The 1,153,433-nt window shown below is 41.9% G+C and overlaps 14 protein-coding genes and 1 long non-coding RNA gene across 33 annotated transcripts; 8 read left to right on the plus strand and 7 right to left on the minus strand.

Annotated features, from left to right (window-relative positions):
- The first annotated feature begins 2,747 nt into the window (after nt 1-2,747).
- On the plus strand, nt 2,748-12,950 carry LOC134551849 (uncharacterized). The gene is made up of 3 exons (XR_010080708.1): nt 2,748-2,872; nt 4,164-4,197; nt 12,182-12,950. It is a non-coding gene; the product is annotated as an uncharacterized LOC134551849 (long non-coding RNA).
- A 50,122-nt stretch (nt 12,951-63,072) lies between these two features.
- On the plus strand, nt 63,073-82,946 carry IGFBP5 (insulin like growth factor binding protein 5). The gene is made up of 4 exons (XM_063400810.1): nt 63,073-64,395; nt 81,656-81,882; nt 82,047-82,166; nt 82,550-82,946. Exons 1-4 carry the CDS (start codon nt 64,065-64,067, stop codon nt 82,679-82,681), a joined length of 810 nt encoding a protein of 269 aa, XP_063256880.1. The 5' UTR covers nt 63,073-64,064; the 3' UTR covers nt 82,682-82,946.
- Nucleotides 82,947-89,856: 6,910 nt separating this feature from the next.
- Nucleotides 89,857-148,214, minus strand: IGFBP2 (insulin like growth factor binding protein 2). The gene is made up of 4 exons (XM_063400809.1): nt 147,815-148,214; nt 94,476-94,699; nt 92,948-93,088; nt 89,857-91,314 (listed from the first exon to the last, which is right to left on the minus strand). Exons 1-4 carry the CDS (start codon nt 148,212-148,214, stop codon nt 91,147-91,149), a joined length of 933 nt encoding a protein of 310 aa, XP_063256879.1. The 3' UTR covers nt 89,857-91,146.
- ERCC3 (ERCC excision repair 3, TFIIH core complex helicase subunit) lies at nt 148,213-535,420 on the plus strand. Of its 2 annotated transcripts, XM_063400807.1 has the most exons (16): nt 148,213-148,410; nt 515,914-515,941; nt 516,027-516,232; nt 517,182-517,418; nt 518,036-518,085; nt 519,000-519,135; nt 519,345-519,509; nt 520,489-520,693; nt 521,681-521,995; nt 523,145-523,329; nt 525,749-525,951; nt 529,284-529,380; nt 529,569-529,686; nt 530,835-530,953; nt 533,945-534,097; nt 534,456-535,420. In XM_063400807.1, the coding sequence occupies exons 1-16, from the start codon at nt 148,213-148,215 to the stop codon at nt 534,588-534,590; spliced, it is 2,550 nt and encodes an 849-aa protein (XP_063256877.1). In that variant the 3' UTR covers nt 534,591-535,420. The 2 variants fall into 2 exon arrangements, with proteins under 2 accessions (XP_063256877.1, XP_063256878.1); XM_063400808.1 differs by lacking the exon at nt 534,456-535,420 and having other exon boundaries at nt 529,569-529,685; nt 530,833-530,953; nt 533,945-534,083.
- On the minus strand, nt 179,429-182,802 carry RPL37A (ribosomal protein L37a). Its single transcript, XM_063400790.1, has 4 exons — nt 182,646-182,802; nt 181,573-181,701; nt 180,223-180,305; nt 179,429-179,583 (listed from the first exon to the last, which is right to left on the minus strand). The coding sequence occupies exons 1-4, from the start codon at nt 182,646-182,648 to the stop codon at nt 179,520-179,522; spliced, it is 279 nt and encodes a 92-aa protein (XP_063256860.1). The 5' UTR covers nt 182,649-182,802; the 3' UTR covers nt 179,429-179,519.
- On the minus strand, nt 185,823-221,682 carry SMARCAL1 (SWI/SNF related, matrix associated, actin dependent regulator of chromatin, subfamily a like 1). Of its 4 annotated transcripts, none has more exons than XM_063400791.1 (17): nt 221,584-221,682; nt 219,806-220,766; nt 219,059-219,109; nt 216,234-216,494; nt 215,026-215,076; nt 212,098-212,278; nt 210,986-211,136; nt 208,313-208,471; nt 206,485-206,550; nt 198,687-198,827; nt 193,384-193,602; nt 192,523-192,593; nt 190,316-190,418; nt 189,454-189,636; nt 188,859-188,959; nt 187,246-187,342; nt 185,823-186,868 (listed from the first exon to the last, which is right to left on the minus strand). In XM_063400791.1, exons 2-17 carry the CDS (start codon nt 220,674-220,676, stop codon nt 186,671-186,673), a joined length of 2,904 nt encoding a protein of 967 aa, XP_063256861.1. In that variant the 5' UTR covers nt 220,677-220,766; nt 221,584-221,682; the 3' UTR covers nt 185,823-186,670. The 4 variants fall into 4 exon arrangements, with proteins under 4 accessions (XP_063256861.1, XP_063256862.1, XP_063256864.1 ...); XM_063400792.1 differs by lacking the exon at nt 221,584-221,682 and adding an exon at nt 221,387-221,475; XM_063400794.1 differs by lacking the exon at nt 221,584-221,682 and adding an exon at nt 221,184-221,376.
- MARCHF4 (membrane associated ring-CH-type finger 4) lies at nt 240,473-336,293 on the plus strand. Its single transcript, XM_063399836.1, has 4 exons — nt 240,473-241,247; nt 306,441-306,596; nt 315,419-315,611; nt 334,126-336,293. Exons 1-4 carry the CDS (start codon nt 240,789-240,791, stop codon nt 334,485-334,487), a joined length of 1,170 nt encoding a protein of 389 aa, XP_063255906.1. The 5' UTR covers nt 240,473-240,788; the 3' UTR covers nt 334,488-336,293.
- On the minus strand, nt 363,876-412,915 carry XRCC5 (X-ray repair cross complementing 5). Its single transcript, XM_063400795.1, has 21 exons — nt 412,852-412,915; nt 410,466-410,579; nt 409,744-409,927; nt 408,021-408,069; nt 406,370-406,492; nt 403,469-403,657; nt 400,442-400,556; nt 398,711-398,849; nt 396,544-396,656; nt 393,068-393,130; nt 392,268-392,405; nt 391,541-391,631; nt 390,202-390,329; nt 386,015-386,211; nt 381,664-381,754; nt 380,153-380,222; nt 373,722-373,831; nt 373,133-373,229; nt 371,002-371,069; nt 366,246-366,317; nt 363,876-365,451 (listed from the first exon to the last, which is right to left on the minus strand). The coding sequence occupies exons 1-21, from the start codon at nt 412,867-412,869 to the stop codon at nt 365,437-365,439; spliced, it is 2,184 nt and encodes a 727-aa protein (XP_063256865.1). The 5' UTR covers nt 412,870-412,915; the 3' UTR covers nt 363,876-365,436.
- Nucleotides 424,249-441,211, minus strand: TMEM169 (transmembrane protein 169). 6 transcript variants are annotated; one of them, XM_063400805.1, is made up of 6 exons: nt 441,073-441,211; nt 440,388-440,489; nt 429,597-430,034; nt 427,821-428,109; nt 427,540-427,704; nt 424,249-425,835 (listed from the first exon to the last, which is right to left on the minus strand). In XM_063400805.1, exons 3-5 carry the CDS (start codon nt 429,898-429,900, stop codon nt 427,557-427,559), a joined length of 741 nt encoding a protein of 246 aa, XP_063256875.1. In that variant the 5' UTR covers nt 429,901-430,034; nt 440,388-440,489; nt 441,073-441,211; the 3' UTR covers nt 424,249-425,835; nt 427,540-427,556. The 6 variants fall into 6 exon arrangements, with proteins under 6 accessions (XP_063256875.1, XP_063256873.1, XP_063256871.1 ...); XM_063400803.1 differs by having other exon boundaries at nt 427,540-428,109; XM_063400801.1 differs by adding an exon at nt 431,840-431,898 and having other exon boundaries at nt 424,249-428,109.
- Nucleotides 441,203-458,190, plus strand: PECR (peroxisomal trans-2-enoyl-CoA reductase). The gene is made up of 8 exons (XM_063400806.1): nt 441,203-441,358; nt 444,383-444,516; nt 450,999-451,164; nt 451,836-451,917; nt 453,556-453,652; nt 455,831-455,941; nt 456,523-456,634; nt 456,754-458,190. Exons 1-8 carry the CDS (start codon nt 441,241-441,243, stop codon nt 456,840-456,842), a joined length of 909 nt encoding a protein of 302 aa, XP_063256876.1. The 5' UTR covers nt 441,203-441,240; the 3' UTR covers nt 456,843-458,190.
- On the minus strand, nt 462,263-467,772 carry LOC134551867 (collagen alpha-1(I) chain-like). Its single transcript, XM_063399850.1, has 3 exons — nt 467,769-467,772; nt 463,375-464,156; nt 462,263-462,401 (listed from the first exon to the last, which is right to left on the minus strand). The coding sequence occupies exons 1-3, from the start codon at nt 467,770-467,772 to the stop codon at nt 462,366-462,368; spliced, it is 822 nt and encodes a 273-aa protein (XP_063255920.1). The 3' UTR covers nt 462,263-462,365.
- MAP3K2 (mitogen-activated protein kinase kinase kinase 2) lies at nt 463,842-515,585 on the plus strand. Of its 3 annotated transcripts, none has more exons than XM_063400796.1 (17): nt 463,842-463,977; nt 481,680-481,749; nt 484,065-484,183; nt 485,781-485,821; nt 488,305-488,404; nt 490,232-490,345; nt 490,953-491,052; nt 491,970-492,100; nt 494,092-494,171; nt 496,051-496,118; nt 499,070-499,165; nt 501,669-501,875; nt 502,591-502,739; nt 504,554-504,685; nt 505,811-505,940; nt 506,864-507,041; nt 508,744-515,585. In XM_063400796.1, exons 2-17 carry the CDS (start codon nt 481,746-481,748, stop codon nt 508,967-508,969), a joined length of 1,875 nt encoding a protein of 624 aa, XP_063256866.1. In that variant the 5' UTR covers nt 463,842-463,977; nt 481,680-481,745; the 3' UTR covers nt 508,970-515,585. The 3 variants fall into 3 exon arrangements, with proteins under 3 accessions (XP_063256866.1, XP_063256867.1, XP_063256868.1); XM_063400797.1 differs by having other exon boundaries at nt 499,073-499,165; XM_063400798.1 differs by lacking the exons at nt 463,842-463,977; nt 481,680-481,749 and adding an exon at nt 487,811-487,903 and having other exon boundaries at nt 484,094-484,183.
- Nucleotides 535,421-541,431: 6,011 nt separating the features above from the next.
- LOC134552277 (cytochrome P450 27C1) lies at nt 541,432-561,873 on the plus strand. Of its 2 annotated transcripts, none has more exons than XM_063400811.1 (9): nt 541,432-542,841; nt 547,381-547,571; nt 549,218-549,417; nt 551,195-551,404; nt 552,677-552,840; nt 555,361-555,527; nt 556,290-556,368; nt 557,047-557,250; nt 559,602-561,873. In XM_063400811.1, the coding sequence occupies exons 1-9, from the start codon at nt 542,515-542,517 to the stop codon at nt 559,716-559,718; spliced, it is 1,659 nt and encodes a 552-aa protein (XP_063256881.1). In that variant the 5' UTR covers nt 541,432-542,514; the 3' UTR covers nt 559,719-561,873. The 2 variants fall into 2 exon arrangements, with proteins under 2 accessions (XP_063256881.1, XP_063256882.1); XM_063400812.1 differs by having other exon boundaries at nt 542,713-542,841; nt 547,454-547,571.
- Nucleotides 561,874-574,600: 12,727 nt separating this feature from the next.
- Nucleotides 574,601-665,637, plus strand: BIN1 (bridging integrator 1). Of its 7 annotated transcripts, XM_063400818.1 has the most exons (18): nt 574,601-574,787; nt 612,753-612,833; nt 618,588-618,642; nt 619,097-619,191; nt 621,008-621,103; nt 623,537-623,644; nt 626,169-626,261; nt 631,376-631,461; nt 632,785-632,860; nt 634,903-634,985; nt 642,368-642,518; nt 646,571-646,699; nt 649,540-649,647; nt 651,219-651,242; nt 655,157-655,249; nt 656,031-656,141; nt 656,933-657,034; nt 660,064-665,637. In XM_063400818.1, the coding sequence occupies exons 1-18, from the start codon at nt 574,704-574,706 to the stop codon at nt 660,169-660,171; spliced, it is 1,683 nt and encodes a 560-aa protein (XP_063256888.1). In that variant the 5' UTR covers nt 574,601-574,703; the 3' UTR covers nt 660,172-665,637. The 7 variants fall into 7 exon arrangements, with proteins under 7 accessions (XP_063256888.1, XP_063256884.1, XP_063256889.1 ...); XM_063400814.1 differs by lacking the exon at nt 626,169-626,261 and having other exon boundaries at nt 574,602-574,787; XM_063400819.1 differs by lacking the exons at nt 649,540-649,647; nt 651,219-651,242 and having other exon boundaries at nt 574,602-574,787.
- Nucleotides 665,638-913,497: 247,860 nt separating this feature from the next.
- GYPC (glycophorin C (Gerbich blood group)) lies at nt 913,498-947,297 on the minus strand. The gene is made up of 3 exons (XM_063400821.1): nt 947,050-947,297; nt 921,642-921,692; nt 913,498-919,365 (listed from the first exon to the last, which is right to left on the minus strand). The coding sequence occupies exons 1-3, from the start codon at nt 947,081-947,083 to the stop codon at nt 919,169-919,171; spliced, it is 282 nt and encodes a 93-aa protein (XP_063256891.1). The 5' UTR covers nt 947,084-947,297; the 3' UTR covers nt 913,498-919,168.
- Between the last annotated feature and the right edge of the window lie 206,136 nt (nt 947,298-1,153,433).

The raw sequence follows: 1,153,433 nt of genomic DNA on the forward strand, positions 1-1,153,433 counted from the left end.
ATTAGGGCAGTGGTAAATAAGCCTCCAATCTTCCCTAGGCACATCTCGGGGAATGTGTGCATGTTTTGGCAGGAGGGAAGAAGGACGAAGGGCAAGTCTCACAGCCACAGGCAGCAACCAAGGTATCTCCCATCTTGCTCTTCTCCAGACCTATCACTGTAAATAGCTTGGCTTGCCTGCACCCCCTTTTTAATTCTGCTTTCTAAGACTCTGCAACTCACACAAAACCAAGCAACCCTAATTGGCACTGTCACTTCCAGCTGACAGGTCTCCCATAAAACACACCCAGCAATAAAAAACGTAATCCCCTTTCCCTCCCCCACACATGGTTCAATTAAAGTAAGACAAGAAAGACTCCAGTGGATGACTGTAGGCAGACTGCAATTTGCTGGATTTATGAAAAAATGTTGTAATCTTGCCAATACTTTGATGAGGACCACTTTGTGCTAACAAAATGAGATGATATTTACTCAGTGGAAGACATTAAATCCCACTGAACTAATGGGTGGGTTTCAAGGCTGCCCTGGGTGCTTCTCCACGAAACCCATTGTGATTTACCAGCAAACAATCAACCCCTACCTACTCTCCCAAGCCTTGTGTTTCTGACAAGCACTCCTCTCCTGATGGTTTGCTTTACTTCCCATTTCCATCACTGGCAACTGCCACAGCATTAGGGGCTCCACATGCATTTTCTCTCCCCTGTGCAACCTCATGAAGGTTTGCTGATGTCCTCATGGCAAAGCCTGCTGAGATCCAGACTGAGAATCAGTGAATGCAAAAGGAGCTTCTCCTTCCAGCCAGATCCCTCTATCCTTTGGTATGGTGGACATCTTCAAGGGGTGATTCAGTATGGACCTCTGTCCAATGTCCTCAGCCCCTCCAATGAGAGCCTCAGGTGAGAGGCAAGAGGAAAAACCAAGTTTTCTCATTACCTCCTGACCCCACGATATTTCATCTCTTGTCTGCCCCTCTCTGGCCAAGAGGCTGTGGTGTGTGAAGGTGGCAGAGGAAAGGAGTACCAGCAGTGCAGTGGCCACGGTGGGCAGGGAGGCAGGGAGCAGGCACAGGCAGAGGGGCAGCTGGCTGAGGTAAGTGGGCTGGTAACACAGCCCCTATCTGGAGCCTTCCCAAGGGAAACCACAGCCAGATGTGCTTCTGTTGCTGCTGCAGGACTTTGAGGAGAGAACTCAGGGGGATCCTTTGATCCTCATCTCTGAGGTGGAGTGGGCTAGGTTTGCTCAGCAAGTGGAATGGGAGGAGCAAAGAGTAAGAATTATCCTGAAGGCAGGTAGAAGCAAATTTCCTCCTTGACCTCTGACAGGGGGCTGAGATGCAAAGTCAATGACCAAGCTGTGAAGGGAAAGAGGCAAGGCGTGGGAAGTGTCTCTAATCTTTGGATTTGAATTTTATCACCAGCACCTCTTGCAAGAGACATGAGGGCTTGGGTGGTGGCAGAAGTGGTCTGTGGAGAGGCAGGGCTGGTGAATTGTGCTCATCAATACCCAAAGCCGAGGTGTCAGAAGCAACACTGTAATGATTTTCACAGCATCAAGAGTGAGGCACTCTTCTTTGCTCCCTGGGTGGCTGTTTCCCTGCGGTGAGGAGGGAGTGAAAAGCACTGTGTGATAAGGAGATGAAGGGCAGGTTTGGTGAGGGACAGGAGGGGAAAAGGAGGGAGGACAGGGAGGAGAGAATCAGGACCACAGTCTTCACTGCCACCTCATCATTGTGCTGCTCCCCAGGTGCCACCTCTCTTCCCCTACCCCAACAGGGCACGTCCCTGCTGCACTCCCATTGCCTGCAGAGCTCAGGAGGCGGGACGTGGGTCCCAGTCACACCCTCAGGCACAAGGGTTTGTGGGCCTGCAGGTGTTCCCCTTGCACAGGCAGTGCGAGGGGAGAGAAAAGTCAGTGTCAGCTTTTCCCAGGCTTTGCACTGTGTCTCCTTTCTGTGGCAGCTCTGCCGGAGAGGAGGCGAGGTAGGCAGCCGGGAACGCCGGCTATGAGCGGAGGCGGAGGCGGAGGAGGTGGCTGCTCGGGACAGAGACGCTGGCTTGTGCTGTGGGTCTTGGTGATAGATCAGTGTGGGATGCCAGAGCCAGAGTGCCTGTGGGGGAAGCTTGTACTGTCTGGCGCTGCTTGGATGTTCTCTCATCTTTGATAGAAACAACTGAACTTGCAAACTTGTTTCCCACAAGAAAGGCCCTCAGTGTTCACGAGGGAACAGATTAGGGATTGTCCTAAAACCTCACGGTGGCCAGGGAAGTGGGGAAAGCCAAGTACCAGATGATTTCCTTGGAATGCAACAAACCTCACAGTGCGATAAGAGCAACAATAGCCTTCACTCCAGCCCTCGCTCCAATCTCATACCCAGCATCTCTCAGGATCTTCAGCTCTGGGCAAATCCTTAGCAGCAAGGGCAAAGCAGAAGTTAGTCCTAGTGAACTCTGGGCTTAATACGTCTGGAGTGAGGAGTGAAGGGCAATGGGCTGAGCAGAGGAAGCGAGGTGCCTCTGTGCCATCAGTGCTCCTCTTGCACATTGCTCTTCTCTAGGCATGGTGAGACAGTGTTGGTCGGCTCTAGGCACTGGGGAAATCTCCAAGCAAAATACTGAGCTGTCTCTGCCTTAACCATTCAGAAAAAGGAAGACTAGATTCCCTGCTCAGCCCCAGCGCATGAATTTGGATGTCACATTCCTCTTAGGCATCTGTTGAGGTAACACTGATCACAGATACATGAAAGGCTTGGTGAATCTTCCTTTCTTCTTCCTTTGTCTGCTGCATGATATTTTTATTTCCATTGACTCTGCCCTTGAAAATGGTCAGTGATGTCTCCAGGGTGTGCAGGCCTGCCACCACACCGAAATCCAAAGGTGAGTGCAAAGTGTAGCCCTGTGACTGACAGCTGCAGGCTGCCTGCACACTGAAGAGAAATATCCCACCACAACATTACACTCAGTTCCCAGTTTAGAAGATAAGTCTTGGCCCATAAGAGCTAGAAGCCTAACTTTAAAAAATGCATTTTTTGGATTGTTTTACATGGGATTGCTATAGCCCATGCAAGATTAAAAACTTTTCTCTGTGCACAGAAGTAACACTCGTTACCAGAAGGGCTTCACAAGCAATGGTGATGCCAAGTGAGTGGAAGAATTTCTTCTTTCCTAATTATTACTCTGCAAATGAGTCAGAAAGGCCTGAGGGGTAGTTTTTGTTAGAGGAACAGCCTGAACTCCTGACTGCTAAGGAAAGGAAAGATTTCCCTGGGGTTACCACAAGACATTCAAAGAGCCATTCTCCTTGTGGCCTTTAGCCCTTACAACTCAGACAGTCTCTTGTTTACATCATCAACCATGATGAGGATTATTAATCCTCATCACAGCATAAAACAACAGGCTGGTCCCTGTCATGAGAAACTTAAACAGTGTAAGGCAAAAGGCCTCCAAAGGCCATGGGCAGATGCAGCAGCACGAAGTAGCCATAACCAATGCAATGGTCAACTTTGAACTATGCTGGTGCCCTGCAGAGCTTGTGATCCACCCCAGAAGCAGCTGCATTTCAGCTGAAAGACAAGAGTTGCCAATGAAACCACTACAGCCAGGCCTGGGGGTGAAGCTCCCACTGACCATATCACAGCTATTACAGCCCGTGACTCCTGATAGTGGCGATGGCGGGCTGCAGATTAATTTGCCGTCATTTCATCATTTACACTAAATGCCGTGGCTCTTTGATAAACATTTCAGGCCTTTCTCCAAACAATTTCTCCATTCGGAGCTGATGAAAACAGGCTGTCAGCACTCCTGGTAGAAACACCCTGCTCATGGCAACAGTGGCTGTCTGGCCTAGTGGTCTCCCTGGAGAAAGTCCAAGCAGGAAGGCAGCCTCAAGGCTCCATTCCTGCAGCTAATTGGGTCTGGGAGGAAGGCGACCACTGCATCAAGAAAATTATGATGCTCTTTCCCTCTGAGGGACTTAGAGGATAACAAAGAGCAGATTTTGTCAGTCCAGAAGCAGGACCAGAAAGCTTCAACCCAAAAATGAGGAGGAGAGTTACAGCAGCCCCCAGTACTGGGGAAAGGGAAGCATTATTTCACATGGGAAACACATGGGTTGTCTTCCAGATGTTGGCACTAACTGCTTTTCATCTCCCTCTCTACCCCCTTACAGGTCTGCTGAGACATGACTGGGGGCTACCTCCCAGGTAATGTCCTCCAAATAATCTTACTTCTGCATCCATCACACAGACGTAAAAGCCTGAGAGAACTCTGAACCTGGAGCTAAGCACTGCACAACTAGAGTCCTCCTCTCTCCATGGGGGTTCATCAGTCCTAGAATTATGGTCATATTCTGCTTTTTGACATTGTATCAGGCTAAGGTAGGGCCCATGGGACCTGCTGGGTCCATGATCGACACTACACTTGGAAAAATACAACTGAGGAGCAGGTGCAGGCCTCGTAAGGCATCAGAGCCTGAAGAGAAGCACACTCCTGTTGATTTCTGCAGGGGTCCTGCACATAAAGAGTCCCTCAGAATCGCTTATCAGTTACTCCAAGGTTTGTCCTTTCAGCTGAGCTCGTTGTGGCAATAGGCAAACCATAATAGATCACAGAGCAGGAGGGAAAGGACGACAGTCTGTACGTTGAGCTACGAGAGTCTAGCAGTTTCTTTTTAAAGTATTTATTAGGATATTGTCCAAAGAGTCCTTCACTGTTTCTGACACACCTTAAATACCATCTGTCTCCCCTCACCTCCCGAAACAGTGAGAGGTTCTTTGCCTCAATGCTGTTTGCAGGTCATCTTGATAACCTGCCCCACAGGAGGAAGTGACAAAAATAGATCTCCCCGCTTAAAAAATCTCTTTATTTCCACTAAGCACTGATATTTTGCCTCTATTGATGTAATCAAACACCACGTTGACAGCGTGTGAAAAGTCTGAAATAAAAACTCTCTTAATCTGGAAATCAGCACCTGGAAGTGTGCAATCAAGGATAGCTGAAGCAGGGAGAGAGCAGAGCTTGTATCCAATATACTGAGGCATTGTTCAAGACATTCAGCTTTGTGGAGGGCCCATGACATTGGCAGGAGATAATCGCTATACAAGATAGTTGCTATACAGACAGATATGTAAATAATAGGGTTTTTTCCTGGCTACACTCCCTTTTCTCATCTGGACTTCCACTATAGGTAGATTTTGAGATCTTTTGTTGGATCCCTGTTGCTCCACACGTGCTGATGTAGCTCCATAAATGTCAGAAGCATCTGCAGTATATACTTAGATTAATCAGACAGTGTATAAGAAGTTCAGTGTAAACCTCATGAGGGTGACAATAACAAAAGTCCTGAAGTTTCTGGGGAGACATTATGCATGAGCATTACACTCAAAATAACTGGAATCTGATAGCTTTTTTTTTAATCTGCTATTGTCAGCAGAGTGTGCTTGTTCAGACACAGATCACAAGCATAACTTTGACTCTAAGTTCTTATATAGACAGGAAAAAGTAGACAGAGAATTCATAAATAACAACAGCTCATTTGCAGAAGTTGAAAAAACACAGACAGACCAAAAAGAAGGGGCAAATGTTCAGGCAAAAGTATGACTTATTCTTGAAGCAACCAAATTTTAGCTGATAGTACAACCTCCAGTGCAGGGAGTATTTTGCTGAGTATGAGGTGTCTTGTCAGAGTTGGTACACTGAAAAGGGGTTGAATTTATGTAAATCCTCAGCTCTCAGTGTTTCAGAATTAAAATTGTTCCTTCCATCTTTATAACTGGTGAACCCAAGACCCTCGGAGGACAACACCTACCTGGGATCATATGGAAGGTCAGCAGTAGACAACTGAAGTATCCAGTCAAAGGAGATCAGCTCTTTAATGTTAACTAATCCCAATGGACAGCTGACAAATGAGGCTATTTAAAGAACTATTTACTGTCATTATTCCAAATTGAAGAACAAATTGTTTTGAAAAGTTCAGAATTGCTTCACAGCTGATCAGAGCTGAGGAAAAAGACAGAAAAGGTCAGATGACATATTGTGAACTAGTTTCCCTTCTTTCCAACTGTCTAATTACTCGGTTTAATTAAAGAACACGGCCTCCTCCAAGCTGAGACTGACACATAGAAAAATCTGTAGGCAATTTGGATACAACAAAAACATAACATCTCACAGAAATCCCTGATGTCCCCATATTGTTTGCGTGGGGACTAAGTTGTTCCATACACACAAGTCCTTGTTTAGATTGTTTGCTGCCATCCTCAAGAGAAGATATTGCAGTGGAAGGGGAATATAAGCTAACACACTCTAAACCATTCCTTAGTCTCTTAGCCTCATGTCACGGTAAGTAATGAGTTTGGTACTACATCATGGCAATGTTATGACAGAAAGCAAAGCCCTTCTGACCTCGAATTAATCCTGTCTTCTCTGAGAGCTTTGTTTCAGGCTTCACTGGGGACATGTGTATGTAACTTTAGATGATATCTGAAGGTATTTCAGATGTTAGCCAAAAATGTGCTTTATATTATATTGGACTTTGCTGCTCCTTTCCATCCAAAATAATTTTGGGGAAGGTGGGTAAATATCAGGTGGGAAATCCCTTGACATCCCCTGATTCTTAGTGTAACAAACTAGGAACCATTATCAAAAACGTCACTACTGCATGACCTGTGTCTGCTGAAATGTAGAGAGCTCTGTTTAGGATTATTGTAGCCACTTAAACTAGAGACAGAAAGTCAAAGACAATCAGACATTGCAGGGAAGGGCTGGATATCTCAGATCAAACAGAGAAGAACAATCCAGTTTATGCCTCTGAATCACAGAAATAATAAATTAAAGAATTCAGTGGGGTATTTAGGCAAAGCACGTGTTGTGTTGACATCTACAGAAAGGTTTCAATGCTGATTCATAGAAGAAAAATGTCCTGTTCCCTGTTGATCTATAATATTTCTTCAGACCATTGTGTTGGACAGTTTGTGTCTATCAGCCTTCTCTCCCACCTGTATTGGTTCTCTCCCTCTCAGGATGCCTGAGGCCTTTGTCCAGTATTTGGCCAGTAAGTAGTTGACATTTGGTTTCTTTTAATTTTTGTTCGATCTAGTTTCAACTTTGAATCAAGATGGAGGAAACAGAGTGCATACGGGAGAGTTTCCTTGCATTCTATGGTGCAGCTTGTGCTCAGTTTTCTAGGCTCAGAGATAAGTTAGATTAGGGCTAGAAACTCCTTGAGTTTCTCCCCCCAGTATTGACACAGCAGCTGGCAGAGAAGGGAGTTGGGAAACAAGGAGTTAATGCTGAGCAGCAGTGAGGCCACTGGTGTATTCTGGAGTCTCCAGGTCCAGGGCTGTAGCAGCTGAAGTGAGTAGGTAATTACCCCAGGATACCATAGAAGAGGTGGGCCAGAGTGTTATTGTGCTTTTTTATTTGACTGGGGGTGGAGAAGTCTAGGTCTTTGGATTCTGGGAGGAAAAAAAAAAAAAAAACACCACACCCACAAAGAAATCAACTTAAAAAACTCCTCCCATTTGATTGGGACCAAGCCCAGGCTGAAGAAAACCTTTGAACCTTGAGTGTCCTGTAGGAATCCTTAAGTGTCTTCTCTGTTTGGTAGTTCTGGTCAAGTTCTGCTCAAGTGCTTCCTCAGTGAGAGTGAGGGAGCAATGGATGGCAGTCCAAGGAGCCATAAGACAACTAGAAAATCATATTACTACACTTGCAGTACAGATGAACACAAGAGAGAGGTTTGAGTCCCATGGTAAGTTCAGGGCTAGCAAAATTCACTGAAGGTTCAGGAACTGAGATTGTCTCTGGGGAACCTCTGCTTTCCATGTTCTTGGCTGTCTTCAGGTTCCTTACATAAGTGTAAGAAGAGAAGCATAAATTTCAACAAGGGGCGATTGTTTGCCATTTTTCCCTGCCTTGAGTCAGTTTCATGAGTCCTCATCTCTGCTGCTTTCTTGGAACAGTTGAATTCTTGTGATCTGTTCAAATGTTGCTCTGATGGATGGCTTGGCCTGAAGTGTCCTGTCCTGTCCATGCAATGGTACAGCTCTATCTCATCTCAGGCAGACAAATTGGCATCCTGCTGGCTTTCAGCTCCCTCTGCAGTCAACAAAAAGAGAAACCCTTGGAGGGTAACCCAGGTCACCAAGGCACTGCCAGAAGGTCCTGGTCTCTCTCCACTGATTGAATGGGAGTGGATCTTGTCTGTGCTCCTGGCCTAGATAGCTCAGTTAGCAGCAGTCATTTAGTGAAATCATGATGAAAGGGGTGTAAATGAGCAGGGATCAGCTCAGGGAGGAAGTACTTCTGTCAGAGGAAAGAGGTGCACTGAATAGAGACTAGAAAAGTAATGTCTCTATTAGGGTTAAAGAAGAGGGAGGACATTTTCAAATACCTTGGTTCCCTTGCTGCAAGATAGAATGCAGTAAGAGCAGCCACCAGAGAACACGAGGTAATGGGGATAAGTATAAAATAAAGGGGATGGTACTCAGCTTCAGCGTAGTTAGTGGGGCTCTAACTTACCCAGGAACAGGAACATGAAGGAAAAGCAATAACTGGTGTTCGTACATTTTCCATGAACTGTTGGGGTCTGCTGGTGCAGCAGAATTGCCCCCTCCACAGAGGGGTTGTGTATTGAGCAAACAGGCTGCCTCTGCCACTAACATTGCCTTCTTGCACCTCTGCCCCTGCTCACACAGCCCAACAAATGAACAAGTGCTTTAGTGCAAGGGGCTTCTGGAGTGCTCAAAGGTGCTCTTTTATGAGGTGGAATACAAAAGTACTGTCTTGGAACTTGCAGCCATTCACCTAAGTTTTTGTCAAAAAAGCTAGCCTTTGTGTTTCCTGGCTCCTGCTTGTGTGTGGCCTTCCTTAACTCCCTCACCAACTCCTACAGATCAGAGTATTTTCCACCCAGAACCAGTTTGTACTATTGCTGTTTTCCATCAGGTGGCCATTTCAGTAGCAACTATTCCCTGGAGTCCATGAGGAGACTGACAGAAATATTAAGCATTTGTGACTGCTGATGACTTGAAAATGAATAATGTTCTCAGCACAAACCATCTTTTCCTCTAATATTTGGGCATTTCTCTTGCTTCTTTCACAAGGCTAGGTAAGCAGATCATACAATGGAATGCAATTTTTTTAAAAAAAATTGCTTTTAGGGGTTTTTCCCCATGTTCGTGTTTGGGGTGCAGTTTTTTCTGTTTGGCATTCACAAGGTCTATTACACTAATTCCTTTACACTGTTCTATTTCCATCCCTTCCTGAGGTATCACCCATGGTCCACAAAAAAGCATGATATGAACCAAGCAGCACTGAAGGAGCTAACCAAAGGAGGGATGAGAAATTATTAGGAGACCTGAATGTGGCAAATAGGCAAGTTTATGGTGAAGCTGAAGAAAAAAAAAGTCTTTCTGAGCCAGTAGAGGGCATTTCTCCAGGCTGGGGGATGAGGAATTTAATTATGTCTGAGGGAGGAGAGTTTTGTTCTCTGGCCACTGGTCTGGGTTTTTTTCTGTTGGGTTGTTTTTTGGGTTTTTTTTAACCTTGTAGTTACAATGGAGGATTTGAATTTGTGGCACTTGTCATCCTTACATCTTCCTTCAAGAATTAAATGCTCTAAAAAGTATTAACTTAATTTCACTGGCGCAGCACTGATCCAAGAGCTTTCTGGCAGTCCACCTCGCTGTCTCTGATGTTTTTGTGGTCAAAAGCAACAACCAACAGCACTCATCAGCAAGCAGATCTCAGTATCCCAGGAGCAGGATTTCATTAAGGAGTGCCATGGCTCACTGCATGGATGTCTCTCACCTCTTTTTTTATTTGAAGCAGAACAGTCAAGAGAAACAGCCAGCAAGCTAATCACCACCACAGCCTATTGGGAAGATAGGAACAATTATTTAAACCAGTCTTGAATTACTCATTGGCATGCATCTAATTAACAAATTCCGATTATTCCTGTAACTATTGTGCAACAATTAGTGGGTGTTAAATTGAGCTCTTCTGCCTGCAATTTCAATGGTGTAATTTTGCCAAGATATCTTCTTTTTTTGCCTGCAATGCCTGGTGCCACTGAGAATAGACTGAAGGTAGTCAGAGATTTTTTACTAAATTTACTTTTGCTGAAAAGTGCCATTCCTTCAAAGCCTAGGGCATTTTTGCATGGAAGACCAAGAAATTTCAAGCAAGATTTTTTTCTGGCCAGATTTCTGATCTCTGAGACCTGCTGGTCACTTCAGACAAAAGAGGAGGAGACATCTGAATCAAAGCACAGAGCTGAAAACAGATGTTCTGACACAAGTATGCCTCACATGCATATTGGGGCTTTTTTGTTTTGTTTTGTTGTTTAATGCTTATCCAGCTCCAGGCTTTTTTATTAAAAAAAAAAAATTTCAAAACCTTCAAAAATTTCACAAAGCTGAATTGTCTTCCTCTGGCAATGCAAATACCTGCCCTGGGGTGCAGAAATGTTCCTCAGGCTGGAAGAAGGAGCAAACCCCACTGAGACTGCAGGGCTCTGCTTCATGCTACTGCACGTGGAGCAAAAGACATTCCAAGGCTTTGAAGCCATGGCAATCAATAGGGGGGAAACAGGTCTCTTCTGCAAACAAATCCTGAGGAACTGGACTGCTGTGAGACGCTGCTCAGTCCCTGCTACATTCAGTTTTCAGGAGTCATCTTCCCCCTGCAGGCTGGTGGCATGGCCTGGGCAGCTCTTTCTCTTGACTGTGACACACAGATGTGCTTCCAGAGCTGGAAGTAACAGCACGGTCTGGAACAGCCTCATCTACCAAAAAAGGAGGCTGAGTTGAGACTTTTTTCTGTATGCTAGGCTTTTGAGTTCTATTTACGTTTCAATACCTTAGATCCTGTTTCCTACAGGGAATCTCAGAGCCAGGTCTGTCTGTAAGCCAGACCCCAAAGCAAGGACTGAGCTGTGGCTGGAGGTATTTCACTCCAGGGGACAGCATCAGGGCTACTAGAGACTCTATGCATGCTGCAGGTCAAGATGTGACTCTTCCCCTAAGAGTGAGCTCTCTAACATTGAGAGATCAATTAAACAAATAAACAAAGAAAACAAAAACCCAAATTCCTACAACCAGATGGACTTTGCACAGACCCCATCAGGAGCCTGTCACTGATCAGTGTCTGCCAACATGAGGCTGCCACCTCCTCACTCACACATATCCCTCCTTTTGCCAATGGTCACCTTAGCCTCTTCTGGGAAGGACAAGTACCACCTCCCTCATCATTTCCCTGAGGTGATCCCCTTTAGTCATAAGTTTCCATCTTGGCTAGGTCTGAGCCTAACCTGCTTTACATGAAATCATGCTGTTCCTATATAAATTATCACTAAGAGATCTTGGCTGCTCTCAGGGCCTTTTTTTTTTTCCCAGCATGTCCTATGATGGTTGTCAGACATTTAGGACACTTGCTACTTTTCCCTTTGACCATCCTCACTCTCTTCCATTTGCTTTTTATGTCTCTGCTATAAATAAAATCTCCCTGAGATATCCAAAGCATTGCTTAAAAAAAAGGTGGGGGGAGCTTTCTGGGGGGAACAGGCCATTATAGAAAAGGCCAGGTGCTTGGCATGTCCCCAGCTTGTGAAGGTGGGAGCTGTCACGAGTCTGAAAAATATCAGTGTGGGAGTTATAAATAAGCTTTAAAGCCAGGGGTTTAGAAAGTCATCTTTAAATGCTGCATAATTTATAGCCTGCTGCAAAGAGAAGAGTGTGTGAGCTCTGGAAGCCAAGCTAACCCATTCTTTGTTCCCTCCACAGTTGGACTGTTCTTATACATGTGATGAGATGTATGGTGAACATCCAAAATTCAGGATTTTAATCATCAGTGCCTCCTTCCAAAGGTTTACCTGGGTCACTGTGGATGGTTTTCTTTCAACTCCTGGTGTCTTAGTGTGAACCAGAAATAAATGCCATTGGTCTCATATTGAAAAAAAAAAAAAAAAAAAAAAAAAAAAAAAAAAAAGAGCTGTGGGTAGGGACATTGCACTCAGGTAGGGTAGTGTTGAGAGACAGGCAAGAAACTCAGCAATAACGCTCTGTGATTTTCACAAGTGATTTACTTTCTCACTGAGTCAGCTCCTCCTCTTTAAAACAGGGATTATCCCAAAAGGTTGAGAAACTCTTTTCAATAGCAGCTACAAAATGTTTTGCTCTTCTCTCACAGAACAAAGCCACACCAGAAGCAGGGAGTGAGGGCCTTCCCCAAGGAGGGCCAGAAGAGCTGCCAAGCTGGCACTTACAGCACTCGTTTCATCCAGCCCTGGACGTGCAGCTACCTCTAGGATGTAACATAACAGCTGTCCTTTCGCCATCCAACAATAATAAACAACGGGAAGCAGAACGGGCTTTCAAGACAGCTGAGTCTCCTGAGAGGATCTAGCCCACCACATTATCACTGCTCCTCCTTTTCCCCAGCTGGAAACAAGTCTGGAAATCATGAGACCTGAAATAAAATAAAATAAAATAAATTTATGGTGTCAGAGCTTTAGTATTAATAGCAAATATTTATTTGGTGGTGCTGTTGCCTTCTCTGGCAGGTGCTCCAGTGTATGTCCCACTGCCCATTTCACCACCTTGGGCTTCCTTCTGTGCTGTTGTAGAAGGACCAGTGGCACCTCTCTGCTCTGTTTCACCTTGTTTCTCCACAGACATCTGCACCCAAGCCTTGACTTGTTCAGAGTCTGCTGAGCTGGTGAGATTTAACAGGATCTTGCCGCCCAAAGTGCTGTGGCTCGAGGCTATAGATTTAAGCAGAAGCATTAAGCACCCTGCTCTTTAACTCATTTCTAATCCATTTATTTAAACTTCAGAGTGGTTTTAAAGCACAAGAATCAAAGGCGAGAGTAATTTAGAGTTTTCCAGAGCAGCTCTGTGATCTGACCTCTGCACATATCCTGGCTGCCTTTAAAAGTGCACCAGCATAAAAGCACAGTTTGTGACAAAGCATCTGGAAGGATTAAAAACTTTCTGGGATGGAATATGCTTCTGTCAAGGACCTCTTTCCTATCTCAACTCAGTTGCCAAAAAAAGGTCTTTCCTCAGGGGGCTTCTGACCCGCCTGAGGGATTTAGGGAAGAATTGCTGAGAAGAGCATATAGCGATTTGATTAAGGGATAAATGTGAAAGGGAGTGGGAGGGGGCCTAGGGGATAGAAGGGAGAAACAGGATTAAAAAGAAAATAAAAGAAGTGAGAAGTAACTGAGCTTTGTAAGGCAAGGTTTGTGGAAGTGAAGACTTTGGGGCTGTTTTGTCTCCCAGTACACATGACACTCTTCAGCAGTGAAAAAAACTGAAACCAAGGGGGGTGTCAGGGAAGGTAGGAACAGGAAGGATGGAGCTGCATCTTCTTTTTTCTCTCCTTTTCTCTGCATGTAAAAGCAGAGAAAAGCAGAAGGGCAAGAGGATTTTGAAGAAGGGTTTCAAGCCCTAGTGTGAGCTGTTCACACTGCCTGCCTGCTTATGCCTCCTCCTTGGACAATGCTTGGGAAATCGTTACCTGATCCCTCCCACCTTGTTTTACAAAGGCAATCTGGGTCAATTAATCCCTGCTTCATTTCTTCTCATTCAGCTGGATAGTCACTATGAAGTAAGTGGTAACCAATCTCTGTGCCCATGGAGTCAGTCTGTCTTCTTGTTTCCTTATTCATTAAAGCAGACACCTTAGAAAGGCTGGAAAATATTACCAAAGCCCAGGAGACTCGATTTTCAGAATAAGGAACCAGTATTTCAGCCTCAGAGGCGACGTGAGTCTGGGACACAAGACAGAGATGAGTATGAAAACAGGCCCTTCATGTGAGGAGCAAGCAGTCCCTGGACATGCTGCTGTTTTCTTGGTTTGTCTGTGGTTTCTGTTGTTGGGGTTGTGGGATTTTCATTTGTTTCTTTTTTTCTCTTCACTTTCTGCTCCCTCACCTCTGCACCCTGAGTTGGCCTGACATTAAAAACTGATGTAAAATGAAGAAGCTGCCTGCTAAGATGGCTTCTTTCCTCTTCTTGATCCCTTCTGCATGCCAACTCTCCCGCTGTGTTATTACAAGTGCATTTCTGTACGCCAACATGCTAGGTGCTGTACAGATCCAAACCAAAAAAGAAAAAACAAAGGAAGAAACACTGGACAAACAAACAATTTGTTCATGTAGTACTACTGATGCCTGGATTCCCACTGATTTGTGTCTGGTGATTAATGAAGACCTCTGTTTGAAACTGTTCCTGTTCTCAGGACTCTAGTTTAAACATATGAACTTGGGCTACCACGTATCTCTCTGTGGGTCTCTCTGGGTGCTTATTTTTGTTTATATCTCTTAGAACTCTATCACTTGGCCAACAAGTTTGACAGTTCTTCAGAGGGGAACACATTGGCATGTACAAACACCAACAATGCAATTGCTCAAGCCTAGTTTCATTTAGGAAATTGGGGGAGAAGATCCTTCCCTAGAAGAATGAGTCCACCCAAAGAAAATGTTACCTTACAGCCAACCAAGCTGCAAGACTTTGGTGCTCTTGTGGTCTGAGCTAAAAGACCTGAGTCAATGCAGATGGACAGGCAGAGAAGCTCAGCTGAACAGTCAGACTACATTGAGCTTGGTTCAACCATTGCCAAGAGGCACCTGAACTGCTTTTTCTCCTACGATTATTACACTGCTTGCCAATTTTTGAGGCTTGGAAGCCTCAAAACATCTCTGCCAGGGTCAGAAGGTTTTAGGTCAGCTTGTTTAGGCATGAACTGGAATAGAGAGGACATCTCACTCCATTGGATGGGTGGCCCAGTTCAGTTTCCTTGTGCTGGTTTGCATTTTGGGGAGGACATACCCGCTGCAGTCTGGTGGTGGTTGTGTCTTTGGAAGTCACACCTCAGGAAGTTTTATTCCTGAGTGAAATGTCAGCAGGATGTAAGGAGTTTTAGCTGGGAGCTCAGGCTCTAAGAGTGGACCAGAAAGTTTGACAGATATTCTGCAATGCAGGATGGATCCTGATGAGCTTGATTCAGTTTCAAGTCTGTTCAGCTTGGGCCGCAGTGCTGCCTTCAGCTGCAAGGCAGTTGTATCCCTGGAGAGGGAGGATTTGGGTGCCTTTCAGTGACAACTGTGCTGGAGAAGGTACTCCCCCGAGTTCAGTGGCTGCACCAAATATGAGAAAAATGTTGACCTCTTATAAGGACATAGATGTAGTAGAGGGAGAAGTCAATGACCAAGAAAATGTGCTTTGTGGTGACAATGGCTCCACTGAGGAGTGTCCCAAAAACATAGGGAAACACTTGTGTTTTTTAGTGTTAATATCACAATGGAGATGAGATTTGGAGTGCAGATCACTAGGCACAGGTTTTTGCTTTCCTCCAAGAAGAGACTGGAGAAGGATATCTAATTGGTCTTGACCATCTCATGTGTTTTCTACACTCATGGCTGGTTAGAACTTTCTAAAGCAACTGTGGTTATCACATAGGGTAGTTTGCTTCAAACAACACAGCACTTTTTTTGTATCACAAGAAGATATGAACAGACAACCCATGACAGAGTGGACCCTTCTATTGCATAGCATCACTGCTGACAGTGGCTAATAGCAGATGCCAAGGGAAAAGATTATGAATAGGGTTAATAAGGAGTGTTTTGTTCTCCCACCAGTCTCAAGCTTCAGGACTTTAACAGATGGACATAAGGGTTTTCTATTAAAATAGTAACAGTGCTTTTTTTCTTGCTGCCCCTTTAAGTTCCTGACTTATCACAGTTTGAAAGTTCTGCAGTGATGAACTATCTTATGAATATTACTTCATATTAAAAAAAATCAAGATTTCAAGGCCTCTGGTTGAATCTCACAAGGAAAAAAATTGACTACACAAGTCCCTCCCTTTTACTTATATCTAACATGTCCATCACTGATGAATTTCGTCATCACCAGCCAGGAATCAACAAAATACCAAAAGCTTAGAGGATACTAAAGGCATAATTGTACATTTATGCTTCCTTATGAGTTGGCGGCATTCCCTTTCCCCTAATTTACGCTATCAAGATCATCCTTTGCTTTCTTCTGACATGCTGGGTGGAAAGCCTTTCAGAATGCCTAACATTTTCCTTCCACCTTCTCTTTTGTCAGTCACAAGACTAAGTCCCTCAAGAACAACCTGTCAGGAAACACTTAAAACATTTATTTTAGGGGGAAGACTTAAAGAACACTTTATCACTTATACCACTCTTGGAATAACTCCTAAGTCTTAGAATCAGGCCTGAGCACATCACAACTTTTGGCAAAGTTTTGTTTCAGGTGATGGATTCTTGTAGGGACCCCTTCATCTTGACACTGAAAGTCAACACAATCCAACCTACTTTGATTTCTTTTCTCAATATAGAAACACAGGAAGAGAGAGAAGTATTTCCCTTCAGTACCACAAATAATGACCCAAAGGAAGGTCACTGCTCACCAGTGCTGAGGAAAAATACACCCCAATACAGACCCAGTCCAAGGAGACTGAAATGACACAGTGCAGGTGTAATTGTAAAGGGCTACAGAACATATAATCTCTTGTGGAGATTTCCCAGGGCACTGCCCTCATTTGTCAGTTCCCAAGTTTACTGGAAACCAAGTAAAAAATTCAAGGAAGGATCACTTACTAGTAAAGTCCTCCTCAACATTTCCCCTCCTTCCTTCCCATGGCCAGCTCATTTTCATTTAATGTTTTCTGACTTAGCCAATTTGTCTCTATTGTCTGTCTGTTGTTTGGCTAATTCACCTATGGAAAATGGAAGGTATCAGATGCTGTTCAACAGAAACTTGAAACTGAGCATAAGTGAAAGGTGAGTATTGTATCTCTTTGCAATTTACAGACACAAATTCCTCTCCCTTCCTTTTTCTCTTGATCACTCTTGTCTTGTTGAGAACTTGCAATGTTAACTGTTCATGCTCAAGACCTGCACATCTCTTGAAATAGGTAATTTAGCAAGGTCTTTCTGGGGCAAGAGAAGGGAAAAAGTCAGACACAAGAGGATCTAGGAGAAACAAACTCGTTATGAGTTGTTCTAATCTGAAGACAGTCACTATCTCACTCTTCATGCTGGCTTTTGCCAGACCCACCATACACCTGACCTTACATACAAATATATTGACTTGTCCACTGCTAGTTTTTGGCTGCTCCTGGATTGTGTGATTTAACATTCCTTGGCAATTGCTAATCCAGTCCAAGCCTGAACCACACATGATGGGCTTCCCTGACCTCTTCTGTGGTCCTGGTCAAATGCTCTAATTTGTCCCAAACAATGTGTGGTTCCCACTCTTCATTTTTTAGGGTTCCTGAAAGAATTTCCTGAAAGAAACTCAGTCCTTGGGATTTCTCAAACCCTGATTGGATAAATCTTCCTGAAAAACATTCTTTTTTTATTATTATTAATAGTATTGTGTTTTTTGTTTTCTTTTCCCATGGAAAATATAGAGATTTTACCAAACAATGAAAATCTTTGGCCAAGAGCCTTCCATTTCAGTTCAGAAATGCTCCCCCGTGGGAGTTGTAGCTGGTATGCTTTGTGTCCCTGTTGTTCCCTGTGAGCTGACATTCCTGGCTGGCCCACATCTCTCATGGTGCAGCATGGTCCCCTCTCCTGCTGAGACAATGCCACGCACCATGGCCATCATGTCACCATGGTGCTTTGTGAGAAATGCACTTCACAGGGCAAGCCCAGCACTGGAGCAGGATGGGGTCACAAAGCTCTGCGGCGACAGCCTCCAGGAGACACTGCCCAAAGATTTCCCAGCTGAACCTCCAGGCCTCCTGCCACACTCTGAAGCCTTGTTGAGAGATTGGTCATAACTTAACATAAAACAACTTTGCTTTTATTTGAAAGGCAATTTTCCACTGAAAAATATTCTGATGGAAAATTTCAAGCAGCCCCAGAGGATGTTCTTTCCAAAACCCTTTGCATTGTAATTTACCAGCTTAATCTCACTTTTGCTGGATTTCTTTTCTGTTGTCTCTGCTTAATCTCTGATAACAGAGGGAGAGCTCCCTTTCACACAAGTGGGAGATCAGGGGAAGCTGAAGACATACATTACTAATGACATATGGAAGAGTTTGTACCTTTTCAAATGGACAGATTTACAAGGTGAGCTCTCGTAAGTCCCTAAAGAGAGGAAGCTATTTCCCTGTCTTTTCTATGTATTAAAAACGAAACAAAAAATCCTTTCAGATCTAAATCCAGCAAATAAAGAACCTCTCTTTTTTTTTATCTTTCTTTCCAAAGAGTTTTGAACCTCAGTATCCCATTCAACTTATTTGTTTGTTTCTCTCTTTTTAACTCATTTCAGGCTGGTGAAAGGTGCCAAACTGTCTGAGCTACAGATCTCCCTAGATATATTTTTGGGGGTGTTTTTGTTGGGGTTTTTCTTTGGTGTTTTCTCTAAAGACAGAAGCAAAAGAAAAGTCCCATGCTGTAGCTAAAGACTCCCAACTGACTGGACTTCTCACATGCTTAATAAAAGTTTACTTTTGCAGTTAACATCTACCTTACTATCTCAGTAAGGCAGTTTGCCTGTTCCCCCAGGCTAATGAGACATTCCTCCCTCCTAGACTACAAAGGAACAGCCTCCACTCACTCTCCAGTATTTCGAAGCAAAGTGGGGCTGAAAGGAGTGACCCAGAGGTTAAAAACAGGGCTTTTAGCAGGGCACTGAGCTACTTGGCATCCCACAGTCCCACAGATTTTTTGCTTTCTGTTCTTTTTTCTCTTGTTCTTCCCCAAGTCCCCAACTTTCATATATTCCTTTGTCTGAAGTGACAGTGCAGCAACTGCTAATTGCCCAGTGGCACTTTTTTTTTTTTTTTTTTTTTTTTTTTTTTTTTTTTTTTTTGGGGATATGCTCTAGATCAGCTGCATTTCAGCCTGGAAAGAGGGGTACGGGGCATGTTTATATACTTGTGGGTGGGAAAATGCAGTAGACAGCATATTCTGTTCCAGGATAGCTGTATAGTTCATCTCAAGATCCCAGGTTCCCCCATTAAAATCTACCCCCTGCCCCAGGGAACAGCCTGGCAAGCTCTTCTGACCCGACAGCACTGGCAGCTGTTTGGCAGCTTCTGAAGTGGATCCAATCTGGTATGAGTTTGCTACACTTTCATTTTGTCTACATCTTCCAAACAAATAACCGAGTCCAGAATCCCAAGCTGTGTTTTGCAATGGAAATGCTTCAACGTCTGGGAATTGCTTCTGCTGCAGGGAAGATATAGAGTGCTGTTAACTGTTTAAAGGTTCAGGGAAGAAGGGAAAGCAGTCACACATTTATGGGCCAAACACTTGCTTTTGGGGTTTCCTAATGAATGCCATGTGGCAAGGGGACCTGGTGAACCCAAGGGAGCCTGCAGTTATCCGTCTCCCTGAGTCAGTGCCCTCAGAATTCTTGGGCCAGCATTTTTCAGTTAATCTACCATCTTTTCCATAAATCTTCTTTTACTATCAGACCTCCTAATTGGAAACACTATGCCTTTACTGTTCAGTACAGTGCCATTGAATAACTGCAAGTCCCATTCTCCAGCCTTGTGGACGATCAACACAAGTTGAGAGTTATCTTGGCCTTTGGACAGACATAGCTTCTTGCATTTAACACCACTGGACTTGATGTGAGGAGCAGCAGAAAGGAGAACTCAGCAGTGTTCAAGACCACATTGCTTAGTGATGTACACAGATGTCTTTCTGTTCTCGAAATTCCTGTTTAATCCAAGGAGAGAGAGTGAATTAAAAAACAGCTTCACTTGAAGCTGGAAAACAGTGGGAGAAATTTTGTTGTTGGAAGGCCAGGTTTTCATTTTTGTTTGTGCAGTGCTTGAGAGAAGAAAAATTAGACAAAAGGAAATTCTTATCCTTCATTCAGAGATCTCTTGAGCTTTTGATTCCCTTTGCAATAACCTGAGAGCATCCATATGATTTGACTTTGTGGATCAGTTGGATTATAGTGCAACGTATATGTGAATGGACAGTCTCAAAACTTTTCCATGCAAGAATGGTTGTGTTATTTTACAGCTGGAGCATGGGAAGGAGAAGAGACTGGGCATCTTGCCTCAATCCGTGTAAGAAATCAGCAATAGCACCAGGCATGGAATCCCTACACTTGATTTATTCCCACTACTGCTTCTGCAGACCCATCCCTTCTCAACAGAACGATTCTTTGTAAGACTCAATTAAAAGAAAGAAGATAAAATTGTCTTTTACAACTTCTCTTTAGAATTTCTTCCACCTCCCCATGAGAAATCCTAACTCGATAGTTAAAAAGTAAGTCCATCAAGATTTCTGATTTATTGAATTGCATATATCTTGATAACAGAGTTAATCACAGTTCATCTCACATTCCTTCCTTATATTACTTCAGAACAGCAACAGAGGGAATGATCCAAAGTCATATAAATCCCTGAAGAGGGCATGGCAGTTCAGGCTATTTCTATTTTTGAACAAAAATTTGCCCAAATACAGAAGGCTGACAGCTCAGCTCAATCTAGCATCTTTACTTTCCTTCCAGACTAAGTTTTATTCAACTTTCCAGCTGCTCTGACTCAGGTCAATGATTTGCCAAAGGTCAAAAGCTGAGTCAGGATCTTGGAAAACCACAATAGTGCTGGCTCCCAGCTCAGCTTAGACCATACAAGCCCTCTAGGTCAAACCCCTCTTCAGTCTCTCCTGTCCCAGAAAAAAAAAACCTGCTTTCTTCTTGGAAGAGGCAATAACTCTTCCAAGCCCCTAACTGAGCAGGATAGACACAGCTGCACTGGAACACACCTGTACTTTTCCTAGCCAAGTACCTTGCAAATATCTTGAGAGTGGCTGATGTCAGGTAAATTCAGAAGAAAAAATTATCTTAACCAGCTCATTTGCAAGGCACCTAAACCCTAAGGCATTAGCAGCTTGATTGCCTTTTCATTCACAGCTCACTCCAGAGCACTGATCTATCCCAAGCTACATGCAATCCCCAGAAATTCCTTCTGATTTAGAATTGCAGCTCTTCTCTGACAATAGCCCTGGCAGGCAGAGGCCTGAGTCACATTTACCTCCTTTTTTGGGCACCCCTCTCCCTCCATCCTTGCTGCAGCTCTGCTGTGGTCGCAGTGCAGAGCATCCTGCAGCTCCATCACAGTTCTGGCCCAAATTCATCCCAGCTGGGGGTAGGATGGCATTGGCTCATAGCCCAAGGACTGACAGAATTTGGATGCAACACATCTGACATGGTACTGACAACCCCGTTTCAATTAATCATGTTAAGTGTTCTCTGCAGCCCATTGCAGAGGTTGTACATTACACTGCAGATGTAATCAGTGGAGTCAGCAGAGACCTGGGTATGAATCACCACATCCAAAAAGTAACTGTCTACATTCGTGCAGATGAATTGTATCAGAAAGTGTCCATTTCTCACCCCTAAATATGGCATTCTCCACATCACGAACAGCCAGCAGAAAGTAAAGCATTCCTTTAGTGCATCCACCAAACTAAGAGACTGACAAATTCTTTTTCCTATCAAAATCGTCTTTTTCCTCCACTTTCATTGCATTTCGTGCAACAGAGCAAGATTTTCTCTATCTCACGTTGTCTGGGAGACCTCAGTCAAGACTTAACCACTTCTAACTCTCACATGACAGCTACTGCCCTATTTGTTCACAGAACAATGACCATGCTATCTTCATTTTCTTCACCTGGAAGACAATTCCAGAACCTGTATAAGTCATCACAAATGCAGAGGTGGGACCATCCCTCTCAGCAGCAGACTTCCCATGAGACTGCACTTTCCTAGACACAAGCCCTACCTAAGTAACCCAAATTCACTCACAGTTTCTTTGAAACCCTTGGTAGGAGAAGAAGGGGATTTTAAAGAAGTCCCAGCCAAGCTCACAGGGTATATTATGGTCATGCTTCAGCAAGAGACACCAGGACATCAGGAGTCTCGGCTATCATTTGAGTTTGAAACATTTTGATAATAAACCATGACATAAAACAGAGGAAAAGGCAGGGAAAGCAAGTAACTCACTCCATATAATTTGTTGGGTTTCTGTTATGTTAAATCATTGGAGAACGATTTGGCTTGGACTTGACTGGGGAGATTTTGCATTTTTTCCACACAGATTTATGCAGCCATCAGTCCTTAATGGGCACACTTGTGCTCACACACAGGGCTCCCTGACTGACTGTCTGGGAGCTTTGTGTAGTCTTTGAGATGATGATAACAGAGGGTGCTGCCTTTCAGGCAAGGAATTTCATAAAGACCGGAACACTAGTTAGCTATTTTAGTATGTTCAAAACGATATCTTTCCCACTTTGACATTTGCTGTCCCTACAGTGCTCTCAGAATGTCTGACAAAATTATCAGGATCTTATTGTCAGGGGAGAATCTTGGTGGGGAAACTGAGGCATGTGCTTAGCAGGGTATGCTCCCCTTTACAGGCTGGTGTCAGAGCTGGGAAGACTCCAGCTCCTCACACCCTTGTGGTAGCGATAGTCAATATTTCCTGAGAGTTTTCTCCATGGCATGCCTCCAAATGGAATCCTCACAGCAAAGTTGGACTCATACCCCAAAACAAGTGCCGATACCCTCAACGGAGTCTGTAATTATTCTCTTTGCTGCCTGGCTGCCCTCTCTCCTGCCTTCCCTCCGGGCCTGGACACCTGTGTTGAACTGTGATTGCCTCCTCGTTTATGGCAAACAAACCTGGATTATCCCACTGTATATTTTTAAGGCATTTTGAAAAAATCTGTTTTCTTTTTTCTCTCATTTTTGCCTTGCCGTGTGTTTTTAATTGGATCCACTGCCCTTCCTCCCCTGCTTGTTAATGCTTTTCTTTGGGGAAGCACAAGTTTTTAACAGCCCTGCAAATACTCACTCCTCTTGGCCAAGCCAAGTCTATTTCTCGGGGATAACCTGCCTCTGACCTACTTTTAAGTTATACAACAAATGTTCTGCTTTCAGCTCAGCCTACTACTGTTCAAATCCATAAGATTCAGCCACCATTTGTACACTTGCAGGAGAGCAGAGCAAAGTCACACCTGGCAGCTGGTCTCTTCAGGAAGGCGAGGCACTTCCCTGGAGGGTGATCGCCCACCCATCCACCCAACAGCGCCTGCATTCAGAGATGGCTCTGCTGGGGCTCAGCTCTCCTTTCATGCCTCCAAACAAAGCCTTTTCTGCTTGACTCAAGCCCTGAGCCAGGCACTGGTGTCAAGGATTTCATCCTTTTCGGTTTCTCCGGTACCGTTTGCTTCAAGGAACATTCCTGTGGTTCCTGCCAGGCTCCTTTCCAGGGGGAAAAGATTCAGGTGGCTTTGTTCCCTTTGTCTTTGCCAAACGTTTACCTTCCTGCTGACACCACCACGGTGTCACAGGAGCGAGCACTGGCAGGAGGCCATGGCCTCTGCACCCTGGCTATAGTTACATGGCACTGGGCATAGAGCAGGTGAGGAAGGACAAATTCACATGGCTTTCACTGGGACACCCAGCAAACACATTTTCTACTGATGACTGTGTGCTAATTAGCAACACTGCCCAGCCCAAAGGTAGAGGATGCTTTGACTCATTAACAATGGTAGTGATTAACTAAATTTCCCATCTATCTTCCGGCTGGAGCTTGAGGATCTTTCCTCACCTCAGACTCCAGTCATGGAGGATATATTTAGTGGCTCTGTCCATGCTGCTCCAAGACAGGGTTGCTGCAGAAACACACACAACACCTTCCACCTCACATCTCTCCTCAGGATAAAGGACAGACATGCTCAGCAAGTCCTCCTCAGGCAGCCTAATGTTTTTACAATGGGAACAGAAAGGCAAATTTTAGCCTCATATTCCCTAGTACTAAGATGGTCTTGGTTTGTGGACCTGTGACATCTTTGCCTTTTGTAGCTGGACAACAGAGGTCCAAGATGGAAATTTTTGAATTTTCAAGAATAGGTTTGATGGTCTCATTCAAACTGAGCTAACCCACCACCACAAGTACAGTGATTTAAGGCACAGTGGGAGACAGAAAACAAGGGAAGGCAAAAAACGACCACAGGTAATACATGTGATTAGTAGCCTCAGGAGCTTTCTATCCATTGCAACCAGATCTGCAAGGAGCACTTCCAGGCCTCCATAACGTTGCCTTGCCTGTCAGATCAAGAAAACGTGGTTGCTATGACACTACAAACCATATTTCTCAGGCTGAGATGTGCCAGAATCTCAAACAGATGTGGCAGTGCAAACAAGAAGCCCCCTTGGGAGCCTGCCAGGAGGCTCAGACAATGCAACAGCATCCGCACATGGTTAGCAGCCACGCCGAGCCAGCCCAGCAGTAAAGGCCCGTGCTTGTACTTTCTGGCCTGCCTTGCAGCTGAGCCTGGAGCAACTCAGCAAACAGTGGGACTGGAAAGCTTTGAAAGAAAACTGCTGAGCAGGGAACTCTGCTGAAATAGCACCTGCCCTTTTTTGTTTTGGTTTGGTTTTTGTTTTTTGTTTTTTAATCTGCCTTCTTTTCTTTCTCTCTCTCTCTGTAATTTTTCTTTCTTTTTTTTTTTCCCCCTCCTTTCTCTTTTTCTTTTAGGGTCACGTTTATAGCTTTTTTTGCTGCTTGGAAAGGCTAAGCCCAGGCCTGTTTGGCATTTGCTCTTGGCCTGAGCCTTCACATGAAGATCCTCCGTAAATAGGCTAATGTTGGTTTCGTTTCCACTCTGAAAGCAAGAAGGGATCCTTCTGTTTCATTAATGCTTTCTTCTCTGGCTGTAACAGAGAGGGTTGGAGTGGGGCAGGAGGGGGGATTTGGCTGGAAACACCACTGGAGAGACTGGAGAGGTTCTGCGGGAACAGGTTGACTTTGTCAAAGCGTTTGCCTGAAAGCAAGGTTTCCCAGGGAAACGTGCCAGCTCATCTTTCACGTCGAAAGGTCAGAAACCCACTTCCAGAGAATTTGGACATTTTGAGGTTTCACTCAGAAGTGGAATGAATTATTTTTATTAAAAGTGGGTTTTTCAAAGAGAGGGAATATCTCTCCTTAGACTAACTAGGAGACTAAGGAAAACAAATCCACCTTGGGGCTCAGCGGCCTTTCTTGGGGTCTGAAATGAGAGTGCACCATTTTTAGCTGCACACAGGTGGGAAACACTTGTTCTTCACTTACCATCTCCATGTCAGATGTTTAGGCAATTTGAGGAAAGAGCAACCAGCCTCTGGGGAATAAGGGGAGGAGGTATTGGTGAAGAGAAAAGGGCAAGGTAATACTGTGAGACAAAGAGAGGTCCAGGTAGATGAAGAAGTGTGTCTCTGTCAAATCCATAGCTTTTCTCTCCAGTTTTAGTATCCAATTAATTTTAATTTTATTTTCATTTTTAATTATTCTTTTGATCTGCTACAGTTCTAGAACATTACTGGGTCTGGAAATCCTGGTCTGTAGCTCCTAATCTACACTGGGATTAGAAAACAAGTCTGCTGCTCTGGGAGAAGACAGAAAAATGCTGGCAGAAGAACAGACAGTAGAGAATATTTTTTCTTCTTTTTCTAAAGGCTAGGGAAGCTATGGACCCCACAAGGGGTGTTAAAGCAACTAGAACTACCCTTAGTTTTACTCCAGCTGCAGTTTGCTACTGGTCATTGTGCTAAACTGAATTAGGCAGTACATGGAAACATCTTGACCCTAAATCTTCTCCATTCCCAGCCCTTCTGTGGGAGTTTGGTGGCAGGGCAAAGATGAATTTAGCTCCCTTGTAACATCAAGAATTTATGTGATAAAGTGAAAAAGAACTGTTCATTTCGATGGTTTAGTTCTGCTGCTGATGGTGCACAGAGGAAAAGGGCTTTTGTATTTGAACAGAGTGGGAGCTGAATACCTGGCAAGAGCAGGAAAAGAAAAACTTTTCTGTCATGTGTTTGGGCCCCCAGGCAATTCTGGACACTGAGCTCCCTCCTGAATTCCAAGGGGTAGATAGGCTAATGTAGTCACCATTTCTGATTATTTTATTGAGGGAGGACTCATGAGAAGAATCCATGGATTACAGACCTGTTCTTGGCATTTTTGCAGGTGCTTGGGCAGCTGAGGACAGGACAAAGGAGGAAGGAATGGTTGTGGGAGACCAGATCTCAAATAGTAGGGTCAGTCTGGGGAAGCTCAAAGGAGCTGCTAGAAATTTTTATATTATATACACTTCCCATGAGAAGATTTTTGACACTGCAAGCTGAGGATGCCGGAAGCAGGGAAGAGGATGATTCACCGAGGCTGGTGTCTATTAAACACCAAGGTCTAGAGGGCAGCCTTCTCAGCTAGTGCTTTAAGGAGCTCATTAATAGGAATTGGGAGGTCCCAGCCACAGGATGGTTAGCACTGTAACTTTATTATATTCTTTCCCCAGGCAATTTGCCACTGACCACGGAAGAAGAGCCTGCTCAGCTGGGTGGACATTTTACAAAATGCTTGGGAACTCACTGGCTTGCCACTGACACAGGCAAATGGGGAAACAAAATGACTGTCAGTGGGTTATACTCAGCCAAAGGGACACTTTCCTGCAGCGTTCTTTCAGAAACAATTTCATCAAATGAGAACTAAAACACTGGGGAAACTGAAGCTGGACTCCTCCACTGCTGTCTGACCCTGATGAGCTCACAGTAGAGAGATTTCACTACTGAGAACAGGAGACAGTGAGTGACAGGTCTCACAAAGAGCAGTTTGAAATTCTCTCCTAGGGAATAAATATCATGTTTACCACAGCTGTCATCACCCAGTGCCCAGCTTTGCACACCTGCAGATGACTTCCTCCTGAATTTGATTCCCATCCCTCTCTGTTTCTTTAGACGAGCAAGGTAGGAAGGGTGTAATTTATTGTATCTATTTATGTATTTATCTATTTATTTGGCTTGCTGCACATAAATCAATTCCTCCTTTGCCATCCTGGCAGGGTTTCAGGGAGGGAGCAGGAGGATGCGTGGGAGCGGAGGCTCCTGAGTGGTTGCACACAACTCCCTGACTCTTTACTGGCATGGAAAAACGGTTTCCCAGCACTGGGTTTCCATATTGCTCTGCTGGAAGAAACAGAGCCGGGCATGCTCTCTCTAGGCCTGATCTTATCTAAAATCGCTCCCATCGCTGTATTGCGTAGATATGGGGTGGCTGGGGAGAGCTCTACTTTGGCAGCCTTCAGCAAGATGTATGGGAGCTCTGATTTTCACATACCCTGCAGCACCTTTCGTCTCCTTCACATCTCTTTTTTTCCTCCCTTTGATCCAAGAGAGACAGAGCTTCTTCCTTTATTCCTTTGCTAGGTTTCAGGCCCTGAAGGATTTATGATCATTGAGTCACGATCATACAGAATTTGATTCAAAGTCAGAGACCTCTTCTTCTGTCTGCCCTCTTCAAGAAATAATTTTCCAACTTGAACCTGACCCAGGAGAGGGAAAATGACACAACCAGTATCAGGGCAGAATCTGAAATTGCCTGGCAGGGAAAAAGATAATTTGTGTGAGAATAACAGATTGGCGTCTCGACCCAACAAGCAATTACCCACCGGTGGTACTCATGGTGGACCAGAGCCAGAGTGTGGACTGGATCAGAACTCACCTCTTCCTTCACTCAGGTGAAACCACTGATTATTTTATACCTGGGCCTCCACTAGCAGAGGACCTGTGTCAGTTTTGCAGTAGTGTTCAACCTGGGAAACCTTTATCCAGAGCCATATACTTCTTTCTTTAAGATCAAGCAATTAGGATGTGTCAGTTAAGAATGGACTTACCCTGCTCTCTTTTGTCTCTGCATGTCAAGAGGAAGGTGCCAGCAAAGCAGGAAAGTCACTGGTCTGGCGGAGACATAAGAGTGGAAAAAAGCTGTCTGGGATATATGTTCTTTGTATGTGTGCTCCTTTTGTGGTTCTCTTAACCCAGATTTTTTCTGTTTCTTGGTGGTTTCCTGAGCTTGGTGGCCCAGAGAAATATCCACAGGGCATACATCAGCAGGGCTTTCTGATCAGCTGGAGGGAGCATGGCAGGATTTTCCCCAAACACTTTTCTACAGTGCTTTAGAGCAGCCGAGCAGCAGAGCAGGGCTGTAGCATCCAGCAAGGCAGTGCTGGCTCAGCCAGGCAATCTCTGGTCATTTCTGAATAAGGGTCTTGTGGCTTAGCTGAGGCAATGACAGGTTTCAGCCATGATCCTGCCCCTTCCTAGCAAACCTACCTTCTGAGCAGCAAATTGGCAGATACGCCAGGTTGGCTGGACCCCAGGCCTTCCTGGATCCCTTCCCTGACTTCTCATCATGCGTGTTTTAAATTACTGTTTAAATCAAAGATGTCAGTGATTCAGGCCAAAGGGCTTTGCTGAGAGGTAATCTCATACTTTTTCTCTGGCATCCTTCCTTGTGCTGATCCCAGCACTGAAGGCTTGGGGATCATGAGGGGGCTGGAGGGGCTGCCTTTTCCATGCTGCACACAGCACACAGCCCACTTCTTTGGAGGACCAGAACACTTTTCTAACATTCCTTGCTATAGAAAAGACAGGAGACAAACATTACATGCCAGATATTTCCTGAGTTTTGACACGTTGCAAGTTGTAGCTTTTAGGCTTGTTTGCTTGTTTGTTTGTTTGTTCTTTTCCAAAAGAGTTCCAGGGGCTTGGGTTCAGGGTGGGTGTATGCAAATGTGTGGGTGCTGTATGGACTATGAAAGCAAATTTAGTTTTGCAGTATTTGGCTTCACTGACCCAACTGCTCTGTTGTTCCTCTCCCTGGGAATGAGGTCACCTCCTGGTGCCGTGGCTGCACCCATGCCCCACCAGCAGTCTCAGTGTGAGCTGAACGATGCTTTCAAACTCACTGCAGACTAGAAGGAGCCTTTTAGAGCACTGCCCAGCTCCTCTAAACTTGGACTGTAGGACCTCAAAATGAGGAATCTAATATCTGCTGCCAAACTCTGCAGGAGAGGGAAACTCCCTTCTAAGCACAGTGGATATTAATGTTTGCTCCCTTTCTGGGACACTACCTATACCACTGGTTATATCTGAATAAAGAGGAATGGCCTCCCCTGTTACAGCCTTTCCTGTTTTGGAAAGTATTTCAGTAATTACCTGCAGTACTGAATTCCCTAGGCCGGACAAAAAGGGAAACATCTTTCCTTCTCTGTCACCTTTCATTGCATTGCACCTCCCCTTCATTTCTCATCCACAGCAATGCTCACGGGATGCCTGGCATAGTGGATTGCTATTACATTCTGCTCCAGGTTCAAGCAGGGGCTAGCTGAGTGTGATTTGGGGGAGGGGAGTGTGTGGTGTTAATCAAGCTGTACATTTGCCTTTAGTTTATGGATTAATTTAAAGTATATAAATCAATACTTGCTCTGGCACAGCTTTGCCTCGTCTTCAGTTTTGCCCAAGAAGTTTTCTATCAGGGCTTATTTCTGCTTTACCCTGCTCTCGAGTTCCTCCTCTTGTCCTTGCCTTGTTGCATGTCTCTCTACCTCAGTCTCTTCAGTTTTGCTGAAATTTTGTTAGACTTTACAGTCTTTTTTTTACAAAAGCCCAATAAAATATGATCATGGCTTTATAAAGTGCACAAATGTGAGAAAGTCAAAGCTGTAAATGCATGTCCAGCTGAAAAAACTCAGCACACAGACCAATACTCTCAGGCATGAGTGAAGCTCCTGGAGTTAGTCTGAGGGGCACAAACCTCTTTTATTTCCACCCCTGGCAAAATTTTCAAACTCAGCATCTCAGTAGCAATCTCTGTATCCTTTCTGCAGGGAATGTTTCTCCCAACCCCCAGCCTGGCTAAAACACAGCACTCTTACTCTCCAGATTTCTATCCTCACCAGTCCCTGCCAGGGATTTGTGTCCAGATCAATCTTTTCTTGCACTTTATTTTTTTTTTCTGTCCTAAGGCCCGAACAGCTGCAACTCATTCTGAGAAGCAGAAAAGTCCCCACTGGGTGGGAAGGATGTCTCTTCATTGTGATCTAACTTACTGTTGTCTTTTGACACCTGATTGCTTCTCTTCCACTTTCTAAATGCTGAATCTTAATGGATTTTGCCCTGTACTGCCAGTCATGTTCTGTTCTTGTACCATTTCACAGACTGTACAACTTAAAATTTATAACCCAGCATTTTTTAAAAAAAGGGGGAAAAAAAGTAAATATAGATATATCAGTATAGGTCTCAGTTGGTTCCTTAATACTTTTTCTATTAAAAAAAAAATTGTCAAGCACTTGTCTCATGCCTGTTTTCAGTGGTCAGCCTATGCTTTCTGTGGCCTCCTAAGAACTTCCTTGGTAATATTCTGGTTAATATCAACACCTCACTTGTTCTATGAGATTTCTGTGGATAGATACTGTCCAAGTCTGATTTTTAATGACATCTATTTAGACATGCATCTGGGACATCAGCAATATTAAAAAACAATTTAGGATTCTCTCTTTCAGCTAGAAGTGCAATGGGAGGGGATGTTTATGTCACAGGGATGTCTGCCTTTCCTGAATTTCTAAATCAGCTACTCCATCAAAAATTAAATCACAGCCACCCCCACTCTCCAACAAAGATTTAGTAACAAAGAACTGTTAGACAGATGTAGTAATAGGACAAATCCTATTACTAAGGACTTATCTGTGTACCAAAACAGGCATTACCCATTATTCTCTGGAATCTATTAAATTTAAGCATTAGATCCAACTTGACACAACTTTTGAAAATTTCAAGTTTAGAGCCAGAGTGCTAAGAAAAACTAGAACACAAAGCCTAAACACCTCCCAGTTTGAGAGAAGGCTGGAAAGAGGTAGGAACTCACAGTCACACATGATTTTTAATCAGTTTTTCCTAGGTAAGGGCATTGCCTCCTTTGTGAAGTAGACTCTGAGTGATTTGGGAGGCCAATCAAGTTTATCCACTATTTTTCTTATTTAGTTTACAATGCTTCTCAGATTATGTTGTTGGTAATTTTTTCTTTCAAGAGCTAGGGTACCCAGAGCTCCAAGCACTTACATGCAGAAGGGAAGAACCTGGTTTCAGTTTTATGCTCAGAAAAAAGGCAGAATACCAAACAAATTCAAAGATGGTGAGAAAACGTTGCTTTTTACATGTGACACCTGACTGAAGCATATCAGGGGGATTTTGATCCTGTACCAAGTCTTTTGTCCTATTAGTGTTTCTCAGTTTCTTGGAATGGGCAATTTGAATATTTGAGAGCAGTACAGACTCCCCATTTAGTTCTTTTCATCTCTACTGAGTTGGCCATTCAGTGCCAATGGGCAAAGGGATATGCTCCATTTCTGTTTCCCTGGGGTATTCATTCTCCAAGAGAAGATACCTGGCCAAGAGAAAACAATGGACTCTCTGAGCAGGCTAGAGCTTTATTTCTGGGATGCACAGCAATTCAGTCAGCTGCACTGTGCACTCTGTCTGGGAGGGGACCCCTGGAGAAATGTCATTTTACATGGAGAGTACCAATGTCCACATTTTCTGCCTGACACCCTTTTTCCTAGATGACCGGGTACCTCCACTTCCTCATGCTGGAGGTCCAAGTCTTTGGACCCTTTTCATCTCTTTCCCTAACGAAAGAAACAAACTGAGGATATTATAACTAAATAAAGCAGAGATGATAATTTATGAATGAGTAGAAATTAATCTGTGTGAAGCAGGGGCAAAAACTTCATGTCATGAAGGTGTAAGAGATGATCAGCTCCACAGTCCAGAGGCGACCTCAGAGCTTCTGCAACAACTTTCCTCCAAAATAACAAACTTGGAAACTACACTATATTAGCAGAGGTTACTCCCTATTTCAAGGTGCTTCCTCTCCCTTCAAAAACACAAACAACCCACACCTTCCTAACTTGATGAGCTGAGTTTGTGGAGGAGAAGTTCAGGTTTCATTTTGTCCCACCTCTATTTGAAGGGTTCAGCCATGGGTTAACCTCCATGCCCTGTAACATTTCAGAGCAATCAGGGAAGACAGACAGATGGAAACACCGGGGGATGGAGGGAAGCTGATTTATATGCAGCTGAAACACAGCCGTGGGGCTGCTGCCAAGCCATATAGATGTGGTGGCAACACAAACAGAGACACGCAGAACAGCCTGTGCAAATATAAACACTGCCACACGTGATGAGGGTTCACCAAGTTCATGCAAACACCAGGGAAGGAAAAGAAAAAAGATACTTAACTAGGGAGGCAAGTGTAAAGATTGTCAAGCACAGGAGCTATGTTAAACAACAAAACAAAAAGAAAGTGCCTTTTTTCTTATTCTAAAGAAAATCATACTCAGATAATGGGAATTTGCAATAGATTTAAAGAACACAGGCTGTCTTCTTGTGTCATCAGGAGATATTCTTAACACTCCTGTCAATAACAGTTGTTATCAGTGATCAGTTTTCCTCTCCTGTCTAGATCTGGTGGCTGGTAGTTCTTTAAATCATATGTCTCAGATCGATCATTATGTTTGTTACTCTGTCACTTCATGATTGTTTCCAAATGTTGGAAGCTCATTACCGAAAGCTGGCCTGGCACTTTCAGTGCCACTCCAGTGAACAGGCATTTCTTCTCTAGCTTTCCCATGTGAATCTACACCAAGCTCAGCAGAGAGTAGAAGTCATCATCCTGCTACAAGGGGCCTGCATGGAACAAATTTGTGGAGCTGAGTATAGTCCCTAGAGGTTACGAATTGCAGGGTAGAAACCACGAAAGTAATTATTGCTGACTGCTATCCTAGGACAGGAGGGACATGGAAACTAAATACTCAGCCATAGCTGAGGACGTCTCCTCCACCACGAAGTCCTCCTGGCCACACATGTAATAACAAACCATATTCTTGCTTTGGGGTATCATGTTGCAGAGATGCCAGTGCAGCATTTTTTAGCAGCACCAAACTGCAGAAAATATTGTATTCCAGATAATTTGTTTTCCAAGATAGTATGCCTTTCTTTCACAGAAAAAGCAATTCCAGCACTTCTCCCACTGCAGATACCCCCTCTTTTCATATCCCGATGTCCCTCTAACGCCTGCATCTTTGCTGCCATCCTTTGGCAGCAGCCTCCAGGTAGAAAAAGGGCAGAGAGTCACTGACTGCCATCTGTGAAACCTTCAAATATCCCCATCAAAAGCTAAGCACTCAACAAACAAAGCTGTGGTGTCTTACCAAGGGCCCAAAGGGATACCGCAATTTCCTCTGGGCTGAGAGATTAGATGGTTAGAGTGCAGGACTGCAAGCCAGAGGGCTCTCATCCAAGCCCAGCCACTGACTCAAAGTCCATAAACCACCTACAGGCCTTTGCCAAATACAGCTGTAAGCAGAAAGTTATATCCATGAGACTGATGAGACACAGTGTCCTCTTGTTTACTGCTGTCCATAATATTGACCTGAACAGACCACACTGGTTAGATGAAACTGGGTTGAGATATCCTTGAACAAGGGGCCTTCCCATCGTACCCATAGCTAGAGAGACACTCTTGGCTGTTGCCACCCTCTGCTCACCCACAGAAGTCAGCTCCAAGGATGCTGAGAATATTCCAGCCTTTTAGTGTGTGAGCCTTGCCCTTTCCATGGAGTAACTCTCCCGTGGAAAAAAAAAGGTGATGAGATTATGATGCTGAAATTCCACCTATTTTGTATCCTGTAGTTTCTTGTTTCAATGGAATGTTTATAACCATATGGGGTTAGTTGGATACTCACCATTTGCATTCTCTTTTCCAGATGGATGAGGCTGTGCTGGAATCTCTCATGTGCTAATCAACCCACCTGCAATAATATATAAACACATGCTATTTCAAGATCTCAATCTATTATGGTGCTTTCCTTCAGACTCTTACTTTCTTGATAGTTCTTTCCTTTTTCTTCAGTATCTTAATCTCTCCAAGTCTTTCCCAACAGCTGTTAGACATTGTTGTTAACTCATCTACTAGATGACTGTGTCTTTTGCTCTCTAGACCAATTAACAAATCGTAATGAAGTGACTATTGCTTTTTGCATCATATTTTTGATAAGGAGATGGAGTGAACTCTAAAATATAGCAGCATGAAAGTCATTTATCTTTTCAAAGATGCATCAAAATGTCTCCACATCTGTTTACATTCCCCTGTTCTACATCTCATCTCCATAGGGACTGAGTAACTCTGTTTGGTCTCTCACTGAAGTCTGGATATTTGTTCTGACTCCTTATGAAGGCTGTACAACCCAAATCACAGTCCTTTTGGATGCCTCCCCTTTCCAGAAAGATCACATTTCACCTTTCTTTTTTTTTTTTTTTCTTTGCATTTATTAAGTGCTCTCCATAGTGTGAAGAAGGTTCAGTTGACAGCCCTGGAAATGGTGGTTCTCCGCTTAGACATAAGTAGATGCAATATATGTATCACCACTCCACCCACTGAAAATGAGACTTCATCTTGGAACCTCAGCAAAAAGAGGCAAATTAAGTTCACTCTCCATGACCAAAAGTTAGCTCTTCTGCACTTGCAATACATAAAAGTGGCAGTTTTGAAGAAAAGGCAGACTTGGGCAAGCCTTGCTTACCCTCTTTGGATTAGATCACAGAATCATAGAATCATTTCAGGTAGAAAAAACTTTTAGATCCCTGCTAACTCCTGTGCAAAGATCCTTCTACCCCTTTTAGACAGGTGTACCTTTGGTGTTGCCAGCAGGTCTGATGTCACGTAAACCGACCCATGATCAAAAACCCCAAAATTCTGCTGGTGACACCAAACTCAGAGCCAGGTATTGATCTGCTGGCTCTTCTAGTTTCTTTCCTCATCACTCCCTGTAACTGGAAGGATAAAGAGCACTAGTTGCACTCCTGATCTCTTAACCAGTCATCCCAAGATCCTGAAGTTTCTCTTAATATCATCTATTCTACCTCTTCCATTAACAATCAGACAAAAACACACATTTCACCAATTTTCCTTGGTTCCAGACAGAAACCCTGCCAGCAATGAATCAGATTTGCTTCCAAACTAATCACCAGCATCAACCTCAGTCCATGCAGTACTTTGAAATTCTGGAAGGCCGATATGAATCCGTATTTCTCCTGGTTGCCTTATGCATACTGCTCGGTTCTTGCCATTCCCCAGCTCAGCTGGTATTCACAGCCAAGCCAGGATGCATTGGGCACATGGGAGGACCAGCAGTGAGCCTGGCAGCAATCACGGCTTCAAATAATTTTTTTTTAATTAAAATCTATTATGAAAGAGGATCAACTGGTGTCTAAAGCTTTTTCACATTGTCAGCCACTTCCTTTCATATTTTGCACCCACATACATTTAAGGAGTCCACTATGTCTATGTATGAAATTTGTGATGTTATACTCCTTGAAATCTAGCTTTAAATCTTCCCTTCTTTATAACATGGAAGGCAGTTTCAGCACGTGTTATATCTCTGAAATCCTGAGGCACCTGATAGTTACATTTCATAGTTCTCACTGCTCAGTATCTCTATTCATTTTTTCTGTCCCATCTCTTTACAATGATTATCTTTCTGTATATGAAGTTTATTGAATAATCTAACATTGGCTTATAAAAGAATTTTATAAACCCACCCATTTTAAATGTGATGCATTTATTCTCTGTCTCATTTTCAAAGACAGAAGATCCATTCTGTGGAAAAGCTGAGGCTGGGAAAATGTCTTTTAAAGAATGAGAAGGGCAGATCAGGCTGGGAAACAGCTACAAGTGATTCCCTCTTTCCTGGAAATGGCCTCTAAAAGGCACTAGTGTTAACATTGATGCTACAGTTTGATAAAAGGAGGCCTTTGATTGCCCACATCACCTCTCTGTTTTTAAAACTGTGTCACACACATAAACCATAAAAGAAAATAGAATCTGAAGGAGGACTCTGAGCTGTCCCCCTCCTTCTGTATAGCTTCTAAAATCCATTGGATCTACTTCTCTCTCCCTCCCAGAATCATTGTTTCAGTAATCAGAAAAGAGTGAGGATGGTTGTGTGGTATTTACAGCTGTCAGTGATTTCACAAGCTGTTGTAAACATCCCTGCCACTTAAAGTACGTTGAGAAGTGTGTTGAGAATACATACATTATATATATGTAATATATAATATATATATAAAGTGTGTTGAGAATATATTGACCGTATACTGTCACGGTCAATGCCATTTTAGTAGAAATGAAATTGTATTTAAGACTCCATGGCTGACTGTGAGAGATTGGTTTCCATCATAAAAACTGAAATACTGTATTGATAACATGTTTTATGAGTCTAGCTGTTAGCCTTGGGGGTGTCATCACACTGTAGCCTTCCAGTTCTTTCCCTCTGGAATGAATTGAAGGCGGCTGGACCACTAATTTATTACAAAAACAGGTGCTGGAAGGAACAGAAAAGAAGGCAAGAAAACAAGGAAGAAAGGAAGAAAGGAAGAAAGGAAGAAAGGAAGAAAGGAAGAAAGGAAGAAAGGAAGAAAGAAAGCACAAGCAAGATGGAGAGACTGACAGACTTAACTACGAGACAGCATTTGCCTGGGCTGTAATTTGTTTGCATGCCAGATGTCCCTATGGTTCAGGCTGACAGCATTGCAGAAGGTGGGAAGTTCAACACTGCCCAAAGCCAAAAAGAAGAAAATTTTAAAAAAATATAAACAAAAGTTACTGTTTAATTCCTTCACCAGTGAAAACTAGGTCCCTCCAGATGCATAGCTGACCATCCCATGCACTAACACTTTCCCCTGCAAACATGTGATTGGAGTCCTCCTCTTTGGCCAGACCAGCTGAAAAAATGAATTTTAATCTAGTAGGGTGAGGGAATTGTAAAATGCACCTCTCTAATTAGTTTATGAGTTTGAGAGTGAAGGATTTGGGTGAAGAAATGTCATGATGTCACTTCTGTGATATTTGAACAGGCTTATTCCTATTCCTCACCTTATATCTTTTTCTCTTGCACCCATCTTCCTTTCTTCACCTCTCACTCTCCCCCACCACCCCTGTTTCTTTCTTGCTTCTTGCCAAGTCCATCACATACCCGGGGTCAAACAGACAGTTCTGCAGATGGGTTGATGATGCTGAAAAACACTCAGTATGAGATGTTTCTGTCTGGCCTACAGATGGGAGACTCATAAACACTTGATACACCCAGTCCCCCATTACTGGTTTAACAGCTTTTCTACTGGAAAGCCAAGAGCTTCCCCAGGCAATGCAGGGAGTTGCCATATGTTCGGAATACTAATAGTTCCTCTAAAAGCTCATGTGTTTTCAGGCTAATAGAAGAACTGAAATTCTTTTCCTCTTAGTATGTTTTCAGCCATTGCAAAAGGATCCATCTGGATGGGCTCTTGTGTGGGTATTGGCAGGCCCTGTCAATTGGATGTGTGAGTGTGAATGATGCTTTTTGTCTTAAGTCATAGAGATTGATTGCATTTAAACTATTCTTCATCAGGATCTTCTGTCCCTGATGGTACCACACCACAGCTCACCAGAGACACCACCACTTCATCTGCCTGATTCTGAACACAGTGTTTCTAAGAGGTGCATATATCCCTGCAAACACCAAGTGGGAAAAAGAGGCTGTTCCATACCTCCAGAGTGCTACTCCATCCTGCATAGAGCAATGGACCTCTTTGAAACCAGAATGTCCTGGAGTAGGACATAATTAGGAGCCTCCTTTCTAACTGTGAGATTCCAAGTTTGATCTTAAGACATCCACATCTGTCAGAAAATCACTGGAGATTCTTCCATGTCTGATGCCTAAAAGTGTTTGAGTATCCTACTGGAAGAATCAGTCTGCTTGACTTCCTTTGGCTAACCTGAAATGGAGACGGTCAAACAATGACCAGGTGCCATGAGGAGCAGTGAACATGATAAAATACTCCTTTATCTCCCTACTTTTTAATGAAGTGCTAGGAAGAGAACACCCTGCCTCTGTCTGATGGCACCCCAAGGACTCGGGGCTTAAGTGAAGACCACATCAGTCTGTGACAGTGAAGGATTCCGGTCTGCATTTAGTAGGAAAAAGCTCATTAGCCTTGGTTGTCTGGCTGAGTTACTGAGGAGAAATTGCATTCTTTTTCCTGAATCCCTTTTGTGGTTTGAGATTGACAGAGCATCTTTCTTTCCACACCAGAAATACTTAAGTAGTGTTGTTCTGTACCACCTTCTGTCCAGCTATAGTCATATTTTTTTGTATATTACATATGTAAATCCCTAAGGAATCTGTAAAAAGTTCAGCAGACCTCAGTGAAAGCAAACTGGCTTCTCAGTGAGACAGAAATGAGGTGTGCTGAGAAAAGAACACCTCTAAAGGGAAATTCAGAGAGTTGTTCCCTGAGTTTTGTGCCAAATTCCTTTTAGCCTCAAGGTCTTGGTGTCCAACAGACTACATCACTCTTAGGAAGAGGCTACAAAACATAACTGAAAGTGCTAAAATGCCATTGTGTACACAGACTCTCTCCCTGACCTCAAACACAGTTTGAATCACCAGCTCTCAAAAGATGTATAACAAAAACAAGAAAGATCTAGAGCAGAAACATGGAAGGATTTCCTCCTCAAAAAGACTTAGAAAGAAACCCTCTGTTTTAGATCACTGACAAATAAAATACAAGAAAGGAATATAAAACTATGACTGAAATGTACCTAATGCCTTCATCACACTCCTAGAATGAGGGATTTTCACCTCTTTCTGAAGCACATGTCTAGCTTGAAATATGAATATGCAAGCTGCTCTTGTCACATCCTCATGTGAACACCTTGGATTACTCATAAGGTTTAAACGTTGGCACCGTGCCTCAGGATGTTTGTGAGTCAATTTCCCAGCGTGAAGAACTGTGAGAGGACAGGACTGCCCTGTTCGTGGCAGTGGGGCTCTGTGGAGAGCAAAGCAGCTGTTGTGGTATCCAATCTCATCAACTCACTCATCCTACCTTCGTTCTTAGAGCCATAGCTAGTGCAAACCAGAAACTGTTACTCCTTCAGATGAAATAAATCTCTGTGACATTGGATCCAGGCCGTGTAGGCTGGGGATGCCCCTCTGTCCTTCCCTCAAGAGCATTTTAGACAGAGTTCTCTCTAGCTGTGCTGCATTAAGCAAACTAACAGCTCTCAGTTGCTCCAGAACCCACAGTGGTTCCCATCACTGACATGAACACCTCCAGAGAAAATGAGAGATTTTATTCAGAAGAAGTTGATATTTGCTGTAGAATTTATACAAAAGCCATTTGTGGTGAGACATTTGTATATTGAAGCTGCCTTTAAAAATCTTAGTTTCATAAAAGGCTTTGTCATCTCCAAAAAAAATACTGACACATTTACATTACAACTAGAATTCTTGGAAAATTATTTTGTCTTCTGTTAGCTGCAAATGAAAGAAGAAAAAGTCCACATTGGTAATTCTTTTGTCAACAATATAGCACAAAGGCCTCTGTGTCCTCTGAAGTCTTGTCAAGTACTTACTGTTACTCACATGGTAGAAAACAACTTTTGTATCTTCTTTAATGGAGTACAGAAGAATATATATGTAATTAATCAGATGGAGAAGGCTGGAAAGGCTCATTCTCATCTACATTGATGTTCATCCTACCAACTTTAGCCATTTGTAAGTTAGATGTTTAAATTAAATAGCTGTCTAGATTGTTCTGTTCACAAAGGAAGGTAGACATTTTCAAGCAGGAATAGCCTCCATCTTTGGGACAGGCTGAGATAAATATTCCTTAGAGATACACATCTTTCCCCACTGCCTGAACTGGGACCTATACAGCGTGCTATAGCAAATATCTAAACACTAGACAGTTTAAATCTAGAGGAGATAAACCACATCTTGAGACTGCTCTCCAGTATAACATTGACCAGACCACTCACTGGATGACCTCCATCATTTTATCCTGTTTCTTTAACCTTCTGGGTCGTTCTCTCTCTGGTAAAGCTGTGCCAGACACTTATTGGACAGCAGAGGGATTTTGCCAGCCTATCACTGTGATGATGGATCTTGTTGTTTCACGTCACTACAACAGCAGTCTTCTACCCTTTCTACATCTGTCCCTTTTGCACTCTGGTTGAATTCTGGGGACTTTCCTATCCTGTGTCACTTCATCTGGTCACAAAGCCACAATCCTGCCACAGCCTTGTTTGCCAAATATGTTGCATAACGTTCAACTTTGTGGGTTTCCTCCGGAAAAGGAGAATACAAAGATCTTCTGTGGCAGCAGAAACATCAATTTTCTCTCTCAGGGTGAACTAGACATGGGCTTTGGCCTTCTTATTTGCAAGTGAAAACAGAGTTTAAACTTGAGCAGGATCCCGGAACAGAAAAAAGTTGCTCAGAAGTGCCTGAAACTACTAAAAGGAGATCATTTTAGTACTGAGTTCTGAGCAAAGAGCCAGGCTATACCCCAAGATACTGCCAGCAGTCTCTTCTAGCTGCCACTCCAATAACATCACAGATGAGGGGCTCCTCACCCTTGCTTGGTGCAGGTCACGTTTCCCACCATCCAACACCTAAAATCCCAGATGTTCTCCCTGTACCTCTGGCAATCCCAGTGGTGCCTCTGCATGGTAGTGACAGGTCCAATAAACAGGCTAGGGTAAGCTTATTAATTTGTGTCTTGCTCCACACCTACTGTGAAGTAGGAGGCTCTGGATCAGACACAGCTGTCTGGACAATGGACACGCCTGGTGGGAGCAAAGTACCAGAAAGGTACTGAGGCTGTACAGTTCACACAGTGCCATGCAGCCTACAGCAGGAAACAGCCTTTACTGTACACACCTTGCATGTGAGGAACCAAGGGACAACATTTAGCTCTCATGGTTAGTGTGGAAACTTCCCCCAGTGTCTTTAAGAAACAATGTTTTGTGGACAATGTCTTGGCTTACCACTGAGCAACATTTCTCCCCCTCATTCTGTTAATGGCAACCAAGAGGGAAATATTTGGTATTCTCCATGAATACTCATGGCAGTTCCAAGAAGGGCATACTTGGAACTGTGGCCTACCCCAGGCATTGTTCAACTTCAGGCAGCTGCCAACAAGCTAGAAGATTGTATGAGAACATTTGGCAGCTGAGCTGGGTCTGAACACATGTACATCTGGCCCTGCAACCTGGGGAAAGTTAGAACAGGATAAGTAAATATGCTGTTTTCCCCATGTTATCTGAAAGTGTTATCCTCTGCAAATTTATGAATCCCTAGGGAATTTCTTCTTCGTTACCTCATCCAGAATTCTCTGGAAGCTCATCTCCATCCATGTTCATCTGACAGATCGACTACATGCCACAGGAGGAACTGCCTACTTTGATTCTGACATGGCCCTCCCATTTGGTGTGCACCTCACAAGCATCTTCCTCTGCCCTCCTGCATCCTTATGGATGGCTCTGCATCCCCCTGCACCAGTACTGCTCACATATGGCAGCTGTGACCAGTGAGCAGGGACCTGTGCAGTGAAAGAGTTAAAGTCCAGCTCCTTGTCCATCCTGCTCCAGTGCTCCAGCACTTTACTCCACACATGGTCTTGTACCAGACAGGTATTTGAGACAAGATAGCCATCAGCTGACGCATTTTGAAGTCACAGACTGCCTGGGAGTGCTGTTCCCTGAGCTCTCCTCAGGAGGAAAGCCACCAAGCATGAAGGAAGGAGACGGCTCCGCGTGTCGGAGCATGACGTCTGCTCCTGCTCGGCACCAGTAAGGAGGAAGTAAGAAAGCTTTCCTCAGGCTTTCCTAAATCAAACTGTGCGAATGGCTGAGGCTGGGGAAGAACTTGTCTCCTGCCAACAAATACTTACACACACAATCGTTTCCTCCATCCATATCTCCTCAGGGCAAGTGAGTTTCTGGTTGAGCCCAGTGCTGAGTCACTGAGGTATAAATTCAATGAATATAAAAACCTTCCTCCAGGACAGCAATCCAAGAAAGCACAAATGAGCAGAAGAGATGGAAAGAAATAAGAAAGCTAAGAATGTATCAGGGCTGACAGCCCCAGAGAAAAGTCCTACAGAAGGTATCTCAGCACCCTCTCTTTGCAACAGCTTGCCCCAGCAGAATCAGAGCCATCCCTTTCCTGAAATCCCCACAACAACAAATCCAAAAGATTAATGCTTGTTCCAGAGTGGTGCCAAGGAGGTGCCCTCCTACTTCTATTAGGAGGCTGCAGAGAGCTTTGCACCTGGCAGGACGAGTTCTTTTGGGTCCTGAAGGGGAGATCCCACTTTATGGTTGGAGGTGAATGACAGCCATCTGAGCCCTTGTCCCATGCTGTGAAGGGTGGCAGGGCTCCTGTCTGAGCTGCTCTGGCCAACTTTTACAATGGTGCCATTATCCATCAGCCATCTGGCAGGCATAGCCTTTATTTTTTCTTCATCCAGCCCTGTGTTGGCAGATGTTAGGTGGAAAGGAGGGTTGGCAGGGGGAGATATGACATCTTGTCCCTTCTCCCCTTTGCTAACATTCCTTCGGCTTGTAAGTCTGACAAACCAGTGATGGGAGAAGATTGTTATTAGATAAGTTCTTTGCAAGGACACAGTTTTTAATTTCTTTTAAGACTTCAATGGCAACATACAAGTGTAATTCCTAGGAACCAGCAAGGAAAAGCCCAACTGGAAAAGCAACTAGGGAAAACCCTGGGTTTTAGGGGTTTTGTTCATAAGAAGGCAGGAATGTCACATCCTCCAAAATATCCTTGAGGGTCACTGATGTTCTTGGTTATTAAAAACACCTCTCACAAGTGTCAAGGGCAATGCAGGGAGTGCAGAGGGAGAATTAAGATCCTCAACAAATTACAACCAAGTCACACAGGTTTCCCAACCAGAGTGCTGACAAGGGCTGACCTGCTCCACAGAGTCATTTCCTGGAAGGGGAGAGTGCATCCTCCCCAAATATGGGTTGACTGCCTCAGCTGAAGATGCTGTTATTCATTACTTCAAGACCCAAAGCAGGACTGAGGTCCCATTGTTCTCAGCACTGTATCAACAGAGTGAGGAGGGGACGGGCTCTGGTAACCAAAAGCAGCAGGAGAGGGGCGCCATCACAGCCAGCCCCTCCTCTGGGTGGTCTCAGCAGAGCTTGTGCTCTTCTGGGGACACTGGACTGGAGTGGCCAACATTTCTCTGAGTGGCTCAGTCCTAAAAGCAAAGACAGAAGTAAAAACCAGCAGGCAGAGGAGCTGCCCAAGGCAGTTGCCTGCATCACAGCGCAGTGCTCCTCTCCAAACAGGCTCTGTGGCTTCTGCCAAGGGCAGGCTCATCGAGAAACTTGTCCAAAGACAGTGTGTCTCGCTCTCTGAGTTTAACGTGATGCCTTTTGGTCTCTGCAATTCCCCTAGCACCTCTCAAAGGCAAATGAATTTGATTTTGGCAGCTGTTCAGTGGGCCACATGTTCAGCTGATCTGGATGATGTGATTGTTTTTGGGAAGACTTTCCAGGAACATTAAAATTGCCTGGAGGATGTGTGTAGCTGGCTGGAGCAGGCTGGTCTGAAAGCAGGAACCCATCCAACTGTGACAAGTTACGGTCCCAGGTGCATTTGGTTGGTCCTATCTTGTCTTCAGCGGGGTGTGCCTCCACCTCCAGGCAGGACAGACACCCTGGACACACACAGCCCCTGGAAATGGCAGCTGAAAGGAGACACTATGGCCCTGCATGAGCTGTGCGAGTCCTGACTTTGCTCCATATTAACCAGTGAAAGAGAAGGGGCAGGGCTCGGTGCTCAGACTTGGGAAAGAAAGGCAGGCTGTGTCCCTGCTGGAGCAATTTCAGAGAGGTGGCACAGAGCTGCACACCCAGCTCTCAAAAGAGCCCAGAGGAACAAAATATGAGGATTTTTTTTTTTTAGTTAGCTGATGATGAGGAAAATAAAGTGTTGCTCTTTGGAGTGAGACGCAGGGCACATTTCCAGCAGAAGGATTTAAACCTGAATCTCAGCCCAAGGATCTGTCATGAGTAATGGCTGGGTGTCACACTGGCTACCAGCAACCAGAGGCACTGAGACCCCTGGTCTGGCAGGAGCACATTCAGATCAGACTCTGCTCCTTGCAGCAGAGACTAAAGTAGATAATGCAACATAGAGATTTCCACTGTCATATTTGTCCAGTAACACACCAAAAATAAATCTCCCTATCAGGATACTTTTTTTGTCCTCAAAAAAAAATTAAAAGCAGGCAGTACTACACCAGCTTCTCTATACAGTACAGAAAGACAAATTTTAAAACCTTCACATTTGACTTGTGAGATTTAAAATGACCAGCAAGTGGAGAATTTTTAAGTGAGGACATCTGAGTAAAATGAGCACAGTCCCAACTGCCTGATCCTTCATCCCATAGTCAAGTCCTTCCTTCAGGACTCTTCTTCTCAGAAAGATCCCTCCTGGCCATTTCTCAGCACCCACCTACAGACCTGTTCAACTGGCCACCTCACAGGAGAGGCACAGACAGACCTTTCAGTGGAGGAATACTGAGCTCACATGAGGATACCTTTCACAGGAGTCTTTAGTAATGCAAACCTTCTCACAAAAATACTTAAAGCTTCCTTGGAGCCTTGTCACATTTCTTCCTTATTTGTAATGGGCTTCAGCAAAACTCATTGTCCATCAAACCCATGTGTCCAAGATCGTGTAGAAGGAATCCTAGAGTGTGTGTGAAAGTGACTGCATTTTGCTGCTGGATGTCTTAGCTAAAATGCAAATTAGCTGTCACTCTTCAGTAAATTATGTGGTACTAGGCTTTACTCTGCTTCCCTCTTTTCCCTTGTGTTACAAATAAACATGAGGGAAGGATGGCCTCTCCTACACATCTAGGGATGCTGATAGCTCAATCAGGCTGCAAGACTTGGCTGGGCCTTTCTGTTTATAATAGCTTACAAATCTTGCAGCTTAAAAACTACAAACCACATGAACATGCTGCTAAGTCACTCAACCACACATGACTGAGGGAACCCACCAAAACTAAGCACAGCAGAGGAACCCAAAAGGAAATGGGCCTCTGGTGGGATACAAAAAGAGGACCGACAGTCTGACCCCTGTACAGCTAGAAATCTATTCAAAACTGCCTCAGGTAAGAGCCATGGCCCATTTCCTTAAAAGTCTTTGCTAAAGAGATGTCAGCTCTCATCTTTCTTTGTTATCATGTGCTGGTTTTAGCACTCTCAAATCCAGGGGCACTTGAATCTCAAACACTATGTTCTTCTCTGATGGGTTGCCACAACTGCTACAAAGACTGCTTGCCTCTTGCCCTGTGACCTTCTGATGAGTGGAAATAATGTTTTACTACTAGCAATTACAGCAAGAGAAAACGAATTACTTGTCACAAGTTTGAGCTACAATAAAGCAGCTGATGCTGGGTCTCTTGAGACAATTAATACAGCTCAGCTTGGAGAACAACATGCCTGTGAGAGCTCACAGCCAGCTGGAAGACTGCAAACAGCCTAGCAAAAAGGCAAAGTCAGCAGTTAACTACCTTTTCCTGGCTAGTTGTGCATCTCATGCCAAAGAGAGGTGACAACCTGTGGTCACTTTATGGGCTTTAATCGCAAACAGCGCTCTCAGCAAGAGACCCCAACCTCCCACAGCTTTGCCTTCCCTGCTGCAGTCCCATAAAGCACCAACCAAACATGGACAGCCTGCCAGCACCCCGGCTGCACAGAGTGGGTGTATCAAAAACCAGCTCAACACTGTTGCTGTGCACAACAGGACATTTGTTCCTAGGTTCAGTCACCTCTGTAGCTTGATCCAGCCTTTGAAAAGCATGTGAATGTGGTATTAGCACTTGGACTTAAGCATGACCTCAGGCATGAGGGAATCTGACTGCTGGAAGGAAGACCTGAAGCCAGCACCAAAATCAGTGAGTGCAAATGGCTGCAATGGGCCTAAATCCAAAGAGATACTGGAAACAAAAAGTACCAAATTCTCAGGTTATCTCATGCAATCAGCCAGCACCTCGTGGGCAAAGCACCATTTTTCAAGGCTGCTGCTCTCTCTCTCTCTCTCCCTCTGTCTAAGTGTGCAGAGGAGCTCTGCTATACTGGGGGCAAAATCTGAGAGATAATGTAAGGCAGAAACATAACACACTGCACAACTGTCTACCAGGCACATCTGGATGCAGTGTAAACCTCACCTCTCTGTCATTTATTGCTCCCTCTGGGAAGTTCAGATCTGTGAACAACAACAAAAACCAAAACAAAGTTGTGATTAGTGACGTGGAAATGTTGCTACAGGTTGAGATGCTGCAAAATGTGGACCGGTTTAGATGAAACACGTGAAATGCCCAACTCTTTCCAAAACAGCCCTTCAAGCACGTTTTCCTTTCTCCAGGGAAAGGAAAGGAGAAGCAATGAACTGTGAGACTGTTCTCAATGGAGATTACCTCCACCTGCTCCCTCCTGGATAACACCCTGCAAGTTACTGTCTTCTATAGTTTCAATGGACTTCCCATTCTCCTCTCTCCCATCCTTGTCACCTGTGATGTAACAACTGTGACAGCTTTCCAGGCCTCACCTGAGCAAATATTCCAGACACAACCACATCCCCACCAACACATCTTCTAAATTTCCCCACTGTGTCCTTTCCCAGCTGTTTTTCTGGACATGATGTCACCCACATGACACTGTCCTCTCTCATCCTGCCATAAGCATCCCAAGAGTTTATCCTGCTGCCCTGCCATCACAGGAGGTTTCACAAGAAGCTGACTCCAGGTTCTCCTCTCCTCTCATGGCCCATATCTAGCAGATTATGTATAAGCACAGATGGGCTCTGCAACGGCTGCTAATTAGGGATTGTTCCTTTTCATCTGGTCACTGGGGCTTGTCCTGACTCCTTCCTTTTTGATTTCAGAGGCTTTTGTAAGAAGTTACCAGGCAGGACTGATGGTGGATGAGGTTTTCACGAATGCCTCAATTTACATGGCCTGCAGGGTGATCTGTAGCTGTGCAAACACACCCATCACTCTTCAAGGATCTTGTCCTATTTACACCAGGCAGCAGGGCTAAGCAGAATGTACAGAAATGTGACCCAAGTCTCCAATCCCCAGGACAAGGATGAAAGTGGATTTAGAGTAGGGATGGCTATGTTTCTCCTACCGGCTCACCTCCTCTGTCAAGTCCCTGAGTACAGGAGGTGAACAAGCTCAGCATGTGACACAAGCCAGTGCATAATGAGCCATTTTTATGACCCACTTCTCAGAGGTACATAACATCCAGGCACCACTCTGCTCTGCTGGGGATGATGCATAGGAGAAGTTCAGCTCAGAGCATCTTATGCCTCCATACAGGCACTTTCTCCATCGCTGCCTGCCTGTGGCTGCAGAGCATGGCCAGAACGGTGCACACAGAGATGAGATCCCTTCTGGGTGCCTTTGAAAAGCCTTACTAAGCCACTACAACTTCTGTCTCACTGCTCTGCTTCCCTTCCTCCTCCACTTAGCCTCTGTGGTTGAGGTAGCCTAGGTCACTGAGACAGGGTAAACAGTGGGCAGCAGAAATACCAATAGGACACCATCTAGATGGACAGAAAGACAAAAATGTACACTGGAGAGGTTGTACTAGAAAAGCTTTTTTGGAAGTGTGGGGAGAGCAAAGAGAGTGACCCCAAAGCCATCAGTGTCACAGTGATGGAGCAGTGCCTCTCACAGCAATGGAAATGGGAGGAGACAATTTCAAAGAAACATCAAGCTCCAGCTCCACAGGAGGATCAGCTACAGGATGAGCAGTCTGCTCTTGCACGTTAACCCCACAGCAAAGAACAGGCTTCACAAACTCCTCAGCACATCTGGTCACACTCTGTAATCCAGTGTGGCTCATCCCACTGCCTCCATTCCCCTTGGGAACATGGTCTGCTGGCAGCTCATGGGAAGGCTGAGCTGATGGTGTGATTCTTTCCTACACTAGCCTTTAAGAGGGAAAATAACCCTCAACTAGGACATCCAACACCTAATAAAAATTACCTTAAAGAGACTTCTGACAATATTTCTAAGACCTCACATTTTAGTTACATGTTTAGCTATTTCTGGTGGCAAAGGCAATTCCTATGCAGGTGAGGCACTTTCCAATGTGGAAACACCTCTGTGGCAGAGGAATGAACTGTCTGGTTGATTTCTCATGCACATATTCCTTAGATGGCCATGACCAAACCCCTGCCGACTCGGAATAAGTGAGACAAGCAAACAGACCTTCAACTCTGCTGTGGAGTAGCATCTCAGCAGGGGAGTGTTCCTTTGCCCTTCCCATGAGCATCCTGGCATCATCAGCATCCCTGGCGTGCAGAAATTTCTCCTCGTCAAGAACATGACCTCATTGTTTCAGCGGCTGCACAAATGCAGCTAGAAGATGGCCTCTGCCCCCAAAGAGCCTATAATCATGTGTAAAATGCTGGACAGGGAACACAGAAAGAGAGTGTGAAGGAATAATAAGATAATACTGTAATATGTCCTTGGCCTGACTCCCTTTCCTCAGTGTGTTACTCTCTCAACCCTGATGATGTGATGTCTCATTTACAGTTCTGGAAATGCAGGCCATATATATCCTTGTAACTAAAAGATCAAGGAACATACTCTGGAGTCTGCCTGGCACAAGTCAGTTCACCTTGGCTTATAATTAAATTCCCTTCCCTCCTCCATCCTGTGGTAGTCACCTCCACAATCCTTACTGCGAGTGAGACATGGTATTCCCCAGGCCAAGCTTCAGAAACACAGGCATGAGCTGGCCAACTAAAAAGACATGTTTATTATGCCTCATGTTTAAGACTAAAAAGATGAAGCTAAGACTTACCTATGACTGTGGGGAAAGTCAGTGTCAGAGACTAGGCTTTCCTGTCCAGGGACTATGCCAGGAGATAAAGAGAAGTGTGTTTTCAACTTAGGATTAATCTTCATTACATACCTGTTGCTTTTTTTCACACATCATTCAGAATGAGATGTCACCTAAGGCTAAGATTTGTGAGAGTGTGCAGGCACATCCATAATAATGTCCTGTGCTCTGTGCACTTTGAGTCTTGAGGTGTGAGGCGTGTTGGCTGCACATTCAAACAGCCACCATCATGCACAGGGAAGCCTTTCCAGAAAACATAAATGTTCTCTCTCAACCAGTGCATGGCTGGTGCTGCATACAGTGCCCTGTCAAAAATGACCAGTAGAAAATCACTGCAGTGTTCAGCAGAGGGCATCTGGCACTGGGTGCTTGAGGAGGATCCAGTTGGCTCCAGCTGAGCCCCAGATGTTCAGCCACAGCTTCTGATCCTGCACTCACTACCAAGCTGGAGAGAAGTTGATATCAAATCTTCACCAGTGGTGTCTTTGACCACTTTTGAGTTATGGCTTGAAGTTAATCCACTGGAGGCTTTTATCTTCAGTGCCATGGCTTGCAGTCTGAGGAACGTGGATCCAGGAGGCCCAGATAGCTCAGGGTTCCTGTGAGTCACTACTCCTTTGAATTAGGAGGTAGCAATTATAATTAGCAACTTCCAGTTGCATGATCACATTGCCCAGACGTGTCTTTACTGTGTGTGGCTGCAATGGCAGAAATGTCACATTGTCTGCTTGTGCTTCTGTCCTTCCCCTCTGCTGCTGTGGGGTATCTGCAGTGAGACCAGGGAAGGGGTTGATTTTTTTTGGGTGATATAAAGTGAGTGGGGAACAATGAGACCAGAACTGCTGATTTGACCTTGAGTGCTGGGAGAAAACACAACGCACAGTCTGTATAAAGTTTCCTCTTGAAGAAAAACAATAATAATAATAAAAATCTTTTTGTTCCTCCACCAGAGAAGACTGTAAAAATTTGCTCCTGCAAAGCTGAAGTAGATTTCACAGCCAGAGCAAGGTCATTCAGAAACTGTTGCCAGGTCAAGTTTTCACTTTGAACATTTTCACAGTTAAAGGAGGATCCAGAATGTGTAAGAAAACACAGCACCAGATTTTCCACTTTAAACTGCTTATTGCTTAAACTATAAGGTGCAAAGAAGAGAGGAGGATTGGGGACACTGGAGTGGCAGGGCTTGGGTGATTTATCTAGAAAATTTGTGCATCTGCTCTTTTGAATGAAGTTCCCATTGGCAAGGGTTTGTTTTTGGGGTTTTTTTTCCACTCAATTTTCCAGCTGTGTAGCACAAAGCACGAGCAGGTCAACAGCTTTGCTGAAGATCACAGAGTGAGTCAGTGGCTCTGGAGAGATCAGAGCCAGGGCCCCACTGTGTGCCAGCTCTTTGTGCTTCCCTCTGCTTTTAAAATTCATTTCAACCCCAGGTGCTAAAACAAGGTGAAACAGAACAAATTTGACTCTGACTTTGGCAGAAGCTTATGAAGGACACAGTGAAAATGTCACCACAATGCTATGACACCAGACATCACAAACTGAATGGTGCTCAGCCATATTTATGCTTAAGGGTATGGGCACTTCCATATCCCCATGACTTTACAGTAGCTTTTCAACTCACTGGCCCATTTCAACCCAATCTGACAGCACTGCAGGGTGCTCCAAGATGCAACAGTTCTACAGTTTTCCAGAAAACTGGCAACCAGATAAGGAAGAGAGATGGAAATTAACTTCCCACTATAGGAAAAAATTACTCATTCACAGCATTGGCCATCACAGAAAGAGCAGGGTGGGTGGGGGAGCCATGGTTTGGGCCACCAGAGGTTTGTAACTGCACTTGCACAGGGAAGCTGAAGAGGGCTGGGGCTCAAGCACCAGCCTGTGACTGTGCTATGGAACTGTGAGCACACTCCTCAGCAAGTTGTCACAGCCTCTCCTAAGCTTTTGGATAGGGATCTCAGGGAAGAGACAGGCCCAGGCACAAGATGGGTGACATCCTCCTCCTCTGAGGTGAGGACATACACACTCTGCAGCTCCATAGATGTGATCTGTGACTTGCATCCTCCAGACTGACACTCACCATTTCTTCTTTTTCTTGACTGGACAGTTAGCCTATTAAAAGTGATCTCTGCCTTTTCATCCAGATTACTATTTCTTTGTGCTCAGGTTAAACCTTTTAATTTCTGAAATGGATAGGGAAAAAATTATTTAGAGCTGTTTTGAGGTATTTGTGGGGGGGAAAAAAGCGCCGACCTTGACTATTTTGCCAGCAGTGGATCTCGATTTGTTATTGTAGGGTCACTCGAAAGTAATGGCTGGCAAGGGTGAAAGTAATTTGCAAGCCCAGAGCTACGCTGATTAATTGTGGCCAAGCTGCGCAGCAATAGTAGGGTCTTTTATTGGGAGGTCACCAAAGGGTACAGGGCTGAACAGAACAGATCATTACTGGAGGGCTGCTGGTTAATAGGAACTATAGAGCTGTTTATGAACAGGGGGCTCGGCTGGTCTGAACAGGATATTCATGAAGACTGTGCCACAAAACGGTTCCTTGTTGTGGTCATGCGCTCTGGGCTGCTCACGTTCGTGGGTGCACTTGTGTGGGCATGTTCGGTTTGTTTAGAAAATAAGGGCATTGAAGCACTTGTTTTCTGAGGAGAAACAAGAAAAAGCACAGAGTAAGAATTACTCCAACTGTGCAAATATTGAAGAGAAAGAAAGGAGAATGTCTCGTTGTCCTTTTTAGAAGTCTTTAAATGACAAAGCAAAAGATGTGAAACACTGGGCAGAGCTGTGCTTGCAATCGCCTGGGGTCCTCAGCACAGCAGAAGGCTGCTAAACCAATAATCTTGCTTTCCTGACCTTGCAGCCTTCTAACAAATCTTTTCTACTTTAGCAGAATTTGTTTCAGAGCACTAGGCTGTGTAATCTGGTACTCTGGTAATGTCCTCATTTAACAGATGCAAGGCCAAATCCTGCTCATGCCTTGACTGGCACAGTCCCATCACATTTGGTGACACTTCTCTGGCTGAGAGCAGACCATGACGCTTTTCCCATTAATCTCATTCCCCCTTCCTATTGTGTTTGATTTTACGGTGCCCTGGAAACTGGGAAACCTGTATGTCCTCAGCTATTTGATGTACAGGAAATGTAGTCACTTAACTAATCTTTTCCCTCAACAGAGAGGTTTTTTGGTTTGCTTTTTTTGGGTCGTTTGTTTCATTGAGTTTTTTTGTAGATCTTGCCTTTCAGTGCTTATGGAAACTGGTTATGGCAGAGAGGAAAAAGACTAGTGATTGTAACTCAGCAGCCACCCATCATGCTTGGTTAAAACTGTAGCCAGGCAGCTCCAGAACAGAATTCCCTGGTCCAAACTTTATCTAAGGCCAGTCTCCAGCAACTCTTCGGCCAGAAGTGGCCCTTCTGGCTCACCCACCAGCTAGAACAGATGCAGGCACAACTGAGCCTAGGACACCCTGTTGCAGGCTGAAACTGTACCAGGACGACTGCAGCTACCGCTCCTGCCTGGGCCCTGCAAGCTGAGTAGCCCTCAGCAAAAGGGCTCACAAGCCTGCTGGAAAAGCAGTGCACTCCAAGGCACAAAAGCTGTTTGGAGCTTTTCAGACTGTTTTGGAGGAACACTGCAAACACTGAAGCAGTCACAACTCAAGCAACTGACCCTGGACAGGACAGGATTTCTCAACACCACCAAAATGCTCTCAGATTTGGGAACACCTCAGATCTTCCACACCTAACCTTAATCATGAAATAGCTCCACAACTGCTTTCAACCAGACAACCAGCTTTTAAAGGTATAAGGAGAAATGGGATGGAGTATGCAAGGATAGGCTATTACATTCATTTGGAAGAGTTGTTTTCATTTCTTCACTACAAGGGTGGTAAGAAACAGGTTGCCCAGAAGAGTGGTGGCTACCTCATCCCTGGAAGTGTTCAAGGCCAGGACAGGGCTCTAAGCCACCTGATCCAGTGGAAGGTATCCCTGCCCATGGCAGGGGGTTGGAATGAGGTAACCTTTAACACCTCTTTTGACCCCAACTATTTTACTGTGCTATGATTCTATGAGTGTCAGTAAAGTTGAGGATGAGGTGAAGGTCTTATATGACTCTAACTGTGATCTCCTCCAAAATATTGCACCATTACACTTGAAATATATTTGGATGTTGGAAGGTTTCAGCGGAGAGTGTGACATACACAATCTGGAAACTCTGGACATGCTTTGGAAACAAGAAATTTTAAGAGGCAGACAAGAAGGACATCAAGGAAGAGATGGGAAATCAGGCAATGTGCTATTCACAGACTTGGAGACCTCAGAAAAGCATCAAGGATCTGGCTCAAGTAGTGACTTCAGGCAGGGCTAGAGCACAGAGAATAGCCACAGGAGCCAGTCACCTGGGAAAGCTGCTACAGCAAAGTTTATGTTGGATCAGACTGTCCTCAGGGATTTCTGCAGGAAGATTGAAGAGGCTGCTGAAAACTCCGGAAAAAGACTGCAAATGGGCCATAAAAATGAAGGCACGTGGGAGGAATGAATTTTTTTCCTTTGGCCGAAACTTATGCAGAGACTTTTGTCCACAGATAAAGTTCTTGTGCTGAGGAATAATCCATCACTTTGGTATATGAATGCTGGCAGAGATGGCATCATTGCCAGAATAATTGTTGATTGTGGTCCTTCCAAATGTGACCAAGAAAGGGTTCTCCAGCTTCCTTATGCAACAGGAGAAGGAGATCCCTGCTCCTCTTCCCAACTATTATAAATTGCCTGCTCTTCACGGCATTGTCTGCTGAGTGTACCCTGTCAAGATGGTCTACATTTCACTTGAGCCCTCAATCATCTGTTGCCCATTTTGCACTCACGGGTTCAATCTCAGGCTCCCATCTGATATGTGAAAATTAACTGCCCTAGAGGAAGCCAAATATTTTAAGGCATCATTTATACCAGATTTGTTTCAGACAGAGGGATGGTGACCAAAGGTCCATGGATCCCAGTGGAATGCACAGCCCACAGCTATGGAGCAGCTCTCCTGGAATTTTCTTTTGCAGAAGGGCTGTGCTTTCTTGCCCTGTTGCCATTACTATCCTCTTGCCAAACATCACACAGCTGGCTGGCATTTTCCCGGGGCCACTGCGAGAAGTGCCCTCAAAGACGCGACATCACGTGTGCCAGAGCATGCCTTCGGTCTGAGCGAGTTCCTGTCAGCCTGATACGCAGGGGGAATACTGAATTGATTCCTGATGCCCACACAAGCATCCCAACACAAAGATGTCACCCACTGGCATGTGTTGAGTCACTACATTTCCCCAGGCTGCAAAAGCACAAGAGTCATATGCTCATATGCTGTTTCCCAGCAAAGATCCATGAGGATGCTGGCTCCGGCTGTGAGACCCACATGTTTCACTCAATCTCCAGTGACTCCTGTGAGGAGTTAGGACCAATGCAAGGCATGAGTGGCTCTGACTTTCCCTCTTCCTCTGTCTTAGCCTACCACAGCATGGCTGTGAAAGAAAATAGGAAGACTGCAGAGAAAGCCACATGACCCAGGTTGTGAAACTTGGTTCACAAGAGGCGGTGGAGATTCCCTCCTCAAGAAAAGAAAAAGGGAGGGGGGCAGGCAGGAAAGAATAGAAAAGATGGTTTGGACCAAGTTCAGGCCTTTGATGTGTGCTCTGAGTCTGGGAGCCCAAGAGACACTTGTACATTGAAGGCCTCACTATTTCTGTACTGGGCACAGACTCTGTTTTCCCGCAACTCCTTCCTGGATTGTTGCATCTGCCCTTATTTCAACTGCCCTTTTTAGGCATGTGCTTTAATACTACTTTTTATGCATCTAGTTTAATACCACTTATTTTTTTCCTTTAACATTGAATGAAACAATCCTTAGAGCCAGTCTCAACCCTATGGACCAGTGTGTCCCATGACTGTTCATCAGATGGTGGCAAGGACTCTTGCTGGGACATCCACAAGCAATGCTCTGCTCTGCCAGGCAGCAAGCAGGCCAGGAAAGGGAGTCAGGATGCTTCTTACGGAAAACAAGATGAAAGTAGGCATTGTTCAAAGGGTGAAAATGCCTCCCCTCACCAAGGAGGTAAGGGAGTTAGGGTGGCAGGCTGGCAGTGAGGCCCTTCAGCTCTTGCTCTGTGTACTTTTGCAATTACTGCACAAGTGAGAGAATAAGGAGACCACCGCTGCAAGCCATCTGTCAGGAGTGCCAGGGAGATCTGTCCCTGGCTCACAAACAGCACCTGTGTCTCTTTGCTGTCATGGCCATGCCTGTCTATCTTAAGGGAGCCAGCAACTGGAAAGCAGAGGAGGAGGATAGAAAAGGGGAGGTAAAAAGGCTCTTGGTCCTGGATGGACAGACAGACAGATAATTATTGCCTTTAGACTCCTGGGGGACAGGTAAATTGCAGAGGAAGCTGTAATATGCCATAAAATTAATATCTCTAGTTAAGGCTGTGATTTGACACAGGCAAGAGAGTTATGAATTTTAGTTCAAGAGTTGATATTATTTTAGTTTACCCTTGAGGATAAGGATTCACAGACTGGAGACAAAGAGTATGCTGTATAAAAATGTTACCCCACTAGTAAGAGGGTGTTTCTGTTTTTCACTGAGGGGCCTGTATAACAGGCAATTTTAGGGAGGGCATTTGGTAGAAGAGACAAAATATATCACATTACAGGTGAGAATAAGTGGGATCCAAAGTTTTGATGTGTCTGAAATAAGACAGCTCTGAAAATGGAGATAACTGGGTCAATGACAAAATGTGTTATTTTAATGCCTTTGAGGTTTTGCTTCTGATGACTATTTGGGTCCTCACCCCTCTGACTCAGGATAGGAGAGGGGGTGTCAAGCAAGAAATGTCAAGCAAAGGCAAGGAGAGGAGAGCGTGACTTCGGCTGCAGTGCAAGGGAGACACTTGTCAGGGAATTCACTGCAGGAGACTGGGGAGGACAGTGGCCTCAGAAAGAGGCACCAAAAGAAGGAGCTGCCTGGAGAAAAGCCAAGTGCTTTTTGACATCTCTGTTCTCTTCCCTAATTGCTACACCCCTTTAAATAAATAAATATCCCCTGACACATGAGGAACAGTCTGACTTGTGAGAGGTACTCCGAATTGCTCTGTTCATCCACCAGATCCACCCACACAGACAGGAGCGTGCTCTCAGGAAATCAGAAGGAGGCACAGACCAGTCCAAAGCCACGAGAGAGCACTCCTTAATGTTTCTTTGCCTTGAGCAATGGCTTTAGACATTTATCCCCAGTACTGCATCCTGCACCCCACCTCTGCTGTGTTCCAGACAAGGCACTGAAATTCAGCCTCAGAGGAGGTGGCAAATTGGCCAAGCCAAGCTGGGACCTGTTTGTGGGAGCAAGCTCTGTCATCACAGAAGTGAAGCCATACACCCTCCCTGCAAGTGCACATTGTCCTCTCGATTATACTGGGGACAGAGGTGTCCCAGCAGCAGCTGCAAGTCACAAAGGATTTGTTGTAAAGGAAAAGCAAAGGCCAAAATACACACACAGGTTGCCCTGCAAGATCAGATCCTCCTACTTGTCAGCAGTGTAACCGTCTGGAAAAGTATAATTATTATAAATGTAATTAATAGTGATCTGGGAAGATTATAACTTTCTCTCCCTATTCTTCTTTCTCCCTCCCCCCTCCCCTTCCAAACTTTCTGGTTGTGCTTATTTTGGCAACCCTAAAATAGTAATTCGATGCAAACTCTGGCCACAAATCCAAAGGAGCTTGATAGGCTTTAAACGAGGGGAGGGGGGATAGGCAGGGGTGATGGCTTTAATAACTGTTCTTGGAGAAAGGCCATTGATGTGTTTTCATTACTGGGAAGAAAAAGAGAGCCAGAAAGAAAACAAGTGGTAGGACAGCCATTAGAAAATAACTATGAGTGGAGGTAAGGAGAAGTCCAGGGAATTACTTCAGGGATATAATCATGAGACCACATCCAGGCCAGTTACTGGTGGCTGAGAAGAGGATGTATCCAAGCAGGGTTTGAGGGGCCCTCTCGTTTGGGTCCATCTCCATCCAGTCTTGCATGAGCCAGCACCACCATCACAGAACCTGCTGTCCCCAGAGTCTCAGGAGGACCCCGAAACGCTTCATGCATTTCTGATCCTACAACACTCTGCAGACCTTCAGAGATGAGGTTCCACACGTGTCTGGGATGGGACAAAGACGGGATATTTTCCTTTCACATTGGGGAAGCTTAGGCTCTAAGCTGCAGCCTGGATTAATTCAGGGAGGACCTTAATTGTCCTTTGAACAATACAACTGCCCACTGTGAGTATTTAATGAAGGCAGCTGCACACAGGCAACCCACCAAGAGAAAGCTTTGCAAGAAATCAAGGTGTGATAGTCACAGGCAGGAGAGTTCTCTCTATTTAAAAGAACTATAAATGGTAACAGCCAGAACTTGCTATCCACAGATCCCAGCAAAGTTTGGATGTCCATGGGAACTTCCGCAGCACCTCAGCAAAAGAGACAGGCTGGCTTCTGAGAGCTCTTCAGAATCAGGCCATAGGGATTATGGTTCCTCATCCCTAGAAAGCCTCCAAACCATCCATACCCACTCCTGTCAACAGTGCAGCCAGACACCCACCCATGAGACTCTCATGACAATTACACCTCCCTGCCCTTCGGACAGGGGTTTTGGTGTGTTCCTGGTGGTAATGCCCATTCATACAAGAATATTCTCAGGCACATGGCATCACAAAAAGAGATGAAAAGCCTATATCCATCTTGGCTCATGCACAGAGCAGAAGGGAATCCAGAGTGGTTGAAAGATGAAAAAAGAAAAAATGAAATCAGCAGGGCTCCAAGAGGGTATGTTCATGCCAGCTCCTCAGGCACTATGCAAAGGTTCAGGAATAAACGTGCACAGAGCAGGCTTGGAGGGAGGTCACAGTCAGGAGTCATCTCCTCGAAGTAAAGTACTCCTCACTGCTGTTCGTGAGGCCAGCAGCAGGTACATGACCACAGGGGCAAAGGACATCCCACCTCCACCCAACACACCCTGTAAGGGACTTCAAGATTTTCAGTCAACTCTAAACGTATTTTCTGCCTTGAATCATTATGCAAGTACTCAGAACATGTAAAACCTTACACAGGCAGAAAGGAGTATCCTTCTTAGGACAACTCCTTCTTCTAGGAGATGCCCCCCTCCTGCCACAGCAGCAATCATTTTTCTGTCACCCATCACCAAAGCACCCACAGGCACAGCACGGTTTCTAGAGCACCTGAGCCTATGCTAGAGAGACATGGCAACCCCCTGTATTTTATTGCATTACAAGGTAAATAATTAGCCAATATCTCCAGAAGACAGCAGGCTAGGGCATCTGTTCAAGTTTCCCAGAGACCATCTGAATTTATACTCTTTCTTTATTTACACTACTTTTTCTCCTGGTTATTGATGATGTTTCTCATTTGTTTTTATTAGATGCAGGTGTTTTCTGCACTTCAGCTGGGAGCACTTTCCCTTTTCAGCCAATTTCGGATCTACTTTGTGTCTCAGTCACCTTTTGACTGTGATACTGGAGAGGCAGAAAAAGAGAGAAGGAGATACTGAGTTTTGCTGCCTCAGCAGATGTGTGCTAAAGTGTTTTAGTGATTCAGCCAGTGTGTCTGCCTGAGGCCAAAGGAGAGGCATTGTCTGAATCTAAAACAATTAATAACAAAAAACAATGTGGGCAGCATGAAGCGGGGGAAGGTGGAGGTGGAAAGAGAGTGAATCACATGGATATTTCCAGCTTGCAGAGCACCTTGACAAGATCTCCAGCCACTTACAAAGACAGCCCTTTAAGTCCACCCTGTCCCCTCCTAGGCACAAAAGCCTCAGCAGTTCTGTTGCACAGATAAGGGAAATTGAAGTTTCTTTTGCAACTCATCCCCAGTCATTGAGCATCTCTCCCCAGAGCCAGACTGCACTTTTCCAATGCCCCAGGGAAGCAGGAATACACCTGGCATGCATGGCCAGTGGGGCAGGAGACTCACAGCCCTACTTGTTGCTGGGCCATGCACAGTGCTGGGAGGGGCACTGAACTGCTCACTCCACACTCAGGTCCTTGAGAGCCACCAGCAACACAGTGACTTCTGCTCTCCACTCAGGCCAGGAAGGTGCAAAGGGGAACCTCTGTTGTCTGCTCATGGTGAAACATCTGTCTTTTCGCCATTAGCAGAAGAAATTAATTTCATCTGTGCTCAGGCAAGAGGAATTTGTCCCCTGAGCTATTTCTGCCTCTATCACTTAAACATCCAGTATAGCCTTTATGCTTCAGTCCTTGTGAAAGCCTCTGAGGAAGGACCTCCTGATGCCCAGGATCTGATGTCCCTTGCTTACTGACTCCCCTCATTTTGCACCCCAAGCTGACCCGTGTGGGCCACTGGGAGGTGGAGGCACCCCAGTCACCCGTCACCACTGAAAATCTTGGCAGCTGAGCCTTGATAATATGAAACAGAGCCAACACAGCCCTGCAGAACACCCAGGCGCTGATCTGGTGGGGGGAGACTCCATTTCTACATGCGGTTTAAAATTGATACCCCCATGAGGCATGTTAGAAAGCAAAACATTGATGCTGTCTTCACTGGAAGCATCGGTTGCTTTGTTTTTTTAATGACACAGAAAGCTGCTAGCAAAGAGATAATTTCATTCAGCCTAACCCTTGCTGGATGTGGAAGGAAGTCCTTGGAGGTGACTCTCCAACGTATCCAGTATGCCACCTAGCCCTCACTAGCTCTACTACATCCACTGCTGCGGGATGGGCTGCGGGATCCTGCTGGAAAGGGGCTCCCAGCACGAAGCTGCAAACACTTGTTGGGGTTATCATCGCAAGCTAGAAGGCACTGTCCAAGGGAAGAACAAATATCTTGGGGAGAAATCTCATTTTACTTTTGACACTCAACGCAGTCTCCATGCAAAGTGAAATACTGTGTTGATATCTGCACCTCCTGCTGGTGTTCATCTCTCCTTTCTGCACTTCTGTCTCAGATTTGTCCCATCAGTTCTAATTCTGTTGCTTGTCGTTTTTCTTTCCAAGGATTTTAGAAGTACTGGATTTTTCTTTTTTTTTTCAGAATGATGCTTCAAGCACCTGATTTCACAACTATTCAGTATTTTTTAATGCTTGCTCATGAAAAAAAAATATACATTCTCCTGTATAAGCATTATTTTGCTATTGAGTTTCAGATGTACAAAAACTGGACAGTGGTTTTGGAGGGAGAAGAAAAAAGTATCTTACTTTTGTATCTGTCATTCAGCTCTTAATCTTTCTAGATTGCCTGAACTTTTTTTATGTTCTAAGTGCTTCCAAAATACACAGATTAGCCCAAACTGATTAAAGTATGTGTTCCGTCCTCTTTATCATACCCAGGAAAGTCAGTGCTTTTGCATATTACTGAGACTATCATAATGAAGTGCAACCTATCTGATATGTTAAGAACAGCAACTGTTCTCCAAATAATTCTTTCTCTTTTTGCAGCAGAGCTATATGTAACACATAGAGCCTATAGCAATGAAATACACTAGAAGACACTAACAGAATCGTTGGTTTCCTCTGAACGCTGTTAACTCCCTCGAAATAAGAGAGCATGTCTTATAAACATAAAACATGATTGTGATCTCCCCTGGAAGAGCACAAGCCAGGAGAAATGTGATCTTTGTTAGCTGCAGGCTCTCCTACAGCTCACAGCCAGCTGTACGCTGCACACTGTCCTGTGGCTGTCTTATGTTGCCAGGGTAGTGAGGGTTTTATGGTGTCAGCAGAAGATGCCATAAAGAGAGACCTTGTGAAAAGCATGGAGAGACCACAGACCAGGGGATCTTCTACAAATCCATCCTGACTGCTGGCCTCAGTGGTTCAGTATAGGCAGCAGCCCTAAGATGCCCATGGCTGAGACTGCTTTCATAAAATGGGGAGAAACCTGCCAAAAGGGCACTTCTCGTGGCTAAAATATTGTCATTTTCTGGCTGAGGTTATGATTCATTTTCCAGGCAAGCTTTTGTGGATGAGTGTCCTCACAGCACAGCACAGGAGTGAAATGAGAGTGGCTTCAAGACGACTTCACATGACCTGGGTTTTGGCCCCAGAGAAATTTCCCGGACAGCCCTAAGTTAGAGCAGCTTCCCCTGGGATCCCTCACAGGATCTCTGCCCCGTGGCAATCCAGCCGTGCCCAAGCCTCCCATGCCAGGGCTTGCAGCTGGGCTTGATGGAGGCAGTTCTCTACATGCCTCACCATTTTGAGTCTTGCAGGTAGGAGTGGGAGTGAAACCTCTCCTCCACCCCTCAGAGACTCTCACTGTCTCTGTACCAGGTATTAATACACGGCACTCTGCTTCTTACAGGGTGGATGAGAGAACCAGGAAAGCTATTTTTCTCCTGCCCTAAGTCCTCTCATAAAGTGCTTCCAGATCTCCAGGTGAACAGTGCTCACTCTCTGCCTGGTGCTATTTTCTGCAAAGCACCCATTCAGAACAGTGGCAGATTCTCATAAAAAACAGCGGCAGGATGCAATTAATATGCTGTAAAAGCCCTAAGTGTCAACTGGAGAAACCATTTTAAAGCACTTCAAGATAAAACCCCTGGGGAGTGCTTTTCTTACCTTAAAGGTGCCTTTTTTTTTCTTTTTTTTTTTCTTTTTTTTTTTTTTTTCTTCAGTTAACTGTGATCTAAGCAGAGATTCAGGTAGTAATAAATAAAATCTCTGGAAAAACTTTGGTAGAAAGAAAACCAAAAAAACACCCAACCAAGCTTAGAATTGTTTTCTTTTTTGAAGGGCAAGGGGTAAGAACAGGAGGAATTTGATCTTTACTACTGAGTCCACGTGGGGTAGAAAGGCAGTAAAACAAGGAACATCTGAGAGGTGCAAAGAAAGCCTTTAGCTGGAAATTTTGGAGAAGAAGGAGTTAATGCTTTTAAACAACCATCCATCCTCTTACCATAGATAAGGGTGCATTCTAGTGGCAAAATCCATGCAATGCAGCTGCACAGATGACTGATCTAAAAAGAAACCAGGGGAATATGAAGCTTTGGAGGAGTGTGTGCCTGTGTGGAAGGGGGGTTGACTCGAATCGCACATAAAGCTCACTCAGAATTAGCTGATCCCTTTGAATTTCCCACTGCCCTGGTAGATGCCCCTGTGCTTGAGCTTCTGAGAAGACTCCCACCCTCGGTTCTGCTCAGCCCCCTGCTCCAGGTGTAACCCCTGGGCACAGCTGCGGGGGCTGCACACCCCAATTTTGGAGATTCCTTCCCCTGCGCTTCCAGCTTCCCTGCTCCTGGAGATGAATGAGAACTAAGGGAGGCAAGTGAGAAGGACCAGGGCCGGGACAACTGTAACCCTGAGGAATGCAGCGGTGGAACAAAAGACAACAAACCCCAAGCTGCCCAGGACAGGGGATGAGCACTGCAAAGCACTTTTTTTTTTTTTTTTTTTTTTTTCTCCTTTCTTCTCCCTCCCCGTTTTGTGCGGGACAAGAGGCAGAAGAATGAGCTAAAACGTGCAAATTGGACTTCACATGGCAAAATTCCCCTTCTTTTCTGGCATGCCCTAAGCAACAGAGAACTTTTCCAAAGAGGAATCTAACACAGTCCTTACAAGCAGCCCGGCCCTCCCTCTGCTCACTGTCCGGCCATGTTAACCCTTGCTGTTTAGGGGTTCCAGGGGCGCACCCCGGCACAGGGTAAAGCCTCGCTGCAGTTTCAAACCTCGCCCGGGGGCAGAGGGACAGGAGAGAAGGGCTGGGCACCCTGCACACACAAAGGCTCCTGCCTGGGCCCGGGCGGGCGACAGGAGCTCCCTGGCAGGCACCCAGGCATCTCCTCCTGCGCTCACCTTCGCAGCACATGGGTGCTGCCAGGGCTCCCAGCCTGCCCGCTGCCCGCACACCCATGGGGGCCCACACCCCACCAGCACAGGGTACAGCACGTCAGATCAGGCCCTGCTAACTCGGTCTCCCACTTCCTCCCCCAACTCAGAGCCCTGACCATCTCCCTGCAGCCCAGGTTGCCCTGCAACCCAACGGGAACCACTTTGCTTTTTTGGATTTTTTTTTCTTTTTTTTTTTTTTTCCCTTAAACTGTGAATATCTGAACTTTCCCCCCACCCACCCCCTCCCCCCCCCGCTCCGGTCCTCGGCTTCCCCTTCCCCCTCCTCCTCCCCTTGTCTCTCCTCATAATATTATCCTTGATCACTGCCCGGGGTTTGAAGCCCAGAAGTCAGGAGCTGCGCACCCCACCCCCACGGCCCGAGCGCGCACTGATAGGGCCCTCGCTGCTGGCACCTAGTCAAGCTGAGGTGTCATTGGGATCTCAAATTGCAGCGAGGGGCTGGCAGGCAGCCAGAGGCAGTCTATTTAAAAGACAGCCTGTTCTGCAGTATTCAGTCTCTTTAGAAACTTCTCCAGGGGAAAAGTGTTGGGAGATCTACAAAGTGGATTTTTTTTTCCTCTTTTTTTCCCTTCCCCCTGATTTTTTACCGCTCCTCTGCCGACTTTGCAACAAAACACTCCAACTTTGCAGAAAACTTCTTTTTTAAAAAACTCTTTTGGTCTTTTTTCTTTTCTTTGCAAATCTTGGAAGAGGAAAGCGGGAGAGTTGAACAGAGCCGATCGAAACACAACTTTGCTTCATACCAAGCTTCCCAGCAGCTCGCTGCGTCGGGAGAGATTTTCCTCCTGCAGAAGAAGAGGGAGGGGAGGGGAGCTTTGCATCCCCTCTTCCTTCTCCTGTGTTTTCTTTCTTTTTTTTTTTTTTTTTTTCCTTCTCCTCTTGACTGCTTTGATGCATTATTAGCAGGACACTGGTTTTCAAGGAACTTTGCTCCCTTCCCAACCTGCCTCCTCCCAGCCCTTTGGGAAGTGTGTGTGTGTGCGTGAGTGAGTGTGTGAAATCGCCGTCCCACCTCCCCGAACACCCCTGCTCCCCCACGCCTCCCCCTGCAACCTGTAGGCTGTGCAACCCCTGCAGGCTTCGCTCCCTCTCCCCCCTCCTTCCCTCCCTCTTTTTTGCGCTCCCGCGGATCGCGGTGCGAATTCCCCCTTTCGAGGCGAGAAAAAGCTGAAAGGAGAAACAGGGGGGGGAGGAAGAAAAAAAAAAAGACCAAAAAAAGGAAAACTAGACGTCCCCCCTCTCCCAACGGCAAAAGAAAAGCAGGAGGGTCTCGCACCCCGAGAATAACCCCCAGACTGGGGCGCCTGCAAGCAGGGGCTGCGCTTTACTTTTTGAATTTTATTTTTTAAAATTCTTTAATTTTTAATTTTTTTTCCTTTTTTCTTTTTTTTTTTTTTTTTCTTTTTGCCCCCGAAGGGGCAAGCGGAAAGCCAGCGCCGCCCGCTCCCGGCAGCCCCCCGCGCCCCGTCCCGCAGCATCCCCGCCGCGATGCTGCTGCGGCTCCTGGTGCTGCTGGGCGCCTGCCCGGGGCTGTCGCGGTGCCTGGGCTCCTTCGTGCAGTGCGAGCCCTGCGATGCCAAGGCGCTGTCGCTCTGCCCGCCGCCGCCGCTGGGCTGCGAGCTGGTGAAGGAGCCGGGCTGCGGCTGCTGCCTCACCTGCGCCCTGCCCGCCGGGCAGCCCTGCGGCGTCTACACCGAGCGCTGCGCCCGCGGGCTGCGCTGCCTCCCGCGCCAGGGCGAGGAGAAGCCGCTGCACGCCCTGCTCCACGGCACCGCCGTCTGCCTCAGCGAGAAGAGCTACCGCGAGCAAGCCAAGGCCGGTGAGTGACCCCGATCCTCCATCCGCAGCTCTCCCGGATGCTTATCCGCCTTGCCGGCTCCTTTTCCATCTTTCCGCCTGCTTTTTCCACCCCACCGCCAGCTCCAGGCTGCGTTTTCCCTCGTTCCGGGTGCTCTTCCATGACCCTCCGCTCGCTTTTCCGTCTTTCCGGCTCTCTTTCCATCTTTCCGCTTGCTTTTCTGCTCCCTCCCACTGGCTGCTCTTCCCTGCCCCCGCCTCTGCTTTCCCATCCCGCCGGCTTCTTTTCCATCTTCCCAGGTGCTGTTCCATGTCCCCACTTGCTTTGCCGCCTTCCCGGCTACTTTTCCGTCTTTCCTCCCGGTTTTCCATCCCCACCCTTCCCCCGCCTCCCCCGCCGTGTGCTTTTTCGCCTTCCCGGCTCCTCCATTCCCCTGCACCACCACCAGCTGCTTTTCCATCTTTGTGGCTACTTTTCTGTCTTTCTGCCTGACTTTTCTCTTTCTCTCACACAATTACACACTCAGGCTGCTGTTCCATCTTTCTAGCTGTTTCCCCATTCTCTCTCCTCCCTACCCCGTCCACGAGCAACTTTTCTAAGCCCCCAGTTGCTTTTCCATTTTTTTTCTGTCTGCTTCTCCACCACCACCACTTCCCGGCTGCTCTTTCAACCCCCCTATTGCTTTTCCACCTTTCCAGCTACTTTCACATCTTTCTAGCTGTTCTTCCACCCACACCCACAGTTGCTTTTCCATCTTAGTGGGTACTTTTCCATCCCCCTAACTGTTCTTCCATGCCCCCTGCCACTTCTCCCATCCTTCTTTCCATCTGTGCTCTGGTCAAACCTCCTGTTGCATCATCTCACAGCCTCCCCCCACTCTGCCTTCCTTCATCGCCTCTTGATTGTCCCATCTCCAGTGGAAGGATTTTCTTTCCCCACTTCCCAGATGCACCCTTTTAGTCACAACTGCATCCAGTCCTTCTTCAGCTGCATCCTTTACATCTTTCCTGCATCCCTGGCCCTCTCCCTGACAACTTTCTATCACCATATCCCCCACCTTGCTCTGGGGCCTGAGCTGATCTTTGCAGATTGAAATACAGAGGAGAGCAGGGCTTCTCCTTACACCCAGCAGCCCCGTTCCCAAAGTCCTCAGCTACCCCCAGGTTTGTTGCTTTGCCTCCCAGTTCCTCCTTGGAATCACTACAGCCTGCTTTTTCTGTCTGCCAGCAGCTGGACATCTTTGTTGGGCAGTGGGCTGTAGCTCAGACATGAAGAGAGCAGGTGCATTAGGGACAGGATATGCATTTGCAAAAAATAATGGTGGTGTGGCTAATAATGGGCAAGAACAGGTTAAAAGCAAGCATGAAGGCGAGCATGGCAGCACCAGTGCAAGGCAAAGCTTCTGAAATGTTTGCACCTTGCACGTGACAAAAGCATGAAAGAAAGTGCTCCTTCATTTTGACACTCATTTCACTCCTATTTCTGGATCCTGTTGCTGCTTGAGGACAGATTCCCTATATTCCTCCCCACGGTGTGAAGGGAAGGTAGGGAGGGTGTCTGTATGTCCGAGGGACCACTTGGCAAAAAAAAATCAAACCAAAACAAAAAAAAACCCAGAAACCCTCACTTTTTCTGGTCCACGAAACAGTCATTTCTACTTGTTAGCAAGCATCTGCTTATACCCATGCAACGGGAATCCGTTTCTCCTTTCTAGCACCTAATAAATCGTGATGCTTTTATTATTTTTCCCCTTTGCTCCTTGCAGGCAGTGGTTGCGTTGCTACGCACCATCCTTCAGAGCAAAACCAAATTCTGTGTGTACTAACTTCTCCCTCCCTCAAATGACATCAGATGTCCAAACTCCCTTTAATCAGCCAGAAACAGCAAAGCTGAGCTTGGTTTTTTGAAGGGCAGCTGTAAGAGATGAGGGTTGGGAGTCGACCTGCACAGGGAGCAGAGGGTGGGCCAGAAGCCACATTCCTGCTGTGGAGCCCAGGAAGCTGGGCAGTAACCACTGTCAGCAGAGATAGGCGAAGGATCCCGGAGCGTGTCATCCTGGTGTTTATTTACTCTGCACATGTGTGTGCGTGGCCAGGGGCAGGCAGTGTAGTTGGGATGGCAAAGCCAGGCAGCTGAAACCCAGCAGGAGAGCATGGCCTATCCCTGTGCCTGTGCTCAGGGTGCCCCCTACAAACACCTGAAAAAGCTTTGGCGCTTGGCTCCCAGCATGAAGATCCTTCCGTTTCACCTGCCTCGCACTTCCCAAGGAAATGGTCCTTCAGCAGGTGCTTTGTGTGAAAACTTTAGCCAGGTCCCTTGTAATTCTGCTGCTTTTGATTTTTTTGGGATGGGGAACACCTGTTGAATGAACAAGGCGAGGGACAGGAAAGCGGTGGCAGGTTTGTCGTGCAAACCAACCCCCTGGCACTACCTGTACTTCCAGTTTGGACTCCACAATTGCCGCAGGGGCCTCTTTTCGACAGGTTTTGTTCACAGACAGCAGATGAGCCTGCATTGGAAAGGCTGCTGCAAGAAGCCACAGGAGACCAGCAGGCTCCTCTTGAGATTTATGCAATTGCAAAAAAAAGAAATAAAAAATAAATCTGGAATTCCTGAGGATGGAAGAGGGGAAAAAAAGTCACTTGGCATTTGACTGGTAGCGTGTGAGAACAAAGTATATTTTCATAGGCATGTTTCTAAGCAACAGGGCAAGAAAAGAAATGAAGTTTGACTTGAACTTTCTGGCCTCTGCCAGTTTGGCCAGCAGCACAGGGACCGTGCACTGGGGAAGCTGGCCTGGCCCTCCCATCTATCAATGACCAAAATTGGCCCTGAGCTGCAAACCGCTAAGAAAAAATCAGCACTCGGCAAAATAAACTATGTGACAGTGGTGAGGACTAGATCAAACTGTATTTCTATCTGTTTCTGCCCTCGTGCTGGCCAAGTTTAAAACTGCAGATGCTTTCCTCCTTATGGACAAGGTAGAAATGCACTGAGCAGCACTGCAAGAGCCAGTGCCTGGGAGGCCAGACTTAGCTCTCCTGTAGAGCAGATGTCTTGCCCAGGGGCAAGATGCTCTCAGGTACCATGCCTCAGTTTCCCCACATATATGCTGGGCACAGTGGTATTGAGGAATGCTAGAGGTAATGAGCAGAATGTCCTCCTGGTTTGTTCAGAGATCTGAAATGAAAGCACGAGTGGGATTAAAGAGCCTTAGTAGCACTTGTTTTAAGTAGATGGGTATGTAGGTACTGACAGGATGGTCCCTGTAGTCCTTCCTCCTGCAACAGTCAGACACTGTCCTTTTCTGAAAGACAAACATCACGTCTGCAACTGACTGTTCCTGGTAAAAAAAAACATGAATGAGTTTCATTTATGGCACAGGCTGCAGGATTCTGGGTTTTCTCTGTTTTGTTTAGGTTTCCTTTGAAATATACCACGTCTTTCCATTTTTCTCCCGTGTGCTCCTGCCAGACTTCCTCCTGCTGAGACAGCAAGGTCAGGCTGAGCACCAGGGAGTGGAGGGCACAGATTGCAGCCTGCTGCCCCAAAAAGGCTCATGGAAAAACAGAGGTTGTCAAATATTTCCTTCTCTCTCATTCCTGCTCTCTTTCTAGAAAGCGAGCAAGACTTGGCAAGTTTCCTCATGAAACCGTGAGCCAACGATAACCAGGAGGGGGAAGGGGGCGGGGGGGAGCGGGTTGCAGAATTAGCCTTAAGAAAATCATCTTTGCTGTGTCAGCTGAAAGGTGGAGGAGGAAGAATGCTGCCGAGCCCAATTTTCCTGCAGCTTGTGTTTGGTGCTATCCTTTTATTGCTCCCCAACATATTTCTCCTACTCCATTCCCCCTTGCCATGCTCACCTGCTCTACATTTGGGGATGCAGGGCTTCAGGGGTGAGTAAAGGGGATGAGGCGAGGCAGGTGGGCAGCTCCATGCCGAGGTCCGGGGTGGAGGTGAGTGTTAGGGCAGGGGTCATGGGAGCAGGGCTCTGGGGATGCGCTGGCTTGGGCACATGTCACTCCGGGAGGGAGCCGGCTGGTGCGAACCGCAGGTCCACTGAGCAAAGCAGCTCCGAGCTGTCAAGGTGAAAGCTAGTATCAACAGGCCTGCAAAACCTCAGACACAAAACAGGAAAATCTCCATTTCTCTTTTGATCTGGAGTTTCAATAACAATATATATATATAAAGAGAGAGAGAGTGAAATCCATCAGATGCCAGCAAGAGAGGAGCTGGGTTTCTGCGGTGTGTGTGTGTACGGGGGAGGACGGGATGGGGTGGTTCAAACAGGAAGGGAGGGGCCTTGGCTGGAAGGATTTTCGGCAGCCTGGTTTCTAAGGAAGGAGAGAGAATATTAAGTAGTTGATCTAAATGAAATTCCTGCCGAGTGCCAGCAGAGTTCACCGGAGAAAAGACGTGGCTCTGTGCGTGCGTGCGTGCATGAGTGATAGAGCTGGCCCCGAGCTTCCACACAGCCCTGGACCCGCTCCAGGCAGTGCAGGGAGCCCTCCAGAGCTTGCACCACCACAGCGGAGAGAGGGACTGAGCTCAAACGGGAGCCTCTGCAAACTTGAGGGCTGCTGGAGGAGGCCATTGTGCCTCCTTGTGTCATACTTCAGCAGCAGCAGCATCCTGAGCCCAGATGATCGTCGCGGCTTTGGCACGTCAGTGACATGAGCACAGTCGTGTGCGACTGGAAGCGTTTGCTTGACTGCGGGGTGTCCCCTCAGGCATGACAAAAGCGGGTAGGAAAGACAGAGTACCTTCTGTGCCAGCTTCCCAAGACATCCCCGAGTGTCTTCTGTCGCTTAGTTTGTCACACGTGTCAGGGCAGAGGGGGAGGAAGAGGAGGAGAGGCGGCGGCCGGCGCTGCCGCAGCGGAGCGCGGTGCTCTGCCTCCTCCTAACGACCGCTGCAAGCGCTGCTCGGCCCAGCGCCGCGGGGCGGGAGCAGCTGCGGGAGCCGCAGCAGCAGCAGCAGCACCAGCCTTTCCCAGAACTCTCCACGCAAACAGAACATCCTGGGAGCAGCCTGGCAAGGGTGGCGGGAACCTCAGCGCCTCCGGGGCTTGCCGTCCTCCTCTCAGCTGGGTGAGCTGCTAAGAACAGTTGTAGCTCGTTTCCCTGTGCTAACTCACAGGGCAGACAAAAGCGCCCGTGGCACAGCAAATCCTGCTTTCCCCCCCTCCTTTTTTTTTTCTCTTTTTTTTTAACCCAAGCACTTACTAGAGACCATACATAAGTGGAGAATTTGGCTGGAACACACCTGCCTTGCGATGTGGGCTGCAGAGCAGCAGGATTAATATGCACAGGGAAGATACGCGTGTGAGCGTATGCACACGTACCCGTGTTCACATGCCCACACACGCCTGCATAAACATTTAATGTGTGCAAGCACACACACGGAGCATTCTTGTCTTTGGAGGCTCAATGGTTTCCAGGCAGCACACACAAACCTGTCTTAGATGCAGGAGTTCTGGTTATGGCTGGCACATCGTATTTTGCCATGAAGATCAGATACTGGTGCATAGATCAGCCCACCCTGTCCTCCCACTGAGGGCTCAGAAATGAGATGCACCAGGTGAGCATATCAAACAATGGGAGGTGAGCAAGGAGATAGATGCAAGATCTATCCTCCTCTCAGCCAGCTGTGTGGATCCAAATTCACCCCCTCTGCTTAGAGGTGGTTTGTGTTTTCTGGATAGACTAAGATAATACACTGAGAGATTTCTTGAGGGCAAATTTTCCCATGTCAAACAAGCAAATTCTCCACAGTGAAGGTGTGAAGTTGTGACTTGCAAAGGACAGCCATTCCACCTCCCAGGGCAGTGGTTCCTGCTGTTGTAGTAGGAGATGATGCCCGGGGAACTGAGGTCTCCATGCCCAGGCAGCAACAACTGACCTTCAGGAAGGTGTGAAAGAAGAACTGAATTGGGAAAAGAAGGCCCATTTGCTGAAATGTAGCAGCTGAGGGCAGGAGAAACAGCCTCCAGCACTGAGCAGAGGAAGCTACAGCACCCAAAGACATGATGTATGCAGAGGTCAGAGATGATCGAAAAGTCATCTTTGGTGTGTGTGAACTCACTGGCAGCCAGCCCAATAATCACCTAGTCATTTATAAGGAGGGTTTTTTTACAGGAAAAAAAGTAGATGTTATCTATTTTATCATCAGGAGAGGAATAGCCAAAAGTATGAGGAAGCTGTCCTGCTGAGAAGGAGAGGGATACCTGACTCCCCCATGCTGGAATCCCCTAAGACCTGGCCCACTGGGTCCAGTGAGGGCGAGCCTCCACACTGGGTTTCCCCAGGGTGATACATAGGGCAAGGACATGGAGTGGAGCAGCAGTTGTGCCAGCACTCCTGGATCCTGGGGCTGCCCATTTAAGATCACTGAGCATGGTTCATGATTCCCGCCTCAGGTCATCCTGGAAGGGTCTGGTGACATCCCCCATCCCCTCACCACTCAACCCCCACAGGAGGCTTCCTTCAGCTGTGTAGCCAAGGCAACTCTCAGCAAGATGTTGTTTTTGAGGTGGCTCTTTGATGCTAGTGATCTGAGAGGACCCCTTAGTGTTTGTCTCAATCCACTGCTTGAAGTCAATCCCAGCAGGAGCCAGCCAGCATATTGTATTTGCAGAAATTTGGGACTCTCGGTGATTTGACTTGAGCAAATTTGCTCTCAAGGAATCCATTTCTCAGCATGTTTGGTAAGTATTCTGTCTATGATGTTTCCAGGACAAATGTGAGAGAGAGACTCTGGTCAACAGATTAACTTTGAGGAGGCATATTAAATTTGTGCTTGTGAAGTGAGTGGGCATTTCTTGTGTGTGTGTGCACAAGGCCTTGCTCTCACTGTTGCCCTTATTCTCCAGACCCCTCTGATATTCCCATCATTTTTCATTGGGACTCCATGCCGGTGGTACAGTCTCTTCCATGCAGAATGGGGGAATGGGGGGGGGGGGGGGGGGTCAGTATCTCTCACAGCAAACTGGCACACAGTTCCCTGTTATCCTGGCAGGCCTTGATCCTGCAGGATGCTGAGCACCTTTCCTCGAGGGCCAGAGAATCAAAGGCTTTTGGGCAGCTCTCCCCTCAATGGGAACCAGCTGCCTCAGTCCTCGAAGGACTGTGGGGCCAAAGCAAAGGCTGTTGGCTCTGGCAGAGTTGGAGAGCTCTTTGCAGCTTTGAGCCTCGAGGGCTGTTGTTGCAGTTTGGTTTGTTTGCTTGTTGGATGGACACAGCTGGCTTGATGATGGAGATAATTGTTATGTTGATGGAGATGGCTTGTCTGGTTGCTATTTAAGGGCAAGCAAGTAATCCTGACAGATACTTAGAGAAATGGTTGCTTAGCTAAACAGAAGAAGGAGTGTTTCTTAAAGGTAACTTTGGGGGCAAAGTTGGCCGATATTCATAATTCTTTTTTGTAGAAAAACAGTGGAAATACTTTTTTCCAAATACAGATGAGATTCATCAGAGGACAATTAAATCAACAGAGCCATTTATTATTCACGCTTAAGAAATCATATGTTATGTGTTAGACTAATGATGAAAATCTGTAATTAAATAAGCCAGTGAAAACTATAGAACCTGGCTTTCACTTCCTAATTTAAAGGAGATGCTGGAAAAAAAGAAAAGTTTTACTAGGGAAGAATTGCATGTCTTACACCTGTCCAGCAGTCAATTATGCTGTCTCCATAGCTACATATATGTCTTAAGATATTTTATCTAAATACAAAGTGACATACAGTCATTGCTCTTACTTGTGCATCCTTCTTTCCTGATGAAATACTAGTTGTGGGTGAAATTTTACTGCATCATTTCATAACCATGTCAGTGGCCAGTTACTTGGTTTTGTAAAAGCAGCAGTGCCTTGAGGTTGCAGGAGAAGCAACAAAGTGCAACAAGGATTTTATCATTCCAGAAAGGCTCCAGACCTGTGGCAAGGGGTGATTGGCTGTCTTTCATGGAATTTCAGACCCCAAAATGGAGGTCTTTACCTTTTTCAAGAGACCCATGGTGATTTTTTTTTACATTCAAAAGCATCTTTGCATTTTGTTGGGCCAAAAGAAATTGCTAATGTATGCAGTGGTATAGGGTGGAAAATGGCTAAGAGAGGCAAGAGTCAGCCTTTAGGATCAAGCTTGGGCAAATTTCTCCTTATCAGTACTGTCCAAGTGTGAATGTCAAGCTTCTGGTATTTTTTGGTGATCCTGCTTAGGTGGACTGAGAGATTGAGTAATATCCAGGCCTACTGCAGGCAAAGGCTTCTGAGAGAAGGAGCCATTAAGAAAGGAGTCCTGAGGGCAGAGGCTGGAAATTTCATCCCTCAGAGGTGGTAATAGTCAGGATGGATGGTACATGTGATGATGTGTCATCTGGTGCTGACACAGCGATGAGCAATTGATGATCTCACACAGCTTTTCCATCTGGTTTAAGGCAAAACTGAAAGTGAGGCTGAAGGCCTAGAAGTTAATCCAGGCTAGGCTAGAGTTTGCAAACACATCTGCACGTCTGAAATACTCTTGGTTTTGTAACGGTTCTTGCATCTCCACCCTCCAACTTGATGGGCCTTTTCCTGTCTCTTTGTGGTGAGCAAGGGGTTTGGCTTTTTTGGCTCTTCCAGTTTCTGACTGCTGTTGAGGCCAACAGAGACCCTCAATAACCATCTGTAGGAACAGATCTCTTGGGGTGGAGACCACCAGCTTCCAGCAGGAGCAACATTTCCCAGGGTCATTTCCAGTAGGACAGTTGTTAAAACTTCTGCTCTACATGAAACAAAATCAGATTCAAAACTATCCAAAAGGTAAAAGCCACCTTCATCTGTAAGCAGGCTAGAGAGCTTAGCATAACCTATAGCAACTGCATTTTTCATAGGACATCCTTTCCTCAGGATCCTCTCCTTTAATACAGGATTTTCCTCTTAATTTTGTATTGTTCCTAAGGTAAAAAGCTACAATATCTACACTGACATCCCAGCTCTTGAGAGCCATCAGCAGCACTCTTTTGGTTATGGATCAGCTTCTAAGGACTTTTTAGCACCTGACTCTGCTATGATTTGTAATACTTGTGTTTCAGAAACTAAAATAGCATCAGCATCCTGGCAGCACCTGCTTTTAAGTCCAGGTTTCTTCATGTCTCATGTATATTGATACCACTCTTCATCTGAGTTTTAAAAACAAGCCCCATGTAGTCCATGAGGGCAAATTACTCCTTCTCCCTAGTTACGCTTCCTCCACTGCTGATTCTGAGCTACCTGCATCCAAAAAGTCCCCCTGCCTGTTTCTTTTTCATGCAATAATGACACTTGATGGACGCTTTTAGGGTTCCAACCCATCACACCTCCTTCATTTCTGCGGGCACAGGAAGATTTTTTCCAAGTTATCTCTGGTGGCTAGATGATCAAACAACCTTTTTTTTTCATTCAGAAAACCCTAAAGCATGTGTTTTCTTTTATTCACAAATACACTCCATGGAGAACTCCTGGTAAACAATTCAATGATCCTTCTCAGGAGCCAGTCCAGATTTTCCTCACCCTTACTGTTAGTTAGGCAGAGACTGTCATGCAGTCTTCTCTGAGTTTTCCTTTTTTAATCTTTTCTCCTCTTAGTTTCTTGGCAGCTTGGTATGGGTTTTACCTCCTTTATTGCAACCAATGAAATCTGCCACTAGGGTGGATTTATTGGAAAAGATGTGAGACTAAGAAAGGCTGAATTACCTCATCCTTTCCAGGAAGGAAGAATATGCCTTGGTCACTCTGATATTGAAAGATGATTTATTTAGATTTCTGTAGGTCATAATTCAGCTCTCAGCTTCTTCTGCAGTTTCAGCATATGGAATGGGGAACATCTGCAGTCTCCAGATGATGTGAAGGAAGCAAGTTTTATCTTCCTATCATCAGTGCATCAGCAACAGGAGCTTCTTGATATAAATCTAGTTCTGCAATACTTCCTTCCCCTCCACTTGCCAGTTCAGTTCTCTGGAAGATAACTTTGTTCAGGAAATGTCAGGCTGATACAAGCAGCTATCTAGCAACAGAGTGCCTGCAATTTTGCCAGATAGTGCACATCAGCATGATTTAATTGAAATGGATGGACCTTTGCTCATTATCTTACCAGAGGGTGAAACTCTGGAAATTTCCCCGATTCTTTCATTGGTTAGACATTTTGGGTTCTCTCTTGGACGGAAATCACTGTCATGAGAACCCAGTCTCTGGCTATGCTGCCTCTAGACTCAGACTCTCACCTCGTCTTGGTGTGTCTTACATGTGCATTGCAAACTCCTAACTTGCGTGGAGAACTGAATGTAAACAGATTTGGGAAGTCCTTGGAAAGAGACAAAGACAACACCTCCTGTTCAGCACAGTCTTTCAAAGGCAGCACCAGTCTAGCCCACCTGCTGGCACCTGCTGGTGCCCAAGCTTGGCTCTTCCAGCACAGCACGGGTGCCTGGAGACTGCTGAACTAACAGCTAGCAATGTGTAGGGAAGGAGCTTCCATCATGAAGCTCCCCATATCCAAACCTGCATTTCTCCTTGCTCTACAGAGTTGCTCTCAGGGAGTTTTATTTTGTGACTGCAGTAAGGAAGGGCAATTCAGGAAAGTACCATCTGGCACATAGCAACACAGATTCTTCCTTAAGCTTCCAGTTCCCATAGCTGTACCTCTCCCACCTCTGGCACTGCAAAGTCGTGCTGACCCAGAGATCCACTCCTACAGATAGGTCCTGCACTTTCAGAGCAGACCAAAACATAAGCTGGTTCCCTTGAGAGTTCCTTTCCCACATGCTGAGCTGCATTTCTCCCCCATCCAGCTCTGTATGAGGACACCGAGGTCATCAGGATGATGATCTGCCTTTCCCATGAATCCTGTGTGAACCTGGGGGCAGCCCAAGCACCTGATATTCACGCTCTGCAAGTGAGCCCTGGCTGATACAGCAGAATCTGCATCCGCAGGTTTCTGCTGAGGAGACATTAATCACCTGAGAAAGAGCTGGTCTTCCAGGCTACTTCAGCAAAGCCCAAACAGTAACTTAAAAAGGCCACAGAATAGCACATCCCTCTGCCATCAGTGCTTGTTCTCTGAAGCTCTTCAGATATTCCTGAGCTGTTCCCAAGCATCCCTCTGGCTCTTGGTTTAATAAAATGGAGATAAGTCCTAGTCTTCCAAGCCAACTCTCTGGGTGCTTTTCCATCTCTTCTCTGAGTTTGGCCTTCCTGATCAATATCCCTCCCTTAAAAAAGGTGTCTCAGTGGAACAAGGAAGTGAGGTCTCGTCAACTTCCATCATGTTATCACAGGGATATAAGATACTGGAATACCCTGGAGCCCCTCTTCCAAAGGCTTGTGTGGCTTTTGAGCCATGGACTGATTGGATTCTGATCATCTGTCTTTGGTAGGTCACTGGGTGTGGTGGGGCAGAGTGGGTGTTTCTGGGAGCACTTCACAGTGCTTTGGCTGCTGAAGACTTCCTTCCACACTCTGCAAATCACAAGTGTTTTGCTGCCTTTGGCAGCTGTTAAAGTTCCTAATTGCCAGGGAAGGAAATAGGGTCTGTGTTTTCTTATTACTGCTCCTGTGTCTGCAAAACAGCTTGGCCTATGGGAACTACATCACAGATTGCAAGGGCGCTAAGACTGAAGAGGTGGTGGGAGTTACCTTTCTTAACTTCAAACCTTTGGAAGCCTAAGTGTGATCATTGGAGTCACAGGAGAAAAGACTGGACTTTTGTTTCACCCAAAAATCATCACCCAAGCCAAATGATGGGGCTGGTCACAATTTGGAGGGTGCAGCATCTCTACAATGGAGTTTGGCCATCCAGAACACCTCAGTGTTAGCATTCGGGTGTTATGTGACATAGATTTAAGTGTCTGTTGCACGTTGCTGAGACCTGTGGGAGGTGGGGTGGCAGTCCCAGCAGGGCTGCTGTTATTCTGTCCTTCTTGATGTGTAGTGTCTCCTCTGAGCCTCTCATCACCTGCAAGCATTACCAGCATGCTCCCTTGCCAGTCCCTACCAGACAGACTGCACCGGCTTGGTGCCAGGACCCCACCAAAGCACAAAAGTTCATTCAAAGTCCAAGGCACATTGCAGCTGGCTCTCCGGCAGACAACACCCAGGGCTAGTGGAGGGACTGGCTGGAGCCTCCATGCTCAGCCCTGGCTGCGCTGCCTCCAGTGGGTGCCAGATGGCCTCGGGCTGGGCGGCTGCCTGAGCTCACTGCCTGACCTCAGCAGGGCGGTGGTCTCAGCAGTGACCCCAGCCCAGGCACAGCGCCTGGGCCGCTGCACTGACCACCCCAGCAGGGCTGGGGGCCGGTCACCGCAGTGCTGGGGGCTGTGCCTGGCACAGGAATGTAAGCGAGCTGTTCTTCCTTAGGAGGGTGAAAGCTCCTGGGCTTCTGCCTGGGCTGAGTCTGGTGGCCTCTGGGGAGCTCAGGAATGCTTTTGCTCACTTGTACTCTCCAGCTGAGATGACTCTCCTCTCTTTGCATCCCTTCTCCGCCTGCATTATCCCGTTCCCTGCCTGCATCTTGAGAGTGCAAACATAGTGGCTGTCTCTGTGTGCTGACCAGGAAGGAGGAATTTTTATTTTCCCATCATGGCCACAGGTACAGGTCCAGGTCAGGAAGGAATTTGCCTGCCCATTCCAGGAAATTTTGGTGTAGGTCAAGCATGTCCTCTCCTCTGGAGTGGCAACAAATGGGAAGGGCAGCTGAGGAAAATACTCAGGGTTTTTACTAGCTAGGTACCTAAAAACGGAATTCCTGTATAAGCCCCTTATGCAATGAGCACCTCTGAACAGTGATGGCTGAGTTTGGGGCCAAGGAAGGACTGGGCAAATTCTCAAAGTCTCCACGGGTATTGTGTTGTTCCTGTGCTAGAGGTTTAACTGAGATCCTCATTAAGTCTTTCTCCAACACCTTCCTGCTTAAGTGGTGTATTATGTTAGTGCTTATGCTGTAAATAGTAATGATCATGATAATAATCAAGAGGGCTGTTTAGCAGGCTTGCACTGTGGTTGTGCATGTACTTCTTAGGTGCATGTGGCTTTTGGGGGTGGTGCTGAATAGGACAGCAAGTCTTCTAGGAGTGGGCTGTGGCTGTAATGAGCATGGTTCATTAGGAGCAGTGGTCAATAGATCCTTTCTGGCAGAAACCAATGAAAATGTGTTACAAAAATTCAAGCCTCCCAGCCATTTGGAAAAAGTTTCGGGCTCCACTCTGTAATGTCAGCAGGCAGGGATGCCGTGTTCCCACACACTCTGCTCCCCCATGTGAGTGCACCTACCACCTTTTTAGGAGCACAGTGGGTCCAAAGCATCTGAAGCCCAGGAGCACCAGGCTGAGTTTTGATGTGGGGCAGGATGATGTGTAGTCTGCTCTGGGTGGTATCTCTTAAGAAAAGCAGGCAGCCAGGCAGGAGCAATTTGTGTCTTCGCAGAAACGGTGCCTGGTATTTTGCTACTCCCCTTCCCTTCTGCAGGGAATGGTTGGGAATGGTTCCTGTTAGGGAGCTTCCTCTGGCTAGCCTGGAGTGGGGAGAAGACACTATGCCTCAGCCCAGGGCATAGGACAGCCCATGCTCTGCTGTGGGTATTTTCTGCCTCCCAGGGCTCATGGATTAAGACATGGACAGCACAGTCCTTTTGGCCTGGACTGGATCAAGAGCCTTTCCAGATGCTTGCCCCTCTTTCCCTGGGCAATAGTGGATCAGACTAGACATGAAGCCGTGGGGAGGCTCTGAGTTGAGTTCAGTCTCCTGCCTTGGCTGTAGGGTCAACATCTCTTTGAAGTGGCTACAGCCCACATGCCACCTCCAAGCTAGCCAGGCATCCTCAGCTTGGCTAGCAGTGTCATTCTTTTGTGTCATTTTCTGTGCCAGTAAGCTTGGGACTTCTACTAGGAGGTGATTCCCTCCTGACTTGTGGAGAGAAGGAATGGAGCTGTGCAAGCCACCCACGTCCTGCTTCCCACTGTCCCTCATCTGGGGGCATGGTGACTAGGATCTTCCTGCCCATGCCCTAAGCCCACAGGGATGGCAGTGGGCTTTTCCCATGCCTTGTGCCCCCAGAGAGACAGCTCTGCCTCTGCAGGTGGCTGCCAGGCTGGCAGGCAGATGGGAGTAGGTGGGAAGGGGCTGTGTGGCAGGCCAGAACCTGACAGTGAGGGAGGAGGAACTCCAGCCTGAATTCCCTCCTGAGTCTCTGACACAAGTAGGACTCATCTGGGGAAACTGGGTGTTGCTCCAGCCAGCATCTCCTCAGGCATGGAGGCACCAAAGGCACTCAGGCAGCAGTGCCAAATGCTGCCTGCCATGAGCCAACCTGAGGGCAGACAGAGATTAATGAATGAGCTGGTGGGTGAGCATGGGCAGGTGGGTGCAGGAGCTCTGGAGATGCTGATGTGACTGTCTGGTCTGGTGGCAGTGGGCAGCTGTAGGTTGAGGTGGATGGGCCAGCCAGGAAGAGAAGGGAGGGGCTGCATGGGTGCTGCATGTCTGCCTTTCCTTCTCCTCTTGGCACTGGGAAGGCCCCTTACAAGCTGCCTAGAGCTTGTCAGCTGTTTTGTCAGAGACTTTTGCCCTTTAGTTCATCAAAATTGGCTTGTTAGAAGAAGAGGTTATGTCAGCCTTGTTGTTGAAGGAAATTTGGCTATAAAATGCATATAAAAAGAGGATGGAGGAGAGGGATCTCTTCAAGGCATCTGTGGAGATAACTCTTTATATCACTGAGATATAAAGACCCAAACTAGACACCACTGCTGAGTCACACATGATAGAGTCCCATCATATAATCCCTTGTTGTGTGACATCCCAAGTGTCTATTCCCACTTGAAGGGGAACACATGCATGCCAGGGAGAGTGAAGGAGGTCAGTTCCAGGTCCTTTTTCAGCCCTGTAGAAAGCATCGGACTCAGGTTGGGATCTGGACAGCTTTCAGTGCACATCAGTTGTCTACAAGAGCACAGGGCTCCTGTGGGTCCCATCTATCATTGCCGAAAGGGCTCCACGTTAGTCCCCAGCTCACTCTGGCTTGCTGGCAGCTTGCAGGGAGAGGAGGGATAAGGTGCTTGCAAGAGGGTAAAGCTGCTGACTGCGTGAGCAGTCTGAGCTGCTGCAAATGCCCACTGCATGGTGAGTCCTGGGGACTGGACACTGTACTTTATGACTGAATCCTCACTGCCTTGTATCTTTATTTGCTATTTATTTTTATTTGTTAGGATTGCCCTAAGATGCTGTGCCACACATATTTGTTGTTGCGGAGGTAATGAGCTGTGCCAGCACCAATGTGAAACTTCTCTCCCCTCACTACTGTAGGGCAGCCCAGGGAGATACTCTGGCAGCGCCTTCTCCAGCCCTTGACATGGGTGCCAGAGGGGATTCCGGGACAGAATTCTTATGGCAGCATGTTTCACTGCCATAAGAAGGGCTTAATCACTGCAGATGCCTCTGTTCTTCTTTTGGACCTTGAGCTGCCAGAATATCTTTTGAGGCAAGGATACACTTCAGCTGTACCTTGTATGGTTTCATTCTCTGGGGAGTAATTCCCAGTTTACTCAATTTCTTCTCTATCCCCTGTCCATCATCCTCTTACAATAGAGGAGCCCTGATCTGTGCAGACAGTTGAGTCCTGCAGCAAGGAATAAAACCCTAAGCGTATGACCATCATGGGGCAAAATGGCAAAATGATCCCATCCTGGGATGGATGAGTCTTGGGGGTGGTGCAGGGAGTTGTTTATGTTGCTCTTGGCAGTTAGGAGCGTGTAGAGTTGCTTATCCAGTGCTGTTCTTGTGGAAACAGAAAAAACAAAGGGCCACTTCAATAAATAAGTGGCCATGAGAAACTTTAAATTTTTTGCTGGGAGCGTGCAAGGTCACCTTGGCAAGGAGGAATAGGGGACTTGTATCTGTGGTTGGCCTGGGCACCCAGTGACGAGCCTATCCACTTGGTCACCTCCAAACCCCCCAGCTGAGGTGTGTGTGACAATCTGGCGTTGCCATCTGCCACTGAGCATCTCATCTGTCCCCCCTGCTGGGCATCCTCAGGTATCCCTGGGCAGCAGTGGCATCCTCTTCACCTTTCTCCCTCCTGATGCTGCATCTGGGCTCCAGGAAGCAGTTGGTCTGCAGAAAGAATCCTGTTTGCCTTGTTGGGGGCGTATATCTGCTTTTATTTTAATCCTGAGCCTTTTCCCCTTCTGTAGGAGGGGGTGAGCTGGGTTCACTGGCATAGAAATTGAAAGAGATGGTGTTCAGGGACAGATTTGAGCTACTCTGATGCTTTCCTTCTGTTGCAGTGAGTTTCCTCATGGTCACTTGCTGGTTCCAGCATGGAGTTGTCATCAGCACTGGATGGCTGGGGACCCAGGGTTCAGGAGACTGAGAACCTCAGAGCTATGAACTGTATTCAAATTTAGTCAAGAAATAGCTAAATGTCACAAGTCATCTAAGTTTAGACTGTCACCAGCTTGCTCCTATATATAACTGCTCAGGGCTCCTGACTGCATCCTACCAGCAGAGGTTATGCTGGGGGGCCTACAGGAAGATGGGTGCCATGGACAGAACCTAAGCATGGTCCCCCTTTGCTGTCAGTACCATCAGTGGCAGTCAGGCAGGGTTACTTGGCAGTGTCACCCTTGGCTTTGCTGGCTACTTGGTGTGTGCCAGCAGATGGGAGCTGGTTTGATCCCATGAGGGGGGATGCAAGCTGAGGCCGCTGGAGATCCCAGCACTTGTCAGCCACATCTTTGGTATGACTGCTGAAGTGCCTGCCCAGCCACATGGTGGCTGTACTGTGTGATTGACCTCGGCTTTGGTATTGTCTCATCTTCAACCATTCCTGGCTTGTGCTCTCGTGTTCTCAAGACAGGGTGAAGTATGAATTTGTCACTTAATCTTCTCAGCATGGATAAACAGGAGCTTCTCTGCCTTATTTATATGTCACCTGGCCCTTCCTGGAGGCAGAATGACCCTCACGCTGGTCTTTTTCCATAAAAACAATGATGGCCCTTGTATGTAGAAATGCATCCTAGACCTCTGACTCCTCCAATGCCCTCTAGACGCCTTCCTGTCCCAAGCTCAGAGGTCACACATAAACCTTGTGAAGTCCCACACAGTGGGATAAAGCCAGGGCTGTAGGTAGCAGCTTGGAAAGGGATTCCTTTGGTTGTTTTCATCCTGTCTGGTGCAAAGATCTCCTCTGGGGTTAGGCAGGAGGCTCTCTCTGCAAAAGCAAGCTCCGCTCGTCTCATGGAGACATGACAGTTTGGTACCCCTTCCCTTGCAGAACGGGAGTCCCGGGAGCATGAGGAGCCAACCACATCAGAGATGACAGAGGAGACCTACCCACCCAAGGCCTTCCGGCCCAAGCACGGGCGCCTCTCGGAGCTCAAGGCTGAAGCCCTGAAGAAGGACCGCCGGAAGAAGATGACCCTGGCCAAGTTCGTGGGCATAGCTGAGAACACAGCTCACCCTCGTGTCGTCATCCCCGAGCTCCGTCAGGAGTTTGAGCTGGTGGGTGCCTTCACCTTCCCTCCATGAGGCTCCCATGGGAAGGTGACTGCAGGAAAGCTTTTACCCCTGGGAAATGGGTACTAGTAGGGGGGGATCTGGGGATTTTGCAGCTGGAAGGTTCTGTGAGGTGCTCTCCTTCTCACATTTGATCTTCCTGTGTGCAGGGCCCGTGCCGCAGGCAAATGGAGGCATCCCTGCAGGAGCTGAAGAGTAGCCAGCGGATGGTCCCCCGCGCTGTCCACCTCCCCAACTGCGACCGCAAGGGCTTCTACAAGAGGAAGCAGGTAAGATGTTCCCCACCCAGGAGGGTTTTTCTCTGCCACTGCCCTGGGTGGGAAGGATGGAAGTTTTTCCTTTGCTGGGTTAGTTGGGGTGCTGCTGCAAGCATCTCCAGACACATGTGATGGGTGGCCTTGCTGATGGCTCCAAGTGCCATCTGGCCTGAAGCAAGCATCCTGAAGGAGCTGGTGAGGGAGGGGGAAAAGTCTGATAATCCTGGGCTGGGGTAGCAGCAGGGATAGGAATGTGCTGAAAGCAGAGAGCAGGAGCCAGATCCTGCCATGGGGGTTGCATCAGCGGTGTGAGAGGGGCGAGGCCTGATCCGCAGGGAGGGAGCCACACTGTCTGGTGGCCAGCTCCTGATCTCTGCCCTTGGATGTCTCCCCAGTGCAAGCCCTCCCGGGGCCGGAAGCGTGGGTTGTGTTGGTGTGTGGACAAGTATGGGATGAAGCTGCCGGGGACTGACTTCATGAGCGGAGACCTGCAGTGCCACACGTTCGACAGCAGCAATGTGGAGTGAAGCCGCATCCCCTCCCTCCACCCCATCACTATCTACCCAGATTCCCACCCTCCCCTCCGCACCTCCCCGCACCCCGGGACTCCGATTCCTTTCATCTCATGTAAGACGAAAAAAGAAAGGAAAAGAAACAAGAGAAAGGAAGGATAACGAAAAAAAAACAGAGAGGGAAAGAAAGAAAGGAGAGAAGTAAGGAAAGGAAAAGTAAAAAGAGAGAAAAGAAAGAAAAAAAAGAGAAAAGGAAAAAAAGAAAATTAAAAAAGAGAAGGAGAAAAGAAAAGAAAAGAAAAGAAAAGAAAAGAAAAGAAAAGAAAAGAAAAGAAAAGAAAAGAAAAGAAAAGAAAAGAAAAGAAAAGAAAAGAAAAGAAAAGAAAAGAAAAGAAAAGAAAAGAAAAGAAAAGAAAAGAAAAGAAAAGAAAAGAAAAGAAAAGAGAAAAGAAAAGAAAGGAAAAAAAGAGAAGAGAGAAAAATAAACCCTGAAGAAACTGAGGACTCGGAATCTACAACAGTCTTTTGACAACAAGGACTCAGCAAGGAAAGGATAGTGCCAGAGACAAACCAGCCATGGCCGCTCTGCCGTCCTGCACCTCTCCCCAGTGCTGCCTGCATCCCTCTGCCACAAGCAGAGGTCACCCTGATGTAGGAAGCTCTCCAAGTTGGTGATTTTCCAGTACGGGTTTTGGGCAGGTTCATTTTTATTTTTATTTTTGTGTTAGCTAGTTGATTTCTGAAGGGTCTTGAGAGAAAATCTTGTGGCCACCAGCATTCCCTTTGCAGTCCTCCCGAGTGTCCTCCCCATGTTGCTGGGACTCACTTGAGTTGATTTCCATCTCAAATGACTGCCCTCAATCCAGGCAGATTTCAGCAAGGGAGGAGATGTGGGACTGTTTGCTTTGTGTTTGGAGATTAAGCTGGGGAGGGAAACACAGATCCTGCAACAGCACAAATACCCCCAGAAAGTATCTGGACTTCAAAAAAAAAAAAACAAAAACTACAAAAGGAAATACAGTCTTCCCTGTCCAGTTCATCTTGATTGGAAGGTCAGAAATTTTCTTGGACAAGCAGGATTCTGACCTTTGTCCGTCCAGGTGTGAAAGTGTTTGTCACCTGCGTGCACGTGTGTGTGCATTGACGTGGCTTTCCCTCATTGCAACACTTCACCTTGAAATCTGGAGATTTCTATGTAATATGCAGTTGGGGGATATTCTGCCCCTCCCAAAAACAAATAATAACCTTCTGGATTAAGCACAGAAGCAGAGTTATGGAGGAGCATCAGTGCCTGTGGAATCAAGGCCTCATCAACACTGAGGACTGCATCACTGTTCAGACTGAAGTATCTCCACATGGGGACAGGGGAATCAGGGCCAAAACTCTTCACCACCCTTTGCCACCACAAAGACAACCAACTATGGAGATTTTTTTTTTTTTCACAGCCAAAAATGTGGCTTGCTCCAGGGGAAAAAAACCCCAAACCTCCACTTCATTTCATCGTGGTTTTTTGTTAAGGCTGGTTTATAGCTTTCCCTGTGGGTAGGAAAACGCCAGTCTCCATCCTTTTGCATTGAGGATACTGCAAATGTTGCCACGGCTGATTCCCACCACCCTGCAGTAAGATCCTGTGATGGGCCCTTGCCTTTAACCTGGGACCCAGCTCCCTGTTGAATGACAGCAGCCACCGTACCATGGAGACCCACTGCCTTGGGCATGCTGGGACAGCCCTCAGCTGCCTTCCTGACTCATTTGTTGTTTTTAACATTTGCCTTTGATTTTGGGACTCTTGCCTCTTCCTTATCCATGACAAGGGTCTCCATGATGTTGGTGCTGGGAGGAGATCCTGCAGTGAACGGAAGGAAAGAAAGGAAAGGGAGCTGTGGGGTCTGGGTGCTGTAGTGGGGAAACACACCCACTGCAAACCACATCCTACTGCTACAGCTGGAGCTGGCAGCCAGCACTGGCCAAAGGACACAGCTGATCTCAGGTGGAAGGTTCCTGAACCCCCAAATCCCTTTGAGCTTCTTGGACCTGGGCAGAGAAAAATGGAGGTCCACAGCACCACTGGGGCCCCAGCAGTGGGGATGGGACAAGGGGGATTCAACACTAAGGGGTTCTGGTGAAGGCTTCTTGCCATCACAGGTTGGGAGCCCTCACAGCCTCCCATGAGATGCCATTACTCCCCTAAGCACCCCGTGGGCCCCCCACCAGGATGTTACCCTGATGGAGGGCAGGACTGGACACCTGCGGTTATTTCCCTCCAAGTGACAGTGGGGGCAAGTTTTGCCTATGGACTTCCAACAGAGACACATTTCAGCGGAACACATTTCAGCCTGGGGACAAAGCACCTTCACAGGCTGAAAAGAAGGAAGTGTGCCACCAAATGGAGATCTGCCCCCAAAAAAGCCTGTTGGAGTAACTGAGCGGTAACTCCCTGTTGTTGGAGGGGAGCATGGAGGGGGCTGAAAGAGGGACCCCTCCAGGTTCTGCAGGGCTGATGGAGCACAGTTGGTTTAACCTAAGTGATGGGTTAATGCTGGGGTGCAAGTGGAGTGAAGAATGGGGTGAAAACAGCAGGAGGAGGAGGAGCTTGTGCTAACCCCAAGGGCCACTGGACACCATTGTTGACACTGTCCTCTTGCTGATCCCTGAGCAAAACCTCCTGACTGTCATAGGCCAGTACCACCTTTCCCAGGACCCTTCCTTCCTTCTCTCTTCCGTTTTTTTTGTTTTGTTTTGTTTGTTTGTTTTGTTGTTTAATTTCCCAAAACTTGAAAGCCTTTGGCTGCAGAGAAAGGAGATGTTCCCTGGGGCGGGATGGGAGCAGGCAGAGGGCAGCAGATGCCCATGGCCCTTGCCTTTTGGGGAGCGTGCTTTTGCAGGCTGAGGGTTAGCTCACAGGGCCCCATGGTGATGTCACAATGAGGCCACCACAGACACTGGGAAGGGGACACAGGGTGATGTTCTGTCCCCTCCCTACAAAGCAAGTCTACATGGCCCTGGGAGCCCAGAGTACCAAACTCCATCCCACACAGCCTCCCTTCACCCCTGCACACCCCATGCTGGGATGGCATTTCCTGTCCTGTCCCCACGAACCTGGGGGGAGGATGATGGACATTTGGGTTGCACCATGCTTAGCCCCCAGATCACCATGGCTCCCAGGATGGGGCACCAAGTGAGCTGCCCAGCTTCCCACTCCCTTAAGGATCCCCAGCAGGACGAGGCTGTTTACAGGCTGCACTAATATTTAGGACCGGGGTTGGAGCCTGGGTTGGGCTGGGAATGAGAGTGACTTCAGGAGGGCTTGGTCGCCCTCTGGGGTGGCAGTGATGAGGTGCTCCCATTCTCAGCACCCAGCTGCACCCCTGTGCATTTAGGATGAGAGAACCAGAAGGGGCAGATTTGGAAGCTGGGGAGGGTTGAGGCACACCAGGAGATGTTGGCAGTTTGTGCATCAGAGGGTTGTGAGGCTCAGGGGTCTCTGGCTATGGTATTTGCACCGAGCCCACGTTGGTATCTAGGATGCGAGCTGGGAAGGAGAGGACAAGGACGGCTCAGGACAGCCCTTCCACCACATCTGCCCGGGGAGCGGCACTCAGTGGCTGGGCTACCCCTTGTCTGTACTGCAGTGGACTTCGAAAACCACTAGTACAAGAGCATTTTGCACTATTTCTCCGCTCTCTCCCCCCTTCCCTTTTTCTCCACCTTCCCCATGAAAATTCTTTGCTGTTGGTTTAGTTTTCTTTTTTTGTTTTGTTGTTGTTGTTGTTGTTGATTTTTTTCCCCCAAATGGAGCATTGTATATTTAAAGAACTGTCAGTTCACCTCGCTTCCAGACCGCTGTCCTGGCCCTGGCTAGGAGCCCTGCCTGCTGTGGCCCCCTCCCCAGCCCCACCAGCCGCCGCCACTGCCACCGGGACAGACGTCACCATGCACGTTACCCACCGTTGTAACACAGTTGTTAAAACACACCAGATTCCGAGTTTCCTGCCTGGTTTTTATCTTTAAGCAATACTCACTACACATTTTACGGTAGCTTTTTATAGCTTTACATACATACGGTAGCTCTGTTGTTTCGTTTTGGTTTTGTTGTTTTGTTGTTTTTTTTTTTCCAGTAAACAAGAAATACTCATAATCTTACTGGTGGGAAAAAAAAAAAAGCAGTTTGTGAAAAACTGACAATGGAAGAAGAGCTTAATGCTCTGTTTAGCATTTTGTACTTAAAAAAAAAAATCTCACATTTTATTAAAAAGTGAAGATTGCTGTATACTATTTATTCAACTTATAATTTATGTTACTCTTTGATCTTTGTCTTTTCTCATGACAAAGCATTTATTTAATAAAGTTATGCATTCAGTTAGCTCGTGCCTGACCCTCGTGGAGCATCTGTGTGCCAGGTTCTGCCAGTGAGCCGCTCCAGCCCCAAGCATCCCACGGCCACCTGTGTCGGGTCCCTTGGGGGGCTCAGCCAGCTCCACAAGGGTACTCAGGGAAGTACAGGGCATGGGGTAAAAGGGTGGCAATGCTTTAGGGAGCTGTTGATACAAAAGCAAGCTGCTAGGTGACTGCTAAAAGTTGAAAGCTTAACTTTACAGCTTCTTGAAAGCAGAGCTACAATTTGTTTATATTTTTTTTTTTAGAATTTTCTTTGCATGGATGTGGCAGTGGGGCACAGCACACACATTCAACCAGGGTAAAGTACCTAGCAACCAGTGAGGTTAAGCCCCTAAATGCTATTGAGCTCCACAGCTTGGGAGCAGACATGTTGTTTGAGTCTCAGACCTCTTGGGGCCGCTGGAAGATTTTGCCCCAGTGTCGCAGTGGCAGGAACATCCCTGGAGCTGCTCAGCCCCGCCAGGCCGTGGTGCTCAAACACTCTGTGGTAGCTCATGGTGGCTCATCCCACTGCCCTCCCCGGCGCTGATCTGACCCTGCCCCGCCGCCCAGGCAGCCATCACCCCTCATTCTCCCAGTCCCCCCCGGTCTCCCTGCTCCTGTGCCCCTCTTCCCCTCCATTCACCTGCCAGCATCACCCCGTGCACCCAGAGCGGGGCGGGAGGCGAAATCATCCCCATGGCCCCTGCACTGTGGGTTGCCAGGGCTGTGCTGCATCCCGCAGCCGTCTTGCAGCACATGGAGCTGGCACAGCCACCCTATCCCCGACGGACACCCTGTCCCCGATGGACACCCCGATGGACACCCCGTTCCCCCGGACACCCCACACGGCCGAGCCCGGCCCCCTCGGGCAGCACAGGGGCAGGGGCCGCGCGGCCCGCAGCCGCCACCAGGCGGCGCCAGGCCCCGCCCGCCTTCCCCTCACGGCCCGGCCGCGCTGCTGCCGCTTGCAGCCGCAGGGGCCCTGAAACTGGGCTTTCCATCCAAAAAGATCGTGCTGCCTTCAGCCACGGGCTAATAAATCACATCCCTAAGGCCAGCTGGAGCTGTATACACGTTATGAGTAGCTACAGCTGCACAGAGACATGGTCATACATTTTTACACTAATGATGCTCTTTACATTAAATATCATTGTTTGTATTATACTATTGCAAGGTTTTCATACTAAAGATACTAGGAAGAAATTCTTCACTGTGAGGATGATTGGAACAGGTTGTCCAGAGAAGCTGTGGATACCCCAGCCGTGGGAGGGTTCAAGGCCAGGCTGGATAGGGCTGGAGCAGGCAGGTCCAGTGTCACAGCTCGTGTTTGTTCCCCTCTAGCCCTTGAAGAGGAGGGTTGGCCCCAGGCACTGCTGGGCTCTGGGCTTGGGCATCTCTGTCACCTCCAGCCCTCTTTGGGCAGTGCCTGGCTTGGAGCACCATTGTGCCCCACCCTCCTACTCGACCTTCCCCCCCATGGCAGCACCTGAGCCACCTCCAGCTCACCCCAGAGGCACAGAACAGGATATTAATTTTGCTCCTTTTCCCACGTCCTTCAGCTTACATCCCACTCCTCATCGTGCCTGTCCTCTTTCCCCTCTCTTGCAGCCCCATGCACTCACTGCCTCCTGTCCCCATAGTTTCCTGGTGCTCCTCACCACTGGAAAGCCCCCCAACATGTGTCAGTCTGAATCTTGTGGCAGGGGGTAGAAGAAAACAGAAGGGGAAGAAGCCCAGTGGTTTTGCCTCCCTTTGGGGAGCCCAAAGGGATACCACAGCCACCTGGATGCAGGATGTTTGGGCCAACAAAGAGCCTCTCCTTCAGTGTTGCAATTTTAATTGAATGTAGTGTTGTTTTTTTTTCATTTTTATTATTATTTGCCTCTCTGTGATGCCCAACACCAAGATCTGCTGTCACACTCCCTTTGGCAGCACTTCTCACCTTGGGAGAAGGTGCAGGGCCTCTCTCCACAGCCCCATGAGTGGAGCAGCTCAGCCAAACTCTGGTCAAACACAGAGCCTCTACCTCCCTGCACTATCTCACGAGATTCACAAGGACCCATGTGTATAGCAGGAATATAGCCAGGCAAAGGAGGAGTGACACCAGTTCCTCCCTGCTCACATAACCAGGGCGAGTAACAACAAAAAGCTCAGCTCCCATTACTGCCTGTCAGCCATGGACAAAGGATGAACTGGGACAAATCTGCATGTGATGCATCAGGCAAAGAAACATTCTGCGAGGACTGTGGAGGGGAAAGACAACAGTTTTTTGGCATTCTATTTAATTTATTCCAACTTCATGTAGCTCAGCTTTCTTAAAAGGGAAGAAGGCAAACACATAAGAAAACTTCCTTATTCCTAAACAAAACGAAGTACAAACTGCAGATGAGAGCCAGCATGTGCAAGTTTTATATGAAAAAGCAGAACATCCTCAGATGTTAACAGAAAACAGGTAGTATCATTTTTACAGTTACTTGGTTTTGCATGGAGGTGTGTTTTCTTCTTTCATGTGCTCCCATTCATACACATCCACATATGCCCATCCCTGACTTTCCAAAGGGGGTCCTTCCCCTGTCTCCTCCACTGCCATGTCTAAACCCCTGCAAACGCATGAGGGCCCTAATTTACAGAACCCACCTGTGCCCTTCACACTTGAAATCTGAAATGTGGGTTTAAGAAGGGGGACAAGAAACAACAAACCATTTAAGAAAAGCCTGGTACATTTACTCCAAGGAGAGGGTTTTTGCAATTGCTCTAATAATGACATCCATATTAAAAAGAAAAAAAAAAGGAAAATAATAAAACCTTGCTTAGGCAATGGGGAAGTTATTTATTCTCAGCATCAGTGTGTTCTGTACAGAAAGAAATCAACAGGTGAATTAACAGCAGACATCTCTCCTCAGCATGTCCAGCACAAAACCTCTCAGAGCACCTGGAATCACTTGGATTTCATCTAAACAAATGTGTATGTGGGCAGAAGAGTGTGTGTGTATGTGTGTGTGTGTGAGGGCCTTTACAAAGCAAGAGATATACTGTAATTTACTTACAAAAAGAAAAAGTTATGTGATGAATAACAGATGCTCACTTCAGTCCCAAGCGAAAATGGAGGGACAAGGGCAGCTGCTTGAGAATGCAGGGTTTAGATGTTTTGTTTTTTCCTATCTAGAAATAAAGAAATAATGAATGCGAGAGAGAGAGACATTCCCTGGCTTGTTATCCTAAATCTACACACGCATCCTTCCACCCAGCCTCAGCAAGTTCACTTTAGCTCCCTCGGCATAAGCTGACCTAAGAAATACTGTGCAAAAGCCCTTCAAATCCCTTGGAAAAAAGCATTTAGCTTTGCTATCACCCAAAGGCCCCATGCTCCCAGACCAGTGGCTGAAGCTGCATCCCTGTGGAGTTGGTTGTACCCCAGCACAAGCAAAGGAAGCACCCAAGAGTCTTGTTAGGGGGCAAGGTGGCAGCTGTCTCATCTTTAGCCCTTTCCCTCACCATTGCTTCCTTGGGGAACACATCCCAACTGTGGTGGTATGTTCCAGTCCCCAGGGAATCAGGGGTCTTCCTTCCTTCCCTCCCTCCCACACCACATCCCATGCCATGACTGATGGTTGGGCTGGGGCACAAGGGACTGACTGGCAGGACACAAGAGGCAGGTGACAGTATTTACAGTCTTTGGTCTTGGGGAAGAGAGAAAAAGAGGGGGAAAGGCTGGGCTCTTTCAGTTTTTTTACCCTCTCCCACTCATAGCACAGGAGTTTGTCCCCTGGGAGGGGTCAGGGAGCATATGGCTCTCTCTGCTGGAGGGTGCAGAAAGATGCCGCAAAGCTGCAGGGAGGGCAGGGCTGCAGGATGAGGAGCAAAAAAGACCAGTTCTCTGGTTTATGTTGGGTGAAAGACTAAGAAAGCAGTCCCTTCTCCTTGTAAATCCCCCACCGCCTTCCCCTCCCGCTATCCCTCCCCTCCCCAGGAACCAGGCAGCTGAGGAAGGAGGGCAGCACCCAGTCTCTTCCAGAGCCTAAAGAGACACGCTGAAACCCATGTAAAATCCAGCACTGGGGCCACAGTGAGCCACCTCCAGCCAGCAAGATCACTTCTGTCTACTGGCTCCGCAGGGCATGTGCTCCCCGGTCCTCCTGCTCGTGGGCTGTATAGAAGAGGTGGCACTCGGGGTCTCCGCGGATGGTGGGTGCACCCTGGATCACCTTCCCGTGGATGGGATCCACGCACCAGCACTCGCCACGCTGCCCGTTCACTGACATCTTGCACTGCATGGAGAGGGAAAGGACAGGTGTCAGAGTCAAGAGAAGGACAAAACAAACCACTCCCCTGGTCACCCAGCCCAAAGCCCCAGCACTGGCAGAGCTGAGCTTTCCCTGGTGATCTGGCACTAGTTTAGATTCCACGGGATGCTGTATTCAAACCCCACAGGGCCTATGCTACACCAGCAGTGTTACTCCAGCAGTTCAGGGTGAGGGCTGAGCCTCCTTCCCCAGGGTTGTGCCAGGGACCAAGAAGCCAATTTTAATGAACCAGAAAGACAAGTGTCCCTGAAATGCATCACCCTTTGTCAACTGTAGATGAAAGCATCCAAAGAAATAAAGATCCCTTGGGAAAGAGGGATAAGAGACTGACAGAGGAACTGTATAAGATTCTTCTCACCTGCAGATTAGGCTAAACAGACATGAGATCATGTTTCTCATGATCAGCCAGACCAGAGATTCACTCATTCCAGAACAGATATGGGGACTATGGTGCATCTGGACCTAGACTCTGTCTTCCCAGTCTTGTTAGAAAAAAGTTTCTTGGTCTAATAGTTATTGTCCTCCTCCTGCCCTGCAGTGCTGCAGGCACTTTGAACCTGATGTTCATCCCTCCAGCCCCGGCAGATACATTTCTGAACAGGGTGTAGTGGGAAATGCAGAGGTTATGCCAAGCAGGCCAGTGCAGGCAGACTTGTTCCCCAGGCACAAGAAGCAGCAGAGACTGTTTTTATTTCTGTAGTACACAAAGCATCACTGCAGTGTCCGGGCTCATTCCCCAGACACAGCTCATCCTACAGGAAATTTGCCAGCTCTGCTCCATCCAGCCCTTCCAAGTGTGCTCATGCTGGGGGATCCAGCCAGCCCATGGGGCTCTTCAGGGGTGGATGGATGAGGGTCCAAGTGAGACAGAGACGAGAGAACGGACTCCAGTCAACCCTGCACTAGCTGTTGTTCTGCTGTTTGTCCTGGCAGTTTCTTCCCCATTCCTCAGCCACTGACACCTGGTGGTTTTGCATGGATGAAACCAGAAGTCAGTATTCAGACACAAGTTTTCTAAGTTCTTCTGGATCCCATAAATACCTTCAGAAGCATGCTGCACCCCAACCCCCAACCTGCCTGGAGGGAATCCCTCCTGGAGCTGTGGGACCAGCCTCGACTTGTGGAGGAAAACCAGTAAAGTGCAGTAGAAACCTTCCTTACTCCCAGAAGTGCCTTTTGCTATGTATGCAAGACTGGTCAGTAATCAGTGCCTCTCTGCTTTTCTCCTGCAGCAGGGCCCAGACAGGACAAGACCTGGCTCAAAGTTCAAGAAAATAGACCTGGACAGATAAGCAGCTCTTGTAGGGAAGGCGAACTAAACTGATTATCCATCTCTGCACTGTCCAGAGCCGTGCGTGGATGTGGTTTTCATCTCCACTTGCAAACCTGGGACTGCAGATGGACCTGGGTGTAACTAAACCTGTCCATGCCACGTGCACCATTTGCTGTTTAACCCCACATCTCACATCACACACAGGGTATCAGCCCAGCCCTGAACTATGCATGTTCTGTGTCTGCATATGGTGGGTACAGACAGTGAACCAAGGCTGCTGCTGGAAGCATAGACAGCCCCAGAGCTCCCACTCTCCCCACTTACCTGTTTGAGATTGTACAAGCCATGCTTGTCACAGTTGGGGATGTGAAGGGAGTAGAGGTGCTCCAGGGGCCCTCGTTCATCTGGCAGCCGCATGGTGGATATGCGTTCCAGGACCTGATCAAGCTCCTGCTGACAAGGGGTCTGAAAACAGCCCAGAAAGCAGAAAAAAAGTATATATCAGGACAATGGTACCATTCAGCATCAACACTGTCTGACAATGGGAACACCAGTAGGGATGGACGCATGCACCCCTAAAGACACAGGTTTGCTACTGGGTCCTGCTGCAGACTTCACCTCCAGGCACCCAAAATCAGAGCTGTGCATAGACATGCGCATCTCCCGTGTACCTGACATGGCCAAGAGCCAACATAATACCAGGTCTCAAGTCCTGGATACAGAGGAGAAACCTCAGCGAGGCTATCATGGCTCCCACTGGTGGTGACAGGTGACATGAAGCAGGGCTAGTCCAGACAGACCAGGAGGGTTTCCATAAGCATTGCCTAGAGCACACACCCGTGATGCAGTTTTGGCCCAGAAGTGCAACTCAAAAGCATGTGAGACTCCATGGGAGTGGAGAGGAAGACCTGGGAATAGGAGTACTCAAAGCCAGTCTCTGGAGGCATCCTTATTGCTCCGAGACAGGGCTTCCAGCCAAGGCAGTGTGGTTGAAATATGCCTGATGTGAGCCAACCTGAGTCCACACCTCTCTGCTTTTGCAGTGGGTGAAGTTTTTGGTTTTTTTGGTTTTTTTTTTCAAAGGAGCAGCAGCAGTGTGTGAGCTCTCAAAGTTGATGGTATCTGCATTTTATTTTGAACTTCTGTTTTGCCTAGTCCTTGGAAGACATGAGAACTCTTAAAGCTCCTTTCTGTCCCTGTGCTCCCCAGATATTAATACTCTGTATGTTACAGGGATGTATATTGTGAACCCTTTGGGGTGGGCTTCCATCTCCACCCCATTCTCATCCCATCTAGTTGCCTTGAGCAAGCTTCCCACTAGAGGGAAGCCACAGCCAAGAACTGGGTAATAGGGACAGGGAAGGAGACTGGGAGTTCTTAGAGCCCTGTCCCTGCTACAGGACATTTACACAGGTCATCCTCTGGGCTTGTGGCCCCCTTTAACCTGGACTGAGGCTGCCCTGCAGCAGGCAGACAGCACTGCTTCTGGCCCCTCAAAGCCCTGCTTAGGGAAAAAGGGTCTGAGAAAGCCAGTCCATGGGCAAAGGGCATGCCTGCACCCCTGCAGAGATGGGTGTTAAGCCAGCAGAAGCCCTTCTTCAGGAGGTGAAGCTGCAATGAAAATAATGCCTCCTGACCAGCATATCAAAGTTCACCAGATGGTGTGTTCAGCCCCAGCATCAGGCCAAAAATGTTTGCTTTTCCTCTTTTGCTTCTCCTCGCTTTTTTCTTTCAATTTAGTTTTTCTGTTCTTAAGACAGTTTATTGCAGATGCCACCTAGGCTTTGCATTCAGCATTTCCCACTGAGCCCACAGCTGTCCCCCTTAGCTCCCCACAGCCCTGCCCTCTCACCCTGCCCGTCGATAGCCGTGACTTTTTGGAGTCCTCATGGTTGTGATGGACCTTGCTGACTTTGCCCATCTGCCGCTGCTGCTCGTTCACCTTCTCCCTCATCACTGCCAGCTCCTTCATGCCCGTCTTCATGGGCTTCCTCCCTCCAGCTCCACTCAGGATCCCCACGGTGCCATCCACGTGGTTCTCAGCAAGAATGCTCTCAGACCGGTCATCACCATTATCTGCATGAGACAGGGCAGACAAGGAAAGCGTCCAGCTCAGTCAGGCGCTGCCTCACGCGTTCATCCTGCCCTGGATCATTTTCAGACGTGGCTGGTTACCAAGCCATAAAATCTTTGCATGCAAAAATTTTAAATTGCATTAGCCCTTTCATCTGGAAGGTGAGAATAGATCCTTTCATTCTGGAGTTATTACCATTTTAAAAGAGGGTTTAGAGAGCAGGGGAAATCACTGCTGGAAAAGTTCTTTCTGGCTTTTCTGTGACCTTCTAAATTACTTCCCAAGAATGCAATTTTCCCATCAGAAGTCCAGTTGGATTAGAGATGCAAAGTGTACTTCAGCTCCAACACTTAAAACCACAGTGATTAGTAACAATACCTTAAGTCCATCTATCATCCCTCAGAGTATCTCCAGAAATACTTACTCAATGTGCTAAAATAAGTTCTCAGGCCTGCTTTCAAAAATACCTTGCCTCTGTTCTGTGGCCACCCTAACATCCTTTGGAGATCCTGCCATTTCAGTGATCATCATCCTTGCCATCTTTCTCACTGTTTGTCATACACTGTGTTACCCATTTAGCTTCTACCTACTTCTGCATTTGGCCATTTCTGCTGACAGTAGAACAGTCACAACTCTGCCACTGCTGAAAGCCACAAGATCCCAGCTTGTTCAGCCATTTCAAAATCAGTTAGCAGAAATCTGGGGATTTCTGAATTTCTTCTATTTCCTCTGCTCTGTGCTTTATGCATTTCCCCAATTCACCTGGAATTTGTGAGAGCAAACCTTGCCACAGCAGGACACGATGGTCACAATGTTGCAGACACCAGTCTCTTTGGACTTTGTAGTGGCAATAAGGACAGATCTCAATTCTTCCTGTTTGCTCCAAACGCCTAGGAGGTGACAGCTGATCACTCCTTGTTGCCTGCTCTGATCTGGCTGAGCAAGCACATCTAATACTGTAGCTGAATATAATATTGAAGCTGACACTGAATTAAACTGGGACTTGAAGCGAGACCTCCAGAGGTTTCTTCCAGCCCAAATTAGGATTACACACATGCACATCACCTCCCAGTGCAATAACCCAGGCCAGGCTTTGTATGTCTCTGCATCTCTCTATACAAGACCTCTTCAGCAGCTCCACAGGCACCACACCAGGGCACAGACCAGGCTGTTTTGGTTGTGGTGACAAACATGAAGTGTCTTTCAGTATTGCCAAGGAAGAACTGTAGCACCCAACTTCCCAGCATCAGAATTCTCTCTGGCACCTCCAATTTCAGCTTTCCAGCATTATGGAACTCAGGCACTCATCTAGAGGTAAAGGAATCATATCAAACTGTGCACGACACATGGCAAGCAATGCTTTAGCTCATGAAACAGTGCTTAATTTACCGATCTCTCCTCCTTCTCAGAGGTCCAAGCATACAGAGCATTTACAGATGTTAACAGTTCCTTTTTTCAAAGTCTGCATGATGATGTTTTGTCAGAGCATAGGCCTGCTGTCATGACAGAGTGAAAAATCGTAATAGAGGGTGTTTTATTTCTGCCACAGTTTTCTAAGCTCTTTTCAGGTATTACAACCCCCAGCTCAAAAAGGAGAAACAGCAAGGTTTGTCTGAACTTACTCAGCAGACATGCAGCTGCCTGATGCCAAGATGGCTCAGGTGGGCTGGATCAAGGAGCCATCCAGCCCAGCCTGCCATTCATGAGAGACCATCAGCAGCTGTTTGGGAGCAGAAGGACCATTCCCAGTCCACTGTGCTGTACACCAGCAGTAAAAACACTTTCATGGCTGAAGACTGCATCTGACCCGCAGGATTCAAAAGCCACCAAAAGACCCATCCCTCAGTGGATTTGTCCAATATCTTTTTGAACTTCTTCACAATTTCCAGAAATACTAAATGCATTTGGTCTGCAGGTTTTTAGCTGCTTAGGTAGCAACTGAAAAGCAAACATGGGGCAAAACCAATCTGGCAAAGTCCATTACTTTCCTCAGTTCTGGTTCCAGATGAGAACTGAGACCAGGTTTGATAGCCAGATGGGCGAGCTCAAAGTCTAGGCTGCTGTCTGGTGATTGCCATCTGGCCATCATCCTAGTCAGAAAAGCAATATTTTGAGCAGGAATACTCTGTTTATATGCCAGTCTCCCCGTTAATTAGAAACACATAGTGAGAAGAGAGAAGGCCATGAGGCTGCCTTTAGAGAGGATCAAATAAAAAAGCACCATGAAGCGATGGGCAAGGCAAGCGATGTTGATCCTCAACAAGCTGCTTAGGAGAGTTTTAGCCTTCTGACTTCTTTTGTGCTCCTCTCCTTGGTGCCCCCCCCCCCAAGTTGTCAACAACAGCAGAAGGGCAGCAGCAGGGCAGCTTCTCAGACACACCGCAGTCCTCTGCTTCATTCAGAAAAAGACAGTACAAGCTGACAGAAAAGCAGCAAACTGGAAGTGATGTCTTCCCCCATCCATTCTCACTCCTTCCTGCCTCCAACTAAAATATATAGACATCTGCCCAAATAAGCACTGTGCTAGTAAATGCAGGCGAGCTGGTAAGCCTCTTGTCGGCTGATTCATTCACAAAACCTGCTTCTGATAATATTTTTGCTCATTTTTCTCACTTTCCAATGCTAACAAATATCAGCCCAAAGAAAACCACCGATGGGAGTGGAGTGTGCAAGCCAATGTGCATGAACACACCCAGGGACAGGAGAAATTGGTCTTGGCTCTCCAGGCACCATCACAGGAGCAAGACTGGATCAGCAGCCAGGAAGGTCTAGCTGCTATTGACTGTAAGCTCTCCTCTCTGAGGCCAAGTCAGCCAAGGTGAGCCATGCCTTTGACCCTGCTGCCAAGCTGGACTGGTCCACCTGGGGCTGATGGCAGAGCCCATCGCAGCTTTTCCCTCTCCCAAACCTGGTGCTGCTCTTAGGCTGCTCTATCCTGACTTGGAACTTCCAGGGGTCGCTTCATCACAGGGGAAGGAAGATGAGACAGAAGAGGTTAGCCCCATGTGCAGAGCCCCAGTGTTTCTTTGAGGACAAGCTGCATGCACAGGAGAAGGCTGAGCACCAGGTGTGGTAGACCACATTTGAAAGAGCAAAAGGGCCAGAGAACAGCAAGAAGAGTGAAGAGATAAAGACTCAAGGTCAGGACAGCACAGAGCCTGCTACAAGCCAAACAACACCTCTTACAGCCAGATAATGCTTTTTAATGCTGCCCAAATGCTGTAAGTCGTGCTTGTTTATTACAATCCATGAACTAATGAAGCCACCTACCATCCCTACTAGCATGGGATGGGCAGGTATGTAATAGCCTCAAGACACAGAGCCCTAATCTGTCTGTCATCCTGGCCAACACCTTTTTGCTAACCAATTTCAATTCACACTAAATATCTGTAAAGGAGTGGTGCCAAACTGCAAAACAATTATTTTCTAGTTCTTTCTTATGGCATGTGGAAAACATCTCCTGTGTTATTTTGGATCAAAAGGAGGAGAATTTTGTGCAGGGTGGGACAAGTGTGGCAGGAATCTAAGCAGATAGCTGAAGTTCTCCTAAATGCTGATGTAGAGTCCATGAAACACCTCTCTACTTGCCAAGAAAACAATTTCTTTATGGCCTTTTTCAAGGAAAATTCCCATTCACTTCAATGGGGTGAGGACTTGGCTGAGGAAAAAGCCTGTTCAAATGGTCATCAGTTAACATCTGTAGGGAGCTGCACCGTCTCGCCAACATTTTCAAAAGTGACTACCAATTTCCAGTGCTCAAATTTTTGAGAATCTGGTTTGAGACCTCTAGGCACCTCTGCCGAGACAGATGAGAAACAGAGGGGCTGAAAAACAACTTGTCACTTCCAGAGCTACAAGAAAAAATGTACCTCACAAAAAGGCAGCTGCCTCAGGTTAAAAATATATTTTTATCCCTTTGAAGAGCCCTGAAGCATATTTGGGCTGCAGAACGGGTTGGAGCCAGTAGCACTCACTTAGCACGGGAGGGCCAGGCTCTATCACGGGGAGCACACACCATGCCAAGGACTGCAGCCGCCCTCGCCAGTGCTGCTCCTGCTCTCTCTGCTCTTGCTTTCCTTCATCAACAGCTCACCCAGAGGGTTTCACGTGCATTTGCTTATCTGCCTGGGGTGTTTAAATGCTGATTAAGGTCCCAGACCCACAGAAAGTTTCACCCAAGTGGCCTTCAATGCCCTGCCTGAAACCCCACTAACTCGGGGTCCCGGCTGTGTCCTGGGCTGGACGGGGCTTACACCTCCCTGCTGCAGCAATCACAGCCTCCACTGGCCAGCACCTTCCTTCTGAAGATGTCCGAGGGCTTTGCAGTTCATTAATTACCCTGAATACAGAAAGGTGTTCATCCTGAATGGCACACAGTTAAAGAAAAACAACAACAACAAAAAAGCACAGAAATATTTGAGAGTACTGCCCAAAGCCTTGCAGGGAATATATGAGCAAATGCAGAAGCCCAAATCCTGGCCTGGCACTGCACCACGTACAGGAGTGAACACATTTGGGGTTACAGGAATGCAGCATACATGAAGAGATTTTTTACCCTGAACAGTGTCATCCATCTTATCTAGGTTTGGGGGCTTTTTTGCCTCCAACTCTTTCAGCTTTTTGTGTGTCTGCAAATTCTACCATTTCAGGATAATTTAAATGTCTCATTACTTGCTACTTTTTATTTTAAGGAGCAGAGCTGCCTGTCCCAGGCTGCCAGGAAGCCAGTGCTTGTCCTGTGAGCCTGAGAGCTGACAGAGCCTTTAAGCTTGACCTTTCATATGCACAACAGCCCCAGCAGAATAATTACTTGTAGCAAGGAAGGGAAAGAGCAGACAAACCCCAACCACAGCCCCGGTGACCTCTGCCTCATCAGTCTGCAAAGTACTTCTAGAAGAGGCCTGGACAAAGGTGCAATAGCTCTGGTGTGTGTGTTTCTGACCTGGAACTCAGAAACCTCAGAAAAACTTTGCCAACAAGGATTATGCTGGCATTGCAATTTCCTCACAGCAGGAACTGCCAAGAACAAAACCCACCCCCCTATGCCCAGGACCTTTGGCCCACACCCTACCCCCAAAAAGGACCCAGAGTTTGCTGATTAGCATTGCCAACCTGTAAAGCACCGAGCCTGGCACAGCATGATTCCACACTCAGTTGGCAGTAGAGGGAAAATGTGGAAGCATCGGTACATCGTCTGGCCCCAAGCATCATCAAGCCAGTCTGGATGCAGCTGTCCAGAGGCAGATGAATTCAAAGCACCCACTCAAGTTTCACTCTTCATTTTGCACAAAAGAGAGAGCATAAGCAATGGGCTGTGTAGGAGAGGGGGCAATGGGAGAAAGGTACACATCAGAGAAGAAGCATCACCTGCCCTGGAACAGCATCTCTCACAGAGGACAACCATGGATGCTCAGGAGAGGGACAGAAGAGAAGACAATGACAGAGGAATTCTTCCTTTGCTCTCCTCCTGGCCATCGGCAGTTCAGAAACCAAAGCTATTTCATCTAGACTGGGTTTAACAGCCATTGACAGACCTAAAGAGGGAAAAGCTGTGCATGACCCCTTCTGGATTCAAGTGCAGGGACACCCCCATATGGCTTCCTATCCCCTCTCCTCAGCCAGCAACCTGTTCTGCTTAGTCTCATCCAGTTCTGCACAGGCAACATGCAATTTTTAAACTGTCGATTGGGTTGCAAAGGACTTACAAGTCCAGAGGTGTCTGTGCCACCCAGCTTTTGGGAGGACTGGCCTGAAGACCAGTCATCCCAGTCTCTCATAAACAGAGACTACCATGGGACACCAATCACTTCGGAGCATCTCTCCATCTGCTGAAGAGCTCCCGGAATTCTCTGCCTGCCTGCATGCCCAGGGTTATTTCATCACACCAGCTTGCTCAGTATCAGTGAGGAATTACACACCACAGCCAGAAAATTCCTGCATTGGTCTCCAAGAGCTTGCTTTACCTCTGTGATAAGCTGTCCACAAAGCACTCTCACATCTCCTGGGGCCAAAAGCCCTAGGGCTCTGCAAACACCCTTTCTTTTTTTTGTCATGAGATCTTTGCAGCCCATCTCTACTAGCAGGGAAAGCAGGACTGGGGAGGGAACATGTTCTGGCCAGGGGTTGCTTAGCAAGCTCCTCTCCCTGCCCTGAGCAGCTGGCACCAAGGGGTGATCCAAGGGGCACCCAGTGCTTTCCTTTGACTCAAGCATCCTACAGGAAATGCTTTATGCTCCTCCAAAGTGCCAGGGACACTGACTCTGGGCAGCACAGCTTTCAGCAGCCTGCTTTGCTCGCTTTTCTCTGCCTATACCTGATGGCTGGAGAGCTCAACTTTCCCTCCTCCACCCACCTAGGGCCAGAGCCAGAGGAAAACCTCTTACCACTGCACAGTGCCATGTAGCACACCTGTGCATCTCTGCACACAAAGCCCTCCAGCACCGAGGGAGAAGCAATACTGACATGAAGCTGGTGTCAGATGAGGATGGAAGAGAGACTGAGATGTCCCTTCCCCCGGGCTTTACTTCAAACAGTCTTTTCTTCTTTTTTTTAGCCATGTTTGTAGACTGGTTTCCAGAGGATACAAGACTTGTGCAATTACACAGCCTGCCTCTGTGTTTCTGCGTGTGCATATGTTTGTATGACTGCCTGTCTCCCTATTAGTTCTCCTCCCCCTCCACCTCCCAATATATCTACAAACACGTCAGCAAATGCCAACTGCATCTCAAACAGGAACACAATTCGCAAAAATAGTAAGTTTCCACCATTTCATGGAAACGTGCAACCAGCCTGAAGAGAGACAAAATAGCAGGGTTTGTTTTGTTAGCTTTCTTTCCAAGTGATTTGACTGAAAGGCCATGTAGCACATTACCAGTGCACTCTGTGCAGACCCAGCAAAGCACAAACCACTGCTGGGGAAGGTCTGCTCCAGCCCTTCTCCTGCCAGCAGTGAGCCTGCACGTAGTGTTTGTGACACCCTGTTCTCTCCTGCACCAGCCGTTCACTGTGTGCCAAGAATGGTGAGAATGCTGTTCAGGACCCTCAAAAATGCCGGAGAACGCTTCAAGTCCCTTCATTTACCAAGCTTCCACTTACAATCCTGCTTTTCTTTCACCACTTCTCCCAAGCACAGAGCTACTGTACATCCCAGTGCACACCTACAGCAGAGACACTCTGGACTTACCTAAAGCTGAGGCTGAGGAGCCAGAGTGTCTCATCTCATGGCTGATGACAGTGTTTTTGAGCATGTACTTAACCTCAACCAGAGAAGGCAGCATGCTCGGGGAAGAACCTGTAACACGTTTGGAAGGTTTTGCTGAGTGAGGCTCTCCGAGCTCCCTGCCACCATAAAAGCATTCCCCCTTGGTAGTGAACCGTGTCTCAGCCTTTTCAACACAGTTCTACAATTAGCCCTCTGCAAACTCCAACCTTCCCAGCAGAACCAAATGAATCAACTTGAAAACACTTCCCAGCTTAAATTAATTGCACTGCAGCTTTCCAATTTGACATTGACCCTGTCTGTAAAATCCCCAGAGTAGTTACTACTTAGTCATTAGGGGCTTCTGCCTGAATGAAACAAGCCATTAATCCTACCAGGCCAAGTCTCTGCTCTCCTTCCCCACTCATTCACATGCATCTGTGTGGTCTTCAGGCACCCCAAAAAGCCTGAACCAACTTTTGGTATAAGGTCAGTGCCTAAATCCTTGGTTCCTATGAATTTCCAGAATAAAAGTGAACAAAACCACCTTATTCATTTCCTATAGGTTTAACTGCTGCGTTCAAATTACCTGTGTTTCCACAAGGGAGACATGGGCTCATCTCTAACCCTGAGTCCAAATCTGTCAGGGCTTTTGCATCCCACAGTTCAGAGTATGCAAGCACAGAAGAGTTTTCCTTACTGCAGCCTCCATGAGGATGCCTGCATGTTCATTACTATTTAGATGATCTCTGTTTGGCTGCTGCACCTCTCTTTCCTGCAGGAGAGCCAGATGCTGCCAGAATTACAGAAGCTGTGAATCTCAACAAGGCTGATTCCCAGGTATGACGCTCTGAAGCCTGCCAGGAAGGACTGATGAAGGACTTAGGATCTGATGGACACATGATCACAAACAAGAAACCCTTCAAAATCACACTAAATGTTTCTGCCTCCTGCACACATTTTGGGAAAAACTATAGCATACAGGACCTTTTCAGACTATTCTCCTATTTTTAAATTATTATGCTTATAGGTCCAGGTGGCAATAAGGAAACACCATGCTAGCTGGAGAAAGACTGCCAAAGATCAGTTTAAACCTGCACAAACAAGAGACGGACTACTAGAGGAAGTACTCACATCTGTCCATGTCTCTTGGTTGGGGTGCTTTACCCAAATACAAGACATCTTCCTTCAAGAAGAGGTGACTGAGGGAAATTTTGTGGATTCCATCATATAAGAAGCTAAGGGAGATAGTCTCTGACAATGTCCTCTGCCTGTTCCGGCTCCTCAAGGATAGACAAAAGCTCACCAAAAAAATGTCCTCTGGCTCTGGAAGCCCAACTGCAATTCACTGATTTGTGAGAAACCATTTGGTGCCCGTTCACAACCCCCATCAGGATCCATGGCTGGTGGGGAAGTGGCTCTGGACACAGCACAACCAGATGAGCCTGCAGCAGAGTACTGCACCATCTGGGAAGGTTGTGTGCAGCACAGCCAGAAGTCTGACCTTGCCCCCTCAAGAAAGGTGGAAAAGCCTCAAAAGTAGGAACAAAAAAACCCCAATAAAAAAAAAAACACACACACACACAAAAAAAAAAAAAAAAAAAAAAAAAACAAACAAACAAAAACCAAACCAAACCAAACCAAACCAAAAAACCTACAAATAAAGCAAAAAAGCACTTAAAATGCAAAAAGGTGCTTCATCCTGCCTGTGAGAGCCACCTCTCACCTATCTCTGGTATTGCTCCACTCCCTTCTCAGCCACATTGGCTTCTCCAGTTATTATGCATACCAATGGAATGAACTTCAGTCATTTGTATTGCTAGCTTTTAAATAACATCTCACTTTTCCAAAGTCAATTTTCCAGACAGCAGCTCAGGCCAGGGCTACCCTCACCACCCACCCAAATATCATTGCACATTTCCTCGAAGTCTGCCTTTTTCAGAACAAACTATTATTACAGTAATTTCTTCTTACCTTCTCAGAAACTCTGCCAGACCCCAACAGCCAATACCATCAGTGTCACCTTATGGTCTGCTGGACCCACTGTCCCCACACAGTCCTGAGCCATGCACCAGCCCTTAAAGCCAACCCTGTTTGCTTTTTTTCCCAGAAACCTGCATGCCCCAGGCATAACGCACAGGTGCCTCCAAATAAAACCAGAGCACTGAACCATAGGTAGTATCTGCTGCAATTTAGTTGAGCCTTTTCTGCCCACGAGCATCTCCCACTTGCCTCCAGCACATCAGTCACTGTCTTCCCTCCTCCTGAGGGCTATTACTTAGTTGCTCTATCCCACATTTAAGCCACAAGTTGAGCTGTTCCCAGATCGTGTTTTTTCCTCATTCGACATCCAAGCCAAGCAACACCACAGTTGTTTCAGGTTATGTCAAAACACTTTGTTCATCTGTTCTTGGGGCAGTATTTCACTCAGTTTTGCAGTCACTTTGCTCAATTTCTTTAATCCTTGTTTTACCCTTCTCCAAGCTAGAGGCAGAGCTGAATTTGAACCCTTGTGTTCAAGTACTCCATGAGAAGGGACTGAACCAGGTCTTGCATGTGTATTTGTTATGCACATTTACTATTTATTTTAGTATGTGCATTTATTGAAACAAAGCAACTGCCACTCTCTAAGCATAAAGTCTTTATTGATACCACACTGCTACTGAAATAACTGGTAGACTTGACAAAATTAAGACTTTGCAGATTCATCCCTCTGCTGACTGGCACATGCACAAATGCAGGAACACAATGAAATGTTCAAACTCATGGACATTACCAGGAGGCAGCAATTTGATCTGTAATAACTGTTTGTGGCATACAAGGGCCATGCACATGCAAATAATGCAAGGTACCTTTACGGTCCCTCAGTGACTTCCAACCTACAGCACAGCCACATCCATGCCACTTGGCCTTCAGAAGGGGAAGTTTCCTCCCCACAGGTGTGAGGGAAGCAGTGCCAGGAAGCCTGCTGCTTCACTCTGATGTTGTTGCTTTGGTCTCTTGCCTTTAAAGAAAAAAGGGCTGGATCTCATTTTGTTTGAAAATGACTCTCTATTTTGGGCCACCCATGAAGTTGCCCAAATTCAAAACTCAGGAGTTTGCAGACTCCTGCTGAGCAAAAGGCAGGAAGAGAGAGTCATAAAACTGTGGTAGAGGAAGGAAGAAAAGACAGGGGAACATCAGTAGCTGCATTCCCAAGGAGGACGGAGGCATTGGAAAGCTTAAGAAACAGACCACCACAGAACACAATGATGGAGACAAACATGATAACCCAGCTGAACTACTGGAATGGAAGCTGGGATGCACATCAGTCAGCTTTCCATTTAAACAGCTCCAGAAAGCATTTTGTGTACAGCAAAATATTGTGTACAGAAAGCCTTCTGTGAACATTTTGAGCCAGCATGCTCAGCACCAAGCGCCCTGATGTGTTTGCTTTACACCTGATCTACACAGCAACCCTTTCTCAGCCAGACACTACTTAAAGCCTTGAAGAGATCCAGGCATGTGGCAAAGAGCCCTAGAAAAGTGGGATCTGATGATACCTTGAGTGGGATGGCCCTCAAGTTAGAGAAAACCACCCCTGCCTTTGCAAACAACCCAAACAGTGAAACACTGAGCTTCAGCAAGGGAAATGCCCCGGCTTCAAGGACTGGTGTTCCCACAGAGTTCACCCCAAACACCATAAACTGGCTTGTGGCATATGGATGTTTACATCCTCCTCCAAATCAATCCTGAATATGGTACACACCTGGTGTGGGTCAGCCTCTCCAGCCACAGTCCAGACAGCTGCTCTGCACCAAGTACAGCTCACAGTGTACTCTGCTTGTGTTGTACAGCACACAACACAAGCTTTTACCTAGCCTTTGTCTATGGCATTTTGGAACCCCCAAATTTTCAAAACGAAATGCGGATTTTCAAAGCAGTCATTTAAGGGATTCAAGTCTCCAAGCATGGGGTCTGGGGAGGGAGCTCATCAAGGGGGGCATTAAACCATCTCAGGGGCACTAAGGTGGGAGGCTGTCAGTAGGCAGACTGCCCCACAGTGCTGTAACTCGCACTGCTCTCAGACACACCACCACAAATGGAAAGCACTGTAACCACAGCCATCCCAGAGGCAAGGGGGCAGGAGCCAAGGAGACAGTGGGGAACAACAGCCCCATACAGCAGCTACATACTCCCTTCCATCAGTCCCCAGCACAAAAGCACGGGTGCACTATTCCCCATCAGGAAGCAATGGGCACCCGCACCAATCTCCACCGCACTTGGTCCATAAAGCTCCACTTCATTAGAGCCACTGTTGCCACATCTGTTAGTGTTTTAAAGCACATACATCTGTCTTAATTGAGCACTTGACTTTATTGCTGCTTTATCTCCATTTTCTAAACAGGCCTTGGGGAGGGGGCTTTGTGTGGCTGAAGTTTGCCTCTTTTCATTCTTCCTTTTAAATTTTTTTTCCACTGAAATCCCACCTGAAGCGGGAACAAAAGCCACTGTGACAGCTGCTCGCAATCTCTGGGGGTGCTATTAGGAAAGTCTCCTCTCTAGACAATAAACCCCATGCTAAATATTCTGGTTTATGTGTTTCAAAGCTGCACATCCCCACCAATCCTCCTTTCCCACTCTGTTTCCCCAGAAAAAAAAAAAACAAAAACAAAAACAACAGAATTAGTGGCAGAAGGTGGTATAGTACATGTCAGGAAGAAAGAAAAAAAGTCATGCTGCCCCTGTTGTCTCTGAAACTTTGCCTCTGCCAAGTTACAACAAACAGGAAAAACAGAATCAAAACACAGCCTCCATATCCTCCCTCCAACCACCCAGAGCAGGGTGTGCTGGTGCCAGCTACTGCTCACACACAATCACACCATGAGACTCCTCTGGCACATCCTTCCAGGTGGCCTGAACAACAGAAAAGCCCAGCTCAGGAAGCCTGCATTTGATGCATGCAGAGCTTGAATCCCTTCCAGAAAGTAAAAGGGTCCTTCATGCCCACAGACTGAGGAGAGGTTACCTGAAATGCCCTTTGCCAGCTCCTATATGTCTGTTTCCCTGTGAAACCAAAAGCCAGGCATACAATAGCTGGGAACATAGAGGAGCATTGGCTGTAAAGTTGGCTGTTTTCCCACTAAGCCACACTGAGTACTTTGCAGCCACTGGGAGAACAGGATTGGTGCTTCCAGGGGAAAGGAGTTTGAGCACCATCACTGGCCTGTGGCATCCTCACACAGGCCCATGCCCAGCATACTTCCACAGCTTTCAGGCCATGATGTGGGACAGGCACCATTCCAGACAGTATTTCTCTCACTGCAGACTGAGACTGCTCAGCCTGAGTGTCATGAAGCACCAAATGCACACAAATACATTATGCTGCTTAATACTAACACAGACTGCAACCCACACAAGCAGCCCAGGAGCTCTATACCTGCTAAAAGCAGGACAATTGCTGAAATCGGGACTATTGCAGCTTCAGGGTAAGTGCCTCAAGTGATGCTTCATGACACCACCACACATTATGGCTGTGATGCAGCAATCCCCACAATCTGTTTCATGCACCCAGAAGGAAGCTCCTCATTTCACCACCACTTGCTTTTCATGCCCACCAGGTATGCTCCCCACCCCCACCAGTTATCTCCCAAGTGTCCCCTGACCTCAGCTCCTTGTTCTCCCGCCTGCTACGTTCAAGAGAATCCTCTTCAGCCAGTGTCACACCTTGTGAACTCTGCGGCTTTCAACTCTTCAATGCAAGCACACATCAATGTCCTGCCTGGCCCCCTCCTATGAGAATAAGACATTCAAAGCACTGTCAGCTCTCCCAGTGCTGTGTTCCAATTTGATTTCATGCTGCAGTGCTGAGTCCAACCATCCTTTATCCCTGCTGCCTGGTATCTTTTCTCCAATATCTAAACACAAAAGCCACCCTTGAAGCGAGCAAAAAGCAAGGCGTACTAGCAGCAGCCGAATGAGCTCCCCTGGTCCTGCCTGTCCCAGTCCAACAAGACTTCAAACCCAGGAAAAGAAAAATCTGAAGAGTGAAGTGAAAGAGAGTCAAAATGTAATTTAACTCTGCACTTCCTGTGCCAAACTGGTAATGGATGTTCCTGTGCATTTGATAATTACTCAGGCGTTCTCGTTTCACTAGAGAGGAAAACAGACAAGACAAACTTCTGGATTCCTTGGGAGGAATGCAGTGAGCAAATCAGTCTCTAAACCTCTTCCTGCCCTCCTCTCTTCCTCTAGCACAGCTCATATGCACAAAGCAGAGACATCTTTCCTATGAAAAAAATCCCTCTTTAGGCTTTACAGTTGAACCCAGCTGCACTCTGCCTGTGGGAACAGCAGTTCAAGTTATCCTCAAAAGGACACACTGTCTTCCAAAGTTAGGGAAGGCAGAGAATTTAGGTACTGCTGTACAACCCACACTGACCCCTCTTCAGCCAAGACAGAGAGAAGGGACAGCAGATGGCTTCTGCAGCATTGCTTCCCAGGGAAGCAGGGAGCAGTCAGGGAATGAGCTGCTCCTCCGTGACCAGCAGCTGGTATCAGGGAGACTGTAATGACTGATCACCTCCTCTGCTTCTGGAAACCAATGACATGGGACTTTCCAAGCCAGAGGCTGCACATGGATTATTGTATTTCTTAGCCAGCCATGCATCTGTGGATTTCTATGCTTCCTTTTAAATGCCATTTATAACTTCTTACAGGAGCGACCTTCATAGTTCAGTTCTGTGCCCTGCTTGATCTTTTCATGGAATGCCAAATGAAACTGAAAAAAAATAGTGATCTTCTTGTTCCTGCTTCATAGCTTTCCCCTCAGCCCACAGGAACAAGTCAGCAGAAAGACCTGAACACCACAGTGCCAGCCTTTATACTCCGTTGAGACAGGTTTTGAAGACCCCTCAGCCAAGGGGTGACCTTCAGAATGCTAAGTGCACCTGCTGTGTGCCATGCATGCCTCCAAAATCAACCACAGCCCTGATGAGGGGCTGGGAGCCAGGACACCTCTTCTTTAAAAAGAAATAAAAATGCCCAGCCTTTTCGCAACTACAGAAGCTTTGGCATGAGCTAAGGGCACAGGAACAAAGCCAAAGCACATGGAAAACAGCAGCAGCAGTTCTTGCTGCTGCCTAAGTGGAGAGCTGGGACACCACCCTAGAGCAAAGAACTCACTGCAAGCTCCTGAGGAGCTGCACATGGTGCCCTGACACAGAGCCCCTCCAGAGCCACTCCCAGTGCTGCCCTGATGGCCCCAGCCCATTTCCAGCCCATCAGCACTCGCTCTTGTCACACAGTGACACATTGGCTGAGGACCAATGAAAGCACCTTCTCAAGGGATTTTTCAGATTTCAAGGATACTAGTGTCTGGCACAGGCTAAAGTAATTAAGACAACCTCCAGGACACAATCTGGCATTGATTAACCAGCTATTTACCACTGAAAATTACAAATTCCCACTCTAAAACTCTGCACCAGAACACTTGCTATTTCCTAATTGTTTTCTCCCTTGCCCCATTCCTGTGTCTCACAAAGCCCAGCTGTGGCCTCTCACACCACTCCCTCAGCCTCACCTTGCTAACAAACCTCAGCCTTGCTAAACAAACCATGAGATGGTGTCAGCCAGACTAAAGCTGAAAGGCTTCCTGAGGGTTAAAGGGAAAAGCATGTTGCTCTTGGCAAATAGATAAATCCAGTTTTCACTGAACAGGTCTCAAGATGGACAGCCACAGTCACATGTGCTTGCAATCATCATATTTACATTTGAGTCTTCCTATTCAATACCAGTAGGAAGAATACCAGGGTAAAAAAAGCCTTGGGCTGATCTCATTTCTACCAGCTTCATTTGGCTGATCCGTACAGAGCCACAGATCCCCTCATCATCAAGTTCCTCCAGAACAGAGACATCCCTAACGCTGCAAGAGCTGAGTTAACAACTCATTTCACTACTACTCCCTCCTACATCACTTAGAAAGCATGCCTGGAGGAGCAGCAAACAGGTAATGCTCTAGGGGAAGGTTTGTAGTCAACAGGGAAGAGTTAATGGTGGCATTTAACACCTCACAGGAAGAGCAATGCAAATTTTGCATTCAAAGACAGGATCTGTTACAGGACCAGAGAAGGTACAATGGGCATGTCCAGTCTCAGGGCACTTCCACACTCTCTCCATGTGTTATATCACAAGCTGCTAGGTCATCCCCTCTTTGAAATGGAATTAGGAAGGTCTTCCATTCCCAGTGAGCTCCAAAGGAGAAAAATACACCCAGCCTCTGCAGTATGTGGGTCCTTCCATGCAAAGCTGTATCATCTCTGCTCCCAGTACCCCCACAGCAGCATGGGAGATGCATGGAAAGACAAGAAATCAGTGGGACAGGACTTTGCCTCTTTTGAGATCTGCAGAATACTATGTAAATTGATGGGGCAACATAGATATTTATTATTTACAGAGGTGTAAGAAAAGAGGAGAAGAGAAATTACTTATCAATAATGAAAAAGAAAAGTGAAACTGGTGGAGAAAATTCCACACAAGCATCTTTCTTGTTCCTAAAATATATAATGGAGCACCACAGAAGAAAGTAGGATAGATTGGTCAGATAAGATATCAGAAAGGAAAAAGGCAACCAGGAAAAATTTGACTACACCTATAGTTAAGTCTAGGAAGACCAAAAGGGATTAATAACTCTTATAAATATGCAGCTTTTACTGAGATGAAAACTACTGGATTAGTCAAACATGGACAATCAAAAAAATTAGCCACTGGTATAGTTTACAAAAGGGTTGTGATAGTGCATCATGTTATGAGTGATTTTAAAGTCAAGACCAAATGTTTTGTGTAGTGTTCTAGTCAAAACAGCCATTCACACAGCAAAAATCTGTGGTCTGAACTAGATGAGGAAGCAGGGTTGAGAATGGGACACTGTCCTTCTGGCTGTAAAGCTCTGAAGAATTAACCTGGGAGCATCAGAGATGGATGCCCTAAGAGGTGACCTGACACCATGTGGAACGATCCCTAAACCAAGAACCTCCATCAAAGAAAAGGGCAGTGCTCAGATCACACCTACTGCAGTGGAGCTGGAATGGAGGCCTCCAGATGATGATTCCTTATAGAAGTGGCCTCAATCAGTAGCCACAATTGACAAGATCAGCCTGAATCCTTAAACTGGACAGAAAATGGAGAAGCACCCATACAATGAAACAACCCCAGAGACAGACAAAAGAACAAACTCTTAATAAAGCATCAGCTGGTGGAAAATGTGAGAAGTCATCAGAGAAGTCATCCAGACAAATTAACTTGGAAAATGGCAGAAGGCTGATGAATATCTGGCATCAAAACAGCCATCAGCCTCCCCGTGATGTTCCCAGAATGAAACTGTAGAACAAGCTGTAAATAGTCTGCAGTGCATCTTGCTCCTTTGCCCCAAAGGCAGCATGGCCATGCTGGGGGAGCTTGGAAGTGGAGAGAAGCAATGCTTAAAATCCAACCCTCACTGAGTCACAGGAATAAATCAGTCTAGAAAGGCCCACTGTAAGCTGGAGAAGAGCCTTTTGGAGGCCTTAAAGGCATGTGACACTTCTCAGTTTCTCCCCTACCAGCTTTTGTTTCATTTGCAATTAAAGTATCAGAGCTGCCAGCTGTCCTTTTCCCTGTTTCTGTCAGGGCTGTTGGCCTCAGACAACACACCTGATACCTCTTGAGCAACCAATTCTCTCTCTCTGTTCCCAACTTTACCACATTATCTATTCACTGGCATTGTATAAGGGCTTTATTTTAAAGCCTTCCCCCGCTTACCTGGTGCAAATATTCACTTACTTCCCAAATCCCCTTTCATTTAAAGTTTAAGGTCACAAAGTACAGATTTCCTCATTTCAGCTCCCCCCAAAGCTGGAATAGTTTAGCTTGGCTGCAGAGTAAACTCTTGAGCCTAAAGAAAACAAACACATAGGACACTTCTGCTACTCTGAAATGCTGACCAATAAAATCTCAGTAAATAAATAAATAGATGGAAACTCACTTTAGGTCAGAGGAATGTCATGCCACTTGGTTTGCTACAATTTAAAATAAAATCAATTTAAAAAACAGGCAGACTGGGGACCCGCATCTAAAAAACAGTATTAACAACAACAAAACCATCTCTCCATTCCCTTCGAAAATTCAGTACAGTAAAACATTTTGTGAAACAGGAATACTGCTTTAGTCTCAATCCAACTGTACTGTGAATTAAACCCCAAACTCTTATGAGCACAATTTTATTTTGAAGTTGGTCTTGATCATCATGTGGTCACACTGATCTTTAACAATCACTCTCCCATGACAAAACGTGCTTTCTGCCAAGCTGAAGGAGCATTAGCATGGCAGGGTCAGCACTATGTCCTGTGTGTTGACAAAACCTGCAGGGCTTATGAGAAGAACTAAAACATTTTAGAAAATTCTTCATTTAAGGGAAAAAGTCCTCCCTGGGATTAGTGCAAGGGCCTCCTGAACCACGGGACATGAGACTTGCCATCAGCGACATCACAGCAGCCTCCCTGGGAGCAGCAAACTATCTGCCCTGCCCTTGAAGTATCACCTGGAGATGTCATCCTAGAAAGACAGTGCTCCAGCCAGCAGGAGATGCCATATTTTCTAGACAGGATATTATTAGGGCTAAGTTATGGTATGATGTCCTTGTGCCAACATTATTTTCTTGCTCACAGTGCTCTTTCCCCTCCCTGTCTTTGTTTGCCTCCTGTAACTCAACAGAGCAGCCAAATCCTCCCTGTGGCACAAGCTCCCACTCCCCTGGAGCTCTTCCCTGCACCTGTGCCTGCCTACATCCATTTTTCAGGCTCATGACTGCTGCTGAGGGCTTGCCAGCTGCTTTCCAGAGGGTTAACACCTCCCTCCCCGTGGGACACTTCTCTGTGGATACAGGGTGAGCCTGGGTGGTTTCTCCAAAGCAGCATGGAAGTCCCCCCTCACCCTGGGATCAATTAACACACATAGGTCTTAGCTGTCCACTGGTGGGTTTCACTAGCCAAAGTCCCATTCATCAGTATCTTCAGCCTGGTCTTTCCCTGCCCATCCCAGCACTCTGTTCTATTCAGCTTTATCCCACTCCTAATTCAACCATCCACATCATTTATCCTGAAGAGTTTTTCTAGGCTTTCTCTCTTCATAGCAATGAGCCTAACTGTAACCACAAGTATTCAACATCTGCACACCTACAGTTTCCACCAGGGCTGGTGCTCCTGCCCTCTGACTGATTTCATCAATCTGATTCTTTGATTTTTAGTTCTTACCCTCAGTTTCCAAGATTTCCATGTCCTCATCCTCTCCAACTGTATTTAACAATGAAACAAAGTTTGGTTAATACTGGATCCATACCTACATCATCTTTGATCTTCCAGTTGGTCCTTGCTGCACAGCAGCTTCAAGTCTAATTTTATTTATGTAGCTGAGAAACCTGTTGCTATTTGTTTTAATTTCTTTTGCCAGACCTAACGCAGCATGACTTTTGGCAATTCTCATTTTATCCCTACCCTTCCTGACCTCCAAGACATTGCTTTTTTGCCAATTAGTCTTTTTTTCCATTCCTTACAGACTCTATTTAATCCCAACTATCCTTTTTAAGGTGGCTATTCACCAGCTTCCAGCGAGGAGCCCTTTCCCACCCTGTTTTCCTCCTTTGCTTAGGACCCATGGTCCGGATAGTTTCTGCACCTCTGAATTAGAGGCTCTGTATCCTCTGCATTCACCATTCTCTGCCCAGATGACTTCACCCACCATATTTTTTCATTTTTCAAAGTTTGCCCTTTCAAAGACAAGTATCCTAGTTCCAGATCTACTTTTGTTTAGGTTTCTATTTAATTTAAAAGGAATCCATTTTATAAGCACTAGGTCCAAGATTCCTCTGTACAATCAGGCCCTCTTAACATCAACACTAGTTACCAAAACAAAACCTAAAATAGCACCTCCATTTGCTGGTGCTCTATTTAATGAAAAAATCTGAGCTACCACATCCAGGCATATTTATGTTTTACCTTATTAATAAAATGTGTTTGCTAATGTGTATTCCTAGATATTAAGATATGCTTCTACGTTCCCATAGCAATATTATTTTGGAAACTTTTATCTTTCCAACAAAATTACAGAGACATTTCTCCACACGACCACTGCCACCCCATAGAATTTCCTTCATTTTCTTAATTTTAATTTTTAATTTCACCTTCCCTACAAATGTTGTCTTTCTCATCTTTACACTGCTATAGCTAGGACAGCACCACTACCAGTCCACACAGGCTACATGCCTGTGGTTCTGGTATCACCAATTCTGGGTACTTGACTTCTGAACACAGCCACCCGGACCTTCCTCCTTTCTGAGGATTCTATCAAAGAAAACAAAACACACCATTACCGAAAAACACCACCACAAAACCCTGTCACTGCACAACATTTAAGTCCACTAATCGTGGCCTCATCTTTGGTCCATTTGAGAAGGATTCAGTAGTGTTGGCTCAACATGAGGGACTGTGAATAGACTTGTCATGGATGTCACAGGGCCTGGCACATTTCTTTATCAAAACCAATGTTAGCCAAAAAAAGGGGAAATGCAAATGAAAGAGGATGAATTAGACTAAGACAAAAATGAATTCTGGTAGACTAAGAAAGTCTCAGTGCCCATTCTGTTACTGTCTGTGGGACCAAAGAGGTTTGTTTTCAGTACTTTCTTTGTTCCTTATCCCACTCCAATTTTTGTGTGCTCTGTTTCACAGTGAAGTCCTTGAAAGCAACTGATGTGGCCCTGGCTATAATCTGCTTAAGGTAATTTATGGTGGTACAATACAGTCGACTTCAGGGAAGTCAATCCTGACATCAGGAAGGTCCCATAAGCAGTCTCAGAGCCAAGTTCATGAACTAGAATTCAAGAGAATTGGATTTGAGCCCTCCTACCCTGCTTCTCGACCCTTAAGACACCTTGAGGAAATAACTTTATCACTCTATCCAGCAATTCACATCTATTAAAAAGGGACCATAAAAATCCCATCCTTGACAGGATGACTGTTAGCATCAAGGCAGCAGACAGAAAAAAAATCCTTGTAAATATGGCAAGGACAGCCACATAGCTAAAGGGAATAGATATTTAGGTGCAGGTCCCTTGCTCTGACACTGACTGTGCTTTTAGTGCTGCATAAATAATTCCCCTTTATTTTGTCATGCTTTTATCACTGAACATATGGGTTAAAGTACAAAGGGGAAGGGCATTGGGGGAAACTCCGACTTCTTTCTCTCTTTAGCCACGCAAAGGCTGGAGACGTTCAGCAAAATCCAAAAAAAAAGGATTGTGGTAATTACCTCACCTGCCTTGCTCCAAAAGTTGCCTCTTCACAAAAAACCTCATGCACTGCAGCTGCCCAAACTAAGATAACCCCAGACAATAATCCTGAGCTCTGCATTTGACTTGATTTTTTTCCTCAGGCTATGCAGACTAAGCAAAACTGACCCCATGCAGAAACCCAAGAGATAAACAGACAACTGCCTCTGAATACTTACCCTGACACAGCCCCCACTCTGGACCACACAGCAGGGTGGGGGGGGGGAATACAGATGTTTCTCCACAGCACCAAACACAATTCCCCTCACTGTTACCTTCTTACCTGCTGAAAAATTCCTATTCTTGCTTGGCATCAGGCACTGTGATTGCCAAGCCTGGCAGAAGTTGGACACGCCTCAAACTTGGAAATTTAAGGAAAGATTTGGGTGCATCTTTTTTGTTTTTTCCTTCCTCCCTCCCTCATACAACAAGAATCAGCAATTCTGCAGAAGTGATTTGCATTTTCTCATATCAAAGAAATGTACGTGCCAAAACACATGTGAGCCTAGGCATGTAAGAGGCAACAGTAGTCTCCAACTTGCCCTTGAGAAACATCAGGCAATAATAAGCTATTCATTCATAGGGAGAATGCTGCTCCCCATCAGTGAACAGCTTCAGAAGGGCCAAGATTTGGTCCTGAAGGAACTCTAAGACCCTGGGAGCAAAGGTCTTCCAGAAGTGATAAATCTAACTCTTCATCGGAGCCACTTGATCAAATGCTATGGTTATCACTTAAAATCAGTGTGTTGACTTGAGGTCCCTCCAGGACAAGAGAGTCCCAGTATACAATTTGCTCAGCAGGCTAATTTAGAGATAATCTTGTCTCCTAAAGACTTTTTCATCAAAGAACAACACTCAGGCTCCGAGGGAAAGGGTGAGCACCCCTAATCTCACTGCTTCATGACTGGATTAGGTAATTTGGATCTTCAGGTTCAGAAGCTGAAACTGAGCTCCCTGAAATCCACCTGCTCCTGCTGGACCTCCTGGGGCCTCATTGATTCAAAGACTGCAAAAAGCAGCCACATGATGAAGTCCTCCAGCCCTGAGCCTTTGCTCTCCATAAATTCATCACAGTTTATAAATTCTCTGAAATCAACACTGCACCATCACAATGCTCAGCCCTTGTCTGTTCCACAGTAAATAACATAACTCCAGTGTTGGGCAACTTGACTTGCAAAAATCCAAACTGTCTGCTCGTCCCACCCCAAGGAATGCTCTTGCCTGCTCTCCATTGTGTGATCTGGATAGCCTGGGTTTGGAAGGAGGACAAAGCAAAAACAAAGGGACAATGCAGCGGTTTAGGACAGCAGCCTGGTCTCTCACGTTGCCATATCGCCTCAGCTGGTTATAATCTCCCCACAGAATGAAATAACAAGCAAATGACTAATGACTGGAAGATGAGTGTGCCTTGCTGAGGCAACACAGCAGGGCAAAGGACCCTTGCCAAGAGCAGTGAGAATCTTATTTCAGTGCTTCCATGAACACAGCTGCCATTTACCTATCTCCCCAGATCCTAGCATGCCTTCAGAAGGCTGCTGCGATGAAAAGGAAAAATCCTGTCCTCCTCTGGCACCAGTTAATGCCCCTAGATCACCTTAGTTGCTCTGAACCCATTTTCCCTTAATGAGTTAGGCCATCCTGATGCTTGTCCCCCACAGCTGTTCACAAGCACCTATTAGAGATCTCTCAAGCACCCAGAGAAAGCAGCACCAACAGGATCAGCCAGGAAATCCCCAGATGGCCTAAGGGGAGGGAAAAAAGGCTGCATGATGCAACCTTGTGATGAAGTAACCTGCCCTAACCAGTTCCCATCCAGAGTAGCTTCTTCCCAGGGCAGATGAATTTCTTCCTGAGACAGCTGCTTGTTCATGTGCAGATGTCCAGAGGCAGCTACCTCCTTGCCTTGTCTCCACCACTTATGCCACATCATCAATTATATTTAATGTTATTTCACTCCTTGCTTTGAGCAACAACAGCTCTTGTTTCAGGTAAGGACACACTTCCCCCTCTTTGTTTCCCCATCTCAGACCAAGCCTTCACTGTATCTTCAGAGAGCAACATTAATTTGTGACCCTGTTCTGCCCTACACTCTGACTGAAAAATGCTCAGATGCATTCCACAATCCAAATTCCCACATGGAATCTCTGGAGACTGCACTTTTTGTGGCAGCTTAGTCTGAACTTGAGGGTTGTGTTGTGCTGCATTATCAAGAAACACTTGGAGAAAGGGAACTGGGCTCAGGGAGCTGAGGAAGGAATCGGGAAAGTCTGACAGACATAAACCTGCCATCAGCAGGGGTGTAAGCAACAGCTTTCAGGAGGTTGCAAACAATAGGAAAGAAAAAGCAGGACAAGCCAGAAAGGAACAATTGCATTAAAATGGCAACATTTTGACCAAAATACTCATGAACTGGGGGGGAGGATGAGGCCAGTTTTAACATATCTTCCGCCCAAAATGACAATGGACTGGAGAGTTCTCTAGGGAGCAGAACAAGGAGGTTGTTTAGGAGACTGGCGTGGATGAATTCTTTCCATTTGGTTTTCCAACATCAAATTTGTAGTATTTTATGTACAAAAACTAAAAGCATCTCTGCCAATTTTCATTAAATGAATAACAAATAGTTTGAAAGGCTCCAAAGATTATTATACCAGGCATGAGATGAATGTAACATGGGAAATGTCACCACTTATGTTTAAAAAAACACACTGAAAAAAATCACACACAGGACCTGACTCCCACAGTCAGTCTAGAGAGAATGACAAAGTGACTACACATTTGCTCACCACCAAATCTAACATGGAAATACCCAGCAACACAGTTGGGCTGGAAAACCTACTGGTGCCAGACAGTATCTGTGTGGCACTGCAGCTGGACAAGGCAGAGGAAGAAAAAGCACTTGGCACATCTCAATGATGGTGCAGGACAAGCCAGTAAATCCTCAGTGATTGTCTCCCTTCCAAGAGACCTAAAGCCCACAGGAAACATCAAACACAAGGATCCCCTTCCAATGTCCCCTGCTTTATCTCCTTACACTCACTGTAGAGTGCGTGACCTTCACGAGGGAAGCAGAGACAATGCTCGTCCCAGAATGAGATCCAGAGAGGGACAGAATACAGACATCTCTGCAATAGAGCCTCAGCACCTCTCATCTCCCAGATCCTGAAACAGTGACTAATTAGAAACATCTCTAAATCCCCAGCTGGGGAGGTGCCTGAAAAGAGACAAAACATAAGGATGATGATGATATTTGTAAGTGCTGTTATTTGTTATCGTCTCAAAATGTTGACAGCAGCTCTTAGCAAGTATGCAACAGTGAATAGCTTACATGTACTAATTCTCTCTTAAAAAGCATGTGTTTAACCCTCATCGGAGACAGCACTTCTCCATTCCACGTGAAACCTCAGGAATTGCCAAAATGATTTAAAGCCCTAGCAAACGAGCTCTTGGAAGTGATAATCAACCCCCTCTTGCCCACACGTGACTCTCAAGGTCTGTTTCCCATGCTCTACAGTTTCCAGCTGGGACCCATCAGCAAGCTATCAATTGTCCCTTACATACAGATGAACAGGTAATTAGTTAAATGACCTAATTAATATTAATACACTTGAGTGATATAACTAACAAAGCTTGATTTTTAAGGAGTTTTATGTATCTTTCCTGAGAGTGTGCTTGTGAGTATATTGTTGGTTCTCTGATGTCTAATACTGGAAGAGTTTCTGCTTCAAGCCAATAGGAGACGTGAACGAGGTACAGTCCTACCACCCAGCAACTATTTCCATAAAAGCCATAAGAAACCAGTATCTTAGAGCTCAATCCCTCCACTGAATTTTCCGGTTCAGAAGTTTTCAGGGTAGCCATAGAGACAAAGATAATCCACACGTGCCCACACACAGGCTCGTTTGGAAGAAAGCCAGGCTCAAAATGGGACAGCCAGTGCATTGCTTTAAAACAAGAAAGAGAAGTCTTTGCTGAGTGCAAGAGCCAAACAAGGACCATGTTTGCACATTATTGCCCAGATGCCCTCTCAACAGAGTTAATATGGCATGGCACATTGTAGAGGTGTTAAAGAGGAAAGATCTGCACTTTGACTGCCATCAGATGCTCTGGATGCATGAATGATTCACATGCATTCACATGACAGGAGTTTAAAAAAAATAAAAGTAAGATTTGGAGGTTTTAAGGGGTGAGGGAGAGACAAAGAGCGGGCACAGTGAACTCAGCCTCATAAAACACATGCATGCACTCGCCTGCACCAGGCAGGGACACGGAGAGGTCTGGTGCCAGGTCCTGGAGCAGCACAGGGAACCCTGCCCTCCCCATCCCCGGGGCTCAGGCGGTGGCACAAACAAGCAGGGACAGACCCGTTTGGGAGCAGCCCACAGGGAAGCACAGAGCCAGTTGCTCACCTCGCAGAGCCTGCGGGCAAGGCTTGCTCAGCGCCTGCCTCCAGCTGCTGCACAAGGGGAGCCAGGGGACACGGCCCCCGTGCGCTCAGTGCGGCACCCACAGCAGCCCCACGCAGGAATGGGATGTTCTGCTCCAGACACCGTCCGGGCTTGGAGTGTTCCCACATCTCCATGACTCCAGCACATCACACGTGGAGGAAACCCAGGGAGAGGGCTGGATCAAGCAGGAGAAATGGAGTTTGAATTCACTTAAAATAATTTTAGGACCCAAACAAAATGCAGCAGGCCCAGGGGACCCTTCTGGCTGGGCTAGTCTCACCACAACTGAGGAATTCAAGGGTACCTTCCGCAGCAAAGAACTCCTTCCAGTTCCAGTGTCTGCCAGTAGCAACATTTGCCCCTGTGCCCCATTACCCAGGAGACCATTGAATTAGTCAGTAATTCAAATATTTCACAAGTGTTCTGCTCTGTTCAGGTTGGGACAGCTGTCAAGGAACATTGTCAAGGCAGATATATTTCTAAAAAATCCCCACCACACACATCACACCCCCAGCCTGAACTCTTCAAAAAGTGAGAGGGAGAGGAAAGGGAAGAGCTGTGTCAGGATGGAGGACACAGCATGAAGGGTGCATGCACAGGCACATCAACAGCTCCTGGGAAAGAGGAGGGGGTTGAAACACAGCCCAGACCTGCTGCTTAGCAGCTGGGATTTAACACTTGTTGCAGCAAGAGAAATTAGTAACAGAAATCAGCACAGAGAAGGATGGGGGTGTCAGGTTCAACACAGGGCTGCACCAAGGGAGAGCAGCAAAAGTTGTCTTTAGGGAAGTGTTGGTTGGGTTTGTTCTATTTTGTTTTATATTTTTCGTGAATAGACCTTCATACTCCAGATCACAGTCCCAGGAGTGTATACCCTCCCTTAGATCTTTTTATTTGACCATCTTGGTGCATCTCCAAGGCATGAACACCCTGGAAACATGAACAGCAAGTGACTTTTTATTATTTTCTCTGCTGGAGCTCTTAAGGATTTGAAAGAAAATGCGTTTATTAATGGCAACAGCTAGCTTTATCAGCTGTAATACCTACCACCGATCCAAACAGAGTATTGAATGGGAAGGGTAAAATGAAAATCCACATCCCTCGAACACTTGCCTCACTAAACGTGCTGGTGCTGCCCAGTCATCCCCTGCTGCACGGCTCCCTCAGTGCAAGACCACCCCATCGACCCATTCTCCCCTGGGGAGAGGGGAGGGGGCAACACGTGACAGTGAGGGCGAGACCTCAGGAGCCACACACCATTTTTGCAGAACAACCCCATGCCCATACTCCTGTTGGAGTCCTCTGCAAACACCAGGCTCTGCAGGGAGAATGAGTGGACAGGAGGAGCCTTCCCTGCCGTCCCACCTGGGTGCACATGCATGAATTCCCTGATCTGAGAGCAGCCATGGTACAAGGTTGCTCCCTACTCTTATCTCGAACCACAAGCCTTTATTTCTATTTTCTGTCCCCTGTCCAGCTGAGGAGGGGAGCTATGGAGCAGTTTTAGTGGGCATCTAGCCAGGACCAACCCACCCCAGATGTGCAGCACACATAGGCTCCTCTTTAAAATTTAACTGGTGCCAGCAGCAGCTCAGATTCCTGTTGCAGGTGGCAGAGCTCCCTATATCACGATAAGCATTGAACACCTCCAACCCACATCTGAAACTGTTTGAGAAAAATGAAATATTAAGTCAGCTACCAACCATCTGAGCAGATAATCATGAAATGAAGGCTCCTGAGATTTTTCCCAATACCTGTGCACTTCAGTCACACTTCAGGTGGTGACTGCAGAGGACCCCACAGTCCTCTGCTTCCAAGATTTCTTCCTGCAAGAAATGTGGACCACTTGGCTTTCCCACACAGAGGAAGGAGGAAAGCCAAGACACCAAGTAACCGCAGGCACTCAGAAAAGAATTCATGATGAATTCATGGCTTTTCCTCTCAGAAGGTGTGACCTTAAACTAGGAAGAATCAAGAACTGTGCACTACAGCCCCGCACTCCATGGAGGGCTGCTGGATCAGAACAGCATCTACACATTAGAACTCTTGCTAAAGCATGTCAGTCAATGAAGAGACTCAGCAGGAGCCTAGCTGGGCTGGTGGACAAAAGGGAGGAGGCAGTGAAAAGCTGTGACAAATTGAAAATTCATTGTGGATTGCGTAACTGCATGAATAATTCCTTTCAAGCCGAAAGAGATTCCTGCAAAAGAGGTAGCTTGCTGCAGTCCCTCAGCTCCATTTAATGAAAGAACTACCAGACAGATGGGTGGTTTGGGTATTTGGTTTTTTTGGTGGGGTTGTTTTAACCAAAAAAAATAAAACACACCTAAAACCAAACTCAAGTGCAAGATGCAGCTAATCTTCTATCAGCAGAGAAGAGCTGGTGGAATCAACCAACCAAACAGGTGACACTGACAGATCTCCCCACCCTGGTAGGACAAGAATTTGCTCAAAATGGCAAAGATTCTCATTCCCTTTTGCTAGAGACAATTTTTCATTCATGAAAACAATAGACAAGATGCTAATGGGGGGGGGAAGGAAGATATGAAAAATATTTTCTGTAAGCCACTGAGACTTATGAAAGCATCAGGAAAGAGGAATTGGTGAAAAGAAGAAAGGGACTGGAAAGAAGTCCCAACAGTAAGATATACTTAAGTTAGTCAGGTCATGCCCAGAAGCAGGGAAACCCCATGTCTAAAATTAAGAATTCAAATCTGAAACCACCCAGCTCGGGAAGAGTCCTGTCCCCTGCATCTCTTCGGCTTTTTCTATATGCAATATCGAATTCTGCAATAATCTCTTCTGGCCCTTCTTGTAACAAGCAGTAGGACAAGAGGAAATACCCTTAAACTGTAGCACGGGAGGTTTAGATTGGATATCAGGAAAAATTTCTTCATGTAAAGGGTTACCAAACATTGGAAAGGACTGCCCAGGGAAGTGGTGGTGTCACCACTGAAGGTATTTAAAAGATATGGGTCATGGGGACATGGTTTAGTGGTGAACTCAGCAGTGCTGGGTTTACAGCTGAACTCAATGATCATAAGGGCCTTTTCCAACCTAAATGACTCCATGATTGTGGTGCAGAAAGTGCACCAATTCCCAAAGACAGCCAGGAATCTCAGGAGCAGTATTGTCAAAGAGTGCATCTTGGCCCTTAAAGCACACACAGATGCCCTGATGTCTAATATTCCAGTTGAACCCATGCTTCAGCCTTCCTCTCCAAATAGACACTAACAGGGCCTTTCCTCCTCTGTCTGGTCAGTGATTTTTATCAAACTTTGAAGATGAAAATCATTGGTCAGACCTCTGTACCACCCCACCAGCAGGGAGTTGGTCAATGGATCCAAAAACTAGTGGGGAAGAGAAAAACCTTTATAGAAAGCTGACTAAAATTCATTCTGTCCTGTGGGATCTTTAGGAGCCAAGCCTACTAACTTTGGAGCTCCCTCCTTGAATTCCACATATTTTACACTATTTGCCTAAAACCAGATCCCCAACTCTCTGCCAAGCCCTCCTAATCCATCAGCTTTGAGGCCAGGACTGCAGCCCACTCCACAAGTTCCTCCTTTCTTCTGTGCAGCCCCAGCTTCTCCTCCTCTTCCCTGAACACCACTCCCACTACTGCTCATTACCAATTTTTCTCCTTCACCTCAGTTCCCCTCTTCTTGCTTCCCACATGAACATCATGAGCTCCAACTCCCCACCTAGCCAATCTCAGCTTCCATTTTTTTTCAGTAGAGCCTGTGTATCTACCACAGGCTGCAGCACCAGGCAGGAAGACCAGGCAGAAGGACAGGGTGGCAGGCTGAATAGTTTGTAGGCTGGTGCTTATTGGGAGGGTGGGAGAGCGCTGATCCCTTTTTCCCTGTTTGGGGATATGAATGTGTGAAAGGGGTTGAGGATTGCCTCCTTCTCCAGCCCCTTCACTGGCATAAGCGCTTTGGCGGCTCAAGGATGGCTCTGAGCACCCACACTCCTACCAGGAGATGTTGCTCCACATGCTCCCACACCAGCCCACTCCAGACGGTGCTCACGTGGCAGAGCCAAGCCCCTGCATCCTCCTGTCCAGCTGGGCTGGGGTGTGAACAGTGACTCCAACACCTGGCCCCCAGCTGGGGAGCAGCTGTGCTGTGCCAGTGCTGACTCAGGCGTGAGCAGCACCGGCACAAGGGCATCGCCTGCCCTTGGCACCCAGGCCCAGACAGCCAGCAGCCTCAGCCCAGAACACGCTCTGCCCTGGTGAATCACACACCAACCCCAGCAAGTCCTTTCAAGACCCATCAGTCACCAGAGGGAGAAAAAAAAATTACATGCACACAAAGTAATTAGAGGTGTAACCCTCTCCCCTCCCTCTGTGCAGGCTTAATGCTTCCTTTGTCCAGGCATGTTTGCCTTGCTAAGTCATGCTTCAGGACAACTTTCTTGACAGAAAATAAAGGTTAATTAATATAAAAAAGAAAAAAAAAAAAAAAAAAAAAAAAAGGAAAGAAACAAAAAACCACACAGAAGCCCCTCATTAAAATGGCCACCCTCTCAGCACAGCTCTCTACTCACACTGGTCCTTCTTGGAAACAGAGCACTGATCCATGGCAATGACCCCTGCAAAAAAGCCAAACTGCACACAACTAACTCAGGGCTGTCTCCAGTGATGGAGGGGTGGGAAACCAGCCAGCAGAGCAGATCAGAGACACAGCACTGTTCAAACCTGAGGGCTGTAATCCACCTCACTCACAAAATCCCAGCCCCAGTGACCATTTGCCTCCAGCTAATTCAAAACTTTCTCCTGGCAGCTCAGTGACACACGTCCTGTGACCTGCTGTAGCTCTGCTAGCCCCTGCACCAGCAGCTCTGAGGAGTACATTACAGAGGAAGGGAATACCAACTCCACAGACAGAGACAGATACTCTGCTCCCATCCCTCCTCACCTAAGCAGCTGAAACCACAGCAAAGTCACTTCCAGTTTATCACCTACATTATCAAATGCTTCACCTCCATGGTGGAAGTTCCTCATTACAGCACACACATAAGAAAAGCAGGTAGAAGTCTGCTTCAAACTTGCCCTCTCCAAGTGCAAAAATATCTCTTCCACATACTCCTCCAATTCACCTCAGACACACATAAGCACTTCTGAGCCAGTTGGCTCAAGAGAGGTGGTGAAAGCACACATGCACACGCATGCTCACCAGCCAGCTCATTAAATCTAATTAGACAGTCTTCCACAGGGAATTTTGAAATTCATATCCAGCAATTACTGTCCTGTTCTTTCTTCAACCCTCTGGACATGTGAGCATGATTATTCACCACATGAAAAATAAAAATTAATATGAAACTTCAGAGAGTTGCCATATATGCACATTATCAGAGGTGCACTGTAATTTGATCAGTGTTCCTGCTTAGAGACGAATATGGTGACAGCAACACAGGGAAAGAACACTCAAGCCTCAGCTTTGGATCCAAATGTCTCTGAGAAACTGACAATATGGAACCATAAGTTTTTCCCAGTAACTTTATTAAAAATTTGTCCTGCTGACATTCTGATGTTGTAAGGTGTGAAGCCACACATGCACAAGACCACCGGCAATCATGAATATAACTCAGCTGAAGTGCAAAGGGACTGATCTTGCTGGACTCAAGGAAAATGTAACAGTCATCTCCTTTCCAGAAAAGGAAAACTGTAGTTTCATACTTGATATATCACGTATAGGGTGTAAGAGGACTAAGCACTAAAGTGGAGGGTCCCATGCATTCCTCAAAGTGTTCCCCATCCCCAGCTCTGCCAATGCTGCCAGCTCTAGGGACATTCCATCTGCTCCCAGCAGATTCCTTTACAGCTGCTTTACTGTATCAATTCATGACACAAAAAAAAAAAATCCTTACCTGGCTTGTTTATACAGAGGAAGCTTAATCTGAATTCACTTTCACAGTAGAGTAGCTAAATCATAGTATGCCAACTTGATCACTCCTTTAAGTCTGCCTTCTCATTTGCAGGGAGAATGCTGCTCATTTTGAACAAGGAGCACTTCAACTCCCAGCAAATGCCTTGCATTGAAACTTCTATAGATAAAACTAATCCAGAGTATATACACATCATTAATTCCTGAGAGTTCCTCAGCTTCCAGACTCAGCAGCCTCTCATCATGCCTAATCCAGCAAATCCCAGATGAGTTCATAAACTCCTGGTTATCTTGCTGATGTGAAAGTACACCAGCAGAATTCACCAGGAGATGCCAACAGCATTGCTCCACTGCAGCAGCTTATGGAAGGTATTCAGGAGAGAAAATAAACATCTATTCTGGAGCCCACCATTTCACTGTTATGTTTGTTTTTAGGGTGATTTGTCACCCAGAACAGTTCTTCTGAAAGCAAAGAAATGCTGGCCATTTGAACATACATGAAATATTAAAAAATATTTCTTTTACACAGAAGGGGTCATAGTCTGGTCTGGTCTCTCCATGGTCTGAAAACCAAACCCAACCCACACACCACTTGGGACACTGTTGCTACATTACTTTGATCCTAGCAGCAGTAGGAACTAATTTTACCTTCAGAACCTACTTCCTGCTAGATGAGCTTTACAAATGTTTTTAACAAACAAGAATCATAAACAACTTTAGACACACATGAATGAACCACTGAAAGCTGAAGAGCATTTGACACTCCAAACACCAGCATGCTGCATGGGGGAAGTCTCACTTGACCGTGCCATATTCCACTCCTTCTAACAGCAATAAATACTGAGCTTCTCAGGACAAAGCCCTGACCAGAACCCTCTGACCTCAACTGATGTTTCTCACTGACAAAAGCTGAAACACTCTCCTTCAATGTATCATGAGTGCTCTGCCTCTAGCTCTCCATTCCCTGTTGATTCTGGATGAAGACAATCCCCAAACTCAGCACCCACAAACTGCATCACTGCGTTTGGCTGCATGGTGAGGCACACTGGAGAAAAACATCTTACAACAGTGTGTAGGGCAAAGTAAAACTCAGTCCTTCTCTCCAAAACCCTGCACAAGACCCGCCTCACCAGCAGCAACAGTTGCAGCCTGACCACGCTCAAGGAGCAGAGCTTTACGTGATGCCACAGAGCCATCAGCCTTGGGAGCCCGGGGAGCCAGCACAGCCCTGCTGCCATGGTGCGATGGGATCATCGGAGACATTTCAGTGCACACTGGGGGTACAAGTGGCTGTGTGTCTGTCTGGGCATGCAAACTGGTAATTTCATGTCACCTATTAAAGACGGAACACACATGTGACAGCACAATAGCCACTAAAACTATGTTCAACAAAGAAACTGCTATAATCCTTCTCAGATATACTTTGGGTCAAATCCAGCTGCAGGCAAGGGTTAGGGAAAGGCTCCCACTGGCCTTCTGAGAGCTGCATATGATCTTCATGTAGCTGCATTTGCACTTTTTGCACAGGGCACAGCTAGCTCAGTGCAAGGTTGGTGCTGTTCAGTGAGTTTGCAAGCTCAGGTAGTGAAGCCAAAGGGTTTGCAATTTCCATAAAGCAAGTTTTTTCACGCTTGCTCCTTCAGGTCTTAAAGATGCATACATAAAGAAAAAAATAAAAGCCAACAAACAAAAATCCAACAAAAAACCCACAACACTAACAAAAAAATACACAATAACCCCCTCCTACATAAAAGCAGAAGAAATTATGGAATACAATGGACTAATACAACCATCATATATATGGAGGAATGATGAATATTCATAGCATTTGCCTTTGTTTTCCTTGTTGATTAAGTATATTAGACTTTTACTGTTGACAGAATTACAAGTTCTAAAATCTACAGGATGACAAGTGGCTACATAGGGTTAGTGCACACAACTACCCTGACCAAGCTGTTCACATTTAATGATTATTCTAATGGTAGAATTTTGTCGGAGAAACTATAGTTTCAATTTTAAAAACCGTAAGAAATTAACTGTGAACTGCAGCACACAAAGTTAGCTGTCAAAAAACAAAAACCCCACCAAAAAAAACAAAACAAAACAAACCCCTAACATTTTCACCAGTAAGATCTTTCAGAAGATCAAGATTACAGCAAATTGATACAGCCAGTAAGTGACAGAAGGAAATGACAAAAAATAAAAAACCCAAACAGTTTTCCATAATTTTTGTGACCTTACATTAGATAATTTTTTGTTGCTTACAATCAGAAACAGCAGTGACATATTTAACTTTTTTCAGTTTTGGTCTGAAAACTGTGAATTGCAGTAAAGACTTTTAATAAAAGGAGAACCTGTAAAAATTGAGACACAATGCAACTAAATGTTTAGCAATATTACAAAACTGGCATTCTTTGTAAAAGTGTCGTTTCAGCAAGAAAAATAAAAGATAGTAAGACATTTATTCTGGCTACTGGAAAATACAGATGTTAGTCCTAGATCATATCCTGTTACAAACAAAAGCTAAGGGAGGGGGAAAACTTTTAAAAACTGTTGGAGTCACAACAGCTTTTTCACAGAGAGAAGCAACTTGAATATAAATAAGTGTCCAAAATAGGTCAGCACTCTTTTCTTGGCCACTGAAGTCTGATACTTTTCACTTGAGGTTATCCTGGACGGTGGTGGCACACACAGTGCAGGGACAGAGGCTGAGGCCAGACACGGCCCCAGCTCGGTGGGAGCCGCAGTGCCCGCAGTGAGCGCTGCCGGGCACCGCCGGTGCCCACACGCTTCATGGCAGCACTACCTGCACTCCCCTGACTGTAGCTGTTTCCAGCCTGACCTCATGCCCCTCCAGCAGCGAGGAAATGCTCCGTGTCCACAAGTTTCAAGCAAGAACTGTGATAAGAGACAGGGTGTTTTCCACAGCCCCTATGCAGACCCACCAGCTCCATGCGTTCAACCCCGAGCATCCCAGGCTCTGCCTGGCAGGAAGCTGCTCTCTGGGCACTGCACCACCCACTTATGGTGTGTGAGCAAACCACTGCCTTCCCACCAAAGGTTACAGTCCCTTAAACCAATGCAGAAAGCAGCTTTAGACCCAAAAATCAGGCCATGAGGTGCAGAGAATGCACCTCAGCTGCTCTGCCATTGCTTCCATGGGGAAGCTGGTAGGAGCATCAGGCTGCAGGAGAGCCACAGGTTCTGTCTCCCTCTTTAAGGAAAAAAACCCAAACAAGTTATTTCTACAGCACTGAGAGGCAAGCCTGCCAGTCCAGCCTCGGCAGCATTCCTGTCTAGCTCGGCTTGTTTACCACCAATAAAAAGCCCATTAGTTGCACAATGCGCCTGTTTAAAATAACTCAAAAAAAAAAAAATCATCACTGGCAAATTAGTAAGATATTAGGACATGCAGACACCTCAGCATGGTGTTATGGAAACCACAGAGGAGTCAGACTTCCCCCAGGAGCTTTTCCCAAGGAAGACAATTGCAAAGATTTCTCTCCCTCTGAGTGGGCCCATCTAACTCTGAAGGGCTCAGGACCAAAACGCAGCAGTCACCCAGTCAACTGACCCAGGATTTCCAACCAAGTGACTTCCAGAGAAAGTAAATTTACCAGGCTCAAATACTGCTGGTTTGCACTAATGAGAGCACAACGTCCCGTCCCCACACACACACACAAGGGCAGCCAGCAGAGAAGGCTGCAATGGTTTGAGGCATCCCCAAAACTTCACACCCCTGACCAGGGTCTGGTCCAGCAGCAGCAACAGCTGCTGACTCAGCACACGTCCCTCCCCAACCAGCAAGAACCCTGCTTTAAAAGCATTGCTCATGTAAAGGCAAGAGGAGGCACGGGGTGAATCACAAGCTGCCTTCCCTTAAGGACTAGTCACATAACTGCTAAATAAAAAATAACCAGCTCCCAGCCCACCCCCTGACCGTTCTGTGACACAAACACAAAATCTATCCTTGCTACCTGTCAGACACACCATTGCTCTCCAGCTAAGCCCACAGCAGCACAGCTCAGACCTTGCAGGCAGGGCTTAAAGTGCCTCTTCTCACCACTGCCTCCAAATTTGTGCAATTCAGGCGTCACTCCAAAGCTAAAGCCAGGGTTCAGGCAGTGCAAAGAAAAACTTGCCTGGCTTCTTACAAGCCTCTTCAAGCACCCAAAACCCAGGACACAAGGGTGAAGGTAGAGCAAGCTCAGGAAGGTACTGTCCTGGGGATTTTAGGAAGAAGAGCTGAGGATTTTTACAGTGCTGTTGCTCTCAGCAAACTCCTCTAGATGCTGAGCAACCCCAAGAGCTGCTTTAAACTCAGGAGTGATACTGATTTTCTTCTTGAGTCCAGACAATTCACAAGGAGGCTGCCCCAGGGGAATAGCCCAAATCCACAGCATTGCCACCAACCTCACCATTAACTAGTTAGGGAAAACCTGAAGACACCACTTTGCAAGAATGTGACCTGATTTCCTGTCTCTCCACAAAACAGTGGGGTGTCTGTGACTCCTCTGCAATTTCTGCCTTTCCTCCATGTGAGCATCTGTGTGAGCCCAGCCATCCCTCTCCTCAGCCCCTTAAGAAGAAGCTCCTTTGGGAGCATGCCAAACAGTGTGGAGAACACTGCATTTGTGAAACAGGATAAGGATTCCCTTCTGCTGACAAGGCGATAAGAGGGGATTTCAAGAACAGCTGCAAATATCCAAAGAGGTGATTTAACTTTTCACAACAGAAAACTTTCTCTTCCCATGCCCACAAAAAGAGAGAATGTATTTTACAGATAATGCACTCAAATCCTCCAGATTTATATGAATGAAAATGGGGTCACACAAGCAGGTGAACAAGCACTGAACTGAAGCCTAGGTGGAAGTATAATCTCTGAATATAAGAAACAAAAACATCCATCACCACAGAGGTTCCCCAGTATCTGCATCAGCTATGTGGCAAAAAAATTCTGCCACAGAGCCCTGAAAACCAAAAATTCCCAGGCAAGACCCAAATGCCACATCAGAAATACTCCTCATCTCCAGACTGGAGGACAACAGCTAACTGACTTACATCCAGGAGAAAAAGAGCCTGTCTCAGCTCAGGAAGGAGAAACTAAGAACCAAATCCCCTTCCACCTAACATATAAATTCAACTGCAACTTGATGAAGACAACAGAGCAAGAACTGCTAGTAAATTAGTACCCAGTGATTTGGCTGGGATGATAAAGATGCTCAGTGATCAACTGTGATGACCTCCATCTAGTAATTGTCACAATTCCCAATTGTCTGTGCCCTGTGCTGCCAGGCAGCATGCCAGCACCAACAGCGTGCAGGTGCTCCGGCTGCTTTGACAGCATCACAGCCACATCCGTGGGATGGATCCAGGCCATGCCCTGCCAGCCCAGCCACACACACCACCTCTGGTGCTCATGGCCATGGAAACTGAGCTTCGGCTTGCCCTTGTTAGGCTGGTTTGGGGTGCAGGGCCAGCACAGGGGAGGTGGGTGGGGGTGCAATCCCCAGGGTCTGCAATAAAGGAGATCTGTGTGGCTGGTGAGTGTGAGGTCTCCTGGGAACAGCCCTTTTACTGGGCTCCAGATGCTGTGGAGTGATTGCTTATATGAAGGCGGGGGAGGCCTCTTTACTGTTTCTCATTTCCTCTTTTTTTTGCTTACCCCCCCCCCCCGCCATTTCCTGGTTTTGTTCAGAAGCACAAGAGAGTCATTCATCATTTTTCTTCCAGCACAAGGAGCGCTCTCACCTCCCCCTCACCCCTAAATCCCTCCCCACCAGGAAAGGGCACACGTTCTCCAGCCAAAAAGGCTCGCAGCAGGGAAGGCAAAGCTCCCCAGCTCCTGCAAGCAGCTCCGGCACAAAGGGCCACATTCTCAGCTGGGTTCGGTGGGTGCCAGCCCCCAACGGGGGAAGGCCAGAACTCGGCGGCAGCAGAAATGCTAAGTCAGAGAACGGGTATCAGCGGAGGAGGAGGGAGACTTGCACCGCCTGGAATTATGATGCAAAGCAGGGAGGAATTACGTGCTGAGGTGACAGACAGCACCTCAGGTAACTGGAGAAAAAGAGCCAAGACATAAAGGTCCACATATGTCTCAGCCCACATGCCATAATGGTCACTCAACTCACTGAAACCTGGGAAAAACGTCCTTGGCCCCCCACGCTCTGGAAAGGGGATGGGCACTGGTCCAAGCACAGTCCAGGCACTGGATTGGCACCACTTTACAAGCCACCAGCCCCAGGTTTGGGATGGGCTTCCAGGAAAGCCCTGTTCAGTTTGCAGGAGGGGAGAAAGGGGGTGGCTATGGATACAGACATTTAACCCATCCAGAGGGTCGACACCAACGCCAGGAAAATTTTATTGGAGGACTCTGCTCCAAAGTCCACTTTGGTTCTCAGTCACACTGCTTTTCCACAGCTTCTTGATGGCTTCTCCTTGCCACACCTTGGAGAAAGAGTGCCAGGATGAAAACATCTCAGTACAGGTATAACAGAGAAGAGGATCTCTCTCAGAATGCCCTTAAGAAAGAGAGCGAGTAGGAAAACCCCAAATTCTTCCACAAATTTTTATAAAGGAGCTGTGCGTTTTCATAAAAAGCAGGACAGTGCAAACACCTGGGGTCTGTTTGGGGCTGTTTGGTTTGGCTGATGACCTGGAAAAAAAAGGAACTAAAACTGGACATACAGAAAACATTCCAGGTTTTGGTTTTGTTTGGGTTTAATCACAGCAGTAACAGCAATCAAGTCAAAAAGGCTGGCTTATGGTCAAACCCAAGGCTTCTTTTTGATCCTTTTAGAAGGAAAAGAAATAGAAGATTGTGGTCAGTTCTGGGGCCAGTTGGGTGGAGGGAGCCTGTGTGCCAGCAGCTCCACCAAGGAGGTACGTTTATGGCCCAATTTCAGCAAGAACTGCAAGAGCAATGACAACACAAACCACCAAAAGCCTGGCCACTGGGGACTAAAGTCTTTCACACCCAGAGATCCCACTGGCTCCTGCAGATGCTGCTCAGGAGGTTCATTAAGCCCAGAGGGATCACTGTGTTCCTCCAGGGTCTCCCCTAAATACCACCAGCTGCTTATGCCATCTGAAATGTCAGCGTTTTGCAAAACCCATGTGTGACAGTGTGGGAGCCCAGACAGCCTGGGTTCACCTCTCAGGCATAGGGGTGACTTTTCCAACATCCTGAGTCACTGGTGGCATGTTCTTTGGCATTGCTTTTGAGAGTGTGGATGTTCATTCCCTTTTCTTTCTTTACAGATGCTCAAGTGGTGAACTTTAGCTGCTGGTCTCCCTAAATATCCTTGCAAGCTTGTTTTGAGGTTCCTTTGTGCTCCCAAGGAGAAATGTCAATATTTCAAAGTTACCAGAATAAAACCTTAGTTTTACCTTTTGGGTATTTTTTTTAATGGTTTGGCAGCCAAACCAAAAGGATCAGTCCCAAGCAGGAACCAACACATGGATTCCATGATAATTCAGAGTGTCACCTGCACAGCTCCCAGACATGCTTGTGCAGAGCTCTGCCCCGACCCTCCCAACCTGGCAGGAGCACTCCTTGACGGCTCTTCTCACTGGATCAATGAATGGCAGGTTTCAGCAGGTCTTCACTGAGCCAGACAGGTCAAAATAATCCTGCTAGCACCCTGCTGAAAATATGCAAAGTAAATATGAGACCATGCATGGGAAGAGTAGATGAGGCTGGCAGAAGCACAGCAAGAACACAAGAGAAAGAAAGCACAGCACCTTATAGCAGGAAAATAATAAGCTTATTGACCAAAAAAGATGCAATGGGAAAAAAGTACAGGGTTCTAGAGAAAAAAAAAAAAGGCAACAAAGGAAGAGGGCAAGAGAGACTGGGATGACAATGCTGCCCCGAATGCACATGGTCAGCATGAGTATAATGATGCATATTTTCTTCTTGGTGCTAAGGGGATCCCAGAGGGCTCACAAAAGCCTTTTGCAAGTCAAAGGACCAGGCTCTTGACTAGTCCTAGGTGGAGCAGCTGCTGAGTCATTCCTTACCCATCAGGCTCTCATCGCACAAAAATCCAGACTTCTACTATCGTAAAGAGTATTAAAAGAAATTTTTAAAAATCCCAGGGAATTTTGCATTGGAGCCTTTTCAGTGTTTTCTCCACCCTGGCATCTTCAAACTAGGCAACACATGGCACCGTCATCGTTTTTGTGGTACTCATTACTGGAGCAACTAGCAAGCTGTTAAGTCTAAGGAATTTAGTGTCCTAAAGTACAGTCCCATTACTGAACCTTCTAGGACCAAAGGATAAGCATGCCCAAGAACAACACACTCAGCTGTACCTGCCTCAGTTTCCTTGACTCCCAGGTGGAGCTTTTACTGTGCAGCAGAGGCCAAACAGCCAGTCTGTGTCTGGGGGCTGCAGAACCACAGTTAGGGAGGAATGAGATTAATTACATGAATAACAAAAAGCCGGATGCCAGCCACCAGCCCCCACCCCACACAGCTCAGCGGGATGCAGAAGGGAAGCAAGCAGCTCAAAACCCAGAAGAGCTCCCAAATGAGGCCAGTCTTATCCTATTCCAGCTACAGACCTGCATCTTGGCCTTCACAAGGGCCAAGAAAAGCCCTGCACATTTTCTTTAGAAAGGAGCACAACAGTGAAAAGCCCCCAGTAGGAGAGTTTTCCTTTCAGTCTGACCTGGACTGTCCTGTGCATCCGCCACGAGGGCACAGCCACCGGGAGCCAGCTCGCCCGCTCGGGGAGGAGAAAAGGGAAGTCAATTTTTGCAGCCAAAAGAAAATAGGGAATTCTTTTCAGATGGCAGGAATGTAACCGTGACATTTAGTCACTTGCTGTTTCTGCTTCCCGGCTGTGTCTCTCCACAGGAAAGCCCCTGGACAGAAGCACCCTTCAGGCAGCATTGCAACATAAGTGTGCTCAAACTCTGGTGTCTAATCCCACTCCTGCGGCCCCCACTTCAGGTCATTGGGAAACAGGGGCAGTTTTGGGGAGATTCAGACTTACCCTGTGCCTTGGCTGCCTTAACCAGATGCATGTGTCTGTCTGGGAAAAGGGCAAAGCTGCAATTTGGCCCAAGGCTGCTCAGGGTCTGACCCCAGCTGAGAACAGCAGAGCTCCACTCTCTCCAGGCCAGGAAAGGATGGCAGCACTGCCCTGCATTGGCTCCTGTGCTTGGTTCAGAGCAGAGAGGAACCAACACCACCTCTCCAGCTCTGAAATGCAGCCGGTGACTGTTGTTGAACTCTGGAAGGACTGGGGACTAGAGTAACGTGAGACTAAACTAGTATGGTTTTCAGCACGAACTCTGCTTTATTCTGCGAGATGGCTGGTTAAGTATAGAGCAGATAGTTTACAGTAGCAGGTGCATTGTGATAGGTAGTGAGCATACAGAAGTATGTAAGCAATCTAGGATTAAGGTGGCTACGGAGATCTAGTGCTTTTACTTTTATGCTGCAAGTGGCTATACTTTAACACATACTTAGTAGGAGATAAGGTTATCTGCTACTACGTACTCGGAACGTTCTGCGGCCTACTAGGCCCAGGCTTGAGGCCTAGTTTGGCCTAGTCTAGAATAGCTCAAATGGTATCTGTGAGCATATTATGCCCACGATACCTGAGAAACTCAGCTACAGGTGACCACTGTCACAATGGAGAAATCACATTTGCTCCAGGTTGAGCTGCAATGATGGGTGACCCTATCCGATGGCTCTGAAGCACCCCCAGCCTAACTCCACCACGGGAGCAGCCCAATCTGTGCTGTCCTAGCCCCTACCAGGCTGTGTCTTCCAGCCATCGTGCATGCTTCCACAACTGGAGACAGGAGAGCAGCCCAGCTGGGGTTACTCAGTACAGGGCAGGCTGCACACCTTGCACAAGCCACAGGTACTGGTGTCAGGCAGTCAGCCCAGCTCAGGTCACGATTTCAGGGATTTCCAAAGCTCAGCCCAGCTGCCGGCTACTCACAGACATACCTTTGTCACTGTCTGACCGCACTAATTGCAGCCTTGCATTGCAGGCTCTTTCTGCCACACAAAATCCCATCCACCCACAGCCATTTCTTGGGTAAAACTTTGGCAACCTCCCTCATCTGATAGGAGTCCACTGCTTCAGCAGCAGAGTTGCAAAATCTTAATGCAGGCTGTGCACAGGTTGTCAGGATGTGGTTTGTATGGCAGTGGGCAGCCCGTAGTGGGGTGTAAACATTCCCACAGAAGCAGTCACACCATTCAGCACTGAGCGCGATATCAGTCTCAAACATGATGATGATGGAAGACAAGCAAGATGCATAATTTAACTGCCAAAAATGCCATTTCATCACAGGATGCCATGGAGGGGATGTGCATTCAGTTGACTATCCACACATAGGCAGGGAAAATCAGAAAAGAACTGGGAAAAAATGCACAGCAAAACACAGACTCAGTTAAATATTTATGGGGGCCATTGCATTTCAATTACAAGTAGTTTTTAGGTCAGCTGAGACATTTTAGTTCTGCTAGGGCAGATCAGCTCCAGGGAACAGGATACAGCTGACTACGCCAAGCCGGAGGCTCAACCCTCCTAGCATACCCCATAACTAAGGTTAAAAACAGACCTGGGCAGGGCTGTGCTTCCACTGGGCACAGCCCAAGTGATGGGACCTCCCTTCTCACCACAGCTGAAGCCTCAACACACAGGACTGATGTACACAGACATCGCTGTGGGTTTGTTTGCCTCTCTGTGCTGTGGGATCTGCAGAAACTTTGCCACCTCACTGGTCAGCTTTTTCATATCGAACTCACTTCATCCAAAAAAAACCCAAAAACAAGTCAAGCCTGGGTCACAGAGGGGGGGCTGAGCAGAAAGGACGGGTCAGACTCAAAATAAGAACCCCTGTCCAACCACAAGTATCTGAAGCAATGTTCATAAAAGCAAACACTGGAATGACCAGCAAGCAGTACACCTGCCCTTACCAGCAGGGCAAATCTCAAGACAACATCAGCACTTCTTAAAAGGGATTAAAATAAAAGCACACTGAGTCCACAGACAACATTTCTTTAAAAGCCATGTGAAAGGTGGTAAATTTCTGCAGGCCAACCCCGCACAAACATAAGCAAGGGAAAGTTATCAGCTCTGGGCTCCCAAAATATTTACTCAGTCTAACGTTAACTCTGACTACACTCAATCAAACATTTCCAGAGTCCCATAACTCGAGTGCACAGCACCCTTTCACAGGAGTATTTCCAAGCACTTCACCACTTCACTACCATAAAAGCCAACAGTGTCCTTCCAAGGTACAAAACCCGTTCTAATGGGGAGAGGAGGCTGAAAATGTGCAGCCTTCACTGTGCAACATCCAAGGGTCAGATCTGAACGCTGCATCAAACTGAAATTGTGGGAGTAATTACAAAGCCTAGATGAACCGTCTAAACTGAGCAGGGAATAAGAGGCTGAGAGAAGACTGCATCATGGAGCAGGCTGGAGTGTTTAAGTGGCTGCAATTGATCTAAAACTCGGGTTTAGATCTCATCTGGCCAAAAGCCACAGCTTGGGAAGCACATCTGGTGGAGGATGTCAGTATACTCTGTGTGTTTCCTCACAAAGGCTTGGAATACCAGTTCTTATTTTTAGTACTATTTCCATTTCTTCATGTAATGAGTTCAGTGTTTCAGGCAGCCCTAGAGGAGCAGGAAGGACAAGTCCTGTAATAAAACTAATTAATTCATGTGGAATTTCTTGCCACTATTGTGAAAGTGGACAAAATCCTCACTTCTGAAAAGCTGCCCAAGTGGCCATTAATCTGGCTGTGGTTACAAGCAGGATTCCTGTGGCCTTCTGCAACACCCAACCAGCCCCCAGGACAGAGCCTGCAGAAACCAAAGTGGATGTTGTTATTTCCTCACACCGACTCCCACAGCCCAAGTTTTACTAGACAAGATAGTTGCTTCAGAGGGCTCCATGCCAAGTTCCTCCCCGTGCCCACATACCAACCACACCTCAGTTACGTGCAGGGAGGTCTAGACCTTGTCCTAGACCTCCAAAGTCAGCCCAAAACAGGCATTTTGGCTTTATTCAAAGCTCTGTAGATCAGTTGCTTTCCACCTGCCCAGTCTTGGCCATGCTCTCAGCAACAGGTGCCCCGAAAGGAACAGGGTACCAAGTTTTTCCTGAAGACATCAGAAGCTGTATGCCCAGCACCCAGATGGGTATGCAAGGAAGTTGAGCTTTACAGTTCCCATCTGCAGGCAGTGGGAAGCTGGGCTCCTCTGCAGAGAAATTCCAGGCAAGAATCTAATCAACCAAAATCCCTCAATAATGCACAAGAATTAATGGAATCTGAAAGCTTGGGGTGACTGGGTCTGTGGGGTCTGGCAAGGAAAAAACAGAGAGAATACACTGATTTTAGTTACTAAAATCAACAACAACAAAACGACTCAGAATTCCCACAGTGAGCTGACCTGTAAGAAGGCACCATTTTGCCAGAGCCTCATTTTTCTCTCCCAGTTCCAGAGTGCTCTTTAAATTCAGTGATGGATTGGTGGGTTAGCCTCTAATTAGTACCTGTACTGCTGACCCAGCATCCTGTCCCAGGAATGACAATATTCCCTAAACACCACTAGATCTCCAAATTACCTCTGTAATGGTCTGTAACAACCTGGATTTCTGCCTAAACAAAATCCTGCCCAAACCACCCCTGCAGAAGCTGTGGAAGCAGCGCTGCTCATTATGGCCAAAAGAAGAGGCACCCCACCATGGCCAGCCCTTGCTCTAGGCCTCCTCATCCCAGTTTCCACCTTGGCAGATAATTTACTTGTTCAATCACACCACAGTCGGATCAAGATGGTCCAGCAGTGGTTTCGCTGTCATTCTATTTATCAAGCTCAGATGAAGTTCAGACAAAAAGAAACGGCCCTCTACACATAACAGACCATATCAAAATCATGGCCCTTACTTAGTGGTGGGTACTATGCTAGAAGAATGACTGCTGAAGCCCAGTAGTGCAGAGAGAGAAAAAGTTCCACAAAAGGAATATTGTCTTTGATCATCTGGACTGCCCCTTCAGAGCCTGGGACAGAGGCTGGAACAGTTCTTCCAACCTTCAGAAGGCAGTGTTAAGACTCGTTATAGTGCCATCACTCAGTGTTTTCCTCACACTGCTTCAGCTGCAAAGCTAGAATATCAAAGCAGCTACTGAGGGAAGGGTGGATTGCAGCACCCCTGAGCAGTGTCCCCAAGTAGCAAGATATGATTCACCAATACAACTGGAATTTGTTTTTAGCACAGGCACTGCAGAGTGAGTAAGGAGGATGAGGAGGAACTAAAAACAGCCACGGAAAGTCCCGTGAGAAGAGTCAGATTCACTGTGAACAGAAACACCATGGTGGCTCTAGCCTTCACACCAAACCCTCCCAGCAGCCAGGTCCCAGAGGACACAAACCAAGCACCCTGGGGAGCCTCTCAGCCAGCTGTCCTGGATTATCCACAGCCTTGGCAGCTACAGTCACAGTCGAGGCTGGGAGGAAGAGCACCAGCACCAGCTCTGGACTCCAGCACTAGGAGGATGGAGCCTCATGCCAGCCACTCATCCTGCTTCTCCTCTCATTCTGCCACTCCTCTTCACTAAACCTGAGTTTTTCTCCCCATTTCTGCTTGTTTTTGAAGAGCTGGAGGGAGGTGACTCCCTGGAAGCAATGGGAGAGGAGTGTTCTTCCCTGGCTCAGTCTGCAGCCAAATGGTGTGCTGAGCACTGCAGACAAAACCTCCTGGGCTCAAACAGAAAATGACCCAACACAAGTTTCCACATACAAAAAAAAAGTCAGATTCTGTCCAGTTTCACTGGAGCAAAATGTGGGAATTCTTAAATACAGGGCACTCGCTACTCCTTACAAGAGCCTGGTCACACTAAGGACACATACCTGATCTTTGAAGGTACTAAAAAGGTCTTAAAGGACACCCAAAACCACAAAAACATTTTCAACAACTCACCAGTCACCTCATACTGAGTGGTAAGCTCTCTGAAGAAATGGATGTCAGATGCTCATCCTTTTCTAGTTAGAAAACAGCAAGGAGGAAACAAGGGAAGAAAGGCTTCAATCTTCTCACTAAGCCAAGAGAAATTCATCAGCTTGGACTTAAGTCTTCTACAACTAGCCAGGAGAGCTGAGACCAGACTTCTGGCTGAAGTCTGACCAGCAACATCATACCGAGAAATCTTGCTGTAGTCTGGAGCAAAAATACTGGGCAAAGCTTTATGAAATTTTATGGACATGCAGGACATGTAATCCCACACATGTTGTCATGCAAGTGAGTGCAGTGTCAATGTTGTAGATATCCTGCATCACAAGGACAAGCTGCAAGCAGGCACAAAGACACCTCTCTAAAATTCCCTCCAGCCAGTAAGGGGTTGAAAATACAAATTTCAAGCACAGAGCATTAGAAATACCCTCATCCCACCTGAGCTGGTTTATTTGCAGGAAACTGTAAGAAAAAGCAGGGATTTCTACACAGTTCAATTCCCACCAGTGCTTTGTGTCACTCTCAATTACAGTCCAAAATGAAATACCAAGAAATCGTTCCTTGCAGCCGGCAGAATTAATGGGATCTTTGACTACAGAGAGCACCAGGCAGTGAACTTGTTCCCTTACCAGCCAAGAGGCACAGTGCAGCTTTCTTCCGAATAAAAGCTGCCATGTCAGAGGACAGTTCAAGGCTTATAAAAGTGACCTGATGTCTCCCAGTATTTCAGCCCATAACAAAGGCACGTAATTCCTGATCCTTTCGTTTCTTAAACAATTTATTTCTACCACAAACTAATGCAACAAGAGACTTCATCTTCCCACTGGTATCTCACTAAATGACATGTCTGGCAAAACACTGAGCAGAAATCAATCAACAAGGCAATTACAAAGAGCTGTCAAATGCTAGGCTGCAGCAAAGCTCCGATAACTGAGCACCTTTTCTCCTCAGCCTTTGCCTAGGATAGGCATCACATCATGTGTTCCTGTAATTAGGTGTCAACTCAACGTTTAATGAGGTCACGCTTGGTCAGTTTGTGAATGAGAAACACCTTCCAGCTTGCTGGCAGTGACTGCTGAAGGCAGGCAGAGATGTTTCAGTCAGACTTGGTCTACTGAAGGTAGTTTGTCTTAGTGGAAGGAATAATAAGACTAGATTTGAAATCTGATAAATTGGCAGAAAACTCATCCTTCCAGAAAAGTGAAGATTCGGTTGTGTAAACTATTTATCATGGCTCTGTGGGTGCAAACAAAGACCAAGCTCTGTATGACAGAGCATGAGAATGTGCACAGGGAAGAAAGGGGCACACGGCTGCCACGACATCAGCTCAGCAGAATAATCTGCACAATATGGTAGAACCACTGGCAAGGATTTTTCCTTCTCTCACAAGCCCACAGCAGGACCATGCACCACGGTCAGCCTCCAGTCCCACAGCACACTCAGCACCCATGAGGAACCACGCTGGTGCACACACGTACTACAGCTCCCTCCCCTCCGAAGACACAGGGCACTAATGCAGGGCTCAGGACAAACCTGCCCCTTTTGGCACATGCAGACAGTCAGAGAGGACAAGCTGGAAAGCCAAGCACAACATGTTCAGTACGTGCTGCTGAAGGACACCGTCAGAGGGGCGCTGATTCCGGCAGCACCTCCCCAAGGAGAGCCGGGATGAAGATGGGTGGAATCGATAGTGGAAGTGGAAGCAACTGCAATGGATTTGCATCTCTCTAATACAGAAAGGGTCTGCTAAGCAGGCACTTGATCAGTTACATACCTCACCCCAATTCAAGGAAAGAAAACAGGAATTCTTATGCCTGAAAACTCAGTACACAACCAAGCTCACCTTTCCTTCTGTAACAGAAATGCTTTATACAACATTTTTACACTCTACCTTGGCCTTCCTCTAACTCTGTCTGCTTAGAGCAAAAGATCCTTCCTGAAGGAGTCCCAGCACGAAAGGCAGATGTTACCATGTTCAGAAAGCTTAGAATTGTCCAATCCAAATAGGAATTCAAAAAATCTACCAAGGAAACTACTGTTTCTCCTAGCTCCATAGGTCAGAACACATGACCAGGAAAAACAGGTACAGGAATGCTGCTGGCTGCTGGGATGAAACCCTGCCTTCACAAATCCAGTTATGTTTGTGCATAACAGCAACAGCTGCCCATTGGGCAGATAAATTAGACCCAGATGATACTGCAGCCAGGTCATGTACAGAGCCACACACAAAGACACCTCTCACATTCCAGTTTTCACTGTTTTGCCTCCTGAATTGTTTATCTCAGCTCAATTCCTGGATGTGGATAAAACAAACGACATGCACTTTCTCACAGACGGGGCTTCTTGGTGTTCCCTTGACAAATACCATACTCAGTGACTATAAGCCTGAAATCCAGAGGAAAGGAAACAACTGCAAAGGGCAAGAAGGAAACAGATCATTTGCCAAGGGACAGCATGAAAACACATTTCTGCTTTGGGTCAGAGCCTTGAAATCTTCCCAGGCTTCCCTGTCCTTTCCAAACCACCATTTTCACACCAGCAGCACTCTCACCACGGCAAACTCCAGTGGGATTGTGGCAGGGGGTAGCATTTTCAGGAAGCTGCTTCACAAAGATGTTATTTACTGTCTCAATACTTAAAACCTGACCAGGTTAGCTCTTGACCAGACACAGCTGCCGCAGACAAGCGTGAAGACCTGGTCCACGTACTGGCAAAGCCCCAGAGGCAATGAGGACAGATGAGCTGTGTCATTTTCTCATTCACCTATCATCCCTACAGCTGTTACTAATTGCATTTGACTTTTAATAATATCTTCCAAGGCAAGGAGCTGTGCAGCTGTTCGGCTTATCCTGGGCAGAGCCGATGCAGTGGCTATGGACATATTAACACACTCCTGTGGATTTGGTTCTGGTAGTCAGCTTCCCTGGCATGTGGTAATATCCAAGCTTGCATGAATTAGGCTGAAAGCCTGGCTGCTGCACTCATAACTAAGCTCCCTCTTGCTCATGTGCTCCCAGCACAGGGTGAGGGGGACACTCCTCTACACCTCACCCATATTTTAGCAACACAGTACTTTCAGGACATCCACTACTGCATTGGACCCACCAGCTCGACTGACAGGATCAGAAGTCGTGGGGGCAGAAGGACAGACACACACATGCACATGCAGATCATGCAGGATGCTTCATTTCCTTATAAAAGCAGGAGAAAAGCAGAAGTCTTCCTGGCAATTCAGTAGAGATGAAAAATGCATTCATGGCATTACTTGGCATGGTTTTCAAGTTGCTGTTGAAATTCCAGTTACATTATGCTACCTCCAAGCTCAGAGTCTTCTGTGTTTTCAAGCAATACATTAAGCTGTCTTTTAGCAGCTGCCTGCCAAGGGGAAATGAAGGTTTTGACATCTGACCTGTAAGGAAGGATGTGTGGCATTTGGAGCTACCCAAATAAGGATTTGAGTTGGATGCTAAACCAAGCTGTGTTTTTAACAGTTAACTATTTTGACGCTGTTTTTGTGTCATGGGAGTTTAAAGTGGAGACCCTGGTCAGGTGAGTAAGGCAACCCCAGCCCTTCAAGTTCAAGTTTACTTGGAGCCACATTCTTTGCACAGCTCTCTCTTTGGAAAGATTACTTTGCAGTGGCATGGACTGAAAAAACACATTAGTATTAATAAGCAAGTGAGATTCCAAAGCAGGACTCATTTGCTAGCAGTGGGTTCTGAGACATATCCCACTAAATCAGTACAAGTAACCCAACAACAAAATAATACTACGAACACAATTGAACTGAACTGGTAAAGGGAAAAAAATCTCATAACTGGTCAGCTTTGAACAGTGGCTCAAGAGCCATTTTTTCAGGAACAAGTTTTATTCCTAGGATCTTGTCTCTGTTAGGAGAAAATATGTTTTTCAGCTATTCTCATAGTTTGGACAAGACAATCTAGGGCATTTGTTGGCATCAGTGAGATCTGCCCTGCTCCACCTCTTAGCATAAATTCCCTCCTGGGAGCAGCACTTGGCATCCTGCTGGGCACCCTGCTGCACCTTGAGCCAGCTCAGGTCATTGATCTGATGTGTTTTTTAGGGCTGGCTTGCAGCAGGACTATCTCCTGAACCAGCCTGAATAAGGTGAGAGCTGAAACCAGCAAAAGGGGGGCAGAGGATATGGGAGCTGAGAGCTGGAAAACACACACAAGCCCCTGATTCCAGTTCATCATGGCTAAAACAGAAGGATCCTCACCCTCTGGCTGAGATTGGAGGGGTTGGAAGACCCCAGTGGTACCTAAAATGCCTCTCAGATCACACGGTGTCTACAAGACTCATATGGCCACCTTAGGCCTGTTTTGAATAGAAGGTGGCTGCAGGGACTGAGACATTTTCTGCCAGGACACAGACTAACACAGTGAAAAGACAGTCCTCACTCTGCTCCCTGTGTCCTGGAGGGCCTTGGGCACATTATTTCCTCCATCTGCAAAACACCGTGATAATCTTGCTGAGGTGCTGAGAGAATAAACATGCTCAACACCAGCAGGAGCTCTGCGAGCTCTGCACACACAGTAACAACCCCGTCCCCAGGTCAGGCGGCTCCAGTCAGAAGTAGGGGAATTTGTTACACCATGACCTGAAACGAACTGCAGTGGAACGTGCTCCAGAGGCACCCAACTACCTAAAAGGCCCTGATCCCTGCAGATGCTGAGTCTCCACCTCACTCCCACCACTGACGGGAGTTGATGCACTCGCCTCCCCGGGGAGGGGAGAAGTTCTCACACTGATTTCCACAGACTGCTGCTATTTTGTTCCAACATTCCCAACATCTCAAAAATACCCAAAGCCTCTTGTGCAATGAGCAACATCCCTTGCTTCTTAGCTACATGGTGGTTTATGTTACTTTCCGCCTACAACCATTTCAAAATTGGCTTTACAGACCTTAGTGGAAGACTAAACAATGCTGGAGCCATAGCAGGAGAATTTGCAGAGTTTTATTCCTTGTTTCATTTGGGCAATCCTTCTGCCTCTCATCAGGGACAAAAAAACTTGCCAACCTCTTAATTTAGGAATAGCACGAGCTCTGCATTCCAGTCCTGAATCAGCCAAAGAAGCCTTTTCAAGCTGGAAATGGGAAAAAAGGGTAAATACCTTTAAGCACATTTAAAAAAAAAAAAAAAAAAGGCACCACAAAACCAACCACACCAAAAAACCCTCAACACCTGCTTTTTGCAGGCAAAAACTTGCTCTTGGGGCACTCTTGAAACTGGCTTAACATCAGCATTTGAAAGCAAATTCCAGTCCCTGCTCTTTTGGGTGCCAGAGTGCTTTCCCTGTCACTGCTTAAAACTAAAAGCAAACTCAGCTCCCTCATGTATGTTTAGCAAGCACAGTGCAGATGGGATCAAAGATGAGACTCTGAAGAGAAGAGTATCAAGTGAAGCTGGCAGATTAGGATTTTGTTTTTGTTGTGGGTTTGGTTGTTTTGGTTTGGTTGGGATTTTTTTTCCTAATGGCTACAACAACCTGTTAAAAGCTTTGTAATCTGAAGAGTGCAAACCCTTTCGAATGTCCAAGCTCCTCTGCCAAGACATGCTCAACTGTGAATATTCCAGCTGCATGTTTCACATCACGCTGGTTAAGGATGTGCCAGTATTTTTATTATTCACCCCCTATGGATATTACAGAGCACCACATACAATATAGGATTCTTAAACTGTGCTATTTATGTCTGTGTGTATTACCCACAGAGATACAATCAAATCACACACATTGTAAAGGAATAAAGATAATCAAACAAAATACTGAGTGAAGTTAACATAATTCTGAATTAAAGTCTGTAAAAGAAAAAAAAGAAGCACTAACTCAGAAAATCACCTCTCAGCCCATCACTGCAATGCCCTCCACCTACCCCAGCTTTTTGTAAAACCATAAGCCTGGAAGTCAGCGTCAAATTCCTTAAATCTAAATGCCCTTGGCTTCTTCTGGAGAGTCTAAAATTCGTTCCCCTGACACTCATATGCTGTAATCAAGGAAGATTTCGCATCGACATTGCTCTCCAGAGTCCTAGCTCTCCACAGCCCTTTACAGCCGGGCAAGGGGGCAGGGACAGGAGAGGGGACAGCAGTGGGAAGGACAGCAGTCACAGCCTGGCTGTGCAGAGCAGCAGTTTGAAACACGCAAAGTTCCCAGTGCTGCTGGTTTTCCTTTACTCCACTCTCCTCATCTCTCCTCCTAGGCAGAGCAGCGTGCACAGGTACCCGGAGCAGCGTGCACAGGTACCCGGAGCAGCGTGCACAGGTACCCGGAGCAGTGTACACAGGTACCGGAGCAGCGTGCACAGGTACCGGAGCAGCGTGCACAGGTACTCAGAGCAGCACGCACAGGTACTCGGAACAGCGTGCACAGGTACCGGAGCAGCGTGCACAGGTACCCGGAGCAGCGTGCACAGGTACCAGAGCAGCGTGCACAGGTACCCGGAGCAGCGTGCACAGGTACCGGAGCAGCGTGCACAGGTACCGGAGCAGCGTGCACAGGTACTCAGAGCAGCACGCACAGGTACTCGGAACAGCGTGCACAGGTACCGGAGCAGCGTGCACAGGTACCCGGAGCAGCGTGCACAGGTACCGGAGCAGCGTGCACAGGTACCCGGAGCAGCGTGCACAGGTACTCGGAACAGCGTGCACAGGTACTCGGAGCAGCGTGCACAGGTACTCGGAACAGCGTGCACAGGTACTCGGAACAGCGTGCACAGGTACCGGAGCAGCGTGCACAGGTACCCAGAGCAGCGTGCACAGGTACCGGAGCAGCGTGCACAGGTACTCAGAGCAGCGTGCACAGGTACCCAGAGCAGCGTGCACAGGTACCCGGAGCGGCATGCACAGGTACCTGGCTGCATTCCCATGCTCACAAAGAAGGAAGCCAAGCGGTACAGCCCGGTTCAGAGCACTTTTAAATAAAGCCTCAAGAGGGAAGGGAGGGAATTCAAAATCGTGCTGCTGAACTAGTTATGCAAACAGGGTCAAAAGCCCAAGCATAGCCAGGGGAGCAAAACCAGCAAGGCAGCAGAAGTCAAGGACGGGTGATCACAAAGGAGAAAGTGCTGGTTTCTATTTCCAGAGCCGATTTGTCAATTTTCAACATCCATGAAAAAGGAAAGAGCTTGCAGTTGATCGCACGGGAGAAGAGGCATTAATAAAACCCAGCGCTGCCGTATCGGCAACCCGAAGAGCGCTCCCTCCCACGGCAATCACCGCAACAGGTCAGGAGCCTGTTGATGTCCCTGTCCCCGGGGCTGTGCCCGCGGGAGACGCTCCTCTTGTCCCTGCACCCAGCTCCCGGGACAGGGGGGCCTGAGAGGGCCAGGACCCCCACGGGAGCTGCCAGAGGTCACTTCATCTCCAAGGTGGGCTCTGCTGGAAGGGTGGCCATAGGGAACAGGTTCCTCACACAGCCGGGCCCCCGCAGTGCCTCAGCTTCTCCCTTTCCACCAGGCCCCCCACACCACCTCTCTCTATATCCTGGGGCATCCATTTCCCTTCAGAGTGGTTTTACTCCTCCACTAAACACCAATCTGAACGTTAATTTCTCTCTGCTCCCCAAAGGACCTTCCCCACCCATCAGCTGCATCTCCCCAAAGTTCACACTGATCTGTTTCCATGGTGGGTTTTTTTTCCCTAAAGACCCCAACCTCCAGCCTGCACCCTGGAGCAGTCCCTGCATTCGCCCTCCCTCGTTACATTCCACCCCTGTGATTCCTGTCCCATACCAAGGAAACCTCTCTAAAATCCCCGAAGTAATTGCACCCCCAGATATCCCATTTTGCCCACCTCAGGGATGTGTCCCCCCTCCAGCGCCCCTCTCATTCCTTCCCTCTTTGTGCTTCCCTGCACTTATTCTCGCTCCTCTCCCGCAGGGATCCCCCTCGTCTGTCCCCCCGCGGGATCGCTCTGCCCCGGGAAGACCACCTGAGGTCACCCTTTAGGGTTCCTTTGTCCCCTGGACGTTCCGGCACCCCGGCGCTGCCCCGGCACACGTTCCCGAGTGCGCGATGTCCAGCGCCCACCTGTCCCCAGCGCCCACCTGTCCCCAGTGCCCACTGTCCCCAGTGCCCGCAGCCCGGGCGGCTGTCCCCAGTCCCAGGTCCCCAGAGCGCAGCGCCCGGTCCCTGGCGCGCCGCGCAGGGCGCTCGGTGCCCCGTCCCCGGTGTGCGGCTCTGGGCGCGCCGTGCCGGACCCGCGGAGGCCGGGGCCGGGCGCTGCTCACCTGCGGGGCGCTCGGCGCTGGCGCCGTACTCGGCCGTGTCGCGGCGGCGGGCGCAGGTGCCCTGTCCCTGCACCAGGGCTTGCAGGGGCAGCTCGGCGCCGGGGTCGGGGTAGCAGCGCAAGCCGGCGGCGCAGCGCGGCGTGTAGACACCGCACGCCTCGGCCTCCAGGCGGGCGCACACCGGGCAGCAGCCGCAGCCCGGCTCCCGCACCAGCTCGGGGCAGGGCGGGCGGGCGGCCGGGGGGCAGGCGGCCAGGCGCTCCGCCGTGCAGGGCGGGCAGCGGAACAGCACCTCGGGCAGCGCCGGCCCCGCCAGCGCCAGCGCCGCCGCCGCCGCCGCCAGCAGCAGCCGCGGCCAAGCGGCCCGCGCCGCGCCGCGCCCGACCCCGCCGAGCGCCATGGCGGGACTGACGGGCGGCGGGGCCGGCAGGTGGACGCGCCGCTCGGCCCCCCGGCGGGGCGGCGCGGGGCGGAGAGGAGAGGAGCGGAACCAGGCGGGGTGGCACGGCACGGCCCGGCGAGGCACAGCACGGCCGGGTGAGGCACAGCACGGCACGGCACGGCACGGCTCGGCTCGGCGCGGCGCGGCGCGGCGCGGAGTCGGGCTGAGCGGAGCTGAGCGGGGCCGGGCGCGCTGCGCCGCCGCTGGGTCCTAGAGCCGCCCCCGCGCCCGCCCCCGGTCCCCCGCGGGGGTCGGGGCTGTCCCTCCCGGTGGGGAGCGGGGATCAGACCCAGAGTGGGCTGGGGCAGCCGCACACAAGATTGGGGCTGACCCAGAGGGGAACTGGGGAGTCTGAGCCACACGGGGCGAGGCCCTGCTGCAATGGGAGACAAGGTGTCCCTCTGGGGATGGGGACAAACACAAAGGGAGTCAGGACCCGCCTCAGAGAGACACCTTGAACGGGGACGGATGGAGATCCCCCTCCTCCAGAGGGCTGCAGTGGTGCCTCACAGCAACACCCAGAGCTGGGAAAGGGGGAGATGGGGGATCTCCACACCCCCAAAAACGGGGGGAGCTGGGGGCGAAGCAAGGGCCCACTCTCACCTCGCTGCCACAAGCGCCAGGCCTGGCACAAGCAGCCACACCTCAGTCCAGGTGCCACCGTGGGCATCAGGGCCAGCACCTGGACTCAGGGACAGTCCCAACATCCAGTTGTTCACCAGATGTTGGTCCTGGGAGCCACCATGCCTCCATGGGAGCAGGACCCTGCAGCTGGGTGAGACCTCTTGCAGACCCAGGGCTCCATGCCCATAGAAATGCCACATGTCTCCAACCAGGCTGCCCACAGGGAATATTTTGTCCCCTGATTAAAGCTGTCTGCAGCTGCCTCAGCACCAGCCTCGTGGCACTGCCTCACGAGGGTGAACAAAAGTGGGGTACAACCAGAGGCACAGAGACAGAGGTCTCTGAGCTTTGGGGTTCTGGTATGAAATGCTCATTTCAAACCCTATCACACTCCTTTTCCTGCTGCCCAACTGTCACAGGCTACTGAGAAGATTTTAACTACAAGAGGTATTACATAGAGGTAACTAGTTTTCCCATAATAAAAAAGTAATAACAACAAAGTCAAGGGAATGCAACTGAGCTAATGAAGCTGGAAAGCTCAGTTAATATCTTTGTGGGGTGTACGGTTAAAGTCAGGCACTGAGGCAGCCTGAGTTCCCTCAGCCACAGGAAAAAGGACAGCTTTGGAGCTTTGCTGGTGTCATTTTTTGTTGTTCTGGTTTTAGTTTTTTTCACATTAAGAAAAATATGGAATGCTGCTGTTGACAACTCGTGCGACACAACTTTTGGCACAGGATTACTCACGGCTCTGGAGTTATAAAACAACATGTTTGTTTGTGAGATTGATGACTGCAGGGTTGGTTGATGGACTGCAGTGTTCAGCATGCTCTGTGAAATCTGTGATACATCCTGGGACTGACTGTGTAGTCCCATCCCAGTCCCTGGGTCTTCCCAAACAATAACTCAGGTTTTACAAGAGTTTAATCAAGCATAATCCCTTTCTCTGTCTGCTCACCATGCTGCAAATACCTTTCCATAGAGGAACTACCCACTTGCTTTAATTTTTAAAAGCCACCATTGCTTGTTTGCACCTTGCTTAAGCTGAACACCGATTTTAACCAGCCTCATTTTACTTTGGAAAGTATCCAGTTGGTTTTGGGGTCTTTGTGGCAGCAACACTTATTGCTCTGAGTGCTGGGGACTCTGAAATTCCAAGCCAAAAAATATGTTCCCCTGAAATTACAAGCAAATAATGAAGAGATTTTTATTCTACTTCATGTTACAAAATGTCTTTTTATATTACAGAACCCAAATTTTAGCCTGGGCAACTTGCAAAAGTCTCTTCCAGAAGACAAAAAGAAAAATAAATGCAGTAAAAAAGCCCAGAACAGGATTTGCAATTGTTACTCCCACAAATCTCGAAGTGGGAAAATGGGATGCACAGCCCTGAATACCAGCAGGCCTTCAAAAGCCTCTCCTTTAAACAGATTTCCCAGCAGATGTTCAATAGAAAATGGAGCAAATTATTTTCACTGCACACTTACAACTTCTCAGGGATAGCGGGAAGGAGGCTCTCGGTACCTTTTTTATGATCTGCTGTTGACTTCACTAATGACTCACATTTGGTTCCAATGAGATACTTTCATATGACTAATGAATCTATATTTGGAGGCATAAGAGGGTTTGGCTAATTATCTGTTGCAGTCAGTTAAATATTCCAAGTATCCAAAGCAGGTTTTCTTCCAGTGGCAAATCTTATGCCCTCACAGTCTGTCTTCTGGTGCTTTAAAAGAGCCCAGAACTTTGACTCGCACCAAGCTGACATCTGGGTTTCTGCATGTGTAAGCACAAGAGATGGCCTGAACTTAATTATGCAGCAAACCAATCCTGCGTTTTTCAGGTGGCCAATAGGTCATTGCCCAAGGGACGATTTAAACCCGATTTTTCAACACGCACTTGATGCTTGCAGCGGCCCATTTTGCTGGGGGCATTTACTGGGGTGCCATTAATAACTCCTGGCAGGGGCAAATTCCTTCTAAGCACCGTTGTGTAGGCTGCTTGTGCACAAATCATTTTCCACGGGGAGGGCTCGAAATCTGATGAGGGAAGGGAAGGTAGAGAGGAGGGGGAGGGAAGGGGCTCCGCTGGCTCAGCTGCCTGAATTGCAGAAGGACATTAAACATAATGATCCTGTAGGGAAAGAAACCGTATGCTCTCAGATGTGGGAACGAGCCAGGATTTCCTGCTCATATGCCTCTTTAGTAGGTGCTTGGGCTGTTCTCCTTTTATCGCCGTCATTTTCTTTGTCTGCCACTGAAGCAATAACACCGGTGCAGATACAATGGATCAGATGTTCCCCCTGCCCCTGCTGCTGCAGCCCTGCGCTGGGAGACCTCTCTGTGCTGCTCTCCAACTCCGGCAGAACAATAAAGAAGGTTTTACAGCTGTTGTGGGGATGGGGGGAGGCAGGGAGGCAGAGGGAAACAGCTTGAGTGCCCGTGGCCAGCTATAATTTCTCCAGTGGGTCTTTGCTGACAGTTTTAGGATTAACAAGTGAGCTCTGTTCCCAGGCATTTGCCCCTCTGGATAAGCTGGCGTGTTTGTTCTCAAGGGTTTATTTTACCCTACAAAATATGGCATTGCCAAACAGATGTACGCTTGTTCCTAGAAAGGCAAGTTATAGCTGAAGCTGCATCTCACACAGGCTTTAGCCCTTGGAATTGTTTGGAAATGCTACAGTATTCCTCCGACCCTTTTCAGGGCAGTTTTTTCCCACAGACGTGCTGGTTGATTCTTTTATGGCTCTGTCCTTTGTCAAAGATGAATTAGGAAAAATAAACTCACAAACAAAAAGTGGAGGCCCAGCACGGAGATCCTCTTGCTCCCAATGATTAAGAAGTATTTTACAGCTCCGAGTGTGTGGGGGGAGAAAACAAAGTGCCCTTCTGCCTTTTTCTTTCCCTCATTTTTTCTTCATGGGCAATAGAGCACAGGGGAGGGGAGGAAGAAAAAAAAAGTCAAGAAGATTAAAACAGTGTTTTTATTATTTTTAAAGTCGTCCTTTTCAGTAGACTGACACAAAGTGCTTTATGGTGGGTGCTGGAGTCTGAGACATGGTGAGGGTCACATGATGACAAAGGGGAGGCTGTGAGGACGAAGGTTGGGATTGATGTATTTGGGCCTCCACTTTCTGTTTGTGAGGTTATTTTTCCTAATTCATCCTTGACAAAGGACAAAGCCATAAAAGAATTTTGCTTTCTCCTTGGAGATTCAGTGAAGTTCGGCCATGAGTAAAAGGTACTGAGAGGTAGGAATTGCCTCTGGCACAGTGAAGCATGTCAGAGATGACAGAAGGTCTTTCCTCCTTCATCCCCATCCCTTCACAGGGGGTGCCAGAGGAACACGACCAAGGCCAGAGTCGGTAGCAGGGGCAGAAGGAGCTCTGCCCTGCCCTCTGCCCCTGCAGGGGGGACCTTTACTCCCCCCTCAAAAGGAACACTAAGCCTTAAAATCCAGGCTACTGGATCCAGGCAGGGAATTGGCTCTCTGTCCCTCCTTGCTCACTCCCCAGGACTGTAGGTCCCAATACTCCAGCCCCATGCTGACACATGCCTTAAAACCTGCCTTCAGGCACCCCAGGTCAGTAGCTTTGCTCACTGAATTGGGGTGGTGGGAGTGAGCTCAGCAGAGCCCTGCAGGGAGGAGGGAGGCACTGGCAGGACCCTCTTGTTCCATCCTGCCCACAGCTGCTCCCCAAGGCAACCACACTGTAAACAGCAAGTTTTGGAGGAAATAAACGAATGGCTCAGAAATGAGTTCCCAGCATCAGGTCTTCTTCCTCATCAGGGTTAAGAGCCCAGAGCTTCACTGCATACCTTACCTGCACTGCCAGAGTTACACCTGTGGTTGCACATCAGCCTCTTGTACTTTCAACCCCCCCAAAACTCACCAGCATGTTTCACACTTCCATCAGCACTTGTTCTCTGGAGCTTGGTTGGCTCCCATGCAAGGGGCTCAGGTACCCCACAAGCTCCTGCAGCTCTGATCCACAACTTTACCTCTGCTGCCCCACAGGTCACGCTCAGAGGTAGGTCTGGACCTGCCTGATGCCCCAGGCACCCCTCTCCATCCTCATATTGTTTTCCCCAGGTGCATCAGCACAGCCAGGGTTCAGATGTCAGCAGAAGGGTCAATTATAGGCCACTTTATTTACATTCACCCTATCTGAAATGTTTTAAGAGCAGCCCTAAATGCATTATCTTTGAGCCTGATCCAGTAATTATGAATGCTTTGGAATGGTCCAGGCTAGTTTGTTTAGGTTTCTCCAGCACTGATTAGAGATTAGCAGAGCTAAAACCACCCATTAGCTGGAGGGTGTAAAGCAATGGTGATTCTCACGCTGAGGGGCCAGGTGCTCGGTACTTACCCACCGCTGCTCTCCAGAGGGGTGCAGGGCACAGAGGCAGGGTGTCACAAGTTTGTCTTGTGCACTCGGAGTCACTCCCAGCAGTCACTCTTCACTCATCCCTAAGCTTCCCTCAAAGATGCCTTCATTAGTTGCAGGTGTTTAAAATGGTTTGAAAGCAAGCAGCTGACTAGGAGGAGGTAAGGAAAAAAGGTTCAGTATTGACCTAGGCATTTCAGACACAGTGGCTTGGCTTATGGGGATGATAAAACAATAGCAGAGAGGATTTATGTGGAGAATGTCCTTGATTTCTGCAGGTACCAGGGCTAATTGCTCTTGGAAGAGGACCTGGCAAAGAGATGTAGCTAAGGCAAGGGAAGGAAGAGCCGAGTAGCAGTGCATCTTTGCAGAGATATTCCTACTTTAAACAAATCTGTTTGAAGTGGGCCTTGGGTGGCTAAAGGACCTGGTGCTGTACACAGCTGCTTTATTACAGTTTCCCAGTGGCAGTTCTCAGGGTATCAGCAGAAGGTGACTTGTTTACAAAGATCCTAAATTCTCAGTGACTTTACAGACAACACAAAATTCCAGCTGTAACTTAGAGGGAATGGGGACTAGTAGTGTTTATATTTGGTGACTAACAGCCCTTGCTTCTTACCTGAGGACTTGTTCTTTTGGCCTCAGAGACCTTCCCTCTCCAGACCACTCAACCTTGATTTCCTTTCAGTAGCAGGAATGCTCCTGAAAACTCATATGCCTGGGCATAAGAGCCACCACAGTCCATACACCTACCGAGTCTTCCAGTATGATCCATGGTTTCCATGGGGATTTAGATCCCAAGAAAAAATCCCTTTGTTTCAGTGAATCCAGATGCTAAAGGGTCCAGCTTCTTGGAGAGGGCTGGGACCGCCTCCCAGCCCCTGGAATAGCAAATGGACAGTATTCCCCTGACAGATATGAGAACCCAAAGATCATTTTGACATTTGCATTGACAGGCTTCCCTCGGTGCCTGGTACCCCTTGAGCAGGGCAGCGGGATGAAAACATTTCAAAGCACACATAGATGCTTAAGAATTTTGTTAGCAGCATCAGCCAACATTTCTACTTGCTTTGTATTTGCTGTTGGAAAAGTAATAACAGCTTTGGAGAACCTACTCAGGAGAGAAAACAGCTCTTTTCTAGGCACCATGCTGGGATACTGCTTTGAGTAACAACATTGCATGTGGGAATGGAGTGGAAAGGGGCTGCAGCCCCAGGGAGAGCAGGGATTGCTTACATGAGTCCACAGAAAGTGCTTGGATGGAACAGGATGAAGGAAAGGAAAGTGTAGTGTGACTACATATTAAGAAAGGACTCCAGCTGCTGGTCTCTAGCTGCCTATGTCAAAGCCTCCTCAGGGAAGTAACTTTATTTGTCTCATGGGACAAATAAAACAAGTACTGGAAGAAACACAGGGAACAGTCGTGTTTTGGCTGGGGCAAGACAGGCCATTCAGATCTCGACTCAGAGCACAGAGTTCTCCTAGGGCAAGAGAAGTGTTTGAAGGTACACTGACATTTATGTCTAGCACGAAGGAAACCCCATCACTAGAAGCCCCCTGGCTGTTAAAGAACAGGAGCTACTCCAGGACTAGGGAGCACACAGGACTGCAGTGCTTTTAACCCCCTACCAACTTCTTAAACAAGAATTCCTCCAGTCCTATTTCCCTGGCCCTGGGCCTGTACCTCTCCTGGTCTGACTCATTTCTGGACATGTGGCCAAGGCAGGGCTGAGGGGACAGAGCATATTGAAGGAACAGGTCCTCATTCTACAGCTCCCCAGGACCTAGATAAGCTCTATCCCACCTTTGACCCTGCTCAGTAGCAGAGACCACTTGTAGGAGACCTTGGGGCAACACCAGCTCTGCCCTTCTGCCTCCAGACAGAACACTTGCCCTCTTCAGCAGCAGCATGGGAGAAAGGCTGAGGAACTAGCCCTGTATAAAAGTGTCCAGGGGCCAGCAGAAAATCATGGGGCCTCAGCTCACAGTATTTAATCATATGCTTTAAAGCACACTACCTGTCAAGACAGGTGTGGGAGGGGATGATCTGGATGATCTCATCCCAGGGTAGCACAATGAGCCCTCCTGCACTGCTGCAGCCCTGCTGAGACAGCCAGGCAGCCTGAGACACTCCTACAGCAGTGAGTCTTTCCATTTCTTCAGTACATTTGTATGTATCAGCCTATGAACACAAGCACTGACATGTGGCCACAAGCAAGACCCCTTCTGCAGCATTCTCTCCAAGCATCACTGCTGGTTTCTGGCTTGCTTCTCTGCACCCTCACTGTGACAGAGGAGGAGCTGGACTAACGAACTCTTCACTTTCTTGGTGATGTGGACACCTGCCAAAGAAAAGGCATGACTAAAGTAAGAAGGTTGGGCCGCCACTGCCCAAGGCTGTATATTCCTTCCATCCCAAGAAAAGGTCCCCTGGTAACCCCACAAACAAATACCTCTAGGAATTCCCCACCTAAAGTGGGTGTGCAGAGCAGAGCGTTCAGCTAGAGACTTACAGAGTTCCCCTTCAGAGCTGGAAAAGGTTGCTCAGCATCTGTTCTGATTCCACAGCCACTCTGGGGTAAACCCTCTGAAATTATTTTCTTTTATTGAGACAGAACTTCCCTCACAGCACTTGCCCCTGTTGTTTCTTGTCCATTTGTGGTGTCTCTCTGAGCAGAGACCTGCTCCATCCTCTCTGAACTTTCCCTTTGGAGAGTCAAATACAGCAACTGGGTCTTGCCCTCTCTTCTCCACGCTGAACAAACACAGCCCACAGCCTCTCTTCATCACTTGCCATCACATGCTAGTAATTAACCAGACCTTTTATTAAAGATTCTTGTATCTCGCTCTGCAGTAGAGCATGATTTTAGGTTTATAGCTCTGTGTCTATTTCCAAGAATATTTTACTGGCCTGATGTACAAAGATGCTTAAACCTTAAAATGAAGTCATCTCTGCTGCAGAGCACAGCTTGCTAATTAACCCTTCAAAAAATCATTACAGCTGAAATGTCAACACATGAGCACCAGCGTAGCTCAACAGAAGGGCAGGGGGCTTTTAGGAAGATAGCAGGAGGGATCCAGATCACGGGTTTGCCTGGACATCAGAGCTGCATGAGCCAAGCTCTATCATGTTGCTTTGAAAGCAAGCAGACATTAAAGCTGAGGACGCTCCCACTCAAATAAACTAAATTTGGATTTTAAGCACAGCCCCACTCTGCAAAGCAGCTCTATAAAAATGTCATTGTGGGACATCCTGTTTATTGTCTCTCACAGATTCCAGATGAAACCCACCCCACCAGAGAGAGCTGTTTTTTGATGAGCCTTCTGCAAGCACAGGTTCTCCTCCCTCACCCACAAGCTCTGAAACAGAGGGTCCATATCTACCTCCCCCCAAGCCCTATGCAATACCCTGGCTCTTGGGATATCCACCCACGCAGAACCTGATCCATTTTCTCGGTCCATGCTGAATCCATCCTTCTACAGCATCCAGCTGTCCCTCCTGTCACTCTGTCCCAATGGACACTGCTGGGGTGGCTGCAGGGTGGAACAGGGAGCAGTCAGGAGCAAACACACCCTTGTCTAAGGCAATAAACCAGTTTCTCACTCTTTTACCTACCAGAACAGCTGTGAGCTGGAGTAAAGCCTATTTACCTTTGTTACTGGAATTTTCCAGAAGAACCTAAGAGAACAAGGAGCCTGTGCACTATGAGCATTCAAAGAGAAATGAGTATAAGATTTCCTTCAGCATTTTTAACTCTCCCAGCAAGTACAGCCCAGTGCTGACCTTTTGCAGGAAGCAAATGCAGAGCAACTGGTGTTGGTTTCCCGCAGTGTCTTTTGAGAGTTGAACCACATTCTAATTCCCTTTGATGATGCACACACACTAACTTGTGCTGAGAACAAAGAGAGAGCATCCCAAAATAAAGGACAGGAATATCTGCTTCTCTTCAAACTCGCTTTGTTTATTTTTTAATTTGCTGATTAAATCTTAAATGTTATTCTCAGCCAGGTGTAAGGGTGAACAGTGCACATTCCCAGAAAGGAGGGGACTTGATTGGAAAGATTTTGTCCTGCAGCACATGGGACTGTGAAGCTGCCAGCTGGAACAGTAACAGGTAACAACATGAATGTCTGGATGTACTATAGCTGTAAAGGAGCAGCAGGAGCCATTTGAGTAATGTTTGTGCACACATTGGACAGAACTGCTCCTTGCTTTTAGCAGGCTGGGGAAACAACAGCTTCTCCGGGGAATCAGCTTTCAAGCCCCCAGGGCCTATGATCCAACACGGACCCAGAAAAGGGGAAGATGTCTTCCAGAACTGCAGGAAATAAACACAAGAAACAAAAAACGTTTTAAAAAAACTTACTGTATCTAGTCAGACTGAAAAATAACTAAAAGTTTTGAATAGAAGATCGTGCCAATACCAATCAGGACACGAATGCAGAAAAAATAAAATACGGTGCTACTGGCCAGGAGAAATGGAAAGATGCAGGCAGGTGAAGAGGGGAAAAAGAGGTTAGATAATATGATCGTGTCTGCTGAGAGCCCAGAATAATCCCAAAAGATCTTCCCTGAGCAGTGATCATTGCAGGGGGGATTGCAGGGACAGGATCGCTGTCTTAGCTCGCTTGCCCTCTGCCGGATGCCAGGAGCTCCTGGGTAGAGTCAGCTCTTCACAGTCCAGTGCTGTGTTTCTGCAGGGCTACATGCACTGGGAATGCAAGGGGAGTGGGCAGGAAAAATCTGAATACAGAGCTAGAAACTGCAATGGATACAGAAAATGATGGAGAGCAAGCTAAACCAAACCAAACAAACAAACAAGCAAAAAAACCAAGGAAACATCACTGAAGGATATAACTCTTGCCACTTGTGTTTCTTTCAATTCCCCTATGTCTCAATAAATAAGATTTTTCTAGCTCAGGTTCTCAAGATTTGTGCATCTGTCTCCCTGAAGCACATTACCACTGCTTTCTGGTGCTGCATCAATATGCCTAGAAGAGGTTGTCAGGAGGATACTGCCATCCTTCCATCCAAGCAGGACTACCCTGCCCCATGGAGAGGAGGTGGGGGCACAGCTGGTGGATAAAAAGATGTCCAGCTTTCAAACTCCTCCAGCCACTGAGCCAATATGGAAACAACCTCAGCCCAATGGCTTTTGTGGGCATGCCTGACCCAGCAGAGCATAAACACAAAAGATCTCCTAGGAAATAGCTTTTGCATCTCTTAATTTCATGGGACAGGTCAGGGCAGGTAGCTGCATGTAAGGCAGCCAGGATTCCTGTATACCCACACCACCAGCAGCCTGCACATGAGCTCCCACAAGGTTTAAGTGATGGTCCGTGGGAAAATGTCAGCCTCTCTACACAAACTATTTACATCAAAAAAATCTACACCAGTGATAAGCACCTGGAGAGGTTTGATAGCAAGCTCAGCACGATCCACATGCCACTGAAATATTGTCTGCATCCTCCCAGGCAGCTAAAATCTTTCTTAGAACACCTTGAAGATCCTCCACTGCTGGGAATTCACTGGAAAACCCACTCTGGAATGGCAGAGATGGGACTCAACCATGTGGCTTCCTATACTCAACACTGCTGCTTGTAAAATCACCACATTGCCCTCTATACCCACTTTTCTCCCACAAAAGCAAATAGATGTTTCCACTCCAGCATGACAATAACCTCTCACATGAAGACAAGGACTGTCACTTCATGAATGTTGACGTTGTGCCAACGAACACAGTCATTACTCGAAGAGCAAAAGCACAGTGAACAGCATGAAGTGTTTGGTAAACCAGTTCACCACATTGGTCTGAACTGGGGAGAACTGTGAGAGATCAGCCTGCCAAATCCTCTGCTGGAGTTCTTCCAAATTACCCGAGCCAGCCAGGAGAGCCGTGGCTGGGAAGCTGATGGGATGGGGTGTTTGCAGGCAGCTGGACTTCCCTGTGTCTAGACTGACTTGGGAGTGGGGGCAGTTGTGCTCCGTGACTCACCCACACACCTGGCAGCATGGCAGTGGCCTCCACGCTGCCCAGCAGCTGGCGTGGAGGAAGCTGTGTGTGATCCCAAGGAGAGCTGCTCTGGAGCTGGGCCTGGGTGCTGCGGTGCTCTGGCTGGGGACCAGGCTGCCTGGCTGCAACTCCACGGCCGGAGCACACAAACCTGTTCCCTCACTGCTTCAGCCCATGTCCTGTTCTGTGCCTAACGCATGGGATCACGGGGGATGTGACTCTTCTAACCTGAGCTTGTCCCCAGAATGGGACTCTTCTGCTGGCCACATTACTCACACACCCACACATATCCCACATAAAGTCTGGAGCTTGGCAGCCAAGATCCAAGCTCACATGCTCTGGGTTATCAGAGACACTGCTCCAAGACACCCAGAGCCCTTTGGCAGGTCCCTTGAACATGAGCAGGTCAGAGCTTTGGGTGTCTGCTTTCAAACCCACTCTGGAACTGGCAGCATGGATGTCACAGTGAGCCCAGGAAGACTTCGCACTGGGACAATAAAGCCACCATCCCCTGGGATGACAGCAAACTGTCCCCAGAAGAGAACAGTTGTGCAGTGTGACTGCACTGGGGACTCCAGTAAGCTTAGCTAAAGTCACTCACGTGTCACATCACCTCCCACCCCTGACCCACATAGCTCTGTGGGTACAAGTCTGTACCAGTGCTCTGGCCAGAAAAATTAGACATAACAAATATATTTTTAAAGAAAGAGTAAGGAATATTTTTCAGGCCTAGAGGGCAGAGGGTGTTGGCCTGAACTGCAGGAGAAAGTCCAAGGTCAAATCCTCCTGCATGCAAACCAGCTCCTCCAGCAATGCTTTGCAGCACTTCCAAGTATCAACCCCTATTCTAATATCATCCATACCAGCACCTCTCTGCTTTAGGCACACTCTTATTTCTGAAAAATGTTAGGCTGTAAATCAGTTCTGCTCCTAGCTGATAAAGTCCTCCAGGTAAGGGCAATGACCACACAATACCTGAAAACCATGTGACAGAAAGCCAGGTGATGCTGCCCTTCTCAGACCAAGATGCAGGTGCATCAGTCCATGCTTCTCATTCAGGATCGAAATGGAAGGCTTGGCCTTCATAGTTCTTGTTGTCACCTCTCTTCCAACACTGGGACAGACAGGTGGACAAGCAGCTCGTAATTGAAAGACCCTGGACTAATCTCAAGGGACACCTGTCCAAAACCCCTTTCCCAACACAGATTGCCCAAAGCCTTAATATATGTAGTAAATGTCCCAGCCAACCAAAGGGCTACTTTGTGGATTGACCTTCAGTCAGATGAGCTAAAACTACACTGATGTCCTGTCTTGGGCCTCACTGCCAACAGATGAAGTTTTATGAGCTGGTTTTCTTGTTTTGTTTTGGGTTTTTTGAAGTATTTCACTCTTCTCATTGGAAGAGGCAAGTTGTTACTGTAGGGAAGGAAGCGATGAAGGCCACTCCACTCACAACATTTGTTGATCTCACTCATCTCTCCCAGCCTCTGCCACAGCAGACACTGCACAGGTTAGATTTGCAAAACAAAGTTATCTCTTCAAATATGCTGACAACTCAGCAATTTGGTGAGCAGTACTTCCTGCAATGAAACCTCCTCTTGCAGGTATGCTTCCTCCCCTGAAGACATGTCCTTATGTACTGCAGATTAATCTCTGTCCCATGGGCATGGTATTCCTTCATTTTTATTATAGCAGATTATTTTCAGGAAAAGTACTGTATAAGGAAATTGACTATGCTAAAGATACTAAAAAATGCATCTTGTATGGCTCAAAGAAATCAGCATGGTCATTTTTCTACTCTACCCATTTTCAGTTCCTTGCCACCCTTAAAAATGATTGAAGAAGTTGCATAATAGAGGTGCAGCAATTTTGTCTTGAGGTCTTTACCTGTTCTTTAATTCAGTTAAATCCTCCACAGAATATTTTTCCAGTACCCATGACTTCAAGGCTTGTTAAGTGCATTCTTTATAGTATTCTTCACCTCATAGGTGTCCCATGGACGTCACAAAGATTTTGGGGGGCACTTGGCAGCCCCTCCGCAGGGTTTAGCAGAGCCCCACAGCTGGAGGGGCAGCTCTGGCCATCTCACAGGAAAAAGCCACCAGCACAGCAGCATGCCAAAGACTCAGGCTTCAGTTCCAAGAGAGAAAATCCCATAACTGAAACTGTGCCACAAACATCTGTGTTCTTGCCTTGGACAGGTGAAATGGGCTTCTAACTGGCCTCTCCCTGAAAAAGGTCCAGGGGCAGCAGTGCTGAGCACTGTGCAGTACAGATGGAGCAGTGGTTGGATTCCCCAACGTGCTCCCATCCAGGCAGTCCTGCTCCTACGTGTTCACCAGCTGGGCTTGCCAAGGGCCACCTCCAGGCCTCCCAGATCAGCCAGGGTCACCCTATCTCCACTGTGGTCTGTCAGCCCAGGTCTCCCTTTGCAGGAGATCTGATGGGCTGAGCCATTTGTCCTCCAGGCTGCCCACCTGGGGCTGTCTGGAGCACAGGGAACAGATCCTTCCCTTGATGGCTCATCTTGTCCTGCAGACACAGATCTCCTTTTGCTGTGGCCTGGTGATTAGAGAACTGCTCCCAGTGCCAGCTTCTCCTCTGTTTCCTGGCTGGATGCTGGGACATGCTGGCTTTGTGTTCAGATTTTTCAAATATTTTGCATTGTGGTTTTCCACGCAGTGCTCAAGATATTTTGCAAAAGGCACCTTATAAATTGCCTCAATAAATACACATAAACCACCATGTTTAATCCTTCCTTTCACATTCTTCTCTTCATTATTAAAACGTACCAAACCTACTGACTCCCTCCCCGCCCTGTGTTTAAGCCAGTCCAGTCCAACTTAAAATACTTTTGGCTTCTACAGGAAGGCTGGAAAATGACTATTTTGTTTCAAGAAAGCTTGTTTTGGACGAAAATCAGGCCTTGTTAATGGTCAAAGCAAAGAATGGCTGTACCGACTCCCACATCAGGTGCACAAAATAATCACAGCATTGGTGGTGTTTTCATGCCAAGGGACATGCCAAGGGACCTGCCAGTGCCATGCAGCAAGACCTCCACTCAGCAGCCCTTCCTCATTGGGGCTCTCTGAATGGGAAACCATATGTACAAAAGAAGAAAAAATTGTGAAGGATGGAGAGGCTAAAGGACACCCAGACGTAGGGTGAGCAGTGTGAGTACAGCCTTGAGGACTGTCAAGGCCTGCCACACCTTTGGAGGGGTCAAAAAGGGGCCTGTCTGCAGTGCATGAGTCCTAAAAAGTGGGTTCAGCCACTCCAAAAAGCAGGTCAGATGGGCACTGGTTTGGAATTGACTTTAGAGGAACATCCATGAAACCTGCTTTTGCTTTCTCTTTTCTGTGATGTTTGCACTTTATCCAGCACCAGGGATGTTCAGCCATCCAATTCTCTTCTTTCATCAGCCTCCAGGTCCCATTTTCTCCTTGCAACCCAGCTCTGCTCAGCACCAAGAGACCATTTCCAGGTTCTCCATGCATTAAAGAAGGAATGGGCCGAGGAAAGAAGGAGAAGTGAAGGTCAGATTGTGATGATGGCACTTTATCCAGCACTGACCTGTGCTCTGCACCTCAGAGGTTTGCTTCATCAGCTGAGAGATGGAGAGCTAAATACCACAAGAGCATTTTGTATATCATGGGTAGTACTTGAGCATTCAGGACTTCCCCTGTCACCAGGGGACAGAATCTCGTCTGAAAATACGCAAACTAAGCTTTACCACCTGCAGCACAGCCACAGGGCACAGGGAGAGACCCAGCACCCACAGGGACAGGAGGGCACCCTCACCTGACAGGGTGCAAGTCCCAGAGGATGCTATCCATGCTCTTTAAAAGGCACAAGACTGCAAATAAGGTCTCATCAGACTGAGGTCAGAACAGCTGAGAGACCACACTAGCCCAGATTTTGTCCTGGAGCCCTAACCCTGTGGTTTAACTTTCTTAAGAGATTTCTCTAAGGATCACAATGTTCTGGACAAAAGACCTTTGGGACCTCTTGGGTAAATGTGGGCATTTTTTGTATTCATTACCAGCCTCTGGCTGCATTAATACCTTAGCTATTTCATCACAGGCCTCTCATGCCTGTTAATATGTCTTTTGGACTCGTTTCAGCCCACAAGCCTTCCAGTTCCACAGTTCTGCTGTACAGCCTTGCCCTTTTTCAGAAGAAGCTGAGCACTGTGGTCTGGAGGTTAAGACACTGGAGACTTGTGCATGGGACAGCTGGTCTCCATGCCTGGCTTGCTGCAGCCATTTACCCTTTCCATCCCTCTGAGCCCAGAGGAGGAACTGTGGTGGAAGCAGGGGGCCTGGGCCGTGGTGTTTGCAGGAGTGGGAATGACCTGTGTGTGAGCACATCCATCTGCACCCAGCGTTCTCACTTCTTCACAGATAACCCCAAAATGGCATGGCAGCAGTCAGGCCAGGCAGAACGCTGGCTCAGCCAGCCATGTCCAATGCTTTTAGAGCTTTAGTGCAAGACCTGAATGACAGAGAGATCAGGCTGTGTTGTTTGATAAATGAAGGGATGGACTCATCTTTTGTGACAACTCTATTTAAAGATGGTCACAGGCCCCAATGGAGCTTTGTCTTCAACATCTAAAAGGGAAAAGTCCTTTTCAAAGTATTTTTCTGGACTTTTCTTTGCAGAAATATCTTGGTGCAGGGGTCTGGAAGGGCCTGTGTGTAGAGCCAGAGACAGCAAACCCAAACCCATGCACTCAATGAATACCAAGCCTTGAGGAGTGGGCATGACGATGACCTTCAGTGCCTTCTGTGGGAGGAAGATGCACAGAGCAGCCAAGAACCTGCTCCCCGTCCAGCACAGTCCCTACTCCATGAGCCCCTAGTGGCTTCCTTGCCCATCTCCCAAGACAGATGGAGATGATGCATGGAGGCTTTGTTCCTCCTCAAGGCTTTTAACAGTATTTTAATGAACAATTAGCCAAGCTATTCAGAAAGAAAGGTTGTTAAAATGTTGCTTTTTGCTGCTAAAAATTGTCATTATCCTTGACCTCTTTTTAGCATGTTTCTCAGGTTTAAGATGAAGAAACAAAACCTACAACGTTTTCAGCAAAGGCCCATAAATTTGATTTAAAAGAAAATAACCTCAGAGTTGGATTATTTGATCAGTTTCCCATGAAAATTCTACGGGAAAAGTCCTCAGGGAGAGATGTACCCTGTTGAAATGCTTAGTTTCACAAAATTGACTGGTTTTCATAATAGGAAAACAATTTATGTAAGAAAATAAGAAGCATGTCTGATGAGAGAGTTCATATGGGTTTGGTTCAGTAGGAGCTACTGGATCTGGTATTCTTATATTCTCACTGTCACACTTTTTCTGAAACTGTCAGTAAAGGATCTTGAATCCTATAACTAGGTAACTAAAGAAGATTGACATGTCTTTGCTCTTTCCATTACAGGCATGGATTCGTTGTTGTTCTTGAAAGCCTTAATTTGCAGTATTCAACAATTTAACAATTGCCCCATGCCTTCTGCTTATTAATTACATCAGTGAAAGGAATGTATTTGATTTGATGTAGATTATATCCATCTACGTCAAAAAACAACATGAGTGACACTTTTTAACATGAACAATGTATTCAGCAATAAGAGAAATGTCACAGTCCTTTCCAGGATGGCAATAAACTGATAGATCTTGGAGCTTTTAAAGCAGAGATAAGGTAAATTAATTCAGATTGTTCCTCCCAGTGCCAAGTCTGAAGCTGATGCCTTGCCAAATCTGCTATAGAAGTGCAAATTGGTGAGGAAAAGCAATGAAAGATATGAACTTGTCACTTGTTTTCCTGTTGCTCCAGACAGAATTTCAAACCACCTACTCCAAAACAGCTGCCTCTGTGGCACACACATCCTACCTGTAGAGAAATCCTTGAACAAAGTCTTCCAACATTGGAAGAGTGCTTGGTCCACCCAAGCACTCTTTTTTTCCTCAGTTTCCACCAAGGGAACAAGTACAGGTCTCTCCTGAGAGTGAGCTGCAGGGGATGACTTCAAGGATCTTACCTATGGGTAATAGCACAAGGACGGAGGAACTGGAAAGGATGTGGAGGAGCTGGAAGCCCAATGAAACCTCTCACAAGGCCAGAGGTGCAGATAAACTCACTTTCTGCTATTGAAAATGTACAGCACTCCTCCTGCCCTCACTTTTCAGGAAAGGAGCAGAGCTAGCATTAGGCAGAAAATGCGTGGTTCAAAAAAACTCTCTGACCATACTTTTACCTATCAGCAAGCTCACAAGATACCCCTACCTGCTTGCCTTTCTTCCTGTAAATGTTGGTGTGCAGGTCCAATCACAGCAAATAGTTTCACAGTGGTGGCCCTGGAAACTTAATCCATTTTTGCCTAAAGGAGAAGCCATCCAGCTGAGCCAGCAGAAGTTTCAGTACAGCCAGGAACAGAGAAAGAGGAACACCTGTCTTTTACCAGTGCCTTCTGCAGACACATTTGTTGGGCTGAGTTTTGAAGCTGGGGCTGAAGTATATGGGAAAGAAAATGACTTAGGACAAAAGACAGAGGGGGAGGAGAGATTCCTTATGAGATCTACTCTTGCAGTCCTGGAAACTTCTAGCTCTGGAACTGTTCAGAAGACTGGATGACCAGTGTCCCCTTCATCTCACCTGAGCCACTGCTCAGCCAGCTGCACCACTTGAGATGACCAAGACAATCAGTCCATTAAAAAGAAATGGTCATCTACATTTTGGTGAGGGACTCTGATTCAGCACCAGGTTCCTGAACAATGCAGCTTGCTGTCCAGGTATCGGTCTCCCTCTGCCTAACCCATAAGTTCAGAAACCGGCCAGAAGAGACCAGAACAATCACTCAATCTGAACTCTTACACAAAACAGACCACAGAGCCCGCCCCAGTAATTTCTACATGAATACACTGCAGTCCTCTGGAGCCACTGGGAATACAGGGATGGAAACAATAGCTTCGAAAGAACAAATCAAACTTATGAAACAAAAGAAAAAAGGGGGGGCGGTGGGAGCAATAAAAGTCACGATGAGTCAAGGAGGTAATTATGTGTGATAGCAGGGTTCCTTTGGCTGGGGACCAGCAAGAGACACTGTCTGCATCCAGCCCCTGGGATAAGCATGACAGAGCAGTTTGTGCTGCAGAGAATTAAGTCTCCAGACAGGAGAAAGGCAGCCATCCGAGACTTGGCCAGGCCTAACTCAGACACGCACAAGTCATTAAGCTAATGTCTCTTAGCTAATTGCACACACAGAGACATATCCTGCAAGGAAAACAGCCTGAGAAACAGCCTCACAGAATGGGCATTAAACAAACGCATTAAGCAGGGGAACAGTAATCCTTCCTTGCTGCCAGCAGGGTGTGAAGCATTTCTCATCCACAGGACCAGAACCATTCAGTCATGCTCAGCCCACAGGAATCCCACAGAAGCAAGAAACTGCAAGAAGCTACAAGCCCCCCATCACTGCTTTGTGTACAAAGGCTCAGGGCAAAGAGGAAGAGATGTGGCTGATGATACATGTGTGCTGTTAAACACACCTCCCTGGAAGGGACTGTGAGCCTCAGGTTTAGATTTATTAATGAAGTCATGAAATGTGAGCAGCAGAAAGAGGCCAAGACTTCTGGGTATTTGCAGCTCTGCCTGAGTGTGCTCAGTGATTCAACCCAAAGCATTACTGGGCTTCTTAGAAAAGGGCCATGAGTCATCCACACCACTGGTTCCTTCCCTCTCCAGAAAACCCCCAAACCAAGAGGGTGAACATGGGAGAAAACCAGTTTTCTTAATGGAACCAGCTGGCCTCCCAGATTCCCTCACCTTTTCTCATGCTGGTTATCTGTAAGCCTCAATATCCTCCAAGCAGAAGTGGAGGATGCATAGCCTGATGCCCTCAGATGTCAGTGCTTCAGAGTTAAGAGTTGATGGGTTTTGAAGTCAAAAACAGAAGAGACATCAAGAGGACACTCTGCTTTTCCTCCTTCAAACACTGACAGCTCTCCCTAAGCCACTTCTAACAAATACTTGCCTAATCTCCAATCACAGACTTTTAGAATTTTATTGCTGGAAAGGACCTCTGGAAGTCTCTACTCCAACGCCAACTCAAAGCAAGGCCAACCAGATCTACTTGGCCTGAAGATGTGCAACCAACACTTAACCTGCTACTGAAGTTTCAGTCATCACTTCTTGTCAGGTCTTCAGTGAATACAGAGAACTGATGAGGCCATTTCACCTTACAGCAAAATATTTTGTGTATTTAAAACCAAATGTTTTCAAAAAGGCTTTCCTTATTCAGATCCTTTAGCCTTTCCTCATAGGTCATGTTTTTGAGACTGATGATCTTTTATGCCTACTTCCCACAGACAATTGCCAGTCTCCAGCCACACAGATCCTGAAGTTGCCAACCTCATGAAGACTACTGTGACTGTAGATGGGAAGAGTCAGATGCCTCCACAGCTTCCTCCATAGAGAGGAGAAAACAGAAGAAAGGCTGGCAAAGCAGAAAGAGCTCATCAGATGCTTGGAACACCAGCTTTCCCTTGGCTACCTTCTCCTCACATCTCTGACAACCTCAAGCATGAAGATGTATGAAAACACATGCTCAGTTCAGCTGTTGTACTTCTTGCTGTGTCAATGTTTCATGCCCCAGCTCTTCCCCAGGGCTAACATCATAAAAGAGTGGAAAACCTAGCTCACGAGACAATGCTGTTACTGTTATCTAACTGGACTATGCTAAAAAAACCCTCCACCCAGAGGAAAGCCCTTTTGTGTCATGAACAGGCCAAACACAGTCCAACTGCTGACCAGCACACCGGGAGGAGAGACTCCTGGCAAGATGTGTTCCTCAGGATCCAGAAAAACTAGGACCAGGTTTCCCTTGGCTGTAAGCCCACTCTTGGGTATCTCCCACTCTGCAAATTCCTTTGTGACATCTCCCCCATCCTCTTCCCAGTCCTGTCCTGGGAGGTCTGCTTCACCATCCCTCCTTGCCTGTTCCTATCCCCCAGAGCACTTGTTACTTTCCCAACCATGAGAAAAACCCTCACTCGACTTCTCTTCAACCTGCCCTAGTCCTGTGTACTCCCCACATCCTCCCCCTCCCCAAACACATGCATTGTAGAACCAAGAAATTCCTCTCAAACAGAAGGTGTTTGAGGCTTGAGGACAACAGGACTTTGACAAGAAAGGGCCTTGCCATGTTTACTAGAGGAGCCTGCCAGCCAACGGCCCAGCCCCTGAACACATAGGAATTTTGACCTCACATAGTGAAATTTCCTAGAATTTTAAACCTTTGTTGTTGTTATTGTTGTTGTTGTTGCTGTTGTTGTTGTCATTGTTGTCCTCTCTCTGGCTCGCTCTTGCTTTTCAATTTTCCACTTGGCAACTGTGTTGAAATGATGCAAGGGAGCAGCCGCCGCTTAACTGCAAATTATTAATTAGCTGCCAAGGAGTCTGTGCATGACTGCACGCAGGGCAAGGGGGGCTCTGTCCTACATTACAAAATCAACCAACTGGCTTGGCATTGCTTTTCTGCCCAGAGATATAATTTAGTGGCAAGTCTCCATTTGTTCCAGAGCTGATTCCTAAAAGAGAAGGCACTTGCACGGTCTGCTGAGGGAGAGAGGGGGAGGATAAAACCAAAACAACACCCCGCCCTTGGTGACCAAGAACTGATCCTTTAGCTGTTGAAACTCTTTCTGAAGAGCCTCAGTTGCTATTAGAACAAATACTAATTGTTCTCAGCCAGGGGCTGGCTATATATAGCCTGAACAGGCCATTCTGCTGTGAAATATCAATCTGATAAAACTGGGAAAGGCTTCAGGTGCTCAGGGCTACTCAGGTCTCTAAGTTTTCCTAAGACTTATTGCCACCCTGGTGGGAGCAGACACCCCTCTGCTGAGACAGCGTGTCTGGCCACATGTGCCCTCCTGAACTGCTGCAACACAACTGAGAGTAGGTTTGCACAAGCCATGGCTGAAGGCACTGAGGCTTTCGGTGCTGCATGTACACTTTGCCCTAGACACGTATCTACTCACAGGACCTCATAGTTTAAATACTCAAGACCAACAAACATCCCAGGGGGGATCTGTTCCAGTGGGTAATTGCCCTTATTGTTAAAAATTAACAACAAAACAATAATCGTAGACAGCTGGGCCTTTCGTGACTTTTATAGCAACATTCCCACAGCTCCACAGGAGACATTGTTTGGGATTCACAAATAAATTTTCACCCCAAATCAGGATAAATCTTCAGCTGACTGTTTCAAAGACCTTCCCAAGAGGGAATGGTAACTGCCCATGTGGCTCACCATAGCGTATCTTCCTGGCATGCACATCTCTGGCAGTGGGGCTGAGGGGCTTCAATGCTTTTAGGAGCCAAGCTCCAGACAATTCGTGTACCCCCAGAGCTGCTGCATCCCTCATTTTCTTTGTGTTTTAACTCATAGCATTTCCTGGCCTTGACATTGACAGAGACTTGTGAGCCTTTGGTCACCCCCTCCTTCCAAAAGATCGTCTGGGGGCAGATGGCCCAAGGCAAAGGGAGGCTCAAGGGGAAGCCTAAGCATACAAAAAGCTGCAGCCAGTTCATCTTCAAGGAGGTGGGCAGGGGTGACCTACTTAAATGGATGGACTTAAACTGAGTAGAGAAACAACCCCAGCTTATGCAAGCCAAACTGATACCTAGAAGACTGATGGGAAGGGTGTAGGGAGGTTGGTCAGCTGCGATGATGTGCATCCTACAAAGCCAAAAAAGCATCCTTGGCTTGGAATGCTCCAAGTGCCAAACATGAAGTGGTCTTGAGACTGTTATTTGAAAGCAGACCTCAGCTGCACCCTGCTTGTCTCAGGCCTGGGTGTCTCCTTTTTCTACTACTCATAACAATTTGTATTTCTGTATGCCAGGAAGGGCTGACCAAGACTGAAGGTGTGTGCTTGCAAAAGGCAAACAAAGCCTCCTGCAGCTCCTCAAGTGCTGTGGCTGGTGTCTCACACTCCACAGCCCGACACGAAACCACAGCAAGGTGATGCAAACCATCACATAGACCCTGTCAGGATCAGCAGGAACAGCCAGTGCTCAATTCCTGCCCTGAGAATCAGAAATTTGGTAGTCCAGACCAAGAAACACCCCTGGGGAATCTGCTCCACTGATTAATCAACATCACACTTAAAAATTAACAACAAAATAATAAGAGTAGGCAGCTGTGCTTTTCCTGCCTTTTATAGCAACGTTCCCACAGCACAATGAGGGACATTGTTTTGGGTTCACAAACAGCTTCTGGGACATGTACACATCTTTATCCCTTTTTCCATGGCTTACCTCTTACCTGCTGGACCAGACTGCAATAAATCTAACCACCTGCCAGAAAAGTACATGGGTTTCCATGGCAAGGTTTTGCTAGCAGGGGTGGCTTCTGTGATAAGCTGCCAGAAGCTCCCCATGTCCAACAGAGCCAATGTCCAAGAGCTCTGAGATGGACCCACTGCTGGCCAAGGCTGAGCCCATCAGCAGCAGCGGCAGCACCTCTGGGATAACGGATTTGGGACGGGAAAGGAGTTACTGCACAACAGCAGCTCTGCCAGAGAGAGGAATGAGAACATGGGAGAGGAACAGACACCCAGGTCAGTGCAGAAGGAGGGGCAGGAGGTGCTCCAGGTGCTGGAGCTGAGATTCCCCTGCAGCCTATGGGGCAGACATGGTGTGAGGCAGTGGTGCCCCTGAGGCCATGGAGGAGGGAGAGAAAATCAGGAGTGTAGCTGTGCCTGGGAAAGAAGTGAAGGCTGGGAAGAAGGTATTTTAAGAGTTTGGTTTCCATTTTCTCATTACCCCACACTAATTTGATTGGCAATAAATTAAAATAATTTCCCCAAGTTAAGTCAAGCAGCTTTGGGGGGCACCTAGCAGCCAGCCAGAGTTGGACCACCACACAGACACACGCAGCAAGCTTGGATGAAGCTTAGCATTCCTTCACATTCTGGGATGTGGAAAGAGTTGTTCAAACCAGGCTCATAGCAACCTTTTAGACGTCGCACTCAGAGTTATGTAAAATATTTTTCCTGCTTTGGTAGCTGGCAAACTTTGTTTTATAAGACAAATGGAATTTATTAATGCAAAATATTTATCAAGTCTTTTTACTTTTTTCCCCAAGGGAGTAGAGAGGTTGACCAGGAGTCTTTCATCTTTGTTGGCTTCTGAATGTTAAAAATGCAGCTGATTTAGAGCAAAACCACAAGTCAGAGTGTGTCTCACTTCTATGCAACCCCTTTTTCTGCAAGTGATGGCAAGTTTTCCCTTAGACAAAGGTACCATCTTCCTGCTGTGATGGCAGGGAATGCTCCTGAAATGTATTCTCAAAGGCTTGGGTGATCTCCATGCTCCAGATGAACAGAGGTAACAGGATCCTCTGTGCTCAGCTTGCCCCAGTGGGCAAAACAAGAAGATATTCCATGCCTCAAGGGCCTCACAACATCAAGAAGGATCCATGTAAGGTGAGAACACACCAAAGAAAGAAGGGAAGCAGCAGGAAAAGGCAGGACAGTACAGTGACCAAACAAAGCAGCCTGATTACCGTGTACAATCACTTTGAGAGCAAACAAGTAACACAACCATCAGCTCTACCACCATTTCTTATGCCTTGGACTCTCCAAGCAATGTGAAATGACTTATCAGTTATTAACTTATGTATTGTAAAATCATCACTGCTAAGCACAGGTGCAGTAATAATAGCCAAACCAAAGCAATGGCCAGCCTGCTGATGGGCTCAGATAACAAGCCTGTTTTTACGGTTTTGAGTCTTCCATATCTGTTTGATTGTTTACCATCTTCTGTCTTTTTCTTAGATCGTTTTGTTCTTTGTTTTGACAGGTACCAGCATAGTCTTCACCTGAGGTCCCTGAGAAGCACCACAGCATACAAAACATTTCTGTCATAGGTGGACTTACTTTGGAACAAGCATCTCTTGCTTGCTACAGGAAATTGCATTTCTTTGTTTCATATTCCTCATGCAAAAAGAAAAATACATCTTTAGCTGACTAAGGTTAAAAATTAATTGTTTAATGCCTAGATAATTTATTTGTTCCTCTTCTTTCCTTGCATGAGTAGGGTCTAGCTTTCTTTTATGGATTTTTTTTAACATTCCCTTTACAGATTTGCCTTTTAATCTGGAATCTAATCCATCACACTAACAACAGTTTCAGATGCAGCCACTTGAATGGAAAGAGACATGACTGATAGAGGTCAAGATCCTATCTTCAAGCAATCAACTTGGCCTCAGAGCTGGGATATTAGAGACAATCCTGCATCAGAACTTCTTCCTTCAAAGGTGAGGCCCAGTAGTAGGTAGCTACTTGGAAGAAGTATATTCAGTGGAAAAGGCAAATGCCCTCTTGGTCCATCACTTAGCATCAAGTGCTAAGTGATATTTACTTGGAGGAATCAGGTTGTCTCTCCACGCTTTCAGAGAGCTGAAGCTGTTCCAGAATTGCCTGAAGGGGAGAGCAAAGCTGTGACTTGCAGGACATTTGACTCAGGGTGGGGAAGGACTGCAAAATAAAACGTTCCTCTTACAATAGGAGGTTTAGTCAAAGAAATGGAGAAGGGTCACAGAGCAAATTCCTGAAACCAAACTCATGAATTATAAATAAATATTCCTCGGTGTGAACGGAGGTCCCTTTAAAAACACCCCCTTGCTCATTCCAGGCTGCAGTGTGATGCACTCAGGCTCTCTGGCCCCACAACTCAATTCCTGTGCAGCACCTTCCCTGCATCCCACACTGAGCTCTTTCCATGAAGAGGAGGTAGGACTGAGCACAGGGAGGGGGATCCAACATCCCAACCTGAACACAAAGGCTTGCTCCCAAGGTGTGCCCATCAGATGACTGAAGGCCAGGAGAGCAAGTCAGAGGCAAAGCTTTCCAAATGCTTATGTAAGATTGTCTCCAGTGAAGCTCAAGGGAGGTGTGTAACCTCATATTCATGAATGTCGAAGTCCTAGGAAAAGGTTTCCTTTAGGGAGACATTGAAGCTTTCAGGGGTGCTGCACTGGCTTCTCACTGCTGTTTTTGCTTTGTAAATTCCAGATGCCAGCGCTGCTCTTTGCCTGGAGCAGAGGGAGAGAAGCAGCCCAGCCTGGAGCTCTACTCTATGGGTCCTGCCCGGCTGCAGGCACCACCTCCAGGGCTGCTTCTGCACCCGGATAAGCACTGGGGAGGAAACAAAAGGGGAGCAGGACAGCCTCATTCACTTGCTAATAGGCTACTGGAAGAAAGACATCAAATCTACAATTACCATGCAAGGACACAGTCCAGCTTGCTAAGAACAGAGGAAAAGCAAGAATGGCACAGGAGGAAAGAAAATGGATTAGGTTTTCCACAAGCACCCCAAAATCCATGCTTCCTACTCAACAGGAGCCCCGGGAGGTTGAGCAGGGCTGTGACACCAAACTGTTGAACACGAAACAAGCACTTTTTTTTGGCTCTGTTTAGAAAAATCCTTTCTTGCAGAGCTGCCATAGTTCATGTGCTTAGAGCAACAGTGTACAAAAAGAAGGGTTGGGGTTTTTTGGGAAGGAAGGTGGAAAAAAAAAGAGCACAAACTCTGCACTGGGAAAGCCACACCGATGAGCTTGTTAACATTTGAAGAGACTGCTTGGCATGATTCCTTACGCAGATTCCTGCCAAGAATTTGCAAGAGGAAAGTATATTTAGCAATCCAAGGCATGCCAAAGCCTTGACAAGAGAAAAAAAACCCCCTTTTGAATATGTGGAATAGCAATTAGACATTTTCTAAGCAGCCATTTTCAAAATGCATCCAGGCATCTAATAAGGGCACCTGAGGCATATCCACAACTCTGCCACACTCCATGCCTCAAAAGACATCCGCTGAGATCAAATACTCGGAGGAAGGATGTGTTACCGATGGCAACTGCCCACTGCCAGAGCACTGGGGCCAGTTTCAAGCAGGCACCTCAAGCCGTTGGAAATACAGGATCTCATGCCACTGCAAATCATTTTGTAGCATCCTTTAAGGAAGCATTTCTCCAAGGAAAGCTGGGAGCCCCGCTGCAGAGCTGGGTAGCAGAGATGTTTCCCGCACGCTTCATCCACAGGAGCTGGGCCAGCTCTGCAGTGCAATTTTTCCCCAAGCGGAGCTGCTGAAAATCTAGGTGGGATGAGCAGCAGGTGGAAGCTAGGATAGCACGTAAAATCAGATGGTGACTTGCAGCCTGTTGAAGTGGTGCTCAAATCATTCCCTAAACCTGGTTGCTTCTCTCATTCTCCAGTGTTCTGAGCTGCATGCAAAACCAGCAATAAACTTCATCACTAATCTCCTTTCAGTAAGAGCAAAACATTTGATGGTCATGAAAGTTAGAAACCACACTGGAATATGCTCCTTAAAACATGGTGCCCATTGCTTATAACTGCCAGGCTGTGTTTGAGTCAGATTCCTAAGAAACCAAGCCAAAAGGAAGCACATGCACATGGGCTGAATTCACACCACCTTTAAATCAGGACATGCAGAAAGGGCAACCAACACCTGTGGCTGAGGTTTCTCATTCCTGCGAGCCCTAAACTCCCAGTCTTTAATATGGGGCTTAACACTAGTGGTGCCCCAAGGCTTAGCGTCATGATCCCCTACAGACCAAACAGGGTGTCGGTGACCAAGAGGGGACAGAAAGCACAAAGGGGGTAAAGCCAAGGCAATTATTTTGTTTTGGAAACAAAGAAATACTTAACAGAAATCAAAACGTGGAAAGCTGCCCCAAGCTTGTTCAGTTTTTAATTTCCAAGTTCCTTTGGGCTCCGGAAAGACCTTTTGGTACCTGAAATGCCACTGTGACTACAGCTACCATCCCCTTAGGTTATATCCTTGATCCTGAAAGAAAAACCCCACGGGACTGACAGATTGTTCTGAGAAAGAGGTCCCCTCCTCACCTGCTCTTCAAAAGCAACCAAGATAAACTAACCTGCACAGCCACATCTACAGAACATTCGGTTAGATTTAAAGTCTCACTTTCCATCAGCTCTCTGCTTCTACAGCATCTAAGACAACTCTATCCAAGTTCCTGACTAAGGCTTAGCAGCAAATATACTGAAAGCAGTAAGCAATATTGAGTAAGCAATATTGAGAGCAATGTTGAGAATTCCTGTTTTCACCCTAGATTCCCAGAGGAAACAACAAATTTCGAGGATCACCTGGCCGAATCACATAGCTGTCAATACAAATTTCTCCTAGTATATACACAGCATTTGGTCTGAACACTGACACAAATTCGGCTTTGCTAGAGGTGACAACTACAAAATCCTCGTAGCCAACATTCCCATTGGGATTTCAGCCTCCTGATGTCTTTTGTCACTCTTTTCCTTCAATGGAAAAGGCCATCCGCGGTCTGTTTCGAGGGAGCACGCCCCGCGGAGCTGAGCGGCAGGGAGGCAGCAGCCCGCGCACGGCAGAGCGGCAGTGGCGCCCGCCGGCCGCTCGCAGCATCGCCAGCGCTCCGCGGAGCGGCGGCACCGAGGAGTCACCGGCAGCACCGAGGAGACACCGGCAGCACCGAGGAGTCACCGGCAGCACCGAGGAGACACCGGCAGCACCGAGGAGTCACCGGCAGCACCGAGAGTCACCGGCAGCACCGAGGAGTCACCGGTAGCACCGAGGAGTCACCGGCACAGAACGCCCCTGCCGGGCTGAGCACGCCGGGCTGCCACGGCACACGAAGCGCGGGGGATCGGCGGGCACGGCCCGTCCCACGGGGATGCAGGTAGGACCACGCAATCCAGGTCAAAAAGATCGTCTCACATCCTTATCTCCTCTTTGTATTTCTACCCTGCCCGGCTTCCACCCTCTGCAAATATAAACCCAAAGGGTAATTAATAACCTCCTCAGCAGGAATAGAGGTCATCTCAGATAAGACACCTGTGCAGCCATCCTGGGATATCGACACAGTGAAACATATCCTCTGCCCCTGTTAATGAATGGCTACCTCAGAGCAGTTGAGAAGGCTTCATCAGAAACCTGTACTTCAATTACGACCTCTGCATTAATGAAGAAAGCCCATAGGTGTGCAGAGTTGTGCCTCACCACATGGAAAATGGGACCCAAGCACACTGAATCAAGAATAAAAAGCCATGTGCAGAACCACACTGTCCTGCCCTGCCCATAAGAGGAAGCAGAGGGGTAGGGGCTGATCTCTCTGGTGATCAGTAATAGGACCCAAAGGAACGTCATTAAGTTGTGTCAGGGGAGGGTTAAGCTGGATATTAGGAAAAGTTCTTCACCCACAGACTGGCTGGACACTGCAACTGGCTTCCCAGGGGAGTGGTTTCATCACCAAGCCAGTTGGGATATGAGGATATGCAGGTTGGTATGAATGACACCACATACCTGAATATGTGAATTGACTTTAGTAAGGGAAGTTTGAAGCACTGAATTAAAAGGAAAAACAAGAAGTTTGGAAAATAAGTTTAGGGTCACTGCAGTCAAACTTGTGAGTCACAGACTTTTTGCAGCTTGGGAAAAAGTTCCTACTTAGGTCCAGCTCTGAATTAATCTTTTGAAGCTATCAGGCTCATTTATGAATTATTGTTGCTGTGGCTTATCACTACCCAAATCCATGTCAAGCTTAATTTGGAGCAAGAACAAGCAACCCTTCTGCTACTTCCTTACTATTTTTCCTCCAGCAGGAAAATTTGTTTATAAATTTTGTTAATAACCAAAGTTATTAATTAACAAGACTTTGTTTTCTGACCTCTATTGTTAGGGATGGGAGATGCAGTCACCAAAAGCAAATTGAAACTCTCAAGTCAGACCATAAAAGATGCTCCAGCATCTTGACAGTTTAAATGGATTATTTGGAGGCAATTATTAACTCAAACAGCAGCTTTTTCACCAAGACTGAATTTCCAAAGGATTGGCTCAACATGAAAATTTGTTGTTGCAACTCAGCATGGAATAGGCAACTCAAACATCCAGACATGAGAGCCTGCTACCAGACCAAGAGGGAGTGAGCCACAGGGAGCAGTGTTCAGGTGGACTAACCCCGAGATCTGCACACAGCAGAACACCACAGGCTGTAGTACACAATTGTCTGTGGGTGGTGCTGAAGAATTAGCAGCACCAGCCAGCAGCAGAGCACGAGTTATTTTACTATTCCAGTCAAGATGCTCTTTTTCACTCCATCTTGCAGCACATGGCCTGTCCCTTGCGGAAATGGGAAAAGGCAGAGATGTTTTACATGTTCTCTCTTCCCCCCCTTTACATATGCCCATTCCTCCACTCATGGAGCTCTGCGCTATTCCTCGAGGCACAGATGTGAAGGACATACCAAGATGAGCCAAGTTTCTTCAAGTTATTTAAGCTTTCCTCAGATTCACCTCAGCACATTCAAGCAACAAAGTGTGCAATTAGCTAGAAAGGAAAGTGGTTTTTAATGGCTTCACCAGTTACAAAAGCCACTCAAACTACTGGGTAGCACTACTAGTGTCTCCATAGTTACACCTATAAGTACAGAACAGTGCACTGGGTTTGCACGGCAAGGTTTTGGCAGAGGGAGGGCTACAGGGGCAGCCTCTGTGAGAAGCTGCCAGAAGCTTCCCCCATGTCTGACAACCAATTTCAGCCCACTCCAGCACAGACCCACCACTCACCAAGGATGAGCCCATGGGCAGTGATGGCAGAGTGTCTGGGGTAACAGATTCAAGGAGAAAAAACCCTACACAACAGCAATTGCAGCCAGAGGGGGGAGTATGTGAGAGGAACAGGTCTGCAGGTACCCACGTCAGTGCAGCAGAAACAGATGCTCCAGGTGCCTGCCTTTGAGAGACTGAAATTTTGGCTTATTTAAAAGCAGCTGGTGAGGTGCCTGACTTTAAACCGACTTTTGTTTAGCAACAAACTCTTTGAGCCTGATGAGGGAGAAGGCCATTAAGAAGCAGATCCTGTGAGGTGGGTTAATGCTTTTCATCATAAAAATGAACTCCCTCACACAACTGGCTGAGATGTGAAACTCCTCCCTTTCCCCCCTCCCCTGGAAGGTATTGGGACATTCCCATGCACACACAGGCCTTACAGCATTCATGTCTGGCTCAGCTACGCTGACCTGAGGCAGCTGTCAATGTCTTAGAAGGGGCCATAAACCAGCAAAGACCCCCGAAGCATCCCAGCCCCATTTTGGGCCTGGAATGCACATGATCCACCATATTACATCAGACAGTGGAAACCTCACCTCCTTCAGGGGAGGAAGCTGGACATTACCACACCTGGATACTGACCTAGTGAACTTTTGTGTTTCAGGGGCTCCCCCACCTCCTACAGATCAAGACTCTGACCATCACCTCCACTATGGGACACTGAAATCACCACAATCAAGTTTTAACTATCACTGGATCCATATGGGTGGTGGTATTTTTCCTTTTTTCCCTTTCCTATACTTTTTTCTCATTACTTGCTTATATATGTAGTAAGTATTTTTATACTTTTATGTTATTTCTACAGCTAACGACAGCAGCTACAGACCTCCGTTCCACTGCAAACAAGTTACTCTAAAATAAACCTGCCATTCCATCTCTACAGCCCATGCTGAAGCAGGGCTACATCCAAAGGAAGCTGTGACACTGTAGGAAGCCTGCAGTGGAGCAGGCCCGTGGCAGGACCTGCAGTCTGTGAAGAGCCCATGCTGGAGCAGGTTTGCTGGCAGGACTTGTGACACCATGGGGGACCCATGCAGGAGCAGAAGTGAGAGAAGCCCCCTCCATGGGGAAGAGGGAGCAGCAGAGTCAGCATGTGATGGACTAAGACCCCATTCCTCATCCCCACATGTGCATTCATGTGCAGCTGCTGAGGAGGGCAAGAAAATAAAGAGTAAAGCTGAACATGGGAGGAAGGCAGGGGTGATTGGAATTAACATTTGGTTTTACTTCTTATTATCCTACTCTGAAACAACTGGTAATAAATTAAACTGGCTTCCCCAAGTCGGGTCTGTTTTGCCCATGTCAGTAGGTGGTGAGGGATCTCTCCCTGCCCTTATCTCAACCCACAGACCTTTCACCCTATTTTCTCTCCCTTGTCCAGTAGAGGAAGGTAGTGATGAGCAGCTTTGTTGGGCACCTGGCACTCACCACACAGACAGGACATTTTGCAGAAAAGACAAACATGATTCCACTCCATATCACCCTTTTATTGATAAAAGGACAGATCTTGACAGTGGAGAAAAAAGGATGTTTCACAAGGAGAACAAGAAGTAGCTTCTACTGGTCTTTCAGTTCCTTCAGTCTTCTGATGGCAGATTTGACTGTCACTGCAGAGGTGGTACTGGGGGAAGAAGCAGAGTCATTTGCATGTGGCACAACAACTGTGCTGGTGTTACTTATTTTTGAGAAAGCACTAATCATTTCAATTTGCTGTAATCTGATTGCACTGTCATGCAGGGTCCAACTCCAGTTCTGCTTTCCTGACAACAAAGCGTAGGCCTGGGTCCACAGAGCACATGGAACTTCACTGGCTCCATCCCAACCCGAATTTCCCAGTCATGCACTGACCACGTGCACCAGCGTGTGGGCGCAGATCCGGCACGACTGCTCTGTGTGGGGCAAGAGTGTCTGCCACAGGATTGTGGGGGAGGGAGAGCAAAGAAAGGGGGTAAGCAACAGCACCCTCACAATAAAGGGTACTGGAATACAGGTTTTTTGCTTTTATGACAAAATGAAAACATGAAAATAAGTTTTCTTGGAATAAATCTGGCTTTGCCTATTCCAAATTGCTATCAAATTTACTTTCATCCACAGCAATCAGACTTTAATAGAACAGGCAATCCCTCCCATTCACTACCTCAAGATACATCTACTTAATGGTTAGTAGATCAAAAATTTTAAAAAAACACAGAGTCAAAAGCTGTATTATGCCTCAGCTGTGTGAAAATAAATGCTGACTGGAGCTTCTTCATTTTCTTACTTGTAAGTCCAGGCACCACCAGCAACTGTCTTCATGCAGGATCCGCAGTGCCAGATACCCACAGCCTTCCTCTTCATTTTGGTCTGGAACAGAAGAAAAAAGGAAAAAAAGAAAAAAATCACTCTCCATCAGCTGAAAAAGCCAAACAAGAGACTTCAGGCAAGGACTTCAGCATCACACCACAGCACTCCTGTAAGCCAAGTTAAGACAAGAAAGTGAAAATTCAAATTCTGCAGACACTTCTGAAAACACTTTCCCATTCAGATACGAACTGGGTCATTTCTGAAGGGATCATAAAAATTCAACTTATTTTGAACTGGGTCATTTCTGAAGGGATCATAAATATTCAGCTTATTTTGATAGAGAAAAATAGTAAGGAGTTACCCTGGCCCTAACAACTGATATCTCACCTGGTTTGGTGCTCATGTAACACCACTGTCCCCAGGCCACCCTGAGTAAGCCCAGCTTGTGCAACCCAGACCCACTCCAAACAGCACACAAAGAATGAGAGGTGGGTACAGAACTCCCTCCCCCATGCAGGTATCCATCACCTTGCAGAGGTGACAATAGGTTTGCCCACACCCTATGCCTGATTTAGGCAGCTCTGCAGACAAAACCAGGAACATTCTCACTTCATATGTAAAAGGCAGTAAGTTAAAATACAAAAAAAAACCCCAACAACAATCAAAGCAAAAAAAAAAAACAACCCCATGATGAAAATATTTTTAAATTTCCAGCCACTTTTAAGATTCCTACTTCACAAATATCAATAAAAAATATCTGTGCAAAGCAGAAGGTGAAGGCCTTTCAAACTATAAAAATCTAGATTTAACAGCAAATTTTAATTATGTATACATGCAGTGAAGATTACTTCCTATCAGAAATTCTACCCCATCCAGAGTTATACAGCACACAAAAGTACACAACTGCCATCAGAAGTTTAAAGGGGGAAAAGCAACCTCTGTTCCTCTGCCAAGTATGCTGCAAAAAGTTACTGAAAGGAAAAAAAAACCCAGGTCAAGCCATTATTATCAGGATAACTGCAAGGCTTGAATTCTCTCAGGTATATTTTATTAATGATGTAAAACATATAATATGGCAACATTGCTCACTCTTTTGTATCATAAAATGTAATAACGTTTGTTTTCATTTAACTACTACTAAATATTCATGTGACATGTCTACTCTCTTTTTCAAAGACTCTGACAGTAGCCCAAAGCTCACTATACACTAGTCCCAGTCTTAAAACTAGGCGTGTTCCCCTTCAGTACAAAAATTACTGAAGCATCAAATCACCTTTCTAGCATCAATAACAACGGGATTTTTAAAGACTCTTTGGAGATCTCTCACCTTGCCACAGAAGGAACAGGTATACTTGGCATGCTGGCTGATTTCAATCTTCTTCACCATTTTCCTAAGGGATGCACCGTAACGGGTCCCATATTTGCCCACGATCCCGACCTTCTTGGTGCGCTTGGCCTGTTGGGAGGCAAACCACAATGAGCTTCAGCTTACAGAGACAGCCTTCTCCTCTCTGCTCCCCTCTCCCAACACTGCAGCTGAGCACCCTAAAGGCGGGCTGCGGCCTCTCCCTGCCGCTGGGAAAGCCGAGTATTCACAGCCTCATGGAATGGTCAGGAAGGGACCACAGTGCTCACCGGGCCCATCCTCCCTGCTCCAGCAGCATCGGCCAGAGCACAGGCACAGGACGGCTCCGAGCATCCCCACCCAGGGAAGCTCCGCACCTGTGCGCAGCCTGTCCCAGGGCTCGCTCACTGCACTGTTCCTCCCCGTGTGCAGGTGGCACTGCCTGTGCCTCAGGTCCTGCCCGTCTGTCCTTCTGCCTGGCAGCCCCGAGAAGAGCCTGGCTCCTGCCTCTTGACAGCCCCCTTTAGATATTCGTACACTATTTAAGTTATTTAATTGTTTTATATTTATATAATGAGATTCTCTCTCAATCGCCTCTTCTGAGGCTGAACAGGCCCAGCTCCCTCAGCCTGTACTCATGAGAGCTGCTCCACTCCTCCAACCCTCCTTGCCGCCCTCCCCCGGAGCAGCAGCACTGAAATGCCCCGGGCTGGCGCTGCTGCAGCCCCCAGCTCCTGCCGGGGCACTTCGGGCAGCGTGCGGCCGCCAAGAATACAGCCCCGTCCGTCCCGGGGCCAGCCGGCTGCGGCGCGGAGAGCTGCGCCCCTCTGTCCCCCGCGACCCGGCTGCCATCGCCCTCACCCAGGCCGTGTCCCCGCGGCCGCCCGGACGGAGCGAGCCGCTGCCGCAGCCCAGCGCGGAGCCGGGCCCGGCTCGGAGACGCTGCACACCCCCGGCCCCGGCTCCGCGCTGCCCCGAGCGCGCCCCGCGGGCTCAGCGCGGCCTCCCCGGCGCGGATGGCGGCGGATGGCGGCGGACAACCCGTCCCCACTCACCATCTTCCGCCGGCGCCGACACGGAGAGGGAGCGGCAGCGCGCAGGCGCGGGCGGGCCGGAAGTGAGGCGGGAGGCGGCCCCGGGCTGCCCGCGGGTCAGCGGCGCGCCGGGACCCGGCCCGGGGACAGCGCCTGAGCAGGGCGGAGGAACTGCTGCTCACAGAGCTTCTGGAGCCTCCCTCACTGGACACAGCCCCAGACCGTCTGGATGCAGCGCCTGCCGTGTGCTCCTGCTCGAGCAGGGAGGCTGGGCCGGGTGAGCACGGCCGTCCCTCCAGCCTGGGCCGTCCCGTGGAACCCGATGTGACACCCAGGCGGGACATGGGCGCCAGCACCGCCGGAGCTCAGATCCCTGCGTTTCCACCGAGGGGGGGTCACAGCAAAAGAGGAGAAAGGGCATTTCCATTCACTCACCTGGTTTTTAAAGAGAATAAGCAGCAGGTAGATGTTCAAACAGGGACAGAAAACGTGACCAGAACTGCAGAAAAAGTAAATAATAATAAATATATATAAAAATCTATGAGGATGAATTCTTCTCATAAAACATACCAGCCCTGAACCATGAGGTTTCAAGAGTTCTGGCATCACGTCCGGTTAAAGCAGCTTCCTAATTTCCTTGGGGTTACCCAGTGCTGAAAGCACCAGCCCTGAATGCCCTCCTGTGCCGCTGCAGAGGTGATTCCCAGCACCAAAACACACAGGGAAAAACACACCAGTGCCACCGAGCTGCAGTGCTTGTAAGGGGATTGGCAACTCATAACCTCCATTAAGAAATGTAATCCGGTGAGCCTGGGAGCTTTTTGATGTGTACAGGCAGCTACGGTTCATCCCCTCCTGCCAGGAGGGGGCCGGAGCTTCCCAGTCCGCCCAGAGAAACTGTGCCCAGCTAATTGTTGCAGGTAATTTTCCTCCATACCCACCCTGGCTGCCTCACACAATGACAGCACTCTTCACAATCTGTTTCGTTAAGAGCAACTCAAGGAATCGAGTGTACCCAGCCCCTGTGTTACTTTCCCTGGCTGGGATCTGTACTTTGGGAGATGTTCATGGACAGATGTCACATCCCCTCTTGGCTCTTGCTCTGAGGATTTGAACACCGGCATTTTTAATTCCCTCTGTCATGCCAGGCTCCTCATTCCCTGATCATCCCTGCAAGCTCTTTGGGGAGCTGGTGGGGCAGAGCAATGTTTGAGATGAGGGCTCAGCAAGGCTTTAGGCAATGGTATTTATATCTCCCTCAGTTGAATCAAAATTTCATTTGATATGTTCTACGAATATATCTGCCCTTTTCAGATCCTTGTCACAATGATGACTCACAGGATACAGCTTTGATACCAATGTATTAGAAAGCAGAAAAGAAAAATTAAGTTCCTTTGGCTGCTTAGTGACGTTATGGTTAAAAAACCCCCATATTGTCAGCCAACACATCCAGAGAATCTACTGCCATTCTCTGGTCTGCATCTGCAGGGTTCAGGTTTGCTGTGACAGTACAGCACACGGTCATACCCATCATCTACGGACAGCTCTGGCAAAACAACCAAACCCAGCCACCCTGGGTGACAGCCATTCCCAGCACTGCCAAAGTAACACATTTCCAAGGGACTGAGAAGATGAAGGACACACAAGCCAGCACAGCCTTGCCTTGATAGTCCACCCCCTTGAATTCCTCAGCTCATGAAGCTAGCCAGCCTGGGGAACGCAGAACACTTAGTTGGAACTGCTCCAGCCTATTGTTATTTTAACCTGTGGTTCCTGTTTTGGCATCCTTCTTGAAAACACACCTTTCTCCAACACAGGTGGGAGCACTGATGCAGGTGTACAAGCAGGCAGCCAGCCACAGTAAGATGCTCCAAGATCCAGTGAGATGGATCCTTCCCCTTTCTCTACTGGTTTTAGATAATCCCAAAAAGATACAGCTCTATCATCTTAAGCTGGCAGGTGTGAGAGGCCCCAGGGGTGCTCCATGTTCCTGAGCCTGCTGTGGGTCTCACTGGCATCCTGCACACTGCCCTGCAGAGGTTCCTGGCAGCAAGCCTTGGAGATCCTGCCTGAGCCTGCTGCCAGCTGCCCAGCCACCTCCTTACCATATTAATGAGGGACTAAGGGTGCCATTGGGATAAGGCCTGCAGTCTCTCCAATCCTAAATAATCACTAACAGCACTTTCCTGCAAGGTTCTTCTCCCCTTTTTCATGCAGTAAGACTATTTGCAGGTGTATTTTAAAAACCTCTGTATCTGTACAGCAAACCAGCTGAGATTTTATGGATCCTAACAAAGGGAAGGTACACCTAGCATTCTTCTAGCAGAGCTGGGATTTACCAACATGTGGACAAGATGAATTGAGTTAATAAGAAGCAGAGTTCTCCAAGGGTACTTTCAGTCTATCTTAGAAAAGTACTGTTTTGAAATAGCTGTAGCTTTACAAAGAAAACTACTTCTATATCAGACAACAATATGGGTACACAAATAATGCCTTTTGCATTTTTTTCAGTCAGCAGACAGCAACATTTCTCACCCCTTACTCAGAACAACCCACTTTGCAAGTAGAAAGATCACTCATCCTACAGACAGATTAAATACTCTGTGTTGAAGATGACAGACATTTTAAAGTGTCAAAAAGCGTGTCTCCATCACCTGGCCAGCTGCTGAAGTAAGAGCAGTGATGGTTAACTCTCAGCCTCAAACCCAGAGATAAAGCATTTCCTCCAGCTGCCCAGTCACAACACCTCTTGCTACTGCTCACACCCCAAATCATCTGCAGTCATGAATGAAAGGCAGTTCTCCACCCAGCACAATTGTACATGCAGCCTGTGGGCCATTTCCATGACGACACCAGCTGAAAATGGAACAATCAAACTCTTCAATGCAGGAAAAAATACCTAACGTTATTAGGTTCATCTTACAGCACAAACATTTTTCTCCTCTGCCTTGCAAGAGAGGTATTTTTGACAGTGTCTGTAATCTGCACAGAGCCAAGCACATCACCTCCAGTTAGCTGCTGGCCTCCAGGAGCTAAATGCAAGCCTTCAGCTTGCCTCCTTTTCTACAGATTATGGCTGTGAAACACAGCTAACTGGGAGATGGAATGCTAAAATAGAAAAAGTACCAAAAGCTTGGGGATCACAATTTAGAACAATTTTTTATTTAAACAGTGTTTAAGTTCAGTCTAGAATTAGTTGCTTCACAAAACAAGAGCAGAAGTCTGTGTCCCCTTCTCCTCATTCACATGTAGAAATCAGTCAAGTCTTGAAGAAAACACACACCCACCCACACACCCCTCCTTCCTGAGAGGTCAGGGTTAATCCCTGGAGTGAGCACAAGCTTCACCCTCCCCTGACAGAAGAAGCACATGCCATGGAGCAGGTCCTAATATTCAGCACGAGGCCAGAGATGAGTGTGCAGAGGCAGACATGTGCCTAAAATAGGCAGCGCACACTTAATGGCACACAGCTACATTACTTAGCTTCAAGGTGGTAACTTCCTCTTTTCCCTCCTCTTCCCAATGTCCACAAAACATCAAGATCTGTTTGATTCTTTCTTCCTTATGACCAAACAGAATACCCAAGAGCCAGTCGGTGAGTGATCTAAGTAATGGCCAAATTTGCCAGTGAACAAATTCTTAGAAATACAGACTTTGGAAATGGGAAACATTGTTAAAATCACTCTGCAGCTGCTGCTGAGTTGGTTTTCTCATTAATTCTGCCTTGGGGAGAGACAACCATTATCTGCTTTTTTAAACAAAACAACTGTGGAAGCTGACATGCTGAAACACAGCAGAATGATACTTGCCCAAGTCCATTCAGTCATCAGCAAAACCAGGACTGCAAACCCTGCAGGCTGCCAGGTGTGTGCTGCACATCTGTCACACTGTCCAACTGCCTTCTTCTTTGAGATGGAACATGCCAGAGACACAGAAAACTTCAAGTATTTTATTTTCAAAAACTCAAAAAATAATACATGATTGCTTTTGGTTTTTCTTTTTTAATAAAAAACTCTCTTAGCTGCCATCTCTTTAGCTGTCACCATTTACACTTCCTCAATACGCCGCTTTTTTTTGGGACTCACTGAACATGTTTCTGCTTCTCTGTCTTGCAAGGCACTGCCAGAGTCAAACTCACAGCCAGCATCAGCTGCCTCCAAAAACAAAACATCATCAGCGTCATCTCTGCTCTCAGAGAAGGTCTTCTGGAAAAGGTCATAGATTGTCTTCTGCTTTGGATCTGGCTGAGGAAACAGAAGAGAACAGGATCTACATCCACACTGCCATGTAAAACTGAGCAAAATCAGAGGACACTCCCCTTACACAGTGCACGTGTGTACAGATCATACCATACATCACACATACACACATGTATCTCATACATATATACTCAAAGACCTATATATAACATGGATGCTAACAGGTCTCCTGGCAAACAGCAGGCTTGGAACTTCTGTGGAGAGTCCAAGCCAAGGCATGGATCCTGGGAGGAGTTGAACAATCTGGTCTGCAGCATTAAGGGCAGAACAGGTGTAATTCACCTGTGCCAATCTAGATGTACACAAGCCAAAGCTCATTCAGGCTCTCCCGGGGACCACCAATATTCTTTCAGGTCAATTACCTTAGGACAGTAATTAGTTGACTCAGCTGTTTCAGAGAAATTGGTTTCTGAAAGACCAGCTTCACCCAGCACTTTGATCTTCTCCTGAATCATTGGCCTAGGAGTGATAAACGGGTATTACTGAAAGGCAAAAACCAAGGACACTGCTTCATTTACTATGTGTAGATTAAAAAGGATACAACTGGGTATAAAGATGGCTTCTCTACCAAACTTTGTGGGTTCCTTAACCTGTCCTGATCTTGTTTATAATCACTGTATGCTGTCTTGAGATAGCAATCAATTAAATTGCTAACAATTAGAGGATTCTGGGCTATAAACATTTGAAGAACACATCCGTTCAATAGAGAAACTGGTTTACTGAGGCAACACCAATGGTATGAAGTCAGACCAAGAAGATGCAGCTAAAGGGACTCCTGGCAGCCTGTGTGCTCAGTCTCCAAGGCAAGCAATGGTAAACCCCAACAACAGATGCATCAGTATTTCAAGGATAACTCCCAGTGTACAGCAGGAGGAAGAATCCATCACTGGTCCAAGAGGCTGAGAGGTCCTGGCCACACCTGCACACTGAACACTGAAAAATGCCAAGGCCATGGCACAATTAATGCATTTACCAAATAGTCTCATCCTCTTGTTCTTTTTCTTGTCTTTAAAAAGATGCCACTGTCCTTTCGAGAGCCATATTTCTTCCCCATTAAGCACTAATGACTGCACAGACAGCATTTCACAAATAAAGGCAGAATTACTGTCATTAACTTTCCATGAAATCCGGGTGATGCATCAGTTTCCACATCCTTGCATTGTAGGGTTATAATTACTTGCCATCATGATATTCTGGGAATTGCACAAGTTCACTTAGTTCATCTATTCCTTTAAACAAGGTAATAAAGATGCAATTTTGGACTTTAAATGAAGCAGCTAGTGGATAATTTCTTTTCATCATTTGCAGGTCAGCTCCCTTGCAGCACTAAAGATTCCTCAGATCCTGCCCACTCGCAGATGGATTAGCCAGGTTCCCCAGCCCTAAGGACTAATGTCCACTAGTAACTCTTACTGCAGCCAAAAAGCCTCATACCACAACTATCCAGAGGTGAGTCAATATCACCTTTTTAATCTATCTGAAGGGCTCACTGAGGAGCAAGAAGAAGGCAACAATACAGTCCTCCTCCACAGCTCCCTGTCCAAACACACAGCAGCCAGATTGCTCCTCAGAAGTAATCTACAATACACTGAACCATCTCCTGTGTCTGCTGACTTTGCTTGAAAGTCTCAGCACTTTACAGTACCCTAGCACAAGAATGTTCTGAGCTGTTATCTAAGACAATTCTGCCCCCTTACACGGAGACTGTGAAGGTTTTAGATCCATCAGCTCTCCCAGAACCTTTTAAGAGCTCTTTCTTTGTCAGGTAACTACTTCTATTCTTCCTGCTTGTCAGCCACTCAGTCATGTCCACTGCAGCCAGACCATGTCACCAGCTTGCAGCAGCCCTGGCACATACTGATCCTCCCTTCACAGGCTGTGGACATCAGCACTAGCAATAACCTCTCACAGCACAGATGTGACAAACACTGGAAACATGTGTCAGGAGAACCAAAGTGTCTTTCTCAGTTCTTACCATAAGTAGTCATCTGCTGTGCCTTTAGCCACCAGGTAGTGAACATTAACAGAGCTGGTCTGTCCAATTCGGTGTGCCCGATCTTCTGCTTGGATCAAAATCTTAACATAAAAACATGACAAATAAAAAGTGAAAACTGCAACATCTGAGAAACAGTGTAAGCACCAGAGAAAAGAAAATCTCATTTCTTCTGCTTAGCAACTCTTTCTTATCTGGATTCTGTTAAGACCTGCATTCCCAAACAGAGTAAGCCAAGAAGTAATCTGGTACACCAGGTTCCCAAAAGGCACTGAACAGTTTTCCAAAGTAGAGGGTCAGCACTGGTGATGGACCCTTTCAAGTCTTGGCTGGGAAACCCTTAAGAGCTCTGTCAAATTCAGACAGAAGCATGTTTCCCTTTTGTGCCACCTTCCTCTGCCAGCTAGCTGTGTAAACCAGCCTCACAGGTTCAAGCCAGGCACCTGTGGTTGCAGAGCCAGCAGACATCAGAAAGAGACAAACCCTAGAGAAAGCTGCCTGCCCATTACACCTCTTAATCAGCAACATTTTTGCTCTCTAGGGAACATCCAACCCCTGTTCCCTCCAGGACACTTACCCCTGGGTTCCAGAAGAGCTCTGCAAACACCACCAGATCTGCAGCAGACAAAGTCAAGCCCATGTTTGCAGCAGTGAGGGAAAGGACAGCCACAGCCTGCTTTTCTGAGAACTGGAACTTCTGGCACAGAGACTGCCGCTCGGCTGAAGATGTAGAGCCGTCGATGCGAATGTGCTCAATGTGCTGTGAAATGGCAGAAGATGCTTTTAGGGACCTGGTGTCCCCTTTCTTGTATGCTCCCTTTTTTGGAGCACTATGTTTTAGTGGATTCCATGTCTAGTGCTGCCACTGAGCAAAGTCACCAGTGCCACTGTGGGTTATAGTCCAGAATGTTATCTTAAAACATTCTTCACACTGCCCCAGCATCACACAGCATGCTTTAGGAGCATCCATGGAAATCTCACATGAGAAGTTAGACAAACAAGAGAAGGCAAGAGGAATGATTGGCAGGTCTGTCGAGTCTCCCTACAGTATCTTAGTTCAAAAATATAAGAGCACCACAGAGGTAAAGGGAGGCAGGGATGTTGAGCTTGGGTAGTCTCACTCTCCCTCTGAGGAAAGCCTGGAGAACAATGGCCACACAGGGTAACATGCCTCCAAGAATTCACAAGCTCCAGGCCAGAAGTGGAATTAAAGAACATTACATACAATAAAAGCCATTCAGCTAATGCAAAGTGCATGCTGTGAGGCATTCACCCTGACAGCTCAGCTCCCTTGGCGAAGGGCACACTCAGAAGCACAGCAAGTAGAAATCATCTCTGTCACTAACTGTCCTAATCCATCTGACCAGCCATAAATCCAGGGGGTTTTTGAACAGCTTTGAAGCTGGAACAGTGATAAAGTTAAGACAAATCACACTTACTTTCTTCTTCAGCTCTGCAACTACTGCATCCAACATTATCTTGTGATGAGCGAACACCAGGAATTTATTATTCCCACTTTCCAGTAACTCCAGGATGTATTCTCTACATGAAAAAGGAAAAACACCAAAACACTATAAAATTACGTGCTGAAGAAATACAGACTTTGCTCACAACAAATTTTGAAGATACTGCCCATCTATACACAAACATAAGGAAACAGACTAGCATAAAAAGCTGCAGTAAAAGTGCCAGTAGCAAGTCAAATCTTCTATAAATTAAAATAAAGGAAAATTCGCTCATTTTTTTCTTCACCACAGGCAGACAGCTGCCTACATTATACTTGGGTGTCAAATAGAATCAGTTTATTACATCCTACTTGGAACATGACATCCCAGACCAATTGACTGAAGGTCATCTATACTTAATTACAATCTCACTCACCTATCTGTATTTCTAACTTCTGCACAATCACAATACACTAAAATCATCTGTATGCAGCTAAACTTCCTGGGTTTACTTGGGATTGGTTTTTTATCAGAATAAAACACCTCTAAACATACTGATCAGAAAAAAATAACTTTTCTTGCAAGGGTTCCCACTGACAATTTACTTCAGCTTAAGTATCTAAATTATGTGGAGTTATCCACATGCATAAAGGCTAATGGCCAATGAGAGGCAACATGACTCCTTTTAAATGACAAATGAAAACATCTAGTTTTTCCCATGTACAACAGAACCCATTTCAAGTTAGTAACTTGTATTACAATCAGGTTAACTGGAGCCTGAGGAACACCTATAAGCCCATACAGATGATATTTTTTTCTTTGAAACAGCTTCTCAAAGTTGTTGAGAAGATCAGGAATACCAAGACCTTTGCTAAAGTCAACACATCTTAGGTCAGCAGCAAGTGTTACGAAGGACCAAGAAAGATTTCCAGCAGTGTATTAAGATGGCAGACAACTTTTCAGGGTTCATAATATTCAGATCCCCATTACATGACAGTATTATTTAACAAAGAAATCTGGGAGAGAAGTGGGATTGCTGTATTTTAAAACAAATATCAAAGCAAACAGTCACATTAGTAAGCAGATGCCAACCAACACATCACAATTATTTTATATCTCATTCCCACATTCTATTTAACAAACGGCAAGTCATTTCAATGGAAGTAATGGAAGATATGTCATTAAGGGCAAGACATGGGAAGTGCTGATGATCATAGGACAGTACCATTAGTTAGATGGTACTGTACCTTAGCAGCTTGTAGTAATTGATATTTTAAATCTTATGAAACCCCAGGAAAAAATGGACTACTTTCAGAGAGTCAAATAAACAGCACTTCATGGGTTTATATTCAGTTCACACTTGCAACTGAAATAAAAAGAAGAGAGTCTTCTAACTGTTCACTAACATAAAAGGAAGAAACTCTTCTACAGAAATAAATGCTGGGACTATGAAGTGCAGTTCTGTGCCAAACAAATTTTGCAGCAAGGTCTGCGACTGTGAAATCCCACAGTTGGTCCTTACATGCAGAGAGCTGTGGAAAGTAAACCATTTTCATTTTATTACCATACTACTTATTAGAAAGTTATGCTATGACCTAAAGCAACTCCTTTGCAGTCCCAGCAAAAAGGCTAAGGATGAAAGGGCACAGAAAGAAATTACTTCTAGGGAAGAGAGAGTTAAAAGCACACCTGTGGTACAAAACCTTTACTACTGAGGTCCCATGTGAGCCCTGTGGAAGAGCCAAGAAATTCAGTAGGAGCTGTGAGATTCCTGAAGCAATTAAAGCTCAGCCCATCTCAAAAGCTTTTTGGTTCAGGATTCCCGCTGCAGCAGAACTGCAGCATTTGTTTTCTCAAATTCTGTTGATGCTTTCAATTTCATTAGTCCCCCACTCCTTAAATTGACAAAGGGTCCAGACCAGGTCCAGACCACTTGATCCAAGTCCCAAACACAAAGTCATTTTAAATGGTTCAAATGACAGTTTAGATTTGTATCTGGAATGAAATCCAGACTTAATTCAGCCAAAGAACCCCAAGAGAAGAAAATGTTTAGTGCGTTGTAATTACAATCAAGTTTTTCTAGGCTGACTTGAGGCTATGCTTCATATCCCTGCACTGTTATCTCTAAGGCACTGTCCCCCTGTTCTCAGCAGAAAAGCACATTTTACTGCCCAAGAATGCAGCAGTGACACGGTGCTTACACGACTGAGCGGATTTTAGCTTCTGCTGTTTTGCTGAAAAAGATGAGAAGAGCTTCCTTCTCCTGTTGTTTCTGTAGAAAGAAGAGATAAACAAATTTGAGTCTCCAAAATGCCTTTTCTCTTTCTTGCTTACAGATCTGGTATTTCTGCTGCTGCCAATAAACACTTTGCTAGGAAAAAAATCAGCCTAAAAAAGCACAACAATAAAGGCCTGGAGGGGAAGTCTCCTACTCGCCATTAGGTACCACAGATACTCACTCACACAGCCCTGACACCTCCCTTCCTACCTCCCACTCAACTCCTACGAGCTGGATGACAAGTGTATCACAAGTGCAGTTTTAGTTGAGAAAGCGTGTCCCAACTAAAATGGCAAGGAAAAACCCCAAAGTTCTTACAGAATTGTATTACAGCCTGAGAGCCTACAATATGCATTTTCTATCCATGCAAGGCAAACAAACAAGAAAAGCAAAAATAAACCCTTCACAATTTTGGCTACTGCTCTGTTCTCAACACAACTCAGACAAGGCTGGTTTTGTAAGCTGAATGAGATTACAAGGCTAGACAGGAGAGTAAGTAGAGAGGCAGGAGATATGAAAGACAGCTAGAAATTACTAACAAGAGAGAAAAAAGGAGAGGAAATGGTATTTCACACAAAGGGACAAAGCAGACCACTTAGATCAAAGGCAAATAAAGCTGAGCTAGTTTTGATTGTGCTATACACTCATTTAAAACTGTGCCTTCACATAAGGTGTGGCACTGACCTTTGGAACTCAGGGTACTGCTTTTTCACGAAAAAAGTTTTTTAAAATAAAAGTACTTGAAATAGCAATGGCTCATCGCAAAAATAAGTTTCTGACTTACACTTTCATATCCTTTGGCCATCTTCTTTGCTTCAGCTGCCAAGGCAGCTTTGGTCTTTGCACTAATGCCTTCAGGAGCCACCACAACCATTTTGCGTTGCTTGGCTGGAAGCTGGGACAGCACATCTGATTTCAGACGTCGGATCATGATGGACTGTTCCAGCAAAATTTTCAGTTCAGTTAAGTTGGATGATCCAGAGTAATCCCAACCCCATGGCATCTGGGAAAGATCAAAGCAGTTACATACATATAAGACACTGCTCTGCATACAATCCAAAAGCAGAATAAATTTCCAGGGAATCTGGACAAGGCAAGAACTCACCAGTCAGCAGGATATGTGACAAAAACAGCAATAAGGTAGAAGCATACAAACTAATCCACTCAACATGAGGGAAGCTTCCCTTCTTCCTACCTACAAGAGCTCAGGGAGGTGCAGGGAAGACGACTATGCAGAAAGGTGGCAGGGATCCATCTCTACTCCAGCCCTGTGCCCTGATATTCACTCTCACACAGCAAGGTGTTGCTGCTCTCCACCTGCAGCTTTGAGCAGGCCAGAAGAACTCACTGCGGTTCTGTTGCAAGCACATTTATCTCAGCTTTAAGCAGAGAGACACAAAAATATTCTCTAACAGCATGAGGACAAACATCCTTAACCCAGATGCCTTCACAGAGCTGTTACACTTGTCTGACATGCTAGGTCAGAACTGCCTGTTCTCCACTGTGACCTGACTCCTGCTCTGCTTCCTGACATACTCTGTTTCTGCCATTACCGTGTTTGGCTCAGACTCAAGCAAACCAGAAATAAACTGTGGCCCAAAAGACATCACTCCAAACATTGTCTCTTCAAAGCATCATCACGTTGAAGCTCCTCTGAACAAGCCATTCATTTACTCCTCCTTGAAGCACTCCCCTCTAAACCTGGCCTACCCTCCAAGATCCTGTGTGCAGGCAATATACACCTGTTCAACTAATCTCAGCTCATCACTTCTCCTACCAGCAACCCCACAGCCTATCTTTGTTCTCTGAGAAAGAACAACAGTGGCATCAAAATTGGTACATTCCCCAAAAGAAGCATCTTTCAAACAACTGTCTTTCAGAGAAGAGACCAATATGGTTTTAATGCTGAAGCAAGGGAAAAAAAGAAACCCTTCTGGTGCAATTGAATACTGAAAATCAAGGTGGAGAGAGAGGTGAAATCTTTCTCATAGCTCTAGTTCTAACTGATATTGGCAGTATCCAAAAATACAATCTCTGGTCTTGGAATAACAATCCAAAGTAAGCCACTACATATTCCCTCCTGAGATGCATATAATGGAGATGTGAGGAGCCTCAGCACTTCGATCGGCTATATTAATTGATAAAATAGATTTAACCTTAAAAATCTATACTGATTTTGTCTTCCCCAAGAGAAAACCACTACAACACGTAAATGGAAGTAAAAGAGAAAGAAGCCCCAAAGTATTCACTGCATCCTCCATCCTCTCTTAGAATACATGAGACAAAAAAGAAATCATACTAGCCATAAGGTTAGTCATACTACTGACCGTATTAAGGGGTGGTGGTTTGATGCACAGGGATGAGAACATGCTGTGGGACAGGAAGAGGAGGAATCCAAGAGCTTAAGACAAGTAAGACCTCTTTAATATCCAAAAGTGAAGGTTCCTACTTTAGGCCGAGATAAAACAATCTGCAGTCCTATTGCCATATTTTACTAATGTGAACCATTAACTGACTTCAGATTCTGATACTTATGGCCATCATTAAACTCAGCTGACTTAATCTATTCCTACATAATTATGCCACCATCTGATTAGCTACAGTTGGTTCATTAAAGCAGGAAACAATTCAAACCCTAAACACATAGCCAGTTTGAATCCTGCAGAATTAAAACTTTGGCTCTGACAACAGCCCAGTGGTGCAAGGCTAGAGTTAATAAGCCCACCTGGATCTCAGCCAGCCTCTCAAAAAAACAACATGAGTATCACTGCTCTGCTTCCCTGAAACCAAGAGTGCAACACAGATGCCTCCCTCAGGTCCTGGAAAGCTAGCTCAAGTCCACCTGGGTTTATTAGCTTCAGGCATTCTGCATGAAAGCTGACATTGCTGAGCCACAGTCTTCATGCTCCCTTTCTGCATTTCTCAGGCTCCATGGGCCCAGCAAAGCAGATGGACAGAACCAAGAAGGACCCCCCTGGTGCTGTGCCCAGCCTCCAAAGCCCACTGCCCACACTGCTCAGTGCACTGGTAGGTGAGTAGGAGGGATTAACATGATTAGCAAGGCCTGCTGTGGGGCCTGGATATTCCTCCAGCTACCTCCTTCCACTTAAAAGCCCATGTTTTCCCGCTTTCCACTTCCATAACAAGCAAGTCATACATATGCTTTATGTCCACATAGCCAAATTGATTTCAGAAGAGCAGCATCCTCATAAGGCAAAGAACAGGGCACACACAGAGCCAAGATACCATCTACTGTCATGTGAAAAGCACATACAGGCAGAGTCCCCATGGTGTGTTTAGGTTATATATTTCTTATGGTGCTGGGACAATTTGCAAACAAGGAAACAGCCTAGCTCTGTGCTGCACCTAGCTAGTTAGAAAGAGATGATTACTTTTGGAATTGGAGGGGGGAGGGAGAGGGAGCGGGAGCGGGAGAGGGAGAGGATTTATTTTGCCAAAATGTACATCTGGCTTTGATCTGTAACATTCCAGAACACATGCTTCCAACTGTGATTTTCTTACCAAAGTGTTACAGCATCTTACATGAGTCAGTAAACTTATTACTGTGTTAGCAGGAGCTGCCAAACTCTTACAAATTCAGAGCATGTGCTCAGATAGAAACTACTTAATATTTGCCAACATCAGCCAGTTTGAAAAATGAATTCACAGCATGTATTTTGGGAAACAGTCTTGGGATATCTTGTAAATAACAGGTGACATTTCACTTGCTGCATTTTTAAAAATACAGATACTGGGAGGTTGAATTAATAAAAAATTATAAACTTTTATTTGCAATTTTCTGTCATAAAATCTTGAAACAGAAACTAGTCAGACTGTAGTTTTAAATTGAGTGGATCAGGTTTGCAAATTTTTCTTTAATCTTATAATGTAATCGGATTTATTGTTAATACCAAAACATATATACATAACACCTTTCATCCTTACACATCTTCAAAAGCCTTGCTAAGCCTCTCTGGTTCTGTGCAATTCCACCTCCGCTCATAATGCTGCCAATTTCAGGACAGAAAGCAGAACTTATTTGAGTAGTGACAGCAGAAGTACAACAGTTCTTCAGAGAAGATGGAACTCCTAACACAGTCTCAGGTTAGAGCTACACCAACAAATGTGAGGGATACTCTACAGTCATGAAGGAACCAACTACAATCACCTTTTAAATTTTTTCATTGTCCGTATTAGGCAGTCCCATCTTTTTCTCTAATACTGTCTACATATGTTCATTTCCAGCAGCCCCACTTCTCCAAACAACCAAATTCTTCCTAGGTTCATGCTATCATTTACTGACATTAACTGCAACAAAATGTCCCAGGTGAGCATGGAGAAGACCAACAATGCTCAGCTGTCTAGGAGAGGCAGGTCAAACATAGAAACAAAGTTGTACTAGAAATCCTGATGAAGTTTTGAAGGGAAGCTTATATAGATTGGGACCTCCATGCTGAGTTTCACTGAAGGTTGAAAAGTCATTTACACTGAACATACTGTTACAACCTGGATCCTGTAAAACAATTTAATTTCTTTTATCCAAGGTCCACATGCCTCATAATTGAAATGACAGCTACTTGTGCAGAACTTTACCCTTAACAGGGGCTATCAAACTCCAAACCTACTTAGGCTCACATGCTGCAAATCAACTTTCCTTTTTACTGCAGAAAACCAAGAAGATTAGACTGTATCTCTTCATTTCCCTCTAGGAACCATTCTGAAAAGAATGCTCAGAAAGGAATATTTCCGTTTTAAAGATAATGAAGCTTAGCAGAAGATGTGGCCTCTCCCTCCATGTAATTCCTACTATGGATGGAGACCCAGGACTGATGCTCTGTGATGCTGCTTGCTATGGCCCTAATCTAATCAACACATCAGCACATGACCACCAAAGCCAATTAAGTATCCTCTGACTTGCACATTTGGACATACACAGGACAGCACTACACTGGCTATGAAAGCAAGTGGGCATTCAGACCTAGGAAAAAGGGGATTCCAGAATTTTATGAGACTGCAGTAAGAATCTTCTTGGTAGAAACTTGGTATATGTTAGCTACCCTGCACAGAAAAGAAAACACAAAAGCCCTACAAATAACTGCAACTATTTTTATGGCATACACTGATGACGTTCAGTTCTTCAATAAATATTTGTGAACACTGAAATGGTCATTTGGTATTTCCAACCACTTTACTAAACACTCCGACTTAGAGCTGTGGGGATTTGATACCCTCTTTTGTGTCAATGCAACCATCACAGAAGATCCTGGAGCCTCTGTGTACAAGAATCAGCAAAAGCTGTTCTCCTAGCAGTGTGTGTTCCAACACACACAACAGCCCTAGGGATGGCAAATCCAAGTACAGGTGAGTTGCCCATACCTTGGCAGTAAGGCAGACATTTGCTATCGTGGCTGCAAGTGCTGGCTTCCTGCAAAGCCAAATTTGTGCAGTGGTTGGACTCAGTAACTCTGTGGAAACAACTGCTGGGCAGCTGGCAGAGGAGTTATTTTTAAAATATGCTAAGGATTGCATCCATTTCCTAAATTAGAAGAGGGTGGAATACAAAGATACAGTCTGTAAGTCTTCATTCTTTTACTTACCTGGAGGTATAAAATCCAAAATCCCAAGCAACAAAGTCCTGTATCAAACAGTGACTAAGACTAGAAACAAGGGGAGTTTTGTTGGTTGTTTTTTATTTTTTAAAAATGAATTAGCCCAAATCTGCAGCTGCTTAAAGGCCCCTTAGTTACTCTGCCCCTTTAAAAAACTCAGGAGGGCAAGATTTGATAAGAATAGGCTCCTTTCACCAGTTATGGCCATATTTGTTTGGGGATTTTTCCCCCCATTTTTATTTCCATGGCTTTCAAGGCAAGAAACACTACTGCCTTCACATCTCAGGGCCACCACTTCAGCACCTAGACCTCCTCAGCTTCAGAACTTTCAAAATGTTACTCTGCAGAGAAACTTTCTCAAAACAAGATGTAGTATCATGCAGAAAGAAGAAAGAAGGAAAGAAAAAGCCTCCCCATTTTGAAAAGAAACACGGCGCTGTTTGCAGAGTCCCAGTTGGTCCCTTTCCCCCACAAGTACCTTCCTGGCATCGCAGTAGCGCAGCCCGAAGCAGTGGAACTGTGGGAAGAAGGTTGGCTGCACGGCGGCGATCTGCGTGTACAGCTCGGCGGGCCGCGACATGGCCGGCGTTCCCGAGAGCAGGATCACTCTCTTGGCAGCCTGCAAAAACAAAGCAGGGCATCGTGGCTTACAACAGAGCAGAACTTAAGCAGTCATCTCAGTCCTGAAAGAAAATCCCAGACCCCCTGTTCAAGTTCCCTAAATGGAAGAGTGCTTGGCTTTCACAGGTACTTTCAGCTATCACTGCCTGAAGATGTTCAAGGACAGTACTTCGAACTTCCAGGGAGTAGGACAAGCCACATGGTTTCTTAGAGCCATCCACATGCTCTAAGGGAAGGCTACATCCATTTTTACTACAGTACTTTCTGAATCAGCATTTACCCCCTAGAGACGTTAATATCTTATGCCTGGCTCAACTTTTCATTTGGCATCAGCTATCACAGGAAAATGACACACCCTCGGCAGGTAAATCCCCAACTCCAAAATAAATTCTCTCATCATAAACCTGCCACAGCAAGCCACAAGCAGACTGTCTTACAAAAACAGAAGAGATACAAAGAATAAGGGTTTTTTTCTTACTTTTTTGTTCATTTTTTAAAAATTATACTAGCAAGGAGGAAAAAATTAAGCACTCTGAAGTAGGGCCAGAAGAAGATCTGGCAGCCAATGGTGAGTGCAGGCACAGCTGGCTGAATACTAGAACATGAGAGAATAAATACAATTCATGTAACAAGACTAAAATTTGTTGTGGGGAGACAGGAAGAGGACGGAAAGCCTGGATCTAAAGTAGGTGCTCCCAAGAAGTAGGGGAAAAAATGACACTAGAGACATTAAAGTCTCCAAGATACACTTCTACCTTCATACTGCTACTATTACCTAATTCTATTATTAGATATAAGCTATGAATTTCTACTGCTGTAAATTCACATACTGTAGTTAAATTACATGTGCCTTGCAATTTCCTACATGGTTCAATGCAGGTTCATTAAAATAACAAAGAGATTGTTGAGTGACATCTGTACCAACAGCTCATTCACATTTAAATGAAAAAGAAAATTAAATTCTTTTATCATTTCACTGAGATCAACAAGTCACCCAGATCTATTCAGCTGTTTCATCCACTTACCAACCAAATTTGGTGGAAAAAGAGTTCCGGAAATTAATTTCAAGCCCGTATCAGCTACTTCTGTATAGGCTGTGATCAAGGTGGGACTTGCCTTTTCCAGTAATCCCTATTAAACCGACCAGAGGGAAATGTGATCGCCACCAGGACCAGACAATTCCCATGAACATTAAAAAGCAGAATAGTTACTGAATTACGAGGAGAGGTCGAACATTTGAGCATGTCAGAAGGTGAGAGTTTGCACAAGACAGAGGTGCTGATGCCACTCAAAAGAGGAAGGAGTCACAGAGACCAGAGATACCAGATCCCATGATGAAACACTGATCAAGCTGAAATTAGGCCATTTTTTAAAATTAAGGTGAACAACTGAACAGAACCTAGGTGATATCGGACACCTAGTAGTAACCTTTGAGGAGGAGACTGACACTACTCTGAGAAATCTGCTGGAAGCAAGACAAGCAAGTCCCAAAAGTGCAAGAAACCTCTAAATGAAACCTGTCCCTCGTGGACCAACAGAAGGTAACTGCCAGAAAAAGGCATGAAGGCATGGGATGACAGACATCTCATGTAAGAAAACTCTGGATCAAGATAAAGCATGAACAAACTCAAAACAGACCAGGGACATAATAAATGCAACAATAACCCAACTGTGTTGGAAGAGTTTATGCCGTTTTCAAGGCTCTCGCTTCTCAGAGAGTGTTCCCAAGGAGGTGCACAAGATGAAGTTGGAACACTAATTCCTCAGTAGTAAAAACAATTATTCAGGCTCCTTCCTCAATCCCTAAATAGGTGTCAAAAGAGAGGATGATGAAGTTACACGTTATTTGAATTCTAAACTTGTCCAGCTGCTGCTTTGCTGTGTGTAACTTATTTCTGAACAGACAACGTATTCAACTACTACAAGTTCTTACCAAGGGCTGGGACATGTCTTCTAACCATTAAAATCAAACTGAAAAGAAAAGTAAAATCAAACCAATAAACACAACAAAATCAACCAACCAACCAAACCTTAAAAGACACTAACTCTACAAGAGCTGTGAAGAACTTCAGAAATTAATTCCAGAAAATTGTGTGTAACATGGGTGGTCTAACTCATTATCCCGAAGGTCCCTTTCAGTTTAAAAACCTGTGACAGATGGAGCTCAAGAAAGAACAGAAGAAAAAAAAAAACAACCTAGAACGACAAATTTCCAAGTGTTGAAGGCTGACTTAAATTCTGGGTGAAAGAAATGGCTTTGATTCCCCTTTCTTTTTCTAGTGGCAACTCATTTTGAATAGATGCCAATAAAGATTTGCTCCTGCAGAGATGTCTCTGCTGATCACTGCTTAATTCTTGTTTCCTGCTGAATCTTCTGTGCTGCCAAGAGTGAGCACATAGCCTCTTCCTTCAAAGGTCTGTAACAATAATATGGAACAACACCACAGAAAATAAGATGGCAGGGGCCAGAAAGGACTTTCTAGCAAAATCAGATCTTGTAATCAAATGATACATAGTTCCACACAGATGAACTAACATTAGCTGCTCAGTTGCATTTAGGCATGAAGTTCACGGAACTGATGGAGACCTGGTCTGCAGTTCTCATTTACTAAGCAGCCTAAAACAAACGTGTCTTTGTAGCATTACACAATACCAGCAAGAATTAATACCACAGCTGTGAAAACATTTACAAAAGTCACTTTTGAAAGTCAAAGAATAATTTATGAAATTATGGCACTTACTTTAGAGGTCGAGACCCAGCAACCAACAGTTCAAAGGGGAATAGGCAGGCGAAGGGGTTGTGTGACAGACAAATAATTGAACAGGCAAAGAGCCTCATTAACATACAATGACTGTCTCTGTGTTAAGTGAATTTCACAGCAGGAGCTCTGCCATATGCTATCAGACTGACATACTTTTTTAAGTAAGTGTGGCTGGTTCTGGCTGTACAATTACTCGTGTCCCCAGTTTTTGCTTACTGTGTCATTTTAAACTGCTTAGCTTAAGAATAGCTTATCCTGCAAAATGAAAAATCTGAGAAGGACCATAATAAAATAATCACCTGCTGAAATAGAAGATGTGATAAAGGGGAAGAGTAGCAGCTGCTTTGAGGAGTCTGTTTCTCTACTTGGGCAAGAGATTGGGCTCTGCATTTCGTAAGATGATCCTACAGTAATTATTCCAAAAATATAAATACTTTTCCCTATTGTTAACCAACATGTAGACAGACAATGTGTGTCAAACAGCAGTGATAAGCTATGACAGAAGCAAATTAAACTGCCTTCCTATTCCAAGAAGGAAAGAAAAATTGGAAGGTAAGAGCAGATCTGAAGATGAAGCCCTGAGGGCCAACAGCTTCTTCAGTTTCAAGATAAAGTTCCTCCTCTCAGCAGGTGACAATAAGAAAAGGTTTATTTATCGAATCCAAACAGATTTGTAACACCTAAAGACGCTGCTGTTTATTTCCCAACAGAAATAGAAATTTTTGTCTTCCCTCCTCACCTTCTACCTTCAGCATGGACCTGTTTCTCTCCACTATTTTTAAGTTGCTCTAGGGCAACAAGCATAAAAGGTTTAGATTCCAGCCACACAGTGTATTTGGACTCCCAGAGAAAAACCTAAGACCTTTAACCCTGCAAATATCAGGATGTGCATTAGACTATTAACTGGAACAGCAGCTCAATGGGAACAATCAAATCAGTAATATTATCCATGTGTTGGAGAGCAATGCTCAGAGACCACAAAGAATATAAGAACATTTAATGCCACTGGAATTTTTTATTAGGTAGTACCTTTTATTTCTCAGTTTCCAATGCCATTCTTCACTTACTGTCATGCTTCCAAAAAACTCGTCCATTTTCCATTGGGACCTTCCCTCATTTCCATGTCTTGCAGTATTCCATGCAATAAACACCATGCAGAACCTTGGCTGATCAAAATAAGTAGAGTCCTTTCCACTCTAGTCCCAAGAGATCCCACTACAGATCACTGAAAAAACTTCTGTTTTGTTTGTTTTTTTTCTCCACCCACATCCCTGAGGCTTTGCTGGTGTAAGGATACTGGTAGTATGTATACTCCCTCTCCTATGTTTATGTCTCTGAGCTAGTCTAATCTTAGAAGGAAAAAACAAAATGCTTACAAGAATTGTAACAATATTGACACTTTCTGCCTCTGAGGGAAGCAGATGCAGGGCAGAAGTGAAGGGAAGAACCAGTATTGTCAGTATGCCTAAGAGAACTTAGTCCCAAACATGAGACTACAGAAAACAGCAAGATGACAAGTAGGTCCTGTTACCAATTGACACAGCTTTGAATTAGGGGAAGGACATGCCAGGCCTAACCAGGCCTTTTGGTGACTCAACCACAGCCCAACAGTATGAAGCTATTCTCACTTTGATGTGCATGGAAACAAGACACAAAGGCCACTTTGAACACAGCAGCCTCCTGCCCCTGAGTAGTATGAGAGGTGCTGCAGCTGGGGACAAATCGCAGGCAGCTGCCAGCACAGACCTGCTGGTGTGAAAGCTGGCTGACTTTGAAAGCAGCATTTTTGCCACATGACCAAACATCAAAGGACTGTTTTCTGCTACAGCTTTCAATCCATCCTTCTCCATAATTCTGCAGAGATATACACAGACTGTGTGCAAACTCTACCACCTCCTTTCACACAGGCAGACGGAGCATTCTCCCCCAGGTACAAGTCTGCACACCCACAAATTTGTACATCCACTGGAACATGAAAGGAATAAGAAATATGGCCTAAACATCCTGCTGCTGGTATTTCACCCTATCTTACTGTTCATGCAGTTATAAGTTCCTCTCAAAGTTCTGTCCACTAAAAGTAAATTTGGCATAACATGTCTACATATTTACTCTAAACTATGACAAACTGAGGCAAGCCATGAAGCAGCAAGCACAGCCACTGCATACATTTAGCCATTATAAAATTTCTTACTCTGTCTCAATTAAAACTTTTCTGAATCTCTGTCAGGGTAGCAGCTAAGTATATCACAAAAGATACTGAGTGCTGCACACACAAAATTTGCTTTTATTAATATTAAAAAAAAAGTCTAAAAATTCCTAACTGGGAAACTTAGGTGACATGTTTAATACATGGCTTTGCTTGACAATTCCATACCATACTTGCTCTGCAATATATACAAGAAAGCAGGAAAAGATGAATTATGACCGAGTGGCTGAAAACACCACTTCATTTTGAAAACCAGTCAATATCAGATATTAAAACTAAAATAAGGCTTTAAATGCTGTAACCTTGAGCTAAAGATTTGAGAGGTGGAGATTCAGTTTGGCTATCTAACAAGACAAATTAGAAACTAATATCCAAGGTATGTGATCTTTATTATCAATGTACTAATTTAATCCAATTACTGTGCAGTTCTGTATAAACACTTGCAACAATTTATGTATTTTATTTATTTTAAAAATGGAAAAGTCAAAAGAGAAGATTTTATCAAGGATAAAAAGAATTAATTAAGTATGGATAGAACTGACAAACATTTCTGTCTCTGAAACATTTTCACTTAGATTTGTCCAGTGTCATTGTGGACTCATAAATCTTTGTCACATGTAAGGACCAAGGATCACATTTCTTAAGTAGATTTCTTTTTTTTCTGTCCCTAAAAGTCAGTTCAAGCTTTTATGCTTTAAGACATTGAGATCCTCACAGGAAATACCAGCAACTATGACAATTTCAAATAGTTTAAAGTAGTATTATGCTAACAGTTAGAAGTGGCAATGTTTAGAAGGTAGACAAATAAGCCATGAGTTAGCTTCAGGGGATCTGGTTACAGCACTGGCACAGCTGTACACCTTAAGGTAGGGACTGAGGAACTGTAGAACAGTTTACCTCTCAAAGACTTGCCTACAGTTACACCTTCTTCTGGTCTCTTCTGAGAGCCCTACTGCTGCTCAAATCCTTTTAACATAAAGAAGGCAAGAACAAGAATATTATCCTCAGCAGCATGTATAGCCACACCTCTTATTTAGTAATTTTAAGTATCATGTAAAATAATGAAAATACTCCCATTTCTACCCCACTGGCTACTTACTATAAGTATCACATAGTATAGTTCTTAAATTCAGTATTCAAGTGATGAAAGCTCCTGATATTTATGCAGTTCTTTCAAATACAAAATCATTGGTATGATGTGTTGTGCCAGTAGTGACCATATTATCACTCACTAGGAGCTGAGGACACAGCTGCCAAAGGGAATAGTTTTATGCAAAATGCCTATGTTGGAAAGCAAGGAGAGAAGAAAAATGGCTTTTACAGCAAATACTTCAGAAATTTTAGTCACCAACCAGGCAAATAGAATTTACCTGAACATCTAACACAAAACATCTGGTACTGCATACCCATCGCAGGTGGGATAATGCACGGTATCAACATGAAACTCTCAATGCTTTCAGAAGACTGAAATTCAGTTTCAGAAGCATCAGCTCTCAATTCTTTAAGACCAGTGATGTGACAGCATAAAACTGTAAATTCTCAGGAAGTGCATACAGGCAATTAACCTCAGCCTAACAGCTACCATCTTTCACTCTCATATCTTGCAGCCTACAAATGATTTTGACAAGCTGATCCTTACAAAGCTTCAAGTAGCAAAGGATGAGGCTGCTTTTTGAGCATTTTGCTCAAAACGAGGGCGAATTTGTTATTTTCCACGATTTTCAGACATAGACACTAATTATTGTATTTCAAACTGCTCACAGAATTGGACCTCCTACTTAAGTTTCCAAACGTTAAAAGCCTGAAGTGATTTGAAAACCCAGAGAAGACACAAGCCAAGCCTTTAAGGAGAACAACCAAGTTATTCAAGGACAACCATCTTCAGCATACCATTAAGAATCTTGCATATTAAAGTTGGTTGCTATAAAGCCATCACAGATCACATCTTCTCTTTAGACATACTGCTGATTAATTGCTGAAGAGGAACTGCATTTACCTTCTTCTAATGTACACACTCTGCAGTGTCCAGAAACTACCCATAACTTGAATCTGTATCTCTGGTCCCAGGACAAGAGGCAAACATTAGAATTTACATTTCTCCTGGCATTTGTAATTGATTGTTGCCTCCCTTCTTTGTGCCACTTGTCCCACTAATCTCCCATTCTGCCATTTCCCAGTATTTCTGTACATGTGACCAGCAGGAATGCTCCTAAGCCCCGGCCCCACAAACACACTGGAAGCCTGCAGTAACAGTTTAGATCCCTAAAACCAGGGAAGGGCCATAGGCAATGCCATTCTGACACACAGCAGCAATTTGTGTGCCAAGAAGTAACTGATAATGATTACTTTCATTTAACAAGGTATTTTGACACCACTATATTCTTTCTACCCTGAATACCTTCAGTAAGTTCTGACACTCCCTTTACCCTGTCACCACAGAACTCATCAGTGGCAGTACAATTATATCAAGGGAGTTTTAAAAGTTGTTTCATTAGGTTTTGCCATCTAATACTTGTATAGAAAGAAGTGGTAAAGCCAAACGTCAGTCCTGCATCTACACTGTTGCCTGGACTTTGTCTTGCACACCAAAAGAATTCAGCTGTTGGCCCCTAAACCTGGTAAATGGAGCAGCACTGCCCTGGGAGCCTGATGTTAGCAATCAGAGCTTTGGCACCCAGCATACACACCTTGAGGAGAGGCATGGCAGCTTGGCAGCGTGCAGTTTTTGTGTTCTTCAGGAAATGAGATTCATCCTGAAACAAAACAAGCATGAAAGCGAAGTCAGTTCAGATCCATACTCCAAATGCAGGTTACAGAACAAATTCCCAGTATTCTCAGCTATCTAGTATTACAGGCCTTTCACTCAGGATATTTCAGGCATTGGAACAGTCACATGAAATTCTAAACAAAAAGACAGGATGCAGAGTAGCAGGCTTCCTGCACTCAAACCTGCAGCTGCAAGCAAATGGAACAAAAATCAAACCTCGCAGGCATGAATCATAAATGAACACCAAAAAAAAAGTGAGCAGAGGGGGCTGGAGAGGGAAGGAGAAAGTGGAATATTATTTCCATAACTGATACTCATTTGCCCCTATGTATCTTTTAAATGCACCAAACACAGGAGGCCTATACAGTGCCAGTTCCTTTAAAAAGGGTTTAATGCAAATGATAAGGAAAAAAGAAATCTAATTAAGATCCAACTGTTCTGCTGATAGGGCTCACCAGGTGGGTAATAGTCTCCTACTTCAGACATCACCCTCAAATGGGCTTCACTTCTACTGCTATAGTAAAGCAGAACTTAAGGCACAAAAAGCAGTCAGGACCCTCCAAGGGTATATTCTCATCTTTCCACATGTGTAGAAAAAAGCATGTAAAGACAGTAAAGCTGTTTAGCCTCTCACGCACAGCCTTCTCCCTCCTAAATAACAAATAAGCTGCATTAATTTTCCCAGCCACCAAAAGAAGATTGGAAGAAAAAGCAGGAAAGCTCAGCACACAGTAAGAGTATTCTCATCTGTAAAAACCTACAAAGGGTCCAAATTTGAACATATAAACACACAGAAAGAACACTTGCCAGCTCAGGGCTGGTTAGAAGTTCCATGGCAGTAGCCTCGAGCCTACAAAAGTAATAATCTGCATTTCCACCTTGACAGAATGTTTAGTCAGAGTGTGTGTGGGAGAAAAAATATAAAAATGAAAAACATCAGTTCCCCTATGAGTAGCTTGGTCTCCAACTCCATCTATTACCACATTCCCATCTGATGCTGAGAAACAGAAAGATTATTATGTTCCAATTGTCATGATCTTTGGGCAGGTGTATATGTGTGCTGGAAACTAGACTGAGAACATCAAATACTTATAGTAAGCTACATATACACTTTTGTTCTCTGTTGATCCAAGCTGGATTTGAAATACTAGACATTTTGAAGTTTTAGTAACTGAAATCCAGAAAAATGCCATTTGCTGTGGTTCTGTAAAATGATAAAAAATAGAATTTGAAGTAATTTACAAAAGAAACGATACAAGTGATCAAAGAAGGCTTAATGCAGATTGTCAGTGGAACAGAAGCTAAGGAAGATTTTTTTTATGCCTTACCCACATACTTGATGTTGAAAGGTTATCTGGTTTACTGGATAAACACTAACACCACCCTTAAATCCAAGACTTAAGAAGATACAATTCCAAGACTATGGTATTGACACACCACATTAAACAATTTTCTCTCCAGCACAGGACATGACCAAGCACAATGAAATCAGAGGGGCACCATAACCAGTAAAAGTGAAGACACAGCCTTAGGAATCACAAAGGAATTAAACTCTACTAGTGATTCCAAAAGGTTTCAGAGAAATCTCATGCTTGTACTCATGAAGACAGCTGTGAACACAACCACAATTACAAGATACTTTCAGAAACTTTCAGTCATAAATAAGGCCCACTTCACTTTCTTTACTGTACAAGGGCTACCCCAACTGCAGCAGAGAATTAACTTGAGAATTTTCATGTGCCACTTACAACAATAACTACTTGGAATGTGCTCTTAAGTTGCCTGTCCACCCGGCTGAGGAGATCAAAACTGATGATGTTGATCAAGCCTCCTGTTAGGTTGTCCTTCCCACTCACTATGACATTGGTGCTTTCTGGATTTAAGGATGGAAGCCATCTGTGAAATGCCTGGAAGAAGAAAGAAATGAATTGCATTCTGGTGCTTATCTTCTTTGTCAAGGTCCCAAAGCACTACACAGAACATCCTCAGGACTACTTAGAACATGGGCCCATCCCATCCACCATTAGACATCACTTTGGGGCACAGTAAGGGTAAGCAGCCTTCCCATGGCAACTTCCCTGGTAATGGGATCATCAAGGACAGAACTCAGCCTACAAGGTAACATCTACTTTACACAGCAAGAAAAGCTCAAACCCTAGTCCTTCTTACTGGAATAAAACCAAAACCCCGTAGACAAACAAAAGAAAAAACAACCAACCTCAGTAATGCCCTCAAAAATACAAACAAAAATCATTAATGGAAATGTGCATAACCTCCTGAGAAAGCTACCTGCTATGCTCAGAGCCAGAGACTACTGTGACCACTGCTTATAGAGAAATTTAGTTTTCCCACTCAACAGGAAAACTAAGGTTGTGACACACAGACTTCTAAGCAGTAAACATCTATCAGTATAGCAATGTTTACTCCACAGTGAGGGTGAAGTACAACTCACACAGTTGAACAAAACATTTCCAGTACCTCCTCTTCTTAAAAAGTCCACCAAAAAAAACCCAAAACAAAACAAAAAAAAAAAGCCAAAATGAAAAGATCAAGTTAACAACACACCAGCTGCTCTATGACAGCAGCTGAAATTCATGTGGTAATTGTCATTCAATCAACCTCTTGAAATGCTCCACACACCAGAGCAAGATATCCTCCCCCAAACCCATCTGTTAGCCAGACCACCCACCATTTCCCTTGTAATTCTGTCCCCAGTGACACCAAGCTCTCTGCAACATGTGAGTTCTGCTGATGTTGCTCTGCAGAAAACTGTCTGGGCCCATCAAGATCTGGTCCCTACAGAAATGTAGCCAAATGGTGATGAGAAATGGCATCTGTCTCTAGGAGCTTTGCCTGTTGAAATCCTCCAACCACAATCATTCCTCTCCACTGGAGGAATTTCAATGCTGAACTCCAAATACATGTGGATGCAACACTTCTGACCCAAGAGTACCTTGCCCCTTCCCACCCATTTCCTATATCCCTTGACTCTAAAGTCACTCAGTGGCCTGAGTACAGAAAGCCAAAATAGAACACTGATGTTGCTAAGATAAAGAAAATTTCTGCCAATTTGGTTCCAGAGACATCACAAAAGCAACTACCATTACACTAAAATGAAAAATGTACAAGAATGAATGGAGTAGATTACAGACTATAATAAATTTCACCTTCTGAATTTCTGTGACATTTTTCTTACATCTGCATCCATCACATACTCAAAAATCAACCAGATCTCTAAATCAAATGTCCTAATGAAACATCTCCCACAAGAGCCTCCTGGGCAGCTGGGAGTAGGAGAAGGTAGGAGAAGGAAAAAATCAAGCACTCAAATTAAAAAAAAAAACTAACAAAAACAACCAAACAAAAATGCTTCATTATTTCTTAAATCTCCTGAAGCAGAATGTAGAAGTTTTATTTGCAACTGCCCAATACTTCAGGAAACCTGGGCCCAAATTGTTCCTGGTAGATATCCCACAGAAGTGATGGATTCAGTGTTGTTCCACAGGTCTACAGACCTTGAGATTTCAAGTATGACGTGCAACACTCCCTTTTTCCAGTAAACTTTATTTTCTTTTCACCCTGCATTTTGTTGCACTGTTGGATATCAAAACACACACCAAGATGCTCTAACAACCTGGTTATAGCACAAAACCAACAAATACAAATCAATACATTTCTCATCAATGCCATATTCCAGGAAAAGCTAAACTCCCATCTCCTCCTTCTCTGGGAAGAATTTACTGACCTAAAAGCTCTGGATCACCTTTTTCTCCCATAGTGAACATTTCACTAGCCTATGGCAAGCCAACAGTCTCAGGGTTCAGACTTTGGCAGTGATTTATTTCAAGACACATTTCTCAACCATACAAGCTTTCTTGGGCTTTGACCAACATTAATAAAATACACAGAGGAGTCAGCAGCATACACTGGACAGGCCAAAAGATATATTATGACAGACACTTAATGATCATGGGGCCTTTTGAACAGAGTGGAGACTCCCAGCATCTGGGCCTCTGTTTCAGCCAAGGAAATGGCAAATACTGCTACGATGGGCTCGAATACAAGACAATTGCTTGAATGTAACTATTATCTTTGACACTGATGAGTAAAATGCCCCCTTGGAGCCAAGTGACTTGCAGGAACAAAGTTAACAGAGGGTCAGAGGACACACTTTCTCTAGCTGTCTCTCTTCCCAACAGATCAGCTGGACTACAAAAAGAAAATCCTCCAATAAAAAAAAAATAGGCATATACCATACAGTCAACACCAAATAATTTCCCACCAATAAGTTTCTAAATCAGTGCAAGTTTTTGTTTCTTTGCCTTAATACATTTAGAAGTTTGACTCTTGCAAAGCACAGTACAGTCTAACCATCACACAGGCTCCTTACTGACCCGTGCACATGCCCAAGCTCACAGTACCTCTGCCCATGTAAACCTCACAGAAGAGGGAGTGACCACCAGCAAGGGCCATTCCTGCTGGTAATAGGCAGCAATGCAGATGGCCTGGATGGTCTTGCCCAGGCCCATGTCATCTGCGAGGAGCAGACGTCCATTTCTGGAAATTGCAAAACTGGGGAAAACAGAGAGGGAAAGAGGAGTCAAGAAATGGGTTACTGTCTGGCAACCAAGATGAACACAAATCATGACTGAGACTCTAATGTGGATCTCCTGGAAGTGATCTGGTTTCTTCAGTAAACCTGGATTTTCTCCCTTGGTCTTTATACAAGGGAGCAACTCTCACAAATCTCTCAAAGCCTGGAAGCTCTTGAAGAGAGTGGTTCAGCCTAGTCCTTAGAGACTTTGATTTCTTATGAAAAGTAGTCTCAAGACCTTACAATTATTTTAAGCACATTCTTTCCATGATATTACTCACATTGTGTTCCAGAGTTCATTCTGGCTGAGCTAAGAAATTACTACTAAAAACAATAGCAATTTAGGACCATTAAGTACAGACTGTCCTGGACTGCATATTGAAATCAACAACTAATAATCATATATGATGGGGACAGGGATATTTAAATTTTTATCTGTACATATAATCAGTAGTTTTTAATCTTTTAGGGCTTCGGTCCCATTTCCTGGTCCCTTCCCATGAGTATTTAATATTCAAACAACAACAACTGAAGAGATGCACTTGGGAAAAAACCCAATTACCTTCCAAAATAAAAAAATCATATGACAATTATGTACATACTGAATCACAGGAGGGCGATCAGAGATGTATCATTTGAACCATTTTTTAGACTAGCAAAATACTACTTTCCACCTGACTCATGATGAATTCTATCTGGATATAAAACAGATGTGTCACTCAAAAAATAATAAAATTTTATTTTAAAAATTAAAAAAAAAAATCCCAAACAAACCGTACTAATCCAAACAATCAAAAGCCCAAAATGCCAGAGTATAATAGATCCACTCTCTAGAGAAATGCAGAACCCTCCATGGACAAAAAGACAACCGGGGCACCAACATAAAGTACAGAATTCTAGACATGGACTAGCGCTTAACAGCATGCAAAAAGGACATACTTCACACCTTCCCGCTGAAAGGGCATGAGGCTCGTCACAATTTTGGAGTCCACTGCTGAAAGGTCAGCATCAGGAATGTCTGTCTGTGATGGAGATCCCTGGAGTTGAGCAGCAAAGGTCTTAATTACTGCTTCAGGCAGTGGCTCCACTTCTATAGACACGAGGTTCAGTAACACTTTCACTGCAAAGAACAGAGCAGTTTATTATCTGAAGGGACAACATACACACAACTTCCATTATGGATCTCAGGACACAACCCTCAACCTCGTCAAAAACATAATTTCCTATCCTGAGACAATTCACAGAAATCATGGCATGATGCACAGGTGTTAGTTAGCCTGGCCTCTTCCCCAAAATCTATTTCAGAACCACCTGATGAATCACATCTCCTCCCGTCATACTTACACTTGGTTCTAAAAAAATTGAAACCCTGATGCCATCATTCAGAGACGATTGCTTCAAATACGGCTGGAGCTGGATTATTCATGCTGAGGGCATCTCAGGGCACAGTTTACTCAGAAATTAAAGTACAAACTTGAACAAAAGAGCTCCTGAAGCCTAGAAAGCAGGGACATCTTTATCTTGACTTTGGGACTCTGTACCTCTGAGGTTCCCACTAAACCAAAACCATCAAGAAGTGATCCAAGACAGTTACCTAAAGAATATCATTCATCTTCAAATTTGAAAACTCTCTTCTCCTGTTCCCTGAATTCACACAGTTGGGCTCTGCCTCCACTTTACCATGTTTATTTACCACATTGGGTAAGAAAACAGGAAGCACCTCAAGACTCTGAGAAACAGCTCTTGTACCACCAGCAGCAGCACTCCAACAACCACCCCTCAGGAGCAAGAGCACCTCCCTGCTCAGCTGGTGGCCACTTCTGTTCTCCTGGATAGAAGCAGCTTACAGGCCAGAATCAGCTTACAGGCAGCCACTTCAGTTCCTCAATACTACTCTTCCTTCACCCATGAAGCCCCACAACTTTACCTTCCTAGCTGGCCTAAAGGGATCCCCAGCACCCATTATGCCAAGATCTCAGAGCCTTCATCTTTTCAACCCATGCATCGTAACAACCACAGCATCTAGCCACTTCTCCTCCTGGATGACTTTGTTTAGTCCCCTCCAGTAGCCTCTCTATCCCATCCCCTCAAAAATAAAAACATTTCTATTTTAATCCAACAGTTGATTTCTAAGAAAATAAACACCAGTTTTAAACATGCAGTGAGCTGTGACCAGGAAAACTTATTAAATAAATTTTGTCCAGTGACTATGAAATCAAAGACACCTCTCCACTAAGAACAGAAATGCAGGTGCACGGATTTTTATTGCAGGAAGCACCTTCCTTTTTTCTTTAGTAGTCAGTCTGTATATGAAGTCCAGAAGACAAAAAAACACCTGCTTGGAAAAACAGCTAAAATAAGAACCCACTATACCAGCAGTAAACACACCGGAATTCAGTTAGGTATTTTTGTTTCAGTTGTCTCCAAGAGGGAAACAGCAGGATGGACCCCTGCCATATAAAGGGGGAAAGCAATTCCAAGAAATATACATATGAAAAGATTTCTATTTGTGGTTGGGCAACGACCAAACTTTTTAAACTCTCCAGTTTAATTTATACTTCTTCAATAGCAGGAACTCTCTCCACCCAAAGAACAGCACAAGCTTGTTATTACACTCACAGACCGAGCTATGTGTTAGCATAATTGCTACAATTTGCTCACTGATAATTCTGTTGCTATTGTTCTGTACATGAGCTGGGAGAGTGATTAAGATATATCTGCCACCAGCATGATTCATCCAAGAGACAGTTTTTAGTGAAGTGACCTTTATATAAAGATGACTGAGCAACTAGGCAAAGAGACATTAACCTCTACAAACAGTTCCCAGCTAACAGATCTCTCTGCTGGAAATGGCAACGAGCCTTTCTAAAATCTCTTTTTTTAATTTTGATGTAGGCAAATGAACAGGCAACAAAGCAAATGCTGTTCCTCTAAAAGGCACGTGCTAGAATCCTCAAATGCCCTCACAAATTACACTCTGCAAGATTCATAGATTTTTTTTTCCTCAAATCTGTGGGATTCTGAATACCTCATGTAATGTGTACAACTGCCAGCCAGCATGACCGAGCCTATGACAGACTAGGAGGTGATGTGTCTGCTAGGAGGTGATGTGTCTGCTCAGACTGCCTGGCACATGCTGCAGGATCAGGCCCTTTGCACGTACAAAAGGCCTTTTGACCAAATTGTGAGCCCTCATCAGCACTCACCAAAATCAGGAATGTCAGCATTCCAACCCTGCAGCTTCCTAACAGTCTCCTCCAAGAACACTCACTTGTTTTCAAGACCTGGCCTTCTTACACGGCCCCACTACACAGCTTTCAGCCCTACAATCATTATTAATAAGACATGCATCATAGAAGCATGCACTTATTCAATTATTAAACAGACTCTGATATCCCATGGAAGCAGGAGCCCATGCTGGAGAAACAGCATTTCAGCTCTGAAACACTAACACTTCCTAAGAATGTGCATAGAGCACCTGGCTTATTACCCTTCTGAAACTTACCCCAACCAAATTCCACAGCCACAGACCCTCACATGAGCAGCAAAGCAAACACAGCACGCCAACTGGGATGATAAATAATAGTTACAATACTTAGGACATGTGTAAATGCTATTGATCTCAAAGCACTCTATAAACTTAATTAAACATAAAACCTGAGAAGCAGATGTGCCAGAAGCATGCTGCAGAGACTGGATTATTCTGCAAAGTTGCATCTATTAAAAAGAAACCTCATCAAAACACAGTTCTACAGTTTGGCAAGTCACAGTTTCAGCAGCATTACACAGATGCATGATGGGAAAAGGCAACAGACAGAAACTGATGCACAGGAAGTTCTCCCTCACTGGGAAAATTCAGCTACTCACTTAGTTTGGGGTAATCCTCCAGCAGGAAATTCCACTTTCTGGTATTCATATCTGCAATAGTTACAACAAACACTGTCATAAGTCTCTTCTAAAAAAAGAATTCTCTGTCCATAAGAACATGTCAATCTACCTATATCCTCTGCATTTCAGACACGTTTTAAATGAATTGTTACATTGATCAAAATCAATTCTCCTCTGTTTGCTGTCATGTTAAGCAAACAGTTGGAGAAGATTTAAAAGTATGACCACACATCTAGAAATGGTGGTATCACCAGAGCAAGCCAAGATCTCCTGATGAACGCATCTGCTCAAGCATTTTGGCAACCACTTTCTCTTCAGTGCAAGAAGGGATGAAGAATGTGTGCAAACTCTGACTGCAGTCAGTAAAACACTCAGTTTCAGTTGTGCCTCCATAGCCTAGAGTCAAAGTGCTCAGAACGCTACAGGAGGAAATTCAGTTCATCAATATCCAAAATGTAACATCGATCTATCAGGCAGGCTTATCGCTGGGTAGCATCTGTGTACAACATCCAGGGAAAGAAGACTGAATTCAGAGTAGGTGAAGATACAATGAGGCAGGTGGGGCCCTGCCCAAATAACAAGAGCTCCAGAATTTCTTCTCCATGCTGTCACTGACCTTCTGTGACACTGTGCATGTCATCTCATCACTCTGTGTCTCATTTCCCAAATTACAAGTGGAAAAAAAATTACCATTGAAATCTAAATGTCAACATAAGAAGTGCTCTACAGTTACACTTGCCTTGAAAACATTAGTAAAACTCCAGGTCAATTAAATCTGCCCAGGCAGTTGCAGCCACTCTACACAACCATAAAGCAGAGAAGTAGGAGAACATCCAGCTGCATTCGATAATAAAGAAAAGAACTTTGTGTGGACTGCATACTGCTGGCAAATTATTTGCACAACCCACCTAATTTACAGTATTTCCAGTAAATGTAAATGTAATCATGCTGAGATCTGAAATATCACCTCAGCCAACAAGACCAGAAGAGGACATGTTCTGCCATGGGATAAAGTGCTGGACACAGAGACAACACTAAGCTTCAACTACAAGATCTTGTAAAATCTTCACCAAAGCACATTCTCTTATTCTCATTCAGAGGGATGTAGTCTCACAACCTCTCTTCTTTGAAGCAAGAACAGCCCCAACAAGGTCATTATTAGAAAGCAGACACAGCAGGAGACTCACCATAATTTCTGGAATCCATCTGTTTGAACACTCCAATCACTTCTGCAGAATACCCAATATCAACCTCAAATCGCAAGCGAGAGATAAGCACACATTTCCCTTTGACAAGGGCTGAGGGCTTCTTCCAGCTCTTACACATCTTCAAGAGGGATTTCACATCAACCCCACTGCCAACAAAATGAGAGCCTGATGCCAAGCCAACCACATCTTCTCCTTCCAGAGGTGCCAGAACTACTGATGAAAGTTGATTTGCTGCTTCCACTAGGGAGAAAAGCATAGAGCTATAGAAAAGAATTCATTACAAAGAACACACACAAGTTTAAAAGGAATGATGAATCCCTGCTTTCATTCACAGGGACAAAGAACAGAGAAAGCAATGGCCTGGAGGAGCGAGTTGGTGGGATTTTCCACAGAGAATACAGCAGGAGTGAAGGGAACAGGTGAGAGTAAGTGAACAAGGGCAGTCCAGCATTGTGATTGCACTAAGCTCCCTCTCTGTCAGCAATCCTAAAATGTGGCTCCCTAGGCCAGGGCAAGCAATCTGCAGAAGCACATTTAGCAGTAAATTGCACACTGCTTTCACTCAGAAAATCACAGGGACAGGGGCATGGTGATCAATAGCATGTGTCTGAAAAGATGGGAAGGTGCTTCAGTAAACAGCAAAGGAGAAAGATTTAGAAATACCTGCCCCCTGCCTCACATCAATGATAGACAATCCATCTAGGAGGAATGCTGTGTATTCACAATGCTGTAGAAAGGAATCTAGTCCAAATTTCTAAATCTCTTTTGTTACAATTCAAGTTCATTATCCTTTATTCCATGTCTTACAGTTAGACGTGCACTTCCACCCAGCCATCTGCACTCCTGTCTTACCCATCACCAGCAATCACCTCTGTCACAATGCAAGGGCAAGGAGAGAGGAGGGACACAGCATTTTAGAGATGTTAGCCTGAGAACACAGCTATCCACAGTAATAAACATGCCACTTATCCCTGTGTTTCTCTGCCAATCTACACCCATGTGTTGTCTTTATTATTATAACTGAACTCTGATGGTTAAGGAGTGGGAATACAATTTCTTATAGTTTTCACAGCACCAAAGTAGTGAAGTTTGTCCCTAAGCCTCCACCTCACAGATACTACACTAACACAAAGAGTCATGAACATCTCCAGAGTCCATTAGACACAGCAGCAGGGACCATTAAGCACACTCTGCCTCCAAGTACTTGTGGAGGGCTCCTCTCTGGGAGCAGTTTAGAATAGACCCAGGTGAACCCAGGCCTTTGAGCACTGAGCTGCACATTATGATCTACTCTGCTTCTTTTTAGGTAGTCCAGAAAACTGATACACAACAAAAAAGTACTAACTTTAAGTTTAGTGGTCAAGATGTGAAAATGGAGAAAGAAATTCAGACAATTTCTTCCTAATCAATTAATAAATAAGCCATTTGGGTATCATCCAACCTTATTTTAAAATAAGTGGCTTCCTGAATAAATCCAAGTAGTTGAGATTTCTACTCCAAATAAAAAGTTTAAGAGCACTCGCTAAAAATAATTTTTAAATTTGAGGGATTGGAAACCACCAATTTAGACTTTCTCCTCCCAATGCACCAAGCATAAGGTTTTAGATGCTACAGGTTCAGCATTCTGTAGTTTGAGGTCACCTCTACAACTAAAACTGAAAGAAATTAGAAGGGAAAAAGCATATTTTACTCCTTTATTTCAATATTTGTTTCTAGGCTTCACTGAACGTTCAATTTATATTACAAAGAAAAAAAAAAGGTGATACAGGATCACATTATTCAGAAGAACTAAATTCTAAGTGAGAACTTTAAAAATAATTGGTTTACACTTTCACTTTTTCAAGGCCCTTTTAAGTTAGTGCCCTTTTCTCAAGCTATTTTCCCCAATTTCACAGGCCAGTGTTGGTCACATACTGTCCTCACTGGTAAACAGGAACTTTCCACAGAGAACTCATATATTTCATAGCTTTAAAGAAAAATGCCTGATTTCTACAAACCATTCTCTTAATTTGCAAGCTCCTTGGAACAGAGACTTTGCTCTCATCTGTACTTGATATATTTCAAGCAAGCCAACAGCATTTAAATTATAAATGTGAAGCAACCCACATGGGAAGCTAAAACACCAGCACTCAACTGTGGTTTTTTAAAGTGCTCAACACAGGCCTAATTCTGTTCCCACTGAAATCAATAGTGATTTATCACTCACTTCAGTACCATGTGCTTTTGAAAAGCCTACCTGAAGTGTTTGCCTCTATAATCTCTCAATCTTTCCAGAATAAGATGACAGGAGAGGGAAAAAAAGATAAACCCACCCTTGTTATACCAAAAAAAAGGCAAATTCATTTTCAGTCTCACTCAAAACCCTGGAGAACAACCCTTTATCCTTTTCTGACACACAAAATTAACAATAGAAGTGTTTATGTAAGAATTATTTAAAAAGAAAATACATGAATGGACCAAGAAATTAAGCATTAGCCACTGGAACACACTCAGTTTTCAAAACAAACTCAAAACAAGTACCAGCACAGCAGATAATATTCCTATGATCTTGCTGGGTACTGAAAAATTCAGTGGTAGAGAAACTGCAACCCATGCTTGATATTTAGATTACATAAAAAAATTAAATTATTTCTAATCAACTACAAAGTATCAGAAAAATGTTATGAGCTAGATGCCTAAAGGTGGGCATTATCTTTAAGTAGCACTACTTTTATTACTCAACAAAGCTAAACAATGACTATGGAAAACGGGAAGGAGGGGGTGTCAAGATTCCACTTTTTTTTAATCATTCAAGATTTACTTACAGAGACTGCTGTAATCTTTCATGCTGAAATTCCATTTTTTCATGGCAGGATCTAAAGTAGGGCAAGAGTAATAGGGCAGAATATGAATCATTTGGGGCAGAAAAAAATCATTTGGTGGTGTGAAATGTTCATATGAGGTTGAAGTACTCAATCTACTCATGCAAACTTTTTGCCACACATCTGAAAAACAGTTATGCCCAAGTTTACAGCTACATGAAACCAGAAGAAGCCATGGGGAATATCAATACTAAGACAAGAATTCACAGCCATTCACAGGGATCAGCAACACATGAGGAAACCAAAAACAGAATATAACAAATAAAGGTAGGGGTAAAAGATCAGAAGAAAGACAAAAGGGGGAGATTCCACGGCTCTCTGTAATGCAGAAAACAATCAGGTCATAACTCTGAACTATGACTGAAGTGATCCATTTTCACATCCCAATTTATGAATAACTTTGTTTCCTTCACTTCCAAAATACTCTCTGACCTGCTGCTGCCACTGAACTTCTCAGAGCGCTGTTCATGAAGCAAGGCTTCTGACTTCTTTTCTAAATCGAAGCTCAAGCTATTTATGTCCAAATTTCTATGCAATTTAATCTGCATTTACTTCCTTAATTCCTCATTAATACCATATATTTCACCCCAGCAATAGGAACACTGGTAAGAGCAAGTAGCAACTACAATAGCAGCAGATGCCAAAACTTCAACCCAATTTCAAACAGAGATAACAGCAAACAATTCTTACCATAGGCTTTGCTTGGTACCTTCTTAAACACAGCAATGAGTTCAGCATTATACCCTATTTCAACCTGGAATCGGTCTTCCCCATATTTCACACATTTTCCTTTTGTAACATTATTTGCTTTCTTGTGAGAGGCAGCTTCAAAGGTAAAGCCCACACCAGCAGAGCTGGTCAGCTTCTGCATCCTACCACTGGCCTGAGAGACAAAACCTCCCCCCATTCTTTCTGTCGGTCTGTTTATGTTTATCAGCATTTCTGAATCACTCAGGGCAGCGCTGCTTGGTGGTGAAACATATTTAATGGCAGATTTGTTCTGAGTTTGTAAATCTTTACCACCATCAGGGTGCCCATTATCAGTGAATCTTGGATGAGGTAGTTCTGTGGGGGTTTTGAAAGCTGGGTAGCATTTGGGCTGCTGGAATGTTCCACGGTTAATTAAAGTGTGTTGTCCATGTTCCTGGCTACCAGCATCCAAGTAATGTTTATGGGAATAACTCAGAGAATTTGGGATTGTTGCAGGGAACTGCTTAAGGCCACTTGCTTGTTCCATGTCCTCTGAACAACTCTTTTGCTGCTCTCCGTGTGAGCCAGCCATCTGTTGGTTTGCAGTGTAATGGTTATAGCCTTTCTGGAGACAGCTCTTCTGCTCCACAGGCATGTTTGGATTCTGTCGGTGCTGGCTGGTGAACCCAACATGATTGTTCTCTTCCTTGGAGTTTCCTGGATTGCCCAGACTCTGTTCCTTCTGCAGAGGTGCAGTGATGCCCTCGTGCCCAGCCCTCTGGGCTGCCAGCTTCTCTGCTCTCCTAGCCAAAGCCAGCCGGCGGTTCTCTTCAATCCTTCTCTTTTGCTCCTCTGTCAGGCCTGATGACATCTTCAACAATTCCAACAGCAAATCTGCACCAAAACTACATTGGGAATTAATCTCAGAGGCACTTGCTTCTCTAGAGGGAGGAAGGCCAGTCTATAGAAAAAAAAATCAAATTTTTATTGTATAGATAACTTAGGATTATTGATTATTACTGTAACTGATCCTACACAAATCTAATAGTACAGCAAACCTATCACACCAATGCTGAGCCATTATCAGCAAGTAGATGGTGACAGACGCTGATAAAGGCCTTGCATGCCAGTACTGCATAGATAAAACATACGGAAAAAGGAGAAAACTCCTATCCCATTACAGTTATGGGTACTCTTCTCTGCAATTCCCAGCAGAACTAATAAAATAGCAAAGCACGGGGACACCCTGCACTGCAGAGCCAGCCTTGCAAAGGCACATGGAGGCAAAGGATTATATCCCTGCCCAGCTTTGGTGAAGTGTGTAATATTTCAGGTACTTATTAGCAAAGATGGGACCATGCCCATCTTCCCTGTTCACCTTCGGTTCCTGGGTATCTCACAGGGGGTGGCAGATACACCCTGAATGCCACAGGACAGAGGCAGCTCCTCCCGAGAAACCTCCACTCGCAGGTCACAGACCTCCGAACAGCAGCGCGGGCCTGGCTCCCATGACATCTCCCGGCAGCCCGCCTCGCTCGCTGCCCCATGTCCTCCGGGATGCCCGCCCCCTCCGTTCCTCACCTCCCTGCGGGCGATGGGGTTCACCCTCTGCCCCCTCCTCTCCCATGAGCCGGGCAGGCTCCCGTCCCAAACTTCAGGGAGGTCCCGGCCCACCCAGTCCCTCGGGTCCCCCCCCCCCGCCATCACCCGCCGGCCCCAGGGTCCCGGAGGTCAGGCCTTGTTCCCCGCCCGCCGCGGGGCCTCTGCCGCCTGCTCACCGCCGGTGGGCACGGCCAGCAGCGCCGTCGAGGGACTACAGCTCCCAGCAGGCCCTGCGCTACCGCCGGGTGGCACCGAGCGCCCGGGAGTGCACAGCACGCCGGGAGATGAGAGCGGCGCGCGGGGCGCGCGGGGCGCTGGGAATTGCAGTGTTCCGGTCGCGGCGCCATCTCGGGGGCGCTGGCGATCCGTGGGAGTAGCCGGGACCGCGGGGCCGCCCCCGCCACTCCCTCAGTACGGCTGCGGGGGCTCTCCGCCGGCCCCAGGCTGAAGCGTTGCCCAAACAGCGCCCCGCGCTGTACGGCCGGGCGGACACCAGTGGCTGCCCCTGGTGTGTGCGTCTGGCACGGCAGTGTGTGCTGTTCCTGAATGGTGACTGAGCGGGGAGCGGATGTGTGAGGAACGGAGACAGCACTTGTCAGCAGTGAGGAAGGAGTCTGCCCCCGGGGGTTAGGAGCAGCAGCTGGCATTGGTGCAAGGCTGATTTGTCATTTTTGAATATTGGTGGTAAGTTGGAAAAGACCGCTGCGATCCTCGAGTCCAACCTATGACCAATCACCACCACGTCAACCACACCATGGCACTGAGTGCCACGTCCAGTCTTTCCTTAAACACCCCAGGGATGCTGACTCCCCACCTCCCTGGGCAGCCATTCCAGTGTCTAATCACCCTTTCTGTGAAGAAATTCTTCCTAATCTCCAACACAAACCTCTCCCTGTGCCGCTTGAGGCTGTGTTCTCTCATGCTGTCCCGGGGTGCCTTGAAGAGCCCAGCCTCTACTGGCTGCAATCTCCTTTCATGTGGTTGTACAGAGTGATAAGGTCACCCCTGAGCCTCCTATTCCCCAGGCTAAACACCCCCAGCTCCCTCAACAGCTCCTCACAGTACTTGTGCTCCAGACTCTCCACAGCTTCAAGAGCTTCTTCAAGGGCTCTGTTGCCCTTGTCTGGCACCTCAATGTCCTTCCTGAGTTGAGGGGCTCAGAAATGGTCACAGCACTCCAGGTGTGGCCTCAGCAGTGCAGAGCACAGGGGGACAATCACTGCCTGGTCCTGCTGGCCACAGCATTGCTGATCCAGGCCAGGTGCCATTGACCTTCTTGGCCACTTGGGCACAGCTGGCTCATGTTTAGCTGCTGTGGTCCAGCACCCCCAAGTCCTTTTCTTTTCTGGGCAGCTTTCCAGCCACTCTGCCCTCATCCTGTAGTGCTGCCTGGGGTTGTTGTGGGTGAAGTGCAGGGCCTGGCACTTGGTCATGTTGAATGTCATACCCTGGTCTCAGCCCATTCATCCAGCCTGTCCCGCTTTCTCTGCAGAGTGACAATTCAACCCCACTTGGTGTTGTCCACAAATATGCTAAACTTTGTGGTAAACTCAGTCCTCCCATCCAGACTGCCAGTAAACGGGACTGGGCCCAACACTGACCCCTGGGGACACTAATAGTTACCAGACAGATGAGGGGATTTGCCTGGAGGCTGGAAGAGGACAGATGTCAGGGCTTCCTACAAGCAGAACACAAAAGAGGACACCGGAAACTATGGGCCCATTAGTATTAGTCCAGGCCCTTGGAAAGTAGTGCAGTCTTCCAAGAAACTATCACAAAGCAAATTAAGCAGGTGATTAGGAAAGCCAGCACAGATTTACTATAGGCAAATCATGGCAGATAACACTTCTACAGCCAAATGACATTTTCTGCCTACATGGGGAGAGTAGTGAAGGTTGTTAACCTGGACTTCAGCAGAATATTTGACCATGCTTCTTGTGGCTGCCTCCTGGCCTCGTTCACATACACTGAAGGGGGGGATCTGTGGGATTGGTTGGAAATTGGCTCCCAGGCCACAGCAGAAGGCAGCAATCAATGGGTTTTATGCAGGCTGGCAGTCTGTCACAAGTGCTGTCCCTCAGGGAGCAACACTGGGTCCTACACTGTTCAAGAAATTACACTGGAAGAGGTTTCATCTTGATATGAGAATGAAATTTTTTGCATTGAAAACAATCAGTCATTGAAACAACCTCCCCAGGGACATAGTGAGGTCCCCATCACTGATGGTTTCCGAGATCCATTTGGACAGGGTGATAGATAACCTCATCTAGGCTCCCTTTCCCACAAGGGGTTGGATCAGATGGTCTTTCAAGGTGCTTTTCTGTTTGGGCTGGTTTATGATTTTGTGAACATCTTCAAAACAAGGTGATTACTCATATTTACATGAGTTAAAATAAAAGTTGAAATAAAATAAAAGGGCCTCCCAGGATTTTAATTATACATGGGGCTTGATTATACACATCGAGATGCCTTTCCTGAACAGTCACATTCCCCATGTGGGTGACCAGAGCAGTAACTGGGGAGAAAGCAAAGAAAAGGCCCTGGGGAACACCACAACCCCCTTCTATCTCAGAATTTTACTGCTCTGCCCAGTGGCAGGCCCAGGGCTGCCATGCTTTGTCCCCAGACGCCATTTTCTCCCACCTGACAGGCCCTTTGGCTCGGGACACTGAAGCCAGCTGGCTGTTTCACAGTTTATTCATTCTTCTCTGTGCTGGTTAATTAGAAAAGGTTATCATTAAATTGCTTCCTGATTAAGCAGCAGTGACTGCCATTAGTCAGAAGCTTGTCAGCCCGAGAAAAACAAGGCAGGCAGGAAGAGTGAGGTGCAACTCAACACACACCACAACCCTGGAGTGTTGTTCCTCACCTGCGAATCACACGCAGACATGAGCACACCACATGTACACAGGCACTTGCAAACACACCACTTTTAAAGAAAACCACAGGCTAAGGAGACATTTGAGTCCAGGGTTTTGTCCCAGCTTCTCTCAAGCAAAAGAAGAGGAGCATTTTTGCACATTCCAGGTCCTCTAGCTGCAGAGGATGCTTCCATGTTTGCTAGGAAAGGATGCACAGCCCCATGGTCTTTGTCCAGATCTTCTGCCTTTGCCCTTTCTTCCCCTGCAAGCCAGCAGACTCCAGGTGGCTACACAGCAGAGAGAGAAAGGAGCTGCTGAGAGACCTTTTTTCTCTCTCTCTTGTCGCACTTTAAACTGCCCAGAGCTAAACCAGATCCCAGTGTCACATATGAATGAGAGAGAGGGAACATGCAGAGCATAACCCCGCAACTGTTTCCAGCCACCTTCTCCCTGCCAGCAGCTATCCGGTTCCAGGTCTATGGCGATGGCTCCTTATGCTTTGAGACATCTTGTGAGGAAAAAACCCAACAACTTGGGAAGAGTGAGAAAAGCCCCATTCAGGGACTGTCCCCAGCTCATGCAAATGTTGAGAGCAGAGCATTGTTTGCAGAGAGCTCTTGCGTTGCACGGTCAGGCAGACACAGACAGACGTTGAAGCATTTGCTCCATATGGCACAAGTTCAGCGAGACACAAGGAACAGCCCGGCCATGCAGAGAACAGACCTACAAAATGAGAGGCCGCTTGCAAGCAGTTTGCTGGTGCACTCCAGGTGTCCTTTCAGTCAGAACATGCTTCCAGCAGTGGCTTGGACTTACCCTCCACATACTGGGTCAGGGGCAGAGATGCAGAGTGAAAATCCTGGGAGGACTGGGAGGGAGAGTGCACCCAGCGCTGCTGTAGAGGAAAGGTTCACATCCTTCCAAAGAAGTGCTCCATCGGTGAAAAAAATAAGGAAATGGGGTTCTCAGTGTTGTTCTTAACAGGATCATGTGGATCATGCTCTAAACTTCCTCTCATGGACTGGGCTGGCTGACTGCTGGCTCCAAATGAGCCAGAACTGCCTGTATTGTACATCTTACATAAGCAGCAGCTATTTTCTGAATTACAAGTCTCCCAAAACTCCAGAGCCGTTCTGTAGTCTCATGGATTATCCTTTGAAGGATCTGGGGCTACTCTTTAGGGGTCCTACTAATGTCATATTGAAAATATTTGCCCCATTTCACCACTTTGCCAACATACCTTTGTGGTTCTCCACATGAACAGAGCTGGCTTCCTTCCTCCTGGATGTGTGGCCAGCCTGCACTCTCTGTTGGGGCTGAATTGCATGCAGGGCTGCTGTGTGTAGCAAAGCCATCCAACAGAGAACTGGAAATCAGCCCAGGCTAAAGGTCTTGAGATGCCTCAGTTTCTGGTAGGGTTTTGGTAGCCCACACTGAGCTCAGAGACGTAACAACCAATGCTCAGTTGCACCAGTCTTTGACCAGCTGTGGAGAACTTGTAGTTGCACCTTCTAAATTAAATTAATTCCATGTTATCAGTTCCTACCCAGCTAATCTACTCAAGTGGTTGGGTTGGGGACATATAGGTCACATTTTAAGAAAAGGTTGTGGTGCAGGACAGTCAGAGAAAGGACTCTGGACTGTCAGAGCTTGTTCCAGTTGGAGAAACCTTTCTTTTGGGCTGCTAGAATACTCTGACCTGAATACTCTTTACAAGACCTGTCCTCTGCAGGCTGTGGGAGTTGTGCTTCCTCTGCTCAGGTTTGGGATCCTCAAGGAGGTCAAAGCTGCCTAATGGGGAACTCAAGCCCTGGGCTTGGAGGGCCAGCATGTGCTTGGGTTTGGGGAGGTGCTGACCCTGCATCCCCTACCATTCCCTGGATTTCTTTTCTTAGACAGCTGTTAATCCCCTCTACTTTCCCTCTGCCATTGAGGCACGTCAAGGACCATGGCCTCTCAGCCCATTTGACAGCTCAGGCCCTTTCCCTGAACATCTCTGTAGAACTAAAGACAAAATTTGACTTTGCTGAATCCTGCTGTCCTTGAAACTCTTATGAAAGGGCATCTGCAGGGGCTTTTCTGGGAGTTTTTCTAGCATGAGAAGGTTACTCCCCTCCTCTGACTGCCAGCTCAGTGAAGACCACTTCTTTTTCCCTGCTTTTTGGCCAGCTGGTGCAAGAAAAATTAGTCACCCTCCATTCTTTTGAAGTAGCCTCTTTTATCTACACAGCTTGTTCTTCCCTGGCATGCTGAAGCCTTCCTGCTCTTGTTTATAGCACAATCCCTCCAACAGATTGCAGGGTCTCTTTTCTGCCTTCTGTCCTTCTTGGCTGGATTCCCCTCCATAGCTCCAGTCCAGAGCAATGGTCTGCACAGCACATGGCCCCGCTTCACTGCCAGGCCACTGCCTCACAGAGCTGCTGCAAAGCTCAGTCTACTCCTGTCTTTTGTGTGATGCAGCCCAGGTGTGGGGGGCAGCTCACTGGCACCCAGAACAAAATTTTAAAAGATAAAAAACCCCCACATCCTACACTGATACTCAAATAGTGTTTCCAAAGTCTCTGTGTCACCAGCATTTAACACAATATGAGCTGTGATGAAGTGGGGTGAGGGCACTGGCAATGTAGACTCTCCAGTATCTTATGCTTAAGACTGGAGCAGAGCACACCCCTCTGCTCTACATGACTGGTTGGGGGTTTTTGTTCAGATGCTCAACAGAACTTTATCTTTGTGAAACACAGTTGAACTGGCAGAAGAGTCCAAAGTTAGAAGGAAAAGCTTGTGTGCACACAGAGACAATTTAACTGCACAAGCTTTATTTCTCTAGGAGATGAGGCTAAACAAACCAAAGTTGCATTCCTAGTTCTATTCTGGAATAGAATATGGCCTGGTTTTTAGGCTCAGGATAAGCAGCTAATCCTATGGCCTTGTATTTATATTGAGATTTATATGGCCTTGTATTTATATTGGCCAAATATTGAGATCCTGTTTGTTGAAGCTAGCCACAGTTCTCTGCCCTTTCTCCTCTTGGTACATAAGAGACCCAAAGATGGAGATATCCTTTAAGCAGTAGAATCAGAGGTCACTGATGTGGTATTACACCAATGTAATATAAATAGTCCTTTGCTCTTTCACAGGAGCAGCATCTTTCCTTGAAGGATCTCAAAGGATAATCCAGACCAAAAGGAGTTGGCAAAGCACCTCTGGAGTTCTGTGGGATGCAAGGTCTGGTGCCAAGGAGTCTTCTGAGAGGTAGACCCAGACCTGTGGCATGCTCAAGACTTTCCTAAGAGCCCTGAGCTTACAGTGGGTTCAGATACAATTGTTGGCCATCCTCTGCTGTGGCTTAGATGGGAGCAGCGTAACAGCACTCCTTGAATTAGGAATGCGGACTCAGCAGAGGACTCTCTTGTACACCAATCTTCACTCAACCAATGATGCAGGAAGGTTGCTCTCATGTTAGAAACCTCAGTGAGTGCAGTTCTTGGAAAGTGAGCCAGAATCTGGCCTTGACAAACAGCATGCTTAAGAACATGCTCAACTTGAAGTGTGTGCTTAAGCTTGTTAAGCCTGCTCCTTCAACAGAGAAGATTTTCCTTTGTGTTGGGAGTCTCATCTGCTACAGAAGAGGGGAAGTCACAAAGTGATTTGTTTGTTATATTTTGTATAGCAGCCTGATCTAGAAAACACTTGCTGTCAGCTGCAGTATCTTACTACCAGCTTGTCTCAGTGATTTCCACTGGGCTCCATGGGATAGCAATTATTCCACAACAGGGAGTGAAGTGTCAGGGCAGTGTGCTTGGAAGGTACAGCTGCAATCTGCCCATACGTCTCTTACTCTGAACAACAAGGGTCATAGGCAATGGGAGTGCTTTATTTAGGGAGGGCATTTCCCCTTTCTGATCATAGTAAAAACCGTAATAGCCAGATCCTCAGAAAGAGCCATAAAGGTTCTGTTTAAAAGAATGTGACTACAGAAAGCAGATGCTCATCAAGTTAAATAAGGAATTTAATTAGCCAGCATTTTATCTTGTTTTCAGCAATATGATGACAAATCGCATCTTAATAAAATAACATTAGGGAGCAGCACAATTCCAGTGCTTCAGGAAATGAGAAGCAGTATAAGTTATAGGCCTGTTCCCACTGAAGAAGTCGTTCCCATTCAGAAATCTGATATGCTGTAAAGATGGACAGTGTTTTAGCAAAATGGTCCTCTGGAATTTAGAAGGATTTACATGACTTTTGGCTTTAAAAGGCTTAATACAGGGTGGTGAGGGAGAAGGAGTGGCATGAATAGTTCAATGCACTGGTAATGCAATTAATATTTCTTTATTGCTGTGGTGGCACAGGTATGCAGGGTTCTTCACTAGTGAGAAAGTTGTACTTTCTTCAGTGGGGCTATAAATAAACATAGATGTTATACACTGTACAGTAAGTAATGAATTTAGTGTTTGTCATGTAGTCAAATATGTCAAAATTCAACTATAAGCTCTCATTTGGTATTTTGTGTAACTTACTGATTCTTGCCTAACACTGAGAAAGGTTCATGAAGGATCCATCGAAGGTTTGCTCATAACCTGGTTTAAGAATTGCAAAAGTTTGTCTAAGCTCAACTTCTGGGACCCAAGAAAATACTGTTGTTTGGAATACAGTAAAAAGGATTACAAAGCATAAGAATGACAACAATAACAGATGAGGAGAATTAGCTTAATTATACAAGAATAAAGGAGCTACTTCTCCCATTCAGCATGGCTGTCTGCTGAATCCTTCCTTTTGTCTGTACCAGGGGTCAGACCCATGACAGATGATGTGATTATCACATAGCTGTCTACTATAAAATGCACATTTTGATCCTAGATGATATATTGAGGCAATACATTTCCCTTCCTGATCATATGTTTTAACAACAGTTATTTCTGATGGTCTGTTTGACATTTTCCATCTTTCATATTCCAAAGTTGCTCCATAGAGCAACTATTCATATTGCTCCATAGAAAGGAGAAAAGTGCAAGAGTTGTCTGAATGGATCTCTTTGCGAGGGTGCACACACACAGAGACAGTACAAACACTGAGTTTATGGAATCAAAGACAGTCGGTGCAGAAGTGTGGGTTGGGAGTGGGTCTCCTCTTTTAATAGGCAAGAAGTTCCATTTAAGATTATCTTGCAGGAGGTTGATTGAAGACTGAGTTTGAAAGAGTGAGGTTTTCTCTTCTCTCGGTGGAAAAAAATTGAAATGTATTGACCTGGAAGATCCAAGCTTGGAAACAGCAGCCGGGTTTTCAGCAAGTCCCTTGATTCTTTCCCTGCTGACCATCTGGATTCACTGTAACACAGAGAAATCAAGCACTTCACTGAGGTCAAGTGAAGTTTGGCAATGGCCACCATTTCCATGTAATTTTGCCAGGATGGGGGGTGCTGCTCTGTGGTCCAAGAGCACTGCTGGATGTCAAGGTCTGTAAGCAGTAGTGGGTGTGACTTCTCATTTGCAGAGCTGTTTGCAGAATCAGACCCTAGGCCCTCCTGGAGCGAATTGTGAAGCAATGCACAAATCAAATCAAGATGCTGAATGAGATTGCATCATGGCACAATATCATGCTGACAGAATTTGAGGCTAAAAGCAGTGACACTCATGTCCTGCAATGTCTAATGCATCATATGGTTGTAAAGTGACAACTGAGTCCTGGAGGACAAAGACTAACCCCCGTGTGCCCTGCAAATACTTTCCAGTCCACAGACAAGTTAAAGACCAGGTCTTGAAAATCTTCTGATCAGTGCCTGAACTTGATCTCTTAACAGCAGAACAGGTAGTTCCTTCTGAATCTGCAGATACTGTCAGATTTTATTCATGGGCATGACACCTTGTAGTATTAATGTTCCTTGTGGATGCAACCAACTTTTTAAAATAGATTTTCCACACTTTCATTAATTACTTAATTGGCACACAGTAGTATAAGAATTGAAATGTTTTCCTATAGGGCAGTCATACTTTAGACAGGCATCAAGCTATTTGCAAGCTGAATTAAAAAAACTGGGAAAAGCTTTTTTAGTTGTCCCTGCTTCATCCCTAATTTCAGCAACAAAGCTGATATATTGCCAAGTACTGATCCCACTGCCTGGGATTTGTCCAGGTTGAGAACTTATTAGTGTTTATTTGAGGGAAGAGGGAGAGAGAGGGAGAACACAGCTTGTATAAATCAGATTAAAGTATTGACAACTCCTAAGCAATGCTCATTCCAGGAACAAGTTCACTTTGTGATAACACCACTGCTATAAAAGAATTGCATTTTGAATGCATGCCACTCTGCAAATACCTCATGGGTCATGAGTTCTTGAGGCTTAGCTACTAGAAGAGAAAACAAGATTGCTGAAAAAGTTAAATACGCTACATGGAGATTGTGTGAATGATTTAAGATGTGGGAAACCTAACAGCCAATGGACCCTGCTCTAGTTGATGATTCAGAGCCATCTTGGATTAGAGTAGAGTAGAAATTATTACAGATGATACACACTACATGAAAAAATCCAGGTCTTGGCCCAAGCCTAATGAGCAAAGAACTCCACTCCGTGCCATGATTAACCTAGGCTTGCACATTTCAGTGGGAAGGCATGGTTAACTGCAAACCTAAAAGTACAAACTCCTGTCTCTTCTCTCAATGTGGCTGCTGGATGTCACAACCATGAAATATAATAGTCAGTGTGTGTTAAGAGTCCTCCTCGCTGCCTGGTCCTCAGGTAATGTACGTCTGTCTTTGATTTCAGCCACGGAACTCAGCTCAGGCTGCAGGCACTGGTGCTTTTCTCTTGGGAGCCCTCAATGCACTCAGCAGCAGGGCAGTTTTGCCACCAGTGTTGAGTATGGGCTTGGCTTCCTGACTGTCACCCTGGCGTCTTGTATCAACACTAAAAAGCTCTATGTTATTTTTATTTGACACTTTTTTTAATTGCCACAAAGCAGAATGAATATGGGGAGCAATGGATAGCAGGGTAGTAGCAAGGAAAGGGGACAGCTACAGTTGCAAGTAGAGAGCCTTTCAGTGCCTCTGCCGGTATCCCAACCCCTTTCCCCATCCCTCTTTCACACACACATAGAGGCAGTTGAGCAGTGGCAGATGGGGAAAGAGAATAGATAAATAAAAGTGTCAGCAGGACGGATTGATTTGCACTTGTTCTCCTTTCATCTCTCTGCATATGTCTGCTGGTATGTAAAGATCACACAAGCAAGGGCCTTAGCAACGACCTGGAAAATTTATATCACTGAACATAAAAATGAATCAAGAAGAAAAATGTAGGAAGGAGGTGGTCAGGGAAGAGAAAAAAAGGAGATTAATTTTTTTTCCCTTGTACATCAGGATTTCATTGGGACAGTGATTTTACGGGATCATGTGGTAACAGTGCTACTGCAGGTCCAGCTCTGCTTCAGTGAAAAGAGACCATGTGGGCAGTATCCTGTGCTGAGATCCCTTGAGGTTTTGGTCCTTTGCTGCATAAATGAGAGTTCCCCAAATGGCATCAGAGCCAGTCAGGGGTAGGCTCAGCAGCAGAGTCCCAACACATGATGGCTTTAGACAGAAAAGACTCCATCTCTCTCTGCACGTTCCCATGATACCCAGGAGGATCTAACAGTATCTCCACATACCCAAACAACTTTAGGGAGAGCAGAATACATCTCAGTGTACTCTGGGCCAATTCTCCTGTGATTTACCAGTTTTTCATTAAGTCTTGATGCTTAGCATGGAAATCATACCCAGGATCACAGGCGGGTTCAACAGTGGAATAAGGTTCAAATTCGGTCTGTGTTTTATGCACAAAAATCTTCATTTTTAGAAAACGGTGGAAACATTTTTCCTAAGGCACCATTCTCCAGGGCATCCTTGCCTCCTTCTCATTGCTAGTTTCTACACAAATGCAGGATCTCTGGTGCTTAGTCACTCTACTGTTCCTGCTGTTTACTGCCTCCAAAGGGCATAATTCTCTGCTTAGGAGACCTTTGGAAGTTGCTGCGGAGGAGCCATGAGCTGTTGTCATCCCGTTTCCAGGGGGCAATAAACAGCAGCATTCAAGCTTCCATGGAAGAGAGATTCTGTGATTACTCAGTCATAAAAAGAGGGAAGAAAAACAGAGATATATTGCATGTGTTCATACTTGCACATCACACAAGGATGTGCAAATTGCTCTTGAAGAGAGCCATGCTATGAGGTAAAATAGTTCCCTACATAGCGCTTTGCTGCTGACTCCAAGGATGAATTGTCTTGCCTGTGCCTCAGTTTCCCAATATAAATCAAAGGGGCTGTAGCTCTTCCTATCTAGCTTATGTTCTTTCAGGGCCAGGAATCAATTTATGTCCTTACAGGGCAGGTCAGGCAGGCAGGGTTGTGAGTTTGGGGATGATGCAGGGAGAGAAGTGTTTCCTGGGATTGACAGCTTGTGTTTTCCCCCTCTTCTTGAATGAGAGCACATTTGTCTGGGAGGAAGATCTAGAGAGACCACACTAGTCTTAAGATGGAAAGGGCTAGTTTTAGAGCCCACCACCACAGTCATCTGCATTGTGACCTGAGGGTTAAGAAACATCACCAGAGAGAGCCCAAATCTGTTAGGAAGGAAAGCCCGTTTAGCAGCATGGAAGTGATGCCTACAGGCAGACACTGGCTCAGCAGCCAGTGCTTTCGAGGGTTTCCTTTTAGGGTCTGTGAGACTGAATATTTCAGTCTACTGGGACCAAGTCATTAGGAGCTGCATGACCCCACAGACTAGAGATTTCCAGCTCATCAGCATTGAGGGTTCATCCCACAGGGAAACTCAGGCACTCACCACCTTTATGGAGATGTTCAGCTTGTGGCAGAATCCATCCCTAAAATGCTCCCCCACAATAAAATGTAATTACAAAACTCTTTAACTACATAAGCTTCTAAATTAATTATCTTGGCAAGAAAATGTGTATGGTTTTGAAATCTCCCTTTAATTAACATAAAGTGCATTAGGAAGCAGTAGATCTGGGCCATCACTTGGATGTAACAGTCTCTCATTTTATGTGCTCCTGAGGCCCTAGGAGAGTGTCAATGCAATGTTTAAGCTCCCTGTCAAATACTGTGTTTGGGCCACATGCAAGGCCAAGACCTTCTTTTCAGAACAAACTTTCTGAGGTACTATTGGGAGATGCTCCTTTGAAATGCAATTGTCGAAAATCAATTCCTGTTTCCATGGGTGTAAATCCACTACCTTTTCCCACTCACCACTCTTCTATTTCCCTCTGCTTTCATTGTCTGCACCATGCCACCTCTGACAGCCCTGCCTTTAAATCCACACTCCTCTCTTCCTGATGGAGCCTTCAGCTCATTCATTAGCAGACACTGCATTTGTCCCTCGTGCAAAAGTGCGGGGAGAGGTCTCCAAGGAGAGCAATACCTGCCAGTGGAACCTTTGTGCACTTACTAGGGACAGTTGTGAGCTTTCCTGTGTTTCTGGTGTGTGTTGGAGCATATTCAGGGCAAGAGAGAGAGACAACACAGTATCTTAGGCTGTGGGTCAGCCCAGTGTTTTGTGCCTGACATTTCCAGGCAGATGTGGAAGCCTACTGCTGCCTTCTGTGAAAATGATGTGGAGCTGGTGCATGTGGTGGGTAATTCTTCAGCACAGGGAGACACTAGGATATCCTCCTGCAATGTTCTTCAGTGTACCTTTCTCTGATCTCTAGTGTCCCTGCTCTTCTCAAGACCCATTTTATGCAATAAAGATTGCTTAGGAGACACCTAAAAAAGTCTTCTCAGGTCTGAGACTTGGCCTCTGCCAAAATGGAAACTCACTACCACTGATGAAACTAAGCAGATTACTGGCTTGTAAGCAACTTCATTACCTGCACTGTACTTATGGAGCATGTGTTTATCTGCCTGCTGATCCAGAAACAAGCTGCTGTAGATGGGGAAGTTATCTGGGCAGCCTAAGATGTTAAATCCTAAGATACAAATTGGTAAGAATTTGGGGAAACAGTCTCAAATATCCAAATGTTCATTATACTGAAGGAGAACTGTAGCTCAAGAAGGATGTTAGCTCAGCACACAATTCACTGGATTCATAGGATTAATCTCCTGGACATCCTGGTGTGGTGTCTCCATTTATTACCCCTTTATGCCAGGTGCAGGTCCTCTTGAGGGCAGACATTCAATCTTCCCATACAAAACTGCTACTTTTTCCTTGAGTATGGCAGTGTTGTGCCAGATGATGGTCCTAGGGGGAATATCCTCACTCTTACTGTGTCTGCTGATGAATCCTGATAATTAAGCAAATGCTGGGTGACATGCTAGATCCTTTCTGTTCACCTGGATTTGAAGAGCATGGAATATCTCTCAGAATTAGCCCCTAATGGGCTTGTTTATAATACTGGTTTTTCTCTAAATCCTGTCAGAAAAGTGTAAGCTAGTTCTAGGACTATTGCGTGTCACTGAAATAACATACATCTGAGAATCCAATTAGACACTTGAAACAAATTTGGCTTCACTTAGGAGACTAATGGAAATATCCAAGGGACCTTTGATTGTATATTTTCTTTCCTTTTTTTAATGTCTAATTTTCAGGTCCTTTTAGGCTTGGGATTTCATGACAATTACTACATTCCTGGATAGTTAAATGCACTCAGCATTTGGCTGAATGCCTTCTGAAGATATCCTGAAACACACCATCTATTGCAGCTGCTCTATTCCAGTCACAGTTCTGACTAGTCATCCGAGGGGACAAGGAATTCCTTTTGTAGGAGGTAGTGTAGGACTTGTTACCAGGAAAGCTCCATGTTTGAAGTTGTCTAGTCCTGAAGAGAAGTGCTGTGGCACTGCAAGTTTGAATTTTAAATCCAGAGCCTAAAGGAGGAAAGGTGGGGGCTGTCCTCATCAGTAATAGTAACTTCTCACCCACATTCTCCTGCACATTGACTGGCCTCAAGCCTGCTTGTAGAGAAAGCTCAATAAAACAAAGACATGGACTTCTTCCTGAACCTAGGGAAAAAAAGATGTGCAGTTGTACTTTGCTTTGCTTGGGGTCCTGTTGCTGGACATACCTGATTTTTCAAAAAAGAACCAATCCTTTTCTGTCCCCTTTGTAGAGAGCAAGCTGCCATGGAAATAGAAAAATTTGCTCTGTATCATCTCAGAGACAGACCGCGATTTTTGCAGGAGGAGAGCAAGTGGAAGTTCAGTCCCTGCCTGGGGAGAAGGCAATAGCACAGGAACTCCCAGCGTGTGGAGTGCGATGGCTTTTGCTCCAGTCCAAGACAGCAGATACACCAAGGCACAAAACTCCAGAAATTATTTGTGATCTCTGAGAAGCTCATTCCAATCAATATATGGATTATTTCTGAATGTTTAGAAGATGCATAACCCCCACCGTCTCAGCCCAGCTTTCCAGCAGCAACATCCTTTGCATCAGCACATTTGTAACTGCCCAGAAAGAAAGAAAGACCAAAAAAAAAAAAAAATGACAGAGCTCCATCTGGCCCCTGGCTGCATCTGCCCACAAGCTTCCTCAGCTGAGTTATGGTAATTAATCACTTGAGATTTATTTAATATCTCTGTCCGGGAAAAAGAACTGGGAAGTCTGGCTGTGACAAGCAATCAGAGGGTACTCAGCTGATGAGCAGCTCCCCATCACTGAGAGAGCAGTAGGACACTTCAGTGTATTGGATTTAAGTGATGGTTTGCCAGAGGGATGGGGCCCACGCCACAGCAATCAAAGCTCCTCTGCACCATTAAGGAGCTGTAAGTGGAGCAGGAGGCGAAGTGCAGCTATTGACCGAGTAGGTGGGCATGAAAATGGGTTTAGGTAACTGTTTACTTCCTGAGAGATGGAAAACACAAAGGAATGTTTCCCTGGAAGCTTTCTGGCTCCCTGATCCTCTCTGTCCACATCAGCATTTATATTGTCTGTCTCTCACATGCTTGTGCACAATGACCAGTGTGCTGAGTTCAAGCCATTCAGCTGCAGTCCACATAATGCTTTCCTGCTTGCATTTGTCCTCTCACTATCTCTGCCATTTTTTTAAAATTACTGAACTAACAACATTTAAAAAATATAAAATTTTGCTGATATGATTTATATCAGGCTGCCACACAGGCAGATCAAGTACTGATGCAGCTCTAGCCACTCTTTTTCTTCCTTCCTCCACCCCCTCTGCACTGAGCGATGGCTTGCACAGAGAGGTGAAGAGGAGGCACATGAATAGCAATACTTTTTTTGTCCTTGTTGAGGGAGTAGCTAAGGGCAAATGGGCCCACACTGTGCTTTAGATAACCAGTGTTAGAGTGTCTGCTGTGAGACTGACCTGCAGCCTGACACCGGAATCCTTCTCTAACAAACAGGCCTGCAGGTCTGTGCCAGGATGCCTGGACATCTCCCCAGTCTGATTTCCCAGTCAGTAGCTTGGATGTAAGCAACCAGCAACCAGTTCTCCACTCTTAGCTGATTGAGTCACGTGGTTTTTCTTCCTCTTTCTGTACCTGAGGAGGGCAGAGGTAGAGTCTGTCAGAGCTGATGCCTCCCATACTTACCCTCCCTGTGTTAACCTCTTGCCTGTCAGTGGACTCAAGAGAAAATGGATCAAAACTCCCAGAAACAGGCCCTTTTGCAAAAGAAGGTGCTGCCCATCATTTGCTGCACGTTGCTTCCTAAGCAAAATTAGGAAGGCTGAAGTCTCCTCCTAACAGCTCCAGACTCTCACTGGGATCTCACCAAAGTGTCTGGGGCCAGCTCTTTCCAGTGCAAGCATTTTAAGGCATCTTGATCCATACCAAGGGGCCTGAACGCAGCACCCAAGTGTGAAAACATTGGCAGCTGTCCCATTTACCAAAACAGGAATAATAGTACCCACTCACCTCTGGGAAGCATATGGAGCACCTCTGACTTATTATTTGTTTTATTTATTTTGTCACATATATCAGCCATTCAGCTCTCTGGGTGCACAGCCCATACATTAAAACCCTGAGTATAACACAAAGATCTCCTCTACCATGAGAATATCTTTTCTGTAAAACCAGGCATGGGCAGGAGGGAAGGATGAAACAAGCAAAAGATGACAACAATATATTTTTCTCCAATTCTGTTATTGATGGAGCCATTCTGAAAATGTTGGTGACATCAAGACAAGAGAATGGGAGCAATAAAGAGCATGGGAGGTGGTGGTAGAAAACCATCCTGGAGCATGGACACAGAGACTCAGCCTCTAGCCAGCCTGTCTCTCACACAGGAAGTCTTTAAAATGCTCTTTCCATTATTATTTCTCTAATGACCCCATTAGACACGTATGAAATTCTGAGAAGCCTTAAATATGTTGTAGACAGCCACACTGGCAAATCTGCCCAGCTTTTCTGAGGAATGACAGGTTGCACTGATGAATGTTTTAAAGCATCCCAATGTGTAATTTATTTCCTGGAAATTAATTGCATGTGCTGGTTTCATTTTCCTGTAGCAAATAATCAGCTCCTTTTTAATTAGGTAACAACATAGATTCCTCTTCTAATCATGACATGATGGTTTATGCACATCATATCTTTTTCTATGTGAAACAATTTCAGATCATTGTCTAGGGTTCAGTACAACTTTTAAGAGACATGAGATTATTTATCAGTGGTATTGCCTAGGTCACTGCCAATGAAGCCCTGGTACACAAGAGCAGCTAGAGAACCCAGACTGGGCATTGGTGCGTGCAATAGCCTCCTGAAGGAAAAGATTAAGAAAGAAACCCAGCTGATTTCATGCCTGAAATTTCAATGGCATTGACACAATATCAGATCGAGGTGCCAAGAGGTGTGTGCCATCTTGCACGTATTCACTGGTCTCTGAGCTGAGACACTGCACTGACATTAACCATGTTGCATATACTGTATCAATACTACTTGTGGTCCACGTCAAACTCAGTACCTTTGTCAGCTGTTCCAGCTGCAATGACAAATACCAAGTCCCAGTGGAAAGCTAAGTTTCCCTTTGCATTCAGCGCCTGCATGGGTCTGCATGGACACACAGAGCAGGATTGGGTGGGGAAAGCCACTTCTGCTGATGATTGCAGAGAAAAGCTAATGGCTTCCAGCAGCTGCTACTTAAAATTTTCACACAGGCTGAGAGAGTAAAAACTATTGGCCTTGGCATCCATTCATTACTTGCAGCAAAACTCTAATTAAGCAATAGTGTTCAGTCATATTTACCGTCCGCTGGGCTACAAGGAACTCATATTTCTACTGAAATACATGCTACTGAAACAAAACAAATCTATCAGCAAAAAAACGCTGCTCGAGTAAAATGCCATAATAATATCCTAGCTATTAGACCGTGAAATTCTCTGCAACAAAGTAATCTGCTAGGGAAAAGTTTGTTGGTGGGATTTCGGCTTCCTGCTGGGAATGTGTAAAACCCCCACCACTGCCAGAGACATCGCCGCACTCCGCGGCCTCTGCCTCCTGCCCCTGCAAGTTCCCGTGTGTCACAGGGCCCCGCAGCGGCCGGGGGAGGCGGAAACCCGCCTGGTGCGGGCACCTTCCGGGTGCCCCTGGGCGGCGGGACCGCGTCCCGCAGGGCCAAGCAGGGCCGGGGCGGGCCGGGCAGGGCCTGGGGCGGGCCGGGCCGGGCGCGGGGCGGGGGCGCAGCGCCGGCGGAGCCTCGGCGGGAGCCCCGCCCCGCCCCGCCCGGCGGAGCTGTCCGCGCCCCGTGGTGCTGAAGCCGCAGCGCCCGCCCAGCCCCGTCCCCGCCCCTCCTCCCTTCCTCCCCGGCGTGGGCTCTCGCAGGCAGCCGGCAGCCCGGGGCATCAAAGGTTGGGAAGGGCTCCATTCCTCACTTTGATTCTCCCCCTCGCACCCCGCCTTTTTGCTTCTTCTTTCTCTCTCCCTCCCTCTCTTTTTCTCTTTTTTTCTTTTTTCTTTTTTTTTCCCAAGCCGGGGGAGGGAGAAGAGCGCGGCCACGTCCCACCCCTCCCTTCCTGCAAATCCCCGCTCGCACTGCAAACAATCTGCCTTCCCCATTGCATCCAGGGAGATAGCAACAGCAACATCATCACGGCAAGCAGGATGGAAGAGCGGAGAGGAGGCTGCTGCTGAGGGAGGAAGGCACACACGCACACACCAGCTCGATGTTGCCAAAGCGGTAGGAACCGCACGAAAAATAAGCCATGCTGCCCCATGTGTCTGGCGCATTGTGCTCCATCCGAGCCTTTTAGGAGGAAGAAGAGAATTATCTGCTCCGATTTTTTTCCCTGCCAGCTAGAGTGCGACAGACTTGCGATGGTTGAATGTCAATGCCTGTGAGAGAGAGCAACAGTCAGAGCAGGAGGAGGACAGAAGGGGAGGAAAATGAAGGTGGGGACGGTGGTGGAGAGAAAGAAGGAGCCTCGTCCAATGCATCAAAAGGAGGTCCCTGCAATTGCTGATAGAGCCCTGACCGCCTCGCCATCCACAATGGTCTGTACAAGCTGCCAATGCGTTTGATGACGTTCCTGTTTTGTGAAAGGAGGAAAGGAAACGTGACCATGTAAGATCCACGTTTCCCCGGTCAATTACATGCGAAGAATAGATCCGATTTCGACGTGGGTTTTTGCTCCAGGATGGTAACAGCTTAGGGAATAATACAGCCTCCTTCCCTCAACAATTTCGCTCTGATTTTTTTCTGGTGTGGTCCAGACAGCTGCTGGAATAGAGAAGGTCAGAATATATAAATATATATAAAATATATATGAGATATATATTATATATATAAAAATATATTTGTCTCAGTACATCTGGGATTAAGCTAATTGCTAATTATTTCTTTCTGGACTTTTAATATTTACAATGAAATCTTTTAAAGGCAACGGTAAAATCTGAAGCCACCTGGGAGTACAGTGTTGAAAACGTAGGGTGTTTTCCCACAAACAATGTGAAGGTCTTTTTTGTCAAAGAGGCAATTTTGATAATAACAACAGCTACCAATTTTGCATTTTGATAGCCAGACCAGCTGCTATTTTGTCTGGATGCACACCGGGATTCGTGTGATCGGGGTTTATTTTTTAATTGAAAAAAAAAATTATTATAAAATAGAAGAAAAAGGAAAATTACTTGAGATGCCAAATACTGTCGAGAGAACCATATTCTCCCTCCTCCCCACACCCACCGGAGACGTGGACCCTTCTTTTTTACAGGCTTAAGAGTTGCGAGAGCTGATCGGGGGCTTTCTCCCGAGACTGCCGCCTGCGCCCCTGGACCCTCGGGCGTGGGAGATTTATTTCCTCCTCCCGCTGATTTCTAAGCAAACTTGTGGAGGGGGGGAAAGGATCCCTCGGCAGCACAGAGTCGGGTTTTTTTCTGGTGTGGATTTTTTTTCCAGTTGCCGTCCCCGCCGGGTTGCAGCGGGCTGCCGGGGACTTCGCCCCCTCTCCCTCCGGCTCCGCTTTTGTGCGTTCCCCGGCGGCCGGCGCAGCCCCCCCGGCACTGCGGCCGCCGCGGAGCCCCCCCCGGCCGCGGGGCGCCCGGCTCCTGCCCTTTTCTTTCCCCCGTGCCCGCCTGCCAAGGAAAGGCACATGTTAATACCACCCGGCGCGGGCATTTTCTGCTACTGCTGCTGCGGGCTCCTCCGTCCGAGACAGATGTTGCGAAACCAAGGCCTCCTCAAGTGCCGCTGCCGCATGCTCTTCAATGACCTGAAGGTCTTCCTGCTGCGGAGACCCCCCGCGCCGCCGCCGCCCTCCCCGCCGCCGCCGCTCCCCATGCCCGGCGGCGCAGAGGCGGCGGCGGGGGCCGCACCGCCCGGGGGGCGCGGGCCCGGCTGGCGGGCGGCGGGCGGCGGCGGCGGCGCGGGCAGCCCGGCCGCCGAGGAGTGGGGCAGCCCCGCCGGGGAGCCGCCCGCCTCCCTGCCCAGCAGCACCTCCTCGGATGACTTCGGCAAGGGCAAGGCCGAGGACCGCTACTCGCTGGGCAGCAGCGTCGACAGCGGCATCCGCACCCCGCTCTGCAGGATCTGCTTCCAGGGGCCCGAGCAGGTGAGCGAGCGCGGGCGGTGGGCGCTGCGGTGGGGCCGCCACGGGCCCGCTGGCGGCGGTGCTCCAGCCTGAGGGACCCGGGGCCTGCTGCCTGAGGGGGTGTCCCCATTGCCCGGCACAGGACCCCAAACCCGGAGGGGCTTTGCCTTCCGCCCAGGCCCCGGGCTCCAGATTTTGCACCTCGGAGGTGTTTCGCAGGGAGGTGTGGGGTGGAGGCGTGCTCCATCATTTTCTGCTTCCTGGCAGCCTTGCCCCGGGCACTCATGCCCAACCTCAGAGCCGTGCAGCTGTGGCATGGGAGGAGAGACATGCTGACACCTTCATGGAGCGGAGCACATCTCAGCAAGGGAGGCTGTTTGGCGCTTTGTGGCGATGATTCCAAAAAGTGATGCAAAGGAGGAGTTTCATGTGCTCTTTGGTTTTAAAAATACAACTTCAGTCTGTACAAAACACGTGGCAGGAGACAACCCCACTTCAGTGTTTCCCAAGGGATGGTTAGTGGGAACTGTGCAGGTGCTCCACGGCTCTCATGCTCCCAGTTACACTATCTGCAGGAGAAATACGGCTGGCTACAATTCTACCTGCTGAAGCTGCAGCCTTGAGATGCTCTGTGGTACAGACTGAGGCTAGGCCAGTGAAGTTTCCCTCCACCACATAGGAGAATAAAATGAATGCAACCATGCTAGAATATAAGATGCCACCCTGGAGTGTTATTCTCCATATTCAATGCCAATTAAAAGCATCTCATGTATTTTCAGGCTGGCAACTTCCTTACAGGGATGTACCCAGCAACATTTGTACCTAATATGACACAGCCTGCAGGTGCAAGGAAGGCTGCAGACTTCTGCTTGTAGGATCAAGCCCATATGTGCAGATCACCATTATTTTCAGGATAATTCCATTACTTGTCATAGTAGGGGATCCTTGTATGAGAAAGGGTTGCAAAGTTCAACTTGGCTGTTTCTGTTTTGGGCACATATTCTGGCATGTAAGCTGATTCGTTGAAATCTTAGCAAAATGGGTTTTACCCCAGGTGTTCTTTCCCCTTCATGGATCTGTGTGCTCAGCTAAGGAGAAAACCAGTTCTCATTTGAAAGTGGCCATGCTCTGGCACACATCCTGCCTTTTCCAAAGCTGCCTACATCTGTAATGCAGTGATTGTGCCTCCCCTTACGCTGGTTTGAGGATGGTGACAATGGGTGCTGGAAAGTGGGGAACAGGCTTCCATTCTTCCTTGAGAAAAGTGGGGTCTGCCACCAACCGATCCCAATATCCACAGCCCTGGTGGATGTGTCATACCAAGGGTTCCACAGGTCACAGCTCAGTGTTCAATGGACTGTAGCCTTCTCTAATGGTTTATGCAGCTGGCAGATAGCTGTGAAACAGCTTTCACCAAAGGCTTTCAGATGGGAGTGGAGGAAATAATTCTTTTTTGCAGATACTGTACACCTTCTTCTCTTGCTTGTCTTGTCCCTATCTCTTCTAAAAGTTGGAAGCCATGCAATTCACTTCCTGTGAATTCGCATTATTCGACATTTCTAGTACTCTTCCTGGCTTGCCATTCTGCCTGTGTACACAAGACGTAGCACCTGCAAGATTGGCTTACGTGTCAGAGCAAATAGAGCCTAAGCAGAATTAAAATAGAGGTAGCTTGCTTCCCTGGAGAACATTAATGCTTGAATATTATTGGATGCTAATTTTCACGCTGAAAACCAATGTAGGTTGCATTGTAAAAGTGAGACTGTGTGCTGACCATCTGCCAGCCTACCTGAGCGAGGAGCTGAGCAGACGTGACTGGCATCTCTTAAGATTTTCACCAGGATTTCTATTTTTGATTCTCACAGTTTCTGACCAATACAATAAGATACTTGCAGCTGGATTCTGCTACTTGTCTTTGAGCAGTACCTTATTCCACAAATAATTTTTTGTTCACTGGCATGGCTTGAGGACTGTTTGAAACCTTTTGCCCCTGCAGTAGCTGGGAAGCACAAGTCATTATGGGAGCCCAAACTGTGGGGTTTTAAAGCATAGACAGATCCTGACACAGCTTCCTGGAAATACAGTTCAGAATAACTGTGCACTGGATTGGTGGAGCTGATGTCAAGGCCTGCAGATAGGTTTATTTGGCACTCATGTCAATAAAACTCCAACAGGGCTAAATCCCACATTCCTTGTTCCTTTTTGTTATGGTGTTTATTACTGGTTTAGCCTTTATTTCCCATTTGTTTTACAACTCAACAGCTGACCAAAGACTCCTCATATTTTGGATCCTCACAACTGTAGAAGTCATAGATGCACATTATTCTATACCACTCCTGCCAAGATTATCACAAACATTTATCTGCTTGGAAACAAAATATAATTGCTAGTTCTTTACTCTGCAGATTAATAACAATGACAGATTTAAACAGTATTTTATTTACCTGTCAAAACCATCTGAATTTGCTGCAGCTGTGGGCAAATTTGCAGGGCTGCATCAGAGTAACAAGAACAAAAGCCTTCATTATAAATTGACTGTTAGGCGCTCTAAGCTTATTTACTCAGATAAAATGACAGTGAGTCTCCAAAAGATGTTTTAATCCTGTTTTGATATAAAAAAAATCCCAACCAAAAAACAGCCAAAAAGGTTTCTTAGTAATCTGGCTTCGCAAGTAGGTTTTATTTAATATCTAATGCAAAATAAAATTGATAGGGATATTTGCTTTAAATTTATGATTGCCCAAGATGCATGATACTTCAGGCTACTGAATTGCTTATATCTTTAGCTCCTCGTGTTGGTTTGTGGCTCTTAGGGGTAAGCTGATTCTTTCATTTAAAAATGTGCTGAGGACTGTAGGAAGGAGGAAAGCACATTATTGTGAAACTGTGCTGATGCTTGTGTGTTAGTCAAGAGAAACCAGGGATGTGGGCTAGAAAATAGTGGCTCTGATGACCATGGGATTGCAGCATCTGGGCTCATGTTTTGAGGGCATGAAGAGCAAACTCTGCTAAGGTCTGACAGTTGAAAAAGGCAGCTGCTTTCATTGACAGTGAGAGCTAAATATCATTGAAGCTGAGGGACTGAACTCAGCTCTTGGCAATGGCATTTTCTTTCGGGGTCTTGCTCGGCATTTGCAAAGGTTTCAATGACTGAACGTCCTGCACCATTGTGTCAGCAAATTCTGAGACCCTGGATTGAGCGGCAAAGCTCTGGGGAGAAAGTGAGGAAGAAAAATGCTGGAGTATTTTCTTCTGCTTTGGTTAATGCTTAGGGTTTGCAGAATTTTGTCTGCTTTTCTGGATCTCTGACAATGTTCTGCCAGAGAAAGAAACTAAGATGAGCTCCTCTCTCACAAATGTTTTACAGTATTTGGTATGGTTCCAAGCTGAAAGCAAGTCAAGGGGATTAGCAGAAAAAGACATGGGTGAAAAGTCCCTTCGCATCAGGGGATAAACTGCCCACGTCACAAGGAGTTAGCAGTACTGTGGAGGCTCTCAGAAGTGGTGCTAGCTGTGCTGAAAATAAATAGGAAAACATTCTTAAATGAAACTGAGATCATTTAGAAAGCCATATGTTTCAAGATTTGCTTGTTACATTGTCAGAGTGCGTGCACATCTTTTCTTACCTATCTTTTTCAGTCTGCATTTCTCTTTTTTGGGGAAAGATAGTGGAAAGATAGAGATTTGAAAAGTCAGTAGTGATAGATTTGGTTGGCTATGGAAGATCATAGAGAGAGGACAGATTGTGGACTCTTACCTGCAGGCTGATAGCTTGGACTTAGCTCAGTATTCAATAGAAATGCTTGGATGAAGACTATTCTCCCCACCAAATTTCCTGCTAGAATTTTGGGACACCAGCTCCTTAATATGAGAACATGAAGACCTTCAAGAAAATTGGAAGGGAAGACAACTTATCGTGGATATTAAGACATGCATTTGTATGTGATATGTAACTGGGCTGTGGAGCTCCTTGCTGCAGGACAAAGAAAGAGCTAAAGTTGGATGAAGAATTATAAAGCTGTGTGATTAGTATGAATATCTAGAGTCATCACAATTAATGATAACACTTCTGAAAGTAAAATTCGTGCTTCACATCTGAAGCCAATCTAGAGATTTGGGTAAGACTGACTAGGAGCAGGGCCCTGAGGCTGGTGTGTTGCCCCACAGCTCACCAGCCTCCTGTGCCTGACCAGTGAGATCCTGCAGGTGCATGTCTGGATTTCATGCTCATGTAAGGTAATGTCTTCAGAGTGTAGGCACCTGCCGTGTTCAGGACTTCTCTAGAATTAAAGTGACCCCGAATTACTTATCCTGGACTAACACACATTCTTGGGGGCCTGGTGTAGGATCAGGGAATGGTCAGTACCATTGAACAGCTGGTCATCAGCATGTATTACATGAAATAGCTAATGAGAATCTCAACCCTTTCCTGGTATAGACATGAGCAAAAAGTATCATCAGCTCCCTGGTAGGGTCTGCAGAGAAGGCTTGAGCTAAGGTCAGGAAATACTGCTACTATACAGACTGATCTCTCAGCAGCACAGAGGAGTGGAGGAAGTGTCTAGGATCCCTGATTTCTGATTTGCAGCGTTGCAAAGTTGAGGAAAATTAAAGACTAGAGTGAGACAAATAGGAAAAGTGGCAGTCTGTGTCAGAATTCAGGGCACAAGTATGATAATGAATGAGTGGAAGAAGAAACAACTGTGCAACCAGTATCACAAGCATATCCAAAACCCAGAAAACTTGCAGGTATAGATGCTGGTACTTCATGGGGTCTGTCCAAACTGGCTAGATCACCAGGACACTGTTTTCAAACATATTGAATCACATGATAGTGCGGGCTTCCCATCATGTCATTTTCATACGTGTGTTCCCACAAGATTCATTTACTTGGTGTTAGAAGGAGAATCATTCATTAGAAAACAGCCAGTCCTGCTAAAACTGAATAATAAGAGAGGCTGGAATGCAGCTGTTTAGATTTCACTCTGTATCTTGTAATTTATGGTAGAAAGGAAGGATGCTTCCTGTGATATTCAGTCCATCTCTCTGCCTTCCCATCTTTGAATCTTAACACCTCTATAGCTACCTCTCAAGTTTCACCAGTCCCACGATGAAATCTGTACTGTGCAGGCAGAACATTCTTGGCTTTGGCAAAAGCTTTGCTTGAGCCATCAACTGAATGGAGCCCAGGATGTCATCTACTTTAGATTTAGTTGCTGTTGCCACAGAGTTGATTGGCAAAGCTCCCATTAACTTCAACAGCAAAAGTGTAGGCATCCAGTAGCAGGGACCTGACCCCTGTATTTCAATAATGTTGTGCACACAGCGGGGTTTCTATAAATAATAGTGAAAGCCACTAATCCCATTGACTTTTAATTGCTCTAGAAGACAAGGTTTTCACCTTTTGTGCCTGCTGAAACTCTGATGCCTGACCCATTTATTTCAGTGCTACTAGCTAGCCTGAGCAGCAGTTTTTCTTTTCTTTCACTTTTCCCTGTATAAAAGGCGTCATGAAGGAACCTGTCTATGTTTGTGTCACTGTTTCTTAAATATACATTTCAGGCCATGATTAACAGTGGCTGATGTCAGTTAGTGACAGAACAAGCAATGCAAAAGCATGTAGCTCCATTGTTTGCATCTGTAGAGTCACTGTTATTTCCACAAAGGCAACACTTGCCTCTGGAAGGGCGGCTCTGTTTGTACAAAACTGAATTGCATTCAGGTTGTCTTTCAAGCAAAAATTTGTTCCCAGCAAGGGCCTCCTCTGTGGCAGCCTTTTGCTCACTTTGGTGTTTTTCCATTCAAGGCTGGCCCAGTCCCCAAGTCAGAAATGGTTGTGCCAAAAATCTGTGATACTGTGTGTCCTATGTGCCTGCTGCACATCTCCATTCCTCCTAGGCCTGTAGTAAGATAATAAGATGTACTGTAATTGTTAGTGATCCATATCTGTGACCATTCCATCCTTCTATTATCTGGTTGCTAAAGGAATAAAGCCATGTGATGGTGTTAGCTGTTACAGTTTATGCTCATCAGCCCTCCTCTAAACCTACTGGCTAATGTCAGGCACATCTGGCAGAGAGGAGAGATCTGAAAGGCATTGAATTCCTGTATGCTTCATGAAAACTAGCTGGATGAAGAAGAGGAAAGCTAGAAAAGCTAGAAATGTCCTGCTGAGGGAGAGATTATGGCTCTGTCTGTGCTAGACACTGTAGAGTCCATGGAGGACAGAGCTTCAAGATGGAACAGCAGCTGTAATAGGAACATGTATCCCATTAGACAAAAAAAGAATAACCCCATCATAGTATGGTTTCCATGGGAAACCAGACTTACAGAATAGCTTGTTAACTTTATATCTTTCTCCTTTTCCTTTGTTAATCAGAATTGCTTACCTAAAATGAATTGCTTGATGCTGAAGACTTTTTTATCTTCCCCCATCTTTTCACAACCCACCTTTTATCCTTCCCTGATTTATCACTGGTTACAGTAGAACAGATTACACTGTTGGCAGTGCAGACTGATGACTTTCTTCTGGTGAAGAAAGTAACAGCAGAACCTGGAAACCTATGTAGATAATAAATGGACTGTCCCCTCTGTGAAAAGTGATGAGATAAGGCAAAATCATGGTGGGCAGACTGGTTCCAATGACAAGGCCCATATACTGAAATTCTCACACATCTTCTGTCATGTCATTTCTTGTTCTTTACACTCTTGAGTGGTTTTCTCTCACCTCCTCTTCCTTCTTTTCTTCTTGGCCAAAGCCAGTTGACACATCAGATCCTATCTGTCCTATCCCATCCATCCTATCTGGCTCTATCTGCACACATTCTCCTATGGCCTATGTACCATCAAATCCCAGCCTCCTCTCCGTGCAGCTTGGAACACTGGTGACATCACTCCCAACAGTCACACAAGCTGAACTTGCTTCCCTGGGGGCGGGGAGTGAGAGATGGGATGCTACAGAATGGGAGAATGATACAGATTTAAAAAAAAAAAAAAAAAAAGGTTTACATATTATTATTTCCTACATCTAGTATCTTGTGTTTTTCATAGGAACCAGGCTGTGCTTGGGGAAAACTGTGTAAACCCCATGGAGGATGGGGTAGTTCCATCATGAAGGGATCCCTGAGAAAGTTTTGTCTCCTCTGTAGAATAACTTTGTAGGGAACATCCATTTTGTTTGGAGAACTGGACTGTCAGACATACTTTTTTCCATGCAGTCACAGACATGTGCAAAATAACTTGGTATGCAGAAAATAAACTTGGTATTCAACCAGTCTGGAGGTCAAGGACAGCTACAGTCCTTGTGGCTCCTTTGCCATGTTGCTCTTAGCAGAAGGTTACCAAGGACTGCCTGATTGACAGTGTGTTCACGTTTAAGGCAAGGCCATGAGGTCACCTTCCCCATACAAAAAATATGTGCCCTTAGCCAAGGGGTCAGTGCTAGAGCCACCTCTAAGGTTTGTAGTTCACTAAGCATTTGGAGGTGTTTGCCCTCACCATTTGCAGACAGTCCTGTGGCTGCAGCCTCTGTCAAGTCATTGCCTGGGACTGCCATTGTAACGTCTGGTACTGTGTAGCTTCTGTTTATTAATGTGTGCACTGATCATGCCCAAGTCCTCAAGAGATCTACCCATCCAATATCCTGACAGAGGCTGATCTAACCAGTTCTTAAGGATGGGCATAGTTGGAGAACCCATCCCTTCTGCTGCCACTCATTTCTTCTCGCCCTTTCCTTTTTTCCCAATAAGTAAGTAACTGAAAGTATTTTCCAGTAGTTGCACGTAAATACAGCGAAAATTCATCCTTTCAGGATTTTACAATTTTAAGTAACAACTGAAGCCATAACACTCCTTCTTCTCTAGGCCAAACAATTCCAATTTTGCCTTTGTTTTTATGATGTGTTTTCCAGACTACTAATCATCCTTGGTGTTACCCTTGCCAAATGGTCCATATTTTGCTATAAATGCACTCGAAACAATTATCCAGCTGAATCCTTGTCCGTGCCAAGCAGGCAGAAAGGTTTTGAATCCTGTTTAACAGGTAGCAGAAGTCATCCATTCCAGGCTAATGTTCACCCTCTTTATTTATTCATTTATTTAGGGAACAGCAGATGATTATTGATTGTTACTCAACTCATGATCTCCATGTCCTTCAGAGCTGCTTCTTGGCCAGTCCTCCACCCTGGCTCTGTGCAGTTGGCATTACTACGCTGGTGGAGGAGCTGCATTTGGCCTTACTGAATTGCATCCATTTTTTCCCAGTAGCAGCCCCTTACAGGAGGGTCTGCAGATGCAGTAGGCATTAACTCTGTTGAATCTTCAGATCATTAATGATTTGAGCTCTTCTGCCTTGCCTCCTGAGGAGAGCTGGAAGAAAAAGGCTGGAGCTTTTGTTTAAGAATCCCATGACTGCCAGAGGTAAGACTTATGGCTGGGGCTGGTCCTGTCACTGCCCACTTGTAGCCATGTGGAGGAAGAGCAAATGGAGTCTCATTAATTCAGTTCAGGTGTCTGCTCTCTGCCCCAATTAAAGCCACTCTCAGCAAGGCTGAATATGATTTTCCTGATAGATTCAGGCCTCTAGCCAGTCCTGCTTGAAATGTTGCCCACACCACCCACTTCTCCCCTGCTTCTTCAATCACTTTATGGATAGCATGGCTCACATTTCCTCCTAGCACCTTCTTGTGCTAGCACTGTCACTTGGGGCATTAACTCTACACCCAGCTTGAGTTTATTTTCTCCCATATCCCAGCTGTGGACTCGTGTTCACTTGCTTTCTCTAGGGTTGCACAGACACTTGTTCAGATCCTCATCTCTTGCTCTCATTACTGTGATCCCTTTCTCTCTAATTTCCCAGCACAACCATTGTCCTGCTTCAGTGGAGTCAAAAGCAAGAAGTTCACTTCTTTGACTGGTATCTTGATGAAAGAAGTGGTTTCTCAAAACTTCCATGTGCATCTCCACACCCTTCAGTGCTCCCTGTCCTTACCCAGATAGATCCTGTGTAGTTTTTTACTCCAGTTCTGAGTGTTTGGGAGAGCTAAAAAAAGCCATGTGGCGGGATCTGTTGAAGACATAACACAGCATCAGCGTGCAGGAATCCTGCTGGCACTTCACCCACATCACATCAGCACCTACCCTGGCAATTTCCTGCAAGTGCTGAACTAAAGCTCAATGGATGGTTTGCACTTCCTGCAAGTGCAGGGCCACAGGCTAAGCCTGCCCCTCCAAACATCCCAGTGCTTTTAGTTTTTATCAGAAGAAGGTCTTCTTCCCTGTCTGATGTCTTGCACGACCTTGCACTGTGTGATGAATTGAGCACTTCTCTTTCTTTTTCTCCTTGTTAAGCACACTAGGACCTTTCAGGGCTTCAGGTGCTGGAGAAGTACAAGAATATTATTATCCCATTCCAAGTGATATTAAAAGAACATTAAGACGGATCAGATGAGCATTCAAGAAAAGTAGGTAGCAATAAAATGCTATATCAGAGAGAAATAGCAGTTAAGTAATTAAAGAGAGGGTTTCCACAAGAGGCAGAAGGAGAGTTATGGGTGCTTGTGGCCTCCTGACCATTCTTTTTTTTAATACTGTGGTAACCTTTACAGGATGTCAATATGTCAAGCATTGCACCAAAAAGTGAAGCCAAGGCTTTTCTTGCCCTACAGAGTTCACATTTTAGGACATAAAACCCCAACATTTCCTTAACATTGAAAAGGCATTCTTACATGATTTAAGGCCAGAGGGAGTTACTTGGTTAGACTAATCTGAACCTCCCTGTAATAGCAGTGAAATAAGTTCCCTCAATGAAATTCCTGCTTGAAGCTTAATAGCTATGCAAGGACTGGAGAAGAAATATCCGTTCTTGATTTTCAGATCTACAACAATGGGAAATTGTTGCAGTGCCCAAGGAGAAAATCTGGGGGAAACAGAACTGAAACTGTCTTTGCGTATCAACTTTTGTCTTGTCTGTCACAGAAAGAACTGTGTACTGTGCGCATCCTTAGAAACCAGCTTCAAAAACCCTTGGGCTGGCTGGCAGAGAAGATTTCCCTCATGGAAAAAGTTCTGTGTTTGAAGGCAGTTTTACTCCACATCAGATTAAAAGCAAGAAACTTTCAGCCTGGAAAAACACTCATGGGATTCAGCTAGTTAGGAAAAAACCAGTTCATAGCCTCCTCTGACATATGAGAGCAGAAGTGCTGTCACCTACATTTAACCCACATCTGGAAAATTTTCTTCATAAACAGGAAGCCTACATAATTTCTAAGAAAAACATTTTTAGAGCCCCTATAGCCTGAAGTGAGGACTCCTTCATAAAGTCCAGCTTGCTAAAGTGTCATGACCTGGCCCAGTTGCCATTATTATTCCCTTTCCCACTCCTTATGATTTATTTCTTGACCTTATCGCAGACATGTGAAACCTTCAGGAGAGTTCTTGGCCTTCCCATCCTGCAGCTATTCATGAGATTTCCTCTCTCATCTTGGTGATGGCAGACAGGAGCTTCATCTCTTTGAAGGTGTGCTTAGGCATTCAGTGCAAATGTCAGGTGATGGTGACAAATCTGAGTTATAACTCAGGTCAAACAAAATCACACAACCTCAGAATATTTTGGGATTTTAGGGAACCTCAGGAGATCATCTTGTTCAACTTCTCCTCAAGCAGATCTGACCAAATCAGATCTCCAGATATCCAGAGCTGGATAACTCCAAAGACAGTTCTCCCACTCATGCCTCTGGACACCAGATTTAATATGTTACCTCCCTTGTGATAAAAATGTTGGGGGGTTGTTTTTGATCTATAATCATAATTTCTTGTGTTTCAGATTGTATCTGTTTCCACTTGTAACCATACACCTTTGAGAAGAGTCTGGTTTTCTTGCTGTACCATGAGGTGGCTGAAGACAGTAAGATCTCCCCTTAGCTTTTACAGTGATTTTAGGAGGAGCTGTGCAAAAGAAAGGATTAAATGTCTGCTCTAACTCCCCAGTGTGGATTTGGACAAGGGCTGAGATTTGTGTAATGGTAGTCAGATAAATACCAAGGGAAAATACCTGCCCGTCTGTAGCTTGAAGAATGAGAACAAACATTGCTAATAATAGCAAAAGCTCAGTTATTTCTCTTTGTCATAGCCAGGAAACTTCTTGATCCAATAATCACTAAACCTCGAGGAGGTGATTCTATTTCAAATCTGAGGCTTACAGAAATACTGGTTGTAGAAAACCTTGATTGAGCAAGAACTGTTTTTGTTTAAATTGAACAGAAGGATGAGCAAAAAGAGATCTGTAACTAAGGTTTTTAACTTTACAGAAGCAGATTTTGAAATATCAGGAATCTCTAAAAATATACAATATAGCAGAAATTTTTTATACGTTGTCTTATTACTACTGAAACTGCCATTAATCTCTTTATAACAAACAAAAGCATTCTGTTACAATTGCTGCTTTCTGGAATCTTACAGTAATTCCCCCTTCTACAGGCCATTTTTGCTTCCTGCCTTCAATTTATTTGCCTGAAAAGCTGTTCAAAACCTGTTCCAATATATGTTTTAATACAAATGAAAAATATTCTCTATTTCTTACTTGCTTCCCTAAGCATCAGTACTTATCCGAGTCAGTTCAGTTTATAAGTTCACAAGATACATTCAGTGACATTTAAACTTCTCTGCCAAACCCAGCCACCTTTGATAAATAGAGGCTGCAGAACTCTTAAGCTCTTATGAGTTGCCTGAAAATGTGTGGCCAAGTGGGGCATACTCTCCACACTGGGTTTGTGATGCCATGGAGAGGAACTGTCATAATAGTCCCTCCCCTACTAGGCATCAAAAAAGCCACTTTACTACCCAGCACAATTCAGGGGGAACACAGACACTGTTTGGCTCCATCGCTCTAAGACCTTCTGATTCTGCTGTTGTCTTTGCTTTTAATTATCTTTACAAAAAGGCAAGAAAAATACCATCTGCCAGCAGAAGTGGAACTAGAAAGTTTGAAGTCAATACTGGAATATTTCAGAAAAATGTGCATTTAGGAAACCTAGGGAACTGTACAGTAAAAGTTATAGAGTCTTCTCCACTGACTGCAGTCCATGATCTGTTATTTCAGGTGGCCTCTTTCAAGGGCACTTCATAACAGGGTGGTCACACACAGACAAATGGCAGGACTGGCCCTTCAGACAGCACAGAAAGGGAGGATGTTGATGCAGCCCTACCTAGGACTCATTGAAAACCTGAAGAAACACCTTTAGTAGATGGCTGATGGCAGCAGCTCTTGCTCAAGCCTGCAGAACTCTATGTGTCACTCCATCACTGTAGAAAACTCAGCTAGAGTGGAGAGCCAGGTGATCAGGGGAAGGATTGTAGTTAAGTGATCATGAATGGCAGGGGGAATATCAGAAATAATTCTGTGCAGCTTAATAAGAGGAGGAACTTTGATCAGAGGCATCCAAAGTACATCTGTCAGTAGGAAAGCAAACTAAGCTGCAGGGACTCTTTAGAAGTTCTTATTGCTATAGTAAGCCAAAGGGGATGCAGAAGCTGCTCCAGGCTTATGGATTTCCACGGAGCACTCCAAGAAGCTCCACATCAGAGATTATTTGCAAACTCAAGGCATACGAATGTGTGTCTGTGTAACTGAGCTGCTCTGCCTGTGTTTAGGAGGATCAGAACTGTAGGGGGTAAATGTTGCCATCTCTGAAGGTGGCAGAAGGTTTTCTACCAAAGCACGATTCTGCTTTCTGTCCATGTTAGATCCAGATATTTTTCCCTATAATGAATGTGAGAAGGCCTCTGAGACTGGGTTTCTGTGATGAAACAGAAGATGGAGGGGGATGATCTTGGGACAGATGAAAGCTGGAAAACATGTACTCTGTTTATTTGATGAGCACAGGGTTCTGTTGCACCTGATGGAGCCTCATTCATTCATTCATTCATTCATTCATTCATTCATTCATTCATTCATTCATTCCTGCAATCCCACTGCCACCAAAAAAGCGTAATGGCATTCATCAGTTCCTTGCTTCTTTGCATCTCAGTTCCGCATTGCCCCATTTGTGTGTTTCCTTCCATAGGATTTATAACTTCATCCCTCTCCGGGTGGTGTCTCTCCAACAGGGCAATGTAACACTCTCTTTTCTTACCAGATAATCTTTTACCCCTAAGCGCTGCTACTGGAGCAGCAGTACCAGCCCTCCTAGGCTACAGGGGAGATTTTCACCTTCTCTAACTACATCCTGAATGTTCCCAGTTTTTCAGCATGCTCTGCATTTTGGCCTGATTAGGCTATTTGTTCTGTTGTATTGTAGAGAGGAGGAGTGGTGCTTAGGCACAGGAGAGTATGTTCTCTCTGTATCCTGTAAAATAAGAGAAAATTTGTTCGTCTGGAAATGAAATAGCTTTGACTTCAAAACTCACTTTGACTGACAACTGTTTTGCATTTTTGTACAACCATCAGTGCAGGCCAAGGTCTTTACCCCTATGTAAATGCTCCCAAGGCTGTTAGCTATTTGTATCCCAGAGATACTGACGAGTCAAAAAGAGGCTGTACAAATCCACAGAGATAGGGAAAAGCATCAGGATTCCTCCCATGTGGCATGCCCTATACATGTTGGGAACAAATATTCACCCCAAGTCCCCTTTCTCAGACTGCCCTGTCCACCTGATCAATACTGTTTGATATCCTCTGATACAGCTTCACCTGTCATGGGTGGGTTGCAGCATAACAGCCCTTCCTGTGATTTATATCCATTCAAGGGAGAGAGTGGGAGTTCTGCCAGATATCCATCTACCTATAAATGCATATGGGACAACTGCTGGGACACAGCTGCACTCACGTGACTGTCTTTAATCTGCTTCCCTTTAAATCACTGTGTCTACATTGCCTTGAGCTGTTTTTCTTCCCTCCTGAAATGTGCGCAGCAGCATCAGCGTTGGTATCTCCAGTGCCCTGCTCTGCTTCTGGACTGCGCAGCCTTCAGGACTCTCATGAGATGGTCAGAGGGCCATGGGGGTCAGGGACCTGGGTTCCCATTAACACACTCCACGACCTCTCTGCCTTCAGCAGTTCTGTGTGATTCCCAGGCAGCAGCCAGCACTGCCGCAGCTGAGCTGATCCCAGCGCTCACCACTGAGCAGGGGCTGGCTGGACGTGTGTTTGTGGCAGCGTGGGAGAAGGCAGATGCCACGTGGCTGAGCCAAATTGGATTGGGAAGGAGATTAAATGGTCATTTGTGGGTCAGGTTTTCCTGTAGAGGGCAGATTGATGCTATGGTGCACATCTGGGCTGTGGAGCAGATGCAGCAGTTTCAGCTGCTGTAAGGCACTTTCCTGAAGGACTCTGCTGAGTGTACTATGGGCTGGGAACACAACACACCAGCCAAGAGCTCTCCCAGCTGGGGAGAGCTGCTGTCTGCTGTTCCTGGTACATTTGTCGTGAGAGATCTGCCCTTAGCCTGTCTCTCCATCGGTGTGTGCTTGGCATGGCCAGTGCAGTGTGGTGACTTGCAGTGTATCACAACTGTGCTGAATCACAATGGCTCACAGATCAGCCCTCCGTGTCTTGTGTTTTTTCAATCCACCAGTGTTCTGTGTCCATCCACTGAAAAAGATCTTTCCATCTGACTGGTCAGCTGTAAGTTCACCAGGTCATGAAAGCAAGCTGACCTGGAAAGATCCAAGATATGAAGATGGTTCAGAACTTGATTTAGACTTGAGTACTTTCTGACATTGGGTCTCAGGGCTGTGACTGTGAAACAGTAATGAGCCCTTTCTGGATAATGCAAGTGATAAAGAAAACGTCCTTGCCATGTCAGAAGATCTCTAAGCAAATGGCACACTGTGATATGGAGGAAAACCACATGGCCTGCCTCCATGAGTGCCTGGAGAAGGCACCTCTGCTTTCTGCAGAGCCAAGGTTTGCCTTTCTGCTAAAGAAAAAAAAAGTAGACTAAAAGGACTGAGGAACTGAGCAGCTAATTCAGTCCTCTCAGATGAGAGTGAACCTAGGAGATCAGAATTAGCAAACCCCAGATTTTAGAGTCAGCGTGGCAGCTGGGTCACTGGATAACAGGTTCCAACCCATGTAGAGGGTTAGTCTTTGGCTCTGAAAGGACACATTTAGAATATTTCCACCATTGGGATGGTTTGACTAGAGGAGGTTCCTCTTCCAGTTCAAGTGAATGAAAGTGGATGAGCAGCAACCATGGATCTCAGCTTCTCCTCTGTGCTTTGTAAACAAGCTGTGATTCTGGGCACATCACCAAGGTGGGACACAGCTCTGAACTGCAGACACCTCAATATGAGTGTCATAGTGTAGGTGTCTGGATGTGGACTGGGTGTCTAGGCAGTGAAAAATCAAGAGCTTGAGTCCTGCCCACGCAGTGATTTCTTAGTGGAAAACATCTTGAGGTAGGTAATTGTGCCCCTAGTGAATGCAGGCAGTGGAGCTGGAGAGCCAGACACCTAGATATGCTCAGCTGACTCACTCCCAGGGCTCTGCTGTTAGCATTGATGAGACCTCCATCGATTATACAGGAACAAGGGCATCCAGTGCACACAGAGGTGCTACATCTGCATAGACTACCCAGGACCCTTTCATGCCTCCATAAAGCAGACTGGAAACCTTCACTTCTAGGCATGCTTTAAGGGATCCTTGCTCATCTACAAAACACTGAAACCTCTTAGAGCTAGGTGCTCTGCAAATGCTGAGTGTTCACATTATTATAAGTAAATAGCAATTCAGAAATGCATGCACAACATTGAAGAGAAGTAAACAGATGGGAGAAGTTGCCAAGTAAGGCCACGCTGAAGTGATGATCAAAAATAAGTGTTTAAAACAGTCTGACATTTTTGTAGCAAGACAGACGCAGCCAGGATTTGAAGCATATAGCAATGAAATGGGGTCAAGAAGGTGAGCTGCCTTTCCTTGGCCAAGCTCTTCTTCTGTTGGGCAGTCCCTGCTGTGCTCAAGAACCAAGTGCTTCTCATTGTTGGCCTGGCTAATCAGGATAATCATGGTGCAAAATGGCTCCAGTGGACAAGGCAGGAAAAGTGATATTGTTTGTGGTGAGCTGTTGTGTGGGAGAAAAGATATTTTAAATACAGCCTTGAAGTCACTGAGTGACACCAGCACTGGGCTGACTTGAACTGACAACTGCTAATTACTGAGAGAAAAATGACTCACTAAAAAACAATAATTGTCTTACATCTAATGGATGACTTACAGTCAAATAGAAAGCTACAGTCTTGGCATGGGGGACATGCATAATGTGACAAACAGCCTGCAGCCTCACATATCTTTTACAGGAATAGAGTTCAAAAGTTGTGCAAGACGTGATGTATTTTAATTAACCAAAGCCCAGAAAAGCTGCTCTGCAAAGCTAGGCAGAAACTTCATGAGGACACCCTTCTCTTGGCAAAACACTGAAAATCCAGTCTGATGTTGCTAACAGCAAAAATCCTCTGGCTTCTGAAAAGTCACTACTTTCCATTTTACGGTATCCAACTAGAATTGCTGCTGGAAACCCTCCTATGGGGAGGAGAGAGCATCAGCAGAAGGGGTCTCCACAGAGAAACAGTGAAGGGGAGCAATTCTTGTGAAAGGGAATGATGCAGTAAACGTGTGACAAGCACTTCTGAAAATTTATGTGTCTGTCAGAATTGATGAAACTATTGTCTGTTGGTGTGATAAGAATGTATTAAATATTTGTCTGGGTTTACACAAGCATGGATTATAAGGAAAGCTCTTGTATATTAAGGGATTACATACTTTATTACAGTATATGCTACCTGAGTAGTCCTGGGAACAGTTCTCATGTGTCTGTGCTACAGGGGAATAGTAAGCAAAAGGCAAATGGTTTATGGTGGTCTTAGGTGTAATTTGGGTGAACTAACATGGTTTTCCTATTTTTGGAATCCAGAATGATCTTTTCACCTTCATAAAGTGGCCAAAGTCAGTCTGAAACCTGATGGTGCTGAAGCTCTCATCATTTGGGTGTAAGTGGCTTCTTGGGCATAGGGGCACAGGAAATGTGTCTCTGGTCCTCAGATCACTTCTTATCCTTCAGCAGGTCATTTCCAGTCTCTGTTTTGGGAGGGACAGTTCAGCAGACCTTGATCCTGAATTTCAAGCTGCTGGGCCTATTCAGCAGACAGAGATATCTGATGGGAAGCAAGGCACTCAGCATCTCCATAAACAGCACCATCAGTTAAATGTCATCTTTATTTTTTAAAGAAAAAGTTGGCTTGGTTGGCCCTTGAGTTACTGTTTATTATTTTCCCATGTGCATGTTGATAATTCCTTGTTATTGGGTCATTTTTCTTTGCAAAGCACTTTAAGTACAGTTCAACACCAGTGTGGGACATGCAATTCCCTAAGACTGTGGTGGCCTCCTGTTCACTTCTCTTTTTGTCGCTCTCTTGCAATCACTTTAAAGTTCCCTTGAGCCCTTGCTTAGCTGGCTCACCCTTGACTCTAAATAGTAACAGCCTTAATCCAGGGGACTTCTCTAATCCTGGGGTCGGAATGGGAAGCATGAGTGATTGCTCTGAGCAGCAAACCCATTTATGCAAAGTGTTTCACTCTGAGCAGCATCGTCGAGGAGGGATGAGATTAGAAGGATATCATTGGCAAAGTGACTAAGAGATTTATCTTATTCATAGGCTTGGCTTGTACTTAAGGAATTTACATTATTGGGATTTTTTTAAATCTGAGCTGGCTGAATCTATCAGTCTTCCAGCTGTGTCATAGATATGAAAGGCTTGTTGTTTCCTTCCTGGTTCCTATCTTGCAGCACCTACACATTGCTCCCACTGCTTTCTCTTGTTGCTTTTCTATACCTGTTTCCATATAATAGGAGTACCACAGCCTCCCCCAAGTCCCTAAGACATTATTATAAGGCAACTCAGTGTCAAGACACTTTCCCAGGTATTCAGTCTGTTTTTTCTATTGCTTAATTAATTTCTTCATTATTTGTCTACTTAATAGTGTTGGGAATGATTAAGAGAGATGTGGCTCCCTGTGACACTGATATGTCTGAATATTTATAATAAAGAAGAGTTAATGTCCTTGAAGCTTCTAAATCAGTGATTCCCATCTAGAGCAGGAGCTGGGATAGATCATAGTGTGGACATAGGTATTTCTGTGCATGTCCTGAGAGAAAATTCTCAGGAGCTCAGACCTCAGGGAACCCCTACCCTAGTTTAGATTGGCAATGCCAGGACAAGTGCCCCAGCTCAAAACAGTGAGCAAAGACCTGGAGTACCTTTGCTCTGCTACAACTGCGTATTCGGACAGACTACTTGGGAAATTATATCAGCAAAACCCCACACTCCTCTGCTAATGAAGACTGACACCTTGCGGGGGGATGGATGGGGAGGGGGATGGTTGGCACAAAGGAGCTGCACTGGGTAAAGGCTGCATGAAAAAAGACATGCCATGCTGGAAGGGAGAACATCCATGGTGAAGAGTCAGGCTAAAGGCAGTTCAGAAACTGTGTCTTCCCAACATGGTGTCTCCCTGCACTGCAGTTCAGACAGGGGCAGCAGGGACATTCCCAAGGGAAAGAAAGAGGTGTCAATGAAGTTGAAAGAGAAGTCAGTGTCATTGAAAGAAGGTAAAGTCTAATCTCCACACCTTCCCTCAGGGTAAGGGTGACTGTCCAGTGTCTTGGTGATGTGTGTTCATGAACAAGCTGAGCCAGTCCAAGACCTTGCAGCTATAATGAGCAGCAACCTCAGGTCTGCATTTCCACCCTTTCCAATCTCTAGTACCAGTGACCATGCAGCCAGGGACTTGATCCCTCCAAAAAATTTTTAAATTTTGATTAGTTTTTTGTTGAATCGGTTCCCCTATCTGACCACCTGGTCACCATCACAGCACTGGTAGCAGGGCAGGGCAGTACACCTGGGAGGGCAGTGGGAAGGAGGAGGTGGCAGCACAGAATCAGGCATAAACTGTGCCTAGAATTGCATCCCAATACCAAGAACTTAGCAACTCCCTTCTAGCAACAATGAAGTATAAGGCATTTGAAGATACTCTGCAGCAATTTCAAGGGGATTATTCTATATTCAGCCCAGAGATAAAGCAAACTTCAAGCTCAGCTCTTCAAGAAAACAAGCTCCTTGCCTGGCCTGACATCTGAATATCTGTCCCAGGAGGGAGCCCCTTTTACCTCTGTAAAAGGAAAAAGAAAGCCAGTGACACTTTTAGGCATGGAGCCATGCCATTTTTGTTCTTATACACTTTGCAGTTTTTCCCAAGTGACACTGAAGTTGTTCCCAGCTCAGGGAGGCAATGTCTTCTGGCCATCCTGGGAAGAAGGGCTGTATGAGGTGGTTGCAAGCTGCAGTTTCAGAGATATCTTTCTTAGTGCCCAAATTCTGCCCCAGAACAAAAGAGAGATTGACAATGTGGGCTAGTCTAGTGGAGGATCCTAAAATGCTGAAGGGACAGAAGCACATTATGTGTGAGGAGCAATGGAGGGATTTGGACTTGTTCAGTCTGGCAACAAGAAGATGAAAGGGGAGATCTGCTGGCGCCTTCTACTTGAACTCAGAGGAGCATAAAGACCACAGAGCCAGAGGGGCAAAGCAAAGGTCTAGAGGCAATGGCACAAGTCGCAGCAAGGAAGGCGCTCATTGGATATACGGAGACAAACTTTCGCAGTGAGAGCAGAGCAGCACTGAGACAAGAACCCAGACATATGGTAGGATCTCAGTCCTCTGACATCTTGACAATTCAGCAAAATGAAGCCTTGAGCAACCTTGAAGCTAGCCCAGGTTTGAGGAGAAGATTGGACAAAAGAATTCCAGGGACCTCCCAAGCTAAATTCTGTGACCTTAAAAAAAACAGGAGCTGAAGGGACTGAGAAGTGGCTGCAATGTCACTGGTCATAGGTTTTAGCCTTCTTGTTCTGGAGAATGGTGTTACAGGGAGAAGATTCTTAAACACGCAGAGATGTGAGCCTACCCACTTGCCTGCCTTAAGACACGACTGTGCCTGCAGCCATCTCAGTGTGTCCCAACTTCTGTCTGAAGTTGAACAAATGAGCTGGCCCAGCATGAGAGCCTGTCCTAATGAGCACAGCAAAGCTATGGCCTCTTGAACTGGTGGCAGCAGTCAGTCCATGACTGATTCCCAGGAGGTGCCTGTGCTCCCTACTCATGTTGTGGAGGCTAGTACTGCCATCCTTCACCTGCTGCACTTTGAGTTCAAATTAATGTCTAACAAGTGAAAATTTGGGCTGGAAAAGACTGGATAGATGTGCTGTGTATGCCCACCACTTGCATAACTCCCAACCTCCCATATCATCAATGTGGTTTACTGTAGGTTACATCAGGTCCCTCCAGTGTAACATCAGACTCTTGCTCCCCAGATATCAACCTCTGCTTTCAATATTATTCTCCACCCATCTTGCTGAGGCACCCCAGTAACATATTCCCAGTGACTGTCACCTCAGATCCCCACTTAGCAGTACCTCTCTTACACCCCCACATCCCAGAGCCTTCCCAAGGTCAGTACTGCAGTCATCACCCTTATGAGCATCTTCACGCAAGGCTCTTTCTCCTATGGCATATCCCCACTTCCCTCTTCCAGTAGCTCTCCCAGCCCAGCCCCCAGAAGTGGTCCTTCCAGGTGCCCTCCCTTCATCTTCACCTTCCTCCCTGGCAGGAGTGTGGGAGGAGAAGGCAGCCAAAACCTCTCCCTTAGGGTGGGCGTGCTTAATTTGGTGTTTGTTTTCAGTGCCGTCTGCTCATCCCTGCTTAATGGATTTCATTTATGACGTTCAAAGAAAGAAAAAAAGAAAAATATCTCTGCCTCACTACAGCACCTTCTTTCAAGGGAAAAATACCTTCCCTGTTTGCCTCTGGATGCTTGCTTCTGGCTGTGGGATTCAGCTATCAAAAGGCATAAGTGTGGTCACCTGACATGTGCATTGAAATGCTGCTCATTTGCTCCCTCAAGGAAACAGATGAAAGGTTTAAATCTGGTGCTGTTCTGCCAAGGGAGATAGTGATGATAAAATGCAGCCTGCCCCAGTGGAGGAGCTGGGCAAAGAGGGAGCTCTGGACAGGTAAATGGGCTCAGCTGGCCAGGTCTGGCTGCCCTGTATCCCTGAGCATACCCAGCACCAGCAGGAAGGGACTTTCTTCCCCACCTGCTTTTCCTGGGGACTGGCCCAGAGACTCCCTGCACTGGGGATGGCCAGGAAATGCTGACCGATTTCTAGCCTGCCCACGAGTCCAGGCTGTTTGAGACCTGTTTGGCTTTGTGTCCACTCAGTCCTTTATTTAACCAAAATCAGGCCTCCAAAAAAGTGAAATAATTGATTAATATTCCTTTAAATAGTTACTAATGTCCTCTTTAAAAAATTTAGGATTAGGTGCCACAACTGGACAGGTAGGCTTGCTCAGCATCCACACGGGGCTTGGTACCACATTGCTGGTTTGCAGAGGAGCCATTTTCCTGATCGTGGCACTGCCTCTGACTCTTACTTAAGCTGCTGTGAAAGGAGAGGCATTAGGGAGCAGCTATTAGGTCTCCAGAGAGCCAGACCCCAGCAGAAGTGTGAAGCGTCACTGTGCCTGGGGTGAGAAGGAAGAAAGTGTGTTAATGCTTTCAAGAAGCACCATCAGGCCACCGACTCTATTTCTCAGCCATCCACCTCACAGCCCTCCTAGCAAACCGCAAATAGTAACACCTCCCTCCATCCCTCCCTCCCTCCCGGGAGCTTGGGAGGCAGAATTAACTATTGCAAAGCCCTCTGGGTGCAGGAAGCGGAGTCCAAAGGGTCCGCAAAAAAGCCTTTCCACAATGCAGATTCTCACTTGTGACGTATTTTAGGTTTTTCATGGGATTAAAAATAAAGCAAGACGAGCCTCTTCCCAGCACTCGGAGCTGGGGATGTGTGCAGGGAGGATTTGGGCTCAGTGCAGACACTGCTTTCCCCAGCAGGAGTGACTTGAAGGAGTGAGCCCAGCCTCACATTGTGCTTTTAGCACAAAAGGATGGATTTTGAGGCTCAGTGCAGAGAAGCAGCGCTGCCTTTCCCTGCCACCCTGCTCCCACCTTCATTATGGCAGAGTGCGCTGCCAGGAGCAATTAAGCAGAACGAGTTTTGTTCTCCCAAAGAGCAAAAGCTCTCTCATGGAGCGGTCGCTTCTCGCTGCTATAACGTGGCTTAGCTCAGGAATTTGCTGTGGCTTTTGAAGGGCTGTTGCCAGGCAGGGTAGGACCAGCTGGTTTCATTAGAAAGGGGCTGAATGCGAAGCCAGGGAGGGGCATACAGGCTGGTCAAAGGAAGGAAGGATGGTGCCAACACAAAACCTCTCACCTGGCATTTGGAAGCCTGTGGCATAGATCTCTGCTCTGCCAGTGTGTCCTCCACACACCAGCTCCTGCCTGGGCACGGGGTACACTGAGCTGTCCTTTTCCCCAGGGAGACCATCAGGGTGAAGGCATCGACAATTACACTCCCTCAGACAGTATGAAAGAAGGAGACACAGGCGCACATGCCCGAGATAACCACTATTAACCTTGCCTCATTTTATATATTTTTACAGCTGCCGCAGATGTCTCGGTGTCTCCCTGGAGGGATGTTAGGTACTTACAGCCCTTTCAGCTCAGACAGAGCTGCCTACAGGAGCTGACGGCTTTGGCCCCGGCTCCGTGAGGCTCCCTCCTTGCAAGGAGGCTGATTGGAGCGAGTTGAATTGTCCCTGCTCTGAAAGGGACTTCACAAGATTGTGGCTGGGCTTTGGCAGCTGGGTCATTGCTGGCAGCTGCTCACCCACATTGGATTGTAAGCTCGGGATGGAAATAAGACAGAGTATAAATAAGCAAGGATGTACTGGGAAACCCTACAAGAGGAAATAAGGACATTATTATTGATTAATAAAGATAATAACAGTAGTAGTTATCGACTCAATCTTGCAGCATCAACCAGCCATGTTGTGCTATTGCAGGAGAAGAGAGGTGCAGAACCCCTGCACGCCAGTCACAGCTCATTTGCTCTCACCCAGCAGAACCAGAAAGAGCACGTTTGTAAAATGTAGCCTGAATATCATAAGCTAAAGTGACCTGTAGGATTTTCACACTACAGTCAACTGGGGAGCTGTTGGCAGCAGTAATCCAGAAGTATTTTTCCATGGCAGCAGCCCACAGGGTGGTGGCATTGCTGGGAAATGTGCTGAATTTGGGGAGCTTTGGAGCTGCTTGGAAGTATATTCCAGGAGATGTAGAGGAATTGGTGTTTGGACTTATGGTAATGCTGGCTCCCAGTCCCAGGCTCTGTAGCAAAATGGTCTCCCCTGTTAAGCTATCCCTGGACTCACTGCAGCTCCCTAGGCTCCGGGCTGGCACAGTGATCTGGGGAAATGCTGCACAATGGGATGTATCTGTTCCAGCCCAGCTCAGCTCAGCTCAGCCTTACTGCCAAGGCAGGGGATGCTCTGCATGGAGCTAAACACTAAATTTGTTTGCTGTCCTCCAGTTACCTCTCCACCTGGGCTCTTTGCAAAGCAGGTAGCTTTTAAGTGGGGAAAGAACTACCAGGACACTGCTGGTGCTGCATTCCAAGTGAGGCGATGCAGAGCTTAGGTGACCCTAACCCACCGTCCTGTGGGGTGGATGCAGCCCTGACTCAGGTTAGAGGCTTATGTTACAGAGGGCATGTGCCACTCTGCCCAAGAACATTTGCTTTGTCCTCTCACCTCCTAAATCTGATTTAAGGTGGCCTTGTCTCCGAGACCTCCAATTCCTTTAGTCTGTTTCCAGTCACCCTCCCTGGCCACCCTGCTAGTGTGCGGATGTATGTGTGTAGTGGGGTGTTAAGCGCTTTAGAGCATGAAATGTGATAGCTGTCCCTGCACGCAGTGAACTGGGGCTGCAAAGGGAGATGGAATTAATTGCACCAGCAGTAGCAGTTGATTGGCAGTCAGCATCGTGGCAGCAGGGAGGTGAGTCTGCAAGGGGGGAGCTTTATCAAAAGCTGGGAATCAGCTTAATCAGGAGGAGTTTTCTTCAGCTGGTAGCTGGACAGAAAACACATCTGTTGGTATTAGTGCCTGAAGATATCCATCAGGCTGAAGGAGCCACTTGTGTGTCTGCCCAGCCTCCCTGGGGGTGTGGAGAAGGGCTCACAGGACAGCAGTTGGGATATACTGCATGAGAAACCTGGTTTGATGTGATCATAGAAAAGTAGCCACAGACAAATCTCTGGGATGTAGGCTCTAAGTGAGGGCTTGGGACTGATCTGAAATACCAGATATAAAAGTGAATTTTGGAGGTAGCAATTTTCAGAGATAGCTTGCAACTAAGTCAGAGGATAAGGGACATTTAGCTGCTCATCCTGCATAAGATTCAGCCTGGCATTTCTGCTCCGCAAGCATGTAGCTACCATGAACCTGCTGTGCAATGGAAGGGCAAAGCACAGTGCCAGTCAAAGTTGGTTTTACTGTGTCATAGGCAACAGTGACAGCTTATTTCCAACCCCATAGCTCATCTTCATAACCCCAAACCCACTTTGTACAATTCAGAGTCCCCACTAGGGCCAGCTCCTCAGTGACTCCAGCTTGGTGTCTTTCCCTCCCTGGTGCCACGGAGAGGTTTTACTGCAGGCATCAGAGATGTGGGCACCCAGGCTGATCAGTCCAAGGCTGATAGTCACCATAATGACAAATTACCCCATAGCTCTGCCTTTTGTTACAGGGCTATTGCTGCCATGTCCGTGACAGAGAGATGAATCATTCTGCCCAGCGGTGGTGCACAGCCTCCTCCGGAATGGCGGCTGGTTACTCATGCTCAGCAGGAATACTGTTGTGCTGGCTTACTGTTCCAAGAGGGTCATCTCCAGCTGCCTCTTCAGAGTGCAAGAAGGGGGTGATTTGGCCCATGCTGTGGCTGAGTGGGGCTGATACCCTAGACAGGTAAAAAGAAAGGCAGCACATTGTGCCTTTGTCATTATGGGGAACACAGTTGTGCAGAGTCTTTTCTTAGCATCATGAAGAATCAGAATTTTCACCTCTCCATAGAGTCATTTGAGCTGATTGCAGTAGGAAGCAGGGCTGGGTAGCAGGGCCCTGTATTCAGCTTGTAGCTGATTCCTTGCCTGACATGGGAGAATGAACTAGGGCTTGTCTGCACCAGAGAATTTCCCCCCTGCACTAATCTGGTCTGGCAGAGGAGGCAGAGCGAGGTGCCAAATTTTTTTTTTCCTTTTCCTTTTCATCCTCTTTTTAAATAGCAGTTCAGCTGATGGGCAAAACACGGTCTAGAGTAGCATTACAGGCAGCAGAAAATTAGTTCAGCTTTTACCCTCATTAGCTGATTGCCAGTAATTAACATTTTGTCATTAACTACAGATGTTTATGGCCTGGAAGAGAAGTTTGGGTGTCTCCACGTTAACTCTCAGAAATGCACTGATTATCTCCATTTAATTGGCTGCCTGTGCCTCAGTTTCCTTATCTCCTACAGGGAAAAAAGGTCACCCCTATCCTCTGCTTTACATCCCAGCCTATAAGGGCTGTCAAAGGAAGATGTGCTGCCTTCAGATATAGGTCTTTTTAGGAAGTTCAGCTTCAGGAAATGCAGTTTTTCCCTTTTTCTAGCTTGCCATCCCTTCCCTTTAATGAGCCTTACTGTCCAGTAGATCATAACCTTCTTGGCATCAACTTTTCATTGTGTCCAGAAGCTTCATTCCAACTATTATCTTCAAATAAGCATGGGTGCCCACAAGTTCATTCATGCCAGTTTTTTGACAGCACCTGGTTACAGTAAGGTGCCTTATAGAATCGGAGCTGGAAACCAGGAGGAGCAACCCCGAAGACCCAGCTCCTGGTCTGAAAAAGCAGGCAGAGCCCAGCAGCTGGGTCTCAAACCCATTGACAGCTGGGGATGGTAGCACTCATTCGTGGCATGCCTCTTTGACAAGCTCTTGTACGTCCCTGCATTTCAGAACAAATCCTTTCATAGCATTTGGTTTCTCATTAAAATAAACGCATTTCTGCAGTAACCTCTTCAGGAGGAGTAGCCCCACAGTAGCAAATTCATGTGTGCAGCCTGGCATTTCAGAGAAACAGTGTAATGGGAAATATAGCCAGCTGGAGTTTAATCAGGAGAACCAAAAGAAACCTCTTCCACCCCCCTCTGCTTGTGCCTGGGGCATTGAGCAGGGCCAGCACTGACCTGGTTGTGGCTCTCCTTCCCTCCTGTTCCCACTGCAGCTGCCACGGCCCTGGGAAACATGAAAGGCAGCAGCACTCTGTGCAAAAATGTCTTTCCAGGAGACTGCTTTAGTGTCACTGAGTGAACAGGGAGAGGTAAGAAAAACTGGAAAGTCGTGCACAATACCCTGCCACTTTCCCTTTGAGCGTCATTGCTGTTTACGTCCCCAGCATCCCCTCCCCGTTCCTCCTGCTGTGCTGGGAGCCTCAGTGCTCTCTGCTTCTCAGCCCTTCCTCCTCTGCCTGCATAGCCATCTACACCTTCTGATGCTCTTTCTGTGAGCAGAAGGACGCAGAGCAGGGATTGACAATGGAGTTCAAAGGCCCTGGGGATCAAGCAGTGACGTTCTCTGGCTGCCGCAGTGACTCTGAGTCTCTGTCTGGTGGTTCCACACACAGGGTTGTACACCAGTGCCTCTCCCAGACACTGCTGCCATCTCTGTGGGTAGAGACAAAGGCTCTGGCTGTATCTGAAGTCAGTGGCAGCCTTTATCAGAAGGGAACATAGGTTTTCAGCAGAGGTAAAGGCAGCTGGGTAACTTCTGGTTCACACACCAGGCCCAGTGCTCAGCTGCTCTCTGCATGGACAGCGAGTTTGCCTGTGCCAGCAAAATGCACATCGATGCAGCCTCACACCCTGACCCCTCCCACGCAGCAGTGTCGACTGCCAATGCATTCCCATCCCTGGATTTATATCCCAGCAGTGCCCCAGCTGTGCTATTGCTGTTAATAGGTGTCAGCATCAGCACCAGCAGATTTGATAGCCCCCAGGTAGAACTCATATGAAGGATGGGGACACTGCAGTATCAAGGCTGGTGTTGCTCCAGCACAGGATGGGAATATTGGTGAGGGAGTCCGTGGACAGATTGTCATACTGAGGGGTGGAGGCAGCAGAAATGGGATTTATGCAGCAATGTCCAGTGCTTCCAGTGCTTCCATTTTCTTGCTCTCACACACGTTTATTTTCCTCTCCTCCTCGATGGGTGTCACCTGCAGAGTCTTTGGCACTGCTTTTCTGTTTGGCATGGCCCAGCTTTGCATAGATTAAATGCATGTGGCTGACAACTGCTAGAGTAGCACTAGGAAAGCATGACAGCACAGAGCACACCATCCCAGGAGCAGCCAAGAGAAGTGAATTACTGGGCATCTGGATAAATCCAAGGGGGAGTCCAAGGATTGGCCTCAAGCAGGGACAGTATGTGGCCAGAAGCTGTGTCACAGCCACACATGACACCAGGTCATTAGGAAGGAGCAGGACCCCTGAGGCTGCCCAAGCTGTACAGAGCACATTTGCACTCAGCAGGAGCTGTGTGTCTCAGAGCACTCTGTGCTCTTGGCATCCCATTGAGGCTCGGGGCATGGGACAGTCACATCTGATCTAGTGCCAGAGCAGTGACCCTCTTGGCATGACTTCTAGGTCCCAGTGGTTCTATTAGCTATTGCTGGACCCATTGCTCAGCTCTCCAGCTCTGTCCTGAGAGTGCTGTCCTGCTGGAGTTGCTTTGCATAAGACAGGAATCCCCAGTCCTGGATTTCCCTCTGCTCTTGGCAGATGGTTTTACTCATATAGTAGAACCACCAAACACCTACCAGTTCCCTGGGAAGGGAAAACTCCCAGGCCATTTTTGGTGAAGTCTCTGCCTTCTCTGCTCCTCACCACATCACCCAGTCACACTGAGTGACATAGCTGCTTTGCAGACAGAGAGGGAACTCCATAGAAACCCAGAAAATGTGGTCTTCCTCCCTGATAGATGTCTTCAGGATGGGAGGATCCTCCAGCAACAGCCTTGGCAAACACTGTCTCCCATGCTGGCAGCTGGTCCTAGCTCTGTGGTTTCCAGGAGCAAAGACCTGAAATCTTCAGGGAGGTCTTGAAGAAAAGGTGGATCAATGCTGATGACAACTGCTTTCCTCTGTGCTTTGCACTCAAATTCTCTGGTGCCTAACCATGTGAACTAAAGCAATTTCCAGGATACCAAGGCATTTCTGACCCTGTCTTTGCGTCCTCTTCATTTACTGTGGATACTCCAGAGTCTAGTAAGGAATTCAGCTCAGTGCATTGATTTTCCTACACTGACAGTTTGTAATAAAGTTTCTCTCTTCTATGCATTCCCTTATTTTCAAGACACATAAACAAGTTAGCTTAGAACCCTCTCATCCTTGCCAAGTTTGGCTGAAAGTGACCAACAACTAAAAAATTATTTATTGGGGGTTTTACGCAGGCCTGTGTCTTACCAACTATGCAGTCTTGCAAGCATCATTCCCATTACAAACCATGCTAAAAAGGGGAAGAGCAAAACCTGGTGTGACTAGTCATGATGGGGGAAGATGCAACACTATGGAGATAGCAGTGATGGCAGAGGTGAGGTAGCTCTGACTGCAGGAGAAAGAAGTACACTCAGCAGTGCTGCTGAAGCAACCGGATGTATTTGACGTGCTGGGATGGTACAAAAAGCTGCAGCTGGGAGAAAACAGTAAAAGAGAGCAGGGGAGTGGGCTGCAAGAGGAGGCAAGTTATTCTGGTCACATACAGTCATGGAGCTGTGGTCATGGGTGCCTTAGAACACTTGGAAATGGGAGTGGGAGGGGAGGACTGTGTGCAAGTGATCAAGAGCCTGATGAACCTTCTCCCGTGGAGAATGTGTGTGCTCAAGGCACAGCTCGTGGCTGGACTAAGTTATTAAACAGACATGCAGAAGCCTTTAGGAAACAAAGGTAAATTAATGGATTTCTTTAAGCAGTTATTTTATAAAACAATGCTCCTGGTTTCTCTGTGTGGAATTCTGTCAGGTTTCCCTTATTTCAGACCCAGTGACACTTACATTTTCAAAAGTAACTAGGTTTTGTTTAAAACTTCAGGAACTGGGGGACCTAGCGCATCTCTCTGTAAGTTCTTTAATAGCTAATTGCTTTCACTGCTTCAAAAAAAAAAGCACTTTGTTTCTAGACTGTATCTGTTCACCTTCATCTCCCATCTACTGGATCTCATTCTGCCTGTCTACTGGATTAAAAAGCCCTCCACTGTGAAAAGCCTTCTCTCAGTGGTAGTACTTAACAGCTTACAGTCATGTCACGTCTTCACCTTCTCTTCATTAAGCTAAGCAGATTAAGCTTCTCTCTCTACTCACTAGAGAGACAGGTTTTCCCAAACACAGACTCACAGTTCTGCTTTTCACCTCTGAAATTGTAGGATGTTTGTGCAGAGTCAGAGTATGCTCCAGATGGTTCAGATGACCAGACTAACCCCAAGACATGAGGATAGAGTGTAGGCTGTGTTTGAGAGGCTGAACTCACTCTGAGGTGCTGATTTGCCAGACTGTGGTCCATGGGGATGAGGCACAGTACTGTATAGTCTTGGAGACCTCCGCATTGCATCTTCTTCCAGGATGTATTTACAGGAATTGGAGGTGAAAGAACATTTCTCAACTTCCTCAACTTCGAGCAGCTCCTCTCTGCATTTGGCAGTCTTTGGGTTAATCTTGCACTTAGAAGTTTACCGATTTGCAGAAATTTCCCATTTACTTCTTGTGTGCACTTCGTTAAGGGTAGGCCCATATGTCCTGTCTGCTTATCTAGTATGAAGAGGATTGACACAAAGGAATGGTGCCATCCACAGCCTGATCATATTTGGCATCCTTGAATTTGGCAGAGGCTGTGGAGCTAGCTTAAAAAAGAAGAAAGAAGAAAAAACTGTAAGATGCTGTCAACTCTGCTTTCCTAAACGGTTTATTAGAAAGTATGCTGTAAGAATCTGCTCAGCATTTTTGTGATTTGATCAAGGGTACCCAGGAGGGATGAGTGAGGCAATCTGGAAGGAATAAGGATTGATCCAAAGCTCAGCCTGAAACTTACTGGAGGTTTGTAAGCTTGAGCAGCTTCATGTAACTGCTCCCATTGCTGTTTTCATGATCTCTTACCTTGCTAACACTGGCACCTGGAGTCCACATAACACAACTGCTCTAAAGCCAAGACGTTGTGTCTGACCAGACTTGCCAAGTCTTGAAGAGGATTTCTGCCTCTGGATTTCTGGCCAAGCCACACTCCTCAATCACAGGTTTCTCCCTCAGTGTAAATGCACAGTTTCTCATCTTGGCAGTCTGAGGACATTCCATCATTGCTGTCACCCAGGAGCAGTGGGTGGAAGAGGCCTCTGAGTTGGGGACTGAAAGATGTTCAGTCCTGTGTCTTTGCATGATGTTTTGTCATGTTGTCTGTGAAACATGAATTCCTTAGTAGCTGATTTGGCTTAATGTGCTCAGTTTTGCATCAAGTCCCTAAAGCCTTTCCTGTCCTCTTTTCTCTGGTTTGTGGAATAAGGAAAGGGATGTCCAGCTTTGCCAAGGACTGAAGAGTCCTCAAGACTCAGAAATCCTCAGTGGGGCACAGAAAGATTTAGTGTGCAACAAGACTAAGCAGAAAAGAGCTCCAAGCTTTAGGGGGAGCAGAAAGAAAAGTAATCATTGGCAATAACCCCAGTGTCATCACAGTCTCCCTGCTGCTTGGAGACCCTTCCAGTTCAGACCCAACAGACTGCCTGGAGCAGTATTACAGTGTTAAGGACCTCTGGTCCCCAGAGTGATGGAATAGCTTGTGTTTATCTCAAGAAGCTTGCTTTCAGTCAGAATGGCAGTGACTGTTCCCACTGGTGGGAATGAAAGTTCTCATCATGCTTTTGGAAAGAGCATCCAAACCAGTCCTGGTGAAAAGGCATCCAAACAAGTGTCACTGGCACTCACCAGGCTGGGGAAATCACTGCTTCTGTCATCTGCCTAGGACTCTCCTCAGAAGGATGAAATTGTGGTAGGCCTGCCAACACCAGAGGCATTGATGGTAAATTACTACTTTTAGGGGCAGTCTGATGCCTCCCTGCTCTGGGCTCTGATCTCCCACGTTTCCAGGTACCTATACAGACACCTCACTCCATGTGTCAAGTAGATGAGTTGGGCGTTGAGCTGTACAATTGATGCCTCTATGTGGCACCAGACTTTCCAGAGCAACAGGACTTCTCCCGAGGAGGAACCTGATTTCCCACTGAGGTGGTCAGACAGATGAAGCTTAGCAGACAAGGGTATGTATTAATTGTGAAATTGCGTAAGTAATGGGGACCCAGTTCCCTTTCTGTCCTGTGAAAGCTCTTAGGTAGCAGATACACTCAGTTACAATGCTCAGACTAAGAATAATTCATCCTTGGGAATTATGAGAAGGGGTTTAGGGAGACTCCTGTCTTTTTGGTTATAAATCCCAGCTAAATGTATTCACCAGTCAATCAAACGTAACTTAACACTGAATCCATTTCTTAGCAAGCAAAGAGATTGTTAGCTGGCTGAGCAGGGTGAGTGGATCAGAAGTGCTGACCTTTTGAAGTCAGTGCCCCTGTGGTTGTTAAAATGTCCCCTCAGTGTCCCCTTGAATTTCCACAAAACATACATGGATAGGATGTTTAACCATTTGTACTTGAAGTCATGGGTGATAACTTCAATCCTCAGGAATGCTAATCCCATCCAAGACTACAAAAGGAACTGCATAACACTAAGGAAATCTCCCATACAAGGATTCTTTTCTATGCAGCAATCATGGGTGTTCACTATGTAGACTCATAAAATGGTTTGGATTGGAAAGGGCCTTAAAGATTTCAGGTTTCCAAGCTTATTGCCATGGCCAGGGGGACCTACCACAGACCAGGTTGCTCAATGCCCCATCCAACCTGGCCTTGAACATTGCCAAAGATGGGGCATTCACACTTTCTCTGGGCAAAATATTCATCTACAGGTTCACATTTCTTTTTGCACTTTAAGAAACAAAGAACATGAGAAGGTTGGGGAAACACGGTCTATAAAACTAAAGCATAAGAAAAAAGGAAAACAACCACCCAAAATTATGTGTAAGTGAGAAAGACTTGCATTGTCTTCAGCTTTATTTCTGAACACTTTCAGAGCAAGCTCCAGAACTGCAGTTCCCACACTGCTAACAGAGCCCAAGCCATGGCTACTGCATAGAGGTTTTTGCTTATCAGGGGCAGGAAAAGCCTGGTGGAAGGACAGAGTGGTTTGGTGGGCCAATGCACTGCTGAAATCCGCTGATGACGTGAGGTTCAGAGGCATCCTCGGTGGAGAGGAAAATGAGAACCTCAGTTTTGAGTTGCTCTGCATAATAGAAATTACACGTAATGTATTTAGAGATACAGGGAGAAACAACTTGGACTTCCAATGTTGCTGGAAAGGGCAGTGCTAGACCTAGCAGGCCGGGTGTTTCATGCAGAGACAGGAAAATCATGACCATGGTGTTGGCAAGGTCTCCTGGGGAGTCCTAGGCAGAGGAGGCTTTCTGGCATGGTCAGAAGCATGGAGACCTGTTGGATAAGAGGAAAACACCAGCCATGTGTTTAGCTTAGGAAGGCAAAATCAGAAGGAGGGATGCTGGGCTATTCTAGTTCTGCTAGATGGGATATGGGAGACCACAGCATGAAGGAGCAATGTCCACTAGCAATCAGCATGGTTCTCAAAGGAGAAAAATTCAGAAACAGCCTCAAGGGGAATGACACAAAGAGAAAAACTACTTTTAAAAGCCTGGGTCCTTGACTTGGGATTGATGCTTGCCTTGGGATGCAACTTGATCTATCCAAGTTAAAAGTCTCCCCCATAAAAATAGTCAGTTCAGAAAAAGTCTTGTGTAGATCAACCACCATTTTATATCCCAGAATCTGTAACCCTGCTATTCTTCACACACCCAAAACTTACTTGCCAAAAATAATAAATTAAATTGCTAAGGTAAGAAGAAGGTGGCATGAAACTTTAGCTAGAAGAAGAGAACTTGAGATTCCAACACTATGTATACAATTCTGTATGTACAATTTGTTATTTCCAGCTGAATTTGTTTGTTTTAGTCATTTGAGACTCATTCACTAGCAAACTAAAAATAACTTTGAATGTATGACTATGTCATCATCTCTGGTTTCTTCTCCCTGGTCAAAAACTAGAACTATAAATCAGACAGTTCATCTTTTAATCTACATCTAGTTGATGAAATGGGTCTTAATCAGAGTAAAGCCTCCTGTGAACTCAGAGTATCAAATTTGGGCAAGGTCTAGATCTCCACACACACTCTTCATCCCACCAAAGTAGTCAGGTCAGCTGTCAGGAGGCAGAGACAGGAGATTGCTATGGGCCAGCTCCTGCTCTCCTAGGCTGCAAGCACAGACATCCTGACCTTGTCTTGGCTTTGTCTCATCTCCCATGGCCTTGTGGCAAGATGAAAGAGAAGATGTCAGACATTCAGGTCAGTATTTAAACTTCCACTCAGTGCCCAGTTGGTGGCTGTCCAGCATGGCTGTGTGAGGACAAATCCAGCTGGTCAGCAGGCACCTGGGATTGTCCGTGCTGTAGCTCATCACCCGTAGCCAGCGCAGGCTCCTCGGAGGCGCTGATAGTCCCGTCATACCTGAGCCGTCTGTGCCAGGCACTGCAGCCTCTCCAGCACCAACATACCTAATGCTCTCTGCTAGGAAAAGCCTCTTCCCAGCAAGTGCAGCTGGGAATCAGCTCTCCTCCTGAGCCTGACCAAGGGACAGCAGGCTTTCCAGCTGTTGCTCAAAGGACTTGGACTAACGGCATTTTTCCACTGAGAAATCACAAGGTGCACTTTAAATGGATAACTTCAGCTTTGCTGAAATCTCATGAAAACATGGAAAGTGAAAGGTAAGACAGTTACTGGGGTGAGTGGTCTCTATGAAAAACTGTCCCCTGTTGCCCCACACTGTTTGTCAGACCTCTCCACCCAGAAATGTCCTCAGCCCCACAAATCAGGGTCTGAAAAAGGTAGTAGGAGGGCAGCTGAGCAAGGAGGACTCTGGCAATGCTTGCTGGTCCATCCCAGAGTGACTGCTTCACATTTCTCCTTCACTCAGAAGAGGCTGCTGGCCTTCATCAGCCCCAAAGCAAATTTTGTACACAATTATTTCTTCACATGTGGTAGGACTCTTCAAATGTCCCTCTCTCACTGTTCTTATGTGGCATCCTTTCTCCTGATCATAAGAGATTGTGCTTAAGACTTCCAGCTCCTGCTGGGGCTCTCCAGCCTGCTTCTGCCCTGCTGGCACTGCCTTCGTGGGGAACAGCAGACCTCGTGAACAAGCTGCTTTGTTCCACATCAAAAAACAGTTCCCAACCTGCTTTGCATGGCCCCAGTGCAGGTAGAAGATCTCCCTCCTATCTAAGTGAGCACAAGAAAGGGCCTTTAGTTCTTTAGAGCCAATACCACAGTGGGTTTGAACCCTCCCTGAGTGACCTGCCCCAAGACCATGATGTGAAGAAGCATAAATTACCCAGCCATTAATGCTGCTTGCACAGACAGCTTTAAATGACTCACTGGGCTTTTCTGCCAATTTCTTGGGGGTTTTAAAATGTTTTTACTATTAACTTCCAAAAGTGTTTTTCATATCCTCTCATCTGCTTTTAATGGATTGCATTTAGTTTTCTTTTTTCTCTTTTTTTAAACCCACTATTAAGGCATTTTCAGTTTTTAAATAGGCTGTTGATTAGCTTTGTCAAAGTTTTTGGTGTGTCTGGGCTTTCTTTTCCACGTGTGTTAGGGAGAGCAGGACATGAAGCAAGAATAGATGTCTTACATTTATTCACTGTGCCTGCCATGAAAACCATTCCTGTTTGAAATGAAGTCTTGTTATCTCAAACATGCCTCTTACGTCTGTGGTGGCAGCTGCCAGAGAAAATACATTACTCCTCCAGCTTGTGCAGTGCGGTTGTGGCTCTGTGTGTGGGAAGGGAGGAGTATTTTTTCTGGAAGGACCCTTTACCAAAGTGCAGATGCCTTTCCATCACAAAAATTCTGCTCCTGGGATGAGGGACACCAGGAGGAGTCTGTTCCTCAGGAAAACATGGGGAAGAGCAGTTGAGATAGATGGTGTGAGCATGTTGCATTTTTAGGCAGACTCTGCTGCCACTCAGCTCCGGTGAAGGCTAATGTGCTTTTCTGGTGGAGCAGAGGGCCTCCAAGAGGAGCAGCACAGCCTGCACTGCCCACCTACACAACAGCACATCAAGGTCTCAATCCCATCCTTTCCCAAAGTCCTCGCCAGCTCTGGAGATGGAGGCGTGTGTGGATGAGATGGTGCCTCTCAGAGCAGCTCTCCAAATTACATTGGGAGAAAAACAAGGAATACAGGGAGGACAGAGAGAGAGGGAGGCAGGCAGACTGGAAGGGTGAGCCCCAAGCCAGGCAGGGGAGAGGAGAATGGTAGCATCTTAAAAGCAGAGGCAAAAAGACAGTTTGATGCTGTCATCAAGCCAGGAGGATCAGGGGAAGAGCATGGACATCCCAAGAACTGTGTGTGGCTGTGCTGGAATGTGTGGGTGTATTTGCTATCTGACAGAGATTGCACAGCATCTTCATCATCCCTATCTAATATATTGATAGTGATTAATGCCATTACATGGCGTATCTGATTAATTAACAATGGCTTCCCACTTGTGACTGCCTCTCGCCCAGCAAGTGCGTCAGCTCTCACCCAGCAGATGCTGGCACTGGTATTGCTGATCCCCACGGTGGGCTCCCCACTGCCCACCACAGGAGCACAGGAGCCAGGGTACAAACAAGAGGGCTGCAGGCAATGCACAAAAGCCACTGTCACCCTGTTGGTGGCAAACCAAGCTTTGTCACAGGGAGAGCAGGTGGCTCGTGACAGCAGAAATTACAGCAAAGGGGAAGATGTTCCTCTGGTCAGATAGAGCAAGAGGCTTGGAGAAGTCAGGGTTGCCCATATGCAGGGCCTCACAGCTCCAGTTGCCATCTCTCCTTGTGACATTTCTCTCATGGATGGTTTTTGATAGCTGATAACCTGTTTCCATGACAACCAGCCACTGTTGTGACATCGGTCTTGAAACAAGCTCAGGCTTATGTTTTCAAAGTTCCTGCATGTCTCAAGCAGTCAGAGGGTTGCCTTTGTGCCCTCCATTCACTGCTGGTAGGCCTTCGAGGCTGGGAGGAGGAGGGTAAAGTTTCCCTTTAATGAGGGCAGTGGGTGCCTGGCTACATTTTTATGCATTAGTGAACCAGAAAGAGATTAAAGGGTAGAGGCTCCACTAAAGGATTAGCAGATTTGGTTATTCAACTATCTCTTTAAATTATTATCCCTAATTATAAGTATGATGAAAGTCCACTTGGTGAGGGATTAGAAAAGAGCCAGATGCAGCTCTTGGGGCTCTTGTGCTAGAGCCTGTCTCTGAGGAAGATCTCCGTGTTGTGCTTTTGTGTGCTCCACTCTGCTCTTTCTTGTCTGGTTGGAGAACAGCTCCCATAAAGGGGAGCTGGGGCCCTGGTGCTCCTTTTTTTCCCCTCTCAACCCAGTGAGATGTCCCAGGCAAGCAGGACCCCTGTCTCCTTTTTGGCTCTTCCCCATCTCCATTTGCTTTCATTTCTGACTGCACGTGGTTTCTTTGCCTTCCCACATCACAATATGATCACAGTCTCACTATTCCTTCTGAAACCCTTTGAGGTCACCACATACGCTCCAGACAGAAAAAGTATTAGTATTTTGAATCCACGCACTCTTTGCTGCATACAGATCTTTTGCTTCTGTGACATTATTTTCACTTAAAGGGCTCCAAAGTGGTGTGCAAAGGCAAGGCTTGGGATCCTGCTGCTGGAACTCGTGCTGGGAGGGGAGAAAGTCACTGCCACCAAAGGTGCAACAGCTTACGTGGGGCCAGATATTCAAAGTACTCTGGAAAAGGTTGAGCTGAAGGACAGGGACTTCTTCCTAGGAAGAAAGATGAAATTTGGGCAGGAAAACAGGAACTAACTCATCTATGGCTGTAAAGTTCACATAGAGAGATTTTAGGTTATTTTGGGGTGTTACTGTGTGTGTGCTGAACCCCAGTTTTCCTGGCAAGGTAGCTTACTGTTTCCTGGCAGCCTGCAGAGTCTGGATTGAGAGTCTACCATGATGTAGAGCTGAGCATTTGGGACCAGAAAGGGGTCTAAGATCAAGGGGTTGAACTAATTAAGCTCAAACATCCTCTTGGGGAGTGGGAGAGGCAGCTGACATCCATGAGCCGGGGTCATAGCAGGGTCTTGGAGGTACTAGTCCCTTGGGAAGAGCAGGCCTTGCCAGCAGCTGCAAGAGGGACCTTACAGCCCCATGTGAACCATGTCTCAGGACAGCTCTTTGGGAGCCCCAAATCCAGCCACAGCAGTCTGGGTTCTCGTATAGCTGTGGTTTTGAGTTACAGATTTGATTGAATAATTTCTTTTTGGGGGGTTGGGTCTTCGGGGGTGGGGGAGAGTAAATTGCTGGCAAGAATTCAAAACATGGCAATTAATAGGCTTAAAGTGTCATGTTTTACAAGACTGTGTGCACAACTTACAATAATGGGAATTGTAATTATAAGTTCTCCCAGCTGACGGGGAAGGCACAGCTTTGAGAGTTGGAGTGCCTTATCCAGCCCACCCCACAGCCTCTCTTTGGGATGAGGAGAAAATGAGCTACAGAGCTTGGCAATAGTATTACTTAAAGGAACAGTTGTTACTTAGGCTCGTAGAGGAAACCTGAGTAGTTCCAGGTGGGGCTTGGAATCCACAACCAAAATGGACATCACTGTCACTGTGAAGGTCACAGGGCTTCAAGTTATGTGCTGGTAACCACCCCAGTATTTACCTCCAAACTGTGGTAACTGTGGCTTTGCTGAGCTTCTTGCTGAGGACAGAGGAGGAGATCAGAGGGGAGGTGAGAAACTCAGTGGAGTTGCATGCTCTGCCAGTTCGTGCATCTGGTGGAATAAGATTGCATGACATGCAAGAAGCTCTGCAGAGCGGGGACAGCAGCACGGTGAGTCGAAAGGGTTCCCTATAGAGGGCCGAGGCCAGTGCCCCAAACATCTGCACACCTCTGCCACTGCCCTGTCCACAAGTCATGCTGACTCCATGGTCCATGTGTCAAATCCAGTTTAGGAGAGAATTTAGTCTTTGTTGGCTCTGAAACTCATAGCAAGGACAGCAAACACAAAGGTCTCACAGGAAAAACAACACAGGTGAGCAGTTCATCACTGGGGGTTTACTCCTTACTGTCAAGGAAAGTTGGAAAGCAAATCTCCAACTCCTGACTTGCCCATCTTCCTGCTAGGCTGCTCGTAAAATCTCTGCCCACAACCAGGACTAGTCCGTGCAGTTTTTGCTCCTTCACCGTTCCAACCTGGACCTCTTATGTCATGTTTACAAGGTGCTGGTGGAAGCCTGATCCATTGCTCTCAGCTGAGGGGCTGGGATACTCTTGGAAAGCAAGAGTTAGGAGCAAATGTTGCCTTGGATGAATTGGTCAGAACATGATGTTAATAACACCGAAGTTGTGGGTTTGATCCCCATATGGGCCATTCACTTAAGAGTTATATTTGATGATCCTTGTGAGTCCCCTCCAATTCAGAATATTCTGTGATTCTGAGATCAGTTGCTACAGTTTTATGTAGATTTTTTCAGCTAGATTTATACCAGTATCTAGTCCTATTCTGTGTCTAGGGGTTAGTGCTATTTATTAAATAATTAATAAATAAGTGGAAATCTAGGCTAGGATCCCTGCATTAAACAGAAATACACTCTTTTTTGGACTAATTTTCTGATGGCTGGAAAGGAACAGGATATCTCCAAACTCCCTGGCCCTTAAGCTGAAGGATTTTTCACCATGTTTCAATAACAGCACTCAAAGTCACCGTCTTACTGCTTTAAATGGTTCACAGCTTGCAGGGCCTTAAATGAGTTGTGTATTGTGAAGAATAAATTACATCACAGTGTGTGCAATTGGCTCCAGCCAAAACATGAGCCCTCCTTTTCCTGAGTCAGCGAGTTCTCCCAATTACCTTTTAAGGCCATTAATGTTTAAATGTCATCTGCACAGAGGACCTGGGACCCTCTCTTTTGAATGCTGAGGTCAGTCACTGCCTATAGAATGCCCACAGAGCAATAAGGATTTTAGTTATTCATACTCTCTTCTTTTCCAGAGAGATTATTGCTTTGTTCACAGGATTGTGTTTGGGGGTCTTACTGGGCAATGCGAAGTATGCCAGGAAGATGCAGTGTGTGATGACTGGAGCTCTGTAGTGGGTCCTGAGTCCTGGGTTTAACTCCTAAGTTCACATTTAGTCTCCTGAACCATTTCTGTGCCTCCATTTCCCAGCAGTAAACTGGAGACAGTGGTCTCCCTACCTATGAATCCTGAAAAACAGCTCAAATGAGAGGGGTTATACTCTCAATGTGTTGCTAATAAATACTGCAATACAAATCATTTGGTAGCCTTACATATAATTATATACTCTCCTTAATTATTGAAGAGCTGCTTTAATAAAACATGCAACAAATAATTCAAAATCTATTCAAATAAAAAGATGTGCAAAAATTCTTCCTGTAAATATGTGCAAAAAATAATTTGCGTATTATTTAAAAATCTGAGCAGTCCTTTGCTCTAGCTATAGCGAATAATTGAATAGAAAAATATTGAAGTCAGTAAACAGCAAATTAATAATTCATGTTGTATTTACAGTCACAGTACACTATATTTTCCACCAAGTGCGTGTTCTCTTTTCGCCAAAGAGATGCTGCAATCTAAGACACTGTGTCTGAGCACTTCTGTGACCTGTTTGGTGACAGGGGGTTGCTGCTGTGAGTGAATTGTCAAGTCCAGCTGACACTGGGGTCTATGAAAACCTGCCAAGATGGAAAACCAACCCCTGTCTAGAGATCTGCAACATTTCAGCTCCAGATCTATGCAATGACCTCATTTGCATGATCTGCATCCTCATCCTGTTATCACAGACTTAATCCAGTTTGTGGTACAAAAATAAATTGATTTTCTATTATTTTTCTTGCTCCTAGCTCTGCAATGGTCAGTTTTGGAGGTGATTGTCCTTTTTTAACATTAATTCTTCTCTGGAACTGTCTGAAAATCTGTTGACTGGCCCGTACTAAAATCTGTGTGTTGCTGAGGAAAAACAAGATGTCATTCATTCAGGGTTCTCTTTTTAAGAGGAAATGGGGGTAGAACCCAGATGTTTGCCAGAGATCTGTGGGACTTTGGTGAATCACTCAGTGACAGCCTGAACTGTCACTACAGTGTGCAAATTTGGGGGAAAAAGGAAAAATTTTGATTGCCTGAGCCCCCCTGCCTATCTCTGTGGGGAGCGGTGCTGAGGTGAGCACCTTCAGCACTCACTGGGTGCTCAGGGCTTCACAATCTTGAGCCAGTGCTGCTGCAGGGGGCGTTGAAAGCAACTGCTTGTTGCAGAAACATGAGATGGTGTTTCTGGAGCAGCTTTGTGGACCACCAGGTTGTGCCCCCAAAAGACACCCCCATCCAGCAGTGCAGCATCCCCACTTCATCCTTGTCCCCAGCCATGGCAAGGAGAAGGTGTCCTCACATGTCACACACAGAGGTGCAGGAGGGGACATCCCAAGGGCAGCCATGGATCAACCTTTGTAGGCAGCTGGGACCAGGCTGGGGATGTCATAGGGTCATAGAATAGACTGGGTTGGAAGGAACCTTTAAAGGTCAGCTAGTCCAACTCTCCTGCAATGAGCAAGGACATCTTCACCTACATCAGGTTGTTCAGCCTCATCTCATCTAACCTTGAACATTTCCAGGGATGAAGCATCCACCACCTCTCTGGGCAACTTGAGTGTTTTACCAACCTCACCATAAAAATGGCTTCCTTATATCTAGTATAAATATGTATAAAAAGTCCCTTCTTTAGTTTAAAACCATTGCTCTTTCTTCTGTCACAATAGGGCCTGCTAAAAAGCCTCAGTTTTTCTTAAAGGCTTCCTTCAAGTACTGGAAGGTTGCAGTCTGGTCTTTCTCGAGCCTTCTCTGTTCCATGCTGAGCAACCTCAGCTCTCAGCCCATCTTCATAGGAGTGGTGCTCCAGCCCTCTGATCATCCTCAGGGGACTCCTCTGGACTTGTTACAGTACATCCATGACCCTCCTGTGCTGGGGACCCCAGAGCTGGATGCAGTACTCCAGGTGGAATCTCATCTTCTTGCACCTTTCTGCATCTCCACAAGAGACTGAAGTCTGAGAGTCAGACCAATCTAATGGGGACAGCCCTCCAGGGGATGTTTTAGACCTGAATTCAGCAGCTTTTGGGTCACTTCAGTTCAGATCAGCTCTAACCGTCCATTTTTCCTAATGGCACTGCCCAGGGCACATCTCTAGAGTTCAGTGCATTTAAAAGTGCTAACTAAATCTTGGGGTGAGGGCCTTTTCAGAGGATCTTTTAAAAGGTTTTTCTAAAATCTAGATTTATATTGTGTCCCTCCTCCTTCTTCAGATCTGAAGCTTCAGTGCTGCCTGACTTCTCTGGGAGTTTATCCCAGTGTGGTCAGGTATTTCTTCCTTTCTGAAAAACCAGAGCATTCACAGCATCCAAGTGCTCAGGGGATTGGAATCACAAAAAAATAGCGCTTTTTCCTTTTTAGCCACTGATCTGAATTCTGGTCAGTGAATGCCCATGTAGGGTGGTCCTGTCAGGAGAAGAGCTGAACTTTGTTTCTGGCCCATAGCTCCAAATGACATGGTTTTGCAGGAGCAAGATGTCGAGGTGTCCTCACAGCTGTGTGTTGGTAGTGCTGGGTTGGAGTGAGAGAGTTTTGGTTAAAGGGAAGCAAGGGGTTGGTGGCTCTCCACCATGGGCCATGCTCAAGGAAAGGCCAGGAGAAAGGGAACTAGTCTTCAACCAGGAGTTTGGAGTGATAAAGCCAGAGGGATGGAGGTGTCAGTGCTGAGCAGGGAAGAAGCAGCCATATTGGCAAAACTCAGACATCAGCCCTCAGGGTTGTATCTGGATCCTGTGATGAGGGTGGGGAGTTAGTCACTGGAGATTTGCATCAGGGGTTATTTCTTCCATCAGGATCCTCCTATTTCCTCACTCTTTCTTCCCAGGAGCCCCTGACTGACAGCTCTGCAGCAGGGACCCCTGCAGCGCTGCCAGTCATTCATCATTGCCGGAGATGTTACGTGCTCACTGCGGCTGCTGATGGGGCCGCAGAGGAGCGGGGGTGTCTGAGGGACAGGAGGTGCCTTTTACTCTATCCATCATTTCCCTTCCTTGCTGGGGCTTACGTGGCTTCATATCTGACAAAAACAGGGGTATTATCTCCAGCTCTGTGACCAGATTTTAATGAGGCAATTCCTTTATTTCTGCTTTACATTTATTGAATGCCTGGATGCAGAGAGAATACACTGCACGAGGACTAAACCTTTACCAAACCTGGCAGCAGCAGCAAACTGGAGCTACCTCTGTGTTTCCTGTCTCCAATCTTACTGACAGCCGTCTTGCCCCAACCCACAGTCATGAATTTCAGCAGGGAATGGTCAGGTGGTTTGGGTTGAAAGTTGCTCATGGAAACCAACTTCCTACCCTTGAGGGTTAAGATTATAAAACCACAGAGCATAACAGGCAGCCATGATTTCACAAATATTGTGCTGCCATCCCATCAGCTGAAGGGTCTGGGTACAGAATGACTCAAGACTCCACTGGAGGATCTTACATGGTGAGGGCTGGTGGGGCTGAGTGTAGAGCTGTGCTCAAGCACCTACTGATACCAGCAGGAACTTGCCTCGTACTGCTTCAGATGGAAGCAGGGAACATGGATTATCCTGATGGTGTAGTATTGATGTGTCGTGTCCATCCTGGCCAAAACAGCTTTTTTGATTCATCTCTGTTCATGCATTTTTCTTTGACATTCACATTAGGGAAAACAGAGGCAAGGGAGAGGGTGGGATCCACATGGCAACAGCTGCTGTTTTCACTCCTCCACGCTGTCCCACATTTTTAGTTCCCATCATCTCTTAAGTGCCTGCTCAGGTGAGGTCCTCGGTCTTGCCTTGCCGCGGTTGCAGGGCAGTGCCTGGAGGGAGGTACTGCAGGCTTTGTTTCTCCTGGTACCCCTGCAGTTGTGCACTCATGGGTACAGTCCTGGTCCTGTCCCATTCTTTCTGTCACATACTGTCTACAGTTAGGGCCTGACTATTCTTGGAAGCCCTAGCTGTTCTATTACCCAAGTGGAGCTTTCCCTTTTTTCAAGGGAATGCTCTACTCCTCTATAGTTTTATTAACATCTTTATATCTATGTAATTATCTCTACTCCTTTATATTTTTTTTAGATATAGACTCCATTGCTACTATGAGTAAGGACCCTTTTCTGGGTCATTGGCATGTATTTATATATTTAGCATCGGCTTCATGCTAATGCTGCTCTTTCTTTGCTCATGAGGACACTAAAAGAGCTGAAGTGACATACAGGTTTTTCTTCTTCGTTCTCTAAAAAATATGACGTGCATTGTTCACAGTAAAGATGTATTTCAATCAGCCAAAACAGAAAAGACTGTCTCCCCACTACAGACATATAATGTAATTTCAACTACAATTTAAAAATAAGGAGTTATCCCTATAAAAATTAATTCTATTAGTGTAAACGAGACATCAACTGATCAAAAACATTTGCATTTATAAAAAATTTAGATTCTAGTCAGCATGATTGTGCAACAAAAAGACTAAAAATACCACATCTCGGATTTTCTGAGGCATAATTTCTGCCTTTGAGATCAGAATTTTCCAGGTGTTCAAGGGAAGGTGAGCACACTGCACCCCAAATACCTTCCAAAACATCTAAACCAAGCACTCTCCGCATGGATCAATAACAGATATGGCCCATCAAGGAAGTGTCAAGACTAATTCATTTGCTGTGGATGGTTAATGGTCCTCCCTTACCTGTCTTGACTTGTCCCTAAACCAGGAGCTCAGGGAGCCAAGCTCAGATGGAGAGTCTGCACAGGAGCACTGCATGCTAGATGTGATAAATCCCACACTCTGTCTCTCAGTCAAACTGTTTCTCTTGCTGTCACTGCCTCTCTCAGTGTTCCTCTTCATTTCAGGTTTTAAAAAAGGCTGATGTTGCTGCTATCTATAGGTTATGCAAATGAGACATTTTTCCCCAAAAAATACACCACCTTCCTTCATTGTATTTCTAGAAAGCAAGAAGCTAAATAACTAGTTCACCTTGGCTCAGCAATTGAATGGTAGTGGAGACTTCAGGGTAGAAAGCTGTAAAATCCAGCATTAAAAACAAGGAACAGTTAATTACTCATCACTTCTTCCAGTACAAAAGCCAAAGGGTGCCTGGTTACCAGACCAAAAAGCAGCACAAGGAAGCACAATGCATCAGCTGGGCAGCTCACTTCCTTGGGATGTTGCAGTAGAAAAAAAAAAGAATAAAACACTTGAAAGAGGGATTAGGAGTTATTAAACTCAGTGGTCCAGGAGCAGCTTCTTTCAAAGAGCTCTGGTCTGACCCTGTTCTTATGAAGGCTGTGGTTGGGAAACATTAACCCCAACCACTGCTGCAGCCCCAAGAGGAACACTAATTAAAACACTTGTCCAGTGCAGGACAAACAGTGCCCAGGAGTGATGGGAGGTGATTCAACAGATATTGGTGGCCTTAGAGGCAATATCATCTTCTGTCAGCAAAGGGGCCCAGCTGGACTTTAGGAAATGGGAAGCCGATCTGCTCCACAGCCTCAGGAAAACCATTTCCTTGGTATTGCTCCTGCCTCAGCTCTGTCTCAGTAATATGATTGTCACCTCTGCAGGGCAGGCACAATCTTTTACTGTCTATCTATTCCATTCTTAGGAGAAATCAGCCCATCTCTAAGGCAGTGCCTCTCATTGTGCTTGCCATTGAGACGCAAATGGGCAATAATTATGTCTATTCTGGAGAAAAATATAATCCGTTCCACTGTGTATTTTACTCTGCATATTTGAAGCTGTTCCATTTACAGACACCCTCCATGTGTCACTCCACTTACAGACTCTGATGCAGATGGTCCAATTATTTATTAATCTGGTTTTAAAATATCCTCAGCATGTTTCAGCAGGAGACACTTTCTTCAAGGTCCCAATTGCAGCAGAGCCAAAAAGAGGTTTCCTGTTGAATTTGCTGGAGAACAAGATTGAGTCTTCTTTTGTCCTTTCTGACCTTCCCTTTCATGTACTACTAACATCTCTTAGACCTGGGAGAAGCAGTTAATCTTGTGGTGCATTTATATTTTTTAAATGTTTGAAATTGAAGAGATTATGGCTTAAATCTTTGCCTGCATCCCTAGAGTGCCTTCATACTCTCACAAACCATAGACACATGGATAAGAAAAATTCACATAAAAATTTATGTGAATTAAGTGTTAAAGAGCTGAGTTGGTTTTTTGTGTTTTGTTTTTATCCTTTCTGCCACATGTCCCAGAAGATTCAGAACATCTGGAATGTTGGCTGCAGGCCTGAACGAACTAGTTTTAGTGGCAGCCCCTTGGATTTTGCCCTCCCTCTACAATTGTGTGAAGCTGACCAGGTTATTAATCCAGTCCAGACATCAGAGCTGAATGAGGCATCACCATGACTCAGGGTTTTCCCTTGCTGGGGCATAGAAGATACCTCACTGCAGAATAAGCCATCAAACAGGCCACCAACCACATTCACAGGCTGCACTGAAACCCAAAGGCTAAATTCACCAACTCAAGGGGGATTTGAAATAACAGCTGGGTGACTATGCCCTTCTTCTGCAAGAACAGCAGAAGAAAGGTGCCAGGAAATGCACTCACCACCTCATTGCTTTTCTAGCACTATTATTTGAGCACTGTTGCTCATGTGCTCAGAGGGGTGATACACCAAAGGGGTCCAGAAGACACTTCAAGATCTCTGCCTGCAACCTCCCACTGGCTTCACAGGATGAGGTCTGAAAAGAGCCTCATCCATGGACCCAGCCATGGACTTCAAAAGATGACAAGCAGAAAATAACACCCTCCAGACTTCCCTCTTGTGCATCCTGTGAACCTGGGGTCATGGTATGACACTGCCATTGCCAGAGCCAGCCTGAGAACACCTGGGAGAAGGACTGCCTTGTACTGAATGGCACTGAGGGTATTTTAAAGGTCTGAACCTCTGCCTCCAGTTCAGTGCTCTGTCCCACATGCAGGAACAGCTGCAGGCATAGAGGAACAGAGCAGCAGATCTCCCCAGGACAGCTCCTTATCTGACCTCATATCCTGACCTGCCTCTCAATGGTACCCATCATTCAAATCACATCATTGCAAGATGAAGCTCCCTTTTGTTGCCCCAAGTAAATTTAGAAACAGTTAATCAGTATATTTGTCTTATACCCATTAAATTATTATGCAGCAAACAAGGTTTCCCGGGAATAAAACTATTATTGTGGAAAATGAAAGGAGATGTTTAATTCCCTTTCATAATGAATTGTTTGGACAATACAACATTTGAACTGATGAGCAGGAAGCATAGGAATTCTGCCCTTAAAGAGAAGTGGAAATCTCCCCAGCTCTCCTCCATCTCAGCTTCCTGGCTTAGGGCATCACTGTGTGCCTTGGGCCTTGGAGGGAAACACAGACAAGAGGGACACTGAGGGCTCTGCTTTGCTGAAGGAAATCTTCAGCTCCTCTGGGTTTTTGCTGCTGTGCTCCTTCATGTTTTTCTTTCATGTTTTTGGCTTTTTGTAGCTAAGGGTTCCCACCATTTAAAGATCCTTTGGCTTTAGGAGTAACTTGTGAGGCTTCCACCTCAAACAGGCTGGTCTCACAAGGCTCCAGTGTATGCCTTCTGGTACAAATAATATTCCTGCACTTGCTGCTGTAAAGTTCTGCACACATCAAAAGCAGAAAGATGATGGTTCCTTGTGTCTGATGTCTCTACCTCTGGAAAAGAGAAGGTAACTGAGCTCCTTGAGGAAGTCTGGGATCAGTGATATTGAGTGACCAGAGAGCTTCTGAGCTGAAAAAGACAAATGTGATCCTGCAACACAGTGGAAAGCGGGGTCTCCCTACTGTTCTGTGCAGTGTTGATACCTGTGTCTGGCTGCAGGCGAGGCTGGGCCACGGGAGCACAGGGAGTGCTTGGGGGGCTGTTTCAGTGCAGCAACAGCGCAGAAACAGGCTACACACAAACCCAAGGCAGCCTCCTGAGCAGGAGCTTGGGAACCCGGGGAAAAAGAACCTGCTGACTTGATCTGTCCCTGTAAATACACAGGAGAGAACTAACTCTGGGTACAGAAAAGGTTTGTTCACTTTCTCCCATTGCTGTTCAAGCCCCCCAATTTATTCTGCAAGAGGAATATTTAATATAGATAGAGCTTGAATGAATTTAGGGTGAAACTTCCAAGTCTCCAACTGACCAAGTAGGGAGCTGTTGGAGGAATATTCCAGAAGGAGCTGGTTCATTAAACTGAACTGATTTTATAATGAAGCTGAGCAGGTTTGAGAGCAAATTTATGACATGCAATAACAGGAGGCTGGAGCTGGTGGCTGAAGTGATCTCTTCAATCTTAAATCTTTCTCCTCATAGCAGGCTGCAATTTCTGAACACAAAAGCATTCACTTCAGTTAGCAGGGACAGTTGTGTGGCTGGCCACCACCACCAGGGCCTCCCCCCACAGCCCAGAGCTGCCTGCCATGGTCTGCTCTCCCTAAGGAGGTACTGTCAAGCTACTGTGCAAAGCACCAAAAACTCCCTCCTTTAAAGTCAAACCCAACTGGGCTCTCTTTCTGGAAGAGCCTCCTTTGAATACATTTAAGATTTTTTTTTATGTGACTACAAGGATAAAGGTGTGTTATTCCTAATACCCACAGAAACAGTAGAAGCATCGCGGTTCATGACACATGGAGGCTGGGCCAGAGTCAGTGTGAGAGGAAAACCCTTCCCAGCCCAGAAGAGCATCATCCTGGCTAAGGTGGACTCTTGCCACATGGGGAATTTTTGTTCACTTTCTCCCATAGCTTCTCTTTGAACTTTGCTAAATAATTGCTCTCCCTCCTTGACCTTGCAGCTTTCATCAGGTCGCACACACTGCAGGGCTACCTGTGCTTCTCCCACCTTTTTTTTTCTGTTTCTAGCATGGGTATTCCCTTGTGCTAAATCCCCTCTGGGTACTGCATATCTAAATCAGGATAAGCAATTCTGAAACCAGCCATGATCACTGAAAGCCACCAGCTCCAAACTTACACACACATGAGGGAACAAATAAACCTCAAATTAGTAAACAGCTTATCACTCATTTAACATTATCACTCAAAGCTCCCAGTTTGCTAATACACCTGGGTGATCTTTTTACAATTACTGTAGTATCGCAGAGGAGCATCCTTCAAAATAATTCCAGGTAGAGAGAGCTTGCCTGGTACACAGCTCTGAGTATCTCCCAAGTGAAATAAGTACTGTTTCCACCTAAATAGGATCTAATGAGCCATTCAGTAGAATAGAGGGGGGAAAAAAAACAAACCTCTTTGCCCTGAGGAAAAGCATCCCAGAGAACTCAAAGCATCTCTAGTCTGCTGCTGGCAGTGCTTGTCTCTCACAAAATACAAGCTACAATAGTTTTCCTTAAGTATAAATGAAAACACAGAATTGCAAGAAGGAAATGAGCATCTTTAGGATATGGGTTTCATAATTGTTCCCAAGAGTCTCAGTCTTCAATTTCACAGTACCTTATCCTGTCACAGTTGCAAAAATGATTGTTAAAGACATATTATGGTGGATGGATTATTGCTCCCTGCATTTGCAGGGAGCCCGAGACAACAGGTCAGAGGTGAGTGATGCCTGATCCCAGGTTCACAGCAACACAAGGAGCAGTAACAGCACTCCCAACAACCACTTCAGAGCTCACAAACCCACAGAATTACAGCAAAATCACAGAAGTAAGTAAATGCTTACCTGAAAGGCTGCTGTGTTGCAATGGCGTGTTTCTGTGAGCCTGGGGATAGGGCAGGGAAGTGTAGGTGCAGTCCATAGTCCACAGCAAGGTTTGCAGAGAGGTTTCATTAGCTGACCTGATAAAAGTGAAAAATTGGCCTGACCCACAGGAAAAATTAAAACGAAAATAACAAAAAACTATCTGAGGTTACCCATTGTTCCAGTCCTTAAACATGAAAGAAACAGTGATTCATGGACAGAAAACTTATTTTTAGCCCCAAGACCATATCAAACTCTTGAGGTTCAAGAAAGGAAAAAAAAAAATCCATCTGAACTGGATCAGATGTCTGGTGAAAAACATTCCTTCCACATTGGCTGAGGGTCTGTATTCAGGTTCATGGTAGAGAAAAACAAGTCTGGAGCATAAAACACAGCAAGGATTTGGTATGTTAGACATAACCTTCAATCTTTACATCTACAGCAGTCTCATTTTCTAGTCCTGCACTGTTCAGAGCTGAAAGTCTTCTCTAGGGACTGGAATACTGTTGGGGGCTTCTGAACCACAGATGCTTAAAGATGAAGTGTATTTAGCATCAGGTTGAAAAGCCCATGTCAGCTCCCTACTCACATTCAGCCATTAATCTGCTCTTAAAATTTTTTGTACATGAGAAGCATCCAGAGTAAATAAAGGTGGATGCAGTCCCAGTCAGCTCAGCTCAGAGCTCATGCTTCCATTTGTACCTGGCTGCACTGAGGACAAATCGGTCCCCTAGGGGCTGCCCAGAGTGGGGCAGGGGAAAATTCCTTGATGAGAGGTGGGTTTAAGTGTTTTCTGGTCACCACAGGCTGCCAGAGGATTGTTTTTTCATTGTTTTCTTCTTTTTGTCACAGCTTGCCCTGAGCAGTTCAGCTATGGAGATTCCCATCCTGGGGACCCTGGGATTGCTCTTGGCCACTAGCCCAAGAAGACATCCTACTGCCTTATCCAAACCTAAAAGAGCCTCACTTTCCACTCTTAAAAAGTGTGCACAGGACACTCAGGTGTGTTTGATAATGCCCTCAGGACTCTGGAAATAAGCCAAATGGGCTTTCTCCTGGGTCAGTCTTGGCAAGGTGGAATGCTGCAGGTGGGCTGTGAAGATGCTGTGTGGTTCCTGCAGGAGAGATCTGAGCTGGGGTCTCCTCAGACTGTATTTTTGGAAGTTAGGCGCCTGGAAATATTTTCTCCTTTAGACAGGATCCTTTTAGGGTTATATTAATACTTAAAGACTATAGTAGAACTGTTTCACATTCTAGGACACTTTAGGATCCTCCCTCTGCTGCCTGCTGGGAACTGGGAAGCTTTTCTATGTGTGACAATATCCATAACTGACTACCAATGTGTAAAAAGCCTGACTACACCCACACCAATGATGAATTATGGCATTTTCCTTGTAGGCCCTCGCTCCCTGTGTCTGTCCCAAGGTATTGTCCCATCATCTTTCACAGCTGTAATATATGATTTTCCTCCTGAGACAACACTGCAGGTGGACATGACATAGGATAAGCAGCTGTCTGTTGCCATCTCCTCCTGACAGTCTGGAATGGAAAAGAAGTAATTCATGCCTGTAGAGAGGTGATGTAAAGCACAGAAAGGGAAGGTTATGGCAGGGTGAGGCAGGTTTGAGTGACTGCCTGTGCATATCTGAGTTTGCTTCATAGTTAATGCAGGGAATACACTGGGTGTGCTTCTGGAAAATAATGTGCAAGGATCTGTGCAAAGCTGGGTACAGTAGAAAGCCTGGGACAGCCCTGCTCTGAAGGACTTGTGCCCTGGAATGATGAGCAGATAATCAGCCCTGAGATCCCTCTGCCCAAAATCCCAAGGCCCCAAGCAGAGAAGCAAAGCATCACCCAGGCTAAGGCAGGGCTGGATCTGGCAGCAGTCTCGAGGTGGCGTGACTTTAACATGTCCAGTGCTAACAGTGGTTTGTCCCTGCCTCCCAGGGAAAAGCAAATAACAAATCTCGGCAGGCTCCCGCCTGGCTCTTTGTGCCCCGCCGGCCGCCATCAACCGCAGGCCGCGCGGCCGGGCCCGGCGCTGCTGCCAGCCCGTGTTCGCCGCTCTGTTTCTGCTGCACTTCACACCTCGCTCCCTTCTATCACATTACACCGAGGGGACGGCTCCCCTCCACCTTCCCTCCTGCTGTGCTCCAGCCCAGACACTGAGCCTCACCTTCACGTGCCCAAGTTACTGCAGGCTGTGCAAATAAAACCATTCCTGTGGTGGCAAACATGCCTGTATTTTTGGCTCACCTTGGGGAAACTCTCATTCAGCTTATGTCCCTGTTTCCTCGAAACATAATCAGGTAAGGAGGTAGGCAAGCTCCCCTCTGTAACGAAGGGCAAGTCTAATAGCTGCAGGCTTGGATTATTACTTTTTTCCTATTAAGCAATGAATTTAACCAGAAAACGAGCTGGTCAGGAGGAACCTGGACACCCTGCTTTCAGTTTGTAATACAGCCAGCCCTAAAACACGTGGCAGTGCAGCAGAGCACGTTTCAAGACCTGCCCCCTGTGTGCTTGTGTTCCTCAGCACTGTTACCAGGCAGACTTTCATCTCCGTTATCTCCAAAGAAATAAAGAGAAGGAATTAAATTAAAAATTCAAAACCCGTTGCTCTCCTCCCAGCAGCAGGAGGACAAAATAGCTGGAGATCATGAACAGTGAAGCCCAGGATGCAGGTCCCACCGAGAGATCTTGTTCAGCTTCTGTGGCGGCTACCAGAGACCAGGAATGTGGCCAAGCACTAGGAAAGGGTCTGGAGGACATGGAGTGTTTTCACCTTCCAGGCCTTGGGGCTGTCAGAATTCTTCCAGCCTCTTGGGATGATTGCTGTACCCTTGCCAGGAGGCACCACTGCTTTCATTTCATACTCGCTGCCCCTCAAAAGGAAAACCTCCAAATGTATTTACTAACCATGGAAGTGTGTGGATACAAGAGATGAAGGCAGATGTGGCTTGGGCAAGAGCTTTGGGTGCAGGTGTTGTATCTCTGCTAGGGCATCTTGATCCTGGTCTGCCATCCCTGCAGCAAGGGACCACTGAGCACTGGCCCTTCACAGGTTTGCACAGTAGCTGGAGGTACTCTAGAACAAAAAATCATCTGCAACTGCCCATTCATTTCACCCAAGACACAAAAGTCACACTGAGAATTTGTGTGTAAATATATTGAAGAGGAGAAGCCCCCTTACCAGGAGGTGTGCAGTAGTAAGGAAATTCTTTTTCCCTAAAGTTTTAGTTTGTTGTCACACAACACTGGCAGGGCCTCTGAAAACAGCTTCCACTTAAGCACCTCTGCAGGTGAACAGGGCTGCTGCAGGGGTGGGACCTGCCTGTAGAGGAGAACTGCCTGCCAGTGCTTTAGGCTGGACGTGCTCTGACTGCCAGAGCAACAAAGACACACATGAAGATTCGTGTAGACAGGTGGCCAGCCATGCTTAATGATTTTCTCTTCAACAGCCTTGCTTTTTCAAGATCTTTACACACTGTGGACACATGTAGATAAATCAAATCTACAGTTGGCCCAGGGTAGTGGTTAAGAGTCTGGTACACAGAGCAAGGATCACAACATGGAGACTTCCCCAAACTCAGCAGCAGGACATCAGCAGAGCTGTAGGAGGGAGAGCTGTGGCCAGGACCCACTCTGCCCATGCCATCCCCAGACAGCTGTGCTCCTATCACACTGCAGCCCATGAGGAGCATCTCTGGCTGCTGCAGGTATTTCCCATTCCTGGAGCATCACCGTGGAGGGTGATAGCTGGGTAATGAGTTTCTTTAGTCTTGGTTGAATGCTCTCGGCTCTGCAGATAAAACTTCTCAGCATTTGACACCAGAGCAGATGAGTAGCTGATTACACACTACCCTGCTCTGAACAGTTAGTGGGACTTCTTCCAGGTAGTACACACAGAGGGTAGTGATCGTTTCTGTGCTCATCTCTCTACCAACCGCAGTTCTGCAAAGGCAAGAAGAAAAACCTAGGAGCTCTCAAAAATATCTTAAAATCTTTCTGGCATAACAAAGCTCAGGAGTGTTGTACTAAAAGAACTCAACTCTTGGGACTGGCAGCCCTGTCCCCTTTGTACTCCTGACATCCAGGGCAAAGCAGTGAGAGCAGCATCCCTCTTTCCTCTTCTTTCTCCAGTGATCTTCTTCCATCCCAGCTGCTTGCAGTATGAACAACAGTAGAGGGGTGACAAATCTTGCCAGAATACAGCAGGTCAGGGAAGTGGTCTGGGCATTTTCATGTTGTTCCTGGCTTGGTGCACCAGAAAGTGGAGTAGAGCAGCTGGGTGGATGTAAAGGACAATCCCATCCTAAAAGCTGAATGCAGGTTAGACAGACAATAAAATCTCCACCACTGGAACTCAGGAGTAGGTATTTGACCCTTCCTGTGTGGAAACACAACTTGCTGAGAGAACTGTACGTTGTTACAGAGGAGATGTGTTGTTTTGGAGAAAGGCAGCCAAACCTGTAGTTGAAGAAGGCCACAGCCTTGTCTGACTGGATGTAGTTCACTGAGCTAAACTAATCCAGATGTGGTAGGAGCAATCTTGCTTGGCACAAACAGGTTCTGTATCTCATGCAGCAAATCCCATGGGGAAAGAGAAGGAGAACCAATTTGACAAAGCACAATAAAGACCAATAACAGAGAAATAATTCATATTTCAATAGGGCATCTTTCATGCTGAGGGATACAAATGATTTGGCCGCTGTTTGAAATTCATCCACCTCTGAGTGAAGCATAGCTGTGCATCGACATCTGACATTGCCTCAGTGTTGATGTATTTGTTAGTATGTAAATTGCCAATCAGTATATCTTCAAAAGGTTAGTGCAGAGTCAGATGATAAGTCAGCCCTATGTAATGTTTAGTATCTGTGCACTGATAGTGCTGAAGCCTCAAAGCCCTGGTACTGTTTATATATGCATATCTGTGTGTGTGTATTTCACTTTTACACACACCAGTAAACCTGCTCTTCAACTTGTGCAGAAGACTGATAAAAAAAAGAAAATGGTCTCTATAGTCCACTTGACTAATGTTACAGCTATTCTTAAATTTATTTCTACTTTCTCTGCTTTCTGTTTCATACTCTGCCTGTGAAAGGGAAAGCTGGATTCCCCAGCTGAAGCAGGAAAACCCAAGAAGGCTTTCCAGGAGATGTGTGCAGGCAAAGACTGAAATGTGTGGATTTATACAGCTTCATATACAGGAGGCCTTTTGCCAGGGCAACACTGAAAAAATCATAATTAATGTTGTGCAGCTTCCCCTGGGCACAGGGCAGCCAGTGCCACTGGTACTTCTGCTGCATCCTATTGGGCTGCTCTTGACTGGAAAGTTGTCACACTAGGCAAAAGGATTTAGGGATTAAGCTGCCTGTTCTCTTTTCCCATGGTGTATTTTTGCTGCACTTCAGCTGAGTGGGCCTGTGGGTTTATGAGCTCTGGGCCAGGCTCCTGTGGTGGCAGGGAGGATGGTTCAGAGAGTCAGCAAGAGTGTGCTGCCCCGCCTGCTAACCCCAGCCTTTCCCCTGGGGACTTCACCTACTCTCCCAGGATGCCTTGAAAATAGAAAGCAAATGAAAGGGCAGTGTGCCCACTCTTGCCATGCCAAAATGGTGTGAGACCCTCTGCTTTTATCCTCTCCCTTATGCCATTACTTAGGCTGCTCCATGCTGCCCCTCGCTTCTCCATCTGACTCGCAGCCCCCTGAGTCCCCCAGGGTGACTCTGAGCTGCCAGCCCTGCAGACATCCCCCCATGAGTACTTTCCTGGATCCCACTGGAGAGGTGCTGCTGGCAGTTTTGCCTGTTGGGATCCTGAGTGGTATCCATCATCATGGCACAAGTGTATCCTGCAGGCAGCTGCTCTGCTGCTGCTGGCAGACACGTGCAGAAGAAACCCTTTATATTTATGGCTGGTTTTTAGCTCACTGCCAGTAAAGGCAGTTTAGCTTCACTCTGTGGCTGCATTGTTTTGAAAGGAGGTGCTTCTGCCTCCAGTGCACATTTGTGCCAGCAAGCATTTTGATTTTTTGCCAAACATTTAAGTGACCTTATGGCAGTATAGGAAGGCAAGGCTCTGGAGCTCAATCACCCTGCAGACCCTGTGGGCCTCTAGTCTCCCCTCTTCTGCCTCCTTCATGTATTTTTGTTCAGCATCTCTGCTTGCAGGGTTGCCTGAGACATTAAAAAGAAATGCCTTCACCACTAAGACGATAAGGAACTTGATCTCACAGAAATTGGGATGTTCTGAGAACCATTTTAATTTCTGCTAATCAGCAGATGAAAAATGAATTACTTCAGATGTCATGTCCTATTGCATGAGTCTTGTAACGTTTGGAAAAGCCATAACAGAGTTACCCAGTAATTGAAGGGCTCTACATGAGCGAACTTTGTAATTGCATATTCTTCTCCTTGAGTCTTGGGGACAGAAAGGAAAAGTGGATCAGGACACATTTTGATGAAACATCTCAGTCCCGCAGTGCTAGTGAAGCCAAAAGTAAACAAACCACACTCATTATTTTATATCATAGCTCCCTGGCTGCTGCAACAGCCTTATCTGTGTTGTCTCCCACCTCACTTCTGCTTTCAGCCCCCTGCCAGGCTGTCCTCAGCCTTCACCACAGGTGCACCCAAGGCCAGCAGCCCACATTCAAGCTCTACCTCACGCCACAGAAGACACAAATAACTTTGGAGACAGACATAGCTTTGGAGGGTTTCCATCTCTGAGCTGCCAGTCTTGACCATCCCAAATGGACCAGGATAAAGCTCCTGCATAACCATTCCCATCCAGACCTGTTGTGTCATGTCCTCATCTCCATTCCCAGCTGGGAAACACCACCTTCGAGTAGTGGAGATTTGCTCTGTGCTTCTGTTTGCACATTATTGTTGGCTTCCACTTACTGAATGTGCACATGGCCCCCCAGTTCCCGCCGCGCTGCCCTCAGTCCTGACTGGGGATCACTTGAGGGTGTTATGGCAAATGACAACCCTCAAATCCTGGCTGCCATCATCTTCTGCTCCCCTCCACTGCTCCCCTCCAGCTGCTGGTACCAGGGCGAGGCAGCTCCTAAGCAGTTGCTGCACTTTTGGAAGGAGCTATCTCATTGCTCCTTGCTGTACGGCTGCCAGTAGCACCTGGCCTTTTTCTCATTCCTGAAGAACCCAGAAAGATTAGGCAAATATTACAGAGTAAATATTTTCTGAGCTCTAATGTTGAAGGGTTTTTCAGCTTTCTCTGAGAGGGAAAAAAAAAAAGACAAGAAGCCTATTGGTCTGTTTGTTTCACTGTCTTTAAAAGTGGGGTCTATCATCTGGAGAGTCAAACCAGCATCCATTTCTATGGATTTTCCATGGCTGCTCCTCAGCAGCTGATGGCATAATGCTTCCTGAAATGGCCATTAGCTGAATATCTTTATGAACAGCTTCCCAAGGAAGTAGCTGCAAAGTTCAATTTGCTGAATTATGAGTACATCTCGGATAGGAGTTGCATTGTATGGTACTTGCATTCTGAAAGCATTATTTTTGTACTTTGACCTTAGAGATAATAAGGAAGAATTGCTATCTTTTTTTTTTTCTGTGAAAAAAGGGAGTCTATTTAGAAAAAATTTATTTAGATGAGGCTTTCTCTAGTGAAAAAGCCATTTGTACAAAAAAACCAAAACCAAACCAAAACAAAAAACCCTCTTTAATTGGTTGAATATTTGTTACAAGAAGCCAAAACTTAAGGGTACTTGATTTGTGCTGAAGAGTTGTTTGACTTCGTGGTGTCGCATCAGATTTATCCCAGCATCACATCCTAGGGAGCAAAATTGAGTTCACTCTTTAATCTCACACAGAATAAATCTAAGTATTGTCTGAAATACTTTAAATTTAATTAAGAAGAGCCAAAATGAAACAACAGTGGATTTCTTTTTCAGAAGGAACTAGAGTGTTCTAGCTCATGAAAGCGTTGGGGTCTACAGTAAATCTCCAGAAGCTTAAAGCCCTCAGTATTTTTGGTGAAAGCCCAGGAGCTACAGACTACAGCAGTTCTTCTCTGGGATGCTGGAACAGCTCCACTCTGTATTCAGGGCAAGTGTGGAGCTGAACTCGCTGCAACACCCAAGTGCTCAGAGCTGTTCAGGTATCTTGATTTCACATGTGCAGCACTGTGATTCCTATGCACTGCAGGCTCTTCACTTAATCGCTGCTATTATCACACCTGATGAGGCACAGCAGGTGATATTTGAGACACTTGCCTTTTGATTCCTTGCAACCGAGCAACATTTAGTAAGAATTACTTAAATCAACTAATCAAAAACATGTTCAATGACATTAGGATGAAGTGGGTTGTAGAACACATAAGTCAAGTGATTTTTCTTGTGAAAATCCTTCTGTAGAGAGAAAAGCAAATAAATACCATATATGGTAACCTCTCTGCTCCTTGGGCTATTGATAATTAATTCTTAATTCCTTATTCCATATTTCAGGTAAGGTTTGACTTTGCTCTAGTGGAACAGTTTTTCAGGATCAGTTTCAGCTACTTTGTCATGGGTTTGCTGGTGACAACAACATGGCAGGAGTGCTTGCAGGTCCTGTTTCCTGAGGAACTGATTTGCTCTGAGGACTGACTTGTTCTGATTTGCTCTCATTTGCTTATTTGCTCTGAGGAAAACTGATGGGTCAGGATTCCTGTTCAGAGGAATCCTCTCTGAGAGGGGCCTGTCTGTTGGCAAGACCTGCACACTGAGATGGAGTTCAGCATCTTTCCTCTCTGTTTAGGGGACTGTTCTTCCTTAGGGACTGTCCTTCCCTCTCACTTCCCCTGCAGTGGTTGACTCAGGTGAGAACCAATCCCCAGCATCCCCTTCCATGCTGTCTCCCTTCCCTGGACAAGTGGCACTTGCACTGAATGACTCTCTGCCCTTCACCTTCCACTGGCCTGAAACCAGGTGTTAAACTACTCCATAGCTCATTGCACATGAAATGCCTTGTGATTCTCTGTTTCTCACAAAAATGCATTTTTTCTGCTCATTTGGAGGAAACTGCTGTTAAGCCATGAGACACCCAGCCCTTCCTGAACCAACTCCCTTTGGCCTTTACCAGTGGTGGCGAAGAAGTGCCCAGAGCTGTTGGATTGTACCAGGCCATGGGCAAACACATGACCAAGTTGCTGTCAGATAAATACTGAAACAGCCCTAGCCTAGACCAAGTCCTTTTTTCCTTTTTTATAGTGAAAAGAGATTGGGTCATGTCCAAATATTTTATAATAAATTCTGCAACTTCTCTGTTTTCTCTTCTGTTACCAAGGCAAATGTGGCCCAGCTCCCTGACACTTCACATTAAGCTCACTGGAACTGTGTTCAATCACCTTCCCCTGGAAATCAGGGAAGGAGTGAGGGCAGAGCCACCACTCCAGACTGCTCCCAGGATGAGTCACCATGGCAAAAGCTCCTGTCTGAGGGAGCCAGAGCCGCCTCTCTAATGCTCTGGGCTTTCTGCACCCAGGACTTCTCAAGCCTCTTCCTCTTTTTTCTTCATGAGATTTTGTTCCTTGTCTTCATATCTTTCTCCCACCCTCCTGCCCTGCAGAGCTCTTCAAGGTTTTAGCAATTAAGGAAGGAAAAGGCATCCTCTTTCCTGCTCCTTTGCAGAGCTGAGAGATGATCTGTGTGCAGAGGAAACCCATCCAGGCTCCTGCCTGGCTGAGTCTGGCACCATTGCTTACCCTGTGGGAAGGTGGAGGGTGGAGATTGCCCTCAGGCCTCTCTGAGGTCCCTGCTAATAAGCACTGGGGATCCCCTGGGGGCACACAGACAGTGCCATGAGGGGTCTTGCTTTGGAACATCCTGCTCAGAGGTGGCTGAGTAGGAGCTGGGCAATTTGGTAAAGAGGGCAGCCAGTGCAGTGGTGCAGCTCTTGGACTGTCCTGCTCCCTGCTGAACAGGCTTGAGAAGGGGCTGGCCAGATGCCTCTCCCCCACATCCCTGCACTGTTGTTGGGCATGAGAGTACAGGGATTTGACCCACTGTCTGCCTCCAGCACAGCTGAGACTCTTGAGTCATCTGCTTCAAACAAAAAAAACATATTTTGACTTAAAACATGGGCAAGCTTCATTCCTACCCTGATGAGCAGGCAGATGAGGTGATGGTCCCTCAGCTCTGCATTGACAGAGGAGTCCCCAGGGGGAATGGTAATGCTCAGAAAATGGAAAATCTCCCTTCCCACTTCTCCATCCCACTCCCAAATTCTGAGCTGACACCTCTGTCATTGTCTGTCTCAGCGTGGTGACAGGCACAAAACACTGCAGACAGGAAACAGCAGAGAAAACTTGAAATTTCCCTGGTCCATGGTAAAGCCAGAGGCTGTGGGCATCAGCTGCTCAGCTGGGAAGTCAAGCCTCTTGTGATAGTGATGGGATGAGTTTTCCAGCAGAAGGGGGATGTGAAGCAGGTCCCACCCTGCCCTCCTCGCAGCTGTGGCTGCAACCTTCCATGTTTTTGTCAGAGAGGTGCAGAAAAAGCCTGAGCAGTGTGGCAGCCCCAGCGCTCCTCGCAGGTGCCGCAGCAGCAGCCTCTGTGGGTGGAAAGGCAATTTGTGTTGTTTTTGGAGCATCAGGAGCTTGCAGACATGATGGCTTTGCAGACAAGATTCACTGTGGAACAAATGTTGGGTTTCAGCTCAGGACCTTGTGAGACACATCCCTTTCCCAACCAGCACCCACACTCCCAGACATCACCAGAATACTCCTGATGGTCCCAGAGGGGTGTGTGATGGTTTTGCTGGGTGCACTAAAGCTGAGATCCCTGTCTGCTCACACCCAGCCTGTAGGCAGGGATGCCTGAGGCTTGTTGCTGGATTTCTCATCACCCTGTGAAAGATAAGTGCCCTGTTCACCAGGCTGCCAGAACAGCTAATATCCATTGAAAATTGCAGAAAGCCATGAAGAAGCAGAGCTGTGCCCCCACCACACCCTGCTCAGGGCCCCCAGCCTGACATACCCAGCTGTGGCTGCTCCTTCATGCTGCCAGCAGGCTGAGAGGGGCCCACGCCTCTACCACAGCTGAGCCCCGCAGAGACATGATCCTGACCCAGGGAGCTGCCAGGCCAAGAGCACACACCAGAGGCTTCAGCCTGGCAGTCACAGACTTAAAATCACAGCTGAGCAACAGAAACAATTGTCCAGAGCTGGATTTTTCTCCTTTATGGGGCTGCATTTTCTCTTGCTGTTGACATGGGGGTACTGATAGCACCCCAGGGCACACAGACCTTGCTGCCATGGGCAATGCTGTCTGTGCACGCCACAGGGATATCAGGTCTTGCTGGGGAGCTGTGGGATGAGCTAATTCTGGTCACAGAGAGGGCAGCCTGGATGATTTCTTTTTCTAATCATTTGCAGATTTTCCTATAGCCTCTCCAGATTTTAGGGAAGTGCCCAGTTGGGTTGTCCCCCCAGCTGGGTCAAGAAAAGTCTCTCAGCAGATTTCCACCAGGATGGAGATTGGGATCAGCACCCAGCTCTGCTGAGGTGCCTGGGGAAACGCCATTTCACCAGAGCCCCATACATAACGATGTATGACATACATTATGACATGCATAACATGTATAACCTGACACCACAGGAGACCTAGGTCCACTCCTGTCTGGATCCACACTGTGTATCAATTTCCCCCAGTGCTGGAGAATTTCATGCAATGTAATACATATATATCCACACAAGTATACATAGATACCCATTCCATGGCCCTTGTTGCATGTTGCTGGCTGGCACAGTGCTTGCATGCATGGGGAAGCGTTTGAGTTGCTGGTAATAACACATGTTTGGTTCAGAAGGGTAGAAAGGCAACTCTTGTAAGTGTGTGAAGACAGAGTGGTCATTAGTACATGTTTATTGAAGGTTACCAGCTCTGTAACAATGGGCTTCTCTTTGCCATTGGATTTAATTTGTCTGTAATTATGTTCCTAATATAGAAATCATTTGGCATTTATTTGCCATAGTAAAACCTCCCATTGCATTTAAACTCAATGTGAAGATTTAAGTGTATTTAGGAAATGCAGCTGAAGACCTGAAATTAAATGACCCTGGCTTCCTTTTGCAAACAAGGCAAACTCAGATAAATGCTAGCAGTCGCATGCATGCATCCAGATCTGTGAGCAGCAGCAGCTGCATGTACACCCCCAGAGAGAGATGGCAGCCCTTGTAATGGGACTACTCCTTTAGCGTCTTCTCATTGGCATGCTCTTGCCAAGGGCACTGCTCCTGTGACTGATGTTTGTGCTCCTTTGCATACCTGAGCAGGGAAAATGCACAGGTGAAAGAAAAACTGCAGGTCTTAAGATCACCATCAGCTGTCTTGGTTTTCTGTACAGTTTGCACTGGCTTTCAAAATGTTTGCTTTAATGGTTGTGGTAGCAGGATGTTGATAACATGGTACTTTCCAGCTGAAATGGTGCTCAGGAGCAGCTCTGGCACCAGACATGGGTCAGCACAGCTGGGCCAGCCCAGAAGACCAGCCACATCCTGGCCCAGTGACACTGTCATCCCCAGCCCTGCCCTGTTCAAAGGAGACTGGGTGGGCAAATCTGCTGTGCTTGATCTGCAGTTAAAAGAACAGGCTTGGGAAACAAATCCCATGTCTGCCTGCTGGTGGGTGAGCAGCTGCAGCTGTGGTAGCAGTGTGCTGATGGGCTCCCAGCACTGATAAACGACAGATAAAAGCCAGGTGAAACACTGCCACCAACACTCAACGGGGTGACGCTGCTCCTGACGTGGTTATTTTCTCCCTGGATATACCGAGAACCACAAGCATGCACCGACAATAATTTTTTTTTTTTCCCATCCTTTCTCAGCACTCCTCCCAGTAGGCTTTAAATAGCAGGGGCCAGATAATCATTAACCACTTTGACATATTGCAGTGGGTACAGATTGGGAATCCAGACAGAAAGGACAGAGCTGGAGCAGACCTGCACTACTGGTTTATCTCCAGCAGTACAGTCCTCCTCGGGGTAAAGCCAGCTCAACCTGGCCTTGCCCTTGTTGCTCCTTGGAACAAGCATAGTGAGAAATAGGGAAGAGTATTATATATAATTGCTTGGTATATTACTCTTTCCAGAAGTAGGGAAGAGTATTTCATGCATATGTTGAAATGGTTGTGGCTGAGCCAGAGCACCCTTCGCTTTCTGTTGACTGTTTTCTTCTAATTTAGACTTGGATAACAGCAAAACAAAAAGGCAGGTGCCCTGAGTCCAAAGCACACTTGAGTGTTTCAAAATTACAAGATGATAGTGAGCAAGCTGAGAGGAGGCTTGGAGTTGGGGAGCATTTCTCCACTAGTTACTGACAAAGGAAAATGCTGCTTAGACTCATCCCAGTGATGAGATATAATTCTACAGTGGGAAGTTGCAAAAATAAATGTTGTGAAGTAGAGAAATAGACCCTTAAAAGCGTTTTTGGAGGGCAGTCCCCAAAGGGAACTGGGAGGAATGCTGCTGTTTGAGCACTGGAGAATATGTTGTGCAGACCCATCTTGTACAAACCTCCAAAAATGGGTGTTAGGGATTTAATTTCCATCTCTGATTGTTGTGATTTGTGTCTCACTTTGGGTTTGCATTTGTTCCTGTAGCTCTTAGTGGCAGAAGACTCTGTACAGCAAAACCTTCCTGTGCATCACAGGCAATGGTCTGTTCCTGAGCTCTCTGTACAACCAGCAATGACACTCCTTCTCCTTTGGTGTATTATTAAAGGAATAAAGGATTTATTCCTTTAATATGCCCCTGGTGTTTGTTTTTCTGCTGGTACAGGAGTGCATGTGCGCGTATGAGCATGTGGCAGTGCTTTACAAATGCCTGCTGTGGACAGAATTGGGCTTCACAGTATGCAAAAATAGCTGTGTGCCACATACAAGGATGTAATATTTCAGACGGCTGGAGAAAATGTGATAAATTGAGTTTTTGCTGGATTTGCTAAAATCAAGTTACTGGGGGATTTATCTCCACAGCTGAATCCTGAGGTTGTAGGAGCTGGCAGGACTGTGTGTTTGAGTATCCCAGTTAGGGAGGGAGACTGGGTCCCCGTGATGCTGTAGGACATCTGTGAACTCTGTCTCTTGGCTCTGAAGAGAGAAGCTCAGATTTCATGCACTCATTTATTACAGAGCTTCAGAAGCGAGTCCAGGCTGTAGCTACAGCTTTTTCCCTCTGCCTTTGCCTGGAGGTTGTTGCTTGTAGTTCCTGCTCCATTCTGCTCCATTCCTGATCCTTCATCATCCTTGCCTCCAGCTGCTCGTTAGACAAAGCCCAGGTCCTGCACTCACCATTTTGAGCCCTGCAAGAGACCCTGGTGTGCAGTGAGGTGGAAAGGCAGGGATGCTGCAGATCTGGGAGGTTTCTGCATGACCTCCTTGGTGCTGGGGCTGTGCTTCTATGCTGAGGAGTGAAGCTGTTGAGAAAATAAGGCACCAGGGACTGAGATGAGAAGGGCAGACCAGAGGCACAGAGCAGTGGTCCTTGTACCAGGCTGCTCTTTGTGTGGAGGAGGTTTGGCAAGCAGGGAAGCGAAAGAGTTTGTGCCAGGTTCTGGTCCCTTCCCTTTTGCATCCTGTCTGGCAGTACCTGCTCTTGTGGGCTCCTTGGTGGTGTCCCATCTCAGTCTCAGCCAAGGGCACAAACATGCACAGCCAAACCTGAGCCCCTCAAATTGGACCTCACATGGGGAGTTTGAGTGCCAAATGTAAGTGCTCATTCTCACATTCACTTTTCTCCCATCTAATCCTTCCCTGCTTCTCTTCTCCTGGTTTGTCATGTCACCTCTTTCCAGGTGGAAAAGGTTCATGGACCCTACAACCCTCCTTGCTCCCCTTCTCCCATTGTATCTCCTCCAATATGTAATGAAAACCAGTAACAAGTAGAGCCAAGGCTGGGTTCGTAACATAAACAATTATTTACAGTTTTGCTAAAATTTCATGAAAGATGACATTTTTAGGTCACCTAGCTGAAACAAATGAAACGATTAACATGTTTGCATTAGGTTTTGTAAAAAGAAGTATCACTCTTGCCCAGTGTTGTCCACAGTTCCTCAGGTCCTGAGACCTGATTTAGTGACCTAGAAGCTGAGACAGTTTGCCAGCAGGGCTAGCAAGAGCAGGATCTGGTTCATAACCCGAGGCAGCTGGAATGGATGTCTTTTACCTTATCCAGCAGTGTCCAGTGCCAGGGTCTGTTATCCTGGTGCTTCATCAGGCTGGTGATGAGGCTGATCTGGGCTGTAAGAGCAAATATCTTCTCCCCAGTGCTGAAAGTATGATCCAACCTTCCCTGTCCCACAGATATTCTCATTCTGCCTTTAAAAGCTTTTTAATCTTAGAGCTCAGCTAAATACCCTACTTACTGGAATCTATTCTATGGCTTTTAAACACTAACCAGTGAGAAGTAAAATGTAATGGCTTTCTCCTAACCTAAATAAACAATGGCAAGCAACTGTAAGGAGCTTCTGAGCTTGTGTGCAGAGAGGAATTTAGTCCCATGGTGAACAGCATGATAGCAGATGGATCAGAATAATCTGGGGTTTTCATGGATATCCTGTTAAAGGCTACACCAGAAACAAGGGAGCAAGCCAACAGGTTCAGTGTTTTGGCCACCACTCATAGTTGTTTGGGTCACAAGCCAGGACACAATTTGTTCTCCATCTTGCTGGCTTCTAGAGTGCAAATCGCCAGCCCTGTAGTTCACCAGTACACCTGTCTGGGAAAGTGGTTGGTGTGGGAGAGAAATTTGAGGACCTTTTGCCTGCCTGGGCTTGAGGAAGCTACACTGGTCTGAGCAGGACATCAGTCTGCAGCAGAAGCTGTCTCACCACCACCAACCTCACCTTCTAAAATAGGTAACAGAGAGACAAAAACCTGAGCAATGAACCAGTGACATCTGGTTGCCAACAGAGGTGTGCCAACTGGTTGGGGTTGGTGTGGGTCCTCTGGAGTCTGGTAAGAGTTGTGCTCATTTAGCTTCTTCAGTGGTGACAGGGCATGTAAGATCCCAGTATTTGAGACCATTACATCCCTGAGAGTCTCAGTTCACATCAGCCAAGCATTATTAGTGGGAAAAGGGATGGAGGCAGCACAATCGCCTGAGCCAAACCAGGTAAAAAGGGAAAGTTCAAATGGTGGATGAGGGAGCTTGTGCCATGCTGTGCCACGTGTGCCAGGCTGTGGAAGGAGGGAAGCCTGGCTGATGCTGTCTGTCTCTTTCAGGGGGAGTTGCTGAGCCCGTGTCGATGTGATGGATCTGTGAAGTGCACGCACCAGCCATGTCTGATCAAATGGATTAGCGAGAGAGGCTGCTGGAGCTGTGAGCTGTGTTACTACAAGTACCACGTCATTGCCATAAGCACAAAGAACCCTCTGCAGGTAAAGGTACTAGAGACATTTCAAAGTCTATTTATTCTTGTTTCAGTTTTTGTTTCTGGAGCAAGTGGATTTTACCTGTGTGGGTTTTGCTTCCCTGTGCACAGGGATTCATATGTCTGAGACACTTAGAAAGGATTGCCAGGGGCTGGTCCAAAGAGGCCCCATGTTCTGCTCAGTGGTTCTGGGAGCATCCCTCTGGAGTCTGCTCTTTCTGTCCTTGGCAATTCCCATATTCACTTGCCTCCTGTTGAAAATTCTGCAGTAGTGCTGTAACACCTCACAGCCATTCGAATGTGTTCATCCACTGGAGACCACAGGCATGCCTGTCTCCAGGGCCAGGCAAGGACAGAGCCATTGTGGGATTTACTGCACAGAGCACACAGTCTGTGACTGAGCAGTTGAGACTCCACGTGTTTATGGTTGTGCCATTAATCCTGATCTCCTCCTGCTGAGACTCCGCTGTGTTGGCGTGAGGGATGGAGGAGGCAGATGGAGGGTTCTTAGAGCTCTCCTCTCTGATCTCACCACCTTTTTCACTTTACTGCTCTCCCACAATCATGGCATGGCACAAGAGGTGTTGACTCTGATACTCTGGTCTCTTCAAGCCTGATTCTTGATAGACTTCTGTAGACATGCAGACAACAGGTAAAGCACATCTTGATGTGAGTGTCTGAAAGTCGTCCAAGGACCCACGTTCTTTCTTACCTGAAAAGCACTGTAATTTAATAAGTCACTGTACAGACTTGTGATTTAAAATCAGGATTCAGAATGGGAAACCTGTGTGACTATTAAAAATGGGATAAATTATCCTTAATAGCTATTGATTTATAATGGGGCAATGCCTGAAGATGCATTAATTGCTGCATGCCTTTGCTGAGCACCATTAGTGCCTCGGCCATAAGGAAGCACATTACATCCAGGCACTACTGTTTAATCAGATTAATCTGGACTGGAGAGGCATTACAGTGGTTCAGAGACCAGAGTCCTGTCTGTAGGAGTTTCAGTCTGCCCAGTGCAAACCTCTGTGGGTTGCTCTCTGCCAGGAGGCAAGGACAGTGCTGGTGATGGTGCCCAGTTGTACAGGGGAGTGGGGGAATGTACTCCTGCACTCTCCTTCAGACTGCGATCTCTATGATTTTTTCTAGTCCTTAGGTCACTTACCACATTGAGGAAAAGGGACAACCCATTAGGACTCCAGACTTAAATGAAGTAGTGAAGTAGAAGGACATAATGGGGAAACTTTGCTGAGGGGAAGGAAAAACCTGCCTGCCCTCTGAGAGTCCCTACAGCTTCTGATTCAATTTTCCATGAGCCATGGGCTGGACACATCAGTAGTTTCATCCCAAGCCTCAGACCCTGAATATTTTAATTTCTTGGCTCTAGTAACTCAGAGCAGATTGAAACACAGGAGGGGAGATGTGGACAAAGCAGCTTTTGTTTATTTCTGGAAAGCTGCTCCATGAGTGCCCTAATGCTTCCTGTGTCTCAGATTGGGGATGCAACGCTGAGCAGCATTGAAGGTTTGTGAGTACAAATTTGTGAGCATTTGTGTCTCCAGAACCGCCTTTAATGAAAGACTTCCAAATGCTCTGCTCAGGGTGATGGGTCAATGAGGTTCTTCCTGTTCCTCACTCAGCTAAAATTTGTTGGAGCTGCTCGTGGACAAGGTCCCACCTCACACACACATTTCAGAGCCTGTGCAAAGCTTCTCTCTCTCTGGGTTCCCTGTCAGAAAGTGGCCTGATCTGCTGGCCTTTGCTATGAACGCAAAAACTGAGTGGCAGAAACAGCTGAGTTAGAGAGCTCAGCTCCAGGAGCAAGGGTCCCAGAGGACTGTGCAGATTCGGGGCTTGGAGCTTTCACATTGCTGGCTTAGACTTCACAGCTCTTCTCACAGAAGCACTGGGAAATTTGGAGGATGGGAAGAAGCAACTGGAGTGTAAAGCCACTTGGCCTGGAATAAATGCAGGGTGTAGAGTTACAGCTGCAGGCCTGGGTGCCCTGTCTGGTGCCAGCACAAAGACACTGCTGGGAAGCAGATGCTACACTGGCATTAATTTGCAAAGTCTTGTGGAAAGTGACTGATGCACCAGACCAGGACTTCCTACCAGGACTAAGGGCTTGGGCCCCCTGTAACCCATCTCTATGAATGCTTCATTTGTCAGTGGCTCTCACCATCTAGTAGGATGCTGGGAAAAGGAGGCAGAGAGGACACAGGAGTTATGATGCCCCAACATTGTATCCCATAACATGTGCAGCATGTGCAGATGGGAGGAGCATCCTTTCTGCTTGGTGGCACTCCACCTGTGGATAACATGGGCCAGCTGGACATACAGGCATATCTCAAAGTCCCTGACTTTTCTTCTCAGGGTCTGCTGGAATTTGGGCCCAGCTTTATTCTTACAAGAAATCTCTAAATTTCTCAAGCACAGTTTTGGGAGGCCAAATGCTGTAGGAAGTCAAGGTCAACTATTTTTCCCAGACCAGCCGTAATATAAGCAAGAACCACACAGGCCTCATGTCCTTGTCAAATACAACTCATTTGGGTGATGCTCTGAGCCTGGCTACGTTCTAACCAGCAGCATGGCCTACCTCTCTCCTGTGTTCTCTTATCTGATAGACTGCTGAGAAGCCAAATCCAGGCAGCTGGCAGACTCTGGGCTCCCTGAAGCATGTCCAATTGGTCTGACCAGAGCAGCACATCCAACACCCACATGTTCCCTGGGACCTGCATGTTTCTCTGCTCATTTTGACGTCTGCTGCACATTTTTTGGAGTGCTTAGAAGCACAGCATGGGCCAGATGTGCCTGGAGACTCATGGTGTGGGCAGAAAAGTTACAGTCGGGTTCATGCATAATTAACACAGGCTCCTTCCAGCCTCCAGGCTATTATGATGTTTCATACCAGAGAAAGACCTTTAGGCTGCTATTTTGGCAGAATTAATCTCTATAAATTAACCCACCCTACTCCCCACTCCCTGGATTGCAGGCATTTGAGAGCAAAGGTCTTAAAGCAGCAACACTGCTAACCTGCTGAGACTGGGGGATTAAAGTTGTTGGACAACATAGCAGGTGTCCTGCCAAGCAGAGTTGGGCAGTGAATGAGCAAAAATATTCCATCAGCTGTGAGCAACCAGGAAATCCAGAGCTTTTGTCCATCTGTGCATACATCCGTGCACCCATCCACCTATGCATCCATCCATCCATCCATCCATCCATCCATCCATCCATCCATCCTCCTGCTCCCCAGTGTGCCAGTCACCAAGACCAGAATAATGGGCTTGGAGGGTTTAAATGCCTCTGTCCATGACAATACTTGTGTAAAGCCATGATATTAAAAAGACCCTGAAGACACAGGGGTTTAGAAGCACGTGATAGTACTGCCTGCACTCTGGTGCTGATACACAGTGGAGTAGGTGTCTGCCTCAATGGACCTCTGAAGTGTATTTAATCTATACAGCTCCTTTGTACTAATTCCTGAGCCACATACACTGTAATGCTCTGATTTTAGCAAAGAGAAAATCTGTTTGAACCAACCTTCCCAACAACTGTCTGCAGTCTTGAGGAGTTCAACTCTGATTTACTGTTATCTCTGACTCTTCCTGCATTGAGGGCTGTTTCAGCTCTGAAGATCCTCAGTTATGGGGTTGGGATCTGGTCTCTATTCTCCTCTGGCTCCATTTTGTCCATGGTGATGATCTTTTGGGAGCTGATGAGTGCTCTTACATGGCCTCTTCATCAGGACATTCACATCTGCAAGAATGGCCGAGCTCACAGGGTGTTTGAACTTCAGCCTGAGATCTTGAGCTAAAAAGCTTGAGGCAAGCTGATGTCTCCTGGTGGTCCCAGCCTGCTGAATCAGTTGTGTTGAGCATGAGCTTTGCTAGTCCCTGTTGAGCTTCAGCTGCAGCCTGCAAGCAATGGGTGCAGTCACTGAAAGAGTGACTTCAGGGCCTGTGTGTTAAAACAAGAATTTTCCAGGATACTGGTGCTGTAGCCTGAGTCCTACCAGATGCTCTGGCACATGGAGGAGGGGGGCTTTTCATCATTGCACATTTCCATTACATGGCCCTACTGGGCCCTCCCTCCTCCTTGCTGCTTTTCTAGTATCTGAATAAGCCAGAGCATCTGTAAGTGTACAGCAGGGAAGCTATGCCACAGCAGTGGCTTAATTTTGCTTGGTAAATTTATAAAAAAATAGCCGTCCTCCAGAACATAATCAAGGGGGATTGCCAGGGTCTTGGGACAGCACCAAGGGGAGAGCCACACCTAAGCAGTGCTGCAAATGATCCTCATCAACCTTCTAGGAAAAACCTCCTCTTGCTTGTGACCCTGGGTCTGAGAATTAAATTGCTGACTAGCACAGCTCAGGATGTTAATGATGTGTATTAAGGGGACGTGTCAGATACAGCAATAAAAATAAACTGAACTGCCTGAGGCAGGCATGGAGGAACTCTCAGGGGAGTGCAGGAAGGCTTTTCCAGCAAGCAAGACTTCTTTGCAAGCTGCTGCAGTGAGACATAGACATCTTCTGCAGGCAGTATCTGCCTTGGATGTGCTCATGCTCATGCTTGGGAACCTCTGTAGACTGCAGGTGCCAAAGAAAGGGAAATACAGATCACGCATTAAATATTATAGTAATGACATTACTCATCTGTGTTACATTAGCAGGTTTTTGCTTACAACCCTCTAAGCAGAAGCACTGAAGCAAACAGGGAAACAGGTTTGTGTCAAGTACAATTTGCAGGTTATGAAACAATGCAAGAGGACAAGTGACTCAAAGGCACCAGTACCAGCTTGGACCCTGACTAAAGTCATCACAAATGTGAGACCTGAGATCCTAAGAAGCCATTTCTGAGGCATCTGGGTTGCAGAGCTTTGCAATTTGTGCAAAATGGGGAAACTTGGGGAAATTGGTCTGAGATAGTGTTTTGCACCTGCAGACATGGGTGGTGTGCCAAAGCACATGGCCCAGGGGATGGTAGCAGAGGACAGACAGACAGCTCCAGGCAGCTTCTCCAGAATGGTTTGGAGGGTTGGAGCACTTTTCCAGTGCAGATGGCATACCATCACAGAGAGCTGCTTTGGCATGTTCTGAAGCCATTGTGAGTCTGGAGCTCACAAAGCTGATCCTGTTATCCTGTAGGAGCCTTTAAAGCTTTTTGGTACCACCAAGTCCTTAGTTCTGCCCTGTTCAGCACTGGCAGAGCATCTGTAGAGCTTTCTACCTGCCTAAAGGTCACGTCCCTGACTGACAACCTGGCTGAGCTGAGTTGTTAAAGGTGCACTTCAGTGCAGCTCAGTGACTACCAGGAGCTCGAGTCATTATCAGCTGAGGGAAGAAGGGCTCAGCTTTAGGTCTCTCCCCGCAAGGTGGGATTGCTTGACACTGTGATCTTAATAGATCTTGAACATTTGAGCTGGAGATTTGGAGGGAGGGGGCTGTATCTGCTGTCAGGCATCCAGACAAAGAGCTTTGGGGGTTTCAGATGTGGCAGTAAAGGGACTCCAGAGTTGCTGAGACCTCCCTTTGCAGCTCTAGTGGTGACCCAAGGATGATAGGGTCACCTGCCAAATACCTGGTCTGATGGCTGTAATGAGGGTGGAGAGGGCTTAGGAAGAGGGGTGATTTTCTAAGGGCTGTTGTGAAATCTGAAAGACACAGTGCTGAGATTGAGGTGAGCTCCTAAGGCTACCAGTGCAGGGACACATCAAGCCCAGCCCCTGCAGCTGAAATTCATCAGCACATTCAACCTCTGAATGGCTCTTGGACCTTTCTGTCTGAGCACTCATGGGGGTAGCAGGCTCTATCCTCTGTCTCAGGCTAAGATCTTTTATCTCGTACGCTAAGATGTGTAGCAAAATGGAATTAAAAGATGAAAAATAATGACTGTAGTTATTAGTGGCTCAAGCTAGATGTGGGACGCTAAATTGCAGCTCTCAGGGTTGCCAGAGAGAAAATACAACATTTATTACTTCCTCTTTTTTTTTTTTTTTTTGCTTTACTGGGAAATATTAAATTCTTCTGCAAGCTGGCTGTTTTCCTATTTTCCCCAATGTTCAGCTTTGACCCATTTACCTCCTTGCCAGAGGGTAATCACACCCCAGTGCCACCTTCTGAACAGAGTCAGGACTGCTGCTGTGTGTCGCTGTCACTTAGTGCCTCCTACCCCTGGCACAGCTGACAGACTCCAGGCTCTTCATTATCACCACAGTGAACCGCTGCCAGCTGAGCAGTGTTGGGCACTGTCCCTGCCAGTGTTTCAGCCTCTCTGTTCCCAGCCAAAGGGAGCAGGGCTTGAGGTCTGCACTCAGCTGTAACTCTCCTGTTCTCTGAGCCCCGTCCCCTCTGACAGTGTATTTAGTGCTACACCTAAGCCTCCCTTCTCTGCAAAGCCATGGTGTTGGTTGTATGTGGCTTCCATAGTAGAAAACAGTTCCTTCTTCTGTTCCCTTCGTCTCTAGTTGCTACCTTGGAAGGACCTGTTGCTACCAGAGGCCTTGCAGTGTGCCAGGCAGATGGTGAGGAGCCAGTCCATTACCTCCTCAAGAGAGAGCAATGGTGCAGAATGATTTGGCTGGCACAGGCGCATGCGGGTCAGTGTGCGGGGCCTGCAGTAAAGCCCTCGCACGCAGCACCAGGCTGTGCTCCCAGCACTCCCATTCCTTCTGAGTCAGCCACAGGCAGTGGAAAGGGGGTATGAGGACTGGGGAAAGCTGCAGGGGTGAAACTGCGACCCCATGCACACAGCTGAGCTCCCTCCCCACCACATGAATTTAGTCCTGGAGCTCTGGGCTTATGGCATTACTTGCAGTTTTGTCCTGCATTAGCTTATGATGCTGTTGAGAACAAAGCTGAAGAGCTGATGGGAAGATGGCAGAGCTGCTTATCCCACTCTCAGAAGCCAGATTTGGTATGGGTACTTGGTGGCCTTTGCTTTGGTTTATGTCAGGAGAGGAGCTGCACCATTGTGCCTCTCCTGTGGACTCCAGCACCCCTGCAGCATTCACTCCTCCAGTCTGTTCACTGTGTAACCTTCTCAATGGCACAATGGGTCCAGATGTGTGGCTGGATTTGGTGGAGGCATGGAGCAGGTTGGGCTGTGGCAGAGTGGGAATGGGCTGTTGAAAAGATTACTGGGTGTGCCCAGTGCTGTTTGCCTTTTGGCTGGGTCAGCTGCAGGGGCAGATGGCAGGAAGGGGGGACTGGAGGAGCTGAGCCCAGCAGGGAGACTGGGTTTAGCTGAGCCCAGACCTGCCTCAGTGGGGAACAAGCTCTCTCTCTGCTCAGCAGCTCTGTGGCCATTTCTGTGGCCAACTACCAAATAAGCTGCTACTGCCCACCTCACTGATGCTGCACATCCATGGTAGACAATTTGAGGGCTGTCTGCCCTTGCAGGATGTAAGCCAAGGAGCAAGGCTGGCAGAGGCAGAGGAATCTCCGTCAGCTGCAACCTGCAGACCCCAGCCCCTGGCTGCAGCTCTCTTTTGTTCCTCTCCAAATGCAGCCCTTCTCGGGGGAGTGCATTCAGTTCAGGGTTTGGTCATCAGACTGGTAGCAGTGCTATGCGTGCCTGTGCCAGCACAAGTCCCTCCTTGTCCTTCTCACCCTTCAGTCAGACTTCAAAAGTCCTTGCAAAAACCATTGCCAACTCCTGGCTGCCCTGGGCATTAAAGAGGTATCTAGTACTTGAACTCCCTTCTTGCACTGCAGAAGGATGGGACAAGGTTTGTTGGGTGATCTGCTGTCCTAGGATATGTTTGACAAACATGCAGGGCACTGAGCTCTCACAAGACTGTCAGGTTGAAGTCCATCTTTGTTTATCCTCCTGTCAGTCCCATGTGATTTGAAGGGCATGTATCTCACAGCTAGAGGTGGCCTATATACTTCGATGCCAGGAGAGACTGTCTCACCTCAGCCTGTTTACACACTTGATCTTTGATTTGCAGGAGATACTATGGACCACGTCCCCAAATCTTGTTAAAGACACCAATTTCTGCTCTTGGTTTTATAGGACAGTTTTCTCAGCAGTGTAAATCTGAGTGGGGAGGTTTTATGCTGGATGACAGAGAGGAGTCCAGGCTTAGAATATTTATAACATAGTTTATACAAAGCTGTTTGATAAAGTGAATGGATTTGGAGGATTTATTTCTATTTTTTCTTTTCTGGAGGAAGAAGCATTGATGTTTACCTTGGAACACAGCCTGAATATGTCATCATCTAAAGGCAGGGTGTCCTGACCACAACAACTTGTGTTGTTTGTAGCAAGTTCTGTGGGATGTGCACTGCCACTGTGAGATCCTACCTAGAGCTGTGATCTCTATCTGTGTGAGATGTGAGATGTCAGATCTCACAAAGTAGCACAGAACCAGCTCATGTGAGGCCTTCAAAAGAAAGCTTGGTTCTTTGAGATACTTTCTCTTATGGCACTGGGATGCCCTGCCTGAGGATGTTGTGTGGCCTGTATTTGAGGGAGCAACCAAACTGTTGATGGCCATCACAGATGTACTGTCATGGGGATGTTCTTTTTGGTGTCCTGCCCTCCTCCATCCTGGCTCGCTCAGGTCACTGTGCTTTCCTGGTGAGATGCAGGATTCCTTTCCATTGCCCCTTTAGCAGTGCTGTCAAGAAACCCAAGGCCATGCACTATAGAATAATTGCCATATTCCATCCAGATGTGGACAGAGTAAAAACACCTATGCCCGTAGGTGCTCTTTGAGATCTCCAAAGCCACCACAATGGTGTAGAACAGTGATGTGCTCCAAGTAACTAATCTCTTCTCTTTTGTCCTTTTCGCTCCCTCTTGTCCCCTCCCTGGACAGTGGCAGGCCATCTCTCTGACAGTCATTGAGAAGGTTCAGATAGCAGCGGCCATCCTGGGTTCCCTCTTCCTCATCGCCAGTATCTCGTGGCTCATCTGGTCGACCTTCAGTCCTTCAGCCAAGTGGCAGCGCCAGGACCTGCTCTTCCAGATCTGCTATGGAATGTACGGCTTCATGGACATTGTCTGTATAGGTGGGTGATCATCTCGCACCGCGGCCACGGCCGCCCACTCACCTCTGGAGAGGAGTGCAGAGGCGGGGGGAGCCAGCCGTACAGTGTGGTTTGGATTGAGTGTCCACAGCTTTTCCTCCTCTTTGCTTTTATGGCCCGTTTTTCACTGTTTTCTCAGCTCATCTGGGTGGCCCCAGAGTGTTTCCTTGGCTGGGGTGGCAGAGGGACCTGCAAAAATGCCAGAGAGAAACAGAGGTCTCTTCAGAGCAAGAAGTGGGTGGGGAGGTCTAGGGGAGGCTGGGGAGTGTAAGGCTTTAGAGAAACTCCTTTCCTCCTGGAATAGCTAATTTAGGGACTACCCCACACTGGGCATGGCAGGGTCTCTCCATGTGCAGCTCCTTGGCTCTCCAGCCCAGTCTCTCTACCAGGCAGGAGTGGCTCCCCCTTCTTTGGGCCACCTTGGAGCTGCAAGTCCCAACCAGGGCACGGGCCAGCCTGGGGTCCTTGTCAGGTTGCTGGTACAGAGCAGCTCTTTGAGGATGCAGCTGCCTCACTCACACTGCACAAGCCTGGAGAGCACAGCAGCTGCTGGCAGCCTGACCCCAGCAGAGTCTCCCTGGGACCAATGAAGGTCTGCAGGATGGAGGGACATAGCTGCCAACACCTGCAGCAGCTCCTGAAACACTGGTGAGCACCAGCCACCTCCAAATGTACCCCTGAGCAGTGCCCACCCAAGCACAGGCCACGAGATAACTTGTCAGTTCGAGTAACCCTGACAGGAAACAAAAAGGAGCTCTTCATGTCTGGGTCCTGCCATCACTGTTATAAAGTTAGAAGAAGCCCTCCCAAACTCAGTGGGGAAAGACAGTCCTCTTGACTTGGTGGATATGTGTATGTGTGGATAGAGCCATTCCAGAGGGAAGAACAGCCCGCGTTCCAGCCCTCAGGAGAAGAAAGAGCAGCAACTAGTGGAATTTGGGTGCAGAAGTAAAACAGACCCAGTGGCAGGGACAGAATGCTGGACTGCACGTCCTGGTATCCAGGTTCAAGTGGCTCTTGGCCTCAGCAGCCTTCCAGCACAGGACTTGGGCCTGCCAAGACTGAGGACGGTTCCTCTCACTGTTGCTACCACTGTGCTAGCAGCGAGATGTGAGCTTGGTCTGTAGAGATCATCCTGCTCCTTCATGAGATGCTGGTGGAGCTACCGCATCTCCCCAGGATCAAAGTGTGGCAAGGGGGTTAAAGAGAGATGGGCAGGACCCATATGTTGGCACAATAGGCACAATAGGCGATGTCCTCTTGCTGAGGGAATTGAAAGTGGAAAAAAATTTCCCTACACATGTGTGGTGTGCACACGTGTCGCCTTGTTGGCAGAGGACAGCAGTGGAGAGCTCTGGCCTGGGCGGACATCAGTAACATGATTAACTGGCTTTGATAAAGCTTCAGGAGCTGAGGGGAACTGATTAGCTCATCTGTTAATGGGAGCTAAATCTTCCCACACTGCAGATAGCAAACCATGCCAACCTTGAACTGAAGGGGAACTGGGCAGACAGATCCGATTTTAGGTTCTTGTTTGTTTGTTTGTTTTTGTTAATTTTTGTAAGGATTTGGCCTCTTATTTCTTTTTTCCACCTTCTGTGAAGGAAAAATAAGTTAATTTGCATCTCCACTGATGTTACCATTAAGCATAATGCCCTAAGCTGGAAGCTTTAATTTTTTTTTTCCAGCCAAAAAACAAGCAGACATCCCATTCCCAGGAACATTTCAGAGTCGTGACTTGGGGCATCCCCTTGTCTCATGTTCCTCCCTGCACAGCTGGCAGTCCTGGGGTGCCAGGCACGCTGGCTTTTCCACAAACTCAAAAGCCAGTGGGAAGCATTACAGATGCAGTGAGTTAACATGTCTGTACGTGGGTTCTCTTGCCCAGCACTCAGCAGCTACCCAGAGCTGGCTCCACTTGGGCTGTGTGCAGCACGTCTGCCTGTGCTGCCAGGCAGCCCACCCATGCTCATCCAGGAGAGGGGATGTCCTGGAGCACGTGAGCTATCTCTATTTCTGTAGAAAAGCTCCTATGTGCATGCTGCCAGCCCTCTGCCCCTGCCATCCTGTGGTGTAAAACTTGATTGTATAGTGCATTTTTGTTCTTTGCAATCCCAGCTGTTGCTACTGCTGCTGCTCCCAGCTCAGCAGTGGAGAGGAAATGAGCTCTGAGCAGTACTAACTGAGAGTGTGTGTTCACTCTCCTCCCCCACCTCCTCCTCCTCTGCCCAGTTCAAACTCAGTGGCAAATGAGATCTTCAGCAGGAGCTGTGACTCCCTGGCTGTTGACGTGGTCATCTCTCTTTTCTGGGTGACTTCTCCTCAGCTCTGCAGATTTCAGGGGGCTGCACTAGCCAAAAGGCTGCTCTGTCCCCACTGGGAGGCAAGGCCAGGTCAGGCCAGGGGAAGGGACTGATCAAAAGGAATTCTTTCTTGTGAACACAAGCTGAGAGTGTTTGGGTTGTTCATCCTGGAGAAGAGAAGGGTTTGGGGATGCAGCTTTCCAGTAGATAAAGGGGCCTAAAAGGGAGCTGGAGAGGGACTTAGGGCAAGGGCATGTAGTGATGGGAAATGGGTCATGGCTTTAACTTGAAAGAGAGTAGGGTTAGATATTAGCAAGAAATACTCTACTGTGAGGGTGTTGCAGAGAAATTGTGAGTGCCCAATCTCTGGAAGTGTTCAAGGCCACGCTGGCTGGGGGCTCTGAGCAACCTGGAGTAGTGGGAGGCGTCCCTGCCAAAGGCAGGCAGGTTGGAAAGAGATGCTCTTTAAGGTCCCTTCCAACCAAGCCCATTCTGTGAACACTACAACTGAGGTGAATTCCTCATTCAATATAACTTTGTGCAACTATGATGGATGCAGCAATGTCTCCCTAGAAGGCTTGCAGTGAGTTCCTCACTGTGGAACAGCGTTTCTCCCTCTCTTCATCCTTCTTCCAAACCTTGCTGCCTCATGCAGGGCCTTTTAATCAGAAATGGTCAAAAGACAGCTCTGGAGATTCAAAGTTCTGCTCCTGACTGTGAGCTTGGCCCAAAGCCTCTTGTTATTTGTCCCTGGGTTTTAGTTCCACTCCTGTGAGTTCAGGATAAAACCTCTCATGGATAATTGCAGTGGCAATGGATCTTGAAATACTGGAGTGTTGTCTGTGCAATTCAGTCTCCTCCTGTGTGGTAGAGCCCTTTTCCTCTTTTGTTACCTAGCCTGTGGGTGAGTAGGAAAGATTTAGGAAAGAAATTTAAGAAATGCTCAGTCGTGGGGAAAGGGCAGGACATTAGGTGCACTGAGTTCTACCACACTTGTTTTTTCCACCTAATGTAAGATGCTGTCTGTACATTTTTTTCTAACAAGCTGGGCAGCCTTAGCTAGCAGAATGTGATACCATAGGTCATACAGTAATTTTATGAATTTCAGTTCTTTCTTCCTCCAGCTTGACCCCTAAGTTTTTCTTTCCCTATCAGAGGAGCAGAGGTTTGAAAGACAAGGTACTTACTGAAGAGCAGGTGTGCTGAAAAAGAGCTCCTCTGCAGTGCCTGCCAGTTTGCACTTCTGTTGTACTTGCATGTCTCACATCCATTGGGTAGCCAGTGACTACCAGGAGGCTGGTTTGTGCCCCCTGTCCCTGGAGGTGCTCAGCAGAACACCTACTCTGGCACTGTGGAGTCTCAAAGCTGGAGAAGTCACCAGCTCTGCAGAGGCATGACTAAAACCAGACAGGCAGTCAGCAACTGCCCAGCTGTTTTGTGTGCTCTCCTCTCTACCAAGTCAGTAAGGGATTTAGGTAGCAATTGCCAAGATAGAGATACCTGTGGCAATTTGCATGGGTAATCCCATGGCAGCATTGATCTTTCCAGTGTGGAGTCAACGGTGAGGACATGAGTGCTTCCTTGCACATACAGCTCCTCAGCACAGATCATGTGGTTGTTGTTATCCTCATTTGTTCTGAAATGGTCAGATCATCTCCAAGCTGGGCTCTCAAAATATGTCTGTTTACTCAGGGACTATTGATCCATGGAACAAAATCCAGGGGTCTGGATTTGACCCTCAGTCACTAACCTTCAGTAATATACTAGTTTTCTTTAGACTTTTCTACATCCTAGCATGCCCCATAAAAATAGTTGGAAGGGACAGGAACCATTATCTACCTCTTCACCTGTGATGAAAACACAAACCACAACCAAAGTAAGACCAGTCTGCTCCTCATGATCAGTGGGACAGATGGTGTGGCCCCAAGCACCAGAAGCTATGTCCATCTGGGCAAGATGTGCAAGATGGCCTTCCAACACTGTTCTCCCCCTTGCTCTCAGACATCTAACAGGAAGGAAAGAAGCATTGGAAAAGATTGCTTGGGATTTATGGGAACCTCCAGTACAGGATTTTTTTTTAAGAACCTGTTAGAAAACATATGTCAAGAACAGGTTGCAGAGAGATGATCCCAGTTTGTGAAGGAGGAACAAATTAAATGCTTCTTGGTATCCAGCCAGCCTCCATGTCTTTGATTCTGATCTCTCTTTCATCTCTGCTATCTCTGGTCATGTCTGTAGGACAGATATGAGAGTTGGATTAAAATAGAAACTGATGATGGTGCCAGCATAGGTATTGCTCTGCTATGAAGTCATCTACAACACAGACATCTGAGATCAGGAACCAGGAAGGGAATGAGTAGTGAGATGGGGACTGTTCATTTGATTATCTGCTCTCTCCATGGTCCATGAGAGCTAAATCCAGGAAGCTGGCATAGTGAGAGTTTAGCAGAAATGCAGCGATCAAATTGCACAGATAAATGGAATGAGCCTTCACAGGCCTCAGTTACTGAGTAGAGAGAGCAGCAGCTTAGAGCTGGGCTGTGTATCTTGAGAGATACCTGCCTGTTAATTAAATGACAGTCCTTGGTGGGGAAAGGAGGGGTTTGCCTCTCTCTCTGTCAAAGTGCAATTAGGGGAAGTCGACATTTGTAGAATAAAGTGTCATTTGGGGTCAGGAGAACAGGAAAGCATCTCCTGTTAAACAAGGAGGAGCTCTGCCAGCTAATGAGAGCATGTCACAGAGTAGGCTCAGGCATCCCCAGATGGGCTCTGAGGGAGAAGCATGTCCCAGGAGGGCCATTAGGAGACTGTATGCAGGGCTGTGGTGATATGGTTTGTGTGTGCTGGCCTGCTTGGGATCACACAGGGGTATCCCTGAGGCTGGCCTGCTGAGGGGTTATCCCCAGCAAGGCAAAAGTAATCTGATCTGCCTCTCCTTGGATCACTGACTGATGGGCACTTCTGCTTTGCCCGTGCCCAAGGCCCTGCTCCCTGGCTCACCCTGCCTTGGTGCTGACAGCAGTGCACTTCTGCAAGCACTGAATCCTCGAGCTCTTTGAAGCTTTTCCCGCTTTTTCCCTGGCTGGTCTCTGATGGCATTTGCCTTCAAAACTGCACTGCAGCTCAGCAGCACAAGATAGGCAGAGGGCCATTCATCCAGCCAAAGATTCTTGTTGGCACATCATGGCAATCCATTACAGATCAGGAAATGTCTGCCTGCTGTTTTTAATCCCAGCTGCCAGAAAGAATAATCAAAAGCATCCAGTACGTCTGACAGCATCTCAGCACAACCATAGGTAATAACATAAGAAATCAATAGCCAATTAAAACTGATCCACAGCATTTGATCTTTCATAGTGCAGTGGGAACAGTAATTAATGGAGCTTCCTTGAAACAGTGACAATTCAAGCTTCCTGCCAAGACTAATGGGGTTTTGTTTTAAATGAGCTTTGCTTTCTAGAGGAAATTCTGGGCTGAGGTAGCCTTGGGGTCTTATCTAGACAGGTCACTTGGGCCCTCAGCATTCAATGGATTAAGGACTCAAAATCACAACGAAATAAAAAGAAACTGAGAAATGAGGTGTCTTCAGGATCTTGGTCTTCATCTGTATCAACCCCATTCTCAAAAGGCAAGCAGATGTTTTCATTCAGGTCTACACAGTCCCCCAAGGTACAAAGCTGGAAGAATCGCTACTGCAGTAGGGAATCAGTTTTGAGGAAGCACCAAACCTGCATGTTGGCTTGATGACACCCTAAAGGCAGAGCACAAGGCAGTGAAGTTCAGCAAATGTCTTTGGAGGAGAGACCTGACAGCAGCCCACACAGGAAATGCATGTGGCTTTGGCATACCTGGAAGAGCTCTGTGAGAATACACAGAAGTCTTTTGTGCCTTTCAGCTTGATGCACTGCTAGCCATGCTCTTCATGCAGTTCTTACCCAATTTGTGTGTAAACTGGAGCTATGAGGAGCTAAGATCCAGACCCTCCCTTCAGAGCAGGCAGTTGGGGATAAAGCTAGGCAGCAAAATTACCTCTTCTTTACAGTGAATCCTGGTTCGGACACATTCAGCCACAGTGTGCATGCTTTAAAAACCACTGAGCAAATCATTGATCTATCAGCTGTACAGAGGCTGTGCAGACAGAGCAGTCCCCACAGGGGTGTTATGGGGCTCTCAATCCAGCTGGGCAGGGTCCCTTCTGGGGAGCCATCATTGTGGGCCTGTAGCTGGGCCAGCTTCAGGAGAAGCAACGCTGCAGTGCTGATCTGACTGCCAATGCCTTGGCTGTTATCCAGGAACAGCGGCTGCTCGGCAAAATCGAGACAAGCCACCCCTCTGCCCCTGAAAGAAGGGACCTATTTTTATCCACTGTTGCATTGATTGTTCCATAAGAGAGCAGAGGGGCAGCTGGCACATGTGCATTGTGTGCTGCCAGCAGTGGACAGGGCTGCAGGGGCTCCGCGTGCCCACAGGACTCCAGCAGAGCTCCCGCCGCTCTCCACAGAGCCAGCACGTCGCTGCTGAGCAGAGAGACACAGCTTTGGACCTGGCTCTGAACTCCCTCCCTCTGTGCAGGGAAGGAACTTGGCTTCCAGCACAATCTGAGCAGCACCTGGGCTTTCACATGTGTGTGTTCAGCTCCACACTCCGTCCCCACATCCATCTCCGGCAGGATCCCACTGTTGCAACAGGGCTCCAGAGATGTATTTTATCGTCAATAACCATATGGTGCTCTCTGCTCCAGTGGATCAATGTGTTTAGCATTTAATGAGGGCAACATAATTAACATTTTTTGAGGGAAAAAAGAAGATTTTTTTGCCGTGTGAACTGCATCTTGTGCTTTCAAGTGTGATACATTACAATTAGAACAGTGCTTTCCTGTCACTAAACTCCTTGACGAAACCAAGTACCTGGTGTTCCTGGGTTAAGTTTCCATACGTGGGCAGAGGCAGGAGCACTCACCTGCTTGTCACAACCTCTACACTATGGCAGGAGATTCCCTTGTAGGCAGCTGGTAGGATCTCCCATGCCAGCTGCACAAATTGTGCTATCTAGTAAGGGATGAAAAAAGTCCTCAGTTCTGTGCCAGGCTGTGTTTTTCCAACTGCCTTCTGTCCTGTCGCTCCTCCTACTACAGCCTGCATCCCCACAGACACATTTCTTCTGGAGGTGGAAGCTGTGGTCCATGGCAGGCTGTTGTGGCTGTAGCAAGAGAATTCAACTCCACTGTCAAAGATGAGACCATGTCACTCCCCCATGCATAGTGGATGAGGCTGCTTTTGATGTGTTCCCAGCTCAGTGGGGAACCAGAAGCAGAGGTAAGAAGAGACTAGTATGAAGCCACATTAATCAAGCTCTGGGATCACCTCTTGGAGTCTGATTGATGATGGATACCTACCAGCAGAGTCATCTTTCAACCCAGATACAACAGGCTGTAATGAAGAATATTGCAAACAGGCCCATAGGCTAATTTGCTAAACTTAATTCTTCCTGAAAGTTACTCCCTGAAGCAGTGTTTTTATTTCTGCACCAAGACTCACAAATGACAGCCACAGCCTGAGCACCTCTGCCCCATGGCAGGGCTGGATCCACAATATCCATACTATGCCAGGTGGGACAATTCACTCTGCTCAGCTACGGCCACATCAAGAACATTTCTGTGTTCTCCAAAGCTCTTCTCCAGACCTTTGCTGCAGGTTTAGCCATGCTCAGCTCCTTTCACTGCTGTCATATTTGTGAGCTCAGCATTGACAGATCCCATAGGTGCAGGTAAACCCTTACCTGCCCCTCAGCCTCTATCAGCATTCACTCATCTGGATATTGCAGCCATAAAGGTCTTCAGCTCTGGTGGAAGACCCTTGTGTATGCAGAAAAGCAAGGAACATGTTTTGTCATCCTAGAGATCCTAGCTGGTAACAAACAGGTCAGAAATAACAGACCCTTGTCCTCTTGTCTTCTACTGCGTTCATTAATTTTGAATAGTGCCTCTGTGGGAGAGATGAAGACCTTTGCAGGGGAGAAGGTGGGGTGAGACCTGATGGGAACATCATCAGGGAGCAGAGAGAGGCTGCAGCACCCAAGGGGAAATGCTCTCAGAAATCTCACAGAAATCTTGGGATTGCAATGAAAGATTCTTTTTTCGTCATGGCTGTGGAGAACAAAGCAGCACAGGACATGGCTGCCCCATGGTGTGTCCCAGGAACACATTTATCCCAACAAAAGGCTGGCCAAATTGCACCATGCTTACCTTCTGCCTCACATCCTCATGATGCCTTCCTGCATGTTGAAGGGCAAAGATGCCCACATCTCACTCCATTGAAGCAGTAGAAGCAATCACAATGCACATGCCAACATGTGACATCAGAGGTATCTCAGGTCATGTGCCCTAAATTACCCTGGGGGTTGGCAAGGGTGATCTGTGATCTCACCTTTGTGTCTCTCCTAATTGGTTCATATTTCTCTTAGTGGAAGACCACTTAGGTGACTGGAACAGTATGGAGGAATTGGGCTCAGACAGCACCTGCTTCCCTTAGAAAATGAAAAAATTGTGAAACTATTCTCGTTTTTCCTTACAGAATTTCATTTGCTAATAAAAGCAGAGAGGGAGGCATTAGTTCTACTTTCAATAAGCAAATGTCATGTTTTGATCATTTTTGAACAAAGCATTTTGCTTTAACATTTAGAGATGACTGCTCATGCTGAGTATTTCAAATTCAGTGTCAGAATTTGGAATACAACATTTTAAAAAAATTCAATTCCAAATGAAACATTTTAACCTGTCTGCAAATACACACGTGTTCTTCCATTCTGGGGAACAATGTGACTTTTTCAGGTCTCACTCCACGCAAGTGTGAAGGCAGATTCCCAAGCCCTGCACAGCGCAGTGGTGTTGTCCAGCTTTCCTTTTAAAGGAGTGTCCCTGGAATGTCTGAGGATCAGCATGACTGCACAGGCAGTGCTTTGGTCAGAGTAACATTAGCTATGGCATAGGAAGGTTCAGGACCCAGACCTGGAGGAATGGTTTCCATCATGCAAACAGAATAAAGTGGAAGCCACATGCTTTTTCTCTCCTCACCATGAGTATTCAGCTCCAGGGACTTCTGTAGGGAGTGTCTGGGAATCTGAAGGTAGAAAAGACCTATAAAATCACCTAGAGACCAGTGCTCTGTTCAACCTAGCTTGAAATTATTATTTACTTGCTTCTTTTAAAGACCTTGCAGTATCTGTCCTGCACACAATGAGTGTCTTTGACCTCTTGAACAAAGCCTTTTCAAGATGTGGGGTGTTGCTGTTACATCATTTTAAATTCAGAGACTAAAGGGTTTCCGAGAGGATCTACCCAGTCCTAGCTACAAAGCAAGGAGGGGAAACTTTTAAGAGAGCAAGAGGGTATATGAGTGCTGCCTCCAAGCCTTATTCCTCCTGTCTTGACACAGTCATGGGTACACACACAAGTGGGAAATGGTGCTGGAGAGACATGATCCAGAAGCAAGGGGTTGTTCTGTTGGTGGAGCTCCCATCTCTGTTTATTCGCTTGCTTTTCCCAAGAAGTGTCTCATTTATTGCTGCCTGCATAACTACAGACTGCCCTTTAATCCTCTGCTTTATCATGCCCTATGAATTAAATACCACAGGAGTGACAAGAGCCCTTTAGGGCACAACATCCACTTTGCTGTAGCTGTCCACAGCCAGCTGAGTTTGTAGGAGTACTTTGATTTATGCTTTATCTACCGCCTGAGCAAGGATTTCTTTGGGTATCATTTTACCTATTTCCACTGTTATTTCTTGTTTTGGTTTAGGGTGGTTTTTATCATTGTTTTGAGGCAAGGGGTAGAAAAGTCCTGGTCTGGGCAGTGCAGGAGGAGGAAGTTGTGGTGGTTGGTAGCTTGTATGTTTACAGCTGGAATTTCTGTGGCAGCTCCAGAGCCATGGTGTTGCTGTGTGCAACTCCAGCAGTCAGCCCATCTCCTCTGTCACATCTCTGCAGGACAGCTGGTGTTATTTTCCTATTGCAAACAAACCACGTGGGAGTGCTGAACAAAATGAAATTTCGTTTCCATTGGACACCTCTTAGCTCCTTAATTTTGCCAGCATTTCCCCATTTTGGGTCTTATCAGCTTGGCCCTACAGGGTCCAGCCCATGTGTTGTGGAGAACATGGCTGAGCAGGGCTGCCCTGGGATGGAGGCAGCACCTCACAGAGAAGATGCATTACTTTGCAGCCATAAAAGCTCCCCAAATGCTCTTACAACACCCTGCCCCCAGCTCCCATGAGCTCCACAAGCCCCATGACAGGCAGTCCTACCTGCCAACTCAATTCATCCTGCTGGATAAAGCCTTCCTCCTCCCACAGCTACAAATGCCATGTCTGTGGGGTGAACAGCTCCTGCTTCCACGAGGAACCTGTGGCCTCCTGTGCACACAGGAATCACTGCTGCATACTTGTGTCACATGAACTCGTGACATGCTGCAGTGTCACAATCTGGAAATTGTTTCTTACCGTGTAGCTCAGCGGCATCCTGCAAAATCACAGTGCTTGCTGGGGGAGGGATGCTGCCAGCTGCCACACCAGGCACTCCCAGCAGTAATAAAAGAGCTGCCTCCTCTCCCCAGCCCCCCACACTGCCCCAGGATCACTCACCTGGTGGAGCAGCAGCTGTGGGGCTCTCTGAGGTGCCAGCATGCTGGATCCGTGTCCCACCTGGCAGGGCTCTTGCTGACTCTGGGGGTGGGTGTTAACTGTTAGCTGCAGAGAGCTTGGGATGCAGCAAAATGACCTGCCCAGACAGGATCTGCTGCTCCTGTGGCTCTGCCAGATGGAGTGGGGGAAGCAGGGAAGGAGAAGGGCTCCCACTGCACTTGGGGAGGGGAGAAGTCGTGGCCCACCAGGGGCTGAGGAAGCTCTGAGGCACAGCTGCCTTTGAATGACGAGAAACGAGCTGCAATAAACACAAGATTTTCTGGTTAGTCAGCAGTTGAAGGTTATGGGCCAGCTTGTTTTTGCTGTAGTGACCCAAAAGGGAAGAGTCCAAACGTCCATAAAATACTTCCTCAAGACTGGGAACAGCTTCTCTGTGTACACTGGTGGGAGCTCTTCCCTGGCCATGGAGGTATCAATCTCTGAGGGGCTGAATTTCAGTTTTGCTGGAGTCATGGCCTAGGAGATCCAAGCATGGCATCCAGCTGCTGGGAAAGCTGTGTGGCAATGAAACCTCACTACAGTGGACACACTGAGCAGAAGAAGGAGTGTTGTGTCTTCCCCAGATTCATAGGTTCCATGATAGCCATGTCATCCCGTGACAATAGCACTCAATGGAGTCCAGCCATGCAGACATCCCAGTTCTGCTGAGCCAAAACACAGTTCAGATTCATACATAATCAGTTCTTTAGACATTAAAAAAAAAAGTGCATTGAGAATGATTGATAAGAAAATGCCTGATCATAATCAGCTCATTATTTTTCCATATGTTAAGCATTCACTGAAGCTCTAATCATTATGAATACATTTTCAATTTATCTCATTCAATGCTGGCAATTGCTAAGTTTGCACACCCTCCTAGTACAGTTCCAGCATTATTCCGAGCAGACCTTTGCTAGAAGTTTTGTGGACTAGAGAAGTCCTGGTCACTGGTCCAGTGTCTTTGCAGCTTCCAGAAATGTCTAAAAGACAGCACCATATGTTCCAGACTAACCATTATGAACTAGTCCTGTATGCATGGTAGACTGTTCAGCTCTTGAAATATTCTGGGGACAAAAATATATATTTTGGAGAGTGGAGATGATATTTATGAAGGACTTTATACTTCCTATTTGATTTCCCCAGAAAGCAAAGACTCCCTGAAAATGTGACTGTATCAGTAGTTTGTATGGGAAGCAACTGTTTAATGAAAGCATTCCAGAACTGAAGAAAAGTAAGATGTGAGGATAATGGACTCCAGAAAAGCAGTGGCAGCAGCCCCAGGGGAGCAGAGCAGAGAGTGTCTCTTGGGAAGAGAATCTGAAGGATAAAAGAGCTGTGAACAGCTCACAGCTGCCAAAAGGGATGATACTAAAGGCACAGCAGCAAACAGTGCCTGTGCAGGGAGAAGCTCAGAAGCGTGGGAAGAGAGCACAGAGGCTGCATCAGGAACTCTTTGAGGACCCAAAATCAGAAGCTGCAATCACACAAAAGGCAGAAAGAATAACCTTCAACTAATGAAGAGCCTCTAGAAATCACACAGGCATGGGGAGCTGTCAGAGTCGAACCCCAAGATGACCATCCAGAGATTCAAAAGGCAAAAAGAACTGGGTCCATAAGCAGACATGAAGAACAACAAGGCAAATCTAAGAGCTCAAAAAGTATTTGATAACAAAGGGCCAAATAGTTAAATGTTGCTTTTGTTTCAGTCCTCAAAACTTAACTAAAATAATTTTAATGAGGAGAAAGGAGCCCAGGGCAGAATCAGAAAAGAACAGCCTCAAAAATATTCAAATGAGTTAGCTTTGTCCTTGTCAGCATGTCCTGATGAACTTCAGAGGAAGCTGCAGGAACAGTGGCTGACCCACAAGCATTTCATCATTAGGAAGTTGAGGAGGATGCAGGAGGTGCCAGGCAGCTGGGGAAATGCAAGCAGAGTTACCTAGCTTTAAATATAATCTCAATTGGATAATGAAGGTAGGCACTGAGGATCAGGGAAATGAAGGGCAAAGCAGCTTAACTGATTTATAGAAAGATACTGAATATTTTTTAGCTAACCAATTGATGAGCACAGGAGTATAACCAGATGTAATTTGGAAGGTGATTGTACTAGTGGCTAAGTTTAAAATATGCTGTGGCTTTAGTTTAAAATATGCTGAGACTTGGGCATGCTCTTGGTGCTTTGCCTTTGGATTCTCCTACCAGAGAAGCATGCTCCAGATTAAATAACTATAATACAGGTGTATAGCCAGTGGAGAAACTGCTTTCTCAGTAGTTCTCAGTGGTGTGCTGTAAACTGGAAACACATTTCAAGTAGAGAGTCTTTTGGACTCTGATCTCTTCAATATTTTTATTAATGACTTAGATAATTAAATAGGATGTGCTGTTATAAAATTCACAGATGACACCAAGCTTGGAAAGGCTGCAAGCACTTTGGAGGATCAGATCAGCATTTGAAATTCAAAATTATCTTGGCAAATTGGAGGAATCAACAAGACATAATTGAATAAAGAGAAGTGCAAAGTATTACCCTTAGGAATGAGAAATCCCAAACGCAAGCTGGACCAGACAGTCCCATTGCTGAAGACAGTGACGTACCAATTTATTTCATCAGAGAATCAAAAGGCAAGTGAGGTGTTACAGTGCTGATTCTGCCCCTCTCTGCTCTGGGGACTGCACCCTGATGGGGAGTTCACTTGCAGAAAAAGGGGGATAAAATGAAGAGGTTCTGGTGATGATGAACAGAATTGAGGAGAATGAGATTACCTAATTCCAGCCTGGTCAGCTCAGCGGTTCACAGCTCTCCTCCAAATCAGCCCAAGTGCAGAGTCACATTGATGCCATGACATTGTTTACAAAACTCCTCTCCCAGTCCTTGGTTCGCCTTCTTCACCATTTCCTGGAGAGCACAACTCTGCAGACTTGAGTATCAGCCACAGGAGCATCTAAGTATGCCAGGCTGTTCAGAGAACTTGTCATATTCAGCTGGAGCTGACCTGGGCACAATGGTGAGAGGTGCCAGATGCTACGTACCCCTTTCCAAGCCTGTATTTCCTGGAACAGATCCTTCTGGCTCTCTTTCTCTGATTTATCATCAGCCACTTTCCCATTCTTACATCAAGATAAAAGGCAACTAAGGATGGAGCAAATAGGATAAGATTAAGGCAAAAAGATAAGTTAGGGCTGAGCTGGTAGAGCTTTGGAAACAAAAGTGCAGAAATTTGAGATTGTCACAAAAGATTAAAGAATTCACAGAAAGGGAGGGAAGGGTTTGTGTATGCAATTATGTCAATAGAGAGAAAGCCTGGCAAATAAAGTGTTCTCTCCCAGAAAGCTTGGTTTACCTTGGCTAGAGTCATGACTGCTGTGGAGGAAAACATTAAGCTTTGATCACAGCTGCCATAATCTTCCCCTGACACCCAATAATGAAAGCAACAGAAACAGGCTGAAGCATGGCAGCTGTCTGCCTGAGATGAAATTGCATTTGAAAAGGAAAACAAAATGGCAAAGTCCTGCTGAAGGTAGAAACCAGAGGTGACAGGACAGGGCCTTTTTGAGAAGGTAACTGGCTGGAATGGACTGTGATTTTTCCTCCTGTAGATGAGTGTCAAGGCAGGGGTGATGTGCCACCCACTGTCTGCAGAAGCCCTGTTTTGATGGTTTTCTTTACTGGCAAACAGGTGAAACAGTTCCTGCCCTAAAAATTTACCCACTTCTTTCAAGAAAATGCATGGCAAGTGTTGGAATATGAGGAAGGTTAATTAGAGGCTGAAAGTTCTGGGGGAAATATCACTTGGAGGCAGAGGCTGACCATGTTCAGGAGTTCACTGCATGCCATTTCTGGGAAACTGCTGCTCCAAAGTTACTTTAAATTGGAGGCTCTCAACCCCCTGGATTAATCTCACAGGATAGTGGAACTGCAGCTGATCCCCTCTTCCCCATCCAGAGACACAAACACAATTTCCTTGTTACATGTGCCAGTGTTCTTCCAGCAGCCCTTTTGGCCCTTGGGCTGAGGACCTTTTTCTTGATCAGTTTTCTGACAAGCCCACTGACACAATGCACCTCTATCTCATCTAATCCCAAGAGAGTCCAGCTTTCAACAATTTTCAGATCAAGGAATTTCATCCAGTGAAACCAATGGACCATCCAATTTCATCCAATTTCATCCAATGGACAATCCTGGTCCAGCCAGGTCTCTACATGAGAAAATGGGAATGAGAGCAGTGCATCATGAGTGCCCACATTCCATGGGACCTTCACCAGCACTGCAAACTAGGGATTTCATGAAGCAGGCAACAATCTGGACTAACAAGTTTTGTGTGCAACTCACAGAAATTTTCCTTCTGAAGAGGCTGGTTTTCACAGAGGATCCACTGAGAACAGGTTTTGTGAAGCAGAAGAGGGTGAGATAAAATGGGGAGGAGTAGAAAAGGACCAGGACACTCCCAGAATCCATCTGAAACTCTGATATAGACATTTCTGCGTTGAGGACTGCACAAAGAGGGACGTTCACACCAACCTGCAATTGTACACACTTACACAGAGAATTTGGCTCATGGAATAACTGCTTCTAAATGGACACCTCAAGTTGAATACAAGCCTTCCTAAAGAACTTCCCAGTGAATTCTGGCCTTTAAATTGAACATTTCACCTCTGTTAGCAAGAATGATTCTTGAGGGAGGGGGTGTTTTTGTTAAGGGGCGCACAGAGCTGAATGTAGGAATTCCAATCCTAATTTATCTGAGGCAGACAAAATTTGTTTCAATGAGAGCATTAAGCATTCTGCAGTTTGATATCATCTGACAGATTCTTGCTTACTCTTGGCACTTCCTCTTGTAAATGAATCACTGTTACTTCCGCTTCCATGCCCACCCCTCCACTTGGTTCTTTCTTAATTTTACAGCTTCCTGAGCTTGACACTGGGAAATCGATAGGTAATTTAGAACCCAGTAAATACAGATGAAAATAAGTTATTTTGTACTTTTATAAATATTTGGAAACCAAAACTATCTAAGAAAACAGCTGCTCAGTTGACTCAGCAACCCATCCATCAGCATCACACAGTTAATTGCATAAGATCATAAACATTTATAATTAGAAGGCAAACAAACAAGAATTTTATAAACAGCCCTCTTGAATCAGGCTGCGCATTAAATATTTGTGATAAAGTAATTAAGAATAGATTTACAATCCTGGCTCGGTGTTTAATACTTTGTAGAATGGATTTGATTCTATGGAGAATGTTCTACAGCCAAAGAGAAAACATTTGATTTTGGCTCTTTTATCCTAGGCTTAAAGTGGTCTCTGAGAAACACTGAGAAACATTGATCAGAGTGGAATTTCATTCATTAGTGATCAGACAGCTCATTTAAATGTATGTCTAATGTCCCTTGTCATGGGCTGATCCACTTCAGGCATGCTTCAAAGCTCTGTCTCTTTGGCTGGATCTGCAGGCTTTCCCTAAGTCCTGCTTTTTATGGTTGATGCTTTGATCAGACTACGTCAGAATTCTCAACCATGTTTCAAAGCAGGGAGGAAACCCCACATTTTTCTATTATGACATCATGAAGTTTGGTTTTAAAAAGCCAGCAGCACTGCAGGGTTTCAGCTGTGCAATCTGAGTGTCTTGTGGGAACCAGAGGGTAGAGCTCTCTCATACTGTAGTACCCTACACCATTCTCCACCCCAAAATAATGAGATCTGTATACAAGCTATCCAATGGAGTTACTTCTACAGCCAGTGAGCAGGCCCAGTACCCCATTTCAATGAATGTCAGTCCCCCTGAAACTAATCTGTTATCAAGTTGGCAGGGCTCCTAGTTATGCTTAGAACTAGAGAGGCTGGAAACTGTACTGAAGCAGTGATTTAAACTCTAACATCAGATGCTGGTCCTAAGAAACCAAGTGGCTGCATCCCATCAGTGAGTAATGGGGAGATCAGCCCTAAGGGTAAGATGACCTTCAGATGTTTTGGGGTCTGATGTGGCACAGGTTTTCTCCAGTAATTATCTGCCATCAGAAACCAGAACTATCTGGAAAAGAGAGGTAGTGGGTAAAGCTTTAACATTTGATTAATCAGGAATAGCTGTAAACCACTTTATTCTGTGGTGCCTATCATCTGTTTACACATTGTTGGTCAAGTCAGCCCCTTTGTTTAGGCATGGGTTTGATTCTTGTGAGTCTTGTTCTTGTATTTTTATGCTTGCAACAGGAAGGCAAGAGAGCTACTCTTCTTAGAAAGATTTTTGATAATCTTGATCCTGACCCAGAAGGTGAAGCCTTCATCATTAGGGACAACAAAGCCATCCATGTGTTAACTCACCCAGTCCTGCCTGCTGGTCTGGCTTCAGTTACCTGGGACACAAAGGCACTTGCCTAAGAGACAGATGGCTGCAAAGCAGGGACACTCAGACTCCCCTCATTCCACATAAATCCCATTCTCTAGCAAAGCTTGTGAGATATATTACAGTGTGCCAGCTAAGCCAATCTACAGGAGATATTGCAGCTTCCTCCAGCCTCAGTGGAGAAGGGGACCTGTGTTGCAGCCACTGCTAGACCTAGTGCTTCCACAGGGTCTAGCCACAGTCTGCCAACTTCAGTAGTAATAGCAGAGCTTAATACTCAAATACTGTCATCATCCAAGCAACTAAAATTATTTAATTCCTTAGTCCTCATGCAAGGGTGGGGAGGATGATGGAGACAGCTGGGAGATGACATAACTGCTGGGTTACTGAGGGGCCTGGGCTGCTCCTTCTCTTATGAACACAGGGACCACTAGCTGTGCAGTGTCCTGCAGCCCAGAGCTGTCCCCAGACATCACCCCTGTGCATGTGGGAGGGCAGCAGGACACAGGCACTGCCTGCATGCTCTGCACACTCTGGGAGCTCCTCTGCCTTTTCCATGCTGAGCTCCCCCTTGAAAGGAGGCAGTGATGTTCGATGAGGTACGGCTCTGCAGATGAGCAAAACTTTGCCTTGGATAACAAACCACTTACAGGTACCGACAGACCTCTTTTTCTGCTCAGTTGCTGCCTCTGGCCTCCACAGGTGTGTCTGCTCTGCTGCTGTGTGTGTGTGGAGAGATATGGGCTGTGCAGCAGCCATCACTGACACGTCAGCTGCAGTTACACCCCCTCCAAACACACGCCTGAGCTCGGTGAATCATGCCTATGCAGCATGCAAAATTAGCCCAGTGAGAGATAAACCTTGGGCATTTGTTGGTAAACAGATACTCTTTTGCTGTAAGAGCATAACTCACTGTGCTCCATTTACGATCCGTTTATCGATGGCTGAGATAAAACTGTAATCCCATTAATTCAGGGGAAAAAGGGATCCAGCAGAGAAGGAGCACCAGTGCTCTGCCTGTCCTTAATTAAAATACAGGATTTATCATTGAGAAAGCACTGGCTGGAGAGCTGACCTTAACCAGCTAACTGGGGGGAGATGCTGGGGAAGGTTTATGGTTCTTTCTAAAGTTTTGTTTGTGCTTTATGTGTATTTCTTTCCCCCTTCCCTCCAGGTCTAATAATACACGAAGGGCCCTCGGTTTACCGGATTTTTAAACGGTGGCAGGCGGTCAATCAGCAGTGGAAAGTGCTGAACTATGACAAAACAAAGGACATGGAGGAGCAAAAAACAGGGACCAGGACAAATCAGCGCCCCTCCTCCCAAACCACCCACTCGTCCTCCACTGGTGGTACAGCCACTAACTCCGCTCCGGCCGACAGCGGGGCACGGGCTGCCGGCCATGCCACAGGCACCCTCTCTGACCACCACTGTGCTTATACCATCCTGCATATACTCAGCCACCTGAGGCCTCACGAACAGAGGAGTCAGTCTAGTAGTAACAGAGAGCTCGTCATGAGGGTCACGACGGTCTGAGCCGAGGAATTCAGGAGGCCTTAACACGAAGCAGAGGAGACAAAGAACTCATAAAGCAGAGGAGCATGGTGTGCCTTTTTCTTTCTCTTTCCTTTTCTTTTTTCTTTTTTTCTTCTCTCCTTTTCTTTTTTCAGTAACTGCACAAGATATAAGAGGCGGCACCTGGCCAGCTAAGGAAAAAAGCAGGTGGAGGGAGAGCTGCACACTCATGCTAAAGAGGTTAATGTTTTCCAGCCTGTTTAAAAAAAAGAAAAAAAAAAAAAGAAAAAAAAAATAACAACACAAATCACAAAAAAAACCAACAAAACAAGTGCAATACAGACTACAAACTGAGTAGGCAGAGTTCTGGGGAAGCAGAGGAACAGACGGTTTAGCATGTCTTACAAATCCTATTACCTGGAATAGGTAACGCTCTGTGCACAGCCCCCGTACACACATGCACGCGCACACAAACACACACGTAGTGTGAGATTTATAAAAACATGGAAGGGAACGAAATATTTGGAGTGTTTTTATTTTCCAGACTCCAGTTAACCAGGGCTATGAGTTGTTTTGTTTCATGAGTCGCTGGAGCCTTGTTTGATATACCATGGGGTATCTGAAGTGAAATGGCTGGGGATTTTTCAGTATTGATTTACAGAAGAGAGATTGAATCATCTCACTAAGAAAATCTTAACAAAATCCAGGCATACCCAAATTTCACCAAGAAGCCTGTTTTTTTCATAATGTTCCTGACAAGGGGTTTGTGAGGGTAGAACTGGGAGGGGGGAGGGCGCTCCATGACCTTTATTTGACGTATAGGCATTTTTGGCAAATTTTGTACAAAAGTTCCGCAGGTGTTTCAAGCACAAGTACTAGTGTGATTCATGCCTTCATAACCCCAAATCCAGCATCCAGACCTTGCCACCCACACACATCATTTTCCATGCAGACATTCCAGGTTAATTTCCTTCCATTTTACTCTAATCACAAGAAGCTGACCCACCTTTGGTGGGTTTCTGCTCCCTTGCTGATTCAGACACTCATACATTAGAGATGCACTTTTTTTCTTCTTTTTTTTTTGGTGTCTGTATCTCTGCTGCTCAATTTGCGACAGTCTCACTCAGTCTTGTAGGCTGATCCTTTCACATCCAGTCTGTTAGTTTATTACAGAGTCTATTCCATTCAATCATCCAAAAGAGAGTTAGTCTGAAGAGGGAGCACAGTTGCTGACTGACTGTGTAGCACTTCTAATAAGTCTTCTTCTCTGGGATATATCCTCGAAGGTATCGGTTGCTCTTCAGGAACATTCTCTTTCAATGCACAATGGCTGAATCATTTGTGGATATTAAAGGGACACTGTCAAGTACTTTTTAAATAGTTTTTAGGGTTTGGGCTTTTTTTACTCTCCATTGTTTGTAATATTCTCTTACAAGCTTGAAAATAAAATTTCTTTCCCTACTGATTTTGTCCTTTTCCATTTGGGCATGTACGGTTCTATCCACTCACCCCATTCCTTTCACCATCCCCGTCCTTCTCCTCCCCACCTTTCTTCTGCGACAGGAGGAAATCCATATTTCTGATTTCCTGCTGACTGTCCTCATTCTATGGAGGGTACGTCCCAACTCTACGGGGTTGAGTCATTTTGCAGCAGCCACAGAGAAGGCATAAGAGCAGGAGGCTTAGAAATGCTGAGACTAGCTAATTGAGGAGCAAAAGCTATCACAAAACAATGACCCCATAGTGAACCCAACTCCCTCCAAAACCAAGACAATGTCTTCAGCCAAACTGCATCCATTTAGCAGCAGTGCCAAGCAATGTTGCACAATGGCTGAATGCAGCTGCCCTCCATCGTCATACCAGCACCTCTCGCACCTTCTGTGGAGACAGGGCAAAGGTGGGCTACCAGCTCCTTTGGCAGCCAGGTTGTCACAGGTCAGGTGTTTCTGGACTGGAGAAGGTGTCAAACTTCAGCCTCTGTGTTTGAACATGGCAGCCATTCTGCAACACTGAAGATGGAGGTTAGCAGCTTAAGGCAAGGTTGTATTTTTCACCTCGGTTACTTGACAGTGTCCCTTTAAATATCAGAATGCAACAGAACAGGTACTTGCTTCTCTGGCAGAGAATGTGGGAGGTGGAACACTGTCCAAGAAAGCCAGCTTACTGAGGACCAGTGTGAACCAGCATGGTTTCTAAGGCCACTGTACCTTTGTCTGACCAGATTTACTATCTACCAAAGAGTGCTTTTGGCAGAGGGGAGAAAAGAGAAGGTGGGCAGAGGGAGAGGGAAGGGGCAATTCCAATCATCTCTGAAAGTAGCTATCCCCCAGAAGGAAGGTGTTGAAATGAATGATCTCTGGAAGAACTGTTTCAGTAGAGAGAAACCTGGCCAAAGCAAGCAAACACAGCAGCCTCTCACCCCTATGCCTGTTCTGGAAGCTGTCCTCATTCCAAGAGATGAGTAATTACAGTGTTTTGGGGAAGGGGGAAGCATACACAGACGAAGGGACAGCTGTCACCCATGATGTCGTTTCCCTCCCTGCCCTCCACTCATTTAATATGGAGAAGTCAAATTCCTTTAATTTGGCTAACAGAAAATTTGATGAGGTCAGAAGCACAATTTGCTGTGAAAGAGTGGTGTACTCTGAGCACACAGGACTCTGCATACTCTCACTCCAGCTCTGCCACTGACTCTGTAGCCTTGGGCTGTTTGGCTCAGTCCCGCCTCCACACAAAGGGGGAATAACAATACGTACCTACCTCACAGGGGTGTTGTGAGAATCCACGTTGGTGAAGCCTGTTGAAGTGCTAAGTCTACCACCGGTAGTCACGAGGTGTGTGGTGGGGGTGAGCAGCGCTGCCCTTTTGCTGGTTACAGTCTGAATCACAGCGGGAGTCCCATCGGCCTCCTCCTGCCTGGAGACCCTCCTTGATCGCAAGCAGAGGCTGCCGTCCGAGTGCCCTCTCCTCCATTGCATGACATTTTAAGCGGCTGTGAGGTGCAGGGTAGTGACAGACATGAAGTCCTACTTGACCAGGGATTTGCTACAACGTTTTCTATATCTGTGGGGTTTGTTGGTTTGTTTTTTCCATATATTGTGCTTAGAAATAAACTTTCCACTTAGGGCTGGCAGTTTGGGGTCTATTCTGTTGCATGGCAATGTATACAAGTCTTATTGTCTGTCTTACTGTGCAAATGACCCCGCAGCCCAGTTTCAGAGATGGGCATGGTCTGAGCCTTTTCACAGTGGCACAAGACTCAAAAGCCTGTCTAGACTGTTTAATATTTAAACAACACTATGAATTTGTCAATTGTATGTGTTCTGTGCAATACGAAGCATGTCATTAGCTGGCTTGATGGGCAGAGGGGCTAAAGGAAGGTCAAAACTTGTTCAAAGAGCTTCATACATGTGCCAGCATGGAGCCGAAGGGCTGCCACCAGCAAAGCAAACTCGGGGGAAGCCATTGGAAACTGTTTTCAGAACAGTTTACTCCAGAACAAGGTACTTCTGAGTTTACAAACTTCTAGGCTGCCAGCCTGAGAGAACAAGTGCAAATCTAGTGTGGGTGTTGGGGTTTTGAATTCCCTTTTTCTTTCCTCCTCAAAGTTTTGATGGCAGAAATACTGATGAGGATTTCTTCCTTCCATAGCACAGTTCTCTCATCTCCCTTGTGCCGTCCCCTTTGTGCTACTATGCAGGACTTTCAAAGGTGCAAATGGAGACAGTACGCTCCCGACACATGAAAAATAAGTTGCGTATTGGGTGATTCTGGCAGATATACAAGATGGGGCAGAGCTATGCTACTTAGGCATATCTTCTTCCCCATGTCTTTCTTCTAGTCTTGTCTGCTGGGTCCCTGAAGAGACGTTTCCTGTACTTTGTTACAAAGCTGTCAGATCACCTTCAACTGACAAACAAAGCTTGCAGAGTTTGGCAGCTGTTTCTCCCAATGGAGAAAATTCTGGGTCCTATCACTGTGGAGACCCCTCAGTTCTTGGGCTTTGTAGTCCTCCAGCATTGTTTGGGGGTGGTCAGTGTGGAGGACTCTGTTCAGCCATCATCAGAAATCGTGTGTGTACGGTCCTGCTCAATCTTGTGATTTCTGCCAGTCCCCTGATTTTCTGTCAGCTTTGACAGGTCTTTCTGGTAGTGCGTTACTGGTTATGCTCTTCAGAGGTGTTTTGCTCTGTGTCAGTTGCCAATGCTGTTCTTGCCTACTGAAACATCAGTGCTCACCTCCAGCTTCCATAGCTCTTCCATTCTTGCCATTCTGTCTCTTGGTAAATACTCACTGCCAAGTTCAAACCCTCTTCCTCCGTGCCTGCAAGGGGTCAAGCACATGCACTAACCCAAGGGTCACTAGAGAACACAAGAACTGTTCAGAGTCTGTATCAATAAGTCAAACTCTATAATCAGTCTTTGATATATATTTACTTTGCCAGTCTCAGTGCCTGCTGTTAACTGGTTGCTACAAACAAACCACTAATGCTGGCAAAACCCATATACCCAGCTAACACTTGATTTCCAATTTAAAATGTAAAAAACTATGGGCTGTTCTTCAAACAAATCTGGTGTGTTCCCTGTTGTAGTTTCCCAAGCAAGGTGGTGAAGAGGTTCTTGTTTTGCCTTACTCTGATGAAATGGGCAACCCAAAGGAAGAGGAAGTCAGCAGCTTAGATTTGAGTTGAGAAGTGTCAGCTGTCCTGTTTTCACTCAGGGAAACAGGAAAATACTACTCATGCTTGCCAGATCCCTGGCCCCTCTCAAAGCCCTTGATCTGGCAGCAGTAAAACACTAGAGGCAATGGCTGTAGCTGGAGGACCATTCTGAAGACTTTCTAGTTCTGAAGACCATCCTCTGTTCACATTTAGTGGTGAGTCATTCAGGCATCCTCTCTTCAATTTCCTTGAGAGAAAAATATTATTTTGACTAAAGCACTAATGCTCTTCAGTGTAGGATGAGGCTGCACCATTAGCACTTCTAATCTGTGGTACATCCACCAGGTTTCCTGTGAGAGGAATCTCTTTGTGAGAATGCATGGTCAGTAGAGCTGCTCCTTCCTCTTACTCTTTTAGGTTGGTCAAGCACTTGGAGGAAAACAGTCAGCAGTGCAATTGCCTTAGTGACTACTGGCTGAGCATCCTGATCTCCTCTCCACTGTTACCTCCCCAGTGACTTCTCCTTCTTATTCCTGAGGCAACAGATGCCTCATCCCCTCTGCCATCCCTAAACTCCAGCCCTGAAGATCTCATAAGCAGACACAGAATTCCTCCCAGACTAGTTCTTAAGTCTTCTACATCCTTCATGTTTCCAGACAGGCAAATTCATTCAATTGATAAACAATGACATTCGAATCCTGAGAGGACAAGCAAGTGTAGCAGCCTATTGCATTGACCTTCACCATTTCTTACATGCTGAAGGAAATATGGTGAACACACCAGCTGGTTTCCACCATTTGGCAGCAATGGACCACTGGCTCTAGGAATATTTTCCTCAATAATGCAAGTCTGACATGCAGCAGTTACTGCAGGCAGTCTTTGATCTCAAATCTATCATGGATAAAAAGAGAGCAGAATCTGACAGTTCTATGCTGCTTACACAAACATCAAAATCTATCTTAGTTCATTATTAAAATTACCTCCAGGTCAGTGGGTGAATTTCTTCTTTGATGAAAGAATGATGTTTTCTCTTCCAGAACTGGAATTGCAAGATAATATATATGTAAACACATACATATATATTTATAAATGTTATCTTGTAAACATAAGAGAAGAAAACCTAAATAAGCCTAAAACAATACTTGATTTTTGAATAAGTCTTGACAGGAGCTAGGGAGTTGCTGTGTGGAAAATGCAACATTGGGGTTTGACTTCAGGCAAAGAGAAAACAGAAAAGGGAAATACTTTTATGGTACTCTTACCCTATCTGTGGTTCATGCTCATTATTTTATAGCATTTAATTAAGACAAATATATGGAAAATAGACACTCAGTTCCAGCAGCAGGAAACAGACTGCAGACCCCTCAAACTTACTTGAGCCATACTCAAACAAGCATAACGATGCAAAAGCACAAACAGCTGCCATCACAACTGCTTGAAAAGAGATGGATTTCTAAATGGGACAAGAACGCAGACAGAAATTCTTTTCCAAGCCACATTGTCAGTATTTTCCCCATATTTCTTATTTGAAAAAGGAAAAAAAAAAGAGAAAATTAAAAGAAGGGTTTTGATATCCAAGTCCTAAAGAAGCAAGTAACAGTAGAGAAGAGGTACTAGGAGAAGATGCTCCTTTATATGTTACGTTATGCATCAAGATGTGCTTTGCCAAACAGAGTTAGGACATCACATTCAGTTCCCTGATCACACACAGAAAGTCTCAGTGACCAAGTCTGCTCATGGAGACCTTCTAGAGTGTAGCCAGAGGACCAGAGCTCCCATCTGGATGAGAAAGGTGGCATCAGGCTGTTTGCCTCCAGCTGCACTCTTCTGTGGCAGGATCATCACTTGTTAGCAAGTCACTGTTGGGCAGCTTTGATCAGCTGATATAGGTTATGATATTAATAATCACTAAAGTTGCACATGCCCATCGTGCCTCTGCAAGTGACCTGTCTCATCCTTTCACAGCTCAAGTTGGTGAGAGCTACTCTGCTCTTTGGTCTTCATCACAGGAGAGCTTTCCTTTAAAATCCAGCCTGCCACACTTCTCTGAGAGTTTTTCTACTACGCTTTATAGAGCTTCTTTTTCCTGTAAGGATGAACAGACTTCTAACCCATCTGATCTTATTTTCCAGCTAGAGAGACAAAAATTGATGTTCTCTGACAAGCTTATCTCAGTACCTATGTTCTTATGAGATTATATTCCCCCTCCCCTTTCACTCACTACTCCATAATCTTGGCTTTCCTTTGGAAAGGGGTGATTCTTTGCTACCAAATGGTAGAACATTTCTCTGAGGTGGGAGTCTGGACAGCCCTTCTACTCCTTGCTAACAGGCACACAAACCTTCCTCCCATCCCTCTAGACTAATGTGGCCAGCAGAACCCTTTTTCATGGAGTTTCGCTTCTTGATCCAGAAGAGCAACCGCTTGCAAGCATCTCCTTCACTGCTATCAAGCTGTGGGATAATGGCATGGGGAATCTTTTGTTTCTTAGCCTCAGGGTAACTACAGTGGATGATGTACCTGAGCCAAAAACAAGGACAAAGCACTTGTATTTTAGATGGTGGTAAACCTGGGTGAGGCTTGTTCTGATGACAGGAGAGAAGAATCTTTGTCAGCTTTATTCGGTAGCAAATGAAAATGGCCTTGTTCCCTCGTGTTTTTAGCTCATTTACATCAGCTCTCCATTACAAACAAACCCTTTTGTAGGCAATGCAGGCCAGGCCTGGGGAGGAAATCTTCCTCATTCCAGAAGCACAACCAGCCCATAGCTATGCATCAATCCTTTCAGGACTTTTGCCCCTGAGAGGCTGAGCGCAAGAATGGAGGTAGCTAGCAGGGCTGGCAAGAACACTTCCCTGGATCTTCATCCCCAGTGGGCAAATTTTGCATCTCTACATTTGAGTCCCCTTGGAAATCACTCCTAAGGCCTCCTTCACTACTACAGGGTCTGCCCAGGAGAGGAAGCAGTGTCTCCGCATGGATCTCCCAGGTCTGTTACTGGGATCCTCCTTCAGGCCTGCAAGAAATCACTACGCTCACGGAGGGTTGAGATCAGTCAGTGGTGTGTCCATGCAGAAATACTCTCTTTGAGACTACTACAGAGATGTCTGTGGGGTTGGGAGGGAGGGGGTGGTTTTGTCCAGGGCAGGAAGCACGGGGAAGGGAAGGCTGCAATGTAAGGAAAAATCAGCCACAAGGGAGGGGCTGACTAAGAGGAATGACCATGTCGACTGTGTTACTGTCCTGTCATTCTCCTGAACCCAGAATGGAAACTTCCAAGTGCTCTTCATGAGCTTACGTTTATTAGAAAACTATTCCTGGGTGTTCAAGATTGTTTTCTAATGAAAATATACATAATAAAAAAAGAAAATTAATGACTCTTGGTAATCTTTTCCTTTCCTCTCTTCACTTCTAACAGATTGTGAAATTGACCTACTTTCACATTTGTTTGCTATAATAAAACCTCTTTCTTTCTGGTCACAATCCACTCAGGGCCTTACATAGTAAAGTTTTATCTTCTGCTTACACATCAGAGGCCAAGAATTCACATAAGATTTGAACAAAGGGCCAGGGCTCAGCATACCTCACATAATATGTTAGCACTTTGACTTATCATTTGTTTATGGCGTTAAATAGCAAAAATTCTTTACTAAACATCACTGTAAGGTTCCTGTGTAGTGTCTTCCCTATGTTCAAGACAGAAGCTTGAGACAACCATGGTAAGTACATGCAGCTATTTTCACAGTACCCACCCTGATGTGCTGTATCCTGCCCAGGGACTGTACAGCTCTGCCCTCAACACAGAACATCTCCTGTCCAAGCAGTGATGGAGTCAACCTCTACTCCAGGGCTGTATCTTCTACAAATTGCTGTGGGAACACCAAGACACAGGGAATGCTCAGAGCAAGCATGCACAGGGATAGGGAGGACAGTGGAAGCAATCACCAATGACACGGTTGGAAGGGGATGGTAAAGAGCTGGGCTAGATCCACAGCTCCTCTCCTGAGTGCACATGGCAGCCAAGCTGTACCCCGGGACATCTTCTGAGGCTCCCCCTTGTTTCTGAGGTGCCTGCTGGATGCCTGTAGCATCACGTGTCAAGGTGATGTGCCCAGAAGGTGCCATCAGCCACACAGCCTTCCTATCTCAGGAGAAAAGCAGGGGCAGTGTTTCACCAGAAGATGGTCACAACAAGCTCTGAAAACTCTACTTATGCCAAAAGATCACTGAACTTTCCCATGCTTGCACATGTGAGGCTACTTCTCTGTAGAGTTAGGCAGTCTGTTCTTTATCCATCCCCTGGAAGCAGAGAAGTCCTTTTCTTCTCTCACCTTTTTTTTTTTTTTTCTTTTTTTTCTTTTTTTTTTTTTTTTTTTTAATCCAAGTCTATTCCAGTAAGTCAATTGAAATGCAGAGAGAGATGTAGAAAGGAACAAATAGAGAAAAAGAAATAGGCAGGACAAGCAGGTGCCTGTAAAGAAAAAGCTGTGCTAATCAGAACATGAGGGACAAAAAAGAAGGACTATGACATGGGAGCAGGGATAGAAGTGGTAGAGAGAAGGAAGATGGGTGAAGAGGCTGGTGGCAATTAATTACTACAGTGAAAACACTGATGGTTTGGAATAAAGAAGACGAGACAGGTCCTAGAGGATCCTCAGGGAAATGAGGAAGAAGCCATGAAACCTGGACAAACTGGACTTCAAGGAGCGCTCTCCAACCAGCCTTTCTATGAGTCCAGTACCAGAACTGGTTACTTCACAGACTGCAGCCTGACAAACAAACTTCATGCTAGATCATATCCCCTGATTAACAAAAACCTGCATCACCCAGGCTAGACAAACACAAATTACTGCACACATCATCTTACCTCTAACCCAATTAATAGGATGTATTATTCCTCATTCAAGGTGGCCTCCAAGGGCTAGTTTTATTCAGTGCACACAGCTCCATTGCTAAAAGTCATCATGTGTCCTGCACCTGCTCAGACCAAAAGTAATTTCCTACACCAGGCAACCACAGCTCTGCTGAATTGTGGCAGCTGTAAAACACTGTGGTCTTTGCCACCTCAGTGGATTTCAAGAGAACAGGATACTGAAACACAGGGTTGCTCTACAGAGATGTAGGGTAGTCTAAAACTAGGAGTTTTGACTGATACTGCAGCCTGGATTCCCTTACATACAGAGAGGAGTGTTGCCAAAACACTGGGATCTAAGCTCAAGCTGCAAAATTCACAGCAGAATTGCAAAAATCACACAAGCTTGAGAGTAAAAAGCTTTAGCGGGAAGGTGGTGGCAGGAAGATGTTTTAACCCCTGGAAACATGAAAGTATTTTGGTTTAGAAATGGGAGGAAATTTCAAAACCTAAACTACAACGGAAGTAGGTATAATCTGAATGGGAATGTATTTACCTGAATCTTAAAGAGAATATAATCTGGTTTGAGAATTTTAAGCAGCAAGGCAGTGCTTCCCATCCAGAAGTTACTGGCCACTTCTAAAGGCAATGTAACAGCTGTCCACTCAATGGCTAGAGGATGTCCATCTCTAAAGAAGATGGCAAACAACAGTCTGCAATTACAGTGGTAAAATTCCCAAGGTAATATAAGTCTGTCAGACAAGAAGTTCATTAATTTTGAATGCGATCACCTAAGGGGCTGACATAAACCTGACTGAAATCAGCAGGATTTTTCCTCAGGCTTGAGTGGGCACATAAAATCAGGGCTGTGCCCTTGGGGCATTTTGTTCTCCCAGCTCCTCAGTACTTTTCTGGTTTTGCAATCCTTAAGCAAGAACACAGGAGAGCAGCAAGTGGATCAGCTCTGCGAGGTCAACTGATCCTGCCTTACTGCAGGGTTTGCAAAAATTACTATTTAAACCATACAGCCCCCAACTCCTTCTACCCCCCCCTCCCTCTCCATGCCTCTCATTGAATTAATAGCCTTTAATTTTAAGGCATCATGTTTGCAAAAAACCTCATGTGAAGCTACACAACTACTTCCAGGTATGCCTACATGTGGAATTATGTGCCTGTGTGAGGTGGCACTGCTCAGGCACACACAAAGTCAGTGCAAGGCCACCTGAGCCAAAGTGGAAACATAGTTAAGCACCTGCATCTGCAGGGGAAAAGAGCCTGTTCACAGGCAGATATGGTAGATCAGCTGAAATATTCTGAGTTCTTACCAAGGTCAGTCACATTTGTAAACAAGGCCTCTCATTCCCAAAAGGAGACGAAAGTAGCTCCACACATCCAGGCAAGACACAGTCACAGAGCTGCACACCTCACAGAGAATAATTTAAGTATTTCGCTCACTCTCATTTCAGGTGATTATTTAATGTAAACAGTGTCCTGGTTATTTAATGCATTAAATAACAGCAGACATCCATAAACTCACTTACTTTATACACTTTTTTTTAATGCCCAAGCCTTCTCTAATTTGTGAATGCTGTGAACTTTATTGCATCACTAAAGCTTTATCAAACTTTGGAGCAGTCTCAGGTCACAGCCATAACTGGTGTACAGGGAGGCAAAATCATTTCACTTGAGTGCCACTTTCACATACAATCCATGTCTTTTCCATTCAGATAAGGTTTCTTGGTGGTCAGAGATGCCAAATCTGAAGCTGTCTCTGCTTACAGCACATGGAGTGACCCTTGAAGTTCTCTCTGTCTTCAGTCTCCAGTGAACCACCTCTGAGAGCTGAGCAATGCTTAAGGCCATCTATTTCCACCTTCCTTTGTACGTATTTAAATGTAGTCATCTACAGCTACAGCTCACCCAAATTTATACATCTAAAGGCCACTTGTCAAATTCTAAGCTTCCTTAGTAATCATCAGAGAAAAATAGGTGCCTCCTAGGAATTATTCATCTCAATTGTGTTCAGCACCAAACTGCCCACACGGTTGTCTAGTATGATTTGAGATGCTTGACTGGCCTCCATTGTCTCAATTTTAAATTGACACCTATCTGTAAAGCTAGGAAAAAGCACCCACCCCTCTTCTACATGTACCATGGAGCCAGAAGTTGCATCAGTCATCTTTCCCCAGACTTTGTTAATCAGAAAAAGCGGGTTTGGCTGCCCAAAGCAGTTGTTTCTTCACTTACTGAAAAAGGGAGAAGGAACCTACAGCAACCGTGGGGTTCTCCTACTGTCCACAGTCAGTATGAGGCTTCAGCTACCGAACCTCTCAGCCCTGCAGTTAATTGTGCTTAGGGTCTACAGACATTACATGTGTTGCTTGAAACCTGCCTCCTGTTCTCAACTTTGGTTCTGAATTTGCAAAAAGCATAAAGTAAAATGCTGTTCAACTTTTCCTAAAAGTAAAAGAAGCACTTTCTAGGGCAATTTAGTGCCTCAGATTACTGTTACCTCCTGGAAATTCAGGCCAGAATTTCTAAACACTCAAGGGAAACCCAGGATTTTTTAAACAGCAAATTCTTCAAGGCTGTGGATGAAGCCTGGCAAAAAGTGGTTCTCTAAACAGCAAGGCAGCTAGTCCTATGTCTGTCACCATTCGTGACTCTCATCATTACAGCACCTTCTGTAACAGAAGCATCTTTCAGAGCTTTGGGGAATAGTTTGTTTTCTTGTTTAAAGCCTGAAAAAAATCCTGAGAAAACAGAAAAGGAAAGGCAGAAAGAAGATGAGTACCAGACAAAATGGAGCAAATAAAGCCAGCATAGCCAAGAAGCTGGCCTGATGGAAAGCACAGCCTCATTCTAGAGGCCAGCCTCAGGATTAGAAATCATGCTTGAAAATATTCAACTAAGGCATTTGTCTGTCAGCCAAAGCAAACAAGAAGAGGCACATGGAAGTGTTTTGAGGCTTTAAAGTACTATTTGCATTGTTGAAGGAGATCAGAGGCTCAACAACTCAAAGCTGCTGGTGCCCAATAAATTTTCCAAAGTAACAAATCTGTGAAAGGGAATCACTTATGATCTCACACAACAAGGAACTCATGTTTTTGGGGAGAGCTCTGCACGCAGGAGACATTCCTTGGACTGCCTTTCTCAGCTACCCAAACAGCAATGCTCCTCTCCCATCACTTGACCTGCAGCCTGTCTCAGCCTCCCATTCTGGAAAGCCAAAACGTGCTGTTCTCCTGCAGGGCAGGAGCAGATGTCACTGGCTCCCTGTCCCCACCAAGTGGGCTGAGCTCACAAGCACTGGTGGGATCAGCCCTGACCTGCACATCAAAGGGTACCAGCAACCCTGTTCCTTGCCATGGACTTGTTTTGAACATATATTACACTAAAACTATGGCCCAGGAGGCATTTGAAACATTCATAGCACAGTCTCAGTACTCTGTTTCTGAACATGTGTAAAAAAATCCCATTACTTAACCCCTCCAGAAAAAAAAAATCCACTGTATCCTTTGGCATCTGTCTCCACACTTCTTCCACACTTTCCTCTGCCCTGTGGTGGTAGTGGTAATTGCTGCTGTTACTGAGATGCACGAGATTATGCAACTGTCTAGCATTTTGATTTAATCAGCGTGGGGAAAAAACCTGCTCCAAATTCTATTAATAACTACCAGTCAGCTCCCTCCTTCTCTCTCTCCCCAAATTCCCATGGAAGGAGGATCACAGACAGATCCCTGCAAGCACAAACTATCAGCCTGACTGGATCAATAACATCCATGGTGCCAGGAATCTGCAATGAATTCTGGGGAATTAATCTGCCAGGGAAAGACAACCTTAATTAAGAACAGCCAAGCTGTTCTCTTCCCAAACCTTGTGCTTAATAAAGTCACAGTATTGGTTTGGCTGAGGATTTTGGTCTAAATTTTAATCTTTTTTTTTCTTAACAAATGTTTTGAAAGCAACAATGCGGGCAGCAGTAAAGTCTTCACACAACAGTCAGAGACATGAACTCTTTACTTTGCCTTCTTGATGCCACATGAAAGGTGAATGATCTCATTATTTAAGATGCCTCAGTGCTGGAGAGAAGCACTGGCTTCACAGCTGGCATGGACAGTGCCATAGAGAGGTTGCCTCCATCCTCATGTAAGGGGCCATGGTTGAGATAAAGCTGTGACCTTCCCCCCACTTCTTAGGAAGAGCATCCAGGAAAAACGTTCCTCAGTAGGCCAAAGTCTCTGCTTTTTCACAAGCTTTCAGGCAATCTGGGAAATGCCATTTCAGCCCTATCAGCTGCAAGCAGCCATTTGGATATGGACACTTGTGCAGGTCACTCCAAAGTTCCTGAAGCAGTTCCTGCCACAAGACATGCTTCCCAGGCATCACATGATGATTTAGGAGGAGTACTGGTTATATTTCAGATACACAGAGTTTAAGTTCTTTGTTCTTTTGCTTCTGGTTCAAACCCTTCATTTTATGCATGATAAGTATATCTATAGCAACACTTACTCCACCGTGCTCAGGACCTTTCTCTGGTGCCAATGCCAATTGGTACAGACTCAGCCAAGTCCAAACTCTTATTCCTCAGGGCAAAAAAGGCCAAAGGGTGGCCACATCCAAACTGTCTCTCGCTCCTGACCTGTATCAACTCCTGAATTTAGCTGACACTTGGGCCAAAAGCATGTCAAAAGCTGTGTTAACAACTTACCAAGATGAGCCTGGGAGTGTTTCCTGGGCATCCATTTGTGATGAGGACACATCTCAAATGACCTTGGTAGGGCATATTCAGAAGACCCAAGAAACTCCTCCCAAACTGGCACTATATGCCAGCAAGGACTTGGTCAGCTGTAAATAAAACCCTCCTGACACAATTTGCACATCCAGTTTTGAGGGCCTAAAAAGGTGCTTTCCAGAGACTTTCAAAGGGATCTCTGATTTCACTGGCCCTGCTCATCTTTGCAGGTCAAACTCTACTCACCTGTCTGAAGCCAAGGGGGGCCTCCGTATTTATTGGCAAAAATCAGCATTTTCCCTGATGGTATCCTGGACAGAGGGTAATTATGGTAAAGACTGATGAAAATCATTTAACTCCTACTGTGGGGACAGCATCATGACAGCCAGATTAAAGATGTCCTTTATGAACCGTCACAGAGCAAGAGAACATGATAATGAATGAGTTAATTACACCAGCATTTGAGGCTGATACTACCCATCTGCAGCTTTGATTAATTAAAACTCTGATGGACAACAATGAGGCCCTTCTCGGGTCTGAAAGCAATTAATTGCCAAAGTCCTCAATAAATCTAACAGCATCACTAACTGAACTGGCAGAGGAGTCCACTTTGAACAGCCCCAGAGCAGAGGCAGCAGAGCATATCATGGAGCTTGAAACATCCCCAACATGATGCATTAATCTTTCGGTGTTGCTGGGAGCTGGGGCCTAGTAATTTTAACTTCTTGTTTAATCACCTTTTCTTTCCTCTCAGCATCAGAAGGGGCAGTCTTAGTAAAGGACATGAACTCCTGAGGAAATTAAGGGCTTTGGCCCTTTTTGTCCTTTGTCTAGATTCTCCAAGCTGTAATGATTGGGTTACATTTTTGCTCTTGAGTGTCTGTTCTCCTTGGACTAGTTGTAACCAGTCCTGACAAAGAGGGATTTTGTAAATGCAATGGGAAGCCAAATTTTCCAGTTCTTCCTGTATTCATCAATCAAAGAATGACAACAATCAGCAGCAGATGCTCAGAAAGTGGTGGTAAACAGCACCTGTGGGCAGGTCAAGGAAAGACTCTGAGAAACCAGACACAAACCATGTGTCCTGATTCCATCAGAGCAAAGACAGGGCATGACAGAAGCAAAGAATAACCTGAGATGGAAGAGACCCAACAGGATCACTGAGTCCAACAGGATGAACTGATCAAGGCACTTTCTGCTGTGAGAAATCCTAGACTCCAGAACCACTTTCCAAAGAAGGGAAAAGAGGAAAGCCCTAGTCCACAACCATTTAAACACAAAGAATGTTGTCACTCCACTGCAGAGAAAATGCCCACAGCCAGAGGGGAGGAATTAGTGCTTCTCACTTTTTGCCTTCTGTCTGCACAAAAGCTTTACAAACTAAGCACAACTACAACACAATGGGATTTTGAGGGAACACCACAAAAGATCATTTGTGCAACAAACAGAGCTAAAGGGTACCAGGTATCTTCAAAGCCAGTGCAGCTCACACATCTGGTTTGGAGACCTTGCAAAAGGTATTGCTTTTTCAGAGATGGAGAGAAAAAGCCTTTCCTTCCATTTTAACCTCCTTATGCATTGTCAAGCAGTTCTTGCATTTCACCTGGAACAGTAACAATTGAGGAACTAAAGCTTCTTCATACTATAGATCCAAGACAATGCTTAATAACAATTACCAGCAGTGATTAGTTAATATGGTCATAATGCAACAATCCCACTGCCTGCCAGTCAATTGGAGGCATCAGTGCACTGGATGATGACAGCTGCTCTTGTTAAACATTGCCTCACTCATGAGGACAAGAGGAGAATCCTCTGCAGCACCAGCTCAGCTCAACGTGATGCAGCTGCAACTTCCCACAGCTTTCCAGGCTGGAATGGGACAAGAAACAGAAGTTTAGATATGCTGAAGTAAATACACAGACCACTGCTTTATGATCATAGAACTGGAAGGGACCTTAAAGGAACCTTAAAGATCATCTCCTTTCAACCTCCCTGCCTTCCAAGCCCCATCCAGCCTGGCTTTGAACACAGGGATGGGGCATCCACAACAGGCAACCTGCTCCAGTGACTCACCACCCCCCTGTTAGAGAGAGGGTGATTATACTCAGGGTGCGTGGCTCTTGCTTAATGCTGAGTCTTTACTTCAGTAATTGAAAAGGAACCATTTATCAAGAGGTAAGACACAATCTGGTTAGCAGAGGACAACAAAGCGGGTTTACTCACAGAGCTCCTGTTTCAAATTACAGTACCTGGTTCTTACAGTGTTGCAAAAGGCTTCAGTATAGAAAGGAACTTCTAGCATACAAGTAGAGTAACAAGAGGCCCCTTTTCCAGTTACAGAAAAAGAGGAAAACAGTCAAAGAAAACAACAGATCTGAAATGAGAAGGCACTTTCCAACAGATGCCATGGCCATTTGCAAATAGTAATAACTCTTTATCTCCATCTAAGCACAGGAGGGTGAGAGACAGATGCCACATACATACCCATATTTCTCAGGAGAAGAATGGAAGACAAATTAGACTAGATGTTCAAGGATTAAAATTTTTGAAGAATAACTGAAACACACAAGGAGCTGTCATTGCTCAGGTGAGCCCCAGCTGCCTTAAGGTATGTCTGTATCATGCAGAACAGAAGCATGAAGAAGTGCCCTAGGCATCTCAGCTAGGTCAGAGCTATGCCAGTATCTCCTCAGAACACTGTGCTCCCCTGAGCCCAAAGGGCAGGAGGAGGTTAATCTTCCACTGGTGCATTTGAAGTCATCTCCAGGAAGCAGATAATGTGGCATGTCTCTGCAGATCAGCTGACGTGACAGATAGGTACAGACATGTGCATCCACCGTGGACTGAATCCATTACTCAACCTAAGATTTGGGTCAGATTTTCTGACTCCCCCTGCAGCTCAACTAAAGACCACTCCAAAAACCAGAGAGCAAGGATGGGGTAGAGATTTGGGTTTTTTCACATCTTTGTGCTTTCTAACCTTTCCAAGTATTATATATTTAACTCATCGAATTCTCCAAGCTCCCTTCCCTTGTTGTCCAGCCCCAAAAGACTGCACATTCAGGAAAAGTATGAGAAACCATGCTCCAAGGACAGTGATTTCTTTTCTTTATCCCTGTTTTAGGTTTAAGCCCACTTCACGTATTGACTTCTAATGATAAAGTCTTAGCTCCCTCCAAAAAATCATGTTAGAAGAAACACTTTTCATAACAACATTAAAACCTCACCACACACTGCAAAGAGAACCATCATTCCAGGCTCCCTGCAGTATTTGGCCATTAGAAGGTAAGATGGGGATGTGGGTATAACATTAGCTTCAAATTTCTTTCTTACCACTGTCAGTTTGAGGTAAGCCCCAATGTTATTTTTACCCACTGTATAAACCAGGTGCTACAGAGGAACTTGGTGTAACCTGCCACACTGCAAAACAAGTGTCATATTGAATTAGTGATTCTCTACTACACTTCTGTCCTGTTCTTCCACAAGCAGGCATGTAGTAGTAGAGTAATAAAAAAAAATTAAAAATAATTTTCTAACTCCTGCTTTATAAATCAGTTAATACCTCCAGTTACACAGCATCGTTGTCACAGACAGTCAAGAGAAGCACTAATTACACTGGCACAGTAGGCACTTGTTAATTGCAATCTCAGTTTTCAATGTCAGGAGAATGTCTCATTTGTGCCTTTAGAAGCTGTGTGAGGAGGAAGAGGAGAAAAAAACTTAACTCTTCTCTGATGTAGTACAGTTCTTGACTAACCAGTTACTGCAGTGTAGCTGCCTTATTTTTGTTATAGATCCATCTGGATGTGCAGAGGGACTTATTTGATTCACAAGAATATACAAAGTATGCATCTTTCTGATGAAGTCCATGAAACTGTATTGGTATGTAAACAAGCAAAAATAAAATCAAAATGCAAGGCATCGCTTCTAGCATTTTTATCTTGATCTGAGATCTGCAATCACAGATGATGTCAGACCATTCACATACAGCTGGAGTTAAGAAGTTTGGTCTGGTTCAGCTAAGATAAAAACTCAGTTCAAGACACAAAAACACCATTTAAGTTTGAAGGAATTAAAGATAATTTTTGATTCAAGCTCATCTCCAACTTGACCTGATTTTCCCCTCACTCATGTATAACATACAGCTTTTAATATCTTCTTCTCTAACAAAATTATTACACTTTTCTCATCCCTTTCCATCTCATGCATTTAACACTGCATTTTCACAGTTTCTTCACAGGAGGCCTCTGAGCCAGGTATTCTTTCTGAGGCACAGAAAGGGGAAGGATGCTTGTCCCAGAAACTGTTAAAGATATGTTGAATCTACCAAATGGTTCAAGTATTGCCCAGTAAGTTGCTCTCAAAGTGCATTGTCCCTCTAACACAAAGAGTGAGCAAGAAAAGGGTGTACCAGCACTGAAAGATGAGTTTATGTGATGAGCAGCACTGAAACTGATGGTGAAGTCCTGTTCAAAGCTCTGCTCAGAGAATTGACCTAAATCACCTCCCCTGAGGGTAGAACTCAGCAAAAGTACAAGTAAATCCTATAAGCCCTAACCACAAGTATGACCAATTAGCCACCAGAACATAAAATATGTTTGCTAGCACATAAGATCTTTGAAATGCTTTTATATGATTTGTCTTGCCAAGCAGAGAGCAACACCAGCTCCAATGACACATTCCTGCACTGTCTCCTCCATCAGCCACACTGCAGCAGACAGCAAAGAGTGCATGAACAACCCCCTGCATTGAAGCAATTGTGTCTGGAGCCCCCTTGCAAGCTCATACAGATTATTGGATTCCTTTCATAGTTTTGAAAATGGTTTTTTAGACCTTTTAAAAAGTAATCAGGGGAGTGAAGGCCTAGTTGAAAAGGATTATGTTCCCTTTGGAGCAAGCATCTCAGGAGCTGCATGAGACAGCAAATACCTACATACTGGGCTACAGCAGTGTCCTGCTTTTGGCTGGGAGAGAGTTAACTTTCTTCTTAGTAGCTGGTACATGGCTGTGTTTTGGATTTACTGTAAGAATAATGTTTATAATTCACTGCTGTCTTAGTTGTTGCTAAGTAGCGCTTACCCTAAGTCAAGGACTTCTTAGTTTCTGATGCTCTGCCAGTGAGCAGGTGCACAAGAAGCCAGGAGAAAGCATGGCCAGAACAGCTGACCCAAACTGACAGAAGGGATATTCCATACCACAGAACCTCATGCTCAGTGTATAAACTGGGGGAGATGACCAGAAGGTGCTGATCAGTGCTCAGGAACTACTGGGTAGTGAGCAGTGCACAAGTCAGCTTGGTGCCAATAAAGAAGGAAAATCCTTCAATGGGTTTTCTTAGGATACCAGACTCATAGAATGGGTTTTCTTAGAATACCAGACTCATAGAATGGGTTTTCTTAGGATACCAGACTCATACTTTCTTAGGATACCAGACCTTTCTCATTGCTAGATCAACTAAGAACAGCTGCTTAGTCGCACTACACAAAACACAGCTCCTGCCAGGCAACACTGACCCCAAAAGCTCCAGTGGCACAGACTGCTCCAGGCCATCTCCTTTGCAGAGTAGGTGGAGCAGTATCATACAAGCAGGTTGAAACTTTTGCTTTAGGATCACAATTTTAAGTTGACATGTCTGCAGGCTGCACCAGCTTTTGGTCTTGAAAGCAGATATGGGTGATGCTCTTTCCTTCCTCATGCCGATATATAGATCAATATGAACCTCTTTATTCATCTAATTATAGCTGCAGGGGGGCTCTTTGCAGCTCAGGTTCATTTGTCTCCCTGTGATGTTAATACAATCAGGCACAAAGATCACTTCATTAAAAGATCCTCTATGCTTGATCTTATTTGAGCTAAAAAAATAACAACTCCTTTGTCATACAAACTGTATGGTCAAAATTGCCATCAAGCTGGATGACTCACTGTAACTCAGAGAGCAGAGTTCAGCTCCAAAGAGCAGCTGGAAGAGGAGCTGTCACTGAGTAAACACAGCATTTCCACCATGATTCAGATGGAGGATCTATCCACTGTACAGATAAATGGGCACTCTACAATCAGGTACAGGGAGGAAATAAGGAGTATATTGAATGGAAGGTGCAGAGTATCTGTGGCAGAACCCAGAGCAGAGCCTAGCTCTCCTTTACTGCAAAATGTTGTCCTGTTTTATTTAGTCCACTTCTCTCCACCTTCCTACTACATATCCCTCCTGAAGTGCAAAACCCAGGGTTTGTTTATTTATAGTGTGGTCAAACAGACACTGTCCTCAGAGCAAAGAGCCTCTTTTCTAAGCAGCTGGTGGCCCAGAGGGGACCAAGACCTGCAGAGGAGGCTGAGTGTCCCAGAAAATGCAGCTCTAATTTGGTACTTCATAGTCACCTCATAAATGCAGCTTCCAGCTGGTCCCCCTGTGAATAAACCCTTATACAAGAGCACAACTTCAGTGATAAAGACAGACTAGAGATTAACAGCCAAGAGGAATCAGGTAGAGGAAGGATTTCAATTTGAAACTCTTGTTATTGCTAGAAAATGCTTTAGCCTCTTCAGTAGAACAGACAATAAGGGGGCAAGGGAACAGCACAACCAGCCTGCCTCCACTGGATTTTTTTCAGATCTAACCTATTTTTGCAGACATCATTTGAGGACACCTACCCTCAAGGCCTGTGGGTAAAGAACAGCTTCTTTGTTAATTTTGCAAGGAAATCAATGCAGCCTTGGGACACTGTAACATGCACACAGAATATGCAGGCAGAGCACAGCCTTTGCCATTGACTGTGCCCTAGCCCAAAATGGGTATCTTCAAAATCCTCCACAGGAACAATCTTGCTCTGCCTACATCTGCATTTCTACCAATACTGACCTACCTGTGTGCAAATTCCCTCTCTACATTACAAACCACTCAGCTGAAAACAGGAGCTACACCTAATGTTCTTTTGAAAACCTCAGGATGAAAGTAAGCTGTTACAGCACTCTCTGTGCCACTAAGTTTATTAATAAACACAAAGTCCTGAAATCTTTTTTAGCAGATTCACACTGAAAAAAACCCTGCCACCTGTACATGCTAGAAATTCAGCAGCAGGGAAACCTGAATCCTTGGTTCATTACTCATACAAGTTTCTGGACATGAATTAAATACATATGCTTAGCACCATAATTGCTCATATAGCAGCACCATAATGTGAGTTTTTCTCACTTTATCATCCAAAATGATTTTCAGGAACTAGTGATCACAAAAAACTCAGGGAGAGATAATTATAGGTCACCAGGTTTAACACTGGCCTCAGAGAGCAGAGATGAGTTGTACAGCAGGTACAAGATGAAAAACTATAATGGAGCAGCCTAGCACAACTTGTTGGCAAGAGATCTACCATGCAGATTTGGAGCATAATTATGTCCCCAAAGAATGGTGCCTTGGAGCCCCGTTGGTATCCTTCTGGAGAGGTGACTTTTGAAAAGCCATTAAGACAGAAGGATTTTGAGGGGTCTCATTCCAGTCCCCAAGAGTCAGAATCAGATGGCAATTTCTTGCAATTAATGGTTTTCACTGCCAAACCTGGAACTGCAGCACACATTGCTTATCTGAAGGTAAGAGCCAGGAATGAAGCAGAGCTGCAAAACTGGATGGAGGGGGAATCATATGGCTTGGAGCTGCAACCCAGCAGAATTGTTTTTTCAGCTAATATCTGACTTCAAACTATATATGTTTTTCGAGTTGCCTTTCCTTTCTCTTCTTCTCTCAGTTCCCTTGATGCCTTTAATTCATGCAGGGAACAATTCGTGCTCCATAGGCATGCCTGGCTTGTTGAGTACCAAACAAATCCCCAGAAGAGTGTAGAGGAAGAGCATTCACAGCAGTTGTGCAAGCTTCCCTGCACCCTGCCACCAGAGCATTTAGAATCTGATCAACCAGGCTGCCAGATCTAGGGGTACCTGGGGATTTTGCCTCGGTATCATCTGTGCAGTCAATGCTACCCAGAGGAAAACTGTAGTGCAATGAAGACATCAACTTCTGCCCCATTGGCTGGTTTCGTGCTGTCTCTGAGAGCACACAGGAAATCCTCAGAGACTTTAGGAAATCTTTGTACAACAAAGACTATAACCAAGGGTACATTATCTTCAGATGCATTTGCTTTTCTAGGAACAGGAAAGTGGAGTTGATTGTTTCCTTAAAGAAACATTGTAGAGTGGCGAGACTAGATGACTTTTCGAGGCCCCTTCCAACCCAAACTATTCTGACTTAAAGCCTAACAAAATATAGAACTACATCCCAGCAATTCCTGCCATTCTGCAGCCACTGAGTGAATGATAGAACCGTATTTTCTTCAGTTTCTCTCATCCCACAGAGTGAGTTTTTGTACCAGTCACAAATAATTTTCAGCCTGGCCTAGAGTAATTTTTCAAGACCAGATACTGGCAACCTAACGACCAGATTCCATCACAAGGAAATTCCTGCACAAAATCTCCAGCAGTTAAACTTCAGAGAAGGAAAAGATTTTGCTTTGGATATCTGACATGTTTTCTCTATGTAATTGCAACTTGGCATTTCAGTTTCCTTTACCCCAAATCTCTGAAACTGCCCACAGCTCTTCTGTGAAGAACTAGATTCTGCAGAATAATCTTTCCTTGAGGAGTACACAGCTGTCTGGAAGGTGAAGCTGGTCCTGCCTTCCAGCACACACATTCAATCTGTAACATATACCCATCATGTGGTTCCCTTGATTTCCAGGGGTCCCCTTGCCTTAGTGTCATTCTTGTGTTTTAAGTCACAGCAACCTGTTGGTAGCAAAAGGTCACTCCTGCATGTTTTTCTCCCACCATGTTTGTTCTTTTTAATGTCCTCTGTCTCATCACAGTTCTTACTTCTGAATCATCATCAGCTTTAGGTTAACAGGGATTATACACAATCTCAAGTGTAAACCTTGAGCTGTGAGTCATTCGAATGTTAAAGCCTGTATTGCTCCCATTTCCTGAGGACTGCAGAGAAATCTCTTACAGACAAGCTACAACCCAATTACATACTGTCTTGCTGGACTAACCCTATTCCTTCTACATTGATTTTGTCACTGCTGCCCAAAGGGAACTTCACAACCATTTGCATTTTTAAATAGGTCAGTGTGTGTGTGTCTGGGAGAACTGTAAGTAAATGCTCATTATGTAAAACAGATCTTTCTTTCTGGAATGTGAAAAGAGATATAGAAAGGTTGTTCTTTCCAATAATAAGCTTTGAAATCTCATCTGTTTCCTCTCCTTGCCTTTCAAAGACATTAAGTGGAATAACTGCTTCTCCATTTCTCTAGAATACCTCAGTCTTTGTCTATTTAATGTCTGCCTCTCAGATATTCCTGGTGCCTGTGGGACACTTAATGGAACTCCCACTGTTCCATTTCTCCTCAAGACAAATGATCATGTTCTCCTCATGCCCAGGGAACATCACAATAACTCGCTTTTTTTTTTTCTTCATTTATTCCCATCCCCCCAAATCTTTTGTCATAAAACTTTTGCACTGACATACCCTCTTGTATATGAAGTCTCATCCAAGCAAGTTCATCAAAAGTCTTTCATCTGCCTTCAGTGGGAGACATCATAAGTAAACAGCTTTCTCCAGTTGCAGAGGGAGAATAATCAACAGACAGTGAGATTTTTGGTCAGAGCATGGTGCTAACAACACCAAGGCTGTGGGTTCAATGCCTGTATGGGCCATTCACTTAAAAGTTGGACTCAATCATCCTTGTGTGTCCCTTTCAACTCAGGATATTCTGTGAAACTGTGAATAAATGGCCCCTAATGAGCCTTCAACAGAATAAAACCTTACTGCTGCTGTCCTTAACTAGTGACCCATATTCACTCTCTCACATTCTTAGAAAATAAAACTATGAGAAAATTTTAATGCAGCTCTGGAGGACACTGCCTGTTTCTCTGACTGTTTAATTTACAGGTTGGTTTAGATAGAATCACTGAGGATTCACCTGTTATAGACCTCATATCTTACAGAGTACCTCCTTTATCTTCCAAGAAGCCTGACCACCAGATCTCAGAGTTTTGAGCCACCCCTCTTGACACAGCCAGACCCTTTACAAACATGCAGCAAACCCACCTAGCTTAGCTATGCATATGGTCCTTGTAAATGCAGGTGCTCCCAAGCTTTCCTTGTTTGTTAGCCAGCAAAAGTACTGAAGATAGAAACCTTTCCCATCTCTGCCTCTTCAAGGCATTCCTGCAGTAAGTCCTTTAATGTCCTTAAAGTAACAAAGGTAATGTTACTGTTGCTATTAAGCAAAGGCTTAACAGCTACAAAACGGATTGAAAGTCCTGGTACTTTAAGTGATAGCACATAAAACAAAAGCAAGTTCATTAAACATATGTCATTTTCCTATCACCAAACTCACTTTCCTTCCCAAAATCTTTATTACTCTTACTCAGGGAAAAAAGGATATACTTGCTGGCTGATGTTATCTTTGATCAATTCCCCCCAGCCTGCCCAAGAAAATGAAGTGAATGAGCAAGTTGAACTGCCAGAAGATCAGATGTTAGTTAAAGGTGGGATTCAGATAATATACAAATTTGTACAGTGGCCAGCACAGTTCTCTGAAAGGTGGATTACTATCACTTATGCTATGCTCTTCTTGAAGAGCATTCAGCCTTCTCAACCTTGGTGTTAAACTGAAATGCAGAGATCCTAGAGGTGGTAACTACTCAAAGTTCCCAAGGAGTAATGGGGAGGAATCTACATCACAATCACTAGACAAAGATCACATGATTTCTCAGCTCATTTTTGCTGAGCCATTTTTTATGCTTTGCAGGCAGAGAAATGATACCTTCTCAACATTCAGGACAACTGTGGACTAGGAAATCAAATTGACACAGGACTCATATGCACAGTATTAAGACATCACAGGAAAAAGCTCTTGGCTGGCTCTCACACATTCAGATCAGGGCCTTCAATGCTGGCCTGCTTGGGACCAAAGAAAAAAAATTCTCTCCACCCTACTCCCTCCTTTCTCAGTAAGTAAAGGGTCCCTAAGCATTCTGATACAGCTCCTGTACCTCTTGTGAAAAGTCAGCATAGGGGCCATTTCTTCTCGTTGTGGATGTACCCACGCCACGGGGAGAGAACATTTGTCATTTGATTACTTGCATTAGCAGGCTGGAGAAGACATTCTCATACATCCCAGTCATATAAAACTCCAACAATCAGGTACTAACAGCTATTTTACCTTTCTTTTCCTAGCATTATGTCTGATCCACATGCTTCAGGCAAAAATATCTGCACCACAGTTGGTCTCCTCAGGGGCTTGTGCTCCCTTTATGCATTGTCTCAGACAGCAGACAGAAAACGATTTGAGTTATACCCTACATTGGAGGTATTTCTGTTTTCTGTTAATATCTTGAAAGCTGCAAGATTCACTCCCTTCTGGAGGAAAAGAAAATGACAGTTATTACTGCCTATTATTGCACACTAAAATAGGAAGAAAGGATGAGACAGAGTTGGAACTCAGTGAGACCATGAAGAAAAACAATCCTCTGGTTTGATATATTTAAAGCAACAGTGAATATATTTCCATGGTCAACCTATTAATCCCATTATAGATTCTCCAAACTTTCATAGCAGTTCCTACAGCTGACTTGGTGCATATGGAGGGGTCCTAAGAATTAATACACCAGTAAATACACGTGACCAAATTTGAGTACTTTTTAGTGCTGCGGAATAATTAATTATTTGGTAACAGCAAAAAGTACTGTAAATATTTCAGGTTGCTGGCAAAAGAGATGCTTTTGATGGTCAACTGCTGAGAGTTGTACTGAGGAGGCATCAAAAGGAACAGAATTAATTTTACTATGTCTTAGTCATGCTGTCTTCACAAAGTTTATTGAGAAGAAGCAGATTAATTTCTTCCAGCTTAAAGTACAATATGTGCAGAGTCAGATGAGCAAAGAGCCTATTTTAAGGAACTCATGTCACAGATGCACTAAAGTTATGCCTGATTTGTAAAATCAAAATTGACATTTTCTAGTTCCTGTTTTGTTCTTCAATTTTCATAAATGCAAGCACTATTCCAAAACAGCAGAAGAAGGAAGGCAGAGGGGGACACTAATCTTTCCACTTATCAAAACTTGCTGCATGGAAAAATATGATCAAACTTTAAGCTAAGCTTTGTTCACATGTTTTCCATGAAATTTTCTTTTAAAGAGTATCTCTGCCTCTATGCCATTTTTTAATGCAGAGTTCAGTGTGGTTTTTGATCCTTTGGGAAAGGTAAGAGAGGCTAAAAATCAAAGCCTTGCCTTTTTTAATATATCTATTTTAGTCCTTCAATCAGATTATGACAGCATTACAAAAGAAAACTTTGCCTATTCTGGTTTCCTTTATTTTCTTTAATATAAGGTAATCTATTCCTCTAAAATTTTCAAGTTCAGTAATCACAAGAAAAGAAGAGTCCAAACTGGTACAGAACTTCTTCTAGAGCTGCCTTCAAAACAGTGCCAAGAAATGCTATACACAAACACCACCCCTCAGAAAGGCAAGCCACCTCTTGCAGCAGTCAGTGCTGCCTCCCTTTACCAGCACCTTTAAGTGGCGAGGGCTTGCTTAAAGAATTGGTTTTTTTATGTAGTAGTTCTTCAAAGAATTTAGAAACAAAAGCCTGGGTAGGCCTCCAGTCCCCTGCTACTACTGGGAATATTTTGAGTTTTTTTAAAAAATCTTTGTAACCCACATCTCAAAAGAGACACAAGAAATTTGGAGGTTTCCTGTATCTCCCATTCGTAAGAGCTCCAAGCACTGCACTCCTTTACTGTAATGGTACCAAGAGAAGAATAAGACAGAAGGAGAAAGGAAGCAAAGTTGAAAATTTAGTGGAAATGAGTTTTCCACTGTCACAAACCAACAGCTAAAGTTAGCTGCTTATTTCACACTGACAAGGGTGAAGCTGAACAAATCCAAAGCCACCCTTACAAGCACAGCAGCAATATCTACCAGTGTATTTGCCAGCTTAGCAACATGCAAGTCAAAACTCTTTTTTCTGGATTATCCCCAACCCTATTGCGACCACAAGGGAATTCCTTCCTTGTATTTTATCACGCACAAATGCAGAATATAAAAATGCCTGTGTCTGTAGAATTCACAACTGCGATAACTGATTTTCCTTCCTCATCTTCTAATTCCAAAGGCCCTACTCCAACATCAAACAGACAATTCTGTCAAAACCCAGATACCAGGAAAGTTTGCAAGATGTAAATCCACCCTGGCAACTAAGAGACCACAGAGCAGCAGACAGGTCTCTTCACATTAGAAGTTTTCTGATGATATGTGTAATATTTTTGTGCCACATTGTAATGACAGAGATGAAGCCTTGCTTTCAGAATTCTCCAAACATGTTGACATCATACTGTTAACCTGACATTTGCTTCAACCTGATTAGTATCACACAAATCACAAGTCTTCAACTATGTAACATTCTAGAAGTTATTATTTATTGCTGTGGCATATTGACAACTTCCTAGAGGACAACTTGGGTTTCTGAGTACAAAAAGGAATGAGACCAAACTTGAGAACTGCCTAACAGGTAGCAGACCCCACTATCCCCTGACAGAGCAAAAAGCTTTGTGCAGAACTGATACAGCCTAGACACTTACAGATTCACAGTACATTGTAACCAGAAAGTCTTACTCTTCCTCTATGACTCCCAAACCCAGTATTTCATCCTTCTCTGAGGAGCACTCTCAGTTCCATGCCATGGTACCAGCTCCCTCACATATTACTTACTTTCTGGTATAATACCTTTGGATATTCTCCACCTCCAACAGCCCACACTGCAAAATTTTTTTTAGTCACACTTCTCTTCTAATTAAGGAAGAGAAGAAAGGAAAGGACCTGCAGACTAGGCTGGTATGACACAATGTTGAGGCTGTTGGCTGGAACTCTCAGCTGCTGGGCCAGACCAAGAGGGGAGAAACTCTCCTGAAGCTGAATTCATCATTCCTTTCCCTTTCACATCTTCCCAGCATCAACTTCCACAAAAAACTTTTAAAACCTAATGCTGAAATCACTGCCCCTCCATCAAAGCTGATCCTGCCCAATGAGCAGCAGACTAACAGAAAGACACAGACCACAATCACAAGCTTTGATCTCATGGCAAACAAGGCTTACTAAGGTTACTGCCCCATACCATCAGCATTCAAAGAGCTTTCCAGAGAGGCATTATTTCCAGGGGGAAAGAGAAAATAAACCAGTAACATATAACAAAAATCACAGTCTTCTTTTGTACATTCTCTGATTTCTCTGCCTATAAAGTACATGACAAGGGACGTTCTGCTGCTTGCAGGAAAACAAATGCACTTTGTGTTTCCTTTATAGCTGCTTTTGAAGTGGACAACTAACTCCTCTAGTGCTTCTGAGGACTGGTCAGTGTGGCAATTGAAAATGAGAATTCTCAATGTAAATAATGAGTCAGACCTACTAAAGATTAAGTCATCCTGAAAATGTGAGCTTGAAGAGCTTGAACAAAATATAAGATCTCTTCCAGTAATTGAATAAGAACCTGAAAGCTGGCCCTTTGCCAAAGAACAAATGTAAAATCAGGCTGCTGATGTGACAGACCCACACTAAGATCAGAAGCTTCTGAAGACTGAATTCAAAAGGGTGGGCAGAATTAACAATAATTTTCTTGCCTTCCAAGAATTCACTTGTATTTGTTTTGAGTCATAAATTCTCATTCCTCTTCTCAGTACAAGCAACTCAATCACCACACTGAGACTACATGAAAATACTGTGCTGTGCAGGTAGCAAGGAGATCCATGCAGCAATTCTCCATGAACTAAATGTATATTCCTTGACAGAAGCAATACTCTCTAGAAATGTGGGCAACTAAATCAAAAGAAACAAACTAACTCCATATTCTGCTCACCAGGTTCTATATTCTATGTGGTCTTGACCAAAACTTTCTCATCATCTCTGCAAAATAGTAAAATAGTAAAAACTACTTTACTGGGGTGTTGCAAAGTTTAGAGTTTTTAAAGAATAGAATAAGTGTACTCTGCTTCTGTGGAGGGATTTTGATATTCAATGCTTGCATTGTAGGCCCAGAAAAGGGGCTTTTGATTGTTTCATTTAGGTACTGCATAAGTAGTCACCTGATTTTAGCAAACACGGCTCTGAAGACAAAACCCGACCTTTAAAATATTTTTATTAAACAAAATGAAACAGAACAACAACAAAACAACAACAAAAAAGTGTGAAAGAAACCCCCAACAGTATACTCCATATATTGACCTTAAAAGGCATTCAAAACACTGATCAAATAATTCTTTACAGTTGAGAAAAATATCTTCTGGTGATACAAAAGCTATAAAGATCTGCAAAAATCACTTGCTCCCTGCCATCTGCATTTGAGAAATGCTTTCAACTCAGTCAGGATAGGATACAAGGAGGAGACAGCAGGTTGCTGTGTAAAAAAGCAGGGGCAAAAAGCAATTGCTATTTCCCACACGGGAGCTTGGCCAGTGTAAAGTGTAAATATTCCACAACATTCTGCAACTACAGATCGTGATTTTTCCTTTTTTTGTGATCTTAGTACTATTTTGCACAGTATATTTATACATTTATAATAATGAAAGAACAGGTTTTAAAGGAATTAACCTAGTTGTAACAGACTGTAAGCATGTATGAAGGAGTCATTACTGTCTCTTCAGCTCTGTAATCAGACTTGAATGTCTTTTTCAAAGAAGTATTTGACTAGTTTGGATTGCTCTGTGTAGACATTACTCCATCCTGGTTACCAGTGTTAACTATTATCACTTACCTATCACAGCTGTCAGTGTACAGCTTGGAGGGATTCTTTTGCCCTGGGTTAGCTCTTCTCAGCAGTGTATGAAATGGACACAGACCTGATCCTTCCTTTTAGCACCAGGAGCATCGACAGTAACCATAAGAGTTAGAAGTCGCAAAAATCAAAAATCCCAGCACATGAAAAAGGAAAATGTGTAACAGAAAGGGACAGAGAGCTTGGGCTGCTGCTGAGCTGACAGGACAGAGAACCTGCAGTACAGAGATGACCACAATTACTGATCTGGGGACAGTGTGGCAAAATCAGCACACCTGGCTCTGCTGTGTGCATTAGATTCTGTTGTGTATTTCAAACTATTAATTTCTGATACCCCGGCCTAGAATTTTTTCCCACAAGCTTCTGTGGTGGTTTTCATGGTGCTTTGTTGGCTTTAAGTTTTGTTGCTCTATCTTGTTTTTTGTTTATTTGTTTTGAGTTGGTTGGTTGGTTTTTTTAAAGCATGAAAACAGAGATTTTTCCCTTCTGTAACAATAAATCTATAGGGTTACCCTCACTAAATATTCAGTATTACCTTGTAACCTTGCTGTGACATTTCTGTCTTCCTTCCCAGGAAATGTAACAAGAATGTCAGGCACCATTCAATTTAGTAGGGTTTAGCTGAAAGCAATACAAAGGACAAGCTAAATTCAGTGTTCTAAAGAAAAAAAAAAGATGCCTTAAAGGTATCATTACTTTCCAAGTACTTCAGACAACTTCAATCTTCTGTTCTAGTTTTGAAAGTCAGATGACATTTATGCCAGCTGAAAACGTTTCTGGGGTTTCTGTTCTCATTTGAGAAAATAAAGATGGATGTACTGTCTTCTCGTTAGCATCTCTTTTTGTGCCCCACCTCACAGAGACATCTCTTCCAAAACTTTGCTTGTACAGTCATCACATATCACCAGTCACATCATGTCCAGCTGCAAACAGAAGAAACAGGTTTGAAAGAAGCAGCACTGAAGTTATTTCTTATATGTGTTTAGTGCTGAGGAAAACAAGCAAATTTGGAAACCTTATCATGTAACATAAATGGATTGCACAGAATTCAGTATTGATCTTCTATAAGGTACAAAAATAAACCTAAAAATCTCATCTTCACATAATCATATGTACAATTTATAGATTTTTAGAAGTACAGTCCAAATGTAGAAATCTGTCTGTTATCGAAGCTTCTTTAAAACCATCTACACCATCAGCTTAAGCCTTGGAGACAGATTTGTAATGAGTCAGCCTGTAAAAGATGGCTAAAATATTTATTAAAAAACCTGGTATCCTTGAATTTCAGCAAGCCTACATAAAGACGTTCAATTCAAAAGATTAAAACATCTTTTGAAAAATGTTTTTCAGCTTTAAATCCACATTAACTAGCTGTTCAAGATCTATAAACTTTTTAGAATGCTATTATGGTAAATTATACCAATCCACTATTAAACGAGTGGCTCAGTGGCTCTTTTCAAACACAGAGGACACATTTCACCCCTGTAAACACCCATGGTACTACATCCCATAGTATTTGCCATCACGAAATTACACACCTGGCTGCGTTTTACAATAGCAAGTAAGTAATTTCACATGGTTTTCTGATTTAATTCCTTAGGTGTTTTCTAAGCCATGCACTCTAATATCTACTGCTTTAAGAAGCATTTGGCTCTGCCATTGCACTTTTCACTTAGAGCTTAATTCTAAAGCCACACCATATCTTTATGGTACTCACCAGATCATCAACATCACCACCTTCATCTGTAGGAGGCAGAGTTTCATTTTTCTGTTCTTTTGGAGCCAGGAACTAAAGAAAAAAATGTATTTATGTGATACTGACAAAATTAGGAGCCTTTAATGTTAAATTAACAGAATGTCTCCTCTGTGTATCAAAACAAATCCACCTGTAATTAAAAATCAGGTAGGAAGTTTTTTCTGGTTTCCACCCTCCAAAACCATCTTAAAACTACAAAAAACTTGGTAAGACTTGTTTTTAAAAGATTTTAGGGTGAAGTGTGTCAAAAAAACCAGACAAAAGGATATAGTTCTTGAGACAACACATGGTTAGGCTGTAGAACACCCTGTGATAAGGATGCTGCAAATATTATTCCCTAGACTCAGGGAGAGATAAGGGAGATGCACAGAAGAGAAATCATTTGAAGTCTACTAAGTTCACAGAAACAACCTCAGGCACAAAAAGTTTTTGACACATCAAAATAGCCTGGGACTATACATTTTTCTCTACCCATCCCTTTTTGTCCACTGTCAAGACATGGGATTCTGGATTAGATGGAAAATTTATCCATTTCAGTTTGACCAGGTTTATGTTCTTAAAAAATATTGTGTGTAGCTACAAAATGCTCAGGGATAACAAAATACCCCCAATGATATGAGTACACACATGAGGGTGATCAATGGCTTCTTTAAGACATTTCCTACACACAGCTTTCTAGTTGTGTTGAATTTGTAAGCTTTTTCCCCATTTAATTCAACTAATGTTTACCAAATGAACAAAGATATGAATTTTAAAAACCCACAACCCTCTAACATGCAAGACTGTTAGAATGCCAGTCTTAAAAATGGAAAATTCATTATACAAAATTACACTGCTGTAGCTGCTGAGATACAACTCACCATATGCCCTTCACTTGAAGCATGACATTCATAAACACAAGAGAAAGGTAAGTTGCTCAGATACTATAAAAACTGAAATCAAACATACAGACAATATCTGGAGTACAACCACGTCCAAATCTGTGAAATTATTCACAGATTTTTCTCTTAGCCTAAAAAAACCCAACTAAAACTAAATGAGAAAAATAGCACTTAAAAAAGCATCCAGTTGTCTACAAGTCTTAATTACTACCATTTTACCAATATCCTTAATATAAAATCGGGTTTTTTTCTTATTAAAATGCACCAGAACAAATATACAGAGCCAGAAACAACCTGTCCCCCAAGACAACAGAGATGTGAAGCTAAGGAGGAAAAGCCACATTTCCAGACTTGGAGTCCTGTCATCCTTGAGTCAGAAACAACTTCACTCTAACTCCAGATGATGAAAAAGAACAGCTAAGTAGAAAATAGCCACATTAAACAGGCTATAAACACCTGCTTAGATAACTCTTTTGTGCTCCTAAAAGAGAGCTGCTGTTCAGCTGGGGACTTCAACTGTATCAGCCAGAGAGTGTAAGAAGCCATGGGATCCCTATTAACATCACCCATCTGTGAGACCATACATTCGTAGTGTGAAAAGCTTAAACATTATTTTAAATAAATAAAATATTCTGATTCTTGTCTAGAACCCTAATGACAGCTTTAGACATGGAGTAAAACTCAGTGACTTTCCTGTTGCATCCTCTAGGATGCAAAGCAAATACATCATGTTTGGGTAGCACCAAAGACAGAGGATAGAGGCAACCTCTGCCCCGCTGTCTGACCAAAGGTCAGTCCTTCCCTACATCCGAAGCAGCAACATCCAAGAGGAGTATAGAAATCTCACTCCACAGACAACATTCATGTTGTAACATGCTGAGTTTAACTTTTCATAGAGATTCTGTAGCTGAAAAAAAAAAGGCAGGGAATATGACAAGGCCAGAAGGAATTAGAAATTCAGGATGCCATATGCTTGTGTATCTTTTTTGTTGGAAGAGTTCTTAATCTAGTAGTAATAAAAAGCACATACTATGAAACTAAAAACTAATGACATTTGTCAGCTCTGAAAGGCTTTTTGTGCCAGATCAAACTTCCTTTTTTCACATTTAATTAAGAGTCAAATGGCATTTCTGGAAGTAGCACATTTTTCAAAATTTTTACAATCAGCTTTCTCATGCTAAATTATGCAAAGGAAGCTAAAAGCTAGAGAAATGTACAATGAAGATTTGCAGTAAATTGAAACCTGAAGTTTCTATCAAATGCTGAACATCCAAAGTTGGGGTTTTTTTCTGAAAACCTGTTTTACATTTATGCAAAAGCAAATTACATATAATAGCTGTGCTGAAATCCATTATCTTCCCCAAAGCAACCAGTAAAAGCACTTGACATTCCTGCTCTTTTAACCTACCATCCTCATGCTCTGAAAAGAGAATCTCCACTATTAAAGGGAAAAAAAATCATTTTTCTCAGTGATAGGAAAATATGCACGAATAACCTACCTCAAGCAAAAATAAAAAGGGAAGTTTGACCTGCCTAATAAGCAGCCTGATAAGTCTTCCTTTTTCCTACAGACAGCAACCCTATAAAACCAGACAAAAGAGTCCTGAAACTACTAGCAGCTAGTAAACAGCATGCAAGAGAAAGGGCTTTTGTGTCACAAAGGACTACAATGACAGACAAGCCCATGACCTACAGGCTTGTACATAACCTCTTCAGAGGTGAAGAAAACTTGCATCTTACTCTGTTGGAAGATATTTGAAAAAATCCAATATAACCCTTAAGTGAAGGGTATCGCCTTCAGTACAGAAAACAAATGAACCACTTCTGCAATCTGCTGTAGACCTAGGAAAATGCTGGCTTTGTATCACACAGGAAACCTGTGGCAGGGTTTAACTGGACCAAAAAGGACTAGATTTTATACCAGCCCCACAACATCAACATAAAATATTCTATCCCTGCAGATCTTACTCCAAGAATACAGAGTCTTGCAGTTTCTTAATGAACAAGTCATATGATCCCTTAACAGACAATGGGAATTAAGGCTCTGGGTTTGGATTTGGACAGTGTGTGGGCAGGTGGTTATCTAGTGAATATCTGGAATTGCCAGTTGCTTAGTTAGCCAAGAGATGCAATCCAAGTACTCTAGACTGGAAATTAAGGTAACTGCCATATTAGACAACTCTGCTGCAAAACTGATTCCATGCAATATCTTGTATTCCCCCAATTTAATGGGAAGATACAGCTATTGTATGACCTTCAATCAATCACGAATACCTTCAGCCACAAAATAATTTCCTGTATTGCAATATATGGTGATTGTAGGACAATGGTAAACAGAAATGTAAATCTGCAGTCAGTCTGCAAATGCTTTGCTCCAGCTTAGCCTGGCAGCTGTGAATCCAGTCCCTGATACTCTATCGTTTGTTTGCATTGCTATGCAGGCACAGTATTTTTTAGTCACCACAAGCTCACAGTGAAGACAATGGTATGCTGCAAGGTCTTTGTGGTTAGCAGAGATTTCCTTAAGGAACAGTGGCTATTTCACACAGCATTAACACATTTTTTGAGCATCAGTGGCAGCTTCAGACCAGAAAGTAAAGTTCTCAAGAACAATATTGTCTCAGGAAGTTTCCAAGTAAATCCACAGCACAAAAGAGACTGACACTCTTTAAAACCACCACTGGGGGAAAAGGTGCTCTATACATTTTTGTGTAATGATAAATAGCCAGTTCGTCCTTCACGTCTAGAAAAATCATCATACCCTGTCATTTGTATCCTGCACATGTGCTCAGCTTTCTGGACCCTGTTTCTTAGCTTTTAATTTTCATGACATTTTTGTGCTTTCTTCACTTTGAGGTAAATTCTTACAGATGAAAAAAACAGTTTCTAAAATACAACCTTTTTCTACTCATTAACTAAATCATAGAGAACCTACCTCTACCCACTTTTGGCTATTGCTAATGGAAGGCCTGGAAGTTGCAAAAATCAATGTGGCATCTTTTATAAAAGCTACTTCTCTGCAAAATGGTGATTTTAGCCACAGTTTTACCTTCAGGGGGTCTGCAATACAAGGACCTTTCTCCTAAACTAGCAGCCTGATAAAAAAACATCCATTTTATCCTGTCCACAAAAATATAATTTTTGACAGCAGCTCTGAATTCTGCTTCCTTCCAAAGAGAAGGCACCATTCTGCCTGTTACAGTGCAGTCCTTTGTAATTGGGACAGCCTTCATTCATCACATAAGTTACTGAAATGCTACATATCTGTAGAAATGATACCTGTAAATAGTCCCATTTCCAAAAGGATCTAATATGGCCACCAATAATACCCCCAGCATCACAAATGATGCTCACCAATCCACAAGAGCTGCATAAAGTGAAAATATTGCTATCATTGCATGTATAGTGAACACTAGCCTCAACAACTTCAATTTATGGAGTGCACAAAACCCTTAAAAAAAGTACTGGATTTTTGAACTCATGCTACCAGTGAGAACACATTTCTTTCTGTGAAGTTTAAATAGTGATCTTACATATGTAAATAGTACTCTGCTGTTCCACTACACTGAGTTGCTGAAGTTCCTACTCTCTCTAGAGGATATTTTCAGATAACTTCAATACATGCTACTTTTAAAGACCAATTAAAGTAAAACATTGTAGTACATGCTAAGGTATTTTGCTCTGAAATGCAGAAGTTTCCATTGTGTGGCAAATGAACATTCTTATTTCTTCATATGGATCTTATTTCATTCAGCTGAAGATTTATCCACATAAAAAAGTCTTCAGTTCCACAGCAAGGGCTCTATACAAACAGATGCTCATTATAAAAACTATACCTTCTCAGCCTCTTCACCTGTCACCGAACTTTCCTCCGCTTCATCTTTAGTGATCAAAGAAATTCTGTCTGAAAAAAAAAGAAAAAAATACATAAAAATATCATTAGAAGGCTTCCCAAAAATTCACCTAATGTTAGAAGTGAAAAAAGTGTTCCACATTCCAACTTCTGAATGTGTCATCATCACCAGTAAAAAAAACAAGTATCGCTCAAAGGAAAATGTGACTTGCATAAATGAGTCAACTATGATAAAAAATATGATATAAAAATAAATTAATGAGCATATTCATAAGCTTGTGGAAGTATCCATTTAGGAAACTGCTAATATTGTGACAATCAAACTAATGAGACACTAAAATCATAGATCACAGATGAAATGCTGAAAATCTATTAGAAATTACACTTTTAGTCATTCACAGCATGCTCTTAGGTCTTCAGAAAAAATTAACTCCTAGTATCCAGACACTTGTGCTGTGATTACCCCCTCTGACTACCAAAGTGCTGGTCCTGCCTCACTTTGCTCCTTGGTTGTGCCAGCAGCACCACCCTGTGCAGGGACATCCCACCTCCCCCCTAGAAAAAGAATTCAAAAAAATCTCCATTTATTTTGACCCCAATAGTTTTTCCAGTCTAGCTCATCACTTGGCCATACAAATGCTTGTGCCTGAATAAGTAGCTGTGGGTGTGAGAGCAAAAATTGGGAGATTCATCAAAATTTCATGAGCAGTGTAAGTGTAGTATCACCTTCATGTGCCCACAGAGCCACATGGCAGGGTTTCATGAAACAAAGGAATTTGTCAAACAGATCTGTCTTTCTTCTGAGCCACTAACTCATTAACTTACATCCATCTTCTTCTGGTGACTGTGGTGAGCTATGACAAGATGCAATGCACACCACATTTGGTAGAAAAGAGGGAATGGGTCATGTGGCAAGAATGAGAGAAAACAGGACTTCTGCTCTCGTTAGCAGCAAGAAAAAGCAATTTCAGCTGCCTAGTGAGAGCAGGCAGATTATGCATAAAGCATCAAGATTTCATTTCACCATGTTCTCAAAGGAAGAGAATCTATGCTGTATGAAAATATCATCTCTCTTTGTATTTGTTTGTTTGGTTGATTTTTCCTCAAAAATATACTCCAGTTTGTCAAAAACTCTGATTTATACTAACTAATAATTATTCACGGCTTTGAAAGATCCAAGTTTGCTACTTTCAAAGTTTACTGGCTTGTTTTTCCAAATTTATATTTACCAAATTTATATCTCCAAAGAGAGAAGGTCTCCTACAGCACTACTGAATATAATGTTCGTGTCAGTGTTGTCCTGTGCTGGTTTTTCACATTGCTAAACAAATTCCCATCCTGTAATTCAAAGAAGTTGGACAAAGTAGACATTACAGCATGTCTGGAGTTCACCACTTTGAATAGTACTATACAAAAGCACACCACTGCATTTTATAGCATGCACCCTTAAGAGATGCAACTGGGCATTTAGCAGATTTTCTTAGCATTGCTTCCAATTAAAAACACAAGTATGATGTAAAAGATTTTTTTTTTTTTAGTCCACTATATTTTCCATTTGTGAAAATGTTCCTTTATTTATCACTTGTGTAGTCTCTGAATGTCTTTCAGAATGGCACTGCCTTGTATCTCCCAGTTTAATCATCGGTAGGTGTCGTATTACCACATATTCTGTCCTTCAGGTTACTTAAATACAAAATGATCAGTGACACATTTCAACGCTATCTATGACTTTTTTGGAAGCTTAAACTGCAAGAATCTTTTTATAGCTCTACTGCATGAGTTTTTTCCATGTATTCTGAAATTCAGCTGAAATTGTGTCTTCTTCTCCCTACCCCAGCACATTTAATTTGTCTCTTCTTCCACAATTAATTTACCATTTCAACAAGACTTGGCAAAGCATTATGAATAATGTTGATATGAAACTATTAGTGCAGAAAAGGAAAGGAAGCTGCAACATGGAAGGTTTTATTTTAAACAGGCTGCAGGAATGAAGCATATCAAAATGCTGCAGTGGGTTAGTCTAAGTGCTCCACTGCTAATGAAGTTTTCTTACTTAATGGATAAATGCATAACACAACTAGAAATTGTCTTAATTTTTTTAAATCCCATACTACCTTGTACCATGATCTCCCAGAAATCAGATAAGGCTTTATCTTCCAACTTTGATTTCAGGGCCTGCAGAAAGTCATTAAAGCACTGCACCTTGGACAGCTGAAAAAATATAACAGCAACTGTAAGCAAGAAATACTGAAACTACTAAAGAGCACTGTAACCTTAATTCTTTGTGAAGTCATTTAATACAGTGAACACAAAAGTCTCTACAGAATTCGGGTTTTATTTGTATTAAAAATGTGAGTTCTAAGGAAAGGTGAGCCACAAAAAGTGCCTTTCAGAAAGCTAGAAAGAATTTCTTGTAACTAGCTTTGTTGAAGGATTGTAGGATTGCACTTTTAACTAGCACAAGCATCAGGTCATAGGCCTTCTGTTTTATGCTTAAAAGAAAACAAACAACAGCAGGTAATACCAGAGAGGCTAGTCCCCATTCCAGTAACAATAAAAACCCCCATAAGATGCAACTCTATTTCTAAACTTTGAAACATATTTAAAGTTCAATTCTTTTTGCTGCAGCAATAAATGATCAAGCAAATAGGCCCATTACACCTTTATTTGAAAGAGGTAAGAGTATTCACACATTAAGATTACCTTCATGGCCTCCTCTCTAAAAACTCTGATACAGTCGATCCCTTTCATGTAGTACTGTGAACCTTTATTTTCCAAGAACTGATCAATGCGGTTTATCAGCTGCTGACTCACTGGAAGACAAGGAGAAATAAATTGATAAATAAATAAACCACCGCAAACAGACAAGAGAAAATGTCATCCAAGAGCTCTGCAAGTCCCAAATAATTTCTGCTGGATTTTAGTAATTTACTTTCTCTTCAATGTTTATTTACAGTTAAGGAATGGTCCAATTTTACCCTCTGGCAGACACCTCAGCCAGGGAAAAAACACGTGTGAGGAGGATACAATAGTGATCTATAAACTCAGAAGCATTGTGAAAAGAGTGAATAGGGAGTTGATAGCGCCCTGCCTCTCTCAAAACAAGAGCCAAGATTTGGGTCAAGAACAAACAAAATGGGATCACTTGAAACACACATCAGTTAACCCCTTTAGCACAGGCTGATTTAAGTTTTAACAGCTTAAAAAATGTTTGAACAAATTCTAGAATTCTTAAAAGAAGATGTCTGTCAAGGGAGATTAAGTGTTGTTGCCATTGAAGAAAGATTCAGGAAAGCTTTCTGACCAAGGCACAGCATCTGCCTGTCCTGCTCTTGTACAGAGACCGGTCAGTGGATTAGCAGAACCTTTGCCCTGACCTACAGCCCTCCCCAGCTCCAGATGTTAGGGGCATAGACATCCCTTCAAGAATCTCAGCTATGGAAGCATCAACAAAGAAAATCACCTGCCAGAGTAGTGGAAGAAACAAGACATAAACACACCAAGAAGGAGACATTGTTTAAGTACTGTGTTCCGCTCTGCTCCCTGTGAGTATGCACAGCACTGGCTGTTATATTATTTTCTATTAAATCCCTAATTGAACTGAATCTGAAGGACAACATTCCTGAATGGTGTGAAACAAGGCATGTTTGATATTCTCCCACTAGCTTTTGACAGTTTCTAGAAAAGGAGGCAGATAATGGTTCTGCCCAGCAGCAGCTACAGAACAAGAAAGTGTGCTAAAATGCCTACTGTGCCAGAGGTAATCAGCTCACTCTCTATTTATTTCACCAGTAGCTGACAAACTAAATTGAAAGTCTAACTACTTAAGCTTCCCAAGTTAAGTCAGTCCATTTTTTTCATGGTTAATGATTTTCTCATTAAATGTTCTAATTTCTTATGAATTGCACTAATAAAAGCAAGTCCTGCTGGTGTTTTCAGTTGTAGTGGTGTTTTTTTTTAAACACTGCCTTCTCATTGATGTGTTAAATTAAAACCCCAGGCACTATGAGGGTGCAATAAAAGTCTTTATTGCCAGAAAGATGCCAGCATACTGTTTGAAATTATCAGACATTCTACTACTTCTTTTGCATTTAATTTTTTTTAAATCCCTTTCCATTTGATTGCCCTGGCAGCCATCAGAAGAAAAGACCTTCTTGCTTCTGACTGTGAGGTGCCTCCTTTTGAAATCTGTTGTAAGGAACCAAAGGAAACCTGCAATGTTTTACCAGTCACTGAGAGTCCATAATATAGGCTGCAAACAGGTAACATAGCAACAGTATTTAAAGTCATATTACTCTAACATCCTAAATTAGTTTGGGTAAGAAGTTGGCTCTGTCCATTTGGTTTCCCTTAAATGATAGGCCAATGGTGGTTGAATCTAAAGCAGGTAAAATCTCTGTGTTTTGATTAAACTACCAAATTACTTCAGGGGGCCAAAAGTAATACTAAAGACAGTAGCTAAGGATTATAGCTGGAAATTCTTGAAGTGGTTGCTGTTCCTTTGCACTTCTAATCTGAGAACTTGGTTGATTTCCTGCTGCCTTTTCATTAGACTGAATCTTTGGGTCTGGATGCTGCAAAAAATAGATGTCCCTGTTTTTGGAGCAAGGCATGTTCTGCATAAAGATGTCTTTTTAACTAAGCTGTGATAAGCATTAACTCTGATGTGTCCCAGACAAATCTCAGGCATCGAGCTTTTGAAGAATAGGCCCTTGAGTTACAAAATGACAGCCTATTCAGGCCACTTTTGTGTAACTGTAACTTTTTTCTTCTCTCCCAACTTCCCTCATTCCACACACATTTAAGAAAGTGAACTAACAACAGACTTCTACATTTTGCATTAACTGGAATTTCCAGCACTCCTAATAACCACCACATTCTGCAGAACATCCCAAGAAATTTTAATCTCCTCTTTCCTCCTTCTACCGTACCTGACTGGTTAGATAACAAATACAGTTATTAAGGTTTGGAGAACTGCAGGAAAAAAAAATCACAGAATAGAAGATCTTTTAGTTCTAGCAGAATTTAATCTCTTCCCCTCTGGCATTCAGATACATTTGCTACTCCAAAATACATTCAGCAGTGCTGTCATTTTTTGTGAAATATGCCATGAACAATTATATTCACTTGTTATCTCTGAACAGCCACAGTACAAAAGTGCAGTTGTATTTCCATGTTTGTTCAGTTCAGCTCTTGGTCTTGATTACTATACCAATCAGATTACACAATAATAATAGCCAAAACTGTCTATTATTACAGCCCAAGTTTGATTCCTTGGGGATTTTTTCCCCCCTAAAAAAATAAATCAGGTTAAGAAAATAATTCTTCCTTTAGACAAAAGACTCCCATTGTAATCTTCTGATTTACGTGCTGCTGATGGTAATGATCTCTATTAATGGACAGTGCTTAAAGTGTGATTCACTGACAAATCAGTTAAATCATCTGATAATTTATTTTAAAATACTGCCAAGAAATAAGAATTTTTAGATCAAGAGCTGTTGGCTGTTGAACTACTCCAATACCTTATGAGGTGTTGTTCAGTTTTGAAATGGTGTCTCTAAATGTTCTGTGAGTATGGATCAGAATGACTGAGGCTGGATGTCTGAAGAACACAAGACCCAAATCCCTGCTGAAAACAGGGTTCACTGTGGAACAGGTGGCTCAGTGCTCCACAGACCTGAGTTCCGTGTAGCTCCAAAAATGGAGAGGCTCCAAGTTCTCTGAGCCCCTTTTTCTGTGTTTGAGTTCCATCATTGTGATCTTTATTACCTTTTCTCCATAACATCTAATTCAAATTCTGTTTGTTGCAACTCAGAGTTTGGAGTCTCACCCAATCACTATGCCCTTCAAAGACAAACCTGGCTTCATCTTCTCTGTGAAGCAGAAATACAGAAAACTTCAAAGTGATTCTACATACTCAAGTATTTGGTTTGCAAAAACTCTTCTAATGACTGAATCATTTTCATCAAATCAGTCACTGCATTTGGCCTACCTAGCAGTAGAGCATGAATAGTCTCTGAAATATACAAAAACATCCAGTGCAATAAAAATGCAGACAAACTGCAAAAACATGCCACCAAAGAATGAAATTAACTATTAGCTTTTTAAAAAACTATCTTAGCTCCAGAAAGGTAATTAACTATACTTATTTCTACAGAAAATATTGCAATAAAATATCATCCTTGTTCACATGCAATTACTGATTCCTTTAACTATATTTTTCTAGAAATGCCTAGGAAAAAAAAATTTACAAATTTACTGTAAGTATAAAATGATAGCTTAGTGCAAGTTGCCTCTGGACATTTTTTGTTAGGTCCATAAACTGTTAAGTTGTCATTGCAGATTTCTCTCCCAGCTGACAATCAGAAAAATAAAAAAAGCTTTTTTGACATCATGTTCTTAGACAGGAGTACTATAAGATGCAATCAAATGTGGCCTATAAATTCACACTGAAAATTTACAAATCAAAGAAAATACTATGCATGTGTCAGTATCTTTTTATACTCCCCTGATTTTATCTTATACAGAAGCCTATGAAAATACAACACATGAGACATGATCTGCTCTCCAGAGTTGCAGACATGGATGGAAACCTCCAAATAGGAGGATAAACTGGTGGTATGTGGCTACTCCTTTGGCATTACAAAGATGGCAAGCACTGACTGCATTTGAGTCTTCTCTGAAGCCACAGCAATGAAGAAACTCATTGTAAACCCTTGGGAGCAACAATTAGATTCTACTCAGGTAAACTAATCTATTTTATGTGCAGTCATTGACAAAAATGTCACAAGCTGTTATCAGAAGACATCTCTTTGTGATGACTGTACACTTGTGACTTGCTCAAAATAAGACCTGCATAAAATGACATCTCTCTGGCCATGAATACAAATAAGAAAGTCAGGATGTCTAGAAGGGAACACAATGCTAGTTACATGAGCATCAATGTTAACCAGTAAGCTGATGCCATCAAACATAAACCAGCATGTAACCCCTAAGCAGCTCCCCACTGTAATAAATTACACAGTTTTCAGGTAAAACCAAAGTCAATTACTGCTTCAGGAATTCTGCTGCCAGTCGAGAAAACCTATCTCTAAGACCCTTATCAATCTGAAAATCTTCGATTTCCTAAAGAGATGTATCTAGGCATTGCTGGCAAAATTCTCACACAGCATCAGACACAGACCAGCTTCCACTTAAGACTTCTGCTATGAAAGGTACAAACCTTGATTAACAAATCCCAGTGAAGGCGCTGCAGGAAATATACTGGTGCCTATTTTCAATGATAAATATACCATCAGGACTTTCTACAAGCTCTTTCAGAAGAAAAAGAAAAATAATCACCTTGCCATCCTCTGGTACTGCTAACTTTAAAATTTTGGTGGGGGTGTGCCATTAACCTGTAGCTTAATTAAAAAGCAACTGTAGTTGTATTAAAGTATTTAAAGTATAATTCTTCCTTACTGCTACAACTTCTCTATTTACTAAAAAACAACCCACCTCAAATCAAACAGTGGAAAGGTCTTTCTCCTCCCAATGAAAGGGCAGCTGTTATTTTAAAAGGTGAATGTAAGCTCTATTCAGTTAGGAAGACTGTAGTAGATATTTTTTAATACAAGAAAGAAAAACAGAATGCAACTTAGCAGTTCTCCTGTCTGCATCCTGACATATGCTACCTCTTTTACAATGAAGTATTTGAATTCCATAGATTATCCTTTTCTGCAAAGAAATTTCATATTTCTTATGTTCTAGCAGAGGGAAAAAAGTTTCACCATTAAATGACAAAATTATACCAAAAAACCCCTTAGAACCACTGATAGTTTTAAGGCAGTATTTACTATTTACATAACCAAAGTGCAATATAGCAAGCCATTAAAAACATGCCTGCAATGTTCAATGTATTTAAGGCGCCTAAAAAGCTCTAAAGCACAAAAAGGATTATCCAGAAGAAAGAGAGAATATGCAAAGCATGTTTTTTACTTATAGTGGCTTCTATCTCTCCTTTTAAATGGGTAACTGCACTACATTCTGTTTAACTACACCTTATCATTACAGAGCAGATCACATAGAATTTGAGCAAATTGCTCAAAATTTCAGAACCATTCAAACATGTACTGCAGTTATCTCCAGCACAGCTACCAAGTGGACATATTTAAGCACTCTTTCTAGTTAAACCATCTTCAAGGGTAATCACTATACTTACTTCTGCCTTAAAGCTTTCCTACATGATAAAATTTATCACTGTAACAGAGTAGTGAACTGTTCTACATTTTATTTTAATGTATAGTACAATGCTTTTTTACTGTATCTTAATATATCTGACATTTAAGTACACAACTTCAAATATTTTTTCAATAAATAACTTTCTCTGGGTCTAAAGAAAAATCCATGTTAAAAAGCTAGCTAGCTGGTGTAGAGTCTGGAAATTCTGGAGAGAAATGGCTATGTAGGCTTTAACAGATCATATCACAACTCAATATACCACTAAACACACTCCTGAAACTACATCCAAAAGGACCAAAGGTCTTGTTGAAATATCAGCACCTCACTTAAGCACCTCTGCAAATCTTTCTTTGCAAAGGAATGCGACATTAGTGGCTATTTGGCAGGTCAGGTTTACCCTGCCACAACCTTCAAATCACCCTTTATGAGGTAAAGGGCCCTATCCATCTTGTTCATTGTTTTTAAGACACCTTTGGATTACATAAATAACTGTATAGCTACTCCAGAAGGGAAATACCACACAAACCAACAATAATTTCATTGCATTTTTAGACTCAGGCTATGCAAGACAGTGCTTGACCTGTACCTTGTGCTCTTCATCTCTGAGAAGAGTCAGTGAACACAGAACGTCCTCCCAACTTTCAGATTACAAATACTACCTGCTTATTCCACTCTGAATTCACCTAGTGCCTTCTTACCCAAACACAGCTGCCTGAGACTTTTAACAGGGGAAGACAAGTATCAACATGAGAATTACAAATGACACCTTCCTTGGCTGAGTGGCACTACAAGCTAACCTGTAAATTCCAGAGCAACTCACATTGCACCAGAAACTTATGTTTAGACAAATGGATTGCTTTTACTGAACCCCGGAGGTGCTACTAATATAATTAAGATAGACAAAAGCCATTTACCATCTTTGAAGTCAGCATTTTTCTTCCTCACCAGAATTTGGAAATCTTCTGCTGGGTTAACACTGCCTACCTACAAAAAGCACAAAAACCAATTCAATTGCCTTCCAATATCCATCTCTTTCTTCCTGTCAGGCAACAAGAATCTTTACATTTCTTTTTACTTTAACATGAAAACAGAAGCTGTGTACTTCTCTGCATTCAAACTCAAAAACGCAAGATTTATAATGCATGTTAATACACAGTACTCCTGGCAAGATTGGTTATGACATGAGCAAAATGAACTCATTCTGTTGCACGGAGTTACAAGTTGACCACTTCCCTGGTGCTGAGAGGACAGAAGCACAACAATTCAGGTTATCTGCTAGTTGAGCTTTGAGATCTTCTGTAGCACAGACCTCTTAGAGCTCCCAAATCTCGCCAGATGCTGAGTGAGGAGTGTGAGCTCCCAGGCAGGGGGTACAGAATCAGGGTTTGCCACTCCAATAGGAACCTCAAAATTAAAAGCTTGCACTTAAATCATCTAGGCTTTCTGGCAGAGTCTGACATCTTATAACCAAAGCTCTAAATGAGCATGCAAGTGCAGAAACCTTTCAAAGGAACTAAAACCAGGTCAAATATAAATAAGTCTTGAAAAATGAACAGATGCATTAACTTGAAGGGGAAAAAACCCAACAACTCTACATTGCTTAAAATTTCCTATCAGCAATCATAATTTTCCTACTTTTCTTTAATTTTTATGTTTTGCTGTCAAAATAATTTGTGGACCTTGCAAATAAGTTTGCTTGGCCTCACTGTATTTTTTTAAGATCTAGCATTACCACTTTTCAGGAAATATCAGAAAATTATATTAGAAGTGTAGAACACTGAAATCTTTTCAGATTTTAAATATTTTTATAAGTATCAATAATGCTTTTTTCAAAATGAACCTTAAAGAATAGTATATTTGAAAACAAGAGAAGTTAGCTCAATATGATTTCTTTTTTTAATAGGAAAAGAACAAATAAAGGAAAGTACACAGTTATGATACAGGTTTCATCTACCCACAAAATTATAAGTTAGATCTAGTGGCAAGATGAAGCCAAATTTCTGATTTTGACCCCCAATTAATGCAGAGAACAATGTCTAAAATCCCAGCAATACTTTTAATTAAATACACAGAGGCAACTTCTGTGTTGCAGAAGATATGAAAGAAAGCAAGAACAAAATTCAGCCACTGAGCTCCAATTCTGTTTTCTTCAGATCCTCAGGCTTTCCTTTTTAGAGTTCTAAACATCAGGAGAGAATTTTGTCCTAAAATACCCACGACTGATAGAAATTTGTGCTAACACATGCCTGGGGGCAGAGAAAGTTGTCTTTACAATCTCTAGCAGAGAGTCTCAGATGTACAAGTAGACAGTATTTCAGTCATGTTTCAGCTAGAAACTCTCTTTTTATCAGGAATTCTGTATATTCACTATAATAAGAGAATTAATCTTCCCCTTTAATAATCAGATTTGTAAAAATATGCTTACAGAGGTGACATTGCCTTCAGCAAGTTTCATAATGCTAAAGCTCCCCTCCTCATCTTCAATTTTTGGTTTCTTACGGCTGGGTTCATCTTCACTGCAAATGAAAAGGACAAAAATTAATGTAAACACTTGAAGATTGTCCTGTCTACTAACTAGGGAGTCAGTAAATTAATGAAATATACACTGAACTAAATTTCATTACATAACTGTTCCAAAATCAACACTTAACTACGCTTCATTTGCCCCTTGGGCTGCACAAACCAGATAGTAGAAACAAAGATCAAACTTCATCTTAGCATACAGCAAAGGCATCACTTGTTAAAGGTGTGAGATTATTAGTGCTTATTTCAGGTGTGAATTTCCTTATACAGACCTTCTTCATCTTTCTAAATACAGAATATCTCCAAGCACTTTATTTGGAACCTCTGTGTTGAGTTAATCTTGATAATTTACAGTATATAACATGACATTTGGCATTCTCACTAGACTTTTTTCTAAACATGAAATGTCAGTGAAAATTTACCATTTTAGTAATAAATTTAGTAATTAATTTACTGTTCAATCACTACCTGCTAGATCCTGTCTTGGAACTTACAGCTAATACAAACCTGTTTACCCAGTGGCTTTTCAATCTAATGACCACAATTCTCCATTAGAATACAAGAGTCTGTAAACTTCCACCTTGTATTTGTTAAAACCTGCTAGACAAACTCCTAATGAGCAGATCAGAACTCTCTTAGGACATTTTAAGCCACATCTCAAAATGCTTTCAAAAGACTATTTATTATTTTTAAAAAGTTAATTGTGATTTTGGGCTACTTTCTTACTTTGTCCTTACAGGTACCATAGAGTAAGGTGTACATTCAAACTAGGAGCTTAATTTTAACATGTAACATGTTATACTTTAGAGCACATTTCAGCAACAGAAGAAAATCCAGATAATCACAGAAGGGGAAGAAAATCAGAGGCTGTCAGGCTACTGACACAGACAAATTTATTTCAGGTTAAGAATAACTGAAGGCTACTCAGCAATCCCAAGGGCAGGATTTGAGTTCAAGGAATCCCAAAACAAAGTAACAAGTTTTTCTGAAAAATATTACTACTGTGAAAAGAAGAAAGTGATGTAGGGACAAAGCCAGAGATCCTGGACTAGGAGCCACTTTTCATTCTGCAAGATTAGAACTGATTGCAAAAACTGCACTGCACGCTACAGAAGCAATCAACTATTAGAAAGAACTTGTGGAATCTTCCTTTTTGCTTTCTATAGCACACTCCTCCCCTACTTTACAATCATTGTCTATCTCACTTTGTTTCAGCAATCTTCTCTGTCCTTAGTTTTGTCACTACCAAAATGAAATCCCTTCTCCTCAGCAACTCCTGTCATTCAGCATAACCTTACTTATCACTCTAGGAGAAATGACGACTTTAGTTATGCCTAAGGACAAGGATGGGATACCTTTGCTTCATTCTCAACTCTGCTGACTTTCTGCCTAACCTTGAATAAGTTGCTTGATTGTTTTGAACATCCAGTGTGTCTCTCTGTAAAAGGAGAAACTGATAATTATCAACACCAGAGAGCTTAGAAGCTCTACTGGAACCAAAAATCTTGTATATTAATATGGTTTGATGAAAGGTGTAAAGAACAACAAAAATTCTCTTTTAGAATATTTTCCTCCAAAAGTATATGGCAATCAATTTTCTTCTTTTTCTTCCTGCATTATTTTTACTGATTCAAAATGCTTTGGGATTGGAGGAAGGAGAAAATAAATGATGATGCTGCATTTAACAGCCTAGGACCAAATCTACAGTTGTCATTAATCAGTGCAGCACAGCAGAAACTAATGAAACCATAGCCATTTATACCAGCCAAGGATCTGACATTTAGAATATGCACTGATTAGCAGTATTTTTAAACTGCAAAACGTGCAATTACTATTTGAGAAAAATTAATAAAATACAAGATTAATTTAAAACACCCACTTCTACATTAATATAGAAGCCTCTCACATCCTACAAAGCTGGATAAAATAACAGCCTCTCCACTGCCAACCTAAGAACGAAAAAGTAAAATGCTTTCTATTTTACTGGATTTTTTTAAAAAACTACACAGATCTTAAGCAAAAGTGATACAAATGAATGCTGAAATCTCTATTAAGATATGCCTACAATTATGCTGCTTTAGTCCCATTAGACCTTAAAAATTAACAGAGAAGAAGCTGGTCAATATGATGACAGTAGATACAAATCAGTTTTAGAAAACAAAAATAATGGTCAAGATATCTTCTATAAAACTCTTTCCAAATACTTCAGCACAATCTATATCTTAGTATTGATAAGCTGAATCTCCTAGAACCATAGCATTTAAAATCACAGAATGGTTTGGGTTGGAAGGGACCTTACAGATCATCCAATTCCTACACCCCTGCCACGAGCAGGGACAGCTCCCACTGAACCAGGCTGCCCAAAGCCCCATCCAGCCTGGCCTTGAACACTGCCAGGAAGGGGCACCCACAACCTCTCTGGGCAACCTGTGCCAGTGCCTCTGTTGTTTAATATGTTCCTTAATTATTCTTGCAGAGTGATGTACTTTTCTTTATCCAGTGATTAAATTATATGATCTCAGCTTTTTCCCTAAGCACAGAACAAAACCATACAGTTAAGACTGCTGTTGTAGCAATGATAAAATACTACCAGTCCCATTCATTACTACAGCAATACCATTTTTCTGCAATTTAAAAAAAAATCTTAACTATCATTCATTCATTCTTTGCATAGTTGAGTTGGTATCCTTTCACTTCCTTTACAGCTTTTTTCACAAAAATCATTTTAATGCCCTACATCAATTTCTATCTAAATTACTTTTACAACTGCTTTTATAACTCCTCTAAAGGAAACTAGTTTTTAAATAAAATAGATTTCCTTGTTGCTTGTCAGATGCTATTGTGAAGATATATTTTAAAGCAACTAACAGTAAGGGGCCACTGCTTTTTGTTTAAATTCTCTCTCTAGCTTTATTTGAGCCCAATTTTTTCCTTTTATTTCTAAACTGGCTCTATCACTTCTTAAGATATACATATAAATGTACCCAGGTACATAAACCCAGAGGAACTGCGGAATGGAATAAGGAAAAGAGAATTTAATCAATATGAATTCACAGACACCAAGGCAACAGGAGCACACTGAAATCAGCAACAACAACAACAACCAGGTATTTCCCAGTCTGTGGAGAGGAGTGTGGTCATTAGTGTCACACAGCAAAGGAGGAGTCCCATGTCCTGTCTTCCAAAGACAACACGCTGAGGAGCTCACCCAGCCCAGGAAAGGATATATGACAGCTGAGCTAGGCAAGAGCTGAAAACTCCTCCAGGACATCCTTCCTAGTGCTGAAAGGACTGAATCCAAAATGACAAAATGAAGGGAGAAGGAGCTAACTGAGAACACTCCAGCTCTCAGGGACCCAGCGGTTATATTATAGATTTTAATAAATTAATTTCTAAGAAGCAGATTTTGTTTATGCAAATTGATTTGGCTGGGGTGACAGTACAACTGCAGTATCAGTTGAGCATTTATTCTTCCTATCTGCATCACAAATAAACTAAACACAGTATATTCAATAACAACAAAAATACCCTGTCTTAAAACTGTTCAAACAATAGGTGTTCCAGGAAGAACCCATAACAGCTTGACTTTTTTTGAGACAACCACACTAATTGCACAGCAGATAATAATGAAACTGCTTTTCTTTTGATATTCAAAATGAAAGCTAGACAATTACCTAAATGAAACATGCTGAGAAGGAAGGCTCATCTTTATGGTTAATTTGAAGCACCATGGCATTTATTCTAAGCTAAATTAGACCCTCTGTTAATGTTATTTGAACTATTTTATAACCAACTCTAGGACAAACTGTCTGACCGGGAGACATGAAGCAATGCAACAGGCTGCCCAGAAAGGATGCACAAACCCTGAAGGTTTTCAAGGCCAGACTGGATGAATCCCTCCTTAGATCTCACAGGAGGTCTTTGAGCAACAGGTTGACCAAGGAGCCTCCTGTGGTACATCCCAACCTGATGGATTTTGTAATTCTGTCACAGTAAATACAGACATGAGGAACTTACACACTGATTCCTAGTGTGTCCTGCACTGCAACAGTATTTAATGACCACCACTGTTCACAAAATACTCCAGACATTCTGTGGCACCACAATATTCTCTATCCATCAACATTTTTTCCACTGTGTAACTCATTGATTTTCTGTTCAAAAGATTCTGAGCCTGCTTCATCCAGCAAAAACAACCTGAAGTGTAAAAAAAAAAAAGTTTCAAAAAAATCCATAATACATCTCCAACTTACTTGTCTTTGAAGATGTCTTGTGCAGTCTTCTCTTCTTTTTTCTTGCCAACTTCCTTTAGGGGGAAAAGTGCTTTTACTCTTTCCAGAGGAGCCTGACACCTTTCTCTTACTACAGGAGGCATCTCCAGCATTTCTAAAAGGTGCTGTTCTATTGGTGGCAGTGGCTTATCGGGGTGAAAAGCCTTGTGCTGCAAACACTGCAAGAAACAAAACTGTCTGAGCAAAGTAGAACTTTCAATTATATTAAACACTTTTAATATGGTAACTGCAAAATATCTACCTTTGTATTGCTGAAAAATATTGTCTCACAGTGGATTGAAAGTCTATGATCAACTGTTTAAGAAGATTATTAATGACAGTCAACAAGAATACTGATGAAGATGAGTATGTCCACACTCACTGGAATGAGTTCTATGAAAATTATTAGAAAAATCCCAGAAATGAAACAGTTACCTGCAATTCATATTTTTAGCTTCACTCTACCTTTAAAAAGCAGTTCTCTTATAAAACAGTCACCTGGGAGAGATTTCTATACATTTCAAAATTAAGTAAATGAGATCTACCCCAACAACACATTCCAGTTATTGTAACAATTTAATGTCCCTCAAAGAAAATATTTCTTCTTTGTCAATTAAACTTAGTATGCATACAGGAGGAATGTTCACAAGCTTAAGAGAGAAAGGAAATGAAAAGAGAGAATACTAAACATGCGCAGATGAGGCACAGAATATATGTATGTTTGGAACCTAGCTTTGAAAGGAGTAGGGAATGAAGGGGCCTGACAGATGCACAAAGCTGGAACAGATGGTGAGAGCTACAGAGAAGGATTTTTCACCCAAGTGTAGAGTCAGTGCACGCAGTCAGGGAGCCAAGCAGAGAGGGAGAGATGAGGTTAATGAGGCAGGATACAGAAATTCCATGGAGGGTTTTGAAAACAAAGTAAATATCTTTACGGTTTTGTGAAGTGTGGGATAGCACTAGAAAGGTATGTGCATTTACAAATACACACATACCAGTGCATGCACACAAACACATCAAAACATGTGATGTACAAAGGAGACAATTTTTTTCCATGCCCATTGTACTTGCTGCATTAGACACCCATGTGAAGGTACCTACTCAGTAAATTTGGGATACAGCAGAGATTTGCTCCTCTGTTGGCTGTCAGACATGACATTCATTTAAAAAACAACGTCAAAGCAAATAAAAGCCCCTATTCATGCTGGAAAGCTGCCAATACAGAAAATTGAGACTGTGTGACACATCAATACTGATGTGTTTTCAGGCTGCCATTAAGATTCCAGGCCATATTAGAACATACTATCAAAACAAGGCAGTTGTACAAGGCTACTGATTTGGAAACACTTGTAATGATTTAAGGCACAATTATTATTTGCTGGAAGCTGCAGTAATGGCTCTTCTGATAAAAAAAAAAAGAGTAATTGAATTAAACTCACAAAGCAAAAAACCTTAAGTCCCCTGTTAAGCCTATGTGTTTCAGGCTTTTGTAACTAAAATCTTCATGTGTGCAGCTGCAGGAGCTGAGCAGAGTGGCCACAGTATCCACTTTTAGCTGTTTTTAAAGTAGATGACTACATCTGAAACCTGAGATGGCAGGTACTGTCAAAACTCAGGTGCTAAATGCAGACAAAGTTAAACAGACAACCTGGAGTTTCTAAACCAACACCGTGCCTCTTAACCTTGTTTCCCCCTTGCTTCTGTGTCCAGCAAGAATCACTCCTGCCTTCACAGCTAGAAGGCAACCCACACTGCCACTGCCTTGCAGCCTCCCTGTTCTATTCATGCATGTTGTCACCAAGGCACTAGCTCCTCATTGCTCTTCCCAATTTCTGACATTTCCACTTCTAGGGACACAGCCAGCCTTCAGCATAAGGTCACACCAAGATACTGCTCAATGGATGTAATGAAGTCATCTTCACATCATTAATTCCATGATAAGCAATGACATATATACCCCAACAGACCACCAGGTCCACCTCTGTACAGAACCATCACTGTTGAGCAATTTGTTTATCTGGCTAAGAAATAAAATGCACTGCATTCCCTAAACATCTTAGGTGCTTCAAATCCCTGTATTTAAGATGGACAACTTAAATAATAATGCTGGATGTCTGCCACTACAAAAGCTACAGAAGTTCACTTAAGTTTTTTCTGGAAGTAAGGAATAAAAGTTGAAAGTCTGGATATAGGGTATTTCTCATCTTCCACTCCAGCAAGCATTAACAACTACTTCTCACCCACTCTGTCATTTCCTGATGCCTGCCATGACTTCCAGAGATATAATTTAGCTTGATGTTTTTGTTTAAATTCTGGTTCTTGTCACTTATCATTCCAAATATCTTCATGAGGCAACAAAGCAAGGAAATGAAGTAGGAGTTCATCCTTTTCTTCAGTTATTTTTCAAAACCATTTATAGGTTCTATTCAGCCCAATCCACTTACTGGCTACAGTCAAAAGATGATGCAGATTTTTTCTTCACAGTTCTTAAGGAACCAGCAGTACCACTTGGCCTAAGAGCAAAACACCAAGAATCTGGAACATTTTTGCAGCAAAGGAGTGAACAACTTATACAGATTAATAGCAATCTTGTAATAAGACAAACAAATGGGGCTGTGTGTGGCCAAAAGAAAGAACTAAGAGGACTGACAGTTTAGGGCTTTCTGAACAAGGACAGAAACTGTATCCTACCCCATACACTCAGTAAACAAATACTTTTTCTACCAGTAGCATTCACCCTTACAAAATTCTATTATCCTCTAAGGAACTTGGCAAGTTCCTCAGTTACTCTCTTCCAGCAGCAATTGACTCAAGTGCTGAACACCACCATCACACTGTTTTAGAAGGCAAATAGCTCACCTAAAAAAACCTCTTTCACCAGTAGGTGACATCTACTAAACTAAAAGAATACAAAACTTTATCTAGCAATATAACAGAAGAAATTCTATCCCCCAAGTACTTTGTTCACAAGCAAAGCCCAAGTTTTGTGACATCCAAGCTTAACAATTCTTCCTAAAATAAGAGTTGTGCAGGGTCAGTTCATTTTGAGTCCCTGCCTGCAATAACCTCCAAGTGATCAAATCTTGCATTCAGTTACACCCTGTCTTGTCAATATGACTGGCAGAACTTGATGAGAACGCTGAGTTCTTCGGGTGTCAATCAGAGTAGGATTTGAAGACAGTGGGCTTACATGTGTTTCTGAAACACACATTGACCTTCAGATCCTTTGGTTATTTTGACAACACTGAGGAAGCAAGGCTTTGGGGAGCTAGGATAAGTTTTCTTAATTTAAAAAAGCTTCTTCTTCCTACTTGTAAACTGAAATAAATCATGTGGAATTGCTGAGATATGATGAACATGATTGCTATAATACCATTTTTGGTCAATTTTCAGAGCAGAGTCACACATTCAATAGATCTCCATGGTTCTGTATGCAGTACAATTCTGCAGTTGCTTAAATTGCAGCATAATTTTATTTTTGAATTTGCTGTGTCATTTTTTTAAACACTTGAATTCCAATGTATAATTAAGTCTCTCATCCTCACAGTTGCAATGAAAGTCTTCATGATATGAAAGGAATGTAAATCAAAATGGAGACAGCTTGATATAATAACTGCAGGAAGTGTGAACTGTTCTGCTGGCTCATAAAATGCATCAGCTTAGACACCCCAACAGAACATTTTAAATGTCAACAATGTTAAGAACCATTTATTACTGATCCAGTCCACCCTACACTGACCTGGTTTGGAACACTGCTAGATGCAACAATGCACAGAAAAGTGATGGGACACAGAATGAGAAGCTGAAGATATCCCCAATTTTCAGCCAATTCTTGTCTTTGTCCAAAAGCTGAAGACTGAATCTGTGTCCACAATACAGTGCTGAGAGTCAAGTTTTTACTTGCCTAGTCTATGTGCCTGTGAATATCACTGATGCTGCTTTAGACACCTTTAGCACAGGTATAATTTCCCTTGCTTCCTGGAAACTAGACATTTTAAAGATATGTCAGGGACAACACAGATATCACTGGTTACTACATACTTTAATGCCAGAGATTTATATCTGCATTTTTACAAGGTCGATCTTCCCATGGTGAATCAGAGAAAGACAGAAAGGTGAAAAGTCTTAAGGAAAAAGGTTTTTGAAAAATACCATATAGTTCATCTCACCTGATATAACCTCTGAAAATGAGGGTTTGGAATTTTGCTGGGCTTAAATAGGTCCTCAAAAGTTTCTCCATCTTCGTGAACCAAATTCATAGAATCAATCAGTGACTCAACAGCAGATAACTGATCCTCTAAGGCAGCAATTACATACAAAGCAAGATTAAATACACTTGCAGATGGGTGCATTTCTTGAAACAATTTATAAATGAAGATTCGCTTCACAGTCGTTACATGCCACAGAATACACTGCAGCTATAGATGTGCCAATAAAGAATATGGATAATGGACACAATAATAAACCCCTGCTTTATTTAAGGACTACAGTGTAAAATCATAAAGCCTTTTTCTTTTTCCCCAAGACCTCAATTATTGTTGCCTTGCTGCTTTTGCTTTTCAAGATGTTTCCATTTGCAACAGAAGGTTTATAGGCCAGTTAGAAAATAAGGAGAACAGTTGGTTTGCAAAACTAAATGGCGCAATATAAATTTTTAAAGTTATGATTGCAAATTAACACATTTCACAATAGCCAGCTACTGCTTTGGTAAGACAAGTTTTAGATTTGTTATCAAACTGCTGGTTACAGGCAAGAAAACAGAAACTGCTACAGAAACAAACCAGCATGCTATATATACCCTGACGTGCAGGTGCCCATTCAATGCATCTCACAGCAAATGAAAGAAGTGGGAGTGGATTTTAAACTACATCCACTTAAGACTCATTGCTGTGCAAAACTCTCAGAACAGCAAGTCAATTGTGTAGCTGCATGTTCTCCAAGGATGCCATCCATCTCAATCTGGACACCCATAAGTGCATGGTTTAATAACACTCCACAGAAAATATTGTCTTTGCCTTCATACATTATATTAACAGGCCATACTGCAAATGGCTACGGGAGCAGCTTTGCACCAACAGAGCAGCTGCCTCTGTTCTAATTCTAGCTAGCTAATCACACACTGTAGATCCCGCAAGGTCTGGCCATTTACTCCCACAATGAGTTCAAAGATCAAAGGATACAGAGGACTAATCTCAGCTCTCTATCACAGGATCCTGTGAGGCTCATGATGCTGTAACCTGAGCCAGAAGTCATTTAACAGGACAGTTGAAATATTGCCTGCAAACTTAGGTCCACTCAGCCTCCACCGGAAGTGGCAAAGCTTTAATACACATTTACACTTCAAGATGACATCACCAAAATGGATGTCCAAATATCAGTGTGTTTTCCTAAGCCAAAATAACAACAAAACTAATGTTTTCACTGGAGAGTCAAATATTCTAACTCTTTTAGAGCATCTTAGAAGACAACAAGCAGGTTACTTTTCCAGTTGACCAGCAGATGTCTTACCTGTAGGAATGTATTTTTTATTGTTTTTCAAGGATGAAAATACATATTGTCTTAGGTCTTCCATATAGGGTAGCTGTACATAGATGAGACACTGTGCAAGAGGAAAGAAAAAACAATTGAGCCTGAAGAAAAAAAGAATATCTGTATCCCCAAGGTGCCATATCAGGGCAATATAAAATGTAAGAAAAATCTGAAGATGTAATGGCTGTGCACATCAAAACACTTAAAATATTTACAGAGCAACACAATTTTTATCAGAATAAAACACGGCATTATATTTTATGGCTACACTCAATTTTTCTGCTCGTGGAATAAAGACCTCCCCAGCCATCTGATCCCTTTTCCTTGTGCAGAGTTCCAATAACCGACACATGAAATATCAAATATATTGGCACTTTGGGAGGTTTTATCACAGCTTACTGTATTTCAAAGTCAAAAGCTGGATTTTTTTCTTTTAACATTTCTCTGCCTCATTTTTTCTTTATTCAATTACCTCCTCCAGTTCATACAACCCTAAATAATTCCTTTCCATCCTTTATGTTTATACCCTTCAAAAGTCTGAAGATTGTTGTGTCCGCCCCCACCTCCATCACTGCTCAGCCATGCTATACATATTTAGCTCTTTCAATAGTCTCTCGTAAGATCAGGGGAAGCATATGCTGCAAAAGTTCTTCTGACATACTGTGTTGCTTCTGGGTGTCTCTGCAGAAGGGTAAGAGAGAATTACCTCATATGCATTCTTAATATATGGAAAAGCTACTCCAATTTGTGGGTTGCATCTTCTATCGTAAGCATAGCGCACTATAGCCACCATTTTCAATTCATCCAATGCACGAACAAGTGCAGAAAAAGCAACTGCTGCAACCTGGAGGGAAAAAAGAAGTCTAAAAAATCATGCAAGTTCTTAATCATGAATACATCTTTCACAGGGAATCCAATGGCATTGATTTAGTCAAGACTAGTTTCCATTTCAGCTCTATCTTTAACACAAGCAGTTTTTCATGTTCATAAATCAAAGAAGCTGAAAGGTCAAATCTCATCACAATAGTGGATCCATTCAAAGCTGAGCCAACTTTAGATTCAGCACGTTCTACCTTTTCAGCAGGTGTGAAAAACTCTCAGAGGTTTTGCAAGAGACAGAGGAAGGGAGGGAAGTCAGACCCTTAAAGGAACATATCAGAGCACCACAGTGAGCTTTTTACTCCAGTACTTTGGAGGTCTGCTCTAAATAACACAGTGACAGGGCACACTGTTGCTCTGCATGAGAATCAACTTAAGCACCAACTTCAGGTTCCCCATAACCTTGCTCAAATACAGTATCTACCAGTTTTTCATTATTCATGAGATAGTGTATTCATTTGGGGTTTAATATGTCTTCCTTTTAACCTGCTGGGCAATGAAATAAGACACTTCTGTAAGCTGTATTAAAAGTATTTATTAACACAGAAATACAGGACAATGTCAAGCATTACTATTATTCTTGTTTGTTTTACATCAAAATACATTCAGCATTAAACTTCACCTTACCTTATCACCTTTTGCTGCAAAGACCTTCAGAGTCTGGTTGCCCATGTAATAATGCCTCTGGATCTGCAGATTCAAATGGTCAAGAGTTAGGCTGACCTAAAGAAAAGGTCACTAATGCAACTGGACCAATTAAATTACAAAACAACTAACATTACTCAAGTCAGAAGCCACCAAATTTAATTACAGTGCATAGAGGTTAAATCCCTATATGTGTCTCATCTCTCCATTTATCACTTAATATGGATATTCAGTCATATTGGGTAGGATATTCTCATAGCTTCCTAGAGATGGGCAGGAATGAAAGGCACTGCTATTGGCAGCTCTTACCAGTCTGAATTATACTTCAGTAATTCAAAAGTCATTGTGGAAAACTACAGTAGTTAATACAAGACCTAAACCTGACACCATAACTATGCTATTAAATCTTTCTAGCAAAGATACATCCAAAAGGAGCTGCTAAAAGTCACATCTTTAATTAATATAGCTGTTTCAACAGCAACCCAGAGTATGTACAGCTGTGCTGGCAAAGAAGCACTTCTGTTAGCACAGTTTACTCTGTTCATGAACATGGCTGAACCAAAAACAAAAAGAAAAATGAGTTTCATCAAGAGGCATCACTGGATTAGTTGGAGCTACAGCAGCACACACACACACAGAAACCCTGCAATAGCAGACCTGTCACAAAGATCACACACTGCTATGGACACTGGTTAAAATACCCTTTCTTTGTTAAAGAAAAAACTCTTCAAATCACAATCTCAGAATTAACTTAATTGTATCTTTGATTTTTCTTTCATTCATTCCATCTTTTTATTTTTATCTTCTTTATTAGCAAATCACCCTAAGGCTGTTAAATCAATGACAACCTGCAGCAAAGCAGATCTGTTTGTTGTACTACAGCACGATTCTTCAGCTCAGATTATTCCACCTGCCATCCTTCTTTCCTGTTCTGTCTCTAAATGCCCAGGAAATTTTATGTTCAGTATAGTATAAATAACTAGATGTGTGTATCACTACACCTTTTTTTGTTTGCAAAAGCAATTGTCCCTTTGTAATATTTTCAAGTATTATTTCTTGATTTACATGGCATGGCTTATAAATTAAAAATCAAAGTTTAAGCGGCCTCTGATCTTCTTTCCTGAGGGATGTGAACAACTCAGGAAAATAATATAAGGTGGTTCTATTCTGTATTTAATTATGTATTTGGAGCTGTTCCAGTTTTTCTAGTCAATAATGAATCATCTTTCCATCTAAGTTTTTTAAAGAAACAATTTAATATAAAACATACATTTGAATTGTGTCAGTTTTATTATTCCAAACAATAAAATTTAGGAAGCAAAACTTAAGATAATACATGGGTCTTGAAAATTCCAGCTGTAGTTAAAAACTTCCTGATATTATTATCTATACACTGTAATTCTAATCCTGTAAGCATGCCTGAATAATTTTATTCCATTGAGGAGATGTACACCTACTGCTGGGCATAACTACTCAACTCCTGGCTACAGGACCAGAGCACACTCTAAAGATAAAATTTCTGTTTGTTATGAAATCCAGAGACAAGAGAAGTACATCATAAAAATTAATAAAAAGCAATCAATATTTGGTACCTTTGAAATTTTTAAAAACAACTTGTTCATTCTTTTATGTATATTTATGTGACTCAAAAGGTATTCCTAAAATTTTAGGAACTGTAACTGTAACTCTACAATTATTAATTATGCCTTTGAAGGTTTTACCACACTATCTGACCAATGATGGGAAAAATAAAAGTCCATGAGAAATAATAGTCTGCTCACAGGAACACTATACTCCTCATCTGCTTTCCTCTTAGTTTCCATTTTCAAATAAAGTCAGACTAAGTTGAAACAGGAGGCCAACCTCCAGCATAAGAAAACTGCACACAGTGAAACACATCTTACAGAACTAACTGACAATAGTAAGACTCAGCTGGAGGCTAATAATGTATGAAGAGATGTAAGAAACTGTCTCATTGGAACACTGGATTCAGACACATTTCACTCACTAGATCCAGTTTCTGGTACAGGAGGCAGCACCCCTAACACCTCTCTGGCCCTGGCCAATTTAGGGCACATAAGCTCAAGCATGAGATGTTTCCTTGATCAGTCACTTGCACAAGCTCCCACATTACTCAACAACTAAGTCTGAAAGCCCTCCAGGAGCAACCAGGTTACAGTTTCCAGTTAGGCTGGCTTCTCATTTCAGAAAATCACATAACTTCCTCGCTCCTGGGTTATTATGGTTTGGAACACTGCACTGCGGTAGGCTAATGACATATCTAGCAAAATGCACAAGGTCTCTGTGACACCTGTATTGGAAAGTAAGATGTTTAGTTACATCCATTTGGGAGTAAGCTCCCACAGATGCTTCCTATTTCATTAGCATCATTCCTGAATGGTAAAGGTGATGATGCCTTAGCCTTTATCAAGGATTCTACCTTGTTCAGGCAGTGAGAGATTTCAAAGAGCAGGAGGGCTGGGAGCTGTCAGAAAAGAAGGTGGAGAATTGCCCTATGATTTCATTCCAGTTTTGACTGGTGAAGAGGACTGGGTGTGGGTAACTCCAAGATGAGTAAAGTTTCAGTCACCCTGTGCAATATCCTAGAGAAGAAAGATGTGGAGCAGCTTAACATTCACAGCAATTATTTGGCACTCGCATCTCTGTATGCTCTCCTCATGTGTCCTGCTTCAAGAGCAGTTTTGTTAAGCCTTTGCCTAAGGCTTTGCTAATGCTTAAGTCCTGGATTTTCTGAAGGAAATCACCTTGTGCTGGATAACTTTTAAGGTACTTGCTTAAAGTAAGTTTCTTAAAACCGTCAGGGACAACAAATAGCAAAGTCAATACCACAAGTAGAGATAAGTGCATTACAAACACCGAGCATCTCATGGAAATATGGAGAGTTTTTGAATGATGCTACCTTTGTCTAAGTTCTAAGAAGTCTCCACTACATTTAAGTTTTGTCACAATAGAATGAAGTCATGGTTCACAAACTAATCCTTATGGAATTGACAATGAGTGGAGTCAGTTTTCAGGCTTGCTTTAACACTACTTTAATGTGGAGGGAGAAGATTCTGTTAAGAAGCAACCGTACTCTTGGCTGGACAAAGCCCAGAAAGGCTGCTGCCTGAGCTGAACAGGAGACAAACTATTAAAGCTTGTGAGATGAAATAAGACCACAACACCTCTGTTTCCACCTTGCAGAGATCTGAGTTCAGTGGCTCTGGCTTCATTTGAGGGTCCAATGGCTGCATTTGTGAGCTCCTCTCCTTTGTAAGACCACATGCTGCTTACGTGTACTAGAATCAGCAAATAAGTCACCCCTGCACACCTGAGTGGAAATGCCCCATCCCCAATATTGAAACCCAATACAATACCATGACTTTACTGAATTCAAACCAACATCAATTTTCTTGATTAACCCAGGAAGCTGAATAGAAAGACATTTAGTGTCACACCTGAGAGGATCTAGTGAATCCCAAAACAGAAAAACACTTTCCTTCTGTTTTGTATTTCATTTGCTCTTCATCTTCCTTGGAAAAAGGAATTATATCACTCCCATACCGAAAACCTAGAGAACAAGAGAAGAGCATCTGGTAAGCATATGGGCCTACAATTTTAACACTGAAATTAGCTCTCTGAATATTTTAACAATGCATTCGTGCCCCACAGCTACGTTCCACACATGCTCATCAAATTACTTTCCCTGTTAGCAAAAAAAACCAGACACCCATAGACACATTTTGTACTTCGAGAACAGCAGTTGCACTCCTTGTACATCATTTTATGTAACACAAGTACCCTCAGAGAGCAGGAAAGAAAAATAACATCTTGCCTAACAAAGTTACGCTCACAGAATAGATTTAAGCAAATCAGAATAGATTTCAGCAAACAGATTGCAAAACTCTCTGCAAACATAATACAAGCAACCTCAAACATACCACAAATCATACCACACGAGGTGACACCAGAAGAGATTCAGGGAATAAAATGTGCTAACAGTGGAAGAAAGGTACACAGTGGAAAACTGAAACTCTTTTGTATGCAGAACTGGTCTTTCTATATATTTCTGTGTTTTACTTCCCATGCCATACATTACAGGTATATGGCCACAAAATAGGAACCTGTAATTTCTCAGAGGTATCATCTGCTCCAACTGCTTATTCTCCTATCTCAGGTTCCAATATCCTCCCTGTAACATCATCACTTTATTGTACTGCCACAGATTAAGGATGATATCCTCAGGTGTGAAGAAAGCAGAAGGAACATAGATAAATCCCTGGATGAAAAACGTATAAGCAGATACATTTTCCTACAAACTGAAAAGCAAACACACAGATAGAATGAAAGAAATTTCAGTATGGGTGCTGCAAATACAAAATACTGTCTACTTATGACATTTCTCAAAAGATTTGCAAAGTCCAGGAGGCATCAGTAGTTCTTTTAGCATTAGAAATATCACACCACTGACAGGGAGATCTTTTATCTCTTTTGTTCACATTGAACTGCTCACCACTTCTTTTTACTAGTATCCCATGACTACTTTGTAACTTAAGCAGTCAGAAGATTAGCTGAGAACAGTCACAAATCCTTCAAAATGCATTCGCTGTAAGAAGTGGATTTTTCTTACACATAGTTTTGAAGTTGTAAAAACTAACTAGACCATCTTTTAACCATCATTTCTGCTTAAAGACAAGGTTACATTGTCACTGGGACTTTATCTGATACTGCTATGAAACACCTATGAATGCTAAAATTCAAATAGATTAAATAAAAAAACACAGCTTATTCTAATTTTCAATTTATGATATTCATTTGACAGCACTCTCTGTGCTGTTATCTGAATAGTTGTGCTCTTTATAGTTAATATACTTGTCCTACTTGCATGGTATTGAACAGCAAAGGAAAATGCTATTAACAAAATATATCTATACAATCACAAAAAATGAAACAGATTTGCTTAAATCCATTTTTAAAAGTAAGTACACCATTTCCTGCTGTTTCTGGGGCCTGTAGTCTTCCAAGGAAATTAATCTGCTCAGAAAGAAGCTGCAGGTCATAAAAGTATTTTGCATACCACCACTTCAGATTGATCTTGTTACAGTACAGCAAAGCTACTACTCTTGAACACTAAACCTTCCTTTGATGGCTTCATCTTTCCAAGTGCAGAATAACTAGAGCAGTTGCTCATCTACAAAAAAGCAGCATTATGAAAGCACTCATCAGTACAACTGAAGATCTAAAAATGGAACAGTGGTAGCAAAACTACTCACTACAGAACTGAGGTATGGCCTTCCACAGTGTATAGTTCAGAAATCTGCAGTGTTTTCCAAGGTCCATCTGTTGTTACTATTATTGTTGTAGTCAGTCCTATTATTATTATTCCTATTGTCATTATTATTCCTATTATTATTATTCCTACTACTGGCAAAGTAAGATTTTTTTTTAAATATGTGAAAACAAAGAGTCTCATGTAACAGTCTCTGTGTTCCACCAGCCTACAGAGCTTACATTCTAAGATAACAGCTAGGCTTCAAGGTATAAAACTAAGAGGTCCTTAGGTGACCTAAGAGTCCAGGGCATTATCTTCTCTTTGTCTTCAGGGTGTACATAAAGATGCCATACCTTGAATAGTATCCTCTTTCTGAATCTCTGTCTCATCATCATCATTCAAGCAGTAAACAGTTTCTTTTCGCACATCCTCTTTTTTGTGGGTTTTAGCATCCACAATTGCCCAAAGTTTTTTCACCTTCTCTTCTGTGACCTTGGTATCAGAATTCAAAGAAAAGGAATGTTTAACATTTCAGTGGGATCCAGAGTTCTTACTAGAATACACAAAAAATCCTTAGCCTGAGTGCTGCATTGTTTTGCCAATGAAGAACTATTAAAGACAGTGTCAAATAATGCATCTCTGGCTGCCACCCCAGTGCTTTCAACTCTGCTTCATCTGTATGAGACCTAACATATGAACTGTAGCACACTTGTCCTGTTATTCATTAAACCTGTAGGTGAAGCCACTTGTGGAAGTCTTTGAGTCACAGGATACCATGGAACTTGCTTGCTGTGCAATTTAGTACCTCAAACTACATAAATACTTTGACTAACATTAAGAAATATGTTAAACGAACAGTAAGACCTAATGTTCACTCAGACTGCTTAGCCAAGTTTTCCATCAGGTTTACTACACTACAAGATAAAAATACCTGATATTACTGCAACTTCCCCAAAAGGCAAAAAGAGCCCAGTGCATTATGGATCTTGGGAGGGAAAGAAGGAATAAGTATTTACAATGACTGAATGTTTCCCAACTACAGGGAAATAGAACTGCTTCCTTTTCTCTCTGCTTAAGTGAAATTGATGGTATAGTTTGTACATGAAGAGAAAAATGTAGAGCTGAGCAGGAAACAGTAAATTAAGTCAGTATGACTGCTGTATGACCTCAGGCCAGTCAATCAGTTCATGTTGCTTATTCCCCAAACTTACTTTACTTTGTGTGTAAACATCTTTGGGAGGGGACTCTTTCTGTCTATTTGCACCAGTCTGACACAATAGCCCAACAAAAAATTATTAATAACTATAAAGTTGATGTCTTTCAAGGCTAGCATATGCAGCTCTCAGAATTCAGATATATTTCATCTTCATAACATCAGACTCAGTCTTGTGTCGAATAACAAACTAATTAATCCCCATCTCACCAGATCCATCAACACTGCCACACTCTACAGTTACCACAGTTACCTAATTAACTATTCTATAACTAGAAATGTGCACATTTTCTGCCTTTAAATACACTTACTTTTTCCTAGCACTGATTAAAGGAACCATACAAACCGTAAGAAACAGACTGGGCCCAAGCTCTGCCAAATAGTACAAACAAGCTGAAAAAACAGACCTTTTATTCCAAGTCTGAAATAACAACAGATGTGATTTGAAACAATGGCTGGTAAAACATTTACACCCACCATTTTAGGCACACATGCCCAAAATTCCTCTCATGCCTAGGGCTTAAGAAATATATATAAAGTCTCACATATCATTGATGCTGAATGTAAATCTTCAATCACAGCATTCTTAATCAGGGTCATCAACTTCAATACCATTAAGGGCCAGAGCAGACAGTAATTACTCCTATTTCTGTAGCTTATGAATTTTAGTTATTTAATATGTATAGTGAAGTTAAAGTTGCTGTGGGAACCACAATTTTAGATATACTGGCTTCTAACCAAATAAAAATCTCTATCGTAATTATGTGGATGTTGTTGTATCTTTATTTTCTTAGCTTTACAGAAAAAAAACATGCAGATGCACCTAATTTGCTGCCAAATTACACTGAAACATATGATTTTATACACTTACTGATTTGTAGGCCACAATCCTTATAGACAAATCAGGACCAATAGTGAGCTCACAGGGCCAAGGCATAGGCTTTCTTTCTATTTTCTTAAACATTGAAAGACGTTCCAGGCTCTCCCTAAATGAAGGAATCAGAAAAAGCAATGAACTCTGGTGAACTCTAATAAAGTGTTATAGACAATACACTCTCCTTAAGGAAATGCATGAGTTCAAACTGTTTTGGCTTAGATTTCATAAAGCAAATAAACTGTATCAATAATCTTATCACTACCCATTGTCAGAAAAGAGAATGAATAAAAGAGGTGGTATGGTAGATTATCCCCATCTTGAGCCTTTATAATGGTGTGACTTTAGGGCTTCAAGGCCCTGTGTTAGGTCTAGGGATAAAACTACACAATTGCTTCTTAAGCATTTTCCATTTATCTGTGCTCACTCAATTAGGGCATGTAGCAAGTCGAACAACACAAATTAGAAAAGGCTAAGTGGTAAATGCTTTCTATAGTGAAGCTGAAGAAATAAAGAATCCCATTTCAATTAACAGGATTTTGTTTATGGTAGATATTAACTTTTGACACTTTTTTTAATACAGTACAAGTCAACTCATTAATATAAGGGCATTCTGTCATAGTGAAAGAAGTTACTTCAACAATTTCTAGCCTAAACAGCAGATATACAAGTTAAAAAAAACACAAAAAAAAGGAACTGTAATGAGTTTATGTTAAAAAGCATAAACTTAATTGCACAACTTTTAGCAATGGAGTCCAAAATTAACAATTCACAGTAATTTATAATATATCTTTGTGAATTCAAGTAGGTCTGCCTGCCCAAAACAGCTTTCAGCTGTTTTCAGTACTGGCAACTTGGCTGTAAAATTCCAACACAGAGAAAGCTCTCAATTTTTTTTCTTCTATTGCATGATAAAGCAAAGATAAAACAAAGCTGAACTCTTCTTTTTCACATTATGATAAAACCTGGAATCTACCACACTCTTGATTAAAGCACTTGTCTGGCAGAAATCAACTCCTAAAAAGATCAGTGAAGAATTCAACTTGGCATTCTACTTTTCAGGTTCCTTAGTATGAACAAGGTTGGTTTTTTAAAATTCTAAAAGCACAATGAAAGGCAAAAATGCACTGGGATTTTTATATGAGATAAACATTGGATTTCCTTTTTAGTTGTTTTTTTTTTTCTTAGGGAAAGGAAAGGAAGATTTTTTTTCTAGAAATAAAGACATCAATACAGGATTTTAAAAAATAACATGACACTACCTCATTAGGAGTACTGCAACACATACATTCAGGAATGAGTCCAAAAATCAAATACATAAGTGCCAAATGCCTAAAAATGTAATTTAAGCTCAATTTATTATCTCTATCCTTTAATTGCCTACATTTACAGAAGAAAATGCTGCCTGGTATCAAAGATGACCCAGTCAATAAAACCCTTGCAAATGTACATTTTAGCTTGTATTTTATGAACACAACCTTTCTCCTCTGCTCTGCAATCCCTTCCCCCAAAACCCAGAAGTACCTCCTGTCTAATAGGTCAGGTATTAAAACTTAAAAAAACACAACAAAATCTCCTCACTCACTTTCCTGGCATGGCTAATTTATTTTTACAAGAGTTGAAATACTTCTACCAGCAGGAATAATGAATCTAGGAAAATGGAGTGTATCTGCATTGGCCAATTATCATGACAGATTTGCAAAGCTGACTTCTCAAAGCTTGATAAGCAACTTAATTGCATCTAAAACCTCACATATTCTTAAACAACCTTTCCAACTAACACTTTAATCTACTAGCCAAATGCCTATTTATCCAGAGATTTTGGATTTCCCCTGAAAGTATGGCACAAAGACAGCTTACAGAGTAGCAAGAGTCTGTGATAAAAAAGTATAAAGAGGCCAAGCCACATGGTACGTTCATGCATATGGATTATCCTAAAGGATAAATGGGCCAGGAAAGATTCTGCTTTTCTGTGCAGTCTTTGAAGCAGTGACAAAGCCTGCTTTTTTCTAGAGACTCAGAATGCTCTGTTGACTAGTACAGAACACAGACACAGTGACACATGTCTCTCCCCTAATGCACAGTAATGCTCAAGGAGCAGCTTCTCTGGCTGCTGAGGTGCAAAGCTGGCCAGCTGAGCTGGGGGAAGGAAGGAAACCCCACAAATAAACTGATGAGTTACAGCACACAAACTTACAGGGATGACCCTCATCTAAAAATTACCTTTGATAATGACATTACAGCTATGGCCTGCTAAGCCTCCTGAAAATCACAGTGTCTAAAAGATCACTTTTCATAACTGTACAACAGAACTACTGAGAGAGTAACACCAGACTATGATAAGGCACGTAGATGCATTTTTGCCTGTTTCCCAACTGAGCCAACACCTATGTAGAAAAGTCTTGGATATGTCATTAGCTACAGTTTTTCAGAGATGCACATAAACTTTTATTCTTTCATTGGGGAGACAACAAGTGAAAAATCATCTTTCAATTCTTGCATTCCTAATGCAAGAAAAATGAAAAATAAAAAAGTGTATTGTTTGTCCCAGTGGCACAGTAGACTGTGATTAAGGAGCAGGATTCAACAAACACTTACTGAAAGAATTCGTGGGAGTTTATCAAACTAGTGAGCTAAAAGAAGTCTGCGACCAAGGAACAAAGGCTATCATTAAATGCAGATGTTCAAGCTGCCACAAATTCCACCTCTTTCTAAAACATGTTTTTGAAATGACATTTACAGAAATGTTCCCTCCAAATCTTCCAACACTAAAGATAGAAGAAAACTGATATTTTTTCTTTAAATACAGATACAGAAAATTCATTTTCCCCTGAAAGCTCTACGCTCTTCCACTTACTCTAAAGTTACTGAAGAAGCTGTATGAAAGGGACTGAGGGTACAACAAGTCATAAAATTCACTGACTTCAATGACTCTGTAACACAACTGATTACTTAACTTCATCTTTTGGAGAAGAAATCAGAAAGTATATCTACAGTACAATAACCAAGATCAGCCAAATTTACCTGAAAGTGTAAATTTCTTCCAGCCCTCCTTCTCCATCCAAAGTATACATGAGTTTTCTCACCACATCAATACCTTGCTTTTGTTGTTCAGTTAAACCCTTTCCTGGAAAAGGATTTCTGTGCATATCAGCATGTACATCGGCACTTTTATCTCCACTTCCATCATCAACACTCACTGGAAATGGCAGACTAAGAACAAAAGAAGCAATTAGTTTGATAAGCTTTCTTTCTTATTAAAATAATGAATCGAAACAAAACAAAAATGTTCTCAGGATCAACAATTTCTATCTAGCTGCAGACAGATGCATAAAGAGCCACAGGACTTGCAAAACAAATTAAGCAGTATTTCAAGTCTGCTTGGCACTGGTAAGGTCTTGACCAGAGCGATGCACCAGTTCTGCGTATCGTGCATCAATAAAGACAGCCACGCACAGGAAGAGATTGGACAGTAAAGTCAGTGCTGATTAGAAAACAAGATCCATTAAAAAAGATTGAACAAAATAAAGCCCATAAAGGGAATAAAGGGAATTAGAGGGCAAGACAGCCTCCAATATAAAAAGCTGTTGCAGAGAGGAAGGAAACAATCAGTTCTTTGTATTCTGCCTGCACTCCAATCACATCATGGAGTCAGGTCAGATAGTCAAAAACCTGATAAAGGCATTTCAAACCATAATCTCTAAAACCAACTGCCTGAGGAGAGAGAAGAGTCTCCATCACTGCAAATCTTTATCAGAAGGTTAGACAAACACTGCTCAGCAATGACAGACATACACCTGACCCAGTCTGAAGCAGAGGATTGCTCTGGATGATTTGTTAAAGGCCGTTCCAGGCCTGTGACTGTATCAGCTCCAAATGCCACCAAGGACATTCTCTGCAGTGCAGCTATTAGGTATTTCCGGAACAAATGTTAGTCTTTGAGATTTTAATAGCTTACAACACTGGGTGAATTTCTGACTGAAGATGACACATTTTTCCTGAACTTCATGAATCAGACTTTAAAATTTAGCCAGGGGTTATAGATAAAATGATTTTGCTGCTCTTCAAAATACAGGAGCGTGTTAACTAAGTATAACAAACACAGTAGAAAAAGATGTGCCTCAACCTTGTGCCTCTGAAAACACCTGCAGATTTTTCAGGTCTTTCATCTGATCCAATTTTGAATGAACCACATGATACCTTTTACACATTTCTACAAAGTGAAATAACTTTAGCATTGTATTATGTTTTATAAAAAGCAGCCTACACATCTCTACTATACTTTCACCTCATTAGTCCTCACTAAACTTATCCATGAAGCAACACATAATAAGCAGAGTTAAGATTATGCACAACAGTGTCACATACAGCAAAATTAAAGATCAAGCTTCAGCAAAGCGTTTGGTACCTTTTTAGAAAGCAGATTCCACTGACAAAATATAGAAACCATATTTTTAAGCTGATATGGCAACATAAAAAGCTTCAAACCTCTGACAGGTAAAAGTTAGGCTACATTCACTATACAGTGCCCAGAGATATTGTGATGAGAAGTATGTATTACCCAACAGTTCACAGTGCTCAGCATGTGCTTGGCACCTGGAAACAGGGAGGAAAACCAACTATCTGCTGCAAGTTACAACCTAGTCTATGAACAGGGCATAAGGGATGGAAGCATAGGTTATAACAACAGGTTTATAAATGATTTTTAAACACGCATTTCATATTTGTACAAGTAAAAATCAAATAATCCTTTGCTTCTGTAGCTGGGAGACAGGGTGCAAACCTGCAGCCAGTGCTGTAACAGCAACATTTCTTTTCTGCTTCATAGACAAGGGAGGAGCAGCTGAATACCAGGGCTCCAAAAGATGTACTCTGACTGGCAGAGGTACTCAGATTCATGGTGTTGCACCTCTACTGCCTCCACTGCCAGCAACAGCTCAGATAAGCCAGGAGGGGCATGTCACCCTGGAAGCATAATTGCTTTTGCTGTATAGGCAGAATCTGACATTTTTGCATCTGGCCTCCCCTAAGCAAAGGCAAAGATTCTTTTGTGGAGGATCAAACCATGATTTTCAGTCACATTTTCCTACCTAACCCCTCTTTTATCTTCCAGATGGGTTAACAAATGGCTTAAATGAATTCATTATTAAGTCCACAGCATTGTTCCTTACAGAATGCTGGATCTAGGCAAAAGTACACAGTCAGAAGTAAAACTAGGGCTTTAACTTTCTCCTGTGAATCTATTATAAATAGACACAAAGTTTTGCTTTTAAATAAACTCCTCTAGAACGCTTACAGCTTTCAGTTGCCATCACATGCAACAGTTAATACAGACCTTAAAATCACCATTGATTATTTGCATCAGTGCCTATATCTAAGGCATGACAATCAAGGGATTCCTGTTCTAACACTTAAGACATTGTTTCCACTTCCCAAGCCCATCATTGTGACTATAACCCTTCTCTTCAGACCTGCTCTCTACTGACACTAGAATGAAGCTATTAATATCTGCAACACTACCTCATTATTTCTGCCCAGTAACATCCTTACCTAAAAGATCTAGGCTGTTGCTGTGACAAAACCACTGTTTCTGAGGCTATTTTTGGCCTATTGTTTCCCAATTCTCTGCTTATATTGTTCTTTTGTCTCCCAATAGACTTTGGCTCTAAGCTGTAAGTTTAAGTGGAGAAGAAGCCATCATCTTAACATTTACTTGCACGTTACTTAACCAAGGGTACTTGGCTCATAACTGGAATTCAAGGTATGTATAACTGATAGAAGTACTTACAATAATTATATTACTTCTGGTACATCTCTAATGAAACCATACATCGGCAGATCACCAGCTAGTTCAAAATAATATTAAGAAAGAATAATTTGCCTTTAAAAAGGGGCACAGTATGTAGCTGCCATTTTCATACTTACAAAAACTGAAGTGAAATTCCTGTTTTCTTCAAGTTAGCAATGATAATTCCCAGCTGATCCTCACTGACAGGACTATTAAGGTCTGTAAACAGTTCAATGTGTCTCTTCTCATATTTCTTTCCTCTTAAAATAGAGAAAAATATTTACATATATTGAAAATATTATAAGGCAAATTTTTAATTATTTCCTTACAAAACAATAACAAAAGTAATATATTTGTAATTACTTTTACCAAAGAAATATACTTGTAAAATGAAAGAAAGCAAATAAACCTACTCAGTAGAAGTTGTTCTATCCTAGGTTACATTATTTATCCTAAGTGTTTCTCTTTATATGATTCCCCTTTCTCCCTTCTATGCTTAAATTGAGGACTCCAGCCCTGTGACTGTATAAATCACTAACTACATCTAAATGAATGGCAGTCTGCCAATTTTCACCAATGTGGATAAAATGGTAATGCAGTATGTTAGGCTGTTTATGGATTACACTGGTTATTTCCTTTGCAGCTGAAAGTTTGTTCTTGTGACAATGTATTTTAAAATACTGTTGCTGGTGGAGGTTCCATTTTAGTAATCTAATTCAGTAGATTTATAGGAGAAGATGGACTTTCAAGACTACTTAATATAGCATGAAGTAGTAACAGTACAGATCAGGAAGGCTGGCCAACAACAGAACAAAATTCAGTTGAACTGGTGCAGTTTTGATCTGAATAATGAAACATAAGAGTGATTTTCTTGAATTTTTACCCAATAGGATTTTCTCAAATGAAGGCAAACTCCATATCAAAGGGGTTGGTGTACACAGGCTACAACAAAATCTGGTGCTCCATAGCAATTCAAGACTACAAGGCCATAAATACAGTAAATTTCATTAACAACTCAGTTTTAACCATTAAATGGATACAGCTTTCCACAGTGATTAGACTTCATTCATAAAAATATAAACTGCATCACCAAGTCTAGTCCTCTGCACTCACACTTAGATCATATAACCTTTTTAGAAACATGTTCAAGCTCTGGTTTGAGAGGAAGTGCAGTTACCTTCCTTTCGCTGCACCACTAGTTCACAGTGTTAGAAACACCTTGCCAGCCTAAGTACATTCACTGACAACTTTGTAACACTGATGTCAACATTTTTTCTCAGCTTAAAGAGTGTTTTTTCCTACTGCACCTTTATTTCCCACAGCCTGTATATTTACAAACAGACACTTCATCTCCAACAGTCTTTAAATTTGTAGGCTGAACAAATTCACCTTTCTAGTTTTGTTTTCTTTTTTCCTTTCTAAAATGTGCCATCACATTTAAATTCAGTAGCCATTTTCTAGGCATTTTAACATCCAGATTAACACTTTTTGAAAGCAGAACACGAGGAATGTGACAGAAAGGGAAGGTTTTGTGCCTTCTATAATGACATTAATATTCTCATGGCTCCACTACAGAGTTGCCAGCTGCCTCAGAAAGCTCTCCAATTGTCTGAAGAAGTCAGATGTCTCACAAGGATTCTTCAGAGACAAAATTCCATAGTGTGCCATTTAATTGGTTTGTTTTAAGAAAGCACTTCCCATGTTTATACATACTGGAAATATAAGACTGACAAGAAAACAGATCAGTGCAAAGTCAGATTTGTGTAAGACTTCAGCTTACATACTCACATTGTTTGCTTCTGAAGCAAGTCCATGCACACAATAATAGCATCCAAAACTAAGCAAAATTAAGAAAAATCTCAGAATATGAATCAAGTAATGAAAAGTGTTTTTCATATAAAACAGTTTCACATTTTCACTCCCTCTCAGACTGACAAACATGAATTTTAGTTAAGAAATACTCTTTTGAGATAAATACTTTTCAAATAACTGATGTGCAAGAGGTTCCTATATAACTTTTGTGTATTGTGACCTTGTCTCTGCCCTATTTACCCAATGGAACACTAAAAAAGACTACTTCAAATCCCAGCCTCTCAACTGTCAGTGAGAGGCTCAAGCCCAATGAAGAGACAATCTAACCTTTGGAATGTTACTCTGAATCCATCGAGAAAATTTCAATATATATAATTTTCTCATGCAAGTTTTTCTTCAAAGCACCTGCATCTAACAATCCCTTAGTTTCTTCCTCATCACAATGTCCACTGGGAATGTCTGAGCCAGCTGACTGGCTGCACACTCCTCTCAAACAGCTCTGGCTGCCTGGATAGAGCTCACAGCAGTTGTTTTATGGCCAGAGAGAGACAACACAGGAAATTGAACTGTATGTAAATGAAACACATGAAGGAACACTATGTAGATCACCCTTTCAAACTCTTCACCTTATATGTAACGAAGAGCAGAACACATTCAAACATGAACGGCATTCAAACAAGGAAGTGATATTTGACAATGTTAGAAAGACTTTAAAAATAAATCAATCTGATAAACCTCTATCCTGCTTTCTCTGGGGTACAGCTAGTTTTCTTCACAGTAACTGGTATGGGGCTGTCTTGAAATTGTGCTGAAAACAGCAATGATAATATAGGGATGTTGTAGTTGTTGGTGAGCTGGGCTTGCACAGAGTCAAGGCCTTTCCTGGTTCTTGTACCACCCTGCCAGTGAGGAGGCTGTGGGCCACAAGAAGCTGGGAGCAGACACAGCAGGGACAGCCAGTCCCAACTGACCAGTGGGATATCCCAGACCACCTGGGATCACACTCCACATGTAACCTGGGAGAAAGAAGGAGGAAGGGGGGATACTCAGGGTTCTGGGTTGGTCTTCCTGCATAATTGTTAAGTCTGATGGAGCCCTGCTCTTCTAGAGATGACTGAACACCTGCCTGCCCATGGGAAGCAGTGAATAATTCCCTGTTTTGCTCTGCTTGTGTGCACAGCTTTTAACTTCCCTATTAACCTACCTTTATCTCAAACCACGAGTTTTCTCCCTTTTACCCTTTCTGTTCTCTCCCCATCCAGCTGGTGGGGGAATGAGCAAGTAGCTGTGTGGGGCTGAGTTGCCAGCTGGGCTTAAACCACGACAGTCTGGCTTCTGGTACTTCTGCTGACTTATTTCATAAACAACATTTTTATTAAAAAGCATAAACCAGTTTCTGTAATGCTATTTTTAAAAATACATGCCTTATTTGAGGCCTAAAATTATATTACTATCTTTGTTCTCTTTAATTAACAGAACACTTCATAAAAGCAATGATTCCTTTTAAGGCCAAGGCTACATCTGTTAGTCTAAAAGAACGTCAAAAAGCAGCTAAATCTGCTTCTGGACAAACTTACAACCACAAATTAGCTCAACTCTGATAACAGTTAAAACTTGGGAGGCTGAGCCCAATTTCACTGACTTCCTGTCTCCTACGTAGCTGAATCAGTTCAAGAAGTGCTCAGCAGCAAAAGGATACAGTCTGCTTGTTCAGAGCCTGCTTTAATCACATCTTGAATGTCTTCCAGCAGATCAAAATCTGGCAGCATTAGTGACCTATGTACAGTAATGTGTTGGTATTGGTCCTCACTGGCAAGGCCATTGCTAGTGCCATTAGTGCCAAACAAAACTACAGCGACTTCATCTTTACTCTCAGCAAAAACCTGCAGATACAGAGAACACAGAAGAGGTATAAAAACACAGATAGATTCATACACAACTATGTTAGGCAGATTACAGTGAGCTGAACTAATTTTGAAACGTCAATTACAATGGATTTACTTTTTTTTTTACTTATTCAGTGCTATCCCCTCAAAATGTAATCTTACAGTGAGTTCACAAAGTTAGATATAATTAAACTAACAAATTGACAAGAGGCTAACCAGGGTAAACAAAATAAAATTGGCAGATTCAGTCCTCAAAATGAGTCTTCTGTGTGGTAATTAATTAAGTGGTGAAATATTTTAGAGAAAAACACCTCTTTTCCCTAAAAGCTTCTTCTTCCCTGAAGAGTGACCACGCAATTATTACATCTCATGCACAAAAAATACAACTGAAACAAAGAGCACTGTCACTCCTGCATAAACAGAGACTAATTCTCACTCATTCCTCATTTATTTCAATTACTAGTAAACAAGGAAAGTGTTTCACAGATGTTATTGTTTCCCCTCCCTTTTTAACATTTATGAAGTCAATACACACCTGTCTCTGCACAAACTTTGTCATGATCTTCTTGGCTTGGTCAAGTGAAGACTCTTCAGCAGGGAAAGAACTGCTCATTGTGAGGCCTACATCCAGGCACAGCACTATTGCCACCTGGAAAGAACGAGGAAGAATAAAAAATAAAATACAAGCATAATTACTTAAAAGGTTAAAAGGGTACGCATACAAAACCTAAAAATCAAACTACATTACAAGTGGTTTCGTTTGCAGTAACTTAGTAAGAGACAATGGTGGAAGACAGAACTGGTATAATTACACTGAAAAGAAAATAATTTAATCCTGTATCATCTTCCAGACATTTCAGTGGAAAATACAAAATAATCCTATGTTACACAGTAACCTGTAAAGGGCATGCAATTTCTATACAACCCCATGATTGTATTTGGGATCTAAGGGTTTTTCTGCACTAGGAAATTAAACAATTAGGTGACAATACAGGGATGCATTCCAATTTCAATTCAGAGGCTTAAATCCCTCAAGTTAGTCTATGTTTTTGCATTTCTGATTGCCTCTTTAACGGATCTGTACAAAACACTTCCCAAATCTGTCCATGAATTGATTTATACACTGGAATTAAATTGTTTCTCGGAATTTCTCCTTTGACTCTACGTTCCTCTAAAGTTTTTCACAGACTCCCCTTATCTTGATCCAGATCAATGTAGTTGCAAGAGGAATTCAGCAAAGTGAGGTCCTGCACGTCCAAGGCCAGCTCAAATTTATTCTCAAGGATTAAATCAAAGCTCCCTAAATATACATCAAAACCTTGCTTGATGGGTTGCCAACAGATTAAATCACAATGCCTGAAAAAATGGTTCGCCAGAACACAGAAAAGTTGGATATTACTTAGGCTGGAGTCAGCTAACTTGTTTTAAATATCAAATTCCAGAAGAAATTAAGCTGACAAAAGGATGTGGGCAATAATCCTAAGACTGTCAAGTGACACAAGATGCAGAGTCTGCTTTTGCAAAGCAAAATGGATGAACAGAGAGAAAAGGTGTTGGTCTAAGCTCTACATATGGCCTTGCAAGCAACTCCAAGTACCTTTTCAAAGACCAGCTGAAAGAACCTGACCCTTTTTTTCACCCAAATACACATGCCTCAAAAACAAGTTAAGAATTATTTGCCCAATTCAGCAGCCTAATGCTCTGCATTAGCAGCTCTCAAGCTATTTTCTTACCCTCCTTCTTTTCTCAGAATATATTGTGCACTTCCCGTTATTTTAACTGGTTTAATCCCCTGCATCGTGCAAGGAGAGGAAGACATAAAGAAAGAAAGAAAGAAGACTGAGCAGCAGAGCTCCACAAGTTGTCCAGTGGGTTATACTCAGTCTCAGCACTCCACTCCTCACCCTGCCTTCACCAGTGGCTTGCCTGGGAGCTGGGAATGAGTGTCTGAGTCAGCCACGTCTGCAGAGGCTTGGAATGGAACAGGGGCAGTTACTGAGGCTGCCCTGCATTCTCACAAGAGCCTTGTCAGTGCCCACCTCCAGCCTGAGGAATTGCTCTACCACAGCAGCAGCTGCAGACCCTCCTTGGCTTGGTGCTGTGCTCCCTAAAAACACACAATGGCTGGCAGTCAAATCCATCGTGTTATCCAAAAGGGATACAATTCTCTTCATACATGGCAGGATGACAGCAGAGAAGCCAAAGAAGTGCTGGAGTGCAGAGCTGCTGTTCTGCTTACAGAGCACATGATCAAGTGTCAAGTGCCAACATGCTCCTCTGGAAAACAGCAAACCCAGCCTGGTGCCCGTTCAGGTTTGTGGAATCCTCGTTCAGGAACAGAGCAGCTCTTTTGGTAACCCCGCTCTCTCCAGCTGTTGTTAACCTCTGGGCATCCATCCCACCCGAGCCCGCAGCGCTGCTGCTGCCAGGTGCCCTAAGCGACACTTTCCCGACGTGTGACCGCAGGACGGCACTGTCACCTGGGCTAAATCAACCCGCTCTGGCCCAGAACTGATAAGGGCGATATGGAACAAGCTGCCTTTATCTCTGACCTCTCGGTGCTGAAGTAGTTATAATAAATCAAAGAGAGAGACGGCTAAAGCAGCACAGATAAAGCTGGGTTTAACAGACACTGCCCTGTATCACAAGAGACTTTAACACAGCTTTCACCAACAAGTTTGCTTAAACGGACCACACATACAAACTGCATTTTCAACAGAACAAAACCAGTTCTACCATTATTCTAGCAAGAGCAATGGCAGTCACTGCTGGGGGAGCTGCACTGTGCTCTGAAGCAGGAACATCGATTCCCTCTGAGCTAATCAGCTTGACACCGGCAGCGGGTCGGGGACCAGCACGGGGAGGGGTCACCCGGTGCCGGGATGGGTGCGGGTGTGTTCCCGGAGCCCGCCCGCCCTCACCTTGCCGCCGCGCGCCATCGCGCCGGTGCCGGGCCGCGGTGCGCCGCGCTCAGCGCTCCGGCCGCCCCCGGAACACGGCGGCGGCGCCTCGCGTTCCGCGGCGGGGACAGCGCCGCCTGGCGGCGGGCGGGCTCGGTTCGGGCCGCGCTGAGGGGACGCTGAGCTGGGTGCGGCCGCGCTGTGCGAGAGGGAAGGGCGGTGTCGGGTGCCCCCGGTCTTTCTCCTCGAGGCTCCTCGCAGCCATTCGTCAAAGTGGCACATCTCGCAGGGCATTTTGGCCATAATGTGAGCAGAGCGTAGCAAAGGACAAGCCCGAGGTGGCTGACTGGGGTCCCCGAGGAGGGGTGGCGGCAGGGCAAGTGTCAGAGGCTCTTCCGCCCTATCCTGTCCCAGAGCACCTCCCGCTGCCCCCATCCCTCACCCATCGTGGTGTAAACTCGGCTGGCAGCCCAGCCCCACACAGCCGCTCACTTATCCCACACCAGCGGGATTGGGGAGACAATTGGAAGGGTTAAAGCTGGAAAACTCGTAGGTTGAGATAACGACAGTTTAATAAGAAAAGCAACAGTCATGCACACAAGCAAAGGAAGCCAAGGCATTAATTCACTGCTTCCCCAGGGCAGGCAGGTGTACAGCCATCTCCAGGAGAGCAGGGCCCCATCACATGTAATGGTGACTTGGGAAGACAAACTCCATCACTCCAGCTCTCCCAAACGTCCTCCTCCTCCTCTCCCCTTTATGTACTGTGGTATTATATGGTCTGGAATATCCCTTTGGTCAGCTGGGGTCACCTGTCCCAACTTGTCACTCCCAACTCTTGCCAACGTGGCCATACAAAAAGCAGCAAAGGCCTTGGGTCTGTAAGGCCTGCTCAGCAATAACAAAATACCTCTGTATTATCAACCCCACAAAAACCCAAAACACATCCCTATACCAACTGCTGTGAAGAAAATTAACTCTATCCCAGCCAAACCCAGCACATCACCCCAGAGGGGCTGTCTCCAGGGCCCTCCAGCTTTCTGTTTGTGGCACCCCAGAGTCCCACAGGACACAGCCTGCTGCAGAGCAGCCATTCCCCTTCATCACTGGGACAGGGATTTTGGCTGTCTGAAGCACCCCAAAAGTTGCATTCTGCCCATGAATCACCAGTAGATCAGGATTGTATCAATAACACAGGCACAACACTAGCTTTCTTTCACTATTAACAAGAGAGAATTTCTGAACCACACTAGATCCAGGCTGATTGATCAGACTGGAACCTAAAGTCAAACTGATTTTAAGAAATCTTAGTAAAACAGACCTGCTTGGTATATCTTGGTGCCCTTTGGCTATTAAATCATTAGATATGTTGGAGAATGGCAAGTGTTTCATCACATGTATTGAGTACTTCTTGTTCTGCATTACCTTCCCTGTATCCTTTGAGGAATATCGTTATCAGTCTTCCACTTCTAGGTACATCTCAAAACCCACATACTACCTATAATTATTCTCAAAACAGAGCTCAAAGTGGTGATACTAGTATAGCTACAAAAGAGTAAATCTCACATGAACACTTCAAATATCTTGTACCAGAAGATGACCCTACAAACAAGTGTGTCCTTTTTATACTGAGTGATGTCTGAAGACAAAAAAAACCCCTTCCCCTCCTTACTACATTTCCATGCTTTGGGAATACTGGTAATTGAGGGATTCTCTTTTCAAAGAACTTTGCATATCAAAGGAACAGAGCAGCTTGGCAATGTGACAAACATTTTAGGGAAAACCGGTAGACAAAAAACCCCAGTCAGCTACTGCCAGAGAAAATCTTGCATTGTCTTCCTGAATGTCTCTAAGGAGATTTCAGATTAATCAGCCAAGAAAATCAGGCTGCTTACTATCATTATTATTATTCCTGACGTTATCTTAGTCCAAAAGCCCTCCCTTGGGCTCACAACCAGGCAAACCCCACTCCAGCTGATTTCCAACATAGCTTGTATTCTAGGCACAAGATAGAAGATGTGCACACACACGAGAGAAGAGCAGAGAAATAAGAACTCATCAATTTCATCAGCAATAGCTTTTCACACACCAGCAGAAAAGCATTTTGCAAGGCATCATGATCAATGAACATTTTAATTTTATGCTGGGGTTAGAAAGTAAAACCCCAGCCCTGACTGCTGGAACAGAATATTGACATAAACACCTTCTCTCTGAATCCTAGATTTGACATGAAAGCTGAATCCCAAGATTTGGTCCAAGCTCTTGCATCTAGAGCTGTAATTGCAAACATTACTCAGGAAAACCCAATTTGGGCCAGAACTGGGAATCTCTGATTGCAGGAGGTTTGTATGCCTAGCCCAGGCACCAGCATCCTATTTCCTTACAAAGTCTGAGTAAAACTAAAAACACCTATATCCTTTAGCTCTCAGTCTGACATAAATGGGGGCTTTTAGCTCTCTGGCAAAATACACAAACAATAAACCCAGTCACTTCCACTTCACACCTTCATGCTGCCAGATTCCTTCAGAACTGTTTTGACCATTCAAAGGAAAACTGGCTAATCATTCCTGAAACAAATCTTAATTCACATTTCCTTTTTCCTTTACAAGTCTGAACAGAGCTCTCTTATTGGTAATCATCAGATCTGACTAATCAAATCCATCTAGGGGCACTGGGGCTTTGTTAGCCTGGATAAAGATTTGAGGATCTTTGCTTGTAGAGCACGCTAAAAACATCTGTGATTAATTGTCCATTTCTATAGTATGAATGTCAGTCTCTGGGTATAAATAATAAATATATGACATCTTACAGAACTCAGGATCCAGGCTGATCAGCTGTAATCTCATTCACGCCAAAGTGAGTCCCACCTCGGTGTCAGTGAGGTTCTCACTCATTGCTCTGCTTATTCCTTTTTTGGTTAATTCCCCCCCAAAACCAAGCCTGGATTAAATAAGCACACTCTTGGGAAGCAGCAATGAATGGTCTGCTTTGTGCTTAACTTCACTCAATGCCTTTACAAGGCAGCAAGGAAAATGGCTTCCCTGTTTTTTTACAAGAAGGAATGTATTACCCAGAGAGTTATAGCTGAGTCCCAGCTGCTTATGGCATCTCTGAGCAAATGTAAATGGCTTAAATGTAAAAGTAGTAAGATGACTTGGCCTTTCTCCCTCTTTACCCACAGGGTAAAACTTCAGATAAATGCCTGGCAGAAAGATGAATACCATCGCCATCTGGGATCTAGCCCAATAGCTTTATTGAAATGGATACATGAAGCAGAATTTTCTGCAGAAAAATAGAATTAACTTTGCAATCATTAGCTATTCTTTGCCTGGGATGATACATTAAAAGTGGGTGCTAACTGCAAACTGAGGAATTACGAACTGAATTTTCTACAGATAAACAAAGCAGGGAAAACACACTGTGACACAATCAGCTTTTTATTTTCACCAGCATAAGCTTGGCAGCAAGCTGGAAGACAAAGTAGATGGGAAATTGGCATCCAAAACAAAGCAGAGCTTGGAAGCACATCTGTTAGCATCCTCCTACGCTGGGCTTTGTGAGGTGCACAGTTGTCTTCTCCCAAGAGGTCTTTCCAAACACCTGCTTGAAAGCACATGCCAAAACTGTGGTGCAGACTAACACTGGTATGTGTTTATTATGACTATTTAGTGATTTCTGATGGTCCTTCCAAAGGGATGCAAGCCTAACTCACAGTGTTTGCTTAGTTGCTTCTGTGGAATACACTCGCAGGGAAAAAATCTCAAAGATCCACTCTCTAAAGCAAAACCGGTCTTTAGCTTTGAGGTTCAGCTGTAAATCCACAGGGCTTGTTCTCTATCTGTGACTCAAAAACATTTGGCACATTAAAAAATGGTGCCTTTAATAAACTGAATAATAGCTTCTAAAAAATCTTTTCAGGGATTTAACAGTTTTCATCTGTTGGTCTACCTGCTCTGTCCATTTTCAGTTTAGTTCATGTAATGCAAAGAAATGAACCTTTAAGGAAACAAAGACAGTAGGAAAATTAGCAAAATAGGAAAGATTACACCACACCATCCAACCTTCCCTGAAAACACTGAAGAAAAACATAGGAAGGAGTGGTAATGAGCAAGGAGAGTATATTGACTTGGGGTGTGTCCTGTCAGGCACATTCCAGCTCAGAGGCTCCTGAATAATGGCAAATGGGTGGATCACAGCTGATGAACTACTTCAGTGCAGCACACCCAGAACTCCTAATCCCATAGCACTGCAGAGGAGACACGGCTCTTCGAATCCTTCTGCATGGAGCTGAGAGACAGAGGCTCTATGTTTGCAGTTCCTCTCCCACAAGGGTGTCACAGTTGCTTTTCCCCCTCATGCCCCCTGCCTCAGCTGCTGAATTTATAGCTTTCTCTTTCCTATCCCTTTCTCTTCTCCAGATTATGCGGTAATTACACATTTCTCAGGCAGAAAAAACATCCCTTCCACAGGCTGTCATACACCAGCAGAGGCCTTATCAAGTGCCACAGAGAGGGAAAGCATGAAATCACAGGCCAACAGGGTTTAAGCCCATTTTCCCCCACGTGTTTTTTACCTTTTCCACACTATCATGGAGTCACACTTGAGAATCACACTGTTCTGTAGCCTGCATGCACTGTCCTGCAGAATTGGTGCCCATCCAGTAGCTCTTCCACCTGCAGTTTTTTATTCCCAGTGAACTGAATGGCACATATATTAACAAGTTGAATCCTGGTTTCTTTCTTCTTTCAATCCATTTATGAAATTGCAATGATAATGTTTTTTGAGCTCTAATCTTCTCAGCCATGGTGCTGTCATCCCTCTCATTTTGGTGAAAACCCAGATATCATAAGAACAGTTTTGTCTTCAGCCAGATCATGAAAGGACACTGCACAGCCCAAGGTGGCCAGTCCTGGGAATAACCATTAGGCACAGGTTAAGATATATCACTCTACCTGCTTTTGCAGCTATTTTGTCATACACCAAAATGGACAACATTTCCCAGCATTCACAGGAGATGCTGTAATTTAAAACAGCATCAAAGCCTTACTAAAAAAAAAATAAAATAAAGGTGGAAGGACAATTTATCAATGTTTGTTCTTAGCCCCGCCCCCCATTTGCCTCTTACTTATTATGTTCTGAGCACCTACTAAAGGTTTAATTATTTGGTATACTACTTTCCACTCTCTGGAATGCAGAGAATCTCTAACTCTCAGACATCTTTGCCATCCCTCACCCCTTTTCAAAGTAGATGCTATATTTGTAATCTCAGACATGGTTTTCAAGGGAAATCATTAAAGCTTGCTTTGGCCAGTTTTCTATTTGCTCTGGATGGAATTCACCTGGCACAGCTGATTTGAAAACATCTGCACTGTTTAAGCACACTCTGACATTTCCTGTTTTACCTCTAATCACTTTTTGCTGCTGATGTTAATTGTGTTGCTGCCTGATCGCAGATGACCTTTGTAAATGGACAGTCTTCCACAGCTGTCAATTATTTAATTAGCTCAAAAGGCAGAATCATATGCTGTGGGTCCAAAGATTTCATCCCAGCTGAATCTCATGTAACTGTCAGGAGGAGTCTATTTAATGTCATTTCATTTTCTTTATTTATTTGTTTTTCTGTAAGAAGTAAAGAGAACATTAAAGTGGCATAAGTCCAACTCAAAAATAACAGGAATTTCTGACATGAAAGTTTCTTTTCCAATCTTAATCAAGTATTTCTCTACACTATAATAGAGAGTAAACTACAGGACCAGGTACTTTTTGTCCAGCAGTGTCATAGTCTATTTCAGTACATATTGGGATAAAGTTAGGGCTGTGCACTAGAGGAATCATGAGACTTTTGCCTCATTTGTTACAAAAATTGGGAGACAGAGAGTGAAAGAGGAAATTCTTATGATTATGGTGACTAAATGGCACTTTAAGAATTAAACTCTGGTTTTGTTTAACAGATTGCCTGTAATCTGGTTTATATATCACTGGAACCAGTCTCTCACAAGTTAGCACTGGTTGCGTGAATCACATTTTCTTAGTAGTCAATTTGAGATAAGTCAGATCTGTTTAAGTGTTGAGCACTCCAAGGTGTTTGTGACAGAAGCTTCACTTTCAAAACAGAAATGCCTCATTATGCTAAATGTTAAAAAAAAATCAGCTGCAAGGGGCAGCTCAGAGGGGCACGGAGCTTTCTTAGACTTTTGTATCTTTTAAAATATTGTGCCTTTATTGCCACATATTTGTTTATCAGCATTTATGTCACATGCTATTGGAAAAAAACCCTCAAAAGTATTTTTGAGAAGAACGCATATGTTGCAGTGGCATGTATTATTGAGAGACTGCTCTGCGCAGTCTTCTAAAATGAGGTTTGACCACACTCTCAAAGACAAACCAAAATGCTGAATTTGCTTCTCATTAAACATTCTCCCATGGCTCACTCTGGAAGCCTGGGAAGCCAGAGAAAGGGTAGCATGAACTCCTGAGGGTGAGGTTCATTCCAGATTGCATACCTACAAGGAACAGAAAGGAAGGGATGGATTAATTATATAGTCATATATTTAAAAAATTAGCATGACATAAACTCTTAGTATTTCCATTGCAATTTCATGGTGTGTAGACCCCTCTGGATGCATTTGTAAAGCAAAGAAAAATTCGGCAGTGGCCTTTTATCCCCATTTTTCAGTTCAGCCACTGGAGGGCAACGTGATCCCAGACACCAGGCAGAGGCAGCTCTGCAGCCTGCAGGCGTAGGTAGCATCGCCCAGCAAACACTGCCGAACTGCAGAGAAATTTCTGCACGAGTCTGGCAGAAATCAGGCAAGAACAGCAGCAAAAAGATATGCTTTTACATTTTACCTTTTAGGGAGGTAGATTTAAAAATTTCTTCCTATATCTAAATTCTGTGTTTCTGTTTAGGATTGCTTCACGAGTTCTAAATCCGTGGATTAGCCAAAGGATTTCTGCGGGCAGTGATGCAAGGGTCACTCAGCCTGGTATCACAAGAGGCAAAATATTTCCCACTGCTAAGTAACTGAAAAGCCCCAGACTTGTCTGCAGTGGAAAAAACTCTGGCAGACTTTTCTGGATTAGTTGTTAAAACTGTTAGAACAAATTATTTGTTTATTACATTATATAGGACTATCTGCTGTGTAGGGTCTGATTTTCTCTTGAACAAATCTAAATAGTTGGGCTTAACTGAGCTCCTGGGTTCCTGGAGAAGACCAGAGAGATCACATCAGGTATATCTGCTTTGGGGAAAGCAACAGCCCAGCAAAAGAGTATCAAATAGTTTTTGGAAAAAAGTTAAAGCCAATGTTTTATTAAGAAGTAGTAAGTACCAAGTGGTTGCTGCTGTTTCAGATGGGGTTGTTGCAGAAGCAGCATCTCATCCATCTTGTTCTCCACGTGCCCTTTTGTTTGGCAGTTTTTATCACACTGCTGCCTGTGCAGTGTCTTTGCTGGCAGCCATTAGCAATCCAGCTGTGTTTGCAGGGTCTCTGCAAAGAGCTTTCATGTAGAGGATTGTTCAGGACAGGCTGGCTGGGATAACTCACTGCCTGAGGGATTTGCCTAGCAGATGCACCAGGATAAGCCTTTAGTACCCTCCCTTTTACTTTCATCCTGCCTCACCAGCATCGTGCATATTTGCATGCACACATGGGGCTAATAATCTAATTTAATCCTCACAGCACAGGATTTTGTTCCTTATCCATTCAGCTGTGGGAAGGATTGAGGAGTCTTCAGCTGCCAAACAAGGCTCTTTCTGAGCTGAGAAGATCCCATTTTAAATTTCTATCTGTTTGCCTGCACCTGGAAGCCGATTGAAATCAGACTGAAAGGATGAAATTTCGGATCTTTTGAAAAATATTGGCTTTAATTGCACTTTCAAAATGGAGCATTGCAGCTTTGAGGAGGGGACATCATGTTCTAAATCTTTTAATTCTTGTGAATGTCCAGTTCATACAGCTTTGGGGGGCAAAGCAGCAATGTGAAGGAGGAAGCTTATATTTGTGAGGAAGGAAGGGATTAGGTTTGGTTTCTATTTGTGTAAATTGATGCTAACCCATTACACTAGCAGATATGTGACGGTGTCAGATGTAGAGGCAGGGGAAGAATAACTTCAAGCTTTCCTTGTCATTTATTTTATGCAGAAATTCCTTGGAAGGGAGTTATCCAGATGACAATGATTTCTGCAGCTTTTTTGTACTAGACATTTAAGACAGATATTAAATTTTTTCTAACTTTCTATTGAAATAAATGGCAAATTTAGCCATCAAAACAGACCTGGTTTTAGGGTGGAACAGGAGCCTCAGAGCAATCCTGCTGTAATCATGGGGCTGGCTGAAGTCACCATCATGACATGAAACTTTTGCCTTGGAGCCTGTTTCGATATTAGAGTCCATCACTCCAGCGGTGTTTAATCGCATTAGAGAGAAGCCAGTGCTGTAATTGCTGTGAGTCACTGAAGGCAGCTCTTCCAACACATATTTGGGGAGAACTGAGACACCATTTAGCAATGACACTATGTGTGCCTTGGGATGATACTACTCATTATATTAAATATTTCACTTTTTTCTTTATTACATGCAGATACTACAAATTATTTCTGCTCCTTTCTTAGGTCACAGAGGAGCTCATTTGAATAAATTAATGAAGGTTAAAATTGCATGTGTTTATTAATTCTGCATGCCATTTTTACATGGATAAAGTGTTAAGGAAAATCTCCATTATCATGGAAGGATATTCTAGTAATTGTCTGTAATTATAAGGGCATCTCCCTACAAATACATTTAAGTACATCATTAGAAACTGGCACTTCCATACTTCAGGACAAGAATGTATTTTAAAAAGAAAGACTGAATAAAAGGCATGCTCTCTTTAGGCTGACTACGCCAGGAGCTGTTGGATTCATGCCCAGCACTGACACTATAAAAGCCATTCAGTTTATTTATGATATTTGGGATGTTCAGATCACAACTGCAGATTATTCAGATAATCAGGCTAGAATAAATTAAGCTATATTTGTGTTGTATCCTAATGAGGAGGTTTGCTGGTATTTAGTAGTAGAAATAATTGATTCTCTGGCCTCATCATTGTAGGAGCAGAAAGAATTTGGCATATATATGAAGGTAGTCAAAGGCACCTTCAAATATATTGGTCTTGATATACATTACTGCTGCAGGAACTTGTAATGAACCATACTCTGGGGGAAAATGTTGCCTGAGAGGTGGGAGGGTTATCCTATTTGCAGGCAAAACATACTATCAAAATCAGTAGTTATCCTTCTTTAACTTGTGAAACTAAGTTTTCACCTGGAAGAAATGGCTGGGAAAAGGAGACCTAAGACAAGATCACATCTAAAATTTGTATCTTAAGGGGCTCCAGGTCAAATTCATGCACAGCATATCTAGTTTCAGTGGATACAAACCACAATGGATTTTAGCTGCTGCAGTCTGAGAGTAAGGCTTTATGTTTTAGCACACTAAAAGCAAGGGCATATTTTTAATACAGGGAAAAATGCATGGTTGGCCTGACTCAGGCATTCTCTATATTTTAATGCATTCTGACAGACTTCAGCTACCATGTAATGACATGAAATTAGGAGAACTGAAAGTTAATGGAATGGGTGACTGGGGTGAGGGGTACATGGGAGACCCTCAAGCCTTGTTTCTCTGGACTGCTTGTTTGCAAGCAATCTCAGTTCACCCATATGTGAAGGATGCTCAGGGGGCTTTTTGAACCACCTGCTAATTTACCTGGACCTAACACACAACCACAAGCCCTCCCTCATCATTAAGGGGCTGCCTGTTGGAAGAGAAATCATGCTTTAGCAGTTAAGACAAGCAAACACAGTGTCTATTCTAGTTCACCAAATTAATTGAAAAGTTTTGTTTCCAAGTGGATTAGTCTTCTGAATTTGATTCAACCTCTCTCGCTTTTTTGGGTTTTTTTTAAGTTCCCTTTTCCATTCAAGGAATAAATGTGCATGGACTAATCTAGGGATGAAAACACATTAATACAACTGCCTCCACATTGCCAAGTGCTTGGAAAGAAGCAGGGAGGGCACTGATCCCATAGATAATTCACTGCCTGGGAGAAAAAGGGGTTGCATAAATGTTGACACAAATTGTGTCCATCACAGTACAGAACTGTGGGTTGTGCACCCTTATTTTCTCTCTGTAATGCTAGCATAATTGAATGCTTTAGTGTGCAAGAGCACATTGGAGTAGCTTTTCTTAGCTAGTGGTTGCAGCTTCTAAAAGGTACCCATGGGGGGTGGTTACAAGGATCCATGGTGCAACCTCTGCTGATAATCTTAGCAAGGAATTCTAGGATCCTGGCCTTAGGATTCAAAGCACTGGCTGGACAGACTAGAAGGGCAAATTTGAGGGACTTACTGTAAATAAAAGCACATTTGTGCTGTTATTGTATTTGTGTGCAAAGATCTTCAATAGAGTCTCTCACTGATAACCATTATCTTATAAAATGATTACCTTGCACCTCAGAAATGAGAACTACAAAGACTAATGACTAATTCTCTGGGCCCACTACCTCCATCTCACCCTGTCACACCAGGATGCTGAGTGTCCTTCAATATGTTCTTCACTGGAGGTGAGAAGTCCTCAAGATACATCTGACACAAGGAATCCTCCTCCCTTGGCCATGTTTGCAGCAGGCATCAAACCAAAAGCACCTTCCTGCTATTTCCAGCTCTTGCACTTCCAGTTTGAGGGAATCACCTGCAGGTAGCTTTTTGGCTCAAAGAGCTGTTTTACTGAAGCTGTGTTAGCCCTCAGCTAGGAATTGCGTTTGGGTTTTCTGAAGATCCATCTCTCCTTCTTAGAAGAAAGAAGATTTCAAGTGTTTTCCCTGTGCCAGCAGGAGGGTAGAGCTGTAATAAAACTATGTGGGAGAGATCCAAAGGTGTCATTTAATATTTACACACCTTGAAGAGCTGTACTGGTGGATTCTCCTTTGACTTATCAGAGACAAGCCTGATGTACCCAGAGGTTGTAAGAAATCTTCCCAGCACAGCTGTAAATAGCAGCTCCAAGTCACACACACACAAACCATGGTTGTAGAGTTAAAAGTACTTCCTGTTTTGGTATGGAAGTGTGTCCCCCATAGATCCTTGTGTCTAAAGCTAAGCAGATACCCAATGACTAAAATTAAATCAAAAGTTTTCATTTGTGAGCAAGGAAGTAAAAGCAAAGAACCCAGGCCCCAGAGATATATGACAATTCTGGGTAGGCATTGTTTAACAAGGAGTAGAACTTAAGATCCATTTCAAACACACTTTAAAGTGGATCTTCAAATACAACGAATTCTAATCAATTATCAGCATAGAATGACTGTGTCTGTCCCACAGCACTGATTTTAACACAAAGTCAAACAGAAGCATGAGAGCAACACTCCTGTAAAGCCACATACATCTTTATTCTCCACCCAGGCCAGCAAGGATGGGAAAAGGGAATGCAATTAAAAGTAACAATCAGCAAACAGTATTTTTACTTAAAAAACACCCAGACTAGAACAGCCAGAAACACACTCAACAATCAGAATAACTGGAATTCCCTGCAGTCTGACAGTGGCACATAAGCAGAAATTACTTGTGAGTTTCTGAAAGCAGAGTAGAACAAGACAAAAACTTGTGCTTTTTTTCTTTTACAACAATTGATTATATCTTTTGCAACAGGCAAACTGCTACAGAGGATAACGGGCAAGAGAGAAAGCTATCCAGTTGTTTAGAGAAAAGTCTGAATTAAACTTTTACAAATAGCACCAGAACTAGCCCCAAGCACCAGAATTAACTCCAAGCTTAAAATAGCCCCCACCAAAATCAATGACAGAATGCCTTGAATTTAGCAGGAGCCAATGCAAGCTTAGTTAAATGTAAAGAAGTAGAAAACACATGATGGATTGTCCCAGAATATCTCCCAAAATGTGACCTCCAAACCCAGAAGCACACCTGCCACTGCAGAGGGAGGGTACTATGACTCCTCTGACACTCCTTTGTGTCTGCGTAGCAGTAAGAGGCACAGATTTGGTTTTGTCTCCACTCCAGTGGGCTGTTCGCCATCCTGAAAGCAAATCCTGCAGCTCAGCAGACATTTCACATGGATGTATTCTGTAATGAGCTGGTATTTATCATTCAAGCCCTCTGTAAGCTGAAGGCTCTTTGTGCTACTGACCCCAGCCTTTCGTCTAGCCTTGAACAGCTGCTGTTTGGCAGTGACAGCTGAATTGGGTTTTCTCCCTCTGCAGCAATGCACACTTGCCAGCCATCCTTTCCCCAAACTTGTCTGCTGCTTGGGGCCAAGATACACAATCTACTCCTTTCATGCCAGCAGTGTCCCTTTAGGCAAAGCGTGAGAACACTTGCCAGTGGACCTTCCTTTTCCTTAATGCTTGTTAAGCATCACTTATTCCCACCCTCCAGCCATGTGGGAGACTGCAATTTCCATGTGGAGCAGTATTAAGCAGAGTGGCTACACTGGGTCACTACAGACTGCCAGCATTGGCATGGCTTATCCTCAGCATCTCCATTAATTCAGAGGAATATGAGCCTGCCTGATTAGAACAGGCTGTGAAAAGCATTTCAGTGCTTGAACCAGTCCCAGGCCTATGCCAGCCCTTTGAATCCCACTAAACTTGTCTCACAGGTTGGGATCTATTTTTTCTTCTGGAAGTTGGTAATTGTTTTGAAAGACCTTACCAGTAAAAAATGAAAGTAGGAAGCAATAAACACAGCCTGGCTCTACCTGTGCTGAGCACCACTGCTTTCTCAGTTAAGTGTGGGGCCAAGACTGCTCTTGATATTTGGCTTGTGCATTATTCACTGTTAAGCCTTCAACCAATGCTAAGAGGCTCCTTTGACCTCCCAGGGACCAAGGATGCAGCAGGAACTAGTTATTTCTCAGTGTCAGGACTAGAGGATCAGATGGACTTGTTTATACTTCACCAGTTCCCAGATGTTCTAACCAGGACAGTCAGTGTAGTCTTGAGCTCAACCTTAAAATGCAACACAAAGCATTAGTTCCTGTGAAACCCATCTTCTGAATGCTTCTTTTAACCATCCTAAAACTAGAGCAGTTCCCCCCATAGGGAGACGGGGGAAGTGAGATACGTACAGAGACAGGAGTGACTGTGCAGCTGACAGACTGCTTGCCATGACTTACCTACCTACACACATGCAAATGGTGAGCTCCTCTGCCTTGGGGCTCACAGACTTTCCAGCTGCACCAGCTGAACTGGAGCACTGAGAAAATTAACCATGTTTCAGATGTGTTACTCAGCCCCCACTAGAATCTGCTATACCTCTCTTTTATTTTGTTCATCTCCAAAACCCCAATAGCTGATTGAGAAAAAATACCTTTTCTGCTAGTCATTTTTTAAAGACACAATTAAAATTTCTCCAGCCTATGGTGACCACCTCAGCCTGGTCAGGAAGCCCACTATGATGCCATGAAAAATCCAAAAAGGAGGGAAACCCATTACAAAAATGAGACATGAGGGGAGGAGGATGTATGATAAATTGCTCTTCCATATAATTAAACAGGAAGAGGGATGAGGTGCGGAAGGAGAAACAGATTTCCAGAGCTGAGGCAGAGATAGACATGAACTTCTGGATTCCCCCATTCTGAAAGGGGAGCTGTTCCATAAGAGCAACTTGAAAACCAGAATAACTTGTCTCAGAGCCCTTTGCATCCCAAGCACCTTCAACTCCACCTCCCTAAATCCAGGTGCTGCAAGTCCACACCTGCATTGCTGTGATATGTAAATGGATTGCCCTTTCCTTAGGGGCAGGCACCTCCTCAGAGCAGGTGTTTCCTCCCTATAGTGCAACTGTTTGCACTGCAAACTGTGTATGACTCCTGTAAATGGTTCCTCCATAGCAGTGCACATGTCAAAAGATCCACTGCAGGTGTGTTCCAAGCACCTATCTGAGCACCTGCAGCCACTTGAGGGTTCTTGGTGACAGCCCCATCAGTTCCCCACACACCACATTACAAAGCAAGCCCTGCTCTTCCATCGTGCAATGGGGCTGTTTCCAGTCAGTGTAGAACTCACTTGCCTTTGTTGGCAGCTATGCTGTCCTCTCCCACTATTCCAGTGTGACACTGGACTCTTGACAGTGTCTAAGCAGTCGGCCTGCCTAAGTTAGCTGCTCTTGTTGGAAGGACTGGGAAAGGTCCCTTCCTAAGAAAACTGCAAGAACATCACACATTTTGCAATTTAGCCGTCACCTCTGAATGTGTTCCTATCTCTTGAAATTCATCCCCTGAGCAGAGACTTCTTTTCACTGTCATAGGTCACTACTATTGTTGAAAAGTAAAGTCTACCTTGACAGAAGTGGACTTTTCATAATATATCTCTGCTACTCCACAGCCAGAGCCCTGCAGACCTGGATTTTGTAACGATTCCCAAAAGCTGTAATTAGCTACAACACATGACAAATCCTTGGAAAGCCATGCACCTCCCCACCCAGAGCATGTGAAGCTAGCATTCTTGCATTCTGTGACATTTAAAGAGGACTCTCAGCCCAATATTTTATTCATTAAGTTTGTGTTTAAATATATATGTATATTTAAAAAAAATCAGTGAGTTATTTTCTAGGTGACAACACTCGCGTATGACTAAAATAGTCATCCAGGGCAAAGGCTCAGACTGCCGAGGTCTCAACCCCCTGTGCAGAGCTCTTGCCAGAGAGACTACCTGAGATATTGTCAGAATCAAGCAGCTCGACAATGCTGTATGGAGAACAATCTTCCAAGCCCAGCTTGCTGCAGAGCCAGCCACAGAATCCTTTCTCCATATCCCTGACAGCGCGCCACCAGTACCCAAAGGACCATGCTACCTGGGCTACAGCTGAATACAGGCCTAGGGAGAAAGAAACAACCATAATTATAATTGGGTAGAAGATAATCAAGAAGGGACAAAAGGTGATTTTGTGCCAGAAGGTCCTCTCTTCATTGTACACCAAGAAGATGTTGTACCATGTAATGGTTCCATAGTAGAATGAAACAACAAAGGACACTATAAAAATGATGGGGAGGCAGATGATGGTCCAGAGGACAATGTGGGGTCCTCTGTCTAACCCAACATCACATTTCTTCTTCTTCTCAGGTACATCTTCTTTAGGAGGCTCCTTTGACTTAGTCAGTTCCTGCAGCTCTTTATCCGTTAGTGTGACGTGGATGTCCACCATCTGACCCTTCTTCTTGCCCCTGGTGATTGTTCCAGTCAAGGTGACGTATCGGCTGTCTAAAGGCATGTTCCAGACACCTACAACACAGATAAACACATCTACATCAGATTTATTTTCTGTACAAAGTATTTTGTGTAAATCCTCAAAGACCCCAGAGACAATTAGATAGTGCATATGGAATTACAGTTAAAACCAAACTGAAAAAGATGGAAGAAGAAATGCAATATGAAGAATATTACCACAGAAAAAAATGGAAGAAGAGCTAATGAGGAAAAAGACAGGAATTCCAGATGATAGAAAACACAAGGGAGAAAACTCCAGTATCTCCACTAGGGACAATACGTGAAGGGAAAGAGCTGCAAGAGTATAGGAGTATGAGATGAGACAGAGTAACTCAATTGAAAATGATATGCCTGTTTTTCTCTGTTTACTTCATGGATTTATTCCTGAACAGCATGGACACTTGGGATTAATTAGATAAATGTCACTGAGACTCTTGTTTTGGAATAAGCACATCCACACATTAAATTATACCTGAATAGCTAATAGTTCACTTTACATTTGCCTTGTATCTCAATCCAAAATAATTTTTGAAGTTTAGAAAAATTTAACAAACTGTCATAAAATTATATTTGCATTTTAAGAGATCAGTAGAGGCACCAAACTGGACACTGCTGGTATATGTGTTAAAATTACAAAGGGGACTGCCTTAGCTTTCGAGTGACATTGGCATAGGATGGGCCATGCAGTGGTATTGGCCATAAACTCCTCTTTGGGGCTACAGTATATTTTCTTCTGGTCTTAATTCTGAGTAGCTTGGAAGAAGGTCTTCAGAAACTCTTAAAAAGAGGCTGAGCAGCTCAAAGTGCTCCACAAAAGTAGAAAGGCAGTAATGAGGATAGGGTGTGGGATCAGGGGGGATTCTGGTCTATTTGGTGGACTGGGAGCATTTAAGCCCCTCTCAGCCTACACTGCTGACTCACAAGAGTATTTAGTCACAGGACCTGCCTTCCACACTTTTTCCCTGCAAGGGTACCCAGGACAGATAGCAGAAGTGAAAGGGACTTGAAGATGCCCCGTGATGACCTTGCCAAATAATCACCCTTCAAGAGGAAGCCATGCTGAGTGTATGCAAACAGCAGGCACCAGCAAATTCTAGATAATGACTTAAATTCCCTATCAAAGGTAGAGCCACTGACTCCATCTGCTTCCATCCTTTCACTTAACAGGCAGTTGTTCAGGCAGGGGCAGTAGCTTGATCGTGGCTTAGAATGACATCCTTGGTTTAAGTCATGCATAGCACTGCAACCAGCACAACAACCCCAACCAGCACATACATTTAAAACTAAAACTGCAGCAACAACCAAACTTTGCAAAGAGCTGCAGGAGACATCCCAAATCAGCCTTTAATGCTTTCTGATTCAGAACATTTTCATGTATGGACTCAAGCTCTCCTTGCCTGCAGTCTTGGAGAGGATTGGTCTCACAGTCACGTCAATTTGACCTTAGAGCATGATAGCATCAAAAAAGCTTATGTAAATTGAGTGTTTTCAGGACTACATACCATCTGTCATAGACTGACCCAGGAACTTGGAGCCTTCCTCAGAGCTCTTCTCAGCTCCTTCTTCATCCACCTGTTCTTCTTCCACCTTATTGTCATTCTCAGACCGATACACTATTATTGACTCAGGGCGGGACTCCTTCTTCTTCTTTTTCCTCCGGTCCATAGTGGCTTCCCCATCAAAGGTGACAGTGGTTGCCACAGCCCTTCTCATTGTGCCCCAGCGAGGGCTCTGGCCTCCAGACTTGCTGTCTTTCTGCACAGTCTCCTCCATCCCACTGCTGCTCTCAGTCACCTCACCTGGCATCTTGTAGCACCTGTTTCCAATCCAGCAGCACCAATCCTGCACTTAGAAGTCATTGATTACAATGGTCCCATGGATGCTTTGTTTTGGTAAGATGTTCCACTGCTGGTATCCAAACTGTGCACTCCATTCCCAGCCTAAAATGAGAGAGAAGGCTGAAAAAGTGACTTTGTCTTACCAAGAAGAAAAGATTGGCAGAATTTTCCCTGAAAAGGGTTACTTCCAACTGCTTTAAATGTCACCTGAAGGTCTCTATTACTGTCCTGAACATCAGCTCTCTTACATGGATACATGATTTGTGGTGTCTAAGCTATCTTGATTCTTAGGGTCCAGTTTTCACTATAACCACCCAAAGCTACTGGAAAGAGTATTAACATTTATAAGAAGGGATTAAACATAGCCAGCTTACTGGATGAATTTAACATTCCTCTCCAGTGCTGGAAACAAACAGAGGACAATAGTTTTGGCCCAAAGGCATCAGAATAAAGGATTGAAACCACAGATGGAAAAGAAGTTGACCGATTTAAGGGACTGGCCTACAGACACCTGCAACAGGAACACTGTGCTTGTCCAGCATTACAACTGCTATATTGGTGCCATCCCTTCTCATTTTGAGCATCTAATGATTTACTCCCCTTTGCAAGGATGTTACAAAAATTAATCAAATTATGTCAAAATGAGTGATGTTTCAAACTTTAACAATATGTAGTGTTGCCATACTTCAAAAATACAGAATATACAGTGGATTTAAAGCAAAATTATTATTAATTCCTGGAGAGAGGATTTGGAACCACAGCAAATTCTTGTGATTGCACAGAGAAAACACGAGTCTTCACAAATCTTTTTAACAAAAATAAATTTTTGCTCCTCATTCAAGCAAAGTTAACAGCATATCAAGTGAAATTGTCATCCATGAGAAAACTGCCTTAGTAAAAACCACATAATTAAACATGCATCGAGGCAGGCAAATCCTGCTTCATGAATATGGAAAAAGGATTAATGGTTCTCAGATTTCATAACATTTAAGAAAACTGACTGTGCCAAGTATTCATGAAGTGCTTAGGTACAAATCTGAATACAATGAATAACATTTTAAGAACTCTGAGAGCTCTGTTGAACATTTATATGAACATTTGTATTTAAAAGAATGCATCTGACCAATAATTAAGCTTCCACCTAGTAACTGAGACTTCCTTTAACAGGAAACTAAGAAACACTATCATAGTTTATAGCCTACATATAGGTATCATAGTTTATAGCCTACATAATGCTGGGGAATTAGTTTTACTTTAATAGATGACAGAAAAGAATTGAGCATTTTTAAATTTGGCAATATGGTCCTGTCTTCCCACAGATTTAAGATTTTGTTGGTCTGTTTTGAAATTTTGTGCAGAACTTTAGATCAACTATTTATGCCTCCTACGCTCACACTTACACACACCACACCCACACAAAACTTGTAATTGTATCACTTTAACACCTAAGACTGTGCCCACTTGGCTCTGTGGAGTCTTGAAGAAATACACAATTCAGATTATTTTTGTGCATTAGAGAAATAAATCTTCCTTGGTGATCAGAAGACACATAAAATGAACTTTAAAACCCCTCAAGATTGAGCATACCCCAGAAGCCAGACTACCTCTAAATCACTGGGCAGACAATATTTTTAGCTCTGCAGCATGGCTGGAAAGAGTCTGTTTAGATTGCCATTACACCTGCCATAAAATATGTATGCCTAAATTAGCAGATATACTGGAAAACAGAAATTCATGTAAGCTTTTGGGTTTTTTAATGCCTTTAGGGGTAAATGGAATGAATTTATGCTATGGAATAAACTGGCTCTTTGTAGTAAATTCATTCAGGAAGTACAATAGACTAATATTTTTCTCAGAAAAGCAGCTGTAAAACCGCATGTCTTGCATCTATAAAACCCTGAAATTACCTGATTGAGGCTAATGAGACAACAGTGAGATTCTGCATCCAAAAGTGAGGAAAACAAGCCTGAAAACAGAGAAACCAAAAGCATCACTTCTGGAATAATCTACTAAAAGTCTGGAGACATAGAAGTTGATTAGATTCCCAAAGTTCCTGGCTGCAGTTCAACGTTCAGTCCCTACTCACTTGAGAGGGGGATGACTTACAAGTAACAATTAAAAATAACACAAAGCTACAGGCAAATATTTGTAGTTGGGCTTTTTTTTTTTTTTTTTTTTTTCCTAAAGTTGATCCAGCTGTGGCCTTGCTTAAACTCACAGTGGATGATGAGCTAATGTCAGTTCTCAGTGTGATGCCAAAGCCTAAAGGACTATGTCAGCCTTGACTGTGCAGGGAGCAAGGTGATGTCCCTTTGGAATCTCTCACAGATAGGCACTGGCAATCTTTGTCCTGTTCTTGTGCTGACCATGCAGGCAGAATGCTGATTAAGGACCAGAAGATGCCTATGATCCCCAAGTTACTTTGCTATGTCTGATGTGCCCACCCCACTATAGCAGCTACTGCCTCTGTGAGTTATCACCAGGACTAGAAACACCTCCGCAGCAGGGTAATCTGAGAGTGGCAGCTCTGTCTCTCCTCTTGCTGATAAAAGGAGAGGGCATGGGCAATGGGGGACAAGCCCCTAAAAGGCACTGCTGCTGTGGCTGAGTCAAAGCCCTTGGGATAAGAATGTGAAGGAGCCCAGATTATTCTGTTTAAGGCACAAGAAGTTAAAATCTGATGTCAGTCTGTCTACATCAAAACCAAAAGCATGTAGGAGATCCTTGTGACCTAGCAGAGGAGGATGCAGCAAGATAAAAAGCTGAAAGATGCAAATACAGGGCAGACGCTAGGTAGGTGTTTTAACAAAATGAGTAGGTGTCTCTTGGTATACATCACTGGGTGATAAAATGTCATGGGAAACCTCCAAATCTGGACTGGCTATCTTGGCAGAATTTTGGTCACTTGTACTTAACCAGAAGAGGGGAAGTTCTGAGGTTTGCATTAGGGAGTAGTCAGATTGAAGATCACTAACATTCCTCCTGATTGTATGCCTGTTCTCACAGTACATGTATATTTTTCTCTTATCTGTTTCCCAATGAAGCAGCTAGAATATCCCCTGGCAGCTGGTCCAGAACTTCAAAATACCACCGCCAGCCCTGTATCTCACAGCAGTGCTGCTGAGTTGAACAGGTTCAAGCCTCAGTCCCATTTTTCCTGGGAATATTTTCTCTGTAGTTGCAAACAAGAAATGGGCTCTTGCAGAAATCACAGTAGGGTACAAAGAGCTCAGTTTTCCTCTCTTCCTTTTCTTTACAACTTCTAAGAATAAGGCCAGCCCTCAGCACTACACAGCTGTCCACAGCATCCGTTCTTTCAGCCACATCCCAAAATCTTCACCCTTTAAAAGCCTTGCTGTGGAGCTGAAACATTAACAATTGCTGCACATCTCATACTAGTGATGCCTCCCACGTGGGAGCACAGGGGCAGACAGGAATCTAATAACTGTCCATGGGAGGGAAGGAAAAGAAATGGTCACATTTCAGAGACAGCAAGGAGCAGTTTATTAGCCAAACAATTTGTTATTAATCTTCATATGAAAACAGATGGAGAACCCTGGGGAAGCTGCTCTGCAAAAATACTTTGTAGAGTAATTTTTAGAAGCACAGTCTTCTGTTACTATGCAGGAAAGCTATGGCTGCTTATGCTTCCTGTGACAGTAATAGTCTTTGACACACAACACTGGAGCCTAAAAGCTTGGCCTTGCACCATTTAGGTCAAAGAAAGCTTCTTCCATTGGTTTTCAGGGTTTGATCGTGCTGCTAACAGAAGAGAAATTATCTGGTTTGAATGCAGACGGGAAGGAAGAGCCTTCCTGCAAGCTAATAAAATCCTTGATCTTAAATCCCTGCTACAGCACAAGTAACCTTTTTATGCCTGCTCAGAGCAGACATGAGAGGAAAAAATGTAGACGGTAAGCAGCAAGGAGAATAAATTTTTATTTTTATAGTCACATAAAATGTACAACACATAAGAAGAACTGGCACAGCGTCTTCACTCACATCATGCAGGGGTTGTCTGTAGAAACAAAAAAACAACCTGTGCTTTAGAAGCACTGTGATTTATGCAGGATGGGGAAGAGATGAAGGGAAATCTACCCCAGAGACACACCTTGAGAGCTTCCCAGCCACAGATCTTCCTCTGCTTGCTGCTTTTACTCCATAACCTCTGCATCCCCAATCCCACCTCCACTCAACCCCCACCTCTGATTTTGTCCATGTGTGTGGTTTTGAGCATGCATGTTACCCTAAGGATCTTCTCCAATCCCTAGTATTTTTAAAGGGGTTATCTGCTGGCAAATTGTACATGAAAAATACGTGGTATTAGATGCATCCAGCTGTTCAGAATACAGAATTGGTCACCAACCAATTGTGTTATGATGAAATTCATTAGTTTAATGCAGAACATGCAGCCCCCAGGCCCTAGAAAAGCACGTGACAAAACACATATGAGAAAGCACATTTAATTCACACATCATGTAGGAAAAGGGCCAAATGGTAGGGCTCCCTCCACAGCTTTGGATCTGTTTTAAATACCTGAATGACTCCACATTATCTTTCACATATGCATCCTCACCTGCTAAAACAGACGATGTCTGTTTCCTCTTCATTTAATTGAAATAGCTCAAACTAGATTGCGCAGTTACTTGAAACTAGCAAATACTCAAGGCTGTGATGAGTGACATGTTAGATGGTGAGGCAAGAACAGCTCCTTCCTATCAGCACCAGGGTCTCTGCAGCTTGTGGTGAGCTTGACAGGGGGATTTATCTCACTGAAAATAATAAAATGTTCTTTTTAGCCATACAGATTCTTTACCAAGCAGCTCCTTCTACAGGGAGGAGTGTCTAAGGAAGGAGGGAAAAACTACCCTTCCTGGCAGTGGCTGATTTCAGACTGCATTAAGTGTCTGTATAACAGCAAGAAACACAAAGGAAAACATCTACCTCTGCCACCCTGCAAGGTAAAAGAAAACACTAAAGTTCAGAGTTCACACTCATCTTTCCCTCCCTGCCTAATCCACAGGCTTCCAAGCACTTTCATTCCTTGGAAAGAGAAACAATAAAAACGACCATGCTCTGGGTGTGCTTCCAAGCAGGAGCAGACTGGCTGGACTGCCAAAAGCAGAGAATGACACTGAGCACCTGAGCAGAGGGGAGAACACAGTAAGATGATGCAAATCACCAAAACCTTTACAGATGTTTCCCAGTGAGGCCCCCCATGCTCCACACCCTCCCCTCAGGAGCAGAAGGTGCTAAAAGCTCAAGCTAAAAGCAAAGGGAGGCATGGGCAAGCAACATGATTTCTGTGGGCAAGCTCTGACAGACCCAAGTTTGCCCAGTCCCTCCAGTTTATCACAGGCCCACAGCTCCTGCCTGTTGGACTAGCACTGTTGCCATTAGTGCTAGTCCTGCACCACACCACGAGCCAAACCTGCTGTGGCCAGCTCAGCTGTTGACCACCACTGGAGCTGCAGCAAGACTGGGCTTGCTTGGGTGTGGATTAAAGGTTTCCTGGCTCCTGGGGCCGTGCTGGGTGGCTCAGGACCCTTGCTCTCCCTTCCATTCTTCCACGACACACCAAACACTCACTGACAGCATTCTACAGATACAGACAAAACACCAAAAAAAGCAGTGGAGAGATGCATTGCACAGTATCACTATATTGTTTCTCAATGACATTTTCCAAGGATATTTTTAAAAGTCAAGGACATTTTACAAAGTATCTGTTTTATGAATCAGTTCTTTTTATTTTCTTTTGCTGTTCCATAACTTTTCCAAATGTCACAGAACTGTAACTGCTGTGTAGATCACTTATTACTGAAGACTGGAAGACAGCATAGAAGAATAGGTGAGCATTTTTATTTTATAATAAATGGAATGCCCAATGATTTTTTTTGCATACCAACTTTTTAAGAATCCCCAAACTGTCCTAGTCTACCTTTCTTGGAGCAAAGGCCAGAAATGCTACCTTGCCCTTGTCTTCCCACTTATTTGAACAGACTGCTAGAAGAAAGTGAAATTGAGATAAAAGACACAAAGCTTCCCATTGTCTCTACATGGATGATATCTGCTTCTTTATGTTATGCTAAAAATGTCAAGGAATAGCACAGGCACATTAGCCTTTAAAAAGAACCAAGGCTTTAAAAGGAGCCTGATTTGGAAATGGAAGGTTTAAAATCTTCAAAGCAAACCAAGCATTTATATATCAGACTTGAATAAACTCAACCAAAGTCCCTAAATTCTGTAGGCAAAATTAGATTTCAGCTGTAGAGGCATGCTTTCTCTGTTCCCCTGCTCTACCCTGCACCTCTGGATGTGCCAAAACACGCCATCCTGCACCTCGAAACAGCAGGTGCTCATAGCAATCCCACCCCCAGGTCACTGTTGGATTACACTGTACCATAGGAACATCTGACCTCCCACCAACTTTAGTCAAACATCCTGCCTCCACAGCAGTGCCTTTGGGTTGGGATTGAGGGTAGCATCTATTTTTATTAGTGTAGGACCCAATTTGTCCTTGGTTGGGATTGGAAGATGCACTAGGAACTTGCTGCACACACAAATCACAGTTGTGTCTCCTCCCCTCCAGGCATCCAAGCAGATGCCTAGAAAACAGTAAAAAGCAAGTAAGTGGTACATGAACACAGAGCTTTGAGCCCCTCATCTCCCACACCAGAGTGCAGAGAAAACACCTTCTGCACAGCATATACACACACATCTGGAAGTAAGAAACTCTGGGAGTTGCTTCAAGGCCATGAAACACCAGTGGTGGTGGGTGTGAAGCACCTGTGCTAACACAGCACTTCTGCTACAGACCTGAGCAGCAGGGGATGCCAGTGAAGAGCTCCAAGGCCTCCATCATGCAGGGATCTCAAGAGAAGGTTTTAATGCATGCTGGACTCTTTTCTGACTTTTATAATAACTAAAAGCAAGGACCCTAGTTAACAACTCAGGTTCTTTTTCCTTTCTTCCTACTCAGAAGATCCCTGACCACCTCAGTCTCAGTCCCCTTTCCTGCCCTGCTCTCTGCTGGCAAGATCAAACACCCCAGTGCTTTGCTCTGACAAAATGAGGAGAAACCACACATTGAAATACCTGCAATTAGAGAGGAAGCAGCTGCAGCCATACAGCCTAATGGAAAATAGAGTCAATTGTAAATCCACTCTGGAAAGCATTATCTGAAAAATACCAACAACAAGCTACATACATCCTGTGGTTCTGCTTTAGGCAAGATATTTGGGGGTTTCAAATCAGACCTTTCTTAGAGTCTAACACCTGGCTGCAGCCCAGGACTTGCTGGAAAGCACAACTGCACAGAGAAAATATTCCCCTGGGAGTGGTTCAGGACTGTTTAATGCATTGCACAGTAAATATAATCTAGGATATTTAGACAGTATCTCCAGCAGCAGGAATTACTTAGCTCAGGGGAGTTGTGATTGGATACAAGTGCAGATAGATACCTGTGATGCCAGGATATTAAAAATGCAGCACTTTGAATTGCAGACAAGTGAATGCTTCAGTATTATGAGTATGGTATTAGCAGGTTATGTGATTGTTTAGAAAAATCTATCTACATACCTGTTTCAAACTGTTTGATGCTGATATTCTATACCTTGCATCACTGCAAACACTGCTCTGAGTGGGATGTCTGTCTTGGTAATTCCTCATTTTTTTTTAATCACTGGAATGAAATTGCTAAATTGAGCTAATGATAAAAGATTGTAAAATCCTGTTTATCTTCCAATTTAGATTGAAATCCCCCAGGACATGGCTGAGAGTAAAGTGCCTTTCCAGAGAGGAAGTCCTTAAAAAGACAAATTGACCAGAAAGCCTGAACATCAGCTGGGGCTGACCAGGAGGCTACTCTGAGATGGAAACCAGAAGACATAAAACAAAAAGGCTCTCGCTGTTGAGAGATAAAAGGAAAAGCAGCCTCAGGAGAGAATGTACAGACAGGAGGTGAAAGTAGCAGGGATTTCCAAAGAGGCCTGTTGCATAATCTCATGGAAAGGTCCAGAGAGGTAAGGACACAAACTCCCACCAGCTTTCATTTGGTTTTGGCTCAATGCAAGCATTTCTTGTAATAGGTATCGGGAGGGAAGAAATTATTGTTGTTATACTTTGTGTGTTTTTTGGTATCCCAGAAGAAGAAAAATGTGAACCTGAAGCACCCATAAGACTGGGGTCTGGGAAAGCAGAGGCGACTGGAGTGCAGGCTTGCATTTTTCTGAAGGCTAACTAGCAGAAATCCTCTAGGAGAAACTGTCTCTAACCTTAAAGTTTTATTTCTGGCACTAAGATGCTTTTCATTAAATCTCTTCTGCCCTCACCTCCTTGTGAAACTGCTGACCCCAGGGATACCTCTCACAGGGTTTGGACCCTGTGGAGGTTTCTTTCCTGTTTGGAGCCACCTCTTTTCTCACATCTGGTTGGTACTTAACTGCTCTTGAGACCTTCTCCCTTGCCAATGTAGATTCTGAGCTATAGGAGGGCACAGACACCCTGAAGGATAGCATGCCATCAGGAATTCTCAAGGCAGTACATCTCAGTACCAGGATTTTTAAAGCATGGCAGCATACTGGACTAACAAGAGTCATCAGCTGAATAGCTGAGCCATAGGCTGGCAAAGCAAAACGTCAGCTTTGGACAAAAGTAGCCTTTTCTGAAAACGCAGTTTCCTATTCATCTCAATAAATTGAACTACTTCTTTCAAAGCCAAGACACAATCTGGGAGCTGTAGAAACAGGAAATCTAGTTTTTCCTCTTCAATACGTAAATAAAAAAGTAGATGTTCAAGAATGACATATGCTAATCCCACAAGTCCAAAGGTGCTGATAACTGGAAAAAACTATTGAGTTCTTATTTTGTCATTTTGACTTTTGAATGGTTGATGTTTAAAGCAATAGTTATACCAAGGCAAAAAAAAGTCACATTGTTAACTTCAAAAAACAAAAATTAAGACTCCAAGGTTTTAAATGGAGATTTGTTTTCTTCCAAATGCAAGCTGACATATGCTGAAAAAATAAATAAAAAATAAGCTGTCTAATCAGACACTATTTTCTAACACATAAAAATTCAGAATCTTAACATTAAGTTTGTAGAGTAACATCAATATGCAAAAGCTTTATGCTTACTGATTTTACCACTATCTGTGTGGAGTGACAGACCGACATGTTTTAATGCTATCAATAAAAGAAAAGTAACATTCCTTTGTGATTAAGAAAGTACAAGCATATGAGGAGATTAAAATCGATTTTAGTTAAGAAGATTTTCTTACTTTCAGCTTAAATTTTTTTGAATTTCAGTGACTGGGGTCAAATTGATTCACACAAAGGTGCAGTTTGAATCTTTGGTTCAAAGACAACACACACAACAGTGAACAGAAGCTGCTGCTTTGCTGAGAATATCTGTGAGCATTGGTTATTCCAGATCTGTTTTTTGTGGATACATTTTATACCAGAAGGGGCAACCCTGTACTGAATGCCAAGGAATGGATGTCTCCATTTCCCTCCTCCTTCCTCTACAGTCTTCATGCCTTTTCCATTTCTCCTCCTACCCATCACTCACAGAACCTTAACTCATGTGTTCAGCCCCATATTTATGGCATTTCTGTGGTTATTGGGAAACCAAGCAATATATCCTGATAGGGAAGAAAAATGTTTTGATAGTGCTCTCCAGGAAGAACACCGAAGTCAAGGAGCTCACATGAATAGAAAGGCCCACTGGATTTTCCTTGGAGCTATGCAGCTCAGTTGGGATGGCAGGCAGGCTGGAATATGAAGATCTAATTCACTAGCACAGATGAGTGCTTCTCCCTGGGATTAATTAATGATTGCTCTGATATGGCCTGCCTAAGATATTTAGGGCAGCCAGAGACAGTTAATGGGGATCTGTGAAGTCTCAGATTGGGAAAGATAATTAAAGGGAGGGAAAAATTTTCTGCAGTGTCACTCAGTGCTTCACGTTTACCCTCCAGAAAGTGGAGTGCTTTAAACATTGAAGTATTCTGCAAACACTGACCCACCCGAAAAGGGCAATTTTGGCTAACAGTTGCCTTATCAGTCTAGGTCACCATGCAGAAATCCTGTTTTGTCATCCTTTGGTGAATGAATCTGGACACCCTGTTAACTTCTCCATGCCTTCCCTCCCATACACCTATAGGAGGGTGTGCAGCTTCCATCAAAACACACTGAACTTCAAGATAAAGATGTTATCCTAAAATTGTCCCTGATTTAAAGTATTAAACCTTAAAACATGCTTTTGGAAAAGTAAATAAATTTATTTCACAAATGAGAATCCCAAAACAGACTCAATGATCCTGTTACTTTACATATATGTCTTTTTTAAACAAACAAACAAAAACCCAACAAACCCAAAACCCAAAAACCCCTCACTCTCTTCTCACATTAGCCAACTCTCCTAAGGCAAAAATAACACGACAAAATTGAGACATACTTTCAAACATCTCTTCTACTGAAAAGGACAGAGGAGATGCCTGGAAAGACACTGAACATGCACACGCATGCTGCTGGGCACATCAGCGCTGGTTAAAATCACCTGCAACGGACAAAGATGCTCTGTCACTTCATTGTGGGATAGAAAAGAAAATAATGTTGCCTGTCCTCTGTGTCAACTGAGCTTGCTTAGGGCCATTTTAAGGGAGCCGGGAGAGGTGGGGACAGACATCACCACCACAAAGGCATTTTAGCCCGAGATGACTCTACTGGGGACATGGTAAACGCTATCACCTCAGCCTTCACGGCCTCTTCCCGTGCCCGCAGAGAGGGCTGCCCGCCCGCGGTGCCGTGGCGGGCGCACAGCAGCCCCTTCCCTGCTCCGTGACACCCTCCGGGCTCTGCACCGGCTGCTCCGCACGGTGCCTGCCCGCGTCCACGCGGAACGTGACCCGAAGAGGAACAGAAAACCAAAGCGACCCGTCCCTTGCAAGCAGACGAGCCCGCGGCTGCGGGCAGGTGGGCGCTCACTGCGGGGCTGCAGCGGCGACCCGCGGCGCCACCGGAGGCACCGACCCCTTCCCGGGCGCAGAGCGGTCTCTGCCCCGGGCGATACCGACAGCGGACAGCCGCCCCCTTGCCTTACCAGCCGCCCCCTTGCCTTACCAGCCGCCTCCTTGCCTTACCTGCCGCCCGCGGTGCCGCGCTCTCCGCGCCACAGGACCCGGCCCCGCCGCCACCGCCGGCCCCGCTCCGCCGTCCCCCGGCGCCGAGTCCCGGGCGGGCGGGGCCGCGCGTCACACGGCGGGGGCGGCGCGGCTGAGGCGGGCAGGGAGGCAGGCGGGGAGGGGAAGATGGCGGCGGCGGGGCGCGGGCTGCTGGCGGCGGGGCTGTTCCGCGGGCGGGTCGCCATCGTCACCGGCGGCGGCACCGGCATCGGCAAGGCCATCGCCGCCGACCTGCTGGCGCTAGGTGGGCGCGGGGCGGGCTCCGCAGGCGGCCCCGGTGGGGGAGCGGGGCGAGGCGGGCGTTGGGAGGGCGGATGGAGCTTGAGGGGCCGTCAGGGGGTGCCCGCGGGCTGTGCTGCGTGTTGGGGGCTGACGGCGCTCGGGGACGGGCTGCGAGGAGCCCGTGGGTGGGACATTGTGACATTGTGACATTGTGACACGAGAGTCGGTGAATAGCGAGGGGTGCGAGGTGAGGTTGGTAAGGGGCTGTACCTTTTGGCCCGCAAAACACTCGCTATTTTAAACACAGAGGTCAGTGAGGTTAAGTTAACCCAGGGCCCTTTCTCTCAGACTCTCCCTTCAGTGAGTCCTCATCGTGCTTTAACTGGAGGATTTAGGAGGTTGTTGAACCTTGATCCCTACAGAGCCGTATCCTGGAACTGCTCAGTAACATTAGAGACGTGGTGCTTCTCCCCGTGTCTGCGATTTTGGGAACATCTTCATGATGCACGGTGTAGGTTTTCTTTCCACGCTGAATACAGAAAAGTGGTAAAACCTAGAGTGAAAAGCAGTCTCCTGACTTTCTGATGTGAGACCAGGAGAGGTAGAAATGACTCCTACATCCACCTTGCAACACCTTTCCTGCAGATTTCAACATCAGTGCAAGGGTTTGGATAGTTTATTGTGATTGGATTCAGCGCCTTCAGAATACCAACGCTAGTGTTGCAGCTCTCGGTGTCGCACTCCCGTGGTTTGCATTGTTGGAATGTGCACAATGCACTGCATAGTAAAGAGCTTTCTTTGTTAAGGCTGTGCTGGGAGACATCTCTGCCTCTCCTGGCCTTTGTGCTGCAGCTTTCCACTTGCTCTGTGGAGCTGAATGGAGGATTAGTTCTGTTACCTTTGTAATACTGGGGAACTAAGCTTTTTTTTTCAAGTGTCCTTATGTGCTGCTTTAAAGAGATGCTTTTTAAGCATCATCACACTGTTGGTTGGTAATGTTACCCAGTTCCCTTAAAATTGTGCTTAATTTGATCTTTGCTGTTTTTCTCAAGCAAAATACAATAACAAAAGTGCGTCCGTAATAGCCTAAATAGAACACAATAGAAAACAAATCTATACAAAGCACATGAGACAAAAAGAAGAAAGAGCTATATAGGGCTTAAGAGTGACTGAGTAACCTTCCTAACCTGTAGATTTGCTGGTTACTCCTGACAATATGATGATCAGGAACTATTTCCATGTATACCCTGCATTTCAAGTAAGGGGGGCTGGTTCTTACAGGCATGGAAGCAGTGACAGATAATGCCAGTCATGATATGCATTGTTTGTATAGCCAGTCTCCTCTGAGGCCTTCTGGGCAAAGTTAAACCTTTTATCTGGAAACTTGTGCCCCTTTCCCTGACCCTATCAGGAAATGGTCTGGTCATTCTTTGTGAAGAAAATTAAGTGATGTAGTGTCAGCTTGCACAGTACATAACAGGTATTCTTCTGTGATTAGAATCTTGCCCTCTCCAGTTAGAATATATACCAAAAATATAGTCTTTTACTGGACCTTATTCTATATTAGTGTGTGTATTAATAAACACTTAAGTTGGTAAATACAACTGGGCTACTGTGATTCAGTGTTTTGTGTTAATTGCTAATTGTGTGTGGCGCTTTATGAACTTTGCATTCATTAGGTGCTTATGCAAGTGTCTGGAGTTTTTAATTTAAAAAAAATCCAAAAACCTCAGGGGCTACTGTCTTTAGATGTCTTGTTTTAAGAGGGACACTGATTAAAGGTGAAGTTCCTATTCCTAAGGATATGTAGTTGTAACACTTCCCTTTGGAAGAATGAAACTCCTCTATTTTTAATAGTTTTTTAAATCTATAGTTTCACAAGACAGCCTGAGTCAAATGAACAGCTTGCTGCTCTTTCCTCCCACTAGTTATTTTGAGTTGATTCTGGTGTTTGCTTGATCACATGAGAGGCCAAATTCCACTCTGCAACAGAGGGGAGGAAAAAACCTCCATACCTGGCAAGATGTTAACTTTTTCCTTTTTTTTGGCTGGTTGAGGATGGTTTATATTAAAGCAGATGAGCAGCAGACCTGATATGAAGAAGGGATTACTTCTGATGAAATGCTAGGATTATAGAAGGAGAAAACTGGGAGCAATACCTCCTAGCTTGCTTGACTAGTGATTTGCTTATCCATTACATGAAATTGCATGCCTGCTGGATTTGCACTAGGAATTAATTTGGTATCCTTTGGTTTAGTCTGTGTAATGGCAATTGCTGAAGCCTTAAAGCTGTCCTGAGTCCACTAGAGTGAGAGAAGAAATTAGACTGGTTGTAGTGAGTGCTTGACTTAAACTTGGCACCTGAATTGTTTTTTCTCTGTAGAATAAGTCTTTATGCCTCCAAATTGAAATGAAAAATAAAAAAGAGGAGTGCTTGAGCTTCGGTCTTATTCTTGTTTCTCTCCTTTCTGCAGCTAGGATTCTGCAGTGCCACAGGGAGGGCTCTGTTTCCACTGTCTGTAGACGCAGATAGGGATTAATCTTGTGAGGCTATTATCCTTCCCTTCAGTCTCTGTAGAGTTAAAAAGCAGACCATTACATTTACTCACTGCTAGTCAAAATTACAGCCAGTTGTACGGGAAGATTATTTTTCTGGATTTAAGAGCAAGCATTTTTTTGCAATCAAGACCTGCTGAAACATCTTTAAATCACTTAATTGATAGATGAGGCAGCTGTGAGCAGAAGCAGCAGAAGTGATGTCTGAAAGCTGCTTTGCTGACTCTGCAACTCACAGGCTATCTTCCCTTCTGCAGGAAGGACAGGAAACTTCGTGGACATTTTTTTTAATTGCGCTTTTCCTGGCACAGAGGGATCTTGTTGCTAAGAAGCACCTGACATCAGTCATTTCTCTCTTTTGTAAGAACTTCAACACTGTATTTTCTAGTCAGTGACTAATAAATGCACACCCTAGAAGATATCTCCATGATGTTACAATAAAAATAGCATAATTGTGTTAGCTGAAGGATGTTTCATTTTGTCTCTGCAGGTTGCAGTGTTGTTATTGCCTCTCGTAAATTTGACCGATTAAAAGCTGCTGCAGAAGAACTGAATGATAGATTTGCTTCCATGAGTCCTGCCCAAGTGACTCCCATGGAGTGCAACATCCGCAAAGAAGAAGAGGTAAAGATTAGTGATCTTGTTCTGGGGCTTAACATATCAAAAGCATATTGTGTCTATAAATTCTCAGATCTCTAAAGATTTCTGGCCTTCTCAAAGGGCAGAAGGTTGAGCAAAGGTTGAGCAAAGGTTGAGCAAAACTTGGTTAAATTGATCTGGATAGATGTGCTTCCCAAGGGAAGACATTTGTTAGCCACTTAAGCAAAAAAGCATTTGTAAATATTGGCAAATATTTTTCTGACCATGCTTACATATTTCAGATATTTCTGGAAGACACATGCCTTGAAACTGGCATGTTCTAGAGCGAGCCAGAGCCCACTTAGCATGATTCTTTGTCACATTGCTGTGACAGAAGTGAGGGGGTGTAAACTTGTGAAGATGGAGACCTCAGAATAGTTCCTTCAAACAGGAAGACATAGCATGGAATCTGAATGCTTGTGACTTGACACAAGTGCCCTGCATTATCAGTTTGGCTTGTAGTAAAGCCAAAAACCCACAAATGTACAAAACCACAAAAACCCACAGATATATAATATTTTAGCCATGTCAGAAATTTTGGTTACAGTTTGAAGTGGGCCTCATTGCAAAGTCTGTTACTATTCAAGTTGATTTTTTATTTTTTTTTCTTCATATTACAAAAAATGGAAGATCAAGAGCAAAAGTACATATTCCAGGTTCTTCAGAAGCCAGCACGCACCTTCTATTTTTTTTACCTCTGTAATTAAATATTTAAAAGTCAAACTTCAGGTTGGATTTTAACTTTTTGAGGACAGCTAGAAAATCTTCCAGTAACCACTGATTGCTACATTTTTTCTAAACCTCTCAAAGTTTCTCTTAACCTAAATATTAATGACCTTCAGTAGCCATGAAGATTCTGGAAATATATAGCCATAAAACAAATAAAATTTAAAATTCTTCCCTTGTGGAACAGTTTGTGCCATAAAATATTTATAGTAATCTACTCAGACTCTCCTGAAGGAGATGAACCCTGAGGCTGTGCAGTGTGTCACTTCACCTAGCAGTGAATTTCAGGTGTGTATTTACTGGCATCAGCAGTGCAACATAATAGGTTATGGCAGATGTCAGAGGGCAACTTGCATGATTAAAGCTACAGGAAGGAAAAGAGGTAAAGAGGAAAAAGGGGTATAAGCTTTTTTTCAGGTCTGCTTCTTGCAAAAAGTATTCTGGCATGCTGAAGAATCTTCTGCAGGTGAATCTTATTTCTGTATCAGTCTAAAATTGATTAATGGGAACTGCAGCATTCTGTGAGATGGTTTGGGTCTTGTCTGGATGGTCAAATGAGGTAAACTGCCTTTCCTTCTTGGTTTCCTTTTTAAGTGTGGCTACATACCTATTTGACAAAACAGGCTTAAGTGGCTTTTTTTCCTAATTTACACTTGCTTGCCTTGTGGAGACTAGAGATAAAGTACCTTTGGGCTTTTACATTGATTCAAGGAATATTGTGCATTGACTTTCAAAATCTGCTCCATTCTTAACTTAAAATTTAGTGCCTGGTACTTGGATTCATGGGAACAGGAATCAGTAAAAGATGTTGTTGAGGACTTTTCCAGCCTAGGAGGCAAATACTGAGTAGAGGTAACACAATAATATAACTCACTTCAGTATTTTCACAAATACAGGAAGAGCTCCCTGTTACAGTGGTAGAGGGGATGAGAGGTCACGTAAACTATGAGGGGTTCCCTCATGAAAAAAATGAGACAAGTTACAACTGTATTGGCTCTGTGTGCTACTCATTATTAACATTACAACTCATTGTTTGCTTTCAGCTTAGAATGAGTGAAGAGTATTTACCTCAGAAATCATGGGAGCACATTGTTGGGTAGAGAGGAACAGCCTCTGCAAGAATTCCGTGTGGGTCGCTACATCCCCCTTCTTAGCTCTTATACCAGGTACCAAAGAACATGTGCAGGAGAAAAACATTATAAATGTTTCAACAGGAAAAAAACCCCAACTTTGGAGTTCAAGGTCCCTTAGATGTCAGAAGTGATCTATCACAAGCTTCAAAGCCCAGGAAGTTTCCTGAAGAACTACATTATTCATTTAATATATCATTCTCTCTGACATCTCACTGAAGTCTTTCTAAGACTAAATCTTTGTTTTAAAGGAAGCCACCCTGATCACCTGTAGGAACAGGCCATTTGTTCTTATAGAATGCAATTTTTTAATCCCTCCTTCTCTGTTAGTTCTGTATTTCTCTAAAGGCCTTTATAAATTTTGTCCTGGTTTGAATTTTATAAACTGGAGGAAGAGACTTTGAATAGAGAAAATTTCAGAAAGATGAAGGTGCTTTCAAATCACCAGAAGATTATTTTTTGCCTCCTATTGCAAATCTTGAAGTAACTGACCTGCTTTGAAGATGACACAGTTCATGCCTCTAGTTTGGATCTGTGAAGTTCAAGCATTAGAAGGTTCATCCCTCATCATGTAGTCCATGATATTTGTTAGAGCTCTTTCTGGCCTAGGAAGAGGCAATGAAGATGCAGTGAATTAATTTCTACAGAAGCTTGATGGCAAATATTGTGGGAATAGGTTAATGAATTCACATTTTTAAGTCTCTAAATCTTCATTCTCAGAAGCTCTTTTGCTTTCTAGCAAAGCTTACTTTTTATTTAATGTGCAAGAAATAATCCTGCTTGATGGAGGATTTTCAACCACTGTATAACCTGTCAGGCTTATTTTTGTCATGAGTTTGCTGCTGCTTTTGACTAGTTTTCCACTGAGTGTTCTGTAAAGGATAAAAAACATATTTTATTTTTAAAAATGGCAGGGTAGAGGGTTCTGGGATAAGAGGACCTGAGATTCTTCTATTCTGTCATCAGAATATATTTCTGTATTCGGTCATGGGGCCTTATCCTAGAGCAGTGATTGTGCACCTGTTCCCTTTTCCTGTGATTTGAAGTGTATATAGTGAGAGGTGTTGCTTCTTAGTGATTATGAAGCTGAAGTGATTTTTATTGTTTGCATATTTCCTGGCACTGCTCTCATAATGTGTTGAGAGCAGATCAGTTTGCTCGTGCTGAGATGCAAACCAGACAGCTCTGTGTGCATGTGTATCTTTGTTTATCTCTTTTTACGTCTTAAATTTTGAGCTACAGCAAAATCTGTTGACAGGGACAAGACATGAGGAATGAATGCCTGAATTAAGGGGAGTAAAGGAGGGAGAGAGAGGAGACCAAGCAGATGATAGACACAAGCCGTGGATGCAGCAGTGTCCTGTCAGTCTTCTAGGGGTACCACCTTCATACAGGCCAAGTTCTGAGTATCCATGGGGTGGTCACAGGTGCCATTCTGTAACCTGGGGTGATGTGTATGAGCAGTTCCTTCCTTTCCCACAGTTTGCCACACTGGGCACTTTTGTCCAGGTGTGTTAACCAAGACGTGCTAACCTGATCTTACCTGTGCTAGGCCTGGAATTAATACTTTCCTGTTGCAAATTCCTCCCTTCTGTGCTTCTCTCAAGGTCCTGCTTTGGTGGCTTATCATCTTATGGTAAGTTCCTTCTGTGGCCTTGACAGTATTTGAGATAGGCAGCTGAACTCTTTGAATCCTTACACTTGTAAAGCATTTTTACTGTACTCTGTGGACAAACATTTCTTTTACTGGCACCTAGATAAGTAGAAGCTTAGATGTCTAGGTAATTGGAAGATAAAACCTTTCACTTCTGGTAGACCAGAGCTGTTCTTGAAATCAGCAATTCAGAATTCTGTTCACGATGTCTCCTTTCTGTGCTTGAACTCCAGCAACAGAACCTGCTGCTGGACCAGACCTGAGGGTAAAATCTGTTACTTGGACATCAGCAAGACAACTTCAGACAACTCAATACAGTGTACTTAGCACATATCTTGTGTCTGAGTTCACTAGTGGCTTTTCTTTTCCAATAAACTTTATAGCTTAGCATAGGCTCAGTTGGTTTATAAATACTTAATGCCTGTCTGTGAGAAGCCTGTAGTGAAAGACTGTGGCTTGGTGAGGAGTTGTGGATAAGAGATTCCTGTTGTTGTATTTTTAAATAACACAGCAGTAACACAGTAAAAATACCTGTTACCACTGTGCCAGAATGCCTATTAGCTCTAGCCACCACATCACAAATCTCTACCATTCTGTAGTGGGTTGTTTGCCTGTGTGTTTCACTCACTCGAGGTGACCTTGTGAATGCCTGTGGACATTTGTCTCTTTTTCCTGAGTCAGTGACTACTGTCATAGCAGTTATCTGAATATTATGCTACTGCATAATACATCTAAGTTGAAGTCACACACAGAAGTTCCTTATTGCAGAGCTCCAATCTTCTGGTTATGTCTGAAGTGCCTGATTTTGTTATTTTCTGTCTTTTTCAGAAGAATGTCCTAAATGAATAGCTCTACCTCATGTAGCTTTGCTTTGCTTTTAAAGAGAATCTTTAATAGCTTTTCTAAGAAGTTCATTCCAAGTGGATTTTTTAATTATAGCAATAGGAATCTTCTTTAGTACTAGTCACTGTGATTTAAATGTGTTCTACAGACCCTCCTTCTCCCTGTGCTGCTGGCTGCTGTCACTGTGTTTACTGTAACTGGGAGAAGCACTGCACTGATGCTTTTTCCACAGCACAGAAGACTTATGAAGATTGCTACAGTTGGAGCCATCTGAGCTGTCACTGGAGAGCCTTCTGGCCTTTCCTGGCTTTCAGAAAGCAGAACTGATATGTGTTTGTTGTTGGGTTTTTAATTTTTTTTTCCTGAGGGTGTGATGCAACACGTAGGAACAACAACAGTTCCTTAAGAGCAACATATGAACCATTTTGAATTGATATGCTATAGCATATAGTATACATTTTTTCCAGCTGTTGAAAACTTGCTTTAATGTCTCTTCTCAGTAGATATTTTTGTTAATATTTTCTGTCTTTTCTTTTTATCATGCTTAGCACTTTTCCTTCTCTCACTCATATCTTTCCACAGTCTGAATAGCTTTAGTCTGTACAAATCTTCTTTGTCCTGAAACAATTTTTTTTCCATAAATGAGCCCGTATTTCAGTGACTCACAGAGAATAATATTCAAAGCAAGATTCTCACACTGGCAGGGAGAAGAGTTTGATGTTGCTGAGCAAAGCATAACTTTTGCTGCCTAGCCAGACATAACTTTGTTCACAACAAGAGAAAAGTAAAAGCCAGAATGTCCTTGTGGCATGGCTGTTTTTGCAAGCTATGAGTTTGGGACTGCTGTCACAGATGTTTTGTCTTTCTGGGTTTTTTCCTCACATCCCACAACCCGCAGTGACTAATAAGTGAGGAATAAGATGACATTCAGAATTTGAAGATTGGGTTTAGGTATCAAAATTATTTTCTTAAGGCATTTTTTCTCAGCAGGCACTAGTTTTTCAGTCATTATATGTTTGTTTAGGTTTTTTCTTTCAAGATGTGCATCCTTACAGTATCCATACTATCCTGTTAAACCATCCTACACTGTTACCAGTAAAAGATGTAAGTCAGCTATTTATGAGACTGGGTTGGTAACACTCAGTGTCAAATACAAAAAATGCATCGTTTGCACTTTTTTTTTGTTTCTGATATTTTCTACTGCTAACTCAATACAGAGAAAAGCTGACTGATATCCTTCTCCTAGCCCAGTCTGAGTGGCAGCATTGCTCCACCTGTTTGGTTTTATGAGTTTTTTTTTTGTTCTGTGTTTTTCTCTGACTGTAGATGCTAGATTATCTTTTTATTTATGCTTGAGTAGGAATAACTGATGCATGGTATCTAGCTGTGATTGATGACGTAAGCAGGAAACAGTCATGTTGTCCCATTTCCTGTTTTTTGAGATAAATATTAAATTATTAAGTTGCTGCTATGGAGTTCATATTACTATCTTGCAATAATATTTTTGCTTAAGAAGATAATTTGCATTTCCAGCATTTTTAGGGCATATTGACATGTTTTGTAGGGTAATAACCTTCTTGCTCTGTGTAAGAAGATTGGCTATTGCCAACTCATATGTCAGAGCTGTAGTGCATGTACTAAACTTCTAGATAAGGATGATAAAACTCCACAAGATGAGTTATGTTTTCTATTTAAAATTGTCAGGTATATGGTCAGATAAAAATAACAGTAGCTATCTTATATAGAATTCTTTGCAGATGTCATGTGAATGCCCCCACTCTTCTGAGAAACATCCAGAGATTCTTAGTAGGTTGTATGTAGTGGGCTTTTGTGTCTGTTTGATTTTACAAACCTTCAGCAGCTGAAATCCTTTTCTTCTTTGGGTGCTGGTATTTTATGCAGCACCTGCATTACACCAGCAAAATTTCCAAAGTAAACATGGATACAGCTCAGTCCTTCTTGGCTGGCTAAACCTGTCATACCAATCTTACAGCCTCACTGAAGACTGACCTCCTCTTTTTCTGTCAGAAGGGCATGAGGGAGAAAATACTGTCTGAGAACAAAATTAGGTGTAGACCTTGATCAGCATGCCACACTAACAAATACTGTTTCAGGTAGAAGCTTTGGTGAAGTCTACGCTGAGTCTCTATGGGAAGATTGACTTTCTGGTGAATAATGGAGGGGGGCAGTTTGCAAGTCCTTCTGAAGCCATCCGTGCAAAAGGCTGGAATGCTGTGATAGACACCAATCTGACAGGGACCTTCTATTGTTGCAAAGCAGGTGAGGTCTAAACATTAAGCTTTTTATGTTTATTTGGTTTTGTTTTTTATGGAAATACCAGAAGATGATAAATGTAAATCTTCCCTAGCTTCTTCTTTTCATGCACTTATCTGACAGTGGATATTTGTTTTCCTTAATCTCATCCAAAGCTTTGCATTAAATGGTGTATTACATTTGTTCCTAAATACAAACATACTTCAGACAAGCATGATCTTCTGGTTAAGGTCAGGTTTGAGAAGTCAGTTGATTTGGATAGTCATTTAAAGGACTATAGGAAAACCACTTTTGTGGCCTGTATTCACTGTGTATAACACAGGAAAATACTTTCTTCAGGGATGTAAATTTAGGCTTAAATTTAAGTATTGTATGTCATTCTCATTGGAATAGATAGCATTTGGAATGTGGAAATTAATTTACATGGAAAAAGAAATCTTGACTTCCATCAAATGCTTCTTTATAGTCATTGAGCCTTTCCTGGACCATGCCTGTTGCCTCATGGCCTCACCTCTGCGTTGGCAGGCTGTGGTACAAACAGCAGACTGTTCTTCTAAACCAGTGTGACAAATGTGTAGTGTGACTGCACTTAAGACTTCAAATTTGGTTTCCAGTTGGCAAGTTCATTTGTATGCATTTCTTCTGATATTTATAGGTTATCTTCCTCCTTCATACAGTGTACAATGCCTGGATGCAGGAACATGGAGGAGCCATTGTCAACATTACTGCTGCCGTGAGAAATGGCTTTCCTGGAATGTCGTAATATATATTTCCTTTTTACACTTCCCTATCTTTTTCCCCCAGAAGGAATAACTGTTCCTAAACACTTCAGAAAGGTGTGTACTGGGCAGCAGCAGAGTACAGAAATACAGTAGTTAGGTCAAGAGAGAGCAAGAGTATCACTTGGCTGTATGTGTGGGGATCTTTTATTAATCCAGTAGGTGGCATCTCTGGTCTCTCTCCACTTGTTTATCACTTGGCTGTATGTGTGGGGATCTCTTATTAATCCAGTAGATGGCATCTCTGGTCTCTCTCCACTTGTTTATAAGAAATTACTACATTATAAGAAACTACTATAAGAAGCAAGACTTGCCAGTGAAGCTTTAATTGGAAATGGCTCCCTTTTCTGTTTGGGTTTTTTTGTTTGTTTGTTTTTAAACTTTGAAATTGAGTTTCTGTTGAAGAACTATAAAATATATTTTGAGCCAGTGTTGCATTATCTCTCTTTGTCCTCATTCAGGGTTGAATGGTTTAAATAACAACATTTTTTAAGGAACAGCAGAATATTTTCTCACTAGCTTGTTCTTCACAGTACGGAATAAATATAGAGATCCACACGGTGGTGCTGAAGCTACAGTTATTTGAATATCTCTGCTGTGCTATCTGGTTCAACTGTCATGGCTGACATGACATAGGCTGAAGGTGTTTCAATTTGAGTTGAACTAAGAGGAAAAACAAGCTAGTTCTGAATAACGGTGGAAAAATTTTCCTAAGTAACTGTTGTATGTAGATGGATAGACAAAACTGCTTCCAAATGAAATTGAGTTGAAACTTCTTGCAGAAGCGTACTGTTGAAAAATATATGCCTTTACAAGTCCAGCTACCACTTGTGCCAAAAGTCACCTGATACATGCTTTTTATAAGTATTAATTTTAAACATAAAAGTTGGCATATTTCCTCAGAGTATGCCTGGGGGTTATCTATTTCTGGCCTAAACATATGAATAAGTTATGTTATCTTACGTTTTTCTTATTCTTTCCCTGCATTTAAGAAGCTATTGTATCTATCTCCTCTTAGTCTGTTTTGCTAGGTTAAAGCAGCTAAATTTATTCATTTTCTCTGACTACAGCTGTCTACAATTCATTACTGCAGTAATTTTGTTTGCATTTGTTCATGCTTGTAATCATTTCAGACTAGTTACCTACAGCAGCAAGGCGTAGGAGTTCACTGACTCTTATGTCTCTATCTCCATCCACCTACAGTAATATTTGAATCGACTTATTTTAATCATGTTTGTCAGAAGATTTAAACCATCTTTCAGACCACTGTTCTTCCAAATGTTGCTTTACCTGTGCAGGCTGCAGGTAGTTTTACACAGTTTGAACTCCAGTTGTTTCTCTTTTTATAAGCCTCCTCCTGCTGTAGAGTGTAGCTGACCCCATGTTGCATTGGGAAAGAAATTTTACATATTTCTAGCAATGACAGGAAATCACACCATGGCTTGTTTAAACAGTGAAGCTATGGTCAAACTAGGAAACTAGAGAGTCTCTCTCTTCCAGATGCTTGGTCCAGCCACAGAAAACCACTCTGAATACCCTAGTGAGGCTGCAGTAGAAACAGCCCTGGAGACCCCTGACTAAAGGAGCAGATGCTTCCTTTGCTTTCTTTTCTCTATAGGCACTCAGGAGCTGCAAGAGCTGCAGTGAATAACCTGACCAAGACTTTAGCTTTAGAATGGGCACACAGTGGAGTAAGAATCAACAGCGTTGCTCCTGTAAGTAATGGCAAATTATCTAAATAAAATTAGCTATTACACATGTTCATAGTTAGAGCTTTTGGACCAAAATGAATTTTTAAATTTATTACCAGTAACTGTTTGTGGATTATTTATGTATTTGTTTATTTATAATTCCCTTACTGCATTCTTTGGACCATTTGTAAGTGTTTTGTACTTTTGGATGATGAGTCAGAGGATGTGGGATAAAATTGCTTCTGCTTTCTGCCTTGACTTGGCACACTTGGTTTTTAGGTTTTTTATAGCTAAATGAAATGATACTGGCAGGAGTTAGTGACCTGTTTTACAAAGCCTTGACATAAAGTTACTGAATGTTCTGTGTTTCAGTAATGGATACATTATTTTTAAGTTCAGGAGACTTTCTCTGTTTGAGGTTCAGGTATGCTAATGATTTGCACCTATGTTTACAAATTTACTTTGAAAATCTCTGAATGTCTCACATAATGCCTTTTACTTTGTCTCCTAAGTAAGTTAAGTTAGTTTAGCTTTAGCCATATAAAGATACTGTAGTTGGAGTGTACCTTCTTTCAGAGAAATCATAAGTAAAAATGTATGTTTTGATTTTTTTTCTTATCAAATTCATGCAGACAGGAAACCACTATACAGGTCAGCTAAAATATGTCTGCCACATTTCTGAGGAAGTAGACAGCAGGTTGTTTTAAATAACTGTATAGAAAGAGCAGCTACATTTTGTAGTGCTGCAGATACAGGAGTTATATTATAGAAGCTCAAGCCTTGACATTTGAGAATGTGTGATCTGTTGTAATTTTGTCTTACCCACAATTTATTTTCCACTTTTACTCCCTTGAAATTAAAAGAGGAAACATAAACTTTGTCTAGCTACTTCTACTGTCAGAATTTAGCTTATCTCACAGTGAGTGTCATAAGTGAAGTGTCATATTGTTTTAAGTGATCCCTAGGAAGATCTTGCTACTACTTTTGTAGAATGTCTCTGTATTCTGTTGTGCCTCTTGTCCTAACACATCTGGCTTGCTTTCTTTGGCAAAGCATAGAATGCTTAATGGCAGATGTGTGTTAATCATTCAGGTAAAGTCTTTTATGTAACCTTTGTGAGACCTAATTCATCCGGAGATGTGTTCAATGTTAAAATCTCCTGACTTGTATTTCCTGTTTATCTGCTTTTTTCTGATTTATCAAGTCTTGGGGAAGTAAGTAATTAAGACAGCACTATTATGTGAATATACTTTTCAGGCATGCTAATTGCCTAATGAATCATGCTGATTAGATATTATAGCACATGTCAGAAGAAGTTTCTGACAAGCAAACACTTCAGGGCTTTGGCTCTTTCAGAAGCATTTGCCAGCTTTGTTACTCTGCTGGTAACAAAAGTCCATGTTGTAGTTACAATTATACTTCTGTCACCTTTGTGAACCCCTAAGGTCTGTGGTAAGGACACAGAATTGTTGGTGTTTTATGGGAGGAGAGTAATTTGTGGAATGGATTCACAGAGAGGGAAGTAAATGTGCATTCTGAAAAAAATAGTTTCACATACGTTATACAGATATCTTAAAAATCTTAGTATATGCTTCAGGGGTGAATTCAAATTTTGCTATTTTGCTTTTGAGTCACAAAAGTTCTGTCCTAACTGGTGGATGTAACTCTGTGTTCACGTTGCCATTTTCTCTCTCAAAACTAAACTGGACTGTGTGGTCACCAGAGCAAACACAGTCATCTTTTTCTGCTTCTGCAGCAGGTAAGTAGGGAGAGTCAGAACTCTGACTGAAATCTGTGTGCTTCTGTAATTCACAATAAATCAGTCTCGTTCTACTACAGATGACAAGGAACTTTTGAGAACTTGTTCTTGAGGCTTTGTAGTTTCCTGCTGTAATTTAACATGAAATGCTTGTAATTTCAAAGCAGCCTCTGAGTTTTTTATACTCCACTTTTTTGTTATTGAAGTGACAGCAGAGATTTAGAATAATCAGAATTATTGTGCTTGAACAGAGATGTGGCTAGCAGCCAAATTACCTTCTTGTATAAATTATACTATGCCATTACATTCAAAAACTTGTGTTCAAGTGCTCTTTAGATAGTTCAGTCTCACAGAAAATCAGTAATGACAGCTTCACAATTTTAGAATGATCAGTTTAAATGTATGCAAGAGAACTAATGTTTCACTGTGCTGTTTTTAAATAGGGACTGGTATTTTCAGAAACTGCTGTTGCAAACTATGGAGAACAAGGTGTAATGATGTGGTTAAGGAGCATACCAAAGGTTCCTGCCAAGAGGTCGGCTGTTCCTGAGGAGGTAATGTATTTCAGAATGCTTCTGATACGCCTGTGTCTTTGTCTCTATTTTGAAACCACTTTATTATATAGAGAACAAAAAATATTTAATTTTGCACTGTAATGAAATATTTAAAAAGAAGAAAGCTTGTGACAATGTGTGGTTGTGCCAAATGAGAGACTTAGCCAGTAGTCACTGTTAGACAGAAAATTTAATTCAGCTGCCTCTTACAGCTGAAGTTTTTGATAGATATTATTTCTTGAAAAAGTCAAGTTCAGCAGGAAGGACTGAAAGAATGAATATTACAGGGAAAAAAGTGTATCTTAAAAGCACTTAGCTCTCTTCCACCAAGAGTGTGCATCTTTGATAAACTGATCAACCTTTTTTGTTGTTGTTGTTGTTTTGGTATGGTGCTGCTCTGTGACAGCTCACTGGTTTTCCTCTGTTAAATGCTTGATGTATGTGGCTTCAAGGCTGTTACAGTTTTCATTACTAAGTAGAAAATGTTACTCTATCCTGCCTGTAAAAGTTTTCACAAGCTTCTTTGACATGAACAATTCCCAGCAGTTTAAGAAAGATTAAAACTGTCATTCTTTTGCTAGATCTCTCCTGCAGTGTGTTTCCTGCTGTCTCCAGCTGCATCATTCATAACTGGGATAACCATGGTCGTGGATGGTGGCCAGAGTTTGTACAGCCATAGCCTAGAAATACCTGGTAAGAAACGGGCTGCAAAATAATGCCCTTCAAGAGACTGAAGTGTGCAGTGGGAGGATACAAAAGTAAAATGTCAAGTTTCTCAATCAACTAAGTAAATTCTTCTTTGTTTTCCTTAGATCATGACAGATGGCCCTCACCACCAGAAGGAAAAAATTCTGAAATGTTGAAAAAGCTTCTTTCTGGCGAGTTCAAACCAAAGCTGTAAAAGAAAGAGATTTTACCCTGGTCCTGATTGCAGCCTTTCTGATAATCTCACTTTGTGATTTGGCCTTATTATTCTCAGTAAATTTTCTTTTTTGCTCATATGTAACTACATTAAGTGCCTTGATTTTTGTTGGTTTATATTTAAAACTTTTGAAAGGCTTTACATGGTACAGCACTTCTCTGAAAACAGTCTTTTGGGAAGGGAAAAGATATAAAAGACAAATTATCCATTTGCACAGGCATTAAGTAATGAAGAATACCAGCCACAAGTAAATAAAAAGAATACTTATTTTGCAGTGAAGGTATCCAAGAGGGAATGTTTAGAAATCCTTCTGTTCTTGATGAATTTATTGAGAAGGTAATTTAAATCTTTTACTCTTTGTTGTATCAGTAACTCTTGGGTAAGTGTTACCTCTACAATTTCTGTTCAGCCTCATACTGAGTGTTCAACAATGGTTTTAAAGACCAAGTAGAGTAAGTATTTCTCTGAAAATAAATAAAAATAAGATGGAATACTGTTATTAATGTTTCAAACTAATATGGCATTTCATATTTGGAATGTTTTGAATTGTTTGCAGATATAATGACATAATGGAGTTAAGTTGGGTGCAACTTAAATTTGATAACAGAATAAGCAGGTAATAAATACAGTGATGGAAAACATCTATTGATACACAAATCTGTGTACACAAAACAGATACACAAATCTGTGGTGTATATTGCAGTGCTCTCTGCAGTATGCTACACTAGTAAAGGAGAAATTTGGAATTCTTCATTTACCAGCTAAAACACCTTTTATCCATACTGTGTTGTCTTACAATGTTAACAGAATTTTGTTCATTACTGTCTTTGGGTGCAGTTTCTGTGAACACTGTAGACATGCCATTTAAAAATGGGAAGTCTTGTAATACATCACTTGAAGAGGCCATATTTGTGAATTTTTCATTCACTTTAAGGCAAACGTTCCCATGTCTGCTACCTGTAGTGAAAATATAAAAAATAAGTAATGACTGTGTTTGTTCACTGTAAACACTGAAATTCCTCCAATCAAGTTGCTGCTATAGAAGGGAACTTTTAATGCTTAATTTTGGACTGAATGTAAGAATCTGATGGTTGTTTGTTCTCTGCAAAGATGTTTGACTTTTGTGTCTTTCAGTAAAATATGTGTTCTTATATAGGCACATGTAGATTGCTTTTTCATGAAAATGAAATTAATGCCAGTTTTGAGGGGGGAAGAGGCGTTTGAGCCATCATGTTCTTTCTGCTTTATCCTCTTTCCTTACTAACTGGACAGTCATTTATGTGATTGTGAGAAATTGATACAGAGATAAAGCCAACTTTTTATCAAACCTCTTGTGCAAGGTGTATTTTGTTTATTGCAAATATTAATTCAGGGTACTCAGCAAGAGGATTCCTGGAAGCAAATGCACCTGTTAGATAACTAACTCTAAAAGTCTAGCCCATTGCATTCAAGTGAAATTATTTAGTTTATTAACACATTATTTCAACATTCTTTAACATCTTTCTGGAAAAGAAACATGAATAAGCTTGAGACTTGTGGACCTTACTTTCTCTTTATGTTTGACTGTGAGTTTCTGTGGTACATGTGCACTGTGGATTTAAAGTGAAATGGAAATGCAATTATTACTTTTATTATATCCCAGAAATGTTCACCGAAAGATTTGAGTACATACTTGGAACTCATCAATTTTTAACCTTAAAAATTTCCCCTTTAGCTATGCTATAGTGTGAATATTCATAAAGAGAGGAAGTTTATATGTAATGATGGTGAAATTCATCATTCACCTCAGGAAATCATGAGAACATTAGAAAGATGAGCATTCTCCTGTGTGGGAGACAGGTTCAGTCTGCAATTAATAAATTCCTTCACAAGCAAATATAACAAACTTTTCTGCTTGTGCTGAATACAATTTGACCTTGCCCTTTTCAACTTTCAGCAAAGCAATGGATGTTCTAAGAAGATGTAACTTAGTTCTTTAGAAGAGACTGTGTGTGCTTTTTTTTTTAACTGGCAGGAAGTTGAAACAGGCAGCATTTGAGAAGCTGTAATGTGCTCAGCTTAGTGCAATGGGAGAATATACTCAGAATACTCTTAAGGGAAAATCAGGTTTAAAAATAGAGAAAATACATCCTCAGAAAGAGAAGAGGACATGTCAGTGTTGTCTGCTTTTCTTTGCTTTTTCTTTTTTTCCCCACTAATAATACCAAGGTTCCCCCATGAGCTGAGGCTCACTGTGCATAATATTAAAATGTTTATTACAATTTTTTAGATATTGGGATAGTAACTCCCTTGTTGTACTGGTTTTGCAATAATCACAGCCTTTCTTTTTGTGTTTGGGTTTTTCGTTTTGTTTTGGGGTTTTTTTGTGTGTGTGTGTTTTTTTTTTTGGTTTGGTGGGGTTTTTTTTTGTTGTTGTTGTTGTTTTTTGTTTTGTTTTGTTTTGTTTTTTTTGGGGGGGGTTTTGTTTTTTGTTTTTTTTTGGTTTTTATTTGTACTTTTGGGGGGTTTACTTTGTGTGTTTTCCATCTTGCACCATGGATTACATGAAGTGTTTCATTCTCAGAACAGAGGTTTTATTTTGGTCCTGCCTCTTTGGTCCATTTTTATGCAGATTAAAATGATTTTAAAAATTTTGCAGTGCATTGCAGAAACCCAGTATTTTGTCAGCTGGCAGCAAGAATGTTTCAGATTTCTGCTATAGTGCTGCAGATAATATCAACTGTAGTGAAGCTCTTCCTATGCCAACAGCCCTTGATCAAAGGGCATTGAGAGGTTAAAAGAAATGGGTGTGGTAGCAAAAACATCCTTGACCTTAAGATTGGGGTATCTGGAGTTCAGAGAACAGGGCTTTCTTTTATTTATTTTACAATGAAGGTGAAAGCAACTGTGAGAAAAGGCCTAAGGAGTCTCAGGAAGAATCAAGGAGAATTACTGACCAAACGCTGAAACTTAAAAAACATTTGCTGCACTGTATAATTGTAATAAGCAAAGAGAAGAATGTTAGAATGACTGTTACATTTACCATTCTGTTAGAAATTTTTGGTTGCTCTAGTATTTACCTCTGGCTAAGCCTGTGCCTATTCTGCCTATCTCTTACCAGATATTCATTTGATGGATTAATAGGTGCTTACCAACTGCTACTTTACTGTCTGGTGTTATATTTGAATATGTGTCATAGAACCTTACATTTGTGACAGCAGAGTAATTCAGTGAAAGAGAACTTCTCTCCATTTCTGTCAATTGCACTTGCCTTATGTTTTGCAGATCTCTTTGTTTTAAGCAGAATATTGTTCATTCAGGGTGTTTATTTAGCATAAAGCAAAGTCTGATTATTCAGTGGCTTTACTTAATGTCAGATGAAGTCTGTGTGGTAAAAATCTTCATTCTTTAAAGATTAACAGTTGTCTTGTTTACTAAAGGAAGAATAGTCTATGCAGTGTCATTCTGCAGTAAGGTCCCTTGTCTGCTTTAAGATGTAAATTAACAAATATGAGGCAACCACTGCTTGTTACAAGCATTTATGGCTGTGTTTAGTCACAGAATATCCCCTATAATCTTTAAGAAAGTGTGTTCTTTGCAAGTTAGAGTAATTTCATATACTTCTAATCATCATCTTCCAGCTTCCCCTTGCCATCTCAAATAGCAGCCTTGTGTTAAATGGCTGAGTGCTGCAGATGTTAGGGGAATTGTCTTATTAGTAAAGTCAACAGTGTCTGTATTCTGGGTTACTGAATATGGCTGAGTCCTAAAGGTAAATGAGTTGCTTTATGAACTTCAGTGATGGGGTTGGAGCAGACAAACCTTTCAGTACTACTGCCCAAGATCACTTAGTGTATATTACATTTTTATGCATCTTCCAGCAGTGGTTTAGGACTGTCCTCCCCAAATATTTGCTCTTCCTTTCCTTTCACATGAGCCTTACAGTGACGATGCATTTGTATTGGGTGGAAGTGGAAATACTGAGGTGCAGGCACTTGTTTCCTTCTGTCATGGGAAGGCACAGAAGCATAGCAGACATGACTAGCAAAGGTTTGAAACAATACTGCTCTTTGCTCAATGCACTGAGCTGGGTTTAAGTTTATGAACAGACTGTTGGCCCTCCTGCTGGGGAGGAAAGACTCTGGATCATGTTATAACATCCTGGCATCACAAGCTTTACCCTACTGCAAAAGAAGCCATTTGGACTTTGGTTATCTGCTCTGTCTCCAACAGCTCGTTCCTTTGTCAGTTAAGCCCTCATTTGATTAAATATATATTAAATTAATCACTAACTTACCCTTCTCTGGATGTCATTCATAACATGGTTATACGGTGCCATCTATAGGAAGGAGTGGTGGGAAGGCAAAGAAACTTTGGAGAAAAAGGGGAATGATGGCATGGCTCTGAAAAGGGGCTGGTTTGTTCCTTTTTAAAGTGTTTAGAAGTTGCGGGTCTAGTGTTAACTAATACAGGCACTTGTTAGCCTCAAGCAATACATGTAGAAGGTGAGAACCTCTCATTGCAATGAAGTATTGATTCTGGAATTCAGGGAGAGCCGTTCTGCCAGATTTCAGTCAGTTGCTTGAGTACACTATCCTGAGATGTGCTTACTCTGTAATTTCCATCCCCACACTTCCCAAATTCTGTCACTTGTAAGGGTTTGAACTGAATGGATAAATAACTGATAAACTTTATTTCAACTCCTGTCAGCTACTTTTTGTTGTTGTTGTTATTTTCCATATCAGCAATTATACTGTTCCTGTAAGATTTATTTTGCTCTGGTAGCATGACACATGATCCCAGAACCCTGCCCCTGGGTTTGGGCTGAGCTCAATGTGAGCCAGTGTAGTAAGTGCTGTCCCTCGATGTTGATAGGTATTTTTTATCTCAAAGTCAATATTTAGCTGTTTATCTTGCTCCTGGTGCCGAAGATGCTCTGATTGCTGGATTCTGGCATGATAGCACTGATGCCTGTCAGGATGTACATCACCTCTGCAAGGCACTCTCACGATGGAGCCCTGTGCTGGGCAGGCTTTGTGTAGCGATACAAAGCATCACATGGGCAGAGGAATGTGGGATGATTCTCCACAATCCTTGCTGGCTTCTTCTGTAGTGAAAGAACTTTGACTTCAAAACCTACTCTTCACAACGCCATCTCCATCAGTTCAATCCAGTTACAAGATGCTAAAGCTGACAAATGACCATGAAATGGAACATTAAGACAAGGAAGCACTGGATGTGTTTTCAAAGCTGTGTAAGCAGCTGTGGCTCATTGATTTTGCTTGATGGTGCAGGAGCATCACACGTCAGCATTTTCTTGGCTGTTTCCCTATTGTTTGGCAGAAAAGGTCACCTTTTTAACTTCCTAATTAAAGACTCTTGGTCATGACAAGTGTCTTGTGGACACCACTGACAGTTTTCCCAACTCTGGAGCGAAGTGTCTTAGCTTTGAGATGACAATGTTTCCTGCATGATGGCTCTGGAATCAGTGATTCAGTGCCTTGTGCCTTTCTTGGATGTGTTTCATCGGTTGGTCTTGAACACTGTCTTCTTCAGTGCCTTTTAAAAAATATGACAGTGTTTGCTTTTATCATTCTCTGCAGCCTATTTTGGTTGAAGATCTCAAAATAATCAGATAATAATCAGGCTATGGACCTTCATGGGCAATTACTTAGTTTCATATGTGGTTCCCACTGGAAATTGACACGTAAATCTTAAACTTCTGTTCAAGTATTATTTTACAGGTTTTTTAAAGGTGACCAAAGTAGCACCCCAACCCTTGTTTTGAGTAGATTCTGAGGGGTTGTCCAGGATTTGCAAACCTCGGGATGTCTTACACGTTAAATACCTCTTACCCCATGCCCTGAAAGCAGCGTGTGAGCAGCAGCTCCGCGGGGATTACTGAGCTGTGGAGTCAGCGCCCCAGCACAGTCCCTGCTGTCTCTGTACGGCTCTGGGTGAACACACGGCGCCTGACGGTGTCTCAAAGGGCGGCCGCTAAACACGCACAGGTCATTTGTGCATCTCACACACAATGGTTCATGCCTGTAGGGTTACTGTTAAATCTGTACAAAACTAATTACAGTGCCATGCTATTGTTCACCGTCATCGGCTACCTAAGACTGCAAGGGTAGCTGCAATAGCTGTCCTGCTACGTATCCGGGACTGCTTCCTCGCTGATTGAGGGTAGCATCCTTGTTCCCTGCATGTATTGACTTCCTGCGGGAAGCAGGTGACTCCTGCAGAGAGCTGTCAGTCTGTGCTGGGAGAAATGGGCGACTTGAAGGCGGCGGAGCGCCGTTCTAAATTGTGCTAAAAGCGTGCACAGCCCCTATAAGAGGCAACTCAAGGCGGGCTGTCCTGTGCTGGGCTGCGGTCGGGGCCGGGCGGCTGCGGTCGGGGCCGGGCAGCGGCGGCGGATTTGTTGCAGTGAGCAATGGCTACGGCTGTACCCCGGTGCACCTTCCCACCCTGCCCTCGCACGGCGCCGATCCCACAGCTGCGGAACAACACTAGGCCGGGTTTCTCTTACACTCGCCTGTCCGGGACCGGCAGCCGCTCCAGACGGCGCTGCGGCAGCGGCAGGAGCCTCACGGCCCCGGTGCCCTCGGCCCAGGGGTGCGGCGGAGGGTCCGGGGCGGGACTCGAACCGGGGACGAGGGTCCAGCGCGCACGCCCCCCCGCGGCCCCCGGGCGCGCGCCGTCCCGTCGCGGTGACGCGGCCGCGCGGTGACGCCTCGCGCTCCCGCCCCGTCACGGGGCCCGGCGCGCACGGGGCGGAGCTCGCGGGCGGCAGCAGCGGCAGCCGCGGCGCTTCACGCCCGACGCGACCCCCGGCCCGGCCCGGCCCGGCCCCGCCGCGGCCGCAGCGCCCCGAGGCACCTGCCCCGCTCCCCTCCGCCTGCCGAGTGGCCTCGCTCCTTCCGCGCCGGCCTCGGCGCCGCCTGTCACCGTCCCCGCCGTGCCCCGGCGCGGGCAGGCCCCGGGCCCCTTCCCCCCCTCCCCCGGGGGGGTGGGCTCCGCTCCGGAATCCTGGCCGCTCCCTCCGCGCCGCCCGCCCAGCCGGGGCTGCGCCCGCCGCCGCCGGGAAGCGCGGGGGGTCCCCGGCGGCCGCCCGGCCTCCGCCGTGACATAGGTCGGTGTGCGGGGAGGGGGCGGGCGGGGGCGGCCCGAGCGCGTGGGAACCCCGGGGCGGGTTTGCCCGGGGGCCCCGGGGCGGCGCGGAGGTGCCCGGGCTGGTGGCAACACGAACCCGGCCCGGTGCAGGTGTGGCTGCGCGGCGGTGTAGTTGTTTGCGGTACCGGCAGACGCACGCTAATGTTGCTTACTTACATTACCGCTGCAGTATCTTAAGTGTTTTACGTGCCTGACGAGTATTTCTGTCGCTCTAAACCTTCCCGTGATTGCTTGCTGATGCTGTGGTTTCTCGTCTTTGAATTGCTCTGCAGTGGTAGTGCTGTGAATTGGGTATGTAGGTCAGATTCTACGAGATGTTTTTGTCAGGGGAAAAAGTGAATGTTGGATTAATTATTCCCGTGTTGCTTTTGAAGTGCATTGCAGCACCCACGAGGTTGGAGGGCTTTTTGCCTTTTTTTTTTTTTTTTTTTTTTTTTCTTCCCTTGGTTTCTCTTGCTTCATAAATCTGCTTTTAGTTTTTGGCTGAGGCGTTACTGAAGATAAAAGCGCTAAATTAGCTGAGCCACTTCTAAGCTGTATTGTATCATGCAGTGTCCTCTAAGACGGTGGTAGAAGATAATAGAAGCCTGCCTTGAAATAAGGGGGATTTCTAGTCCGTGCAGAAAATGTCTCTCAACTACACCGTTTCTTTTCTTTAAACAATGCAGCACGTTGCAGAGCATTGAGGCCGTCGGAATTGTATTGCTGTGTATATGGTAGAGACGTATTAGCAGAATGAATGGCTACAGGCTTGTCTCCACTACATCTGGGGTTCTCTCGTAGCAAAGCACTTACTAGCGAAATACCCTAGAAAGTGTTCTTTCCTGTGGAGTTCCCTGTGGGTAATTTTAAGGGAAGGGACATTGATGAGCTAGTATTTATGCCGCATTGAAAAACCTTAGAATATTTCTTCTGTTGCTATTTTTTCCTGGTTTCACGTATACCTTTCCTTACAATGACTTTTCCTCAGAAATCTAGTTAAAAATAGAACTTGCTCTAATTCCTGTTTCCTTTACACCGTGTGGTCTATGATGACTGCCACCAGTCATCACTAAACCCAGATTTCATTCAGGTAGCAAAGCTGTAATAATTAATTTGATTTTTTCCCCAGGTTTTAGTGTATGTTGATAAAGCAGAGTAGGAAGATAACATTTGTCAGATTGACTCATTACTTGAGAAGAAAAATCTCTGCAGAGTTTGTCTTGATGAGCTCTGTGTTAGTGTTTGAATAGGTGGTTTACCTGGCACTAATTGAAGACTAAGGTGAAGAAAACAGAAGTTTTTGCGTTGCTTTCCTTGGCTTGCTGAGATTTCTAAACTGTCAGAGGAACCTTTTTTTTTTCAAGATAGCTTGGTAATCTTAGGAGTTTTATAGTAAATCTTACTAGGTAGAGAGCAATGACAATTCATTAATGTGGTGAAATGAGCATTATATTACTGTTTAATATCATTAGGCAAGCTGGGATTTTTTTCCTTAATGTTGATAAAACTAATTTATGGTAAAAATTAATAACCTTTCCATTTTGGTCATAGATGTGTCAGTGGTTCTTTGCTATGAATGTTGGGAAATCTAGTCAGTGCACAGGCTTTTGGAATTTAAAGCCTAATGATGCTAAATGCAGGAGAGATTGTTTTATTACAAAGTTTTCTCTGGAGAAAGCAAGCAAGTTGGTCAAGCTGTAACTTTAGTAACAGTTGCATTTTTTCCTGATCATTTCCTAGAAGAAGTTGTTCATATTTAGGTACAAATCAGAATTTCTGGGTTTTAAAACCTTATCATTAATAATAAGTATTTGTGGAGAACTATGGAGAAAAAAGCTTTGAAATCTTGGCAATCTAAAGTTATATATTCTTTTTCTTTCATATTAACTGTAGCTGACTTTTTTACCTCAGCAATCTAAGTCAAAAGTAATGAGTAATCTCTCTTTGTGACAAGTTGCTCAGTGGCTCTCTACCTGGGCATCCTCTGAATTTTAAAGTAATGTTTTCTTATAAAATGCAGCCTGAGTATGATAAATGCAGCCTGATAAAAATATTGATTTCCTTCATTTGTTCCTCCTCTTCCACAGCACACAGCCAATGGTGTTCTGATCTGTGGAGAGGTACTCATATTTTCTAGTAATATCTTCTTAAATGTTTCATGCTACTAACATTATTCTTTGTTTAGACTTTTTGGAGAAAAATAAATGAATGATGAAAATTTGACTGGTTGATGTAGTTAAGTACATCTTAGATACATTTGCAGAAAATGTCATGTGTTTTCATGTATATGACAAGCTAACATAAATATTTATATTGCCTAGTGACTAGGTTTTTCTAATTAGGCAAAGTATCAGATTTGCTGTCCTGAAAGTTTAATTTCTAAATGCAAGCTTTTAAAATTCTGAAGTACAACTGGCACAGTATTAAACTGAAAAAAACCCCCAAAAACCCCAACAAAACTGTGAATTCTGTTAAACACACTGATTTTACTGTGAGAAGAAAGAAAAATCTCTTTAGGAAGAAATATTTCTTTTGCTATTTTAATATTTTGGTATTTTGTAGTGCTAAGGTCAAAATAGACCATGCATGCTATAATTGCACACAGCTTGCAGAATAACATGGGAACATGTTCAGAATTCAGCGTGCTATTTGTGATTCACTTCTCACTTCTGGATCTTGGCATGACATCTTGATTTAATAACATGACAAATGAAGTTTATGGCTCTAGGTAAACCTGTTTTCTTAGACTAACCATGCTTATTTGCAGAGTTTTCTGGGATGTTTTAATATATTGATCTTAAATGTAATCTTTCAGGAGTGGCAGGAAGACTGGTGACAATGAGAAAAGGAAAGATGGAATTCTGTATTGTGGTATTGCAGGGATTCCCCTGGGACATGGGAACCACTGCTCTAGAGATACTTGATCCACAAATACACGTGGCATAGTTTAGGGCCCAGCTTGATGAGGTTATTTGAAGCTGGACTTATGTGAGCAAGGCCAAAGCAGAAGTATCTGCATTGTCCTTTAAAAACCAGCAGCTGGGAATTGGTGATGCAGGGAGGCCTGTAGAGACTCGTCTTTGTCCCATCTGTTTGTGAAGTCTTACTTAGGTGTACTTCTGTATCTCAAATTATTGCATACTTTTTAAAATATACCAGCAAACTTTAACTCAGTTTTTCATGTGAGAGGAAAATAGTTTTCTTTAGGCTAAAGTATTTTTTCTTTGCTGTAACTTTGTTTTCAGCTTTTTTTCCTTCACAATATATTTCTCACTTGCTTCTCTTTCTGTATTTCCAATCATCTTTTGTCCATTTTTATGGATTATCTGCAGCAGTAAAAGATGCTGCTTTTTGTTTTCCTGAGATGATTTGTGCCAAGTACACTAACAGTCTGACAACAGCAATGTAATAAAATTCATATGCTTCAGATGTTTGTATTGGAAAGGCTGTACTTTTGAAGCTCAGGTATGATAACACTGATGAACATATCTTATTTGGATGAAGAAAGAAATGAGGGATGTGTAAGAAGGGAAGGGATTTCATGAGGTCAGCCCACAACAGAGGCAGAAGGAAATATGCTGAAATCATGTGTGACAGACATTTGTCTGATCTTCTCTTAAAAAGCTCAGAAGAGGGGAATACCACACCTCTTCACTGGTCTATTTATAGCTGGTACATGACTATTATTGTTGTTAGGAGGCTTTTCTTAACATTTAACTCTGCCTTGGTGTTAGTTAAGCCAGTTAATTCTCATCCAACTCTTGTTACTCATGCCGGATAATGGTTTCTGTGCTCTTTTCACTAAATGTTTGCATACATGAAGACTTCCTCTGTATCTTTTTATTTTAGACTTCTCTTTACTGAACTGGGCAAACAGGATTTTTGTTGTTCAGTCTCACTGTGCACTGATTTGTCTGTATCTTTTTCCAAGTTCCACAGACGGTTTTTGAGCAACAGAGTAATTAAGTTACTCTGCAAGTAGAAGAAGTAACATGGCCTTATTAAAATGTCATTCCAGGGTGTGTGCATGCAGGTATGGCTGGGTTCTGTTTTTGTTTTGTTGTTGGGGCTTTTTTCTTTTCTTGCCAACAGCATCAGGTTCCTGGCTCCTGCATTTGCTAACACAAGAGCTCATACTAGTGTTTGTTGTATCAGCTATCTCTTTCTTCATATATATGAATTGGAGTTATCTTTCCACGGCATATAACCTTGTACTGTATTGAATTCAATCTTTATTTTGGGTTTGTTTTCTTCTATTAAGCATTTTTAGACTTAGCAGAGTATGCACTTGCTGCTCTTCTGTATCTTTCCCAGCACGTGCAATCCCTGTGGCTTTTGATCATAAGCCTGCTCTACAACAGGAAATTTGATTAAGGACAAGTTCTCATAGGGTTAGATGCAGCTTCTGTTGGGTTTTATACATGTGCTGTCTTTTGAAGTAGATTATATTGCTGAGGTAACATCTGTCAGTGTAACTGTACCTGAACAGGCCTTTTGCCATTTTCAGATGTCATATGGTCCAGTGACATAGCAGAAGTCACTGCTGTTAATCCTTATAGGCATGCTTTACTGGAAGAATTGCAGAGTCAGCTATGGAACAGATGTGTGCAGCATGTTCTCTGGTTTTACTCCATTTTATCAGACTTATGTAAATGATTTATCCATAATTTTTGAGGCTAGATCACAGATGGGATGAATTTTGCAATTCTTTCAGCAATGTGTTCTTCACAAAAATTTAAACAGACACCAATTATGATTACTAATGAAGACCTCCTTAATTTCTTGCAGGAAGAATTATTCAAGCAGCCAATGTTGATTACATCTCACCTATCCTTAAAACTATTTTAAAATAATTTAGACAAGACGTGTATAAATGCTAACAGTTTAAAAACCATGTTATTAGAAGTAACTATAGTCTCATCTTTGAACAAGCATTTGAAAACTGGAAAAATCTGGATCAAGCTGTTTGAATTTATAATAATAATAAAAAAAAAGAACAGAGAGCTAAAATACTGACACAAGCAGAAATTAAACTTCTAAAGAAAATCTAAAAAAATGTACAACATTCTGTTGAAGAGCATGAGATTTGTCACCCTAAATATTTTAGTAATGCAGTGGCTAAAAACTGGTAAAGTTCAATCTGTATTTGTTGTTTTGTCACTGTCTATGTCTGTGTGTTTTTAACAGTGTCACAATTTTTGTAACTCCACCATAAGACTTCATTTTAAAAATAAAAATCAATTTGAATAACAAACCACCATGGGGATTGTGGGTTTTTCCTTCCATAATGGCTTGATGATAACTGTCTTGGTGTAAAGTTGGGTTTAGAAAAGCATTTTTTGCGCTGCTGGTAGCAGTAAGCACAGTTACTTCAGGCAGGGGTGAGGTGGACAATGTAATGACTTTGTAATGACCGACTTAAAGGACACCTTGCTGCAGCAAGTTCCTGCATGGAATATCTGTTGTGGTTCTGTGTCTGTGATACTGGCACTATCATGAATACTGAATGAGACTTGCAAAAGAAGATTTACAGGTTATTGGTGATCTGTCTGGCAAGTTTTAGGTAAAGTCTTAATCCGTGATAGAATCAAACGAAAGATAATCCAGTATTCTTCCCTCAATGATGAGCATGAATGAATGCTTATGGAGGAGTGACAACAGTGTAAGGATTCTTAGCTTGAATATTCTTTCAATCCCTATTTTTCGTAAAGGTTGATTCTAAATCTGGTATAGTTTTTGTGTAGCCAATAATGTTTGGGTTTTTTTCTTAGCTAAATAAGAATGCATGCAGCTAAATAAATGTCTGGCATCCAAATATCTTTTTGTAAAAAATCCCATAGGTATGTTAATGATTCTAGTAAAAACTACTCCCTTTTTGACTTTCTAAACATTTGTACTGAATTCCTTTGGTACCACCTTTCTTTGGGAGGAGAGTGAACATTCTCTGTATATTATAACAATACATCTCTCTGTTCCTTGTACAATTTTGTAGCACTTTATCACTTTCTCCCCACACCCAAATGTTATTGCAGCCAGAGTCCTAACTTGCCTATTTCTTTTCCCCTGTAGAACCCATTCTATGCCTTTGATTGGCCACCGCCTCTACTGTAGTCAGTCCTCTCCTTGCTCTCCCAAGTAGTCAGAGGTTCAGAAAGTTCCTGTTTCTTGGACAGTTTAGAATATATTGAACAACACACACTGTTGTGGAGGCCCACTGGTATCCTCCTTCTTTGTGAAAACAACTTAGTCTGTCCTATGTCTTCTGTGTTTTAACCAGTTTATTCATGCAAGGGTAGATCTTTCTTATGCTGCGACTGCAAGAAGGCCTTTGGCAAGACTTCTTCAGCACCATAAATCCAAGTAGACTGTGATACTGAGTGAGATCAGTTCTTTATGCACATACACAGAGTGCACCAAGATTTGAAAATGAGGATCTCTTTTTGTAGAGCCATACTGCTCTTCCCTGCTCTATCATGTATGTCCATTATTTGTACTTCGTTATAGGTCATGCTTAATATCGTGTAATTTCCTGGAATCTCTGCATTATGCTTGTCATCTTTTTTAAAAGATCTGGATCTGTGCAGTGGCCAAGAGGGTTGATTCCAGCATGAGTTCTTGCTCCTTTCTTTGTGTTATACTGTAGAAATGTGAGACCAGCTAGATAGGCTGATTGTTAATTAAAATGTAAAATCTTTTCAGCTGGATCATCTGTTGGCTCCAGTTCTCCTGCTTGTCATTAATGTTCGGTGGGACAGCAGCAGTTCAGGTAGACAAGAGGAACTTCTCCCTTGACACAAATGTAACCTTGGCACCCCAACAGTTGTCCTAAAGTTGATGGTTACAAATGGGCACATACAGTAATACCTTCTCTGAAACTTTTGAGTCTTTAATTAGTTTTTGTTATTAGCGGTGTTTATGAGGATTTTTACATTTTTATCGCTTGAGGGAAAAGTATAATAGTGAAGCATCATAGATGTTCTGATAATTTGATCCCCGCTGCTAAGGGCTGTGCTAGTGCAAGAAGGAAACCTTATGACAATATGTTGTCTTTGTGTCTTTGCATTTAATGCTGGAATGTTTTGACAAAGCTAGGTTTCTATTTTTACATTTTGGTTCAAATGTTATTATGAGAGTTTGGGTTGAATTACGTTTTTTTTTTTTTTATTCACAGGAGCTAAAGATTATTACAAAAGTGTAAAGTGACAAAGAGTTTGTGCACCTGATTGCTTAGCAATGTCTTGGTGGTTTAGCCTCTCTGAGTCATCCAGTTTAAAACACAGTGCCTATTGCATATGGGTAAAAACTTAAAAATTTCTCCATTTAGACCTACACAGTGAGACCTGCTTCCTACAAAAATGCTGCACAATCATGTAAAAGAATATTTGGATTCTGCATACTTTGTGTTACCTGCACGTGTACACATGGTTTTCTCATTTTCCATTAGTGTATATTAATTACACACTTAACTTCTTGGTGCTATTATTGATCTCTCTGTGCAGTTCCAAGTGTGAGAGGTCTGAGTCTGTCCATACCTGGGGCTGCCTGGTTCAGTTCATTGCAATTTGTTGTTGCACATTTTATTCTTGAATTGGAGATAGATTCAGGGATGTTTTTTCTATGCTGTGTTGGAAATCTGTATGGCTTATGAATGTCTTATCTACTTAAATATTCCATGTTAGCATATTATGGGTTGTTTTTTCTTTTTTTTTTGCATTTTATATTTCAAGGATAGAAAAAATGAAGGAACTCTCTGACTGAATGTACAAAGCTAATTTGAATTATGATGAAAAGAGCATGTGGGGTGCTTAATGAGGAAGAATTGAATATGAGCCAGGAAATGCATTTTAGGCAGAAGCTCCAGGTGCTGGTGCGTCATTGAAGTAGGAAAACATTACAGCAAGGCAGCAGAAGATGAGAAAAATCATAGTTGTATTACTGTATTCTGGTTTTGCTCAATGTATCACTGCCTTGAGTAGTGTGCAGGAAGAACTGGGCTTTGAGGAACAACTGTGCTTTGAGGAATGAGTAAGATAGTATATAACAAAGACTCCTCACTGAGGACATTTTCTCCTTTATGTCTTGAAGAATTTGGAAGATGAGTGAAGAGACTGAGCTGTCTTCATGGTGAAGACAAAAATGCCAGTGGATTATATGCATCAAAAAGGCTCATATGTATCCTTGTGTTAATTTTCTTTGGTACTTAATGTGAAGTCGTGATGTGATTTGCAGCCATGATTAAAACTCTCCACTGCTGCAAATCTGAAGTAGTTGAGTTTTGCTCTGGATGGAATATTCTGTCAAATATGACTGTTATACTGGAAAAAAACAAAGCTTTGCAGTTTCAGTACCTGAAGGTAGATAATAAAACTAGGTGTAGAAATGGAGAATGAGTTTATTCGTCTGGCTTATTTCCCAAACTGCTTATAATTCAACCCATCACAGTCACCAAACTGGAAGATTAAGTGAAAATGATAGAACTAGTTACTGAAGCTTAAAGAGGTGCTTTCTTCTATATGTCCTCAAAAGACATATCTGATGATTGGTAGGTAATCACAATTGTACATTAATTGAAATGCTCCAGTTGTTTGCAATACTCAGTAACTGCTGGAAGACTGCATTTTTTCTAACGTACTTTATTTTTGCTCATAGACTATTGTTGATAAAAGTGGTTTGTGATAGGTTTACTCTTTTAGTGAGTGGTTACTCTTAAAATCCATTTATTTATCACTGGCTGCAGCATGATCTTCCTTTCTTAGAGTAGTGAAGGTTGCAGGAATCATCAGTACTGGTGGTGCTGGTAGGATTAATTGGTGCTGTGTACAATTAGTTCTTTGGCTGAAATGGTGATCTTGAATGCAGTCACAATGATGAGAGCTAAACTGTATTTTTTAGGGTATATGCTGTGAACTGTCTGTTGGACAAAATCCCCTCCAGTTATCATCCAGCAGGACCTTGGATGGAGCACAAGCAGTTGCATTTGTAGTGAGGAATGGTTTTCATTGTAATATTTGTAGCCCTTCTTCACAAGTATTTTGACTTGTTAGTCTTAAGTTTGGAGTAAAACTAACATTGGTGCCACCATGCCAGCTTCAGTACAAGGGCTCCAAATGGCAGCCACAAGTGCTGAGCCAAGAGCACCACTTGTGATTTTTGGAAGAAGACACAGAAGCATCTAAATCTCATTATAACACTCACTGTAGTGCATGTTTCATGGGATTCTAGAGTCTAAAAATTTCATACACCTGTTTTGTTTGAGACACCTATGCAGCTACTCAGTTCATGTTAGATAGTAAATTAGGGTAAAGTTACAAACATAACAGAAGTGTTTTACTGTGTGTGTTTGTCAACACTCCAATGTTATCTTAAGATATTGAATTAGCTTTAAACATTTTTATGATGTGAATAGCACTAAGCAGTTTGTTTAGCATATAGCCCAGCTAATGGTAAGGAATGTTCCTGTTGTGGTGCTGTGGGGCTTTCCACCATGATGGTGGTGATAAATTTCCAAGAAGCCAGAGTGCCCTGGAGTCAGTGATGCAGTTATGTGTAGCCCAGTGAACTGTCTCTCTTACTTTTTGACATATCTTTGTGAGAAAATCTGGTCTTGGATAAGAGAGGAGGACGAGCAGTCAATTTGCAGCCAGTATGTTCTGTTGCCAAATTGGCAGCACTAACATATTTTGCAAGGTGTCACTGTGGTGCCTTTGTGCAAGTTTCAGCTGCTGTGACCCTTCCTCAATTTAACATTTTTAAGTTTAAAATGTAAAAATTTAAAAATCGTGAACAAATCTTAAGAAAGCATTGTGACTTTCAAGAAAGATTTGCTTGATGTAACAGCTAAGTAATTTTTCATTTTGGTTGAGAAATGAGCTGTTAAATGCTTTGGCTGCTGCCAAGACAATGAGATACAGGAAATAGAGAAGTTCTGTAAAACTCAAACTAGGTGAGGAAACAGATCTTGTTAAGGAAAGTAGATATTTCTGTTTGAGACCAATTACAGTCTTATCTTTTTCGTGTACTTGAAGTGGAGTGGGCCTATGAAGAGTTAGCTAATAGAGGCTCTTGATACTGCTTGGAAAGAAGAGGTTCATTCAAAGCAGGAAACTTGCATGTAAGTGTCTTGAAAGTCTCTAAATATGCTTATCTCTCCCTGTCAACTGTAAAGGAAGTGTAGAGAGATTAGCTTTCGTAGACTATGGTTACTCTTTGTGAATATTGCTGTAAGTGTTAAGATACTTATCTCAAAAGCCTAATTTTGCTATAAACTCATCTTGAACTGCTCCTTTGCATTTTTATGAGAACAGTCTTTAAAAACTCTGTCCTTACATTCTCAAACCTTCCAGCACATTGTAAGTTTTTCAAGTCAAGATCATAGTTCATCAAGCTGATAAACGCTACATGACTCTATCAAATAACAGTTTATAGAACAGCAGGAACTGAAGATTTAATCGGAATGAAATTTTGTTGTTGTCACTGGGAGCGTTGAATCCTTCAGTTAATCCTGAAATCTAGTTCCCAAGGTAATTTGAGAGCTCTATTTAAGGTGCTAGAACTGACAGCCCTGATTTTGAGGTTTTGTTCTTCCTGGAAATGGGAGGGCACCGTCCATAGATACTGCTTTTCATGCAATTCTGGTCTGTTTTATTGGTTTGGGGATTTTTGTTACTTTGTTGTTTGTCTGTATTAAACTGAACTCTGGAAGGAGTACAGCTAGTAACCATTATTTTCATAATGTAAAAACCAAATCGTGTCTGTAGCTGTATAGATGAGGTAAGTCTGTGTGCTCCTGTGGGCTCAGTGAGACATAAGTTCACATTTTTTTGCTTGCCAGGAAGATTTTAAAAGTCTTCAGTGTAAGAAATCACAAGTTTGCCCATTGTAGAGATACCTGATACCTCTGTACCAGCCACAAAAATTCTGATGCTTCAGCCATACCACACTGCCGCCTGCACAGAGCACTGTGCCTGTAGGTTGTGTACAGAAGCAAGATGGCTTCTGCATGCACTGTATTTTTATACACACAAGGATTTCAGTATGCCTCTGGAATGTGTGTTGCACCTATGTTAGATAATTACACATTGTGATTTAATAATTCTTCTCAATCGTATCTTGCTGAGACTGCCGCAATCTTGTGGCTGCAACTTTTTTTCCAGTTTCCTAAATGATTGTCTTTATGTTAAAAAGCATTCAATGCGAAAACATCACTGAGTAAATATTTAGACTTGCGTGAAATACAGCTTCTAATTGTGGGTGGTGCCCTCCTGGTTGCAGGGAGTACCAAAGTTCAGAAAGCAGTCCTGTCAGTTTTACTACCATGAATGCCATTCATTTCATTTTTAAAATGTTTAGTATTATTTTTAATTAATAATAAATAGAGAGTAACCACAGTAAAGTATTATATGTATTTAAAACACTTAATGGTATTTAAATACATTTTGCTGGACTGCAGCTGTTTTCAGATATGATTGAGGTAATTTCCTTAAGCCATAACTTGTCTGTCTTGTTGTACCTGCCTGATCATTGTTGGCCTGCAGTGAGAATCATGTTAATTGGTGTTTTCTGCTAAATAAGAATGTGGATTTCTTTTATTTTAGTTCATCAACTGGGTTTCCTGTTAGTTAATTGAGATTTTAATGCAAATAACTAGAATATCATGTGATATTTGGCCAAATATATTGAAAAAACTTAAGTAGGTTGACTGTTGCAGCTAGTTCTGTTAACTAATCTGTAATTATTTCAAGAAGACATATTTTGCTTGGCAGTAATAATAAACCTTGAAATCAAAGCCTTTCCTGTGTTTTGCATTTATTACTGTGGTAGAAACCAAGCTAAGTGTTGCAGTATTCTATTATCATTTGCTGTAATAAGAATAATTGGCAGCTTTTGGACCCTTTCCTTTCTGATTCTTAGTTATTTATACAATATTTACAATCCAGAATTTACAATCTAGAATCTTCTGTTTTCCAGGTATTTACAAATATTTGCAAAAATGATCCAGAAAACAAAACCATTGCTTTTGTGAAGAATCTTAGACTCCTAAAAAAGCCCTGGATCATGAGTTTTAAATATTTGATTTGAAACATATTACATACTGCATTTTATCTCTTTGTTCTTATTGGTAATGAAATTTCTATTTCAGTAAACTGTGCTGTGGTTTGAACCTCTTGATTTTTTTTTTCAAAACTGGAAAAAATGGATGCTGGCTATTTCTTTCTGGTTTTTATCACTTGCTATTTCACTATGTAAATGCAGTACACACATCTAAGGGTTTTTTTACCCCTTAATATTTATAGTAACTTTTATAAAGTGTTAACTTTAATTGAGTTGATTGCTATTATTTTATGAAGCCCACCATGCTCATAGAGGTTGCTGACTCTTGGTACTGTTAAAGGTTGTTTGGTCTCTGTACAACAGGTTAAAATAGCTTGGGGTACTGACTGGTTTAATTAAGAGAGTGACAAAAGTCAGGGCAAAGTTTGGATGTATATCAACTAAGCTACATACAATCAGAACAAGACTTAAAATACTTTTTAAAATAAATCCAAGTACTTTTGCAGGAAATATGCCAGAAATGTTCTTTCTGTGAATTTGTATTTGATGTGCTTATGATTCTCCTGTCAGTGATTCTAGTGGTAGAAGGGTTTAGCTCAGCTGTTCAGGACAGAATTGTTGAGTGATGGTAACTATGGAAAACCATGAAGTGAGGTGCTGTGTGTGGCAAGGTGGGAGTCAGCTCTACTCCAAGGCAATTAGCAGTAGGACAAGAGGAAATGGCCTCAGGCTGTTCCCCAGGGAGGTTCAGGTTGGACCTCAGAGAGAATTTCTTCACCAAAAGGGTTGTCAAGTGCTGGAATGGACTGCCTGGTGAAGTGGGAGAGTCACCATCTCTGGAAGTGTCCAAGAAGTGGCTGGACGTGGCACTTAGTGCTCTTGTTTAGTTAATGTGGTGGTGTTTATGCTCTTGGTGGATTTGGTGGATTTTGGATGTGGTGGATTTGATGCTCTTGAAGGTCTTTATCAAGCTTAATGATTCTGTGATTCTGTAAAAAGGTAAAAATAGAGGGGAATACTGCTTCTGTCTGATGCTACTTGAGTCCAGGACAGGACTCAATCATTCCTTAGTTACTTCCCTGGTTGTGGGAGATGCTGCTCTAGATTGTCCTGCTTGCTCTGAGGTGTCAGCTGGCAGGGCTGCTGTTTTGCCAGTCTCCTAGCACAGCACAGCTGGGTAGACACCCTCAGTGTGTCCTGTCCAATGCAGTTAACCTCACAATTAGGATAAATTAAGGGGGGAATAAAGTGCTTCAGAACAGAAGAGGGCATAGGAGAGAGTAGGAACTGAGGAGAATATTGTTGCTCTGTGGCTCCTGCCCATACTGGTGTGCTGTTGATAGACAGGATTCCTTCTTTCATACCTAAAGATCCCTCAAGGTGTGCAAAGCAGGCTGGAATCAAACATTTCAACAGATGTTTCCTAAGAACCATTTATCCATTCATTCTCTTGCAGTGCATTTTAACTTTAAAAGCTCCCATAGTTCTGTGACAGGAATAATATTTCTTTTATTTAACTCACCCAGTTAAGCAAAATTTGTAATGTTCCACATTTGACCCACTGAGTCCTATTTTTTGTTTTGTTTTCCAAATGTTGCCTTAATTTAGCAATGTATCGTTGGCTTTTTATTTGAATTAGTTTAATCTTTTTCTCCGTTTTCTGCTTTCCCTATGAATACCTTTTTTATGTATTGTTACAATATGTTCAAGATCCAAGTTTTTCTAAAGCTGATCTCACATCTGATGTGTTACTGTTAGGCTTCTTCTCATTACCGTTCTTCAGTTCTCTTTTTTTCTGTCTTTGGTGATTTTGTGCTACTGCTGCTGCTTTCATAATCTTTGAAAAGGATGGCTTTTTGTGCAGTGTTCATTTGTGTGTATGTCCATATACAATCCTCTTCTTTATGTTTTATTCTATGGAGTTACCTTCTTTTAGGTATCTTCTAATGTCTTATAACAATACTGACTTCTATGCTTGTCACACTGTGTAGTGTCATTATTGTCATTTATGCCAACAGTTGCTTTGAGTTATGAAGAATGCTACAGAAGTTCAGATTTAGGTATTAATCTTTGTCTTGTTCACAGATAGTGTGTTTATTTTTTTTTTTTAATAGAAACCTTAACAAGCAGTGCTGCACATTATTTTGGTTAAAGGTTAAGTAGGTATATTTGATGAGGTGATCACCTGAGGGTTTTTTCAGCCTTGCTTGCTGTGATTTATAGGAGGTTGGTTGTGTGAGTCCGAACATTTCATTGTTAAAGAATAACATTTTTAGAGTAAAACCATTTTATCTGGCTCATTTTTCTTGCTATGAAATAAAATGTTATAGTCCTACCTTATATTCTGATTGTCCATTCTACAATCTAAAAAAATCACCTGTGAATGCTCAGTCTTCATTTTTACTTGGCTCTTTTTGCTTCGTTATTATAGACAAATGTGTCTCTGAATAGCCGTGCAAGCAGATACTGTTTTTGTGTTGTCTTTGTTTAACTTGCTCATGTCTAATACAGTGTAATTCTGTTTTAATCCTTACCTGTAATCGAACTAATTACAGTGAATTTCTTATTTTGAGTTCACATGATGTCATTTTGCTTTGATGTGAGGGTTGGAAACCATTTATCCTCTCATTCATTTATTTTAGTGAAAATTTGGTGGAGGGAATTGATATCCTTGAGATTCTTGCCCCACTATTGCAACAGGTTTGGACTCTGAAAGTGTAAAACCGCTTTCTATATAGGTAAAGTGTTCTGTGTAAGTCTGAATTCCTTACTAAATCAGGCTAAGCTAGATTGCTTGCTTCACTGGGATTTTTGTGCTCTTGATTTAGAAACTGAGAGGCACCGTGCTGTGTTTATTATAGAAGTGTGTGAGAATGGGCAATTAGCTCAGAGTGTCTGCATGGCTTACTTGTCCTCAGGCTTTGTTTCATTTGCATTGACAAAGCCACCAAGGAAAGAAAATATCCAGGTGATTCTTGGAAATTGTTTTTAGCTTTCTCAGATTCTGAAAGACTTCCACACTCTGGAAGGTGGCTGGCGGGAAGTGAATCATGAATACGAATCAGCATCTCTCCACCCTTATATCCAAAATGCTGTTGCTAGGATATTCTTCTTTGATGATATGATAAGAGTGTAGCAAACACCTTTTTGAAATTCACTCTGTCGTCCTTTCTTTAATTACATTCAAATTTAGGCTGCTTGTGTCTCTCTGCAAGACCTTGACTTAATTTTATTCTACCTTTGCCTCTGCTCTTTGTGTATGTAGCCTTTGCTTCTCCTGAGTCTTTCTCTGAGTTTCAATTTTTTGCTTCACTTCCTTTTTTTTTTTTTTGTCTTGGATTGTAATCTACTCTTGTATGTGTGCTATACTAATGCTGCTTTGCAACCAGGGATTAGGGTATGCTTTTTTACCTTTCTGCTGAATTTATATATACTTATTTGAAAAATGTTGATTTTTGTTATTTTATTTTTGCTCGCTCCCCACAACCACCCTGTTGTTAGAACCCATTGTGAAAATGATCAGTTAAAAACAGAAGCATTTTTTCATTTCAAGGTAGATTCATAAAGATCTTAACGAAATTGGGTCTGAGTCACGTTTTTAATTGAAATTTTAATGTTGTTAGCTTATTTTTAAAGTAACATTAAATGCTAACACAAAGGCTATTAAGGTGACTGCTTATACTTAATATTTGAATGGAGAGTTTTGGTTAAAAGGAGTCATAAACTAAGAAACATAAGTTATTCAGAGAAATTTAATTTTCTTAAGTTGGAATTTTTTTCTCTTAAGGAGTAGGAAGGAAGTGGAAGGGAAAATAAATGGATGTTTACTTACTAACTTTTATTCTAGTGAGACATGTCACAGATTAATACTGAAGAATGAGTTGTAGCTGGAGGACTCTGGAGGAAATGTTTTTTTCTTCAGCCCTGTGTGAGCCCTTAAGCTCAAATATCTTCAGCTTCCAAGTTTGGGCGTTTTGCTCATCTAGGTTGAGGAAGAACATCTGGAGTGGTTTTGTTTGGAGCTATAAATTGATTTTGTTTTCTTCAGGTGTGGTAGATTTAAAATGCCTCACAGAACTATTGTATTTTTTTGAAATGCTTACTAAGAAATATTACAGAAGTACTTCATCCAAACTCATGAAATAAATTGTTATTTTTAATGTATTAAGACAGCTAATTAAAACAGACATTTTATGAAAATGACGTTAGCTCTCATTTTAAGACAGTTGGATCAAATGCAAAATTAAAAAGATGTTTTATAAGCACATTAATGAATAATTTTTTGGAAGATTCTCCAAGACAACTGCTGATGGCATAGGAAATTATTTAATATATGTTCTGCCTTTTTGGACTCTCAGGGATGCAAAAGATGCAGAGAATTGCTCACGGGGAAGAAATGTTAATTCTCATATTTAAGGCCATAAAGATAATCCCAGTTCAATAAGTAAATCAGATCTTCTGGCATCTTGTGTGAGAGCAAGGTTCAAAGACGCAATCCTTATTTTGAGTGATAATTGGCCATTATCATTCAGCAAATAAGTGAAAATTCAGACCATTTTCCTCTCTGAGGATCAGTACAAATCCCCTGCTCTTTTGTCTTCATGGGTTTCCTTTTCTGTTGCAGAACACGCAGAACCTTTTTTTGTTGTTGTGTTGTTTTGTTTTGTTTTGTTTGTTTGTTTGTTTTATTTTGGGTGAGTTTTTTTGAGAATTATTTTTCTGTCTCCTGCTGTGGTGGCATGAGGAAGCTGATGCCATTAGTAGTAAAAATTGGGGTTGTGCCTTGAGGCAGCCCAGGCCAGGTTTACTTTTCACACTCTTACAGGTTTTAATTCTTTACAAAACATTAGATGGGAGTTTCTTTCCAACACTTGGAAACTCTTTCAGGTACTGTTGTGAGGCTGTCTGTAGACTTGGGAGTTTGTAACTCAGAATACACATCAATTATATTTTCAGCTTTCTTTTAGTTTTCATGTGCTTTTTTGTGTGTTCTTGAGCTGAACTGATTTCTGATTATGTAGTAGGAGTTCTGGGTCTTCCTTGGAAGCTGAAGCTCTTCTTGGTTATTATGGAGCTTGTAATAGATGGTAGTAGGTGACTCATATATAGGTAAAAGGCAGAAGTTGTCTGGTTTATGTAATCAGTAGGTATTGATGACTCTTGGTTTGTGCTGTGAGTTTCATGTGTATTTATAGTTATGGACTATATGTATGTACTTCTGAACACAGAACTTTGAACGCCAGGTACAGAGATCTGTAGAAAAAGAATTGGTTCTTAATAATCTGGAGTTGTGGGTAGCCCATGTAGTAGAGTGTTTCTATTAAGCTACTGATCATAATTTGGGGGTGTAGGTAGAGATTAAAATCTGGTTTTGTCTAGACAAATACTTAGTTCAGGCTTGTTGTCTTCAGAGATTATACAAGTTACTCAGAGACTTGTGAGGCTTTGGGGGCAATATCTGTTTTCTCCACACATCATATTTGTGTCTTATGCAAGCTTATTTGTAGTTTATATGTGTGTTTGCTATGTAAAATCTTAGAAAAACTGCCCACAAACAATGAAAAGTTGACTGGTTTACATGGCTTTGACAACTTTCATAATTGTAGGGTTTTTGGTTTTGTGTTTTAGGAGATAAAATAATGCTAATGAAGCAACCATTTCCCTGAAGTTTGAGTTTTCAGACTCACTGCCATAATGGGTAAGTCTTCTGTGTAACTTACATAAAAATTTACTACAATTCCTGGGAAATGTGCTTTGGGTATTTAACACAATATACCATCTATATATGAAAGGCAGTGTTCAGCAGCTTCACTAGTATTGAAAATACTCCTTTTGAGGTTTGTGTTTGTTTGTTTGTTTGTTTCCCCTTCCTTATAAAGTAGTGCTTTTCCCTCATTACATAATAACTTACAGATTCAAGTTTAGGAAATTGAGATTCGTGGTATTAGGGTACTGAGCAATACTCACTGTGCTCTAAGTGGTAATGGGTATTAGAAAGAATCAAACTCAAAACAAAATCTGCATGTAAGATTTTATCTCATTGCCTTGTGTCATTACAGTGCAAAGCCACTTCTGTGCAGATGGTTGGACTTGTTCTAGTTATGTGGTACATTTGTATTACTTTAAATGGTATGTCAATTTTTCAAGGTCTGTGTTTTTAGTGAGTTGACCTTGTTGTTATTGTAATAATTTCTTGGTGCTCCCTCTCCAAAAAATCCCAGAGAACCAACCAACCACACCACACGCATTTTTGTATTGCTTTTGTTTATCTTTTAATGTTTTGCCAATTTTTTCTAACCTTATGCTTAATAATCAATTTCTAACCTTATGCTTAATAATCAAGTTGCTCAGTCTAGGAATACAGCACTCTTCAGATTTCTGATATTCTTTGACGTTTTTGTGTGAGAGAAATGATTGTTGAGTCATATTGGATATTTAGTAACTTTAGATGCTTTGCCACCCTACTGTGGTTTTGTATAAAATATGCAATCTAGTAACCACTGGAAATTCCAACCAACTGCAAAAGCATTATTTTATTTTTTGCATTGCTGAGCACTAGAATAAGCCATAACACAATAAAATAGTTCAACTGTTTTAATTGTGGCAGATTTTGAAGTGCATTTTTGTGTGAGAAATTAATAACTGAGCTGCAAGAATGCCTTTAATTCTGCTATTAAATATTGCTGGTAAAACTTGCTTTAATAGATTTGCATATCTTAGTAGAGTTATGAATAATGACAGCATGAGTGATCAAAGTTACTCGTTTTCAGACCAGCTTTCTGTGCTATAAGGAATCTATTAAATGAGAACACTTAAATCCCACAATTTCATTACAAGATAAATATATTTGGTTATATTTTAGTAGATGTGAAGGAATTCTCTTTGTTGCTGAATACATGGGATGCTTGCTTGCTGCTTTTAATGATGAGCTTTTCTCAGGTCCAAGTTTGAGAGATACAGTTCTTTGTAAATCACAGAACTTAGCAATGAATTCAACAAGCATATCCAGTGTGAAGGAGCATGAACCCACACAGTCAACGCATCTGGAGATAAATTTTGCTATCTAGTGTTCTAGATACATGCTGAGTGTAGTACTATTGCTATGGCAAGGAATTAATGCAGAATATTAGAAATAAAATACTCTTAATGATGGCTTTTGAGCTCCTAAGCGCTTTCCTGTCTGAAGGAGCATCCCAGTTCTTGGGCAAATCTTGTCTGTCATGATGTCAGGACCTCACAGCCGCAGGAGACTGTCAGGATTTAGGATTTCTTGTCAACTTGAAACATAAGTTATGTAGCATTCCTGCCCCTAAATTGTCCCCTGAGTTCAATGCTTCTGATTCTCCTGGTGAATTCTTTCTTTAAGCCCTCAAGTCCTCTGTATTTTCAGTCCTGGAAAAGTTCTGTGCTGTTTTATTTTGGGTTTGTTTATTGTTTTTTTGTTGTGGTGGGGTTTTTGTTTTGCATTTTTATAATGCTCTGTGGGCTATCAGCAGATGCACAGGCAGTTGAGGTGTTCATGTGGGAGTTTGTGTATGCCTCTCATGGGCATGATCATACCTGCTCAGGGCAGAGAAGAAATAGTTCAAAAGAACTTGCTTTTTATTCTTAATTTTATGGAAAGGAGTGGGAAGTATGATCTCTAGTAAACATCTCCTCTATGGATATTGTTTGAATCAAAGTAGACAAGGCTTTCCCCTGCATTCCCTTTCTCTCATTAATACAGTCTGCAGTTATGTAAAGTTCAATATTTATTATAACTTCAGGTTTTTTAAACCTGTTATTGAATTTGGGTTACTGATTAAGCTGTTTACTTCCTTAAGCACTGTTAATGATAAATAAAATAAAAATGTTTACAATGTGGCAATGATTTTTTTTTAATTGGGAATTATGTATTGAAGTGTAATGTAGACTCTTAGATTTTAGACTAATGCCTGCCTAACTGTGAGATGAGACAGTAATGCCCTTTAAAAGTGAGTCTCTTACACTTGTCTGGTCTTTTTCTCTGAGCAGATGAGCAGCAAGCTTTGAATTCAATCATGCAGGATTTGGCTGTGCTTCATAAGGCCAGTCGTCCTGTATTGCCCCAGCAAGAAGCAGGAAAACCAAAGTCATCTTCACCTAAAAAACAGGTAATCCTCAATATCCTTGCTAATGTACTGAACATGGAATGTCCTGCTGTGACTTCTGTAATTATTTTTCTTGCCAGACCAGTGAGCAAACCAGAATGAGCTATTAGTCTCCCACGTGTGCTGCCATTTTCTTTGTTCATATTCTTACATTAGCAGCAAAATGAAATGGTGGCATTTCAGAGCAGATCATGAATAAACAAATTGAAGATTATAGAGGTATTTACACGATATGTAAAGCAATTTTTATATTTGCAATTATTATTATATTGGAACTATGTTATGTTAAAATACCAAGGAATAATTTTATAGGTTTAGTAGATTACCCAATTGTCACCTATATGATACCAAAGAAGGTCAGTACAGCAGCAGAAATATGCTTAAACTCTTTCACTGCATCTTTAGCCTCAATTTCTTGTTCATGTGCTGGAAATAAGAGTTCTTTCCAGCTGTGTGTTTTTTTCTTTAGGTACTGAACACAAATAGAAAAGTAGTAAATACTTAGTTGATAGATTTGGACTACTGTATGGAGAGATTAGGAGAGGATGTAGGCTTCTACCCAAATGAGTTAAATTTATGTTTATTTGATTTGATCCTTAATTTACAGTCCAATAAACTTAAGTTTGTGCTTATTTTAACCTTACAAAAATCAAAATATTTGGATATATTTGGCTCTTAAACTGTCAAAATTAAATGTCTACATAATTTTCATTCTGTGCTTTAAAAGTTGAGAGTTCAGTGTGTATCACAGTGGTGCTTTGCTACTGTCATGAAATGAAACTCACATCTGAGCTGTGACTTCAGACCTTGTGGTGACATGTACATATAATGAAAATCATTTGAGTATAATCCATGTTTAGAAAATTAGAAAAAATGTTTACCACTGCTTCAATTTGTGGATTTTGAAAGTGATAATTTGAAAATCAGTTCTTTTGGAAGATGAAACACTGCTACTTGGATAAACTTTGTGGTTGAATGCATTATTGTTTTTCCTGCAACAGTTGCTAATACCATTTGATTCTTAAAATTATGGTTTTGCAAAGCAATGTTATTTCCATGTAACTGCAAATATATACAGAGATGGTTATTGGGAAATGTATTGCATGACTGTTGGCTTAATTACATGTGTGAGTTTCTATGGTAATGCTTATGAAACAAGATATGTTTCTTAGGCTTAGAATGCTCAGCTGCAAAGTGTACTTACAAACATGTTATTGGTAGCTAAATCTATCTGCCTATTCAAGACAGAGAATTCTTTGGTAACCAGTTCCACATTAAATTTGAAGTCAGAAATCTGTTATAATATTAACATGTATTGATAGAAAATAATATGTTTATTTACAGAAGCACTCGTGCTTCAGAATAAGTTTTTGTATTTTAGCACTTCAAGTTATTTTTAACGATTTTTTGTTTTTCACTCTTTAAGCCTGTATCATGCACCTCAGCAGAAGTAGCTTGTTAAAATACTTGATATATTAAAAGGACAGAAAATTAATAAAGAATTTAGTTCTAGTGTAGGAGTATTGAATGGGAGTTCATGGGCTTCATCAAAAGAGGTAATAACAAACTAAAAGTAGTTCCCTTCTCTCTTTTCTTACAGAATGATGTTAGAGTCAAATTTGAACATCGAGGTGAAAAAAGGTAAGGAAAAACAGCCTTGTCTTTTTGTTTATAGAATTTTGTTGTGCTCCTGTCATAAAGTTTCCAATTAACAGTTTGAAATGTTTCAGATCTCTAAGGGGTTTCTTTTGTTTGAGCTTAATTTTTATGACCACAACTTAAAGAGAATTAACTGCTTAAAATGTGGGTTTCAAATATGCATAAACACCTAAATATCATACTGTAACTATGTCCAATGTAGTATTCCTCATTTGGTTACCCTTCAGATATATGTTTGTAGCTTTCAATAATTACTTAAGTCATTAAAACAGATTTCAAGTTTGAACAGACTAGAAAATAAATTTTTGTGCTTCATTGTGTGTGTAATAAATGCATGATAGTTTATTGTTACTGTAATACCCAGAGGAAGAGGTTGGATTGTATTTCAGGGGTGCTAGTTTTACAACCGTAAAAGGAAAATTTATTAGACTCAGATTATTTTCATTTAATCAGTTAAAATTTATCTACATTTTGTTTATGAGAGATGGATGATACACATGCTTAAAGTATACAAACATCTGTCTCTATATAATCTCTTCTCTGGTGGCTGCTCAAAAGCTTTTACAAAATTTGATGTATAATTCTATAACGCAGTACTGGTTTGTTGCTGATTCATTCTGCCATTTTATCTCTTTCTGAAAGTATCAAATTTCATTCTACCTAGAGAGAAGTTATTATAGAATAAGATCTTTGAAAATACTTATGAAAGAAGGAAGTAATATCCTGGGCATGCTATTTCTCAAGAAAAATAGTAAATTCTTTAAGTAAAATTAACTTCAATAAAACCTACAGTAGTTCTGGGCAGCCCTTAGTGTGAAGTGCAACACACATTGATTATAGTGTGTGCCCTCTCTTCACAGGGAGCAGTAAAAACCAGTGTTCCCTAGATACCAATATTCTTTACTTCTTGCTATCACTTCTCTGAACATCACATGTAAAAGTGCATCAGTAATGGTTGAGTTCTCTAATAAATTTGGAGGGAATAAGTATTTTTGAAGGTTTTGAGAATTGAGGTCTCATCTACCTAACAACTTCTTGTGAAGTAAAAGGAAGCGTGAATTTAAAACAGACAAATGTTTACTTGCTGTCAGTCTGCACACACTGCATTTTGCAGTTCATCATATTTCACTTTCACAGTGGACTAAGTTAACCAATTCAATATTAATACAAGCATAAAGTAAGTGTGTGGAAAGATACCTTTCCCAAGTTTTTATGCTCTTGGGCCTAGCTCTCTTATGAACTGTCCCAAGTGACTTCAGCCTGCTTGCCCAGGGGTACTGGGCAGCCTAGGCTCGTTGCTCAGCATGAGTTATAATACTTCTGTTTGCCTGGGCATGTAGCTCTAATGATTAAGTAAAGAAATCATGCAGGAAAAAAAAGTTATGCAATGGGTTTCTCACTAGTTTTTAAAAAGGGAAGTGAAAAAGAGAAGTGATTCCAGACTTGCTTTCAGTGGTGAATGTAGCACTTTGTTCCAAGATGCATGTAGTGTGATGGGTACAGTTGCAGGCTTGTTGCCCAGATTTTTAACTACAGTGAGAATTGGTATTAGTTGGTTTTTTGGGGGGTGGGTTTGGTCTTTTAGGGTATTTTTAAAGGTTGTTTTTTTAAAAAATAATTTTTAATTGGAACTGGCCTGGTTTCTAGCCTCATTTCAGTGAGAAAAATTGTCCCCCAAACCACTTTACTACTAACTGATCTATTGATGAAAGGGACATGTACCCTTCGCTAACTTTTCCACCTCATAGAATTTGAGTGCTCTTTCTTTTTTGAATGTGAATTGAATGTACCTTAATAGCTTAGTCACTATTAAAAGCTCTTTTTTTGTTTAATGGTGGTGTATCTCAAAAAATAAAATGGTTTTTCTAAAGTAAAAAGTTAGTTAGAGGCAGTTGGGGCTAATTGGTGTGGTGGGACATTGAGTTAAAAGAAAATCTAAGCTGTTGACCTACAACTGCACCGTTCTTGCAGGAGCACACTTGAAGCGCAGTTAGTGATGGACTGGGCAGTTTGAGTGTGTAGTTCATTATGGTAAACATGGTGGCATTTAGTTACCTTCCTCAGGTAAGATAGTCTTTCGGATTTCCAAAAAATGCGGATTGCAGGGGTAATTCCTTTCTGCTGCTTGTGCTTGTCAGCCTGTGGTACTCCATTATCTTAGTTTTCTAAAGTGGAAAAATGTAGACGTTTTTAAGAATTTCCCTCTGAAATGGAGGCTTGCAAAGCATTAAGCAAGTAAAATAGTTACAGTGAAATCTAGTTCTGTATATCATTATCCCTTTTAGATTTTTCACTGCTTTTCTTTCTTCTTTGAAAGTCTCAAAATATGGAGGACAGGGAATAAAGTATAGCCTCTTACTGTCTTTTTAGTAGAAAATTTAGTTCTGAGATAGTTCTTAAGTAATGAGTTGCCAGATTTTCAGTGGAATGGATAGAAATTCTTTATAACTTAAATTGTGTTTCAGGATCCTGCAATTACCAAGGCCTGTTAAACTTGAAGATCTTGCAGCTAAAGCTAAAGTTGCTTTTGGACAGACTATGGATTTACATTACAGCAATAATGAGGTAATATTCTGTGTACTCTAAGTTCTTGCCTTGGACATTGATAATTTTAAGGCTGAAATTTGCTCGTTTACGAAGTCAGAACCACTTCTGTGACCAAATGTGACAAAACCCCAGATTTCTAATGTGTGTATGTGAGTTTTCTCAAACATGTAAGTCTTGTCCAAATTAGATAGGCAAGAAATGCATGAAATGTTTCATGAGTAGTGTTATATCATAATGATGCCTCTGACTTGTTGAGATATGGATAAATTGTCTTCCTGATCTGCCACAGTCCTGTTGTGTGACCTTGGGAAATACTTCACCTCTTTGAGCTTTGTCATGTTTGTAAATTTGAAATGGCATTTGTCCTTTCTTGTAGATAATTTTCTTTAAGGATTAATCTTGTTAGGTAATTGCTAGAATGCTGCATTTAGATAATGTGCAGATTGGAGAACTAGGCTTAGCTGTTGTCCCTCTAAAGTGTCTGGTCCCCAAAGATTTCTTGTTAACAGGACCAGCACTGTCAAGCCACTTACACCTGATCAATATTATTTCTGGCTTTCCTTTAGAAGTAGGGATGGAATTATTAATAGTAAACATATTTACAGATATGGAATCCATTCTTAGGGGTTACATCTGGCTTTTGCCTTGAGTCAGCAAAGTGTGGGAAAGCTTGTTTATCTGCTTGGTTAAGCACAACATAACTGCTGTATCTACTCTGCATCTTTGCAGAGGAAAATGCCAGTGATTGCTGTTTGTTGGTTACTTGCTACGTTACCAAGCACTTCTGTGAAACTGATCCTCAAAATGAAGAATTCCAACAGAAGGTTTTTGGAGGTTAGGAAGGTCAGGTGAAATGGTCTCTCATAATGCTTTAGCCTCAGCTCCATCCCCTGGTAGATTTTTAGGCATTTGAGTAGGTTTTCTGCTTCTTACCTTCTGCATTAGTTGACAAACCATCCCATCACCTTTCAGAAATGCAATGGTAAGAATGCATCACTAGCATTAAAAGTGCAACTTAACAAATAAGCATACTCTTCATTTTATCAAGATCTTCCTCCTCAATCCCATCTCTTTTTGTATAAAAGTACTTTCTTTTGACTGGTGTTGTATTTAAGCATCATTGACTGAGTAGAATAGATTCAAAATAGTAGAACAGATTTATTCTACAAGTAGAATAGATTTAAAAATCTGTATTCTGTTTTTCCTTTGTTACAAGCAGAAGCTATAATTTTCACTGCTGAAATATGAGCCCAATTTTAGTTGTTACAGAATTCAGATCTCAATTGCATGTTAATAGCATAGTTTTCTGTTCTAAAGATACATATATGCCAAGTTAATTCTAGTTAATTAGATCCAAGTAAGATTCTAGTGAGGACTAGAGTTGTTGCACATGAATCACATTTTCCTTAACAAATGCTGTTTTTCACTGAAGAAATTCTGTTAGTGATGCAAATTTACACAAGTATATTTGTAATATCTAAGACACAAAAATCTGCTTTATTTTCTGTGAAATAGGACTTCTGTTTATCTTACAGACTTATGTTAATTTAGGCATTGACTCAATTGTAGCCATTTTGCTGAAAGTTTTGGATATTTATGTTCTATATAGTCAAAATTGTTGCTTCTTGTGAAGGCTTGTTCCATTTAGTAGAGGAATCTGAAGAAAGAGTTCAGGTTGAACTCCAAACTTTTTAATACTTACTTAAGGGCTCATTTAATAAGGTTTATTTTCAAGTTGTTTGCTATGAAAGGAAAGATTCTGTTTGGTTTTCTGCACTTGAAGTCCTCATTTCTTTCTTGAGTCCTGTTAAACACTTTTTTTCCCCCTGCTTCTTTTTTTTGTAGCTTGTAATTCCATTAACCACACAGGATGACCTGGACAAAGCTGTTGAACTACTTGACCGTAGTGTACATATGAAAAGTCTCAAGATATTGCTTGTAATACATGGAAATACACAGGTATGAGTAGACATGCTAATTTTTTTTTCCTCAGTTTTCACAATGAAGTATAATTTGTATCTTTTCTTGAAGATGGCATTTTTCCAATTGAATATAATACTGATTGCTCCTTCATTTCACTTTAAACATCCATTAGCATTTTGTACTGACTCCGTTTTAACTCTTTCCTAGATCTTGTTCCTTTTTGTTTGCCTACCCTACAGTGGTAGAAAAGTGAGCCTTAGTAGAATGATCCAAAAAAAGCATACAGAATTTAAGTAATGGTAGTTATTTGAAACCATTCTTTGAGTCATGTGTGGGAAGTTCAATATTTGTTGTAGCAAAGACTAGTGAGCTATAGACTAAATGGTGAGAAATTTTGGTACTACCTAACAAATCATGGCATTGATATTCATAGGATTTGTATACTAGTGCATATTGAAAATGAATTTTAAAGACTACAAATGAGCTACTAAAATAGATGAATTGTGATGTAAATTGGCAAGCTGCTTTTTTGACTGCTTAAAAGCTGGAATGTAGTGCACAAAGCTGATAAAGTTTACGAAGTATTTTCATTGTCAGAAATGTAAAGTACTAATTGCAGGTTGTAATACTTATGCATTTTCAGTCACCCAGTGTAAATAGCGTGGAACCCTTGCCCTCACTGGAAGATTTAGATAATACAGTGTTTGGTGTGACAGACAGAAAAAGGCGACTGTCTGTAATAGGTAAGCTGCACATTTCAGTAGCTTTAATTGTAAAAATGTCTTTTTTAGTATTCTCTTCATGAAAATTTTACTCTGAACACAGACTGTATCTTCTACTCATCAATGACTTCTATAGAATTTGCATTTGGGGGAGTGGATTTTGAATACTGAGACAATAGTGTTTTAAATGTATATGATACAGAAAATTATCCAAAAAACCCTAAAAGTAAATAAATGTATGTAGAATTATTTCAGAGTAACCTAAAAAGCTGATGTTAGTACTCCCCTTTATTTTCTGATACAAAAACACGCCACTGGAAAATCTGCTTATAGGGCAATGTGTTTCCTTGCTCAGTTTAGGACCCCTATATTTTTTTACTCTGTGAGCATTTGTTTAAGATACTGATTTTGGGATTGATACTACCTTTTTGCTTATTGATGTTTTAAAGTTGGGTGATGTTAACTTCCAAATTCAATTATGAAACTAGAGAATTTAATGAATAATTTTCCAGACAATTGAATTAAATTATTAAGCATTTGTTATGAATATATGTATTTATATTCTTACAGACTTAGTATGCAACAAAGGAAAACTGAATTTCTCAAGAGTTGGAAAGCTACATGGGTAGAAGAGTTTGGATTTTGATTTTGTTCAAAAGAAGGAATTTACCCAGCTAGATGTGTGGGCAAATTATATTTCTACTCATGTATTATGAAAATTCCCTTTAATGTCATTGCGGCAACTCTGTCCCAGAGTTTTTTGTAATTTCTGGATTGTAAATTTTAAATGCTATACTTAAGTCTTGTATTGCACAGGCATTTGGGGGATTCCTAAAGCAAGAAGTGATCCAGACAGGCTCAGTGCCTGTGAGGCACTTAAATAAAGCCTTTGAATTCTGGGTTAGTGCAGAGACTGACTGGCCTTTTTCTTTCCAAAGGTTCTAATACTCGTGATAGGAGTTCCCCTCCCCCAGGATACATTCCAGATGAGCTGCATCAGGTGGCTCGAAATGGGTCCTTCACCAGTATCAACAGTGAGGGTGAATTCATTCCAGAAAGTATGGATCAGGTACGTCTGTGATTGTTGAAATTTAAGGTTTTGTTAAGTTTGTTTATGAAATACTGTTCAAGAAGGATATAGAATTATTAGAAAGAGCAGCAAAAAATTTGATGATACCTCTATTGGTGGCATGAGGTTGACAAAATTGTACTGTTTCATCTTGCAGAACTTTGTTGGGTTTTTTCCTGTCTCTTCGGTTTTTTAAATATGCTGTTACAAGGAGGACAATAATATTCTTAATTGCCACAATAGTTGAGTGAGATAGTGATAAATACAAATAACAGCAGAGATGTCTACATTAGAAAGCACAAGCCCCTTTATTTTACTGAGAATGATATGTAAGCAAGACCAGCTTTACAACTTTTCCAGGCAGTTAGAAGGAGATTTTAAGAAAGAGTTTGGATTTGTCAGAATTATTTGGACTCAGTTGATACTTGAGAGTTGGACTCAATGATCCATGTGGGTTCTTTCCAACTCAGAATATTCTGTGATTCTGTGTGGTGGGTACTGTGTTGGGGTAGAGGCAAGAGGATGGTGGTAGGCCTGGCATAAAAAAGCTCTGAAAGGCTTCTCAAATTCATTTTTTAGTGTGTAAAGATCACAAATGTATGTTATTTTTTTCTTCTAACTCACCTGCATTAGTGTAGGATATCAGCACACTTAGCAAAAATAAAAATTCTACTCGATAAATATTAAAAATTGCCCTTCAAAACAGCAGGAAAAGAAGTGGGAATGTAACTGCTCACGGAATTGGCAATGGAGAAAGAGATGTTTCAAGGAGGAAAGAAAAATAATGCTGCATACACAAATCAGTTCAAGTTGTTGTTGACATTGGCAGTGTATTTACAAATGGCAAGAGTCAACGGTTTTTATGAGCTGACTAAATGAGAGACAGATGATAAAATAAAGGCAAAGGGATAGTGCAGTTTGTTGCACAATTTTGATGACTGAACTGAGAATAGAGACTGAATCTCCTGCTTTCCAGACCACGGCTATTCATTATCATAGCCATGTGGTCAGATCCAGCCCAGGTCTGGATTCATTCCAGTGAAATAGTTACTTTTGGCCTGGGAAAAGTAATTTCTGGTCACTGGCTGGTCAGACAGACAGATGATCCCTTAAGCCTGGGATGTCCATTCAGTCCTAAGTATTCCAGAAATATATAACCTGTCGTGTATGCATTGCTTTATGAGCTGTCAGCAGGTTTAAATTAATGAATTTTACTTTCATAAGAAGCCAGGTTAGTTCAGCCTAAGCAGCCTCAAGGGACAGTTTGGGGTGGTGGGCTCACAAATTTTGTTTGCCTCCCTCCCCTACATTGCCATGTCACCTCGACAAGTGTTGGCCATGCTGCCTTTATCTGTCACAGCCTGCCCAACAAAGACAAGAAGGGAATTTGGGAATAGAGAGTTTTGATCTGCTGTTGACCTGCCTGAGCACAGCTATTTGCACTCTGACAGCAGATCCTACACTTTCTGTAAGAGATGAGGACTTGGATAAAACCTGTGGGCTGCCAGTGCCATAGTGCATTGGGTTAGAGAGATAATCAATATGGTTCAGCAGGAGACAAGAGGAATAAAAATGCTGAACCTGTGGTAAATGTTGTCCTCCCCAATACAGAGTTCATGTAAGTGTTTGAGTTTGCAGTGTGCAAACTCACTTTCTGGACACTATTTCTTTCATAAGTCCTTTATTGGTGTATGGCAAAGTGTGTGCCCAGGACCTTTAAGATGCAGCACAGACCATAAAAATTGGAGGGGTAACTGCTTAATTTACAGCAAAAGACTGATGTCCAATTCATAGAAAATAATAGATATTATACAATATAGCAAAACAAACTTCTTTTTAGGAAGGTCATTTTAAGCTGTTTTTACCAGTTCTTATCTGATTTAGATTTGTTTCTTATTAGCTGTTTTATAGCAAAACCCTTAGCTATTTAGAAAAAAATTGAGAAAGAACTTGTTGAACTTGTTGATCTTCCTCTGTTTGTTATTTATTAGATGCTGGATCCATTGTCTTTGAGCAGTCCTGAAAACTCTGGCTCAGGAAGCTGTCCCTCCCTTGACAGCCCCTTAGATGGGTAAAAATTATTTACATTAATTAATCAATTATCTTTATTGGATTGCATAATGTCTCAGTTGTAAAATACAACTCCTTTCAAGTGACAGTACTTCTTCTAGAAATTCCTTTTTAAGTTCTGGAATATTTATAAAAGCTTATTGAAACTTAATTGCTTACTAATACATGGAAAATACTGTAGCGCATTTTTGTTTTTAATAACTGGTATTTAAACCACAAAAATTTATATTTAAGGTCCTAAAAAAATATACTGGAAGCTTTTACTAAATGTTGCTAGTCTTTCGTATGTGTGGTGTATATTCCCTGGCAGTGAGCCACTCCAAAAAATTTACAGTTCTTAGGCACTGCCATGTGAATTAGGCTTTCCTATGCCAAAGCAGGGGGTACCCAATGCAAGAAGGAGGGTAGAGTCATTTATAGGCTTCAACAGGCAATCCCATCCTTTCTTTTGCAATTGCTGTCTGTTCCTCTCCCTTTGTTCCTGTTGCAAACTTTCAACTTGTTTTTCTTTATTAAAGTCTACCAGTCAGCAAGAGGCAGTGTGTGCTGTGGGGAGTCTTTTTGGATTGACCTCTGAGGAGACCCCTGTGTTTTTAGGGGGTCCCTGTCCACCAGCCAAGTCAAGCAGAACATATTCCTGTTTGGTTTATGGTGGTCAGGCAAATAACCTTGGGTTTAATGTGCAGATTTGCTCTTTGTTTATTTCAAACTGCGAAAGAAATAAAACTACTAAATAAATATTTTATTTAATTGGTAGAAAGGTGAAGAGTTGGAGGTCACTGCCTGTGGCAGTTAATCAGAGCTGTATTATTCAGTAGTACTATCTCATTTGAGAATATGTGGTTTGAAGACACAAATAGATTTGTGTGTAATAAATACAGTTTTGAATTTAGTAAGTCTACCTTTCACAAGCAAGAATAGATGGGAAAAGTATTTTATGGTTTCAGTGTGGTAGGCTATACATATGTGGTGTTTAATGTAGGTCCATAGAAAAGAAATTTTACCTAATTGCCAAATTTAGGGATTTTGTGGGATAGGAGTGAGTGGAAGAAGGGGAAACAAAGCAAACTTAATGCAGCTCATATTTCTTCTTCAAAATTTCTTTTGGTTGTTTTTATTTACTTAATTTGTCACCTCTACTTAGTTTGTTTTCCTTTTTTTTTTCCATTTAAATATTTCCAACAAAGATGTAGGTTTTGTGTCTCCATTTAGCTTCTGTTACCCATTAGAGAAATTCTTACCAGAAAAAGGAGGACACTGTTTTGGTATGTTTATGGAAATAAACTGTTATCGATTGCTCTGACTGGCAATCCCATCCATTCCTTTTGGTGGCTGGGAGTTACATACCAACTGTAGGTAAGAAACAATGTGATCATGTAAGAACCAAAAAATTGTTCATCATTCTATAACTCAATAAAATCACTCTCTTAATCCTATAACTTTCTTGGAGAGAAGAGGAAATGTTTTTCCTCATTAAAAGGTTCTACATTTCTTTGGTTAAATTTCCTCAAGAGTTTTTGCAGTCTGTATAACTGATTTGCCAGTCTGTAAACCTTTGTGTTTAGCCATAAAGGTGTTAAACATAACAGTGTTCCTTTGTGGCTATACTTGTGATAATTCGTGTTTTTACTAATATCATTGCTCATTAACAGAGTCTGTTGCTTTCTTACCTACATTAAGCTCAATAAGCAAGCTTTTCCATTGTTACTGATCCTCAGTTGTTACGGTTACCTACCAGTATTGAGTTTTAGAATTGAGTTCCACCTTTGTAAACTGGTGCAGCAGCCTGTATAGCAGTGGCTTTTCATCAGTAAGAGGACAGTAAGCTTAAGTCTAGATTAACAGTAGTTTTTAGATTCTGTGTATTTTTACACTTCCAGGGACAACTATCCCAAGTCTCGGATGCCAAGAGCACAGAGCTATCCAGATAACCATCAGGAATTCTCAGGTAGGCAAAAATCACTGGAGGCACACTAGCTTCCCAGAACTGCTCCCCTTGCAGATAATAGGACTGAGAAGGGATGTTTACATTGGTGAAGTCTTGTATTACAAACAATATGGTAGAAGAAAGCAAAGCAACACCAAATGCACACAGTGAAAGATAGCATGAAAATACAAGAAAATCACATTTCTTCCGGATTATTGTATGTGACACCACTCCTAGTGGGTGTAATATAGCTATCTGCTTTTAAAAAGAACAAATGTTGCAGTGCATAGGGGCATGCAACACTTAGTTAAATTGGGCTGTAATATCTGTCTCTAAGTTGGTGTATAACTGTGGTTAATTTTTTAATTTGGAGGTGGTGTGGTTTAACCCCAGTAGGCAGCTAAGCCCCACACAGCTGCTTGCTCACTCCCCTGTGTGGGACTGGGGCGAGAATCCAAGGGGAAAAGTAAGAAAACTCATGAGTTAAAATAAAGCCAGTTTAATAGTACAGGAAAAGCTGCACACACAAGCAAAACAAAACAGTGAATTCATTCACCTCTTCCCATCAGCAGGCAATTGTTCAACCATTTCCAGGAAAGCAGGGCTTCATCACTCCCTAGTGGTTACCTGGGAAGACAAATGCCATCACTACAAATGTCCTTCCTTCCTCCGTCTTTCTCCCAGCTTTTGTTGCAGAGCAAAACCTGAGATAGTTTGGGATATCCCTTGAGTCAGTTGGGGCCAGCTGCCCCAGGTGTGTTCCTTCCTAACTTCTTGTGCCTCCCAGCCCACTCTACCAGCTGGTAGGGCAACGTGTGAAGCCAGAAAGCTCCTTGATCCTGTGTAAATGTGCTTCAGCAATAACTAAAATATGTTATCAACAGTGTTTTGGCCACAGATCCAAAATGTAGCACCATAAGAGCCACTGTGAAGAAAATTAACTCTATCCCAGCCAAAACCGGTACATGGAACCTTTGTTTTCTTCTGTGAAATAAGAATCACTTTGAAGTGCTCACAGTTTTTGTAATTGAAAGCACTGCACAGTGAAAGGATGGAAGGCTGTGTGCTGTGCTTATAAATTAATCTCACCACTAATGGTTTTTTTCATACAATACTCTGGCTCAAATCCAAGTTACTGTGCAGAGTTCAGGCTGTGAAGTGCAGTGGGTAACCTTGAAAGTGCTCTGAAATGTCTTCTCACAGTCATGTCTCACTACAAAACTTTGCTGTTGAACAATAATTAAATCAGTAAATGAAAAGGGTTTTGTGTTTCTTCAGTCTATTACATATATTGAGGCTTTTATTTTGATTTTGAAGCTTTATCCAGATAAATGTGTGGTGGTGAGTTTTTTTCTTTTTAGAATTCTAGAATGCCTAACAGATTGCACCATTTTTAAATAAAAATAAAACTAAAGCTGTGTGTAAGAAGCATAGGTGGCAGAGATAAGTACCAGGAGTTGGAAATGTCAAAAATTACATTGCCTTTTGTATAAACCTAATCTAGTTTATTTGTGTTCATTACAGTTACTTTTCTAATAAGATCATCTTGCAATATTTTTATGGGGATTTGTTGGGTTTTTTTCCCATGCATATTCTGGTATGTTAACAGTGGGATAGATAGCAATCATTAATTCCATATTCAATATTTATTATCATGATTTGATGTGTAACAGAAGCAGAAAAAATGTCTCCATCTGGCCTAGTCTTTCCTGCTGCCACAACCAGTACTGGGCTTCTACAGAAGGGTGTGTAGTATTCCTCTCTCAGAATATATTCCTAGTCACGTATTGCTCAAGGGTTCTGTAAATGCAAGATGTTCTGCTTGATTTGATAGATTTTTTTTTCCTTCCACAAATTTTTCTTGTCCCTATTTCAATTTGTAAAAACTTTCTCAGCATCAGCTGTAGGTTGCAACAGAAAGTTGTGCAATTTATTGTGTTTTATGAAGAAGTATGTGCTTTGTGTCTTTTTTTAAGGCTTGTTTTGTTTTCTGTTACTGTTTCTCCAGTGGATTCTTTTAATTTGTTTTTTATGGACCTCTTTAATCCCTTTGAGCTGTTGCTTTTCTGGTATATAGAGGCCTACATTGCTTATGGAGAAGCAGTTTTGTATCTTTGATTATCTCTGTACTTCTGAATATTTTGCAGTTTTACTAAAATGTTTGAAATGGAGTAGACCAAATTTTGTTCAGTGTATCTTACAGCATTTAATTTTTGTCTCAACTAATACAAAGAGTACAGCTGCTGCTTTTTTGGAAGTCTCTACCACAAACCTTTACAGTGAATTTCATCTGCAACTTTAATATCCAGTCATGTAGACTCTTAAGGGCCTTCTATAATTATTCTGTTTGGTTTATTTCTCAAAGTGATTCTGCCACCTCACTGTTCCTCATTCTGTACAGAGAGTTCATGGATAATTAAACTGCATGAGTTTTAGCCCAAATTCCTGTGGACTGCTGACTGTTTCCTCCCTTCTTAAGTACTTATCTTCTAACCAGTTATTTATGCATGAGGGACTTTTTCACTTATCTTATGCTTTTCCTCCTCAATAACTTTTAAAAGTTAAAAGAGGATCTATTGAATGTGTTTTAGTAATTCAAGCTGTGTTGACTCATTCACCATTTTTTCATATTTATACAACTTTTAATTATATTCTTTGGAATAGTTTCTCCTGTAGAAAGTATTTTTAAAACTGGAGTAATCAGGCATACTTTAGTCATCCAACATTCTTTTAAGCAAGATGTTACAAACCACTTGGGCTCTTGAATTCTTATCCTTTGGGACTTTGATTGAAGTCCTTTCAGTTCTTGTGAGTTGTGTGATTTTGTTTTATAAACCTCTTTTTGCTCTGATGCTTTAACCCTTCATATCCTCTGATATCTTCACCCACTTTAAGTTTGTATTACCAAAGTGATTAATTTAACATACTTTTGTCACATTTTAAATTTTGAAATGATTCCTTTTATTTTCTAGTAGAGTATGATATCCCAATATTTGAGAAATTTGGAAAGGGGGGGACTTATCCCAGAAGATACCATATTTCATATCATCAACAAGACTACAATGATGGTAAGTATGAACACTGCAACAGTTTTAATTATCTGTTTTTCTCATCTGAAAATGTGAATAAAATTGTAAGATCTTAATGAGATTATATGAAAGTATTGAAGAAATTGAAAGCCTAAATTCTTTCCCCAAACTCACTTGCTAAGCTTCTAATGATTGATAGAACCTCTGAGCAGTTTTATCTCTGGTAAAGTGATGGATTACAGAATTCCTGACTCAATATGCACAACTGTAGAAATGTTTGCTATCTTTGGCCGCACACAAGTCATACAGTATTGGTTTTTGACCTTTATGACCCTTTTCTAGCTAAAGTAGACACATTAGTTTGTAATGTCTTGTTTTGCTTTAAGAAATCCCAAGTATGGCAGAATTCCTGTTAACAGTTTCTTAGATTAATAGAGTAAATAAAACTTAAGAGCAGTGATGTAAACTGAGAATTAGCTGATGAAATAAATTGTTGGAATGCAGGGCAGCACCTGCTAATGTGTCCACAAAACTGGTGTGGACAGTAATACCATTGATATAAATTTAACATGTGTTAAATTTCTAAAGGAAGTAGAGAGGAGCAGCTGAAGGATTTTCATACTTCAGGGTGTGTCAAGTGCTAGTAGAGAAGTGTTAAGAAGAAATGTCTTCCAAGACCAGATGGTTTCATTGCAGTGTGGAATGAGCACAGCAATAAATGGAATTATGTTCAGGAATCACAGAAATATCAAACTGAGGCACTGCAAAGTCTAGTCCCTTGCTCTAAGGCAAGATTTAAAGAGGCAAAGATCTGTCACATTGACTTTTAAGTAAACTCTAAATTGACTTCAACAGAAGACATATTCTCTTTTTGTTACCAACTTCCAAGATAGCTTATCTTATAACTTAACTTTCTCTATCTCCCACAACATTTTTGCTGCAAATGAAAATAGTAACTAGTTACTCTATTTTAACACAGTGAAGAATTGGTCATTGCCCTTATATATCACTGCATCACATACCTGTTTTCTCACTTAGTTTTCTTCTCCTGCCGAGCTGAGGCTTTTCTCATGGCCACTTTATGTATAACATAGGATATAAGCAGAACTTGGTATGTAGCAGTCACATTAATATATTGCAGAATGACCCTACTTTCTGGTCACCATTCTGACTGCTCTTCAGTCTTTGGTTACATTTCTGTATCATTTTCTTCATGACTTCAGTCCAACCAATTGCTTTACACTTTGTAGTTTCTGCATTAGATTTCTCTTTAAGTACTTCCTTTTTGAATTTCATCTTGTTGATTTTTGAGTCGTCTCTAACTTCCATACCACTGTGAATTTTAATTTGTATCTTTTAATGGACTTTCAGCCATGCTTAACATGATGTCATGTGCAATATTTCAGTATATTAAGTTCCATCATATGTACATCATGAGTTAAAATAGTGTATGGAAGTAGACTGAAGATAAACTGCTGGGCATGTCCTCTTAAATTATCTTCCCCTTTGATGAGAAATCACTGATAACTGCTCTGAATCTGTCTTGAGTATAATTTGCATAGTAAGCTGGTCTGCAACACTTCATGAGTTGGCTTGTGAGAATGTCCCACTGAAATGGGAAAATTGGATTAGCTACATAAGACAAACCAATTATGAGTGGTTTATCACATTTTTATCTTCTCAATGGTGAATAAAACTGTTTAATAATTTGCTTGCATATCTTTCTTGGAATTTAAATTGTCCAGACTAGTATATAAGTCTGAGTCTACTATTTCAAAGATATTTAATCTGCTTTCTTTAGTCCTCTGGGAACACCTCTTCCAATGTAATACCTAATGAATCAGAGACTCCTTCAGTTATTGCTGAGTTCTGTAGGATGAAACTTAATCAAGAGATACTATCCTAAAAATAGTTGTGTTATCTAAATAGATTAACATAAATTGTATTAGTCATCTGGTTGTAATTAAATTAACATGTTGAAGATCAGTGCTCTGGTTTTTTATTCTGATTCCATAGCCATCTCCAAATTTTACATTGCTTGTGTTTTGATTTCTAAAATACTTCTGTGGTCTTCCTGTTGACTCCACGTGTCAGTCTTTCTTTGCATTCAATTCTTTCTAGTTTACAGGAGGAAGAGGCTGGCTGGGGCACTACAAGATTGTAAACGTGTATTTTGTTCTCCCAAATATGAGAAATTTGGTATTTGCACATTAATAGAGCAATAAAAGCAGAGGCAGGGCATTTTCTTTTCTCGTCTTCCAGATATCCATGTTTTTCAGCATGTTGGTTATATTTCAGAACAGTTTCAGAATTGGGTCCGAATTTTCATCTCTTAAACATAAATTTTTGATTCTATCTAGTCTTTATATATATCTGTGATGGTGGAAAGTTAAACCACTAAATTTCATGATGATTGTGTCCTGTCCTCCACTGTGGTGGATTTGAAGGAAATTATGTAGAATTCACAAAGTATTTGCATGCACACATTGCATTGCAGTATCTTTTTGTACTGTAACCTTTGTCTTTTTGTATGTCATTGAAGGTCGTAAAACTTTTCCAAGAGCCAGAAGGACTCAGGGGAACAATTTCCGCTCACCGGTTAGTTTCAGTCCCACTGACCACTCGCTGAGCACCAGCAGTGGCAGCAGTGTCTTTACACCCGAGTACGAAGACAACCGAATGAGGAGGAGGGGCAGTGACATAGACAATCCTACCTTGTCAGTCATGGACATCAGCCCACCCAGCCGCTGTAAGTTCTGGCAGTTTGTCAACCCCACTATAGAACTCTTACTTTTTATATCATGTGAAAACCTAGCATGTCATCCAAACACATGCCATGAAATAACATGTTTTTATCTCTCTGATAGGCAAAGGTCAAGACTATGCTCATCAGTATTTTCATTGCTTACCTTGCCAACCTTCATGTAGACTTTCAATTGGAACTTAGATCTGTGATAACGAAACATTGTAACTGTTGTAAAACTCTTTAAGAGCTGAGAAGGGTTTTGTAGGTTGCAGAGACTATTTTTGCAGATGTTGGTCATGTTTTCAGTTAAACTGTACATTTTTAGTGGTACTGCTTCATACTTGCGGTAGAAATTCAGGAGCAAATATACTTTGTGATGACTTCAGTAGCTCATACTTGGTAATTATGCCTCAGTTTTTTTAAAAGAAAGTTGTTTGTTTAACATGCTTTTTCTGTTTTTCAGATTAGCTATCGCTAGTTGTTTTAAGTATGTATAGTTCTTCCACAACTTATTTTGCAATTAAACTTAAGTAGCTTATGTTTTCCATCTTACAGGGAGTTTTATTGATTTTTGTAATTTATATGGTGAGGCTTAGGACGCACAGTCTCTGTTGTTGAAAAAGTAGCCTTTTAAAAATTATTTTCTGTGTATTCCAGTTTTTCTCGATCAGCTGAATAACAAGCTCATTTGAAAACCAAAACATACTTATATTTTCAGCACCACGAGCTCCAACTAACTGGAGACTTGGTAAACTGCTGGGTCAAGGTGCGTTTGGCAGAGTGTATCTGTGTTATGATGCTGATACTGGAAGAGAACTAGCTGTCAAACAAGTTCAGTTTGATCCCGACAGCCCGGAAACCAGCAAGGTAAGTGATGCCAAAGAGAGAGCTTGGAAAAGGCTTCTGCCTTTGGTGTGTTCTACACTGGACTCACATTCCTTTCCTTGAGCAAGATGAACGTGTTTTGAGCATGTTTTAAACCGTGTTGTGTTAGGAAACCATGTCCTTGTTAGGAATTCTGTTTTGTTAGTACAGTAGATAATTAGTCTGCTTACCTGATTTTAATATTATATCGCATTTTTTATTTTTCAGACAGATCCTTATACTGTGAAGATGCATAATTTGATTTGGTGCAGTCTCAGTCTCTAAAATTAAACAATCTATTATGAAGTGTGCTCTGACATAGATAAGTAGTTACACTAACAGGAATTGGAGGCAGTTACATTCATAAGCAGAAAAAGCTGTACTAGTATAAGTGTTCCTGAAAACAAATTCCTGGAAACAATTTGGTTTTGGCTATGAAAACAGTTTAAGATTCTTATCTATTTTTTCATCCTTTTTGGGGATATTTCTTTGTTTGGGTTTTTTTTTGTTGTTGTTGTTTGTGTGTTTTGTTTCTTTTAAACTTTGTGCATCAAGACTAGCTGCTGTTAGACACTGTGTTTCTCCCTAAAGAGTACAAGCTTCCTTGTTAGTTTATTCTCTCTCTAAAATTAAACTTGTCCATCTTTAAATGCTGGATGCTGAAGGAGATAAGCAATTTAAAAGTAGCACCAATCCACTATTTCTTCTTTTCCCAAACCATACTTGCTGCTTTTTACAGGATGGGAAGAGAATTATTACTTTCCCTACATTATGACTGCACTGTGGGGAGCAAGGCCAGGAAAACGAAAGCATGATTGCAGAATTCAGTGGCTGCCAGTCATAGTTGCTGCTAGTAGTGGTGTAGGATCAAAGAAAAAGAATCATTTGTGCTGTAGATTCCTAGTGTAGTTGTTGTTGCTACTTCTTTAAAATGTGTAACAGAACAACTCATTATGTTCTGCAAATGTTAAAATATGGTAGTATTTCTCCTGAAGCAACAGTTTTGTGAGCTCACTTGTCATAGCATTTTGTAGTACTGTGTGTCTCTGTGTGTAAAAAAAAAATCTATTTTCATTCTAGTCTCAGGAGTGTGAGGGTATCCATAATAGGCTGTGACAGATAAAAATTCAGGTTTTGATGAAAAACTTCTTGGTGAAATTTGGAATCTAGTCAAGTTTGACTTTGTGGGTTAGTATTTTTCCAGCATCTTATTTTACAGTCCATTTCAAAATGTCTTACTTGCTGTTTGCAAAATTTGCAGTATTTTGGATTGCTCCAAAAAAGAACCAACTGTTAGTGTTTTCCTTTGTTGTATTTCATTATTACACTATCAAGTGATGCTCAAAGGCATTTTTAAAGTATAGTCTATCATCCTGGAAAAGTTAAGAATTAGTGCTAATTATTCCACCACAAAGATTAAAATGTGGGGGTTTTTGTGTTTTGTTAGTTGTTTTTTTACCCAAGTGGAGGCTTATGACGTGTTACATTAGTGATCACTGACCTCACGCACATATTGATACCTGCTGTGCTCTGAAACAAACAATTTCAAGAGAAGAAAAACAATGAAACCAGCAAAATCATCTCAAAGATAACGTATAGAAAAGACATAATTTTGGTTGTTTTTAATTACCTCAATTTAACATGGATATTTGCTTGTTATAAAATGCAAAAACTTGACATTACCTGTAGGGGTATTTTGTTACTTAGTTTGCATAACATTCAGTATGTACACACTGCTCTGCTTGAAAAAATTGAAATACAAAATCTTAGTTTTACTACATCTAGCATGATAAATCTGTAATGTTTTGTCTTTTCAGGAAGTAAATGCTCTTGAATGTGAGATTCAGCTGCTGAAAAATCTGCTGCATGAAAGAATTGTTCAGTATTATGGCTTCTTGAGAGATCCACCTGAAAGGACACTCTCAATATTCATGGAGTACATGCCTGGGGTAAGCAAGAGAGCTCATCCACTTCAGCCATCGACTGTGTACAGTGTGACAAGTGTTCAGCTTTGCATAAGAGCACACAGATACTTAAAACTGTCCAGGTTAAAAACACCAAAGATGGGTACTGACAATTGCTTGCAGCCTCCTGTCTTCTCCATTGCTTGCTTGGGTTTTCACAATTACTGTGGTTCTTAAAAAAAGCTCTTCGTGTTTGGTTTTGGCATAAGTGGTGCCTGGCAATGTCTTTGAAAAGACAATATTATCATTAGTAAACTCTTAAATCTCCCTGAATTTTATTGTTTTGTTTTGCCACGCTTCAAGTATTTCTGGAAAACAAAAAGTAGCTGAGATGGGATACAGAAAGTGCATACAGAAAATAATCTTGGTGCTTGCTTCTTGTGTGGCACCCAGTATATGCTGAACAGCTGTTCTTCTGCTTTGTTAGGAAATATTATAAGGTCAGAAAACTGTAAATTTTCATTTTCTCAGCAAGTGGGATCAGCAGAGCTAAATAATATGTGCTCCTATAAAAACAGAGTATTTCTGAATAGTTAACAGCTACTTACTGTGAGACTAGGGAGGGAGAAAGCAGTGTCTGGGCATTGTTTTCTTGGTTGTGGTAGATTTTTTGTTTGCTTCTTTTTTTTTGAGTTCTGGGCCTTGTTTTGTGGGACTTCGTGAATTTTTCTGAGATTTGAGATCAGTGTGGCAGAAGTAATCTCAGCAGTTTGTAACTCCGTGTGACAAAAACAGGTTATACAAAAATAGTTGCAAAAACCCCAAGAAGTTTTGATTTAAGCATATATCAAGCTAAGATTTGCTTACCTCTTTTTTTTTTTTTACCTAAAGGACCACCCTATAGCACATGGTGGTTTTTTTCTTGATAATGTTTATTTCTCAGTATAAGCTAACACAAAGGGTATGTTATGTCCATCCTAAGTATCACCACTTACCCGTCAAAAAGTTTGAGGGTGCTGTTGTATTTCTATACATTGGACTGGAACTATGTGAGTTTTAAGGTTAAATCAAGAAGAACTGTTATTTTAAATGTCTACATTTCAGGCATAAATATAATTGAATTTCAGTTGAATTCTAGAACTGTTAGTGCTTTATACTTCTGTGCCATAGGGTTCCATCAAAGACCAATTGAAATCATATGGAGCGCTCACAGAGAATGTGACTCGTAAATACACACGGCAGATTTTGGAAGGAGTTCACTATTTGCACAGTAATATGATTGTCCATCGAGATATTAAAGGTAACGATAGTTCTGTGCACACTTCAGTGCTCTTTATTACTGATTCTTTTCAATCTTATGTGAAGCACTAAAATGCAATTAAGTTTGTAATACCAAAATACTGACTTAAAATCAATGTGATTCCTTTCCATCTTTTAGTCTGGTCACTGTTGCAACCTGGGGAGGGAAAAATAAGCAACTTTAGGATGTTCTAGCAGAGTTCTGGCAATGTTTCTTTAGTCTCCATTTGCAAAACAATCAGGATGAATTCCTTTCTTTACAAGAAGTGACCAGCAGAGGTGACTTGCCTGATAAGACTTCTTCCATTTTACTGCTAGGAAGCCTGGTGAAACATTTACTTTTTCCAGACAGGTGCAGGTGACTTACAAGTGTGTTGTATAAGTGACTTGTGAATATGTAGGAAGATGGTGATGTGCAGAATAGGTGTGTTGAACACAGTGCTGTTGTATTCCCTAATATTTTTACCATTTTTCTGTTGTTTTGTATCAACAGCATTTTGTTCCAAAGCTGGTTGAGATATCACAGTCCATTTGTACATCTTGTGCAGATAACAGTTTTGAATAAATCTGTAACAACGTTTGAGGTTTTGCTTTAAAATAATATGGAGACATTTTCAGCTGTGTGGAAACTCCTTTCCTGTTTTGTTTAATTTCCCATGTATGGCACATCCCTAATTTTGTCAGGAGCACTTTACAAAGGGACTGTCCCTTCCTGGAAAAGGCCTAGGATGCAAAGAGTGTGTGCAGTTCATTATTTTCTGAACTCCAGAACAGAGCAGTAGAAATGGCCAGAGAGTAAATTCTCTGACTAGAAATCCTAGGTTGATGTTGAATTGTATCACAGAATCCAAACTTATGTTATTGTTTCCCACACCAAAACCTTGAGTCTTTCATGAAGGTAATGCTGTGCTCCCTTCCTTCCAGGAGCAAATATTCTGCGGGATTCAGCAGGCAATGTGAAGCTTGGTGACTTTGGTGCCAGCAAAAGACTGCAGACTATCTGTCTCTCTGGTACGGGAATGAAGTCTGTCACAGGCACTCCATACTGGATGAGTCCCGAAGTGATTAGTGGAGAAGGGTACGGCAGAAAAGCAGACATCTGGTATGTTAAAAAACCCCTTCTCTACTGAAAAGTGTCATTTCATTTTCAGCAGAGAGTAGGTGCTTGTTATCTGAAGCTGCAGTGTTTCATCCTGGGATTTAAGCTGAAGAAGGTGGCAAATGTGAGCACTGACAGTCATGTTTGGAGAGTCTTAACTCTGAAATTTAATTTTTCATGTGGCAATTTCTCAGCCCATCAGTTTAGAGATCATAAGAGAATCCTTTCAACTGACCTCATGTGAAGTTGGGATTACCAAACTGTTTGTTAATTCTGGAGAGTTACTGACTGAAAACAATGCGTGAAGCTTTGAAACATCACTTCAGTCAACATCTTGTAATGAAACTTCAACACTGAAATACCTTTGATGTAAGGCAGAAAATAAAATGCTACTCCTCTAAAAGCTGAACACTTAAGAGTGAATTTGACAGATTTAAAGGGGAGTATCAAAAAATAATTTGATTTAAGTTGTTATTAAATACTTAAGAACTAAGAGGGAAAGGTAATTTTCAAACATGAAGGTTAGTGAAACTTTGTATATGCCACATTCTAACATGACTCCAGCCCAGTGGACATATGACTCTGGCAATGAGACCCACTTTGCACTGCAGCTGATCTGTGAATATGCAATAATAGGCAGGCAGCAGCAGACAGGCAGGAGTAGTAACCCTGTGTGTTTAAAAAGGAACTACATGATATCCAAGCAATAGCAATACTTTTAGCCTCAAGGAAGTTAATTTAGGCTACTTCAGATTGCTTAGTAATTACTCTGATATACATGAAAAATAGGTCAACCTTATAGGATCAAGCAGTTGACTTGTTCAAATTCGAAGTATTGGTATGAAGGTTGTGTGTTTTTTGGTGAAAACGTAAGAAAAAATACTGAAGTTGGACAGCTGTCAGTCAGTAAATCCTTACTGTGTAAAGCAATGTACCTCTGTTTAAGCACAAAACTTCTTGCAGGCATCTTGAAAAACATTCAAACTTTGTAAGAATTGGGAAAATATTTCAACCTATCCATTTGGCAGTATCATTCACTTGTTATTGGGAGATACTGCTCTTTAATGGCTTTTGGAACAAATTTTCTCAGGCCATGTGCGTGCCCTTTTACATTCCTAAATTCTTCACACATTGTTCTTAAAATTTTGGTTTGTCAATCTAAGTATATTTTTAGTATCCTTAACTAAAACAGAAAATACCATGAAGTAGGGCTTTTGTTCTTCAGCTGCCATATTATGTTTGCACACTGTTCACTGGTGGTAACTCGTGCATTTGTAATGAGCTGGCAACACATGTGGCATGCACGGAGCGTTCCTGATGCTTTGTGTTTCTGTTTCAAGGAGCAGGAAAGCTCCCAAGGGCAGTGCTGAGTGTGGCCTTCGTCAGCCTGCTGAGCACTGGATGCTGGCAGGGCCCTACCACAGTTGGTATTGCCTGGATAAATGTAGTTATCCCTTCACTGAGGTACTAGCTTTCAGCCCAGGGATGTAATAAAGTGGAGACATAGGTAGTGATTTGTGTAACTCTGAGATAAAGCTATAGCAGTACATGCTGTTTTTTTCCCAATGCCTGTTTTGTGCTGAAGCTGCTGTGTAGTGTTAAGTGGACACTGCTTATTTGTGACATTTTAGTCCCTCTCTGCTATTTCTTGTTTTCCTGGAAGGGCATGACTCTGTTGTAACCTGGTGTTTCACTTCTGTTTCAGGAGCGTAGGTTGCACCGTGGTGGAAATGCTCACTGAGAAGCCCCCGTGGGCAGAGTTCGAAGCCATGGCCGCCATCTTTAAAATCGCCACTCAGCCCACCAACCCCCAGCTCCCCCCTCACGTCTCGGACCATGCTCGGGATTTCCTCAAACGCATTTTTATCGAGGCCAAGCTGCGACCGTTTGCAGATGAACTGCTACGACACACGTTTGCACACTATCACTAACACCTGCCTCAACTCAGCTTGCATCTACTGCATTTATTTTCTATTTGACTGCACTTTTATTTTTTATTTTTTACAAAGAAAAAGGAGAAAAAAGACAAGAGAGAGAATATTCTCTTGAATCTTTGTTTCACTTAGATTGTAAACAATCTAAATTTTGTATCTAAAATGAGAATCTTCTCTCCCTCCCTCCCACCAGGACTAGAACTTTTTGTTTCTATAATGTACTGATGTGGTTGATGTAGATAAAGCACTTTAGTACATATTTGTTCCTTATTTAAAGAGGAAAAAAATTACAAATGTTTGGACAGTCAGGAACTGTGTGACTTTTTCTGACACCGCTGACTGACTCAGGGTGCAGGGAAAAATAGACATGCAGCTAAAGGACAAGAGGGTTACTTCTCTGTGATTCTTATCTATATTGTAGGTACTTGCGGCAGAGAGTTCTAAGTTCTTATTATATTTTAGCATTTAATCAGTTTCTTGAATTTACAGTTTAAGCAGGAACATGCAGTTCTGAGAATTAATTGATGAAGCTGGAAGAACTTGGAACTCTTTGTACAGCAGCATGTCTAGCTGGTACTTCTATGTGACCAAAAGAAAACAACAAAAACGAGCTCAAAATTGATGTACTAGTTAGAGGTTTTGGTGTAGAATTATTGTATTATCTTAACAGGAAAATAATTACAGGTTAACAGATTATGGGCCCAGACTCCTAGAAACTGCTATACTGCAAAGGGGAAACTTTCCATGCTAGGCAAGGGTTAGCTATGGATGTAAATAGTTAGGAGAATGCCTCCTGCTCTGTCTGCCAAAGAGAACCTCTGTTGCATAAGCTTGAGGGAGACAGTTATCTTAGCTGATAAAAAATACTGATGTTGAGGGTCAGTTCTCCTCCACAGTCCCATGAATGGCTGCAGGGGAAAGAGAGTGACTAATCCTTGTGCAGTATATGAGTTACTGGATTCAGAATGAGCTATAAGAAATTTTTTCAAAGCTGTTGAGAGGCGCTAGGATGGAATGTATGTCAACATCAAGTGCCTGAACAATATAAAATTCTTCCCAGTCTGCACTAAAAAAAAATTGGTTTAGTAATGCAGGTCAGTCATCTAGGATGTGTTGAAAATTCCTGAAATAAAGTCAAACATCTCTTAACATCAGGAATGAGTCACTGAGAAAGCTAAGACTCCAGTTATATTTTTAATAAGGTTGCACTAATGAATCCTATGAAGAAGGAGGTACAGCACAGAAAATTGTACAAAGAACAGGCCAAAAGTGCGGAGAGCCAGCAATTAAATAACATGAGTGTGATTATTCCAGCCTGATAATCCGGATTGGTGTTTGCCAGATTTCCAACTGTCATAAAGTGTACGTTGATTACTTTTTCTATTTCTGAAAGAGCATAATAAAAGAAGTAAAAATCTGAAATACTGCTTCTCAGTTGAGAAGTCCAGGGTACTGATCAGGTGTAGTGAACAACTGACTTTTCACAACAGAAAAGTCAGACTCTCGTATTTTTGTAGAAAAACAGAACATAAATAATTTAAAGGGGCATTTGGAAATAAACTATTGGACAACAGAACTGAAATTATGTTTACTGTTTTGGATGATTCATGGCTTGCTTTTGTTGTTTTTTAAAGGCAGAGCAGGCTGGTACTGTGACCCTTGTCTAGTCTGATAAGGCTCTACCTGTTCTGCATCTTTAGAGGACTATCAGGTTTACAAAATGCATGGAGACAGAATAATAAGCTTACCCATTCCCACAGTCACTCACATGAGATTTCTGAATTTATTCTGCTATATTCCATATGTTTTACCAGAGCATAAGCAGGAGTATGGATCTCTATCCTAATCATTTTACCTGTAGTGGAGTAAGAATGACTTTTTGTGGCCATCACTCTAGAGACTGAGAGTGGTGACTTCTTCAGCTTATGTGAGTATTTTACCCAACTTAGAATTTTCTCACTCAGGATACACAACTGTGCAAGGTTTCCTGAGCACAGGAAGAACCAGGAAAAGTGTAAAGGCTGAAAGTGTAAAAGGCTGAAAGGAAAGGCAGCTTGTACTGACTTTTGTTTCCCTGTCACTAGATAAAAGCTATGAAGCAGCCTTCAAGAAGAATTGGTATCTAATCTGCTGTAAGGGACCTTTGCTTATTAAGCAAAATACAGTGACAATAGGGGTGGGAAGTTTAATGTAGAACCTAATAATTTATGTAGGTAATTTTCAAGGTCATGTAATTGAAATGATTGATTTCAGACTAAGAAGGTACCAAAACCAAGGTGAAAATGTATATAAAAATCAGTAGTGATCAGTGATACCTGAAAATCTAAGAAAATTTTATATTACCAAAAATATTAAAGGACATTAAAGGGAAAATGTAACCAGGTTTATCTGTAGCATTCATAACATTTAAATATACTATTCTAAAGAGAAACTGCACTCTCTGAAGCTTGAAAATTTTCAGAATCTAGTTTTCTTATAATGTGACCTTTCTGTGAGACAGTGCTGGATCATGTATATTGCAATATCACTTCCTTGTTGTGATTTTTAATTACTGAACAATCAAGTTTGCTGCTTTTGTGCCTTTTCTAAAAAAATGGCATTCAGTCATGACAATGGTCAGCATTTTGGAGCCAGGAAAAAAGCAACTTTCAGAATACATTTTTCAACATGTCTTGGGCATGTCAGAAAGCTGCTAAGGTAAAGACTGTTCTTTATAAATGAAGTTGACATTTTCCAGTTTGAGTGATTCTAGTAAAATTTTACAAATTTAACCAAGGTTAGGCTTGAGCTAGTTTTTTTCCCACCCTAAGGAGAATTTATCTACTGACTTAAATAACTTACAATAAATTAGTTGGTTATTAACACAAATATTTTGAGCTAGAAATAATTATGAAGCTAAATCAGACTTTTACCAAGAGGTTGGCTATTACTTAGCCCCAGTGGGGTAATGTAGTAAAATGAGCTGTATACAGGGTTTGCTAAACTCTTACAGGAACTTCTGGGGTGATGGTGAACTAACCCTCATTCTTGAATTTGTGAGGATGCATAGAATTTCATGCTTTAAACTCCATTGGAGGAGGATTGCAGAGCCAAGATCCTTGCTCACAACTTCTTGTGAAGTATATATATCTCACTTAAAAAGCCACCAGCATTTTAGAATCATGAATTGGTCATAATTGTTGAATCCAATTATTAAAAAAATGCTAGTGAAAGCAATACTGCTGCAGGGTTGGTTTGCTTTTCTGTAAATGCCATGATTAAGCTGTACTCTCAAAAAATCAGGGTTGAAATTCATGGTGAGTATGTATATTTTCAAAAGTCTGACTTATCTAATGATTTTTAGTATTCTGTCGTTTCACATATGAAGTGACAAAGCTACTTCTGTGATATGGTTTTAATGGTGTAACTAACAGTCCTGTTAGAGTATGACTCAAGGTTTCAGTTGTGTTGTGTTAGAGAAAGTGGTTTATTTTTTATTTGGGTGATAGAAATATCCATGGAAGAACCCAAAAAGCTATGGATCTAATAATTGCATAGGTAAATCTACAGTCTTCTTTTCTTGACAGTTTAAATATAGACTTAAAACTTCTAACTTGATTTCCAATTCGATTTGTAGCCAAACAGTCCTTTCAGTAAAATAAAATGAAAAGTTTGGGGTTTTTTAGCTAGTGCCTTTTCCTCTGTATGCCTTAATTTTGTTCATGTTAGGACACTATACTGAAACATGTCATACAATTCCATGTCACCAAAGCAGTCTTAGAGAATGGGTTTTTTCAAAGTGCCCAAAGCAGGGTTTGCCTAACTGCGTTGAAAAGTGTGCTTGAGTTATAATCTGCAGCAGACATTCAAATTCAGAACTTTAAAGAAATTTTTGGCTTCCTGTGCTAATATATGTTTTCTATTGGTATTCTGAAGACTGTACACCAGTGCACATGCCAGACAGAGGATCTGTCTGCATGCACAGAAGTAACTGGATTGTCAGGATTTGGCTTCCTGGCCCTGGGTACCAGACTCTGCAGCAGAGTTCCTTACTGAGTTTGAAAGCAAAGTTGGTACATTTGTAAGCATGGTACTGTATTAAAAGCTGTTTACTTTCAGTGCACAGGAATATGATCTGTACAAGCAAACCAACAGATTTCTTTCCTGTGCCTTTTGGATAATCCTAATCCTGCCGTTGTCTTGACTGAAAGCCTGGTAGCACCCGTAGGTACAGTGCAGTACAGCAAGCCATTCTTTTGGACAGCATAGAGCAATGTCTAACTGCAGCTTCAGAGACTTGGGCCAAATTGGTCAGGTCTACAGTTATTTATAACCAATTTCTTACTTTTTTAATCTTGAAAGACTGTGTCATGCATATAGAAAAGTATAATGTGTGTGCTTGAATGTAAGTCCCTATGATGTTTCTAGAAAAGCAAAAGTATTGCTGCCAGTGTAATTTCTTCTTGCTGGTAACTTGCTGTCTTGTGGCAATGACAAGCCTGCAGTGTAGAATCACATACAATTACCAAAGCTTTTCTATCCCATATACATATAGCCAAAAGTGATGTTTCGTGTCACTTACAGATAGTGTATATCCACCAGTAAGCTGTTGCTGATTAAAGCAGGTACTAGTAAAAAGTGATAGATACTGCCCATATTTCAGACATGTGGGTGTTTATAGTTGCTGTTCTGATATGCAAAATTCATGCTTGTATTAAAATGAAGAGTTTTCTTTTTAAAAGCTCTTTCTAATTTAATCTTACTGTTGTCATTCTAAAATTACTGCATAAGCTTGGTGACTAAAACCTGGTGACTTCTGTAGCTGGGTTTGAACCTTGGGACATTTCAGGAACACCATGAAGATAAAATTGTGACCTGATCTATTTTGTGTGCCATAGTGAAAATATTCCAAAGCTCTGGGAAGCGGCCAGTCCTCTTTATGTGACAGCCAGATGTCACCCACAGTTACCTGGGTGCGGGTGCTGCCTTCAGGAGTAGCCACTAATGTGCACTGAGGGGTCAGACAGGTTTGCTGTCAATCCAGGCTTTCTGAATCAAAATTTGTGATCAGAAACAAATGAGCTTCTTTCCTGATATCCCCCACTTGGCCCAGACCATTTATTTTTCTTTCTAGCTGCAAAGCTTAAGTCCTGCATAGGTGGTGGCCCCTGATTGCTCCTGAGTAAGGTGTGTCCAGCTTTAGAGCAGGGAGCCCATCACTTGAACCCAGGAACCCAGTGCAGCTGGTGCAGTCCTTGGGTTTCCTCTAGCAATATGTACGTGTACAGTGTTGAGGGGTAGATGGGGTGGAGGAAATTACATTTCTCATGTTTCAGAGCAGTCACACCTTGGCTGTGGCTTAATTTTCAGAAACTTATTTTAAAGGGAGAGGACCTGGATTAAACAGCATAAAAATTGTATCTCATAGTTCAGCCCTTATGTTGAGTCCACAGGCAAGGATTGGAGGTCAGGGTCTTCTGTTGAGAGATAAAGGATGCTCCACCTCATGAGGGGGTAGTAATAGGAAATACATCAGAGCTTTTTTGTGCTTTTTACCTGAAAACTAGATGATCCTTTTTCCCCAGAGGTTTATATAATGTGGTTATAAAAACAAGGATTGCATTTTCTTTTTTGAACAGCCATTAGATTGTCAGTTCCCTAGTGTTTGTTTCTTGTTAATATCGGTGAAAAAAGGTGATGTCACCCTAAAATTGGAATGGTTTATTAAAGCATAGTGTCTGTCATCTCAGACCTCGCAGGAGTCATATAATGGAGTATCACTGTAAATATGTGGAAGAGACTTAGATTAATTGGAACGTAGGCTTTTAGTTTTCATGAAGCTATGAATAAAAATTTGTAAATTTACTCTTGATCTAATGTACATTTTTATGTAGCCATTAAATTCTCTATTTAATCTATCAGTTTCTCACTGTAAATGTTTTTACTCTCAGTTGAATGCTGGGCACAGTTTGTAATGTATGTACACAAAGGTGTTTTTTTCTATCAACGTTGACTTTTTTGCACATTTTTGGAAATATTTAATTTGTACACTGATTTAATACTCTGACCAATTGTCGATGGGTGTATGAGAATCACGTGCGTGTGCAATGTACTACTGTCTGGATGTATGGGGTTTTTTATTACTTTTGAGATGTTGCTACCAGTAACTGCACTGCTGTTGCTGCTTTACATGGAATATCTTGTGTATAAAAAGAAGATAAAAACAATTTTAAAAATTAGCTTGTGGTTATCATGGTTGAGGAACTCAGGAGTTGGACGCATTTGCTTGCTAGTTCTGTTGTCTAACCTTCCAAACTTAAAAACAACAAACCAACCCCGCCTTGTAATTCTGTGTATGCATTGAATGTGTGTGTGTATATATCCCAGTAATCTTATTCCACAATTTCATTTCTACATTTTTATGAACTTGTTTTTTAAGGGTACTATGTTTAGTTAGAATAATTAAATATATAAAAGCTTTGAGAGATGATTTACTAGATAAATATATTTTCAGCTGGCTGATGTTCAAAATATTTTTTTAATTTTTGTTTTTAACCATTCGAAATGTATTTGTATTTCCAAAATCAGACACGAATTGTACTTAGAAATATATTAAAACACTCTGTAGGGACAACAGTGTGCTTTCTCTTTTAAGAATTCTGTGCTTCAGAACGCCGCGCAATGTCACTCTCGTATCGCAGTTCCGAGTTGGCTTTTTTCTTGTTATTTAAGGTGCTTTTTCTGGAAGTTCAATTACTTTAAATAATTTTTAATTATTTTTCCTCATTTCCTGCTGGGGCGGGCGGGATCGGGTGTGGCTGCCCCCCGCATCCCAGGCCCGTCCCGTGCCCGCCCGCGCGTCTCCCCGCGGCGGGGGCGGTCCGGGAACACAGAGCCGATGGTGTCTCCTCCCCTGGCGGCGCTGCCCTGCGGAAGTGACGCGCGGGCGGGCGCGGCGCGCGGCGGCGGCCATGGGCAGGAAGGAGCGCGGTGAGCGGGGCCGGGGAGCGGCGCGGGCCGGGCCGGGGAGCGGGGACCCGGGGGGACCTCGTCACAGCTCCCGCTCTGCTCCCAGATAAGAAGAAGTCCAAGAAGCGCCACTACGATGACGACGAAGACGATGAGGACGAAGGTGCCGGGAAGGAGCCGCAGGAGGCGGTGCCGTCGGCGGCGGGGAAGCAGGTGGAGGAGAGCGGCACCAAGGTGGACGAGTACGGCGCCAAGGACTACCGGCTGCAGATGCCCCTGAAGGCCGACCACAGCTCCCGGCCGCTCTGGGTGGTGCGTGGGACGCGCGGGGCCGCGATCGCCGAGGGACAGGGCAGGGCCGGGGAGGGGCTGTTCGCCCGGGGGAAGCCGGCACTGCCGCGGGGTCAGGCGGGGAGCGGGCCGGAGTGTGCGGGTGGAGAGACTCGGGCTCGCCTGGAGCGGGATTTGATGCGGTTCGGGGAGGGAGCGTCCCCTGCAGCGCCCGTGCGGGGACAGCCGGGACGGGACCCCCGGCAATGCCCAGGGAATTGCTGCAGCCTCAGCAGCCTCCAGGCAGGGTCCCCGCTGCCGCAGGTGTGCTGCGGACCGGGCAGGGCACAGCAGCACCTGCGCCAGACGTCTCGGGGAGGGCTGTAGAACCGCCCGTGGGCTGATGACACGAGAGGGACCTGTCAGTGCAGTGATACAGCTGCAGGGTACAGCAGCATGTCAGAGTGAAACAGCTTTAGGACAGGCGGGCCTCATCTTCTGTAACTGGTGCCGTTTGTTTTCTCTGCCCTTTGAAAGGGACGTCAGTAAACGTGCCCAGGGTCTGGCCAAGCATCTTCCCCAAGCATCTAGGGAAGAGGTGCCTTCCCAGCCAGCGTCTGCTGGGTGCCTGTCACCGGGTGCTGTACAGGCACCTAGTACTGTGACACCCAAGTGCTGTCATTCATTCATTCATTCACTCTGTATAAAATGAGCAGGGAGTTTTGTTGTTCTAGGGGAATGGGACTGGAAGCTTGCCTCTACTCAGACAATTTCTTTAGCATTAAAAAAGAAGGAATACCCCACCATGTCAGTCTGGAAAAACTGTATCGATCTGGTTGTGGTTTATTCATAGTGCCATGGAAGGAACATGGACAAATCATTCCCTGGACCATTTTCAGAAGACAAAAGTTACATTTTTCTTGTAACTCCATTATGAGATTCAGTTCAACTAACACTGTTATGCCTTCAGCATTTGTTTTTATTTCTGTAGGCTCCCGATGGCCATATATTTTTGGAAGCCTTTTCTCCAGTTTACAAATATGCCCAGGACTTTCTGGTTGCCATTGCTGAGCCTGTGTGCAGACCCACCCATATCCACGAGTACAAGCTGACTGCTTACTCCCTGTATGCTGCTGTCAGTGTGGGCTTACAGACAAGTGACATCACCGAGTATTTGCAGAAACTCAGCAAGACTGGTGTCCCAGATGGAATAATTCAGTTTATCAAGGTAAGGCTGTTTTACTGACATTGGAAATATATTTGTTTCTACTAAGGAATTCCTTTCCTGCCTCTGCCTCATTGATTTATTAATCATTCATCACTTTTAACTGTCTATTCTTCTGTCATTTTTTCAAGAGAACATTATTTTTTTCTGTCTTTTTGTATATGGTGGTCCTGCACACACACTATTTTCATAATATATCCTTTGTGGGATTTATAAAAAGTACATTTAAGTGTCCGTGTAAATAATTTCAGCCAGTATGACTTGTAGGTGGGGAATGATTCCTCAGGTTTGCTTTGAAGGAAAATTGAGAGTGTGGGAAGCAGTCGGTAATAGTGGGGCACTGTAAGACAGCCTGCTTTATCCTGCAAGTGTGTTCTCACAGTCTTTGAAACAGATTGAAATTAAGTATAAAAAGTGAGTATCTGTGCCTGATCCCCTGTGTGAGATGATGTGAGCATCTTCTGAAAATACATTTTCGATTTATTCCATGAACATAACAGCAGTGCAAGTAAATGTTTTGTGGTAAGGTGCTTCCACACAAAGACTAAAGCCATTGCAGTGTTTGTTCCTAAATATGGAATCTCTCTTTTGCACGTTCCTAATGACTGCTCTCTCTGTAGCTGTGCACCGTCAGCTATGGGAAGGTGAAGCTGGTTCTGAAACACAACAGGTAAGTGGCTTCTTCCTTAGTTCTTGTGGCAGGAAGCCCTCCAAATGCACACCCGTGTTTGAGGGAGTGAGTGCTCTCAGGAACTCTGGAGTCCCACAGCTGCCAGCTGAGTGTAACAGCTCTCAGATATCACTTGTACAGCTTTTGGAAGTATTTAATACCTTAGCTGATGAATTGTGTTTGGCTGTCTTGAGTTAGCGCTGGTTGTTGTCATATTTTTGAAAGTAGGTTGCAAGTTTGATATTGTAGCTTCTTTATTGCTTGGACTCGCTATATATCTTTGAGGTTTTCAAATCATATTTGGGAAAGATAACCAAATCCAGTGGCAAGAGGTGGGTGCTTGTGTCTGTGTTGAATCTGATTTGTTTTAAAGGTAGAGGATAATGCTGGAAGGGGCCACATATTTTAACTGTGATGTCCAACCAGCATCATCATTGAGGACACTCCAGGATGCATTAGTTTCAAATTTTTAGGTGATTTGTGTTTTGGAAGTTTGGGATTTTGTCTTTTGGGCTTTTCTGGTGCTGTGGACAGAACTTGAAAACACCACATCCAGCATTTTCACAAACTCAGTTCAGTCTCAAATCAATTTACTTCACTTGCGTGTCACAAACAGGACGTGTATGTGAGAGGTCTGTGTGGGCATTTCTGCTGGAGTTTGCCTCTTGTGTTTGGTTAGAGAACATTTGAGTAAGATGGAGGGGTGACTGCACAGTACATGAGGCTTTTGATGTGAGACATCTTCTAAAAGTTATGGTTGCCATAATGTCTTTATTTTTAAATTAGCATCCCAAGATTGGATGCTTGAGAGTGCACCTGGGCCAGCTGTGCATTTAATCATCTATGCTGCTCTTCTTATGTGTTATTCAGTTGATGAGTTCATGAAAATGTTTTCCTTTATTCTTTAATTTTAGGTACTTTGTGGAAAGTACCCATCCTGATGTCATCCAGCAGCTTCTGCAAGACCATGTAATTAAAGAGTGTCGCCTGAGGAATGCTGAAGGTGAAGAGACAGAGCTCATTACAGAGACATTCACAAGTAAATCAGCGGTATGTCCAGCTGTATTCTAAAATTACTGCAGTAACTGGAGGTCAACTCTTGAGTAATTTGGAGTTGCTATTATTTGTTCGTTGTATCAGCTTCATTCTGCCAGCAACAAACTCTGCCTTTTTAATGAGCCCAGATTTGGGGGGAAGAGGGGAGCCAGAGAGTGTCTCTAATGAAACCTTTGGTGAAAATTCATGTTCCTCTATTTCAGATTTCCAAATCCAGTGAAGGTGGCCTTGGTCCATCAACTTCACAGGGAACAGATGCTCAGAATAAGCCAGATGTCCCAGCTGACTTATTTGAGTTTTACGAACAGATGGACAAAGATGAGGAGGAGGAGGAGGAAACGCAGACGGTGTCTTTTGAAGTCAAGCAAGTATGAATATTGCACAGAAGTACAGAAGCATGAGAACTTATTGGGAAGTACTGGGGCTCTTTGTTTGGTAGAGGAGATCACTGGAAGTTGTTAACATTTCTTTCCTATTACCTTCCAAAGTTTAGAGTCTTAGAGGGTGGCAGTCTGGGTGTTGTTCCTTCCCAGCCTGCAGAGTGCAGTGCTCCCAGGCCAGAGAGGCTCCAGGGACTCAGGGAGGTTCCTGTCACGTGTGGCTGAGTATTACTTAGTGCAAGACGAGAATTCAGTGGAGGGCTGCTTTCAGAGAGCTTTTTTTCCTCTCGCTTTTGTTTTGTAATTTGTGGTTACAGAAGGAATTCTTTCTTGGTGGCTCCAATTTCATGACTTGAGAAGGGGAGCTGGAGGTTGGAGCACAGTCCTTGCTTGACCTTCAGAGAGCTTCTATAGAACTTCTCAAGTTGTTTTGGTACTTGGTGATTCTAATGATGACTTAGTGGGGGGGAAAAAGGAATTTTAAAAAGGATAACTTAGTAGCTGTTTTGTTTATTTGAGAAAAGCCAACCCAAACCAACAACCTCTTGGTGGCTGATTCAGCCTGTCATTGTCAACTCCCATACAGGGTATGGAGGTTTTCAGAGTAACAGATGTGCAGCTTTGTGTAATATAGAGAACCTTTTCTGTCTGTTACTGAACTCTCTATTGCAGGACTCCAGGGTGTAGTTTAGTCATTGCTGGGTAAGTAGCAATCTGAGCTGAATGTGTCATGTTCTTCCACCTGCCTAAAGAGCCCTCCCTAATATTAACTGTCGTTCAAAATGTTCAGGGTGCTGGGGCAATCACAGGAAAAGTTCTCGGAATAAACCTCAGCTCTTACAGACTTCATAAGTGTAAAAAGTAAATGTAACTTCACCTGGTACTCTGTAACCTGGTTCCTTTTAGGGAAAAAGAAATTAATGCAGATGTGGTGAATTTATCAACTGAAGCTTTATTTCCTGTTCAGGAGATGATTGAAGAACTTCAGAAGCGTTGTATCCATTTGGAGTATCCCTTGCTGGCAGAATATGATTTCAGAAATGATTCTGTGAATCCTGATATCAATATAGATCTGAAACCTACTGCAGTCCTCAGGCCCTATCAAGAGAAAAGCCTAAGGAAAATGTTTGGGAATGGACGAGCCAGGTCTGGTGTTATTGTCTTGCCATGTGGTAAGTGTGTGTGTTGGTAGTTAGACAATTTGTTCTTTATTTGCCTGTAGTAAAGAGAATTCCGAAGGTGACAGCTGCCTGGATTTCAGACAGCAGCAGGGGCTGTTCTGCTCCCAGTGTGCAGAGTCCTGGTGGTTTTTATTGAGCTGTGGTGAGGCTGTGCTGAGGGGGAACCAGGTCACAGAGCTGCCAGTGGCAGGGCTGGGGAGCAGCTGTGGCACCTTCACACTGCCAGTCCTGCTTCCACTGTGCCCTCTGCCACCTCTGCTCATCTTCCACTGAAATGTGAAGCTGTTGGCATTGGAATTTGTTCCTTGATGGGGAGTAGGGAAACTGGGGGGAGATGGGAATACAAGGGTGGCATAAAGGGGCATCCAGGGAAGACAAAAGCTTGTGTGCGCAAGTGCTGGGCAGGGGAGGTTGAGAAAGAAATGAGAAACATGCTGACTGAGACAGCTTACAGGAAACAGGGGAAAAGGAGCAAATGGGAGACTGTGTGCCAGTGCCCTCAGTATTGGGTGAGGAGGAGGCGCATGGGACATGTGACAAAGGCCTGAGAGTGTGTAAGGGCTGCTATGAGAAGTGTGAAGGCTGGGAACATTTAAGGACTTGCTTTATGGGGGAATGTCATAACTGGCAGAGACAATGGAATAGAGCACCCCTAGGGAAGCTTTCTGTAGCCACCTGTAATTTAACGTTCTTTTGAAGTTAAAAAGCATCAAATGATTGCTTCTAATTGTCAAAGCCTTTGCTTACAGTTATTTTCTTGAGGAAATACTGTTGTGTCCTGTAGACAATCAAGCTGTATTTTTAAGAAGCGAATATTTGATCTCTTTAAGACTACTGTAGCAAAGAAACAATAAAGAAATCTGCCTTTCCATGATTTCAGATCCTCTCACGGTTTCCCTTCGCTCTTTTGTTTTGTTTTCCCCCTACTACAGTAGGTCTGAGCGATGGCTAATGAGTGTCCCTCCTCCTGCCCTGCAGGTGCTGGCAAGTCTCTGGTGGGGGTGACGGCCGCGTGCACGGTGCGCAAGCGGTGCCTGGTGCTCGGCAACTCCGCCGTGTCCGTGGAGCAGTGGAAGGCCCAGTTCAAGATGTGGTCCACCATCGACGACAGCCAGATCTGTCGCTTCACCTCTGATGCCAAAGACAAGCCCATTGGCTGTTCTGTTGCCATCAGCACATATTCCATGTTGGGGCACACGACAAAAAGGTCTTGGGAAGCAGAAAGAGTCATGGAATGGCTCAAAAGTCAAGAGTGGGGCCTTATGATACTGGATGAAGTCCATACCATCCCTGGTAAGGAGAAGGTGTGCAAATCTTCCATGTTGCACACATTGTTGATATCCTTCTATTCTTGTAGAAGTGGTGTTTTTATGCTGTTCTTTTCATGATTAATGTAGTGAGTAAACCCATGGCTCAGGGTTTTGAGACAAGTAAACTGCCTTGTTCTGGTTTTTTTCTTTTTTCCCCCCAGATACTACTTAGTTTAACTGACCACTAGTTTTCTGAAACCCTCAAATTAGACACTGTGTTTTCTGTAATAGCAGTGTAAAGTACAAGTTCCTCCTTGTAGGTTGATAAAGTGCTCTTAAAATACCTGAATTACATTTGCATAGTTTTGCTATAGATGTATTTGAACAGGAGAGGAATTAATCTGCCTTCTTCTCTTATGTGCAGTGGCACTGCAGACCAGCTCTTAATATCTATGTGTAACCATAGTGATTAACATCCAGAAATAACTGCTGTCTTTGAAATTGCCATGTAATTGAGATCTGTTCTACTAGAAAGCAATAATGTACTATTAAAATGTCTGTGGAATAATCCTGGCTAAAAAAACCCCCAAGATTCTGTTAGCTGTTCTTCCTTATTCTTATTTGAATATATTTTGGTGTCTACAGAAGCAATGGGTTGCAGAAGTAGACCTTGGTGATTAATTGCCATTTTATCAAAATAGCATTGTGCTGGCACTGTTCTGTCATTTTTGTTCTTGCTTGGTTTCTTTGAAATGAAGGGAAAGCAACTCCTCTGTGATCTCTAGCAATACTAAAAATGAGTAGTTCTGCCATATCCTGCAAGTCCTGAATGTGGCAGTGAGCCAAGGGTCCTTGTGTCATAGTTCTTGCTAGGAAATAATAGAGACCCAAACCAAGCCATGTAACCTCTGAATATATTCATTTTCTCTTGGGGAATGGGAAATAATAATGATGCCAGAAGGTTTACTGGGATTTTCAGAGTACACTTGACAATGCACAGTAAGGCTGCAATCACTGTGAAGTTTTGCTGTAACACAAATTTGTTAGGAGTGTGTTTGCAACGAGGTACAATTTCTCAATGATGTGCTTGCCTTATGTTCAGGACCTGATGAAAATGTCTTTCAAAGTTGCAGTATTTATCTTCTAAAACCATTCAGGAAAGTTAACAAAAAATTTGTCTTGGATTTCTTAGCAAAAATGTTCAGACGTGTGCTCACTATTGTACAAGCTCACTGTAAACTGGGGCTGACTGCTACCCTGGTCAGAGAAGATGATAAAATTGTTGACCTGAACTTCCTGATTGGACCAAAGCTCTATGAAGCCAACTGGATGGAGCTGCAGAACAGTGGCTACATTGCTAAAGTCCAGTGTGCTGAGGTGATGCTCTGCTTTTTGGTATTATTAGTCTTTATTTAGTATGCTTTTAAAGTTGAAAAAAATTCTTGCAGCTCTTAACAAAGAAGGATAGTAGAAATTTTAAAACACCTGCTTATTTCAACCCTGAACATATGAGAGTGAAACTTGAAAATGTAGAACTGGATCTCCCCATTCTTTCCACTATAAAGGTGTGACCTCTGTTCTTTTCAGCATATGGATGAGAGGTAAATCTGATCCCAAAAGAAGTGAAAATCTTTCACACAAGCACTTTAGAATGTTAAGGTAGTCTTTCTGGAAAACCTAATTCAATGTATTGTCTCTGATAATTGACATGGAAGATACTTAGGGAAGAGTATAACTTTCTCCAAGCTCTCTGTTATTTACAAGATTTCCCTGTAAGCATCAGAGGATTGCTTTTTCATTGACTTACTTGGTCTCCTGTTGAATGGAAGTAAAGTTTAGCAGCTGCAGTGTGTTACGGTAGAGTTCTACAAAGGTTTCTTGTCTGATTTTCTTTTTTTTTCTCGTTGCTTGTGGGGATTTTCTGTCTCTGTTTGCTGGTTTGGCTTTTTTTTTTTTTTTTTTTTTTTTTTTTTTTTTTTTTTGTCTTTTTGTTGTTGTTATTGTTGTGATTTATTTTAAGCCTGTCTTGCTAATTTCATGCAATTCACCCTAGCTCTGGTACTGGAATAAAAGATGCAGATGCAGGTCAGCTGTTCTCCCTTTGAACACTGTGCAAACTGGATGTTGTAGAAGGAAAAAACCCCTCTGTTTTGAGCTCATAGAATGCAAGTGAAAGGCACCTGGAAATAACTGTTGAAGGGGAGTAACCGGTCCTCAAATTCAGATTTGCATGTAGGCACATTGGTTAGTTCTGCTGTGCAAGCAAAATTCTCAGTCCCTGAACTGCCCTCTAGTCATGGAAAATGAAACACGGGCTACCTTTTATTCTGAATGATGGAAAAATTCTGTAAGTTCATATTCCTTAGGCCAATGTTTTGAACTAGCATTCAGTGACTCTACCAAACGCAAAGAATAAAAAAGGCCGGTGTTGAGTCCAATACGTGCACAACTGCTTTGCATATTTGTGTGGATTTCCTTGACGAGTGGCATCATTAATCAACTTGGTTTATTCAGCCAGGGAAGGTGTCTGGCTCCCTCTTTAAGTGCAGTTCTTCCCAGTTGGCCGGAGAGGGCAGTGCTGATGTCTCATAGGGCAGGTCATGGTTGTTGCAGGTGTTGCTCTTTCACTGCTCTAAAAGAGAATGTGCAGCTAAGTTTAAAAAGTTATGCAAAGTTTAAAAAAAGGCATCAAACTTGTTCTTTACCTGTTCTTTCAGAGTTTTGTCATTTACAAGTAATCCCTTTCTGAGCAGTCATACTAAGTTTTGGAGTGCCTGTCTTGCAAAATGTAAAAATGGAAATATCATTGGGGTGAGAAGTAGATCTTACCCATTTCCTAATCCAGAAGAGAGTGCAAATACAAAATACATGTGTTTGTCATGTAGTCAGAGGCATTGAGCAATAGATGAAAATTTTTATTGCAGTCAAATATTCAGTATTTGTATCTCATTGTCACTTTGATGTAATTGTCTTCTGGTTCAAGAGTTTTAAGTCTTCAGTGTAGACAGCACACAATAACAGAGCCTATTCAGTGTATGAATTTATTTTTAATGTAGTCAAAGGATAATAAAAACATCATCTGGCATTTAACTCACTGGAAAAAATATTTTGAAACAAAAAATTAGGTTTTATCAGTGCAGAACAATTCCTGATGTTTAAATAAACTCCTGTAAATTGTCATTCCTTAGCTGAATGGTGGTTATGAAAGAGGCTTTTCTCTGTGGTAGTTTGTTAATTTCTGTTGTGCAATGGATATGAGGGAATAACCCATGTAAAGCAGAGTGAATGTTTCCTAAATTATATGTCCTATGGATAGTGTCAGATGTTAACAATAGTGTCACTTCATTGGCTTAAACTTCATAATTTCTTCTTTTTTCATGCTACAGTAGGAAAAATAAGCCTAGACTTACTGAAGTACTATGGTTGTTATTTACATAATAGAAGAATTGCTTAGGTATCCTGGGGTGATATTACTGTCTATTGAAAACCTCTTATCAGTCCTAGTGTTTTGGAAGTTCTAGACTCTGTCTAGTTCTAGCTGTTAAAATAAAGGTCACTCCTTTGTGGATATAAAGAAAGATGGGCGAATTTGTTCTGTAATGAAGACAGAATGTGTCTCAGCTTTCAAAATACGGATGAAAATTAATCTTTGTGGGAAAAATCTTTACTGCTGTGAAAGGGAGACTACAGAGGCTGTTCATTCCCTTTATTACTGCTTTGTAAGAAGTAGTAGCATTCTGTAAATGATTACAGAATGGTAACAGTGCTACTTTGTGCGTGTGTTTTCTAATTGTAGGTCTGGTGCCCGATGTCACCTGAATTTTACAGAGAATATGTAGCTATTAAAACAAAAAAAAGGATACTGCTGTACACCATGAACCCAAATAAATTCAGAGCCTGTCAGTTCCTGATTAAATTTCACGAGCGACGAAACGATAAAATCATCGTCTTTGCTGACAATGTATTTGCACTGAAGGAATATGCAGTCAGACTTGGCAAGTAAGTGTTCACAACCAATGATGGCACTGTTGTTTTCCTCCTTCCGTGGCAATTTTCTTGCAGTCTCACAGCTTTCAATAGTCTTTAATATTTCTTGTAGTGCTGTAACTCCAGTTCTTGCGCATAAAAAGCTTGGGAGGGTATTTTGGATGGACCTTATTGGCACTGCAACATAATTCCGGTGTTTGAAAAGAGTCTGTGTTTAGCATTTGTTGCAGAAAAGTTTACATCCAGGATTTTGTGCAAGATTTAGTATTTTTATTTTATTTTATTTTAATCAGTAAAAGCCAGTGGAAAAATGAGGGGCTTCTAGAAATAGCTCTAGAACAGTCTCTTTAATGCGTGGCAGCTTCCCATGTCTCTCTGAGGCAAAGGTTTTCAAATGTCTACTCTCTGGATCTTTGAAGATGCTCTGAGACCCAGGGCCTTTCTCTTCAGGTTCTTGAAAGGTCTTACCCTTGTCTAAAAAAACTAAGACAAGCCTTTTTTGGGATCTGTGCTGTACTAGTGCACTACCTAGAACTGCATTAATTGTTTCATAAATTAAAAGACATTTCTCCCTAGAGCTCCTTGGTTACCTTAAATGACTGTAACATGAGTGCAGTTACGGGAGGTTGTGCAAACAGGGTTTAATGGGGGGCCAGCATCAGTCTGTTGGTGGGATTTGGGGAGGGATGGTCAGGGAGAGTTTGTCAGGATCAGGTATAGAGTAATTATTGGGAAACATAACTGTATAAGCAGGCCTCATCCTTTCTTTGACAAGCCCAAATAATGCCTTGCTTGCTGGAAGTTGTGGGGCATTTTGATGGTGTATGATTTCATGTCTAGGAATTTCAGCAGTACTCCTTAGCAAACCACAAACAAGCCTTACACTTTCCAAAATTCATGATCAGTTCTGACTGCAGTTTAAGGGGCTGTGTTGGGCTGGCATGCTGTGACATCAAATAGCAAGCAGAGCTAATGGTGCTGGATGAATTCCAACAGCCGTGGTCTCTTTCATCATTTTTTTAATCTGTCTGGACAGAGATTAGCTGTAATGATGCCTCTGGAATGTCTCTAGCAGTGTTCAGTGCACCACAGACAAAGGCTTTAGCACAGGCGACGCTGGGAGGGGGGGGATGCCACAGAGCATAGCAGGTTTAAGTGGGGTAGGTACTGTGGAAGCGTGGCAGGAAAACCAGCTGAAGAAATAGTAAGTGGCCTCTTTTTATATTCTGGAGTGAATTCTCGTGTCACTTATGGAGCTCCCGGTTTTCCAGCTGTCACTCTCAGAAGGAGAGGAGGTTTGCAGTGCTGGACAAAGGTGAGGGAGCCGTTGTTTTAACCAGAGAGTTTTGTATCAGTTTGCTGTGAGCAGGCTAAGGGAACTGTTGGTTTGTGCAGGGCAGGAATTCCATGTGTGGAGGAGCGAGCAGCCCTGTGGGCACAGCAGGAGTGCTGTGGCTGTGTGCAGCTCCCCCTGCCCTTCCGTGGGGGAGAGGTGGCCACGCTCCAGCTGCCTCTGCTGGCGCCTCCCTTAACTAACCCTTGCCCTTGGTAGTGGGGAAGCATCATGGAAAGACCATGCACATGCCAGGAATTACTTTGACTGCAATTTTTGGGGCCAGAGAATCCAAATTTGCTTGGCCAGCTTTCCCTTTGTCATGAGTCTGTCATCCAGTATAGCATAGCTCATGTACTGGCTGGCTTTACTGGTGTTGGGAATATATTTAAATCATTGTTTCTGAAGGACTGTGCCTCTGTGGTTTTGTCCATTATATCAGTTAATGGGACAGGAATCTATCTTTGCAAATCCCTCAAATGTCGTTTTGCAGTGAGGAAAATGAGTCATTAAAAAAAGAATCCATTTAGCACTTAATGTTCTAGGTTCAGTAAAGTATTCAGGAATGCTAGTGAATCGCTGTCCAGTAGGATCTGGGTAAGCTAGAATGAAGGATTGATAGCCAGGAGTTAAGGATTAATCTGTTCTTAATACAAAATGTATTTGAATGCCTTCTTGGTGGTCTCAAGAAGAGGAAGGTTCAAAAATGCTCTAGTTTCAGTGTAAATCTGCCATTTAACTTCACAATTTAAATACTACATGAAATTAAAAATGAGACTTAAAATATTACTGAATGCTACTAATTGAATAATGAAGGGTTTTTGTCAGAATTGACTCATTTGCCACTTTCATTTTTTAGCTGTTTTTTCTTAGAAGTCTGCTTAAATACACTAAATAGAAGAATTAGATTAGAGGTGACTAGGATTGTTTGGTAAGAAACCCTAGAATAAAGTTTGTAGTAAAGAAAGCAAGAGGAGGCAGTGCACAGGGATTAGTTTAGAAGAATAGAAAACCTTGGTCCTATGCACTGCCACGTTTATGTTCAGCCACCACTCATGTATGTGCAATACTAAGTGGAAAATTTGAGCTTGGTTCCTTGTGTTAGAAATAATTTATGGAAATGTGAACAAAACAGTAATGGGAAAACTTAACTCCTATTGTTTGAAGATGTTTGGTAACCAGCATTTGGAAAAGTAGTGCAAGAGATGACAAAGCAGTGGCAGTGCTGTCCTGCATGCAGCTCACTGTTTTTGTGTGGGGTTTGCTCTTTTTAGATTTTTGGTTTTTTAACTCTTCTTAGGCAGAAATAAAACAGCCAGACACTGGAAAATTCATAGCAGTCCAAGTTACTCATGAGTTTGTGGGTGACTGAGAGTTTATGTGAGCCTTTGGGACTGAGACATTAAATGTTCCACGTAATTCATTGTCAAACATTAGAAACTGTAGGTGAAGTGTCACTGTGAGCTGCTCATGAAATGTTTGAAGCCTTTTTCTCATTTCAGTAGGCCCAAAATGTATTAGAAGGGGCAAGAGGTTAGCTTTAAAAGCAATAATAATTTTCCCAGAACAGCACCCAGCAGCCCATTTGTGATACCCAGCGTATCCTTGATAGAGAAGCCTGTATTTTCAAGTGTTTAAACAAGAAGCAAAGGTTGCAGCTGTAAATGTGCTAACTCAGTACATTTGAGGAAAAAAAATCTCTTTTAACAGCCGCCTTCAGTCTTTCATGTAGGCTTAACAAATGTATTCAGTCTGTTGATATGCAGCTTCACTGGTGCACGTAATTGCAAAGCATTTGTAACTGTCAGAATTTCTTTGTGGCTGACTGGGTTGCTGCAGAGGTTTCCACAAACCCCTGGGCAGCTGCCATGAAGAGCCAAACAAGCTAAAAGTAAACTGAAATCTGTACCAGAATCTAGTTTGTTTTCATATCTGCTCAAATATGTCCTACATAAGAAAAGAGTGAGAAATCTTGAATTTATTTCATTTGTATATGTCATGTTCTTTTCAGACCCTATATCTATGGTCCTACTGCCCAGGGGGAAAGAATGCAAATTCTGCAAAACTTCAAGCACAATCCAAAAATCAACACTATTTTCATTTCCAAGGTGAGGGAGTACATTCACTGTGTCCTTGTGCCTGTCTTTGCAGTGAACTTCTCAGAGTCAGCTGCATGTGTGTGGTGTGCATTTGACATCTTCGTATCGCAGCTCACAAAGAAAGCTGTGCTTTGTATTTAGGTTGGCTGGGAAATGTGGAAATAAGAGGCTGCTCAGAGGGTGCTGCTCTGTTGCAGGTAGGAGACACGTCCTTTGATCTGCCAGAAGCCAATGTCCTCATTCAGATTTCATCCCATGGTGGGTCACGAAGGCAGGAGGCTCAAAGACTGGGACGAGTGCTGAGAGCCAAAAAAGGTAAAGGAGGTGGTGGTAGGGCTCTGGGCCTTGGATCCTAGAGCAGGAAAAACTGGATGTTCATGAGGTTGATTTATACTGTGCTTGCATTCTGTTTTAGTCAAAGAGAATATACCAGTGAATGAAAATAAAGCATCTTCTGGGTCAGTAAACTTAGTGATGAGAAAACTTCCAAAGGACAAAAAAATCTGAAAGAAAACTGACTTTCTGTTCTTTGGCAGTTACCTCACTTTTTCATTCCTTGGTATTTTCTTCAACATGAAATTGTTTATGAAGAATCATAGTATCATCCTAAGAAGCAAGCCTCTAGAAATCAGGGGTTTGATACTTAGATTACTTGCTTTTAAAATTTTGATTTGGTTTTTGACTAGTGTGTTTATATAAAATATGGCCTAAAGGATTTTTTTTTTTGTTTAGAACAATTACTCTCAAAATACTTTCTACTCAGACTTAAGCTCTGCACACACTTGTTTTATGTGCAGTTTATGCTTGTTACAGGTAAGGCTTTGTTTGAAAATGCAAACAAAACCCATGTGAGTGAATTGACAAAGTCTTAGTGAAACTCTGGGTTCTAAAAGAGAACCCAGTTACCAGGGTAACAGACCTTAAGGACTGTAGGTGTAAAAAAAAAATTTATACACGGCCTGGTGTGTGCTGGTCTTCAGATAGTGCTATGAATTCTTAGCTAAGTATCTTTGTTTCCCCTTTTAAATTCAAAACCACTGCCATCTCTAGTTCACATGGATAAAACTTTGCCTTTGTCTTTTTCTGTTAAACTTTTTTGACATGCACTGCATCATGACTTGCTCTTGACTTTTCACTTCTTGACATAATAGACAAAAAATTGTCTTTCACCTTACCTACTAGAATAAAGCAGCAGATTCTTTGTAGAGCACCTGTGTAATTGTGTTAGTCTACATTTCCTTTTCTGTTTTTGTGTTTTCACCTATCCTCAAATTATTAGTAACAAAAATGAGAGTTTCCATGCTGTGTCAATCAGTTTACCCAGGTCTGGGTGCAGCAAAACAATGCAAATACTTTTTGTGGGGACAAGTTACTTAAGTACCTGTTTTCAGAATTTATTCCTTGGTTGTTCTTTGTTGCAGTGTTCCAAATGAAACTGATCACTGGGTGCTTTTGTCTCCTAGGCATGGTTGCAGAGGAATACAATGCCTTTTTTTATTCCCTTGTATCCCAAGACACTCAGGAAATGGCATATTCAACAAAACGGCAACGGTTTCTTGTAGATCAAGGTTATAGCTTCAAGGTAACTCATCCCTTCTATTTGTTATGCCTGAGGCCTAAGAATGTAATTTTCATATTGTTTAATGTTAGTATTCAGTCCAGTACTTGAGAATTCCGGTTGTGGAATGCATTAATGAAGGTTTTTCTTGCAACCAAGAACTGCTCTGGTGTTATTTTATCACCTCTATCACTGTGAGAGCAGATACAAGTAGCTTTGTACAGCTTCAGGAAAGGTAAGTGTTGTAACTTGAAGCCAGGCACTGTGCAGAGTGCAGTGCAGGTTCCTTTGGGGTTGGTTTGTCATTGTCCATCTGTGAGGCCTCCCATTATACAGGATCCCACTGGCGCTGCATAGAGTACTGTTGGGTGTTGTCAGAGTGGGCAGCAGCAGTTTGGACAACTTGCAAAACTTAAGAAGTGACAATCTCCAAAGAGCTTCAGTCTCAGACCAGTATTTCGCTATGTTATCTTCTTCCAAAGATAACCAAAGGATAACCTTTATATATAAACCTCTATATTATCGATTTCATAGTGTATCTCATTTATTTTTCTTGTAAAGGATGGATTGCCCTGTATGCTCATCTCTTAGGCTCTAGGGCAGCAGAGTATAAAGGTAGCTCTTGGGTTTAAGTAAATTATTCCTTTGAAAAACTGAAGCTTACTGCTCTGATTAGAAGCATTTCCAATGAGAAGCAGTGCTGAGGAGAATGAAAAATAAGCCTCCTACATCTGGCTGTTCAAGAGCTTGTCTGCATCAGGCACCGGTATGGGACATCCCCCTGAACCACTGGGCTGGGGCAAATGATGGCTCTGGAAAGAGCAGCCCACTAAAGAGCTCTTCAAAAGAAACAGACCTGTCATGGTCTTGTATAGGTGAAAATTTTGTTTCCCTTTGTAGTGAATGTGTTTCAACAAAGCTGTAGATCAGTACTAAGCTGCAACTGATTACAGCAAATGCATCTGTGTGGCTGTGGCCAGGAAGAGAAGAGCAATTCTTTACTTATATTTGAATGCCCTGGATTCTAGAACTAAGAAAGAGATTAAAATAGAGGGATTTCATTTTGCAAGGAAGGAGCTCTTAGTCCTAGGAGCTTCGGTGTAATGTGGGACAAAAGCAGTGCAAGTGGCCAGCTGAGTGTCTGGAGCAACATTTTTGCTGACCAGTACTGGAATGTTCTTTATTTGCAGATTAGAAACAAAACATTAGAATATCTATTTTCTTATGTTTGCCAAACTTAGTCATAGCTGGCATCAAAGAATAATAGGGCTGAAAGAAACTTCCAAAAAAACATCTATTGTGTTTCTTCATTCCAAGCAAGGATGAGCTGTGTGTATGCCATTCCCAGTAGATGTCTGTCTTCTTAATATTCCAAATACAGAGACTCTACCTCTTCGTTAGGTAATTATTTCAGTGCTAATGTCCTGTTCCTCAGAATTTGTGTTCCTAAATAACTAAAAATTCGTTGCTAGTTTAAAATGGTAACAGTTTTCACTTTTGGTTGGGGACTTACTTTCTTCTTGCCATCTCTCAACAGCTTTATTCTCTGCCTTTCCACAAAAAGAGAACTGAAGGAATGTTTTTGCTAAATCCACATATCTTATCTTTGCTTCTTAAATATCAGCCTTATTACAATTTAGTGCTTGGAGTGTGCTGCTAGCTGATTTGATTTTTTTTTTTTTTGGTTAGCTAACCAGTTTTCTTTGCTCCTGTATTTTTTTATTTAGAGACCAAATGTAGGATATACTAAATTTTAAACCAGTAGCAGAAGAGCTCTGTATATTAAAGAACTGGGGGTAACTTTTAACCAGAGCATCATTTGGACAGCTTAAAAGATGATGTAGTGGGAATTCTTTCCATTCTATGAATCATGCTAGCACTGTTTTGCAACCAGAGCTGGAAACAGACAAATGCAATTTAAAATGGATTTTTGTGACTTCTTTTTCTTTATTTTTGAAATGACCATAGCTTGTATGCTCTTAAATAAACAAGGAGTACCGTAATGTTCCTTTAGCCACGTAGGACTGATTCCTTCCATGAGTGGATTCTTCAGGCTTGGACATTTTCTCAGGAAAACATCGTTTTTCATACTAGAAATTCCCACAAATAACAGCCACAGCACTGATTATTCATTCCAGTGTTTCCTTACCCCATTTAAAAATAATGGTACTTGGCAGCTAATATGGATTTCTTTTACCTTAAACATTATTTACAGTGTTTAATACTGTCTGTTGTAAAGCTTTACAACAGAAGCTTGAGAACTTTTCAGTTCTTCAGAATAGGAGGTTTGTCAGCTGATGGAGCCCATGGCACTTCATTGCCAGTAGATCACATGTGCCTGCACCCTCAGTTACCAGAGGAGTTACTGAGAATTCCAAGGAGAACAAACCTAACTGAAGTTACCCAGTGTTTAATTACTCAAAGGCTGGAAGAGTCCTTTTGCTCAGTGGCTGATGCTCTGTTGCAGGTTGCTGCACTGTCTCACAACAGCTCTACATCTGAATTTGTTAGGGTTTTTTCCCCATTGTCCTGAATGCTTCTTGCTAAAATTCTAAGTCTCTGCAGGGCTAGTGGATTATTTCTGTTAAATGTAAAATACTGGTTTTTAAACTAGACAAATCTAGAGCCTACAGCATGGCACTAACCTTGCAGTAAGTTGAATATGTATCTGAGTTACATGTACCTTTGGTAAGGTTTTTGGTGTAAACAGTGTTTAGCTGATATGCTCTGGCCAGAGCTTTTTGTTCTTCTTTTCCTTCCCCCCTGCTCCTCCAAAGATTTGTCTTTTGCATTTCCAGCTAGAATATAACAAGGGATGTATGTGCATGCATATGTACATCACTAAGCAAGATTTTATATGCATCTGTGCTATCTGTAGTGGGAGGTTTTTCCAACCATTAATAGAAGTTGAAGGCAGTTCCAAAAGGATATGGAATCAGACATACTTGTCTTGGTTTTGAGTAGCTAACTGTGAGGAGGAAGAGCCCTCACTTCATAGTGTGCTCTGTTCCTTAGGTAATCACAAAGCTGGCAGGCATGGAAGAAGAAGAACTTTCATTTTCAACCAAAGAAGAGCAGCAGCAGCTTCTCCAGAAAGTCCTGCAAGCGTCTGACCTGGATGCTGAGGAGGAAGTAGTTGCTGGAGAATACGGTTCAAAGTCAGCTCAGGTAATGAAGAATTCTTTGAAAAGGATGATCACAGGTGGGATAGAACTGAGCTGTTTTATTTCCATCCAGTTCTAAATGTGATGTTGTCATTGACGGCCTGGTATCTTTGTAAAACATTAGAGAACAGATTTATTTTTTTAATCTTCATCAGACTTTAGCTATTGGAATAATTCACTTGTTGGGCACTCGGAAGAAGTTAAACATGGAATTCATGTCCTTCTCCATCATATTTGAAGGAGAAGGTAATAGGTCTATTGTTAGAGAATTTGAAGTAAATCTTGTAAGTTATGTGCAATGAAAATGTTCTAAAACCTCTGATGACACACTAAGCATGTGCCCATGCTCCTTGGACTTGCAGGTGTCGCGTCGCACAGGCACCATGAGCTCCATGTCCGGGGCAGATGACACGGTGTACATGGAGTACCACTCCTCGCGGAGCAAGGCTGCTTCCAACAAACACATCCACCCCCTGTTCAAGCGCTTCCGCAAGTGACGGCCCTCCCGTGGCCGTCCTGCTGGAGCTCTGCATCCACGTACCTGTTCTGTAACTGAAAAGGTGGAGTTGAATTTATCACAGGTCCTTTGAAAGACTCTTTTATATGCATCTGTATAGCCACGTGTTTACTTACCGATGTATGTGCTCTCATAGGTGAATGGGAAAGCAAAGAAGGGACTAAATCCTACCATGAAAATATTTTTAGAAACTTTAAGATACAAATATGTTACAGCACATAGTTTTTTTGTGTGGCACTGTGCTCCTTGTCTTATGCCCTCATTTCCTCATGGTCAGATGGCAGAAGCATATGGGCCACTTCATTCAAGAGAAGTACTTGTCTGGTTTTCAGGGTAATTAATAGATTTTATTTTTATCAGCTGAAAATACTTTTTCAGAAGAGTCCTGAAAAGGTTTTGTAAATGAAGTTTGTACTGATGTAATATTATTTATCTGATTCTTATGTCTGCTCAACAATATACTGTTTTTCAAAATGCTTAAATAAAATCATTCAATGAGGTGAACAAATCCTGAGAGGAGCACTTTACATTATATTTTTAAACTAAGAGCTAATTTATACTTGTGACTTTACCTGTATTAAAATTCTAACGAATTGGCCAGAAATACTTTAGTTTGAAGACCAGAAGAAAGAGGGGCTCTGTCTCCAAAGGAAACTCAAGGAAAGCATTAGTGGTAAATACAAATGAATTCTGTGTTCATTTTCCTAATTTTTCATGCTACTGTTGAGAAGTTGCTCAGATAAAAGCTATTTCTCTTGTTATTTATATTCTATTTATTAACCATGCAATAAAACCTTTGTAACTGCTAAACAGTCCACTGTCACCACAGAAGTTATTACTGAATCAAAAAGCATTTTGACTTCTTACAAGGTGAGTTGGAAGAATGTGTGAAAGAAAGATTCCTGAGTTTGTTTTTTTTTAATGAAGACTGCATTGTAATTCTAGAAAACGATAGGAGAAATGGTGGTGGTTTGAGGCAGAAGAATGTTTTTTAAGTAACATCTGTTTAATAATGTAACATGCTACTTGGTATCCTATTGAGATGTTATTTCACTGGTTGTTTGAAGAGCTTTGGTTGGTTGAAAATAGGTTGGCATAAAAGTTTACCATGCTGATAGAAGCATGCATGGTACGGCTGTTCTTTGGTTGTATGGCAAATGTGCTTCAGAAGAATACTGAAATCTCTTTCTTACTAGCATGAATTCACAAATTGAGAATGTAGAAATATTGTAAGCATTTAATAATTGAGAACAGATGGTGCTTGGTTTTGGTCTCTGTACCAGAATCAGGTAATTTTTAAAAAGGGAACTGATCTGCTTCAGTTTAAACTTTGTCTAGGCTAGAAGCCCTACCCTGTAACACTTGATTCTTTCTCTTGTGTTGAGTCTTCTGCCTCACAACCTGGAACCAGCCATGGTAGTGCTTGAGTGGCTTATACAGAAGAGGTAATTGTGCAATATTCTGGTGCTGATTTCCTCTCCCCAATTTAAAGCACCATTTACTTCTAATAGTAGTTTGGACCAGCTCTAATGGCAACAGTTAGTAGCAAAATGGTAATTTAGTATAACAGGAGGGGCCTGTGGCAGAGGTATAGTTTAGCAAGTCGGGCAGTATCCCTCTCATAATTCTCTCCTAAAAAGCATTATGAATTGCTTTGAAACTACTCTCCACCCTTCATAAACTTGAGAAAGTCCACAACAACCTACTAAATGCAAATGGCTTAATACTGATTCCTTTTTTTGGAATTGTGGGATCACTAGTAGTAGCTGGATTTAGGACCGCTGTAGTTCATGTGCAGTAAATTGTGACTAATGATCTCACTCCTCTCAGTAATGTCTGTGTGGGATGCAGTACATTCAGCATCAAGAAAAGCACACTAATTTTACGAGGTATGAATGACTCCATGCATCAGTGATAGCATCTTGGTATTCAAAGTTTAGAATTCATTATGTTGATAAGATTAAGTGGTAATTACTGCCTGCTGTTACTCCAGGCTGTAGCAGCAAGTGGCAGACTGGTGCATTTGCTCACTACGGCTGAGTTGCTGCTGCACCATAACAGGGTCGGGCAGGTCGGTCACTGAGGAAGTGCTGGCTCCTGGAGCTTCTGTCCTGCTGGCCCCTCAGTACCCCTGCACTCTGGCAATGCACCCAAGGGTCACAGCAGACAGCTCCAGATCTGTAATCCCAGCCCTCTAGGAAACTTCATTGTCTACAAAAGAACAGATAGTGTGGCAGAGCTGTGATTCAGATTATGAGCAATGCTAGAGGCAGGTGAACTCGGGTAAGTAAATCATTTCTTGGAAGTCTGTGGATAGAGGAGGTGTGATTTTCTTGGATGTAATTCAGTTTTCCTTGCTGGAAGAAAAGCTTTTTCTCTGTTCCCTGGACCCCTCTTTAGTCTGAATTCCACACTAAAAAGACTTAATCTTCTTCAGGAATTGTCTTTTTTACATATTTTCTGTTTGTGCTTCTGATAGGCTACAATATTGAAGCTTGTGTTCATGTGCCCTTCTTGTGGCAAACCGGCAAGTGTCCGTGAGAAGATGTCAATGCTTGAAGGGTGCTGCTATTGATTAAAATGGCATTCTAGACTAAAAGGGCACAGTGATGATGGGGTGGCAATTTCACAGTGTCACAGCTCACCAAAGCACCCAGCTACAGCCAGTTTCTGTTTCTTTGTCTCCTTGTGCCTTCCTGATAGTCATATTTCATAATGCCATACTTCGTGTGTTTAAAAGCTCTGGACTTCAAGGCAAGTGGTACTCAGTACAACTTAGTGTCATATGCCCTAAGAGGCACAGGACAAGGATCTAAATCTATAAGAACTCTGCAAGTAGAACCGAATTCTTTACAGTTGATTGGTGGGGTTTTTATTAAGGGCTGAACAGTAAGTCACAGCAGCATTGACTTATTCTGATTTAAATACCTTCTTTTTGTACAATATTCAATTAGTATTTAGCCTGCGAAGTTCAAATTTGTCCTGTTTCCAGGAAAAAACAGGAATTCAGAAAGCATTTAAAATTCCAAAAGAGTAACTTAAAGTGATGCCTTGGGCATCATTAAAAACTTAAGGCATCGTTAGGATCTTTCAGAAGATGGGTTTGAGGACAGTGAGAAAAGGCAAAAATTATGACTAACTATATGGCTTTTTCACTGAAAATTTTTGGTTACATTTCTGACAGCACGGCCCTTTTTCAGCTTTTCTTTGCAAATGTTCTCAAGAGCGTATCTGTGTAGTCTTAGCTGAAGGTGTTACTTGGGCCAAGTTAAATACCTCCCATCAAATCTCTTATGTCCATAAATTATACTTATAAATTATTTAAACTTGTAGCTATTTCAACAGTTACGTAAAACATACAGTACAATATTTATTATACTGGATATCATGAAATTATGTTCAAATAATTACAAACCAGATATAGCCAAGACTGCTGAAAGGTAAGAATAATTCTAAGAAAACAGAATTCCTGGTAAGATGATAATGTAACCATTGACTCTGAATACCAATTGTATTGACACAAAGAGCTTTGACTGAACTTTGTCAGAGTTCATGCAAAGAGGAGGGCAAGTTTAAATTGGATTTAGAAATAACTAAACGAAGGTAACAAAGTACAATTAATGAGACCATTAGGGGGTCTAGACTGACAGAACAGCAGGACTGCGAGTTTGAAGACAAATTATCCAAAAATAATACATAATCTAAATTATCAATAAACCAAGTTGAGTTTACACTGTAATCCCATTACATAGCAAAAGTTAACTAAAACTGAAGCATGTCTGCTGTGAAGGGACATGTGTTCCAACTTGTTTGGAATAACAAAAGTCCCAACTGACTTGTTACATAAAATATATTTTCAGACTCCAAGGACCAACAGGCTAGGACAAACCTCATTGTTTAAATTTAAAGAACTCTTGAGTATGTTTCCAAGTCAGTGTTAAGATGTCTGATAAATACATATACTGGTAGGTTGTACAAATAGGAGAAAATATTTATCTTTTAAGTCACATAAATGTGTTTTGGTTGGCTCGGGCTGATGGCATAACTCCTCCCTTCTTTATGGTTTGGTGGCTTTATGTGGATTGGAAGGAGGTTTTGTATAATAGCTACAATACTCACCATTATTCCCAGGAATTCCATGCCACTACTACTGGACTTCTGTTCCCTGAAACAGGTCTGTGTTCATATTTGGGAGGAAAATGGGACCAGACAGTGTCAACTCCTCCATCACTTTAGGTTGCCCTCTAAACCTTTCACCCTCTGCTGCTCTTTCGAATGTTTGTTGTCTCCTTTCCTTTACTCTTCCTTTCTCTTTTTCAAGTCTATTATAGGAAACTTATTTCAGTTTCATCCATCTCTTGTCACGTAAATTTTGGTATTTACTCATGATGTTGACTACTGAACATTCTGCAGTTTGCAAGTTTGACCTCCAGCTTACTATCACATCCTTACTATCTGCAGCAGGAAGGATGTGAAGTGTGTCAGTAAAGCAGGAACATTAGTGGCACATATGTACACCAAAACTCTAATTTGAAAGTCAGAACCACACAATTATGATCTGGCACAGCAAAGAGAAGTGAATGGTTTAATTACACATTCCATGTTGTGGTAGCCCACATGTATTCACTCACATTCATAAACATTCCCTTCCTGTACTCAGCTATTGAACCGCCTTACAATTTGGCTCTTGTTGTCTGGAGTATTCTTTTTGTACAGTTCACTTAGAAAAAGAAACTTGTATTTGCACTAGTGGGTTGCTGTGGTATTACTGATAATTATTGTAGAGCAATGTTTTAACAGTGCACCAGAGCTACACCTGTTAGTGACTCTGAACTTCTACTCTCTCTGGCAAACTGCTGAGAAATATCTATTATTTATAAATATTTTTGGCCGACTGGTCATCAGACCTACCTCTGGGCCACCACCTGCACTACAAAGAAATTGTGGATGTCAATCCATTCATCTCCTTTTGTGCAAGGAAGGTACTCTATACAGATTTGTATAATGGCACCTTTACATCTCTTTAAATCCTTCTGTTATATCAAAGAAATTTGGCAATTTTCATCATTAATGCATTGCTACTTTGTGCTTTCCTAATTTATTCCTTTGCCAGTGCCTATAATGTACTCTGGAAATTCTTCAGGATGGTGCAGTTTTGGCTTTGCTTATCAAACACTGATGTCTCCTTGTAATAAAATTACAAGATGGTAAGCAGTAGTGGAGGTATCTCACAGCCTCTCCGGGGTCAGGACTCTTCTCAAATGGCAAATTCCACTCCTTTGAAACTAGAACAAGTATATAAAAGTCTATTCAAAAATAATTTTATTGGTCGAGGTTGGGTTGTGGTGGTTTTTTTTGTTGTTGTTGTGTGGGGTTTTTTTGGTGGTTTTTGTTTGGTGTTTTTTTTTTTTTTTTTTTTTGGGGGGGGTTGTTATTGTTTTGGTTTTTTTTGGTAGGGGTATGGGATTTTTCTTTTAGGTTTTCTGTAATTTTTGGTGATTTTTTTACAGCAATAAACATCTGCACATGACTAACTGTTTCAGACCTTACACTGCTGAGTGTCATATTAAAACCCAACAACAGTCTATACAGACAGGAGAGAATGCATCCAATTCTTTAGGAGATGTAGCACAATGGATTGCTACAATCTTTTCATGAATTTGGCTCTACTGTAATTGTATAAGCTGCACAAATACGCTTGATAGCCAGTAATCACAGTGTTTGACTGGTATTAAAAATTTGCTGAGGTTTGCCAGGAATGAGATCTGAATGTCTGCAGCTGCTTTATGGACTGCACCAGGTGAGCTCTGTTTCCCTGAAATCAGATTCTCTGAATGTTTACATGTTGGTTTTTTAAAAATGGGCTCAGTGTTTCAGACTATTTAATTGCAAACAAACAGAAATCTAAGTAAACTGAGAAGAAACTGAGTGCAGGTGGGGTTATAAAACAGTTCCTGTGCTGGGACTACTGCCACCTCCAGAAATCCATCAGAAGGAAAGCAGGTACTGTTCTGGTGAAGTACTTAAAGGATAAAGCTTCTGAAGCTTTTTCAAGTATCCTGGCTAGCTAGAAACAATATGTCCTACAATGATTTTCGTGGAAAAGAGGTAACAGAGGAAAATAATGGAGAATTCCAAACATGGAAACTGGATAAAGGTACAGAGAAAGCTACAGTTGCAAAACTGTAACCTTTACAGCATAATGTGTCTAGGTTTATCTCATTAGCATATTAATAGCAGGAGATGTTTTACCTTAACCATGGTAAAGGTTTGTATGACTTCAAACTAAAAAAAAAAAATCAACCATACTGATAGCTGTGAGCAGGAGTGTTAGGAAGGGTGCACGTATTCCCTCCAGCCACCTAGAAATTACAATGTTAATATAATTTAAAAATCTGTGTAACTGTCTCCAAGCATCCTCAGATAAATATCAAAGAAATAATGTAGCAACACTAAATAGAAATGTAGCAAGGAAAACTTCAGAGGTTTCCTGATGATGTTCTCAAACAAAGCTCAGTGAGAGCAAGTACCTAATGTCACACAATGCCTTGGCTACCTGAAATGTGAGGTACCAAGACTACCTGAAAAAGTAATCAAGAAATCTGTAGCTGCAAACTAAGCCCATTATTTTCTTTCTTTTCCCTATGACACACACCTTTTCTTAACAAAAGGTGTGCACATCTTTTGTGGACGGTTGTCATGGTTGTGGTAGAAATCTTTTCCAGATGAAATAAGTCTCTCAACCTCCTTATGTGATTTTTTTAAAACCTTCTCATTTCTTTTTCCTGTTGCTCTTCTCAGGACCCTTTCAAGTCTGATGAAGTCCATTTCAAAGACATGATTTTAGCTTAAACCAGCATGTACTTTAAGAGGTTTTATTCCTGTAGTATTTACTGCTGTATCCATAAAGACTGATGCGCCTAATTCCAGAGCTGTTTCAGCAGAGTTATCAGTGGCCAGAGTAAGCACATACACAGAGCTTAATCAGAATACAGCCTCAAAAAGCCAAGCAAATATAAATAAGGAAAACAAAAGCTAATAATTTTGATGCTTACTAGATTTACTTTTCCAGCAGTTTATTTGTAATTCTGTTCTAGAGATGTGAATCTTCGTTGAGACTTTCCTCTGTCCTCAAATTTTATCTGAGTGTCTGATTCACTTAAAAACCAGGATAGTTTCTTCCACTATCATTTCTGAAACTAAGCAACATTTTACAGATAATCACTAACACCTTTGGAATATACAGAAATACATACAAAAATAACACAAATACTTTTAAAACTGTGCAGATTTCTACAAAAGTTGACACAAGCTGCTTATGGAGTATATCCTGTCCAAAAGATAAATCATTCTGCAATACAAATAACATCTCTGAATATAGTAATTTACAGGAATTTTTGTAAGGTTACTGTGTAAGACCAGTGCTACTTATACGTGGATGCACAAATGTTTTTCATGTATGTTACAGGATAATTAACAGTTCCAAGAGAACTTCTTGCAGAAAATACTCCATTTTCTAATACAGGTGAATGAATTAATGCCACAGAAAAAAATAGGCCTAATCCTGCCTTTTTAAAATAGGAGAAAGATGGGATGAGCTTTTTACAAACTAATGGGTGAAAGAGGCAAAAACTGAACTTTGGCTGCATGTATAATGGGTAAATTTATCTGATTTGAATTATACAAAATAATAGGTTCGTTCTATTCAAGTCTCATCCCAGACCCACCCCCCTTTTCCAGCCCTAGGGGAGGGAGCGTTAAATAATGGTCTGTGTAAACTGATGCTCATGCAGTAAGAGTTTGGAGAAGTGCTGTTTGTACAAGTTAAAGCAGGCACTGAAGAAAGAGCAACCAAATAAAAAGCAGCTGCAGGAGCAAAGTGGACCCTTCTGAAATTGAAAGATATGTCTTTCTTCACCAGAGTTTTGAAGATGAAATGCAAGCAGACACTGGAATGTGAGAGGACTTACTTTTTTTACCAGGCTGTGTTTGCGGGCAGCAGGTTTCCCGGGCAGCCCCGGCTGTGCAGCAGCCAGTCGCTGGAGGTGCGGAGCAGCCCGCGGGCAGCGGCGGGGAACAAAGGCGAGGGGCGCGGAGCGGAGCTGCTGGAGCCCCCCCCGCGCCGCCTGGGCAGGGTGAAGAGCCTGCACGAAATGCCCGGACCCAACACCCTCTACAACCTCTACGAGTTCTTCTGGAAGGACGGCTTCGGCCGCATTCATGAAATCCAGGTACAGCTCCCTCGGGTACTTAATGCTTTAATCACGCCAGGATTACTTCAGCCTTTCCTTTCCTCCGCTCGTGAATGGCCGGGTTAGCAGCACCGCAGCTGGGAGAGCCGGGTTCCAGGGGATCCCCGCTCCCATTCCGCAGCACCGCAGGCTCCGGCAGTTTTGTTTCGCGGAGGATTCCACGACCCCGGTTCCCCGTGCCCGGCGCCCGCGAGCGCTCCCCGCGCATCTTTGTGCGCATTTTGAACCCCTGGGGAGGTGCCTCGAGCTGAAAGAAGAAGAAGGGGAAAAAAAGTACTTTTTTTTTTTCTTTCTTTCTTTTTTTTTTTCAACGGGGCTGTTTCACAAGCTTGCAGAGGGCTGATTTTTGGCGGGCAGGGCTGGGAAGCGTGGGCTTCCCCGGGCTCTTAGACCGCACACCCACCCTGCGGTGAAGCTGTCCGGCACCCGGGCCCCGGCCCTGCCGCGGCTGAGGCGCCTCCGCCGCTGCCCTTCCCTCAGCGCGGCCCGGCGCTGCTCCGCCGTGCTCAGAGACCATTTTGTCTCTCCTACCCGGCCTCCCCTTACATAAATACACTTTGCCTACATCGGTGCCCTGAGGGGGCGGTAGATGCGCCCGGCCCCGCTGCCGTCAGCGCCGGCCGGCCCCCGTCCCCTCTGAGGGAGGCGGGCGGTTTGAAGCCTGCCGGGGGGGCGAGGGCCGGGCCGGCGGTGGCGGTGACTGGCACTGCCGGCCCTGCCGCCCCCTCCCCGGCCGCCACACTGGCGCGGGGGAGGGGAGCGGGTGGCGCGGAGCGGGGCCGGATGGCGGCGTGAGGGGAGGGAGGGAGGCGGGCCGAGAGCGGCTCCTGTCACCTGGCGTGTGGCGCTGCTGGAGCCGGGGGAGGCGGCCAAGCGAACCAGAGGCCGGGTGGGGCTTGAGAAGTGTCCTCTGGTCTGGCTCCCCCCCTGCGGTGTCCCGCGGGGCCCCTCGCCGGTGGCACCTGGTGAGGGTGGGTGAGGCGCGCTGTCCGTGCGGGAGCCGGGCGGACGGGGATCCTCCTCTGGCAGCGCCCCGGTGATGCTGGCGCGGGCAGCGCTCTTACCGTAAGGCTGTCGCTATCCAGAGATGAATTCTTTTGGTTGCTTGGCCACACATGTGGGTTTCATTCCTAAAAAGTCACAGCGCATCTCCTGGGGCCCTTTCTCTGTGTAGTCCGAGCGATTCTAAAGGAAGCGCTTTGTGTGTAAGGGAGAAAAGCTGCGTTTTTCAGTCTTTGGCAGCTGTGGATACATGAGCTTTCCACTGGCAGTAGAGATCTCATTGGGAATACCTCAAATGGGGCATTTAATATTTTGCTTTTCTTAGTGACATTTCCCAAATTGCTAGGAAGAAATTCACTGTCAGCCCCAAGGGATTTGCTGCCTGAAAATGACTGAAATTTCAGGAAGTAAGAAGAGAGAGAAAGGAAAACAAAAATAGAAAAGGGAAATTTTAAAAACCCAGCACTTTATATGGTTTGAGAATCAAAACTTGAAAGTTAAGATTTACAAAGGACCTAAAAGCACCAGAAAGAGGCAGGAGACAGAAAAAAAATCACACAAATTACTTTTGTCCCGCTTTCTTATATTCACCATTTGAATTTTTAAGAAGAAATGTCAGGATGTATGCTGTACTCCATGGCAGCCAAACTAAATTGCTAATGATGAATTGCTCAGCTTGATTGCTTGCTAACTAAGTTGCAGATGAAACCTGAAGAAAGCTAAAGCTCTTTGTTTCTTTTTTCCTCTGACTCTGTGGTGTTGTACAGAATTTGAGAGGTACTCATCATAGTTTCATAACACTAAAAAAGATGCTACAATTACTTTCAAGTTCTTTCACTGTCAGAACAGTGAAAATTATTCAAAATGTTAAAAAGAATATGAGACATCCTAGATAGTATATGCTTTTCACTATCACTAGCTGATATGGGTATTTTGTTCTTTAGTGAATACTATTCTTAGAAAGGAAAGAGTGAGAAATGATAAGGAGAAGTTGCAATATAATACTAGTTTTTATTCTGCTTAGAGTCTCAAGAATCACAGGATGCCCTGTTTGCCTACATGTAGAACACAAGTAGGCATTCAATTATAGCAATCCGTTAAATTTAACAACACAGTGAACATCAGGAATGAATTAATCCCAAACCCTTTGGTAAGCAGCACAGCTACTTTAACAACGTCCTTTGGTGCACACAAATATTTGTTCTCTATATGCAGAAGGGGTGGGGAAGCCCAGTGCTTTTTCACAAAGGAAGTTCTGTTCTCAGTAACATGATCCAGTTAGTCCTGGCCAAAGTAGTAATGCCTACAGCAATTATGACAAAGGGAAAGTATTTTTAATTTGATGGGGTTAGATCTCTTTTGTCTCATCTGTGCTATGTGAGGATAAAGAAAAGAAAAAAGGTGAGGAAGGAGGGATTTGGATGCTGGCAGTTTGAATTTATAGTGTGTGAAAGAGTGACTGGTGTGAAAATGGTATGTGAGGCACTAGAATGGAACATTTTCAGGGTCTGGAAGTAGGTAAAGAAAAACCCATACTGTAAGAGGAAATATGGAAATAGAAACCCTGGGCATTTTTTTATACATGAAGTTGATAGAATGGTGTTCAGTCTATTGAAAGAAAGGGACATTCGAATATTTTGTCTGTGTCTATATCTGGTGTAAAACTAATATTTAATTTATTTGATTGGATAGCTTGTCACTTGATTTATTTTCTGTTGAAGTTTGTTGTCCCATGTAAACATCACCATCTGTGAAAAAAACAAACTGCTCCAAAAATAGAAAAATTTGTTGAACCTGCTTTTCTGTGGCTGGTGGCCTGTATTCCCCTCACTCACTGATTTTTTCATGCCACACTCCTTTCCCAAGTCATGCTCTCCTGTAAAGACACATACTCTCTCAGTTGTTATCTTCAAGTCCAGTAACCCTAAAGTATTTCTAAGGCAACACATACTTTGGGATTTGGGAGTGCTTGTTCATACATTGCTCTCTCTGTGGTGTTGGCTAGGAGCAGACCAAGCAGAAATGACAATTGAGTTCCTGCTCTAGCATTTCCCTCCTCAGGATGACTAATACTTGTGTCTCATAAGAATCCAGATGCTGATTTTTGAAAACTGTAAGAATATTGTTGATTAGATTGAAGGTGGCCATTGTGCTCCAAAAGTAGTTAAGAGGTGACTGGCAGAGACCACAATTGCACAACCCATGTTTTATTTGGAAACTAGACAAAAAGAATTACATTTTTAAGTGCACTTGGTATCATATTCTGAATAGTGATTCATGTGTCTTAAACTTATTGTTGGCAATTAAACAATTCATCTCTGTAACTAAGATTGAATAAAATATATTTCACATAAGTTACTCTTGGGCCAGTTACAGACTTTCACAAGTGTAGGTGGTGTCAACCATCTTTGGTTTATAATCAGCATAACTCTGTGTGCAGATGTCTTTGGGTTAGAATGTGGGTAATGTGTCAAAGTTAAACTTTGGTCAGTTTAACTTGTCTTAATACTTTAACCAGAAATAAAGATTTTTTAAATTGATTTTTAAAATCTTAATTATAGCTTTTAAATATCTTAATTATAGCTTTTTAATATCTTAATTATAGCTTTTTAATAACTGTTTTGTAGTTTTGGTGGGGTTTTTTCCCCTCTGAAAGGAGGATGTAGCTCAACTCCAGGTGAATTTGTAAGAGTTGAGAGTTTCACTTCACGACCATGTCAGAATGAAATTTATTTGAAATGATCAGTAAGATTTCATGGAACACTGATAGTACAATCTTCTTGGGTTCGCTTTGTTTCTTTTAATATATACACAGTTTAATTTTTTTCAATCTTCTTTATTAATTTCCAGTCCTTTTGTTTGCCTCCAGCCTGAATCACATGATTTGTGGATCAATCACTCAATAAACCCCACTGCAAGAATAAGACCACACCTTTCCCCTTCTTTTGCAGCATTAGCATCTGTCTCTCTCAAGTTCACTGCTGGCAAATCTGTTCCAAAATGCAGTTTTTCACTAGGCTGTTGCACTGTCATGCATGGTTAGGTGTGAGAAACGTTTACATAGCTTTTATAAGCCATTAAATGGTAGAGTAGGTAGTTACAAAAAACATTACACTATATCTTTGTATTATACTGGTAATTTAACCCAATATGCTTCCACATTTTTCATTTTTGCAGACATTCTTTCTATCCCTGTTTGATCTGAAGGGATGTCTTTTCAAGTGCACCAAGATCCTTTCATCTGCTCCGTGTTTGGTTTCACTCACTCTCTGTGCCTTAGAGCTTTGGGTCTTTTCAGACAGGGTCCTGAACTGTGTGACCTCTCTGTTTTCCTTGTGAATATTTCACAGTGATGCTTAGCTGCTTTTCCTGACATTTCAAACTGTTCCTCGACTGGAAGGCTGGGGGTCAAATTCTAGATGTGAGAGATTGTGCATGACAAATTGTCAGTTTCCTTTGTGATAGTTTTCTTTAGTAATACTTGACTTCTGTTTCTCTTTGTTGGTGATGCTGTAGCAAAAACACACTCAGGAGTATGGAAAGATCTTCAAGTCTCACTTTGGTCCCCAGTTTGTTGTGTCCATTGCAGATCGAGACATGGTTGCTCAAGTCCTCCGAGCAGAAGGCAGAGCACCACAAAGAGCCAACATGGAATCATGGCAGGAGTACAGAGATTTACGGGGGAGAGCCACAGGGCTCATTTCTGCGTAAGTGCTGTTAGTCCTTCACTTTCCTTGTTGTCCTGTGTGAGTGTAGAGATTCTCTGACGGACTGTATAGGTCATCTGGGAAATCAGGATGTCTGTGTGGCGAGATCTGCATGTCTACCAGGGGGAAGGGAGTAGGTTTTTGTGGTGAATGCAGTGAATTTGTTCTGCTGTGAAGTTTCAAAGGGATGGTAATGATGTTTAGTTGTGCACTGAGCTACTTTGCGTGAAGACATTCTTTGGGGATGTGTATCAACTGGAGTTGTCTGAGCTAACTCACTCACCTCCAAGCAGTTTTACTGCATAGAGCTTACTAGCTTTGGCACTGCACTGCATGAATGTGGCTTTATTGCATCTCCACTGTTCCATCTGGTTGGCAGTGTGCTGTGTGGAATTGTTGGCTCAGATTAGCTTTAGCTTTACTGTTCACTGAAGTTCCCCTCAGTAGACTAATGTAAAGAGTGGTCAATTCACACTGGAGTGCATCCTCACACAGTAATTTTTGAATCTGGCTGATTCCAGAGGAGTTATCTGTCTGTACAGCTTGCATAACCTGGCAGCACATGTGGGTGTGGTTAATTGCCACTGGGAACTACTCAGAGTCCCCACTGACATAGGATGTTTATTTAGAAGGAAATTAATTTCCTGAGTCATGGACAGTCTGTTTTTTCATGGTAGCAAAAGGCTTTATTGCTTTTTGCAAGTATTGCATTGCAGACTCAAATCTTAAGTTGCAGTTGAGACTCAAGCTAAGAGTTCCTTGATACTTTGTGAAAAGAGATCTTAAATCAGGAGACTCAGGAAATATCTGTTAAAGATCTCAAATTCTTCTGCTGGCTGATAGGTTTCTGTACCTTGCAACAGCATTTCTCCAGGTAAAAAAAGTACTGGCAAATATAACAATTTAAAATAAACGCATAAAGATAATTGCCCATTTTCATAAGGAATAGAAATGTATCCCTGGAACCACTATTCCTGAATACTCTGCTCATGTGGAGTATGTAGAGATACCATAATTCAGATTTTTAGTCTTCAGCACAAAGGTTTCCATGCACAACTCAGCTAAAGCAGAATCTGTAGCTGTAAATTGTTTCTCTACAGGTAGGTCTGCTCTCTTATTAATTTGTAGGTTTAGAACTGGGGTAGCTGAAAGTGATGTATCAATAATGGAATTTATGGTACCAGCTCAAGCTGTTGATTTGTTAGATCTGAATGTGATATCTTTATCTGGTAATTAAGTACTGCTTCTGTGTAAAAGCAATTTTGCACACTACCCATTCAAATATTTATTTGAAGTAATTTTAATAGAATATTTTACTAATTTCTTGCATTAGCCACTACTAACAGACTAACATAGGGACACTTGTCAAATTCAAAACACCAAGTGGGCAAGTTCTGTCACTCAACGCAGAGATTGATTTACACCTTAACATACATGTTGCAACACTGAAATTTAATGAGGATGCGTAATAAAAACAGAATAAAGTTGTAAGAGCATAATACAAAGTATGCATAATCATCATTTACATTTTACCATTTGCTTTCATTTGACATGAAAAATTGCAAACAGTTTGGTGTCAGAACTCTTACCCTGCTGATGATTGTAAAGGAAAACTATGTATAGACATTATTAATAATTTCTTCTAGGGAGGGGGAGCAATGGCTAAAAATGAGAAGTGTACTGAGGCAAAAAATTCTGAAACCCAAAGATGTGGCTGTTTACTCTGAAGGAGTCAATGAAGTTATCACAGACTTAATTAAGAGAATTCACACCCTCAGAAGTCAAGAGGAGGATGGGGAAACAGTGACCAATGTCAACAACCTTTTCTTCAAGTATTCGATGGAAGGTAAGCCCAGGCTGGATCTATAAAGAAAATGGATGTAAAGCAATGTGGTTGTGGTTAGGCATGTCTGTCAAATGACTGTGTCCTGTTGTGATTAATCTGAAAAGGGAAGTTTGATATTCTGCATTTGTGTGTCTTCCTAGTTAGCACAGTGGGTATCAGTAGAATTTCTTTGTCAAGTCCAAAAGACCTGGTACCTTGTATTAAGGAGCAATTCCCATGGAAATGTTGATGTATAAGTAAAATGTTCAATCAATGCCTTGAACAGCCTCAGTACTCTCTATTCCTGTATTAATTTCTCAAGAATAAGGGTGCTGACCTTCTGACAGGTGGCTTCTAAGACATGTTCATTTCACAATATACCAGCCAAATTCCAATGAGGAATCTCCATGTGATGTGTCTAAATTCAGTTCATAGCTTAATGTGGGAAAGGATTCTGCTTTTCCCTGCCTAGAGATGCCAAGTATGGGATTGTTATGCTTTCCTTAAGATCATCTGCCACTGGCTACCATTAATGAGGCAGTGCTAATTGAAACCCTGGTCTGAGCCTCTATGGCATTTCCTGTGTTCTTACAGAAATCTCATGGTGATACTTATGTCATGTATTTCTTTAACTGACTGCATACAACCCCATCTTGTTGTATGTAATGCCTTTTAAAAACATTAGTACTTTTTGCTGACAGGCAGCTGAATAATTTGGGATTTGAAGAATTTCCAAATTGCTCACTTATGAAGATGTTGTGTCAAATTGCCTGCTTGGTCTGTTTCACATTAATAGTGTCTAAAAATGGCATTTAACTACCAGTTTATGGAATTTCAGACTGTGAGCTTACAGATTCACTATAATTGATGGGTTAGTTTAAATTCTTCACATTCTTTTAGTTTTTCATTTATAACTTGTGCCTGGCACACACTTATTTGCTATATGACTTGCTGTTTATATAACTTACACTGTAACTGTTCAGGCAAGCAAGTAAGAAGTAAGATTTCTTTGAAGGGACCATGTAAACAGCAAGAGGACGAGTAAGAACTAGCAGTTTCTGAAAGAGGCACAAAAGAAAGAAAAGACAGAGAAAAATATCTTCCCAGGGAGGAAAATTAAGAAAGGAAGGGTGAATTGAAAATAACCAAATTTTAAAATGATTTTTGTCAGTAAAGATTATTTCTCGTGAAGGGCCTGCAGAACTGCAGAAAAACATCTGCGAAAATTACAGCAAGTCAGAACAAGAGACAGTCAACTTTGTCACTTGCAACAGTGTCCCACTTGATGTTTTTCAGTGCTGGGTGTAGCATGGTGTGGGCAGTAAAAGCACTTTCTGGAGTGCAAGATTCTTATCCATTTATACAGACTCAGCATTCATTTGCTGCCAGATGATGACAGACACAGCCACGGGTAGAAACTCCTGCATTGTCACCAATTATCAAAAATGTTTTGGGACTTGTGTGTCCCTGTGTGTTCAGAGGCCAACAGGGCAGGCTCAGGAGTTTTAGTGCAGTGCAAAACACAGCAAACAGGCTGGAGGCTGCTCTACTTCTGGTAGAATTCCTGGCTGTCTTCTCATGCTGATCATTATTGACATAGCAACTACTCTCTTGCTGCAATGTTTAGCTGGGCTATTTTACTGTCTTTTGAATTTCTCTTTTATCTGCTCCCCAACTGAAGTAACAATAATAAACTTTTCTTGTAAGGTTGCTCCACTTTTGCGTTAGTTAATTCCTTAAATTATTAATATGTGTTGATGCACGTGTACAGACAATTCTTTCATTATTTTATGTGCAGGTGTGGCGACAATTCTATACGAATGCCGGTTGGGCTGCCTGGAAAACAACATCCCACAGCAGACTGTGGAATATATCGAGGCTCTGGAATTGATGTTTAGCATGTTTAAGACCACTATGTATGCAGGTGCTATTCCCAAATGGCTTCGTCCACTTATTCCAAAACCCTGGAGAGAGTTCTGCAGATCCTGGGATGGACTCTTCAAATTTAGTAAGATTTAGTAGTAGAAAAGTTCAGCTATATTTCTGCAGGTTCTGTGTGTGTTTGAACGGAACAAGCTGCATTTCTCTTCTAAAATTGTAAGAAGACATTGTGGCAGAAGTAAGTTTCATATTAAATGCAGAGTGGCCAAGGGAACTGTTTTAAAATATATTCTACTGAAAACAAACTTTATCAGTATATTTTAAAACTCCCCTATTTTATACTGCTCTTTCTTTATTTATCTTCATTTGTTTCAGCACCCACTTGTCACTCCACGTCCAAGTGCTTTGCCAAGGTTTTATCTTAAGCCACTTCAATTTTAATGAGGGTAGTTTTGTTGACTTCAGCAAAATTTTAATTAAGCACTCTGACAAATAATCATCACTAAAATTGACTAGAAAGTTAATAAACTGCTCTGGCAATTAATTAAACACTTGGTAAAGTTGATTTATATATATACAAGTGTATAAGTTGACATCAAAGTACATTAAAGTACAACAATATGGGTTTTTTGGTGTTTTGGTAAAACATTTCAGGCTACTTTATGAATCAGTTTTCATATAAGTAGGAAGAAGGAGTTTTGTTTGCAATTTTATTTTTTTAATGTTCTTGAGTGTTAAAAAAACTTGAACACTTTTCCTCCGTCAAATACTAGAAAACTGCATGCATTTTCATTTCTTTGTAAGCTCCTTCTGTGAGCCTTTAAGTTTCTGAGGAGTTTTTCTCTTCTTAAATCCTTTGTTTGACCAAAGATGCTGTTTGCAGTCACTGGAGTATACATGGAACTGTGGAATTACTCAGCGTGTCATTCACTGAAGTTTTTGAATTTTTGTTATTATTTGACGCTCCTCATCTTTGTCTTCAGAGTAATTAAGTTCTGTGTCTTTGGCCTTCTGGTTGCTGCTAGCACCTTGTAGCAGCCTCTCTGTGCTGAGCTGCAGCATGCCCTGCAGAGTTCACCTCTTCTTGCAGAGTCATCAGGAGACAATCCAAGTGGATGTAAAAACTTGGCCTAGAGCTTCCTTCGGGAAAGGGAACTGAAGGCTCTTGTGTCCTTTCTTTGTGCTCAGCATTCTCATGCTGTGAGCTACCAAGATTCCTGTCAGCTCAATCCTTCCTTGCCATGAGTACCCAAGGACCTCCACCACAGGATTTTTCCTTAGGAAAAAAGAATCTTTTCCCCCTGAATGTGCAGTGTAGTGTAAGTGAGAAATGTGATTACTGAATGGAACCAGCAGAAAAATAAAAATGGAGGCTTAACAATTCTTTTGAATCCCAAAGGTCAAATCCATGTTGACAACAAATTGAAGGCTATTCAGTCTCAGCTGGACCAAGGAGAAGCAGTGAATGGTGGGCTACTTACACACCTCCTAGTGAGTAAGGAACTTACTTTGGAAGAGATCTATGCCAACATGACTGAAATGCTTCTGGCAGGAGTGGACACAGTAAGCTTGTTATAATTTTTCTTGTGCACTGTTGTCTTTGTAAACCTGTATCACTGGCAGCTCTCTTCAGAAGGATTACATTTTTATAAGGATGTAATTTTAACACATTTAAGCCATGACACCTTTAAAGTGATACAAAATACTTCCTATACTGCGTAACCGCTGCACTGGAACGAAATCAGTGTTCTGATCTAGCTGTGGTTTTCAGGAACCCATCATTTTTTACTCTGTTCCACAGTTTATTAAACAGGTAAAATAGCAATTGTCTTTACATTCAGCTTGTATTTCACACGTTTGCTTTTTACTAGTTTGTTTGTCAGGTTGATGTTTGTGCTACTTTAGGCAGACCACAATAGAAAAGTTAGCTGAAAGTTAGCATGAAAAAAATTGATCAATAAACTCATGTGTAAAGTTTGGTAAACGATTTTCATGTGTGGCTAATTAAATCAACTGAGACACACATTATGGATCAGATACCTGCTTTCTGCTGGAATCCACCAGGAGGGGGATGTTGGGCCAGAGATGATGTGGGTGAGGCATAAGTTCACTCTGCCCCTGCTTACAGAGTCAGTCTGAGGCAAAGAGCTGTGGTAAAGGCTCAGGATTAATTGGTATATCCAATATGTTAACACCTAGGAACATGTTTCAAGTGTCTCTCATTCTTCACTCTTCTGATTTGCCATACAGACCATTTGAAGAAACATTAATGTTGTGTATCTTCTCCCCTCATTCCTATCACGAAATCAGTGTAGCTCAGTACTGACTGCAGCATGACAACTGGAAGAATAAGGAAAAGAAAGATGAATTGTTTTATGTACAATGTATACAGAGTTATTTAGAATATCAATGAACATTGCTAATATAAATGATTGTTACTGCACAAATCTTTTAGAAAATTATATTGATTTGATAAAGAAGTGCTATGTAGGACCTAAATAGTCTTACAGTAGAAACGTTTAAAATAAGTAAAAAAGTAAAATGGCCTTAAAGAAAAGAAAAACTCTCTGGATAATTGAATTCAGATTTTTTTTTGGCTTAAGAAAGTTTGTAAGGTTTCTAAAGAAAACAAAAAACCCCGACAGCAATCACTTTTGAATTGCAAAATAAGGAGCATATGTAAAATTTCTTTATGTGCTGAATATTACTCCATTGGTTAAATGTCCCAAGGGCTTATGAGTTTGCAGAGCTTTTTGATGTTTGGTTCTTAAGCAAAACACAGTTATTCATCCCATTCATTTTCTAATCTTTCAGACCATTAATTTTCCATTTTTAGTGTGTGACATTTTTCATTAAACTGAAATGGCAACGTTCATGCCAACAAGAATTTCTCTTTCCATGTGACTCAGCTTTCTCAGCTGGCAACAGCCTTTTTCTGAGAGGAAGATACTTCTGACTTCTTCATTTTCAAGTACAGAAGAAAAATTGAAGGCATCTTTTTTCCCCTACTGCTGTCAATTCAGATATCATTTCAGCATAGAAACTGAATGAGGTTTAGAGGATTATGAAAGCATTCAACAGAATTGGGCATCAGTTGTTGGCTACAAGCATTTTGTCTGTTGCTGGAACAGCCCTAATTTTTAAGAAGTCATGAAGGAACTGGGGCGCTGGGAAGGAACACTGTTTGTATCACAGAAGTTCTGTACACAGCTGGCACATTTGCCAGCTCTTCTGGGTGGAATAGAGCTGGGTTGCACTGTAGAAGCACAGCCACAGAAAAACAAGAAAAGCTTATGAGAATGGTACTTCTAGCATTATACCCCACTTTAAAGACAAGACAAAATAAAAGGTCACCATCATTAGGAATTTGCATTCTAAATTGATCTTAAACTTAAGACCAAAATAAGACATTTTCACAAGCTGATTTTTCCTTCCAGTTGTGGTGAAAAAAGATTAGATAATGGGTTTCTTTAAATCCTCTTGTGCTCAAAGTTGAACTGTATCCTGCCTCATGTTCCGTTTCTTCTTCACACAAAATATTTTTAAATGATAGTGGTGTAGCATTGCTTACCAAAAGGAAAAAGCATAACCTTAGCAGTGATAATATCAGTTCTGTTCTGTGGATGCTATGAGGGGACCACCATATGCGTAAAAGGGTTTGGAAATGTTCTGAGTAGTATTTTCTTATCTTGTTTCCTGTGAAGTGTTTTTGTTGGAAGGAAAGGTGAAATGCATATTGAAAACTAAGAGCTGACTAAATCCATTGCTGTTTAGAGTGTTTATGTTTCAATATTGCTTACATAGTTGGGTTTGCATTTGGTTTGTCTGTTGCTTTTATATTTCACTGGGAAAATATCAACATGGATTGTTTTGATATGTGGTGGACTTTTAGATGGAAAAGGGATGAAGCAGGGGATGGCAATGTCTGGCAACCTCCCACTGAATCCAGATGTGAATCATTGCCAGCCTGTTTCATAACTTTAAACATATAAAACACGTAGTTGAAAGCTGAGTGTTTTTCTTGGCTTGCAATAAATTTTAATGTAATCTTGTCGGGCTTGATGATTGTGGTTTCTTCCTTAGACTTCTTTTACTTTGTCCTGGGCAATATACTTGTTGGCAAAGCACCCAGAGGTGCAGCAACGTGTTTATGAGGAAATAGTCAATAAGCTGAGGAAAGATCAAGTTCCAGTTGCTCACGATGTTCCAAAATTGCCTTTGATTAGGGCTGTCCTGAAAGAAACCTTGAGGTAAGTAGGAGATAACTAAAAGATTTCATTCCATGTTATTCTAATGAATTTTGAGTCCATTTTAGCATCTGTAGTTTATTGTTGCTACTGCTATTTGCTGCTTCTACTTTTATTTATTTCAGCAGTATTGTGTCCAAGGATGCTCAAGCAATGAATAAGATAGATTATATAATGTTTAATGTTTCTAAGTATGGTAGAAGTGGTATCACATATGTAGGACATATCTGTTAAAGAATCAAAAGCTTGATTTTTCCCTTTAGTTTGTATGATAAAATGTAACAACCTCCTCTCCCACACTGGTGTTTTGCAGTATAATGATTTCAATCTTTTTGATTTAAATTAAAGGCATGTAACATACTTTTAAAAAATATGTTTATACTAAATGTTCATGAGGTGAGGGGAGTAAGAGGATTTTAGAGAAGGCATCAATAAGGCTTTTTCAGCTTTAGCAAGTAGTGCTAAAATGTCTCCAGCTTGTGACCACTTACTTTCACGACTCTACATGTGTAAAGCAAATAAATGCACAGACCTAATAGCTCAACCATCAGTTACTAATAAATAAATTTTCTCAGATGATGGTCATATTCTCACAGATGATTCAAGTCTTTGAAGCTCCAAGGTGTTTGGTACTCCTGAAAAATATTTTTGGTGTGAATGAATATGGCATTCATCCTGCATATTTATGAATACAAATTGGAATCTAAACATTTTTTAATTGTATTAGTTATTACTGTTGAACTTCAGATAAATATTTCTCACTAGGTTATATCCAGTATTGCCAGGAAATGGAAGAGTGACCCAAAAAGACTTGATCATTGGAGGATACTTGATACCTAAAGGGGTAGGTTCTGTTGCAGTCCTCTGCAGAGAACTGTTTAATTTTTGCAAATGAAATATGATCTGCTACAACATACATACACTTCATTGATTTTTTCACCACATTAGAACATTAAGAGGAAAGTATTTCAGTAATACCCATTTATATGCCACAAATAGATTTTATGATTGACTTGTTGCTGTTGTTTTGATATTTTTTTTATTTGGGTCCTCACTTGTAAATGAAATTTATCATCATGGCTTCTTCTTAATATTCTTGAGAGTGGAGTCTATTAATAACATATCTGTGTAATGGTACAATTCAATTAAAAAAGCATGAATTTCATTTTTCTTGCAGTTTTCTAATTCTTTGTCTGTTAATTCCCCTAGTAGAAAGTCTTCCTCCTTTTTTTCATAGCAACTTCATGAAACAATTCCTAATAGTTGTGACTTGTTCCCATCTCCTTCCCCACTGCATCTTCTCTAATATATCCAGCAACTTTGAAAACAATTTGAAGATTATTTCCTTTGACCCGTTGAGAGAGGGATTTGATTTTTGAGGTATCCTTTTGTCTTTAGAATTACTCGGAGTTGCTTAATTTTTATCACCTCTTATTGCAGAAACTGCAGTAATTGCAAATGCTTTTAAATTTTGTTATGTGCATTGGAGCTAGCTAAACATAAATATCATTTATTTCCTCAGACCCAGCTGGCACTTTGTCATTATGCTACTTCCTACAGTGAAGAAAATTTCTCAGTGGCAAACGAGTTCCGACCTGAGCGTTGGCTGAGGAAAGATAATTTGGACAGAGTAGACAACTTTGGCTCCATCCCCTTTGGTTATGGCATCCGAAGTTGTATAGGAAAAAGAATTGCAGAGCTGGAAATCCACCTTGCACTGATTCAGGTTAGAACTATGTGACAGCATTACAAGAAGAAAAGTGAATTTATACTATTTTTGTATTTATGCCATTTCTGGGTATCCTACAGTGCTCAAAACCTTTGTATGGGAGTGTTGTTTAATGTACTGATGCTGCAAAGACTTAAAAATTGAAAATAATCATGCTTGAAATGTAGCATAGTATCTAAACTACATTGCAGATGGTATGGCACACATGATGTAAATCTAAAGTTAAACTTGTTAAGGAAATGTACAGATTTGGTACAGAAGGCCTTTGTAAGCAAATCAGAAATCTTTCTTAATGTATATTAGAATGGTTAACCTGCTCACTTTCTGTGTTTTAGTTAGAAGAATTCAGAATTTACAAGGATGTAAAATAGATTTTATATCCTTGTGTGATGACAAACAGTATAAGTTTTCTATGTTCTGGGCTTTTCTGTCTCTTCTTGTTCTTTCTTTTATAGTTATATAAATAGTACATATTGAGATATATTGTTTTTGATTGGTTCATATCATAAAGAAAATGTTCTTAACAGCTGCTACATTTTTTGAGCAGTAACTAAAATAACCAAAACTCCAGTATATTTTTGTCACTTCCAAGACAGCCTATAGCTCAAATAATGAGTCCAGATTGTGCAATCAAATTGCAAAGATTTGGTAACTATAGTTACTTAACTATAAAAATATTTTGATCCATTCAATGTATTCAAAGGAAAGCTTGATTGAATTTGCCTTTGAATTTCCTTCAGTAAACTTCTAGAGCAATCTCTGAACAATAAGTGCCTGTCTTTTGGAGCTGAGAGTGAGAGAGCTCCCAGGGGCTCAGTAAAACAAACACGATTCCATCCTTTTGAAAAGGAGGCTCAAGGAGGCAATGGAGAACCTGCTTTGTTTTCTGGAAAGAAACTAGAACAAAATAGCACACAGCCTATTTACAAACATAGAAATGATATTTAAGTGAGTTAAAATTAGAAACACGTGGAGCTTATCAAAGAGAAATTCAGACCAGTCTGATTTCTTTCTTTGACTTGATCACTTACCTCATGTGGGAGTATAAAGTAAGTCATATATTCTGACTTCAGGAAGTATTTCACACGTCCTGTATGCTTTTCTCTCAATTAAATTAATAAAATTTGTTCCAGATGGAAGTGCCCATAAAATGCATGCACAGCTGGTTGGAAAAAGGAAATAGCTGGAGGCACCAGCTATCAAATATTTGCTGTTGAACTGGGAAAGCATTTAATTAAAATTCTATAAAAGTCTGTCCTGCATTTGATTCAGGCTATTTTCATTAACAGTGTAAGTGATGGATTAGAGAATTCTTTTACAGTTTGCATGTCAATATAGAATTTTGAAAAAAAAAGGAGAAATGTTCAAGAAGCAACACAAAATTATTCACTAATTACAGTTGCAATTTAGTCCCCTTGAGAAGACATAAAAGCATAAATAAAAATTTATGAACAACTGTCTGGGTAACATTAGTACCTAGGAGCAGACTGGAGTGATATAGTAAAAAATTGGTCAATTCTGACAAAGCAATGTGATTCTAGATAATGTTAGCAGCATTAGCAAGCATTTTGTATGTCAGAAAGAGCAGCTAAATTACTCAGTCTTGCCAAACACTGATGAATCCCCACTAAGTAATGATAAACAGCCATCCCCACACACTGCATTTTAAGGACAATATAGCCTAATTCAAGGAAATTTGGAAGATAAAGATAATAACAAGATGGATTTTATAAAGAAAAAAAAATAGATAAAAGTTTCATCAAATATCTGACAGTGAAAAATGTAGTTATGTATAGGAAAATAATGCATTGGTCACCAGTCATACTAGGAGAAGAATAAGAGATAATGACTTAATTTATAGAAAAAGTGAGATTTATTATTAGGAAAATTGGGGATGTTGCAGTATTTCCCTCTTGAATGTGTAAAAGTAGATAGCTGAGGTATCCTTCAGTCAGAAAAATGTGACTGATGGGATTGGTACAGCTTTCTTAATAATTTACATGTTGATTGATATTAAAGGAAGTGAAATCAAAAACACATGGAGAGGAACCTCACAAAGACCTTAGTTTCTTTGATAGTTCAGACTGTTTAATCTGGTATATGCAGAAGTTCTTCAGAAAGGACTTGCTCAGTCCTTCCTCTATCAGAGGAGGAAGATTTTGAACTACAATCTTTACCTTGTAACAGCTTCTTTTTTGTTTTCTGGATGGGAATCATAGCACTTAAACTCTGCCAAACTGGCAACTCAGATTTTGCTTGTGACAGTCTGTTATGTTCTCTTCTTTAAAGGCTACTCTTCATTGGTAATTTTGCAGTTTTTCTAATACTTGTCCTGTTTATGTTCACAGCTACTTCAGAATTTTGAAATTAAAATTTCTCCCAAAACCGAACCAGTTCATGCCAAAACTCATGGACTTTTGACTCCTGGAAACTCCATCAATGTCAGATTTTCTGACAGGAAGTGAAACTCAAATGTTTTGGAAGTACTTGTACAATTTTCATGGAAACAGGTTTGCATTTTGTGGAAGTTTAAAACATGCTTGTTCTCTGGTTTGTAGGTATTTGACAATATCATGAAGTGTTATGTTCTGCCTTAGTTCTAGCAGTACATAAGAGCAATTACCTCTCCTGTAACAGTTAATAACACATATGAAAATATATACCAAAAGAAATCCTTCTTGCACTGGGAATCTCCTTTTATCTGGGAGAATTCCTAATAATAACAACACATGCATTGAAAAAAGCCACCCAAAATAAATTCAGACATGTCAGTATCATTCAGTGGTTTTGTTACGCTGCTGCTCATTGAGTGTATTTGACAACAGGGGGCTTATTATATAATATGTGGAAATCAGCTGCGTGTACAAGTTTGTATTTTCCTGTTTCTTGTCCTCCAGTGTTTTTTAAAAGTTTCCATGTAACAATGAAATTGAGATCATTTATTATATGTAAAAACATTTACTCTGCATGTATTAAAAAAAATTCCAATAATATGAAAAGTAAGGATAGAAATATACAACTTATGTCATGTTGTTTAGACTTGAAATACAGAACATGTACAAATCTATCTAAACTTAATCCCCATGAAATACTTCTATATAGTTTTTAAAAAGTAAAAATCTTAAAAATGGAAGTTTAACTGTGACATTGGAGAGTTTGAAGCCAGGCATTGTTCTCATCACCAAAGCACAAGCCACTTTGATTGTTCTAGCTAATATGCCAAACCCAAATGTAAATATTAAAAAGAAGTGTTGTTACATTTTTATCATTTAATTAAAATACTACTTTTAACTTTATTCACAGTTCTTCAACAGTAAGAACTGGAAACTTCCCATTTTAACTTGCTGAACACATAGGAAAATACAGAGTTCTGTAGGATGGAAATGTGACTACTGAAGTATTCAGAGGTGTTTTTTTACTGTCTGGTGCCTAACAGAAAGAGTGGACACCTGGAAGTTTGGGTTTGATCTTTTGGAGGTCATTTTGTTTGTTTGTTTGGTGTTTTATTATTATTACTTTTCCTATGACAGCCAACAGAAAACTCTTTCTTGCATGATACTTTGGATAATTTTAATATCACTGCACTAACTTTACATTCTCATTTTTGAGAGAAACCTTATACCCCGTATCCACCTTATGCCTTGAACAATGTACAAATATATTCTAATATGATACATATGTAATTATACATAGTTAACTGTTTACATGTCAGGCTCTGACTTGTTTTTGGGAGGTACTTTACATGCTGACAACCATAAATATTTCAGCTAAATAAACTTAGCAAAAGTTTTGCAACTTGGTTTTTAAAATGACAAAATTTTTGTTTAATTGTCTAGCCTTTGGAAGTCAAGGACGGGTTAGAAATTAAATAACTGTAGTTTTAATGGTGTACATGAAATTTCACATTGCTAGCTAGCTACTACAGTCGCATTGTTACAGTATTTTGATTCCTTTTTGTGGTGTCTTTTCAAGGTTTAGACAAAAGAAAAACAAAATCTCCTTTGTATGGATCTCATATACAAAATAATAACACTAAACAAAATTGATCTGATCTATGAGAGGATTAAATGCTTATATAAGGACTTCCAAAAGTTATTCTTGTATTGAGCATATATGTTTACTGTAAGAAAACTAGGTATTCTCTTGGGAGTATTTTCCTTGAACAAGCTTGCTTTCTGGTTTTTCCAAAGCTTCCAATTCCCTCTTTCTTATTTTTCTTTCTTTCTTTCCCATTGTTATTTTCAATTGTCTCCATCTTAAATGAAATTAAGAAATTTTTATTTGCAAGAGCCAGCTGAGATCCCAAAGGAGATGGTTTGCAAAATCTGTTTAAAAGTCTATGGACTGAGTATTCGGCTCCATAACTCTGCCTGGTTTTGTTGACTTGGAGACAAAGAACTCCTGCCTTGAATCCAAATTTGGATGCCATATGGTGCCTTCCTTTTGTTTTGTCATGGCATCACTAGAAACATCAGCCACTGCTATGGTGCAGTACATTTTCTGCTTGGAATGAGTCCCTAAGTAATAGATCAGTGTAGAAGATGGAAGAGACATCCTAAAATGCTTCTTATAGCATTAGAATCTTTTAATGAAAACAGCCAGTATTTCGTTCTAATAGAGCACCTATCCATGTAAGTTGTCTTTTATACATAATAAAATATTTATATAGAATTAACAAATATTGGTTCTTATTTTAATTACTATTTATATTTGCATTTTTCTTTAGCAACCTAAAGTCTTTAACTTGTTGTATTGAACTGAAAGATTCACTACTCCATGGGAAATTAATAGTCCAGCTAGAAAAGATAGGGATTCTTATGAGAATTTAAGGTGTGTAATGACTTGGCAAAAGTGGAGATAACATTGTTAAGAGTACTGTCATTGTGGAGGAAAGGAACTGGCAAAGTTATCCAAGAAATACCTGAGGACTGACTCTAATGTTAATGTTTTGGTTAATTGCTCAATACATAGAAGAACATTAAAGACATAAAGAAAAACAGCCATAAAGTGTGGAAATCAAACCAAAACAACAACAAAAACAGAACCCATAAAGTAATAGAAATGGGCAGGAATTTAATAGTAAAATATATGTATGTAGGAAAGAAAAATAATTTATTTGAGGGGCTCACCACTTGCAAATGTAATATGTAGAGGAAGGCCCACATAATCACAGTGACTAGAAAGTGCAAGTGTGTGGGAATAATGAGAATTACAGCCTAAAAGGTATGAGATGCAATCTGACCCATTCTTCCCCAATTTCTATCAGAGATACTTCTTCTTAAATGCAATGTACAGTGTGCTTAAGTGTTCAAGAAAGGTGGCGTTTGATTTGGACAGATGAGGAAGAGGACATAAATAATCTCTTCAAATACTTCCAGGCTAAACTCTTTACTCCTTAAGGTAAAGCACAAACCCTGTTCAAAACAAGTATCACCAGTAACGATGAATAAATAAACTGGTGTGGAAAGTTTCAGACTATCAGGAGAATTAGAGTTTAGAATAAAGTCGCTGTGAGACATGGGGAAGACTGAAAAAAAAAATACCCCCAAGCATGAAATGATAAAGCATGGTAAAAAGGATAAAGTGTTTAACTAGAATTACTCTATTCAGTCAGTTTGTTCTCTGTTCTTCCATACCCTCTTGTTGGCAAGGAAGGAATCTAAGAGGTCAGTGGTAAAATACTAATAACGCCAGCAACACTCTGTGTCAGTGGTGAATGAAACTTAGGAGCATCTTAAATACGCCAGCAGTGATGTGAAGGTGGAGAGCAGGCTCCTGGCAGCTGTGCACATGAGAGAAGTGGGCACTGGGGTGTGTTTGGAGCCAGGAACAGAAGGGCCGTGATGGTAATTGAGACTGGTAAGCGAGGAGAGGGAAAGCCACGCTGAGTGGAGCCTTTGTGGCTGTACCAAAGATCACACAAGGTGGAAGTTCAGGAAATGGAGGGTGAGCTGTGGTCTGCTTGGAGGATGGGGCAGGCTGAGAGAAAAGGGATGAGTTTGGGTGCCTGATGTGTACTATTTGCACTGTATAAAAAAAAGGCCACTACTGGTTTTAATCACTGGGGTTTTTTCCGTCCTATGCCATGTTGTCACATAATGTTTATAACTTTAAAACATGCTATCATATAATTTCATATAATTACTGGAGATTTAATTCATATATTATATGTATTATATATATTATATTAATTCATATATTCATATATAATTCATATAATTTACTGGAGATCTTTGGTAATGCCAAACTTTGCCAGTGCATGCCCAGAGAAAGACTGGGGAAGGCTGTAACAAACCACTGATTTTCAGTGCTCAGAACAATGTGAGTTTGCCCTGGCAGGCTCCCACGGTGGCAGACACATGGGAGGGTTTTTCACCTCCTGAAGTGTCACAGAAGTGCCAATAGAGGATTTACAGAGGCAAGTGAAAAGCAGATGGGAGGATGATTTAAAATGCTACCAAGTGACAGTCCCAGAGCTGTACAGCTACTGAGCATAGATGTGAGTACATGTGCCAGCACCATCACTGGGGGGGACAACAGCTCTTACACATTGGACCCTTCTGATTTTTGAAGTGAGCACCTCTGTCATAGACTATATTTACTGAAGCAAGATAAACTACAGTTCCCTGGAATGTGTGTTGGAAAATATTTGGGAAGTGGTCCAAAGTTGCTAGGTATTTCTTATTCCCGTGTAGATTTTCATCTAAACCTTACACATGCAGTAGTAAATCATAAAGCTGGATGAAAAGTTGTGAGTAGTAATTATTTTGGTATCTAATCTTTTAAAAATATGTGTGTATATATGTACAATAAAAAGAAAAATATTCTATCCACTGTGATTAATGCATGTGTTCACTTCCCTTTTTCCCTTTCAAAGGGTACTTACAACAGAAAGTAAATATATATATATGTATGTATGTATGTATGTATGTATGTATGCATGCTAAGAGCTTGAAAATATTTATTCATGTTCTTCTTGGGAAAAAAAGAAAAAAGACCAAAGCATGTAAATATCATGTAGGTACTTCAAAAATAATTTCAGTTGAGTTTCCCCTGTGTTTCCAATAGGATTTTCTTCAGGAAACCACTGAAAATACTACACTGTGGTTTTGGTACCACTAGGTGGTGCTGCCTTTATAGAATTCCTTAGTGAAAGTCTGTGATTATGCATCTATGGAAAAAAAATATATATGGCTAAGAGCAATGTACTTATTATGACTTCTTAAAGATAGAGGAGTTTGGTTACACTTGTTTGACAAGAACTCTTAGCCCTTGTAGATGTAAACATTCTCAATTTCTGTTCATTTGCTGAAAAGGGGAATTTGCATGTAGAAAAAAGTACAGTATGTCCAAAGTTTCATATGGGAAAAGTTTTGTTTGAGAAAATCCAGCATTTGCAGTCCTGTAGGGCTCCTGCTGAGATTTGTCTTTAACAGTTTGTTAATCATTGAGCTTTGACACTCTACCTGTTATGCAAAATTCAAAATAAAGCCAGTTTTTACTGTGAAGAGATCACAGTCTAGGTGAGATAAGAGTAAAGGAGACAGGAAATAATTAAGGGGGATATTTGTGTGTTTCAGACACTATTGCAGTAAACAGATCATCTGACACCATTTAGAGCATGTTGTACCAATCTTGACAATGTTTGAAACTGGGTTTTTACTGTCAAATGTTTATCTAGTTGGGAAACAATTACATTGAAGTGTAAACTCACTGAAGCAGCCCACTTTACTCAGACAAAAGGAAGGCTGGAGTCAGGGATTTTGGAAAGAAGTGTCCAAGGGATAAACGACTTCAAGAGAATGTTTGCCACCACAGTTAAGCATGGAATAAGAAACATTTAGACAAGCCTTTCTTGCTTTCAGCAGCTTAACTTGTGAAAGTTCTTTGTCTTCGTTATGCCGACAGGGGTGAACACTTGAGTTTGCTTGAAGATTCCCAGATAATGCAGAGACAGTCTCATCCCAGATGCAAAAAAAGCATTAAGTCTAGTTGATTAGAGAATCAGAAAGGTATGCAGGGAATCAGTTACACATATCTGGAAGGACTTGGCTAAAAATCTTTGTCTAAGAAGATACCACTAAAAAGGCAATCAGTATTTCACTATCACATTTATAGATGCTTCTTTTATGGTCACAAATTCATCAATAATAACTGCACAGTAATCATGATAATTCTATCAAACACCCCTTATTTTCAGACAAGTTGTATGAAATAACAAGTATTTCTTTTCACGAAGAATGAAGGCACCAAATTCATCCAAGAAATAATCATTCACTGGTTGCTAGTCAACTTAGTTTTGTAATATAAATAGATATCAGCTCCAGAAAGTGTGGGCAGCCATTTGTCTCACCTCTATCTTACGTTGTATTTTAAAAATGCTTACAAAACATCCCAACTTTGCAGATTTCCAAGAGATAAATCTCAGCTGGCAAAGCTTTCTATTTAATCCTGTGATGCAGAGATCAATCATCACCTCTGCAGGGAATGGCTACACTTATGCATCCACTGGCTATGTCAGATTAAACAGAGGCAGGAAAGATCTGATACAGACATGCTGCTCTCTCAAAGCAGATGTCTGTGATGTTTGTATGTTTTCAAGGCTGTAAATTTTAGGCCCACACTGAACAGTTTCATTGTGTTGAATTCCTCTTTCTGCATATTCTGGGACTGGGTCATCTTGATTGACAAAGATTCATTGGCAAATGCATAGGCAGAGATTAATGTTTTGATCTGTCACGATTCTGGGTCACACTGGAATGCAAGAGTACCACTTGTAATTACTGCAATTGTGTTGATGTATAATTTGGTATTAAGTACTTTCATTATTGTTTTTGATATTGGCATTTCACCACAAAATACTATAGGCAAGACCAAATGAAATTTATGCTATTATTTGGCTAGCAAATAATTACAAATAGCACATTGTCCTTTTTCTGCTGGAAGAGAAAATAGTGGGCTATTAATGAGTTCTGCCATGAGAAGTGATGAAATACCAATTGTGCAATTCATGTAAAATTAAAATGGGTTAAATTACAGAAAAACATATAGTGGGTGGGGAATAACCTTACACTTCCCAGATGCTGGGTTAGGTCAGGTTCTTCAGGCTTTTCCACTGAATTGGCTACTTCTCAGAGCAGAAAATCTTCCTAGGCCTTAGCTTTGCTTCTATGACTATTATGTAACTGCACAGTGATAAGAAAAAAGAGAGGCGAAAAGAGTTCATTATTTTTAGATGTCTTGAGGCAACAAATGGAAGCATTCTCTTGATTGGTTATCATCATGTACTTGACATCTAAATTTTGAAAGTTTAATGTTGAACAATTTGACTGGAAAGAGGGATGTTTAGTGTTAGCACCAGGGAGCAATGAGAATCCACTCTTTATTTCTCCAGGATCTGTAAAGAAGGACTAAAACAAGGAAGGCTTGTCATGCTTTAATGTTTTTTGAAGTATTTTTTAAGGGGATGACAACTCATAAAAGGTTAAGAACTGCTAGCTAGAAGATACTTTCTTTGGTTGGTTTTTGTGATTGTGATTGGTGTTTTTAGTGACTACTGTTGTAACCAAGGGGCCCAGAGAAATACACCAAAGACAGCAGTGGGTCAGCAAAGTCTTTGTGATGAGCTGGGCATTCCTGTGAGATGAATAGAAACCTCTAATTGCAAGATAATGTGGGACTAGAATCTAAAGAACTGCCTCTAATATTACATATAAACAAACAGGAACCTGTAAAACATTTTTTATAAAAAGAGCATAAGTGACCTGATTAGCTTTATCAAAACATGTCTAGGGCGCTGTTCCATCCCATACAGTATAAAGCACAAATTGTGTGTATTTCCATTTATATATTCTGATATTTATATAAGAAGAAGAAGACTTTTTTGCTGTGATAATGGAGAGGAGAGGAGAGGAGAGGAGAGGAGAGGAGAGGAGAGGAGAGGAGAGGAGAGGAGAGGAGAGGAGAGGAGAGGAGAGGAGAGGAGAGGAGAGGAGAGGAGAGGAGAGGAGAGGAGAGGAGAGGAGAGGAGAGGAGAGGAGAGGAGAGGAGAGGAGAGGAGAGGAGAGGAGAGGAGAGGAGAGGAGAGGAGAGGAGAATTAATATCTCCAGGAAACATTATGTTAATGGCAAGGTCAAACCTTCTTGTTCTCCCCCATAAAGAAAAGCTTTCTGAATAGAATGGAAATGTGTAATTTCAGCAGGAAAGAACTGTGTGGTTTCTAGGATTACCACAGCCTTATGAGGCTATGAGTTGGTGTAGTGTTAGTAGGATTTGCAAGTGGATTGTACCTATTTGTTGCTCTGTCTAGCAAATGTAGGGTTGCTTGCCTTTCCAAATGTTTACTGTGTAAGTCTTGGTAAATCTGGATCACGCAGGCATGCTAGGAAGGGATATTTTTGCTTGTTTGGTTGGTTGTTTTAAATCTAGGCTCTCAGAAGATCTGACAGCACAGATACAGCCAGAGGATAATGCTGTGCAAGACTATTCTTATCCAGGCAGTTTGCTTTGTTTTGCTGTGATGTAGCTCACTGCTGTTATATGGACTAAAAATACTGTTCTCTTTTAATAGCTGCCTTTTGGGTTTCTATTTGCTACCAGATTCTGGAAGATTATTTTACAAGTAGCACATTTCTGCAATATATAATAAATTTATCTTTACCTCCATGTCCAAGAGTGAAGTGTCACATTTTGCTCTTCCTTAGTTGTGACTCAAGCCTGTAAATTCCTTAAAATAAATGAAAAAGTTGAAGTGATGGCTTAATTCATAAATAACATGTATTTTCACCACTTCTGCAGTGACATATTAAGAAAAATTTTCACGATTTACTACATTTGGTTCATTTCTCTGGTAGTGTTGCCTTGTTTCAAAATATAGTTTGGAAACAAAGCAGAAATTTAGCTTGAAATTTATGTTTATTCTTTTACCATGCTGATGACCCTGATATCTGTATGGCGTTGAGTCATTAAACTGCTTTAGGACTGTGAATGTTCTCTGCTAAATTTGGCAGGGAGACTTGAAGATGTCACAGCACTGAATGATTCATTAAAATCACATAATTTGGGAAGAGAAACATATCAATTCTAACTAATTCTAACTATTTGAGGCCTTCACTGTTTATTGCTGAATCTTTATGAAAGTCTTTTTACAGAGTTGATGGAGTTGTAAGTGGTAAGAATAATTTTTTTGCTATTTTCTGTGTTGTGTTTTCTTCAGTCCTGATCCAAGTCTAGGAAGATGTTATTATAAATGTCAGTAATTATAAAATAGAATCGACTGTATAAATAAATTGTATCCAATGTTTTATTAGATATGTGCAGAAAAACAGGATTTGCCCGGACTGGAAAGTTACCATCCCTATTTTCTGAAAATCAAATCCCAAACCTCAAAAGTAAAGAGCTGGATAATTTAGAAAACTGCAGAGATTTGAATTGATACTAAGCTTGCAGTAATTGAAGGAGTGATGGCTCTTGCAAGTAATGTGCAGTGAATAAGTCACTCTATTTCGTTGCCAAGGAAATAAAATGAGGCTCTTGGTAAAGGGAAGCAAGGAGGGAGATATTGCAACTGGGACAACTGTTACCATTACATAATCCACCTGGCATGGTTATCACAAGTGTGGAACCTTGTGGATGTATGTTTGATGGAAAATATCAAATACCTCCTACATTTCAGTGACAGATTGTGCTGTTGATATGGTATCCTGGTGATATGATAGCCCTTGGGTGATTCCACCAGTTGGGCCATGTGTTCTACTGTAGATATAGATGGGGATAAACTGGCCTGTCCATTTGAGTATACAATTATTTCTGATTTTTTAGATACTATAATAAATAGTTGAAGGCTTCCAGAATTTGCAGAATATTTTCCAAAGGAAAAATAATAATAATTCCCTTGCCTGTTCCTTGCTGATTGATGATAATTAAAAAATAAAACCAAAATTATTTCATATTTGCCAAATCCCTTCTTTTCCTGTACAATAGAAAAATTTTGAAATTTTGAAAAGCTTCTTGGAAAAGCTTACAGACCATCTCCATTCTTTACTCACTTCATATAATAGCAATGTGTTGGTAATCTGTCACAAATTCAGGGCCAAAGATCACTTTGTGATTGCTAAATCCACACAGGCGGAGAAAAAAATATTTACATGCTTGTGTATCAAGCACCTAAACAGGTATGTGGAAGGAAAAGAAATATGATCTGAATTTTGAAGTTGTGAAAAATCTGCCAAAGTTTAGAGGTCCCAGGAAGACACATCATGAACATCACATAATTCCCTAGAATTCAAGAAAACTTGCAATCACAGGACAGTCTTCAGTGAGACATGAGACAAAGTTTTAATGTCATTTTATTTCCTGCTTTTCCCTATTTCTGAACAGAGTCTAGACTAGACAGGCAAAGCTCTCAGCTTTGGAGCCTTCCCAGTGCTATAGTATTGGCTTTTTTGGCTTTTTTGGTGTGTTTAGAGCATGAGAAGAGTAACTTGGGTATCATCTTCTGTTTCTCATAAAAGATAATGGAGAGATTCAACAGGAATTGAATGTTTGAGATGTGTGGGAGAGAACACCTTCGGACACTATTTTTAAATCAAGGTTCTTTCATGTTGTTCTTGTTTTAAAGGACAGAACATGTAATCAGCAAGTTCTTATCTATTATTTTAAGGCAGAAACTTCCTGATTCTTCCCTGCACCTTTCAGTGGGAGAACAAAGGGAGAGTTTGCAAGAGACTATAGTCAGTAAGTAAGGAATTCCAAGGCAAACTAGATAATTGATAACCAAATTATCCCTGACAATATTATCAGGTTAAAAGAAAACACAGAAATCACCTTTGTAAGCTCCTCTGGAATGCTGTTCCAGAAGAATGCATGATCTGCAGTGGAAAGAAAAAGGCAGGCAAGGTTGGAGTTAGAACTTGATTAGATTTTGCTACATAATGTATTTAGTGCAACTTGTTGTTTTCAAGATGCTGGATTTACTGTCTTAAGTTAGTCCTTGGACTGACATCACTGAAGCAAGAGAGTGGTGCTGGCAGGGAGGGAGGCCAAGTGACCTTAGTGTTAGAGCCAGAGTTAGAACAAAACTACAGATCCAAAGAACCAGGGTGTTTAATAGCTGAACTTCAGCTTTGAACACTACAAGAAATTGTGATTGAAATAGACCCATCTTGCATTATATGAGTACTTGGGGTAAAGGGCTTTAGAGTTCTTCTAACAGCTTACTGCAAATATTATTTAGTACAAATATAACCATTTAAAGAATTCAATAATGACATGTTTATATTTTCCATTAACATTTAATTAACTGAACTCTACTAAATGTTTTCTAAAAACAGCAATTATACACTTAAAATCAGAACTCCTTGCTGAAAAGAAACAAAAATCAGTTTAACTGGCTTTTAATCTTCTTTGTAACTGGAACGGAGAATATATACTTCTAGTTCCATGAATGGTAGAAACAGCTACTACTCTTATTTTAGAATTATTTTATTTAAATTAACTGGATTATATATGAAAAATTTTGCCATCAGTAGCAGTGAAGATTTTGATTATCACAGCTTGCAGTTTTAAACATATGAACTACAATTAATAGGTTCAAGTCAGAAAAAAATAGAAAAGTTAATGGATACATTACATTACCACTCTTTGAAAAATAAATTTTTATACAATTTAAATTACTAATCATGAAGAAAACATCCTGCTCCCAGATGGATAAAACCGGCAAAACAGGAATACTAATAATAATGAAAAAAAAGAGCTGGAACAACAATTTGTGCAATGAAGGGAACAAATTGTACCTAAGCTACAAAATAATAGCCTCCAAGCCAGTGAGCATTTAAGCATATGTTTAATTGTAAACAGGTGAACAGTTCATCTCCTTTTAATGAGACAACCGAGGAGTGAAATGCACTTATGGGGCTGAGGCCTAACATAGCTATTATTGACTAGAGTATTAATCAATTAAGAAAGCAATAAAAAAGCAGTGGTGGGTATGTACATGTTAAATATGCCTGTTTGTGCTAGAGCACTTGACAGATTTGCTTCTTCCCTCTGAACTGTGGAAATGAGTCATCCTGTCACCAAGGAGATGGACTACAGGTGGGTTTCATAACCCATCTGGCTTTCTTAACTTTAGCTATTTAAACTATTCAGCTAATCTCCCTCTGCAGCTAAGGGGGAAGGGAGACGTTTCTGGTTTACCTTTTATCAGCTTTGGAGATACGGATTTCTCTCTCTTGACTATGAAAGGAGCCAAGGTGACTCAGCTTAAATTAAACATGTTTAGCTGGTTACAGTTAGGTGAAATGAAGTGTTCAGGGGTCCAGTGTTAGAATAGATTAGACAACTATGCACACGTTGAATTTAAATGAATCTCATTGCAGGAGATACTCATAAGCATTAGGTTTTATTTCTATTAGCTCCAATTGTGCAGAATCTGTCACTAGTGGCTTCCAAAGGGTTTGACATCTCTGTCTCACGATGCCACAAAGCATAAACAAATGTAAGTGCTATATTGCTAGCCTGTATGTTTATTACTACATAATTGCACTGCAGACCAATTGAAATTATTTACATTTATAAGCTTGTAAAACACAGTAAACTTGAGATAGAACAACGGTGAATAGATATGAGACTGCAGCCACTCTTGTTCAGAAAGCAACAACTTCCTGCCTATATTATGACCTGGCTGAAATGGCTCTTATGGTCATTCAGTTGCATGGCCACTCATAATACCTGGGTCATGCCAGGGGAGTACCTTCTGCAACACACCTGGAGCCCAGCAAATGCTTTGCAGCTTTGGTGCTGATCCAATCAAGCACAGAAATAACTGGGCAGTGACTCATGCTGAGAGGTGGATACTTGCTGTTAATCCCAGCTTTTAAAGTGTACATAGTTTGTCATCATTTTCATTGTTGTGAACATGAGTGTCTGGCTGCTTTTGTTTCATGATTGTCTGATGTTTGCTGTGGACTCTCTTTTCAGCTCATGCGCTGCAATCATTTGCTTTTCACTTGAACGGATGTAATCAGACAAAAATCCCTTCAAAACCAGTTCCACTGTAGAAGACTTAAGCAGGAGAAGCAAATATATGAGGTAGTTTGGAGAGGAATGTGTTCTGACCCTGAAACATCTGCTCTTTTAAACGTGATGTTACAAATGTTTAACCACATGTACATCTTTCAACCTTACAAGCTCCGCTAAGGCAGGGGAGGTGGGGGTGAGAGAAAAATTATAGATTATATCCAAGAAGAAAGGTAATATGAAAATAACTAGTAAGGCTGAAATTACAGAAGAAATCAGATGCATTTGGGACAAATACTACAGAAAATGAATACTAAACTAATAGTCAATACTAATCATACAGATAGATGAATACTAAATGTAAAGCCAGGAAGGAATTGAATAAATTTGCAGTTTGCAATACGGGTTGGCATCATGGGTACTCACACGCTGAGTATGTCTTGTATCACTGCACTTTCCTCATACACAGCTGAAACACATGCCCTAGTATTTAATAAAAATAGGCATCGTATGTCTACTAGCATAACTGAAGTATGCCATGGATTTAAACTGGATTCTGAATGAAGGTTTTGTCATTAAAAAAAAAAGCTATTGTCAAAACAGGCAAGAAATGCAGAGGCACTGTCTCATGAAGCCTTACAAAGAGGTGTTGACAGGTTCTCTGCCCACAGTTTCTAAGGGCTCTGGCAAGACAATTGTTTTTATTTTTATTTTCTTTTCAGAATGAACAGAAATAGTACTGAAACAGAAATGGGAAACAGTAAATGACATATAAATTGGAAGATCTGGCCTAGCTCTCTTAAGTTATGACCTTCAACATTATCTGTTGCTCTACATTGCAGTAGTGTGTCCTACACTATTACCTGTGTGTGTGAAACTGGACATAACAGTGTTCACCCGGAAAAGTAATGACTGTGTGAAATGGTCCAGGGACACAGGGAGGTTTTGGTCCCATGTTTTAATTAAAATAGGTGTTTCCATCTTAAACAAAGGTAAATGCAAGTTTGTTACCTATCTCAGTTTTCTGCAGAGCACTGGATTGGTTGGTACTGTACGGGGTACTGAGTGCACATAGTGCCAAGCTCCCACCAAGAACTGGGATGAGTGTGCAGGAGCAGGATAGGAAGGAAGGAAGCTTCCCCAGCACTCACCCCAGCTCTGGTGTGTGGCACTGACGGAAGCTTGGGGGCCGAGTATTAGGATGTGAATAGCAGGGCTAAGGTGGCTTCCTGTATTCCAGGAAGCAGAACTTTGTCCTGACGTGTAAAGGAATAAAGTTTCACAAAAGGTATTTGCCCAACAGATCTAGCAAAGCAAAACCAGGGCCAGGTGGCCAGGAAAGCCAATGGCATCAGAAATGGAATCAATGTGGCCACCAGGACCAGGGCAGTGATCACCTCCCTGTACCTGGCACTGGTGAGACCACACCCCAAATCCTGTGTTCAGTTTCGTGGCTGTTTAATTCAGGAAAGACAGTGAGGTGCTGGAGTGTGTCCACAGAAGCGTAACAAAGCCAGTGAAAGGTCTGGAGCACAAGCCCTAAGAGGAACAGCTGAGGGAGCTGGGAGGATTCAGCCTGGAGGAAAGGAGCCTCAGGCGAGACCTCATCACTCTCTGCACTCACCTGAAAGGAGATTGCAGCAAGGTGGGGGTCGTTCTCTTTTCCCAGGTAACAATTGACAGAACTAGAAGAAACGGCTTCAGGATGTGTTGTGGGAGTTTAAATTGGATATTGGGAAAAAATTCGTGTCTGAAAGAGTGGTCAGGCATTGGAACATCCCGCTCAGGGAAATGGTGAAATCACCATCCCTGGAAGCGTTCGAAGGGTGCGGGAATGTGGCACTTGGGATATGGTTCAGTGGTGAACACAGCGATACTAGAGTAATGGTTGGACTCAATTACCTGAGAAGCCTTTTCCAACCTTAATAATTCAATGATTAAAGGATGGAAGCTTCTGAAATTTCATGTCACCTTTTAAAATCACGGGTTTGATTCACTTCCAGGTGCCCTTCCTTAAGGAATTCAATTTCCCCTTTGTGCTTGTGTAGATTCAGGAGTAACTTGAGAAGTACCTTTATCCTATGAATTTGGACAATCAGACATAACAATTAGTGATACAGATTTCTTAAAACAAGAGTGTCGTTTTCCATTCCGCCACCTCAGACGAATCCCTTGCGATGCTTCCCAGGCTTTCCCACCCCGCTGGCTCCCCCTGGGACTGGCGGCGGCGGGGGGCCCGGAGGAGGCCGGCAGGGTGGGGGGAACGCGTCCAAAACCTGCCCCCGTGCCGGTCCCCGTGAGGCCGCGCTGTCCCTTTAAAAGGCGGCGGCGGGCGGCGCGGCGGTGACGGCCGGGGCCATCGCCTGCCCGCCGGGTTTCCCCCCCTTCCTGCCGCTCCGCCGCTCGCAGCCCGTTAAAAAGAGCAGGCAAGATGGCCGAGCTGGGCAGCAAGGGGGTCACGGCCGGCAAAATCGCCAGCAACGTCCAGAAGAAGCTGACGCGGGCGCAGGAGAAGGTAGGGGAGAAGGGGGGCATCCCCGGGATGCGGGGCGGGGGGACGCGGGTACCGGGGATGACAGCCCTGCCCGGAGCGGGGATGCGGTGGGTGCTTGCCGGGGGTGGCAGCTGCCTGCCCTGCCCGCGCAATCACCCCGGGAATGCCGAGCGTCCCTGAGGAGCGGTGAGGGCTCACCGCCCGCCCGCCCGCGGAAACATGGCATCGCAGCGGCGGCGAGGACCGAGAGCCGCACGCCCGTGTTGGATCCGCAGATGCTTATTGTTTGAACAGGGGAGACCTTCCCGTTGTGGCGTTTAGGCTGGGCTTTATGCAGCGCTTTCGAGAGCAGTTCTGTGTTTCGCCGTAGCGCTAAATGCGTAACCTGAAAGATGGTGAGGGAAGGGAGATGGGCACTTGCGCCTTATCTTCCGACAGCATCGCGTGATAGTCGCGGCTTGCTGTGCTGACCTTGAGCTCCTCATTTTGGAATGCTGCTTAAGCCGAAGCCAGACGGCCTGCGAAGGTTGGGCGATCTGCTGAGAGAGGGGGGGATTGTTGAATCCCGGGAGCCCTTTCGCTGCTCTCCGCCCACCCCTGTGCCAGCAGAAGGTGCCAGGAATATGCAATGGATACTTTTCCTGTTCATCTCTCTGGCATGCTGCATCTGATGCCAGCTGCCCTCTCTGTGCGGGGATTATCGGGCGTTTTACGCAGGGACATTGATCAGCTGCTTTTATTGCAGGCACGCTCGTCTTGGTTTTCAGTGGTTTGCTGTGAGATGACATTGACTGAATAAGGACTGGTGCATCTTTGAGGGAGGGCGGGCAAGCTCTGCCCACTGCTGCTCGTATTCCCCGGGAGTTATCTTTAGCAGCTAGATTTAATCTAGCAGGGTTGGGATTAAATGCGGTGCAATCTCTGACTCTGCTCAAAAGCGCTGCTGGGTCAGAATGGCAGCCCAAACTACTTGGATTTAATGCTGCACATGCTGCATCCATTACTTTTAGCTCACTTACTGAGTCTAGGAGCATCCCTTGAACTTGTCTGACTGCTTGGAAAAAACCCCAATGAGTACCAGATCCAGTATGGAAATGCAGAAGCAAGGTCCTGCCTTCACTCTGTTCACAAGAGTGACCGTGGCCACGTCTGTGGTTTTCTCTACCCTACTGTTGTTCCAGAGGGCTCAGGACAGGGAATCTGGTCCACCCTGAGCTCATCACAGATGCTAACTTCATTCGGTGTTAGCCACCAGATGGCAACCATATTTGTAGTTAATGTGGGGGTAGGAGGTAGAGGCTGAGCTCCCGGGCCTGCTGATTACTGTATTTAGTGGTGCAGCTTGGAACCGAGTGTGTCCTGCCAAGCCCTGCCCTGTCTCTTATCGAACATACACAGGTTCTTTTCCTGGGGAAGGTTTTCCACAAATTTCTGTCAACTGTTGAACCAGCTCACTTCCTTGCTCACGCCCTGGTGGTGTTTGGGGATGTGGGGATGACAATAATAATCGAGAGCTGGCTGTGTATTGCAGGTGATTTGCACGATATGAGACCATTTGCTGTTCTCTTGGGGAAGAGAAAAGCACAGCTTGTTTTCCTTTAAGGAGAAAAGGAAAACAATCCCAAAACACTTGCTAACACAAATTCTAGACCCTTCAGCTGTTGTTAATCCTGAATGCAAACAGTACAGCTTCAATCTCTGGGCTCTCAAAAAAAGAAAAAAAGAAAAGCATTGGCTGCTTTATCATCTGACTTGCCTGTACCTACTGCTACAGAATTGTCTGTAACAATTCTTCTTTTGTGAAGTGTTGAGTATTTTACCCGTAAGGGACAGACTTTCACTAAGCAATATACATCAGTGTTAACTTTCAGGTCGTGAGGAGAGATAGAGCTGAATATGAAATGATGTGGAAGCACCAGTGGTTATGACACTCTACACTTGTGGTATTTAGTTATAAACCGAGATACTGTGTTTAGCAGGAAGGGTCAACCGTGTGTCAGGAGATAAGAAATAGGTGTTTAATAATTAAAAAAAAAAGTAAGCAGAAGTGTGCAGAGGTGGATCTGGTAACAAAAATGTGTTAGATTTTTGTGAATATATGTTGTCTAGGGTTGAACTTCTTTTTGAGGATTAAACAAACTGACTGTTCCTTTTCCATATTGTATTTTGATTTTAATCAAGGATAAAAAATAGTTCTTCCCTTGAGAAATCTCCCTCTCAACTTGAGCCCTGAGGCGTTGGCCTCAGCAGTTTTCCTCATGGTGAATTTCAGCCTTGTGTTAAGCAAAGAATGATGTCTTTTTGTTCAGTGCAGAATTCACAGTGAAACACTGTACACATCCTTTTTTCCCTTCTGAGATGCCTATTATGTAAACTATGTAGGATATTCCTTCAGAAGTGCTATTTGTTTTGAGCCTTTCAGCAAAACTATTGGCTATTTTTGGAAGACACTTGAGCAATTCCACAGGAAATATGGTTGGTTGGATGGAATGGTTGACTGTGCTTTTTACAAATGGGATGGGCACCTGTCTAACCTCCATCTCTACTCAGAAGTAGCCTCAAGTACAATACATGGCAATAATTCGCCAATTGTCCAATGAAATGTATCAAATAAGTTGATGCTGCTATCCAGAGCAGCACACCTTGAAGAAGGACAAGGTTTTAAACTCATATCACCTGTTTCAACTAATTAGGATATTTAGGCTAGAAATTTTGATCTATTCATCCTAAATTTAGCTGAAGGATTTTCAGACTGAGATGTTGAACTCTGGACTTTTCATAATTCTAAACTTCTTAAATATGAGTAGAAATGTAATGCCCCTAATGTCATGGTATCTTAGAGGGAGCCTAGTGTTTGCAGTTCTTTTAAACTTTTCCAGTGGGGCAATGAAGTTTTTTTTATTCTTTATGTCTGTAGTCCATCATCTTGGTTAAAGTTTGTGTTTCTGCTTTGTGACCAATTTTTATCTTCACACTTTTGAAAATTGAAAAAATCTCCCCAGTTTCCACAATTCCTATTTTCCACTAATAATGTCCTGTTTCTGGATGTGTCTATCTGCACATGCACGTTTGTGCTTTGAACAGATTCAAACAGCATCTTGGTGACTTGATGCAATCCTGATGTGAGGGTAACCCTCTGTGAGGTTCCAGCAAGGATCTGAGATGGGGGAGCAAATGGATTGAAGTTTAGTAGCGTGGCTGGCAGTGAGGGTCTGTCACAGGATCAGGCTCTTTACTTTTCTTCAGCATGTTAGGTAGAGGTTCAGTGTGGAAAGATGTTTTTGGCATCAGCTGTTGATTTAGGTTGCATACAGATTAATAGCTTTGTCTGAGGATATGAACTGTGAAGTTGACATCAGAAAGCAAGAAAGATTTTTTTTTCCCTTAGGAGCCTTTTTGTGTGGAGAGGAGTAGAAAGGAATGAACTTATTTTTGCTTAGACTGAGTGGGGGAGGTTCTTATCCCGTAGTAGTGGTCTCTCACTCTCTTTGTGTTACAGAGCTGGGCAGAATGAGGAGTCTGTGTTCTGTGACATGAAGAGACTGTTGTATTTTGTCATGGGTTTCTTCCAATGTAACAACAAACCAAGGCATCCCCTTTTATCCCTCTCCATCCCTAACCAAAGAGGAAGGCTTTGTTTTCCATGCAGGACCTGGCAAAGTTTAGTTTGGACATCCAAACTCCCTTGTGTTTAGGTGATGCCGTTTATAGTCGTAGACTCTGACTTGCCGTGTTGCCATGAAATGTCACTTCTGCTTTCTGTTCTTGGCTTTGGTAATTCCACTGATGTTTACCCACATCTGTTTGAAGTTTTCCTGCTTAAACCATCTGTCAGAGCAAAGTTCTGTTCTCCTCTGGCTGCACAGTTCAAGGAGGCTGGGCTGCAGTCTTGGTCTCACAGGTTGTGGTTTGGGTGGAACAGGGTTTGCAGAAGGCATGGTTTGCATTTTGAGTTTGCCCTGATAAGACATTTTTCCTCCTTCTAAGTCAAGCTCCAGTAGGTGGAGCAGCGCAGGAGGAAACACCTGGAATGAAATTTCAGTCCTGTAGAAGCAGGGGAGAGTCCATACTAATGAGCAGTACCCAAGAACCTGAAAGTAAATTTAAACACAGCTGTTATTGGGATTCACCTATCAGAGGCTCCCTGCTCTACAGAAACTCTGCAGACGTGGAGGAAGGTTTTCTATAAAACTGGTAGATGCAGAAAGCTCTCTTATTGAGTAGCATTACATCTACCTACTTGATAGAAGTTCCTTATTGGTTTTCGTTTGGGATCCTTCTGTCTTTTCAAAGCTTCTGTGGTTTTTACTTGCCTTTGCATAGGGTAGGATGGTTTGGTGGCAGTCTGCCTTGTTGTGCCAGTGAAGAACAAATAGCCTGAAGAGCTACAAGGGTTGTTTGCCTACTGATCTGGCAGGAAAATTGATGTTTTGGTTTTTTTCTGGGGACTGCCCAGATGACAAAGACAGGGCTTTTTACTTTATGTCTGTTAGCTTGCTTTTTCAAGAATGCAGGGCTTAAGGGATGGGTAAAGTCTCAAAGGTACTTTGTGCCTAAAGGTTGCTGGAAAACAGGCACTGGAGACAGGAGGAAGATCTGAATTAATGCCCCTATGTTCAGATGATTCCAGTATGAGCTCAGACTGTATTACTGGTATCAGATAATCTGCATGGTACAGGGAGGAGGTGAAATAGGAAACCAGGCTCCACATGTCTCCTTGCCCATGGAATGGTTTAAGTGGCAGGGCACTTACAGTGCTGTGCTGAAGGTGCCCTTCTGTCTGGCTATCGGCAACAGCTTTCTTATGTGAAGCAGAATATCATGGATGGATGAATTTTCTGATTAGAAAAGGCCCAACCCTATTCGTTGTCAGTTTATCTTCCCTGTAAGTTCTAGTCTTGCAAACAGTCCTCTTCAGGGCAGCTCTTGTGAGATCAGGTTTATAAAACAGGGTCTGGAAGATCTCACTGAGGACTTTTAAGGAGGCTCTAGGCCACAGAGGGTTAGCAGAGTTACAGATCTCATCTCTCAGGGGGTGACATCAAAGCCTGTCTGGCCTCTCCCTCCATCCTGCATGCTGTTAGGCAAGGTTTGTATTTCCAGGCACAGATGTTTGTTTTCTTTCCAACATCATGATTGCTCTTCGCACCTGACTAGCAAATGACAGGGCTCCAGCCAAGCCATTGGGGAAGGCTGGGTGCAGCCCGAGATGTTCAGCATCTAACTGGGGTAGGGTCTTTGGGAATAACTCAAGTTTTGCTTTGTTCATGACTCTTTAGACAGGGACACAAGACCCTATTGCTTGGGATCGAATATATAATAAAGCTCTGGTTCTAGAAACATTAGGAATGACAAGAGAGTCCCTTAGTTTAACAGGTATTAGAGTGGCTATTTTTTTCCACTGTTGTGGTGGTGGCCAGACACCTGAGCTGCCTGTTGTGCGAGTTCTGCAACTTTGGAAGGATCATTTTACAGTCCTGGCTGTCTACCTGTACACAGAGGGGTCAGCCTGTCTTCCCAGAAGTTCTGTGCTGGCAACCTGACATGATCACAAAGACAGACTCAATTTGCCAAGCAGAGCGGGCAGGTCTGTCACCCTGCACTGGCCACAGCTCAGCCCCCTGTGTGGGCTGGCCCATTCAGGGTGTGCAGACCAGCAGCTTCTAATGGGGGTAAGACTGTATTAGTGTTGACCAGGAGACTGTGCATTCTCTACCCCAGAGCAATGGGATGGGAACAAACATTAAAATACGAATAAAGCCTCCTTGGGGCACTGCTGGCAGGTAGAATAGTGCAACAAGGTCTATTCTGACTTCAGGCTGTGTTTTAGCCTTCTCTTGAGGGACTGGCTATTTGGGTTTCTCCAGCAACTGCAATGTTGAATGCGTGACTGCCAGCAAACCTGTACCATTCTGGCATTCCTACTGCTGAGCCAAAAGGGGACACCTCTCACAGGAAGGGATTGGGAGAGACAAGAAATTAATTTCCATTGTCTCACTAGTCAAAATCAATTTAAAATAATGGTATTAGTTGAGTCCTTAATACTGTCAGAACAGGAGAGAGGAATCTCTGCAGAACTATTGAACTATTGGCAGTGGCATATAAATATTCATACCAGGGATGAATAAATCTTGTCAGGTGTATTTTCAGCAGGTGCATCCAAGTGGCTGGTGGACCTCAGACAGTTCAGATTTCCCTGGGCACTTTCCTAGCCTCTGAAGTCGTTTGATCTTCACAAAGCTGGCAAGTACTGCAGGGTAGGTCCTGTGCTGCATTCCTGGAGAAAAACTTGAAATGTATTTATTAGCAGAAAATAGGATTGATGTGTATTTTTTTTTTTTTTGGAAGCAGCTTTATGAAATGAGAAATAGGTACTGTGTTTGGTCAGATCTCTACTACTATGCATATGCAACATAGAATTTTCTGCTGTTTCGGCTGGATTGGAGTGAACTTTATTCAGACCTGTGGCTGGGAGGTTGAAGTTTCTGCAAGTTGGTGTTTCCAAGTACTGTTGGGAGAGTCATGAAAGCCAGACAGTGTCGCCTTTCTTTTTGCCCTATTCTTTACAAGAAAGGAGAAGTCTGGGTGGCTGTGTGTTCTTAATATAGGCTGCCAGGCAGGATGGAGAGTGCAAACTTCACCAATAAGGAGGAAAGCAACACTTAACAGCAACTAATCCGTCTGTGAAAACCATGGGCTGTATTTAATCTCTTGATACGCAGAAGTGCTGCCCTCTCTGCAAAGATTTGACAGGCAGCTTCAGAAAACTGGTAACCTGTTGTGAAATTCTTTTTTTTTTAATAATTCTGCATTGATCATGTTTGGTTTGCTTATTTTAAATAAGTTTAGAACTCTTGGTTAAACTTGGTTTAAGAGCCACATTAGTTTCTCAGTTGTTTTCAAAGTTAGCTCTTCAGGAGGGATATTAGAGGTTGATACAGCTGAAGTACAAACATTTTTCACTGGGCAATTGCTAATACTCTGCTTTGGAACTGTATTAGACAGAGCTGAATGCCTGTTTGCCAGCAGGGATGGAAAGGGAACTTCAGTGCTACAGAAACTACAGTGTTTGAAAACACAGCTAAAAGTGTTTACACTTTTTTTTTTTTTCTTCCTTTGTACTACGTGGCTTGATTGCACATTTTATGAGGCCAGAAACAATAATTTGTGACTTAACCAACTCAGAGCTGAGTTGGATGTTATTTGCAGAGTGAAATAACAATTCCTCCCATTGGATTTAATTGGAATGGTGCCAGCAACAGATGTAAACTTACACCAAGGAGGTATAAAGACTGACATTTGAAGAAAATGTAGATCTCTGCATCTTTTTATTTAACAGATATACTGGTCTTGTAGCTCTCCAGAGCCCTGGTAGCTGAAGTTAACCATTGCTGTAAATTGTTATAACTTCTTAAGTCTTGATCCTGTCAGCTCCATGAGTTTTGAGTGTGGAAGGACCAACTGTATTTCCATTCCTGCTTCTTCAGTCATTGGGGGAAAAATGGGCAAAAGCTTGAGGGGGAAAAAAAGAGTATGTTTTAAAAAACGCAGGAAATTTCTTTCTTGGAATTTGAATGTTCAACTCATTAATTTTGAATTTTCAGGCAGTATAGTGTTGTCTTGGAGAGCTACTCTCTTCTCCCACTGCAAGTGCAACATGACCCCTTGGTCCAAGTGTTGAGTCTGACACTTGAGGCACAAAAGGGGTTTTGAATTATTGTACTGAGGGACAGCATATTTGAAAGGTTGCTTGAAAATATGTTTTTGGAAAAATTCTCTTGAGAGATGGCAGCTTCCATGAGAGGAACAGTGCTCAAGGAGAGTGTAAAATCATTCAGATGGAGAAATACACTTGGGTCTGCACTGAAACTCTCCTTAAGGTACAGTTTCCTCAGCAGAGCAGTGAAATTGCTGTTCTTCAGTGTATTGAACTGACCTCTGCAGTAGAAGAATACTAAGGATTTTTCTTTTTTTGTCTGTTTATACTGGATAGCCATTGTGAAAGGCCAAGCTTAGCTGTGTGTTAATAAACTTGAGTTATTACAAGGATGTACTCACTCTGATAATGTCTCCTACATCGTGCATGCAGTCAGTATGATTATTTGTTAGTATCTGCAGTGTGATTGCATTATGTATTGCCAAAAAAGGCCATTGCCTATTCCAAAACAATTCCAATATAAATATTGGACAGTCTCAGTTAATAAAGATAATTCTGGTTTATTTCAATAAAACTATATTCCAAAAGGCTTTAAAGGGTTTTCAGATATTTTTGCAGAAGTTTGTTATGGATTGTTTTGTAGGCAAAGATGCAGGAATGTTTTTGAACAGTAAATTTGTTGTGAAAATAGTGGAAGAAAGTGGAAAAAGAGATTGTCTTTCTTTGGAGAGGAAAAACAGTTTATGTGCAGGGCAAGGAGGGGAGGGTTTGGAGACCTGACTGTGGTGGGAGTCAGAAGGTCAGGGGGGTGACGTGATCCATCAGTCACAGAGCTCTGGAATGATGTGCTGCACCCAATTGCTCATGGTCTGGAACTTCTCTGTGAATGGAGATCAGAGTCAGTTGCCAGACTAGAAATTTTTGCCAAGCTGGAGGCTTTTGCTCTCCTTATTCTATGACCCTTGGTGGCCATAAATAATTCAGGGAGGAAGTGTGCATTATTAGGGCTGGATGCCCTTGCCATGAGGCTGTGGATAGAGTAAGTTAAAAGAGCTGCTCTGTCATGCTGGATGAAGGTGACTTAGAGCTAGGCTGTTTTAGCTGGAGTGTCTTCTGAGCTGGCAGTCCCAAGTTTCCAGCTGAGGCTTTGATGTTTGGGGAGGCTCTTAGGGTAGCACTTTGTGGTGCTTTTCCTCTCCTATTCCAGTGTAGCCCAGATTCTTAACAAGTACTCTGGCAAAGAGGCTGATGGACTTAACACTCATTCACAGCCAGAGGACTCACCCTGTCAAGCCTGGTTTGTAATTTGCTGTTCTTCTCCCATCAGCTCTGCTGAAGGAAAGGCAGTCCTCCTGGATGAAAAGGAGAAGAGCTGTTCAATAGCGGCTAGGGAAGAGGCAAGAGCTAATCACCTGTTGATCCATATCTTCTCACCCTGATAGGACAAACCACATTCTGTAACTCAAACTGGCCCTGGAGGGCACTGTTCCTAAATCCCCCATGGCCGATCCCTTGCAGCTATTGCCTTCCAGCTCAGGGAATTCCAATAGCTGATCCAAATGCCCATGTCTTTCCTTTGCCCCATTGTGCATGCCGAGTGTTCCAAATCTGTCCTGCCTTTGAGAAATTCTCATCCTTGTTCAGCAAGGTGGTTGTGAACCTGTGAAGGAGCTTTACTGGCCTGTTAGGGTCTCTGCATCCAACCTGTCCCTGCTGGAGTCCCCCTCTAGCATTGTTTTGCCTTGTAAGAGCTCTTTGGCCCCTCTCCCTCTCAACATGCACCTGCTCCTTTATCTCTTTCTCCAGCTCAGTCATGGCCTCAAATGCCTTTTATGTTTTTTCCTGATTTGGTTGCTTCATTTTGCATCAGGGCCTGTGTAAAAATAAAAATACTTCTTGCAAAAGTATCAGCATTTAAAATGAGTGTTGCAGAGGAGGAGGCAGAGGAATTGAGAAGGGGAATTTGTGCAAACAACACTATTTATACTATCTATTCCTCTTGCTACTGTTACTGTTGGCTATAGATAGGGTTTAATTAAGCTATGTTAAATGCCTACCCAAGTAATAGACATTGATGTTGTTGAAGTGCTGTTGCCTGGAATGTCACATTGATGCCAGCTGAATTAAATGATGCCATTTGGCTTTATTAACACAGCTATGATGTCGTGACTAGCTCCACAGTTGTGCCACTTTTCTTGGCCTCTGGTGTCTGCTTAAGGCTGGGGCAGACAGGAGGGAGGGTGGAAATTTACCTGCGTTCTTGAGACTGAGATTTCTTCCTCCTTTATTTTCAGGATATTGATAGATACATATTCTCTCCAGTTTCTGCTTTTTTGAATAGCATGAACTCGGGAATGCAGTGCTTTTAGCCACCTGCTTTGAATAGTAGCAAACCAAGTAGGAAAAAATTGTCCCCAAAGTTATGAATTAGGCATAAAACTGCATGTGGTTGAGATAGCCAGGTGTCACCAGCACACCCCAGAGCTGGGGGTCAGTGGTCTGTCTCTGGGGCAGTGTTGTGGAAGGGTGGTGGCAGACTGGTACCTGTGTGCAGTTTGGCACCCCAGATTGACAGACTGAGGCTGACCCCAACTGTGTCTCCTGGTGAGGGAAGCTGTGTTTTCAGCACCTTAGGAATTGGGCCATCTGCTTAAGGTGTCAAGATTAAAGTATTCAAGGTCTGAAAACTCTGGCTTAAGCTCTTAAGATTCTTAATCTCCCACACTTCTTGAAGCAGGTGCCTGCTTCTGGCATTGGGTTTGTTCTGGTGGGAGAAGTGACCACTTCTGAATGGTTATCTTGCTGTCCTGTCTTCTGCTCTATGCAGCAGCTGCTGGAGCACTTTCTTTGTGTCTCCATCAGCTTGCCTTAGAGCCTTGTCTTTACAGACTGAAGTTTAGGCTGCCCAGCTACCCCTGCCAGGACAGCTGTTTGACATCACTGCTAAACCATTACCACTGAGATGTCATCTCTAGCTGCACCCTTTTCCTCCTCTATTCTGCATTCTGCTGCTCCATTAACAGCCCTCTGGTTGTGCTGCTTTACCTGTTTTTCTTTCAAGTCTCTCCCCCCATAGATAGATTTGATGGTAAATTTTGGATGGAGGACTAGAGGTCAGCAGAAAGTATGGGAACAGGGAAAAAACCAGCAGTCCACAGGACCACAGGGCATGGGATGGTGCCTGAGCTGGCCTATTGGCCTCTGTCTCAGCTCAGCTCAACTAGATCTGTAGCTAGCACCCAACTTCTTAATTTTATGTTCTCTTTAGCTTATATTTTGACTCTCTGAAACCCCTGACTAAAGGCTATAAAATAGGTGAGGAAAAATTTATAAGTCAAGTTTAAATCACATTTGCCAGGATTTGGTTTTATTCTCAAAAGCTTGGGTGGTGAAAAAGCAGGACATTTTCATGTCCTTAAAAATAAATGTGGGGGTGTGAAGAGTAAAGGGTAGAAGAGGGAAATATTTATGCTTTCTTTTTAACTGCTAAAATATGTCAAGAAAAGTAAATAAATAAATAAAACCCAATATTTTTTTTCCTAATAAGCTTTTTATTTAGCAAGGCAAACTTGTGCATTTTTAGAGAAGGGAGAAAAAAGTCCACTAAATAACACAATGAGTTAGAGCTGGAGAGAAGATGACGTATCAGTTGAATATTTGGGGAGAGGTAGGAGGGTGGGAACACAGATATATTTAAGAAAGAAAAAAGCAAGAAAAATTCTTATTTAAGTTTGTTTTATAGTGTTGGTTATAACCGAGAACCAACCCTTTAATTCATGCTAGAGTACGAACACTGTGCTTGGGCTGTACCTACAGGGCAGGCACAATGCAAAATGACCTGAAGAAATGAGAGAGAGAGAGAGATGAGTAACATAACCAAATAAATCAACTAATGTAGGAGGAGCCTTTAAAAGGAACCTGCTTTTGAAGGTGCTTGGGTGGCCTCGGGGCAGGCAGACACTGCCCTGCACTGCAAGTGAGTGAGAGTAGCACAGTGTGACTGCAGAGACCAAGCATGCTGCCAGCGAGGAAGGGAATTGCTTTTCCTTGCTGTCTGTCACAGCTGCTGCAGCATCACTTAATTTAGACTTGGCTGACGATAGGAGCTAAACTGCAAAAACTGTGGGGGAAGAGGGAGGGAGAAACAACCTAAAATGCTGAACACAGTGAAGGGACTAAAATCTTCATTTAAAAAACCCCGAAATGTCAGGATTTGTGTCAGTGCTAGATGCACACCAGGGGCTCCAGCCAGTTCAGCATCTCTTGTTTCTAAGTGCCCTGTGTGGGAGAGGAGATGCTTGGTTTGAGCCTGTGGTTGTGTGGGTAAAAGAACCTTTCATCTTAACTGATTGGCCACGTGCAAAGAGTGTTTGCAAAACATCCGGAGAGCCGGGGATTTATTTGTATCTTTCTGTAAACATGCTGTAGATTGCTTTGAGGAAAATAACTCTTGCATCCTGGAGATCTGTTCTTGTGTTTTCCTAAACTGACAGAATGGCTGTTTTCTAGAGAAAAGTGATCCTTAGAAAGGCTGATATTAGACATGTAGAAGGTGCATTAATTTTCTCTTACAACAGTGAATACAGACTTTAAAGATAGATAGATCTTTGTTTCTTCTCAGATTTCAGTTTAGGTCAAACAACTGCTATTCACCTATTTCCAAGGCTGGCTTTTTGTTGCAGTGCTGTTGGGCCAGTCTCCCAGTTGTATTGGTCTTTTTGTTGTTGCTAGAGCAGTCTCAGAGGTTAGTGCTACATCTCGGTCATTTCTGAAAGTCACTCGAGAGATTTTTAGATAAGAAGCCACATCCTTAATGTTAGTGTCCTAACCTAATTCGTTTTGGTTTGTTTTTAATGTTAAGTGGCAGCAAAAATCAATTTTTACTGTTGGGTGAAAGACTTAACTTTATCCTTGATTGCTGAGTTCAGAGTCTGAGCTCCTCAGGCTGGCAGGAGTGGGTGAAAAACCTGTCCCCCTTCCAGCCTGTTCATGCACGTGGTGAGCTGACTGTGACTTACTGCACAGATGAGGGATGAGGGATATGAGGATAAATGAAATCTAACTGGTTCTTTTCTTGGGAAGAAAGAGAGAATTAAATAATGTTACAGTTCCTTGCCACCTTAATTTGAAGGTATTTGATAAGTGCTAACAGCAGCTTTCCATTTCTGCTGGTTCATGATGCACCAGTTTGGTTTCTCCTGCAATGGGTGCCAAAGCTTCCTTTTCAGTTCCTGCTCCAAGGTCAGCCAGTGCTACCAGGGAGTCAGAAAAGCAGATTGTTGTGATGGTGAGGGGTCCCAGTCTCCTCTCTTTCGGTGCTCCAATGCATTGACTTTCTGACAACTGCTGTATGGTATGGATGCTAATGACCTGGACACTTTACCAGGAAAGGAGGGGAAAATCGTGCTGCTAGCTCTTCTCGAGATGATTTTCTTTCACACAGACAGAAATGATTCATCCAATGTCACTCTTAAATTAGGTGAGATGTCGTCCAGGGTGGTTGGAGGAGGAGAGGGAACACTTTGATTTAGGACTGCAGTAAGTTGCTGTCTAGCCAGGTGTATTTGAGTATGCCAGGAGACTCAGCAAAAGTGCATTTTCTGCAGTACTCATGTCCTGTTCTGGGGACCCTCTCCATAAATGGATTATTTGGAGGCTCTGGAGCATAATATTCCCAGTCACGTTACCTGCAGGGTCACCGTGCCCTCTAGCACAGCAGGGTGCAGACAGGGTGGCTTTGCCCTGTGTTGTGTGTTTAAAGAGCATTACTATGATTATCCAGGAGGGTGGATTAATGGGAGATAATGGATACTTGAGGAAGGAAGGGAGAGGTGCTCAGGAGGTGAATTTGAGCTGGCAGACTTGTTAGCAAAACAGTGCAGTCTGCTTGGGAAAGAAGCAGCTCTGGGTAGCTGCTCTGCCCTGAAGAACTTGAGGAGATAAATAGTAAGGTGCTTCTATGGGAAGTTGGGTTATTAAAATTGTCACTAGTGAGTTGTGGTGATGTTTGAGGCACCCAGTAAAGTTTCCTGGAATAAAACAGGAGAAAAATAAAAGATCCTGCCAAATCTTGGAAGCTGAACTGGAACTGCTCTGAAACCTCTGTGTTTGCTGGCCCCAGCCCTGTCCCGTGGTGCAGGGAGCAGAGCCCTGCCTGGCGGGCACTGGGATCCCAGGTGGAGGCAGCTGGATGCTGCACTGCAGCCAGGGTGGGCAGGCTGGGTGAGGAGCTGCCCGTGTCTGTGGGGGACACAGGAGGTGGCACACGGGGGCGAAGGAGGGACCTGGCTATCAGAAACCTTTTGTTGTTCAATGTCTGAGAGCAGCACACTGTGTTGGGAGCTGCACAGGCTGCCTGAGGAAGGGAATGGAGATGTTCTCCTTGTGACAGGAGAAGATCAGATTGTGTAAAAGGAACAATTGCTGAATAGAAAAACAGGGTCCACCTGCACCAGGAGAGAGTGAGGGCTAGAGTGGGGCTTCCAGGGGAGGAAATGAAGTTTTTTTTTTCTTTAGGGGAAATGGTGCTAGTGCCAGCTCTTATCTGAAGTGCTACTTTAGAAGGACAGGAAAGAAAGGGATTGCCAAAGAAATCCCTGGAGTGTGGTGGCCTGCCTTGTTTTTCTGCAGCAGGTGTTGGTGGGGGCTGAGTCCTGCTCTGAACAGGTTCTTAACCCCACTGCTGCCCTTGGCAGAGGCTGTGTCCCTGTGCCTGTCCTCACAGCCCTGCACACACAGTCAGCAAGGAATGACTACATAATTTGGTTGCCTGGGTGAGTTAAGGTTTCCCCATCATGAATGGAGCTGTGAATGAAAACCAGGATGGGACAGTGGAGTGGCAGGCCTTGGAAATAAAGCCCTCCTTGAGAGCCTGCAGTGTCTGCCTGCCAGCCTGCAGTGATGGGCAGTGGGAAGGAAAGGGACAGCTGCCCTCTCTGTTGAGGGAGGATCCCTGCAGCACATTCTCCAAGCCCAGGGATGGTGTGGGCCCAGAGCCAGTCATGCTGTAGGTATGGAAGGGTATCAAAAGCCTTGATGGATATTTTTATCCAGAACGAGTAGGGGCAAGGGTTGAAGGGGCCAGAAAAAATGAACTGTTCCTGCATTTTCAGTCTCCCGATGCTGAGGAACCAGGTGTCCTTTGTAAGGGATGACTAATTCCTTGTGTCATGGAATGGAGAACAGAAAGAGAAACATTTTTTTTTCCTCATCAGATGAAAAAAGTACTTGTTTTTGGAGGTGAATTTGTCATGTTTGGAACCTGCTGCCTTCAGAGCTTCCTCCTTTATTCTTCCTTGAGCTGTTGGTGGGTCTGTGGCACTGAGACATGTCTTTATAACGTAAACATCATCTCCCTCCCACATGGAAAATGAAAAGACTTGAGTGATGTCTCCTTTTTTAAACAAGGTAGGGTTGGAGTCGAAGGGAAGGCTGTTCACACACCGAGCATTGTTCATTTGCTCTGGTCTATTACTGTAGGGTTGGGCTGTGCATAAATCCTGAGTCCTTCATGTTCCCTCTCTGACCTATCCCCTCCATTCCTTCCTCCCATCACTAAGATTTTTTCTGTGGTGAAGCTATCGGGGAGGATGCAAAAAAGGGAAACCTGGGGTCTGAAAGATGTGCAGACTCCTGTGCCATGCTTAAAGCACTCACCTGTAAGGAGTCTCTGGATGATGAGAGATTAAAATGTGGAAAAGAGACAACAAGCTCTTAAATTTCTTCCTCCTGCTGCTGCCTTCCTTAGTTTTCTGGCTATAGTAACCTTCTGATGATATTTTTATTCACAGGATATTGTCTCCAGTAATCATGGTAAGCCTGGTACTCTAACCCCATGTGCATGTACCAACACAGACAGACTTTTAGTGTGTTATCCTGAAACTATGGCCAGGATAAGAGGGACATGCTTATATACTTATTCCAACAAGTGGCTGGAAACATGACGAAAATGTATGAAAACAGAATCTCTTTTCATGGTGACAGGCAGAGAGATGAAAATTCACGTATAGTGCATTCTGCTGCCTTTGCCGTCTGGCTCTACGGCTTCCTTACCAAAGTCCATTGATCTGCTTCCTGTTTGTTGCTGTGTTCCTTCTAGTTGTCAGTCATGCTTGGATTGGTTTTGTCATTTTTGTAAAGAAAAAAAAGGTACAAGTCAGGATAGCCTCTGTTCAATTGCCTGTGTCTGCTCTAGGAGGGTCTTGCTGGGGTGAGAAGAGGAGGAGATGATGTGAGGTCAGTCTGTTCCCCTGTTCTTGTGCTTTGTCCTTGGGGCATGTTGCACCAGTGCAACTCATTTCTTTGGGCTACAGAACTAGTTCTTACTAGTAACATGTGCATGCAGGAAAAAAAGGGAAAAGTTGGAGTGGCTGTGTTTATTTACTTTTGTTAGTATATCTTGGGACCAATATCTATGCATGCTGGATGCTTCAATCCTGTCTTTCCCAAGCAGTAAATCTCACTTTGAGAAGACCATTTGGCAATGTTCTTTTGAACCCTTTAGACTGGTGTTCACTTTTTTTTAACTCGATGTCCTTGATTTTTAGAAGGAAAAAAGCCTGTGTGGCTGAGATGTAGCCTATGCAAAGCTGACTCAAGGTTGCAGAAGTAAACAGTTTTTTGTCCTGCCCTCACCATTACCCAGTGTTTAAAACCCAGAAGGCTGAAAGAAAGCCAGGAACATAATCAACATCTTTATCTCCTTCAGCAGTAGCTGAAGAAGCCAGCTGGACTTGCCTACCTGTCAGAAATCTTACCTTGCAAGAGTGTAGTGCTACCATACACAATGGCCTCAGCAGTGGTAAGGGAAAATGCTCAGAGTTGTTGAATTAAGCACCTGATTTTTTATATTCTGCTTCCTCAGAGGCTGTTGAGAATACTTGCCCCACTGAGATAGGAAGGAAAGGTGATGGTACAGAAGGGCATCATGGTTTGTACAAAACTAAATAGTGCCTCTGTGACAGATGCAGTTTTTCACTGCCAATTTTGCTGGGTTTGAAGGCAACTGTGGCAGTTTCTCCATTCCTTCTGTAATAAATGTTACTGTATATTATTGACCTACATGTAATTTAGGGTTGTTTTGTACCACTGGTGCATACTCCTTGTACATCTATGGCCATGTTGCTTGTTCTCTGGAGGTCTCATTCTGACATCTTCAAATAATGAAGAGGAAGTGGTTCTGTGTTGGGGTGAGAAACTCTTTGAACACACGTGTGTGCCAAGCCTTTGCACGTAACCTGCTCTCCTCCTGACAGTGCTGCTGTGATGTGGGTGAGGCTGCCCTGCTCTCTGGAGCAGAGATGCACTGGGTTTGTGTTGTCTGTGCTGGTGAAGATTGGCAGAGACAGACTGCCTGCTTTCAGTGAATGTCTTTGGTTTATTTTTGTCCCTGTTCTGAAGTAAGAGATGAGAAAGAAAGTATTTTGTGCTTGCACTAGAGCAGTACCCGTGCTGTTGTGTGATGTGCTTGTTTTTTTTTTTTTTTTTTTTTTGATGCAGAAGAAGGGTCAGTGTTTGTTTCTGAGGAAGATGTCCAAGCATTTTATGCTTGCTCACAGGTGCATGTGGAAAAAATAGCTGCAGCTGGATTCTCCCCTTCACAAGAGACTGGTGCTCAGCTCTGATTCTGCATTTATTTCTTCCTTTCATCTCCCTATCAAAGCACCTAAGGCCTAGATAGCATCAGCTGTGCATCATTGAAGTTCCTGCTTCAATCCCACCTTCTTTCAATCCCCCCTGGTAATCCTTGGCCAGCTCCATACTTGGCAGACAGCCAAGTACTTAAGGCCTGGACACCCTCCTCAGCTACTGAGAAGGGCTTTCCCCAGAGATCCAAGGGAAACCCTGGGAGCCTGGTCCTGTCTGTGCTCCCAGCTCCTTCTTGGTGTCAGAGGAGTGCCCCTGCTCTCACTGTTTTCCTGCTCTTGGAAAACCTGAAGCTGTCACATCAAACTACTCCTCAGAGCTTTCTGTCCTCTAATCATAGACCGGCCAAAACAGGCAACCCTTCCTCTTCCAAGCTGAGACTTCTTTCTCAGCATCTGTGGTGTTCCACAGTAATATCTATTCAGTTGTTGTTCTAGATCCTCCTTGTTCTATTTTTTTCTTTCTCATCTTTAGCCTTGGCTTGTGGCAGCTGTGCAATCAGACCAGAATCCAGAGGAAACTGCCTCTGATCCCAGCCTGCATTTAATAATAGGGCTCTCATTCATTACTGAGGAAATAACATTACAAGGTGCATTGGCTCTTCTTTCATTCAAGAGTTTAGTGTTTTGGGCAGTGTAAGGTTGTTTTAAGCTCTTAATTGCTTTCCAAAGTTCATCCTGACAGTAGCTACCACAATTGCAGGATTGTCTCGTCAGCCTGAGAAACTGTCTCAAAAAGCTACATAATTTTAAAAACAGTTTAGATATAAAAATAATTTTGTAATAGTTTAGATGTTATCTCTCTAAAAATCTGAAGGAATGAAGTCTCAGAAACCCAGTGCTCAGTTTTTTGGAAGGTTTGTCCTGAGTGGACAGCAAAACCTACCCTACAGGAACTGTGAAGATATGTGGTGAAGTGGTTTGTAGCTTTGACATTACAGTTAACACTCCATAACACTGAGTCATACTCTGTGTGGCTTAGAACAGTAGAGTCACACTTTTTTTTTAAAGCACTTGAATCTCAGTGAGAACTTCAAGTATTATAGAAGGTGTGTAAATATTGAGGTTTGGAAATTACTGTGAGTGAGCATAGCCAAAGTTTCAGTCAATAAACTAGTTCCTAAACCACTGAATTTGAATGGGTTTGTCTCAAATTGTGGCTGACTTATCTGCATCTCCCTTGTATAATTAAGAGTTTAAAAATATTTGAAATGCTGAGACCGGAATTCAACATCTTATCTTGGAGAAGAAAAAGGCTTGGCAGTAATTCTCCCTCTTTAGGAATGGGTGGGAAATTTTTCATGTTGAAATACAAGTTTATACAAGTTTAGCAAGTCTAAAGCTTGGTGTTTTCCAGATTCATAGAAACAGGAGACATTCTGCTGAAATAGCCCAACATTTCTAGTCCTTCAGCCCAAAATCCACCCTCACTGGTGTGACTTAGTGAAAACAATAGCCCAACAGTTTACAAGCAGATCTAAGTGTAGCAGTGCTACTTGGAAAATCAGTTCCACCCATTGTGAGCCAGGCTGGGACATCAGAAACCATTGGTTACTTTCAACCCAACCTGTATTGCTGTTTTTATTTAAGGTTTGTTCCTCAGTCCTGTTTCAGCATTTAGCCCTTGCATTGGGTTTGCACAAGGAGGAACAGTGATACAGAGGCAGGAGAGAGAGTGGGAAATGGGACTTTTTCAGTGGCCTTCTTGGGAAATCTTTTAAGTATTCATGAAACTGTGGCTTCTGCAAAGACTCCTCTGTGCCTCGGGAATTTCTTCAGTCCAAAGCAGATTTTCTCTCCATCCCTTGAGCAGGGTAGTTCCATTCTAGAAATGAGGCTGGAAGGGATGCTGTATCCATCCATCTATATGGGAGAATGTACTCCAGAGGAAGGTCCTATTGTTTCTTGCAGGAGATGCATTAAAGCAGAACTTTGACTCTGCAAACTGCTACCATCAGGTCTCCTGGAAGCGATTAGGTGGCAGTACTTTTGAATGATTTGTATATTTAAGCTGTCTGCAGAAGATGGATCCCATGTCTCGTATCGAGTGCCTGAAGGTTTTTAGGATGGTACTCTTCTTAAAAGCCGGGTCCCTTTGATATGCAGCCCCTGCCGTGCAAGTCAGAGGTGTGCATAAGGTAGGAACAGCGCAGCCTATTCTTCCCTGCCCCATCCTGTTTCCTAGCGCTGCTGGAATCGATCCCTGTTGATTCTGGCACAGTCCTGCGAAAGCCACCAGGGGATAAAGGCTCCTTTTGTTGGGAGCTGCAGCCCGGGGCATGGACGTGCTTCTTAGCACTTGCCTCTTGCTGGGGCATCACGCAGCGATTTCAGAGCCTCCCGGGATACTGTGTGTCTCTGCTTGCAGTCGCCACACTGACCAGAGAGTGTTTTCTATTATCATATTCTGGGAGAGGAGGAGGAAAAAAGGCATGAATGAGGTCGAGGTTTGCAAGGGAGGAAGTTAAATATTGGGTGAATGTGACCCTTTGTGGCCGGGTGCAGGTAACAAACAGTGAATCGACAGTGATAAACATTGTTCCCTGTTTTCTTCTTCTCTCACTCTTAAAGATACTTTATGCACCTAATGTCAGTTGTGGGATTGTTTTGGGGTTTTGTTTTGTTTTTCCTAAACCCTGACTTTGTTCAGTACTAGAATTTAACACCATTGAAGCCCTGCAGGCTGCACATCACTGAAACTAAAGTGTTGTGGTTGGTGGGGAGAGGTGTTGGAGGGGCAGGTTGGGACTCCCGAAGGAGCTGGGGAACACCCACCTGTTAGGAGAAGTGCACCTCCCCTCTTGGGTTTCTGTTCCCCTCCATGGGAGCACTCCAGTTCCTGTCCTTGCTTGGCTGTGGCTACACAGAGGTTTTTAAGGAGTGGGAAATGAAACCTGTGGCAGGATAGGATCCAGCAGGGAGGTTTTGTTCTGTGCCCATGACTGATTAAGAAGAGAGTCAGCAGAGCTCCTCTCTTGCCATTGAGAACTCAAAAGCTCGTGTTCATCTTTCAAACAGTGTTTCGTGCCCATCAGGTACCTGCAGCGTTGTCCAGTGTGGCGGGAATGGAGCAGCTGCTGGCAGCAGCCTCAGTGCCTACCCTCAGTCTTGCAGGGGACAGCAGAAATGTTTAGGTGGTGGCCTTTGCCTCATGGGTGCGCAGGCACAGAGATGTGTGCGTGCCCTTCGTGTTCTCCTGAGCTACCCGTGTGGAGAGCTGCAGCCATGGAGTGCTTGCTGGTTGCTGTCATGACTCATTTTTATTAAAGCCGTGCTGAGCCAAAATGAGTGTGTGGGAGCTGCCCAGGAGGCTGGTGTGACTGTGCTGGGAGGACACCCGTGTGAGCCAGCACGCCGCTCACCCTGGCGCCTGCAGCACTGAGGGCCGAGGTGCAGAGACCACAGACATGGCCCTGGTGGAGGTGGATGTTGCTGAATGTGGCTGAGGCAGGAGCCCGACTGGATGGATAACTTCAAGCAGCTGTACTGGCAGGCTTGGCATGGCTCTGTGTTTAAAGACCAAGAAAGAGATACTACTTAGTTCTCCTTACTTCTGCTTGGGAATTACAGAAAAAAAGAGAGGCCTTTATAAGGTTTTTAGCAAGAAATCTTATGACTATTGTTATTTTGTTTTCTACCCTACTGACTCCAAGTTTAAGTCCTCATTCATAATTGGAGTAGATTGTGTGGTGTTAGTCTCAATGAGGTGCTTGTTCTTTTGTCAGACACACAGGTACTGGCTTCTGTTAGAGGGGTTAGGCCTGGAAGACTGTGAGTTTTGTCTAAGGTGAAGGAGGTGTTTTCCATTCCCATAGCTGAGTTGTATGTGAATGTGTCAGTGATATTGGAGGAGGTTCCTTTAAAACCACAGAGAGGAATGTACCTCCAGAAAAAAGGCTCATTCATGTTCTAGATGAACTGGAGCAGGGCTTCAAACCTTTTCTTGGGTCATGGGGCCTTAATTTTCTTTTCCAGGGATTTGGCCTCCTCTGTAAATGCCAAATATACAGCTCGTTTTCCATAGTTGCTCTTCATTGGCCTTGAAGTCTGCAGACCACATGCTGAAAATCACGCGACATTCTTTTGTGTTTATTGCCAGATCTGTAATTTCAACCCAGTATCTTCTGGCCTTGCTGTCTGTTTAACTCCCTGTGCTGTTTACAGTTGGGAAAAAAAAAAAAAAAGTTGAACCACCATCCCACAATCTAGCATGACTGTTGCAGAGTGAGCTCTGACATTTATTTTTTTTCTAACATGGTTTCCTGTATCAGGAATCCTGCACTGATGTAACAGATTTGTTTGTGGCAAAAATCTGAAAACTCAGTGGGATTTTCTCCCCATTCTGAAGAAGATGGATGAATGACAGTGCACCTTTCATGTGTCCTTTGTATTCTTGGGGTACTTCTTAAATAAACCCTGGTAACACTCTCTCATGCTGTGTTGAACCACTAGGAGCACAGTGTGTTGGTGAGAGCTGGACACTCCCAACCAAACATGAGCAAAGCAAAATTGCCTGCTCAGATCTGGCTCCTAGAGTGGTGAGATGGCTTTGCACAGAGTGCCTCCCTCGCTGATCCTCCTGTCTCTTCTGAGAAGGATGATTTTATGTAATTTATGGTGGAGGTTGTTTGGCTGATGCCTGGTTTGCTAGGTGTTTGCCTAGCTGTCACTGTTCATCTCACTTCCTGACTGACAATTGCTTTCATGGATAATCAGAGAAGTAGTAACTCCCATGTTGTCATCTGTGGCTGCTTTCTGATGCTTTCTACAGTGCCAGATGATATGTTGTGGTTTCTGCCTTATTTCATGTATTGAACCCTTGCCCTTCCTCTTCCCCTTGAGCATAGGTCTAGACTCTCCTCTGCAGGGTTTGTTCTCTGGGAATTTTATTTTCTGAGTAGGTGAACAAAGCCTTCAATCACTCTAGTCACTGAAACCTTAGTTCCCCTCTTTTGCTGGTTCTTGCTCTTCCCTGACTTCAGCAGCAGCAAGAACAGAGGCAGACTCAGAAACCACCTGGATAAGGGAGTCTATGTCAAAACCAAAGTTGATCTTAGGTTACCTATGGAAAAAATCCACTGCAAGGAACTAGGCAAATGGAAAAGGTCTCTTGTATTTCATGTGTGGGATTAAGAAGGGAAAAATCACTGGTATGTAATTATCTGGAATAAAAATGCTTTAGATGTTGACTTTATAGTAAAGATTCAAACATGGCTCTGTTCCAGAGACAAACTTTTCAAAAAGCTGTTTGAGAGACTGATCATTACACAAAGTTGTACATGACTGTCTGGAGACAGTTAATGTTTAAATGAGGCAGGTTTTAGAATAGGTAACTTGCCATGTTTGTTGTAACAAAGCATTTAGATGTATCATGTGGGACAGAAGTACAAAAGCTTGTTTGATCCCTTCTCTTTATTTTGCTTTCATGGTAAATTCTGTGCAGCAGAATGAGTTGAATGGAGTGCTGGCATTTAAATGCTCCTACAGTGGTGAATCTACCTGAAGGTCACAGCTTGGTGCTTTTGTCACTGTGGTGGTGACCTGTACTGACACCCAGAACACTTGAATCATTCCTGGTCATCCAGGGTAGTGCCAGGCTATTACATGTCAATTCAACACGTTGAGTATGAAATTAATGTAAGAGGATGTCAATCCTCTTAGATACTAGCAGGTGGTTCTCTAGTCTGCGTGTGTGACCTAAAGTGTGTAAAAGTGGGGTTTCAAGGGACTGGCTCTTGGTGCTGCAAAGGGAATCCAGAAAAAGTTTGTGAAATACAGAAATCTTGGCATAGAAGATTTCGTGACTTTAGACATAAAGAAGTCCTGATGATGTTTTTGCAGCCCAGGTTGAGCATTAGAGGGGACTTTACAAAGCTGTGGAGTTGGTGGTGGCATAACCAAAGGCAGGTTATGGTGACTGGTGGGCAAAAAGGTGGGCAGCAGTGAATATTCATGAGATCTAAACAGGAGTGATGTGGTTAAAGAGGCTTGCTGTGATCCAGACACAGCTTGAGTTGTATCTGGACCTGCTGGCTCCTGGTAACCCTTTACAAATAAACTCTTGGGTAAGAGGAGATAAAAGCAGCTAGATGAGTTCCAGCCTTCCTTTTGTGAGTGCTGCTAGCAATGGAATAAGTGTGCTTTAACCACAGAAGGTCAGTGAGGCCTTCGGGCTCCAGACAGACATGATTTTATTGTTAGCCTGTATAACAAGATTAGCACCAAATGACTTGCAGAGCAAGCCAGGTGGTCTTTAATCTTCCTTATCTGGGTTGGTATGAAGACATTTTCATTATCATGACAAATGTTGTGGCTGAAAACTTTGACAAAATCAGGTCTTCAGTGACAAGTGTTTTCTGTGGGAACTCTCAACTTTATTAAACACAAAACATTGAAAGAGTGGTGGATGAGGTTTTTTCTTTTTGTTTGGTTGGGTTTTTGTTTATTGTTTTGTTGTGGGTTTTTTCTTTTTTTCTTTCTTTCTTTTTCAAAAGATGAAAACTCCCACAGGGAACCCATGTTTTTGAAAGTTTTTGAAGTTTTTGGTGGGAAAGAAATCTCTGTGGTGAATCCAGAGGTAGTGCTGAACTTCCCAACTAAGGGGGCAGTGGATAGCACAGCTGAAGCTACAAGTTACATGAGATTTCTTTCTGGAGTGCAGGTTCTTTTCTGATTCCTAGGATGCTGTCACTTGTGTACCTATGGCTTGCAAGCTCCTAGTGATTGCTCCAGCACAGAGATATAATGTTCATAGTATTAAAAAGTAGGTGAATCTTCATAATAAATGAAGTTTGTGCTTTAACAACCCAGATATTCCCCATCCTATTAGCTGTACTTGTGATCATGGCTGACCTTTATGCTGCAAGACCACAGGGCACAGCAGTTTGCTCCCATGTAGGAGTAAGCTCGGATCCAGACTAGACTATCTTTATTTTGTCTCGATTTCAAGTCTCCTGTCAACAACACAATTGACAAAGTCAAAGGAATAAATCGGAACCACCCTGAAAATATCTGTTTATATGTCATGTTGAAACTGTTGTGGAGTTTTCCTTATGCTGAGGCGAAGCTAATCCCATCTTTTCAAAATGAGAAACTTTAACCTATGTAAATACTGGGTGCTTATCAAATACTGTGATGGGATGGGGAAGGGAGTTGTATTTTAAAAGCTGGGTTGATAATGAAAATGCAATTTGAGTTAATAATTTCTGGCAAGATGACTTGTCCACCTTGTAACTTTACATCTTTCCCCTTTTGCTTATTATCTGGGCACATTAACTTTATGGTTCTTCATTGTAGCAGCCCAAGAGGTTTGCAAAGGACTTTGATTTGCACAACTTTTGTGGGAGTGAACAGGGAAACTCAGACTCTGACCCCTGGATTTCCAAGAGGCCCCTTAAACACCTTTTGAAAGTGTGCTGAGAGTGAAGTCAGCTGTGCAGGAAGGTTGAGAACTGTGTGCTTGACTCTTCTTGCAGGAGTTGGTGCCATTTGTACCAGATGTTTACAAAAAGCATGTGAAGAGATGGTGAACAGAAGAACACAAGCAAGAGGGAGGCCAGGACAGAGTAGCAGGGGGTTATCACTGGGCACATGGGTGTCTTAGCAACTGCTATGATTGTGACTGATATTTGTATTATTTTAGTTATGACAGAGGATTGAAGGAATGGTGATGATATTTGTAGACACACAGGTGCTTTTTAGTGGATGAACAAAAGACAAGTAATAGGATGGGCAGGGAGTGCTTGTGCACTGGTGGCTGCAGTTCCAGTGATACACATGCCTAGGGTCCAAGGTGATGGATGTAACTCCCCTCCTTTAGGTTTAGCCCAGTTTTCTCCATGCAGAAAGCCATAAATCATATCTTCCTTCTGGTTACTTTGCTTTTTCTATAGGTGCTGTCTCTGCTCTGCGTTAAAAGCTCTGTATTGGAAATTTAAAGTCTGGAGTGTACAACAAGATATCCCCTTCTTTACACCCATTCATATCCTGGATGCAAAACAAAATTTGTGGGCCCGGTTCTGTCCACAAGCACTGCCACAAAGCTGGAATCAAATAAAAGCAAGGGGGTTTGCTCCCAGGTTACTGAGTATCCACCTGTTCCCCAGAGAATCCTGCATTCCCAGTGTGCCCTTTTTGAGAGATGGCAAGTGCCAGGCTGCCTCCTTGTCACTCTGTAATAGGATGTGACTGGGTAGTGCAAAGCCAATGCTAGTTTTTTGTGACACCCTCCTCAGGGATGATGCAGGTGAGCCAAGCCTGTGCTTGGCTCAGTCCACTTGGGTGCTGCTCTGCAAACCAGGGGAAGCTGCCTTGATTCATACATAAAATGTTTTCCATGAATCCACTTGAAATTTCAGGCCTTTCCAAGTGAGGCTGTAACATCAAGTGGTGGCATGTGGAGCTGGGCTTTGGAGAGCTGCAGCTTGTTGACAGTTTTCCTGGTAATTAATGGCCACAGCGAGGGCTTGCAGATTCTGAGAATAGACCCTGCCTTTGCTTTGGGGGAGACAGCTGACAATGGTGTTTGATACAGCAATATGTCTCTGCCTGGCTTTTGATTGACAGGAACACAAACTTGTTCCCCTCCCAGCCATGGCTTAAACCTGGTGGTGACATTTACAGCAGAGTTAACTTCTCTGGTCTAAGTTTAGATGGTGATTTTGTGTTTGTCTGCATGTGCGTGCTTAATAAGATAGAAAAACGGGAGGCCTTCTGCAAATGAAAATGTAATAGGAATTTCAAACCATGTCTGAATGTGGAAGAGGGAGGTGTTAAACCTTCATGGATTTTCATGGACTAGTTGCCGTAGATTCTCATTTAAGATACTGGAGTGTTGAAAGGTTATTACCTATTTTGGCAACTTTGAGTTTGCTCTTATTAAATGTGTGGTAAATATTCATAACTGTGGACTGTCAGTATGACTGGGTGGTTTTGGGCTTCCTGGGCAAGCTGAACTTAGAATTGGCTGGTAGCCTTAGCCCCACCTGTGCCCAGCTAATGACATGTTTCGTGGGTGTATGTCCGTAAGCCATCTGGAAATAGCATGTGGTCTTAGCTGACTGCTGAGATCTCATTTCTTGCCTTGCATCCCTGTTACTCTTTCAGAAGAGTCTCCTGTTAATGAACCTTGTTGCAAGACAGAAATTCTCCTGCCTCCCACAGCAGGCTAGACCAAAAAAGCAGGGCTGGCCTTGCAGGATGAGGAAGCCTGTTCTATTTGAATCTTCAAGCAAATGGTGCTGAAGCACAGTGAGAGAGGAGCAGATCCTTGTCCAGTGATGGCTGAGGAAGAAATGTCCTGAGCTTATGCATAACTTGACACTGTTAAATGGTGCTTGAGTGAGAGCACCTTTTGGTCACTGTCACTTAAAAGGCTGTTTCAGATGAATGACACAAAGAAGAATGGTTTTGCTTTCCTTTGCAGACCTTTGGTAAACTTTCATTCTTTTGGGAATGTGACTTTCTTCTGATGCTGTCTTCTCCAAGGCCTGGTCTGGCAGCAAGTGTTTAACCCAAATAGAAATATCTGTTTCTTCAACCAGGCCCTGATGCTCTATATCCTCCACTAGATTTGTGAAGGATTTGCACCAATGTTCCCCTGACATTATGGTGAAAAATGTGTTATAAAAGCTGGTGGAACTCCTCAACTCTTTGTGAACATTGTGAACAATTTACTGGCCTCATGTTTGTGGAGAGTTGACCTGTCACTTCAGGCAGTGCTAGAAGTTACTTGGGAGAAAGGTGTGGTTTCGAGTGGTGTCCAGAGAAACCACAAACCATATGGACAACACTAGCATTTAGAGAAGTGGTTTCATCCATTCTTTATAAGACAGGAAAGCTCCTGGGTTTGGCTCCATTTTTTCTAAAATGAAGGTGCAAATGTACAATCAGGGTAGAGGGACTGGGTTGCATCAACCCCCTCAGAACTGCTCTGTCATGTTAGCAGTCCACATGTCTTTGTATCCACCTTACCTCCCTTCTGTGTTCCTGATCAGAAACAATTGGATGCTTATGACAGGTGGGAAAAATTTGCTGGAAAGGATTTCATATCATTCCCTTTCTCCTCTGTTTCTACTTCTTTCAGTCCTTGCTCTTCAAGTTTGCAAAACTACACTTATGTAAGCAGTGCTAGCAGTGTTATCTGTTGTCACTTGATATTTGTGGAGTGAGCTGCATCTTTTGTCTGTAGGAGACTTGAGGATTTTCAGTTACGTGTGCTTTGCAACCCCTCTGCCCTTTGCTAAGCTGGACACATGGTCCAGTTTCATTCTTGTTAGTGTGCTAGTGCATTAGTACTGCAGCACTTCTGAGGAGTTAAACTCAGGGTCGGGATCCCACTGTAAATAAATCTGAAACAGAAAAGGCCTTTTGCCTTGAGGTCACATACGATGAATGATGATAAAGCAGACCAAGCTTTTGCGGCTGCACTGATGCTGTAATCAGCAATCCTGTTTGCCTGGATTTGGGATTTTCAGGGGAATGGAGTACCAGAGTGAGAGAGAAGACTTGGTCCATCAGCACTCCTGGGAATGAAAGGTACTGAATTCTGGAGATTGATGAATCTTGTTATTTCAGTAACTATGTATGGAATAATACCAAAATCCCTAGGCATTCCAAGTGACATCTGAAAAGATATGAGTGAAACGGTATCTATAGATACAGATATCTATGATATCTATCTATCTGTATCTATCTATAAAGATATCTACAATTGGTATTGTCTTTCTTGGACAAAAAAAGAAGAGGAAATACTTTCTTTCCACTACACTTCATCAAATAAAGAGATGTTTTGAGCCATCTCTAGCTGTGTAATGCTTTCCTTGAAATACTTTGCAACAGTTTTAAGTTGTTGTTCCTGTGTTGTTTCATGTTTTAGTGCTGATGAATGTATGGTGCACAGCAGGAATAAAAACAATCTGAGATCTTTTAACAGACCCCCCCCCCCCCCAATTGATTTATAGTGACCACATTTCCTCAGTGTGCCTTTTTCTTCTCCTCAGGGAGTGACAGCTCATGTCCACTTGTTTGTAATATATTCAGCATCTGTCGACACTATTCCAGCATGAAGCTGAGCAGAGCCATCTTGTCCAAGGCTGGTAACTGAGCTCTGAGAGTGCTGTCAAAAATAAAAGCTGCTGAGCTTGAACCAGATCTGGATATCTGAGAACTGGAAACTGTGAAGAACAGAAGTGACTGAGTTGGTAACTCGGAGCACTGCATGCCTTGCCATGTACCATGTTTAAGGATTTAGCAAACAATTGCTGCTACTTTACCATATGAAGGAGCCCTCTCTCTTTAAAAAACAGCAAAAGAAAAAAGGCAAAAGCACCCTGAGGTGCCTCTCCCACTCTGGCTTCATCTGCCAAGCTCACAGGATGCAGGCACTGCGCAGTCCTTGGTGTCTGGTGCGGGTGTGACAGAATCCAGCACAGCACCCTTGCTGCCCTGTTCTCATGTCAGTTGAGCTGGGCTCTCTCAGCAGCTCTTGGCATCTTCTTCCACGAAGGAAAAAGACACTTGAGAAGTGTGCACAGCTCTATGTTGAGGACATGGCTGTGATCCTTTGGGAAGAGGGGACAGCTGAACTCCTCATGTCATTGCCTGCTGTGGGAACATACGTGACTGGTAGCATGGGGACAGCATCTCCTTTCACACTGCTGGGAAATCTGTACCTATCTGTAGGCTGTGAAATGTGGAAGGGCCTCTTCTCCCCAGATGGTGCAATCAAGAAATGTCATTTGTGTTGTACCTGATATAGGTGTGGTGAGTGTCCTGTACCTTGATTTGTGCTTTGAGGAGTAAACAGTGAAGCATTCTGGATCTGACCTTTGCAGAGATGAAAGCACTTGCTGCCAGGCCAGCTGGGTGGTCCTTCATGGTATCTCCCTTCTAAACATCTCCAAGGTCTATCTTGCTGGTATCTAACAGCAAATCTGCTTGATGCAGATCAATTGACAGGAGTTGTGGGGAGGAGAGAGCTTGTGCTTGGCAACCTATTCTTAATGGAAGAAAATCTGGGGACTGGTGATATGACTTTAAAACCTGCTGATTTGTCCAGAAATGTCTTTTCACTAGTGACCACTGAAATGGTGTTATGTCTTGAATAAAAGAAGGCTCCTACACTGCCAGTTTTAAAAATCCTTGCAAGCATATCTTAAGCTCTTCCTAGGACAGCTAATAAAAAAACCCAGACGTACCTCTGTTAAGGGAGCAATTCTTTTCGTGACTTTTTTCTTTTCTTTTTTTAGAAAATTACTTTAGTAACATTTTTGATGGAACAATCAGCCTGGGGTGTAGCTTTTAAATATATCCCAGTGATGTGAGGGAGTTTTTGAGTTTGAGGTTTTGGTTTTAGGTTTGTACTTTTTTGTTTGTTTGTTTGTTTGTTTTGTTGTGGTTTTTTTCTTTAGAACTCAACTGGAGCCATTCAAGAGTAATATTAACAATTTTTTCCCACTGAAAATGCTTATCTGATGTAAAAGCAAGGGAGTGCATATAGAGCTTGCCCATTTCTTCAACAGAGCTTGTTATTTATAGGCTTTTTGTCAAAGCTGATGCTAGAAAAAATTGACTGAGCCCCTGAGCTTTGTGTACACTTAAATATCATCTTTATATTTTTCCTTAATGAGTCTGTGTAAGACTACAATCAGCACAGATTATCTGCACAGTACTTACTGTGCCTTTTGGTTTAGTATTCTGACCTGTACAAGTCCCACTGCTGTGTTCTGGGAAGCCAAGAATCAACCCATCCCACTTAGATGCTGTAGCCCAGTTCTGTGGGAAGTAGCAGTGAGCCTTGCTATAAGGTAAAGGACTATGAACATTTTTTTAAAGCATAGCTTGGTGACCATATACTGCATTTAGAGACAGTGTTAGCACGTAGTGAAGGCTTCCCAGAGTGGGAGTGGCATTAAGGCAGGGAAATGTCAAAGCCCATTTTAGAAAAGTGATTTGATCACAGCATGGAGGTTAAGAGTGAAGTGTTCAGTACCTTCCTCGGGAAGAATTGAGTATTGTCAGTAGGGTGGGAATGGCCTGGGGAGAAACTGTCATAGGTTCTACTCCAAAAACAAAGATGCTTTTAATGTGGGTCCTCAGGGACATTGGTCTTGCTGACACAGAGAGCAGGGTCAGCAGGTGATATTGCAGATTCTGAGAGCAGTAGAAAGAGAAGAGGTAACCAGGAAAATTAAAATCATTCTGGCCTTTTTCCTAGTGCAGAAGATGAACTGGGCTTCTGGCCCCATATCCAAGAGGGCTTTTTATCTTGGACACAGGGTTCTACCTATGGGTTTAGCAATTTAGACCAGCCAGGCAGGACAGGAGTTCTCTAACAACAGCTGGAGGACTGTGCAGAAACAGCCTGAGATCCACTAAACTCATGGAGGTAGTTGTGGGAGGAATGTCCAAAAACTGGGGTTAGACCTGATTCTTCTGTTTGTGGTCATCTATGGTCTTAGGACACTTGATGTCTTGTATATTTTAAGATTCTGACTTCAGCCTGGTGAAACTTGTTGCCATGCACTCTCTCTTGAGCCCATTATGGGGAAGCAGGTTTTCCAGGAAATAATTCTGAGTGAGAAAACTGGAACTTTATTTTTTTTCTATATTGACTACAGAATGAGAGAGAAGAATGAAGCATGAAAAGCATTGCAATATGACCAGTGAGTCATGTTAAACTTGAGAGGTGTGTCCTGAAGGTGCAGGTCATGGTGAGGCTGCTATTTAACATCTGTCAGAGACAAATACTTGAGATGAGCCTTCAAGGCGATGCAGCATGACTGGCTCCTACAGAATTTTTTAAAGATGGTGCTATTTAGGGAAGATGATAGATGCTGTTTCTTTGGCTATGCATGCTGTTAATATCTAGTCACACTTGGGTTTATGTTACACTTTATGTTGTATGGAGGAGGGAATGAGATCTTTTTGAGCAGGATATTTGTTTGGAGATCAAGTGATTGACCTTCATTGAAGCTGGATTTGGGAAAGAATAGCTTTGGAAGGGTCTTACAAGATCTGACTCCTTTGTAGAGTGGGTTCAATCTGGCTTAAATCACACTTTGAGATGTCTTTCATTAGCAAAGGACTTTGATGCTATCTATCCTAATTATTTAAATTCCTCACTGTCAGCATACTTTGGGTGATGTGTACAGAAAATTGTCCTTTTTTAGTTGTTTGTGTTTTAGAATATGGCTCTAAGCATGCAAATTCTTACATAGTTTAACTAGAGGGGACACCTGTGAAAGTCAAACTCAGTGTGCCTTTAGCTGAGCACTGAAAATTGGTCATCTCATCTCTCTGTTCATCTTTTTACCATTTGCCATCTGGAAATGCCAGGGATAAATTTGGTGACTGTGTGACATACTGACCAAACACTCCTCCGTACAGCTGGATGGATGTGACATTAGACATGGCTTTTCCAGGTCATGCAGGAAGTCTCTAACAAAATGCAGTATTGGACCCTCATTTCCCAACACTTAGTTCTGTAGCAGAGGCAATGTCCTGTCTTTGTGGATTCTATTGAACCTTGTTAGCAAGTAAGAAGCAAACAAGAACAGCTCTGTCTGTGCCAAGTTTGACATTGCCCTTTCCCATCTTCCAGTGATCCAAGGGTCTTGGTGATTGCTGAACTATGGCAATAATTTCCTCAATTTAAAATGAGGCGTTCATATGTTTGGAGTTTCTTCCTTTCCACCCCCTCTTCCTTTGTCCAGTTGTTTGAAAGAAAGACTTAATTGTGTCAGGCTTATACGAGGAAAGCCAGGCTGTCCCCAAAACCAGCCTGAAGTCAGGCATGGAGGGCAGGAGGATGTGCCCTTCTCCTGGGGAGGGCTGGAGGGGGAGCACATTCCCACTGCTGCTCATGCCTTTCTCCCCAAATCTGAATGCAATAACCGAAGTATTCCATAAGCACAAATCTACTTTACTGAACAAGTGACATTGCATCTGGGCACAGAAGAAATGAGGTTTGAAAAAGCTTACGAAACTTCCTTTGTTTGTACCTTAAGTTACGTGGCTTTGTGCTTTTGGCTTTGGACACTATTTTCTTCTCCTCCTCTTCCGGATGGAATGTCTTCCGTGGAATAACAGGCAGCAGCCTGAGATCAAAGGCCTATTTGTTCTGTTGCTAGTTGACCCATTGACACATGCAAATTTATTGCAATTCAAAATTAGTCACAGTAGTTACTGGCTCAGTGCCCATTTGGTACTTGCAGGTTATGCACTGGAGTTGGCAGACACAGCAGCAGTCAGAGGTGTTGTTGATAAGGGGTGGAGAGGTCAGGAGATGATTTAGGGGCAGTGATTTAGGGGCAGTGGGCCCATGTCAGTAAGGTGTAAGTGCAGCCCCTCTCTGATACTGTGGAGAGTAAGACTTGTAGGGCTGAAGTTCCCTGGCTGTGGGCATAATGACTTCCCCTTCATCGGGGCTGGAGCACTCTAAATTCAGATGTTTCAGAGACAGATTTAGCTTTGTTTGAGATCCACAAAATAAATGTATTTATTTTATTGCCTTCCTGCTCATCACTTGCATTCCCTAAACTTTGGAGAATGCAAAGTTGGCATTCTTTGGCCGAGGTGACCCATATGCCATGGAAAAGTAGAGTTTTACTAGGTTATTGGTTAACATAATGAGTCTACATGGGGTTTGTTGAGAATATTTGGGGTTTCAGGGCTTTTGTTATCTTGTGGCATCGATATTTTAAAAGGGAGTGAGGGAAGATGCTGACTGAGAACTGTGGCTGCATTAAGCAGCTGGCATATATTTCTTTATTAGAAAGCATAAATGTAAAGCTCTATTAGAAAGCATAAAAGTAACTGCTACTTTTTTGAGCAAAGCAGACCTGCATTTGTCTTGATGCTGATAGCTGCTGCCCTGCCAGCAAGTGTTTGTCCTTCCTGGGGATTGCTGCTCTGTATCAGAATTTGGTGGTTGCAGGGCTGATGTCCAGATCTCCATTCCCTTCTTGCCCAGTGCTTGAAGCAGAGCACTGGAGACTCTATGCTAATCAGTGTGGGGGCTTGCCCTTCAGGAATATTTCCACCTGTACAAACCTGGGAACAAAAAGGGTAAACTGCAGCCAGATAAGATGCTTCCTTTTGAGTTGTACAAAGTTGTGGTATTTAGGTAATGATCAGTCATTGTGTAAACCTAATGGCCTTTGAGGAGAACCTGCAACTTGGATAGCCCAAAGCAAATTTTCAAATTTGCTAGGAACATCTGCTGTTTTTAAAGGCTATTTCATGCCTTTATTTCTCTGACCACTGCTAGTAAATACTACATCTCTGATATAAAGATTTTCATATTTCCCTTTCACTTCTTCTGTGTCACCTCACTTCTCGAAGTGTAGCAATTCCAAGTTTACTGCAGATGGTTCTGCCCACAACAGCAGATTACAAACACATCTGGGATGTGAGAGGAATGTGATTATTTACTGATTTGTTAACAGCATCTTGCCTTCTAGGTTCTTTAAGTGTTTTTATAATTTCAGTTGAACTCTGAGTCTCCTTGTTTAGTTTGTTGCTTTTATTCAAATGCAGGAAAACCTGAGGCTCCCTGGGTGGAATTTGGCTCTCTTTGGAGATATTTCAGTAGCTGATCTGTTCCTGTTGGTCTTAGTGTATGCAGCATTTGCAGGTCTAGCTCTAATTGTAAGAAGAGACCCGGTTTCTGAGAAATGCTGGAAAAGATATCTGGTGCAGGAGGCCAAAAACACTGACTGGGATGACAGCCCCATCCTGTCATAGTAAATCAAGACTGTAAACCAATAAATTGTAGTAAATCAAGACTAGAACCCACGAGAGCCTCCTCTGAAATCCGTTTTACGAGGTGTTCTGTGGGATTCATACAAAGTATTCCCTCCTTCACCCTATCTTGCCCCATCTTGAAATGGTCCCTATCCTTATGCAGGGCCAGGACTCCTGAGGTCAAGGGCAGACCAAGGAGCCTGGCCATGGTTGCTGCTTAATCTTTGAAATGCCAGATCCATGCCCGCTTCTGGTGTGGTTTGCCGCCAGACAGCAGCTGACACATCACACCATCTCTGATCCGCCCCGAGATCTGGGAGCTGCGGTGGAGCCCGGTCTCCTACCCTGGTAAATCTGCTCCATTAATAGCTATCAAAGAGCCTGAAGTTTCCATCCCAACTTTATCTGGCTTTGCAGTGAGCTGGAGGATTAAAAACTGTCACAGGGGAAGGGAGGGAGCAGCCGCGGCTCACCCGGAATAGCCTGACCTATGACGGCACGGACGGGCCTGGGCAGGGGAGCTGTCCTCTGAGCTCAGGGGCTATTAGCAGTGAGCACAGACACGTCTGCGGCCAGCAGCACGCCCAGGGCCAGCTGCTGCAGCCCTGCCTGCTCCAGGGAAGCCAGGGGGATTTGTTAGTACAACCTGCCAGCACAGCTCTTTGGTGGGGGAGCTGGGAGTAGGCTTGAGGGCCTTGTGGTGCCGTCCTTCTGTGCTGCTCAGGGGACTTGGGGTTTGACCTCTGGGCTGTTCAAGGGGGCAAATCTGGTTATGAGGGAGAGCATTATGAGGAGATAACCACTGTCCTGCTGCAGCCCAGGGCTGTTGTCTCTCATCGTAGCAGGTGAAAAAAGGGATCATTGTATGGCTGGGGCTTAGGGGCCAGCAGGCATGGGCACAGCCTTCATCTACCACATGGGGAGTAGTGTAGGAGGCAAGAGCAGGGTTTTTTTGTGTAGCCAGGCATTCACTTCTCACAGCCTCTCTCTTGTACCTGGTTTTGTTTTCCTTGCTTTATTTCATCTGTTTAAGTCATCTGTTTCACCCACCCCTTGTCACCACTGTAGGATCACATGGGTTTTCTTCTTCCTCCTCATTCAGAGCTGCTCCTCACCTGAGCTTTCCTGTTACAGCAGGAGCTTTTTCCTTAGAGATAGGTGGGGAGTTAGAGCCCTTTGCAGTGCCCAGTGTTTTGCAGGAACTGTGCAGAGCACCTCAGCATAGTGGAACAAGATTTTTCCAGCTGGCCAGATGATTCCAGACTAAGTGTGCATGTTTCCCAAGGGGCAGTAGAACTGGAAATTAACTCCTTGGATATGATGGAAGCAGGCATGTGGCTCCATAATGAATAGTCTTTGAGTGCTGTTCAGTGTTTTACACCAGGAAGCACTGAGGCTGTTCTGAACCTTTGACCCTGGTGACATACTCCAGATTCCTCGCAGTTAAATGCTCTCCTTCCCTCCCCTCCAGGCCTGAAAGCATCACATCTTTTGACTAGCCAGACAGATGCATGGCCCTGTAAAAATCTCCTTTGTATCCCCAGTAATTCTATTGATCTGCACATTGAGAACATAATTCTGCTTTGGAATTTACAGCTTGCATACTTTATTGTTATCAGTGATGGGTGCTGTTGGTGTGCCTGCTCTTTGAACATCTAGAAAGCCACCCAGCACTGGAAAATCCCTGCTCCATCCATCTGACAGCCTAGGGGGGTGCAGCTGAACAGTTTGTCCATATCACTTGATGAGAAAGATGAGGCCACACTGAATCCTTCTCTCCTGCTGGCATGGCAGAGGAATATGTAACTTCAGCAGCAGTGTTGCTATGGGATGTGCTCCCCTTTGCTAGAGTGGATGGGCACAGGAGACACCAGAGTCTGGTGTACAGGACTCTGCCAGTACTAGCAACATTCCCTCTCCTCTCTCCAACAAGCTCTTGTGTGCCAAGGGTTTGTGAGGAAGAAAAGAATATTCATGCTGTGTCCTGCTGTGTAGACAGCTTTACCAAGCACATTAGGCATTTGTAGCTGCAGTGTTTGTTGCTGGCATTTGAGCTGTAGAAATTTGTACGTAAAGTCCTGGCGGTTCTTGATTCAGCTCTTGGTGACAAGGAGGGCACTCTTGTCTGTGTGTCCTTTTCCCTCCTTTTGGTGACACTGCAATAGCTCAGCAATTTCTGGAGATGAAGAGAAGCTGTTGAACAGAGGGAGAATGAAAAGCAGTTATTCCCTCCTAGACATTTAATCCCAGCTGAAATAAGGGGATTTAGGAGCTGGATGCTGAATGACTGCACTGATTTATCACATCTTCCACCACAGTCAGTTTCTGTGATAGGGGTGAGATGGTAATATCCATCTCCATGGGGGAGAGAGGAACTGAGATCAGCCAAATAGGTGTAACAGGTGTCCTCCACCTCAACAGTATAAAAAACCCATGAGAGTCAGCCAGTAGGTGCATGGCCAGTTGGATTAAATTATTGTTATAGGTCACTTCAAATTGAAAATACTCTATTGTACATCCTGTTGCAGGATGCTTTTCAATTCCATTTTGGGGACTAATCATGAAAGACTGCAGGGGAAAAATTCTCTGTATGTTCTCTGAGAAGATCCATGGGTAGCAAAGGCAGCTGGAGGAAGCTGGTCTGGGTGACTGGCATGATTCTCTGGCAGTCCCTCAGAGTCTGGGAACACTTATTAATGGTCTGCCTGAAGACCTGGTATCAGTAACAGAGACCTGCTTTTTTCAACTTAATCCTCTTCTCCCCAGAAGGGGCTGAGCATGATCGCTGGGGTCTGTGGGTAAAGGGCTGTTCTGCTGTGCTCAGCAGAGCAAGGGAGGCTCCAGCTTTCCAGGGCTTCCTGCCTCTTGGGCAGTCATGCCCGTTCCAGACACGGCTGCATCAGCTCTCTTTCTAGCTCACCTCTGGCTCACCAAAACATCCTGTGGCTGAGGACTGGGTAGGCTTTTTCTCTGAGACAAGGTGCTCTTTTTTGTTTGTTTGTTTGTTTTTCCATGGTTAGGTTTTAGTTTTGATTCAGAGAGATGATATAATCTGCATTAACCAGTTACAGGGTATATCCCAGTCTCCCTGCAGCTGGAGTTGCTTGGCAAATAGCCAAGCCATGGCAAATAGCTGCTGCCCTCCTCCACAGTTATGCCCTGACTTCTTGTGATGAATGTACCTGCCAGCCCAGAACATGAAATGCTGTTTTGTTCCAAGCCTGGGAGCAATCCACTTAGCTGCATGGAGAGGGAACTAAGAGAGAGAGGTGATAAGAGAAGTAGGCTGATAAGGGTTTTTTTACAGGCTGTGGGGAGGTGTGCTGTGCAGGGAGGTGGCTGCTGACACTCTCAGAAGTGACACTTGGACTCAGTGTCACTCAGTGTCACACAGATTAATGGTGTAAGGTCCCCCCCAGTGGCTTTCAGCCCCCAGCTCTTGCCAAGCATGTACCTAGTGAGAAAAGGTGGAAAGAAGGTGGGACTTTCACTGCTCCAGCCAGCCTCTCTCCCTGAGATCTCTGCAGAGCTTTCTGTGTTTGAGGACCATCCTGGGAGCAGAACCCCACCCTGTCTGGGCTAGAGACTAGTGTTAAATCAGGATAAATGTAACTGCACAACACAAGGCTTGTTAGGGATGTGGTTTCTGTCTTGCTGGTTCAGGAGATAACTGGATTGCTATTGGCTTGTATGCAAAAAGCAGTCATGCTCTTCAGTACAGCAAAATGTAAGAGGTCCAAGTTCTTCCTGACTCATCTGTAAATCTGTTTTTGAGCTATGACTGTGTGGAAAAATATTCTGAAAATTTTGAGCACAAGAATAAGGGTGACTTTCTAATTTTTCTTCTCTCAGCTTAAGGACCAAAAATGTGCAAGTGTTTTTTTGTCTCTGCTTTGCTGTATCTGTGTTTGAAGTCTCCTTTCTTCTCTTTCTCCACAGGTCCTTCAGAAGCTTGGTAAAGCAGATGAAACAAAAGATGAGCAGTTTGAACAGTGTGTGCAGAACTTCAACAAACAGCTGGTAAGATAATTTGCAATATGTAATTGCACCCTGGATTTCAGTATTACCTTCCAGTCATCTGCTGCAGTATGTCATTAAAGGCCATTAAATTAAACAATGACCTAGGCCTATTAAAATGACCCATACCTCATAACTTTTCACTTATGAGAAATGAAATTGTTACTTCCAGGGTCCCTCTCATGGAATCAGTGAGAGAATTAGAGTACACAGAGTTGGAAGGGGCCCATCAGGATCATAAGTCCAAGCTCTTACACTCTGCAGGACACCCCAAGAGTCACACCAAGAGCTTTGTCCTAACGCTTCCTGAACTCTCCCAGGCTTGGTGCTGTGGCCACTTCTCTGGGAATCCTGTCCCAGTGCCCAACCACTTTCAGGGTGAAAAACCTTTTCTTGATACCCAGCCTAAATCTGCCCTGCCTCGGCTTCATCCTGTTTCCTCAGTCCTGTCACTGGTCACAAGAGTGAAGAAATTGGTAAAAATAATACTTGTTCTAGACCCAATTTCAGAGAAAGAAATAGCTCAACCAGAACACTTTCTTCAGTTAGCAGCTGCTTTGTAATGTCATTTTTGCTGCTCCACTGGAAGCGGAGATGTAAGAGCAACATTGTGTTCTTGAAAGACGGATGGGGTGGGAAACAGATTAGAAATAAAAAAATAAAATGGAACGAGGCAGTTTCAGTTTCCTAAGCACAGTGAAGGGCAGAAGAGACAAAGAAAGCAAATAGTGAAAAGGGAACATCCTTCCATGGCTAAGACCTAAATCTGACTTCCTCCCCATACTTGCACAATCTCTGTGTCAGGCCTGAGTCATTATCCTTCTGCGTGTCTGCCTCATCCCCAATATTTTCGTGCACAGAAATTTTTTAACAGTGTAGCAATTTTTCCCCACCCTCCTACTTCCACAGCAGTAGGTTTCAATTGTCAACTGGGTGTGTTTTATTTTCTATCTACAGCCTTCATTATCCCAAAAGGGAAAACACCAGTTACCTTGTGTGTTTTGCTGGTGCTTATTGTTAGAGGAAGCATTGCTTCTATTTTGTAGCAGCATAGCTTGTGGTACTGAAGAAATCTGTTGCCTTTTTGTGGCCTGACACATTTAGGACCTTTTTCTAGAGCTATTAGTGGCAGCTGCATCATGTCTGTTGAGACTCAGCAGATGTGGTTATGTGTCACAAAACCAGCTGAGTAGGGATTTGCCACGGCTGATGGTAATGAAAATCCTTCAGTCTGGCTTTGACTTAGGTGTAACCAGAGCTGATTGCAGATTCCTGGACACTAATGCTTGTTCTCTTGGCAGCAATAGTAGCTATTGCTCCAGGAGTTCATGCAGCATGTCCAGCAATGATATTCTCTTGTACACAGCAGAATACATTTTAACTGCTTTCTGACAGCATGATGTACCAGATGTGACCTCTTTGGTATCATTAATTATTAAGCAATTAAGAAATAACCTTTTTAAAGCAGAAATACAAAAAAAATTTGAACCCAATTTTCTAGATGTGACTTTCTGGGATAGCTTTTTCAGTTTCCAAAACCATGAGTTCCAGTGGTGCATTGAGGACCCTGTTAAAGAAGGACTGTGTCTTGTATCCCTTATATCTGATTTTTTTCCCTGTTTTGTGGAGCAGACGCAAATAATTATATTCCCCAAATAATAAACTCCACAAATAATTAATCAAAGAAGCTGGAGGCTGCTCTGCATTTGCTGCTGGGGGTCTGCTGTTTTGGTTTGGCCCTCAGTTTCCCTATTAGTAAAATAAATGCAGACAATGCCTGTTTTACAGGGCAAACCATGAGTGTGAGTTAGCTGGATTCTTAGGATACCCAGAGCTGAAGACTAAGGGAATAAAATATCAGCTCTAGATACATATATACACACTTGTTTATATTTTTATATGTATGAGGTGTGTGTAGTATAGTTATCTTTGAGATTTCTGTGACCTTTCATTACAAGGTCTGCTCCAATGGGAGTAGAAGTCTGGAGGAAAGCTGACTTTTTGCTGCAGGCTGGTGACAAAACAGTGCTGCTCTCTTGTGGAACTGGCTAGGGTGTGAGCAGGCAGTGACCTTGTTCACTGCCTGATTAGAGGCTCCTCTGACTCTAATGACTGTGTTGGACCACTTTGACACATAGTTCTGTGTGTGGTCTGTTGAGGAATGGAGTGCAGGTCTAAAAAAATCACTTAATCATTTCCAACCAAGGTATTTGTGGTTCTCTCAAATAGTGGTTAAGTGGAAGGGAGGGCATTGCACTTCCTAACTCTCTGCCCATCAGGTTCATTTAAGAGCACCACTCTGAGGTCCCTGAATGGTATGAACTTTTTAGCTCAGATGGATTTGCTTTGTGACAAGGGAGCTGGACCTGCCATGCAGGTGCAGGGCTTGCCTGTGTCTCCCAAAGGCTTGACAATCAGCAGAACTGCCCCTCATTACTCCCTCATGGAGATTCTTTGGCTATTAACCTACCCAAACATCCGTTTGAAGACTCCCTCCTCCTTCCCTTTCCCAACGTCACTTGTGTTCAGTCACTGGCACAAGGATCTGTCACAGGTATTGTCTTTGCTGACCTGGGAGCAAGAGCCTTGCTGTAAAGGTGCAACTCAGCCCCTGTCTGAGGTGTGTCAGGCTTTGGCTTTTCCTGCCCTGTGCTGAAGTACTCACTGGAGGGACAGTGCGAGGCTGGTGGCAGCTCTTACACCTGGCACTGTGTGTGTTTCTGCCTGGCAGAGCAGCTGGGTTTGGTAACCTTCATGAGCTGCCACTTGTGTGGAAGTTCTGGGCTGGTTTACAGCCCTTCACACTGAGCTGTGTGAACACACGCACACTGAGAGGGAAGCTGCTGCTGGCACAGCCTGCATCCACCCCTGCCTGCACCACGCTGTGTTGGGCACAGCCCCGGCTGCAAGGCAGGCAGTGAGGGCTGCATCTTCCCTCCTGCAGAGCAGGTTCCCATTACAGTCAGTAGCTCAGAGAGAGGGTTTCTTCCCAGACAAGAACCTTTCATACCCAGCAGTTTCCATTTCAGCCCCATGTGGCAAAACAAGCTTAACAGCTTCCCTGTGGTACCCCAGGGTGGAGCTTCTCTCCAGTTTTTCATGCTCTGTGTCTTAACAGTTCTAAAGTTCTGCTGAGTGGGGTCTTACCTGGAGCTGTTGGTTCAATGCTTCCCCTCCCTGTAATTACACAGTCTGCTCCTCCAGCCCCACATTAACCTAATCTGGAACAGGACATAACCTCCTGCCCCCTCAGATACCAAACATCCCTGCTGATAATAAAATCCTTCCCACTAGAACTGCAAAACCAGAGAAGTTATGTGAAGGGATTGCAGTCTAATATTAGGATGAAACAATTCCTTTGGGGAAAAAGAGTTTTAGGAAACCTGTCTACTACCAGCAAGGAGCTCTACAGAAAATCACATACTTAGGTGGAGCTTGGTTTCAAGATAAGAAAGCACAAAAGATATCAAATCACTTTTGTGTGTTTCTTTCATGGAGCTGTAAGTAATAGGTGGTTCATTAGGTCTTTGGGAAGAGAGAGAGGTCTTCCAGCCTTCCAGGCATAGCACTTTTATTTTTAAATGTCCATCTGTGCACTGTCCTTCATGTTATACCTGGTTGTGTTATAGGCTCGTGGGCTTGAATTACACTGTGGTTGCAGGTATGGCAATATCTGCTCAAACAAGATGACACTTGTGTGTTTAAACATCTTCATATTGAGCCATACCTCTGTAACTTCCCTCTGTGCACCCTTCAACTCTGATAACTGGGAAGTGGATTTGTTTTTCTGATTCCAGTTTTACTGTTTTCCCTACTTTTTTACTGTTTGGTTTAAGAAGCACCTTTTAAATGTCCCTCAAGAGTGCTGAAAGTTTCTGCTGTGTATAGTATTTGACAGTGTCTAACTGCACTGTGAGAGGTATTTTGGAGAGAACATTGGAACAGGCTCCCCAGAGAAGCCATCCCTGGAAATGTTTGGAAAACATATAGATGTGGCACTGGTTTTAGTGGGCATGGTGATACTCAAAGTTTGGACTTGGAGGTCTTTTCCAGCCTTAATGATTCTCTGATTTATGCAGAATTGTAGGAGTACTTGACAGCTTACTATAGGCTGCTTGAAGAAAGCAGGTGCTGCATGCATTGAGAGAAAGCAATGGTCTTAAGGTTACCCCAAATTTTTATGGGAAAGCATTAATGCTTAAAATAATTTTTAAAAAGCCCTTGTGGCAAGGGTCCTGCTTTACTGGTGGACAAGAAAAAAATCAACAGAAATGCCAGAGAGGGAACTGGATAGGAACCACAGGTACCCAGGGAAGCTGGGGAAACAGGATTCAGGCAAATCTCTGAACAGGGATCTCTCACTAAAAATCTTTCTCCTTGCAGATCTTACAGACTATAAAGTCTGTTCACTCTCTCTGTCAGGCTCAATACTTTTCAGAGACTTAGGTAACTCCATAGTGACAGAGATCAGCTCTAACTTTGAGCTTAAAAATCAGCAAGAGGTGACTGAGACCACTCCAGCTGCAGGATGCAGCACCACATACTGGTGAGGATGCCTGGAGAACACAGAAGGCTGGTTCTGCATTGCTGCAATTGCTTGCTCCAATTTTCAGCCTTGACTTGTAGGTTTTTCAGGTGATCTGTCTAAAAATATTGATTAGACATTTATTTATGGTGCTAGTTTTCTGCTCAGAGAAAGACTTTTGTCTCCATGGCTTTGGAACTGGGTATTGAGACTTGAGAAGTTGTGAGTTTAGCTTGTGTCATTTGCTGCTGTGGCAGGATTAGGGACACAATTTTAGAGGTGGCTTCTGGTTTTAGATGCTACAGTTTTGAATGTTACTGCTCCAGACATTGCAGTACCCAAGTGTGCAAGTTCTGCAGAGGGTCTTCCCTGATGATGGTTTTTGATAACCTCCAAGTTGTGAGTTCAAATTTAGTTATTCTTAAAATGATACAGCTGCAGGATGATAATGTATCTGTTGGTGGAATTTTGCATAAGTTTGCAGAACAAGAATGCAGAAAAGGGACCACTGCACCTCACAGCTTGCTGTCATTCTTCCTCTTTCCCAGTTTGTGCCCCATTGAGGGAGCACCCTAGCATAATGAATTTTGACAGCTGAAGCCAACTCTAGAGACAGGGAGCTCACAGGACATCTTCAACAGCTGCCTCAGAGCTACTGACCTCAAAAGCAGATGTTTCCCATCAGCTCTCCCCACCACTCAGGCACCTCTTGTCTCAACTGAGCTCATGCTAAGATCCTTTGTGCTCCAGTGCAGCTGTGCTCTCTAAGCAGAGGCTAAATCTGCCCAGCTGTTGTAGTGGCAGTGATAGCACAGCTTTGTGAGAAATCCATCTGCTTCCAACAGCATGGCCCAAATTGCTTTCCATGCCTCGAAAGTTCTGGATGATTTCACATTCGTTCTTTTCCTACTGCCATCAGCAAAGGAAATGAGGGATCAGAAAGAGCTGGCCAGTTTTACAAACAAAGTGTCTTGGTCTGGGGAAGCATTGGGAACTGACCCAAAGAGAGTACAAGAGGAGAGGAATTACGATTACATTTCCTGCAAAAGCCGTGGAAGTTCCTAGAACACTGAGCAAAAAAATGCAAAAAATGTGATAGCGTGAGGTTTTATGTGGTCATAGGACTGGTGTGTAGCCCATCTGCAAGACCAGTTTTCTTTAATTAGAAATGCTTGAGTGCTTTTTACACTCTTTAGCTGAGAGAATAACTGATGATCTCCTTATGTTCACAGTCTGAAGGCACGAGGCTGCAGAAGGACCTCCGAACTTACTTGGCTTCTGTCAAAGGTAAGGTCTGCACGAGCAGAGGTTTGTTCCCCTCTAATGCTTCCCTGTGCAGTGAGGTTTCTGCAGCCTTCCCCTTCCTGGTGTTTCCCCAAGCATGAGTTGCAGGACAGGCCAGCTTTGTCAGGGGGGGAATCTCTCTGAATCCTTTGTGACCAGCTGGGATGCAGTGGGGTTGTGCTTTGATGCCAAACACGTGATGCTGTCTTAGCAGATGGACCTTCACATGTTCTTCTAGGGGAGGACAAACACAAAGGGCTTGATGCAACTGCACCCTTGGTTCCTTTCTCTTTCTGGTTACCTTCTATCTCTGTATCATCAAGGGTCAGACATTTAGTAAGGAAAAGCTCAGCATCTATTATAATGTTCCTGTGCCTCCAGTCCTCAGGATAAGGGTTAAACTGTGAGGAACACATTATTTTCTTCTTTGTCTAAACAGTTCCCTCTTCTTTCCTAGCTATGCACGAGGCGTCCAAGAAGCTGACAGAGTGTTTGCAGGAAGTTTATGAGCCAGATTGGCCTGGGAGAGATGACACAAATAAAATAGCAGAGGTAAGACTGTCTAGGATGTGGGAATGTCCAGACTTGCTCTGTCAGCAGAGATGAGCTTGGGAAGCTATGTCTGTGCACCACATTTCTTCAGGCATATGACTTTGCAGAAGAATTGGAGACAAACTCAGCACTGTGGAGAAAGGAAGGCTGAAAGGATGTGGCCTGTATTTTTGTTGGAGATTGTTGCCAGGTGCTTGTACATTACACAGAAGCATACACCTATGCCCAGAAGCTGTTTGCTCCCCCTAGAGTGGCTACACGGGGACAGAGGATTCCAAAAGAGACTCAGTAGGGTCAGCTGGGTATACTGCTTATGTTCTGTGTAGGAGAAAGGGGCAGATAAAACTGTGGCTAAAGCAGTCAGAGCAGCTGATGGTGTAGCTGCAACAACCCCTCATGGCAGTACCATCAGCTGCCCTGTTTCAGTTGCTCCCTTGTTTGGCTGAGCCTTGTGTCACCCCAAACTGCTGTTTGTTCTCATCCCTTGGTGAGGCCCCCTCCAGCTTGCCCAGGTGTTTTCTGTGGAGCTTAGGGCACAGCCTGTCATTTGGCAGCGTGGGTCCCCTTGGCCCGTGCCTGTGGTGGGTCCAGCTGGAGCAGCACCCTCTGCTCTCTTGCTCAGCTGTTCTGCTGGGCAGCAGCTGTGGCACTTCAGCTCTCTGGATTCATTTGCTGTGAGGATGCAGGACTGGGCTTATGTGCAGCTGTCTGTGGCATTGGAGAAGTGGTGTAGGAGTAGACAGGAGAGCATGAGGAGGATTCTTTCTTTCCCCTTCTTTCCCCTGTAGAAATATCTCACCTGAAATAACATCTGTATCTTGTCCAGGAAGTAATGACTTCAAAGCAGATAGTTCAAACAAAACCTCAACGTTTCCAGGTCAATTTTTTCATTAACATGGAAACTTTGCATTAGGAAATGCTGTTGCAGTAAATAATGGAGTTGTATTTCAGCTGATTTGGCTTCACAATCTCTGTTGGCCTTGTTTCTTCCTGAGCCACTGTGGTGCCTCCTGAGAGATGGACACTTCAGAAAATTTGAGCCGGAGAGGTCAAAGGGGACATGAATCCTGAGAACTAACTGTAGCTGCCCTTTGGGTCTGCAAGAATATATCCAGCTTTTCCTTTAATTCCTTGTTTATATTTTGCTTGTTAAAAGACAGGTGAGAGTGAAGAGTTATTTCTGCCAAATAAAAAGCATAAAGTGGAAATTTTTCCTGAATGTTTTAGCCAAAACACTTTGTTCAAGTGGACAAACAGGTGAGAGGGGTAATTTTCACCTAATCCAAGGTGTTGATAGGAAACTACTGAGCCTGAGCTAAGGTCAAAGATAAAGTGGGCACAGCTCAGGGTGCAAGCCTTGGCTGTTGCCTCCATTGGGCTGTGGAGGCAGGTGGTGTGAGGGCTGAAGACTGCTAGTGTAGCTTCCTGTGGTTTATGATTCTCCAGAAAGCTGTATTGTAATGAAAAATAGAAAATGGTGCCTTGTGGTGTCAGGTGTCCCTTTCTTATAGCTGCTGGGAGAAAGAGGCAAAGCCATCCTGACAATTATCTTCCATTGTACAGAGTTGAGTTTAACATTGCAGGGGAAGAAGGATAGGGCTTCAAAGGCATTTTGTCCTTGGAGAGGTCACCTGAATTAGCAGCATCAGGCGTTCTCATTTCTGCCAAGATCTCTGTTATCATTAGCTTTCCAAAGAAATTACTGTTTCTTAAGAGCTCTGAGGGCCCAAGATTGTTGGCTGTAGCACTCACAGAGAAAAACAGAAATATGCAGCCCTGTGTTCTTAATAGTTAACTCATTACTTTTGTTTTCCAGAACAATGATCTCCTATGGACGGATTTCCATCAGAAGCTGGTGGATCAAGCACTTCTGACCATGGATACATACCTTGGCCAATTTCCAGATATTAAAGTAAGATTGTCTTTAAACTATTTGATCTGGAGAGTCGCAACAGATAAAAGCTCTGAGTATCAATTTCTTACATCCCCATTTTCTTTAGGAGAATGTATGCTGTGCCTTCTTTGTATGCCAGGGCCTTCTCTGAAAACAGCCAAGATCTCTGCAGCTCTGGGTTAATTGAAAATGTTTTGTTCTCTTTTTGGGCTTAAAACAAGAGTGAAGAATTCAGGGGAAAGATGCTGAAGAGAAAATAGAAGTGTGAAAGAGGAGGATCCATGAAATTCCCTATTGCATCAGAGTGCAGAGGGGGCAGTGTCAGCAATAGCTCAGAAGGTCTCGATCTTTCTTTTTGGTCCTTTTGTCTTTTGACTACCTTGTAAGCAGAAAACATTGAGGAAGCAGTTAGTGGCAAATGTACCAGTAGAGGCTGGTGTGGAAGGCAGATTTCTGTGAGTCCCTGAAGTCCTGCTGTGTGTGTAACCAGTTTTTTTCAGGGAGGGGAGAATGCTGGATAGGTGTTTTTTGGGAGAGATCGTATCCAGGGCCCTGGGTCTGAATGACGTCCTGTGACCTTCCCTTCCCCCACAGTTATCTCTTCTCTATTCATTTCAAGGTTATGCAGGAAATGTCTTCACCATATGGAAGCACTAATAATGATATCACCATATGGGAAGTATCTGCTTGGCTACTTTCCAGTGAAAGCAACCCTTTCCCCACCACGTCTCTTAAAACATTTGTCAATATTTGTTGCTTCAGGAGGATTGTGCTGTATCAAATGGGGGCAGGTCACAGGCTTGTAAAATAATCTCTTAACAGCGGTGTCCTTGTCTTCTGGGACTCCCTGTTTTTGCTTCATTTTTCCAGCCTCTTCTGCCCCTGGAAGTCTGAAGTGAGAAAGGGCTGTGGCAAAATGGTATCTCTTAAATCCCAGATGGGGTCATGTTTCCTCCAGTGTGTTTGTAAGGTGTGTTAACTTGCATCTCACATTGCTGTGCAGCTGGAAGCCCCTTCCAATACCTTGTGTCCTGGCTGGCAATGCGATGTTTGGGAGGTGTTGTCTACTGACCACGACTGTGGGCTGGCTCAGCTTCTTCGTGACTCCTCTCTTGGAGTGAGCTGAGCATTTCGAAGAGAGTTTGGGTGTGCATGTGGCTGAGATCTGCAGATGTGCTGTGACTCACTTGGAGCTGCAGAGGAGTGTGTGGGAGACGTGCGGGCTGCTCCCGGCCAGCCCTGAGCGCGGTTTCGCAGCGCGTCCGCAGGAGCCTGGGGAGAGGAAACCACAGCTCCTGCCAAGCGCAGGAGGGAAGGGGATTCTGCTTCTGCGAGTGAATCCCAGTGCTGATTCCTCCTTCTGCTCTTTCTGTGTCCCTGGGTTTTGTGGTTAATTAGAAATCCTCCTGGCTCCTTGCCATGCCTTTTCACTCTCTTATCCAGTCTGTCTCTGGTCTGCTGATTACTGGCGCTGGCCCAGGCTCTCTGATCTAGGAGGGAAGTGTTATGGTCAGCCTGGGAAGACGTGTGCTCCAACCCAGGTAGTCTGTGGTGTTTGCAGACAGTGTGGGAGGCAGAGGGCTGAGGGGATAGCTCCCTAATAAAGGGAAGCCCAGAGGGCTAGAGCCTGAATAAAGTGCAACTCTGCTGTGAGACAGAGCCTGAGGCTCCTCAGTTCAGGAGGGGTAACACAGGATCAGGCCACAGGCCTGACTGTCTGTCCTGGATTCTCAGCCATGGATTTTCAGGACTCCATTCCTGAATCTTAAGTCTGGTACACAGTCAGTATTCTTTGTATTTCTTTTGTCTTCAGCGTTGTGTGTTGGTGACCCAGTGTTGCAGGCTTTCCCTTCTCTTGCTTAAGTGCTGGTGACAGCAGATCTCTACCTGTGGCTTCAGTCACTACTGTCTGCAGCTTCTGTCACAGGGTCCAAAAGGCCATCCATGGCATATCCTGACCATGTGGATGAGTGCTTTTGCTGTGCTGGTAACGGAAATGCCTTCTTTTGTTAAACTTAATCTCTCAGGCTCCCACACAAACGGGTGAGCTGGTTAGTTAGAGCCTGGCTGCAGCCTTCAGGAAGCCCTGAAAATAATGAAGCATTGCCTGTAGGATGCAGGCACATTGTGGGGCTTAGGAGGCAATGGAGCTAAAGTTCTGAAAACGTGCATGGCACCCAGAGGTGTGGGGCCTGTTGGCTGGAGCCATTTGCCTTCCTTTGATGGGTTCTCTCTCCTCCTGAGGCTCTCCCTCTGGAATGGTGCTTGCCACTGGTGGCTCCCAGGGCCCCCTCTCTGGGCAGCCTGTGTGGAGGATCCAGGGAGAGTCCTTGCATGGGCAAAGTGTGGGGTGTTCTGGAAGCTGGGTGAAGAGGAGGGTTTTTTCCTGGGAGGTTTTGCAGTTTTGGCTGCTGGGGAAGGTTGGTGTGACTCTTTTCTCCATCTTTCTAGTCTCGTATCGCGAAGCGAGGAAGGAAGCTTGTGGATTATGATAGTGCCAGACACCACTTTGAAGCCCTGCAAACTGCAAAGAAGAAGGATGAAACCAAAATCGCAAAGGTAAAGCAATCAGGAGGATATGCAGCCTTCCTTTCTTTTTGGGAGGTCTGCATTTGCCGACTGAGCAGCTTTTAAGTTCACCAGTACCTCTTCATTGTGTTTTCATAGAATTCATTCATATTGGAAAGGATCTATAAGATGATTGAGGTGTTGTGAACTGTTGAGGTCTTGCTAGGTATTTCCTTCTCATTTGTTTAGTTTTCCTGGAAGGCAGGATGGCCTGTTGTGTTGGTTCAGACACATCATCAGTCTCCATGTCTTGGTGGCCAAATACTTGGGCATGGGTTTTGTCACATGCACGGGACCAGTAACCTCTGGCAGAAAAGCCAGTGTGCCCCTTGGGGAAGCAAAACCTTGCCATGCTCCAGAAAAATGTTACAGTTTGTCTCCCCATCCTAGAGCAGTGGTAAGAATGTTTGAGTGTTACTTGAGGTTGGTTGTGTTTGTGAAGTCCTCTGATATCCTAGGAGAGAGACGCTTAGGAGTGTGAATGACAAGTACATTGATGGAAATGCACTCTATGCATAGCTGATGAATGTGTATTCTGTTATCTGCTGGTTGCAATTACTGGATAATAAATATGGCTGAAAGCAGAAAAATAAGGGTTTTCTCTTATCACAGAAGAAAGATAATAGTGCTAATTTTGTTCTGGAGTAGGCACATGAATTGAATACTGCCCCTAAAATAAACTATGGATTCCTCTTGTACCCTAAGTGTATTTGAACCCACGTGCTTCCCTTCACAGGACACATCTTGACACAACAGAGTAGTCCAGGGCTGGGGAGACATCTTTAATTCTCTTCAAAGTGGGCCATGGTAAATTGTGACTCTTCAGGGCAGAAGCAGTACAGGAAAGAAAGACCCAGGATCTGTATCTTTTAACCAGGCTGACAAGAGTTGTCATCCTTGCTTAGGGTTATTTCTGGTAGGGGGAATATGAGCTATATAAGAGATGCTGGTATTTTTCCTACATAGAAGAAATTAGGATGCATCTCTACCCTGAGTGAATGATTTGCATTTGGTGGCCTCAGTACTTTCATTGTTAAGCTGCAAGTCATCAGTCATCCACACTGCACTGCATGCACTGTGATTAACCTTGACAGACAGAAGGGGAGGGAGATTGATGGCCCAAGTGTCATTGCATCACTTGTGTGGCAAAGCAAATCTTGATTCTGTATGCAAGGCATGAGGCCCAGCTGGTTGTGCCTTCAGTTCAAAGCAGTAATTCATTGTTTTTGGGGTAAGAGCAGAATTTTCCTGGGGCATGTTATTTTATTGGTCCATGCCAGTGGGATCTTTGCTGCAGTGGAAATGGTTTTTGTAGGTATTGATCAACTCAGGTTGGTATCTGGTGTTCTGCAGCAGAGGTTGGCTGCCTTTTATCACTGCTGCCGTCACTGTTGCCCCAAATGCTCAGCTAAGATGATACAACAGGTATGGAAAAAAGTGCAGTTTGAAGAATGAAATACTGGGAGTTAGGAGTTGATGCTCTATTCATGATTCAGCCTGTGAAAGGGTCTCTCAGTACCTGATCAAACTTTTCTTGTTAGCCAAAACGTGGATCAGATCTTTCCACCTTCTGTAATTTAGACCATAAGCTCATGCACAGGATAATAGGTGACACATTGCACTGTCCTGATCCTGCAAAGATGGGAGCAGCAAGTCCCAGGGAGTTTTGTATGTATGGCCTTCCAAGTGGGCAGTTTCCACTGGGCAGCCTGGGATCTGGCATTTGCAGTCACACAGCTCTGCAGGGCTGTGGGCAGCAGCCAGGGCTCAGCCTGCACTCAGCTCCTGTAGGTAGCTCACCTCCCTGTTTCTGTGCCTGGAGTTTTGCTCCCATGACCTTTGAAGTAGGGTTGTTCTAGTGTAAGTTACTTTGGAATGTGATGACAGACCCCCTAGGAAAGAGAAATCATGTTTCTGACACAGGATACAAGTGAGAACTGACTTGATTAAGGTTTCATGGTATAGTAACAGAAACACCAGTGCAAATGCTTTTTGGCTCTACATGGTCTCTTATTCTCTAATATATGGATGTTCTTTTCCCACCCAGGACCCCTGCCACTTATTGCTAAACTTACACCCTGCTATTAAAATAAATCACTGTGGACTTTCAGCTGTTGCATGCAAATAATTATGATGGTTAATTAATCCTGACCTCTCTTTAAGGAGCTCCAACTTCACAGCCATGCCTTGGAGTAGGGTTGTCCGTGTGCTAGGTCACTAACAACTGTATCTGTTGCTCTTACAGCTGCCTGGCTGGTCTGCAATATCCAGCCCACATGGGAACATTAATTACTGCTAAACTTGGCATGCTTCAAAGGATTCATAACTGATCAGTCCCGGGATGTTTGTTTTTTTCTCTTGCCTTGGTGATTCTGGTTTGGCCCAGCCTCTAAATACACTCTCTGTTGTGATTTTAATTTTTTTATCCTAAAAGATGTATGTTTGTGTCTCTCTTGTTCTCTGTTTATTTTTTCTTATTTTTTGTTTTTCCACTCAAACATGCTCCCTCCCCCAGCCTGTTTCGCTGCTTGAGAAAGCCGCGCCTCAGTGGTGTCAAGGGAAGCTACAAGCTCACCTCGTTGCACAAACTAATCTGCTCCGAAATCAGGTGACTGCTGATCTACCTGGCTCTAACCCTGCATGCGCTGTTTGGGGCTCTAGATTGTACCATGCAAGTGATCCCCAGGCAACGTTCACTCTAGTCCCCTCTGAGAGGTGTGTCCCTGCCACTCCCTGGCCATGGGGAAGCTGCTGACCGCTGAATTAATCTGTGCCTGCCCAATTGATTTCTAGTCAGGTGTGTTAACACTGGGCTGTTGTTTTCTTCCCCAAATAAAATGTGAGTTAGGAAAGGCTGTGGAGTAACTCCAAGGTGGAGGATGATGGAGTACACAGTTCCTCCAATTACTGCTTCCAGTTTGATCTAAGGGAAGCAGTCAATTTTTATTGTTACTGTTTCAAAAAAAGAAAAAAAGGAAATACTGAAAAATTGGCGTATGTATTCATGTCATTGAGTAAAGCCACAAAAAAATTAACATTGTGATTTCTTTGGCTGCTGAGTTAGCTTGTAACATTCTCCTGTGGTAAAGTCCATGTTTCCCAAGTGAGCACTGTCCTGGCTGTTGTGGTTTAAAAGAGCCATTTTTAGATACAATTTCGATCTGCACAGGAGAGGAGATGGGCCCAGATCAGGCAATTTGCACCCTGTGTGCTGTATTTGAGCAGTTCCAGGCTGAGGTCAAGGTGGTGTCATCTGGCAGAACTTGGGTTATTTTGGGGGATGTGAGCAACTCAGAGGAACTGCAGGGAATAAAATTTCAATCCTACTTGCACAGAAGTGTGACTTTCTGATGAAATCTCGATCAGTGTTTCTGTTGGAACACCTTAAGGGATAAGAGGGAGTTGACAAGAAGACAGTCAGTGAGAAGAAAATGCTTTCAATGAGCAAGGGATAATAAATTCTTAGCCAGACTGGGAGAGCACCAGTTACCTGCTCACAAGCTCCTGGTGAGCTCATCCCTTCCCTTTCAAATGCTCCTGTCTTCACATTCCTTCTGCATGGAATGAATTGCAGTTTAGAAATGCCTCTCACCTTATAAAGCCCCTGAGTGTTTCACAGTCACTTTATGACTTTGGATCTGGGAAAAGACTCCATTACCACATCAGTAAAGCTTGGGGAAAGAACAGCTGTTAGCAGTCCTGCTTAAGATGCAGAGCAAAGGGAGGAAATATGTATTCATTCCTGAGTGAAGGGAGAAGGACACATGGCAGGATGCCAGGGGCTTTTCCTGTGCCTCTGCTGGCCCAGCTGGGAACTACCTGTGCAGTTGTGGTTCTTGACTGGTCTGTTTGACTGGTGGTATTTCTGGAGGCCTAGAAAACAGGTATGGGAAGTTTCCCAAGTCACAAATAAATATATAAATCTATCAAGTGTTGGGCATTTTTCCTCTTCCCACCCTTGGCTGTGATGACTGCTATAACAGCAGCATGCACAGACTGCCCAGAGAAGCAGTACCTGTGTGTGCCTCCTCATCCATTGCCTGTGGATCTTAGGCTACCAGGAGTGACTCCATAATTTCACTGTGCTGGGTGACTTTGCCCTACAGCATGAGCAAGGGACTGTGTAATCTTTCCACCCACTGTGGTGAGGGGGTGGTAATCTGCTAATACATGGCATTACTATTTTCAGTGACCACAGATATTTTCAAAACAGTCCCTCTTATTCCTCAGCTAAGTAATGCTATTGCCTATCCTAATTTTCTGTTTCTATTTGTGTAAGTATGTGGGGTTTTTCCTTTGCTTTTTTCTTTATTTTAATTTTACTTTTGGAAACTAACAACAACAACAAAACCCTAATAGAGAACATTAGTTGTATTTCGAACCTGTAGGTTTTCCAGCTTGCCTTCACAAACATTAGTAGGCAGGCAAAAAAATGCTTCAGTTTTTACATTTGTGTGATTTCAAGACTGAAGGTGTTAATGACAGCCCTAAATCTCATTAACCTCTTGATAAAACCGGGAGGGCTGATGACGCTGGATTTATTGAGAAGCTTCAGCATGTTAAGCCTATAAAAAGTCTCCTTTTATCAGCAGCTGTGTTGCTGTCTCTTCTTGCCTGACAATTTTACAACCTCCATGCAAAAATGGGGTCAGTGAGATCTGGTGTTTCTACTGTAAAGCAAAGTCCCTCCCTCCAGTGCACAAACTTCTGGCTCTTTAGGCCTTTAGCAGATAGTAACAAAAACAACACAGTGGGGATTTTTTGTGAAGTCTGCTGTGGGAGTTGCTATGGCACACTCCCAGTTAGAAATGTCAGTGACTCTGCTTTTTGTAACAAAGAGGAAAATGGCTTAGAATAGCAAATTCTTGCCTTTTGACTAAGCTCTGCTGACTTGTGTAATGCAGACTAGAAAGCAACATCCTTGGTGCTGCAGTGATAACAGAACACTATCTCTGTCTGTAGGAGAAAGTCAGTAAGCTGAGAGGCAGGTCTGGTTGGGAGTGGTGGGGCTTGAGCTGGAGGGAGTCTTCCTGCTCTCTTCCTTATCCCTGCCCCTTGAATATCTAAACCATTTGCTGAGCAGTGCCTAATTACCACAGGTCACATCATAGTCTTTGAAGTGAGATGGTCACCAGGCTGCCTGAAAACACCGGGCTGGACATAACCAGACACTCAGGAGGGCTGAGATGTGTGGTAGTAGCAGAAAGAGTATGGAACAATTGTCCTCTGCCGCAACTGAACTGGTTGTGCTTGGCACTCTGAGTTTGGCTAGGTGGAAGGTCAGGGAAGCATTTGTTGTCCATCTCCCGCTCAAACCTTCCCCCTTTCAGGCAGGGAGAGGAGAGGAAGATTTTCTGAGATCATATTTCATGGGTGTGGGCATTAAGTCCTTCTGCCTCGGTTTCCCCACAGGGTGGCAAGGATGGCAGCTGAAACAGAAAGTTCACAGATGTGACAGTGGGCTCTGCCCTGGAACCTGTCTCTGCCTTTCCCCACCTCACTCCCTGAGCTGGCTTTTTCTCTAGAAGGGCTTGTGACCAGGCTGAGGTCTGGCTTGGGCTCTGGCTGGAAGCAGTCAGGGCTATCAAGTGCCAGGATTCCAGCTTCCATGCAAAATGAATCCCACTGGTGAGAAGATCCCTGGGCTGACTGAGGACTGAAGAATTAATTCAATGCACTGTCTGGGGATGAGAATACTAGCTGAGCCACAGGCCCTGGATGGGTTCCTGATTCCTACAACTACTCTAGAGTGAACGTTGCCTATTGTTGATTTTGCCTTTGCCTTGGGATGTTACAATATTCACACATTGCTTTCTAGGTTCTTTGACTTTATAAGCAGGTAAATGAGAGGGGGAAAGAATGTTAATTATACTCACCACATCTGAAAAACTAACAGCATTCAATGATGCCTCATCTCCCAGCTTTCACATCTCCTGAGTTGATTCTGGTTCCAGTATAGTTTGGAAGTTAGAATAAGGTAAAGCCAGAGGGTGGACTTGTTTGGTTTGTTTTTTTGTTTTTTTACTGCCTTTAAAATGGTTGCATTAGAATTTGATCATAAAGGTGTTTTAAGGCAGAGTGAGTCTTTGTGGTCATTGTCTCTCATCCAGCATAAATTGTGACTCTGTTCAAAACACTTTTTCATTTGTTTTGTGCAAGTCTTCTTGAAATGTTGAGTTTTTCAGTGAGTGTAGCAGCGAAACAGGGGTTTCTGGGTGGAAGCATCATGACCCCCTTCTCCCCTTGCCTGTTCCTCACCAGATCTTCTTAATTTCTGAATACCTCCCGGATGTGTCTTTTTATAGGGGAAACTTTTTCCTGTCTTGAGTGCAGAGCCTTAGCCTTGCCTCTGGCAGCAATGAGCAACCCTTTGACAGGTGAAGCTAGCTGGAAATTAGGAGCTCCTGTGGTTTGCTCTTGTGTCAGGGAGAAATGGAGAGTGAAAGAATCCTACCCTGTATAATACAGAGTGATTCCTGTGAGGAACAGGATTCTGAACTGTAAGATATTTTTAAGCCCTTTCTCCCATCCTTCCTGTTGTTGTATATAACTGTCACTAAGGAGCACTAAGCTGGATTTCTTAAATTAAGCTGACACAAAGAAGATAAAATTTGATTTCATAGAAGGTGTAGGAATCTGACTGCAGGCTGGTAGGGAGATCCAGCTTCCATAGCTTGTGGGCTCTCTGCAGAGGCCTGTGGTGTTGTAAAATTCCTGCTGTTGTCATGTATATAGGCACTTGCTGACCTTCCAAGTTGCTCATGCAGGGATTTTTCCATTCTACATCCTACTGCATGCAGAATGCTGTGCTGCTATAGATTACAGGATAGAAACATTTTAATTAGAAAACTTTAGGTTAGGGCACTGAAAAGAGAAAGAGGTCACCTAGGACAGATGTAGAAAAGGGCATTTGCTTGTTGTTCGTGTCTGCTGTCAGCAACAGAAACCAGGAGCATCCTGTTTGTCGCTGAAACCTGGCAGAATTCATCCATCAGTTTTGGGATCTGTCAGTGTCTAGATCCAATGAAGAGATCAAATTTAAATTCTCATCTGGGAGAAGGAGATCTGTTTTGGTGTTGGGGCTGACAGCCAGCCGGGGATTGCACTTGTGTGAGACCACTGAAACCAGGAGGTGCCCTGCAGCCCTGCAGCCTGGCCTCTGTGGCACCACTCCTGCTTTGCATACCCTTCCTTGCTTCTCCAGTCAGCTTTGTGGGGGAGCTGTATCAGCCAAGGATGCAGACCTCCTCTCTTCCTCATAAGAGACGGGGCTTTGGCATGACCTTACCTCAGCAGAGAGTCCCCATGAGGGAGGATTCTTCTCTAGTGCCATTTGGGATGGATTTCAACTCCTTCTGAGATCTGGCATGAGACAGAGGCCCCTATTACCTTCATGTGTAACCAAGCTGGAGGCTGAACTGCCTGACAACTCCATTCAGGGAAATCTTGAATGGAAACTTGAAACACATTAGTGGTTGTTTGAATTATTTGCTGCGTGTATAAATGGGGAAATCCATTGAGAGAACCTGAGAGGAACACATTCAGCCTGAAGGGTCACCTATGGCGCAACCCTGGTTCCTGGGAGACTCATTTGGAATGCTGCTTACCTCATGCCAGAATTTTGCCTGGTCTCTCAAAGAAGTCGAAAGAGTCACAGTTGTTCCAGCTCTGCAGGGTACTTGTCTGTGCTGGAGCTGACAATCTCCCTTCTCTGTTACTAAGGCTGAAGAAGAGTTAGTAAAGGCTCAGAAGGTGTTTGAAGAGATGAATGTTGATCTGCAGGAGGAACTGCCTTCACTATGGAATAGGTGAGTGCTGGAAGTTTTCCCAAGGGCTTGTTGAAAGGAAATGAATATCCAAGCTCTTGGATTACAATTCTTGTTAGCCTAGGCTGGGTGTCTGCTCTTTTTTTTTCTGGATTGTTTCCATCTGTCCTAGGATTCCCCCCAGCCACAGGTTCTCTCTTGTGCTTTACTTCATGGATTTTCCTGAAAAACATGGTTTTACCACAGAGAGAAACTGTATTTCTCTGCTTTGTCTGCTTAATCCCTTTGCTCTTACCAACTCTGCTCAACTTCCTTGAACGACTTGAGAGACCATGGGTTTGCCATACCACAGTGACTGTGTTGATGAAAAGGGACATGAAACAAAGACCAAGATCTAGTTTGGGGAGGAACTGTAGGGCAGCAGAAGCTGATTTATGGGGATAACATAGTGGAAAACTGGCAAAATCTTCCTAGCAATGTCCCAGCTTCTTATTTTTAAATGCAGGTGTCATATCCAGGTTGACAGTGCTGTTCTGTGAGGATTTAGAAAGTGGGCAGCAGCAGGGTGGGAAAGCAAAGTGCTGATGTTTGCGTTCCCTCCCCTTTCTGCCCAGCCTGAGTGCAGGCCTGGCTGGGGAAGGAGCTGGAGGGACACAGGTATCTGGGTGGTTCCCTGTGCAGAGCCATGAGGCTGCTGGCCCCGACAGCCTCTCCCTCCTGTTGCTGCTGCTCACCTGGGTGCTGTTAGAGCACTCTCTGTTGGCAGCTGGCAGGCTGGTGACAGACAGCTGCTGGTTTTTCACAGGCTCCTGCTATCCAGCTGATCCTTCTGCTTCCCTGTTGCTCTCTGTGCTATCCTTTGCTTTCTTACTCTTTCTGCCCCTGAAGCAAACAGTTCATGCTTTTTTGATTCCCTGGTGCTAAGGGACTTCTGGATGAATTAATATCTGTTCCCCTGCTAATTCCCCCAGCTCTTCCAGCACTGTCTGCATCACAGCCACAGCCTCTATCCTTTTTTCTTTCCATCTTCCTACTGCTGGTGCTTTTTTTTTTTTTTTTGACCTTCTTTTGTATTTTTTCTTTCCTTTTTCCTCCCCACCCTATACCTCCCTCTCCCTTTAGCCAGCATAAATTCAGATCCTGTTCTACTTGGTCTCTTCTTCTCCTGAACATGTTTGTCTTATGCCTGTCCTTTGCTCCATCCTTCCATTTCCTTGCCACCCTCTCTTCTCATGTGTACCCTATCTGAAAGAGTTGATTTTGCATGGGAATGGTGGGTGGGAGGTAGCAGGAGGGGCAGGATTGAAAGGTTTTGAGAGAGCATTGTGTCCATTATGTTCTTCTGTCTTGTTTTCCATTTGGCAGTCGTGTTGGTTTCTATGTCAACACATTCCAGAGTATAGCTGGCCTGGAAGAGAACTTCCATAAAGAAATGAGCAAGGTAAGGCAACTAACAACTTATCCTACTTACTGTCTCTTCATTGTTAATAAAAGAGAAATAAAACCCAAGATCCAGCAAACAAACAAAACCAAAGAATAAACCAACCAAACAACCCCTCCTCTCCAAAACTTCAAGCTAAAAAACAGCTGGAGAAAATGGCCCTATGTTGGAGCATAATAGGACAAAACCCTTAGTTCAAACTAAGGGTTGGACAAACCCTTAGTTTTTTTTCTGAGCCACTTGGGACAAAGGTAGTCTGACATAGTAATGTAAAGGGATGGAGCACAGGGAAGAGACCACAGGGCCAAGGCAGCAGTGGGGAGTTCATGTCATTTGACAGCACTCGTTTGCAGCTCCACAGAGGAAAGGGAAGCCACTCTCAGACCTAGCTCTTGCTGCGTTTCTTAGTTCATCTAGGTGGATCTGTAACCTATAACCTGGTCAGGCTAAGCATGGTGTCTCTTTTCCTCCCCCTCTGCTGCCCAGTTGCTGTGTACCCTCATTGTACCCAGGTGTGGGGTTAAAACCAGCAAGGAGTCTGCGGGTTGGCTTGAGATTGAGACATGCCTCACTCCAGTCCCTCAAAAAGGCTCTCCCCCACAGTACCTCTCTGCTTCAGCCTCTTCCCTGCCCTATGACCCACCCAAAAGAAGGCATTAAAGTACTTAGCATGGGCCTTGTATGTGCTACCAGTGTGCCTTGAGCTGGGAATCACAGCAGAGAGCAGTGTTGGCAAGCCAGATCCTGGTGCTGTGTGTGGCAGCACTCAGAGGAGACTTCAGGACCAGTCTGTGGCAATGACATTGCCACTGTCATTTACAAATTTGTTCTTGTTCTTTCAGTTAAGAGCTAGAGAAATCCTGAATTCCTTAGGTCTGTATGCTGCTTGAAAATGTAAATGTTGCACTAATCCTGAGGCGGGACTGAGAGCCCAGCTGGAAAACCCTTACATTCCCTTTGCTCCCTAATGTCATCCTGTCAACACAACAGCCACTAAGCAACAGGAAACATTATAGTCCTTCAATTCCCAGCAGTCTGGGGCCCTCTGCCTTGCAGTAATGCATCAATTTCGAGCCCTGCTGATGTTTTATGGGGTCTTTCCCAGTTAATAGCCTGCTCTTCTCCACTGAGGGATGAACTAAGTGTTAAGAATAGGGAGGATTGTTATAATTACTAGTTTGCTGCTGTTAACTTACATTCAACAAAACATGGGGAAGATGCTTGTCGGACAAGAATTCTCTTCTTGTATGTTTTTTCTTGTCAGGATTTTTTCTTTCTGGAGGAATTTTGTATGAGGGCAGGGCTTTTGCTTTGTTCCACAAGAACCATCTGTTTCTTATTACTGCTACAGCATCCAATTAATTGCTGGTGTTGCATCTGCAGTGCCTCCAACCTTGATTTCATGGGATCCCTCCTCCTACCAGTGATAAATCTGGCGTCTTGTCTTGTTTCTGGATTGGCTGTTTCAGAATAGGAGTGTCTGCAGTGACTATTGGTGCCAGGGAGAGTTTAACCCCTAATACTGCATTTTTGCAAAGACATCCAGATTCTGCCCAAGCCTAGATGGCCCAGGCAGCTGGGGAAGTTAAGGGTTGTTCACCTGAATGTCAGCTGCCTTTGGCTGCACAATTGAAATAGCCATAACCCAGGCTTTGGTAAGCAGGCCTGAGAAACAGCTTTTGGCTACAAACCCAGAGTGAAGTTCCAGTTATAGAACACAGATCTTAGGTAAACAACCAGCCTGCTTCTGCAGTGGTACCTAGCAGCACACTGGTGGCTCAGGTGATAGGGAAGCAAAGAGGGCGATCTGCAAGGAAGACAGAACATTCCCAGAGAGGCCAGCAGCTCGTTGACAGCTCAAGTGCTGTAGCACTGCATACCCCACAGAGAAATGGAAACAGATTTAGGGTTGCTATCTCTTGGGGTAGCTGAGGAACTGTGCATGTCCTGCCACAAGCCTGTGTTTGGTCAGCTCAGGCTCTCTTCTGGCATCCGAGCTCTTTTCTCATTCTTTTTCTGTCTTTTGTTTTTGTATTTTGCAGTTGAACCAAAACCTTCATGATGTCCTGCTGGGTCTAGACAAGCAGTACTCAGGCAATGCCTTCCCTGTTAAAGCACAACCCAGGTCAGTAACTGTGGGTGGTGTCTTTCCCTCAGCAGGGGAGGTGGGACAGGGATATCTCTATCTACCCAGGGGTATTGAAACCACCAAGCTGTCAGTTGCAAGTGATTTGCCCACATGCCAGTGCCCTCTTGAGACTTCCTAGAGCTGTGCCAAATTTTGCCCTTGGCACTGGGTGACACAATGCCATACCTCTTGCCTTTCTAGGATAGCATCTGGTACCCTAGGCCTAAACTTTCACTAGGTGCTGATATTGAGGCAACTGACTCTTAGCTTTCCTTTCAAAGTCTAATTCCAGCTGCTGAGCTGCCCTTCCTTCTGGGTCCAGTTGCCCAGCACCTGTCCTGTTCTTTCCCTCAAAAGCTCCCACCATGTACCTGCAGCTTGTCAGCTTGAGCACCAAGAGCCCATTTCCCCAGCCCCTTCTTTACCCATCTCAAACTTGGAATCACTACTTTGCCTTATGCCCATCTGTGTACCCAGCTGAAGTGTGTTTCTCCTTCCTGTTTGTTGTGGAAGCAGTTGCAGCATCACTAATAGGAGGCCTCCTGAACTCAGAGCACTTTCATTCTGTGTGTGCAAGGAGTGAGTGTCCTCTGGACTTCAGCTTTCTTTCCTCAGCTGGGTCCTGTCCTGTATGTTTAAGTGCAAGTCTGCACATTCCCTAGCACTGAGAAGGGAGGGAGAGGTTGGGCTCTGGATTAGGCTGACTGGCTCCCCTCCAAGTGCACGAGTGGTGAAATAGTGTTGGGCTCTGTCTTGCAGCTGCTGCTAATCCCATGTGCTGGGTGAGCAGGAGCACGGCCCAGGTCCTCAGCTGGTGTGTTGATGGAGGGAGGTGGTGAAGTCAGTGTGAAATAAGGGCAAGCTGTGGTCTGAGTGCATTGGTTTAGAGGGGGTAGATCAGCTGTTGAGAGCTCCCTTCTCCCTTGTGTCTCCTCCCAGTTTAACCTGTTGCAGTCATGCATAGATGACTTGCATGTCTTCTCCCAGCACTTCTTCCAGTGTGGTGTTTGTCAGCTCTAAAGAAAGAGGAACTTTAGGTTGAATTTGGCCTCTGAATTCTGGATTGCTGGCAGTGGATTTCAGTGGTGCTAGTTGGAATGTTGATTGGAATAGTTGTGAAAATAATGTGTTCTTCCCAAGTTAGCATGTGGTGTCTGTTGATCATTACAACCCAATCAGACTGTAAGCCTTGTGAGGAGGCTGTGGTGCCCATCCTCTTGTTGCCATGGGCTGTGTTCTCTGTTAGCAGTATCCTCCAGGGTCCTTGAAGGAGGATGAGGTAACAGGACAGATGAAGGCTGTAGTTCTTGCTTTGCCCAGCTCCTTTTTCTTCCTTTCTCTATTGCTCGAGGAGCTGATGGTAGGCAGTAGTGACCACCTGGCCTAGAGATATTCATTCCTGTTGTGGGAGAAAGTTTCTGGCCTTAAAGAGCTTTCAATGAACAGATTACATGTTTTTACAATTCCTGTCCCATCTCTGTACAGTTTCTGCCCCTCCCAAACTGCTGGTTTCCTCTGGGGCTGTAACAGGTGTCTCAGCTGCAGTTCTGTGCCCTTCGGTGGCTGGGAGACCACATGGCCCTAGAACCCAAAGCTGGGTGCATACAGGGGTCCCTGTGTGGGCAGCAGTCTAGGTGCTGCTGCTTCATCCCCCACCCACTGCATCTCAGCTGAGATGCCAGACCTGTCCCAGAGCAGCTCTCTTCCTCCTGAGCACAGTGGAGCAGGGTGTTGTAGGGGGATATAGCAAAGATTTGCCAGGGTGGTTTTGCAGTGACCAGGAAATGCTGTGAGGCACTTCTGTGTCTGCTGCACATCTGGCCTCACTGTGGGCTGGGGTGAGAGTGAGCAGGAGGAAATAGCCCTCACTCATCTGATGGTTTATTGTGGTCTGCAGTAGGAGCAGATGCTTCCCTAACCCTTTTTACTGGAAGGGGATTGGAGATTGATACAATGGCAGGAAATGAATGAGGAGGTGTGAGAAGAGAGGCAATTATCTGTGCACATCATTGTGGCATTCATGTAAGGCCCTGCAGAAATACTGCTGTGGCTGATGTATCTGGTGCTGGCAGTGTAACACAGTAGCTCAGAACAGCTGGTGTATTTCTGGGATCCTCAGATGGATGTTTGGGATTTGCCTCTGAAAGAGTTGGAATGTTCAGGGCTCAGATGCCTCAAAGACCAAGGAGATCTGTGGGATTACCTTGTATGATTGGGCAAACTGGAAAAAGACGTGGTAGGAAAGCTGCTGATTAGCTTCCATGTATAAGACTGCACAGCCTGCATAAGAAAAGAAGAATGGGGAGCTTGTTTCTTTTGCAACAATATTCACAGGGAAGACTGAGGAGCTGTGAAAGGACATTTACAGTACTCTAGTGGTCTGTACAGTTTCCTGTTTCTTCTTCTCCATTTACACACTGGCCCCATATTCCAAAGTGCAGGGAAAGTTCTAGTTTGTTTATATATATATATCTATCTTTGACAGGCATAAAGAACCTTCTTCTACTTTTTCCAAACCTTGCCATAGCTTTCTAGTAATGAGGGGAAGTGTGTATGTGTGTATTCGTGTGTGTGTGAGAGAGAGAGGAGATCCTGTCATCTTAATTACAGCGAGTTTTGTGGCACCAACCAAATGGGTGCTTGGAAGCTTAACATTTCCTCCCTGGTTTGACTGTTCCATCCTGTAACTGAAATGATTTGCGTGCCATCCTCAACAGAAAGAAAACTAAACTGTTCGCCAGGCTGAGGAAAAAGATGAGCAGGTACCGGTATGGAGAGCAGCATTTCGATACATGTTTGGTTTAGTTCCTAAGACTGGAGGGGCTGTTGCTGGACTCTAACAGCCTGGCACGTGTTAACCCTGTGGTGGGAGAGGGGTCCTTTGCATGATATGATGTGTTCGTGGCCTGCTGGGTCCTGCTGAGATCTCTCTGTGTCTGGATAATCCCATTAACTGCTTGTGTGCCTGGTTTGAATCCTTGCTTCTTTTCTTACCTAAGAAGGCAGTGTGAAAACTCAGGCATTGTCTGTCCAGTTGTTTTTGTGTGATGGAAAATGCAGTGCTGGGTTTTCCATGGGAAATATAATCAGTTTTGGTGTTTAACAGCTTCTAGTTTTACCTAGTGGGTTTGTCCTTTTGAACAGGTCTGAAATGCTGCATTCTCATCCCCTGCCTGGCCAGGGAGGATCAGTAGTCAGGTCTTTCACACTCAGAAGTCCTATCCTATCTACCTATTGCAATTGGGAGGATGATGAGGTGGGAGAAGGATACTTCCAGCTTTGCTCCTTACTTGCTCTGTTCTTGAGGATCCTCACTATGCTGCTCCATCCATTTAAAATTTTGTGCAGGGCTGGAGGAAAAGGAAGCCTCTTGTCTTGTAGAAAGACTAATGTCTGCATCTTGCCTTCAAAACAGTGATAGCATTGATTAACTGGATTGCTACAATCCCTGGAGTTACCCTAGGTCAAGGACTCTGACAAGAACATGTTCTGGAACAAAGTGGGAACTGCTGCATAATGACACGGAAAAGTCCTCTAATTTTTGTTTTTCTTACTTTTTGTGTTGGTACTCCCTCCATGGGATCCTTACAGGAAGGAAAAAAAATTATAATCATCAAGATGGTGTCCTGCCAGCAATAAAAGAAAGTACTGGTGGATTGGGATCCTTGTTTTTCCTGATCTGGTTTCCTGCTGACTGGGACAAGTCATGCAGCCTTTCTCTTCTGCTATGTATACTTTGTAAAGTGGGAGGTTGGAGAGTGAAGAGTGGTAATTTCACAAGGAAGCTGATGGGCAAACTTAGATATTTATGTCTTCAAATGCAAGTATTAAAGCAGTATATTGTGTTGTTACTATTCTGGGGTTTTCTTCTGTAGGAAAAGGAGAATTCACTGGAGCACTTCTCTGGATATCTGTCTCTGGTTTTGGCTGGACTGGTGTTGTATCTGTACCAGGCAGGATGTCTAACATTTCCAGTCACTGAGAGTGGATGGATTATACAAGAGAAGGAGAGCTAGTAAATCTCCCCTTGATGAGCTCCACTCACAATGGGCTCCTGCTCTGCCTTGGTAAAGTCCAGCTGCCCCAACAGTTAAGGTCCCTGACCTGGGCTCTGCTGAGGGTTTCTGCTGTCAGAGCAGCTGCTGGGGTCACAGAGAAATGTGCAATCCCTGGTGCAGAGAAGGAGGATCTGGAACTTGGTCAGTCTTTGATCTGCAGCAAGAATGTACATTTGTGCCAGCATATGTTTGGGGATGTAGGTTCTTTTTTCTTTTTCTCCCATCCACTCCTTTAGTTTTTTTTTTAATTTCTAAATAATACTCCAGCATGCTCTGGTGGTAAAAAAATAATTAAAAGGCCCGGTATGAGCCTTAACTGAGATGCCAACCTTTTTTTTTCTTTTTTTAACTTGAGAACTTGGCAGGACATGACTGATCTGTTTTTAACATATTGGAAAGTAGGTTTTATCCTCTGATGTAGGATTCTTACAAGTGCAAGGCAGACTTGTCTGCAAATGTTACTCTACCCTTCCAGAGCAAATGAGGCAGCACCATGGAGTGTCTGGAAGCTCAGCAGCACTAAAAGAGGCTGGGGGATTTTGACTTTCCCTTCAGCTGCTTTAGACCTAGCTCTCTGCAGAAGAAAGTTGACACCCCTTTCCCTTCCTTGCCTGATATTCCTGGAATTGGCATCACTTCCCATTTGCTCATGGGAAGGAAAAAGAGCAATGACCTTGTTGTTTTGGCTTGCTTCTACTGTGGTGCTCCTGTTTGGTCAGTAGGTAGAGTCCCTGCACTCTTGGTTTTTCCTGTGTTTCCTGGAGCAAGCAGTTAGCTGGAGACAGGGCTTTGCTCTGTGTGGGCAGTGTGTGCTCCCTGGGGGCGTGTGAAGGACAGAGGATCCTGGTGCCCATCTCACTTGACGCTGGTTGCACTGGCTAAATTCAGCAAAGTTGCAAAGCAACAAGTGCAGGAATGAAGGTGCCGCTCAGGGGGCTGAAAAAGGCTCGGCCAAAATTAGCACTGGCATTTTCCTGGGGGGACTGGCCAACACATCAAACAAGCTGTAAATAGTAGTGACTTAATGAAGGCTTTAGTGTGGGGCCCTCACTGCCCAATTCTTCCCCTCATCCTGCAGGGGCTGACTCACATGGGAGTCTTTTACCAATATATCTCCAAATTAAGTCACTGCCAGGCACTGGAAATAAGTCACTCCAAAACTGTTCCATGGCCTTCAGAAAATAAGCCTGAACTTCTTTCTTACTGGGAGAACTGGCCTTTTCAAGTCCCTAGAAGGAAAAGTCTACCCATGTCTTGGTAGGCCAGCTGACTGTCAGTAGTCCCAGTATTCCCAGTGTAGTCTGGGCATTTGGCACTGTAGATGTAGATCACTGGGTCCCCCATCTTCTCCAAAGTGCTTGCAACTCCAAGTGAGGTAACATGTACTTTTTCCCCCCAACTCTAGCATTAGAGGATGTTTTTTGATATTTCCTGATGACTCCTGTTTAGACCAGGACTTTATCTTCACCCTCCAACCATTACTACTTTTAATTTGTAGCAGAACTTTGTAAATTTTGCAGAATTCTTTACAGAACCCATGTATTGAAGTGATTTCTGGAAACTTCTGAGGAAGGACACTGTTCAGTCAGACTAAAGAGCTGCAGGGTTGGCATACATGTTCTTTAGTCTCTCCTCTTCCCTTTTCCTTCTTCATGTGCCTCTTTCTCCCTTGGTGTGTGTGTCCCTGGTTGAGAGCTGCTGGCAGAGAATGTCTCTGGGTTTGTTGCATCATGTTGGTGTGTTGTTGGCATCAGTGTCAGAAATATCCAACCTGCATGTGGACCTGAGAAAAAGTGCTTTGTGGGGAACTGTGTGTGTGGGGTATGGATATGGGGGAAGAAAGTTGGGAATGGGTGAGGGTGAAGTGAATGAAGAGGGAATGCGATGGGGAGCTTGAAAGTTGGAATGCTGAGCAGGGTGAGATGCTTGCTTGTAAGAGGAGGTTTGTTGAAATGCCTTGCTATCCCTTCTTCCCCTTGCTATGCCCCACTTGCAAACAAGTGTTTAGGAATGAGGCCATCATGCATGTTGGCCAGTGACCACCACAACTCAGGCATCCAAGTGTGAGTGGATGTACATTTTTGAGGCTCTGGGCTCTCTTGAGACGGAGCAAAGTAATAAATTACTTGATCTCCCTGCAGAATCAGATCTACCTTGCGTTAGTGCTGGCTCTATGCCAGGATCTAGTGTCTCAAGTTGTAGGAAAGGATCTGTTTCTTTCAGCTTCTCTCAAGGCCTTGAATTTCACAGGAACTGTGACTTTATAACTGGAGTCAAATATCGCTTGCTGTTGATAAGGTTGCACAACCCTTTTAAATATGCTGTGATATATTTTCATCTGTGTATGATTTTTCCCAAACTGTAACCACTTCTACTAAAATATCCCCCAGCAGTGAATTTTCCCTCTTGAAATTCTCTGGTAACCAACTTTTTTACCAAATCTCTCATGATTCTGTGTTTTGAAGCAAAGATTTGACACCTAGCCAGGGCATGCCTGTAGGGAAGGGCATATGCCTCTTGCCATTCCTTTGAAAAATCTGCCCAAATCTGCCCAAGCTGTGAGCCAACAAGTGCCATTGGCATATGCTTCTTGCATCTTAATTCCTTGAAGAATCCCTCTTAACTGTGTGTCAGAAACAGTCTTGGAATAAAGTCCAACTAGGGAGACCTTTCATAATAGAGAAATCTCTATTAGCAGCCAGAACCTCTCCATTATTTTGCTGTCTGGAATGGTCTGTGAAACCTCTAGCTACTTTGCTTCTCTACTATCTTAGTCAGTTCATACTACATCAAGGAATAAGATATTCTGTGATTGCAGCCTTAGTTCAGGTTTGTGAATCTATTAGTCATTACTCATGCAGATGTCCAAAAACAACTACACAGAAAAATTCTTGTCTGTGGAATTTAAAATTAAATGTGCAGCACTGAACTCCTTTCCTCATCTGGTTCCCCAGTATTAAAGACTGTAACTTAACGTCAGGCACTTACGTCAAAATCTAGCAAAATTAAGGATGCCTGGTTGTTTTGTTTCTGTTTTTCTGTGTTTGAGGCAAGTATATAAATTCTGTAGGCATTTAGTGAGTAGCCTGCTGCAAAGTAATGCTGCTGCAGTGTGTTGGACTGCGAGTGACTCAGCAAAGATGCTTCTCAGAAGCTCCAAATGTCTTCATTGTGTATCTGGGCAGTGAAGCAAAGATATAATGGAGGCCACTGATCTGTGCTGGCTAGCACAACTCCGCCTAGGCCTGGCTCAGACTTCTCTCTCTTTTTCTTCCCCTCTCTCTCCCCCTCTCTCCCCCTTTCTCTCTCCACTTCCTTCAGTGACAGCACCCCAGCGAAAGCAAATAAAAGCCCCTCGCCTCCACCAGATGGATCTCCCATCACCAGCCCTGAGACCAAGACTGTCAACCATGAGCTGGAACCGTCCACTTTGGAAGCACCTGGGGCAAGCATCCCAAAGTCACCGTCTCAGGTAGTGTCCCATGGCATTGGCCATCTCTTGGCTGATGGCACAAGCTCTGTGAGTCACAGACGTCCATCAGTTGCTTTTTTAGACCTCATCCTGCTACTGGGCACACAGAGGATGACGTGATGGTTGTTCTCTTCCACTGGTTCATGACAAAGTTCCCAAGAATGCAGGTTGCTTATTTGCCATCTTTATATTATAGGAACTGAGTGTCTTTGAATGGCTTCACAGGGGGAAGGCCAATAAGATATTTTGCTGTCTGATAGGATGACCAAGACGATCCAGGGAGGATGGAGTTGTAGCTAGGTGAGGAAGTTTGTTTCTTTACAGTTGAATTAACCTGTGGAATTCAGTGGTCCAGCTTCTCCTCAAGAGCTTCTGTAGTTGAGAAAGGTTTAAATAAAAAAGCTTAATATTATAAGGAGAACATCTCTACTTTGGATGATGTTTCACTTTACTATGAAGATACAATATTATACTAAAAAAAATGAATATATTTTAATGATATGAAGAAATTAGATGGGTTCCAGGAAGACAATAGACCATAGTATGGAGTCTGATACCTTCCATACGGCCTTCATTAGGCCTTTCCTTACACAGGAAATATTCAGCAGCATGTTCAAAATAGTAGATATAGTTACTCAGCATAACATATATGTTTTACTTTGGGAAGATAAAACATTTACTTCATCTTCTTGTCCTTCTGTTGCTGAGTGGGGGAAAAGCTTAATAGGGAAAAGTAGTAACTAGGCCAAATTTACGTTGGGTTCCCATCTTTGTATCTCAGTAAGTGGGACACTAGGAGTAGTCTTCCAGGAAGAATTAAAGCCAAGAGGGGTTCTGGCCAAACTGGTAAGAAAACCCACTGCCTCTGAAAAGAGATGGGTGCAACCCAGAACTTCCTTGCTGTTCCCATGCATAGCAGTGTGATTCCAATCCAAGCCTGTGGGGTAGATTTTCTCCTGTTTCTGGATAGCCTCTCACGATATTTTTCTCTTCACTGCATATTTGATTTTTAGGGTTACTGAGGGACAGCAAAGTCCCTCAATAGGATGTATGGCAAAATTTCTTTTCCAGCCCTGTGAGATGTGTGGATGCCTGGCAGTGTCTTTTCAGGACTTCCTTCTCCAGGGTCTCTGAAAAGCTCAGCAGTGCAGAGCCTAACCGTGGCTTCACCACCAGCCTGCTTAAGACCTTTGGAGTAGGCTGTGTGTGTGAGGGAGAGAAGACAGGCTATCCAGAATTGCCCTTCTGTTGCAGTTCTGGTTTGTTTTGTTGGTTTTTTTTTTTTCCCCACAGATTTCCAGACCTTAACTAAAATTTGGAACAAGAAATCGTAGAGATTTACTAAGCCGTTCACAGCAGACTTCACTCACGCTGTCTGTAGACTCTTGCTGAGTTTGGTTTCTTCCCTTTCCTTTAAATAGCTGACATAACCCTTGTTTTTGCCAGCCTGCAAGTGCTTCCTCCTTCCCTTGCTGCCTGCCCGCAGGAATGGGGCTGGAGGCACCCCGTGAGGAGGCAGCAGGGTATTCCAGCACAGCCCTGGCTGGGGTGGGCCACAGGCAGGAGTGAGATGACATTTGCAGCGGAGGCTGCCACCGCCTGGCAGCTCTTTGGCAGGCTGTGTTCCATTTGTCCCCAAGGCGTCACGACGGTGAAGAGCAGGAGCGCCACTCTGTATTCACAGGAGCTGCTAAGAGATGGAGCTGGCTCCAGAGGCAGGGAGGACAAAGGCAGGAGTTTCCCACTCAGATCTGAGCCTGGTGTCTGTACGGATAAAATCTAGAAACCAAGTGTATGTCAGGCAGCTGGGAACACAAGTGTCTGGTCTCTCCACAGTGCCTGACTTTAACACTGAAACTTTAACACAGGTGTCAGTGCTTTTGGCCTATGGGTCAGATGGGTAAGTGCCTTTGTTCAGTGCTCCTCCAAGGGAGGCTGAGGGGCCTCTCCCTCTTTGGGAGGATGGAGCATAAAGCAATCAACAAGAACAATTCTCTGGTCTATTCGTGTCTGAAATACAGAGTGTAAGCAAAGGCTGTGGAGAGAAAGATGAGACCAGGAGTGATCAAATAAATGCTAACTAAATTTTGAACTGTTCCCTATACAACCCAAAGCAATCCCAAACTCTTTTGTTGTCTTTTAATTTTTAAGAGGTTTATTTCTGTCTTTTGGAAGAAGTGAATGCTCTTAGCTCTCCACAGAATAATTTGATAATGACACAAGACTTCAAGGGAACTGTGAAACTTAAAAGGTCAGACTTCTGCTCTCAGTTACACCACTGAAACTCTGTAATGAGACTTTTGAAATCAGTGCAACTGTGCTGAATTTGGGCAGATAAATCTCTGTGACATCCAAGTCATCAGAAGAATTTCAGATTTGTTTTATTCTAGGCAACAAAATTGTTAGTACACGATGAATTTATGGGTATAACCCAACATCACTATGCAGTCATGTTGTCTTTGAAATGTGGTTTTAGACTGCTGTTGGAAGTAATGCTGGATAGTGTGGAAGTGGCAATTTCCAAGACACTATTGCATTGGCATGAAGGAGACTGACTGTCCATATTAGAGGAATAAATAGTAGAAGAGTAGTGATATTTTTGACTTGAGAGTTAATAGTTGGAGCCTTCTGTTTCTGCAGAGGGTTCTGTTCTGAGACCAGCATTTCCTTGTAATTTCTGGTCCCACCTTGCAATTGGCCGGCAGGGGGTTTTCAGGGAGGGATTGTTCTCAGGGACTATGGACACACCACCTTCTGCAAACACTAAAAAGTTGGAAGTGAGCACACTTGCTTCCATTATTTCCCCAAGCTAGCTATTCACAATCACTCTCTATGTTAATCCAGTGGAAAACTGGTCATGTCCTTAGAAGTCTGAATAAAGGCTTTTTAGAACTCAGTTATGTGCTGGAGGAATGTGAACACAGGCCTAGGAGTAGTGGATTTCTGTGTTTCAGATCTGGGCTTGACACTGATACCCTGGGTACACACTGTCAGGTCTCTGAGTCTCGCTACCTTGGGTGCAGTAAGACGAGCAAGTAGCTGGGAGACTTAATTGTAAATGGAAAGCATTGTCATTGCTGAGCATTGCTGTGGTGCTGGGAACTTGTATGGCTGATTTGTTCCAACACAGCAGCAGCTCCTCAAAGACTGATTTGATTTAGAGATGACCATTAAGCCTTGTGCACAGCAAAATATGAAAAGTGTGTGGATGGGTTGATCTAGGCAGGGTCTACCACACCTTCCATGGGGTTGTGGATGCAGTGTCAGGCCGAATCTTTAGTATGATGAGAGGGATTAGAATGGTTTAGAGTTACAGAGTGAGGTGGTTTTATGTATTCACTGGGACCTCCATTTGGGAAACATGACTTCATTACTGTCAATGCTCACTGGTGAAACTGAGAGCAGAGTTGGGCTCACAGCACTCATGGCTTCTCAGAGGTTGAAGTTGTTCTTGCCCAAAGCTGAGGTGCCATCAAGAGCTCCTACAGACCTTTCTTACAGCTCCTACACCTTTCTTTACACTGAAAACCAGTGCTCCAGGAGGCCAGCACTGGGCAGATCAGTCTGTCCTCGTGGCCACCTGCCCACTGTAGGACAAATGGAGTTTGTTCTCTCGTTCCCTTAGGTACGGTAAGTACGGCAAAGGGAGGCAGCGCTGGCCTGTTCTGTTGGATCATGTTCTCAGTAATTGATCTGCTCCCTTCCCAGTGGTTCTTCTGAAGGTTGCACATGCTTTAATTATGTATGCATGTCCTGTCAATGCATATTAATTGTGTTACGCTTCTCCTCTGCAGAGGGAAACTTGCCCACAGCTGAAGTGTAACTAATGATGCCAAACCTTCTCTGGAGGCGTGTGGTTATTTATTTTGTTTTGTTTCAGTTCAGCCCTTCACCCCTTCCCCTCTCTCTTCAGATGGAGTTGATTGGACCCTGCTCTGTGCCAGTGGTTGTGATTTCCCTCACCTTCAGTTTTTGTGACTAACCTGGTTCCTGTCTTTGGTTTTTTTGGGTGTCGCCGTCTGTGCTGTGGCCGTGTGCTCACTTGCATGCAGTTGAGGAAAGGGCCTCCGGTGCCTCCGCCTCCAAAAGTCACCCCCTCCAAGGAGATCAAGCAGGAGAACATCATCAGTCTGTTTGATGACAATTTTGTCCCCGAGATAAGTGTGACAACCCCTTCGCAGGTTAGCTGCTATGCCCTGCCTAACTTTTCTCTGCCTCTGAACTCTTATTTCAGAACTTTCTTCTCTTTGGAGATGTCAAGCCATGAAACCTGGTCAGGTGAAGGAGGAAAGCAAGCTCAGCATTGGACCTCAGAAGGCAAAGGATTATTTAGGAGCTGACTTAAAGGGAAGAGTACCTAAAAGGCAGTAACATGTTGCCCTTTGAGAGCTTTTATTCGTAGAAGAAACAGGACAAATGCACCTGGTCAGGATACCAGAAAGTAATCACTGTATTTGTTCAGCAGCAGTGCACATGGATTATGACTCTCTTCATATCCTGTGATGTGCTATTCTCTCTCCAAACCCACTGATCCTGAGTGTGGATGTAATATTTTTTTTCTGATCATGTATATCCCAAACTGGTGACCTTGGCATCTCTACTAGTTCTGGGAGAAGACAATTTTGTTCTCTCTGTGCTTTCACCCATGGGTTTTGTGGTTTAAAGCCCACGTCTGCACAGGAAAGGCCAAAAGGAATTACCAAAGTTTTCTTTCCAAAGAGCAGCTGATGCAGTTAGATGAGCAGGACTGTGCCTGCAGCTAAGACTGCTGACATGGTCTGTCAGTATTGCCAAGTGGCACCTTCTGAAGCCCTGAAAAACGTAAAACATTTTCAAGTTCTAGATTTTCTTCTTCACTTTGCCTTTGATTTATGTCACTGCCAGAGAGGCTGTCCAGGTGGGAAGTTCTCTGTTGGATCTAGGAGAATGGCAGTCCTTATGTATATAGGAGCCTGACCAGATTTCTGGCTGTATCATGACATACCTAAATCTACTTTATTTAAATATATATACACACATTATATATATGTGGATATATATTTTCCCTAAATGCTTGTTAAAGCACAAATCATATCTCTATCAGTGCTCATCTGTGACTCATTCCCTAGTTTCCCCTTGCGTCACGCTGCTCCGTTGCCTCTGGTTTGCCACCTTCCACCCAGCTGCTGAGGGGTAGAGATGGAGTGGGGAGGGAAGGAAGCCCATGCTAGATTTGGCATTGCAATAGGTGAAACTTGCAGAGTGGAGAGATGATTTGACATCAGTGTTGGAAGGCGGGGACTGCAGGCAGCTGAGCAACTCTTTATCATTTTCTGTGCTTCCTTCTCCTGTATTGTAATGGACAGCTCTGTCTGCCTCATGGTCTGTATCATCTATTTCCATGTGAATGCCAGCCCTCAGACATATTGTTCTGCACCTGATCAGTGCTCTGAGCCAGGAGGGGATCTGCTCTGACTTTTGACCAGATGGGAGTTCTGAGGGAGGTCTCTGGTTTCCAGAACAATTTTCACTGAAGGGCCCAACAGCCCCTGGCATTCGTTGTGTTGCCCAGGGCTGTTCCTGTCAGATGTCTCAGTTCCAGTGAGCTGTCTTGTGGGAGATTTGGGAAAAGGCAAGGGGTGTTAGCCCTTGCATTCAAGTCTTGAATGACAGGTAAGACTATTCCATGGCTGCAGCCTTTGATGTCTCACTACCAAACAAAGCTGAGGATTGGGCTTGTAACCCCTCTGATGGGTGGCCTGGATGTCTGGAAGAGCATACTAGAATTACTAGAATGCCAGTTGATTTTTTGCATGCTGGTCAGGGCTCATTACTGAAGTGAAGTGAGAGAGGTTGATTTCTTGTGCTCATGCTTGTGGATCTCAAAAAGACATGTTAATAAGGTTGAGAAAAATCGGTAAGAAATTGGGGTAAGAGAAAATTAGAAGAGGTGAAAATGATGGTGATGTCAGTGGTATTCAGAAGACTTACCTTAAATGGTCTCTTGCTACTTTTCTGAAGCTTTTCCATTGTGGGATTTTGATATAACTGGAGACCAACCTGCCAAATTTTGTTATTGAAAAGGTGGCTGAAGCAGTAGGGCCAGTGAGCTGGGAGGTCATGGGAAAGAGGTGCAAATCTTCCTGACCTCCCAGAGAGGTCAGGAAGAGTAGAAAGCGGTATCTTCTTTTGGTAAAATCTAAACCACCAAAATGATAGTCCAGTTTTAAACTCTAATAACTTGTGTCCTTTGTAGTGACTTCTTATTAATAGTAATCAGCAAATGTGGGATCACTGTCTTTAGGTAGAGCATTAATCATTCAAAGGGAGTTACTCTGCTGACTTTGAAGAAAGTAGCAAAGCGCCTCAAATTTATGCTTTTTTAGAAGACTTGTACGTGTAAGTTTATGGGATGGCCAGAAATGAAAACAATTGAAAACAACATTTTTGAACTGGGGAGGGATCCAAATCCTTTAGCTAGGATGACCTGCCGTGTTTTGTGTTTCTGACTCAGAAGGCAGGAGGGAATTAAAAGCTTTGGGAATTAGCTCTGAGGTCTTTCAGACTTCCCTTACAGCAGTTTGAGTGGTCTTCTGCCTGGATTTATGTTCCTGAGATAGGTTGTGTGCATGGCAGTTCTTTTATATGTAGCTGAGGAAGTCAGTCTTGGTGTGTCAGTATAAAAGCAGCTGGATGAGCTGTGGGGAATAGATACACAGAGGAGAGCAGCCCTCTGGCTCGTCAGTGGCAGTGATCCTTTTGACCCCAGCAGATCAGGTGCTCACACCATGTCAGTCATTCAGCCAGGTGGGAAGATGAATGAGTGCTGTGGAAGAGGCTGGGATTTGGTTTACAGGGCCTCCATGTGAACTGCCTGTGACTGTGGGCACCAGGCAGTCAGGAGTCACATCCAGTGTTTGCGCTGCCACCATTTCTCCTGCGCTTGCAGCCTCAGCTCCGGGATATCGCACACCCTCCCTCCACTCTGCACCCGCCCCTGTGTCTAATGCTCATACTACTTTTCTCCCTCACTGCTGCCAAGTTTGATGCCCCTGGGCCCTTCCAGGAGGGAGCCAGCCTGTTGGATCTGGATTTTGATCCCATTAAACCAGATGCCACTGTGGGGAAGACCCCCACAGCCGCCTCCCAGGTTGGTTCAAGTCGCCGTTCCTTCTCCCTTCGTAACTGAGTTGCGCCCACCTGAATGATAACGTGGGCCTGAGCTGTGGGTGGCTGGGCCTTGGGTGTGGGTGCCCAGGATCTTGTCTGCTGGATGTGCAAGTCTAGGAGGAATCAGGTGGCTGCTGGCCTGGCCACAGTCAGGCACTAGGTGTTTGTGGGTGCTTGGGCTTTGCTCTGATGACCCACTTAATGTGTGTCCCTCCCGAGAGCAGCATCCTCTGTCTGCTCTGTATGTATTTAGGTTGTTACTCTGTGCATGGGAATTCAGCCTGAGCTCTGTGCTCCTGCTATAAATTACTCTCACATGGATTTTTAATTAACAGACACTTTGATAATCTGCAGTTACTTAAGGTGAATAAAGCTGTAAATGGATATTCAAGTGATGTGAAGCCCTTCTTTTTCTGTGTATGACACAGCCTGCATCCGTAGTTGAGAAGCAGTTTCCTACCTGTCACAGTGTGGTATCAAAAGGAAGATGCCTAAATCTGTTCTGGCCTGTGCCAGGTCCTGTCCTGTGTCAGAGGCAGGTGGACTGTGCCCCATTTTATGTCTAAATGACTGGAGGCTTTGAAGTGCATCCTGAATATGGCTGTTGTCCTCACTGAGACTTTCCAGTTTATATGTATGAAGTGGTTATTTTTTGCCTGTGGATACCACTAAAATTTGTAATAAACGTAATTGTGTTGTTTATAGCACATCTCCAGTATCATCACATTAGGTAGGTCTGTATGGCACAGATTTTTGTAGGAATAAGACTTCTTTTGTCAGAGAGATCAACCATTAGGCATTTGATTATCCTAAATTAAAATACTTTATCTGCAAGATGCTAGTTATTTTCATAATTTGATAGACACCAATATGGCAAAGCTATCCTTTTTTGGAACTTTATGTGGGTACATGGGCATTTTGTTTCTACTTGTCTTCCAGGACAAGCTGCATATCAGCATAAGCTATTTAAAAAAAAATCCTTTTTTTTTCTGAATCACCAGGTAGAACTCTGATAATTGGCTAAACTGACATAGGATACAACTATAAATTTTATTTAAAATGGAATTTTTATCTTTCCAGCAAGCAACAAATATTACACTAAGTGGGTTTTCCAAAAGTACTCAGCAATAGCATATTTAGTGTTCTAACTTAATTATTCTTTGCTTCAGAAGTCATTAAAAGAGAGTCAAAAATCAATAATTTCTACTGGTAACCAAACTATAAACATAGTGAAAACTACCTAGTTATCAAACCAGTCAGATTTATTTCCTATATGATGGGCAGTATGGCAAAGTGCTTAAGATATTTTACTACTGATCCAAAAACACCACAGAGTCATAGAAGGTTAAGGGCTTGGGAGGGACCTTAAAGATCTTCTGTTCCCAGGGATGTTTAAATTCATGTACTAACAGATATTTTCAAAATGTACAGAGTTAAGTGGTGTTAAATGTGTATGTCTGCTTCAGTCTGATCAGTGTCTGTAATGTTTGTACTCGCTGAAATAATCATGTATAAACATGTTTTATTTTTGTTGCTCTTTGACATGCTTAGTCTTTACCTTGGGATTTATGGGAGGTAAGAAATTCATACGGCTTTTGTCTCTCATCCTGTACTGTTCACATGCCAGTGCCATCTCTGTTCACATACCTGTCTCCTTTCCTTCACTGCTTCTCCTTCCTGCACACCCCAGACCTAATCTGCTCTGTGTGCTGCTGGACCCACTTCTGCACCTTGTATGAAGCCCCAGGGCCAACCACATGTTTGCAAGTCAGTCTGGCACTCTGAGACTTACGATTCTACCACTGCACAAACCCACTCACTGCCTTTCCCTGCTAACCCACTCATCCTTCCCTTGGCATAATGCTGTGACCTTCACCTCATACCTAATACCACTGTGGCATCATCCTCACTCTCCACAACACAGCTTTTCCTAAACTCTCTGCGTCCTGTTGGTCTTGTGTGCAGTGCATAAATATCTCAGCTGCCCCTCATCATTATTGCTTGTACCATTAGATATATACACATCTGGAATTGTCTGTGGTGTTTGCTGTTCATCGACCATCATTGTTAGAAAGGCTGATGTGAATTAGCTTACCCTGTGTCTACACTGGAAATTACTGCAGGCCCAAGACTTGCCTGGCATCTGCCTCAGCTTTGGAGCTTGCTGATGGGGAGACCCTGCACATGACCTGCATCTGGACAAAAACCTGACCCTCATTTATTCCCTCTCTACATATCTGGCCTGGACTGGTCTCAGGTTACTGCAGATCAGCCCCTTGAGAGATACTTCAAGCACAACTACTTTTGAATCCTTCTGGGCTGACAGCCAGCAGTATGGACAGACAATGCTTGGTCTGGGTGCTCAGATCTGCTGCTAGAGCAGGCTCTATCCACTGAGTCAGCTCCTGGCCTTGGATCGTGCTGGGAACTGAGTCCTGCCAACCTTGCCATTCCCAAGGGCCAGACCAGCCCCTGGAGTGACTGCTGGGGAAGACATGACTTATCCCTGGCCTGAGGACTCACTGTGGCCACTGCTCTCCTTCACATGAGCTTAGGTGATGTCAAGGATGAAGGTCTCCCCTGTGTGTTTTATTAGCCATGAGTCTTTAACATCCGTCATTCCCCTGTATGTGCATTGTCAATCTGTCTTTGTAGGGAAGAAGAGACTGGTTTAGCTAGGAAAAATCTCATTTCTTTCAGGTGAATGGGCAGGGGTGACTGTATCTCACTGAGCCGTGCTTACAGTCTTGGCTGTAAAAAGTTTTTTGGACCACTTCTCTCACCCTGCAAACTGATTTTACCAAAGGAGAATTTGCTCAACCAGGAAATGCTACCAGTCAAGGTGTTCTCACGCTACCAATTCTCACCTTGGCATACCATGCACAAAAAGCAGAGCTTCCTAAAGCTGGAGAATCTTCCTCTTCAAGTCTTCTGAAGTGTTTTTGTTATAAATGTTCTTAGCTGTTGATGAGAGGAGACTCTGTGGTTCCTTAGTCCCATAGGCCATGAGGTTAACAACTGCATAGAAACTTGAGTGCAGCAGAGCTGGCTTAGTTCTGCAGACTGGGAAATGTGCATTTGGTGTGCTTGATGCTGCTGTTGGAATAAGCAAAGCTTTTAAATGTGGCAACAGGAGTGAGCAATTCTTCCTCTCCCTGTACTATCTTTCCATGACCGAAAATGCTTTTATATGCCTTAGGATGCCCTGCAGGTATACAAAACAGAAAAAATAATAGCTGTCCTTTGTTGAAATCCAGGGGATTAATTTAGATCCAGTTTTTCTAATTATTCCATACTATTTTTGCAAATTATTTGCTTTAATAAAAAAACCCAGACCCTCACACTGAGCTCCTTTTCGCTTGTCCATATAAAACTCATGCTTGGTCAGATAGGGCTGGCCTGGCATTAGTCCCAGTTCCAGTTTCACTGAACCCAAATGAAAACCTGGGAGTGAATCCAATTAAGCAGGAGATTCCTTTGTAGCATTTCATATGCATATATTTACCTTAGCTCTACCAAAGCTGCTGAGGGAATCCTCTGTAGGATGGGAACAGCTCTACTCTTTATAATGTCTTCTGGCAGTATAGGCCTGTGGCCGTGGTGATGGGGAGACATGAGGAAAGATGTGATAGGGGAGGAAAGCATGTGTTAGGTGACGCCACTGGAGCAGCTGAAGGTAAAGTAATGGATTTTTACTAAATCAAGTATTGATTGATTTATTTATTGCTGCTGTTATTAGAGTACTGCTTGGAGCATTGTGCTAGTGCATGGCTGGTAGCCAGATGGGTGTACATTTAAGGTTTACCATGGTGATTGCTTTATTCTGGGGTTTTGTAAGCTTGGGACTGTGAGAACTGCAAAATTAAGGAATCTGGACACTGCCTTGTTTTGAATATGATTGTATTCATTTCACTCCCAGTGGTGGGATGGAGGAGAAAGTTGGAAGGGTAAAAATAAGAAAACTTGATTGAGATGAGACCAACTTAATTAGAACAAAATAATAATAGTTGTAGCGAAAAGGAAAATAACAGATAAATGAACCCCAAAAAACCCCAAGTGAGGCAAATGAAAAACAATTGCTCAACACCAGCTGACTGATGCCCAGCTCATTCCTAAGCAGTGATGCCTGATCAGCTTTCCCCTAGTTTATAGACCGAGTATGATGACATTTGGGATACCCCTGTGGTCAGTTGGGGTCAGCTGTCCTGGCTGTGTCCCTTCCCAGCTCCTTGTGCCCCCCCAGCCTCCTTGCTGGCAGGATAGCATGTGAAGCTGAAAAGTCTTTGACTTGGTGTAAGCACTGCTCAACAACAACTACATCATCAGTGCTGGCAACATTATTTTCATCCTAAATCCAAAACACTGCCCTGTACCAGCTATTAGGAATAAAATCAACTATCCCAGCTGAAGCAGAACAACGTGTTTATGAAATGTATGAGGCATGTAGGCATGCTAAGGTTGGGTATTCCCATGTATTAAAAATGACAAATCTTGGGAGTCTTCCCAGATGCTGCCTGGACAGTCAAAAGGCTGATTTGCAGTCTTGGTGCTACCAAATCCAACATACTTCCTGCATTGTTGCAATTTCTGGGAGGGGCAAATGAGTGTCTTTAATTTTGTGTTAAAGAGAGTAACCTGACTCCAGACAAGGGAGAATAAAAACTTGAACCACTTGGAAGCCTGTCATAGGTGTTTGGTTGGTCTTTTGTTGTGCACAGAAAGCCCTGTTCCCAGGCTTTTAAAACAGTCTTTGCCAGGCAGTGATTTGTGGGTTATACTGAATCTCTGTTGTGGTGGCAGCTTTTGTGCAGTAGAAACTTTCCATCAACACAAATGTGTTACACACCACTTCTGGAATATTCATAGAAAATTCTTAGTAATAGAATAATCACAACAGAATCCAAATTCACAACTCTTTGGGCCTGTCTGAAATCGAAGGGAGTGGAAGTTGATTCAGTGCTAATGTCATGTTGATGCTGGGTCTAGACTAAATTCCACATCTGGATGCGTTATTACCATGTTCTTTTGTTTCTGGGAGTAGGCAAGTACTTAAATATTCTGTGATTGTTGATTCTTGGAAGTAGACTATGGAGGTGTCCTTGTTCTTTCACATGCAAGAGAACTTGTATTCTCTTACAAGTGGGCAATCTAGATGTAATAATAAATACTGTGTGTGTGTAAATTAGGTCTGCAGTTTAGATCATGAATAGAAAGAGGCACACAGGATTTTTGGCATTTCATTGATCACCTCTGAATTACTGTCTACTGCATGGCTGGAATTGAGGGATTTTGGCTTTGTTGTGATTTCCATGAATTGCAGAGAAAGGGGGAGACAGAAATGCAGCCAGACCCTTCCGTGTCTCACCTGTTGGTCAGCAGATGGCTCAGACAGTGGCACAGAGCACTTGGGCAGGCTGGGCTGCACTTGGCTGCACATGTGTAGCTGGAATGAGAATAACTTTCCCACGGGGATGACTTTTGTATTGCAGCCTGCAGAAGCAGCCCATGCAGGAGCTGAAGCAGCTGGATCAGCAGCAGCAGCTGGAGCTGAAGCATCTAAAACTGAAGCTGACTCAGGATCGGTAAACACCTCAAGGGACAGCAATCCCTTTTCTCCATCCCTTTGTTATACAGCACATGTGGGAGGCTATGCTGGGAAAAGGGCTGTGTAGCTGCTTGGAAAAACACATCCCTGCCACTGGAGGACTTACAGTGCTCTTATTCAGGGACCAGACTTAGTTGTTGCATTTTATCTGTGTAATGCTTAGGGAGAAGTTGTGCTGGAAAATTCAGTAAAAGAACTGTCCCTTCACCTGTGTTACGAAGTCAGCCCACAGCCCATGCTGTCCTAAGCTGTGTTGTCAGCTGGATTCCCCCTTGCTTGCCATTTACTTTACCTACCCTGTCCTCTGGGCTCTGGCTGTGTCTCCTGAATATCAAGGCTTTCCTCTTTCTGGTGATGCTGCTGTGCTTTTAGGGGACAGGGGTAGGTCCCATCTCATGGCAGTTCAGTTCCTACAGGCTGTCACATTTGAGTTGTCTGTTCCAGGAGGGCTCTGTGATTGCATTGTGACCACAGCAGCTGGGAAATGCCAGGCATTATGGTCTCAGGAAACCTACAGCTCATCCCTGCCTTTCTGCAGCCTTGGGCAGAGAAAGATGGCAGTCTCCAATTCTGCTTTCTCACTGCTGCCTCTGCTGTCCCTTGGGGTGTTGTTGTTGCTGACTGGTGTGCTGGGAAAACGCACTGAAGCCATGGGATTGTTGGGGTCTGGATCCTCCAGGGTGGACTTGGAGCTTCAGTTTTGGATTCTCTTTTCTCAATGGCTTTTTTTCCCTTCCTTGGTTGTCACTGCCTCCCAGGGCTCTCTGCCTGCTGTTGTTGTGGAAACTTTCCCTGCAACTGTCAATGGCACTGTGGAAGGAGGTGCTTCCTCTGAGAGAGCTGACATGCCCCCAGGATTTCTGTTCAAGGTGAGTGTGTGGTTGTGCAGCATCGAGTTCCTGGTGAGGGTTTTTTTTCTCCCCTGTAGGGCAGTAACTACTTTCACTCAGCTTGGCCATGGGCTAGGCCACACTGAAAGGCAGAATGGAAGTTGAAGGAGAGAGAAACTCTCCAGCAGCACAGCTTCATGCAGTTCCAGATGTTTCAAAGGATTATGTAAGAGCACCAGCATCTTGTTGTATTGTGCAGCAAAACCTGTTCTTTCTGCTGCAGTGGTTTCTGTCCTGGTGGTGTGGTGGTGTCAGTCACAGACTCTGCATGGTGGATAAAATGTTGTGCTCCTGACAAGAAAAGTTAAACTTTGGTGCAAGTGGCAAATTGAGAAGTGTTGGGAAGACCAGCAGGAACAGAGGACTCTGTGTTTGGGGAAGTTAGAAAGCCAGGATTAACAGAGAAAAGTACAGGACTAGACAGGGAAGTTGGGTGGGTATTCTGAGTATTCTGAGCCAAAGATTACTTGCAGCAAAGGTGTGGAGGAAGGAGTGATTTTGGGTGAGGAAAAGCCATAAATTTAATGTGCAAAAAGGGAGTGTGATAGCATGAATGCACAGATGTATCATGCCCTGAAAGTGAGAATTTACAGCATCTTACTGTAGGAACACTTTTCTGCTTTAGTCATTCCCATTTTTTTCTGTGAGTTCTGCTGAAAGCAGAAGAATGGCAAAGCCCTGAAGAATGACAAGAGTCTCATGACATTTAGTCTGGTTTCAGTGGCATTATAGGCCTTAGTGCTCCAAGTGCTCCTCTCCTGTCCCTGCAGGTCCAGGCCATGCACGATTACACGGCCACCGACACGGATGAGCTGCAGCTGAAGGCCGGGGACGTGGTGCTTGTGATTCCATTTGAGAACCCTGAGGAGCAGGTGAGTGGGGGAGGCAGGCTGGCCTGGGCCAGCTGGAGCCAAGGGGGTTTCCTCAGCTGCTTCTTTCTTCACTAACAGTTGGCTGGCTGGATGCTGAGCCATTAGTTTGTGGCTGGGAGCTGGCAAGAGAGTCGGTTGTCCTTGAGCTTGAGATTGGCTTCTTGCAACAGAGGGAAGGGCTCTGCTTGTGATTGGAAAGTGGAGACATTATCCTGCATAAAGCATGTGGAGTAGCCATGGGTTCTTGTCCCTATCAGCACATTTGAGCCAATACAGTGGCTCTCTTGATCAGGGACCCCAACAGAGCCCATACTTTGCTTCCTCACTGGCCCTAAATTTGATGCACATTCTCTATGACCCCTACAGCATAGTCTGTGGCATTGAAAGAAGTGACTCATACCTTATGATGTTTTCTTCTCTTCTGAGAAATGTTGGAGCTCTGAGAAAGTAGCTGGTGGTGGATGATGTCTTGTGCTTCAGCACAGCAGTGGCTGTTTCCAAATGACTGCGTTTGGTCAGAAGATGGCACCAGAATCAAAGGCTAGAGCAGGTCTCAGCTCCAGAGAACAAATCTTGCTGCCCATCTTCAACCTGAATTTATTTGGTCATGTTTTTCTTTAATTTGTGCTATTTCTAGAAGCCTTGAGTAAGCCCTCCTCACTTTTTGTGTTTGAGGGCAGCCAGCTGGCAATCTGCAGCAGTTTTACTACTTTGACCAAGAGTTTATAAAATTAATGCTCACATCTCTAGGTTTCAGTTTGGAAAAGAAAGAAAATTCTCCAAATCCATTGAGTAATTATCATCTCTTTGAGTTTGGCCAGGTTCAGGTAGGATCTAGATTCCCCAAGGGATAAAGGGAAAGTGACAAAGTAGTTCCCTATCTCAAAAGATGTGGATCCTCTTTGTGGCCCAGCTGTTGTCTTTGTGAATTAAGGAGGCAGATCATGCTGATGCATGTGAAATGGAACTATAAAATGCCAACAGTTCCCACACAGCTAGGGGACGAAAGGGTTTTGGGGAACAGGCACTGATTCCTTCTGGAGACAAGACTGCCCACTGGGTGGGACTGCCCTGCACAAGCATTTGTGAGCATTTCTTTCTCAGAAAGCTTTCTGGATGGAAATGAGTGTCAGCTCCCCCAGTTTCTGTGGTAGGAGATGGCGTTTGTGGAGCAGATGGCATTTTTGGATCAGAGTTTTTCAACGCCCTCTGTTTGCACTTTAGCTGGATGTGGGTGCAACAGCCATGAACTCAAGACTCTCCAAGCTGCAGAGGGTGAGCTCTGAGTGTTGCTAACATGACTCTGTAGCTGCACTGAAGCCCTCTAACCCTTCTACAGTGTATCCTGTGCTACAGCTCATTTCCCTAACCTCAACCATACCCAGCCAGGAATTGCTGGCTGTTAACATGTGCATGAATTGTGCACGTGAGTGGAGGGAGCTTAGGATACTAGACTGATTCCCATCCCTACCTTGCAGCTTAGGGGTCAGTTTGTGGGTATGACCAGGCCTGGATTCATCTCTTGACAGAAGAAAGGGTTGAGGGCAGCAACACTTCGAAGCTGGCACGTCAAGTCATGTGGTTTAAAATTGTCAAGGCCCCTTCTGGGTCCTCTAATCCCTCCTCCTACAGCTGAGGAGACCCTTCATAGCAGGATGTGGTGGGAGTGATGCATGCATGCTGTATGGCACAGCACTGTATGCAAATGGATGAGCTTTTGTGCCTGACGTGCTGTGAGCTGGAAGGAGTCTCTAGACTTCTAGAGTCTTCTAGACTCTTGAGCACAGTGTCTTCTGCCTTGTTGTTTGTCTTCCTGATTTATGGCATGTCAATCCTTCCACAGCCTCTGCAGCTGGCTGCTGCAGATGGGCTCCCATCTCGTGTCATTCCCATGACGTCTCCTGAGTATTCCGATCTAAGGCAGCAGTCAGGGCTGAGTGAGCCTGCAGGCTCTGGGAGCTGTGCAGCTCTCGTGCCTCATGCTGCACTCTAAATCCATGGGCTGCCCCACTGCAAAGGAGTGGGGTATGTGCATGCTGAAGAGAAGCTGCCGTGCTGGCAGCTCCAAGGCATGCAGAAAATAGAGTGGTTGTACACCTGAGCTGCAAGCTCAGTGCAGCCCTTCTTGAATATCCTGGATGCCTTGAATATCTCCCTCATGTGCCTGGGATGGAGCAGAAATCTCAGTGCCAGGCAACCTGCAGGCAGAGGGTGGGAAATCTGGTTCTGCTCATGAGCAGGTTCTACCGGGCAGGGTTTCTTTTGCCTGGGTGAAGATTCATCTGTGTTTACAGATGTATAGGTTGGAGGCTAGGGAAGACCTTATTGAGAGACTTAAGTCACATCTAGCCAAAATCTGGGAGTTTTGCTAACTTCACCTTGCATCAAACCAAACAGACTGCTGAGTTTTGGAAACATGGGTTGGGTTCCTCAGCTCCCAATTCCCATAGGTCAGGATTTCAGCACAGCAAATAAGACTAATATTGCCTGTACCACCTCTAAAATGCCAATCATCTGGCTGCTCTGACTGCAGCAGGGATGGGCCCCTCCTGTGGCTGATTCATCCTTTCCCAAGACTTGTGCCTGAGGTAAATGGGCTGAATTACATGCTGGAGGTGCCTGTCTCTTTTATGGCTGTGGAGAGTGCTGGACCCCTCATGTTGGCATTGTGAAGGGTGAGATAGGTGATTCCCATCCTGTAGCTCTGGAGTCTCTTTTGGAAGAATTTCTTCTGCTTCAGTGGGTGTAAATTATGACATATTTCTGTTACACTTATTTTTTACTGTGTCTGCACAGTCTGGGTCAGATGGGAGCTTTGGTGTGAGCTCTGGTGGGTTGTAGCCTTTTCTCTGTTTAAAAGGAAACAAAAGCATTTTTTCCTTTTGCCCTATACTCCTCCTGGATTGTCTCCAAGCCAAAATAAGAGCATGGCTTTAGTAATGCCTTGACACCTCCTTGGCCTGCACTGTGTAAGAGAAATCCCTGCTCACATCTGTCCCTTAGCATCTGATCTCTGTCTTCTCCTCCAGGACGAAGGATGGCTGATGGGTGTGAAGGAGTCTGACTGGATCCAGCATAAGGCACTTGACCAATGCCGAGGGGTTTTCCCTGAGAATTTCACAGAACGGGTGCAGTGAAAGTCCAAGCCCACCAGCTGCATTTCTGCTGGAAGAAAGCAAGTTTTCTGGTAGATAATTGAAAAAGAACAACGAAAGGAAAAGAAGAGAGAATTTTGAAGGAATAGAAGCCTGAAAAAAAGTCAATTTAAAGGGTGTGTTCTTCTCAAAGGGCAAGGTTTCAGAAGATAATTGAAATTCAAAGTTATTAAAAGATATACATATTAATAATAATAAGGCAATTCAGATACCCTCTTCCCCTTTGGTTTAAACAGCATTTGGATTCAAAGGACTGATGCAGAAGCAACTCAGTGAGCTTCTCCAAGTACTGCATTGACTGAATTGTCAGATGTCAGTCTGATTCCTGGAAAGGCAGGATTTGTCCAACGGCTTGAGTAGAAGCTGCATTTGCTTTTGGGTGGGTTAATCTGTTTTGTCTTGAAGGTGGCTTGCATGGCAACTGTAAGAATTCAGCCTTCCCTACATCTTCAACCTACAGTAGGCCAAACTTTCTGTTATGCTGTTGAAAAAAAAAAATTAGTGTATAGTGTTCACCACTACAATGTATGTGTGTGTATGTATATTTTATTTTCTTCCTTTAAAACAATGTTACATAAACTGTGATTTTATACATGTAAGGATAGAAGAAACTACATGGAAAGGGCATGAAGAAAGTGAAATCTGTGAAGCTGTGCTCAGTCCAAAGTTCTTTCAAATGTGGATCCCTAAATTCTCACAGTAATGTTGGCCTGTGAAATCCTAAGGGGAATGGACAAATTCAAGAGGAGAAACAAGACAAAACAAACAGATGCCATTTGAATGTCTCTGAAATTTAGGAGAGGGAATCCTCTACTACACACGTCCCCATCCCCTACACCCTCCAAAAAAACTAAACCCAAACCTGATGGTGGTTTCAGGAAAGCTTAGCTTTGTGTAGATGGAAAATAGCTCTAAAATCTACTGGTTAGAAAATTTGCTTTTAAGGACAGAGATAAGGGAAGAATTTTTTTCTGTAAGAATATCAAAGAGAAAACACTGACAAAAAAGAAATTACTTTTTGTGCTTTTCACTGGCATTGTTTTTTGTGGAACTGTATTTCTTATTTTCCTTTGAAGAGTTCTGTAAGTGAAATATCGTTAGATTGGCTTTCTCCAGTGCTGTGCTGGTGATCAAGTTAACTCTATGAAAACTGGACTCTTGAAAATGCTCGTTTAAAATGGCTGTGTGACTTCATGCTATCGTAATGCATTACAAAGGAAGGCAAGAATATCGAAGTGTCAGTGTCAAGAAGACACTCTGCAGTCTAATACTGATGCTGAGTCCTTTCCTTTACCTTTCCTTTGCTTCTGTTTGTTTTTGAATTTTGTTGGGTTTTTTTTAGTTTAGGCAAGCAGATGACAAGGCTGTTTCTAAGTGCATATTACACTTGTTAATATAAGCCGGTCTGACTCTCCAAGACTCTAAAGTCCCACAAAGGTACTTTATAAACTTTACTTGAATACTGATGCAGCTGGCAAGCAAGTCAGGCTATTTTAATTTTTTACAGCTTCCCCTTCTCCCCCAGGATTGTTTTGCCCTGAAGGGATTTTTAACAGTGAGGTTACACCGTGCTCAGGATCGCTCTGAAATAATCTTCCAAACTGGTAGGAGTTGGCTTTTGTCAAAGCTGCACAAAATGCTGACAGAGAAGTGAAAATCTCACCTTTTCCAGTCTGTTTGGAGTATTTGTAGAACAACAGAAAAAACATTGTAGGGCAAAAATTGTGTTTAAGAAAAACAACTTAGTTTGGAGGAACAGATCTGATTTTGATTAGACAAGATATTATCATAGATGCAATGCATAGATGCATTGTTGTAGTTTCTCCTGCTTTCAGCTTGGGAGATGATCCATGCTATTATTTACAGCAATGTAACAGGCATTAAAATCTGTCCTATATACCCAAATCCCTTCCCCTTTTGAAAAGAAAAAATGTGCAGGAGTTTATTTTGCATCACTGTTAGAAACCCCAATAGTACTTAGGAGTAACTGCTCACAATGCAGAAGGACTGGACTCCACAAGTTATAGTATGGTGAGCTGTTGCTTTAGAATGCTGCCCTGTTTGACTTTTTTTCCTTTTTCATCAGGGTTGTCTTTATTATTACTCTTTTTTGTTTTTCAAAATATCTATTTTTATGCATTTGTGACTCCCATTACTCCTTTAAAGATTATTCATATAAAAATATACATTTAAATATACATAGAAATATATATATATTAAAAAGCGGGTTGATCCAATTAACATAATGCTGTCAGCTTAAAGTGTTTATTTTTATGCAAAAACTGTGGATAATAGCTTTGTTTTTTTTTTTTTAAAGGACAAGATTCTAGGTTACCAGAGCTGTGATTTTTGTCTTGTAACTATTCTAGACCATTTAGAAACCTGTGCTGATACCTAATTTATTGTGGGGTTTTTTTTGCTGTTGTTGTCCTCTTCTGTGCTTCAACCAGATGACTGTCCCAACAAAGATCCTTGTAAGGCCTTTTCATTTTATTGAGCTTGCAGAGCAACTATCCAGTACTGTATTGTCCCTGCAGAAGTGGCAGCACTCTGCAAAGAAGGGATGTTGTTTTCAGGTCACCTGAGTGATGCTCCAATGTTGCTGGTGGGGAGAGTGCTGTGACTCTCTCCATTTGCTTCCCCTGACCCCTAAACCCCCAAGCCCCCTTGCTTAGAGCAGGTTAGGGTGGGTTAGCTGGATCTTGCATTGCTCACAGATAAGTGGTGTCCAGCACATCTCAGTCAGGTTCTGAAAATGTGGGATCAGACCCACAGTTTTTAAATTGCCTTATGTGAAAGTAGGATGGCACAGCAGGAAACTTGGAGATGGCAGTGTTCTTTAGAGCCAGGAGATCTGTCTCCTGCCTTGTTCAGCCCCCTGTAAACAGCCATGGCTCCTCCCATTTTCAGTGTTTTTACATCTCCTAAATACCTTGATTCTGGCTGGTTTTACCTGGTGAAATGAACTTCCTCTTTTCTTTGGTTTAGATCTGATTCAAATAGAAAGAGGGACAGTAAATGCCCAAGTAGGCTGTGCCCACCTGGTTTTTCGGTTTGCAGGCTGAACTGAAAAATATGAAAAAAAATGCAAGAGTGACCTGAGACAATTTTTTTCCATTTTCTCAGTGGAATGAAAAAGGGAAAAATTTAAAACAAACAAATCCTTTCATACCAAAATGAAACATTAATTTCTAGGGTTGAATTTTAACTTTTTAACAACTATTATGTCTTGGGCTGTAACAAGTTGCTTTGAAGCAAAAAATGTGAAACCTTCTGTTTTGAAAATGCTGAAAGAAAATGTTTAATGTTAATAGTCTTTTTGCCTTTGCCTTTTTTCTTAATCTGAAGACTGGTTTAACTCTAAACTGTATTTTTTTGCAAATATATTATCCACTGAAGAGAACCCAAAGAAGCCCAGTTCTGCTCCACTGACAGATACACTGGACACATTTCAGGGATTACTTGGTATCTGGCCCATCAAAGCTGCTGTTTTCCCCATCTAATAATCTTCCACTTGATTGTTCTACTGGGTGAAAAATAAAAGCATCTGTCATCCCGTGCCATTGACTGATTTTGTAGCTTAGCTTAGAAAGACATTCTTGCTCTGTTGGCTCCAGTTTGGTTAGAGATTTATGATACTGCTCCTGTTAGAACATAATCTTAGTATGAAGTGGGAATTAATATTTACCCAACTGATAAGAAAGAAATAAAGCATTGCTTCTCCCCCTTTTTCTATCTTAGCAGTGTTAGTAGTATATCTATTTGATAGAATTACAGAAGGGTCCCAGGGTGAAGCAGAGTGTGGTGTTCCAGGTGAGACTCCCACATACTCTGTCCTATTTTCCATGGGCATTCCTCAGCTGTCTGCTTTCATCACCTTTGTTTTGCTTGGCTGTTGAGGTGATGCAGTAAATGGGGTTGTGCAGGTTCATTTCCAGCTGCTCAAAGCTGCTCTGTGTGAATTGTACCATAGTCCTTGAAGCTTTGTTCACTGTTGCAGAGCCCTTTTCTGTCCCACTATCCTAAGACCGTGGCCAAGGCAGATAGCCCCAAGTCAAAGGGGGCCTGGAGCAGGAATGAGGGCTCCATATTCTACCTGGAACTGGGATGTCAGCACCTCACTTAGGTTTTGCAGTAGCCTCTTGGAGGGAAAAGCCCAAGAATAAGGAGATGGGAGAGGATGGAGGGGTAATCCATTATCTCTTTCATTTTGGGTTGATGCACTGACTCTGTCACCTCTTAGTTCCAGGGAGAAACTATATAGGGCAGAGAACAAAATATTAATTGCCAAGATGTGTGTGTTCAATCTGATAACAGGTGCTTCTTGCCTGCCATTGGCACTGAGTTCAGAGCTTCCTGTTTCCTGCTCTCTGCCAGACAGATTCAGTGCTTTTTCACAGGTATTTTGGATGCTGTGCAGTCAATAATCCAAAACAGTGCATGTCCTTGTCTGAAGGATGCAGAGGTGTCTCTCAGCCCTTTCTAGGAAGATCTGTGGATCTCCCACAGACAAGGCCTGTGTGCATCTAACACAGTCACCTCTGATTTCAGTAGCCTTTCAGCTACTGTGTGTCTTTCAGCACTGGCCCTGTTCTCCAGCTTCTCTCAGTTCCCAGCCTCTCCCATGCTCTTTGAGGATGACGTCAGCATGGGGCACGTCCTACCAGCCAAAAAGGGCAAAGCTGGAAGATCCATAAACGTGTCCATCAACAAATCCTACACAATGCAGCTTGATAGTGCTGCTATCAGGAAAACAAGCAACAGCTTTTCTTCTCTGGACTGCCAAAGGGAAGCCCACAGGTACCATCACACCTGGTAGTGGTACAGACACCTCTCTGCTTGCATGCACTGGTTCACACCTTTGTGCAAACTCCTGATGGAACAGAGTCCTGATTGGTGCCCAGAGCTGGACTGTGTCACCAGACCTCACAAAGCATCGGGTCTGGTTGACACATGTGGGCTGAGAATTAGAAGGCTCTTTTGGATATTTTGCTTATGAAACTAAATGGAGAAACTACAGCTGTGAAGACTGGTCTGTATAAGCTTGTACTTTGATGTGTCCTATGGCTATGATTCCTTCACCTCCTTTTGCAGCTTATTCTGCTAATTGTGACCCTAGTCTGCATTTCATGTAGAAGGTCCCTACTTGAAACTTGCCAGATGCAGTCCTGGGCTTATTGCTTCTCTTTAGCTGAATTAAGTGGGAACGACTTTGGCAGTGTATTAGCAATCTCTTTTCCTTCTGTTAATTCAGTCTCTGAGTTTAATCACAATGACCTGAAACATGTTTGGAGGTTGAGTGGTTTTTTTAGTTAATTTTTGTTTAAACAAAGCTGAACATTTCCCATTGTATTTAGAGCTGTGATGCCCAGTTCCATAAGTACTAGATGAATTTGTCCCATCTTGTTTCTTGGTGATGTTCAGAAATATAATTTGTGTCATCCTAAATCCTGTGTCAGTTTCTCTCTATTTTTTTCTTACCTTTATACTAAGAAGCTGAAACAATTCAGGACTTTTTTCTCCCCACAGAGGTGAGTAGCTTCGTAGGTGTTTGGTGTCCAGGCACCTTTAACATTGGGAGTTCTTACAAAGATGTGGGATGGAGAGGGTGATGCTGGTCCTTACATCAGTGGCGTGAGCTCTTGTAGCAGCCATCTCTGTTCCAGTTGATTGTGACACCAGATGAATGTAGTGTAAAGAAGGATTGGAGATCTTTCCTTTTTATTAGCTACTGACCCCAAAGTGCTGTGACCTTCATCCTCTGAGGCACTTGGTGGGACTATGACACTGCAAGGGCACTCGGTGCCACCTGGCCAAACATTTCTCAGCTCCCTCCGGCCTGCTGCCACACATGTGTGAGCTCAGCTCCCAGGCTGGCTTTGGGTTCTGCTCTTAAAATGGGACATTTCCTTTGTAGGTAGGAAGAGGGTGTTTGTGCCTGTCGGCCACAGGGACTGATTAAGAGGGGATTAGAGGGGTTCACGGTTCATAGCTGACTGTTTTTGGGGCCACCCCCTTGGATGCCTGATTCCAGACAGGCTTGGCTCAGCTGCAGGTGGGACTCAGTGTGTAAATGGCAGGCGCTGGCCAAAGGCCAGACTGGGATCTGATGTAAATTGTGCCATTAGCACTTTGATGGATGGGCTGCCAGAGGCCACTGCTTCAGGATGCAGCTCCACAAGCCCGGGAGCCAGCTCAGGGAGATGGCTAGGCTGTGCTTTCACCATTCCTTTGCTTCCAGACAGCCTGGAGGGTTTAGTGCCTTTGAGCCTCACCTCTGGCATTGGGATGGACCTGAGTCACATCTTGTGGCAGAGGGAGAGCAAGAGGCAGGGACTAGCCTGCCTAGTCAGGTGAGTCAGATAGACTAGCCTGGTGAGTCAGGCTCTGCCTTGGTGTGGTGGCCTCTGTGAGGCTGAGCTGGGCCAGCTCTGCTGCAGGTGGAAGCTCACAGGGCAGGAGCAGGACCCAGAGGCACCCTGTGCATGCCTTCTGCTTGTCCTGCCTCACACAGTTTCATTCCCATCACCTAGAAATACAAAGGAAATGGGAGGGGAGAAGATAGTCAAGTGGGAGCAGTGGATTATTCATTGTCAGAATCTGCTCAGCTGCATAATTCCTTCCCAGTAATGTTTTGTTGCTCCAAACAAGCAGCAGTTGGTGGCTTTGGCCATGTGCAGGCTGTGGCCACATAAGCCCTGGCAGCACATCTGGAGCAGGTTCAGGCTCAGGGGCCTGTGGTCCAACCTCAGTGGATTTCATCACACTGAGGGAAGACTGGGCTTCCCTCTGGGAGCACAGCTGGAGAAGGAAGCCTCTAAGATGGAGGAGGCACGTCTGGCACCACGTGAGGCTGGAGTGCCTGGGAATGGGCAAGGTGAAAGGCAGGACATTCTGTGCTGCAATGGACTGGCAGTGACTGGTGTTAGTCACTCCATGACAAGCCCACAGGAAGGGACACCAGGGCTGTCCTTCAGTAGGAGCCCATGCCACCTGGGAAGGCCCCATGACAGAAAGCTTGAGCCCCCGTGTGGAGCTAGGAGTCAGTCTGCAACAGTGAGGGGGAGAAGATGAGAGTTTGGGGCAGCACTGAGCAATTTTTCCTGTTTGCTGGCTGGGTGGAGCTGGTGCCCTTTGCAGAGCAGAGTTGCTGCTTCAGCAGGTGGAGGAGCCTCTGCTGCGTGGCCCAATCCACAGAGCCATTAATAATGGTGTGGGAACAGGAATGCAGCAAGTGCCCATGATTAATTAGCTCATCACGGGCAGTTAATGGCCAGGCTGCTCTCCTTGGCCCTGTGGTGCAGGTAATGGAATAGGCATCACTTCTCACTGGACAAGGGGTAGCCCCCTGCCAGGAGCGATGAGCAGACTCGTGAGTTGTTCTGGTGGGCTGCTGAGAGCTTTTGGGTGAGATTGTTTTTTTGGATGCTGGGGGAATAGATCTGTAAAGGAACTTGTTAATTATCAAAGTCAGGTAGGCAACTCTGCCACAGCCCAAATCTAGTATCAGCTTTCCTCTTCCTAGCACTGGTGTTATCATGTCTTGCTCGTGCTCCCTCTTACTGAGGCTGACTTCTTCACATGTGCTCTGCTTGCCTCAGCACTTCCTCATGTATTAATATATAGAAATTCAGGTGCCACCTATGCTGCATCAGGCACTGGAGATGACAGAGCCGTGCAGTAACGAGGACATGAAAGCAAGGCTGCTTTTTGAAATCTAAGTGATGAGGAAGCAATCTGCTCCACTAGTGACCCTGCCAGGGACAGGGCTGAGCTTCACTGAGTGTAACTGGTCACCTCTGTCCCAGCTGCTCAGCAATAAGACAGGAGAAAGAAAAGGTCTAGCAGGTGTGCAAGGATGAAAAATAAAATCGCACACATTTTCATCATTTGAGCAACGTGACACAGCCCAAGGTGTGAGATGGATGTGATGGGAGTGAGACTGCTGCTGTGCCAGTAAGGAGTGCAAGCCTTGTTCTGTGTCCCAAAGGGACAGGATCATGTGCCCCTTTAGGGCACGTTCTGTGACGGTCACTATGATGGTTATTACAGCAGAAGTGAAGCATGTTTAGAAACCCCTGTGCCACAGAATGTAATTTCTCCTATCCCCAATTCAGAGACCTGTGAGAGCCTCCTGGAGTGACTTCTCCTCTCTAGTGTCCAGGATTGCCTCTGTGCATCTCCATTAGAGGCCTCCAGGAGAGCCCTGACTTTGATTGTGCACAAAGTGCTGTGTTTGCTGCTGAGGCTGATGCTGCTTTAGGAGAGAGCTGGCCACACGGAGGCACTCGTGACATCCAAGAGCTCCCTGTCTCAGTATGAAACATCCCAAAAGTCTGAAAAACACCTTCTGTGGGCCAGACTTCTGGCTGGCTCCTCTGGGGAAATCTGAGGCAAGCTCAAACTGAGAGCATCTGTGCTGGGAGCAGTCACAGTGTTTTAGTGGCTGGGCCATGGCAATGTACTTGATCACATTAGCCAGAGATGCTTCCAGCCCTCTAGGAACGTTCCCCATAATGCACAGCAGCAGCTGGCTTTGCTCCTCTGTGACAAGTGGCCACCTTCCAAAATCCTCAGCAAGTTTCACTTGGAGCCATCACATGAAGTGCCATGTCCATCTTCTGCCTCCTAAGCGTCCTTCCTGTGGGAGGCACGTCAGGGAAGGCTTGCCCCAGAGAGGCAGTGATGTGCCATAGCAGGAGGACAGGTATTTAATTTGCCTTGCTCTGCCCTATCTGGCAGCTCCCAGCATTGCTCTCTGTGTCTCAGGCTTTCTGCTATGGCTCTGACAAATTGTTGCTCTTTCCCATACGATACAGATGTTTCTGGAGGACTGTAAATTACTCCCATCCAATAACTCTTTTATGAAGCGCTTTTTCTCCACACAGTAAAGAAAAATGCAACTGAAGAGGTAATTAAATGTTTACTGTTAAGTACTTTATATATTATATACTATAGATCATTCCATCCATTAAACAATCCATTTAACTCCCTTTAACAGCATTATTGTCTATTATTAGGTTAATCAGCATTCACATCCTGTAACTCTGCATTTCTATCTAATTAGCCCTTCTTTCTTACTTCATATTTCTATTTAATTAAGCTCAGCATCAGAGCTGAATTCCCCGTGCTCAGCACTAGCAGAGGATTTAATCCTTTCAGTACGTGAGGGGCCGAGGGGCACCAAGTTTTAAGCAGCCTCCTTGGATACCTGCTGAAATTTTCCTCCCAGAGTCAGTCCCTGCTTAACTCCTGAGAAAATTGTGTGCATGTAAGAAGCTGTAGGTTTGTGACCTTCTCAGTTATCTTGGATTATCAAAGAGGTTCTGGAGGTGTGGTGGCTGCAGCTGGTGTGTCTGCAATGATCCGTGCAGCATCCAGGCACGGCTCGTGGCATGGTAATGGAGAGGGATTTCCTTTACTTCCCGACTGGAAAGGCAGGGAGTTTGTGTTGGGAGGGGCTCACACTTCACTAAGGATGTCGGGATAAGGATCAGCAGCTGGTAATAGCTCTGACCAGGGCAGAAAGGCACATGCTGCTGCTCTTCTGCATGCCCCGGGCTCTGGGGTGGTGGGGCAGGACACAGCACCTGCCTGACAGTGAGGTCTGTCAGTGTGCACCAGTTGTAGATGTAACTCTACATTGGAGAAACCTTTGCAGAGTTGCTCAGCCTTTGATCTGCAGAGGGGTGCACTTGTAGGTGGTGTGTTAGTGGGCTGGTGGCCCTGACCTGTGAGATGTGTGGGTGTGAGGAGCCCGAGATGCTGCACGAGGCTGCCTGAGGCTGCCGTGCTTTGGAGCCCTGTGGGACCTTAGCTCACATCACGCCTGCTGATAACACGCTCCTTTGGCATAAACATGTGCTCTGTTCTCTCAATCCCCAAGCCCTGGGGTCTGCTACAGGAGGCTGTCAATTATAATCTCTCCCCCTCAGACGTTTTTGGGGATACCCAAGGCACGCAACGTGACAGCATCACTGCAAAGCAGATTAAATAGCAGACAGGGAACACCTTGCTTGTCACCACTTAGCATCCAAGCTGCAATGGCTTTGAGGAATTGTCTGGGCCCTTCCAGTCCCTGAGCAGCTCTTTTTGCTAGTACCAGTCCTGAACAATCAGCAAATTGAGTTCTTTTTATTAACTTTAAAAGAAGACATTAGCCTCAGCCAGGAGAATAAAACCAATTTATGAGGCAATTAGCTCCGCAAAAACATTTCAGTCTCCCCAGAGCAGCCATCTGAGGAGCATCTTATTCCAGCTGCACAGCTTCTTCCGGCCTTGAGTTTACAGCACACTTCATTTATCATAAATAATAATAATAATGAATAAACAAATGGCTTCCTGATGAGTGTGTGAGACAGCCAGGAAAGTCTTCTCTGCCTGAAATTAGACTATGTTTTTGACTTCCTCTTTCCAGGTGTCATTCTTGTGGCCTGTTGCTTGATTGTGATTCGTTCTGATACTCAAGCTCTTGATAAGCAGTATGATCTTATGTGGGCTTCTTGTGGGACCTGCAGCAGGGTTAGGTACAATTCAGAGGACCTGGACTTCGTGAAGGTGCCGTAGCAGCAGACTCAGAGAGCTCTGTGTTTATTTTCCAAGTCCCTTGGTAGAAATTGCAGCTTTCTCAAGAACCACCTATTAGTGCTGGAAATTTGGGCAAAAGCCAAGAATGGGATCTTCTGCCATTATTGCTCTGACACAATAAATTCTGGATGATGAAGGTGGTGCAGGAATGAATGTGGATTGGAATTAAAACAAAAGTTTGATTTTCTGTTTCTGGGCTAGCCTGAGACTTCCGAATTTGCCTTAAAAGGAAATTGAGATTAAAAGTTAAAGCTCAGTTTCAGTGAGCTGATGCAGAATACCAGTCCGCCAAACACAGAACTTGTATTTTCTGTATTTTCCTGTTCCAACTTTTCCATTTCTATTATAAATATCTATTTCCTGATTTTAATCACACAATGCTATTGTGGAAGTGAAAAGTAGAAAATCAAAACACTAGAATATAATATTTCTACTACAAACATTTAAAAAATTTTACGACTTTAGTAATTTAGTTTTTTTTTGTTTTTGTTGGTTTTTTTTTGTTTGTTTGTTTGGTTTTTTTTTGTGATGTAAGATGATGCAGCTGTTGACCAGCTTTGCTTAGCTTATATATGGAGCACTCCCAAGCAGAGCCCTTGGCTTTCGCCATTTTTATCTTCAGCAGCAGGAGGGAATCCTGTACATCTTAGTGTGTGTTAAGAAACTCAAGGGGAAAGAAAGTGCAACTGCTGTGATCTTATTAACATATCCAGAAAAAGAAAGAGCTGAATCCCAAGCTTTTCAATAGGAATTGAGTTATCCAAAAGAAAATTTCCTGTGGAGGTTTCTCAGATTTTAAAGTTGAGTTGTCTGTACCTGTGTTTTTCTCTGAGCTCATCTTCTGAATCTCAAGCAATATGTATCCAGACCTGAAATGCAACACTCTCTATAGTTATTAGGCTAAATAGCATGAAAGGACAGGGGAAACTGATGAAAGCCAATGTTCAGAGTCCCAGCCAGCAGCAGTCCTGTTGCTGGGACTCCTGGATGCAGCTGTGGATATAGCACAGGATATGGCACAAATACCTTTGGATTAAAGACCTTCTGGGATCTCCACCTCAGGCACTGTGGCTGCAAGCCCTGGAGAGGTGAGCTGCTTGGAAGAAGGCAGTCTGAGGCAGTCTGAGGGTTCCAATTTTCTCCAGCCTTTCGCAGAAAATTCCTGTGCAGTTTCCAGCTGTGCATTTGCCTCATGCTCCACAGTGAAGATGGGATTTACAGCCACTCAGCAGAGCTGCTATCAGCTTGAGCTGCTTGACCAGCTCAAGTCTATCAAGACTTTAAAGGATTTTTTTTCTTTATTTTTAAAAATCCTTTCCTGCTTCACTTCTTTCTCCATCATGGAGTTAAAGGTCTGTTAGCATCTCTTTGGAATAATTCTGCCTTTAAATTTTGATGAGTCAGTGAGTCCATGCAAAGCTTTTTAAAAGCTTTTAATTCTAAGCTTTGGGGGTTTTACACAGCCAGTTTAATCTGTAATGGCTTTTTTTTTTTTCATTTCCACTTGAACTTTCTGCTGTTCTGGTGCTGTTCTGGTTCTTTTTAACTCATTTATGTTCAGTTGAAACATTTGCAGTGGGAGATGAATGGCTCTTCCAATACCCCCTTTTTATTACAAGTTTATAAGTGATGCTGCCACTGAAGGGATTAAATGTAGCTTGAAGAAGACCTGACCTCCTAAGACGTTTGCTGCTGTGGCTGCACCATTCTTTGGGGAATCTGCAGCAACTGAGCTGCAGCCTCTGTGTGTGTGTGTGTAACAGGCCATGTGTGCCCAGCACGGAAGTCATCCCTGCACCTCCCCTCCCTGTGCACAGTCATGTCCATCCAAGCAGTTTTTGCATCTTAGGGACGTGGAAGCTTCAACAAACCATGTCAGCCTTCCAGGAAAGACCAGACTACCAGACCCAGCTTAGTTTTTAAAACTTGAGGGGTTGGTTTTGTGCTAAGGGATGGTGCCAACCATCACACCTGCTGAGCAGAAAGGTTTCAAGGTGCAGAAAACAAAATTGGTCTTTCTATGGCTAAACGTGAAGGGACACATTGGCACAGCAGTAGCAAAGAGAGCAATGTTTCAGCAGCCCTTCTCTGCAAGACAGGTAGCCAGGCCAAGCCTTTGTGACACTTGGAATGTCCCACAGCAGCAGCACTCCTAAAGCACCTCTGTTTCACCTGTCTCTTCATGTGTGAGATAGTCACTAGGCAGCTGCTTGAGTGGAAAAAAAAGGAAAAATAAGCAAAGAAAATGAGGGGGAAAGGGGTGATTTGTGTTGTACTTTGAAACCATCTTTTGTTGTCCGTGTTGTTACATGTCTCAGCTTTGATAGCTGCTTAGTTATCTTCTGGCCAACTGTGATGATGTACAAAAGCTGTCCCCCTTTGATACTCACTCACACAAACGTAGGCACTGCTGTAGTGGAAGCAGCTGTCAGCTGGGAAATTGCATGGAGGCTGCTGGGTTTTCATGTCAATTATGCAACTATTCAGACAGCCTAGTGGGAGGCTACCAGCTACAGTGTGATGTTTGGGCTGGATTTTCTACAGTGTTTAGGTGCTGGAGGATTCAGATAGATACTCATGGGGACTGACTGAGAAGCCTCCATGCCTACATCCTACTGAAATCATGGATGTTTTGCTGTCAAATGTGCCAAGACGCTTCTGAGAAGTCCCATTTCAAGAAGAAGTGTTGGTCACATGTCACGGAGAGCTGGCAGCTACAGAAATACCCAATGCCAAGGTAGAGTAAACAAGATAAATGTATAATTTGGTGTCCTTGCCATTGATAAAGGATTGCCTCTGGAACATTGAAGATCATTTTTAAATAAGGGTGGGTGGGTCAGGAAAGGAAGCCCAGATGCAACAGGCTTCAGTCCTCGCCCTGCCCCAGACTTGCTGCATAATCACAGGAGGTCATGGAGTTCCAGGCTCTTAAGAACACAGCAGCTGAGGATGGTTTATAGGTCTCTCACCCCATGTCCTGTTTTAGTCCTTGAACAGGTTTTGGTGGCCACTGTGTCCAGTTTCTGTCAGAAATCACTAACACATTGGGCTTCCTGTGGAATGAGATGGACTTCTTCTCATCTCCAGAAGTGATATTATTCATGTTTTCTCAGCAGGAAACCTGTCACAAGAGTCCAGCATCATGGTAGGTTAGCACGATATATCTCTTAGGAGTTAATTTTCCTTTTGGGACAGCCTGGAAGGAACATGCCTCATAACAGCCCTTGCAGAAGGGACAAAGTGTCTTTCAGTGTTACTAGGGACTCTATGACTTTGCTTCTTCAAATTCAAGACTACATGGCAGCAGGTGACCAGCTGTTTGGTATGACAACAAGTAATGCCCTCCTCTTATGGCTTCTTTCAGACTCACTTTTTCCTTATGGCATTCAGATCTTGCTTTCCAGAGTCCTGGCTGGCTCAGGAGTTGGCTTTGACAGGGGTGAATCCTTGCTTGCAAACCATTCCTCTACAGATCTTGTAGGACTTGCTGCTGTGGCATTTGAGGTTTTTGCTATGATCCTGCCACCATGCAGCTGGTTCTGCTGAAGAAAAGCATTGCTTTTCTTCAGCAGAACCAGCTCACAAAGACCTCAGCCCTGCAGTGTTGCAGCCTGGCTCTGAATTTGGGGGGAAGAAATCAGAGTGAGATAGAGGCTGTGGAGCTCCAGCAAGAGGCACACTCCTTGCATCCTGTCTCATGCTGTGGCTGGAAATTGTCTTGCAGGTGTCACGGGTCCATGGGATGGGATGGGAGAAAGCTAAAGGGCTCCATCTCAGGTGAAGAAAAGGGTTTTGTAATTAGGATAAAGCCCTGCAGCTGCCAGAGTTATTTCTTTTCTGCTTTCTTACTCTTGGGAGCAAGTTGTGTCACCCACTCTTCAGAGGATAAAAGTTCTGTTGTCTGAGGGTGGATCACACCCAGGAGTGTGGTCCAGCCATCAGATGGAGATGGGCAGAGCATAGTGGCAGCTGGGCAGATCTTTTAGCAGCAAATAGAAGACAAGGCCAGCTTCTCTGATGAGGAGCTGAGGTGTGTATGTTATAGTTATTAACATGGACTTTAAAAGAACCAGCAACTCCCTGTGTTTTTTAAAAGTCCAGTCAATAGCATTTAATAGCCCTGGCTCTTTGCAGAACTCCCTCAGCCTGTTTGCAGTCACTCCCAGCAGTGAGACTGGTAAATTTATATAATTCTACAGGGGTACAGAAGAGTTGCTTTGCAGCACAGCACCATTTCCCCTTAATGGACTTTGTGACAAAGCAAATTTTGGTGATGTAAAAGTGCCTGGGCTGCTGGATCAAAGTACTTCATTTGCAACAACCTGCAGTGAGTGAAAGCCACAGGACTGGTTATAGCCATGCTGAAAGGTTGTGAAAGCACTGATCACACCAGGCACTTACAAAAGCCAGATTTATAGCACTGACCTGTGCATTACAAAGAACAGCATACTTTTTGCTCCTAAATTCAGCCAAATGTTAGAGTCGGTGTGCTGAGTGCTGCAGACAGGGTGTCTCCATGAACACTTCAGGGGACTGCTGTGTGTTACTGACAGGCTTGTGCAAGGGCACATTTCTTCCTTGCCTCAGCTCCTGGGAGGAGCTCCTGCAAGGCTCCTGTGAGCTGGCCAGGTCCCCTGGGAGCAGCACGACCCCTCAGCCACTGGAAAGTTGCAGGAGGCAGGTTGTGAGCAAGGAAGGATGCTTGAAGGGTGGGCCTGGCAGAACAGGAATAGTACACTGGGGAGAGAGAGGAGATCCTACAGTCAGGGTTGAAACATTGCCACAGTCTGCAGATAAATGTCCAGGTATGGAACTTTATTCTGTCCTTCAAAAACTTTTTTTTTCTTTTTTTTTCTTTTAACAACAGCAGAATTTCTCCCAGTGAGGAAGGCTGGGGGACTCAGCAATGGCTCTGCTGCAGGGAATCTGGACTGATGGGTTGGTGTCACAGCTGACACCTGACAGGCTTTTATCTAGACAGCACAGCCGTGAGTGCCATGCCTGGTTAACTAGGGCTTTAGGAATGAGATACATCTATTCCACTTGGGTAAATTGTCTGGCAGAAGCCAAAAGCAGTTTGAGAGCTTTCTTCTTGGCTATGGGAGCTCCTGCCTAAACCAGGCAACACAGAGATCCTGTTGCCTTGTGCAGCTGAGCTTCTTGCTGCCCTGTGTTGTGCAGCTCCGCAGGAGCAGCTCAGGGTGGCAGTGTTGCCCTGTGATTTGTACTCTTCCCTGGGCTCATTCCATTTTCTTGCTGACGCACCGGAGCTGTATCCCCAGAGGGAGCATCGGGGGTTTCATACAAAATAGTCCACAGATGCAAAGTGCAGAAATCTGTGTCCTGCCATGCTGGGTTTAATTAAGGGCACTCTGGAAAAGTCCTTGTTTGGTAACATCTCTCTTTCTCCAGTCATACTGTGTTGGAATTCGAGTGGCTTTATGGCAAGACTGAGTTTGGGCTCACATCTGGCAATATTAAATCACTGCTATGTAAGAAGAGGTTATTTCTATTTTCTCGATATTTTGCATTTCAAGTGACCACGTATGCCAAACACATTTCTGCTGAAAGTGGTAAAAAGGAAAAGTGTGTAGCCTCTGTAGGGAGTATCAGAAAGGAGCACTATAAAATGCCACGCCATTGATTGTTAGCACTGTCTGGTCCCAAAGGAAGGTGTCGCCTTTGAGTGACAGCTCTTCATCCCGACATCATCTGGCTGAGGGGAGCAGAGGCACACGAGTCTGGAACAGACACAGCCTCGTGGAGCGCTGGTTACTGTTTCATTTGTGCTCTCAGCACTGACCTGTCTCCTGGGGATGATTGACAGAATTTCATGGGTTTGAGAAACTTCAGGCATCTGATATATGGATGTAAAATCTGCCTACTAAATGTGTTTCATTTGTTTTCATGTGCAATTTGTTATTTGTCAAATCTACTTATCCCATACAACCAACGTACCTACCTAATTAGACACAGTTGTATAAATAAATATAAAGGTAATGGAACATTACATTTTCTCCTAGGTATTTTATTCAGAAAAATCATTGCTCAGTTTGCTGTTAAGAATTTTCCTGGATTTTCAGTGTAGTCTGGCATAAGTCCCTAAGCTGTACTGTTACCTTTTCCCTGACAACGTATCTGCTGTGTAGATGCTCTGTGCTTTTCATGTGAAACCTGTGGCCCATGTGCTTAAAAGCATGTACATCTGTCTAGGGGCTCCCAGACAGAAATAAGGCAGCCCTCATGATGTATAAAGAGGTACAGAAATACATTTACGTGTCTATATGTGAATCATAAATCCACCCACTGCTATTCACAGTGTCTCCCTGTCAGTTTTGCAGGGGAGAATTTCAGGAGCCCTGGCAGGGAGGTGTCCTGTCACAGGCATCCTGCTGGGTGGCACAGCATACAGGTGAGCACATGTGTGTATCTCCATGCTTCTTCTCTGTAATACATCACTCAGGGTTATCCCAGCCTCAGAGGTAACATCCCATCCTGGTGAAGTGGCAGATTTAAGGCCTGAAATATCCTTGAAGCTTTGGTTATTTGGGAAGCAAAGTGTCTCCACTTGTTCTAGACAGCATCAGAACTTCCCCCGAGCTTTGGGATTGCCCAGGGCAGCTAGCTGGATTTTTGAATCATTATTTCTTCTCCTCATCCAGCTGGAGGTTTCCCTCCCCAGCTCCTTTGACCTTGCTGTGCTTTGGATCTGCTCCTTGTACAGTGGAGAAGTAACTCTGAGCTGTGTGAGCTGGCTGTGCTGATCCAGCAGAGTGTCAGCAGTGCTTGGGCACAGCTGGACACAGTGGTGATGACTTCTCCACTTGTTTCCAGATATGGTTTCTATATCTCTGGAATCAAATCCTGAATTGCCTAAGGGAAAACAGCTCCATCAGAAAGAAGATATGCTTTCTGTTCCTGTGTTCACTTCCCCTAAGCATGAACAGCAGGGATATTTTACTGAGGTTATAGAGACTCATTGGTTGGAATAGGAAAAGGCAAAGCACAAAAAATAAAGAGAAGTAACAACATGTAAAATGGAGCCAAGTACAGTTTTCCAGGATTTGCAAACCCTACAAAATCTAGGTAGAGCAATTTATCCCAAAGAACAGGGACAGCAGTTGCATTTTTGGAGGATGAGATATTCTGTTGCCTATCTGCAGCACAGGTCTCTGCTGCTCTGCCTCTCCTGCTGTGCTAGAAAGGGAACACAAAGGCTCCTGCTTAGTAGATACAGCCAAGAATTTCTCCAAAGCATCAGAAGTCAAATCAACATTTTCAATCTTTTCTCCCTGCCTGAATTACTTTTCCCTCGTGTTCCTTTCACTGTTTTTCTCCTTCTGAATCCTCCCCCTCCTCACTGATCAAACCCTTTCTCTCATGGCAAACATCATTACTTTACCAGGTGAGATGAAATACACCTCAGTCTACCTCAATCCCAGTGCAGACAGAAACCCAAGAGAAAAGGGCAAAGAACAGCAAATAAGGAGGTTTGCAGAATGCCAACACAGCAATGACAGTGAGAAATACAAGACAAAGCAGTTAACCACACAAGGAAATAAATGCTCCTGTGGGAAAAATCATACACTAATGCCTATTAGCTTAATAGCCCTGTGGTTTAGGCAGAGGGCTGAGAGACAGGGGGTCTGGGCTCTGTGTGCTGCTGTGCTGCAGCCTGGCTGTCACTGGGGAGGCTGGATCCTCGCCCTGCCCTTGGCCAGCTTTGCTTTCAGCTTTGCATTTTCCAGTGTAAAACGGAATCCAGTTTCTCCTGGGGCTGTCAGACACCGGCTGAGGCCAGGAGCTCCTGGAGGAGCCCGTGCTGCTGGGTGAAGGATTTCACCAGATGTATGCACACACTTGTGCAAGGGACAGGTCTGTTCCCACGTGGTTCCTCCTCTCCCATCTCGTTCTCTGTCCACAAGCTGGAGGTGAGTGAAGCACTTGTCTTCAGACACTTCACACAGTGTGCCCAGTCCAAACCCCAAGTACTCTGGTGTTTTTTTATCGGTTGTTGGGACTTTGGGGGCTGAACCTCAGAGCAAAAAGGTCAAAACAAAAAACTAGATTAAATGGAAGCAAATGGCAGAGCCAGTCCAACAGAGAGCAGGAGATAACCAGCAGTACCAGTTTACCAGGAAGGTTTATGAGAGAAAGAGAGCAAAGATTCCCTTGGAGAAAAGATAAAGAGGCAGATTATGATATACTTTACTTCATAGTGCTTCCTGAAATGGAGCTGAGGGCATTGTTTTCTGCTTTAATATATTGTGTTAAACATTAAAGGAATGTAGGCAGGGAGCCTGAGTAGCAATGAGTTAATCTGAAAAGCAGTCATTTTTTAGGCTGGGGAGTAGAGGAAAGAAGAAGAACTTTATTGGTTATTATTAGACTTTTCAGCTCACAATGGACAAGTCAATATTTTTTCCTTTTAACTTCTGCTGTTTTCTCCTTTGATTGTTAAATCCGCTCTCTGCCTAGAAATACCTTGCTTTGAACAGAGTCTGCTTGTGTTTAGAAATGGCCTGAGAATGCTGAGCATAAAGTCTGTGGGGCACATGACTCAGTCTGAGCTCTGCAGAGGCTAGACTGGGGGAAGTATGGGGTTAATAAGAGATAATACCCCTGCTCTAGCTCTTAGCATGAGGATTTGGGGCAGGAACATATCAGCTCCCAGCATCTTTTTGTTGTGGGAAGGATTAGAGAGGATAAATAAGGGGATGAAATTCTGTGTTATGGGTTATGAATGTTCTGGACAAGAAATTTTAAAGAAAAGTGGTTGAATGGAGGTCCTACTACTGGTAACTCAAGGTATGAGACCTTCCTCACTGTTTAGCCTTTTAAGACTGCCAGGAGTTGACACAAAAATAATTGTTGGACATTGAGTAATTGGTGCTGCTTAAACACCCCAGGAGGAACAGAGGTCTCTAATGATGATGGTGTTGCCAAACACTGCAAAAGGTTTCATCAAGACAAATATTATGAATAACTGCTTTTAACTACTGCTCCTTACATTGCTTAAGAAAGAAAGACAAGGTTCCCTATACCTGAAAATTTCTACAGGCACGGGGCTGAATTTTGAGTAGATATTTAAAAAGAGGGTGAAATATTATATGTTTCCTCTTATGACCATGCCATGTCAGATTTACTGCCTTGCACTGGCTGGCAAGAAACTTATTAGGAAATAATATTGCTATCTCAGAGCTGGGATATTAATTTTTCATCGATTACTTCTTTGTGATCATGATGGAAGTGGAATATCAAAGACGGGTGAATAGTGTAGCACATGCTCTTGCTGTTCTGGAAGCACATGCTCAGCCCCAAGCTGTTTTTAAGTCTTTCCTTTCCCAGCTGGCCAAAATAAGATGTGCCAGCCTTCTCCTGCATCCTGCTAGGTTGTGAGCATCTCCCAGGCTCAAATGCATTCTTTATCACCGTGCCACCACAGGTGACAGATGGGGAAGCAAGGGCAGGAGGAAGGGTTAAACCTTTTGGTTCCAGCGGGAATGAATCACTGAAAGATGGTTTATGATATTGATGAAAATGGATAGAAATTCCCTGGCAGAGGAAGGAAGCAGGATTTGCATCACTCGATGATCTGAAGGGGACAACCAAAGCATGGCACAGGACACCCAGGCTTGTCTTGGAAGGGAACTGCTGTGTGCAAGTACCACCAGAGAGGCACGAGCAGGGGACCCTGGCTCCTGCTGGGCACGTGCTGAGGCACGACTGCTGCACTGGAAACCCAGTGCCACTCACTAGTGGGTGTCACCAAGATCCAGCTCTTCCATTTGAGAGTCTTCAGGCTTTCCTGTGAGGTGGGTACCCAAGGCTTTAATCAGCTCCAAACAAATGCTCCCCAAAGACTCTGGTTGGAAAAGCAGCTGCTCTTTCCCCCAGGCTGTCTTCTCTACCTGCAAATCATGTTCATCACTGTAAAGCAAAGCATCTGTTGCCTATACATGGTAAGACTGAAAAGCCAGTGTCTGAGGATAAAATAGGAAGGGAAAAATATTGCTCTGGTTGCAGCTGCCAGTGGGGAGCAGCATGTAGTCCGGGAGGCTGAGAACCAGCCAGAGGAACACCAGCCCTCAGGCCCTCTCTGGATAAGGTCCCTGGCAAACCATGCTTGTCACAAATGGTCAACTGCCCTGCTTTTCAATATTCCACCCAAGGAAATGGCCCCTTTATGGCCCCAGCCCCTAGAGCTGCAATAATTTGGCCACTAGTGTAAATCATGAATGCTATTTTCCCAAAGCAAGCTGTGTTTCTCCTTAGAAACTTCATTAAAGAGTTATGAAGCAACAAACTTTGGCTTTTAAAGAGCAGGTACAATCAGAGGTTCTGGTGGTAGGAGGATGTCCATGTGCATGCATATATGCACAGATGTTATTTACAAACAAATAAGGGCTTGTTTTCCAAAATGACTTAGCTCCTGATTTTGGTGTGTTTGGCTTTGTAAACTTAACAAATCTTTCTAAGGTAACAAATTCCCCCCAGAAGCTTTCAATCCCCCTTAATCTGACTCTGTTTCAGATGCATAACAGTTCACTTCAGCATGGGCCAAGGAACATGGTTTTCAGCTTTCTCTGAAAAACACAGGAGGAAAGAGCCCATTGCAGCTGACAGATAGAGATTGATATTTTGTGTGTGTGTGCACCCCTGTACATTTCAGCCTCAGAAAACAGATCTGCCACCTGCTTGGAAGCCTGCTTGGAAATCTGCTTTGAAGCTTGAATAGCAAAGCAAGCAACAATGAGAAATGTGAAACATTTTTCTCCTTTTTTCTCTTTTGGCCTTTCTGATTCATAAAGAAATTCTCCAGTGAATGCTCTTGAATTTGTAGAAGCTTAGTTGGCAAGGAAAGGACAAGTTAGAAGTAATGCAGTGAGTTGCTGTTGGAAGCTTGTTTCTATTCCTGATGTTTCTTTGCAATATCCTGGACTGCATGAACACTGTGTGTTTCACACAGGCTCACGCTGCAATCTTTCTCCCTCAAAGGCAAGTGCTGGAGCTCAAGGAAATCACAAATGCAGCTCTGCTCCTGTGTTGCAGATGCACCTTTAAGGGTCACAGATGGAGGAGAAAGTTAAAGGTAGGTGTGCTTTCAGCCCCTGCTTCCACTGGGCTCACAGCAAGCACCAACCTAGGCTGTGGCCCCATGCCTGTTATGCAAAGCAAATAGTGCATTTTAAATTCTGTGCAATCACAGACTCCAGCTTTAAAAAGCTCCCAATGGGACTTGTGACCTAGCACAGGCAAAAGGTCACAGCTGGGGGAACCAGGGAGACAGTCCTCTGGGAAGAGTCCACCAGATATGGTTCCACCTGAACAGGGGCTCTCTAGGAAGAAGAAGCAACTTGTCACTTTCTGTTTTCAAGAAACAGAGAGATGGAAAAGGCTTTCCAGTCCTCATCATCTTCATCTGACTGTTAGGTGCTTGTTGAGGGACTTAAACCACAATGTGGAGCACCTGATTCCAGTGGGAGCTGGGTTTGCCTGCTCTTAGTTGAGTTAGAATTTGTCTCCTAGAAAATGTCAGAGGGCATCATCCATTACTGTCATGTTTGGGTTTGGATCGATGAGCGGCATCTCTGCCCACAGGGACGAAGCTGTCACTGGTCAGCCTGGACCAGAAGAGAAAAGAAATCTTCTGTGATTTCAGAGGAAGGAATATCTACTCTCTGGAAACTAAGTCTGCTTGGCTCTTCAAAAAGTAGCTTTTTTTTACTGATTCATCTTTCTCTAAACGATAAAAACCAATTCAAGAACAAGAAAGAGGGAAAATAGAACTGGGACTTATAAGCAAAAGGAGTCTATTGTATAGCAGGACTGAACCCATCCTCAGGTTTACATTTCCCTGCTCATCTTGGGGCAAAATTCAATCCTGAGGTTCACCTTCTCCTCTGCACTGAACACAGCGATTATGTTCATCCTATTCAGATTTCAGACTCAATTTTCCTTTTTCAAAGGCCTGTACTGTTATTTTCCTTCCATCCATTCTTACAGTTAGAAAACGTACACTTTGGAGGCTGACTTGATTTGCTCTTTCCCTTGGGGAATAATAGATGTCATGCTGTTTAGAAAAACGAAAAGGAAAAAAACCCTTTCCATGCACCAAAGGGTGTGGGGAGAAAGCCCTATTAAAAGCCTGCATTCTAAATACTGTTATCTAAAGCTGACAAAGAGGGTCACGGACTTATTTTCTTCTTCAGGCTCAACCTTCATTTAACCAATACAAAAATTTCTTATAGCTCCTGTCTCTCCAGGGAGTTTGACCAGCATTGTCTCAAGCTGTGCTTTCCTCACTATTAATAGGTAACAATTGTGTAAGCTCTGACTCTTTTTGTTAATATTCTAACAAAACAGATTTTCCAAACAAGCACAACTGTTTTGTTCCTTTCAGTCCTGTCTGATACCTCATTGTAGGTGTCTGTGAAAGGCAAATAGACATGTGGAATTTAAAGAGGAGCTCTGGCAATTTTACACAGTCCCCTACTGCCTGCCTCCATAATCTGACAATAAAATTGGATTTTTGTATCTCTTTAACACTCCAAAAAGTAAACCCCTTTCATAACATGTATCATTCCAAGGCAATTTGAAGAGAATACCTTTCGCTTTCAAATTGCCCTTTGGCAGCTTTGAAACCACTGTTGTTTTGTGAAAGCTCTTGGCATTTAAAACTGCTTTGTAAGGACGAGGAGGAATAGTAATAATAAAAAAGCTCCCAACCCCGGCTACTTCACGTTCCTTCTGATCTGTCCAGGGTGTTTCAAGTGGGTGGGAACACGCCGCCAAATGCATTCTGAAGAGAATCTCATTCCGACCCTAAGCGGTTCCTGGCGATTTCCAATTCCTGCTGTTGCCGTTCTTGCGGGAGCTGATGGCTGCCATTGTTATCAGAGCTGGCAGGCCCGCGTAGGCCGCACAATCAGCACAACCTGCCCGAGCCTTGCATTATTCCCAAGTGGCAGGTTCCCATGATATCTCTCTTTCATAGGCATTGCTCATATCTATTTTGCATTTGACAGGGCTCCCCTGCTCGCGCGCTGCCGGGGTGCCTGGGTAAAACAGCTCCTCTGAAGTTAAAGGAGCAAAGCTCCCACGTGTGCCCAAAGGGGCTGGCAGCTCCGTCCTTCCAGCACATTCCGGATCAGAGGCTGCTCTGTCTTTGGGAATCAGCAGCAGGGGAACTGCCCAGCATGTGGGTCCATTCTGCTCATCTCTGGTGTTCTGGCAGCGCTTTGCAGACATGCAAGTGTCCTCCAAAAACAAATCCAAATCAAAGGTTTGGGGAGCTTTTGTATTTACACAAATCAAGAGGACAGTGTTTTTGCTGAGCTGTTCTTTCCCCTCTCTCTCTTTATCTCAGCTGGAAGAGCCTGAAAGGGTGCTGGAACATCCCCCAAATGACCAAACTGGCCATCAGACTGTGAAACAGGATGAGTGGGGAAAGGGTGACCAGCTCCCCAGGAGCATGGAGGAGCTGAATGGAAGATGAAGCTCCCAGCAGCCAAGAGCTCTCTTGCTGCATGACCACAATTTAGGCAACCTTAAAGGGTGATATCACCATCCCTTACACATTTTCTAATCTGTAAAACTCCAGCTAGAGGTAAGTGTAAGTTGAAATCCCGAGGAAATCACATTTCTCCATAGGAGAGTGCCCAGTGAGAGATGTGGGTGGTTGCAGCAGTCAGTGAACACCACTGGGATGCAAGGGAAAGCATTGCACAGACCCACAAAAACTACAGTTTGCAGAAAAAGCAAATGAAACATCTCCTCATCTTCTGGCCTTACACCATGAAGACAGACGAAAACCAAGGCTTTTATGGTGTGACCCTTCTTTCTTGTTTCTGGTGCTTGGAAACATTGTCATAAAAGGAGATTTATTGCTAAATAGATCTTAAAAGAAGAAGGAAAAATCAGCCTTGCAGGTAAATTAAAAAAAATATTATGAACATATAAATTAGTGAGCATATATTGACAGATAAGTAACTCTACAACCCCATGTAACATAATCACCATAAATACCTGAGATAAAATCGGCAGACAGGGATAATATATTTTCTTATTAGATCAAGAGTTACAGCTAGAAAAAATTAAAAACTGAAGGAACAGTTCAGTTGGTTCTGAACTGTTGTGCCCAGTAGGTGGGCACAACAGTTTTTCTTTGGGCCTAAAGCACAAAAATCCAGCTTCCAGGTAAATAAATGCTGGGGACAATTGTCATGCTTTGATTTAATTACAGCAATCAGTGAAACAATTAGAGTGAAAAGGGTTGCTAAAATCTCAGAAACAGGTGGGAACATTCAGGTTTGATTTCCCAAGTCAAGCATTCATGATGACACTGAGTCAGGCATTCAAACCTTTCCTTCCTCTGGCTGTTCCTGGTCTTACCTTTGCTGCACAGACAGCACTGTCTGTGCAAAGGCCCTGGAACAGGGTCAGAGAAACGAGTGAATTAAAAAACAAATAATGAAAAAAGAATTAAGCTTTTTTTTTCCTTTATGTCACAGGACAGCTGTAGAGGTAGAAGGAAAGGACAGTCTTTGCTAAAAATTTCAACCCATGCCCCCACTGCTTCCAGAACTACTGCTATGAACTGCTGATGTCTATTTGGCTCAGCTGGACCTGGCACCAATAGAAATTAGCAGGTAGTGGGAAAGGGTTGTCTGGCCACTGTCAATGCTCATAGGACACTCAGTGTTGTGGCATTCTGTCCAAAGGCTGCTTGTCACATGAGCTGGAGCTAAACTGTGCCCTAGAAAGAGCCTGAAGACAGGAGGACTTTTAATGATGGATGGTAGATAAATAGATATATTTGGTATGTGTGGGTAGGGTTTAGGATAGACTGTTTTTTTGCTTTCTCAGAGTTGAAGAATAATGGCCCCCTGTAATTGTGAGAGACTCAATTTTAATAAATGGTTTTGATATTGCTGGGGGCCAGATGTGCTATGAAGATAACAGGCTCTTACCATATTGCAGCAGCTTTGATAAGCCAGATCTTGCTCTTCAGCTAAAACTCAGAAGAAAACACATTTCTGATGGAGCAAGACATTGGATAAATTTCCTTCTTAAGCACCAGTGAAAGATCCAGCATGGGAGGGGTTCAGACTATTTCTCATCTGCCAGGAAGGCATGTGGGTAGCAGCAGCCAACACAGACTCAGAGTCTATAAACCAGCCAGGTGAGCAGAGAGCTCTACACCTGTATCCCCTGCCTGTTTCTTATCTATGGAAAGTCTTGCTTTTAAATTTCTGAGGGACAAGCTGGAGTCTCATAACCTGACAGAAAACTGGTAGAGGATGCTAGTTGCAGACTCCAGCTACCCAGGGCACTCTGCTCACATCCGTGTTCCCTACAGTTCCTGCTGAGAGGCAGCATCAGTGATGAATTTCACACTGTTCACCATCACAGAACAAAGTGACAGCTCCTTATTTGGTGCATAAATTATCCCTTTTCATGACGTTGGAGGCTTAAACATATTACTCAAAGCTGCATTCTTCTTTGTTTTAAGGGGTTTCACTATTTTAATGTGACAGAGAAGCTTATTCAGAAGATAAATCTCTTGTTTAGAGGATAAATCCCCTGCAGTGCAGAGTTATCTGTAAATGAGAGAAACTGTTTTTTTCATGGTCATTCATCCAAAAGTCCCTAAAGGCTGTGGACACATATCCAATGTGGTTGCAGTCCATGCACCATGAGTAAAACACAGGGCCAGAAATCTATGGCTTTCATGGACATCTCACAGCAGCCACAGCTGTTGCTCACCCTCTAAGTTTTGGGGAAACGAAAGCCTCTGTTCTTTGTCCTTTTGACTTGCCTCAAAGTAAAGCCCTGGCCCAATTTTTATCTTTAATTTATTTGTTGTGCTGCTGAGATGAAGAAAGTCTTCCATGTCAGAGATTAGTTCTTCTTGTTTCACTGAAGCCTTCTGCTCTCTGGGAAGATTTATTTAGGTGAGTGACCAAAAGGTGATTCAACAGCAGGCATTTATCAGCTGTTAGGGCTAAGGATTTGAACCAGCTGAATCCCTCCTCCTGCACTGCTGGTCCTTGCCTCATTCCTGGGGAAGTGCTGTCACTACTACTTGTCTTTTCTGCTTCCCCTCACTGTTAATGTGACTGGTGGGCCATATATGGAGCCTGTTATCTCTTCCTGTGGTTTAAGCAGCATAAGATCTAGGTTGAAACCACCATTAAGTGATTCTTTTGAAGGCATGTAATTTATATTGGCGTAGAGGCAAAGTGTACCGTGCCCTGCTGTCTGCCCTCTCCCTGATCGTGATCCAAAATAATTCCTGTTTTGCCATCAAATACCAGAGTTCTAATGGCACCTGTTGAAAAGAGAAATTTTATTGGATGAAGTAGATAGAGCTACAAAGTAATTAGAGCTACAAAGTGTCACTCTCAAGGCTCAGGTTGTCCCAGTGAGTCTGTTTGGGTTTTTTTCCAAAGCAGGCTGGAACACATTTAGATAATTTCCAACGTGATTCTGTGATGTCCCTTATAGCTCTCTGGGATTTTACTTTTTTATCTTCCAGTATTGAAAGCTCCTAATACTGGTCATGGCTACACAAGAAATCCTGCCTTTTATGTGCAGATCCAAGTTTGGACCAGGTACATTTGGAATATTTTTGCCTTGAACAGAGCTCTTAAAACCATATACCCATGAGCTTGCAGCCAGTCATGCTGACAAACGGGCTGTGCTTGACTTTGTGTGAAGTCCAAGAGCTGGAATGTGAACTCACATGAGTCTATCCCATATCCTGCCCCATTTGATGTTTTGGGGAATGTCTGAAATAAAAGGGACATCTAAGCTTCCTTTAGATACTTTTAGACAAACCCAGGAGGTGTTTTTGGAAGATGCTAAATAGCACACTTTAGCAGTACTACTGTGTCAGTAGATTACATATATTAGCCCTTTGTAGTTACTATCTTCAAAGTGACAATAAATGAGCCAGATTGGCACATCTGTAAGTCATTTGCATTTTGTGTTATTTTTGTACAATTATGTGTTTGAAGAGAGAATGATTTTTTTCTTCTTTTTTTTTTTTTTACCCTCCCCTTCCAAAACTCCCTTAATTACTTTCAGTTCAGGTTGACTTACCATCTTATTCTAGGTAATGAAAGTCAGATGGGAAATAGTGAAACTTAGTTTAAAGTCAATCAGTCTGTTAAGTTGAATACAAAATGCACTCGTGGTTCATTCACTCTTGGTAGGGAAAAAGAGATGCTGACAATTCCCACTGAACACCTAGAGAAGAAAAAGAAAAAAAATCATTAAAGTAAATATAAACACTGCTGATAGGAGAGGGAACAAACTCAATGTGTGCTCTGTCTCTGAAGTGCTGCTGCATTACAAAAGCATGGGAAATAGTTCATATGAATTTCAGAAGTTTCTGTCTTTTCTTTTTTTCTTTTCCTCCTGCCCCAGAAGCTCCATCAGCCCAGATTATGTGTGACACAAAGAAACGGCACTGTCATTGCGATTTGCATATTCCTGTGTATGAGACTAAAGCGAAGTCCCCATGACTAAACCTTTCTAGAACTGTGGAGCACCCTTGGAAGGGAAATGATTTTGTGGAGGGGACTCAGCTCTATCTCCTCTAGCACAGAGGCAGAGCTGGGAGAGGTTGTGATGTTTTGGGCTGTTGAAAATAACCTGTGTGCTCTTGCACTTTCAAGCTCTCTTCCCTACCCGAGGGCTGTAATTGATTGATAGAGGTCTTGGGCAGAGGCTGGCAGCTGCAGCTGGTCCTCAGCAGCTTGTCAGGCCAGCATGACCACCAGCATGTTCCTGCTTTTGGCAGACAACTTTCTAGGATACTCCTGTCTCCCAGCTCCCTGACAAAGTGTGGCCTGGTAGAACTGCAGACTCTGCCTCTTCAACCCTGATCAGGTCAAAATCTGTGTGCATGTTCTTCCTAGAGGCGGGACTCAGAAGAGACCAATTCTGGTGCCATTGTGCCTTTCCTTCTGTGCTTCACTTTCCTCAGCTATAAGATGAACGAAAAGTTTCCAAACCTGTGAAAGCAGGTAGTTCTGCACCAGCTGCACGCAGAGTGCCACACTGAGGTTAATTGTGTACTAGCTTCCCTAAACTTCTCAACTCCTTAGCTGGAAAGATCTGTCTAAGCAGAGAAATTCTCATTTTCAATTCACAGCCTGCATATTAAAGTTCCAGCAAAATTTCCAAGGTAGGGTGACATATGTAAAGTATTGTAACTGCTGATTTCTCTCTGGCTTGCAGGTGTTGGGTTTGTTTTCGGCTCATTGCCATTAATTGGAATGAATTTTAATGAGTTCATGTGGCTTAGAATTGAGGCAGTTATAACTAATTCCATGTGTACATGCCAGATATATGTGTATGAGAAATCTCATGATGAAGTAATTATTTCCTTGCAGGAACAAGAGCTGACAGTGCCAGCAGCTACCTAGTACCAGCCCAGATTATGCAGCCTGAATTAATCTGAGGCTTCAAAACCATCTCCAATTACTCCTAATCCCTGGGACCACAGGCAAGGTCCCTCATCATGATACACTTCAATTTCCCCTGTCTGCAAGGATGTCAGTGCCAGCAGCCACCTTTCAAAAAGGTTTTTGAGATCACTTAACAAACAGTGCAATGTGACCAAATACAGCTATAGAACAGTTAAGGTTGGGAGTCCAGTCATTAGCCTAACACTGCCAACCATGTCCCTAAGTGCCACATGGAGGCAAAGTAAGTGGAAATCACTCCAGGAAAGGGATGACAACTTAGCTTTCCATGATTATCATTTAGTGGCATCTGTGAGAGGCAGAGCATGAAGGAAAATTGTACATTTCAGCATCTCTCACAACTGGGGGCTCCATTTACAGTCCTGATAGAATATCCTTTCCTCATATGAAAAGATGGGTGGGAAGGTGACCCTGTGTTAATTTTTCAGGCTTCTTCTGCCCTTTCCTTGAGCTTGATTTTTCCTTTTCAGATGCAGGGCTTTGTGCTAATGAAGATTAAAATGTCTGTCTGACCTTCTTTGGTGCAAGCATAGAACAAGCCAGTTGTTGTCAGTATGGCTCTGGCTTTCCTCAGCCCCTTGTGTCAACAGCTCATGGTCTCACAGGGAAGAAGACAGGGGACTGCTTGAAATGACCCCTTTGTCTCAGCAGGCAGAAGGTGTGAGAGGCTCCTGGATGGCTACAGCATGAACATATCCTTCTTATAGGAGCTCAAAGTTAAACATCCCTTTTAATGAGGATGAGACACTTACATTTGCATAAGTGTCAGCCTTAATGGACTTTAAAATGTATAAAACAGCACAGGGATCACTCCTGTACAATTGGAGAGGCTGGTGAGATGGGCTGAGAGGAGTGGTGCATGTGTCCCTGTCATGGAGGGTAATGCTCGTGATATTCCCCAGCACCTGCACAGGAACTTTAGCAAACTGTGCTCTATAAGAGACCACAAAACAGTCCTAAGCTACACAGCCTAACATGACAAATAGCCTCCAGCATGCATATTAAAAGAAATACCCTGAAATATGGGGCTTAGACAATTTTCCAAATTAAAGTGGCTCAGTATGTCACTGGGAGGCAGCTGGGCACAGCTGACTGCCCCTCTGTTCACATGGATTTAATCTGAGACTGGAGCAGCATGATGCAACCTTTTTCCTGGGGATAAGCCACGCTGTATTATCTGGGATGTTACCAAGGCTAAGGAGCAGTGCAATTATTGTAGCCCTGCTGCTGTGTAATAATGTACTGATCATCAACATGATGTTCTGCTCTGGCCTGATTTTGAGCCTGAGCTTTGAGTGTGATTCAGTCTGAGTGTCCCCTGGGTGGGTTCACAGCTCACTGTATTTTACTTAAACTTGGGGAGGACTTTTTAAGACATATCTGTTTTCTTGCTGCCTTGACTCTGTGCTGTCTTTTTCCAAACTGGAGGATGTGAGAGCCTGCAGCAGAGCTGTGCTGACTCTGACATGATGGACCAAGACAGGTCTCAGCAGGAATGGCACAGCTGAACTCGATGTTGGTCCTATGGCAATCCAGTACAGGAGCTTCTCTGAGAAGATGAGAAAGTGAGTATCCACTGATGGCCAAGAGGTAAGGGTCTTAATGAGGTGTTTACCTAATTTATCTTAGGAACATGTTCCCACAGAGCTGCTACAATCCCTGACTGGACACTGACAGAAACCTGCCTTTTTCTCCCCATGGCTACAGCTGCTCTGACCTACCATAACCCTTCTTTGGGGATCTCAGCAGGACTTGCTAATTCTGGCTCACCACTGAGCTAAAGCAGAAATGCAGTTACTAAAAGGTTCCAGTAAATCAGAGAGTGGCCAGGGGGCTTGGATCCAGTCCAGCTGTCGGTGTAGACACAGCAAATAATATATTGACTGAACTTGTCTATATCCCTTTGCAGAGATCGGATCCTGGTTCCTGGTTCACAACTACTAACACTGCTCTGACAGAAGTGACTGATGCCTTTAGATCCCAGAGTCACAGTTCAGCTCATGTGCATGACCTAGCCAATGGACTGCAGCATGGTTTTGCAGAAAACTATTTCACTGCAGTATAGATTTGGTTCCAGACTCTTACATGGGAATGCTAGTGCCTCAGAAAGGTTATTTTGTAGCTGCCTTTATTTTTGTCAAAGGAGTTAGGTTTTTTTCATTGGATATGCACTATAACAGCCATGATTATAAATCATATTTGATATAATTTTCCAATGCCTTAAAATTCTGCTCATCTAGCCCTTGGCTTAGTAAGCTTTGATCCCACAACACCCCTTATCCCTTTTCTTGATGTCAGCAGTAGCCCCATTAGAACTGGAGTCCAAAAGGCTAATTGACTAAACCATAAATATTGAGTCTATTCTCCCTGGTGTGAGCTGGGGACATCCCACACTAATGATAAGTGAGCCCACAGAAAAGCAAGCTGGATAGCAGGGAGACAGCTTGCTGATTGACCTGGTAGCCCTGTGTGAGGGGATAGATTCCTGGTTCTGTGAATGCTTTCAGGTTCAGCAACCTGAATACTGCCACGGTCTAATCCAGCCATGTCCAGTTGGCCTGCACACAATTCCATTTGCAGACAGCCTGACTCCTTCTGCAAACCTGTGAGAAAATATGTGCTGGTACCTAGTGGGTCCCCGAGGCAGGACCTGGTAGGACTGTCCAGCTTGGGAGTGCAGGTGGTCACTGTGCTCCCCCTGACCCTGTGTTTCTCTGGAGCTGTTCTGAAGGAGCACATGGAGTCATGGTGTGGCTTAGGATGTATGGATTAGAGCCCAGGCACCATGGTTTCCCACAGAGGTTTCCTAAGAGTGGCCAGCAGCTGGTCCTGGTGCACGGTGCACTGGACTTGATTTTGAAATGAAAGTGTCCCTGTAGCCTCTCTTCTTCACTGGCAAGGAGCAGCGTGGTGTGATGCTACCCTGGGATTTGTCCCCAGCTGCTGCAGAGGGACACAGAGGTAATGCCTTCAGCTCTGCAGCCTTTCCATGTGGAAGGGAAAGGCTGTAGAGTGAGGCTTGGAGGCTGCTGGTGGTAGGACAGATGCTGTCTTCCTGCTGTGGAACCTTGGTCAGATGTGGAAACACACGTGCCTTTTAAAAGAGAGTCTGTAGGGTGGGAAACAAGGGAGCAAAAAGACTTTTTCTCTCTCTCTCTTTTTTTTTTTTTTTTTTTTTTTTTTTTTTTTTTTTTTTCCTAAGAAGAGAAATACAGCTGTCTCAGCCCAGTAAGGTACATTTGAAATGGTTTTGAAAGGCACTGTGGGGAGCTGGACTTCTTATCTTTAAAAATTTTCTGCAGCTAAATAAGAAAAAAATAACAAAACCTGAAATAACAGTGAGGAAGTCCAGAGGCTTCTCACAAAGTTTGCTGGTGAAAGACAAGCTTTTCCTGTGACTGAGAGGGTAACTGCTGGTCAGAACAATCATTCAAGCATCTGAGCAAAGACAGAAGCATATGTATGTGTATGCATGTGAGAATCCTTTGGACAGCTTTGAGTGAGGAAAAAAGCCTCACTGAAAGTGGCAGGAGGCAGTGTAGGAATCAGCATCATCAAATGCTCCCCCTTCTTTCTTTGAAAAATCACACCAGGCTCTGTACTTCCCTTCCAGATTAGAATAAAAATAATGGGTTTTCTAGTGAAGCCCACCAGTGGTGAGGGAGGCATTTTCTATACACACATGCATATTTTTATACATAAGTACACAGCGACTAAATATATAAATATAGTCATATATGAGTATATGTATGTATAAGAAATTTTAGACCACCTATTCAGCAGTTTCTTTTTTATCATACACTCCCCTGTGCTTCTTTATGCTGTTTTTAGTGCTTTGGTTGCCTACTAACACGTTTCCCATCTTTTCCCCAAATCAGAGCCTGTGTGGCCAGATCCTGTCTTTCTGCAAGCAGCCCACTCACAGCTAGAGGTAAAGAAACACAGGGCTTTGTGTATTGTGAAAGATTTTCTCATTTTCCTGGATAACTGAAAATAAATAGTGATTAGATTAAAACAAACAACTATGCACTCCTATACCAAACTACTGGACCTGAGAAATGGAGGAGATTGCTGGTGTGGGGCTGTAGTAATCATAGCTTGGCATGATGGAGCACCCTTCAGGCAGAGGAAATGGGCCCCCAGCTTGCTCGGTGTTTTATTGTTCCGATCCCGCGGCGCTGTGTTGATTTAGCACGGCAGAGGAAGCTGTGTTTTCAGACGTGTGTTAGCAAAATCAATGCCCCCTGCTCTGGAGCGTGGGCTGGTGGAGCTGAGCACAGCAGGGGCTCCCTGCCCCTGGCAGCAGGAGGATGCTCAGGACAGCATGGGAGAGGTGGAGGAGGCAAACACACGAGGGAGGTGGAACTCACGGCATAACCAGGCAAGTGGCAAACCTCTGCAGTGATTCTGGTGATGGCCATTCCCCCGGCTCCTTGCCCACCTGCTGAGGATCAAAAGCTGCCTTCTGCTTGGCCATTTCTGTCCCTCAAAGCAGCCTGCCCTGACAGGCTTTTTGTGGGGAGCACATTGTGACCTTGTGGACATGACCTTTGGAGCTTAGTGTTGTAACGGGGGTTCCTTGCTGGTGAATGCACTCAGACATTCAAGATGAATGTCTGAGTGCATTTCATTCTGTCTCGTGAGGTAATGGCAGGAAAGGCATCAGAAACCAAGGTGATCAGAGGAACATGGGAGTAGGTAATCTGAATAAATAAGAAGTTCTGTGAGCAATGAAGTGACTGAAATGTTCTCAATCATCTCTTTCCCCCTTTCTTGTAACACTGCAATCTGAGCAGACTTTCAAATATCTCCTTCCACAATAGTGCTATGGGGCAAGGAAAAATTCAGCATATTACTTGAAGCATTAACAAGTGCGGAGAGAGAGCTTTCCTGAGATGGGACCAGCAGAGTTTGCAAGTTAGCTGAAAGCACAATGAAAATGCACCACTTAGGGAATATATAAATAATTCCATACATTATTCTATAGCACATCAAAACACAGAGCCAGCCTCACACGCTTCAGCAGCTTTTGCTTCTGAGTGTTTTAAATGAGCTTGAAACTCTCTCAGATGCTTTTCTTCATAGGTGAATGGCTATCCAATGTACCACAAGCAAAAACGTAATTAAACTTTAAACTCTTAAAATGCCAAGTACCACTGGGATAACACAGGGGTAAAACACAGTAATTGTTTATATTTACTCTACGTCTAGTTACCATTTCTTTTCAGGTGTCTGCCAGAACTGCTAGCTTGGGAAAGGCAAAAAATGTAAGAATCAGTTTGCCTTTGTAAAGTCAGAACTTCAAAGTCTTCATTGACTTTCAATGTGGTGTGATCTCATTACCTGCCTGCTGAGAACAGTGCTCTGCTTGACGCTGGTAATGCAGGGGGGCTTCTTTCTCACATATTTCAGAGTCCTCCCCTTCCTCTAAAGCCCTGGTAGTACTGCATCCCATCTCAGAGGATCTGAGCATGCTGTGTGCCAGGCCTTGAGACTGCACTTTTAAAAGAGAAGAAGGAGTCTCTGCCCTCTTTCTCTCAAGCCTTTTCCCAATTTCCCATGGCCATGGTCACTTCAGAGGCATTGCAAACTCCCATGTCCTGGCATAGGAATAACATCTCTGTGCTATGTTTCCTGTTTAGTAGGAAATAAGGAATAAAGTTGTTACAAGAATAAGAGCAAAGGAAAGGGTGTTTAAATTACCACAACAAGGAATTTTTGCTGCCAGGTCACATGACAAATCATGTTAAAGGTTTTACAATCAAATGTGAGGCCTTGTGTCTCAAGAGTGATGATATAGATACACACACAAGACCCAAAAAATCCTAGTAAAATTTAAGGGACTCGTTTGAATTTATGAACTGACTTTGACAATATTCTCAAATCTCTGCTCTGTTTGAGAACAAATTTTTATTACTTTTAGTTCTGATTTTAATATGTTAACTGTAAAACAAATTTGAGAGAGAAAAGCAAATATGAACTAAAGCTTACATTTCTTGAGCATTGGCTTAGGAGAGGGTATGAACTTTTTTGTTCTTTGAAGGTATTGCTGTATGTTTAAACTGGCAGAGGCCATGTAGGGACTTTGAGGAGGGAATTTTTATCTTTTTATTTCTTTCCTGTTGCAAAGTGGACTTTACCAATAAGCCTTTGTTTCTAAGCAGAGGTGTAATGAACAGGATGCCTTTTCAACTTGGCCCCAGCCTGCTTTTGAGCAGGTGTGAGTGAGTTCAATTTTCATACTAATGGCTGTGTTGAGCTATCGAACTTTCAATAGAAAACTGTGATAAACCATCTTTGTAGCAATTGTGAATCTGTGTTTTGCCAGGCTGCTCCAGATTACTGACAGCTCAGGTGGTCCCACGAGCTCCCAAAAGATCTGCCTTTGCAGAGCAGGTTCTGCTAATGCTCAGATATTTCACATTGAGTGTATTGCAGACTGCTACAAGAATGTGTCTTTCTTTGTTTAGAGGCAGTGAAAAGCTTGTATAACAATCCACTCTAAAGACCAGACTTGCAGTGTATTTCTGCAAACAAGATCTCTGGAGTGATCAAAAAACTGGAAAAGGCCTTTGGAAAGTTTCTGAACTTCTACAGAGGTTTGATTCATTTTTAAGGTGGAAGATTCCCTTCTGCATATGTACATTCCCTTCCCTCAACATTTACTCTAGATCACCTCAAAGAGCTGATCACCTGGGTAAGGAAATCAAAACAAAAATAATCCTCTTATTCCCACCCCCTCTTTATAAAATGGCTTGTGATGAAGTCTTGCAGTAAAGACCAGTAAAATCAGCACTGTATTGATCATAAGAGTTAATCCTAAAGAGTTTTGTGTTCGTTTTTTGCTTATTTGTTTGTGGCATTTGTTTGGTTTCATTGCTGGTGTTTTATTTGTTTGTTTTCTTTGTTCATTTTGCAGTTACTGGAGCTCATTTAGCCACCCAGACTGCAGACATCTGCATCACCCTGTCTGTTTGTCCTCCCTTAGCAGTGAGAGGGTGAGAGAGGTACTTCCAAGGGGGTCATTCATGCTTTAGGGAGCGCTGCTGGTGGGAGGGATTAAACCAGCTCTGTTCCCTCAGGAGCTTCTGTATGAAATATAAATGATGAAACCACAAGGCTCTTAGCTGTGTGGTCTGGGGACCTTGGTTTAAATTTGGTAGCAGTTTGCCTCTAGACACAATCTGCACATACTGCAGAGGCTGGAGAATATGTACCAGTAGTCCCTTGGCTTGATCATAACAAACTTGTGGCAATTACTATTTCTAGGTGTAATCTCAGTCTATCCATGGGGAATGGGGAGCCAATTGCCTTAGAAACCTTACTTGAATGCTGTGGCCCAGTCTTTAGTTTCCAGCTTGCCTAGACAGAGATGAAAGACCTGTGTGCAGGAGCAGTCTTATCCATTCTGTGAGCACTGTGCAGCAGGGCAGCCAAAAAGCTGGCTGAAAACCAACCTGCAGAAAGGTGGTAAGACAGGCCAGAGGGAATTCTTTCCTTTGAACAGCAGGGAGTCTGCAGGCTTCCCATCCAGTGCTGTTTGCTATTAACAGCCGAACAGCAAGACAGAAGAGTCTTTGCCCTCTCTGCAGGCTGAGGGTGTTGATGGATGGGTGTGAGGAGCTGGGTTTGGGGTGAGGTGAATGGTGAGCAGTGTGAACACATCCACCAGGCTTGTTCCTGCCAGCTCTGAGCCAGGTAATTACAGAGAAGGCAAACCAGGCAGATCTGAGGAATCATGGGTTTACCCAGCTCTGTGCATCCTGTCACAGGGAACTGCCAGGGCCGTGGGGTTTGGACTTGAAAGGAGGAGGTACCTCTGAGTCAGAGGACTTGGACAGTCCCCAGGAGCAATGCTCCTGTCCCAGAGAAAGTAAGCTGGGAAAATGTCTAACATCTTAATGCCTGTTTCAACTTTTTCTCTACGATTATGGATGATGTAAAGGCAGAAAAGCCTTTGTAGAAAGCCAGAACCAAAAATGAACCAAGGTGTTCCCTTGGCTTTCCCAAAGCCATCTCCTGGGATGTAATGAATTTCTTCTCTTTGCACCCATTTCTTTGTTTCTTTCAGCTCTTCTCTGTCTTTCTATTGGAATTCACTTCCCCTGTCTCTTTTCAAATTTCTCAATCCTTCTTCTTCTCTTGCCCCATATTGGCTTTCTTAGGCTTTCTCTACTGACCTTACACTTCAACCATTCTTGTCCCTTTCTTTGAATACCTGCCTTCTCCTCTTAGCCCCACAACTTCTCTTTTTCTAGATTCAGTGTAGTCTATTGGAAATCCTTTTTCACTTTGCCCATGCCCTGGTCAACCTTAAGCCAGCCTATATAGTTTTCTTCACCTCACAGATGACTACTCATCCTTATTTCTCTTTAATTTTAGGATTTCTCTCCTGCACTTTTGGACTCTGTCACATCCTGGGTTCATCTTTCCTATATTGCTCCATTGCAGGCAGATTTTGTAGACTCTATTGATCAGCTTAGTCTTATCTTCTCAAATTCTCTGTAACAAGGACTAAATATATTCTGTGTGTAATGTGGGTTGGGTTTTGTATTACAATGCTGCTAAAATGCTGCAGTCGTTTCAGGCTCCACAAAGGTATACTGCATTATACTGTATTATGGCTTTACAATATAATCATGTTTCCCAGCAGAAAGGCTGCAAAAATCTAAGATTACACTTCTTCCTACTAGGTGGTGAATTGTGATTAGAGAACCCCACGGAAAAATTGGGTTGCTCCATTTAGTCCTGCTCTCAATTCATCAGCCTGAGAGTTAATCGTTTGCCTGCAGCCACGGCAGACTGAAATAGCACCATTTGTTCTGGCAAGTGGGCAGGGAGGACAAGGCTAACCTGCTGAGCTTCTCTCTGCCAACTGGCTGCTGTTTGGAGATGTGGCCTGAAGTGAAGATCTGCTTGTCTGTGCTTTGAATCTAATTGTGTTTGTTGACCTTCTGACTTTTTCGGTTGTGAATCAGATCTAAACCTGGAAGCAAAATGCTATTTTAGTAGTCAGGCAAAAAGGGCTGCTTTTTGCAGCCTTTTTTTTTAGGTCCTACCTGTGTCTTTGTGTGTCTGGGAGTAATGATGAGTGCTTTATTTTCATGAGATCACAGAATTGGCCATTTCTAAAGGCACAGAATGCTTTTAGAAATATATCTCGAAGTAGATAGCATGGTATTTGGCTCTTAATTAGTTTTTGATGAGGTTTCTATAATGCAAGGCAGCACGGATCGATGTTTCAGGATTGTTATCATTACAGTTTATTTTGTGAGGTGAAAAGGAGAGTATCCCACTTTCTCTGTTTCTCCAGCACCTTACATTCATTGCTGTGTAGTCTTTTACTGAAAAGGGCTAGAGGGGTTACACACCTGGCTTCTAAGAATTATCCTGGGTACATCAGAAACCTGTCAAGCGACAAACGTTAAATGATGGTATTGGGATACCCAATGTCCCAGTAGCTTTTTTGCTTTCTATCACACTCCAAAGTCTTTTAATCAGGGATGAAACCCTGAGCTGTGCTTCTCCGTTTCTCTGTGGTTTGCTTACTATTAGGTTTGACCAAAGTAACAATAGAACAGAGCTATGCCATGCTGTTAAAATTCAGTATAACCCTTTAAATTTAATATGGAACTTTTATGGGGGTAAATGGAAAAAGGTTCAGACACTTGATCTGCACAACATTTATATCTTCTCTCTCCATACCCTGGAAATACTGTCTTTGTTCTGCTTTTCATCACAGATGAATTGGGTCCACTTCAAGCTGTCTGTTGTTCTATATTTTCAAACCATTACTAGTAAGAAATTATCTTATAGTACATTCTGTTTCAGTGAACTGTGTTTCAGAGACAGATACAGAACTCCTGACTATCAGTTGAAGAGATACTAATGTACAAATGTGAATAAATACATGAATACGTATATGTAAGTACATGTAGGTACATATGTACAAAATCAGAATGGTCATTTTCAATTCCTAATGGTACTGCTCCAATGAGCACTGCTTCTGCCACATAGTTAAAAAAAGCACAGTGGTTATTTCTGCATTTTTCCCCCTGTCCTTGATCTTTTTTTTGTTCTTGTTTCCTAATTGGTCTTAGTAGTTCAAGTTTCTTTCTTGTCAAGAGTCAGTTTCATTTTTTGTCAGCACAGCCCCTCTAATTTTTCCAATAGTGCAGCAGGAGATAATAAAAGAGTTGCTATTCTCTTGGGATTTGATTTCTTGCATAGTTGTGGACAGAATGGTAACTAAACAACACTTGCTGGTTCAGAAAACTAAACACCAAGTACCCAGACAATGGGTCTGTGCAGTGCCTGAACACAGCATTAAGGTATTCATTTTCAAGAAAATGTCTTCCAGAAGGTAAGAATGAATACCTGTTTTGCAGATGATGAATGTATGCACCAAACAATTGATTAATTGACTTCCTAAAGACACAGGAGCAAGAGTCACAAACTGAACCTAGGTCCCTTAGCTGCTGAACCTTTATCAATAAGATCAAATCCCTTTCAGTAGTTCATGTATTCTATATTCAAATTTAGGTCCTCTAGTTTCTGTTTGTGTGTCCATCTGATACTGCTGGCTATGATTTTGGAGTAACATCTTTTGAAAACAGTAAAGAGGAGGAATCTCAACTTCTAAAGTTTCTATCTGTTTAGGAATTTTGTTGTTTGGCATTACAGATACAGGAATCAGCTATTTTTAGCCAAGGGCTTTTCCCCCAGAATGCAAATTTTATCTTTTGCTCAAGGCTTGGGCATGTGTAAGAAGTGGTTCTTTGGGTTTTCTCTAGTATTAGATTTCTTTAACAATAGGTGTGCTTGGTCTCAAGCCAAGACCATCAGGTGCAGGTGAAAGCAGTGCCAGACCTACCACAGCTCAGCAAGTTGTCACTGCCCAGCTGATCTGCAGCACAGGCTGGGAGTCCCCAGCTCAGTACTGCTCCAAGGCATCCTGCTGGTTGGTTATGAACACATTTAGCTGTGCCCCTGGAAGAAGCTTACAAATGGGTCCATGACCATGGATGGTGATGGGAGGAGAGACAGTAAAGCACAGAGGGGCTGTAACACAATCTCAGGTAATCCACTCACGAGGCAAAGATCCCTATGCAGAGTCAGTGTGAGTTTATACCATTCCAGAATCTAACAGGACAAACTGGTGTGACCACGTGGGTATGGTCTTGCCCTATAATACCATCATATCTCTGTTTTCTTCCTAAAATGCTAACTATTGCTTATCAGCAGCAATTTCTAAAAATGTCATAGGTCTACAGCAATCTGGTGTCATGCTACAATGAGGCTTGTGTCTAAACAGACCTTAATTTCATGCTAAAGTGGCACTGTGACTACCTGCTCTTCTGTCCTCTCGTGTCTCTGGTAAGGACACTATCCTTTTTTGGAAGCTGTAGCCCAGGTGCAATCATTAGTTCAGGCAGCAGTTGCGAGTGAGAATGGGTGGACAGCAAAAAGAGGCAGTTTCAGTGACTAGAGCATCAGGAAAACAACAGACGGGTGAGCTGTGGTGGTGGTGATGTGTGTGCAGCGCTTTTATATTCATGACAACCTACTCATTTGCAAAGAGCACAGGAAATCAATCAAAATCTAAACCAAACAAAGAAATGATAAATTAATCAATAAAGCCATGGGCTAATCAAATGGCACCCTCCTCGATTACCCTAATGGAAAAGGAACAATTGCTGGTTCTGGCTCCTGATTTAGAGTGACAGTATTTGCAAACAAGCACTGATTCAGATTTTAGTTAATTAAGTCAAGTGAGCTGTATGGAATAGGATTTCACTTTGAGTTTTTTTTCTGTTAATGAGATAAATGGATTCGATTTCCCAGCTTCATACACCTTTCCCAAAGACTGAATAAGAGTACATGAGTTTATACACAGCTGTACATTGTGAAGGCAGGACTACAGGTCACAGAAGAGCTCTGGTCCACTGCAGAAACTTAAGTTTTTACTCTATATAATCCCTGTCAGACAACAAAATTTAGCTTCAAAACCAGTAATCTCTATTTGTCTTGTTCATCTATCTAGAAATTCTCTCCTTCATCTACTAGAAATAATTCCTAGTTTCCAAAGTCTCAACTACCTTGTACTTAGTTCATTCTGAATTATTCAGTTCTTTCCAAAAGCTGAGTGTCTGTGCTGGGGTTATGTTCTTGTGTCTGATGCATAGTTGGGGATGCAATGGTGGGCATTTGTATCACAGACAGGATCCACCTTTTCTGTCAAAGAGCAGGCTTTGGTCACTTTCTGGTCCAAATCTTTCTCAATTTACATGTGATACTCAGAAACAATTTTACTCTATTCATCTGCCAGAGTACATTCCTTTGTTCACTGTTCAACTTTTAGTACAAAAGCAATGAGAAAATTCTTATTCCAGTGATTGGAGTTGGGAAGGAAAGGGTTGTAAAAGGAAAATATATGCGTTTGGTCATGGGCCATTACAATAATTTAGAGAAGGATTTTTGGGTTTAGGTATATGGATGATCATACAAATTTCTTTGGCCTTCATCCTCCCTGAGAAGGCAGAGCAATGGATTTGATTTCTCCAAACAAGGTCCCTGAGGGCTGTAGGACTGCCTGCCAGGGCTTGTGTACTCCATGGGGATGCAGAGGTGCTGTTTGGGTACTGCAACAGACTCTGCTTTTATATCCTTTGAGCTCTGGGTATCCTTTCAAACATGCAATGGTAGCTTTTACAAATGGAGTCATCATTGGTGGTGCTGCACCAGACTAATTAAAAGTGTATTATCTCCTCTTGTTCTGGAGGAATCTAAGACTGGAAACCAGAACCAATATTTGCTTCTGATCTTGTCCAGAAGCTTTGCTTCCACAAAGTTTTCCATTAGTTTTTTAGTGTTAATTTTTTTCTTTTCTATGAGGGTGAACCTTGAATGAAGATAACGAGCTTCATGCATTCAAAACAGTGCTTGAGTGTTAATTAGGTCACTCTTACTAGGATGATTTATTGACCTATATTCAGTATTAGCAGCCCTAAGTTTTCCTACATAGAGAATCAGTGAAAATCACATTCATCATTCTTTGAGACATTGATAGACTTTTTTTTTCTCCATTTTAGGTTTGCAGAGCAGATTAATAAATAATGTAATCTGAGGGTCTGATTGAGTAGTTTCTCAAGATGTTGAGAGGCCTCAAAAGAGAAAATAAGCCTTGATTTTTAGGTTATCAAAGCAGATTAAGAAAGATCAGCTTTTGGAGCCTGATTAACTATTTTGAGCTGAATTGGAGGGCTTCCATTGATTGCAGTAGTCACTGGATGATATTAAATATATTGTACATAGAGAAGATGGCCCAGCTACTTATATAGAAAAGGAGTGTACAAAAGTCTCTAAAGCCAGAATCAAATATCTTTGATGTTTCACAGTATGATGGATAGCTTGTAGAAAGAGTTTGGACTGAGAACTTTTATTCCTACACTTTTTCTTTTCTGGGTTTCAGGGTTTTTTTTCAGAAGTCTTGACACAAGGGTAAACCAAGTATTAGTAGCCTTCAGATTTGTGTGTGTTTGAACATCTAACATGACTAGTGAGATTCTGATGTTGGTCTCTGGAGTAGCCTGCAGGCCAGATACTTTCTTGTACAGACTGGGGTTATTTGTTTGATTTTTTTTTCTAAATCTAATGAAATACAACACCATGACTTTTTCAATATGGGGGCATGAAACTGTCATGGTGCAGTCCTAGAGAAAACAAAAGGAAGTCATCTTCACAAAACATATCCTTAGGCTGTGGAGTTCCTTGCTGCAGTTGCTGTAGATGCTAGGAGTTTCCATGTATGTAAAACATAAGTGGACAAATCCATCGGGAAAAAAAATTCTTTGATGGGTATCCCCCTTGGTTTGGGAAAATCTTTAGCAGGATTTTCTGGAGGCTGGAAAAATACTTGAAGTATCCTTGAATGCTTGCCATGTCCTAATATGTTTCCTCAAATAGCTGGCATTGATCAGCATTGAAGGAAAATCTTGGATCAACTAATCCTCTATTGTGTTGTCCTTGACTTATTGTGACCGTGCTTCCTGTGTCTACTTGGGCATGTGTGTTCATCTTTTACCCACATGAATTTTTTGAGAGAGTTGAATTTTCACCAATCTGGCAGAGGGTAGAAATCTCAAATATAGCCAGCTTCTATGTATTTTGTAAAAAGAAGAGACCTGAACCAGGTTAAGGAGAATTTTTCTGTGTTAGTGCATGATCACAGCTTTTGTTAGACAGCAGAGTCCACATAAGGGTACACTGCTGTTATTGTCCAGACTTGGGAAAAGGCTTCACAACTCACAATCTATTAGACATCAGAAAATTCAGCCAGAGACAAAGCCAACCAATCAACTCATTTAACTACCATTCATCTCAGTGTTTCTCTGCAGAATCAAACTTGAAGAAATTTCCCTGAAAGAAAATTGCCATCTTTTTCTTTGGACCTGATTCAAATGGCAAAAATAGACTCCTGGGAGAAGTGAGGTCCTCTCTCCTCCTCATGAATTCAGGGATCGTTAAGCACTCTCAGCAATGATCCAAGATTGGTCTCTGCAGAGTCTCCACACCATAATTGTTGTATAGTTTAATTCTTTATTTAGGTCTGTAGGAAAGGCTTGTAGAGAACAATCAAGCCTGAAGTCCCTGCATTGGAATAGCTGAATCAATAGGAAAATTCAAAGGCTTGTTCCAGCCTATGGGTAGGAATAACAAATACATTCAAGGCCAGGCTCTACAACCTTTGCAGCCTTTTGTTTAACAGGTTCTCTGTCTGGAGTCCAGCTGAGTGCAGTGGAATCAGCCACTGCTTAGGCAGGAGGGACAGAAGCAGCTCTCTAATGGACTGGCTATAAGGAGGTAGGACTGGCTGCAGTCCTGGGACACAAACCCAGGCTTGGTGATGCTCCAGATCCTCAACAAAGCAAGCTGGGAGGATATTCCTGTGCTACAGGAATACTACTACCAGCCCCTCCTGGAACTGGTGCTGCTGCACTGCCCCTGCACTCTGTGATCAGGGCTTAAAGGCAATGTGTATATACAAATTATATATATATATATATAAGTTTTTTATATATAAAATCCACCATTGCCAGCCCTCCTTTATCTCCCTCCACATTCTTGTCCCACAGTTTCCATTCTAATTAGACGAAAAGGGCATCTAAAAGTAACAAAAGCTTTTTATCCTCCTCCAGTGAGCTTTCTTCTCCAGCATGTTGATGCTCCTGATAACTGATCGTGCCTTCTTATTTATTCATGAGAGTGATTCTGGCCTACAGATGCACACAGCTGATAGTGAGCAGCACACTCTGGAGACATGACTGGACAAGAACAACTCAGTGTTACACAAGGCTGGGAACATTTGCAGTGAAAACACTTTTCTGGGGAGGTTGGAAATGGTGAGAAATGTTATCTGCTCAAGATCTCGGTATAAATGTATATGGATTGGTATTTATTTAAATGGGAACAGGGAAGAGGGCACTTGGCTTTTTAACACCAGTATAGATTAGCACCAACTAGTTATCATAAAGTAACACTGAATTTGAGCTTCATGAACTACACATAATTAGTTATTATGTGCAAATGTTAATGAACAAAAAGAAAATGCTAATGACTGCTAATGACTCATGGAGGGAAGGAGTGCCTGAGGGGAAAGTTTGATATAAGCTCACTTGACCTCCTGTGCTGTGGAAGGATACTGGGCTGGACACTTTTTAAAACCCAGCCTGACTGTTCTTAAACTCTCATATAACATAACGGGCAATACCTTTGACTAGAAAAAAATCTATTTTCCTTTCATACATTTGTGTAATAAAGAAGGGAGAGAGCGAGATGATTTTGGAAAATGTGCATCAAAAAAATGGCCGAAATGTGGAAGGGTTTTGTCTCTCTTCTTGGAGATGGAGTCATTTGATTTTGTTGATGCATTTCTAGCTTTTTGGCCTTTAAAAAAGTTTCTAATAAAAATCAAATCCCCAAAAGAGAGCAGCAATTTCTCAGAGGTGGAAAATAACATCAAAGTAGAAATGATTTTTAGAGCTGGCATTTCTGGGATGTTTAATGATAAGTCAAACTTGCCAGAACAGAGAAAAGCTGAGCTAATGCACAACAGTCAGAGAATTTTCCCTTGACTACCACAGCTAATATTATCAACAAACCTGCATATTCCCTGCAAAGAGCAGATGGGAAATCATCAGTTAATGACCATATATACAAGCTTGGGAATCTTGCTTTTGCAAAAATGCAGATAATTCAGGTGAAAAATTTTATTCATGTATATACTCTTGAGTAACTATTAAGTGAAGGTCAAATTCATCAGACAGAATCCTTCCCTTCTTCCCAATTTGGAGTTACTCAAACAGCTGAGTCATGATGGATGCAAAAAATCTGGAAGTGCTATGAGTCATCAAGAGGAAGAAACTGGGAGTCCTATTGGGAGCTTAGGTTCACTGCCAGATTTTGGAGAAATGTGGCTAAAATCCTGCTGATCCCTCTAGTCCTGCACCAGCAGAAGAGAGCAGCCAGTAGAGTTCAGCCTCCCAAAGACTAAATGAGAAGCAGAATGAGCATAGGCACAGAAAGAAAGGAAATTGCAAGCATGAAATGGAGGAGTTGCAAAGGACATCTCTGAACGCATTATTTTAATGTAGGGTCTGAACTGGTCCTCATATCTGGCAGAGGGGTCTGTGCAGGCTCACAGCACCTCTATGCAAGAAAAGATCAGAGCAAAAAGAATATTATGTAGATATTTGGTTTTAATCCAATGATTAGCAGAGACCTACCTCCTCTCAGGAAGTCTGTTCCCAGTCCTCACATGGGCATTCTGCTTGCCAAAACAAAGCAATGTCTTTTAAAAGACACAGTAAAATGAGAATATGGAAAGGCCAGTTGTAAATGCTGCTGTGAAACAGAGATTTGAGGGAAGCAGAGATTATTTTTGGTCTTGCCATTAAAAGTGGCTTAAGATTTCCTGTCAGTATTGGGATATAGCATTTATTAAATTAGCAACTGCTTCTGGTTTGTGTGGAGGACATACTGCTGGGTTGAGAAGCTCATTAGCAATATTTGTTGAATTCATATTTATTCCCAGAATCAATACTTGTAACATACTAATTAAATCATCTGTTTAGGACAGCCCCATGCTGTACCAGGGGGAGCCTGTTCCCATCACAACACATGCAATACAGCATTTAGTTCCCATTATTATTAATGAGCACTGCAGGCTTAATTCCTGATGTGAGTCTCTGAGCAGGCATGCACAGCCTCATCAGTCTGCTGAACATTTTAAGCAGTGCTTTTTCCAGCACTCAGGATGCATTAACCCTCCTGGTGCCTTTGCTTTGGGGTTCTAAATAGATCTCAACAGCAACTCCAAAACCACAAAAGCACCCTTCATTATCTTGGTGAACTTTGAAGGAGGGCACAGGGGCCTTTCCAAGGAACTCAGAGGGACAAGTTGGGTATGGTAAACCTATAGAACTGCATGGAAGAGCAAGAGCATTCAGATTTCCTCACACTCCTGGAGGCTGTGTCATTTTAAGAGGAAGATAGTGTTTCTGACTATTTGTTGTCTTGGCCTTATGTTAAAATAATAATGTTTTTAATGATTCCCTGTTGCCAGTATTCTTTATTGTACCATGAAACATTTTATGACTTTAATTTCTTTGATTGTGCTAGGATACAACTTTCTGCCCTGGAATTTGGCTGCTGAGCTCAGTCTTTCCTCAAGGGAAGAAGATGTGCATTGGTGTCTGTAAGTCCCAGCTTGCAGCCACAGCTCCCTTTCAAGACAGAGATTTTTGCAGCTCTTCTGCCAAACCCTGACCAGCAGCCACAAGAAATGGGTTTGACTTTCAGAGGTTATTAATTCATCAGCTCCAATGGCCCCCTTGCTGAAAACCAGGAAGCAGAGCCAAGTCTCTGCTGAAATTGGCAGAGGCTGGGGTCTGTGGGAATTGCTGTTGACCTGGTGCTTTCTTCTTCCACTGCAGTTCCTTGCTCCCTTTTTGCCTTTGTCAGAATGGTAGAGGAGAGTATCTCTTCTTCATGAGATTTTGGATTTCATAGCTGAAAATTACTGCAGCAGGGATGAGTGGCCTCTTGCTCCAGGATTTACAGCAGCGTCAAGCTTTTACTCATTATTGCAGAAATATAAATTCCTCTGCAATGACTAGACTTTAATTGACAGTGGGACAATTTATGTTATAAAAGAAATGCATGTGGTTGTCATTGTGCTCATTAATCACTCTTTTCCATCACTCTTTGTTTCTCTCAAATGCTCCAACAGGTGCTTTGGGGCTTCCCTCACTCTGGGACTTTCTGGAAATGGCTGAAGCTCTGTATGTCTGGCAGATACATTCCTTTGAGCTCAGGAGAAACCACATACTACTGGAGGTGCTTGGCCCAGGCAGCAAGTCTGAGCTGCACAGATGTGGGAGTGGGTGCCCAGAGACCCAAGGGATGGCACTTTGATGGTCACAGTAGGTCTGAGAATACTGACTGGGATGATGGTGGTGCTGCACTGCGTGTGTGGGAGATGGGGACATGGTGGGACTGGCTGGAGGGGGAGAGGTGTGACTTGCAGGGCCTGTGAAATGGTGAATTTCTGCTTAGACTAAGCATAGTGTAGGCAAGATTTCTCCAGTGTTATCACAGGCATGCAGTTTCTGTTCTCCAGTTGGCCCACTTTAAATCAAGACCTTAGGGAACATAGTATGGGCAGTGCTGATGTACTAATTGCAAAATCCGTGACTTTTAAGTGATGGATTAACAAGGAAAATTCAGGGTTAAGATTTTTCATCCTATCTTTGTGAAGATTGCTAGAAAATTGGGGAAAACAGAAACTCAGCCAGAAGGGGCACAAATGCTGTGGATTTTTGTTTGCTTTGGTTTGTGCAGTGCCTTTGTTTGGGGGTGTTTGTGTGTGTGTCCCCAAACCCATTGTGTGTTAAACCCAAAATTTACTATACCCTGGGGAATTAGAGCACTGCCTTTGATGAACCAGTGTGACTATCTGTCATGGGGCCAGCAGAGGAGCTATGGGCACCTGGCCAAATTCTCTCCTGGGATTGCTGGGATTTCTGTGAAGTTCATACTCAAGATCTCATTTCACTATGATGAGGGCATATCAGGGAATGAGTGTATTTTTGGCCTGTTTTACTTCGCTTTCAGTGGTTGCTTTTTCAAATTCCATCCCATTCTTCCTCTTTCTCTCCTTTCACATAACTCTTAATATTAGAAAAAACCCAAGCCAGCCTTGCCTGGTGCAATTTGAGGCAAGACCAGCACATTTTATTTAGCACTGCAAAACACTTAGCAGCACGAGGGTTTTCATGTGTAATCAGATGCAGCAATTGGCTTGATTGCAATTGCTTCTGGGTCTGTTGCACAGAAGCACCTGATTAGATTTTAGCAGTGCTGCCAATTCCGGAGGAGCTTTCAGCCTCACCACGTGAACGGGCCTGGGGGAAATCATGTACCTCGTCCTTAGTGCCACCACCTGCAGAAGGGAGAGAAGCTCTTGGGTGGGAAAAACAGATGAATTTCCAGCTCCTCTGCCTGCCCAGTTTAACACTGGGAATTGAATCCTTGTTTCTCTTTCAGTTTCCCCCTGGTTTTAGAGGACATTATGCCAGGCACGCCCTCCTTGACCGCAGAGCGCTGTGGACTGTTGTGTAGTGTCTCTGCTCTGCTCTCCACACCTTGGAGAGGTGGATGAGCACTGCCAGACTGGGAGGGTCCCTTTTCCTGACTCCATCCTTTTGTGTGGATGGGGAGCAGGCAGCAGTGCTCACCTGAAGGGTGAGAAGAGGCAAGCAGAGGTGGCAGCATGGTGGCGTCAGGGCGCAGTCAAGGCTGGAGATAGCTGGGTGGCCCCATGGCCAGGGCTGTGCTATCTGTTCCATCTACAGCCATAAAATGCAGGGGATGTCACTCATCTCCTCTGAATCCTCAAAGTGAATCTCTTGATCTTGGTGGATCTAGAGCTCTTCAGCTCAGATGAGAGGTGAGCCCTTGAGAGGTGTTGTGCTGTTCCCAGGCAGGGTGGCTCGGGTGGTACTGCACTGTGCAAGTGCCCAGGAGTGGGGCTGAGGCAGGAGTGTGCACCCCTCCCAGGCACTCTGGGGACTTCTGAGACACAGGGCCAGTGGTGGATGAAGTCATTTCATCTGGAGAGTGGGAGAAGTTTTTAAAAAGGTATTCTTGGGCTGTGACAAAAATAATTTTTTTTTTTTGAATGCTTTTGCTCTGGAAAATCCCAATTCTGAACTATCAGATTGATAAATAGTGACACAGATGATCTAAACAAATGTTGATGTTCTTGGCATTTTTGAAATGTCAGTGCAAAGCTAAAATCCTCTTATTTGACTCCTCTTGACTAAAAAAAGAATAGATCATCAAGTTGAAACAAAGTTTTCCTGTGAAAAATATCACCTGTAATTAAAAGAAAAAACCAGACTCTTTTCTTTCATGAAGGAAATACTTTATGAAAATAATTCAATCCACTGTAGGGTAGTCAATTCAATATTCTTCACATCACACATCACCCTATATGTTATTTGAGGGAGCACAACTTCAACATCAGACTTTTTATTGCACTGGTGGAGATATTTCAAAAACAGATTTATACAGGTGAAATGCTCTGAAAATCACCCACCTCCTGGCTGTTTCCAGCTGGATGTTCAGAAATGCCCTGTGGCTCTGGAAGCTCTTGATGATTTCCAGCCACTGAGTCCCACTCTGGGAACTCATACCTGCCCCTGCCAGTGAAACTGATGAAAATTTTGCCCGAAGAAAGTTTGCAGCATTGGACTTGCTCCAATTTGTTTTCCATCATGTATAACAAAGTGCTTATTTACTTTTTTTCACTTTGCCCAGCCTGGACAATTAAACCCCTGAGTCATTTTGCTTTTATTTCAAATCAGTTTCATTCCCTGGTTCACTGACTTGCCCAGAGTTTTATAACACTTAAATACCAGAAGGGAGGAATGTCATTAAAACCCCTGAAGATGTTGAAATTCATATGCTTGAATTTACAGTGCTTCAGGGCTGTCCATTAATTTGATGAATTCCTGGAGTTCTCTGTATGTGTGTGTGTGTTCTTATTAATACTTTTAGCAGCAATGGGATATATTAACAGTCATTTACCTCTGGAGAACAGAGCTGTGTGAAGCAGCAGATGCAGCTGAGCACGTGGACAGCCCTGAACCTGGGACAGCAGGAGAGCCCTGGCTGAGATATGATGGCAGAAATGTTGGTAGGGAAATAGCTGCCCACATTTAGCACGGAGGGTCTGCCTAAGGCAGGTGAGATATAGATCTCATTCACACCAACAGAAATAAGTGAGAATTAAAAGCTTTTTTGGGCTGGGAGCACTTTTCTTATATGCATTTAGCACCTGGTGATCACAAGCACGGCAAAGATTCATACTTTCCTCACCAACCTGGCGGCATCTAAGGACTCTGCCTCTTTCTTTCCATGGCTGGGACCACTTTCAGCACAAAGTTCTGTTACATTCAACCAGTTAGATTTTGAAAATTTCAACCTGAGAAGAGTTTGCCAGACACATGCACATAGATGGATGTAAGAACACAAGGATAGATTAGGTGGTCACAGCTTTATAAAGAAAAAACATTTGCAAAGAGTTGCAATTTGTTGACTTCTAAGCATTTCCCATGGAGACTGAAGAGGAGCTTTGAAATTCTGCATATACTGAACAGCACATACAGCACACACGACCTTTTACTTTGTCTCCTTTCACAGGTGTTTGGGAAGTAGCTAAACTGTGAACTGCTCCCTCCGCGGTGTGAGACACTTCATTAACTGCAAGGGAAAGACAAGAATGGTACAGGAGAGATGAGGGGCAGGTCTGCATTTACTGATGGGATCGCAATTAGCAGCTTCAGCTGTCTGTGGGAAGAGAACTTGGCAAGTTGGGATATTTTCAGGGCGTGGCATTAGGAGGAGAGAAAAAAAGCAAGAGAGAGAGAGAAAAAAAAAAAAAGGAAGAAAAGGGAGAAGTTCAGGTCACAGGTATTATAGAAGAGAACATCAAGCCAGCATTTTCCATCTCATTGTCATACAAGTCTTGTCTGTGCTTGACAGACAGTCTGTGCTGCTCCACAACAGAAGTGACCCGTATTACTTCTTTATTGTTTAAACAAAGGAAGTCACCAATTAAAATATCTTGGTTTTTTTTCAGTCCTTTGTACTCTGGGAGCCTCATTGATTGGAAGGGAATACAAAGCAATACACTCCTTTCATGTACATCCACTTGTCCAGCTTTTGTTAGGAAGTGTGTCAAATCACAGATATCAGATGTACAGCAGAGACTCAATAGATCATCCAGTCCTATTCCTCCACCCCAGAGGCTGTTCCAGTACGATGTTTTTCTACATGGTTCATAAAACCCTTCTGCAAGAGACATCACACTTGCTTGAGCTACCTAGTTCCTAATTCTTCTGATACCTAAATTAAATCTCCATTGCTGCAGTTTGCACTCACTGTTTTTGCTCTGATGGGTTCAAGGGGATGTTATAGCACAGAGTTGGACAGCTGTTGGGTGAACAGTCTCCTTTGCAAAGCAGGGCTACTTCTAAAGTCAAACCAAGAGGCTTCCTCTCCCTGGGTGACAACTGTTAGCTTATGTGAACACCATTACCAAATCTCTCCTCTGTCCTCTAGGCAGTCTGGCATTCACTGTTTGAATATTCTTTGTAGGTCACATTTGTTAGTTTGTGTTTATTGGTCTTTTCTGTGTTACTACTCACAGCTGTGTATCTGAGGGATGTTGTCCCAGATACGTGTGTGCACCCATAGACAGATAATTTTGATGAGTAGATGAAGAAAACCAGAAGTCCTTCCTTGGCAAAATGATTCAGTCAAGTGAGCTTAATTCTGCATGCGGAGAGTAGCAGACTGAGTTGTGCAACATGAAATGCAATGAAACATTGAGGGCAGCAGAGTCTGTGCTTGGCTGTAACCATTTCAGCAGGCTCTGGTGAAGGTAAGAGTCTCTCTAATCTCTTTTCAGAGCACGTTGGCCTACTTGACTGGTTGGCATTGCTGTGACTTTGACCACCAGTGTAATTTCAGCCTGCTGTCTCACCCAGCTCTTCTGCTTGCTGATAATTTGACTTTGAGGAAATAGACTGAGCAGGAAGGAGTTGAAACTTTTTGCAGGATCACTGACGGGTTGCACATTGGACCCTGGCTGTGAGCAACAGGCATCACTTTTACACTTTGACTAACATGGTTGTTCAGATATCTTGATGGACAGGAGAATTGGCCCATAGTAATCTAGCTGAACACAGCTCTGAAAACTCAAGACAAAGAAACAAGGAAGTCAAACTGCAGTGCTAGTTTATTTATCCAGGAGTTGCCTTATCTGTAAGAGCTTTCTTGTCCCAGCATGCAACTACTTCTAAAAGATAACATCATTTTAACATTTGCATGTTTGTAGTGTGGAAGAAATCCAGATATAGATCAGGTTCCATTGTGTAAAGTGCTAGAGAAACACAGAGAGGGGAATTCAGTGATTACAGACAAAATACACAGAAAGGATAATAGAATGATCCATGTGAACTTAATACAACAAAGATATAAATCTTGCAAAGCAGTGAAAGCTACTTAATGTTTACATAGTTCTGGTGAGCTGCCATGGCACAGGATTATTATAAGAAGGACTCAAGGAAGGAAGATAAACCAGCTACCATAAATTTAGCAAATTGTAGTAGCTGCTGTATAAGAATTGTATTTGTCACAGTTAAAACTTAGATTTTAAACAAGCTCAGACACCTGTACAGTTACTATGCCAATAGTATGTGGGCTGGTATTGTCATGTTTTATTGGACAAGTATTTTTACTTTTATTTTACTTGTTATGTTATTAGAAAGTGATCAGGACAACTATATTCTACCTGTAGATAGTTCTGGGTCTCCTAGAGCATATAGAACATTCCTGAAATGGCAACTAAGAAAATAAAGTTGGTTAGCAGTTGGCTTTAATCACTGCAGGGGGTTCACATGCTGCCATTAGAATATGCTCAGACCCCTGCAAACCAAAAGAAGCTGAAAAATCGCTAGTGTAGAATGAATAATCAGGGCAGAGTTGAACTTCTTGTTTTCATTTTCCCCAGCAGCTGTTTGGTTGTTGAGGCACCAGGGTGCTGGAGGGGGTGTTTATGGATGACCCGCTGTCCTGTGCCGGTGCCTCTGGGGTGCCACCAAGCTGTGCTGGAGGCACAGCAGCTGCTGTGCACCGTGGGGTGCTGGGGGTGATGGCTCTCACTGGCTGGACTGGTGGGAGTCACGATGGTCTTCTGCTCCATCACCACCTGCTCCCTGCCACACGCCACGGAGAGGGAGATAAATCAAACCCTCTCTGCAGTGGGGGCCTCGAGAAAACAAATGGATGTTTTCAAGTGCAAGAAAGGAAGTGTCAGAGATGTAGCCCTGACAGGCTGGCAGTGAGCTAGGGAGTCGTTGTGCTGCTTGAGCTGAATGCTGAAGGAAGTAATGAACACGTGAGAACATCTCTGGGACCACTGGAAGAGGAATCAAAGGCTAGAGCAAGACAAAGGACACATCTCTTATTGCTAATGCGAGCTTCAGGCTGAAATAACAGCTAGGGATGAGATGTGCTCTGCCTCCAAGAAAGTAGCTTGTAGTGAACCATTTACAAGCTTCCAGGAGGCAGGAGACCTTTAAGCTCAGAGAGCTCCTATCATATGTCTCATTTTGAATTAGTGAATCTTGACAAGCAGGTGGATCAAATGGTATCCTTCATCCTTTTTGCTGATGGTCTAGATTTGCTTCTTGTTTATTAAACACAGCCTCAAAGTGTGTCTGCATGGATAAGGTTAGTCTTTTCGTGTTGGTCTCAGGGGTGAGAGAACAGAAAACCAAGAGAGTATTGAATGTTCACACCCCTTGGCAAATTCAGGGCATATATGGATTCTTGTGCCCAGTACTAAGCAGGACATCAAGTACCTTTGTCCTTGAATGAAAAATAAAAATGATAAGGGAGAATTCTTTATGGAGTGCGTTTTCCAGGACTCTTATTTTTCTGTGTGATGTCTGCTGCCTGAAAACAAAATGCAAAGGTTATCTCATCCCATCCCTGGCAGGAGCTTAGTCAGAACAGTCAGTGACTCTGTTATGGATATTTCTACAAACACTAACAAAAGGGACAGGTACATATGGTTCAAAAGCAATCAGATCTACATTCATTTTTGTACACTCTGTAAAAAAAACCAGAATAAGACAACAAATAAAGAAGAAAAATGTAATTTCTATTTTGATAAATCTGGATTATTAAAGTTCCCCAGTGTAAATCACTCATGAAGCATTAATTTTTATGCCAGTCAAGGAAAATTAAGTGGCCTAATCACAGTACATGTTCACCACTTCAGGAACTGCAGCTTTTCCTGTGTTTGGTTGGAGGCTATTTCATTTGGCTAGATTCTTTTGACACTGCTTTGCCTGTGTGTGCAATTAAAAGACTTTTTTTTTATTAACCAGTTTTTGCATTACACTCAGTGGCCCCGTCACACAACTAAATGACCCGTTTAACAAGCATGATAAAATCCTCATTAGGGCCTATTATAGGATTTAGTGGAATCTTCCTGCTTCACTACAGCACAAGCCTAATCTAATTAACTCTGCCACTTAATTCTCTCCCTCCCTCTTCTTGCTGTTTATTGGGCTTTTTGTGGAAAACAGATCCAAGGAACACAATTAACATAATTTATCCTGGAAAATCCCCAAACATTACCAAGCTACAACACGTAATTGGAAAAGGCCTCACAGAGTTCATGCATACAAGGCAATTACTCCAAAACTACAGCACTGCATATTATCATGTTACTTCTTATTATACTTTCCCAAGATGAGCAAGGAGGTAATAACAAGTGCATTCAAAACCATAATTAAGGGTCAGCTTTGGGCTTGAGCAGCTTTCATGTTTAATTGAGGAAAAATTTGTGCCTTCAGGAATGAAGCATTTTGCTAGGATGTGCAAAATGTAAAGGAACTGAATGTTGTGTTCTTGAGCTTATTGGTATAAATGACTCTGCTCTTCAGAACTGTAGATGTGGACAGTTGTTGGGACTCCTAATTAGATACCTGTAAGGTGAGGCTGCTGTCTGAATGAAAAACTCCTGGCACTAAATGTGACTGGTATGGGAATATGGTCCAAGATGCAAGTGGGAGAGTGGTCAAGAGGTGGCTGATGGTAGAAACACACAGGTCTTGTCTAGCTCTTCATTTTAGTCTAATTTCTAGTGCTTTGTATGTTAGTAAGAATGAGAAAGATGCCAAATTAGCCTCTCTTGAGGGACAAAAGGAGATGGGCACAAAGAGTTGCCCAAGTCATCCTTTACTTAGAGGGAGTTGATTTTATGGGTATTTGCAAATAAACCATCTGTGGACCTTGACTTTCTCCTCCTGGAAGAAATTAGCCAAATCCCTTGGCTACACTGAGCAGCAGTCAAGTGTTACAAGCGAATAAACGAAGCAGAATTCAGTCCACATCTGCCATCTTTCTCTGAAATGACAGAGGGGAATTTTTTAGTCTTGTATGCATTTGGTCTCTTTTGAAGTTGTCAAATCAGGGCAAGCTGCCTTTTGGGCAATGTGCTTTCATGCCACTCTGAGTACTAGATGGAATTATCTCATTTGCATTATGCAGGGAGTTAGACAAGATGACATTGACATTACATTCCCTTGGAATTTTCAGTACTACATGATATTAATCTTTCTTATTAGCTTGGGCCTTGGTTTTTGGAAACTTGACTCCCAGGGAAGTTCAAAACTGATTTCCTTGAATGTAGAAAGCTTTTGAAAAATTATACATTGACCAAAAGTGGGGTTTCTAGAAGGAACAGCAGAACTATCTTCTCTAGCACAGCTTCCTCTAAGAGCAAGGATTTGTAAGGATGCAACATGAGGATAATCAGACTCTGAAACTCCAATGGAAAGGATTGCAAACCAAGGCTGAGCTATACAGCAACCTCCTTACCCAGGAGTAAGGGAGCTATTGTGTCTGAGCCAGATTCTTTAATAAATCAATGCATTTTGAATAATAATAATTATCCATGTGGTAAAGAAAACCCTTAATTAGTTTGAAATGATCTGAGAGGCATGGTGTGCCCACACACAGCTGCTCTGGCATGTGTGGATCAAATCAACAAGAATGTATCAAGGGTGTTTTTTTTTTTTTTTGTTTTTTTTTTTTTTTTTTTTTTGTTTTTGTTTTTGTTTTTGTTTTTGTTTTTGTTTTTGTTTTTGTTTTTTTTAATTTTTTGGGGGAGCTGGTGTCTAAAAAAATTGAATTAACAGCAGGCAAGATGCATTGCATATTGCTTAGCTTTGTGGAATCTCTGCTGATGTGGAAAAGGATTGCTGCTGTCAGTTCTCACAAACCATCTTAGGACAGTGAGGGAGATTTGAGAGTCTGGTACAGAAGAGATTGATACACTGGGGCCAGGTCACAGGCACGTCCCACTGCCTGGAGTTGAGCTCTGTCCCCACCACTGATCCTCCTCCTCAGCATGGATGTTGAGTTTGCCCTGTTTTGTAGGCATCCACCAGAGTCAGAGCAGGCATTCTGGGGCCAAAGAAAGACACAACTTGTGTGCCCAGCAGTAGGTAGGACTAGGTGACCTCCAGAGGTCCCACCAACCCTTCTGTGATCCTCTGTATTTTTTTGCTAAGTAGGCTCCATAACAATAAAATTTGTGTCAATTTATTATTGTTGGAATGGGTTTAAATAAGTTGAAAGAAAAAAATGCTTTGATATTTAGAACAGTTAATGCACTCTATAAAAGCAAGTTTGGGTTTTTCTGACTTCCAGCTTTGTTTTGTTTTTCAGGTTAAGTAAAATGCTGGTGTGAATTCACATTCCTATGAGGTCACTGAAAATACAATTTTGGTAAGCCAATAGAATGTGATAGCCTGAGTGCTTTTGTATATTCATAATTGCTGTATTTAACAAATTAATAATTATGTTAATTAGGCTTTTCAAAGATAAAAATAATAGTCACCTTGAGTGGTTTCCTAGGGTGATGTTGTAGGAGCTGCTGCTCATCTTATTTCTACTGTACTGGGGCTGGAAAAAGAGAAAGCTTCCTGTCATTAGTGCTAAGGTTGATTTCAGCAATGAAGGAAACTGGCTCATATTTTGTTTGTTTGTTTTTTTCCCTGTGCAAACACAATTCCCCGTGATAACTTAGTGTGAGACTACTAAATAAACAGCTCATAAAGAAAAGGAATTGGAAACTTCCTTCAATGATGAAATGGATCTGCATTCACAGTCACCCTGGGATGGAGCATCATGGAGGAAAAACATGCCAAAGGATGTAAGCACTAAACTATGGCAGCTTCATGCTCTGCAGTGTGGTGTTGTTTGTTACCCATAAGCAGGTGTGCTCACAATGTGATCATACCCTGGCTCATGCCAGGCCAAAAAATGTCCCAGTAATTCTTGCTGGAATCATCTCTGAAGTGAGAAAGGAAGATGTCCTGGTTTATTATGGGTATGACTGTAGAAAAGAGTCCCAAACAACTCCATATCCACAGCTGGGCTCAGCTGGAGTGGGCTTTGCTGTCTCTCTGAAGTGCATTGCCTGCTTGGTAATCACAGCTTGGATTTTGTGTTGGAGGGATGTCTGTCCAAGGCAGTGTGATACCAGTGCTGGGGCAGGGATCTTCTTGGCAGTGAATAAAACTGCTGTACCAAGACAGCAAGAAAAATATGGGAGGTGCAAGTAAAGTGGGCCACCATTCTTGTCCTCCATTCACTGAGAAAAATTTTCTGGCCAGCACAGGCAAACCCCCACACTGCAAATATTGTGGTAGTCACTGTGTGTGTGTGAGCAGCCTGAGCAATGTACTCTGGTGGAAGATGTCCCTGCCTGTGGCAGGGGGTTTGGAATGAGATCATCTTTAAGTTCCCTTCTGACCCAAACCATTCTATGACTCTGTTAATTCCTGCAATTGGTGGATGGCTCTTTGAAAGGGGGTGGTCTCTGGGCTTTCTGGGATTTCATCTGAAGTCAGCTTTAGACTGTTCCAGAGGAATTGGTACAGGAAGGCACTGGAACAACTACAGAAAAATGAATGAGACAGCAAGCTCACTGACAGGTGGTGTCAATGACCATCTCCCTCTAGGTAAGCACAGACACAAAGCCCTGGAGAGAGCTGATGCTTCCTTCTCAGGCAGATTTTCATGTCTCGCTCCAAACTTTCCTCTTTGTGCTGGGAACACGGAAGCATTTGGGTTTCAAATTCAAGCGGAGGATAAGGAATTACTGGAAACCAGTTTGGCATTTGCTGGTGGACACAGCAGAGAAATGTGATAAGACTCTGCTGGGAGTACCACATCAGACAGCCCTGCTGGAGTGGAAGCTTTGGCTCCAGCTGGGCTGGCCTGTGTTTTGTGGATCTAGATGAGTCAGCTTGCAGAGGTTTGCCATCAACACGGGCACAGGGAAATGATGTCCACACTGGGAATAACATTGCCTTCAGCTCGGAAGACAGAGCAGATGGAAACACTTGGAGCTAATGTTGTCAGAGCATGTGTGCTCTGAGGGGGTCATTTCTAGATTGTTTTATGCCTTTTAGTCTTCTAGTCTGACTGTTTCTTAATTCAGAAGGTCACAAACCCCCTGCTGTAACTATCTGTTCTAATATTTTGTGTGTGATAGACCAGACTGCTTCACTGTACTGACTCTTGTTTCATCAACAGCTTGACTGGAAAAGCTGTCCAGTCTTGATTCCAGGTCTCCCATTGATAGAAAATCATCACAAGTGCAGGTAGTCATAGCTCTTAATTACCAGAACTGTTAGGTGTTTCATTCTTGTTATCTCACTGCAGTCTCTGTTTGTGGGATTGTTTTTGTACCAACCTACTGACTTGAAGAGTGCCCAAGCCAAGTATTGTTTCCTGGATAATTACTGAAAGGAAGACAGTAGCTTCTGCCTTGGCCATCTCAGCTCTGAAGGCTGACAGCTTGTCTCTCAGGTGGAGGACTGAAGGAAGGCAATTTAACTGTATGAATGAAATTAAGGGAGACATGAGAAACAAATCTACTGAGAGCCATGTCTGCCCCCAAAAGGCAGGGGCCGATAGTCAGGTCTTAATTTTCACAAAAGCATGGCCAGCTGTCTGATGAAAAAGGGTCGTGATTTGCCATTGTAACTAGAGGGTAAATAAATGAGCTCTTGCTCATACACACCAATTTCTGCCATGCTGACTCATCCTAGTCTGTAGTTTTCTGTGGGGGTACCTGACACTCAGCAGGCTTTAAAAACCCCACTGTTTTGGAGGACACTGTGGGTATGTTTGAGGGAAGGCAGCTGTCTGTGGAGGCACTCAAGGTAAACCATTTCCCTGTAAAGAAAATGAGGACTGGTTTCCTCTGGTCTCATTTGCTGAAGAGCACAGATCTTTCTTGGCCTTGCAGACTCAACATGAAATGAAATTCCTCCACTGTCAAGTCTCTTTCTTCTTTTTCTATTTCTTTTATAGAAAGAAAACTGAAATAATAAGGAATTCCATTTTAACTCATCACCCCAAACTTGGTCTGACTAATATTTTTGATTTAAGCCCTCAGAGTGTTTCAGGTTTTGTGATAGCTTTTTGGTTTGCTGTTTGCCAACATTATAGCAGAGAATGACTCATATTCTCGATACTGTGAAGGGGGCAATGTGCAAGATTTTGTTCCCACTGGCAGACTGTGGAACACACAGTAATTTGAAGTTCTGTCTCCCAAAGCAAGAGTAGACTAAGGCACTAGAAAAAATGGCCAGTCAATTTTTCTGCTTAAAAATTAGCTTTTAAAAAATAAATGTACCAGTTTGCTGGGGAGAAATAGTTTTTGATAAAAATGTGAGTACCATGAAGACTGATTTTTTCCTAAGTTAGCAATATGTCTGTGGTACCTCCAGGCAGCTGTAGTTCAAACCTTGTTTTCTCCTAAGAGAAACGAGTTCAGCTACACTTCCCATGCCAAGTGGTGGAACAGCAAGAGCTCTTGAAAACTTGCAGCGAAAGGCTCAACTTGCTTTTTAATGAGTTTAATGTCTAAGACTCAGTTTCCCTGGTTGTTGAAGTAGGTGCAGCCATTATAGCACTGGAGTACTCCATAAGACATGGCTAGCTAAATCTTGCATTCTGCTTCTGAGCTGAAAAATGCTGTTTCCTTGCCAGCACCACAGGTGGGAAGTGTGACCATGTCAAGGGAAGGCACCTTCAATGGTTTTAAATAAGTTCCCTTGAGTACCAGTAATGATGTGACAGCAAGAACTTACTCCAGACTTTTGCTTCTTCTCAGCATGGGGGACAAGAGCCACCAGAGCTGGAAGGTTGCTCTGGGCATGGCTTGTCCCTTGCTGGGCTTTTTGCTGCCTGGGCAGGGCATGAGTGTGCTGAGGCTGTGGCTCTGCTGGGGAGGCCACTCTGGGTGATCCCTCCAGTTGGGAGAGTGCCACCCAAGAGACCTCCTCTTTGAGACAGGACAGAACTGTGTCTACTCCACCTTTTCCACACCTCAGAATGTGATTTTCCTTCCTCTCGTTTTGCTGTGCTACTTGGCTGCTGCTTTACTTTGTTGGAGCTCAGGGTCAGTCTTTCCTGGGATTCAGCCTGGGCTGCAAAAGCCCATGGACACTCACACACATCAGGAAAATGTCACTCACCTCTCCCTCTACAGCCCTGCAATATAGATGTATCCTTAGTGAACTTGCAAATCAAATTCAATTTCTTTCTCCTGCTCAAGTAATAAGGAGATTTTGTTGTTAACTGACAGGTGCCACTTTGAATTTCAGTGTTGAAGCTTAAAATGGTTTGTATATAGGTCAAGCATGGATTACTCCATTTACAAACGTGATTTGGAAGAATCTCTTCTCAAAAAGATTTTCTGCATTTTGAGGTATATGTAGACATTGCCATAGGCTAAAATGAATCAAAGTGTTGCCAGAAACAGTGTGAATGAGATGTCTAGTCCTTGTTTCGTAACAGCAAACAATTTTTAGATTAAAAAGAAGGAAGAGGCCTAGATGTCTCCCTGCTGTTTGTGTTCTTCTTCAATCCCTGTAAAACTTCTGCAGTAGAGTGGGCCTCTGTGAATTTTAATTCCCTCCTAAAAAAATGAGCAGCAGCTTTTTAATCTATCCATGCATAAGAGAGGCGTATGGAAGACAGAGACTGTTTTGGTGGAGGAGTATCTTTTACTGAGTGCTGTTACAAGGACAGCTCCTGGAATGAGAAGATGATGGGAGAAGTGGAAATTGTGATTTCACTTCACATGAAATAAGAATTTGTTCATTAAAAAAAGAGTATTTTCAGAATCATCCAACAGATTTGGGGGTTTGAGTCTCACCAATCTCACCAATCTCACCAATCTCATCTATACCAATCCAACGGTATAGATGCTGGATTTGCACAGGCATTTTTGGGGTCTGGAGTCTGAGCACAGATGATGAATAACAACATGAAAGGATGTGGGGACTCTTTTTATGCAGGAAAGCTTGCCTTTTTTTTTTTTTTTTTTTTTTCTCTTTATAAGTTGGTCTAGTAATTAATTACATTGAGTTAGTCTTCCTGAAAACTGTATTTGCTGAGGTACAGCATCACATTATTAAAACTTGCAACTATTTGTAATATACACTACGTTCTAATTTCTTGTTCTTGGACACTGTACTACTCTTTAACTGGAAGGACAGCTGAGTACTGGGATGTATAACATTAAAAGATGGTAAATTTCTGGACTTGAAAATAGTTAAGGATGAATGGGACAAACCTTTCATAGGAGATGAACTGTGTCTATCCTGTCCACTCAGTTAAGGGGATGGAGCAAGCCCTCTCAGGCTCCTTTCAGCTATGAATTTTTAGGATCCCACCTGAATTTCTAGGATCCCAGCTGCATGCCCTTCAGTTATGTGTTAAGTCCTGTAATATCTGCCTTGTGAATTCTACTTTTTCCTTTGCTTGCTGTGGGGAAGAGTTACATGAGAAGAGGCATGCTTCTTATGAGCTTCACTTTTGCTTTTTATTGCTTCAATCTCCCCACATCCCTTTTGGGGAAAGCAGACTGAAAACACATACCTGGTACTCTCCAGAAAATTTTGAAATTGTTCTTGGTCTTGTGGGAGATGGAGATAATTTTTGTTTCTTGCAGAGAAGAGATTTACAGCAGAGATATGACTGTGGCAGTGGAAAGCCTGAGACCTCTCTTCCCTATTGAGCATCTGTTCTTTCCACTGTTGAAGGCTTTTCGTGCTTAGTGTCTTCAGGAGCAACTGAAAGAAAGGCAATAAAACTTCGTGGGATGTGTGAAATGTGGGATTTGTAAAGCTAAATCTGTGTGGGAGAAGCATAATTTTAAAACATTAGGTTTGATTTTCTAAGTGCACAAGATATCAGGGTCCCAGGCATCATCAAATATGTCCAGATGGAGATATTGGGATCCAGCTGTCATTTCACTCTCGTGTTAGTTCTAAGCAACTTTTCAATAAGCCACTTTGGATCCAACTTCAAAGTATGGAGGAAAAAATTAAAAAGCAAATATAGAAAGAAAAATATTAACTCTATATGTATGAAGCTATTTACCCTTATGTTTGTTTATTGCTCTTAGCAAAAATGCTTTTCAGTTGTTAAATTCATACCTCATTGTGTCAGAGAATTATGAGATTTGAGTGGACCATTGTTGTCATCCACTTAGACTTCCCACACTCCAGAATCAAAGCATTTTGGCCACTTTTCCTGTTTCAAATTCCAGATGTGCAATGTGCAACAAAACTGATTTGAAAAACTCTTCCACCCATTGCAGAGCTGTAATTTCACTCCCAGTTTATCAATGGACAATAGACAAAAATGCTCTTTTTCAATTTGAAGAGTTCTGTCTTGTAACAAATTAGTGGAAAGATCTGGGTTTTACTTATTAATGCAGTGAAGGGAAGTTAACCTCAGAGGCAGTGAACCTTTGCAAAACCAAATTGTGTGAACAAGTAGCTGCCCTAATTGTAAGAGGCCTCTGATGAAACTTCATTAAATAACAAAGGTTTTTTGTGTCTGCAAGTAGGAAAAGAAACTTGAAACTCATGAGTTTTGATTCAGCCAAAATATATTAGGCTGTAATTCTATGTCTTCTTCCAGTATTTGATGTCATTGAGCAGAGCAGAGGAAGGGGTGTTATTAAAAAGGAATCAGGACAATTAAAATGAAGGAAAAGCTCTCTCTGTTCAGAGACAGTGGCAGAAGCAGATGATTAGGTTATTTTGGAGGAAGGTTTTTGATTGTCGAAGTGAGATTAGCTCTTGTGAAAGCCTTGCTCTGATTTCTAGTTTTTAGCTGTTTTACTCATTTCTTCCAATCTTTCTTTGCAGTTGATATGAAAATGTTTTTTTTTTTTTGAAGCATCTATTACTCCATATCATCCATGAAAACAACTTGATGCATTTTAGAAAAGAAATCACTTCCATAGCTTCCATTTTGCAGAAGAAAAAAAGTGTGAAAATAGGCTTCAGAAAGAAGGGAAGCCAAATTTTGTGGGTCCTATGGAAATACAAAAATCCTCAAGAAGTTCCACTGTGCTTAGTTAGAGGCCTTTATTCTCTCTGGATCCCAGAGAGGTGTTGGTTCTGTGAAGGAAGATGGAGAGCCCCTAAAACAGGAGCTGCCTTGGCAGTGTGATGGGACAGGCTGAAACCTGATGGTGAAAGTGCAGAATCGGATTGAAGAGGGCACCTGAGTTACCCTGGGTCATGTCCAACACCATCTTCTCTGACACATTATACATTGGGTCAATCTTATGAAGCTTAGAAACAGTCTTACAGCACAGCTTAGGAAATCAGAGGTTTTTCCTGTGGAGTGATTAATAGACACATGGATTTTTAAGGTCATTAGGGAATACTTTCCAGCATCCTGTTCAACTCAGGCTGCAGAATTTTCCTGCTTTCTCCTCAAACATGCTGAAATAGATCAAAGCTCTTGTCTTTCTCCTCACAGCACTAAAACAAGCTAGAGAATTTACCATTTAAATGTTACCTCAAATAGAACTTTTTTTTTTTTTTTCTGTGAGATGTGGGAAATTATTAAACTGTTGAAAAGACAGGAAAAACCTCAGACATCTCAGAGAATAAAAAACTTATAAATGGATTTTACCACTGGGTAGGAAGATCCTCCCACCAACAGAGATGTGGAAATGCCTGCATGTAATTATGTATTCACTTGAATAAAAAGAAGATTATGAATTTGGAATTAGCTGCATATGGCAATGTCCAGATATGCAGATGAAGGAGATATATGGAAATCAAAGAATATTATGAGATGAGCTAGAACATGTTTTCAGAAGAAGTTAGAGCAGAGATGGACTAGACAGAAAGGACAGCAAATATCTCAGAGGAGTGGAGTTGCCTAGTTTTTGCCTGGAAATTATATATTAGGAAAAAAAAGGTTCCAATGATTAAAGTTTCTGTAACCCTGACTTAAGGATATGAAGAGATGGAGGAATCATTACTTCCTTTGATTTGCTAGTGCCATAAACATGGCTTAAAGTGCTCCCTTTATATCTGTTTGGAATTTGCTTGTTTCTGAATTAATTTTACTTTCTCAATTGATGCAAAAATCACACCAATTCCACTCCATTCCAAGCTTGAGCCAACCAAAACGAGTCACGAGTCAGTGTCAGACAAACCATGAACAAATCATTGCTCATGCATTTCCTGTCACAGCCTGTCTACCTCAAGGCCCAGAGAAAGAGAGGGACAGAAGTATCCTGAAGGGAGAATTCACATCAGAGGCAACCAGAGACATTGAGCCTTTATGCAATGCTGTGTCAGAGTCAGAAGAGTAGAAAGAAATGTGATTGAGTTACACAGGACTTCAAATACAATTTTGGGAAAAAAACCCCAATACAGAAAGAATTGTTGCCTTTCAGATAGTGTGGATTGTTTCAGGATAGCAAAATTTCATAGGGTGCATCACAATCATTGGTTGATATGAGAAGAAGCACAGCAGCTCCTGCTGACAGTAAAAGCAAACCAAGCCATAAAAATTAAACTGGCAGGAGAAGTGGAAGCTGCAAAGAGGGCTCCAAGCCTGCAAGACGGAGCAGTGGAGTGGCAGAGCATGGAGAGTGCTGGGGCTGAGAGAGTGTTGACAGAGGTAATCTGTGCTGTAGGACAGTGAAATAGAGGGCAAACTTGCTGTAGCACTAAATCCAAGGAAAGAAATTTAGAGGATGATTCACAGAGCTGATATACAGGAATGAGATGTACTTTTGGGCTGTGTACAAAAGGGGAAAGTACCATGATTCACACAGTTTAGGAGAGTTGCCTTCAGCTGCCTTGAAGTGAAAAGTTTCAGAATGGGGTTGAGAACTGTGGAAACTAGTTGGAAAGTCTTCAGTGTTGAAGGTCTGAGATTATGGCAGTACTTCTGACCTTGCTTTTACCAAGCATCCCCTGCTGATCAAATTCTAGCCTGGATCTTTGAAGTGTAACAGTCATATAATTCCTGCTGCTCCTAATGGAGATATTCTGCTGCCTGTTCTGAAGGCAGCTTGCTATCTCTGTCCTGTGGTTTCCATATAAATTGTTTGGTGCTGGGCTCTGCAATGGCCCAGAAGGTACAGACAGAGCCTCCAGCAATTGCACTTGAGTACCTTCCCTCACTAATATGTGTGCTTTCATTATATCTCCAAAGTTAGGTGAAGCTGAGTCTGGCCCTTTATAAACCACCTGGAGAACAATCATTCTTTCTTTGGAAAAATTTTTCCTTTTTATATATGTGACTTTTCCCAGGCAGTTTCCTGTCTGTGAATTTTCTTGTAACACTTCTGAGGGTTTGCCAAGGAGTAGCTTGCCTTGAGACATTTTTACCTCCTTGTTTGTTCTTTCTGGACAGCTCCTATTAAATTAAACCATATATCCATTCATACAGACAACATCCCAGTAACCAGGTCAATACACACTAGTCATAAATTATTACAGAATGGGTCCAAATCCATCACTCAGGCATCCATTGATTATCTATACAGCTACTCTCTGTAAGTGAACACTTTGTATGCAAGGTCACTGTAGAAATCCAGCTATTTTTAAAGGGCCGTTAATAGCAACACGGAAGCAGGCTTTGATTGAACTGGAAGTGTAATTTTCAATTAAGAGCCTTCACTCAGTCTTCCTTCCATTAGGGTCTAATTAGATTTCAGGAAGACACGAGGTTTCAGGCGCTTCAGCCATGCAGCCTCTCCATTAGCTGACACCATATGCTTTGTGGTTTCCTTTGTGAAGTCTCGATTAATTTTCCAGTGTTAATTTTAACTCTAGCTGAGATGCTTCACCAGGGACCTGATTAATGGACTAGCTGTAACCAGCCCATCCCTGCTTCTTTCTGCCATCAGTTATACAGTAATGAGGTTACTGAACATCAGACTGATAAGTTTTTTTCTCTGCTGATCTGGGAAATGCATATATTTCATTTGGACTCTGTGAGGAAGAGAACAGTCCCACCAGTTTGTCATCTGGGTTAACTTGCTAGGTAACAGACCCTCTCCCAATCTACTCCTTCCTGCATCATTTGCCTCTCTGTGATACCTATAGTATCTACACAAACCATGGATCTGTAAATACACCTTGGACAGTAATTTTAAAATAAATTTCCATTCTTCCTGTTCCACCCTTTTCCAAATGCTTTGATTGATTCAGAGATTGACAGAGGGGTAGAGCACCTCTAGTGTGAACCCACAAACTTCACCTATTCCGGTATTCTTTCAGCTGAAGCAAAAACTTCTGGGACTGTGGTTGCTGATACAAATAGAACAGGTTCTTGTCAATACTCCCCAAAAATGTTGATTTGTGTAAAGGTTTATCATAGTAAAAAAATGGACATGTGTGGTAGAAGAAGCATTAGCTGGAGATCCAGCTCCTGTTGATGATGAGAGGTGCAAGAGACTCATGCTCTTTGGAAGGGTTTTTGAAACACAGACAGTGTAAATCAATTTTGAATGAGGACCAATATTTGTTGGGCACACACCAGATATCACAAATTAGATCTTTGGGTGATGGTCTTTTTTTACAGCTGTCAAACCATGGGATTTGAACCACTGTTAAAGCAGCTCTGTCCAAAAGGCATTCAGATATGCCAAGATATGGAAAAAGGGTGTGACATGGGCAGGTGGGTGATAGCACACCCATCACAACAGTAATCTTTGACAGCTTTTGCAAGTTGTAGAACATATGTAACACGTTTCTTGCAGGTCTACTTGCTGTTTGTACTTCAGCCCAAATTGCACTACCTCCTCAGCAGAAACCTGAATGAACTGCAGTAAATAAAAGGTCAAGTTAGGTAACTTTTGAGTTAGAAATAATCAAATCCACCAGTGAAGTACAATGTAGAACAGTGATTTCCAGTCTGTGAGGATCTTGCCTGTGATCCACAGGAAGAAGAGCTGCAGCAGGGTTTTGTCTGGGAGGTGCTATTGTGCTTCCATAGCTTGTTGTGAAGGACCATGAGATCACCCAGACCATGCATCAAGTCCATCTTTATGACATTCAGATCCTGAACTGCTGTCTCAGACACACTTGGGAGATAAACACAGACTTCCTGTATTTAGGGGATTCCTCCCAGTCTCCTTATTCCTTTGTGTGGTTTTGGCTGCCAGGCTTTCCTTTAAAACAAGACACTGCAGTAATATCTTATTGACTGGGTTTTATAGGAAAAGAAAGAGTTGTAATAACTTTTTATTGACATTGTTCTTCCAGAGAGACATAGAAATAAATTACCAGCCTGCAGGAATCAGAATTCTCTCATTCTTTTTTGGGACCACAATCCATGGGTTTCACAGTAGGAATTACCCAACATATATAAAGAATCATAAAATATTCTTAATTGAAAGGGACCCACAAGGGTCATCTGGCTATTTGCTGTCAAAAACTCCCTCAACAAGTGTGGTTGAAATGAGCCCAAAGGATAGAAAGGTGCTGGGTTTGTCACTGACAATAGGTTAGACCAATAGTGCTTGAGAGCTGAGGCTCTCTCAGTGGCAACCAAGAAGCTAAGAAAGGGTTAAGCAATGAGATATCCCACACAGAGAACCTAAATACAATGTGAAACTTCATGATTTTTTTTTCCATTTGGTTTTAGCTCTTTGCAATGTGAATCCTGTAAGGAATAAAGGAGCTGGGAGAGGGAAGAGGGGATTATATATTTTGGGTATAAATCAGATAAAGAGAATGATTAATAAGTGTAGGTTTTTGCTATAGTATTTTATGAACTCTGTCAATAACCTACCTCTTTCCTCCCTTTCCCAGCCTCAAAGCAAGGGCCTAAAATGAGATAGCTGATTAAGGAGAGCTGCAGGGCGAACTAAACACATCAATCTTGCTTGTAATGAGGAACATGGGTACGTTTGTGCAGTGGTGAACCCGGGGCCAGGGGTGGCTGGGTGCTGAATGTTTTCCCTATTGATCTTCCTGTGCAGCCGCTGCTTCCCAGCGTCTCTGAGTGGCTGAGTCTGATCACAGGAGCTCTCTGGGAAAGGAGGCTGCTGGCGACTGAAGTGGGCAAGTTGTTTTCTTTATTCAGGGTGGAAGACACTCAGAAGATTTCTAGACTCTAACTTGTTTGCCAGCAAAATGGGCTGTCTCATGCCCATTTCCACTTTCACCTCTCACCAAGAAATGTGTAGCAAAACCACACTGAAAGGTTCACCTTGCCCTAGAAAGCCTTTTCTTACAGCTTTTTTACCCTTAAAGACACAACCTATCATCCTTTTAAAAGACTAATAACCCATTTCATATTCCACATGAACAGCTTTTATTAGACAAAGAGTAAAGATGTGTCCTGCATCACAGGAGCAGAAATCCACCAGAGGGAGAAAAAGCCTGAACCTCCTATAAGAAAGAGGAAATAAAGTTCTACTAAAAATTTTGCTTTATAAGTTAAATTAAACTAAATAATATTACTGCATATGAAAAACAAACTAAACCTATTCTTGTGTCTAGGCCAGCTCCAGAATTGCCCTTTCTCATCTAAGCAGAACTCCCCCTACTAAACTTCTCCTTACGCTCTGATACAGTACAATCACATCTGGCAAAACATTTTAGGAAAGGTCTATGGACTCTTCTTGGGATTTAGAATTATCCTAAAGGATGATTGGAAGGTCAAGTCTCCAAAATATGGAGATGCAATCCTTTTAGTATTTAGTATCCACTTCGGCTTCTGCCTTAACATCACAGACTTTCTTTGCTTAGAGTCTGTAGTTCTTCAGGGAACTTTCACGGTTCAAGCTGAGCAATCCCTCTCATTTAAGCCAGAAGACCAACCTTCATCTGTGCACATTCCTGAACAGAGCAGGAAGCTGTTCCAAAACAGATAGTCCCATGATCACCCAAATAAAGTTTAAAGAGAGAACTGTAGGCTTATGCCACCTGTGGGCTCTGTTCCCAGAATCAGACCCAAAGTATTTATCTTGTCTATTTTATCTTCTGCTCTGCTGTTTGTGGGGAGCAGCAGCCCCAGGAGACAACAGCAAAAACACAGCTAGAGAAGAAGAATTTCTCAGCCTTTTCTGGGGGCTGAGGACTCTGTGATACTGAAAAGTCATCCAAGGAGGGAAAGGTATGACCATTTAAGATTGTTGCTGCCCTGTGGTTGTTCAATTTTCACTGTGCTTGGAAGATGCAGGGGCAGGTAACCCAAGAAAAAAGCTGCTCCTGGACATGAGCCTGACACAGTAGAACATCACAACATGCCAACAGACCCTAAGTGAGAGGACAGAAGATCTAGGGTAAGAAAGATACCTTTTCACATTCCTATCTCTTGCAGAATACTTATGGTCACTTCAAATTCAAGGCTGAAAGCCACTGAAATCTCTGCTTTCTCGAAGAGAAAGGGCATCTACTTTGTTATGCTTTCAGGCTCTAGATGTCAGAACCACATTCCTCCTGTTTGCTTGCTTCCTGCCACTCCCGACTCTTGTGGTTTAAATCAATGTTCCAGAGAGGAAATAGGGAGAATTTCTTTGAGATTAAAGGGCTCTGTGAAGAGAAGCAAGGGGGAAAAAAAGATATGTGCTTCAGTTTAGTGGGTAGTGATTTGTGTCCTTTTCAATCTTCTGTCACCAAAGGAAAGAGGAGGGGAAAAAAAGAAAAGGAAGAGAAAAGCTAATGAAGGAGAAAGTGCACAGGTCTGTCAGTTTAGACCTAAAGCTTGAGGAAGGAATTTAGTATTCTGCACAATTGCTTCCTTCTTCTTCTTGCTGCAGTTGCTTCTCCACTTGCTAATTCATCTTAATTATAGAATATTTGGACAGCTCAGAGCAAAGTTCTCTGTTGACAGTGCTTGAACAAAAGAAAGTATTTGGGCTCATGAATAGACACTGTGCTGAGGAACTCTAATTGGCTTGCTGTGACTGACAGTGCTACAGATTACACAAGTGGAGCTGGTGGTGTGCCTGGATTTTGCACAGTTTTCCTTGATCTGTCTGTTCTCTCACTGTTCTCCCATATTCTCCTAGCCCCTCTGTCTCCTTGCATCTTGCCCCTCCTACAGGGTGAAGTAACTGGGGTGAAAAGCTTCAGGTACCTGGAGGGTTTTAACAGTGGAGGGTGTTAAACAAGCAATGGAGGGTGTCTTATTCCCAAAGAAACCCATATGCAGCTCTGCTTGGTCCTGGAAACAGGGTATTAACAGTAATACATCAATAATTTTGATAGTTTTAATAGTTTGATTGCTACAGAAACAGGTCTCAAGGAAGATGACATTTATGACTGGATAGCTAATTGATTTTCACCTTGGATCCACAAAGAAAGACCAGAGGGCCAAATGGAGGGTGAGGCTCAGAGCTACAGCTACAGAGCTGAGAAGGAGCACAATCCAATGCCAAGAAGCAGTAGAGCTCCTCTTCATCTCAGAGGAGTTGTGTTCCTTTGCTGGGGATGATTCTCTCTGCACAGGGCTAAGATGCCCTCTGCTTTGGGCTTGCCCATTTTCCTTGAAGCCACATGGTTACCTTCAGATAAGTGGGAAATATTCTGTTTTTAAAAGGTTATTATCTCCCAGGACAACCAAAGTGAAATTGCCACTCTCCTTGGAAATAAGCAGTGGTGCTTGAATGCCATGCTATTCTAATGCATCTCAGTCCTGCTGGGAGTGACCTTCCAGAACCTTCTTTTCTCTGCAAGAGATCTCACCCCCAAAGCCATCCCATTTTCTCCTGTCTATCTATCCAGACCAGAAAGGAGGTTTTATTTAGGTAGCTCTCTCTTTGCACTTTAGGCCAATTACCTTTTTTTTTTGTGTGAAGAGCTCGGGGAGGTTTCTCTCAGCATAAGAGGATGCCTCTAGATGGTTTTGAATGGTAGAAAACAAATGACACAGTTTATTAAAGAGGAGAATGTTTCAGGGACAAGTGACCTAAAACATAGTCTGCTGCTTTGTGCTATAATATAATATGGAAAAATTTATATTATAGTTTGTATACCACTCTCCATCTCTTTCCCAAGATCTTTGTATTAATGTGAAAAAGTTACACCTTTTCAGTCACGATGAACCCCAGAGACAGCTACAAAATGGAGTCCATTCACTCTGCAGTGTCCAACATTGTTATTTTCTGTTTCTCCAGTGGGCTGGGCAGCTGGGAGTGCTCCCCAGCATTCCTAGACACAGAGCAGGCAGAGGAAGGCCCTCCTTGACCTCTCCTAGTCCCTGAGACACACCTGTGGTAAAAAGTCAACCAGAGCAGAGGGCAGCCCACTCACTGCTCTGTTACTGAGATAAGATGCTGTTAATATGAATCCCTTTTAATCAGAATTTTATTTTAACAAACACTAAATCAGAAGCACTCGAAGTTTCAAATCTCATTGAAAGTCTAAGAAAGTTGAGCAACTTTAGGATCCCCTTGAAATTCCAACCTATGAAAGCAGAAAGCAGCGCTATTAAACTGGGCAGTCTCTTGACACTGCAAAGAATAATGTAACTTATGCTGGAAATGTGGATGGAAATTTTTTTCTAGGACATAACTTCATCTGAGGAGTTCCAACTTCTGTAGTAAAAACAGCAGGAGGAAGGGACAGTCACATCACCTCACCCAGATGCAAGCTCTGGGCAGAATCAGGTTTACCCAAACCACTACTGAGAGATGTCAGTTTATTTTGGGCCTTGCCAGCTTTTTCCTGATGTCTCACTTAAATCCTCCTTGCCTGCTTTTAAGCCAATACCTTCTTACACCTACAGTAGACATGCATTTATTTATTTATGACTCACTCTGCTGCTGCCTTCAGTGGATGTAAAATCTGCTACTCTATTTCCCCTCTTTTTCAGTCATTGGAGACTTATATCACTTCATTTCTTTCAGTCTTTCCAAATTAAGTCAGACTTTCTAGATATCTGCTGACCCTTTTTCTTCTGCTGATAATTATTTTCAGTTAGCTAGATTACATCTTTCTCAAAGGAAAAATGGTTTCCAAACCTGGATGCAGCACTGCAGCAAGGCAGAGAAGGAGCATTTCACGCCTTTGTCCTACAGCAAGCCTGTATTAACAGCTACATTAGCACTTAGTTTGATGCTTTTTTGTCTGTGTGTAACAACACAACAGGATCCCAGGGCTCCACAGAGTTCTCTGAAATGCTGAGAACCAGGACTGAACACAAGATGCAATATTTAATTAGTATTTAATTGTATAAGGGGTTTTTTTGTGCGCCTTTTTTTTTAAACCAGTGAATTAAAGAGGGCCATACCTTTTTAGATGATATTGCTCATGTTGCCATAGGAGACTGTGAGGAAGAGACAACCTGATGTCTGGTTCAGGCCTGTTCTTATCTCAGCAGTAGTTCAAGTGCTGTCAACCAAAAACTTTGCATTAGAGTTCTGTGTGTGTGTGCACATGCAAAATGTCTGTGTGTGTGTAAAATGCAAAGGAGGAGTTCAATACTGTATGAAACAAGATCTGTATAGATTATCAATACAGAAACAATGCTTAAGCAGATAAAATATTTGAAAATATTATTATGAGTTGGAAATGGACATTACCTTGTAAAAGACTTTGAACTTTCTCTTATGTGACCCTTTCCATACTCAACCCAAGTCACCATTTGCCCATCTGGAAGTTTGGAGGCCAGCAACCTCCCCACCAAGGGCTGCTGTGCAGGCACACAAATGCAGGAGAACTCTTCAGTGAGTTAATAAAAGACATGCATATATACAAATATTCATATATGGAAATATATGAATGTGTATGAAGTTTTGCTACAAGCTTCATTGTTTTTATAGATACTATTTTTTCCACTAATGTTTAGACATGCTATAAAGCAGCAACTGGGCTGGCTAGGAAAAGATGTAAGTAGGATAGTTAGCACAAGCAAGGTAATAACCATTTTTCTATTTTCCATTTTATGATAGCTAAATACTGCTGTCTTGCTGGTATTAATAACAAATAACCAATAGTGTTGCTTTGTATGCTACTGTTCTCATTAACCTTGGTTGCAGGATACCATAATGCAGGTCACTGTCAGGGCAGACCAACAAGGAAAGATTTCAGTGATGTTTATGATGTTCTGGTGGGACTGGATTCTCATGTTCCTGGGACAGGAGTTGCCCATGATGGTAGAGCACTTTGATCTATCTCGAGATGAAAGAGACAATAGGTAACGAAGAGAATAAGGAGAGGAAATGTCCTCAAAAGGAAAATACACATAGAATCAAGTTTTGCTGAGATGGGTGGGGAGCCCAATAAAGCCTGTGCTGTCTGAAGCACAGATGATCTATGAGAGGCTGCAGAAGGAGGGAGGGTGGGAGTGACCCTTGGAAACCCCAGTGAATGCAGTGGCTCAGCAGCAGCTCCTTTTCACCAGATTGCCTCAAGAACATTTTCCTACCTTGCCTTTTCTTTTCTTTGAAGTGAGGCACTGTCAGGATTGCTTGTACTTTTTGTTTTCAGCTGTCACCCAGTCCCTCTGCAGTCAGAATTGAATTTATCAGCCCTGTCATGAAGGTGCAGCCACTGAAATAACTGCAAATAGGAAAGGCTTTGAGTGCTGAGGCAAACAGCTCTGTCTGGATGGGCTCTCCTGAGAAACAGCATTCAAGTACAACCAGTAAGAATTAGGAACCTACTGAGCAGGATGGGATATTTTTTCAGGAAAAATATATCTATCTTGTTTGGCCTGGTTTGTGGCAGTTGGAAATGGATGGATGGATGGATGGATGGATGGATGGATGGATGGATGGATGGATGGATGGATGCATGGATGGATGCATGGATGGATGCATGGATGGATGGATGGATGGTGCTGTATTCACCTTCCCTGTGATCTGGCTCAGTATAACAGTGGAGGGAAGTACCTGCTTCAATGGTTTACTGTGGAGATTTCTGTATGCTAAAATATCTTTGGTACCAGACTTTGGGCATGTTGTTATGCTGAGGAAATGTTTAAATGCAGAAGTCAAACCTGCTGGTTGGATTTTCAGGGAATATGGCTGCAATAGCTGAAGAGGTTTTTTCACCTTGAGTATCTCCACTACTTCATGACTGACTGATTTTTTCTTTTTTAACTTTGACATTTCAGGAGACTGGAAGCTCAGCAGAAACCTTGCAACTCCCTTTCTCTTTTGGAACTCCCACCAAGGAGGGAGGGCCAAATACCAACCCCGACTGTGCTTGGTTGGAGGGTAAAGTGCAGTGACAAGAACACACACCTCCTGTTCTCCCTGTTAGTCTGGGCTCCTGTGTCAACATTTTACAGTGCTCCATTTATTGGCAGAAAAGCTCAGTGAGGTATTTATTAAGGCTTTTTGTGGGGGAATAGCAAACTTCTTTTGAATGTCACTGCTGAAGGTGAGGAAATGGGAACAGGTGGCAAAACAGCCCCCTGAATGTATTTATTGCATGACTTGGCTGAGAAGGAGCATCCCCAGTTTTACAGCTCTTGGAATAGAGCCATGGCAGCTGCAGCTGACCTCCAGATGTTGGCCTCTCAGAGGGACTCACTGGCCACCTGCTCCAAATTCCTTTTGCCAGGAGCTGGCTTGAAACAGGGATGTGGATGGCTCCAGTGGGATGGAGGCTTTCTCCTGATGGACACCTGACCAAATCCAGCTCAGCAGGGGGTGAACAGAAATTATTCATGCTGTGCTCCAGTCAGATGGATGCAAAGCTGTGAGTAATACTGCTGATGCCAGTGGTTACTCCGAGGTAACTATGGAGCAGGGAAGCAAGCAGGGATTTGTCTGCCAGTCCTGTTTTTCCTCTGAAGTTGCACTGCTCAGGTAGGTCTGAAAGACCTGAAAGACATTGCTCTCTCCTATTCCTTCATCCTGACTCATTTAAAGCTCTTCAGCTGAGGCTCAAAAACTGGTGTACATTATACAGATAAGTAGTTGTGAGGAGGTGTAAACAGAGCTGAGAAATGCTTTACTGCAACAGCTTTTCAGTCGTAAGACTTTTGGGGATGCAAGTGTCCTTTGCTGGAGGATAGGCCAAGATGCAGCACTAATTAAACCTTCTGCAGGCACAGGAATTTTTCTGGTTCCCTCACTTTAATGTAATTTAACAAGATGCAAAAATCTTTAATAAACTGTGTGTGTAAGTGCGTGCCTGAACAGCCATAAAAGGAAGGTTTTCCTGGACCCATTTGGTGAAAGCAGGGCACTTGAGCTGTGTCTCACAGATTATAAACCTATTACACATTTGCTATTTTCCTCCTGGAACAAGCCCAGCTCTGTGAACCTCACGCTGTGCAGAGGGTCCCATTATGAACTGTGTGAAACCAGCAAAACAAAACCATCTTCAATCATTGTGAATCTTGTTAGGCATGAAATGCCTTGCATTTACTGCATACTGTGGCAATAAATACAAGGTGAAATGAAAGGATGCAGATTATTAAACTATACTCCTTAATGGATTTGATATCATCTAATGTCTAAGTCATGCAGCATTGCTGAGATATGAACAGCACTTGATACAGCAGAGCCCTTTAAATTGAGGGCTTGATGAAGGAAAAGTCCCTCTATGGTAATACCTATTCAGTGTCTGACAGCATAATGCCCCATTATAATAGTAGGACACACATCTTCCTTCCCTCTGTGGAACTGTGATTACCATCCTGGACTGAAGTGGGCTTCAATAATATGGACACTCTTTGCTCCTGCTGTGTTTTTCTGCTTTGAAATTGGAGTAATTTGTTACAAATCTGTCCTACTCTTGCTGTCAGGATCTTCGCATCAGAAGAGTGGCTAATTGACAATAGAGCTGAGCTAAAAAATAAAAATAGTTGTTGAAGAAGCTAGCCACTGCTTACCTTTTTGGTTTAGAAGCAAAATTTTAACCATATTAGAAAAACAAAAGGTTGTAATTGTAAAATATCTTTCTGAAATAAATCTGAAGGGGTGTGGGTAATGAAATGCCCAACTGTCTTTAAAAATAAAGCAGGTATTGACTTAGCATTCCACGCTAAAACCCAGCTGGGGGAGGACTGCCAGGACTATGTGCTGCTACTGCTAACTCCAGGAAGGGCTCATGTGACTCGGGAACTATTCCAGCAAGGAAAAAAACCTGGTGGGATGGTCCTCTCCCTTTAAGCCCTGGGGAATCTTCTCCTTGTCTCTCCTGCCCCATGGCAGAGAAGGAGCTGCTCCAGCCCTTGTCAGCCTCGCAGGAGGTGCAGCCCCTGGGCTGCTGACCCTGCACTGTGCCCACCCAGTCAGGGCTGCTGGCTCTGCTCCCTGCCCAGGCAAACAGCTGGGTGCCTTCTGATGTGATGGGGGTGCTTCTAAGCTCTTGCCCCACCACCTCCTCCCCTTTATTCAAGGCCCTTTCTTGCTTCCTTGCTGCATCTGTCCTTCCCTTCCCCCTTTACTGTATCTGCTCGTGCCATGGTTGCTTTCCTGAGGGCAAGGGATTGCTGAGCTGACTTTTGCTGCAACAGCAGGTTCTGACTCAGGCTTGTATTGGCATGGGGCTGTGGACAGTCTGACAGGCTGCTTCTTTGCTGCCACTGGCTCTGGGGTCTCTCTGGGTTGTATTCCATGCCATGGTGCAATCTAGCCTTGAAGATAACAACGGAAAGACTTGGAGTTCTGGTTATAAACTTCTAGTGATCACCAGATGCTTCACTTTTATTCCCTCACCTCCCTCTCTTCTACTGACATTTTTATGACTATTTATATACTTTCTGGAGAAAAAAGAAGAAGAAACTCAATAACATATTTTTCCTATACTTTTTTATTAGGCCAATATTGAATTAAGGTATATTTATTTTTAGTAACAGTTATTTCTACTGTTCTTTTCCAGAACACAAGAGGCACCAGTAAGTAAGGCTGTACATTAGTCCATGACTGTGTGCAAATGTCACTGCTGCACAGAAGCTCCCTCTCTTGCTTTCTTCCATGCTTCATGTCACCTCCACACCCCTGCCAGCAGCTCTCAATCGCTCCCCTTGATGGAGGTCAAAGAGTACTTGCAAAGTCTTAAGTCTTCCTGTGACAGTCCAGGGGGCTGCTAGAGCACTTTAGACAGCCTTCCTCTCCCTTCTCAGCCTTCACAATGAAAGTTGCTTTTTTCTGACCTGGAGGCACTTAATATTTCTTTAGTGCTATGCTAGCAATGGTGTCAGCTGGCAAATTGTCATGACTCATTTAGACTGACTTTGTCTGGACTTATTTCTTCATAGACTTTCAGCACAGCAAAATCCAAATGTAAGTTGCTACGTGATTCCCTCATCTCAACCAAATCTTCAGTGGGAATATACTAGAATGTCTCCTAAATTCAACACCCCCACCATTACAGGCACAGAAAAGGACTCCTCTTTAATATATAAGATTAGCAGCTAGAATACTTTATGACATGCTTATCTAAAGACTGTGGATAACTCATTTAGCCTTTCTTGACTTCCACTTGTCACTCATAAAATGGACATCATGATCTTCTTTCTTTTTGGATAATCCACAAAGCTTTTTATGATTATTCCCTATCTACATGCTGTGCACTTCCTATGTAATTTTCAGGTTCTTTGGGACTGGGGGAACCTGGGGTTTCCCAGTATTTTTTGTGCAAATAGAATGAGCAACTTTCATCCTTAATCTCTGTGCAGCACGCCATGACGTATCCTTTTGATTAGGGGGAAAAAAAGAGAACATTTAAAGAAGAATATTTTCAAAATTGTGAGTGTATTTGGCATCTAGACAATTTCCCTCTGCAGCCATGAAGCCCCACCCAGGAATGGAGAATTTAGAGAACCGTGTGTTTGAGATGTCCTACCTCATCTCCATGTCAGGCATGTACTCATCCTCTTGAGTAACCTGCTTACACCAGGTGAGTGGCTTTGTTTGCCTTGTTCCGGAAAAGTGACCTCCAGAATTCTGAAAGACAGCAAGTGTAATAATTCCTTCCCAAGGCTGGGCGTTGACAGGTTCTGTGTGACACATCATGGCTGTGTCACGCAGAACCTGCTCCAGGTAATGTACTCCAGCACATTTAAGATTTGCTGTGACACTCACAGTCCATGAGTCTGACAGTAGAGGCTGCCTCAGGGCTACCTTGAGCATGCAATGAAGACGACTCAGTAGCCACAGAACAAGGCACCACAGGGCACCTGAGCAGCCTGCACAGCAGTTCTCTCGAGCTGTGTGAACCCCAAGCACAGCCCTTCTGAGAGGTGCACTGTCCCCCATCAAACGGGTATTTCTCAATAATTTGGGTGGTGCTTGCCTTTGCGTGAAGACAGATGTTTGTTCATTTCATTTGGGCAGGAAATCTATATTTTGTATTATTCTTGTGTTAATAATACAGAGGGCTAAATCAAAGGTGAATTGATTTCCTGAAGCTGAACATACTTTTGGCGTTAGCACAAATACAGCCACAGTCAAAGAGCAGACCTTTCAATTTAGCTCTTCTGCTGTCGATGTAAATAAAATTGCTCATGAAGCAAATTGCAGCCAGTTATTGTCTGCACTCAGAACCATTATGTTCTTTGGAAATGATCATTTATGTTAGACAGTGGATTAAGTTTCTATGAAAGTGTGTAAGACAAATGCAAAACACAATTTACCTTGAAGGTCAACTGAATATTGGAATTGGCACTTACAGGTCATTACTATGCAGCTGAAATGATCCCAGAGAAAGGACTGATATTTGTGAAATGATACAAAACCAGAGGTTCTTGATTAGCTGACAGAAGCAAGAGAAAAAGCAACATGGAATATTAATCCACACAGCCACGGTGGGCTGGAGGTGAAGGTTCCATATAATTATCTGGCTTGTGTGGGCAACATATGGGTATGGGAAAACATCCCTGTAAGACATGGTGAGGAGAGGGAGAGATCTTCCATTTGGTGCCTCATGTCAAGAGAAGGACTTAACTATAATTTGTGCACCATTAAGGTGGGGATTTGGGTAGACAGAGCAGGAAGGTCACCCTGGCCAGAGAGGTGGCCTTTCTAGCAGAGCAGAGGACCTATCTGAATATTTCTGTGCATGTTTTGGTCAGCAAACTCACTGTCATCTAAGGAAAATGATTAGCCACCCACCTGGAGGCACAGCCTGTTTTTCTTCCTCCTAGGAAGAAGAAAACATTACATACAACAAAGGCTGCTGTGAAATACTATCGTTCTCCTCAGGTACAGTCTTGGTACTGGCACTTGTGGCTGCATAGAAGTCCAGTCACCAAACCTCTCTTCAGCTTTGAGTGAACACTTGTGGCTGCATAGAAGTCCAGTCACCAAACCTCTCTTCAGCTTTGAGTGAACAATGTGGCAAGAAATGGGTTACTCTGTCTGCAAACTTCTCTTGGAGGCAGCCTGAGCTCAGCTGGGGTCTGGGCTGCCAGCCCATTTTGTGTGTCCTGGTAATGGGGTGACCTTGCAGTGTGGGTGTCCTTGCAGGAAAGGCCCTGAGCTGTGCAGCCTGCATGGCCTCAATCCCCTAACATCACTGCAGAGACAGAGGAGGATGGAGCTTGTCAGGCAAGTACCACATAGGAAGACAGAGTCCTTCTGTATGGCAGTGCAATTGTCCTTGGAGCACACCCAGAGGTCCCAGATTGCTTTAGTTTCACCAGCTGGATCACAAACCTAGCTCTCACTGTCCCTTTCACATGGCTGACCAGCAAGGAAAGTAGAGCAGAGCCTCACACTTCCCAAAAAGCTGATGTTGGCATAAGGAAGCTTGCCAAAGAGAGAATCTCCTTTCAAGAGTATCACTGTGAATGATCCCAGATAAGGCTGCCCACAGGGTTCTCTGCTGTGAGCTGCCTCTTGATGTGGGCACAGGCACCAGTCCTCTGGCACAATTGGCTTGTACAGCCAGCTCTCCCTGGGTGTGCAGCCTCTGCCTTAACAGCACAGGCTCCTGCAGGTTCAGGAATGTTTTTCAGCATTTATTGGAGATGCATGATGGCATTCTCTTCAGTGAAAATGAAGTGCTTATGAAGTGCTTTGATGCTTTGGAGAGAAAGAAGAACTCCCAGAGACTTACCTTTATTGTCATTGGCTGATTGCAAACTCTCTTGAACAGCCATTTAAAAATCCCACAGAAAGCTGCTTTGTGCCTTTAGAGAGAGCAAAGAGAGTCCTGAGGGCTGTGAAATAGTGACTACTAATCCTGGAGTAGGCACCTCCAGAAAATGGGAAATGGTGGACCTGGCTGTCAGAACTAATCACCTGCAAGACATATCCCAGTGCCTTTTCTAGACTAATTGGATGAGATACTGCCATCATTTCCAGCACAGGTCTGATGTTTGATGGAAATAGCACAGCCATGACCTGTCAGTATTGCTGGTCCCATGCTAATGGTTCATGGGAGAGAAAAGGGGCTGTTAGTGTAGCTTTGATGTATAAAGCTGGATTCTTTTACTTCCAAGCTTACAGCAGGAGGTAGGATGGGAATTGCCTTAAAACACTGCTGGATACTGAAATAATAAAAAAAACCCTGAGTAGATTATAAGTGAATGTCCTTTTCAGTGGTGCTGTCCCTAATGAAATACAGCTCTCTCACCTCTGTCATAAGTTCCTTTTTTCTATATGTTAACATTAGACAATCCATCTTGTCCCATCAGCTTCAGCAGTACGCCAACTCCCCCAGCTTGCTGGGGAAAGGCTTCTTTTTTTTTTATTTCCTCTTTAATTAAGCTCTGTGGCATGCTGCTTTGCTTGCAAGGTTCTAAGATGTATTTATGTTGCTTCAAAAAAACATTGGAGAGAAGAGCATTAAAGATAGCCCTCTCTAACAGTGAGTGGTCCAGAGCCACAGGTAAATGAAGGCACAGGCAACAGCATCAGCAACAAAAGGAGGTAATGATATGCAATTACTGGATTTGCAAAAACTCTGCTGGGATCAGAACATCTAAACACACTATGCCAGACTGCCAAAATGTTGAAAACAATTTTTTTACAAACGCAAAACAAGTGGGGACTTAGTAGCAGCACATACAATATGTCAGGTTCTTTGAATAGTATGAATAACTCTGTCAAGCAAGTAAGAGATAGGAAAAGATAAATGTTTTCCATCCAGTTTTACTATTGTCAGCATTATTGTTCCTACAGTGTAGTCAGAGGTGATTTTAAGCTTTTGTCAACAGGTAAAACTCAGCCCATTTAAGTACACATTCATCAGGCACCTGCCTGATGATAACCCAGGTCTCTGTAGATGTGAGCTGGCCCTTAACCATTCACCTTGTTGCTTAAAGTTATTGCCCAGGCCATGAACTTGCTCTTATCATTCAAAGGAGTCTGTGTCCCATTTCCACAGTTTAAGCCTGTCCATTCAGTAAAGGTGGCTGGTTGCCCTGTCTCAAACAGTTCACCTCATCCTTGAAATGCTTCTCCTTTCCATGTGCTGTTGTGCTGTCCAGCCACTGCTTGGGCATTCATCTGCTGACTACAATCCATGTTTTTGTCCCCTGAATCTGGGTCATTGTTAGGAATTCTGGCAGACACAACTACCCACTGAGGCTTCCCAGTGTTATCTGTATTTATACCCTGAGACATTGCTGGTGGGGTAGGGTTACATAATAATAAATTGAGGCAGAGGTTGAAGATGAGGTGCAATGTGTTTGGCCTTCCTGACTGCATGCCCTGAGCCATTTATTGATTCACCCTCAGCAGTGCTGGGGGACTCTCGTGACACAGAGATGCTGAACATCAGCACAGAAAGACCAACACCATTACAGAGAAATTGTCATCTAAATAAGCAAGCAAGTAAACCTACAAATGTCAGAGCTCAGGAGCTGGGTCCTTGGTGGTTTTCCACTTAGATTTCACACTATTCATAACGTACCTGTGCTGGAGATGCTACATTTTCCTCATAAGGACATGTGGGATCTTCTGCCCAACTGCCTATTTTCATCCCACTAGGAACTCAGTGTCCTTGGGATCTTTGTCCTTCCCTAAATTTTCTTGAAATTGGTGCAAAAATTTAAACAATCTGCTGTGGAAGGGCCAAATAGCACAGCCACTGTAGTGACTACATTGATAGTTTCATTAGAAGACTAGGCTAACAATATGGAATAAATTACTATTTTAATCCTTGCTTTTTCTGGTGAGGAACATAAGTAAAGAGCAGTGCAATGAAGTACTTTGAAGGATTTGAAACATAAAAAGCACCTTGCCTTGTGAATTCTCCTGTTACTAGGTTGTTTATGAAAATCCTTTTGCACAAGAAAGTATCTGGTGGCTTCAGATTAGATTATACATACCTGTTAGGAATAAAGCAGAAGGGGATTCTGATAAAAAGACCAAAGGCATAACCCATAAATCAAGGAGCGAAACAAAAATGGAACCTGCTGCTGATGGAATTTCCATTGATTTATTTGAACAGCCCCAGTATGAATAATAACTTAATCTGTCTCAAGACTCTCTCCCCACAGCACACTGGTTTACAGCAGCCATCCATCTCCTTTCATAATTAGCAGCCTCTGACAGTATTTATTCTTCTCTGCCCACCTTCATTACCATTAAAATTTAGACTTTCTCCCTGCTCTGGAGCAGCCAGCATTTGTGCTGCCTGGTGCACTGGGATTAGTCAACAGCTTGATTTGTGGAGGTGTTTTCTTATGCCATACCTCCTTTGCACTGGCAGGTAGAGTCTACTGCTTACAGGGGGAAACTTTTCCAGGAATTCAGCAGAAATCAACACAGCTGTGGCATTGGTTGACAGAAAAAGGAGTGGGGCTGTAGTGCAGAATGTCAAGGCATGGAGCAACCAAGTCTCTGCCCCTTCAGCAGCTCAGCAGAAACAAAGGGAGCCAGGCTGGCCAAAGGATCAGTTAATGAAGTAAATCAGGCTCCTTTGTTACAGGTGATTTTCTTCAATTTCAGGTTTATTTCCAGTCTAAACTTTAGACAACCCACATTATCTAATACACTGCAGAAGCAGATAAAAAAACTATTGATGTATAAAAAGCATAAATGAAGATGTATCCTTTAAATCTCAAAATATATCTTAAATAGCTGAATGCAAGATAAAAAGGTGATTTTCTATTTCAGCATAATTACGTTGATGATGTGTCATTATATCACTGGTTAGTTTGATCTCAGAGTTGATTTGGTGAAGAGAAAGCAAGACTGCCTGTCCAGAATGCTAGATGGGCCTGAAGTTTCATAACTGACCTGATTATACACTTATTGCTTGTTAACATGGTAAATCAAAATATGGTGTTGGGCATTTAATCAACATGTAATATTAATGTGGAATTAATGAAATAATTATTGACGTCTCTAAGTGACTATTTTTGACTATTAACTGAAATTTAATTAAGTTGCTTATGGCAACGTGTGAAATAATCTCTAAACACGTTTACTGGAGACACAAATAGAACCTCCTGTTTGAACCAGGTATTTTGGGGTTAAGAGTTACTCCTTCTGTCTATGGAGTGTCAGTGACTGAGCGTGGGCCTTATAATAGATAGACAAACTCAGCTTTAATTGCTCAGATCATTCTGGGTGAAGCATTTTGTTCATTTTTCTCCCTTTTGTAGGAACTGTAAGAAGGTGACAGGGTGACCAAAGGAGGTATCCTGGAGGACACACACTAAACTGATTCAGAAATTAAAACTGTAGTCTCCCTTTTTGTAAGTCAGAGGGAACAAAGTCAAATACATCATTTATTGCAAATTCTTCTTTCTGCTTGAATGACTGTGTCCATTTTCTGGATACGGAGACAGAATATAGAGGTGAAAATGAAGTGTCTGTCTTGCCCCGTGAGCACGCACACTTGACATGTTGATGAAATTTCACTTTCTGTTCCCTGATTGTCCACCTTAATCATAGGCCCAAACACTCCAGCTTCATTGAGAAGCTGATTGCTCATGAATGTCACCCAGCCCCCAAGACTCTTACAGAATGTCTCATCACACGTGCTTGTTTAGATAAACAAATATTGCTGAGAGCAGCACGATGAATGAAACCTTATTTGCACAGCTTTGTAACTCATGGCTGAGCTTGCTGGTGATTAGGAAAGGACATGTTCATCTTGGTGAATTTGCACAGGTGAAGAACACAGATTCTTCTCTTCTGATGGTGAAGATTTTAATGGAATATGAAAGGTGTGCATTTGAGAGCTCTGCTCTTCTGACAAATGTGGCTGAAGTCAAGGGATGCTTTCAGAATTTATTGTTGGGGTGACACCCAGAGTCTGGGCCTTCAGACTGATAGTAGGAGTCATAAATCCAGTTTTCCTACATGAAATAGGCTATAGTCATCCCTTGTAGATAAACCAAAGAGTATCAAGACATGAAGCCTCATTTTATTTATCCAATCTCAGGTCATCATACTGTAGCCTCTTTAGTTATCTTTATTATAACAAAGCCTACCATGCCCCTCTAAGAAAGCCACCTTCACAGCAGTTGGCCAGCAAGTTATTTACATGTCTAAGTCTGTCTGCTGGCTTGTACAGTCCTTCTGCATAGGAATGATTTCCAGTATCACTGCTCTTTATTTTTGTATCTGAGCTAGTTTAATACCATTGGTCCTATACTAAAAATCACTTAGGTCCCTAACCTCATTATTCTATCACACTTCTCCCTTTAGTTGTGTTTACCAGGAGAATTGAAATAGAACATTATCCCCCTTGCTGATTTTCAGTTGTAATGTGAGATCTTTGCTGTTTGGCACAGTCTTGATAAAGGAACTCAGAGAAAGCTATTAAGGAGTAAGTTTATATCAATGGTCAATGTCCCTTATAGTGCCACCTCTGAAAAACATCTTCATTGAATTGCCCTGTCAGGCAGCAATAACCACTTCCACTGATTTGTGGCAAAGCCAGGAAAAAAAATGAGTACCTCCTCACCTTTGTTGTGTGTGAGAAGGGAATTTCAAAATGGCTGTGGGGAACACTACTGTTACTGTTTTAACAGTAGAAAAAGATGTGTGTGTGAAGAAGGGCCCCTTCCTAAAGACTGCACTTTGGAAACGTGGTGCTTACAACAGCAAATAAAGTGTACCAGGGCTGAGGGAGGGATGTCAGCAACTCAGTGGCACACAGAGCTGCTGACTAGAGGAGAGATAAATGGGGGTGCAGAGGGAGCAAGGAGACAGCTCCACACTGGAGTGCCCACAGGCACCCACCCCTCATTCTGGTAACATCGGGGTCCAAATGAAAGCTGTGTTTGTGTCTTGGGTTATGTAACCAAAAAAAAAAAAAGTGTGTTCTATTTTGCCTGTAGAAAGCAGTTGGGAGGTGGTTTCTTTTTTCTTTATCTCTTGTAACTCCAGGGGGGAGGAGGGTGGATGCCTTCTGATAATAGATCATCTGTTAAAACCAGATGAGGCAGTGTTTCTTATCTCTTTCATCAACTTTGTCCACCCTCTGGGGAATATCTTCTGTTAATGGGCCATTAAGGCTCACCAATGACATGACACATTACATCATCCCATTGTGAGATGCTTCACAAAGTGAAGGATGCTTCACAGAGTGGGGAGGAGCCAAACATTCCCTACCCAGATAAAAATAGGGACGCAAGGACCCCAGGCATCCTCTTTTCCACTGGATTCTCAGAGGAAGACCAGACTCATCTCACCACCACTGAACCTGTCTGCAGGATCATCTCTACTCCAACAGAACCACATCTGTCACTCCAGGAGGACTTATTTGGACTGCTTCCAGCACCCTGGCCAACAGGGTGTCAGGTCGTATTCCTGACTCTGTCAGGGTTATCTAGGACTTTTGTTTGTTTGCCTTTTTTTTTTTTTTTAATATTACTGCATTTGTATTTTTTAATATTCCTAGTAAAGGACTGTTATTCCTATTCCTATATTTTTGCAAAATTGTAATAATTTGGAGGGAGGGGGTTTTACATTCTCCATTCCAAGGGAAACTCCAGTTTTCCCTGACAGATACCTGTCTTTCCAAACCAAGAGAGTTTGCCTTACTTTTGAATTCTCTGGTGCTTTTTTTTGCAACTTCACTATTTCTTCAGCAATAAAAAGACAAGTTTAAGTTCGTAGAACCCTTCAGAAAGTGAGTTAGGGTCTGTAGAGGCAGACTGAGGGTGTGAAGCAGATTTCAAGGTGCAGAACAAAACCATATGCCCATCTTTAGCAGACATGGGGAGCATGCTGTATTCTTGTCTCTTGGGAATTTATTTTTGTGCTTATTTTTGTCAGGCACACCTGCAGGAGGAAGGAAAAAGCAAAGGAGATTCTCGTGCAGAATTATGAAGTCAGGTATTTCAGTTGTGAGGGGCCCTTTAGATAAACCATGTCCTGACTTTCATTTGTGTGAGTGCACAACATCCACCAGTCACTTGTGGTGCAGTGACGATGTAATTCTTGTAGTTGGCCCTGAACACCACCAGGCATTACTACAGCATTTTGTGTGTGGCTGTGTGCTTCCCAGGCAGGCATGGAAGACACTGAAGAGATCAAATCACTTCCAGAAAAGGCCCCCCTCTGCTCTCATGCTCATGTGAACACATGTTCAGAGATGATACAGCTGTCCTTTCAAAAGTTTCCAGGGTACAGAGGCCAAATAGCATTATTTTGGAGCTGTGTAAATTTATGAACTGGTAGCCAGGAGGAAGAAGCAGCATTACCTTCCATCTCCCAAAACATATATGAGACTATTTCAGTTCTAACAGGATTTAAAACCAAATCTCTTCCAGAAAAAAAAAAAAATCATATTATTCTGAAAGATATTTCAGTATTTGATCTTCTTTTCTTTAGACCTACTTTGAAGATTTTTATTAAGAGAAATCTGGAAAAGCCAGTTTACTTTGAAGTGGAATACAGAAACTCACTGTGCAAAAAAAGCCACTGAAATGCTTTGGCCTTTTGTAAATTACAAACAATGATAAAGCAAAAAAAACGTACAAACCCACAAATTCTTTCAGACAACACAATGTACTTTTTTTCCATCAAGAGCTGTGTTGTCCTGCTGTCTCCCTGCAGTGAAGAAGCTGTATCACCAGCCTTTCCTGACCTCTCCATAAAATGGCTTGATTAATGGAAAGGGAAGATGAGGCAAAAGCCTTCCCTACAGATAACAGTCATCTTCTGACAGTGACAGTGTCCCTCCTTTTCTTTAGGCACAGGGACCTTTTACACTTTGGGGAAAAAGGAAATAAGATTCATTTCAAATAACTGCATTCAGGCTCATTTGGAGTTTAACAGCCAGTGCTGTATTAATGGCTGTCATTTTCTTCCTGTGCTCGTATCTGCTGACACGGCCTTGCAGCCTCCCTGTGTTCATCACATCGAAGTTGCTCATCTACCCCAGCCTGCTCCAAAATACACCCCAGAATCCAGAATGAAACAAAGTCATTCCTTAACTGCTGCTTTTCCCGGTGCAGGCAGGGATCTGCCACAAATGCAGTCTCACAAATCTGAAATTGAAAAAATCTTGTAGTAAAGGAGATTTTTGCTAGCAACAGGCTTACATCCAGCTGAGAACAAGCTGATGGGGGCTTGAAGAATTCTGTGCCTTTCAGAGGGTTCTGTCATTTCTTAATTATTTGAGGTCCAAACTTGGCTGCTACACTGAGAAATACAGATTTCCTAAATTGCCAGCACTGTCCCCTACTTAACCATGTCTTAACATGCCAGTAATTTCTTGACCATTTTGACAAGATAGGCTTAGAAAATGGTGAGAGTGTTGATAGAAAAAAATGACTATGAAGTCAGGACAACAGACCAGGTGTCTTGGATTAACATCCAAGACAGCAGCTGCAAATTAGAAGAAGGCAGAGAAGACGTTTCTAGCTTTATTGCTCAGTGTGAAGTACCAAGAGTACTGAAAGCTTCTGCTGAATAAATGTATGACAGACCCTCAAATCTGTGAATGAAGAAAATATTTGTCAGATTTCTGAAATCTCATTTGAGATTTTCCAGTTTTTGTTAGCTCTGCCCAAAATATTTTTAGGAAACTTATTTTCCTTTTCAAGTGAAGATTACAGCAAAGAACAAATGAAGAAAAATGTGGTTTGTGCAAAGGACAGACAGAAAGCATTTCCAATGAAAGAAAAATGCACATAACGACACACTTCTGCACTGCAAATTATTCAATACAAAGCATTTGAAACCCTCCAGCTGCCCACTGCTGGAGGATGGAGTCCTTGGAGTGTAGATACATATCCTCTTCTGTAGAGATCTTTTGATCTGAGGTAAGGAGGCAGGGCATGGGACTAAGCAGACTTTTGGTTCATTCTTGTTCAATTTGCTATGTCAGCTGTTCCTCAGCACATTGGGTTTTGAGAAACATGGTGAGACTGGGAAAAATCCCATCTTAACACCACACAAAAGAATTACAGATATCCTGAGTTAAAACAGAAAAAGGGAAGAAAAAAGGAAAGTAACTCATGTATTTACTCTTTAAATAGCAGATTAGGGAATGGACTTGAAAGACAGCTTTTAGTTTAAAGATAAAGCCAAGGCATTGCTTTGACATTTAGTTACCAAAGCTAAATATCGACCTTCTATACTACACTCAAAAAAAAGTTATTATTCCATATGATCCTTTCACTTGCTTCAAACCCTCCAATCACATAATCCTGAAATAGGTCTGTGTACTCCTATTCTTGGTTTATCATAAGTTTGTATCCAGACGTTGGGAATATTTGGAAGGTGAGGCCATCCCTTCCTGCTGCATCTGCATCAAGGCTGCCTTCACGAGGCAATTGGACTCCTTTGTTTTCTAAGGGGTTGGCACATGGCTAAATGGGCACATTTCACTGCAGCATGACTACCTCGCTGCTTTTCAAGGTCATTGAGAGGGTACCATGCAGAAATGAACCCAGCTCAGAATGATTGCAGGACTTACTGATACAGCTGCAGCATCTGAGGAGAGCAGAGCAGTTGCAACATGCAGAGGAAAATACAGTGCAGTAACCAAAATATTCAGGGAAGGAGAAAGGCTGCAGGATAATTTACAGGACAGGCTGGCCTTTCCATTCTTGCCTTTAAAGGACAACATTCACACTATGGGGATGGCAGGTGACATCTCAGATGAGGCTGATCAGGTGGGAAGTGCACCTGGATCACAGCCTTGCTCTGGCTCTAGCTGTGATGGATGAAGGGCTGAAACATCAGGTGTCAGCTCAGACATGCAAAGTGCAGGGGGTGGCCATGGCTTGGAATCTGTCTCTGAGGCAATCACAGCACACCCACCTCTTGCTACCTCATAACAATGGAAAATTCAGGTGCTGTGGTCTCCATTCCAGCTTTCTTCTTGTATTTCCTATAGCGTAAAGGAAGCTAATTCAAGAGGCACAAATATTTACTCAGTATACTGTGACACCTACCACTCATCCCAGAATAATGAAAACTTACTAGAGATTTTTATTACACAAATATTTCTGTAACAAATTTTTAGTTTTGATACCAGAGCTGAAAAGTTTTGAGAAGTGCTGAGCTTCCACTAAATAGGAGAGTGGTAGAGACAAGTGAAAATGGTAAGAGGAGGGGAAACCACCCATTGTGTAAAACCTATTTGATATTTTATTCTGAGTTATTTTACTTGTTTTATCTCATGATGAGAATCATAAAGCTGCAAGACAGAAACCTGAAAACCCATTTATCTCACAAATAAATCCCGCTCTGCTACAGTGGCTGATCTAGCAGCTAATTAAGTGGTTATGATAGCCTTCCCAACTGTCTCTCTTTTTTTGTTTTGTACTGTGAACTCCAGGCCACATTACAAAATTAGAGCTTCTCTGTCTTTAAATTGAAGCATGGAGACTCTATTTCTGATTGAAACATTAAATATACAGAAGATTTAGATGCCTTTTCAGTCTCAGATGCTACTTCAGCTAATCTAGGCACTTTTCCTCTCAGCGTTTCATGCCAGAGTTACTAAATAATACCTTAGAAACGAAATTGCTGGAGGGTTTTATACACCAATTGGATAGTGAAGAAACAGAGGAAAAATTAAGCCACCTTTTTGCACGAACAGTGGTGGACGTGCTGACTTTGTAACCTGATGGAAGGGCCCTTATTCTGATATTTTGTGAGCTTTACTCCTTGAGAAATGTTTGCAACGAGTGAAGCTCTTTGCAGGGTCCATCACAAGGCTTATTGTTGCCCACAGGCAGCCTCCAAAGGGCTGCGCAACACTGAATTTCTGCGTCCGTTTCTTTTGCTCAGGGCTTTCTGTTCACATGAGACTGGAGGCACCCCCCCAAGAGGAGGCAGGCATTGCCCAGCCAGCAGGGTGTTTTGGGGTGCCAAACCCAGCTCCAGGAGCCACACACAGCATGAAGCTCCTGGCAGTGAGAAGGCAATGAGATGGCCTATTCTTGTTTTTAAAGGAAATACCTTGCTTTGTTGAGATGTATAAGGAAGGTTGGGTTTTTAATATTTTTTTACCCATCAGCAACTGTTGTCTGTAACCATATGCTGAACAGTCTCTCCATGACATCTTTCTACCCCTCCCTGATCTCTCCTGGTGAGGCTGTCCCACCTGTTGAGTCACCAACACCCTCCCCAGCCACCACTGCGTGCCAGAAACTCCTCATGGGCTTTTACAAATTACCTCTTGAGAGCTTCACAGGCCACAAAAATCTCTGTTAATCCAGAGGTGTTGGCATGCCTCCGAGGTTCAAATAAATTCTTCCTTTTTTCCTTTCCTCACCAAAGTTTTGGCCTGAATGATGAGAATGCAGAGAAAGAAACATAGTCCTATAACAGCGGAAGCAATGCTTAGTTTTGAACTAAGGCCACTTAAGGTGGACTACTTTCTTTCTTCCTTCCTCTACAAGCAGAGTGAATTTTGACTTGTTTCCCAATAAACCCTACTTACCTGTAGGTAAGAGAGAGGAAGAACACCAACTAATTTAGGGATGTTTCCTCTGGCTGGCAGAGGCTTTGGGAAGCCAGGCAATTGGTACTGTGCTCAAAAGCTTCTCATCTTGCCAGCCCATCCCCAGCTACCTCTCCAGAAAGGCTTGGTCTGCTGTAGTACCTGTGTCAAGTTTGCAGCCTCCTAGAAATGTATCTCATGCTCTGAAACATTTGAAATAACTGCAAACATCTATGTTTATTACTGAATTGAGCCCTGCTCGTCACAATTTAAGCCAATAATCTTCTGTTTTCTACACAACTTTAATTTATTTGAAGATTGTTGTGTGTCTCCTCACTCGACTGAGAAAGTTCTTTCAGATTTTCCTCACAGCTCATGTTTTCAAGTCCACTCATTGCTCTTATGTTCTTATTTCCCCTTTCTTCACTCAGTTCACATTTTGTTTTCTCTTAAAGATGTTCCAGACTGGACATGATGCACCACCCTTTGCTTTCATACCAGAAAGAAGAAATTACTCTTTCCTTTTCTGTCTTTCCTGTGACCTTCCCCTTATATATTTATCTCAGAATAAGGTTTATTTTTTTCTATATGACATTATTGAATTTGGCTCTGGGATCCAACCTAACTTGCAGACCCAGTTGTGACTGCTCCAACAGTAGCCCAGATTTTTTCATTGTCTTTGAGTTATTTTTTCTGCCTCTATTCCTCCACTAATTGCATGAGAATTTTGACAGTGATCCATTCCTCCAGAGTGCTGGCAGCCCCTTCCAGCCCAATATCACTGCAAATTCAATAAGTAACAGAACTACTTCTTCAGCCAGGTCATTAATATAGAATAGAATTAGACTGGACCGATGTTTGACCCCCAAACATTTTTTGCTTTTCCAAAAAGTTTTGTACTTTTCCATAATCATAATCGTTGATAACAATGTTTTTACCATCTATTGATTTGCACCCATATTGGGGGGAAAAAGCCTCCCTCTTTGTTTTTCCCTGTGGATTGTTCAGGAACTGCAAGGCTCTTTCTGCTGCGTGCTCCAGAAATCACACACTGAATTGAACCTGCCCTTTGTTTACTTGTGTGGCAGCATCCCCTGCATCTCTGCTGTATTTCACATAGTAGGAGGCCAGCCTGGACTTTCCAAGGTCAATCTGGCTGCTGAAGACCAATGGCTCTCCTGCTGGGCAGGTGTCACAAGTCGAGTTTGTAGCAATGCAAACTTGTCAACTGCTGAGCAGGCTCGGCAGTTTAAGTGCGTTTGACCGGTGAAGACCCTCAGTGCCTCAACTTCATTTACTTCTCTGCAGGAGGTAGTAAGGAAAAAGAGGATGAGACAGATGCAAGTGAAAGAATCTGTGAAATTGTCAGTCCTCCTATCAAAAAGGCAACAGGAGCGTAAACTGTCTCCTGGAAGTACATACTGGTGGGCTTAACCTGCAGTCTTGGATCTCAGCACAACAAGCTGTTAGGGAAATTAGGATCTGACCTGAATTAATCTCCTGTGCAGACAAAAGGTCTGTGTGAGGCACCTGGGGCCTGTATTTCCACCCTCTAGAGTCTACTGCTGATGAATTTAATGGGAGGACAAAAACAATTAAAGTTTATCAGATCTCAGTTTCAAAATAGATTAAAAAATAACTTCAGTGCTGATTTATTGAGAAAAAGGTTTGGGGACTGAGGGCCCATGGAAATGGGCCACTGGGAAGGGCTGTCACGGGGTGACATGCATGACCATGGGGCACCATGTAAGAACTGTCTACCATGGGGCTGTTTGAAAGCAGTAGGCCTGCAAAAGGGTGTCATTGTGCTGGAGTCAAGAAGACCTGCCTTGTGACTTTTTGGTGGCAATTAGCTTCATCCAATCAGCCTCTTAATTAGTGTAGTTATTTTGGTCATGGGACAAATTTAGATGTCTCTCCATTGACCTCCACTGCACAGCAGAGGAGGTGATCAGCCATGCTCATTATTGAATTTATATATATCAGAAGAGCTTTGTAAAGGTGTTCAGTATTTTATACATGTGCAGACTGATTCAGGACTCAGTAAGGAGCTTACCCAAGTTTTCCAGTAGAGCAGCATCAAAGTCAAGGCTAGAATCAAGGTCCTTGTATTCTGGTTCAGTATTGTAAGAACAACTCTGTTCTCCAAGAAGTGAAAGGACGTGAGCACCACAGGTTCTCCCCAGGTCACGTTCTGCTGTAAGATGCCATAAAGTCCCCTGGGAGTCATCATAATCTTTTAAATCTCTTAAACTTTTAGAGAAAGATGGTGATCCTTGTACATCCTAGATTTACCACTCTCGTGTGACACTGATGTAGCAGGATCCACATTATGGCAAAGACACTGGAAGTATATTTAATCGTCAAATCTCTGTAGAAAAGGGGAGAGCTGAGCAACCCCAACAAGGCATTGCATCCTGAATTCCAAATGGAGAAGGGAATAATGGCCTCCAGTATTTAAGGCTTTGTCTTGGGATTGTGTGGCTGTCTCAGCCTAGATGGGTGAACTTGGTCTCTAGGGAAACACAGTTCTGGCTCTGGAGAACTCTTTTCTTTAAGGTCTCATTTTAGGCTGTAGTCAATAAGTGGTTGAAATACATGTCTATTTAATGATGGTGAAAATTGAAGGTGTCCAGTAAAGCAGTCGTAATTGTGTTTAATGCTGAGACAATGAACCTAGTTAAGATTCAATTTGGTCTTCCTCTTTGTTCCCCTGTTCCAGTAATTAATGGTTAATTACCAGTTTCAAAGGCTCAGTGTAATTTATCAGCTTGCAGAAATCACAGTGATCATGATATTGTCAGTAAGAGGTTTGACTCCAAATATTTTACAGATGAAAATATTTATTCTTTTATAGAAAATGCTGAGCAATCTCCTGACTTGAACTACCAAGGCACAGACTTTTTGGGCAGGGTGGAGGCTGGCAGAATGTGCCCATCTGCTGAGTGCCATGAACAAATCTTCCCACATTCCTCAGCTCTGTGCTGATGTTTGTGTGACCCCTTCTCCTCCACCAGGAGGTACCTGGCAGGACAGAGGCTTAGCACCAGACCTATCCCATCACCCTGAGCTACTGGAACCCCCCAGTAAGGTCCCACATTTGAGCCCTCGTTTGACCAGATTTTTTAGCTGGATTGACTCTCTAAAAATTTGTATTGCCAAAAGCCCTGAAACCTAAAACCACAAAGCCACTAAATCCCAGCCTGGTCCATATTTGCTTGTCTTGGAGGAAGGACCATTGGCCCCAGGGATGATGGGACTGAGATGTTCCCTTTGCTCCATGCACAGATGCCTTCATTACAGAAGTGGGGTATTTTAGGCAGTCATGGCAAAACCACTGTTTACTTGTTACTGCCTATGTTTAAAGTGTTCAGTGGATTGTGAGGGAACCACAGCATGAAATTTTCACAGTTTGGGCCAGAAGCTGTCAAGTAACTTAACTGCATATATGGCTGTTGACTAATACATAATATATTTTAATCCAAATTAATTTCAGCATTACAGTTAGAATTTCCTTATTTCTGTATTTATTAGGGATGGTAAAACAGACTGAATTTGTACAACCAGGCACAGCATATGTGTTGTACTCTTGTTGCCACTATGTTATTCACCAAGATTTGCTGCAAACAGCAGTAACTGCTAATTCTCTGAGCCAAAGACACCGTGAGCACAAAATTAACAGAACCTTGCTATGGAAATGCTGAGTGTATTTTAGATAGACAGTAGTATCCACTATTCTATTTTACTATATGTCACTCCAAAACTCCAGGGTTTTTAAATATTTGGATGAAAAATATAATCATTAAAAAAAATAAAGAAATCTGAAGAGACATACCAGAACATAGAAAAACGACAGCACAATTTCCATTTTGTAGCCTGCTCTTTTTTTCAGATTCTAAGTTTCCTCAAGGAACTGATCTGCTGACTGGAATTACTGCCCAAGATGGCTTCCTCAAATTTAGCATTCTTCTCACTTCAGGACAAAGAAAGGGAAGGTTGTGCCCCAGTAACCGGGAAATGTGTGGCAAGGTCAGGGTAGATACTAATCTGCTAATCCTGGTATTTTACTGCACAAAAACTTCATGTGCAAAAGGCATTTGTATTTTTTCTCTATTCCTGACCAAATCATGCCAAGAGGACAATTAAAGTCGCACTTTCTCCCTTGAAGCTGAAAAAGAAGCAAAGAAGAACCCTGTTTCCTTTACAAGTATTCCTCCTACTTTCAGAAGCATTGACAAGCACCATCCAGGTCTAACAACTTTGGGAAGACTCATAATTAGGACACAGTGTCATTGAGCTACGTGCTCAGACTTTAACGAGACAGATCACAAATTAACAAGCATAGATCTTGCAAGTTGCTGATAACAATGAACAGTGGGGTTACTCACTGCCTTTAGTTTTTCCCAGTCCTTTCATCTCTTGACCTGTCCTGTCCTTCCACATATTTTCTGTTCTCAGAATATTTCAAGTTGGCATGATGGATTTTCTGTAACTGATCCATAAACAAGTAAGTGAAGATTGTTTCTTTTAGGGAATAAATTTGATTTATAATCCTTTTTCATGATTAAAAAGGATTTTAAAAGCCTCACGTTCACATTTCTCTTAAACTTTTGGTGTCTCTTTGAACTACAGAGTCTCTGTTCTGCCTCAGCATCTGTCTGTGAAGTAGAACGCTTCCACAAGCCTTAATTCATTACCAAAATGAGAGCAGAAAAGCAAAACAAGAGGTATCATTACAATCTTGAATGCAGAGTGCAGGCACTATCTGCAATTTAATGGGTCCTGCAATTACATCTTGATTGAATGTGCTGATGAAGCTTTCTTGTACAACATGGCACTCATCAGCACACCATGACCTAGACCTGACTGAAGATTTTAGTTTGCACAGGTAAGAAAGGGGAAGTCAAATCTTGGGGAGTGTTTGCCTAGATTCTAAAATTGTACCTATTTTCCTCATATCCTGTTTGGCAGGTGTCTTGGATTGGACTTTCAGTAGGAAATGAGAAAAATTATCCAACATTTTCCTTCCCCAAATGTTACTACAGCAAGCACCTAGAAGCCTATGTCAGGAACAGATCCCAAGTGAAAGTATTTTCTGTATTACAATGTAAGATCCAACTATGGTCCTAAAGAGCTACCAGCCTAAAGAAACCAGTTGGGGAAACATCTGATTAAGATCCTCTTCACTATGTAGGAAAATTGAGGTTCAGGAATCCAAATGTCACAAATGTCAGAGAAGATGCTGCAGCAGAGCTGAGATAGAACCCATTTCTTCTGGATTTAGATGAACTCCAAGTGTTGTGTGGTGGAAGGGGGGACTGATTTATACATCTTGACACACCAATTTTAGATCCTGGCTCCATTTTCTACCTGTGGCCTGTGGCTGCCTTTAGCCTCATTTTAGGTGTGCTATGATTTCTTTTCTCTGATGGCTGTAGAGGATTCTGAGTTTTCAGAGCCCCCAACAGCTTGAGCAGCTTACTGCTTTCTTGAGATAGGACAGCAGGTTGAACAGGATGCTATACAAGATAAGTTAAAAATAACTCATGGCTACCAGAACCCTTTTTGCCTCTCAGGCCTAAGCCAGGGCCAGCTGGAGACCACAGGTTATTTTCTAGTAAGTTTGATGCACTTTGGGTTAGGTTGTGGACTGTTGCAATTCTTTCTCTCTGTCAAGCAGGTGGAAACACAATGTTTTTAAAAATCAACACTTCTTAGAGAAGTAAATCAATGAAGGAAACCTAAGTCACCAGCTTGGAGAGATGGAGGAAGGATTTAAGGGTGTGAAGACCCTGACTAACAGATCAGTCCTCTCTGGGCTGCTGTCACTGAAGTCCAGATGGTACCTGGGCATCTCAGATGCTGGGGCCAAAGACCCTCCCTTCAGACAGACTGCTCATGGTGAGGACCAGCTGCACAGGGGAGGGTGGCTGCTGCTGCAGCTGCTTCCTGCTGGACTCTGCTACATGCCCATTGCTTTGGGAAAGGTTAGCTCATGCTGGGGGCTTTTAATTGTCTATTATCTGCCCAGAAGGAACTAACTATCTTAAACAGAGCAAGGCAAAAAATCTTCTTTTTCTGACCTTTTTGAAGTATTTTTCAAAGAAATGTGTACATTAATCAAACTCATGAATGAACAAAGAAAAGATAACAGCAGTGATATGTTCATTGGGGAAGGAGACCCTGGGTCACACAGATCCACCAGCAATGAATCTAAATAAAGTCAGGGAGAGTGTCACTGACTACTGCAGTTATTATTGCAGTGATTGATCATGTAGTTCCTCGGCTAATGTGGTGATGTGCGTGGTCTGAAGGTCAGCAGCACAGCTGGTGAGGTGGAAAACCATGCTGTTGTGATAGGATGGGCTGATGCTTCATGGTCTAATACCCAGCTCCTGTAAATCAAGATTGATTTGGATTACAGTGCCCTGATCCTGGGCTTGTCCTGCATGTGGTAGCTCTGCAGGATTGGTCTGAAGTTTGTCTAACTTCAGCATTTTCAAGTTGGGTTGCTGACTTTTATTGATCCCTTCCCTTAGTTTTAACTGTAATTTAGATTTCAGAAGAGAAATAGAATGGATTTATCTGTTTCTGTCAAAGAATAGTAACGTAAGAAATCCTTTTGTAGGGGTGTGACTGGTTTTATTCACTTCTGAGGGATGCAATGAGATTTAAAGAGTGATTTGGAGAGGGGAGAAGTGTTGTGAAATTTCTGGTGGTTCACTCTCTGAGGTATCCTGGGCAGAACAAAAAGAGGTGGAAGACCTGAGGTGAATGCTAGATAACCTGTAATGATTAAGAAAACAGTACACTGTAATATAATAGAAATGGTGCTAAGGTCATCTTTCAGAGCAGATTAATTTCTGTGTTACTTCAGAAGTTCAAACACTTGAGATTACAGTTTAAGTCAGTGATTTAGAAGCATGGAGGAATGAACATATGACATAATTGAAGAACAGGAAACTGGTGTAAACAGATGAAGTAAAATAAAGGAGCTCTGTGCTTTTCTGTTCCCACAGCCATGACTATCATCCAAATGTAACCCACTGCTGTACTACAAAATGAGAACTGAGAAGAGACGCAGAAGAGACACTGGGGTTTTATTGAAACTGGTGAATTCAAGGTTCTCAGAAAGAATGAAGGACTGGAAACTTTTGCCACAATAGCAGCTGTAATCAACACCTTCTTTTTTATTACACATAACCCGCAACAGGGACATGAAATAAGATTTGTCCCTGAATTTTGACCTGTCTTTGTACAGTGTCTGAATATGCCCTATTTTGTTACATCACACAAATGTACATTTTCATTTGCTTCTCAAATTTCCTCTCTGGATGCTTTGAGACAGTAAATTTTTGGGGCAAGCTTTCTAAATTATTTAGGCTGAAATCACATAAAAATTGAAAATTGGACAGCTTTAAAGGCAACTAGAAATCTGAATACCATCTTTATTTATTATCAAATAGGGAACAAATTTCAAGTTTCTTTACTGCATTGTTGTATAAATATTGACTAAGACATTGCTGTACAAGAAAGCATGTAAGTTATTACTCAGTCCTCTAAAGACAGAAAGGGAGAATCTTTCATTCATTTCATTGTATTGCTGAGCCTTTGAAGTCATTCATTGTAGGAAGAAGAGACTCTTACAGGTAATTTACTGTATTTGTACCTTCTGTCCCATGGGCTGTAATGCAAGATGAAATGTCAGCTTCTGCTTTCAGTCTTCATTTCTGTTGCATTACTGCGTCCTCTTTCTCTGAGGTACTCTTCAATGTAATCATTATACAGCAGTTTGGCTCCCTGCAGAAAGCTTGAATGGTATCACTTGCAGTAAGGGCATTGGTTCCTTCACCTGAGGATTCTTCTGTTCCTGGAAGTAAATGGTGAAGCCAAGAGAGTATTTTCCTCTACAGTGGAGACACTGCTTTGAGATCCATTTGAACTCCCAGGAGGGAGAGGGGCACTGTGCTGGGGGTCTTCATCATCACAGCCAGCTGCTGGACATGGAGGAGGGCCAATGAAACAAAGATAGAATTTCTGAGTTAGAGATGCAGATGAGTCTTTTTCTGTAAAAAGTCAAGAAGTTGTCTGCAGACACTTCCTTTTACATGTGGGATGCAAGAATTGGGCAGTGTCTTCTATTAAACAAAACACAACTGAAACCAAATGCAAGAAAATCATCATGGACACCATGGCTTCTTCTGAACTGAAGAAGATCTTGGTGGAAACACAAAAGGGATGCCCAACACTCTCTTAAGACTCTGTCACTCAATTGCTGTACATTGTACTGACTTTCAGCTTTTCACATACTGGAAATGTAAAGCTCATGAAAAGTTTGTCTTCTGTACCCTGAAGCACAGGCACCTTTGGGGGAAACCTGGTGGCTGTTTGAAACTATGATTAGAGATGTGGATAATCTCTGTTTTCTCTTCCATTAAAGTAGTGAGTACCTTTGGCATAAGAGAGAAGTATCCCGTTTGTGGATTGGATTCACAAGCCTATGTGTGGAAGCCAGCTGACAAACCATGGATGTGTGTCCTCAGCAAATCTGTCAGCAGGACAGATGGTGCAAGCTTCCTTTAGGCTAAAAAAAGTCATTAAAATGGCCCTCTCATGCTCTTCTTGTGGGCTAATGTTATTTTATGACTGAATGCTCAAAAATGCACGAGGTGTTGGCCTATAGATGAAGGAAGGTCCTTGTTTCCTAAAGATGTTAATACAGAAACCAAACATTTGTGACAGTTCTAAAGGGGTCTATGGCAAAGTGGGGACATCTCCTCCCTAGGAGGCAGGGCCAGTGCTTTGCTTCTCAATAGTTAGAAGCATGACTCAAAAGATACTCTTTAAGGGAGCATGAGGAACAACATTTTTGGCAATGATGGCCATCGACTGCTACAGGAAAGGTTCAGCCCCCTCCAGAGGGCTGGGATTCTTTTTTTTTTCTTTGAAGAGGGAAGGATCCACAGTGCTGCATTATATGGCCCAGGCTGTGGGATCTTCTGGTCATGGCTGTCACTCTAACTCTCCTGTGCCTCTGCTCAAAATGTAAAAAAAGGAGCTAAAGGTCATGTTGTACCTGTTCTGTAGTTCAAGGATTTCTACCTGTAGGCACATAGGATCCCAAAAGTTTTGGATAGTTGGCCAAAATTCCTTGGTGTTTCTTCCATAGTAGAGGGGAATCAATGATTACCATACCTATGACCTTCCCCTCAAGAGAAATACAAAGTTTATCTATGTGCCTGGGAAAAACAATCTTCTGCATTGAGAGAGTGGAAAAAGACAGAGACAGAGACAGAGAGAAGGCAAAAGAAAAGCAGAAGGATACCTTGGCTGGGTATGGAGTAAACTCAGCAATAACACTTTCTAAAAAGGAAGAAGGAACTGTCTGAAGGAGTTCAGTGCCCCCATTTCTTGCCTCTTTGGAGCCTGGACCCAGCAGATGCCTTTTGCAATGACAATTTGCAACCTTATTTCCCTGCCACAGGCTGGCAGGGCATGGGAACATGTCCCAGCACAGTTCCTACAGTGCAAACACCATTTTTATTATGCCACACAGTTGTTTTAGCATTCTCCTGAACCGGTTTTCTGGGTCAGAGTAAGTGTTTTTCTATGTCTTAATGGGTAAGTTTATAATTTTACATATGTAATGTATGTGTATATATATATATATATTTGATAATAGATTTTTCTTCTGGAATGTTTCCGTGTCCTCCTGTTGAAATAGTTTATTTGGAATCAATTCTCTGTCCCTGGAGAAATGTAATTTTTCTTGTGTTCTTTCAGTGAATATATTGTTATTCTATTCTGTTCTAGTCCTTATACCACTGTTACTCCTGAAGGTACCCAGTACCTCCAACACCAGCTCACAGTAAATGCCCTTACTGAACTCAGAGACCAAATTTAAAGTGGAACTAAAGAGAGCTGTGACACACGCTCAACTTCAGCTCAGGGTATTCTCTGTCTCTGCCTCTCAGCATCTTCTCACACTGTCCCTGTCCCCCCAGGAAGGTGCAAGTCCTCAGCGAGGCCAAGTGAACTCTGCAGGTGTGGAGCCCTGGAGACTGAGCTCACAGTTAGGGCAGAGCTTTGTTCTCAGGAGCTGTCAGAATGAGGTCATGCCACGTTACAGCAAGAAGGGTCATGATACCACCTTAACAGGAGAAAACAATGTAGCCCTGAGCTGTGTTTCAAGAGATGAAAGAAATGGAACAACTAGGGGAAGATCCATCAAATAAGATGAAAGAACATCACCAAGAAAAAGAAGAAGGAATGAAAAAACCCCTGTGATGTACTAGTCTATGAAGCACAAAAGTAACAATGAAAGTAGTAACTTCAGAGAGTGCTATTCCTTGTTCACGCCTGCCTTTGATCTTTCTTTTTGATTCCCACAAGGGCATCTTCACAGCCCTTAGATGTGGAATTGCTGGTGCTGAGTCTTCCCCCTGGGATGGCCGAGCAGCCCTCCCTGCCCGTGTGCTGCACTTCTGCTGTGGCATGAGTGAGCCCTGAGCCATCCAGGAGAGCCATGCACCAGAACACAGCTGGATGTGTCCAGAAAGGAGGAGCTGCCCAGCCCCAGCCCCAGCCCCAGAGCAGAAGTGGTTTAGGCACTGTTCCCCTTTCCAGTGCCATTGCTGTAGGCTGGGCAGAGTGTCTTCCAGGCTTCTTTTCCCAGGACAACCTCATGTGCATCTTCACAGATCTCCCCTGTTCTGCCTGCAGTGGGGCTCCCTCAGGAGCATCTGCACCTACTGAGAGGCAGGCCCAGAGTTCTGTCCTTTTGGAGGAACAGCCTCTGTGATTGTTTCCTGTATGGTTTTAGAAAGAAAAGAAGAGGCCAGAATAACCCTCAGTATGGAAAATGTGGTATTGTTCATGGCTTCTGCTGTCTCCTCCTTGCTTGCTGTCCACTGGTGAGAAGAGCTGGGAGAGTTTCTCATCCCAGGCTGCAAATGAAGGCACCCTGACTGTGCTGGGAAGGTGAGCACCTCCTGCACCACGGCACCAGTGCATGGGGCACTCGAGCTTCCTCTCAGCAGGCAAGGAAGTAGGAGCAAAACCAGGAGTATTCTGCAAACGTTGCAAAGCAGTGTTTGATTAATTTCAGACAGTTTTAATTAAGTATTTCCTCTTTGGTTAATTATGTGTTTTATGGGAAGTGGATGTGGTTATCTGAAATCAAGCAAGGGATGGTGTTTCTGTAATCTCATCAATACAGGGTATATCACCACTGGGAAGGAAGACAGTGTTAACAAATAACCAGAGACACTCCCCCATCCCTTCTGACACTAACAGATCCACCTTAAATTAATATTTGAATTTGCTTCAGTGTACTACATATTTTGATGTATCATCTTTTATATTAAATGCTATCTGTCTTTCTCTTGATTGCATTTTAGTTTTACTGTAATGCTCTGTGTGGAAAAGAGGATTATTCTGAAATAAGGTAGGGCTCAAGCTTGTAATGTTTGGAGCAGACATGCTTTTAGATGCATTATTGCTAAAGCAAAACATTCAGCTTGCAGTCTCTAAAAAATCTCTCTTTTTTTAACCCAAAGAGTGCTTGATCTTTCTTTCCTTTGGTGATCGGGGTCTTTTACAACAGCTCATGAAGGCATTCAGATACCTTCTAAATCAACTGTAATTCCTGAAAATTTAGATCATGTTGAGGAAAGGATAATAATAAATGTGCTCTTTAACTGCAGCAAATGTGTACGTACAAGCAGATGCTGCTAGTGACTTGATTATGATACAGAATCATGAAAACAAAAAATTTTGGTCCTGTAAGTTATTAAGTTGACTGACAAAGAATATGCAACAGGTGAATGAACAGAAATGAAACAGGACAGTATAAGAAGTTGACAGCAAATAAACTGTGATCACCAGGACAGCAGGAATCACATGGACCACTGCCTGCTTATTTTCCCTTGACTATAAATATGTCTTTCTGCAACAAATGCAGACTGTAGAAAACTACAAATGTCCACTTTTATGGCTTTGAATCTCAGCCATGAATTGAATAATTTACATTACTGAAGAGTGAAACAGTGCAAAGTTGTTTGAGCATTGAAGGTAAATTGAAGTCTTTTATGGGAGACATTTTGCAAAGGAAAGGTGTGGGAAAGTCAAGATATGTAAGCAAGACACAGAATAACCTCAAGGGTGATGTGCTTAAGCTTCACTGAATAAACAACAGAATGATTTGATATCCTTCCCAATAAGCTTTACAAATATTCCTGCACTGTCTGAACGTATTTCATACTAGCAAGCTAACAGGGTGTCAGAAGTGGCAGTGTTCATGCCAAGACTCCACTCTGCCATGCTCCCCAGTTAAGTGCAGGGACAGTAAATTTCACAGCATCTTTAATCTTTGTCTGAAGTGTAAATAACTTCACATGGGCTTTTTTTAAAAAAAATGAAAAATACCTAAATAAAGTCCTTGTCTTCTTGCAGATTTAATCTCAGTGCTGATGCCCGTTGATGGTTCAACCACTCAGTCCCCTATTTTTAAATCATTTAACTGGTTCGATAACTGTCTTAGCCTTTGCTTTGATAGTTAAATCAATTCTTAGGAAAGAAAATAAGCTTGTCAGTGAATCATACCCAAAGGTCTACCTTTCTTTAGAGCCAGTAGCAGATTATATAAAATAAATTTACTCTGAACTTTCTTGGAATGAAAGGGACTGAAGAGAGCAAATGCAAGAACTGCAAACCAGAAGCAGTGAGGTGTTAGTTAGTTGCCATCACGGTACCATAGGGGGCCACAGACACTTTTATCTGCTGTTTGCAATGAGTGGCTGCCATCACCACACCTGTGCATTACTCTAGATTTGCAAGAAAAGCACAAATAAAGTAATATAAGATAACTCTCATGAAAAATTAAAATGTTTAGAGAGTCCTTAGACCTGAGCTGGAAGTCCTTCACCAGGAGCAACCTCCATGGGGTTTGAATCCACAGAGGAACCTCAGCAGTGGGAAATGCATCTGTGTCCTGGACAACACTGTAGTGAACATCAAGTACCCCTGGGGCTTGATTTATAAGAAAATGGTATAGCCTGTGCCTCTCTCTCTTTCCTATACTGCTCAAATATTGTGGCTTTTGATTTTTCCCTAAAATCTGGTTTGTCATGAGATGGCAGGAGTAGGTGTGTGAGGGATTGCCTGAAAGAAACTTCTGGATGAAAATTCGATTGCATTGGTTTTTGGTATTGCAGGGCATTAGACTTAAGGACCTCATTGCAGGGACAAACTGAGCCAAAAACATCATGCAGAAAAATAACCCCATGTCCTCTAAAATAAGACACGTTAGTCACATAGGTCAGAGTGAAGTCAAGACAACAGAATAAGATTTTAAACTGTTTTTTTTCTATTGACATTTTTTTCTGCCAGCTACTAAATCTCTTCAAGCTTCATTTTTTTTAGTTTAATAGAAGACAATATTTCAAAATTTCTTCTTCCCCTGAAAATGTTTTTAATTTTCCTTTATTTTGGGGAACAGAGACTGAAATAATTTGACCACTTATTTCTTTCCTTCACAACTGAATGAACTATACAGGTTTGTTTCTATGGTTGCCTTTCTTGGTCCTTGAATTTTTCACAGGTTAGCAAAAAGAAGTTTTGTGACTTTGTCTTGTTTACAAAGTTTAAGACTATTACACAGTGGAGAAATTAAAAAATGGAACAGAGAATGAAAACAAGAACAGTTTCAACAATCACCTTGATTAATGAGACACGCTGAAAATGTAGTTTTTCCAAGATTAAAAGTTGGAAAAAAGTTGGATGTTACCACTGGAAATATTCTTTTTATGATTTCATCTGTATGTGCAAGTATATAGAAGTCTGAAGCCAGAATTTGGGCCATACTTTTCCAACTGGGGCAGCCTTTTCTGAAATGAGCCCTGCATTATAGCCAAGAGTTACACATACTTATAAAGCATTGGAGCAACATTATTTGTTTTTAAATGAAGATGGATTTTAACTTGCTGCTTCCAATTAGAATAACAAAAAACATTTTCCCTAATGATGATGACATGCAATAGTGTTAAATTGGAAATGCAAAAGCTTTTCCTTTTGGTACAGTATAAGTTAGAGTGTCATTAAATATATAATCAGCTATTTATTGCTTGTGTTATTTTTTGAGGCACTTAAATGAAAAGTTGATTTGTCTCTTATTAGGCCTCAATAAATGTTCCTTTAATAGTCACAGGGTGTTTTAATGCTTTACAGAATCATCGTCATTAAATTGAATGCAGGACATTGGACTTAAATAAAAGAGAAAGGGAAAAACTCAATAAATCAGGATAATAAAAGCTTTTATTTGTGCTATTTGAATTGTGCTGAAAAGGATCTGTCTCTTAAACTGCCTTACAAAGGCCAAAGTAACTTAATTGCATTAGGGCTTAATTGCATTATTCTGCATGAGTCAGCTGTGGCATGAAATGAGGGGAAGTGGAAAGGACCAGAACTTGCCAAAATTACTCCAATTCAAATCCTGAAATCAGGGAAGAAATGGAAATAAAGAGATAGGAGAAGAATATGAAAAAAATGAAATGTAAAATAAAACAAAGGAAAAATTCCAAAAACAAGTGAAAACATAAAAGTGAATAGGATGACCAGAAGTGTAGGGAAGGGACTGAGGCCTGCCCAATTAATCCTCAATGAAATCACAAGATTTCCTTCCCTTTCCTGCAAAGGAATTCTTCCTTTCTAGAAAGGGAATGAAGTCTTGAAATCAGAAAACAAAGTCTAACAAGTGCTCTGGAAAGGAGATATGATCAAAAACAGTGCAAGTGAAAAAAATGAGAAAATTTGCAAATGGAGTGATTACAAGTGAGATGAAATGAGGGGCAGCAGAAAGGACCAAAGCTTGCCAGAATTACTGCAATTCAAATCCTGAAATCAGGGAAGAAATGGAGATGAAGAGAAAATTCACCACAGAAACTTGAGGATGGATTTTGCTGCTGTATTGGCAGACTTCCCGCAGAAACAATGGCCACGTGAGAGAAATATACTGCAATGACTTCTGCAGTATGGGGGCATGTGGCAAATGCAGAAGGCACAACACTTTTGTACTGATTCCTTGCCCTTTTGTACTGATTTTCTTCAGCTCCTATGGGATACTCTGGCATTCAGTGCAAAGAAATGAAAGAGCTCTCAAGCACTTCATGAGATATATCTTATGAGGTATATAAATCATATATGTCTGATATGACTTATATCTTAAACATATTGGTCAACATTATCCTGAAAAGCAGACATTGACCCTAATAGTTGTGTCCTAAACATCTCAGAAGTGTCATCTTTGCACGAACTTCTTCAGTGTAAACTTATTACTGAATTTCTCTCTGCATTTGATTTAAAAACCAGTAGGTTCTTTTAAATCATGCTTTCTTGGCCAGCTCAGTAATCCAGATGAAAAGTAGACTTTTATGATGCAAATTATTAATGCTCAGTCTTTTTGGGGTTTGATGCCTTTGGCTCAAACAAGGATATAGAGACCTGATCCATTGTGAAATGAGTTAATTTTCACATTGAGCTTGAGCCAGGGAGGTGGGGATAGTGTAACAATCCAAGAGTGTCTGAATACCAGAGTTAAAGCCACTTGGAGCTGCTGCGCTCCCCCAGGTATTTTGTGAGATGCCAAAGATGGTATCGTGCATCAAAAACCCTCCACATATCCTGCTGCTCTGAAATCTTTGTGGTTTCTTCTATTAGTTAGAAATCTCTAAACTATCTTAGTAACCACTCAGCATTCAAATAACTAGAAAGGAGGACACATGTGAAACCCTTGTTTTCATACTTTCCCCTCCATTATTTGGTATTTAATTGGTCAGCAAAATTTGTTGCTTGTGGATGCAAATGGGAGGACAAATATAAAAAGGACCCAGTAGTCATGATGACAGAAAATACTTCATGTAGTCACAGAGCATGTATCTAGAGGAGGGCAGCAGGAACTTTCCTAGAATGGCTGCCAATTCACTTACCCTGTAGACAGAGAAAGAAATACAGAGGCATAAAAAATCCATGAGCAATGGTGTGTCCCTTTGCAGTTGATTTAGCTTCAGATCAGAACTGTCTATCATGTCTAGGTATTGTTTACTTTCTTCTGACCCATTATGTAAATATTTTTCTTAAAACTGTGCTTTCCCTTACTTTATGATTGAACCTGCTTCCTTTTATTGAGAGCTTCATCCCATAGAAATATGACAGGTTTGTATATCACTGCAAAAAGTAAAATATTACAGGCAGGTAACTGCTGATGTCATGCTCTAGAGATTTTGCAGGTCAGAACTCTGACATGGAGACTCAGGATTTCTTGAAAAAGTAGCTCAGATTTCAATAAATCCAGCACATACTAGTCCACAAAGCCATTCTTTGATTGTGAAGAACAGCCTGGTTTTCATAAAGCCTAATGGTGTTGCATATTTTGGAGCTTGTGGTACTGTGAGTACACCCACAGACACAAAGGTGGTGGTGGTTTTTTTTTGGGTTTTTTATTTTTTTTTTAATTTTTTTTTAATTTTTCTTTTTTTTTTTTTTAATATATATATAAATGTAAAAAAAGCTGAAGACATTGGGGTCAAACCTTTTGCAGAACCCAGAGAATCAAAAGAGACTCTTGATAGTCATATTATTTATTGTCCTTTTGCTCCCCATACAGGAATTTTCTGTTTGACCATTTTTCCCCATAGACTGCCCCTCCTTATCTGAAAGAGCTGCAGTGCTGCAAACCTGCTCGGGGAGTGGCTCTTTGGCATGGGAGTGTGCTGGGAATACACGGAGTTTTGCCTGGGGTGGATGATGAGCCAGTTTATGGTTATCAGTTGTGGATTATCAGTTTATGGGTCAGGATTACAGACAGAATAGACTAGACTAGAGGCCCGTAGAAATTGCAGTGCAAAATTCCCTGGGTAAAACCTCCATTCATATTTGTACAAGTAGCCTGGATATTTTTATTCTCTAATTTCATTAAAAATAGACTACAGGGAGGGTTGATGAGCAAGACTGGTATCAGATGGTAATACCTATAGGGAGGTAGGTTTCATCTCAGTTATGTAAGTGTAAAACCAATTAATTTTACTAGATTTATCATGGTGCAAGAATAAAATTAAATTAGGATTAATTAAATTAAAACCAGGACAACCACGCTGTGAATTAATAATTCTAAAGTAAACTACTCTACCATTTCTAGTTTCAGAGGGATTACATTGATGTCCTAAGACAGAAAACAGCTACTTTTTCCTGAGACAGAGGAGCAATTTTTCTCTAGTGATCTGAACCAAATTATTTATTTGTATTATACTTTTTTTTCCTTTCTATTTTTAATTTTGGCAAGTAGTGATCAATCTCTTTAAATAAAGAAGCAACAATCAACACATAGGAAAAGAAATTTAACAAAAGTCATGATAGTTTAGAAAAATCCTTCTCAGATAATTTGGAAGATCCTTCTCATGTGGAATGTTGAAGACTTATCAACATTCAAAAGTAAAAATTTGCAGAATATCTTATCATCTCTTGTCTATGGCAAATGCAATATGCAAGTTAAAACAGAATCCTGTGCTTTATGAATTTTCAGTTTTAAGTACAGAAAAGACATGATAAAAGGAATAATGTACTAAGGAGGAGCTGGAAAGAATTTAGATTAAGAGATAAATAGCCCTTCTGCTAAATCACATCTGACTCCCAGGGAAGAAAAGTTTGTCGCTTCATAGACCATGACACAATACAGTACTGAACAAAAAAACTTTCACAAAGGAATTTTTCCTAAATAATTGCCTGTTACCAAGTAGTATGGGAGTGGGGTGATTGGAGGACAATTTTTGTGTGGTTCTCCTCAACTGTATGTGGCAGTCAGGTTGGACAAATAATTTCAGCAATGCACATGGTAGGCTATCAACAGACAATGTTATTCCCAATTAAAATCACAATTTCTGCTAAGTTGGCAGGTAGCACCAGGGATGAAAGTCTGAAGGTATAAAATTCTGGAGGGGAATCCTTTTATATGTGGGCACTGTGAACCTCAGATCACTGAGTCATGGAGGAAGATTCAGGATATACAGTCTTATTAACTCAAAGTCCAACCTTGCCCCCAGGACTAGATTAATTTACCATCCCTAGTGAACCTCACACTCACACCCTGGCATGAACATAAAACTGATGGACAGCCTAAAACCTGAGTCTGTCTACAGGCTCTTGTATGTGGTAAGGACACACCAAGCACAGACAAGATTTATTTCACCAATTAATTAGTTATTACCATGTTGGGCTTGCATGCTCAAACAAGAAATCTGCTGGGTTGGAAAATATTCACTTTGACATTTCTTTAAATCACAGACTGATTTTTTATCTCCTTTTTGAGGTTCACTGATTGAATTTGCTGTCACTTTTGGTGTGACAAATAAAGCTTCATGTGAACTCTCTTCAAGCCTCTCTATAGTGATTATGTTACACACTTGTGCACTCTGTTCACTGTAAGTCAGCTGAAGCTGAACTGAGCTACATCCCACGCAAAAGAATTTTTTTAAAGAAATGTGAAATAAGAAAAATGAAGAACCAGACTCAGGCTAATAAGAGCAGGACTAATTAGTCTTCAGTGGACTTGAATGTAATTTTTTAAAGTGGAAACACTGAAGTATTGTTGAGACATGCTTGTCTGCCTTACTACACAGTTTGTGAATATGTTTGTCAGAAGAGAGCTTTTACTAGCACAGATCCTTGTGGAACTCCACTGTTAACTTCCATCACTTACTACAATACTTTTTCCAAATAAAAAAAATATTTTGGAAGGAAAAATTAAAAATTCACTGAAGTAGACATATTTCTGTAAGTTTAGAAATTTTCTGTGGTATTTCAAAATTATTCTTTGATGGAGAAACGCGTATTCTGTGATTTAACTTGCTTGAGATTCTAACTAATAGGTAGAGAAAGGAAAAAAACCCAGGGAACTCTTATATGTCAAAGGATTCCAGTGGTTATCTGTGAAGCCCTGTAGGGTATTCAGGCAATTGATTTACATTCACAGTTATAGATACTGCTCATCCATCTCAAAGAGATGGTTTGGGAAAGCTCAGCCTTGCTGTAAATTGTGACATTATAAATATTTGCCTGAGTATGTCAATTGCTCTTTATATTCAGAAGATCTGGACAAAGCCCCTGAAGAGAGATCAAAAGATTGGAACATTTAGAGCCTTACAGCAATATCAAGGATTATCAAAGCATCTCTGCGCGGGAGAGCAGAATTGTTGTGTCAGACCATCTCTGTCTCTGGGTGGGAGATTGGTCAGATCTCTTTGTAGAGAAGGGGAACACAGTCTCTATTAGGATTATACCCAGCAGGAGACAACTTAGCTCCCTTCGAAAGAAGAGCTTTAAAAGATTTCATTTGAGAACCAGTCAGCTCAGAAAACATTGTATTACAATTGAGGACGATGAGCATCTAACGAGAAGCGTGTGGAGTTCGTGCTTAGTTCGTGTTTCTCCATCTGGGGGGTCTCTTCTGTGCTCTCCTGCCAGTTCCTATCAGCTTGCATTACTAAGCTTCAAGCATCCATGCAAGCAAAAGGTAATTACTTGAAGAGCAGCAAATCCAAGGGAGAGTCTCAAGGATGCTCTTATGCTTTATCTGTTGCCTACCAACATGTTGCTTGTGTCTGTTACAGGAAATCACAGTGGAGTCATGTTAAGAACTTCAAATAAGTACAAAGATTTTTCAGATGTGAGGTGAAGTCTTACAAAACACATATAGGACACCAGTATGGTTGCTGCAGCAAAATGGAAAGGCAAGCTCAGGTCATTGCAAGCTCTCAGGATCTCTGCTCCTCCTTCAGAGTAAGTCCTCCTTCAATTCCCAAGGCCAGGTCACTTACTTGCCTGAAAAGAAAATAAATTACTATGTAGTAAAAGGGGGTGAAAATGCCATGTGTTTCTCTTCACACAACCTCTTCCCACTTTTTCAGGCCTGGGAGAGGCACTGGCCCACGAGAGGATCCTAGATGTCCTCACAGTCATGAAAAGTGTCAGATCTCTTGTCTCTGAGAAACACATCTGGGTTTCAGATTAGCACCAAGGTAGAAGACTCTTTAGTGGCTTTGTGGTCCCTATTTTGTTTCTATTATAATCTGGCCATGCTGTTCAGATTGTCTGCTGAAGAGTTTGGGTTATTGTGCTGTTTCTCATGTCCTTCTCTCTTTGTGTTGTGCTTGAAGATCTGGGCTCAGAATTATCCTTCTTTTACTATTTCTCTGCTCTGCTGACCCTGTAGTCACTTCTCACAGACTATGCAGAATGAGTACTTGTATTCAGTCAGCAACTTTGTTTCCATCCACTTGCTGCAGGCTTCAAAATGTTTTAGCCTGGTTCTGTTTTCAGTTTGTACAACACAGGCTAGGTTAGAGGGAAGTGATACAGTCTTTGATTTAGGGTCAACATTTACACATTTCCTTGCCTGGCAAATACCTGGCTAATCTGTTTTGTGACCTGAAATATTGTCTGATACAAGCCTCTCTCTCTGGTTAAGCAAATGGTGCATTTGCAGCTTTTTATGTGCTGCTAAAGGCTTTTAGCCATTTCTTTCTCACAGTCTCTCCTGAAAAACCCTGTTGCCTTGCTCACCCTACCCCACCAAGGTCTGGAATTCCTGTGGTAGTTGGAGATAATGCTACCCCTTCCTCACAGTGGAAGGGAAGGGTCTTGTGCAGTATCTCACATCCAGATGCTGTCCACAGCCCCAGCTCTGAGTCTGTATTGAGAAACCTGTCCCACACTGCCTTTCCTTGCAGCCATCCCCCATCCTTCAGAATCACCTTCCTTGCTCTGCCCCTGGAATTTCTTCAGGGCCCAGTCACCCAGTGCTTAATTGGCCAGAAATGGATAACAAAAAAATACACAGTTGAGATTACTGATAATTAAAAGGCATGCAATAAAACTGTATGGAAATATTTTAGTGTGTAAAAGGCTAAATAAGAATGACTTTAAAATGATTAATTTTCCCAGTTGAAAACCCCAAAATTTACGGGATCACAGAGCCACAAAATGGGTAAGGCTGGAAACGAGCACTGGATGTCATATAGTCCAGGGTCCCTGCTCGAGCAGAATTCCCTAGAACAGGTTATCACTCTTGGCAGTCATAAAGACAATAAGCAAGGTTTTGTAGTTTTTAATGTGTAGAAAGCTTGAGACATTTTTAATGAAAAGGAGTTCTAAAGAAAATCAGCATTTTTCATAAAGGCCAAATATTTGGTTTGTGACAGCATAAAATGTTGTTTGATTTCAGTTTTGCTGCTTCTATTCTCAACATAAGACTGATCACATTTTCCTATCTATTAGATAGCAGCTAATTAGCACAAGAGTCACATAGCCATGCTGGTACCACAGCCTATAAACCCTGGTCTGTCATCTGGGACAGGAACTGAGCTCCTTGCTTAATCTCTTCTCCACTATAAATGTAAGTAACAGAATAGAATAAGATTTTTTGAGCCAACACTTCTTTAAAAGTTAATTAGAATATTCATTAGAATATTTATTCACTGCTTATAAATTCAAATATAGCTTTTGAATCAAAATTTATTCTTCTGAGTAAGCAGGAAGGGACAGAAGAGTTCAATGGTGAGAGTTCTGTTTCTGCCTTGAAGTCCAATCTGATGAGTAATTCCAGAACCTGAACTGACTCAAGGCAGTGACACAGAATTACATTTTCCTTCCCTGACAGGTAAAGGAGTGCAGTTGAGCTTGCTCATGAGAAGTAGAAATGGCAAAGCTGGGGTACAGTGATGCTGGGAAGCCTTAGAAATGGCTTTACAGGTCACCTTGCCACTGGGAGGGCTCATCAAGGTACTTTTCTTGTCCCAGACCTTCAGATAGAAGCCCTTGCCTCCTTAGAGCTATACCACAACCAAGAAAGTTGTGGGTCTAACATTCCTTGATTGGTGTGCGCACAGTTTGGAGTGAGCTGCATCAGACACTAATCATGTGAGGTGTTGGTGTCTATGAGATTCATTGATTTGTGTCCAGTTGCCAGTGAAAGGGTTTCCACCTCACCACTGGTGCTGCTTTCATGTCTCTCTTATTGTTGCATTGACTTCTGAGCTCAGAGATGGGAGACAGGCAGAAGGAAACTGCATCTCCAACCCATAGAGGAGGGAGTTATTCTGTGCCTGGGTCACAGCTCATTTGTTCCCAGGCCCAGAAGAGCTGAGGGAATGTAGTCTGAGGAACAGCACAGCTGTCTCTGTGAGCTCAAGAGTATTTGGTTTAGAGCACTCTAGTCTAGTGAAATCCTTAAGAATGTCCCCAAATAAGTGTGAGGTATAATCTTATATTTCCTTGGAAGGAAATTAAGACATTATGTACTCCTTATGCAAAAAATGTTTTTCTAGGAGTCTGTCCTTGGAAAGGAAACTTTGAAGGTGCAAGGAAAGTAGCCTTTTTTCCCTCCTACAGACTGTGTCCTGGTGCTAATTATGTTGATAACAAGAAAAGTCACAGGCAAATTGAGTGTTCAATCTCTTAAGGTGTTCATCAGACAGGTAATAACACCACAAGTGAAACCTTTCAAGGGACACACCTGGAAAGACTTCAGGGTTGGAACGGGATGTTGAAAGGAAAAGGTTGGGAGTGGTGGTGGTGTTGGAAAGGGACCATGTCAGTCATCTGAACACAGCACGACATCTTAAGCAGCCTATTGATCTTCTATTCCGAATTCACGCAGGGCGGCTCCCTGTCATAAAACATTCAGCAGCCAAGATCAATAAGAGACGTGGAGCACTGAATCTTGCTGCTTCAAAGTCATACTTGAAAACAACAACAAAAAAATCACTGCTACCCAAATGTCACCAGGGCATCAGCTCAGTTTGGACCCAGCTCAGCAATTTCAATTTATTCAATGATAAAAGTTTTCCTGTTTTTCCAAGTGGGAGTCCAGCTGGAAGGTGACAGGAACTGGATTCGGCTGTGTGACAGGGAATCTATTTTCTACCCCTCTCTGTTTACAAAGGAGGTTCAACAGGAAAGATAAACCTAGATACCATGAAGCACTTGCTGAGGCAGAGCTTGTCTTGTGCTGTGAATCTGCCAACATTTAGCAGTTCCCTGGCTAGGATCACATTCTTCAGCTGCAAAATGCAAGGGGACTGAGAAATGCATTATATCATATAACAAAAAGATTATGTTCTTTTTACAAACATACCCTCCCCACTATGATATGTATCAAACTGCTCAATATACCCATTCAAATATGGCACCTTACTGGAGTGGCTTCTGGAGAATAAATTGCCCACTGAAGTTACCTTTCATGTATTTCAATGTTGTTTTCCTGTATCTCATTACTCTCTTGTAGACTAAACAATGCTAATTCTTTCAATCTCTCCTCTGAGGTCATATTTTCATATGTTTGTGCTTCAATAAAGGTCATTGGCATCTGACAGTCTTGTGGCACAAAAGACTAATCCTGTCCTTCCATGGCTCTGAGCCCAATGGTTGCCATCACTGTGTTGAGTGTGGAGGATTGCTTTTAGTAGTCAACAAAAAGCCTGGGTGTTTGTTCCATTTCTAATGATTTCCAGAGTAATTGAGGCTGCTAGAGATGAATACTTTACAAAAGCACAAATTGGACAGCCAGGCAAAGTGACAAGCAGGGATTCAAGTGGGAATATGCAGAGCTGAGATGAGCTCAGAAAGCATCTGTTGTCACAACACCATCTCTCTGTGGCACATACAGAAGTGCAGAAAAACCTGGATGCAAAAATAATAAATATAGGCATCAATGAAAATTTAGCATTTGGTTTCAATAGATTTGAATGGCTGTACTGTAGGGGATCTGTCTTGGGATGGTACCATGTGGTAGCTACCTGAGATGGGTATAAATAAAAAACACAAATTGAAAAGCCATCGAGGAATAAAATCAGCTTGCTTATATAAAGCTCCATATGATTACAGCCTGTATCTGATGTCAAAGTTAAGCTGTTCAGAGCCATGGTGGCTCATCTGTTAATTACACGTTGATTTTAGTATCTGTGTTTATTAGGATAAAGGGTTAGTATTACCTGGACAACCAATAAACTATTGGTTCCATAATGCTTTACTAGCTAGACTGGGAGATAGCTAAATATTCTGGAAATCCACAGTTTCATTAAATATTTTTCATTTCTTGAAGCTGTTGATTCCTATTCATAGCAAACACAGAAGAGGCTTGGATTCTTCACGCTCTGTTTTTCTGTTCCAAGGTCAATAATTCTGTTCCTGCCTCTTTCTAAAGAAAAGTTTCTGAAGGGTGTTCTTGTAGGTGACATTCTAATTTACGATTCTGAAGGAGGCAGGGGGGAATTAAGTGACATGATGGAAAGTTTGTTAAGTGTAATCAACAGTGAGGATAAATGCTGTTAGAGATTTCTGCATATTAATCTGGCTTTGTTTTGAGCTACTGCAGCACCTGTGACAAAACCAAAGGTTATGAATTTAGAATCATAAGCTTTGCCTCTCTGGCTTAGTATAATGTAGATCTCTAATCACTGAATTCATTGAGCTTGACTGGACTGATCTCCAGGACACACAGGGGGTGGTGTGGGTATTTCAATCCAGTGCTGTGTACTCACCACTCTTATCCAGAGTAGGGAGACTTTCCTACAGGTGCTGAGACATCTCTGGCAGCCCTGGTGGGTGTCTCAGATGGCACTACAGGACTGGAGAACTGAAAGTGTCCCTGTGAGATTCAGCTGCAGGTTGAACCTCTAGAAATGAATATTCAGTGGTGTTTGCACATGAGATAGGGACTGAGCTCAGTTGCCTAAACCAGAAACCCAGAGCATTTGGGACATGGCACCATGTCTGTGATTCCCTATGGGGCAGGGAGGGGAGACACAGGAGCTGTGGGGGACTTGTGCATGCTTTGACACTGAGAAATGTGGCTGGAAAGGAGCCACAACAATAATTAAGCACAAGCTCATTGGAAGTATGGGGAGAGATGGCATTTCTGTCTAGCAGAAAAAGGGTGGAAATTTAGGACTCTAAAGCATAGGACTCCAATGCTTGATTCTGTTGACCGGAGACATCTTAATTTAGAGGGTCGTAATTTTTTTAGAAATGATTTCTATATTTGTGTTGCATCCTTGTTCTCACATAAATAATTTCTATCTCTTTCTTTTGCCTAGATTTAGTAATTCTGTTTTAGACTGTTTATCTTGTCTACCAGCTCTCTAAAGTATTCATTAAAATTCTACTTTATAAATCTTAAGTTTTCAAAAATATGAAAAAAAAAGTTTGCAAAGAACAAATTGTCATTACTTGAAAGTGTCTCTGATCAGATACAGGATTCATGATTAACCCTTAACTTTCAGACAAGAAAAAATTTTTTCCAGTTGTTAGGGAAAGTAGTCATGGAACTTAACTACCAAAGGTTACATTAGATTCTTCAGTACTAGACATTGTTTTTTTTAAGATGGAACACATTTTTCAAAGAGATTGTCATCTTCATCATATGTTATTATATCTACAAGACTGTGAAGAGCTATGTGTCTAATAGATGAGCCAGACTCAGCTTGGAATGAACACCTAGAGAAGCCAGGTCTTTCCTAGTGATGTGGAAGAGGTGTGTACTCATCAAATTGCCCATACCTAAGGCAGATGCAGCTTTTCCTGACACACATGTACTTATTGTGTACTTATTGTCTGCCCCTCTTTGCAGAGAGGTTTTTTTTTGTTTTGTTTTTGTCATGGGTACCTGCATGAATGGAGAGACACAATTCCATCCTGTTTACTGTGAAAACATGTTTTCATCATGTGAGAAACAGCACAAATCCTTGTTTTCAGATTAAAGATCCAGTTCTGCTACTGCAGAAGTTTTCATAATCATTAACTTCCTGTGCTTGGTTTTCCAGGCATCAAACAACATAGGAGTCCTTTTCTGCCATCAGTCTTCAAGGATGAGTAGTGACTGAGAAAAGACTGTGCTACTCACACAAAATTTTCCACTCCCTCTTGTCATCTTAGAGGAAGCATTGATGTTATTTTTGGGAAGTATTGACTCTTTTACAGAATAGAGGGCTCATTAAATCAAAATAACAGCAACATTTTCAGCTGCTTCATTGTTATCATTGCTATTGTTGCTAGCCGCTGCTGGAAGCTGGGAAAAAAGAAAGGAGAAATAATGTCAATAAAGAATAGATGCCCCAACATATCCTGAGCCCAAGATAAAGTGCAACACATCTTTTTTATGGCTTTTAAGTACTTGGTAGTCTACCACCAAGTTCATAATCATCCTGAAGAGGCAGCAGTGCCACTGAGAAGGACAGGGGAGCTAAAATTCATAGAAAGAATGATAAACTGGAAATGACAGAGTCACAAAAAAAGGGAAATACTGTACAGGGGCTGTGTTAATGAAAGTATTGGGTGTTGCAAGCAAAAAGAGGGGCTTTATTCCACTTCTATCACAAACTTAGAGTCAATTTGGGGGTAAAATGTGTTTTTTTTTTAAACAGAGGGGTCAAATTGTAACAAGTGAGAGGGAAATCAAGGAAAAAAGGTATAGAATATGGAAAATGAGCCATGTGGAACCCAGAGTGGCTGGTGCCCAGGAGAAACAGAGCTGAAGGGTGACCAGATATAAAGCACAGCAGGAAGCTTTTCTGTGTTTGCTGGGAGCTCTGCAAGAAATGGTGAAAATGGGAGGATTTCTCAGTAGTATGGAAATGTATTCTGGGAAAGAAGCAGCATGAGCAGGAAACAGCAGATTTTTAATTGTACCAGTTTATGATTTTAGGACATGCAGCAGGGAGTAAATGTAGTAATCCAAGAAATCCATTTAGTTTTTTGATGTGCTAAGTAGTAAAAATCGATGTTTCTAACTATTATTCCTAGTATTTGGAATGCTAACAATGTCCTCTTTACAGCAAACCTCAGAGATGCAGAATAAATGAAATAACAAAGCAAAACTGGAAAAAACTCCCTCCAACAGGAGTCCTTTAGACAAGGACTGATGGGTCCCTACCCGCTATGTCTTGGAGAAGTTCATCCAGCAGAGTCACAAATATCTGCAAAAAGTCTCAAGCGGAACACACAAAGTTGTGTCAAGTGGCTTTTGAAATTCTTGGTCAAGGCAATCTGCTTCACAAAACAAGCAGTTTACAGATGTAAGTTTTTGATCCTGGCATCGGGTTTAAGGTCAGCCAGCAGCCCAGCCCCAGGTCCACTCATTTTTCCCCTCAGTGGGAGTGGGGAGAGAATCAGAAGGGGAAAACTTGGAAAATGCATAAGTTGAGATAAAAGCAGTTTAATAGTGAAAGCAGGAGATATGCACACAAGCAAAGGAAGCCAAGGCATTAATTCACTGCTTCCCCAGGGCAGGCAGGTGTACAGCCATCTCCAGGAGAGCAGGGCCCCATCACATGTAATGGTGACTTGGGAAGACAAACTCCATCACTCCAACTATCCCCCCCTTCCTCCTCCTCTCCCCTTTATGTACTGTGGTGTTATATGGTCTGGAATATCCCTTTGGTCAGCTGGGGTCACCTGTCCCAACTTGTCACTCCCAACTCTTGCCGACGTGGCCATACAAAAAGCAGGAAAGGCCTTGGGTCTGTAAGGCCTGCTCAGCAATAACAAAATACCTCTGTATTATCAACCCCACAAAAACCCAAAACACATCCCTATACCAACTGCTGTGAAGAAAATTAACTCTATCCCAGCCAAACCCAGCATACTGACCAGGGTCACAAATGGATAAATAGGAGACAGGGATGCAAAAGGATATACAGGGTTGACACAAGGTAAAAATGCTTGTTAGAAATATATCCACCTTTTCAAGAGAGCTCTACAAAAATAAGATCTATGTAGATAGTGACATATGTAGATACAGATCTATGTAGATATAGACATAGAGGGAGTATGACAAGTATGCAGCCTTCTGAAAGAATCAGGAGGGTAGCAACCCATTTTAATACTCTTTTTCCAAAGCTTGTTCTCATGCCTTGCTGTTTCTCTGATTTTTTTTTATTGTTTACTTTCTTCCAGTTTTATACCTTGGCAATTCAGTGGCAGTGATGACTCAAGGATGCACTGGAGGAATAAAAGTTTCAAGGTGACATTCAGTGAACAAGGCAGCATAGAGAAGTTGACATGACTATGACAGACAGTTATTATATCTCAGGAATTCTCTTTGAAACTGAACACAAGTGTTACTCCTGGACCTTCAGTAACCTCTAAATTTTAAAATGTCCAGCCTATTAGAAAGTTCTGGATTCTCAGCACTTTTATTGTCACATAGAACTGGAAAAAACCCCAAACCAAATCTATTTGGGTTTCACTTTGTTATTCACTGTCACTCCAGAACAGGTCAGCATATGAATGCCTTCAGCTCAAGGAGAAGTCTGTTAGGGAAACGCTGGATGGATTTTTCCAGTGTTGACCTACTCACCCTTTAGAATCGTGGAGTGACCATCTGGGTTTTTCCAGCTGCAGAGCTCGCCCAGGGACAATGCCACCTTCTGTTACCTTGCTTGTCCTCCACACTGGACCTTGAGCGGGAATATTGGTGTGGGATTTCTTTTTGGCTGGGATTGATACCTGCAGTATCAATGTGCCAAGTAAATGCATTGCCTGTGGTCCTTGGGGGTTATCCAGCAGTCAGGATGTTGTGACACCTGTCAAACGGATTTTCACTTCCTAGATGACTAAAAAGCAAAATCTCTCTTATCCATTTTCAGTTGAATTGGGGATTTCTTAGGTTTCAAGGTCATGAAAAGAGTGATGCTTATCCCCTCCGATGTTTCAGGATAGTTTTTACTGCTTTTGCACTTTGCATGGATCTGATGCCCTCTGCTTTGTTATCTCTCAAGAGATTAATCGAGGTTATTCATGCATCAGTGGCAGCCTGTTGGAAATGTCATCAACATGACATGATGAAATGTTGGACTGGATAAAACCTCTTTGGTCAAGTCCAGACTGGGTAAAGGCAGGCACCATATTCTTAAACATAGAACTGGGACAAAACAATAATAAAATATTGTGGAAAGGCCAGGAGAAATGTAAGAAGTTTCCCAGAATTTACACTGGAGCACTTTTACAGGACATTGAAAACCAGGTTAGTGTGTAAGTTGTAGTATATAAGTGCTAGTATATAAGTTCTATCCTGTCTTGCAGAAGACATTAAATGGCTGCTCACTGGACTTGGTTGCATGAGAAAAGAACAGGGTGAAACTGTTCCTTCAATTATGAGAATGGATAAGACAGTTAAAAATTATTCTCTTTGTAACACTCCACAACAGTTTTGAAGTCTTCCTTTCTGTAAATACTACTGCATATTCTTCTTTGCCTCCACAGTATTTTCTCCTATAAATTACTCGGGAACACAGCTTTACTGCCTACTTTGCAGTAAGGAGCCTTTTTTCTCTAGACCCTGCAAATACTCAGAGCAGAAGAGACAGATCTAACCCCACAAATATCTCTAGCTTCTGCTATTTGCAAAATACTTTTTTTCCAGCAAGTGACATTATATGTGGTTAATTAATAATGAAGCATAGAAATTTCTATGCAACTCTCATGCGGAGCCCACTGGCATGATTTTATTTTGACAGTAGGAATTTTATAACTCAAGAATTTTTTTGCAATACAAAACTACTTGTGTTGGCTGCACTCAGCCAGCAGCTAGGCTACTAAAGATGTTCTTTTGAAAGTGGATTCAAGCTAGTTCTTGTGATCAGTTCCTGTAGCTAATCTGATTTAATGCCTTTGGTGTGGATGAAGAAGTGTTTCATTGGTTGCATTCCCCCAGCAATACCGACTTCTTTGTCAAACAGTGCTGATCCTTGAAGGATTTGGGAGGCACAAGCATGGAACAGATTCTCATCATCTGCAGCATGCACTTCCATTTACAAGAAACAAAGTGTATTACTGCATGGACAAAATTGTGTTGAGTAACCTTCAAAGATGATAATAGAGTAAATCTTTTGTTCTCATCATAGTTCAATCTTCAAGGCTCTAATAGAGCGGTTACCCTGAAATTTGACCTTCTCAAGAGGTGAAGAGGCTGTGACTCTTTAACCTTCTTGGTTCTTGTAACAGATAATTGAGTTCTTCCTGTGCTGTGCCTGGTCCCTCTGTGCACCTCCCTCTGCTCCCATCCTGGTATTGAGCATGGCTGCCAGACCCACCCCAGCTAGTGTGGGATTGACATCCAGGGGATCAATGAGCCTCCAAATCCCTAGGGAACACATCGAGGCAGGTGGAGATCAGATCTGTAAGTCAGACTATTACCTTCTACCAGAGATAAGTCCTTGGTGGCCCAGTGACCTGCAGACCCTCATGGAAGGTGAAGCCCAGGACATGCACCATTGCACAGCTGCGGTTGGGTGTCCCAAATGGCCTCCTTCCTTCAGCCTTGCTGCAGACTTTGGTCCTGTAGCCCTTAAAAATCTGCCACTGTAGACAGCTGCCTGCTCTGCCTCTATGTAAAACACATTTTGGTGCACAAATTAGTCATAGATCAGCCATTCCAAGCCAGTGACTTGCTGCCCTGGTAGGCACAAATGGTGCTATGAGTTGTGAGAGCACAGAGGATCAAGATCCTAGTCTTAAGTGTAATGCCTGAAAAAAGAGCAATAAATACAAGAGGCAGCAGCAGCATGACCAAAACAGAAGAGGTATAAATCATGCTGTGGAATGAAGTGCAGTGATTCACCCGCTATGCTGGGTGCTGCTGCCCTGCAGACAATCTGACAGCACAGCAGAAAAGAAATGCAACACACCAGAAATAAATACTCATCCTGAACTTACACAATGCTATTCATTTTGTGTTAATATATTTCTTCTTGAAATTCAGCTGAAACCCATGGCAACAAATCATCCCAGCATCAATACAAGGTAAATGTGTGTGATTAAAGAAGGAGAGGGGCATCAGCACAGTTGCAACCCATAAAAGTTAACTATTGTTGAGTTTTGTCTGCATGACATGGATACTCTCTGATAGTTCAAATATGCTGGCTTGCATTTCATTCACACTTAGGCCATCTTTCTACATTATTAATAATTTTAAAAATTACCAGTTTCATTTCACACTGCAGTCACCAGCATGACCAGTAATAAGGTACAGTCAAAGAAGATATAACAAGTGGCAAAGACAAACTTAGAGAGTTATAATAAAGTTGAAAGTAAAGAGTCAAGGTATCTTGGCACATGGCCACCAAAAAGGTGGAGGTCCCTGGATCTTCTGAGAGCTAAGTCAGGATCCTTGGGAATCACCACGGGCTCTGGAAAGAAGTGTGGTCAGCACCAAGCACTACGGTGTTCACAGCCAAGTAGGAGGGCTCTGAGGTTTCATATGTGAATCAGCAAAAGCTAATGAAGGTATATGTCCTTCCATTTCAGAAAGAGTATTATAAACCTATTGCTAACTTGTTGTAAGAATCTGAGTTAATCTCTGTCATCTGGTAACTCGTGTATCCACATGATAAACGTGGGAAGTGCTATTTGCCTACCTGGAGGATTGTGAATGCTGATTAATAACTTGTGGAAACATTATAAGATTATTTGGAGAAAGTAACTGTGCCTTGCCAGTGTGCAGCAGCAGATTTTTCTGCTGCCAGCCACAATAGGAAGTGAATTGTCTCCTTTCACCTCTCTGTTCCTCTCTCCTCATACCTGCTCTCAGCAAATGGTTTCTTGCTTTGTTGTTTTTTGCTGATAGAAAAATGACTTGCCAGACCTGGAGGCCAACAAGCACCTATCTTCCATTGTCCGAATTGCCCTCTAGTTACTGCCTAGTACAAGGGCACAGTGGCAGAAAAAGAGTTCATTGGGTTTTGCAGGTCTCTATGACAGGATTTATCATTTAACTCTAATTTGCCCAGTGGTTTTGTGCTCTGTGTGCCTAGCAAGAATTACATCCTTACAATTTTTAAATAACTAATATTATCTATAAAAAAACCCCAAACTGTAAAAGAATGTGATCAAGACACAACATGAAGTTGTGTCTTATTATTAATACTTACCATTATATCATGGGGAATTTACCTCACAACCCTCTCTTATTTAGCCTTTTCTTTTGTCCTTCACGTCCTCTGCCATTTTTTCTTAAAAAAGTCTCTGCCCTTGGTTTAGTGTAGATTTTCTGAGACGTGGCTACCTAAAGATTAATTTTTGAGGACAAATGCTCTTAGAAGTGTTCAGGTTGCCTAATTGTATGAATTCATGAATGCAAATGGGTGCAGACATTCTTGTACAGCAAGAACATCTCTGGGTTCCTCTTAAGGCCCAGTGATGCATTCATCCCACAGCCACAGGATCATGCTGCTAACTTGCAATCCCTGCCCCAAGGATTTTGCTGCCCTCCCACATGGAAGGAGAAACGATGAGGGAAATGCAACAAAACACTGATAAAAACCTGAGGTCCTGGCACACTGAGCACAAAAGTGGTTCTGTCCAATATTTCATGGGCACCAGAGGTAAACTGAAAGGAGGGAGGCAGAAAGAGGCAGTCCCCTAGGGCTGTAGAGATTTACAGGTAATGTGTTGCTGCAGGTGAGACAGTGATGAAGCCAGAGAGAAAACTGCACAGACGGGCTGAGCTTCTCCAGAGCATGTGTGAACTGAAGGCTCTCCAGCAAATGAAAACACAGGAGACTGCAACGACTGATTAGAAAACCCAGCTGAGAGGGGCACCTCTGAGTTAATCAAGGCTTGTTGCAGGGGAAGCTTTGCTTTTGGGTTTTGGGACATGCTGGGTTTGGGGGTGTGAAGGTGGCTACACTGACCTGTGTCCAGGGCAGGGCACAGACCTTGCTCTCACATGTGTGACTTCACCTGGATTAAACTCTTCTGTGAGAGATCTCCTGAAACTGAATCCAGGCAGATGTTTTCTGTGCGGCAGAAAAATCCCTGCAGTGTTTTTTCAGTGCTCAGCTAATGAGGGAGAGAGTGTGTTTTATCTTTGTTACCACGGAAAGTTAACCACAATCCAAGCAGTGATTTATAGGTAATGAGTCCTGTCACACTTACAATTCATGCCTTACATGAAAGTCATCAGCACACCTACTACTGATCAGAAATCCAGGTACATTTCTCCATGTTTTATTCACAGTCTAATGATCTGCCGAGGCAAAGGCTGGATTTAAACCTGATTGCTATCAACATTTACATCTGTGAATGCATCTGAATGCCAAGGAGCATTTAGGGAATCAGCTGTCAGATGATTGCAGCAGAGGATACTTCATTGAGTGAGGTGGGAAGGAACTGCAGGGGCTTAGGGGTCACTTGGAAAGAGTGAGGAGAAGAGGAGCAGAAAATAAAAAAACACCATTGGTGGTGGGACTGTTAATGAACAACAAATGTCTGCTGTGGCTCCCACTTGCCCGCAGTGAAATGGGGTAAGAATTTCACACATGCAGTTGATTTAGAGATAGTTTTGTCCAGACATGGCTGCTCTGGGAAGCTTGCAGTTGCCTGTGGAGGGTCAGAGGGACACCAGACACTCCAGGGAAGATGTTCCCATGCAGAGGACACACTGGGTTGTGTGTCCCCCCAACACAACAGGGGTTGTGTGCCCCTGGCCTGTGCATCCTTCAGCTTGGCATGGGGATGGGTGTGTGGGAATGGGGAGGAACCCCTCTGTGGGGTGAGCAAATAGAAATGTGCCCATGGCAAGGTCCCGTTGGCTCTAGGGACCAGCCAAGGAAGGAGGTGGGTCTGCTGTCTGCACATGTCATTAGTTTCTGTTCTGCACTATTCCAAAGGTACTCTTCAGGGACCAGTCCTTCTTAGGAGCAAGTGCTCTGCAAACAAATCCGGTATTTGAAATCCCATGAATTAGTGCATGTTTCTTTAATTAGTGCATGTTTCTTTATTTAGTGCCCTATCAGCACCTAGTCACTGAGAGTATTGTCATTTCAATAGAAGCAGAAATGAGTTTTGCTTTATTTAATTTAATTTTTTTTTTACTGTATAAGACAGAGGACAGGTTAGGAATTTATCAGCAGAGCTAACAACTACTTTCCCTTTACCTGGGGTAAAAAAAGCAAAGGAAAGCAGGACAAGAGATGCATCACTTTCCCTTACACTTTTGCTGGACAGTTATGGCGAACAGAATACATTTTTTGCACTTTGTTAAAAGTTGTCCCACACCTTAATTTATTTTTCACCTGCATGAACAATACCTTTTATGAACAAAACCATATGGATATTTCCAAAATACAACAAGCTTTCTTTACTATATTTCTAAAATATAAAAAGGAAAATACTGTATTACAAGAGGAAAATGCAACAAAAGAGTGATTTTTTTCTTAATTTTCTGTTTTTATGATTATTCAATTACATGCTTATTTAATGTTACGCTTATTTTTGAAAGTTCCCTTAAATTTTAATATAATCAAATGTAGTTATAAAAATGTTTTTCTTCTCTTGTTTTCTGCTGTGTGTACTGACTGTTCTCAACAGTTATCTAAGCATATGCACAGTATGCAGTGAAGAGACTAATGTATTCTCCAAATAGCATGCATAACTTGAAAGGCAATGAGGCAAAATTTCTTTTGAAAAATACCCCATCTAAACTATTTTTGACAGAAAATTTGATTGTAAACATTTTTCATGTTATGTATGTCATGTTTCTACACTAATCTGAAGATGTATTTGAAAAAAAAAAGAATCCAAATGAAAGCAAAACTCTGAAATTTGTCTTTTTTTTTCCAATAAAGCATTACAATGCCTCTGAATGGTGATGATTTTTTTAATGACATTTTCCATGGAAAAATAAAATCTCTCTCTGATTCATCATACCCACAGTGTAACACATAGCATACAGTTTGCCTAATAGAAAATACCACCTCTCCTTCAGCAAGGAAAATGCACCGACACAGAATCATATTCAACTAGAGTCCTGCAAGCTCTCTGATTTAGAACTGATGTAGCTACTGCATTCTTAAAAATTAAGGTCCTTTTTTTCAGGAGAAATAATGTTCTTTTATGTTACCTTCCAAAGTGCTTTAAAGCCATTTCAAATGATAAATACTCAACCCTATTTTGTTTAAAGGTGACAAAAAGAAAAACTCAGTTAAAGAAATGGAGACTGATTTATTGTGAGGATCATTAGCCATTACAGAGTGTCAGATAATGCAGCACAGTAACTCTGCTGAGACTTCAGGATTCTTTATTCCCCTATGGTTTATTAGTAAATATTTACAGTATTGTTAATGGACTTTTTATTTTCCATAGGAAAATGTAGACTTGTTTTTTGTGGAAGAAAGACGTGTCGGAAAACCAGGAGGAAGCACTGGTTCAGACTGCCTCAAGGTCAGTTTGTGCTTGCATGAGCTGCTACGATGCCACTGTGAATTTTTTGTCAAGCACCTCAAGTTTGTGCTGCCAGGCACTGGGGGAGTGTGGCTGATGGCTGTGGGGGCATGGGGCAGGCAGGCTCCTTTCTCTGGCAGCACAAACACACATAGCTCAGAGTCAAGCTGTGCCAGAATGCTGCAAATGACATTTCTTTCTGAGATGTTTGCAGCAGAAAAAAAAAAAAAAATCACCATTTCAGCTTCTTACTTTGAGACCGAAAGCACTGATAGAGTTTGCACTTCTCTTTTTCCTTCATCTTTCATGAGTCAAAGGAGGTAATGGAGGATATGGAAAAGAGAGGATATAGCTGGGACTGTGAGAAATTTGGGTTTACAAAGTGCAATTGCCTAAACTGCAGTTTAGCTAATTGCATGGACAAGATCTAACTCATAAAAGGTATTTCAAGGCAGGCAGAGACCAATTCTGATCAGACTTTGATTTTTTAAATACTACATTTGAAAGATGATGAAGGGTACAAGAAAATTGTTTAGATTCTTTGGGAATGCACAGTCCATACTGCCCTGAAGAAACCCACAAATTATTCATCTAAGTGCTCAGCACTTTGCAGTATCATCTGCTCTAGAGGGTATTTCATCAGGCAGTATGTGATCATTTAAGCTTGCAAGTTGGAAGAAAATGTTTTAAATTCAAAAATACCAAGGGAAACCAGACAAGTCAGAAGCCTGTGATGTGAAATACTTTAGCCTAATTGATTGATGCCTCAATTTTGGGCTGCTTTTGCTATTTATTTGTTATTGTTGTTTTTTTGTCTCTTTATTGAGGAAATGAATTAAAATAAATCAATCAGCATTTTTTTTTTAAGCAGAAGCAATATGTTAAAAAAAAAAAACCCAAACCAAACCAAAATAACTGGAAAATGGCATTTTTGATTTAGCAAACTAGAAAATATTACCTGAAAGACAGGTGGGGGAAATTTCTAAAATGTTTTTAGCATTTCCTTTGCCTGTAAATTATCATTATCTGAAACTGGTCTCTCTTTTACACCTTGTTTGCAATACTTATCCCCAGTGCATGTGCTGGAGGGAGATCTGAGAGGGAAAGGACAGGGAAAGGTGGGCTGGGGCTGGGGCTGGGGCATGGGCTGAAGTTTCTGTGTCCATTTTGGTAATCCTGTCTGGATGTGGGTCTGGAAAAGCCAACAGGAGGCACTAGCCTCCCTCTTCTGTAGCCTGCGTAGCTTATTGAAGCTCTGTTTTGAGAAAGGTTTAAGAATCACACATCAGATAGAGTTGAAAAAGCAAGATTATAAAATGATGATCCTTTTTTTCTAGTAAAACCTTACCTTAGGAGACATGCTAGGAGACCTGGTAGTTCATGGGGAAAAAGAAGGAAGAGTGGAGTGGAGTGGTGTATGTTGAAATTTGATTGAAGAGCCAAAATGGGACTGATAAATGTGACAGGAGCTGAGGAAAATCTGGATCACAAAACCATTGGCAGCACACTGGGATCCCAGGGGGCAGAAGGCCAGAGGGGATATTAAAGCAGCATGATGTCAATTAGAAATTGGTTTAATTGTGGGATAAGCATCCTTCCAAAACCATCATTAATGGGAACCTCTAAAATATTGAAGGGGGTGATAACATTCAAATATGATGCTATAGTTTCAGTCGGTATCCTGGGTAGAGGGAAATAATAACAGTAATAATGATTGAAGTAATAACAGTAATCACAATAAATATGAACCTTTATAATTCTCACTATCTTTGTTTAACTTCTCAGAAAGTTTTGAGACAAATTAAAAAACAAGATTTTCAGACTTTGATTAAGAGGACTATTACAGTGCATTTTTAGCAAACTGCTTCGCAAATCTGAAGCCCTGAAATAGCTTGAGTTTTCTGCAGAACATGCTGTACTTGAGGCCTCTGCTGTCCCCTGCATGACAAATTTGCATTGTACTCCACAGATAAACACCGTTATTAGTCTGAGCATTTAGGGGATGAGATGCACTCGGTTTTGCTTCATGCCAAGTTTCAGTCAGCGTCTCATAGTTTCAGTAAATAGCTTCTTAATGTGATGTTAAATCCCTGCTTTTCTGCAAATCCCTCCTCTCTGGAACATGGCTGTCTTGGCAGCCCTGAATGAGCACACAAACCCATCAGCTTGTGAGAGACACAGGCAATTGCTGCACCACGTTTGAACCTTTTCTGAGCATGCTGAGTTGGCCTTGGATAAAAAGGCTTCTTCCAGCTTGGCAGCACTAGGAAGTTCAGTGCTTCCTTTGGAGCTGGAAATTCTTTCCTTGCCACTCTCAGTAGGGCCAGCCTGTGCAATTGGGATTGCCCCTCACTGCCCAGGGACTGAGGTCGGGGCTCTGCTCTTCCACACTCCCCCACCATCACCCAAGGCAGGTTGGTTAAAGTGTGCTCCCTCTCTCACGGTGCTATCCCACTGTGCTACTGCTCCAGACAGCCACACTGCCTCTGTGGTCGCTGCTCTGTGGTCGCTGCTCTGTGGATCCAAGTTGAATTAAGGCTGTGGTGACTTCATGCTGTGCTTTGCCTTCATCACAGGCAAAACCATATTGCTCTGAAGAGCACAGAGCATTCCCCAAAGGGGAGGCAGCCAAGAGAGGCCCCTTGGTGTGGGCAGTGTGGGCTGTTCTGTGCTCACACCAGACACCCTCTCTCTGTGACTCCTCTCAGCAGCAGGATGGAGATGAAGATCTCTCTTAGCTGTCATGTCAGACAAGAGCATGGGCTCTGAGGTCACATTACCACCAGATATACTTCATTAACATCAGCTTCGCCTTCAACCTCTTCTCACTTAGAGCCTGTCACTTGAACCATGCAGCAAATAGACCTTTTGCTCTCCTATCACTCAAGCACTATATTCCTGTCAGGAAAAAAACCCTGATGCTGAACATTTTAGTAACTTTCAAGAAAATTGCTGCTGAATTTCACTCTCACTGAGTCAGTTTTGAGCAAGTGGTGATCACTGATTTCCTTGAAATATATTTCCTTGAAATTATTAGATATGAAGTGCTAATGAAATACATTCAGAATGCAGAATGTGGGTGGAGGGTCAAATTAATGTTAAAAAAAGCCATTATAGATGGGGAACTAGTAAAAATCCATGGAAAGGTCCAAGCATGCATACATACTAAACATAGATCATGAGGTTAGCAGATAACATCAAGTAACACCATCTTTTTCAATCTTCACAAGCATTGTTTGCAGATCTTTTGGTAATTTATCATCCTTCTTGTTCTAATGTCATGCTTTGCCCTTGAATGCTTTGAGGGATAGGGCAAATTTCTAATTGTTATACTTTCATAGGAAGGAGATGAGGGCAAACCAGGCCTGGGATATCATTCTGCTCTGCTGGTTTTATGCTGCTGTGATTTCAGAACACATTGAAGTTCAAAAATTACAATGGGAGCAAAGCAGTTCCTCCAGATGAGAAGGGTTAATTTATGAATCTGTATTGATGGAACTCCTTCAGCAAGAAACTGGCACAGATCTATGCATTTATCTAACCTTATCCAATGAGCAAAAAGCATCTCTTCACATCTTTGCATGATTCAAGCCATTTACTCAAGATCAGTAGCATGTCTGAACTCTGCCTCCACCCCTACATTTGTTGCACAGGAAAAATGCATCTGTGTAGCCTTTCGTGCCACATCACAAAATTCCATTATGTGGAAATATGTGAAAGAAGAGAGGAACTGCTCCAATTTCAACTTTTTTTTTTTTTCTTTTTTTTTTCTTTCCAAAATTCTTTTAGAAAAACCAAATCTTCAAAGCTCCAAACTTCTTTTCCAATAGGGAGGTTTTTCAAAGCATGTAACAGAGGGGCACTCAGCAAAAATACATTCTAAAATGCATTCCACACCTATACTGATCATGACTGATCAAACATTTCAGGTCTGTGATCTTCATGCTCAAAACAGATCCTGAGAGCTGAACAAGAACTTCCTCTAGCCACCTCATGGTTAATACCTGCCTGTTTAGGAATTTAATGTGTGTATACATTTCTCTGGAAATTAACTGTGATTCTTAAAATACATAATAGATAACATATACATTAAGCACTGCAAGAGGTCCAAAAGAAATAAAAAATAGACTTTTCATATTATTTATTCACTTTTTGCTGAAGTAAGCATCAGTCTCCTACCAAAAGAAGCATGAAATGTTCTGTTTTTATTTTGTGGGGAGAGATTGTAAATGTCCCTCAGCAAATGAATTCACAACCTTGACATTGATTCCCAGTATGAACATAAAGAGAACTTAGAATTCCATTAAATCTCATCAGCACTTTGCTGTACATGAAGGCTGAATTATGAGTTTCCTTATAGGGACTGTAAAGCAGAAAACTGAAAGCTTGTTCTCTCATGTGCTTACTACAGATGGGCTGGGTCCAAAGTGCTCTGCAACAAATATATGAAAAATACTTGGATATGTTGTAAGAAATCAACCAGTGCTGCATTGAAGGAAAAAAAATTAAAGAAAAAAATATGGTATTTGTGATTGATCCTTTAATGGAAGGTATCTGTAGGAGCTTGCCCAACAGTGCAAGCTCCCTAGCACCTTCCATGACAACACAGAGCCATGGAATCATAGAATGGTGTTGGCTGGAAGGAGCCTTAAAGATCATCTAGTTTCAAACTCACTGGCAGGGAACCTTCCACTAGACCAGGTTACTCAGAGCTCCAGTAAACCTGCCTTGAACACATCCAGGGATGGGGCAGCCACAGCCTCTCTGGGCAACATGTTCCAGTGCCTCACCACCCTCTGAGTGAAGAATTTCCTCCTCACATCTAATCCAAATATCTGATCTTTTAGTTTAAAATTGTTACCCTTTGCCTTACCACCACCTGGCTTTGTCAAAAGTCATTCTCCTTCTTTTTCTATAAACCCCTTCTACAGCATGCACACGTAAGTATATTTTTGCCCCAGGTGTTCCCTCTTTTCATACAAACCGCCCACTTTAGTCTGAATTTAACTCGCATTATTTCTACATAGAGAACCACAGACTTTTCAAGAAGGCTGTCCTGGCTGCAGGGGTACCTTCCACAAACCAAGTGCTGCTGGTGTTGTGTGGTGTGCTCACACCCAGCCCTGCTGGCGTGGGAGGAAAGCAGTGGCTGGGCCAGCCCTGTCCCCTGCCTGTTCTGACACTGTCCTCTGGGCTGGGCCTGTGCTTAGTGCCCAGAGGAGGGGAGCTTGGGGCTGGGTGGTCCCTTGGCAATGGCAGCAGATTGTGGGGGCTGGCTAAAGGGGTGCAGTCCTGCAGCTGGCTTTGCACAGAGCTGAGCTACTGCTGCTGTGCAGGGACAGCCTCAGATACCTGGGTCACTGCTGGTGGGGAGGGAGGCTCCCAGAAGGGCACCTGTCCTAACCCAGCCAAAGGGGTCCCATTTTTCTGAAGTATCCTCCCACACTACTGTGATCTTTCATCTCTGGAGTTGAATTTTGTTCTTTGTTTGGAATAATCCTTTCTTCCCAAGGGGAAATTATCTGCCTGTTTTTATTGTGAGGAGAGCCAGACCTCCCCAGGTGTCTGGATCTGAAAGGAAAGATCAAAACACAGAATTGAGGTGAAAAAGGTGGACTTTTGACAGATCTATGACAAATAATGAGAGGAGTGAAGCAGAACAGGGAGACCACCAAGACACAAGAGTATCCAGCAGAATAGTCAAGCAACAGGGGTAGAACAAAGGTACAGAACAGCAGCGCTCAGCTGTAGAACAGTAATTATTTCCACTACAAGTTTTACCAATCAGTAATGACTCAACCCCCTCAAACAGTTGGACATATTTCTCCATCCAAGGCTGGATACACAGACAGGCATAAAATCTTTGGCTCCGGAAATTTACACCAAGTGGGCTGAAAACCCCAGGGCTGCATGGCCGGAAGGGATTGTTTGCTTTATCCAGTACTTCCATACTGCCATCACTTTCATACCAAAGCACTTTATCCAGGGCTTTCACAGCTGTGAACCAACTCCTCCCCGCATGGCGCGCATGTGGGGTGGGCAGCTCCTCTCTGCTCACATGCACAGCTCACAGGGTTCCCCAGCACAGGGTAACTAGCTTTAGTTAACTAGTTTAGTTAACTAACTAACTGAACTAACAGGAGATGATCTGCATTACTTCATCTAGACTTGTCCTCCTGTGACCAAGGCACAGGGCCATTTTCTTCTAAAACCAGCAATACCTCATGCCTGGGAATGGTTGAGGAGAAAAGAAACAAAAAATAAAATCTGAGCTGAAGCTCTTCCCTATTATTGGTTTTTCTCTCTTACTCAGTTGCAAAAGACACCAAGGGAATCAGACAGTGTCACTACCTGGCATCCTTGACAGGAGCCATGCAGAGACAAAATACACACAACTCAAATCTGCTCTCCCACACCTTTCAATATTCTTGGAAGGAGCAGGTACTAAATTTGATTTGCAAAGACATAGTTAAATCAGAGCCGGGGCAAAAGATGTAGGCAGATATCTGGTTGCCTGGGAGAAACAAAGCCAAACAATCCAACCCCCAAAAACAATAAGAGGGCCAATAAGCTATTCTTGGTACCAAAGATGCAATAATAAATTTTCAATAAACCCTGAACTAAGGATTTATTTTCAATAAATCTTGAACTAAGTTGAGAAAAGCCAAGAGTTTTAGCCTGTGTGCTGGGTATCTATGCTTCTGGAAAACAAGAATCTTCCTTTCCTAAAGCATCCTCTTGCTGCAGTTTTTCCCTGTGTCCTGTAGAGTGCAGAGTGGTGTTTTGAAATTGAGGATCTATTAGTCTGAAAATAGGATAAAGTCTAAGCCTGCTTGAAATTCTCTTTAGTAAAAGCAAGGCAGGCAGGCTGCTCTGAGTTATGAAGGTGGCCTTTTAAAAATGGAAATAAACAGACAGAGAGAAGAGATGACTTTAATGAACAACTACCCGTGTCTTTTTGGGTCTCAAATTCCATTAGCAAATGGAGACTGAAAAACCAGAGCAGTTCTGTCAGCAACAACCACCCACCCCCTCTGCGCCCGAGCTTTCCCCAACCACACGTGCTTTCACTGCAGAGAAAGCCTGAAATATCAAGGGACATCCACCTGCAGTTCTCAGCTTCACAACAGTCTCATTATGGCAATGGAAGCCTTTGAGAGAATCAGCCTCAGCTGAAGGGATTCCTGACTGGACCCATCTTTGGTTTTGCTTTTGGCTGTGCATTCCAGGACTCTCCAGACATCCCAAATGCCTCAGTCTGGGGAAATTGATGTGAAGCACTAAATACCATCTCCTTCTCTAGTGTCTTGAGCAGTGCCACGGCACCTGCCAGAGACACTTAACTCATGTGATAGGAACTGTAACGATTTGAGGGACAATAAAGTGTCCCTGGGTGTCCTTGGACGTGTGGTGGGGGAGTGGCTGAGGCATCAATCATTATCCTGTTTGTGGGCACTGGAACAGGCTACCCAAGGAAGTGATGGTGCCACCACGCCTGTCGAAGTTCGAGAGGCATTTGGATAACACTCTCAACATGTGATGTGATTTTTGGGGTGGTCTTGTGCAGGGACAGGAGTTGGGCTTCCATGATCATTGTGGGTCCCTTCTAGCTCAAGATGGTCTATGATTCTGTGATTCTGTGTGATTTCTATCATTGCAGTACTGCTGAAGAGGCCGTGCAGGGCACAGATGTAACCACAGGAGCCTGAAAACAAGGATGGTATTAGACTGTGGCAGGCTGCAACAATATGGAACCCTTTTTGCCATTAGAGAACAAGCTGACAGTCTTCATTTTGTACCAGTACTGTCCTGTTCCCAGAAAGTGCTTGTCTCAACTCACAGCATCCTTACTACATCCTTTGCTGCTGTGAACAAATGAGAAAAGGAAAACCTGAAGGAGGGATCTGGGATCTTTTTTAACCATCTGAAAAGTTCACAGGACATTGCACTGAAAGTGGAATGGTGCCAAATTGCACAAGGATCCTGTATGCCAGTACTGACTTGGCTCTTATGTTCCCTCATTGCCACCTCCAAATCCTGCAGCACAGAGTAGGTAGGAAAATAAAGCCCATAAATTACCGAGGAGGATGGGGAAAAGGGCAGTCTGGATCCTGCTGAGCAGCAATCCTATCTTAGGTCTGAAATGTCTGCCAGTGGAGATGAAGTTAATTCAGAGTTGCCAGCTAGCTGCAGGAGACTCGGGGACCTCTTGCTTCCTCAGGGCCGTGGCAGGCAGAGCTGTACCTGTCACAGACACTGGATGAGACAGACCTTATATTACTCTTATAGCTTCAGGGCAACGGGAGGGAGAAGGAAGGGAGAAAATCAAATCAAACACAGGAAAAGAACACAAACAAAAACTTCCCAAATGTCTTCTACTTGACAGGGACCAAAAGTGACATTGTCTGTTCTGGGAGCTGCTGTCAATTATTTATTAACAGCTTGGACACAGCAGAGTAGTTGAGCATGTTGCGATCCAGGGTTTCTCTGTGTGAGTGTGACTGAAGTTTTGTGCAAATCAGGGCAGAGAGAAGAGATACTCTTTGCCCTTCAGGGCATGCCTTTGCAATTCTGCATGTGGCACAACAAAGGCAAGTTCCTTTTCCTCCTTCCCTTCCTCCTCCTTGCAGCGACTGTCTCTGAAACCCATACTGGACTTTTCCTGTTGACTGCTGGAGGGAAAAGCTGCCCATCCCGATAGCAGCGTCCTCCCCTTCCAGCAAGTCAGACCTCATTGATGGCATCAAAAACTGAATCCCTTTCTGGAACCAGGCGGGCTTGTGCCTGTGCTTTCCAGTGAGTCCTCTCTTAGCTGAGAGCAGACAACACCTCAATCTTGGTGAGTGTGGACACTTCTCTTTCCCTCCTTGCCTTTTAAATCCTTCAGGGCAAGCTGCCATTATAATTTCTAGCCCGAAGATCCATCAGCAGTAGAAAATAATGAATCTGAGCCCTGTTGGTGGTGTCTGGGCAGTCCCATGGGTAAACAACTGGTGTAAATAATTGACAGAGCTCAGAATCACTGCTTCCCGTTGCTTGCCACTTACTGGTGTAAATAACTTACACTGGTAAGTCATTAGATGACTTGCACTGTTAAACCATTTACTTTGGTTTTGTGTTCTTGAGCATCTGGCAATGATTGACATGCTTCTGTATGCTCAGTGAGCTCATGATGGCTTCATGATGGCTGCTTTCCATCACAAATATTTTGGCCTCCACATTTTTGCCTTAGAAAGAGGGACTTAGTTATTCTCATTGCTTAGATCTCGCAACAAAAAGCAGAACAACATTCAGACAGGTCTGTGAAGGGAGTCCTTGGAAGTCCCAGTATCATTGTGAGGCAATTGATCTTTAATTTCCAGCTGCTGAAGTCACCTTAAATATATTATTCTTTCATTTGTCTGAGGAAACGTTGTCCTCTACTTAATGTAGTGTTTCTTGCTGTAACACATAGCTTTATAAACTATCTTATATATTTTTGCTGCTGAGGAGTGCACATTGGACTGTTCTTCTGGTCAAAGTTCCTTGTCTGTGTTCCCTTTGCTGTCAAAGGAGAGATGTGAGTTCTGTCAGGAAGACAATTTATCTTCCTCTACTTTACAAACACCTTAAGTTGGGCGAAATGCCGAGGAGAGCTCACCTTTCTGTTCACTGAACTCAGAGACAGCCTGGATAGTGTGGTTGCCCTTCATGCTGGCTCTTCAGTATAGATATTCTGATTCTTTGCCTTTAGGCTGCAAAGACTTCCAAAGCAGCTCCAGTGATTTCAGCAGGATGAAATATAGTGCAGAGCATGTGTGTAAGTGTGCAAACACCTTTTGAAAATAGTACTTATTTTCTGTGGTCCTTTCTTATGTTTGAAAATACTACTTAAAATGCATTTAAAAACAAAAGGGAAAATGTCATACAATCCTAAAGAAAGGAGATTTTATGTAAAGCTGACATAAAAGGGTAGATTTACAAATGCAGCAGTATTAAATCACTTCTAGAATTAATAGTGGGCTTTTAATTTGAAAAGTCTCTGCTTGGTGACACCCACATCACCATAGGAAGGAAAGGTGATCCCATGCTGTGAGGTCAGAGAGCTCCATCTGAAAAAATGAATTGTAATTTAGATCAATTCCTACAAATCTTTCACAGTTGAAATGGATTTGGAACCCAGGGACATCTTAATTGATGATTCCTCGAGATGTTGGGATGGGCGGTGAACATCTAGGTAGTTTTTAGAACCCATAAATTATCAAGACAGTGATATATCAGCAACTGAATGAATAATGTAGAGATCAACATGGCTTATTTAAATTTAGCTTAACCTTTTCTTCCATGGGAGAGCGAAAGAAGAATAATTGCCTCAATTAAATTTTAATCTTGGATATGTTGATCTGTAACTGGGTTTGCCACAGACTAGGTTTCCCTTTCCCATATAGATGAGGCAAGGCATCTAAACTTGAAGTCTCCATACTAATATTGACTGTAATATGCCCAGAAATTTTGCAAGGTAGACATTTATGTGTAGCAGTACACATATCAGCTAACCCAAGGGTATTAGTTTTGTATTCCTATTTTCTAAAGCATCATGTGCATAGAATGGAGATTATAATGTATTTTCAATACAGCACATCAACAATACCATTCAAAAAAGAAAAAATGGGGAAAGTCCCTTTATCTGAAAATCATTTTCATTCAGGTCTCTGCTGTACACAGATTACTTTACTTGAATTAAAACAAAAATTAATATAAAAAATGCAAATGTTGCAATTGGCTGGAATTAAGGGATGTTTCATGAGGTTGCATGGATTGACAAGACGTAGATTCCTTTGTGGTCAGCCGAGCTGTCTGTGAGCATTACAATTCTCTGCTCATTATTTCATCCAAGTGTAAAACTGGCAACAGAACTCACAGTTTGCATATTGTTATTCATTATTTTTTTCTTTTTTAAAGCTAAGTAGCCAATATCTGTTGAACAACTCAGGGACTGAAAGCTTTTGTGCTGTGACTGATGCTGCATACTCAGTATTGCCAGCAGTGAAGTCCCTGAGCAAGAAATACCTTTGGCTGGGAGAGGCTCTGCTCTGCCTTATCCTATTCTACTGGAGCGGGACAAAAGTACTTTACTGAAGTACAGAGGAATATGCATGAGACCTATCCAAGAGTTTAGGACTCAAATGACAATTAAAAGATAAATTCTGAGATGACAGAGCTGGAGACTGGTAGCAAGTCACTTGGTTGTGCTGTGCTCTGGTTGAGCCAGAGGAAAAGGAAAGAGAAATAGGTTTGAAAAGAGGTGGGTGACAAATTCTTCAGAGTATCAAAGAATTATTTTGTTGATCATTTCATAAACAGAAGAATTGAAGCCTGGGTCACCATTCTGCATTCAAAACTGCTTGATTGAAAACTCCACATGTGCTCCTGTTTAGGTGTCAGCCTGTTTCCAAAATGCGGATGCCTCTGGGTGCAGGCTTGCTGCCTGGAGAAAGAGTTGCCTGGTAGAAAGCATTTAATGCACAGATTTTGAAGCTAGGGTGCAAGCATGCCACTTCCTAAACACCAAACCAAAGTAGCATCTCAATTATTTTTGTGCAGAACACAAAACCTCACTTGAATATGAAGGGAAATAATAATTTGGTGTTGACAGAAATGCTTGGAATGCATGTCTTTATACACTTTATCAGAACATAGTTCTACACTTGTACCTCTAATTGCTCGTCTAACACAGAATCATTTACTCTTTTGTGGTCTCACTGCATCAACCAGCCTTTAAGAGTTACATCCTCCCTTTGAGGAAGCCACAGTTTATTAGCATCAATAGCACAGGGAATGCAAGTCATAGGACAGGTAAAAATATTTAGACTGGGTAGAGATGAGCCTTTATGGTATCACAGTTCATTAATCTCTGGTCTTGCCTGGGATTGCAAAGATGACTAGAAAGTTGCTTGTAAGGGCTTGACTGAAGACATAACTGGGATAAAACATAAAGTTTCTTTTTCCTTAGACTTCTGCCTTAAATACATGGTCATCCTGTCACTCAAAGAACATTTTCTCACTTTTCAAAGGTATTGGGCAATTCTGTTCAAAGACAGTTAAAGAAAAAGTACTGTAGGAGAAGGAGGGAAACATGACAAGGAGGAAAGCAGACCTAAGTGGAAATTATAAATGAAGCATTATTATGTAAAACCAGTAACAGATTTTCACTATAATTAAGATGGATTACTTTAATAATCCTTAAGGGCTTGATTCAGAACTGCATTACAAACCATTTATGTGGGACTTCTGCACTCATTGCCTCTGTGAGGAAATTGCAGGTGTTTAAATGAGAGAAGGCTAAATTCAGAGGTTTTATATTTCTTCAAGCAGCCTCCTTTGCTTTGGAGAGATGAGTGACTGCCTCAGATTTATGTGCTGAGGAGGGTGCCTGAGCCTTGATAGAACTCTTGGAAAGTAATTACCTTCTGCAGATTTTACACCTGAACATATATACAGAGCATGGCAATTTGGCTAGGGAAAAAAAAATCCCCAAAACATAAAAGCTTTTGTGCACAGAAGAGCTGCTGTTTGTATTAATGAACTGTAGAACTAACTTTCTCCCCTCCACAGATGTCACATGTGCCTTTAAAATATACTCACTTCCCTTGAAAACATGCAAATGTTGGTAGATACTGTGCTTCATAAGTGAGACCATGACTATCTGAGAAACCAGAAGGCAATGTTTCCATTTTCACAAGAACATCTTTATGTGAGAACGAGAAAAATTATAAAGAATGCTAAAACTCAGAGGAAATATTTAAGGTTTGGGTATTTCAGTGTAATGTTATAATCTTTTGAACTTTTGTCTTAGTTTTATCTGAGTTCACAAGTATTAAAAAAAAATTCTTTGATTTTTTTGAGTGGGAGATGGTGGGGATACCATCCCCCTCTTCCAAATATTTGGAATCAGAATAGTTTCAGAGCCTAAGGACAAAGATTTCCATGGTGAATATGTAGACCTTGTGAATGTGAAAGATAACATCTACTTCTCAGCCAGGAAATGCATCCAGGTTGTTGTCACAGACAAGCTGCTGTGGGGTTTGCTCTATACTGCTACGGGCACTATAGAGCAAACACCCCCTAAAGATCCCCCCTGTGAAGAGTCTGAGGAGAAAACCTCATTCTTGCAAAAGATGACGAGTGCCAGCTCATAGATCTGGGGCAGCAAAGACCATCTGTGGGACCATCTGTTCTGTAGGGGTTGAGAAACCCTCCGGCTGGGATTTGGCAGATGCCAAAATGCCCACAGTGTGGGCTAGAACTAAGCAAAGCAGAACTGTGTGGGGAGCCGTGACCAGCTCCATGCCTTGTGATGGCCAGCCCCAAGGGATCTGGCTGGACTGTTTTCCCAGCAAAGCCCAAGATGGAAACCTGACCACAGATGCAAGAATATCTTCAACCCTGTTCTCTTTTGCTTTTCTTGTTTCTTAGCAGTAGTGCCGCATTACCAGTTTCTAGTGAAATCCTTTGTGCTTCACTGTCTGGGTTGTTGGAGAGGTTGTGTGGGGAGAAGAATCAGAGCATTGTTTGTCAATCTTGAGCTTTCTGTTCCTGGAATATTTATTACTAGGCAGCACAATGAAATAATCATTTAGTAGGATCTGGCCAAGTCTGACAAATCAGAATTGATCATTCTAGTATAGGTATATTTATTGCTTTTGCTATTTACCAGATCACTTTATTTTCCTCCTAGTTGGTCAGAGCATGCTACAGACTTATTTGATTCGGAACTACTGAAGTCAGTGAGAGTTAGGAGGACAAATATTTTTTATGGGTCTGATCCTAAGTTGTATAGAGAACATATCTTCTTAATAACTTCCCTTTGTGATGTATTTCATTACCCTATCATTTTACAAGTTCTGCAGGAGCTCTGTGCCTCACTTTTTGGAAGGCTTTGTTGATGCCCAAGAGTACCAAGCAGCTGCATTGTGTATGCAGAGAGCTGACTTACAGGGGGAATGTGCAGTGGGTTGAGCACTGACTGTAACTCCCCTTAAACCCTTTCAGTACCAAATCCACCCCCAGCTCACTGCACAGCAGACCCATGGCCACTCCAAGCATCCGAGCAGCTGTTGGGAGTCAAAGCCTGCAGGGTTTGTCTTCAGTAGTGGGGGTAGCAGGAGTCAGTAAGAACAGGAGTTTGTATCACAATTACACTGAATATTATTGAAGCATTTATTAGTAAGTGGCTTCCTAATGGTAAACCTCAATCAACTTGTCTTTCATTAGTTTTTCTGTTCTCCCCTTGATTCCAATTAAACTGTTTTCATCTCTAACATCCTAAGTTTCACAGCCTGATAGCTGTGAAACACTCCTTGAGGATCTACACATTTGTTTTGAGCATACCTCTTTCAGTTTAATTTGAATCTGCTTAATTCTTGCACTAGAATATAGATGCCTTCCTCTGATACATCTATTCAACATCCATGAAAGTGCCATATAAGACTTTTTGAGCTGTAGAATTCAGCTGATCAGCAGTATCAATAGCTCCTGATGGGCCTCTCCTTCCTGAATTTGCCTAATTTCTTTTTGAATCCATTTACATCTTCACTTCAAAGAGATTCACACACAAATATGTCTGACTGAGAAAGCTCTTTTTTCTGTTTGCTCTGAAACCACTGCCTGATCATTTCCTTGGTTGTCATGTGCTGGGAAATACCAAATACATTATTTGCTATTTGTCTTGTCTGTGCCACTTGTGATTTTATAGAACTCTGCTCCATTCTCCTGAGTCATCTTTTCCCAGGCTGAAGAGTCACAGATTATTAACTTTTCTTTCTGAAGGAGCTACTTCAAACCCCTGAGCATTTGTGCACCTCTACTCTTCCTCTCCATTTCTTCACTGTGACCCTTTCAAACAGGTGACTGAAATTGCATGTGGCATCCAGGAAATGAAGAGAGAACTGATACATTTACATCTAAGTTACTGTCTGTAATGTCAGAGGGCACAAAACAAGTTAGGGTTTGTGTAAATGCATTAGGGGTCAAGACCTGATAGCACTGGAGGTACATTGATTTAATAATATCTCTAAATTTCATATGTATGTATGTTTCCTACATATATGTATGATTTCCTTTTTCTTTTGCTTGCTGTTTTCATTCTGTTTTCTTATTTTAAGATAATATCTATACTATCCACTTATATTTTCCTGAGCAGTTAAAGTATTTAAATTGTGTTTCAATTTACTGTGGGCAAGGAAGTTTGAGAGAACACAAGGAATTTAGATGCTCGGTTCAAAGACACCTCAGTCTTTGGAAAAGTCAGTTCTTGATGATTTGGTAAACTGAAAAAGGGATCTAATGCAATTCCTTACTACAACTGAGCTACACCCTAGTCCAATAATAAAGGAAAGTTATCACCTACTATTTCCTCTGACATCTCCATGGTCTTCAGTTTGTTTTCCAACAGATGATTATCCAAATTACAAAATCAGAATAAATTCTTGACATACAGAATCTCTTTTCATTTTTATTTGTGTCATCTGTAAGGAGAGAAACTCAAGTGCACATTCCCTTCAACTTAGAGTGATACTTAAAACTTGGACAGATATTGTGCAATGTCCACAACCTGGTGTTCTCCTCGAGGTGCACAGACTCAAGGCCCCTGTGAGAGGAGTCTGTGATTTACCCAATGAATTATCATGACAAATCTGCAGCCTTATGAATAATACATAGGAAGAAACAGGGATATCTGTTGCCATTTCTGTGGATGCTACTAATAACCTGTAAAGCCTCTCCTCTGGGAATGCTGTTCTGAAAGAGCACAGGGCTAAGGTTGCAGAGCATCTTGCTTGGCATGTAGAATTGCTGTTTATAATGCAGAATGCAATTGCCAGCACACACACACATACACATTAAAAAAAAAAAAAAAAGAAAAAGAAAAAGAAAAGAAAAAGGAAAGATGGGAAGAGGCAGCAGATCTGAGAAGCAGAAACAGCCTTTGTGCTGGGAGGTAGAAGGAGAAATGATGGTCCTGTAATATGCTTTTTGGCAAATAATCATTTAGGAGACATTTGAGAAATAAGTACAGTATGAAATAGAATGACATTTTTTTACCCTAGAGCAGATGCGTCTTATTTAGTAATGCTGTTGAATAAAAGATGAATCACATAGAAGTTTTTTTGTACTTCTGTATTTTTATTAAGATGTTTGGGGTTTACAGCTTAATAAATTGCCTAAAGAAGAAAAAATAATCTGAAGATGGTGTTGTTTTTATCCAGTCTGGATTTATTTAACATATAGCATGCAAAATCTGTTTTCAGAAAATGGGGTTTAATTTGAAAAGCCTTCTGGCCTGTCAGTTATTCTGTCCCAAACAACCCACAGCTGATATACTGCTTTCTGATAAGTTCTTCTCCATCTTCTCCTCTTTTTGGTGAAAACTGGCCCAATTTCAAAGCTATAGGGAGCTTGCATAAGACAAATAATCAGGTTTAATCATTAAAACTCAGTTAATCTTTGTGCCCACTGAATAATAAAAAAAAAAACCTGACAGAGGTGGGTACCACACAGGCTCCTGGTGGTCCAGCACCCTGATCAAGCTGAATCTGCATGAAACCAATACACAATGAATGGACAAAAATATGTCTCATATAAAAATGGAGATGGTCTTGCAGCTATTCTGCACTTAAAACCACTTTATACTCCCTGTACATTTAAACAAAGGTAAAGGAAAGAAAATGCCTGAAAATTCCCTTAACAGCAAAAGAAAGGTCTTTGGCAAACCTGAGTGTAGACCACAAAGCCAGGAAAGCAGAAAGAAATTCTCAACAGGCAATGGAAAATTTTGCATAATTTCCAAAGCATGACATGACAAGTGTCTGTCCAGGACAGGCTTTCCTGTACTTGGAAAAGAGAAAAGTGACTGGTAGGCAGGTTTGTTTTGGTAGAAGAGAAGCTGTCATCCTGCTTGAAGAAACCCTTAAAACACTAACCTGCCTAAACATCCATTATAACATCTCAGTTACACAGAGACATTTATGCTGCTCTGGAATAGGCAGGCACAAAATAGGCTTTGATCTTCTGCTGCAACCTCTTTTCTAATATCTTCCTGCCTCCTCCCCTATCCTTGGCTACCTGTCTCTTGCAAGGCAAGAATCCTAGTTTGCTAATCCTAATTGCTTTGCCACAATCTCTCCCTCACAACACTTCCAATTTTTCTTCTTTTCCCTTCGTGTGCCATTTTCCTTGAGCACTTGACCAAGTTTCATTCTAGCTGTTTGCTGACAGCACTGCTCAGATACCCTGAATGTGTGTGTGAGTATGTCTGGGAATCATTAAAAAAGGAGTGCTCAAAATGCATTAGCTAATCCCTTTCCCTTTCCTGTCCCCTGTAAATGCAGAGATTAGCTTTATTATGAAAAGATGTTTCAAGGTGGAGAGGATCTCAGAAGGTCATCCAGTCCAACTTCCTGCTTACTGCAGGATCTGCTGTAATGTCACAAAGCTTTCTTCTCATGCAGCTAATTTCATTGTGGTGGTTTCTGGGTCTACAGGATGAATTTAAGAAAAAGAGACTCCTGGATGCTTCCTCTGGTACTCCACCACTGCTCCAGAACATCTGCAGAGTCTCTGCTGTTGTACTGCAGAGCTCACAGATGCTGGATATTAAGACTGAACTTTTCAATGTCTCTGAAAGACACCATGAAAAGTAGCACTCACTCAGCCTTAGTGTGTTCAGAAAAATTTTATTATGTAAGGATTTGAACTTTGTCAGAACAAACACAAAGGAAAGCCTTCAGACAATTCCAGCACCCCTCTCTGTTGTTCCATAGGGAAGAGAGGAAAATTGCCAAACCTTTGACATCAAGTGGCCTGACAAAGCCTGAGAGCGTAATTAGTCCAAGCAAAATCGTGGCAGACACACATTACTTCCTACTGTATGTGGGCAGGTTCGTGATCAGATTAAATCCAAATAATAAGTGGATTCATCCCGATACCCACATCTCTGTCTTTTGTCCAACACCAGCTGCTGAGAATAACTTAATTCTATTTGCAGACTAATCACCAGGATGTTTACTAAGGGAGGGGAGTGTTTTTAAATATCTAGAGTGTAAATTTATCAAAGACACTCATAAGTCTAAAACCAGAATCTGCTCACACCCAGGTTGAACAGACAGGGTCAGATGCATTAGGGGGTTAGAAGGATTAAATGTGCTAACACAGAGAGAGTTTTATTAAGACTGAGAGAGATGAATATTATTAACCTTGGTGATTGTACCCGTCATTTTGGGAGACAGGATAGTAGAAATGGAAACAAACATCATTAAGAGCAACTAGAAGAACAGTTTCATCTGCATGCATAAATATTTCAGTCCTTGCTCTTCCTCTGGACAGTCCTTAGAGATATGCTAGAGAAAAAAAGAAAAAAGAGCATTCACGCTGAAGGCATTCAGCTGAAAAAATGAATACAAGGTTAGAGAATGTAGGGAGAAATAAGAGTGAAGGGCCAGGCTCTGAACACTATGAAAGCAGAGTAGCTTTTGTGACATTGGTGCTACTCTGGATCTGCCATATTAACGCTGGGTGTTTGGAACAGCAAAATGAGCGTGAGTTTTTATTGCTTTGTGAATTTCTATGACTGAAAACATGCTTGCAGTTATATCTGATCCTCTGACTTTAGTGGGTGACTGAGAACAAGCCTCTGAGGATGTGAATTTCATAGGTAACTGCCCAGAGGCCTCGTCATTGTGGCTTTTGCCATTCAGAAGCATCAAGCAGCTATTTAAAGTGAATGGAAATGCTACTGGAAAGTTTGTGCTTGGTATCAACACAGGAGAAAAACACACTGATGGCATTTGCATGGCCTATGCCATGCCATAACCCAGCACCCAAATCCACCCTCCCCTCAAGCTGCCATCCCATTGCTCTTTCCAGAACTAGTAATGGAGACATCTTGCAGTAGACTCCTTGATGTGCCAGTTTAAAGTCATTGCTTAATAACTGTTTCAAAGCTCGAAAAGGAGGGTTGTCTTTGGTATAGTGAAATGCAAATCAGCTTTCCCAGGTTTATATCCACAGCACCACTGCTTTTGAAAGTAGCAATAAACTATTTCTTAAGAAGAACCACCTTCTCTCTTCCCTGTCATGGATGAATATCACTTCAGCGTGATGCCGGCCTATCTGTAGAGTCAAAGCTGGCAGGTAATTCATCATCCTGCACCAAGCTGACTCATTAGAAACCCAGGAAACTAGATATTAACTAGCTCTTTTAATATGTTTCCCTTTATTCTCATTTCACAGTTTCCTGTGCCTCTGTTTTGTCCTCTGTTGCTAAATTGCAATTATCATGGAACTTTGATCTCTTCACCTGTAGATGGCCCACTCATCCATCACCACAGTGATTTTTTTTTAAACACTAAAAATTCAGGGCTTTCTACAGGTTTAAAAAACGTTTAAATCTAGCTCTTCCCTGAAAAACAACCATACAGATGGTATAAAATGATGGGCAAGGATGCAGGGCTTTACCAACTCAAACCAGTAAAAGATAATTTTAAGATAAAAATTGGGTTTTATTTAAAGAGGAAATGTATGTTTGTCTTTTTTTAAAAAATTCCTTTAGTTTTCAAGATTTCATTTTTCATCTCTCTTTCTTTCTGGTAAGTAGTAGTGACTTGATGGTGAGAAATGAGGGTTTTACAGAAAATGCCAAAAATCACAAATAACCTCTACCATGTACTGCTACAATCTCTAATTCTGAATTGGAGATGCTACCCAACAATTTCCATAATTTTGTCCTGATTATCTGGAGCATGTGTAATCTATCTAGAGCTTTCAGCTGGATTTACTGTGTGTAAACTGAATAGATAGACAGCATGAATACCAGATATCTGTTCAGCATCTCCCAACAGCGTGATACTTATTACAGACCCAGGATAGAGATGATTTGCAAAAATATTATGAGACTGCTTAGATTTTTCTGAATGTGGATCAGATCTGTTAAAACTTGTGCTGGCTGGATATACAGAGACCCCAGAAATCAAAATGTAGAAATTATCCACAAATTGCTTGTGCACAGAAAAATAGAACTTGTCTCAAGTAATGGCTGCTTTTCCCTCAATATAAGGTTCAACTATTCTATTTCAAGACTACATTCATTTTTCAGAACTCGTTTTTACTTTCGGTGAGTTATGTTTGAATCTACATCTTAAAAAAGATTTAGTTTTAAAAAGAAGGGCAACACAGAAACCCGATCATGAATTCTTCTCTCTTCCAAATAATTAAATGAACAGAGGCCACATTTCTATCCTTTTGAGAGATTTTTAAAATTTATTTTTCCCTTCATTTTTTATCCTTTTTAACTAAAACTTCATTTTTGCACTAGCAATACCCAATGTATCTCTTTAAAATTTTAATCAAATATGAGGGTTGATTTTCATTCACATTCCACCATCCTAAGGGGCAAAAGGGAGGCATTTCAGAAATTACCATATTTATGACACATTGCTAATGAGTGTGAGATGCCATCTTCTGTCAATCCTCTTCAGCTCTATGCTCTGCCTTGGCCATTTCTAAACTATTCCATGGGATTAGTCCTGCACTGCCACAGTGCCAGCACCACCAGATTCATCCCAGGATTACAGAATACACTGAGTTGGAAGGGACCCATGCATTCATTCTGTGACGTTCACTGGTACCTCAGGCATTTGGAAACTTAGAATTTCCAACTGAAAATATTTTGTGCCTGAATATGACATACAGAACATTCATATTTGGTGAGGAGAGTGGGGAAATCTTACAATAAGGATGCAAAATGTTTCATGCAATTGTATGGGAACCTGTACCCAAAGTTGTGCATTGGTTATTGATGTGGGAAATCAAGCCCTGCTGCACTTCAGAATGCTCACTGGATCCAGAGGGGGTTATTTGACCAGAGCAACACACAGACAGTTCTTATTATTATCAGACAGAAGCCACAGCACTGATACTGGCAGGAGTTTTCTAAGGCAGCATGACTGGAATGGAGTACTTTTAAAGTAACCCTCCAGAGGGGTCTAAGCTTAATAATAAGGGCCCCACGAAGTTCTAAGCATCCTCCCTTCCTTTAAAGCTCCTAAAACTGAAGAGTTCATGGTATTTTTAGAGGTAGGGTACCTTTGTGAAGGTTGTAGTGCCATGGCTGCTGATCTCTGTCTACAGACAAGTCACAGTTGTGCTGATCCCCCTGTGTTTGGAGGCCTCTTCCTGCCTTCATTATTATTGATACTCCTGTGATTGCACTTTTATTTTTCTTGTTAGTTTCCATCAGGTCCTTTAACCATCTCTCTGCACAGTCACAGTTCCAGTGGTAGTACAGGACTGGGGACTGTGCACCTGGAGATGGAGCAGAAAACTTACCCAGATTTGCTGGTTTGCTCATTACACTGCTGAGTTTGGAGCAGCCTAGCACTTCTGTCTCCACAGTCCAGAGTGCTGACATTGCCTTAAGGCCTGGAAAGACATGTACAGGCAGAAAGGGACCTGGAGAGGATTGGTTTGGGGCCAGGAGTTGCCTGCAAACACAGACACAACCCACTGTGGGTTCTGTGGTGATGATGTCTGACAGAACTGCATACCAGAGGGGACAACAAAAATTTCAGAACAAAAGTTACACTGTTGTTTGTAAATGCAGTTAATAACTATTAGCCTTTTGGAAATGCCAATATGCAGAGGAATGAGGCAGGGGGTTTGTTTGTTTGTTTTAAGGAAGATGTTGTAAGGCACCCACCATCAGCCCCGCTATTTAGGCCACTTTTGCTAAGCTGTACTGTCTGCACAATACCACTTTGTGCTTCATGACTTTGGGCAGACTTATGCAGCAAGGGCTGTAATAAGGTGTGAAATAAAGATTTAGTAGCACAACATAGCAAATGCAGTCTAGCAAAGGACTTCATTACAGTTCCATTAAGACTGCAGAGTTAACGTTAAAAACAGCCAAGAAACACAAAAAACATATGGTATTAACATTCCTGCAGCGGTATTAAGTTAGTCACATTGTACAATCAACAAGGTCTGGGCCAGATTGCACAGCTTTCAATCTTAGCACAGTTGTCTGATCACAGTCATAGGATCTGAAGGTCCCAGGAACCATCAGCCCACAGGATTAGGAGCTCTGCCTAAGTGGAAGAGCCTTTGTTTGCTTTGATGAACACCATTCACCTTGCACAGTCCCCCAGCGCACAGCACAACTGGGAGGCATCAAGCAGAAGGAACTTAATCAGCTCAAACATTTCAATTTGTATCAGAAATTTGTTTAAACAGGAAAGAGCTGCTTGTGCATCTAGGAGGGCAACCTCTTTGCTCTCATCAGCTCTTGCTACCTTATTCATTTTTAAGCATTTTCAGTCTTGACCTCCAATAGAATTGGAAAGGAAATGTTTACAGGGAGCCAAGATTTTGTTTTCCACAGAAACGTCTTGATTTGTCTGAAAGTTGGTATGGACTTTTGATAACTAGGATGTCGCCCTGGTTTTTCTGAGTTTTTCTAAAGCCTTCTGCTTGTTCATAAGATGGAGTCAGTTTTTAGTTTCTGCACAATATTAGGAGTCAGTCTTTCAGTTTCTCACGCCTTGGAACATAAACAAACCTTCTTGTTTCTGTTCACTGTCTTCTGTTTGCATATTTTCTAGCCTGGATATAATGTTGATTGACAGCTGATCTGGGCAGTGGGATGAAGGGGTAGTAACCCCAGCAGCCAACCCACAACCAGACCCACAAATGTATAAAAATTAAAGATATAAACAGGCTCGCCCTCTTTTTGGGGAGCAGCTCTTGCATTGCTGACCTCTTGCCTCCACGTTGTCATTTTGTGTGTTCGTTGACACATTAGTCCCCCTTGAAATATTTTAGAGAAAATGTTTTGAGATAGTGAAAGTGTTTCATTTGTGCTTTTTCTGAGATGATACACATTTTCAGGAACATAATCAGTTTCAGATGTTGTTTTAGAGCTATGAGAATCATTGATGACTGTCTTCCTCAAGGAGGTTGCTGGCAGCCACACAGACCCTGCCCCTCTCCTGCTGCTTCCTGCCCTTTCCCATCCCTTGGGAAAGTGCCTGAGCACAGCACAGTGGAGCAGGGTGGTCAGAAGCAGTGGCAAGTGCAGATAATCTCAGTTTTGGGGCTTTGTCAATCCTCGTTTTCCATTGTCTTGGGCTCAGGGAAAGGGAGAGTACTGCAGGGAACAGCCACCATCCTGTCTTTGTCCCATTGCCAAGATGGAATGAAGTCGGTGTGGTGAACACCTTTTGTTTGTAAAGCACCTTTTTTTTGCGTATAGTTTATTATTAATTTTGTTGCTGTCCATGTATGTCTGTTATTCCATTGCTGTTTTCTGTCAGTAAATTATCTCAACCCACAGGCTCCAACTTGTCCCTCTCATGCTGGCGGGGTTCTGGGGAAGGGGAGTGGCTTATTTGGAGTTTAGTTTCTGGCTGCTGTTAAACCACCAATGCAGCAATTTTAAGAAATAGGTGGAAGTTTTGCTGTGATAAGCTGTGCATCACTACTCTTCTGTTACATTCTCCAGTCTCTGTTTCTGTCTTTCCTGGCCATAACATAAATCTTAAAGATGAGGTCACTTAAAATTTGGAATAAATATCTAACTGTAGTCATCATATCTAAACAATTTATTCCCTTAGGTGACAAACTTTTCAATATCAATCTGTCTTTTTCGTCCTTATATAAGCCTTCTCAGAGGACTAAGAATAAAAGTTATCTCCAAACATTGGAGACTAAAAGCATTTGCAGCAATACTTCTCACTGGGGAAAGCAGGCTGCCCAGGAGAACTTAGCTGATTTCTGGTTTTGTCACATACCCTCCCTTTGTCTTTGGGCAAGTTCTTTGAGTCCTGCTTTCCACTCCTTTAGGAAAGAGACACAGCTTTTGGGTTGGCTATTGAGGCTTTAGATCTCCTGCCCAGGAACTGGGTAGATATTATGCCCTTAGTTCTCGATATGAAGGGGCTGGGGGTGTCTCTAAGTCCCATGTGGCTATAAGCCACGATCACAAATATTGCCTGTTCAGAGAATTGGCAAGGAAATGTGAGCAATCTTCACTCCCTGAAATGAAGGCTGCCAGACTGAGGCAATAGAGATTTAATGTATTCAAACATTGCAGTGCTGTGTGTAAGTGGATATGATTTAAGGTAATGCATTTTAACACAGCATTATACACTTGCCAGAGTGATTTTATGTAAAGTTATAGTCCTGCTTTTAAATGACAGTACATCAAGACACATCTTGAATTAACTTGACCGAAAGCTTTTTGTGATAAATAGCTGGTGCAGTGGTACAGGGTACAACTGACCCTGGCTCTGCAGGGACAACAGGTCTGCTGGATTTTGGGAAATTACTCTGGGCCAGTGAGGATGATGGCTTGAGCCATGAATAATATTTTGGCTTGAACACTGTTTCTCTGTGCAGGGGTGCACAAGAAGGGAGAAAGTATTCACGTTCCCTGCTGCCCTGGTGGTGCTTTGGGGTATGCTGGGGTGCAGGCTTGGGGGCTCTGTGAGAAGGGCCAGAGGAAGGAGCTGCCCTCTGGGGTACCACTGCCCCAGAAATGTCCTACAAGCAGGATACAGACTTCTGGGAAGCTCATCCCCATGTCAGTGCCAAAGTCATGAGCTCCAAATTCATGAGCCAGGGCAGACGAATTTGGCAGGGAAGCAATTAAGAGGCTGAGGAGTCTCCTGCCTGTGCTGGCTGCTTGGCTTGAGCTGCCCTAAAGGAGCCCCACTGCAGGGGAAAGCTCCCCTGCAGCACAACTCATCCAGAGTGTTCCCTTTAGGGGACATTCCCTACACAGGGAACACTTTCAGGGGTAGCATCAGGACTGGATGCTCCATCCTGGCACCAGCTGCAGAAGTCTTGTGATAACTGCCAGCAAAACCAAATTAACAGTCTTCACAGCTTGCATCCAAATTCAATGCAATATTAATTACGACCAAACGTGCAAATGCAAAAAAACATCTCCTTTGGAAAAAGAGATTTATCTAAGTAACAGTATGAATTATCAGTTTATCAGTAGCTTGACATAAAACACATAATTATATCAGTGGATCATTTAATAATTAGAGCACAAGTTAATTGACATTATTCACCGACTGAATAAAATCTCCATGAGGCAAACAATGGCACCCACTGGGGTAGAGGTAATTTTAACACAGTTCTTCATTAATAAAGTAAAAAAATATAAACCAAACATAATTACAGTGGTCGACAGGAGTGTGTGTGTGTGTGATTGCAGGGAGGAATAGCAGTTTCAACAAACTCAGGGCAGTAAATTGTCAAAATTTAATGATTTCCCCAAGAACTCATGTTCTGAGGAAAACTACTTTGACAAAAGACAGGAAAAGAAAGGAGAGAATAAAAAATTGGAATAGAATAGTAATATCAGTATCACTGACTTTTTCTGAGCAAATCTGTGGAGAAATGAATGCCTGGTATTTATGGGCTTTCCATAGAGACAAAAGAATTTATTTGTGATCAAAAGAAAGAGTGAAACAACAAGCAAAATATCCTTATAGTTGCTTTGTAGAGTTGTTGTTGTGTTTTTTTTTTTTTTTTTTTTTTTTAACTGCTGCTATTGCAACACATTGTCTGGATGGGGAGTTTGGGCACTGAACTACTTCTCAAACTGATGATATTGGAACAATTATTCTGAAATCACGAATGAGTTGTTCCATGCCTCTCAGCATTATCAGATAGCAAGGTTTCTAAAAACTGAATACTTAGATAATTCTTTCCCTTTAAAGTTTTGAGTCTTGAAATTGCTTTCATACAGCAGTTGCCAGATAATTTTTTTCTTCATCTGGGCTAGAAGAGCACTTTAAAAAATAATAATGAATGTCCCAAATAGTCATGGTACTCCAAGAGCTGGGATTAAAGAAACAATTAGCACATGTTGCCAGGTTGGCAGTCGCTGCAGGGGCTGCAGACAAAGTGCACCAGGAAGAAATGTTCCTCCTCTGTGTCACATCCAATTCTCTGCATCCCCATTGCCTTTGGTTTTACTGACACTGGGTAACGACACCACCAGGTAATCTCAGGTGAACTAGATATTCAGAAAAGATTATAGGAGCCTGTGGTTTATCTGCTTTCCATTGGTTGCACACCATTCTGGACAGGCAGCAAACAGATTTAGATTGATTTGATTTATCTGTCAGTATTTAACATGAGAATGAGAGTGAGATCACTCCCATGTCTGTACTCAAAGTGAGAAGCAGGAAACCACAGAGAACCCATGTGGACTCATTGTAGTCCTCCAGAGGAGTCTGTCATTTATGCTGGTGGAAGAATTTGGCCAGGCTGCTTATCATGTTCAGCCAAGTGTCAGGCTGTGGGGACTGAACCCAAGCTCGAGGATAAAATGTGGTGAAACATCACCACCACCAGTTGGAAAGGTAAGACTTGCATGTCCAACAAACCTGGGGTTTTGTTGTACCACCTTTTCTAAGTCACAGTCAACTCTATTTTACCTCCTCCTTCTACTGTTTATCATTTGTACTACTATCCCAATCCAAACTGGGAATCATTGTGAAAGAGGCTGTACAGACACAGGGTGAGGGATAACACAGCAGGTGAGACAAGCACCTCCTTTTGAAAGGACCTGCCTGAGATACTCTGTCATGGTGCTCAGAATTGGACACACTTCTGTCCTGTTCAAGGCACATTCAGTTACTTAAACGATGTGAAAGCCTTTTCATTGTGAGTGAAGGTAGCAGACTTATTTATTTAATTAATTAATTCATTATTAATTGAACTGTTCCTGGAAAATCTGCTAATTTTCCTCTGCCTTGTGTAAAGAAATAGAAGGAGTCAGAAGGAAAGAGACTACAGCAACAGAAGTTATAGAGGTGGGTCCAATTAGACCATTTCTTGATATTTTAGGTAAGAGAGATAAATGTGAAATGTAGACAGAATATTAATAATCTAATATTTGCCTGAACATTTAAATCAGAATACTAAAAACTAGGCTGGGTCAATGTGTTTCAGACAATAAGTTTCCTTATAAAATCCTCAGCAGACCCTTTGGTACATATGGAGCTGTAAGACCTGGAAGCCGATGAACCACAGGTGCTTGCTGGCTTGGAGCTCTTAAATCACCCATTCCTCAGGTGGAATTTGTGTTCTGGCTATCATTTTTAACAGCAATGATGTTAACACCAGTGACTAATTAACAGCCAGAGTATCTAAACAAGTTGGCATTGGAAGTTATCTTCATTTTGTGATGACACTGGAGATTTAAAGAGCAGTTTAAATGAGAGAGGTTGCTCTCTCTTAAATGAGATGGGAGAGCAATAGAGATGCTGCAACAAGTATGTGGAGCTGTGGTTTAGGTTGTCTTGGGGCACCCAAAGAACTGGACTAAATGATGAATAAACAGGCTAGGACAGAGTAGTCCATCTTAAGGGATTGTACTCTGACTGATAAAAGTCTGGAAAACCATACTGGGAGAACTACTCTCTGCAGCTAATTAAAAGAGTTAAATTAAAAGATCCTTCCTATTAGGAAGGATTCCACAAGCTGTTGCCCTGAAATTATTCACCATACTTAGTTTATTGAGGGAATAAAAATATGGTTTTGGGTTATGTTGAACGAGGAAAGACTGCAAATGTCCTGTAGAACCAAGATGGAGACATGATTTGGAAAAGGAAGTGGCATGCAAGTAAACAAAGGGGGTGCAATGTGCCCTGCCTCATAGGAATCATTTACAGTGGAAATACAGAGAAGAAACGTGAGCCAGGTAGTATTTTAAGGAGGAGAACAGTGGGAGTAGGATAAAAAAATCAAACAATTTCAGACCATGCAAATAATGCAGATCTCATTCCAGGATATAGACTAGGAAGATTTCTTGCAGGCTGTTTGAGATAATCATTCCCAGGACTCAGTAAAGGCTTTCTGGGGTGCCAGAATGTGAGTCTTATCACTGCATTTCAGGTGGTGCAGATGTTGAGAGCCTAGAAAGAGCTGAAAACTTGAAAGCTGCTGCCAGGAAAGTTGAAAGAAACTGAGTGTGAATGGCCTAGAGAAGAGATAGCCAAAGGCAGGCATCCATCTAGCAGTCTGCTTCAAGGCAGAAGGGAGAAAATTGCTCTCTTCATTCACTGTGAAAAGGAGTAGAAGTAATGGACTTAAAGTATAGGAAGAGGTGTTATGTGTAGTGTTATGTTGGAAACTAAGAAAAACTTTGTAGCAGGGTAGTAGTTAGGCCTTGAAAACAATTGTGTGGAAGGATGGTGGTTTTTCCTTACTGAGATCTCAAAGAACTGGGTAAACTCACGTGGTCTGATGGGCAGTAGGGAAACATTGGCAGAGTAGGGAGAGAATTTGAAGGTCTGTCATAAAAAGAAGCTGTAATTGTCTGTATTCTGTGTGCAGAAAATTAAAACCTCCCTGTCTGAGAACTGAATAAAGGCACATTCTTTCAGAGAAGAGCATCCACAAGCTACCAAGCCCTCATCCAGCCACGTGTGATTTCTCCAGGATGGGGAACATATCAACTCCTTGTCTATCTGAGAGATAATCAGTGTTTTCCCTGAAGAAATTCTCATCTGTCATTCAGGTTTTGTGTTTAGAGGATGGTAATTAAGTGTTATTAATGTGAAAAAGTCTTTTATCTGGTCTCTGCTAGCACATGATTTGCACAGGCATTAACCTAGTCTGGCTTGGTCCATGAGCATGATACACTTGTGTATGTAATAATAATCATGACAGTAATGAGAGTAAAATTAATAAAATGAACTGTTATTTCTTGAGCTATATACATCTATTTATAAATGCATGTTGCACTTTGTAAGAAATATTTGAGAAATTGCCTTTTCTCTTCCTTGTGGAATTCTGAATTAGTTTCCATTTCACAGTGATAAGCATGTCACTTTTAATTTTTTTCGGTTTTCAATACTTTTCTCAATTCTTTCATATCCTTTTTCTACTTCAGACTTAAAAAAGGTTTTTTCTTTTTTTTCCAAGGTCTTCTTTTTTCTAGCCATTTCTTATGGAAAATTATCTTGAAAAGTATTATGATTAAGAGGAGGCAAAAAAAGTACAAAATTATGGGGAAAGACAAAAATGGGAACAATACATGTAAATTATTTTTTGAGAAAAGGTAAAAACCAGACAGGCTAAGGCAAAAAATGTGTTACAAGAGTCAATTGAAAAAACTAATTACTAGGAAAAATATGACAACTTCTATAATTTCTGGATGTGAGTTCTCTTTTATATGCTTGGTACTTAGAAGAACCCCAAACTATTTCCTATGGCACTGGTAAGTGTATTTTTCAAGAGTGGAACTTGGCAGTCTCCAGCTATTTGCTGCTCTACCCTGATTAAAATAACAAGAAAACACCCTCAACTACAAGACTACATAGGAAGCAAACTAAAATTTTATCTGGTGATACAACACCACCCTAGCTGCAAAAATACCAGACCCAGAGCTCTCCCCACCTCCTCTCCCCTCTCCCTGTTTTAGGTAACTAAAACCCACTTTCACTTTCCATCCCTCAAAACTCCTTGCTCCAAACCAATAGCCTGTTATTACTCCCCAGACTTAAAATGTTGCAGGTGCTTCTGCCCTTTCTTGAAGTCATAATGAGCATTTGATATCTAGGACTATTTCTGCAGTTAATAAGAATAACTATGTGATATGCTATAAGAACTTTCATATCCATCTTACTTGGATAGAAGACAAAGCAAGCTCAGGGGAAAGAAATCTTAATGTAGTAATATCTTGGGTAGTGGCAGAGTAAAGAAGTGAAAAATACCAGCCCAGCTAATGCCTCTTTGTGCAATTATTCCCACTTTCATAAGTTTACCCCAGTGTGAAAGTTTTCTGCTTTAAAATGGGCTGGCAAAGATAATCCATTAATTCAACAGCACTGGAAAGTTAACATTTTTTCCCTTCATTAGCAAGTTCAAAATTGCATTTTATTTCCATTTTGATGAGATTTTTATGAGTTAGAAGAGAGGAAGTTGAACCCCAGGAGCTTAATGGACCTAGAAAGATCGCAGATACAGGATTGAATTCAATGAACTATGAGGAGTTTAGTAAATTAATTAAATTTAAGAAAATAATGACTTTTTTTGTCTGCTGGATCAAAAATGCTAAAATACAATGAAAAGTTAATTTAATGCTAAAACTTATTCCCCTAAATTTATTTTGCATTGATATTAAATAAATTCTTCAAAGCTTAAAAGGCAGAGAAGAAAGAGGGGAGAAGACCTCTAGAAAAACAATTATTACATTATTTTCTGATTGCCTATTGTGTCCTGCAATCATGTCAGTCTGAGGGCTGTCCTTCAGAGCTGTGAATAGCATTCTCTGGGGTGTTGGCAGCATTTCCCAGACCCACATTTTCCCTGTAGCCCTTTTGTACCTGGTCTTGTTGCAGGAACAGCTCAACTGTGAGAAGTGGCTCTGTTCTCACAGAACGTTCACAGCCCAGTATTTTCACTTGTGTCTGTGATACAAAGCCCTGAAGCAGCTCACAGAGCAGCCAGCCCTTCTAGGGTCAGAAACTGTGGTTTCCCTTTCCAAATGAAAAGGTAGAAGGGTTTAAATTCGCTTGTTAATCTCTTTGTGTCCCACTGTAGGCTGGCTTGTAACATCTGGTGCAAGTTTCTTCTCTGCTTGGTTCCACCCAGCATCAGCCCTTTGCAGCATTTCTTACACCATATTGCAGAAAAATGGTAAAACCCAATCTTGAGGGCTGCCTTCCTGCAGTTTTTTGGAGATAAAAACAAAAAGAAGGCAGCTCCCCCAAATAAACATTAAACTACTGAATGAAGCTTATTGTCTACCCTCCTCAACCCAAGCAAATGTGTGAACCAAACAAATCAGTGGACATGTAGGGTCAAGAGCTACTTTAATTCTCAGAAACTCAGTACTTTCTTTCAATTTTCCCTTTTCACCCACTGTATCAGACACTACAGAGCCAGCTTTTCCCATGTCAGCTGCCTGAGCTGTAATAGAGCAAGGAACACAGATAATTCCAGCAATTGGTGGGCAGTGTATTAGTGGCACTGTGGAAACAGGCATGAGAAACCCTGACAGAAAGAAAAGTAAAAAATATCATTTTGAAAAGGCAGTATTAAATCCCTTTCCCTGCCTGCTTCTCTTCCTCAAGGGAATCCTGTTGCAATGAGTGGCACTTCAGAAGTCTGTCATTATTGATGTGACAGATTCAGGTGCAGTCATTGGAGGAATATGATTTAATTCTGCATTCAAAAACAATGCATAAATTTTCTCTAAAATGGCTTTGTCTTGTGATTAATGACCTGCCACTCAACAGCAACTAACCAATCTCCAAGGCATGGCATCCAACAGAAAAATTAATCAGTTGCTGAGAATGGGCATGACCAAATCCAGAGAAGAAACCTTCTAAAACCTATCAGCAGAGTTATGAGTTGAAATCAATTGTATGGTATGTCCAACTCTTACTGGCAGTGTGCATTCAGCTTTGCTCTTCAGTGGAGTTCAGCTAGGGAGATGGGCTCCAAGATCATTGGATGCTGAGGAAATCCTACAGAAACCACCTAGAAATTACAGTATTTGAATACCAGATACCACTGGACTCACTATGCTCAAGGGCTGTGAATTCATATGCCATGAGCTGCTGCTGACTGGAGGTGTGCCCAGGCTTCCTGAGAAGAAAAAAATGATTACTCAGTTTAAAATGTGTGCAACAGATACAGGAGAAGATGGCAGTTGATGTAAAATCAATAATGCAAGACGTAAGGGGCTGATTATGCATGTAGGAAAGGGGCACCATTTTTGTTCATGGGATGTGGGATCCAGGATATCCAGATCTCCTTGTGCATTGCTGGCAATTGATGCACCACATCAAACTTAGTTCCTGCCATTCTGCAGGAGCAGTAAATACAGATTTGAATTTGCCTGGGGTTCAAAGCAACTGAGAGATACAGGGTTTCAGTTAGCAAGGTTCTGTAGCATCTCTCTAGCTATCTGATGCAAATAAACCCCAACACCTCCAAGAGCAACACCTTTTCAAGGCTTATCAAATAATAATAGTTCAGAATATAATGTTTCCATGGAGGTGCTGGGAATCATGAACTATTCTCCAAAAGAGCATATTAAAACAAATTTTTGAATGTCTTATATTGATTGCTTCAAAGAGGTTTGAAGCACTGTGTGGCAATTTGGAGAATGATTCTGGACTCAGTTTATGAATTCTCTTTGATAGTGGGAACTCTCTGTAAAGGAATGCGGAGCATTCAAATTTTTTTTCTTGTTTTTTTCTTTCATTTAACTTCCAGTTAAGCCAAAACAAAAAAGGAGGCTTTTACCTTGCTAGAGCAGGGCTAGTACAAGGCTAGCATTGAGGATGATAAACTTTGATAGCCATCCTTAAAATGAAGACCCCTTGAAAACAAAATACCTCAGCTTAAGTGGAACCATTCTACAAGTCTACATTCTTGGGGGACGCAGAAGTAACTAAGCAATGAATCAGATACTGAGAGAATTTTACTGCTTGCTAAGCCAAGGCTTTCCAGGGAATGCTGTGGCTGTAGGGATGGGAGGTTAAAAGTGCTCTCTGACCAGCCGTGCCTGAGGAGATTGGAGCAGAGAAGGTCAGCTGAAAGAACAGTCATACAGCTCTGTTCAGAATGGAGCACCTTCCTTCATCCTTTGCAGCATCTAATATAATATTCAGAAGATGTTCATGGCCCACCTTTTGATGGCTAGGAAAGGGAGGAAACCAAATGCATAAAAACATGTATTCTGTCAAGAGCTCTGTTTTCCTGTACTGGCAAAAGCAAAGAGGTCTTGAGGTGCCCATATGCTTGCATTAATGCACGTCATTCAAACAGACCAACTCAGAGCCTGTGTGAATTCAGTCCTGGGAAGGATTGCTTCTCATGTTTGAGGAATCTAACTGAGGCAACTTAACGATCAGGTCCCTTTTAAACAAAGAAGTAACAAGTTCCTAAGCACATTAGTCCTACTATGATTTGCTCCCGCAAAGGAGGTGTGAAGGCATCCCATAGAATGAACAGGAATACCCCTCTTCTACTGCAGTGCTGGCTTGGTTTCTTCAGTCTTTGCAGATTTAGCAGGTCTCTCTGCCCAGTGTGTAAGGACTGCAAACAGGGGTTCCCTCAGCTCCATATTACCACAAGACATTTTCTTCTAATCAGCAAATAGCCACATGATAAACTGCACTCATCCTAATTTGCATTTAACTCAAAAATGGGCTGGGGTGTGCACTTCACGTATCACCTTAATTTACCCTCTCTTCCCTTCTGAACATTTACTAGCAATTGTAATATACTTCAGTTATGGAGGCTGTGGTCTGTTTCTTGCCCCGCTTTTATTTTCCAGGAGAAGAGTAGGAAAGCAAGTTTTTTGAAGCCATTTATTAATTTTCTAGTGTACCACTATCTTCCTGCAAAGTGAGAAGTAATGGCTAGAAACACCAATAGGCTGTTAGCATGCAGACGCTGAGAATAAAATGGGATGGATAAAACTTTAATGGAGTCCTGAAGGCATCTGTAACTATTTGTAGTTTAGAATTATACCTGGAGATTAAGTAGATCTCTTGGAATATGCTACAGCACCTACTATGACCCCTACCACTTACCAGCAAGATTTTGCAGTGAAGAAACAAATGTATCTCTCATTGGAGTCATTTGTAGTCTAAGGAGCCTGTGACCACTGGGATTTGGTTTAAAATCTTCAAGTAGAGAAAGCAATGGGCCTGGCATATTCTTGTCATGCCAGTGGCCCTAGGGATGACAGGAGAAACACAGCAGTCTCTGTAACACTCTGTTCCAAATCACCAAAGACGTGAACAGTAGGGACTGGTTACAGCCAGAGCTTGAGAACGTACTCTCATTCTCTTATTATGGATTTTCTTTGGGTTATTCACTCACAAGCAGCCAGCTGCCATGCCCCAGGGGCAGGCTCTTCTGCCCTTGCTGGGAAGGAGAGGGCCTCGCTAGACAGATCTCTATGTGTGTTGTGGTTCCCATGCCCGAGGTCTGTCCTGGGACAGAGCAGAGGGCGTTTGGCTCAGAGAAACCCTTGTGATAGGGAGCCAGATGTGGGTCAGAAGCAGTGGAATTGCCCCCCAGGCTCTCCCCTCTCTCCTACAGCAGTGGCACTGTTTCTGGTGCATGCAGTAGCTGTTGCTGGGATAGGAACCCACTCTTCAGAGGTAAATCAGCAGCACAAGTCTGTCCCTCTGTCCATCCTCCCTGTCTGCCTGCAGCCCCGTGCTGTGTCAGGGAACAGCACAGCACTGGCTACCCAGTGTCCCGGGGATGGGGGGACCTGCCTGTCCTTGGGTAGTGAGGAACTAGGCCCCAGGAGAGGGAAATGAGCTGTTACATGCAGCACACTTGCACTGCTCTTTATATTCAATACCCCAGTGCTTTATCCAAAGTAATTTAAATGTCTTAAGCTCTGATGCCCCCATCACTTCACTATTTGCATTTCTCCACATGAAATTAAGGAGAATTTTTCCCTCCCTTTCAATCCCTTCCTTTCACTGAGTACTTTGCTCTGTACTCCACTTTCCTTTCAATGCCTCCCACCTCTCACTCTGGCTCTTCTCCTTCGAATCTCCCAAACAGGACATGGCATGCAGAGCATTCAAAATGCTGCAGCAAAGGTAGGATGGGTTACTTATGGCTCAGTCATGTATGAATGGCTAGGACACAAATCTGAGATAGAGGGCCACAAAGTGCTCAGCCACTGGCTTCCTGCATCCTGCTATTCACTTCCCTGTTCTTACCACCTTTACAACATATAAAGTATTTCAGAAGGGAATTGAAGACCTCTTTTGTGCCATTTAGCACTTTGTTTAGGCCAAGCATCTCTCTTGTCTTTTTGTCTAGAAAGATACCTTAGACATCACCATTTTTGTACACATAATAAATGTTTTTTGGGTCTGATTCAACCATTAGAGAAGCTACTGTTTACACTGGATTTGGATGGATATTTTAAAACAAAAATCAATATAGAAAGCATGTCCAAGTAGTTTTGGCATGCAGATTTTTAAAAGACTAAAGGAGACAATCATAGCATTTGCTAGAAATTATGGAAATGTTGGGCAACAGAGATTACTGATTTCAATATTTTTATACGAAAATGAGAAAGGCCTGTAGGCAACCTGGCACAACCAAAGGGGTTAGTGTTATTTAGAAACTTTAATGGTATCCAAGTGTTTGGAGTTTTTTTATTAGGATCCGCTGAAACAGAGATTGAAGTGGGTTTAGGACTATGAACATTTTGGGTGTGCTATAACCTATGGGTTTAATAACAATAAGTCGTTTTCTCCGGCTGATTTAAAACCTACTTGTCCCATAAATGTGTGGTGGATGGTTTTAATTAACACCTCAACAAAAGCAATTTTTCTGGGGGGGGATTGAAGTGTGGGCTGCATTTAAAATTGTATCTGGCAAAAGGAAATCTATTTTATACTTGTTCTTCCCCTAGAACACAATTTGTCACTGGAATTCATTGACGTTAGACATTGCCCATGAGAACAATTTGATAGGAAGAACAGTAGCATTTTGACAAATTATAGACCCTTCATTGCACATCTATAAGGTGGGAAAAGAAAGTCTTAGGATATTGATCCTTGTGCTTTAAGGCATAACACCTCTCATTAACAAAGGCTTGGCCAGAAGTTGCCCCTGTATTATTCCACTTTTAATTTATAGGGCTCCAAGAAACTTCCTTTGAAATTGCCAGTGTTTTGGAGGTAGGAACATAAGTGCCAATGAGCCTTACTCTGAACTAGATATCCATTTTCTCTTGTTGGAATCTCCATTTCCTCTGGGGAAAATATACAGATAGAAATCAAGACTTTTGTGCTGCTCTGTATGATGCAGTCTAGCCTAACCTATGGCCAGTGCTGTGGCATTTGTTGGACATGCTCATCCTGCTGAGAGACATTCTTCTTGAGGAATGAGCTTGAATTAAGTAACTTGCTTCTGAAATGATTAAGGAAAATATGTCCCATATGAAGGCCTGAAAATAACATGTCTGATATGAGCTTCTTGCTATGCTCAAGAAGCAGATGAAAGATTTCTTCCTATATATTTACCTGTCCCCTGCCCCAAAATAGTTATAAACCTTTTCTTTGCATGTCCTTGTGAAAGAGTGACACACAACATGACCAATTTTTAGAACTTCCATCTACTTCATTGTTTTAATTTTTTCTTGGCATTTTGCCTTTTTCCCCCCTATGACCAATGTTGTTCTGTATCAGAAATAGGTCTTCTTTTGCAGTCTTAGTTTCCTGAAAGAATCTGTAATGAGCAAGTATTTTTTTACTTGGTCTTCATATTTGGTCAAACAAGCCAAATTTCATAAAAGATGTGGACATTATAGTTTTTACCATCTCAGGAACCTGTGTTTTAGATGTGGTTTTGTGTTATTCTTTTGAACATGTTCAGGGGACATAGTGACCCCTCTATTTCAGTCATCTCCCTATAGTCATTTGCGATTAAAATCCAACTCACACTCGATAATATTTGGAAGTCATAAGGGAAAGGGATCTAATTACTGCACAATGAGAAAACTCTTGTTAAACACCTTGTTTTGACTGCTAGACCCTCCTGGGGTGCCTAGTGAAGCCATGCATGTCAGGTTGAAGAGAGATGTGGGGAAGTGAAGCAAATGTAAGCCATCTGTCTGGAGAGTTTATAAAGTACTACTTGCTCTTGATAAATCAAACAAACAAAATCATTTTTGGTATCAGCATGTTAAAAAAAGAAGAAAATATGAAGGATTTTGCTCACTACAGTCTCATCAGTTAGAGGTTTGAATACATTGGGGTGCTCTAATGATAGCCAGAAACACAATACATACAAATGGGATGACTTCAAGAAACAAGGGAAAGGAAATTTTTCTCGTATTTGTAGATATTCTCTTTCTTGGCATCTGTTTTTTCTATTATCTTAATGCAGAAAACTGAATCATTTGAGCAAGATAAGACAATTTGGGTCAGTACAGGAAATGCTGAAGACAAGGCTGTTGAAGAAACCTGCACAGTCCTGAAAGTCCATTTGAAATATCTGAACAGGATAGATGATACAGCCTAGAACAGGATGTAAGCAAAGGACGACAGATGGATGCATACGTGTTCAGGTTAACATCTGCAAATGCAAATTGAACAGGGAACTCTAATTACATTTAAAAACAATAACAAAGGAGTCCATTGATCTGAAATCAGAATTTCTGTCTTTGTCTTTCAACTTGCTTTTTGCCAGCTTCCCATCATGGAACAGTTCAATGTTACTCTTGCACTCGGGGGAGTTCAGTTCAGCTCATGTCTGTCTGGGTCTCACTTCTGTGGTTTGGTCAATTTACTTCTGATTTTCTCATTATGGAGATAATATCAGCCCTTCCTCAGCCTTTCCCATTTAGATGGCAATTCTTTGGGTGCATTTTATATCTTATTATTTCTCTGCTTAGACCTGGGCATAAGGAGAATCTGCCTTTGGTTAGGACATACATTTTCTCCTTTATTGGTTTCTTACAAAGTACTGCTTTGAAACTTCCCCAAAACTTTTGTCATCTCTTTCTGCTAAAAACACAGCATTATCACTTTGTTTTTATATTAACTTAATATAACTTAACACTTGCAAGTGAGAACAGCTTCCTTTCTCTCTGTATATCTCATTTCTGTATATTTCCATTTAAGATATGCTTCCTTTAAATTAGTTATATCATGCCAAGAAAGACTGATTTCTCATCTGGAATAATCAGAGCAATTTGCTTTATACAGCGGTTCACCCTGAAACAAAGTAGAAAGTAGATGTAGATGTGTCAAAATGAAGAAGGGGATATTGTTTCAAGGCATGTCCAAGGTGTGGTGGAAGCAAGGAAAACTCTCTTCAGTGGAAAATGCTGATAGCATGTGTAAAGGAATGTACAGGATATACGTGTCTCCAGTTGCAAAAATAACTCTGCAGGAGTTATATTGACCTCCAGTCATCAAGACCATGGATTTATGAGCCATATCTCCATTTTATTCTAGCCTGAACTTGTATCCAATTGCAGGTTGTTGTTTTCAGATGTTGCCAACAGAGAACATTGTGAGTGTATACTGTATGTGCATGTCAATAAAACCTATTTAGAATATGGTTTCATTTCCTTACTGCCACCTACTAGGAAATAACTACCAGGTATGGAGTTTAACAGTTGTCCTCATGATTGGAAAGTCATTTTCATAAGGTTTTGAAGAAACACACAGAGAAAACATTGATTCATATTCAGCCTTATAGCAAGCATACAGGGAGCCTAGATTGATAAGGACCTAAGACTGGTAAATCATAATGTAAATAAAAGCACTATTTTTCATGCAGTTTATTTACAATGGCTTTAGTATGCTACATTTCCAGGGAAATATATGTTCTTGTCAGGAAATTTCAAGGGAAGTAAATGAGTTTGAATCACATGAATAGGTTTAAATGCCATGGCTGAAATTTAGTAAACTATTTTGCACTATCTCTTCTTCTTCATTAAAAGTGGAATATTTTTCTCTGCCTCTTAACATACTTAATAATAAGACTGGATTACCCAGTGGGATGCTGGGTAGGAGCAGCATCCTTTAGCTTTTCTGAAAAATATCACACTTTAGCATTAATTCCTCATCATGAGTCAGAATCTGAGTCTGAGTCAATATATAATGGAGTCCTGTTCCATGAATATTCTTGCTGGTTTCTATTTATCTGTGTGTCACATAGTTTGGGACTCAACTATCAAAGCAGGACCTGAGCACTTTCCACAGCAAAGAATTTAAATCTTTGAATATACATGCTGCTCATGAAGTCTCCAACCTTCTCTCAGCTTGGGGTCCAAATTTTGCATTTGGGAGAAATCTATCAGCAAGAATTTGGGAATAGCAAAAGACATTTTATGGCCCAAAGAGATGAGTGTTAGGGTTTCAGAGGGATAGTGTGCTTACACATTCCTGGTTTCTAGTGTCACACAGAAGTGACAGGGTTATAGGATGGTGTGGGAGACTTGGCTGTAACTGCATTTCTGGCTTTTCGTGGCAGTTTAGATGTGTGCAACTGAATGCAACTTGCAGAAGTCACCACATTCTTCTGGCTGCAAGAAAGTAGAATAAATTACACAGGTCATAATCTGAAAGGTATTTATGTAAGTTAATAAATACTTCTTAAGAACAGATTCTCACAACTTTTCTAAGGAAAACTAAGCATATTCCCTAATATCCACACCAAAGGGTCTTTACTGATTTTGGAAACATTTCCTGAATTTTGATGTAATAAAATTCTCTCATTTTGCTTTTAATTTCACACATGGGATTTTGGAATTAGGATCCCATGAGCTACCAGACTGTGAGAACCACATGACATTGATCAGTTTCGGAACCTGCAGTCCAAGTTTTTTCTTTTTTCCTTCTTTCATTTTTTAAAATTATTTTTCAGTGATGCTGCATATTTATGTTCAAGCTGACCAAATCCACACTCATCACTGGAGTCCTGTAGTACAGCAAGCAGGTGTCCATGGGAGAAATCTGTCTAGGTCTTAAGAGACCAGACAGCAGTGAGAACTGAGGTGAGATGAACAAGGCAATGCTTTGTGCACTTTAGGCAAATTTGAACTTCACTTTTTTTTTTTTGTTTGTTTTGTTTTGCTTTTTTTTTGTTTTGTTTTGTTTTGTTTTTAGTAGGGTTCAAATTAAAAAAGAGGTACAAATAAAGGTGATGGTGGGGGAAACTAAGAACAGTATGGTATTTTAGACTTTAGATCAGGAAAACTTGTCATGTCCTTACCAACTATATGGATCAGCTGAATCTAGTAAATTCAGAAATCTTTACTCTTTGATAAAACCTTTCTACCTGGGCAGGAGTGGCTCTCATATTCCTTGCCAAATGATTATCTCAGATTCACTAAAGACCTGGAGCTAGTAATGAGATAAAGAAACCAAATCAGACGTGAAACATTCTTAATTCCTTGTGAAGACATATTGTGCATGTACCAGACAATTCATGATTACCAATTAACTTTATGTGGAAGGTACTAGGATTTTATGAAGATCAATGACATAATAAAATCCATACTGTAACTTAGGATGGGTGGATGGTTTCTGAGTCTTGAATAGACTCGAGTGATAACTGAGCCTGACTAGCTGTACAATTACTCACCAAACATTGCCACCTACTATTTTCAGCAAGAATCATTGTGGACTCAGTGATATGAAAATTTTCCTTTAACTGATAATACTTACACAGTCTGTTTCATTTTCCAGGCTGTTTTATTTTTCTAAAACTTGTGGGCAGCACAGGCAAGGTGCTTCTTTTCACTTAAAGGAGATGGAAGAGGAGCAGAGACAGAGAAATAGAGCAAAGTCAGGGAGAGCAAAGAAAATATAAAGGGTGCAAATAAAAGTAGGGGTGCAATGATATCCCTTTTGTTTGCTTTTGGAAACACTGAATACCTTTTTCAAATTGTGTTTAAATTGTCCAAGAAGTGAAAAGTTCTTTGGAAACAGGACATTGATCAACAAAGATGTACGACACACCCCATCCAATGTAGTTGTCTTTTTTCCCTAGGAGATTTTCCTGATGAGAAAGACCCTAAAGGTAAATACAGAAAGAGACATTTCTGAATTATCACCATTCTCAGCAGCCAATAGATTCACCATGCTTTGAAGCTGCAACAGTATTTATTACATATTCAATCTTTCTCCCAGATGAATCCCTCTCTATGAGAGCCCACTTTCTCCTATAGATTAACAAATATTTTGCTACACAGGAACCTGAGAAATGTGTAAATATTCATTAGCCAGAGCTCAAAAAAGAGACAGCATTTTCAGGTGAGTGATCAGAAGGACCAGGAGGTAATGTCTATCTGCACCACTAGTCCTTCTCTGCCTTAGTTGAAAGGCATCTTCCTCAGTTGCAAATGATAAAAGTTTATTACTTTTTCTATTGGCTCTAGGGTGAAGCAGCTACTAGAGAATTCAAGTAATCTTTCACACAGTGATAATTCTTCAGCACTGGTCAGGAATTAAGTTATAAAAAGCAGGCTGAAGCCAGCCTTTCTTTAGATGATCAAAAGCGTGGACATGTTGGATGATATAAGTCAAGGCCGGCCCAGCTTTGATCCCATTTTAGTTGATACTTCACAAAGGATTGTGAAGTCCCTACTGAGGCTTCCAAATGTCCCTCCTTCCAAATAAAACTCCTGTATTACAAGAGCAGCTGAAAATGAAGCTCTCATCTTTGAGAACAGGGAAGTGGAGGGACACACTTGAGCAAGGTGATGTAGGAAATGAAATGAAAAATGGTCTTTGCCACAGGCTAAGGATTTTTTATTATGATTTATATAAGTCTAGTTATAATGAGGTGTTGACTTATGCCTGAGATGTCTTGGTTATTTCAAAGCAAAAAAGTAAACAAAGTTAGTCAGGAGAAAAAAACAATTACTATTTCCAATGCACATAATAAAGCTATGTAAAGCTACGTGACTCATTGCTTCAAGACATACTAATGTAATTTCCAGTGCAAATGATAAACATATAGGTTCTTTACATAGTTTTCAAAATTACAAAAATTGATGCATAGAAGTGAAAAACAAGTAGAAAAGTTTATGAATCATTATGCAAGCCTTGATTTAATGGGTAGGAGTTAGATAAGGTAATGCATAATTGTCAACTGTGAATTCCCTTACATTTTCCTCCTGAGAATTTCATACCAGACTTTGTGCCAGAGACAGGATGCTGTATTAAATCATCCATAATTTTCTCCAGCGAGATGATTTCTGTGTTTCCGGTGATGTCTGTCAATGAACAAAAAGCATGTCTCTCTAAATCTTGCATGAAGTGGGAACTGGCCACTTTCTAAAATACAATGTACCTGCAGCACAAAATAGTTCAGTTTCCAAAGTGCACAATATTTAATAAGCAATGTGATGCACAATGTAATAACTATTAATAAAGCCACTCCACTGGATTGATTTTAGCACGATTAAACTTTTCTTTACCTTATTTCACAGTCCATTTGAAATGTTCTATTTTTGCTTTAATGGCAAAGGAAAATCTGATCTTTAACAAAACACAGCAGCATAAATTCAAGGCAGCATATGGCATAGATGAACAGAAAGCTTTATCAGGAAAAAAGGCAACAGCACCAAAATCAAAACTCCAAGCTGTGACACCATGTAATTGATTTAGATAGAAGAGCATCTGTATGCATTGAGCAGTGAAGAACTGGCAGCAATGGGCCAAGTTACAGTTCTTCAAGGGATTTTTGAGAATATGGTCATGCAAATAAATGCATCTTAGTGAGAGGCAGGAAGACAAGGAGAGAGTTTGCAAGAGATTTACAGCAGCTGGAGCAGTAGTTGACAGCTTCAGCTTTGGTCTCTTTTTGGGCAAAGCCCAGATCTGTTCAAGACCATTCCTCCTCTCACCATGGAAAGCGCCTTGTTTCAGCAGAAATACTCCTCTGAATGCAGGCCAAGTTTAGTAGTATTGCTCAGGGTGAGGTGTTTCCCATTTGCTAAGAACACTGCCAAGGCCAGGACTGCATGGTTGTATTTTTCAGGGTGACAATAGAGACCTTGTTCCTTACAGAAAACCATGTTGGCACAGAAGGGATGGTTGATGACAACTATCTGTGGGTGAAAAGCAGATCCAGATTTTTAATCTAAGGTTCAATGTAGAAGAACAACTACCTCAATCCAGGAGTCTTCTTCCTCCCTTTTATGAGTTGAAGAGTTACAGCACTTGCCAGCTAAGTAAGTGGGAGCTGTGGGTCTGAGTTTCCTCAGCATGAGCTCTCTAACCCTTGAGCTTTGGCCTGAGATAGGAATTTCTCTGCTAGACTTTTGCAAAATAAATATAAGCTGTCACAGCATGTGGTGCATGTGGTCCAAGGCCATCTGTATGTTATGCAGTGAAGGCCCTCTGCCACTGGTATTCATGATGATGCACATCCAGTTGTGTCAACGGCAGACTTCTGCTCCAATGCCTTTGTTGGAAGCTGCATAGACTGTGCTGCCTAAAAACTTGAACATTAATGAATTAATACCATTTACAGTGCAGTGCAAGGTTAAAGTGCATGACACACAGGCTTAGCTGTTTCCAAAGAGGGGTGGTTTTGTAGGTGTTGGACATGGCCTGTTTTGGAAATGAAAACTGTCAAGTATAGGGCACAATAGCTTAGACAAATGACTGATGAACTGAAACTGAGGACAAAAAGTACATGATGGAAGGCATTTACCACCTGCAATGTATCAAGTCCTTTCCATCAGCAGACCCAGTGTGACTGATGGAGCACACATTCAAGCTTGCTTCGGCTGTAAAATGAAATGTATTAACCATGGTTTATGTTCCGTTTTCTTTTCTAACAGGGATAGGTTAGGAGTGTTCACAAGGTCACTCCTGGTGCCTCACCGTCTTCACCAACAGATGGCAACTTGATGAGGTGTGGTAATGCCATCATTTCCACTCATGTGCCTGTATCCCGAGGAGCCCTGAGCATTTGCAACTCAATAAAATACAGGATCTTACTGTGCCTCAACAGAAACAATTATAGAGGACACCACTTCCCACCCCACGGGACCACAGGGAACAGGCTGCAGAAGTTGCCTGAGTTTTCCATCACAGCAGAATCCCTTTTGCAATTCATTGCCATGGATGTTTTCAAACCTGTCTGTCTGACAGCCCCTGTTACAGCAGACAGACTGTCTGGGAGCTGACAGTTTTATCTGTATCTTTTTCACACCTCTTTAGGGATAATTTTTGATGTGAGGTAGGTTTTGATCAACTGCCTCCTCTCTTATATGCTCAGCTAAACAAGCTATTTGATTTTTTTATATATATTGTGATGGGTAAATATGTCACTCATGTTGTGGAACATGTTGGCAACAGGAGATGTAAATATGTCATAGCTGATGATTACAAGCCTCACTGATCATCCTGGGCTTGAATTAAGGGTTATTTTTGTACTGCCTTTGCAGACACTAGCAACCAGTTCTACTGCCTTTGAAATCCAAGGAAATGCTTTGGGACCACATGAAAGGAGCCGCTTTCCATAAATGTAGAAGACACTGGTATTTTTCACATTCATATGTATTTTTTGTACATGGGAATAAATAGGGCCAGAGAGAAGCAAGTAAGAATAGCTCTCCCATGTGAATTAGCCAAGAGGAAAGGGGTTATGGAAATTTTCTTAGATGTTCTTGTCATAAGCCCTCCCTTGCTGTCACTTGAGCAATCCAAATAATCCTGCAGGAGTCAACAACAGAATATGTTTTTCCCAAGAGTGGTGCTTAATGTAAAAACACTTTTTATGTTCCTGTTCTTTGTTCACAAGGGAAAGGGTGGTGGACAGGGTAGTGGGAAGGGTGTAGACAGCATGGTCATGAACCTCACCCTTAAATGTCAGAAGGGAAGTAAAAATGGAAGAGAAAAGTAAAGATGCTGTGTTGAAAGAAATCAGATTTTCTTCCAGGGGCAGGCTACATGAGTCTTTCTGCCTATAAGGGCAGTAATCCCTCTAACACCATCCTTGAGTATGAGCACTGTGCACCAAGTCCTTCATAGAGACAGTATTGTCCCAGCTGAGCTGCATGACTGTAAAACTATTGCTAACCAACATCTGTCTTTAGCTGACTCTGGTGAACCTTTTATTTTATTCCAAGATCAATGCTGGGGAAGTTAGACTGAATCTTTAGTCCTCCTTCCACTTAAGGGGTTCTGAGAACTGCTCCTACAGGGTTATCTGCTTCTCTTTATTTTATACATTTTTCCCTTTCCTCCTTTTATTTTTTTTTCCATTGTTTGTATACTAAAACAGTGATTGAAAATCCACATGCAAGTGAATGTCAAGAATCAAAATTTACAGTCTATTAACGTCCCTTCAAAATGTCTTCTGAAGTTAGAAGTGGAAGAACACCTCTATCTTTTCAAGCCGATCATCAGATTTTGTTCCAGCCAGACAGTTTCCTTGCTGCTGGGGTTATGTTTTGTGGCCATGTAAACTCCACATGAGCATGTTTTTTGACAAGTTGTCAGGACTAACCATCTGGAGTGATATCCTGCTGTATTTTTTTTTTTCACACTTAAAACCCCAACCAGAGAAAACTAGTGTAATGATCATCTTGTAAAGTGATGTCTTAGAATCATATCAGCAGGGAAACAAATGTGCTAAGAATGCTGTTAAGCATCTATCCCAGGTGGTAGAATAATTGAAGGTGTTTACTGGGGATTTGTCATGAAAAGAATAACTGACTTAAGACAATATTGCTCTAGAGAAAGAAAAGGTTTTGAACTTTATTAAGACAAAACTTTTGGACCTGGCATAATTAGAGTCCTTTTCTAAAATTAAAAAATTAGAATGGCCATTTCATGTGACCATGAAATATTTCTGATAAAGCTGAATACAGATTTCTTCTAAATGAATATGAAAGTATCCAGAAATGGATTCTGAATTTGGGGAGAAGAAAATGCCTTTCTCAGAGAGGAGGGGAGAAGGGGTTCCCCACACCACTTCTTTCTGCAAGAAAGTAATATTGTTAGGGTGGGTGTTTTTTTATCTTAAATACTGGTTACCTCCACCCTGAGGATACTCTCCTCAGAATTAAATCAGAATTAAACCTTTGGGTGCCTTTGGGGACTGACTCTTGCTAAGAAATGCTCAACACCGGCAGCAAGGAATGCACATTCTTATCTACGGCTGTCCAAATACATGATTTGTCTATTATTAAATTTTAATTAATGGATGCTTCTGCACTGACTAATAAGCTATTGTGCTATGAAGACCTGTGTCAGTGAATTCATGTCTTCAGTGAACAATAAAATTTTTCACAGTGGGGTCTCATTGCTTTCACTTTGTGTTTGTATAGCATCAATCACAACAAGGGCTTGATTTCACTTTTTGGTCCATTGCTACAGGATAAGTATTACAATAAAAATTAAAGCACTATAATTATTCACCATCATAATTTTCTGTGAATGTCTCTGTTACTTTCACCAAATAGACTTTACAGTATGTATCAAAGGAATAAACAAAGAACTGTATTTTTCCACAGCTTTTTGAAATTGTCTCTTAAAACACATCTGTTTAACGTCTGACAATCAGGCTCTGTTGAGCCTGAGGAATCCCCTTGGGGCAGAGCAGCTGAGATATGCGAAACCAAAGGTACTGTGGGAGTTGTTTCCCTCCATGATTAAGTCCCCTCCCAAAGGCTGAATGAACAGGTAGCTATTCAGTAGAGGTCTGATAATAGCTGGGCATATTCCTACACAGTTCCTTGTAGGATTAATACAGAAATTCGTGAAGTTGGGCTAAAAATTAGTAAAAGGGAGCAGTTCTGAGATCAGAGCAGAGGAGAAGTCTGCAGTCTTAGAGACCTATACCTGCATCCCTGAAGGGCAGTGACTCCTGGGAACTGGGAGGAAGCCCAGAGAACTGGGATGTGGATTTGACCAGACACCAGAGCTCTTTACAGCACCTTCTGCAAGTGTTACTGAATGGAGGCATCTTACAGCCCCTGCTGTGCCCAGGCTGTGTGCCTTGCCAGTGATGTTGCAATCAATCTCTGAAGCCCTTCAATGGATCAGAATAAAAGACCATGCAGTCCTATAGGGCTCTAGGTTACAAACCACAGGAGTAATTAATTCTCAGACAAATGTTTGCAGCAGAGATCTCTCCTCAGTAACTATGGAATTGTTGCCTGTTTTGTTTATGCATTGTGCATCTCTTTTTAACAACCTTCTTATTTTTATGGCACCTTTTTTTCATCTCCCATACTCCTGTTTATTCCATATATTATAAGCTTTTATGTTGTGCTTTACTAGTGGATCTGAACTTCAAAACTGTTGAAACTCAAGCCCTATTGCCATAGTTTATATTTCCAATTTCTTGTATTTGTTTTCATTAATCATGCCTGTCATTAATCATGCCTTCTTTCTTCACAGGTGGTTTCTTGTATTACGTTGTTATTGATGCGAGAAAAACACAGGGTTTACTTTTTTTCTCTCTCATACATTTACTTTCCCCATTTGAATTACGCCTGTTGCATTTATAAATGACCATGCCTACAAGGCATTTGGGCACTTAGATGAGAAATGCTGATGAAAGACAGAGCTTTGAGACACTCCTGTCCATTTGCGGTTAATTTAGGCAGCATCCACAGCTCATGGATTTCTATTTATCTGCATCCAAACCTCTGGGTGGTTGTGTTCTGCTTCTTGCATTGCAAATAGAACAGGAGAAAAAAACCCACAAAAAACAACCAACCAAACCAAAAAAGTGAGAGTAATATACAAGAGTATAGGAGTATAATGAGAAAACAAGTGAAGGGTCAAAATGGTCGAGATGTAGCATATTTTATTCCGTATGCTGAAAGAATAATGTCTGTTCAGCTTTGGGAGAAGACATATTGCAAGCTTAAACATAAAATAAGGTATGTATATGAAGGCAAAACTGGAATTATTCTTGTTTTTTTTACTGATAGGAGTTACTCCAGTAATGAGTAGACAAATGTTTAAAAACATACTTCCTTTTGTGCTCCCCCCACCACCCTTTCTGCCAGTGGGTAATACTGAAAATCAGTCTTCCAGATTTCAGACACACACGAGGCTTTTAAAGGTACCTATTTAATTATTGCATAATGAAAATTATAACACTAAAAGTATATAGCAGCAAACTCCCAAACTAAGCATTCTAGTATGCAGTGCTGTAACTTCTCTTCATCCTCTTGATGTTGAGCAAAGGATCTAGAAAAATACAAGGGGATGTTGCTGAATCTTACTGTACTTTGACAGAGTTAATCTAGAAAGAGTCTTATCATCTTTGGTGACTGGGAAAAAAGAGGACACACTGGACACAAGAAAGAAAAGGCTGTGCTTGCATCAGCAGAACTAACAGGCTAAACTCCAGCTTGTGGTTTCTGCAAAGTTCCAGAAGTCCTTCAATTCAGCTTGCTGGGAGCTGACAAGACAGGGTTGAACTGCAACCTTAATGAATTTTTTCATTAATAATACTCTGGTACTGCCTTAAATATCTAGGAGTCAAAATTTAAATTAAGATAGCACACAATCAAAACTCAGACACCTTATACTGATCTCTCTTTCCACAGCTCATTGGTAACCTGCATGTCCTTCATCTTCCACACCCAGATCACAGCTCTGTTTCTTTCAGTCACCTGTCCATGTTGTTTCACCTCTCCTGTTACAACTGAATTCTGGTCTGATCTGTCAAGACTGAAATAAATTTTCCTTTTTTGTTAAGTAGGTTTGGATCAGGGTCTCTGAGATGAGAATGGCAGTTTAATGGGAGCCTTTGGCTTTGGGAAGAGAGAGGAGAGAAAAACAGCTGCCAATAAACCTGGACTTTCTCAACTGATGGCTATTATGGGAGCATACATAGTGCTCCTTGCTGTCCCTGTATCCTTCCTTTCTCCTCTTCAGTCTATTTTGAGAAAAGCAGATATTTTTTCTTTTGGTGCAGGATGTGGCACATTTTTCACCTTGCTGTAGCATACAAACCAAAACCATTAAAACAGCCAAAGACCATCATAGTAGCATGGCAAGATCATAAAAATGAGTCCACCTCCGCTCTGGAAATGGCTCAATTTGATTTTCCACCTGCCATATTGCCATAACAAATAAGAGCACACCTACAGACCTGTGTGAAGGGCATCCATTATTTCTCTATTCAGGTTCCACACAAAAACTAAACTCAGCTTTTGTGCAGTCCCTTTCAGCCTCCTTGTCCATTATTAATCCAGAGATTTACTGTTGCTTAGGTTGTATTTTTACTGCATTAGCTACTCAGGGTCAAATCTTACCTGCTTGCTGAATCTGTAGTAAAACACCTGCCTTGTCTGCTAGAGTCAAAAATCTGATCCTAAATGTAAACCCAGAATAAACATATTTCATCCTCTCCTAATTCTTACTGTATTTATCCAAAAGAATTTAATGAATTTTGGAAGATATAAAGCTGTCTTGAGGGCAGTCAGAAACTGTTTTTTTGGTTGATATAAATTCAAATTCTTACCCATCTTTTCTTCATACATCTGTTGAAGAAAATCATGGGTGTTAACACATTAATAAAGTGCAGTCACATGTGCAAGGCACAGAGTAACACAATGCTTTACTAAGGTATATCACTTAGGGAATGTGTCTATAGGTAGTGAAAGAAGTGTATTCTACATGAAGAATATAAATGCCATTTTAAATAAGCAGTAAAAACTTTGCATGGGGCTTTACTGGCATTCTAGTCTACACCGAAGAGAGCTGGCCTGTGTCCTTCCACTGCTCCAGGGTGACCTGGAGGCACTCTCTGTCCTCTCTCCTTTTTCTTTCCTGGCTTTTTGCTCCTTCAATTTGTATGCATATTGGGATGTGATGGGACTCTGATTAGGTTCTGCTGTAACAGAAGTAGCAGGTTGATTAAAATTCTTTTTTTCTTTTGTTTTATTTGAGGAACCTTTCTATGCTCAGGATGATGGGGAAAAGTTTAAGTCCTTGAGCCCAAAAATCTATCACCCAGAAGGCAAGTCAAGAAAAGTTCTCCCTGCTTTCCTTTTGAAGCCAGTTCTATGGTTCAGGGAGCCCCAGTTCTCAGTTTTACTGAAGCTGCAGTCCAAGAAGACAAAGTGAAAACCATTCATAGTTTAGCTTAAAGAAAAACTGGTCTGTACATGTCCACACAACTCCATACTCTTCTGCAAAGCTGGGACAGCCAAAAGGTTGGCTTTGCCTGCTCTGTCTTGGATAAACTTCCCATCTATTGGGCAAGCAAATGAAAACCCACTTGGGAAGGGTGCTTCTTCATCAGCCAGCAGAGAGGCTGACATTGCCTGCCCTACCAGAGCTGCCAGTGTGCGGAGTGGGACTTTCGCAGCACATCTTCCTGGCTGGGCTGCATGCAGCTGCATGCTCAGCTTCCCAGAAGTCTTGGGTGCACCCATGCTGTGTGCCAGTGACATAACTTGGCCTTTGTTAAGTGAAAACATATCCAGGCTATCTTTTATCATTTCAGAGAGCACAGGCTTACTCTGCAATTCTACAGTTTGGGTGAGAAATCTCAGCACAGGGTGGATCCCTGTCGCTGGCAGGGATAAGCGCTGGGTCTCCCACAGGCAATCTGCCCAAACCCTGCTGCAAACAGCTGCCTCTGCCCTGCCCTTCCCCTGGCCCAGCAAAGGCTGGCTGCAGCTAGAGACTGGGTGCTGTTTTCTGGTTCTCCAGCTAGCCTGGGAGGACCTGGCACAACACAGTTGTCAGCCAGATTGGCCCTGACAAGTCTCATATGCTTTCCTGCACCCGTTAAGCGCCTGCTTTTCTCCCCAGCCTGGCTGTCACTCAGCCGGAGGAGCAGGTGCTTCAGCAGCTCTGTGGAACTGCCTAGGAGGCCATAAATAGTCAGATTTGCCAGGTGTAATTGTCATTCAGCAAAGCCAGGGATAGGCAGCCTTGTCTTTACACTGCTGAAGTTAGGCTTTGCCCCTGTCTCGAGGCCTGTCCCCAATGTGTCATACTGTGGTTATTGAGAACTTCTTTTAAATAATTTCCCTGCGGTTGGAAGATGCCCCAGTGCTCACATTACTCACACTTGTCAAAACCCAGCAAAGATAGTAAAACATCCCTCTGGTGTCCTGGGGCTTTGGGCTGTCTTTCCACATGCTGTACTTGGCTTAAAGTACCCTCTGACTCGGTTTCAGGATAAAGAGGATGTTTGCATGCCTGAGGGAGGAATACTGTCCAGACAGGACTCCTGAGCCCTGTTCTTGCTCCTCTGAGCTGTGAGGGACTTGTAGGAAAATTAACCTTTTGACTACAACACAGTCTTGCACCCATTAACACCAGCCTGTGATTCTGACTTTACATTATTGACCTAGTTTACCCTGGAACTTATTTGGAATCTATTCTCTGTGTAATGTCCTTACATGGAATAACTTTCTGCTTCTTGAATTTGTCAAAGTACATGTTTTAAGGTATTTGGAGCCTTAGCTTGTGTACATGAAAGCCAAAGGCAATTGTTGTGTGCTTGTGTTGAACTAGGTGTTTAAATATTTTAAGAATATCTAAGATATAGGCTTGTTCAGGTTAGAACATGTTCTTAAACTGCATAATTGCACAGCATCTGGTCAAATATAGCCCTGATCACAAGCAGCCTTGCAACAGAAGGCTTAGGTAGCACCCTTGATATTGTCTGCCACTCATGCTGTGTAATTAATAAAAGCACTTCCTTCCACAAAGCTATAAAGTAGCTGTTTCCACTGAGTCTGATCCTGAGTCAGGACGTGCAATTTAAGGGCAAAGTGCTATTATTGCTAAACATTAGTGTAGAGATTACCTTTCCAAAAAGTAATCTCACCTCTGCCCCCAGTGCAGAATCTCAGTAAAGTACTGCACACTGCTCATCAAACCAGCCAGCCCCACAGCCAGGTGCTCTGTTTACCCTGGTGCCCTTGCTCCCTTACTGTTTTTATTTTGAAATAAGTCTCTTACAGCTCAGCCTTATCTTAGGTGACATCTGAGTTTCATTTAATGCACTGTGGAAGCACAGGTTCAGTCTGGCTCCTTTAGCTCACCCAGGCACCTTTTCCCGAGTAACAATACTTCTTTTGAGAGTGCAAATCGGGTTCCCACAGCTACTGGGACACGGGAGCCCTGTGTGACAGTCCAGCCCTGCTCTGAGTCAAACTCCCTGTTTGGCTGGAGGGGAGGATGGCACTCAAATGGGAAATGCCTCAGCATGGAACCAGTGCTAAGGCGCTGTGGTTCAAACTCTTCGTGTGCAAAATGGTGCAAGAAATTAATACTTCACTACTACCTGTGTTCCTGGTGATGAGACATGATCCATATGAGGCATAGTCCACAGGGAGTCTGCTAATTTTCCCCCATCAGGACAGTGACATTTACATCTCTAGCAATTTCAGTGAGTGTTGCTGCTTCCCTGCCTCATGACAGTCCTTTGGCTCTGCCACAGTGCTGAGAAAGAGACTTGGGATATTTTACCAGCACGTGAGCTGGATTGACCAACTGCTTTCTGTTAGTCCTGCTGTGATCCTGGGGAAAGCACCGGTTAAATCCAAAGTAACACCATTATTCATGGTAGTTTTGTTATAGTCATAGTAACTTTCCCTGTAATGTAAAGCATCATTTTCACTAAATTAGGTGTTCAAGATGGAAGAGCTCAGTATTCACAGCAATCAGCAGGATATCCCTGAGCTGGGCAAACATCCCTGCCACTGGCTGCCACAGAGGATGCTGTAACACCCTCCAGAGAGCTTTGGCTCAGGTGATGATATTGGCATACACACTGTGAAGATCCAGGTTACTGCAGCAGGAGGCTGACAAATGGCTGGTGTTGGGCTGAAACACCGCTGGTGTTGGGTTCCTTATGAGAGGTGAAACTGGCAGGGTGTCTCTGGACCTGGGGCTGTGCTGAGCCCTGGGCAGCACCTCGGGTCACTGACAGGGTTGCTGAGGCAGGAGGGGTTTTTTGGCAGGGCTGCTGTGGCTGCTGCCTGCAGGCACGCTCGCCTCCCTTGCATTGCTCCAGTGTGTGCACCATGATGGGGCCAAAGGCTGATGTTTCTGGTTTTTCCAAGGAAAATTGTGTTCGGATTTTCCCAAGGTGTATGTTTTCCTACAGCAAGATGCTAAAGTGCTGTAGATAAAGCAGACAGATCATGTTTTTTCCATTCATTTGCAGATACTCCCACTATCATCTCCACTATATCAGTCCACAGCATCGGTGGATGCCAAGCAGGGAACACTAAGCCACAGGATCACCTTCAGCATTAAGGACATTAATGAGGATTAAAAAACAAGTTAGGAAAACAATGAGGCTAGAAGTTTCTTCTGAATGCATCTAGATGCATACCCACCAGCAAGGAAGAGAACATAGGAATAGGGTGTGTCATGTAAGTCACTGGAGGGATGCTCCTGGGACATTCCCTGTTGGTTTCAGCAAGATCCAGGTGTTACTCTGTGGCATACAATTTATTCCCTTTCCTACTTCTGTGGCAGTAATTTTTCCCCAACACACTGCAAATTCACAGCCTCCTTGTGTGTTACCTCAACCCTGTCCTTCTTCTACTTGTGTATCTTCATAAATGTCCTGCTTCTGTGGTGATAAGGACAGTATGATTCAGATGGAATGAGAGGAAGATAAGGACAAGTGTTAATTTTAACCAATATTCCCTGGAAATTTCCTAGGAACATCTGTGTATAAGTGCCTGGGTACAGTATGGCAAGGAGGCAACTGAGTGGAAGAAGATAGAGAAAAAAGGCAGAGAGAGCAGGCCATGCTCGTTTGCCATTCTTAGTTCTAAACTAGCTGTGCAGAGGTGAGTTTGGCCTTTCACTGTGCTCTTGGTGTTCTGTCCCACTTCTGCTGCCTGAAACAGTGTATTTCAGTAATCAACAAATGTGATTTCTAGGCACTGTCACAGAAAAAATGGTAATAACAGAAAGGGTGAAACTTCAAATCTGATGGGCTTAAAATTGCTAGTGCCTATTGCTGAACAAAAAAGAAGCCTGATGCAGACAGGATTTGTTAGGGTGGGTAATCCACCTGTGGCACTCCACTGATGGCTGCCTTGTTCCAGCTGTGTACCTTCAGCTAAGAAGTTGTAAATTATTTACCAAGGCAGCAAATAAATGGAAGCAGCAGCACCTTAGTGCTCAGTGAGTCATCCATAAAACATGCTTCCTTGTGTGAGGGCATGGTGTGCTGTGGAAAGCAGACTGGGGAGGGGAGGACTGTGAGATGAGGAGCTTGGGGTGGCAGAGGTAAGAATCTTCAAGAGGGATGAATAAGGGGAGGAGTAATTCCAAGTTAAGCTTCCCAAGTGACTTCTGAGTTAATGTGATGGTAGGCAAAGAGAGAAGGTATAAGAAAAGAAGCAGTTTTTAATACTTGGCAGGAATTATTAGAGGTGACAGAGAGAATGGCTTGTTTTATTGCTCCCTCCCAGATATATTTCTATGCCTATGGAATATGATTGTAAAAGTTTTTGCCTTTCTGAAAAAAAAGCAGCAGGAACATAAAGTAGCCCTGGCCCTGGAGTGAAATGTGCTTCCAGCTGCACAGCCCCCTGTTGTGCTTGCCTCTCCCTGAAGATCCTGGTTTCAAATGTGCTGAGCTCTAAAGCACCTCTGCTCTAAAGGCAGTCACCTCACACAGCAGTTCCCAGCTGTGCTTGGGAATCCCTGAAGATCTTGCATGTCCCCTAGTGAAATTCCCCTCAAGGCCAGCGACCTGAAGATATTAGCCTTTTTTGGGTTGATGAAGCCCTAAGGTGCTGCTGACTTTTAAAAACCCTGTGGCCTGGAAGAGGTCACTGCATCTTTGGCTGAGTTTGGAGACAGAACCAACTTGTCAATTCATCTACTGATGTAAGAAGTGAAATACCCTTTCATTTGGGTAAGTTTTGGCATGGTCCTCAGGCTTTAATGAAAAAATATTTTAATGAAATGTTTTTGCAGACAAATCTGTCTTAGTGCTGGGTGGATCTTGGAGAAAAAATGGAAGCCACACTGAAAGAAAGCAAAACATTTCCGTCAGATAATTAGCAGGCTGTGGACCATCATGAAAGGTCTGGTTCAACAGTGCAGGAATAGCAATTTATCTGTGCCATTAACGGGTTACATTGTGGCTAGAGTGTTACTGCCCTAGAACTTATCATCCTAGCCCCTTGTTCAGGGGTTACTTATAGCAAGAGGCCAAACCCCCTCAGCAGGCTGTCAGTGTTTAAGAGCGGGGAATTTGCTCTGTGGTCTCCCAGTGCAGGCTCCAGGCACTGACTGGGGCAGCTGGGCCCCTTCAGTCCTACCACGGTCTGTGCTCAAAATAATTTCCAAATTGTCCCCAAGACAGTAGTTGTGATAGGTAGTTCTCTGCAGTGTATATGTGTGTAGGACTTAGTGATGGAAATCTAAAGAGCTTTTTAAGTGTCTGGAGGTTTCCCACAAATGTGACAAGCTGGAAAAATATTTCCCAGACAGGAGAAAACATAGGAAAATACCTCTAATGGCATAAGTAGTACAGAAGAAAATTGTATCAATCTCTGCCTGTCCACAGGGGTGTAGAGGTATTATTTTCTGCTAGTCAGCTCTGAAAATCAGTGCAGTTTAGTCAAGTTTTGGGAACCTTATTGTTGTGTGGTCTTGTTTTTTTTTTTTTTTTTTTTTTCATCAAAGCAAACTCTTGCAGGAATACTTGAGCATTAAGCAGTTAATTAAATCTGACTGTCCTCACAAATAGTATTAGAAGAATGACACTTCAGAATCCTAGTATGCAGCTGAGGTTTGTGTGGGCAGTTAATTTCTCTTCCCCTGCCTTCCCATGATTTTCAACAAGTTCTCTCAGGGTTATAATGAGGCTGATGATTGCTGGTGCCCTTGCTCATTTAATAAATTAATAGTAATAACAAATGTCTATGCATCCTTCATTAGGTGATATGGAAATGACTTTACTCTGAAGCTGGGGTTGCTGGAGCTTGACAGCTTTGCTGGATGGGTGGACATGGGGGTTAGTTACTCAGTTTATTATGTGTGCAGCACAGAATTTTTCCTCTTGCCTCCTGGAGCTCTCAACCGTGTGGATATTCACTGCTAACTTTCCCCAGCCACATATTAAAAAAAAGAAAAAGATAAAATTCCAAAGAAATAAAACAGTTTTTTGCACTGGAAGAGTGTGAGATAATATGTTTGGTTTCACCCTCCCAGAATCAAAGGAAACACAGAATCCTGTTCACCAAGATTTGTCTCCTTGTTTGAGGAATGCAATTTTTTTAATCTCTGGTACAAAAATTTGGTGGGGTGATGATTGGAGACTTATTTCATCTGGTAACTGTCTAAGAATCTCAGAGGATCTGTAAGACCTTCATTATTCAAGTGCAGAAGGAAGCAGTCTTGACTTCTAAAAGAGATCAGAGGAAAAACAAAGGAAGAGCAATGAGGATTTTGAGTTCTCTTTTACTGATAATTTTGCACCAAGATATTCTGGGTAGTTCAGTACATTTGGTGCTCTTAGGTTTACAAGGAGCACACTTCAGCTGTCTGTCTCTGTAGTTTCAAGAATCCCAGATTTCTGCCACCCAAGGAACTCCATTCAGCTGAATACAGCATTCAGCATGGCCACTTGAGCAAAGCAGGTACTACTGTGATTTGTGATTGATGGATGTTTGACCCCGAGCCTCCTTGGCCAAAACTCACTGTAAAAAAAGAAGAGGGCTGAGAATGTAATCATTCCTGTTTACTTGTCCTCTGCAGTGACACTTTTTCCTTCCTATAATTTTGTGCAGTGAACTTACCTCCACTCAGAGCCCATTGTATCTTGTCTTCAGACCTGAGTCCAAGTTACCTCCTGGAGACAGTCCAACATTTGAGCTGACACAGAGCTAGAGATAGCATATGAGTCTTCTCCACAAGTTTTTCTCTTGCTCTTAAAAGAAATCTTAAAGTATTTTTTAGAGAAATACACTCCTAAAGTATTTAATGTCACTAGGATTATTCCAGACTTTAACAGTCAGGACCAGAAGCTAATGTTGGCATTGGGTTATACTCAAAACTGGTGCTTTTTTGCTGCAGAAGTGCAAATCTACCAAAGTCTGTAAAAGTTACCTGACTGAAAAATACCTTGATATTCTCCATACTTGGGTTTCACCTCTTTCTGATGTTCTGCTTGTGTACTCCATCCTGTAGGAAACCTTGTGTCCAGGATCACCTGACCAACAGCATAACATCTGTAGGTAAGAGCTCTACTCAGGGTGTATCAAACAGGTTTGGAGTCCATTGTGGCTGTTGCATTGTCCATCCTGCACCAATTGATATTTGGCAGCAACCTGTGCCAGTCAATCCAATGACACCCCACTCTCTACACTCTTTACACTGCAGCAGAGAGGAATGAGACATAAATATGGCACCAGTGTAATTAAAGTCAAATTAATTGGTATGCTGTGGTGCTTTTTGCTTACTGTTTGGTGACATGTAAGATGTCTTCATCTCGTCTTTATTTTGGAGATCAAGAATACAGAGGGGAGTTGTGAAATATTTTGAGGTGGGCAGAGGGGGATCATTGAGTTGCATTCCTCTCGGTCTCCTGATATAGACATACTCAGCCTCTTTGCCCTATTGTAATCTCAGTTGTGGTCCAGTTTGTGTCTTCTGTTGTACTTTTATAAGCCAGGAGAATTATAGTTTGGTTTATAGATCATTATTTCTGATGGTTTCTTCCATTTTCAAGGCAATATATGTCCTCTATAAATGTGGGAGCTGACCAAATCTCCAAGCTGATCCTTTGCTAATAGGAAATGAGGTTTTAAGAAACTATTAAACCAACCTGATTATTTCTTGTCCTAGTCCTTATTGTAGGAAATTAGTCACAAAATGCAGAGAAGTGATGGAAGGAGTGTAAAAGTGTTCAGCCTTGAAGAATATCCTTATTTCCTAGTCTCCAGAAAGCTGAGATCTAGTCAGGAGGATAATGTAGAAGCAGAATCTTCATGCTGATCATTTTATATCCTATCCTCACGAGTCTGCTTTCAATCACACAAACCTTCAGCAATGTCTTTGTTAAGACCTGGTTAGCAAACACATAGGAAGGCTCAGCTGGCCCAGCTGCGACACTGATGGGCCTCACACGGACAAATGTGTCATTCCTCCTGCCTAGCTGAGAAATTAAAATGGTCCTTTCCCCCTGCTCTCAATTTTATGGTGTGCTGCTCCGTCATAAAAAAATCAATTAAATTGCATCTGATGGAGGCTGGCCCAGAGAGTTGTCTCTATTTGTGTCACCCCAGGCAGGTACTGTCAGCCGTGCCAGAGTGCAGGAGGGCCGTGGAGCACAGCCAGCTCACAAATGGGAAATTCTGCTGCAGGAACCCAGCTGACTGCATGGCAGCAGCTCTGCCCTCCCTGGTGACCCCTTACGGCTGGGCTCTGCCTTGTCCTAATTAGGCCAGATGAGGGATTGCCTGGCTTTATTATCTCCAAAAATAAGTGACCATAACCTTGTGGCTGCTATTCTGCTCAGAGGACAGAAATAGTATCAACATTGGCAGCTAAAACTCAGGGAGCACCATGTGACCTGTGGATTTTAGTATTCAGTTGCTCAGGCTGAGAAATTTGAGGTAGACAGGAGTGTAGCATTTTTTAAATCTGCTTTCTCATGGTGTCAATGGTATGAATTAAATTCTTGTGTTCTTTGATTTTTTTGGTAGCTTCCTGGTACTGTTTTCTTCCTTCTTATAAGCCTATATTGCTTAGAGAATATAAAATTAAAGTGACTGTGCAGCGTGTTTTAAACAAATCACCCTGGGAGTAATTTCCTTCTATTAAAAATGTTTTCAACACTTTTAGAATGAAGTTTTTGTAGGGATACTTCATTGCCCTATTGCATTTTCCTCCAGGGGTTACTGCAGTTATTGGAAATCTTTGAAATCTGGGCTGGGCTATTGCATAAATAAAAAAGACATGTTGGTGAGAAGATAACATATGAAACATAAAATATGGTCTTTCCTACTGCTGCATTGCCTATTACCCTGTCTTTCTCTCAACCCAGGAGTGTTCTTACTTTTACTGCTTTGATCCTCTCCCCCATCCCACTGGGAGAGAAAGGGTGTCTGTGTGGAGCTGAGTTCCTGGCAATGCAGCACAATATACAGTTCCAAGCACAATGTACAGCACAGTAACAGGTTCCAAGCGAACATGTTATCCTCATGCGCCTGCTGTGAAGTCCTTGACATATTGTTATGGTTTGTTTTGGGGTTTTTTTCCTGTTGTTGTAAGGTCTCCTCTTTAGTTTATGCCCCCAAAAACATTTAGTAGAGCACTTTGGTCAGACAGGTTTTTAAATTGGATGGAGTCCATCATTATTCTGCAGAAATGATTAAGACCTTCTTTTTTACAGCAACATTTGTTTGCTTGCCACTAATCTTTTCAGGTTTTAGAAGCCATAGATTGTCAAGGTAGACATGTTTTCAAAGTGAGCACTGTATTTAAAGATCAATGTTAGAAGCCCAGCTTTTCAATACTGGCATTTTCTGAACCTAACTCAGGGGAGATGATGGTTAGTTCAAGTGTTAATTGTTCTCCAGAACCATTCTTCAAGTATGTTTCGTGCTGCTGGTTCAGCCTCTTGCATCTTCCCCAAGACTGCTGGTCAGCAAACAAACCCATCCAGGCTTTATATAAAGATGGTTTTAATGTCACCCTTGACATGTATCTCTGACAACCCTACCATTACAGATCCATGACTCGTTTGCCTCAGTAAACTTGAGGCTGAGTCTTCCAAAACTTTTACTTCCTTTTCATTTTGAGGATAGATGTGTAATCTGGTGCGTCACTTATCTAACACAAGGAGATAAGAAAAATCCTAGTCTTGAATTTCTTCTTTAATAGGTGTTTTATTATTTAGCCTGAATCTCACTCTTGTGAACCATGCCTGTTTCTTTTTGACAGTGCAGGACACTGTTTCTGAATTGCCTTCACTTTGATTTAAAAAGTAGTTGACCACACTAAGAAAATACCCTGTTGATTATTTGTTTAAGAATTGTTAATTAATGCTAATAAATAATCTTATATTGAGGGTCTAATCTTTCGAAGGTGAGGGTTTGTTTCTTGCCACCTTCTATCTTGGGGGCAGGATTATTAAAAGCAGTTTAAATGGCTAATATGGGAAGTAGGTAAGGATTTACTAAAAAAGCACATCTTTCAGCAGTCTGCTTTTCTATGCCTTCATATATTTTGAGTCTCAAGTTAAGAATACCCATAATGCAGATGTGAAACTGGCTTAAGAATAAATAATGGACTGCTTTTAAGTTTAATAATACAGTTGATATTTGTGGGACCATGACAAACAGGTCAGCCAGCTGAAAGAGTGCTAAGCTGGAGAAGTAGGAGCAGAAACATGAAGAGGAATGAGGCAGGATACAATTGCCCTGTACCCTATTGTGGAGCTGGCATCTTGTGGAATTACAGGCTGGAGAAACTGTGCAGGGAAAATTATGTACCACAGTCCCCAAGGTGCACACTGAAGCTTGCTGTGCTTTTGAGGTGACACTTCTTCTTACCTGAACTTTTGCATATCTGAAGATGAAGGAAGGCAAAGAACTTGCAGCCAGCCCCAAACACAGAGCTCTGAAGGTATGTGACAACAGTATTAGCTCTGCTGCTGCTTCTGAGCTTATTTTTCCCCCCTCATTAGGAGGGAGAATATAGAGAACACACCTATGGTAAACAGAAATAAATCAGAAAGGCATCTTACATGTTGCTTTTCAGCTACTGCAAAAAAATACTCTTGTCATTGTGAGTGGTTGCAGAAAAGCTGACATCTGAAGATATCTTTTTTCCTTACTACTAGTAATTTAATTAGTCTCAACCAGTTTGAGTAAACATTGATTTTAAATTTAAAAAAACCCTTCACATCCTGTTTTAAGTATTGATCCTTCACCTTTTCCAGGTGGGATGTAAAAAAAGATTTGTTGCACAGGTTTAAAACATTCTTATTGGTTTTCCTTCCAGCTTAGCTAGTAACAAAATCCATGTTTATATACTAAGAATCCATATTTATATACCACGAAAGAAATGCTCTAGCCTCTGTATTACACTGATTGTAGTTAAACAAAAGTTAAATTTTCTGCAGCAGTTGCTTTGAGGTTTCCATTCTAAGTCCCAGGGAAAAAAGGGAAGTTAGTGAGACTATGGGTTGGAAAGTTCACTGTGGATCAAACTGCTGACAAAAGAAGGGACATTTTTACTTCTTGTAGTAGTAGTAGCATCAAAAGAATAAGCCCCAGATCTGAGCTAACACGATTCCTCTGACAGCCACCAGATATACACATACATGATGGGAGAAAATTCCTTCCCAAGTGAATTTGCAATAACAACAGTGGAGATGAACAGGGTAAATTTTCCAGCCTCATTTTTAGGTGTGATGAACCAAGGCAGAGAAAGACTGAATTGATGGAGACAGGGTTTTCCTGCTTCATGGGGAATTTACAGTTTTGGGGCTTTGTTTTGCATCCTGCTCATTTATTTCAACTGTGAGTGATTCCCTTTCTCACCTGGAAATGGTAGAGCTGGGTGTAATTCTGCACAGTCCAGAACCTGCGAACTCAGACTAACAATGTCCTACAAGTGATGAAAAAGGGCACTTCTGCCACCAGGGAGAGAGTCCAGGACGTTATAAACTTCCTGACCAGAACAATTTTACTAGGCTGCTCTTTTCTCCTTGTGCTAATTTTGCTAAAAAAAATCCACCAGTTAGTCCTAGGCGTCCTGACACCTGACAACTCACACAAGGTAGAAATGCAGACCAGCCTGCTTGCTGCAGCCAGGCTCTTTCCTGCAGTGTTTTTTGAATGCTGTGAACTGACACTATTTGAGATAATTTTCATAGCAGTGATCTGCTGTGACTGAGGTGTCCTGGGATGACTCAGATATTTGTGATCAAGTGAAAATATCCTTAAACACTGAGACCTGTGAGTATACTGTTGTTCTGTAACCTACCCATTTCTATTTACAAAAGCATGGAAGATTAGAGCCCTAGGAAAGATGAGGTCTGATAGCAAGCTATCACCATCAGAACAATTTATTTAACCAATGTGTTGTCCTAAAAAGTCTCTAGGAATGGACTGAAAGCTGTAGCAATTGCACAAAGTTTGGAAGTTAAAGGACAAGAATCTGATCTTTGCAGAATAGTCCCAAATTCTCTTGTTTTTTTTTTGTTCCACGAGCAAAAAAAAAATTCCAAACTATTTTTCGTGAACTCTAAAACCAAGACCGTCCCTACAGCTTCTATTTTTAATGCTATAGTATTATTCCAAGAGAATGGATGGCATTTGCTTTAGAAGCAGCTTGGTACATAATGTTTCTAAAGCCTCAGAACTGGGGAGAACAACTTACACTGCGGCATTTTTGATTGGAGCTGGCAGGCTATGCCAGCAGAATTAATTAAGGGTGTTAATTTCCTGTATTAGTCCATGGCTTCTGTGGCTTCTTTTCACCTGTACTAACTGTGATTTGTGCAACTTCCTTTAGCTTTGCTTTAAAAGCTATTTAAACCCTGAGCATCTCAGGAACCTGCTGCAGAATATAGATATACTTTGTTGAATTGTTATCCTGTCTCCCAGTAAGAGAGCTTTGTGCTGTTAATTACAGCCTGAAGCTATTGAGTGCTACTGCTGTGTTAAAGTAAGTGGAAGGAATGCTCTATGTCTCTGAACATAGGCCACTGAGCATGATGGGTTCTTTATAATCTTGCTAATTTTTTTTTTTTGGTGATAATTTCACAATTCTTAAGAAACATTTTGTCATATTAAATGATGTGGTTGAAAGTCCTGCTTAATTATTGATGCACTGAGACCATCAGTATGGATTTAACCCAGCATCAGATGGTGCCTTTTTTTGCTGCACAGTGAAAGTTTAAGCTTCAGGAATGGTGTGTTGATGAATTGAGGCAGGGTTCATTGCCAACGTTCTCTTGCATATTTAATGAGGCAAGAAAATTATGGGAAAGGTGGCTGATTTTCCTCCTGGAAATTCCACCTTTTAACAAAGATTGAGGCTAAAGGAAAACTCTCATATCCCTGAGAGAAAGTTTTCATGTAAAGATCAACTATTTTACTCTACTCTGGATGACATTTAGCATTGAGAGGATGAATCTGTCCTTTTCAAAGAATATGTCTGACTATTTTCCTAACTTTGTGAAAGTTGTGATGACTGACAAGCTTGATCAGTGCTCTTCTCTGTGTTGGCACAGAGCAAGAACTTCTGATGTTTTTCCTGATCCTTTCATGGCACACCTGCTTGCTGTACAAAGTCATGCTGAAGATGAACTGACCTCAAATAAGACTTGAGAGATAAATGGATGTGTGTCCAAAGTGATCATCGGCCAATACTGAAAGATAATTCCAGGGCTTTGGAAAACAGATTCCCTGGGCCAGTGAAGTGATAAAACAGTGAGGGAAGCTGAGGAGATCCTCCCATAAGGTAGGCTGTGTCTTGGTGCTTGCATTACCCTTTTTCTAGAGAGCAAAAAAACTCGAAGCCAAAACTCAGAGTAATGGATTCTTCAGCTAAGATGCTAAAAGCTGAGCATTAAAACATTTATTGTGTAAGAATTAATTTTTCTTTCTGTGGATCTCAGTTTTCTATTTCCTTTCTGTGCATGGGGGAGGTGTGTTTGGCCACTTGATGGTTGTACTTTCATTTCTTTCAGTAGGAAAATTTAGAAATTATATTGCTCTCCAGGCTACAGTAAACAAAAGCATTTCCTTCAGAGGGTGCCTCAGAGGTCAGAGGAACCATGGACTAGATGGCTCTCATCCAACTCATCTAAGGCTGCTTTTGGTTGTCACTGCCTCATGAAGCATAGCAGTCCTTGCCTTAAGCCTAAGCATGGTGTCCCCTGATCTGTATTTTGCATCATGAAGCCCAAGAGCTGACAACAGTGTGCTCTCCCTTTGTCTGACTGGCAGAACATTTTCATATTGATAACTACTCTGAGATAAATGCACTGAAGATGAGGAGATTATCTGTTCTCATGCACTCATCATGGTTAGAGGGGCAGCACAAATCTGCCTCTCTTGAACTTTGTAACAAGGCCTACGAACCTGGGACAGCTTCCAGTGAATATATTATCAAATTGTCAACAGGCACAAGAAAACTCTGCAGATCCTCCTGGTCAGCTATAGCCAGCTACCTGTCTGTATTAGACCTGGGCAGATTTATTCATGCATGCTCAGTGTTATTTTAACTTGGTTTTCTGCTAGATCTGGCTTGTGAACAGGACTTCAACACTGCACTTGAGCCATAATATCCAGTATAGACATATCTGATAAGAGGTTAAAGGTCTGAACTTTCCAACAAGTGTGCAGACTAGAGTCATGGAAAATTACAGCAATCTGCAAATTGAGAGCTGCTTCTGTACTAAGTCATATAGTACATTGAAAGAACACCAAAACAACAACAACAACATAAAAACCCCAACCCAGCCCCATCCCCCCCCCCCCCCCCCCCCAGTTACCCCTACATTAAAATATCCATCCTTTTTAATAACATCATACTGCAATTTAGACACAAAAAACTTTCTCATTATCCACCCCCTCACCTCAGGGTCTGTGAAGAGATTAGCTGGGACTGTGACAGAACAAAAAGGCTAAGGCATCACAGTAGGCATTTGGAGGTTATTGGGGCTGATCACAGTCAAATTAGGGAATAAGCTTTCCATGATGTTTTGAAAATATTTTAACCCATTCTATATATCAAATTTCATAATGTACAATTCAAGTGCAATTCACACTCAGAATGGCTACAGATTTTCATTTTGCTTTAAACTGTGTTCTGATTGTTATATATTCAACACCCTGCCTGATTGAATTTGTAGGTAAATGCTTTTTTATTATTATTAATAATTTAATTCCAATTCCCGTGGTTGCTGTTCCTTTATAGAGAGAATATTATACCTCTCCACACTTTCATTGTGACAAACTTGATTTAGAAGTCAAGAAAGGAAATACTTGGAGGATATTTATTCTACCACAGAGTATAAACACTGCAAGGTCTGCTTCTGCAAGTTCATTTAAATATTTTCTACCTACTGGGTAGGCCAGATCTGAGTTCGGCCAAACACTCCAATGACAGTGCACCCATGTTTTAAACTCCTGTAGTAAAAAGGACAATTATTTAGAGACAGATCTAACTTCCTTGAATATACTTCCTGCAGTTCAGCTTGCCTAATCTGGAAGCTGAGGACAGGATACAATGACCAGAAAGGTGGTTCAAAGCTTTGATATTCTCTAGTAATTGTACAATGAATCAGTTTTGAAGGAAAAGCTTATAAACCATAATGGAAGAGAAAACACACCTGAACTGTGCAGCCTGTCTATCCTGTGCCCAAAGCACTCTGTGCTAGGAAAGTTAAACAGCTTGGGGAGGGTGAAAAAGTCACCAGCTGAGTCTGGTTGCTGTTTATGAGTTTTACAGCTTGTGTGGCTCCAAAAGAGCAAGGGCAGGGCAAAAAGGCCATATCATGATGTGTTTGCCATCATCCTTGTGCCCAGACCCCCATGTCATATCCTGAAGCTAGAATTGGAGGTGGCAGCACAGAGATAGTTACAGTGGCTCAGCTGGAAGTAAGAAGAGTGCAGGCTAGACTGGAGCTCTTCCTCACCATCTCTGCAAACCTTTGTGGCTGAGAAAATGCATAGCTGCAGTTTTATTTTGAGAATGATGGGATTTGAAGCTTAACTAATGGGGCTGAGGGGTCAGGGAACAGAAATGCAAGCAAATTTGGACTATATCATCAGTGTAGGCCCCTTTCTACTGAAATAGTCTGTTCTGTTCCACACGTGATGAGCAGTAGATTCTGCATGTACATCTGGTTGCTTGTGTCACCTCCTCTGTAGCCAGGCAGTGCTGAGATTGACCTACTTTGGAAACCAGCATGAAAATCTCTTCCTTGAGCACTATTATATATGTATCTATGAAAATTTAAACAAGAAAAATGAGTGCTTCAAAGTAACGTGTTTGATTATATTTAAATTCAATCTCTGTCTAAAGGAGATTAATTTAAGCCTGCCCTTTTGAAAGAAAACAAACAAATATCCCCAAAGAAAAACTGCATGACTCTGGGTCTCTGAGGTTCCCAACAGAAATATTTTCATTTGATGGATCTGTTGTGGGACTGCTCCTATCAGGAGTCTGGCTTTGCTTGAAGCAGAAATTTTCCAGTGCCATAACCTTGAACCATAACTTATGGAATGTCAGACACTTTGATGGGCCTTGAATGACTGGTTAAGATACAAACCACAGTGCATAAAATGCCCTTAATCCAGCTGCTGAACCTTTTTGTGTATGGAGCAGGCCAGGGTAACTGAGTCATCCTGAGGCTGGGTGGGGAACACCACCCTTGCTGCATCTACCTGGAGCCACCTCAGCTTCAGAAGGATGTTTCTTTCGAGTGTAAGTAGTCTAGCTTGTGAATTGGACAGATTTTTAAAAAACCAGCTGACCTAATGCTCTGCTATGATGTGGCACATCATATGGTGAGAGGTCCAAATGAAAGCTTTCAGCTGGCTGTGGACTTGTACTCCCTGTCAGGCATGGAAAAACAACAAGTAAATATTGAACTCTCTAGGATGAAATAACCAACTCTTCAGCATGTGTCTCCAGCCATGACTGTCATCATCTGTCTTTCACTCCAAGCTGTGGTGTCAGAGCTGAAACGAACAAAAAAAAAACCCCAGAATTATCATATACAAAAATATAATTAATTTGAATTCAGGAAAGGGAATGAAAGCTTGTGCTTTCAATGAGAATCAACTGGGCAAGCTTTGATACAGTTCCCTGCACTTTGTGTTATCCTATTTGCTTTTATTGTTTTGGAAGTTTCTGGGGTTCTTTTTGGTTTTTTTTCTTTTTTAGCATTTAATTTCTTCAATTTCTTAGCCTGTCTCTTTGTTTAACTTTCTTCCCTGATTTAGGGATTTCAATGGGAATAATTTTGGCCATTTTGAGTCCTTTTCAGTGCACCTCATTTCATCTCAGAACATTTGGTTGTAGTCACTCCATTGCCAGATTTTCTGTTTTTTCTTTAATTTCATTTGCTTTCCTCATATCTCCTCTCCAGAACATTTGTTCTATTTGGTTCTCTGATTTCAAGATTTCATTCTCTTTCTTGAAAAGAAGTAATCAAAATAAATTATATGCTTAAATTCTTACCAATATAATTTCATATGGATCTCAATTAAAAGCATCTTGAATATATTTCTTAGAATGGGTTATAAAATGTATGGAATTTATATGATGAAATACTATATGTTAATTTTATCCATAACATTATTTGAACTATAAAGTCAATAAAATATTTATGTTAAGTGCTTTAACTGCTTATACCCCTTTTTTTTCCATGTTTCATTTTTTTTTAACTGTCATGTCTTTTTCATGTTTTTGGGGTTTGCTTGTGTTAGGATGACTTGACTTAATACTTCAGCTATCTGCAAATTAACAGGTGGGGAATCTTTGGGGAATTTTGATAAGTTTTTCAAAGTCTGAATGTTTAGCTGATACTTTTTAGTTTTGAAACTGGGCTGGTTATCTGTTGTGATTAGCTTTTTTTTTCAAATGACCTGTCTGCAAAGAAGGCATTTGTGGAAAAAAGACTAAATTGTTGCATGTAAAGATGGATGTTTATTGCCTTCTTTCTTCTGTTTTAAAGATGAGCTAATGTCTTGGAAGGTTCACATAGAGAGCTTCATTCAACATTTATTATGTAGATTAATTGTGGTCAAATCTCATTTTAGGTCAAATTATATCTTATTTGCAGTAGTTGGAGTGTTCTCTCTATTAAAACACAATGATATTTCCTAACCTCTGAATGTTTTTAAAAGGCCAATTCTTCTTGCACATGTGCTATAAATGGTATCCCCTTCTCAAATTTTTTAAAGCTATTATGATTAATTTTATTATGTCTATGTCTTTCTATCAACTACCTTGCTGTGGGTGGAAACATTTTATGCCCAGACAATGTGTGCAGGATTAGGACACTGCAGCTGAAATTGTATTGCTCCTCATTAACAGCTTTTCCTTTATTTTAATGGAATATGTACAAAATTAATTCCAGAGATAAGCATTAAGGTCACCAGACTTTTCTGAAACAGAAGTCTATCACAAAGACAGGGCCCCATTTCTTCACCACTGGTTGGAAAGATTGGTGTGCAGTGACAAGACAGTTCAAATATTTGTTTGTAGAAAAGAAGGTTATAGGCCCTCTGTCAATAGCAATAGCCATGTGCATTTTATCTTCAAACAAATGATACTTTTAAAAATCCAAATATTCTACTGAAAAAACTGGAAACCAAAGCATGATACTCATGTTAAATTGAATCAATAATTATAAAGGTGAAAGGAGACCATCACTTTTTATGATCTCTTTAATCACTAAGCCTGCCTGCCTACTTAACTGGTGAAATTGGAGCTAGAGTCAAAAAAGTAGTGAAGGAAAAAATGGGCTTGGACTGTTTTTTCTGTCCCTTTGTTGATTAATTACAGCAGTGACTTCATCTATTGACCTCCCATGCTTACATCTGATTTATGTGTTTGAAGTGGCAGCTCTGAGCCCTGAGGGGTGCAGGGACAGGGGTCTTTGGGGTGTGACATCCTCATCTTGACCCTTGGAATGAGCACCCAAGGACCACATTTAAACCACCAGGATTCAAACAGGGCAGTGAGCTAACAGCTGTGCAGCGTGAGTGACAGAGGCCCTGGACAGGAGCAGTGAGCTGACCAAATTCCTGCTGTTAAATGCTCCTTGAGGACCACAGAGGGACAACAAACAAGTTACTACTGATTTTAGAAAAAGGTCTTGTGAATTCTGTGGGGAGAGTTGTTGGCATCCCTTGGTGTGTGTGCATTCCTACAGTGTATGGAGACCTCTTGAACCAAGGAGTTCAGTTTATGGTTTTTGAAATTCATTGCTTGTATGTTCTTAGGTAAGTGGCTTCACCTCTGAGCCTTGGGCTGCCTGCTAAAATACGTTGTAAGACTAAAACTGTAAATGCAATTCTGCAACCAGAATGTGCTTTGAAATCCACAGAGGGTAACTGCACTAGTAAGGGAAAGTGTTACAAGGGGTAGGAAACTCAGCTGCTCTCTTTGCTGTAGCCTTCTCCAGGTGAGTTTGATCCTGGACTGGAATGGGTTTCAGATTTTTTTTTTCCTTGCTTCTTTGTTTTTATTTTGTGGGATATGGGGTTTGGTTTTGAAGCAAAATTTTTAAAATCTGCTTTTACACCTGAGACCAAGAATTTATTAGATTATCCAGCCATCTTTCCTTTTCTGCATTCTGTTAAAGAACCTGAGTGTCTTTGGGGCACTGTGACATGTTGAGTCAAAAATTACTATAATTACCATGATCTCTGTGGAATTTGAAGTGTGCACAATTTATGCCTCAAGGGGCTTGAATCCTTGGAGAGTCTATTTTCTGAGACAGCAAGAGCTGTGAAATATACAACTCTTGATCTGCACTCAAGATCAGAGTCTGATTTGTATGGTTAAATAAAAAAATGCTGATTTATACAATTTGTTCCTGGGTCATAATTATGGTCTAGAATTAATTGAATAGCCTGGAGGTTTCACTACTGTACATGGCAATGATTACTAAAAATTGATTCTCTCCTATATTTCTTTATTAACTTATCTGAAAATGACATATAGTGAAGAACAACTTTAAATATTGCTGTGCTGAGCAACTTTGTAAATTGCTATTCAAGCTGTTCATGTTGGTGGGTTTTGGCTTTTTTTTTTTCCTTCATTGACTTTTATAGGTGATTTATTATTCTATAAGTGCCTGAGCTATACATTTCACCAGAAACACAGTGAGAGGGGTGTTCATGTTTCTGACTAAGGACACTGCTCTGTTAGCCTTCTGGAACAAGATATTTGTGCCTTTTAGAAGGACAGGCTGGATTGTACCCTCCAGACACCAGGACCTTGCACCCCCATGGAACACCCAGCATGGTGGGGCTAGCTCAGCATGGACTGGGTGCACACAAAAGCAGCTGAGTTTCAACCTGCTTTTGGCCACTTTGAAGATGGAGTTTCTGAGATATTTGATCTCTGAATGGGGTGAGTTTAATGCATAGCTACAGAAATTTTTACTTTTTAACCTTTGTTAATTTTTATTATTCATTATTATTGCCTCAATGGGCTTCTCTGGCTAGGCTCCTAAATATGGGATCTATTTTTGTCTGGCTCAGTCACTCAATAGGCAGTTCTGCAAATGCCGAGGTTGAGGCAATTACATGGAAATTCTCTGGAAGAAGAAAGAAAATAGCTGTGAGAGTAAGACCAGACCCTCTGAAGTTATAAAGCAAATATAATGTTACCACTACTCCTTTGATACTATTGTCATATATGTTTAAGTTTTGCTATTGACATAATAGATACTTTTTCTCATGCTCTGAAAAGCATATTCTCAAAAAGTTTCATTCTGTTTGTCCAAATGTTTAATTTAGATAAAGGTTGACCATGGCAAAAAGATAATATTTTTTACCCCTACCATCAATAGTATTATTTCAAATATCACTCTAACTTTTAGATGGATGGGAAATTAGATCCTACACCCTCCCCACAGACCCCACTGACCTCACTTAGGCAATTTTTTTCCAGTGAAACTTTGCAATCAAGTTGTTACTATAAAACTTTGCATTTCATCAGGTCAGCACTTTTCCACAACCTATTGTTTTACTGGGAAGTTTTCATCCAGTTCTTAATTTGCATTGAATGTTCTAATTCCCAAGAAAAAATGAAAGCACTTCAACTGTGCGTATCCTAAATCCCAGAAAATGATAAGAAACTGGGGAAATAGCCTGGTGTTTTTTCTGACACACAGGAATAACAGTCATAATTAATTGATTGCTGTGCATTTCATCTGAGTTGTCTGGATTAGACAGTGGAAGAAACCCCATTTGTAACCTTAGTGGGGCTTCTTTGGCCACTTTTCAAAGGTGGTGAACTTGCTGCCTTCTTCACCTCCAAAAGCCACCAAGACTTGACCTGTGCTGGTGTCTGCCAGAAGGCACAGACCAAGACTTGCTGAGCTCAGGTCTGACATAGCCAAGAGGGCAGAGAAGAGGCTGGCACAGTACTCCCTCTCCTTATCAGCTGCCAAAATGATGGACGAGAGATAATCACAATTTCTTCTTTTTTCCCAGATTGGGAAGAGCAGGACCTGGTGCAGGATATTCTCCTCTGTGACAGTAAAACCCTCACAGATAATGTCCATAATCTCCATGGTTCCTCTCTATCTGATGGCAGTACTGAGGTCTGGCCTTTTCACCCCTCCAGGCCCCTGTATTTTCACAAATTCCAGCCTGGTCAGAGGAGCAGATTTTACTTTACTTCTCAATGACAGTCTGTCTCACTGTCTGTGTGCTGCTCACCTTGTGGCGCATGCAGACTGCTGCTTCCTTGGCTTTGTGAGTTAGACCTGCTCGAGAATGGCCCTCTTTTATCTTGTAGTAGGCTGTTCCCATGAGAAGGGAGCTGGGTCAGAGGTAAAGGTGCTGCCCATCCCTGCAGCAGGTGTTTACTTTCACCAAAGTAATCTGCAATTGTTTTGGAGAGAAAGGGCTGAATGTGAGGGGATGTAAATAGAATATAGGGGTTTTCACCAGTGGCTGCAGAGACCTGGCAACAATTTGATGATTGCTTAGGACAGAGGCAGGGACAGAGTGTGGTATTTCCTCTGAAATTTGCCCTAAACCAAGACAATGTTGTTGTAAACCTCAACCTCCCTTCTGCATTCGCAGCCTAGAAAAATGTCCTGATGGAGATATGAGAAACTTTCTTTCCCTTTTACAGCAGAGAAGGAGTAACATGGCAGAATAACCACTTTTCCATAGCTGAAATAAAATGAGACTCTATTCCTCTTGGGATACTCATGGAAAATTAGCCCAGTTTGTCTTTCTGACATGAAGGGAATCTTCACACCAATTATTCACGCTTCCCTGCATCACTGCCACCTCTTCTTTTTCCTCTTTCTAACCCCTCTTAACTCTGCTTCAGGTTTCCTGGCTCTTGAGATCCTCAGGAGAAGCACAGCATTAGAATTTTTTTTTGCTCTGTTATTGTTTCCTCTGTTTTGTTGTGTAAAATTGTGCAAACTGTTTATCAGTTCAAGTGCTCTGGGCAATTCTGCTAGCGTTCAAGCTATCAAACTGTTAAGGGTCAGACTCTTCTGAATGTCTTCTAAGAGCTGTTGAGATATTTCTGTGTTTCTTAACAGGCTTGGATGGCTACGGAGGACATTCATCCCTTCAGGCAGAGCTGAGGATCAGGCCCTAATTTGTGTTAAATTTAGGACAAACAGCCATGAGTGTTTAGCAGGGGTATGTGTTTGCTGGAGAGCAAGGAGCTTCATGCTGTGTTGATTGATGCTGATTTCCATTCCATTATTTCAGGATGTTCACTACATGCTACCAAGAGGCCAATTATCAAAGGTTGTTTAAAAGACACATTTCTGAGTACTGGGATTCATCATTAATTCAGGGGGTTATGCTTCTGCTCCTGAGTTCTCTGTTCCACCCACAAACAAAACAAAAGCACTTGTTTTACCTGTATTTCCAAGTTTCCACCTCTGAATGTTGTGCTTGGGTTCCTGTGGAATTTGGTTCTGTGTTTGGTGAAGAATCACACTATGTTTGAGGGTGTTTTGTCCTGTACAGCAACATTGGTCCCAGAATATCAGACCTGGACAAAGAGGTAGCACCAAAACGATGGCTCATCCCAGTAGTTTATACAGTAGGAACTCTTCTTGAGAAAATAGAACAAATATTTGTTTCAGTTCAAAAGGGACTAACCACCACAGAATTATTGAAAAATCTTGCTAGCAAAAAAAACACCCAACTAAACAACAAGGGGGAAGGGGAAAAGCAAGTTGTCCCATGAGAGGAGGAAAAGACTGTGATGCAACTTTGCAAAACCTTGGCACAGTTCCACTCATGCCATTCCACTAACTTACTTTAGCCCATGTGGAAGAGATGCTGCCCATCTGATTTAACCACACACTTTCAAAATATTGTGTGGAACCAAATCCTACTTTTAATCCCTGTGAACATCTGACAGCAAGAAATTTAGCAAGTTTGTGGGGTAATAGGAGCACTTTGGTGAATGTTGCTCCAAGCTGTGCCCTTCCTAGTGGAAGAAATATGGACCAGTCCTTTGCCAGAGAGAAGTCACATCAGGGAGGCCAGAGGTATTGTGAATCAGATGTCCAAATCACTGGGACCCCTGCACTGACAGCCAGAGGTGTCACCTGGAGGGGGTGAGGGGGCAGACTGTGGTGAGGCAATGCCACTGGCTTCATCCTGTGCCAGGCAGATGGGATCAGGGTGATTTGCTCTTCCGCCCTCAGCTCAGACCCTGCTGCACTCCCCAAGCTCATCAAGACCTGATTAAAACTTAGCATTCATCCAAGTCTCTGCACATGCAAACTAATTAATAGTCACAATACCATGGTGAGGAAGATTAAAGCAATATTATTATCCTAATTTTACACATGGGGGCACAGGAGTGGAGGGGAATGCTGAGCTAGTGCTAAAAGTGTCAAGCTCCCACACTCACAGACTCTGTCCCTGCTGTACTCTTTACATGTTATGGATGTATATGTATATAATGAGCTATCCATGGGGTTTTCAGGATGCTGACTTTGCTGTAAGCCTTGGTTGCAGTCACAAATGTGGAAGTGTTCACCCAGTCCAAAAATGACTGTCTTTTCAAATTTCAGCCATTCCTAGTGCATCCTGTTTCCTTCCATTCAGGTGACTTCATTATTCTTTTAAATGCAATCCTGTCATTGTGTGGCCAAAATTCATTCAGATCCTTTCTGTAAAATCCCTGGTTCTGATCTGAATCTACAAGGAAGACTTCTGTGGCATGGAAGAGAAATTAAGTCAGTCAAAGGAAATTTCCTCTAAAGGTACTCCCTATATGATTGAAAGAGAGGAATTTTAAAACCTACCTAATAAATTATTACTAGAAAGAAATGAATTCTATTCTGTAGGATTATCCAAAGTGAACTGTAAAAAATAGCACATTTTCTAAAAATTCTGTGCATTAACAGAACTTGTTCTGTGTCAGACTGTCCTTCTCATTGCCACTGTCTCTAAATGGATTTTGGCTTATGCTTCTGTTAGAATCAGTAGACAGAAACAGATATTTTCAGAGCAAAAATAATTCCATAAAAATGTAACTTGGGTGAATTCCAACTAGAGAGTCCTGTTTTCCTTTTTCAGCAAAGGGATATGAATTCAGCTAGAGTTGATGTCGACAATTAGATGATATGAAACCTATATATACCCTCTGTTCTCCTTTTCTCCCTGTATTATGCTGTATTGTCATTTTCTTGTGTGATGTCAGCAGGGATTGACCCAGGCAGTGTTCATCCTTCCACGGATTCTGCACCAGGTGCTTTGGATCCTCCTGACAACCCCAGCACACAACTGGGCTTTCTCCTTCCTTTTTTAAAGGATCTGCTCCCACGCAGGAACACTCCCAAGATCAGTTTTCTATTTCTTTTTCTGTATTACTAAGTCTGTAAATTGCTGCAGTACATTCAGGGTTCACAGTTCCTGCAGGGCAGGGATGTGATCCTTGTGATAGCACTGCTGTGAAGTTCTCAGTAGCTAATGGTCACATCCCACAGAGAGATTGCAGGCTCACCTGGCCTTCCTGGTGGCACTTTATGAGTCTCCAGCAATGCTCTCATAGGCAAATAAATAAGAATTCCCCAAGCACTGAGAGTGCAGAGGGCATTGCTGTAATGGGTCTCCAGGGCTTTACAATGCAGTTTTATTACCTTGCTAAATATAACTGCTTGCTTCCTATTTGCCCAAGAGAATGAACAGATTATTTAAGGTATATTTTCCTTTTTTTTTCTCTGCCAGACAGACTGTATGTGTATGAGTGTACATTTTTGTTTATATAGTATATTGAGCAATTTTGGTGGCTATTTGCCAAAAGAGATAATAATGTTGTAGTTTTAGTGTCTGTTTATTTCTCCCATCTCTTCTCCAAACCTGTCTCTCGCCTCCCTATTGATTTAGTGCAGCCAGTGAAGTTTTACAGCCTGCATTTAAGGAGGCTGCTGTTTGAAATCCATGAGGGGCTGCTAATCAGAACTAACTGCAAGCATCAGGTGCAGTGGGTGACTCTGTCCTGGCCTATTGGCTTAAGAGAGCATGAAGGGCTAATTTCATGGCTGATAAAGCTTTCTGTCAGGGAGGCTTCCCAAACAAATGAACATTGACTTTTCTTTACAATGGAAATAAAAATGGTCCTTTATCACAACTGCCCGCTTGTGCAAGGTAAGAAGTCATAGCCCTGTGGGCTATCACTGAACACTGGATTATTTGGGAGCTTGCAAAGGTGCTCAGACAAGATTTACAAATGAATTCTGGAACTTAATGCCTCATAGGTAATTTTCTCTCTTGGATTTGTTGGACTTTTTTGGTTTTAGGTCCAGAGGTGATTAAAAAACAAACAAAAAACAACAGGGGCAGATCTTCTGCAGGCTTTGCAGCACTTCCTTTAGGCATTTCCTAAATAATAGGAACTGGATCCCTAAATCCCTTTCAGAAGCTGGGTCTTTATTGCTTCTCCTCTTTTGGCTCACCAGGTTAATGTCTCCTCTGTTTCATCTGAGCTCCTGCTATTGCCCACACTCTTAGGACAACCCTTCTGTTTCCCTGCTCTGCCAGGAGTATGGGTTTAACTTCTGCTTGAAGGGAGCACCTATTTGTTACTCTTCTGAAGAAAATAATGCTGATTATTTTACAGCACAGGGCTGGAGGGCCTTTCTCTTAGAGGGAACGAGGCCAACTTGATATGATTTAGGTAGTCTTCAACTCATTCCGAGTCTCCACTCTGGGAAGATCCTTTTTCTATTCTGTTTTTCCATTACACATTTATCCTTTTTCTACTTCTGTTTCTTGGAAGTACGATGTAACAAGTAGTTAAGTGTGCAGTTAAAGACTGATATTTTCAAGGAAATAATTTACTTGCACAAAATTAGAAAAGCCCTCACATGGCATTCCCTGACAATGGAACATGGTCCTGAAGCTTTCAAAGTGGTATCATTTTCCTTTTGTTCTTCCATGTTTTGATGAAATGTAGCTTGGCTAGAAATGCATTTATAAATTATTTGTTTAAAGGACAGGCACTTTTCCACCAAAATGTTTCTTTTTGCCAGTGTAACTTCATTTGAACAGAAGGGATTTGCCAAAAGAATGATGTCTATATATGCTGCAATTTTCTTTCCTGCAGCTTGTCAGTACACCTGAATGCTAGAACATAGACTTGCCTTTCAAATTAGGCTGTTGAAGAGCTCAGTGGGACTGCAGTAAATGTTTTTTACTATAAATCCACAGTTTTCTCTGGTCTTGTACTTAAAACAGTCTGCCTGGTAGGTCCAGCTACACCAGCTTGTTCAGGAATGGCAGTCCAAGATGCTGGATGTGATGCAGACAGGTACATATCACTGGTATTAGAAACTGGTGTGCTCTGCCTTCACCCTGCCAACCTCTGGCTCACCTGGCACCAGCTGAAGCTTGTACCTAATTCTCTCATGGGGTTTTTTTCTTGCCATCCCTCTTGAGTGGCAAGCTTAGCTTGAGACTTTCCCCCTGCTGTTTGAATATTGGTGGTGATCTCATACCTGTTCTTCAACCCAGACTGAAAAATTAAAAACTTAGTGTCACACTAAAAAATTAGTGTCACAGGCAGACAATTCTCTCAGGACTAGATACAGACTTTGCCAAGACTTTTGGGATGATGTGTAAGGACAGGGAGCAATGCACTGAAAATATCACATTGCTTTTTAAATGTTTTATATGTTTAGGAAAAATGGTGCTGAAACAAGCTTGGACTTCTATTGCATTGCATGCTGTTTTTAATGCAGGATACAATCACAGGTAGTAATTACAGTTTGTGCTATCAAACGGAGTTGGCTTTAGGCAGAATTTTGCCCTGGGGTTTTCACTGTTCCCCCCATGGCCTGTGTGAAGACTGTATTTGCAGATTTCTTGCACTATAGCACAACTCTTTTCTTTGTAGTACACATTTGTTTTCCAGTTAAATTAACAAACTTCTCACTTAAGCAAAAGACATTCTTTTGTTGGTGGGCTGTTTACTGCCTGCCTTGCTTTATGTTATACCTGAGAATTGAAGGCTGCCCTGAAGCCAGGCAGATCAACACAGCTCTGCTGAAATAAATGAGTCTTCAGAGGACAATCAATGGTCATAATATGCCTGGATAACTACAGTGACACCTCTAAAAATGTCAAATAGAGATACTGATCCTTTGCAGACATGATCTGCCGAATGGACAAGTTTCATACAGGGCTCGGCATTTCCATTTTAACCACTGGGTTCAAACAAATTTACAAGTTTCTTCTCTTTTCACCACCTTTATCACCTTATTTTTTTTCTATAAGCCTTAGCAAAACCATAAAACTAGTTGAAGATTAAAATGTTTCATGGTGAGAAGACAGATATGATTACAAATGAGAACACACTAACCCCCAAGGAAGCCCCGGGTTCCCCTTTCATCACCATTAAAGAACACTCCATATGAGAATATTTACTTCATAGTTAATGTCATTGTATATTGTTTATGAATATGTAGTATACACTTACATTATCTGGAGAAATACACTGCATCCTTTTTTGCTTCTTCACTTTCTCCTCTATTATGTTCCCTGTAATATGTTATTGCAAGGTGACTCGGGGCTTGCTTTGAAAAAAAAACCCATATTGCTCTGGCAAAGCAAACCTATTTTTGACTTTTAAACAGATGATAAGGAAAGTAAATTGGAAGATTAATTAGTTCTAATAGATAATTTTTATTTCATGTACATTTTTCAAAAATGTACTCAGGGAGGTTGGAGGCTGTACAATTTACACAGTATAACTTTACAGATTTTGATTTCTCACTTGAATACCATTTTGTGAGTGCTGCAATCATTCTTATTTCCAGTTATTTGTTCCAGAAGAAAAGCTGGAATCTGCAGTGACAATATAAGAACAGCACATTTCCTTCCTAGGCTAATGAATATGTGATAGAGAGGTGTGAAAAAGGATAGTAGTTCTTAGGAACTCAGGTCATACACTTGCCTAGGATGGATATCAGACTCCAGGGTTTAAATTCAAGAGTCACAACTGATTTAGACCACCTGGGCTGCAGGACAGTCAGACAGTGGGTCCCAGGACAGTCAACAGAGAAAAGCTGGTGTACCTTGTGAGGGGTTAAAGAAGAGGATCTGATACAGTGTTGAGAGGGGCTGTGATTTGGCAGCCTGAGAAATTAATTTTCATCACTTCCTCTAATGTAAATGCCTGAGTCTCTCTAAAGTGCTGTAAAAGGTGATGATGGGGTTGATGAACTGGGGTTTTAGGCAGCAGTTTAAACTCGCGTGTTGGTTCATGGGTGTTTTCTGTGTGGGCTGAAAGAGCTAAGCTGAATTGCCCAGCTGAATATACACAAATCAAAGGGGTCCTTCCTCTTCTGTGGACCTTAAACTTCTCCGTGGTGAAGTGTCCAGGAGCCACAAGCTGCTCAGCAGGGACTTTTCAGGGCAAGCTAAGGGAGAGCTAAAAGGCAATTGCAAATTTAAGCATAGGCTGTTCTTTTCTCCAAGTCCTGCTGAAAAAGGCAGCAAATGTTGTGTACAGTGCTCTCAGGAGGAAGATGAATCCATTTGATGTGATCTCACTGATTTTGGTGCATCACTCCAGCATTTTGTGCAACAAACAAGAAAGTGATAAGAACGCATTTGGATTTCTTGACAATTGTCACCTGCCATATGCCAAACTTAAAAGCAGGCTTTTGTGGATTATATGTGCTGTCTCTTCTTGGCAATCATGGCCATTTTAATGTTTTGATGCTTTCTCATTTTCCACCTGACAGATTTACTCCTTTTCCCAATGAAATTGTGTTTTAGCTGACTGGCAGCTTTTGCAATTTGCCTGTGCAGTGTGGAGGTCAGCAGGAGAGAGTAGCAATCCCTGGCAATGTCTCAAGGTCCTTTCTCTCTCTCCAAGGGACAAATGCAAAGCGATATAAGTACAGCCCTTTCTCAGCAGCATCTGTAAACTACAAATATGCTCAGTCCAATCTATTTCCCCATGTTTCCCCGAGAATTCCCAACTTTTACATTGTTTGTGTGTCAGTTAGATGCAATTGGACAAGAAGAAACAGATTGGTAATGCCTACAGGGGTGCTTTGCAGCACACAGCAGTGACCAGCCAGGTGTACACTGAAAAGAATATTTCATTCTCTTTGTTCTGACTGCTGGGATACCCTGACTGGGACACAGTTGAATTGTTTAAATGCAAAAGCCCAAGTTTCACTTTAAAAAAATTTAGCGAAGCCTTGAATGAATTACTGGCCTATTTGTCATCCTGGCATAGAAGGCATTTTCCATTTCTCCTCCTGAAGCTGTTCCATTTAGTATAAATAATGAAATATTCAGTGAGCCACAGAAAAAGACTGGCTCTGTAGCCTGGGGGGCTCCACTGAGTATGAGAAGTCCAGGTGAATAGCTTTATCATTGGCTATACTGGGTATGAGCTGCTAAAACTGCCATAAAGCATTTGGCTTTGATCCAGTCAACCTTCTGCAACCAAAAGAAAGAAATATTGTGGAAAATTTTTCATCAGCTCTATTATAGGTGTGCAATGCAAGTGATAGTTTGTAAGGAAATGGGAATTAGAAGAAAGAGCACTGGGAATGCTACCACCTTGCATAGTATATGAGCTGATAAAGGGATAAAGAAGTTAGAAATTTATTCTGAACTGCAACAGACTCGTGATTTCCTGAACTTGAAGGGGGTCCAGAAGACTCCCAAGCCTGTAAGCTATTATATGCCAGAGCAGCTTACACTACTAGTAGCCAGAAAGGTAAACTGCATATAAATGAATACTGAGGTGGACTAGTTTGATACTACTCTCCTGAACTTCAGCAAGTGTGAAATGGAAAGTCATACAGGGGATGAAAACTGTTCATTCAATAGATATATTTTATAGAAATAATGTATAGAGATTACTTTTATTCCTTTTTTATAGCTAATTAATTTTTTTGAAAGACCAAAATGTGTAAAAAATAAAAATATATTATAATATACCAGACTTACTCTACTCCTAAAATGGCATAAATCACATGGTCATCACAGCCTTTAGAGATGTTCAGTAGACCAATATGTAGCCCTGTATCTTCAATTGTAATAAATCTTAAATTATGTGAGAGCAGAGATCCTGGAATAAAAAAGAAGTTGAAGAATTTTCTATTAGTCTGGGTTTAATGAGAGACATATCATATCTCCCCAGTTAAGGCATTTGTACTTTCTTTGCAATAATCATTACAGCTAATTAACAGTAAATGCTCACATTCACCAGCTATACTTAAGAGGTGATGATACCAAGGAGGAGTGGAGGGAAAGAGAGATGTAAATTTTTAATACCTTCTTTCCCTTACGTCTGCATGGGAACCCTGAATAATTGATGGTAATGGTGGTTAACCCTGAGCCCATCAAAAGGATCTTTACATGTTTTCCATTCCCCAGCCTCCTCCATAACAGCTCTCCCTGACACACAGGGTGGCTTTTGAGGCACTAATCTGGGATGAGAGTTGTTACCACCAATTAAGGATGTTGACTGACAGCTGCTCTCTATACAGAGGTTTCCAGAAAATGCTGTGGCTCCCAACCCTTCTCCAGCTTCTTGTCACAAGGGGTGGAGGTTGGTGTCCCCTCAGATTTGCCATCAGCTGGGGGCAAGGCTGTAACTTGCTTCAGTCACATCCAACCAGCTGAGCTCAGGGGGTGTTGTAGGAGGTTTTTACATCTTTGGACCCTGTAACTGGAGTGGGTCAGGGATTAATCCCTCCTCAGCTGGCTGGTGACCTTCTGCATGAGGCTGGCCAGATGTTTCTTCCAGCTGGACAAAGCCATGTGAATTAAGACATTGTTCAGAATCCAGTGAAGCCAGCCGGACTCTCAGGTTACATTTGTACAAAAATGAAATGAGAAAGGAACGGTTCCCCTGGCCTAGGGGCAAAATGCCAAAACTTCTTCTCTTCCTCACAAATTACAATTGTCCATAGGGCTTAACAGACACAGTTTCTGGTGCAGTCTGTTTTCTAAGCTTCAGCAAAAGCTCACCGGCACATTCAAAAATTGTGCTAGAGAACCTGATGAAAACCCCCTTAAACCAAACCAGACTGGTCAATGAGTTTTGCTTAATCTGCTGATATTGGGATAACCAGTGTGGCACATGAGCTGTCTAATGCACAGCTGAGAGAAGCTGTCCTGTTTGTAGTCTATACCAGAGAACACTGAGCTGGGATAGAGCTCCAGTCACCAGTTTAACAACCTTGTTCAATTATTTTTGAACATCATAGGGTGTCCTGGAACAGTCAGGGAGCTCCCAGAGTTTGATATCAGAGCTAGGTCAGATTTGGCTTTTTTACTGCTGAGTTGTGGACCTGTGATAACCTTGAGGCATAGAAAAGTCAAGGCCTGTGTCAGGTTGTTTTCTGAACTGAAAGTGCAGAGGAAAGTGTGCTCTGAGGGTCAGCAGCCCTGTGTGTTTTAACAGGATCAGGAAGATGCCTGTTTACTCTGTCTGGTTTTGGCAGAGGTACCAAAGATATCTATTAAAAAAAGTTTCATCTTAGTCCATGAAGCTGTTTGACTATTTGGGGCTCTTAACACTCTCCAGTAACAGGCAAGATATCTGGAGGAGCTCCTCCCTTCACCTCCAAAGCAAACCTTGATTGAGGGGTCTCATACATTGGTTAGCATCCCACACAAGACTGTAGAGAATCACATAATCCCACTTCCCTGATCTGGCCAGTTTATGGAGCTGGATTTTAGTGCATTTCTCAAAAAAGTGTAGTCTAAGCCCTGTGCAGGCTAAAAGCAGGCTGGGAGCTGTTGGATACACAGTGAATTGACTGCATCTCTGCTGTTGGTCAGGAGAAACCAGATGTTTGACTCCATGTACCCAGCAAGGTGCTTTAGCTCCTAGTCCCTAAGGCACAACAAAGTAAAGGCTTAGACAGTGGGCAGGTGGGGAGCATTTTTGGGCCGCTGCACTTTAAGCTCCCTTTGCATGAAACCAAGTTGTGACTGTTTGGTACATTATATTCCAACAGTGTGAGATTTGGGGCTGCTTCAGAGCCTCTGGTGAAACGTTTTGATCTGAAACACCTTGGGCTGGCTTTGTGGAGCTCGTCTGCTCCATAATAAAAAGCAGAATACGCAGAAATTTTGCCCCTCACAGCCTCAGTCAGCCAAACTGGAGCTGTTGGAACTGGGCAGGTTCACCCAGAGAAGTGTCTCCTGTCCTTATCCCCCACTTACTGGCAGACAGTGACCAGGGGCAGGCAAAATTCACTGCCAGTGCTTGCTGTTCCCTCTGGGGAGACAGGGAACAGAGGTAAGGCCTTCACTGTTGCCATTTGTTCCCAGGAAATTTGGATGCATGGGTATCTTCTTAGTTCAGCTAACCTCACTAAATTTCAACCTTCTTCTGGCCTTTGAAAGCCCCTTAGAGGAGAGATTTATAATTCAAGTCTCTGTGTTATACCTCTGCTCTCCCACTATGCACCTTTTGCTCTCTGGACCAGGGACAGAGCCTGTGGTTGCTGACGTGTGTATTGACCCTGGTGGCAGCTGTAGCCCAGCATTCTGCTAAAGCCTGGTGCTTTGAAGGGAAGATGTGAAAGGAGAGGCCTGACTTGAAGGACACAGTGGTATAAATCTCCTTCCTGTATCCCACAGGGCAGATAAGCAGCATCCTGGTGAGATGGGCAGGAGAAGATGGAGAAAATGTGACAAGCTGAATTAAATAGCACACTTGCTACTCACTCCAACACCCGCCAGTCTCATACAAATAGTTGTTTTTTTCTTTCTTTCTGCTGCCTGGTGTTGAGAAAGGTTTTTTTCAGCAAGTTACTGAGATAGAGCACAACAGCTATTTTCCTTTTTATGTGTGTTTTTCCCCTTGCAGGGCTTTTTACCAAACTGGGAAGGGAGGAAAACTCATGTATATACATCGCATAGCCACTCAGGAAAAAGGATGTGGATTCAAGGATATTTATTCAACCCAAAGCCCTGGATGTAAAAGTGAAAGTTTTCAGGGCTTATCAAGGAGGAACACATTTCTCCTCTGTGAGAGACACTGGCCTGGAAACTCTCACTGGGATGGCTCTGTTTCAGTTCTCTTCCTATGTGACAGTGCTTGCTCACTGCTGGGACCTTCCCCAGAGGGTGGTGAGGGCATAGGTAGATAGGGATGGGTGGGATTCTCTGGTACCTCCAAGGAACTGATTACTTCCTTTTCTGTTTTTGAAGAAATAACCCTGCTTCCTAGAACAGAGCTGAGAGGTTACAGGAAGGCCATCAGGCATGGGTGGATGATGGAAAAACACCCAAGACCCACACTGCCTGCTAGCATTCGTCTCATTTAAACAGCTCGATTTTTGCTTTGAATTTGGGTCTGCATCAGTTGAGCTGCTGGGGAATAAAGCTGTCATCAGTGATCACAAATCCTGCTGTATTTGAGGAAGAAGCAGTTACTGGCTTTGGTGACAGGCAAGGACTCCAGTGGGAGCACCATTTGCAGTTCCCTCCTCGGCATGGGATCTGCAGAGAAGAAAAACTTCCCACCTCTTTTCTAGATCCACATTTAGAGGATCTAGATTGTTGTGCTTTGGGCTGTGCAAACCAACAGTGAGATAGCCCAAGAGTTACTGAGAGGAAGGAAAAACAAGTTTTCCTCTTCTGTCCTGCACACCAGCATGGCTGTTTTAGCCATCTATTCACCAGCAGTGAATAGTGAATAGTGAGTGAGGGAGGCTTTCACTTTGTGGGTGCACCAGCCTCAGAGAGATTTCTCTGTGTCTGGAGAAATTTACTTTTCAGTATTAAAAAACAACAGGTAGGACAGAAAAGTTGAAGGAAATGTTGTGTCTAATCTGGCTCAAACCTTTCTTCTGCTCCATCTTAATGAAGCTGTAATTGGCAGTGACTGTTTCTTGATTTCCCATGTGTACCAGGAGACACTCCCCCTCCTTCTTCAAGGGCTGGGTTTCATCTCGGCTCTATTTGGTGACAGGCATCTGATGTTTAGCACATACTGATTGTGTAGCCTGCAGCACTTTGGGTTGAAATGCGGGGCTGCAGCGCTGTGCTGAGCTGGGAGGATCAGCTGCCGTGTTCAGGGCTGAGAAGGCACCAAGGGGCACATCTGCACCAGTGGGAAGGATGCAGGATGGAGCAGGGCAGAGGAAGAGGGATCAGATGCTTTCTGTTGTTGAAACTGATGTGAAGCCTCCTGTGCTGTGGTTAGGAAAAGAGATTTTTTTTCTCTCTAGTGGTGCTAGAGCAGATGCTAAACCAGCTGGAGAAAAGATTTGCTTTGGGCTGATTGGCTGAGCAGGAGCTAGAGGCTGCCTTGGAGGCAGGGCCCAGGGAATACACAAAGCTTGTGGTAATTTCTGACACTACTAGGAAGACTTAGGCAACAAACAACTCAGGGGGAAATGAAAGTTGCCAAGAAATGCCTGACAACATTCAAGGGCTGTCTGATTTCGGTGGTCATGGCCATTAGAATAAAGCATACACTTTCAAGAAGCCATCAAAGTTCTTTTTTCAAGAACTCTGATGCTGCTCCTGTCACTGCTCAGCTGCTTTGGGTTTAAGTTGGATGCTTTTCCTTCTGCCACCTCCATCTCCTAGGTGGACATTGGTCCCTTTGGGCCAAGATGATTTGTCCTGTTTAATGGTATGTTAACTCTGTCTCCATAGTGTTTGGAGCCATGTGGGGAGCAGGCTGCAGCCTTTGGAGAGATGCCTGACTTACCTTTAAACTAGCTGGATTGTGGGCTGCAAAAAGCTCACACTAATTACAAATTCTAGGTAAGGATTTATCAGACCTTTTTTCATTATCCTCTCTAAAATGGATTAGGCCATACTGGTAGAAATAGAACAGTCATGGAAGGAGTGTAAACCCATGGCAGATCTGAATATATTTGCTTAGATATTATACACAGAGCTATGAGAGGCAGCAGGATTCCAGTAATAGTCAACTTAATGTGTTGTTAGTTTCAAGTGATTGTACATCTCTTCCCTGCAGAAGAATTGTTCACCACACAAGCACATTACATTTAGGAATAAATAAAAACACACTCTAAATCATAGCATTACTGTGGATTCATTGTCTTTCTCCTGAGGCATCACAGATCCAGTGAACAAAGCTACCTGGTTAAGCCAGACTCCAGGACGCCAGGGGTTTTGCAAAAGGCTTGTGGCAAACGGGCTTTTCTTAGATAAAGTATGCATAATCATTAAAGTTTGTCCTCAAAAATAGAGAGACTTCTCCCTAACGGGGCCCTTCTCCTTCGCAGCCTTTGTCTGGGAGGGAGAGGGGACGTAGTCCCAGGCTACCTTTCTTTGCTCTTATTGACTCATTATTTGTCCTGTCTCTGAAAACTTTTTAAACTTTTATTATTGTATTAATATTTTTGTAACCAATTTTTATTCTTTATTAAATTTTCATAAATTTCAAAAAGCGAGTGGCATTTATCACATTAGGAATAAAATTAAGGAGGGTGTGAACAAGAAGAAAGGTACTGATGACTCTGAACATTTTGGGAATATCTTTCACAGCTTCATGTCTGATTTTCAAAGCAACTTACCCTAGAAACTCCATGTAGAGTTCATAATAGATGCATTAAATTCACTAGGAAAGGCATCAACTTTGTTGGAAATTAAGTTTACTGTCCTAGCAACAAAAAGGAGCATTTGACAAGTTGTTCTCCAGTGATCTGGATCCCTAAAGGGCTCATCAGAGACTATGAGAGATGTGTAAACACCTCAGATAACAACTTAAAGCCTTCTTTTTTATTAAAAAGAGAAAAAATATTCTGCCTTTTTTCCTTATGGAAATTGCCTTAAAAATATTACCCTTTTGCTAGAACTGACAAGTCTGTGAGTGAAAATAAATAGGTAAAATTACAGTTTGCCTGAAACCTCACCAGCTGTGCTGCTGCCTGATGCCTCCCCAGCTACCACAAAACAACTCCTAAGTCAATTAGGCTCCTGGAAGAGCTGTGTGTGCATTTCATAGGAGCTGCCACATTTTTTGAAATTTGGGCTCTTTTTAAAAATGTTAACCATCACTCTGAATTTCTTGGGGCTCTGATGGATGTATGTAGAAACAACAATATTCTGTTTAATGGTGTTATCTATAAGGAAGGAACCAAAAGATCAGAAAAGTATAACAGACCTTCTCAACCTGAATTGAGCTTCCTGCCAGTGTTTCTTTACATGCCTGTGTGTTTTCCCTCTTTCCTCTGCTTACATCCATAGCCTCTAGCTAGGAGTTTCTTTAAGGTTTTCAAAGCCACTTTGCCCCTATTCAAGTGTGTTTGTTGTGGGAGACACAAGGAAAGGGCTGGACACCAGTGAATGAATTGCAGAGAACTCCTTAAAATAGAGTAAAATAGAAATACACGTCTAAAAAAGTCTGTAAATTCAAACTGAGAATTCATAGAATTGTTTTAAAGCCCAATTCTGACACAGCCCTCCTGCTTGGGTTAGGGCACACAGCTTAATCTGTCCCACACTGCTATAAGGCCTCAGCATGTGTATTAGGAAATATTTTTAGCCTTAATTTCAGCCATGAAAATGTCTCAGCATATCTAGGGGCTCACTGAAGTCAACAGGATCAAGAACACAATTTAAGCCAAAAAAAAATTTAAGTGAATTGAGAGGCACTACTTCTCATTAGAGAGATCCTCCCCTTCTTGGAGGATTACCCTCCCACCTTCAAATCTCCCAGGAACTCAGATGGTCTCATTTTCAATTCTTTACCTTACCAGGAAAGGCAGCCTTTGTTTTTGGTTTTCTTTATAAAGAGCAAAGTAGACTTTTTGTCTCTGTTTCCCTCGCCCTTTATGTCATTAAAATTTAAAACAAAACCCTCATCTTATTTTACAAACCAGTTCCATGTTCTTTCTTTAATCACTTAGTTCCACTGATTTAGAAACCTTCCTTTATTTTTCATGATTAGCCCTGCAGATTAAGAGTATGAGAGTTTTTGCAAAGGCTTATTAGTTATTGGCAATAATTGTTAGCAGCAGAACTGCAGATGCTTTTAACCTAAGTCTGTGGAAGGGAGGAGGGAAGCACTGACTGTTTTTCTCCCTCTTCCTCTTGCAATCTGACATACCCTGTAATCTGAAACATTTATTGACAGCTTAGTTTTCACCAGAACTCTTAGTGTGCTCTCTTTTAACTCCCTTCTAATCTCTAGCCAGCTGCAAGTGGATACTCCTTTTGGCAACCTTCTGCTTTGCTCCCTTTTCCAGATTTTCCTTTTGTTGTGGCGATTGGTCGCTCCACAGACATTGCTCTCTCAAACTCCTTTTTTTACTGTTCCCTCTCTATCATTTAAAGGGATAAAATCCTGTAATTGCCTTGTCTGAGAGCCAAGACTCCAGCAAGGGATCTATATTTGGATGGCACATTAAACGGTGTCACTGATAGACCTCTCAAGCAAGAGTCAGAGGAGCCTGTAATGTCCACAAGGGGAGGCTTTGGGTAAGGGCTTCAATCACTTCTTCACCTGTGCTAGGCTCTCTCCAAAGCTGCTGTGTGTAGACACGTTCTGTTTTATACAAACAATGTGAGGAGGGCAGGGTGAAGCTTTACAGCGCAGGACATTCTGGGAGATGAAGCCTGAAGTCCTCAGAAGTAAAGCAAAGGCTTGTTTTACATGAAGCAAAAAAAACCACACTTGCAGAAAAAATGTACTTCAGGCTCCCCTTGAGACAAATGTAATTAAAGATAATATATGCCAAGAACTGAGGTAAAGAATATCCAGAGGAAGTCATTTGTCATGCCGAACAATGACGCCCCATTTTAATTGGTCTCACAAAACCCAGTAACTAGGCCATGTATTTTGACATCCATCTACTGACACCTTCTTCATCAACCAGCTGTTGGAATATACGCAGATATTGTTCTCAAACAATGGGAACTCCATGGCCCTTTTATAAGGTGTACCTGGAGGTGTTATCAGCCACCTTCCCCAGGTGTGAAGGGTATGGGAACAGGGTTGTTGAGGAGCTGCCAGCTCTGTAAAGCAGGCAGAGTGTGCAGAGGACAGTGCTTCAGTGTGAGGACAGCAGCTCAAGGAGGGAAAATACTGGATATTTGCTGAAGACCCCCATTCCCAGCCCTTTACAAACATACACAGATTGTCTCCTGAAAAGCAGTGATCAGCCATTGCACAAGTGAATTCTTGTTTGTGGAGTGGTTTGTGAGATAGAGTTACATGCACAGGCTCAAGGCTGCTGGAGCTCTTGGCACCAGCCATGTTTATACAGATTTTCAGTGTCATTTCCTGCTTGATTAGAGAGAAGTAAAACTGTGGGTATTTTGTTTGTTTGTTTGTTTTCCAAAGGACAGCCACTATTTGTATAATTTAAAAATTTCATGTTTCATTACATAGAGTCTCTTGAGAACAAAATGTATTCTTTGGCTTTTGCATCCCAGTGACAGCACCTTCTCTGTATTAATTTCTTCTTTATAAGCTTTGCTGGCAAAGTGAAGTACATGAAGAAGGAACAGCCATTTGATATTCCTTTGGAGATTCATCCAAAAATAAGTGTTGGAACTTTTATGTCTGATGATCACTAAAATCTAAAATTGTGCTGGTGCCTCAGTGCCTGTTGGCAAGAGAGATGAAATCCCAGGGTTGGAGCTAACCAGGAAACTCTGGGAGCAGATAGTGAGAAAACTTTCCTGACTTGCTGTACCACCCTGCAGTACCTGGAATAAGAGTAGGTAATGCAAATACAAAGTTGACTGAGTTCTTATTTAAAGGTGGTGTTATGTGTCTCACTTTAAGTAAATATATTGATGATAGAGATTTGAGACTGAGATATTCAAAGAACATCCAAGGATATTTTCAAGATTAGAAATTATCGTTTAGCAAGTAGATTTTAAAATTCTTCTTTTTGGCTTCAGTAGATAAAGTTCTAATCTGAGAATAATACACATGCTTAATTGTCTTCAAAAATCAAGTTCTCAGAATACACCTATGGTGATAGGAATGGAAGGGACAGCTGGTGTTACTGTGTCCAGCTTTCTGGTACTGCAGGCAATGGTTTCACATCACTTTTTCATACACTGAATCATATTTCCTTCTGCACCAGTCAGGAAGTTAGCCTCCCCTACGGCTGAATGCTCTTTCCAGCTTTCTTGCTCTCTAGGACAGGAAATAATTTTTATTTTTTTTTTTAGTATTTTGCAGCCTAAGTGTTTTCCTGGAGGCCACAACTGTTGCATGTTACAAAGATCAGATTCAGAGGCTTGAAATTGCCAAGCTCCCTTTTTGCTTCTCTTCCTATCTCTCTTTACTACATATTAGTGGTACATTTGTTGTCAAAGCATATAGTCCCATTCATAAAAACTCGACAGATTTATTAAAAATCCTTGTACCTGCAATTTCCAAAGGTGAAGACAGTCTGACTTCTTCAGTCTTATCTCATTCAGTTCCAAATTTTCCCTTTGTCTCAGATATAGCTGTGCTTTTTCTGCACTCTTGTCCTCACCCTGCATTTGTCCCCTCACCCTGCATTTGTCCACACAGCAGACATCACTGCCCTCATTGAGCACTTAGACAAAGTGTGCATGGACCATGCCAAGCCCATCTTTAATCTCTACTTTATCCTCACTGCTTAGTGGCCCAATGTGTTGCCTGTCACCTGAAGGAGAATCTGAGCCTTAGGATTATTGGTTGCATTTATTTTTCAACATATGCCTGGGAGCCAGTGTACCTTAATGACACAATTCTCACTAGTCTGTCTTTTCCTCTAATAACATTACAGAAATTGCTATTCATATCCAACCCTGAACCTGGAGGGGGAAGCATCTATAACAAACTCCCAGCACTACTCAATAGAATCTCTTATTAACTTTTCTCTAAGCAATTTCACACTAATGTAGTCTACATTATCCATTCTACTCCTTCTCATTCACTCTGCTGCATCAAGCAAGGCCACTCGGCCATCTTTGCCTTTCTTTGTGTTTCCAAACCCATTACAACTATGGTCACTATTCTGTTATGTTTATGTTACTCCATTTATTTCTGATTTGACATGTAGATAGCATCAGTGTTCCAGGAGCCCTGCTTTATTGCCCATGTAATGTGCCTTGGATAAACACATGAAGTTTCAGTGGTAATCCTCAATGTCTTGACCAGATCAGGCAAGGTCATTTTAACAACTCTATCACCATGCTGGCAACTGGGGAGTCTCACAGGGTGTTTGTCTGATGTCTCTGTTATACTCTGATGGGCCAATGGTGACTACAATGCAGTGAGACACTTTGCTCTAGTACAGCTGAACCTTACACTGTGCCAGTGCCATTCCTTTCTCTTTGCTGTTCCTTTTCCTACTCAGTTCAATTCCATTCATTTCTTTTTCTTGTATATTTGATTTTCCCATCTAAATGCAGGGGTGGACTCAGCACATATATCTCTCTTCCCATTATCTAGTTTGAAGCTTATCTACTTCATCCCATCTGTCTTGACCACATGATGACCTGGCAGGGGTCAGTAACATCCTGGCTTGCACTGAGAATATTACAGTAGCTGTGCACAGTATAGGAAACAAGGAGGTAGGCTGTGGAATTGTGAGGCAGTGGACAGAAAGCAAATGAAATGATATACTTAATTCCCCACATTGCACCATTAAATTGTTGAACTCAGGATTTATTCAAACAGAGGAGTTCAAGAAGAGATTTAACAAATTCTAGGCAAAATATCTGCAAATTCTTTTGTGCACAAAGAAACAACCTGAGACACAGGATGACTCCTAGTGCCTTTGATTTTCAGGGATCACCACCCCAGGAATGTGTTGCCCTGTCCTTTTAATCCATGTGTAAGCTTTAAATGATAGCCATTTGATGGGATAGGGCTTCAACTACAGAGAATTCATGTAATTCTGATAATCTTGGGTCAGTTGGGGAGTGTTTACCCTTCTGTGCATTCCCACTTTGTAGACATTTTTCTAGTGATACAGCTTTGATGATGATTGTTCTGACTTCTATCAACCCCCGTTTTTAGTTTTGTTTTAATAAGGCAAATGGAAATGAAAATACTCATCCTGTTCTTGCAGAATGTGTTGACTATGTATTCTGCAGCCAAATCTTTAGAGCTGTCATTACACAACAGTATGAAGTAGTACTTGAGACAGAGACAGGTTACATTTCTTATCTGGCCAGGTTCATTTGTTTGGCTAGTCTAATGCACTCTGCAAAACCGGGACAGACTGCTTTTGCCCTCCAAAAAGCAGAAAACATTATGAAAAATAATGAAATACAGTACAGTCCTGATTATTCAGATGCCATAGGGAAAGCTAAATAAGCCTGGATTACAGAGGTTTCAAGAATTCACGGGACTTGCCAGCATAATTAATAGAAATCCGGGGGCATGGCCATGTTTTGGATAATAGAAAATTCTGGACAACAGAGAGGCAGATGACCCAGGGTTATATTGCAATATCAAAGTCGAGTTGTAGCTTCCACAGCTCTCATCTTAAAAGACTTTCCAAATATCTGATTACCATCCAAAAATGCCCTCTGTTTGAGAGAGGGTACTACATACAGTAAAACAGAATCAAAAACCCTGAAGTTACTGAGGAAGGAAACACTAACCAGTGATGTTTATATGTTCCTTCTCCAGATGTGATTCATTTAGTCAAAGTGAAACTACACAATAACCTACAAAAGGGATAAGCTTCTGCTTGCTTTAATTCTCTAGGACTTTCCCCTTTTCACAGCATCCATTCATGCAGCACATTTTTGTCTCATCACAAAAGCTACCCTTGCATGTGTTGTTTTAGGTACCATTCACAAACCACTCGGGGAGGCAGTTGGCAGAAGCTGATATTTAAATGGAAACATTTTAATGGCAATTAGAATAATTTATTCCCATTCCATTTGCAAAGTTAAGCTACATTCTGCTCTAAACATAAGGCACACAAATAGATAAATGGGTAATCATGCAGGCATCACACTGTCAAAACTAACACTGGTTGATTGCAAGACAAGATTACATTTGGCTCCTCACTCTGCAGATGTTGCATTTCCAGAGATATCGGAAATGTTTTCCTACTTCCTCAATGGAATTTTATTCATTGTTTTATGAGAAAGTCCTCATAAGGAAACCAAAATATTTTCTATGCTTGGGATCTGGAAATAAATCATAACCATTTTTAGACTAAGAGATTAAGAACTGATAGAGGTTTGGTCAATCTGATTGTCTATGAAGCTGTTCAGAGACCAGTTCTTTCTGACAAGGCCAGTGGAAAGTTTGCAAATAATAGTGTTATTCTGAAAGTGCTTTTAGAATTACTTTGTTTGGAAATATAACCATATATATAAAAGTTCTATTTTTTAAAATAATCACAGACTAACTTTTTTTTTTCTCTCAAAAAACATCCAGTCAAAATGCTATTACTGACAGACAAATTCTGATCATATCGATTTCATTTTCATACTTCATATGAAATTTTGAATTTTGAATATTTAATGCTGTCATAACTAATGGAATGTTTTAACTTACTGTTTTCAAAATCCCACTGAAGAAAATGCCTCTGCTTGTTTTGGTTTGGGTGTTACAGCTGTGCAGCAACTGCAACTCTGTCTTCTTTGCCGTGGAGCAACTAATCTTGTGCAAGGTGACCACAGAATATTGGCACCTGGTTAAATCAGCTTTGTTATTCTCACTCAATGAGGAGACAAGAACTGCTGTCTGCTTTTCCCTTTACCCCTACCACTACTTAAATTTGTGTGGCTATTCCTAGACTTTGTAGGGAAACAAATCCAGGCTAAAATTAACTTTTAAAAATTTTTTTTCTCTCCTCTTCAGGAATAGCTTGGAACTGCTAAGCAATTTTACTGTGTTTATCATTGTTTCATCAATAGTGACTCATTAGCTCTATTACCAAAGAAGTGAAAAAAAAAAGCATGGAAAATACAAGGATGACCCCTTGGCAGGTGTCACTGTACTAACACAAGATTGAGAATACTTTGCTTTCTGTGAGGAAGGTTGAGAAAGGATCAATCACCAGGACTACACACATTTGTGCTTGAAATTAAAATATGATGAAAGTTCAAGGATATATAATGCAGAACTAGAACATTCAGGCTTCACAAGGCAGCAGTTCAGGACCCAGGGCATTTTATTTGATATATTCATTTTTCAAGTGATCCATGCTGAATTTAAATGGTGATAACTCATACGTCTCTCTTTTAATTTACTGCACTAGAGCAACTGGGTCCTTCCTACAGCAAATCAACTCAGGTGATGCACATGTATTTTGTTCTTCCTATGAGCAGTATATTGCTTGCATTTCAACCCACTGCTGGATGGGTTTCTGAAATATGAACTATGGTCTTGCACTGGTGGGCAGCTCTGTGCCACGTCTGTGGTCGGGAGAGTTCTGGGCTTCACTGACAAACAGGGTAAAGCCTTGGAGCTCCATTTACCCAGTGGAAACTGTGTTTGACAGTGCATGACACTGCTTTCTTAAGGGTAACAAATGGATGCTTTTAGGGGAAAAAAAACCCCAACAAGTGCATCCCAGGAAAATTTCTGATTACATTATGAAACATAAAGACTATTTGTGTTGTCAGCCAGGGAACATTCATGATTCATTTGGATTCCATAACAAGAAAAATCCAACCAGCTGACAGAAAAAAGAATTACTTCAAGCATGAAAAGAACATTTTATTTTTATAAATATACAGGAAATTCAAACCAGCTGCACTTAAAAATACACTCTTTTTTTTTGCTACCAGCCAGTTGAAATTTTGTTTTGACAGAGTTTTTATGCAAGTGTAACCATTAACTGATATGAAAACCTGACATACTGACAGAAGTCTTTGTTCCTGTATGCTAGGTGATCCTCATCTCCTTCTGACATCCCTGTAACTAATATCACACTCACACACCTCCCTCAGGACTTGAGATACATGTAAATAGTCAGCTGTGTATTTGTTCTGGAAGTCTTGTTATACATGTTGATACATATAATATTAAAATATATGCCAGATATTCACAACCAGGAAGGGGGTTGCTTGCTTTCTATTCCTATTTTCTGGATAACCCAATCTGCATCAGGATAAAATATTTTGCATGTCCTAGTCGATTTCTCCAACCTAGCAACATTTTTTTTTCACTGATAATTTCAGACTTTGACCTCATATTTTGTTATTACATCTGTCCTCTTGCTTACATATGCCTGAAAGGATCTTCATAATTCTTGCACTGAATATTCAGTTGACTTTGTGGTCCTGAGATGGTACCAGGAGCAAAGGACCTGGGAGAGAGGGCAGATGCACAGCAGCCTGCTAAACGGCACAGGAATGATCCGAGCAGTGTGGGGTGGTGCTGGAGTGGGTGGGACGGTCAGGTGAAGGCTGGAATGGGAGAATGGATGGATGCAGAAGGAGGCAACCAAGAGATCATCAAGGAGACTGAGAGGGCAGGACGAGGGAGCCGTGGAAGAAGGGATAATGAGATTAGAGGATCAGAGAGTTCAGCTGCAAACCAGCTTGGCAGGTAGGTGTGAGAGGAAGTTCAAGGAGGTCAATGTGCTCTTGTTGGAGAGGCAGTGATGCACTGCAGGGGAGCACTCGGGGCTGCAGCAGCGGGAAGGGGCCTCTGAAACAGGCACAAAGATCACGAGCTCAATTGCTAAACCATTCCAGCAAATTAATTACGTAAATGCTGCATGTTCCTTATTTAACGAATGGAAAATTAAAGAGGCTTACATTGCAAAGCAAACAGCAATTAAACCTGCTGCATCTGCACACGTGTATGTGCACCTGGATACCAACCACTGTTACCCAGGGTCAGGACAATTTGCTTCCGTGGTAGCAGCTGAGGTAAAAATAGTGGTGAACTGGTCAGAAAAGCAGTAGCTGCTGCAATGCTTGTAGGGGACACACTTTCAAATAAAATATAAACATTTTAATTGAGTTATTTATATATATATATGGATTATATATATTTTTTATATATATATATATTTATTATTATTATATTTATATAAATCTATGGATTTATTTCCATAAATCTATGGGAAATAGATTCCTATGTTCTAGAAATCCATTTCTAATGTATATGCGTGAGAGAGTACTGGAAGCCAAAAGTTAAATCCTGTGGTACATAAACAAACATGCATACATGCATATTGTTTATGGAAATAAATTTGATGTAGAAGTGGCTGGTTAAGCTGCTGTAGTTTTTAATTAAAACAAAAAGTAAGAAGGCTGGGTGCCATAAACAATACCGAAGTGAGTAGAAAAGGGTCAGGCAGGGTGTCAGCCTTGAAATTCAGATTAAGGCAATTACTCAAACCAAAGGCACAAACAAGAAAGCCAGATGTAGTGAGTACTGAAACAAATACCTTCTTCAGAGGAGAGCAAGCCGAGTGAAAAACTGCCATTCACCTGCAGTGTGATGTCCTAAGGCTGAAATACAACAGCTGGGGAATCACTGCAAAATTCTGACTGAAGTGCAGATCAGTTTGGTTTTTTGTCTCTGTGCATGGCATGTGGAACGGGCTCAGTGCTCCCCGAGCATGAGGACAAGGCAGGTCCTCCTCTTGAGAGAGGTTCCATCCAGGCCAGGGTGTTGCTTAGGCAGGATCAAAGAGCACTGATACCCAGCAGCAGAAATGCAATGGAAACTCAAAAAAAAAAAAAAAAAAAAAAAAAAAAAAAAAAAAAAAAAAAAAAAAAAAGAGAGAGAGAAAAGAAGTTTATTTTATGTCTTGTGACACACTCCTTCTCACCTTGCTGTCTGATAACCTTTATCTATTTCACAGGTGCTAACTTCTGTCTCTCTCACCTCCTGTAATCTCTTCTCCCTCACTAAATTCATTTCTACTCCTCTTGCTACTAAGGTCCTTTTCCCTTCAAGTACCTGACTGATTAAAACATTTAGGTCAGCCTGAGGGTATAATTTCTAAGCAGTGGTCACAGCTTGACTCTGCATCCTTGTTGGGACTGATGAAGGAACTGCATACATCCTAGCTCGCATGCTTTTCTACCTCTAAAGGGTGTCAGCTGCAGACTATGCCACTTACAATGCAACAGCTGCATTTTTTACCCATTAAAGTGAATTTCCCCAAGAAATCCACCAAGACTTTAACCTGAACAGAAGAAGAAGAAAAATGCAGAATATGTCAAAGTCATACACTTTCCAACCTGCACTGAATCCCCCATGTGGCAATTCTCTCCTGATCAAGGGAATTACCAAAGTCAACAAAAATATCTGCTCCACTCCAGAAGTGAGTGTGACCCTGGACACACCTGCAGCTCCCCTGGGTAAAAATGCCAAAGCTTTGCTGGTAGCTTTTTAGTCAGCTTCCAGGCACGATCTCAGCTGCCTGTGTTTGCAGTTTCGATCCAGACTGGAAGGGATGGGCAGGGATATCTGGGATTTAGCCTGCTCATCCTGCCAGGCCAGCCTGGCCTGTCTGGCCTTCCTTCTCTCCCTGGCCAAAGCAGGGCTGTCTCTGCAGCTCCTCAGTCACTGAGGCACCTCCGCACGCAAGTGTTCTGGTTTTACTTCTCACATAGTACTTGAACCCACAGATTTATGTCTGTGCAATGTACAGTTGTGAAAACACATCAGGGCTCTGACTGGCCACAAAATGCCTCATTACCTTTAAAAAGCAGAGGGGCAGTTTATGGCCTGTGAGAGGCCACAGGCTGAGACTGGGGCCCTGAGGTAAAGCAGAAGCCAGGCTGGGAGGGAGCAGCTTCTGAACATCCCCACAGAAACGTGTGTGAGCCTGAGCCTTGAGGAGGGAGACCCTAAGGCCCTGAGGGGAAATTAATCAAAATGTTTCTAAATTTGGCTTCTGATTCAGATCTGTTCCTTGCCGATTTCATTTGGGATGAATGAATAAGTGGTTTAATGGATGATAAGAATCCTTCTTAGCCCTCCCACTCATATGTTGTCAGACACATCTGCACTGGACTGTGGTGCTCCTCCGAATAAGATTTATCCAAAAGTGGGGCTGGACACCTTACGAAACTGTACAGACGCTGCTGTTGTCCTATTGAGATTTTGTGAATCTGCGCTGGAGTTGTGAGGTACTAAACTTTGTTTCTGTACTGTCCCTGAACACTGTAAAGTCTGGATTCCCAAAAGGTCCATCAGGAATCACTCCCTTCAGTGTGCTCAGAAAATGACTTTCAGTCAAGACATTAGCAGTCACAGGTTATTTGCAATTCTCTTAAATGTAAGGACTTTAAACGGATCCTCTTCCTTTTGTTCTCCCTGAGCCTCGGGGCTTTTTCATGCAGAGCTGCTACAGTTGTTTCTTTTGTTTATTGGACTGTGTAATACCCTCAAAGAGTTTCCTTCTCACAACCACGGGCAGGAAAAGTCCTGGTGCAGCTGCTGGGGAGAGCAGCGCTGCTCTTCTGAGCTAAATTAAGGCTGAGTCAAACACTTTGTAACCTGAATTTGAGCTTACAGGGGAATTGTAAAGGCAGAAATATCCTTACCACTAACAAAACCTAGAAGTGCTGAGGCAGTCATAGCATTCCTGTTTCCTTCCAGAGGGCTGTGTTACTTCAGCTACACAGGGAGAGCTAGGTGGATGGAGAGGGCACACTAACCCAGGCATGGGTAGTAGTAGTCTGATAAAAGACTCATCAGGGCCAGTCTTAAGGTCAGTTTTCCATAATTCCTGCTTTTCCCAGTGTGGCTGTCTGTGTGAGAGCTGAAACACTGGGGGATAGAAACGACCTGCTGCCTGCTGCCATTTTACCAGAACAGTGACATATAAGTGTCTTCCTTCAAATATCAGCTTCTGGGAAAGGCAGTGCCAACCGAAAATTGCAATGGTCCCCGAGGCAAGAGTTTGAGCTTGGTTTTGTTTTCTGCTCTTCCATTGACTGATGAAGTTGTATGGTGTTCAAGGTTGGGAACCAGGAAACCTGGATTCCTCTCTGATGGGCTATCAGGCCTGTTTCCTTCTCTGTTTTACTAGAAAATATTTGAGTTGCCTAGCAAATCAACCGTCTCTCTCTGACCCTTCAGCACCCATGTATACCCTACTCAACTGGAATGCTTGGGGTTCTGCTTTGACATATACAGACCTCATGGCTGAAGTCTGCTTTTTTCCAAATCATTTAGTAAACCCCAATTTTTTTTTGCAGGTTACCTTAACCTTTTGCTCCAAATCCAACCAGCCAGCCATCTTGTTAGATGGAGAACACTGCCCTTTGAAGGCCCACTTTCTTGGAAAGTTTTACTAAAATCAGAAACAGACTCACTCAGTGTTTCACTTTTTTACTTAGGAGGGGTTGTAATTCACCCTGCAGCTTTAGAACGCAAGGCCAGGGAATTCAATCTGTGATATGGATGATCTAAATATGAAGGAAACCAAACTTGATAAGCAAATGCAAGTAAGCCAGAATTAAAACCTGCAGATCAAAACACTTTTGGGCGAATTCAACTGGCTGTTATGGGAATATAGATCTAAATCTTACAGGTGGCTTTTCTTTCTTTTCTGATAAGCTGAGACAAATCCTTACATCTAAAAGTCTCACATCTTTCCAATGCCCTAAGCCTGGAGCAGTTCTGAGTTCCATGGTGGGAGCTGGGCTCCATCCAAAGATACGTGAGCATGCTGCTCATCTACAAACACATTTGTCTGCACTGACTCAACCTGGGGCTGTGTTCAGCATAAACCCCCTGATGTTTATATGAAAAGGTGCAGAACAACTGCCTTGAGCTCACCAGTGAACTCTGAGTTGTAAGACTAATTCCCTGTTAAGCCTTTGAACAAGCTACAACTTACATCACTGGCTTGAGGGTGGTGGGGAGAGAAGCTGTGAAAAACATGTTGCTCCAGCTATAGAATATACAAGCTGAGATCCACAGATGTGTTTCTAACTTAGTCCATCAAACATGCAGCAAAGGATTGAACCTCAGGCCAGACAAGTTTCACAAGCATCAATGATTTAAAATCTGGATTTAGCAACAATTATGTCTTCAGATGTTTGGAGAGATGAATACCAGTTTCAGGAAGGACAGTGGCAAGGACCTGCCAAGAAGCCAGACACATCACATGTGGTCTGAACAGCAGCTGTTGTTGAAGCATCTCAATCAACATTTTCTTTAACATAGTGTCCTTGTGTTACCATCCAGGAAGGAATATTTGAAGCAAAAATTTTTTAGAAATACTCAATTTTATTAAGGAAAGGGATTCCAGTGGGAACTGATGATAAGTTTGTTAATTTCTTCTAAATTTTCTTGGGAAAGGTAACATTTTTTACTCAAAAAACCAAAACCAAACCAAACCAAAAAAAAAACCAGTAAAAGTTTTTACATTTTCAGTTATCTGGCAAAACATTCTCCATATTTTTGAGAGATGCTGGCACTTCTTCTCTCATCTCAACCTCTTTTCAACTTTTGATGAAAAATTGTGGCTTGGCAGGTGATTTCTAGCTGGGGACCCCATGAAGAACAAATGCACCAAAAATTTGCCAGCCTCAAGAGCAGAAAAAATATAAATTAAATGACACCAATATGTCCAGTAATTACTTGCAATCACTCTTCTCTTTGTTTTCTTCTTCAGTAGCCAGGCCTTGCTTTATTAATTTAATTACAGCTCTCTAACCTCAGGTGTCTGCCACGTATGGGTCTGAGTGGCAAAAGGAGCAGTGTGGCAGAGAGATTCCTTCAGACTTTAATTTAAGTGGCTCAAAGCATGGCTCCTTATTAAATAATAACTTAATTGCCAGCAGCTCCAGTGCTTTTGTAGATCATAAGTTAATTTTTGTCCCCCTTGCAGCAAAGCATTCCTCCCTGCAGTCACTATGTGGTGGTGACCCTGGCTGGAGGGAAATGATGTCTCAGAGTTTTGGGGAATAACTTCTCTCATTTTAATTTCAGTGGCCTGGTAATTATAAAAATATTTTCCCACCCACATTGTTAATTTTCATTAAAAACTGACAAGGGTAATCAATTCTCAAGCTTTTATTTTATAAACTGCCTAAACCAAACTACTCCAAAATGCCACAGCTTTTATTAACACTGGAGAAACTGAGAGTCCAACCAGAAAGGGAGTGAAGCCTCCCAAGACCTCAGCACTGTAGAGGAATTGGCCTTTTAGTGAGAATAGTAAAATGCACCCTTTTCACTCTGTCTTGCTCAGCCTAAACAACTGATGTCATCTCATCCATCAAGATACTGAAAATTATATAAGCCCATCATTTACCATCAGTAAAAACAGATTGAGTCTGGCTATGCAGCCTGAGTTTAGTTCAATATTTAATGAGTCATGTGTTGCATTTTATTTCATCTGCAGTAGTTTTCTGCTTCCTTATTTATTGCAATCATCTCTATTCCCTGTAGTAGCACCTTGCAGTCAGACTGTATTCCCAGCTGCTTTGAGGGGATAAAGCAGACAGCTCCAGAGCTGTGATGATGTGAACAGAGAAAATGAGAGGGCGAAGGAAAGACAAGATGGATGAAGAGCAAGGAATGGCAGTTGTGCTGGCCTACTTGTTTTACATAATGAAGTAGAGGATTTTTCAAGGTCCTTTTCCATCCTATTTGTGATGGTTCTACTGTCCATACTCTACTTGTATGTGAAGGTCTCAGCATCTTTGAGACACTTTGCCTTACTTCATTTCTGTGAGATGCAGCAGGACTCTTATCCTGTGGTATGGTGGGGAGCTGTGCACTGCTCCCCATCTACCTGAGGTATCTCAGATGAGTTTAGGAGTGGTGTCCCTGCAAGTGGGGAAAAGAACTCTAAGGAAAGTCTCCAGGTAAAGCAATTTCTGGAGCAGATGGCAAATGTAGAGAAGTTGTCAGGGTCAATGAAACAAACAGCAGCTTTGGGCTAAGAAACTCACCCTGTGTAATATTTTAAATCCAAACAACTAACATGAAATCATGAGGATGAAATGAAAGGGCTCCATTCTATCTCAGAATGGGAAACTGGGACTGGTGTCAGGGTCTGCTTAAGAGATTTCTGGTGAGAGAGGCTCACAACAGAAATAAATCCTGTGCAAGGTTAATTGCCACACAGAGCCAGAGCTGAGCCAGTCCCATCCAGCTCTGAGGGTTCAGCTTCTTTCTTCCTCACAAGAGGAAACCTGTCACACCAGCTTGGCACATAAGGATACACAGTGCCATGGCAAAAGGGGCAGAATATAGTGAGTCAAGCAAGCTGTTCCCTGAGAAAACAGCTCTGGAGTCAGAAACCTGTCCTTGAGAAGCATTTGGAAAGTTGGTTTGCTGTTGGTATAATTTTTGGGAGGGATGTCACTCAAGACTTGCTATGAAACTGATGCATTTGTCTGCCAGCAGGGATCTTGGTGTGGAACCTGCTGAGACAAACAGGATTGTAGAACAGGTTTTTCTAAATTTTAAAACACTGGTTTGGTTTTTTGTTTGTGTTTTTTTTTTCTTTTTTTTTTTTTTTTTTTAAATCTCTGCACCTTGTAGTTCACTGGTGTCCCAAATTTAGTCGAAGCATAAAAACAATGCTAGAAAATTTGGTTGCTCTAGATAATTTGGTGATCTGTTTGAGAACCTAGTGTATCAACATAGGAGGATCGTTATCTGAGAGATTACTGCACATCAGCCGGGCTGTGATCAACATCCAAGGGCAAAAGGCAACTCACATCTTAGAAGATAAGGTGCCTCTTCTATTAAGAGTGCTGTTCCACCCCTGATTACCACACCCTTACCCACATTCCAGGCTCTCATTCCTCCTCCTGGTAGGAGCTCTCCTGTGGACTTTTGCAGGGCTAGTTCAGTACACTAAGATGAAAACAATCAACTTTTTCACCAGGCTTTGCCACTACTAGCTAGATCAGCTTTCTGCTACCCACCTAAATTGCTGTAGGCTTCTGTGGCAATGCTGCTCAAGGCTGTGGCTCCATGAATATTTCTTTTGGCCACTGGGTGAGATGGGATCCCTCTGCTTGAGCTCACCATGCTGCTGGTGCACTGGTTTCCTTTGATGAAGAGCTGGGCTGTGAGGAAGTCGTGTTTTTGCTCACACTGGACAGCAGGTAGTAACCCTTACAGAGACATGCAGTGTAGTTTGGATGATGTGAAACAGCAACTTGTTACCTGCAAAACTGTCACTTTTTCTTTAGATCTCTCAATAAAAAAGGTAAATGGATTACGGTGGGAAACTAAATAAAGGCTTCCTGTGCTTTGGTCAAATCATCAGGCCTGTGTGTATGCAGGAAAAAAAAAAAGAAAAAAGAAAAAAAAGAAAAAAAAGAAAAAGTACCCTATGTTTGAATAGCAATTGCTTTTCAAAAATCTGTGATTTGTTCAGTGCCTTGAAAGTAGAAAAATACAGAGAAATCAATCACAAGAAAATTCTTTCAAAGGGAACACATATCATGAAGAATTTGACCACTTCAACTGATAAATGTAAGCAGCTATATGCCATTGATTTTATCTGTGTTCTTGACTAGAGTGAACTTAACTTCAGTGTTATACATTGCAGTCAGGCTTTCAGAATCCTTAATGGCTAACAGACAGCCTGACCTGGAGAAGAAACGAAGCAGATCTCCAGTATCCATATGCTGCTGCTTCTCCTAGAGACTCCTGGGGAGTGCCCCTGTGTGTGTTTGACACTCACACACCTTTGTGCAAGAGGTGAGATTTTTCTTCTCTCTTATTTTGGTTGACTGCTTTGCCAGAGGGAAGGAAAAATACTCTGTGGGAAAAAATGTTTTCTCAGTAAAGGAGGATTAATTAATGTTAGCAAGAAGGTCATATTGTTCAGAACAAGACAATTTTTGGTGTCTTAAGGGGGAAAAATGTGCATCTGTATAAAAACCAGAAAAATCCACCCCTAAATATAATCATCCTCAAACAGAAGGTAGAAAATTTTGCTTTATGAACTTTAAAAGATTCCATTGACTTTCAAAGCCTACTGTTTAGGAAACTCAACCTTGGGAAAATGAGATTGAAAAACTGTTGCTGAAGTCTATTTTTTCCAGTGAAGGACAGCTTGTGTAAAGAGGTTTACTTCAGAAGACGAACTAGTGACTTGAATCTAAGAGAGGCAGGTGATAACATGGTATAAATGAGCCACCTTTAGAACCAGGATTCATTACAATATGACTTTACAGGATTTATGTCTATTTGTCATAGATGGATTTAGACACTGTATTGTGTCCTCACTGAGAAGGGGTATGATTTCTGTACAAACAGAAATGAAAAAGAGGTCTGCCAGGGACAGAGCTGCCATATGTGAGTGCCCACAGTATTTCACCTTTATGTCACCTGGAGCTGCCTGGAAAGCTCTGTCCCACCTCAGAAGGGAGGAGATAAGAGCAGATAAGAGCTCTGTGTCACCAATGATTCTGTGCTATGGGGGAAGCAGCATGGCCACAGGCACAAGACAGACTCTCAAATTCTTCATTATATCTTTTACTGACATAATAGGGGAACTAGTAGTGGCTTCTGTCTTGATTAAACCTGAACAGCCTTTGGGGTTCTCTGACTCTGAGGTAGGTCCTGTACAGCATCATGGCACAGAGCTGCATGTCACCCGTGGGTACTTTGTATTTCACAATGCCCCCGTGAAACAGGAAAAAAGAAAAGAAAAAAATAAAATACCCAAACAACAAAACACTCTTCAAAGCAAATTAAAGATAGAAACGAAACTCTAACAAATTGGTCAGTGAGACAAGTACAGTTTTTTGAAAGAACAGGTCTTTTAGTACAAACTCTAAAATGTAGAAGGAAAGGAAGAAAGCCCAACCAATGTGATGTAGAAACTAATAGACTGATGTGTTTAAATGAACTCTTGTTACCAGGACTTCAAGGTAAAGAGCATTTAAGGATCTGTACTTTTGTCTTGAGTGAAGAACTGTAAATTTATAAATATAAATAGATTGACTAGGTGACTCACTCTGGAGTGAATACAAAATGGATAGTTCTCAGTTTTACACATTTGGAGAGTTATTAGTGACTTTTAAACTGTAGATTGTTCCTAAACATCCAGTGCAGATAATAAACAGAAAGTTAAAAAAATTATTTGTTTTGGTGTTTACTCTAGAGAAATGTGAGAAATGCCATTCCAATACAGGGAATGAATCTGGGAAAAAAGATCTAAAATTGAAATTTCAGTGTAAGAGAAAGTTATATAAAGTTCATTGAAGAAGTGAAGGCATGGGCTGAAAATAATGCCTTGGGCAGATTAAATATGCTTGGGTTTTTAGGATGTTTTGGAATGGTGTAACCAAATTACTGGGCTGAGAAAAAAGGTACAAATAATTATATTTGAGTCAAGCATAAAGTCATTGTGAGATAAGAAAAAGAAGTCTTATAAATTATTACCTGTTTACTCAAATCATCACTTTGCAAAACTGCAGTTGAAAGGAATCCCAACACAATGCGGAACAGTGAAACGTACCAGGGAGCCAGAGTTAATCAAGATATTAATGAATGATCTCAGAAAAGCTGGGAGTAGTGAACTGCCAGAGTTTGTATTACCACAAAACTTCTTCAGATTTTACCATCCTGAAGTTGATGGTGCAGATAAATAGTTGTGGATGGATGAAATGGAGGGGCTGAATAATAAAATGGTAAATGAAATTCAGTGTTGTGCAAAATACACAACAGGAACAACAACTCTAGCTATCTATGTAAGTTAGATCTAAGTTAGTCCCTGAAAACACTCCCTCTATGCTTGGCAAGGCTCAAAAATATCAGTCAAATCAAAGTATAGAAATAGCTATCAGAAATTTTGAGGAAAATGGTAAGAAAAGGGCATAAAATGCCATTTAGATCTGGGCTGTGCCCACATTTCCTGTCTACAATATAATGTGAGCATAGGGATGACACTGTTTGGGTATATGGACCAGAACAGGATCAGTCTGTTCAAGTGTTGTGCTGGGACCACGAATGTCTCTGGGACACAGCTGAAATGTGACCTCAGGAACAGGAAAGAGGCACATGCGAGGGCTGTCCCCTCCTAAACCCTGGTTGAGATAGCAGAGGATTGTGAATGCCATGAAATGCTGCTGGTCCTCACCACTTGCTGCTGACCCCTCATGGAGACCAAGGGCTGGAGCGTGGTCACCTCAGGTCCCATACAGTGGGGAGGTTTCTTTGTCCCATGCAGCTTCAGCTGCACAGCAGATTGCTGTTATTTAGCTTTGGTAAATTCTTGACTTTGTAATATTCAGATGATGCAGCCAGCTGCATTATAGACTATTAGGCCAAAGCTGCTTCTCACTTGCTGTAGTTCTGCTATAATAAATATTCATAGCTTCATTACAGGCTATGGTTTTCCAACCTACGTACTAAGGGATTATTTTGAAGTTTTGCTTTAATGATGCACAAAAACTGTAATAGGCCTTTCAGAGTCTTATGCAACAATATGTTTGCTTCTTCTAAAAGCTAAATAACTCTTGTTTTGAATGATTTAGTAGCAAACTCACTTAGTCACTGTGCTGTGGTTCAATGAGCTGCAAAATTTTCTTTTTAGAAATACAAACCCATTATGTAAATACTACGGAGCATCTTCAGGAAAATTAACTTCAATTTGTTTTTGTCGGGATCTTTTTGTTTATTTCAAATTTTATAAGCTTGAGATCACTCATAGAGCCTTTTTCCCCTGTTAAAATATGCAAAGTAAAGTTGTTAGCTGACTCAAATCATTGATAAAAGTTTTAGCTGAGAAGCACTACCCAAAGTGAATTTTGTATCTCCCAAAAATAGAGGTTAGAAGAAGAGGGGTTTGCTCAGCAAATCCTTGAGAAAGGATGTTTATTTGATTAGAAATTGTGGTTTCACAACCTGGTCAACTTCTGTTATTTGGTCCTATCATCTTCTTTCTCCTGAATTTCCTACTTCTGAATGCCTTCCATCTCAAAATGCTTTCATTTGGAGAAGGCAGAGATCTAAACTTAGTACTTGTTCAAAGATGTGAGAATTGATTTTTCTGAATGTCCTGCTCTTCCACAGAGGTATTTTGATTCCTTCTAGCAGATTTATATACTTGTGGAATACAGTCCTTGCTAAACAATTTTCAATGCCAGAAAAAAATTGCCTTGTCAAGGATCCTCACAGTTTAATGACTATAAAAGCTTATGCTGAATGGATTTCAAGACTTAAAAATACCCTCACTGGGAGGACACTGTTTGGACAAATGTTTTGACTTTACAGAAATGAACAGGGTATGTATCTCCTAGCACATACTAACTCCAGGATTCATATTTCCCTAAAACCAAGAAAACTTTTTTTAAGCAGTTGGGGGAGATTGAGATACCGACTGAACCTATTTTTCACACAGTGGCATTTATTGAGCTATTAAGTCCATGTTATGAAAAGTCAGGTCATTAGAAGAGCGATGCTGTGCTGATAAAAATAAAATGTGTGAGAGGTGGCAATGGCTGGGGAGGAATGTCACATTTTGTTTTATTTTTCCCATTCTAAACAGCACAAAAGTAAAGTGTTTAATTAATTGTTTGCTCTGCATTTAACAACTTTGCATTAGTTCATTTGCCTAAGTGCAGCAGCAATCAAGAACACATTAGCTAATGCTGCTGCTCAGCGAGGGGGGAGGCTACAGGCAGGTGCTGGGGTCAGTGTGTGCAGAATCAGGGGACCATCAGTCTCCTCCTGTGTTAATTTGTCTGCAGGAATTTTCCAGAGTCACAGCGGCACAGTTGGAGTCACCAGCCATTTCCAGCTGGAGCATTGAGGGGTTTTATGAGCAGATCCAGCTGGAAAAGGTCTGAAGTCAAAGAAGTGTATACTGATGAGTGACACATTGCACTGCCCTCCTGCCAGTCTCTATTAATTCTGCTGTGTGCTTCATCCCCTGCCAAGAAGGATGGTGAAAAAATGAGGGCACTGTGCAGGAGCCATGGAGATTTGAATTAATTTACCTCTCTTCCCTAAACTCCCTTGAACAAATAATTCATGGCAAGATTTGAAAAGGAACGTAAAGGTATGGTTTCAAACTTTCAAAAGAAGGTTTAAAAGAAGTCATTGAATTATCCTCATTTGGCTTCACTTGGACGAAGGCTCACAGTCTCATATAATTTTCAGATGAATAATATGAGACATAAAGACTCATCTCAGGTCTGCCAGATGCATTGCAAATGAAGTTTATGAGAACTCTATGGGAAAGAACCTTTAATAGGAGACCAGGAAATCTTATTTGTAAAGGGATTTTTCTCAGAGATTTTATTTTGATTCTTTTTTTTGCTTTCATCAGAATAACAAAGAATATTTTGGATTTCTTGGATACATATATTCCAGATACATCTGCCCCAGAAAGGCCAGCTGAGGAGAAGCTGATACTTACTTGTCCAAGGTTTTACCTCAGTCATCCAAATCATGAGTTATGCTTTAAGCTCCTGTTTAAAAGCAATGAGATATGTCTGAGAAATGAGGAATTAACATTAATGTTACACCCCCATCAACTGAACAGCAGTAACCGGCCGTATATATACTTCAAGCTCATTTTAAATATGACACAAGTGTCTTGGCTTGAACCACCACAGGAGGGCTGTACATCACATTTTCTGTGTACAGGAAGAAGGCAACTGGCCTATGTAATGACACGAAGATGAAGAAAATGTTCTGTATTTTCATCCAGATGTCTGTATTGGGGAACTTTGGGCCAAATACCAATGCATTTTGATATTTTATAGCTTTTAATTTAGGTCTTTTGCTTGAGCGTAAAACTATCCCAAAGCAGTATCCCTAGTCTGTGACTGGGGACCAACAGGAGGAGACCCTGGAAAAGGGCCCAAAGAGGTCTGAATTAAACTATTGAAATGCAGGAGTTGAATGATACACTTGAATACATCAAACAACCTTGTAGGCAGAAACTTCTTTTTTTATAATTTTGCCCTCCTTTCCCTTCTGGGTAGTTATATATCTCTAAAAGCACATTTAATCTTGGCCAATTAAACTTGCTAGCATTCAGCACTTAAGAGGCATTTTCTTTTTGTTTGTTTGTTTGTTTTTAAAAAATGGCATTTATTGATGATAATAGCCTTCTCAACCCAAGAGGCTCTTTTTGAATTAAAACAGATAAAAGAAGGGATCACTAAGAACAAATGTGACTTTGATTTTTGATTTCCAGATACTTAAACCTTAATTAACTTATTTTTATTCCCTGCTGTGCTTTAAATAATTGTGCTACATATATCTGCTCTTTTCACCTGATCACAGTGACAGGCACAGGTAACTGCAGGAGAAAGCTGTCTGGAGATGCAGCAGAGGGAAAAGGTATAAAACAAGTTCAGATTATCTCCCCTTTAAAAGTCCAGTGTAAATCTGCTCCTGGAGATCAGCCAGAGTCAAGACAGCACTCAATATGAGTTAAATATCTTGCTCCTTTATTCAGCTACCTGACATACATTTATATGTGCTAAGCATATCATGCACCTAACTCTGAACATCATCGGTTAAACCACAGTGTTCACGTGTCCTTGCAGTATACATAATTGGTTTAGAAGCTCTGTCCACAAGGCTAAATGCTGCAAATCTTCCCCAACTTACGGTCAATGCATCCTGTTATGGCTATTGCTCCAAACTTTACTTCATCCTTATCCCATCTAAAGAACAGTTCAAGTACATTTCAGCTTCTACTCATCCTTTAGGCTAAGAGCAGGATTGTGCACATGTCCCTGCTTTTCCAGCCATGCATCCACAAGAATCCAAGAACACTTACTGAATGCGAACCATGACAAAACTCTCTCTTGCTCCTGCAGTCTCGAGTGAAACGTGTGTTTGCAATCATCATGTCTGTTCCCTTACACCATCTCAGGACTCACTATTCCTGGAGCTTTAATGGCTCATGCCCCTTTCTGCAGGGGTGCTGTTGGGTTAAAGCTGCAGGCTGCTGTATCTGCAGGGGCTGCAGCACCAGCCCTTAGACAAACCCTGTGTCCAAGCTTTGGAGCACCAGGCTGCTGTTGTCATGTATAAGGGAGAAGAAGGAACACCTGGACCATCAATTCACTGCCTCAATGCCACACCTTGCACCTCCTTGCCACTCTTCATCCCCTCATCTCTTTTCTCTTTCTGCAGCAGGAATGGCCTGACCCAAGCAATCTCTTGGATGACAATATTCAGCTTTGCCTACATTGCAGAGAAGTGGCCTTCCTACTCACCCCAGCATTCCAGAAACAGGGGCTTCCCCTACAGCTCCCTGCTCTTGGCAAGGAGCTGGATGGAAATCGTCAGTGATAATGGCTCCTTTGGGGTGTCTGATCATCCCACAGCCTGGCCCAGCTCTCTCACAACACAGTACAGAGACAATCTGCATACAAATATACCATTTGAAAAATCTATTCTGGGAGCCAGAGCAAGATACAAGGCTCTTGGCACCTTTTTTTTTTAATTTAAAAAGGCCAATTGAAATCTTTTACAGCATTTAAGCACCTGTCATTCTCAAACTGGTAGATAAAAGAGCAGTTGTTGACTAACTGAACCACTGCAGAAGTTCTGCAAAAGCATGTAGACTGGGCAGTAGTGAAATCTTCTTTGATTTAAAAGGCAGAAGAAGCAATACAGAGTTCACTGCTTAGCTGTAATGTTGATATGCTTCAGTTTCTAAAAGCTTTCAGATTTTTTCTAGCTTGTCACAAAAAACCTGCACCTGGCTGTCACAAATAACTGGAAGAGAAGAGCCAGGGGTGGAATCCTGTCAACAATGGTATCAATAGGAAATTCCAAGATGGGGTGCTACCACACACAGAAATATGATCCCAACCCCTAGGACTGCTGTCTTCATATTTAGCATCACTATTTACATTCGTATTATTTTCCATTAATTATTCAAATTCCAATTCAAACCCATGTCAGCTTTTAATATTTTTGGCTAAGGCAAAATCTGGGCCAAAACTTTACAGCAGGGCTGCCTAGCATAATTTCCTGAAGTTTTCCTTATTTCTTTGCTTTAGATCAATAAAGTTGTAAGATGAAATGTAGCCAAGCTCTTCAAAAGCTAGTGGGAATCTGCCAGGAGGTGCAGGTTGTTATCTCTCTCTCTAGTGCTGCTGCTGGCACAAACCCACAGCTTGCCCCAGAATGACACTGGCAAAACAGGGTCAATAAATTCCATGTTCACCAGCCTGGAGGGGATCTCCTGCTTGCCCGCCTATAATGCACGTTAAAAGCTTTAACAGGATTTATGTAAAGCTTAGTCCTCAGGTAAAATGTGTGTGTTGGGCTCTGGTTTATCCTTTCACATGCGAGTTGCTGGCATGCAGAGTGTAAATAGCCAAGGAGGGGATATATCTGTGAAAGGACTCTACAGTCCCATTCCTCGTTCAGTCCACTGCTTAAATTGCAGTGATCCCAGCTCAGGCATCCTGCTGCTGCCTGGGAGTACCCAGGCGTTCATCAGATCATCAGAAATTACCTTACATGTCTCCCAGCTGGCAAGAACCTGTGTTTATGGCAACACTCAGGACAGCAAACTTACAAGGACAGCATTTCTACAGTGAAGTTTAGAGCCTCAGTCAAAAATAATGGACCATAATATTCCAAACTGCCCATTGGTTCAGACAGAGGGTTGGCAGTAAAAAGGCTTTCCAGTGTCCTGTGTACATCAGACCTATACAGTAATAACCCTGTAAAAAAGAAACATTTAATGAAGTAGATGAATAAAGGACTTATATGGTACCCATGGAAGTCAGTGGCAAAACTCTGCTCGATATTATCAAGATCTGAAGGTTCAGATGTGTCCCACACTGTCATGAGGACAGCACAGAGTGCTTGATCCCAGAGACAGACTCAGTTTTCAGTAAGGGTAACAATAATTCTTCTATTGCCTCAAAGGTGACAGGCCATAAAAATCAAGAGCTTGCACCAAAGCTGTAACAGTGTTTAAAGTGAAAGGACTTCTCTGTTTCCTTTAGTGTACATGGGTGTTTTATCTATCGCTGGAACAGGAGAGTGTGAGGACTCCCAGCTTCCTTCCCTAACTGTGCCTCAGAACCTTTTCTCAGTTCAGAGGGCACTAGTTTTTATTTTTGTTTTGAGTCACACAAAATATTATGGGTCAGGCCTGGGGCAGATGAAGACAACAAATACACAGTTTTAATGGTGCCTCCGTGGATTTCTTCTGAGAAATCCTCCATCTGCTCCTTATGGCAAATTCCTTACCTACATTTTATTCTGCCAAAGCCAATGATGAAGAAAAAACTTTTCTTCAGAGTTTCCTGCTCTCTCTACTTGCTTTTTATTACAAACTAAATAATTGTGGTACGTCTTCCACAGCTGGAGCTTTCGTTCCTGTTTTGCAGGGAACTCAGACAACTCTGAGCAATTGCTGTGTCACAACAACAGCAGCTGTGCTCTTAACTAACACGCAAGTGTCAGAGGCTTTGACCAAGCACACACACAGCATGATCCCCGAGATCTGCAGGTCTGATACAGCATATTGCTGCTTTTAGTAGTGAATGGGCTGCTTGATGTAGCTCTTTGCAGCAGGTCCCAAGCAGTGCATCAGAAAACCATTCCAGCATGTTGAAGGCAGCATTGTGCACCTGCAATGTCTCTCTTCAGCAAGAGCTGAAGTGAGAACCTTTCATTTCACCCATCAGCAGAAGAGATGAATGAGTTTCTTCACATCATTGCAACTTTCTGCCCTATAATCTAAACCTTTGGAAGTTCAGGGAACAAGGATTGCCTTTGCTGCATGTGACAAGAGTTAGCATTAACTGTAAAGACTTTCCAGTTGAGAGAAGTAAAGAAATCCACAGTGGACCAAATTTTCATGATGGAGTTGACAGAAGATGGCAGCCTGTTCAGCCCATAATGAGGATTATTGTGATATCCATCAGCATGGCAGCAGGCTCCTGGATGGGCTTCTGAGCATTATTTTAACATTAAATCACTCATGGAAAGAGAAGGAATCCCACATGGGATTGTCCTGGGCTGTGGATCACACACAGCCTTTGTCCATATTGCTCACATGACACTGCCTACCCATGTGAAGACCAAGTCTGCCTGTAGTATGACACACTCAACTGCCAGATCAAGCTCTAAATTATCTGCTAAGCACACTGCAAAGTTCAGGATGTCACATATGCCAATTGGGCAGCTGCTGGCTCAACCAGATCCAATGATCAAAAGTTTTGTTACCTGAATTGATGGTGAACCTTATCATCACAATGGGCTTATCATCACAACATTTTTTAAAAATTATTTTTTATTTTTTAATTTTAATTTTAATTTTTTTTATTTTTAATTTTTAGTTTTATTTTTTATATTTATGCAACCCTTTTTTTTCCCTTCTGAAAGAGTTTTTAATTGAGTATTTTTCCTGTGTTGGTTATGAGTCATCCCAGATGAAAGAACCAAAATTAATCTCCCCTTTCCTAAACCCACACTGCTTTGAATTTTAGTAAAACTCAGAGTCTGAAAGTCAGAGAGTGGTGATCAGCTCAGTGTATGCCCATCTACAAACAGCTTAGAGAGCTACATGCTTAGAGAACACCAAAAGCAGGAAAATAGCAATTCACATAAGGTAGGGTAATAGAGGATCGTGGCATCTCTCTTCTGAAATAGAACTGGAGAGTCTCTTCATATTTGTGGCTTTGAACAGAATGGGGAGGGTCTCTGTCATACGTCCCTGCCAGGCTTCACTTTGTTAGAGCTTCCTCCTCTCTCAACACCTCCAGTTTTGTCTGTTTTTTCAGTGAGGGACAATTAGTCTTCAAATTAAAACAACCCCGTTACAGAAACAGCAATCCTTTTGAGGGGAGACAAGAGCAGCTCAAACCCTGCCACGCAGGAAAAAGCAAATCTCAAGGTTTCTTCCCAGAATTCCCCTCCCACCCAGTGGCATCCTGCTGCTAGCTCCAGCTTTAACCTCTCTGCCTTTCCCTCAAGAGGTTCAATTACTTTCATCTTTGTGTTTACAGATCTCACAATGACCTGTCACAACATGAGCTCCCAGCAGCAAAAGGAAAGATGCTGATTTCAACTGGGGGCGGCTGAAAGCTCACTCCTTTTATTCTTCTTTCAAAATCCCATTGAAAAGAAGAAGCACAAGTTTTCAGAGAGAGAGGTAAGACCTCCTGGGCTTCCCAAAATCTGACTGTCTGTAGGTGCCTACTTTAGAACAGTTCATCTGTATTTTACCAAGAATCCTATGATCATAAGTACTTTATGCAATAAATGAGAGCAATCCTGCTATCCTGGAATAAAACTTAATGATCAGGTAGCAGGCAATTGTATTTAATTGCCTTGCAGGAGGGAGGTCTGCAGGTCTAAAATATGATTATGTTGATATGCTTGGCCTATGCTATTTCTATCACCTTTCAGTCATTTGAATCTTAATGGCTCAGTTTTCACAAAGCCACACTGAGATAAATAGAAACTTATTTATGCTGGGTAGGGAGGGATGGCTGCAAAAGTTACCCCAGAGTCCGTGTCCTCCTGTTAGCACTCATGCTGAACAAAAACTTCTGAAAAATCACACAGAGGAGATATAGAAATACTTTCTCCTTCACTTATTTCAACTATAGTGTTACCTTGCAGGAAATGTGCCAGGATTTTTGGCATGTACTGCCCATTGGGCTGAGTTCATAGCCCAGCAAATGCTAAATTTAGGGTTGCAAAATGTTTAGAATGCTTTGTGTCCAAGGCATGATGCATGCTTAGATGAGAGTTCCCAGTCCTGCAGTGAGCAGTTCATCCAAGAAAAGGGCAGGGATCCATTGTAGTATTGCTCTAGGCAACACTGATCTAGGATATACGAGAGGTTCTTGGCTAAAGGATTCAAAATGCAACAGCCTGCATGGACACAATCAGAACAAAAGAAGGTATCAGTGATGAGCTGCTAACACAAGTGGTCAAACCCCTGGTCTCCTAACTCCAGGAAGCTGGGCAGGAGGTGGGAAGGAAGGATAATCTTGTCATGTTTTCAGTGCATAAATCAGGTGAGAGATACAAAACCCTTTTAATAGAAACAATGATGATTGTGAATTGATGTGAGAAAAAAAATCACCACTGTAATTTCAAAACATTATCAGTTAGTTCAGTTTTATTTATTTTGCTAAAAGCCAATCTGCAGATAGAATTTTGATGGAATGGATGATATAACTTTAAGTCAGGCACATCAAAATAGGTAAACTTTCATTTTTTCAATGAAAAATACTTTTCATCTAGAAGTTTGTCTAGGTAGACTAATTCTTGCTGAATGTTTTGCTTCCAAAGACACAATCACTTTTTTGAAAGCTAAAAATATTTGGTAATAGAATTTTCATCTCTCTTTAAAACATGAAAAAGCTTAAGAGGAGCATCACAACAGCGCTGTTAGAAGTTGAGGTAATGTGCATAAAAGGGTTATTCTGTCTGGTCTGTCAGAACTAGTTAGGCTGAGTCCCCTGAAAATTGCTGTAAATTAATCTTTAGGGAAAAAACCTACATAGTACATACTACGCTCTGAGTTCCTGGACTTCATCACCAGCTCTCTTGATTTTTCAGGACACATATTCATTTTCATCAAAACACTTTTGAACTCCTCACCAATGTACCTGGTGTAATTTGGTAGGAAGAAAAGCCTCTTTAGTACGATGTGTGCAATATGCTTATTTATTTGATGCCTACTCTAAAAGCTGCTGAAATAAATTAGAGGTTTTCTATTGATGTCCTTGGGCTGGCCTTGGGCTGTCCTTGAGAGCCAGCCTGTGCAGGGGTGGAATACTTGCAAATGGGGGTGTTAGAAGGACTGGCCGATGAAAACCAAATTTGCTAAAGGTGTCTAAGATGGGAGGTTATTTCATTGGGTAACTGAGTTATGAGACAGCCACAGAGAGGTCCTGCTGATTTATAAGTTGTAGATCTCTGCACGTTGCTGTGGGGACCCAGTTTTCTGCTGCCTATTAACTTACATAGTTCAATTTGCAAATAGGCAGACACATGTAAGTTATTTTGGGCCTCCTGTTATTCAATTTGCATAGCCAATAGAGCCTGGGACATGTGTGAAAAATTTCCTGGACAACTGCACTCAAGATTTTTGAAACTTTGGTTCTGCCTTGAGACATCCAGGTGCCTGAGTGTCGTCTCAAGGAATGGATGAGATTTACAGCATCCCTTTTACAGGTGTTTGCTCAGAAAATAATATGCTAAGGTTGTTTTGGAGCTTCCTCAGCTTAAAGAATTTATGACACAAAGTGTATGTAACTTCACAGCAAATTTGGGGAAAATCTTCACATCCTACGCTATAGAAATTTTATTCCTATATGGAAGTACTTTCTTCTGTGGAAGTGTTGTCCTTTCCATGAGTACATTTGAAGAGGTGTTCATTCAGATTCCCCTCAATCCACTTAATTAGTGACTCCTCTTTGTCAAGACCCCTTTATTACATTCTAATTCCTGTGGTTGCCATTGGACAGAAGGTCTCAGGTTTCCAGAGCGTGGATGACACCCTGGAGGAGAGGAACCACCCTTTGATGCACTCTGTACTGTCTTCTGCTGTCAGTCAACTCTCCCTGTGGCAATCCATATGGCTGCCCAACTGGAAAAGAAACACCAGGAAAATATCTACTGTTTCAATGTCTTAGAGCAAAATTGGCTACCTGAGAACAAGCAGAAGCCAAGCAGAATATCAGAATGAAGCATCCTTAGAAGATCATAGACCTCATTTCAGTAACCTTCAGCTACCTATGCTCATGTATGACTACCTGCCTGGAAGAACTTCCAGCCTTTTGCCATAAGGTAGCCAAATGGTGTTCCTGGAACCAAGCTGGCTATGGTAATAATCCATGTAGCTCCCAGTAAATAATTCCTCCTTGCATACCAGACACACTGCAGATAAATTACTGTGATGCCAACAATGATTATGGAACTTGGAAAAAGATGAAACAAATTCCAGACTCCTGTGTCACCTTCTTTTCCCAATATCTAACTGGGGCTATGCCCTTCATTCTTCAGCTGTGAAATGAGGCCCACAGTGCCTTCTTTCAGTGATTCAACTATGTACCACAATATCTCACTATCAGCAAATTTTCATTACGAATAAGTTTTCTTTTCCTTAAGCTTGGTTTTTTTCACTTTTTCTGTCAGTTACCTCTCCAAGAAATAGGTCTACACTTCCCAGTTTTTCTAATATTTTCTTACAGATGCTTAGATTTATAATGATATGCTTTTAAACACATTTTCCCATTTAGATATATTTACTGCCTGGAAATCTTACCTCGGCAGAATTTGAGGGTGTAGGACGTTTGTCCAGAATTTCTAGCTGCTCCGTACATATGCATGAGCACAAATGACCCAAACCATCCTGTGTTTCTTCCTGATTTTATCTATTTATAGCCTGAAAATCTCAGCTTGAAATTTGGGAGTCCCATGCATCAGGCATAATCTCCCATACAGAGTCTGCCATTGCACCAAAGCTTAGTAAGCAGCCCAGATCAGATAGAGCAAAATATCTCAGCTGTGGGGTAGAGCTCAGGCATACACATAAGATGCATCTAAGGCAGGGCTCTAGAAGAAGCCATTCTGTTGGCAGCAACCAAACATGACATTTTGCTGGCAGGAAAAAGGGATCCAAATTATGGATTTAATTAGGAGGGGGTATCTGTGAAGTATTGTATCTAGGAGGATCTGAGGCAAACAGTATTTGCATCAGCTCCTACACCTCTGCTTTAGGTGAATTCTCAACAATAAGACTATTCATTAATGGATCCCTTTCATCACCCTATTTGTCATTCCCATTTTCCTTCTCTACTGAATTGATTCAAGCAAACCAGTGTAATTACAGCATCCTTCTTTAAAGTGGCCTGCTTTTCCTTTCAAGCAATTCTGTTCCTTACACAGACTACGGAGGCTCTTTGCTAGATAATGTAAAATGACACTAACTGGGCTATTTATATCACTGCAAAGTAGTACATGATGGGATAATTAGCAATGCTATATCTGCTGCAGTGAGCGATAACACTGTAACACGTTTTTGTGTTAAGCAACACAAACAACAATACCTGCAGGTTAAACAGCACCTGAGAAGCTGATAGGCCTCCTGCACGTTTATTTCCAGGAGGCAATAGCTGCTGGCTTCTCTCATTCATGAGGCACAACTGTGATGCTGTTGTATTACTGCTTGGGGTATTTGCCCTCTGTGGAGGTGATTTTTGCAATCAGGCTTGCTTTGGGAAGTGTGGGTATTCAAGACATTTTGTGAACAGGGAAGGCTGTGTAGATTTGTAGATCTGCTATGAAAACATCACCCTTGGATGGAAAAGACCAAGTGCTGGGCCAGTTGATCATACACTTTTATTCCTGGATGGAGTCCAACAGCCTGTACTGTGTTTTGGCTTACATATTGCTTCAGAAATGTGTAAGACAGCCAGTCTTGACCTGAATCCATAACAGTGTGACTGTGATCCATTTAAGCCCACATCTAGGCTGAAAGACTATAACTTTGGTGATGAGAGCCTGGTTTTTTTGAAGTATTAACACAGACACAGGCACAGAGATCAAGAACTTGCCATGCTCTGATTCTGTGTATTTCAATGGTTAATCATGCTCATTAAAAATATTTAATAAGAATTTGATCAATTTCAATTTCCATAAGTCTTCTGTTATGCCTTTCTCTGCAAGATTAAAAGACAATTTTGTATAGTCTATTTTCTCTTGAGGAAAGTCACTAATGCACTAATCATAGTTGTGTCAGCTCTTCCTTGGGATAAGATCAAATTCACTTCCCATAAATATTTTTCTCCATCCCTTGAGCTACGTTTGTGACTCCTCCCTACACACCCTGTAGTTTTTCAACATCCTCTTTAAAATGTCAACACGAGGACTGGACATGTCATTCCACTATGCAGGAAATGTGTCAGCATCAGGTGAGCAGGGCCAAATAGGGAAAAAAAATCATTGCAGTTCTTGTCTGCTGGTGAATCCAAGGAAGGTGTTCACCCATTATATCACCTTGCAAAGAATGCTGAGTTGTTTCATTGTTAGGAACTATAAATATGGCACACTGGTTATTAATGTTCTCTTCCTCGCTTCTTTAGATCAGTAATATTACATTTGACTTAATGAAAATGGAATTTGTGAGATGGACCAAACTTTCAATGTAAAACCTGTAACTACCCTTATTGATCTTTATTCATCAAATCACTGATGAGGAGCAATTCTATACTTACCTCCAGCTCACTGATGTGATACCCCATGGGAAGGTGGACTAGGACTTCTACAGGCTTGTAATTCCCTGGTTCTAATGCAGAGCTGATTCATGTTCCATGAAAAGACAAGAGAAATCCTATTTAGCATTGGTAAAGTACAGCTTTATGATTATGAAAAGAAAGTGGAGAGTGATGTGTGAAACTCTGATGGGTGAAACATTCTGATAAAGTTCCCATGCTCTCAGCTAGTGAGAAATTTGCTACCTCCATAGCTGGAATTTGACCCATCTGCAGCCATTTTATGTTAGCAGAGATTCCTGCCACCAATTTATCTGGATACCGTAACCAAATCCATCCAAAATAAGGCAAACGTAGGGCTCAAGTCTCTTACGTACCTATCAGTGCTTTGCCTTGCAAATTATCTTTGTTCAGTCCAATGAGTTCTGTTCTTTATCAGGGGAAGAGAACAGCTTTACTACAAAGAGTGGAAACCAATTTTTTTTTGTTACTATCAAAACTACGCATGAAGACAGTCCTGAAAACCCTCTAGTGGTCTGTAATAACATGAAGATTAAAAGGCTGTCTGTTGCATAGAAGCTATGGATCGCAGAGCATTATCTTCTTGAATAAAGCTGCTGCCACAAAGGTAGTGTCTTGCTGACTATATTATGCAGAGAATGGATGTCAAGCTTTAAAAGACTCATTGAACAGAAGTTGAGAGCAATACAAAAAAAATCTAAAGAACGAAACTTTCCAGCTAATTTAACATTTTTTGAAGGTGCTGCTGTAGTTTTCCGCACACAAGACAGGTCATGTTACTGCTGCTGTTTTAAATAGCTTTACAGAGGGTGGACAGGGCTTCCAAGTGATATAGGGACCACCAAGGAAGTTAATGGAAATAACTCTATTTCATCTGTTCTGATGCAAAGACTATCAGGAGTCTGCTGAGAAACTCAGGGACAGGTTCAGAACAAAGAACAGAAAGTACTGCTTTATTAAATAAATAAAATTGTGTTGCTTATTGCTTCAGCATCTTGGAGACACAAAAAAGAATTATGTTAATTCAAAATATAACCTATCGTTAATGAATTAAAAACTAATGGAGGAAACCCCTTACATTATGAAAATACAACCTTCCTCTGATATGAGAAATCTCTAAATCATAAATATTCAGAGTACGCTTTAGCGAAATTGCACTGTAAAGTTCCTCTGTTCTTGTAGCCTCCCCTTACAGACCTGCTATCAGTAAAGGTTTGGAGATGAGGTACCAGGTTACGTGGACCTTTTTTCTGTCCCACTACAGCTCTCTTACAGAGCTGCACACATTCCCTACATTACCAGAGCCAGCCTCTAACTGCTTCTGAAGTTTACTCAGATGTCACTACTAGGAAGGTGAGAGAGATTTGTTGACCTGAGCCAGTAGAGACAAAATAAGCTGAAGGAAAAGCTCACCACACAGGGAAGCACACTTAGTATTCACTGGTGGGAAGCAACCACTCTAGTAGCAAAGAAACAAGGGCTAGACAAAATCAAGATATTGGTAGCAGGGTAAAAACAGGACAGCAGGGTAGAAGAGGCACTGCCCAGCAGAAGAGTGTATGGGCAGTGCTTGGTGTAGTTCATTCCTCAAGGGGAATTGTGCAGTGCTGAGGTCTGACTGAAAAGCCCACTCCACACTGGATGAGGTGAGTAGGGAGAGGAAAGGAGGTTGGAAGAAATTGCTCCCCTGCTAAGTATCCTGGTCTGCCAGAAAATCAGCCTTACATAGAAAAGCCATTGGGAATCATACAGAAATATGGACCTGCTCTTTTAAGTCAGTGTCCTGTTCTCTGAGAGCTATTTTTAGGTGTTTTTTACTAAACATCACTGTATTTTCACACTTTAGTTTTTCTTCCTTCAAACTTTTCTCCATACTTCATCTTTGGCTAAAAATACATTCTGAAACCCAAATGAAAACCATGCTGTTTTGCACCCCTCTAGTCAAATCAAAGGATGACTGAAAAACTTCCTCATAAAATCTTTTTCCCAGCTGTGACTATTTGCCAAATAAGAGAGGATTTGCTCCCTAGTGAAAGTAAGCACAGAAATTTAACTACACCTAGTTGCTGTGCTAGATTGCAAACCCTAGGGGACTGGTGGGATTCGTGACTCTTGGATAATAGCAGTATTTTGGGGAATGAAGTCTAGGTGTGCAGCAATTGGGTCAGTGTTAAGAAGCAAAGTGTGCTGGTAGTTCTGAGTCATTGATAAAATGCTTCTGGTCATTGAAGCCTAAAATAGGTTTGGTGGAATATGAGTTTAGGTGAAATGAATTTGAGGCACTTAATGGCAAAGTGCTATTGTCAGCCTTAGCAGAAATGCATAAATAAAGTCTTTGGTATTGACCCTCCTTGTCAGTAAATCCAGGCTTTCTGATACCTCAGGTGCAGAGGTTTACCTCGCAAAAGCACCTCTGTTAAATTTTCTCTTAGGTCTAAAGGATCCAGCTGTGTATCTCTATTGCTTACTCTGAAGCAGCTACTGATAGGAAGGCTGCTTCTGAAGATAGGGTTCAACTCTGACTTAAAAACTCTAATCAAGTCAGGGGTCTTCAGGCAGCTTCTGTTCTCAGTTATCTCTGTGGAAATTGAGCAGCTTTATCAAAACCAGCTGATAGTTTAAGAGCAGAATGGGGGGTAGCAACTGCTCTATGTAACTTTGTCTTCTAAATAACCTTCCTTGTACTGCTACTAAATCACTATATTCCTGTTCAAAGAATACCTGAAATCACTACTCTGCAGAACCAAAGGAGCAGCAAAATTTAGAGTATTCTTCTGGATTGTGTTTCACTCAGTCCTGCACTTAGTTAAAGAGAAGGAAAAAAAAAGGAGAAAAATAACCTAATCATTCAAAAATAAACACTAATTTAGGGAACATTGTACCTTCACTTGCAGTTCACAGGTTGATGTGGGAGAAGATTGCTGATTTTCCTCTTATTTTATACTTTAAATTTAAGTGTTATATCTTTACTTTGAAAAGTGCTTGGGTTATGTATGATGGTAGAACAAATTCTATTTCCAATTTCCAATTTTATCTAAAAAACCAACTCCAAGCTTTACCATCCTTTTCTGTCTGTGGTAATTCCTGGTTGCCATATGAACAGGATTAACCATTTGAAGCATGATAAATCCATCAGTCAACTCCCAGATTGCTAGGAATTCTGAGTCAGAAACAATATTTTACATGGACTTTTAACAGTAATAGGAAACTTAAATATAGTTGGCTTTTTAAAATGTATTTTTTTCTAAATCAATGACTTTCCAGGAATTTTGATCAAAAGTAATTGCACTTATAAAATCCATATTTTTTTCTCATCTGTTTCAATTTCTTGCCACTAACTTATGCTGTTGCTCTTCACAGAAAATGTGAACAGTTTCCTGCTTTAGAGACACTCTCCAGCTTACACCCAATGCAAGACTTTGTGCAAGACGTGAAAAATCAATTAAAATTATTTTTTGGTGCTCTAAGACATTATACTCTTGTGACATAAAAATTTCAAAATTTTCCCCCTGATCTGAATCTTCCTGTGAGGTAACTAACTTTATTCAGGCCCATAATAGTAAAACATTGTAAGTAAGTCTTCCTTTTCAAATGAGGAGAAAAACTTGTTTAAAGCACCTTCCATCTTTGAAGGCATTTTCCCCCTCATAAACCTTGAAGTGCTACAGCAAAGCTGGCACTGTCTGCATACAGCAGCCTGCCTGTCACTTACGGAAAACTCGAATTTCATGTATCAAGAGCTTGTGTGAAAACTGCTTTGAGTGTTAATTGCCCAAATGATTCAGCTTTATAAGAGCCTCTCTTATGTACTGAAGCATGCCTCATAGCATGCTGACTGCCAAGCTCCAAAAGAGAGCCAGCTGTGCTCTGCTCCCAGATGTTTAAAGAAGATAATTCTTGCCCATCATTTCAGTCCTCCATCACAAAATCCTGGAAATTTCGTTTAATGAAGTCATTAATGCACAATAGCATATTTCTTCCTTTTTTTTTTCGTGATACTCTCCCTAGAATGCATGCAAGTTTGCCTTGGCTTATAATTACAGTGGCACATTGTCAGATTAACTGTGCTGAGGAGATTAAAAAAAAAGCCATCAGTTCTGCAAAATTAAGACTCTGCCAACATAATTTAGAAAGCATCAGAACCCTCTGCTTTCAAAGATGCTGGGTTTTTTGCTGCAGTTAAGGTCATTTTCATTCTCCAGTTTACCTATTGCAACATTAATTTTTCCTGGAAGCCTAACAAAAAGTACACTTCAGTCCTAAGTGTTGGATTCAAGCCTTTTCATAACTTCTCTTCATGCAGATCTCATTTTCCAATGTGTTCACTGGTCCTTGAAAAATCTACATTGCTAAGGTTTTTTTGGTTTTGTTGTTTGTAGGGGTTTTCGAGTCAAAGTAGCTGAAGTGAATACCATTGAAGTGATTTGTGTTAATTTATACAAGCTGCTTGTGGACTGAGTCAATCCTCTGGATACAAATAAGAAAACAGCTTTTACAGGGAGATCTTGCTTGGACTTTGCTTGTTAGTTTGCAGGTGCAGAGGATTTAATGGAGAGGTTTTCTGTGCTGTATGGTGATAAAATATTTGTGAGAGCCACAGCTTGATCTTCACAGCGAGTGACTACCATCAATTCCTGCTGCTTTCTGACTCAGCTGTCACAGAGATTTCTCTTAGATATTGTTGTAGCTGGGTTTGAACAACCACAGATAGGTGGGGCTGGGTTAATTCAGCCTGTCTTTGTGGCCATGCTGCTCTTGAATACAGGTATGTAGCTGTGTTTGCACAGTGAGGTGCTAGGCAGTATCAATTCACTTTTCACCATTCCCAAGGTACCAGGGGAGAATTCATTGCTTTCCCAGGTCCATGTGTTTGTGTGTTCACCCACCAATGCAGCAGTTTCTAGATCATAGTTTGCTCTGGTTTTACTGCAGCTGATCCAATTGCTCCTACAAGTTATGGACTCTGCCCAGCATCTGTGGCCTCTTTCAGCTGTTGCCAAAGTTAATGCAGGGTCCATTTTTGCTGCTTCAATTGCAGGTAATAAGACCCTCTGGAAAGCATTTTGTCAGTAGCTGATGGCCCTCACAAGTAGGCAGCAGATGTTGGTGTGGAGGTTATTGACATCTGAGACTTAGGACACATCAGAGCTCCTTGTGATAGAGATGGGATGAAGCAGCTTCTCTCAAATGATCGAAAATTCGGGCATACACACCTGGGGATAAAAAACCCCTCCCTGATTTTGTTCAGAATGGTGTTAAGGGGTACAGTGGAGCAAAGCTTAACTTTTTCTATATGGGCTTGGCATGAGATCCTAAGAATGGACGTGTATGTTCTGCATCCCAGCACCTGGAGGAGAAGGCTATGTATGTTTGGAGTGATTATATTAGTTTACTCCTATCAGGAATTTTTCTGGCTGGGCTATACTGCTGTTAGGAAAAATCTCCAAAAAGCAACAAATAAACAAGCAAAAACCCTCTCTCCCTCTTTATTGAAATCCCAGGGCAAATCAAGGCACATGCAGAGGCATTTCTCATGGGACTAACAGAGTCTCATTCCTGCTTTTCCAATTCATTGTAGACTCTTGTCTTTTTGTCTGGGAATTCCAACTTCAGAGAGACACACGCTAAATATACAGTTTTAGGAAAGTGTATGGCATTTTCTCAGCAGTTTAATTTGCCATAATAATATCAATAAAATGAAAAAGAGCACTTGGAAGAAGGGAATTTTTACCTAAACTCAGAGCTAGACAATGAATGATTATATATATTTTCCCATCTCTGCCTTAAATACAATTCACATAGAGAGAGAGGGCAAGACCCTGGAAGACACTGCACAAAAAAATGTTTATTGGCTAAAACGACACAAACACTTTTCAGGAATGTTCCTGCAGAGGGAAGATGAAACAAATTATTATTTTCTTTGTGCAGTCTTAAAAAATTTTACTGTACAGCACAGAATTGCTGGAAAAGAAATTGTTTTAGCGAATAATGACCTCTTACTCATCTGGTTCATTAAAACTGCTTTTTCTTCTTCAGACTGATTTACTCTTTATTTCAGAGAAGAGACAATTATGAGGAGTTCAGAGGTTTTGGTGTTTTTTTTTTTTTTTTTTTTTTTTTTTAAACAATTCAACTTTGGCCAAGAATTTGGTTTATAGAAAAGATATTGTTTGATCCATGTCACAAAAATATTCTAGTACTATTTTCTTTTAAATCTTCAATGCCCCTGTGCTTTAGGGAGGGAGGCTGATCTTCTTTGGGAATATGACCTTTGCTCCCAACTATTCCATTGTCTTCCTTACCAAAGAGCCTGACCAACTGGAGTTTAACAAAACAGTTTTGTCAAGTTTTAAGGGTTTTTTTGTATGGGAAAAAACCCACACCACAAGCAATACAACAACAATCTCATGTCTCTCCTGAAGATTGCATCCATTAAAATATCATCCAGAGTCTAATAGGAAAACTCCCAGTCTTACAGCAGGAGAGGATGAAAACAGGACTTGAGGACAGGAACAAAATGAAAAAATGAGGCCAGGCTTTCAAAGGCCATGTGAGTTATACCTGTGAGTGGAGCTAGGAGTAAACTGACTTGGTGGGTCTGATAAGGTTTGAAGTAATCTGATCCTGAACTATTTGCTCTTATCCTTGTGCCTGTAATCCATTTTTCATTGCAGTCAGTGAAGTTGCAGAAATGAGAGATCTGGTTAAAGTTAAACACAGCTGCCAGATGTTTCTTTGCATGGAAGAAAGTGAGAGAGGTATTGAATGAGAAGACAAAGAAAAATTCTTTGGAGGCTTTTGGCAAGTATTCAGCATCTTGCAGTTCAGGGGAATCCACTTGTTCCTGGTTCTGTGCTGTGCCTTCCATTTTTCATTTTGCTTTCTTGCATCCTGGTGTCAGAAGCATCACTCATGTCATGCACGAAGAAAGACTGAGAGAGCCCTGAGCTCCCTTCATGGAACAACAGTCTTTATCCCTTTACCAGAAAACTGAGAGGTGTAATAATCTCTGATTCTTCAACTTTTGTTCTGCTAGGTAAGTTGTGCTGCTGCTGAACTGAAGGGAATTGAGATATTTCTGCTCTATGGAAGAAATTCTGAGCACAAGGCTCTATTTACGCAGAACATTACAGGAATATCAGAAAAGGTATGGAGAGCCCTGAGGGTTGTTGCACTTGTGCAACAAAACCTTATGAATGGAGAAGAAAGCAAAAATTGACAGTAAAGAATGGCAGAAAGTGTAATTCAATTGAAATACAATATAAAATCTTATTTATGTTAAATATGAATAACAGGGGGCTTTATTAAAATACTATTGATCTCTCCATTAGGTGTTAGAATGAATAAAGATGATTGTTCCCAGTAACTAAGAATGTGATGCTGAGTTGCATTTTATCAACATACCCATATGTCACACTGAGACGTCCTTCCAAGTGAATTTGGTAGCAATCCCTCAGTGAGATTAAATACTTTCATTTCAAGGTACTGGAAACTGGGTGACCATTCAGGTGTTCCTGGTCATTAAGCAGATATCAGAAATTAAGAAACATCTCTATGTATTGTTCTAGCAAGATTAGTTGCTAAGGTGTGAAACTTTTCTTTTGAAGCTGAAATAGAAATGTTAATCAAATATTTGCTGGGAAACAGATTTATCACTTCAAGGTCTGGGCCATTTTCTTTCTCAGCGTAGTCAAAATATCTTGTGCTGAAGCTTTGGGTTGATAGAATAGGTATGAAGTGAATCATATGTTTGTGTAAGGTCATGCTATGTGATGGCACTTCATTCTAAAAGCTCTTATTTTCATGTACTGGCTTTTATTTGCTAATCTTTTCTTTATTCACCTCTTTGTTTCTGCTGTAAGCTTGTTAACTACTGGCCATCCATAAAGGATTCATTTGGTGTGAACACACTGGGATTATTCCTTGGCAATTAGCCTGTGGCCATTCTCCACATGGAATAGCCATGCAGTGCCACTGGTACCAGTAAAAACCATCACAGATTTGGGCTTCTGAATTGGAAGCATCTCCAGGAACACTGAATCCTGTTGTCTGATGGGGTACGAAGGCAAGCTGCAGTTTGCACAATGGGCTGGCTAATAATAAAGGATCCTGTTTGTGGTCTTTAGTAGTCTTTCCTCTTTGCTTATCTTTGGTTCATCACTAAAATGTTGCTGACAAACCATTTGGCTGGTGCTGGCCTCCAAACACTCCACACATCAAAGTCCTGTGGCACATTAAAAGCCCATTGGAACAGTTTCTCTACAGATGTCAAAACTTAGGTGATCCACTGTCCACTGGACCCTGCAGGTTTCACCACTTTGAGTACCATTTTGACCCAGTAACATAATACCTGAAAACCTTTTCTCACTGACAAGAGTGATCTTTGAAAAAGAGCTTGGCAGTGGTAAGATTATTAATGGCTGGACTGGATGATGCTAAAGGGTTTTTTCAACCTTAACAATTCTATAATTCTATCACAATACTTGTTATGCCAGGCATATCCTCTCTTTAACTGGGAATATATTAAGATAAAATATAAGTTGTATGGAAAGCATGAAGAACAAAGCAGAATTATTCACATTTGGTCCCAGCTGGGTGGAAGGCAGGTCAGCCAACAGCAAATAGCCATTAGATGTTTATAATCTACCCAGAATTTTTAAGAATACCATGCCTTAGATCAGTGCATAGGTCCACACCAGCATCCACAGAGTAATGTCTCTTCAGAGAGAATAACTGTTTGATATCTCATTTGAAGATTGACTCCTTCTTAGATCTATCAGATGCTTCTCTTGCTTTTTAATGCAAACACCAGCAGTATATTTTTTAGGGTTTGTGTGCTCTATTAAGAAAAATTCTAGCTCACTATTCCTTTTTGATCTACATTCTCATGAAAGCAACATAATTGGCAATTCTAAAAGTTCATGATGTTTTGAAAAAGAAGAAAAATATGAGAAGAGCCTTTTAAGTGCTGAAAATTACAACTTTAATTATAAAGTTATTAATTTCTTCATATTTTTCCATTCAAAATATAGTAGATTTACACCATCAGTGTATTAATAGCTTTGGCAAATATAAACATTATAGTCAGCTTTAACATAAGATCAGCAGTAAGCTTTGGATGCTCTTTTTCTCTGCTCTTTTCATACCAATGCTGCAATCCAAATAGATTTTAGTACAGCATATCAGATACATACAGTTTGAAACAACAGAAAAGATGTGAAGGCAAGAAGTTATGCTGAAAGACCAGCACTTATAAAGATTGTATTTTAATTTAAAGTGTTTCTTTCTGGCATACGTGGAAATACAATATTTTTGCAGGAAGGATAAATATGGTCAATAAAATGATTGTCCCACTGAATTCAGTGGGATTTTGTCCCAACCACACAGGGAATGTGCACATTAAATAAGGATTCCTTATTTTCAGTCACTTATGATACTACTGTCTTGAATTAGAGAAGGACCTTTACTACAACGAATATTTAACTTCTTTGTAATATGGTTGGAGATTTTGCTCACCATCTAAGTTTTATTTTGATATTGTTAGCTTCCTTTATTTACCCAAATTTCCAGACATCAGATGTGGGTCCATTTCTTGTTCAGGTATTTCGTATTCTGTCCTGAATGAACTGCTGCTGTGAGGCTTCTGCACTTTCTAAACATACAAAGCTTTCTCATGTGAACAATGAGAAAGTTTAGAAAATGAAATAAACAGCTTTTAATACATTTCATGTGAGTGTTCTGTTGGTGTGTATGTACCATCATTTTTTGAATGGACTAGCATACACAAGGAATCCAAACATCTTATTTAATTCAAAGAAAACATCTCATATAATTCAAAGAATTTTTTAGCAGTTACGGTGAGCAGACACACTGATTTCTCCAAACAGAAATATCTATATTGTTTGAAGAAAAATTTCTCTCCATCCCTATTAGCATCAGATTACTTTCTCCTGCTCTGCACCTTTTTACTGATTTTCTCAGCACCTTGTCTCAGTGTTTCCTCTGTTCTGTGAGGGGTTCTTGCAGGCTTTAAATAGTGCAGTCCTTTTCTGCTAATCCTGGAACTAGAAAGGTTTCAGCACTTTGTCTTCATTCTTTGTTGAAAGAAAATAGTCCTTTTTATTTTCATGTACTGATGTACCCTTGTCATCCCTACATTTAATTTAAGAGAAAACTTAATGATCTGAGAAATACCATAGTCCTGTTTTTTAATAGTATCCCAAAGTGATTTGGTCTTGGTATTCTAAAAAGAAAAAAATTACAAATATATATATCTATACATGTCTCATTTCCTTGACAAGAGGCTGACTAAATTCTTCTCTGGTCTGTATTAATGTGCAGAGGCATATTGGACCTGGGGAAAACCTGGAACAACAGAGCTCCAGAAAAAATGCTGTCCATGGTCTGGTTGGCCAGATACACAATTGGGACTGACTTCTTTTGCACAGAATTACTCTGCTGAGCTGTAATGACGCTTCAGAGGGTGAGATGGGCAAGCAGTCATTTTTGTGCAGGGGAGGAGTGTCAGTTATGCTCACAAAATTAGAAGAAATTGAGTTCCAGATGTTAAGGCAGAATGTCAGAATATTGAATCTATGAAAACTTTTTTTCAAAGACTGACAAAAAGAAATGGTTTAAAAGGAGATTAATTTCCTTTTGCAAGGGATTATTTTTATCAGTGAAAGAGTTTGGAAGCTTCATGAACCCACTCTTAAAGCTCACTAAAATCACCAGAAATACTATGTTTAATTCTTGTCATTTACATGTAACTTAAAAAAATATCCCATGGTCTTACAGGATCATATTTATTTTCTGTCTGCCAGCTTCAGTAAATATTGGTAATTTTGGTGCACTGCTTTCCCACACATCATTGAAAAATGACTTACTTACACTTGTAAATGTGGACCTATGACTTCCTATGCAAAGTGGGATTCAGAAAGTTTTCACAAGGCATTAAGGCATGAGGACAAAATCAAGTGTCTTGAGTGATCATCATAACCATCATCTCTCTTGTTTAGGGAGAAACACTGGAGAAAATCACTGGGGATTTATGGCACTAAATTTAAAAACTACAGAACTTGCAGTCTATTTTTAGACCTGCTGTCTGTAAAAATGTGGCATATGTGATCACTCTGTAAATCTGTGTCAGGTCAGATTGGTCAGGTTTGCTCAAATTTGCAGTCCAAATCTAAAACCATTTTGAAAATTTTTATTGTCTAGCAGAGAGGGGCCTTCATTAATAAAAATAAATAAATAAATACGTAAATGGGCAGTCCTTTGCCATAGAGAAGATCCAGACGGGAGCTGGGGGCTGCAAGCAAGAACAGCAACCACAGCTGAGAAAAAGGGGCACCAAAGAGCTGCAGGACAACAAGCCACAGCATTAGAGGGACTCCACATAAAAGTATGGGGGAAGAAGAATCTGTTTCATTAATTATCCTATCCAGGAAGCAAATTTTAAAAATCATTTTAACCATCAGAGATGAAAAGCTACATCTGCCAACCAAGATGTCTCAGCACTGTACATGTTTGTTTCAGCACAGCATGCTGCTTGCAGAAGGATGTTCTGCTAATTAGTTGTAAAAGTTATAGGAATTTTGTAATGCATTCTTTTTACAACTAAATTGAATGACTGAAGACAGTAGAGTTATTGTATGAGTAATAAACAGCGAGATGAGGCCATTAGAATCTGTCTGTCACCAGATATCATGAGCTTTCTTCATTGCAAATCAAAGTTTTTCCCGAAGAAAACAAAGAAACAGAAAATCTCCACAAACCATTTCTTCTCTCTGTTGAGTGTGTTTGAGTAATTTCCAAACACACAAGGCCCTGAAACCCAGACAGACACAATAAAGAAATAAATTCACTGAAACCACAGCTCACTACAGAAGTGCTGCTGCCCAGCTATTCAAAGTGGCTTGTTACCAGTAGGGAAGCTGTTCCTGAATGCTTGGACTGTTTGTCAGACTACATGATTAGGGAAAATGGGATAAAGATTGTTAATTAAGCTACTAAGAAGAGATATAATCAGAGACCAGAAGTTGGATTCAGTTGAGATTCAAGTGAAGAAATGACAAAAAGTCTGAAGTTGTCTGAACTAGTAAGAATTGGCTAAGCTCCTCTGAACACATGCTATACCACCAGAAAATCTGTCTAGAATTTCAGTGTGGCACTTTGTCTAAGCCTACCTGATAATTAAAAACCTCACACCCACACCAAAAGAAACACTAAGTCAAGTTCCCGTGTGTAACAGGTACGACACAGGTGTCTAATTAAAATCTGCAGGCTCAGCTTACAACAGCCAGAATGTCATGACTGGGGAGAGAGGCAGGAATTTATTCCCTATATTCATCACAATTTTCTCTAAAGGCAGTTTTCTTTAACAGTTATAATAATTTTACATGGCCTGAATAGATGAAAGGGGACAAAAGGCTGGTAGTCATCTATAGGTCCAGCTAGGGCTGGAGGAAAGTTCTTTGGTGTTCCTACACCTTTTGTGGGAGAGGCAGCAGAGCTCAAGTCATCCCAGTTATCCTTTTCTCAGAGGAAATATTTACATTTTCATTGAATTGGTGGGTTAGGGATCTTCAGATTTACAAACTCAGTCTTACAGTTAAGATCAGTGATTTTTTCCTAACGCTTGTCCTGGAGAAGTAAAATAGTTCCTATTTCAAATTTAGTAAAATTATAAAAATATTAATGGGTCTAAGAAGGAGACAGTCAGGTGCATAATATCAAAATATTTGAGCACTTTCAGTACTGCGTTTTGTGCATTTTATACTGCACTAGCCACAGAATACAATGTGGTCCTGCAATCGTATGTTACAGAAAATATCTTAAACATTTAACAAATTTGGCACAAGTTTTACATTCTTTGGTTAAAATGCTAACACGTGGATTTAAGATTCAAAATTAAAGATATTGGGATTCTAAAAACAATTCAGAGTCCGTCTTCTTCAAGTACTGACAAAAGATTGAGACTGTGATTGAAAGACAAAAGTATCGTGTTTCTTCAGCTGGGTCCTCAGCATTTTGCCTTGCTCAGATCTTACAGCATTTTTGAGACCAATGTCAGCAACAAATGCTGGAGTCCAGGAGCTTTCCAAGCTTTAGTGCCAAGAAGCGAGCACAAGTGATCAGCAGCAGTGCCTTGAAAGCACAGCTGTAGATGACTTTGTATATATGTACATACATATATAGATCAAAGCACAGGAAAAAATATATCAGCTTGAGCAGAGCTCATCAGTATCTTACTTGTTATCTTGTATTTCTCCACCTCTATTTTCAGTAGTCCAGGGCACCATGATAGCTGTGGATGAGCAGGTGCAGAGAAAAATTATCCTATTTCTGGAGGTAACTGTGGGCTTCAATTAGGAAGCCAACTTACTGGGTTAAAGAAACTCATCACCCTTGATTCTTAGGTGAGGAATAAGATCCTTTTATGTGACCCACCATGAATAATCTCTTCAATTATTTATTTATTTATCATAAAGCATTGATGTCAGTGTAATTCTCTGGTCTAGCACACTGCAAAGGATACACAGAAGCCATACAGAGTGAGAAAAAAGCCAGTGGGATGCAGATGAACAAGCTTCTTTACAGTGACAGTCATAGGGTTGCATTTGTGAAAGGTGTACTCCTATCGACACCAGAACTGAATTCCTCCCCCTGCAAAAATCCACACTCCTGCTGGCGGGCACTCAGAGAATTTTCTAATGCAAAATAAATAAATAAATATTCAGGCAAAAATATCTTACATGAAAAAAGTGTAGCTGAGCTCCATCATTTCAAAAGGCCTGCTCAAACCAGGATTCTTTACCTTTTAATATCTATCTATTTATGCATGTGTGCAGAAAACCTACAGATTAATTGGAATCATATTTATACATCTACTGACTATTACATACTATATTGTAAATTCCAACATTTTGCAGTTCTCAAGCTGCCATGCAGAGGAAGTCAGTAATAAATCCTTCACTCTTACCTTTTCCATGTTTTCCAAGAGTTTTATTTCTTTGAAATCTCTTTGATTTCTATGTATAGATAAAATTCAAAAATTAAAAAATCCCAGTGCAAATCCCCAAACAAACAAAATAAACTCCCCTGTGCCAATAAAAATGCACATTTAAGGGGATGGGGGGTGGATATCTGGGTTATAGATATATTTTTTTCAAGCTAGATCACCTTTATCTAGTTTAATGTTTGTTCTGTTACCATTTGAAATTCAATTTCAGGTAGTTCTTCATCATATCAGAATAGGATGCATCATTAACTCTAAGAGGATGTTTTCATTTGGCATCTGCTATTTTCACCAAATGTCAAGGCTTGACATTTGCTATCTTTATCTGGTTTCAGTGTATCACTCATACTGAGATTTTGTTTCTTCTTATCTGATATTGATTTCAACTGTGACCAGCTGTGTTGCTAATAAAATCAACAGGCAAGTGTCTGGCATTTAGTTCTTCACTGCTAGAGGAAAAGAAACAACTCAGTGACAAAAGAAAGTAAAGAGACACTTTTCAATTAGGATGCTCGCCTGTATCCTCACATTATCCATCTCTTAGTACTTCTGTTGGTGTTGTATTTCTGATTGATTCCCTCGGGGAAGTCTCCATGGAAATCCTTGCCTCTCAGATGAAGTATTCCTTTTTGCTCTCATCCACTGCTTCCTGGAGAGCGGGGTCATTTTTCAAAGCGGCATCCGCGCTCTCGGCGAACTCAGTTCCTTTGGCCTCGTTGGTGTGGTAGGTGCCCTTGTGCCTGTACATGTACCTGACCATCACCACCAGCAGGCAAATGAGGATGAACACCACGGCAGCAATCACACCTGGAGGAAAGAGACCACTTAAATGTATCCCCAGTGATAAAATACAAGAAGTGTCTCACAGCCAGACATCGTGACTTGAGCTGCTTGGTAGGGAAAAGCCCGTGTGTCATAAGGGGTTTGTGTGTTGCAGTGGCCAGAGTCAGAACAAGCTGCAAAAAACAGGATGGGATATAGATACTCCAGAATACAGGAAAAATTCTCACTAGCTTTCTTTCAAATCAGTGGCTCGATTTGGCTGAACATACTGGAGCTAAAAGTTCATTACAAAATGAGGAGAAACAAAAGAACATGAAGGAAAACCAATAGGTTTCTTTCATTCTTCTGGTAACATACACCCAGGGTGGGAGTTGTTGCAGACAACCCAACCCTGCCTTCTCAAGTGTTCTCAATTTCAGGAAATGTTCAGGACACTGAGTATTTCATAGGAGACATTCAACAAATTGCAGGAGCTGTGTCGACTCTGGAACTGGTCTCTATTTGCAAGCTGCCATTTCATTCTGTGCTCTAATTAAGAAAGTTTGATTGTAATGAATATGGAAGTGACACCTGGCAGAAGGAAGGACTTCTGAGTAGATCATTCTTGTTTCCTGGACTAAGGCTAATTTCCAGTTATGTGTTGACTGGACAAAAATTTCTATAGATGACCTCAATGTGCACAGGACTAAATGGTGAATGGAAACACTCCTAGTGAAAGAAAGTAAATTCAAGATCCTTTTCCATTGTGAAAGGTAGAAGCCCATGAAAGAGACAAGTCCAAAGAATGACAAATCCATGACAAGTCCATTCTTATAAAACCTACAAACTCTATCTCTTTCCTCCCAGATCAAATTATTCACTTATAAATATTGGAAAAATTAAGTATTTTAAAGTTTATTCAACTTGTGTGATTTTTATAATTTTTCAAAGATGATTTTTTGCATGGATCCAGGATGTGCTTATAAACATTTTTGCTGTGATTCTGTATGAGTGAGTACATGATACTGAGCTGATTCTATATTCATATGAATCCAGGAATAAGCCAAACATGAAATAAACACACAACAAAATGAACTAGAACAGAACATTCCTAGAGCTTCCTCTGCTGTCAGTGAAGGGGGTGTGTGTCTGGTCATTTCTTCTAGTAGTGAATTTTATGTTTTGTCTGAAGAATTGCTTCCTGAAAATGCCTACTACTCTGCCGAGACAACAAGGGGAAGGTAGAGAGTACCTCTTTTCTATATTGCATATTCAAGATAAGTGGCAAGAGTGGGTATCCCCAAAGCTTTTGATTTATCAGCATCAGTAAACTGAGTGGGGATACTCTACTGGCATAAAAACATAGGAATACACTGAATATTAGCAGGGTAAATAAAGATTATAACTCTGTCTTTAAAGATATGCCTTAACATTATCCTCCAGATTTCATGGCGCTTGGTCCTGGAATGTGAAGTTACTGCTAGCAGAAATGAAATTGCTTATACAAAGAACTTTAAGTTTAAAATAATATCATGGTTGCAGTGTGGGCTTCATCAGTTTTTAGGACCTCACTGGTATCCCTTGACACAAGAGGCTCTAATAGGCTTTAGATGTAGCACAGTATTAATAAGCCTAGGGGACTAAGTACAAATCAATTTACCTGCTACTTGTTCATAGAAAGCTGAAATTAAAGTTACAGGAGATGGGACCTGAGGGAAATATAGCAGAACCTCACCAATTTGCACTAATGATTGGTATAGCCCCTTGTGAATGACTGAAATTAGTGTGTTAGCATGGAAATGAACAAACACAATAAAAATAAAAAGACAGGTTCACTCCGTGAACGTAGCTTTCCTCATTTATTCTGACAACTGTATTTAGTTTAAATGCATGAGAGAGTTTTAATGGAACACCAGGAAATAGAGTGTGGTGAATTCTGTAGCAACAAAGGGTCAGCTGGTATAAGCTAACATCGCTCAAATCAAAGGTGCTACACCAATTCTGCACTAAAGGACAAGCTTGACCCAGTGAATACTGAAGGAAATCAGAGACTGACTTTTCTGTTGGACTGTTTGGTGTTTTGTGCTAAAATGTGGAATGGATGAGGGTTGTACTGCTCAGTGTATGGTTTATGCTCATTATCTCCTCTTGTTATCTTGCCAAGAGCCCCTCTGGGAGCAGATTTCCCACTGGCCTAATTAACTCTAATTGTGCCACTCCTGTTGTCTTGTCAGCAAAGTAGGGGTTTTGCAAAATGCAAGAGATCAACAAACCTGCTGTTTTAATTCTTATGGTGCTGCTTAGTACGGTCTGCTACTCACCTCCAATAACAGCCACATCTGCTCCAGCTGTGGGGCTCTCCACTTCTCCATCTATAAATAGAATAGAACATAAAAAAGTTAATTATAAGAAAGAAATTGGATCATATGGAGGAGCAGTGACTGCACTGGCAGTGTTGTATTATTTTACCCAGTGAAACTCAGAAATTAATATCTCTAGTTAGCAAAAGACATTTATGAAACTTCACATTAGAGTAAGCCTTACTGTAACAGTTTTCTACCATCACAACATTAGCACATTATACAAAGAAATAGCTAGCACATTATACAAACCATCATGGTCCTCAGGGAAACACCTACTGTTTATTATGAGCACTTACCTTTAACATCCTCCAGTGAATACTTAAATTAAGAGCATTTAGGTACTGTGATTACTCTCTGAAAGGCAGTTTTGGGGAAAAAAAGGTTGATGTCTATTTATTTTCCCATTTAGGGCTCTTCAGAGTATGGTCTAGATCTTGATTTGGTGCAAATTATTCTGTGTGTATTGATTTCCCTTAATATTTATTTATCTGCAATGTCCTGTTTTTAATCTTTGCATTTGTTTTCTTTTCAGCTTACATTTGAAATCACGGCAAGCCTCTCAAGTGTGTGGTATAAAACACAGTCCATATTTAGATTAAGTCTGAATTCAGTGCTGATAAATCAAATAACATGCTATAATTTATTAACAAAAACCCAAAACAACAAAATCAACAACCAAAACCCCTTTACAATATAAATGTAAAAGAGAAGTACCTGACCATGTTTTTTCAAAAAGTAAGAAACTGGTCTGAAATGTAAGCTGCCGAAAAAGCAGCTAGAATTTGAGTTACACTTTGATCTTACTTATGGTACTTAAGAAAACCCAAAACAATTAATCAATAGCCAAAGCTTTTTAAAGGGGAGATGAAAAAAATCCCAAAAAACACTGAGGATATTTCTCTCTTAATTGTTTGATATAGACCTTAATTAAAAGTAAAAGTGTACAGACATCCATTTCTTCACCAACTTTCACTTAGTTGATCAGGGCAGAACTCTGAATTGTATTCTGCTCCTTATTTCATGCCACTAATATCAGCCCACCTAGTTATGTGGACATCTGGGAGAGTGACAAACTCCTTGAGTTTTTCTATGCTAGGTTAATGACAGGACACTGATGTCTTTGTTTAGGTTTGTATGATTTATATAATTCTAAATAATACTGGCTTTGGAAGAAGAAAAAAGGCTTTATGTGAGGTCTTTTTTTTTTTTTTCTTTCAATTTCCCTTTGGTAAGTGCAGTACATAAAAAAGTTCTCTGGAAAAGGTGAAAATATATCTCCAAATCCTTCTGTAAACTCAAGAGTGGCACTATGGCTGATACCTGGGATGCTTTTTGCTGTATCTGTATATATGATTCAAGGACAAAACACTATCAGCAGTTTTCTCCTTGCTCATGTCCAGTTTTTAACATCAGTTTGCAACAAACTGAGGAGAGCTGAGATGCAAAGGATCCACCTCTTCTCAAACATGGGAGGTGCTTTTTCTAGAAAGTAAGAGTGCTTTTCTCTCCCCCAGAGATCCTTCCCATATTTTCCTCCATCTATATATTGATGGAAAGATTGAGCACATCCTCTGTAATTTAAAAACTCTTATTTTATCTATGTCTATTCAAAACCCATGTGCTCAGAAGAGATTAATTGCCTCAAGGTCAAAATGCTCTGTATTTCTTTACACACCAAATACATGCTGCGTGCCAAAAAAGCAGGCTCCTGTACAGCAATCAAATACTTGGAGGTGTGAATTCCAAAGTGCTTCCCAAGCCACACAGATTGCTGCCAAACATTAATTTGAGATCAAATTATTATACCCTTAATTAAAAAAAGGTTTATGAGTAACTCTCTGCTCATACCTGGCATTCTCAGGTGCCTCTCAGATTCAGATAACAAGCAGGTGCTTTATCTCTAGCACTTGCCATCACAGTGCCTTTTGATAATGGATTACCGTATCAACACTTTGCAGAAAAGTTTTCATTTCCATCTTGATAAGTTGGAATGCAGGACTCATCTTGAGCTGGCACTGATCTGCTGAGCTGGCAGTGCTGTGCCCTTCAGCAACCAGCTGACACTAATGTGGCTTCTCTCACCACAGCTCCCATTTTGCTACAGGAACCAGGGCCTGATGACCCCTCTATGTGTGTCCTTTTGACCCCAGCAGAGGCTTGCTGTCCTCCCAGAGAGCTGGAGTGCCAGAACATTGCAGCTACCACCAATGACCAGGTCAAGGTCTGCTCCCCAGACCAGTTTTGGAGCAATGCTGATGGAGGGCACAGAGACACCCTCAATCCCTAGTTCAGTCTCTCTGAAATTTCTCTTTGTCTGAAAATATCTATGTGACTCATGGCAATATTACAGTATTTCTGGGCAGGTGTGAAAGTACTGGCATTGTTCAAGGCTCAGGCAGTGTGGTGCTTCCTGAAACACGACTGAGGAACTCGCAAGGCGTGTGTGATGGAATGAGACCATCTTCCCTGAGAGGAAGTGAAACAGCAGTTGCTGTCCAGAAGAGAATCCTTGGAATGCTTGGCCAGGGACCTCAGCAAGGCCTCTCTAAACTCCATGTGTGAGAAGTACAGTACATTACTGTAGGATTGAATCTTCACTTTCTGAGGCAAAAGAAGACATCCAGCTTACTGAAGGAATTTTTAGCTCAGCAATGGCTTTGGCCTTTTCGTACCTTCTTTATTCTGCTCTTCTTCACATGCAGAATGTTCAGAAGTCTGTGTTTCAATAGCTATTGTTGCACCTGTTTTGATTGTTTCCCTTTGTTTCAAGGACACCTTTTGTGTTTTCTGTTGCTAAATTGTCCTTGCAAAACTTCCTCTCCCAGTTATACTGGCCTTTGTCCAGCTACAATCTGGTTCTGAAAGTGTTTAGACATCGTTGTTATTTACTGCCGCTGGTTACCATGACAAACAGAAACCAAAGGATTGCAGGGAAATGTTTTTCATAAAAATTCTGGCCATCAGAATGAGTTGACTAAATCAAGAACAGAACACACAAATCAAATTGTCTGTTTTTGGAAAGTGTGTTTCTAAAAGCCAGAATGATGGGAAAGAAATGTTCTAGTGTCATGACCTGATATTCATCAAACTCCGGTTTTGCTCATAAACTTACAGATAAGGAATTTTTGCAATAGGATGACAATTGCTACCTGTCTCATTCTCATCAATCACATCCTGCTGAGAAAGCAGCAGCCTGTAAAAGTCCCAGAAATATTCCTGACTTAAATACTGCAAGCAGATCTGTGCCTTTGTGCTTCACAGGTGGCACACCAGTACAACCGACTTGTATATTAACATAGCTAGTGGTGACTTATTCCTGCTAAACTTATTGGTAAATTTGTTAAACTACCTCATCCAGGTGCAACTTTCCAATAAAACTTGATTTTTATGAATTTTAGTAGGTTTTCCCCCACTAGTTTTGATCCATCCTCTTCCATTTTGGCTGAGGAACACTTTTTTGAAGCAGGCAGGTCCAGCAGTGAAAATCTTTGCTTGAGGTTCAGCACTCTCCTATTCTCACTATGCACTTTTCTGACAGTTGTAGTGATTTCTTTTGTTTTATAAATTGCAAATCTGAACTACTAAAAGTCATTAATCACTTCCTGCCCAAAAATCCCAACACTGGCTTTAAAAGATTTTATTTTCAATTTCTTTTATATCTGAGCTTCATTCAAGTAATTCTTTCAACTTCTTCTTTACAATGCTGAGAACTGAATGTGCTTCTTAAAGTGAGGTTTTGGCATGATTTTGTCACACCAGAAAACAAGTATTTAAGGAAAACACACATTATTATGACAGTCCTGATAAAGAAACAAGACTTATCAGTGAGCTACTTTAGAAGCTTAACCATGTCAAGACATTCCAACAGACAAGCTGTTCAACTTATATGGTGGTGGGAAAGGGCATATTCATCTCTCAAACACTTTCTCCTATTCAGCACAGAAAGCTCAGAGTTTAGATCTTACTCTTTGCAGCAAACAATACTTTTAAGTGATTCTGTGGTTACTATCAGTGACACATGGAATAAACTTGTAGAAATATTCAGGCTTTCTAATTTCCAGGCATCATTTTTGCCTGCTAAATTAGTTTCCAGAAAAAAATTCCAGTATTTGCACTCTTGGTGGTTTTGCAGTCAGGACTTTAGTTAACAATTGAAGCACCTACATGTTTGATTGCTATGGATTTACACAGGGGAAAAGCATGAAAGGAAAACCATACCTGCAAAGGGATCCCCATTTGGCACATTTGTCAGGAATGTGTGGGAATGACCCTGCAGGAAGATCTAATCTACTGGTGTGAGCTGCCAACTCTCTACCCGTGCAATCCACAAGGGCAATTTGATGGTATAACCTAGACCTTACCCCAAACTTCTCAAGGCCTCTCTAATTTCCTAAGATAAATTCCAGACTAAAGCTGGTAGTGTTGAGTAGAGAATGAAAAGCCGAGATTACACCTCACATTGTCATGACTCCCTTGCAGCTGTGGGTGATCCTGCATTTTGGAGCTTGTCAGGCTAAGTGAATATACAGATATCCATGTGTGATAAGCAGCTCTGACAACCCAGGTTTCAAAGCCACTCGGCAGCAGTCAAGCAGCACTCCTCCTGCTCCTGTCTTTCAGAATTTTCCTACCCACAACCTTGTGCTTTTGATTCTTAGCAACCCCAGCACCTCTTACCACGATGCTCCATTGCTGACTGCTAGGTTACACTCTCAGACAAAGCCCTGACTGCTAAATTACACTCAAGTAGGTCTTTAAGTGCTTTCTTGGGCAACTCATTCTCTTGATGTGCCCGTTCATTGCATAAGAAGTGCTTGAAATTCATTCAGTCCATGTGAATGATAGGTCAAACTCCTTAAGGCAGTCATTTCCTTCTCAGGGCTTTCCTAGGCATGCAGACTAGGAAACACACAGGAAGATTTCATCTCGAATCAGCTCACATAACCACTTTATGAAAAACTGCTGCTAATGGGACTTTCCAGATGAGGAACAACCCAACCTCATCTCAGTGTATCCAGGGATCTGCTTTGCAGGACCACCCCAAATACTGACTGAGTTGTTGTGGCAGTGGTGTGTAAGCAGTCTCTACCTTTAGGCTGAAATGTGTCTTTAGAATTCAGCTATTAAATGTTCAATGGTTTTGTCTTAAACATTCGTCCTATCTGTCCATGCCTGTCCAGTAAACAAGGGACATGAGCAAACTGAATGATGGTTCACAAATCCAGTTCATGATTAAGACCAGATAGAGATGGAATTCAGAGCAAGCTTTTACCTCAGTATTGATTGTTCTTTCCTTCTTCCATACCTTTGAAAGAGAACTTTGGTTATAACAAGATGAATTAAATGCAGTTTACTCAGTAATACAATCTAGTAAATTTTTGTCTATTTTTCAGCTTGTATCAATTGACCTAGAACAACATACCATACTAATCTTGTCTTATTTTTAAAAAGTTGTAATTTAAAAAGAAGACTCCCTTTTCACATAAAGAACTTAGGTGAGGTTCTAATTGCCTCTATTCAAGATGATACTAAGGTATTTGATCTGGTTCAGTAAAACATTATAAACTTCTGAAAGTACTATGGAGTATATGGAGTCTACCAGGCAGCTTTTGCAGTTGTTAAAACTCCTTCTATATCTACTGCCATTTAATTTTTTAAAATACTCTTTATATAAAATGTATTTATCATAACTATACCTTTCCCAGGGGCTCTTTTTGTTCTTTGTATGCTCTTCTGCAGTCATTGCTCCTCTTGACTGGAAAAGCAGGTCCTAATGTGTCCCTGTTTCTCCACTGATGCAAGACTTTTCTTATCACACACTTACTATAGAAAAACTAATGAAGTTTTAACACCTCCATTGTTTATGCAACTCTGGTATGTCCTCCTTGCCCTTTGGTTTATATTTGTGCCTTGCCAACACACTGCATTCATGAGAAAATCATTAATCTATTAACCTTAGCACACTGATTTAATTTACAAGCTATAGTTAGAACTGGTTCACTGCAGCTGCATCTGTAAAAATGAGTTGAACCAACTTCTGAAAACTTCATGTTAGAAATATGTTAATTGCTCAAGCTGCTCTCTGGCCCGTTACAATATCAGATGCATCACACTGAGGCCATTCTGAATGAAAAAAAGTCATTACCTATTTTAATATTTGCCAGTAAGTGTGCAGTGCCCTGCCAGAGCTGGCATCTCTTTTCCCGAAGGGTCATCAGCCTAAACCCATCAATTTGACATATTCGGCTGAAAAAGTCATCACCATCTCCCATTAGACTATGAAACACATTAAGGCTGTTCTTTCAAAATTAAGGAACAGTTTCTCATCTGTCAATCTGGAAAAGAGACAGAATAATTTGGCTGCCACTTGTATACTAAATTATTATAAGGAACATAATGGTGTCATATAACAACAACAATCACATGATGTTTTGGGCAAGTAAATGGATTGTGTTGAAAATGTAAGTTATATCATGCAGAATAAAAATACCTACAAAATCAAAATGCTCTGGGCCCAACTCTCTTGTTATCCCAGCTAACAAGTACTTTGTCATTAATTCTAAACAGACAAAGTACAGTTTCAACCAAATAAAGGTGTATTCAAGATTTTTTACACTTTGTAATATAGAAGGCTAAGAAAGCAATTATCAAATCAGTTTAATCAGATTAGGATTGTCAAATCATTATAATTGCATTTGATTCTAGTATACAGTGTTAGCAAAATAGTTTTTCACCTTTCTAGAATGTTACGAAGTAAATAAGAGAAAATATGTTTTACAATGTTTGTGGAAGTAATGGCTTCACTCTGTTTCTCCTTGTTTTGTGAAGCTGAATTGCCATTTGGTCTTGGGGAAAATCAGAGATGGAGAGATACACTAAAAGTCATCTTGTCAGAAAGTAATCATATGATATCCTTTAATGATAAGAGGGAAAAGGAGAAAATATTAATGAAATTTGGGAATCTATTTTAGGTTAAAAATAATAATGGTCTTTTAAAAGGGAACAGATATTCTATATTTTGAGATAAAAATCACACATGAAATTTAAAAAGAGAAAAAAATTGTTCTAAAGGATTACATAAACTATAACCACATTTTAGATTTTTTTAAAACTAACTTTTTCATTTATCTCCCAAAAGGACTGAAAAAGAACTGACAGTGCCCTCAAATTCCCATTTCATTTTTAACAGTTTGAACCACATACTGGTCTGTTTTTTTTTAGTTTGAAGTTACTGGAGACTTTAACTTCATTGCTCAGGGTTGCTTCCACCAATTTTGATGGCAGTGAAGTCTACCTGGTAAGAGCATTAAAATGGCAATTCCCCCTAGAAGTACTATAAATGTTGCAGGGATCAGTTTTTGCTATACTCCTATGAGAAAGCTACTCAATGTCTGAAGACCAAATGTTGCCTTCTTATCATACAAAGGTGCATCATGAAGTGTGAGAGCCTGGAATAAAGTCCAGTCTATCCAGTCTATCAGTCTATTGCTGCATGTGGCAATTTGGAAGTTGTGTCCTGTTTTGTCTGTTTCATATGTACAGTTATATCACTACAAAATTTCCTTACTTTTCTGTAGAAATAGGTTAATGTAACCAGGCCATCATTTACATTTTTCCTCTGTAGCTGTCAAAGCCAGCTCAGATACAACATCTTCCCGGCAAAGATAAATTGACCTGGAATTGTTTCATTGAGGAAGGAGTGACAAATGGAGTATGAATCAATCTGTCATGTACAGTCCACGATCAGGTCATTTTCCTGCCTTTTCCTCTCCTCCTCCCACCTTCTCCCTCTTCATCAGAGCAGAGGACTCCTTTTGAAGTCTTTATAATTGAGGAGGTTTTGAAAGAAGCACTAAATATCCAGTGAATCTGATTATTCTTGCTAATTTCTGACTTTCCTCCAAAGTCAACAGTTTTAAGTTCTATTCATTTTTTGTTGAATCAAAATGGGAACAGCCATTTGCTGCTTCACTGAGGTCAAAGCTGAATAGACAGGAGTTGCTGGCTTAACTGATTAATCATTGCAAATGTTGCAGACGGCCATAGGTAATCAAGGCAGCTGACCATGGACATAGTGAAAGCCCAACTCACGACCTGTAACCGATATTTATCTTATAATTCTTAAGAAACAGTTAATGAAAACAGCATACCCTACTGATCTAAACTTTTCATGTTAAAAACATAAGCATAAAAATTTGAGTCAGAATTTTTTTCACTTTTTAGTGAAAAGACAGAAGCCAAGAGATCTTGGAGTAGGTCTTTATTCCTTCCCAATCCCTGGTGTAAGTGGTTATATGAAGCAGTAAGACAACTTAACTGCTAAACTGCTTGTAATTATTTACCAAGACAAGCTTTTAATTTGTACCTAACAGATCTACCAGCCTCAGACGTGACTCTCAAGCCTTTTGATCGTGTCATAAGAGGATAAGGTGGTCTCTGTTTCTTAATGTTGTTGTGCTTGATTTTATGACTGAAATAACTTCTAAAGATTAGGTTTCGGTTTACATTTGAAACATACCCTCCTTTATGGACACTAAGCATTTATGGATTTGGCACTAAGACAAACATTAGTTAAAATTAGTCCCCTTAACTAAGACAGAACTACTTGTTAGAATTTGAAACATTTTCAGCAATTACATTCAACAGCATTGTTGCACTGATTTTCTCTGTTCCTGCTATCTGCCTGTCTTTTTATCCTTCACAAATTTTAACTCCATTATTCAACTCCAGCTGTTTTTAAAGGAAAAGTAGGCAAAGATAAGGACTGCTCCAATTTTCATGAAAACTGCCAACTTGAGAGAAAAGGGAGACCAGAGTAGCCCAGCACTAAAGGAAAGGCAGCGAGGACTCAGCATTTTTTAGCTCTGTTTAGCAGCAGTCAGCTGTGTGGTAGCCACGAGCTTTCCAGCCATCAGACACACAGAACCAGAGGCTCTGCAGCTCCTCATCCCCATGGGGACCTGCTGGGGCAGGGAGCCTCTGTATACTGGGGGTGAGATTTAGGGGGCAGAGACATAGATCCAAAAGCAAGAGTGTTTCACTCTGACTCTGTTGCTGGCAGAAAACTCATTTTAATGAACACAGACATGCTGTGATAGAAACATGGCCATTATTCTATTGAGGCTGATAAATGCCTATTTGTCATTGAGATGAAAAAGCTTGACCTTGTGCTTAAAGTAGAGATTATATGATCAAACTACACATAATGTCACCTAGAAACCACCTGGAAACTGGTGAAAGCCTGAAAATATTGTAAGAGTTCAAAGAATGTCATACCAGGCTCCTATCCTTAGAAAAGTATAATAATTTTCCCAACATGGGCAGGTTTCTTCATTTATGCTCATTCCCACAGTCAGTATTTTGTAGCAAAGCAGTCCAACAGGTGATAATTCTTGGAAATGGGAGTTCTCTGTGCTCTGTCCCCTGGCTTATTTGATATGAATTGTATTCAGCTCCATCCAGCTCATACACCAGTGCTTGCCTACGGCACTGTCTACACTGCGTTGCAAGTGGAAATGTCAGGATGTTTAGCATATGCTCTTCAGGGACACAGAGATTTTTCCTGGAGCACAGACGAGATTAATATTATTAATGGAGATATCGGTAGTGGAAACAATCTTCCAAATATTCTCTTTGAATATTGATCATATTAAACAAAGAAAATAAAACATATTGAAATACCTTAGAAACTTGCAAGGCAAAGAGTAGCTCAGGGCAACAACATTTCTTATTTCCCAAGGTTTCTTCAATGAATATGCAGGTTTCTTTTGTATATTTGCTCTAAAGACAAAGGCCACATTATTATCTGAAAAGCATTTACGTATCAGTTCAAGCTGTCTGAACAGAGTTCATGACTTTAAGCAAAACTTCTTTACCATCTATCATTCATCTCAGAAATTCTAGACAGATTGTGCAATAATTGTTGGGAAAAAAAGGAAAAAGGATAATTTTTGTATTATTTTTGGACAACTCTTTGGCATTATTTGAAAAATAGCATATTGAACACATTAACAGAGCTAAGCATGAAAAGACCTGCACTGAAGCCATATACTGAATGTTTTTCAGCACAGTCTTATATTGTTGTGAAATTCATTAACAGTTTATTGCTAATGTTCCTTTCTCCTAATGCAACACAAATGTCAAGGAGCATACAGTTGGGAGGCTAATAACCAGCCTGAGGAGATGTTTGACTGCTGGAAAGGAGTCTGTGTGATCTCAGCTGTCTCCATAGGTGCTGCAGGAGGAGACCAATAGGCAGCTGGCCGAGATGATGGCTGGGTGTCTCTCCCAGCTGGGGCTATTCTGTTCTGTTCTGTTCTGCTCTGCTCTGTTCTGTTCTGTTCTGACATGCCTTATTGCAAGATCTATTCAGCCTCCACACAGTATGGTGAATCCTGGAGTATGGTGTGGGAATTTCCTTCCTATCAGCCAATAAGCAAACTGAAAATAGCTTAAAGAAGCCCAGCTTCCTAGAGTCTATAATTAAGGAAAATAAATCCCAAACACTATTGTTAGCACTGCTTAACCATCCCTTTCCAAAGCTTGTGCTGAGGGCTTAACTTTGCTCTGAGGTAGTGAGACCCATTTTTTTGCAGAGCTTTCAACATGCCCTGGTCAGAAGGGCTTGATATCTCCTGTAGGTGCTTAAATGGGGTCTTATCCTCTGCGTTTTGCCTCTTAAATAAAAGCTACGTTTATGGAAGGAAACTAATCATGCCACACCTTGATGCTGCTACATCCTTAAGTAGAAAAGAACTTCATTTAGTTTAATCTCCTAATAAGGAGTACTTTTTGTGTTACTGTTCACATGAATCACTCTCTGTAGACAGTGCTGACTTTCATGCAACCTGGAAAATTATAATAATTTCTGAGGTTCTTGTTTCTCTTTCAAATCTGGTTGAGACCGGTCAGTGGACCCAAAAGTTCTTGATGAGAACTGGCAGATGGATGAACAGATGATTAGGCAGACAGATAGACAGCAGGAACACATAAGACTCATTTCATTAGGAAACTGGACTGAAAACAGAAGTAGCAGTGGGTACTTGGATAATATTCATATTCTGGTCACCAATTTAAAAAATGCCATGTTTTTGAAACCATTTCAAAGCTTGTAGATGACATCCTTAGTGGTTTAAACAGCAAAGGAAAAAAACAAAGGAACATGGCTGAGATTTTTTTGCAGTTCCTTTATTTTGGTCAGAATGCTACATTTTTATACTTTGGATGGTATTTTAAACCTTTAAAGCCAAATTCAGCTTGGACAGCCCTGGAAATTTAAATGAAGAATTAATGTGTGTCATTAAGCAAAGAAATATGATCTAGTAGTTTTCAATAGCAACAAATGCTTGCTATGGTATGTCTCTGATCAACATATTTTTCACTTACTGTAAAGCCTTTGGGCTGCTCCAAAGTGTACGAAATATCCATGCAGGAAAGCTGACAGTGAATTGTTGTGATTTGAGCTGGCTGCTACATTCCTGCAGCAAAGGGCATTCTTGTTCCTAAACATTTTCCTTCCAAGCAGAAAAACAGCTCACCAAAAGGAAAGCTCCTTCCCCCATTTAATATTTATTTATTTACTCATATTTACTGTTTCCTTAGAGGGCTATTTACTTACTGGCAAGTTGATCCAAGTCAGTCTGTAGTCTGACTGTCAGCTGATACTTTAAAGTTTGCTAGGTGCAGACAGAGAGAAAAAGCAGGAATGGTCTTTTGAGTGGTTGAAATATATCATAAATCTACATGCAGGAAAAACAAGTTCCACAGAAGAAAAGCATAAAGAGAAAAGCAACTGCTAAAAGCTGGAGGCTTGTTTTCTAGAGTGCTCTGAGCAGAGCAGAGAACTCCAGACATTCAGAGCCCAGTGACTCCTTTGAACTACAGTAGCTCTAGAAGGCCATGGAAAAAGTTTGGCTTGGTATTTCCTATGTAAGACTATATTGGAATGCACTAAGAAGATGGGCCCCTCTCTCAGCTGTCAAACCAGGCCCCTTGGGGAGAGCTCTTACCCTGTGCCATCCTTCCCTCAGGGCTGCTGCTCCTCCACAGGCAGCGATGGGGCTCTGTGGCCAAGCAGCAGCAGCACTCACTGCTCGCCCTGCTGGCTCCAGGCAGGGCACTTTCTCAGCACATCCAGTGAAACACCAAGTGGTTCACATACAAGGTGGGACTGTCAGGAGCTCTCACTGCACAACTGCTTCTGCTTCCTTGGAAATCGGTTCTCTCACAAATTCCACCTGCTCAGTTGGGCCGATGGTGAAAGCTTTGAAAACAACATTTTGTGAGTATGAGAATTATGATAGAAACAAGACAGAAATATAATGTATAGCCTTTGTCCACCTTCTTTGCTTTCCAGCTTCCCAGTTTAATTCACCGGTTGATGCTGCCTAACAGGTTGCAAAAGTCTGCCCTCTCAAGCAGTCATGAGACAGTCTGCAAATTTCTCAAAGCACTTTCATAATATCTCAAAACAATTTACCACTGCCTCTAGAGAAGTATGCCTTGGAACAGTCTCATAAGGTCAAGTTATCCCACTGAAACATCTATTAGTATAAAGAGAATGAAAAAAAAAATAAAGGAAAGAAAAATGAACAAGCCAACAGCAGTAGTACAGCCCTGGAAAATATGAAGTCATAAGTAGAGTTCAGCCAGAGCAGACTCCCATTAAATTTTGTTTAAGAGCCAAGTTCCACCCTGAGATATGTGTGAGCTGCAGTTTATTTCAGGGGGAGCTGTGCTGTACTTCATGCCATGGCAAGGCTTGGACACAAGTATATATCTGTTACAAGAGAGGAGTAAAGCCCACTTCCTTTTTGCATTTTTATTTTGGTTCTGTCTGTACAGATGAAACAGAAAACTTAAAGAAGTAGATAAACAGGCCACAGGCCCCAGCTTTACAGGGCTTCTCTGTCAAATTTAATTCCTTCTTCCACAAGACCTGAATATCTGTCTTTCTAAATCCACTAGGCTCCTTTTATGAGACATGGTAGTCTTTCCCTGTTCCCCTGCTACACCCATGAGTGTTAAACACACAGGCAGAAGCTCTAAGGACTGTCATTCTATTCTAGCTTCTTTGCTCTCAAGAGTCCCTTTAGGAGAAGGTCAGCAAGAAGTGCTCCCTAGGAGATGCTTTTTAAGGAAGGGTCATACACAGCAGTCTGGCTTTAAGACCTTACACTGGATATTTCTTCCTGAGAAGTAGGAGGTCCTCTTAATGAGGAGGGAAGAAGGGGTGGCAGAGATGTTCCCCACCCTGGCTGCACTCCAAGACAGGGGTTGGGTTTACCAGCACCTCTGTGCTGTGCTGGGTTGCAGAGCTGGCTTCAGACAAAGCCTTTATCATTGCTGGGGTGGGCAGCTGCTGCACAGATGGAGGGGACAAAGTGATAAAGTCATGGCCACACGCACCTGGAGGCACTGGAGTTGCCTGGGAGAACTGGACAGAGGAGCTCCCTGCTCCCTGCCACCAGCTGTGCATTCAGTAATGCTGAGATTCAAAGGTTGAATTCTTTTAAGTACAAGTGAAAAGACTTCACTCAAAAAGAGCGGCAGACAAGGCCCAGTCCCGCCAAGTGCCGAGCCTGGATGTGAGCAGGAGGTTAAAGTATTTCATATGAGAAACTCTGGTAAATGCAAGAGCTCTTATACCCCAAGGCAACCATTTAAACACTGAATTACTAATTCTGGCTCAAAACTTTCCCATTCCTCAGATCCCTTGACGGTTGGCCTGTGCTTTAACTCTCCATTAAGCATCTGCTACTGGCTCTAGAGGGTAAAACAGCCCATCAGCTCTATGCTCAGTGCAGCACTTCCACGGGCAGAGATGAAAAAGCTTTTAAGTCCTGGTGAGTCAAGAAAACCCAGCACCATCAAGATCAAACCCACACTGGCCATCACTTGTCATGGATTCTGTAGCAGAAGGGAAGAGGTGGCATTGTCCCTGGGAAAGGAAGCCTCTTTTCCTTAATGCTGGTGTAACCTAACAGGAGACAATTTCTTTAATGCTGGTGTAACCTCCCTGTGAGGGAGACACACAGGTAGCTCTGGTCATGCTACAGCACCACTTCATTGTGCACTGGCAGTGAAACAAAGGACAGGGAAAACCTGTACCAAATCCCATCAGCTAGAAGATGGATTGGAAATATCCCAGCAAGATTGGGGAATGAAAAAGACAGATGTGTGTGGCCCTGGGAGTCTGGAGAGACATATGACCTTCGGCCACAGCTGACATGTCATGGCTTTGTGTCTGTTAAGGGATGGAGTTTGTAATTCTTCCTACATCTCCTCTCACCAAGGATATTTTCAGTGGAGGGGGGAGTGGGAGGAAATTATCCTCTAAGGGATATGGATGGTCATGTCCACAGACAGCAAGCTGCTGCCCTAAAGTGCCAAGTAGAGGAAAACAGAATCAATTGCAAAGCTGAACACCCACATTTATGTGTATTTCCCTGGTGAACTTCCCTCAGCCACCCACAAGTCCTGGACCTTGCTCTGTGCTGCAGGCAGCAGGGCATGACTGGGGAGGGTTCATCCCCAGCTTCTTCTCAGGTGTGAGCTGTGAAGGAAATCACTTGGGTGGAAAATGGCATGTGCTGCCTGTTACAGTTTCCAAGTCGTTTTTTCTCATTCCATGAGGAAAATTCCTCTCTTCTGGAAACCACAGACACAATCTTCAATTACAGAACATGTGCTTTCCCCCCTCCCACATCTCCCCCAATGACTGCTGCAGTTTCCTATCTGACAAAAATAGCCATCCAGACCTCCAAAGGGAGGAGCTTGTATTTCTCCCCCTGGCCATCTTCAGCAGCTGCCAGCTCTGCAAGACCCTGGGGCTGCACCACGATTGAGAGAGGGGAAGATTCATCCAGAGATTTGGTACTCAGGTGCCTTAAAAACAGCACAGTGGGAGCAGCAGTGTGGAAGTTATGCTCCTGTCTGCTCTGCCACTGGACTCTGGAGAAAACAGGACACAGGATATGTTTCCTGTCTGGGGAAGGCTTGTAGCAGCCTGGGAAAGAAGGCATGACATTTTCCTTAAGGGAAATGCATTTTGTGGAGAGGAATAGGGAGGAAAAGTCCAGGCTGCATTTTTTTTTAAACAGTGTCATGCAGCTGTACCTCACCTTGCTTTCTCCCCTGTTTAAAGCTGATTTTTATTTATTTAGCAATGCCACCTTTTACAGAGTTCCGTACCTCTTTGTCACCCCATTGTTGCTCCAGTCACTCATGAACCTTCTGACATAAGTCAGAGGCTGTGGAAATGAAAGGTTTCATTCATGGCAAGCAAAGGAAGCCGGAGGAGGTACCTCGAGAGCAGAAGGGCTCAGCTCACGCTCTGTTTCCAGCTCACAAATGGTTATGTCCCCAGGATGCAGAGATTAAGCATCTCACACAGAACGTGGGAGGAGGAGGAAGAGTCTTTGTCTGAGATTCACAGATTTTAATGGATTCCAGAAGGGAAAATCTTTTACCCAGGAGCAACAGCAAAGTTCAGAGAAATGTAAAAGCATTTATTTCCCCAGTTATATTCCTGCCTGCCAAAAGCAGGAGGGGTGATTTACTCCTCCTTGGTACAAAGAGTCCCTTATGGATCATTAATCCACAGGGGGAAAGAGCTCAGGAGCCACAGACATCTTTTCTTAAAGTGTAAGAACCTCGAATCAGTGGGAAGTTTTAGTTGGGAGCATATAGTATCAGTTTATCTTTATTTGCTCCCCACTACCCCCAGTCTTTAATAGTGTTTCCTACACGAGTTCTAGTTACCATTGATAAATCACTTTGCCTTCATTAAAATCTGTGGTGATGGTAGACAAGGCTGCTGTGAGCTACACCAAGACATTTGAAGCAGACTAGTATTAAAAACTTAAGATCTGAAATCAGCAAATTCTGATACAAAGTCCAACAAAATCAATTTGAGCAATCTCAAGTTCCAGGGTACAAGAATCTCAACTACACTGATTTCAGCACTGCAATGGCAGCTTGCAATAAGTAAGGCATTTCCCAAGAAACCCTGCAGAAATGGGAAGAACACAGAAATAGTAGACTATTTGTTTACAGGCCAGGACCTCAGGTGATCTCAGGTGATGAAGTTTTCTACTTACAGCTAGAGCTGTACAGAAAACACGCACCAGAACTTATGGAAAGGGGTTAGATCTGGCTGACACCACTTGTTAATATTTTCTCATTTCTTTAGGAGTAACAAAAAGAAAAATACTCTCATTTCGTCTCATTTTGAATCTGTGAAAGCACCTGAAAATATTTCTATAATGTCTCAGTTGCTAAGTGAGGAACATTATAGACTGTCTCTCTCTATATATTCACAATATGCAGACATTTACAATATGCCACTGTTCTATCGTGGATGGTATTTTATATTCTTTACCTCAGCAAAAAAGAAGTGCAGCAGGGTATTACATTTCTGTATTCAAATCTCCCAAGAAGCACTCCATGCTTAGAATTGTCAGGTTCCACATAAGTCTGGTAAATAGGCATCCTTGTTACTCTAAATGACTTACAAGATCAGAAATGGCTGAAAGGGAAAACCCAAAGCTGGCTGGTGTCCTTGGGATTTATGCTCTCGTGTGTGTCTGCATGTGCACCCAGCATCCTTTCTTTTGGCTCTTTGTTGCACAGTTAAGCTTTGACTTAAATTGAAAAGTGTTAAGATTAGAACAATCATGTTTACATGTTTTACCACCTGCTACTTCATTTCTTCCGTGGTGCTTAAATGTTCAGGCATGTGGCTTTGAAACACAGTACCTTTAATGCACTTAAAAACCCTGCTGGATTTCCAGCTCTCTCTGATCTCTGCAGTCTACAGACTATCTCAGAGAATACAAATAAATGTGTTTAGGGGAAAAACATTTTCAAGGAGAAACCCCTAAAGTCCTTCCAGCTTGATATGCATTACCAGTTGATGTCATACCTAAGGTTGTTTTTTGCATTTTATCTTCATGCTTCAGGAGGCTGAAATCCCTATCCAGAATCAGCAGCCTGATGAGGTAACTTTGGAAGACAGATGTGGTCACTGCCACATGAGCACCAAAGTGTCAAACAATTATTTGGTGATTCTTGTTTAGAAAGGAGATGGAGGGAGAGATCATTCTGTCCTGAGAAATTTACAGACTAAGCAAAATAAAAAGGATACACTTTTGCAATGAAGAAGACTCTATTTTGTCAAGAGGAAATGGCAAAGATGTGAGTGGAAAGCTTGTTATTAATGATGAACAGGAAGAAGACATTAATTGGAGAGGTGGAAACAGAGGAAAGACTCAAATAATCAAGGGTATGAAAAACCAGCTTCTTTTGGGGGCTGTACAACACTGTCTTTTCCATCTCTCACCATGCTAAGTCACCCCGTGTCACTACCCTTGTGGTAATGGCTTGGATTTGTAGTAATTTTGAATTGTCCCCTGTACAGCAAGTACAAATCAGATCTGGGTTCTTGGGTCAGGGTGTGGGATGGTTAACTTGGGAAGAGGTGTTTTGAGGAGCCAGATCCATTCAAGTTATAAAAAAGGTAAGATAGAAGGGTATTTCTCACTTTTTAAAGGATGTTCATGGGTCCAGTCACAACCTATTGGTTGAGTTATAGGTATGAGGAGTAGACAGCTCTTAGTGGGAAATGGTAAAGTGCCAAAGGCAATCAGCAAGGCTTCAAAAAAATTCATTTCTTCACATTAGGTGGACACAGCCTCTACAAGAAGGACTTACTGAGCACCCTTTGAATCATATAATCATGGAAAGGGTTGGGTCGGAAGGCGCCTTAAAGACCATCTGATTCCAATCACATCCCACAGTCAGTGACATCTTCCACTAGACCACATTGCTCAAAGCCCCAGCCAATGTGGCCTTCTTCTCCCTGGTCTGGTGGTGTTCTTGGCTTTGGAGATGTTAGCAGAAGTTGTTCACTCCTCATGACCGGAGCAGGGATAGGCTGAGTAAAAGGAAAAGTGTCAGAGTGTTCAGACACACTGAGTGGTTCTGCAAAAGAGTGAAAAACCCTTTTTTCCCAAAGCAAAGGGGAAGCTGGAACTTGGTTCTCAACTGCAGATTTGTTTCCTGGTGTACTCAACACTTTATGCAGGGTTTTCTGTAGAAAGAGATACAGCCTAATTCTGTGTATAGCTCTTCTTTCCACCAAGGGCTTAATTGCCATTAGTAACTGGTAACATAGCTTATTTAAAATAACAAAAATCTCTGTGAGTTCAGTGTGGGGAAAACTGGATTTTTATGCAACGGAGTCCAAAAATCAAAGGCCATTGACATAATTATAGAAATTTAAGGGGAACAGACAATAATCACCTCTCCCAATCGTGCGATTCAGAATGTAAAAAGCATATCCAAGTTGTAAATAAAAATTGCTATGTGATGACAGGAAAGATCTGGAGAGGGGAAGTGTTGTTTCATAGCAAGCTGTGAAAATGAGAGAGCTAAGAGAAATCAGTAGAGAAGAGGGAGAGTGGAAGAGAGGGCAACTCTCAAAGGAAATAAAGCCTCAACCCAGATGGTGACAGGGAAAGATCTATGTCTTCCTGTCCTGTTCTTTTCTCCCTCCCCACTAGAAGCACTGTGGAAAGTCCTTGAGAGAATGGGGGAAATGGCATTTAACAGCTGGGACCTGTGTGTCCTGTATGTTCATATACAACCATTTACTTGTGGGCTAAGAAAGGGACAGACAGGTAGGATTAGGAGGTGCAGAGGATATCTGAACTAGACAACATCAAAGAGCAGGTGTGAAAGAGGCCACAGATGCACCAAGGGTTTAATTTCCTGCTTGCTTTGTTGGATGGCACTGGGACTGTGCTCATTACACTTGCATGAATCATGGACAGAAGAGCAACCTCAGCTAGCTCGTGAGTGCTGGTAATAAAGTTTCAGGAATAAAAGAATAGACTGTCTCATAATAAAGTGGTAAACTTCTAGCCCTAATAAATGCTAAGAAAATCTTGAAAGCAGAATTCAACAAATCTCAATTTCTATATTCTAGAAGATAGAAATAAAATATAGAAATCCAGCATGTCACTTTAAACATCAGAATTTTTGAAAATACACTCTTGGATGACTACATTTTTATGGTAATTCTTGACAATCCACTAGAAATATGTTTTCCCTCTACTCATTCATACATGTAACTTTTTAATCACTTGTGATTTGTGATCTATTTGTCTCACCTAAGGATTATTTGGTTTATCTAAAGTCAGCCATGAAACCTGCTTTTTCATCCCTTCTTGAGTGACTGAAATTTTTGCAACATCCAATTAGCAGACAAGAAGCATCTTGCTTTTGTCTTAGTAAGAAAACTTTTCAAAGAAAATGAGATGAACAACAGAAAAGTTTGCCTACCAAAAAAAGCCAACCAGGAATAACAGTTCTGTAAGATCTCTTCCAGTATAAATTAATCCTCTCAGCTGTTTGAGGGGGGACAAAGAATTATGTAATATGATTGAATTGATTCTTGAATGAGTATTTTGTTTCCAAAGGAGAGTAGTTTTTTAAAAGAATAACTTTTATTTTGGTAGGAATATACTAATATGGTCAGTGTTTCTAGAAAGCACCCAATTCTCCCAGCACAGATGAGCTAGAAACAGAATATAAACCTGAACAAATAAAGCCATATGGAGAGAGTGGTGGGTATAAACGTGTCTTTGTATATGTATGCATATAGGGTATATTGTACATACATACACTCTGGGTGTGTATATATGTGTGTATAGATAGAATCCAAACCCATTTTCTAGGCCTGGCGTTACTAAAAGAGTCTCTGTTTGCAACTTTACCACCTACACATATGTAAGGATTTGATGTCTGATTCTGCATAGCTGTGACCTTGTCACACATGTTCTTTATGGTGTGGACTGCCTCATAAAGCTAGATATTTTAAACATGTAGTCCCCAGTAAAATAGGCATTTATCACTCACAATAACAAAGAACTGTCACAGGGTGTGTTCAAAAGCCCCCTGCAACTTACTGATAAAAAGCTTAACTCTGTTCCAGGGCTTATCTGGAGAAAAAAGAGGTAGAGACCCTCATGAAATAACTGAATTTTTTCCCCTCTTAAGATGAAAAAGAGAGGCAGAGGAAAGGGAAGAAAAATCACTTTAAAACTCCAATGCAGCAGAACAAGTTTAACCCATTGAGATTTTAAGTGAAGTTTTCTGCTTCATCAGGAAGAACCCTGTGGTGAAACATATGTCAGAAGAGAAGAAGATATGAGGAACTGGCCTCCTTTGCATATGAGATGATTAATTAAGAGGAAAATCACTTAGCCAGCTGTCTCGTTGGTGAAACTACACGTGCAAGGTACATCTGCAATAGGGGGGCAGTACAGCACAGGCAGTGCATTTGATTTCCATGCTAACATAGCAGAGATAGGAATCTGGTGTGAATTAGATGGTGCTGACTCTTCGAGAAACAGAGGAGTCCAGATCTTATTTCAGCCTCCAATTATGAGCTCCATATCTGTTGTTATAGCTTTGCAGTGTTGGTACTTGATGCAGTTATCAGTTACAAATAAATTATCCAGAGAAGAGAGGCCTTTCCTCCATTCGTGTTCATAAATTGTTGGCAAAACAAAGCCTGATTTCTCTAAGTGACACTTTTCTCCATTCTCCAAGTAGTTTTTCAGAATGCTTAGCAGCTGGTGAATTTTTCATCTACTCATTACTGGGGTAATGCTGTCAGATTCATCTGACTTAGAAAATTAACTAACTAAAACAAAATTGTTTGCTGCTTGAATACTTGCCCTCCTAAGGTGTTCCTGTAGTCATGTCACTGTGGCATCTGGGTTTTTCATGCATTTTCTATCACAACTTGTATGTGAAGCAAAAAATTGTAAACAAACTTCCTACTTATGCCAAATGCCGTCTTCAAAAGTTTTCTGGTCTTTCTGTGGGAAACAAGCAGGCCAGTTGCTAAATAACTTTGGATCTATGCTTTTTTTTCCTGAGCGTGCATTACAAAATTAGGAAGTGGTAAGCAAAGAGCTGTTGCCCCCGTGAATCCACTGGAATCAAACCAGCTCCTAGCTCCTCAGCTTTTCCCAGCTAAAAGCTGCCTCACCAGCATTGTCCATGGAGAGCAGTCATTTCTCTCCCACCTGTAATCTCTCCTCTTTACCAGCCTTTTGAAGAAGAGGTGACTGTACAGCACCTAGCACAATCAGATCCCTCTGCTGGCTTGAATTTCTCTGTGCTATAGGAATACTAATCCCTCCCCAACAATAGAGACAGGCACTGCACAGAGCACACACACAAACAGACTTTCATTAGAGAATGCAGCCCTGAAAGCATGTTTTACAAAAGACTTTGCTGATTGGACTCAGTCATTTGAACAGTGATGGACACAGGGTATATTACACAAGAGCCTAGAAATAAAGGTGCAGCAGTATCAGCAGTGAGATGTAGTCACTGCATAATTCTCCAATATTAACAGGCTTAAGCACAGAACTAGCCATAACCTGAATCTTTAACATCTACTGTGTATTTTTTTTTAACAACGCCCAGCAATGCTGAAAATTGTGTATTTTAAACCAGCAGACTCCTATTTGGGTTGACATCCTCCCTATTCTCTCCAGCTCAGTGGTGTGCCAACATTTCTGCTGTTAATTACTGAAATTTCAGGTGCATTCTGAGCCTTTCTGTTTCCATACTTTCACATAAATATGTCAGACCATGAGGGTGTCAGGAGACCCCTGGGGTATAAAGCCAAATTTTCCAATTCATATGCACAGTGGTGGGAAACAAACACACAAGCAGAGACATTCAATTTACATAAATGCTTGTAGGATATGTTTTGAGATTTCTGTGCTGAAAATGAGAGGTTATTATAATCTGTAGGTTTCCTCATGTATAAATGCTCACAGGGTTACCAGTGAAGACCAGATTTTCATAATCAATAGCTTCTGTTTTTGTTTATCACTTACTGTCACAGGCAAGCACTTCTGCTGATTAAGGGCAGTGAAATCACATATATTGCCAAGGTGTGAATAACATAATTAAAAACCTAAAAGGTTCATTCAAGGCTTTTCACAGGCCCTGTGGGAAAGGCAATTGGTATTGCTCCAGGAACATATAAAAAACCAGTTTGCAGCCCCAAACTATATTTCATTATGAGTTAAGGATGTGGCAAAGCTGTTCTCAGAACAGCCAGAAGCCACTCTGCCATTATCTGAGGCCACCTTTGCAAAGTGTCAGCCTCTGTGAGGGCACAGCCCACACACACACGTGAGTCATTCTGCCAGAAGCTCTAATTCTCGATGGGGCAGGTGGAGAAGCTTGGGGTGATGGAGCCAAGACCTCCTGCTTGTGGAACAGAGGCAGCACCAGACTCTGCTCCCCTAAGCAGGGCAGTGCCTGGTTACTGCTGGAGGACAGCTGGCAATGCAGAGGGAGTGCTTACACTTCAAGAACCTGGCTTTGCTTCACCCTCTTCCTCACCCTCGTCCTCCCTCTGCGTCTGGGGCATGGCCTGAGGACCAGCCTTGCTTCTTGGTTTCCTTTTGGGTCAATTCTTCTGCCTTGCACACATCACATTGCTTCCCTGTCCCTTCAGGAGGAGGACCTGATCTGTTGATGGGTGATGAGGAAGAGAAGCCTCCACAAACTGCTCTCCTTAACCACTAATTCCTTTGACAGCTGGCATTTGGAGTATAAGAGAGCCCAGATAAACCTTCCCAGCCTGCTGGGTACAGATGAAATACTGTAAATTGCAGAGCACCTTCTCCAAAGGGGTGAACACCTTTGACCCATAAAGATGGCTTTGCACAGATCACTGCGTCCCCAGGTTGAATCTTTGACTTGGTGACGTTTCTTGTCCTAACCCTTCACCTCATTTGAGCTGTCCCACTGCCTCAAAATAGGGTCACTGCAGTCTAAAAGGAAGAGGGCAAAGCTGTCAGCTGAATTGAGATTGCCAAACCTGTGGAATTCCTCAGGTTTCCTAGTTAAGTCAGGCAGCTACTGCTTGTACATCTGAGCAGGAATCAAATGCATCACAGAACTGCTGTCTCCCTCAGCTCTGTTATGTGTACAGAGTGGATATCTGAGCTGGGCATGGGAAGTGCCCAAGGTGAGAGGGTGGGGCATGCCCTATGGAAACAGAATAGTTTTACAGCATTCACAGAGCTGAATATTTAAAATCTGAAACAGCGCATGCTCCCCCCTGGGTTGACAGGATCATTCTGCATTTATAGGATGAATAAAAATTCCTTATCAGCTGTGGGTGAAGACAAGGAGATAAGCAAAGTACATGAGCAATTAGGTAACTTAACACTGTTTAGTTTACATCAGTTGGCAGGTGCTCTGTTGTCTCACCTGCAGGTATTCAGCAAGGAATTAATATGTTCAGCATACTCAAAGGTTTTTTGATGATTTTTTATGCATTTTCACAACCATCTCAAAGATTTTCACTGTGGCTATGAAGCAAATTTGGTTTCCCAATTATTCTGCCTCTCTGGCAAACATCTGCTGTCCATGCTGCTCAGTGCCTGTCAATACACTGAACTTTCAATTGTTTCTTGTCTTGTTTCTTGCAAAACTAGCAGGAATTTTACTAGGAAATAAGACACTTTTCCCAAAGACTTTCCCTCAAAACCTCAACCTTTATCAATGCACCAAACTTGCATTATACAGAAATATGGTGTTATTAGACTTCCCTCTTTTATTCCTAATCTATAAATTTGATCCATCTAATTAAACCAAACCAATCAACAAACAAACAAACAAACAAAAAAGTGACTATTTCATGGACAGAATCATATGATCTTAAAATAGTTCAGGTTGAAAATTCCTGTCCACATTTTGGACAAAAAAAGCCCCCAGAGAACCTGGTGCATCTTCTTTTTTATGAGCAGATAAAAGGCCCCATGGGGCACTAATTCCTCATCCAGTTTCCTCCTAGGGCCTTCTGTGGGGTCTGACAGACTGGGTCTGCCAGGGAAGTTGTTTGTAACATATTCAGGATTATAGAGCTGGTCCTGGATGTGTCACTTGGCCAAGCCTGTCACTAAATAGACAAGATTTGGTCTGGACCCTTGTTGATATTTCACAATACACAAGCAGAACCTCAGTGAGTCATGACCACCCTCCTGGACATGCTTGGAGAGCACCAATAGCACAAGCTTTGCCAAACCCAAGCTCTCAGAATGCTGAATTAGCCTGTCTGTATGTCTCCTGGCTATAACAGAAAACAAGCAATAGAAAACAGGCTATACTATTCTAAACTGCAGAATGAAGCAGAATAAAATATAAAGGTAACATCTCATCTTTCTTGTTGGTTAGAATCTGCAAAAAGGACTAAAGGGTAACTAGAAATTGCTGGCTGGGATTCCAGAAATTCTGCTTGCTGTGTCTTTTCTGCTGGATCAGCCTGCCCCATTCAAAGCTTGGGAAACATTCTCAGTGTCTACAACCATACAGAACAAATATCCTTACAGCAGTATCTGGATCAAACCCTGAACTGGAGACTGCTCCCAGCAGTGCTGTCTGTACTTTCTGCCTTCATTACTGATACCATGGTATGATAAACAATTCTGCTATGCGCAGTTTATTTATTAAAAATAAAAGTACTTTCTTGAATTAAAATAAGATCACACTAAAACCATAAGAAAAAAAGAGATATATTGCAGTACCAAAACCTCAAGAGTTTTTTGCAGCTTCTCAAATAATAATCCACCCCCTTTCCTTCACCCTTCTTTTTAATACTGTCCCAAAATGAACACTACCATACTGCAGCTGAGCCTCTGTGCTCACTTGACTGTTCGGGCCAAATTCTCTCTTTTAAAATTTACTGAAATATGCATAGTTATGCAAACTTGCCCTCCTGTACCCTCTCTTGCTGCAAAACCGTTTTGCTTGTCCTTAAGCCCATGTTTCTAAATTTCTAGGAGCAGAAACACATTGTGGCTTTAAATATAGACTGTCAGTTTGTGGCGTGGGTCTCATGTTACACACAGACAGTTTAAACGCGAGTTGGGCAGCACCATTACTATCTTAGAAAAGCGTCAGTACGCTTCCAAAATGCTCTCTAACTTCATTCCTGAAGGCGGGGGCAGGGAAAAACATTCAAATGAAACTTTTCTAAGCCGGGCTTTAGGCGGAAACGTTACTAACTTTGCTTGGTCCAGTTCGGGAGCCAGAGTTTGCAGAGCCTGTTACACTCCTTCCCTCACACACGCACACACACAAACACAAAGAATTAAGAAAGAAAACAGCTTCTTCAGGACTTTTTTTCCTTCAGGATTAGTATCAGGCATTCCTTTTTTTCTTTTTTCCCCCCATATGAAATGCATTAGACAATCTTTTCCTTAAGCGGCAGACTGATAAATCCACTCTTAGTGTAAGGGGGGAGGGAGGTAAGGGTACTCACGTGGCTGAGATGTCGCATTGTTTTGGGAACTCATAATTTACGCCTTTGAAAAATGCCTTATTTGTGTTGACAGTCCCTCTTCCCTGCTCAGAACTGACGGCGGGATTGAACAGAACAGCTGGAAGAACCCAGGAAAATGCTCCTCTTGTTCGGGCTCTCCTTGCCTGGCTCCTGACCCCTTTACAACTGGAAAAGGAAACAGCACATGTGTCATTCTCTTTTGCCTGTGTAGCTCACATGAGCGGGGAGGGGCACCCATTTGCAGATAGCAGTAACTGTATTCAAGTTTTGCAAGTTGGATGTATTCCACCCCTTTGCTTTTATTAGCCAGCAACCAGTGGAAAGAAAATGTTCTTTTCATTCTTAGCCAAATCTAGACACACCTATTAAATCCACTTCCCAAACCCCTATCCACTTCTGTTGATGTTATTTCATTTAAGTGCAAAACTTGCTGCTGACTCCCTTTCCTAAAACGTCTACCATTAGTGGGTAAGATTGAAAGTAGGACTTCCAATTTTTTTTGCTCATCATCCCCCTTAACACTCCCAGTCTGACTGATTCTGTCCTTTCAACAGGTGAAAACTGAGGATGGCATTTACTGGGTCAAAGCAGCTATGTCAGCATATTCCATGAATCTACACTGTGCTCAAAACAAGGAGGAACAGCACAGGCTGAGGCACAAGTAACTCCAATCATGGATCTGACACAGGCTTCCTATGGCACCTATGGCAAAACTTTTAATCTCTGCCCCAGTTTGCCATTGGTAGAATAAAGATGAGACACCTCATTTCTCCCTAGTCTTGAAATTTTTATTTTAATGTACAGGCAGGTGTTATTTATAAAAAAGATATATTTATTGGGCTGCAGAGGTTAATTTGCATACTCCACTGCACGTTTTTCAGCCTGGACTAGGGAGCCAGCTGCCTTGTTTATATAGCTGCTGTTTAAAGCTATCTGTTTGGCTGTCTGCATGCTGTGCTGCAGTCAGTGGCAGGCAGTCACTCTAAGTGTGCATACACAGCCTGTATGGAGCTGACATGGACAAGCACTTCTAGGTTAGACCAGAATATAAGTAATTTTTAATGCGTGCCTTAAACACTAAGAAGAGTGGACAAAGTTTTGATTTTCCTGATGTTTGTTATGGAGTCAGGATGAATTAACAGCCTGCCTGTGACAGCAGAAGCACAGTAACCATCGGGATGGAAGTGGAAAAAAACAGGGTAATGAAATTCAGGCTGAGACCATCCTGTTTTTCAAAATTGTCACAGGATATTTCTGTGAAATCATCTCAGTGACCTCCTACAAGAAATCAGTGCCGTGAACTTGGCTCACAGTGTTTATTTAGCAGCTATAGGATGGAAAGAACAGTGACTTATTTACATGCCAACGGCAACTAACAGCTTGTTTGTGAACACGGATGCAGTAAACGACTTCGGTCAGCATTTCCACACTCTGAGCTCGTGGTAGAGAGCTCTGGAACATTTCGTGATAGAGCAAAGCAAAGCACAAAACAAAGGCAGGGAAATAATAGGGAAAACTGCTGATGTTGCTTGCTACAGTAGCTTCAGCTCTATAGTGTGACATTAATTTACACCTGATAGCTTCTCTATGAAAATACTGACGGGTATGTTTTTGATTGCTGCTTTTTCTCTATAAGAAACACAACATGCACAGGTAAAATTGTGGCTTTCTGTTCTGAGGCATGAGAATAGTTTTCATGCAAAGTCTTTACATTTAAATCTTTCATCATCATCATCATCAAGGAGAAGTTGGGTGGCCTTTGAGCAACGTGGTCTAGTGTAAGATCTCAGGAGGGTTGTAACTGGATAATCTAACCCAAGCCATTGTATGATTCTATGATTCTGTGATCCTTAAACATTTTTACAACTTCTATTGAGAAAAGATTCCCTAGCTGCTGCAGGTGATGTGAGGGATGGTGGTAGTGATGGCTTTATCATGTGAGAGCCAGTGGTCTGGACTGTCTTAGGAATTTTGTGGTAAACTACTCAAAACGGCTTGCATGATTAGGCCCTGGTGCTTAACCCCTCTGCATCTGTGCAACACTTCCTGCATCTGTCTCTGTTCTTATTAAAACTAACCTGCCCACCACCAAAATCTCTGGAAGAGTTATACCCAAGTTTATGTAGGAGGATTCTGGCAGATCCAAACTCACATGGGAAAGTTCCCTTTAACATGTTGTTATCTTCACTTTTCTTGGGACTTCTTTCTTTGCTTATTGAATAGACTGGGGTTCCCAGAAATCAGAGAGCCATTTCCCAAGGCTGTTTGCTCTCAAACAGGCCATCAAAGAGACCTGCCTGACCTTTTCCACTCATAATTAATGGAAAATATGTGATGTTGACAAGGGAAGCACCATGTAGCCCAGCATGCTTCCAGGGGAGATTGAGACGGGGCACTGAACAAAAAGCATCTCAATGCACTCAGCCGACTGATCATGAGGGACAGGAGGCACCAAAGGAACCCAGAAAAAAAGATGTGAGTGGGGTGCTGGTGGGTAGAAGAAGTACTGCTTTCCTGCCCTGGTAAATAGTTTTGCATCTCCAGCCTTTGAAAGAGTCTTTTTCAGAGAAAGGAAATGAAAACTACCTTTTTCTTTCTTAGCAGTGCTTTCAGATGTGACAGTGCTTTCAGGTCCAAGAGTGTTAGCTCAGAAGTGGGACCTCTTTTGCCTCTAATGCTGCAATTTATCCTACTCCTCCTAAGCACAGCTATGTAATGAATGCATGGTCAGGCCCACATAGCTGTTCTCTTTGATGCTATCTTGCTCCAAGATAAATGATATTTCACAGTCACTCAGGCTTGGCAAGCTGATGCTGCATGCTGCAGCTGTTGTTCCCAACAGGAAGGGAGGGTTTAGGCTGCGCTCAGAGGAAAAAAAATAAATAAAACAAAGGAACGAGGCTCTCTTCAGGAAGTTATGCTTTACAACAACAGGACATCACACTAGAAATCCCTGTCTCTGATGGATTTTCATGGCAAAACATAATGCAAAGTCTGTAATCTCATCCTATAAGGGCAATGGCAAGATTGAAAGAGGCTCAGTGGAAAGCTATCAGTGATGTCCTTCATCACCCACCCTGCACAGCCTGCAAGATTCAGAGAAGGTGTTTGGATCCATCACCTGGAGATTTGAGGAGAGGATGTCTCAGCAGTTGTGCTGGCTGTGAGTTCAAGATGGGCCTTGTGGCAGCACTGGTGGGCACATTCAGATGAATGTGGGCTGTGTGCCATGGTGATCTGGCCAGCTGGCAGGAGAGGTGGCATTGGCTTTCTCCTCTCCTCTGCTGGCTACACACTTCAGGCTGTCTTAAACATGCCAAGCTGCTGAGCTGTGTGAGACTGGGTGGAATCCCAAATTTTGAAGACTTTGTGCAGGTCAAGCACAAGCAGAGATTTAACTACTGGGCTCAAACCTGAAGGAGGTTTCTCCACAGGAAAGCATTTGCCTCTGGACATCCCATTAAATACTATTTTCTACTGATTATCTTCCTCTCCCTCTCTGTAAGGAAGTATAGTTTACTTATTTGTTTTCCCCCCTGACTTGTTTCCTTTCTGTTTCCCATTTAATTTTGTGCTGAAAGGCAAGGAATATCTGCCATAGACTGTGTGGACCATCTCAGGTCTGGTGTAAAGTCATGAAGAATGAAACCTTTGTGATGCAAAAGGGATCAATATGGACTTATTACCCAGAATAGACTGTGATGCTGGTATAACTCATATTTTATGTGGAGCCTATGCAGCCTGTGACTTTAAGTGCGACAAGATTGTGAAATCCTTGAAACACAGAGAAGGAATTTTTTGTTTGCATTCATAGCACTCAACAAGTTCTTGACCCTCATACAAGGCCAAAAGAGAAGAGTTTACCCTGGAGATAACACATAACTCTCCTTCCTACTTTGCATCCCAGGCATTTGTCTTTATTTTTACCACTCCTCTGACTTCTGCTTGAACCTTTGGAATATATTCTTGGAATATCCCTGGAACACGTATATGCCTTTCTTTGCCTTATTGCACAATTATTTGCAGTTAAAGGGTGTAGTGTCCCTGTTTGTGTTTAAGGTCCCCACTTAATCTGTTAGTTTATTTGGGCCAAACTCTTATCCATTTGTGTCTGGACTCAGGGGAGCCTCCAGTGTTGCTACATGTTTAGTAGAAGCTAAAATGTGTCATCTGTCTGTGAAATGGACGTATAAGGGGGCTCTACATCTGCCCTGTAGCCTGGTGCTTGAATTTCCATGAGCTGTGGTTCATTTAGTGGCAGCATGGAGGGAAGACGTGTAAAGTCAAGGGTTCAGTGGACAGTGGTGCAGAGTCTCTGTAACTCCGTCGTGTTGTCATGTCCAAAGATCAGACAGAATGTCTTGGAGCCACTGCCTTCTCTCCAACCTAATTCCAACACCACTGGAAAGCACATCTGTTCACATTCTAGACTAGTCAACAGGATGTTGACTTGCAGTTTGATAGTGCATATTTGGAACAGTGGTAATGTCATCTGGGTAGATGTGGAGAGGGTGAATCATAATGTTTGCAGAGTTCAAGGAATCAGAGTAGGCTTTGGCACACAGATTTCACTTTATCTGATAAATAAAGTGAATTATTCTGCGATTTAAAGCGAAAGGGAAGACTTGCTCACACAAAGCAGAATTAAACACTGGAAGTCATAATTCCTGGAAGATCTGGTATAGCTGGACCTTCAGTTTGACTGAAAACATTACTCCTCCTTATACAGATGGGACTGTGTTACTGTAGCGTAATTTCAGTAAGTTGGGTTGCTGCATGTCAGAGAGCATCCAAAGAAGAGCAGCAAAGATGGGGAAGGGACTTGAGGGGAAGCTGTGTGAGGAGTGACTGAGGTCACTTGGTCTGTTCAGCCTGGAGAGGAGGCCAAACTGCAGCCACGACTTCCTCATGAGGGGAAGAGGAGGGACAGGCACTGATCACTCTGTGGTGACAGCGACAGAACCCAAGGGAATGGCCTGAAGTTGAGTCGGGGAGGTTTAAGTTGGATATTAGAGAAAAGTTCTTCTCCCAGAAGGTGGCTAGGTACTGGAACAGGCTCCCCAGGGAAGCAGTTGCGGCACCAAGGCTGAGAGAGCTCAAGAAGCATTTGGATAATGCTCTTGTGTCAGGGAAGGTACAGGTTAGATATTAGGAAAAAAATTTTCACTGAAAGAATAAGAAAGCACTGGAATTGTCTTCCCTGGGAGGTGGTGGAGTCACCATCTCTGGATGTGCTTAAAAAAAGACTGGACATGGCACTTAGTGCTATAGTCTAGTTGAGGTGTTAAGGCATAGGTTGGACTTGATGATCTTAGAGGTCTCTTCCAACCTCATTATTCTGTGATTCTGTGATTCTGTGATTCTTGGGCACATGGTCTGACTCTAGGGAACGGGGCGGTGCAGGGTCAGGAGTTGGTCTTGATGATCCTTCCAACTCAGCATACTCTGTGATCCTGTGATAACTCCTAAGTGGACAGAAAATTGAAAGTCAAGAGTTCTGATGATTGTGGAGCCTGCTGTGTTTTGTTACCCAAGTGTTAATTTTTGCTTTCGTGGCTATTTAAGTGCAGATGAAAATCTTCTCACAGGTTGCTAGTGCAGCATCTGTCCTGTCCTTTTGTAACATAATGATGGGCTTGTCTCAGCCTGAGCTCTCTGGGGCACTGGATCTCCTGTACTTTAACAAGGGCTTCAGCCTCTTTTCTACCCTTTTCTAGCCTGGATGTATCAGGCACAGAGGTGATACATCCAAAGCAGAGATCTTTCTAATCACAGTGTGAGTGCTTTGGCCAAAGCAGTAACTAGGTTGCATCCAACAAAGGTGTTGGATAAGTGTGTGTGCTTAAAAGCCATTCCTGAGTCTGCTTCCCACCTTGCAGCAACATTTAGACAGACTCAGACAGATTGGCTGATGATGTTTCCTAAAATATAATAACACTGAGGCATTTGCTCTTTTATCTTGCATAGAGATAAAGACATCAGCTTAAGATTACTCCCTTCTATAAGTGCAAGAGCGAAAATCTTGTGCTTCTCTTCTCTTCAGAGATACTTGATTGAAGTTTAGTGTTTCAACCCACTATCTGAGCACAAAGCTGACATGTGGTAAAGTCACAGTTACACTGAATGAAGCTGGAGCTCCATAAGGACGTGTGTGATGACCTGAGGACTTTGTTGCTTAGCACTGCTCCTATCACTGCTTTAAAAATAACTCCTTAAAATCACTAGCCCAAGGGAGGCTTGAACTTCATTTTTCTCATAAATAATGTGACTTAAGTTGGTTTTATTTAAAAAAAAACCTTAAACTTCAATAATTTTTTCTTTTGTTCTGCAACTTGTTTGAACTATCTTGAGGATGTTTTTTGTTTACTGATTTAGGTTGTTCTAACTAATCACTCAACAATTTCCTTTGTTTAGTGATTAGTTAAATAACTAGAAGAAGCTGTCAGCAATCCTAATGGAGTTAATTAGATTCCCACAAATAGCATGGCACTGTGAGGGGAAGAAAGGACCTACAAGGGATTACAACAGACCTCATTCCTCCCAAGATTGCTCAGGGTGTGTTCCCCTCTGATTCCTGACTGTAACACTTGCAAATCCTTAGGCTCTTGGAGATAATTCCCAAAGTGGCAAATGGTTACCATATCCTGCATGCAGAATGTCAATACTTTTATGTTGGTAGTGTTGGTTTGGCTTTTTTTTTTTTTTTTTTTTTAATGGTGGTTGTTTTTTGTTGTGTTTTGTTTGTTTGCTTTCTTTTCCTTTAAACTTTATTTTAAACAACTTGTAAAACACTATTGGTATAGGATCCAGGGAGCCCTGGGGTAAACTTACAGCTACAGTAGAAATAATTTTTTGCTTTCTGCTTACTTCTGCTAAATGAGTGGTTGTAGTTCTCTCAAATAATTAAATATTAATCTCACTGAAGTGAGGTTCCTAAGCCAAAGAAGTTTGTTTTATTGGTTTTATACTGGGTGTGGGAGAGATAGAGTTCCCCAAGTGCAACTAAATGCCCTGGACATGGCTATCCTTGAAGTCCATATTCCAGTGAGTCCAGCTGAAAATAGGATATGGTTTTAAAGCCAGCTAATCTGCCGTTCCTTTTATTTGTGCTGAGTGAGTTTTTTATACAAAAATGGATATAGCTGTCTGCTGTGATGGAAGTAAAAATTTAGAATGGTCTATTCTAATAATAAATTGCATGCTGATAATTTTTCTTACTGCAGTAAAGGCAATTCAGCTGTATCTGATTGGCACTAGTACAAGATTTTTGATGTTCAGCAGGAGAATATACAGCTGCAAGAAACAAAACAACGCTGAAAAATCTCAAACTGCACATGCTGGGATGGCAACAAGCCCAACTGCAAGAGCTCAGGCTCACAGCGACTCGGGCACTGGGACACACAAAGAATGCTTTCGCTGGTGAAACTGTGAGCACAATGAGTTTTGTTCTCCTTTAATGCAGAGTCCAAATGTTCCCCTCTGGGTGCAATGTCATGGATTTCCTCAAACCTTATTTAAATGATGTGTATGAATGTGGTTGAAGATTTCAGCTGTCGATTCAGCAGCACTCACGCAAATCTACTTTTTTATTGTCCTTGTGTTCCTGTTAGACATGGTAGGCATTAAACTGCAAGGGAAAGGTGAGCTGCTGAAAGAGAGAGGATAGAGATTATTCCTTTCTTGAAGTGAGCTACAAGCAAACTCGACTAAATACTTTGAAATACACAATGCTTTATTTGGAAATAGTTTTCTTCTTTATTAAATAAAAGAGCTGCCCAGGAAGTTATAATTCAGAACAATAAACATAACTACAGGAAAATATCTGAATAATCTAAGCATATCTTTTCTCTGTGATGTAGATAAATATGAATTCTCTCTTGTGAAGTTAGACTGAAAAAATGTTACAGGGAGAGTTCAGGAGGAATTGATTTATGTCAGGAAGTTTTGAGAAAAAAGTTCAGAAATCTTCAGGATCTCTGGATCTTGTCAGTTTTTTTTCAAACATTGAAATAAGAGCTGGAGTAATGCTCTGTAGCACAGTGCTGCACTGCTAATTCATCTCTGGAGCTCAAACTTTTATTGGGGCAGCACTGAAGAATGCCCTTATGACTACCAAGATTTAAGAAAACACAAAGATTCCTCTTAATTTTAAGCATATGATTAGGTCTTGTTACAAGCTGAAAGCATGCTGAAAGATTTGTCTGATTACCAAAGGCTTCCTATAAATATTCATATATGGACTCTTCCTCTACAGCATCACCCAAATTAAATTTCCTAATTAGACTCTACGATGAGGCAGTCTATTGAAGAAACTTTCTAAAGATAAGGGATTTGTGTCATTTTATGTAAATTTTATGTTTGAAATATTAGTCACATAATCTGTCCTAGTCTTCTGCATACCCTCTGGAGTCAAAGGAGGAGATAGAGGTTTCCAGAAAATTATTCATTCTGTGGCTAAAATTAGATGCAATGGACTACATCGCATTCAAAAATTTTCTCCCACCCTAAGAAAAAGCCAACACCTTTCTTTCCTGAGATTCAGACATAAAGGAGATTGTAGCATTTCTACAAATATTTAAATTTGCTATTTCTGTTCTGGTACTGTTTTGTGCTCCTCCCAGAGGCCATTCTGCTTTCACTTAGCAAATACAAATGGACAGAGTCCCTGTCTTTATGATGTGAAAGTGCTGGTATGCTTTGGAACAGTGGGCAATCAAATCCTCATTTAGTAAGTGTAACTGATTACATGCACTATGTAGCACAAATAAAGACTCTGTGTTAATTAACACTCTCTATCAGTATTCCACCATTTGAATTTTCACCTGCCACAATCTTTTGGGTTTTTTTTAACTTCAAAAACTGATTCTCAGATGCCCTCTGAAATGTCTTGCTGTGATAGGTTTGCCCTGGATGGACTCCAGGTGCTCAGCAAACCTGACCCAGCCCTCCCCTCCTCAGCTGGTCAGAGAAGAGAAAATAAAGTGGAAGGTTTGTGCATTGAGATAAGGGCAGGGAGGGATCACTCATCAGTTACTCTCATTAGCAAAACAGATCTCACTTAGGAAAAAAAATTAATTTCTTGCCCATCAAACCAGAGTGGGATAATAAGAAAGAAATCCAAATCTTAAACCACCTTCTACCCACACTGCCCTTCTTCCCAGGGCACAACTTCTCTTCTGATTTTTCCTCCCTCTTCCCAACAGGTGGCACAGGGGGACAGGGAATGGTGTCAGTCCATCACATGCTATCACTGCTGCTCCTTCCTCCTCCTCAGGGGTTAGGGCTCCTCACACCCTTCCCCTGCTCCAGTGTGGGGTCAGAGGAGAGGCTGCAGGAGCTGGGCCTGATTAGTCTGGAGAACAGGAGAGGATCTCAGCAATGCATATAAATATCTCCGAACTGGATGTCAAGAGGATGGTGCCAGACTCTTTTCAGTGGTGACCAGTGACAGGATGAGGAGTAATGACCATGAACTAAAGCACAAGCAAGCAAGTTCCACCTCAACATGAGGAAGAACTTCCTTACATTTAAGGTGGAAAATCATTGGAACAGGCTGCCCTGGGAGGTTGGGAAGCCTCCCTCTCTGGAGACATTCAAAACCCACCTGGATGAGGTCCTGAGTAATCTGCTCTAGGTGACCCTGCCTTGGCAGGGAGCTTGGACTGGATGATCTCTAGAGGTCTTTTCCAACCCCAGCTATTCTGTGATTCTGTGATGTGTTTCTAACAATTCTCTGTACTCTGCCAGTGAGCTGATATTGCAAAATTGCCATTTTCTGGCAGAGACCTATTATTTGGATTCCTTAGAGGAACAAAACATCATCTAAAATGTACTGCCAGAAAAGGTTGGAAATGCTGAGTTTTTTGATCACTGGGGAAAAAAAGATATAAAAACATCTTGCACTGCAAATATTATCTACAAAGAGAAATACACCTAACAGTATTGAGCTATAAAGGGTTTTTTTCCATTTAGAAGTCACATTATTTTGACAAAAATTAAGTTTAAAAAAAAAGAATAAAAATTATATCAACATAGTGTGTCTCTTTGTAAATATACACAAATACAATGAGAATTAAGCTCATGTCCACTTTATTCTTAACTGATGTCTTTACCACAGATAGATATTGATAGCTCTGCTGAGAAGTTGACCTTCCACTGGGTCATGGCTGTGCTGTGGTTAGAGCTCATTCTTGGTTGATTTTTCCACTATCAGGCATCTGTTTTGAGTAGCGCATTAATCATTGTGAAGGCAGAATATTTGCTGTACAGGATTTCCTTGGATTCTATTTGGCGTTTCCCTGAGCCCCACAGTTTCCACAGGTTGGGAGGTCTATGTGGGAACCTACTGAGTGTGAGGAGGTCTGATCACCCTGTGGAGAAACAGAGGTTGCCTGTTGAAGGAGAGCACAGGAATATGTCTCTTAGGCTTACTAACTTGCCTTTTGGTGTCATTTAATTTTCCTCTGTTGACTGTACAGGGACTTTAGTTCCCTTTCATATACTGGCTGAAATTCAAGTATGACTTGTTGAAATTGAATGTGTTTTTCTACTTCAACAAAAATATCTCATCAGCTGTAGCTCTTTGTAAAAAATCTGTGGTGAGCAACCCATGGCTGACCTCACCTACTCTGGAAACTGGTGGCTTGAGCTAACTTCTGTGATCTTGTCTACACTTGAAGAACAAGAAGCAACAGCATGGAAGTCCTCTCTCTTTTCCGTTTTTAAAACATGGCACATAAATATCTTAAAGTATATTGGGCTCATGATTCATACAAGGCCAAAGACTCGCTGCAGAAATGCCTCTGTTTAGCTTATCAGAAAGAAGCAATAAGTTTATTGCTCACAAGGATCTCAATGAGAAATAAAAAGCAGGTACTAAAAGAGGTTTTGGATCTAGTGGAGTAAACTTTAATGAGTGTTGACAGCTGTGCAATTGCTCTGTAACAATGCAAGTGATGAAAAAGAGACAATTTTTTAGCAACCAAGATTTGGAGGAAGGCACTGAGAAAAAGGGTGAATTTTTCTGTTTCTTGAAATCTTACAGACACCTTCCTGAAAGATTTATGAGTCAAATGTAAGTTATTAGTTCAATATCGTTCTGTGGCCTGAGTGGCCTTGAAGATATTAATCTGTGAATCAGCCAGTGAAAATCCATGGCCTGTAAAGGGCAGAGTATCCGACAGCACAACTGTGATGTCTCTTCTGTCCCTGCAGGCCCCAGGCAGGTGAAAACATCTGTATTGGCTCACTCCAGAGCTCACTGCTGTTGCACTGCTCAAGAATCTCACTGTAAACCACCCTCTTTGTTCTGCTTTTTTGTGCATATAAGTAGATTTGGGACCTACACATTCAGTCAGGAGCACAGAGTGTGGGGTGTCACCAAGTAAGCTATCATTGTGACATTTTCAAGCTGCTGGCTGACTGCAAAGTGATATGTAAGCATATACATGAAGCATATGGGGAGGCAGGAGACATATATCAGACAGCAGCTGGCATATCAGGTCCAGGGCAGCTTCTACTGGGAAAAGAAAATAGATTGCAATTCCAGGCAGAGTGTCTTAACTCTTCTCTCCTTGCCTCTGAACATTTTAATTTCATATATTTGTATAATCCAAGTAATTTATGTCCAAACTTAGTCAATTTGCTGTATTTTTCTTCTGTTCTTAATGCACCAAATCACAGCTTATTTTCTGTTATCTCCTGTAAAAGTGGGACAAACCTGTTGGATTTGCACTCAGTACTCTAAGCTCAAAAGAGTAGAGTAACTTCAGATTTATCACTGTGCAACCAAGAGTGATATTAGGTGTTAGATTTAATATCACCCATCCCTATGTGAAAGAGAAGGCCAAATTCTCTGCTAATGTAAAGCAATAGGGACTCACTTGTAAGCAAAAGAGATTCTGACCTGGTATTCAGAATACTTAGAAACTACCCAGAGAGAACAATTGAGTAGGAAGATATATTGTTTTCTACTTTATTCTGTGATTTCAGTACAACTACTTTTCTCAGCTTGAGCCCAAGTCATCAAAGTTTCTCACTGTAGAGTAGTTCACTACAGGCTTCCTCTGCTACCCTGCTGTGGATGATGCCATGAGCTCTCTTTGCACCTGCATTTACAGCTCCTAAACAGATTGGCGTCCCCTGGAAATCATGAAATATTTGTCCTTGCAGTGTAACCTCTTCTTCCCTGGTGTGACAAAATGTGCTCTACCAGAAATAACCTGCTTGTTGTTCCTTTCCCAAAATGCTCTCGGAAGGCTGTGGTGCTGCCACCAAAGGTTATGCTGACAAAACACATGGCAGACAAGGGGGTCAGGGAGGGTTTGGTGCCTGAAAGTGAGAAGGATGAGATTTAGTAGAAGGTAACAAGATAAAAAAGTAGTAGTAGTTGAAGTATTTTAGTATTTAGTATTTAGTATATTTGACATTATTGTAAGCTGATTCAGAAGAAGATGCAAAGGCGAAGAAAAAGGAGTGGAGAAGAAATTATCTTTTTAGAAACAGGCAAAGGAGGAACATAGAGAGATTGAGACAATTCTGTTCTGTGTAGGAGTGTAATAAAGTACACCAAGCTACCTCTGAATGAGATGATCTGTCTGTCTCTGTCCCTCAGCGCTCAGGAATCAGGGTAGGTGTGCCAACATCATGTGGAGTTCTAGAAGGGAAAGCATCTCTGTCAGAGCTCTGCACATCTATGGTTGTATTGCTGCTGGACATAGCTCTACTAAATAAAGGAGCTTCTCATGACATACCCTCCCCATGCAAAGCAGACCTGTTCTGTGTGCCCTGTAAAAGGTCGACCAGGAGGTTCAGACCCATCATCCTCCTGAGCAGAGTTCAAGGACATGAACCACAAAGGCATCCATCCTCTTGTTTAATGTAATCAGAAAGCCAGTTTTGTGTTGGAGCCAAATTTATGGATAGTCATGCACTGAGCCAACTCCCCACTGCTCAAATGCTTCTCAACAGTGAGAACTGGAGTCCTTCTTCCCTGGTATGACTCCAAGGAATGCAAAATATACTCCTTTTTTCCCCTCCTCCTTCTTGTTTATAACTTGTGTAGTTCATATTCTGTGTCTGGTCTGTCTTGAAAATGGTTGTCACCTCAATTTTCAGCACTGTCAGAAATGTTTATCTCATTAGAAGGGCTGGGAAAGCAGTGCAATAAAGTAAAATTAAATCACTAAAGTGCCTTGGATATTAGTAACAAAGGAGGAAAATGAAGCAACACGAATGACTGAGGAGGTTTTGCCACTTCCTAATGCTTAACACTGTAGCAACTCTTCAAAACAACCCTTATTTCTTTTTCATGTTTGCTTTAATATCTGCTCCTTTTTTTGACACCAGATTTGTCCGAACAAGGCGTTAATGTTTCTTCCTTTTATGCTTCATGAAGTCCTCTTGAGTCTGTGAGTTTTCTAATGTCTGAATGCTATTTATGAGGCATCTGTTTTCAAAGCTGAGGGCACCTGTCCCCAAATTTCCCCAATTTGAATTATATGATGCGCAATTCCACTGAAGTTTCTGAAAGGAACTTGTATCCAAGTGGGTCCATATGCCACGGGATGGGGCTGCAGACTCTGGAAACAAATGGTACCCCCTTGGAAAACTCCTTGTATTATAATGCAGTTGATGATTTGCCAGTGCATTTCATCAGAAAGGGAATATATCCCTGGGACACAATGAAGAAAAAGATGGAGAGCAATGCTGATGAACTGTCACTGAAAGCCTTTTGACAGAGAGGAGAGTTCCAAACCAGCAATATCAGTGATAGATCTTAGTATTAATTTTCCAGACTAGTTAGTGCTGGTGGATGTTTTCTCTAGAAAAAGGCTGCTTTGTTGATGTCTTGGCAGGTATTTTATTATTCCTTTATGCAGAGGTACTTGCTATAGTTTTTCACATATAGATATGCCATTGCTTATCTAAGTGTATCAGTAAAAACTGTCTCGGCAAAAAGCTTGAATCATAATTTGCCTTTTGAGGTGTCTTTTATTACTCCTTTTCCTATGATGAATATTTTTCATAATTTTAAAACTCTCATGTCTAGATAATTCTATACCTAACATGGAAATGCCTGTAATTCCTGTCTGTGCAGAAATATCTGCAGGCAAAAGAAATAAATAACAAGATCTCAAATAACTGAAAACTTTGAGGTGAAGAATAGGCAGAAATTCATCGTCTTATCTGTGAGGTTTGCTGATGCACTAGTCAATTCAGATATAATGTGCAAACAAAATGGGTGTAGTTACACACTTACTGCATGCAAAAAATGGTGGCATTTGCACATCAGCCACCCAAGTGTTTCTCCTACTTTTCAGCATGTGTAGGTCCAGCACACCACCTTCACAGTGGGAGCAATCCCAGTTCTGGGGCACTTGTTCTCTCCTGTGTTGTCATAATTTAGGGCCCAGAAGAGAAGCCAGCCTCTCTCAGCGTGTCTCACACAGTTCAACCCCTCTAAGTGTGAGGACAGCTGTAATCCACTGCATGTATATTCTGTGACTGGCTGCAAAGTGATCGTGTCTTCAGTCACACATTTGCACTCTGCTGGCTTAGACATGCTAATAGCCATTAAAGTTTACAGAAGCTGTGGAGTCTGTGCCCCTTAACACTGCAGAACATGCAGCCACTTGATACAGAACTACGTTAAATGTCCGGTCAGAAAGGAAATGTTTCTAAACAAAATGTCCCAGAATGACAGGAGTTTCTTCTATGCCTCTTCTGACTCTCTGATGTGTTGTCCACTTGGTGAAGCAAGCTAAGTGCTTGCTGCTTGCTTTCAGGTTGTCCTTGGAAATGAGAGACCATTTCACTGCTTCTTCCTGTTTAAAAACAGCAGATCTTTCTTCCTGTTCTGTTTTTGGAGTTGATCCATGAAAGGCAGGACCAGTGTTTAAGGGGATTCTTAGAGTCAAACCAGCTGGCTCACACTAAAGAGCTGCAATTTCTTTTAAGGTATCTGAAATGGTAGTGAACTCACCTGGCAGTTTTCTTCCCTATATTCAGCAAATTTATTCTCCTGAGCTTTTTGCGGCCTCTCCTCATTTCAGATCATAAGGCTCTATCCACTCATCCACTATCACTATCCACTATCCACTATCCACTCATCTACCAGGGGCTGTTAGTTATTGAGGCCTGGCTCTGTGTTGGATGCTGTTAATGGTTCTGTATGTATGTAACACACAAATGCTGAGTAATAAACATGGAGGTAGTTATTCTATGGCTCATTCACAGCCCCAGTTACTTAAAAAGAAATTGAGGGGTTTTGCTTAATTGAGGGTTTGTTTTTCTTCTTTCTGAAATCTTGGGTATCTTTCATCAGTTTGTTATTCCCCTGCTAGCAAATAACTATTTGCAATTTTCTGATATTTTAATTCTTTCAACTAGTACAATTAAGGTTTGACTACTCCCAACTGAGGGTCTGACCCTGTGTATCCTGACCAAAACTCATCTTTTCCAGAGGTATCTTTTATTGTACCAATCCAGAATCAAGCCAAAGAAAAGCACGGATAAATAACAACAGACCCTTCCTTTCTTTAGATTCTCATGCTGTGTTTACCAGCAATGATTTCTGTGTACTTGCAATGCTTAAATGTTACATCTTTGGATTTCTTCATACCAAGCCCCTGATTCTTTTCTCTGCCTTCACTGATCTCATTCACCACCTGTCCATGCACAGTGATGTATTAAATCCTGCTGAAATCTGTGTAAGTCACATCCACTTCCCTGAATTTCCAAGGATGCTGTATTATACCTTCAAAGACTTGCTTTGTGTTATTTTCAAGTGATTTACTCTGAAAGTTCCTTGCCTGATAAATGTCTTCACTTTCCTGGAAAAACATTGCTGCAACTTAAGTGAGCAACTCAGAAGGCTGCCTCTTACAGTAAAGTTAGTCAAATGAACTTATAATTAATGTTTTGTCCTCTGTGACCCAGTTTTGAAAGTCATAGTTATCTGGCATTATCCAGCTGGGTCTTACCCCTCTGATGAGATTTAGCATGAAGGGAAGGGGTTTGAGCACTTAATACAGCCTCCAGGGAATGGGGACACTTCCAGGGGCTGTGCTTATTCCCATCAGGTCAGCAAAGAAAAGTAGGACAAGGTGTGACTCGGACACTGAGTTCAGTTTTGGGCCCCTCACTACAAGGAGGACACTCAGGTGTTGGAGCAGGTCCAGAGAAGGGCAGTGGAGCTGAGGAAGGGTCTGGATGTGATGGATATACCAATCGTGTTGATTCATTTTACGGCTAAGGGAAGGCAAGGGGTGTTTGCAAGCCATGATTCATCTAGTCCTTTTGAAACATGTAATTTAGAATGTGACAAAACACCACTGAGAAATTCCTATTTCTGTCCACTGTCTCTAAAGGGAGTCTAGAAAACCTCAGATATGGATGCTGACCCTGAAGACTTCACAAGTTAGATGATGTCCATTTCATCTGTGATGAGACTCTTATCATCTGTGTTTATATTGCTTGTTGCTTTTTGGCAATAGATGTAATAATGTAGACTGCAGCACCTAATCTGCGTTAGGTGCTGCAGTAGGTGGTCTAAATTTCCAGGTGGTTTGGAAATATTAGCTAGGATTTGCAAGTATATATACACAAATATATTAGTCACAATAAAACCATTGTGAATGGCACACAACACTAAAAACGGGATTTTACTTTGAATAGCCTGTGAATAGCCTAGACTTCAGTTCTTTATTCTGCTCAATTTTACTAATATATCTGGACTAGATTTTTGGCTTGTTCCCCCCCTCAAGTAGCTTGTCCCCTTATCTCTGAATAACGAGACAAGGGGAGTCTGGCATGGCTGGACAAATTATTTTGTACATCCAGGAAGGAGGAAATGTCTGGGTTCATCATTGGTGGGACAATACTAGGAAACTATTTATGTTCTTTAATAAGAAAATGCATTTTACCAGGCCCCAGGAAAAAATGAGATGCTGCTTTTTACATTTTGTATCAGCTTAGCAGCAAAGCAAAGCAGCAGGAGAAAAGGGGTCCAGCAGACTTGCAGGCAGGCAGGCAGTGAGAAACACTGAACAGCCAAACCTCACAGGGCATTTTCCTGTTCCCATCCTCTGTCCTCAGTTGTGAAGAATAAACATGAGAGAGATGCACAGGGACTTTGTGAGACAGCAAAAGAAAATGAAGGGAGAGAAGGAGGCTTATATGATGAAACTGATATCCAGTGGATATCAACTGAGAGAAAAAATAGTGTTTCAGTGATTCCATCTTCAAAAAGAGTAATATTTTGCCTGTAATTCTGCAGGCATATCACCCAAATCTTTTAATGTTTTCATGAATAACCATCCTAGTGCAATAGAATCTATGTTTATTAAAACCGTTGAGGCACTTGCAAAGATGCCAGAGAAGAAGATAAGAATTCAAACTAATTCTGGTATTAGTGACATCTTTGGGAAAAATCTCTAATGACATAACATAAAAAGAGAAAGAATGAGATGCCAGAATGAGAAAGGAAAAAAATTAAGAGCACAAAGACAAGGTGAAGAATAAGTAATAGTTCTTCAGACAGATGAAGAGTTACAACAATTAAACAAATCATGTCATATTCATGATGTCATAGGAAAAGCAAACATAAAAGCAGAAGTATCAGCCATAAAATACAAAAAGTTATCTGAGCATTGACAAGGCTTCACATGAACTGCAATGCAGAGCTTTCTACACTACACCATAGAAAAGATGTGAAGCAGCTGAAAACTTCAGGGGAGATTGAGTGAATGATCATTACTCTAATAAACATGGCCTGTAACAAAATGCTGGTAGAAAAAAAATGGGCGTTTAGGCCTTTGACTTAAAGAAAAGACACCTAAGTGCAGAAATGATCACAAACATACAGATTTATAGAAAGATGCTGTTTTTCATGATTGCAGAGCCAAAACAAGAAATTACAGAAGCAAAATGCTGTAAAGGTAGTCTTATATCAGTCAGTGTTAATGGAGAGGAAAAGGGCTCCTTAGTTCACTGCTTCCATACCTGGATTCTTTTCCAAACATTTCATTGCCTTGGCTTATATTGGGCCAAGGCAATAAAATAATGTTTATATTCTACCCCAGCATCTGGAATGGTAGAGAGGAAAAAAGATAATAGGAAAAATTACAACATGAGGAGGAAACCTAAGTAGTCTTAGATCAATACAGAGAAAACATTATTTTCAGCATGCATATTTTTAAAATTTCATGTTTGTTTAAAAGAAACAACTTCTCTCAGCTTCCCACTTGAAGGTTTAAAAACAACTAGAAAGACTTATTCTCAAACTTAGTAGTATCAAAAGGAATTAATTAATTCCCCTTGGTTAATTAATTTGGTTTAATGGACTTTAGCATTGCAAGGCAGGGTGGCATATTAGATTAGATTCTCCAGCTATGTTTCAAATCATATAATGACAATAACACAAATCCTCTGTTTCTTTTCAAGTAGTCATAAAGGGGATTTTAAAGCCTTAATTTAAAGTGGGCGTTTGCCTTTCCAGGCTGTAGCTTGGATTAGTTTCTTCTAGAGTTTGAGGGAGTGAAACTGGGAACACTCACAAACTGTGTTCAAAATTAAAGCCTGTCTCTGGAAGGTGAGGAATATCATATTAGCATTTGTTTTGAAGAATCTCTTGATGTCAGCAGGAGCTCTGGGATTTTTTATTTGCATTGAGAAGAAAACACAATGCAACTGAAGTAGAAAGACATTTTTCCCAGAGATAATCTCTGATTATCTTAGGCCTTGGTATTTAAAAGCACACCAGAATATTTTCCTGCCCTTTTTTCCATTGCTGGCAGTCTTATCTCTGAATAATTCCACAACATAACATATTCCAAGTTATTATTGTTTGTTGTTGTTGTTTTAAGTATTGCTGGTATTGCTATCTTCTCCTTCTCTGTACTTGAAAAGCTAATTTTCATAATGGTGAGGCCCAAACACAAAGACCCTGAATCTAAACCACAAAAACAGCAGCTGGAATAATTTCCATGGGAAAGGAAAGGAAGGGGTCAGGATGATGTCCTGGGATCCCTAACACTTGGACTGGCTTCCTCCTCTCCTCTTAGATTCCACTGAGAGGAGCTTTGCAATCACTGAGGCAGGAAGGAGAGTTTGGCAGCCCCTGCTTTGCTCCTGATTTCCAGGAAGAGTGAGAGGAAGGATAGAGCAATGCCTGGATAGCCAGCAAGACAGGCAGCCAAAAATATCCTTACCATTTTGTCATCCCAATTTCTTCCCTATGCAGCTCTGGCACCCCAGCCTGTACCAGGGCCAAAACACCAGGGTGAGAAGATGGGCAGTCATCCTCCCTTCCTAGGGATGCCCTGGGTGTCCTACACAGACACCTGCCTCTCCATATAGGACAGCAGCCCACTATTGATGGAGCCCCATACAATCACCTTCTGGAAGATATCCTAAGGGAGATATAACAGTATCTTCGTTTTCTGTCTACTGTTTAAATATTTCCCTTCAGAGAGAGATAACGGCTTGAAGAATGTAGAACTGCGTTTCTATTTTGGAAAATTATTCCTTTTTCCTTTTTTTTATGTCCAGCATTGGTCTTTCATTACTTCTCTCCATTGCCCATCATAACTGTTTACTCTTTTCACCCTGCTCCACTTCTTGCTCTCCAGATTTCTTACTTTCAAGAAAAATGTAAGAACCCTTGGATTAACTCAAGCCTTCTTACTTCTAGTTTAAAGTCTCTCAATGCCCCCCCGAGCCTTTTTATTTTTTTTCACATTGGAAAACAAACAAAAGGTTTAGGCTCCTTCCTCTATCTTTGAGCTGAGGCATCCTGAAAGAGGAAGACTCAGATAAACATCTATTCATCTCCACAACTCCCAGATGCAGCTCAAACAGTCTCCTTTATGGATTAAAGATAAGGCCCTATCTGCAAGCAGCATTAAGAATAAGAGCTCTGGTCACCAGCAAGGGAAAAGAGATTGTCAAGCCCTCAGCTTGTGTTGCAAAGGCTGAAGTCTCACGAGTCAGAGGGGCACTGGGAGAAGCACGTCCCTCTGGCAGTGGTGGAGCATAAGGCACCTTTCACAGCCCAAAGGCCAGAAACAGAAAATAAACTCATCTCTGTATTCCATGAGAGACTTCCAGGCAGCCTGGGATGCACATCTAAGTAGGTGTGTGACTCACCACAGTCTTGTGAGGGGAGATTTCAGTTCTTATGTCTGTAGAGCTGAGTCAGACCTGCAAAAACACAACGGAGGAGGAGGATGGGAAACATTGAACATCCTGGTCTTGAGGAGTTGTGTTACAGGAAAGAAAATACATTCCAACAAAAACCTGGTTATGACACCCTCCTTTTTCTCTTTGCCTTGCTTGGGAGAATTTTCTGTCACAGCTATTCAATGCCACAGCACTCTGCTCTTGGTAGCCCTGATTGGGAGGGAGGGATATCCCGAGTGCCAGGGGCAGATGTTAGTGCTGCCTCACCAAAAGCACTGCAAACCCCTGCTTTGGGACACTCTGTGTTTATTGGGGCTAAAGAACCTTCAAAGATGCAGAAAAAGGAAGTCCAGGGAGGAATGTTGATATAAATGTCCCACTAGGAGAATTGGGAGAATAAAGGAGAGGTCCTGCATTTGTGTTTTCTTTGCTTTCTTCCAAATTAAAAAATTAAGAAAAAAAAAAAAAAAAAAAAAAAAAAAAAAAAAAAAAAAAAAAAAAAAAGAAGAAAGGAAAAAAGTGATTCTTGAGGAGGAAACCCTGCCAAATGACCAGGACACCTGGGTAAGATGAAGAAAATGTTCTTCTGAGAGCCAAGGGAGGTACATAAGCCGTTTTTTGACACAGACACAAAAGAACTACATGACTCACAGATGTTTCAGCAGCAAAGAAGGAGACAGAACTTTACTTTCTTTTATATTTATACATTTTTGACACCAGTTGTGGATTGGTGGATGTGATCACTGACTCCTCCGACCACGCTGGTCAAACAGACAGTCAATCAGTTCTTCTCCTCCTTCAAAAAGGAATGTAAACAAAAACAACTGTTAGGTAAACAGTGCTATCAGTGCTATTTTTTTACATTAAGAAACTGTTAGAAGCCTGAGAATTTGACTCTAATAAATTAAACAATCAGAAAACTTAAAAATTTCTAAAAGAACAGAGTGACAGTTTTTGTTTGTTTGTTTTTTGTGTTTTTGTTTTTTTTTTGTGATATGAAACCTGACAGCGAAATTTCAACATGGAATTCCCTCTTCATAAGGTTCAGGCTGTTTACTTTCATGTAAGGGTGCCTCTCTTATTACTGTCAGAGGTCAAATCCTGAGCAGTTAAAAGAAGTATGTTATTTTAAAGCCTTTTATGTTTCTAGGCAGGCTTGTAAGGCAGGGCTGGCTTGCCCATAGAGGAGTCAGTGAAGTGCAAGCTCTTTCACATCTAGGAAATGAGTCGGGTTGGGCAGGAATCGAGCACTGCCAGTGCCTGGCAGCTGATGGCCAGTCTCTGTGCGATGACCTCCCTGCTCTGGCTGCTTTGTGGGTGAATTAAAGTTGGCAGTTCCAGTCAGCAGAAGGAGCAGAGAGGTCAGGCTGGCTGAGCTGTGTTGTCTGTGACTCTGGATGTCTGACACCCACCCTAGCGATTGGCCCCTGGTCCCAGGATGTGCTGCTGGTCCCTGGCTCAAAAGACACAGCACAGGTATCACAAGAGCAGACAGCAGCCTCTGCCAGCAGGAATCTTAGCCTCACTCTTGCTTCACTAAACAGGCACAAATCCTTTAACCCCCCATTTGAACATCCTGCTTCAGGTCATTGTTCTGGGAGCCACATGTGGCTTGGTTTTAGCTACATCTTCATAAAATATAAGAACAATTTCTAATACATGATAGCAAAATGCTTAGATTTTGAACGCAAGCCTCATCCATGGAAGGCACTTTGCAAAGTTATCACATAATTTCACCCCCTGGGCTCAGCTGGAGTATTAGCTGAGAATGGATTCACTTCACACTGGGTCAATCTGCAAATTCTCTGAGCAAATGAAGCCGCAGCAGCATTTATATTGTGTGTGCTTTTTTCTACAAGATATTCAGGACTTCCAGATACAAGAGAGAAAGACCAGAACCTAATGTTTCTCCTTTAAACTGCAAAGGTCCTTTTGTTCTCAATTCGTTTTTTGTGTCAATGAAAGACAATTTACTTCACCAGCTCACTTGTGGAACCATTCATTCAGGACAAAACCATAACGCAAATCACTGAGTAGAAGGCAACTGAAATGATTGTCACACTCCTTCCCTACTAGCAAGGATATTGGCTTCTGATCCACATTCCAAACTTGGATACCTTGCAGGCTAACATTCTGGCTTTTGTGGTGCAGAAGTGATTTTTAAAAAAGATTTTTATTAAATTTCTTTGAGTTTTTCTGTTTTAAAAGCATGATGAATCAGACTACTTCAGAAAAATTTTTTAACATATTTGTTTAAATCAATGTTGGCTCTTAGATTCCTGTTTGAATGCACAAGTCATGATTTGTTTGACCTTTTTAATCAATATGCTACTTTGTTCATTATTGTCCTCTTTTCCAAAGTAACTGCCAAGTCATCCTGTGAACTCGTTACTTGACCATGTGTTTGTTCATTTAGGGATGAAGGAAGTGGGAAAAGCAAAAACAGTCTCACAGTCTTCTCTGCTAACATCCAGTCTCAAATGTTTGTTTTGCTATAAAGTAAATCAAGCATGAAAGGACAAAATTGTTTAAAATTAGTACCAAAACCCTCAAAAGTCTTAAAAAAATATTTTAAACCCAGACACTTTCCACTGGAAACTGCAAAAACAGGAAAGTGTCCAGCAGTGTGTGACACTGTTGAGTAGTCCTTGCGTCCATGAAATGAAAACAAAGCAAACCCTTCATCAACAGCAAGGCAGACTGCAGAAAATTCCTGCTCCAGGGTTATGTTAGTCTTCCTTTTTGCACTGTGGATACCCTGAGAGAAATTACTCAATGAATTAATACTTGAGGAAGCAAGAAAAAAGGTAAGAGAGAAAAAACCAAGAAAATAACCTGCACGAGCAAACAAGATGTACCTTAATGGGAAAACAAATGTTATTCAAATGACTGTATTTGTCCTCTTGTGTGAGGTGGCAACTCTGGGCTCTTGGTGATTTCACAACTCAAACATTGCCTTGTGTCACGGGAAGCAGATGTTCTGCCTCTGGAACTGTCCAGGACCCTGTGACTGTCCCAGAGGTGCTCATCCAGTCTGCTCATGCTGCAGGGCTTTGACTTTTCACATAAGAGCTGCTGATGGGCAAAGTCAACAAAGAAAATCCTTGAGAAGTGAAAACCCAGTTTTGTCAATTAGGATTCCTTTCAAGGTGTTGCAACACCTTCTGACTTCTCATTCTGAGCACTTTTAATGAAGATCTCCCCCCTATTCACATTAATGCTTCTACTGATCAGAGCCCTTCTGTAGCACAGGAACCACTGGCAGCAGAGAAGTACCCAGGGCATAAGGACTTTAAGAAATAAAAGGACTTTGAATCTTTTATTCAGGATCTGTACTTCCATTTGAGACAGATTTGCTTGTTCCTGAAAACACATTCCTGACCAGCTTTACCTCATGCTTGTAGAGGAAGGGAAAAGCAGACACCTGGGAAGCCACCACCTCTTGAAAGAATATAATTTCAGGGATAATTAAGTTCCTAAATCAAAGATACATGTTCCAACTGAGGCCTGTTCAGAGAACATACTCCAATGCCTGACAAAATCCAAGGAGGAACAGGATTACTAAATCAGAAGTGATAAAAAAATGATAATCACCACAAAAACCTAACACCAAGACCCATTTTCATAGACTCCCAGTGGAAATATTCTGATAGATTTTGATAGAACTGGATTGTTAATATTTATGAAGCCAGGCAAGACCTCCAGATGGAAGCTGCTTGATAAGCAGAAAGCTTTTCTATTAATATTTATTAATCTGAAAGTGCTTATTTAGTTTTTAGGCAATTTTTCCTCCATCCTTTTCCTAAGCAAACTAACATTAAATCTGTGAGTTCTTAGCTTCCCACTGCTGTCTGTGATGTAAATTGCACTTCAAAGAAAAATGAAAAGAAATACAGAAAAAGTTCATAAAGTCACAATGTAAAGGCTCCAGAGCTGTTTGTAGAGAGCATTCCTGGCAAGTACCAAACATTTGGACACACATTGAGCAACATAAACAAAGTTTTCAAACCTGATCCTGTGGCCTTTATGAAGTACAAAGTCACAGGGAGAGGATTGTGCCCACAGGAGCTTCCTCATAAGGTCATGGACGTTTTGGGCGTGTTTACGGTGATGGGTGTTCCCAGGTGGTGTTTCAGGGAGCCAAAGATGAACATCACCTCCGGTTTGAGTGATGTGGTGATGCTTTGGTGGTGCTGGGACTCAGGGCAGTTAGGTGGGACCGTGACTATGTCTACACTGCAGCTTGGGTAGTCTTTGTCTCCTGGTTCTCTCTGTGCCCACGTCGGGATGTCCTTCCAGAGGAATCCAGGGAATTAAACACAGAATTTTGTCACTGTGTGCAGCTGGGGGATGGCCAAGGAGTGCATCCAGCAGCCAGGACTTCAGAACTACCACAGCCTGTGGTGCTCAGTGCACTTATTCAAGGGTCTCAGTTGTGGTACTAAGTTAAACAATAGAACCTGACAAAAACCTTTTGTGTTCAGCAGAAAGATGAAAAGAACCAAAATCTGTGTAGGCAAGTTGAAGCTTCCTCTTCAGTCATCAGACCTAAACCTAATGAGTAGAAGGAATCATTGAAATGTGCTGCCCATAATCTCACTCATTTGAGAGAAATCACCCTTAAGTGCAACTCACAGAAGGCTCTTTTTAAAATAAAGTTAAACAAAGGAAGACAGAACTGTACTCTCATTAAAAATATTGTTTTGTAAAAGGTCATCCTGATTTTAGCCAGATCAATTTTTTTTTTTCTTTTAGTGAAAAAAAACCAAAATATTTATTCTCTTTTCATCTGTCAATTATATATCTTTTAATAAGATAAAAGGCCTGGGAAAAAAAATTGCATAATTGTAGTGGGAAAAGTAAGCTGATAGTTTATTTCTCCATTGGCATGAATGTGCTTCTTATTATAGACCAATATTTTCAATAATTGCCCTTGCTTATTCAAGAATCAAGATTCTGAATTTTTGCTAATACAGTAAGAATCATATTCTCCCATGAAAACAAAATATGTTTTTTTTCTCTTCAATGATATATACATATTAAAATAAATAATTTTTAAAGCAAAACAGAACAAGGGGAAATCCCCTCATGCACTAAGTCTCCAAGCTAGCACAATATTATCAGAGACATGAAGAAGCCACTTGCAATTTGCAGCTCTTGACATATAACCCTTTGAACCATATAAACATAAAATGGCTTGGGTTGGAAGAGACATTAAAGTTCATCTAGTTCTAACCCCCCTGCCATGGGCATGGACACCTTCCACTAGACCATGTCAGTCAGAGCTCCATCCAACCTGGCCTTGAACTCTTCCAGGGATGGGGCAGCCACAGCTGCTCTGTGCAACGTGTTCCAGTGCCTCACCATCCTCACAGCAAAGAATAACTCCCTAACATCTGAACTAAAGCTGCCTCCAGCATGACATTATCTGCAGATCTATTCTTCATTCCATCATCCGGGTTCTTCATAGCTCAGGCTGTGAGACTCCTGGTGAACCTCACACAGTATATTCTCTTTAAAAAAATATTGGTCTTGTTTTGTGGTGTAGTTTTATCACATTTCAATTTATTTCACAGAACAATTTTTTTCTAAAATTTTAATAACAATTTATTGAATGCATTAGTAATGCAAAATTGTATTAGACATGCCACTTTTATTTGATGTAATACTTCTCTCCTGTTTGTCTTGCATGGACAACTCAATACCTGTATTCTTTTAATGAGTTGTTGAACCTAGTCTTACCAGTTGAGTAATTAATGTTGGAGTTCAGTAACTCTCCTACTAAACTGCAGATTTTTCTGTTCATTCAACAATTTAGTGTGCTTATTGTCATGCTTAGCAGCTTTTGAAATTATGATCGTCTTCAATGAATAAAATGGTTTTCAAGTTATGAATTTCCCAACTTCAGTTACTCAGGGAGCTAGAAGAATAATGACTCTTTTCTACTTCTTTATCACCTCTGATTCCTAGATCCTTCTGTTCTTACCAGCTGCTTTGTCACCTCCTCCAAGGGTTTTTCCTCATGGGCGTATGTTCTCTCAGGATGAAACAATCCTTAAGATGACTCTGTCAAGTGCAGGTAAGTTCTAGTTCAAAATGAAAAGGCATCTCTCATTTTTGCACTGGGATAGTGTATGTCCCCCGTAGCAAAGATCCTTACACTTCAGCCCCTGCCTGTCTCTTTAATCTCCGCTTGTATCCTCCTCAGGCACTTTCCTTCTAGCCATGATCCCCTGAGCAGGTTTCATGCTTCACACTCAATTTTTTATGAGGCATCTCCCAATGCATACAATATTCTTGCAGAGAATTTGGGTCTTAGGCATCTCTGTACCCCTCACATGTGCCTTGATCCTTGTTATCTAAGCTTTTCAAGGTGGGAACTGCTCGTTGTGATTTCCAGAAAATGAAGTTCATTGTCCTGATAATACTGTTTGGGGGAAAATATTAAATTAATTCAGTGATGATGACAAATTTATTTCATTATACTCTTTAGATGCTGGGAATAGAGACCTTGGGTTCACTAAAAACAGATCTTTAATCTCTAATATAATTATTGCTAAGGCTTTAGCTTGTTCTGAAGAAGTTTGGTTTTCCACTTATTTAAAGAAATTAAAGAGAAAAGGCACTTGAGAGAGCAGAGGGACCCCCAAACTGCTTTCAGATTATGGTCAACTGTTAGAGTCCATGTGGAAGCATAAACTATTTATATTCAGGTAGAAAATCAATGGAGTCAGAAAATGAATCTTTGTTCATTATTCTTCACACATGCCAACACATATGCATTTGCTCACTGCAAAAAGCCTTTGCAACATGGCTGGATGTTCGGTCTGTCATAAACATCAACCTTCAACTCATGCTGCTTCTGCAGAGAATGCTTTTTCTTAGTGTGGTCTCCCTTTGTAACTGGAGAACAGCTGCTCACTGAAGCTGTGGCCCTGAGAGATGTGGGCACCTCAGGCAGACAGGTGGCATTACGGTTAGAGTGTTGCATTTTTAAGTCTTTTCTTTTTATTTGCAATGAGTTCTGTTACTCATTCCATGCACACACACACACACACACTCCTTACCCCCACCCCGTTTTCTTCCTTACTTTCCCCTGCACTTGACTTCGGGGTTTCACAGCTTCTATGTGTTCTTGTCCTGCTCTAATAATTTTGGGAGGTACTGCCTCAATAAAGCAAAACTCAAAGCCAGTGGAGGGATTGGAAGGAGCAGTGCAGTTACTGGTGTGGAACACAGAGCACTTCCACAGGATTATTCCCACAGATACCGCAGGGGCAGCTGTGTGAACTATTAGAATGAGACAGCTGTGTCTCACAGAAAAAGTGGTTCAGGCCCTGACAATAAGGATTTTTTTTTCCCCCAGAGACTGCAACGGGGTTGTGTGTGTCTGAATTATGTGAAAAGAGAGTGGTTTCACAAGACATATGGCTTTGCTTGTGAATCCTTAGTTACATTTTCTCGTACTCCGTTTATTGCATGATGTGGTAGACACGCTTTGACTGCTTCCATTCTCCCCCAGCTTGTCTCACACCTACTCTGTGTAGCTGCAAATCTCTACTCAGACACAGGCTTCAGCACATCTTAGGGTGAGCCAGCAGTGAGGTAAAAGTGTGAACACACAAGTAAAATCTCTGTGTTTCCTTTTTGCTTTGTGCCTACCGCCATATAGCTCGTTTGCTTTTGCAATGTGTGAATATTGACAAAGCCAAGTGGGGTACTTTCCAGACAAAACATCCTGGAATATGCCATGAGGGCATAAATGGGTTAGCACAGGACACCTGAAATTTAGACTGCTTAGCATACAGACAGGATGCACTGCCCTGTGCATTGTGTGCAAAGGAGGCCACCCAAGGTACGATCTGCACCTGGGCACTGATTTTATTGTATGGCAGGGATAAATCAGTTTGCCAAATGCAAATTCTCTTTCCAGTACAGATCTTCCTTTCCCATGTCCTCAGGGTATTCACTCCAAGAGTCAGGGTTCAGGTCTCTCATTGCACTAGGAGTCTGCTGGGAGCTCCCTCTGTATCTGAGGGAAAGTGATGATTTTTATCACCACTACCCACACCCAGTCCTGCAACTTGTATGATTGTTTGGTTTTCCTTGTCATACTCTGCCATGTGTGCTACATGAATCTCTGTGCAAAGTTCTTGAAAGTTTCCTGACCTTATGCATGGCCACAAAGTATCATGGACAAGCTTGTTGCTAGCTTTTCCTGAAGTTACAGAAGGGAATAAAATTCCATTCCAGGAAACAAATGTTTGTATCTTAATTATTCTGAAAGGAAACTCTTTCACAGTTATGGACGCATAGACAAAGATAGAGATGCACTTTTCTCTACTCTTACATCCATTTATTTTATCCAGAAACAGTTCTTGAAAAGAAGCTGGTTTCAATTATTGTAGTTTTTATAACAATGGATCTTTAACATCTGCTAAGCCAGGTCATGTTCTGTTTTAAAAAAGGGTTCCCCTATTCTCAGTGAATATGCAAGGTCTGCATCTGAAAGTCACAGGCCTGTAGAAGAGATTATTGTGTAGTATGACCTCTGCAATAACACAGATCATTGAATGGCCTGGGATTAAATCATTGTTTGGATGAGCAACATTTTAGAAAGGTGAGTTACTGCAGACGTGGCCATGTCATTGATGGGATGTTGCAAGGGTCAGTTACTCTCAGGAAGATCTCCAATTTACCAAATAAAGCACATTGTAGTTCCCAGCCTATTCCCATTACTGTTACTAAAATACATCTCTCAGTGTCCTGGACTGGTATCAGTATCTATGTGACCTTAATTTTTGAATTTAATGATTAGACTTATTGCCTTCTGAAGGGCTGAAGTGCTTTTGAAATAAAAGAGGTGTCTCTGATGAAATTGTTCTGAAAATTGTCGTATTTTGAGATAGCTTTTCAAAGTCTTGCACAGGTATCATAACAAATGCCATTTTGTTCTTTTTTTACACTTCTTTCTAATCTCATGTTTGATGACTCTTCATTTCCTCCAACAATCTTGTTAAGGAGTGCTGCAGATGGAAAAAATTGCATGACTTCAGGACTGACTGAGAGTTTGGAAGAGGTAACCTTTGGAGAAGTAGACGTCCTGCTACAGATGTATATATGGAGTCAGAAAATGCTAAAATAAAATAATTGAAGACAGTATTAGGAAGAAAGTATCACATTTTCTTGCCTTTTGAGTTGTTTGGTTTTTTTTTTGTTTTTTGTTTTTTTTTTTTGTTTTTTTTTTTTTTTTGTTTTTTTTGTTTTTTTGTTTTTTTGGAAGGTGTACAGCTCTCTTCACTCACTAGGGTGCCCATTTTCTGTTGCATCTAACACACTTCTGCATCCATCTGTGGTTCAGCATCTGCCAAACATGAGCTTTTAGTAAACTTTTCTTGATGCCTTAAGTTTTAGCTTTCATATTTTTTAGATTCTGTACTGCCTTAGTGTGTGACTCTGAACTTCATATGAAGTGTTAGCAAGTTCTCTTCACAGTGCAGTTAGACAAAACAATCCTTTTCCAGCCTGAGAACCAGGGACACTGTTGCAGCTTCAGGCTCTGGAAGTACAGAAACAGTGAATTGAGGAGAGCAGTCTGGGAGGATGGGACTTCATAACCTGAGGCTGTAATTGGAGAATTAATCCCAATATGCAAATGAACCAAAACTTATTAAAGAGTGAAAACTCGTGACCAGTCGTGCCTCTTGCATCCATCTAGGGTCCATCTTGGGTATAACCATGGCTGGGCTCTTGTACTGCTCAAGGTGTATCTTTTAAAGGCCTTTTGATAAATACCTACTTTATTCCTTTAACTCTGTTCAGCCTCTGTTCCAGATGGCCTCTTTAGGCATCAGTGTGAAAATAGTTAAATAAGTGGAAATGGTAAGATAATAATAGAAATACATTTGCTGACCTGGACTGAAATCACTTACCAAAAGACATTCTGCAATTAGGATAGAATTCAGATTTTTACCTAATTACAGTCTATCATCTCTGTACAAATACAGTTCTAGCTCCTTATATGATGACTTCAGTAAGCTACTTAACAGTTGAATGTTTTTACTTCACCAGTTTTGCATTAGACACTTAAAAGACTGAGTTCCTCTATCAAAGGTTTCACTTAGCGTGACTGTTGTATTAAACAGCCTCTATAATGTCACCCATGCAAATTATTTCATTTTCATTTCCAACAGGGCTGTAGCAGAGCTGTCTGTTCATCTTGCATTCTTGTATGATTTGCTACCATTATCTTAAGTGCAGTCTTGGCATACAAAGTTATCAGAAAGATGGTGCAATGTGAGGTGGGTAGTTAAAAGCTGCATAGATGCAAAAGCTGATAGAAAATTGTGTAGTGAGTTGGGTAGATGGAATACAAATAAAAGTACATGTGATTGTGTGCAGGGTGCAGGTAGGGCACTTATCTTTATCAGTATACTGCAAAAATAACTATCACAAACAAAAATGCATTGAGAATTGGCCATTTGAAGCTGGTGTCTCTGTTAGGAAATGGCTTGGACTGAGTTGAGAAAACAATGAGCACTGGCATTCCTATGCCTTTGGAGACATAGCCAAGAACAGATACTGAGCACTGAGAGGACTGCAGACTTGACTGGAAGCTTGAATTTATGCAGATTTTCTTTCTTTTTCTTTTTAATAAACACACACAATGTAGACAAACACAGAAACATTTAAATGTAGTACATTAAATACATTTAATGGCACCATCAGATCAAAAGAAAAAAGTAGACAAGCAATAACTTTCCATTCCTATTTTGAAGAAGAGTAGACTGGCAATAACAGCTCTTTAGAATTCATTTCCTGTGGTAAGTGACTAAAAATATTTCATACAATTATAGAATATTTTGGGTTGGTAGGAACCATAGAGGCCGTCTGGTTCCAACCACCCTGCTGTGGGCAGGTATCTTACAGCACTTTTTGAAAAATCTTGTATTTTAAGAAGTGCCTGTTTCAGAATTAAATGAAGGAACTTCAGCAAAATGGTGAACATATAATCTGCATAATTTCAGTACCAAGACACACCAAACCCATGGAAATGTTTTTGTAATGTGTGTCTTAAAAAAGACAGCAAAAAATAGCCCTGGGCTCAAGGTAGGTACGCCTTGGATTGCAACAGCAATGGAAAACCTGAATTGTCACTGTCCTGTTTTTACATGGGTATGAGCAATTGCATAAAGAAACCACGTTATTTTCTGGGTGACAGAAGGAAATTGTGATAGAAATCCAAACTGTTGAGATTGCCTTGCTCTGGCTTCCCTCCAGTTCATGAAGATCTTGAGCATGCAAACAAAGCCACAGCTAAACATCTAACTTTTAAAGAGTAGTAGGACCTGGGTGACCTCAGTTAAATATCTTATAGCAGTAGCTCTCCTATGTCTCTGTGTCTGTCTGAGCTGTGTTGTTTCTGCATTCTTTTTGTAACCTGTTTTTCCTTCTAGTTGCAAAGACTAGTTAGTGACTCCTTTGTTTGGAACACGAGCTTATGGCTCAAGCTTTGACACAAACCATTGACAAGGCAATTGGCTAAAAAGTTTTAATCATCAGAAGTTTGTCTACAGAAACATATCAACTCCAAGGCTAACCAACTAATGACACGACTTTCTGATTCTGTACAGAAGTATTTTGACAGGAAATTTTGGGCAACATTAAACTTTTAACTGTTAAATACCAGTTTGTATTACATCACACCTCTTCAAGTTGTGTTTCTTCCTCAAAAGACTGATTGCCAAAGACCAGGAGTCAGGAGCACATGTGGTTAACATTATCTTAGAAAAAGAAATGTAATTTGCCTGAGAAAATAGGAAAGACCTATGAAATTCATGACTTCAGAAAATGAGATGGGCCTGTAATTTTCAAGCAAAGACACACGTTTCTTAAACTATGACAGATAAGGAAAACTTAAATGGCTGTCTGTATTACATCAGCTATGATGGAAAGAAGTTGTGAACCAAAAGTAAAGCGATCACTTGTTCATTTATCGCTCACAAATCTTGATGAGAAAAATGAAATTTTCTAAACTGGAATGGGAAATCCAGGACTTTTTGTCTTTCTAGTAGACCAGGAATTTTCCATGAACATCTGAGCTCATGTACCCTGAGTTTTATGTTGTAATTGATGCTATAAGAGAACTGGAATTTTAATGTGCAAGTACATTATGCAATTCAGAAATTATATTTTGCTCCAAATAATATTCAGATATTGACTTTTCTTAGGGAAGAAAATGTTAGTTCAGGATCAACTAAATTTTTAACTCTATTTTTAACTTGACACAACATATTAAGTATGCTGGGTTTTGGAAGGGAGGGAGGGATTTCACTTGGTTTTAATTTGGTTTGGTGCTTGTTTTTTTGAAAGATATTGCTATCAACATTAATACATCCCTGTGAAAAAGGCATATTGTGTGTGTGGCTCTACGCAGATATTTACTATATGTAATATGCTAGGTAGAAAAGTTATGCAATATTTTAAATAATACAGTAAATGTAGTTTTTAACATTGAATCTAAGTAAGAATTGTGTGTAAGGTATTGTCCTTAGCTCAAGAGCAAAGAGAAGATAACCCAGAGGTTTCTACACAGAGAGAACAATTACAACAAGCCAGACTAAAAACCCCTCTTGGATGTTTCAGAGGGAAAGATGCATATCTCCTTGAAACCACCCTGGCCAATCCAGACCATGCATATCTCCTTGAAACCACCCTGACCAATCCAGACCATGCATATCTCCTTGAATCCACAAAGCTACCTGGTTAAGCCAGACTCCAGGACGCCAGGGGTTTTGCAAAAGGCTCTTGGCAAACGGGCTTTTCTTAGATAAAGTATGCATAATCATTAAAGTTTGTCCTCAAAAATAGAGATGCTTCTCTCTAACGGGGCCCTTCTTTCTCGCAGCTTTTGTCTGAGAGGAGAGGGGACGGTAGACCTGGGCTACCTTTCTTTGCTTTTATTGCCTCATTATTTGTCCTGTCTCTGAAAACTTTTTAAACTTGTATTATTGTATTAATTTTTTTGTAACCAATTTTTATTCTTTATTAAATTTTCATAAATTTCAAAAAGGCGAGTTATTGGCATTTATCACAATCCCCACCTAATGTTTTTATCTATCTGGATGAACTAACATTCCTGAAGGAAAACATATTACGCAAGATTTATTTCTTGAATGTTTGTGGTTTTGGAGCTTGTTTTGTTTCTTCCTTCATCTGTAAAAGATGAACTAATGTAGCCTGAGCATGTGTGTTAAATAAAGGGCAGAAAGTAGCTACCTTATCTCAGAGGAAGAAATGGGAAAAAATTAATCTCAGCAAGTCCCTGTACCTGGTTGAGACTGACACCATTTGTTGAAGTTATTTCCAGACATACAGTCCACAGTATCATGGGATAAGTCAGTCATTCAATTGATCTCACAAGGTAAATCACATTTTTAATCCCTCCCTTTAGAAAAGTGTCCACAATGTTTTTCTTTACCTCTGGCACAAAAATAACTAACATATAAAGCACTGTATTATTAAACAGTGACATGCAGTTTTCAAAAGATATTTGCCAAACACGCATTGAATTACTCAATTTATCTCTTCAGTGTCAATAACCAAGCAGTGGTTGGAGGTGATAGTGCTGTGGTGATTCAGGAGTAAAGCACTTCCATTCATTATTGCTTTCACTGGGACACAAGACATGTGGCTTACAAAGACTGCCACTGAACCCAGCCTGTGTTATTATAGAGAGCAATGCCATGTAATTCCCTTAAAAAATGACTAGCATCTGTCTTAAAATCATTTACCCACTGATTTTCCTGAAAGCCAGTTGTACAATTGTGCTAACCTAGTGACTGGGTAGGAAAAGTCTGCTAATTTTCAAGTTTAATGTATTCAAGTCAGGCTGCTATGAATGTATTAATGGTCCCACATTATAACTCAGTTTGAAGAGCTCCTTTGGCTCTTCTTTCTCTTTGGAGATTTATTTTCTCCTCATGATATGTTTATAGGGATCAGTTCTATAATCTCCCAAATTGTCTTATATTAATGCAAAAAGGACAAAATTTTCTATCTGTGTATGACAAGATAGGCCTTCCATGCCCCTATTCAACCTATTGATGTTCTCTTATGTCTCCTGTTGGATCCTGTACTCCTTGAATGCAAGTGGCCAGAACAGTACCCAACCTTCCAGACAAATTCCCCATACCAGGCACTTCAGATTTCTCAGTTCATAATAGAAGAATTTTACCTGATTGCCAGCCAGGATGGTGTCTGAAGTTTTGATGTAATTTGAAATGTTGTCCACAACACCCAGTGTCATTCTTGTTCCTGTGATTTCCCATTCCTGACCTCATGCCCATAGCCTGTTGTCAGTCTCCAAAAATGTGAGCTTGTGTTCTAATTACTTTCTGTGTCAGTTCTCCTAGCATTTTCAAGGTCATACAGCTCTTCCTGTTCAGTGTTCTGATCATCCTCTATTAATGATGCTTTCCAATTTTACTAGAGCACTCCCACTTTTGCACCATGATTCTTAATGAAAATAAGTAGTCCTGGAGGAATTACACTACTAATGTATCTAGAACAATAGTTTTCATTTTAAGACAATCTGTTGTATCACTTTTGGTGAGCTACTTCCTGGAAAATGGCCAGTTGTTTTCCATGCAAGGAATGCTTCCTGACAGAAACTTCTTCTAGGGGATAACAATAGAATGTGAGGGCAAGAATAGAGGGATCCTTTCTTCCAATATTTAATGCTAAGTTTGCTAAAGACAGCCTACAGTCAAAGTACAACACAGAGGAGCCTTGCAGTGTTAGGGGGTTGGACCAAACAAATAAAAAATTCTACATTTTGTGGCAATCTAAAGAAAAGTAAAAGAATTTGTGTTTGTATCTAAAATACATGTCTCCAGCCTTTGCAATGCGAAATATCAGTTGAAATCAATGTAACTATCAGATAAAATAATATTCTACCGTGTCTTGTTAGCCTGTCAAGCTGATCCATGCAAATAATCTTTATGCATAACTGTCTTATTCAGATGCTTGGATGCAATCCATCAAACACTTCTCATCCATTAAATATAATTATATGCTTTGTTGGAATAACCAGATGTTTAGTGCTAAGCTGAACAGATGTCTGTGCTTCATAATGGAAGGTTATAAACCTATTTACACCAGCAATAAAATGCAAGTATTAAAATGATGGAGGAACTGAGTAGTTCTCACTTCATTTTGGCTAATTGCCAGCAATTCACTCTGTTTGGATCAACTTAACAAAGGTGCTAAGTTTGCTACAGGGTAAATTTGACACAGGAGTTAGTAAAACTAGGCTGACCTTTTGTAATGTGTGCAATGATGACCACTTTGGGTCCCTTAAAAAGACTTAATTAATCTTGCAGTGAGTTTATTTTAAAAGATTTCGGTCCAGATTTTTTATAGGGCTAAGTAAAAGGCATGTTTTTAAAATGGACCCCTTTCACTCCATGAATAACTTTGGGGTGGGGAACGCAGTCCAAATTCTCAGCCTTTTGAAAGGTAACACTGGGTTTATGGCAACCATTCCCATTGTTCAATGCACGTCCTTCTCTTCCTCAAAATTTGAGATCCAGATTCAAAGCTTTTAAGCAATCATCTATGTCTAAGTGATTTTCATTCTGAAACAAAAATAATTGATAGCCAAGAATTTGTTGTCTTTCATACAAATATATATAATTTACCCTACTTGCCTGTACTTTATTTTATTTTCAGTGTTTTATCTGCAAGTAGGGCTCTGCTGAAAACAAAATTTCCAAGTAGGACTCTTCTGGAAACCTGAGAGTTTTTTTAAGGTGGTACCTAGAGCTGTAGGACTAATTTCCATGAGAGTTCATCTGCTAGGACATGCCTGCAGTCCAGTAAGCCACTTAAATGCTTATGTAAAGAAATACTTTTACAGAATCCAAATTATAGAAATTTATCAGACACATACAATGAACATTTTTGTTTAAAATAACTTTGATGATCTAGAGAATTATCTTCTTTTCCTGTCTACAGAATTCCTTTAATTTCTAAGCATTTCAGGAGTATGATGTAATCCTGAAATACATATATTTCTTCAACAGAAAAAAGGTAACTGGGACAAGTAAATAATTAACAGATCTGGTTTCTTGAGTCAGAGCAATTCAGAGTTAATGGTGTCAGCAAGAATGATTAATAAATGGAGGATTTTAGAGCAGAACAAAAGTCTAGGAGCCCAAAGAGGAAGAGAGATGACAAGGACAACTTTTTCTGTGGAAGAATGAGAAGAAATCCTCAAGTAGTAACAATACATAAAGGAGACATGAGGGAGCAGCTAACTCTGCTGATGTTCAGAAGAAAATTCTCAGGGAGATAAACTGTGCCAGCACATTGAACAAGGAATGGATAGTTCCTTGTCCTGGGACAGAAAGGGAAGTTATCCAACAGAAGGAGTAAGGAATAACAGGGGAGGGAACACAGGCTCATTGAATAAATGTCTGTCTGCCCGATCGGGCTTTATCTGTTTAAGGACCAAAATTTCTCAGAAGCAGATAAAGAAGGTAACATGACATTGGTCAAAACACAGTCACAGCCAAAGAATCAGACAAGAATCAGAAGGAAAAGACCACAGCCTTGTGAAAAACTCACACCAGGGACTGAGAGACGGGGAAGATGTAATTTCTTAGAAGGCACAAATAGTGTGGCTCAGGTCCTGGTTCAACCAGAAAGAAGTATTTAAGACAGTGAAAAAATTTTCATTTTATTGATAATGGGAAATTGCTCTGAAAAGTCACAATTCATTATTTGTGTTTCCTGACCTGATGAGCTTTCCAAGATTTCTGGAATCAATTTTTTCTTTGTAGTCTTTCCTGAAAGTTTGAAGAAAACCCCCCACTTTTTCATGTTCATAAAATATTATCAAGTGCAGCTATGCACCCTGAAAATGTGGTTATAATAGCACTTTACAACTAAGCTAAAATTGGGATGCAGGGCCTTTTCTTTCCCATAGAACACATCCCATCCTCTGACAGAGCCTGAAGAATAAACAGACCCTTTTAAAATGTTGTGAAGGAGACAGCTTGTCATTGCATGTTAGCTGACTCATTAAGATTTCTATTTCAATGATCATCTAGGTTGATGGAGGGCCATTGAGCTGTTAAGATAATCTCAATCTAATGTCTGTAAATACAAGTTGTATTTGAAAAGTTTTCATGTGGTTTGCAGTTATTGAGTCATATTTTTTACTTCTTCTAAATGCAGTGAAGAAATGTTATTTCTGAAATGGCAAAAGAATTTGATATGAAATTATAGAACAGCAACTGTTACCTCTGTATTTGTCTTCAGCTATTGGCAATCCTGTATGAGGAGCTCTGGTCTGAGTTTTTGGGTGCTGGATTCCCAGCCTCTTTGACATTCTCTTCGTTTCCATTACTCAGCACTGGGTACTGCTGACCTAAAAAGGAGGGCAGTTCTTGTGACAGAGAAGTTGGGTTTCTTTCGGGTCTTGAACTGGTGCTGTCTAGAACAAAGAAAATATTTTGCTATGAGAAAACCACATATAATATTAAAATCCCAATATCTATTTTATTAATCTGGACCAAATAACACCACTGATCTAAATTAATTGATACATTTCACTGAAATGTGTAAAAAAACGCTGAGGTTGATTTCTGCATTTTTAATCATACAAAGCAATCAATTAATGGTCTTGCTTCCCAGGGATCCTCTGCCAGAGGAATGGTATTCACCAGGGGATTCAATTATCACTTCTGTTCAGTTTGATTTCATATGGCACAATGATAAATGGCTCCTACTGCTTGTAATAACAATACTGTGCACACATTTATTTTCTCTTGTTTACTTAATAATTAATATGCCACCCACAGTGACAATATGTGGGCTTGTTTATAAAACCTTCAGTAATCAATAATTGTTTCCCACGTGACCTTAAGAAGACATAATTTGAATGATTGCTATGAGAACTCTTTTTTGACCTTGACTGGCTTTTGACACTCATCAGCCCAAAGCCCTGGAATATGAAGGCTGAGTAGTTGTGGTGGTTTCTGCTCTATATTTAGGAAACTTGCCTCAAGATGGCCAAGCTTTCTTGCTTGGAGCAATTCACTAGCGGTAGCACAGAGTGCCATTGGGCAAATCATCTGGGAAATAAGATTTTAGGAGTAGTTTGGGCATCTCAGCAGTATTTCGTATTGTGTAAGACGGAAGCACCCAACCAAGTTTCCTAAGAGAGGCAGCAAAATTCTTACCTACTTTAATCAAAGCAGACCTCTGTGAAATACAGGAAAGGATTGAAAAGAAATAGCAGTGCAAATGTTTTTCACACACTGCTTAAAACCTACACTGCTGCAGTGATCAGGTAGTTAATTCTGTGTTAGGTGGCTTATTTAATCTTGTCTTTTGTAAAGGTTTGAGAGATAAGAAAAAACCCCAATTTACTGAACTACTTCAATATTAATATTATCAGTCAAAGGGGTCACCTCTAATGAGGCTGAGTCCTGACTACCACAGCATCTCTAACCTGAAATTCACAGTGATTTCCAGGCTGGGGTGCACTGGACTGCTCAGCCTGCATGCACAGTGTGGATCAGCAGCAAACACAGAACCTCCTTCACTGCATTCAAGATCTTTGCACATATCTCAGAGCCACAGGCTTTTACCTTGTTATTTCTCTGACATTCCAGGTGCCATTGCCATTTTAGTTGATTTCAGGTAGAGAAGGGATAAGCAGTAGCATACATGGCTGAGGATAATGAAATGAAGTTCACCTACATGGACAAGTCACCTACAAATCCCTGGAAAGTCTGACCAGAAGACTCATTGTCATCTTCAGGTTTGGTCAAGATGGGAATAGTGAATTCCTAATCCCTGCATTTCAACCCAGCCTTGGTCCTTCACAGTCACTTCAGCTTTATTTGTTTGCTTCACACTGTGCATTAGCACTGTGGACTGGGAGGTAATTCTGAACTAAAAGGAATGTTGATTTCTCCTTTTATGCATTGTAACAGAGAGAGATAAAAGTTCAGATCTCAAAGACTCAAAGTTCGTGTGTTTTTGAATCTAGATTTCAGGTAGGCTTGTTTCTTCTAAACCCTGCACACATATTCATTGGAAATGCTGTCAAGTACAGCAAAGTTAAATCTTTGGGCTGTCCTCAATTCTCGATCCAGTCCATACCCTGCTAGAAGTGGGGAAAAAAAGCAATATGATAGCATCTTCCTAAACATCTACAGAGCAGGGACATAAATTTTCAGCTTTATTAGAGATCACTTTTGTACCAGAGATAGAAAGAATAAATTTGATTTCATCATAAAAATACAGATATTTTTGGCTGTATTTCAAGAAGAATCTTGTTTCCCAGTCTCCTTTCATGAAATGGTATTTGCTATAAGAACTCCACCAAACAGGCATTGATCAGTCCATCCCGGCACCAGAGATTAAGGCTGGCCAATATCTTAGCTGTAGAACAAGTTATTTCATTCATACAGCAAGTTGCCAAAATAATTTGTTATAACATTTCACTAATTTGTTCTCTCTGTGTCCCTCTCCCCTCCCTCTCTGCTCCCCAGACTGGAGTAAGCTTATGGAGACCTGAAGGCAGATGTTATTTCAAGATTGTTATGCGTCATTCTGTCTATCTTTTATTTTTCCCCCTAACCAAGAAGTTTAGTAAATAGACTAATATCTATTTAATACTTAAATTAAATTTAAGAAAAGCCCACTGAAACCCCATCATGCTATAGAAAATGATGTGTCAGCTTGGTTGTCTGCATTGGTTCCTGTCACTGTTCCTGTGCAGTGTCCACAGCTGCCATGCTACCAGCATCATCTTTCCAGGAGGGTGACACCAGCCTGGGGCCACGAAAAGTAAGGCTGGGTCGTGCCCTCTCCTGCCTTTGAAATACTGGTTACAGCAGCACAATATCCTGCAAATGACCATCACTGTCCCAGTGGTACCAACCATGTGTCAAGGCACTCATGAGTACAGGCAAAAAGACACAGTGAAGCAGAAGGACACACTGGCCCAGTGTATGGGCTCGGTAGAAGCTGTGAATGTATAGTGATGTAGAACTGTGAATAATTTAGGAGATGTCAGCAGCGTGTGACATGAAAGTAGCTGCTTATTGATGAATTTAGGGGTTTCCTTGTCTGGTTGTTGGGTTCTACAGTAGAAATTAGAATTGCAATTGTACCTCTACAGGTATAGTGGTGAAGGCTGCTCTAGCTGTGGTTCTGGCTGAGCTTGAGGCATAGAAAAACTCAAGTTTTGTCACCATCAAAGTCAGCTACCCTTCCTGTGACTGGGTCCATCTGCACATGGAGAACAGATGAGGAGAACTTCCAGTTTAAACTGGGGCATGACACTTCTGCAGTTCAAACCATACTGGATTGCAATAACTCCGCTGGTTGAAAAAGTATTGAGGAGGGAAACTGGTTATCATTAACTTAAAAATATTTTTAGAGAGTGGATTTTTATCAAAACAAAAGTCATTGTCGGTCTACCGGAAACATTTAGTTTAAATTGAGATGAGGTTCTATACCACTTTTTAGCTTATTTCTAGCCTTGTCCTCTTGTTTTAATTGGTTTTCCAATTAAAAATTTTGTTTTGGAAGTTGTGAAGCACTTTGAACTTCCCTCCTCCCCCTTTTAATATCCAGTCTGAGATCAGATCTTTAAATATTTTATCTGAAACCCTATTTTTCTTCAGTAAAACTTGCTCTCTATCTTAAAAAATAAAATAATTGCAGAAGAGAAAGGAAGTTTGCTCTAGTTTTATAGAACGGAATTAAATAAAATGAGTGCCATCTGCTGGTTGTGAGTTCTAGCCTGTAGATTCCTTAACCTCCCATGCACTTTGGCATTGCTGTGCTTATTGCCTTGTATTAGAACTCATCTTTATGCAAGAAAGATAATAAAATACTTCATCTTTCCACTGTCTCATGCTTCTGGATGAACAAGAGACATTCCGTCGTAGTCTTAAATTATAAGTAAAGACACTTTATAATTAAGAAGATGCCATTAATCAAATCAGCCAGCAGTAGCTCAGTGTTTTAATTATACACAAATATTGTATTTAGTCTCTTCCTTTTGGTTATTAATCACCTCCATCCACTAGACTGCTGTCTGTTTATTATTTATTAAATCCTACTGAAGACTTGCTATATTTTTTGAGTATAAAAAGGGTGTTTTCAGAATTAATATAACATTGCTTTTTTAACCGTAAAGCAGAAAGTCATATTTATATTTATAACTGGATTATGTGTACTGTGCTCTTAGCTGTATATCCATTTGCCTGTAGGAATAATTTCCATTTATTATATATAGTGACTTGTGATAATTCTACTTTTTCTTCCACACTTAGAGTGCACCCACACTAAATGGGATTTCTAATGGATTATTCACCTTTCCCTTAGGTGAAAAAGTTAACTTTCAGAATAAGGCAGCAGACAATAATAGACTTGAAAATTATTAAATCAACAAGATGCAACTTTAGTCTTTATAAATTTGCAGTTCTGAATTACAAAAAGTTGTCAAATCCATTCAGAATTAGCATGAATCAAGAACTCAATACTAGTTTTAAAGAACCATTAATATTGTTTTTCTTACTAAGACAGCAAAACAGAGATTAAAAAATTCAGGTTTTCAAAAGTTATCAGTTTTCAAACCTATTTTTCATTTTAATTACTGTAAGCCTTTGACCTTTCCAAAGAGGTAGTTGTCAGGTAAATAGAACCACACCCTTGAAATTATATGATTCCTAGAATCTGAGAAGTGCAGGATTTGCTTCTCACCAAGAAGGCAGATTTCAACCTGGGTATGCTCAGATAGCAGCTCCATCATGCAGTATATATTTCATGCAAGCTGCACTTTGAAATGAAAGTTGCATTTTGGGAAACTGCTGAAGTCTGGGATAATTTCTAATATTTCTTTCCAGTAGGATATTCCAAACCTTTCAGATGTAGTCAGCTATTAAAAATAATAATAGTGGAGATAGTGTGGTCAAATCTGGAGCTATGACCCAGCACTATGGGAAAATGAGACCTTGGTCTTATGTTTTCTTTACAGTGCTATAAGTTGTAAGCTTTTCAGGATGCTCATAGGAATTCTGGACACCTCACTGATCAGCAATTTGACAAATACATACAAGCATGAAAAACAGAAGGCAATTTAGTCAGATAGCAAAAGGCTGGAGACACCTGCTAGGAAAGAATGAAACCACTACCTCTTGCCCCCCCTACAATGAACCAGTGTATACCTGCTCTGTACTCATTGATTATTTGGTTTTCATGTTCTACGATTCCCAGCTGCACTTATTCATTCATTCATTCTAGTTTTGATGAGCCTTAAAAAATCATAAAATAAATGGAATTACAGACAGAAAAACAGATCCATTAAAAGATGGATCTAAGCAGAGAGAAAAAAAATCAGCATTTATTGTCGCTAATTATTTGGAGGGCTAGGAACAATTAGTGCTTTCTTGTTTATAGCCTTTATATCCATCTTTCTTTCTGGACTCAGCCAACCTTCCTCCATATTTAGTACAGACAAAGAAGAAAAAAAGAGAGGAAAATTAGGGAAACCTGTTTTCCCTGAAGGTACAGCCCTTGATAAATTCCCTATTCTCAGTTGCTGGGTCACAGACACAGATGTCCACCAGCACTTCTCATAGCTGGAAAAGATGCTTGGCTGGGGATTGTCTCTGAGTTTGTGAATGGAGAAATGACATAGTGGGACAGACAGAATTGGGTCTCTTGGGGTCACAGGTGGCACATGTCCCTGTCCCAAGTCTTTAGTGTCCTTTAAGATAACAACTGCTGCCACAACTGAGTGGAAAGCAAACAATTTGTTTGCAGCAATTCTCTTGTGACCCCGTGGACTGATTGACAGATTTATTTACAAATTGTGCCATTTGGCCTTGGCCTTTTGACAACTTCTTTCACAAAGGGTAGCTCATGTCTGAAGGAAAGTCATTGAAATACTTCTTTTGATGGCAAGATAATGATTCAGTCATTTTTTTGTGTGTGTGCTTGAAGGGTACTGTTGGACAGATCAATGCAAGAGGAGAGCTTAAATGCCATAGGCATTGTGTGGCAGCACTATCATAAAGCTCAAGTTTTAAAACAAGTGTAATGAACTGGACTTCTGTGAACTAAATATACACAAAAACATATTTTATTCAGTACCATGCCCTTTTCCTCCTCATTTGATCTCATCACTATCAACAGTAACCTATACTGTCCTAGGGATGCTTTCATAGTCATCTTGATTTAATTTCAGCTAGTTTTAGTCTTCTAAAAATAGGCATTTAATTTAAGATGGCCATCAGAGGTAATGGATATCCCCCTCCAAAGATGCCTCCCAAACACCTTAGGACAGGATAAATGATTGCTTGTGTCCATCTCATTCAGAAGGAGTCAGTGCCACTTGCCCTGTTTCCAACAGCCATCAAATGTTCTTGGCAGTCACAATCTTCACTATGAAATATTTTATATTTATCCTGCCAGTGGCAGACTGAACCTGCCCTGCTCTATACAGACTATGTTATTTCTTTGCTATCTCCTGTGCAAAGTCAAAGCAAGCTGGACTAATTTGCAAAACTATTATTGAAACCTCAGATGTAATTTGTGTTTTTCAGAACAAATCTACAGTCCATCAGTCTATTATATTTGTAAGATTTATTTGAAGCAAAAAAACCAGAAATACAAAGTTCCATTAAGAGTTCAGTTTTACAATGTTTTGGAGGGTTGGTGTTTTGCCTTTTTTTTTAATTAAAAAACCCATTTCTACAGTTTACATGACAGTAATCCCATTATTTAAAATCTTTTTGATCTCTAGATCTTTTCTTAGCTCCTTATTTATGCTGATACCTACTGGTGATAGGACGAAGAAAATATGTATGAAAACTAACATGAATACCTTGACTTAGAAAGTAATAGGTCTGAGTTTTCTGGGAAAAAAAGAAGGTAGAAACTTCTAGTACACTGTAAGGTGCATCATGTATACTGTGGCAAAAAAACCCTTTAAAAATATGTGGATACAGCTTTTCCAAAATCTTCAGTTTTGAAAAAATTGAAGCCAAGAGCTTTTCCTCATCTTCAGTTCAAAGTGAGCTGGTACACTTTTGAATGATTGACCCAGAGTATCTACAGTGTTATCTTTGGACAGAAAAACCCCGTGTAATTGAACACAGAGCCAGAGATCCCCCTGACAGCTCTCATCAGGTGTGTGGGGCGTGGAAGCCTGTGTGGGGCAGGTGACATGACACAGTCATGAAGAGTGACCTAAGGTGGTGACGCCCACCTGGCTCAAGGACTACAGAAAGAATAACTGAGGGACTCTTAGGGGCCCCACTGAGTGGCCTCTGCTGTTGGGGCTGGGAGAATGTTTTTCTTCACTTCTAAACCACAATTCTGGTCACATGAATTTGGTTAAGCAGGAGTTGGAAAGCATTTGTGCTACTCTCCTTTGTCATCCATCTGCTAAAGGGAACAGAAATAACACTGTGGTGTCTTAGAGCTGTTCATACATACAGAAGCCAGGACAGATAGTCAGTCCTGAAATTCACTTTTAATCCCCAAATAAAACTAGCAGATAAATAAACCTCTGAAATCTCTGTAGCAACATGCATCATAATGGGTAATAGCTTGCAGAAGACAGGAATGTGATCAAGTTTCTTTTGGATTCTAGAAATCTTAACTCATTAATCTATTTAATGAAATTTATTCTCCCTTTCCAAAGAGAAATCTAGACTTTCTCAGTACATCTAACAGGTTGTGTAAATCACTTCCAAACTCAGGATTATATGTGACAAAGAGTCTTTGTCCCTTTCCAACAAACAGTTAATGCAAGCTTTGAGCTGGAGAAGGTTTTGTGTCTGCTGCTTATGGGGGAGGAAAGGTAAGCTGCCACTTCCAGGTGTCAGTGTGAATACCAAACAGGAAATTTGCCTGCTGTGCATGTTCAGAAGCATGTACATATATTTTATCAGTTTCATGAATGGCTTTTCACCACCTTCTGTAAAGTGATTTATAATGATGACTCATTAAATACTAGTTTCATATTCAAGGGCAATTCTTCTTCCAAAGCAGGGTATAATATGGCTGCTCTTCATATGAGAATTACCTTGATAGTGAAAGCTGTATTTAACAGTGACACTATTCCAAATCTGGAAAGGTTTGCACTTCTGATTTTTATACTTTTCACCTGAGGGATCCATTTTGTTATCTTTATTGTGAAAAAGAGCATGTTCATGAATAACTACTGTGAATAGGATACATCTCACCTTAACTCTGTGTGAGACATCCAGTCTAAAGGTTCTCTGTTTTGTCAAAGAGGAAAGAGAAGTAAATCTAAAAGGTGATCCATTTGGCTTTTGTGGTATCCAATCTCTAATTCTCTAGGGTGGTTTAATCACTGTTGTGATTTAAGCCATACAAAATGATTAACTGAGACAAGGCATTTGGCTTTTCAGCAACAAAAAATTAAAGGATAATTAAGCTATAACTATGCCTTTGGGGGTGGATAAAATAGTAGAACAAGGAATAAGTGGAAGAAAAAAATTAAACCAAACATATATTTTACCTGCCCTTTTAAGATCTCAATTTACTGGTATCCTCAGTCTGTTTTCTACTGTTCTATAATTATCTATTTCATTGAGTCAAAATCCATCATCCTGCTGTGCAACATGTCTCATCCCAAAATCAGCACCTGCCAAGTGTAAACTATTCTCACTTTCATTGCCTTTAATTTTCATGTCTGAAGATTTCTGAATGTACTGTGGAGTTTTTTAAAGCTAGAACTGAGGCTTGACTGCCAGACTTATATAATTTACTTACCCTTTTTTCTTAAAAGTGTTTAGCTAATATTCCGTAGTCAGAAACCTGACTTCTTTACTGGATCAAAAGTTGATAGAAAGCAGCTGTCAGCACTATGATCTAAGGATTTAACCCTGAAATATGAAATTGTCTGCTGGAGAAAAAGTAGAGCAGTGAATAGTAGATTAAATTAATAAGGAAGGGAAAACATCAGAACTCTGACTCATGATCTCAGTAAATCTAGATTGTTGGGGTTTGGCTTTATTTTGCTTCTGCTTCCAGTTTAAAATTGAGCCCTTTTGATGCAATACTTCTGAAGGTGGGATTTGTCTACTTGTTGCTAGACACGTTTCCTGCTATGACATGCAGCTTTAATGATAAAGAATAATGACCCAAGGAACAAAATCCAAAAGAACCACGACTGAGTGTAAATGTTATTATTTTCTTGATTAAGAGCAAAGATATGGAGGAGATGGTCACATTTTATTGGTAGTAAAGTCATCTTGACTTAACTTAGGCACATGATCAACAAATTCTGTTTGTATTGTTATGGCTGTATGTTTGTTTTCTTTGTTTCTCAGTCTTTTGTTCTGAACAGTTCTGTACAATTCAGGGTGTGGTGGGATGTTTGTCTACCACTGTTAATGAATGTAGAAAACTGATGCCTCTTCAAGATAGGTTCATCTACATTATGATTTTCTTGGAATGATATTTTCTATGGAAGTATTCTGTGGTAAATGGAAAACTTGGTAGTGACAGGCCATGATACTCTAGAAGAAAAGTGACCTCTTTAGAAGCTGTGGCTTTAAATTGAAATGATCAGTGTAAATTCTCTCTTTTGCTGTGCTCTTGAATGGCATAAAATTTTAATTTAAAAACAAAAAAGAAAAAGAAAATCAAAACCTCTCCAGCCCTTCTTTTCAAATTTCATGCTTATCAGTATGTCCTACCACCCTTCTCCAAAACACAAAACTTAGCCGTCCTTATGGAAATAAATGGAGACTTGTCCATATCCTCACTGTGAACAGAAAAGAAAACTATCAAGCAAGTCAGACCAGAATACTTTGGTGAGCCCAGCTACAGCTAAATAGAATTCCTGTTGGGTTTTGATTTCATTTCCAGAGGATATTTTGACAGAAGTGTGTCAGCACCACACTTCTAGACCCAAGGCAAATGATGATAAATAAAAAGATTATTACTGGTCATGTAGTACTTTATGCAAGCCATTTTTTTTTCTTCTGAATAATAGTTCAATGTGACTTAAAGAAAAGTCTGAATAAAAATGCATTTCGTTTATACATATATTTATATAACTATAGGTGTGTATATCCATGCACAACTGTAGAAACTTCTTTTTGACTCAGGAGCATATCTACATCAGTGAAGCCTTGTCAGAGCTCAGTGAGCTTATTTAAGGACTGGAAGAAGTACAGCTGAATCTGTGCAGTGCTGTGCTGGTCTTACTTGCTCCCACTGAGAACTACCTCCAGTGTACATCACTTGGTCCAAAAATAAGTTTTAATCCCTGTGTGGTGTAGGACTACGGTGTGTGGCTGTACCAGGGTCACTCAGGGCTGGGCTAAATTCTTCTTAGAGGAATTGCAGTGAGCCAAGGAGATGTACCAGGTAATTATGGACTGTAAAGTCTTGCCTTCTCAGTGGATGTCAGGGAGAATGGTACCCTGAACTGTCCTGCCACTGTGTTCATGTCTCAGCAAGTACCTGTTCTCAGTGGGTATGAGTAGTCCGTGCTGTATCTTACACTGTCATTCCAGTAAAAGTTATACCTCATGCCACTGGTGGAGTTTATTTTATGTTCATCTATTAAAAGCTAATTTAGTTGGTCTAAAGTAAATGGAGTATGTAAATTTTTTTTGTGTCAAAATTGTTAGATTTTGAGGCATCCTACACCTCCCCCCCCCCCACCCCCCCAATTCCTACACATGATGAATATTTTTGGAACAAACATAGCAGCCTGATATTTGTAATAATTATTAATTTTGTGGAAAATGGAAGAAAATAGAATCACTTACCCACTTTTTAAGGAAAAGATTGCTGGAGATAGTCTTGCAGAATCCCCAACAACTCCTGCCCAATCTGGGCCATAATATTAATGTGCCACTTTAGGTCTATGAGAATCATGGCTCAGTCAAAGAATCTCTTTTTAAAACAGTCCTTGAAACAAGGATTTCTTTTAGATCTGTAGCTTACTAAGGTAATGGGGGATTTTTTTTTCTTAAAAAAAGGGGCATAATATAGCAAAATTTCCTTAAGATAATTTTATAACTTATCTTACATCTGTACATCATTATCATCTCTCTTAGAAACTCATATACCAGTATCATACAAGCTTTATTCCAACAACATTCTGACTGGCATTTCTAAGAAAATATCAAAGGAGTGAATTGTTATTTATAGAAGTTCGTTAAGGTAGAGCCAAGACTACAAGATATCATTTATCTCAATTCTGTGAGTTAGGTTATTGATGTTCTTGCTCACCAATTCCAATAACATTGATAGAAGCCAATCAATCCATCAGAGGCTATAACATAAGTAACGTACCTTACACCTGCTTTTTTCATCATTAAACTGGGTTATTGTCAGTGAAATCAATGAAACAGAATCAATTGCAACAGCAGAGTGTCTGGTACATCAATTTTAGGATGCTTGGCAACCTGTCACAGTCACAATACTCCCTTTGAACTCAAAGAAAGTTCCAGTTTCATAGGATGAATCAGTCCTTGCATTTCAGATTTGTGTAACTTGGAAGCAGATTTAATTTTTGGAGAATGAGGATTAAGAGCTTGGGGAGTTTGCTAATTAGGTACACTCTCTTTAACCTATGAGGTAGCAAATGTTGATGAAGCACCACATCTTTTTTATTATTTTTTCTGTTTTTGGTGGGTTTTTTGGTACCTTTTATTATTACAGTCATGGGTAACAAGCCCCAGAAAGGACAGAAGGAAAGAAATGATTCCTCCTTAGATCTGAACATTAAGACTTTCCACTCAAGATGCCTTCAAAAGCATTTTGACATTACAAGAGACCACAACAAGCTGCCAGGTACCGCATGAGATTCATGTCAAAAGTAAAGCTCCTAGAGGGGAAAAAAAAAAGTGGGAATAATATTGTTGTAGAAAGTGAAGAAAAGAATTTACACAAAACAGAGAATGAAAGGACTAAATAAAGGGAGAAGAAGAAGCAAAGGAGGAGGAAAATTCAGCAACATTGAGAATTAGACAGCAGTCTTAATTACTTCTCTGAAATTGCTCCTGCATTGAACTCACAATGTAAATATTTATATCACAGAACATTGTATGCAATTACATCCAACAAAATGATCTGATAATCTTAGAGGGATAGAGCTGGTTAAGATACATCCTTTCATCATGAAAGTGCTTAAAAATGTCTGTGGCATTATATGAGGTGAAAGGCACTGGCAGCTAGGGAGCATTCTTTGACAAGCTGAGTGTCTTGATCATGGAGAGAGTTTAAAGTAAATTCCAGCCTTCTTTCTAGTGATAATCATTCTTGGAGAAGTTGGCTGAAACCAATCCAACCCAACCCATAGTATGTTGTGATATTTCAGTGATGGGAACATCAAAATGTCTTAGTGACAGAGGGAATGAAAGCCTGGTGAGGGAGAAACACATCAAGTTGTAAAGACAACAGGAACATTTCACCCACTCAGCACATTCTCATGACACATTTTTCTTGTTTCTTCTTTAGTAAGTACAATGATCTGTTCCAACTTCAGTGTATTTTGTGGTCTCGTTTTGCTCTGCACTTCTTGAAAAGTTTAACATATAATGATTGCTACAATGAATAGGTAATATTTTCAGCAGGAGAATATCCAAATTTGACTCTGTAGTTTTGCCATTCATGAAATTCTGTCTGCAAAAGCAGGTGATAAGTTCAAGCTTCTTTAGGATCACCAGCAGAAAAAAAAATTCTTTGATCATAAATTTATATATGACCTTTTGTTTTTTCCTTATTTTTTTCCCATTGATTCAACTATTCAGTGCTGTAAAAAATTTAGGGAATTCATCTTTATTAACTGATGAGGCTGTGTGAAAAATATTTATTGTTTCTCATTTCAAACAGTCCTCTTTAGTCATAAATGAGTATAAAGGAAGCATGACAAGCAATTTGCTGCATGGTAGATGATATTAATGACCTGCCATGCTCATGTCTCCTTGTGTGATATGTGGCTATTATTATTTTTTTTTTGAGTGACAGATTACAATGGAGAATGTTTGGTGTCAGTTGCATCCTGTTATCTGGTTGTTGTTAATAAGAAATGAGGAAAATAACTTTATTCACTGTCAAACCCACACACCAACAGCACTAGCAGTGTTCCTCTCACAGAGCAGTTAATGAATGCTCAGGGAAAGATCAAAAGTGACTGGGAAACCACAGTGTCCTCCTATTTAACTGGAGCATCTCTTTTTGCTGATAGTGGTAGATGCTCAGCCTGTTAATCATGAACATTCCATTTATTCAGTTAACATGCCAATACCAATAAGTCAATAAATTTATAATGTATTATCATCAATAAAATTATAAAACTGTCATGTTACCAGGTTAATAGAGCTCAATAAACCTTTACCAGACACAGGAAAAAAGACTCTGCAGAAGGGGAAATCCATCTGGTAGTGAGTGCCAACACAAAAGCTCCAGCACTTACAACCTGCAGGTTGTCACCTTACACTGTAACCTCACCACCCCATCAGACCACCCATGACAGAAATGGCCTGCTGTGACACGATGCCATTGTGGTCACACTCTGCTGTGCTAAGCCACATTCACCTCCTCACAAGTAAATTGACATTGCTCTTCACAGGGGCAGCACCCTGAGCTTTCTGCAGTTCTAAGTTGGAGTGGAAAAAGTACAGTCCCATACCACAAAAAAAGAGGATATTAAACTGGCCAAAACTGAAAAAATGCAGCCAAAGTATTGTTTCATTTTACATCAGAAGTCATGCCAAACACTTTTGATTGAAAGCATTCGAAGTGATTAACTAAATATTGGTAATTGATAAAAATACCACAAAAAAAGCTATATAAACATGATTCAGAAAGGGCTGTGTCCATGTGTAGACTGTAATCTGTAACATGAAAAGTTTTGAGCTCTGCTATAGGATGTTAGATAATTTGCTTTTATGATATATTTGCTGAAAAGTTATTTATTCTCTTTGGAGACCAGATTTATTAAAAAAAAAAAAAAAAAAGCTGATGTTGTGTACAGATACGTGGCAAATAAAAGCACATCATTAATAATTATGAATGCACCTACAGGGCTCAGCCCATGAGACATCTACATAAAACTGCCTAGACTCTTTCAGCTGAGAGATAGGCACAAGGCAGGGGTTACATCTATGAAGTATATTAAGTTAGACCGTTATATATGAAAGGGTCTTACAGTTCAGCTAATGTTAACTTGAGGCTATTCAGCAAAATATGCCAGCACAATTAATGTCAACACCAGATAACCAGTCACTGTAACTATCCTTGGAGGGATTTCTTATATCTTTTAGGAGAAATCCTATTTAAGAAGCAAAATTTCCAAATGTATCCCTGCAAATGAGAGGTCAATTCAATAACATACCAACCAGCAGGCAAATTTCATCTCCTGTTAAAGGCAAGTGTTATCTACTGTGACATGAGCAGGCTAGTGGGAAATGGATAAATAGATGTCCTTTTTGCCTGGAACAGACTCTACAGTAAGAACTCCGACCATCCTTTGTGTTTGTGTTGTGTTTGGCCATTGCTAGGCTGGTGTCTTGTGTTATGTAACCCAAAAAAAGTGTATTCTATTTCATCTGTAAAAAGCAGTTGGGGGATGGTTTTTTTCTTTATCTATTGTAACTCCAGAGGGGAGGAGGGCAGATGCCTTCTGATAATAGACCAGCTGTTCAAACCAGGTGAGGCAGTGTTTCTTATCTCTTTCACCACTGTCCACCCTCTGGGGGATATCTTCTGTTAATGGGCCATTAAGGCTCACCAGTGACACGACACATTACATCATCCCATTGTGAAATGCTCCACCCAGTGGGGAGGAGCCAAACATTCCCTACCCAGATAAAAATAGGGACGCAAGGACCCCAGGCATCCTCTTTTCCACTGGATTCTCAGACGAAGACCAGACTCATCTCACCACCACTGAACCTGTCTGCAGGATCATCTCTACTCCAATAGAACCACATCTGTCACTCCAGGACTTATTTCAGGTTGTATTCCTGACTCTGTCACGGTTTTCTAGGACTTCTGTTTGCTTTTTTTTTTTTTTTTTTAATTCCTGCATTTGTATTTTTAATATTCCGAGTAAAGAACTATTATTCCCATATTTTTTGCCTGAAAGCTCATAACTGCAAAATTATAATAGTTTGGAGGGAGGGGGTTTTACATTCTCCATTCCAAGGGAAACTCCAGTTTTCCCTGACAGATACCTGTCTTTCCAAACCAAGACAGCTGGGCCATACCATAAGCAGCCAAACAAGTCCCTTTTACATCATGGAATCTCACCCGTCCCCTTCAGGCTTCACACTTGTGAACAAACTGACTCCACTGCTGACACTTCTGCCTGAGCAGGACTGAACCTGTGTAGATTTGTTCTCATTATAAGAGGACTGGATGAAGACAGAGACTTCTATTGTGTGTGCTGTGATATGGTGTAAAAGCACACCAGAGATCACGTTTACTGTTTTGAAAGGTGATGGAGAAGGAAAGCAGCAGAAGCAAGGATTACCTTAGCTTGTTGAAGCCCTCTTTGCTGGCACTGCTGCCCAGTGTAAGACTGAATAGAATGATTTTCTGACCAGGTTGCATTGAATTTCCCAGCTGCTTGATTCCCTGCATGTCCCAGACTGAGTCTCATTTCTCAGCAACCCTTTTTTCTGCAGCTCTGTTAAAGAACAGCTGCTGTGCTACTACCAGAACTTGCTATCAATGTTCTTTCTACTATTACAACCTTTACATTTCCATTTACTTTGCAATCCCATTTAAACAAGTTGGTAAGGATAATTCTAGACACACCCACTTCCCCCGGCCCACACTAGATGCTCAAGAAAGATATCTACAGTGGAAAGGCAAAAATTGGAAGCCAATATAAACTCATGAAAGTTATCAAAATTTTTCTTTTCCCTCTCTACTTCTTTTCAATATCCAAGATTCTCTTTCAAGCAGCTGTGATTGAACCAATTCTACTCGCCATGAAATAACTGCAATATGATGGTGATTACAACCCACCTCCCAAAACAATGAAGTGACTGAAACACTGAATGTCTCTGCACCTTTTTTTTCTTTTGTTGTTTGTTCCTATAAGCCCCATTTTAGTATAAGACAGAGACAATTCTGGTTTTCATCAACAATTGCAACCTGGTTGAATTCTAAGAAAATCAAACAGATATATATGTACTGTAAAAATTATCTTTGCTCTTGGTTCTTGAAAAAGGCAGTTAAGAATTCAGCAAATTTTGGATTGACAGTAATTGCTGAAATTTTGCAGAAAAGTGTTAGGGATTTTTTTGTTTTAAACTTGCTTTTTGTTTTTCAAATAGCGTAGTACTTAAGTGAAAAAAAAAATCACAGTTCAGAAAAAGCGAGATTTCTTTCAGATCTTTCACACCACAATATAAATCTGTGTGAGAAACTTAGACAATGGCCTTAGATCTGACTAAGAAATAAAAACATGTCTAAACCATGCAGGACAATATGCTGAACTTGTGCATTTTTCAATTATTTTATGAAGAATTTTCATTTTAAATGCTTTTAAACATAATTTTGGAACTGATTTTGTGCATAATAATGAAATGCATTGTTAATGCTTAAGTCTCTAAAGCATTGTGTCTCCTGACCTCTGACAGACAGTTAGAGGATTTGATCTCTGAAAGATTATCTTCAAATCTGTGCTACACACTTTTTGAGAGTCAGTAATTTTCTAAACAGTAATTTTATTTTACACGAACAGTGAAAGATTAGTAAATTATTTAAAGTAATGGAAAAAAAAAAGAACTGTAAATATGCAAGTGCCTCTTTTAAAAATTGTATTCTTTTTAGATAGTATAGCTATAATCTAAAGTACCTTTGGCAGATTCAGCAACATCCCCCTTTTCTCTGAGGAATCACTTCAGCTCCCATCCTGTGAGCAGCAGAGATGGCATGGACATAACCAGGTCCAGTTTGTCCATAAGCTTTCAAATTTGCTCTTATTCCACCAAGGAACAGAAACAGACTTTATTTTGCTGTTTTGTGAAGTTGTGTGAAACAATCCAAGTCTGAATCAAACAGGTGCTTCACCTTCATCTCTCCCCACTCATCGTGTCCCCCTGCCCTCCTGGGCCAAGCTGCCACCACTGGACGTGGCCTGGCAAAAATCAATCCAGCAGAGGCACAGAGATTTCTGGGACCAGCTTTAAGATAAATAATTTTAAAAACTTGAATATGTGTGTAGTAGAGTATAGTGCCATTGTATGTGTGGAAAAATTGATCAGTGGATGAATTCATCAAAGCTATTTAATGGCAAAAGGCTCTGCTTGGCTGTTTTAGAATTGGATGATCAGACAGTGTAAAGTCACACTGAACTGGAAAGAAAGTTTTAAGGTATCATTTCTTTAGCCACCTTCACAAATTTCAGAAACAAGAGAAAACAGAAAACATCTCTTTAAATTTTAAGAAAATAACCAAATCACCTCACAAAACTGATTAACAGTGGCATGAAAAGCACTAGCCTGTTTCTGGGATTTTGAACTCTTTCACTCATCATGTGTCTTGTTCATCCATTCTTATAATTTAGATAAAACTTGATTAGCTTTAATTTACAAAGTGCTATTGAATTGTATGTAAGTCAAGGGTTTATTACTCAGGGAAAACTTGCTGAAAAGAAATGAAAATGCGACAAATAAAAGACCTCTCTTTATACCACTGAAGCGAATATAAAGAATAAATACCTTTTTACCAGCTGATTCCTCCGTGTTATTATCTTGGAGCTACATCAAGCGTGTGAAACAACATTTGTTTATTTAGCTTTTATGCAGCAGTTATTTTACTTTATTATATTTTTGCCTTATGAGCCACATCAGGTTTATCCTCATAACTGAATATGTGTTCTAGGGGTGTCTTTACAGCCCATGCACTACTCATGATCAGTGAATGATGGAGCGTTTTATCTGTCCCTTCATGAGGTGATGATAGGGATAATTCCCAGATTTCTGGGCAGTTAAGAGGCAAGCAAGTGATGGAAAACAGCTATTTCCTGCATCATGGCTTGCCATCCTCCTTCCAAAAGGATTTCTGTAAATTTAAACTGACAGACTTGACGATTCCTAATTAACATATTTTTGTGTTTAAAACCAAAATATCTTCTTTTCTCTGATTTTCTTTTCCCATATTCTGCCATAGACATAATTTGTTAGTACAGTCCTCCCAGCTGTAAATCAAAACAGCTCACTCTACTTTGGCTGAGCTTTACTGATTTATATTCACGGTGAACCTCTACAAGTTTTTCATTTATATTTCTCATTTCTAAACTCAAAAAAAGCACCCAAAGATTATAGCCTAGACTCCAGTCCATTCTATCATGGACACTGGGCCATATAGGATTAAGTCCATGAAAGGAAACTGCCTGTCATGTTTTTTGTGATGTCTCTGATGGAAGTGTTCATATTCTTTTATAGTTCATCAAGACAAATACCATGATGATCATTATAATAAGTGTCACAACTCTGATACTTTTGTGAATCTTTTATTCACTCTAATTCCAATTATAGGCTTCTTTGGCATTAGGTCACAGTGGAATGGAAATAGATTTTTTATTTGACTACATTAGAGACAATCTTAAATCTCATGTTAGGTTGGATCATATCTCCTGATCAATTATAATTCTTCTGGCTTATTTTACATAGTTACCCCCAGAGGAAAAAATAATGAAAGCAATTTCAATAATTAAAAGAGTAATTTATTAATATAAAAAATTCAACAGAAGGCTGTAGCATAATTGAGAATGGCAAGAACTGTAGGAAAATACGTCAGATTTTTTTTCAATTTTTATCTTAGTATTTATATTAAAGAATTGATATCGGAGGCAGAACCAAAATAAGGTGAAAGAAAGTAAAATACATGGGTTTTAAGCCATGGAATTTCTTTTATAGTAAGGACTTTGTGTCCTTGTTCCTTTCATCCCTGAAACAGATGGGGAAGAATAAGGGATAAAGCTGTTCTGAAAGAGCATATGAATCAGCTAGGTATGGGTGCATATTTATTTTAAACATACAGATACTTTCATAGATCTCAGCCAAAACTGCAGATAATTAGGGCTGGCAAGAAAAAAAGTTAGAAAGCCCTTAAACATAGTTCTGAATTTTAAAAATCTTCCCCCCGCCCCCACACACCCCTCTGTGCCCTGCCAGGCTTTTTTTCTTCATATTTTAACTGAAATTTTATGGAAATTACAGAAATAAGTATTTGCTGTTTTCAAAACAGATATATCTATTTACAAGTGGTTCAAACACTGTTTCTGAAGTGGACTCATATTTCATGAAAATATAAATTTACTGTACAAACATATTTATTGATACAAAATTAGGGGCATCAATGAAAAAAAAGAAATGCAAAATGAACAATTTTATTATGTTCCCCACAATCACTTCCTGACATTTTTCTAAATAGAATTTTAAAATTCTATATTCTCCAAGGATTTTGCATTTTAAAAACAAGTAAACTTTTTTGTCATTACATCTTTGGTACTAGACAGGTATTTTAATTATTCCCTTACCTGAAACTTGTGGTGTAAATTTATATTTCAGAGGGAGTATACAGATTTCTGAGTTATATATGGAATTGATGATGAATTCCTTTATTGTTTTTAACCATGTCTTGTATGGTTATCTGTAGCCAAATCTGCTTCAGTTCATTTGGGTTTTTCTCACTCTGCTTTGACCATGATCTTAGTCATTGAAAATAAAATGCACCATATATTTTTTTAAAATATCTGATTTACTAGTAAAGACCTCTGAGATTGTACAGTTCTGCACAAATCCCCAAATTCCTCCTTGGCATTTGAAAACTCTGCTTTGGTAAAAGAAAGTCCAGCTTTCATTGCCTGCATTCCTCTAGTCCGTAACCTTTCCAGTGGTCACAGGAGAGCTGCAGATTTTGGAAAGTCACTCAGAGTCTGAGAATTGGCCCTGGGGCAAGCAGGAGGGTTAGAAGGGGAAAGCATGAAGCACCAGGACATTGAGAAGGCCAAGAGCTGGTCAGGCAGGTGGGAAGGGCTGGAGTTTGGGCACAGGTTCCTCTGCATGGATGGGTGCTGGACCATGTGGAGAGGAAGAGTAGGACATGGTGAGGGAGAGCATCTGCACTTAAAACTAGGTGGTTGTTTTTACCCAGTTGTTCATTGTAGGGGGTTTTGAGCCAGAATAAATGGTGTGATTATGGGCATTGCTCTCAGGGAATAGGAATGGCCTCTGCTGGGATCCAGGAGACTGGAGTGTAGTGAGGAGCAGACTGATACAATGGGAGCCTCCAGCAGGAGGGAATGTTAGTCATAGCTAGCTCAGGCAGGGATTTTCTTGGTCCTCAGCTGCTCTTCCCTATAATCATCAATTAATACCTGTCACAACATGCTTCACAGGCAGCTGATGACGACTGAGGTTCTGGCAGGTTGGCAACTGGACCTGGGCTCAGAAGGTAATAACTGATATTCAGAGCAGAACTCTGATGTCTCATGCTAGGAGCAGGCACTTTCCCCTCTAATCTGATCATCCAGGAACCTTGGGGTGATATTTGTCTCAGCTCAAGCCTTTAAACAAGCCAGAAAACCACTGTCTCATGTACACAAAAAATGCTGTTAATCACAGAACATGTTAACTAGGTTATTTAAATTTTTGCAGTATTCTCAAAGCAACAATTTGTTGGGTTGTTTCTCCTTTTCTTCCAGGTGATTCTCCCAATATCATCTCAATCTCAGCATAAACTCTGTTTTTTATAGGCTACAGTGCCTAGAGTTTTATTCATGAGTTTGAATTTAAGTACATGAGCAATTTCAATAGAGTTTGCAGAATGACATTAACCATATGTTTCATTGGATTATTGGATGTGGGCTCTCACTTCATCACCACTGAATAAAGTAATATCTACACAAAATCATAGCTGAGGAGATCCATCTGACCAAAATTCTCCTTCAAGTCAGAAGTTAGACCAGAGATACTCCCAAGGTCATCCCCAGATAACACTCCATGGTCCTGTGAGAATATTCACACAAAGTGTTTGATGGAACTTGTGATTCATACAGCTGAACCTGGAAACCACATTCATTCTTGGTTCATTCATAGCCCCTCCGGGATGAGATGACACAAATACATTAATGTATATTATTTATATAAGAATAAACTTGACACGGGTATATGGCTACATTAGTGACTGGTATCATTTTGGATAAAGTTGGGAGATGCTAAGGTATGGTCATATGGCAGAAAAAAATTATCACTATAGGGTTTACATTACTTCTCATGTCTGGAACTTCGATAAACAATTCCAGCACAGGATCATGGATTTGTAACAAAAACCACCCTTGCTTAAACCAGCCAGGCCAGCAAACTGAACAAATGATCATTTGGAATAACAAAGATCTAGTCGATCTGTGGAGAGCAAAAGATGAACAATATGATTGACTGAAGGCCTCTGTAGGTTTATTTTCTACTAGTTGGTGATAATTGCTAGGCAATATGGAGGATAATATATACTGGTTAAATTCAAATCAAATAGGCTTGACAGAAGCAAAAAGTATCACATATTGTTTTTGATAGAAAAACATGAAAATAAATCACAGGATATCACATTTGAATAACAAATTTGCTTAATGTAATTTTCAAAGTTCTTATACTGTGATGACAGATACATTGGGAGATTATATATAAAAAATAACTGGACAATTGCAAGATTAGGAAAAATCCATGTCTATTCCTGTGGTACTTTAAAATGTAATTTTAAACATATTGACAACAGTAAGAGGAATTAAGCAGATTAGAGATCTCCTTATGTTGAGGATTGTAGAAGCAAAAAAATTAAATTCTATTTCTTCTCACAATACATAATTTGCATTATTACAGATTTCCAGAGCTATGAAGGAGATCAGACTTCACTTCCTGATCCTTTAGCAACACCATATCCAAGTTCAATTAAATCCTTTTCAAGAGGTTTGTGAGTACATCAACCCAGGAGCAGGAAATAGTCCTCTAACTTAGAGCCTTACGTGGAAGGGGAGTTAACTAAAGAGGTACAATTATTTCTTTGGTCTTGCTGGGGTAACCATCTCACAACTCTTGCAGTACAACCTGCTGTAGTCAATAGGGCATGGTTAATGAAAACAGCTCATTATTGTCTTGGAGATACAGTCCTCTAGCAATGCCCTTTAAATTGAAATGTATGCAAATGAAGTCTATTTAGTTTAGAAGTTTTACTACATAGACCTTGTAAATATGAAAATTTAATTACTAAGTTTAATATTTATCATGAGGAGCTCTAGCTCTCCTATTTATCTGACCAAGAAAATGATGAAATATTCCTTTTGAAGTAGATGATTTTTCAACAGATGCTTGTCTAATGTTTCCATAAACCTGAACAGATACACACCAAGCCAAATATGTATAGATTTATCCCCTGATCCTGTAGACCATTATACCAGCATGCTTCACATTTTGATAAGAGTCCAGCATTTTTCAGCTTCAGTAAGAGAATTTGCACATCAATCCAGAAGAAAATAAATTGCATGGTGTAGCAGACCTGCTGTCTGACAGCTTGAGAACAATGAAGGACTTTCACAAGTAAATGGTGCATATCTCATGATACGTTCTCAGGAGGGGATCATCTGATCTGGCCTGTACAGAGAAGAAATGTTTCAGACACAAATATTATCCTGCCTGTATGGAGGAGATTTGGAGCTGTTGGAATGATCAATAATTTATTGTTTCTGCAGTTCTTATAAATAGATGCAGAAATCCACTGCATTTGGGTGGATCAGAATTTTTTTTGTGTAGGAAAATCTTGGATGATTTGGATGAACAGAAAAGATGAAAAAATCAGAATAGTAAACTACACTTCATTTTTAGACACTTGGTTTTGTAAAACAGAACTATTGTTGACAATTTGAAGCTAAATGTTGAAAAATCTCCAAATCTGATTCCTAGAATAATTTAGCCCATATTTTTTTGACATTTCAAAACTTCCTCTGCTTTAGTTTTTACCTTGAAAAATTAGAATAAATTAACAAAAAAATTGGTGTCACCAGTTTTTCAGCTACCTCACCTGTATGGTCTCATCTTTCACTCCTGAGTATAGAATACAAACAGATAGGAAATAGATAGGAAGCATTTGTATTATTACAAAAACACTTGTTGACAAAAATAATATATGTTATTAGATCAGTTGATGAAACTGAGGGAAAAAGCAAAATGGACAAGATTTCAAGCATACAATCACTTTTTCCGATCTGAAACCAAATTAGAAAATAAAGTCCTATTGCATTATTTTTATGTTCTGATAATACATATTCCTCTTCCTTCAAAATTTTCCTTGCCTGTATCCTTGGATTTTCACAACTACAGTGTGGCTGCTACTTCACACATAATATTTTCAGTTGAAAGTTATTTGCTAGTGCCCAGGAGGTGGGTAAGGCTCATCTGCTGTGAGTCTCAGAATTCAGCAGCTCACCACTCCCTCTCAGTCACCTGGGCTGACTTTTCTGGGCAGGCACACAAGAGAATAGTGAGGAAAGGCAGACAGCCATCACTCCCAGGAGTGGCATGTTTGTCATTTTCTGATTCTTACCTTTCTCTGGTTTTTGTGGGTTTTTTCGGGTTTTTTTCCTTTAGGGATTTCAGCTTTTCCAGCCAGGATTTTTCCTCTTTAACCCTCATGCTCCTGATTATCACAATAGTCTCAACAATTACAATGTTGTCTGTGTTTGCTTTTTTTATCTGGCGTGATTGCACATCATGGACTCCCTCACACCTTAGCAACAATTTTCTCAGGAAACTTAGGCAAGGTCACAGAGCTGTGCTGAATCAAACTAGGCTTTGGGTTACAGACAGCTGCTCCCCAGGGCTGAGCATTTCAAGGTGACAGAGCATCCACATTTGCACACGAGCAAAGGAATATGTTCCACGGCTGTGTGCATTGCTCTGAACTCAGAAAACAAGAATGTTTTTGTTTGTCTCTTCAGATCCTCTTTGCTTTGAAGTGCCAGGGAAAAACAAGGACTTTTCATAAAAGCTTCCAAACACCATCTCTTTCTCTTATTTCTCAAATCACTGAAAAAAAATTAAAAGGGGAAAACACAAAGATAACCGTGTAATGACTCACATTCATTTAGTGATTTTAATCTCTCAAGGCACTTTAAGAAATGTCATAGCCACACATAACTATGTTGTGGGTTGTCCTTCAATTTATATTACAAATGTCAGACATAATCCTGGTATTAATCAATATAATTACTGGACTGTTTAATTATTCTTCCATACTCAGCCTCACCATTCTTTTAAAACTGGAAAATAATAGCATGGCATTTAATATGTGGCAAATTTTTTTCTTTCTTTCTTTTTTTTTTTTTTTCCTCCTAACTGAGGATAACCTTTCTGGAGAAATCCCATCAGAGTACCTGGATTATATAAGAGGTCTAAGAGTCTTTCCCCTGCAATTTTTGAGCTTTATTACCAGCCACAAAAGGAAGATGACCCTTGCACAGATTATTTTGGGTTCATATACTACCATTTATTCTGTTTAAATCAGGGTGGTCAATATTCTGGCATTTGAGGTGGACAGAGACATCTGGAGCAATCCTACTCATTTACAGCCCAGGGAGTGCTGCCTCCAGAGCAAACATCAGTGTGACCTCCAGGTTATGAACTGGTGCCTCTGTGAGTGATTCACAGTCTGCAAAAGATAATGCTATCCAGACTCTCCACAGCTGGATCCTTCAGGAACTACCTCCAGCTCTCTTAGAATCTCTCTCACTGTTTCTGTTTTAGTGACATCTGGCACGAGAGGATGAATCTCACCTCCCCACAGTGTTCCATACAGATGGGAAATGGCAGCAATGCTAAACTGCTTTCAAGTGAAAGCATTATACAGTCCAATTACCACCTTAGCCCTGGAACAGACCTTTTAACACAGTCATTCTCCTGAAATCCCTCTGTTTCATTCATATCCAACAACCAAACCTCTTCCAGGAGTTCCCAGTTGTTATCTCTGGGTGTGAGTGGATGCACCATAATCCCCTGCTATGGAACACACAAATTTTCTGATGTGGATTGAAGGCCTCCTTTCTTTGGTTCTGTCTCAGTACTGATATGAAGATATTACATATAAAATACAGAAATATAAATCTCATTGTTGATGTAAAGACCCAGGATGCTTCCTAAAGCCTATTTCACTACTCTGTCAGGACAGTAACTGCAACTCAAGTCACTAAGGTCATTTGTAGCCATGCTGATCCCAGCAGCTCTGATCACTCTGATGAGCCACAAGATAGAGCTCACACGTTCATTACTCAAGGATGAAATGTTTTTCTCAGACCTCTGATGAACTCAACATCTGTTATTTATGGATAAATACTTTGTAAGTCACCTCACACATGAGCAAGTTGTTGGTACATGACTAAGGATACTGGGAAATAACATATGAATGATGCATTCACTTTGAACAACCAAATTATTTCTTTTTTTGGATCTGATGGGAATTTAAAACTTTATTTCTTTGTTTTAATTTTGGCCTTTACGTGTTAAAAATATAGGCTGGTATATGTGTATGATTGAGGGACAGGAATCCTAATGCAATGATGGTTCACAAAACAAAAAAATGGGAGTACATTTGCCAAAGACCAAAGCATCTCCTAGATGTGAATGTCTTTAAAATGAATCTTTACACAGGAATGAAAACATTCAATTAAAATTGATATGAGAACTGCATAAAGAGTCTTGCTTTGGAAACAATCAAGAAATAAAATAGTTCATTTTCCAAGAATGTTCTGAGGAAGTGAATGATGACCAATAAAAGACCAAATACTCAAACATCAGCTTGCCTGCTTTCCTTTGAAGAAGTGCTGCTCTTTGTGATCCATTCATTTCACAGAATGGTAGTTGGTAATTTGTTCAGAGAACATTTTTGAAGGAATGTATTTAACATTTCCAATTACATCTTGAAGGCTTGCCACAAAGAGGGATGAGAAAGGTCTTGAAAATGGAGAAATGAATAAATAATTCAGGCTGCTCTTCCTCCTCCCCCCCTCTGCCCTCCCAGCATCCCTCCCCCCATTTAACTTGTGAACAATCTGATCTGCTGTAGTTATTAGGAGGCTTTATTTAGTGACTGTGATCATCAGATAACAGGTTCTGAATATAATAAACCTACTCAGGAATGAGAATCCAGTGTTTGGTACCCAATATCTAAATGAGCTCTCAGATGCGTGTATATCTCAGCTGAACAGAATAGTTTTAAGCAAGTGATAAGAGTGAGCTACAAAGACATTCACTGCTATCATAATCAAGCACTTCATAATGTAATTAATTAGATAAAGCCATAGTGCACCACAGGCAAATACTGGTGTTGAATAAGTATTCACATGCTGCACGTTCAGACACGAGGCTGGGTATTGTATTTTGCCATGCTGTCATTCAAACCCCTTGTAATCTATGTAATTGATTCCTGGATTTCATTAGCCAATCCAATATGCTGTGAAAGGGCAAATGTATTTATGGGTTATCTAATCTAGGACAGGAGAAGAAGAGGAGAGATATGAGAGAAATCTTAAAATACCTAAAAAACAGCTGCGAGAAAGGAAGGAATGATTTGTTCCCTTCAGTCCCCACTTAGAAAAAGACATACTGAATTTAAATTTCAGCAAGGAAGATTTGCTTTAGATATCTGGGAAACAACTTTGTCAGATAAAGGGGACTGGCTTAAGGGTCTTGTTGAGTCTGTGCAACTCTGGAGTCTTCATCTGTATAATCAGTTCTTGTCAGAAATGGTTCAACAGTGGGCCATCCTGCCATGGGACAAGATGAAAGACTACACAACGCCTGAAGGACTCTGCTGATGTAATTTTCTCTAAATTTTCTCAGGTACAACATATTAAACTTCCTTTTAGTCTCCATCTCCTCATTCCAGCAGGATATTACTGAAATTACAGAAAACCTTCAATGAAAGCAGAATGTGTATTCTCCCCTCAGCTCACCTCTGGGTGAATGACATTTTCCAGCATTGCATGTATCAATTTGAGGTGAGCCTCAGTTCCCATGTATGATTTGCACTTACAGCAAACAAATGGGGACTGTGGTGGAGTGAAAGACTCTCATCTGTCCAGGAGAAGTGAAGCTTCCACTTACCTTTCAGTGACATGTTGCTCAAATGATAAGCTTTACAAAGTTCTAAAAGAATCTTGCTTTTAACAAGTGCTCTAAAAGCTCCTTTTTGAAGCATGCATTATACAAAGCTCTCAGCAAGAACATGTGTCTGAATGGGCACTGTGAAACCTGCAATCTGAAGAAGCCTCAATAAAAAATCAAATCCTTTCTGGCATGGTTTTCTGCACTGGCATGTGCTTATTCTCTCTGGGAGGTCTTCTCTTTAGCACTCTGTGTCTGGAATGCAAATGGAGAAAAAAAATCCTTTTCTAAAGTGAAGGAAGATTTTTTGGGAAGTTTTCTCTGGAATATATTTTTAAAGTCCTTAAAAGTTGGTGTTTTTTTTTTTTTTTTTTCTTCTTACAAGTCTCTGAGTTCTTGAAAATCTCAGTCTTAAAGAATTGTGACAGTCCTTCGTGGAGGTTTGACTATCCTGCATTTCCCTTTCATCACTGTTGCCGGGGCTTCCCACTTGGATCATCTCTCCTGTGTTGTTTGTAATGCCAGGATTCCCACTGCACATCTTGTAAAGCTGCAGCTGAGACATTGGGGGTGAATCCAGGGAAGTGTAAACCCCCATGGAGGACTGGGAGGATGGGAGATCAAAGCAAGGAGATATTGCTGCACTCTGTGTGCTCTGGGCTGAAGGAGAGGTCATGGGGAGAAGGAGATGTCCATGTATATTTGGAAATGCCAGGTCTGGATCAGTGCAACACTCTTGAATTATTGAAGACCTGGGTAATACTTCTTCTTGGTGCACAAAGACCAAGCTAGCAAGGAATTTTTCTGTGCAGTTTTTACAGCAAATTGAGTTGGTGTTTGCCTAGGGGTACTGTCTAACCTCCAGAGTTGCCTGCAACATCATGGCGTAAAATGGACAGAACCCTCAAGTTCTGAAATAACATTTTGTAAATGAAATTATGGAAGCTAACTATTTGGTTTGTTTCATAGAGAATGTTGACAACAATGACTCCCAAATTGCTTTATCATGAGGTACAATTTTGCCAAACTTATTGACTGTCATCAAATCCTGACGAACTACAAAGAAACCATTGCTATAATACCATGCCAGCATTGGCTGTGCTCAGAGCTATTTCACACAGGTCTCACAGATGGTTTAATAATATTGTAATCAGAAAATATTTGCTCTTGGCAGTGTATTTCTTGCAGGCAGCCCCTCAGTCTCTGACAATTGAATCCGACATGCAGATTTCAGGCAACTGTAAGAAAGTCACTAGCTGTCCAGAACTATTTCCAAAAATAAGAAAAGTAAATACATGTACAATAGCTCTGACCTGGGACTCTCTGTCATTTTGGGTTTTGCATGCTCTCAAAATGTGAATATTAGGTGGCTTGCCCCTGTTTAGAACTTCTTCCTCCTATACAATTATTGTTGTATAAACCTCAGGTCAGCAATTCGCTCTTTTATTGTCTCTTCAATTAAAAGTGCTGTAACATCACCAGGCTGGAGAGTGCCTCATGCAGAGGCTATTCTGGTTACTGACTGGTGAGAAGTGTGGTTTTCCAGGGGCTAATAAGGCTGAACCTCCCTGTGTATCATTTATGTACATCTACACTCTTGGCAACAATCTTTTGTTCTGTCACATTTCATTTACTCCAGCACTGGTCCAGATGACACTAATGATGTTGAAAGTCAGCAGGATGCTGTTAATAAATGTGGTCCAGAGGCCTGGTATGTATGTGACCTTTATCTTTCAAATGACCTGTGTAAATTCAGTCCAGTCAATACACCTAGACAGATTGCTGTGTTTCCAGGGCTCTGAAATTAGGTTAGAAAATTCCAGGACAAGAGAAATTGAGGAGATTGCCTGCCTGAAACTGGCCATTGCTGCAGTTTGTCTGCAGGGACTCTGATGTGATACTTGGGTCCATCACACCTAAACATGAATGGATGAGGATGTAGCTGCCTGCTGAAGGTTATTAAAAATCTTAACTGTGTATTAGGCCTTGTATCCTGGGATTTATCTTGATATGGTTTCTCAGAGGTTCATTAAAGAAAATGAGAAGAGAGGATTGATTGTTGTCAGACTAAGAGTACTGATAGCCTAATACAGAGCCCCCAAAAGGGTCAATTTTGGATGCTTAGGGGAAAAGTACAATGCTGAGAGTATGGATTCTTTCTTGGTTATGTAGTCTCTGTTTCATCCTGCTTCCCATCTCCTGGTGAACAGTTATGGGATATCTACTACACTTAAAGCTTGATAGCTACTCATAGACCTAATTTAATTATTGCTAACTTATTTAAGGCAATAACTAAAGATAAGATAAATTCACTACATGTTTGAAATTTTAATACAATCAGATCTCCCAATAAGATAGGTTGATAATGTCATTTTTAATGTTCATGTTAGAATAGTGCCACATTTACTTTCTGGAAACACTTGGGCAGCAGAGCGTAGCTGGAGAAAAATGCTCATGAATAGCAAATATTAAGCTCGAATGCTTGAATATTCCCTCAAGACAGGTTCCAAGTTGTCTATTCCATTTTGTCATTTGCAGCTCCTTCTCTAGCTGTACACAGTATAAATCAGCCAAAAGCAAAGGAGTCAGCAGTAAGAAAATTGAAATCAGCCTACACCAAAATTCACACTGCAGCACATCTTTCACTAAATGATAAAATACAAGAATAGTGTCTGGAGTGAAAATATAAGAAAACAAGAAACTCATTTACAAATAAAGTCTATAAAAAACAAAACAAAGGGTTGTTTTTACTTTTTAATAATCATTTGTCTGTGATCAAAATGTTAGCATCCATTCTATCACTTTTGTGGAAAGACAACAAAATTAAATATTAGTACTACTTTAACAGTAAGTGTTGGCCTGTCAAAAATCACCCAGAGTGATGTCAAAACTCCAGATCCTTTCCAAAGGGCATTTAGCTCCCACCATTTCAGCAGGTCCATCCCCACCTGAGCAGTGAGTCTGTACATGCTACTTTGGCTGTTCCAATTCACGTGTACATTCCCTCACTCTGCTTTTGCAAATACATCTTTCGTGTTCTGCATTGCAAAGGTGGTTTTTAGATTTCCTGAGACAAAAGACTCATGCAAATATCTGACCACAAAACACATCATGGGGTTGGATGGATGTACCTCATTAGGGATCTTATGGGGCAGAAATCAATGGGAATGATTGATCCATAGACAGAGATCAATGCAGAAACAGTTAAGAAGTCTGATTTAACTTTTCAGGCTTCAATCTCATCTTAAACATGAGGTCTGTTCTCTCAAGAAAGTCTCTGAAAAGCCTCAGGTGTAACATCAGTCTCATGAGAGTTGTCCTCTCCATGCTAGTAAACTTCAATCCTGTTGTCAAGAAATGTTGCATATAACATAAAAAATATCAAACAATCTTTGATTAGTTAACCACCAGGATGGGAATGTTAAAAATACATGAAAGTTTTAATAGTATTTGGATAAACTTTCCTGTCTATGCCATCTCTTTCTATAATGTTAAATTTTGATATTTTAATGTTACACACTCACTGCAGAAAATATATGTCCAGGCAGAGGATAAGCCTACTTCTTCCTTGTAAATATCCTTCGATTCACATATTCAGTTATCAGTTATGTTATTGTCTTTCTTCAGATGCAGATTAATAAGTGAAGAGCAAAATCAAGTATCTATAATAATTGGCATTTTCTCATCCCTCCTCTAGTAATCAGTTGATGCTGTCAGAGAATATCAGTTAAAGGGAAAGAAGCAGAAAATAGTGAATGAGATTACTCCCTATTAGGTTAAACAAGTGCAACTGATGCCAGGGAGATATTAAATACACAGTATTTTCCCGATGAGTTTAAACAATAAAGTGTATTTTCCCTCTATAAGGTAACAGGAAATGGTAAACTAACAGCATTGATCATGTAAAATGTGACTCAGGATATAAGGATACAACAAAATGTTTTAAAGAACAAATTATAACAGTGCCAAATCATTAAGATCATGGTGGTAAAAATAATTAAAAGCAATTACAGAGAAAGAGTAATTTAGGGGTGTCAGGAGAAATACTATTTTATTTCTTTAAACAAGTTGACTATATAAACAAACATTTTTCAATTCCAGAAATGCTATAAATTTTATCATCTTAACTTCATCCAAGTTACTGCATTCCACCACTGGAATGAAATATTAACAATAGTATCAACATTCTGGTTAGTTTCCATTCAGCCTGAAACTTTAATAGAAATAACCAGGAGGATTTGCCTGAGTGTGATATTGCTAGAGAAGCCTTGAATTTCAACTGTCTGTATAAGGAAAATTGCACGGTTTGTGAAGGCTGTTTTCAATAAAATGGAAATTTTGCTTCTATCCCATTTAGCTGTCAAAAGGCCACTTCTAATACTTTCATAAAGCTATTGCCTACAGAGCAAAGATAAAGACCTGGAACCCCCCCCAACACAATTCCAAAGCAAATAACCAAAATAAAGCAACTAGTAAAATTATCCTGATTTTTTAATTTCCTTTGTTTTTAGTTTAATATGAGTTTGTGTGTGTGTTTTCTCTTGCTGAGACTTAAAAATGTTTACAAGAGCTGATGAAGATTCATTTCAATTGATTATTACATTGCAGCAAGGTTATTAAACACATTCATTTTAGTTAAGATTTTAAACTACGAAACAGCAGGGAAAAAGCAGAGTGACATGCAAATGAATGATAAGTAAATTAAAAAAATCTACTGTTGAAGTTGCAGAGCAACTTACATCAAAATAGATTAAAAATTATAATCGGAAGCTCTGGACAAAGCTGAAATGAAGATTGGAATTTTTACAAGATGAGGGAAAATATAATGTCTCCTTCCTAGGAAAAATTCTGCTTCCTTGACTCACACTTGCAGAACACAACAATCATATACACTGAGAATAATTTCACATTAAAGACAGCTGGCATTAACTTAGTGACTAGAAGAGTTGGGGAAGCCTTTTTTTTTCTTTTTTTTTCTTCTTTTTTTTTCTTTTTTTTTTTTTTTTTTTCTCTTTTCTTTTTTTTTTTCTCTGCAGCCATACATGGGATACAATGCATTGTCTGTCTGCACTTCATCTGATCAAAGCAGGGAAAAAATTAGCATCCAACACACACTTCTGAAGATGTTGAGCCCAGAATACACGATACTCCTCGAGTGACCTCAAATATAATACACAACAGGGTGTTCACACAGGTGTTTGAATGAGCAGGGCTATTTCTCCTCATTATAGTGCTGCTTTTCACTCATGCTGATCCTACACTGTGCACTACAGAAATCACAACACAGGCACACACAGACCCAGAAAGGTCTGAGAAGAATGTCAATATTCACTCAAAATATGAGAAGTTTCTGGGTGTCAGAAACTGACCTAGCTCACCGCCCCTTTACAATGCTCCCTGAGGAGATTCCCTGTTTATTCCTTGCTGGAGAGTGGGTGTCAGAGTAGATGGCAGTGCTGTCATCTCTCTGTCCCTTCTCAGGATCACAGAACACTTGAATAAAAATGTTCAGTACTCTCACACATATCATTCTTCAGAACCTGGCTTCTGCCCCTCTTCAAAGCAGTTGCTCTCCACCATGGATGAACAACAATCATGAATGGTATACTATTTGGATCAATGCATATTTTTAAAATTCAAGAATATTCCTGTGGTGCTCTGGTTTTCAAGAAAAATATTCTTCACGATAAGAAAGCAAAAGAGAAAATCTGAGTGAAGGGAAGGAAAGGATTTCCTTATGTAGGGGAAGGGTCCTGTTTTTGCTAGAACATAAATAGAAATCCGCATTCTGGAAGGGGGGAATTTCATGTCCACGAGCAGGAGTTCAGTATTGGAGGTGAGAGGAAAACAAATCAGAGATGTCCTAGTTCCCAATTCCCCAAGCTGCAGAAAGATGAGAGCCACAAGACACGTGATAGACAAGGGGAGCTCCTGCAGCTGCCGGGGGAGGTTGCTGGGGTGGTTGCATAAGACAGTGGAGTAAAGGACCTCTCAGAGCCTTTGGATTCAGTCCCTCATGTCTGCCTTGGCCTAGAAGAGAGGGATATTGATTGTCCAGCCACTGTTCATGATGAAATGAGGCATCTGAGCTGTATGTGGATTGTTCAGGGGAAATATGAAGTGGATAGCTATGCAGTGGCCATGCCTGCTGTGTGCCATGGGCATCAAGGATACATGAGGAAGCCAAACATTTTGGAGGCACCAATTCTGAACAATGACTTCCCTTCACAGGCAGGGACACTCAGTGAGAGCTGTGTGGGTGTGTGTGTGCTGTCTGTGCAACTTCCCATTGGTGAGTCTCAGGGTGTGGGTTCACTCCCTCAGCCAGTTCCCGACCTGTCCCTTGCCAGGGATATATTTTAGCTTTCCTTTCTTGTAGTGCTGGGACAAAGTACCTCCTGAAGGAATTGCCTCAGTCTGGCCTGGGCACAATATTCACAGGTTCCTGAAAATGGTGGTTTGCTATTATTATGGGGTGGCAGCATGTCCTCTTCTGTAGTGAATATGACATCTCACAGTAACAAGAGAAGTAAATGTGACAGGATTTCATCTGCCAGCCTGGTGTGGATATTCTTGGGTACAAATTGTGTTAAAAATATGCTAAACTGAAGCAGAATATTTCACTGAGAGAGGAAGGCTGATCTACAAGCATGGATTATTTCCTTTCATCAGGTAAAGACAAGTGTCCAAGCAAATTAATTCATTAATTCTATTTCACCACAACAGGTACACTCGCAACTCAGAGATGAAGAAATACTATCATCAGAAAATAAACAGCAGAAAATAGTGGGACAGATTATAAGCGACATTAAACAATAAGGAAAAATCCTTTTTGAGCAGAATCCTTAATTGTGTGCATCACTGCAAGCATGTGAACAGTCCTGTTGACATCAGTGAAGTCAATCCTGCTCCTCATCTCACTGTTTTGTTCAATGGGATCCAAAAGGATAGCAGGCAACAAAGCTTGATTTGTGCTATTTTGGAGGGAAGATAACAGTGGCTCTAAACCTTACAATAATTAGCATTAACAACAGATTTCTCTTTCCATAGCAAAGATTGTTCCCAATCCAGCAAGGGATTAAAAATATCATTATTTTGCTGTCACCTTTCTGCTAGGTCATTTTCCACCTAGTTGACAACTGAGATAGCAGACAAGGAGACTATCCACCTGATATACAGTTTTCCTTTCCTTGAAAATGATCTGTGACAGTTTCCACTTGTGACAGGCAGGCTGGGTTAAAGCAGCCTTTGCTTCTCAAGTTCAGCCTCAGAATAGACATGCTTCTATTTCCTTGACCTGCATTATTTCAGAGAACACTTGCGAGACTTAGGAGAAAATAAAAACTCAGCTCACCTTCCAGACTATAAAGGACACACAAGCAGAATTCATACAGGACAGAAACTACTGAGAAGCAGCAGGCAGAGAAGCAAACAAGCAAACAAAACCTCAAGTCAAAGAAGCAGCAGCCTCAGCAGGTCACTAAGAGGGGGTGTTTTGCTTGCTTGCTTGCTTGAAGTCGTCAAGTCCTAGAGCAGTCTCACTGTCCCAATTAAACTGCAGACAGCTTCTGCAGGGTTGCATCCATGAGAAGTGAGAGGAAGCAGTTGCTGTAGAAGCAGCAGAGAGGCAGAATTTGAAGTGCAAAAGTGGGAGTGTGCTCATTCAGGGATCATCTGCATGGTGGGCAGCAGACACGAGAAAACTTCCATGAGGGATTTATCCTATGGTGACAAGGGTGCTTCTAGACTGATGTTTCTGAATACTTAGGGGATATGGGAGAAAATATGCCTGGAAGGGGTTATTAAAGAGGTTGCAGGGTTGCGGGTTCCTAATTCCATTTTAACAAAATCTACACTTTGTTAGGGCTGCTCGAGGTCAGCACATCCCTCCTGTGTGTTGGAAAGGGCTGCACAGACACTCCACGAGTACAATAACACTTGCTTAGAGCCAAGGGACCACAGGCACAGCTAAAGGTACCTCTTGCTTCAGTGTGCACTCTGCTGGGCCCTGGCCCCTGGTGCTCTGAGTCCTAGGATGAGTTCATTTTTCATGGGGAGCTTCTAACAGAAAACATCTAGTATAAATGACCCAGAGTTTCACAGTGTTCCTTACAGTTTTATCTGTCTTGGATCTAAGAACAAAGAGTGAGGCTTGGTTTCATTCTTCTGCATGGAGTTTTAGTTTATGGCTCAAATTTTTTTCTGACTTAAGAGTCCTCATTGTGGAAGACGATTATCCTTAACACCTGTAGAGTCAGTGAGGAGAAAACATAGGGCATTTTCCCATCTAAAATTTGTATTTCTTTCAAAAAAGCACTGTCTTTTCCTAGAGGTCTACACTGATTATGTTTTCGTTCAGTACTCTACTGAATATATATATTTTTTTTATTTACTGACAGTGCAGATGATGGAAGTTTTTTCATTAGTGACTGTATAATGGGTAGGCTACAAAAAAGATTCTCAAGGAGGTAGATCTAGTGTTCTCAACCCTAGAAGTTAATCTGTAGAGCTTGGAGTCAAATGTAGAGCATGACCGTCTAAAGGACTGAATGAGGTCACCCCAGCGTACAGAAGAAGAAGCTGAAAGCAATAATTGCTCTCTCAGAATCTTAAGTAAGTTTGAAAAGTCCAGAATAACAGGACTGTATCTCTTAATTATCCACAGACCACTTTCAAGAACGAGTTTGTAATATTTGTGAGGTTTGACTTTAGAAGATTTGAAGTAGATGCCTAAACCTGTGTTGCTCAGCAGATGGCCTGAATAACTTTGGCTATCATGGATGCTGTGGGCAAGCTCTCTTCATCTTGCCTCTTGCATGTGTTTTAGTTTACTTCAGTAATTAAACATTCATTGGACAAGAAAGAGGTTAGGGAAGTCAAGCATGCGAGGAAAGCCAGGTTATTGTTCCAGCAGTTATTTAATTAGTTAAACAAAGTTGGACAGTTTCAAAGGACACAGCTGAGGAGATATAGTCAGCTTGTTGACTCAGATATTCTGCTGGAGACACAGAAAACTTGTGTTGAAATCTCTTGTCCGTATTAAGCAGCCCGAGGACAAAGACTGGATCCTTTGCAAATGGATATCCTAAAATCACTGTTACTTATGGAGACAATGTGGGAGAGGCACATTTCACTGGGTTTGCAAAATCAAATGTAATTGGAGAGCTGGTTGGGAAATGAGAAGTATGTCCCATGCAATTGCCAAACGCGTCCTCTGGCTAGGCTGAGGTCTTCACGTGGATGTAAATGGAAATTATCAACAGCGCTCCCCTTCCAGTGCTCGTTTGTAAATCATACTGAAATTCAACACAGGTGTTGTTGGAGTGTGTTGAAAAAATGCCTTGGAAAGCCTGTACAGGAGTATTCTGATGAGGGTTGTATTAGAAAGGGAAGGAAAGGACATCTTGATGCTCTTTATAGCCCATAATACTGGAGCTTTTTTGTGGATTTAAAACCTCCTAATGGCTTTTTCCTTTAAGGGATTTGTCACCTGTTCAATCATTTACACTCTGGTTAACAATAATTCAGTATCATCTAAACGCTATAAAAATTGCTCTAGTTTAGTAAAGTATCTCACACTTTGATTTATCTTTGCAAGTCTCTTCTCACATATTTTTCCAGCCTACCAAGGAGGCATGCGGTGAGGTTCCCAGAGTTGTTTCAAAGCACTAAATCTCCAGCATTGTATATTCTGAGGGAATAGGTAAAAAATATGTCACTTTTAGATGATGGGATTTGTGTGTTCATGAAAGGGGATGACATACAGAAGTGAGAAATGAGATTTTCTGCTAATGCAAAGATGAGGTATGAGAGCATAAGAGCAAAAAGGACAGTTGTTAGTGTAGGGGTAGTAACCTCAACAAAGCCTAGTTATGTTTTACCCACTGCAAGAGAGAAAATAGTTTAAAGTAAAAGATGCATTGCTACAGAAATATCCTAGACTCTCATCAGCCAGAACTTTGTATTTCTTTAGCAATCAGCAGTTTTGTTATAAGATTTTTTCTGACTTCTCTGCTCTTAAATATCTATCAGACTCTGGAGGATGCTGGAAACTGAATGACCAAAGTGATGAGAGAATAAAGCAGTGAAGAAGGGCTGAAAAATAGTAATGTCCTTGAGAGTTTTTCCTTTCTACACCATTGATTTTGTTGTAACTTGGAAGACACAAAAAATTGTTACTGAGCATTGAGTTGCATCGGCATACCTTGAGCATTTTCAGTCTATTTCTATCTATGAGAAATTAGATGCCCCTTTGTCAAAACCAACATTTCAGCTTACACCATCTGCAGAAACTGATGCATCAGAACTGGATTTCCACCCTTGGAGGTAAGGCTTTTAGGAGCCTGGGAAAACAGGGCTAAAAAAGCCTTGGGGTATCTATTCTGTTCAAATGGACAGTCCAATTCTGTGCTTATTCTGGGAACTGTCATAAGAAAAGTAAAAATCAAATGCATCTTTAAAAGATGATGTATACCAAATCATCATTATTTGCTTAAAATCATCATGAAGATCTAAGCAGTGGTTTGAATTATTCAGCTTTATTCTTCACACATTTCTGTTTCTTAATGTGCTTGCTTTAGGATAACATTTTCTTTTTTTAATGAGACCACTGGGGACAAAAGGTGGTTGACACAGGGGGATACATACCGTGACAGAGAAAATTCCTCATTTATAATGCAGGGGATGAGTTCTCAAAGTAAAGACCAAAGTGATGAATATGAACACTTATTCTGTGTGGCTGAAATAAGATAAGTTCAGTGACATTTCTACCAGCCACGTCAGAGCACTAGACAAGTAGGAAAGTGCTTTTTGACTGAAGTAACTCTGGACAAGGAGTTTTCATTCCAAGGGGCTTGCATCTCTACCTCCACCATCACACATTAATGCATAAATATGTATGGCCTGTGAGATTGCTGTTGGATGTGTGTGATCCCATTGCATGCTGCTGGTTGACAGCACAAGCCTGTGGCCTCTGCCCTGAGCTGCCTCCATTCCCTGTGAGCTGCTGGCAGCTCCTCGGGGCATGGGGGCTCTGTGGGGAGGCTTTGAGGAAACACTGCCACAAATTGCTGAGCTTGACATCCCTCCAGAGGTCACCAGACATTCTAATGGTCATCTCCCCAACACTGTTGCTTCCATCTGCTGATCCATTCATGCCTCTCTACCCTTGGAAATCCATCTACTTTTAAAATGAATTGTTCTTCCCTACTTTGCTGTTCACCCAGATCACTTATCTCATATGTTTGCTATTCTTCATGAAATGGCTATTTGTTTTCCTTTTCCCCGAGTTTCACATTTTTCAGGTTCACATACGTACTTTGTTCAGTCTTAAAACAATGCATGTCCTTATGCATTCATCTTCATCATCAGGATCATTATTATTGCTATTATTACTGTTGTAGGTCAGATATTTTTGACCAATTTTGATAAAAAATAACAACAAGGCTCATGCTTTTCCAGTATCCTTTGTTTTGCTTGAAAGAAAAAATCTATAGCTGACATTTATTATTTCTCTATATAGCATATACAACTTTAGAGTATTTTATTTTGCTTCTCACTTTTTTTCCTGAGATGAAAACTTAGCAAAGTCATCATCTGTGAACTGTGTTTCAGTCTTTGAAGGGCCTTTAGGACCAGACACCCTAAGGAAACAGACAAAATCCTGCAGTTTAGGTCTGTTTTAAAATGCCTTCATCTCCATGTGATACTTCTTTCCTGAGTCCAGAGAAAGGAAGCTATTTATTACTGCACCTTGCTAATAGGAATACAAATAGACTTTAAAAGGAGCACTTTGTCTTTCATAATTTTATGAAGATGACTGCAACAACTGTGTCAGAGGTGAAATCCAGTTGGACTCCTTTTGCAGTCCTGAGGAGGAGAAGGGGATCCTGGTCAGTAGTGGGCTTGAGCATCTCATCAGCTCCCAGCCCTTCCTGACCCAGCCACACACTGACAAAATCACAGGTTCCACACAGTTTGGGAGGGGGTGTGTGAGAGAAACCATGGTACATCCCAGAGTTAGGGAGCTCTGCTGTTCTGTGGACGAGTTGTGTTTAAGTATTGTCTCTGATTTTGAGTAGATTCTTGAGATATTTTCTGTAGCCCGGGAAGAGTATTAATTAGAGATTTACAGAGTTTCCCCCTTGTAAAGCCTGGGCAATCACATACAAAAAGAACTTGACTGAACCTGGGAAAAAGACTCTGAACCTGAGAAAACACAAGTCTACTATCCCACACCTGCAAATGCCTTGGTGGGTTAGTCTGCTGCAAACCTTTGCAGGTAGAGGAAAGACAAAATTTTCTGGCTGCACAAAGAAAAAAACACCCTAAAACCTCTTATTTCAAACTTTAGCTGAATTATGATTTAATTTATGGGTTTGCATTATTAGACAAAAAAAGGATATTTTCCAGCCAGCACTATGATTACTTTGCAAGTTTTGTCTTCTAGCGCTTTTAATTCCGTTACTCAGTCTTCAACTGTGTTATGAAAACTCAGAATTTCATAAGAAAAAAAAATGAGGAAGGATGGCACTGCTACTGAAAAGATGTGGGGACACCAGGAAATGGCTTCAGGCACAATGAAAGCTAGATACTGGGAAAGCTGTGACATGTACTCAATTGACTGGTCTGTAAGAAAGCCTTTTCTCTTGCCTTTTACATCTGAAGAAATTGCATCTGTGGCAAGAAAGTTATTTCTCCTTAATGAGGGTGTGGCATTTAAATTCACCTCCCATGATTCATTTCCCTTCACTCAGGCTTCTGGGTAATGCTCCTGAAGAAGACTTTGTGAATTCTATCAATTAAAAAAAGGGAAAAAAACCCCCAAAAACAACAGCTTCTTTTTTTCTCCAAGTGCTATTAACATAAAAAGCTATGTTATCACATCTGGTTTAGCTTCTGGCTTAACTGTCCAAAGAAGAAATAGAGTATTCAAGTGAAATAAGAATAGGAAGGAGTTTTGTTCCATGCAAGGTAATGGTATAGGGATTTGGAAAAGTTCGGGCTGATCAAGTAAAAATGGGTGGAAAAGTGAAGAAGCTGAATAGTGGGGGAGAAGGTGGTAAATAGATTTTGGATGTGGTAGCTGATATAAAAATTACTTGCTACATGGGAAAACATACTTTCAAAATCTTTAAATCTTTCAATGAAACATTATCAAGTAGCTGTGAGGCTTAGAGGAAAGGAGAAGGAATAGACCCTAGAAGCACAAAAAGTCATCTTTAGGAACCATAAGAGTAGAAAATTGTAACTTTTCAAAAAGAGCAGTTCTGAAATGTCACCCTGAGAGCAAAAAGATTTTAAAATGAAATCTACATTCATAGACTTCTAGCTATTATCCTGTAAATGTAAAGATGAGTCTCTACTGAGTTTCTATTGCAAAGTCCCCAAAGCTTTTGTGCCTTGTTAATTACCTTGGCATCTTTGTATGCATTTGGAATACAGCACTTAATGAGCAGATCATATGAGCAGCTGCCTTTTATTTAAGGCATGTGGTTGCAGATCAGATCTTAATTATGTTTCTGTATGAAAGAACAAACTACAAACAAGGTTATGCTTAAATAGCTTCAATGGGGGAAGAGAATGGGGGGTGGGATTGGCATTCTGCAGCCTTTCTTAATGGAATTTCAGGTGATGTTGCCAACTCTTTTTGTTACTGTTTGCAGAACACGTGAGTGTTTTCCTAAGGCCCAAGATCCTGGAATCAGGTGAGACTATTCAGTATTTTCATTTCTAAGTGTAGAATGTGGATCTTGCTACGCTTGAATTAGCAGGTGTGGTTCCTGTTTGCTGGGAAGGATTGGTCTTTTTATTACATTTCCTAAGTGAAAGTTTAATCTTAATTGGTTTGTAGGAGTTTGATAAAATTTATAGGAGTGCTTTGCATACGAGCAGAATGTGTTTGATGGTTATAATCAGGCTCTTTATTGTCAACAATTTATACCAGCTGCTGAAATATGAATTTTTCAGCTCCTCTCACTAATCAGTGACTTAGGCAAAAGTGAGACCATTTTAACGGTTGTTTTTTAATAATTGATGTGTATTTTTTCAGTAACTTTTCAGAGTTGACATTTAGGAATAAAAACATTGAGAGGACAGGATCAGCAAAGGAGAGAAAAATGGATGAGTGAAAATCAGTGAGCAGATGATTATTCCCCCTCTCCAGGGAATCTGCGATCTATATTAAAGTCTTTGACTCTCAAATATAGAGTAGCAATTAAATTTAAGTAAATAAACCCAAGTTAACTAAGAATGATTGAAATTCTCTCTTTCATAAAACCTAATGTTCCTCAGGCATTTTGTAGTTGTCATTCAAATCAAGTGGCAGACAATGTAGCTTTTACAGAGTATTTAACTCTCAGGCTGTATCACTGCAGATAGTTGTTTTGTGGTTTTTTTTAGTTTCATTTGATTTTGGTTTTTTTTTTCCACCTCTACTATTTTAATTTAGTGCTGCCTGTTGAGATGTTATTTTTAGTACAAAAAATACTATGGTGGGTACAGGAACAACCTCCATAAAGGAAATATACTGAAACTGGAATGTGAAGGTTTAGTAGGTCCTGTGGCAACTTCTCTTGCTAGTTTAGAAAAATGATTCCTTGTCCCACACAAAAATGCCCTTTTCTTTATTATCTGCCTTTCTGGCAGATCACAGCTGTTCTTTTTAAACTGGGAGATCATTGCCAAATTTCATCAGCCGAGGATCTGGCTGATATTTTATCAGTATCTTTGTTGAGGGAAGACACCCTTATGCTCTCTCTGTGAGGTGGGAGGTATTGCTGAAGCCAGCTCTCAGTGGTGCAATGTCAAATTCTCAAAATGTCAGATTTATTTGTGCATGTGATGGTATAATTTGGCCTCCTGCCGTGCAAATGAGAGGATTAATTTCCATAATATAGAAATTAACAGTGCAGTTGCTATTCCTTTATCTCTCAGTACAAATTAGCAGCTGGGGATGACAGCAGCCAGCTTAGCCTCCTTCTCGTCCTCCTTCCAAAGAGCCATTGGGGAAGACACTTGCCCCAGTTAAATAATACTGAATGCCAAATTGGTGTTGTCTTCTCCTGCTGCATTTCAGTCTTTGGTTGGCACACTGACTACATCATGAAAAGCCAGCACAGAAAAAGTGAGAGCAACCCCCCTTAGCAGGTAAAACCAGGTGTTGTTTAGCTCATCTCAGTATAGGTATTTATCCAGTGATCTTTTACTGCAATGATTTACCATTTTCATACCAGTGCTCTCTGAAATATGATCTAATTGGAAAAGATGTTTGAGATTCCATTTTTCTAATTTCAGATGATTTTTCTTCTCAAAAAGCTTTCTACTGATGTTTTCTGCAAACCTATAAGACTTTTGATAACACTTCAAGATATTTTTTCTTTCCCAAATAAACTGGGAAAAATTATTGTTTGAACTGAAGAAAAGATTTTGAAAACCTTTTTTTTTTTATTCAGGTGCTTTTCACTCATATTATACTTATTTTAGGAAATGCTTATAGGTAAGATTTTTTTTGTATGCTTTAGCAAGGCTTGTTAGAATTGTTGATAAGAATATGATGTTATTGCTTATGAGCAGCCTGAGGAATCTCACTAGCCAGAATCTCACTAGCAGAACCTCTAGGATATGTAGTCTCAAATATATATGTCAGTGTGCACACGTCAAAAATTTTTGTCTGGAAACTTAGATATTTACAATATACTATATAGGAATTAGGTCTGTCAGAAAATATTTCAAATTTTCTTCCTTGATAGATCTGTGAAGGCTTTGGGAAACTTTTATCTTAAAATGTGGCGTGAGAGGCAAAAAATCTAGCATGGTTCCTCTCCTAGTCTGAAAGGCATGAGAAATGTTTTTGTTACATCTACAAGATAATAGTGCTCTACTTTTCAATTTTCAATAGTCTCTGGTGCCAGTATCAAAAATCAATTTCCTGTGGAGGACCAACTTGGCAGTCCTGGGAATCAATGCTTTAAACAGAGCAGGGGGGTGAGGTTTGATCTATTTGCTACTCAGCTGTGCATTTTGAATGTCATCTGCACTGTTATGCTCCATTCCTACAAAAGGAAGAATGAGTTTTGAAAGAAAGGATGATGCGTTTTATATGAGTATAATAGTTTAAAGTTAGAAATTATTTCAGTAGGTGTTCAACAATCTCCTGTGGGATGTACTATCAAACAAAATGTATTGTGTGGGCAGGGTGGGCACTAATTCCTAGATTTTAATAGGAATAATATTTGAAATAATAATATTTGAAATGCAATCTACATATTAAGCCAAATAAAGGCTAACAGAGTGTAGGGTGTGCTGTATCAGAACTGTGCTGCTAATGTTACAGATTAGGCCTTTCAACAACACCTCTGCTCCTCTCTTTCTCATAAGAAGGAGCTTTAAACTTGACAATACCATGTTGAGAATCACCAGGTGGAGTTATTGCACACATTTGAGAGATTGTTTTTCTGACTACATAAGCATTGTTAAAGACATGATTGCATCAGTTTGCATTTTGTGAATTAATTTCTGACTGTAGGGTGCATCATAAATCATGGAGGATGTTATTATCCCTTCTCATGCTCCCTCTTTAAACTCTTTTCTCTTAGTCCTGGGAAGTAAACTGCTATATCTGGTCCTACTGTCATAAGACAACTGTCTGCATGTTGTTTAGCTTCTCTGTTTTAGGACTGTGTATACAAGGTAAGTAAACACTTTGCACCATATAGAAACCCGAACTGTGCATCTGGCAAGTTTGTAAAGGTGAGGAAATAATGGGAGTAAAGAGTGAGGTGTGTTACTGCTGGGTAAGTCTGAGTCATTCTGTTGAGTGTGGAAAAAGAATCAAAATGAATAGGGATGGGGGAAGTTGCCATTTAGATGACGTGGGAGAAGAAAGGAGCAGAATTATGCAGGGATAAGGAAAGAGAAAAAAAGGCATGATGGTTGTATGCAGATGAGGAACACACTGAGGGCTTGGGGTATAGGGCAGACAGGCAGGTAAAAAACACATTTACAGGGAGAGTTCTGGCCTGGGTAGGGCTCATTCTGGCTGCAGTGGCAGCAGTGCAAGGTGGGTGACAATGACAGGTGTCTGTCACCATCAGGCTCTCTGCTGGGGGGATGCAGGAGCTGCACATATCCCAGTCTAATGAAGGTATATTGATTAATTTGGAATCTGTATGCACAGTTATAGCTATTCGGTCTTAATGTCAGTGAGTTGATGTGAATACTTACCTTAAATGTTAAAATATTCTTTAGATTGTAATCACATGTTTCCTTTGCTCTTTGGAGTCAGTCCACTGAGATCTCTGACTCAGAGTGATCTTTCAAAGTCAAGTTGGCATTTGAATGGCACTTAATATCTGCCCCTAAAAATCTAGACTAAATATCCATTAAATGAAGGCACTCGACATTGCACTGCAAACTGGGGTAACAGCTACAAATACTTAAGTAATCATTTAAGAATTAGGGAGCAATTAAGAGGAATTAACTGATTGCTTTCTGAGGTATTTCAGGGTAATTAGGATGTCAGTCCACCTTGCAAGTAAGAGTATAACAAATTAATGAAGTTAAATCAAGAAGATCAAAGTATAAGTAACTTTCACTGAAGGGCTTAGCACTGGATATTCTCCCTCTAAAGCTCAGGTGTGCTTTGCTTTACACCAGCCAGAATGCCCCAAGTCTTACTGAAATAAGAGATGCTTATTTTCCCTATATCATATTGAGTTAGAGACATCCTGGACGTTGCTGTTGTTGAAACACAACCTCATTACTGAACCTGGAACTGAAGGACCTGAGAGGGAAGTCCATATGGCACATGCCCTGCTGGGTTGATAGACACACACAAAAAAAGAGAAAAGGTCCTAAGAAACACTTGAGGACATATTCCCACCCTGCTGTTTTATCATTCATATTTGTGCATCTTTCTCCCCTTCTCTTTGTGCTTTTTCTCAGATGGTGTTTTATTGTCCTTCTGTTATTAAAATGATATTACAAGAGATTACCTGTTGTGAAGCTGGAGAAAGAAATATTGCCACTGGCTTCTGTCACCTTTCTAGGAGTTGAGGTTATTGAAATAAAGATTAAGGGCAAGGGAAAAAGAGAGTAATGGGGTAGAGGAAAAGCTAACTGGAAAAGAAGACAGCCCTCTGTCTAGGAAGATTCTCTGAGAATCCAGGGGAAGTGCTAATTGAATAAGTGATTATTGTCCCTTTTGTAACATGAGTGCCTGTATATAATTAGGAGTGCAAGCTGGCAAATCTCCTAGAAGGGATGCCGGGGGATCTGAATCATCACTGATGACCTATCACATTACTGGTATCAATGCAAGGAATGCTAATACCCCTGCCTGTTTACCTTTCAATAGAAGCACATTTTCCAGAGGCAACTTGTTATAGATGTATGTGGAAAGGACGAGAAACTTATTTTAATTCCATTGAAGAATTCACTGATATAATTTCACCAGGAAATCCTTTATTTTCTTGCTTGGATGTAGAAGTGCAATAGAATGCCTATGGTCTCCTTGCATTTTATTAGAGGTTTTGCTATAATTATTTTTCACTTCTAAGGGAGAAAAAGGTTGCATTACAACCATTTTAGCTAATCTACATGCCTGTATACTGCTTTTCTCTCTGAAATTCCCTGGGAGGGAGAGGTGCTTTGCTAAATGGTGAAGAGGGGCATGTGATATATGAAGAATGCTCAAGAAATACAAATATTTGGCAGTGTTTTCAACCTGGGACACAATGACTTATTCTGGGGGTTTCTGTATGTAACAAACCAAGCTAAGCCTGTTGTCATTGAAGTTAAATTAGCAATGTAATAGTGTGCACAGAAGCTGCAAATTAAATAATGTTGAAAACTACTTCAATCTGGTAAACAACTATTGGTGGGTTCCATACCTGGCTTTTGTGACAACACAGAAACTACTTCTAGTTTTTCTGAACAGTTTGAAGAGGTTTTCTTTTGTTGTTGTGTTATAATTGTATGGTGAAACAACCTTGAGAAACCGAAGGGGAGTATCAAAAGATAATGAAGTGCCTTTACTTCTCTACTCTCATGTCTTAAAAAAGTAGGCAGACTCTGCTGGAAGAAAAGAAAGAAGTATCAGTAGATCGTTAAACTCAAGGCCAAAATGAGTAATCAGTGAATTTGGGTTGCCACTTCACATGCATTAGGATGTTAATAGAGAGCAAAGAATGTCAGCCTTGAGCCTTGAATTGTATGGAAGAGAATTTTCCCAATTTTCAGAGGGTTGACAGGATAGTACAAAAGGCAGTAACAGTGAAAACTCCATTTTAGGCTTTCTCTTATCAGAAGGAAAATAAGATAGCTTTAGGAATCAGAGTGCAGTAAGATGAAACAATCATTCTGCTCTCTTCTGCTAAGAAGGAAAATTACTGGTCACTCAAATATGAAGAAAGGTTGGCATTCCCTGTCTACAGTGAGGTGGGCAGCAGAGCAGCTATAGAGTACTCCATGGAGTGTAGAGCTTCTCTATAACCCTTTCTATAATCTGTCTTCACTTAAAAATTCTTCTCCTGTAAAAACTCACTTGTCCTGTAAAAGCCTCCTTTTACAAGCTGAACCATCTTGAATCAGCCAGTGGAAACCAAAAATACCCAGTCTGAAGAGGGACTGCAGCTAATGACAGTAATCTCTGTCCTCGTACTGGCAGGAATGTATTGCCCAGAATGACAGTGACCTTCAGTTTGTGCTGTTTATGAGCCACTTGTCAATACAAGCAGAGCAGAGTTTATTCTCAGATGCCTGTGGCTGATGTCATGCAAACAATTATGTGGGTTTACATGCTTGAGTGGTCCATTAGTTCAATGAATCCTTTGTTTACTTAAGAATCTGCATGGTCTAGCCTATGAACAGTGAATTCTGATTTAGGATGTCCTGTGCATCACCTTACACAACCTGATAGACTCTATACACGTGGTGAGATAGTGTCCCTCTGGGAAGGGAATATGATACACCATTCATTGAACCTCATTCTTACAGCATGGATGTATCTGATTTGGGTCCCTTGGCTCCATAAACTCAGCCCTGAATGACTGAAATTGGTCATAGTGGAGGGAAAATACACTAGCAGGAGCTATAATGGCAATAAAAATATCTCAAGAGAAAGCTTAAATATCTGCCTTCTAAATTAATGTTTTGTCACTAAATAAACAACAAATGCCAAACCAGCTGGACCCATTTAACAACGCCCTCCCCAGCTAGAATCAGTAAAGGCATATGGTTGACATACAGCCAAGCTAATTGTCTCTGGTTCTGCTCATGTTCAGTTTCTGGCATGTCCCGTTCGTGCAGTGCTTGCCTCAAGCTATTTATCCCTGGGCCAAATTGCCTTAGACCCATCTGATCAATCTGATTGATCTGGACCTTGTAGTGGACTCAAGGTCCATGGGGTTGGAGAGGTGTGTGGCACACCATTGCATGATGCAGACGGGTATCTGCACTGTGCTCCAGGAGTTTTACCCTCTGTTGTCCAGTCTTGAGCAGCCCCTCTGGTGGGGCTGGGCTCTGGGCACAGCTGTTCTCGGATGCAGTGGCAGTGGCCTTGGCAGGCAAGCTGTGCTGCAAAGACATTAGAAATTATGTAGCCTCCAAAAACCAATGTCCAAAACCCTGATGGGGTAAAGGCTCCCAGCAGATTTATTCCATTAGTTACTAGGTGAAGACAAAGTTGTCAACAATGATATCTCCTTCCCAATTAGGCTCACTGTTACAGTTCATAAATCACACCATGCCTTCCCTGTGGGGAAAGAAAACTTGCACTTTCTGAAAATGCTCATAAACACAATGTGCAGGAAATAGTTATGGTTTTTTAACCAAGCACATTCCATCATATTGCCTTAATATGACCAGGCACTTGTGTTACACTTTAATGCCAGGTGAAGGTCTGCTAAAATATTTTTCTTGCACAGAAGCCTGCTGATCATTTTGATTAGTATTGTATTCTAGCTCTTTCCCACCAAATCACAGAGAACAGGACTACAGGGACATCTGTTCTCTTGTTCCAGTGCAGAATCAACTCCTCTTGTGTCTGTCTTCACAAAGGCATCCAGTGGCAGGGCTGCCTACACCCCACACCTTTCCCTAGGAATTGATTCCAGCGCGTTGCTACTATAATTCAGGAATTTTCTATTTTTGACTGTGTTGATTTCTCCATGGTACAGTATGAGCTTACTGCTTCTTATCCTGGACTCTTTCAGTCATTATAGAAGGTTGGGGTTTTTCAGTGTTGTGTCCTTGATTTTTTTCCTTTGTTTCTTGTAAGAAAATGACACGGCTACTGTGGGTCTGCTAGTCCTTTACACATTGGTACATGACAAGATGGTGCAGTTTTAAGGTGAGAGGAAGCACCCTTGGCCTGGGTGTGGCATGGATGGAATCCAGATTTGCTTTGCTCTGTCCCTGAAAAGGGAAGAGAACTCCCATGGTAATCAACAGATGGTGATTGCTTCCCAGACATCCAGTAGCAGAAAATAAGCACCATTTTTGTCTGTAGGAGTGGTCTGATGAGGTCTGCTTACCTTTCAAGCTGTTCAAGCATAAATGAAAGAGTAGGATCTGTAGTGAACCGTTGATTCCTATGTAGGCACCAGAAGGTTGGATAAAGCACATTGGCAATACTGACCGGGACTTGATATATTAACTGAGTCAATGAAGAATAAAGATATTCTTATTTGAAACACAAGTCTGTCTTCAAATGACCCCACAATAATCTTTAGAAGAAGGAATCTTTTATGAAACAGTCATTGTTCAGGGAACCAATACTCAAAGATCAGAGCTGCCAACCGCTGGAAATTAGGATTAAATTGGAGACTGTGAGGGGAGGATTTTGTCTTCTGATCTACGTATGGGGAAAATTGTTTTGCTTAGATACCTAAGCATTAAAAATCTAATTAAATGCTACAGTCATCAAAGTCTTGGGACAGGGATGGATGTTGACCCTTCTTTAAAAGAGATGTTAAGACAGGTATTGTTTACTACTGGGGAGTTTCAAAGACAATAAATCAACATCTTTGTATTAAATTCACAGTCTGGCATTTTTCATGGAAGCAGATTTGAAACCTGATGTAAGAGCTGAGATTGCTTTTCAGAAAGTGTTTTTGCCTTTTATGTATAAGTACTGGTTTTCTGACATATTTTATTGTTCTTTATTTTTAAAATATCTTAGTCTTTTGAAAATTAAATTTTGGGCTCCAGCTTGCAAATAGCCTCACACCTTTGAGAGGGCTGTGAGGAACAAGCAAATCTGGTTGAAGGCAGGAATGATAAGCTAAATCTATTGCAGTGAAGAATTGTGAAGCCCTGATTAGTGAATGTGAATCTGTTCAGGACGTGTTTTGGGAATCATCAATATTTAAGTTTGAATGTGTTCAACCAGTGCCATCACATTTGAGGTGGACCTGTGTTAGAGAGATATTGCTTGTTTTGGTCATATTTTCCTACTCCTCTCTCTTCTTGCTCTTCCTCCTTTCAGTGATAGGCTTGTGTGCTTTTTGTTTGTGAGCTCCAAACCATGCTGTTTGTGTTTGACTCCCTCCCTTACAGAGTTTTGAGATGGTTTTTTCCAGCAGGAGCCCCAGGATTTTCTCTTGACTGTTTTCTGTTGTTATTTCTTCTCTTCAATTACTGTGGCAGCATTTGCATATCCCAGGCTGTTGGGACCCTACTGTGCTGGGCACTCTATTCCAAGCAGAACAGGGAGGAGAGGAATCCTGCCTTGGGTAGCTCAAATGAAATACTGAAGGAAAGCCTGGCAAAGAACATAATGGCATAAATTTCCACCAATTGTACTCTGTACACTGGGACAACATTGTGATGAGCAGCAGTGAAAGTTACTGAGAGTGTCAATAGATTTGGAGCTGTCCTGACTGATCATGATTTTGTTCTGATTTCCTCATAAAGTTGGTGAAATTCCATGTTTCACTGCCTGTTTGCTAGCAGCCCTAACCCAGTTCTGTATCAATCCCAGTCACCTCATGGGTAGCCACTAATTGCTACAGTTTGGATCACCTTAGGATCTTAAAGCACTTGTGTGCTCCTGGAGATGATTTAAAACCAACAAAGTAAAACGTTAACCAAAATAAACTGAACAAAGATAAAAACAGTAGTGGGAGAGGGAGGCTGCTCAGGAGGGCATCTTGATTTGTACGTGTGTTATTAGTGTGTGCCTAATTACTTATGCCCTTAATTTTGTCCTTGAGAATATTACAATAGCTACTAGAAGATTGCTAGCAACAGAAAATTCACATTTCAGCCTGAGTCGCTGCAAAATGTTGCTTTTAAAAGGAGAGTGAAGAGAAACAAACCCCAACGTATTTTAGGCAAAAAGGGTGAGAACAGCCTCTCTCTCCAGCCATAAAAGTGTGTATATATATTTATACATATATGGAGAGCTATAATTTGCAGCTCCTAAATAGTTCTGAGGAGAACATACAGGAAATTTTAGCAGAATTCTAGCCACTCTATGGCTCATACAGCAAATCACTGACTGGTGCTGCACTAAGGATACTGACCCACATTTATACATGTGAAAGTTAATTCTTTTAAAGTGATGTCCATAGCAGATTGCTATGAGGGTAAAAGTAGTTTTGGCGGGGCAAAATAAGAGAATATAGGGGAGAGGATTGAGCAGAAGACAGGGAACTTAGCCCTCTTAGTGGAGGAATATTTAACCATTTTAAAGTAAATGGTATTTACTTTATTTAAAGTATGTAAAGTAACCTTTACTCCCAGGGGTCAAAAGATCATTCCTTTTCAAATTTTAATGAAAGAAGTAGTTTGATGTTTCCCTCATTCTGAGACTGCAAATGAATGTGACTGTTGCTATTGAAAATACCTTGAGGTGCTGAAATGTGTTCTATCAAGTGTTGTTTTACGTCTGGTACTACTCATCAGAAGACAATCTGAATTTCAATGCATTTTTAGGGGACTTGTTGATCAATTTGCTTTAACACTGCCTCCAGAATCTGATGATAGATCAGTCCAAGGATGGGCTGGAGGATGCTATGGCAGATGCAAGTAGAGATGATTAGATTTTTGATTTTGAATATGGTCTTTAGCAGCATTCATAAACAAAGACATAAGCTTCTGAAAAGATATTTTAGTATTTTAGGTAATATTAAGAAGATTTACTTCTGTGGCCATAAGAAAATTATTGAGGAGGGTGGAAATTTTTTGACATCTTTAATATTGAGTGAAAGGCTAAACTGAATAAATTTAATATGTGCCTTAAGGAATAAAGGTTCTTTTTGTGTTTTGAAAGATGGAAAGGCTTGGTTGCCTTTTTTTTTTTTTTTTTTAAAGTAACAAATTCTGCCTAGTTTCCATCACTAAAGGAAATTCAGTTGACTGGTTTTGATCTCCTGAGAAGCAAAAGAAGGAGCCTTAAGAACAGGGTAAACAAGCCAAGCACTTTGAATGTAGCCTTGAAAACAAAGTTGAGCACAAAGAATGAAAGAATGGCATTATTTGCTCTGAAGAAAGGTCACAGTCTGTAAAGCATAGAAGAATCCTGTATTTTAATACAAAAATGTGTAGTTTAAGGCAATGCTTTTCTTGAAGCATTTTATAACCGGGACAACATGAAATACAGGTGTCTTTCCAAAAAAACCCCTTGTTGCTAAAAAAAAAGAAAAAAAAAATCAGTGTTCAAGTTCCCCAACATTCTGCACATAATGCAGACTCTGTAAATCCCTGAGGAGTACCTCAGATTTCTAGAATTACGGGCTGAACAAGGACAGAAGCTGTACAGGGTCTGAGTAGAATGGGGAGAAGCTCATAAAAACAATTTGAGTTTGAAGCCTGCCTGCTGTGGAGGAGGAGGAATGATGCTGAATCTGAAATGTATTTATAAAAGCTGTTCAGAACAAAATCCCTCCAAAATAACAAATTAATTTTCAGCTATCAGAAATGTAGTGAAAATTGGGATGTATTTTCCATAAATACCACAGACTACAAATATGCTGATCAGCTCTCTCAGTAGTTAAAAAATAAGGTCTCATTATATCTTTTTATTAGGCATTGAAGATGATGTCATATGTTAGGATCTATGTAATTTCTCCAGGATTTGCAATGAAGGCATTTGATCAGACATTTGGAGATGGACTCTTGTGGTCTGTGCCCTCCTCAGTTGCCTGAAGCAGTGTATAACTTGTGATGCAGCACATGCCTGCTCAATGATTAGCCAGACTGTTAATTGCTCCTACTTATTGCCAAAGGCTGATGCCTCTGTGCTATGTTAAGAAGATAAATGTGTGGAACTTTTCTGTTGCCTCACTCTTTCACCCCAAAGAAACCATAAAATGCAACCATTCTAAGATATGATTGTGTTTTCTGCCATGGAGGAACAAGGGATCTGAAATAAGAGAAATAAACAGTGAAGGAAAGCACAGGGCCCAGTTTTGTGGCCCAGAATCGTGTTGGGTGGAGAACCAGACACTTCTTGGAAGGAAGGAAATGAAAAGAGTGTTTCTCTATTCCTAGACTCTGCAGGACTGGCTCCAGTCTGGGAACTAGGCTTGAAAAAAAGATTTAGGAATACAGTATACTATATAAACGAATTAATCTACATGAATTTTGAATGCACCAGTCTCAAGGCTTTCTGACTGCATCAGCTTTCCCAACCTGCTCCCTGCAGGAATTGGTGCACTCTGCAGCAGTGCTGTAGCATGCTGCCATTTGGCATGAGAAGGAAAAATCCTAATGGGATCAATTTTGCAAATGACTGACTTCTAACAGTCACTGTAAAGTGTAGTTCATAGAAACAAAATAACAATGAAAAGTCAAACCCAAGAACTGAGTCCTGGATGCTCTGATGTGTCATTGATGCAAATGACTAGAAGATCCAAGGCTTAAGGAAATTAAAATGTCATGCTTCAGTTCAATTGTAGTGCTTAAAGGTATGTTTATTTCCCACTATTTATTCATGCAATCTTTAATATGCTAGCAAAAATGTCAAGGTAAGTATTATTCTTGTTCATTAAAACATATTTTTTGGATCAATGCTTTCAAGATGTGCAAGGAGAAAACAATCTTCTCCATTATTTTCTATTTTGACAGACAAATTATCTTGCCTATACCTTCAAAGAGATCTGGTGATAACAGAAACATCTATTTTATCATATATTCTAAATATTCATTATATGATCTGAGCAGTCAGTGATTGCTCATGACACAAACCCTTAATAGAGCAATAATTGCAGTGGGAAATACAAGATACCCAAACGTTTTTTCTTTTACTTCATCTGTCTTTTCAAAATGTTGTACTCAGACCCTGGTAGCTCTATGGCAAACCCTCTTCCTTATTTTCATTTTCTTTAATAGTGGAGTGAAGACCAGGTCCTTCATAGGATAAATCACTGATTTGATATCTTCTTTCCAAATTAAAAAATCCACACAAAAGTAATTTTTTTTCAGTTAGGTCCCAATTTGGCTAGAAAAAAAATGTATTTTGGCAGAAAAAAAACCCCAATCCATCCCAGGTTTCCCAAGAAAATAATCAATTTTATTTGCTTACACAAAGATTTTGATGTCAATTAAAATGCATGAAGATTTGCTTCATTTAGTAATCCTCATTAATAACCTGGTATCAAGTTTTGAAAACTTCTTCTGCAAGAAGTTTTCTTGAAGTAAACTATTTATAGGCAATTAATTGGGACTTTTGCATCTTTCTTCTTGTCAACTGAGCCACCTACGAAATATTTATTTATATATCACTTTATATCACCATTACTTGGAATAGTTATCAGAACAGTTCTGACAAAGTTTTTGCTTGCATAATAACCACCAATCACTCTTTTACAACAGTTTTGCCAAAGTCAAAGCTGTTGCTGTCATAAAAGGTGAGTGAAGGAATGAGGTCTCTGACTCATTGCATGATTATTGGTTTCTGGGAGAAAAAAAAGGAAGAAAAGACTGTGACTGATTGAATCATAAATCAAAGTTGGATAGATGTAAACTTCTTAAATGCTAAGCTACTCCCCCCTTTTTTCCCCTTTTTTTTCTAAAAATGAGAAAATGCCAAAAATGTGAGAAAAAGTAAAATAGGAAAAGTGGGATACTTTTAAATTATGCTTAATATTTGAAGTCTTTTATAAATGCTGCTAAATTTCCCAGAATTTACTGGTAGACCTCTGTGAGCTGCAGGGGAACAGCCTGACTCACCATTGTCTGCACCACAGGCTTCAGGGCAGTGTCTCACATGTTGTCACTCCTCTCTGGCTGCTGTTGCCACTGTGCAGGGTGCATTCAAAAAACTAAAATACTAGAACAACATCTCTTTTTAAGCCTCCGGGCAAGAGAGCCATTTGGAGGAAAGGAAGTGTAAGGATAGCAATTTGAGTTCAGCTGTACTCTGGAAGCTAGAAATTTTGTACAATAAATCACAAAGATTTCCAATGACCAAGCATCATAATAATCTCAAAATACTTTGCATTTCTTGAAGTCAGACTCATATTTTCCATTTTAATCAACAATTTACCGTAACAAAATTTATGTTCCACTCTCTTTAATAAATTAGACATTTCCCCCTATTATTTCCTCATAGTTTACTGACATCATCTGTGAAATTATAAATTTTCCCTTCTTTCCAGCTCTATCTCTAATTCACCTCTCTCTTCTCTGGAACAAGTGAGGTATCTCTTTTATTTCAATGCTGTAGCTTTGAAAATTATTCCATGGATATGGGTAATGAGCTCTATTGAGGTATATTAGCTATTCTGAGCAGGTGGTTGTGCAATTTTAGCTCTGATCTATGAGTATTATTGCATTATAATATGGACAAAGCTTTTTTTAGATCTATTTGATTTTTTGTGTACAATTCATTGTAAACCTCAATTCAGATCTCAAAAGGTAATGAGTTGTCAGATTAAATATTGTAAGTTATTATTGAAGGATTAGATAACAAAGCACAGAACATCACTGTGCCATTGTCTAAGACTGTGTTATGTTTTGAATACTGAACACACCTCTGGCTATCTCATCCCAAAGGATTAACCAGCATGGGTAAAAGTACAGAGAAGGGCAAAAAGGCAGATCAAAAAGTTGGAATGGCTTACATAGACCAAGTGCTCAGTAGAAAATAGAAAATAATTTTAGAGTATATGGTAGGAATGCATGAACTATAATGAACTATAACTATAATAACTATAATAGTGAATACAGAATGTGTATTCACTATCTTACAACACGATAGCCAGGAACCACTGCAATCAAAAGGTAACGAGATTAAGCAAACAAAGATTAACTTTTCACGCAGAGACTGATTCAGTTGTGGAACCCATTGGTACAGCATGTCTGGAAAAAAAAAGAAAAAAAATGGATTTGAAAAAAGAGAAAATAAACTCACAGAACAAAACTCTTCAGAATGCATTTTCATTTGACTGTTGTGGCACAGGTAAAGTTTGACTCCCAAAAACTGCTTTGTCTCTGGTAGGGAAATACTTCCTGGAATATCTGGATCTTTTTCCTTTTCCTTAGTGCTGGAATGACACAAAGGCAAACATGGAACTCAATTAAGGTCAACAGCAAAAGTGATGACTTTAAGGCTGCAGTGATGATGGAGACAAAGAGTAAAAAAAGTTTTTTCAAAGATGTCTTTATTAATTTTCATTGCAGTTCAACCTTTCTTAAAAAAATGAAAACAAAAACAAAAACAAAACAAACCAACAAACAAACAAACAAACAAAAGGAGCCAAAACACCCTTCCCCCAAACCCCAAAAAACAACAAAAAAGCCCACCAAGACACAACCAAGTTTTTGAAGCATCAGCTCACTTAATCTTAAAAATGAAATTTGACACTGATTTTTTTTAACATGACTTTGGCTGCTCCCTCAGATCACCAGGCTTTCCAGCATTTTTAGTACTGCAATCTGTATTGATTTCTCTCTGGCTTTTATAAGGTCACTAAAAGTAAGTATCACAATATCATAGCCTTCATGCATAATTCAGCGTTTGTTGACACAGAGAACAGCTAAATAAAGGCAATTTGATTGCTTTTAGAAGAAATTCAGAGACCTTGTTTAAAGAGTTGGTGGATAAAACTTCCATTCTGTTTGTCTTAGATTAAGAAAAAACAAAAGAAGATTATTTTAAAAGAGTTTATCTGCTTAAAATATTGCACTTGCACCGTAGTCTTTTCTGTTGTTTCCCAAATCCTTTCTTGAAGATGATCAGCAATCTGTTAAAATATTTTTTTGACTTGAGGAAAGATCCTTCATATTCATCATTCTAGCTCAAAAAGAGCAAAATAATCTATTCTTTTTAATGGAGATTTGACTGATGAGGGTATTCTTTCCTTAAATAGCTATTATGAGTGACAAAATCCTGAGAAAAAAACTATTTCAAAACAAAGAAAGAAAGAACATCAGAACCTGTTCTTTGACTAGAGAATTCCTCCATGCTGTAAATCAAATAACAAAATGATTCTACTCTAAATCCCTGAGTAATTTGCTACGCTTTCAGCTGCATCTCTACTGATAATTAAACTGTTTCAGTTGGGCACTGAAGGTCTCTATGTCCAGAAATTATTAGTCCCAAAATTGAATCTGTATAAAAACTGCCTGTTAAGGATCCCAAAAACCCTGACTGCTGTGAGAAATTGCATGCAGCCCATGCTAATGACAACAACCCAAACACACAGGGGCATTCTCACCCTTCAGGAGCATGGGCAGTCAGGTTCCAGCAGCCAGGACATTTCCAGATCATGCCTGCAGTTATCATTTATTACTGAAACAGCTTATGCATTGACAAAGAGGAATGTATGGTAACAGAAACACACTGCAGCTAGAAACATTTTGTTAGAGACTTGTTAAGTTTTCTGAATTAACATCAAAAATAGTTCTAAAAGGTCTATAATTTGGATGACCATCAAATTTGAGCAAGAGGCCCTAATCAAAATCATCTACAGGCTGGTCCTATTCTAACACTGGAATGAATGCCTGTAAAAAGGCAGTAATACTACAAAATATGAAAATATGCTGGGAAAGTGCTGATGTCCCGTGCTCCCTCCCACAGAAACCTTGTCTTGTTTTACTTTATAATACTAAGCCTTTAGTAGAGTAGAACTGTTTGTTCCCCTACAAATGTGTATTTTCAGCTCTTATTTTGAATTCTGGCTAAAAGAAACTTTAAAAAATGACAGTATTCTGCAGTATAGTTACAAGGAAACAGATGCTTTTTATTTTACTGAAAGCTGTGAAATAAGACAATTTTGGTGCCCTTGAAAGGGAAGCTGAGAACTCCATTCCTCAATAATTTTTTTTTCCCTATTATTTCTTTCTGACCAATATTAACTAGCTATTACTTGGGCCCCTTGGGAATTCTGATTAAGGCAAACTCTTATTCAAAAATCAATCTTTCAATGGCAGGCTTTGTTAATCTTCCAAATCCAATTTTCATTTCTCACATTCCAGGTTTATTGATTATATGTCAAAATTCTCAAGTCATCTGTAGGGCTAACCAAATTACTCTGTGTCTAATAATTTAATTGTTTTCAAAAACAGATGTGCCACTTCCATTGAATGTTAAAATTTTGTTGGAAATATCTAAGGAAATGGCAGCACACACTCGTATAATTATTCAAAAGCATTTAATTACCTAAACTTTCAAATAGAACCGCAGTGAAATGGTGAGCATAAAGGGGAGACAGGGTAAGCAGACTGCATCATGTAAGTGAGCCAAGAAAGGTCCTGTTTCTGCAGCTTTGCCACAGGAAACTTCCAGTTCCAGTCAGATTTTGACGTGAACAACAGATACTTTCTTATGAGGAAACTTTACCATAGCCCTAAGTGAAATTAGGTTGTATTTAAATGGCTATGAATCGCACAAATAGACAGAAAATGAGAAGGGGAAATGGCTCATCTGTAATTATATAAGCAAAAAAACCAAGGACCTGCAATTCTTTATATGTAACCAAAAGTCTTATTCGAATCAATTAATTTCAATTCATTAAACTGAGACTTATGGGAATGAGTGCAGTCACACATAGTTCACACGTGTAAGCAGAGCTTTTTCAGGGAAGGAGAAGAGCGAGGGGAGTGTGCAAGCGATGTGTGTGTGAAGTGACGACGTGAAAATACTCTGTGATAATCTTAGTGCAAGGTGGGCCTGGTGAAACACTGGGTGCTAAGGAACCACAGAAATCCCCTCAGCCAACAGAGGGCGTTTAATTGGAACCATACAAACAAGAAGATCATGTAAAAGGTATTTTTATAAGCAGCTGAAAAGTAAAGCGCAGTTCAGGACTTGCTGCTGGCAAGGGGTTTTGACGCCTAGGCCTCTGCAGGGAAAGGAGCACATCAACACTCAGATAATTTTGTTACAGAAGGCAGGCAAACTCTTAGAGGAGAGCTCTGTAGGTTTCATTCTAATCAAGTGTTAATAACCCATTGAGGATATCAGGGGAGAAGATAATTTGACTGAGAGAACGCACAGGGTTCACCACAGAGGAAATAGGAAAGAGGAATTGCAAGGCCCAGTTCTATTATCCTCAGCTACTCAGTAGGTAAGACTTCCCTAGTAGCTACTACCCCAAAATATAAATGTTATAATTTATTTTGACCATAGGAAACCTTCTGATATTTTCTCACATCGTTTTTTCAAAAGCAAGATAAGGAAGGGTTTTCTGATAAAACTAGCACAAGGTGGATGCAGAGGTGATTGCTAAAAACTTTCTCTTTGGACAGCTATCAAGGACTCTGCGGTTCTTAAAAAAGGACAGGAGTTAAATTGCAGGAAAGGCTGAAAATTCAGTCTGGAAAGGTATGTGGCAGTAAGGATTGTGAAGCACTAGAAGAGCTTATACAGAGAATAGATTGTTGTTTACCGTTAAAAGACTTTAAGAATTGTGCAGAGAAACATATTAGAAATTATTCAGGTAAGGGTAATGTCACTGTGGTTTACCAGAAGGGACAGAATGAGCACTGGAGGTGTTTTCCAAGCCTACAGTTTCATGATCCACTGTTTTTTCCGGGACATACTACATACCCATCTGTTATTGGGTACTTTTCCCATGGTTCCCAATCATAACATTTGAGGTTTTGTGCTTGAGAACATTTTCACAAAGTCACAGCATTAATTGTTTGAAATGGTAATGTCATGTTCTTGTTTTTAAGTATCTTTAGAATGTTTACAAAACAGGAGCATGAGACAAAAAAATACAAAATACTAAATTGTAAACAGAGTATGCAATCGATTCTCCCAGTCAGAGAGAGTTCAGAATTCGTAACCCTGTTCAATAATTCACAAATCAATTAAAATAACATTATTATTCTCTCTTTCCACTTAGCAGTAACGATGTGTAAAGGTCACTTGCCATCTAGTTAGGGAAAAGGCAGCAATTAACATCAGAGTAAAACCAGAATATTCATTTTCTGTTACACAATGTAAGCGTGACATGATTTTCTACTTGGTTGGAGCCCTCAGCAATAGCAGGGCTGAATTTTCACCTCACAGAGAAATTAAGGAAGAATTTTTAAGATGTTGTACTGACATTAGAAATGTAGTTCTTTGTACAAACACTAGGAGCCAAAGATGTCAGAGATGATTGGAAGCCTGATTCCTTTTACCTTAAATGTCATCAGAAAGACTTTTAGGAATAGTTCTGAAATATGAAAGGAGATACATTTTTCTACTTGGTTCAGTTACACTACTGTGAGTGGGAATTCGTGTCAGAACTGTGCCAGGAATTGAAGAATTAATGCTTTGCTTCTGGAATGGGGCGTCTTCATTTTATTTATTTTATTACTTTCTTGATTTTTTTAATTTTAAAAATTGAATTTGTTTTCAGGTTTTTACTTTTATTTTTTTTATTCATTTATTGTGTATTAACTGCATTTTTACTTTTGAAAATTTTTAATTTAATTTATTAGTTTTATTCTCTATAGTTTTTATTTATTTTGCTTTTATTTAGTTTTCTCATTTTATTTTACCTATTAGATTTTTTGGGTTTTATATTTATTAATAATTTTTAAATTATTATTTTTATTTATTTCTTTGTATATGTATTTATTTTTCTTCTTATTTTCGAATTTATTCTAAGCTTGTTTTGTGATTATTTTATTTCATTTTTAATTTAATTTAATTTGGTTTTATTTATTTTATTATTTATTTATATTGCATTTTGGTTTTATTTTTAATTTTTAAAATGTTATTTAATGCCTTTATTTGTCTTTATTTTGTTTTGTTATTTTTAGGATTTATTTCATTTTTTAGAATGTATTGATTTTGATTTTTAAAGTTTTATTCATGTTCCATATATTTTTAGATTTATTTTTTATTTGTTTTAACTTATTTTTTGTTTATTTTAATTTAATTTTTATGGGGTTTAATTTTTAATTTTTAATTTTTATATTATTTATATTTTATATATTTTTTCTATTTTTATTAGTTTTATTTTTTAACTTATTTTTAATTCTTAAAATGCTTTTCCCTTTTTAGATTTTATTTTACTTTTCACTAGTGAGGATTTCCCAGTGAACTTTCTCCTTGGCTTTTCTCCCTGGCCTTCCCAGCCAGAGGCTGTGGAGGTGAAGGCTGCATGCACTGAGAACCAGCCTTGTCCTGCTGTGGTTCGTGGAGCCACCTTTAGGCTGAGAGATCCCAGCAGTTTTCCTCAGCCAGCCTGGGGCTGGTGTGGCTGTGCTGCATTCCCTCGGGAGCAGGTGAGATTCTCCTCCTGTGCTGGCTTGGAGCCTTGACACCTCTCTGCTCTGCTGCCTCTGTTACTTCATTTCTCACCATTCATTTGAAGCATTTTTGCAGTTTCTGACAAGTTTATGCCGAGTATTTGGTGGCATTTTGTGGCTCCAGATAAATCTCAAAAAATAAAGAGAAGAATGGCTGAGTTTATAAATGTTCTTTTCAACAAACCATAATATTAATGGTTATGCTTTGAAATGTCATAAAGTTGCTAATGCTGCATAGGAAGCAAGGGATAAATTTGATCTTGTCTGCTGAAAATACGTCATTTAAGTAGTGTCACTTTCAGTCTTCTGTCTTTCTGCTTTCAGTTTACTACCGTAAAATGTATTGAAAGCTGTTAACCAATTTGTATTGATACATTTGCCCTCAAACATACTAAGTTCCTTCTTATTTTAAGGAAATAAGAAAGGTGAATAAAGGATAATATTTATTAGTCCTGTCTGCAAGACACAGACATGACCTCAGCTTGATTTATTGGTGCCAAGGAATCCATATGGGCAAATTCTTATTAAAAACCACCAAAAACTTGGCTTTGTGTTCTATTAGAAAGTCTCAGGAAGATTCCAGTCCCTATGAAACTGCAAAATATTGTGGTTTTTTTCAATCCCTACGGTGTCCTGGGCATAAAATATATCTTAGGCATTTTTCCTCCCTCACTGTAAGAAAGCAAACACAAAGAATCAGATGTCGACCAAGAGTTTTCTCGTTCATCTTTGATGAGATTTCTTTCAAAGACAAACCAGTAAAGGCTTTCTATGTGAACTCCATGATTTTTCTAATACAAAGTTTAGAGACACTGAACTCTTTTGAAAATGTAGTGTCACATTTGTCTTTCTCTTTTCTAGTGACACATTTAACAAATGTTAAGCATTTCTGTCATTCTCATGTTAGCATATGAAGTGTGAAAATTAATTTTACTTGCTAATTGTAAAGGTAATTGGTTTGGGGGTAGCAATTGTCACTCCATCAGGAAGAAAAAAACCCAAACTGTCTTCTGTCAGCCTGCAGGAAGAGGTAGCATGGATGTTGTCTGGAAAAATCCATCCTTAAATTAATTGAAAAGGACATATAAGATGAGTCTTATGAACCCACCAGTTGAATTCAATGAAGGAGCAACATTTACTTCTAAAAATATTCCTTTTCCAGAAAGAGATTAATGACTCTACAAATGTACATTGCTATTGCAGAAAATAACCTTAAGAGCTAATTAGAACCCACAGTGGGATCTCCACAGACAGTGGCCCATGTTGCTAAACCAAGATCTGTCCTTTCCTCATTTACTACTGAAAGAAATCTGTGCATAAAATGTGAGGAAAAGTGAATGCATCAAGGAAAATGTAAAGGTTTTCTGCAATCAGTGCCTAACACATCATACCTGGTGCATTACTGAGATGTCAGTGCTTTTGATTAGCTGACAGAATCAGTCTCAGTTGTGCACTGTTAACTTCCTGGAAAACACAATGGCTTTCTGCCACATAGCTTCACCCACTGAGATGGAAAGAACTACCCTGCATTTTGTCTCCAGACAAATTTTCATAGCTCTCCTCTTGTAGTGGTTGCAAAAATTATTATCATCAGGGTTATAGGTGGGCTGAAACTATTTTCTACTACAACACCTTGATCTCTTTTTCTGTTTACTTGCTCCCTCTTCATCTCCATCTTATATTTACACTGTAAACTGTGTGGGTTAAATATCACCTTTGTTTTCTGCATTTACACATCACCTAGCAGCAGTCCCGAACCAAAGTTGGAGTAATACAAAATGTTGTAATAAATCATTTACTATACGTTACCTCTTTTAAGCTGTTGGAAGGTCCATCTGTCAGTAAATTATATGGGAGAGAATAAGATGACAGATGAGAGAGGCAAAGACAAGGCTCTAGGAAAGGAATATAAGAACTTTTCAGATTGTTTTTTCAGAGCTTTAAACAGTGTGTAAATGAATAAAATGCACAGGACAGGAACAATAAAGCCAGTTCTTTTAGACAGATTAACATTCAGTGGTGGAGAGCTCAGACCAAATTTCACCGAAGGCACGGGGGCAGCTTCCTGTTATTTTTGTTTGGCTCTAGGTCTAATCTTACTAGCTCCAACAAAAAACACCCGAATATGCTTTGCCACTTATATTCTAGATAAGCTGAACATTTGTGTCTGAAGGTTGTATTATTTTCCTGAGCCAAAATGCTGATGAGGAGGGATCCTGTCCTCATTGTTGACCAATGTGATTTTAAAATTTAATCCACTTGGGCCAGTGTTTTTCCATTAGTATCTTCATAATTCCCTGAATCTTATTTTATTGTCTTTCAGGGCCACCGACACCCAACTTTATGATACAAAGAAAGTTCCTCACTTCACTTTTTTTTTTTTTTTTTTTTTTTTTTTTTTTTTTTTTTTTTTTTTTTTTTCCTTTTCTTTCCTTTTCTTTTTTTCTTTTTTTAATGATCTATTTATTTCACAGTGATTTCAACTTAGGCCAGTTTCAGTGGGTGTCCTACCTGCTCAGCAGTTCTGAAAATCAGCCCAGTGATTTTCATCTCCTTTTTCTATATCTAAAAATAAGTATTAAATATTTGGGTATGAGTAATAACATGGTACTAAGAATAAAAGCATTATTGGTCATTGTAAATGCATTCATTGTAAAGGCTTTGCAGAGTCACTTAATTCAATTATACATCCAAAACTAAATAGAAATTAAGACCTTTCAACTAAATTTTTAGAGCATTATTGGAATACAAAACCATTTGGTGATTTTGCTACATATAGTCATGAAAAGCAGAAGACAAAAGCAGGAGGACTTAACAAAATGATCACAAAAGAAAATTGTATAAGTATGTATTAACATCTCTCTATATGTTAAATATTACATGAAAGATAATGAACCTTGACATAAAAGTGCTCAAAACAAATTTGTTTGCAAAACAATATCTTGGGCTGATTATGAATTCCTTAGTATCAATCACAACATTTTAGATTAAATACTGGTTGATGTGTCTATGTTTTAAGGGGAAGCTTTCTGTTGAAAGAATTAAGGTACAGAGAATACATTACCTGGAAGGCAGTAATCAGCACAATAAATTCATCGTTTCTAACCTTCCTCTTTACATGTAAATCCTTGTTGTTTTCATAGTATTTACTATAGAAAATATTAAAAGAATACTTCTCCACCCTTATCAGTGTAATTAAAACATTACATTACTTACAGAATAAAACCCATATTATATATTTATAAGGTTCATAAACTCACAGGCAGGCTAATAATTTATTAGCAATCTGCTTGATTTTTTACACAACTAATTAGGAGATCTTATCAGGGATTGACCTGGTGAAATATCCTTTGAACTTTCATAATTGCAAAAACCTTACCAGGAGGAGCTGGCACAGCCAGCTGAAGTAGGCACAGGAAATATCAGGTCAGAGGGAATTCAGAGCTATGGGGACAAAAATGAGTTTGTGAGACAAGAACAGAGTCCAGAATTCCTGACTGCAGCCTCCAAAGTGCTGTCCATTAAATTGCATTAGTGTAATTGCGTAATTCTCAGGTCTTGAACTTTCTGTTATTTTAGTTCTGTGTTCAGTATAGTAGATTCTGCCTTTTTAAAAGTACATGTAGTCAAAATGCAGTTTTGAGGGGCTTTTTATAGAATGAGAGGGTGTTTAAAAGAAAAAAAAGAAAGGTGCAGGTCATTAAGTAAAAGGAGACATCAGAACCATCAAAAGGGTATTTTTTTTCCAATCTGATAGAATTATATTCATCTCTTGCAAGCAGATGAGTTTTCTTGAGTAATTATGAAGATATGATCTTGAAACTAAGTAGCATTTCTGAGGTGTATGCAAAGGGTGATACAATTGTTGTATAGGAAACCACTAATGCCACTTACAAATCTCAAAATAGATTTCAGCACACAGAAGTTTGTTTGAGGATGTTGCAAATAATCGAATCTACTCTTTCAAATTTAATTTAAAGAAGAGGCTTTCTTATGCCACAGTTACATGCTGAGAGTATTGCTCACCACATTTGGTTAAGGTCAGTTAACAGTGTTATAAGGACTTCTTTCCTTCCTCTGTCTCTTATTCTCTTTTAAAATGAAACATTACTGCAATTTCATGATTAAAACCCTGTGTCTTGAAGCATGATGGGAGACCCAGGCTGGCTTACAGCTGTGATTCAGGCTATGATTTTTGGCCTAAAGGTTCATGTGGAATCACAATTTCATTGACCCTTTAATCAGAATTGATTAAGAAGTGATGGCTTGCTTGCTGTTCGGTACTCCATCACCTACCATGTGGAGCCTACAATAGGGAGATATTGCTCTGTCAGCAGTCCTAGGAAAATTCAACCTTTGGAAGACTTTGTGCACAAAATCCTTCAAACTGACAGGAAATTTTGAGTACTTTATCTTTCAGTAAAATAATTTGAGAGGAGACTGAGTTTTAGAAAGTCCTTAGAATTGTGTTGATGGAAAGGTGAATATTTCCCAGATATCTTTTAGATGTAAAGACCTGAGATACTGTAAAATTCTTCAGGTAAGTAGATTTATGGAAAACCTTCACAGTTCAGCCAGGAAATTGATTATCATGGAGAGTAGAGCTCACAGAAAAGGTTTCTAGTTATCAAAAGGGGAAATGATTACACTGAAATGGGAAAATACCTTCCTATTTTTTTAAGCTTCATAGTAGAAGTTGTCTTCTAGTTATTCAAGACTTCTGAGAGTCTTCCTCTGATACCTAACCAGAACAGGAATGAGGAAAAATGAACTGTTCTGCTCCTGAAAAGCATTTTTCTCCTCTTCAAATTTGGTTTGAACACAGGGAGAGATAGGAAGGAACACTTTTGTCCATGTTAAGAGTGTATGTGCGGGAATGCATGCATGTATGTAAATATATATATCTATGTATAGATGGGTCTATTTTGGTGATTTAAGTCTGGCTTTGCTCTCTGAATATGACAGCCCAGAAAAGCAGGTGGGAAAGTGGCAGTATTTGGTCTGTTCCTCTGGTCAAGTCAGTGACCATGATTAGTCAAATGAACTGAGCAGAAAGATTCCCATCTGCTTTATTTGGGGTAGGCCAATGGTAATCTGATGGTGTGTCAAAAGAAACAAAGAATTATGCCCTTTTAATGGACTCTATGCTATCCTATTGGACAGTCATTAGAGGACAATTTTCATTACATACATAGTCCAGGGCTATCTCATTTTGCTTTAAATGTCCTACAGGGTATGTATTAGTATGCTTGATAAAGTATATTATAGCCAGGGAAGTTAATAGCCTTAATGTACTGGGCAATGTTAGTGAGTCTATGACTTAAGATCTTACAGTTTAATTAGAACAGACAATGAGCCAGAAATAAGAATATATTCTATGAAAACATTAGAACTGGTAAGACCACCAAAGAATGATTTTGCTGGCTGTTCTGCATAGCAGTGCTTTGGCAAACCCAGGAAGGGCTGGTTGTAACCACAATAATACCCACTTCTGAATTGAAACATATTCTCAAAGAAAACCATTTTAACCACATAAAACATATCAATGAGATGAGTAGTAGCCAGCATGCAGATATCATGAACAAATCATGAACATATGATAATAGATCAACACAATGTAATAAATATAATTGTATTCTACAGCATGCCTTGTGGATAGAATGGCAGATGTCATGTTTTTACTGCAATAAGGTTTCTGAGTCTTACATGATATTCTGATATTCAAACCAGAGATACATTGATTAAATAAAATTACTCTTAGGTGGGTGGATATTATACAGTTGGGATAGTATATGTAAAGAGTAGATATGAGTTGTTAAATCTCAACAGCTTTGTGGGGTCTGAGAGGTGAGCTCTGGATATAGGATTCTTTGGAATAATCTTTTCAGACTATGTCTAACTGAAAGAACATTCAAATATCATGGGAGAAAAACATTCAGAAATCTTAAATGTATTTTGAATTTTTAAACTGATCAAGTTTAAAATTGTTAGATGTTAGATCAACAAATGGATTGTATAATTTCTAGAGTGTTTCCTATTATTTCCTTAAAATGGAGGAAATAACAGGAAACACACACAGCTAATGGAGCTCAGAATTGAAATCAGTGTGAACCTTATTGCTGAATGTCAATATGTACAAAGACAGGGTCAAAGCTAAAAGTCAACCCAACAGCTTTAAATTAGGATTCTGTATTTTCCTTGGATATTCATGTACCTTTTCTTATATTCAGCACGATTTTTATTCCTTGGACAAATTTGCATAGCTTGCTAACTCTCTTTGTCAAGAAATTTCTCATAAGAGTAGTCTTAGCTTACTTTTTGTTTATTCTGCCTCCTTATTGGGGTTAGCTGAACACTAAAGACTGTTTTCCCAAAAAGGTGCATAAGACTGTGAGATCTTCCCAGTTTCCAACAGATTCAGCTTTTCTCCACTGCTTTTCTATACTTTTCTATAGTTTTTCTATAACATAAAAAAGTACAATTTACTTAAGGGAACTTAATCAGCCCACTTACCTATGACAGATGTAAAACTTGAGTTCAAAAGGCAAATAAGGAAAATGTCATTGTGCTTAAAAGCTGGAAATTAGCTGCTTGAAATAACTCCAATCACATATGGAATGCAGACCATCTGTAATGGTACTAACTTTATTTTCTTAAATGCTCTTGGAAGACAAGTATGCAGTGTCTTGTAAGTTCTTCAAAATAATTCCCAGACAATGGTGTTGTGTCTTTATTTACAGCTACTTTTACCTCAATGTAATCCCATAGACTTCATATGATATTAGGTGATGGCACATCATTTATTTTTCACCTTTCTCAGGGTGCATATTTTCACAGATATTCTCTTCCTTCTGCATCCAGAAGACTGCTGTGATTCATCCTACTTTGGTACTGAGTGAGGATATTTTAGCTGCAAACAAATATTACTTGAACTTATTGTTCTGAAGACTAACTTGAATTAATGGATTCCATAAATTCTAGAGACTGTGTGAAGTACCCTGATACATCTTCATCACATTCACTTTGTTCACTGGAAGAATAGCTGTCTTAATGCATGCTGCTGCATGCTGTTAATATTCTCAGATTATTTTCAGGGCCCCATGTCTTGTACTTGTTACCCAATCTTTGTCATGGCTTCAATACATTGGAATGAAAGGTGCAAATTATTCGTATGAGGAAATGTGAGAGGAGTGATAGTACAAAGTCCACAAAACTGGAACTTTGTGTGTTTGGTTTTTAATCTCATGTCGTCTCTCCCCTTCTGTGCTTTTTGTTGTTGTTGTTGGGATTTTTGTTTTTTTGTGTTTTGGTGGGGTTTTTTTCTAGCTTTCTTTCTTTCTTTTTGGTTTTTTTTTTGTTGTTGTTTTGTTTTGTTTTGTTTTGGTTTTTTTTGTTTTGTTTTTTGTTTTTGTTTTTTTTGTTTGTTTGTTTGTTTGGTTTTTTTTGGTTTGGTTTTTGGTTTTTGTTCTGGGTTTTTTTTTGTTTAATAAACAAACCTCAAAGAGTCACGAATGCAGGTTTTTTTAATTTTTTTGCTTCTGTGTGCAATTTTATGGATACTTTCTTTAAGAGCAGACTCACATTTTAAAGATATGTGATCACTTCCACAGGAGCCTTTTTCTGTTTTTTTTATGGCATTATCTCCAACATTTTCAGGCATATTTCAAGCTGATAAAATGATATTCAAGTAAGTATCAGATAATCATCTTCAGTGGTAGGTGCAGAGCTTCCTGACTCTTAAGCACATTCAGAAAATTATTTTATGCTGTGACAGGGACTGTATTCCAACTAAGATATTTTGAATGGATTCTCATTCTTCTAAAAATTAACTTCAGTGACAGTAGAGTAAGGGATGTTGTTTAAGTGTGACTCAATTTCTTTCTAAATGATAAACATTAATTTAGGTAACAAAAATGGGCCAGAGAATGTTCATTTATTTCTACCTGCAGACATTCAGCCTGAAAATTTCATCAACTGTGTTGAAGTAAAGATAGAATTAATAAGAGATTGACAAAAAATGTTCACTAACTTCAAGAACTATGTAATTTTAAAACCACAGAAGGGATGCCAAAGAATTTCTCAAATGCCTAAGGACCAGATGTACCACAGGCCAAGAGAATACAGTATATTTTCAAAGGTTAACGCAGTATCAAAAAGTCTGAGACAACATCTGAGTAGCTGAATGATTTCTTTGTATTGTTATTTTTGCAAAATTGTTGGTTAAAGGGGTTACTATTTAAAGTAAAAAATTTGGACAGCTTTTATTAAAATTAATTTGTCATCTAAAGATGTCACACAGTGGTTGGACCTGAACAATTACGAAAATAAGGTTCTTTATTCTTGTGAGATTTCTGAGCTTAACTACGAATTGTAAGCACTCCCTAAAATGATCTAAAAGTAATGGGAAATGGAAAGTGCTGTCTATATTTAAAAATGGCTCCAGGAAATTACCAACAGGTGAATGTGACTCTAATTCTGCATTAAGTGTTGTATACTGTAGCAAATAAGAAAATTATTGGAGATGTGGGTTAACATATTAAAAGTGACAAAGAAGGTATTCAAAACTCCTACATTGCAGAGAGGAATGTGGAAGAGGTGAAGAAGAGAGTGCTCATTAGTCCTGAAGAACTGGTAGATGCTCAAAAGGCAGCCAGTCAGTCATCTAGAGAAGCTTAGTTAAAACCAGCAAGTAAAACTGGTAATGTTCAGAGAAGCCTCTCGCTATTTGGGAACATAATGATGAGTACATTTCAAATCACTTTGGAAAGTGACCTGTCATTATCACTATTTTCAGCAAGAAAATTTGAAACATGAAAAGGGAAAGGTGCCTGACAAAGGTCACACAGGAGGAATATGGATACAATACAAAACATGTCTCCTAAGCTCCCTCTCAGGGTTTGCCCTGACACTAATGGGAGTCAGAGCTTTGACTGCAAACAGTGGTGGGTGAATCAGGGATCCCATTCCTCTCCTAAAGGTGTCTGAGAGATGTGTGACTGAGGGTCTGGTAATTGCATGGCTAATACTGAAAGGTTTTACACAAAGTAGAAGACAGGAAAAAGCCTTCATTATTCCAATTAGGAGACTAGGCCATGCATAATGAATTCAGGCAGGAAAGCTGTTCCAGTCAGAGTTAGTTTAGGTTCAGAGAAGGGTGAATCGGAACTTTTTCTGAGGGCTAATTCTGAGAAGGGATGAAATGTATAACACAGCATGAGTAAAGGAACTGTGCAGATGGTGAAGGACTGTTGTTTATTAACTACTTGAATTGTCTTAGTTTCTTTGCAATGTCCTATTTGGAAGGGGAAGGTAGGGTATTTTTTAATGGGGTGAGTAATGACTTAACAATTATCCTGAGAAATTTAAATGCACTAGAACTCACTGGTACTGAAGAGTATGAAAAGTGTCCATATTCCATGAGCTTTGTTCGTAACTGAGGAAAATCTGTTCTGACACTGGAGGGTCCTTTGATGTAGCAAATAGCGATGAAGTAACTGAAAGCAGGAGAATAAAAAAAAAATCAAGTAAGATCAAATAAAATGGACCACTTCTTTTGTTCTCATGACAGTCCAAGTACCATCACAGCAGAGGTAAGTCTTGGGGGAGTATCAAAGAATGCAAGTTATCACAAGGCTTACTACAAACTGTGGCCAAATTTGATTGTGAATTGGTGGATTTTTATATAAGGTTTCTGACAAAACAGGGTAAGTTTCTACTGTGGCTTGAGTGTATTTTATTGGGCTCATGCAGGAGTTCATGACTTTTCTCATTTATATCTCCTTGAAGCAAATGCATTTTTCAGGGATGGTAATAGATTTAGAAGGTTATTCTGATGAAAACAAGCATACTGAGGACCTATTTTGTATGCTATTCTTTCCCCCCATAGTTTTTGAATAAATCCAGACACTTCTTTGTTCAACATTTTTCTACTCACATCCATTATGGAGCTACTGGTCTGTTTGGATTACAGAAGCAGCTCAGAAGCCATGTCTGAGTATGTCTTTACTGATAGATATTGAATAATTTGAACTTATTTGGCGTTCCTTGGGTGTGGTCAGCCAGAAACCTTCTCAGGGGCACCTGACACATCTAGAGATTCTGCAAAGGGGCTGGATCGTGTCTGAGCAGCAGGAGAATGTGCAGAGTGGTCAGATCAGTCTGTCCCATCTAAGTAAGCTGTCCTCTTGTTCTACAAGGCCCTGTGTAAATATGGTTCTTTATTTCAAAGAAATGCTAAACTGATGACAGTACCTCTGGGCACAGCTGTTTCCTCTAGCACACATCAGTCTTCTCTGCACTGTATTAACAGTTCCACTAAAAACTGTGAAAATATTCTAGGAAAGGTTTTTCCTCATAATGCCAGCCTTACGTTTCCATATTTTTTCTCTTTGGAAAGTTTGGTAGTTTTCAAACCATGCAATACTTATAGAATAAACACATTCAACAACAGGCTCTGAAAACTGTTCGACCCATATTTTAAAACTGATATCCATGTCTAAATTGTCATCTCATTCTGAAACCTTTCTTATTTATTTAAGACTTCTGGCTTTCCTTTAACACTCTAACATCGAGACTCTCACAACGACATCTGAAGCTGAAAAGACAACATGCATTAAAAATATTTTAACTCTCTTAAAATATGAAAACACTAGAGGTTTCCAAGCATCTGTCTATGTGAATCATGAAAAGGAAAGACCAGAAATTTACAGACGTGTCACAACATTCTGAGGTGTTTTAAGGAAAGCAAAATTTTAAAAGAGTTGTAATGAAAAAAAATGGATTCAGTAACACTGGTTAATTAAACAAATAAGCAGAGCATAATTTATTACTTTCAGACTAGCTAAAGAGTAGGTTTCCAGGAGGTTTTTTCATTTCTCATGTGCTCCTTCCTTCTGAGGGAGATATCTAATTATGTCTGTGGATAGGACCTTGTAATTTTGCCATTAATGGAAGGAACAATGTGCCAAGTATTGCCTTTTCTACCCTCTGTGCTCTTATTCCAGCTGTCCCTGTTTTGGCTGGGGGGGTCCTTCTGGAGAAACATCAATTCCTCAGCCTCTTGCACTCTCCTCAGCCCTGGAGCTGAGATTTGGATGCTCCTTGATAACCCGGCCTGGGATTTATCTATTTTCCCTGACTCTGCCAGGCAACCAGGATAAGAGTTTGTCATGCTCCATCCCTCATTAGTAAATAGTTATTTTTTGCCTCGAGTCTTCACATTAACAGCTGTGGTTGTCCTCTAAAGCTTGCTGTAATGTTGCTGGAGTTTGCCAGCCTCCAGCGGGTCACGCACGAGGGACAGGGGCTGGCGATCCATCACGGTTCACGCGCCGCCTCACAGCTTGACTGACACGAGCTGACACCACCCCACACTTGGTAGCACAACATGACAGCTTAAAATATGGGACTGGGTCATACCAGCCCTCTGAAAACTCCTTACTCCCTTCAGACCCGTATTCACCTCTTTTCCTCTATAAAATAGAAACACCCTCACTTCAAAAAGAGGAAAAAGAAAAGAAACCCCGCCATGCATTACAACAGTTTCTATGCTTTAGCAATGCAGATTTCTGATTTTGGATATTTACATGAAAATTGGTGCCACTAATCCTTTAAAACAAATGCTTCTACTAAGCTAAAAGCTTAAAGGGATAAGTCAGGTGGAAAATGCACTGAAGAAAAAACAGGTGACTGAAACTTGGCTTACGTTTTTGTCCTGCTACAGCCCTCTGATCTAGGGCTGGTCACTTAGGCTGGATTTTCAAAGAAGTTTGGTTGCCAAGCATTAGTTTGGAAATTCCTGATACCATTAAATAACTTTGGCCTCTGAGTAAGTTTAGTTTCCTTTTGTCTGAATTGCCTTTTTTAGAACTTCAATGTTTTCTGCCAACTGAAAAAAAAAATAGTAATATTACAGGAATAACTTAGGAAGATGGTTGGAAAATATCACTTTTATTTTTCCCTATTTCAGTAAAGACTCCAGACTTGTAATGTACTCTGAACTGGTAAACTGCCTTCAAAGCTCCCGTATTTTTCTAAGGGTATCATTTTGGAATTCTGATACTATTGTTTTGGCATCCAGCATTGACACTGTGTCTTTCCTCATGGTGTCTCATGTAGCTACCATGCCGTCTGTGTTTTATCTTAATTTCAGGCATGGTCTACTCATTGAAACTTGAATTGGATGGTAGCCTGCAGTTGTTTCTTTTTTTTTAATGTCTGGTAGGGCTGTGCGTAGATAGGAAAATCTCATTCTATTACAAATAGTTTTTCTATTCCTCCTCTTCATTTTTGTCCACCACAAACTTCAGATTTTTAAGTATCATTCTTTCTTTCACAGCACATGAAGGTCATCCAGTCCTTCCTATCTCTAATCCCCCACCAACCCTGTTTTCCCTCATTTTTACTACCTCCCATATGCATAGTCATGACTGTTTAAGAAAAGAAAAAAATATATCATGGTTGACAGCTGTGACAAATGTTCATTCAATATTTTCATGCATAATTAAATTATTTTCTTAATTGTATCCAATTAATTTTTTAAACTTTTTTACATTCAAATTAAGACAGTAGACTTGCCATAAGAGAAGTTTCTCAGAATTATGAAGGAACGAAACCACAATTCTTGTGTTTCCCATTGGAACTAAAAGAGAAAGTTCAGAAGGTATACCTGAAACAAAACCAAGGAGAATCCATGAGGAAAATATCCTTTGGTATTCAAAGTGCAGTTAGAGCCCAAGTCCTACCATTTTTAAATTTATGCATAGACACCTCGGTGAAGCTACTGATAAGGGGAGCATAAATCATACCTAATAACTAAATGTATCTAAAATTTAGGGTCACATCTGTCTGCCTTGCTACATCTGGCAGAGTGTAATAATTAGGTTTTCTCATGAAGAAGAGAATTATAAAAAAATGTATCTGTAGAGATTATTATCCTTTCAAGGGATTTCAGATCCATTTTTAATTGATGTAAATAACAGCTCTGCTGAAGCCAGTTGAACCCTGCTGTTAGCTGCCTGCAGGGAATCTCTCCTTCCATTCACAGGTCAGATTTGACAAGAGTTGCGTGACCCACGGTTGTTTTTGCTTTGGCATTCTCCAAAACATTTGTTATAATTTTACCTTGGTGGGAAGGTTTCTCCACTCTGTTTTAATTTCAAATTTTTTAAAACAAAAAGTAGTTAAAGTAGACAGAAAGTTTAAAGCACATTTGTTTACATAGATAATGAAATGTGTCACTGGAACTATCAGAATTATTTAATTTTGGTCTAAAACATTTCTCTACAATTAGCACTGTCTAATTCTGTTCAAAGGCACAAAACACTTCTCTACATCTAATACATTTACAAAGAATGAGAGAGTATGTTTTCCACTCATAAAAAGAAAGTTTCTTCACTCTGGGTAAGTAAAATGCCAGCTAAGAAGCAAATAATGTGTCTTATATGGCTTTTTGTGCATAGTTGCATTTCATCTTGAATGCAAAGTTAAATGCAGTGTAGCTGCTGTTTGTCCCTTACCTTTCACATGCTGTGGGGCTGTGTCAGGTGACACAATGCCTTATGCAGAAAACAGCTACAGTAGATTGAACAGGAGAAGGGATTTGCCCTCATTCATTTGCTTTTAAAGAATGGTGTCCAGGGTGAAAGATGAGTGTTTACTAATGCTTAGGGAAGAAGGTCAAGAAAAGGTTTCTGTTTGTTTTCATAGAATCAAGCCCAGAAATACTTTTGTACAAATCTGTTGTGCCAAATCCAGCTTTATAATGCTAGGATTGATCAGAGAAAAGAAAAAAAAAACTAGCGGGAACCGAATTTGCAATGTTATCATATGGGAAGGAATGCCTTCTTGACCCCAAGTTTATGTCCTGAAGAATAAAACCTGATAGAAGCTGTCAGTTTTATCTTAAGCTGCAGAGCTGTAAGGATTATTTCAGCTGAGGATCTTAATATTGGTCTCTGCCTTCACACAAGAAATGACACTTATGTAAGGAGATAGCAAGAGCTTTAAGAATTAAAACGAACTTAAACCGCAGGCTCTGTAGGGTATGGATGCACTTTTTGTCTGGATTCACACACTCACTGATACATTTTCCATTGCTTCTTTAACTTTCACCAAAAACCGAGTGAAAACTCAAAGGCTGGATGGAGCAGCAAGGTTGTCTTTCCTGTATGTTGCCCCTTATCTGGTGGGAGAGGGTAACAAGGAGGGCAAAATTGTGACTTCAAAGTAAAATTCTGTATTTCTATTAGTGAGAGTTTATGCCCTGCACCCCCAATGCCTCTGCTACCCCTGAAGGGGGCTGTGCTTTTTCAAGAAAGGAAAGTCAGGGCTTTGGAGCCTGCAAAGGACATGGGGAGCAGTAGGTTGCCACTGGTCCTGAACACAGAATCAGGGGAATAATTTTGTCTAAAATGGTGGCAGAAGAGTCCTTTTTCTTACCTCAAACATGAGTATTAAACTGAGTCATTCACAAAAATATGTAACCAGAGCCGTGGAAAAAGGTGGGTGGCAAAGAGGAGCACAGAAATTATGTTGGATGAGAAGGTGAAAACTTCACATCAGTTGCACGATCAGGATGTGTGCTGGCCAAAACTTTTTCTCTCTGTGCCTACCTCAGCATGTCTCAGGAAGGACCAGCCAGGAAAGGGAAATATGTAGCAAACTGCAGGTGGAGATTGATGGGTCAAAGACAACCTGGGTTAGCATTTCCCTGTAGCTCACTGCTGGAGATGTAGGCTTTGGCTCTCAGTTACAGGAAGAATTTTGGGGAGGCACTAAAAACTATCCTGGATAAGCAGGGGAAATTAAGAGCTGTTTAAATATCTCTCATTTCTTGCATATTTTCCACTGGGAACCAGGAAATAAGAGAGATTTCTTAAGGAGAATGGCTGAATGTCCTAAGAAAAGAAGAAAAAAAAAGAGAAAAAAATCTGTTGGCAATCCTGCATTTCTCCAGGCAGTTTTAGGTACCTGCAATAAAATACTTTCCTAATCACCGTCACAGCTGCTTGCTTGACTAGATGGAATTTTTTTTTTGTCAATACAAAATACCAGCTTTATTAACTTTTGCAGTTTGCTATGACTGTGAAACTTCTTTCTGATATATTTTTAGCAGCTTTAGAGATTACTGTCTTTCCAAATCTAGGCTTTTCAAATGAAAGAAATTATTTTTGTTCAGTTTTGAGGAGTCACCCATAAGATATCCAGCATAAGACATCCTACAGTGATATGTTGTTCAGTAATACTGTTCTCATTTAAAACTTCATAATGAAGGGTCTCAGCAGGCTCTAGAAAATCTCTGTGGTTAGCCCATGATCCCCCAATGTTGGCTTAGAGTACAGTGCAGGTCAAACTGCAGTGCTCACAGTTCCTTATTCCTGTTATTAAGATCTTTAAAATTCAGTTCAAGGATCTTTAGGCATCTAGGAATGTTATCTTGTAGTAAGTGCTCAACATTAAATACTGGTCTAAACTTCTTAAACTTCTCTTTTAATTACCAATTGGTGGTATTCGTCCTTACGGTGTCTTAAAGATTTAAATGATATCTATTGAGAAATATATTTTATGATAACAAAGTAAGAGCTGAATAATAGAATTGCATTTTTAGGGGGATAATATAATGCAGGAATCATTTAATTACAGTTGTGGTGTAATTAGGTTAAAATTATGTAAGCAGTTCATGGGTAACTCTTTTTTCTTTTAAATGAATTCAGTCTGCATGGAATATTAAAGCAATGAGCTGTCATGCACTGTAAGAAAAAACCATGACTAGACACAAAATGAAGCACAGCATTTCATAAACACTCACTAGAATATTTTTAAATAGTCCAATATTAAAAAAGATTAGTTAGAGGAATATTTAGAAGTTATGAATTGTAAGCAAAGATATTTATTAAGCTGTTGACACCTGAGATACAAAATTTTCTGTTGTCTGCAAATCCTAGAATAGCGGCAGAAGTTTGCTGATGCTGTAGTATCTAAATGGAATCTTAGAAAGTTGGAAAGATTATAGAAACACTTCAATGTCATAATAAAAAAATGCAAGACAGAAATACATATTATAGATTAAAAAAATCACCCTGTTTGTTCATTTTAGGCAAGCCTGTCTATATGTCATTTATGGATAAACCAGATAAATCAGAAAAATATATTTCATCTTTACTCTTTTTCCCCCGTTGAAGAAACCTCCAGAGCAAATGGCACAAATGAGAGCCCCAAAAAACCTAAGTTATGTATATAACAGGGTTTGGTTCTTTCTCACCAGTCTAAAATTTGCTCAGAGAACTGAATTAAAATAACAAGCTCATGGGAATTACAAGTAAATGAAGAAGCATTTTGAAATCTGTGTTATCTCTAATTAATAATGTAATATTAGAACAAAGACCAGATTTTGTCATAGTTCCCAGCTCTCTCTTCCATGCAACACAAAATATTTCCTGGGTTCACTGGTTCAAATACTCACCAATTTATAATTAGATTTTTCTCCTCCCATCTCCTCAAATTATTCCAGCAACTTTGACCTATCTTTATCAAACTTTCTTGAGAGATTTTTTTCTGTTTTTGGTTTTGGTTTTGGAATTGATTTTGGTTTTGGTTTAACCAGATGTGCAGTAGAATTGTTCCAGTAATCTAGGTTTCATGTTTTGGGTTTATAGTCATCCAAATTCTGTGGTATGTTATTTAAAGGAACCCTGGGGCTACTGCTGGACAGACATAGGAAAGCAATTTGGTATCCATGGGTGTCTGAAGTAGAGGCATAATAGGATTTGCAGTGGAAATGGAGAGAGAAATGAGGCAGGACACAGTCACTACCTGTGGATCCAGTGGTGTCTCATTCATCCTTCTTTACTCTGGGCTCCGTACTGCTGTGGGTCCAAGAGTCTTCTGAGGTGCCACCTTCACACAGTCCAAACTCTGGGTACCCACAGGGTGCTCAGGTGCCATTCCCATAACTTGGGGTGCTGTGTATGGGAGTCGCTTTCTTTTCCACAGTTTGCCAGAGTGGACATTTTTGTTCAGATGTGCCAATGCGAATGTGCTAACCTGATCTTACCTCTGTTAGGCCTGGAATTATTGCCTTGCTGTTGCAAATTCCTCTCTTCTGTGTTTCTCTGAATTATCCCCATGGTGGCTTATCATTTTATGGCAAGTTCCTCTAATGGCCTTGACACTGTTTGGGAAAAGCAACACAGTTGCCATTTATGCCAAAAGCCATTTCAAATAGCCTTTTAAAAAATAGATTTTCAAAAAGTCCTTTCAAACAGCCGTTCTTGGAATCTTTGTTACATGTGGCAAATAAAATTGAAGGAAACTTCTCTCAGATTTCAGGAAGGGCAAATTAAGGTGAATGAAATTATTTCTAGACTAAGCATGCTACATGCACATGTTAGCTACCACAGCTTGCTTAGTGCTGGGATATCAGATCACATCGTGTAACTTCATTCCAGTTCTGGCATTGGAGGTCTTAGTTAAGAGACAACAGTCTTTTCAGCTTTTGCAACGTGAGAGTATTTTTATCAAACACTTTGTGAACATTCAGGCACATGAATGAGACTGCAAATGGAGCAGGGTATGTGTTATTAGTGGAACCATATGTACAGAAATCATTTCTTAAGACTGCTCCAACTCTGTAGAAGACAGCTAGAAAGTAGGAGCTGGTTAGCAGTCTTAGCTAAACAGGGTATGTCATATTTTGCATTATGTGCCCTTATTTTATTGACATATAATGTACTGTCTGGCATATCACATTAGAGAGCTTCCTCAGCTGATGCAGAAAGTGACTGTGACAGCTGTTTTTATTGCAAATCTCTCCTCTAGTGTCCCCTCTGCTATAAAACTGGGAAACAAATGAGAGAACTTGATGAATAGCAGATTCAGTTTATTGGCAGTTACATTTATTTTTCTATCTTTATATAAAACATGAAGTATCAATATATCAATCTTTATGTATGTGACTGTAACCATATTTTTCCAGCCTGTGCACAGTGCTTGTATTCTAGGCTCATAAGGTGTGTGGGAAAAGGCCCTCTGAGTGTTTGAATAACTCTTAGCACAATAGAGCTTAAAGGATGATTTGTGCCTTTGGGCACTGCAGCCATGTGAGTGCGGAACATCTGAAATAAATTCTGCAATATGGAACAGAAAATTAAATGGAAAATGCTCATTATGTTGCATGTGTTATGATCAGCCTAATTTGTAAGTACTGAAGTGGTTTGTCTTCAGAGGAACATTAGGTAGTATCTGGACGAACCCAAGGCAGCTTTAGCTCAGAATTATGATGTTATTTAGGCACTTCCCTCGCACTGATTTCCAAAGGCAATGGGGACAGATTGACTAGACTCTAGTGACCACCACCATTTATTCTGTTTACTGAGGGGATGCTTTGGAGCAGATAGGATGCACAGTAGCTACCTGCCCAAATCCTGATCAGCCTTAGACAGGTGACCAAAACTGTGACAAAGAACCTAGGGAAACAGAGAAAGCTCTTATCACAAACAGATGCCAAACTGACTATTTTGGCCTATTGAAATCTGTACTTGGACATTGGTTGCAGACTTAAGCATTGGGAAACCATTGACACTCTTAACTCAAATCTTAAGATTTCAATCTTAATATAAGGTGGATGTATGTTCTTGAGTGGATAGAACAGGATAGGGTGGGTACAGGGGAATGCTGGATCTAAACCTGGCAGCTGGCTTAGGTACAAGTACCCCACGTACAGGCAGAGCTGGAAAGTTGGCTGTAGCAGGACACTGGTGCTTGTTGGAGACTTGTTCAATAGCCTAGTCTGAACACGGAACTGAACTGCTTCTATAAACCTAAGTACATAATTCATTTTGTGGGTCTTCTGCATATCTTTTGAATGCTGAAGACATCTTTGCATGCTGTAAAAAGTTATTGATATTTCACATAAGACACACTAACCATACTCCAGGACTGAGGTGTTATTGATTTAGCCATTACTTTTCATATTTCTTCTTTACCATTAGAAAATTTGCTGCTCACTGCATTTTATAATTATTGCACTCTGGAATTTTAAATGCTCCCAGAAACACCTCTGCCTTTCAGGTAATAAAACAAAAGACCAGTGCATTAGATAAGACATTTGCTTTTGTTTTTAATCTCAGGTTTATGTCTTACTTTTATCATATCTGGATGTACAAGGAAGTGAATCATAATATATAGATACGATCTTACTGGCTGTAAGTTTCTAGGGAGGAAGATCCCATCTTGACCAGAGTCTTGTGCTAGGTTCTATTTTACAATACTGACCTGAGAAGCTGCAAAGAAATAACGTAGCATCAGCTATCATAAAAGAAATCACCACCTTTCTCCTGCCATTGTCCCACACACTTTGAATTCAGTATTGTCTCTTTACCATGAATGTGCCCTACCTGCAGTTGCACACACCACACCAATGAGTGTCCAAGAAAGTGAAATTGCAAGCACTTAATATAAACAGCATCTTCGATCATAGAAAAATAACAAGATTTTATTATGTTTTTGAAGAACAAGGAGTATTCACTTAAGAGATAAGCAGGTGTGTATTTTCAAATGTGCAATGTACCTAGGTATGGATTTCTCAATACTCTTTCAATATACATGTGCTTACTGCAAAGATGAAGAAAGAGTAAGTGTTAAATTGCTACTTTTTCACTCTGATCTACAGATCCATTCCATTATCCTACTTAAACAGTTTATCTTTACACTGACCGTGTTTTTTTTTCTATAAAATAGGAATACTAGTAGTTACCAGCAAATGGTGTTGGAGATATATGTAGTCAGTACAAAACACCTAGAAATAACATAAGTAGGACAGGATATGAGGCATGTGGATATTCATTTGTGCTTCTTGGTTGTGCATGGCCAAGAACAATGCTCGTTGTTTTGAACACTAATCTGTGCTAACATGGCAAGGTTGTAGAGTGAAAAAACAAACAATGGAATTGGAGCACTGTGTGACCTTGTTTTTTCTTTCTCTGTTCTTTAATATCTCTGCCTTTCACGAGGAATACTAGCATTTTCCTCAAACTCTAAGTGAATTTTGAGGTCTTAGAAGAAAGGAAGAGTTCTACAAAAAACCCACACTGGGTAAAAGGTATAGCTTGGAGGTAATCTTGAGAACATTTAAAGTCAGCTTTCTTCATGTTCTTTTAATGAATAAGAACACTGGTTCATTTTTGGAGACATAAATTGTCATAGAACTCATGGGTTTTACCAGTCCATATTTGTGACACTATAAAGTACTATATCTAATATAGTATATAGCTTGTGTAACAAGGAATAGTTGATAGGAAGACAATAGAATTGTTCCAATGTTTTATTTTCTCCCAGTTTGCTCTTTCATTCTTTGCTTTTGTGTTTGGTTTTGAGCAATTTTTGAGACCCTGATTTGACACAGGCAAAAAAAAAAAAATGGATTTTTTTTCCCAGTAGTCACCAAGACAGGGTCCAAATGCTTCATGGAAACATAAAAAACCTCATTTAACAATAAGCATTTTTCTCCCCTTCTCCCTATCTTCATTGTGGTACTCAAGAGGATATTGGCATCTGAAAAGTGCTCAGTGCTACATTAACTGGGTCACCCTGTGACCTGTACTGCACAGATGTTACCTTTTAATGACTCCCACGATTCTGGCATTTACTACCTTAGCAGGCTGGGAGGAGGAGGATAGGAAACTCATATGCAGTAATAATATAGCTTATTTGCATGAATAGGGTCTTTTTAAACAAAAACACAATTTGGTGTCTTTTCCTTTGACAAAATATTCACTAAGTACTTGCAAGCCAAAACAATCAAGTATATTTCAGTTCCCATACCAGAACCTGAACTTATTTTTCCCCAGGTTTCTGGCAGAAACATTAGAATTTCCTGGAAAAATATGGCTATTACTAGATTTTTAATATGAAACTCATTTAGTAAGCAGATCTAAGTATTATTAGTACCTTGTTCATGAGGAGAACTGGAGGGTGAGGCACTGATTTCTGCTCTCTGGTGATCACTTATAGGACACAAGGGAACAGCTTGAAACTGGGTTAGAGGAAGTTTGGGCTGGACATTAGGAAAATCCTTCACCCAGGGGATGCTTGGGCACTGGGCACTGGGACAGGCTCCCCAGGGAAGGGTCACAGCACCAAGCCTGAGTTCAAGATGTGTTTGGACAACCCTGTCTGGCACATGTTGTGGCTCTTGGGGTATCCTGTGCAGGGCCAGGAGCTGGATTCCGTGATCCTTGGGAGTCCTTGCCAACTGAGGAGATTCTAGATATGCTTTCACAAGCAGGTATTTAAGCAAGTTAATATTTTGGCTTATTTTTTCCCCCCACTGATATAGTCTCTTCTCAGAGTCCATTTATTCAAGCTGGGATCAGCAGATAATTCCTCATGAGCTGCAAAAGATAACTTTATGTTATACAACTCATGTTAGTGCTATTATGTTAATAACCTAATGATTAGTTCATTCCATTCTTAATCTGTTCCATATGCAACAAGTTAGTCTAATTTTATTTTAATCAATGTAATTTGAATTTCAGTCTCCAAATTTTAGTTTTGGTTATCACTAATCAATATCAGTTTTAATAATTCCTGTTTCTAAAGAGTATCATAATCATGTTTTCTGTCCTGATTTAATGTCCATTTTCTATGTTTATAAGTATGTAAATAATTAGATTTTGTACACAATGTATAATATAACCTCAAATGCATATACTGGAAAATTTATTTTGATACAAATAATTTTTCAATACTACCTACATTTCCCAAACTGATTCATTCAGTTACTGTTATTTGCAACACAAGAGGTCTGAGGAAGAGAGGAGATAGGAATATGAACCCACATTTTTCAGTGTAGGTTCTAAACTACAAAAACATCTTTTTCAAAGGGTAGTATAAGAAGCATACTTGGAAATCTAGGCACATCTACATAAAGCTATGAGAAAGAATATTTTTTCACCTTCCAGGAAAAATGGGCTGCAAGAGCTTTCTTAGTGTCCCCTAACCATCACAAATGTATTTTCCTGGTTTGAGAGCAAGAAGCATGAGATAAGACAAATGTGTAATTACTTCTTGACCCACTCTTCTGGGTTATACATTTTCATGAGGTGCCATGATTCATTATTTGCATTGATATGTACAGAAGGATGGGGCTGCTTAGTTGATATTCATTTATTCAACAGTCTGTAATCTATATTTAATGGAGTACCAGACTGTGGCATAATAAACCGTTTAAAAAGATAGCTGCTGCTTACACAGGGGTTATTGCTTGCATAACCTGTACTTACTTTTCATTACAAAACTAAAAGAGCAAAGCATAATTCACATAAGAAAATGAAGTTAACATTTAATGGCTTGAAAAATGATAGTGTACCATAATGCTGTGCAGTACTCTGAACACTTATAAAACAAAACAAGGGAGCAAAAAAAAAATAAATACAAATAAAAAGGCATTAACAATGCACTGTGAAATATGGGCACCAAAGCAAAACAATGCATTCTAGTTTGCCACCTGCTTAGCAGGACCACTCAAAGATTGCTAATTAATCTGAAGCAAGTTACTGAGCACACAAAAAGACCTACAGTGTCTCAAATGCTCAAATATTTTTTTTTACATTTTTTCTTACATTTGTTACATTTCTGTTCCTTACATTTTCCTCCATGGAAATAGAAGTCTTCACATCATATATAAAGTGTTGCTTGCTCTTCATATAGCCATGGAAGCTATTGACAAACCTGAGTCCCTCTAGAAAGACATCTTACTGTAGGTCAGATACCAGCCAGATTTGTTAAGATGAGAAGTGAGATTTTGAAACTGATAGCAGAATGAGGGAGGTAACCATGATCAGGGAGGAAAACTTCAAGGCAGTTCTTGGGTTGACAGTAGTAAGTCCCAAATTTTCGGATGCTTTCAAGGCTGACACCTTTGACCATTTCTGTAATAACAGGGGTTTACAAGCCATCTCTTGCTAGACGTCCAAATCAGCTTAACTTCTAAGAACAAATGCTATTTCAGTCAGCATCTATAGCCCTGCAGAATTCTGAAGTTTCTCAGTCTGGGAAATACGACTTTTGTTCTTGGTGAAATCTTGACAGGAACATGTTCTTGCATGCACAGGAAATTATCGAGTGACAGCAGCAGCAGAGTGTGGGTTCAGCAAGTTCAGCTATTCCTCCTTTGGGAAGTCATGGAGTCCCCAGCACCACCCTCCCCTGAGACACCACTGAGGGGACCTAAAAACCAAACCAATAGATGGAAATGTCAGTAGAAGAGCACATCTGTGGCCATCTCCTGCTGGCATATGGAGGTGAATTCCCTACAATGACTTGAAGGGAAATTTTCACCTTCCAGGCAGCACTTTCCTATTAAGTGTGGTGACTCCTCTTTCAGGCAAAAAACCCCTACTTAGTCTTCTTAGATTAATGTCAAGAGAGAAAAAACCCCAGTTAAAATAAATAAATAAAACACTCTCAAGTGCATTAGAAATAAAATTAAATTGGTGGCTAAAGGATTTCAAGTGCCAATTAGGGGTCATTGTAGGGTTGAAGAAACTGGAGAAGTTTTTTTTTTTAATCCTTACATTTAAGAAGCTTTTTCTGCTTGTAATGCTATCACGTTGTATAATTCAGTGAGTAAACGTGATATACATAGAAAATTAATGATCATGCCTTGTTGCCTTTTTAAGCTCCCTTTTTCTCTGTATGTCTGCTGAAGATCTTTTCTATTTTAGTGTCTTTACTTGCTCTCTTCTGGGACTTGCATAAACACCACAGAAAGCTGACACCTGGGAATCCTTGCAGTTGCCTTAAGGGCAATTAACTATAAAAGACGGGGCTAAAAGCTAATTGCTTTGGTTTAGTTCTCAAAGTGCAGGTGAAGTTTGCTGAGAAATGTAAGTTGAAGGGGAGAAAGGCCAGTTAAAAATTGCTTGAGTTTAACTAGAGCTTTTAGGACTGAAAAATTCTGCCAGTTCAGCAGTAAATCTCATGTTCTAGTGTCTGCTGGGGTGAGGTCTTGTGTTTTCACTTTTTTGTTTACAGTGTTGGGGATATTGTGCTTTTTCTTCCCTTGTTGGGGAGCTGGCTGAGAGTGAAAAGGGATCAAAAATGCATGAAACTGGAAAGAAGAAAAGATCTAGACTGTCAATGTTTCTAGAGCTTTTGTGGCTGCAAAGTGTGGTGGGATTTAAGTATGATGACAACTGGAGGAAACAGAAAAATGAATTTGAGATGTTCTTTGTTTGGCTTGATAACTAAAGACAATACACTGTCTTCCCAGGTACATTTTACATTAGATATGTAGTACAAAATGGATGTTTAAGAAAGATTTGAAGCTGGTTCTATGTATTGGAGTTTGTGTGTGGGAGGAGTGGAATGGAAAATTATAAAATAGCTGTTGTATTCTGAACAGTGGACTCACTGGAACTAGGAGAGGAAATGCCTTCCCATCTCAAAATCTCTGAGTTCTCAAATAATTTTTCTGTCATGACTAAGGATTTTTAAAATGTTCAGTTTTCAACAAACACACAAAATGTTTGTTTCAGTGTCTCAAAAACACCCTGTTTCTACCACTTTATGATTATTTTTGACTCTTTTTGAAAACAAAATTGAGACAAAAGGTTTTCTTCTATTCATTTTGAAATGTCAAGAAATGTTGTGTGAATAATGAGTGAAGGAAGGAAATCACAAAGTCTGGATTCAGAAGTCTGCCTAAATTACCCAGTTCTACAAATAGCACTGATAATGCAACACATGTCTTCGAAAAGCTCCCAGCTGGCTCTATTTCCATGAATTAGACCTAGATTTACTGACAATCATTTACTGACAATGTTGAACAAACTCTAGTTTGTTCTCTCATACTTGAAAAAGATGTCTTGTTGTAAAGTTATATACCAGAAATGGCAGGGTGCCTATGTTTGCCATCTCCCTCTCCGCCAAGGGGATGGCTGTGTTTTGTACCCTAGTATTTATCCAGCTGCAAAGGATTGGCCAAAAAGAGCCCACTCCATGCACCTTTTTCTGTACCTTTGTTTCTTACTTTCCAGTTAAGAGAAGTTATTTGACCTCTCCTGCTACTCTGTCCTTTGAGATTGATATGAGACTGTGCTTGGCAGTTTGGGCAGGAGGGAAAAATTAGGAAGGGAAGAGACCAGGCACATTTTCATGACCTGACCAGGTCTGTTACATTTCCTTTGCTAAGACTGAGGCAATCTAGCTGTTGGAGACCCTATTTTACATTTGCTAAATTTATATCCTTGCTGTAATGAAAGATAAGACAGAGTTTAGAAGTAAGGTTACATAAGAATGGTTAATAATTTGGGAGGTTTGGACTCAGATACAGCAAATTGACTTGATGAAGGTCTGCAAATCACCTCCTACTGAAAAATGGAGTGAGGTCAGGTCTTGACATGCTCTGGAGAAGGATGCTCTGAGAAATGTAGATGTATGACTTGCTAGAGAAAGTAGAAATTTGTGGATTTGTGATACGTGCTGTAGAAGGATATAGAATTAATTTTGACTGTTCAAATGCAGATGTGAATGAGTGTAATCAAGACAAGGTTGTCACACTGCTTGAATGGAAATCCAGAAATAGTTTGTCTTGATTTCAGAGATCATTGTTGAGACTATTAAAATGCTGGTTCCAACCTTTCCAGAACAGTCAAGTGCAATTGAAACATGAGATATGGTTTTATCTTCAGTTTAACATAAAAAAGAACCCCACTTTCTTCTGTGCATTAGCATTTTCATGTTTTCAAGCAAATCAAGATTACTTTGATATGTGTGGGCAAGAAAACTCTCAACTGAAATATGTTTTAGGCTAGTAGTTAGAGCATGCATTCAGGGAGAGGGGTTCAAACCCATGCAGGGGAGGGACAAGTCAGAGTGTAGGGCTCCCCTGCTGCACACTGCAGCTGTAGCCCCAAGATAAAGGCTGGAGAGGCATCACCACTGTCTCCTCTCTCTTCCACACCTAACAGAGAATTGGTTACCTAAGAACTGTGTTGGTTCCCACAGGCCAGTTAGTTGAACAAAAGTGAAGATAGCAGCTTATGTTTTAGATATATGTTTAACACTGTGGTTCCTCATCTTAAACACTCTGACAGTTCCTGGCAATGCTAAAAATGGTCACAGAAATCATCAGAGACATTTAAAATGTATGAAGATAAGTGCCTCAAGGATCAGATGTGGCAGAATTTTCATAGGTCTCCCTTTAAGATTGGGTTGTTTTGCTCATTTTTCAAGGATTTGAGTGTTTTTTCTTGGTAAGTGCACTTTTCTAAGATAAAGCTGAATAAGGCTGGCAAAATCACCTTGTGCTCAGCACTAGGAAAGACCAATTGCCTGCAGAGGCAGCCAGCTGCAGCAGGGAAAGGACCAAGGTTTCCTGGTTTGCAAGGCTGATCCTCAAGCCTTTGATGACTAGGTCTGTCTGCAGCTCCAGGAGCAGGTGGGAGCTGAAAATGAACCAAAGAAACAAGTAGCAGGGGAAAAACATCAGGGCATGAAAAGGAAATGCTTTCTACTTTGAAAGCGCCATTTCACTAAATAATTGAGCTCCCTCTCCACAGGCATGCTTGTTCCATATGCTCAAAGTTTAAGCTAAGTATTTGCTTCTTTTTATTACTTCTCTGTTATCAGTACAAACATGTAATCTTAGGCTTACTGCTAAGTGTGTATCTGTCTTCAGTTTTTATGCTCTGTAATTCCCAAGGAAATCAGTTCTGGATATCTTGCACTGAAAAACTGTGCTCACTCTGCAGGCTAGAGGAGTTTTAGAACTGTAGGCAATGATGGCAATCCTTTGTGTAGTTACACTGGTGTAAAGCCTGAGTAATTTTAATGTAGCAAAGAGAAACATTAAGATTGCTCTTCTAAGGAGGATGCTCACTAATTATTTCTAGATAAGGTGGTGGAAATAGTCAGTGTTAGATATTAGAATGAACATTCAATGTAATTTGTGTCCACATAATAATGCCAACATCTACTTCTGTTCAACTTCTATTATCACTTTTCTTTTTTCCTTTTAAATTGAGAAGGTACAAGAAAGCTTACTGAAAATACCTGAAGTGAACTGTATATGTCTCTTTTTGAACACTGCAGAGTGCATCAGGCAATGAGGTTTATAATATGAATGGATTTGTGTGGCAGACACCACTGGAAGTTGGATCACCGTGCAGTTAGTGTGGTAGAGGGGATGTTGCTGAGTTTGAACTGAACTTAGTGGCACTGAGTGCTTGGATAGAGCACAAAGAGCAGGCTGACCCACCCACAGCTCTTCAAGGCAAACGAGGAGAGAGACACAGTTTGGGCTGATGGAGAGGTGCTTGGTTTCCTGTGTTGATCTCAAGATATATCTTAGTTCTGATCAGTTAAGAATTATTCCTAATACACATTAAAAATGGAAGTTCTGCTCCAAATGAAACCACTGTGTTTCCAGGTTGGTTCCCTTTCCACAGGGAACCTAATGAAGTACAGGACATTTCACCTATTCTTGGAGCATAGCACACTGAGATAGTTTGTGCCTGGAGGTATCAGGAATATATTGCTCATAAAATCCACAGAAGGATATGGAGATTAAAGTTGTCCTAAGTGCAAATCTTATTCTGAGTAGTCTTCTGAAATTATTAGGACTTTTTTACATTTTTCTTTTGCTCTGAGGAAATTCTTCAAATCCTATTCTCTTCCTGGAAACTGCTGACTCCCATCAGTGCCTTGCACACTACCACCTTTTTTTTTTTTTAATCATTTTAGCCAATCATTTGTCAGCTGTAGGAGCTTACCCTGGCAGGGTGCCTATTTTGTGCTTTTTCCTGTATAAGTCTGGTTTTCACTACAGGTTTGGGCTTCGTCAACCCAACCCCAATACACTTTTTCAGCTGGCATTATTATGTACCTTTAGAGATAGCTGGGTGCTGACACTGAGGAACACTCTGATATTAGAGCTGTTTTGTTGTTACAACAGTAGTGACCTCATGGCATTTCACCTGTAATTTCTTTTACAGAATCCCCAGTATCTTCAAGTTCAAGCATTGTGTAATTTTATCAGGCCTTCAGGTGATGCTCCCACTCAGCCATCAGGGATCATCTGGAGACCTTCCCTTTCATTCCCTGCAGTCACCATGAGATGGCAGTTGTCACTTGCTGGACTTGTTTCATTCCATTTGAACCACAAAGACTCAAAGCTTATTGATCCTCAGAGACACGGAGTTTCCAGCTCCTCTGCTCGCTGTTCGCAGCATGCAAGTGTGAAACTTTACAAGTGACTTTTAAAGGCAGCCAAGGAATGTGTGAGACAGATTGTTAGGGGAAAAAAAAAACCAAAAATCAAACCAAAAACAAAACAACAACTCAACATTATTTAATTTGATGGTGTAGAGCTTTATGCCAAAATAAGGCATGTGTTTGCTGTTAGCAATCAAAGAGGTTTAGCAATGAAAAGTGACATTTTTGTTTATGGGATTTTACAAGCAGGGGCTCTCTAGGGAAATTAATTTGGCCCTCTGGAATGCTGCCCTCCTCCATGTCACTTTCCCTGCAGCTCCAGCATTTTTTTACCACAAAGCTTTATATTAGTTTTCGGGTAGATAGAATGCAGAGGAAGGGATGTGGATGCAGTAGGTAGCTTTCCTAACTCCACATTGCATTGTAAACCCATGGCAGGTCTGCAGCATTTTCATAGTGCTCCCTAATAAATCATCAGACCCAGATCCTGGACTGCAGCTAATAAGCTACCATCTAGAGAGCTGGGTTTTATTTTGTCCTTTCAAAAAAATCCCAGAGCACAAACCCAAGCCTTTTAAAATAGTGGTCCCCAAACATAGCCTGGAGGCAGTCTAAATAATTTAGATCCTTCTTCATCTCTGTATTCTGTGGGAAAAAGAAAAAGAAGCCTGGAAATTCTCAACTTATTTCTTAGTAACAGATTTCTCCAATTTGTGTCTCCATTCTCTCTAGCTATATTCCCACCCAATTTTCAGCTGCACAAGTTATTCTCATCTTTTCATGAACAGAATGTCTTATAATTTTTTTCAATGTGTGTTTTCAAACAGTTGCTCACCTCCATCCCATAGGTAGTCAAATGATATACACAAATAAGTACATTGCTTCTTAGTGATTTCTTTTCCTTTGTGGAAATCAGTAGTACCCTATATTTATAGATTGCAAATTTTACCATCTAATTTTCAATGTAGCTTTATTTCTTTATTTCTAAAACCGTGAGAGGGTACTATAGTTATAAAATATTATCACCATCAATAATTTTAAAATAATCAATAAATGACATCTTGGTTGATTAAACCCTGGGGGTTCAAAGAAAGGAAAGTGATAAAAACTTGTAGAATTGCTGTGTTTTCAGCCATTTTCTTGCAATGCCAAGGCCTTGAGCCATGGAGGTGATCTTTACACTGTCAGCTATCCTGATCTACAGGATTGATAATGGAGGATGAAATCGTATTTTCCAATGCTTAGTTTACTCCTCTTTGAAATGAGTCCCCAATTTATCTAGACTAGAAGGGAGTGAGATGTATATGGCTGGGCTCTTCTATAACAGGATATTAAATTTCACCCTTGTAACAGACAATTTCAGAGCATAAAGTAAGATTTGGTTGAGGAAAGGCATCAAATCCTGGCTTTGAAGAGGTGATAAAGGCTCTACACTTTCCTCAAGAGTTTCTCACTCAATCTCTTTGTCAAGCATGCGTGTAACAAATTTCTCAATCTTACATATGTGTTTTGGTTTCTGGACTCGGGTTACACCTTTCACCAAAAGATTGAAGGGTTCTTTATGCACCATACGTCTTCTTTTTGAACTTACATATTTCAACCAAGTTGTCTTTTATTCTTCTTTTCTGATTAATTAAGCAGATTGAGCTCTCTGAATCCCACAGTCAAGCATTTTTCCCCCAGTCTTAGAAGAAACTCCTGGGAGTTACTTGCTCCCTTTCTAGTATAGTACTTCTCTTCTAATTTATCCTTGCTCTTCAGCCTCCTAAAAAAAAGTAGAGGTATTTTGCAATGCCTGGTATCTAGAAATCTAATGAGCTGTAAAAGTTTGAAGCTGTAAATAAATGTAAGAGGTCTTTTAATGACCAAACTTTCCCAACCAGAGGCTGTGAGTGAAAATCTCTCATTCTCCCTTGGAGTCCATAAAGGGAGACAATGGTAAACAATGCTCTCAAACTAGCAAAATCAATCATCTTAGAAAAGGGAGAATAAATATTTTTCCCCTTTCTATTTAAAATTATGTCATAGACTTAAAAAAGAACAATTTTAATGGAAAAAATAGGAATCCATTCCAGAATAACAAGGGTCTCATGTTTGTCTGTCTCCAGTGAGATCCCTAGTCTCAATGTTATAAGGTGAAATTTATTTTTCCAATGTCTTTTAAAGACTGCCCATGATATCAGGTGTCTGTTTCTCTCCTTATGGGACAGAATCTGTCCTTCTCGAGGTTATCTGATCCACCAGTGTTTCCTTTCCATTTCAGAAAAGGGTGGAAAGAGCAGTACAGAGGAGGACAAGACTGGTGGATTGGTAGCTCTAGAGCAGTACAGACTGATTACCATTAGGAATGGTAGACGAGAACCGTGTGCTGTTCAAGAATTTTTAAGAGTCTGGATAGAAGAAAAGTAGGAAAAAAAAAAGTAAGCAAAGTTTTAGGTGGGAAGGGTAGTATCCTGTCTCTCATGAATATTTTCTTTGCAGGAGTGTCTGCCCTGATTGGGAGTTAGAAATTAGAATCACGGGCAGAAAATAAAGATTAATAAAGAATTAGGGAAGAAAAGAGACACAAATTCAACAAATCAAAAGATCTTCACTCTGGCAATTTTTCTAGAAAAACTTTTTGAATACCTGATGGAAGACCAGCAGCATAAAGAGGAGTATCAGAATTCGTTTTCTGCTAAGAGAAGGTGGATATTTTACTAAGAAGTTTGTTTTTTTCTTCCTAAATCTGCCTTTAGCAATCCAAAACTTTGTTACAGTGAATAGCATTACATGTTTTATATATATATAGTGTGTGTTTGTGTTTGTGTGTGTGTGTGTACATACAGGCTCTTGATATAGCTTTAAGGACATTTTAGTCTTTTTCTCCTTCCCTTCTCTCTTTCCATCTCTTTCCCACCTGTTTGGTTTAGCAGTTCTGTTTCACTTCCAGCAGTTATGTATTATGCATGCACAATTCAGCAAAGCTAACAGGAGTTCTGCAGCACACTATCTTTGTACATAAGTACTCCTCTTGAAAGCATAAAATCAGATTGCAATTGTTTAATAACAACTGCTTTTGTAATAATAAAAGAAATTAAACTCTCTGAGACATTTTTATGGGGACATAAGCCCTGCAGATACTTTGTTGGTTTTTTATTAATCTCATGATTCTTCGGTTATACGCAGAAAAATATGTAAAAGAATTATTTGTTTTGCCTGGAAATTGTCCTTCTCTATGTGTTCAATGCTAAGTATAAATTCCCAGTTTGGTTAATGTTGCACTTGCTTGATTTATACTATTGGCTTTGCTGATACAGGTAGAGATATTTCCCAACAACCTACAAACCGAAATGTTTAAATGCTAGAGCTTTGTTAACATTTTAATGCAATGAAAATGTATTGGTTTTAGAGAAGATATTTTTCAGACCTCGTAACAGGAATTAGATTGTTTGGATTTTTTTTTGTAACTCCCAAATCTCTAATTTTGGTATTCTAAATGTACTGGAAAGACAATTGTTTTCTTCAATTGAGAATTTCTGGACATGTGTGATTGCTAAATGTGAAATAGATTTCATATGAAAATAATAAAAAGAAAATCTCAACTATAATGAGCATTTAGGTAATTTAGGAGTATCCAATAAAGCATTTACAGGAGAATGTCGGTGTTAGTGTTTGGTGGCTTGGAAACTCACCGATAGATGAAAAGGAGGAAATACATTTTGTCTTTCTTCAAGGTATGCAAACCTAACATTTGCCTTCCAGGAGGCATTTCTGACTTAGAGGACTATTCCTGGTTTTTGGGGAAAACCAGAAAAACAAAAGAATTTCCAACAATTTTGTGGTTGTTGGGTGGTTTTTGTTGTTGTTGTTTTTAAATCATTCTGTGAGTTTTAAAGGTGGAATGGAAGAGGAAGGAAGAGGTGCACATCTGGACAGGCAATAACAATAAAGAGTCGAAAAACTCTTACCACATTCCTGTATAAAATAGAAGCCAGTCAGTGAGGTATGAGAAGAAATATAATGCTTTATCTGTTAACAGTCTAACAATACGGACAAGACATAAAGACATTTACAAAATCTTGTAGTGCAGTTTTTTATTACTACAGGCTTTTTTTTTTCCTTTTTAAAATCTGAGCAAGTAAGTAAAAATAATTCACTTAATATCACCAAGTTGCAGAATCTGCACTTTAAGTTGAATTATTTTCTTCATTTTCTTAGCTAAAAATGTTTTTCATCTGAAGCCCAATTCCTACATCAGCAAAGGAGAAAAGCCCAGAATCCTACTCTGACGGTGTGTCTGTTTCTTCATTTAGTATTTGGAAGAGCTGTGATCTGCAAAGAGGCTTTGGCGTTGTGAGGAGCGCGGATGGGACCTGGGGTAAGGCAGGCGCTCTCTGTGCCGGCTGATGACAGCGAGCGGGGAAATGACAGAACTGGAGCCGGGAGGGTGCCCAGCACAGGCAGCAGCTGTCACGCGCCCCTCGCTGCGAGCGCATGCAGGGGACTTCAAAAGCTCCGGTTCTCCAGGGATTCCTTGAACTTGTCTTTGTTTTTCCTTTTGTAGTTCTTGTTGCTCTTTCCCCATTCTCAACTCTCTGCTTGGCTTTTCCGTACTGCTACATCTTCTTGTCATACCTTCTGATTCACAAATTGGGAAGCTGTGAATATCCCCTGGTCTCGTGTCTTCAGAGGATATGAATTTTTAGTCATTATTATCATCCTTAATAATAATTATTTCGTTGCATTATGTAGTGCTGCTGGTCAGGCTAATGGTTTTAGAAAATGAGGGGAAGGAAGGTCCTAGCCTAAAGGATTTTACAGTCTATTTGTGAGATGAGCAACATCACAGTCAGCACAGTCTGGGAGCTGAGGAGAGTGCTGGGATAATGAAGCCAGAGGAAAAGAAAGTATCATTTAGAGCATGTTTTCCTCTTAGCTTGTCTGTTTACTGACTTGCCTTACCTTGCAACAAAAAAACTTCTGTGGGTTTGTCTGGTCAGGTGTGAAATTGGCAGCAGAAACGTGGAAAGATAAACACAAAGGCCAAAAATCCCCAGACAGACTTCATGCACTTAAATTCAACTCAGGCTGACACAGTCAGGGCCACCTGCCCTTTTTTGAAGGTATTCTCCTTTGGATTTGTAAATTTAGGAAAGCAGAAATTACCAGTCAGATGTAGAAGTGAGCCCATCTCAGCCAGTATCACACCTTAGACCACTTGGTTTAGAGGTGAGGACCTCTCTAGTTGACAGATTTGTGGTTATCTGTCCTAAGAATAGCTCTGGTCTCTAACAGCTTTAGACACACAGGTCGCTGAAAACTTTTAAATTGCAAAACATGTATTTTTTCACGGTACCCGCCCATACCTTCTCTCTTGTGACAAAAGTGGCTGTAGAAAAGGGAATTAAACCATGCAGAGAGACTATAATTTTCTTGGCTGATAGCCCCAGGACAGTGTCAGCAGATATGCTGCTGGCACATGTAATCCACTGAATGTGAGAGTAACAAAATTTTTGCAATTGAATGAGCTATTGGAATAAACACAGGCATCCAGGGGTTGCTGTAGAATAGATGGAATGGAAACAGCCAGTGTACTTGCACTGAACCTTACATGGGAATCTCCTGGTTTTACCAAAGGGACATACTGGTCTAGACAGGGACAAGAGCTGCAGAAACATAACGTAATCCAGGAGCAAGTAAAAGTGTCTTCTTTCCTAATATATTGGTCAGAAAACTGAGGAGAGGTGATTTTTTCAGTCTGAAGATCACTTGCAAATTTCAGCTGCGGAAGGAGATGGCTTTGATTGCTTAATGGAGCTGGGTGCCATGAACTGATTAAACACATTTCCATCCGTTTCTGGGTGCAATTCAGCATAATTTCAGGCAGAGCATGATTTTCCATGTCATTCTCCCTTCCCCACCACATATGTGCACACTAAGATCAACGGAGACATGCAAAGGTTTTGATTTGTTAGAATTTGTTATAGGACTTAGACATTTTCCCAAGTAATGAATTATTTGACTCCCACTTCAGGTTAAAATTGTAAAATACTCAGCCTTTTTCACAACGATCATCCTGATGGATCTTTTTTTTTTCTTTACAGAGAAAGCAAAGCCTGTGTACAGCAAGTCAAAGCAGCTTACAGAGCATTTGTGTTAAATTTATTCTGTTTTTTTTTTCCACAAAAGCTTTTAAGAATACCCCTTTTCAAAAGAATGCTAGGGAGAAAAAGTTTTATCTCTGGGTTAGGAAAAAACCCTTGCATATTTGCTGAGTTATCAAGATGCCCTCTATCTTCATGTTCTCATTCTTTAAATTATATTTCTTCTGACAAACTCATTTTCAGTCACAGTAATGAGCAGATAAACAAGGGGTAGCAGTGGAGAGCTGCAGAGTGAATAGAATAATTCAGAAGGGGAACTTTTTTCCCTGAAGAGCATGTCAGCTCCTAAAAATTTATGCATCTAGCCTTGAGATATGCAAGCCATATGCATAAATAAATAAGCTTTTGAATGCACACCATAGGTTTTGGCAGTGCTGTAGATACTAGGTTGAGGTGAAACCTGAAAAAAAATTCTATTTTTCCTGACTATTAAAGATGTACAATTATTTGGTGTAGTAATTATACAATGAAGCTGTCCCTAATAAATCTGTCTTATGGCCCTTGAAATTTTGGTAGCCATGAAGATGAGGTTTTTATAGAATGCCTTACAGTCTTCTGCTAAGCATTTTTTCAGCTTACAAAATTTTGAAGAGGGACATGTCCATCCCATAACTTCACCATCAGAGGCAGAAGAGAGAGAAATTGATGACATTAAGAGATACATCACCTTTTCAACAAATTAGGTATGATACCCACCCAAATCTTCTAGCAGTGGTGCCTTAAGCAGAAAAGCTCAGATGTCTCAACCACCTAACTCACTGTAAGGAGTTGTTTTGTTGCTCTAATTTAGAGATGTGTTTACCTGCTTTGTGGAACAGGGATCTTGAAGTATTCTGCAATCATTCTGGGACAAGATGGAAAGAATGTCTTTGTGGGCTTTTGTATATTGAACTCATACTGCACTTTGCAAATTTGGGGTAATTTCTGTTCAGATGAATGTATATGGCTGATGGCTGAGCTGTTGTGGTGCTGGTGAACTTGCAATTATATAAGGCATATATATATAATGGTTTTGGTACTATTAGTAGGTTTTTGCGTGATGAGAAGTCCCGTAGGATTTACTGGTTGGCCGACAAAATGAGGCACTGACTGAGGAGAGTGGTGACCTCTCCCCCTCTGTTTGCTTTACTTGGTGCCCAAAACTATGGAATAATACTCTTAAGGCTCTTAGTTTACAGCGGTAGGATGTCATGATTTGGTGGGTAGCTCTGGTGGAAACCCAGAGAATATGTGTTAAAGGCAGGGATCCTCAGGGTCTCCTAAGGTGTGTTTCTGAGAAATCTATGGAAGGAGCTCTCTGTCGTTCTGAAATACTGCTTTATTAACTGGAATACAATATATTTCTAATAAAAACAGTAAGAGTAGAAGAGGATCTGTTGAAAAAATCACCCAGATCTTCAGAGATGGTCTAATAATTACTTATTGTATTTCTAGCACAATCAGATCCTTAAAACTGGTTCATGGTAACACTAGAAATAAGATTTGCAGTGGTTTCCTTTTGCCTTGAAAATGTAAATCTGTAGAAACAAGATCTTTTACTGAATTTTACAGTCACCAATGAGATATGAAACAACATGTTAATTTCATAGTTCCTTTAATACTGGGATGTTTTCAAGAGTTTAGTAAAAAACCCTCCTTTTCCTGTGAGAATTATGTGCTTTTGATTTTCATGTTCAATTTTTTTTGAGTTTCCAGTCTAATCTTTGTAAAATGTAAATATTTTTCTCGTTGTAAATGAGGGTGGCAGGCTTTATAATTTAGAACTCTCTTGTCAGCATCAGTTTTTAAGGTAAAATGATTTTTTAATTCAAATTTCCATTTAATAAAATAAAATTAACTTCTAAATCCATAATTTCTAGTCACTACCTCCTATAAAATATTTCATTCATGGTTTACAGAACGTATAACCTCCAAGTTAGATACCAGAGCTCAGCAAACCTGTATGCTGCCTAAACCTTTACAGTGTGCAACTTCATTACATTCATTCAGTAACTTGTGCCTTGATGGCCTGGGTCTCAATTCTTAGCATACTACCTCCTTCTCTACTTTGAAATGCATCAAAAATGCCATTTTTTTAATAAGAGGTTGCCCAGTAGACTGCCTGAAGCTAGTGTTTATAGACATCAGGCTGTCCTTCATAATTGCCAAAACCTGAGGGTCTAATATCCCAATTTTTCAAAACTTTCTTTTTAGAACAATAAATTATTAATTAATATCATCTTTGGTAAATTTTTTTTCTATGAAAAATAATTTGGATATTTAGTGGCTGAAAATTTTCTATTGACTGCCTTCCAAATGCAACATTACATCTCCCTTTGCCTTGAAATACTAAAATAAATTTGATGACTAATTTTTAAAGGAAGGTAGTTATTGCATTTTCTTTTGTTTTGTTTTCCATTTTAATACATGCCTAAAATTGTCTTAGTTTACTGATATATTATCCTCTTATTCACCCCTCCCCATGGCATTTGTACAGAATTATTAGATATACTTATTTTTGAAAAAGTAACATCTCTTCTTTCCATGGTGCTCCTAATTTGACTGGGTTTGGAGTTTAGAGTTTCACTGAAATCTCCTCTGTCTTGGACCTGAGAGTTTATACAATTGCTCCCATACAAACTTTATATAAATCAGAATAAGCATTTTCTCACATTATTCATGATCTTTCTAATGCTTTGTCTCCAACCTCTGCACATCTGATATTAACTTTAAGCAAACCTCCATATTTTTATTTATGAGCTGAAAACTATCTCTCAATATCCTTGTTGTTTTTTTCCTTATCCTGTTATTCACTTCACTGACTTCTGAGACAACTGGTCTTTTTCAGTGTTTCCTCTTAGCTGAACTCCTTAGGATATTTTGTTCTTCATGACAAATTGTTCTCTTTTCATATACATTTCTGATTTGCACATGCTTCCTTGCTTATCTTGAAATCTTGAAACTGATTTTGCTTCTTGCATCACACCGATATCAGTGTGACACTGGGCACTGGCACTAGAAAGGGGCAGAAAAACAATCGTTCTCCTAATCACTCTCCTGGTTTTTGACTTGGTTTGGACACGTCACCAATGCAGTTTTATTCCTGAAGACCTGGGGCACCATGCCAGCCAACAGAGAGAACATGCTGCATGCAGTAAGAATAAAGTTGAAATTTCTACCAACTTATAGAACCCCAAGCATTACTCTCAGGTAGTGAAAAGGGAAAAGAAATGGGAAATTGGTAGGTCATGAAGAAAGGCAAGCATCACCATTTAAAGCTGTGATTCAGGAGTGTGCTGCCTTGAAGAGCTCATCAGAGCAGGGGCGCTTGGTGCCAATTGTGTCACCTCTCCATTTGCTCATGGTGCCAATTCTGTTCTGCATGTTTGTTGCCTGAGGCATTGTGCAGAGGGGCTGGATGTGTCGTGGGACACTAAGCTTGTGATGTCCCATGCTTTACACACCTGAAGTCTGCAGCTTTGTGGAAATGGTGCAAAAAGAACTTGGGTGTCAGTTTTAATGTAACATGGTGGTTTATAACTACTGAGATCTCTTTGAGTAGCACTTGTTTCCACTGTGGGAAACAAGTTGCACTGTTGGGCATCTGCTTTGTTAGAGAGCTCAACCACATCCATTGTTTTTATTGGGACAACTTCCATTCCTACAAGCTTGGTGTATAAGTATCTGTATTTGAAAAGAAAACTAAATTCACCTTTAATATGGACTCAATTTTTTCAGCAGCTTTTGGTGGTGATTTCAGAAGATTAGGCATAAATATCCAAAGGATTTAGATTGACAGTAAGAGACTCTGGATTGATATGAAAACAGGGAAAAATATAAAAAGATAAATTTATGATCTCATAATTCTGTTGAGTCCCAGCAAGCTAGAGCACATAAACTTTTAAATGCTAACATAGGGATTTTAAAATCAATGGAGTGTTTAATAGAATTCTGTACAATGCATGCAGAATCAGGGAAATGTGGCAACAGGCAGATTTGGAATGAGTGAAACCTTGAATGTGGCTGGTTACATAATTAAAACTAGACAAACAAAGGAAAATGTCAATAATCCAGCCAAGAAGTCACACAAATATAGATTGGTGTCTCACTATCCAGGAAAAAAAATAACTAATCAAAACAAGCCCACAGCTTGGAAAGCAGATGGCATTTTGGGAACCAGTAAGAATAAAAAGGATTTTAAGTAAGAGTCATATATGAATTGCTCAAATTATGCACTGAACTCCCCAGTATATGATTCAGTTGAGGGAGCATCTGGGATGACCATTCTGATACACACATCATATGTCTGCCCTCAGGGGTGTCCAGCACTAGATGTAACGTTTTCCCTCCTAAGAGAACTGAAGCAGGGGATTAAAAAAAAAAAAAAAAAAAAAAAAAACAAAAAAAAACCAAAAAACAAAAAACTGAAAAATGCAGACATGATGCTCTTACAACAGAGGAATTATTTCTTTGGATGACCTTGTCTATGGTTGGGAGGTCTGAGGCTGAGAGATTGGCAAAGATGCCTTATATTCAAGATATTTACGTTTTGGCAAAACAAGAACAAATCCAGCAACAGCCATACTGATAACAGACCAATCCTTTCCATCACAGAACTTCTCTTTCCTACAGAAAAAAACCCCCACATTCTTCACCTTTTCCTGTAGTTCATGCCCTGATGTGCTTTTCCTAGATGCCCAAATGGGATGGTTTTTCTCTGGACCCTGCCTGGCCCCTATGACAACAGCAGACAGAAAAATGGAATTTATCATGTATGGTTAGGTCCAGCTGAGGGACTCTCTTGTCCTGGAGACACTGCCTCAGTTTCTGATTCAGCTACTCTTGCTATGGGATCACAACTAATGTTTGCAGTTTTCTCCATCTTCCTCTTGTCCTCTCATATGGCAGAGATTCATTCTCACTGCCATTCAGCAGCACCTTCATCCAGGCTGGGGCATCTCACTGGAATAGCAGTTACACTGCAAGCCTACTCTATGACTACAGTGACAGAAATGTGGCTGATCTTAAGAGTTTTAAGAATTAAAATGTACTCTGCAAATAAGAGGTTTGAAGAATAACTATTTTCACAGATTATGGGGTACTTTAAAAATAAGTGCTTGGATTAAAGGAGTCTTGGTTTTATTTTACAAGTCAAAGACATGTCATACCTTTTTAGCAAAATGTGATTAATACAGATTTTCTCAGTTGATTCCTAATATTAATATGAAAAAACAGACAGAAGTGGATAAAAATCCAGTCATCTGAATATTTCACTTCATCATCTATTAATCCCTCTGAATGAGAGGCATCAGATGCAATTTTCAGGTAACATCACATGAGCTGGCACCTAACAGTTCTCTTTACTCACTGAAAAGCAGTACTTCTGCTAAGAGAGGTCCAGTGAATTTATTTCAGCGGAAGACTCCTGGCTCTAGGAAATGGCCCCAGAGGATTCTGGTTTTGTTGGAATTTGGGTCTCAAAGCACAGCTTCAGTGTGAATTCTTTGATGCCATATGAAGGCAGTATTTACTTGGTGACAGTCTCTTCTGTAGGGCCACCGAGGATATCTATGTGGTCCTGGCTCTTTTTATGGTCCTTTCAGAAAGGTGTTACTGTGAGATCTTTAGCTTTAGTGTAGAAAACTGCCCGACAAATTCCAAAGAGGAGATGGGGAAGGGCTGGTACTCCATCCCTACCCCAGACCACTCCAAACACTCACTAATACAGTCACTCCTCTTCCTTAAACCAGGTGAAAGGTCTGTACACTGTCCATGCTCAAAAATTTATTTCATACAAGCAGCTTAAACTCCTAAAACAAACCAATTTTCTCTCCTGTCTAAAAATAGCGTTGTTATACATCATGGCCAGCACTACTTCTTTCCTTGAACTGAAAAATAATTAAGAGCTTCATCCTTTCCCTCCATCTCCCTGCCCAGCTCTACAATACCTCAATCCATTTTTGCATTGCTATTACCAATTTTAATTCATCCATATTAACCCTGTGGTTACCTTCAATGATTTCAGTGCAGTCAGTCCATGAGATGAGCCCGTAAGTCTCAGATGATTTGTAGGACAGTTTTTTTCTTTTTTCTTCATTGCTGATGTTCTTAAAGAAAAATAGTATTTTGCCCAAAGAAGGATGAAAATACATTTTCCTGACATGCAGAGAGGGAACATTTTTGTCATGATTGAAAAAAGTCTCAAAAGTTGTGGGGATAAAAAATTATGAAATTGGGATGCAAAAATATTGAGAAGAGGTTCGGGGGACTCACTGCACAAGCAAAGTGCCAGTTCTCTGGGCCTGTTTCTGCCAGCATGGATGTTTAACAGGGATTTTGCATGGTATATGTTTCTGATCTCACTTGCATATGTATTGTAGTATTAACATATCAGAGCTTGTCCTTTAAGGCCCACAAATCACTGCACACCAGAACAGGGGTGAATGCTCATATAGGAGACTTTCTGTACCTTAGAAGTTCACTGCCAGGAGCTGTGGGTAAGGCTCCGAGTAAGAATCCAAAAGATTAATTAATTTGGATTCACAGGGGAAAGGGGCCAACACTCACAGTGGTTACTGAGCACTGAGAATACCACAGAATCCCTATGATGCCTCTACTTGAAGGAGCAAGTTAAAATGTGTTTTTTTGTTGTTAGGGTTTTTGGATGGCACAGAAATAACAACATGACTCTCCATGATGGTAAAAATGAGAGGAAATTTTATTCTTCTAATTTCTACTTTTATAGAGTAGTTCAGTACCAAGAACATGATTGGTTATTCAGCGTCTACACCCTTTAGTAAACATTTCTTTCCAGTAAACAGGTTGGAAAAACACCACCTGTGGATGGTTTCTCACTTCCCAAGGTTTGTTTGAATTCCTCCTTTGGATTTCTCAGGCTAACATGAGAAGGTTGCTCGCTTGCCTTTCACACAGACACTGGCAGAGCCTGAAGCCTAAATTCAGACCAATGTCAGGCCCACATTTTTTCTACATAAACACACAAAATTACACCTTAATTTGTCTCCTAATCTGGGGATGAACCAGGAATTCTGGCTGCACACAGGGTTGTAGTGTCCTTAAGAACAAAGTCCCTTAAGGCTGGTCATATGTGCATGTAGGGTCACTGAATGCAGTCAGTTACTCTCGGATGTGAGCACTGTTTAACCAGCAGGGATGCTAAAATCTGTCTGCCTATTGCTGACTCTCAATCCACGTTTGATCAAAGCCCCAGTGATACATCTATCAAACTCGCTGCTAACTTAATCCCTACTGCTCTCATTTCAAGTGATTGAGACATTTCCCCCTGTTATGTTATGCTGCTGTAAACACCAGCACTTTCTGTAAGTCTCTCTTTTCACCCTGCTGTTTAATAATCTCCCCAGCTTTTTTCCATGAAAAATGTATTCATATTTCTGGAAATTTTAATGCTTATTGCTTTTGTCATTTAAGCCCTCCTAGCCTGGTGCCCTCTGTTACCTTCTCTGTTGCCTACTTGTGCCCCTGTGATATGAACAAATGCTCATCTCTCTGGATTTTCATGCTTCCTTTTCATATGAGCTTCTACTTATATCCCACAATTTACAAGTTGTCAGTATGAAATTATATATAATGACTATCTGTGATGAATTTGTCCCATTTTTGGGTTGAAACCAAATCTCTTCATCACATAAACATTTATTCTCCTTCATTCTCAATTTACTAAATAATAAGACTGGTTGATGGTTTAATGTATGGATTCAATTAACTATTATGTCCCTAGGCAATTTTTAAGGCAAAACTTGACTAATTCTTTCCAGAGATGTGTGATACATCCTCAGGCAAAAATCTGCTTGTATATTTTCTAACTCCTAAACCTCCGTGCAAAGTTTGAGCATTGCCCCTTAATCCTCCTCATTTTACATCTTATTTATTTATTGTTGTACAATAGCTGTTAAGTCATACAACTGACTAGGAGTAGGCAAGAGTATTTTTAAGAACAGTTTAGTTAAAGACAAAAAAACCCCCATAAACCAGGGGTTCAGTTGTGGACATATATATATTTATATATATAAACACTATGTGGATATATATGTGTATATAGATTATATTTAATTATATTATAATTATATTTAATATATCATGTTGTATTATTACTGTTATATTTTATTATTATTATTTTAAGGAAGCAAGTAATCAATCAACACATATAGTATTTGAATATACATAAGCTCCCCATAAAAATGATTGAGATTAAAAACAATTCAAAAAATCCAGGAAATATAAATTCATATTATGACAATTGGATTTTGGGAGAAATCTTGTGGGTTCTTTCTTTTTTTCTTTGGTATTTACAATGGCCAGAATGAAAGTCCTCATGATTGATGTTAGCTTTAAATTCTATGACTTGTTCCAGTTTGTGTCACAATTTTTGACTGATGTAGGAGTATATTGTTCTTTGTTTGGATTTTTTTTACTCAGTGATGTGTGACAGCATCACTTTGAAATCAGTACAGAAGCAGGGCACCATGTCAGCTTGATTTATTTAGCTGTTTTTCTGTTAACACTCCTCATCATGTTGGTAGAATGATCAGGTAGCTGGCACTAATGTCATTATGCAAGGAGCATTTTAATCATTCAATTACTATATATATAATGTTGCAGAAAAAATAGAAAATGGTTTCCCCATATTTGGGAAGCCATGTTTGCAGGAAGTTATCCAAGACATGCCAATCAGCAAGAGAGTGGCTAAGACCAGTTGGATGAGCTATCTTGTCTGATTTGATACCATCCACATATTTTGCAAGCTGCTGAGTCACAAGGAAATACTGATTTCAATACCAGCTTTTACACAAAGTGAGTCTTCATTAGTTTTCCTCAGCAGATAGACTCCAGTATATGTAGATTAATAATTTGTACTGCAATTCTGACAGTTGCATTTCCCTGGACATCATGATATCTGGATTACAAATTAGTTACTGATATTATTCAGTAATTTAAATAGGGCAAAGAAAGCAGGACTTAAAGATCTTTTCCCTGACTTGAGTTCTTGTTATCAGTTGTCATTGTACTCGGGTCTGGCTATATTGGCAGTTTATATTGCCACTGGTGGGCTTATTCTTGAGCCCTTTGCACCAGCAATCACAATACTAATTCTGACAATTTTCAAGACCATTTGATACTTTATGGGTTCTTTTAATCCTTGAATGAAAAATGCCTCCAGTCTTACAAAAGAGGTCATCAACCTTGCTGTATCCAAACAATGGTAGGTAGGATCATCTGAAAGTTTAGTTTGAGGGAAGGGGTGAGCTGTCTGCTGATTGCACTGGGAATATCCCACAAGTGTCAAGCCTTCACTGAGTGTAAATGAAACATCAGTCTTTCTGATTAATTTACACAGGTGTCACCAGATTGTTCAGGTTTTCAATCAATTCCTCCCACCACCTCCCACTCCAATTGCAAATGGCTAGAATTAGAAAACAGAATTTCATTCTGAGCTGCAAATGCACAGCTCTTTGCTTGAAATGCCCAAGAGGACAGGTAGAGGTGTCCATTGCAGAGTGTGCATGTGAAGAGCTTCACTCACTGACAGCAGTGTCCCACATTTCCAAGGAATGACTTTAGCAATTTTATTTCCCAAACTCTTAAAAGCACAGAAGAAATTGGATAGAGAGCTCTCTTCACTGCTATTATTCTCTCTCATACTTCCTTTTCTTTGATGCTTCTAAGTGTTTGTTGATGTTATACTGGTGTAATTCGAAGGGACAATTTTTCTCTGTATAGAGACACCATCATCTGATATAGTACATTACTACCATGGTAGTAAATTAAGAATTTTAAAAAAATCTTTCACTCTAAACTTTCCTCTTCTACCAGCAATATGCAGTTGCTTTCCTTTTATTTATTTATTTAATTTTGTTTAATTCTTGATGGTGAAGAGTCTTTCCTGTGGGATATGAGAACAATTTTAAGAAAAACATGAGAAGAATCTGACTTCAGCTGTTTATTTTGATCATTTCATCAATCCTGTGGTGCCCTTGAGTAAATATTTTCTTTAAAGTGTTTCACTGCCATCATTTCTCACATCCTCTGCAGTATGAGGTTTTCAGCTCTCTCATGAAAGCTTCATATATATTCATCTTAAAGGAGCTCACACTGCACCACTGATCCTTGCTTTGCTCTCACCTATAATTCTTTTACGCTTAATAGGTTTTATCCATGGACAAGTATTGTTTCAGGCTTTTTGCCAATGTTTAGTCCTGTGAGCCAATTTTCTACACAAAGCAGTTACAGCAGCTCTCTGTGAAGAATATTCTGGCCTCTTCTTATACTGACAGATCCAAACTGGCAGGCCTGCATAGAGTAATATGTAGTGTTAAGAAGACACAAATCATTCTTGGACACCAATGAAATATTATAGCTTTTGTGAAGTAGTATTCAAACTAGAAACTGTTGAGTTTCCACTTTTCTTTACCTAACCACTTTGAGAATGAAGGAAAGAGCCCGCCTTTCTCAGACTACTTTGTCCCTCTGGCTGGTGCAGTGTGGACTTGGACATGTCTGTGCCATAGCTCCCTGTTAGTTCCTCATAATAAGAGTGAGAGAGAGCTGAGTCATAGCCACAGTTCAATTAACAATGTGGACAAAGGGATACTGAGATCTACACACTCTGAAAACCTGTGAGAATCTAGATGGATGTCCTTGTTTTTTCATACATTTATTGTGGGGAAAGATGGAGGGATGGGTATTTTTTATTTGTTTGTCTAGTCTCTGTCATTTCTAAAGTCAATATCCTGAAAAACAGGAACACGCTATTCCAAAGTGTTCCTCACCTCCCACATTAGTTTAACAGATCCCGCAAAAACATTTTGTATAGGAGGAAAAAAAAATCTAATTCTTTGAATAACCTGAGCAACATTTCAATAGACACCATGTTAATAAAGTTGAAAAATATTTGGAAGAGCAAAGTTGCAAGTCAAAGAGCATTCATTTCAGAAACAGGGGTGATCAGAGAGCAGTGTTGGCCTGTGTGGAGGAGAGGTCATCAGCTCAACCCTTGGTGTTACTTCATGAGCTCTGGTTAAGGGAGACATAACCAATATGGCAGGATGGGGGAAAGAGGAGAATTTTTAGTCACTGATCAGAATACAAAGGATGTGACATTAATGAAGAGAATTTTCTCTTTGTGACTGGTCTACTGAGAGAAAGCAGAGATGTCTGCAAAATTTTTAGGCTCAAATTACTTCAATGTTCAAGACATAATGACCAGAGCTGTTTTATTTAATTTGCAGATTTAAAATTATTTTTCACATTAAGTACTTTACCAACTCCTATGCAAATAATTCATCAGGGAGCTTTATCACTGTCAAGAAACTAGTTTGATCTGAAGAACCTGAAAGCCCTAGCAAAGCTGGAGAAGGCAGGATGGTGAGACCATAGCCAAACCAAATCTAAGCAGAGATTACTGCTCAGAGTTTCTGTGCTGCTTTATGGAGTAAGATAATGCCAGACAATGATAATGTCCCTCTTCCTCTTTTTCACCCTGAAAAACATTTATTTGGATTACACCATGCTTACAGTTTCTAGTCCTCCAGTCTATAATGATATCAGATGAAAGTCCACAGAAGTGTCTTCTGTTATTTGTAAAACTTTTTTAACCATACTTTCACCTATGGTCTTTGAAAGCAGACCGAATAGAAATTTAGACTAAGAAGAAAAAGAAAAAAAGATTGCAAAGAGTTAACTGATATTTTGGTGAGTATGCTGACACACCTAACATGGATCTCAAAAAGGCAAAGTTTCCTCATGGTAAAAGAAGAGGAAAATAGTAAACTAAGGCCTGAATTGCATATTCTCTTTCCTCATTGAGTTTGATGAGTTTTTACATCTTTGAATATGTTTCCTCAACTACAAAATGTCACAGATGTCCTCTGTTTGGACTCTGGGAAGAAATACATACACAAATTCAAGCTATTAAAATGTATTATTTTTTTTTTGTTGAGCTTTAGAAAAGTTACATAGTGATTGTTTCTCCTGTTTTCAGGCTGGGTATATGGAGTCTCATAACTGGAGAGGGAATATTAAAAGCATGTGGCATTTGAATGGCAGATATAGAACCAGGAGCCATTTCACTGAAGTTTTACTCTTTCCTCTCTAAAATAGTATTTTTGAGAGACAGATAGTAGTTGTATATATTTATATAGACGTTTATGTTTGTGCTTAAGAATACTCTGAATCATATCAATTATGAGAAATATATTAAATGTACTGGTGCCAAATCGATTTATGTCAAGTATTATTGATTTCAGTGAAGTTTCAGCTGAAGATATTTGTGTGGTTTATTTTTTCATTATTTTTACTTGTGGCATTTCTAAAATCTAATTTAGAGAAGGATTAATCTTTATGTCAAATAAAATGTTTGTATTTTAAACATTTTTAGCCTTAAAAACTACGAGTGGAAGACACAAATTGTGGCTTAAAATGCATTAATTATTTTTTCAACATGTTTCATTTCAACAAAATTAAATTCAGTACCTCAATTGCAGAGATTTTTTTTAATATAAAAGTGTTGAAAACAGCATGATGTTACAAAATGTTGCATTTTCTACTTTCATCAGAAAGGAGGCAAAAGTGAATAATAGGTGGAATATGTTGTTTCCTAATACCTTTCTAGAAATGTGGTTCTCTGTGTTCAGATTCCCAGAATTATGGTGAATAGCAGTTAACTTCAACTCCATGTACAATAGGCTCCATATGACCCTTTTTGACCCTAAGAAAAATTTTTAAAAGCCCTAACCAAAATCACAACAGGCCTGGTAAGTGTTTTTTTTCTCCTTTAGATTGGAGGTGATAATTGATAACTAGAGGGGGAAGACTATTTTTTATTAAAAAACAAGAATCAGCAGGAAGTTAGGAAAACCAGTAATTGCTTTTTTGTCAAAGAGAAAGTGCCTCCACCTGGTGTAAAAACATACAAGACACAATGGGAGAACAACTATTTTGGAGGATAAGTAGTGGTGATAGAAGCCTTAGCACTTTTGAAATACTGTCTCTGCTACAATGTAGGATGTTTTTAGTTCCTGACTGGGCTGAGGAATTCTTGGGGTGACAAGGTGAGTGTTAATGACTAGTGAGGGACTTCAGTGCATCAGGAAAAATGTATGGTCTGGACACATGGGACTGACCAGCTGCTTTGGTGACCTGACCAGATGTGACAGTCTGTGTGGTGGTGAATTCAGCAAACCTGGTGACAGGGTTGGGAGCCAGAACAAAGTGGGGGGGGGAAAAGTTTTGAAATTTCAGTTCATTTTGTTTTTATTGTTCTTTGTTTTGCTGCCACCACCCTGCACCCCTAATCGCAAGGATTATTTTTGCGTTAATTCCAGACCAATATGAATGAACCCTTGTAGCTTTAGTGGGATAGTAGGATATGAGTGAAACACACGATATGTGCTTTTTTTTTTCTCTTTTTTATTTCTGCCCCCTCCCCCTTCACTATGCAGCAGGTAGCAAAAGAAATGGGATGAACATTTTTCTGCTTGCCTCCAACCAGCTGGATTATTTCTAGTTGGCTGGCCACGTCTCCTGCACCTAGTGATCTAAATGATGGGCTTAGTTAAAATGGTCTGTGCTTTTTAATTTATTTTCTTTTTTTATTAAGACAATCCAGCAGATGGCTTTATTTTTCTTAACTGCAACAGAAAGAGCATGAGTGAACATGCCTGGACTCCTGGTCCCTGGAGAGCAATCACACATTTGTGCAGACATGCTCCTTGACCCTGTGCAGAAAAGATAATCCTAGAAAAACAGGGCAGGGAGGCCTTTCATTTGTGTGTTTTCTGTGTTGTTGCATTCTCTTTCACCAGGTTTGTGGTGGTGTATTGCTGGGTGCTTTTTCATAGTCAGGTTGCATCCTCATGCATCTCAAGCCTTTATATAAAGGCTTCTATTAGCTCCCTCAATGTACATATATATTTTATACTAATATTTGAGAGTAATAGTTCCCTACTGCCTTTTATCAGCAACTTCGCAAAGCTAAAAGAGGATATGGACCCTGAATTCTGCATCTCTTTCTGTAACAAGCTTTGTTGCAGAGGAGCTGAGTTTCTGCCATGCTTGGTGTGGCCAGATACTCTACAGTCTGGGATTTGGAGCCTATGATCTAGTCAAAGTTTGTCCTATGTTGAAAATTTTCACAGGGGTGTGCTAAATGAAGGATGTTTCTCTTTTTGTCCTCCCTTTCTATTTCCTTAAAAGTACTCCCTCCTACTTGCTTCTATCTCCCAAGACTTGTGTAAAACCAGAAAGAAAAAGAATATGGGCAAAGCACGGGGAAAGCTCCTAAACAGTGTGTCAGATGGGAGTCATAAACTGAAGAAAAATTGCTATAATGTTGTAGTTTAGTGATAGGAGTTTTTTGGCTGAGAGGAGGAAAGCTAAATTCTAGTGCCTGATCTTCCGCTTTTTTTCTTTTTTATTACTATTGTTATTGATAGCAAATCAAATTAAGAAAATGAAGTTTAAGGTCATGTATGTACATGCACATGTCATGTCTGCCTAATAACTTTTGAACTTGTTGCCCAATTTCAACCAAATTTGACATTGGTAAAAATGTCATTTGACCATTTGTGTGGAGTTTTTTTATCTGTTTGTGGTTGGGAGCATTGAGCTTTTTGAGGGAAAGGGTTGTTTGCATGTTTTTGGGTTTAGATGTTTTATTTTGTAGTTTTTGTTTGTTTTTCTAATGGAATCAATCACTGAATAAAAGTGGAGAGGAGGAATGAATGAGTGCTTCCCAGGAGAGAAAAGCTAGAGGGGTACAATGTCTCTGGGTTTACACACCAAAGAATCCCTGCGTTTCAAATTCAGACTGTTCTCTGTCCCAGGAGCATTCAAATGCTGGGATAATGGAGCCACCTTGCTTCCCTCTTGGGTTGTTGTGGAGCAGAACTGTGCAAATGGCTGTTTTCTCAGTTAATTGGCAATTTAGGAGCAGATTGTCCAAATTCTACAGCATGATGTAAATTAAGGTTAAAAACAATATAAATATATTTTTAAACCCCCTAACCCTTAAAATGTTTCTTACCAAATAGTGAAACATAAGCTTGCAAATAAAAAATAAACTAGAGTTTTTGGAGAGAATTCTCAAGGAAGCATCAAAATGGTATCTTCAGGTAAAAATGTTGCTATATGAAAAGAATTGCCTGTTTCCAGTGAAGGTAGTGGTGCCAGTTTTTGAGGTCAGTTTAACAAAAGTAAAACCACTTCTGATTTGCTTATACTCTTCACCCCACCATACATAATTTTTTTTACTTTTGGAAGCCAGTAGGGAAAAAGTCAGTCTTGCTCCTCAGCAGCCATTTAGAATTGACTCAATTTCTTAGTCAGAGTTTTTTCTCCACTCATGTCCTGCTATGAAAGAGCTCGAGGTTTTCTGAAATGCTATTTAAGGATTGGCAAGCAGTGAGGTTTGGGAGCCGGGAATGGTTGAGGAGAGCAGACTGTGTGTGGAAGTTACAGGCTGATCTCTGCGGAAGGAATGCACAGGGATGCTCTGTCTCCATTGATTCCAGTGTGTATCTAGAGAGATTAAGAGGTTAACCTGCTTGGTCAGTGCACTTGCTTACAGCTGAGGTGTGTGTGCACTGCCCTGGGTATATTAAGTGTGACAGCTGATTCAAGGTGTAAGGGCCCGTGGCTTTACACAGCTCACTCTGCAGAGAGCAGGCTCTGAAAAGGCCCTAAACAGGACTTGTTTTGCTGCCTTACACTGCCCTGTTTAGCTCCACATTTGGACACTTTGGGGTGTCCTTGCTGGCACAGCTTACTGAGGAGGAATCGACAAGCTCTGGCGCTGGGTACGAGAAGCTTTTCCTGCCTGCTCTCTCTGTTGGCGTGCTGCCTGCTTTTGCAACCAGCAGGGCAGGGACATCCTCCCCAGCAGCTCAGATCTAAATCCCAGATATGGAGATTGATTTCCAGCACAGCCTGTGCTGTGTATAAATCCTGGATCAAACAGGCTAATCACTGTTAATCACTGCTAATCAGCATGATGGTGCCTGTAGACCTTTGCAGCCCAGCTTACTGGCTAGGGGGGACAAAGAGCCCGTAGATGCTAAATCATTAACAGTTGCTGTTGAATTTAAGTAGCTGGTGGTGTTGAATTTAAGTGACTAGTGCTACTGTCATACACTGCCAAGAAATGAAATATTCCAGAGCTATGGCATCACTGTGCATTTTTCTCAGCAGGACTGTGACTCAAACTGAGAAGCGTTCATCTGCCTCAGCACATGAGCAAATTCAGTGGAAGAACTCTTTCCAAATAAACTATGGAGTGCTGTACTGCTGATTATTTGTGGTTTTTTTTTTTTCATAACTCCATCATAGGTTATATTATAGCACACTGCTACCTGCAGTTTAGCATTTACAATTAGCATTTTGGCTGAAAGGAAAACTAACACTGGATCTTGGGCTTCGTTATCTATCCTTGTTTACTGTGTGGTTTATTCTTGGATAGCTATGGAATCTGATAAACTTTCCTATAGGCTACTGTGACTTTCATGCTTTTGTTTGTACTACACAGGTTTGATTGCCTTTCCTCTTTTTTTTCCCCTACTTCTTTCTTTTAATTTGCAAATTGTGTTTCAAAATAGCAAGGAAATGTGGCAGGTTGTATAGTTGGAGAGAATTATGGCCCCTCTCTGGTAGTTAATGTACCCTGAGCTTTTGGCTTAGGTGCCTCATAATGCCACATGAGGCATGTGGAAACTGCTCAGAAACACATTTGTTAGCTGTCACGTCAGTGCTTAATTATATCTTACTTCTGTTTCAGTGCATCATGCATGAGTCTGCTAAATGTTCTGTGTGAATCCAAACCTGATTTATAGGCACAAGAGTACCTTAGAGAATACCAGTGGAATAAAAGAGCTCCCTTTAATGTGCTTTGCTATCTGCAGAGCTCAAATTTAGTGTAACTTTGTTAATCTTTGAATCTGTAAACAATATTGCATACAGTGTGTAGCTTTAATTTTAGCAGATTGCTTACTTATGATCTTGTTCTCAGGTGTGCTGTGAAAATTAAATTTTCTTTCTTTGGTAGATTGCAGGAAGGGTTGAAAATAATGGTGTGTGTGTTTCTAGATTCTCTGCTGCTGCAACTGAGGGCAGTTTCAAAGCCCTGACAATACCACTGATTTATACCATCTAGTGTTCAGATTCTGCTGCTATTGCTGATGGGAAACAAAACACCATTTTGAGGCTGCAGCTTTCTCCCTGTAAGTCCCTGAACTAAGGGAATAGGGACGGCAGGGGGGAGGAGATTGTGCTTAGGTAAGGAAGTGAGGTCTTGCTGCTGTGTGCTGGGGTTGTTGCTGCATTCTTCTCAATAAATTATTTTCGTTCTCTCAGTTGGTGGCAGCAGCTTCAAGATGCCATAAGTGCTTTTGCTCTGAAATGAGATTTACTGAGTGCATGAGCTTGGAGCCTGTGAGCTTTTGGAAGCTGTTGAATGGTTGCTCTCTGAATGAGTGGACTAAGGGCAAGGTAGTATAACATTTGAGAGTGATGTTTTCGTGTGTCCTATGATGCCAAATAAAGAAGGAGTTTTTTTGCTGTTTACCAGTAAGGATAATGCAATACCTCTATGCCTATCCAAACATTTCTGGGGCACTGGAAGAAGGCCTAAGCCTTTTCTGCTTTGAAACTTGTGGAGAGCCTCATGAAGGGTTTCAGAGTGAGTCTGTTGGTTAGACTGTTAAATACACAGGGTCTCTTGCATTGATAGCTGAAGCCTGTGCCTCCTTGCATTCAGCTTTGTCTGATCTAATACATGTGAAAGGGTGTTAGGCCTGAAGTTTATCAAATACCTGGAAGCCCCAAAAGATCCTTCTCAAGGAGCTAGGTGGTGGAACTGAACCAGCTCACCTCAAATTTCTTGCTAAAGGAAGACAATATGCTTGATAAATTTTGGGACCAGTGACAATTGTGGAAGCCAGGTTAGTGATTTTGGTTGTAATTTTACCAATTTCCTTTTTACTGTTCTGATAAGAAACGTTTTTGGTTTGCGGATTCCTGCACAGGCTGTCTGGTAAGTGTAATTTCTCCACAAAGCTCAAAGCATGTGAGAAGGTAAGGAAGACATCCAGAATGGGGATTGTCTTTCCTGAGAAACTGGCCAGCCATAAAGACCTGTTGGGGTTCCTGTGGAAGAGGAGTCAGAGGTTACTCTTGGAGTGGCATCCAGGTGAGCGAGGCTATGAGGTGAGGCTGTCTGGAATACACACCCTTGAAGAGAAGAACAAGCTTTCTTTCACACTATGAAAGTGAAGTTAGCAGTACAGTTTAGAGATGATACCAAGAAGTTTATTCCATAAATTAAAATTTATTCAAACCAATAGACTTTTGTAATAGCTCAACTGACCATGAACTTTAGCCCACATAACTCATGGCTATCGATGGGTGTAATGGGAGCAAGTGGAAATAACAACAAAGGTCAGAAATGGCCTTTTAAATATCAGCTTTGAATTGGAGAAAACTGTGGAGAAGCCAGATATTGCAGTTTCTTAGAACAAAGTTTGAAAACTTTAGATTACGATTGCACAGGCTCTTTTTGGAAGAGAGATGAAATGTCTTTAAAATGCTTTTATGCACATAGCATATAAGGTTATGAAGCTTTTTTCTTTTTTTCTCCTTTCATCATGGTTGCTTACCACAGGCATTTCCCTTTTTATGCTTCATACTATAAACCCTGCTGCAGCTGCATTGTTGTTCACCTTAGCAAGAGATAAACCAGGGAGGATTTGCATAGCTACAGTTGCTTATCTCCTTGCTGTTTTCTCACCATGCCCAGCAGGCATGGTAGGAATTCATCATTTATGGTGACTTTATACAATCCGTGAAACCCAGAAATTTCACTAGGAGAGGAAGTAGCTGAAATCAGCCAGTCTGAATTGTTTGCAAGGCAGTTCCTCAATGATAATACTTGCAAGACACTTTAATGAGGATGCCTATGTTTGGTTATATAAATACACACATGTAAAAACCCAGATGCTGCTCTTTATCTTGTTACATCATCACGTTCGATTTCAGTCTGTGCAGTAAGGAGTGAAACACCATTTAGTTATTGAAGGATGGACTGTCTTTGCAAATTAGCTCCCTTTAAAATTTAGAGCAGTTTAGGGCTTACACAGGAGTCTTGGAGTCATAATCTTCAGGGCTTAAAAATATGCTAGGAGTTGACACAGCAAGAGGGAATCCAAAATTGTTGCTGCAGTATGCCAGCCAATGAAGTCAGCTGTGCCTAAGACAGACACAGCTGCTAAAACCCCTGTGCTAGAATTCTGCATAGGCACCTAGAAATTCCAGCTATTTTAGTGCAAACACAGTTTGAAAAGCAAGGATTTGTTCCCATGGACTCAGCTTCACAAAAGTCTTGATCTGTGTGTGCTCTACTCATAGCACAGTTTTGATGAACTATCATCAACACATACAGGGTAAATAAATTAAGGTTAAAAAGTGTATCTTAGGGTTTGAACATCTTGAAATTAAGACCTATGATTTGTATGTCTCAGATGGGTTCCTCTAAATATTCAGCAGTGTATTGCTTAGGTAGAATAACACCTCTTAAGGCAGTAGAGTTATTTTGGTGGTAAAATAGTTTAATGGATGCAAAAAGACTAGCAATGAGAGTAAATGATGTCCATTTAATTAGAGAATGCCAGGACATGAGTTCATGATTAAAATAAATCATAACTTAAAAATATTATTTTAAGATCAGCATGGAAAATGGGGATTAAAGTAGTCTTTAAGATTGCATTCAGTTTTGTGATTTTAGGTACCTGGACTCCTAGAACTAAGGTAAAATTTGAATCTTAGGGGAAAAAAAAAGTGATCCACCACTTTTTGTTTGCCTTTAACAGAAGCTATCTTTTTGTTTGAAGTTGAAGTCCAAAAGACAACATCAGGTATTTTTCTTAAAAGAAATAATAAATCCTGGGTTAAACATATCTGCAGACATCTAAAAGAGATTTTTTTTTTCTGTTGGAGATCTTAAATTTAGACTTCAGTGTGTGAGAGATCAACTTTTGCTGCATACAACTTTTGCTGCATGAAGGAAAATATAAAAAATCCAGTTGTTCAGGAAGCCTTTGGTCCTAAAATCTGCAACCTCTGTCGAACTCTTGTCAGTCTTGTCATAGACAATCAATTTAGACCATTTCTGTCCCTAAAGAAAAGTTTATGGGAGCTTTGTGTTTCTAATTCACTTTATGTATTTTTGGTGATTGAAGAGAGGTAAAGACTGTCTTTCAGTGGCAGTAGTTTCTGCTTCTTGAAGGACTCTACTAGGAGATATTTTCTGCGTGATTTTCACATAGCCTCTATGAGCTTTAACCATTAGATGCATAAATCTGAAGTAAAGCTCTCTTGAGGAACATGCAATGAATTCAGACAGCTAATGAAAGGGAACAAGATATTCTCCAGATGGGAGACTCTAATGTCGGATTCTCCTCTGGAAGAGAGAGAAATTGACCTTTAGGGCATGGTCAGCCCTTGCTGTCTGGTGAAAAAAAAAAAAAGTAGACTACATAAATATGTTTTTTCTCTTCTTTCCTCACAGGGACAGGTTGGTCTTTTTTGTTAGGTTTTTGTTGGTGGAATGTGGTAGATGAAAGAAGCTGAATGGATAACATTGGCAAGAAAACTTGCTCTTCTTTGAAGATTTAAAATAGGCTTATGAGCTATTTACATCCTCTCTTGTGTTAAGATATTAACAAAATACAGATATCTCTGGTACTGTGCACAGGAATTCTTTGACCACTTACTGCTTTTCAAACATACAATTATTTATTGACTGTCTATTTAAGGTGTGTTGGATTTTTTTTTAGTTGTAAAAAGTTTTTGAGAGATATTTTTAGATTTAAGAAGCTTTCTAAGATAATCCCTTATCTACTCAGGATACAGAAAAAGTCAAACTCATCAGCTCAGCATTGTCTCTGAGTTTTAATGGGTGCTTTGTGATGTTAGAGTGTAATGAAGTTTTCCAGGAAAGGGTTGGATTAATCCTGTCCTGTAGGAGAGCTGTGCAAAAATAAATCTATCCATGTGAGCAAATTTTTAATAAATGGGTACATTTGCCAGTCTCTGAACACAGGATTAATTTTTATGCCTGGTTGATTCATGTGGGATCTAAAAAACCATGAGCCTAAAGTGTTGGAAATATATAGGAAAATTGTCATTTGGTCATAATTCACCTTGACATGAGTGATGGAGAATTCATATGGGTAAGTGAAGCCTTTGAGGGCATGGGCCATAGTTATTAAATCAAGCTTTTCTATGAATACAAGATTTCATGAGGTTGTGCTTGCAACACATAACCTTTGTACTCAGGCAGACTGTGGGGAAGGAGTTAATAGCACATTTGTGAACATTTGTTTGCATCTGACATGGCTTATTCTTTTAGTCAGATTTACTTATGACTTCTCACTGCCCTGTATAGGCTATGCAGGTAAACTGAGTTTTTGTTTGCTAATATTCAGATATGGTTTTCTCTTGATGCCTTCCAAGAGTGTCTCCTAACCACAGATGTACAGCTGTGCTAATATCAGAATAGAAACTTTGTCACTGGTGTCCTTTCTTGATTAAGTTGCTGCCCACCCTCAGTAATAAAAGAATCTAAGCAGAAACTGTGACCTGCTGCATCTTTGATAGACAGAAAATCATTGCAATGTACCTGCCTACAAAAACAAAAGGTGATTATTATTCATGGAGAGCAAAGTTGTGGATAAAGGAGATGTTTACAGAGATCAGAAAGAGTTTGCAAAAGATTGCATGGGAGAGTTGCTCCTTTTCTGAGTGCAGAATCTTGATTTTGCAGGAGCTTACTCTGTGACCCGATCACCTATTTAATTATATCTTGGATAAATTTGTTTTACAGTTTCATGCCCAAAATATCTAATTGGTTTAAGTTACAGAAACAGGATCAGTTAGCAGCAGCTCAGTTTTCTAGCTGTTAGCATTTTTACAGTGCCATTTGTTGGTATAGAAATGTTGTCCTATCTGTGCTGCATATTTCTACAAATGATTTAAATTCTTGCTGTCTTTTTGACATATTTGTGACTATTTCAATGTACAATGTCTCTCCATTTTTCCAACTCTTAATCATATACAAAGAATGAGGCTTTCATATTCCTGTCCAAATTTTCTCAATATACAGTAAAAAAATTGTCCTTCAAGTATGTGGTTTTTTTCATGTAATTGATTGTACTTGATAATATGTAAGAGGTGGTGAAAGGTAATCAAGTCTATTATTTGCAAAAAATCACACCAAACTTATCCCTTTAAAAGTTAAGCATCTGACCAAAATAATTGCATAACTTTGCCTATAGTCTTTGAAGAGGAATTAGTCCCCTTGTGAGCTGAATCGTGTGTCTGCTCCTAGCCTGTAACAGATGCTTAGTTTAAGTAAACACCTGATTTTTAGACTGTTAAGTAAGTTTTCATAAGCAAATTTCTTAATTAGGTTTTCTCCCCCAATCATCTAGTCCAAACTCTATGGTCAATGGCTTTCTACAGTCTGTGTTGGATCAATTTTCATGCTCCATTACATCTCATTCTCTTTCCTTTTCCCTTGGAATGAAACTCTGGCTTCCAGCTGGAGTGTTATTAGGGACTTCCCTCAGCTCTCTGTGACTGACACAAATGGTCTTCCAATGTCCTTTGGAGCTCCAGTGACTATGCTGATTTATACCAGCTGCAAGTCTGGCCCAGTGGCTGTAACCAAACTATTGATAAAATCCAGAAGTTCAACTAATGCAAAGAAATTGATTTTTTAATATACATTTCTATTTGAAGGGTGGTCCTTAGAGTCATTCTTTGACTCTGAGTTGTAATCATATTCGTGTTGTTCAGATGATATACTGTGCCTGGGGTTGCAATGCGTCATGAAAACCGCATTGTGTTGGATAAAAATACAATCTGCAGTTGAATAGGACTTTTTTTCACCATTGTCTATCAAAATTTCTATTACTAGCTCAGTCATTCATTAGCAAAAATACAAAGTACATGTTCTGAGTTCTGTACAGGACCATCAATTATGCTACTCTTGTAAAGAAGTACTGGCATTCATTTTGAACTGGACAGCAGGTTTTTTTCTCTTCTTTTCACAAGGCTATTTTTATTCTTTTTAAGTGGAAACAAACATCCTATCTCATCTTGCAGGGTATATCCCTGACACAGGACATGGAATGAGTCATTTATAAAGAAGCAAAGCTGTACTTGAATCCAGAACTTAAAAAGTTTCTTTCTTAAACTTGGTTTCTGAATTAACACCACTTGAGGGAAATGTTAAGATTTTTGTATTGTCTCCAAAGAGCAAGAAATTTTGGATAGAAGCGTTCTTCTGTCTGTCAGAGAACTACAACTTCAGTTTTCTTGTCAGTTCCTACCTGTGACTATTTTTGGCAGACCAGAATGTTTTAGGATATTATAGAAATTTTTATTTCTGTATGATGTTATTTCTAGACAGGTCTATTGCCTTTGTAAATTATTTTATAAATTACTATTATCATTGTAGTAGATTAACTAAATCATCATAATTTGAGGGAAACTTAATCAAGACCTTTGTCAACAACGGCTGGTTAGCACCCAAATTATTAAATAATGGAAATATTGCTCCTTAAAATCATGAAGGCACAATGAAGCATCTAGTCATAGTGAAGAATAATGGAAAGGAAAGCAAATATGCCAGATAGCAGAAAATGAAAATGTATAATATGCTAAGTTTTTCTAGACATTTGCCTGTACTAGGTTAATATTTTATGGTTAGAGATTCCTGATAATAACTTCTTTAAATTTAGAGAGACTGAGTAGAAAAGCACACATTTTTTAAAATTGAAATCTTTGCCTATCTAAGAGCAAAAATTAGTATTGTAAGAACTGTATCACAGGTATCTCACTTTCTTTAAAAACACTTTTCAGTGTGTAAATTGGAGCTTTAACAAACGAGATTTTGTTGGGGGTGGGAGGGAAGTAAGAAGTGGACTTTTCCTTTTTGTTAAATTTTGCAGGTTTTCAGTCCAAAATCATAGTCTTAATAAGTAATATATTCTGCTGGAAGAAGTTTTATAAGCATCAGTTTTAAAAACTAGGAAAAAGGGGTTAGGAATCGGCCATGCATAGCCCATTTATAGGCAAGTAGATTGAGAGGAAAAATATGTTAATGTGAAAATGTGTTTTCTAGGATTTACTCTTGTTGCTATTAAAAATTACAATGCACCATTATGAATAGAATGGCTCACCACATTAATATTGTATTCCAGGCTTAGCTAGAAGCCTTTTAATGATGCATTAATAGGAATGTATGGGGATTCCAAACAAGCTATACAATTCTGTTTCACACGCTTGACCCTAATGTCACACAACACTACAGGAACACCAAATTTGTATGTTTACCAGCTCTTAGCAACACCATCACTTGTATTTGTCTCTGTACACAGCTTGGTGAGTCTCACTGTTTATGATCCCTGCTCTGCATTGCTGTCACATAATTCTTCCCATCAATAATAATCATAGACATGTTTACTTTAGAAATATGAGAAATGAATATGCTTTTCTTCAACCTAAGGGAAACTCCATAAATAAGCACCTGTGAGAGAAATAATGAACCTGCTGATAAACATATGTATTTTCTACTGAAGACTGTTAAAGCATTTACTCTTGTATCTTTTGAAACCGAGTGAGGAAACACAACTTTATGGTAATTCTTATTTGACAGTGACTAGGATAACATATACCCTGCATACTCCTTTTTTGTTTGTTTCTTTGTTTTCCCCTAAATGCTTTCCTATAAATAATGAGCCAAAGCTGAATTTAGTATGGCAAGTATAGATTATTTTGTTTATTGTGTAATATAACTTAGGATTTCTACCCTAGCATCTTGCCCTCCCATTTTCTTGCTCTTACAATGCAGCTGGGGAGGAACAATCTATTGCACTTCATTAATCCTTTTAATATCTGTTGTCTGCATTATTTGCTCTTTGTGGTTAGAATTAATATTTAACTTCCATTATGCAAAGTCCACTTAGCTGTATTAAATTCTATTTGCTAGACTTCTGTGTCAAAGTGCTGCTGGGACAGCATTTAGAACCCAATATCTCCTCTTATGCTAATGTTTGGGCCAAGCTGTGAATAGTATTTATTTGATATCTGGAATTTCCTGAAGGAATTCTTATTCCTTCATCTTACATAACTGATAGAGATGGAAAACAAGAAGTATCCTTTCTACCCTCTTTGCCTCCTTCATAAACGATTACCTATTACAACTTGATTTCCAATTTCTAGCCAATTTTCTACTCGACTTGCTGGTATTTTTGCTTGATTCTGTTGATATAATTGACTACAGGCACTTTTTTTCTCATATATGCTTGTTTGCAGCAATTTGAAGTATATTAACTTTATACCGTACTGTAGTTGTGAAGACCTAGGTTGGGAAGCTATTTGTGTTCCCTCTTTATGTATATTAATGATGGTTCTTAATGGGGCATCCTTATTTGAGTGCAAGCACACTGGGGAGGTGTCTCGACATGATCTGACCTCTCCAGTTGCATGGAGTAACCAAATTAGTCCAGGACAGAACAGCTTAAGCAGGGATTTCATCTTGGTTACCAGAAACTCTGCAGGGTACTAACAATCAAAACCCACTACTTCCTGCATTGTATGTGCATCAATGAAAATACCCAGCTGTCACTAAGACACTTCCTTTTCACTTTGGAGAGAATATCAGATCAATGGTGTTTTCAGCTCTATGAGAATTTATATTCAATTCTCCTAATTAGTCACAGACTAGTTGTCAGCAGGCTTTATGGATGGGATTAATATAGCTGAGTAAAGACTCTTAAAATTTGCTTTCACTCTTTTCCCTGGAAATAAAACACAGACTCTGGATGAATGAAGAAATTTTCTTTAAACTACCCAAGCTTTGCTAAAAGGCTTCAATATCAAGTCTTTTCTAGTATTTCCCAAATTAATTACTTGATGTTGTATGTATCATAGTACAATCCTGGTCCTGGTTTTCAAACTAAACAATAAGACTGCTTACAAGTTTGAACATAACTCTGTTTGTTTTCATGAAGCACCATCTTAGGGTGGAAACAATGCTTTCAACTTTTAAGAAAATTTTGGGAAACAAAAAAAACCAAAAAAACAAAAAACCAAAAAAACAAAAAAACAAAAAAACAAAAAAACAAAAAAACAAAAAAAAAAAAAAAAACCAAAAAAAAAAAACCAAAAAAAAAAAAAAAAAAAAACCAAAAAAAAAAAAAAAAAAAAAAAAACAAAAAAACAACCAAACACAAAAAACCTTGAAAATTATCCCTTTGTTCACTTCATCATTTTTTACTTGGATCATTTTTGTCTCTTAGAAGTGTATGATTTTTAAGAGAGATTGTTTTGGGGTTTTTACTTTTACCAGGAAAAGTAGGGTTCCACATGCATCTGGCAATCACCAGATGGGATGGTAATATTCATTCTGACTCAACATGGAAAAATATGGAGCAAAAGTAAATACCATGGAAAAATATTTGTAAATAAATTAATCAAGATCAGAAACCAGGACAATTTGGAGAAAAAGTCTTGGAACTTGAATCTAATGAACAGTACAGTTTCAATGATGCAGTGTGAAATTTGAAAAATGTGTAAGCAAAAGGATAAACAACTTTGAGAGTAGACTCTAACTTTTGGGAAGCTGTCTGGAAGCAGAAACTGAAGGTTTGTTGGACAGTAACAAGCCAAAAAATCCTTGTAGGTGACTGCAATGGGATGATCAAAAAGACAGTGATCAATGAACGCATTGGGGAAAAAACAGAGCATTGAGCAAAACAGAGCCCCTGTTCACAGGCAGGAGCCCAGTGCTGGGGCTGCCCACAGTTCTGAGACTGTCCCAAAATACTTGCTCCCCAGAGGAAGCTCAAGCCTGTCTTTCAAATTAAAAGGAAGAAGGAACAGTTATAAAAAAGCTAAGGTTTGCAAAGTCAGCTCCAGCCTGCTGTCTTTGGTTTCCCCTTTGTCAGCAGAAGCTGTTGAGAGGCAGCCTGGCAGCCCACCTGTGTTTGTTTTTCAGGTTATTAAATATCAAACCTGAGCCAAACAGAGTGGAAGTTAGGAAATATATTAGAAATAATGGATGAAATTGTAAAGGATCAGTTCCCAAAAGTGTCACAAGACACATAGGGGGAACATGATCAGTCAACAACCCTGAGGGATACTGGCAGTTCTCCTGTGGCTGATCAGGGTGTTATTACATTTCAGCTTTTTTAATATTGTCTTGGCAGTGCTTTAGTTAGTGGCTTACAGATAGAAATGCTTTTACCATTGGTAGGAAACTGCTTTTATGAGAATCTTGCTTTTCTTTACATACAAGAGACTAAGCTAACCTTGAATTCTCTTCTTCAAGAACTATGTAAACACATCTTTATTTGTGTTCTACAGTTTCTTGCCCAAATTGCAAGTCTTTGTCATGTCAATAGATCTTCAGCTGGTATAAATTAAAGAATTATACTATTCTTCTTACCCTCTATTTTTGTTTTTTTCTGGACAGTATCTCTCTGTGCTGAACTCAGTCTTTAATGAGCACTCTCTGACCTGAAAGCACTAGGTTTGAGAAAGTGCCAGCTCTTCAGTAGGCTCCCCAATGTGAAGTTTTGAGTTATAATTCCATCTATAAGAATTTGAGGTACTCATATTGGCACTATATGATAAACAAGGACTTAGAAATAAAGGCACTTCAGAAAGTATGAACTGTACTGCACTTAATACCACTTTATTAAATACCACATTGTACTGGGGTTTTATGGCCACATTTTGGTACTGGGGCAGCTGCAGGGTTGGTTTCTGTGAGAAGCTGCTGGAAGCTCCCTGCCTGTCCAGCAGAGCCAATGCCAGGCAGCTCCAAGAGGGATGTGCTGCTGGTCAAGGCTGATCCAATCAGAGATGGTGGTAAGGCCTCTGTGATAACATATTGAAGAAGAATAAATGTTTTTGCACAGATGTAATTGTAGCCAGCAAAAAAACAGAGCCATTGAAAGAATGAGAATCAGAAAACGCCTAACTTCTGACTGTACCTAAGGGAAATCATATTCATCTTCATTCACTCTTCAGCAGTGCAGCAATTAGTTTTTGTTTTACTCTTGTTTGGTTAGGTTTTTTTGGGAGGATGTTTTTTTGTGATTTCTCTTTTTGGTTTGTGGGTTTCTTTGGGGTTTTTTTACTATATAGAATCCCTAAATATCTTTAGTGACACAGACCACATATTGTGAATGTACTTTCCATGGAAAGTAGCTTTGTTTTAATTCTTGATTTATTTCAAAGGTATTGCAAGTAATTCTGTTTCTTACCTTATAAAAACACAGGCTGAAATCCATCACAACAAAGCAAATGTAGGGCTGTGTTCATTCCTGGGACTTAAACAGGCAGGTAAAGTCAAGCTGGACTTTAACTGTTTACTTCTGAGAGGCAAAAGCTGCATTTCTTACGAAAGTATCAGATAATAGAAATTTCACAGTGTACTCTTGTGCGTTTTGGAAACTGATATTTTAATCAGAGCTGTAGAATGTCTTGGGAATCATTTGCTGTTCATAGGAGAAAAAAGGTGGCTGCTTCCAGCACCCTCTGTTCCTCCACCTCCTTTGTAATGTATCATCAGTGAAAATTGTTACTGTGGAACAAGAGGATAGCTTGAGTTGTACAGCTTGAAGAATTTCTCCTGATCCTTGTTCAAGCTGACAAACAAACAAGATGAGCAGGCTGAATAGGTTTTCCTAAATGATTTGCATAATGGATTTTTGAGCTTTGGCATGCTGACCTGCAAACTGTGTGCTGCCTCCTTTTCTTCTCCAATGTGGAAATGTAATCTGAACTCTTGTCATGCTTTTGGGAAATGGACTCGTGATCCAAGGCAATCAGGATGCAAATCGGCTCCTGTGGCCTAGTAATCTCAGCTCACCTGTATGTGAACAATGGTTCTGACAGAAATAATGATATTAAACCAAAGTCCTGCTCTCTTGTGTGCATGTGAAAAATCAAGGAGGCAATAGATTTATTCTTATTCTTATTGTCTGAGTGTCTTGGTCTCATTACTGTATTTCTGTTTAATTAATTGTCTCAGGCAGTGCTATAGAAACATTTCTTGCACTCAAAATACAAACTGATTTGGAATTTGTCATATTTTCTGATATGCTGACATTTCCAGTAGGTATTTGTTACAGAAAGTTCTAACAAATCCCAGCATGTGAGGATTGCTCTTACATAATTACTTTGTGGGAGATACTCCAAGACATTACAGCTGGATGAATAAAGCTTACTGAGGGGTACCCAGAAACCCTGTAGTTTTGACATTCCCAATGCTGAAAACATCACTGTGCCAGGGCTGTCAATATTGTGACTTGGGAAAGGAAAGAATCAGATCTAGAGTATTTCAGGTATTGGCCTTTCCCCAGCAGTCGTGTTCCCGCTGCTCTTACCCCACAGCCTTGCCTTTGCCAGTGCCCCAGCACTGAGGGAAACATAGCATGCAATGGCCAACCAGTCCCCCTTGAAAAGCAATTTATGCTCACCTTAGGGACTGCAAACAGTAAAGTTGTGTCTGGCTGTCTCAGTGACAGTCAGGCACCTTTGAAGAAAGCTTTCCTTAGGCTTAGTCTGTACCCACTTGCTGCTTGCCAGGAGCTGTCTACGATAAGCAGAAAGCCTGGCTGTTACATCTGTTCCTCTGATGCCTTTAGTCCTTGAAGAGTCAGAAAGGTGACCTTCCAGAGAACATTCAAAACTCATCCTGAGGGGCCCCTTACGGTCCTACCTTAATTGGCTCCTTCAGCTCAAAGTGTCTTTCCTCCTTTTGCCTTGCTGTATGGCAGAATCTCCTCTCATGCTGCATTATTTAATAGCTCAAGAGTGGGCACTGTGACTTCAAATGCTTTGAAGCCTCCAAATCAACTTGGATTATTTAAAGAAATGGGGGATTTCTCTGTGCTTCTGAGCAACGAGGTTATAGGAGGGGTCTTTTTCTTTTAAATACTGGACCGTGGCTAGCAAATACTCTGCCTGAATAAAATGAGGATGTTTAGCTTAATCAACAGAGAAAAACCTCATCCTGTCACTTTGACTTCAGCTGCTCCTGGAGAGTTCCAGTGGGCCCATGTAAGCAACTCCTCTTTGGCTATACATTTCTTGACTTAATCTGTGGGGATTACCACTTAACTTTTGTATTAGTGCCAGTGTTATGTTACATGGACGTGGGAAACTACACAAGTCATTAGTGAGTATGGTAACAGTGTGTTAGGGTGGGGGGTTAGGGGTGTTACTCGATTAAACCTTAGGCACAGCAGTACAAACCAACAAAATCCTTCTCCCTTCTGGCAGAGTTCTTACCTACTGAGTATAGATTCTTTTGGTTGTAGATTTCAGTTCAGATGTCAAGAGACTGCTCCAGATCTTTTTCATGGAAATACTTTGCTAATACTGTAACTTTTTTCTTTTTTAGTTTTCATTGATTTCTAATTTACATATGAGCTAGCAATCCATGAGGAGAACCTTTGCTGTGATATTTGTGTACCTCATCAAAGAGGATGACCAGGAGAGTGTTGAGAGAGGTTTAAGTCAACTCAGTTTAACTTTGATTTTAACAGCAAAATCTTCTCTTTCATTGTTGTAGCGAAGGCACTTCTGATAGTCTGACTTTTTTGATACCAAATCAGAAAGTGTACGTTTCTATTATTGATCCCTGAAAGTTATGAGAGGTGTCCTGAGCTATGTATGTTTTTTATTGGTGTGCAAATGACTTGTTTCTGACTTTTGATATGAAGAAATGCTAATCTACAGTGGGAGCTCTCAGACTTCAGAGTGCACAGATTTGGTAGGCTATAAATACTGTTAATATCCATAGCATCAAAGATTAATGATATTAGTTTTCATTTGTTCTACAGACAGAAGAAACTTCTCATTTGCATTTAACCAAGTGAGATAATATTTTTGACACATGATGTGAACATGTCACTGAAAAAACCCAAGTCATGTAATTTATTAATTAAAAGTTATGAATACTTTAACAGTACTTAAAGGCATTTTTGTAGGGATGTATGTTCCAATGACCCAGTAATTCAAAGGATACAAAATGGAAAGCTCAGAATTCTGAATGAGTTCAGGAGAATACTGCTGGAAAAGAATTTTTAGACACACGTCCTAAATAATGTGTTTATTTCTACAACCTGAAACAGCTTGTGAAGCCAGTAACTTTTAATGCTGGTCGGAAACACCCCAAATCTCTAGTTTATTACTTTTGCTTTCTCTGGAAGAAAAAGGGAGGTATTTCATGTTTTATTTTGTATTAAATAGATCTGATTTCCATAGGGAAACTACTGATTAATAGAAACAAATGAAAAAAAATAGTCCAAGATATTTCCATTAAATTTCTGGTCTTGCCTGTCTGTTCATTGGTGTAGAAGCTAATTGTTAGAGACATAATTCTGGGGATATTTCTGGGGTACCTTGCCTAAGATCTTGATGAAAAACCTTATGTTCTTCCTTTGTTTGATGGCTTTCAAGGGCTTGCTACTTTGAAGTTGGAGGCATAGCACTTTTTTTCCCCTCTACCAGTTTTCAGGCTCAAAAGTGCCTTCACAATGCATAAAGATGAAGGTTTCATGCAGTCTGGTTTCTGCAGCGGGGAAAAAGGCACAAGAGAAATCTGCCAGGTTCCTTGGTTTTTATCTACACTGTGAATAATTTGGTAGTCTTTAAAAGAATTGAGATGTTGGTAAATCACTAATTTTACATATTACAAAATGAAAAAAAAAAAGAAGAAAAAAAACCCTATGACTTTAGCTCTTTGCTCATTATCTTGGAAAGACCTGCAGTGCGGGCTTATGCCAAATTACTGAGACTGTCCTCTTAAATGTAACTTTGGTCTGTTTGTGGGCTGAAAGTACCAAAGACACAGAAAACCTACTGCTTAGAAATGAATGATAGCAATGCCAAGAAACAAAAATAAAAAAGTGTTTTATTTAACATGGCTGTCAATTTTTCAGATGTATTGTATGCCAGCAATTACATGTATGTTCTTGAAGCTTGTTGGATTATACAGTGTAGCTCCTACTTCACTAGAGGTGATTTCAATTGTAATTAGAAAAAAAAAAGATGTATTACTGTATTTAAATATGAAAATCAACAACCATCAGTCAACAGAGTTGGTAAAATGTCTATCAGAGGTTGTTATCCAAACTTATCTATGAGCTGTGTTTTATCCTTCAACATGCTTTGAGTATGGATTTTTCATAGCTGAGAAGCTATAAAAAGTAATATTGTCCTAAGAGGTGCTCCTGAAACCATTCACAGCATCTCAAACCTGTCAGGATTGTATGTTTCAGCAATCTAAAAATTTATCATTCTCATCAGTCTGTTTGATGAAATGAAATCTGTAAGTTGGTTGCTGGATATAAATTACCTGGGAGTCTGAAGATTAAAAGTAGCTCCTGAACAACTGGAATGGGGGGAAAAAAATTGAACCACATTATCCCAACTCACTGGATTTTTATGTGGAAACCTATTCCCAGGCAATTGATTTTACATTATTCATTATTTGTTTGAGATTTGAATGGCAGCTAGAATATTATAAAAAAATAATGAAACTCTCCAAAGGCAGTAGAAGTAAAATTCAAGCCCAGTTACAGGTATATGGCTCAAAGAATGCTCTTATCCTTGAAAATGAGCTTCATTTATTTTCAGTACACTGAGGAAAAACAACTGCATTTGAAAACTCAGCGTTTTGTTCATTAGCACTTTGTCTTACCTGTCTTGTTTAAAGTTCCCAGATCCTCTCACTGTTCTGATTGTTTGCCTGATAGGGTGTGATTTCAGCTGAAATTTAGAAGATGGGGAAGAGCCAACCAGGTAATTTATTCTTGAATATCCATAAGGATTGCTTGGAGCTTGTGAAGTTGAGCAGGAGGATGGAACTCTATTAAATTACATCCATGCAGATAGAAACATCCCAAGCTGGGGTAAGGGGAGTCTGGACCATGCTGGAATGATCCATTTTGCCTTACAGATAGGGAAAGGCACATCACTTCCCAAAGTTCTGACACTAAGCCGAGGCTGTGGTCTGTGTGAACAGTGCCATGAGCCATTGCCAGAGCATTTCTGCAGAAACAGCTATGATGGTGTAAGACGTTATTCCTTCTGCCTCTTCTCCCATCAGTATATTAGCACTGTTCTGCTCCCAGCTACTGCCTAGCCAGCAAAGCTGAGGAAAGAGAAGCACAAAGGGTTAAGTTCCTTGAAAGTTCAATGCCAGGTAGTTTCCTATCACTTCAATAAAACCTTATTTCTTTTAAAATTGTATGTTTATTCTTGGAAATTACAGAAATTTGTTTACTGATACTTTCTCAACATGTTTTGCCTGAGATAGAGACAAATGTTGGGAAAATACAGCTCAAGTGTTTACATGTAGCAAAATTGGAAGCAGTTGAAGTTTCCTGTGGTCTATCAGGCAAAGCCTGGTGTTGGACATGGCTGTCACCAGTGAGAACAGGCAAAGTGTTAAAAACCCCAAATAATCAGAAATATAAAAATTACATGGGGCTTGCTCCTCTCTGCCCACAAAAGTAGGACCTTCCACATTGCAACTGATCATTGCATTCAATGTAGAATTTTTTTGTTTTATCATGCAGAATAATTCAAAGGAGGCTTTCAAATGTTTTTAACATATAATGACTTTAAAGTGGTGATGAAAGAGGCTGGCACTGATTTTAAAATTTTATTGAAATGTATTATTTTTGACGAATTTTGACCACATTGAAACAAGGCATTTAAACCCTAAGTAATTCTGAAGTCTGTCAAGCAGCTTTGTGGGAGTAATTGTTCCCTGTTCAGACCTTGTGTGGCAGGAGCTCACAGCCCTGAACAGGCAAAGTGTCACCAAAAGGTGTCCTGGTCCCTTGTTCCTCTCACACTTCCTGTGCTAATAGTGATGTGATTATATAATAAACTCAACTGAGGGATTGATTCAGCTGAAAACTTAAAAAAAAAAGAAGGTAAAAAAGTTCTTCCTTGAATATTTGAATAATTTCAGTCGGAAGAAAGTATGGTTGTCTCTAAAAAAAAAAGAAGTTTAAGAGGAAAACCTTTCCCAGCTCTAGCTGTAGTGATGAATTAGTTTTTCTACAGGTTTCTCTCTAGGGCTTTTACAGCATTAATTTTCATAGGCAGGAATGTTGCATTAGGACCTAAATTTGCTCAGACCAAAGGGCTTTTTGTGTTGTTTTTTTTTTTTTCACTTCCCTTTTCAAAGACATTACTTTGTTCATGATGAATCCATGGAAACTCAGTCTAGATTTGTTTGTTACCCAGAGGTGTAGCTTAACCCTGCACTACACACTGGGTGATATAAATGATGTTTATATGATTCCAAATGAAGTAGAAATTGATGTCAAGTCTTGTGGACAAATTTTGTCATATTATGAGGGAACTAGAATAACCAATGCATCCAGGAATAATATGGGAATGATAGGTGTTTGTCAGATTTGAATGTTATTCATTCTCATATCCAAGGCTTATGAGACATCCTGTTTAATCCACACTGAAGTTTTGTGCCTCTTGGGTTTAATTAGCCCTCATGTAACTCTGATGACTTCATTAAAGATGGACAAGAGCAGTGTCTGAATCATTCACAGGAGCACAAATGTGGTATTAAAAAAAAACAAACCCAAATCTGTGGGAAGAACCCTCAAGAGAATTAATTTTGACTGGATTCTCCAAAAGTACTGAACAATTTCTGCATTTATACCCATGCTAGTGGGTTATATTTCAACAAAGACTAGGACTTGTTACAAATTCGTATTTGTCTTGACTAAAGAACTAAATTGGTTTGGTGTCTTCAACAGTAAATCCCAAAACTATCAGGTGGGTTAATTAAGTAGGATCATTTCTGACTTGTGTTCAAAGGGGCCATTCATTCCTGGAGATGATTATTTAGGTCAGCTCTCAAAGGTTCACTTAAAGAAGGCATTTCTCATACTCACTCTGTTCTTTCCCCCCCTCCCATCTCCCCAGGGTGTTTCCCTGTCCGTTTCCCGACAGAATCGCATTGCTCCTGCATTTGCTGAGTCCTTAGATGGGTTATTGAGAAGGGTGACTGTAGGGGTCTGGAAAAGTAAGTGAAAGCAGGGACAGCAGCATGACATGAGATGTGAGTAAACCTCTTCCAGTGAGATTCAGAGAACTCCCCACAGTCAGTTCTGCTCTTACAGTGTAAAACCAAGTATGAGAGAGAAATATCCACCGGATAATAACCTTTTACTCAGAGAGAGCCATCCTAGGCAAATTTTAGTCAAGCACTGGCTAAACTAATCCAGCTTGACACCAGTAATAAATTGTGCAAATTCCTGTGACCTTCATCATTCTTATTTTGTATTAAATGTCATCTTGTTAGATCATGCATGAATGAATGGCACAATATGATAGATAGCATGAATTATTGTTCACTAATAGATTTTGTTAAAACGTCTCCTCTCTGGGCTGGTCCATGAGAAATATGCTCCAAGTTATTTCTTTAGAGGCCTTTGAAATCAGAGTTGAGGCCTTCATAGGAGTTGAAAAAATGGCTTCTAGTTGGTTCTGGTGTGGGATTTTTGTTTCGGTTTTTGGTTTTAGGGTCTTTTGGGGTGGTTTTTGTGGCTTTTTTTTACCATCATGAGTTTTTTCCCCTCTGTTTAAGACATGGCTTTTTTCTGTGTTTTTACTACTCCATGATTGCAGACACTTGAAGTGATGGACATAAATGCACAAACTTGACTTGCATCTGACTCTGTAGGTCATGGTCATCATAAACTTTGAGACAATAAGACATAAGGGACACCACAGACTAAGCAGGGTGGTGAATAAACCAAGAGCAGGTGAGAACAGGTTTCTGTTTACATCCCCTTAAGGCCACCACTTCCCACCCAGGCTGTTTTCATGCTGCCTGCAAAAGCCTGCCCCATGGGTGCTATAGCCATGGAATTAAAGGGAGTTCAATGGGCTTTTTGCTTTCCCCTGGCAAGCCAGGCTGCCCATCAGCAACTCTTATATCTCCATTAAAACAAATTCACTAGAACAGTGTTTGCCTCCAAAATGACAGAGTCCAGGTGATTGAATGACAAAGGTATTTGTTCAATAGTTTAGAATAATAAAGATGACACCTTCGCTGATCTGATAATTTTGTCTTCAAAATGTTTTTGTCCCTAAACATGTCCATCTGTCTCTTGGCATATAATCAAATTTTTAAGTTTACTTTTCACTAGACACTATTGAAAAATATTTTTAATATACTTCTAGAGGTTGTCAAATAGTAAAAATTTTAATTGCTAGTGGCTTTCTTAAAGAAACAAAAATCCCCTAAAATGATGATCTTTGAGATCAAGATTTTAGATAATTAAAAGTGATCCATCTTTAGCTCAGTTCCTTTTTCTGTCCACAGTTTTATAGAGACACAGCTAGATGATGTTTAATATACCAAACCAAATTCCACAAGGCAAAAAACACTGCTCTCTGGCTTAGATCCCTTCTTTCCAAGATGATGAATTTTGTAACATGGCTGTGTCTCGGGGTGTGGTTTTAGTCTGAGCCATTTCCCTTCCCACATTTGTGATATCTCTGACATACCTAGAGGCCCTCTAAATGGGTATTAGAAAATTGAGACTGACTATAATGTCAAGTTTTCTAGTGCCTTTCTCTCCCATCTGGGGTTATGTTTTTCTTGTCAACCAGCATAGCTTGAAGCCATCTCTAGGCTGCTTTAAAAATGTTGGTGTTCAGAACTGATACCTGTAGTTCAGATGGAAAAAACCTAACTAATATTGAACTTTTGATTGGAAGGCAGTAACCTCAGCTTCCATAACTGAATAAAAGCCTTGCTAAATGTTTCTGCATATCTAAAGTGAATTTCTGTCAATGGACTAAAAAATCCTTGAGCATTTGTAGCCTTGAATAAGCAGCACATTTTTATTCTAACAACTATATTTCTGTAAAAGTCTTCTGATGTGTCATTAAGTAGCAACCCATTTTGCACAGGAACTGATGTTTCCCTCTTATCCAGCTGAATAATAGAATTGTCTTGGTCTCTTTCCACTCAACTGCACTTTAATTGGGTGTCACAGAAAGTAGGTGGAAGGCCTAAGAATGTTCCATCTGAGTAAACTTCAGAAAATTTGGCTAAGAGCAGAAAATAATAAAGGGAACATAATGGTAAGGCTCTACAGTGGCTGCAGCTTGTTTGGGATAACAGTATAAAATCAAATAAATCTTAGTACTTGATGTGTCACCACTCTGGGGAAATGACCATGTAATTGGATAGATGATTTTCCCTGCCTCAGTGTTGTTCTTGGTCTTTTTCTCCGATTCCTTCAGTCATTCTGTTACAGAAATACTGAAAATGATTATTTGAGGAACTTCAAGAAAGTGTCAAGAAGATGTTATTTCTGAAGTATATTTCTTCAGTCATGCACCTCTTGCCTGAAACCTTGAATATAATCATAAGGACAGTTATGTAGAACAGAACAGGCAATTATAATATGACAACTGGAGAGGATGGAGTGTTATGTTGGTATATTTTGTGCTAAATTTTACTTATCAGACTCTACACTGAGTACCTTTCCTGGGTTTTTTTTTTTTTTTGATAGGTATATAACAGAGCTGTTTGTTTATGGGGTGTTTGTAGTGATTTTTTTTTTTAATCTCCAGAAACTTTGTTGTGTTTTGACTTTGATATGTTGCCAGTTTGATTTAGGTGCATCCAATGCGAAAGTGAAATTGTGACTAGTAAAAGTTACTAGCGAAATTGTTCTTTTGAGACTATGCCAACCCTAAATAAGGTCCAAAATCACCTTTGCCTTGAAGGCAATATCTTCTTGCTTAGAGTTTTCCTATGCAGAGCATGAAAACTAAACTTCAAAAGGTGGGTACTCAATTTAGTCTGCTTTCGGCAGGGATAAGATTTATCAAGACTGTAGCAGGTGTTTTGTAAGAATGGCTGACCTGAGATTGAGAGTTGACATGCCAGCAAGAACCTGTAGTGCATTCATTTCACAAAGGTTTCAGCAAATCCAATCCAGTTGTATTTAAGGTCAGGGTGTCCCTGAATTTAACACAAGTTTGTGATTTCCCATGAACCTCCTGCTTCTGGGATGCTCTCTGATTTTTCACTTTCCAAGGTCTCATTCAGTACGTCCTTCTCTCAAAGGCAGGTATTTGTAAACCCTTACTTTATTCCATCATATAAAGTACAATCAATCTTCTTGAAGTAAATGAGTCTAATTCAAATGATGCTTCCAAGGAAGAAAACCTTAAAATCAAGTAAGTGTTTACATGACATAGCAGTCTAGCATTTATTCCTATCATATAAACAAGTAGGATTTGGGAAAATTAGACATGTTGATATATGACAAATAAACATCATCCTTACATTTTGCAAAATTTAGGATTTCTTAGCATTAGAAACAGTCTAACAGAGCTTTTATTGAAACACTGAAGATATAAAGGGTATATAAAGAAACCCAACCAGTCCTAGATTTTTACAGTCGTTCATAATTAAAGGCTGCCAGGTCACATGAAGATAATCATGGATAAATTTCAAGCAAATGAAATGAAATATTTCCTTACAAAGCACTTAGATGATGTTGGAGGTCAGAATCAAACAGTGGAGCTGCACTTTTAAAAAACACCAGATAACTTTATAGTCATCTATAAAACTTTTAGCTTACCTGCTAGGTCGGGTTAGTCTGAGTTCATGACTCAGGGAATTCACTGATTACAAAATGATTAAAAACATTTTTCTTTTCCCTATGCAAAGCATGGTCTTTTGGCACAGTCCAAGAAAATGGATCCCAAAAACCAACCCAACTAAAATTGCCTTTATTTCTAACAGTGCTTTGTAGTAACAATACAGACCAAAAAAGTTATGTATTGTTAAAAGAATGATGCATGTAGCCAGGTGCAATTTGAATTGATTTTGTTTCAAACTGTTCTCAGAGTATATTGAAGTGACATGATGTTTTTTATTTGACCTGGTGTCACATACATCTCTTGTCCTGATAAATGATATCCACATGTGTGTTGCTCTAGCTTAGCATATAATTTTAAGATACTACTTGTGTTCATCCTAATATTTCAGGTTTTATTAGGGTTCACTTCTTCAGTTTTAATAGATCATCAGCACAACATTCCTTTGTCACATTAATATAGAATGCTTAAAGTCTTTCCCATTTTAAGAAACTGTGAAACCTTCAACTCTTCTGAAACTATTATTCCTTTGAAAACCATCTTTGTCATCTCATCCTCTTGCAATATGTGATCCTACTGTGTCTGTAGGACTAGGGAACATTTCAAAGATACTGTGTGTCATTAAGGCAATACCATAATACCGCCGAAGTTCAGAAATTATATATCAAATCTGGCTTTTAAATATATGAAGCTGAAGGAATTGGAAATAGACCTGGAGCACATCACCTCTGATGTCTTCCCAGTTTCACCAAAATCCAGGTTGTTTCACTGTATGCCTGGCTGCTAGGGCTGGCTCAGAGTAGCTCCTAGGAATGGGAATGCCATGTGGAAACTAAACATCAGGAAGGCTGTGAAACAAGAGGTGGGTGCCCAAGCCTTCCACTCAGTGTAAATAGGGAACAATAATTATCAGGATCAGTTTCCAGAAATATTTATAACTGTAAAAAAGTCTTTACAACACCTCTCCCCCACCTCCCATAATCCAGCTGATCCCTAAGGTCCTATAAATAGACCATGGAGTCACTGTTGACTCTGAATAGTAACTGCTGGTGAAACTGCAGTTACCTTGATGGGAAGGATGCAGTAATACCTGAGACACTGTCACTGTTGTATGGCTAGAAACACAAAAAGGGGGATTGTTTTAATTGTTAGGACGCTTAAACTAATCAAATATTGCTTAGTTCTGACAGTGCTCTGATGTTCAACAACAATCTGCAATAATTCCAGTGGGGTTGTGGTTATTTCCTTCAGAGTACTCTCTGGAAGCTGAACTTTAGGCCCTTGCTTGCTGTCTGTATCCTTCACCTGTGAAATGAATGCACTCCTGACTGCAGTGAATTCCACTGCCTGCCTGGAGACCTTCCCTGTTGCAGAGCTGACTCGTGTTTGCTCCTGTGCTATAGGCAACAGAGGAGAGTGGAGAAAGGAAAGCAATGCGGGAGGGGGAGCCCCTCAGGTGCACACCCAAAGTCAGAGGTTGACAAGAGTGCAGAGAGCTGTTTGGTTTCATAGTGGCAATTTTCAATCTGCAGGAGTGCTGGGTAAGTGGGAGAAAACGGATCCACGAGTTTGAGCAGCCTCCTGTTCTGGGGTTACCATTTAAACCCTTGAAGGAAAATTTAAAATTTTGAGTTCCTCAGCTAATTCTTCAGTGAGGAGAGAAACTAGGAAAAGAGTATCTTAACAACAAGAAAAGATCCTGAACTTTTTTTTCTCCAGGCATATTTGTTTGATCATGCTGGAGCTTTGAGGCCAAATAGCCTGCAAATTGCTTTCTCATTTCAGATGTTCCCTTTGCTGCAAAACAAATACTTTGTTTTGGAGCTTTTAAATGATCCTCCCAAGCATTTCTCCTTCTTATCCAGTTTCTCTTCCTCGCTTCAGCGTTTTCACTGCTGCTGCCATTCATCTGCATTTCTTTCTTCTTTGATATTTATGAACTCAGCTTCAGCAGCAGAGTTCAGAGAAAACATCCCCTCCTTCTCTGTGCAAGACAAGCCAAGTAAAAATAGTTTACTCAAATGAAGGAAGGAGACCAAAAAAAAATCTTCCTGATAAATCAGGCCCTCAGGCCAAATTTCACTGTGATGTGGGGAGTATTACCTAGTTATCTCCCAGGGAAGAGGTCTGGAATTAACTTACCTTCCTTCTGAGATATAGAAAGATGTCTCTAGCTAATTTAAACTCTTCCCAGGAGGAACAGTCCTGTGGGAGTCTCACAGGAAGAGCAGGACAGACTTCTGCAGAGTGAGGGGTTTCAGTGGCTGAAGGGTTCCAATCCATGAGACCTCCCTGGTCTCTCATGTTCCTCTAAATAAGTTCTTCCATCTCTGCACCACTGTGTCTTTTCTCCCACTCCTATTTCAGTAATATACTTGGACAAAAACTTGTGGAGAGGTCTGGATGTGAGTATTCCTGCCTTAGGCCTGCCTTGAAGGCAGGTATTAGATCTGTTGTAACTCCATTGCTTTCATTGCCGGGGTGCCTAAGAGACACCAAGTGTCCATGTTTGTTTCATGTATGTTTAGAGATTCACTTGATTTTTTTTCTTCTTGTATTCTTTCTTTTTGACTATGGGATAATTTTCCAGCCCTTAATGAAAACAAAAAATAGCCTCGATTTGCATGGGCAGCCATCCCCATTGGAACTAGACTTATGAGAAGGAAAAGAGAGAAGGAAGTTTCAGAAATTGGAATAGGACAATCTTTTCTAGTTTTGTTGTCGTTTGGTGTTGTGTTGTTTAAATTAACATTCACGGTGAACATACTGAGCTCCCAGAAAACACGAGTGTGACAAACATTCCTATCTCTAGGTAATAAGATCATTTTCCCTGAAACACCTCTCCCCTAGCTGGAGGGCTTGAGGCATATGATGCATAAAAGGAAACTGGCAGCATTTTCTGACAATTCTTCACTGACTTCGATTTTTTTTTCCCTTTCTGGATGTTTGAATTATTTTAAATATTCTGGATAGCTAATTTCTGAGTTTGTATATCTGTGTGTGTATGTGTGAATATGAAATCTCAGAACACTTTATTTATGCATAAGATTTTTCTCTTTCTTCCACTGCTAGAATTACTGCATGAAATCCAGACGAATGATTCTGTTATATGAGACATCGAAATAAATAGTGTGAACAATCTCTTGCAGCTTTAAACATCTATGAATCAAAATCTATTTGCTCTCTTCATTGTTATGTTCCTACATCTCGATTAATGAGATTTCTGAACAATAGTTTGGGAGTAAGAGATTTTAATAGAGTAGATAAACTGAGAAAGTTGAAAGGAAAAAAAGCCTGAGTGGGAACAAAAAGGGACTGTCTCTTGGATTATTAATGTGCCTTTTCTCTCTAACTTCTTCAGACATTCTTCTCGAGATCAATTAAGTTTCATTTTAAAGTTCACATTTCCTCACATTTTGCTTTTCTTTCTGGTTAACATTTCACATTTTCAGATTTATTAGCTCTGTCCTGAATAATCCTGTGTCCTAGTGCTTGGGTCTGCACGTCTAAAAGATATTAACCCTTTAATTTATCTAAGGATGTATTGCAAGATTAAAGTCACGGCAGAAATCAGCCTGGACTCTTACCAAGCCACACAGGACTGAACTAGAAGGAGAGCAGCATCCCCAGCAGTCAACAGCAGGCTGGAAAGGAGGATTGTAGGTGATGCTGGGAATCACAAATAAATGTGCAGGCTGGTAATACACAGCCAGCATGGATGGCCCATGCTGTATTTGATGGTAAACAGGGTTCCACTTTTTTCAGTTTAACTTTATAGTTGCTTTCATGTGCAAATATCTTGCAGACACTGACTTCTTCCTTAGTCTCCACAATGTTGGCATGAAGGGCTCCATGTGCCTGAATGCTTTATCAGTTTGTATCTCCTCTATCAGTGACTGCTCTGTGTAGGAGGAGGTCTCTCCCTGATCAAAACCACCACCGTAGCTCCTCCTGTGCTGGAGTTACTGGTTTGAGCTGAGAGCAAGTTAGGATTTAACTCTGTTAATTTAATGTCTTTCCTTTCTCTCTTTGGAAATTCCACAAGCTGAATGCATTAAAATAATTGAAGTCCTTTTGTGTGTTTCAGAGTGTGATGGGAATAGGGAAGTTTGTCCTTTTCCTTTGGGAAAGAAGCTCTTTATGACCAAACTGTAGGGCTGGTAGTTCCCTGAGCCTTCTAATAGCTTCTACATTTATTAGCCAATTTCAATAAGATCCAGCAGATCTACAAGGGAGTAACTTCCTACAAGTTTTATGACAATCAGCTGCTAGAAAGACAAGAGACACCTACAGAGAGAAGGATACACGCAGGTCTGCTCTTAGTGACTCCTGCCTAGTTTGCTCAATGGGAATGGCCAGTGCAGGAGTCAAAACCAAAAACTCAAGGCAAGCCAGAGCAAACTGCTTTTATTTTTCAGCTAAGGATGTGAGGGGATATGAAGATGGGGAGGGGGTGAGGTCCAGAGATCCTAACAGAATCTTGGGTGTTGCCAGGGTGCTTTAGTGACAGGAGTCTGAGGAGGAGATTGTAGTCTGCAGAAGAACTTACTAATAGGTTAATAGATACAAACAATGAAATTTTAGGAAAAAAATCCAGCTTTTCTGTGACCAGTATAGTAAGTTGTATTTCTGGCTAATCATTGATTCTTGTTTATCATTTTCACTTCAAACCATGAGGTTCAACTCTTACGGGTAAAGGTGAATCACACTGCTTTTATTTCCAGATTGTTTTTCAGCAGGCAATTAGAGACAGTATAACAAAACAGTGATAAAAAATACAGAAAACTGCAGGCACAGAAGATTCTGGAGGATTAGGTATATAATTCATGTGGATATGTTTTTAAACATTTTCTGATGTTCATTGGCTTACAGTAGGGTAAGTTTTTAATTAAGATTTCTATGATATTTTCATTGTAAACTCCCTTAGATTACAGCTTCTGTGTGTTATGTTATTAAATTTTAGAAACAATGTTGTAAGATAAAGCAACCAGCATTTCTAGGACTGAAATAATGAGAGGCAGCTTATGAAATCCTGTGACATTTCTGAATCTGCTAGAAATGTGCTGAAAATGAGAACAATTGATGCCAAGATTTTTTTTTCTTTCCCTTAATACATTTTAAAGATCTATAATTTCAGGGTTGTACAGTATATCTGGGAGAAAAAAGAAACGTGACTTCAGATTTCAGCACCACCCAAAACAAAGACAGGATAATTGTTCTAATAACTTAGCCAATGACAATACAAAATATCATGATAAACAACCCTCTCTGAAGTGGTCTGTGTTCTTCAGCTACTTCCCCTAACACCCATTTGTTTCATTTGCTTCTACCAATACTCTTGGGTTTTTCTGTGTGAAAATTTCTTTGTCTACTTCATACCTTCCTCAGGTTTCATCTGGCTGTCTTTTCCTTTTTTGGCTTCTTCCATCTGATGAAAATTATATTCAGCAAATTTAAAAAATGTACTTAAAGCTCACCCAAAAAACCCAAGGAAATAGGCTAAAAAAAGTTGTTGGCTTGAATACATTTTTTTCCAGCATACTGAATTCTACAAAATTTTTTTATGATTTCTGAAGCACAGGATGGAACATAATTAAAAAGTAAGAGCAAATGTTTGTGCTGTGGGAAATGTTTGTCCACTTACTTGCTTTGAGCAGGAAGGTGATTCAGTGTATAGTTATAGGTAAGCACATGGCTGAGCTCTTGTCATTTGTTGGTTTTTTTTTTTCTTCATTTATTCTAAAAAAATTAAAATTCAGGTTTTTCAAAATATGTTGAAAATACTTGTCAAAACATTAGAACCTACTAATAAGGTAGAACTGGTTTCCAAGTAAACTTAAGTGGAGCTAGGTACTGCTTTAACTCAAAAGAAAAATATGTTTTTACCCCACAGGGGTATTTTGCTGTTACATATAATATCAGTAGCTATGGAAGTAATCAGATTTTCACCCAAGGTATCAATAAAAAGCTTTTTAATCAGCTATTGTGTACTAACAAATGGATAACTCGAGCAGACTGTTACCACCTATTGGCTTCTATGTTGAAGAGGAATACATGCTTTGTGAGTATTTCCCTGGGGATAGTTATGTCTAGATTCTTCCTGAAAGGCATACAATAAATCCTCCTAATCAGCAGTCTGCAAGCATTTGATTTCTGCATACTCAGCCCAACCCAGCCCATGAAAGGTGAATGCAAAACTATGAGCTAATGAATCAAACAAACATTCAGCTTTTGTTGGAATTTGCATGGTGGTAATATTGGAATAAATGATAAATTCCAAATGAAATTCAATGAGACTGAATCAGCCTTTCTGAGATTTATCTATCTGTCTTTTTCTCCTTGGAAAGTATCCGAGAACAAAATGTTTATTCTTTTTTTTTTTTTGTTACATTTGTTTGGATTTAGTGTTGGACTAGGCAGACTGGATCTGACCGAAGTTCCACCCTGGCCAATATTTTGTCCTCACCATTGACTACTGACAGAGACTTCAGAGTAAGGCAAAAGAGATCTGTAGGAAGCTGTTATGGGAGTCTTGCTCCCTGTTTTATGATGAGAAGTTAGCCCAAGCTGCAGATCACTGAAGTTGTCCCTAATATATATATTCAGTGGTGTTCTTCACATGGAGGTGTGCTCCACAAGCAGAGCAGCTCTGGAAAGCCCAAAATAAATGAAGACGTTTAGATACTGACTTTCCAAGCTTGTTGTATGGGCTCTCTTGCTGGCAGATAGAGAAAGATGGGCTCTTGCAGGATGCAGTTTATCTTGCTGTAAGGCAAACATCCAAGAGATCTGTCTGGTGCCTAGGAGACACATTCAGCGAATTGTATCTTAGATAACTCCACTTCTTTCTACTGATTGCAATAGTAACCTCTAAAACTAGTTCAGAGGTAGACAAATACAGCTGTGAGGGATTAGTCTCACTCTTTTCAGTTTGGAATATGTGGGTAGGACAAGGTGTTGATTTTTTTCAACTCTAAAACATATTTTAACCTTTCTTATAAAATGCTATTAGGTTAGGATTATTCAAAGGTTATTAGAAACAGCAGGAGAAGACCACTGGAATCTCCAGGGTTGAGATGACAGTGGTGATAATGAGTATTGATGTGTAGAGCAAAGCCCAGCTGTTGACAAGCACAGGAGTGCAGCTGTTCTCCTGTTGGCTGGTTCGGTGTCTGCTGCATGTGACATGCCACAGAGATAAAACCAAAAGGGACAGGAGAGGCAGAACACAAACTGTGGAAGGTGATGGAAGTGTGCTGGAAATCTTACTCCTCCTCCTCAAGGATAGCAAGATAGATGCATGTGAAGACAATGAAGAAAGCAATGTCTAAATAGTTCCTGGAGAGGAGCACCAAGGGCCAAAGATCAAATATAGCAAATACTTGGGTCTGTGTGGAAAGACAAGCCTGGTTTCTGAGAGGAGAGAGGTGTCTCTCTCCTTTAGGCAGTATATATATAAATATCCTAGCCTTTTATCAGAGCCTTTTGTCACCTTATTTGGAGGAAAATTTTTTAATGGCAAATTACCAAACTGCAGCTGACTCATAGGACTGGAAGAGTCATGCTTGCCCTTGCTCAGATTCAGAGAGAAGGTATTCCCCTCCTTTTTCCATTTATTCTTCCACATCAAAACTTGTATGTGTCTTCTAAAGAGGAGTATTTATGTAGTTGTTTGAACACTTTCCTCTTTTCACTTACCAGATTTATTTAAAATCCATGTTTAGGAAACTTGGGAAGAGAATATGCTTTATCCAGAGTGTTAAGTGTTTTATTTAAACACTTAAATGTTTAAAGTACTTCTTTTCTTGCGTTGGACAATGCTTTCAGCAGGCAGAGAAAAAGATACTCCAAACTTTCTATGGAGAAGAACTTGCTGGATACTTTGTGTACTTCATCACTGCCTGTGTACACAGAATTCAGCTGACTTTAGGAAGCAGCATTTTGGTATCATTTTTTTCTAACAGGACATGTCCAAATAAGAAAATAATTTATCTTTTCAATCTTACTCTCATGTATATTTTCTATTTTGGTTTAGCTTTCCATTCATCATGTGGCACTGGTGCATATTGTATTAGGGTATTAGATCAAACTGTCAAAAAGCTGACTTTTTTTCCCCTAAGCATATGCATTTTTGGAATAGTAATTAATTCAACCAACTGGAAGTAAGTAATTAGTGGCTTTTTTCCTTGTGCTTTTTTGCAAGTTTTGATATGAAGTATTTTTAGAAGGCTGGAGTTTTAACATCTAAAAAACCCTTGGTTTTGGATATCTTGGTTATACAAGAAGAATGTGTGATATTATATAGGGAGTATATGGACACACATGATGCTAAACATGGTTTTTAGAGGGAGAAATGTGTAATGACCTTAGGGAAGAGCTTTGTGGATTATCAATGGTTGTCTGCATCTGTGGTTTGAAATATTCAAGGCTTCATGTTTCATAATTATAGCCAACTACTGTGACTACATGTAGGATTAATGTGCTCTATTCCTGAAATTCTATGTGTTGTAGGTGACAAAAAAGTTACTTTAGATGAACCCCATGCAAAGCCCAGCTGTATGGGACCAGTGAACCTGACTGATAAGCAGCAAGATAAGAGAATCAACGGCAGAATGTTTGTGCTCTGAAAGGACTGGAAAACTGTGCACAGGAAGGTAATGCTGACAGGGCAATGTACAAATATAGCAAAGAGATGTACACAACATAAACTGAACCCACAGTGACTTAAAAGATGGACTTGAAAGAATGAAAAGCTATGCAAAAAGTCATTGACCTATTGACCAGGATGGCCAATGTAGCGTATTGTTAAGTTGTTCAAGTGATACAATAAATAAGCAGAGGATACAAATTGTCTCATCTCCACTTCCATTGTGATCTATAACTTTAATAAAGAACCTTTAACCTACGATTGTCTGGGTTGAGATGTTCTCACCTCTCCCTTACACTGTCTATATCAACCTGTGATTTTGGTGTATTCATACCATAGTGTGGAGAAATTTGAGGATGGTGAAGATGAGTCATTATCTCTGTACTAAAAAGGGAAAATTTGTGACCTAGATAAGATCCATGATTTCATTTCACATGACTTGAGGTTGTTTAGTTTTGTCTAGTGCAGCAAAGGTAAGAAAGGAAAAGAAAAGCTTTGGTTGGGGGTTTTTACTTCTATTATTCCAAATCACTTGGGATACCAAGTGTTCCCATGTGTAGTGTTTCCACACTACATGACGTGGTCCCCAAACACAAGGCTTTATTCTCCCTTTACAATATTTATTGGGAAAAAAAGAATTTAAAAAAATTTGTTGCTAATTTATAACCTGCTGAAATAATTTCAAATATCTGTATAGGCTCCATAAATGCTGAACAAAATCCCCACCCTTTTTTAGCAGTCCGAACATGGAGTGAAAGTAGCTTTGAAAAGGCTTTAATTTTCATGTGATATTTACCTAGCCTCAGACCACTAGAGTCTCATCCTCAGTGAAGAACTGGACAGTTTTTTATGTCAGTCTAAAGACAGGTAGACAGGTCAGCTTTTTTTTTTTTTTTTTTTTTTTTTTTTTTTTTTTTTTTTTTTAATTATGTTTTCTGTTTTGTTTAGGTTTTTTTGGTCTGTTAGAGATCTGAGATAAACTGTTAAAAGAATAAAAGGTCAAATGTGTTGTTTCCTTTTACAAGGAGGTAGACTAAAGGGAATGAGATACTCAGGCTTAAAAGGGTTAGGTCTTCCAGCTGCTTAGCTGGCAGAAAGGAGATAAGATCTAGTCATTTATGAAAAAATCAAAGAGTGAACCCAAGGCTTTGTCCAGTGTTGTGCTCCTCCTCTTTTACCCCCACATGAGTTGCTGCATATCAGTGGGATTGGGATAATGGGCTGTCCCAGCTTTTGTAAATCAATGGACTATTGACTTTTCCCCCAGTATGTAGAGAGGCATGTTATAGATAAGAGTATTCATGCATGCGTGTATGTGTCTCTGTCTGCACAGAAGTGTGTGTATTTGTACAATATAATTTGTGTTAATATGCTTGTAGCATTATTTTTCCCATATTCTTTGTCTGACCTTGTCTAGAAGACAACGAATACAATATTAACCTTGCTGCTTCTGTGATTTTTATTAACTTTTTCTAGCTGCTTTACTTTTCTTATTGTTAATATCTCCTGTAATTCAGGCACAGTACTGCCCAATTGCATGGTAATTTGGAGCAGGGGGGAAATCAGGCTCCTTAGTGACCTTTTCACTAGAAATCTCTCATGAAAGCAACTGTTAGCAAGTTTGGATGTGTCTTTTTATAACCTTTACAGTTCAATGTGTGTCCTTCTAATGAACTATTCAATCTCAGTGCCTCAGCTCTGCTAATACTAATACATGTCATTTTTAATACGTTGTGTGGCCCTGAAATTAATTCTTTCTTTTTCAAGGCAATGCTTGAGAGTCTGATAAACAGTTTGTACTAAGAGTTTTGTTGCTGGGAACACCTAAGATGCCTCTAATTCAACTCTTGGAAAACAGACAGTAGAAAATGCCTTGACATCATCTTATCATATGAATAAGGCAGAAAAATAATGATTCTTGCATTCTTTCCCATCTAATCTCACAGAATTCTTTTGTGATCAGTATCTAGTAGAACTTGATCATGGTATTTTTCTCCCACAATTTTATCAAATTAGGTTTGAGACAATATGAGTTTTCAAAATTTTCTGAATTATGCTCTTAAATGCATGTCACCTTAATTATTTTGTTGGTTTTGTACTAACAGATAAATATGCTGGATATTTTGATATTTACCCCTCTTACCACCACCCCCCCCCCCCCGGCCCCCTCCATCAGCCATTACAGTACCTGGTTACAGAACCATATTTTTTATCATTTTATGTCTGGCTGGTTCTGGCCAAGAGTTCTTGTTGAACAGAATTCTAAAATTCTTATGCTGATCATCTTTTAAATATTAGTGTGGCAAAATTTGCTGCTTGCAGTTTCTTTCTAAATTTAATGATTTTTGGTATATTCCAAAATAGTCCCTCTCTGGTATGATCTGAGCCTGTTTTTTTATGTGGGAGCACTGATAAAGACAAAAATATGCTTTTGAACTTGACATTTAATCAGATTAAAATGTTGACCTGTGGCTAAAGTAATTGAGGTTTCATTCCTAACTATAAAACAGTTTTCTTATTTAATACAACTTTTTTCCCCACCTGCTTTATTTGTTCCAAAAAGACCAATAGCAGTTCCTTAACCTGCAAGGATATTGCAGTAATAAATTTCCTAAAACATCAAAGGAGCTTGGATAGCAGGTTACTGAGGGCTGATGAAGTATCTAAGAGCAATAGAAACCAGTTACATGTACACTTTTCTCAGCACTGTACTGCAATACCTTTTTAAAAGTTTAAAAAACAAAAATTATTTTACCAAGTAGTCTTAGTAAGTTCATGTTTCTCCATCACCCTTCTCTGGATATCCTCTTGTCTGTAACAATTATTTCAAACATAAAAGCCCAGAAAAGTGCAACTTTTAAGAATTGTAGCTTCCAGTCATGTTAGTTTGGTGCTTTGTAGCACCTTTTCTCTTAGGGTGTTTCTGTTCTGAATTGCAAGCAGCATGTCAGATTCCTTACATGCTCATTTGGACCTGCTGCTGTCTTTGACACAGCCTCTAGTCCTAGCTGAAGAGTTTATGCTTGTCTCTTATTTTTCTTTTCTTTTTATTGGGGGAATCTTGAAGGTGTGAAAGCTTTCTTCTGATGAAAAACTTGTAACAATTTGAGGTAATATGCATCCATGGGTCCCTTATCAACAATAACAGACAATTAATAACCAGGAAAAATCATTATTGAAGCCACACTCCAGCTGTTGAAATAAAGCTGCTCCTCCCATTTGTTCCATTGAGGAGAAGGCAAAGATTTCTTCCCCCATTTTCTGCTGCTGACCATAGGTTTCACCTGTCATTCTAGGTGCACCACACGGTGAAAAGATGATCTGGGACCTTTATTCTGGGCAGTTCAGTGACCTCTTTGAAGAAACTGGAGGGTTTATGTTTTGTGGAGTTGGAAATTGTGAGGGTATTCCGCCAGTAGAAGATTTCCAAGAACCATTACCTCCTGATGCTGAATATCTGCTGCTGTATTGAGGGAATATCCTGAACAGAAATGCAGAACAACCAAAGGCAGGATTTCCACACAGCACCCTGCCCCCTCCTTCTCTTGTACAGAACTGATCTGAGTCACTTCCTTGAGAGGGAGCTTTGCTATCCTAAGCTCATTTTATCTGTAAAACGTCTCCTCTTGCATTATTTATGTGGGGGCTTTATTGCAGGAGTGCGCTGGGGATGTTTATAGGTGATGACAAATAGAATGTAATTTCCTAATTGGTTGTTGTCTCTCACTTCTATGGAAATACAAAATGTCTCTCAGCTACTTTTCATTAGGGGAAAGTACAGGTGCTAACTCTGAACTAGAAAAATGGCTTTTCCCTTATAGTCTTCTGGCCATTTTTGGACTATCAATCCCTCTGGGTGAAAAAGCAATCTGGATTAAGTTAGATATTTTATTCAGAGTAGCTAATGCAAAATAAACAGCTCTATCATCTTTTCCCTCTTTTCCTGGAATCCAGCCAGATTTCTAGCAGTGTTGTAAAATAATATCTACTCTTTCAATTAACATTACCTACAGTGTTTAGGCTAAATTGCAAATCAACCAGTTTCTTCTCTCTAAAATCTGAAAACTGCAATTTAACCACTAACTTCAGACAGAAATTGTTTTTATCTGGGAAATTATATTTGTGTTTTACAGACTAGCCACCAAGATAAACACACATGCTCTTCTTTATTCTATCTGTGGGTTGTCAAGGTGTTATACAAGCTGAAAACCAGCCATGGGTCTGGTAAATAAAGACAACACAGCTGGAACACAAGCTGTCTGGAATGTTATTTATTGTAATACTCTTTCTTTAGTAGACTTGTTATTTGAAGACTACCTGTAAACCCACAGATACTGAAATTTAAGAACAACTTGTGGTTACATCTGTTACTGATAAAGCACACCCATATTTTTTTGTGTTTTCAGCCTAGGTTCTAATCATAAAGCAAACCTACTGCACATCTGAATTTGCTGGTGCAAAGTTTGCTTGATAAATGTGAAATTAGGTGGAGTCTTGTGTAAAATAAATGTCTCACTGCCCCTCACAAAGAAAAAAAAAAACACTAAGGTAACATGAATTTTTTGTTGACTTCTCAGCCAAAGGCAGCAGGGAAATCTGTAGCAATAAGTATATTCACCTAGAAGCTCTGTATGTAAAGGGCAAAGTTGCACAGATGACAAGCCAGATGTTTTGAGATGAGTTCTGCTGCTGAAAATCATAAAGAGTGTTAGGATTTGTTATATTTTTTTCTGAAGAACAACTGGTGACACACTCTAAGGTCAACATGTAATATCTTTTCCATGCTCTTCTAAAAAGCCAGATTAGTCCTTTCAGCAGTAACCTTTCTCACATCGACTATGTTTGCTTTCCTGCCTTTAAAATTCATCTTCTCTATTTGTGATTCTGACAGCTTGTGGGATTACATTGTCCATATATCAATGTAGATGTGCCCTCTTTGTCATATTTTGATTAAAAGAAGTATACTTTTACTTATGATAAGATAATATAGTGTACAGCAGATATATAACCTTTTAGCAAAGCCTTCTTTTCTTTTTTATATTTTTAAAGAACCTTCAGATGCCATTTAACTATTAAAGCTCAATATAATAATACTCAAACAGGGTTTGGTGGGTTGAAAAAAAGATTGTCTCTTTATCTTTAAATAGATACAAAGGAAACCAGGGAAATGTGAAATAGAAAAGTCCTTGGGAAAACTTGAGTAAACATATATTACATCCATTTTAGAAATGATCCAATAAAAATGGGTTCATTGCACTCATTGTCACTTACTTTACAGTAGATAACACTTTTTACTTTGAGTGCTTTCACATCCTAGCACAAAAGCCATGTCTGCACACAAACCTGTTCTTAGAACATGAATCTGAAAGGGACCTCCTGGGCCACTAAGACCAGTATATTTACTTTTTTAGGCAACTATACAATTTGTATAGTCTGTTTAATTTTCAAGTGATTATCAAAAAGAAAAAAAAATTTGTTTACTCAGCTAGCACAATGCATTTTAAAAACATATAATAATGTATTGTATTTATTTTTAGTTAAAAATAAAATTACCAGAGTGAGACATGGTTTAATTATCATTACTCTGAAGATATTTATCTTATTTTGAACACTAGTTATCTTTTTCTATTTAGTTATTCCAGCTGAATGAAAAAAGTGTGACTATGTGGTGTGAATGATAAGAAAATATCCTTTGTTCTAAGCTCATTTTATAAAATATGTCCTCGTTCCAACATACCACTGTTTGTCATCATTTTTACTAGGACTGAATGATATTACTGATGTTATTTTGCAAAAAAGATGTTAAATACCTAAAAGGACAGTAATTTCTCTGATTGTACCAAACAAGGTGATAAGATACCTAGCTAGAAGCAGCCACCTCAATGACCAGTTGTGTTCTCTGTCCTTTGGGGAAGCTGCTTTCTATCTATCTGATTTGCCCCATGTCTTTTATGGAGTTCTGTAAAAGGTTTTCAGTCACACAAAAGGTTTTTATTATGGGGGGCTAAACAAACAAAGCTTACTGTGGGTCTGCCCACCCTCCAAATACTTTTGAATCTCTTGATCAACTATCACTAGATTCAGAATTAGGTGGATGTCAGCAGTTGATGATGCTTTATGGTAATGTAGGATTGGGCAGGACATTATTCTGATTTTACAGTTTTGTGGGATTCTTCCCACTAAGTGACTGTTTTCTGCCTTAGAATGAGTGAGCTTTTCCTTGATGTTTTTCCAAGCAGGCTGTTGCAAAACTTTCCAAGCTTACAGACAATTTTTTTTTCATTTTCTCTGTACTTTTCATTAGGTCCAAGCTGTGCTGCTTTATTTCCTCACTAGCAGTGACCTTGAGGTTTCAACATTTTTACCTTTCAGTCCTTTGTTATATCTGGAGAGAGCTCTATTATTGCCGCTTTCTTGGCTAATCAAGGTGAGATCTCTTAGTCTCTACAATGGTTTGTAAGTTCCCTTGGGTATCCTAATGGCCAGTCTCTTCATCTGTTACCATTTGAACAAATTTCTCTCCGATATAGGTGGCCAGAATTATGTTCAATATTCTGGATGGAGGCTTTTACAACATCGTTTGTAACTTGTATCACTACTAGAACTACCTCATCTTTTAGATCCTGGCAGTAATCTAAAGATCCTAGCAGTGATTTGGCTTTTTCATGATCACACCAAATTAATTTCTTCTCATCATCCTCTCATTGAAAAATGCACATCAGGTCTTTCCCCTCTATTTTTTCTAACTGATGAGGCATCAGCATAGATCAGATGGTCTTGATATTAGTCCCTATGAGTATGACCTTGTACTTTTGATAGCACAGTCTACACAGAGCTTATTAATGCAGCAGTTTCAGATCATAAGGACTATTAATTAGCATATACAGGCCTGGGTTTACTGGGGAGAGGGAGGAAAAGCATCCCTGCTCCCATCTTCACTAGCACCATCTTATGCTGGGTGCACTTTCACATCATTGGCCATGAGGCTGCACAATCCCTCTGCACAGACTGAGATCGTGTTAGCCCTTGCATTCCTACTTGCAAGGGCGACCTATATGTCTTCTGTCTTCAAGATGACAACTTTTTTGAAATTATTTTTTCAGTTCCTCTCCTATGTTACAATCAGGATCATAGACTTTGGAGTAAGATTGTTTGTTCCCTTCAGACGGGGGACACCCTCCAAGAGGTGAAGATTTTGTTATTCCTTAGGTATAGGAAAGGGTTGTGGAAAGCGTGCTATATATTTGGAGAAAAACCTAAGGAAATTAAACCCACACAATATCCTATGGTAAAAATGAACTAGTCACTTTTTCCTGATGAAATGCAGGCTTCTAATGGGCACCTAAGTGTTTTCAATTTCACTGGATTTTAGCATTTGTTGAGCTTTCCCTGAGTGTTCATTAATCTAATTGTGAGGCAAATGCCAACTTCAAACTAAAGGTGACCTAAATGTCGCACCACTTTTAGCACTAAAATAAAGAGTGTTCAAGAATTAATGAGCGTAGTGGTCACATTTCTTATGCATAGCAACTGGTGAATCTAAGCTCTTGCCTCTTTGACACAAAATGCTCCTCAGTCAACTCTATTTCCCAGGCGAGTTGCTTCTCTTGCAGTTGTCAGATAGCTGGTTTTTATCAGTTTATGACAAACCACAGGGGCTGTGGATCATAGAAGTTGGGGCTTTTTGATTAGTTCTATGCCATATGAGAAGTTTCCTTTCCTTCAACAAAATCTGTTCAGCTTTCATTTCAGTGTTTTCTCCAAAATTACAGGATATACTTAACTTTCCCCTGAGAGACTTGAGAATAGCAACCTGACTTCTTTCACTTCTCTTTTCAGATATAGTATTTCTCTTTTCTTTCCTCTTTCATCTTGCTTTCTATCCTTTGCAAAATGACAAAGGACAGTGCTATGACTAACAGGGTAGAAGGGAAAAATAAAGGAGGAAAAGCCATTTTGAAGGGTGAATTACCCAGTTAACAGCAAGGTTTATGTTGGATTAATAATAAGTCTTAACCATTTTTAACATGTCTGTGGTATATATGAGAATTAGGAATTTGGGCTGGACCTGCAATTACAAGACGGAAACTTTGGCTGGAGAGGGCAGGGAATTTCTCACTTTATCTGAGTGTCTGAGTAGCCATTGCTTGGGGGCAACTTTAACCAGTGCTAGGTGGGAGCAGAGCTGTAGGGCAGCAGCTCAGTTAACCTGAGCACTTATTCCAGAGATCTCACTCCTTAATGGTGGTGATCAGTCAGCTCAGAGCCTGTTGTTTTATTGGTGAAGCAGTCACAAGGCCCTTCAGCACTTCCGTGCAGTCTGCCATCTTCTTTACCACAGAATAATTTTTTTAGGCAGAAGACTTTGACATCTCTTGCTGTGAACTCCAAGCCACTTCAGTGGCCTTGGACATGAGTGTGATTTTTAAGTTCTTCTGTGAAATACAGGAATTTAGTCCTCAGCAGACTCCAGTGATTTCCTAATACTAAAGTTATTGGATTGATCAATTAGTGTTTGGGTAACATTCTCAGTAATACCCAGGCATATGCCCTTCTGGCACTAAACTTTGTGAAGCTGTCAAATCCATTGAAACCCCAGGTCACAATAGTGAGCATCTGACATGTGAGCCCTGGTTCCCTATGTGTTTATTTCATATGTCCTTGTCTCTGCACTGCAGTCATTCCAGCTTCCCACATCTTCTGTACTCACCATTGTTAGAGTACATTTTCTGTCCTCCTGTGTCTTACAGGCTAGTCCAGAACATTTTTTTGTCTGGTTAAGAACTATTGTATGATTGTATGTACAGATTGGCAAGCTGCCATGCACGCCCAGGTGGCCAAGCTAGTTCATGCATTTTAAATGTGCAAGGATTGAGTTTGGTCTGCCTTTTCCTCAACTAAAAGAATAAATTTAGAAAAGATATGTTAATCAACCATCTAACCATTTGACACAAGTGTAGAAAGTTATCTAGAGTTAGATTACCTATTTCTATTTCTGATTGAAATGCCTATAGGAAGGAAAATTATTAAAGTCAGATAAGTGGATAGGTAGCACAACAGCACAAACTGTGCTGGTTTAGGTTTGTCCAAGGAAGTGGCATCCTATCCCCAGGACCTGTTAAGTTAAGAAGCGTATGGAGAAAGCCTAGAAGATATCACATGGTGAGGGTCTGAGGACTGGGAAATAAGGGCAAACACCAAAGGGACTGATGTCTTGCATGATTTCCTATTGTAGAGAGGAGAGGACTAGGAAAGAATGATGTGGTCCAGAAATAAATGCTTTTGAGCTTGAGGACATCAGCAAGTCTTGAACTCTTTCTACTCTATCTCACACTTACAGCATCCCTGTTTGTTGTCTCCTCCTGGCCATTATGCTGTGTGCGACTGTAATTAAACAAATAATATTGCTGATTGCTAACCTTCTCACCCTTCTGTCATTCAGTGCAATTCATATGCACCAGCTTCAACTTTTGGTGTCCTGTGCCACAGTTTCATTAATTCTCTATAACTCCTTTCACGTCCTTGGAGACCATACAGTCAAACTTTTGGGCTTATTAAGGGTGTTTTGCCACTGAAATTCTGTGTGCAGTGGTTGTCCCAGCTTCAGAAGAATCTCTGAAAGACAGCCATATTTGACAGCTCTATGTTTAATGTGTATATAAGTCTCTTAATAACTGATTTAAGCTTCTAATTCTAACACTGCCCAGTGATTCAAACAAGAAAACAGCTTTTAACTTGTCATGCTGAATAATATTTGACATTATTCCACCATTATATATTTTTCTTCCACCTTCAGCCTGTCAGCAAAGAACTGTGGAGAAATTTAACCATCTCATTTTAACTTTGCTATCAATATAATCCATCTGTTTTCCATTTGTAATTCATTTATTTTCTGTCAAACTCATATCATAGCATTTTGCAGTTATAACATGACAATATGTGATATTGCAATTAAAATTTAAAACAGCCTTTGTTTGATCTTCTTTGAGGGAAAAGAATGTTGATGATGGTGAAATGCAATGATACAATCAAGAGTTATTCTAAGAATAAATTTTTCTCAACCTTTTAATAATTTTTCTTCAAATCTATGTGACTTCTCTGACTATACATGATCGCATGATAAAATAAAAATTAAAATGTGATAGAGACTTAATAGTACATGGATTCTATGCTATTGTGATGATAAAAAGAAATTTCAATAAATACACATACAGATATCTAGAAATGCAGTCTCATCAGTCCACAGTCATTTCAAGTAGCGTGCTCTAACTTCTAAATTTAGGGGAATCTGACAAGGTCTCATGCTTTCATAAAATTTGGATACTACTTCCTCCCTACAAGTGCTTAGCTTAATAATTACCATATCATTACTGAAATGGCTGCCCTTTCAAGGTCTGTCTTTTTATTAATGTGCTTTTCTGGTAGCTGGCCATTTAAATTTGGCCAGGGTGAGCTGTCATGCAGTGCAGTAAGGGGATATTGCAGTTTCCTCCCTCCCATCTATGCAATACTTTCCAGCTAAAGAGCACGTAAGATCGAAAGGGATTCCTCAGCAATGAAAAATGAAATGATGGTGTCAGAAGAATTTTCAATTTATCAGAGAAAAGGCATAATGAAATCCAGTAGCTGCAAGAGCAGGCAGAGACAGACTTACTAGAAACAGGGCATGCTGTGAAGCTATGAAGGATAGCTGTCTATTGGATAAGCATATCTAAAAATGCAGTGAGATCTATGCTACCTGGAATCTTTATATATAAAAGTTGATGACTTTTTAAAGTATACATTTTAAATTTGTGAAAAAATATGAGCCTTTTCTTGATTTTTTTTTTAAGTGATATCCTCTGTTCTGTTCAGTAGATTAAAAAATAAGTGATAACAATAACTGTTTTCTCATTTCCCAGCTGATGAATATATGTTCTACTGATTCTCCAAACTTTCATTTTTTGACAAAATGGAGAGGCAGTGAGGTGAAACTCTAGCTGCAGTATGATATGTCTTTATATTTTTAATATTTTTTTAATCCTATCTCTTTTTGATCCTTTTTGACTGCTGAGAAGGAGGTAGAGAACATGTCTTCAACCAGAAAAAAAATTCTATTGGGAAGAAAAAAAACCCAAAAAGGTGATGACATTTAAAATAAATGTTCATTTAAAGATGGGCAAGGAAAACAAAACAGAACACCCAATCTGTAACTATTTTAACTAGTCTTTTATTGTATTCTTTTCATAATGAACCAGCACAAACTAATCCTAAACATGTGGTGGGTGGCTGATTGGGACCTCTTAAGTATCTAGTCCAGCAACTTCAAAGAGAAGTTACAAATGTTCCATTATACCTAAAGCATGTCAGAAGAAAAGGTGAAAATTCACTAAATACTCACACACCATTTGATGAGGGAAAAAGATGGCCTTCACTACCTCTAGTTCAGGATTTTTGTTGAAATAGCGTTTTTTGGAAGGAAGGGTTAAAAAAAAGAGAGGATGGGTTTTATCAGTGGTATTTTGCTGCATTTTTTTTTCTTGTTTCACATGTCATTCCTTAAGCTGACTGTGACTGTTTGAAGGATTGCTTTATATGTACAAAATGAGTTATCGGAGTTTGTCTCTCCTTCTTTTGTGTCTAGAGATCTGGTCAAGTCTTTTGCACTTACAGAAATTGCCCACTGACTGTGATCCACAGTCCGTGACAGAAGGGAGAGTCATGGGTCTAGTGAAGAATTTTCAGGCCAATAATTTTCATGGTAAATTTAGAGATTACTTCTTATAAGAGGTGTATCTATGTATGAATGAACCTGTGATCTTTACCTTTGATTTTTGATAGGTAAACTGATCCACCAGACAAATAAGAGAAACTATTGCTGATGATATAGGCCACCTACACTTAATGGCTTCATATGTTGGGCAGAAAAGAATTTTTTCAGTTCTTTTTGTCCCTGATATATGTAGTATCACCATAAGTATATATATGTACTTGGATAAAAGGAAACTCCAATGTCAAAATGACACATTTATTGAAATAAATGCAACAGGGTGGTAGAGGATATTTTTTTCCTTACTGAAGTGCTAATGCAAAATTCACAACGTGTTTCTGTAAAAAGAAGCATTTTGTAATTTGGAGTGGTGAGTCATGCCCCTCTCTCCCAGAAAGGGACTGCAGATAAAGGACATATCTTTAATTGCAGTTTGAGATAACACTTTTCAAGTGCTAGGTACAGGGCAGCAGGCTAACATGGAGCTGATAGCAGGTGGCTGAACCAGCTGGAGTAGAGCTGCCACCTGCTGCAACATCCACCATTAATTAACTAACTCATCAGTAATTGCATGGCCTTCTAACTAAGATCATGTGGAATATCTGTATATTATCTAATGAAATCTATGCTTCTGAATGATAATCTGAACTCTCACGGGGACAGGTTATGACCTAATGCTGAAGACAATGGATGCATGTTTAGAGAGAAGCCAAAATCTCAGAAATGTAGAGTTCAAAGAGCCAGATCTCAAGCTGTTTTGTTTGGGTGCAGTCCCAAGTCAGCTGCCCTTTGGGGTCAGGGGGAAAAATCAATTTTGGCTTGCTGAGAATCCCAGTCTGGAGGCCTGTGCTGAATGCAGCTTCATCCCACTATGGATGATCTACTTCTCCTGAGACAGAAGGTGATTATCAATCACAAAAGGACCTCAGTGCTCCGCAGTTCTTTACTGTAAATACTAATCAATAACAACTCTATTGTTAGCAACCCAGAAACTGCTATTCTCTTGGCTTCTGTCAGATGGTGAGGTTTTTGTGTTTTTCCTGTACCAGCTACTTAGGTTACACCTCCTTTTGTAATGAGTGTCACTCATTTTGAAGAGCAACATAAGTCAAAGAAACATGGATTCAAGTACCAGCAACAGGCATGGCTTTGAAACTGCAAAATAACAATTTGAATTTAGTTTAGGAGATCTCGGAAATTTCTAATACTGCTCCCTAAAATCTACCTAAAAAATGCATTGGTTTTTCCTTAAATATTTGTTGGGAGAAGGACCGGGAAGGTTTCAGAAACTCAGCTACTGATGCAGCACTAGTAGTGACAGGATGTCTAATACTTTTATCTTGTTCAAAAGGAAGATTTTTGGCACTTTGAGTAAGTCCAGTCAGTGTTTACCTACTGTATGAGCAGCTGAGATTTCTTCTATGCAGCACTCATGAAAGAAAAATCCAGGGGAAGGGAATGTGTCTATTTAGGCATTGCAATCTTCACCAACACGGCTGCAAATTGGAAACTACTTAAGTAAACCATCAGTGTAACCTAGTATGTTTGGCCATTTTAAGACAATAAATATTTTCTACATTGGGCCTGCATGATGTAAAGTCAGCATTTTGGGGTCCAATTCTACTGCCTATATAAATCAAGTTCAAGTGCAAGTGGGAAGTTATTGCTAGAGGCACTTAATGCAAGTTTTCTGCTTGGCAATTTCTATGATCTTTTCTGGCTCACGATCAAAAGCAGACATTGTGGTTTCACTGGAATAAATAATGTAACAAGCCTGACCAGCTCGGGGAAATGGCAGGTTTCTGCATTTCAGGTTAATCTCAAGCCAGTAATTCATTCTGATTCTTAGCTGCTGTTCTTGCTGTGATGCCAAAATACCAGTTCCTACGCTGATATATTCATATTCTAATTTTCCAGTAGTTAGTGTCCTCCTGAAAATGGGTTCTTTTTTACTTTATTTTCAATCACAATGTTTAATTGAAATTCAGAAGAGAAATGCTGCATCATATTTATGGATTGAAGAGCGTGTGGTAGACAATTATCATAATTTTAAAATACTACTTGCTTAGAAATAAAAAATAGGTGTTCTGAGTTTGATTCATTCTTTGAATTTTAAATGGAAATTATTATAAATATGTAAATAACTTGAGAATGAAATGAAATTAGTTTTCTGTTTTTGTAATTAGAAATCAGGAAAAATGAAGCTCAGATTTTAAATGCAATTATTTTTAAAAATTAAAAATAAAGGACCAAACAATTGCAAAAAACAAAAATTGCAAAAGAATTGATCAGGAGAACCTCACAAATCCAGGTCATAGAGAAATCCTACATGAAAGGTAGGAATTTTATTTTTATGTTTATTTAAAGGTTTTTAAATCTACAGAGCCAAGGATGATGCTGCTTACTGCTGGACTGATTTAAAGAGAAGAGAAAAGCAATTGTCTCGATGCAGAGCATTTTAATGCACATTTCTACACCGTTTAGTTTGATCTCAGTTAAGTTGACAAGCAAGATACTGAGACTGTTCAAAGCCCTTAACATGGGGCAGAGGAACAAGATAATTTTTCTGATTTTCAAATGAAATAGGTGTTCAGACAAAAACTGGTGTTTCATATAAAATGGTCTTTTCTCATTCTCACTAAAAGTGGGCTTGTGTGTCTCTGTTTCAGGAATGTGCAGCGTTTTGAACAGCAGCAGTAGCAACACTGATAACGTGTTCAAGGTGAAGAAGCCTGACCACTGTGTGGGTTTTAAGTGGGTTTTTTGTTTGTTTAAAAATCTGTGCATTTTTCATAAGAAAAAAATGATTAGAAAGTGAATGTGTGGAATGGGATAAAGCTGTTTTGTCTGCCCAGAGTTAAATGACAGGACGTGGCCATCAATAGGAGGTTACTGGAGATACTTTCAAGAGAAGTGATTTTTGTTCTTATGCTACGATGCCCTGGTATTTCTATAGTTAAATCATAGAAGATCTAAATGATTTTAACAATTGGTGGAAAAAATAATTCTAATCTCAATTTGGAATTTTTTTCTGAATGTCAGAGTAATAGCAGAAGATGCAATCCCTTTGGGAACCATTGCAGATCTGAACTCACCATGATATATTTTTCAATCTGAAAAAAACACCCCAACACAATACAAAATAAAAAAAAAAACCTCAAATGGAAGAAAAGGGTCCTTTAATTATCCTGCTTTGTGATATTCAACTTCACATGGTCCCTGATTAGGTCCAAGATGGCCTTTTATCCTCAACATGGCCAAACCTTGGTATTTTGTTTTCAGATTTCCATACATTATGTCATCTTTTGTAGCTGTAATTCATAATCCAGCCTTGGGTCCTGCCATGTTATGGCATCTCCCACCTTTCACAGGGAAAAGATTTATTTCCCTGAAAAATAAGTATTTTCAGTTTTTCTGGTGATATAACCTTCACACTGATACTCCTCTAAAATTGAGGAGTAAATATTCCGAGACATGATTTGAAGATCTTTATGGCTGAGGTTGCTTCTATCTCAAAGAAATCTCCTTCTTTTCCACGTAGCACCTGGGAAGTGGCAGTCTTGGAGTATCTTGTGTTTTACTATATAAATGCACTCCACTACATCTATGCAAAATGCTTCCTTTTATCATCATTCAGACTTGTCTGTTGCTCGTCTCCTTTAAAACACTTTCAACTCTACTTCTCTGCTATATGATTAGGCATATATTTTTATGAGACAAAATGTTAATAGAAAAATAAAGGTTGTTTAGATGACATAGGACTAATTTATTCCATTAATTAGAGTGAAATTTTATGCAGTTATTCAAAATAAGTAGACATGCAAGTTATTCAATCACTTAATAAATTAACATAAAGTCTACTCTAACTCTAATATCTTTCAGTTCCTCTAAGATGAACATTCTGATATCAATGACTTTAATAAATTCCACACAGGCAACTTCACTTTGGCATAAACACAAACAGTAATAGAGTTAATAGGAAGTATGTTTCTATACCAATTAAATTTGACCTTGAGGACCAGAAAGTCAACTGATATGAGGTGGTGTATACTCTTTTTAGGATATTTCATACTGTTAAATCTTATGGTGATGTAAATGGAGTCCACAGAGAAATAACATTTTTATCTTTCTAAAACCAGGCTGATGTATGATTAGTTCTACAAACCTTCTTAAAATTAGTTTAAAAGTTTTCATTCAGGACTTTTGTTTTGACAGAAAAGGACATTGCAAGGGACCTTGGTTAGATACATTTTTTCAAATTATTTTCCAATAAAAATGAGATCTTCATAATATATTTTTTCAAAAATATCCATTATCACAAATTTTAAAAAAATAATTTATTTTGTTTCTGCATAAATTAGTTATTTTGATCTCTAAATTAGAAAAAGATATTTCATTCTGTTCTACATAGTATCTTCCACTGATAGTTTTATATACAATAATAGAAGGCTTCAACTATTGCAGTCATTAAACACCTATTGCTGTATCATGTCTTGAAATTGTATGTCAGTGGTACATGTTATGAAATAAATGGAAAAATAATTTTATGTAGGAAGTATTTTTAAATTAGTTCCTTTTTGAAATGTCACATATTAGCGGCTGACTTTTAACAAGCTAGGTTTTCCCACAAGTTCCTGAGATGTTATTTTTGTTCTTGGCAATTTGACACAAAAATAAAAGTTTGAAACATTGAGATTTTCAGAAGGCAGGGTTTGGTTATATTTTGTTTTTTAATCCTCTGATCTTTCTGCAAAGCTTTGTAATCTTACAAATCTGGTTTGGTTCTCAGTGTGAAAATAATCACATAACTGTTAATTTAAGGGTTTTACTCTGTTTAAATCTTGTGTTCAGGTAGTGGGTGGCTGCTGTTTCTTGTGAGAATGATCCTTATTCATTCTTCTCTCCAAGACCAGCTCCTGTTTGGCACAGAGGATGCCCTTATTGAACCCACAGCAGCAATGAGTAAGTGGCCTTTCCAGAACCTCCTGAGCTCAGGTTTCCTCAGCTCCCTCTCCTTCCTGGATGGCTACAAGTACCAGCCTGATTTCCCCTGAGTCTGAGCATCTGTCCCAAAATTAAATGGAAAAAGTCTTGAATATATTACTGAAACATAAATTCATAAACACATGGCACAACACTATTGTCTGGTGTTAAATGTTGGTCCGGCTATTGAGTTAATGAGAACACTTTAGCTCTTGCTGGATTATTAGTGTCAGCTGATTGCTTTCTGGGTTCAAACCCCACAGGCATTCAGGTTGGAAAGCAAGGGCTAAGGCAACTGCATTTAAACCTGAATGCTGCAGATTAGTCATTATTTTTATGCTGCATGCCTTCACAGCATTAGAGAGATAGTCAGCAACAATGGTAGTTAATATACATCCTTCTCATAGTTTTGAAATATGTTTCAATAGTCAATATTATTTCAATATTTTCATTTTATATTTTTGTAATAACAATATATTTTTCCATTCCTTGTCGAAATTAGTTGTTCTCATGTGTTTTATGAGTGTGGCATCCTATTTAAGATGAATAATTATTTAGAAATACTCTTATATTGTATCTTCTCTTGTGCTAATTTAATCAGAAAAACTGGTTCTGACTAAATCTGAGCTCTTCAGAGAAAATAACGTTTCTTGAAAAAATTGGATTCAGCAACTGGTATCACTTGTGTTGTTATTAATGTTTCACTGGACTAGTATTATCTGTAAAGTAATGAGGGCTTGTCTGTGAATCAATACTGAGGATGGGTCTTTGAGAAAAAGTAAACCTATTCATTTTAAAGTGTATTACTAACCTGAATTAAGATTGTGAAACAATACTATCAAAAAGAATTAAAGCCATTTTAAATTGGTTTAACATAATTCACTTTAGAGGACAACAGAATTAAATTTTGTTGAACTCAGACTTCTTTATTTATTTAACCTGGATGGACCTGTCCAGAGCAGATCTCCAGTGGCAAAGGCTGTTAGATATTCCATGATTTAAATGGGCAAAGCAAAATGCAGAGCTGGGGTGCTGAAGGCCAGGATCCTTTGTCATCCCTGTCTGATCTTCCCAGGAAGGAGCTCCCTGCCCACATTGCTCTTCCATTGTCTTCACCTGTGGCTCCAGCTGTGGAAAACACACGGAGGGAGGTGACCTTCCCAGCAAGACTGTAAAGCTTTCCTTTAGCTCTGTGCTTGGGTGACAACTGCATACATAACTCTTCCCATACATTGTGAGATCAGTGGATTTAGGTACTCCCTCAAATTCACCTAATAAATCAGTGAAAGCAGCTTTCCAAGACATGTGCTCCCTGCTCTAAAAACAGCCTGAACGCTGGCAAAGTAGTTAAGTGCAGATGCTCTGTATGAAAGGGGAGATGGAAACGGAATGTATGTGACAGGAGAGGATGGCAAGTGGGGTCCCAGCCTGCTCTAAGGGTGATGGATAACAGACAGAGATGGATGAGAAGCAGCAGAGCTGTGAATGTTCTTCCTGGCCAGGATAAATAGCTGGGGAGTCGTGTATTGAGGGCACGGGGGAGATGCAGTGATAGGACGAGTGAATGAAGGATGGATGCACCACCAACCCCTCTGAAATGGCAGTAGAAATTTCACAGGATTTCAGACCTAAAACCAAAATATTTTTGAACATTTTTTTGTAGAAGGAATAATTTTTGAAGTGTATGTGTGTGTATATATATATATGTATGTGTGCATATTTATATACAGGTATATCCCCTATGTTTTCTTCTGGAACTTTGAAGCTGGTTTCAAATGGTAATACCAGAGCTCAATTTTTTTTAATTTTTTTTTTTTTTTTCATTTCCCCTCAGCTTTCCTCTCCTCAGAGAAAAAAAACAAAAAGGGAGCAGGAAGATACTAAGATTATGAGTGGTAAAGGGACTCCTTTTCCCAAAGCAATTTTTTAGAAACTACAAAAAAATGCTAATAGTGTTGAAGTTTGATATTTATTCTAGGAGAGAAAAGCCTCGAAATAATAAGAACAGCAGGGAGTTAATTCCATTCTAATTCAAATAGATATGGATAAATAAATAAGTCACAATGACAGAGTTTTAGCTATTGGAGGAAACTACCAGAGGAAATTGCAGATTTTGTAGATTTTGAGTCTGCAGACAAGGTTTGTTAGCAGGGTTTTTGATGATCTGTCCTATAAGCCCTTATTGTTTTGAAATAATTGAATTTCACGTTGTTCTGCAAGTAGAAAGTTTTGGAAAGGAACACGTCAGGTGCAATCAAAACCACCTTGGCAGTAGCAAGCAAGTAATCAGGCAACAAGAAGGAATGCTCTTTGTAAATTATTTACCAGCCAAGGCAATGCCCCAGCCTCTATCCACAAATTTCCTGGACAGAAGATTACTGGGGTGGAGGCAGAGGAGGATATAAATGCCAGGCAGAAGCTGAGAGGGGTGGGGGAGAGGAATGGCAGGCTGGGTTGCTGCAGAGCAGGGGATGCTCGGGGGAAGAGTTGCTGCATGTGTGCCTCTAGAAACTGAGCAGCGAAAGAGCCTGGCACTCATACAGAGGCTGCAGTACTGTGTGGCACACACTGAAATTTAATTTTTCACTGTGTTGGTTTTCTTGTTTCTTAACAGAGCTAGCAACTTTTCTTCAAGCCTGGGTGTCTGTTGGTAAAAAATGAGTTTTAGTTAAACGTCATTTAGTTAAACATCATTTTTTTCCCTTTTGAAGCTCAATGAAGGTAACACAGTAAAAGGTAACATTGTCTGGCATGTTAGATGGGAAGGAAAACTTGATGAACTAATGATCCCTTCTAGCCTCAAATCTATGAATCTATTACTGGCTTGACTTATCAAGATTAAATGTTCGTTTGCTCTCCTTTTCTCTTGCACAGCAAGAACAGCAAGGGGAATATTGTGTTTGAACTGCTGAAGGAAAAGCATTATAGAATTACAATCTTACTTATCTTTTAATTTGTTTTATCCCAGATTTTTTTGGAGCAGTGTCTTACTATAATTACAATTAATACTGTTCTGAGTAAAAAATTGCATACCTGCAACTAGAATTGGGGAAACTGTAACAGCAAAAGCTTGTCGAGTGATTAATGCATGTGTGGGATTTTGGATGGCACATTTTTATAACCTGTCTAGGAAGCAATGGCACTGGTGGATAGCAAGCTCTCAAAGAGCAGTCAAAGATGATTATAGATAGGGTCGCCATTGGTTACAGTGATGGAAGTACCTGATTAATGACTTGCAGCAGTAAAGAAAGACCAGAGATTAAAGTAGGCAAGGCAGAGTCAGCCTGTGCTGATGGAAGACAGATGGTGCCAGGAGAGGAGATGATGTTTGTAACCCAAAAAATATGTGAGTGAATATGTGTGATAGCAAAACCGTATAGGATTAGATTTTTTGTGTTGAATGATCTGTGTGACTACCATGGACCTAATGAAAGATCAATGAAGGCAACACAAATAAATATATCTTATTTAAGAAATTGCACTTTCTGAAAATTAAACTGGCACCCTGTAGGAATCAAACATTCACATGATGGAAATCACTATAATTCAGAGTTAACATTTGCTCATAGCATTGCAGAATCTGTTTGAGACTTCAAGACTCCTTTAGCATTGGCATCCTGTTTTGTCACCCTCCACCTGAAATCAGCATCCACTAAGTAAAATAATCTGGTCTCTGAGGGAACATTATTAACATAAGCTTCACAACAAATTTTTACCTGCTTTGTGATTTTGTTATCAATGACTGCAATATTCACTGTATTTGCTTAGCACCTATTCCAAGCAAGTGAACTCCCTTCTTCTTGAGAATGCTGCTCATTCAAGGAGGCTCAAGTTTTGTCTTTTTGATTAATGTTTATGCTTCTTTAGGCCCCTAAAGAGTTTCAAGAACTTCCCTGTTCTGAGGAGTTTCTGATATATCATGAATAATAATTTTCTTAGACTGTGTTCATTATTTCCATTAAATCTAACTGGAAACATATTTCTATAGAAAAAAAAATGTGCAGTTCCTGCTCTGAGTCCAGGTAGCTTATGGCATTCTTTATTTTTGTTGTAAAATTAGGATAGGTGATTGGTAAGCTTCATTCATCCTTGAAAAAGTAGCTTGTGCATTCCAGTGCAAGAGCTGCAAGGGTGTGATAGCTTTGCTAGGAAAGCAATGTGTCAGAGACAATCTTGTCAATTATCCTACAGTCTTTACTCTCTCAAAATCAAAGGAAATTATTGAGGAAGGGGTGAAATTTGAACACCTCAGGAGTCCTTTGCCTTCTCTAGATCTGATTTTAGCTAAGATAAATTATCGACCATGTGCCAGACATGTCTTGTGGAAATGACAGAAGATAAAAGCCAAGACAGTGATTTCTGCTTATGCCTTCAACCCTTCACAGTGGTAACAAAGCTCTCTATGTCAGTGGGAGATTCCATTTTGTAAAATTTGTAAAACAATTCCATTTTGTGTACAAATCCTGAAATCACTGGAAACCCATTTAGTTGGAAAAAAGATATGCATTTCTAAAACATTTTCTGGAATTCAGGCTGAGCATGGCTTTTGATTTTTTTTTACGTTTTTTTTTCCTTTCCCCTTTTTTAAAACTATTACCGCTTGTTCTGTGGGGTCATTATTACTTTGCTTTGCCTTAGTAGTTTGGTATATTAGATCATAGTATTATCTCTGGTCATCTCTTGCTGAATATGTGTGTGCTTAATATCTGTTTGTAACCTCTGGTGTTTGAGTAAGGGCTATTTGGTTTTTCATATGACCTAAGAATTTATTGCATTTCCAAATGACTTTCACTCATACACACAGTTAACTAGTAAAACTTACATTGTTGTTGCAATTTTTGTTACAATAACAGAGGTCTCTAGAGATTAAAAAAAAACATTAACATTGGCCTAATTGTAAAAGCAGTGACAACCCAAAGGTTAAATCCAGGAGATTGCATCTGAAGGATGGTGTTGAACCATTTTGGATACAAAACCAGATGTGCTTTTACCAGTACAGGCACTTTTTCCATTTGCCAGAGCCCACGTATCATCTTGAGTAAAAGCATGGTTAAGTGGGTTAAAGGATGGGAGAAGAGCTACAGGTATGAAAAATTTTACTTGCTTTAAGTGATAGATCAAAAATTATAGTCAGTACACACTTATGATTTACTTTTTTGAGGACCAAGAAAAGGAGGTATTGCAGAAGGGAATGGTGAAAGCAGTATAATTTTCAGCATTAAATTATGTGTGTTCAATTGATGTACAAGAGTGGAAGAAATCCGTTGGCCCACGTTAAAAGAAGTAGTTGCATTCTGCTGCTGAAAATATATTGATGTGCCTGTGCTTTGAAGCAAAACCAGGGATGTGCTTTTAGAACTCTCTGTGATATTGGTTTACATATGTTCCATAATTCCTTAGATCTTTAGCAAATAAATCCCACAAAGAAAATGTGTTCCAGTCCAAGCAGTGCAGGAGCTGCAGCCCCCAGGGACGCTGAGACCATGGTGAACATGAGCTTGGGCACACTGGGTGAAGAACAGTCTCTCCAGCACTCTGTAGTGCAAATTTCAGAGGGTGACGAAACAGGCCAGGAGGATTTTTGTGCAGAGGAAGAAAGTGGCAAGATCAGGATTTGAAGTTTACAGCATGGGTTTGAAGAAGAGATATTGGAGATTCATTATTCTAATTCTTTATTCTCTGCTTTGAAAATTCACCCAAGCTTTAGATATCTGTCCAAAGCACCTGCACGCCTATCAGTGCATCGTCTGCCCCCAGTACTTCTGTTGGATCTTGACAGTTCTCCAAGCATATGCAAAGCAGTTTTGTGTAAGAGTGACAATTCATGAAAGAGTGGGAGATTTGCCTTCATGGGAACTCTTCTATTGATTAATGTAGGTGTAATCAATCTGATCTTTCTGAAGATCACTGTGTTTATTTAAGTGTGTAGCTCATATTTCTATCCAGGAAACTCAGAGCAGGCACTGCTTCCAAAGAACTATTTCATAGCTCACCTTGTCTTAATTTTTTAAAGAGCATTCAAACTCTAACAAATATCCTGCACAAAGAAACCCAGCAATTCATGATTACAGTCTGCCATAAATCACAAATGCAATGAGAACACTAGCTACTGATGGAAAGGGCCTCACATGATCTGCCACCAGGAAGAATTCTCTGTATGTATCTACATTAAATTGTGCTTCAGATGGGAAGGTTCTCTGAGCTTCTCCTAGTGGGTGATTTTATAGGGCTCCTCCAACCTATATACGAAATAAGTATTTAAATGAAACATTGGAGGAGGTGATTTCATAAAAAAAATAAATCTTAAGGCACCAGTTATTTGAAGTACAGACCATCACATATGTCAGAACCTGCAGCCTTTTGCTTTTAGAGGTTCTTTGCCTGTCCTAAATTCTGGGGTGAACTGTATCCATGTGGGGTGTGCTCCGTTCCAGCTCAGGTCATTAGCAACCATTTCATTATCAGGTTTTGTGCTAAAGCTTTTCAGAATCTTTCATACTTCTTCAGACTCCTTTCTTTCTTGTGTCTCAGGCTCGGAAATGATACCAAGGTTTATTTTGTTTGGTTTGGAGTGGTTTTTGTTGCTGTTAGTTTTTCTTTGTTTATTTTGTAAAACAACCACCTCACTAATCCAGCAGTTAATTTTTTATCTCAACCAAGAATAATGCCAAAAAATTAGCCAATAAAAGGAGATCCAAAACACCTAGTGATATCCTTTGAAGCCTACCTACATATTTGTCTCCATTTAACTCCTCTTTTTCCTTTGATCTATTCACAAGATAGTATTGTATAATATATAACAGAAAGAGCAGTGTTATTTTGGTCAGAGTAGCAGGTAGAAGTGAAAGTTGCTATCTGTCCTACTAAGTTACCCAGTTGAAAGGATCTCTCCAGCTTAACCTGTCTTTTTCTCTTTTCAAGTGATACCAGTTGATGTCTGCAAGATTGTTGTACTCCCTGGTGCTAGTGCCTACCTCTGAAAATTTCATCAAGCAGAATTTACAGTCTTCCAGAGAGAGATAAGACCAGCCATCACTGCAATCTTTAGATTGTGGTTTTAGCTGTTACAAAATCAAAGCTGTTGGTCCTTTGCCAACCAACACATTAGCACAAACTTTATGCATTAGGTGTTTGCAGCAAAACAATTCAGACTTGAAATGTATAGATCTTCCAAGAGGAAGTTTCCTTGATATTTATGTTACTAACCTTTGCAATTTTGTTTTGCTGTTTGAGAGAGTGTAGTCTCTATAAATAAGAGAGGTGAAGTTCTAGGCTTGTAATCAGTCAGCTGTTTTTTAAAGGAATTGAAAAGTGCTGGTTTCAAATTCAGCCCAAAATAAGTATCAGTGTCTGACAAAGCTGCAAGATTTCCTGCAAAGCAAGATTTAGTGTCTTTATTTAAGACAGAAATTTCTGGAAAACTCTAGATACAACTGAGCTTAAAAGACCACAGTTAATTTGTCAATGACTTGCAATATTCTCAGGGACCTGTTTCTCTTTGACTGTGAGTCTATTTGGGCATATCTAGAGCACCTTTAATATAATGTCATTGATATGGGAAAAGTGGTAATTTGACCTTTTATTTTATTGAGAAGTATTTCTGACATATCAGTGAAAATTGAATTAGCTTTTTCAGTTTAATACAGGCAGATTCATAAAACTGGATGATAGCTGAGGCTGGTGCAAATCTTTTGGAGATAGCTTGGCACTGAAGACACTGCCACTGGAATCATTTCATGAATGAAACAGAAAAAAATATTAATGCAGTTTATACAGAGGTTTTCTCTTCCTCCTTCCTAAACGAAGTGCTTAGATATGGCCTTAGAAGAGGATTTTGTATATATGTGGCAACTGCTGCATCATTTTTATCAGTGGTATTGTTTCCAGTCAAACAAAACTCCTTTCTATTTTTAATCAATCAGAGACAGAACAGTCATAATTAACCACTTGGATGTCCTGACACTCTGCTTTCCTTCCTTTAGTCAGGTTTGAGGATATTTATCAAGCTCGAGTTTAACCCACAGAAAAATGACTGAAATTAATTCTACCTTTTCACAACTTCTGGCTCTCATCAGAAATGCTTTGTCTCTAACTGTTGGTTTTGTTTTGAGGCAAAATCTAGGAAACCTGTTTTCATGAAGAAATCAGAACACGTGGTATGCATTTAATGGGAAAAAAATTAAAATACATATTCTATTTTATCCATTATATTCCTGATTTAAGTCTTTTGAAATAGCAAATTGCTGGAAATGCAGACACTTTGACTCTACATTAATAACATACATGCTAAAATGCAGATGCTTAATTAAATTAACATGGCAATGGTAATTTAATAGTAAATAAATTACGAAGTAGTAATTTAGGTAGGGATGTGCCAGTGGAGGTTATGTTGTTCACCGTGCTTCTGTTCAAGCAGATCCAACTAACTAGGCCAAGTCAGGGCTTTGCCCACCTAAGTTTTGAGTATCTCAAGGAATGGGGTCTTCTGTTTAATGGCACACACTGGGTTTGATTCTCCTTTGCCTTTTGCCTCCTACAGTTCTCAGTGCCAGGGTAAAAGTGACTATGGAATGCTTCAGGACTGGAAGGCATTTTGTACATGCACTTTGTAGAGGCCTTAAAAATCTGTGGTTATATCTCAAATCTTCCCTCAGTCTCAAAGTTTAGAGACATCTGTGGCATTTCACCACTGCAAGCTCCTCAGGGGAGGCATGGATTGTGGAGTTCCTGTTCATCTTGAAAAATGCTTCTCTTTTTCTTTTCTAAAATTCTTCTTTGAGGAGTTGGTAGTGGCCTCTTGACCTGAAAATATCTCCCACTTCCATTTTAAGACCCATAATCTTTCTTCTAAGAAGCCTAGCTGTAAGGCATCTGCTTTCTCTGATAAAGGATCTACCATTTATTTCATTACTCTGCTGCTCTGTCCTGAAGGTTTGTAATCATCCTGGTGATGTCAATGCAAATTCCCTCTTGAAAGTCTCAAATTGTAGAGATTTGTGGTAAGCAGAGACAAGATGAAATAGTGATCACACTAAAAAAGGGTATATTGCACTGTGGTTCAGGCTTATCAGAAAGCATTTCTGGTGGTTTTAGAGCAATGCTGTAAGACATTTAGTCCATTGGGAAGATGTTAGTTTTCTCTTTGATGCTTGTAAGAATTAAAGGTGCTAAGCACCTTCCAGGATGAAGTGTTTAGAAAAAGAAGTCTTAATTTACTCTTGTAATAAGTCACCCTTCTTAGCTTTTAAAGAAAACACTTGTTTTTTTGTTTTAAGCATATAAGGACTCATGACAATTGGTTTAAGGGATGTCTATATAATACTACAGTATTTCCTCTTTGATTTAAATTAAGATGTATTAAAGTAAAATTCATCATCTAAAAAAGACAGATTGGGAGAATCTAGTCTCACATTTTGAATGAAAAACATTTTATTCATGTTTTCTTTTTTGAAAAGAAATTAACATTTCACATGTTATATCTGGAGGTATGGTTCAGCAGCATCACAATTTCTCCTGTCAGATGTTTGTGTGTTTCTTTTCCTTGACTCTTGCTGCTGGTCCATACACAGTGTGTGGGCTAAAGCAGTGGATTGTGAGGGCTGGGGGATCCCACAGCCTGCTCCTGGCAGTCACTTCCCTCCTGCTGCTCCTGTCTGCCCCTCCGTGCCCCTTCCCAGAACGGGTTTGTTTATATTTAGGGATGGAATAGGTATTTGTAGCTTTGCTATAAATCAGTATTTCACAATTTCACCTACACTGCTGGCCCTCAAAGACATGTCAGGGAGGTGGGATATGCA

Source organism: Prinia subflava, chromosome 6 (assembly GCF_021018805.1).
Source record: "Prinia subflava isolate CZ2003 ecotype Zambia chromosome 6, Cam_Psub_1.2, whole genome shotgun sequence".
In the NCBI taxonomy this organism is placed as follows: Eukaryota; Metazoa; Chordata; class Aves; order Passeriformes; family Cisticolidae; genus Prinia; species Prinia subflava.

Bases quoted from the DNA above. Each gene is read 5' to 3' on its own strand.
- IGFBP5 (XM_063400810.1), top strand. From the start codon at position 64,065: ATGCTGCTGCGGCTCCTGGTGCTGCTGGGCGCCTGCCCGGGGCTGTCG. The intron at 81,883-82,046 runs GTGGGTGCCTTC...TCCTGTGTGCAG, and splicing joins TCCGTCAGGAGTTTGAGCTG to GGCCCGTGCCGCAGGCAAAT. The intron at 82,167-82,549 runs GTAAGATGTTCC...ATGTCTCCCCAG, and splicing joins GCTTCTACAAGAGGAAGCAG to TGCAAGCCCTCCCGGGGCCG.
- RPL37A (XM_063400790.1), bottom strand. The intron at 180,306-181,572 runs GTGAGAGATCTC...CTTCTGTTCCAG, and splicing joins CCTGTTCCTTCTGTGGCAAG to ACCAAAATGAAGAGGAAGGC. The intron at 179,584-180,222 runs GTAAGAAAATGA...TTCTTCCCCCAG, and splicing joins GGTGGTGCCTGGACTTACAA to TACCACCTCTGCAGTGACAG.
- SMARCAL1 (XM_063400793.1), bottom strand. From the start codon at position 221,320: ATGTCATGGGAGCCAGGCCCGCGCTGCTGTTCGGAG. The intron at 208,472-210,985 runs GTACTGTGAGCT...TTCTTCTTCCAG, and splicing joins TGAGGTTTACATGGGCAGAG to GCATTTCACAGATGGCTTCC. The intron at 206,551-208,312 runs GTAAGTGGCACA...GTTTTGTTTCAG, and splicing joins CATTCCAAGTAGTTATTGTT to GATGAATCTCATTTCCTGAA.
- GYPC (XM_063400821.1), bottom strand. From the start codon at position 947,083: ATGAGTTCCCAAAACAATGCGACATCTCAGCCAC. The intron at 921,693-947,049 runs GTGAGTACCCTT...TTCTATTTATAG, and splicing joins CAATGCGACATCTCAGCCAC to ATGGAGAAGTGGAGAGCCCC. The intron at 919,366-921,641 runs GTGAGTAGCAGA...TCTTTCCTCCAG, and splicing joins AGATGTGGCTGTTATTGGAG to GTGTGATTGCTGCCGTGGTG.
- LOC134551867 (XM_063399850.1), bottom strand. The intron at 462,402-463,374 runs GTAAGAGAAACC...ATTTTTTAAAAG, and splicing joins CCGGTCCCGGACAGGCGAGT to GCACTGAAGAAGACAGTGTT.
- MAP3K2 (XM_063400796.1), top strand. The intron at 505,941-506,863 runs GTAACGATAGTT...CCTTCCTTCCAG, and splicing joins TGTCCATCGAGATATTAAAG to GAGCAAATATTCTGCGGGAT. The intron at 507,042-508,743 runs GTATGTTAAAAA...CTTCTGTTTCAG, and splicing joins GGCAGAAAAGCAGACATCTG to GAGCGTAGGTTGCACCGTGG.
- BIN1 (XM_063400818.1), top strand. From the start codon at position 574,704: ATGGCCGAGCTGGGCAGCAAGGGGGTCACGGCCGGCAAAATCGCCAGC. The intron at 646,700-649,539 runs GTTAGCTGCTAT...ACTGCTGCCAAG, and splicing joins GTGTGACAACCCCTTCGCAG to TTTGATGCCCCTGGGCCCTT. The intron at 655,250-656,030 runs GTAAACACCTCA...ACTGCCTCCCAG, and splicing joins CTGAAGCTGACTCAGGATCG to GGCTCTCTGCCTGCTGTTGT.
- TMEM169 (XM_063400799.1), bottom strand. From the start codon at position 429,900: ATGCCAGGTGAGGTGACTGAGAGCAGCAGTGGGATGGAGGAGACTGTG. The intron at 428,110-429,596 runs GTATGTAGTCCT...TCTGTGTTGTAG, and splicing joins GGGTCAGTCTATGACAGATG to GTGTCTGGAACATGCCTTTA.
- PECR (XM_063400806.1), top strand. From the start codon at position 441,241: ATGGCGGCGGCGGGGCGCGGGCTGCTGGCGGCGGGGCTGTTCCGCGGG. The intron at 441,359-444,382 runs GTGGGCGCGGGG...TTGTCTCTGCAG, and splicing joins CGCCGACCTGCTGGCGCTAG to GTTGCAGTGTTGTTATTGCC. The intron at 444,517-450,998 runs GTAAAGATTAGT...ATACTGTTTCAG, and splicing joins ACATCCGCAAAGAAGAAGAG to GTAGAAGCTTTGGTGAAGTC.
- LOC134552277 (XM_063400811.1), top strand. From the start codon at position 542,515: ATGTCTTTCTTCACCAGAGTTTTGAAGATGAAATGCAAGCAGACACTG. The intron at 542,842-547,380 runs GTACAGCTCCCT...GTGATGCTGTAG, and splicing joins GCCGCATTCATGAAATCCAG to CAAAAACACACTCAGGAGTA. The intron at 551,405-552,676 runs GTAAGATTTAGT...TGAATCCCAAAG, and splicing joins GGATGGACTCTTCAAATTTA to GTCAAATCCATGTTGACAAC.
- MARCHF4 (XM_063399836.1), top strand. From the start codon at position 240,789: ATGTTAATACCACCCGGCGCGGGCATTTTCTGCTACTGCTGCTGCGGG. The intron at 306,597-315,418 runs GTAAAGGTACTA...CTCCCTGGACAG, and splicing joins GCACAAAGAACCCTCTGCAG to TGGCAGGCCATCTCTCTGAC. The intron at 315,612-334,125 runs GTGGGTGATCAT...CCTTCCCTCCAG, and splicing joins CATGGACATTGTCTGTATAG to GTCTAATAATACACGAAGGG.
- IGFBP2 (XM_063400809.1), bottom strand. From the start codon at position 148,214: ATGGCGCTCGGCGGGGTCGGGCGCGGCGCGGCGCGGGCCGCTTGGCCG. The intron at 93,089-94,475 runs GTGAGAGGGCAG...GGCTGTTTTCAG, and splicing joins CACGGCTATCGACGGGCAGG to ACCCCTTGTCAGCAGGAGCT. The intron at 91,315-92,947 runs GTAAGTGGGGAG...CTCTCCATGCAG, and splicing joins GCTTGTACAATCTCAAACAG to TGCAAGATGTCAGTGAACGG.
- XRCC5 (XM_063400795.1), bottom strand. The intron at 391,632-392,267 runs GTAATTCTCTCT...CCTCTTGCACAG, and splicing joins ATATTAAGAATGCATATGAG to TGTCTCATCTATGTACAGCT. The intron at 381,755-386,014 runs GTAAGTTGGAGA...TTTCATTTGCAG, and splicing joins CAAGACATCTTCAAAGACAA to TGAAGATGAACCCAGCCGTA.
- ERCC3 (XM_063400807.1), top strand. From the start codon at position 148,213: ATGGCGGGACTGACGGGCGGCGGGGCCGGCAGGTGGACGCGCCGCTCG. The intron at 515,942-516,026 runs GTGAGCGGGGCC...CTCTGCTCCCAG, and splicing joins CATGGGCAGGAAGGAGCGCG to ATAAGAAGAAGTCCAAGAAG. The intron at 516,233-517,181 runs GTGCGTGGGACG...TTATTTCTGTAG, and splicing joins GCTCCCGGCCGCTCTGGGTG to GCTCCCGATGGCCATATATT.